Below are 967,244 nucleotides of genomic sequence, written 5' to 3'. Positions count from 1 at the left end.
ATAGGGAGAAGGGCATCAAACTTCAAAACTATGAACTAGTTTCTGAAGTAATAGAGCCATGCAGATTACATATTTTTTTATTGCTTTACTTTAAGATATGAATACTAGTTCTGATGATATTTATAGGAAGTCATGGGTTTTAAAGCATTGTGGCCTGAGATTTCAGAGGGACATAATCAGTGTTACTGTAATGGAAAGATATATTTTTGAAAATGACTTTAGCTTGGTATTATTTTAAATTTGCATTGTAATGAATATTTTTATTGTTTTGATGTCTTCTAAGGTATGTTCCCCATTTTTAAATGACACATTGAAGGCATTAAAGGCACTAGAGCTTTGGAGGGACATTTTTGATAGGACGTCTAAGTCCGAGTTTGGACGTTTTGGTAAAGATGTCCAGAAATCCAGTGAAGAAAAATATTCATTTTTGAAACAGCAAGACATCTATCTTTTTTTTCTTTTTAATTGAGCTATGTAGACATTTTAGCCCTTAGTATGTCTTATCCTTTTTTTTTTTTTTTTTTTTTTTTGTTACTATGTTCAAATACAAACTAAACTAAACCTTAAGTTTATATACCGCATAATCTCCACGGAAGTGGAGCTCGGCACGGTTTACAAGAACTTAAAATATAAGAAGAGAAAGGAAAAGATTTACATGAGCTTATATATAGAAAGGAAGAGTAAGGGGGAAATTAGAATTACATGTTAGAGAAGAACCAAGTTTTCAGTTGCTTGCAGAATAATTGGAGGGAGCCCAGGTTCCGCAGCGGGATAGTAAGGTCGTTCCAAAGACTTGTGATTTTGAAGAGAAGTGATTTTCCCAGTTTACCTGCATAGAGAATACCGTGTAGAGAGGGGAAGGATAGTTTGTATCTTTGGGCGGGTCTGGAGAAGTCAGGACTCGAGGAGTTAAAGGATAGTGGGATTAGGGGAGGAAGGATGCCGTGAATGATCTTAAAAGCCAGGCAGAAGCATTTGAAATGGATTCTGGAAATCACTGGCCTTCGAGTTCACGCTCTCTCCGAAGGCCTTGAGCATGTGCAGATGCTCAAGGCCCAGCAAAGAAGAAGATGCAGGTCTGTGCGTTGGTGCCGGTGCCGGTGGCCAGATAGGGGTAAGCAGCGTTTTCGGATAGGTGCTGGGGGATTTCAGATCGCGGCAGGGGGTGTGATGCGAGCGGGGAGATGCCAGATCGCGGGGGGAGGGTGCCGGATTGTGGGAGGGCGCCACTCGCAAATCGAGGCAAGCTCAGTTTCCGAGGCGCCAATTTTGCGAATGTTTTGCTTGTCTTGCAAAACACTCACAAACCGGTGCACTCGTAAACCGAGGTACGACTGTATAATTTTTTGTTTTGTCTGGTTCCTCAGTGGGACCTTCGGGTCCATTCTTCTTTATACTTTTCCATCAACATTGAGGCTTTCGACTTCACTGCTGTGATATTCCCATCCATGTTGAAGCCTGCAAGCAGTGCCAGCGCCCAATCTCTATCACTGACACGCACAGCTGGTGTATATAGTGCTTAGGGCCTGAACATTAAGTGGATACTTGTGCTCGCTGTTCTTCAAAAGTGCTCATTAAAGATCCGACGAATCCAGCAACAAGCATTTTGGCTCAGCAATGGGTCCATTGGTACCGGAAGTATTGACATTGGCTGATATTCCTCCATTGAAGCCAACTAAGAAGCCATACTCTCAGCAAGCTTCGTAGGCCTCGGCAGCTTCGAGTCTCTCGATGCAGGCCAAGAGTCGACGGCAACGATCTCCTGTGCAGATGGTGCCATCTATGGGGCGTCCATCCTCTTCGAGGTCTCCCACCCCTTGACACCCTGCATCGATGGTACTGGCTGTTGAGTCAGCTATACTGGTGCAGACCTTCAGAGACCAGTTGAAGCAGTTTTTTAGCAGGAAGCTCGGAGATACCTTTAAGCTCCATTCTATGCCGGTGCAAACGCCATCTCCCTTGGTACTGGCCCAGCCAGAGCATAGCATTTCGAGGCTAAGTGGTACCAGTTCCTGATCTGAATCGAGGCAACATCACTCTGCATCAAGATATCGTAGGACTGCATCGAAGCTTTGTCAATCTACATCGACACTCCATCAGTGCAATATCGAGGTACATCGCGAGGTAATGATGCACATTTTACAAAATCTAAAGCATCTTACGGTACCAATTCTTCATCTTGATGCAGATCTAGATTCAAGTACTCCAGACAACACACTTCATCATCTTTGAATTTTTACCAGCGTCATGAAAGAAGCCATTCTCGACACTCTCATCATACTCCTTCCTCTATAAAGCAGCCTTCATCTCCATCGTACAGAGAGTTATCTGCTGCACCAGATATTGATACAAATTTGTCTCAACATTCTGATACTGATAATGAACCTACTTTATCTGCCCTGGAATCCTCTGAAATTCTCTCAGATCCAGCTCCTCCACCTCCCAGGGGCAGATCTCCTCCAGAGGGACTTTCTTTCACTAAATTCATCAGTTCAATGGGAAAGGCTTTCTTGAGCCCAGAGCAGAGCTCAGAGGCTTTGGACTTTGATGAGCCTTCTAAGGAGCTTTTTAAATTACCTTTACATAACCTACTTAAAGAAGTTCAGTTTAAGAACTAAGAGATACCTCTTTCCACTACTATACCTCCAAGGAAAATTGACTCTCTCTATAGAATTCAATCTCGTCCTGGATTCGATAAACCACAGTTATCTCATCAGTCTCTACTAGTGAAATCCACACTCAAAAAGTCCTCTAGCTCCAGAGTATATGCTACTGCTCCTCCAGGCCGTGAGGGTCGTATCATGGACAAATTTGGACATCGTCTTTACCAGAATGCAATGGGGCTCATAATTGAAATGGAAATACTCCTAAAATCCCGTCTAAATCGGCACTTGGATGATCAAAAAGACAGTCGTCCAATTACCGATAATTGAAACGGGTTTTAGACATATCTAAAACCAGCTTAGGCCTTTTCAGTGCTGCTGTACACCCAGAGCTGAAAGGGGTGTTTTAGGAGTGGTGAAGGTGGGTTTTGGGCAGGACATGAGCTGACCTAGACTTAGTTGTACTGCAAGTATAACTGAAAGTTTAACGAGACTGCCTAGACGGAACTTGTACGTTTTGACTTAGGCAGTGTAAAAACAGGTCTAAGTGCCCAGAAGTTATTCAAAGTGATCAGATAACCACTGCAGACACAAAGTATGGTGTCAGGTCAAAAGCGCGCCGGGACAAAGGCGCGCCCAGACAATTGAGCGCAGCGCGCGCCGCCACGCCGCTCTAAATTACTGTTTTTAGCGCTCCGAAGGGGGAGGCGTGGGGGGAACCCCCCCACTTTACTTAATAGACATTGCGCCGCGTTGTGGGGGCGTTGTGTGGGGGGTTGTAACCCCCCACATTTTACTGAAAACTTAACTTTTTCCCTGTTTTTAGGGAAAAAGTTCAGTTTACAGTAAAATGTGGAGGGTTACAACCCCCCATAACTCCGGCGCGATGTCTATTAAGTAAACTGGGGGGGTTCCCCAACAAACCCCCCCTGTCAGAGCCCCTAAAAACTGTAATTTAGAGCAGAGCGGCGGCGCGCGCTGCGCTCAATTGTCGGTGCGCGCTTTTGTCTTTTGCGCCGTTGTCTATGAACCCAAAGTATAGACCCACATACACTGCCCCAGTGATCACTGACCCCCCAAAATTTAAAAATAAGAATAAAAACATACATAACTGCCTCCAGAACATCAGCACCTGACATAGGAAAGCTTAGTAGAGCAGTACAAAGGTGGCTTAAGTAGTTAGGGGGGGGGCTAGTGAACCATAGAGAGGAGGACCCAGGCCCATAAGTCACTCTAACCACTGCATTCATGGTGAAACATGCACCCTAAAACCTCCCAAAACACTATTGTACTGCCATATAGGTGCCACCTGTACCCATAAGGCTATTACACAGGTGGGTCTACTAGGTTTTAGGGGTGTTTTGGGGGCTCACTATGACCTATAAGGGAGTTATGGTAATATGTTTATGTGGCACCCTTTTTATGAAGTTTGCAGCAATGTCCTTTAAGGTGCCCCACTACTGTGTTGCCATGTCTGGGTGACCAGTCCATGACTTTGCTGACCCCTCCCATGTCCAAAAGGTCTTGTTCTAGGCGTTTTTTGACTTGGTTGAATTTTTGGATGAGAATGGGGTATAAAGATAGACGACTTAGTGGTCTGGACAATCAAATGGCTGGACGTACAGGTAGACGATTCTCAAAAATATTTTGAACGTATTTTTCGAGAATGGACTTTAGACACTGCTGACTTTGGGCCACTAGCGACTTAGGCCCAAAACAGACTTAGACATATTTTTTGATTATGCCCCTCCATATTAACCAATAGTGTTCTTAACTACAACTTCTACATGACATGGCAGGGATCAGACGGGCTTCACCTGACCAGAAGAAGAAGGAACGTCTTTGGACGATGACTGGCTCACCTGCTCCGAAGGGCTTTAAACTAGGTGAGTTGGGGGAGGGTACCCACTCTCATCACGGTGTGGTAAGTAACCTTTCTGGTGGGGTGAGTAGCCACCCCATTTCTGAATCGGAGGCAAGTAGTCACGTGGCAGACAAAACTGTAGAGGGCAAACTAACTCAAACGGGAAAATCCCCGTGGAGACCGGGCAAACTCAGTGTATGGAGGGCTATGTACGTTAATGCCCACAGTTTAGGCAATAAAATCCTGGAATTAGAAATGGAAATGAGGAATGCTGACTTAGATATAATGGCAATATCTGAAACCTGGTTCACGGATTCCCATGGGTGGGATAAGGCTATACCAGGATATAACTTGCTCCTTCGAGACAGAGAAGGCAAAACTGGAGGAGGGGTAGCACTATACATCCAAGAGGACATCAAAGTTACCAAACTCACAGGGATCAAATATACCAGGGAATCCCTCTGGGTGAACCTGGCCAGGGGAAATGACAAATGCCTGTATCTTGGTGTGGTATACATACCTCTAAGACAACAGGATGACATAGACAAAAAATTGATCGAAGACATTGAGACCATCACTCTGTGTGGAGACACTACTATTGGGAGACTTCAGTATGCCTGATATAGACTGGAACAAACTTTCTTCTACTACCAGCAGCAGCAAAAAGCTACTAACCTCCATAAGGGGAGCACGACTCAAACAGATGGTATTGGAGCCTACTAGGGATCAGGCAATACTGGACCTGGTGCTCACCAACAGAGACAGAGGTTTCGGTGGGTGATGCGTTGGCATCCAGTGACCACAACATGGTGTGGTTTCACCTCAGGAAGGGTTTCACTAAGTCAAACACATCCACAAAGGTCCCTAACTTCAAGAGCATGGGAGATTTTGTCTATGAGGCACTACAAAACCAGGACACAACAGATAGTGTGGAGGTACTGTGGTCAGCTCTGAAATCTACCCTACAGGAAGCAACCAACCTCTATATTAAGACAGTGAGCAAACGACTGAGAAATAATAAACCCCAATGGTTCTCCGCGGAGATCTCGGAACTCGTAAAACAGAAGAAGAGAGCATTTGTAGCCTACAAACAATCACAACGACTGGAAGCTAAAGAAGCCTATCTGGTGAAATCCAGAAATGTTAAAACAGCAGTCAGAGATGCCAAACTCCGGATGGAAGAAAATCTAGCTAAGAATATTAAAAAAGGGGATAAATCCTTTTTCAGGTTTGTTAGTGACAGAAAAAGGAACACAGACGGGATAGTGCGCCTAAGGAAACCCGACGGTAACTATGTAGAATCAGACTCCGATAAAGCTGAACTACTCAATAAATATTTCTGCTCACTCTTTATCAGTGAGGCGCTGGGATCCTGTCCACAGCTGCAGACAAGGTAGAGCTCAGAAGACCCGTTCCTGAACTTTGAACTTACCGCCAGCAGCGTCTACCAAGAACTATCAAAGCTCAAAGTGAACAAAGCCATGGGACCGGATAAATTGCACCCCAGAGTGCTTAGGGAATTGAGTGATGTCCTGGCGGAGCCGTTAGCCGCGCTCTTCAATCTTTCCCTGAGCACGGGAAGAGTCCCATTGGACTGAAGAACAGCTAACGTCATTCCGCTCCACAAAAAGGGATGTAAGTCAGAGACTGCAAATTACAGGCCGGTAAGTCTCACATCAATAGTGTGTAAACTTATGGAAATGTTGATTAATCACAAATTAGATACGATCCTGAGTGGCGATATACTGAGGAATCCCCTCCAGCATGGATGTACAAAGAGAAGGTCCTGCCAATCCAATCTAATCAGCTTCTTTGACTGGGTAACAAAAAAGCTAGATATGGGAGAGTCCCTGGATGTCGTGTATTTGGACTTCAGCAAGGCTTTTGATAGTGTCCCACACCACAGGTTATTGAACAAGATGAGTTCATTGGGACTAGGAGAAACATTGACTGCATGGGTTAAAGACTGGCTCAGTGGTAGACACCAGAGGGTAGTGGTCAATGGTACTCCCTCCGAAACATCGGAAGTGATCAGTGGAGTGCCGCAGGGCTGAGTCTTGGATCCAATCCTATTTAACATCTTTGTACGGGACCTGCCTCAGGGACTTCGAGGTAAAATTGCATTATTTGCCGATGACATAAGAACATTATGCCGATGACATAAGAATTGCCATCTCTGGATCAGACCCTGGGTCCATCAAGTCCGGTGATCCGCACACGCGGAGGCCCCGCCAGGTGTACCCTGGCATAGTTTTAGTCCCCATATCACTGTATGCTTCTCAAGGGAGATGTGCATCTAATTTACCCTTACTTGTATCACTCTATGCCACTCTTAAGGAGATGCACATCTAGTTTACCCTTAAATCCTAGAACGGTGGATTCTGCAATTACTTCCTCTGCTAAACTGTGCAACATAATGGGCAAAAGCACCGTGCCAGACACTGTGACACAGGATCTACACTTACTAGAACAATGGTCCGTAACTTGGCAACTGAGTTTTAATGCCAAAAAGTGTAAGGTTATGCACCTTGGCAGTGGAAATCCACGCAGAACTTACACCCTGAATGGTGAGACCTTAGCAAGAACTATTGCAGAACGGGACCTAGGTGTAATCATCAGTGAAGATATGAAGACTGCCAATCAAGTAGAGAAAGCATCATCCAAGGCTAGACAAATGCTGGGTTGCATCCGTAGAAGTTTTGTCAGCCGGAAGCCTGAAGTTATAATGCCATTGTACAGATCTATGGTAAGACTTCATCTGGAATATTGTGTTTAGTTTTGGCGGCCACATTATCAAAAAGATGTGGTGAGAATGGAGTCAGTTCAGCGAATGGCCACTAGGATGGTCTCAAGCCTCAAGGATCTCCCATATGAAGAACGTCTGGGTAAGTTGCAGCTATACTCTCTCGAACGCAGAAAGAGGGGGAGACATGATAGAGACGTTCAAATATGTTACTGGCCGTATTGAGGAAGAAGAAGACATCCTTTTCTTTACAGGGCCTACGGCAACAAGAGAGTGGGAGATTTCATGGTGACACTAGGAAGTGTTTTTTTTACCAAAAGGGTGGTTGATCGTTGGAATAATCTTCCACTTCAGGTAATTGAGGCCAGCAACGTGCTCGATTTTAAGAAAAAATGGGATAAGCATGTGGGTTCACTTTGAGGAAGTGCTTAGTGGGGAGGGTTCTTAGAGTGGGCAGACTTGTTGGGTCGATGGCCCTTTTCTGCCGTCATATTCTATGTTTCTATGACATTTTACTTAAGGCAACTCCTCAAGATATTAGCTGATTTTCAGCAATATATTCCTTCTGATCACCTTCCAGAGTTTCATTTAAATAGTTAAAATGTCCAGAACAATAAACCCAATATATAGTATCCTATACAGTCTTTGTTTTAATCTGTTGAAGTCAAACATTTTAATAAATTACTGATGCTTAAACAATATTTCATCACTTGTAAGCTTGGCTCAATGTGATAGATCCAACTAGTTTCAAAACATTTTCAGAGATCTACATTGGAGCCGTTTTAAAAACCAAAAAAAAGCAGTGTTCCAGAAAAGCACTGGCATTTTAGATGATTGATCAAAATGGGGAACGTTTTGTTTTACTGATTTATAAATTTACCGGTAGTTACATTCATCAAGATGACCCAGTTCCACCAGTTCAATTGCTGCTCCAAGCTATCATTACAGGTTGGCTAGGGATGGTGTGTGCCATCACAAAATTGGTTTGCCACCAGAACCAGCTGCCATTTCTAACTAGTGGTACAGCCATAACTAATATTTTGGTTACCATGGATGGGCACTATTCAATGTAGATGTTGGTGCTACTTCCAGATCTGTTATTGGCTTGTATAATTGCTACTGAGTGTGTGGGCCCAAGTCTAGTTCAGAGGGAACCTTCTCTTCCACTGCCAACTCCAGACTCAGTCCCTTCTTTCTTGTGGCACCGTATGCCTGGAACAGGCTGCCTGAATCAATGTGTCATGCTCCATCCCTGCCAGCATTCAAACCCAAGCTAAAGGCCCACTTTTTTAAAAAACTCAACTCTTAACTCCCACTCACTGCTGTCAGATACCTATACCTACTTTATCATTTCCTCTACCATAATCTCCCCAACCCTGAAATGTCCTGTCTAAATTAGATTGTAAGTTTTTCTGAGCAGGGATTGTCTATTGTATGTTAAAATGTACAGCGCTGCGTATGCCTTTCAGCGCTATAGAAATGATAAATAGTAGTAGTAGGGGCCATGATCCACCTCTGGCTACGTCCCTGTATGTAGCCTTGTCTGGTTGGATCTGCAGCTTTTGGCTTCAGTGATGGGCATCTCCTTCTTCCTGGCTATGAAACTAAAATATGCTTTGTTTGAATGACAGGAATTTGTATTTGTGGTGTCCTGTGAATTTCAAACATTAGCTGTTTAAATCATGGATAATGCTTTATAGATTAAAAGGTCCTAAATTCAGACAGCAGATGTTTCAGCTGTACAGCTGTAGGAGGGAAAAGGTGTTCCTGGGTAGAGTCAGAGCCCCAGATATACCAGTCTGGAAGTTCAGTTAGACCAAGAGGGGAACAGGAAATCAGAATTTGGGAAGAAGGAAGAACATGAACTCAATGACTTGAGGTAGTAGAGTAGAATAAAAATTGACTTCAGGGATTTTGTGATTGGGTTGGATAGTGGATACTTAGAGTGGAAGGTCAGCAGGAAATGTAAAATGAGAGAGAGTTGGATTCAGACTGAGTTGGAATTTTGAGGGGGTAAGTAAAGATGGTTGAAATGGGATACTGTAGAGTGGGTGGAAAATAGAGAAGGTATAAGAGACTGGGAAAGGAGAGACAAAGGGAGCAAAAGCCATGTTGGAAAGGAAGTGAAAGGGAGTTGTACAAAATAACTGGCAGGTAGATGAGAAGTGAAAAGATGACTAAGATATGGAGGGTGAGAAAATGGGGGAATGTGGGTTAAAATCTAGGTATGAGTGAGTAGAAGGGCAGAGAAGAGAAAAAGTATACAAACAAGATCAGATGTAAAGAAGGAATGGAAGAAGAAAGAAGGGGAGAGAAGAAATGGAAAAGAGACCCTAGAAAATAACTTAGAAGAAGGATAGTGTAAGAAAAGTAGAAGAGAGAGACTAGGCCCAACCCAATTAGAAAAATAAAGTACCCATACAAAAGTAGAAAAAAATATTTTCATTTTCCTGTTTGGGAAATGTTCCATTTATTCTTTTGTATTCTGCAAAATATAAGGAAAAATGTGTGTGTGTGTGGGGGGGGGGGTTCCAGTATTGCATTACTCATATCATATATAAATTATATAGATTTTTCTTTCAATATTTGCCTGCATGTTTCTTTTTCCATTTCTATTTTGTGGTTCCTTATTCTGTATTGGTGAAGAGCTGTCCATATGTGATCAAGGTGAAAGATTCTGTAATTATGTAGTCCTCTTTCCCAAAGAGGAGTGTGTGTGTGTTGCAGTTCTGACTTTTCATAGGTAAGGTTCTTGCACTTTGAGTCCTATTGGGATGGTATAGTGTTGCTGAATAGGTTCTAAGTGTCTTTTCTTGAATGTCACTTCACAGAAAGTCTGGCAGTAGAAGACTAGTGTATCTGAGATGATACTATAGTTTTAATATTTATATAATTTTGTATGGTCAGAGTTGTAAGAAGAAATATCCTAGTTCCATTTTTAGGAGAATGGGTGGCGTGTGTGTTATGTTACAGAACTGAGAGGTGCAGGGTTTATATTGAAATTCTTCCCCATCCTTTATAGACTTCAGACATTCTACCCATGTAGAATTCATTAAACCATTTTACAAAAGTGGTAATTTTATTGGGTTGCTGAAACTGACTAAGAGGTTCTTTATGCATAAAAAACTTGGAACTTTTTTTGTAGTATCTTTAGTAGCTAATTACCCTTCCCTCCCCCTTTTTTTTTTTTTTTTTTTACAAAACCATAGCATGTTTTTTAGCACTGGCTGCGTCGGAGCTGTTACTGCCATGGCTGGCGCTAAAAACCACACTATGGTTTTGTAAAAAGGGGGGGGTAAATGAGGAAGGGTGAGTAATGAGATGACTGATATGGTGAACTTTGGGCTCCTTTTACAAAGGTGCGCTAGTGTTTTTAGTGCATGCACTGAATTAGCGCGCGCTATAGTGCGCACTAACTGAAAAATTACCGCCTGCTCAAGAGGAAGCGGTAGCGGCTAGCACACATGGCATTTTAGCGTGTGCTATTCCACGCATTAAGGCCCTAACGGGCCTTCATAAAAGGAGCCCTTAGTGTTTTGAAATTTCCCTTTGGTTTGTCCCCTATCATTGTTCCCTAAATGTTACTGATGACCACTGCATCAAAGGTAAATAAAGTTAGTCAGGAAAGTGGATCCAATTACTGTAACAGATTTGAATTGCCTATTAAAAGTAATAAAATTTCTGTGCTACTTCTGGTTAAAAAAACGAAATTGAACTCATCTACCCTGTCTATATCCCATTTTACTTTCATCTTCATGTGTTGGATTTGTGTTGGATTGTGTTTATTAGTTGCCTTATATAAAGCGAATGGCAAATGAACAGACATAAATACCATTACAAACATCTAACCATACAACACAGACATCTGTTCTTCAGCCATATTTCATTTTACAAAAAAGACGGCATTTCTGCAATCTATTAAATGTCATCATATTGTGGAATCCTGTTCCATTCCTCTGAACCAATGCAGGAGAACACCTCTGCCCTTGATGATTGAAGTCTCAACTCCTTTCTTGTTGGGATCAGCAGATCCCACTGTTCAGAAGAATACAACTTGGGAAGCGCAATATGATACACCAGACACTCCATTAGTTATTTCAGGGTAAACTACCAACAGCAGCTTATATCGGACCCGCAAATCCATCTTAAGCCTTATAGATAATAGTAATAATAATAATAACTTTATTCTTTTATACCGCCATAACCAAAAGTTTTAGGCGGTTTACACTAAAAAGAGCTGGACAATCAGCAAAATACAATAATACAGTAAAAAATACAAATATTTGTAAAATAGAATCTACTATAATAAAACCCTAAGCACACATGCGCACTCTTACCTGCGTGTTTGTTTTCCGTGATCAGTAGGACCCCAGCAGGTAGGAGTGCACATGCGCGCTTAGCTTTGCCAGTGGCCGCCAGACAAATTGGAAATAGCCTCCCTGCTCTCCACCTCGCGCAGACCTCCATCCAGAAAAATGGCACTACAGGCCGAAGTTTATTTTTAAGTTTAAAGGTGATGCGGTGGCTACTCTCACGAGCTGCACCTGCGTTAGAGAAGGCTTCCGACGCGGGCAGCGATCATGAGAGGAGCCGCCGCGGCACCTTTAAACTTAAAAATAAACTTCGACCGGTAGTGCCGCTTTTTTGCTGTGCCCTCTCCCCTCCGCCTTTCAGCACCGCTGCCGTAACTTTTCATCCCCCCTTAGCACCGCCGCTGCAGCTTTTCAAACCTCCCCAGCACCGCTGCCACCGCACCTTTTCAAACCCTCTCCACCCCAGCACCGCCGCCATCGTTGGTACCTTTTTTTTTAACAGCCTGGTGATCCAGCGGTATCCCTCCCTCGCTAGACAGCTCTTGCTCAGGTCAGGATCGAGGATATGAGGAACAAGCTTATGCGCTCCCGCTTGGGCCCACAGCTTGCTCCTCACATCCGCACTCCTAATCTGAGTATGAGAGCCGGCTAACAAGGAGGGGAGAGATTTTAAAAGGTACGGGGTATTTTTTTTTTTTTAATTCCCTTGATGGTTGTTGGTTGCTTTTTGTTATTTTTCTGTGCCAGACCGCGTGAAGGGAAGGGAGGGGTTGGGGGGAAATGCTGCTGCTGCACAGGGACCTGGAGGGGAAGGGAAATACTGCTGCTGCTGCTGCACAGGGAAGTGGGGTGGGGGAGAGAAATGCTTCTGCACAGGGAAATGGAGGGGGAGGGAATGCTGCTGCGGCTGCTGCACAGGGAAGGGGGAGGGAGAGGGAAATACTACTGGACAGGGAAATGGAAGGGGAGGGAATGCTGCAGCTGCTGCACAGGGAAGTGGGGGGAGGGAAATGCTGTTGCTGCTGCACAAGGAAGTGGGGGAAGGGAAATGCTGCTGGACAGGGAAATAGAAGGGGAGGGAATGCTGCTGCTGCACAGGAAAGTGGGGTGGAGGGAAATGCTGCTGCGCAGAGAAATGGAGAGGGAGGGAATGCTACATAGGGGGCAGGGAGAGAGACAGAAAGAAATACAGACAGTGGAAGGGAGGGAGAAAGGAAGAAAGACACAGGAGACAGGAAGAGGGACAGAAAGACAGAGAAAGGGGGCCAGGGAGAGAGAAATACAGCAGGAGGCAGAGAGACAGAAAGAAAGACAGACATATATTCTAGCACCCGTTAATGGAATGGCTTAAAGACTAGTTTCAATAATAAAACTCTCATTAAATAATAAACTTATCGAACAAAATGGTCTTAATTTCCGAAAACAGCAATAGGCTTACTGAATACATTTACCTAACCAAGATTGTTGACTACCAGCTTGAAATGCTAGGGTCCTGTCTAAGAAGGTCTACACCCATTAATTTTTGGATAAGCAAATAAGTAGAAGTTTCTAGTTTCTCTTGATGGTCTATGCAATACAAAATGAGGAAAAAGGTAAGCTGGAGACAATCCCGATATCAGCTTAAAGCAGATACAGGAAAATTTGAATAATACTCTTGCCTCCAAAAGGCAGCCAATGAAGTAAATGATAATATGTTTGTTCTTTTTTAAACCAAAAATAAATTGAACAACTGTATTCTGAATTATCCTTAATTTCCTTAGAATTTTTTTGGGTGCTACTAAATAGATGATGTTGCAATAGCCTAAAATAGATAAAACTAATGCCTGCACCAATAGTCTGAACAATAAAGGATCAAAATATTTTTTAATGGTTCTAAATTTCCTTTGGCTATTAACATATGGCAGGCCCCTAGTGTTCGGGGAATCTGGGTGGGGGGCCGGGAATGCAAAATCAGCCTGTTTGCGGACATTTTACTGTATTTGTACCAGGCTCCCACCCATTTGAACAAGACGCTGGCGATTGTGAAGGATTTGGGGGCCTTGTCGGGTCTACAGGTTAATTGTAGCAAGTCTGAGCTTTCGTTACCACCTTCAGCTGTTCCAGTAAGGTATCTGGGTATATATTTGAGTACTAACCCTGTCACATTTACTCTATGAATGTTCTTCGCCACCTTGACGCTATTGGGAAACTGTGCCAGGTGTGGCAGGATCATCTGTTGGGGCCGTTGGCTCTGGTAAAAATGATCATGCTCCCAAAATTACTTTATCCCCTTCAGACGGTACCAATTTGGCTCCATCACCAGGATGAACTGCGCTTTAAATCTTTAGTCTCTCGGTTTATTTGGAGGTCTAGGGCTCCTCGGGTGGCTATGGCCAAGCTGACATTGGCTAGGGGAGCGAGCAGGCTGAATGTTCCAGATATACGGCTATATAATGTGGCCGCACTTATGCGATTGATCCATGAGGGCTATTCAGGGTCAAATCGTTATTTTCCCTCAGGGTGGGTTGCGGGTTGGAGCCAACCCTTTCAGTTCTTCAATCTACTGCAATCTCAGCCGGAGCACGCTGCTTGCTCTAGGGGCCGTTCTTGTTTTTTACCTTTTAGGCAGGACTGGCCATGGTGGCGGCGCCGCCAGGGTTTACCGTCTGCAGTCTCTCCTTGTTGTTTGAGGGTAACTCGGGGTTTCTACCAGGTTGGGGGCAGTCGATGTTTCGGGAATGGGCACAGTGGGGCTGCCATCATATGGTACAGCTGCTGGATCTATCGGAGTCTTCCTTTCCCTCCTTTCAACAGGTCCAGGCAAAGTGGGTGTTAACCCATACGGACCTGTTTTCCTTCCTTCAGCTTTGACACTATTGGACCACAACTCGCCAGGAGTGCGGGGGAGGGTGGGACTCTGGATCTCTGGATCAGATATTTGCGGCTATTCCGCCTGTGCTCAATCAGTTGTCCCACTGGTATGGTATATTATAGCTTTCTTCCTGGGCTCCTGGGATGAGCAAATTGTGGGAGAACTGGGAGGTGGATTTGAGCCAGAGCATACCCAACCCCCAGTTCCTGGACTGTTTCAGGACCCTTTACCTTTTCTCTAAGTCAACAGACTATCAGGAAATGCAGTATAAGATCTTCCACCATGTTCACATCACACGGCACAGGGTAAAGCAGCTTGGTTTGTGGGCCAGTGATTTGTGTGTCAAATGTGAACCTGGTACCTATATCCATTCGTTTCTTGAATGCTCTGAACATACCCTTTGGTGGAGACTCCTGGGCCTCCTTGAATCTGTTCTTCTTAGGTCTATAGAGTGGAACTATGGCACCCTTCTGTTGGGCCTCCAGGGATCCCTTCAGAGGCAGGATTTCTCCCCTCCCCAATGTAGATTTATGTACAATGCCATCTTAGTGGCCAAACAATTGATTCTGACCTACTGGGTTTCTGAGGATTCCCCTCCTACCACTTAATGGTGGGCCAAGCTGAGATAGATGGCTCAATTTGAGATTCGCTTCTATGAGAAATCCACAGACTGGACATGAGGCATTATGTGACTTTGTGGAGGGGCTTGCTGGATCTCCTTCCTACTTAAGTGCTCTTTGATCAGGGCACAAATAGCACAGTTATTTACCGTAACAGGCATTATCCATGGACAGCAGGCAGCTATTTTCAACATATAGATGATGTCATCCACGGAGCCCGGATGCGGACAGCTTCACAAGCAGACTTGCTTGAAGAACTTTTAGAAAGTTTGCGACTGCCACACCACGCATGCACAAGTGCCTTCCCGCCCAACGCAGGGCGCTTATCTCCTCAGTTCAGATAGCTAGCAGAGAAGCCAACCAGGGGAGGTAGGTGGATTGTGAGAATAGCTGCCTGCAGTTCCTGGATAACACCTGTTACATTAAGTAACTGTGCTTTATCCCAGGACAGGCAGGCAGCCTATTCTCAACATATGGGTGACCTCCAAGCTAACCAGAATGGGATGGTGGGAGTGTTGGCAATTCAAGAGAATACATTTTGTAACACTGCCTGGGCGAAATGGCCATCCCATCTGGAAAAAGCATCTAGACAATAGTGAGAGGTGAAAGTATGAACTGAGGACCAAGTGGCAGCTTTACAGATTTCCTCAGTAGGAGTAGATCTAAGAAAAGCTACTGATGCCGCCATGGCTCTGACTTTATGGGCTGTGACTCGACTCTGTAGATGCAGTCCAACCTGAGCATAGTAGAAAGAGATGCAAGCAGCTAACCAGTTGGAGATGGTGCACTTGGAAATAGGATGTCCCAACTTGTTTGGATCAAAGGAGACAAAAAGTTGAGGTGAAAATCTGTGTGGCTTAGTTCTTTGCAAGTAAAAAGCCAAAGCACGCTTACAGTCCAGAGTATGAAGAGCTGATTCTCCAGGATGAGAATGAGGCTTTGGAAAAAAGTACTGGAAGCACAATGGATTGATTGAGATGAAATTCTGAAACCACTTTAGGTAAGAATTTAGGATGACTACGGAGGACCACTTTGTCCTGATGGAATACTGTGAAAAGTGGGTCTGCAACTAAAGCTTGTAGCGAGCAGACGTGAGAGCAATGAGAAAAACCACTTTCCAAGTGAGATATTTAAGATGAGCCGAAGCCATTGGTTCGAAAGGAGTCTTCATCAATTGAGCAAGAACAACATTGAGATCCCAAACCACTGGAGGTTTGAGAGGTGATTTGACATTGAAAAGACTTTTCATAAATCTGGAAACCACAGGATGAGCAGAAAGGGGTTTCTCTTTGATAGGCTGATGAAAATCAGCAATTGCACTGAGAAGGACTCGAATGGATGTGGATTCGAGGCCTGATTGAGACAAATGGAACAGGTAATCCAAAACTGAAGACAAGGAGGTAGATTAAGGCTCCTTGTGATTAATGGTGCACCAAGCATAAAATCTAGTCCATTTCTGATTGTAGCATTGTCTAGTGGTAGGCTTCCTAGAAGCCTCTAAAATGTCCTGTACAGATTGAGAAAACTGTAGAGTGGCAGTTAAGTTGAGAGGTACCAAGCTGTCAGGTGTAGAGACTGCAGGTTGGGATGAAGTAGAGACCCCTGACTCTGTAAGCAGAGATGGAAAAACTGGTAGAATTAGTGGCTCCCTGCTGCTTAGTTGAAGTACAAGAGAGTACCAAGGTTGCCTGGGCCACCGAGGAGCTATGAGAATCATGGTGGTATGGTCTTGTTTGAGCTTGACAAGTGTCTTGAGTATGAGAGGGAATGGAGGGAATGCATAGAGAAATTGATTGTCCATTCCAGGAGAAAAGCATCTGCCTCCAGTCAGTGAGGGGAGTATATCCTGGAGCAGAACTGAGGCAGTTTGTTGTTGTGAGGAGACGTGAAGAGATCTATCTGAGAGTCCCCCACTGAGAACAAATGTGATGAAAAGGCGAGGAATTGAGTGTCCATTCGTGAGGTTGTAGAAGACGACTCAATCTGTCCACCAGACAGTTTTTCTCTCCTTCAATGTAGACAGCTTTCAGGAAGGTGTTGTGAAGGATTGCCCAATTCCAAACCTTCAGAGTTTCCTGGCAAAGAGGAAGAGATCCTGTTCCTCCCTGCTTGTTGACATAGTACATGGCGATTTGGTTGGCTGGACCAATGGCCTTGAGTACGGAGACCATCGAGATGAGCCACTCAAGCATAGATCGAAGAATCTGTTGTGAGGACTAGAGAATGACACGGTGAAAAAATTGGTCCCCGTCACCGCCCCGTCCCCGTCTCACCATCCTCTGCACCGCCCCGTCACCGCCATTCCCTTCACCGCCCCGTCACCGCCACTGCCACCCCATTCACCGCCCCGTCACCGCCACTGCAACCCCATTCACCGCCCCGTCACCGTCACCGCTGCATACATAAAAGCCTCAAACGGGTACGATTTTATATACTTTTCTTTATTTACGTATAAAGGAAACATTCTTTAAAACTTTAAAACTTAGTTAAATATTAGTTAAATATTAGTTAATAACTATACAAAAACAAACACGATGTACTTTTAATGCTTACAATGTTAGCCTACATGGTAAGTAGACGCGGCCGCTGTACCTAATCGTGGCAAAGATCTCCCTGCCGTGATTAGCATAGTGACCGCGGCTACGGCTGCAAGTCTCCCCTCCCCCCAGCTATCACGACAGGAGGGCACCCAACCCCTCCTGTATGCTTCTCCTCTGATCCTCCTTCCCTCAACCAAGCATCTCTCTCTCTCCCTCCATGAGTCCAACTTTTCACTCTCTGCGCTCTCCCCCTTCCCCAGTGTAACATTTCTCCTTCCCTCCTTTCTGTCCTCCCCATCCATCTTGCCCTCTCCATGAGTCCAACACTTTCTGCCTCCTGCACACTTTCTCTCTCTGTCCTTGCCTCTTCCCTCAGTGGTATCCCTCCTTCGCACCCCACAACCCAACATGCTCTCTCCCCATGCACCATCTCACCTTCCCCTCCAGTGTGTAGCACCTTTCCTTTCCCTCCTTTTCTGCCAGGTTCAGCAGTACCTCTTCTCCCTTCCTTTTACTTCCCCCTTGTCCAGCAGTACCCCTTCTCCCTTCCCTGTTCCCATTGTCCAGCAGTACCCCTTCCCTCCTGTCCAACAGTATCCTTTCTCCCTTCCTTCTTCCCCTCCTCCCCTTGTCCAGCAGTACCTGGTGTACACTGGGCAGGAAGAGAAGCTCCGGCATCAGCGTCAGCTGATTAGCAACTTCCTGCAGCTGCATCTTTTGCTGGGACTCCTGTCTTCGTGTATCCGGCAGATATGCGAAGACAGGTGTCCCATACGATGGGGGGTTGCTAGTCAGCTGACGCCGGAGATTCTCTTCTTTCCCAGTGTGCAAGATTGCGCCAGCGTCAGCTGATTTGCAACTGCCTGCTGCCGTCGCATATGCCGGGACTTCTGCCTTCGCGTATCCGGCAGATACACGAAGGCAGGAGTCCCAGCATACGCGACGGCAGCAGGCAGTTGCTCAGATTTCGGGATCAGGTTGCCCAGTTGCAGTTGCCCAGATTGCGAGTTCGGGTACTAGACTGTGTATTCCTGTAGACCCCCCCCCAACGGCCCTCCCGACAATCGCAGCAGAAGGGTACCCAACCCCTCCTGCCGGTCCTCCCAATGGCCTCCCCTAAGATCGCCGGCAGGAGGGTACCCAACCCCTCCTGCTGGACCCCCCCCAACGAACCCTCCCACCCCGGAACCCCCTTAGTCTTACTTTCCAAGTTGGACCGGACGGCTCCTCACACGTATGGCCAGCAGGCTTGCCTCCGTCCAAATGAGGCGGGCCCGCCCCTACCCTGCCCAACCCACAGGATCCTAGGGCCTGATTGGTCTAGGCACCTAAAGCCACTCCCGCTATAGGAGGGGCCTTAGGTGCTTGGGCCAATCAGGCCCTAGGATCCTGTGGGTTAGGCAGGGGAGGGGAGGGGCGGGCCCGCCTCATTTGGACGGAGGCAGGCCTGCTGGCCAGACGAGCAAGGAGCTGTCCGGTCCAACTTGGAAAGTAAGACTAGGGGTGGTGTTTCGGGATGGCGGGGTTTGTTGGGGGAGGGTCCGGCAGGAGGGGTTGGGCACCCTTCTATTGGCAATATAGGGGGCCGTTGGGGGGGCCGGCAGGAGGGGTTGGGCACCCTCCTATCAGTGATCATAGGGGGGCTGTTGGGGAGCTGGCAGGAGGGGTTGGATATCCTCCTGCCGCGATCGTTGGGGAGGGCTGGTTCTGTCGGCATGAAGGGCTGAGCACCTTCCTGCCGGCGATCGTCGGGGGGGGGCGGGTTCTATTGGCAGGAAGGGTTGATCTGACAAATGCAAGTTGGATCGAGAGTAAATGCGGCAACGTGCGAGTTGGATCGAAAGTTGGAGGAGACAGACAACATGGCGGAGACATCTAACACCCGGTCACGAACACGGTGAAACACAGGTAAATAGCGGTTCCTAGAAGGGGGGACATTGGCCTGCGGGGACAAATCTATTCACCGTTTTTGCGGGCGGTGAAAGGATTTGTCCCCGCGTCTGCGGCGATTTGCTAATGAGGTCACCATAACCCGCAGCCAAACCGCAGCCACGCAGCGGTTCGCTGCGGGGATCGCTCCCCGTGTCATTCTCTAGTGAGGACCTTCTGATGAGGTGTTTGAAATGGTAAACTCTGGAGAGATTGAAAGAGAGCATCCACCAGTGGAGAGACTGTCTCAATGAAGGAGTTACTCTGATGTGTTGAGAGAGTGGGTTGAAAGCCTGACCCCACTGAGATGCCCGGGTCCACTGAGGAATTCTGAGGTAAAGTCTGGCAAAAGGAGTCACGTGAACTGTAAAGGCCATGTGACCTAGGAGAACCATCATGTGTCTCGCTGACAGTGTAGTGAGGGATGACACTTTGTGACAAAGGTGAATGAAAGCATCCTGACGCTGCTGAGGAAGGAATGCTCTCAGTTGTACAGTGTCCAAGAGAGCTCTGATGAACTGTAGAGTTTGAGAGGGGTGTAGCTGGGCTATTAAACTCTATGAAGGGAGCAAGACTCAGGCAACTGGTGTTGGAACCAACAAGGGATCAGGCAATACTGGACCTGATACTTACCAATGGAGAAAGTGGCACAGAGGTCTCGGTGGGCGACATTGGCCTCCAGTGACCACAACATGGTATGGTTCAATCTCAGGAAAGGTTTCACTAAATCTACCACACTGACCAAGGTCCTCAAATTCAAGGACACAATCTTCAAAGAAATGGGAGACTTCGTTCACCAGGCGCTACAAAGCCAAGCAGAAACCGATAACGTGGAAGAAATGTGGTCGACTTTGAAAGCCACCATACAAGAAGCAACAAACCGCTATGTTAAATCAGTAAGTAAACGGCGAAGGAACAATAAGCCACAGTGGTTTTCTGCGGAGATTTCGGACCTCATCAAGGAGAAGAAAAAAGCATTCATCTCTTACAAACAATCAGGGAAACAGGACTCTAGGGAAGTCTATCTGGCCAAGTCAAAAGCCGTTAAAACAGCAGTTATGGAGGCCAAATTCCGCATGAAGGAGTCTCTAGCGAAGAACATCCAGAAAGGAGATAAATCCTTCAGGTATATCAGTGACAGAAATAAGAACTCAGGCAGGATAGTACGTCTTAGGAAACCAGACGGAGACTATGCAGAAGCGAATTCGGAAAAAGCCCAACTGTTAAATGAATACTTCTGCTCAGTCTTCACCCGCGAGGCGCCAGGACTCGGCCCTCAGCTACAGACAAGGGTTGACGCAGATGACCCATTTAGTAATTTCGAGTTTACACCCAGCGGTGTCTACTGCGAGCTGTCAAAGCTTAAGGTTAACAAGGCAATGGGGCCTGACAACTTACACCCCAGGTGCTCAGGGAGTTGTGTGATGTCTTGGCGGAACCGCTATCCGCGCTCTTCAATCTCTCCCTTAGTACGGGTAACGTCCCGTTGGACTGGAAGACGGCTAACGTCATTCCACTCCACAAGAAAGGCTCCAAGATGGAGACAGCAAACTACAGACCGGTGAGTCTCGCATCAATAGTGTGCAAACTAATGGAAACTCTAATCAAACGCCAATTGGATACGATCCTGAATGAGGAGAATCTATGGGATCCCCGTCGATATGGATTTACTAAGGGGAGATCCTGCCAATCCAACCTGATCAGCTTCTTTGACTGGGTGACGAGGAAGCTGGATGTTGGAGAGTCCCTGGACATCGTATACCTGGACTTCAGTAAAGCATTCGATAGCGTACAACACCACAGGTTGCTGAGCAAGATGAGTTCTATAGGATTGGGCGACACATTGACGAAATGGGTTGGGAACTGGCTTGGAGGTAGGCTTCAGAGGGTGGTGGTGAATGGCACCCCCTCCGAAATGACGGAGGTAATCAGTGGAGTGCCGCAGGGCTCGGTCCTGGGCCCGATCCTATTCAACATCTTTAAGAGACTTGGCAGAAGGGCTGCGAGGTAAAATAACATTATTCGCCGATGACGCCAAACTAAGCAATGTAGTGGGCAAAAGCACAACAGACATAAATTCAATGTCCGACAAAATGATGCACAACCTACTCCTACTGGAGCGCTGGTCTAGGTCCTGGCAACTCAGCTTCAATGCCAAAAAATGCAAAGTCATGCACCTGGGCAGCCAAAATCCATGCAAGACTTACACCCTTAATGGCGAGATCCTAACAAGAACTGAAGCAGAACGATACTTAGGGGTGATCGTCAGTGAGAACATGAAGACTGCCAATCAAGTGGAGCAAGCTTCATCTAAGGCAAGGCAAATCATAGGTTGCATACGCTGGAGTTTCGTCAGCCGTAAGCCTGAAGTCGTTATGCCATTGTATAGATCCATGGTGAGGCCCCACCTGGAATACTGTGTGCAATTCTGGAGGCCGCATTACCGTAAGGATGTGCTGAGACTGGAGTCGGTCCAGAGAATGGCCACCCGGATGGTCTCGAGACTCAAGGATCTCCCGTACGAGGAACGGCTGGATAAGTTGCAGCTGTACTCACTTGAGGAACGCAGAGAGAGGGGTGACATGATCGAGACATTCAAGTATCTCACGGGCCGCATCGAGGTGGAAGAAGATATCATCTTTTTCAAGGGTCCTGCGGCAACAAGGGGGCATCCATGAAAAATCAGGGGCGTGAAACTGCACGGGGACACCAGGAAATTCTTTTTCACTGAAAGGGTGGTTGATCGCTGGAATAGTCTTCCACTTCAGGTGATTGAGGCCAGCAGCGTGCCTGATTTTAAGGCCAAATGGGATAGACACATGGGATCTATTCACAGAGAAAGGTAGGGGAGGGTCATTGGGGTGGGCAGACTAGATGGGCCGTGGCCCTTATCTGCTGTCTATTTCTATGTTTCTATATTTTGAATCCCAAACTTTGGAGGAACCAAATAATCCATTGGGTCGCTACAATAACCCCTTGAGATGTTGAATCTTTGATGAGCCAGTCGTCAAGGTACGGGAACATCTGTAAACCATGGTTCCGCAGAGTTGCTGCTACTACAACTAGGCACTTGGTAAAGACTCTTGGAGATGATGCCAGGCCAAGGGTAGTATTCTGTATTGGAAATGCAGATTTCCCACCTGAAATCCGAGGAACTGTCAAGAGGCTGGATGAATGGGAATGTGAGTGTAAGCCTCTTTGAGATCTAGAGAACATAACCAATCGTTCTGATCTAGAAAGGGATGTTGGCCAGATGATCTTGAAGATTGGAGTCTATGTCTACAGTGTGGAGCCAGGTAAGCCGGCGCATTGCCACTGAGAAGGCAATGACCCTCGAGGAAAGTTCAAATGCATCATAGGAAGATTGCAGGAGATGCATGCGGAGTTGAGTCAAAGTGGTAATCACATGCTGAAATCCTGGAAGACGATGTTGAAGAATATATTTGAAATATTCAGGCAGTGTATCCAGCAAATGCTTTAAATAAGAAATGAAAATAAAATTGTAATTCAAAACTCTAATTGCCATAAGAGAATTTTGATACAGACGTCGACAAACTTGTCCATGCTCTTGCTGTTTCATCCAGGAGGGACAGTGGCATAAACTTTGGCAGGATTGATCCTTTTCAGAGAAGACGCCAAGAGAAGGGACTGATGGGATAACTGAGATTTCTCGAAGCCCTTGCGGTGGACCATCCTGTAATGAGATTCCAGCTTTCCTGGTACAGCAGGAATGGAATAAGGTGTTTCAAGATTCCGCTTGAAAGTATGAGAAAGAAGTCTATTAATGGGCAATTTAAGAGACTCCGCAGGAGGACAAGATGTACCCATTTCTTCTAAATACTCCATAGAGTATTTGGAATCAGAGTCCAAAGTAATATTGAGGTCCTTACTCATTTGACATAGAAAAGAAGAAAAAGATATCTGCTCCAAGGAAGGTTGATCTCAAGGAGAAGGTGATCTCGAGGCACCTCGCAAGGCAGAGAACGAAGGTGAAGCTTCTCTGGAGTACTGATACCTGAGGTCTGAATATGCAAGTATAGATGACTTACTGAGAGAAAGGATAGAATCCCTCACAGGAGAAGAAATATAAGGCTCTGGAGGTGGTGTCCTCGATTTCGGAGTTGGAGGCCTCGAAGAGTCTTGAGGCCTGGAGAAACAAGGCCTGTCTCGAGAGGAGGATCTATGCCTCGATGGATGCCTCGACTGATGTGGAGAACTGTGCTTGAGATGAACGTCGAGGAGTCTTCACTCTATGCCTCGGAAAGGGCAACGCCTTATCCGAGGAAGGAGGGCTGGAGATTGAGATCGAGACAGAGACACCAAAAGGCATTGGACTCCTTGTGTTGAGGTATCTCGAGACACTGACAAGGAATGGACTCCTTGAGTAACATGCTGGCTCCAGATGAGACACTCACAAAGACTCTACTCCTTGCATAGAGTGTGTAGAATCCTGTCGAGGCACTCCCAAGGACTCGACTCCTTGTATGGAGTGAGAAGATTCAGCTTGAGGCACTGCCAAGGACTCGACTCCTTGTGATAGTGCTAAGTGCTCAGACTGGACTGCAGGAAGCAAAGTCGAGGCAGGGGTATGTTTGGCAAGCATATTACCAAACAGATGATCCAAATGTGACACCGAGATTTGAGGATCTGGTACATTTGGTGTGGCTATAGTCTCCGAGGAAGATGAAGAAGAACGACTCTTTGACTTTGAGACATGCTTTTTGGGCAGCTTGATAACCACTGCTGGTACCTAACTTGTAGAAGGCAGCGAGGCAAGCATCTCGTCAGGAGAAGACTTAGCAGATTTGCTCGAGGACGAGGACCTGCCGAAAGAGGAGGGTTTGATTAAGGTCGGGGAAGAAGGCGGAACCTTGGTGAGAAGCTAGACCGGATTCGAGGTCGAAACCGATGAAAGTGGATCCATACCGCCGAAGAGTTTATCCACCTGAACTTGACGACGTTTGAGGGCTCGAGGTTGAAGGGTAGCACAGCAGGCAATGACTCCGGACGAAGGTCAGGTCCCAAACACTGAACACATCATCTATGTGAGTCAGTGAGGGAGATTGCGCGCTGGCAACAGCTATACTTCTTGAAGCCTGTGACCAGCAGGGACATAAATGGAAAAATAGCCTCAGTGACATCGAAGCCCGCAGGCTGAGGCCACGAGGCAGGCCCCACCGTGACAGAAAAGAAAAATCAAATTAAGTTTTGGTTGTTTTTTTTTAATAAAACACACAAGAAAAAACACTGCGACCCTGTAAAGAAATAAAACACGAGATGCGGTGATAGAAGGCACGAAGTAGAACTGAGTCTAGTGCAGAGCGTCGAAATAGGACTTATCGGCTCCACAGAGAACTGAGATGCGCACCCTGCGTCAGGTGGGAAAGCACTCGTGCACTTTCTAAAAGTTCTTCAAGCAAGTCTGCTTACGAAGCTGTCCACATCTGGGCTGTCCACATCTGGGCTCTGTGGATGACGTCACCCATATGTTGAGAATAGGCTGCCTGCTTGTCCTGGGATAATAGCTTTTCTGAGATGTCCGTAAGGGGCTCTTATGCTTTCTTATCTGTACTCCAAATTGGGGGGACGGGGGACTTTTAAGGGGAGTCTGATTGGGTAGTGTGTTTGTGTTGGCTGTTGTATGCTAATTATATGTCTGTTGTGAGGATTGGGGTGTATGGGTTGCTGCTGGTTTGTTTGAGAGTTGTGGGGTTACATAATATAAAATACTATGGCTATTGGTCTAGCCTGGAGTTGTTCTAGTCATGGGTGATATGGGCCTGGATGGATCTGCGTTTGTATTTTTACTGGAATTAGACCTCCAGCCCTGCTGGCTTTTGTATATGGGGAGGTTTATCTTTGTTAGCTTTTCCATTGTTCCTCATGGATTGTTCTGTTGTTCTTTTGCGGATTGTGTTTCCATGTCTGGACCACTGGCCATTCTCAATAAACATATATTTATAAAAAAAATAAAGAAAGAAGCGTCTTTTAAACACTCATTGGGATTTAAAGTTTTGGCGCTGAATGCTGTCAGACTTTGAATGGACTTACCAGCGGATGAGGAAGATAAAGCCCATCAAGACTGCTCAGTTTATTTCAACTGCAATTAATCTCTGAGAACAAACAGAATAGCATAAGTAGTAACCCAATAGAACTTGGGGCCATAGAATGTAAATAGAGGTGAAGTTGCTTTCCAGAATGCTCCATTTCCAGAATGTTCCATTTCAGTTCTTTCCACAGAGTCCTCAGGTTACATTTTTGTCACTCACAGGAAATCTTTTTTTTTTCATGTTATTTTACTGGATGCTACATTGTTTCAGCTATTTTCTCCACAAATAGTACTGTAGTTTGAATTTTTGTTTTTGTTTTTAAAGTTCTCTCCTCCTCTCATGTGGCTACTGTTTGATTTTGCTGCAGCATTTTTTTTTGTCCAAGGATACAAATAGTGAAACCAACCAGCAGCTTCAGCGCCATATCTGTTATCAGCACCCACAATATGTGCTTAACATGCATAGAGTTTTAGTCTTTAAATGATGTTTTAAAATTGAGTGTGCGCAAATGTAACTGAATAATGAGGTAATTAGCACCATTAATTGGCTGCTAACCATCAATTATTGGTGCTAATTGGCTATAATTTGTATATACATGCATATCTTCCTAGTTGGTATCGATCCTGTCATCACCGGTCCAGTTCTTCAACAGTCCAATGAGCATTGTTTCTCCTCACATGCTTCGAAGAGTGTTTGTTGCCTGGGGGGACTAATGCTGGGCCTTTTGGCTTATGTGTGTGATTGAAGGGGACCGGAGCTAGGGCTGGATCCATCACAGCCTGTTTAGCAGCCGTAGCTGTTTTTGGGGGACTTCCTGTGGTTGGGATCCGTCCCTTCTCCCTGGCCTGGGCCCTTGACTGCTTGATGACTGTGTAGTTTGTGAGATGGTCGTATCTTGGGTGTTTGTAGATTGCTTGTGGGATCTCTGTTTCTGTTTGGAATTGCGACTGAGGATGTATTCATTGGGGTTTGGATTTCTGGGGGGGGAGTGATCGTTTCTCCGCTACCTTGGAGTTCTATTCCTGACTCCGGGTTGGCTTCTATTTTTAGAGTTCTGTTGGCTTGATTTGCCCCCGCTTGTTTGTGTATTATGAGTGGTGGCTCTGTGTGAGTTTTAGAGATTCTTTTTCGGAGGGCATTCTGGAGAGCTGGGGAGCTCTTTGAGGCCTGAGGCGCGGCGGCGTCTTGGTTCCTCTTGCCTCTTTGGGTTCCTACAGTCATGCTCTTCTTTTTGGGTGTATGGTTGAATGAATGTGGAGTGTGGCTGGTGTGGTTTGGGAGACCGTGGGGGTTTTTGTTTGAATGACTGGTACGGACTGCATGGAGTGGGTGGAGTTGGGGGGATTGGGGGCCCTGTATACGTCTTTGCGTGACTCTCTCTCCGCTACACATTTGTGGGGCGGGGCTTTAGATTGTGGTTGGGTGAATGGGGAGATTGGTTTGGGTGGTTGGGGGGGTTCTCGGGATGGGATGGGTTTTTGGGGGTGGGGAGTCCTCCATCATGTATACTCACTTTGTTCACTATTTGCACTGTTTTTTGTTTCAGGCCATGCCACTTGTTTGGCACTACTGCTCTTGGGGGAGGCTGGGCCCTTGGGGTAGTCAACTTTTAAGCTTTCCTTCTCTTTGTTACTCTTCTCTTGATTGTCTGACCTGAGTACCCCTTTTAGACATACCTCTTGGGGGCATTTCGTCACCGATAAAGAGGTCCAAAATACTAGCAGCTTTGCAGTGTTATCGGTCAGATATTGCTTGTTTGCAAGAAACTCGTTTGACTGACGCGGAACATCTTAAGTTGCGTCGCTCCTGGGTGGGGGAGGTGTATTTTTGCGTCTTCTCAGGGCCGCCATGGTGGCATTGCGGTGCTGGTCCGCAAGTCTTCGCCTCTAGGAGTTCAAGTTCTTGATAAAGCTTCTAATGGTAGATCGCTGCTCTTGCGCCTCACCATGGGAGCACGATCCTATCTTCTACTTGTGGTCTATGGACCCAATTCGGGTGAATCGGCCTTCTTGCAACGGTTGCTTCACCTTTGTTCTCGTTTCCCTGGAGATCCTCTTCTTCTCTTGGGTGATTTTAATTTGGTGTTGGATCCTGACTTGGATAAGTCCGGATCCTCCATTGCCTCTTTGGGTGTCAAGAGTCGTCTTCTTTCTGATTTTTGTGATACTCTTTCTGTAGTGGACCCTTGGCACCTTCTTCACCCTGAGGTTCGTGACTATACCCATCTTTCTCGTGCCCATGGAACCTGGTCTCGGACTGACCATATTTTTCTATCTTCATCATTATTTTCTTCAGTCCTGTTGGCCGAGGTAGGTCCTCTGAATATTTCTGATCATGCACCGATTTGGGTGGACATTCACCTGGATGCCACATACCTTCGCACATTCCCATTCTATCTTGCTCAAGATGAGGAATTTCGGACCTTTCTGCAGACTCAATGGGATGATCCTATTTTGTTTTGGGAGGCAGGAAAGTCTGTGATTCGTGGCCACATTATCTCTTTTTTGAGTGCCCGCAATAAATGCATTAATAATGGTATTGTTAACTTAGAATGGGCCTTGCAAGTGGCTAAAAAGTCTTTTCTTGCGCATCCTTCGAGGGAGACTCGGGAAGGCTATTTGTCTACTCAGGAAGCGTTGAACTCATTACTTCATTCTCGTTCCCAAAAATGGAGGGCTTTTCATCAGCACCATTTTCAACGCTTTGGGAACAAGCCTGGTCGCCTTATGGCCGATTGGTCGCTACTGAGATTAGTAGGAAACCAATTTTATCCCTTCGGACTCCGTGTGGAAGGGTGGCGACTACTACATCTGACATTTCAGGGGTCCTGTTTGACTTTTTTCAACGTCTTTATGATGCTCCCGATGATGTCTCTCCGGATCTGTTGACAGATTACCTTCAGTCTTCTGGACTTCCCCGCCTGCAGTGGTGTAATAGTCCATTTCGAGCGGTTGAGTTGGAGTCAGCCATTAAGGCTCTCAAATCTGATCGAGCCCCGGGCCCTGATGGTTTTTCGGGAGACTTCTATCGAATTCTTTCCTTTACTCTTTATGGCCCTTTGCTGGCTTATTTTAAAGCTGCCATAACTCAGGGTTCTTTTCCGCGTTATGCTAACGAGGCCCTTATCACTTTATTGTTGAAACCTGGAAAGCAGGCTGATTCCCCAGGGTCTTATTGCCCCATTTCTTTGATTAATGTGGATTTAAAACTTCTTGCCCGTATGTTGGCTGATCGTCTTGCTCCTCACCTTCCTCAGATTATCCATGAGGATCAAGTAGGTTTTGTTCGGGGTCGTCAATCCGTTTGTAATGTTAGAAAGGTTCTCTTTGCTCTTGCCCATTGTAGTTCTCATCGGATTCCAGCTCTGTTTATTAGTCTTGATGCATCTAAGGCATTTTGATAGTGTACATTGGTCTTTTTTGTTTCGTACTCTCGAACATGTAGGGTTGGGGGGGTTTTACCTTGACGCCATTCTTTCTCTCTACTCTAATCCTAGGGCTTCACTTCTAGTTAACGGTACCCGCACAGATTTTTTTTCCATCCTTCGTGGAACTCGGCAGGGCTGCCCTCTTTCCTCCTTGCTGTTTCTTCTTTCTCTGGAACCGTTGTTGTGTACTCTTAGGGGGTTCGCTGAGGTGAGGGGCCTTCAAGTGGATGAGATTGAGTGAAAGACTTTAGCATTTGCTGATGACATGTTTTTGATTCTTACTCGACCTGAGGATTCGTTACCGACAGCGCTGGACCTCATTTCTGAATTTAGCTTTTATTCGGGCCCGACTCTTAATCTGGATAAGTCATTGGCCTTGCCTTTTCCCCCTGAGATACGTGCCGAGTGGAGAGGTGATTTTCCTCTTCGCTGGGCTGACTCTACTTTGAAATATTTGGGGGGTTTTATTCCTCAGGATTTATCTCGTCTATATCGATTGAATGTGGAACCGTTGTTTCAGGCCCTTCAGAATAAATTACAGTTATGGGGATCTCTCCCCTTTTCGCTCTTAGGTCGGGTACATCTGTATAACATGCTTATCGTCCCCTGTTGGCTTTATGTCTTTCAGGTCCTACCTCTGTACTTGACGTCTCAGGGTGAAAGACGCCTAGAACGCATGGTCCAGAGATTTCTTTGGACTGGGAAGCGGCCCCGCCTGCCTTATCAATGGGCGGCAACACCGTGGTATAGGGGTGGCTTGGGTTTGTTGAACCTTAGATATTTGACTGTTGGCTGTTGGATGCGCCACATTAATGATCTTTTTAGGGATACTTCAGCATTCACCAATACTTCCTTGGAACTTTCCTGTTTTCAGTCTACTCACTTTAGTGCCTATCTTCATTCTCTTCCTTCTCTAGTGCCAGAGCCTCTCTCGGTGACGGTGCTCCACAGTCCCTTGCGGAAGATTTGGCGATGGGTCTGCAAATTTCATGCTTTCTTCTTCTGTCACTCCCTTTCTGCCTCCTCGCTTTAATAGCTCCTTCTTACCTGGGATAGATGGGCCGAGTTTTGCTAGGTAGGAAGCGAGGGGCATTCATTATGTCTTTCACTTGGTTCACGATGATGGGAAAATTAAGTCTTTTGCACACAGTTGCGAGAAGAGTTTGATATCCCGTCCTCTGATTATTTTGCTTATATGCAAGTATATCATTACATTTCATCTTTACCCTCTGGTTCCTTGCAAGCCTGCCAAGAGCTGTTGTCTACGGCATTTACCTTTTGTTCCCAACTTCCGGTCCCTCTAAAATTCCATCATCGTCACTTGAAAGATGAGTCCCCCTTGTTTGACCATTCTAAATTGCAAGATGCTTGGGCTCGTGACCTAGAAGTGGAATTGCCAATGGATGTGCTTCTTCAGGCTGTCCGTCGGCTGCTTGCCTATCGCAAATATTCCACATTTTGGGAGCAACATTATAAGTTGATCTTCCGCTTGTATATTTCTCCTAAGAAAGCTTATTTATCTAGCTTCCATGAGACTGCAGCCTGCCTTCGTTGCCATGCTCCTGAAGCGGACTTAGGTCACATGTTATGGTCCTGCCCTGCTGTTCAAGATTTTTGGGCTGCTGTTTTTGCTTTTGTGGAACGCATTTGGAAAATTACCATTCATCGTTCCCCTTTGCTCCTATTTGGTATGGTTCCTCATTATTTCCCTCGTATGAAGGGAGTTGCAGCTTTTCTCAAATGGACTGTGCTTATTGCTCTGAAATGTATCTTGTTAAAATGGCTTGAGACTGATGCTCCGGACTATTCACTATGGCGATGCCAGATGATTACTCTCTTGATGTGGGAACAGAGGGATGTGAAAGATATGTCTTCTCTTCCAGGTCATATCTTTCAGCGTACCTGGGAACCGTTTTGGACTACCATGACTCCTCTGGCTCGCAGCCGTTTGCTTAATTACTGAATTTTTGTCTAGTGTCCTTTTTTTGTTATGCTTGGTATGACTGTTTCTTTTGGATTTACCATTGTACTATTTCTTTGGATGGAAGACCCGGGGTGGGGAGTGGGGGGTACTTTGTGGGTTGGTTTTGGGGTGGGGGGGTTGGTTGGGGGGATTGGGATATGTGGGGAATGGGTTTCTCATGACAAAAGGTTGAGCTGTTTTGCTTCTTGTATCGTTACTGTGATGCTGTCTTTTACTTGCTCAATAAAATATATTTGACTATAAATAACAGAAACTAGTGGTAGAGTTGACTTTGAAAAAATGCAGAGTCACAGATATCTTCTGCATCTCAATCTTCAGGCTTTATGCCTGACAGCTTGGTACCTCTCGGGTAAACATGTACTGAGGTTCATCTTTCTCATCCTGTCAGACTTATCTTAGAAACATTATGAAAACTGACTACGCAGCAGTGTTACCAGCAGAAATGGACACGGTTTTCCCAATGGTGTACTTTTCATTGTCATGATGCTATATTCACCTCTATATCTGCAGTACTGGATTTCTTCTACATTTATCCAATTTAGGCCTCAAGACCACTTCGATTTGTGTTCATCTCAATGCTAGCAATGCTTTTCACTGCTGAAGGTAAACCTCTAATTGTTCATCCTGTTGTGTCCAGAATCATTAAAAGACCTTTCAAAGGTCAAACCACCTCTCAATCCACCTCCAGTAGTTTGGGTTCTCCATGTTGTTCTCCCTAGACTTATGAAGTCTTCTTTTGAACCAATGTCTTTGGCTTATCTGAAAAACCTCATTTTGACAGTGGTTTTTCTCATCTCTCTTACCTCTGTTCGAAGATTAAGTGAACTTCAAGCACTGGTGGCGGATCCACCATTCAGTGTTTCAACATAACAAAGTTGTGCTTCGCACCCATCTGAAGTTCCTTCCAAAAGTAGTCCCGAAATATCATCTAAATTGATCTCCAGTACTTCTAGTGTTCTTTCCTAAGCCTCATTCTCATTTTAGAGAAATGGCTCTTCATACTCTCAATTCAAACAAGCCTTGGCTTCCTACTTACAGAGAATTCAGTCACATAGAGCATCTCCTCAACTTTTCATCTCTGTTGATCCTAATAAGTTGGGATGTCCTGTATCCAAGAGAACTATATCTACATGTTTTTCTTTATGATCAGATTGTATTTCTTTCCTAGCCTTTCCTTGTGTTTTATTATGTTTGGTTTTTTATTATGTTCAGATTTAGTTTATTTTGTTAATTACGTTTGTTTCCCCTAACTCTGTAATTTTTATCGATCTGTACATCGCCTAGAATTTGAAATAGGCGATTAATCAAATTTAATAATAAACTTGAAACTTAGTGGTTTGTATCACTTTCTCTTATGCTCAGGCTGGGCTGCAGCTGGGAGTTGTCACAGCCCACAAAGTCAGAACTATGGCATCTTCACTTACTTTCCTACAATCAACTCCTATTGATGAAATCTGTACAGCTGCTACTTGGTCCTCAGTTCATACATTCACATCTCACTACTGTCTCGAATTTAATTCGAGACAGGAGGGTCACTTCAGCCAAGCAGTCTTGTAAAATGTATTTTCTTAATGGCTAACACTTCCTACATCCCATTCTAGTAAGCTAGGGAGTCCCACATGTGAGAATATGCTGCCTGCTTGTCCTGGGATAAAGCACAGTTACTATAACAGGTGTTATCCAGGGACAGCAGGCAGATATTCTCACAACCCATCCACCTCCCTTGGTTGGCTTCTTAGCTTGCTTATGGAACTGAGGAGCCACAAGCCTGTGTCGGGTGGGAAGGCACTCACGCCTGTGCGGTGCGGGCAATTCACAAACTTTCTTAAGTTCTTAAAGTGGCTATGCACTTGTAAAGTTGTCCGTACCGGGGCTCCATGGACGAAGTCACCCACATGTGAGAATATCTGCCTGCTGTCCTTGGATAACACCTGTTACAATAAGTAACTGCTTTTTCTGCCAAAATCACTTCAAACCCTAGCCAATCACTCTTTGAAATCCAACTATATAGAGACAAACTGCAGACCTCAGAATATACCCTGAAGAAAGGCACAAAAAAATGGCTGAAACCACTCAACAACTATGACGTCAGCTGTGGAAGTCTTTAAGAGATCATAAACCTGTTAAAAAATGTTTGAAAATATTCTAGTTCAAAGAGGAAGACCCATCTCTTCATAGGGGTGAGATTAACTCTTTACTGAACAAATTCCTGTTGTGTTATTCCTATGATGACCAACTCTCCCTGTTTTTCCATATGCCTCGCCTGGCTGGTCATGGGCTACTGCTCTCACCCTCTTGCAGATTTCAACAATGAAAATTATATTCAAACCTTTGCTAATCTTCTGTCTTGTAAATCCACAGTTTATTCTGGGACCAGTGAGTTATTTCCGTCTACCCACCAGGACTTTGTAGGAAGCCTCAAATTTTAGAGACTTAAAACCCCTCCCCCTCATACCTCATCACTGTGCCAGTGCCTCTGTTCTTTAATCAGTACTAAAGCAGTCAGGAACATCTGTAGAGGATAATAATGAGAAAGGAGAAACTCCCCGGCAAATAAATCAATTCTGCTCACAGCAATGAAAAATGAGAGAACAGGCTATGAAACATTAGAAACTTAAACGACAAAACAGGGCTATAGAGAGAGGCAGCCTGCACTGTCAAATGGGGTGCCTGAACCAGGGACCCACCCAATGTAAGTGCTAAACCCATTCTGATGGCACTCTTCTTAAGGCTGGTGAGAAAACAGAAATCCAGCTTACCAGTACTTGTAAAGGCAGACAATCAGCGAATCAGCAAAGAAAAGGGTGGGTTCCCGGAATAAAGTATGGATTTACAAGAAAGAAGATTAGAAAATGTAAGAACCTAATCTTTCATTCTTGTAAAATCCCACTTTATTCCGAGATCAGTGGGACATAACAGAGCAGTCCCAAAAATTCAGGGTGGGATTGATGAGTCTGCTGCCAAAACGGAAGCACCAAAAGCAGCATCCTGCTTGGCTGCCACATCGATCCTGTAAAACTTGGTGAATGTATGCAAGGAAGACCAGGTAGCGGCCATACAAATCTCGTCCAGAGAAACAGCCAATGACTGCCCAAGAAGATGAAACACCTCTGGTCGAATGAGCCCGCACTGCGATGGGAGGCTTCTTTGCAGCCACCATGCAATACTGTTCCACATCACAGTTGTCCAGGGCAGGGATGCATGTAACGGTTCCCGCTGGAGATTCCAATGTGAAAACAGAGCATCTTGCAGAAAGACACAGACAGACTGTGGCCCAAAGGACCACAGCGATTGTTGACACCATGGTCCCCAGAACACAGTCACTACTCCCCCCTCTCACACAAAATGCTCATCATTGACATGCGCATATATGAACATTAGATCTATTAGCCCAAAGACTGAACTAATCAAGGACTGGCTGATTAAAGATAATTTAAGCTGCCTCTTCTTAACCGAAACCTGGCTCACATCCGACGCAGACCCACACATCACTGAATTCTGCCCCAATGGATACAAACTAGAACTAGTATGCCGAGATAACAGAAGAGGAGGAGGCCTAGCAATCATAGTAAAAAACAATCTCAACATTAAAGTCTTAGCCAAGCATTCCATCCCTCACCTTGAATTGCTAGCTTGCCAACTCTCTGACAACACGCTCACAGGAAACCTGAACTGCCTTCTCTGCTACGCTACACCAGGAAAGTGGAACACCTCAAAACAAGAACTCGAAGAATTCATACTCCAGAATTCCCTCTCCTCCACACATAACTTGATCCTTGGAGACATAAACCTCCACTTAGAAGACCACTCCTCCAAACAAGTAGCAGAATTTATGTCATACCTCAATTCACTATCTTACCAAATCCTCAACCCCGAACCCACACACGAAAAGGGCCATCAGCTTGACATTGCAGCTTACGTGTCTTCCAACCTCAACACACAAAACATCCACATCACCAAGGGCTCCTGGCACCCTACCCTCTGGTCAGACCATTACAAATATACATTCACAATCAACTGGACGCAAAGTAAATACAAACCCACTCCACACAAAACAAGCATCAAGACCAGACAGAAAATTGAACCAACCAAATTCTGGGACACAGTAGACCCCGCAATAGACTCCAGTAACCCCATAGAATTCATAAACAGCTGGCGGTCCCTAAGCGAATCTACCTTGAACAAACTAGCCCCAATAAAAACAAAAAATAAAATATGTAGACCATCAGACAAATGGTTTGACACCGAGTTCCTACAACTAGAAAGGACATGGAAAAAACAGAAACTAGACCACCCCAAAACAGAATGGAGAATCCAAATCAAACAATACAAAATCAAACTGAAGGAAAAACGGAAAGAATACTATTCCAAACTCATTGGCACCGAAAAACCAGACACAAAAAAACTTTTCAAGCTCGTACGAAATCTCACTGACACCAACCCTTTTCTAGCCACCCAAGGAAACCAGTCTCCAACAGCTCACCAATTAGCGGATCACTTCAAACACAAAATCATCACAATCAGATCTACTTTCAATAACTCACAAAACAACATAAAAGAGATACTAATAAATTCCACATTAGACGATGCCATCTCAGCAGATAGGATCTGGACCAACTTCCCAACAGTACAATGGTCAGACCTAGATCGACTTTACAAAAAATACAGCAAATCTTCATGCGATCTGAACAATTGCCCACCCTACCTACTAGCTACAGCATCCACAAAATTCAAAGCTAATCTCACGCTATGGTTGCAAACTACTCTCAATGAAGGTCAGTTCCCAACAGAACTTGGCGAAATCATAATTACTCCTATACCGAAAGACCTCAAAGGACCAATAGACAACCCAACAAATTATAGACCAATCGCTTCCATCCCACTATACGTCAAACTAATAGAAGGTCTTGTTGCACAATATCTCTCCAACTACCTTGAGGACCACCGCATTCTGCACCCATCACAATCAGGATTCAGAACTAATCATAGCACAGAAACACTATTGATATCCTTACTAGATATTGCCCGACAACATCTCAGCAAAGGAAACAAGCTGCTAATCATCCAACTCGATCTCTCAGCAGCTTTCGACTTAGTTGACCACCCCATATTACTCCAGATTCTAGATGCCATAGGAATTTCAGGTAGAGTTCTTAACTGGTTTCAAAGTTTCCTTAAAACAAGAACAAACAGGGTTAAGTCTAAAGATCTTATATCCGACTCATGGTCTAACCCCTGCGGAGTACCACAAGGATCTCCACTATCGCCCATACTCTTCAACCTCTTCATAGCTTCCTTAGGCACAACTCTAGATGCCCTAAATATAACCTCATTCAGCTACGCGGACGACATAACCATCCTCCTCCCATTCGATATTCAAGACCCCAGCTCCACAGAACGCCTGACAACACTGGTAACAGTAGAAAACTGGATGACTAACCATAAGTTGAAGCTAAACGCGGACAAAACTAAATTCCTACTATTAGAGAAGGAAAAATTACCATCCTTTACAGAACTGGAAGTTAACGCAATCAAATATCCAGTACAGAGCACCCTCAAAATTCTGGGAATACATCTAGACAGATGCTGCACCATGCAGACACAAATCCACAAAATCATCCAAAAAGCTTTCTTCACCATGCGAAACCTAAGAAAAATCAGAAAATTCTTCAACAAAGATCAATACAGAATCATCGTCCAATCCCTGGTGCTTAGCATTGTAGACTACTGCAACAGCCTCTACTTATCATGCCCAAACAACATGATAAAACAACTTCAGGCCGTTCAGAACACAGCCCTCAAACTCATCTACTCTCTTAGTAAATTTAACCACATCACTAATGCATACTTAGACTCGCACTGGCTTCTGATAAAAGCAAGATCACAATTCAAATTCTACTGTCTACTATTCAAAGTAACCCATGGAGATGCACCAAGTTACCTTAACAATCGTCTGTACCGCAACCTCACACACAGAACAAGGACAACTCAAAGCCTATTCATACACCCACCTCTCAATGGTACTCGACGCAAGAAACTTTACGACAACCTTCTAGCGACACAGGCTGCGAAAATTGACCCAACCGTCTCCAAACTGCTGACCAAAACAACAGACATCAAACTTTTCCGAAAAGAAATCAAAACTCTTCTTTTCAAAAAACACCTTCCATCATTCTAACCTACACGCACACGCATACCCCTTCATAAACACCACCCCTATAGTATCCCCTAGCCAAATTCTTCAAACCTTCCCCAATATCATACTCAGAAACCTAAAAATACAACCTCCACCCGGGATCAGAATATTGCTTCCCTTATCACTATGTAAACAACCTCCATCTGTAACCAGAATATTCCGTCCCTCAACATTATGTAATAATCTTCCTAATTTGTATGTATTGCTATTGTTATGTAAACTTGTTATATATATGTTATATACCTGATATGTAAACTCCCTGGAAATGTCCAGTTTTCACCCAATTTTGTAATCCGCTTAGAACCGCAAGGCACAGGCGGAATAGAAATCTCTAATGTAATGTAATGTACTGCCATGCCGTCGCGACCAGAGTGGCCAGAAGGTCTCTGACAAGTTGTCGAAGCTTCTCCTGATGGGACACAGGCAGGTACACTTTGTTCTGTCCCGTGTGAAATCAAACTCCCAGGTATTCCAAATCCTAAATCAGCTCGAGGTGACTCTTCCTGAAGTTGATCACCTAGCCCAAGTGCTGAACCCGATGAACAGCATGACACCCCACGGACAGCGAGGGATCTCTGATCAACCAGTCGTCCAGATACGGGTGAACCAGGACACCCAGGGTGTGAAGATGGACCACCACCATCACTTTGGTGAAGGTCCTGGGTGCTGTTGCCGATCCAAAGGGCATTGCCACAAACTGGAAATGTTGCCTCAAGACATGGAACCACAAATACTTCTGGTGGTCCAGGAAAATGGGAATGTGGAGATACACCTCTGTCAGATCCAGGAAGGCTAAAAACTCCCCCAGTGCCACCAATGCTATCACTGAGCACACCATCTCCATGCGGAAGTGAGCCACTTTCAGCGCCTTGAGGTTCAGAATCGGTCTCCAATCATCGAATTCTTCCTTTGGAACGATGAAGTATATCGAGTATCTCCCAGAGCCCGAGTCTCACTCTGGTATGGGTTCTATGGCTGCAATAACCAGAAGTCTGTGGACTGTGGCCTGCACCCAAACTACCTTTTCAGGGCAGCCTGCAGGTGAATGCAGAAAATACTCGGTCAGAGGACAGAGAAACTCCAGTTTGAGAACCTTCAGGTCCCAGCGGTCAGAAGTAATGGCTTGCCATTCCACCAAAAAGGCCAACAACTGCCCCCTGATGCACAGGGGAGGAGACACCAGCTTGGGGTTGGAACTGTTTCTTTTGCAGAAGCTGTCGGACAACTCCCCATGGTCGGCTGATGTTGAGACTCGCCGAAGTGCAGTCTGGCAGACAAAGAGGACCGTTGTCCCATGGAAGAGCCCAAGTATGGCCGAGAGCGCCTGAAGGGACCCCAAGCCCCTGGAAGGGTAGGATCTATTCACAGGCAGCAAATTGGGCCTGAGATCCTGCACACTGGCCATCAGATCATCCAGACTATGGCTGAACAGCAGCTGCCCCTTAAAAGGCAATTGACTGTCGCTTTAGAAGAAGAATCGCCAAACCACTGCTGGATCCAGAGCATCCTGCGAGCAAAAACAGAACTGGTGAAAAGCTTAGCAAAGTCCTTCAAAATGTCATACAAGGCATCAGCCATATACAGTATTATCTCATTATAATGGACATTATAAAGGAGCCTCGCCTATAGGGTCCGAGGTCCGCTGGTCCCGGCCCTGCGCCTTTATAAACATACAGAAAATCATCGCTTATGACATGTATAACCTGGACATACAGATGATTCAACTGGACATACTGGCCTCACTTGTGTATGCTGGACACTACAGACCTATATTTTCCCATAAGCCAGGCCCTGTACCATGCTGGCTGTAAACATCTGCAGCCTTTGCAATGATAACAATGATGTTCTTGTTTCCATTCCCTGCTGAGAAGATATCCCTCCAAGGTTCTGCTGAACTGTTATCAGTGCTGTATGACTTCATATGCCAGACACCCTGGAAAGCCATAAAACCTTTATAATGAGCAAGGAGCCCTGCTCATGTGGGTGTAACGAGATGCAAGAACTTGGTACCAAAACATTTGCTCTCTGTCTCTGAACCAAGCTATGGGAACCAGACAGTTGGATTGTTGAAAGGTCACCTTTGCCAACTTTTCATCTTACAAGGACACCATCCCGAATATGCACAGAATTGTAAAACCACCAATTAGCAGTTACATGTCTCAGTGCTGAAAGAAGAAAGTTCACCAAGAGTTCTCTGTTTCTGCAAGGCCCCCCCCTTACTGAGGGGGGGGGGATGGAGGTGAGAGAGGCGTGGACGGAAGGGAGGAGTTAGTTCTGCTGCTGTAATACTGTAAGTTTTTATACTAACAATAAACGAATATTGTCTGTTTTGGAAGATACAATGTCGTCTTGTAGTTATTCCAATGAGGTAAACAAAGCAGCCTTTACTTCACTTATAACAGACTCACATATAACGGACTTTCGGATATAAAGGACAACCAATTTGGTCTCCAGAGCTGCTTTTAGCTGTAGTTTTGTTTGGCTATGCAGGCTCCGCCTACAAGGCGCATGACGTGCCAGTGATATAGCATCAAAATGCAGCCCAGAAGAAAATGACAAGAGTATTTTTCTTTCCAGTACAGTACAACATAATGCTTTAGAACATCTTTTAGTGTTCTGGTTTTGCAGTCATTTCGTGCCATACCAATGTTTTGCTGCGTTTTGTTATTGATGTTGCTGATATGCTTGTGCAGAGACTATTGTTCATCGATTGTACATTGTTTCAAGTTGACCTAAAAGTTTTTTAAAAATGCAACTCTGGCTATAACGAACTCTGGCTATAACGGACTGTTTTTCCAGGTTCCTTGAAGTCCGTTATAACAAGATTATACTGTAATCCACTACCATTATAAAATCCAAGTTACTAAGCACCACAGTGTCAGGATCATGGAATATCTTGGAATGGCATGCCCGAGCCAAGAAGAAGAGGCCAATGCTGCCTGAATACCAGCGCCGGCCAAATCAAACAGACACTTAAGGACAAAATCCACACTGGGGAGAAAAGTTCACTTGGTGAACTGCATCACTGAGGAATCCACTTGTGAGGAAGCAAAGAGCTTTTTAAAGGCATCCACAAGGGAATAAAGCTGCTCCATGGCTTGAGCATAGCGCAAGGGACCCTCGGGAGTTTCTTCACTGTACGTATGAAACCAAACGAGGTCAGGATGATCTGGAAAAGAGGCAGATTGTGGCCTCCGGACACTCATGAGGGAACATTCTACAGTGACAGTCAGCTCAGACTGCAGCTTTAATGCCTGTAGAGATTCAGAGATCAAATCCACAATAAGCGCATGCTTAAAAATCTGCAAACAGGGGGATCCTCCCCCAAATCATGGGCTTCACAGTGATCTGGTTTCTTGAGAACCGCCAGATCTGCCACAGCTCTGGCCGCCGCAGCACCCTCCTGCGACTGCAGGCACTATCTGCATACCTGCCGGCATCCCCTAGGGGAGGAAAGAGAAAAGTTCCTGGACCAAAGTTACATGGGTCCCTGTGCCCAGCATGGAGGCAGGCAGACACTTTTTTTTGTTGTTGTTTTCAATTATGCCTTATAATGCATGTCAACAAAATCCAGGGAAAACCTATCCTTTATGGCAGGTGCTGACCCATGCGCTCCAATTGGGGACTGTTTGGAGAATTTACCAGGTTTATCCTCCGAGACACACTTGTGTTTCACTGTAGCGTTGTATGCACACTACCCAGGGCCTCGACACAATTTTCCCGGGAGTCTGGACAGAAGGTGCTAGAAGACCCTCCACTGAGTTTGAAAGCACCAAATCTGGGCAAGTCTCATCCCTCGCAGGCTGCAGTGCATGTGGAATACAGCTGCGCATTTGACAGCCATCCACTGCAAATGAGGCATGAATCCATGACATCCTGCCTTGGGGAGTTAATCTATGTAGTTTTCTTTCAAAAATGAATCTGGCAGGTATAAAAATAAGTTTAAAATCAAATCTGGAAAAATCCATGATGGCCACTGAAGGCCTATTTTGACTAAAAATAGCCTACGAAAACCACAGAGAACCCTCAAAAACTGCAATTTTAGGGGGGGAGTAGGGCATGCAGGGAAACCACCTAAAACCCCTTTTTAACCCCTCCCCCCCCCCCCCCCCCAAATCTCTGATCCAAGCTGTTAGCTGGTACTCAGAAACATGTGCCGACAGGAAAACACTGCAGGTGGAGCTAAAACAGCTCACAGGGAAATCATCTGCCTCAACTTGCTGGAAAGCTGAACTTTGAATTAGAGAATGACACGGTGACAAAATTCATCACCGTTCCCGTCCCCGCGGATAACCGTGGGAAACCATCTTCATGTCATTCTTTAAGGAAAGAGAGAAGAATTAGAGTATGAATGGCCACAACCACTGACCCACAAGCTTTGCTTTGAAGAATGCTGGTGTAGAAGGACTGAGGTTGAAATAGACACTAGAAAATGGCTTGGATTATTTCCCGCGGTTATCCGCGTAGACGGGAACGGTGATGAATTTTGTCACCGTGTCATTCTCTACTTTGAATCTTCTGACTGCCCCAGTGGCCTGACTTCCACAGACGGTCATCTCTGACACCCTCGGACATGCCATGCAGCACACCTTGTAAAGAAACGCAGTGTGGCTCCAATCTCGAGCACACCTCCATGGAACCACACAGCCTGCACTCAACCCACTAGCGGACGAGCCTGGGCTGAGCTAGCTCCCAAGGGAATGGTCCCTGAGCCCTGAGCTGATGTGTAGGCTATCCAGAGGGCTTACTAACAAGCAGGGAACCCTCCAGAAACAGACTTTTCCCAAAGGTCTGCAATCTCCCGCAGTTTAAGCTGCCTCCGCAGGGACCCTCTGCAGCATCTGCAGCACAAGGGCAAAAACTGCGAACGCAACGACTGAAATTACACAAAATAAAACACAAGCAGATAAGAAAAGTTCCTGCAGCCTGGCTTATAGGAAGAAAGGCTGAGTGACAATCCTGGGAGATTTCAATTTCCCAGACTACCCCAACACTTCAGGACAAATTGACAACTTCCTCTCCTCCCTCTCTGACCTGGGATTCCACCAAGCTATTACCACCCCCACGCACTCAGCAGGCAACATCTTAGACTTGCTCTTCACCCTCAGAGACCCAACTGCAGAGCCCCAACAAACTTATACTACCACACCTGTCCCATGGTCAGACCACCACCTCATTGAATTCGAACTCCCACTCGAAACTACCCTAACCCCGCGTAAAGATCCTACCCCCCCCACCCTACGTCAACTCCCTAATTCGGTCAGCCCTCAAGCCATGGCCGCGGGTATTTGCACCTAAATGAAACCTGCACCCAACATCCCCACTCCATTGACCTGGCAGTCTCCACATGGCACTCCAACATCCAATCCCTCTATAATAGCCTTGTCCAGACAAAAACAACCCAAAAAATCACCAACAAAGCACCTGCCCCCTGGTACACTAATGACCTCCGATCCATAAAACGATCACTGAGAAAAGCAGAAAGGATCTGGATCAAACACCCGTGCACAGAAACCAAAGCCCACTGGAATAACATATCCATCACCTACAAAGCAGCCATTCTAGAAGCAAAAAAGACCTACTACTCTCGCCTCCTACAACTAGCCCCTTCTAGATCTAAATAACTGTTCACCCTCACAAACCAACTCTTCACTAACGCCCAAAGAAATAATCACAGCAACCAAACAGAACTCGATAGCGAGACTCTCTCGAACTTCTTCCAGTCCAAAGTACAAACCATTTGAGATAATCTTGACGCCAACACCAAACCCGCTCCTACTCAGCCCCAGCCGACTCCAAATACCACCTCTTCCGCCGCTCTCTCCCAATTTCATATAGCCACTCATACTGAGGTTCTCAAAACACTGAGAGAACTCAAACCCTCCAACACCATCCTCGACCCCTGCCCGTCCAGCCTCCTGCTATCCACAGAAGATGCCATGGCAGAATCCATCCTCCCCATCATTAACACCTCTCTAACCACTGGGACTGTTCCCCTCAGCTGGAAGTCAGCTATTATCAAACCCACTCTCAAAAAACCCACCCTTGATCCTAACGAACCTGGCAACTATCGCCCAGTCTCCATCCTCCCATTTGTCTCCAAACTCCTTGAACGAATTGTACTCCACCGACTACACCCATTCATTGAAGAACAAGCTGCTCTATCTCCAGCCCAATCCGGCTTCCGAAAAGGCCACAGCACAGAATCAGTACTCCTTGATATCATTGATGACAGCTGGTCAATACTCGACAAAGGCAGTGATGCCCTACTAGTCCTACTAGACCTCAGCGCTGCCTTTGACACAGTCGACCACCATCTCCTCACATCCAGACTCTACGACATCGGAATCAAGGACATAGCCCTCCAATGGATCACCTCCTTCCTCCATCAAAGGACCCAGACTGTCCTACTAGGGACACATAAATCTAACCCCAAGCCTATCAAATATGGTGTTCCTCAAGGCGCCCTTCTATCCCCCCTCCTATCCCACCTCTACATCAGGCCTGTCATCGATATAGCGAAGAAATATAACATTAAAATCCACTCTTATGCAGATGACATCCAGCTACTCCTCCCTCTAGGCAAGAACCGGTCGTCCCAAATTGCTAACCTCCAACACTGCCTCTCTGACATGAAAACTTGGATGTCAAACAACAAACTTCAACTTAACGCCTCTAAAACCAAACTCTTCTGGATCAGAAAAAAAACCACCAAATACCCACGTCCTACACTAGCATGGGACTCCACTCTACTAACGGCAACAGATCAGGTTCGCAGCCTAGGAGTAACCCTAGACGGACCTATCCCTATCTGCCCACATATCCCAAGTAATCTCCACCTCTTTCTACTACCTTCGCCAACTGAAAAGGATCAAACCCTACATCTCCACACCGGACCTCGCCCAACTCCTCTACGCATATGTCCTCTCCAGAATGGATTATTGTAACTCCCTATTTAATGGACTAACCAAAAATAATCTCAAACGCCTTCAACGGGTCCAAAATGCAGCTATCCGCCTCCTACACAACCTCAACTACCACGATCCCATCTCCCCAGCACTCCGTGCTGAACACTGGCTCCCAATTAGCCAGCGCTGTGCCTTCAAGGCCCTGACAATTGCCCACAAGACAATTTATTCCACCACCCCCTCCTACATAAAATCCAAGCTTCCCATCTACACCCCCACTCGCACCCTCCACTCAAAATTGGAGATACGCCTATGCACCCCCCCGGAAGGTCCCTCCTCACAGAAACTGCCCGCAAACGGTCCTACAGCCACTTCATTCCACACCTCTGGAACCAAATCCCCCCTCAACTCAGACAACAGAACTCATTATTAACATTCCGCAAATTGATAAAGACCCTCCTCTTCAACTAAAGATCACCCTCTGTCTTCTCCCCCCCTTAAACCCCCTCTCTCCTCTCTCCCCTCTCCCCTGCCTATTTTCTCCCTAAATTTCAGTATAGTCCTCTCTTAGTCCTTACACTGACAAACTGTATCTAAACTCATAGAACTGTTCTTAAACTAAACTACTTATATTTAAAGTCTACTCTTAATTTGCTTATTCTCCCTTTATTTAAATTACATCACATTCTTGTAGTCCAAACATTTAAACCTGTTGTACTTCTTATATGTCAAATTATTCTCCATTGTGTATGTTCACTTGTAGACCGTTCTGAGCTACTGGGAGGATGGGATAAAAATCTAAATAAATAAATAAATAACTGGGACATTGGCACAGTGATGAGGGGGAGGGGTTTAAGTCTAAAGTTTGAGGCTTCTTACAAAGTTGGACAAGTTCCTGCTCAACTGGAAAGTACGCAGGTGAGGCTGGGCTCATTTACAGCACTGGTCTTTGACCTAGGGGCCGCCACGTGAGCACTGGTCTGACCCAGCAGCGTTAATTCTTATGTTCTTATGGTGGGTAGACAGAAATAACCCACTGTTCCTGGAATAAAGTAGGATTGTACAAGAGCCCCTTATTCCATCTCAGTCTCCCCACTTCTCTTCCTTTGAAATCCACTCTATCTGTCTTTTTGCACCTCTACCCCTCTGCTTAGCTGTCATTTACTGACCTCCAGATAAGTCCTCTCTTCATTCCTCATTGACTTTGACTCCTGGCTTTCCCTCTTTCTTGAATATCCATTTCTCTCCCTCCCTTACCCTTGATGATTTCAACATTCATGCTAACAACCTCTCTGACTCCTATGCTTCTAGTCCTAACATCCTCATTTGATCTTCAGCTGTGCTCCACCACCTCTACCCACCACATGGGAAGATTAGGTTCTTACCTTTGGTAATCTTCTTTCTGTTAATCTACTATGGATTCTGTAAGAATGGTGTTCAATCCTAACCTGCGAACCGGGTTTTGCAGAAATGACACTCGCAGCTTTAGTACCTCCCACTAGTGCTGCCTGATTCGGGAAAAAAAAATTTGATTCGATTCAGCCTATTGAATCGATTTTCCTATTCAATTTGATTTTCCTGCCCAATTTATTTTATAGCCTCTTTGCCCTCTCCTACCCACACTGGTCCTGTGGTATAAACAAAATAAACAAACAAAAAATACTTTTCCCCTCTGTTAAATCCTAGCTCACGTTTGCGGTCTAACACCAGCTCTGTAAGGATACACATTTCAAATCTGACATATTGTAATCACAAAACAGCTGGAGGAAGGGAGGACCGGCTAGTGACTTGTCTACCAGGGGCCAAGACACGGGATGTCACTGATAGGATCGAGAGGATCCTGGACGGAGCAGAGACAGAGGAGACTGCGGTGATAATCCACATCGGAACAAATGATGTGAGTCGGAGGAACTTCAGCATGGCCACGCTGACTGACCAGTTCAGGGTCCTGGGACAAAAACTGAAGTGGAGTAGCCGGAGGATAGCATTCTCGGAGATCCTGCCTGTGCCGAGAGCAGATGCAAAAAGGCAGGCAGACCTCCAGGCTGTGAATGCATGATTGAGGAGATGGTGCCAGGAGGAGGGCTTCCACTTTGTAAGGAACTGGACGTCCTTCTGGGGAAAGAGTAAGCTCTACCGGCGGGACGGCCTGCACCTGAGCACAGAGGGAACTAGACTACTGGCTACCAATGTGAGGAAGGAGATCGAGAGGGCTTTAAACTGAGGAGAGGGGGAAAGCCGACAGCTGATCTGATGTTGACGCTTCAGACAACAGTATCCAGAACAGATGCTGAACGGGCTGACTGCAAGGAGGAAGTAGAGAGACCAGTGGATCTCAGGATCAGACAGCGAGGGAAACAACAGGTAAAGGGAGCTTGCTGGATGGAGACTAAGGGGCATGGAGACACAGGAGGACTGGGTGGCAAGAGGACGAAAGCTGAGGGCATTTTAAGGGCTACACAAGGCGAGGGGGATCGAACAGAGGCCGGGGCCCAGGAGGGGGCAAGAAAACCCAGAGGAAAAGCGGGGAAGTGGGGTGGAAGAAATGTGGGGAAGCTGAAAGCTACGAGGGTAAAGGCAAAGGGCAAAACAGAAGTACAGGGAACAGGAGAGGCGGCCCAGGTGAATGCAGAGGTGAATACAGAGGTGAATGCAGAGGTGGAGGAAAAACGACGGGACCTGCAGTGCTTATACGCAAATGCAAGAAGCCTCATGGCCAAGATGGATGAACTAGAGGTCGTGGCAAAGGGGGAAGACCTGGATATAATTGGAATTACAGAAACATGGTGGACAGAGGAGAATCAATGGGATGTGGCGCTGCCGGGGTACAAGCTCTACAGGAGAGACAGGACCCACAAGAAGGGAGGAGGCATAGCACTATATATAAAGGACTCTATCTACTCGGTCGGGATGGATATGGCAACGAAGGCAGAGGGGCTGGAATCGCTATGGGTCAAATTGCCGGGAAACAAGGGTGCAGGCATAAAACTGGGGCTGTACTATCGCCCACCTGGTACGCCGGAGGAAATCGGACACGACTTGGAAGCTGAACTGAGACAAGAATGCAGGACTGGAAGTGTAACAGTGATGGGGGACTTCAACTACCCGGGGATTGACTGGAGTACGGGTCACTCCAACTGCACTAGGGAAACGGGATTTGTAGAAGCTGTGAGGGACTGCTTCATGGAGCAACTAGTCAGGGAACCGACGCGAGGGAGTGCTACTCTTGACCTCATCCTAAACGGATTAGAGGGGCCTGCAAAAGGGGTAGAAGTGGGAGGACCACTAGGCAACAGTGACCACAACGCGATCCGATTCACATTAGAAAGGGGGACACCCACAGTAAGGAGGACAGCAACAACTGCGCTCAACTTCAGGAAAGGGAACTATGTTGCTATGAGGGAAATGGTGGGGAGGAAGCTCAAAAACATCCTTAGGATGGAGACTGTAGGAAGCGCCTGGACCCTATTCAGGGACACCCTGCAGGAAGCACAAAGAATGTACGTCCCAAGTTTCAGGAAAGGCGGCAAGAACAAGCGGTCAAAGGACCCAGTTTGGATCTCAACAGAAGTAAAGAGGGCAATAAACGACAAGAAAGTGTCCTTCCGGAGATGGAAAAAGGACCCAACGGAGGAAAATCACCAGGCGCACAGGAAATGCCAAAAGGAATGCCACCAAGAAGTTAGAAAAGCAAAAGGGAAATACGAAGAGGGGCTGGCCAGGGAGGCGAAAAACTTCAAGGCATTCTTCAGTTACGTAAAGGGGAAGCGACCAGCGAGAGAGGAGGTGGGGCCGTTGGACGATGGGGATAGGAAGGGAGTGATTAAGGAGGATAAAGAGGTAGCTGAGAGGTTGAACACGTTCTTCTCGTCGGTTTTCACGAGAGAAGACACATCTAATATACCGGACTCAGAGGAGCTCATGAGTGGGGAACAGGCTGAAAAATTAGAACACATAGAGGTAAGTAAGGAGGATGTCCTCAAGCAGATAGACAGGTTAAAATGCGGCAAATCGCCGGGCCCGGACGGGATCCACCCAAGGGTTCTGAAAGAACTAGGACAAGAAATAGCGGGCACAATCCAGCATGTTTGCAACCTATCCTTGAAAACTGGAGAGGTACCAGAGGACTGGAAATTGGCGAATGTCACACCTATCTTCAAGAAGGGATCGAGGGGTGACCCCGGGAACTACAGGCCGGTGAGCCTGACTTCAGTTATAGGGAAGATGGTGGAAGCTATGATCAAGGACGGTATTTGCGAGCACATCGAGAGATATGGCCTACTGAGAACAAGCCAGCATGGATTCTGTAAGGGAAGGTCATGCTTAACGAACCTTCTGTACTTCTTTGAGGGAATAAGCAGTCGGGTGGACAATGGGGAACCTATAGACATCATTTATTTTCAAAAGGCTTTCGACAAGGTGCCACATGAAAGGCTGCTTAGGAAGCTGTGGAACCACGGGGTGGGAGGGGATGTGCACAGATGGATCGAGCACTGGTTGTCGGGTAGACTGCAGAGGGTCGGAGTAAAGGGACAATACTCTGACTGGCGGGGAGTCACGAGCGGTGTGCCACAGGGATCAGTGCTGGTGCCGTTACTTTTCAACATATTTATCAATGACCTGGAAAAGGAGGCAAAGTGCGAGGTTATAAAATTTGCAGACGATACCAAACTGTGCGGCAGAGTTAGGTCCAGGGAGGAGTGTGAGGACCTGCAAAGGGACCTGGACAAGCTGGAAGACTGGGCAAACAAATGGCAAATGCGCTTTAACGTGGAAAAATGCAAGGTCATGCATATAGGGAAAAAGAACCCGTTGTTCAACTACAAATTGGGAGGGGCATTGTTGGGAGACAGCAGTCTTGAGAGAGACTTGGGTGTGCTGGTGGATGCATCACTGAGGCCATCTGCACAGTGCGCAGCAGCCTCGAAAAAAGCCAACAGGTTGCTGGGCATCATAAAGAGGGGCATAACAACCAGGACGCGGGAAGTCATCATGCCATTGTATCGAGCGATGGTGCGTCCACATCTAGAATACTGCGTTCAATATTGGTCGCCGTACCTCAAGAAGGACATGGCGGTACTCGAGAGAGTCCAAAGGAGAGCAACGAAACTGGTAAGAGGGCTGGAACACTGCCCGTACGCCGAGAGGATAGGCTGGGGCTCTTCTCTCTGGAAAAAAGGAGGCTCAGGGGAGTTATGATAGAGACCTTCAAGATCATGAGGGGCATAGAGAGGGTGGATAGGGACAGATTCTTCAGGCTGAAGGGGTCAACAGGCACGAGGGGGCATTCGGAAAAACTGAAGGGAGATAGGTTCAGAACAAATGCAAGGAAGTTCTTTTTCACACAAAGGGTCGTGGACACTTGGAATGCGCTACCGGAGGAAGTGATCAGGCAGAGTACGGTACAAGGATTCAAACAGGGATTGGACGGATTCCTGAGGGATAGGGGGATCGTGGGATACTGAGAGAGGTGCTGGGATGTAACACAGGTATAGAAAGCTAACTAGGTAATAAGTATAGAAATCCAACCAGGTCGTGCATGTGCAAGACCGGAGGGTTAGGACTTCGATGGGAAGATAGGACTCAATGGGAAACCAAGGTGGCAAGGGGGCCCCTTCTGGTGACTCAGACAGGCCGTGACCTGTTCGGGCCGCCGCGGGAGTGGACTGCTGGGCGGGATGGACCTATGGTCTGACCCGGCGGAGGCACTGCTTATGTTCTTATGTACCTTTTGTTGTCTGGTCATTTTTCAAATCATGTTGGCCCCATATTGGTCTGGTTGTCTTCTGATCAGGCTCTCCTTTCTTCTTTCTCCGTGCTAACTATCCATCTTCCATCTCTGTCCTCCCCTTCTGTTTCCCTTTCTTCCCCCGGAGGTCTGGCATCTTTCCTTTTTTTATTTCCATCCCCCTGCAGCTGCAGCGATGGACCCCACTATCCACAAAATCCACCATCTCTCCTTTTCTCATCTACCCTTTCATGCAGCATCTCTCTTCTGTGTCCCTGTCCCTATTCTCCTCTCCAGTACTGTCCCCCTTGTGTCCCTCTTCTGTGTCCCTGTTCCTATGCTCCCTCCATGCCCAGCATCTTATCTCTCCCCATATCCAGCTTCTTCTTTCTCTCTTCCTTACCTCCTGTATCCCCTTCCCCAGGTACAGGCTTTCTCCTACTGTCTCTCCTGTCATCCTGCACCCTGCCCACCTACTTTGGAGCAGTATCTGTACCTCTTGTACCCTTTCCCTTGTCTTGCATTTCTCTCTCCCTCTCCCTCTCTCCATTAGTCCAGCACCTCTCCTCTGCTTTCCTCCCCCTCTTTTTGGTTTGGTCTCTCTCTTCCCTTCACTTCACCCCAGGTCTGGCATCTCCCCTCCCCTCTCTTACTCGTTCCTCTTCCTCCCTCTGTGAAGGCCTGCTCCCCGCCATGAAGACCTGTTCCCCCCACGAAGGCCTGGGAGGTGCAAGGAATTCTCTGGGAGCCACCGCTGCCACAACCAACTGAGCTGTTTCCGTGTATGAATAAGGAATCTTAAAAAAACACATTGACTGCTATGAGATCCAGGATGGTGCCTCCAGTCTTCTGTGCCTTTCTTGGGCAGGATGAAGAACAAGGAGTAGCTGCCTAAGCCTGATTCAAAGTTGGGTATCTGTTCTAAAGCTCAAATATCTGTGAGCTGCTGAAGCATGATGTATACCCTGGCCTCCTTTTCCGGCCTGGGAATCCAAAAATAGATCTGCAAGGGTGTGTGTGAAAGAATTGTGCCCCTCCCTCACAATGTCCAGCACCCATTGATCTGAAGATATAAGGTCCTATTCCCTCCAAAACGCTGATGACCATCCTCCTATGTGCAGAGGCATGGTTCCAAGCCTGGTGTCATTGGGACTTTTGGAGAAAGGATTGATGTAAGACGCAGAGGTCTGCTGATGCCTGGGATTTGTATAGCGCTGTCTGTACCCTTGGAAGGATCTCTGGGTGGAGGAGTTCAAATTATTTTGGCTAGATTAATGGGAGGGATGAAATTACCCTGACACCTGCCAGAGGGGCAGCAGCATTTTCTGTCCAGCAGGGACTTGGGTCAGCAGTCTGCCACGCTAGTCATGAATTCAACAAGGCCTTCCCCCAAAAAGCATTTGTCCTTTGAAAAGCAGCCTGCTTAAGGTTGCTTTAGAAGCCGAGTCACTGGCTCACTGCCTAATCCAGAGCATCCTGCAAGCAGAGACCACATACACCGAGACTTTGCCTAGGACCCTAATAAGGTCATACAAGGTATCCACTACATAAACCACCCCTTCCAGCACCAACTGCGGTCAAGCGTCCTCTTCCGTTGAGTGAACTCTTCACAATCTCGTGTGACAAGCTGTCTTGATACCCAAAGACAGGACTTCAAACTGCTTTTTTAAAACCATGTCCACCCTGTGATCCTGCAAATCTTTTAGCATCACTCTTCCTTCACTAGGGAGGGCTGTGTGCTTGGTGACTTAAGCCACTTCAGAGTCCACCTTCGGCTGATCATACAATTGCTGAAATTCTGGGGCCATGGGATGAAGCCTGGACATAGCTTTTGCCACCTTTAAAGAGCCTTCAAGGGTCTTCCCCTGCTCTGTAACCAGAACAGTGATGTCCGGGTGCACTGGACTGGAAAAAACAAGGTCTTGAGTATTGAAGCGGCTCATCATAAATGTACACTGAGAAGTAAACAGCTGCGGTTCAAGTTTTAATTCTTTGACTGCATCTATAATAAAATGGTGGACTGAGACTGACCTAAATAGCCGGCATATAGAAGGATCATCATCATGATCAGGGGCCACAGAGGCATTTTGCTTGATGGACCCAAAAACTGAATCAAAGTCACCCAGGACCAAGCTAGTATCCTGAGATAAAAGTGACATGGACTCTGTCTTCCAGCTTGGTCAATCTGGGTCTGAGTGATCATTAAGAACTGGAGCATCACCCTGGAAACACTGCGATGTTCCCTCCGACAACAGAGTGTGGCTCAGGTCCGTTAAAAATGCTCTCCACAAATTCTGGGGAGAAATCTTGCTCAAGAGCAAAGACTGACCCCCGGTGAGGCCATCACCAATTTTGGGTACTGGATGGGATTTTCTCCCTATTTCCCAGACCAAGGACAGTTCTCCAGCCCTGGAGGTAGAAGGGGCTAAGTTCAAAGCTCCCACCCTCTCCTTGCGTGCTATGGTACATGGTAACTCTCCTGGCAATCCAGCGCAATCAACGCATGGATTCATTTTACCACAGGTTGAGGAGTTCATCCCCATCAAATTTTGTAAAAATGTGTTTTGAGGCAGAAAAAAGCTTTAGCAAAAAGATTGTTAAAAATCCAAGATGGCTGCCGTCAATGCACCAAAAACATCTCATGGAGATTTAATTAAAAAATTGTTTTTTTTAAAGGTGGGAGACCTGAACCTTATTGAAAACCCTAAAAAAATGACTTTTTCAGACCCCCCCCCATTGGAAATAATGGGGCTGTACTCACAATTTTGTGCAGTGCCTGCCTGTCCCCCCCATCTCCAACCCCTTCATCATTCTCCCCCCAGACTATGGTTGAGTACTTCTACAACAAGGTTTACAAAATTAACCTTGATTTCTCTACTGAACCACCCCCCTCAGCTCACTCTACTAACACCCCCTCATCCCCAAGCCATCTTACCTTCCTTTCCTCAAATTGCTAAGGAGGAAACTGCACAGTGGATTAGGAAGGGTGGGGGGGGGGCTGGCCACCCCGGGTGCCTTGTTGGTGGGGATGCCGGCACCTTTCCACCTTGCCATGCTCGCACCATTCCTGCCCCCATCCCATATCTCTATAGATCTTTGCTAGCATGAGCAACTTCTGCCTGTTGCGTGTGCCAGCCTGGTTTTCCTCTGAATCACTTCCGGGTCATGGGGCCAGGAAGTGACATTAGAGGAAAATCCAACGCTGGTGCAAGGAGTATGCTGGAGAAGCCACTCGTGCTAGCGAAGATTAGAGGTACAGGGGAGGGAGAGCGCAAGTGTGGAGTGGGGGGGGGGTGCCACCTACCCTTACTACACCACTGAAATTGCACTTTCTTTCCTCCTCCAAGCTCACCACCTAAGATCCCATCCCCACCCATCTGCTTAACACTATTTCTCCTGTCATCTTTTCTATCCACTACATCAGTGTATCTCAAACTGTGTGCCTCCTGAGATTTCAGGTGTGCCATGGTACACTGGGGTGGAGAGGCGCCAGCACCAGCTAACTACCTACAGGATGTGCCTCTCATGATGAGACACATCCTGTAGGCAATCAGTGGGCACCAGCACCTATCCTTCTCTCTGGTCCTCTTACCATCTGGCATTTCCCACTGGCGTCTCAGGGCACACCTGGAGAGCCTTCATACATATGCGGACATCGACATGATGATGTCACGCATGCGCATGATGTCATCACAGCAATATCCGCATACTTCCAGGTGCCTCGAGCTACAGCCACTACTTTTAGTGTGCTGCAGCTCAAGAAAGTTTACGGGACACTGCAATACATCCACAACCTATCATTCTCCACCACAACTGTGTCTGATGCCTTCAAACATGCCATTGTTATACCACTCCTCAAAAAACCCTTGCTGGACCCTATCTGCCCTTCCAACTATCATCCTGTCTCTCTACTGTCGTTACATTTCCTTTCTTTCATCTCGAGCTAACATGATCCGCTTCAATCAGACTTTCGCTCTTCATTCTACAGAAACTGCCATTACGAAAGTCTCCAATGACCTGCTGGCCAAATCCAAAGGCCTCTACGCCATCCTCATCTTCTTGATCTATCTGCAGCTTTTGACATGGTAAATCACCACCTACTAAATGATACACTGTCCTTGCTTGGATTTCATGATTCTGTTATCACATGGTTTTCTTCCTATCTTTCCCATTGTGTCTTTAGTGTATGCTGTGGTGGATCCTCCTTCACCGCCATCCCACTGTTGGTGTACCTCAGGGCTTTGTCCTGGCACTATTTCTTTTTTCCATTTACGCTTTAGAGCACAAAGGAAAAATCTCCCATGGCTTTCAGTATCATCTCTGATGACTTGCAGATCTATTTTTCTATACCTGAAATCTTGACAGACATTCAATCCTGGATTTCAACTTGCTTGTCTGACATCACTGCCTGGATGGCTTGCGATCATCTAAAATTAAACATGTCCAAAACTAAGCTCCTTATCTTTCCACCTAAACCTGCCTCTCCTCTTCCCCGTTCTCTATTTCTGTGAGCAACACCTTGTCTTGTTGGCTCCTAACCTTGGAGTAATCTTTCACTCCCCTCTCTCTCCTGCTCTTCACATATCCAAGATTGCTAAAACCTGTTGTTTCTTTCTCTACAATATCGCTAAAATCAGACCCTTCATTGAGTGCACTACTAAGCACCTCATCATCTCTCACCTAGACTATGGCAACCCGCTTCTCACCGGTCTTCTGCACGACTCAAATTCCATTAATATTGCAATACTCACATTATCTCTTTCAAATCACTTAATTGGCTCATCTGCTTCTGCATACAGTTCAAACTCCTCTTACTGACCTACAAGTGTATTGGCCTCACAGCTCTTCAGTATTACATTACATTACATTAGTGATTTCTATTCCGCCATTACCTTGTGGTTCAAGGCGGATTACATCCAAACTAAAAACAAGAATTACTTTTCAGATTTGAAGTAATAGAATAAACGATGAGATAAAATTTTAAGGGAGAATTATGGGTTTTAGATAATGTTTGGTAATTAGAAAAAAATTAGAGAGTACTAAGGATTTATAGTGTTGGATGTTGGGTTAGGATTGTTGTGCTGGATAGGTTTTAATGTGTTTTTTGAAGAGTATGGTTTTAATTTCTTTCTTGAAGGTTTTGTAATCTGTGGATGAAGATAACAGAGTGGTGAGTTGTTTGTCCAACTTAGCTGCTTTGGAGGCTATTAAGTTGTCATAGAGTTTTTTTTGTTCGACATTTTTGGATGGTGGGTAATAGAATAGTGAATGGGTTCTTCTGTGTCTGATTGAGGAGGATTGATTTAGTCTGTTATTCCAGTAAGTTAGGCTTTCTCCGTTGATAGCCTTGTAAAGTAAGCAGCAGAATTTGAGTTCACTCTTGCTTCTATTGGAAGCCAATGCGAGTCATGGTATGCCTCTGTGATATGATCATATTTTTTTAGTGAATAGACAAGTCTCAGGGCTGTATTCTGTACCATCTGCAATTGCTTCATCATGGTTGCGGGACATGGTAGGTATAGTATGTTGCAGTAGTCCAGCATCCCAAGGATTAGAGATTGCACCAATAGTAGGAATTGCACCAATAGTAGGAATTGCTTCTTTTCGAAGAATGATCGGATTTTTCTCAGATTTCTCATGGTCATGAATTATGTCTTTATTATTTTGTTAATTTGGGGTTGCATGTTACAGCTTCTATCAGTATAATAATAATAATAACTTTATTCTTCTATACCGCCATAGTTGTGAGACTTCTAGGCGGTTCACACTAAAGAGAGCTGGACAGTCAGCGAGTTACAATAGGGAATACAGTATATAGAAATTTACAAAAAAAAAAAGCATATAGAATCTTTCAAAAAGGTACGGGGTACAACATCTGGAATCTTACATATAGCATACAGAGTCTTACTAAGGTAGTGAGATACAGCATATAGAGTCTTACAAAAGGCAGTGAAATACAGCAAACATAATCTTAAATAGGCAGCAAAAATTTAATGTTTAATGTTAGACATTTCAGACTTAAAAGCAGGAGTGGACATATGTAAAGACCAACATGTCATCAGTAAAACCTGCTATTTTAAAAATGTGGTTACCGATAGTAATGCCTTGTATATATCCAGGTTAGATTGTAATTTATTTTATTTAAAATTATTTGTAACCCACCCATCTACAACTCTAGGCGAGGAACAGTAATTCTCTGATAAGGGGATCCAGCGTCAGCACAAAAAGGAGGGAAGACAGAGGACACCCTTGTCTCGTCCCCCTCTGTATAAGAATCCACCCCGAAAGAACACCATAGACCCACACTCTAGCGTCTGGGGTTGCATATAATGTCTGTATAGCCTTATAGAGAAAATCCTTGAATCCATAAACTCTCATGGGGCTGAAGAGTGGTGTAGGGCTTGCTCTATCAAATGCCTTTTCAGCACTGAGGCTGACAAGCAGTGCGGGAGTCTTCCTTCTTTAGACCAATTCTTGGGCTGTTATGATCTTACCCAAATTTTATACCACTCTTCACAAAACCCACCTGCAACACCTCACGCTATTCCCCTCATCGGATAAGTCTCTCTTATCTGTACCCTTCTGCTCCATAGTCAACTTGACTCCTTCCCTTCTACCTTGCTTCACTGTATGCCTGGAACAAACTGCCTGCCTTAGCTGTGCACTTATACAAATCCAGACTCGAAGCCCGTTTCTTTGATGATGCTTTCAATTCCAAACTCCAACCTGCCTTCTAAGCACCAATATCTGTCTTCTCATTCTCTCTGCAATTTCCCCATCTGAGTACAGTGTATCTCTGCACCTTCATCCCCAATTTGTCTGCTTTCACTTGATTGTAAGCTTTTTTTTTTTTTAAGCAGGGACTGTCTCTGCTGTGTTTTGATATACAGCGCAGTGTATGTCTAATAGCGCTATAGAAATTAGTAGTAGTAGTGATGGTATAACTGCCCTCCCCCGGACATAAACATATCGCGGGTACAGATGCTGATCTCTCCCTCTCTCCTATTGATTGTTTCCTTACTCTTTGCCTTCCCTTCATAGTAAGCAGGCAAATTAAACCTATTGGTTCATTGCAGAGTGCATCAAATAATCTGTTCACAAACGATCATTTGTGTTGGGGGTCGAGAGATAGGAATAGAGACAGAGCAATGACAGTCACTATTCCCCACACAGTACCCGTATAGCGCCTGCGTAAATCATTGCTCTCTCCAGCCGCGATCCCCTTCCGGCTCCACCTACACTGCGCCTTTAAGAAGACCGTTATATGTCCAACTCCTCCCTTTTTTTTCTGTTGCCTTTGCTGGCAAGTCCCCTCCTCCTCTCGCATATACGTGATGGCGTAATAGAGAGACCCGGAACAATTTCGAAAATGGCGGCCGCGATGGATGTAGATACTCCAAGTGGTAACAACAGCGGTGCTAGTAAGAAGCGTTTCGAAGTGAAAAAGGTATGTGAGGATGCAGTTCAGTGAATAATGTGTATGAGGATGGCGGCCAGATTAGTGTTTCTCTGGGAAAAATGTTTCTCTTAGTCGCATAACAGGGCCTGCGCTCTAAAGTGCGGGAGCGCTTAGGCGTGAGGCTGCACGCTATGGTAAGGGCGGGCGCCGTTTCTTTGACGAATGTCGTGGGGAGCCAATGAAAGCACAACTTTGTGGATGACTTGTCTTGCCAAAACCATTCAACGCGAGCATCATTGTTGCCACGGTAACAAGGGTTGTGAACGAGTTGGGGAAATAGGGCCTCCTTCCTTTCCCTGAATAAGGGAGGCCTTGAAGCCTAGCAGAATTGTCTGTATAGTAATGTGCTTGTTTTACAAATGTAGAATCCTGCACACTTATTGGGAGACAGGAATGACAACTTCTTAGACTGTGTGTATTATGTTGGGAGCTAAGAGGATTTATATGACGTTATTCCGGGAGGAAAACGCCATACAACTTCCTCCATATATATATGTTGTTCCTTTGCAAAGTAAGTATCATTTGTTGTCTCGGTATACTGCGAACCATCTATATGCAAAGTACGTGTGAAGGTTTTTGTTTCTTGATCTGTTAAGGGGAAGAAAAACTCCATTGGAATATCTTACCTGCTAGCATTCAAACTTGGAAAAAAGTAAAACTTGGGTTCAGTAGGTTATTTAATTGTTCTTATTTTTTTTAGTTCACTACTCTGCTTTTTCAGCAAAGTCAGTTTAGGCCATTGTATTGCAAACTCTGTGCTTTGGTAAGATTCCGGGTGTGCTGTGAGGCACTGGCTGACTGCTTACATGAGGTGTCTCTCACAGGGAGAGGCAAGTCCTGTAGATAATCAGCCGGCAGCACCTCCCACCGGCGTTGTAATTGCAGGCTAAGGGCCTCTGCATGTACCCGAACGTTGATGTAATGATGTCATACATGCGTGTGATGTCATCGTGTTGATGTGTGCACACTTCCAGATGCCCTCCACCCACAGCCCCGAGTTTAGTGTGCTGTGGCATTAAAAAGTTTGAGAGACACTGGTTTAGACAATAATGTAGGCTTTAGAGTCTGTTAGGGTTTTTATCTAAAAAGTGTTTGTCTAGATTAGTATTTTAGGTTACATTTCAGAGCATAAAATCAGATTAGAGCACAGATAGCAGTTGAGGAAAGGCTTGTTTTGTTTCCACCCACCCCTGGCCTGATCTCTGATTTCTATTTATTTAAAAATTTATACACTACATAACTATATGGTTTCCATATCACATACAGTGTTCTCCCCAGAAATTTTTTCCAGCCGGGTAGCACAAAAAAGTAGCCGGGTGGGGTGGGATGGGGAAATTTGGTGGTGCAGATTTGGTACTATGCAAATTACCCCTCCCTGCTTATGGTGAAGGAGCAGGTGCGGGAATGAGGGTTGGCGCATAGCCTGGAACACTATGAAAATTACCCCTCCCTGCTCACGGTGAAGGAGTAGGGCAGGGTTGTCCAACCTTTTGGCTTCCCTGGGCCGCATTAGATGAAAAAAAAATTTCTGGGGCCACACTAACACTAGCTGATGAGCAAAAAAAAAGGATGAGCAGGTCCCAAATTTGCAATCACTAATATAGAAGATGTACGTATCTTCTACTATAATAAAACCCTAAGCGCACATGCGCACTTCAAACTTTGTGATCCCTGCGTCCGTGATCTGTGCCAGTAGAACGAGCCTGTGGCGGCGGAGTTTGTGACCACGGACGCAAGGAGGCGGAGAACATGCCGGCGACTCCTCCCTCCCGCCCTCACTCACTCTTAAGACGGTAGTAAATCTATTCATTCGCGTCTACCCTCCTCTTCAAAGCAGCCTGCTGAGGATTGCCGGCCGACTGTAGCGAACCTCGCAAGCCGCTCTCCACCTTGGTAGCACGTTCCCTCTGACGCGATCCTGCCCCTCCTCTGACGTAAGTGGCTGCTTGAGGATATTGCCATTGGCTGCAAAGCTTGGAGATTTTGGGTTGTCAGACTGGAAGAAGATGTCTTCAGGTGGCAGGGCTTGGGGATCCCCAATAGCTCTAGTATTTGTAAATTGCACTCAGGCAGGGAGAAAATTTGGTGCCTATCCACTCATTTTTGGTTTCAGTCCCTCCCCTAAATCAGCTGTATATGACTACGCCACTAAATACAAAAATACCGGTAATTGTGATGCACATATCCCAAAGCTAACATATTCCAGTTAATAAATTCAAAATAAAACAATTTTTTTCTACCTTGTTGTCTGGATGTTTTGTTTTTCCATCATCTTGGTCCCAGTTTCTCTTTCTGCTTTTTGTCCATATTTAACTAATTCTCTTTCCAGTGCCTGCTGTTCTCCATCTTCTCTCAGTCCCTAGCTCTCCCATTTCCCATCTCATCCTTTCCCAGCTTTCTATTTCTTTCTATCTACACCTCACTCATCTTATCATCTCCATTTTGACCTCATTCACATGGCTCACCACTTTTAGAATCCCCTCCCTCTTTCCAGGCTATAACTCCCTGTCCCTTTCTTTCCACCCCCTTTCTTATCCCATATCTCATCCCTCCTGCCCTCCCATGGGTCCATCTCTCCTCCTCTATCCCCATGGTCCAACATTTTGATCCCTCTCTTTTCTGTTTTTCTTCTTCCCTCCCCTTTTGATGCTGAACAATGAAATGGAGGAAAAAAAAGAAAATGCTGCAACTCTCTGCCTTCCATCCACAGGCCTAAAATTTCTCCCTACCTCCCTTCCATTTCCAGATCCAACTTCTCTCCCTTTCTCTTCCAGTGTTCTCCCCAGAAATTTTTTCCAGCCGGGTGGCACAAAAACGTAGCCGGGTGAGGCGTGACGGGGAAATTTGGTGGTTCAAATTTGGTGCTATGCTAATTACCCCTCTCTGCTTACGGTGCTTATCTTTTGGCTTCCCTGGGTCACATTGGACAAAAAAAATTTTTCTGGGGCCGCACAAACACTAACAATAACTGATGAGAAGAAAGAAAAAAAAAAAGGCTGAGCAGATCTCAAATTTGCAATCATTAATATAGAAGATGTACATATCTAACAATAAACCTTTATTAAAGGGACACTGTGGAGAGGAACCCAAAAAAGCAGTAATGCTTACCCTGACTGAGTGATCCTCCACGTGCACCGCTGACAGTGGGAGCAGCCACAGGCTTCCGCATCCCCACTCTGATGAACAGGGATGCCTGCTCCTGGTTTTCCCATTCACTTCTATTACAGCTACGGTGAGCCTCTTCAGAGGTGAGCTTCATCAGAGTGGGGATGCTGAATCAGCTTTCAGCGGCACACGTGGAGGATCGTTCAGTCAGGATAAATATTATTGCTTTTTTGGGCCTCTCACTTTGAGCTTAGGCTCACTCAAAATGAACATTTCCCCTGCTGTAGCTAGTAGGGATCCCCAAGCTTCACCAACTGATGGCCATCTCCTTCCCTCCAACTTCCCAAGTTCTACAGCTGGCAGCAATATTGCAGAGCTGCTGCCTTCCCTCCTCCCTGCCCCCCCCCACCTTGGCTTTCATACATGCATTAAAGAAGTGGCAGCCTGAGGATATTGCCATTGGCTGCAAAGCTTGGAGATTTTGGGTTGCCAGACTGGAGGAAGATGTCTTCAGGTGGCAGGGCTTGGGAATCCCCAATAGCTCAAGTATTTGTAAATTGCACTCAGGTGGGGAGAAACTTTGGTGCCCATCTACTAATTTTGGGCTCCAGTCCCTTCCCCAAATCAGCTGTATATGACTAAGCCACTGAATACAAAAATAATTGTGATGCACATATCCCAAAGTTAACATATTCTAGTTAATAAATTCAAAATAAAACAATTTTTTCTACCTTGTCTGGATATTTTGTTTTTCCATCATCTTGGTCTCTTTCTGCTTTTTGTCTATCTTCAACTAATTCTCTTTCCATGTCTGCTATTCATTCTCCTCTTGTTCCATTTCCTCCTTATGCTTGTCTCCAACGTATTGATTTTTCCCTTTCAGCTTTAACTTTTTCTTTTCTTTTTTGCCTCTGTCCACTCAAATCTTGCTTTCTTTCTCATCCTTCTCTTTTTAAATGTTCATCTACCTCTCAATTCTCCATCTTCTCTGTCCCTAGCTCTCCCATTGCCCATCTCACTCCTTTCCCAGCCTCCTATTTCCTGCTATCTACTCCCCATTACCACATTTCTACCACTGTACTCACTGTTCTCTCACTCATCTTGTCATCATTTCTCTTTTGACCTTATTCACAGCTAGACAACTTTCCATTAACATTTCAGCTCAGGACAGAGTTTTCTGTCATATTCCCCATTCTTGTGAAGCTGAATGTGTGTATATAATCCTTTATAAAGTTTGAGAGTGGAGACAGGCATAAGATCCACATCTTTAAAAAACCAACAAAAGAATTGATGCTGAAAAGACACCATGTAGATCTCAATCCACCTCAACAGAAAGCAGAACTGTTTGACTGCCAAGCAAATCAAAGAAGTTTTAGGAAGTCAGTTTGCCAAAGCCAGGTATTATTCATACTGTACACCTAAGAATTAACAGTTGCATTGACAATTTAACAATAAAAGTGCTAGAGAAACGAAAAAGAAAAAAAAAAGAACAGGGAAAGCAGAATTCACATGCTTCACACATTTAAGCAAATTATATTTCATCACAAAACCTTGAAACACCAGAGCTAGGCATTTGGCTGTTCAGATTCAAAACTAAAAAAAGCATACAACCTGATCCCACTTCCCGAGAAAAAGCGCACAACTTCTTTTAAACTAATCTAGCAGCATTTTGTCATAACATAATTTCAGGAAAAGGGCCAAAATCCAAAGCAGTAGAAAAGCAGCAGCAGCAGCAGACCTTATCAAGCATTATCATTTTGCGCAAATACTAGTTGAACACTTTCTTGTGGCATAGTTTGGAGGGTCGTAAGCCAAATCTTTAGATGCAACTTGGGGTAAAACATGTAAATAAACAAACTCATCGCTCAGCTCTGGTGTCAGGCAGAGCGGAGGGGCAGTAATCACCAGCACATGCCCTGTCCAGGGAGCCCGGTGCACTGCAGAAAATGCACGGCAACACGTCTCCCTCCATGTCTCACAGCGATTATCGTAACTAACGGGGAGCCGGCAGGAGCGGGTTACCTGCAGCAGCTCAGCGACCCGAGAGACCTTCACCTGAGCCCGCTGCCCTGGCCGGCCGAGAGCTCTCCGCAGCCGCATCCACCGAATTCATCTTCCCATCCCTCCCATCTCACACATCCGTCGGCAGAGTCGCTACAGACTAAGGCAAGTTGTAAGCTTCCCTCCATTGCTGACCTGTCTCCCGCCTTAGCCTATAGCAAACTCATGTTCCGGGGCTCTAACATGTGCGTGCCTGCTTCTCTTCTCTACCCCCTCTACCCCCGAATGTAACTTCTGGTTTCGAAGAGAAGCCAGCATGCACACGTTAGAGCCCCAGAGCATGGGTTCAAGCAGTGTTCTCCCCAGACATTTTTTCCAGCCGGGTGGCATGAAAAAGTAGCCGGGTGGGGCGCGATGGGAAAATTTGGTGGTGGGGAAAATTAACCCCCTCTTTTACTAAGGTGCGCTAACATTTTTAGCATGCGCAAACTCCTGCGCTACACGGGAAAAATAACGCCAGCTCAATGCTGACATTAGCGTCTAGCGCGTGTGGTAATTCTGTGTGCGCTAAGCACACGCTAAAACCATTTTCGCAACTTAGTAAAAGAAGCCCTAAATGTGTACTATTTTTATTAGTTAATTATTATTATTTTCCAATGCTCAATATGACTTCCTTTTTTAAGGTTTGACACTTGTGCCAGAATATTTTTACTTAATTTAAGAAGCATCCAATGCTAGAAGGGAATAATTAGATATTTGCCCTCTTTCAAATGGTATAGAGCAGGGATCTCAAAGTCCCTCCTTGAGGGCCGCAATCCAGTTGGGTTTTCAGGATTTCCCCAATGAATATGCATTGAAAGCAGTGCATGCACATAGATCTCATGCATATTCATTGGGGAAATCCTGAAAACCCGACTGGATTGCAGCCCTCAAGGAGGGACTTTGAGACCCCTGGTATAGAGGTTTAAAAAAGGGAAAGGTGTTAATGAAGTCATTAGGTTCAATTTAGCCATTTATTTCTGCATGAATTTAAACAACTAAAAAAAAAGATAAATACAGCTCATCCAGTCATATAAGAATGGCTCTACAGCAGGAGTGCCCACACTTTTTGGGCTACTTTTAAAATGACCAAGTCAAAATGATCTACCAACAATAAAATTTAAAAAAACACAAAGCACATTGTACGCAGAGAAAATGTTAATTATCATTTATATTCCGCGAGTTTTCAAAGAGGTCAAGGCAGATGACTTTATGCAATGTCACCTCAGGAACAACTGTACAAAAATAAACAAATATACCCCCTCCCTTTTTACTAAACCACAATAGCGTTTTTTAGCGCAGGGAGATGTGTTGAATGCCCTGCACTGCTCTCGATGCTCATAGGCTCCCTGCGCTAAAAACCGCTATTGCGGTTTAGTATAAGTGGGCCATAGTGCAAAATATAGACAGCAGATATAAATTCTCAAAATGGACACATTTTGATCACTAAATTGAAAATAAAATCATTTTTCCTACCTTTTTGTCTGGTGATTTCATGAGTCTCTGGTTGCACTTCCTTCTTCTGACTGTAAATCCAATATTTATTTATTTCTGCCACTTCCCTTTTCTTTCTGTCTCTCTTTCTCTCTCCCCCCTGACTGCCTGTTTCTCTCTCTCCCTGCCCCCTCTTTATTTCTGCCTTTCTTTCTCTCTCTCTCCCCCTGTCTCCCCCAAGCCATCACGCCGATTTATCTACTTCCCCCATTCTTTCCCTATCCCCTAAGCCATCACGCCGATTTCTCCCTGCTGCTTCCCTGAGCTAGGCCAGGCATGTACAAGCGCCGGACTCACAAGACTTTACCTCTAACGTCAATTCTAACGTCGGAGAGGAAGTTCCAGGCCAGCCAGGCAGCGATTGGCTGGCCCAGAACTACCTCACTGACGTCAGAATTGACGTCAGAGGTGAAGTCTTGTGAGTCTGGCGCCTGGCCTGACTCGGGGAGGCAGGAAGAAAAAGATTGCAAAGGCAAAGCAATCAACTCACATTGCCTTTGTGATCTACTGGTTGATCGCGATCGACCATTTGGGCATGCCTGCTGTTATGGTATCCTGTCCTGACCTGAGGAAAGGGGTTTAGTGAAGGGGAGGAATATGTAGAAGCTGATAAAGAAAAGGCCGAATTGCTTAACAAATTTTTCTGTTCTGTGTTCACGGCTGAAGCGCCGGGAGCAGGACCGCAGAAGACAAACGTGAATAGGGATGGAGGAGTAATAGACCCTGATCGATTTTCAGAGGGTTGTGTTTGTGAGGAGCTAGCTAAAATAAAGGTAGATAAAGCGAGGGTGCTGAAGGAATTTAGAGAAGTTCTGATAGCTCCGTTAACTGACCTTTTCAATGAGTCTCTAGAGTCAGGAGTGGTAGCGGAGGACTGAAGAAGGGCAGATGTCCCTCTCCACAAAAGTGGATGTAAGGAAGAAGTAGGGAATTACAGGCCGATAAGTCTGAATTCTGTGGTAAGCAAATTAATGGAAATGCTTTTAAAACAGAGAATGGTCAGGTTTTTGGAATCCTGTGGATTACAGGACTGGAGGCAACATGGATTCACTAGAGGTAGGTCTTGTCAGACAAATCTGATCAATTTCTTTAAATGGATGACCAGAGAATTGGATAGAGGATGTGCATTAGATGTGGTGTATTTAGATTTTAGCAAAGCCTTTGACAGTGTTCCACACAGATGACTAATAAATAAACTGAGTGCCCTTGGGATGGGTCCCAAAGTGACAGGCTGGGTCAGGAACAGAGGGTAGTGATCAATGGAGATTGCTCTGAGGAAAGGGATGTTATCAGTGGTGTGCCTCAAGGTTCTGTTCTTGGACCTGTTCTTTTTAACATTTTTATAAATGATATTGCTGAAGGGTTGTCGGGTAAGATTTGCCTCTTTGCGAATGATACCAAATCTGCAATAGAGTAGACACGCCTGATGGTGTGAATAACATGATGAAAGACCTGGTGAAGCTTGAAGAATGGTATGAAATTTGGCACCTAAAATTTAATGCTAAGAAATGCAAGGTCATTCAGAAAATCGGAGGGAAGGGTACAGTTTAGGGGGGTGAAGAACTTATGTGCATGATGGAAGAACGGGACTTGGGTGTGATTGTATATGATGATCTTAAGGTGGTCAAACAGGTTGAAAAGGTGACGGCAAAAGCTAGAAGGATGCTAGGTTGCATAGGGAGAGGTATGGCCAGTAGGAAAAAGGAGGTATTGATGCCTCTGTTTAAGACTGGTGAGACCTCATTTAAAATATTGTGTACAATTCTGGAGACCGCACCTTCAAAAAGATATAAAAAGGATGGAGTCGGTCCAGAGAAAGGTTATTAAAATGGTGTGTGGTCTTCATGATAAGGCATATGAGGACAGACTTAAAGATCTCAATATATATAATTTGGAGGAAAGGTGGGAGAGGGGAGATATGATAGAGACGTTTAAATACCTACCTAATATAAATGTGCATGAGTCGAATCTCTTTCATTTGAAAGGAAACTCTGCAATGAGAGGGCATAGGATGAAGTTAAGAGGTGATAGGCTCCGGAGTAATCTGAGGAAATACTATTTTACGAAAAGGGTGGTAGATGCGTGGAACAATCTCCTGGAAGAGGTGGTAGAAACAGAGACTGTCTGAATTCAAGAGGGCCTAGGATAGGCATGTGGGATCTCAGAGAAAGAGATAATGGTTACTGTGGATGGGCAGACTAGATGGGTCATTTGACCTTTATCTGCCGCCATGTTTCTATGAGAGCATCACCTTGGTGAAGTAGGAGACAATCCTGTAGCCAGGACCTGCTCACCAGGGGATGCAATATCCTCTTGCTCCAAGGATGTGTCTCCGGATGTGTCTCCAGGGGCTTCTGCCTAGGAGGGAAAGGTAAGTACAGCCATTGTAGTGGAAGATTCAATAATTAGACATGGGTGGCTGGTGGGCATGAGGATTGCTTGGTCACTTGCCTGCCTTGTGCAAAGTTGGCAGACCTCATGCGTCACCTAGATAAGATTTTAGACAGTGCTGGGAAGGAACCTGTTGTCTTGGTAAATGTTAAGTACCAAGTTAAGTTAAGTACTATTTCAGTTCAATTATAAACACTAACATATAGCACTCAATAAAATTATGAGAAAAAATTGAGATATAAACGATCAATGATAGTCTGCTTTGAAGTTTTTCCTCAAGATTTGTTCTGAGGTCTGACTGCAGACACTTGAGATTGGTTAGTTATCTCTGGAATGAACTTTACTTGATTCCACTCTTAAACAAAGTATATTCTTTTTGTCTTGGTACATGTACCAGTGACAGGAAAATTCAGTAGGGAGGTTCTGGAAGCCACATTTAGGCTCTTAGGTAGGAAGTTAAAATCCAGAACCTCCAGGGTAGCATTTTTTAGAAGTGCTTCCTATTTAACAAGCAGGTCCCAAAAGACACACAGACAGCCTTGTAGTCTCAATGTATGGATGAGGTGATGGTGGAGGGTTTTAGATTTGTTAGGAACTGGGTGACATACTAGGGAAGGGGGATCCTATTCTGCAAAGATGGACTCCATCTTAACTAGGGTGGAACCAGGCTGCTGGCGTTAAAAAGGAGACAGAGCAGCTTTTAAACTAGAAACTGGGGAATGGCTGACAGTCACTCAAGAGCATGATTCGAGTTAAGGTATCTTTAAAAGATATAAAAGGGAAGACAGAACATCCCGATAATGAGTTTGCAATGCAGACTACAGTAGACCAGGTTTTCTTAAAATACAGAGCAGGCTGATTTTAAAGATTTGAAATTATCCATACCAATTGCTGAGCAAATTGTAAATAGATATGATAAACACTGTTTGAAATTTCTGTATGCAAATGCTAGAAGCCTAAGAAACTAGATGAGAAAGTTAGAATATATTGCACTAAATGAAAAGATAGAAATAATAGGCATCACTAAAACCTGATGTAAGGAAGATAACCAATGGGACACTGTCATACTGGGGTACAATTTATATTATAGTGATATAACTTGTACCCCAGTCATATCGGAGGAGGGCCTTGAATTGAATGGACTGAAAATTCTACAGGAGCAGAAACACACAGGAATCCCTATGGGTAGAAATTCCATGTGTGTGCTTCTGTACCCTATTTATGGAATTCTTTGCCCACAGACCTACATACCCCATCTTTTATAAAGCCGCACTAGCGGCTGCCACGCGGCAACAGCCCTGAAGCCCTTTAAATCTCTATGGGCTTCTGGGCCATTACTGAGCGTCTTTTGTAGAAGAGGGTGGGTAGTGAATTCTCTTATTAAATTTAGAAGTTCATTGAAAACCTATCATTTTGGATTAGCATTTTCTTAGGTTGAATCCTTTTCCAAAGGACAATTAGCATTATACTGGTTTGAACATTGTGGGAGAAATTTGTAGTTGCAGCCTTTATATCTTTATATATTTTATTTTATTTTGTATTTTATCATTATCCCAGGACAAGCAGGCAGCATATTCCCACACATGGGTGACGTCACCGACGGAGCCCCGCAGCGGACAGCCTCGAAAGCAAACTTGCTTGAAGATCTCGAACTTTCGAGCACTGCACCGCGCCTGCGCGTGTGCCTTCCCGCCCGAACTAGGGGGCGCATCTCCTGAGAGGATCCTCAGTTCGTTTATTTCCGCGGAGACAAGAAGACACGTTTTCTTTCTCTGCAGCATTGCCTTCTCATCACCGCAGCTGTTTCTTTCTTTAAAGTCGGTCGCTGTGTTTGTCTTTATTTTTCCTTTATTTTTTCTCTTGATAAAAAAAAAAATTGTTTTTCGGTTTTGTTCGGCCGTCGAGCTTTGGGCCTAGGCCTAGGCTCCTTCGTTCGACACGGACTTCATTTTTTCCATGTCCCGGCCTCTTACCGGGTTTAAACGTTGTCGACAGTGTAATCGGGTGATTTCGGTCACCGATCCCCACTGCCGTTGTTTACAGTGCCTGGGTTCCTCTCATTCCCCAGAAGATTGTCATCGCTGCTTCACCCTTACTCCACGGGCTTTTCGGCGACGCTGTGCTCAATTTTTTCAACTTTTCGGCATGGAGCAATCTTCGGATCCGGCCTCGACCGTGGCGGCTGTCCCGGTCTCGAAGACTTCGACTCCGACGACCTCGACACCTGTGGTCTCGAAGGCCTCGACCCAGACTCCGGCTGGAGTTTCGGTCTCGAAGGCCTCGACCTATTCTGCTTCGGTTGCCTCGAAGACGACGCCATCCACGAAGTCTTCTACGGGGGGTAAGTCTCCGAGTTCCCTTTCAGGTGCTGTACCCAAGAAGCCACCAGAGTCCTCGGCACGTCCAGCTTCGAAGCGTACCTCCAAGATAAGGGAATACTCACCTTCGAGGTCGCCCTCTTCGGAGCGTACTGCTGCACCTACGAGGTCAGAATCTTCTGTCTCGGTGCCGATGCTGGAGGACATGTTAAAATCTATCCTTACCACTCAGATTTCCTCTTTGGTGGCTCAACTGGTCCCGTCCTCGACCTTGCCTCGGACTGATCAGCCTGTCACTCAACCAGAGCTTCCAGTCTCCCGAGGCCGATCCCGGACACCGAGGAACATTTCTTCATCAGAGTCTTCTCCGGGCTCACCTCCTCCGAAGCACCGGTTGAAGCATTCAAGACCTGTTACTTCCAAGCTTCGGAGGGAGTCTTCGACTTTAGATACCGAGGCTTCTTTACCTCGCTCTTCGAAGACGAAACATGGATCTCGACATCATCGAGCCTCGACTCGAAGCCCTTCTCGATCCAGAACACCGTTGAAGCCAGTCCGTCGAGACAGTTCTCCACACACCTCGACTCAATCTGTACCACGTACACCTGGTACTTCTCCATCTAGGAGTTTGAAAAGAAAACATTCTCTTACTCCACCTCACAGTGCAGCTTCTTCTGTCACTCTACGTCTGGAATCAGACCTTTCACCATACTCTAGAGAGGCTTCTCCATCCTACTCAGTTCAGCCTAAATCTCGCAGTGGCTCTCCTGAGGAAACATCTGATCCAAAATCAATTTCTTTTGCCAAATTTATTTTTGACATGGGCCAAGCTCTCAAGCTAGACCTTCATTCAGACTCCAAATATACTCCTGAATACTTAGCGGATATGGAGCTTCCCCATCCACCGAAAGAGTCACTTAGATTACCTATGACTCCTGTTCTGCAGCAGACCTTCACTCGCAATATGGAAACTCCTTATTCTATCACTGCTATCCCATCCAAGTTAGAATCTCGTTATAGAACAGTCCCATGTAAAGGCTATGAAAAGTCTCAACTTTCTCATCAATCTCTGGTGGTAGAATCATCATTGAAGAAAGCACATCCCTCCAAAATTTATGCTTCAGTTCCTCCTGGTAGGGAAGGCCGTACCATGGATAAATTTGGTCGACGTTTATACCAGAACTCTATGATGGCAAATAGAGTTCTTAATTATAACTACATATTTACGTCATACTTCAACCATTTTCTAAAGATTTTACCTTCCTTTTACCCGGACATCTCTACCAATCGTCTATCAGAATTTAAAAATATCCTTAAGACTCTTTCTCAGTTGAGACTATTCATGTTACAAGCTTCCTATGATGCATTTGAACTCTCGTCTAGAGTATCTGCATTTGCTGTAGCCATGCGTCGGTTAGCATGGTTACGTATAGTGGACATGGATCCTAACCTTCAGGATAGATTGGCTAATCTTCCTTGTCAAGGAAATGAGTTATTTGATGACTCTATAGAGGCAAGCGTCTTTCAGAACATGAGCGCTCTTTTGCTTCCCTCATTCGTCCAAAACCTAAACCTGCACCAACTAGAGGTTTCAAACAAACTCCACGTCGCTATCCGCAGAAAACAACTCCTGCTTTTTCCAGACCTCCTCCTCGTCGGCCTCCTCCACAACAACGACAACAGAAGTCTCAGACCCCTGCTGCCACCAAGCCTGCTCAGTCTTTTTGACAATCTCGACCTGAGCATTCAAATTTCTCTGTTTCCAAACTCTCCCCTCCCCATAGGGGGTCGCCTGTCCACATTTTATCATCAATGGGAGCTCATTACATCAGATCTCTGGGTACTTACCATCATACGAGAGGGATACTCTCTTCGACTCCTTCAGGTACCTCCAGATCGCCATCCAAGAGAGTGTCTTTCAAATCAGTCGCATCTTCCCCTCCTTCTTCAAGAGGCTCGAGCTCTTCTTCTCCTGCGAGCAGTGGAGGAAGTTCCTCTTCCCCAAAGGAACTTGGGATTCTACTCCCGTTATTTTCTAGTTCCCAAAAAGACGGGGGATTTGCGACCGATTTTGGATCTCAGAGCTCTCAACAAATATCTAGTTAAAGAGAAATTTCGAATGCTCACTCTGCCAACTCTGTATTCCTTGATGGATCAAGGGGATTGGATGTGCTCCCTCGATCTCAAAGAGGCCTATACTCATATCCCTATTCATCCAGCGTTTCGCAAGTACCTCAGATTCCAAGTAGGAAATCTTAATCTTCAGTACAGAGTTCTCCCCTTCGGATTGGCTTCTTCCCCCAGGGTTTTCACCAAATGCCTAGTGGTTGTGGCTGCAGCTCTTCGCAACCAGGGTCTCCAAGTATTTCCATACGTAGACGACTGGCTCATCAAGGCTCCCTCTTTTTCAGAGGTTATTGCAGCGACCCAACAGACTATTCTTTTTCTACAAAGTTTGGGATTTCACATCAATTTTCCCAAATCTCAGCTGACTCCTTCTCAGTCTCTCCAGTTTATAGGAGCAACTCTGGACACTCAATCTGAGAGCATACCTTCCACAACCACGTCACAATGCACTCCTTCAAATTTCTCAACAATTCTTCCAACTTTCCACTGTTCCAGCAAGGAAAATGATGGTTCTGCTCGGTCACATGGCTTCTACAGTTCATGTGGTTCCTTTTGCCAGACTTCACCTTCGCATTCCTCAATGGACACTGGCATCTCAATGGCAACAATCAGTGGATCCACCAACTCGACTAATTTCCATCACTCCTTCATTAAAGAAGTCTCTCCGTTGGTGGATGCTCTCTTTGAATCTTTCAAGAGGTTTACTGTTTTACCCTCTTCCTCATCAGAAGGTCCTCACAACCGACTCGTCAATGTACGCATGGGGAGCTCATGTGGACGGTCTTTGCACTCAAGGGCTCTGGACCCAAGCGGACCGGCTGTGTCCTATAAATCTGTTGGAACTCAGAGCGATATTCTATGCTCTCAAAGCTTTTCAGCATCTTCTTCACGACATGGTGATTCTAGTACGTACCGACAACCAAGTAGCCATGTATTACGTCAACAAAGAGGGAGGGACGGGATCTCATTCCCTCTGTCAAGAAGCTCTGAAATTGTGGCATTGGGCGATTCTTCACAACATCTTCCTCAGAGCGGTTTATATTCAGGGTCAACACAATTGTTTGGCGGACAAATTGAGTCGTCTTCTACAACCTCACGAATGGACACTCAATTCTCCTACTCTTCGCCAAATTTTTGCTCGTTGGGGGACTCCGCAGATAGATCTGTTTGCGTCACCTCTCAACTTCAAACTGCCTCAATTTTGCTCCCGCATCTATACTCCTCAACGTCTCAAAGCGGATGCGTTTCTACTGGACTGGAGGAATCGGTTCCTTTATGCTTTTCCTCCGTTTCCTCTGATTCTCAAGACTCTAGTCAAGTTGAAATCAGACCATGCCACCATGATTCTGATAGCTCCTCGGTGGCCCAGGCAACCTTGGTTCTCCCTTCTACTTCAACTCAGCACCAGGGAGCCTCTACTTCTGCCAATATTTCCTTCTCTACTCACGCAGAATCAAGGATCTTTGCTTCATCCCAATCTACAGTCTCTACATTTGACAGCTTGGTACCTTTCTATATAACAGACTTTTCTCAATTCTCTCCGTCTGTTCAAGATATTTTACTTGCTTCCAGAAAACCATCAACTAGACAATGTTATGGTCAAAAGTGGACAAGATTCTCTGCTTGGTGTTCTACACGTAATTTACCACCCAGATCTGCTTCCTTGACATCAGTTCTGGACTATTTACTTCATTTATCACAATCTGGACTTCAGACTACATCTATCCGAGTCCACCTTAGTGCTATAGCTGCTTTTCATCAGCCCTTGGATGGAAAACCCCTTTCTGCACATCCTATGATTTCTCGTTTTATGAAAGGACTTCTCAATCTCCATCCTCCTCTTAAACCACCTCCTGTGGTTTGGGATCTCAATGTTGTTTTAGCTCAACTTATGAAATCTCCTTTTGAACCACTTGACAAAGCTCATCTCAAGTATCTCACTTGGAAAGTTGTTTTCCTGATCGCCCTCACTTCTGCTCGACGTGTCAGTGAGTTACAAGCGCTGGTGGCTGATCCACCTTTCACGGTTTTTCACCATGACAAAGTTGTTCTCCGTACTCATCCTAAATTCTTGCCTAAAGTTGTTTCAGAATTTCATATCAATCAGTCTATTGTTTTGCCTGTATTTTTTCCAAAGCCTCATTCTCATCCAGGAGAGGCGGCTCTTCATACCTTGGACTGTAAACGTGCTTTGGCTTTCTACCTCCAACGCACTCAGCTTCACAGAACATCTCCTCAACTTTTCATATCTTTTGATCCGAACAGGTTGGGTCGTCCTATATCAAAGTGTACCATTTCCAACAGGATGGCTGCTTGCATTTCTTTCTGCTATGCTCAGGCTGGTCTTCCTCTGCAAGGTCGAGTGACGGGCCACAAAGTTAGAGCTATGGCGGCATCTGTAGCTTTCCTCCGATCAACTCCTATTGAGGAAATCTGCAAGGCTGCCACTTGGTCCTCGGTTCATACTTTCACCTCTCATTATTGTCTGGATACCTTATCCAGGAGGGATGGCCATTTTGGCCAATCTGTTTTGCAAAATCTTTTTTCGTAAATTGCCAACTTCCCTCCATCCCTTTTTACTTAGCTTGGAGGTCACCCATGTGTGGGAATATGCTGCCTGCTTGTCCTGGGATAAAGCACAGTTACTTACCGTAACAGTTGTTATCCAGGGACAGCAGGCAGATATTCCCACAACCCTCCCACCTCCCCTGGTTGGCTTCTTGGCTAGGTATCTGAACTGAGGATCCTCTCAGGAGATGCGCCCCCTAGTTCGGGCGGGAAGGCACGCGCGCAGGCGCGGTGCAGTGCTCGAAAGTTCGAGATCTTCAAGCAAGTTTGCTTTCGAGGCTGTCCGCTGCGGGTCTCCGTCGGTGACGTCACCCATGTGTGGGAATATCTGCCTGCTGTCCCTGGATAACAACTGTTACGGTAAGTAACTGTGCTTTATCACATAATACTTATTTTGAATTTTTATATTTTTACTTTTCTTTTGATGATGGAGTTCCTTTCCTTCTGTTTTATATTGTGTAAATCGCTATGATGTTGTACCAAAGAGTGGTCTATAAATACAAATAAACATAAAAGGGAATTGATAGGAATGTACTGCCATCCGCCTGACCAGGATGAAATGTTATCAGAAATTAGGGAGGCTAACAAACTGGTTAACACAGAAATAATGGACGATTTCAGCTACCCCAGATTTTATTGGAGAATGAGTAAGTTCTCAATACCAGTACTTACACTCTTACTTATCCTATATAATAAAACCCTAGAGCGCTCATGCGCTCTTGAAATTTCATGATCCCTGCCGCCGTGATTTCTGATATGTGGCAGCCAATCCGGCGGCAGGGAACATTCTGGCCACTCCCCTCCTCCCGCCCTCACTCACCCTGGAAGCCAGGCAAGCTCTCTCCCTGCCCGCGTCCTCGGCAGGGAACACAACTTGGCCCTCACTCGCCGCTGCCACCGCTGCTGCTGCTGATCCTCCTGTAAAGAGCAGCCTGCGATGGTGGCCGGCTTTAGCGAACCTCGCAGGCCGCTCTCCAACTCGGTAGCACCTTCCCTCTGACGCGATCCCGTGCGTCAGAGGGAACGTGCTACCGAAGCTGGAGATCGGCCTGTGAGGTTCGCTAAAGCCGGCCACCATCGCAGGCTGCTCTTTACAGTCAGCAGCTGAGAGGAGCCGCCGCCGACTTAAAACAAAAAACGTAAAACAAAAATCTTCGGTCGCAGGAGGCCAGCCCACGGGAAGGGAAAGGGGAGGGGCCGAACGGAGCAGGCCAGATCGCAGGGAGGGGCTGAAACGGAGCAGGACAGCTCAGGTAAGAGAAGGGAATTGCTTCAGCAGGGACCTGGAGGGGAAGGGAAATACGCTGCTGCTTCTGCAAAGGAAAGTGGGGGGGGGGAGAGAAGGGAATGGGGGGTGGGGGAAAATGCTGCTACTACTTCACAGGGACCTGGAGGGGAAGGGAAATACGCTGCTGCTTCTGCAAAGGAAAGGGGGGGGAGAGAAGGGAATGGGGGGTGGGGGAAATGCTGCTACTACTTCACAGGGACCTGGAGGGGAAGGGAAATACGCTGCTGCTTCTGCAAAGGAAAGTGGGGGGGGGGAGAGAGACAGAAAGAAATACAGACAGACAAAAGAAGGCCAGGGAGAGAGACAGACAGAAAGAAAGACAGACAGACAGACAAAGGGTGCCAGGGAGAGAGAGAGAAAAATAGCAGGAGGGAGAGAGACAGGAAGAAAGAGACAGGAGCAGGGAGAGAGACATAAATAAATAAAGAAAGACAGACAGGCATATATTCTAGCACCCGTTAATGTAACGGGCTTAAACACTAGTACAAAATAACAGAAGTCTGTTGCCTAACAGCATGAACTACTTTGTCACTACTAAGAAGCTGTCACTACTAAAATGCCTCAAGGTTGCTATTTCCTAGACCAGGGGTATCAAACTTAATCAAATAAGGGGCCAAAATCTAAAACACAGGCTATGTCGAGGGCCAAATTTTTTATTAAGATACTTAGTCTTGGCAGAAGTATAGATCATTCCTCACCCTGAGACACCATTCCAGTGATCCATTTGGTTATTTTCACCTCATAGATGTTAACCATACTTAATCCCAACTTTATTCAAATAGTCATTCTAGTCATAGGCAGCGGAATGCTTTTTTGTTTGGAGGGCCCAAAAGCTCCACCCCCAGACCTCGCCCCCATAATAGTACTAATTGTAATACCATTTTTTCCATCATTTTTCATATATACATACAATATAATCTTATTAACAACCAATAATGGTTAACCACAAAATTAAACTACACAAAGCACACTGTATTCTTCTCAACATTCATTCCTACCAGAACATCTGGCCTTGGTCACAAATGCAGAACACAGATAACCCCTATGCAAATACAGGACCACAAACTAAAAGTACTAATATATACAAGCAAAACCTTAAGATGCAAGACCCTGCATGCAGTCCAACCCAGAGAAAGAGAAACAAATACATTTCATCCTGAACAGTGCAAAATATAGACAGCAGATGTACAGTAAATTTTCAAAACTGACACAATTCAATCACTAAATTGAAAATAAAATTATCCCAGGACAAGCAGGCAGCATATTCTTGACTGATGGGTGACGGCACCGACGGAGCCCCGGTACGGACAATTTTAGAGTGATTGCACTCTAAGAACTTGGAAAGTTCTAGTAGGCCGCACCGCGCACGCGCGAGTGCCTTCCCGCCCGACAGAGGCGCGCGGTCCCCAGTTTCTTAGTTTCCGCGGAGCTAAGAAGTCGCACTTTCAACGGCTGTTGAAAATTTTTTTTCAAACGCCTTCCCGCTCGTGTAAACCTTTTCGGAATTATTTCCCTTCTTTTTCTTATTTCCTAAAAAAAAAAAAAAAAAAAAAAAAAGAATTTTCTTTTCTTTTTTTCTTCTTTTTTCGGGTTCGCCCCGGTGGGGCCTGCTGCCACCATCGAGGCCTCGGCCCCCCCAACCCGGTTTTAAGAAGTGCCAGCGGTGCGCAAGGCCCATTTCCCTCACCGACCCGCACAATTGGTGCTTACAGTGCCTGGGTCCTGACCATCGGGCGTCCACCTGCACCCGCTGTGCCACTCTAAAAAAGAGAACTTTAAAAAACCGCCAGATTCAACAGCGGCTTTTATTTGGTACCAAGATGTCGGATTCGGCGGCCCCGGCCCCGACGCAGTCGACACCTACCTCATCGACGCTGCACGACACCGCACCGGCGTCGCATCCCTCAGGTAAGCCGGCTAGGAAGCCTTCCCCGCTGGAGCGCCCTCCGGTCTCAGTGGCAGCAAGCCCAATCCTACCGACCTCGAGGCGCCCACGGAAGCGCTCCGCTCCAATTGAGGTGAGCCCCTCGACCTCGGGTTCCTCTTCGGAGTGTAGAGCGGCACCAAAGGTACCGCAGAAGAAAAAAGCGGTACCGGTGCCTTCGCTGGACGAGCGAATTGCCGCCGTCCTGCAAGTGCAGCTCAAGGAGCAATTACAACAGCTCCTTCCTGCTCTTTTGACGCCGAGCCTTCCAGGTCCGGTCTGAGCCACCGGTACCGGCAGTGGAGCAACCTCTTTTATCGGTATCCACGTTGTCGGTACCGGTACATACGGCTTCATCAGCATCCATGCCGATCTTAGCGCTGGAACCGAGGTCCTTACACCAGGCCGTACAAACTTCAGCACCGGCACACCCTATAACATCTCCCGGTACCGTTTCACAGAGATCTGGTAAGTCGACTCACAAAACTCGACACCTGGAACCCTCCACACCGGAGTCACGGGACCGCAGCTTTCAAGTGAGGGACCCTGATCTGTGGGGTGATTCAGAGGAGCCTTTCCTCTCTGAGGGAGAGTGTTCGTCAGGGTCGAGGATCCTTCTGGTTTAGATCCGTCCTCCAAACCTGATGCAACTTCTTTCACCTCTTTTCTCAAAGAGATGTGTGACTCTCTCTCTATTCCCTTGGAGGCTGAATCTAAAAAATCCAAGGCATTTCTCGATGCACTGGACTTTGACCAGCCTCCAAGGGAATTTCTAAAATTACCTCTCCATGATATTTTGTGAGAAACTTTCTACAAAAATCTAGAGACGCCCTTGACCATTCCAGGAGCTCCTCGAAAACTGGACTCCTTATATAAGGTCATACCTATTCCAGGTTTTGACAAACCGCAACTCCCTCATGAATCTTTATTGGTGGAATCCACTTTAAAGAAATCTACGGGGGCCAGTGTGTACGCCTCTGTCCCTCCTGGCAGAGAAGGTAAAGCCATGGATAAGTTTGGCAAGAGGTTATATCAGAATGCGATGCTTGCTAATAGATCAGGGAACTATGCTTTCCATTTTTCTTTCTACCTTAAACATCTCATTCAAAATTTGTCATCTTTTGAAAAATACCTCCCTGACCGTAAAAGATCTGCCTTTCGCCAAACTTCTTCATCGCTCTTACAACTTCGTAAGTTCATGGTCAGATCGATCTATGACACCTTTGAGCTGACCTCTCGGGCCACGGCTATGTCGGTGGCCATGCGTCGACTGGCCTGGCTCAGAGTTTCAGAACTTGATGTCAATCATCAGGATCGACTGGCTAATGCACCTTGCCTGGGGGATGAGCTGTTTGGAGAATCCATGGACTCCACTACCCAAAAGCTTTCAGCTCATGAGACTAGGTGGGATACTCTCCTCAAAACAAAAAAGAAGACCCCCACCTACCAGGCCCTTTCGTCAGCAATCGGCATACCAACGTCGATTTGTGGCTCGTCCTTTGCCACCGGCACCTCAACAGCCCAGGCGTCAGAGGCAACAGCAGAGGCAAAACAATAGACCGACACAGCAGCAGCAACAGGTGAAGCCTCCTCCTCCACAAAAATCCTCACAACCTTTTTGACTTGGTTCTCCAGGACATAGCCAGTATCCCTCTATCTGCCCATCTTCCGCTGCCTATAGGAGGACGCCTTACTCATTTTATAAGCCGTTGGGAAACAATCACCTCGGATCAGTGAGTCCTCAACATCATCCGCCACGGCTACTCTCTCAACTTTCAGACTCTTCCTGCCCAAAGTCTACCAAAAGAGTCTGCTTTGAACACTCCTCAGTCTTCCCTCCTTCTTCAAGAGGTTCAATCCCTCCTCCTTCTGAACGCCATAGAGGAAGTTCCTCTAGATCAAAAGGGGCAGGGATTCTACTCCCGTTATTTTCTAGTTCCCAAAAAAACAGGAGATCTCAGACCCATTTTAGATCTTCGCGATCTCAACAAATGCTTGGTCAAAGAAAAATTCAGAATGCTTTCTCTGGCCACTCTTTACCCTCTTCTCAATCAAGGCGACTGGCTATGTTCCCTCGATCTCAAAGAAGCATACACTCATATACCGGTCAATCTGGCCTCCAGACAGTACCTACACTTCATGATCAATCGTTGTCATTACCAGTACAAGGTGCTACCCTTCGGTTTTGCCTCCTCTCCAAGAGTGTTTACCAAATGTCTGATTGTGGTGGCTGCCTTTCTACGTTCCCACCACCTTCAGGTGTTTCCTTACCTGAACGATTGGTTGATAAAGACCAATTCATCTCAGACAGTACTCCTGGCCACCAATCAAACCATCCTGTTTCTACAACTTTTGGGGTTCGAGATCAATCAACCCAAGTCTCATCTCATCCCCACTCAGAGACTTCAATTCATTGGAGCGGTACTGGACACAGTCCTCAAGAGAGCATTCCTGCCGTCCAACCGTCTTCAAACTCTTCAGTCTATGTCAGCAGGTGTTTCCACAACGTTCCATCTCTGCCAAGCAAATGATGATACTCTTGGGTCACATGGCCTCCACAGTTCATGTCACACCCTTCGCACGTCTTCACCTGCGCACTCCTCAATGGACCCTAGCTACCCAGTGGTCCCAAGCGACAGATCCCTGCTCACGACACATATCTGTGACATCGTCTCTTCGTCAGTCTCTACAATGGTGGTTGATATCCTCAAATCTCTCCAGAGGTCTTCTGTTCCATCTACCTCCTCATCACCTTATCATCACCACCGACGCCTCCCCTTATGCCTGGGGAGCTCATTTGAACGAATTCCAAACTTTGGACAGCCCAGGACTTTGGACAGCCCAGGAAATAAAGCATCACATCAATTTCCTGGAACTCAGAGCGATGTTTTATGCCCTCAAGGCCTTCCAACATCTTCTCTTTCCTCAAGTCCTCTTGCTGTGCACAGACAATCAAGTTGCGATGTACTACATCAACAAGCAGGGTGGGACATGCTCTCGCCTCTTGTGCCAGGAAGCTCAGAAGATTTGGGCTTGGGCCATAGATCACCATCTATTCCTGGAAGCTATCTACATTCAGGGAGAACAGAATTCCTTAGCGGACAAGCTCAGCAGAATTCTCCAGCCTCACGAGTGGACACTCGACCATTTCACTCTACAATCCATCTTCGCTCAGTGGGGCACTCCTCAGATAGACCTCTTTGCAGCTCCTCACAATCACCAGCTGCCCCTATTCTGCTCCAGACTCTACTCTCCTCACCGTCTGGCAGCGGATGCATTTCTCCTCGACTGGTCCAATCTGCCTTTCCCTCCTCTGCCTCTCATGTTAAGGACTTTGTTCAAGCTCAAGAGGGAACGAGCCACCATGATTCTGATTGCTCCATGGTGGCCCAGGCAACATTGGTTCTCCCTTCTACTTCAACTCAGTTCCAGGGAACCTTTTCTTCTTCCACTGTTTCCTTCTCTGCTTACACAGCATCAGGAGACCCTTCTACATCCCAACCTCCAGTCTCTGCACCTGACAGCTTGGTATCTCTCGGGCTGACTTCTCATGATACTCTTTTGTCTCAGCCCGTTCGTTCCATTCTAGATGCCTCCAGGAAACCAGCCACTCTGCAATGTTACCATCAGAAGTGGACACGATTTTCTTCCTGGTGTCTTCTTCATCATCTTGATCCCACTTCCCTGGCAGTGGAGACATTGTTGGATTATCTGCTTTCTTTGTCTGACTCTGGCCTTAAGTCTACTTCCATCAGAGTCCACCTCAGTGCTATTGCTGCTTTTCATGAGCCGGTTCATGGAAAACTTCTCTCAGCTCATCCCTTGGTGTCCAGGTTCATGCGGGGTCTTTTCAATGTGAAACCACCTCTTAAAGCCCCTCCTGTAATCTGGGATCTCAATGTGGTTCTTTCCGCCTTAATGAAGCCTCCATTTGAACCTTTGGCTACCACTCCTTTCAAGTTTCTCACTTGGAAAGTACTTTTCCTTATTGCTCTTACCTCTGCCAGGAGGGTCAGTGAGCTACATGCACTAGTTGCAGATCCACCTTTTACGGTCTTTCATCATGACAAGGTGGTTCTGCGTACACATCCAAAGTTTCTCCCTAAGGTTGTCTCTGAATTCCATCTCAACCAATCCATTGTTCTGCCTATCTTCTTTCCGAAACCTCACTCTCATTCTGGTGAACAGGCTCTGCATACTTTGGACTGTAAGAGGGCTCTAGCTTACTATCTAGAACGGGATCCGGAAGGTTCGCCCCCCACATTTCGCCCCCAGCAATTCGCCCCTCACATTTCGCCCCCCACATTTCGCCCCCAGACACATTTCGCCCCCACACATTTCGCCCCCGCACATTTCGCCCCCCGGATGTTTCGCCCCCACACATTTCGCCCCCGCACATTTCGCCCCTGAGTGTCAGACTATTCCTCTCGCAGGCGATTTCTTTGCCGACACGACGGCGCTCTCGATGAGGGAGAGGACGGTGGGGGCGGCCCGCCCGGAACTTGCGTGCGGGTCCGCCCGCCTTAGAGCGCTGCGCCTTCTTGCCGATCGGCTTTCTGCCCTCGGCGTTTTTTAAACTTGTTGCCGGCTCTCCCCGCGTGGAGCTGGTGCAGGAGGGGGGGGTGCGGCTTGCAAGGAGTCGGGGCGTCGGCCGCGCCGGCTTTCAGGGCCGCCGACTCCCTCCTCCCTGGCCGCAGGTTGCTTTGCCGTTCGGGGTCGGCTAATCGTTGGGGGGGGCGGCACCTCTGCCCAGGCCGCGGGCCGCATGTGAGCCAGCGGCTCGCGGCACCGAACAACTCTCTTCCTGGCAACTATATGAGCGGGGCGGGTCGCCCCACACGTGCGGGCTGGTCCGCCTGCCCGGGAGCGTCGGATCGGATTCCTGCCCTTAGCCGGTAGTCTTCCCTCCTCTCATACCGCGGGCCGCGTTGGAGCCAGCGGCCCGCGGCGCAAAAACGCACCGTACCGGCGCTCCCCTCCTCCCGGCCGGGCCGCTTGGGGGCTCCTTCTCCCCCTCCGGCACCAATGGCCGACCGCACCAGACCGGCGCTTCCTTCCTCCCAGGCCGCGAGCCGCGTAGGAGCCAGCGGCCCGCGGCAAAAAACGCATTAGACCGGCGCTCCCTTCCTCCCAGGCCGCGAGCCGCGTTAGGGCCAGCAGCTCGCGGCGCAGAACGCGCGTGCCGGCGCTCCCCCTGTAGCGGCTGGCGGCGCCGACCGCAGCGGACCGGCGCTCCCCTACTGCCGGGCCGCGGGCCGCGTTGGGGTTGTCTTCTCGCGGTGGCGTTCGGGGTCGGCTGGTCGTTGGGGGGGGGGGCCGCGCCTCTGCGCGGGCCGCGTTTGGGCTGGCGGCTCGCGGCGCCGAGCGACTCTCTTCGCGCTGGGGGGCGGCGCCGGCGTTCGGGGGCGCATCAGCATACTCCCTGACTCCTTAAAAAAAAAAACCGCTACAAATTCAAAGTGCACAGCTGGCGGCCCTGCAGCTCCGGACTTCCCCACACCTGCTCTCTCCCCCCCCCCCCCCCGATCACTATTATTTTAAATGTTATGGCAGCCACGGCGCTGTATCCATCGGAGGAGACTTCTAACCTCGGCCTGCCCCGGAACTCTTCCTGCAACAGCAACTTCATGGCCGAGGTTAGAAGTCTCCTCCGATGGATACAGCGCCGTGGCTGCCATAACATTTAAAATAATAGTGATCGGGGGGGGGGGGGAGAGAGCAGGTGTGGGGAAGTCCGGAGCTGCAGGGCCGACATTAGAGGCAGTGAGAACAGCCAGCTGTGCACTTTGAATTTGTAGCCTGCCGTCGTGTCGGCAAAGAAATCGCCTGCGAGAGGAATAGTCTGACACTCAGGGGCGAAATGTGCGGGGGCGAAATGTGTGGGGGTGAAACATCCGGGGGGCGAAATGTGCGGGGGCGAAATGTGTGGGGGCGAAACATCCGGGGGGCGAAATGTGCGGGGGCGAAATGTGAGGGGCGAATTGCTGGGGGCGAAATGTGGGGGGCGAAACTTCCGTGAACCATCTAGAACGTACTAAACCCCACAGATCAGCTCCCCAACTCTTTCTGTCCTTTGATCCGAATAAATTGGGACGTCCTGTTTCTAAACGTACGTTGTCTAATTGGCTTGCAGCGTGCATTTCATTCTGTTATGCTCAGACCGGACTGACACTGGAAGGTTCTGTCACGGCCCATTGAGTTCGAGCTATGGCAGCATCTGTAGCTTTCCTCCGTTCCACTCCTATTGAGGAAATCTGCAAAGCTGCTACTTGGTCCTCAGTTCATACTTTTACATCTCATTGTCTGGATGCATTCTCCAGACGGGATGGACACTTCGGCCAATCTGTTTTGCAAAATTTGTTTTCCTAATGGCCAACCTTCCCTCCATCCCTCTTTTTTTGTTAGCTTAGAGGTCACCCATCAGTCAAGAATATGCTGCCTGCTTGTCCTGGGATAAAGCACAGTTACTTACCGTAACAGGTGTTATCCAGGGACAGCAGGCAGATATTCTTGCGTCCCACCCACCTCCCCGGGTTGGCTTCTTAGCTGGCTTATCTTAACTGGGGACCGCGCGCGCCTCTGTCGGGCGGGAAGGCACTCGCGCGTGCGGCCTGCTAGAACTTTCCAAGTTCTTAGAGTGCAATCACTCTAAAATTGTCCGTACCAGGGCTCCGTCGGTGCCGTTACCCATCAATCAAGAATATCTGCCTGCTGTCCCTGGATAACACCTGTTAAGGTAAGTAACTGTGCTTTATTTCCCTACCTTTATTGTATGCTGATTTTGTTTTTCAAACCATCTTTTCCCATTCTCTGGCTGTTCTGTCTGTGCTCTTAACTGTGTATCCAGGGCCACCTTATCCATTTACTGTTTTTCTCTCCTTCACTTTCTGCCATACATCCATCTTTGTTATAGCAAATTACAGGGACTGTCTATAAACAATAGTCAGTAAAAGGCTATGTATATAATGGGAGACTGACTATATAATAAAGAAACTACCAGTGTGGAGAAAATGAATAACTCATTAGCTGTATGCTCAGAGAAATGAAACTCTGAAAAGGGGGTGAGAACCTCCTCTTGGGGTAAGAGTTTACCATCCAATCATTGCATATGTTTCATGAAAAAACACTCTCTGAACACTGGTAAAACATGTATTGATAATTAGACTTGCTTGTAAGGCTGGCGTAAATATTCAAATTTCTTATGCCACAAATCTCACTGGATTGCTAGTTTGGAACACTTATCTTGTAAGTATAGCTCTCAGGGGTCTCAATGCGGCCCCATTTCGTGTTCTGCTTCAGGAGACCCAGAAACACTTAATTGAACGATGTACTCATTGAGACTCTGTACAACAGTAACAGCTTTCCATGAGAAAATCTAAAATACAAAAATTTAAATCAGAACCACACAAACCATAGAAAAATATACTTAAATAGTCTACGCTGTGGGAAAAGTTAATGTCTTATTGGCAAAGATGAGGCGGGAAACACAAGAAAATTCAAAAAAAGTACATACCAATTGCAAACTTCCAGAGTTCCAAGCAACAGAGAGCCCTGCCTGCCTCACCCGATTTAAAGCAAAGGGGAGGGAGGGGGAGGGGAGCTCTGTATGCAAACGTGATGACATCATAACGTGAAAAAAGTTACAGCTGTGGGTGAACAACTGTCACTGTAAATAAAGATGATTGAAAAGATGAAAAAAATGTAAAAAGATATTTGTGAAAAGTCCCAAACACATCAGAGAAAAGCCACCCATTCTATTTCATTGTTAAGTCCTTGAGGGTGCAAAGTATTAAGTTCGTGTATCCATTTCTGTTCCTTTCGCCAGAGTAGCTTAGCTGTGTCACCACCTCTCGTGGTAACAATGGTGTCTAATACTGAGAATTTCAAATCCGCTAAAACATGCCGGCGTTGAAGCCAGTGAAGAACCAACGAGGCTTCTTGTATGCCTGACTTAATTCTGCTGATGTGCTCAACAATCCGAGTTTTGACACTGCGGGTGGTGCAGCCCACATACAGTAGGTTGCACGGACATTGAATTACGTAAACCACTTGTTTAGAGTTGCAGTCCGAAGCCCTCAGCGTGTGTTTTTCTCTTTATGTGAACATTCATCTCTTGCAGGGAAACACTGTATTGGCATATTTTGCAATGCCCACACGGGTGATGACCACCCGCGGTGGCAGGGACTTCGTTAGAGGGACTGATGAACTGAGAGTGAACCAATCTCTGTTTCAAATTCTGATTCCTAGAAAATGCAAAAAAATTTTTCATTTGCTGAACGAACTTACATTCAACTGTTTCATGGTTGTCAATCTTTAAGCAAAAGTCAATCAGCCAGACGGGGTCTCCTGAAGTAGACACCGAAACGGGGCCGCGTCGGGACCCTGATAAGTATTTTTGAGAACTTACTGTATGAATGTAAAGTTTTTTAGTGCTCACCTGAATGCAAAAAATTTTGCTTGGTCTTTGAAAGCTCTTTGAATGCATATTGCATCATTATTGAGATATATACACAGTCATAATCATTTATACCTTTGAGTTGGACTCGTTTGTTACATTATGAAGCAATGATTGGAAGATAAACTCTTTTCCTAAGAGTGGGTCACCTCTTCCTCTTTAGAGTTTTATATCTCTGAGCTGAATTTTTGTATAACGGGTCCTCCTCGTGGGTTGAGTTACTATTATAGAGTCGGTCTGTTTTGTTTATACCCTTAATGGGACGGTCTAGTGGCCTTGCTGGCATATATATTGTGTCCGATATATCTCAGTTGGGTTGGTGGCGCCTCACTCTGGACAACCTGTCATTGCAGCGGTGTCCCGGATGAACGCTTTTCCGGTTTCTATTCCAGTCATTTGTTAAATTGATCTCACAATTCCTGATTGACCCTCCCTGATCCCGCCACATATTTCTTTTACCCATGTATTCTCCATGGCAGTGCCGAGGCAACCTCTTGTTCTAATCCACCTAGACTGAAGGGTATTGGCGGGATAGACGGTATCGGTTTAATGATATAATAATGGAGAGGTGGCAATCATGGATTCAATAAATTGGCAGTTAGTTGCTTGTCTCTCTTTGAGCAGCGCTTTCGGTTTTGGCCGTGCCGTTTCTCCTACCCAGGGCTTCATGAACATTTTAGAAAATGTGGCCAGAGGTGCTGTTTTGGCGCTTCCAGGTGATTCACCTACTTTCTTCTTGACTGCCTGCTTGATTCGGACGTCTGCCAGTTGGGCCATTTGTCTGACACGAACAGGGTGATTTCTTTCCTCAGTTCTTTGGACGTGAATCTTTGAATTTGCACAGCGCTCTTTTCTCCTGTACTATTTATAGGTATGTCGAGATGTTTTCTTGTTCATATAGGAGAGAAATGTGTTCTTCCCAGAAACTAGGGCGATGGGTCACAGTCTCATGTTTGCATGCTTCTTTGGTCACCATGACCCAGAGTATGGGATTCTGTTGTTGACTGCACTGGGAACTTCGGCTTGCTTTCCCATTATGACGCTACAGCAGTCGCCTTTGTTCTGGTGGTGCCCGGTTTGTCAGGGCTCCGATTAGTTGATAGGCTCCTCATGCATCGCTCTGTATGGTTTGGTGGCTCAGCGAGATTTCGTTTTTAAAAGGTGTGCCTCTGTCTTTGCTGGATTAGCTCATGGCCACCATACATCCCGGGCTGTTGGGTTGGGGGGACTCGGTGCCTTCCGTCCTCGGCTCCGGGAGTTTTATCTTCAGGGACGACTCCGTACTTGTTCATTCTTCTACTCTTGAGCGTGGTCAGGCTGCCTTTCTGGAGCTTCAGACCCTTCTTCCGGAATGCCGCTGAGGGCCTTTCAGTCGGTATTTTGATGGGGGTATTTCTCTACAGCTTGGGCAGTAGGTGCTGTACTCCATTGCCGGGTACAGTTGTTCTATTCGATGGGTAGACCCTCATCTTCCTCTTCTGTTGGCAGATCATTTTAGATGTCAAGAAATGAGTTTGGGTAGATTTGCTCTCTGAGCATGACCCATTTATTGTGTGTTAAGGTATTCAGCACTGTGTACGCTCTAGCAAGTGTACACGTTAGTAATACTGAAATCTTCTACATCCTGGATATTGGGAATTTTGGCTCAGGCGTTCCAGCTCTTTTTATGGACGTGAGATCTCCTGGAACTAGACATCTTGGTCTCGTCTCACGATTCAATGCTTCCTAGCACAGGGAGTCGGAGTCGGAGGGGGTAGCAGCGTGGCTTCTTTCTCGCCTCTGGTTTCTCTTTTTTCAGTGTTTTCCCCTGGCTGATGATGGCTTGGATTTGCCATCTCAAGCTCGCTTTCAGGGCACAGTATTTGTGGAATTTCTGGATTGGCTGCGCCATCCTTGCTATGCGGATCTGGTGAGTCTTTCGACAGCCGGACTGTTGAGTTTCCTGGTATCTCCGGATTTGCTCACCTAGGCTCAACATGGATATTCGTACTACTTTGGTATTACGACATTGCTTTTGAGAAGTCCTGACTGACGTGTAAGGGTTATGGGAAGCGGGTTGTTTCTTCTCTTATTCTGGCGCTACAGACATCTTCTCCTGTGGATTCTGCTTACTTTTGGATACTTCTCAACTTTGCACCCTTACATAGTTTCTTTTTGGCACAGGTGTATTGCCAAGGGCTTAGCGTTCAGTTCCCTTCAGCTTCAAGTGCTATTCTTAGCTTGTTACCTGAGCTAGGTATATTGCTCTTCGATTACTTCTCAGCTTCATGTCGTTCCGTTCCTAAACGGAGCATGGTATATTTGTACACCTCTTAGGAGCCCTGTATGGAGTGCAATCTTCCGGTACTCCTTCACAGTTTACTGAAGGCGTCATTTCCTCCTTGTGCCGTTGATCACGGGGTTTCTTGTGGATTTGGTTTCGGCTCTGCAGTTTTCCGAGTTGCAGGCCTTGTTCAGCGGAGATTCTTGTTTCTGATTTCCGCTATCTGGGGTATCTGTTCAGATGGTTCCACAATTCTTTCTAAGGGGGTGTCATCCTTTCTTTTATGACTAGCTCACTTTTCCTTCCTTCTTCCTGGGAGGAGAAATAGGGAGTCGTGCTTTTATTTACTGCATTTTTTGTTAGTGCGTAGCTTTCTCCGCGAGGAAGGTTTCTAATGACTTTTAGTTGTTTAGCTCAATTTTTTTTGTATTCTTCACGGGACGCCTCAAACTTCTAGCGGCGTCCATAGCCGCCATCGCTCGATGGGTCCAGGAGGACTTTCTGCTTACTTGATGGCAGGAAAGCGGTTGGCGAACGCACTTCATGACCATTCCGCCAGAGCTCGATGGGTCCAGGAGGACCTTCTTTATGCTTGCTTGATGCGGTTGGCGAAAGAACTTCATGACCATTCCATCAGAATGATGGCTACTTCTTGGACTCGGTCCAGAGGTTTTTTCCTTGGAGGAGTTTTGTCTCGCGGCTGCTTGGTCTTCCGAGAGTGTTGTTTCTCAGCATTTCTGGTTGGATGTGGGGGCACAAGCGGTACATGTATTTAGTGCTTTGGTTGTTGCGGAGACGGCGTTTGCTTCCCACCCAGATTGAGGATTGCTTTGCTACATCCCATTGGTCTCTGGATTCATCTGCTGCTGTTGCTAGGGAAGGAAAAATTATGTTCTTACCTGTTAATTTTCTTTCCCTTAGACGCAGCAGATGAATCCAGAGCCCCACCCTTTCTGGTAATTGTCTGTCGTTTTTTTCTTGTGCAACTTTCGCGGTTTGTTGTGGTTGATGGTTGTATTCTGTATCATTGCCTTTTACGATTTGTTCTGGGAAGGAAGTTTTTTACATGCTATGCCTATTGCTGGTTACGTGTGCTTGGGCAAGGAGCTATACTGCTGAGACAGGAGGAGTGCCAGCCAATAGGACCACCTGTTAATCAGTTTCTCTATCTCCGCCTGCTGGTAGATGTGGGCTATCCCATTGGTATCTGGATTCATCTGCTGCGTCTAAGGCAGGGGTGTCCAATGTCGGTCCTCGAGGGCCGCAATCCAGTTGGGTTTTCAGGATTTCCCCAATGAATATGCATGAGATCTATTAGCATTCAATGAAAGCAGTGCATGCAAATAGACCTCATGTATATTCATTGGGGAAATCCTGAAAATCCGACTGGACTGCGGCCCTCGAGGACCGACATTGGACACCCCTGGTCTAAGGGAAAGAAAATTAACAGGTAAGAACATAATTTTTCCTTCCATGTCTTCCCTTCCCATCTATCCATGTGTACCATCTCCTCCCTCTTTCTTCTCCCCTATTACCATCTATCAATAAGAAGCATTTCTTCTTATCTCTTCCCTGCCACACCCATTGTTGTGCATCATCTCCTCTCTCTGTCTCCCCTTCCTCTATATCCCTGTGCACCATCTCATCCCTCTCCCATGGTCTGACAACTTTGTCTTCCCCCTTCTCCCTCATATGGTCTGGCATCTTTCTCCTCTCCTTCCCATAGCCTGGAATTTCTCTCCTCTCCAATGGTCTGGAATATCTCTCCTTCACTCCCTCTTCCTGCGATCTGGCTTCTCTCTCTCCTTCCTCTCCACCATTATCATATCCAACAATTCTCACTTTTCCCCATGTGTACCATCTCTTTCCTTCTCACTCCACACACCTAAAGCCCAAGAATTTTCTTTCTGTTTCCTCACCCACCAGCAGCATCTCTTTCCCTCCCTTCCTAACCCCCTGCCCATACAGCCTCTGTCCTTCCCAACCTCCTCCTAGCCTGTGCAGCATTTGTGCTCCTTGCTTCCCCAACCCCCCACAGCCCGAGAAGCATGTCCTTATCTCATTCCTGACCCCAGCCCTCCCCTCTCAGCTGGGTCATACGATATGACCTGTCTCCAGTTCCCGACTCCCCCACCTACCACTTCTACACTGCCGAAATTTAAAATCTTCGGGCAGCCGACAGCACAATGAAGCCAGCGTCCCACCGTCAGCCTACGCAGGAACATAAGAATAGCCTTACTGGGTCAGACCAAAGGTCCATCAAGCCCAGTAGCCCGTTCTCACAGTGGCCAATCCAGGTCACTAGTACCTGTTCAAAACCCAAGTAGTAGCAATATCCCATGCTACCGATCCAGGGCAAGCAGTGACTTCCCCCATGGCTTTCTCAATAATAAATGATGGACTTTTCCTCCAGGAACTTGCCAAACCTTTCTTAAAAGGATGTGCTGCAGAAAGAACACTTCTGAGGTAGGCCGATGGCGGAAGGCTGGCTTCATTGTGCTGTCGGCTGCCTGAAGATTTTAAATTTCAGCAGTGGAGAAGGTGGTAGGAGGAGGAGTCGGGAACTAGAGACAGGCCATATCGTATGACCCAGCTGAGAGGGGAGGGCTGGGATCGGGAATGAGGTAAGGAAAGGCCTCAGATGAGCTTCATGGGCTATAAAAACCCTCCCAAGCTGGCTTCTAAAAAGTTCTTTCTTGGGTCTTGAATATACACAATATAGATAGATATACCAATGCAAATGCAAAAATCCTTAAGCTTGAATTAATCCAAAGCAGCACAGTGCAGGCAGTTCATAATAATCGACACAGCAGCAATAAATATATCAAAAGCTTGCTCTGAATTTCAGCCATGTACACTCAAAGGCTGTTTCCAGCGGAGTCTGTATCACAAACCATGATTCTTCTTTTCATTCAAAATTAAATGCAGAGATCCTACAGGGTCATCCCTATTTCACCAGTCCGGCTTCATCAGGAATCTTCTGCTTATAAATTCTCAGTACAGCTGCAAGTGACAGCCGTTGAGTGTCCAAAGACCAAATGGCAGCCAGCATAGTTGACAGAGGTGAAGGAAGCTATTAGAGTTAAAAGAGAATCCTTCAGAAAGTGAAAAAAGAATTCAGCTGAAAATAATTGTAAACAGTACAAGGAATGTCAAGTCAAATGCAAGGCACTAATAAGGAAGGCAAAAAGACCTCGAAAAGAAGATTGCGCTGGAAGCAAAAACACACAGTAAAGACTTTTTTAGGTATATTAAAAAGCAAGAAGCTGGGAAGAGAATCGGTTGGACCACTAGATGACCAATGGATAGAAGAAGCTTTTGAGAAGACAAGGCCATAGCAGAGAGATTAAATTAATTCTTATCCCAGGACAAGCAGGCAGCATATTCTCACATGTGGGTGACGTCATCTACGGAGCCCCAGCGCGGACAGCTTTTCAAGCAAACTTGATTGAAGTTTCAAGTTTGCTACACTGCACCACGCATGTGCATGCCTTCTTGCCCACTAGAGGGCGCATCCCACCTCGTGGTCCTCAGTTCAGTTTTTTCCGCAGAGCCAGAAGCCCTGTGGAAATTGAGCTCCTAATTTTCTGCCTTCTGACACCGCGTCTGGGTTATTTAGCTCGGTCACTGTGCTTTATTTGTTGTTTTTCCTTCTTAGCTGTCGTTTATCGTCAAAAAAAAAAAAGGTTTATTTCTTCCGTTCGGCTCCGGGGGCTCCCGGGAGCCGCGGCTGCGGGACATCGTTCGTTCCCGGCCCCTTTCTTTTTCATGTCCCGTCCCTCGACGGGCTTTAAGAAATGCACCCGGTGTGAGCGGTTACTATCCATCACTGACCCCCACCGGTGGTGCTTGCTCTGCCTTGGACCCGAGCATCCGACTAATTCCTGCGATCGGTGTTCCACTCTTCAGGCCAGAGCGCTCCGTCGACGCCGCGCCAGGATGGCGGAGCTTTACGCAGTTGACTCCGTGCCCGGGAAGGCCTCGACGTCGGCCTCGGCCCCGGCCTTGACCTCGGCGCCTTCGGCTTCGCCGCGTCCCTCGACCTCGAAGCCGACGCCTGCGACCAAACCTGCCTCGGGTAAGTCCTCTTTTCCATCCCCGACTCCGGGGTCATCGAAGAAGCCATCCTCGAGCTCCTCTGCGGCGGGTGGGTCGTTCTCGGCCCCGCCCAGGACTCCGGCCACTAATGCCCCGAGGGAATACTCGAGACCGAGGTCGCCCTCCAGGGAGCATCCCCCGGCCTCGGACCTGCCTACCATGGTCGGGATCCCGGCGTTCCAAGACCTGCTCCGAGCATTGATTTCCTCGGAGCTGTCTGGCGCCCTCGAACAACTGCAGCGGGCTGCGACCTCGACTGCTTTGACCTCGGGGGCACCGACCTCGGCGACCTCGGTCTCGACTCCCTCGGTCTCGGCTACCGGGGCACCACCGACCTCGACCTTGCCCTCGACCTCGGAGGCCCCGCCTGAGAGCAACGTTCGGCCCCGGGACAAGGTACGCAGAGTGAGACAGATTTCCTCCTCCTCCTCCTCGAGGTCCTCCCGGGGTTCCTCGCCCTCGGGCGAGGCGTCGCCCGAGGAAGCCGAAGCGTTCGCGAGGCTCTCCTCGGCAACGTGGTTGCTCCTCGCCGCTCGGGGGCAAGGCCTTGCGGGTTTCGGAGCTTCGTCTCGATAACCCGAGGCTTCTCTGTTCCCCTGCGAGAGGGGGTTCTCGTGACTCCTCGCCGAGGAAAAGGGGGCGTGCCTCGGTCCCTCGGACGCCTGGGACGTCTCCCAGGGGTTCTTCGAGGCGGAGACGTTCCCCGACCCCCTCGAGACCATTAGATCTGGCCTCATGGGGCTCGGGATCCGGTAGGGAGCCACGTTATTCTCACGAGGCGTCCCTCTTTTGTTCGGCGGAGAGGTCGAGAACTCCCTCCCCGCCTGCCAGGCCATACTCCTTCTCCAGCTTTGTGCAGGACATGGCGCGTGCCTTGGGCCTGGACCTCATGGCTGGGTCGCAATATACTAAAGAGTTCCTCGAGGAACAGGACCTTCCTGCTCCCCCAAGGGAATCCCCTCGGCTGCCCCTGAATAAGGTCCTTCATCAGACCTTGCTTAAGAACCTGACTTCACCTCTTACAGTCGCAGCGGTGCCGTCTAAGATGGAGTCAAAGTACAGGACAATACCAAGGGGTTTGAGAAGGCTCAACTCTCCCACCAGTCTCTACTGGTCGAGTCTGCGCTCAAAAAGACGCAACCCTCCCGGGTTTCTGCGGCGGTTCCGCCCGGCAGGGAGGGTCGGACCCTTGACAAGTTTGGTCGTCGCCTCTATGCCAATTCCTTCATGGCAACCAGGGCGTTGAATTATGCCTTTACCTTTTCCTCCTATCTGCGTGGCATGATAAAGGATCTGCCCCAATATCGTGAGGCCTTGCCGGACTCCCGCAAGGAAGGGTTCGACAGATTTATGTCCAACCTGTCTCAATTGCGTTTGTACCTTTTTCATGCGGTGTACGATACGTTTGAGCTGGTATCGAGGGTGTCGGCCTTTGCGGTAGCTATGCGCCGGTTGGCGTGGCTACGCACCCTCGATATGGACCCAAACCTGCAGGAACGCCTTGCGGACTTGCCTTGCGTGGGGTCCGAATTATTCGATGAATCCCTGGAGGCGGCGACTAAACGGCTCTCGGAGCAGGAGCGCTCGTTAGCCTCCTTGGTCCGTCCGAAACCTCGAGCCACGCCGCAGAAACCCTTCCGGCCTCCCCCGAGGAGGTACCCCCAAAAGTCGACCCCGGCTTTTTCAAGGCCACCGCCTCGGCGCCCCCCTCGACAGGGCAGAGGGGGACAAACCAAAACTCCAGCGCAGGGTCCTGCCAAGCCAGCGCCGTCCTTTTGACGGGATAGGCGGATGGGGCCGGCCCCCCTCCGCCATCGCGCCGGACCCCCTTCCCATAAGGGGTCGACTCCGGTCCTTTTACGCGGCCTGGACCGAGATAACATCTGACGCTTGGGTGCTCCGGACCGTCTCCGAGGGCTACTCTCTCAACTTTTGCTCTGCGCCTCCGGAACATTCACCGGGGGCTTGCCCATACAACCGGACCCAGCTCCCCGTCCTCATGGCCGAGGCCAGGGCCTTGTTGAGGCTTCGGGCGGTGGAACCTGTACCCTCCGACCAGCGGGGGCGGGGGTTTTACTCCCGTTACTTTTTGGTCCCAAAGAAGACCGGGGACTTGCGCCCCATTCTAGACCTCAGGAAGCTTAACAAGTTCCTGGTCCGGGAGAAGTTCCGGATGTTGTCACTTCCGGTATTATATCCTCTCTTGGAGGAAGGGGACTGGATGTGCTCCCTGGACTTGAAGGAAGCGTACACCCATGTTCCGGTGCATCCTGCTTTCCGCAAATTCTTACGGTTCCCAGGTGGGCGAGCTGCACCTGCAGTACAGAGTCCTCCCCTTCGGCCTGGCCTCGTCCCCTCGAGTCTTCACGAAGTGTATGGTGGTAGTCGCTGCAGCACTAAGGTCTCGGGGGTTTCAGGTCTTCCCTTACCTGGACGATTGGCTGATCAATGCCCCGACCAGGGAAGGGGTTATCTCAGCGACCCTACAGTCTATCGCCTTCCTTCAACGACTAGGGTTCGAAGTGAACTTTCCCAAGTCCCAATTATGCCCGACCCAATCACTTCAGTTTATAGGCGCAGTGCTGGACACTGTTCGCCTCCGTTCATTCCTCCCTCCTCCGCGGTTGGAGGCTTTGGTTCGGTTGGGTCGTCTGATCCTTCAGCTGCCGATGGTGTCGGCTCAGCGCATGATGATGCTTCTGGGCCACATGGCTTCTACGGTCCACGTCACGCCGTTCGCCAGACTGCACATGAGAATTCCTCAGTGGACTCTGGCCTCTCAGTGGCGCCAGGAGTGCGATCCTGTCTCTTCTCGCATAATGGTGACTCCTTCTTTGAGACGCTCGCTCCGTTGGTGGACCGACTCTTTGAATCTTTCCGGGGGTTTGCTCTTTCTCGTCCCTCCGCATCGCAAGGTTCTGACCACGGACTCCTCGGAGTACGCGTGGGGGGCCCATCTCGACGGTCTGCGGACCCAAGGCCTGTGGTCGGTGGAGGACCGACGCTGTCACATCAATGTGTTGGAGCTTCGCACCATCTTTCTGGCGGCTCGAGCTTTCTGCCACCTGCTCCGCGATCAGGTAGTCCTCGTGCGAACGGACAACCAGGTGGCCATGTATTATGTGAACAAGCAAGGTGGGACAGGCTCTTGGTCCCTTTGCCGGGAAGCTCTGCGTCTTTGGGAATGGGCGATCTCCCAGAACATCTTCCTACAGGCGGTCTATATACAGGGGGAACAGAACTGCTTGGCAGACAAACTCAGTCGGCTTCTCCAGCCGCACGAGTGGTCACTCAACTCCAGAGTCCTGCGCGAGGTCTTCGACCGCTGGGGGACTCCACAAGTGGATCTGTTTGCCTCCCCGGAGACTCGCAAACTACCCCTGTATTGTTCTAGGATGTTCTCCCCGGACCGTCTGGAAGCGGACGCCTTTCTTCTCGACTGGGGAGGGAGGTTCCTTTATGCGTTTCCTCCTTTTCCCCTGATCTTGAGGATGTTGGTTCGTCTCAAATCATCCAGAGCCACTATGATTCTCATTGCGCCTCGGTGGCCTTGTCAACACTGGTTCTCCCTGCTTCTTCAACTCAGTGTCAGGGAGCTTCTGCTTCTGCCTGTGTTTCCCTCTCTGCTATCTCAGAGTCGGGGTTCGCTGTTGCATCCCAATCTTCAGTCGTTACACCTGACCGCTTGGTTCCTTTCCCCTTGACTTCGGTTCCGGTTTCACAGTCGGTGCGGGAAGTTTTGGAAGCCTCGCGCAAGGTCTCGACCAGGCTTTGTTATTCCCAGAAGTGGACCAGGTTTTCCTCCTGGTGTTCCTCGCGTCATCTGGATCCGGATTCGGTCCCGGTGTCTTCGGTATTGGACTATTTGTTACATTTGTCTAATTCCGGCCTGAAGACGACATCTGTCCGGGTACATCTCAGTGCCATTTCGGCTTTCCATCGGCACTTGGATGGACGTTCTCTTTCGCTTCATCCTCTGGTGACGCGTTTCATGAAGGGTCTAATCAATGTTTGTCCCCCTCTGAAGCCCCCTCCTGTCGTTTGGGATTTGAATGTTGTCTTAGCTCAACTGATGAAACCTCCCTTTGAGCCTATCGACAAGTCTCTCCTGAAATTCCTTACTTGGAAGGTGGTATTTCTGATTGCTCTCACATCTGCTCGACGGATTAGTGAGTTGCAAGCTTTGGTTGCGGACCCGCCTTTCACTGTGTTCCATCATGACAAGGTGGTTCTCCGCACCCATCCTAAATTTTTACCTAAAGTTGTGTCTGATTTCCACCTCAATCAGTCCATTGTCCTTCCTGTGTTCTTTCCTAAGCCCCACTCCCATCCTGGCGAGACGGCGCTCCACACGCTTGACTGTAAGAGGGCGTTGGCGTTTTATCTCCAACGTACCAGGTCTCATCGGAAGGTTCCTCAATTGTTTTTGTCCTTTGATCCTAATCGTTTAGGACACCCTGTTTCCAAGCGCACCGTGTCCAACTGGTTGGCTGCTTGTATTTCTTTTTGCTACGCTCAGGCTGGTCTTACGCTCCCGGGTCGAGTCACGGGGCATAAGGTCCGGGCGATGGCAGCTTCGGTTGCTTTCCTCCGATCTGGAGGACATATGTAAAGCTGCCACTTGGTCTTCGGTTCATACGTTCACCTCCCACTATTGTCTGGACACTTTGTCCAGACAAGACGGACGGTTTGGCCAGTCGGTGTTACGTAATCTGTTTTCCTAAATTGCCATCCTCCCACCTGCCCTTTTTTGGTTGGCTTGGAGGTCACCCACATGTGAGAATATGCTGCCTGTTTGTCCTGGGATAAAGCACAGTTACTTACCGTAACAGGTGTTATCCAGGGACAGCAGGCAGATATTCTCACAACCCGCCTGCCTCCCCGAGGATGGTTTCTTTGCTAGTTATGGAACTGAGGACCACGAGGTGGGATGCGCCCTCTAGTGGGCAAGAAGGCATGCACATGCGTGGTGCAGTGTAGCAAACTTGAAACTTCAATCAAGTTTGCTTGAAAAGCTGTCCGCGCTGGGGCTCCGTAGATGACGTCACCCACATGTGAGAATATCTGCCTGCTGTCCCTGGATAACACCTGTTACGGTAAGTAACTGTGCTTTTGCTTCAGCCTGTACTAAGATAAATGTGGGGGAGTTACTGGTGTTAGAAATTGTCTGGAGTGGTGAAGTTGGACCCTTTGCATACTTGGTGATAACCCGCGGTTCTGGTGACTATCTTTTTTGGGCAGCTGGAATTGCAGGATGCCAACAAAAACATCAAAGAACCCTAAGAGCAAGAGTGAACCTCACGCACCTAAAGATGGCAGTGGCTGCATTTCTATCGACCCCTCAGATAGGAGACTGGGTGCAAGAGATTTTCCGGTTGGTAACCACTGCGCTCGAGGACCATTTAAATAAATTGCAATCTGTAGTGGACAGGATACACAAGTGTTTTGAAGTGCATTCCCAGTGCCTTGCTGAGGCAGAACAGAGAATCTCTATGCGTGAAGATGAAGCTTGACAGGATGCTGCCAGGCTGGAGGGATTGCAGGCTCAGGTCGCGACGCTGACAGAACGCCTGGAAGAATAAGAAAACCAACAGTGTTACAACAACATTCGCTGTCTGAACAGGATCTCTGTTCTATCGTCCACGAGTGGCTACCTTCACAATTGGGACTCTCGGTGTTGGCTATTGCCTTTGTCTGCACACTGAATTGGCCAGAGGAACATGTGGGTTGATCGGCCCAGATCTGCTATTGCTTGGTATGTGAACTGGCAGGAAGAGGAGTGCCTGCTGAAAGCGTACCGAAGCAAGGGCAGCCTGGATTATAATGGAGCGCGATTGTTGCTATTCAGCAATTACTTGGCAAAAGTGGTGACTCAGCGGTGAGACATGGCGCCCATCTGTTCATCTCTCCACAAGAAGGGAATTTGTTTCTCCTTGATATATCCGGCCCAACTTCGGGTGTGAAGAGATGGCAAAATGATCTCTCTGGCTGATAAGGGGGCAGCGTAAATATTTTTGGATTCCTGCAATCAACCTGATCCTGAACCAGAACGCCCTCAGGTTTAAATCTGTTTGGCAGTGGTCTTCGAGACTGTGGACCTTTCGAGCTCGGAGTGCCTTATTTTATTTGCCCTGCCTTTGTATATTCTAGACTCGCGCAGGGGTGTGGGGGATCATACGTTTTCTTTTTGGCAGTGCTTGGCTAGCAGACTCTTGCTCTTTTGTGCTTTCCCTTTCCTTTCAGACAATTTTGGGCAGTTTCTTAACTTTCTGCCCCATTGGAATTGGATGGCACATGTTCCACACGGTTGGGGCTGGTTCCTTAAGACCTGGTCCTGGCTTGGAGCCGGGACAGAATAGTTGGGAATGTTTTCTTTTGCTGTCCTGAGGGGGGGATGTTTCTCTTTCATGCCCAGGCCCTTGTATGAAACTTAATGGGGCTTACACCTAATGGGCTGTTCCTGCCTTGGGGTCAATAGTTTTTTTTCTGGTTTGAAGGGCCATAGGGCCCCCTTCTGGCTTTGGGCCTTCGGTCTCGGGATCAAGGTGCTGCACCTGTCCCACTCATATCACAGGGTCTGAGTGTTGATTCTCCCTTCCCCCCTTTTTTTTTTTCTATTTTCCTCTCTGGGGTTATTATGTCTTTTTCTTCTGCCCTCTTTGTAGTTTCTAGGCCGAAGGGGTCGATGAGGTTGAATACCTTAAGGATGAAACACGCTGGCTCGATGGCTGGTTTTCTGGGCCCTGGGACTGGAATTTTGTCAGCTATATAGGGGTTCGCTCCATGTAGCATACTGGACCCCTCCCTCCGGGGCTTGAAATTTTGGTCCCCTAGCTCAGCAGCTGGGGTTCTTCTATTATTATTATTCTTACACTGGTTATGATTGTCAGTGCTCACTGTTTATGCATTTAAGTTGTTTATGATGGCTGAATCTTTTTCTTAGGCCGGAGAGCCTGGACTCTTCTCTGCAGTTTCTTAATGCTTTGGCATTCTATTTTTTAGTTTGTTTTGCTATTTTGGGGCTTTCTGGGAATGGATTACTCAGGAAGGGGGGGGTGTCGGGTGGGGAGGCAATATGTGGGGATGTATGTTTGGAGACAGGTGGGGGGGAAATGAGTCTGGTGTGTATGGGAGTATGGTTGTGGGAAAGAGGGCTGGTATGGTTGTATGTACACCTTGAGGGGGCATTCTGCTGCTTGATATCCTTTTGCCATGTTTTATGAAGTACTTCCACCTGGGCTGGAGTGGTTTAGCTGGGAGACCATTGTAGCAATTCATTACACCTCATCTTCCAGGTTGTATCACTTTCAGCCGAGAGGGACCTATGGTTGAGCTAAAGATAGCACCCCTTAATGTTGCTGGGATCCACTTTCCTATAAAGAGAAAAAAAATCTTAAATTGGTTCAAGAAAGAGAGAGTGGATATTGCTTTTTTGCAAGAAACCCACCTTAACGCCATAAAACATAGTAAATTACGCCGTGAGTGGGTGGGTGAGGTGTGCTTCTCTTCTTATAATAACAGACGGAGGGGGGTGGCCACTTTATTTCACAAACGGTTACTGATTCAGGTCCATAAAGTCATTCAGGATAAAGAGGGCTGATATGTCATGCAATTGGTGGAACTTTGGGGTCAAAAGTGACTTGTAACGTTTACGCACCTAATATATAATCATTGTTTCTTTTCTGCTTTACTAGCAATTTTGACTCGCTATCCGGAATATCGGACATTTATGGGGGGAGACTTCAATATCACTGCAGATCCTTCCCAGGACTGTAGGCCAGCTAAATCGATGCATGGGGGCTGGGGAGTTCAACTTTTTGATGTACCATCTAGACCTCATGAATAGTTGGGTATTACATCCGACCAAACATGCATATACTTTGTACTCCCACCCTCACAAGGTCTATGCCTGCCTGGACTACATTCTTTTTCCGTCGCACCTGCTTTCTGTGGTGACAGATGTTAGCATTTTGGAGACCCCTCTTTCTGACCATTCACTTTCCGTATTACGGCTAAGTCTCAAGAGCGAGTGTGGAGGTTTCCCAGCTTTCTCTAAAAAGATCTGGCGTTTCATAAGTATCTTCGGGAGCAGTTGTTGGACTATTATCAAAACAACTATGTGGAGGCTGTGCTTTTATCCATTACAGGGACAAAGCTGGCCACGGGTTTGTCACAATATTTTATCTGACATTTACAGGGGTATCTTAACATAAAGGTAGCTCCCATTTTAATGTCTCTTCTCGCATTGCCAAAAATAACTTTCTATGGTCTTGAGTAGCCTTTGTAACATCGGGGAAGATCCAGATTTTTGCCCCAGAAATAGGCTATGAGGGGATCAAAAAAAGTCTTCATTATCAAATTTCATGATAATTTCTCTGACTTTATCAGAAGATAGTAAATTCTATTAACTGGGGGAATTATTTCAGATGAAAATTTCAAATTTTCAAAAAGGTATTTTTTTGAACATATCAATAGGTTAGAGCAGATTTAGGAAAATTTAATATACGAAGATTGAGCCTCCTATTGAAATTCTTGAGTTCAATTTTTCGCTGTGTAAAAATTCTATCTTTAACAACATTTGCGGAAATATTTTGTAGAGAAGAAATTTCCTTGTTAATAATCAAATTTAGCTTCCGTTTCAAGTTTAATATTCTGTACTGCAATTGATAACTCATCCAATGTACTTAAAACTTTTGATATGTCCCGGTCAGACTTTGTAGCAGCAGCTTCGAGTTTTTGGAGTACTCACCAAATGTTTGGTAGTGTCGCAAGAAAGGAGTCAGTTTCCTCAGCTCCTTGATTTGTTGTTGACTCAGCTTCCTGTTGACTACGTGGAGCCCCCCTCCACGTGGTTGTGTTAGGCTCATCAGCTCTTCGAAATCACGCTTCCCACGTCCTAAGCCAGATTAGGCGGGCTGCGGTGGTGGGGGGGGTGTGGATAATGATGTTTCCAGCCTCAAGGCTCTGATGGCTCCTTCCATTGGAGCAACAGCAGGGATACCCCCTCCTAGTATGACCGGTGAACTTGTGAAAAACCGGTCCATTGGTGTTTGTCTTACTGTGTGGCATAGTTTCGTTTCCCTGGCAAGGGAAAGCAACTTTCACAAGGTATGCAAGGTAAGACGGAGCTCAGGTGTTTAACTGTTATCACGCCTCTGCCATCTTGTTTCTGTGTGTAGCAAGCTCAACCCAACTATCGTCCAGAAACTTTCTAATTATCCCAGGACAAGCAGGCAGCATATTCTCACATGTGGGTGACGTCATCCACGGAGCCCCGTCGCGGACAGCTTTTCAAGCAAACTTGAAAGAAATTTCATGCTTGCTAAGCTGCACCACGCATGTGCATGCCTTCCTGCTCCACTAGAAACATAGAAACATAGAAATAGATGGCAGATAAGGGCCCACGGCCCATCTAGTCTGCCCACCTTAATGTCCCTCCCCTACCTTTGCCCTGTGAATAGATCCCATGTGCCGATCCCATTTGGCCTTAAAATCAGGCACGCTGCTGGCCTCAATCACCTGTAGTGGAAGACTATTCCAGCGATCAACCACTCTTTTCCTGGTGTCACCTCGTAGTTTCCCGCCCCTGATTTTCCACAGATGCCCTCTTGTTGCCGCGGGACCCTTGAAAAAGAAGATATCTTCCTCCGCCTCGATGCGGCCCGTAAGATACTTGAACGTCTCGATCATGTCCCCCCTCTCTCTGCGCTCCTCGAGCGAGTATAGCTGTAATTTGTCAAGCCGTTTTTCGTATGGTAGATCCTTGAGTCCCGAGACCATCCGGGTGGCCATTCTTTGCACCGACTCCAGTCTCAGCACATCCTTGCGATAATGCGGCCTCCAGAATTGCACACAGTATTCCAGGTGGGGCCTCACCATGGATCTATACAATGGCATAATGACTTCCGCCTTACGACTGACGAAACCCCTTCGTATGCAGCCCATGATTTGTCTTGCCTTGGACGAAGCCTGCTCCACTTGATTGGCAGACTTCATGTCCTCACTGACGATTACCCCCAAGTCTCGTTCTGCTACCGTTTTTGCTAGGATCTCGCCATTAAGGGTATAAGACTTGCATGGATTCTGGCTGCCCAGGTGCATAACTTTGCATTTTTTGGCATTGAAGTTGAGTTGCCATGTCCTAGACCATCGCTCCAGTAGGAGTAGGTCGTGCATCATGTTGTCGGGCACTGAATCTTCGTCTGTTGTGCATTTGCCCACTACATTACTCAGTTTGGCGTCATCGGCGAATAATGTTATTTTACCTCGAAGCCCTTCTGCCAAGTCTCTTATAAAGATGTTGAATAGGATTGGGCCCAAGACTGAGCCCTGTGGTACTCCACTAATCACCTCCGTCATTTCGGAGGGGGTGCCGTTCACCACCACCCTTTGGAGCCTACTTCCAAACCAGCTCCCAACCCATTTCGTCAATGTGTCACCTAATCCTATAGAACTCATCTTGCTCAGTAACCTGCGGTGTGGTACGCTATCGAATGCTTTGCTAAAGTCCAGGTACACGATGTCCAGGGACTCCCCAATATCCAGCTTCCCCGTTACCCAGTCAAAGAAGCTGATCAGGTTGGATTGGCAGGATCTCCCCTTAGTAAATCCATGTTGTCGGGGATCCCGTAGATTCTCCTCATCCAGGATCTTATCTAATTGGTGTTTGATTAGAGTTTCCATTAGTTTGCTCACTATCGATGTTAGACTCACTGGTCTGTAGTTTGCTGTCTCCATCTTTGAGCCTTTCTTGTGGAGTGGAATGACGTTAGCCGTCCTCCAGTCCAACGGAACGCTGCCTGTACTAAGGGAGAGGTTGAAGAGCGCGGACAGTGGCTCCGCCAAGACATCACTCAGCTCCCTAAGCACCCTGGGGTGCAGGTTGTCCGGCCCCATTGCCTTGCTAACCTTGAGCCTTGACAGCTCACCGTAGACACTGCTGGGCGTAAACTCAAAGTTACTAAACGGGTCAACTGAGCCAACCCTTGTCTGTAGCTGAGGGCTGAGCCCTGGCGCTTCTCGGGTGAAGACTGAGCAGAAGTATTCATTTAATAGTTGGGCTTTTTCCGAATCCTTTTCCACATAGTCTCCGTCTGGTTTCCTAAGACGTACAATCCCGTCTGAGTTTTTTCTTCTATCACTGATATACCTGAAGAAGGATTTATCTCCCTTCTGGATGTTCTTTGCTAGAGACTCCTCCATGAGGAATTTAGCCTCCCTGACTGCTGTTTTGACGGCTTTTGATTTGGCCAGGTAGTCTGCTCTAGAGTCCTGCTTCCCTGATTGTTTGTAAGAGATGAATGCTTTTTTCTTCTCCTTGATCAGGTCTGAGATCTCCGCAGTAAACCACTGTGGCTTATTGTTCCTTCGCCGTTTACTTACTGATTTTACATAGCGGTTTGTTGCTTCTTGTATGGTTGCTTTCAAAGTCGACCACATGTCTTCCACGTTATCGGTTTCTTCTTGGCTTTGTAGCGCCTGGTGAACGAAGTCTCCCATTTCTTTGAAATTTGTGTCCTTGAATTTGAGGACTTTGGTTAGTGTAGTAGATTTAGTGAAACCTTTCCTGAGATTGAACCATACCATGTTGTGGTCACTGGAGGCCAATGTGTCGCCCACCGAGACCTCTGTGACACTTTCTCCATTGGTAAGTATCAGGTCCAGTATTGCCTGATCACTTGTCGGTTCCAACACCAGTTGCCTGAGGCTTGCTCCTTTCATAGAGTTTAATAGCCTCCTGCTGCTGCCGGAAGCAGAGGTAAGTGTAACCCAAGCCACATCAGGCATGTTGAAGTCACCTAGCAATACTGTGTCCCCACGCAAAGTGATATTTTCTATATCTTCGATTATTTCCATATCCAGGAGGATATGGATATTATTTCCATATCCAGGAGGGCGCATCCCCACCTCGTGGTCCTCAGTTCTAAAGTTTCTGCGGAGCCAGAAGCCCTTATCTTTTGCTCTCCGTGTATTTTGCCTTCTAGCACCCGGCTTTGTTAATTTCTTTTCAGAGTCGCTGTGCACATTTGTTTTTTTTGTTTTTTTTAATTTAAAAAACAAAAAAGACTTATTTTTCAGCATCGTGCTCGGCATCTGGGGGCTCTCGGATTGCCGTGCCGCATGGCCCTGTTCGGTCGCGGCCTGTGTTTTTCATGTCCCGGCCCTTGTCCGGATTTAAGAAATGCACCCACTGTGATCGGCTGTTGTCGATCACCGACCCCCATCGTTGGTGCATCCTGTGCCTGGGGGATGATCATCCCACCGATTCGTGTCCCAGGTGCGCGACTTTCCAACCCCGAGCGCTCCAGGCCGCCAGGCTCGTATGGCAGACCTGTTTGTGGTGGAGCCGACCGCGGCCTTGACGTCGGCCTCGGCTTCGGCCCCGGTCTTGACCTTGGCCTCGGCGGCTTCGGCCCCGCTCCGGCTGTCCTCGGCCTCGAAGCCCTCGACTTCAGGCCCGAAGTCTTCACAGGGTAAGTCCTCGCTTCTCTCCTCAGGTGCCACTCCGGCGAAGAAGCCATCCTCGGGGACCTCTACGGGGCATTGGAGGGGGGGGGGCGTCCTCGGCCCCGGTTCGGTCCTCCAAGTCGGTGCATGTATCCACTCCCAGGGAATACTCGGTACCGAGGTTGCCCTCTGTGGAATGTACAGCCGCCCCGGATATGCCGTCCATGACGGCGGTCCTGGTCTTTCAGTAGATGGTCCGGGCTCTAATTTTGTCGGAGCTGTCCTCGGCATTGGCCCACTTGCAGCCTCCCTCGACCTCGGACCAGCCTGAGCGCGGTATTGCAGAGTCTCGAGGCAAGGTGCGCCAGACCCGGCGGCTCTCGTCCTCGGAGTCTTCGCCCCGGGCATCGGGCCGTTCCTCGCCCTCGGGCCGGCCTTGATCAAAGCGCCGATCTAAGCGTCCCTTGTTCCCACTTCGTCGGTCGTCTAAGCATCCCCGGGGTTCCCCCTCAGGACGGGGCCGTTCCTCGACGGGCCGTGCCGTCGAGGCGCTCCGGGTCTTTGATCTTTCACTCTCGAACCCACGGTTGCTTCGGTCACCTCGGTCTAAGGGTTCGCCCCGGGGCTCTCGGGACACTTCTCTGAGGCGTCGAAGAGTTTCGGTGCCCCGTACCCTGAGGTCTTTCCCAAGGGGATCCTCGGTGCCTCGGCGGTCCTTGACCCCGGCGCGTTCATTGGGCGCTACCTCTTGGGGTTCGGGTCATGGTGCAGGTCGTGAACCCCGGTATTCTCACGAAGCCTCGCCATCTTTTTCGGTGGCTTGCTGTTCCCGCTCATCTACCCCGGCGGACGACCGGTCCGGTGCTCGTCCTTCCTCGTTTTCGAGGTTTGTCCTGGATATGGGGCGGGCGTTGGATTTGGACCTTAAGTCTGGCTCCAAATATACTAAAGAGTTCCTGGCGGAGATGGATTTGCCTTCCCTGCCTCGGGAATCTCTCCGCCTTCCCTTAAATCCAGTGCTTCGCCAGGCTTTTTTGAAGAACCTGGAAACCCCGTACGTTGTTACTGCAGTTCCATCTAAAATGGAGTCTAAGTACCGTACGGTGCTCTGCCCGGGGTTTGAGCAGGCCCAGTTATCCCACCAGTCGTTGCTGGTGGAGTCCTCACTTAAAAAGTCTAACCCTTCCCGGGTTTCTGCGGGAGTCCCGCTGGGGCGTGAAGGCCGCACTCTTGACAAATTTGGACGGAGACTATATCAGAACTCGATGATGGCCAATCGTGTTCTGAATTATTCCTTCACTTATTCCTCCTATCTCAGACAGTTGGTGAAGTCTATGCCTGCCTTTTTTGGGGTTTTGCCGGATTCTCACTGGAGCGACTTTGGGCAGTTGATAGAGTCCCTTTCTCAGCTGTGTCTTTATCTTTTCCATGCTACTTACGACGTTTTTGAGCTCACCTCCAGGGTATCCGCGTTCGCTGTGGCCATGCGCCGGCTGGCGTGGCTCCGGATTGTAGATATGGATCCTAATCTTCAGGATCGCTTCGCTACCCTTCCCTGTGTGGGCTCGGAGCTCTTTGATGACTCTATCGAGGCGGCCACGAAGCGCGCCTCTGAGCACGAAAGATCTTTTGCTTCTCTGGTGCGTCCCAAAGCAAAGCCCGCAATTCCTAAGACCTATCGGGCTCCGCCTCGGCGCTACCCTCAGAAGACCACTCCGGCTTTCTCGAGACCGCCCCTCGAAGGCCACCTCAGTAGTCCCGGGCGCAGCAGAAACCGCAGGCGCCGGCCACGTCTAAGCCCGCACTGTCTTTTTGACGGTTTGTGCGGTTGGGGGCGGGCCCCCTCCGCACTGTCGTCGACCCCGCTCCCCATCGGGGGTCGTCTCCGGGCATTTTATCCTGCTTGGACCCTTATCACCTCAGACGCTTGGGTCCTCAAGGTCGTGTCTGAGGGTTATTCTCTCAAATTCTGGGAGGTTCCTCCAGACAGTCCGCCCGGCGCGTGTCCTTCCAACAAGTCACAGCTACCGCTCCTGTTATCGGAGGCCGAGGCCCTTTTGCGCCTCTGTGCGGTGGAGCATGTCCCGCTTCGTCAGCAGGGCCGGGGGTTCTATTCCCGATACTTCTTGGTTCCCAAGAAGACCGGGGTTCTTCGTCCTATCCTGGACCTCCGGCGGCTCAACAAGTACCTTGTCTGGGAGAAGTTCAGAATGCTCTCCCTTCCGGTTCTGTACCCGCTGCTCGACGGAGGGGACTGGATGTGCTCCCTCGATCTGAAGGAGGCTTATACACATGTTCCGGTGCATCCAGCCTTTCGCAAGTACCTGCGCTTTCAGGTGGGGGAGTTGCACCTCCAATATCGGGTCGTCCCCTTTGGACTGGCTTCGTCCCCTCGAGTCTTCACGAAGTGTCTAGTTGTTGTCGCAGCGGCCCTGCGGTCCCGGGGCCTTCAGGTCTTCTCTTACCTCGATGACTGGTTGATAAAGGCGCCTTCGCGGGAGGGGGTTATTGCAGCGACCCGACAGACTATTTCATATCTTCAAAGTCTGGGGTTCGAGGTGAACTTCCCCAAGTCTCAGTTGTGCCCCTCGCAGTCACTGCAATTCATTGGAGCCGTGCTGGACGCGGTTCAGCTTCGCTCGTTCCTGCCTCGGCCCCGTTGGGAGGCTCTTGTCAAACTATGCGAGCAGATTTCCCTGAGGTCCTGAGTCTCAGCCAAGCAGCTGATGGTCCTCTTGGGTCACATGGCCTCCACCGTTCATGTTACGCCGTTTACCCGGCTGCATCTTCGAGTTCCTCAGTGGACCTCGGGGTCCCAATGGTGGCAGGATCGGTACCCGGTTTCCCGTCTTGTTGCTGTGACTCTTTCTTTGAGACGCTCGCTCCGTTGGTGGACCGTCTCTTCCAATCTTTCCAGGAGTTTGCTCTTTCTCGTTCCTCCGCATCACAAGGTCCTGACCACGGACTCCTCGGAGTATGCGTGGGGGGCGCACCTCGATGGTCTTCGGACCCAGGGAGCTTGGTCGGCGGTGGATCGCCTCTGTCACATCAATCTGCTGGAGCTTCGTGCCATTTACTTGGCGGTGGTGGCTTTTTGTCATCTGCTTCGGGACAAGGTGGTTCTCGTTCGCACGGACAATCAAGTGGCGATGTATTATGTCAACAAACAGGGGGCACGGGGTCCCTGTCTCTTTGCAGGGAAGCCCTTCGCCTGTGGGATTGGGCATTCCGCCACAACGTCTTTCTTTGTGCGGTTTACATTCAGGGAGACCGCAATTGTTTGGCGGAGAAACTGAGTCGTCTCCTGCGGCGCACGAATGGTCTCTTCATTCTCAGACGTTACGTCGGGTGTTCAAGTGCTGGGGGACTCCTCAGATACATCTATTTGCTTCCCCCCTCAACCACAAGTTGCCTCTCTTCTGTTCCCGGATATACTCGCCGGATCGTCTCGAGGCGGATGCTTTCCTCCTGGCTTGGGAGGGGAAGTTCCTTTACGCGTTCCCGCCTTTTCCTCTGATTTTGAGAACGCTGTACATCTCAAGTCGACTCATGCCGATCTGATCCTGATTGCGCCTCGGTGGCCTCGGCAGCCCTGGTTCTCCCTGCTTCTTCAACTCAGTGTTAGGGAGCCTCTTCTTCTGCCTGTTTTTCCTTCTCTGCTGTCTCAGAGTCAGGGGTCACTGTTGCATCCCAATCTGCAGTCTCTTCATCTGACATCTTGGTTCCTTTCCACCTAATTCCGTCTCTTCAGTTGTCCCAGTCGGTGCGGGATGTTTTGGAGGCCTCTCGTAAGGCTTCTACGCAGCAATGTTATTCCCAGAAGTGGACTAGATTCGCTTCCTGGTGTGCTTCGCATTCTATTCATCCTTCGTCTGCGACTTTGTCTTCCGTTCTGGATTATTTGCTTCATTTGTGTCGTTCGGGCCTTAAGACGAATTCTGTTCGGGTTCATCTTAGTGCTATTGCTGCATTTCATCAGCAGCTTGATGGCAAGCCCATTTCTGTTCATCCTTTGATTTCTCGCTTTATGAGAGGGCTCTTGAATGTCCATCCTCCTCTCAAGCCTCCTCCTGTGGTTTGGGATCTCAACATGGTTCTTGCTCAGCTAATGAAGCCTCCGTTTGAGCCTCTGGATAAGTCTCACCTGAAGTTTCTTACTTGGAAGGTGATCTTTTTGCTTGCGCTCACCTCTGCTCGTAGAATTAGTGAGCTGTAGGCTTTAGTGGCGGATCCGCCTTTTACTGTATTCCATCATGACAAGGTGGTTCTCCGCACTCATCCTAAATTTTTGCCCAAGGTGGTATCTGATTTTCATCTCAATCAGTCCATTGTGCTTCCTGTCTTTTTTCCCAAGCCACATTCTCATCCTGGAGAGGTGGCGTTGCATACTCTTGACTGTAAGTGGGCGTTGGCTTTCTATCTTCAACGCACTCAGTCTCATCGGAAGGTTCCTCAATTGTTTTTGTCCTTTGATCCCAATAGATTGGGTCGGCCGGTTTCCAAGCGCACCTTGTCCAATTGGTTGGTGGCTTGTATTTCCTTCTGCTACGCTCAGGCTGGTCTCGCGCTGCGGGGTCGGGTCACAGGGCATAAAGTCCGAGTGATGGCGGTTTCTGTCGCTTTCCTCAGTCTACGCCTATCGAGGAGATCTGCAAGGCTGCCACTTGATCTTCGGTTCATACTTTTACCTCACACTACTGTCTGGATACTTTGTCCAGGAGCGATGGCCGGTTTGGCCAGTCGGTTTTGCGTAATCTGTTTTCCTAAATTGCCATCTTCCCACCATTCCTGTTTTGCTTGGCTTGGAGGTCACCCACATGTGAGAATATGCTGCCTGCTTGTCCTGGGATAAAGCACAGATACTTACCGTAACAGGTGTTATCCAGGGACAGCAGGCAGATATTCTTGCAACCCACCCTCCTCCCCGGGGATGGCTTCTTTGCTGGCTATGTGAACTGAGGACCACGAGGTGGGGATGCGCCCTCTAGTGGAGCGGGAAGGCATGCATATGTGGTGCAGCATAGCAAGCTTGAAATTTCTTTTAAGTTTGCTTGAAAAGCTGTCCGCATCGGGGCTCCGTGGATGACGTCACCCACATGTGAGAATATCTGCCTGCTGTCTCTGGATAACACCTGTTACGGTAAGTAACTGTGCTTTATGAACAATACATACCCACAGAACATTTGGAACCTTTCCAGCACATCACTAATGATCTTGAAACATGTATGTTTATGGCACACTAAGTTTTTGATGCATTTGACATCACATCAAGAACATCAGCAGTGTCTATAACCATGAGGAGTCAGGCATGAATTTGAGTTTCAGACTTGGAAGCTAACATACAAGAAAGTTTGGCCTATATTCCATTTCTAGGAGAAGACTTATTTGGAGACAAAATAGAGGAGGCAACTCAAAAAATGTAAAGAGGCATGAAGATTTTATGCTTATCTTTTCGTCCAAATCATCCAAACCTCAAACATGTAAGAGGTTTTATAATCCTAAACACACCTCTTATTACAAGAGAAGATACCCTCAACCATCTGTGTTCTCTATCATGCCAACACAAAGATATCCCAGACAACAGAGGACTCAGAAATCTCAAACCCAGACTTGGCAGAAGTCCCAAAAATCTTTTAGACTTTCTTCTAGAGAACTTAGCCAGTATGTCCCAGCCTCTCCATCACTCTCTACCTATAGAAGACTGCCTGACTCATTTTTGCAACCCTTATACAACTGATCATTGGGTTCTACAAATAATGATACAGGGCTATGCCCTCAGAGTCCAGGAAAAAACCTCCAAATCTTCCTCCAAGAGTCAATTTTCACTTATCACTTATTAATTGGGAAGAATATATTTTGTAAACGGGTCTCTGCCAGAGCCTCTAATCCGCTGTAATAAAACCCATGCGCACTTCAAACTCCGTGCGTCCAGCTTCTGTGCCGCCATATGCGCAGTACAGTAGAACCGCCCAACAGGGAAGCAGGGCTGCAGTGGAGAGAAGATGCAGCAAGTAACCGCCGAGCAGGGAAGCGTCTGCTGAGGTGGCCCAAGGGTGTAAAAGTAACTGCTAAGCAGGGAAGCGTCCGCTGAGGTTGCCGGAGGGTGTGAAAGTAACAGCATTATATGCCGGGAAGGGGAGCGGCAGAGAGGGCCGGAAGCAAAATCTCGCTCCCTCAACGAAGGGGATAGGAAAGGGAATGATGGTAAACGGAGGAGGAGCTGCGAGAGCTTCGCAGAAGTAGGAGGTGCTGGATTTGGGGGGAGGGAGTGGGAGAAGGGAGAGATGTTTGAGTCAAGTGAGGAAAGGAGAGAGAGATAGACTCGGGGATGGTGTAAAGGAGGGAGGGAGGGAGAAATGTCAGATTTGGGAGATGGATGAGAAAGACAGGGGCTATAAGGGGGACAGGGAGAGATGATAGGGGATAGGGTGAGATAAGCTTCAGGGAGGATGGAGGGGGCAGGAGAGAGAGAGAGATGACCTTGAGGAAGGACGGAGGGGACAGGAAAGGAAAAGATGGCAAAAGGGGTGAAACAGGATCAGAGAGAGATGGTAGAGGGTGTGAAAGGGGGAAAGGGAGAGATGGAAATGGTAGGACTGCTGCTGCTTTGGAGCACTGATGGAGGAGGGATTGATACGTTAGGACCACTGCTGCTGCCTCGGGGAAGTAATGGGGGTCCAGGAGGCCAAATGGAGAGGCATGGATGGGGTCAGGGTATAGGTGGGGCTATTCTAGCACTCATTACTATAACAAATGTAATGGGCTAAAACACTAGTGTAAATATAAAATATAAATACTCCAGCTGAGGACTTACTCTGAAGGTGGCCATGGATCCCATTTGCGAAGATTGGCAGCTCTCTATTGCAGACATCTTATAAGGTAGCTATTTAGTTTTCAATTCCCACTTCTATCTGGAGAATCATTCCAAATGAGATAATCAGTTTGACCAAGCAGTTTGTCAGAATTTATTTTCCAATTAGATGCCAACTTCTATTCAACCCTTTTTCATTTTACCAGTCTCAGACTTATGATCCTGATAGCCAGGGAGTCCTACATGTGAGAATATGCTGCCTGCTTGTCCTGGGATAAAGCACAGTTACTTACCTGTAACAGGTGCTATCTGAGGACATCAGGAAATATTCTCACAAACCTCCCACCTCCCCTAGTGGGCTTCTTAGCTTTTTTTTTACTGAACTGGTGGTCCCACGAGCCAACATTGGGCAGTGAGGTACTGGCACATGCACGGTATGAGCAGTCTTGAGACTTTGAAAAATTTTTAAAGTGATAGTACACTTTAATAGTGTCCATACCAGGCTCTGTGGATGATCACCCACATGTGAGAATATTTGCCTGCTCTCCTCAGATAATACTTGTTACAGGTAAGTAACTGAGCTATTCCTGTGTGGTAAGCTTATTGCCAGTCAGCATCTTTGCCTAGATCCCTTGAAGGCTTAAGATTATTTTGCGTGTACCTTCTGTCTAGTGCTGCCCGATTCACGATTCAAATCGATTCACTGATTCGAATCAGGCAAATCGATTTGAATCGATTCAATTAAAAAAAAAAAAAATTGGCCTCCCGATTCAATGGTTGACCCTTCCACCGTGCCTTCCTAAATCAGGAGCTGCAGCGCTGCCTCTTGCTGGCCATCCACTGCTGCTCCTGCTTGAGGGGGGAGGGTCGGTCAGAAAGGCCTCCCTCAGCTTGCCTGCTCTTACCTCCTTTAGGCTAATAGGGATGCCTGCAGACTCGCTAGTGTTATAGCGATCCCTGCAATTGCCCATGGTCCTCAGCAGCACGTTCTCTCTGCCGCGATCCTGCCCCTGCTCTGACGTCAGGGGTAGGATCGTGACAGAGAGAGCATGCCGCTGAGGACCACGGGCAGCTGCAGGGATCGCTACAACACCAGCGAGTCTGCAGGCTGCCCTATTAGCATTAAGGAGGTAAGAGTGGGGAAGGTGCAGGCTGCAGGGGGAGCAGGCATTCATTCGTGGCAGAAAAGAGTGCCTTTGTGGCGGGGGGAGCTGGCATTCACGGCGGAGAGGAGTAAAAGAGTGCCTTCGGTGGGGGAGGGAGCAGGCCTTTGTGGAGGAAGCAGGCCTTTGCAGTGGGGAGGAAGAGAGAAAGTGCCTTCGTGGGGGGAACAGGTCTTTGACAGTGAGCAGGCCTTCAGGGCAGGGAGGCAGGCCTGTGCAGAGGGAGGAGGAGGAAGAGTTCCTTTGGCGGTGGGGAGGCAGGCCTGTGCAGAGGGAGGAGGAGTAAGGAGTAAGAGAGGGGAAGGGAGATGTCAGACCTGGGGTGAAGGGAAGAGAGAAACCAAACCAAAAAGAGGGGGAGGAAAGCAGAGGAGAGGTGCTGGATTAATGGAGAGAGAAATGTAAGACCACAAGGGAAAGGGTACAAGAGGGACAGATACTGCTCCAAATAGGTGGGCAGGGTGCAGGATGGCAGGAGAGAGAGTAGGAGAAAGCCTGTACCTTGGGAAGGGAATACAGGAGGTAAGGAAGAGAGAAAGAAGAAGCTGGATATGGGGAGAAATAAGATGCTGGGCATGGAGAGAGCATAGGAACAGGGACAATAGGGGGACAGTACTGGAGAGGAGAATAGGGATAGGGACACAGAAGAGAGATGCTGGATAAAAGGGTAGATGAGAAAAGGAGAGATGGTGGATCTGTGGATGGTGGGGTCCATTGCTGCAGTTGCGGGGGGATGGAAATGAAAAAAAAGAAAGATGCCAGATCTCCGGGGGAGGAAAGGGAAACAGAAGGGGAGGACAGAGATGGAAGATGGATGGTTAGCACAGAGAAAGAAGAAAGGAGAGCCTGATCAGAAGACAACCAGACCAACATGGGACCAACAAGATTTGAAAAATGACCAGACAACAAAACGTAGAAAAAATAATTTTATTTTCTGTTTTGTGATTACAATATGTCAGATTTGAAATGTGTATCCTTCCAGAGCTGGTGTTGGACCGCAAACGTGAGCTAGGATTTAATAGAGAGAGGAAAATTTATTTTTGTTTATTTTGTTTACACCACAAGAACAGCGTGGGTAGAAGAGGGCAAAGGGGGTGAAGAGGCTATAAAATAAACCCACCAGGATGTTTGGGAAAAACACCCAATTGGGCAGGAAAATCGAAAAATCGATTCAATAGGCTGAATCGAATCGAAATTTTTTTCCTGAATCAGGCAGCACTACTTCTGTTAGAAGGCCAAGAATAGAAGACTGTTTAAGCAGAAGATGGAGTAAATTACCAAATGTAAATACAGTTAAACCTCGGTTTGCGAGTAACCCGGTTTGCGAGTGTTTTGCAAGACGAGCAAAACACTCAGCAAACTTTTGACTCGCAAACCGAGTGTTGACTCGATTTGCGAACACCCCCCCCCCCCCGATAACCGGCAACCCCCCTCCCCGCGCGCACCGGTCCCCCGCCCGAAAAACTTAAACTTACCCCCCCCCTCGAGGGAGAATTAGAAGTCCTTGAGCATGCGCAGATGCATGCTCAAGGCAGGCAGAAGCCAGAATATCTTCTAGGCACCGGCACGATCTGTGCCTGCGTGCCGGTGCCAGGTGGGGGGTGAAGTTTAAGTTGTTCGGCGGGGGGGGGGGGGCCGGTTTGTGCGGAGGGGGGGTGCCGGTTGGAGCGAGGGGCCTTTGCGAGCGGGGGGGAGCGATACTGGTTATCGGGTGGGGAAACGTATCAAAGCGAGTTTCCATTATTTTCTATGGGGAAACTCGCTTTGATAAACGAGCATTTTGGATTACGAGCATGCTCCTGGAATGGATTATGCTCGTAATCCAAAGTACCACTGGATTCTATTCTTTAAGGACTATATTATTATTGTCCCTGAAAAGGTTGTTTGTATGAGAGCAGCAGGCCAAGGGTTAAAAAGCAAAAGTGATTTATACTGATTCCTTTATATATGAAAAATGCATTACTGTATTGCATTATAGGCTTGGTAAGTGACTCCCTTGATATTAACCCAAACAATGTTTGTTTATGAAGAATGTTTACCATTCTATTTGACGAACAGATCAAAGCAGTATACAATATTATATTTTTCTTTCAGTGGAATGCTGTTGCTCTTTGGGCATGGGATATTGTGGTTGATAATTGTGCCATTTGTAGAAATCACATCATGGATTTGTGTAAGTAGCAGATATAATTCTTCTTCTCTTGTTTTTTTTTCTACTATTAGAGTTTTATGTAAGTATTGTCAGATAACTCTTAACTTTTAAGCTTTGCTGGGATTCATAGTTCTTCTTTTATAAGACTGGGGAGAAAAAGATTTGGGATACGTGTCCTGATTAATAGGAACACTTAAATAACTTTGCCTTTCCTGGTCATGAGTTACCTCCCCCCAAAAAAACAAAACCCTAAACCCCAAAAAAACAACAACAATAGCAAACCACACTGCTAATAGCCTGCCAAGAAATGGTCATGCAAATGCAGCCCCATAAATCTTCACAACTTGAGTACTTGTGTACAGGGGATTACCTTCGCTGTTTACCTACAGTATGTAATATATAGTGTTCTTTTGCCTTGTTTTAAAATGTTAGATGAATAAATAATGGATTTTAGAGTAAATCGTAGTCTGGGAGAAATCTGTTAACTATGTGTAGTGTTCTCTCTCTGGTCACTTTCTGTTATTAGATTTGAATCAGTTTTTCCCTTCCATGTCTGCCCTACTTGCTATAAATCAGCTAGTGCAGTGCCTGAGAGACATAGATATTCCAGAAGTTACCTGGAAAGAATGCCTTGCTGCCTTACCTTTCCTGGCACTGGATCTGATAGTTGGGCTTCCTGTAACATCTCACTGTGTTTTCTTTGTTCCTCCAGGTATAGAATGTCAAGCAAATCAAGCATCTGCCACTTCAGAGGAATGTACTGTTGCATGGGGTGTTTGCAATGTAGGTAAATTTATTTCATGTCTTTGTAAAAGTGGTATAAATTTTAAAAACTCAAATACAAAAATGAATTAGAGCAAAGGTTCTTTGGTTGTATGGACCCCTCATTAACCACCAAAATGTTCAAAGACTCTTGGTTTATGCCCACCACTCTTCCCAGTTCCTCTTCACAATCACCAACCCTTACTAGCCCTCTTATCTCCCTCCTCCCAGCCAGTTCCAATGTTTTTCTCCTTCTCTTGCTCTCTAGCTCTTTCCAGCCTTTTTTATGCCACCTCAATCCCCACAATTAGTTTCCTTTAGCTAATCCCCACATTCCTTAGCAACAGTAGCAGATGAATCCAGAGACCAATGGGTTAGCACACATCTACCAGCAGGCGGCGATAGAGAAACTGATTAACAGGTGGTCCTATTGGCTGGCACTCCTCCTGTATCTCCAGTATGCTCTATCTCCCAGCAGGTGATGGTCGCTATTCGAATAGCTCCTGGATTCTGGCTGTGACTGGAACTTTATTTTCTCCTGTTGAGGTTTCTCTTCAGTGAGACTGCCATTCTGTTTCTCCTGTTGAGGTTTCTCTTCAGTGAGCTGGCAATGCTATTTCTCCTGTTGAGATTTTCTCTTCAGTGAGACAGGGCTGTCCGGCTGAACGGTGCCGGCTTTAGGGGTTACACCTGGGCCCCCCCCAGGTCCCTGCCTCACCCTCCCTTCATTGCTAGAGGGTCTGACTGGGTCTCGATTTTTTTCTTCTTTCCTTTCTCTGTTTAAAAAAACAAAACAAAAAAGAAACAAACCAGGAGACCACAGTTGCTACATTCTGTCCTGTTAGTGCTGAACAACCAGCTCTTACTGGCTTCAACCGGCCCTAACAACAAGCTTGTGAGTATGTATGTGTTTTTTACTGTTCTTTGAACTTCAGGTTCTCTTTGGGAGTCTTAGTGCTGTGAGTTCGGTCAACGTATGTTTAAGGCATGGATATTTTATTGAGGCTAAGATTTATGACTAGAAATCCATTGAGGGAGCTGGGATTTTCCCGCCCTTTGCATGCACGCGCTTGGTTTCCTTGTTGGTTACAGCGCGGCAGTAGCGGTGCGATTTCATACTCGCACTTGTTCTCCTTGTTGGGTTTCAGTGCAGCAATAGTAGTCCTGTTTATTCTGAGGCTCTCTTTCATCGGTGTTTGTCACGGCCATGTGCAGCTGATTGTGCAGGTGCCGGTTTATAGCAGCGCGCATGAGATGGGACATGTTTTTTCCAGCACTGTGGGAAGCACTGCACCGTTCTTCTGGTTATTTCCTGAGTCTGATTTTTCTTTCTGTGCAGGCCATGGCAGGGTAAATTTTGCGGGGCTTGAATCCGACTATGTTTCTAGGAGCGTTGATGCAGTGGCCACATGTCAGCGAGAATCAGGCGTGCGCTTGGGTCTCTGGCGATGGCGGGAGAGCTGCAGCGTTCCGATAGTTTATTTACAGCTGACCGCGGCTTCTCTCCTTTTCAGTTCAGACAAGTTGTATGTGTTTCACCAGCTTTGGGACAAGCTTGGGCAGATTTATATGTCTGTCTGAGTTCCTGCTGTATTCCCTTGAAGGAAGCTGCTAGTTTAATCGGACTCTGATGTTAGCACTCAAGGGGATTACCAGAGAGACTCTGACCTGTGCTAGGTCACCCAGTCTCGGTTTGTCTCCGGACTGGGTCGACATATGGCAACTCACGGCACAGTGAGATCAGCAGTAAGATAGTGCCCTGTATTTCACATGGGTATCTCATTGTCTCTCTTGGACAGCAGATTGAGCCTTTGTCTGTTGGTAATGTCCTTCTTATTTGAGCCTCTGTGCTGTGCTGCATGTGTCTAGTAGTGGCATAGGATATATATGCCTAAAGGTAGTTTCCAAGTTCGGGCTGTCTCTATGGGCATAATGACATTTCGCATCTTCCTGCGACCAGGACTCTCTTTCTCTATTTCTGAGAGGGCTTGGACTTCAGATTTCCATGCTTATCACGCTGGTTTCTCCTGTCACCATCTTCTCATGGCACATGCTAGACGGACCCCCCGACCAGACAGGAAGGGCTGTGCAGCTCCTTCTAACCAGGAGCCAGTTACCTATTCTGTCAAATCCGCGGAGGAGCGCACGCTATGTGGCAGTTAGCCTCATCCCTGAAGCTCTCATTAGTGATGTGAGCTTTGTCTGATACCTGTTAGGATGCTGTTGTTTTACACGGGGCGGTAGATGCAGCATCTTGATTGCGTCTAGTACGTATTCACTTTAAAGGACATACGTATTTCGCTCACTTTGCATGGAGTTGGTACTGTTTTCATGGTTCCAGTATACTCCTATTTATATTGCAAAAATTTATTTTTCCTAGGAGACTTTCTTTTTTTTTTTTAATCTTTATTCATTTTGCATTTAACAAGTGCACATAAAATATTTCACTTTTAAAATAACACTTCACTTGAAATTCTACAATTTCTAAAATTAGTTTTATCCCTCACCTGCCCAACCAAACCTATATATTATGTACTATAACATGTAATAACATTCTTTTTACCCTTAATAATAAAATACAAAGACCCTCCCCCATCCCAATCAACATTAATAATCCATAGGGAAAAATAATAATTATTCATTATAATGGCTTATTAATGGCCCCCACACATCCTTAAACTTATTAAAATATCCCTTTTGCACTCCTAACATTCTTTCCATTTTATATACATGACATACTGAGTTCCACCAAAAACTATAATTCAATCTTGTATAATCCTTCCAATTGTATGTTATCTGTTGAATAGCAACTCCCGTAAGAATCATCAAAGGTTTGTTATTATCAGAAGAGATTTGACATTTAGCCCTCATAGACATTCCAAACAATACCGTATCATATGACAATGCCACATGATTTTCCATCATACAATTGACTTGATCCCAAATCGAACACCAAAATGCCTTAATATATGGACAATGAAACAATAAATGATCTAAGATTCCAGCATCAATATGACAATGCCAACATCTATTAGGCTTAGAGCAATCCAATTTTTGTAAATGAACAGGGGTCCAGAATGCTCTGTGCAACAGGAAAAACCATGTTTGCCTCATAGATGCCGATATTGTACATCTCATCCTCCAAGACCAAATACGTGTCCATTGAGATGCATTAATCTGATGCTTAATCTCAATGCTCCAAATATCTCTAAGTCCATTTTTTGGTTTCATATTCAAATATTTAGATAATAATTTATACCACTGTGGGGCCTGGTGACTCAGAAAATCTGCCTGAAAGCATAGGAATTCTAAACTAAATTGAGTATTAAGAGATTTCCATTCAGGGAACCCCGCCTGATTAGCCTGCTTCAATTGCAACCACTTATAACTTTGTTTTTTATTAAGACCAAATTTATGTTGCAACTGTGAAAAATCAAGCAGTTTATCATTAGATATAACGTCATCTAAGGTACGTATCTCCGCTTTAATCCAATCCTTCCAGACAATCTTGAAACCGCCTATTTGAATCCTGGAGTTCAACCATATAGTTTAATATGTAGATTTTTCAATAGGAATAGGTGTTAATTTATCAACAAATCTCATAGTTTTCCAAGTGTCCATTAATATTCTATTATCTTTGCATATTCTAGGCATTTTGATACTAAGAAGAAGACCAAGCCTAATTGGAAACATAAGTTGTCTTTCCAACCATAACCAGTCTGGAAGCTGTTCCAAGAGCTCTGGGAGGACCCAATACATACCCTGGCGCATAATATAGGACTGATGATATCTATAGAAGTTGGGAAAATTTACCCCACCCTCCTTAATTGGTCTTTGTAGAGACACTAAAGCAACTCTTGCAATTTTACCCAGCCAAATAAATTTGATAAGAATACTGTTTAACTTTTTATTTAAAAAAACCCTGAAAAAAAACTGGTATCGTACCCATTTGGTAACAAACAGGCAAAATCATCATCTTAATAGTTTGAACTCTTCCCCACCAAGATAAATGCAAAGGATTCCATTGCTCACATAACTCTGTTACCTTTTGTAATAAAAACCTTTCATTCACTTTCATTGTCTCTTCAAGTGTGTTTTTTATCCAAATTCCTAAATATTTTATTCCTTCCTTTTTCCAAATAAAAGGGAACGAATCAAATAAACACTTTGTACAATGCAAATTTAAAAGAATAACTTCAGACTTAGTCCAATTTATTTTATATCCTGAGAATTTCCCAAATGTGTCAATCAATTCAAGCAAACATGGAATGGTTACTTCAGGATTTTTCAAATGAAGCAAAATATCATCTGCATAAGCAGATACCTTATATTCCTTTCCAGAAGATGGAATGCCTTGTATATCCTTCACTTGTTGAATAGCTAATAACAAGGGTTCAAGTACTATATCAAAAAGCAAAGGAGACAAGGGACAACCTTGTCTAATTCCCATTTGCAACTTAAAACAATCTGAAAAATTATTATTAATATATAAACGAGCAACAGGGGAGCTATACAACGTTTGAATCATTTGTATAAATCTGGATCCAATACCAAACCATTTCATAGCTTGATACATAAAGGTCCATTCAACCCGATTAAAAGCCTTTTTAGCATCTAAGGATACAGAAAAAGCCGGATCTTCAATTGTTTTTGTTAGATATAACATATGAAAGGCCAATCTGGTATTATTTGAAGAATGTCTCTGAGCAACAAAACCTGTTTGATGCATACCAACTATATGAGGAAGAATCTTAGCCAAACATAAAGCTAAAACTTTAGCCAACAATTTACTATCTACATTTATTAAAGAAATAGGCCTGTAGTTTGAAACCAATGTGGGATCTCTATTTGGCTTTGGCAAAACAATAGTTAGAGATTCTGCCATAGTGCCTGAAATACAACCTTTATTTAGTTGATACTGATATAAATTTAATAGATAAGGTAAAAGGGTAATTTGGAACGATTTATAAAACTCTACCGTAAATCCATCACCACCTGGAGCGGTCCCAACTATAAGGGATTTCAACGCTGTTTCTAATTCTTTTAGTGATATTGGCTCATCTAAACATCTTTTTATATGATCAGGAACCCTAGGACCTTCAATTAAATTTAAAAAATCCAAACCATCCTGTTCTTTTCCCAAATAAGACTCGGAAGAGTAAAGGGTATTATAAAAATTCAAAAACTGTTTTAATATCAATCCAATTTGAGAATGAGTATTTCCTTTATCATCCTTAATTGCACATATTTTTGTCCTTTTCTTTTTTGCCTTAAGATAATTTGCCAATAATCTTCCCACCTTATTTGAACTACCATAATACAAAGCTTGCTGAGAAAAAATATCTTTCCTTACTAATTTAGAAAAAATCTCATTATACTTACATTTTGCTTTCAATAGAGTATGAAGTGTAGAATGTTCCCATTTTCCAATCAATTTTGATTCTAACACCTTAATTTCCTGTTCCAAATTAGAAAATTGCTTTCTTAATTGCTTCTTGGTATACACTGAGAATGAAATAATTTGTCCTCTTATGGTTGCCTTAAAAGCATCCCACAAGATTTCTACAGAGATTTCTTCCAAATTATTAATTTGAAAATATTCATTAATTTTAACTTGAAAATCTTCACAATGCATTATCAAATCTCCAAACAGGTTTAGAATTATCTAAATCCACTAAATTTAATGTAATCCACACACCACCATGATCAGACAAAATGATTGGATCTATAGAGGATTGTGTAACCTGTTGCACTAATTGATCAGTAACAAAGATATAATTGATTCTAGAAAAAGATTTATGAACATGTGAACAAAATGAATATTCCCGATCATTAAAATGAAGTATACGCCAAATATCTTTCACAAGATTATACAAAATTATCTAGACCTAAAGATTTCACAATCCTACTAGGATTTTTATCCATTAAAGGATCCATAACAGCATTAAAATCCCCTGCTATCACTAAATTAGTAGCAGCCAGTGGTAAAACTAATTGTTGCAAAGATTTAAAGAACTCAATTTGATTTGAATTAGGGGTATATACATTAAAAAGCGCTACAGTAGTATTGCCCATGCTCATGTCAACATGCAACCATCTACCAAAAGGATCTGCAGCTATCATGTTAAATACAGCAGAACATTTTTTATTAATTAGTATTGCTACTCCAGCTTTTTTCCTTGTCGCAGGTGCAAAAAAACAATGTTTCACCCAAATATCAGCCAGTTTTTTAGATTCTTCTCCAGGCAGATGTGTCTCCTGTAGAAAGCAAACATTCGCCTTCTGTTGCTGAAGATATAATAATACTTTTTTCCTTTTAATTGGACGGTTGAGGCCATTAACGTTTATAATGAAAGAATTTTAAAATCCATTATACAAATTAAATACAATATCCATAAATATCCACCATAACAATAATATGTAATCCTTTTCCCCAAACCAATAATCTAAGCAATCCCACATCCCAACCCCCCCAAACCCTCCCAATACCCTCCACCCCCACCCTCCCCATCCCTAACATAAATGCAAGCTTTGAAACGCACATACAGGCTAAGTAAACTAAACTCCCTGCAGGCAAGATCCAAAATAATTCTAATATTTAACATAAAGATTTTAATAACAAAAGAGAGTCACAGGAAAAAAAATAAAATCTTTAAATATATTCTCCCAACCTATCTATTTTTATTATTATATTTTTCCCTTTTCTTTTTTCCCCTTTTTCTTTTTCTACTTCCCCCCCTTAATTTTCCTTCATGAAAGAATATACAATAACATTCAACCAAAGAAAAAGAAAAATCCATCAAATTATATTGTTTGTCATTCCAAACCCATACTATATATTAACAAAATAAAACTCAATAACTCAAACAGAAATTCTGTTTAATCACTGCAACAACCCATATCCACCCACTTTCACTATCCTTTTTTAATGGTAAAACCCAATAAATCCCCTTACCACACAATCCTTAAATCATATTTATAAGCAAAAATACAATTACTCTTCAATTTAGTCAGTAAGCATTGGCAAAAGGAAACCTCCCAAAAAACCTTCCAATCCAAACCACATAGACAAAAATAAGACCAAATTTAAATCAGTCATATCAGTCCTATTATAACTTAGAAGTCTCATTTGAATGAACTGCTCCAAAACTCAGCACTCCATAAAATTCCATAAAGGTCATATCCACATTTTAGCTGCTATCGTAAAACTTTAAGTCATCCAACTGGATACTTTATAATCCACGTATAGTATGCAGTAATCCCTTCTTTTGTCTTTTCTTCACCTAACAATGTCAATAGGTTTTTTTAAGATAATCAAAAAGCAGATATAAACGTATGATGTATATCAGAGAACAGGCTGTATCTTACAGGCACTCCCTCTGATCATAAATCAACACATCACACTTATTATATCTCCCCTTATGTCAGGTACAGGCCAAATCTTAACGAAGATCTCAATATCAAGTCTGCAAATAGCGCATTAAAGTTGTCATATTGAAAATTCAATCCAAACAATACAGCACTGTAAAATCTTGAATCGGGAGACATAAATAATACTCATCCACAGGCAAGCAATCCTTTGCTAACAAAAATCTTGCTCATTCCGATCCTCAGAAATCCGTCTTCACACTTCCTCCTGCTCAGTAGGTAGTGCTCGTAACTCCCTCATACGCTCACTTATAATAACACTCGATATTCTGTATAGCGCCATCCTCCAAACAGGCAAGCCAGCTCTATTACAGGACTTAAAAAATAAATCCATTAAGCACTTGGTGACATGAAAGTTATTTGCTTATATAAGAATCAAAGAACAGTATAATTGAAGAAAACTATCCAATATTCATGTTCTTTAGCTGTAATTTTAATGCAGGTAAGAAGTTACTTGAAAGCAAAATCTTTTGATTATTCAAGTGGCCACGAGACCAACAAAGAATGCTGAGTTCTACAGACCAACTGTAGCATTACTAAACGGAAAATGTTATCTTTATAAAATAAAATAGATTTCCCCCCTTTTTTTTTCTTCCTCTTTTCCTTTCTTTCTTTTTTCTTTTTCCTCAAAAATCAAGAAAAACCAGCAAATTATAATAAGAAAAAAGATCCTAAGTTATATATTTCCAAAGTCCGTTTTATGTATTCATAGGCAATTCACACTGATCCACAAATTCCTTTAACTTTGCTGCATCCTCGAAACTATAGGTTTTATTTTCATAGGTAACCCGCATGACTTCTGAGTATACCAATCCATACCTAGCTCCCAATGCCCTTAATTGTGGGCACAAGTCCAACAATTGTTTTCTTTTATAAGCAGTCACTTTGGCAAAATCAGGAACAATAAAAATCTTCGAGTCCTGACATTTCAGATTTTTATTTTCCTTAGCCAATTTAAGTATTTCCGCTGCTTGCTGGTATCTAAACATTTTAAATATCAAGGGACGGGGTCCTTTTTGATTACTTAACCTTTTCATTGGGATCCTGTGCGCCCGTTCTAATTCCAACGGAAACTTGCTTTGAATTGGCAAAATCTTCGGTAAAAAATTAAGTAAAAAAGCAATCGGATCACTTTTTTCTATCCCCTCAGGTAAACCAAGTACCCTTAAATTGCTCCTCCTTTCACGATTCGACAAATACTCCAATTCCTTTTTTAATACATCAGTTTCTTTGTGAACAGTTTTATATTGCACTACTTCTGCTTCAGTTTTTTCCACACGTTTCTCCAAGTGATCCATCGTCAAATCCACTACATTCAACCTTTTTGTTAAACTTGTCACTTCATCCTTAACTTCTTCTATATTTTTTGAATTTTCTAAGACAATCTCCTGTATTTTTTGTATTTCTCTCATAAGGTCTTTGTTTTCCACTTCTTCCGATGGTAACGGTACTAGCTGAGGAGATGTCACTTCTAATTTTGATCGCTTGACACTACATGAACCAGCTCCCGTCAAAGAAGTTTTATTTTGTTTACCCAAAGCCATTTTTTTTTTTTTCAACAATAACTCCTCTAATATGACTCAACAATTTTTCACCAACATCCAACACACTATAAACCCTTAGTACTCTCTAATTTTTCTAGTTACCAAACATTATCTAAAACCCATAATTCTCCCTTAAAATTTTATCTCATCGTTTAATCTATTACTTCAAAGTTGAAATGTAATTCTTGTTTTAGTTTGGATGTAATCCGCCTTGAACCGCAAGGTAATGGCGGAATAGAAATCACTAATGTAACAGTGTTCTCCCCAGAAATTTTTTCCAGCCGGGTGGCATGAAAAAGTAGCCGGGTGGGGCGGGGAAATTTGGTAGTGGAGAAAATTAAATGTATACTATTTTTATTAGTTAATTATTATTATTTTCCAATGCTCGATATGACTTCCTTTTTTAAGGTTTGACACTTGTGCCAGAATATTTTTACTAAATCTAAGAAGTATCCAATTCTAGAAGTGAATAATTAGATATTCACCCTCTTTCAAATGGTATAGAGGTTTAAAAAAGGGAAATGCGTTAATGAAGTCATTAGGTTCAATCTAACCATTTATTTCTGCATGAATTTAAACAACTTAAAAAAAAGATAAATATAGCTCATCCAGTCATACAAGAAATGGCTGTACAACACTTCTAATAATGTTTTGATCACTAGGTTCCTTCCTGAGGTCTCACTGAGGATATGAAATAGATGCTATCCCCACTTCCAGACCTCTTCCACATAATTTATGGAGTGGTGTTACTAAGCCTTGAAGGGCACCTGTGTGATTGATCTTTATCTGCTTCTTTTTTATTTTGCTATAGTGCAAAGTGAGATCTAGGGCAAAACAGTATAGGTAAAGATGCAGGTAATAATTAGCAATGTATTAAAAATATTTTATTTTTATTTGCTTATAATGTCATTTGAAAGCTGCTTGATGATAATACAACTTTAATTTAATTCTTTATAATGTGTGTGTCTGTGTGTTGGGGGGACAACACCTACGTCAACAGTAAAGTTAGAATAGGGTCATTAAATCCAGTGGTGTACCTAGTATATATGACAGCCAGTGCTAATCATTTTTTTAACAACCCCCTCCTCTATATAAAAAAAGATATTTGTAGTAATAATCCTTGAGTCACACAATAAGGGTGCATCTAGGAAAAGGCAGCATCTTAAACACTGCAGTGAGCACTAGAACACCAACACATGCATTGGAAAACTAAACAAACCAGATCCTACACAGTCAATTGATCCTGCAGTCGATTCTAACAGAAAGCCATGTCCTTTTCATACACACAGAACACAGATACACCCTCGCCCAATATGGAATAATCACAAACTAAAAATAGAAATATGTAGAAACCAGACTCTTCATACAATGCAACACCACAGAAACAGTGACACATGTCCCCTAATACTGTGCAAAATATAAAGACAGTAGATGTAAATTTGAAAAAAAACTTCTACATAAGTCACCACTTTACAAATTAACAAATAGAAATAAAACAAATAATGAGAAATATGAAAATACCATTTTATTGGACTAATCCATTTTTCAATTAGCTTTCAGAGGCCAAATCTTTCTTCAAGACAGTACAGTATACAGCTGTTATGGTATCCTGTCCTGATCTGAGGAAAGGGGTTTAGTCCCCCCCAAAATTGCCTTATTTCCATTTCCTATTGATACATTTTAATCAATACAGTTACAATACTACTTGATTCTACGTAAAGCAAAAAAAATATTTTTTTTCTACCTTTTGTCGTTTCTGCTTTAGTCATCTTCTCTTCACTCTCTTCTTTCTATTCAGCATTTGTCCTCGCTCCCTTCCATGCAACATCTGTTCTCTCTCTTTGCCCCTTCCACCCAGCCTCTACCCTCTCTCTACCCCTTCCATCTACTGTCCACCCTATCTCTGCCCCTTGCATCCACTGTCCACCCTTTCTGCCTTTTCCATCTAGTGTCTGTCCTCTCTCTGTTCCATATGGTATCTTCCCTCTTTCTATGTCTCTTCAGTAAACTCTATATCCTGTGCCCTTTCTCTCCTTTGTACATGATTTATTTCAGCTTCAACCCCTCTCCATTTTTTGTCTCCACCCCTCCCCTATGCTCTGGCATCTCTCTCTTCTCCTTTCCTTCCTTCCTTCCTTCCCACTCCACCCCATGGTCTGACATCTCTATCTCCTTCCCTTCTCCCCCCCCCCTCTCCAGTATCTGCCTCTCTCTTTCTCTCCGTCTTTCTTCTGTGAGGAGATCATGTTGATCTTGAACACTGAATAATTCTTCCATATTCCCCATATCACTGTACTGTAGTCTGGTCCAGCAGACTGCTTTGGCACTATTACATGGGTAATAGTAAATTCATTATGCATCAGCTTTCCACACAAAATGCCACAAGTCTCTATTTCTTGTGCTGTGTTTACATCTGCCAGCAGCAGAAACTTGTGAGACAGATCCCTTGGCAATACTACACTTCCGAGCCCTTTGACCATCTGGTTCTGTATGGCTGCAGGCTTTAAAACTCTGTTTACTGGAGGAGACTGTCCAGCATACATAGTTGTATCGCTTTTAAGGATCTGATCAGAGATTACATTAGACAAGGTGGTATTTTTAGGCATGGAAAAACAGGACATGTTCTCCTCAATCTGCTCAAATGCCCTTTAATGTTCGTCTGATCTCGGGCTAAATCTTGCCTCCTGAGCTGATCTTCAAAGGAGAGCGGAGTGAGAGCCGTTTTGGGCCGCATGTTGTGCAGGGCTGGACTAAGGCAAGTTGTAAGCTTCCTTCCATCACTGACCTATCTTCCATAAGTCAGCAACGGAGGGAAGCTTACAACTCGCTGCTCTTGCTTGCTTCGGGCCTTCCTCGTTGCCGGGTTCTGCCTTTACAGAAACAGAAAGTAGGCAGGACCCGGCAGCGAGGAAAGCCCGAAGCAAGCAAGAGCAAGTTGTAAGCTGACCTGTCTCCTATAGCGAACCCATGCTCCGGGGCGTGTGCATGCCGACTTCCCTTCTCTTCCCCCCTCGGGACGTGACTTCCGGTTTCGGAGGGAAGCGGCATGCACTTTAGAGCCCCGGAGCATGGGTTCAAGTCGCTTGCTGGCGTTAAAAACTAAAAAAAAAAAAAAAGTCAGGCTCCTGCGATTCAGGCTGTGCCGAGTCAGCCCGGTAAATCTCCAAGCCGGTGAGAAGGTTTTTTTTTTTTTTTTTAATGTTGAGCAGAAGGCAGCAGCAGGATTGCGATCGAGATTACAGCCGGGCGCTCATCTAAATTAGCTGGGCTGAGCGCCCGGCTGAAAGGCCCTGGGGAGAACACTGTGTAATGTAATGTAATAGCTCAATAATTAGCCTGACTCCGCGGAGCAGATCAATTACACAGCCATCTTGGCATGCATCAAAGCCACGCGCCCCCCCCCCCCCCCCCCCCGGAGACTTTCTTTCTTTTTACAGATCCTACAGTTCTCATCCTGCCATTCCCTGACCTTCTGCACTTCATTCTGAGGGGATCTTGACTTCTTCCAATGACTCTTCAGGCTTTCTCATGAGGCAGAAGACGCTATAATGCAGGTCAGGGGGCTGTGAACATTTTTCAGGATGCTTGCAACTTTGCATCCTCCTCAGGTTTCCGGTTCGTTCTTGGAGTCTCTATATTTTGTGTTTCCCTTTTAAGTGTTACTAGTCCTCAGGGCAGTTCTTGTAGTTCTTCAGGAACTAAGGGACGTTGTTCCACTTACTGCATGATGCCCAAGACGGGGGCATTGGGCAGGCTGGATCCCATTCTGCTGAATTAGTTTCTCAGGGTTACACACTTCTGCAGAAAAACTGGGAGAATATTTACATTTTCACTATGGACTCCGAATCTGCACTAGGTTTGCTTGCCTCTCTTGGAGAAGTGCTTTCGATTTTGGCACATGCCATTTCGCCTACCCAAGGCTTCACGAACATTTTAGAAAATGTGGGCAGTGGTACCGTTTTGGCGCTACCAGGCAATTCACCTAATTTCTTCTTGACTGACTGCTTGATTCGGACATCTTCCAGTCGGGCCATTTGACTGACAGGAAAAGGATGGTTTCTTTTCCTCAGTTCTTTGGATGTGAATCTTTGAATTTGCACAGCGCTCTTTTCTCCTGTACTATTTATAGGTATATTAGGGACATGTTTTTATTCATATAGGAGAGAAATGTATTTCTTCCCAGAGACTAGGGTGATGGGTCACAGTCTCAGGTTTGCATTCTTCTTCGGTCACCATGACCAAGAGTATGGGATTCTGTACAGGTTCTAGGATCCATATTGCTGACTCCACTGGGAACTTCGGCTTGCTTTCCCATTATAATGCTACAGCAGTTGCTTTTGTTCCGGTGGTTCCCGGTATCTCAGGGCTCCAATTATTTGGTAGGCTCCTCAAGCATCGCTCTGTATGATTTGGTGGCTCGGCAAGATTTCTCTTTTCAAAGGCATGCCTTGGTCTTTGCTGGACTAGCTCATGGCCACCAATAATCCCGGGCTGTCAGGTTGGGGAGCTCGGTGCCTTCCATCCTTCGCTCCAGGAGTCTGGTCTTAAAAGACAACTCAGTACTTGTTCATTCTTCTACTCTGGAGCATGGTCAGGCTACCTTTTCTGGAGCTTCAGACCATTCTTCCAGAATGACGCTGAAGGTCTTTTCAGTCAGTATTATTACCCTCCAGGTACTTTAGTTAGATTGTGAGCCTTCGGGACAGTAAGGGAATTTTCCAAGTACCTTTCTTATTTCTAATCTTAATGTATATTTTCTGTAAACCGCTTAGAACCTAACGGATGTAGCGGTATATAAGAAATGAATTACATTACATTACATTACATTACATATTATAATGGGGGTATTTCTCTACAGCCTGAGCAGTAGGTGATGTACTCAGTTGGCGGGTAAAGTTGTGGTTCTATTTCAATGGGTGGACCCTCATCTTCCTCTTCTGTTGGCAGATCATTTTATGGGTCAGAAAAAAAGAGTTTGGATAGACTTTCTCTCTGCGAAATCTGTGCATGGCCTATTTATTGTATGTTACAGTGTATAGCGCTGTGTACGCTCTAGAAAGTGTAAAGGTTAATACTAGTGAAACATTCTACATCCTGGATATTGAGAATTTTGGCTCAGGCATTCCAGCTCTTTTTATGGAAGTGAGATCTACTGGAACTAGACCTCATGGCCTCGTCTCAAAATTCTAAGCTTCCCAGGGAGTGGGAGTCAGAGGGTGTAGCAGCGTGGCTTCTTTCTCACCTCTGGTTTCTCTTTTTTCAGTGTTTTCCCCTGGCTGATGAAAGCTTGGATTTGCCCTCTCAAGCTCGCTTTCAGGGCTCAGTATTTGTAGAATCTCTGGATTGGCTGCACCATCCTTGCTATGCGGATTTGATGAGTCTTTCGACAGCCGGACTGTTGAGTTTCCTGGTATCTCTGGATTTGCTCACCTAGGATCCGATCAACATGGATATTCATACTACTTTGGTATTGCTACCTAGCTTTTGAAAAGTCATGGCTGACGTGTAAGGGTTAGGCGAAGCAGGTTGTTTCTTCTCTTATCCAGGCGATACAGATGTCTTCACCTTTGGCTTCTGCTTCCTTTTGGAAGTTTTTCCTTTCTTGGGTACTTCTCAACATTTGCACCCTTCCAGAGTTCTTTTTTGGCACAAGTGTATTGCCAAGGGCTTAGCGTTCAATTCTTTTCAGCTTCAAGTGCCATTCTTAGCTTGTTACAAGGGCTAGGTATATTGCTCTTCGATTACTTCTCAGCTTCATATAGTTAAGTTCCTAAATGTACACCTCTTAGAAAGCCTTGTCCGGAGTACAGTCTTAAGGTACTTCTTTGCAGTTTACCGAAGGCCTCATTTCATCCTTGTCTTTTGAGACTCTAAAGGGCTGTGCCGTTGAACACGGGGTTTCTTGTGGCCATGGCTGTAGCTCGGCGGTTTTCTGAGTTGCAGGCCTTGTTTGATGGGGATTCCTATTTCTGATTTACAAAATCTGGGGTGTCAGTTCGGACGGTACCACAATTTCTTTATAAGGAGGTGTCATCCTTTCTTTTATGACACTCACTTTTCCTTCCTTCTTCCTGGGAGGAGAAATGGGGAGACGTGCTTTTATTCACTTCATTTTTCTCTCCATTAATCCAGCACCTCTCCTCTGCTTTCCTCCCCCTCTTTTTGGTTTGGTTTCTCTCTTCCCTTCACCCCAGGTCTGGCATCTCCCTTCCCCTCTCTTACTCCTTACTTCTCCTCCCTCTGCACAGGCCTGCCTCCCCACCGCCAAAGGAACTCTTCCTCCTCCTCCCTCTACACAGGCCTGCCTCCCTGCCCTGAAGGCCTGCTCACTGTCAAAGACCTGTTCCCCCCACGAAGGCACTTTCTCTCTTCCTCCCCACTGCAAAGGCCTGTTTCCTCCACGAAGGCCTGCTCCCTCCCCCGCCGAAGGCACTCTTTTACTCCTCTCCGCCGTGAATGCCAGCTCCCCCCGCCACAAAGGCACTCTTTTCTTCCACGAACGAATGCCTGCTCCCCCTGCAGCCTGCACCTTCCCCACTCTTACCTCCTTAACGCTAATAGGGCAGCCTGCAGACTCGCCGGTGTCACAGCGTCAGATTAATGCATCTCAATGGCCACGACTTTGGTCTTGGAGGTTAAGGTGTACAATATCAGCATCTATGAGACAAACATGGTTTTTTCTTTTACATAGAGCCTTTTGGACCCCTGTTCGTTTACATAGAATTGATAGCTCTAAGTCTAATAGATGCTGGCACTGTCATCTAGAAGCGGGGACATTAGATCATCTTTTATTTTATTGTCCATTGATATTACTATTTTGGAAATCAATTTGGCCTCAAATAAATAGGATGTTGGAAAATCTGGTAGCCTTGACATATGATACGATTTTGTTTGGTACTGCAATGAGAACTCGGAGTCAAATCTCGTCAAATAATAACAAACTTTTATTTATATTGACTGGAGTAGCAGTTCAAGAAATAACATACAATTGGAAGAATTATGACAGATTAAATTACAACTTTTGGTGGAATTCAGTTTGCCATATATATAAGATGGAGCGTACATTTGCAACACAAAAAAGATATATAGGTAAGTTTAAGAAGATTTGGGGACCATTAACAGATTTTTGTAATGATTGATATAATTTTTCCCATAATAAGATACTTGATAAAGGAGGGGAGGGGGGTAGGTTTATTCTCTTTATCATAAAATATAAATAAATTATCATAATAGTTGTTATATTGTGTGCAACTAACAAAATAAGGGGAGGGAAAGGGATTCATAATTGAATAATAGTTGATAAAATTATAAAATTTTATATGATGTCTAAAATTATAGTAAGGATTATATAAGATATGTTGTATGTACAATATGTTATGGAAATATCAAGTGTATACTTAAGGTAATTGTATGAATCTTTATGATACACTTGTTGTTATATGAAAAAATTAATAAAAAATGTTAAACACTTCATTTTTTGGAAGTGCGTAGCGTTCTCCACGAGCTAGGTTTCTAATGACTTTTAGTTGTTTAGATCACCTCTTTGTATTCTTCACGAGACGCCTCAAGCGTATGGTGGCGTCCAAATCCTCCATCGCTCGATGGATCCAGGAGGACATTCTTTACGCTTACTTGATGGCTGGGAAGCGGTTGGTGGAAGAACTTCATGACCATTCAGCCAGAGCAATGGCGGCTACTTGGACTCAGTCCAGAGGTTTTTTCCTTGGAGTTTTGTCACGCGTCTACTTGGTCTTCCAAGAATACTTTATCTCAGCATTACCAGTTGGATGTGGGAGGGCATATGGAGGCTGCATTTAGTGCTTCGGTTGTTGCGGAGGCAGCGTTTGCTTCCCACCCTGATTGAGGATTGCTTTGCTACATCCCATTGGTCTCTGGATTCATCTGCTGCTGTTGCTAAGGAAGGAAAAATTATGTTATTACCTGTTAATTTTCTTTCTTTAGACACAGCAGATGAATCCAGAGCCCCACCCTTTCTGGATATTTTCTGTCGGTTTTTTCTTTTCCAACTTTCGAAGTTTGTTATTATTGATGGTTGTATTCTATATTATTGCCTTTTGAGATTTGTTATGGGAAAGAAGTTTTTTTATATGCTATGCCTATTGATGGTTACGGATGCTTGGGCAAGGAGCTATACTGGAGATACAGGAGGAGTGCCAGCCAGTAGGACCACCTGTTAATCAGTTTCTCTATCTCCGCCTGCTGGTAGATGTGTGCTATCCCATTGGTCTCTGGATTCATCTGCTGCGTCTAAAGGAAAGAAAATTAACAGGTAGGAACATAATTTTTCCTTAGTACTTGTATCTCTCCCTGTCCTCATCTCTTGATGCTGTACTGCAGTTCAGGCTGTGCATGCTGATACTGGTCCTGGCACTCCAGTGTCCAGTAGCTACTGCTAGCCCCATCCATATAACAGCTTTTGCTTACATTCTGCCCTGGTACCTTCAATTTCACCCACAGCTGCTTCTGTTCTGGTCTCCAAAGCGTATTGCTATTACTAGTGCTGCCTGATTCATATTGGTGAATTGATTTGTTTTCTTAAAAAAATTGGGCTTTCCAATTCACTGATCAACCTTCCTCCCCGCCTACCTTCGGGCCTTCTAAAGCAGGAGCAGCAGCGTTCTGGCAGCGAAAAGCCTGTCCTAAGTACTCTTGCTAGCCATCCACTGCTGCTCCTGCTTCAGGAGGCCCGATGTCAGAGCTCGCGGGGGGGGGGGGGGGGGTTGGGGGATGGCGGTCAGGAAGTGCTGCATAGGCACCAGCACTGTGGATACCCTCAGCTCCGTTGCTTTAGGGGGTTCCCCTTCTCCCCACCATCGTCTGGCTTCTCTCTGGCCTCCTGGGCTTACTTTCAAAACTAATTAGGGCCTGCAGAGGATCCCCGATGATGTAGAGATTCTAGCATGCTGCCATTGGCCTCTGTTGCACGTTCCCTCTGCCGTGGTCCATCCCAGACTAAAACAGGACGTGACATCAGAGGGGGCGGAACATGCAACAGAGGCTGATGGCAGCCTACTAGAATTGCTACATCACCGGCGATCCTCTGCAGGCCGTAATTAGTTTTGAAAGTGAAACGGGGAGGCCAGAGGGAAGCCAGACGATGGTGGAGAGAAGGGGAAACCCCCTAAATCTGCAGAGGCCAGGCGGAAGCTTGATGACAGTGGAGAGAAGGGAGAAACATGTCAGCCTTCAGGGAGCCTCCTAATGTAGCTATTAGAATTACACAGAGGGAGGGGGGTCCAAAGAGGGGCATATGCCGGACTGAGGGTGGAGGTGGAGGTGAAGAGGAAGACATAATGAGTCTTAAAACAGAAGAGAGGGAGAGAGATGGTGGTGAATGGAAAGGTAGGAGGGAGGGAAAAGGAAAGGAGAGAAGTTGAACCCAAGGGATGGTGTGGAGGGAGGGGGAGTAGAAATACTGGATGGGGGGAGTGGTCATTCAAGAAATGCTCAACTACAGGATGGAGACCACAGAAAGGAGAAGTGCCAGACCTCTGGGGGAGGGAAGGAAAATGGGAGGAGATAGTAGGACAGAGATGGATGGTGAGCACGGAAAAAGAAGAAAACATCAAATGGGCAGTAGGCCCTGGCAAGCGAGTTAACAGAAGACAAACAGAAACCAGAGCTTGGGACCAACATGATTTTGAATAATGACCAGACAACAAAAGGTAGAAAAAATAATTTCATTTTCCGTTTTCTAATTACAATATGTCAAATTTGAAATGTGTATCCTGCCAGAGCTGGTGTTAGCAAATGTGAGCTAGGACCTAGCAGAGAGAGGAAAAGTCTTTCTTTTTTGTTTATACTACAGGACCAGTGTGGATAGGAGAGGGTGGGTGAAGGGGCTATAAACTAAACCCGCCAGAACGTATGGAAAAAAACATCCAATTGGGCAGGAAAATCAAATTAAAAAATCAATTTCAGTAGGCTGAATTGAACATTTTTTCCCTGAATCGGAGAGCACTAGTTATTACTTGTGCTGCCTGGTTCAGGAAAAAATATTTTGATTCGATTTTCCTGCCCAATTGGGTGTTTTATTTTTTATTTTTTTTTTGCAAACATCCTGGTGGATTTATTTTATATCCTCTTCACCCCTTTGCCCTCTCCTACCCACACTGGTGCTGTGGTGTAAACAAAATAAGCAAGCAAAAAATACTTTTTCTCTCTGTTAAATCCTAGCTCACGTTAGCAGTCTAATACCAGCTCTGGCGGGATACAAATTTGAAATCTGACACATAATCACAAAACAGAAAATAAAATTATTTTTCTACCTTTTTGTTGTCTATTTTATTTATTTATTTTATTGATTTATTTATTTATTTAGTTAGTTAGTTAGTTAGATTTTTATCCCATCCTCCCAGTATCTCAGAACGGTCTACAAGCAAACATTTACAGTGGAGTACATTTGGACAGTACAAAGACTATACAGTAGTTTAAATACAAGGACCATACAGTAATTTAAGTACAGGTTAAAAATGGACTGTACAGCGATTTAAGTAGAAGTTTCGAATGGAGAAGAGAGGTTAGAGGGGAGGAGGGTTTAAGGGGGGTGAGGCATAGACTGTGGTTGAATTTTAGTTGAGGAGGGTCTTTACCGCTTTCCGGGAGGTCATCAATGAGTTCTGTAGTCTGATTTGTGGGGTGAGTTGGTTCCAGAGTTGGAGGATGAAGTGGCTGTAGGAGTGTTTGCGGGCAGTTTCTGACGGGAGGGACCTTCCTGGGAGAGGTGCATAGGCATTTCTCCATTTCTGAGCAGAGGGGGTGTGTGGGTGTATAGAGGGTTATCTTGGATTTTATGTAGTCATTTTTCAAATCATGTTGGTCCCAGGCTCTGCAACAAACATCTTCTGGTAACTTGCTTGCTAGGGTCTCTTGCCCATTTGTCGTTTTCTTCTTTCTCCATGGTAACCATCCATCTTCCATTTCTGTCCTCCCCTTCCATTTCCCTTCCCTCCCCTGGAGGTCTGCCATCTTTCCTTTTTTTCATTTCTATTCCCGTAGCTGCAGCGATAGACCCCATCATCCCCAAATCAACCATCTCTCCTTTTCTCAACTACCCTTTCATCCAGCATCTCTCCCTCCTTCCCCACCAGCTCTCCCTTTCTATTTCTAACTACCCTCCTATCCAGTATCTCTATCCCCCCCACACCATCCCTTGTGTCCAACTTCCCTCCCTTTCTGTTCCTTCCCTCCCTAAATCCCATTGTCCACCATCTCTCTCCCTCTCCTGTTTTTAGATCCATTATTTCTTCTATCCCTCCTCCTCCACCAAGTTCATCTCTCCCATCCATCTTCTCCCCATATCTCCTCCAGTCCACCAACTCCCCCAAGTCCATCTCCCCTCTCCCCCATCTATCTTTATTTTGACGTTACAACATGTTGCCGATGGCGGTAGTTATTTAGCGATCTACTCCTGCCACCACTCTTTGCGTCTTCTCTCCACTGCGGCCTGCCCTCAGTGAAAACTTCCTGTTTCCGCTTGGGCGGCTGAATGGAGAGAAGATGCCCAGAGGTGCGGCAGGGTAGTGAATTGCATTCGCTACCTCCACTTCTGCCTGGCCAGGGAGGAGAGGAGAAATGCTTCTGGCAGGGAAGGAAAGAGCCTTGCTACCGCCGATCTATACACAGAGACCCGTTCGGGCTTTCCCTCTGCCACCGGAGTCCTTGCTTCTAATGTAACTTCCAGTTTTGCAAAACCGGAAGTTACATCAGAAACGAGGATTATCCCAGGACAAGCAGGCAGCATATTCTCTACATGTGGGTGACGTCATCCACGGAGCCCCGTCGCGGACAGCTTTTCAAGCAAACTTGATTGAAGATCTCAAGTTTGCTAGTACTGCCCAAGCATGCGTGCCTTCCTGTTCCACTAGAGGGCGCATCCCTTCTTCATAGTCTTCAGTTCTTGGTTTTCCGCGGAGCCAGAAAGCCCTGTCTCTCTTCTCTGCGATTTCTAAGTGCCTTTCTAGCACCGCAGCTTTCTTGTTTTACTACAGGAGTCGCTGTGCACGTTGTTTTTAATTTCCTTTCTTTATTTTTCTCATTTTGCATTTTCGGTTCGGCGACTGGGGGCTCCCGGTTTGCCATGGCCGCTTGGCCTCGAGTGGCTGCGGCAGTCTAGGCTTATGTCCCGGCCTCTCACTGGGTTTAAAAAGTGCTCTCAGTGCGGGCGGGTTATCTCAATCACTGACCTGCACCGCTGGTGTATCCTGTGCCTGGGTGCGGATCACCTGACGGATTCCTGTCCTCGCTGTGCCACGCTTCAACCTCAGGTTCTTCGGCGGCGTAGGGCCAGAATTGCAGAGCTTTTCGCTATGGAAGCCGCTCCTGCTTCTACTCCGGCCTCGGCCTCGAAGACCTCTGCCCCGGGCAAGTCTCCCTCAACCTCGAAGACCTCAGCTCCGGGTAAGTCTCCTCTTCCTCCTTCAAGTTCAGCTCAGCTACCGAAGAAGCCTTCCTCGGAGTCTCTGGCCATCCAGGCAGTGAGTGTAGTCCCGCCGGCCTCGACGAGACCATCCTCCAAACCCTCCAAGCATGCTTCCACCACACGGAAATACTCATCCTCGAAGTCGTCCTCGGTGGAACGCACTGCTGCACCTGCCCGGCCGAATATGGTCACGGTGCTGATGTTTGAGGAGGGTATTGAAGGCTATCATCTCCTCGGAGCTCTCCTCGGCGTTGGCTCATCTTGCTCCGAGCCTCGACCTCGCGAGCGGTGGACTAGCCTGAGCATCGCGTCGAGGTTTCTCGAGGCAAGACACGTCATTCTTGGTGTCTGTCCTCGTCTGATTCCTCACCTCTTGCATCGAGGCATGTTTCTCCCTCGGACCTTGCGAAGCCTCCACGGGACTTCCCCTAAGGCGGGGCAGGTCCCCGGGTCCTCGCACTACTGGCTCCATTAAGACCTCGGACCTCACTGTCCAACCCGAGTCTGTTGAGGTCGCCGGTCCGGTTGGATTCCCCGATCCGGGAGGAGCCTACCTCAGGGGCCCCGGGCTCATTTTCCTGAGGTTTGTCCTCGGGCCAGGGCTCTCCGGGGCACCAACCTCGAACCTCGACGGCCCATGCCTCGCGGTCCTTCCCCACGGGGACGTCGAGGCGCAAGCTCTTGTCGACGCCTCCTCGTTCTTTTAGCGGGGCTTCCTCGACGTTCATGCCGGTGGATACGGATGTACCCCCGCACTATTCTCGGGAGGCTTCCCCTTCCTTTTCGGCGGCCCTGCGGTCTCATTCCACCACTCCGCCTGGGGAGCACTCGGAGAGCAGGCTCTCTTCCTTCACTCGCTTTGTGCAGGATATGGGCAGGGCCTTGCACCTGGACCTTCAGTCGGATTCCAAGTATACCAAGGAGTACTTGGAGGAGATGGAGCTTCCCCTTCCTCCTCGGGAATCCCTGCGGCTGCCTCTGAATCCGGTGTTGCAGCAGACTTTCTTTCGCAACCTGGAAACGCCTTATGCTATTCCAGCTATTCCCTCCAAAATGGAGTCTAGGTTCCGGACGGTGCCTTGTAAGGGGTTTCAGAAGGCGCAGCTCTCCCACCAGTCTCTGGTTGTGGAGTCTACCCTTAAGAAATCTCACCCGTCAAAGGTCTACGCCGCTGTCCCGCCGGGCCGGGAGGGCAGGACCATGGATAAATTCGGGAGGCGCCTCTATCAGAACTCCATGATGGAGAACCGAGTCCTGAACTGTAATTTTACGTTCACTTCTTATCTTAAGTGGTGCATCAAGTCCTTGCCATCCTTCGAGGACAATTTGCCTTCTGAGCGCTGTGCGGAGTTTCGCCGGCTTCTGGATACCCTGTTGCAGCTGCGGCTGTACATGTTCCAGGCCTCCTATGATGCCTTTGAACTGTCGTCTCGGGTCTCGGCCTTCGCAGTGGCCATGCGTCGTTTGGCGTGGCTCCGCATTGTCGATATGGATCCGAACCTACAGGAAAGGTTGGCCAATCTTCCGTGTCTGGGAAATGAGTTGTTCGATGATTCCATCAAGGCTGCCACGAAACGCCTCTCCGAACACGAGCGCTCCTTCGCCTCCCTGGTACGGACCAAGGCGAAGCCCGCTCCGCTGAATTCCTACCGGCTGCCCCCCCCCCCCCGGGCGGTACCCGCAGAAGTCCACGCCGGCGTTTTCTCTCCCTCCGCCTCGTCAGCCGCAGCAGCAGAGGGCCCCTCCGAAGCCTCAGACACCCGCTGCGCATAAGCAACAGTCGTCCTATTGACTGGCTCAGCGGGAGGGAACTGGCCCCTTCCACCTTGCGGGTTCTCCCTTTACCCATCGGGAGACGTCTCCGCACCTTTTATCATCGTTGGGCGGAGATCACTGCGGACTCTTGGGTCCTCTCCGTCATTCGGGAGGGCTACTCCCTCAACTTCCGGGCTTTGCCTTCGGACTGGCCTCCCGGAGAATCTCTTTCCGACAAGACACAACTCCCCTTGCTTCTTTTGGAAGCGCGGGCCCTCCTTCGCCTGCGGGCTGTGGAAGAGATTCCCCCTTGCCAATGGGGCTCCGAGGTGTATTCTCGGTACTTCCTGGTACCCAAAAAGACTGGGGATCTTTGTCCCATCCTGGATTTGCGGAAACTGAACAAGTTCCTGGTTCGAGAGAAGTTCCGCATGCTTTTGCTTCCCATTATGTATCCCGTTGTGTTCCCTGGACCTGAAGGAAGCCTACAAGCACATTCCGATACATCCGGCTTCTCGATGGTTTCTCCGCTTTCAGGTGGGAAGCCTCCACTTACAGTATCGAGTCCTCCCTTTCGGCCTTGCTTCGTCCCCACGGGTCTTCACGAAGTACCTTGTGGTGCTCGCGGCGGCCCTGCGGTCGCAGGGTCTTCAGGTCTTCCCGTACCTCGATGATTGGCTGATCAAAGCCCCGTCGAGGGAGGGGGTTATTTCAGCGACCCATCAGACTATTATCTTCCTTCAGTGTCTGGGGTTCGAGATAAGCTTCCCCAAGTCTCAGTTGTGCCCCTCTCAGTCCCTGCAGTTTATCAGGGCCGTGCTCGACACGCTCCGCCTTAGGTCGTTTCTGCCGCCGCCTCGGCAGGCTGCTCTTCTGTGGCTGAGTCAGCTGGTGGCTCAGCGGGATTCGGTCTCGGCCAAGCAGAGGATACATGACCTCCACCGTTCACGTCACGCCGTTCACCCGGCTGCATCTTCGGGTTCCTCAGTGGACTCTGGCGTCTCAGTGGCGGCAGGATCGGGATCCCGCTTCTCAGCACGTTGCGGTGACTCCCTCCTTGAAACGCTTGCTCCGTTGGTGGACCGACTCTTCCAATCTGTCCAGAGGTTTGCTCTTTTGCGTGCCCCCGCATCAGAAGGTTCTAACGACGGATTCCTCAGCGTACGCTTGGGAGGCGCACCTCGATTGCCTTCGTACTCAGGGTCCTTGGTCGAGTGCGGACCGTCGCTGCCACATCAACCTGCTGGAGCTCCAGGCTATTTACAACGCTGTGGTGGCTTTTCGTCATTTGCTGCAGGATTCTGTTGTCCTGGTGCGTACCGACAACCAGGTGGCAATGTATTATGTCAACAAGCAGGGGGGTATGGGGTCCCTGTCGCTTTGCAAGGAAGCCCTTCGTCTTTGGCAGTGGGCGTTGCGCCACAACATCTTTCTTCGGGCGATGTATATCCAGGGCGAGTGGAATTGTCTGGCGGACAAGTTGAGTTGCCTTCTTCAGCCGCACGAATGGTCCCTCCATTCTCAGACTCTGCGGCAGGTGTTTGTTCGGTGGGGGACTCTACAGATAGACCTGTTTGCTTCGCCCCTCAATCACAAGTTACCTTGGTTCTGCTCGAGGATATACTCCCCGGATCATCTCGAGGCAGATGCTTTCCTTCTCGACTGGACGGACGGGTTCCTCTATACATTCCCTCCCTTTCCTCTGATTCTCAGGACGCTGGTCCATCTCAAGTCTGTCCGTGCCTCCATGATCTTAATTGCGCCTCGGTAGCCCCGGCAGCTGTGGTTCTCCCTGCTCTTCCAGCTCAGTGTCAGGGAGCCTCTGCTTCTACCTGTGTTTCCTTCTCTGCTATCTCAGAGTCGGGGTTCACTGTTGCATCCCAATCTACAGTCTCTACACTTAACAGCTTGGTTCCTCTCCACGTGTCTCCCTCCTTAGCTTTCTCTCAGTCGGTATGGGATGTTCTTGAAGCCTCTCAGAAGAGCTCCACTCGGCAATGCTATTCCCCGAAATGGACCAGATTTGCTGCATACACCATGGAGCCGCTCTCTGCCTCCTTGTCTTCCGTGCTGGATTATCTGTTTCACTTGTCCCGGTCTGGCCTCAAATCGACATCTATTCGAGTCCACCTCAGTGCGCTTGCTGCCTTTCATCAGCTGCTTGATGGGAAACCGTTATCTGTCCATCCGGTGGTTTCCTGCTTTATGAAGGGACTTTTCAGTGTTCATACTCCACTCAAGCCCCCTCCGGTGGTTGGGATCTTAATGTGGTCCTGGCTCAATTGATGAAACCTCCGTTTGAACCCATTGATAAGACTCCTATGAAGTTTCTCACTTAGAAAGTAGTGTTCCTGGTTGCTGTCGCGTCTGCCCGCCGAGTCAGTGAGTTGCAGGCTCTGGTTGCGGATCCGCCTTTTACTGTATTTCATCATGACAAGGTGGTTCTTCGCACTCATCCTAAGTTCTTGCCTAAGGTGGTTTCGGATTTCCACCTCAACCAGTCCATTGTTCTTCCAGTGTTTTTTCCTAAGCCCCACTCTCTTCCTGGGGAGGTGGCGCTTCACACTCTTGATTGTAAAAGAGCGTTGGCCTTTTACCTGCGCCGCTCCGAGTCTCATCGGATGGCTCCTCAACTATTCCTCTCTTTTAATCCTAACCGGTTGGGCCGCCCTGTTTCCAAGCGCGCTTTGTCCAACTGGTTAGTTGCTTGTATTTCCTTTTGCTACGCTCAGGCTGGTCTCTCATTGCAAGGTCGGGTCACGGGACATAAGGTCCAAGTGATGGCGACATCTGTCGCTTTCCTCTGAGCCACGCCTATTGAAGAGATCTGCAAGGCTGCCACCTGGTCTTCGGTTCATACCTTCACCTCTCACTACTGTTTGGACACCTTTTCCAGGCGCGACGGCCAGTTTGGCCAGTCGGTTTTGCGTAATCTGTTTTCATAAATTGCCAACTTCCCTCCGTCCCTTTTTGGTTAGCTTGGAGGTCACCCACATGTATAGAATATGCTGCCTGCTTGTCCTGGGATAAAGCACAGTTACTTACCGTAACAGGTGTTATCCAGGGACAGCAGGCAGATATTCTCGCAACCCTCCTGCCTCCCTGAGGTTGGCTTCTTTACTAGCTATCTGAACTGAAGACCACGAGGAGGGGATGCGCCCTCTAGTGGAGCAGGAAGGCACGCATGCGTGGGCAGTACTAGCAAATTTGAGATTGTCAATCAAGTTTGCTTGAAAAGCTGTCCGCGATGGGGCTTCGTGGATGACGTCACCCACATGTAGAGATTATCTGCCTGCTGTCCCTGGATAACACCTGTTATGGTAAGTAACTGTGCTTTCCGGTAGCAGAGGTAAAGTCCGAATGGGTCTCTAGCAAGGGGGCCGACGAATCAGTAAGTTTGATTTTTTTCCCCCCCCAAAAAAAACAAATTGATTTGCATCGCGAATTGGGCAGCACTAGTTATTACTACTGCTATCCTTTTTAGCTACTGTTGATCTTACCTCTACTGCAGCATTTATATACAATTCACACGGATTATAACAGCATGAAGACAATTTTTTTCTGTGTCCTGTGAACCCTTGTAATAGTCTTTCAAAACACAAGTTGGGAAGAATTGATCTAGGGGTGTCAATTGCTGTCTGAAATATATTAGGTCAGGCAGAACTTGCAAGTTTAGGAACAAAATATGCATAAATAGAAATCTAATGATTCCTTAGCATCAGCAACAGATGAATCCAAGAACAATTTGTTTATGACCATCTGTCAGTAAGTGGAAATAGAGAGCATATTGAACTGAATTATATAGGAAGGAAATTCATTTTCCTCTACTTTCAGCAGGTGATGGATAGTCTCCCTGGTGCTCCTGGTCTCTTCTGTTGGCGTGCTCCTTTTTCCTGGTTGCATGGTTCAGTTGAGTCTGTGGGGGTGCTAGGCTGATGGTGAGCCAGCTTCTGGTGTACATCTGGTGGTGCCAGGTTCTTCTCCTCCCTTTCCCCCACCCCCACCTACCTACTGCCACTGCTTTCCCTTTGCTCTTTTTTAATGTAAGTAAAGAGAATATTTTGCTTGCTATGGTTTGCAGTAAGGGAGTTCTGCAAAGTTGGTTGCAGCCTGAAATTGACAGCCCTTTCAGCGTGCCCTTGTTCTAGGAGTACTGGTAATGGGGTGAGTATGCCTTTAACTTCCCTTTGTTGGGCCCTTGGGGTTTTTACAGGGTTTCTGGAAGGTGTACAGCAGCACGAGAGTCAAGTGCTGCCTGCACTCTTGAATGCGCAGAACAGCTTCTGGGCAGTGCACTGCAGCAAGAGAGTCAAGTGCTGCCTGCACTCTTGAATGCGCAGAACAGCTTCTGGGCAGTGCACAGCATGTTCGGTGGCACAGGTGGCCTCAGAGTTCATGGAGGAAAAGGTGGGGGAGTTTGGCCTTGCATGGGTGAGTTTTTGGCAAGCTCACTTCTCCCCTTCTCCCTTCCCACAATGTAGCATGTTGGATTTGGCCGCTGTGAAGTAAGAGATGTCAGGGGTGCCTCAATCACTGGAGGGGGGAGAGCAGGAATCAGCAACAGCTATGCCTTTGGATCTGGTTGGTGCTAAGTCCTCTCCTCAAGAGCCCTTCTTCCTTAAGTTCATTGTGCTAATGCACCAGTAATACTTGATGAAGCATGCATTCCTGTGTCTGAGCTTCTGAATACTGTGCAACAACAGCTCTAGCAGGACATTATCTAAGCAAGTGTGTTTGGATATAGCCTCTAACCTGGATTTGATCTCTTCTCCTCCTGGGCCCTCAAAGAGCAGCTTCCTTAGCTTTCTTTTCTTTTCTTTTTTTAAATATGTTTATTGAAAATTTTTTAAACATACAAACAGAACTCAGCAAAAAACAGTACATAGTAAACAAGCAAAATGTGTCGAGTACAAATCATACCTGTCCCACCCATCCTCCCCCTTCCTCACTAATCCCTCCCACCCTCCTCCCTAATCCACCCATCCTCCCCCTCACTAATCCCTCCCACCCTGCTACACTAAACAACAATAATATTCCAGTATCCAGTGTTCCATAAATATCATGGGTTTTCAATAAGTGACTACGAGCTTTATGAGTCAAGGTGAGCCAAAAAGACTCCCAAAGAGTACAAAACACACGGCTCTGCATTGTATCCAAGGATGTCAAGGAAAGGCGTTCCATGGAGGCATGCTGTATCATTAGTATACACCAATGGGACAAGGTAGGTGGTTCCTGTGTTATCCAAATAGCTTTTTTCCCCCAACAGAATAGCTCGCTCCAAAAAACCCTGAAAACCCTTTGGGGAATTGCGGGTAAAGATTTCCAATGTAAAGAACATCTCAGGGCAAAAATTCTATGTATAATGCCACATTGCTGTAATATGCTGGTGAACTTGTGTCCAAATGCTTGAACCAAAGGACAGGACCAAAATTGGTGTCCCAAGATGGCAGAAGATTGATGACGTTTGAGACATTGATCAGTAGGACTCAATTTTGCTCAATAAAGATACGCCATAGATCTGTAAAGGCATAACAAAAATTTATAGTTCATTTCAATAAGAGTTACCGGAGGGGTAATGTGAGATGTATGTTATAGTCCTTTCTTGATTATGGCAGCTATCACACAATGCAAGACCCTAGACCACTTGACTGCATAAAAATCATATGGAAGGCCTCCCAGACTCTCTTGAAGGTACTGATGGTGAAACCGCAATGGTATCTTGAGTTTGAGTGGACAGATATAATGCCTCCGAAAGAGACTTGTTGTTTATCAGTGAGATTGTCCTGAGGTAAGGACCATACATAGGATGACATCTGTGTGTAGGAGAATTAGTCTTTTGCTGTCCAATGTAAATCTGAGATTAGAGCATCAAAGGATTTTAAAGAACCTGTAGAAGTAACAACCTGAAATAGATATTATCCCAGGACAAGCAGGGAGCATATTCTCACACATAGGTGATGTCACCGACGGAGCCCCGCAGCGGACAGCCTCGAAAGCAAACTTGCTTGAAGATCTCGATCTTTCGAGTGCTGCACCGCGCATGCACGCGTGCCTTCCCGCCAGAACTAGGGGGCGCATCTCCTGTGAGGATCCTCAGTTCAACATTTTCCGTGGAGCCGAGAAGACTTGTTCCTCTAGCTTTGCAACGTTGTGCCTTCTCTTCACCGTAGCTGGATTTTCTTTGGTTGCTGTGCTCGTTTTTCGTTTCTCTTTTAGTTTCTGAAAAAACCTAAAAAAAAAAAGTTGTATTTTATTTTTCTTTCACTTTTTGCTCCGGGTGCGGAGGCTTGGGGCCTAGGCCCACTTTCCTTTCTCTCTGGTACAGACTTTGTATTTTCTATGTCCCGGCCCTTGACCGGGTTCAAGCGTTGCTACCAGTGCGGCAGGACGATCTCTATCACCGATCCTCATAGTCGGTGTATGGTTTGTTTGGGTGACAGTCATCGACCAGAGGATTGTGTGTGCTGTCTGACCCTTCAGCCTCAAGCTTTTCGCTGCCGCTGTGACCGGTTTCTTCAGCTCTTCACTGTTATGGAACCCAATAAAACCTCGGCCTCGGCCATGTCGACGCCTTCCGCGTCCAAGACCTCGACATCGGGGGTGTCCTCGGGCGTCAAGACCTCACCCTCGACACCTGTACCGGCCTTGGCCTCGAAGACCTCAGGACCCTCGGCCTTGAAGGCCTCGTTGGTCCCGTCCTCGAAGCTTGCAACTGGGGGTAAGTCTCCTGCTTCCTTTTCAGGTACCATTCCCAAGAAGCCTCCAGAGTCTCTATCTTTGCAAACCGTGACCCCGGGTTTGGCTCTGTCATCGAGGCCTTCAGCTAAGCGTGCCTCCAAGTCTCGGGAATACTCACATTCGAGGTCACCCTCCTTGGAGAGCACTGCGGCACCTACGAGACTGGACCCTTTTGTCTCGGTGCCCATGTTTGAGGATATGTTGAAGTCCATCTTAACTACTCAAATTTCCTCTATTGTGGCTCAGTTGGTCCCGTCCTCGACTTTGCCTCCGGTAGACCAGCCTGAGCAGCAGTCTGAGACCCTTGTGAAGCCTCCTCGGGGCAGATCTCGCAAGAGGGTTTCTTCCTCGGACTCCTCGCCGGATCCTTCTTCAAGGTCTGTGTTGCCTCGTCCGAAGCATCATTCGAGGCAGTCGAAGCACCTGACTTCTAAACTACCGAAGCCTACAGAGGCTTCTTCGAGGCTACCGCATCGCTCTCATGCTCAGGGTGCTTCGTCTAGTTTTGGCGGGAAGGCACGCGCGTACGGTGCAGCACTCGAAAGATCGAGATCTTCAAGCAAGTTTGCTTTCGAGGCTGTCCGCTGCGGGGCTCCGTCGGTGACGTCACCCATGTGTGAGAATATCTGCCTGCTGTCTCTGGATAACAACTGTTACGGTAAGTAACTGTGCTTTACATGTTGGTGGCCTACCACGCCGAAGAAGGAAACTGTGAGGTCCCCAGGGCAAAGTCTCTGTTATCCAAGAACAGCCGATAAAGCGTTGCTATAGGTAGAATCCATAGATGTTTACATAAACTACTCCAAACTCGGTGCAGTGGTGTAAACAAAAGATCTCCTGTAGGAGAGGGTTGCATAGGGAAATGCTTAGAATGTAGCAGGTTACAAAGGGTGAGTTCATGGGCCATTGCTGAAAAATGTTGAGTTCTCCTAAACCAATCATTTAAGTGTCTCATTTGGCAAGCTTGGGACAACAACTTTAAACTTTGCAACCCCAGGCCACCCCAGTCCTTGGGCCTCATCAATGCAGACAATGATAACAGTGCCCTTTTCCCATTCCACAAATAATGACTCAAGCTTCTACCCAAGTCTTTGTCATGTTTAGCAGATAACAGTACAGGATTATGTCTTTCCTCCTTGGCCGATGTTTGACCGGATCAATCAAAGGATCACGGCCCATCCAGGACGTGGCATTCTGGTGTTTCCAGTTTGTTCTTGCGGACCGTGGTAATGCATATCTGGTGTGTCTGCACAGGAGTTGCAGCCTTCAGCTGAATGACCATCCAGACCTCCCGCTGAGTTCAGTGGCCTTGGAGGTTCCGGGTCCTTTGCTTTTACGGCATGGCTCTTGAGCATGCAGCCTTAGAGCACAGGGGATATTTTGCTATGGTTGTAAATGATCTTCTCAAGTCTAAGAGGTTGTCCATGTTTTTGGCTTGTACTAAGGCGTGGCAGGCCTTCCGACGTTGGTGCGTCCAGGACCAGGTGGTGCTCCGACCTCGCTGATTCTTGCCTGCCTTCAGGCTGGTCTGAATAAAGGCTTCTCTTTGGGTCCAAGTGATTGGGCGCCCTCTTGTTTTTAGATCCCGGGAGCATCTGCCCTTGTGGATGTCTCATTCTGATGTCACTAATTTTCTGAAGGGGGCTCTTCATGTCAGACCATTGATTAAGCAACCTTTCCCTTCCTGGGACCTTTAACCTGGTGCCGTCTAGCCTTACCAAGGCTCCTTTGAGATGCTTCCCTCTTGGACTTGATTCTAAAGACCATTTTCTGGTTGCCATTCCTTTGGCACAATGTGTGTTGGAATTACAAGCTTTGTCTTACTAAGCCCATTTCCTCCATATTTCAGAGGATGGGGTTTCCCTTTGGACAGTTCCCTCCTTCTTGCTGAAGGTGATTTCAGCTTTCCACGTTATTAAGGAAGTGTATTTGCCTGCCTTTCAGTCTACAGGTTCCAGGACACAGGATCACCTGTTGAAGAAACTGGATGTGTGCAGAGTTCTTCTGCGTTCAAGAGGTCACCAATGAGTTTCATCTCTCTGACCATTTGTGCTGACTCATTCAGTTAAGCGGGGCGCTTCTGCTTCCAAGGCCACGTTTTCCAAATGGATCTGTAGGGCCGTTTGGTCAGCCTATATTCTTTCCGGGAAACAGTCTCTTTTTTCCATCAAGGCACATTCTACCAGGAGTGTGGCTTCTTCATAGCTAGATCTGTCTCTCCTGAGGAGATTTGCAGAGCGGTGACGTAGTCTTTTCTTCACACATTTGCCAAGTTCTACAGAGTGGATGTGGCAGCAAGACAGGACGCTGCTTTTGGGCCCTCGGTCTATAGGGTTGGCGCAGCAAGCCCACCCTATTTTTTGGGGGGAAGAAAACTGGAACCCTCTTCCGGAGTCTGTCATAGGGGAAAACACCCTCCAGGGATTCAAGACAAAGTTAGACAAGTTCCTGCTGAACCAGAACATATGCAGGTAGGGCTAGTCTCAGTTAGGGCGCTGGTCTTTGACCAGAGGGACGCCGCGTGAACAGACTGCTGGGCACAATGGATCACGGGTCTGACCCAGCAGCAGCAATTCTTATTAGAGAATGATATGGTGGTTGTTACCCGCGGGTAACCCGCAGAAACGGTCACCAAAAAGTCACCACGAGATCGGGGACAAGGCCATTCACCGCCCCGTGTAGTGGTGAATGATGAGCACGCTCGGTGAAAGAGTGTGCGGTCCGGCAGCCCCTCTCTCCCGCTGGCTGTCCGGCTGTGCATCTCCCTTCCTCCCTCTCTCTCTTTCCCTTACTTTCTCTTGTGGCGAAACTGGCGATTTCTATAAGGCTATGCGCTGTATTACAGCCGGAGCCTTGAAGTCGCATCGCTTTGCTTGCTGGAAAAGTCTCCTCTGACACAACTTCCTGTTTCCGGTTGCATCGGAGGAGAATTTTCCAGCAGGCAATGTAACATGAGTTCAAGGCTCCGGCTGTAATACAACATATAGCCTTTTAGAAATCGCCAGTTTCGCCACAAGAGAAGGTAAGGGGGGGAGGGAGGTAGCTGCTGGACTGCGCAAAGGGTGCTGGGGGTGGGGGGATGGAGGAGAGAAGACGCTGGGAAATGGGGAAGAGAGAGTAGGAAGAAGATGCTGGGAAATGGGGAACAGAGAGTGGGGAGAAGACGCTGGAAGGGAAGAAGACAGAGATGCCAGACTATGGGGAAGCGGAGGGAAGAAGATGGGTGCCAGACCAATTGGAGGGGGGGTGAAGGGAGTAGCACAGTAACAGAGCAAATGGAAGACACAAAGAGACGGCAGACAATGGATGGAAGGAATTGAATGAGAAGATGAGGGAAGCAGAAACCAGACAACAAAAGGTAGAAAAAAATTTCTATTTATTTATTTTTCTTTAGGATAAAGTAGTATATTAATTGTGTTTATAAAAATTTATAAACAAAGCTCTGCCAGATGAACATCTCTTTCTCTAGTATAGCAGCCAGAACTTTGATTTATAAGGAAGGAATAAGCTAAATATTGCATTACTGAGACTTGTATGGATGCTGTGGGGACAGGACGGTGAAGAGGATATGGGGACGGGGACAGAATTTTTCCCCGTGTCGTCTCACCTATTGCACTGGAAAAAGATTATGTACTTACCCTGGTAAGCTCTTTTCCAGTAGATAGGTGAGACATTCTAGACTCCCACCCAGTCCTTCCTGCGTCTGTCTACTGTATCAATCTGTTTTATGCTTGTCCAAGTTGACTCTTGGATATCTGTCAGCCCCTGTGGACTGGGCAGAATGTATATATATTTCAATTTATTGGGGAGTAGTTTCTGAGTTCCTTTAAAGTCAGTGTTGGCAATTAATGGTACTGTTTAGTTACTTTTGAGCAGAATAATTTGTGTAAGCCTGTTGCTACAGGTGCCTCTACTAGTCTACTTCATATGTGTTGGGTGACTCTGTGCTTGGATACTAACTGAAGGTGGAGCTAGAGAGCCCAGTGATGTACAACAGGCAGAGTGAAAAATCTGGAGTGGATTCCTTCTGCAGCAGCACACGGCTACGGAGAAATAACCCTACTATCTAAAATGTCTCACCTATCTACTGAAAAGAGTTTACCAGAGTAAGTACATAATCTTTGTATCCAGTAATCTACCCCTGATTCCAACCTCAAGGTGGCTAGGGCTATGTCATGTATCTACCCCATTGTAGCACAAGAGCTAGACAAGCTGAAATTGCCCAAGGTGGATGTTTAGTGCTACAGTGATTAAGAAGACCACTTTTCCAGTGGAGGGTTAACTTTGCTCTTAAAGAAAGGATGCTGGAGTCAGCCTTGAAACTTTCCTTTGAGGTTCCAGCCCTCTCCTTGAAAGCAGGTATTTGTGATTCATATGCCGCCAGGGCATGCCTCGCTTGGGTACAGTGGGGGGCAAACTCTGCATCCGATTCTGAAGGTTGTTGCCCTTGAATTCCCAGCTGTAAAGTTGGGTTTGGCTTACTTAGTGGATGTGCTGGACGATTTGATTAGGGCCTCAGCCAAGCTAGTGGCAGTGGTGGTTACTGCAAAGCATTTGTTCTGGCTGAGGCATTGGGTAGTGGATTCCACATTCAAACACCTCACCAGGTTGTCCTTTTGGCTTCTTTTTGAAGAGGATCTGGAGAGATTAGTGAAAGACTTGGTGTGGGGGCAGCTCTAAGGCTCAGCGGTTGCCTGAGGACAAGCCAAACTCTTCTCTTAGGTTAGTCTCGGCCTCGCCTTAGGTACTCCAAGTGCTATATGCTCAGCAGGGTTTCTTCCTACTATAGACAGATATCAGGGCCAGTCCTTTTATTTGAACAAAGGATATCTGGGCCCAGTCCACCAAGTCAACTTCTGCCTTCACAGTTGGCTATAGGGAGGCACCTGTTTAAAATTTGTGGGGAGTGGACCAGAATTACATCAGATCAGTGGGTGCTGGGTCTTATCAGAGACAGTTAGAAATTAGAGTTCTCCTGTCCAATTGGGGATTTTTTTTCTTGGAATCCCCATGCAAGGAAGCCTGCAAGGGATTCAATTCATTCTGTAAACTCTACTAAATGGGCAGTCTGACCAGTGCTGGTACTTCATCTATTTTGTGGTTCCAAAGAAAAGTGTTTTCTTTTCATCTAGTTCTTGATTTGAAGCTTGTCAGTAGGTCCCTGGAGGTTGGGAACTTCCACATAGAGACCTTGCACTGATGGTGGAGGTTGTTCAGCCAGGAGAGTTTCTCACCTCATTGGTTTTCAAGGAGGTTTTTACCTCTATTCCAATTTGGCCACCTTACTAGCACTTCTTCACTCTGCAGTGGTGGGGTAAGCTTATTCAGTTTTGAAACCATGTGTTTGTCTTACAGCAGCATCCAGGACCTTCGGTCTGTCCCGATATGGCAATTCTTATGTTCCTTGCGGCACGCTTTTTTCAAGCATTATTGTTTGGACATTGCAGCAAGGACAGACACTTCATCTGAAGCATTTATTCTTTCTGATATTGCCTCTGCTTCCTGCACTGTTTAGAATATAGCAAAGCAATCCTTATTCATTCCTGGATTCATCTGCTGGAGATACTAAGGAAGGAAAAATTCTTACCTGATAAACTTTCTTTCCTTTAGTCACAGCAGATGAATCCAGGATTCCACCCTATTTCTATGTCAGGTATTCTCAATTGGTTTCTTTGTTTAAGGTGGTTGATTCAGGTTGCTACTTCAGCTAGTTCCTTGATGATATTGGGGCCTTGGATTGTAAAGAAGGAGAATGCCAGCCATTTTGTCACTTTCTGCTTTAAGGGAAATACTATCAATAAGTGTTCAAAAGTTGTCTGGATCACTATGCATTAAAGTGATTTATGTTGTATTCCAAAAGGACACCTCAGCCCCACCACTCCACCGCATGTAATATTTTCTATATAGCAGGAAGCATATTGTGGTGCTTCATCATTGGCTGTCACTTTTTGGTTATTCACTACTAGTTTCCTTATTTTTTATATATATAGAAGTTTTCTTTTTAGTTTCTAGTTTTTAGTTTTTATCTCAATAATTTAAGAAATAAATATTCTCTTAACACTCAACCTTCCAAGTGTCATAGTGTACGATTTAAAAGTAAATTGTACTTATCTCAGCCAACACCAGGGGAGTCTGACCCGACATGTTTCACACAACAGTGTTTTATCAAGGGTCTCCCTGTGAAATATAAAGCAGAGGCTGTCACATACATTTCCGTGCTGCCCCTCCCCCATCAAAATCTTATTGAAAAGCTATATGCTCATATACATTTAGTTTTACACTCACCAAGGCTGCCGCTGTCATCCGACTCCGTATCTAAGTGAGCAAAGATGGCGGCGGCGTCCCTGATCTGGAGTTTAAATCCTCCCTCTCAAACAACTATAGTGAACGCCCCCTGTAGCTCATTGGTCCAGAACTAAAGTTACATCAGAGAACCCCATTCTAATTCGCTGTTCAAGCCATGAGGCTCAACTGTGTCAAGTGAGAAAATCAGTCTTTGTTCATTCTCATTAAGTTTACTCTGATCACATCCCCCATCCCACCCTGTCACTTTCTTGATGACACGCCATCTCAGATCTGCAGTAGTATGTCTAACCCTCAGCCAATGATCTACTAAGGGGGCTTGCAGTGTCTTATTGACTATACGAGATTTGTGTTCTGTCAACCTTACTTTAATTTTTCTACTAGTTCGCCCCACGTATATGAGGTCGCACGGACAGAGGATGATATAGATCACCCCCTGGGTGTTACAATCGGTGACATGTTTAGATTTTAAAGTTATTGGTCTACCCGGAACCCTCCAAAGGTCCCCCTGGATGGTGGAGGGGCACCACTGGCACCGTCCACATGTCCCATGGTGTCCTCCCTCCCCCTCATCGGGCCGGACACCATTCCTTTGGAAGTTGCACTTTTGACCTAACGTGCTGCCCCGGGTATAAGCTATCCTAGGGAAAAGTTCCAGAGGTTTATGAGGTTGTACAATAAACCAATATTTTTTAAACATGTTCACCATCGCCTTGGTTGCTTTTGAAAAAGGCAGAACACATGTGAGTTGGTCTTCCTCGCTATTGGTCTGGGATGGTTCTTGCAGGAGTAATTCCCTCTGTGCATATTTCCCCCTAATGAAAGCCTGTTTTATAGATCTTTCTGGATAGCCTCTCGCCCGAAGGCGGTCCGTTAATTTTTTTGCTTGTATTCTATATTCCCCCAAAGAGGAACAAACCCTACGTATACGTAAAAATTGCCCTATGGGTAAGTTGAAACGTAGTTTAAACGGATGAAAACTATTATAATGCAGTATAGTGTTGCGAGTGACAGGCTTCCTATATAGGGTAGTGCAGATGTTCCCTCCCTGTATTTGAACAGTAATATCTAGAAAATCTATCTCCATCTGGTGGCATGTCATGGTAAATTTAATGTTTGGATCCACCGAATTCAAAAACTCCACAAAAGAATCTAGATCTTGTTTTGTGCTGTCCCAAATGAAAAAAATATCATCTAAAAATCTACCCCAAAATCGAATATGGGAATTCCATGGAGATGTATATACCCAGGACTCTTCAAATCTAGCCATATATAGGGCAGCTACAGAGGGGGCCAAAGTGGCACCCATCGCCACCCCCTGTATTTGTTGGAAAAAACATTTGTGATATTGAAAATAATTCTTTTTAATCACCCAAAAGGCTAGCTGCATTACGAATTCAATGGGCAGTTGGTGGGTATCTTGTCTCTGGAGTGACTCTTTTATGACCTGGAGAGCGTCATCCTGAGGAATCTGAGTATATAAAGAAACCACATCAAGGGTCACCAGCCATTTGCCTTTCATATCTAGTTGTAATTTATCCAGATTTCTTAAAAAATGGGAAGAGTCTCTGATATATGATTTAATTTTAGGGACTTCCTCCCTAAGGAAGAAATCAACTACCTTTGACAAAGGTTCCAAAATGGAGGATCGGGTGTTAACGATAGGTCTACCCGGGGGGTTCATAAGAGTCTTATGAACCTTGGGGACAAATGAAATCTTAGGGACTTTTGGATTCTTTTCAAACATGAAGGTATATTCTTTCATAGTGATCGTACCCCTTTCACGATGTTCATTCAGGAAATGTAGTATTTCTTCCCCTAATGCTGTTGTAGGGTCCTCTTGGAGAAGACTATACGCCTGTGTGTTTGCTAATTGGCGTTCCGCTTCCATGTTATAGTCTACCCTATTTAATACAACTGTGGCCCCTCCTTTATCGGCTTTAGTAATGATGATATCTTTGTTTTCCAGAAGCTCCTGGAAACCACTTTTTTGTCCTTTAGTTATGTTATAAGGACCTATGTCCTGCCAACTTCTCTGGAGGTCTCTAAGTTCCGTCATGATCAACTCCTTAAAGGTAAAAATAAGAGGATCCATAGGGCCTGGGGGAATCCAAGAGGATCTAACCTTACATACACTAATGGAATTCCTATTGGTTGTCTCTTGAGATGCCTGTTCTTCCTCCGTTAGTAGGGGCTCTTCCTTCATGTTGTCATGAAAAAAGACCCTCAATTGCATCTTTCTCACAAAGGCATGTAATGCTATATGAAGTTTAAAGAAATCAGGGGGATGAGACATTACAAATCCTAGACCTTTCTCTAAAATCTCATTTTGTGAGTTGGTAAGACGCAAACATGATAAATTGATCACTGACGAGAAGTTGTCGTCCGAGTTTTGTGCGTTACTTGTTGGACATTTCCCCTTGTGCGTTGGTATCTTGTCCGCCCCCGTCCTCGAGAGTCTGCATTGGTAGACTCCCCTGGTTTCTCAGTGTTCACTTCAATAGAACCTTCGCTGGTAGTATCCGACTCTCCAGATGAACTATCGAATGATACTTTTTTCTTCTGTGATACAGAAGAAAGTTTTTCTCTGCCATGAGTATACCCGATCCTGTAGATAGTCCCTTTGGTCCCTTTTCCATTTCTTAATTTTGTTGGTCCTAATCTCTTCTCTAAAGGTTTTCATTGACGTTTTCAAATCCTTCAATTTTTGGTCAAAATCGCTGGTGTCCTGCCGTTGTTGTAATTCATTTTCGATGTTGCTCACCTTAACACACAGTTCTTTTTCTGTACTCTCGGTGGTCTCAACCAAGAGAATCATGAGGTCTCTTAAACATTTGTTCAATATCGCTGTCCATCGATCTGTAAAGGACTTTTCAGTTGAAATCATTTTAGGTTCTTTTAAAATGCGCAGACCCCTAGGGATCATTGCATTTTTTAGATATTGCACCAATGTGCTGCAGTGCAGTTCAGCACTAAACATGTCACCGATTGTAACACCCAGGGGGTGATCTATATCATCCTCTGTCCGTGCGACCTCATATACGTGGGGCGAACTAGTAGAAAAATTAAAGTAAGGTTGACAGAACACAAATCTCGTGTAGTCAATAAGACACTGCAAGCCCCCTTAGTAGATCATTGGCTGAGGGTTAGACATACTACTGCAGATCTGAGATGGCGTGTCATCAAGAAAGTGACAGGGTGGGATGGGGGATGTGATCAGAGTAAACTTAATGAGAATGAACAAAGACTGATTTTCTCACTTGACACAGTTGAGCCTCATGGCTTGAACAGCGAATTAGAATGGGGTTCTCTGATGTAACTTTAGTTCTGGACCAATGAGCTAAAGGGGGCGTTCACTATAGTTGTTTGAGAGGGAGGATTTAAATTCCAGATCAGGGCCGCCGCCGCCATCTTTGCTCACTTAGATAAGGAGTCGGATGACAGCAGCAGCCTTGGTGAGTGTAAAACTAAATGTATATGAGCATATAGCTTTTCAATAAGATTTTGATGGGGGAGGGGCGGCACGGAAATGTATGTGACAGCCTCTGCTTTATATTTCACAGGGAGACCCTTGATAAAACACTGTTGTGTGAAACATGTCGGGTCAGACTCCCCTGGTGTTGGCTGAGATAAGTACAATTTACTTTTAAATCGTACACTATGACACTTGGAAGGTTGAGTGTTAAGAGAATATTTATTTCTTAAATTATTGAGATAAAAACTAAAAACTAGAAACTAAAAAGAAAACTTCTATATATATAAAAAATAAGGAAACTAGTAGTGAATAACCAAAAAGTGACAGCCAATGATGAAGCACCACAATATGCTTCCTGCTATATAGAAAATATTACATGCGGTGGAGTGGTGGGGCTGAGGTGTCCTTTTGGAATACAACATAAATCACTTTAATGCATAGTGACTTTTGAACACTTATTGATAGCATTTCTTGGGCTGGACAGAATATCTACCTTACCTATATTGCCAATTCCAATGTTAGCTTTAAGGGAAATACTGGCAGGCCAGGATGCACTCTTCCTATATAGCAGAGTTCTCTATGCTTTCCTCTATCTCCACCTGCTGGTCATAATCCAGTTGATTCTGGATTCATCTTCTGTGATTAAAGGAAAGAATTATCAAGTAAGTTGTAATTTTTTCATAAATAGTGTCTGCATGCATGAGAAAGTAGCCAAGGAGTCATTTTCAGTCTTTTTCTTGAGACCAGGGAGTGTTTTCCTTTTCTCCTTCCCATGGCATTAAGAGATGTATTAGGGACAGAATCGGAATAGAAAGTTACTTCTTCTGAGGGATAGATAATAGTCCTTTGAAGTATTTCTTTCTTGCTCCAGAGTACAATAGTACTGACAGAGTGAGCTGAAGAATAGGTATAGGTAAAATAATAGTGTCAATGTATATGAAAGCTGCAAGCCACATAGTAGTAATCACAATGTAGGGATCTAGTGAAGAGAGGTTCTAGATAGTGGGTAATGTGTGGCTTCCCTAACATCCAAGGAGCTGAAGTAAGAGAAATAATTCCATCATGTTGGTGTTGTAGAGTGTTTTTATACTGATCAGTAGCAGTCGAGTGACTCTCCTTTTCCTTTTTCAGCATGCATTCCACTTCCACTGCATCTCCCGCTGGTTAAAGACACGGCAGGTCTGTCCACTGGATAACCGAGAATGGGAGTTCCAGAAGTATGTGCATCTTAATTTTGCAGCTTGCTTTTTGTTTGCAATAATTTCATCTAGTAAACTTTGTATACACATACATTTACAGATTCAAAGCACTGATTGATGGCTTGATCACTACAGTAATCCAGTTCTTTTTTTATTGTCCACCATACGAATCCAGATATATGGTTTATAGTCCTTTAAACAGCAAATCAAGATAGTATAAATGCTTATGAGCTCTGCTTTATATACATTCATGTGAAAAAATTAGGACATGCCATGAAATATTCAGTTCTTCCTTAAGAAATGTTCACATATCGATGTCAAATCTTTTTTTTATTTATCCCTGGAAAAGAAAGTGATGTAATTTCAGGTAAACAACAAAGATTTCCCTTGATTTACTCATGAAACAAAAGTTATCCACAAAAATGTGTATTCTAACTGAGGAATAAATTAGGACACCCCCACATATCCTCCCACTTAAAGTGGCTCAAATCACACACAGGTAGCACATCAGGTGCACATGATTAGAACATAGTTACTCAGCATTTTGAAGGAGGTTTGCCCTATTGAAACTTCAGACATTTAGTTTGGTGTGCTCATGACTGCTGCAGTTAGAGAGAACACCATGGTGAGATCAAAAGAGCTGTCTGAGGCTTTCAGAAAGAAGATTGTAGCAGCTTATAAGTCTGGAAAGGGATTTTAAAAGATCTCGAAAGAATTTTACATTAGCCATCCCACGGTCCGGAAAATAGTGTACAAGTGGAGGACTTTCCAAACAACTGCCAACATGCCCAGGTCTGGCTGTCAAAGCAAGTTGACCTCAGAGCAGACCGCAAGATGCTTAAAGAAGTCTCCAAAAACCCTAAAATGTTATCACAGGACTTACAGCAGTCTCTTGCTACTGTTGATTTGAAAGTGCATGCCTCTACAATCAGAAAGAGACTGTACAAATTTAACTTGCATGGGAGGTGTGCAAGGAGTAAAACTTTGCTCTCTAAGAGAAGCATCAAGGCCAGACTGAAGTTTGCCAGAGAGAACATAGACAAACACCAGGACTTCTGGAATAGTGTTCTATGGACAGATGAGTCTAAAATTGAATTATTTGGACACCAGAAAAGAGGACATATTTGGCATACACCAAATACAGCATTCCAGGAAAAGAACCTCCTACCAACTGTGAAGCATGGAGGTAGAAGTGTCATGGTTTGGGGATGCTTTGCTGCAGCAGTACCTGGCCAGCTCACCATCATAAAATCCACCATGAATTCTCTCTTTTTTTGTAATAATTTTTTTTCTCCAAATTCTTTATTCATTTTTTCATCTTACATCAAGAACACAATATTACATCATTTATACCCTCCCCTCCCACCCTTCCCACAAAATATCATATAAATATTATCAATTGATCGAACCTTAATATAACTTTATACCCTCCCCCTCCCTATGAATAAGTGTACTTTCAATGGATAATGGTGTCTAATCATTGCAATAAATTGTCAATGGTCCCCAAATCTTTTTAAAATTATTATAATTCCCTCTTTGTATGGCAATTACTCTTTCCATTTTGTAAATGTGGCATAACGAATTCCACCAGAAGATATAGTTTAGTCTACTGTAATTTTTCCAATCACTGGTAATATGTTGTATAGCGACTCCTGTCATGATCAATAAAAGTTTATTATTGCTTGATGAAATTTGACTTTTTGTTCTCATTGACATACCGAACATTATTGTATCATATGATAATGCTACATGGTTTTCCAATAAACAATTAATTTGAGACCAGATTGATTTCCAAAATGCCATGATACAAAGACAATAGAATATTAAATGATCTAAAGTCCTTGTTTCCAGATTACAATGCCAGCATCTATTAGACTTAGAGCTATCCAACTTTTGTAATCTAACTGGGGTCCAAAATGCTCTATGCAAAATAAAAAACCAAGTTTGTCTCATAGATGCAGACACTGTAGATCTCATTCTCCAAGACCAAATTCGTGGCCATTGAGACGCAGTAATTTGATGCTTTATCTCAATGCTCCAGAGGTCGCTAAGTCCATTTTTAGGTTTTTTATTTATATATCCATTTATCAATTTATACCACTGTGCGGCCTGGTGACCCAAGAAGTCCACCTGAAAGCATAAAAACTCTAGACTATACTGATTAATGAGATTTTTCCATTCAGGGAACCCCTTCTGAATAGCCTACTTCAGTTGCAACCATCTAAAGCTTTGTGATTTATTAAGACCATATTTATGTTGCAACTGGAAAAAGTCAAGCAGCTTACCATTTGAAATAACATCACCCAAAATTCGTATACCTGCAATCATCAAATGCTTCCAGATGACCTTAAATCCGCCAATTTGAATCTTGGAGTTTAACCATATAGTTAGATTAGTTGATTTATAGATTGGAATAGGCATTAAATTACTAACATATCAGAGTTTTCCATGTATCCATAAATATTTTGTTTTCTTTATATAACCTAGGCATTTTAATACTAAGAACATGACATAGTCTCAAAGGTTCCCTGAGGTTCTGAGTCACCATTCCAACCACAACCAATCTGGAGTATTATCAATGAGCTCTGGGAGTACCCAATACATACCCTGTCTCAAAATATAGGCTTTACGATACCTATAGAAATTGGGAAAATTTACCCCACCCTCCGCAATTGATTTTTGTAGAGATACTAAAGCAATTCTAGGAGTTTTGCCCAACCAAAAAATTTTTGTAAGAATACTATTTAACTTTTTATAAAAGGTCCCCTTAAAAAAAACTGGTAACATTCCCATCTGATAACATACCACAGGCAATATCATCATTTTAATAGTTTGAACTCTCCCCCACCAAGACAGATGTAATGGATTCAATTGCTCACACATTTCTGTTACCTTCTGCAATAAAAATTTTTCATTCTCTTTCATTGTGTCTTCCAGCGTGTTTTTTATGCAAATACTCAAATATTTTAATCCATCTTCCTTCCATACAAGAGAAAATGAATCAAACAAGCCTTTTGTACAATATATGTTTAGTGGAAGTAGTTCAGATTTACTCCAATTAATCTTATACCCTAAAAATTTTCCAAATTTCTCAATCAAATCAAGTAAGCATGGAATGGTTGTTTCTAGATTTCTCAATTGAAGCAAAATATCTGCATATGCAGAGACTTTGTATTCCCGGTCTGAATAAGGAATACCCTGTATCTCCTTTACTTGCTGAATAGCTAATAACAAGGGTTCCAAAACAATATCAAAAAGCAAAGGAAATAGTGGACAACCTTGTCTAACTCCCCTCCGCAAATTAAAGCGTTCTGAATAATTATTATTAATATATAATTTTGCGACAGGGGAGCTATACAATGTTTGAATCATTTGTATAAATCTTGAACCTATTCCAAACCACTCCATAGCTTGATACATGAAGGTCCAAGGATACAGAAAAAGCCGGATCTTTCAAGGCTTTTGTTAAATTTAACATATGAAAAGCCGATCTTGTATTATTAGATGAATGTCTTCCAGCAACGAATCCAGTTTGGTGCATTTCAATAATAAAAGGGAAAGCCTTGGCTAAACATAAAGCCAAAGTCTTAGCCAAAAGTTTTCCATCTACATTAATTAATGATATAGGCCTGTAATTTGAAACCAATGTGGGATCTTTGTTTGGCTTTGGCAAAACTATAGTCAATGATTCCGCCATAGTACCTGTAATGCAACCCTTATTTAGTTGAGCCTGATATAATTTCAATAAATGAGGTAATAGGGTAATTTGAAATGATTTATAAAATTCTACCGTGAAACCATCACCACCTGGAGCAGATCCAACTCTAAGAGACTTCAACGCTGTTTCTAATTCTTTTAATGATATAGGCTCGTCTAAACTTTTTTTAAGTTCAGGAATTTTCGGCCCCTCAATTAGATTCTAAAAATCTAAACCATCTTTTTCTCTATTTTCATAAGGCTCAGAAGAATATAGGTTTTTATAAAAATTTAGAAATTGACTTAAAATGCTTCCAATTTTAGTATGTATCTCTCCTTTCTCATCCTTCATTGCAATAATTTTTGTTCTTCTTTTCTTTGCTTTAAAATAATTTCCCAATAATCTTCCCGCCTTATTTGAACTTCCATAATACAAAGTTTGTTGGGAAAACAAATCATTCCTTACAAATTTTGATGATATCTCATTATATTTACCCTTTGCTTTTAATAAAGCCTGCAGGGGACTTTGCTTCCATTTATCAACTAATTTAGCTTCTAACTGTTTAATTTCATTTTCCAAATCAGAAAATTGTTTTTTAAGTTGTTTTCTAATATACACCAAATATGAAATATTTCCTCTCATGGTAGCCTTAAATGCTACCATGCTAGAAATTAATATTTCTATGGTAATTTCTTCTGAAGTATTAATTTGAAAAAATTCAATCATTTTTAATTTAAATGCATCAAGGAAATTTGAATCTGCAATCAATGTATTATCGAACCTCCATACAGACCTGCTATATTCTTGCTCATCAAACTTAAATTCAATCCATACGCCTCCATGATCAGACAAAATGATAGGATCAATGGAGGCTTTTGTCACTTGTTGCACTAAGTGATTTGAGACAAAAATATAATCTATTCTTGAAAAGGATTTATGAACTTGTGAACAAAAAGAAAATTCCCGATCATCAAAATGAAGTATCCGCCATATATCCTTCAAATCACAAGATTGAACCAAATTAATCCTAATGATTTCATTATTTTACTTGGTTTTTTATCCATAATAAATCCATGACAGCATTGAAATCTCCAGCCACCACTAAATTAGAAGCGGCCAGTGGGAGTATCAATTGTAACTTTTTAAAAAATTCGTTCTGAGTCTTATTTGGAGCATACACATTAAGCAAATCCAGGGTATTATTTCCCATGCTCATTTTCACATGAACCCACCTACCCAAGGGATCAAAATCAATCATTTGAAAATTAGCTGTGCATTTTTATTAATATGGCAACCCCAGCTTTTTTCCCAATTGCAGGAGCAAAAAAACTCTGTTTAACCCATCCCCCTTCCAATTTTTTTGACTCTATTAATGATAGGTGTGTCTCTTGTATATAACAAATGTCTGCATTCTGTTTTAAGAATGCCAGCATTATTTTCTTTTTTATTTGATGATGAAGGCCATTAACATTTAATGAAAAGATTTTAATCTCCATTATAAATTTTTTTTTCAAAATCCAACAATTTATTTTAATTAACTTAATATGAATAGATACCAATGTACCATTGTTAAAACTTTTAAAGTGAAATTTCTCCTTTCCAAATCTTCTCAATCCCTTTTTTGAAAAACCTCCCTCCCTTCTCCCTCCCCCACCCCTACATAAATTGACTGCCTTGGAACACACTTAGGATTAGTAATCACAATACCCCCTCCCTCAGGCAACTTCCATCATCCTTTTCCCTTGACTATACTTAAAAGTTATAAACTTTATACTTTAATATATTACAAATCAAGTATTCCCTCAATAATTACCCCTATATATAATGAAATCCTACTTATTTATATCAAAAAGTATTTCATATAGCCCATTTTATTCCTTTTCCAATTAGATCAAGTTTATAAAATTATGTCTGACCAATCCCATAAATCCTTTTACTACTTTTTACAATAAAAGAAATAAAACATTATAACTCTTGTTGTCAAGATAATATTCTTAATCAATGCTTGAATTTCCATTTAAAAACTATTTCATGTTCTATATAACTTTCAATTAATAACATTAACATTTAATCAATTCGCTTTTCTTTTTTTCATATACTAAAATCCTTCTCAATATAGTTCAAGTTAGACTTATATAAAACCTTTGAAATTAAAGAGAAGAATCACCTTCTCCATTAAAGAATTCATATTTCAAAAAAATAGAAGATGAACTTTTTCCCCCTCTAATATCATAGAGATAAAAATATTATTAATCTTCTCCATAAAATTAATTCAACTTGACTCAACTTCTTAATTAAGTCAAGTTAACTTGTCCATCTTGTATATCCTTTTATGCTTTACCATGACCAGTCCAAAATGCAGAAACCTTATTTCCTTATTCCCATTTGATTATTACATTGACAGCTTCAAGATAAGTTCAATATCCTAATGTATCCTTGAATAATGAGCACGCTCTGTACATGGGATATAAACTCCAACACTTCTTTCCCATCATCTTGATCTTTCCCATCATCTTCTTGAAATCCAATATAATCTGCATCTCTTCTATACCTCTTCTTTTGTTTCCTTATCATTAATCCTTACGTCTGATGCATTTAAGATATTCATTCCCTCATAACAGTGATATTTTAAAAAAATGAATATCTCTTCAATAAAGAACAGTCAAAGGAGTCTGCTATTTAAGTCTCTTTCATTGTTTTTGGTTTTTTTTGTTTTGTTTTTTTTTCCCTTCTTGTCAATTCATATCCTATATAATAAAACCCTAAGCGCGCATGTGCACTTAGGGTTTCATGTTCCCTGCCGCCGTGGTGTGTGATCCATGGCCATGTTCCAACCCGGCAGCAGGGAACATTCTGCCCACTCCCCTCCTCCCGCCCTCACTCACCATGGAAACCAGGCAAGCTCTCTCCTTGCCCGCATCCTCGGCAGGGAACACACCTCCTGCCCTCACTCGATGCTGATCCTCCTCTTAAAGAGCAGCCTGCGATGGTGGCCTGCTTTAGCAAACCTCGCAGGCTGCTCTCCAACCTCGGTAGCACGTTTCCTCTGACACACGGGATCGCGTCAGAGGGAACGTGCTACCGAGTTGGAGAGCGGCCTGTGAGGTTCGCTAAAGCCCGCCACCACAATCGCAGGCTGCTTTGAAGAGGAGCAGGCCAGAAGACGCCGGGATGGAGGGAAGGTAAGAAGCAGATCAATACCAGGGGTCAGGGGGAGAGGGAAAGGGAAAGGTGGCTGCTCAGTTCCCAGGTCCTGGTTTAGTGGATCATTGAGAAACAAAGCAGCAAAGGATCCCCAAGAGTAGGTGATAGCGCCTTACATTGCTGACTCCAGTCATCAAGTCCCTCAGGGAATGCACTCGACGGCAGTCAGACGCCCCAGCCAAGCCAGTCCCGCCACCTGAAGTGCTGCAGTTGAAAGGAGTTGCCCAGCTCGGAAGGCATCAATGTCAGCAAGGGTTCTTATCATGGAGCTGGCAATTTGTCAATGAATGCCCAAAGCACAATCGTAGTATCCAAGATAACTATCCCATTGTTATGAGTGATACAGACTTTGGCGGAGTACTGCAGAGCAAATTTTATCCCCTTGTTGTGTAAAGATAGCATAGTCTGGCACTTGGCTGCACACGACCTGATGAGAGCCAATCAACATGGCTTCAGGAAAGGGAAATCATGTTTGACGAACTTACTTCAATTTTTTGAGACCGTGAATAAACAAATTGATAGTGGAGAACTGGTGGACATAATATACTTGGACTTCCAGAAAGCATTCGACAAGGTTCCACATGAAAGACTTCTCAGGAAACTGTATGACATTTAGAGAGTTTTTCATCGAGTAGCTGCAATAGATATTTAACAAAAATGTGCATGTTATCCTCGTGCATCAGAGGGCTACTCAGCACCATGCTTGAGGCTGCCATGTTGGTCGTCTTCATGGATTTTACCTTACCAGGCCTTGTGGTCTTTATCGGCATAACTGCTGAAATGCCCTGGAGCAGTGTAAATTTGACCTCCCATTTTGATGCTGGATCAGTTATGGAGTAATTAATCAGCTTTCTGCAAACTGCCTCCGTTAACAGCACAAGTTAGAAGATTTTTTCCTAGAGAAATGAATGGAGTTTGGGTAAGAGATGTCCAGTCAGTTTGCTGCCATTACGTGAAACCCCCCCCCCCCATGAATTCTATCGTGTATCAGAGGGTGTTAGAGGAACATGTGAGACCATCTGTAAGAAAATTAAAGCTGAAGTGGAACTGGATCCTGCAGCACAGTGACCCAAAACTTACCAGTAAATCTACCAAGGACTGGCTGAAAACTAAGAAATGGAGATTCCTGGAGGGACCGAGTCAAAGCCCTAATCTTAATCCCATTGAGATGCTGTGGGGCGATTTGAAATGGGCTGTACATGTAAGAAACCCCTCAACATCTCACAGCTGAAAGAATTATGCATTGAGGAGTGGGCCAAACTTTCCCCAGACTTATGTCAGAGACTGGTAGATGGCTACAAGTAGCGTCTCATTGCAGTTATTTCAGCCAAAGGGGGTAACACTAGCTATTAGGGTGTCCTAATTTATTCCTCAGTTAGAATACACATTTTTGTAGATATTTTTTGTTTCATGAGTAAATCAAGGAAAGATTTTGTTGTTTACCTGTAATTACATCACTTTCTTTTCCAGAGATAAATTTTTTTAAAAAAATTCTTTATTCGTTTTATGATTCACAACAAGTGTACAGCAAATATTAAACAATATATAAAACAATATCACTTGAAGATCTACCATATTATACAACAAAAAAGAAATATCTCCCACCCCTCCCACATCCATATACATAAAAAAAAAATACCACATAAATATATTATGTTATCAATCCGATATATTATTAATAGAAATCCAACCCCCCCTCCTCGATCCATATGTAAAAATTAAAATTGGGAAAAGTGTAAATCATTCCTTATAATAATTTAAAAATGGTCCCCACACATCCTTAAATTTCTTATAATATCCCTTCTGAATTGCCAACGCTCTTTCCATTTTAAACACATGACATACTGAATTCCACCAAAAGCAATAGTTTAGCCTTGTACAATCTTTCCAGTTATACGTTATTTGTTGAATGGCAACCCCTGTCAATATCATTAACAGCTTATTATTATTTGCAGATATTTGAGGCTTAGCTCTCATCAGCATGCCAAATATAATTGTGTCGTATGATAATGCTACATAATTTTCCATTAATTGATTTATTTGATCCCAAATAGAAATCCAAAAATTTCTAATGAATGGACGATGAAACAACAAATGATCTAAAGTTCCAGCTTCAAGGTTACAATGCCAACATCTATTAGACCTAGAGCAATCCAATTTTTGCAAACGAAGAGGGGTCCAGAGTGCTCTATGTAACAGGAAAAACCATGTTTGCCTTATAGAAGCAGACATTGTACACTTCAACCTCCAGGACCAAATACGTGGCCATTGAGATGCATTAATTTGATGCTTAATCTCAATGCTCCAAATATCTCTAAGACCAGTTTTTGGTTTCTTATTTATATAGCCAGATAGTAATTTATACCACTGTGCAGCTTGGTGACCCAAGAAGTCTGCCTGAAAGCATAGAAAATCTAAACTAAATTGATTATTAAAAGATTTCCATTCAGGGAACCCTGCCTGAATAGCCTGCTTCAGTTTTTTTTAAAAAAGATTTGACATCGATATGTGAACATTTCTTAAGAAAGAACTGAATATTTCATGGGGTGTCCTAATTTTTTCACACGACTATATATGGTGGTTTGCAGACAACAGCGCTTCAATCTCCAGCAAATAATAGATGAATAATCCATGCTGTACTGGATTATCTCTGATGTGAGTTCTGGCAGAGGAAGGGGCTCTGGACCTGGTTGGACTCTGCCCCAAAACCCCAGGGGAAATTTCTAGAGAAATCTAGGTCTTTCCCATGGCTCTCCTTCAGCTTCTGTTTTGCTTCTCTTCCCCTGCCTGTTTCCTCCCCTTCTTTATTCTCTCTGTTTAAAAACAAGAAGAGTATTAGAGAAAAGCTAAACGTACCAGTCTGTAAGGTGAATTGGCCTTAAGGGAGTAGGGCTGTGAGGAGTAGGAGCTGACAGCATTGACAGCAAGCAGCAGCCTTGATACTCAAAAGGCATTTACAAAGTGTGCCGGTGGTGGCGGCGAACAGAATGCTAGGAATGATAAAGAAGGGGATCACAAACAGATCGGATAAGGTTATCAGGCCACTGTACTTGGTCATGGTGTGCCCTCACCTGGAGTACTGCAACCAGCACTGGTTGCCGTACATGAAAAGGGACATGGTACTACTTGAAAGGGTCCAGAGAAGGGCATCTAAGATGGTTAAGGGGCTGGAGAAAGATTAGAGAAACTGGGCCTTTTCTCCCTCAAACAGAGGAGATTGATAGGGGACATGATCAAAACATTCAAGGTACTGAAGGGAATAGACTTAGTAGATAAGGCCAGGTTGTTCACCCTCTCCAAGGTAGGGAGAACGAGAGGGCACTGTCTAAAATTGAAAGGGGATAGATTCTGTACGAACGTAAGGAAATTCTTCTTCACTCAGAGAGTGGTAGAAAACTGGAACGCTCTACTGGAGTCTGTCATAGGGGAAAACACCCTCCAGGGATTCAAAACAAAGTTAGACAAGTTCCTGCTGAACCGGAATGTACTCAGGTAGGGCAAGTCTCAGTTAGGATGCTGGTCTTTGACTAGAGGGCCGCCGCGTGAGCAGACTGCTGGACAAGATGGACCACTGGTCTGACCCAAGAGCGGCAGTTCTTATGAGTAGTGGACAGTCCTGGACAGCAAAATACACCAGGAATGATACTTAAGTTCTCCAGAAGTAGCCTCCATTGTAGTAGAGAATGACATGGGATCTCAATATCCCCATCCTGTCCCTGCAAATTCTGTCCCTGTCCCTGTCCCATTCCTGCAGGCTCTTCCTTAACTGAACAACTTCGAACTCTTATGATTTTAAAGTGTTCAAGGCTTGTGCAGATGAGGACAGAACTTGCAGAAATGGGCAGGAACAGGGACAGAGCTCACGGGAATGGAGATAAAGAGATCCTGCAGGGACAGGGAAAATTTGTCCCCATGTCATTCTGTATGTGATAGAGGTGGGCTTATGTAGATCAGTTCAGAAGGCAGTGAAGTAGTGGTGGAGTGTGCCGGGAATGTTGTTTAATTTGTTAGGCGGCAGCCTCAGTTACAGGATGGGACTTCTGTAGGCTGGGTCAGGAGCCAGCAAGAAGGTAGTGCACTAGAAAGAAATGGAATTTAATTTCCTTCTAGTGCAAAAGGCATATGAGTCTTGAATCAGTGGGTTATTCATCTTTAGTTGTGAGTTGTATGGAAGGCATCTACATTTTTTTTCTCGGCTCCGCCTCCTGCATCACAGGACTTCTCAGTTTTTCCTTCTACACACGAGTTAGAAGGTGTCTTTCTGATCTTCTCTGGATTTTGAGGCTTCTTGATTCTCAGAGGTCTCCAGCGTTTCTGAGGCAGCTCTGCCTAGGAAAACAGATTTTTGGGGAGAGAAATCTGTAGATTGGTGGGCAACCCTTTTATAGAGCACATACTTACACTTTTGGTGGCTTCATGGTTGCAAAGCTAGAGGGTATAGTTTTTGCCAATAGGCTGGGAGGTGCAGATGGGAATTTGTGTGGTCTTCTTGGATTTCAGAAATGGTGGAGAATCCCCCTCAAGCATTTTTGAAAGAGTGGTCTCTGTCCATCAAGAATGGTAATGACCCATCAATACTTCCTCATTTCTGGAGTGAGGAGCTGCACAAGCTTGAAGGTACTAAGCATAATGGAGGTTTCAGTAATCTAATCTAATCTAATCAAGTCTTCGGTTTATATACTAGGTCATCTCTCAATGGAGCTCAACTTGGGTTACAAGTAGTCAGGAGACTAGAATATACATAAAATAAGGAAAAGTAAGGATAGAAGAAATTAATTTAGTCTATCATAAAAGTAGATCTTGCAATGTTAGCAATTAGTAGATTCCACAGGTAAACTATTTAGGTATTGTGAGAACAGCAGGGTTTCTAAGGTTTTTTGAAACAATTGCAATTGGTTCTAATAGAACCAGGAAGTCCATTCCAAATCTCTGCCAACTTGAAAGCATAGGACTGACAAAGTTTCCCAACTGATTTAATTCCCTTGAAAGAGGGAAATGATAATTTGTACTTTTGTGTGGTAGAAACCTCTAGGGAGTCTCGTATTTTGCTGGGGCTGTATATGCCTATAAAATCTTGCTCAGTTCTTCAAGCCTTTAGATCTTGGATATTGTTGGATGGGTATGTTCCAGAAGCTGGTCTCGGAGGTATAACCTGGAACAAGTTGTACCTTTTGAGAGATTATGGGAACTCACGGCAGCCATTTTGTATGAGTGATTGGCACAGGGCAGGAGCGAAGCCCGCTAGACCACCAGGTAAGCTCCAGGGAGGTCTAGAATGCAGCGTTTCATTTAAAAAAAAAAATTGCAAATAATCAAATCCGCGGATACTGAAACCAAGTATACTTGGGTTTTGGCCAGGTACTGGAGACCTGGATACTGAAACCAAGTGTACTTGGGTTTTGGCCAGGTATTGGAGACCTGGATTGGCCACCGTGAGAATGGGCTGCTGGGCTTAATGGACCATTGGTCTGACCCAGTAAGATTATTCTAATGGTCTAGGCCAGGGGTGTCCAACCTTTTGGCTTCCCTGGGCTGCATTCAATGAAAAAAATTTTCTGGGGCCACACAAACACTAACACTAGCTGATGAGCTAAAAAAAAGGTTGAGCAGGTCCCAAATTTGCAATCATTAAAGGGACACTGTGGAGAGGAACTCAAAAAAGCAGTAATACTTACCCTGACGGAGTGATCCTCCACGCGCACCACTGACAGTGGGAGCAGCCATAAGCTTCGCATCCCCACTCTGATGAGCAGGAATACACGCTCCAGGTTCTCTCATTTCACTTCTATTACAGCTACAGTGAATCTTTCAGAGGTGAGCCTCATCAGAGCGGGGATGCTGAAATCAGCTGTCGGCAGCGCACGTGGAGGATCATTCAGTCAGGGTAAATATTCCTGCTTTTTTGGGCCTCTCACTTTGAGCTTAGGCTGCCTCAAAATGAACATCTCCCCTGCTGTAGCTAGTAGGGATCCCCAAGCCTCACCAACTGACAGCCACCTCCTCCCCCTCCAACTTAACAAATTCTGCAGTTGGCAACAATATTCTCCTCCCTGCCCCTCCCCCCCTTGGCTTTCATGTATGCATGAAAGCAGTGGCAGCTTGAAGATATTGCAATTGTCTGCAAAGCTTGGAGATTTTGAGTTGCCAGACTGGAGGAAGATGTCTTCAGTTGGCAGGATTTGGGAATCCCCACTAGCTCAAGTATTTATAAATTGCACTCAGGCAGGGAGAAACTTTGGTGCCCATCCACTAATTATGGGCTCCAGTCCCTCCCCCAAATCAGCTGTATATGACTACGCCACTGAATACAAAAATAATTGTGATGTACATATCCCAAAGCTAACATATTCCAGTTAATAAATTAAAAATAAAACAATTTTTTCTACCTTGTCTGGATGTTTTGTTTTTCCATCATCTTGGTCCCAGTTTCTCTTTCCAGTGTCTGCTGTCCATTTTTTTCTCCTCTTCTCTCATTCCAGTTCCTTCTTATGCCTGTCTCCAACGTATTGATTTTTCCCTTTCAGCTTTCTTAACTTTTTCTTTTCTTTTTTGCCTCTGTCCACTCAAAAATTGCCTTCTTTCTCAGCCTTCTTCTTTTTAAATGTTCAGCTACCTCTTAATTCTCCATCTTCTTTCATTCCCTAACTCTCCCATCTCACTCCTTTCCCAGCCTCCTATTTCCTGCTATCTACTCCCCATTACTACATTTCTACCACTGTACTCACTGCTCTGTCACTCATCTTGTCATCTCCCTTTTGACCTCATCCACATGGCTCACCATTTTAAGAATCCTCCTCCCTCTCTCCTCTAGTCAGGCTATAGTTCCTTGTCCCTTTCTTTCCATCTCCTAGCATCTTCTTATCCCAGCTCTCTTCCATCCTGCCCTTCTATGGGTCCATCTCTGCTCCTCTATCTCCATGGTCCAACATTTTGCTCCCATTCTTTTCTGTTTTTCTTCTTCCCTCCCTCCTTGATGCTGAATAATGAAATGGAGGGGGGGGGGGGAGGAAATAAAGAGATGCTGTATCTCTCTGCCTAACATTTCTCCCTTCCTCCCTCCCTTCAATCCCCAAATCCAACTTCTCTCCCTTCCTCCCTCCCTTCAATCCCCAAATCCAACTTCTCTCCCTTTCTCTTTCTAACCGCCCCCATTCCATCTCTCCCCCTGCCTGCCTGCCTTCCCCAGGTCCACCATTTCTCCCTTTCTCTTCCCAAAAATTCTCCCTTCAAGTATCTCTTTCCCTCTTCCTCCACACCACCCCAGGTCCAACTTCTCTCCCTTCAGACTATTGCCCACCATCTCTCTCCCCTGTTTCTGGCCATCCATCTCTCTGTCCTCTGTTACTGGCCCTATAAGCTCTCTCCCCACATCCAATCTAGCACTTCTTTTAATACCTTCCCCCTCTGTACTTAAAAATAAAAAAGTCCAGAAGGCTTCCTCGGTCCAGTATGTTCTCCCCCTTCTCTCTGCGCCCATGCATATCTACCTCACTCCCCTCCCACCACCATGTCCAATAATTCTCTCTCTCTCCCTCCTTTCTCTCTCTGCATCTCCCCATGTGCACCATCTCTTTCCCTCTCTGACACCCAATTCTCCCTTTCTGTTCTCTCTCTCACCTCAGCATCTCTTTCCCTCACTCCTTCCATTCTTCCATCTTATGGCTTATGCTCCCTCCCTCTTTCCCTTCATTCTAAGTTCATGCCCTTCCTTCCTTCCATCATTTGTCCTGTTTGTGCTCCCTCCCTCTCAAGTCCCAACACGTCCTTCTCCATGCCATCCACCCTTCTGTGCCACGGGTGTTTACATTATCCCAGGACAAGCAGGCAGCATATTCTTGACTGATGGGTGACGGCACCGACGGAGCCCCGGTATGGACAATTTTAGAGTGATTGCACTCTAAGAACTTGGAAAGTTCTAGCAGGCCACACGCGCGCGTGCCTTCCCGCCCGACGGAGGCGCGCGGTCCCCAGTTTCTTAGTTTCCGCGGAGCTAAGAAGACGCTTCCTTTTCAACGGCTGTTGAAAAGATTTTTTTCTATCGCCTTCCCGCTCGCGAAAACCCTTCAGGAAATATTATTTCTTTTTTTTCTTTTATTCTTTGTTGTTTAAAAAAAAACAACACTTTTCTTTTTTCGGTTCGCCCCGGCGGGGCCTGTTACCACCATCGAGGCCTCGGCCTTCGATTTGGCAGAAGCCGTTTTTACGTTCATGCCCCCCCAACCCGGGTTTAAGAAGTGCCAGCGGTGTGCACGGCCCATTTCTCTCAACGACCCGCACAACTGGTGCTTACAGTGTCTGGGTCCAGACCATCGAGCTTCCACCTGCACCCGCTGAGCCACATTGAAAAAACGAACCTTAAAAAACCGTCAGATTCAGCAACGGTTACTTTTCGGTGCCGATATGTCTGATCCTGTGGCATCGACACCGACATCGGCCCCGTCTCAGTCGGCACCCATCTCGTCGACACCGCACCGGCGTCGCAACCATCAGGTAAGCCGGCTAAGAAGCCTTCCCCACTGGAGCGTTCTCCGGTCTCCGTAGCAGCAAGCCCAGTCCTGCCGACCTCGAGGCGCCCGCGGAAGCGCTCCGCCCCTATTGAGGTGAGCCCCTCGACCTCGGGTTCCTCATCCTCGGGGCGTCGAGCGGCACCGCAGGTACCGCAGAAGAAAAAAGCGGTACCGGTGCCTTCGCTGGACGAGCGAATTGCTGCCGTCCTACAGGTGCAACTTAAAGAGCAGTTGCAACAGCTCTTTCCTGCTCTATTGGCACCAAACCTTCCAGTCCCAGTCCGGTCTGAGCCTCCGGGACCGACAGTGGAGCAGCCTCTATTGTCCGCGTCCACTTTGTCGGTACCGGTACATTCTGCTTCCTTGGTCTCCATGCCAGTTCTGGCACCGGAACCGAGAGCTCTACATCAGGCTGTCCAAACTTCAGCTCCGATACAGCCTTTAACATCTCCCGGTACCGCTTCTTTGAGGTCGGGCAAGTCGGTGCACAAAACCCGGCACCTTGAACCCTCCACACCGGAGTCTCGGGATCGCAGTTCCCAAATTAGGGATTCCGATCTGTGGGGTGACTCTGAAGAACCTCTTCTTTCTGAGGGTGAGTGTTCGTCTGGTGAAGAGGATCCGTCTGTCCCAGATCCCTCCTCTAAACCGGATTCTACTTCTTTTACCTCTTTCTTAAAAGAGATGTGTGAATCTCTTTCTATTCCCTTGGAGGCTGAGTCCAAAAAATCCAAAGCGTTCCTTGATGCACTGGACTTTGACCAGCCTCCAAGGGGATTTCTCAAACTGCCCCTCCACGATATCTTGAGGGAGACTTTTTATAAAAATCTGGAGACGCCTCTGACTATCCCAGGAGCTCCTCGCAAATTGGACTCCTTGTACAAAGTCATCCCCATTCGACAAACCTCAACTTCCACACGAGTCTCTTTTAGTGGAATCCACACTTAAGAAATCTGCAGGAGCTAGTGTATACGCTTGAGTCTCTCCTGGCAGAGAAGGAAAGGCCATGGATAAATTTGGCAAAAGATTATACCAAAATGCCATGTTGGCTAACAGATCAGGGAATTATGCTTTTCATTTTTCCTTTTACTTAAAGCATCTCATTCACGATCTCTCTGCTTTTGAGAAGTACCTCCCTGACCGCAAGAGATCTGCTTTTCGCCAATGTTCTTCCTCTCTTCTCCAGCTTAGGAAGTTCCTGGTCCGCTCGATCTACGATACATTCGAATTGACCTCCAGAGCCACAGCCATGTCTGTTGCCATGCGTCGTCTGGCATGGCTCAGAGTATCAGAGCTTGATGTTAACCATCAGGATCGCCTGGCTAATGCTCCATGCCTAGGCGATGAGCTTTTTGGAGAATCCATGGACTCCACAACACAAAAATTATCTGCCCATGAAACTCGCTGGGATACACTTCTAAAAACCAAAAAGAAGACTCCACCTACCCGGCCTTTTCGGCAGCAATCGGCCTACCAACGCCGCTTCGTGGCTCGTCCTTTGCCACCAGCTCCCCAACAGCCTAGACGTCAGCGCCAACAGCAACGGCAAACTCCTAGGCCAGCACAGCAGCAACAGGTGAAGCCTCCTCCACCGCAGAAGTCTACCCAACCCTTTTGACTTCGTTCTCCAGGGCATAGCCAGTGTTCTACCATCTGCCCCCCTTCCCCAACCCATAGGAGGCCGTCTTACTTTCTTCATCAGCCGTTGGGAAATTATCACCTCGGATCAGTGGGTCCTCAATATCATCCGCCACGGCTACACTCTCAACTTTCAGACGCTTCCCGCCCAAAGTCTGCCAAGAGAGTCTGCTTTGAACACTCCTCAGTCTTCCCTCCTTCTTCAGGAGGTTCAATTCTTCCTCCTTCTGAACGCCATAGAGGAAGTTCCTCTAGATCAAAAGGGGCAGGGATTCTACTCCCGTTATTTTCTAGTTCCCAAAAAAACAGGAGATCTCAGACCCATTTTAAATCTTCACGATCTCAACAAATGCTTGGTCAACAAAAAATTCAGAATGCTTTCTCTGGCCACTCTTTACCCTCTTCTCAATTAGGGCGACTGGCTATGCTCCCTCAATCTCAAAGAGGCATACACTCACATACCGGTCAATCTGGCCTCCAGACAGTACCTCCGGTTCATGATCAATCACTGTCATTACCAGTACAAGGTCCTACCCTTCGGCCTTGCCTCCTCTCCCAGAGTGTTCACCAAATGTCTCATTGTGGTGGCTGCTTTTCTACGCTCGCATCATCTTCAGGTCTTTCCTTACCTGGACGACTGGTTAATCAAAGCCACTTCCTCTCAGGCAGTGCTCCTGGCCACCAACCAGACCATCCTTTTTCTACGACTTCTGGGGTTCGAGATCAATCTACCCAAATCACATCTCATCCCTACTCAGAGACTTCAGTTCATAGGAGCGGTTCTGGACACAGTCCTTATGAGAGCATTCCTGCCATCCAACCGTCTTCAAACTCTTCAATCTCTATGCCAGCAGGTGCTTCCACTACACTCCATCTCTGCCAAGCACATGATGATACTCTTGGGTCACATGGCCTCGACAGTTCATGTCACCCCCTTCGCACGTCTTCACCTGTGCACTCCTCAATGGACCCTAGCTACCCAGTGGTCCCAAGCGACGGATCCTTGCTCACGACACATATCTGTGACGACATCTCTTCGTCAATCTCTTCAATGGTGGTTGATATCTTCAAATCTCTCCAGAGATCTTCTGTTCCATCTACCTCCTCATCAACTAGCCATCACCACAGACGCCTCCCCTTATGCATGGGGAGCTCACTTGAACGAGTTTCAAACTCAGGGCCTTTGGACGGCTCAGGAGAAGAAACATCACATCAATTTCTTGGAACTCTGGGCGATGTTTTATGCCCTCAAGGCTTTCCAACATCTTCTCTTTCCTCAAGTCCTTCTACTTTGCACAGACAATCAAGTTGCAATGTACTACATCAACAAAAAGGGTGGGACAGGCTCTCGCCTTCTGTGTCAAGAAGCCCAAAAGATTTGGTCTTGGGCGACAGATCACCAATTATTCCTGAAAGCTATCTACCTTCAAGGAGAGCAGAATTCCTTAGTGGACAATCTCAGCAGAATTCTCCAGCCCCACGAATGGACTCTCGATCCTTTGACTCTCCGGTCCATTTTCGCTCAGTGGGGCACTCCTCAGATCGACCTCTTTGCAGCTCCTCACAATCATCAGCTGCCCCTCTTCTGCTCCAGACTCTATTCTCCTCACCGTCTGGCAGCGGATGCATTCCTTCTGGATTGGTCCAATCTGTTCCTGTATGCTTTCCCTCCTCTGCCTCTCATGTTACGAACCTTGTTCAAGCTCAAGAGGGAACAAGCCACCATGATTCTCATTGCTCCACGGTGGCCCAGGCAACATTGCTTCTCCCTTCTACTTCAACTCAGTTCCAGGGAGCCTATTCTTCTTCCACTGTCTCCTTCTCTGCTTATACAGCATCAGGAGACCCTTCTGCATCCCAACCTCCAGTCTCTGCACCTGACAGCTTGGTTTCTCTCGGGCTGACTTCAACTGATCCTCTTCTATCTCAGCCCGTTCGTTCTATTCTGGATGCTTCCAGGAAACCGGCCACTCTGCAATGTTACCATCAGAAGTGGACACGGTTTTCTTCTTGGTGTCTTCTTCATCATCATGATCCCACTTTTCTTGCAGTGGAGACCTTGTTAGACTATCTTCTTTCTTTGTCTGACTCTGGGCTCAAGTCTACTTCCATCAGAGTACTCCATCTGGGCTCAAGTCTACTTCCACCTCAGTGCTATTGCTGCTTTTCATGAGCCGGTTCATGGGAAACTTCTCTCAGCTCATCCCTTGGTTTCCAGATTCATGCGGAGTCTTTTCAATGTGAAACCACCTCTTAAGGCTCCTCCTGTAGTCTGGGATCTCAATGTGGTTCTCTCCGCCTTAATGAAGCCTCCGTTTGAACCTTTGGCTACAGCTCCTTTCAAGTTCCTTACTTGGAAAGTGCACTTCCTTATTGCTCTTACCTCTGCCAGGAGGGTCAGTGAGCTACATGCACTAGTTGCGGATCCACCTTTTACAGTCTTTCATCATGACAAGGTGGTTCTGCGTACACATCCAAAGTTTCTCCCTAAGGTTGTCTCTGAATTCCATCTCAACCAATCCATTGTTCTGCCTGTCTTCTTTCCGAAACCTCACTCTCATTCTGGAGAACAGGCTCTGCATACTTTGGACTGTAAGCAGGCTTTAGCTTGCTATTTAGACCGTACTAAGCCCCACAGATCATCTCCACAACTCTTTCTGTCCTTTGATCCGAATAAATTGGGACGTCCTGTTTCTAAACGTACGTTGTCAAATTGGCTTGCAACGTGCATTTCATTCTGTTATGCTCAGTCCAGACTGACACTGGAAGATTCTGTCACGGCCCATAGAGTTCAAGCTATGGCAGCATCTGTGGCTTTCCTCCGTTCCACTCCTATTGAGGAAATCTGCAAGGCTGCTACTTGGTCCTCAGTTCATACTTTTACATCTCATTATTGTCTGGATGCATTCTCCAGACGGGATGGACACTTCGACCAATCTGTTTTGCAAAATTTGTTTTCCTAATGGCCAACCTTCCCTCCATCCCTCTTTTTGTTAGCTTGGAGATCACCCATACCGTAACAGGTGTTATCCAGGGACAGCAGGCAGATATTCTTGCGTCCCACCCATCTCCCCGGGTTGGCTTCTTAGCTGGCTTATCCTAACTGGGGACCGCGCGCCTCCGTCGGGCGGGAAGGCACTCGCGCGAGCGCGGTGCAGCCTGCTAGAACTTTCCAAGTTCTTAGAGTGCAATCACTCTAAAATTGTCCGTACCGGGGCTCTGTCGGTACCGTCACCCATCAGTCAAGAATATCTGCCTGCTGTCCCTGGATAACACCTGTTACGGTAAGTAATTGTGCTTTCTTGCCGGCTCCCTCCTCCGTCTAACTGCAGTGTTTGCTGTAAGCCGCGGGCAGCAGCTCCTATATGCCTCCCGCAGCTGATCTGGAAGCCTTCTCTCTGACGTCGCGACTTCAGAGGGAACACTTCCAGGTCAGCTGCAGGAGGCATGTAGGAGCCGTTGCCCGCGGCTTTCAGCAAACATTGCAGCAAGACGGAGGAGGGAGCCGGCAAGAATGTAAACACCCGGGGACAGCAGAGGAAAACGCTGCATCGCCCTTGAGTGGGGCCACATGGAATACCTCACAGGGCTGCGGGTTGGACACCCCTGGTCTAGGCAATTGAGTAGCAGCCAGTTGGGGTTTTAAGGTATCCCTAATGAATATGCATGAGGCAGATTTGCTTATAATAGAGGTGACAGGCATGCAAATCTGCTGCTTCAGCTTCTTCCTGTGAGTGATCTTGTGAATGAGTGGATGAGGAACATGTAAAGCCCTCTCGTGGCTCTGCAACAAAATAAGGAGTGTTTATGATAAGAGAAACTGGGATACCCCTGTCTGCTCCAGCTCCTGAAGACACTATAATAGCGAAACACAGCTTTGTGTCAGGCTTGGCTATGTATTATTCCTGGAAGCTAAGATTGAATTTTGGATTTCAATGAGATTCAATCGTCAAACACAGTTTATCAATGAGTCATATGACTGGATTTCTTATGGAGAGTTCCAATCGGTTGTATTATTGGTAATTGATAATGGACATTGAATATTAACACTATGAACATTGGGTTAATGGGTTTTGAGGGTTGCCAAGTGATGTATTTATGAATGTATTGATGTTATGAGAAGAAAATTTATATTTGTATTACAATTAAACTATATTGTGATTAAAGATTAGGCAATAGCTTCTTCATGTGTTGAATGCATATTCATTAGGAATTTCTAGAAAACCCAATTGGCTGTGGGCCCCCCAGGACAGGTTTAAGAACAACTGGCCTAGACTTACGAGTTTATACTTTTTGTTTTCTTTTCCCTAAATCTGCCCTTATTACCACCCAGGTTTTAAGCTCCTAAAATTTAAATCTGTGAAAGTGAGTATGCATTTAAGAACTCAGCCAAGGTATATGTTCAGAGAGATCAATTTAGGAGCATAATTCTCAAAAGTTAGCATAAATGCTTTGGATTATTGGGCCTGTTATTGATAACTAATAAACAGTTTTAAAGCCAGGGTAATAGGGTGTTTTATGTTTGTTTCTTTTTTAGATTCTTGACATACGAGGGCGAATCAAAAATTAAAGGCAATTGTTAAATTATGCGATAACTGGAACAGAGCTAGCAAAGTGCAACATATGTACTCGTACATTGCCTGTTGAATAGTTTGTCCATGCACAAAGCAATGCTCAGCCTTTAGCTGTGTGGCAGCCATGAGGTCAGAAACATGAATGCTCCATTGCAAGATTGCACCATTGAAGAACAATGTGCAGTAGTGCACTTTCTTTGGATAGAGGGAGTGAAACCTGTGGGAATTCACCATCTGATATTGACTCAATATGGACATAGCACCATGAATCAACAAAAGGTTTGAGTGGGTAAAAAGGTTTAAAGCAGGAAGAACAGGTATAATTGACAAAAGGTCATTCTGGTCACCTATCAACATCACGCACACAAGAGACATGAACAGGGCAGATGCTTTGATTAGAGAGGACCAACAGATAACGGTGTCTCAGTTGGCTGCAGATTTGCATATCGGGTATGGATCTGCATTTGCCATAATGCATGATGACTTGGGGTACAGGAAAGTCTGCATATGATGGGTTCCCAAACAGCTTGCTGATCTACACAAGCAACAGTGTAGGTTACAACCCAGTTCTGAGATGGTATGAAGAAGATCCAAGAATTCTGGAGAGAATTGTGACTGGAGACTGAGACATGGGTGCATCACAGCAACCTGGGGAGGAAAAGATAAAGCATGATGAAGTAAAGGAAGTTGTGCTGAAAACCTTTTTCTCTGCAGGAAAGCAAAAACTAGTTGTACGATACAACAAATGTGTCATCTTGCCTGGGGACTATGTGGAAAAGTGATATGTTCAATTGCTCACAGTCAATTCTATTAAAGCAATTAAATGTATTTTGCCTTTACTTTTTAATTTACCCTCATACTATCTTTCTGTAAATTAGCCAAAGTAGTTTATACCATATATTACATAAAGGTCCTTAGGAGAGTGAGTGACTTGCCCAGTGTCATAGGGAGCTGTAGTAGGAATTGAACCAGGTTCCTCTGGTTCTCAGCCCACTGCACTAATAATTAGGCTACTCCTCCACTCAACTATTCTTTTTTTTTTTTTTTTTGTCAAATTCATGATACAGTATACTAAAAAATAAGTCTCATTTCATCTTGTAGCAAATAAAGAAACTGTTTAAATCGTGCAACTATGTGTGCTTAAACAATTATAAGGAGTGTATATATTGTAGAATGAGAATAAAATATTCTGGCATTTCAGATGGAGTTGTACCACTGAGGTCACTATAAGAGTATAGCTGGATTTCTGGTTTGGTTTCATTGTCTAACCACATTTTCAGAGTTAACTGATCTGTAGCTGCAGATACAATATTTCCATGCTTGCCACTTTTTGTGATATGATCTTCTGCCTTCAATTTTCTAAACTGGATGAATCGTTACTCTTACAAAAATTTTAATGTTTTTTCTTCTACAGGTATGGACACTAAAGACTCCTTTGGAAGCACATTTAGCTTAAGTTATGGCTGTACTCTATCTGGACAGTGGGAGAAAGAAGAACCTTACAGGATTTTTCTGCAAAGCATCATTGTTTGGGGGTTTTCCCCTCCCCTTTTTGAGCTTATTTTGATTTTGTAAATGCAAGTCATGTGATCCCCCCCCTGTTTAAGTAAAGTGTTAGTCTGCTCTAAACTTTTGACTTGTGTGTGTTCTTCCTTACTTAGGTTGAGCTTCTTTCTGTAGTAAAATGTGTTTTTTTGCTATGCTTTTCTCTAAACAGCCTAGTAATCTCTGTTTTGTTTTGCTTTGTGTTTTTCCTCTCTTGACCCAACATTTTCTTTTTGGGCTCCCAACTTGATCTGAACCATTCTTTCACTGGATTTGGTACTGTGAACCTCTTCTGGGAAATAGCTGTTCAAATTGAGTAATCTAATCTAAGGTACTCTGCCAAGAGCTGCAGTCCATGGTGCTCTCCAAAACCTAGCTAAAATAGATCTTTACTCTAGTAATCTACCACCAAGGACTATTAATGGTGCCACCACAGCATCCCTAGCCCCAGCTGGCCTCGTAATAATTACTAATGGTTTAGCCTACTAGTAATTTATCATACAGATTTCCCAGAAAGAAGAAGAAAAGATCAGTAGGGAACAATATCCTAAGATATAAAATTTGTATAGTAAGTAGGGGTGTGAATATATTGGAGGTGTGGTGGTTGGACCCTAAAAAGAGTTGGCATACTATAATGTTTAGCCTCGCATGCACATAAGCAGCATTGAATAGCCAAGCATTTGTGGGAGCTGTTGTAAGGCTCCTAGCCTCAAGTATTTCAACAAATATCTTAAGAAAAAAAAAAAAAGAAGGCGGCCCTTAAATCTCCTCTTAACACAGAAAGAACAACTTGGGACTAACAACTCGGCCAAGTTTGTATAAATTCAAGTTTGATGTCCCATAAATAAAACTGAAGCTTTAGAAATACAAACACACAACCATGTTTAGATCTTTCTCAAACACAGACCAATAAAGTAGTAGCCATTCCAAAAGCCACCCATTGACAGTTTTTCCTGTTCACATTTCTCAGCTACCATTTCCCTTTGGCACCATGAATTTTCACAAAGTGCCTAACAGTAGTAGCAGCACACTGTGACTAGCGATGTGCCCCAGGGCTCGGTACTTGGGCCCATCTTATTTAATATCTTCATAAATGACCTGGAGGATGGAACATCTAGTGAGATCATCAAGTTCACAGATGACACAAAGCTATGCCAGGCAATCAAATTGCAGAAGGACAGCGAGGAACTCCAGAGTGACCTGATCCAATTGGAAAATTGGGCAGATAAATGGCAGATGAAGTTTAATGTGGAAAAATGCAAAGTCATGCACTTAGGCAGAAAAAATAAGGAACACAAGTACAGTATGTCAGGTGCAACTCTGGGAAAAACCGAACAGGAAAGGGACCTGGGCATATTAATCGATAGGACCCTGAAGCCATCGGCACAATGTGCGGTGGCAGCAAAGAACGCAAATAGAATGCTAGGCATGATAAAGAAGGGAATCATGAGTAGATTGGAGAGAGTAATACTACCGCTTTATAGAGCGATGGTCAGACCACACTTGGAATACTGTGTCCAACATGGTCTCCATACCTAAAGAAGGATTTAAAAGTACTTGAGAGGGTGCAGAGACGAGCAACAAAGCTAATAAAGGGCATGGAGAACTTGGAATATGAGGAATGACTTAAGAGTCTGGGATTGTTCTCCCTTGAGAAGAGGAGATATGATCGAGACTTTCAAAATACTGAAAGGAATCGACCAAATAGAGCAGGATAAAAAACTATTTACAATGTCCAATGTGACAAAGACAAGAGGACATAGACAAGTTCTGCTTCACGCAACGAGTGGTAGAAACCTGGAATGCTCTCCCAGAAGAGGTAATTGCGGAATCCACCATTCTAGGGTTTAAGGGTAAGTTAGATGTACATCTCCTTATGAGTGGCTTAAGGTGACATTGGTAAGGGTAAGCTAGATGCGCATCTCTTATGAGAAGCTTGGAGTGATATAGGGACTAGAGGACATGGAATGAAGCTGAGGGGGGACAGGTTCAGGACTAATATCAGGAAGTTCTGCTTCACTCAGAGAGTGGTTGACACCTGGAATGCCCTCCCAGAGGAGATTATTGCGGAATCGACCGTCCTAGGCTTCAAGAGCAAACTAGATGCATATCTCCTTAAGAGAGGCATATAAAGATATGGTGGACTATAAATTACGCCAGGTGTACACCTGGCGGGGCCTCCGCGTGTGCGGATCGCCGGACTTGATGGACCGAAGGTCTGATCCGGTGATGGCAGTTCTTATGTTCTTATGTTCTTATGACTAATACTATGCCAGGGTACACCTGACGGGGCCTCCGCGTGTGATGGACCTAGGGTCTGTTCCGGAGATGGCACTTCTTATGTTCACACCTACATAAAACAAAACCACTTTGTACTTCCATGCTTGGATGACTGGCTCCTCATGGTTCACTCCAGGAAAGACATACTCCTCACCATCTGGGAGATCATGTCCACACTTCAATCTCTCGGTTTCATAATCAACTTTGAAAAGTAATCTCTGATCCTGGCTCTCACACTTGGCCTTCATAGGAACTTGCATAAACACAATCTCAGCTTTTGCCTACCTTCCTGAGGAGAGGCAAAGAACTATAGCACCCAATTGAAACAGCTCTGCACACAACTGAGAGTGTTTTCTCACTTGCCTGTCCACCACATTCTATGCCTATCAGGTCACAAGGTGGCATCTATCTCCCTTGTCCCACATGCGAGACTGCAAATGAGACTTCCACATTGACACCAAGATACTGGAATCGACATACTCAGCCACTCTCGCATCACATTCCACTCCCAGACTGAATCCACCATAGAAGAGATGATTTGACAATCTCCACTTCAAGATGTTTTTCCTTTCCAACCTCCACCATCACCTCATCTTACAATCACATGCCTCAAACATTATGGGTCACCTCAGAATTCAGAAATATTGGGGTCTGAAAGAATGCTGCCTACATATCAGTTATTTAGAGCTCCAAGCATTTTTTATGCCTTGCAAGTCTTCCACTCATGACTTCAGCACAAGCACATTCTCATACAGTCAGATAACCGGGTCACAATGTTCTACATCAACAAACAAGGGAATCAGGATCTCTATGCCTTTGCAGGGAGGTCTTCTGCTTTTAGCACTATGCCTTTCCCCTCCAGGCAGATCTATAGGCAATATATATTCTGGGACAGTCAAATATCTTAGCAGACTTCCTCAGCTGCAAACTCGATCCTCACGAATAGTTGCTTGACCCCCAAAGGCTATTAAAAGGCTATTTTGACTCTATGGGGGGACTCCTGTCATGGACCTCTTCGCTTCACATGACAATGCAGTATGTCCACAATTTTGTTTACTCCGTCCAGTGCACCAAGCTATTGTGAGAAATGCTTTTTCCATCCCTTGGAAAGAAAATCTACTGTATGCCTTTCCATTTATCTCCAGGGTCCTTCAAAAAATCATCAAGGACTCTGCCCATCTTATCCTGATAGGAACCCCAATGGCCCAGACATATCTGATAACCTCTTCTCCTGGACTTTCTCAAAACTCTGCCAATTCCCCTCTGAACCCACCCCTCCCTCCTCATGCAAGAGAACTGTCAAATTTTAGATTTGGTCCTTAGTGGAATGCAAGACAATACAGGAGTTAACTGTATTGGGTCCGCTGGGAAACAGTGATCATAACGTGATTGAATTTGAGCTGATACTGGGAGTAACTTCGCAAAAGAAATCTATTGTAGGGGTGTTTAATTTTCAAAAGGGTGACTATGATAAAATGAGGAAAATGGCTAAAAGAAGCTAAAAGGATCAGTTGCAAAAGTTAGGACTGTAAACCATGTGTGGATGTTGTTTAAAAATACCGTTGTGGAAGTCCAGATCAGATGTATTCCATGTAATATAAGCAAAGGTGGATAGAAGAGGAAACGAGAGCCGGCGTGGTTAAAAGTTGAAGTGAAAGAGGCTATTAGAGCCAAAAAAAATCCTTTAAAGAATGAAAAAATGATCCGAATGAAGAAAATAAGAAGAAACAAGCACTGGCAAGATAGATGCAAAGCATTGATAAAGACAGCTAAGAGAGTATATGAAGAGAAACGCAAAAGAGGCAAAAACTCATAGCAATTTTTTAGGTACATCAGAAGCAGAAAACCTGTGAGAGAATTTGTGGGACTGTTGGATGACCAAGGAGCAAAAGGGGTGCTCAGGGAGGATAAGGCCATAGCGGAAAGACTGAATAAATTCTTTGCTTCGTTCTTTATGGAAGAAGATGTACGAGATCTAACTGAACCGGAAATGGTTTTCAAGGGTGATGATGCGGAGAAACTGAAAGAAATCTCTGTGAATCTGGAAAATATACTGAGCCAAATCGACAAGTTAAAAAGTGATAAATCGCCAAGACCAGATGATATACATCCCAGGGTACTAAAAGAACTCAAACATGATAACCTGCTGTTAGTGATCTGTAACCTGTCGCTAAAATCATCTGTAGTACCTGAAGAGTGGAGGGTGGCCAATGTTAACGGTGATTTGTTTAAAAAGGGCTCCAGGGGAGATCCGGGAAATTACAGACCGGTAAGCCTCACTTCGGTGCCGGGCAACATGGTAGAAACAATTATAAAAAATAAAATTGTGGAACACGTAGACAAACATGATTTAATGAAACGAAGTCAGCATGGGTTCAGCCAAGGGAGATCTTGCCTCACTAATTTGCTTGACTTCTTTGAAAGTGTGGATAAAGGTGGATAAAGGTGAGCCGGTTGATATAGTGTATCTAGATTTTCAGAAAGCTTTTGATAAAGTTCCTCATGAGAGGCTCCTGAGAAAACGAAAGAGTCATGGGATAGGTGGCAAAGTTCAGTTGTGGATTAGGAATTGGTTATCGGATAGAAAACAGGGGAGGGTTAAATGGTAATTTTTCTCAGTGGAGGAGAGTAAACAGTGGAGTGCTGCAGGGATCTGTACTGGGACCAGTGCTATTTAACTTATTTATAAATGATCTGGAAATTGGAACGACGAGTGAGATGATTAAATTTGCAGATGATACTAAACTGTTCAAAGTCATTAAAATGCATGCGGATTGTGAAAAATTGCAGGCGGACCTTAGGAAATTGGAAGACTGGGCATCCATGTGGCAGATGAAATTTAATGTGGACAAATGCAAAGTGGTGCACATTGGGAAGAATAACCTGAAGCACAGTTACCAGATGCTAGGGTCCACCTTGGGGGCTAGCGCCCAAGAAAAGGATCTGGGTGTCATTGTAGACAATACGATAAAACCTTCCTCCCAATGTGCGGCAGCGGCCAAAAAAGCAAACAAGATGCTGGGCATTATTTAAAAAGGGATGGTTAACAAAACTAAGAATGCCATAATGCCCCTGTATCGCTCCATGGTGCGACCTCATTTGGAGTATTGCATTCAATTCTGATCTCCTTATCTCAGGAAAGATATAGTGGCGCTAGAAAAGGTTCAAAGAGTGACCAAGATGGTAAAGGGGATGGAACTCCTCTCGTATGAGGAAAGACTAAAACGGTTATGGCCCTTCAGCTTGGAAAAGAGACAGCTGAGAGGAGATATGATTGAAGTCTACAAAATCCTGAATGGAGTAGAATGGGTACAAGTGGATCAATTTTTCACCCCATCAAAAATTACAAAGACTAGGGGACACTCGAAGTTACAGGGAAACTACTCTTAAAACAATAGGAGGAAATTTTTTTTCACTCAGAATAGTTAAGCTCTAGAACGCGTTGCCAGAGGATACGCTAAGAGCGGATAGCGTAACTGGTTTTAAGAAAGGTTTGAACAAGTTCTTGGAGGAAAAGTCCATAGTCTTATTGAGAAAGACATGGGGGAAGCCACTGTTTGTCTTGTATTGGAAGCATCGAATATTGCTACATCTTGTGTTTTGGCCAGGTACTAGTGACCTGGATTGGCCACCATGAGAACGGGCTACTGGGCTTGATGGACCATTGGTCTGATCCAGTAAGGCTATTCTTATGTTCTATACATTCTTCTTCGGGGGCGGTAAAGGTGTCCCATGTTGAGATATGTCAGGAATTTGGAGCATTTTACCAACAGCTTTCTACTTCAGTTTCCCCTCTCTCAGTAGTAAAAACAGAATTTTTAAGAGATTTAGTCATTCTTTTGCTTTTAAATTAACTGAATCTGGAATATTTTACCACTTACATTAAGAAGTTTAAGTTCTTTTGCTTTATTCTGCAAAGCTCTGAAAACTTTTTTGTGCTAAACATTTTGGAAATTAATTATTTGTCTACTTTTCCTTGTCAAGTTTATGTATTATGTATTTACATTATTGTTAACTGAGTCGATCTCCTCTTGGTTTAGTAGTTTAGGGGTACGAGGGCAAGATATAAGATCATACCTTCAGGGATTGTCAATTCCAAAGGTGGCAGGCCAGGATCTGGAGATATTGAGCTCCCCTATTCTGGAGTAGGAAGTAATTTCAGTGATCCACCACTTGCCCCAGAGGAAATCACCGGGGAAGGATAGTTTTATAGCGGAATACTATCAGGCCTTAGCTGGATCCTTTGCTCCTGTTCTAACTAGGCTTTTTAATGAAGTTCAAATGGGTTCACCCCTTTTCTTCTAAGAACATAAGAACATGTATGTATAAAGCTCAGGTGGTGGTCTTACCAAAACCAGGTAAAGATCCTAGCCTTTGTGCCAGTTACAGACCAATAGCTTTACATAATTGTGATATGAAAATATTTGCTAAAGTACTGGCTAATAGATTAGACACTATACTCCCCAAACTGATTCATTGTGACCAGATGGGATTTGTGAAAGGAAGGCAGTTGAGAGATATCAGGCGGGCAGTTAATCTAATAGATTTTATTGAGTAAAATCGGATGCAAACCCTGTGTGTCACCATTGACGCCAAAAAGGCATTTGATTGGGTGGAATGAGGTAATGGATTGTATGGGGTTGGGGGGTCTTTTTAGAGGGTGGATCCATGCTCTGTATCTACAACCAAAGAGCTCTATTTTAGTTAATGGCTTTCAAACCCTGGAATTTTCATTATCTAGGAATACCCGACAGGACAAACATCGGGAGGTTCTGTTTCACGCAGCGAGTGGTGGACATCTGGAATGCTCTCCCAGAAGAGGTAATTGCGGAATCCACCGTTCTAGGATTTAAGGGTAAGCTAGATGTACATCTCCTTATGAGTGCCATAGAGTGATACGGGTAAGGGTAAACTAAATACACATCTCCTTATGAGAAGCATAGAGTGATAAGGGGACTAAAATTATGCCAGGGTACACCTGGCGGGGCCTCCGCATGTGCGGATCGCCGGACTTGATGGACCTAAGGTCTGATCCGGAGATGGCGATTCTTATGTTATATTCTTATGTCTCCTCTCTTGTTTGCTATTGCAATTGATTCTTTAGCACTTAGCATTAGAGTCTCTGTCCAGATAGGCCCATACAAGTCCAGGGGATAAAACACAAAATATTGCTTTATGCAGATGATACACTGATATTTATGGCAGAGCCTACCCAATCCCTTCCTCACTTATTGGAGGAGCTTGAGGGCTTTGGTTGAATCTTAGGATTTAAGACCAATATTGATAAAACAAAAGCCTTATTATTTAACATCAAGAAGAGACACTTTTCTAATTTCCCGCTTAAGGTGGCTGCCAATGGCTTTTGATACTTGAGGGTTACTTTAACTGACAAAACTTCAGATCTTTATAAGCTGAATTATGGAAAGCTTACCACTGATCTCAAGGGGACATTGGAGACTTGGTCCAAATTAATGTTAACTTTGAGGGTCAGGTTAACCACTATACAGATGATGATATTACCCAAATTTTTTATTCTTTTTTGCAAATTTACCACTGGCAATTCCAAAGAAGTAGTTTAAGCTGTGGGACTCAATGCTTCGATATTTTGTGGAGCAGGAAGAGCTCTAGAATTAAGTAGGGCACTCTGCAACTGACTAAAGAAAATGGGGGAGTGGGACTACATCATCTGTTTCAATACTACCAAGCAGTGATGCTAAAGGCCCTGAGGGAACATTAAAGGGAAAATCCAGGGGTACAATGGGTGTCCATTTGTGCTACCCAATTCAGGAAAAAAATATTTTGATTCGATTCAGCCTATTGAATCAATTTTTTGATTTGATTTTCCTGCCTAATTGGGTGTTTTTTCCCCAAACATCCTGGTGGGTTTATTTTATAACCTCTTCACTCCCTTTGCCCTCCCCTACCCACACGGGTGCTGTGGTGTAAACAAAATAAGCAAACAAAAAAAACTTTTCCTCTCTGTTAAATCCTAGCTCACATTCTCGCGGTCTAATACCAGTTCTGGCAGGATACAAATTTCAAATCTGACACATTATAATCACAAAACAGAAAATAAAATTATTTTTTCTACCTTTTGTTGTCTAGTCATTTTTCAAATCATGTTGGTCCCAGGCTCTGCAACAAACGTCTTCTGTTAACTTGCTTGCCAGGGTCTCTTGCCCATTTGTCGTTTTCTTCTTTCTCCGTGGTAACCATCCATCTTCCATTTCTGTCCTCCCCTTCCATTTCCCTTCCCTCCCCTGGAGCTCTGGCATCTTTCCTTTTTTACATTTCTATTCCCGTAGCTGCAGCGATAGACCCCACCATCCCCAAATTCACCATCTCTCTTTTCTCAACTACCCTTTCATCCAGCATCTCTCCCTCCTTCCCCACCAGCTCTCCCTTTCTATTTCTAACTACCCTCCTATCCAGTATCTCTATCCCCCCACACTAACCCTTGTGTCCAACTTCCCTCCCTTTCTGTTCCTTCCCTCCCTAAATCCCATTGTCCACCATCTCTCTCCCTCTCCTGTTTTTAGATCCATTATTTCTTCTATCCCTCCCCTATCTCCCCTCCCCCAAGTCCATCTCCCCCCTCCCCATCCATCTTTTCCCCTCCACCAAGTTCATCTCTCTCATCCATCTCCCCATCTCTCCTCCAGTCCACCAACTCCTCCAAGTCCATCTCCCCTCTACCTTTATTTTGACGTTACAACATGTTGCCGGTGGCGGTAGTTATTTAGTGATCCACTCCTCTCCACTGCGGCACGCCCTCAGTGAAAACTTCCTGTTTCCGCTTGGGCAGCCGAATGGAGAGAAGATGCCCAGAGTAGTGGCAGGGTAGTGAATTGCATTCGCTACTGCCACTTTTGCCTGGCCAGGGAGGAGAGGAGAAATACATCCGGCTGGGAAGGAGAGAGCCTTGCTGCCGCCAATCTGCACATAGAGACCCATTCGGGCTTTCCCTCTGCCACCGCAGTCCTTGCTTCTGATGTAACTTCCAATTTTGCAAACCCAGAACAGATCTGTAGCAAGGGAGCCGACGAATTGGTAAGTTCAAATTTTTTCAAAAATAAATCATTTCGAATCAATTCACCCATAGTAAATCGGTGAATCGATTTGAATCAGGCAGCACTAGTGTCCATAGAGAACAATGGATAGACCCCCTATTCAATTTTTTAATTAGAACGTCCCAGAGCGATCCTGAGTTCCCATCTGAGTTGGCTATTCATACACAATGTTTTCTTGGTGCCCTTGTTTAAGATCTGGAGGGAAGTCACTCAGGTGTTCGAATTGGAGGAGGTGGGGAATCCTTTGAGTTTGATAAAAGATTTTCTTCCCTGGTTCATCCTCTATTTTTCTCAAGTTAGAGCTGCCCTGGTGGAAGTGAGGATCTTACAGTGTGGAGATTTGGTGGTGCAGGGAGGGATGCTAGCGCACACTCAGTTGCAGGACCTCTTACACATAAAAGACTCCCTTTCTTGCAATATTTTCAGGGGAGGGATTGTATTCATAAGCTTCTGATAAAGGGAGTGCTTGGGAGAGACCCCATGCCATTGGAAGTTGCGTTGTTTAAAATACCGTCTCAAAGGATATTGTCATCCTGAGTCTATATGTATGACGACCCCTTGCAGAGACCCATTGGCTGGAGTGGTTGGGATCCTCCATTTCTCTTGAATGGTCTAACATTTATCTATTTGCCCATAAATTCCCTTTAAGTGCTAATTATGTCCAGTGCTAATTATGTCCAGCTTCAATATCGGATAGTGCATAGGGCTTATTGAACTCCTCAAAGTTGCTTGGGGGCATGAGGTGTAAATCAGGGCTTATGTTGGAGGGATTATGGTCTACCGGGCACTCTGGAGTACATGTGGTGGGAGTGCCCTCTCAGTGTTTTCTAGATCAAGGTACAGGACCTCATAATTTCTTGGACAGGGGATAAAAATATTTTCGATAAGAGGCACTGTATGTTAAGTCTGAAGGTGGAATGGTCTTCTTCGGGGAAACCTGAGATGTTATCTGATGTTTTGCTTTTAGCAGCAAATATGTTGATAGCCCGAGATTCCTGGGGCCCAACCATGAGTAACTGGTATCAGGCTATTGGGGAACTTCAATCTTTTGATAAGATTACTGTAGATATGAAGGGTAAAAGTGAGGACCATGCCCAATTCTGCTCCCTCTTCCTCTGTAAGTCAGGAACATAAGAATAGCTTTACTGGGTCAGGCCAATGGTTCATCAAGTCCAGTATCCCGTCTTCGCGGAGGCCAATTCAAGTCACGTGGCAAATACCCAAATAGTAGCAGCATTTCATGCTACTGTCCCATGTCTGTCTCAACAGCTGACTATGGACTTTTGCTCCAGTACCGTAATTTATCCAAACCTTATTTAAAACCAGCTACATTAACTGCTCTTACCACATCCGCTGGCAATGTGTTCCAGAGCTTAACTATTCTTTGAGTGAAATATTTCCTCCTATTGGTTTTAAAAGTATTTCCCTGTAACTTCATCGAGTGTCCCCTAGTCTTTGTAAATCTTGATGCAGTAAAAATTCAATCCACTTGTACCCGTTCTATCATTCAGGATTTTGTAGACTTCAATCGTATCTCCCCTTAGCTGTCTCTTTTTCAAGCTGAAGAGCCCTAACCTTTTTTAGTCTTTTCTCATACGAAAGGAGTTCCACCCCTTTTATCATCTGAAAAAATTATTCACACCCAACTTACAGAGTTCATTGAAAAAACCCATGCTTTACATCCATGCCAAACTGGCTTCCGTTCTTCACATTCAACAGAATTGTCACTGCTAGGCCTTATCTCAACTATACATTATTACCATGACCATCAAAAATCTGTTATTCTTATATCTCTTGACCTGTCAGCAGCCTTTGATACTATCGACCACTCTCTTCTTATTAATAGACTCAAAGACTGCGGTATTACAGGTCCAGCTCTTTCATGGTTCACTTCTTACTTCAACGAACGCAGCTTTAAAGTCCATATAAAGAATGAAACCTCTTCAGCTATATCACAATCCTATGGTGTCCCGCAAGGTTCGATTCTATCCCCATTACTATTTAATATCTTTCTTTCTCCTCTTCTTACATTGGCACAATCTATTGGATTCACAATTTTTGCCTATGCAGATGACATACAACTTCTTCACCCAGTCAACACTTCAAACATCTCAGACTTAAAAGACATAAATAACAAATTGGATACCATAAATGATTGGCTCTATTCAAATAAACTTTCCCTCAATATTGATAAATCCCAAGGTCTCCTACTTCCAATCAAAACCTGCAAATCTTTATTGGAAAAAATTTCTATCAAATCCACTCCAATTCAAATGGAAACAAAAATAAAACTATTAGGCGTCATCATTGATAGGGATCTTACTTTCCACGACCATATTAGTTCGGTCGCAAAAATCTGTTTCTTCAAACTCCGTATCATTCGGTCGCTAATTCCAATCCTAGAGACCGATTCAATCAATATCCTGATTCATTCCTTAGTCATCTCCCATTTAGATTATTGCAACTCTCTTCTCAACGGTCTCCCCCAAAAAGAAATCCGACGCCTACAATTAATACAAAATACAGCAATAAAACTCATTTACAAAATAGGCAAATTTGACCATGTCACTCCTCTTCTAAAAGAGGCACATTGGCTCCCCATCACTCACCGTATCACTTACAAAATCATCTTACTCTCCTTCAAAATAAAACTCTCTCACCAGCCCTCATTTCTTGATAAGCTTCTCATCCCCCAATGTTCCCCACGCACTCTAAGGTCAACTGATCAAAAGCTTCTCTTTATTCCCTCCATAAAAGACTTTTATTACACACGGAAAATAAATTTTGCAGTAGCTGCCCCAACTCTATGGAATTCTCTGCCACAGCAACTCCGAGATGAACAACATCTAGACAAATTTAAGATAAACCTAAAGACTTTTTTTTATTTCGTGACGCATTCGGCTGTGCTTAGACTCACCTTCTGTTTTGTTTTGTGTTTTTTTGGGGTTTTTTATTTCATTTTCTTTTTCAAGCAACCAACCGCTTTAACAAAGCGACCCTACCCTATATGTTTTATCCCATTCCCACTTTCTCCTCTTCTTCTCAAATATGTAACTTTTCCCTCCCTTCCCTTTTACCCCCACTTTCAAGTTTGTCTAGTTGACATTATTTATGTTCACACCATTTATTTTTAAATGCCAATTATTTTATTTCTTTTATCCTTCTTACCTTTTAAATTTTATTGTTAACCGGCTAGATATTTGTTGATGGTCGGTATATTAAAAACTAATAAACTTGAAACTCTTCTTTTAACTTTTTCTAGTGCCGCTATATCTTTTTTGAGATAAGGAGACCGGAATTGAGAGTAGTATTCAAGGTGAGGTTGCATCATTGAGCAATACAGAAGCATTATAACATTCTTAGTCTAGTTAACTATCCCTTTTTTAATAATTCCTAGCATTCGGTTTGCCTTCTTGGCTGCTGCTTCACATTGGGTGGAAGGCTTCAGTGTATTGTCTACAATGACACCCAGATCTTGAGGGCTGACCTCCAAAGTGGTCCCTAGCATCTGATAACTATGATTTGGATTATTCTTCCCAATGTGCATCACTTTGCATTTGTCCACATTGAATTTCATCTGCCATTTGGACGCCCAATCTTCCAATTTCCTAAGGTCTTCCTGCAGTTTTTCACAGTCCTCATGCGTTTTAACAATTTTGAACAATTTAGTGTCATCTGCAAATTTTATCACTTTGCTCATAATTCCAGTTTCTAGATCATTTATAAATAAGTTAAATAGCACCGGTCCTAGCATAGATCCCTGCAGCATACTACTATTTACCCTCCTCCATTGAGTAAAATGGCCATTCAACCCTACCCTCTGTTTTCTGTCTGATAACCAATTCTTAATCCACAATTGAATATTGCCTCCTATCCCATGACTCTTAAATTTTCTCAGGAGCCTCTCATGAGGAACTTTAGATTTCCAGAAGGTTTTTGCTAGATACACTGTATCAACCGGCTTGCATTGAGCCACATGTCTATTCACACCTTCAAAGAAGTCAAACAAATTGGTAAGGCAAGAACTCCCTCTGCTGAACCCATGCTGACTGCCTCTAGATCATGTTTGTCTACATGTTCCAAAATTGTATTTTTTATAATTGTTTCCACTATTTTGCCCCTCACCGAGGTCAGGCTTACCAGTATGTCATTTCCCAAATCTCCCCAGGAACCCTTTTTAAAAATCATAACTTCATAGTGATTAGAGAAGGGAGAGGAGTGATTATTGGCTCAATGGCTATTTCCACAATTTAACGAACCAGCTGTCTGGGTGATAGATCAATGTCTTCTATTCTGTCCAATTGAGATTCTATATTTTCCTGATATTTTCTTTGTTCTTGGATCATATTTGTGGACTAAATAATCAGTTACTATTATTTCCTATATTTCTTTTAACCTGATAGTCATTGTGACTTAAGAAAGATCATTTCCAATCCTTTTACAAGTTTGTTACTTGTTTATTATACTTAAAATTTGAATAAAGATAAAGTTTTAAAAAAATCAGCATAACATTGGCCACCCTCCAATCTTCAGAAACAAAATGGGGGAACTGGAAGCACTAGCAAGACGAGAAGAACTAGATATCATTGGAATAACTGAAACTTGGTGGAATGAAGAAAATGTATGGGACACAGCACTGCAGGGATACAAACTATACAGAAGAGATAGAATAGGGCAAAAAGGGGGAGGTATTGCCCTGTATGTTCAAGAGGGGGTAGATTCTAGCGGAGAAGGAATGACGGATGGAAAGGATAAACTGGAGTCCCTCTGGATAAGGATCCCAAACCAGAACGGAGCAGACACAAAAATTGGCCTCTATTATCGACCCTCAACACAGACGGAAGAAACAGACGCAGCAATGAAAGAGGAAATCAACCACGAATGTAGAACAGGTAACGTAACAATCATGGGAGATTTCAACTTTCCGGGGATAAACTGGAACCTAGGCACCTCAAACTGCGGCAGGGAAACAAAGTTCCTGGAACTAATAGGGAACTGCTTCCTGGAACAAATGGTGGGAGAACCGACAAGAGGAACCGCAACCTTGGACTTGGTCCTAAAAGGCATAAGTGGAAGGACATCAGATGTGGAAGTCATGGTCCCACTAGGGACAAGTGATCACAACAAGATCAATTTTAAAATCGGCATCGGAAAGGGGAAACGAACCAGGACTCAAACCACAACCTTTAACTTCAGAAAAGGGAATTACGACAGCATGAGAGCCATGGTTAAAAAAAGGCTCAAGAAAAGGACAGCCGAAATCAAAACTGTCGATCCTTACTAAAAACTACTATCACCGAAGCGCAGAATCTCTACATTCCGCGGATAGCCAAAGGAAGGAAAAATATGTACAAAGGAGAGCCAGCTTGGCTGACTAAAGAGGTGAAGGATGCGGTAAGGGAAAAGAGGAACTCGTTTAAAAAATGGAAACACGAACATACAATGGAGGCCTGGAACTGTCACAAGGCCGACCAGAAGAAGTGTCACAAGGCAGTAAGAGACGCCAAAAAGATCTATGAGGAAAAGATAGCACAAGAAGCCAAAAACTTCAAGCCCTTTTTCAGATATATAAAAGGGAAAAAACTAGCAAAGGAGGCAGTAGGCCCTCTCGATGATCAGGGAAGAAAAGGGTACATCAAGGAAGACAAAAAGATTGCCGATAGGCTAAATTCATTCTTTGCATCTGTCTTTACCAGGGAAGACACTGCATCAATGCCCGAACCAGGGAAAGTATTCAAGGGAGAAATCAAGGATAGCCTCACCACAGTGAGTGTGAACCTGGACATGATATACTATCAGATCGATAGGCTAAAAAGTGATAAGTCCCCTGGACCAGATGGAATTCACCCGAGAGTGCTAAAGGAACTTAAGGTAGAAATCGGAGAGCTCTTACAATCCTTAGCTAATTTGTCAATCAGAACCGGACGAATACCAGAGGATTGGAAGATAGAGAATGTCATTCCAATCTACAAAAAAGGATCGAGAGGAGAACCAGGCAACTATAGACCTGTGAGTCTTACGTCGGTTCCAGGGAAGATGGTTGAAGCGCTAATCAAAGACAACATAGGGCAGCACCTGGAAAATCATGACCTGATGAGAGACAGTCAACACGGCTTCAGGAAGGGGAAGTCATGTCTGACGAATTTACTTCAATTTTTTGAGAAGGTGAACAAATATATTGATAGCGGACACCCGGTGGATATAGTATACTTGGACTTCCAGAAGGCGTTTGACAAGGTTCCACACGCTAGGCTTCTGAAGAAACTACAAAGCCATGGAATTGAGGGGGATATACTAAGATAGATAGCGAATTGGCTGAAAAGCAGATTGCAGAGGGTAAGCATAAATGGGAAGTTCTCGGACTGGGAAAAGGTGACAAGCGGTGTGCCGCAGGGCTCGGTCCTTGGGCCAATCTTATTCAATATATTCATAAATGACCTGGAAGAGGAAACAACGAGTAACATAATCAAGTTCGCAGATGACACGAAACTATGTCGGTCAGTGAAGAACTCCAGAGAGATTTGAACCAGCTAGAGAAATGGGCGGAAAAGTGGCAGATGAAATTCAATATAGAAAAATGCAAAGTGATGCACCTAGGCAAGAAAAACAAGGAACATGAATATAAAATGTTAGGTGTGACATTGAGCAAGAGCGAACAGGAAAGGGACCTGGGGGTACTGATAGACCGGACACTGAAACCGTCGGCACAATGCGCGGCTGCTGCAAAGAAAGCGAACAGGATGTTGGGCATGATCAAGAAGGGAATTACAAGTAGATCGGCTAACGTCATAATGCCGCTTTACAGAGCAATGGTCAGGCCACACCTGGAGTATTGTATCCAACACTGGTCTCCCTACCTAAAAAAGGATATAACCCTGCTGGAAAGGGTACAAAGGCGAGCTACAAAGCTAGTAAAAGGTATGGGAAATTTGAGCTACAAAGAACGCCTCAGAAAACTGAGCTTGTTCACTCTAGAGAAAAGAAGAATGTGTGGAGATATGATAGAGACGTTTAAAATACTAAAAGGACTAGATAAAATCCAGCAAGATGCATCGTTATTCACGTTGTCAAATGTGACTCGGACGAGAGGTCATGTACTGAAGTTGAGAGGCGACAGGCCCAGGACAAATGTCAGGAAGTTCTGTTTCGCACAGCGAGTGGTAGACGCTTGGAACGCTCTCCCAGAGGACGTTGTGACGCACACTATAGGATTCAAGGGCAAGTTGGATGCATACCTCCTTGCAAATCACATTGAGGGATACAGGTAAACAAGGTCTCATTATGAAGCACCTAGTTGGGCCTCCGCGTGTGCGGATCACCGGACTGGATGGACCAAGGGTCTGATTCGGTGAAGGCATTTCTTATGTTTCTTATGTTACAGATGATTTTAATGACAGGTTACATATCACTAACAGTACCCTGGGATGTATGTATACCATCTGGTCCAGGTGATTTATCATTCTTTAACTTGTCAATTTGGCTTAGTACATCTTCCAGGTTCACCAAAATTTCTTTCAATTCCTCTGCCTCATCACCCTTGAAAACCATTTATGGTTCAGGTAGATGTCTGTATCGCACAATACAAAGGAAAAAAAATCACAACCCTACATGCGACATACAATAGAGCCCAAAAAAAAGGAAGTGGGGAAGGGCCACAATCAAGCAATCAATTTATTGTAACCTCATAAGTCAATAATACACATATAGCATATACATAAAATGAAACAGGCATAAAAAAATCCTTTTTATATATATACTGGACCCCAACACAGTCCGTGTTTCAGCTAAAGTAGCCTTCTTTAGGGGTGTATGATAGAAACCTATAGAACAGAACAGCAAAATGAACCATAAACATATATACTGTCTACAAACATATACAATTAAAATGAAAATATAGAATCATAAATATACTAATTGCAGATGTATACACATATGCATTGTAAACATACATTTTCCATAAAAAGTTATGTGTAAAATAAATAAAATGTATGAAAAGCATAGATAAAATCATCTTCCATAAAGACCAGAGCAAAGAATTAATTCAGCCTTACAGCCAAGGAAACATCCTTTAAAGAATGGAAAAAGGATTCCAATTAAGAAAATAAGAAGAGACATAAGCACTAGCAAATTAGATGCAAAGCATTGCTAAAGAAAGCAAAACAAGACTATGAAGAACAACTTGCCAAAGATGCTAGGTGATTCCCCAGCGAACATATGTTTTGTTTTGTTGTTGTTTTTTTGGGGTTTTTTTTTTTTGGGGGGGGGTTGTACTATAAACTTGTATTGAAATGAGAAAGTTACCATACAAACTCAGAAAATGCAACAAGAAAATAACCTGCAATAGAAACCAAAGCAGTATTTATACATCGCATAATTCTGAAATCACACTATTCTTTCCAGAAACCCCCTCTCCCCTCCCTTCCCCTACTAAGCAAAAACAAAATAAAATATAATAGGACAAAAATACCCAATATGAAAGCATTCTCCCAGCTGGGAACAGAATCGGAGGAAATCAGAATTCAGAGAGGTTGCCTGTGGGCACTACCCAGCAGGGTCCAATAACCCATTCTTTTACTAATCCCCTGCAAAAAGAATCCAGGGAGCTCTCCCCCCCCACACCGAAATTTAAAGATAAACTGAACTCTGAAGACTTTCTTAGAGAGACTCCACAGGTGACCCTTGAGGGAAAGAGTGCTGGCCTAGCTCTAAGGGAGAGGTTGTAGAGGCTCAGCATTAAAGATAGTTTTCACAGCAACCTGTAAATTGAAGTCTGCCTGCCAACCACCCTCCCCACAGCCCACCCATCCCTAGGTTCAAATTACTCTTATACTTCTCTTAAATTACCCTCCACAACTCCCCAGCTGATCTTAACAAGGACAGTCTCCACAAACCTGAAACATACCAGTCTAACATTCCTAGTACCTTAATAGGATTTAATTAAGCAGCTCAATAATAAGATGCAGACAGAAGTCCAGCAGCAAGAGGGGAGCTATCCAGTCTTTTGTACCCAGTATCATATGTATGATTATCTCCCAGTTGGTGAGAAATTATAGGTGCGTACTCTATACAAAGAGCTCCTGGCTCTCAAAGAACAAATCCGTTCCCTTGAGGCTAGAGTTAACAGACTTGGAGGAGCTGAAGAAGACAAATACATAGAAGAGACCTACAGGCACATTGTAGAGAAGTCCCACCTCTACCTCTGTATAAAGCGGGATACAAATTAATAAACTCAAACTCCAGTCTGGCTACTTTGCTCCCTCTGCTCCCTTGGAGAAATGAGATCTCCAAAAAGGAGAAAATCACTCTGGTTATGCAGGAAATGATCATGTAGCCAGGACTTGCCCAGCAGGAGATGCAATATCCTCTTGCACCGAGGATCTATCTCCAGGGGCTTTTACCCAGAAGGGAGTTAGGATGGCCATTGTAGTGGGAGATTCAGTCATTAGGCATGTAGAGAGTTGGTGGGCATGAGGATTGCCTGGCCACTTGCCTGCCTGGTGCGAAGGTGGTGGACCTCACTCATCACTTAGGATATTAGATAGTGCTGGGGAGGAGCCTGCTATCTTGGTACATGTAGGTACTAATAACATAGGAAAATGTGGGAGAGAGGTTCTGGAAGCCAAATTTAGGCTAAGTAGAAAGCTGAAATTCAGATCCTTCTTGGTAGCATTTTCAGAAATGCTCCCCGTTCCACACACAGGACCCAAAAGGCAGGCAGAGCTCCAAAGTCTCAAAGCGTGGTTGAGACGATGGTGCAAGGTTGAGGGATTTAGATTTGTTAGGAACTGGGCTACCTTCTGGGAAAGGGGGAACCTATTCCAAAAGGATGTACTCCACCTTAACTGGGATGGAACCAGGTTGCTGGCGCTAATGTTTAAAAAGGAGATAGTTTAAAAGCTGCTCTAAAATGAAGGGGGATTGAGGAAAGATAATAGTCGCTCAGGAGCAGATGGTTCGATGCAGAGTATCCTTGAAGGATATTGTTGAATCAGAAGATTTATGGAGTCCCAATAAAGATGTTTTTAAAATGGTAAAAGAAAGCCAAGAGTGCTTAAGAGAGAAGCAGAATAAAGATGTCAAGTTATTCCTTTTGTCATTTTCTCAACAGCCTGTAGATACAAGGAAAAAAACACAATTTGAAGTGTCTGTATACAAATGATAGAAGTCTAAAAAAGAAAGTAGGAGAGTTAGAGTATAAAGCACTGAATGATGAGGTAGATATAATAGGCATCTCAGAGGCCTGGTGGAAGGAGGACAATCAATGGAACACTGTGTTACCTGGATACAAATTATATTTCAATGATAGAATAGATCAAATTGGAGAGGGGGTTGTGCTATATGTTAAAGAGGGAATTGAATCAAACAAAATAAACATTCTGAGCAACATAGATAGCAATGTGGAATCCATATGGATAGAAATTCCCAACGCTGTGAACTAAAAAAATTATTTAAACATAGATCCCATAAGGACAAGGAGAAAAAAATTATGTGGAGAAAAAAAGATCTCAGTTTGGCTTCATGGATCTTAAAAAAAAAATCCACATCCAAAAGGTATTCTCAATAACAGTTCAGCCTAACCGCTGTTCCTTGGAAGTTTTGCAAGCAGTCTGGTGAGAGTTTTTCAACAGGAGTTGTTTGTAGATTTTTGAGCCACCCCTGGTGCAGCAAGGATGTGAAATGGAGATTTCTTTGTTGAGTGAAGTAGTTTGAAGCCCAAAAGTGTGACTGGAGCTGGGAGTGGAGAGGTGAATTGGCAGAGGAGATTGCTGGGGAACCTGCCATTCATTTAAGCGCTGGTGCTGTAGTTGAGCCGGGATCAACTACAGCTAAGTCCTTAATTTATTACTCTCCCTGTTTGAAATGTTATATAGACCTTGATTGACTTCCATCAGAGTTTGGGTTTGGCTGAAGGTATAAGCTGTGAACTCATTGAACCGATATTGAGAATACCTTTTGGATGTGGAGGGTTTTTGGGTTGTTTTTTTAAAGATCCATGAAGCCAAACTGAGATATTTTTTTCTCCACATAATTTTTTCTTTTTTTCTACTTGTCCTTATGGGATCTATGTTTAAAATTTTTTTAAAATTCACAGCGTTGGTGAATTTGAGCCTCCCTAAACTACTGTTAGCACATTTCTATAATAGCATATATGATTGAATAAGTGTGTTTCCTATATAGTGTGAGTGATTTCAACTACCTCAAATGCTGTATCAGGGAGTGCTAGGAGGTAAAATTCCTGGACATCATAAATGACTGCTTCTTGGAGCAACTGGTCCAGAAACCAACCCAAGAGAGGGAGCTATTTTAGATTTGGTCCTTAGTGGAATGCATGACATAGTATGGGAGGTAACTGTGTTGGGCCCGCTGTGAAAGAGTGATCATTACTTGATCAAATTTGAGCTGATAATTGTAGTGACATTGCAAAAGAAATCTACTGTAGCGACATTTAATTTTTGCAAGGGCGACTATGATAAAATGAGGAAAATGGTTAAAAAGAAGCTAAAAGGGTCTGTGGCAAAGGTCAGAAGTGTAAACCAGGCTTGGATGTTGTTCAGAAATACCATCGTGGAAGCACAGACCAGTTGTATTCCACGTATTAACAAAGGTAGAAAGAAAAGAAAACGAGAGCTGGCCTAATTTAAAGATGAAGTGAAAGAGGCAAAAACTCATAATAATTTTTTAAGGTACATCAAAAGCAGAAAACCTGTGATAGTGCACGTCCAGGGTGGATGGGTGGGAAGATACTTTTAATTTGTATGCAATTATTACCTTATTCCTTCTTTCCACTTCTGCCCTTCCCACTTTTCCCTCCCCACTCATCTTAAGTTCTTCTTTCCTTTCAACTCATCTTTCCCCTTCTCCCAATTGTTTTTCTTTAACCTTTTCTCCTTTATCTCCCCTCCCCATTTCTTTCCTTCCCTCCTCTCACTTTTTCCTCTTCTCGGAGGATTACGGATTCGCAGCTGTGTGCTACATGCGCCCAACTGTACATGGGTGCCAATTGCCTCTGATTCCACCAGCAATACGTTTCCAGCGTCCAGGATGCCAAATTTGGGCTAGGAGGGCGCTTCCACGAAATGCAAGCGCAGTTCCAGGAATAAGTCTCATAAGTCTTCAAAACACTCCAGATCGGCCCTGGCTGCCGGGGACTACTTTCTGCCAGAATTTGTGGATATGATGTATCAGGCTTTCAAGTGAAAGCGGGCTGTGACTGTGTCCCCCTCCTCAGATTCTGGTGTGACAGGCTGTGCAACCTTTGTATTCCAGCATGTCAGTCTGCTCTCTTGCTGGTCCGCCGGAAAGCCAGAGGCAACTTCCTGCTATTGCCTCACTGCCTTTGTCAATTTCTATGCTGTTGCTGTTGCACGGCTCTTTGACAGGCTCTGCTGATGTGGCTAGCCTAACGGATAGCGGGGATTCCCAGAGCTCTGGGGTCCATGATTTGGGTTAGGATCAGGCAGTGCACAGGCTATTTAAGTCCAGTCGCCTTCCCGATCTCATCTCTGAATCCTTGCGGACGTTGAAACTTGATTCTGACTCCGCGGTTCAGGCGGAGTGTTCAGTAATGAGTTCTAAGCCCCCGCTTTCTGCTTCCTTTCCGGACCATGTGGATTTGGCGGAAATGCTTTTGGAGGTTTGGGAGGCCCCGGAGGGTCCCCTGAAGTGCGCTAGGGCCATGGTGAAATTGTATTCCATGGCTTCAGAATTTTCCAAGCGCCTAGTTCCGCCGAGAGTGGATTCGGCGGTGGTTCAGGTCACTAAACGTACCTCATTGCCCTCAGATGGAGGGGTGGTCTTGAAGAATGTGCAGGACCATAGACTGGATTTTATCATGAAGCGTCTTTTTGATTCTGCTGCAACAGGGGCGTGAGCTACAGCAGCTACTTCTTTTGTGGCCCAGGCATGTCATATTAAACTTCGTCAGGATCCTGAGGAGGTTGTCCTTCGGGATTTCGATTTCCTGGTCTCTGGAGTGAATTATTTGGCAGACGCCCTCTATGATAGTTTGAAGGTTTTTGCTAAACTGGGAGCTTATTCAGTTTCTCCTAGGAGAATGTTATGGATTCACCAGTGGTCGGGTGATTCTTCATCCAAGGCTATTTTGAGCAAGCTGCCATTCAAAGGTTCACTCTTATTTGGTCAGGGTTTCTATAACCTTATGGCAAGTGTGCAGGACTGTAAGCCTAAGGTGCTTCCTGGCTCTAGATCTCGTCATCTAGGGGGTCGGGACGGCCAAATTTTCATCCCTTCCAGAGGACCTCACAGTATGCCGAACCCCCTGAGGCGGGACAGCATTTCAGAGCTTCCCACAGACCTTGCTGTCGGCTTTCCTTCCGGAATGGCTGAAGATAACCTCAGACCAGTGGGTTCTAGAGGTACTCAGGGAAGGTCTGCGACTGATATTTTGCCGACCACCGCCAAACTTCTTCATGTCCTCTCCAGAGGGCAATCCGGACAGGACCGGCAAAGTGCGCGCTACCATGTGCCGTTTGCTAGATCTGGCGGCTATAGAGCAGGTACCACAGGACGACTTGGGCTGCGGGAGATATTCGATTTACTTCATCATGCCAAAGAAGGACTCCATCGATTGCAGACTTATTCTGGACCTCAAAGCAGTGAATGCATTCTTGTGAGTTCCGTGTTTCCGGATGGAGATGGTGCATTCTGTAATAGCAGCGGTGGCTCCCGGGGAGTTTTTGGTTTCCTTAGATCTTACAGAAGCTTATCTCCACATCCTGATTTTCCCAGAACATGAGGTTCCTGTGATTTCATGTTCTCGGGAGGCATTTCCAGTTTGCAGCGCTCCCTTTCAGGTTGGCATCGGCGCCCAGAGCCTTTACCAAGATCATGGTGGTGGTGGCTGCCTATCTGCAATCTCTAGGTGTGTTGATGCATCCGTACCTAGACGACTGGCTGATCAGAGCTCCCTTGTGGAAGCAGGGCCGTTTGGCGGTTCGCCAAGTGGTGTCTACTGGAGCGTCTCGGAAGGGTGATCAATCTGAAGAATTGCCTCGTGCCGACCCAGGAGTTGGAGTACCTGGGTATCCAGTTCAACACGGGTCTGAACTGGGTGTTTCTACCAGACTCCAGAAAACTGAAACTCAGGAGTGCAATTTGGAACATGTTGGCGGTCCCTGCTCCAACGGCCTGACAGTACCTGCAGGTGTTGGGTCTCATGGTGGCAACCATAGATGTAATTCCATGGGCAAGAGCTCGTCTGCGTCCTCTTCAGTTTTCACTTCTGTCGAGGTGGAATCCTCAGAGAGATGCGCTGGGGATGTAGCTGCCTTAGTTGGCAGCGGCGCACAGAAGTATGCTGTGGTTGTTGAACCCAGTCACTCTGTCCACAGGGCTTCCTCTGCGGGTCTTGGATTGGGTGACCCTGACTACAGATGCGAGTATCTCTGGTTGGGAAGCAGTTTGCATGTCCGTCCCAGTCCAGGGCCGCTGGACACTGAGAGAGAACCGATGGTCGATCAATCAGCTGGAGTTACGAGTGATCCAGTTAGCTCTGCTATGGTTCCAAGTGAATATCCACAGGAAGGCTTTCCGTGTGTTCTCGGACAATGCGACGGCTGTTCCTATGTCAGCTGTCAAGGGGGCACGAGGAGTCCCCGGCTGGGATTGGAGGCTCAGATGCTCTTTGCATGGGTGGAGCGTCATCTCTTGGCCTTAGCGGCTCTTGTGGCCGGCGTCGACAACGTTCAGGCAGACTTCCTCAGTCGTCAGACTCTGGACTAGGGAGAATGGTCCCTGTCTGAGCTGGCTTTCAGGGCCATAGTGCGCTGCTGGGGGCGTCCCACCTTTGATCTGATGGCATCCTCAGTGAACAGGAAGGCAGACAGATTCTTCAGCCGACGACGAGAGGTCAGCAGCGTTGGACTCGATGCTCTGGTTCAACCTTGGCCCACAGGGGAACTTCTGTACGTCTTTCCTCCATAGCCTATGATAAGGCACGTTTTGCACCGGTTGGCCTCACACCAGGGTACGGTGATCCTTGTGGCTCCGGACTGGCCCAGACATCCTCAGTACGCAGACCTTGTGAGATTGAGCTCTGGGAGTGGTCTGCGTCTTCCTTTCCATCGGTGGTTACTCATGCAGGGTCCATTTGCTCTTCAAGATCTGGACCGCTTTGGTCTTACGGCCTGGCACATGAGCGGGCAGCCTTGACGGCCAGGGGATATTCCTCTGCTATCATCTCAGAGCAAGTGGAAATCGACAGTCTCGGCTTACGCGAAAGCCTGGAGGTGTTTTCAGACTTGGTGTGCGGGGCTCCAGGTGGACCCTTTCCTCCTGTCGGTGGCTCAGGTTCTAGACTTCTGCAGGATGGCCTCAGGAAGGGTCTGGCAGTCTCTTCTCTACGTGTTCAGATTGCGGGACTCTCCTGTTTGGATACCTCTTCGTTCAGGGGTTCTCTTGCTTCTCACCCGGATGTTGTCCAGTTCTTGCGGGGGGCAGGGAGGCTGAGGCCTCCCTTACGACTGTCTTGTCCGTCGTGGAGACTGAATTTGGTCCTGCGCTCCCTGACTCGTCCGCCTTATGAACCCCTGGATGCGATCTCTCTGAAAGATCTTACCATTAAGACCGTCTTCCTGGTGGCGATCACTTCTGCATGGAGAGTATCGGAGCTTCAGGCTTTGTTGTGCAGAGATCCTTTTCTCTGTATTACGAAGTCGGCAGTGATTTTGAGGACTGTGCCTTCATTTCTTCCGAAAGTGGTTTCTTCTTTCCACATCAACCAGGAAGTTGGGTTGCCAGCCTTTGTTCCTTCGGATTCCAAGTCTCGGGACCGTGTTCTGTAGTCTCTGGATGTCCGATGTCTTCTTTTGAGATACCTGGAAGCCACTAATGACTTTCATCTCTCGGACCATCTGTTTGTCCTGGTGGGCCCTGTGCATCAGGGTTGGCCTGCTTCCAAGACACTATTTCACGTTGGATACGAGCGGATATTTCCATGGCCTATGTGGTGGCAGGGAAGAAGCCTCCCCTTGGGGTGAAGGCTCTACTAGAGAAATAGCTTCCTCGTGGGCGGAATCTCATGCAGTCTCGCCTGCAGAGATTTGTCGGGCAGCTACGTGGGCTTCCCTTCATACCTTTTCCATTTTTTACAGGCTTGATGTGGCGGCTAAGGGTGATACAGCCTTTGGTGCTTCTGTTCTTGCGGTGGGCTCATCAGGCCCCCCCTGAGTTTTAGGACGGCTTTGATACGTCCCATTCGTTCAGCATCCAGAGAAATTGTACAAAAATGAAAGATTAGGTTTCTTACCTCTGCTAATCTTCCTCCTTGTAAATCTTCTCTGGATGCTGAATGCCCACCCATCTGTTCTTTTGGCCGATTTGCAGGTCACCTTTTCAGTAACTGGTAAGCTGGATTTCTGTCTGTGACCAGACTCACTAAGAATTTCATGCGTATTCCCCCTTGTTGGGTTTAAGGGTTGAGGGGGTCCCCAGAGGGGTACCCCTTCTGATCTTCAGGCTGTGTCCATGTTCCAGGATTTTTCCTGGGTTTTGTAGTTTATATTGTTTGTTTCCAGTTGGCCACTTTTGGCCGTAGTTTTTAGTATAATACGATATTGAGCAGAATTGACTGGTAGCGGGAGTTCCCGCGCCCTCTCTTTCTTTTCTTCCATTTCCTGTTGTCATAGTTCTACATGGCTTTTCTACTAACTGGGCAAGACAGGAAGCTCCCGGGCAGTTAGCCCAAAGGGGAGGGATCATCTTTTAGTTGCTTGCAGCTAAAGCTAATAAAGATACAAGATCCCATCCGTTCAGCATCCAGAGAAGATTTACAAGAAGGAAGATTAGCAGAGGTAAGAAACCTAATCTTTCATTAGAGATCACTTTAGCCATGCACTGCTAATGTTCATAATATTCTTAGCAAAGTGCAAACTTTTTTAACAGCAATTGTGCAAACTTGCTAGTATTCAACCTCAGGGTCTTCAGAATGCCAGCTGGGTCATCAGACTCAAGCTGGCTGGGCTCCTCATTAGTCCCATTAGTTTATTTTATATTCTTATAAATATTATTTCAATTCATTTGTTCAGTCTTCTTTATATTTATTTATTCATAATTAATTCTTTTATAAATGTGTTCTGTTCATTAGTAAAACACACTCAAATTTAACCAATATGTACTTAGCTTGCTTAACAACAGAGGTGCTGCTGTTAAGCAAGCTAAGTACGCGTTGGTTAAATTTGAGTGTATTTAGCTGTTTTACTAATGAACAGAACAACACATATTTATAAAAGAATTAACAGGAGGACACTGTCAGGCCATGGGGAAGGCAGAAGAGAAGGAGGGCAGGGAAGAGGACATGGATGGATGGCAGGCAGAGCAGGGAGGGAGAAATGATGGATGGATGGCACAGGACAGGGTTATAACAATGGGCTGGCCCATCTGCATGCCCATGTGCCCGCCTCTCTTCTCCACATTGATGTTGGGGAAGCAGGTTGGGTCCCGTGGTCCAACAGGTCAGTCAGCAGCAGTAACTGCTACAGACTGCCTTCCACTAACCCAGAAGCCTCTCTTCTGCAACTTCAAGTTTCTACTGGGCAGGACATGGCAGAGGAGAGGCTTCTGGGTTAGCGGCAGGCAGCCTGTAATGACTGCTGCTGCTGCCTCTGACCCGCTAAAACAGGAGCGTGAAGAGAAGTAGGTACAGGTGCCAGCAAGAGAGAGTTAGCTGTAAGTATGGGGGGGGGGGGTAGGAAAGAAAGATGCTGCACAGGGTTGAAAGGACATGAGAAGAAGGATTTTAGGAATGGGGTGGAGGAGAGGAAGGAAGAGGTACTGGAGAGAGACAAGAAAGGGAAAATGTCACATGGTAGAGGGGAGGGAGACTGCAAGGAGAGTGGCAAGAGAGGAAGAAATTTTGGGGTATAGGGATGCATAGGGATAGAGGGAGAAATGTTAAAAATTATGGTGGAATGGAGAGATGTTTGTCCCAGGGCACAAAAGAGTAGGGAGAGATATGGTGGCTAGTAGGAGAGAGACAGATATTGGACATGGCAGAGAAGGGGCATGGACATGGGGGAAGGGAGAAGAGAGATGGACCAAGGGTGCAAGGAAGGGAGAGAGAGAGATGTTGAACATGGGGGTATATGAGAAGGAGGGAGAGAATGATACAACAGGTGTTAACTTTTAATGTAGGATTGTAATATGTCAGGTTTTGAAATTTATATCTTTATATTTTGCACAGTACAGGGAAATTTCTCTTTCTCTGGTGTTGCATTGTGGCTGCGTGGAGATTCAATTTAATATTTTTCTACGTTTTTCTATTTTTAATTTGTGGTTAGTTATTCTATACTGTTTGCGGGTCTGTCTATGTTCTCTGCATAAGAAAGAGACATGATTTTCTATTAGCATTAAATGTGCAGGATGGATCTGTACTAATCTGGCTTCTTTAGTTTCTCAATAGGTTTATTGATGTTCTAGTACGCATTGTAGTGTTTGGTGCTGTGTTTTCCTAAATAAGTCTGTGTTATGTGACTCATGGATGTTACTGCTATTATGGTATGGTAGAATTGCTCTTTAGGTCCTGGGTGACATTTGTAGTGCTCTGTATTACTTCATAGTATGCCTGTTACCGGATTTGAATTTAGATCACACCTTTCTCAGTAATAGCTTAAAGCAAGTTTCATTCAGATACAGTGGGTATTTTTATCATCCTGGATAGCTTACAATTTAAGTTTTGTACCTGATTCAATAGATGGTTGAGTGACTTGTCCAAAATTTCAAGGAGCAACTGTGACATCCCTTGTTCTTGGCCTGCAGCTCTATTAGGTACAGCTAATACAGATAGCACATATTATCTATATTAGCTGTACCTAATCTTTGGTAACTCATGCCCTTACTAAAGGCTAGAAGAGCTGAAGCCTGGTGGCCATTTGGAAACCTACCAAAAACACTAAGGTATATGGTAGCTAGAGACATTAGGATTTTTGGTTATTGCTGCCGAAATATCACTGTTTACATAGCCAACAGGAAGATTCTGGACTGGCAAGTGAAAATATCCTTTTCCTTAGCAACAGCAGCAGATGAATCCAGAGACCAGTAGGATAGCATTCATCTACCAGCAAGTAGAGATAGAGAAACTGATTAACAGGTGGTCCTATTGGCTGGCACACCTCCTGCATTTTCAGTATGCTCTATCTCCCAGCAGGTGATGGTCGCTATTCAACTAGCTCCTGAATTCTGGCTGTGACTGGACAATTATTTTCTCCTGTTGAGGTTTCTCTTCAGTGAGACAGGGGTATGCAGCTGAATGGTGCCGGCTTTAGGGGTTACACCTGCCCCCCCAGATCCCTGCCTCATCCTCCCTCCAGTGATAGGGTCTGTCTGGGTCTCTATTTTTCATCTTTCCCTGAATTTGAAAAAAAATAAAAAAGGAGACAATAGTTACTACATTCTGCCCTGATAGTGCTGAACAACAGGCACTTACTGGCACTTATCGGCATACTATCAACGAGATTGTATTATTTATGTTCAACTGCACCTTATGTTTAGAATGGTGTTGGAACAGTGGGTTCTATTTTATTTGTGTAATAGAACGGTGGATTGTGTGTTGTTTTTTTGGTGGTGGTACAACTGAGAGTTTGGTTTTATAATTATGTTCAGGCTGCGGGTCTGTTGTGTAATTAAAGACATAGATAATATATTTATACGCTGCTAAATTTTGTAGGGCAGTAGAAATCTGTGGCGTAAAGGTTGGCTCAATTTGTGGAAAACAAATTTTCAACGTTTTTTTAAATGTGTGGAAATTCTTCACACGGAGGGATCCAGATATGTATTTTCACACTGTGAAATGAGTCCTTGACTTCCCGTGCACAGCGAACGTGCGCTTGGTATCAGTGTGCGCCACAGTGTTTGTGCAGTTTTTAACGACACTCGTTTTCAGCAGAGTATGCCAGTAAAACCTTGGATTGCAAGTAACTTGGTTTGCAAGGTTTTGCAAGACAAGCAAAACATTTTATTAAATTTCAACTTGATTTACAAGCAATGTCTTGCAATACAAGTACATACAGTATACACACATCACAACTGAGCCAATGGTTCTTCTCTCTCTGACTATGCGGGAGTATAGTGACTGTTCTAAACGAGCGAGGTCTTGCAATACGAGTACATATGGTATACATGCGTCACATTATCACAACTGAGCCGATGATTCTTCTGTCTCTGACGCTGCAAGAGTGTAGCGACTATTCTAAACGAGCGAGGTCTTGCAATACAGTATACATACAGTATACATGCGTCACATCGTCACAACTGAGCCGATGGTTCTTCTCTTTCTGACGCTGCAGGAGTGCAGTGACTGTTCTAAATGAGCAATGTCTTGCATTGCAAGTATGTATAGTATTTTGCATTAAAGTTTTTGGGTTGTGGAACGAATTGTCTGAGTTTCCATTATTTCTTATGGGGAAATTTGCTTTGATATACGAGTGTTTTGGATTACAAGCATGCTTCTGGAACAAATTATGCTCGCAAACCAAAATTTGACTGTATTAAAATTGACCATATGGCTCCGGATAGTTTATCTAAAAGCTATTCAAGGAGCTGGTAACTTACAGCAAGCAAGAGGCTTGTGCTTGTGCTCCTGTGCTGGCGGGTCTGCCGCAGCATTCAAGCAATTTATTCTTCAGCTGACTCCTGCACTGGCGGGTCCGCCGCAGCGTTCAGGCATTGTATTTTTCCCTAGCAACAGTAGCAGATGAATCCAGAGACCAATGGGATAGCCCACATCTACCAGCAGGCGGAGATAGAGAAACTGATTAACAGGTGGTCCTATTGGCTGGCACTCCTCCTGTTTATCCAGTATTCTCTATCTCCCAGAAGGAAAAGGTCGCTATTCAACTAGCTCCTGAATTCTGGCTGTGACTGGAACTTTATTTTCTCCTGTTGAGGTTTCTCTTCAGTGAGACTGCCATTCTGTTTCTCCTGTTGAGATTTTCTCTTCAGTGAGACAGGGGTGTCCGGCTGAACGGTTCCAGCTTTAGGGGTTACACCTGGTCCCCCCCCCCAGGTCCCTGCCTCACCCCCCCTCCAGTGATAGAGGGTCTGACTGGGTCTCAATATTTTTCTTCTTTCCCTTCTCTGTAAAAAAAAAAAAAAAAAAGAGACCACAGTTCCATTCTGCCTGGTTACTGCTGATCAACCAGATTTAACTGGCTTCAACCGGCCCTAACAACAAGCTTGTGAGTATGTCTGTTTGAACTTCAGGTTCTGTTTGGGAGTCTTAGTAATGTGGGTTCGGTCAACATAAGTTTAAGGCATGGATATTTTATTGAGGCTAAGTTTTATGACTAGAAATCCGTGGAGGGAGCCGGGAGTTCCCGCCCTTTGCATGCACACGCTTGGTTTCCTTGTTGGTTACAGTGCGGCAGTAGCGGTGCAATTTCATGCTCGCACTTGTTCTCATTGTTGGGTTTCAGTGCAGCAATAGTAGTTCTGTTTATTCTGAGGCTCTCTTTCATCGGTGTTTGTCACGGCCATGTGCAGCTGATTGTGCAGGTGCCGGTTTATAACAGCATGAGATGGGACAAGTTTTTTTCCGGCGCTGTGAGCCGTTCTTCTGGTTATTCCCTGAGTCTGATTTTCTTTCTATGCAAGCCGTGGTAGGGTAAATTTTGCGGGGCTTGAATCCGACTATGTTTCTAGGAGCGTTGATGCAGCGGCCACGTGTCAGCGAGAATCAGGCATGCGCTTGGGTCTCCGGCGATGGTGGGAGAGCTGCAGCGTTCCGGTAGTTTGTTTCCAGCTGACTTTGGTCAGGGTATGCCAGGGCTTCTCTCCTTTCCGGTTCAGACAAGTTGTATGTGTTTCACCAGCTTTGGGACAAGCTTGGGCAGATTTATATGTCTATGTCTGTGTTCCTACTGTACTCCCTTGAAGGAAGCTGCTTGTTTAATCGGACTCTGGGCACTCAAGGGGTTTACCAGAGAGACTCTGACCTGTGCTAGGTCACCCAGTCTCGGTTTGTCTCCGGACTGAGGCGACATAAGGCAACTCACGGCACGGTGAGATCAGCAGTAAGATAGTGCCCTGTACTTCACACAGGTATCTCATTGTCTCTCTTGGGGTCCCTGCAGATTGAGCCTTTGTCTGTTGGTAGCTGTCCTTATTTGGGCCTCTTTGCTGAGCTGCATGTGTCTACTAGTGGCACAGGATATATATGCCTAAAGGTAGTACAAACAGTTTCCAAGTTCAGGCTGTCTCTATGGGCATAATGACACTGCGCATCTTCCTGCGGCCAGGACTCTTTCTCTATTTCTGAGGGGGCCTGGACTTCAGATTTCCATGCTTATCACGCTGGTTTCTTCTGTCGCCATTTTCTCATGGCACATGCTAGACTGGCCCCCCGACCAGTCAGGAAGGGCTGTACAGGAGCCTGTTACCTATTCTATCAAACCTGCGGAGGATCATGCGCTATATGGCTGTTAGCCTCATCCCTGAAGCTCTCATTAGTGATGTGAGCTTTGTCTGATACCTGTAAGGATACTGTTGTTTTCCACGGGGCGGTAGATGCAGCATCTTGATTGAGTCTAGTACGTATTCACTTTTAAGGACATACGTATTTCGCTCATGTTGCATGGGGTTAGTACTGTTTTCATGGTTCCAGTATATTCCTGTTTACATTGTGAAACTTGATTTTTCTTAGGAGAATCTTCTTGCAGATCCTATAGTCTCATCCTGCCATTCCCTGACCTTCTGCACTTCATCCTGAGGGGATCTTGAATTCTTCCAATGACTCTTCAGGCTTTCTCATGAGGGAGAAGACGCTATAATGTCAGGTCCGGGGGCTGTGAACATTTTTCAGGATGTTTGCATCTTTGCATCCTCCTCAGGTTTCCAGTTCGTTCTTGGAGTCTCTATGTTTTGTGTTTCCCTTTCAGTGTTACTGGTCCTCAGGACAGTTCTTGTAGTTCTTCGGGAACAGTGCCCCCGTCTCGGGCATGGTGCCCGAGACGAGGGCATTGGGCAGGCTGGATCCCATTCTGCTGAATTAGTTTCTCGGGGTTGCACATTTCTGCAGACAACCTGAGAGTATATTTACATTTTCTCTATGGGCACCGAATCGGCACTTGGTTTGCCTGCCTCTCTTGGAGCAGCGCTTTCGGTTTTGGCACATGCCATTTCGCCTACCCAAGGCTTCACGAACATTTTAGGTGATGTGGGCGGTGGTACCGTTTTGGCGCTACCAGGCGATTCATTTAATTTCTTCTTGACTGCCTGCTTGATTCAGACGACTTCCAGTCGGGCCATTTGACTGACACGAAAAGGGTGGTATCTTTTCCTCAGTTCTTTACACGTGCATCTTCGAATTTGCACAGCGCTCTTTTCTCCTGTACTATTTATAGGTATATCGGGGAAATGTTTTTATTCATATAGGAGAGACATGTGTTTCTTTACGGAGACTTGAGCGTGGGGTCTCGGTCTCAGATTGGTATTCTTCTTCGCTTACCATGACCAAGAGTATGGGATTCTGTACAGTTTCTGGGATCCATATTGCTGACTCCACTGGGAACTTCGGCTTGCTTTTCCCTTCTTATGCTACAGCAGTTGCTTTTGTTCCGGTGGTCCCCGGTATCTCAGGGCTCCAATTTTTTGGTCTGCTCCTCCTGCATCGCTCTGTATGATTTGGTGGCTCAGCGCGATTTCTGTTTTCAAGGCATGCCTCGGTCTTTGCTGGACTAGCTCATGACCACCGACCATCCCAGGCTGTCGGGTTGGGGGGCTCGGTGGCTTCCATCCTCAGCTCCAGGAGTCTGGTCTTCAGAGGCGACTCAGTACTTGTTCATTCTTCTACTCTTGAGCAGGGTCAGGCTACCTTTCTGGAGCTTCAGTTCATTCTTCCGGATTGCCGCTGAGGGTCCTTTTGGTCAGTATTAGGATGGGGGTATTTCTCTACAGCTTGGGCAGTAGGTGTTGTACTCAGTTGGCAGGTGAAGTTGTTCTGCTTCAATGGGTGGACTCTCATCTTCATCTTCTGTTGGCAGATCCTTTTATGGATCAGGATAAGAGTTTGGATAGACTTTCTCTCCGCGGAATCTGAGCATGGCCCATTTCTTGTATGTTACAGTGTACAGCGCTGTGTACGCTCTGGAAAGTGTGCATGTTAGTAATAGTGTAATCTTCTGCATCCTGGATATTGAGATTTGTGGCTAAGGCGTTCTAGCTCTTTTTATGGACGTGAGATCTCCTTGACCTAGACCTCATGGCCTCGTCTCTCTATTCTAAGCTTCCTAGCTTCTTCGGCTAGCCCAGGGAGTGGGAGTTAGAGGGGGTAGCTGCGTGGCTCCTTTCTCGCCTCTGCCTTCTCTTTTTCAGTGTTTTCTGCTGGCTGATGATGGCTTGGATTTGCAATCTCGAGCTCGCTTTCCGGGCACAGTATTTGTAGAATCTCTGGATTGGCGGCGCCATCCTTACTATGCGGATTTGATGAGTCTTTCGACAGCCAGACTAAGAGGTTTCCTGGTATCTCCGGCTTTGCTCGCCTAGGGTCCGATCAACATGGATATTTGTACTACTTTAGTATTACGACCTAGTTTTTTGAAAAATCATGGCTGACGTGTAAGGGTTATGCGAAGCAGGTTGTTTCTTCTCTTATCCAGGTGCTACGGACGTCTTCTCCTGTGGCTTCTGCTTCCTTTTAGAGGTTTTTCCTTTCTTGGGTGCTTCTTAACATTTGAACCACTCCAGAGTTCCTTTTTGGCACAAGTGTATTGCCGAGGGCTTAGCGTTCAATTCCTTTCAGCTTCTAGTGCCATTCTTGGCTTGTTACAAGGGCTAGGTATATTGCTCTTCGCTTAGTTCTCTGTTTCATGTAGTTCAGTTCCTAAACAGATTGCGGTATATTCATGCGCCTCTTAGAAAGCCCGGTTTGGAGTACAATCTTCATGTACTTCTTCTCAGTCTACCGAAGGCTTCATTTCATCCTTGTCTTTTGGGACTCTAAAGGGCTGTGCCGTTGAACATGGGGTTTCTTGTGGCCATGGCTTCAGCTCTGCAGTTTTCTATTTTGCAGGCCTTGTTCGGCGGGGATTTCTATTTCTGATTTCCGAAATATGGGGTATCAGTTCGGATGATACCACTATTTCTTTCTAGGGGGGTGTCATCCTTTCTTTTATGTCCTGCTCGCTTTTCCTTCTTTGTTCCTGGAAGGAGAAATTGGGAGACGTGCTTTTATTCACTGCATTTTTTGGTACGTATGTAGCGTTCTCCGCGAGCTCGGTTTCTAACAACGTTTAATTGTTTATATCTCCTTTTTGTATTCTTCAAGGGACGCCTCAAACGTATGGCGGCGTCCGAAGCCTCCATCGCTCGATGGGTCCAGGAGGACATTCTTTATGCTTGCTTGCTGGCAGGGAAGCGGTTGGCGAAAGAACTTCATGACCATTCCGCCGGAGCGATGGCTACTTCTTGGGCTCGGCCCAGAGGTTTTTTCCTTGGAGGAGATTTGTCTCGCGGCTAATTGGTCTTCTGAGAGTGCTTTCTCTCTGCATTTCTGCTTGGATGTGAGGGCGCATGCAGTAGGGGCGTTTTGTGCTTCGGTTGTTGCGGAGGCGGCATTTACTTCCCACCCAGATTGAGGATTGCTTTGCTACGTCCCATTGGTCTCTGGATTCATCTGCTGCGTCTAAGGGAAAGAAAATTAACAGGTAAGAACATAATTTTTCCTTCAGCTGACTTCTGGTTAGCGGCTTCTGTACTTTGGGGTCAGATGCGTTGTGAAATTTACATTGACTTTGGGAAATGCTGTGGCGGTCAAGCTCGGTGTCTGTTTCTCCCGAGTTCCCTCGTTTGCCACAATACACATTATTGATTTATAGCGACTATAAATGCATTTATGAGAAAGGATCTACTCTGTCCTTGGCCGCCCAGTCTCAGCTTGTCTCCATGCTGGGTCAGCAGAAGGCAAATCGCTGAACATTGATGTCGATGGCAGAAGAGTACCCTATGCTTATGGGTATCTCCTTCTCTCTCTCTAGGTACATAAAGGGTAAGGTTTTTGTATTCTATGTGCCTCTGTGCGGCGCTGCGTGTGTCTGGTAGCGCTATAGAAATAATTACTGAAAAAATTGAGCAGTTTCTAGGGGCATAATGGTTCTTTATATTTTGCTGAGGACAAGACTTGTCTTTTTCTATAGCTAGAGTGCCAGCGCCTACAGGTTTCACAGCTTATCTCACTGGATTTTCAAGTTGCCATATTGTAAAGGTGTGTGTTAGACTCTCCCCCCAAACTTGCAGTTATGGCTGTGCAGATACTTCTAACCAGGGCTAAGTTTCATATTCCTCCAATTCATAGGAGGGGAACCGCTATGTGGCTGTTGAATTCATCCCGGTGTTCCCCAAGGGTCAGCACTTTCACCTGTACCCTTCAACCTATACCTGCAACCTTTGTGTAAATTAACTGCAGGGCCTTAAAGTCTCTTATCGGCTTTATGCTGATGATATCCAGCTTTTGCTACCTGTTGAAAGTAATTTAGGAGAGGCAGTAGGCTGGTTATAAGTGGTAATGGTGGAAGTAAAAAATTGGATGTATTCTAGTCGACTGAAACTGAACATCCAAAAAACAAAAATAATGTGTTTTTAAAGGGTGCAAATAGAAGGTATTCTGGATTCAATTCTGCTATTGGGCACCCCTATAAACCTCTCTGAAGAGGTGAAATATCTAAGTGTGCTAGTAGACTCAAAGTTAACTTTTAAGGGACATGTCCAGGTGGTGTTACAGAAAGTTTTTTTTTTTCCAGATTGTGTTTGTTGAGCAAACTCAGGCCGTATCTGAGTTTTGGTACTTTCAAAATAATCTTACAGTCCAAAGTTTTGTCGTGCTTAGATTATTGTAACTTAGTGCTTTGGGGTTTACGCATAACTATGCTGAATGTACTACAAATTGCTCAAAATTTGCTTGTCAGAACTTTGTTTTGACTAGAGAGGACTGATCACGTAATCAATTTCTACATTAAGTTATATTGGCTAAAACTAGAAGACCGCAAACGCTACAGACTATTAATGATGGTCTATTTGTGTGTGTGCGTGGTATGGCCCCGGCATATTTGATGGATTCTGCCTTATGCCTCATTACCAAAACTTCGTTCAGTTACTCACGTAAAACTGTCCATTCCTCCAGTTAAACATCTTAGGCTGGTGAGCTCTACAACTAGTATGTTCTCCTGTATAGATCCTTAGAATAGAATAGAATACCAACGTATATATGACAGCAGGGAAATTTGCATGACTTTAAGAAATTACTGAAGAAACATCTGTTTTGCAGTATGAAATATGGGTACTAATTATTGTAATGATGTAAGCACTGGTTGCTGACATGGTAATGCTTAGATTTGTATTATGTATGCCTGTGTGTTTTACTTATTGTGCATGTTTTATTGTGAGCCACTCTGTAAAAAGTGCAGTTTTAAACAGGCTAAAAGGAATTTTATCAAACATATAACTCCTTCTAATAGGGAGATTCTGCAGGCTACTCAGGTTGCACTAGACTCTCTCATACATGAACATACTACTCGCATGCTTCTAAATTGCTGAGGGAAATTTTACAGATATGGCAACAAGACAGGAAGGCTGTTAGCTCATGCAGTTAAAGTGTGGGGAAGGTCTAGGATTATATCTTCATTGCAAGACTCAAATGGGCAAGTAACTAACCATCCAAAGGATATAGCTAACATGTTTGTCCATTATTTTCAATCCCTTTATACAGTGGACCTGCCTGGTGAGATGTTGACATTAGTATCTAACTAGCTCAGGTATCCCCAAGTTACAGCCAGAAGAAATAACTGCAGCAGGTTGTACATTCCTTGAAATTAGGATCAGCTCCTGGGCCTGATGGGTTTCAGGTGAGTTCTATAAACTCCTGCAAGCTTCTATGTTGGGCCCTATGCAAGCTTATTATAATGAATGATAGCGAATGGTTCTTTTCCAGCACATTAAAATGTAGCGCTGTTTACCTTGTTACCATCAAAGCCAGGGATGCCTGTGGAGCTGGTGTCATCTTATAGTCCCATCTCCTTAATAAATGTAGATATCAAGATCCCATCTACTGTTGAGGCATCCAGGTTGGCTACCATACTCCCACAAATAATAGCCTTTATCTGCCATCATGTTTCCATGTTTCTAGGTGGGTTTTCAGTGTTTGTATTTTTGTTGGTTGGAGGTTGCTGGCGTTCAAAATTAGGCAACAACAAAAAGAGGAAAAATGGTGGAAAACAATGTTCTTGAGATCTTGTTTTATTATGAGCTCTCATTCCTGGTGTCTCCACGTCCGAGGAGAATTGTAATTCCATGTATGTTTGTTATTGGTGTATACATATCACTGGCCATTTGTAACATATGAGACGTATGTAGGACCTCTGAGGAAGATTCAGTTTAGCCGAAACATGGGCCGGGTCAGGTCCCTTTATAACAACGGGGTCATTTTGCTCTCAAGTGGACCCCAGCAATGGAATGCTGGATCGATTCAAAAAATTACTCCATCAAAAATTACAAAAACTAGGGGGACACTCGATAAAGTTACAGGGAAATACTTTTAAAACCAATAGAAGGAAAAAAAAATTTCACTCAGAAATAGTTAAGCTCTGGAACGGATTGCCAGAGGTTGTGGTAAGAGTGGATAGCGTAGCTGGTTTTAAGAAAAGTTTGGACAAATTCCTGGAGAAAAAGTCCCTAGTCTGTTATTGAGAAAGATGTAGGGGAAGCCACTGCTTGCCCTGGATCGGTAGCATGGAATGTTGCTACTCTCTGGGATTCCAGAATCTTGCTATTCTTTAGGATTCTGAATGAAATGTTGCTAGCCTTTGGGGTTCCTGAATCTTGTTACTCTCTGGGATTCCAGAATCTTGCTATTCATTGAGATTCTGTATGGACTGTTGCTACTATTTGGGTTTTGGCCAGGTACTAGGGACCTGGATTGGCCACCGTGAGAATGGGCTACTGGGCTTGATGGACCTTTGGTCTTATCCAGTAAGGCTATTCTTAAGTTCTTATACTGGGGGAGTAAGTGGACTTTGTTGGGGGAAGGCAGTCGGTCTGTAATGTACTGTATGTAAGCTCCTCCTAGCCATTGCAAAATGTCAAGAGGACCAGTCTGGATGCAAAGAATCTTTTGATAAAGTTAGCTGGACATTCTTGTTTACCTTACTACAGCATATTGGGTTTCAGGGCTGGTTCTTAGAAGCAGTGTGTGCATTATACTCTGCATGAAGAGCTTGTGTGATAGCAAATGGGTTATACATTGATACCTTTCCTGTTTCAAGTAGGACGCAACAGAGCTGTCCTTTGTCCTATTTATTGTTTATTTTACCACTGGAACCCCTGTTACATGTCTTAAATGCTACAGGGGAGATTTCTGGGGTAACATTCTCAGCACTTAACATTAAAGTGAAGGCTTATGCAGACAATATTCTATGTGTGTTGACTGGTCCACAGTGATCTTCCTCCTCCCCCCTTTACTATCTATGATATCTGCTTAAAGCATTCGTTCAGAATTCACTTTGAACTTGATGAAGCCAAGGCTATGCCACTGTTGCTAGAAGTTTGCCTGCATTAAAGTGGTTCTTTCCCTTTGCAGTGGGCAGATACTTCATTTAAATACCTAGGGGTCCACATCCAAGTTAAGCTCTCTCACCTATATGATCTTAATGTACAACCTTTATTACATGAGACTTGAGTAAAACTAAAATTTGTTGAGAACTTATCCATTATCTTTTAGGACATATACTGTACATTTATTTAAATAAGGTATTGGTGTCATGTTGGCTATACTTGTTCCAGATGCTCCCCTTATTTCTTGAAACTAAGGATGAAAGATTGATCAGGGCGATGCAGACATATCTCTGGCAAGGCTTTCATACTCAGCTCTTCAGATTCCTAGGTGAAATGGAGGGTTGGGTTTGTTAAACTTGAGATACTTAACTGTGGCAGCAGCTATGCATCATGTTAGCAACTGGTATAGGGAAGCCCAGGATTTTTCTATTCCATCCTTGGAACTGAAACTGTTAAGTGAGATTAATTCTAGCTGTTATTTACATACGATGGGCCTTCCTGTTCCTAGACTCTTAAAAGCCTCCCATTTGTTACCTACAAGCAGCAGTGGCCTGGAGGTGGATCTGTAGGAGACAGCATTTTCCTCCTAAAGTGACTCCTTTTCTGGCTAAATGTGGCAACTCTTGTTTCCCCCTGGGCAGATGTCTGCTGCTTTTCATAAATGGGAGATTAAAGGTGTCGAGTGTCTTTTTCATGTGCTTAATGAGGAAGGTAAATTGAAGCCTTTTGAGGCTTTGCAGTAAGAATTCCATTTAACACCATTTGATAAATTTCTATATTTGCAATTAAAGCATTATGTTGCCAGCCTTTCCTGGGAAAATCTTAGTGAGGATGTGCAGGAAGAATTGTCTTCTTCTTTTACATTAGGAGCCCAGATAAAGATACCATTGAGATTTAATCATAGACATCTGTAAGAGCTCAAATATCAGCAATATCTATCAGTGTGGACTAGAAACGTAACACTTTCCTCTCACAGTGGATCAATACAAGGCATATGTTTTGGGAATACGTACAATCACAAACAACGCTGTCCACTGGGAGTTACACTACAAGTTTGTTTTGAGGTTGTATATTTCACCAAGCAGAGCTTGCAGGATGGGTCTTTCCACCTCTGGTTATTGTTTGAAATGTCATGTTCCAGTGGTATCTTTGGGACATGCTTGCTTTGGTATATCTCTTGTGGACTTGTGGAGTCAAAATGGATTCCTTGCTTCTATTTGAGATTTTCAGTGTTCAGACTCCTACGCCTAAGGGACTAGTAGATTTTTTTATATAATAGTTTTTATTTACAAATGGTTGAACACAAAACAAAACCACAACATGCGGAAACAGAGCCCAAATAGAAAACAAGTAATAAGAAAGTTTATCGCGTTGTTCTTCACGCAGACCATAAAGACTTCAAAACAGACCTCAACTACCCCTCCTCTCCCAACCCTCCCCCCCCACCCCCAGTACTCCTTTGTCAAAAGTTCAGGTGAGCACTTCAGGCTCTATAGGATAAATTGTCCCAATTTGGCGCCCAAATAGCCTGAAATCTCCAATCCCCAGGACCACCATGTTTAACATCCAGATATTCATATTTGAACAAGAGAAACATCTAATTTCTCCACATGGTAACAGTAGGTACGTCAGCCTGTCTCCACAATAAAAGAATACATTTCCTAGCCAACAGGGAAGCTTTTTGTAACAGTTGAGAATGACCCCTAGACAGTCCCAAAGAAAATTGTGAGAAAAGCATAACAGCCGCCTGTAGAGGAAGTCTGTGCCGTAATATCGTTTGCAAATAAAGACAGACAAAGGACCAAAAGGTTTGCACTTGGTCACAGGACCAGAACTTATGGAACAAACCAGCTGGTGTAGACTGACACTTCGGACAACAGGCATGAAAAGCAAATCCTGCCAGTTATGCCTTATAAGGAGATAGATAGAGCCATAATAAAAACTTGTAATGTTGTTCCTGCAAAACAATTGAATGAGGCAGGCATGGGAGACGTTTCATTAGAAGACGTAAACTAGCACCAGTTATCTGCTCTGAAGGGGCAAGATCTTGGTTCCACACAACCGCCACAGCATCATAGTCCCAGGGCACATTAAAACTGCCCAAACTAACTTGGTGAAAGGAAAGGCTGGTCCTAGGTTGTCTAGATAAGGTCAAAGTTTCCCAGACCATATCTGCCATATCTTCATTTAAGGTGTTGGAGTCCAGGGAATGAAGATAATGAGAAACCTGGCCATAAGACAACCAATCTCTGGCCAGCAAAACACCTCGAGCTTGAAGATCTTGAAAAGAAAGAGGAAGTCCATGCTCATTTATCACATCTCACACATAGCAGATACCCTGGTCAGCCCAGCGAAACAGATATAACTTGGATATGTCCGAGTCCAAATCTCGATTCCCCCATAGGGGTAATAAAACAATGCATGTAAAAGGCAAATGCATACGTTTGCACAACCATTGCCAACAATGTCTCATAGATTTCAACAGAGGATGAGAGCGAGAAGGAAAGATCCAGTGAGGTCTTATAGCATGAAGATAGTATAACAAGTGCGTTGGTGCCATCAGCTGCTGTTCCAAAGTGTAGTCCTGCGTATTCTTTATCCAATCAACCAAGTGTCGAAGGAGACAAGCTATATTATATCTTCGCAAATCCGGCAAAGCCAGGCCACCTCGCCCCACTGGCAAGGAGAGCTGCGCAAGAGTCATTTGGGATCTCATTGTTCCAAATAAATTTTTGCAAGACTTTCTGATAGAGACCGAGATCCCTATTGGTCACATACACAGGAAAAGTTTGCATTACATAAATCCATTTAGGAAATAAAACCATTTTAGCTTCAAACAATTTTTATTGATGCAAACAACAACAAAAACAAGGCCAGGGCACCCCACTGGTGCACAGTACAAATAATGATGCATCATATACAATATATAATAACAAGAAGGTACAGAAGAAAAGTAACAACTACCAAACTTCCCCCCCCCCAATCCTACTCCACATAAGGCGAGTGAGAATAAAGCGGCGGAAAGCACTCCGAGGCCCTGGACTCTTATGCGCCCCGAAAATGCCACACCACCCCTCCCCCCACCTATACCCACTGATCCCAACCATAACTAAGTGCCCAAACTGTCCAGTACCCCTCTCCTTCCCTACCCAAATAAAACCATTTTAAAAATGCAATTCTACCCCTCAAAGTCAAAGGAAATTTGGTCCAAAGTGCCAATAAGTCCTGTGACTTTCCCAACAGTACAGTAAAATTCTCTGCATAAGCTTTTCTTAGGTCACTAGTAATATAAATCCCCAAATACTTGAGTCTGTGCGCCACTTTCCTCAGAGGAAATGAGGAAAAACAATCCTTAGTAGATTTTTTTGAATAGAGCTATTTTGATGGGAAAGAAGTCCATTCTTCTCAATTGGTTGGATGCAAAGCCTCCTTCCTTTCAACTTTGGAAGGCCCAGATCACTTTACTGAAACTGGAAAGGATACAAATAAAGGACTTTTCCTCTCAACGAGGGCAGTAATCTCAATGTACCTAGCATAAATTCTGGGACACTTTTTCTCCTTCAACAAGGAGTAGACTTTGAATAGCTGATACCAATATTCCCTCTAAGGACCAAGTTAATGTGAGCAAATTTTTTTTTTTTTTTTGTGAGCAAAGGACTGAGTTGATGTGAGCATAGATTTTCTATTACATTAACCATAGAAAGAAAAAGCAATGTGTGTCCACTTATGCTGTGTAAAATATAAAGATAACAGACCAAAATTGCTAAAAACTGACACATTCCAATTACTACATTACAAATCAACAAATACAAACAAAACAGAAAATGGAAAAGTATACAATTTTATTGGAGTAAAATATAGTTTTCAATTAGCTTTCAGCAGCCAAAACCGCCTTACTCAGGTTAGGAAAGTATACTGCTATTATGGTATCCTGTCCTGACCTGAGGAAGGAGGTTTTGGACTTTTGGTTTCTAAAGTTAGTCAAAAAGGTATTAAAATTAATCCAATAAGATAGCCATGTTAATAAATAGAAAATGGAAGTAAGGTGCTATCGCACTATTTTTTTATCTTAAACTAAAAATACAATTATTTTTTTCCTACCTTTGTTCTCTGGCTATTTACTTTTTTCAGTTTTGTTGATTGTTTTTTGCTTTCCTCATCTTGCCAGGATTTCCTGCCCATTTGTTAGTTTTTATCTTCCTTTTCCTTTCAGCTTTCTTCAATTTTCTGCCTCTGTCCAGATTTAATTTTTTCTTATTATCCAGTCCTCAATTTTCCTTTTTTTGTCTATCTATGGCTTGCCACCTTTCACTCACCATGGCTCTCCTATTTCACATTCTCGTAATCTAACTCTGTCCTCTTCCCCCCCCCATCTTGCATATATGCCCTTTCTCCCCCTCTTTCATCCAGTGTCTGCCCCTCTCTCTTCTCCGCTTCCATACAGCATGTGCCTCTTTCCTCTCTAATTCAATTAAGCATTTATCCCTCTCTCCTCTCCATATCCATCCATCTCGTTCCCACTTTTATCATCTTCTCCTCTCTTCTGCCCACTTCATCCATAATCTGCCCCTCTCTCCTCTCCACTTCTAGCATGTGCCATCTCTCTCCTTCCCATGTCCATCCAGCATGTGCCCCTCTGCCCTTCCCACTTCCATCCAATGTATCCCCTATCCTCCCCATTTCCTTCTAACATGTGATGCCTCTCTTTTTCATCCTTTAAACCTTCACATAATCCCTTACCTCTATAAATGATCCTGGTACTGCTTCATTCCTGCCTCCTCCAGGTCCAACAGTACCTTTTATTTTTTTAATTACTTTTATTGAATGTTTATAATGAACAACCCAATAGACAACTAATTCACAACACATCAAACAGAATCAGCTATTTACTAAAAAAAAAAATCTTTACATCATAACTTTTGCAAATCCACAAAACCCTCCCCCCACCCCGCTAGAAAATACCAAATACCTAAATTAAAACATAGGCTTTCAGGTATCGCATAACTGAGGGGGAATAAAAAGGGGAAAAAGGGAGAACCACGTTCTAGGTATTTTCCCAACTTAAAGTACCAGGGCCAATGACATTCAAATTCCAGGTCTCCAGGACAAATAAGAATCCTATTCTATGATACTGGGGCAAGGTATGCCGACGGATAGCCGTTAACTTAGACATAAGATGTAAATAATCCAGGCGAGCACATACTCTTCGCATGTCTGGCAACCCTTTTTGCTTCTAACAAGCAGCAATCTCCAAACATACTGCCGAAAATAGCTGTAAAGAAAATTGATCTTCCAGTTTCATAAAACCTGGAATTGGAGCATTAAGCAAACAACAAGATATCAATATAGGGCAATGTTTGTGCATTATAGTTACCAACAACTTGCCTATCTCTTGCCAGTACAATTTGACAGCAGGACAACACCACCACACATGGCAAAAATCGCCCCTCTGCCCCCATTCACGCCAACAGAGCACTGAACCTGAATAGATTTTATATTTATTCTCAATGAAAGCATAGGACACGGAAGTTGCAAACAGACATTTATATAGATAACGCCAAGAGGATTGAGGATCACCCCCAAATCCAACTCCCATTGAGTTTTATAAGGGTCAGCCATGGAGATTTGAGCCAGTAAGGCCTGATATATTCTAGAAATACCCCCCCCCCCGTGCCTGTCAAAAATACCCACGCCAATTTCGTAACCCCGGTTTTAAGCATATAAGCGTCTGAGCAAAGTATTGTCTATCCAGAAACATTTGTCTCCGCACCTCCTTCCAAACCCGCAAAGTACTTTGTAAATACGGATTAGGATAAATGAGATACTGCCTTAGAAGACCAATAAGCGCCCATGGTAATTTCCATAATGAAATACTAGGTAAACATTTATGAACAATCTGGATCCAGGGCCGATCTAAATAAGAACACCAAGCCTCAATGTCCTGCAAGCGAGGGCCTGGTAATAGCCATAAAAATATGGCACCCCATGCCACCCTGTGATTTTTGGCTAATAAAGAATAGCTCGCTGTACCCGAGGTAGCCGTCTATGCCAAACAAAAACAAACACCTTTCTATTCAGGTGGCAGAAAAAAAGCATCTGGCAAAGGAATTGGCAAAGCCATAAAAAGATATAGTAACCGCGGCAAAAGCATAATTTTTACTGCCGCTATTCGGCCTGTCCAGCTCAGTGTGAGTCCCTCCCATCCATCCAAATCCTTATAGAGTCCACTTAAGAGTTCTGGATAATTAGCCACATAGAGCTGAGAAGGGGCCACTGTAAGACGAACCCCAAGGTATTTAAGAGAAGACTCCCAACGAAAAGGAAACTCACGCTGCAACACTGCAACAGTTTCCAGGGGGACATTAACATTTAAAATCTCAGATTTTACCATATTAACAGTAAATTCCAAAACCTGACCATAAGTTTGTAAACAGCCAGATACTGCCCGTAAAGAAGACTCCGGGCTTTGCAAAAACAGTAGAATATCATCTGTATAAAGCAATAATTTATTCTCACGGGAGCCAATGGAAATACCCTGTATACTTGCATGAGCACGGATAGCACACGCCAAAGGCTCTATGGAAATAGTAAATAATAATGGTGAGAGTGCACACCCCTGCCGTGTACCTCTCTGTAATTCCAACGGATCCAGATAGTGCCCATTCACTTTCAAACTAGCCAGAGGAGAAATATAAAAAGCTTTAACCCATTGCAAAAATCTTCCATGAAACCCCATTGTAGTCATAACTTGAACGCCTTGTCTGCATCTAACGACAAGAGCAAGGTAGAGTTACCCTCCCGCTGAGCATACCATAACAAATTTAAGGCTGCCTTGATATTATCAAATATTTGTCTATTATGAATAAACCCAGCCTGATCAGTATGTATCAATTTAGGAATGCAGCACAACAAAGAAAAATGGGGAGACCCAATGATCCACAGTGAAAACAATCATAGAAACATAGAAATTGACGGCAGATAAGGGCCACGGCCCATCTAGTCTGCCCACCCTAATGTCCCTCCCCTACTTTCACCCTGTGAATAGATCCCATGTGACGATCCCATTTGGCCTTAAAATCAGGCACGCTGCTGGCCTCGGATCACATGCAGTGGAAGACTATTCCAGCGATCAACCACCTTTTCTGTGAAAAAGAATTTCCTGGTGTCAGCTCGTAGCTTCCCTCCCCTAATTTTCCACGGATGCCCTCTTGTTGTCGTGGGACCCTTGAAAAGGAAGATATCTTCCTCCGCCTCTATGCGGCCCGTGAGATACTTGAATGTCTCGATCATGTCCCCCCTCTCTCTGCGCTCCTCGAGTGAGTATAGCTGCAATTTGTCTAGCCGTTCCTCGTATGGGAGATCCTTGAGTCCCGAGACCATCCGGGTGGCCATTCTCTGAACCGACTCCAGTCTCAGCACATCCTTGCGATAATGCGGCCTCCAGAATTGCACGCAGTATTCCAGATGGGGCCTCACCATGGATCTATACAATGGCATAATGACTTCCGGCTTACGGCTGACGAAACCCCTGCGTATGCAACCAATGCTTGTCTTGCTTTGGATGAAGCTTGCTCCACTTGATTGGCAGCCTTCATGTCCTCGCTGGCAATCACCGTTCTTGTAATCCACCGATTAAAACAAAAAACTGTGGATACAGATGTTCTGGAGATAATTTATTATACAATGACATATAAAAACATGAAAATTCAATTAAAAAAGTACAATGATAAAAAATACAGTGGTAAAAATCCAACTGGACCCAATTTAGGAATGACCAATTGTAATCTGGTAGCCAACAGTTTCATAAAAATCTTATAGTTCGTATTAAGCAAAGAGATTGGGTGATATGAACCACAACTAGTCGGGACCTTCCCGGGCTTTAGAATCACCATGATCGCAGCCAACCTCCAGGTATGCGGCAGAGGGGCTCCAGAATCTAGGGTCGCAAATACTCTCTTCAAAAGAGGCGCAAGTAAATGTCGAAAAGCTTTATAAAATCGGTTGGTATAGCCATCTAACCCTGGTGCCGTATGTAAAGGTAAATCTTGGATGATATCCAGAATTTCTTGCTGCGTTATAGGACTAGAGAGCGGGCCTTGTTCTCCCTCTGATACAGAAGATAACGTAAGAGTAGAAAGATAAGCTTCCAACTCAGAGAGATCCTTACAAGACTGAGATTGATATGTCCTTATTGTAATCCTGAAACACCTCCCCTATCGCCGAAGCAGAGCGATAATCTCACCCATCAGAAGTCACAATCTGCAAAATAAAGTTCCGTGTCCCATGCTTCCTTAATTTATTAGCCAATAAATGGCTCGCTTTATTGTTGAACACAAACTGTTCCTATCGCACCTTTTGGAGGTCAACACTGATAGCTAACAGCTCCAACTCTTTAAGTGTATTACATGTCTCATGCAGCTTTGTTCTGATAGTCTCAGAGCCCGGTGAAACCCGCTCAGCCAGCTCCAGATAGTACACCAGTCAGCGCAGTTGCTGTTTTTTTACATCGCCGAGTTTTAGTTATATACACTTGTAACGCTATAATTTTGCCCATCAGCACAACCTTAAGGCCTTCCCATAGCAAGCAGGGATCAATATTATCAATATAATTGAATTCCAGGTATTCAGTTACAGCTTGCACTATCGCCTTGCCATTAACTGGATCGGAAAGCAAAGTCTCAGGAAAGTGCCAGCGTCACCACTGTGGCCACAGTAGCAAGCTTTGGAAATAGAGCTGGACTGGCATATGATCCGAGAGGAAAAGAGGAGACCAACAAAATGCCTACTCCCCTTGTTTTCTTACCCTCTTGCATATTGGAAGCAAAATACATTGATGGAAACCTAGAATTATGCATTAAATATTCATGCTGGATTAACAGATGGGTTTCTTGAAGAAAAACCACATTGGCACAAAAGCGGCGCAGTTCTCTATATAATAAATGGTGTTTATTAGGTATGTTCAAACCGCAGACATTAAAAGTCACAGTTTAACAGCAGTCCCCCATCATCCCCAGGAGGCCCCATATTCAAAAGAAAAAAAGATGAAAAATACCACACACATCTCCCCTTTCCCCAAGGAATCTCTAACAAAAAATATTCTCCACAAACCCAAGAATCCTGAGAGTCCATTCTGATCAATATCACTGCACCCCCCACCCTCCCAATATCCACCCATCCCCTTCCCAACCATCTGTTTCTGAAAATAACCCACCACATGGAGGTCAATCCCAGATATAGGGAAGCGCTGCGAATCCCCGTTCCCCACCAACCATAATATGAACCCACCAGGTTAGAAACAATAAACATTATCTAGCAATCCATCCCACCACACTTAATCTCACCTCCACAAACATCCATATTTATCAACTGCAAAACCTACTCCTAGGGGGTAACTAAAGCAAGGCCCATATACAGAGCTTAAAAGAACAACAAAAAAAAATCCACTCAGAAAGTCCAGAAAGCAGCTCATTCTTCAGACCGGACCTCCCTCCAATGTTCCATGCTCTGTAGCTTGTCGTGTGAGGTGACCACGGCTTCTAGATGAGCGCTGCCATCTCAGCAGAAGTCTCCGCTGGCTCTCAAGATGAAAGTCCCGAGTACCACCACTTGCTGAAGACTCTTTCAAACCAAAGTCCGCATCTGGGAAAATCTGACTTGCGTCTTCCATCGATCGTACCGTTTTCAATGAGCCATCAAGATTAAATAAGAGTGAACGGATGACGCCAGCGATAGCGAATCGCTTTCTCCCTCAGGTACATCAAAACTGGTTTTAAGTCCACTCTGCGTCATAAAGTAACAGCAGCCAAGTCATGGTGTAGCTAAATTTTGTAAGCTTCACATAAAATGGGCGATTGTGCCTGAGCTTTAACCATGATTGCTTCTTTTATTTTAAAGTCCTGAAAACAGGCTATTATATCATGCTGCCTATTAGCATATGGTGCTTGCAAAGCTCTATGTGCTCTTTCGAGGTGAATATCCTCTGGAGACAAGACAGAGGCCTCATCAGAAAGTAGTTTCCTGGCGATTTGCTGAACCACAACAGCACAATCCATAAACTCCGCAGACTCCAGGAGGCCACGAATCCGGAGATTAGACCACCGACTGCAGTTCTCTAGGTCTTAGATGTTGTCTAACATATGGAGCTGTGTTTGGTGGAAATCAGTTTGCTGTGTGTCCAAGCAACTTATCTACGTGCGTTGCTCCCCAATGTGGTTCTCCGATTCATCTACACCAGGGGTGTCCAATGTCGGTCCTCGAGGGCCGCAATCCAGTCGGGTTTTCAGGATTTCCCCAATGAATATGCATGAGATCTATTTGCATGCACTGCTTTCAATGCATATTCATTGGGGAAATCCTGAAAACCCGACTGGATTGCGGCCCTCGAGGACCGACATTGGACACCCCTGATCTACACAATGCCCCAGCTCTGATATTTCTCCCCGGAGGTCTGACGCCAAAGCCGCCAATTCTGTACGGGCCGCATTGATATTGGTCTGTATTTCTTGCAACATGTCCACCATAGCGTCTACCGGTGGTGGAGAAGCCAGCTCACTAGGCGGTGGAGAAGGTGAAACCAAGGCCAGGCCTGCACGTGGCGGAGCCACAGTTATTTTTGGGTGTTCCCCGGTGCGGGTCTGATACGCGTAATCTTTTAAAGTACGACGACCCGGTTGAGCCATTCAGGATATTATACGACACCCCACACCTACCAGGCTAAAGGACGGCTTTTTATACTGAAATGCAGTAGAGTGGATCGCCAGAATCAGCTATTTTTATGGTTTCAGGTTTATTATTTATTTGATGTACCACCTATCATTACATCTAGGCGGTTTACAATAAATTTAATCAAAACATAACTGATAAAATAGGGGATTAAAAGATAACATTATTATTGGGAGACACAGACAGTTTTCCAACTCTCACTCTCATTCTGATAAATTCTACCCAACACCACCTACATTGGAAGCTGCTGCAGCTACATTGGAGGGTGCAGGGCTTTTCCCCTCATTGCATGACATATGGGACGATCAATTCAGGATTAACCACAGATTCTTCCAGGGGCTGATCAATGCGGTATTCATGGTGAGGAACACAGAGTCCGATGTTCAAGTGGCCATCTTGGATGATGATGTCAGTGTGCCCCTTCCCAACAGCACCTTTTCATCATCCCTTCTCCCACTGGTATGCAAACGTGTGGTAGATCGCCAGTACAAGCAGCACCAACTACAGGCTGTTTCCAGATTGACCCAGCCTGGGCCTTTCCTGTGCCACGTCCCGCCCATGAAGCACATTCTGTGAATTGGACAGGCCTGGAAACAGCCTGTATTTGGTGCTGCTTGTGCTGGCGATCTGCCAAACATGTTTGCATACCGGCAGGGAAAGGGATGATGAACAGGTGCTGGATATCCGGGGAGAGAGAATGAAAAGGTGCAAGACTGTGGAGTGTGTGTGTGTGTGTGGGGGGGGGGGGGAGGATGAAGAGCTTGTAGTAGAGAATGACATGGGGACAAATTTGTCCCCATCCCCGCAGGAACTCAATTTCCCCATGAGTTTTGTTGCTGTCCCTGTCCCATTCCTATAAGCTCTGCCTTAACCACAAAAGCCTCAAACACTTTTGATTTTAAAGTGTTTTAGGCTTGTGCAGATGACGATGGAAGTTGCAGGAATGGGGAAGGGCAGGAAAAGAACTTCCGGGGATGGGAAGGGAAAATGAGTTCCCGTGGGGACGCGGAAAAATTTGTCCCCGTGTCACTTTTTGCTTGTAGTACAGGAAAATGGTAGCAGTGAGAAAGCAGAAGAGCAATGTCTCTGGTGGTTAGGCTGCACGGTGACCCAGAACAGTTGCACGGTCTCTTATCGAGAGGTGCACGGCCGCGCAGCTTAGAGGGAACATTGGCTGATACTCCTATTCAATGTCCTGATGTGATCTGTCTATGGGATTGTTTGATGGGGTGGGGGATATGGGTCATGTTATAGACTTGCTTGTGTGTTTGCAGATTGTTTTGATTCAATAAACGAGTTAAACATAATTTTGTATGGTAATTTGGGAGGAGGGGGTTGATAGTTCTTTGACAAATATAATAGAGGTGTTTAAGATGACAGAGGTCTTCTATTCCCATTCTATTCAGACTATTTAGGGAAGAAGGACTGAAAATGTAATGAGTCAATTACATTCTAAGATAAATTATGCCCCTTTAATCAATTGTCAACAAATCAGTGCACAGATAGAAGATCAGTTAGGGTGTGAACCTAGAAAGTGGAGATCTGGGTACATCCCAAGAAAATGCTTTCTAAGACCTATTAGGTTATCATCTTTGTTACAAACAAATGATGATTTAACACTGATTCCAGCTCACCTTCAGTATTGCATTAAATTCTGGTCACCATATCTCAAAAAATATATAGCAGAATTAGAAAAAGTTAAAAGAAGAGCGACTAAAATTATAAAGGAGATGGAACTCTTGTATGAGGAAAGGCTAAAGAGGTTACTATTCAGCTTGGAAAAGAGACAGCTGAACATAAGAAGTTGCCTCCGCTGAAGCAGACCAGAGGTCCATCCCGCCCAGCGGTCCGCTCTCGCGGCGGCCCATCAGGCCTAATTGCCTGAACAGTGTCCCTGACTAATTTTGTAACTGCCTCTAATCCTATCCCTATTGCCTACCTCTACTCCTATCTGTACCCCTCAATCCCTTTGTCCTCCAGGTACCTGTCCAGACCCTCTTTGAAGCCCTGTAGCGTGCTCCTGCTTATCACATCCTCCGGCAGTGCGTTCCATGTATCCACCACCCTCTGAGTGAAAAAGAACTTCCTGGCGTTTGTTCTAAACCTTTCCCCTTTCAATTTCTCTGAGTGCCCCCTTGTACTTGTGGTTCCCCGTAATTTGAAAAATCTGTCCCTGTCTACTCTTTCTATGCCCTTCATGATCTTGAAGGTTTCTATCATGTCTCCTCTAAGTCTCCGCTTTTCCAGGGAGAAAAGCCCCAGCTTCTTCAGTCTGTCAGTATATGAGAGGTCTTTCATACCCTTTATTAGCTTAGTTGCTCTTCTCTGGACTCTCTCAAGTACCGCCATGTCCTTCTTGAGGTACGGCGACCAGTACTGGACACAGTACTCCAGGTGTGGGCGCACCATTGCACGATACAGTGGCAGGATGACTTCCTTCGTCCTGGTCGTGATACCCTTCTTAATGATGCCCAACATTCTGTTTGCCTTCCTTGAGGCTGTGGCGCACTGCGCCCATGCCTTCAATGATGTGTCTACCATCACTCCCAGGTCTCTTTCAAGGTTACTCACCCCTAGCGGTGATCCCCCATTTTGTAAGTGAACATCGGGTTCTTTTTCCCTACATGCATGACCTTGCATTTCCCTATGTTGAAGCTCATTTGCCACTTTTTGGCCCACTCTTCCAGCGCTGTCAGATCTTTTTGGAGATTTTTGCAGTCCTCCTTGCTTTCAACCCTGCTGTATAATTTGGTGTCATCCGCAAATTTAATAACCTCACATTTTGTTCCTGCTTCCAGATCGTTAATATATTGAACAGGAGAGGTCCCAGCACCAACCCCTGCGGGACTCCGCTCGTGACCCATTGCCAGTCTGAGTAATGGCCCTTTATTCCAACTTTCTGTTTCCTGTCCGCCAGCCAGTTTTTGATCCATCGGTGGACCTCCCCTTGCACCCCATGGTTCCATAGCTTCCTCAGCAGTCTTTCATGTGGTACCTTGTCGAAGGCTTTTTGGAAGTCAAGGTAAATGATGTCTATAGATTCCCCTTTATCCACCTGGCTGTTTACCCCCTCAAAGAAGTATAATAAGTTAGTGAGGCATGACCTGCCCTTACAGAAGCCATGCTGGCTCGGCTTTAGTTGCCCAGTGTTTTCGATGTGTTCCCAGATGCAGTCTTTAATCAGTGCTTCCATCATCTTTCCCGGGACCGAGGTCAAGCTCACCGGCCTGTAGTTTCCTGGGTCTCCCCTTGAGCCTTTCTTGAAGATGGGCATGACATTTGCTATTTTCCAGTCTTCCGGAATCTCTCCAGTTTTTAAGGATAGGTTGCATATTTGTCTAAGTGGCTCAGCTATTTCGTTCCTTAGTTCCTTGAGTACCCTTGGGTGAATGCCGTCCGGACCTGGCGATTTGTCGCTCTTTAGCCTATCTGCTTGAGGACATCCACTTTGCTTACCTCTAGTTGGACCAGATTTTCATCCTGATCTTCTTTTACGATCTCCTCGGGTTCCGGAATGTTGGTTGTGTCCTCCCTCGTGAAGACTGAAGTGAAGAACTCATTTAGCCTGTCAGCTATCTCCTTTTCCTCTTTTACCACTCCCTTTCTGTCTCCATCATCCAAGGGTCCCACTTCCTCCCTTGCTGGTTGCTTCCCCTTGACATACCTGAAGAATGATTTGAAGTTTGTTGCTTCCCCCGCCAGTCTCTCTTCATATTCTCTTTTTGCTTTCCTAACCACTCGGTGACACTCCTTTTGGTGTTTTTTGTGCTCCTTTTGGTTGTCCTCAGATTTGTCCTTTTTCCATTTTTTGAATGATGCCTTCTTGTCACTTATCGCTCTTTTCACTGCATTTGTTATCCACACTGGGTTTTTTGTTCTATTTTTTTTTGCACCCTTTCCTGAACTTGGGGACGCACAGGTTTTGTGCTTTGTGCACCGTGCCCTTGAGTAAGGTCCAAGCTTTTTCTAAGGACTCCATCTTCCTTGCGGTGTCGTTGAGTTTCTTTCCCACCATTTTCCTCATGGCATCATAATTCCCTTTTTTGAAGTTCAGTGCTGTGAATGATTGAGGTCTGCAAAATCCTGAGTGTTGTAGAACAGGTAAACATGAATCAGTATAAAAAATTACAAAGACTAGGGAACACACAATGAAGTTACATGGAAATACTTTTAAAATCAATAGGAGGAAATACTTTCTAATTCAAAGAATAGGGTTGGACAAGTTCTTGGAGGAAAGGTCCATAATCTGCTATTCAGATAAACATGGGAGAAGCTACTTGCCCTGGGATCGGTACCATGGAATGTTGCTATTTGGGTTTCTGTCAGGTAATTGTGACCTAGATTGGCCACTGTGGAAACAGGATACTGGGTTAGATGGACCACTAGCCTGACCCAGTATGGCTTTTCTTCCCCCACTTTTACAAATCTGTGCAAAAGGTTTTTTTAGCGCCGGCTGACATGCTGAATGCTCTGTGCTGCTCCAATGCTCGTAGAAACTCTGAGGTATAAAGCAGCGCAGAACATTCAGCCCGCTAGCCAGTGCTACAAATTACTTGTGCGGTTTTGTAAAAGGGGACAGGCTTATATCCTTATGTTCTTAGTAGCCTAAATGGTCTGACACAAGTCCCTTTTCTATAGAGGTAGCAGAAAAATCAGATTTATCTCTATACCAATCATTAATATGTTGCATAGAACTTGCCCTGGAGAACAAATCTACACTTAACAAACTTAACTCCCCCATCTTCTTCAGAGTCATCACCCAAATAATTGGGATTCTGGCTCTCCTGCCATGCAGTATAAATTTGGTAATGTATGTATTCTTTATGTCTAATGAAGATGTCTTTTGAAATATCAGAAGCATTTCCTCATCAGAAAAGTTACACATTTCCTGAAAATAACTTTTCTCAAGTCCCATGTTTTTTTGTTTTTTTAAAATATCTTTATTAAAAATTAAGCTCCAACACTTTGCAGATAACAAATATGTGATACAATTAACAACTGGAATTACAACTTGTCAGAACTGAAACAAAATTTCCATTTTCACCTCTCCCCTTCCACTCCCTCCCCAATTCCCCACCTCTCGCTCATATCCACCACTGAATGTACAAATCCTTGTATTGGAATAGATATTGTTACAGATTTAACAAATGCCTCCGGGCAACAGGCATTAAAGAATTCCAAAATGGTTCCCAAATAACTTGTAACTTTTTACCACCTACAGAATCCATATCCGAAACCATCTGGTGTTTCAGCTGTAGGAGTTGAATAATCGCTGCCCTCCAATGTGCCAGTAAAGGAAATTCAGAATCTAACAACTTTAAAAGAATGACTTTTTTGCCCAATAAACTGGCTCTTTTCAAAAAATTTTGAGACCTTTTGGCACCAGTGCTAATACATTGATATTACAAAACAATATTTTATAACAAAGTATGTCATAAATAAGAAATGTGGGCCAAAATCCTCCTCCAATAAGACCAAACTACTACACAGGATTAGAACATATGGCCCAAAGAAGCCCCTGCTTGCTTGAACTTCGGGCACTTGGAATCATTCCATAGTAAAATTTGATATGCCTGAGATACAGTACATGTAAAATGCATGGCCATTTTCCAACTTATTTCCCATAAAGGAACGAACAATTTCAAAGAAGACACACTTTTTCTCCCCAAAAGGATTTATTTACATTTTTTTTTAATCATAGTACAGGGCTGTCAGGTAAGATTTGCTTCTTTGCAGATGATACCAAAATCTGCGATAGACACCCTGGAAGGTGTGAATAACACGAAGAAAGACCTAGCGAAGCTTGAAGAATGGTCAGAAATTTGGCAGATAAAATTTAATGCTAAGAAATGCAAGGTCATGCATTTGGGCTGCAAAAATCTGAGGGAACAGTACAGTTTAGGGCAGGGATGTCAAAGTCCCTCCTCGAGGGCCGCAATCTAATTGGGTTTTCAGGATTTCCTCAATGAATATGCATGAGATCTATTTGCATGCACTGCTTTTCATTGTATTCTAATAGATCTCATGTATATTCATTGGGGAAATCCCGACTGGATTGCGGCCCTCAAGGAGGGACTTTGATATCCCTGGTTTAGGGGATGCACGACAGAAGAGTAGGACTTGGGTGTGATTGTATGTGATGATCTTAAGATGGCCAAATAGGTTGAAAAGTTGATGGTGAAAGCAAGAAGGATGCTAAGGTGCATAGGGAGAGGTATGGCCAATAGGAAAAAGGAGGTATTGATGTTCCTGTATAAGACTATGGTGAGACCTTATTTAGAATATTGTGTGCAAGTCTGAAGTCCGCACCTTCAAAAAGATATCAAAATGATGGAGTTGGTTCAGAGGAAGGCTGCTAAAATGGTGCATGGTATTTGTCATAAGGCATATGGGGACAGACTTAAAGATCTCAGTATGTATACTTTGGAGGAAAGGCGGGAGATGGAAGATATGCCTACGTGGTGTAAATGCACATAAGTCGAGTCTCTTTCATTTGCATGGAAGCTCTGAAATAAGAGGGCATAGGATGAAGTTAAGAGTAATTTAAGGAAATACTCCTTTATAGAAAGGGTGGTAGATGCGTGAAACAGTCTCCCAGAAGGGGTGTGGAGACAGAGACTGTCTGAATTAAAGAAAACATGGGATAAGCATGTGGAATCTCTTAGAGAGGAAGAGAGAATGGTTACTTTGGCTTTTATCTGCCATCATGTTTCTAACGGTAGACCAGGCATGGTTCCTACTGAAAAATACTATCACAGAAGCACAAAATCTCCACATTCCGAGGATTTCCAAAGAAGGGAGAACAAAAGGTAAGGGAGAACCGGCATGGTTTACCAGACAGGTGAGGGAAGCCATAAAAGAAAAGAAGGACTTTCAAAAAATGGGAACGCATGAAAACAACCGAAGCAAGGAACAAACATAAAAATGATCAGAAGAAATGTCACAAGGCAGTGAGGGATGCCAAAAAGGACTATGAGGAAAAAATAGCGCAAGAGGCCAAAAACTTCAAGCCCTTCTTTAGATACGTGAAAGAGAAAAAACCCGCAAAAGAGGCAGTGGGACCCTTGGACGACCAGGGAAGAAAAGGGTACATCAAGGAAGATTGCAGATAAACTAAATTCCTTCTTTGCGTCCGTCTTTACGGAGGAGGATACCGCAAAAATACCAGAAGCAGTGAAAGTGTTTAGTGGAGTAATAGAAGACAGCCTCTCTACAGTTGAAGTGGAGTTGGACCAGATATACTACCAGATCGACAAACTTAAAAGTGACAAATTCCCTGGACCGGATGAAATTCACCCGAGAGTCTTAAAGGAATTGAAGGTTGAAATCGGAGCATTATTGCAAAAAATTGCCAATCTGACAATCAGAACTGGACAGATACCAGACGACTGGAAGACAGCGAACGTCACGCCAATTTTCAAAAAAGGATCGAGAGGAGAACCGGGCAACTACAGACCTGTGAGCCTTATGTCTGTCCCTGGAAAGATGGTTGAAGCACTGATAGGCACTTGGATACACACGACCTGCTGAAACCCAGTCAACATGGCTTCAGGAAAGGGAAATCATGTTTAACAAATTTACTTCAATTTTTTGAGACCGTGAACAAACAAATTGATAGCGGAAAGCCAGTGGACATAATATATTTGGACTTCCAGAAAGCGTTCAACAAAGTTCCACATGAAAGACTTCTCAGGAAACTACAAAGCCATGGAATAGAGGGAGATATACAAAGATGGATAGGCAAATGGCTGGAAAACAGAAAGCAGAGAGTAGGCATAAATGGGAAGTTCTCCGACTGGGAGAAAGTGACTAGTGGTGTACCCCAGGGCTTGGTACTTGGGCCGGTCCTATTTAATATTTATATCAATGACCTGGAAGACTAAATATCCAGTGAGATCATTAAGTTTGCAGACGACACAAAGCTATGCCGGGCAATCAGATCGCAGGAGGATAGCGAGGAATTCCAGAGCGACTTGTATCAGTTAGAGAAATGGGCAGAGCAATGGCAGATGAAGTTCAATGTGGAGAAATGCAAAGTAATGCATTTAGGCAGTAAGAATAAGGAACACGAGTATAAAATGTTAGGCGCAATTCTGGGTAAGAGCGAACAAGAAAAGGACCTGGGTGTACTGATTAGTAGAACCCTGAAGCCATTGGCACAATGTGCGGCAGCGACAAAGAAAGCAAACAGAAAGGCATGATAAAGAAAGGAATCACGAGTAGATCGAAGAAAGTCATAATGCCGCTTTATAGAGCAATGGTCAGACCACACTTGGAATACTGTGTCCAACATTGATCTCCCAACCTAAAGAAGGATATAAAACTGCTGGAGAAGGTGCAGAGACGAGCAATGAAGCTAATAAAAGGTATGGAGAACTTGGAATATGAGGAACGACTCAAGAAACTGGGACTGTTCTCCCTTGAGAAGAGGAGACTGCAAGGGGACATGATCGAGACTTTAAAAATACTGAAAGGCATCGACAAAATAGAGCAGGAAAATAAATTATTTACATTGTCCAACGTGACACGGACAAGAGGACATGGTTTGAAGCTAAGGTGGGACAAGTCCAGGACAAATGTCAGGAAGTTCTGCTTTACGCAGCGAGTGGTAGACACCTGGAATGCTCTCCCAGAGGAGGTTATTACGGAATCCACTGTGCTAGGATTCAAAGGCAAATTAGATGCACATCTCCTTACAAGAGGCATAGAGGGATATGGGTGACTAAAACTATATCAGGTGTACACCTGACTGGGCCTCCACGTGTGCGGATCGCCGGACTCGATGGACCATGGGTCTGATCCGGAGATGGCAGTTCTTATGTTCTTACATACAAGTCTTATACAGCAATGCTGTAGAAAAGCAACACAATTAGTGTAGTTCTGCCAATGTCAGTTTCTTTGTTATCTTGATAAACCTACTGGTGCTGCTCAATAATTTGCAATAAGAACTGGAGGTGTGACTTGTCTTTTGTCATGAGGCCACTGTACTGCCTGAATCACTGGAGCTACTACTTCAGTGGTCTCAAACTCGCGGCTCGGGGGCCACATGCGGGCCCCCAGGTACTATTTTGAGGCCCTCGGTATGTTTATCGTAATCACAAAAGTAAAATAAAACAGTTTCTTGATCATATGTCTCTTTAGCTATAAATGACAATATTATTATTAAGACTTAGCCAAAAGGAAAGATTTATAAACTATAAATCAATAGCAACTTGGATGAAAGATCACAAACTGAAATTGAACCCAGATAAAATTAAATTCATCCTCCTAGAAAACAACAAAATATCAACCATAACCAACATTGAAATCAACGCAATCAACTACCCCATACAAACCACCCTAAAACTGCTAGGAATAACTATCGACAGATGCTGCACCATGCAACCGCAAATCAATAAAACAATACAAAAGTCATTCTTAGTCATGAGAAACTTAAGACAGGTTTGGAAATTCTTCGAGAAAACTCAATTCCAGCTCATAGTTCAGTCCTTATTACTAGGCCTACTTGACTACTGTAATATCCTCTACCTCCCATGCCCTACAACCATAACAAAACAACTACAAACTATCCAAAACACAGCACTAAGACTCATCTACTCATTAAAGAAACATGATCACACTACAGAAGCATATCTCCAATCGCACTGGCTTCCGATCCCAGCAAGAATACAATTTAAATTCTACTGCCTACTATTTAAGACTTTATACAAAGACAGTCCAAACTACCTGAATAACCGCCTCATCCACAACACCGCAACCAGACATAGGAAAACACACCCCATTCTCATACCCCCCAATTAAGGAGGTCAAACGGAAAAAACTATATGATGGCCTCCTGGCCACTCAAGCAGCCAAACTAGACAACTAAATCGCCAATCTACTGATGGCATCCCTCGACTACAAGACTTTTAGAAAAGAAATAAAGACCATACTCTTCAAGAAAACTCTGAAAAAATAAATACCACAAGTTTCAAACTCCACTTCTCACTAAAGCCAACTACCCCAAACAAATAACCTTACCCATTTCTTACTCTTTTTGTAAATGACCATTTTTTTTTTTTTTTTTGTAAGTTCTTGCTATAATACATCTAGGATAATTCTTTTGTAATCTGCCTTGAACTGCAAGGTAATGGCAGAATAGAAATCCCTAATGTAATGTAATAAAGAGTTTTACCTCATGCAAAATTGTTATTTCTTTAATAAGACATTAACTATTTTTTCTGCGGCCCTCCCTGTACCTACAAATTCAAAATGTGGCCCTGCAAAGGGTTTGAGTTTGAGACCACTGTACTACTTGATGATAGCAATGCTGCTGTTTCAGTTTATCTTCTTTGAAAATCTTCCATTCGAAGACGTCTTGCAAGAACTACAGTAAAACCTTGGATTGCAAGTAACTTGGTTTGCAAGACAAGCAAAACATTTGATGAAATTTTAACTTGATATACAAGCAATGTCTTGCAATACAAGTAATAATAATAATAATAATAATAACTTTATTTTTGTATACCGCCATACCCAAGGAGTTCTAGGCGGTTTACATTTGATTAACAAAAAAAATTACAAGTGGTTTAAAAACGATTGAACACTATTAGAAGCAAACAATAAATTACAAGTGGTTCAAGAAACAATTGAACAATATTAGGAGCAAGGACGTAGTTGAAGTTAGAAGAGAGAGGGGGAGAGGTCAAGGGGGGGAGGTGGAGGTGGGTAGGTTGGGAAAAGGGAGGTGTAAGGGGGCAGAAGGTGATTGTTATTCATTGGAGAGGGGTGTTAGGTGTCTTGTCCATGGAATAGGTGAGTTTTGAGAGATTTTCTAAACCCGAGGTAGGTGGGGGCCTCAAGGACAATTTGGGCGAGCCATGGGTTCAGTTTGGCAGCCTAGAAGGCGAAAGTTTTATCAAGGAATCTTTTGGAGTGACATAGTTTTAAGGAGGGGAAGGCGAAGAGCTGAATTCTGCGGGAGTGCTTGTTTATGCGATTCAGGTAGAAGTGAGGGTTTAAGTAGCTTGGGGATAGGCCAAATACTGTTTTATAACAGAAGCAGGCGAATTTGAATAGGACTCTGGATTCAAAGGGTAGCCAGTGAAGTTTGTGGTAGAAAAGGGTGACATGTTCCCATTTTTTCAGGCCGAATATGAGGCGGACCGCAGTGTTCTGGATCATTTTAAGTCTTCTAATGGTTTTCTTTGTGGAGCTCAAGTAAATAATATTGCAGTAATCTAGTATGCTAAGGATGGAGGATTGTACTAGCAGGCGGAATGAGGTCTCGTCAAAGTATTTTTTAATGGTGCGGAGTTTCCATAGCACCGAGATGCATTTCCTGACTGTGATGTCTGTATGTTTCTCCAGGGATAAATGTTTATCTAGTTTGACTCCCAGTATTTTTAAGGTTTGTTCGAGTGGGAAAGTAGATCCTTTCACTTGAATTGTGGTGTCTTTGATTTTGTCATTGGGGGTGGCTAGTAGGAATTTTGTTTTGTCGGGATTTAGTTTTAGTTTGTAGGATAGCATCCAGCGTTCTATCTGAGTGAGTATATTTGAGAGTGAGGTAAGGAACTCTGGTGTGAAATTGGTTAGTGGGATGACAATTGTGATGTCATCCACGTAGATAAAGAATTTGAGTTTGAGGCTTTGCAGGAGGTTTCCTAGGGAGGTAAGGTAGACATTAAATAAGGTGGGGGACAGGGGGGAGCCCTATGGAACTCCGCAGGAGTTGTCCCAACTATATGAAAGAGAGTTGTTCTTAAACACCCTGTATGATCTGTTTCGTAGGAATCCATGAAACCAGTTGAGAACTTGGCCGGAGATGCCAATATAGGCAAGGCAGTCTAGTAGAATGGTGTGGTTGACTAGGTCGAAAGCACTGCTGAGGTCAAGTTGGACTATCAGGGCACATATCACAACTGAGCCGATGGTTCTTCTCTCTCTGATGCTGCCGGAGTGTAGTGACTGTTCTAAACGAGCGAAGTCTTGCGATACGAGTACATACAGTATACACATGTCATATCATCACAACTGAGCCGATAGTTCTTCTCTCTGATGCTGCGGGAGTGTAGTGACTGTTCTAAATGAGCGAAGTCTTGCAATACAAGTATGCATAGTATTTTGTATTAAAATTTTTGGGTTGTGGAACGAATCGTCTAAGTTTCCATTATTTCCTATGGGGAAATTCGCTTTGATATACAAGTGCTTTGGATTACGAGCATGCTTCTGAAACAAAATTATGCTTGCAAACCAAGATTTGACTGTAGTTCTCTTTTGTACCAATGTTATATTGATACTGGCTATTGATTCTCTTCTTCCCTTTTCATGTTAAGCCAGCAAGAACTCCTTGACTTTAGCAATTGTTATCAGGTTGACAGCACCGGCATGAATAATGTCAAAAAGATTGTCAAGCTTGGAGTTAAACTTAGCTTCCTAGGCTTGCTGTGTCCTTCTAAAACAGTGGTCTTTACTAATAAAAACGAGTGAAGACCACTGTGAAGTCAGGGCTACTACTGAAGGAGAGCTGCCAAATCAAATATCTTTCCACGCAAGGCTGTGACATTGTTGACCAATCTGCACCACCAGCCTGCCTTCAAACTTTTTTTTTATTAAGGGTATCCTAAACAAGGTAGGCACTTTAAAATGCATTATCTTCAGTTTCAGATGGTAGTGGGATATCAAAACAGCACTGTTTGACAAGCAGAAAGGATGTCAATAAAATAAAAATATTGCTCTAGATACCCAGGGTTTCAGAAGCCTCCCTCCCATTTAAGAACTGTATCCACTGCTGTGATATAAGATATTATGTTTCTTTCTTTTTAAACGCGTTGCTACCCTTTCATCAGGCAAAGAACACAGCTTCCCAATTTAGGTGAGAATACATTGAAATAGCCTGAGGAAAGGATCCAAGATGGCTGCAGGCTTGATCAGCTGAGCAGCATGCTGTGGGAGCTTGTTAGTTTTTACTAACAAGAGGGCGGAACTGACAATTAATAGATGTCCCGTTTTGATGAAAAAAAATAAATGGTCATGTTACCCCAAGGGAAATGATGAAAAGATAATTTCAAGGAATATTGGGGATCTCAGTTAAACTTTTACCTCCATTCTCTCAGGTTTATTACTTACCTTCTAGTAATCAAGGTCAACAGCAAAGGTCTAGTAATCAAGAAGTAATGGATGTCTCAGCTCTTCTTGAGACATCAGATAAAGAAACGGCGACCCCAGCAACATTAATAGCTGTAGCCCTTCAACCAAATAAGGCATGGATGTTGAACCTATTCTTTAAGAATAAGCAGAAATAATTTATTGGATATAAAATACAGATGTTTCCTGATATATTATGCGAGATGCAGAAGCGTGGGCATGAATTTATTCTACTTAAGCCAGGAGTTTTAACTTTGGGGTCTACTTTTTACTTGCAACATCCCTGCAAGTGTATTGTGTATCACTAATTTAATAAGTATGTCTTTTTTGAACTGTTTCAATTAACTACCTTCTTGTCACTTTCCTGATTGGATAAAGAAAAATCTTAAGCTCATTAGATTGTTATATATTTTGCTCTCCGTTTCCAAGCTTTGACTCTATTGTATTTTCTTCTTTTCTCACCAATTGTTTAAATATTGGATCTAATTTGAGGACTTGAATAAAATTAAGCCAGTGTAAGTGAATGTCTTATTTTTTTGATTGTTAAACAGCTATTTCTATTGTAGTGTTGGAGAATGTCCTAGGTTTAATTTCTTTCTGTTCAAGTTAAATGCTTGATATTTAAGTTAAAACTTATAAATAAAAGAAAAAAAAAAAGAAGAAATAACCTATTGTTGTGCAGTGTTGTGCTCAGGTATCTATATAGCACCACATTGCTATACTATAATAGTTCTATTTAAATGGAAGCTGCTAGTTTACCATGTGGCTTTCCATCACCCCCTTCCCTGAGGACAGCAAGCAGAGCCACAGCACTTGGGTATTGCTATTAAGTACCCAAACTACCCCCTGTCCTTAATTTCAGCAAAGTGTGGAATATTCAGTACAGTAATATACATACATACTTATTAAATTAGTGATACACAATACACTTGCAGGGATGTCGCAAGTATATAGCATTTCCCCAAATACACAATAGGTGAAACCCCTCATTCGATCATCCAGTCCATTGACAGCCAAAGCAACACAAGCCACTTAGGCCAGCAGAATAATGAAACATCACCACGTCTCAAGAATCCGAAGAACCCATTCCTAATAAACCAGGCCTTCCTGACCAACATTTTCTAGCCGACCTAAATTGAGTTCGCCACACATCCCTTTAAGAGGCTAGCCGCAGAGCAAGTGACGCTTACGCTGGAGGAGGAGCACAGAGAAAGCTGCGGAGGAATCATCCAGCCACATGCGCCTCTTGGTGTCACGTGACTCAATGAGTGCAGGGAGGCGGGGCCAGAGGAGGGATGCTCCCTACGCCTTCTACACAGCAGGGCCAATGGAGGGTGCAGAAACCTTGTTGATCCCACCTCTCGCTCTTCTCTGACTTCACTTCCGGCTACTGCCGCTGAAGCTTCCCTGAAGGGGAGTGAAGAAACAACAGCCGCCATTTTGTTTGTGTGTATGTGTCTGTGCTTCTGGGGGGGAAACGGGACGCGGAGATTTTCGCCTTCACCGCCACCAGCCCTAGGAAACACGCACAGTTGCCCCCACACAGGACCCGCTCCCCGCTGCGCCGGAACCCGCCTCCCCCGCCAAGATATTTCCGCGGAGAGTGGAAAGGGGGGTTGGTAAAGCCCTCCTTCGGAGCAACACCGCCGCCACCGGGCGAGGGGAGAAGCGAACGAAAGCCCCTTAGGCAAGCGGCGAGAGGGGGGAACGAGCGCGGGGGACTGTTTCAAGCGCACTCCCTCCCGGCCTAGGCGCTTTTACCCCATTTTTTTTTTTTTTTTTGCGCTGCCGAGTCCACGGGAATCATTTTCTCTCCTCGATACCGGAGAGCGCCCCATTTCCTGATTGTCCTGACTCTTCAACTCTCTGCATTCTCAGCACTGCTCTCTTCCCTCTCCCCCCCAACACGCCCCAGCCGCTGAAACTTCCCCATTTTCTTTTCCTCTCTCGCACCCACCCACCCAGCTCCTCTGCCCCCCTCCACCAAGACGTGGGAGACAAGATGTGAAAGGAGTAAAAGCAGCCCTTTCTAGGGCGAAGGAGCAGCTGGGGAGAGAAAGAGAGAAAAAAAAGGATGAAGGTGAGATCTGCCTCCTCGTCATTGCCTCTGCTTGTCGGGCTAAGAGTATTAAGAGAGGCAAAATTCTAAAACAAAACAGATTGCAAGGAAGAGAGACCGATCCTACTTTTGGTTTCGAGGATTAATTCATCTCTTTGGTACGCTATTTCCTCACTTGAGGGTAGATGCTGTAGACCTGCCTCCTTGTTTGGATTTGTTTGAGCCTACTTGATTTCTCCATCTTTTTTTCTCTGTGGTCCATTATCAAAACCTTCTGGAAGGTGCATCGATATTCAAGGAGGGGGGCGAAACTCTCAAGGATTTATTTTTTTTTTTTGGTGGGGGAGTGGTGCAATTTTTTTTCCTTCGAGTTGGGTGTATTCCCCTCTCCTCGCTCGCTGGTGTGGTGGTATTATTTCCCCCTCCCTCTGGAGGAGGAAGAGGAGGAGGATGAGGAAGAAAGTGCTGCTGCTGCTGCTGGAGGCCCAGGAGCTGAGGATCTCGTCTTGGAGCGGGCTCAGGATGAGGAAAATAGGCAGCTGCTCCACTGTTTGCAAGGCCTCAGAAAAGCGGAAAAGGTTAATCCACAAAGCATTGGTTTATTAATCAGTAATAATTGGCGTTGATTCTTGGAGCCGCAGCAGGTCCTGCTTTTCAAGGCCCCTCAGCCTTTGGAGATCCACAAAGAGACTGCAAGAAGAAAGGGGTGGCTTATATTTATTATATTTCTTGGGTTTTTTTTGTTCCACTTTTGGACTTATAAAAAAAAAAAAATTGGACTTGGATCGGGGTATTTTCTTATTGCCTTAAAGGTTTTTTTTCCCCCAAAATTAAAATGGCCGAGAATGTGGTGGAGCAAGGTCCGCCTTCAGCCAAGCGGCCCAAGTTGTCTTCCCCGGCGCTGTCTGCCTCCGCAAGCGATGGCACAGGTTAGTCTTTCGTTAGTACTGTATTTCTTACTCCTTCTCCGCTCTTTTTCCAGCCATTTCACTCATCAGACCCTTTTGTGTGCCATTTTCTGGTGTGTTGTGGGGATATGATATACTGTACCTTTTTTGTTTTTACTTATTTGTAAAGAGACTTATGTCCTAAGCAGCAGCAATTTCCTTTAAAAAAAATCTGATCTATGTATGTATGTATGTATGGGCATGCATATGTACACACTTGTGTAGTTGTCTCGATGGTCTTCATTGTATGCGTTTTAAACAGTTGAATTACAATTCGATAAAATGTTATTACTGAAGCTACTTATTGTAATTATTCTTTAGGCCTGCAATTTCTTGACTGTTTGTGTCTCCTTGGTGGCTTAAGTGACTTCTTTGCATCATCTTTGGATGTTACCAGTAAAAATGTCTTCCTCGATGTAGATAGTCCAGTTTTCTTTTTTTTAAAATTTAAATAACCTGATACGGTTTTAGTAAAACGATTTTGTAAACCTGCATCTTCTTTCACTTCTGCTGCATGAACAGTCGCTGTTGGAGGCAGATGATATTATTAATAGGTGAAATATCTTAAAATATCTAGGTAGAAAATGGAATATTCAGATTCTAGTTCTTAATGTTTTGCAATGAAAGCAAGCAAGCTGGTGTAGTCTACTGTTTAAGGCTACTACATCCAGTCATTGTAAGATGCAAATACTAGTCTACCCCATCACTGTTTACCTTCTTAAAAATATCTAGTCTGTGGACTTAATATGTAATGTGTATATTAGCTTCTGTTCTTATGATTTATGGCCTTTGTTCACAGTTATAGGAACGTTTAGCTTAATGCTTCTTGTTGGAAGGCATTACCTCATCTTCAAACACTTTGAGTTATATGGAAAACAGTCTTCTTTTAAAATCCAGTTGTACTTCAGACTGTTGAACTGGTGATATGTTCTGTTAAACCTGGAGTGGTCCTTCTCTGTACATCATGTACTTACTGGCTGCTGGTTACTGTGCTTTTTATTTTTGACTTAAGCACAATAGTTTGGTGGAGGGACTTTTAAACAGTCAGTAGTACTTGGAGTGAATATATTTACAAAATAAGTACTTGCATATAATATGTAAACTGCTTTGATTGTAACCACAGAAAAGAGGTATAGCAAATCCTCCCTCCCCCACCCTTTCTCTGCAAAAAAAATGCCCAAGGGCATCATCTTTAAAGTATATGGATTTTTTTTTTTAAAGCAAATGATACTAATCCTTTTAACTTTCTTCCTATACTTGTCTATCTTTCCTCACCTGACACTTATTTTGTACAAAGTAGGATTTTTATGCGACACTGCAGCAGCACCACAGTGGTACTGTAATGGTAAACCTGCTTTGGTAGAAGTTTCTAAGAACTTCAGTGTTCCAGAAAAGGGATGAGTTTTTCTGTGTGCTTTTCTTGGGCTGATTTTGTTTTTGAAAAACCTGTACTATTGGGAATAATTTTTAGAGAGCTCAAGTAGTTGCAAAGCATGTGGTATTTTGTAACTACTTTTCAGCAAGAATACTAGATGGCTTCTTTTTAAACATTTACTAACATAACATGATGTATATAAGCTAAAAGCAGTTGTGCTTTGCACATTTTTGTGTATTGGTGCAGGAAGGAGTACAGTAAGTAATATGTTTACTTTTGAAAATAGTATGCATGTGTCATGCAGCACTCTCCAGTTCCCTCAACCCAAACACACTTCCAGAAGCACTTCTCTTTGATGTAACTAAAAATATGCTAGCTGTGCAAACTTACATGTACTTTTAGCCAGGTAGAAGAAGGTAATTTAAAGCAGGATAGATTACTCAGGCTAATCATTTTGAAAATTACCTCTTATCTTGGCTAATGATGCATGACACGGTTTTCACACAATTTTTTTATTCTCACTGCATTGGAATAAAAACTTTTTTGTGTGGGAATGTTTGTGTAGTATCTTTATAGGCTAAATGACTATGCTTACAGAATCTGTACAACTATATGTTGTAGACAGAGCCCATAAAACTTTTGATAATCTTAGCAAGAATACAAAATTAAAACAATGTTGAAATTCTTTGCTATTTTGGGATGAGTAGAATTAGCAAACCATTCGTTTTTGTAAAATTTGTATCCTTTTTGGAGTTTTTGTGTGTATTAAAATATTCTATCTAGTAACTCTTAGGCAAATTGGGTAGGTGAATAAATACCAAAGAAACTCACCAAAATAAATTGGGGACCCTTAGAATTGCGCTCTGGTCTTTCTTGGTCTCAGTCACTGGTCCTAAAAAAATATCCCATAGACACTTCTTGCACATTTTCTCACAAAAATAATAAAAATCTTTCACAAAACCACCCCACTATATGTAAATATAAATAACAAAATTCACTTATTTTTTATAAGCTTTTTAATTTTGTTCAATTCACATAAACTCCTCCCAACTACTGTTAAATATAAAAAATGGAAAAGTTGTCACTATTTAGAATTTTCAATTTTATTATTTATGTATACAGAATTGTGCTTTTGTAGATGTGAAAGTTCATGTAAACAAATTGAAAACCAGGTTTCTGGTGGTAGTTATCTTAGCTATAGCTTTCAAAAGGATTGAAAGGTAACAAAATCAATACCTCCAAAGAACACAGCTCCACCACCACACAAGATAATTAGTTTGCAGTGGTCCTCAGCCTTTCTTCTGTTGGGACACACTTGATAGGCTATGTTCATGTGTGTGATACTAAGCCAGGGCTGGGCAAAATGTGGGCTTCCATATAATTTTATGCAGCCTGTGAGACAATAGGAAGTACCGGTATATACAGAAAGGTGGTGATGTCCAAATACTGTATTTTGTAAATACAGGTCTCCCTCCATATTTGTGGGGATTAGGTGTGCAGCCCTCTTGTGAATGCCATAATTTAATGAATAACTTTCTTCCCCTATATTTGCAGAGCCAGTCCCTACAGTAATGTCAGCAGCAGTTCGGATACAGTATACAATGAGAGCCAGTGCAGCAGTTTTAATGTTAAAAAACAGTATGCAGCATGACTGCAATTGAGCAGGTGAGGAGGAAGAACTAAAAGCAGTTCAGGGAACAGGGGAACTGCATTTGTTTGGAAGGGTGGAACATGGACAAATAACCAAAGTCACACATGCCGAACCTGCGAATATGGAGGAAGACCTGTATTCAGAATAGCCACTTGGTTTGTTTTCATCATTTCTAGTTACATTTTTACTTATTACAGAAGGTCTATGGAGTTCTGTGCATTTCTGGTTTTGACATAATGTAATGTTGGTGGCCCGCTAAAATTAATACTGACATCCATGTGGTCCTCTGTATAAAGGTTGCCTAGAACTGCACTACACATTACAATCTGTGACTGAACAAAGCCAAAAATGTTGTGTTGTAGTTAAAATGATGCAAGTGAAATATGAAAGACCTTTAATACAATTTACTTGTTTTATTATACTGTTTTTGGAATAAGTTTGTACATTTTATTTCCAAGTTTTAATCTTTGACTTATCAGGGAGACATCTTGAAGTGATGTCTCAGAACCATTACTTGTACTAAAAGCAAAGCTCGGAAGGCTGAAAGAAAAAGATATTCCCTGGAGGAAAAAGATATTCCCTGTCCCCGCAGGAGGATTTTTATCCCCTTCCTGCCTGTCGTAAGCTCTGTCCCCACACCATTTTTGAAAACTCTGTCCTCATCTGCACAAGTCCCCACAGCATTCTTGCAAGCTCTGTCCTCATCTGCACAAGTCTCAAACACTTGTAAAATCATGTGTTTGAGGCTTGTACAGTTAAGGCAGAATTTGCAGGAATGGGATAGAACTCGTGGGGATGGTATAGAGATATTGAGGTCCCACGGGGACGGAGACAAATTTGTCCACATGCCATTCTCTTAAGGAAAAGCCAGACTAGGGAACATTATATCAGTTGGAGGAGAGAAATAAAACCGTACAAATTAGCGGTAGCAGAAACCAGAAAACAATACTATAACAATCAATCAGAAAAAATCCTTTAAATGCTTATTTAAAATATTTTAAGTCTTTAATTTCTACCAAAGATATATGCCATAGAATCTAACACACATTTCAGCCAGACGAAAACAGCTTAGCAAGTTACTTCCAAGAAAAAATCAGGCTAGTAAGAATCATTTACAAACGCCTTAGAAGATAGTATAGAGACAGACAATGCAAATTCTAAAACATACAAAGGGATACCGACAGACAGATGCTGGATGGAATTCTCCATAGTTATTCTGGATGAAGTCTTTGGTCTGGTGAAGAGGGTAGCAAAAAAAATTATGTTTCCTAGATGTTTGCCCAGCAAATATGCTAAAAAAACCCACAAAACACACACCTTCAGATTTTTTTTATTTTGGTTGGCAGATTTTGTCAATCTCTATGTAGAAGGGGGTATCTGTCCAAGAACACTATTGGCTATTACCTTGAACCTTAAACCTAAAGTATTGGGGTCAAGACTTGACTGTAGTTGAAAACTTCAGGCTTGTAGCAGGAATACCATGGCCAGCTAAATTATTGGAATTTTGTGTTCCTTGTCAACCACAGCTGATGAATCCAGACAAATGAGTTACCATATATAAGTCGATCTGAGTATAAGACAAGGTACCTTTCTCTCCCCCCCAAACAGGAGGAAAAAAAGGTTGACTCTGATGTATTCAGGTGCACTGTCAGGCTCTATGCCCTGCCCCCCTCCCTGCACTGCCAGACACTGCACCCAGCTCCCCTCCCTCTCTGTCCCAATGTCCTGCAGGCCTTTGTAGTTCCTTCAGGTTTCCTCGATTCTCTACCCCTGGGGGGGTGAGGAGGGAGTTATTTGTTTCATTGTATTCAGCTTGGACAAGAATGATATTGGAGAAGTGCGGTGCATGCCATTCAGGGTATTAGCTCTGCGTCTGGATTCGTCTGCTGTGACTAAGGAAATGAAAATTAACAGGTAGGAAATAATTTTACTGTAAATGCCCTTGGAAGGACTATCTGCCATCCTCTCGTGTTCATACTTTTTCCTATGCAGATGATATTTCCTTTCTCTGTTTAGCCAAGGACTCAATTGAAGACACATTACATCAACTAGCAAAGATCATAGAGGATCTGAATACATGTACACAGAAAAAACTTCCTTAAGTTCAACAAACTAAAGACTGTGAACCCCCTTTTGAATTGGACCCTAACACTAGCCACAGAAGAGAATCTTAAGATTGAAAAAACATCTAAAGTCTTAGGCTCTATTCTAGACTCAAATCTTACCTTCAAGAACCAGATTGATTCCTTGGTTAAAAAGTTTGTTTTCAGACGAAGACAATTAAAAATCATAAGACCAATATTAATCTATAATAGCTTTAGAACAATCAAACAAGTGGTATTACTCCCTCACCTAGATTACTGCAACACCGTATACTGTACTCTGGTATCTCAGAGAAAGAATAAAAATGTTTGCAGCTACTCCAGAACAGTGGCCAGACTGATTTTCTGTCAGTCTGCTTCTACCAGCACTGTACAAGAAACACAGAAGAGAGTCCTGCTCGAAAGAGCTTGCAATCTAGTTAATACAGACAAACTGGACAAGAAGGTGCATCAATACACTGCTCAGGTGGGGGAATTACAGAGGGAATGATAAGACAGATATTGAAGCTTAGAAGGTGAGTTGGAGTTTGGAATTGAAAGCATCTTTAAAGAAGTGGGCTTTGTCTGGATTTGAATACTATCAGAGACTGACCCTGACGTATCGAGTCAGTTTGTTCCAGGCATATGGTGCAGCAAGGTAGAAGGAGAGTCTCGAGTTGGCTTTAGAGGAGAAGGGTACAGATAAGAGATACTTTTGTCTCTGTCTTTATCTTTCCTATCTTCAATGGGAGTTCCTTTCATTAATCAATTGTTACATTGTAAACCGCTTAGGTCAGTAAAATGCGGGAACAGTATATCAAATTCTTAATAAACATAAACTTATTTGATAAGCGGAGTGCCCGGGTGGGTAGGGGGGATTGTGAGGAGAATTGAGAGAGGAAAAATACTGAAGAGTTGCAAAGAGGGTACACTTGTAGGTCAGTAAGAGGAGTTTTAACTGTATGCGGAATTAGATAGAGAGTCAATGAAGTGATTTGAGGAGAGAGATAATGTGGGCATAGCGACATTGACGGTATAGGAGGTGTACAGATTGAAGGGGAGAGAAATGGTTTGGCAGAAGGCCAGTGAGAAACAGATTGCAGTAGTCTAGGCAAGAGGTGATGAGGGTATGGATGAGCATCTTGGCAGTGCGCTCAGAAAGAACTATACTGGCTACCAATAAAAAGAAAATCCAGTTTAAAATAGCATGCATGGTTCATAAGCTATATATAGGGATAACTCAAAGGGACTCAGTTGAAATGAACAATCAACAGTTCATTTCAGACTTCCAGAGCTATGTAATAGCACAAATTAACCTTTCCAACACCTCTAAAAGTTCACAGAAAAAAAAATTATATGAGACCACTTTTGCATTTCAAAGTCCCAAAACTTGGAATCGTCTCCCACTATGTCTACAAGAAGTTTCTTCCTACTCTCATGTCAGGAAATTGCTGAAAACTCACTTCTCTCTGCAATCTAGTGACTAATGATTTGTACTATAGACACTCCACTGTAACTTACATGATTGGTACAAATCTTACTGTAGGCAGCACTGAATCCTCTCTAATCTTATGATCATTGATAAATTGTATCCACAAATTCCACCATAACTGCTATGTCTATCAAAAATCTTAATGTAAGCCTTATTGAATCCATGTAGAAAATAGCGGGGTTTAAAAAATTGTATGGTATGGTACGTGCTACACAGTTTTTCAATATGGGGTTGAATAGTAGACACATTCATATTAGGGGTCCTTTTACTAAGGTACACTAATGAATGCAGCCTATAGGTAAATCCATCAGTACACCTTGGCCCCTTTAGTGTCAACATCTGGAATTATTTTGGAGTTTGTACAGAGAACGGCAATGAACATATTAAAAGGGATTGGCTGACTTCTCTCTGAGGAAAGGCTAAAGTAGCTAGGGCTCTTTAGCTTGGAGAAGAGATGGCTCAGGGGAGATATGGTAGAGGTCTGAAAAATGCTGAATGGAGTGGAATGTGTGGATATGAGATGCATGTTTACGCTTTCCAAAAACAGTAGGACTAGGGGGCATGTGATGAAGCTAAGTAGTAGATTTAAAACAGGAGAAAATGTTTCTTAACGTATAATTAAACTCTGGAATTTGTTGCTGGTGAATATGGTGAAAGCAGTTAGCATAGCAGGGTTTAACAAAGGTTTGGATAATTTCCTAAAACAAAAGTCCATAAGCCGTTATTAAGATGGACTTAGGGAATTCCACTGCTTTATTCCTAGGATAAGCAGCATAAAATTTGTTTTACTCCTTGTAATCTTGCCAGGTACTTATTACCTGGGTTGGCCACTTTTAGAAACAGGATAATGGCATCTTTTTTATGTTCTTGTGTGCACAACTTACAGCTTGCTATTCAAATTCTTGTATCACTTTAGTATCAGTAGCACAAAATCTTTTCACTGCTAGATATTTTGTAAAGCAACATAAAACCCTGTAAATAAGCTGCTCAGAACCTATGTAGTAAACTTCTCATGCCATAATACCATAGTGTGTGTGTGTGTGTGTATATATATATATATATATATGTATGTATATGTATATATCCCCTACCATCTCTCCCTGTCCCCCTTGTGTCTCTCTCCTTTCCTCACTTGAGTCCAACATCTCTCCCATCTGCCACTCCCTCCCCTGAATCCAGCACCTCCTGCCTTTGCAGAGCTCTCGCAGCTCCTCCAGCCAGGTTTCAGTCATCTGCACTGGCTCCGAGCTCACAGCGTCACGGAGGAAGGTCGATGTGGAAACCGCCAAAAGGCTCCTTCTTGCAATGGGGATAATAAAACCCTTAGCGTGCATGCACATTTGAAACTCCGTGCAGGCTCCTACTGCGCATGCAGAGGCACAAAGCACAGATGCACAGAGTTTCAAGTGTGCATGCGCGCTAAAGGTTTTATTATAGTGGATATAGGGAGAGATAGACTTCAGGGAGGATGGAGGGGGCAGGAGAGAGAGAGATGGCCTTGGGGAAGGACGGAGGGGATAGGAAAGGGAAAGATGGCAAAGGTGTGAATCAGGGTCAGAGAGAGATGTTAGAGGGTGTGAAAGGGAGAGATGGAAATGGTAGGACCACTGCTGCTTTGGGGCACTGAGGGAGTTGGGGTTAGTATGTCAGGTCCAGGAGGCCAGACCCACACGGAGCAAAAGGCTCTGTCAGGTGATAAATGCAATGGAGGATCAATGAGGGCCTAAAGGGTACAGAGGATTAAGGAAATGGTGAGGTGGTGGGACTGGGATCAGTGGTAGGCAGCATGGTAGAGGCGGGGCATGGGTGGGGGGTCAGGGTATAGGTGGGGCTATTCTAGCACCTGTTACTGTAATGAATGTAATGGGCTAAAATACTGGTGTGGGCTAAAATACTGGTGTGTGTGTGTGTGTGTATATATATATATATAAGTATATAATGTATATATATGTATATATACACACACACACACATATATACATACAGTATAATGCATCATAGAACATCAATACACCTTCCACTGGAGAAGCCACACAAGTCAGACAGTTATAGATAACACCCCAACTATATTGAAACATTTATTGCCTGTGCTTATTCTAAAAAAAGTCAACAATTTTTTTGTCTTCCTACATTTTAAAATCTCTGTATCTGATTGTATCTTGATAAGCAGAGTTAGCACTTATTCTGGTTCCTGGGTATAGGTTCTTTTTGGCTGTTGAAGGTTTCTGAACTTTAGTATAAATTGTATATTATAGCATTTTTGTTTTCTTTCTTTCAGAAAGTATATGCTAGCAGAATCCCTCTCTTCAGTCACACATTTCCTGTCTCATTGCTAATGAATGTACATCCTTAGTGATTTTACTCTGGCTTAGATCTGTATGCATCTATCTGTTAACGTAGTTGATGATGGCAAGTATGAAAATACTGGATGATCTTTGTGTTCCTATTGTGTTTTTTCATCATACGAGTCATCTAAACTTTTGTGATGCTTCTTTTAAAATTGTCATTTGAACATCATTCTGGAGAGTTGAGCTACCTATTTCAGTTTGGTATGTGAAAAGTGTTTTGAGAAATATTGGAAAGAAATATTATTCATATCTGATAATGTTTATTCCTTTAGTCACAGCAGATGAATCCAAATGAGTGGGTTGTATCTACCTATCAGCAGGCAGAGATAGAAAGCATAAAGTTGAGCTCTGCCATATATACAATGATCTGCTCACTGGTACTTGATCCTACTGCTTCGTCATGAGGAATATTCAACTGAACCAGCCTAGTGGCCCAGAACTGCCTCCTCATAGCTCTTCCTTGTCATCAGCAGCAGATGAATGAATCCAGATGAGTTGGTTAAGTCCACCTACCAGCTGGTGGAGATAGAGAGCACAAAGTTGAGCTCTGGCATGTATGCAATGATATGCTCACTGGTGATTCAGTATTCTCCATCTTCTCAGGCAGATGTATGGTCTCTCCTGCTCCTGGTTTCATCTGTTGCTTTACATGGTCTGTGCACAGGGGATGGTCCCTCTGCAGACGTAGCTGCACTCCTGTTTTAGCTTTGCTATCTCAGTGGAGGAAGGGGATTAGACTTCCTGGATGCCTATTTGGGTACAGCTGGTGGTGCCAGTTCCCTTCCCATCCCCTATGGTCCCCTCTGTAAAACTATATTCCTGCACTTCTGACTCCCTTCTCACAAAAAAATTAAATAAAAGAAACCCGAAGCATGTAGGGTGTTCAAACCCAGAGGGAGTGCAGTTGCATGGGGGTGTATGCAATATCCAGTGACCTTGCTTGCTAGTCCTTCAACATTCATCCTTGTGGCGAGTATTTTGGCACACTTTGCTCTTCTGACTTTTCTGGTCATTTGTTCTGCCTTCCATCATCCTTCTCCCTCCCTATTGTTGGTTCAGGTTTGATTTTGTTACTGGCAATGTGGTCTGCCGGCTGAGGGAATACGGTGTGTGCTTCTAGAGCAGTGTTTCTCAACTTCTTCAAACCAAGTACCCCCTAAGCCTAACAAATACCAACCGAGTACCCCCGCCCCAGATCATTCAAGCTCTGCCCCTGACTCCACCCCCATAATAATAGTACTAATTGTAATGCAATTTCATCCATCCATTTTTCATATACACACAATATAATCTTATTAATACATAATGGTAACCACAAAATTAAAAAAATACAAAGCACATTGTATGCAGAGAAAATATTAATTATTTATGTTCGTTTTTTTTTTCAAAGAGGTTAAGGCAGTTGACTTTCACAACTATAGAAAAATAGACAAATATAGTGCAAAACATAGATGGCAGATATAAATTCTCAAAACTGACACATTTCAATCACTAAATTGAAAATAAAATCATTTTTCCTACCTTTATTGTCTGGTGATTTCATGAGTCTCTGGTTGCACTTCCTTCTGACTGTGCATCCAAATATTTCTTTCTTTCTGCCTCCTGCATGCTTCCTTTCCTCCAGACCTCATTCCATTCCCCAACCAACATCTCTCTGTCCCTCCATGAGTCCAACTTTTCTTCCTCTCTCCGCCACCCCTATTGGCAACAAGTCTCCCTCTCTCTCACTCTCCATCTGTATTGAGAGATCCAGGCATCTCTTCCACCCCCTCTACTGTCACATCCAACATTTCCCTAGCAACAGCAGCAGATGAATCCAGAGATTAGTGGGATAGCACACATCTACCAGCAGGTGGAGATAGAGAGCTGATTAACAGGTGGTCCTCTTGGATGGAACTTCCCATACACGTTTCTTTATGCTCTTATCTCCAGCAGGCGGACTGTCGCTATTCATGTAGCTCCTGAATTCTGGCTGTGATTGGGCAATTCTTTTTCTCCTGTTGAGGGTTCTATTCAGTGAGACATGGCTGAACGGTGTCGGCTTTAGGGATTACACCTGGGCCCCCCCAGATCCCTGCCCCACCCTCCCCCCAGTGATTGAGGGACCGAGTTGGTCTCTGTTTTTCTTTCCCATAATTGGGGAAAAAAAGGGAGACCAAATTTGCTGTCTGGGTTTTCTGTTCTGCCAGTACTGAACAACCAGCATCTACAACAAAATTGATTTGCTCAGCATTGTGAGTATGTTTGGTTAGGGAGACTTTGCACTGCGGGTTCCTGCGTTGCGTGTGTGTGTGTTAGGGAGCCTTTAGACTACAGGCTTTTGCCTCGCTTGTGTGTAATTTTTTTTATAGTTCACTTTGACTTGCAGAGCAGCAGCAGAAGCGTAACTGTGTTCACGTGCTGGTAAGCGGCAAACACTTTTCGGCACAGGCGTGAGCTCCGGGATTGAGATTAGACATGGCGTCAGAGGAATTAGGCTTTTGCTGTGCATGGGAGGCACACACATTTTCTCTGGGTCCGTTGGTAGCAACACTGAGTTTGCGGTGTTTTTTTCCTGAGGCTGGATTTGGCGGTGTATGACTCGGTCGCAGTGTTTTAACAGTAGCACACGCCAGTGGGACTAGGACAGGCTTCGGCAATGCCACGACAGTCAGGCTCTGTGTTTTTTTTCTCCTGAGTCTTATGTACTGATGGTGCATTTGGTACTTGGCTGCTCAGTTGCGGTTTATCTCTGGACTGAGTCAGCAGCAGGCAAATTGCGCTGAGGGAGGTCATTGGCAGGAGAGACACGGATCTCAGTTCGGATATCTCCCGGGGTCCCTGTCTGGTGAGGATATGCATATTGTTTGTTTCCTCTTTGTGCCTTGGTGCAGCGCTGCGGTTGTCTTGTAGCGCTATAGAAATAATTCCTATTGGTACTAGTAATAGTTTTGGAGTTGGGAAAGACTAGCGGCGGAGCAAGGTGACCTGGCAGTACTGCGACTCTTTGAGTGGGAAGAGCTGCTTTTTCTTTATTTTTAGGGCGCTGCTGGCTCTCTCTGTTTTGCAGACGGGCGAACATGCTTCTGTAACTTCCAACTATCTCATGGCGGGTGCTAGCAAGCCCCCCAAATTCTTACTGGTCCATGAGGCCATGCAGGCACTTATTTCGGTTCTGGGCCACGCTGGAGGCAGGTATCCAGGTGTTGAAGACTTGGTGGCTGTTATATACGATAGTTCTGGATGGGCTGGACAGATTGGTGCTTCTGGAGATAGTTGCTTTCATGGCGGTAGTATCCAAGATGATCACCTTACTGGTTGATGAAAGTGGGGCACTCACGGATTGCTGGCACCGGATTGGAAGTTGGAGTCATCCCTGAAATTATTCTTCAAAATTGTGGTCTTGATGTTGCAGGCGGTAAGCTTGTGGCTCTTATGCCTTGGGGTGGCGGAGGTGGCTTCTAGGTGGTGCCTTGTGTGCCTTCCCTTTCAGGACTGCTTTTTGTGTGGAGTGGATTTGGAGAAGTTGGTAAAGGATTTTTGGGGATTCCAAATCACTGTCTACCGGAGGACAATCCTAGAAGTTCCTTTAAGTCATCTCTGTCACGCCCGCGTTTGTGGGATCCCAAGCAGTATAAGCCAGGTAAGCCGTCTTCGAGTCCTCCTTGTATTAAGAGCGGATAGCCTAGCTGGTTTTAAGAAAGGATTGGACAGGTTCTTGGAGGAAAAGTCCATAGTCTGTTATTGAGAGAGACATGGGGGAAGCCACTGCTTGCCCTTTATTGGTAGCAAGGAATATTGCTACTCCTTGGGTTTTGGCCAGGTACTGGTGACCTGGATTGGCCACCGTGAGAACAGGCTACTGGGCTTGATGGATCACTGGTCTGACCCAGTGAGGCTATACTTATGTACTTACATTGTTAAAAAAAAAAAAAAGAAGAAAATATTTTTCGCTGAAGAGTTTCTTATGCTGTCCACGGCTTACATATCTCAACCAGCCCTTAACCCGTCCACCTGCGCTTCACTATAACAGGGTCTCGGCTCCCTCCACCAGCTCTATAGGAGGACGGCGGTCATTATTCAAGGCGAAGAGAGCCATGAGGGCGTCCAGTCTGTGGATCTTGCTCGTTGTTCGATAAGGTTGCAACTTAGAATCTGTGACAGGAGGGAAGAGTTCTTTCTTGGGTCTCTAGGTTCTAGAGCAGTCAAACTGGCCTTGGTGCGAGGCACCCTACAAGTGCTACTGGCCCTCTGAGTAGTAGTTCTGGTACTTAGGGATCTAGGGACCAGGGGAGAGGTATTCTATTTTTTTAGTGGTATCCATGTAATGGGGATCTGTCAGACCGGTTATGGATCTCAGGAGGGGCCAGTGAATTCTCAATGTCAGGTGCTTCAACACCTGCGGCGAAGGGACATTGGTTGTTGCCGCAGTTCGGATGGGCGGCTTGTTCGAGACCCTCATTCTCAAGAAGGCGTACTTACTTGTTCCCATATCCTCCGCACCGGCGGTATCTGTGTTTTGTGATTCTGGGTCAACCTTTTCAGTTTCGGACTCTGCCCTTCGTATTGACTGCGCCTTTATGCGCCTTTTCCAAGGTGATGGTGACAGTTTTCTTTGGATGAAGGGTGTTGGGACCTCATCTACTTGGTTGGATTGTTGACGTGATCTTTACCCGTCCAGTGGGTTTGTGGGTTACCCAGAGGTCTTTCCCCTACATCATTCCTTAGGCGAGGTCTGCTATTTTCTGAGAAGTTCACAGATTCTTTCTCGGTCATTGGAGCATTGGTAAATGCTGTCCACAACTGTTCATGAAAAGCTGTTTTTGCCCTAGGTCTGGGGCTGGAAGGTTGCAATCTCAGGTGTGCGTCATGCTCCAGATTCCATAAGAATAGGGGTTATGTCCAAGTTTTGGGCTTCATGGAGGTGGTGGTGCCGGTAGTAGTGTCTGGGGCGCGCTTTCTTATGAGGTTGCTTCTCTGGTCTCTCCTCTCCCAATGGTTGCTGGTATCTCAGAATTTCAGTTGCTGGTTAGGAGGGCATCCTCAAGTCTTCTTCAGCATGGAGTGGTGGCTGATTGATGTCAGTCTGTACAGGGGACTGCCTTTGCAACCCCAGGCTGGTTGGTGATCATTATGGATGCCAGTCGGAAGGCTGGGAGTGCTTGGTGCCTCCAGTTCTCAGCGTAGGGCTCATTGTCTCGGGAGACGGCTCTGGGGTCTATCTCTCTTCTGGCCTTCTGGACACCTGGTGGGCTCTGTCGGAGTTTTGGGCGTTGATCAGGGGCAGTATGACTCGGGTTCTTTTGGTCAAGGTTAAGGATATGGCATGAGTCGACAGCCTAGGCCCTAGGGGATGTGAAGAGCTCTCATTTCACTCAGGTGGAGTGGATTCTTCTTTTTTGGGCCGAGATTTGTCTTCCGCTTCTGTTGGGGGCTCACGTTACAGGACAGGCCATTGTTCAAGCGGATTTCCTCATTAGAACTCAGCTAGCTCCTGGAGAGTGGGAACTATACAGGGGCGTTCCAGCTCATTGTTTAGGCGTGCAGTTGCATGGCAGTCATTCTCCTGTCCTTGGCTTCCACTGCCAAGCTGGCAAAGTTTTATCAACGGACACTTGAAACAGGGATTACGAGGAGGTGGACACATTAGTTCTTCCATTGCCTCTGGTATGGCTTCGATATGTTGTTTCTCCCATAGTTGATGATTGGCCAGGTGTTGCTTTGCATTACATGGGGTCTGGAGTCCGTAGTCTTGGTGGATCTGGATGGGCAACGCTGTCTGTGGTAGGCAGATCTGTTGGGGCTAGTAAGGGAGATTTTCTAGTTTAAGGTTCAAGTTCAGGTTTCTTTATTTTTGATATACTGTCTATCAAAACAAGTGTCTAAACGGTGTACAATATAAGATTGAAGAAAGCAATAAAATAGGTAAATAAAAACAATATTTTATCAAATATTAAAAATACTAGACGGATTCACATTGACGTACATGGAACAAAAAGGAAGTTGGGGAGGGGAAGTTTTTTAAAATACATCGAAGTAAAATTAGTAAAAAAAGAAGGTAAATGGGGAGTGCTGAGACATTAGGGTGGGGATCGTGTTTGGTATTTCAAGGCTTCACAAGAGTTAAGGGTTTAAGAAGCGAGAGCTGGTACTAAGGAGTATAGGCGTCTCTCTGGCTTCAGTCACGATAGACTGACTGCCGCAGGGTCCCATTCGCAATCATTGATGCTTCGCATTTGATTTTCCTGCCTAGTTGTTGGCTAGTTGCAGTTCAGGCATACAGCATATTCTGAGCAGGTAGTTGCTAATCTTCTCTAGACCGAGACGAGGTTTACGTCGGCGGCGTGTACCAGGGTCTGGACAGTCATTGTTTTCCTGGTGTGATCAGCAGGGCATTTCTTCTTTTCAGGCTTCCCTGGGTCACATGTTCTTCTTCTTACGGGATGGAGTGTCCAAAGGCTGGTGTGTTCTTCCCATTGGGTACTAGTGGTTACCTTTGCAGGTTATGAGGGAAGCGTGTCGCATTAACAGGTAAGAACATAATTTTTCACCACTGCCCACCAGCCTCCTTCTGTCATCCCTCTCTAGCACCATGCCACATCTCTCCCTTAATCACTATGTCCAACATTCCTGCCCCTTGCATCCCCTTCAATCTGTCCCTCTATTTCCTCTCCACCACCATATCCAACATTTCTCCTCTCATCCCCCATGCATCTCTACCTCACTCCTCTCTGCCCAATTTTCCTTTCTTCCTTTCCCCATGTGCACCATCTGTCACTCACAAACTCATGCCCAACAATTCTCCCTTTCTATTCCCCCCTTCCTATGTCCTAAGTTATTGCCCCCTTCCTCCCTTCCTTTTGTGTCGAGTTTGTGCCCCCCCCTGCCTTCCAGCCTTTGCCCCAAAATTAAGTTGTATGCTGGAGATCCCTGCCTGCTTGCCTGCCCCCCGGGGATCCCTCTCTTCCTCCCGGCCTACCTGCACCCCAGTGAAATCCATGTAGGGATGGTGCGAGCAGTGATTCACAAGCTGCACGTGACTGGTCCACAAGCCTTCCCTCTGGCATCGGAGAGGAGGTTTCTGCGTCAGCTACTTGTGTGCAGTGTGTGAGTCGCATCCCTGCACATAGTTCGCTGGGGTGAAGGGAGCGACTGCGGCTCCATCATGTAATTGGGTCGGCTTCGGTGGGAGGGTATCCCCAGCAGTGGCTTCAGGGAGGGAGGGCGCAGATGGGCAGGCAAATGATTCTCGGCAGCAGCAGCTTTTACTGATGGGCAGGGCATATTCTCCAGAGTGGCCAGGTCATGTATTCCCAACAAGCAGCCCAAGTATCCAGAACAGTACGCGTGCCACTTGTTGAGAAACACTGTTCTAGGGCATGTGTATTTGGCCCTGCCTGTGTCAGCGCCTTTATTTGTCTCCCTAAACGATTTGCAGGACAGCCTTGAATTTTTGGTGTTTGTTTCTTGTCGCCGACGGTTGGGGGGTGGTCAAGCATCAAGGGCTTCCTTTGTTTTCCCCCCTGTTCGGATGGTGGTTCACTTTGTGAACAGCAGTTTAAAAAAAAAATTGGTGTTGGCGGGTCTTGCGGCTGCAGTTCTGTTCAGTGGTGGTTCAGTGTTTGAGCGCAAGTCCTTCCCAGTTGTTGTTGGCTTCTCGTGCCTCAGGGTTTTCTTTTAATGCTAGCGCAAACCCCCCCCCCCCCAAAAAAAAAAAAAAAGACAGAACCTTGAGGCGTGAACAGTGCGTGTTCTTGCTGATCTGCATTTTTGGTAGGAACTATTGTTTGAGGACAACATAGCTTGACTGCTCTCATCGTGGGAAATAGAGAGCAGAGTCTGGACTGTGTCCCAAATATTCTCACTGCGTCGGGAGTCTCTGTTTCCTTCTGGTACCAGTCAGACATTATGGCGGACAGTGAAGGAGATGGGTTGGCAGACAGACTGGCAGCCCTTTCTTGGGAATAGTCAGTTTTTATTTTCCATGCTCTCGGCATCCTTCTATTCATTCTTCTTCAGCATAGTGCTGTGCCGTACTTCCACTTCTTGCGAATTGGGCTGGAGTTGTTGTACAGGAGGCAGCAGACCAGGTTTTTTCCTCCGATGTCTTGGTCATTTCTCCCTGGTGTCAGTGGAGGGGACCTTTTAGCTTTCTCAGTACTGCTCAATTTCTCCCAACTTGGCCTTTTGAATGAACAGAGTTTAGAAACATAGAAACATAGAAATAGACCGCAGATAAGGCCACGGCCCATCTAGTCTGCTCACCCTAATGACCCTCCCCTACTTATCTCTGTGAAGAGATCCCACGTGACGATCCCATTTCTTCTTAAAATCAGGCACGCTGCTTGCCTCGATCACCTGAAGTGGAAGATTATTCCAGCGATCAACCACTCTTTCGGTGAAAAAGTATTTCCTGGTGTCACCGTGCAATTTCCCGCCCCTGATTTTCCATGGATGTCCTCTTGTTGTCGTTGGACCTTTGAGAAGGAAGATATCTTCTTTTACCTCGATACGGCCCGTGAGATATTTGAACGTCTCGATCATGTCTCTCCTCTCTCTGTGTTCCTCGAGTGAGTATAGCTGCAATTTATCCAGCCGTTCCTCATACGGGAGATCCTCGAGTCCCGAGACCATCCGGGTGGCCATTCGCTGGACTGACTCAAGGCTCAGCACATCCTTGCGGTAATGAGGCCTCCAGAATTGTACACAGTATTCCAGATGGGGTCTCACCATGGATCTATACAATGGCATAATGACTTCAGGCTTACGGCTGACGAAACTCCTAGGAGATCTCTTGTGATCCCATGTGATATCTGCCTCACTTGTTGGTCTGATGACTAGCTGTACTGGCAAGGGTTGAAAGAAAGGGGAGGGGGGAATTTTCTCCATGCTGGACTTCTGACAGTTCCGTTTTGGATTCAGACCCTTCTCTCTCTGTTTCTGGGTAGTACTACTACTACTACTATTTATCACTTCTATAGCGCTGATAGTCATATGCAGTGCTGTACATTTTAATGTTTCATAGATGGTCTCCTTGGAAGAGCTTCTGGTCTCACTTGAATACACTGGATAGTAAACCGTTGAGCCTTGCCTTGGGTTGGTGCTAGAGTTCATGACCTCTGGCCTTGGTGGGTCTGTGGGGTTGCTGCTCTGCTGTGGGTGTCCGGCATTGGCCATTTCTTTTCTGGTTAGGCTCTGGCAAGTCCTTTTTTTGCCAGTCACGCAGGACCCAAGGGGGACCTAGTAGCTAGGCAGTGCAGCTTCGGCTGTCTGGCAATGGTTTCCTTCCCTTCTTTGGTTTGTTTCTCTGCCTCGGCTCTGGTCCTGCCCTGCTGAGTGGCTCTCCCTCTGGCCTTAGGGTCATCTTTTGCTCTGTGTGTCCTGGGCTCCCCTGCCTTTGATTATTTCTGGCTGTTCCATCTTGGTCTAGTCGGGTTTTATGATGTGTTCCTGACACTGAAGGCTCACTTCTCTGTCCCCTGGCGTGGGATGAGAATGGGTTAGCTTTCCATGTCTGCACAATCAGACTTTTATATATTTGAATCTTGTCATTTGGCGGAAGTGACCCCATGTCATTCTCTAGTCTGGATGCCAGCTTATCACTTCTCTAGCTAGTCTGAATACCGGCTGGTTGCTTCTCCCCTCTGGTGGTAGTGCCCTGCTCTATGTATTTAGCTGACATGCTCTCCTGTTTCTGGATCTAGTGCTCCATTGACTGCCTGCTTGATGCAACTCTCGCAAGATGTTGAGCAACCACTGGACTAACCAGTAGAGAGCTGTCAACCACAGCAGTCTGTACAGCCATTTCTAGCGCCCTTTGGGTCTCTCTTTTTCTCTCTTTCCCCTTCTCTCTTTTTCTCTTTCCCCTTTTCTCATTTTCTCTCTTTCCCCTTTTCTCCTTTCTCTTTCTCCTTCTCTCACAGCTCATCTCTTTTGGCCAGTCCTTCATATTTTGGGGTCATGGAGGTCCTCCAGTCTTAGTGGACTTTCTGGCCATGTGCTGCTTTATGTTCCACCCTAATATGGACTGCTTTGTGACATCCAACTTGTCTCAATTCATCTGCTGCTGATGACAAGGAAAGTAACATGATGTTTGTTCCTTTACTCACAGCAGATGAATCCAGAGCCCTGCCCTTGGTGGTTTGTTTCTTTCTCTTTTGCCTTTACTCCATAGGTTTTAACCCTGTGGACGCCCTCAAACTGGATCTAACGGATGTGAGGAGGGAGTTATGTGCCGCTAGGCCTGTTTGGTGGATCCTGCTGCTTTGTTATGAGGAATACTGAACCACCATGCGCTCATGTATATAGGAGTTGAGGGTCGTTTCCACGGAAGCTAAGTGTTCCCTAGCGTGGCGGGTCGGGAACAAGGTATACTGACGCTTAGCGCTTGCTAGTTCTTTTTCCAACCGCAGTATTCCCCGGGACAAACGGCGATTATGCGCTATTACATAAGCTATACAATCTCCTCTGAGCACTACCTTAGCCGTGCTCCAAAACAGTGTCGGATCATTGCTATGCTGACCATTAAAGTCTAGGAATTCACCCCATTTAGTCGTTAGGTATGTTTTGAAATGGTCATCAGAAAATAGATAACTAGGAAAGCGCCAACGTACAGGTCCGCGTAAACCGAAGCCCGCATTCACATCTAGCCAGATCATCGCGTAATCTGAAATCACCGCCGGGCCTATTACCGCTGCATCCACATTTAGAAATGCTCTGTGCGAGGTAAGGATGTAATCTATCCTAGATTGTGTGTTATGTGCTCTGGAGCGGTGTGTGTAATCCCGTTCAGTGGTGTGGAGAATTCTCCACGGGTCCACCAGATCTAAAGTGGCGCAAAGATAGGGCATGCCTCTGGTATGAGATATACTCGCATCAAGTCCCGGCTGAGAATGATCACAAGTCGGGTCAAACACCTGATTGAAATCCCCTGCAATGTATACCGGATCAGTAACCCGCCCAAGAAGCATGTCAGTTGACCCTCAAAGAAGGAATGGTCATAGGTATTAGATGCATATACATTCATCAAGTAAAAGGAATATGTGCCTACTGACAACTGCAGCAAGAGGTAGCAGCCCTGTGGGTCCGAGGCTACTACTTTCGCAGTGTAAGGCAATGTCTTACTAATCAGTATCGCCACCCCTGCCCGCTTATGAGTTGAAGATGCTGCATGCACTGCGGCTACCCAGGACCTCCTCAATTTCTGATGTTCCAAGTCTGTAAGTCGGGTTTCTTGCAGACAGGCTATGTCGACATTATGTCGTTTGAGCTATGTTAAAATTTTTGTTCGTTTTATGGGAGAGGTAATGCCCAAAACATTCCAGGATACTATTCTCAAAGTGTTAGCCAGCAGGTATAAAAGGGGCTAGTACAAACATATAAAATGCTAAGTGCGGAAAAAATCCACCCCGGGTTCCCAGCCAAACCCAGGGCAGCCACATGACGCTCAGGACCTGCCCGAGCAGCACCAGTACCATGGTAAATGTCAGGTGCATGAGTCTCGCAGCAGGGTCTGAGCCCACTCTTCCCAATAATCGAAAGAATACCAGCAGCAACCACGTAGACCAAGGACTCTCCCCCCCCTGGAACCCCAACCCCCCCTCCCTTCCCAACCTTCTCTCCAATTGCATGGTTGTGGTCACAGCCTCAGGTTCGCCCTAGGCGGTCCCAAAGGTGTGAAAGATCACAAAACAATGACACTCCGGGCCCCGAGTTCCCATACAGTAAATACAATAGTCATAAGAGCAGTCTGCAGAGCAAATGAACGTTAGGATGAGCTCAGATATACAGTATATCAATTTCTGAACTAGAACAGGAAAAAACACAAAATTGTAAACAATCTTAAACCAGAATAGCAAGTAACAGCCATATTATCTGAGATCCAGGCTTCCCCCAAACCAGGAGAGCCCGGTGCATCCATAATGCCACAGGCACACAGGAGCATGTGACAAACAAGGAAGCACACCATGTGCTCTTTCATGTAAGGTCCGACTGGGGCAACACCTGAGTGTTCACATAAAGGGCCGCCTCAGCCACAGCCTCAAATACCTGCCAGTGTCCCTGATGGTAAATTTTCAAAGTGGCTGGATATAAAAAGAGAAAGCGTATTTTTTTTTCAGCCAAAGAGGAGCAAAGTGGGTAGAATTGCTTCCTGCGCTCCATTAGGCCACAGAGTAATCCTGGAAAATGCGCACCTCAGACTCCTCAAATGCTAAAGTCTCCCGAAGTTGTTTATATTTGCGCAAGATTTCCACTTTATGGTTATAGTTTAAAAGTTTGGCTATTACCATGAGAGGCCTCACCTCTCTTGCTTGTTCTCGGCCTAGCCGGTGTGCTCTCTCCAGTCGAATAGGCCCCAGGCCCTCCTTCAAGGGAAAGGAACTGGTCAGCCAGGCCTCCAGCACCTGCAGGAGCTTAGGACCGGTTACTGTTTCCGGAATCTCCAAAAAACGTAAGTTAGATCTTCTGGATCTATTTTCAAGATCATCCAGTCTTTCTGCTTGTTTTTGAGTCAGAGCCTGCAGTTCCTGTAACGTGGTGTCATGTGTCTGCTGTGTATCTTCGACGCTGGAAACCCGAGTCTCCAGTGCTGCGTTGCGGCTAGTAGTCTCCATAAGTAGATTTTCAAGCTTTTGGAGCTGTTCAGAAAGTTTTTCTATGCTGGGCTGCATTGCCACTGTTACTGCTTGAGTAAGGGCCGTCAGCGCCTCCGGCGCTATTTGCTGAATCGCGGCTGTGGAGGTGACCGGCGCCATTTTGTCAGCGCCGTGCTGCGGGTGGTCCCGATCCTTTTTTTGAGTGCGGGTGGACATTGGCGACGCAGGAGAGTACAGAAATCTGTCCATATATTGTGCACAGCAAGCGCTGCAAAGCGCTGTCTCCCAGCTCACCTCCAAAGGCTAGTAACAGGGCGCTTCAGGACTCGGGGCCCGGGAGCTCAGACAGCCTGCTTCTGCCTTGGCTCAGTGCATCATGTGATCTTCGAATTCAATGGTTTAAAAAAAAATGTAGAAACTGCTTTTGGATTTAAATGAACTACTGTTAAATTATATTTGTGTCTTGTCTGCCTTTGTGGCAACAAGAGTCTTGTTTGCTGATCAGACTCCTACCATCTGCAACGTACCCAGCTGCTGAGGCGTCTTTCTATTACTGCAACAGATTTATGCATTGTTGCTGGCATCAAGGAACATTTCCAACATTTAATAGACACTTATTTTCCTGTTCCCTGCCATCAGCTGCAGATGAATCCAGACACATGGATTAAGTCCATCCACCAGCAGGCGGAGATAAAGAACAGCAAAGTAGTGAGCTGATACCTCAGATAGCATGCTCCATACCTCTCCAGTATAATCTTATCTCCAGCAGATGGATGGATGGATTTTTTTCCATGCTCCTGAATTTTAACCTTCAAGTCAGGCTCCCACTATAATTCTGTACCTTGATTATAGCCTGGAGGACTTAGGCTTGTTGAGGGCCACACAGTTTAGATTTTCTTCTATACCCATGTCTGAAAAAATCCAGTTACCTTTTCAGATGATATAAAAACATAGGCAATTGAATCCTTGTGAAGGTTGTAACAAAACCAGATAGAAATGGAAGGCTCTATATGTGATTTCTAGTGTAATGTGTCTAGTAGTTCTGCACGCTAGGGTTAGCTATATGAACCTGCAAATTGCTTGCAGGATGATATCAGTCATCTTTCAACTTCCCCCCTCCTTCCCAGAGAGCTGCTTTTGCCCCTCAGTTTTTCTTCTGCTTTTTTTTTTTAAATTATATATTTATTCAATTTTCCATAAACATCCAAGCATATTAATCTTGTACAGATAGTGTGGTTAACCAATAAAAAAGGCCTAGTTCATTGAACAGACAATAAGGATACCATACTAAGTGGAAAAAAAAAGCATAGTTATAATCACACTCAAGTCCACCAACAGATCCAAGAATTGCTGAGTAACAACATTTCAGGAAAAATAAAGTTATAATGAAACTTAAATGTCTGCTGCTAAATCAGGAACCCAAAATTTATTCATGAGTGGTTATTGTTGTAGTTCCTTCTTTTTCTGCTCGTTTTTGAGATATAAATGATGTCAAATGGCTCGGATCAAGAAAAACATATTTAAATGAATTATACAAGGATATCGGAGGAAAAAAATTCCTCCGATCTGAATCACCCCAGGTTTTAACAAAAGAAACTGACAACGTCTTTTTTGAGTTTCCTTTGAGACATCGGGAAATATTTGAATATTCAATCCCAGGAATTCTTTCCTCCTATTCTTGAAGAACATATTCAACAGCCAATCTCTATCTGGAGATAGAGCCATTGTAATTAACAAAGTAGCAGGAGTAACTAACTCTTGGTCCGAAGTTTCCAACACTGTAGATATATCTAATGAAGATTGTCTTTGTAGGTTTACTTCTGCCTCTTAATTGTGCTGCAAAATTGGCAAATAATATGCCCATGTAAGCAGGGGCAGGGATTCCTCTGGAATTTGCAGAGTCTCGATCCAAGATGGCCACGGATGCCTGAATGCTTCTGACTACCTCGCAGTTTTTTCCTTACCTAACGATTTGGAACTTAAGCGGATGCCGAAGAGATGGGACAAAAGCGTCGGTGGAGCCTCCCGACGCTCAGAAGCTCCCCCCTCTGATGATTGACGAGATGCTTACAAGATTGCAGCCGGAACCCTTACCGTCAGGAAGTTGCCCGTTGAACATGGTGCCGGAGAGTAACGCGGCAGCATTTGTTCCTGGGCTTGATGTCACCCTTAGCCCTGACGCAAGAGTGCCTCCCACGCAGCCTATACCACAGAGAGCCAGCTCACCGCGAAAAGAGAACACACCCGGAGAGGAAGTGCTCTCGACTCCTGAGGCTGAATGTTCGGTGAGCATGCCATTGAAGACCTCCCGGTTTGAATTTTCTCCCGGAGATGAAGCTGTGGCTGGAACATCACAAGGAGGGGAGAAGAGAGTCTTTTCCGAGGTGAAAATACCAGCTATTCCTCCAATAACTATGCTAAGCTCTTCTTTTGAACCTATTAAACCTCAGGAAATAACATTTAAACAATTTGGGACTTAGTTGTGAATTTTGGGAAATCTTTTACTCCCCAAATAAAAGCTTTGGAAAAAGAAATGAATATTAACAAAGAAGAGACTAATACATTAAAAAATGAACTTATTGTGCATAAATTGGATATTCAAAAAATAGAAAAAGAAGTTACAACATTAAAACAAAATCAAGATTTAGTGGTTAAAGATAATATTTTATTGAGAAGGAAACTAGAAAATCATGATAGAAGTAATAATTTACGTTTAATAAACTTTCCAAAAATTTCCTCAATATCTCCCAGAGAAATGATAAAACGAAATTTTCTTGAGTTTTTCTTCTGCTAGCAAGTTTATTTTAAAAATTTATATCCTGCCTATTTCTAGGTGGCTTGCAAAATAAACATACATAATATATTAACACATGAACATGATTTGCTCTGTGGTTTTATTATTTTTGTTTTTTGTCTGTTTTATGTTTGAGGCTCTGTGCTCAGAGGTTCTGACTTGATGGAACCTCTGCCTGGGAGAAGACACAGACTCGCGTGGCGAAGTCTACTGCTTGCAGGATCAGCTCTCGGAGACACCTGGCTAGCCTACCTGCTATAATATTTTTGGAGTTTGGGGCCGTCCCGTGAGGAGCTTCTCGCATCCCTGATTTATCAGGAGTTTGAGCACAGACCTAGCTGGGCTTAATAGTGGGCCAGCTTTGTGGTCCTCCCCCAGTCTCGGCATGAGATTTTCTGGGGTTTGAGGCTCAATCTGACATTTTTCTGACTGGCAGCCCAAAGACCAAATTCATAGAGTGAACCTGTGAGGCAGAATTCTCCTTCATTTGTTCCAGCTGCATTTCTGAGCTGAGGTAGGCAAGTACCACATTGCACAGTGAGTAAAGCTATTATAGCCTATGGCACATGTGTCAAACACAGGGCCTGTGGGTCAAATTTGGCACGCCTGGCCATTTTATGCTGCTCACGGTGACTGTGCCTGACACTACACTCCCCAGGAACCTCCTTGAGTCCCAACTCCCCCACTTTCCTGCCGCTGAAATTTAAAATCTTTGGGCAGCCGTCGCCCTGCTCCAGAAGTGTTCTTTTTGCCTACATGGTAAGAGGAAGGGCTGCAGAAAGACACTTCAGGGGCAAGGCGACGGCGGGAGGTTGGCTTTGCATCCACTCTCCATAGGATCCAGCTGAGAGGGGAGGGCTGGGGTTGGGAATTTGGGAAGGACATGCTGCGGGTGTAAGGGGGTTGAGAAAGCAAGGACAGATGCTGCATAGGCTGGGAGGAGGTTGGGAAGGACAGAGGCTGCACGGGCTGGGGTTAGGAAAGGAGAGAGAGATGCTGCCGGTGGGTGAGGGAAGAGAAAAAGAAATTTCTTGGACATAGGTGTATGGGGTGGGAGGGAAAGAGAGATGGTATACATGGGGAAGAGGGAGAATTGTTGGACACGATAGTGGTGGAGAGGAAGGAGGGAGAAATGTTACACTGGGAGGGAGGAGAGATGACTCAAAGGGAGAGATGTCAGATTCTGTAGAAGGGTGATGGAAGGAGGGACGAGAGAGATGTCGGATCACTGGAATGGGAAGGAGAGAGAGAGATGCCAGAGCACAGAATGGAAGGGAAGGAGGGGAGAGAGAGATGCCAGACTGCAGGGAGGAGAGATGCCAGACCGCAGAAAGGAGAGAGATGTTAGACCTTGGAAAGAGGGAGGGAAGGAAAGAGATGCTAGACCTTTGGAAGAGGAGAGAGATTCCAGGCTATGGGAAGGAGAGGAGAAAGATGCCAGCCCATATGAGGGGGGGGAAGACAGAGTTGTCTGACAATGGGATAGGGATGAGATGGTGCACATCAATGGGTGCGGCAGGGAAGAGATAAGAAGAAATGCTTCTTATTGATAGATGAGAATAGGGGAGAAGAAAGAGGGAGAGGAGATGGTATACATGGCTAGATGGGAAAAGTAGATAGATTTTGAGAAAAACAGAAAAATGGAAGAAAGTTGAATGTTAAAAGCTAATGTATTCTTATGAGTAGATCAGGGTTATTAATATATTAAAGAAGAAGCCAGAAAAGAACTTTGAATGCAACAAAAAACTGACTTCAATAGGAAAAGGTCTATAAAGTGTGATCAATTTAAATATATAAAATGCTCAGAGACATGAAACTCTGAAGGGAAGGCTACTAAACCTCCCTAAAAAGAGCTCACCTTCCAATCATTGTAACTTCATAAATCCATGATCACACTTTAAAACTCTAAGACCAATTTGTAAAATTTAAAGTGATTATAATTCTTCAAATATATTGAGAGTGATAGCTTTTGAGTTTGGCTGTTTTTTGTTAAAGAAGAGACGCTATCACTCTCAATACATTTGAAGAATTATAAGCACTTTAAATTTTACAAATTGGTCTTAGAGTTTTAAAGTGTGATCATGGATTTATGAAGTTGCAATGACTGGAAGGTGAGCTCTTTTTAGGGAGGTTTAGTAGCCTTCCCTTCAGAGTTTCACGTCTGAGCATTTTATATATTTAAATTGATGATCACACTTCATAGACCTTTTCCTATTGAAGTCAGTTTTTTGTTACATTCAAAGATGGATATATGACAGAAAGTGAAGGAGAGAAAAACAGCAAATGGATAAGGTGGCCCTGGATACACAGTTAAGAGCACAGACAGAAGGAAGTGCAGCCAGAGACTGGGAAAAAATGATTTGAAAAACAAAATCAGCATACAACAAAGGTAGGGGAAACAATTTTATTTTCAATTTAGTGATTGAATTGTGTCAATGTTGATGATTTACATCTGCTGTCTGTCTCTATTTTGCACTGTTCAGGAAGAAATGAATTTGTTTCTATTTCTCTGAGGTTGTATTGCATGCAGAGTCTTGAATCTTAGGGTTTTGTTTGTATATATTAGTACTTTTAGTTTGTGGTCCCGTATTTGCATAGGGGTTATCTGTGTTCTGGTAGGAATGAATGTTGAGAAGCTTTGGGAAGTTTAATTTTATGCTTAACCATTATTACTTTACATTAGTGATTTTTTTTTTCCCGCCATTACCTTGCGGTTCAAGGCGGATTACAGAAGAGGATTTCTGGACATATCCAGAGGTGTTACAGAGTAGAGAAGAGCAGGTTGCTTCAGAGAATTGAAATGTTTCATATGGTGTTAGTCTTCATGGATTTCTTGAATAGCAGGGTTTTTATTTCTGTTCTGAAAGTTTTGTAATCTGTGGTGTTAATAAGATTATATTGTGTGTATATATGAAAAATGAATGGAAAAAATGGCATTACAGTTAGTACTATTATGGGGATGGGGTCTTCGGCAAAAAAAAAGTGTTCCACTGCTTATGCCTAGAATGACTATTTGAATAAAGTTGGGATTAAGTATGGTAACATCTATGAAGTGAAAATAACCAGGTGAATCACGGGAATGGTGTCTCAGGGTGAGGAAGGATCTACAGTATACTTCTACTAAGACTTAAGTATCTTAATAAAAAATTTTGCCCATGAGCCTGTGTGTTAGATTTCGGCCCCTTAACGTGATTGAGTTTGACACCCCTGGCCTACGGAGAAAATCAGGGGTGGGGTGGGTGGGTTGGGTTTGTTCTGAAAGTGTATTTTGAGGTTTTCTGGGGCCAGAGCTAGTGTACCCCTCCTCCAAAACCCCTCTTCCTGTAATTTTTGAACTTCAGGGGAGCCCCTCAGGCCATTTTTTGTGGGAATTTGCTGGTGGCGTCAATCTTGAATTTTAAATCTTTTTTTTCCAAAGCCTCTATGCCTCAAAATCCCTCGACTTTAAAATCCATCACCTCCTGCCTCTGCGGAGCTCTCGCAGCTCCTCCTCGTCCTCCAAAGCCAAGCTTCAGCCATCTACACTGGCTCTGGCTCGGGGGAGAGAGAGAGAGATTTGCGCGCATGCGCGCTCCTACCTGCGGTGCTCTACAGCACATGGAAAATGGAACACGCAGGTGGGAGTGCGCATGCGCGCTTAGAGTTTTTTTATTATATTAGATAATAATATCCATTCCTGAAGCTGTGTATTGAAGAAAAAAACACTCAAGTGAAAGATAAGCATGAACAGACACTGTGAGTCAGTCATTGTGTAACCACAGAACATTCCTTTGACTGGAGACGTTTCTGCATTTTTGTGATTTGGTCACACTCGGATGCGAATGAAGACTCTGTAGTTAGTACCAATTATTGACTCCTTTGATGCCACTCACAATGGCAACCATGGAAGTAGCAGTGACTTCCAAGAGCCCTGGGCACCGTTTTGTCATTTTTGAATGCTTGAGTGTGACACTGTCATATTTATTTATTGGGGCTTCAGCCATCTACACTGGCTACGGTTTCGTGGCAGCCGCCAACTGCCACGGCGGCCTGCAGCCGTGGCGGCCGACATCATCGCTCTCCACCAGCTAGCCATCTTGTTGAAGAGTGTTGAGCGGTGACGGAGGCGACGGGGAACGGAGAACAGGTTCAGGGCTGCTAGGGGGGAGGAGTGAGCCCGGTTGAGACTGGCAGGAAGAGGAAGGCGGGGCAGGTGAGCTATCAGGCAAGGGAGAGAGGGGATGCCAGGTGTGAGGCTGGACAGTCAATGGAGATGGGGGGGGGTTCATGGTTGAGACTGGCAGGCAATGGGAGGAGAAAATGGCCACCGCGGCCGACATCCGCCTCGGGGGAAAGAGAGACAGATTCGCGTGCATGCGCACTCCTACCTGCGGTGCCCTACAGCTCACAGAAAATGGGAGCACGCAGGTGGGAGTGCACATGCGCGGTTTAGGGTTTATTATATTAGATAACGGTCTGATGAGGAGGCTAGTGCCACATAGTATTTGGCCACTCAAACCAATTGGCTAATACTGGCACTTCTGAAGACCAATGAATAAGTAAAAATTATAAATGAATATGTTATGAAGTACTGTTTGTGGAGAACATGATTTCTTATAAGAGCCATAGAAGATGCATGTTGCTTCTGAGCAACAATGCCAAATAAAGGGTTAAACTGCCAGGGGTCCTTGGCATCTGCCTTAGGTGCGATGGTGGCAACAGTGCTAGGGAACAGTCTTCAGCATGCATCACATTCTTATATGGGAAGTCCTTTCAGGGGTCATGACGAGATTCAGTGCAGGCAGAAGGCAGCAAGCCTCTGGGTCTCGCCCCTCTCCAGCTGCCAAAAAAGCATAATGAGCCAGATCATTGCCCTCCCCCTCCCAGATTGAGGGCAGCCTGTCAGCTTATTGGTTGTTCTGGGCATAGATAAGTGCAGATCATTGGGTCATGGAGATTGTTCAAGAAGGTTATACAATGAGTTCTGTGCCCCCTCTCTCCCTTCCGGACCTCTTTGTAGATTCTCTGGCTAGCCAGCTGGAGAGAACCCAGGTTCCAGGCAACAGTGCAGAGGCTTCTAGATCTTCAAATCATAGAGCCAGTTTTGAACAAAGAAACAGTCTTGGGCAGATATTCCATATTCTTCATAGGGCCAAAGAAAGGTTCAGATGACTGGAGGCCAATTCTGGACCTCAAGTCATTCAGTGCTGCACTTCTATCATAGCGGCTTTGGTGCCGGGGGAATTTTATGCCTCCCTTGATTTGATAAGCACATCGCCACATTTCCAGATCACAGGAGGTACTTGCAGTTCCATGTGCTGAAGCAGCATTTCTAATTCTCCACTCTCCCCTTCAGTCTGGCAATGGTGCCTTGCACCTTTACCAAGGTAATGGTGGTGGTAGGGCACCTTTGCAAGGCAGGGATCCTAGTACACTCATATGTGGACTATTGGCTAATCAGGGTCCCTTCAAGGAGGAGGGCAAACTGGCAGTCGTGAGATTGGTCCAACTTCAGCAGTACTTGGGATGGATCGTCAATTTCAGTAAGACTGTTAGAGCTGACCCAGTGCTTGGAGTACCTTGGAGTTTTGTTCAGTATGACCAAAGACAATGTTTTTCTTCCAAAGTCACGCAGACAGAAGCTTCAGAAGTAGATATTGGACCTTCCTCAGCAACGGCAGCAGATGAATCCAGAGACTAGTGGGATAGCACACATCTACCAGCAGGCGGAGATAGAGAACTGATTAACAGGTGGTCCTATTGGTTGGTACTCTCCCTGTATCCTCAGTATTCTCTATCTCCCAGCAGGTGATGGTCGCTTTTCCACTAGCTCCTGAATTTTGGCTGGAATATTATTTCTTCTTCTGTTGAGATTATTCTCTTCAGGTAGATAGGGGTGTTTGGCTTAGCGGTGCCAACTTTGGGAGGTACACCTGGGCCCCCCCAGGTCCCTACTCCACCCTCCTCTCCTTTGGGATTGAGGTTATTCCTGGTTCTTTATTTTTTCTTCTTTCCCTTTACAAAAAAAAAAAAAAAAAAGGGTTGAAGCCAGAGTGCTGCAACTGGATTGTGCTTTTCTGTCCATTCCAGTTTGCAACTACCAACCTTAACAAAGGTGGACTGGGGTAAGAAAGATTTATTTTCTGGCTCTTTTTCTGCTTACTCTTTTGGTTGGCCGGATTGGTTGCTTCAGTGTGGCTGAGAGGTTTTGTTTTGTTGGCTGCCGATTTTGATTTGCTCGACGGTTCGTTTAAGGGAAATGGCGGCAGAGGCAGTTAAAAGGTGTTCCCACTGTGGGAAGCAGAGAACACCATCGGGCCTCTGTTCGGCGGGGTGCGCAGACGCCGTGGGTGAAGAAATTCAGCTCGCACCTGAGCGATCGGTTGTTTCCCACGTGATAGAAGGCCGGCCTGCTTCTCCTGCACTCGCGGCTGCTTCCGTTCCGCTTCAGTGCACTTCGGCGGCTGGGCAGACAGTCAGCTGTTGTTCTTCCTCTGCTTCTGTTGCGGGGCAGGTTTCTGGTCAGGAGCAGATTCTTTCGATGCAGGCTCCTGCAAATTCAATGGCCTTTTCCCCTGATTTTGTTACGTTGATGCATAAGGCATTTTTGATGCAGAGCTCTGTCTGCACAGCAACGGGCAGGTGATGTAGACCAGGTTCCCGTGCTTCATGCCATTAGATCTCCTCTGGAGTCTTAGGCGGTGAAAAAGCGCAGGATAGCGCCTATGGACAGGGGGCCCTCCGTCTGACTCCGCCTTATCTCTTGCTCTCCCAGACTCACTGGAGGACGGTGAGGTGGCGGATTTGGAGTTTGAGGATGCGCTAGCTAGGGAGGTGGATGATCCTACTGCATGCCTTCTTTTATTTCCAAGGCGCTTCTGGGCCTTAATATCTCTCAGCCTGATCCTCATGCGCAGGGGTTGGCTAATACTCTTATGGCGGGCACGAGGAAACCGGCTAAAACATTTCCGGTTCATGAGGTGATGCAAGAGCTTATTTCGGCTCAGTGGAACACGCCGGAGGCTGGTCTCCGTGTCGCTAAGGCTATGCGCCAGTTGTATCCTGTTTCGCAAGACGAGCTGGACAAATTTAAGAACCCCATGGTGGACGCTTTTGTGGCTGCGATTACCAAGAAGACTACCTTGCCGGTTGAGGGAGGTATAGCGCTCAAAGACATTCAGGATAGGAAGATTGAGTCTTCACTTAAGCTGTCTTTTGAAGTAGCGGCGGTTACCCTGCAAGCGGCAGTTTGCAGTTCATATGCAGTGCGGGCTTGTTTGCAATGGGCTCAACGTATGGCAGATCAAATGATGGAGACAGGGGTTTCAGTTCCACCTGACTTCCCTGATTTGGAGATGGGTCTAGCTTATTTGGCGGACGCCCTCTATGATATTATTTGTGCTTCGGCGAAACAAATGTCTCTTTCTGTTGTTTCTCGCAGATCATTGTGGCTCCAGCACTGGGTGGCAGATGCGTCTTCCAAGTTTAGACTGGTGAGGCTTCCTTTCAAGGGTTGTTTGTTATTCGGAGACGACTTAGAAAAATTGGTTAAAGATTTTGGTGATACCAAAATGCAGAGGTTACCAGAGGATAAACCTAAAGCCCCTTTGTAAGCTTTGTCTGCCAGACATCGCTTCAGGGATGTTAAGAGATATCGACCTGGAAAGCCATCTTTTCCGCCTTCTTAAGGCTCTTCCTATAATTCTAGGCCTAGGTTTTCACAAAATAATTCCTTTCGTCCTACAAAACCCCAACCTGCTCAACCAGCCCGAGCCACGGTCTCACATAATTCACAATGGTGGGATGTTGGCTCCCTCAGTCGTGTCCATAGGGGATCGGCTGTCTTCCTTTCTGGCGGAGTGGTCCAAGATAACGTCTGATCAGTGGGTATTGGACATAATTCGAGAAGGTTACAAGTTAGAATTTTCCTCTCTCGTCGCAGATTCTTTCTTGGTCTCCCCTTGTACAGGGGCGGCCAAACGAGAATCAGTACAGGTCACCCTTCAAGTTCTTTTGGAGATTGGGGCCGTGATTCCGGTTCCTCCGGAGGAAAGGGGACAGGGCAGATATTCCATTTATTTCATAGTGCCCAAAAAGGGGGGTTCGGTCAGATTGATCTTGGATCTCAAGAAGGTCAGTCGCTTTCTGCGGGTCAGGCATTTACGGATGGAAACGGTGAGGTCGGTCATTGCGGCTGTTCAGTCGGGGGAATTCCTTACGGCGCTCGATCTCAAGGGGGCTTATCTGCACATTCCTATCTGGCCGCCGCATCAGAAGTATCTTCACATTGCAATCCTTGGCCGGCACTATCAGTTTCGGGCCTTGCCGTTCGGCCTAGCCACAGCTCTCCATGTATGTTCTCGAAGGTCATGGTAGTAGTGGCGGCTTTCCTTTGCCAGGAAGGGATTCGGGTACATCCTTACTTGGACGACTGGTTGATTCGGTTGTCTTCCAGACAAGCGAGTTTGACAGTGACCCAAAGGGTGATCTCTCTTCAATCTTTGGGGTGGGTCATCAATTTTCCGAAGAGCTCTCTTACCCCTTCCGAATCGTTGGAGCATCTGGTAGTACAGTTCGACACAAGTCTGGGGAAGGTTTTTCTACCCAAGGACCGAGGAGACAAATTACAATCTCAAATTTGCCTGCTACTCCAGTCACGCAAACCGAGGGTTTGGGATCATGTGCAAGTTCTGGGATCAGTGGTGGAGGCTCTGGAGGTGGTGCCCTGGGCTCGCTTCCACATGAGACCGTTGCAGCAGTCGCTTCTCTCCTGGTGGTCCCCAGTGTCTCAGGACTACAATCGTCGTCTTCAGTGGATGTCTCAAGCAGCGCTCAGCATGCGCTGGTGGCTCAGCGAGATCAATCTGTTCAAAGGACTGCCTCTTGCAACACCGGACTGGATCATAGTTACAACAGATGCCAATCTGCTGGGATGGGGAGCTCAGTGCCTTCAATCTTCAGCGCAGGGTGTCTGGTCTCAGGAGGAGGCTCAGTGGTCGATCAATGTACTGGAGTTAGAGTGATCAGACTAGCGCTTCAGGCGTTTCAGTCCATGATTCAGGACCGTCCGACGAAGGTCTTTTCGGACAATGTAACGGCAGTGGCTTACGTCAACCGTCAAGGAGGTACACAAAGTCCTCAATTGGCCAGCGAGGCGATGGTCCTGCTTCAGTGGGCGGAAGTTCATCTTCCTCTTCTCTCGGCAGCGCACATTGCGGGACAAGAAAATGTTCAGGTGGACTTTCTCAGTAGAAATCTTCTAGATCCCGGAGAATGGGAACTCTCCTCTCAGGCATTCGACCTGCTAGTTCAGAAGTGGGATCTTCCAGAGATGGCTCCGGATTGGCCTCGTCGTCTGTGGTATGCGGACTTTATGCGTCTGTCGACGGGCGATCGATTGATATTTCCGGTGGCTCCAGACTTGCTAACTCAGGGTCCAATTTGCATGGAAAATCCGTCCCACTTTGGTCATATGGCCTGGCTCTTGAAAGGTCACGGCTGAGACGTAAGGGAAATTCAGAGCAGGTTATTTCCACTCTTCTTCAAGCCATAAAGAAATCTACTTCTGCCTCGTATGCTAGAGTCTGGAGGGTTTTTGATTCTTGGTGTGCTACTCAGGGTCTGTAGCCCTTCCAGGCTTCGCTATCGGCCATTCTTTCCTTTCTTCAAGATAGAGTTACCAAGGGATTGGCCTATAATTTTCTTAAGGTTCAAATGGCCGCTATTGCTTGTTACAGGGGTCGGGTGGCTCGTTCTTCCCTTGCATCCCAACCTGATGTAGTTCGATTCCTGAAAGGGGTGCAACATATTCGCCCCCTCTTAAAAAGATCTGTCCTGAGTGGAGTCTTAAAGTAGTCCTTGGGGGGTTACGAATGCCTCCCTTTGAGCCTTTGTCAACAGCGACTTTGAAGGATGTGACGTTGAAAACGTTTTTTCTTGTCGCAATGGCTTCGGCCAGGCGGGTGTCTGAGTTACAGGTGTTGTCATGTAGAGATCCTTTTTTGCGCATTTCAGATTCCAGTGTGTCTGTTAGGACCGTCCCCTCGTTTCTTCCTAAAGTGGTGTCGATCTTTCACGTTAACCAATCTCTCTTCCTTCCAGCCTTCCGGAAGGAGGACTGGGGGGGAGAAATTCTCTTCACTGAGGTTCCTGGATATACATAGGATGCTTATTCATTATCTCCTCGTTACTAACAACTTTCTCCGTTCGGATCACCTCTTTGTGTTATTCGCGGGCCGCAACAAGGGTATGGCAGCGTCCAAAGCTTCCATTGCTCGGTGGGTCAGGAAGACCATTGCTTCCGCTTATTTAACATCAGGTAAGCGGTTGCCGGCCAAGCTTCATGCTCATTCCACTCGAGCACTGGCTACTTCTTGGGCGGTGTCCAGAGGTTTTTCTTTGGAGGAGATTTGTCGTGCGGCTACTTGGTCTTTTAAGAATACTTTTTCTAAGCATTACCGGTTGGATGTGGCGGTGCGTGCAGAGGCTGCTTTTGGTGCTTTGGTTATTGCAGAAGTGGCGTTCGCTTCCCACCCTGATTGAGGATTGCTTTGCTACATCCCACTAGTCTCTGGATTCATCTGCTGCCATTGCTGAGGAAGGAAAAATAATGTTCTTACCTGTTAATTTTCTTTCCTCTAGACGCAGCAGATGAATCCAAAGCCCCACCATTTCTGGCTATGGAATCTCTGTTTCTGTTTCATGGGTTTCTGAAGTTTTGTTATTGTTGGTAGTTGTTTTCTCTATTGTTGCGTTTACATTTTATTGTGGGAAAGAAGTTTTTTTTTACATGTTGGCCATTTTCTGGTTCTGACTGCTTGGGCAAGGAGCACTACTGAGGATACAGGGAGAGTACCAACCCATAGGACCACCTGTTAATCAGTTCTCTATCTCCGCCTGCTGGTAGATGTGTGCTATCCCACTAGTCTCTGGATTCATCTGCTGCATCTAGAGGAAAGAAAATTAACAGGTAAGAACATAATTTTTCCTTCTACTGAGTCCAGCTCTAATAGCGTGGCATCTGCAGGTCCTGGGGTCGATGGTGGCAGCCATAGAGGTAGTCCCTTGAGACATTTTCAAGACACGTGAAGACATTTTCAAGACTCTCTATCTTGCTGTTCTCCTCAGACTACGAGTTAGCTTTAGCAGCCACTTCCATGAAGGGAGGAACAGCTTGCAGTGGTAGCTGCAGATAACGCCCTTTTCAGATGGCATGCAACTCCACTTTTCTTCCTGGGAGATACTGCTGACTGATGCCGATCTTTACGGTTGGGGGGGGGGGTTGTCATTGCAATGGACACCCAGTTAAAGGTTGGTGGTCCATAAATCGTCTGGGACTCAGAGCCATTTGACTACTGCTACAGGTCCTGGAGAAATTCCTGGAAGGCAAGACAGTCAGGGTCTTCTCAGACAATGGGACAGTGATGGCCTAGGTCATTAGGTAAGGAGGCACCAGAAGCACCCCATTAATGCGTAGAAGCCTAGCACCTATTTTGGTGGACAGAATCTCATCTACAGGCTCTCTCAGCCGCATACGTTGCAAGAGTGAAGAATGTTTAGGTTGACTCTCGACCTGGGTGAATGGTCACTTCCCACAAGCATTCAGCATCATTGTCCGAAGGCTTCAGCAGTTACACAAAGGTGGATCGCTTTCACAAACAGACATGAGCCTAGAAACACAAGGTTGGACGCGTTAGTCCAGTGGTGGCTGGAGTAGAGGCTCTTGTATGTTTCCCCCCATGATAGGTCAAGTCATTTGCAAGATCATGAGTCATCCAGGGCTGGATGTTTTAGTGGTGCCTGATTGACCCCGCAGACCATGGTATGCAGACTTAGGTATATCTCCTGACACAGGGTATATTCCCATAGAGAATCTGGAACATTTTGGGTTTATGGCATGGCTTTTGAGCACGCTACCCTAGTAAGAAAGGGATGCTTGGAGGTGGTCGTTACCACTCTACTTAAAACCAAAATATCCTCAGTGGTGGTGACCTATGCCAAGGCCTGGAAGACTTTCTGGCACTGGTATGCTAAGGTCAGTGCAGAGCCCTGATTTCAGAAGTACTGGAATGTTTGCAAGAGGAACTTCAGAAGGGGTCTATTGGTCGGATCTTTCATGTTTTAAAGCTCAGAGTTGGGTGGTGGGTCTCTTGCCTCTCCTGCAGATGTCACTAGATTCCTTAAAGAAGCTTTCAGCCTTTGCATTTACCATTCCCATCTTGGAATCTTAATACCATCTTGCAAAGTCTCAGTAGGCTTCATATGAGCCCTTTACTGGAAGCTTCCCTTTTAGATCTTACATTTAAGACAGTATTATGGTAGCCATTATGTCGGCGAAATGAGTCTGTGAGTTACAAGCACTCTCTTGCAGGGAGTCATTTCTAAGGTTTACAGAAGCAGGGCTTTCCTTATGCATGGTTCCATCTTTCTTACCGAAAGTAGTCTCCGCATTCCATGTCAATCAGGAAGTCCGTTTGCCTGCCTTTCAGTTTATGGGGTCGAAGATAAAGGACAAAAATTTTGCATTTGCTACTAGATGTGAAGAGTGCGTCTTCATTACCTCAAAGTAATCAATGAATTTCAGGTCTCCGATCACCTTTTTGTTCTGACCAGTCAGACTAAGAAAGGGAGGTCTGCAGTCAAGGCCTCAATCTCCAGATGGATTAAAAGGCTCAATAGTCCAGTCCTAAAATCGGGAGACTGTTTTGGTATGTCCTTAGCATTCAGGACTACTAGACACATTGCACTATAAAGAAAGATTTTTTTTCTTATAGATGTGTCTAGTAGTCCTGAAGTCCTGCCCTGTAAGTGGGTTTCGCCTGCCTTCTGTCTTAAAACCAGTCTGTATCTAGATTTGGCTAATTCTCTGTCTCTGCTAAGCTGCGTAAGTTAAAAAATGAGTGAGAAATTGGTTCTGAGTTTCTGCCTGATAGCAGGATATGCATGTAGCTACGAGCTCCATAGATATTAGTGCTGGTTGCACAGAGGGCCGATTCTACAGTTTCCCGATTGTAAGCGGCAATAGATGTCCTACCGCCATCTCATCAACCAATTGGGATGCACATTTTTTAAAAATCCATTTGGCGAAGGATGCCTAAAATAAAGGCATCTGACACACGCCTACGGAGGTGTCTAGGCACACCTACCAATGCCTAAGGCCAGTTTCCACCGGAAGTGGCTTTGGGTGTTTCTTAAGCATCCCTATGTGTCTCCTTAAATGTGAGACAGATGCCTTAAATCTAGGCCTGTAAAATGCTGACCTACATTTTAAGCGTTTTAGAGCGAGGGGATATCCTGAATGGGTCATCAAAAATGCCTATTGTAGAGCCCGTTAAGCAAATCCTGAATTGTTGCTTCAACCTCAACACAAGAAGGCAATGGATCGTCAAGTTTGTGTAATTTCTTTTTCTAATCAAGCCCAAAAGGTAGCCAAAATTGTGAAAAAGCATTGACACATTTTGCCTACTCACGCACCGTTCAGAGAGAAACCCGTGTATAGCCTTCATACGCCCCAAGAATTTGGGGAATTTCCTGAAGCTCTCTCCAGGAATGTTTCTACTCAGCCTGTGCCTCTGGGGGGGCCACAGTCCATGTGGCTCTTGCAATAAGTGCAGTAATTTGTTTGTGTCACTAGCTTTCATCATCCTCAGACCCAGGCCACAGTCCATGTGGCTCTTGCAACAAGTGCAGTAATTTGCTTTGTGTCACTAGCTGGCATCATCCTCAGACCCAATGTGAATGCAGTCTTAGACATCACACCAATTGTTCATCTCAGTGGGTTGTGTACGTTATAATTTGTGCCTGCAATTTATTGTATGTGGGTCGAACCAGCAGAAGCATAAAAATAAGACTGTCTGAACACAAAAGTAGCCTCAACACTGCCAATCTCTCTGCCCTGATGGTCCCTCACTGTTTAGAGAAAAACTGCAATTTTTACGATCTGTCCTGGTTTGTGATTGAACAGATCCCTTGGGACTTTAAAGACGACAAGGTTGCACGTATTCAGTTGCGTGAACAATTTTGGATGTTCCACCTAAATTCAGTTCATCCATTTGGACTTAATGAGAACATCGAGTGAAACACTATAATTTGACTGCTGTTTTGACTTTTTGTCCTGATTGGTTCCTTTTTAGTCTCCTCCCCTCTGCTCTTTTCCTGGATGTTGCCTTTGTCACCCCCTGTTTTAAAACATGCTTGTGTCCTTTCGGGCAGCTCAGCCTCCTTCCAGCCTCCGCTGTTGTTCTGCCTGCCCCTTCTTTTTTTTGTGGCGGCATTTTTTTACTTTTTTTGCTCTGGCTAGCAACAAGTCCCTGAGGAAGGGACACTACGAGTCCCAGAAACCGGGCTTGGTTGGACTTTCATGAGGTTCTTTTGACGAATATCACCTCATTTCATTGGAACCTATCGGATGAAGACTTAAGCTAAGTGCTGAGTATTTTTCTTTGGGGATGGCTGGAGGGTTTTCACAGCAAGGCTCTCTGCAAGCATTTTTGAACATTTGAGTGATTTATAAATTTGTATCACTTATCATTTGACAATTATCACTGTTTACTTTGAGCACACGTGACATAGCCAGTGATGGTGTGCAGGTGAAGCGGGTCTTTACTCTCTTCCCGGTTGCATTAAGCGCTGGAGAATTTTCTCCTTTCACTAACTCCTCACACGGAGGTTACGTTGTTTTCACACTTAAATAATTATATTATACTGGTTGTGTAGTGTGTTGCTTAATTGCGTGGTTGAGTCCCTGCTGTGAGAACCTATCGACTTTTACTGCTTATTATTGTATCTTTTGAAGCATCCTTAGCAGTTTTTTTCGGAGATTACCAGTTTTGGATTTGGCCTACATTTTAAGGCATCTGTTAGAAAAAAAGACTTAATTCTCTAAAGTTCGCTGATGTGTGATTGACAAGCAATCAGTGGCCGCTTCTTAGGCGACTATTGAGATCGGTGTCCTTTAGAGAATCGGGCCCACGGTGTTTTGCATCAGCTTTAATATTGTTAATTGGTATATTTGTTAACAGAAGTTTAGGTTGGGGTCCCCCCCCTCTGTTTCCCTCCTTCCTGTTGTGTCTGATGCTTGACTGCTTTGTACAAACTGAAGGGTAGGAGCAACTATCTGGGAAGGAGACCGAGTTGAAAGATGACCGACATCATTCTACAAGTAACTTTTGGTTGTGGGTTCAGATAGATAATCCTAGCATTCAGGACTACTAGACAAAAGAAAGATTATAAGTAAGAACCTAATCTTTCTTTATAAACAGTTGTACAGAATATTGCTCCTTTTTATACTTTAAAAGATTTTAACATAAAATCATAAGTGTTTGAGGCTTGTGCAAATGAGGACATCCCTTGCGGGGGCAGGGATGGGGACTTTGTCCCCATGTCATTCTCTATAAAGAGTTGATTCTGTGAATACAGTGCTCAGTTTACGAGTGCACCGGTTTGCGAGTGTTTTGCAAGACGAGCAAAACATTCGCAAAATTGGCACCTTGGAAACCGAGCGTGCTTCGATTTGCGAGCACCCCCCCCTGCGGCACCCTCCCCCCCGCGATCCGGCACCTCCCCGGGCCCCCCCCCCGCCGTGACCTGAGGTCCCCCCAACCCACCCGAACCCTCTTCTTACTTTTCTGTAGCCTCCGCAGCGGCACCAGCACCAGCATGTCCTGTGCGTGGTGCCGGTGCCTGAAGATCTGCTTCCTGTGCTGGGCCTTGAGAGTTCAAGTTTTATTAAATTTGATGAATCGCTTATTTCATACTAAGCGAGTAACAATTTAAAAAATATGTTGTACACAACCTTAAGAGGGGGTAAGAAGCCTCTAGCAGACAGTACAGACGAACTGTAAAACACAGGGAAGGAGCAAAGGTGGGTAAAAGTTACAAATCGCAGTTTCTCAAGAGAGAGGAAGACGAAAAACTAGTAGGGGGAAAGAACGTTAGGATTGGGGTTAAAAAATTGTTCTAAAGAGTTGTTCTAAAAAAAAAAAAAATTAAATGAAATGTTTTATAATGCTGTTGAACTAATTTTAAAAAATATATTTTAAGTATTAAAAGAAGCTTTAAAAAGGAATGTTTTTAGATTGGTTTTAAATAAGTTCAGGTCTTTAATTTCTCTAATGTATAAAGGGAGAGTATTCCAGATAAGAGGGGCCATCACTGAAAATATTTCGTGACGTCTGGTTCCGATGATCTTCAAAGACGGAACCGTAAGTAGCCCTTGTGTTGTGGATCTTAGGGATCGGATCGAGTTATATGGGATTAACAATCGGTCTATGAATTGAGGTTCATTGTTGGATAAAGTTTTAAATGTTAGAAGTGATATTTTGTAGTTTATTCGTTGATTGATGGGAAGCCAATGTGAGTCTATTAATAAAGGTGTTACATGATCGTATTTTTTGCCGTTGTGGATAATTTTAATTGCAGTATTTTGAATTATTTGCAAGCGTTTTTTTTCTTTTTGAGTAATGTTTAGTAGGAGAGAGTTACAGTAATCTAATTTGGATATGACTAGAGAGTGTATTAAAATGTTCAATGATTTCGGTTCAAGAAATTTGGACATAGAACGAATTAAGCGTAGACGATAAAAGCAACTTTTTACCACATTACTGATGTGCTCGTGATACGAGAATTTGCCATCGATAGTAACTCCTAGTAGCTTTAGTGAGGATACTATCTCAATTGGTGTATTGTTTATTAGAAAAGGCGCTGATAGTTTAAGTCCCTGCTTCATTGGAAAGAATAAGGCTTTGGTTTTTGTAATATTTAATGCTAATTTGTTTAATGAAAGCCAATTTTTTATTTTTTCTAGTTTTTGATTAATTAGGAATATTTCGTTGGAGTTTTCAGGATTGAATGGGTGAGTCAGCTGAATATTATCAGCATAAGCGTAAGTAGTGAAACCTATAGATTGACTTAAACTAAGAAGGGGTGAAAGAAAGATGTTAAACAGCAGCGGAGATAGAATGGAACCCTGAGGGATTCCGTAGCTGTGTGAGAATGATTTAGAAATTTCATTATTGAAGAATACCGTTGAAGATCGGTCGGATAAAAAAGAAGTAAACCACTGTAATGATGTATCGTGGACGCCTATGCTTTGTAGTCTGTCTAATAGTAATGAGTGGTCAATGGTGTCGAAAGCTGCTGAGAGGTCGAGGGAAAAAAGAATAACCGAGTTGTGGTGGTCAAGATCATAAATGATTTTTGGGGTAAGACCTATTAATGAGTATTCGGTATTATGATTTTTCCTAAAACCGGTTTGATTAGGGTGTAATATATTTGTAGAATCAACAAAGTCAGACAACTGATTGAATACCACCCTTTCGGTGATTTTCGCTAAAAAAGGGATGTTGGCGATAGGGCGATAATTCGCGGAGTCCTCGGGACTAATTTTGCGATCCTTTATTATAGGAAGAATTACGGCCGATTTCCATGCATTGGGTAGAATCCCAGTAAGAAGACTTTTTTTAATGAATGAAAGTATAAAGGGTCCAAAACAAGAAAAATGTTTCTTTAGAATAACCGGAGGAATGATCTCTGACGGAGAGCTTTTTAAATTTATTTTTTGGATGATTTGTTTAAGAATTGTCAATGTAGGTATATTGAAATTTGAACATTTGGCGCAGGGGAGTATAGGTTTACTTGAAGTGTCCGAAGGGTCAATAGCTGGATTAGAGTCAAATTGCTCTCGTATTTTCGTAATTTTATTGCAAAAAGCATCGGCTAAATCTTGTGCTGAAAGGACTGTTTTTTTGTTATCCCTTTGTGATTCGGGAGTGAAAGATTTAACGATCGCGAACAATATTGAAGAATTTTTGGCCGTTTTAATTTTATTAGAGTAAAAAGATTTTTTTGCATCATTATTTTTATTTTTAAAGAGGAGTGAACTCTCAGGCCTTGCCCAGCACAGGAAGCAGATCTTCAGGCACCGGCACCACGCACAGGACATGCTGGTGCCGGTGCCGCTGCGGAGGCTACAGAAAAGTAAGAAGAGGGTTCGGGTGGGTTGGGGGGACATCAGGTCGCAGCGGGGGGATGCCCAATGGCAGCAGGGGGGTGCCTGATGACGGTGGGGGGTTGCGGATCGCGGGGGGGGGGAGGGTGACGGTTCACGGGGGGTTTTCGGGGGGAGCAATGCCGGTTCTCGGGGGGGGGGGGGAACCTATCAAAGCGAATTTCCATTATTTTCTATGGGGAAACTTGCTTTGATAAACGAGCATTTTGGATTACGAGTATGCTCCTGGAACGGATTATGCTCGTAATCCAAGGTACCACTGTATTGATTTACAAAGGAACAATGGGGCGTGGGTCTTTTTCTCAACTCTTTATTTTATAACATTTTTGCTGTGACGAAGCATGGTATCTCTGCAGGCACAAATTCACAGTTTTGAGAAATACAAAACAAAGCATCTGTAATATCTTCTAGATAGAAAAATTACCTGTGACATTATGAATGGATTAGTGCGGGGGTTGGCAACCTGCGGCTCCAGAGCCGCATGCGGCTCTTTTCCACCTTTGCTGCGGCTCCGGTAGTGTGTCACGCAGGCATGCAGCTTACAAGTCCGGTGTCGCGGCGGGAAATAGCCATGCTGAGCAGTGAGCTCAGCACATACACAGATGAAAGCCTTGCTTGCTGATTGGTCCGGCAGCCCCGCCCCGCCGTGCCGCCGGACCAATCAGCAAGCAAGGCTTTCATCTGTGTAGTGCTGAGCTCACTGCTCAGCATGGCTATTTCCCGCCGCGACGCTGGACTTGTAAGGTGCACGCCTGAAAAAGAAATCATCCTGGCCGGGGTCGGTGTCATGCTCCGGAGATCTACAGCCTTCCTATCTCCCTCTCCCTTCTACCTGCTTCCGGCCACATCCCCTGCTCCGCGGCTCTCTTCGGCAACTCAGCAGCAGCGATCGACACAAGCTTCTGACGTCGGGGCCTACCCTCTGCGAGTCCCGCTTGTTTCAACTTCCTTTTTCCACAAAGGCGGGACTCGTAGAGGGAAGGCCTCGATGTCGGCAGCTTGTCTTGATCACTGCTGCTGACGAGTTGCTGAAGAGAGCCGCGGAGCAGGGGGGTGTTGCCAGGTGCAGGTAGAAGGGAGAGGGCCAGATGCAGGACTCGTGGGTGAGGGAGGAGAAGAGAGAGAGAAAGAGAGAGGGGAGGGAAACAAAAGGAAATATTTCATACTGGGCTGGGCCGGAGTGGAGGGAGGGTGGAAAGATTCTAGCTACAGGGTGCAGTAACAAAGGAAAAGGGGGGAAAGCTGAAAATGGAGATAGTGACACAAAGAAGAGAAAGGGTAAGCAGGACCTACTGAATAAGGATAGAGATACAGAGGGGACATGAAGAGGAGGTGAAATAGAGACATAGAAGTAATGCTGAAAAAGTGTGTGGGGGGAGATAAAGACATTGAAAGGGCAAATGGTGAACATGGCGTAAAGATAAGGACAGAGACAAATGAAGATTCTGAAAAAGTGGTGAGATAGGGATATAGGTGAGATGGACACAAAGAAGGGTGATGCTGGAAAATAGGTGGAATGGTAATTCTGACAGACACAGAAGGGAAATGCTGGATCAAGGAGAGATGGGGCTCAGGCTGGATGGAATGAGGAGAAATGCCTTGTTGGCCCGGAACTTCCTCTCCTACGTCAGAATTGACGTCACTGAGCGGAATGCTGGTCTGCGCAACACTTCTGCAGGGAAAGCTTGGGACGGCGGTGGTTTGGGGGCTGTTCCCCGATTGCGGTGGCAGCAAACCGAGTGGCTTGGGGGACGGCACGGAGACAGAAAGAAGGGGGAACAGGGAGACAGAAAGAAAAAGTTGGGGGAGAGAATGAGGTCTGGAGGAGAGGAAACATACAGGAGGCTGAAAGAAAGGAAGAAAGATTGGATGCACAGTCAGAAGAAGAAAGTGCAACCAGAGACTCATGAAATCACCAAATAGCAAAGGTAGGAAAAATGATTTTATTTTCAATTTAGTGATCCTGTATATAGCATTAAGATAAGAAACAATATATGCAGTGTTAGATTTGTTTTATAATGGTTTTGCGGCTCCAAGTTTTTTTTTCTTTTCGAAAACGGGTCCAAGTGGCTCTTTATGTCTTAAAGGTTGCAGACCCCTGGATTAGTGGAATTCATTTGCCCAAAAATTTAAGCATTGCATGAATATACAGCCTCATGCTACATAATTAAAAACTAATCCCTTATTTAACGATGAATAACAAAGTATTAGCAGATAAAGCAATTGCCAAAACAAAGCCACTGCTAGACTCAATTTTCTCAACAGATCTGTCTCTCCCCCAGCAAACCATGTTATCTCTAGACCAGTGCTGTCCAAACTATGTCTGGCTGTGACACTAGCCCTATGTTTCCTCCCTTCCCGAGCCTCTGCTGTAGGCACACTTTGGTGTCAGATGACACTACTGTGGTCTCTGCTTCTTAAGCTCACACAGGCCAAGTAACTGTGGCCCATCAGCATGCTCAAGCCACAACTAAGATTTTACTTATTTGCAGCTGTAGTCAGGGTGGATAAATATCAATGTTAAAAATTAAATCAGTTTTTTTAATAGGAAAAATCTATCTAGATAGTTTCTATTTAAGATACATTATAGTCTAAAAGTAAGTTCTGATTTCTACAATAAGTTCTGCCTGAATTCTAATTAATTGACCTAGATTTACTGTCTAGTAAGTTATGATAGATCACATAGCTTATCTCTTGTAAATGATCTTGTTTAAGGCTTGTGTTAATAGTATCCTTATCCTAATCTTAACCCTTTATTTGGCATTGTTGCTCAGAAGCAACATGTGTTTTCTATAGCTCTTATGGGAGTTCTGCATTTCCAAATGCCTGTTACTTGGCACTGTTGCTCTTGTTCAACATCAAGTTACGTAAAGCAGCTGTTTCACCATCTGCCAATTAAAGGGTTAATGTAAAGATACTCAAATTCCTTGCAATCATCAGTGATATCTATAATGCTTGATATCATAGACTTCATTGCTCTGCTAATTGGGGAAATATAAATGATTGGGGTATTGTATAATTGGAAGAATAGCAAGGGTATGGTTCTTTTTATAAGTGTATGAAATCAGATTAGTAGTGAAAAATTGTTTGAAGCATGAGAAATGAACAGAGTTCATTTAACATTGGATAGAAGTCTTTGCACTAGGAATGAAGAGAATGAGATTTGTAATTGTTTTGTGTTCAACTGGTAAGAGAGTGCGAGACAGATAATGGCATAGGAGTACTTTCAGAACATACACAATAAATGATAGCAGATAAAGACCTGAACGGTCCATTCAGTCTGTCCAACAGTCACACTCATTATACATTCATGTTTTAAATTATTTCTTTTTAATATTTCTGGGCAGTAGACCATAGAAGTCCGCCTGGTACTGTCTTTAGGTTCACACTGCTGGATTTGCCATTGAAGCCCACTCCAGCCTATCCTAACCATCCTGGCCTTGAAGCTTCTATCAAAGCCCTCCCCAGCTCACTCTAAACCAAATAGCCATATAAGGAAACCCAGTACTTTTTTGTTTATTTTATACCATTCATTTTCTAATTAGAGATCTCCGTGTTCATTGCACGCTTTTTTGAATTCAGTCACTGCTTTCATATCCACCACCTCCCTCAGGAGGGCATTCCAGACATCCATCACCCTCTTTGTGAAAAAGAATTTCCTAACATTACTCCTAAGTCTACCACCCTACAACCTCAATTCATACCCTCTAGTTTTACCATTTTCCTAGGCGTGAGCTTTTTGCGGCCTCCCTGGTCCCACGCTGCTCTCTGAATGACTGCCATCGGTTCTTGTGAGTCCTGCGAAAACAGACAGCAACCATTCAGAGAGCGGCGCAGGACCAGGCAGGCCGCAAAAAACTCGCACCTGCCTTGTGCTGCTGCCAGAAGAGATCAGGAAGCAGAGCGAGGGAAGGGCAGGAGCGCTGGACTGCCGGGATTAAATAAAGGTATTGGGGGGGGGGCGGGGGGCAGTTGTTATATTTGGTTCATAAGACACACCCTTATTTCCACCCACTTTTTTGGGAGGAAAAAATGCGTCCTATAGAGCGAAAAATACAGTATAATAATACCTTTCAAATATTTTAACATCTGTATTAGAGAATGACATGGTGGTTGTTATCCGCGGGTAACCCACCGAAACGGTGACAAAAATAAAAGGTCACCGCGAGTATGGGGACAAGGCCATTCACAGTTAAAGGAGTGAGCAAGCGCGGTGAATGAGCTTGCAGTCCTGCAACCCCCTCTCTCCCGCCAGCCATCCGGCCGTGCATTTCCCTTCCTCCCTCCCTTTCCTTCTGTTTGTGGTGATTTCTATAAGGCTATGTGTTGTATTGCAGCCGGAGCCTGAAGTCGCGTCACGTGTGGCTGCTGGAAAAGTCTCCTCCAACGCAACTTCCTGTTTCCGGTTGCATCGGAGGAGACTTTCCAGCAGCCACAACTTCAAAGCTGCAATACAAGGCATAGTCTTATAGAAATCATTATGAAGAGAAGGTAAGGGGAAGAGAGGGAGGGAGATGCACAGCTGGCTAGTGGGGGGGGGGGGAGCTGCTGGACCGTGTGAAGGGTGCTGGGGGTGGGGGGATGGAGAGGAGAAGATGCTGAAGCAGCCTAAAGGGAACTGGGGAAGAAAGAGGGGAGAAGATGCTGGGAAATGGGGAAGAGACAGTGGGGAGTAGATGCTGCGAAATGGGGAAGAGAGAGAGAGTAGGGAGAAGATGCTGGGAAATGGGGAAGAGAGAATGGGGTGAAGACGCTGAGAAATGGGGAACAGAGAGTGGGGAGAAGATGCTGAAGTGAATGGGGAAGAGAGAGTGGAGAGAAGACAGTTGCCAGACTGGGGGAGTGGAGGGAAGAAGATGGATGCCAGACCAATTGGGGTGGGGGGGAGTGATGGGAGAGGCACAGTAACAGAGCAAATGGAAGGCGCAGAGAGGACAGACAGTAGATGGAAGGAATTGAATGAGAAGATGAGGGAAGCAGAAACCAGACAACAAAGGTAGAAAAATATTTTATATTTATTTATTTTGCTTTAGGATAAAATAGTATATTAATTGCGTTAATAAAAATTTATAAACAAAGCCCTGCCAGCTGAACATCTCTTTCTCTAGTTCAGCACCCAGAACATAGATTTATAAGGAAGGAATAAGCTAAATATTGCAGTACTGAGACTTGTATGGATGCTGTGGGGACTGGGCGGGAACATTGGTCACGGGGATGGGGCGGGGACGGGATGGGGACAGTGGTTGCGGGGATGGGGTGGTGACAGGGATGGTGGTCGCGGAGACGGGGCGGTGACGAGAACAAATTTTTCCCGATGTCATTCTCTAGTTTTTATCATATCTCCCCTGTTCCTCCTCTACTTTAGTGTATACATATTCAGGTCATCCAATCTCTTCTTGTACATCTTTTGGCACAAGCCCCATACCATTGTTTGTCGCTTTTCTCTGGCCACTTCTAGTCTTTTTACATCCTTAGCTAGATACGGCCCCCAAAACTGAACACAGTACTCTAGGTGGGGCCTTAGCAATGATCTGTACAGGGGCATCAATACTGCCTTTCTTCTGCTGGTTATGCCTCTTTCTATACAGCCCACTATCCTTCTGGTTACAGCTACCACTTCGTCGCACTGTTTTGTTGCCTTCAGATCCTCAGACACTATCACCCCAAGATCCCGCTCCCCATCCTGCATATCAGCCTCTCAACACATACAGTTCCCTCAAATTTCTACTCCCCTAGTGCATCACTCTGTACTTCTTCGCATTTAATTTTAGTTGCCAAACATTAGACCACTCTTCTAACTTTTGCAGATCCCTTTTTCATGTTTTACACTCCCTTCAGGGTGTACACTCTGTTGCAAATCTTAGTTGTCATCTGCAAAAAGATAAACCTTACCTTCTAACCCTTCAGCAATGTCGCTCACAAATATATTGAACAGAATTGGACCCAACATTGATCCTTCTGGCCCTCTACTGTTCATCTTTCCTTCCTCCAAGTGAATTCCATTCACCACCACTCTCTGGCTTCTGTCCAGCAACCAGTTTCTAATCAAGTTCACCACTTTGAGTTCTAAATTCTGCCCATCAAGTTTATTCAAGAGCCTCCTATGAGGAACCATGCCAAAGGCTTTGATGAAATCTAAATAAATTACATCTAGTGCACAACCTCGATCCAATTCTCTGGTCACCCAGTCAGAGAATTCAATCAGGTTTGTTTAGCATGATTTACCTTTAGTAAAGCCATGTTGCCTTGGATCTTGCAACCCATTGGATTCTAGAAAATTCACTATCCTTTCCTTCAGCAACCCTTCCATTATTTTTCCAACAACCAAAGTGAAGCTTACTGGACTGTAGTTTCCCGTTTCATCTTTGCGACTATTTTTGTGAAGAGGGACCACATCTGCTCTTTTCCAGTTCCGTGGAACCTCTCCCGTCTCTAAGGAGTTATTGAACAAATCTTTTAGAAGACCCACCAGAACCTCTCTGATTTCTCAATATCCTGGGATGGATGCCATCCGGTCCAATGGCTTTGTCCACCTTCAATTTTCAAGTTCATAAAATTTTCTTGCATAAATGGTGCAATATCTGCTCTATTCTCGCACGTTCGTTTGCCAGCCAATCGCGGTCTTTCTCCAGGATTTTCTTCTGTGAACACAGAGCATAAGTATTTGTTTAGCAAGTTAGCTTTTTCCTCAGTCTCCACATAGTGGTTTGAAGTAACTTTTTTTTTTTTTTCTGTAACTTGTAATAAGGGGGTAAGGGTTAAGGGTAATAGGATTTGATATATCGCTTTTCTGTGGTACAATGAAAGCAGTTTACAATTATTATATTTAGGTACTTTCTCTGTCCCTTGTGGGCTCACAATCGGGGCAATGGCAGGTTGTAATTTAACAAGGATAAATGTTTCTAATATTTCTAATATGTCATATTTTTTTGACCTGCAGATTTTGGGTCTCTCTTTGATCTGGAGCATGACTTGCCTGATGAGCTGATAAATTCCAATGAATTTGGACTCTCGAATGGCGGTGACATCAACCAGCTGCACACCAGCCTGAACATGGTCCAGGATGCTGCATCCAAACACAAACAGTTATCTGAACTGCTCCGAGCTGGAAGCTCCTCCAACATCAGCATGGGGGTTGGTGGTAGCCAGACTCCACAGAATAGCCCTGGCATGGGACTCTTAAACAATATGATCAAAAGCCCCATGACTCAGCCAAGTTTGAACTCTCCCAGTATGGGTATGGGTGCCGGTGGTTCAAACCAAGGTCCCACAGCACAGTCTTTAAATGCCACCTCCACTACAGGCATGATGTCCAATACAGTTAACCCTTCCAGCATGGGAATGCCTACAGGCATCAATGCTACCATGAGTCCAGGCATGATGACAGCAGGAAATGGCCAAGGCATGATGCAGGGACAAGTTATGAATGGTTCAATTGGAGTTGGAAGGGGGCGGCCCAACATGCCTTATCCTAACCCTGGAATGGGTAATGCTGGTAACCTCCTGGCAGAGACGCTTCAGCAAGGCTCTCCTCAGATAGGAGGGCAGACAGGATTGCGTGGCCCACAACCTGGTGCCCTGAGCAAGGTAAGTAAATCACTATTACTGGTTTTAATTATCTTTAGTCATTTGTTTGGAAGTAAAACTGTAGTTTAGGAATCTTGAGATCTGAATGTTGCATATTGGATATAAGTGATCATGATTTCTAGGTTGTTTTCATAGCAAGTTAACAGCTACAGCATTATTTTTAGATTATAAAAGAAAGCCTTGCTGATTAGCTAGGTGTTAGTTCATTTCTGTTAGAACCTGTCATATCTTAATTTAAAATTGCGATTTTTCATTTCTTAAAGATGAAATGCTGCAATTTTTCATTTCTTAAAGATGAAATGCTAAGAATGAATGTTCCTCAGCAACAGCAGCAGATGAATCCAGAAACTAGTGGGATAGCACCCATCTATCAGCAGGCGGAGATAGAGAACTGATTAACAGGTGGACCTATTGGCTGGTACTCTCCCTGTATCTCCAGTATTTTCTATATCCCAGCAGGTGATGGTCGCTGTTGCACAAGCTCCTGGATTCTGGCTGGTTTGAGGTTTATTCTACTGTTGAGAATTTTTCTCTTCAGTTAGATTGGGGTGTTTGGCTGTGCGGTGCCAACTTTGGGAGTCATACCTGTGCCCCCCCAGGTCCCTGCTCCACCCTCCTCTTCGGTGGATTGAGGTTTCTTGCTGGTCTTCTGTGTTTTCTCCTTTCCCTGCAGCTAGGCTTCCAAAAAAAAAAAAAGACCAGTGTGCTGCAGCTGGACGGTGCTTTGCAGTCCAAGACTGCAACTACCAGCCTTAGCAAAAGGTGGACTCGGGTGAGAGTGATTTCTTTCTGTTGTATGTGCTGGTTTTCTTGGGTCTGCTGTTGGTCGCGGGGGTTGTTGGGCCGCGGGGGCTGCTTTTGGGGTAGTTGCTCGGCAGTTGTAATGGCGGCAGAGGCAGTTAAGAGGTGTTCCTGCTGTGGGAAGCAGCAAATACCATTGGGCCTCTGTTCGGCGGGTTGCACAGATGTTGTAGGGGAAGAAGTGCAGATCGCGCCTGATGCGCCGGTAGTTTCCCGCGCTGGGGGAGTCGGGCCTGCTTTTCCTGCGCTTGCGGCTGCTGCCATTCCGCTTCAGTGCACGTCGGCGACTGCATCGGCGTTCAGCGGCGTTGCTTCCTTTACGGGACAGATTTCGGGGCAGGAGAAATCTTTTGCTCTGCAGGCTCCATTGAATCTGGTGGCGTATTCCCCGGAGTTTGTAATGTTAATGCACAAGGCTTTTGTAATGGAAAGCTCTCAGCCTGCTCAGCATCTGGAATGTTCTTTGGTCCTTCAGGCCGGTGGTCCTCCTCTGGAATCTCAGGCCGCTAAGAGACGCAGGGTGACGCATGTGGATGGAGGTGACCCTGCTTCAGACTTCGCCTTTTCTTTGTCTCTTCCAGATTCTCTGGAGGACGGGGAGGTGGTGGATTTGGAGCTTGAGGATGCGCTGGCTAGGAAATGGATGATCCTACCGCGCTCTGTCTCTTTCATGGAGAGGAATTGCCCTCCTTTATTACCAAGGCATTGCAGGGCCTTAATATTTCTCAACAGGAGGCTCCTGCGTCAGGCTCGGCTAATCTTATGGCGGGCACTAGAAAACCTGCAAAAGCGTTTCCGGTGCACGAAGTGATGCTGGAGCTTATTTCGGCGCAGTGGGACATGCTGGAGGCTGGTCTGCGGGTGGCGAAGACTATGCACCAGTTGTATCCCGTCTCTCAGGACGAGCTTGACAGATTTAAGAACCCCAGGGTGGACGCTTTGGTGGCTACGGTTACCAAGAAGACTACCTTGCCAGTTGAGGGGGGTATAGCCCTCAAAGACATTCAGGATAGAAAAATGGAATCTTCTCTCAAGCTGTCTTTTGATGTAGCGGCGGTTACCTTGCAAGCGGCGGTGTGCAGTTCCTATGCGGCACAGGCTTGCCTACATTAGGCTCAAGGTATGGCAGATAAGATGATGGAGACCGGGGTGCCTGTACCGTCCGATTTTCTGGATGTGGAAACGGGTCTAGCTTATATGGCGGACGCCCTCTATGATATTATTAGGGCTTCGGCGAAACAAATGGCTCTGTCTGTTGTTTCTCGTCGTTCCTTGTGGCTCTGTCACTGGGCAGCGGATGCGGCTTCCAAGCTTAGGTTCGTGTGGCTTCCTTTTAAGGGTCGCTTATTGTTTGGGGATGATCTAGATAAATTGGTGAAGCATTTTGGGGATACCAAAACGCAGCGGTTGCTGGAAGATAAACCTAAAGCCCCGTTGAAGGCATTGCCTGCCAAGAATCGTTTCCGGGATGTCAAGAGGTATCGGCCTGGTAAGCCATCCTTTCCGCCTTCCTATAATTCTAGGCCTAGATTTTCGCAAAAGAATTCCTTTCGTCCTGCAAAATCCCAACCTGCTCAACCAGCCCGTACCCCGGCCTTACGCAATTCCCAATGACGGGATGTTGGCTCCCTCCGTCATGACCATAGGAGGTCGATTGTCTTCCTATCTGACGGAATGGGCCAAGATCACGTCCGATCTGTGGTTATTGGACATTATTCGAATTAGAATTTTCCTCTCCCGTCATAGATTCTTTCTTGGTCTCCCCGTGTTCAGGGGTGGCAAAAAGGGAATCAGTGCAAGTCACTCTTCAGGTTCTTTTGGAAATTGGGGCAGTAATTCCCATTCCTCCGGAGGAAAGGGGGAAGGGAAGATATTCCATTTATTTCCTGGTGCCCAAAAAAGGGGGGCTCGATCAGACCTGTCTTGGATCTCAAGAAGGTCAATCGCTTCCTCAGGGTCAGGCATTTCCGGATGGAGACAGTATGGTCGGTCATTGCGGCTGTGCAGCCGGGGGAATTCCTTACGGCGCTCGTCCTCAAGGAAGCTTATCTGCACATTCCTATTTGGCCCCCACATCAGAAGTATCACAAGCTAACACAGAAAAACCAAAGATGAGGTAGGAGATATCCGCACACCAGAAGGAAGAGAGAGATCACAGGAAGACGTCCCCCCATCTGAAGAGACGAAAACAATTTCAAGAGTAGCACTGGAAGAAGAAGACTGGCCCTATACCGAAGACGTGGACTTACGACCCCAAGAAACCCCCGAATAAAGAAGATGGGGATCATCGTAGGAGACTCCATTATACGTCACGTGGACAGCCACACCGCAGGAGGAAGAGAGGACAGAATCGTCACCTGTCTGCCTGGAGCAAGAGTGAAGGATGTGGCCAACAGGATCTCCAGGATCATAGACAGTGCAGGGGGAGAGGATACTGCTGTGCTCATCCACGTGGGAACAAATGATGTAAGCGGACGGAAGTATGACAGGGAAGAGATGAAGGGCCAGCTCCGCTCACTTGGAAGACAGCTGAAGATCAGGGAGGTGAAGGTGGCCTTCTCCGAGATCCTCCCAGTACCAAGAGCGGATGGAAAGAGACAAGGGGAATTGCAAGCTATTAACGCCTGGATGAGACGATGGTGTGAAGAAGAAGGCTTCGACTTCGTGCGCAACTGGACGGCGTTCTGGGGGAAAAGCAAGTACTATAGAAAGGACGGACTACACCTCAACAAGGAAGGAGCGAGAGTATTGGCAGGCAACTTGAAGAGGGCCATCGAGAAGGCTTTAAACTAATAAATAGGGGAAAGCCGACAGTCGACCACCAGTCGATGGCACGGACGACAGGATGCCCCGATGTAGGAACAATGGGCTACTACTCATACACAGGAGAGGACGATCTCACAGCAAATAAGGAAGACAAGGCAGAAAGGGACAACTCAGACATAGGAGAGGAAGACCGCACAACAAACAAGGGAAACAACACTGGAGCGGTTAAGGATACCGTGAAAGTAACAGTAAGGACAGCAAAGAGTAGAAAGTCCATAAAAGTAACTCGAAGAGAACTCAAATGTATGTATACGAATGCTAGAAGTCTAGGAAACAAAATGGGGGAACTAGAGACAATAGCAAGAAATGATAAGTTGGAAATCATTGGCATAACAGAAACATGGTGGAATGAAGAAAACAAATGGGACACAGTACTTCAGGGATACAAACTATATAGAAGAGATCGAGTAGGGCAGAAAGGTGGAGGTATTGCCCTATATGTGCAGGAAGGAATAGAATCTGTTGAAGTGGCTACGATGGAAACGAAAGAGAAGCTAGAGTCCCTCTGGGTCAAGATTCCTGGACAAAACAGTGCAGCCACGAAAATTGGCCTTTTTTATCGTCCCCCGGGACAGGCGGATGAAACTGACTTAGAAATGATAGAGGAAATCAAACGAGAATGCAAGACGGGCAATGTAATAATATTGGGAGACTTCAATTTCCCGAGGATAGACTGGAAACTAGGAACCTCCAACTGCGGCAAGGAGGCCAAGTTCCTGGAGGCGCTAGGGGATTGCTTCCTGGAACAAATGGTGAAAGAGCCGACAAGAGGCAACGTCACCCTGGACTTGGTGCTAAATGGCCTCACGGGACCGACAAAAGAAGTAGAAGTTACGGTACCGCTGGGGACGAGCGATCACAATGTGATCATCTTTAAGCTTGACATCGGGAATAGAAAAAGTGCCAAAACCTTAACCAAAACCTTTAACTTTAAAAAGGGCAAATACGATCGCATGAGAGCCATGGTGAAACAACGACTCAAGAAAAAGGTGGATAAAATTGAAACAGTAGACCAGGCATGGTCCCTACTGAAAAGTACTATCACAGAAGCACAAAACCTACACATTCCGAGGATCTCCAAGGAAGGGAGAACAAAAGGTAAGGGAGAACCGGCATGGCTTACCAGACAGGTGAAGGAAGCCATAAAAGAAAAGAAGGACTCTTTCAAAAAATGGAAACACATCAAAACGACCGAAGCATGGAAAAAACATAAAGACGAACAGAAGAAATGTCACAAGGCGGTGAGGGATGCCAAAAAGGACTATGAAGAAAAAATAGCGCAAGAGGCCAAGAACTTCAAGCCCTTCTTTAGATACGTGAAAGGGAAAAAACCCGCAAAAGAGGCGGTGGGACCCCTGGACGACCAGGGAAGAAAAGGGTACATTAAGGAAGATAAACAAATTGCGGACAAACTAAATTCCTTCTTTGCGTCTGTCTTTACGGAGGAGGATACTGCAAAAATACCAGAGGAAATGAAAGTGTTTAATGGAGTAATAGAAGACAGCCTCACCACAGTTGAAGTGGAGTTGGACCAGATATACTACCAGATCGACAAACTTAAAAGTGACAAATCCCCTGGACCGGATGGAATTCATCCGAGAGTCTTAAAAGAATTGAAGATTGAAATCGGAGAGTTATTGCAAAAACTCACCAATCTGACAATCAGAACTGGACAGATACCAGATGACTGGAAGATAGCGAATGTCACGCCAATTTTCAAGAAAGGATCGAGAGGAGAACCGGGCAACTACAGACCAGTGAGCCTTACGTCTGTCCCTGGAAAGATGGTTGAAGCACTGATCAAGGATAGCATAGTCCGGCACTTAGATACACACGACTTGCTGAAACCCAGTCAACATGGGTTCAGGAAAGGGAAATCATGTTTAACGAATTTGCTTCAATTTTTTGAGACCGTGAACAAGCAAATTGATAGTGGAATGCCGGTGGACATAATTTATTTGGACTTCCAGAAAGCATTCGACAAAGTTCCGCATGAAAGACTTCTCAGGAAACTACAAAGCCATGGAATAGAGGGAGATATACAAAGGTGGATAGGCAAATGGCTGGAAAACAGGAAGCAGAGAGTGGGCATAAATGGGAAGTTCTCAGACTGGGAGAAAGTGACTAGTGGTGTGCCCCAGGGCTCGGTACTTGGGCCGATTCTATTTAATATATATATCAATGACCTGGAAGGCGGAATATCCAGTGAGATCATTAAGTTTGCAGACGACACAAAGCTATGCCGGGAAATCAGATCGCAGGAAGATAGCGAGGAACTCCAGAGCGACTTGTATCAGCTAGAGAAATGGGCAGAGCAATGGCAGATGAAGTTCAACGTGGAGAAATGCAAAGTAATGCATTTAGGTAGTAAGAATAAGGAACACGAGTATAGAATGTCAGGAGCAACTCTGGGTAAGAGCGAACAAGAAAAGGACCTGGGTGTACTGATAGATAGGACCCTGAAGCCGTCGGCACAATGTGCGGCAGCGGCAAAGAAAGCAAACAGAATGTTGGGCATGATAAAGAAAGGAATCACGAGTAGATCGGAGAAAGTCATAATGCCGCTTTATAGAGCAATGGTCAGACCACACTTGGAGTACTGTGTACAACATTGGTCTCCCAACCTAAAGAAGGATATAAAACTGCTGGAGAGGGTGCAGAGATGAGCAACGAAACTAATAAGAGGTATGGAGAAATTGGAATATGAGGAACGACTCAAGAAACTAGGATTGTTCTCCCTTGAGAAGAGGAGGCTGCGAGGGGACATGATAGAGACGTTCAAAATACTGAAAGACATCGATAAAATAGAGCAGAAAAACAAATTATTTACATTGTCCAATGTGACACGGACAAGAGGACATGGTTTGAAGCTAAGGGGTGACAAGTCCAGGACAAATGTCAGGAAGTTCTGCTTTACGCAGCGAGTGGTGGACGCATGGAATGCTCTTCCACAGGAGGTTATTAAGGAATCCACTGTGCTAGGATTCAAAGGCAAATTAGATGCACATCTCCTTATGAGAGGCATAGAGGGATATGGGTGATTAGAACAATCAGGTGTATACCTGACTGGGGCCTCCGCGTGTGCGGATCGCCGGAATCGATGGACCATGGGTCTGATCCGGAGATGGCAATTCTTATGTTCTTATGTTCTTATGTATCTGTGCTTCGCGATCCTTGGCCAGCACTATCAGTTTCAGACCATGCCGTTTGGACTAGCCACGGCTTCTCGTACATTCTCGAAAGTCATTGTGATAGTGGTGGCCTTCCTTTCCAAGGAAGGGGTTCAGGTACATCCTTACTTGGACGACTGGTTGATTCGGGCGTCTTCCAAGCAGGAGAGTTTGGCGGTGATCCAGAGAGTGATCTCTCTTCTCCAATCTTTGGGGTGATTGATCAATTTTCTGAAGAGCTCTCTTACCCCGTCGCAATCGTTGGAGCATCTGGGGGTGCATTTCGGCACATGTCTGGGGAAGGTGTTTCTACAATTCAAAATGCCCTCACTCATCAGGGTTAAATCTCCATGTCAGATTGGTATCATTCTATGAATTGAGAATTTCATTATATTATAGTTAATTTTTATAATTAATTTAAGGGCTTAGTAGATATTAATTGAATCTGTTTATTGGTTTCTATAAACGTTTGTTTATTGATTAAGGGCTCTTAAACTTATATGATTGATAGGCAGCATGATTTTTTGAATTGAGGATGAAATTAGATAAAAGTGAGTTTTTATAATTAACTTGGGGATTTAGTAGAGAATGCAATTAGATAAAAGTGAGTTTTTATAATCAACTTGGGGATTTAGTAGATATTTAATCAATTAAAACAATTCAGTGGATGATGTTATATAATAAAACACAAACAGCATGATGGAAGGGTTTATGAATATATGTAAATTTTAATTTTTTAAGTTTTATGTTAACGTATGTATAATGATGAATAGATTAATTTATAAGTTAAAACACAGTTTTAGGGTATTGATGTATTAATGTATCAAAAATTCTGTGTATTAAAGCTTTCTTTGTATTTATATTATATAGTGCTCTTTGTTGGAACCCTTGACAAAGCCTGTTTAGGCGAAACTGTTGGGGCAAGCAAAGTACATTGCAATAAATGATAAGTAAAAAATGATTTACCAACTGTGGACTGTTCTTATTGCTTCTAAATTATAAAGAAGAAAGTCATCCACAGACTGAGAAAATTTTGCTGACATGGTGATTTAACCCTGATGAGTGAGGGCATTTTGTATTGTGGAGTTTTCCAATTTACCTCACTTTCTGTCTTCTACATTCTTTTGCTGAAGGTGTTTCTACCCAAAGACTGGGGAGTGAAGTTGCAGTCTCAGGTTCGCCTGCTTCTCCAGTCGCTCAGACTGAGGGTTTGGGATTATGTGCAGGTCCTGGGGTCGATGGTGGCGACTCTGGAAGTAGTTCCCTGGGCTCGCTTCCACATGAGACCATTGCAGCAGTCGCTTCTCTCCCAGTGGTCCCCGGTGTCTCAGGACTACAATCGTCGTCTTCAGTGGACGTCTCCTGCGGAACTCAGCATGCGTTGGTGGCTCAGCGAGATCAATCTGTTCAAAGGAATGCCATTTGCGACACCGGACTGGATCATAGTTACAATGGACACCAGTCTGATGGGATGGGGAGCTCAGTGCCTTCAATCGTCAGCGCAAGGGGGTATGGTCTCAGGAGGAGACTCAGTGGTCGATCAATATGCTGGAGTTGAGAGCGATCAGGCTAGCGCTTCTCGCGTTTCAGTCCATGATTCGGGACCATCTGACAAGGGTCTTTTCGGACAATGTAACGGCGGTAGCTCATGTCAACCGGCAGGGAGGTATATGGAGTCCTCAGTTAGCCAGTGAGGCTATGATGCTGCTTCAGTGGGCAGAGATTCATCTTCCTCTTTTCTCGGCTGCGCACATTGCGGGGCAGGCAAATGTTCAGGCGGACTTTCTCAGCTGAAATCTTCTAGATCCCGGAGAATGGGAACTTTCCGCTCAGGCATTTGACCTGCTTGTTCAGAGGTGAGAGATCTCATGGCCTCATCTCAAAATGCCAAGCTGCCTCGGTTCTTCAGCAGATACAGGGAGTTGGCATCCGAGGGGGTGGACGCGATGGCTCTACCGTGGCCTCCGGGTTGTTTCCTTTATGTGTTCCCTCCTTGGCCGATGATAGGTCGGTTGTTACATCGCATAGCTCGCTTTCCGGGCTCGGTGATTCTGGTAGCTCCGGATTGGGCACATCGACCTTGGTATGCGGACCTGATGCGTCTGTCGACAGGCGATTGGTTGGCATTCCCTGTGACTCTGAACTTGCTCACTCAAGGATCGATATGCATGGAAAATCCGTCCCACTTTGGTCTTACGGCCTGGCTCTTGAAAGGTCGCGGCTGAGGTGTAAGGGTTATTTGGAGCCGGTTATTTCCACTCTTCTTCAGGCCAAGAAGAGGTCTACTTCTGCCTCGTATGCTAGAGTCTGGAGGATTTTTGATTCCTGGTGTTCAGCTCAGGGTCTATCGCCCTTCAAGGCGTCGCTCTCTTCCATCCTTTCCTTTCTTGAAGATGGAGTTGCCAAGGGGTTGGCCTATAATTCTCTTAAGGTTCAAGTGGCCGCTTTAGCTTGTTACAGAGGCCGTGGGCTCATTCTTCCCTTGCGTCCCAACCTGATGTGGTTCGATTTCTAAAAGGGGTGCAACATATTCGCCCTCCTATTAAGAAGATATGTCCGGAATGGAGTCTTAAAGTAGTCCTTGGGGGGTTGCAAAAGCTTCCCTTTGAGCCTTTATTTACAGCAACTCTGAAGGATGTGATGTTGAAAGCAATGTTTCTTGTCACAGTGGCTTCAGCCAGATGGGTATCTGAGTTACAGGCGTTGTCTTGTAGAGATCCCTTTTTGCGTATTTCGGATTCAGGGGTTTCAGTGAGGACTGTCCCCTCGTTTCTTCCTAAAGTGGTCTCCGCCTTTCATGTTAACCAGTCTCTCTTCCTTCCAGCCTTCCGGAAGTAGGACTGGGGGGAAAAGTTTTCTTCATTGCGGTTACTGGATGTATGTAGGATACTTCTCCATTATCTCAGACTTACTAATGACTTTCGCCGTTCGGATCACCTCTTTGTGTTGTTCGCGGGCCACAACAATGGTATGGCTGCGTGTAAAGCTTCCATTGCTCGCTGGGTCAAGAAAACCATTGCTTCTACTTACTTGACTTCAGGTAGGTGGTTGCCTGACAAGCTGCATGCTCATTCCTTTAGGGCGATGGCTACTTATTGGGCTGAGTCCCGAGGTTTTTCTTTGGAGGAGATTTGTCGGGCGGCTACTTGGTCTTCTAAGAATACTTTTTCTAGACATTATTGCTGGATGTGGCAGTGCGGGCGGAGGCTGCCTTTGGTGCATCAGTTACTGCTGAGGCGGCGTTCGCTTCCTGATTGAGGATTGCTTTGCTACATCCCACTAGTCTCTGGATTCATCTGCTGCTGTTGCTTTGGAAGGAAAAATTTTGTTCTTACCTGTTAATTTTCTTTCTTCTAGACGATGAATCCAGAGCCCCACCCTTTCTGGCTATTGGATCTTGGTTTCGGTTTTCTATGTTCTATGGTTGGTGGTTGTTTGTTCTATTGTTGCAAGTTCTTCTGGGGAAGGAGTTTTTTTTGCCTGTTGCCATATTTCTGGTTCCGACTGCTTGGGCAAGGAGCAATATTGGAGATACATGGAGAGTACCAGCCAATAGGTCCACCTGTTAATCAGTTCTCTATCTCCGCCTGCTGGTAGATGGGTGCTATCCCACTAGTCTCTGGATTCATCTGCTGCGTCTAGAGGAAAGAAAATTAATAGATAAGAACATAATTTTTCCTTCCTTCTGGTTCTGCTCATCTTACTCTGGTGAGGAAAATTGGTCCATTCTTGATTTTACAAGTCCCTTCTTGAATTGTCATCTCAAGAAGTCACCTAATGTGTATGGTTACCATATATTGGGAACAGTTTCAGAAGTCACTTACCTAAGGAAATATTGATTTTTCCAGCTAAGAGGGCTGACTGAAAATTGTCTAGCCTTAATCTGAGTAAAAGCTGCATTTTACTCATTTAGCATTTAGCAATGCATTTAGCTGCATTTTAGGAGGAGGCATCCATAGGAACATATGTGCAGGTGGTAGTTTTTCAGCTAGTGTGCGCTAATCCGGTGCGTGCGCTAAAAACGCAAGCGCACCTTCGTAAAAGGAGACCAAAATGATTTCTAGTGTCATTTCTGTCACTGCAGTAGAGTTGTATCGATTTGAACTAGTTATATTCTTCATCTGGTGAGCTGTTTTGGTGCATAGGCTGGATCATATTACTACTGATTATTTGTATGTCATGTTTGTGCCTTATGTAGTCTTGTTCTTCACATCTCCTATCTATATGTCTATGCTGCAAATTTATTTATTTAAAACATTTATAGCCTGCATGCGGGTAACAGTGGTACATACATAATTAAAACAAGACCCAACAAACATAAAAAATAACAATATGCAGCTGTAAACCTATATCTTAAAGAAGATAAGGTCACATAATTGCTAAACTATGAACTGCCCAGATTTGAAAAGGCCAGTCTGAAAAAATAGGCTTTCAAACTTTTTTCCAAAATACCAAGAAATTGAAAATTAAACAAATAGAGTCTGGAACAGAATTCCATAGTAGAAGTCTGGCCACTTGGAACATTCGAGATCGATTTACAACTTTAGTGATGGATTGATTGGGGGAACAGCCAAAAAATCTCTAACTTGTGATTGTAGTGGGCAACAAGGCACTTATGCCTGCAATAAAGAGGCAACCACTTTAGGCACTAAGTCATGTACAGATTTAAATACCAAAGTTAGTACAGTAGTACCTTGGTTTACGAGCATAATTCGTTCCAGAAGCATGCTCGTAAACCAAAATACTCGTATATCAAAGCGAGTTTTCCCATAGGAAATAATGGAAACGTGCTTTGATACGTTCCCACTCCCCGAGGCCAGCGGCACTGCTTTATCCCCCCCCCCCCGAGAACCGGCATTGCTCCCCCCGAAGGACCTCCCACGATTCGGCACCCTCCCCCCCGCGATCACGCATCCTCCCCCCAGCGATCTGGTACCCCCCCCCGCCGCGATGTCCTGTGCGTTGGTGCCGGTGCCCGAAGATCGGCTTCCTCCTCTGTGCTGGGCTTTGAGCATCTGCGCATGCTCAAGGCCCAGCACAAAAGAGGAGGCCGATATTCGGGCACAGGACATGCCGAGGCCGAGCTGAAAGTAAGAAGCGAGTTTGGGTGGGTCTGGGGCACTTCAGGTCGCAGGGGGGGGGGGGGGCTCGTAAATCGAGCCACGCTCGGTTTCTGAGGCACCGATTTTGCGAATGTTTTGCTCGTCTTGCAAAACACTCGCAAACCGGTGCACTCGTAAACCGAAGTACCACTGTATTTTGAATTGTATTCTCCATGTAACTGGCAATCAATGAAGTTCAGCTAGTACGAGTGTGACATGAGAATAGCGGTCCACGTAGAAGAGAATTTTGCAGTAATCTAAGTACGGCAAAACATAGCTTTGCATGACTATTCTAAAGTTTGCAGTTAACAGGCCTCATAATTTTAATATCCTGGTCTTGAAAACCACAGTTTTAACCACTAAGGAGATATGACTGTGAAATTTTAAAGATTAATCTAAAATGACTCTCAGACTTTTGATCTCCTGCTGAATTAAGATTGTAACGCCTGCATACACAAAATTAAACGGGATTTTTTCAACACCAGTGGGGGAAACAAATGAGATTTAAACTAAAACAATTCATCATCATTACTGTTCCCTAGCATCCTTCCCAGTAGACCAGTGGAATAATTATGTCCATATACCAACAGGTGGAGATGAAAACATGAGAAGAGCTGCCCAGTATTTTCATTGTCATTACTATTCCCTAGCATCCTTCCCACTATTTTAGACCAGTGGAATAGTTATGTCTATATACCAGCAGGAGAAGATGAAAACATGAGAAGAGCTGCCCAGTATTTTCGTCATCATTACTGTTCCCTAGCATCCTTCCCACTATTTTAGACCAGTGGAATAGTTATGTCCATTGCCCAATATTTTCTGTCTTCAAGCAGGTGGACGGTTGTGATAGAGAATGACATGGGGGTGAAATTTGTCCCCGCTCTGTCCCTGTCCTTGCCAACTCTTGTCTAATGCCATCTGCATAAGCCTTGAGTACCATATTTTCACGCATATAACGCGCACGTTATACACGATTTTACAAACCGTGCATAACCATACGCGTGAGCGCGTTGTACAAATTTTTTTTACATAGTTCCCCCCCGATGTCAGATTCATCACCCCAAAGGACTGCTCGCACCCCCACCCCGAAGGACTGCTCGCACACCCACCCGAAAGACCGCTCGCACCCCCACAGCCTCCCCACACTCCCGCATGGAGAAGCTGCCTACCGTTGTTTCCGGATGCCAGTGAGCCCAGCTGCTTCCTCTGCCGGCGGTCCTGCCCCTTCTCTGAGCCCTGCGTGCGCTGCTTCCTCTTCCGGCGGTCTGTCAGAGAAAGGGTGGGACCGCCGGAAGGGGCACCATGCTGAGGGGCACCGAGGGACCAATTTGCAGACCGGATATGCAATCTAGGGAGGTCTGCTGTCTGCCTGGAGCCAGGATACGAGATGTCACCGCCAGTCTGGATAGACTACTCACGCCCCGAGACCACTTTCCTATGCTTCTTGTCCACATAGGAACCAACGACACTGCCAGGAACACACCGGAGACCATCACCAGAGACTTTGGAGCACTGGGTGAGAGGCTGAAGCAGACAGGAGCGCAGGTGGTTTTCTCATCGATCCTCCCAGTTAGAGGCAAGGGAAGAGCCAGAGATGAACGTATCCTGAGGACGAACGAGTGGCTACAGGGATGGTGCTGGGATATGAATTTCGGATTCCTAAACCATGGGGAAGCGCTACAAGGACTTCAGGGACCAGACGGACTCCATCTGACCAGTAGGGGTAAGAACGTCTTCGGACACCGACTAGCCCGCCTGCTTCACAGGGCTTTAAACTAGGTAAGTCGGGGGAGGGTACCCATTCACATATTAGTGCAGAAAGGAATTATCCTGATGAGGTGAGTCGAAACTCCGCTTCTATGTCCAAGGTAAGTACCCACATTGCAAACAGTTCTTTGGGAGTCACACCGACTCGGGTAGGATACGCCTCACAGGGACTTAGCAAACACAAGATATGGAGGGCCATGTATGTCAATGCACACAGTTTAGGTAACAAAATTCTAGAATTGGAGGCTGAAATAAGGAATGCCGACCTAGATGTGGTGGCAATATCTGAAACTTGGTTCACGGACTCACATGGATGGGATATGGCTATACCGGGCTACAATCTACTTCGTCAGGACAGAGAGGGCAGGTTAGGAGGGGGGGTAGCTCTATACATTAAAGAGGACATCAAAACCACCAGGATCACAGATGTCAAGTACACCGGGGAGTCCCTCTGGGTAAACCTGGCAAGAGGCAGAGAAAAATGCCTGTATCTAGGTGTGGTTTACAGACCCCCAAGACAACTGGAAGACATGGACGCAGAATTAATTGAAGACATAGAGAATATCACTCTACGAAGAGAAGCTGTACTGCTAGGGGACTTCAATATGCCTGATGCAGACTGGAACTCATTTTCAGCGACAACCAGCGGTAGCAGGAGGCTCTTAACCTCCATAAAGGGAGCACGTCTCAAACAAATGGTAACTGAGCCCACTAGGGCCCAGGCGATCCTCGACCTGGTACTCACCAACGGGGAAAGCGTTTCAGAGGTCTCAGTAGGAGATACGTTAGCCTCCAGCGTCCACAATATAGTATGGTTCAACCTTAGGAAAGGCTTCCCTAGATCAAACACGAAAACAAAGGTACTCAATTTCCAGGGCACAGACTTCGCACGCATGGGAGATTTCGTCCATCAGACGCTGCAGGACCGATGATGTAGAAGCTAAGTGGTTAACACTGAAATCAACCATACATGAAGCTACTAGCCGCTTCATAAAATCAGTAAATAAACGACAAAGAAACAATAAACCCCAATGGTTCACCGCGGAGATCTCGCACCTCATTAAGGAGAAGAAAAAAACGTTTCTCTCCTACAAGCGCACGGAGAAAAGAGAGGCAAAAGTAGAATATAGGACCAGGTCTACAGCGGTCAAAATGGCAGTTAGGGAGGCAAAACTTCGAGTGGAAGAAATTCTGGCAAAAAACATTAAAAAGGGGGACAAATCATTCTTCAGGTATATTAGTGACAGAAAAAGGAACACAGGCGGGATAGTACGCCTTAGAAGACCGGACGGAAGTTACGTGGAAGCAGATTCCGATAAAGCCAAACTACTGAATGAATACTTCTGCTCAGTCTTCACCTGTGAGGCACCGGGACACGGTCCCCAGTTGAAGGCAACACAAAGCACAGAAGACCCATTTCAGAATTTTAAGTTCACACCAGGTGAAGTTTACAGTGAACTGGCAAGACTCAAGGTGAACAAAGCCATGGGACCAGACAATTTGCACCCAAGAATGCTCAGAGAATTGAGCGATGTCCTGGCGAAACCGTTGGCTGAGCTATTCAATCTCTCCCTAAGTAAGGGGAAAGTTCCCCTGGACTGGAAATTAGCTAATGTCGTTCCTCTGCATAAAAAGGGTTGCAGGGCAGAGGCTGCGAATTATAGACCGGTGAGTCTCACATCAATAGTGTGCAAACTCATGGAAACACTAATTAAAAGCAAATTGGGCACGATCTTGAATGAAGGGAATCTTCGGGATCCCAGTCAGCATGGATTCACCAAGGGTAGGTCCTGCCAATCCAATCTCATCAGCTTCTTTGACTGGGTAACAAGAAAGTTGGACTTGGGAGAGTCTTTGGACGTCGTGTACCTGGACTTCAGGAAAGCTTTTGACAGTGTCCCACACCGCAGGCTGCTAAGCAAGATGGAATCGATGGGGTTAGGAGAGACACTAACTGCATGGGTCAATGATTGGCTGAGTGGCAGACTTCAGAGGTTAATGGTACCCTCTCTAAAACATCAGAGGTGACCAGTTGAGTGCCGCAGGGCTCGGTCCTGGGTCCACTCCTTTTCAACATATTCATAGGGGATCTGACTCAAGGGTTCAAGGTAAAATAACACTATTCGCTGATGACGCCAAACTATGTAATATAGTAAGTGAATGCAGTTTACAGAATTATATGGCGCAGGACCTGCTTACATTGGAAAGTTGGTCCTCAACCTGGCAGCTAGGCTTCAATGCTAAGAAATGTAAGGTCATGCACCTCGGAAGCGGAAATCCATGCAGGACGTACTTCTTGAACGGAGAAACTTTAACTAGGACTTCAGCAGAACGAGATTTAGGAGTAATCATCAGTGCAGACATGAAAACTGCCAATCAAGTGGAGAAGGCTTCATCTAAGGCAAGGCAGATATTGGGTTGTATCAATAGAAGTTTCGTCAACCGAAAGCCTGAAGTCATAATGCCGTTGTACAGGGCCATGGTGAGACCTCATCTGGAGTACTGTTTGCAATTCTGGAGGCCACATTACAGTAAAGATGTGCGCAGAATTGAATCGGTTCAACGGACGGCCACCAGGATGATCTCGGGGCTCAAGGGTCTCTCGTACGAAGAGAGACTGAACAAATTGCAGCTCTACACTCTTGAGGAACGTAGGAAGAGGGGAGACATGATCGAAACATTTAAGTACCTCACGGGACGTGTCGAAGTGGAAGATGATATTTTCTTTCTCAAGGGACCCTCGGCCACAAGAGGGCACCCGCTCAAACTCAGGGGCAGAAAATTTCATGGCGACACCAGAAAGTATTTCTTCACAGAGAGAGTGGTTGATCATTGGAACAAGCTTCCAGTGCAGGTGATCGAGGCAGACAGCGTGCCAGACTTTAAGAATAAATGGGATACCCATGTGGGATCCCTACGAGGGTCAAGATAAGGAAATTGGGTCATTAGGGCATAGACAGGGGGTGGGTAAGCAGAGTGGGCAGACTTGATGGGCTGTAGCCCTTTTCTGCCATCATCTTCTATGTTTCTATGTTTAGGCAGCTTCTCCATGCGGGAGGGTGAGGGGGGGAAGGCTGTGGGGGTACGAGCGGTCCTTCGGAAAGGAGAGTTGGGGTGGGCGAGAGGAGAGTCGAGGTGGCGAACGGAGAGTCGGGGTGGCATGCGCGGTATACGCGTGTGCGCGCTATAGTAAAATTATTTTACATAAATTTCTGTTCCCCGCGCGCTATACCCGTGTGCGCGTTTTACACGGGTGCGCGGTACATAGGTGAAAATACGGTAGTTATGATTTTATATGGAAATCATTTTAATAAAGTATAGAAAGAAACAATATTCTATATAACTGTGATTTTATAAATGACAGAACAAAGATCAACAAAACCTGTCTCCCCTCCCCTCTCGCATATATCTCCTCCACTAGTGAGAAAACCAAACAATCCAAATTATTACAGACTGCTACTTAGCATGATTTTCTAAGAGAATACCTAGGTCACATGTACACACATCACAAATGCCAGATCCATAATCATAATAGCTGACTAAAAATGATAAACATACTGTACAGTAAATTAAATCAAAATCCCAGGATGCCACACCTTGCATGTAGTGAACATTGAAGAAATGGAAAGATTCATGTCCTCCTATAGTGTGCAAAACAAAGATCGCACAAGACAGGAATAGTGCTAGGGGGGTGCAACTAGGGCAACTGCTTCCTGGCTAGAGAGAGCCCTAAGTCTGCTGAAACTGTACAGTTTGGTAGTGGGCTTTGTGGTGCCCAGTTACGTCTAATACCAGCTCTGGCAGGATACACATTTCTAATCTAATATAGTCTAATCACAAAATAGAAAAAAAATATTTTTTCTACCCTTTTGTTGTCTGGTTATTTTCTTCAAATCATGTTGGTCTCAGATTCTCTGGTTTGTTTTTTTTCTGTCTTCTCTTAACTCACTCACCAGGGACTCCTGACTAGTGCTGCCCGATTCACGATTCAAATCTATTCACTGATTCACTTGGGTGAATCAATTTAAAAACAAAAAAAAAATCGGCCTCCCAATTCGGTGACTGACCTTCCCCCCTCCCCCTAAAGCAGGAGCAGCAGTGCTGCCTCTTGCTGGCTAGCCGCTGCTGCTCCTGCTTTAGAGGGCGAGGAGGGAGAGTCAGTCAGGAAGTGCTGCAGTGTCTGGCTTCCCCCCTGGCCTCCCGCGCATCCATTTACCTAATTCCAGCAGCAGACAGCTTGCAGAGAGGGTCGCTGGTGCTAGTGATCTCTGCAGGCTGCCATCGGCCTCTAGAGCTGCTGTTTCCTCTGCCGCAATCCTGCCTCTGATGTCAGAGGAGGGGCGGGACCGCGGCAGAAGGAAGACAGCTTCGGAGGTCGATGGCAGCCTGCAGAGATCACTTACCTTGTTTTTACAGCACAGTGATCCTGGTTAGCTCCAGCTTTTCTGCACCGTCCATGGTATGTGATTATCCAGCTTTTGTCAGTGACCGAGCACTTATTTTCGGTACCTCCTGATTTGATCTCGCAGGGGTCGTTCAGCATGGAAATTTGTCTCACTTTGCTATTATAGCCTAGCTCCTTACAAATTCACGGCTGCAGTATAAAGGTTAATCGGAGCAGATTGTTTCTACTCTTCTCCAGGTAAATCAGATATCTACGTCTGAGCATTACGCTAGCATCTGGAGGGTTTTAAATTCTTGGGTAGCTCTCAGTTTTTCGACCTTCCAGACTTCTTTGTCCTGTCTTTTTGTTTATCCAAGGACAAGCAGGCAGCATATTCTCTACATGTGGGTGAAATCACTGACAGAGCCCCCTAGTGGACGTTTTCGCAAGCAAACTTGCTTGAAGACCTTCAAGCTTGTGATTGGCCCACGCATGCGCGCGTGCCCCTCCCGCCCAACCTAGGGTATGCATCTCCTCAGCGTGGCCTCAGTTCTCTGTTTTCTGCGGAGCCAGAAGCACTGCTCCCTTGCTTCGCGCGATATCATTGTCCCTCTAGCACCGCAGCTTGTTTGGTTAGTTTCAGTCGAGTCGCTGTGCCAGCGTCTTTGTTTTCCTTTCTTTTTCATTTTTTTCAGTTCGTATATTTTTGACTGGGTTCCCGGTCTTACTCTGGCTGCCTGGCCTCGTGGGGCCGCGGCCTTATTTTCTTGTTATGTCCCGGCCTCGTTCTGGGTTTAAAACTGTACTAAGTGCAACCGGGTTATCTCCATCACCGACCCTCATCATTGATGTATAGAGTGCCTGGGTGCGGAGCACCGCGCTGAGTCGTGTCCCTGTTGTGCAATTTTGCAACCGCGGGCTCTACGTAGAAGGATGGCCAAAATTCTCCAACTCTTTGGCCCCATGGATCCTGCGGGACAGGCCTCGAGCTCAGCCTCGGCGCCCTTGTTGGGTGCCTCGGCCTCGAAGTCCTCAGTCTCGAAGTCCCCGTCGGTCTCGAAGGCTCCGGCCTTGGCTCCTCCTGCTACTCCAGTCTCCTCTTTCCTCCTCAGGTGTGTTGGCAAAGAAGCCTACCTCGGAGTCTCATGTTAGTGTCGCCTTGTCGGCGTCTTCGAGACATCACTCTAAGCGTGCTTCCTCACGTAGGGAATACTCTTCCTTGAGGTCGCTCCCGAAGGAGCACATTGCTGCACCTAAGACCCAACCTCCTTTGTTCTTGGTGCCCATGTTCAAGGACATGCTTAAGGCTATACTTACCACGCAGCTTTCCTCGGTGGTAAGCCAACTGGTCCTGGCTTCGACGCCTCTGACCGTGGTCCTGACCCTGTCTCGGTCTGAGCAGCCTGAGCGTCCCCTCGTATCTCGAGGCCATGCCCGCAAGACTTGCCGGGTTATCTCGAGTGACTTTTCCTCCCCCGAGTCACCTGTGACTTTTTGGGGGTCCAGGCCTGGCGGCCGTTTTTCCTCTGCTGCTATGTCGCAGCTTGTCCCTCCTAAAAAGCCACGGTCTTCTCCGCCCCTTCTGGTCAGGTCTCCGACCAAGAAACCTTCCAGGCATACGCTTGTCCTCGAGTTGGACTCTAGTCTATGTTCCCCATCGAGGCGGCTGCCAGCCTCTAAGGGGTCTTCTTCGAAACCAGTGGAGGAATTTTCCTTTGCCCCGTCTTCTCCAAGGCTTCACCAGCGGCTTCCTCAGACCCCGGGGTCTTCCCCGGTCTATCTTGCTCGGGGTTATTCCTTGACGCCCCCTAAACACTTTAGTCGAGCCTCTTCGGTCTCCCATTCGCGGGACTCCGAGGCTCCGGCTGACTATTTGAGGGAAATTTCTCCCTCTTTCTCGGCTGCCCCCAGATCTCGTTCGGGGTCTCCTCTTCTTGAAACTCCTCCTTTACTCGTTTCATTTCTGACATGGGTAGATCCTTGAACCTGGACCTCCAGTCTGAGTCCCGTTATACCCAGGAATTCCTGGCGGAAATGGATGTTGATCACCAGCCCCATGAGGCGGTGTGCTTGCCTTTGCACCAGGTTCTCCGGCAAACAGGTCACAGCCATTCCCTCCAAGTTGGAGTCCCGATACCGGACAATCCCGGTTAAGGGGTTTGAGAGTTCTCAGCTTTCTCACCAGTCAACATGGATTTACTAAGGGGAGATCCTGCCAATCCAACCTGATCAGCTTCTTTGACTGGGTGACGAAAAAGCTGGATGTTGGTGAGTCCCTGGACATCGTCTACCTGGATTTCAGCAAAGCATTTGATAGCGTGCCACACCGTAGGTTGCTGAACAAGATGAGTTCTTTAGGTTTGGGCGACACATTGACCAAATGGGTTGGGAACTGGCTTGGAGGTAGGCTTCAGAGGGTGATGGTGAATGGCACCCCCTCCGAAATGTCAGAAGTGATAAGTGGAGTGCCAGAAGGCTCCGTCCTGGGCACGATCTTGTTCAACATCTATATAAGAGACTTGACAGAAGGGCTCCGAGGTAGAATAACATTATTCGCCGATGATGTCAAACTGAGCAATGTAGTGAGCAAAAGTACAACAGACCAAAAAGCAATGGCAGACGATATGGTGCATGACTTACTTCTGCTGGAGCACTGGTCTAGGTCCTGGCAACTCAGTTTCAATGCCAAAAAATGCAAAGTCATGCACCTGGGAAGCCAAAATCCATGCAAGATTTACACCCTAAATGGCGAGATCCTGACAAGAACTGAAGCAGAAAGAGACTTAGGGGTGATTGTCAGGGAAGACATGAAGTCTGCAAAACAAGTAGAGCAAGCTTCATCCAAAGCAAGGCAAATCATAGGTTGCATACGCAGGAGTTTCGTCAGCCGTAAACTTGAAGTCATTATGCCACTGTATAGATCCATGGTGAGACCGCACCTGGAGTACTGTGTGCAATTTTGGAAGCCACATTACCGCAAGGATTTGCTGAGACTGGAATCGGTCCAGAGAATGGCCACCAGGATGGTCTCGGGACTCAAGGAGCTCCCGTACGAGGAACGGTTAGGGAAATTGCAGCTCTACTCACTCGAGGAACGTCGAGATAGGGGAGATATGATCGAGACATTCAAGTATCTCACGGGCCGCATCGAGGTGGTGGAAGACATCTTCTTCTTCAAGGGTCCCGCGGCAACAAGGGGCATTCGTGGAAAATCAGGGGCGGGAAACTGCACAGTGACACTAAGAAGTTCTTCTTCACTGAAAGGGTGGTTGATCGCTGGAATAGTCTTCCACTTCAGATTATTGAGGCCAGCAATGTGCTGGATTTTAAGGCCAGATGGGATAGACATGTGGGATCTATCCGCAAAGATAGATAGGGAGGGTCACTGGAGTGTGCAGACTTGATGGGCCATGGCCCTTATCTGCCGTCTATTTCTATGTTTCTATGTCCTTGGTGGTTGAGTCTTCCTTGAAGAAGTCCAACCCCTCGAAGGTTTACGCTGCCGTCCTTCCGGGCAGGGAGGGCCATACGATGGACAAATTTGGTCACCGTCTTTATCAAAATTTGATGATTGCGAACCATGTCCTCAACTATAGCTTTATCTTTACATCCTACCTTTGGTTCTGTGTGGACGCCCTCATAGAAACATAGAAACATAGAAATAGACGGCAGATAAGGGCCACGGCCCATCAAGTCTGCCCACTCCAATGAGAATCTTTGCGGATAGATCCCACATGTTTGTCCCATTTGGCCTTAAAATCTGGCACGCTTCTGGCCTCAATAACCTGAAGTAGAAGACTATTCCAGCGTTCAACCACCCTTTCGGTGAAGAAGAACTTCCTAGTGTCACCGTGCAGTTTCCCGCCCCTGATTTTCCACTGATGTCCCCTTGTTGCCGCGGGACCCTTGAAAAAGAATATATCCTCTTCCACTTTGATGTGACCCGTGAGGTACTTGAAAGTCTCGATCATATCTCCCCTCTCTCTACGTTCCTCGAGTGTGTAGAGCTGCAACTTCCCTAACCGCTCCTCGTATGGGAGCTCCTTGAGTCCTGAGACCATCCTGGTGGCCATTCTCTGGACCGATTCCAGTCTCAGTACATCCTTGCGGTAATGTGGCTTCCAAAATTGCACACAGTACTCCAGGTGTGGTCTCACCATGGATCTATATAGTGGCATAATGACTTCAGGTTTACGGCTGACGAAACTCCTGCGTATGCAACCTATGATTTGCCTTGCTTTGGATGAAGCTTGCTCAACTTGGTTTGCAGACTTCATGTCATCCCTGAAAATCACCCCTAAGTCTCTTTCTGCTTCAGTTTTTGTCAAGATCTCGCCATTTAGGGTGTAAATCTTGCATGGATTTCGGCTTCCCAGTTGCATGACTTTGCATTTTTTGGCATTGAAACTGAGTTGCCAGGACCTAGACCAGCGCTCCAGTAGAAGTAGATCATGCATCATATCATCTACCATCGAATTATTGTCTGTTGTGCTCTTGTTCACTACATTGCTTAGCTTGGCATCATCGGCGAATAATGTTATTCTTCCTCGGAGCCCTTCTGTCAAGTCTCTTATGTAGATGTTGAACAAGATTGGGCCCAGGACAGAGCCCTGTGGCACTCCACTTATCACCTCCGACATTTTGGAGGGGGTGCCATTCACCACCACCCTCTGAAGCCTACCTCCAAGCCAGTTCCCAACCCAATTTGTCAATGTGTCGCCCAAACCTAAAGAACTCATCTTGCTTAGCAACCTGCGGTGTGGTACGCTATCAAATGCCTTGCTGAAATCTAGGTAGACAATGTCCAGGGACTCACCAGCATCCAGTTTCCTCGTCACCCAGTCAAAGAAGCTGATCAGGTTGGATTGGTAGGATCTCCCCTTAGTAAATCCATGTTGGCGGGGATCCCGTAGTTTCTCCTCGTCCATGATTCTATCCAATTGGTGTTTGATTAGGGTTTCCATTAGTTTGCTCACTATCGATGTGAGACTCACTGGTCTGTAATTTGCCATCTCCATCTTGGAGCCTTTCTTGTGGAGTGGGATGACGTTAGCTGTCTTCCAGTCCATCGGGACGTTACCTGTACTAAGGGAGAGATTGAAGAGCGCGGACAGCGGTTCCGCTAGGACATCACCCAACTCCCTGAGCACCCTAGGGTGTAGGTTGTCAGGCCCCATTGCCTTGTTGACCTTGATTTTTGACAGCTCGCAATAGACGCTGCTGGGTGTAAACTTGAAATTACTAAACGGGTCAACTGATTTAACCCTTGTCTGTGGCTGAGGGCCGATTCCCGGCGCCTCGCGGGTGAAGACTGAGCAGAAGTATTCATTTAACAGTTGGGCTTTTTCCGAGTCTGTTTCTACATAGTCTCCGTCTGGTTTTCTGAGACGTACTATCCCTCCCGAGTTCTTATTTCTGTCACTGATATACCTAAAGAAAGATTTATCTCCTTTCTGGATGTTCTTTGCTAGAGACTCCTCCATGCGAAATTTGGCCTCCCTAACTGCTGCTTTGACGGCCCTTGACTTGGTCAGATATTTTACTCTAGAGTCCTGTGTCCCTGATTGTTTGTAAGAGATGAATGCTTTTTTCTTCTCTTTGGTGATGTCCGAGATCTCCGTAGAGAACCACTGTGGCTTGTTGTTCCTATTCCGTTTGCTTACTGATTTAACATAGCCCTCCGCTCGTTCCGGGAGGATGTCCCGGATTCTCGGCGTCAGGAGTTTTGTCTCCTCGAGGAGACCCTCTCCCAGCTCCGCCTCTATATGTTTCAGGCGGCCTATGATGCCTTTGAGTTGTCCTCGAGGGTCATGGCATTTGCGATCGCCTCGCTTGGCTCCAGATTGTGGACATGGATCCGAACCTTCAGGATCGTCTAGTCAATCTCCCTTGCGTGGGAAAGGAGCTGTTTGATGATTCCATTGAGGCAGCCACTAAGTGCCTCTCGGAACACGAATGATCCGCTCTGGTGAGACTTAAGCTGAAGATCCCTCCGGCTCAGAATTATTAAATTCCTCTCCGGAGGTATCCACAGAAATCTACTCCTGTGTTCTTTCGGCCTCCTTCGAAGCAGCCGCAACAGCAGCAGCAGCGCTTGGCTAAGGCCCTGCCACCGGCTCCGGTGAAGCCTGGGCCATATTTTTGACAATTACAGTGTGAGCCTTCCCCCTTCCCCATCGGGGGTTGTTTCCATCATTTTTATACCCAGTGGGAAAGTCTTACCACTGACAGCTGGGTGCTTTCTGTCATCCGGGAAGGGTACTCCCTGCACTTCAGTCACATAACCCCGGACCTTTCTCCAAGAGAGTTTCCTTTTGCCCGGTCTCAGCTGCCTCTCCTTCTACAAGAAGCTCAGGCCTTCTTCGCCTTTGGGCGGTCGAGGAGGTTCCTCCGGACCAGTGGAATATCGGGATTTTATTCCCGGTACTTTCTGGTACCCAAGAAGACGGGGGATCTGCGCCCGATCCTGGACCTCCGTGCTTTGAACAAATTTCTGGTCAAGGAACGGTTCAGGATGCTCACCTTTCTACCTTGTATCCCCTCTTGGATGAGGGGGGACTGGCTGTGCTCACTGGACCTCAAGGAGGCATACACGCACATTCTCATATACCTGACCTCTCGCCGGTATCTGAGATTCCAGGGGGGGGATCTCCATCTCCAATATCGTGTCCTTCCCTTCGGCCTGGCGGCCTCCCCGAGGGTGTTCACGAAGTGTCTAGTCGTAGTAGCTGCGGCCCTCCGTCTCTGCGGCCTACAGGTGTTTCCCTACCTCGATGACTGGTTGATCAAAGCATCCTCGGGCCACGAAGTTCTGCGAGCGACAAATCAGACCATCTTGCTCCTGCAGAGTCTCGGCTTTGAGGTGAACTTCCCCAAGTCCCACCTCTGTCTGTCCCAGTCTCTGGAATTCATCCGAGCGGTCCTGGACACGGTCCATCTCCGCTCCTTCCTGCCTCGGCCTCGTCTAGAGGCCCTTGTTTGGTTGTGCCAGAGGGTGGCCCATCTGTCCTCGGCCCCGGCTCGGCTCATGATGGTCCTCCTTGGTCACATGGCCTCTACGGTTCACGTGACTCCTTTTGCCAGACTTCACCTACGCATTCCGCTGTGGACTCTTGCGTCCCAATGGAACCAGGATCCGAGACCTTGTCTCTCGACTCATTGTCATGACTCCTTTGTTGAAGAAGTCTCTCCGCTGGTGGATACTCTCTTCCAATCTTTCCAGAGGTTTTCTGTTTCATGCCCCCCTTCCGCAGAAAGTCCTCACGACGGACTCGTCGGCCTATGCTTGGGGGGCTCATCTGGACGGTCTTCACACTCAGGGTCTTTGGTCCAGTGCCGACCGCCTTTGTCACGTTAATCTGCTGGAGCTTCGAGTGGTTTTCCTTGCCCTGGCTTCGCGACCGAGTGGTGCTGATCCACACGGACAACCAAGTCGCCATGTATTATATCAACAAACAAGGGAGCACGGGGTCCCTGTCCCTGTGCCAAGAGGCGATTCGGCTCTGGGATTGTGCCATTCACCGCAACGTATTCCTTCGAGCGGTCTACATTCAGGGCTAGCACAATAGTCTGGGGAACAGGCTGAGTCGTCTTCTGCAGCTTCACGAGTGGTCCATCCATTTCTTGATCCTGCGTCAAGTGTTTGCTCATTAGGGGACTCCAGACGTTGATCTGTTCGCGTCCCCCCTCAATCACAAGTTGTCCCGCTTCTGCTCCAGGGCTTTCACCCCTGTCAGGCTTACATCCCTCCATTTCCTCTGATTCTGAAGACTCTTGTCAGGTTCAAGTCCACGAGTGCCACCATGATTCTGATAACTCCTCGGTGGCCCTGACAGCCGTGGTTCTCCCTTCTGTTGCAACTCAGTTCCAGGGAGCCTCTTCTTCTGCCTGTTTTTCCTTCTCTGCTTACGCAGAGTCGAGGTTCTCTACTTCATCCCAACCTTCAGTCTCTGCACTTGACAGCTTGGTTCCTCGAGACTTAATGCCCTCGTTCCAGTTCTCCCAGCCTGTGCTGGACGTCCTGGAAGCGTCTCGGAAAGAGTCCACTCGCCAATGTTACCATCAGAAGTGGACCCGCTTTTCTTCCTGGTGTGCTACTCGGCAGCAGGAGCCGCTGTCCTGGACTATCTGTTATACTTATCTGGCGCTGGACTCTAGTCCTCTTCGGTTTAAGTCCACCTTAGTGCCATTGCTGCTTTTTATCAGCCGATTGACGGAAAGCCTATCTGTTCATCCTGTGGTTTCCCGCTTCATGAAAGGCCTTTTCCACGTTCACCCGCCCCTTAAACCTCCTCCTGTGGTTTGGGATCTTAACGTGGTCCTTACTCACTTGATGAAACCCCCGTTCAAGCCGCTAGCGCGGGCTCATTTGAAGTTTCTTACTTGGAAGGTTGTGTTTCTTATTGCTCTCACTTCTGCCCGTCGGGTCAGTGAGCTTCAAACCTTGGTTGCGGACCCACTTTTCAGTGTCTTCATCATGATAAGGTGGTTCTCCGTACCCATCCTAAGTTCTTGCCTAAGGTTGTTTCTGAGTTTCACATCAACCAATCCATTGTTCTTCCTGTGTTTTTTCCGAAGCCCCATTCTCACCCTGGAGAAGTGGCTCTGCATTCTCTTCACTGTAAGTGTGCGCTGGCCTTCTACTTGAAGCGCACCGCTCCTCATCGTTCTTCCCAGCTGTTCCTCTCTTTCTATCCTAATCGCTTGGGTCACTCTGTTTCTGAGCGGACCATTTCTAACTGGTTGGCCGCTTGTATCTCTTTCTGTTACACTCAGGCTGGTCTCTCCCTGCTGGGTTGAGTCACGGGCCACAAGGTCAGAGCGATGGCAGCGTCTGTTGCTTTCCTCCGCTCTACACCACTTGAGGAAATCTGTAAACCTGCCACTTGGTCCTCGATTCATACGTTTACCTCGCACTACTGTTTGGATACTTTCTCAAGGCCATTTTGGCCAGTCCGTGTTGCAAAATCTGTTCTCCTAAATTGCCAACTCTCTTTCCATCCCATTCTGGTTAGCTTGGAGGTCTCCCACATGTAGAGAATATGCTGCCTGCTTGTCCTGGGATAAAGCACAGTTACTTACCGGGACAGCGGGCAGATATTCTTGCAACCCACCCACCTCCCCGTGGTTGGCTTCTTTGCTAGCTATTTGAACTGAGGTCACGCTGAGGAGACGCAAGCCCTAGATCGGGCGGGAGGGACACTGAAGCATGTGCGGACCAATCACAAGCTTGCGAAAACGTCTGCTAGGGGTCTCCGTCGGTGACGTCACCCACATGTAGAGAATATCTGCCTGCTGTCCCTGGATAACACCTGTTACGGTAAGTAACTGTGCTTTTCCTCCACAATGTGTAGCTAAGGACTTTGCGTATACTTAACTTTACCTTCCAGTGCCATACCTTAATTGTTGAGGAAACGAGTGTGTCATTCTTTGCTTGATTCTCAGCCTGCTGTAGTTTGGTTCCTGAAAGGACTAAAGCATGTTCGTATGTCTTTTGGGAACTCCTGTCCAGACTGGAGTCTTATGATAACTCTTGAGAATTTCCAGAACGTTCCATTTTATCCTTCTCTCTTCAGACCCTAAAGGATGTGAGGTTGGCAATGTTCTTTCTTGGGGCCATGCTTTTAGCCCGGCGCTTTTTTGAGTTGTGGATCTTCTCCTGTAGGAATCCTTTTGTTGTGACTTATGGCTTCTGGGATGTTAGTTCAGACAGTGCCATGGTTTCTTCCTCAGGTGTTATCGACCCTTCATGTCAGCTGCTCTTTTAATTTTGGTTTCTGGGACGAGAACTCTGGACCGGCAGGTTTCTTTTTCTGTCTGTCTTAGAAATGATTTGCATTCTTCTACTCTTTCTGTGGGTTTCTCGCTACTTTAACCTTTCTGTTCATCTCTTTGGTTTGTTCACGGGACGCAGTAGCAGTTTGGGAGCGTCCAAGTTGTCCATCGCTTGATGGGTCAAGGAGCCCTTTGGTTCTTTCTGGTGGCTGTTTCTGTATAATTACCTTTCCTTTTTGTTATGGGAAAGAAGTTTTTTACATGGTCTACATAGTACTGGTTCCGAATGCTGGGGCAAGGAGCAATACTGAAGATATAGGGAGAGTACCAGCCAATAGGACTACCTTTTAATCAGTTTCTCTATCTCCACCTGTTGGTAGATGTGTGGTAATCCCACTAGTTTCTGGATTCATCTACTGCGTCTAAAGCAGGGGTGTCCAACCTTTTGGCTTCACTGGGCCGCATTGGTCGAAAAAAATGTTTCTGGGGCTGCACAAACGTGAAACTCTGCAGCAAGACAGAGGAGGGAGCCGGCAAGACGGTAAACACCCGAGAGCAGCAGTGGAAAACACTGCATCGTCCTTGACTGGGGCCACATAAAATACTTCACTGGGCCGTAGGTTGGACACCCCTGGTCTAAAGGAAAGAAAATTAACAGATAAGGACATAATTTTTCCTTCCATGTCAAGTGGACCAGGAGCCCACGCTCGACCCCCTTGAAATCCAACCATATTTTACAGGGGTGTTGTCTAGGATCTTAAATGAAACTCTCCAAAATTTTTTGGATCTATCTCAATTTGGTCAGGAGCTAGGGGTGGTTGAACAAAAGCAATTGATCCACTCCCGTACCTCGTGTGACCTAAAACGCCAACTTTGCTTAAGCACTGTGGCAGAAGGAAGCTACCTAGGAGTCTAAAATTTTGCAGTTTGGTACAACACCTTGGGGCAAGTTTCTGTGCCAAGTTTGAAATCTTTTGTGAACGTGCTTCCATTTCTACAGGTCAGCAAAGTAGGCAAAAAAATTCACGAACAAAAATTTTTGGCAAAGTTTGGCTCCATACTGCTGCTGGTAGGTATGTCAGCTGAGGGTACAACTTTACCAGCAGCAATGTTCCATGAGGTACTTTCAAGATTTGCAGTATGAACTTTTACAGTCAAGTGAAGCTGAAGATATGATCATCCAAAAAATGGCTTTATGCATTTATGCAAATTTTCAGTTTTTCAGATTCAGATATCTCTAATGTATAGTTTTTTGATTTTTATATCATTTGAAAGAGCATGTTTTTTGCTATAGAAGCTATCCCATTTCATCTTGGACCCGACCTTTCTTTGGTGAGAATTAAAGCTTCAAAGATAAGCATTAGTTGTATATGCGCATAAATGTTTAATATTGAAAAGAGGCATGTTTAATACAAACCCATGTTGTATGCAAATGAACAAGGTACATGAAGTTTCACAGTTTTCAGGTTGTTACTGTTTTATGATTCCCTTCCCTGTATCCATGCATTTTCATATACCCATTGCCACTGCTCGTGAAGATCATGACAAGTGTATTATACACTGAGACCACATATTTATCAGTTATTGATCCATTATCTGAAAAACATTCCCAATAATCAGATAATACCATATAAATTTCTAAGCTTTATTAAAGAAAAAAGAAAAGTGCAAAAATCACACTTATTTAAAGTGCACATACATACTGACAAAGATCAGGAAATTGCATAAATTCAATTTTTAACTCAATTTCTTGCACATGGTTTTGAAAGTCTGGTCAATGTTTGCCAAAATAGCTTGTGGATAAGTATACTGTCTGCCTGAAGAAGTGGTCATAGGTGCATTAAGGCCTGCAATAATATGCTGTTCAGGGATTCAGCATATGTCTCTGTGTGGAGGCCAGTGAAATGACCACGCAGGACCTTGTGGAGGCCAGTGAAATGACCATGCAGGACCTTGTGGATGCAAAAAATTAACTAGGATGTCACGTTCTTTCATTGAAATTTCACATACATGACCAATCCACCAAAAATTGTCATATAAGCAAGCTACGTATTGTCCAGGTTGAAAGCTGGATGCTTGAAAGGTAGGGACATGTTCAGGATCAGTATCAGACTCTAAGACATTGGCAATGAATGAGCTGGTGTCACTTGAAATGTTGCTAATGCAGAGTCTAGCAGTGGCTATGGGCTTAAATAGGTGATTTTCTCTTGTTCTAGCCAATGTGTGGCCTATACTAAACCTTTGCTCCTGAGCAGGTTTATTGCTTCAATATCATCCTTAGCAATGAATGAAAATTTGATTCCCGAGACCGATTTATCGCAGAATTCAAATAGATCCCTTGGTGTCAAAATTTGGTTATTGAGAGAGCGTTGTAAGCTGGCATGGGCAGCTAAATGCTTGGCTGTTCCCCCAATCCCATCACATGGAGATTTGCCATGGCTGGTGCCAAAGAAATTCCACTCAGCAGTAATTTGAAAGTCAGTATCATGACTGCAGAAGTTAATGAAATTCTTGAAGTTTTTATATTGCGCAGCAGAATCATCACTAAAGTAGTGAATATGGCTTAAGACAGGCAAGCCTTCCTTCAGATGCAGAATAAGCTTCCTCAAAAATGCATGAACAGCAATAGTATCGTGAGGCAAGTAGTCACTGATCATGCTTTGGATTTCAGGATTGCAGAAGTAGACAATGAAGGGATGTAATATTGCTTGGCTATTTTCCCAGTGAAACCCCTGTACTGCATCCTGAACAATAAAGGAATAATTTTCAGCGAAGTCCATCAAAACAATAGCATGCCCCTCCTTTATATTTGCTTTCAGTTCCTTCAGTTAAGTACCGTATTTGCCGGCGTATAAGACGACTGGGCGTATAAGACGACCCCCCAACTTTTAGTTAAAATATAGAGTTTTGTTATATACTCGCCGTATAAGACTACCCCTTCTTCCGCACACCTTCTCTACCGCCCCGGGTGCAGCACAGCCGGCCAGGTCCCCTTACTTTTGTGGCACTTCCCCGACCGACCGATAACAGCCCGGGTCCGACAAACCTCCCTGCCCTTAACCGCGAATCTAAATTACCTTCTTACAGCTGCTGTAAGAAGGTAATTTAGATTCGCGGCTACAGGGCAGGGAGGATTGTCGGACCCGGGCTGTTATCGGTCGGTCGGGGAAGTGCCACAAAAGTAAGGGAACCTGGCCGGCTGTGCTGCAACCGGGGCGGGGCGGCCGCCCCTCTCCCTTGGTAGCCACTCGAACCGCGAGGCTACTCTCCTTCTCCTTATCTGCCCTGCCTGCAGCACAGAGCCGAACGGAAGTCTTCCCGACATCAGCGCTGACGTCGGAGGGAGGGAGGGCTTTGTTTAAGCCCTCCCTCCCCTCCGACGTCAGCGCTGACGTCGGGAAGACTTCCGTTCGGCTCTGTGCTGCAAGCAGAAAAGGTAGGGAGAAGAAGAGCCGCGTACATCCAGAAGACTGAGCATCCAGCCCCGCAGGAGCCCCGCGACCCTCGGAGGCGTCCCCATGGGATCCCCGCGACCCTAGGGGGCGTCCCCACGGGATCCCCGCGACCCTAGGGGCGTCCCCGTGCAGCTCTCTAAACAGTACCCGGCGTATAAGACGACCCCCGACTTTGGGGAGGATTTTAAGGTACTGAAAAGTCGTCTTATACGCCGGCAAATACGGTACTTTGATACTTGGAAATAAAATAGTGTCTGGTCAAATTAGGAATTTTTCCAATTAATTCGGAAATGAAGTCCTCTATGGATAACTGTCAAGTTTTCAGTGTATCCTGATTAGTGTGAATCCACTGCTTAAATTCAATAATATCATCTGGATCATGTTCACCAAAGAACTCAGTAAAATATTCCTCCAGAGGGATCTGCCCAGGACATATTTCACACCGCAGCAGCATGCAGATTTTTTGAGTTCATATCACAGACAGTTTTATTCAGAAGCACCTTGTAGTCACCTGGAACTGAAATTGCTGAAAGCATCAGTTTCACATTCTGGTGGATTGTGCAGACACAGACTGAATGAGTCCCTGATGAACTGACTGTTACACACCACTTTGGCCAAAGCTTACAGAACTTTGAGAACCCAATTTTAGGCCCATGATGACTGTGATAAGTGGTGTACAGTTCCTTCAGATTGCATAATAGCAATCTTTTCTGCTTTTGCACTTTTTCACCACTGATCCGAACAAGAGACATAATCTTTTTTGCTTGGGCATATTCTAGGGATTTCATCGTCTTCATAAAAATCCAGGAGTTTCTGTGTAATCTGCTGAGCAAGCACTTTTCCATCTTTGTGGCTGGAACAGCAAGAATGCCACCCTGCTGTTTCAGCTTGTCCAAAGCAATTTCTCAATAGTCCAGTTGTGTGGAGCAAGAGTGAGAATTTGTATTTTCTCCCTATTACTAGATAGTTCCAACTTCTGCTTCAGTTCAGTCAATAGAAGGTCATAGTCCACTTTGAAGAACCCACTACGTGCCCCCTTTTTGCAATACTGGAGGGACAGGATAGAGGGAGTGGTCTTGGTTGTGTTATACGGGTGGAGGGGTATGTTTTGGGTGGGGGGGTGTTGTTCCTTTGCTAGTCAGGATTTTCCTGTGCTTGTGGGGGTATTAGATAGTGCTTGTGGGGGGGTATTAGAGCATCAAGCTTTGCATATTGAGTTCTATTGTATGTGGCATTTGTATTGTGTTTTGAAAATCTTTAATAAAAGTTTAAAATATATTAAAAAAAAAGAAGGTCATAAGTCAGAACATCTTTTACCTTTCTGGTTCTGCTTTGATATCAGCTGATTAAGTCACCATTAACTGCTATTTGGTCTGCAATTGCATTATTGGCTTCAGAGAGTTTACGTTTAGCATAATTTAAGGAATTTTGCTTGCTAATCCGTGGGCCCAGATCATGTCCGATTGGTGGGTTTTGGACCTTATTCAAGATGGTTACAATTTAGAATTTTCCTCTCCCGTCGCAGATTCTTTCTTGGTCTCCCCTTGTGCAGGGGCTGCCAAGAGAGATTTGGTGCGGTGCATTCTTCAAGTTCTGTTGAAGAGCGGGGCCATTGTTCCAGTCCCTCTGGCAGAGATAGAGCAGGGGAGGTATTTCATTTTCTTCATCGTGCCCAAAAAGGGGGGTTTGGTCAGGCCTGTATTAGATCTCAAGAAGGTCAATCGCTTTCTTCAGGTCCAGCATTTCTGGATGGAAACGGTGAGGTCGGTCATTGAGGCAGTTCAGCCGGGGGAATTCCTGACGGCACTCAACCTCAAGGAGGCTTATCTGCACATTCCCATATGGCCACCACATCAGAAGTATCTTCGCTTTGCAATCCTGGGTCAGCACTATCAGTTTCGAGCCATGCCGTTTAGACTAACCACAGCTCCGCGGACGTTCTCAAAGGTCATGGTTGTTGTGGTGGTTTTCCTTCGCCAGGAAGGGATTCAAGTGCATCCTTACTTGGATGACTAGTTGATCCGGGCGTCGTCCAGACAGGAAAGTCTGTTGGTGACCCAAAGGGTGATTTCTTTCTTCAATCCTTGGGGTGGGTGATCAACTTTCCGAAGAGCTCTCTTACTCCGTCCCAGTCATTGGAACATCTGGGGGTGCTGTTCGACATGGAGGTGGGGAAAGTGTTTCTTCCCTATGACCGGGGAGAGAAGTTATGCTCGCAGGTTCGCCTACTTCTACAGTTGCCCAGGCCGAGAGTGTGGGATTATGTCCAAGTTCTCGGCTCAATGGTGGCTGCACTGGAAGTGGTGCCGTGGGTGCGCTTTCACATGAGACCGCTGCAATGGTCCCTTCTCTCTCGGTGGTCCCCAGTGTCTCAGGATTACAATCGTCGTCTGCAGTGGACGCCTCAAGCATCACTCAGCATGTCTTGCTGGCTCAGCAATCTCAAGCTGTTCAAAGGCATGCCTCTGGCGACTCCGGATTGGATGATTGTTACGACGGATGCCAGTCTGTTGGGCTGGGGAGCTCACTGCCTTCAGTCCTCAACGCAGGGAGTCTGGTCTCTGGAGAGGCTCAGTGGCCCATCAATCTTCTGGAATTGAGAGCAACCAGGCTCACCCTTCAAGCGTTCCTGCATATGATTCAGGGCTGTCCGACAAGGGTTTTTTTGGACAGTGTCACGGCAGTTGCATATATCAACAGGCAGGGCTGTACCCGCAGTCCTCAGTTGGCGAAAGAAGCAATGCTTCTTCAATGGGCGGAACTTCATCTTCCTCTACTATCGGTGGCTCACATTGCAGGTCAGGCAAATAATCAGGCGGACTTCCTCAGCAGAAATCTTTTAGATCCCGGAGAATGGGGACTCTCCGCTCAGGCGTTCGACCTCATTGTGCAACGGTGGGGTCTCCCGGAAATGGATCTCATGGCCTCGTCCAAAAATGCAAAACTTCCTCGGTTCTTCAGCAAACACAGGGAGCAGGGGTCAGAAGGGGTAGACGCATTGGCTATTGCTTGGCCTCTGAGTTGTCTCCTTTGTGTTTCCTCCTTGGCCGATGATAGGTCGTGTGTTGCATCTCATAACTCACTTTTCTGGAACGTTGATCCTGGTAGCTCCGGATTGGCCGTGTCATCCTTGGTATGCGAACCTGATATGTCTGTCGACGGGCGATCGGTTGCCCTCTCCGGTGACTCCAGACTTACTGACTCAGGGTCCTATCAACATGGAAATTCCATCCCGCTTTGGTCTTACAGCCTGGCTCTTGAAAGGTCGAGGCTTAGATGTAGGGGTTATTACGAACTGGTTATTTCCACTCTTCTTCAAGCAAAAAAGAGATCTACCTCTGCCTCATATGCTAGAGTCTGGAGGATTTTCGATTCTTGGTATGCTGCTCAGGGTCTGTAGCCCTTCCAGGCTTCGCTGTCTACCATTCTTTCCTTTCTTCAAGATGGAGTTGCCAAGGGATTGGCCTTTAATTCTCTTAAAGTTCAAGTGGCGGCTATTGCTTGTTACAGGGGCCGCGGGGCGCGTTCTTCCCTGGCATCTCAACCTGATGTGGTTCGATTTCTAATAGGGGTGCAATATATTCGTCGTCCTATTTAAAAGATCTGTCCAGAATGGAGTCTTAAAGTAGTCCTTGGCAGGTTACAAAAGCCTCCCTTTGAGCCTTTGTCAAAAGCAACTTTGAAGGAAGTGACGTTGAAAGCGGTTTTTCTTGTCGCAATGGCTTCGACTAGGCAGGTGTCTGAGTTGCAGTCGTTGTCTTGTAGAGATCCTTTTTTGCACATTTCAGATTCGGGTGTGTCTGTGAGGACTGTTCCATCGTTTCTTCCTAAGGTGGTCTCCACCTTTCATGTTAACCAGTCTCTCTTCCAGCCTTCCGGAAAGAGGATTGGTGGGAAGAAGTTCTCTTCACTGCGGTTCCTGGATGTACGTAGGATACTTCTACATTATCTTACTAACGACTTTTGCTGTTCTGATCACCTCTTTGTGTTATCGTGGGTCGCAACAAGGGTATGGCAGCATCTAAAGCTTCCATTGCTCGATGGGTCAAGGAAACCATTGCTTCCGCTTACTTGACTTCCGGTAAGCAGTTGCCGGACAAGCTTCATGCTCATTCCATTAAAGCACTGGCTACTTCTTGGGCAGAGTCCAGAGGTTTTTCATTGGAGGAGATTTGTCTAGTGGCTACTTGGTCTTCTAAGAATACTTTTTCTAAGCATTACCAGTTGGATGTGGCAGTGCGCGCGGAGGCTGCTTTTGGTGCTTTGGCTATGCCGAGGCGGCGTTCGCTTCCCACCCTGATTGAGGATTGCTTTGCTACATCCCATTAGTCTCTGGATTCATCAGCTGCTGTTGCTGAGGAAGGAAAATTTATGTTTTTACCTGTTAATTTTCTTTCCTCTAGACACAGGAGATGAATCCAGAGCCCCACCCTTTCTGGCTATTGGATCTCTGTTCGTGATTCGCGTTTTTCAGCAGTTTTGTTATAGTTGGTGGTTGTTCTCTCTATTATTTCCTTTGCAATTTGTTTTGGGAATGAAGTTTTTTTACGTGTTGACCATATTCTGGTTTCGACTGCTTGGGCTAGGAGCAATACTGAAGATACAGGGAGTGTGCCAACCAATAGGACCACCTGTTAATCAGTTCTCTATCTCCACCTGCTGGTAGATGTGTGCTATCCCACTAGTCTCTGGATTTATCTGCTGCGTCTAGAGGAAAGAAAATTAACAGGTAAGAACATAATTTTTCCATGCTTTGTTGCTCACACCAAATATTCCCAAAAGCTGTAGAGAGCCATTTTTCCAGGGTAAATCAGCTGCTAGGATTTATTTGTGTGCTAAGCCAGTGCTACCTCATGCTTTCTGTGTCTGGGCAGCTTCAGGGAGCTTTCCAGGTCAGCATTAAGATTCACTGGCAGACATGACTGGACTTCCATCAGGTAATTTAAGACACTAAAAGTGTGCCTTTTAGTAATTTTGAGACAATTATGTTTCAGTTCCTCAGTAAAGATTCATTTCCTTTGGAGGTTCTTGATACTCCTTGTGTAAGACTAACCTTTGGCTTTCAAACTAAATATTGACAAAAGGAGAGTAGAACACGAACTATACAGATTTTGTGTATGTTAACTTTTGTCTTTTGTTGCATTTATAGATGGGAATTATGAGCAACCCCAACCCCTATGGAACACCATATAGTCAGAACTCTGGGCAGCAGATGGGAGGTGGTAGCCTTGGCCCTCAGATGCAGAACAAAGCTGGGCTGCAGAGCAGTTTACCCCAGTTTCCAATGGAGAAGAAACCAGTTTCGGGGACCGGGATGCCAAACATGGTAAGTAGTAGATTCATTTCACTCACATAACATACATTTAAAGCTGTTCTGTTTTTTTTTAATTATTAAAAATATACATTCAGCAAACAACAGCATAAATAAATACATTATAATGTTGTAAATAAATACGTTTTTATGTTGTAAAGGGAAAAAAAAAAATCAAGAAATAATAAAACAAGCAATCATTAGCCCATAATATGTGAGAGAAGCCATTTGAGAAATACATAAACAAAAAAGTAAGAAAAATTAGAAAATTTATTTCAAATCATAGAAGGTGTTCGATTGACCTACAACTGGCTGGTTAAGGTACATCTGTGGGAAGATTGACAATAATAGGACTTTCCCTTGCCACAATAAATTCTAACAATTGTTTGGGATCCATAAACAAATTATTTCTTCCCAGAACTACAAAACATCGACAAGGAAATTTCAACAAAAATGAGCCTGGAAATATATGCACTGATGAACCCAAGATTGTTGAGACATATATCGGAAACAAAGTATTAATACAGAATTACGGTCTGATTCTAAGGCAAAAGTTACCAGGAGAGTCATTCTGGATGTACTGTTAATTGGTTCTAACGATGATTCAAAAAATTCTATCACGTTTAAAGATTCATGTTGAATGGCTTCTTGATTCCTTCCACTTTACTAGATTCTAATTTGGAGATAGATAATTTGTCTCCAGAAGTGAAGGCAATTTACTTATCTTCTGGAAGGCACAAAATCTCACTGAAATATTTCTTCAGCATCTCTATAGGAGGTACTAGAGGAGATTTAGGAAAATAAAAAAATTGTAAATTGTCCTTTCTAATTTGATTTTCAAAGTGTTCAGTTTTCCTGTGTAATATCCTCTTCTGTTTCAATTGAATTGCAGTAAATTCCCATACATGAGTCTCCAAATTATCCATTCTGGTAGCTTGTTCCTGAACTAGACCATCTTTCCTTAGCAACAACAGCAGATGAATCCAGAGACTAGTGGGATAGCACACATCTACCAGCAGATGGAGATAGAGAACTGATTTGCAAGTGCTCATTCTGGATGGAACGTCTCCTGTCCAATTAGTATGCTCTATCTCCAGCAGGGGATGGTTGCCATTTCTCTGGCTCCTGGCTTCATTGAGTCTCCTGACTATTTATCCTGTTGATTTGTTTCTTCAGTGAGTATAGGGGTCTGGCTGAGTGGTGCCAGCTTTGGGGGCTGCACATGGCCCTCTCAGGTCCCTTCCCCATCCTCTCCCTATGGACTAAGGGGTCTGTTGGTTCTCGCAGTTTCTTTTTTCCCATTAAAAAACAAAACAAACAACAGAGACCAATACAACTTTGCCTGTATTGGTTTGCTATAGCAGTGTTCAGGCTGCAACTACCATTTATAGTTTTGCTTTGTATGTTTATTGAACCGCAGTGATGAGTGAGTTTGGGTACTTGCCTTTGAGGATTTGGCATTGGGTGTTGCTTTTTGTAGTGTGCGGGTGTGGTGCATGGCGGCTGAATCAGTGAAGAGGTGTTCGCGCTGTGGGAAGCGCAGAACACCATTTGGGCTGTGAACGGCCGGTTTCACAGACTGAGCGGGCGAGGAGTCCATCATGGTGTCAAATGGCGCACGCTCGAGTTCCCCCTTGCTCTCTGTGGTGCCTTTGTCTGTGCAGGTCTCATGGCTGGTTTTTGAGCGCAGGGGAGGGGAAAGCAGTACCAGACTCGATTGATGCCACTTCCAAACTTCCTCTTGTCGAGTATCCAGGAGCTCCCAATATCGCAGTGTCAGTCGAAGAATGCCGAACACTGCAAGCCTCCGAAAGAGTCTGTTTCAGTCGTGGAGATTCAGCTACCGCTGGAGGGTAAAGCTTAAGTGTTGCCTTTCACTTCCCCATTACATACTAAGACTACTTTGAGCAGAGCAGTGCTCACAGCTCCACACCTTTTGATGCCATCTTGGCTTACATCTTAAAGCTGCTTTATAATACCCACTTTTAGGCTGGAGGAGACAGCAATGAAAGTAGCACTTGGTGGAATTAGGGTTTGTGCTTGAATCTGTAGTTTCCTGCAGTTGTTTCAGAAGAATATTTTCATTGTCTTTCTGTACTTTTCACTTGGATTTTATGGTAGAAGAACAGACATATCGATTCTGACCTATCTCCAGTGCTTCTCGCAAGATAGCTAATGCTCTTACACCAATACCAGTTGATTATCTTCCTCCTTATCCCAGGAAAAGCAGGCAGCATATTCTCAAAATATGGGTGACATCATCCACAAAACCTGATGTGGACAGCTTCACAAGCAGACTTGCTTGAAGAACTTTTAGAAAGTTTGCGACTGCCGCACCGCTCATGCGTGATTGCCTTCCTGCCTGATGTAGGGCACGCATCTCCTTAGCATCTCTTCAGTTCTAAATTTTCAGCAGAGCTGAGAAGCACTTATTTAAAGGCTCTGCGTATTATTTTTTTTTTATCGTGTCATGGCGGGAGCTATTCCGCGGCCTCAGCCTGCGGGCTTCGATTTCACCACAACCGTGTTTTATTCCATGTCCCGGCTGGTCACAGGTTTCAAGAAGTGTAGCAGGTGTCAATGCGCGATCTCCATCACTGATCCACAATAAGTGGTGTGTACAGTGTTTAGGACCTGACCATCATCTGGAGTCGTGCGCCTGATGTGCTGCATTTCAAAATCGAGCCCTTAAATGTTGTCAAGTTCAGATTGAGAAAATCTTCGGGGGAATGAATCTCTCTTCAACTAAAACCTTGATCCTGATTCTGGCCCCAACCTCGACTACATCAAAGTCTTCTATGGGGCCAAAACCTCCAACCTCGACTTCGCTCAAACCTTCCTCGATGGGGAAGTCTTCGGGGAAATCAGCTAAATCTTCTCCCGAGACACCGTTATCCTCAGTGTCTCCATCAGATAAGATAGCTAAGCCAACCCCTCTGGACATGCCACCATTAGAACCAGTGGGTCCGAGGCTACCCAGGAAACGTGTCTCAAAATCGAGGCAACACTTTTCCTCGATGTCGTCTTCCTCGGAGTTCATAGCCACACCAATTGTACCAGATCCAATGGTCTCGGTACCGGCTTTGCAGAATATGTTGGAAACTATTCTGCATCAGGAGTAACATGCTTGCCAAATTGACTCCTGCCTCGACCCTGCTTCCTGTAGTCCATCCTGAGCACTCGGCAGTATTACAAGGAAGGAGTCGAGTCCTTGAGAGTGCCTCGAGATCATTCTGCACACTCTAAACAAGGAGCTGAGTCCTTTTCAGTGTCTTTGACGTTGTTTTCCGACTTCAGTCCTACCTTTTCACATAAGGTGTTGCCTTCTTCGAGGCACAGGACGAGGACTCCTTGACATTTATCTTCAAGGCTGGATCTGACTCAATCATAGGATCGTGATTCGAGGCATAGTTCTTCCCCACATCATTTGTCGAGGCATTCATTGAGGCCCAGGTTGTCTTCTTGAGACAGGTCTCGTTTATAGAGGCATTGAGACTACCAATTCTTTTGTCAAGGAGATCTGTTGTAGAGCCTCACCATTCTTGTCAGTCGAGTTCTTCCTCTGCAAGGCTTTCTTCACATTCCAGAAGTGGGCGATCATCATCTTTGCCTATGGATTCAGATCTCAGGTATCAATACTCCAGAGAGGCTTCACCTTCGTTTTCTGCTGTGAAACGTACCTCGAGGGGTTATCATTCACCTTCTCCTCAACGAGGTCATACCTCTTCAGATCTGGTGTCCTTTACAAACTTTGGAATCTGACTCAAAATACTCTAAGGAGTATTTGGAAGAACTGGGTATGTCTCATCCTCCTAGGGATTCTCTCTAATTACCCATGAATGGCATTCTTTCTCAGACTTTCAGAAGAAATCTTGATGCACCATATTACGTTCCCGCTGTGCAAGCAAAGATGGAATCTCAATATAAGTTGGTCCTTTGTAAGGGATTTGAAAAGTCTCAATTATCCCATCAATCTCTTCTCATGGTGTCTTTTTTAAAAAAAACAATCCTGCCAAAGTTTATGCCACTGTCCCTCCTGGCTGAAGAGGCAGGACTATGGACAAGTTTGTTGTTGGCTATATCAAAATTCAATGATGACAAACCGAATTCTGAACTATAATTTTATCTTTACTTCTTATCTGAAGCATTTGGTCAACACCATGTCTGATTTTTTTCAAGTATCTTCCTCAACATCGATTTCCAGAGTTTTAATACATGCATCACACTCTAGGTCAACTTCGTATGCATATGGTTTAAGCTACATATGATGCGTTTGAAATGTCCTCTAGAGTCACTGCATTCTCAGTGGCGATGCGCTGTCTGGGCTTGCTCTGCACCATAGATATGGACCCGAATCTACTGGCCAAAATCGACTGGCCAACATCCCATGCCAGGGCAATGAGTTGTTTGATGACTCTGTTGAGGCAGCTACAATGCACTTATCTGAGCATGAGAGGTCATTTGCTTCCATAATCAGGCCCAAGCCAAAGCCTTCCACCGCTAAGGCTTATAGGCCTCCTCCATCTTACCAGAGGCGTTTTCCTTAAAAGCCAGCACCTTATTCAAGGCCGCCTCCTAAGAAACAGCAGCAGCGACAGCATAAACTTCATATCCCTGTTCTCAGTCTTTTTGACCATCTAACACAGAGCATAACCTCAATCGTTCTGCCTCTGTCCTCTCCTTTCCCCATTGGGGGTCGTCTCCATCATTTTTACTAACGATGGGAACTAATTACATCCGACCTCTGGGTCCTCACAATCATCAGGGATGGTTACTCTCTTCACTTCATCCAGGTTCCACCAGATCTACCCCCAAGAGAGTATCCTTCTAATCCGTTGCATACCACCCTTTTTCTTCAGGAAGCTCAAGCTCTGTTTCGTCTCCGTGCCATCGAGGAAATTCCTCTGGAACAGCAGAGCATGGGGTTTTACTTCCTTTACTTCCTTGTCCCAAAGAAGACCGGGGATCTATGACCTATTTTGGGTCTTAGAGCTATCAACAAATTTCTTATGAAAGAAAAATTTTTGGATGCTGACTCTAGCATCCTTGTATCCCCTTCTAGATCACAATGATTGGTTATGCTGTCTGGATCTCAAAGAGGCTTACACTCACATTCATCCAGTCTCTCGCAAATTTCTCAGATTCTGGATGGGAATTCACCTGGCATCATCTCCCAGTGTTTACCAAGTGCCTAGTACTAGTAGTAGTAGCAGCAGCTCTGCGCAACCATGGTCTTCAGGTTTTCCCGTACCTGGACGACTGGCTCGTCAAAGATGCAACTTCTCGGGGGGTTATTGTAGCGACCCAACGGACTATTTAGTTTCTCCAAAGTTTGGGGTTTGAAATCAACTTTCCAAAATCCCAACTACAGCCGTATCAGACTCTACAGTTCATTGGAGCTGTATTGGACACTTTGCAATTCAGAGCATTCCTTCCTCAACAACGTCAGGATGCTCTCATTCAACTTTGTCAAAAAGTTTCATCCCTCACTTCACTCTCAGCGAGACACATGATGGTTCTCCTAGGTCACATGGCCTCTACAGTTCACGTGACTCCTTTTGCCTGACTTCACCTCGGAATTTCTCAGTGGACCCTGGCATCTCAGTGGGCAGAGGCTTTCGACCCACTCTCTGAGCACATTACAGTGTCTCCTTCGTTGAGACAGTCTCCACTAGTGATGCTCTCTTCCAATCTCTCCAGAAGTTTGCTGTTTCAAATGCCCCCTCACAGAAGGTCTTCAAGACAGATTCCTCGACCTACGCTTGGGGGGGCTCATCTCAATGGTCTCTGTACTCAAGGGCATTGGTCCAGTACAGATCGTCGGTGTCACATAAATCTGTTGGAACTCAGAGCGATATTTCAGCATCTCGTTTGTACAGACAATCAAGTATCCATGCACTATGTCAACAAGCAGGGAGGAACAGGATCTCTTTCCCTTTGCCAGAAGGCTCAGAAGGTTTGGAATTGAGCAATTCACAATATCTGTCTGAAAGCCATTTACATTCAAGGAGAGAGAAACTTTTTAGCGGACAAATTGAGTCATATTCTACAGCCTCATGAATGGACACTCAACTCGTCGCCTCTCCATCGCATTGTTTCTCATTGGGGAACTCCTCAAATAGATCTTTTTGCGTCTCCCCACAACAACAAACTGTCTCAGTTTTGCTCCAGGATATACTCCCCTCATCGCCTCGAGGCAGATGCTTTTCTTCTGGAATGGACGAACCAGTTTCTGTATGCATTTCCTCTCATTCTCAAGACGCTCGTCAAACTCGAACATGCCACCATGATTCTCATAGTTCCTCGGTGGCCCAGACAACCTTGGTTCTCCCTTCTACTTCAACTCAGCAGTAGGGAGCCACTACTACCAGTTTTTCCGTCTCTGCTTACACAGAGTCAGGGGTCTCTGCTTCATCCCAACCTGCAGTCTCTGCACCTGACAACTTGGTACCTTTCAACGTAACTTCCAATTTCCAGTTCTCTCAATCTGTCAAGGACATTCTAGAGGCTTCCAGGAAGCCTACTACTAGGCAATATTACAACCAGAAATGGACTAGATTTTCTGCTTGGTGTACCCTTCAGCACAAGGAGTCTCAATCTACCTCCTTGTCTTCAGTTCTGGATTACCTGTTGCATTTATCTCAATCAGGTCTCAGATCAACATCCATTAGAGTCTATCTCGGTGCAATTGCTGCTTTCCATCAGCCCTTGGAAGGGAATCCTTCATCTGCTCATCCTATGGTTTCCAGATTTATGAAAGGACCTTTCAATGTCAAGCCATCTCTCAAACCACCTCCCATGGTTTGGGATCTCAATATTGTTCTTGCTCAGTTGATGAAGCCTCCATTTGAACCAATGTCTATGGCTCATCTGAAATATCTCACTTGGAAAGTGGTCTTCCATATTGCTCTCACGTCTGCCTGCAGTCAGTGAGTTACAAGCTTTAGTAGTGGACCCACCTTTCACAGTATTCCATCATGACAAGGTGGTCCTCCGTACTCATCCTAAATTTTTAACAAAAGTAGTTTCAGAATTTCATCTCAATCAGTCCATTGTACTTCCAGTGTTTTTTCCAAAGCCTCATTCTCATCCTGGAGAAACAGCTCTTCATACTCTGGACTCCAAGTGTGCTTTGGCCTTCTACTTACAAAGGACTAAGCCACACAGATCTTCTACTCAACTTTTTGTCTCCTTCGATCCAAATTAGTTGGGAAATCTAGTTTCCAAGAGATCCATCTTCAACTGGTTGGCTGCTTGCATCTCTTTCTGCTATGTTTAGGCTGGACTGCATCTAGAGGGTCGAGTCACAGCCCATAAAGTTAGAGCCATGTTGGCTAACAGAGCTGTCAACTATAATTTCTACTTTTCCTGCTAGTTGAAGCATCTCATGAAGCAGTTTTCTGCATATCACAAATACATCCCTGCCCGTAAGTTGAAGGGTTTTGAACAACTTATCTCTAATGTGCTTCAGTTGAGGAAGAATATGGTGCGTTCGGCATATGATATCTTTGAACTCACCTCCAGAGCCTCGTCCATGTCTGTAGCCATGAGGAGGCTAGCGTGGCTTAGAGTCTCTGAAATGGATGTCAACAACTAGGATCAACTAGCCAACATGCTTTTCTTGGGAGACGATCTTTTTGGGTACTCAACAGATACTACAACACAAAAGCTCTCGGCTCATGAGACTCGATGGGACTCCTTGGTTAAACCCAAGCAAAATTGGCCTCATCGAGACCTTTCAAGCCTGCTTCATCTTACCAGAGACGTTTTTCAGCCAAAGTCTCTGCTCCAGTACGGCCTCAGCAGAAGAAGCAGAAACAACAGCGTCCTGCCAAGACCCAGCCTGCTGTTCTGGCCAAATCAACTCAGTCTTTTTTACACGTTACTGGAGAGCATAGCCCAGTCCCCTTAATTCAGCCTCTTCATCAGCCAATCAGAGGGCGCCTTCAACTTTATATCTATCGTTGGAAGCTCATCACCTCTGATCTTTGGGTGATGTAGATCATTCGAGAGGGCTACACTCTACAATTCACTGCCCTTCCTCCAGATCATCCTCCAAGAAAGTCTGCTTTCAACCCTTGCCAGTCCTCTCTTCTTCAGGAGGTTCAATCCCTTTTTCTCCTCAATAGATCAACAAAACCTGGGGTTTTACTCCCACTATTTTCTAGTGCTGAAGAAGACTAGAGGTCTTCGACCAATCTTAGATCTCAGAGCCCTCAACAAGTTTCTGGTCGGAGAAAAATTTTGAATGCTATCTCTAGCCACTCTATCCCCTCTTGGCTCACAAAGATTGGCTATGCTCTCTGAATCATATCCCAATTCACCAGGCTTTCAGAAAATATCTCAGATTTCAAGTGGCTTGTCACCACTATCAGTACAAGATCCTACCATTTGGCCTGGTATCTTCTCCCAGAGTCTTCACGAAGTGTCTGGTTGTGGTAGCAATGACCTTGAGATCTCAGGGTCTTCAAGTTTTTCTATATCTAGACGATTGGCTTATTAAAGACCTTTCATGCCAGGATGTTGTTCTGGTGACCAATCACACTCTTGTTTCTCCAGAACTTGGGATTTAAGATCAACTTCCCCAAGTCATAACTTCTTCCGTCTCAAAGCCTTCAATTTATAGGAGCACTTCTCGATACTACTCAAATGAGAGCATTCCTTCCTCAAAATCGTCAGGATGCTCTGATTCAGCTTTGCCATCAATGAACGAGCTCCAATCCATATCAGCCAGGTGAATGATGGTTCTTATGGGTCTTATGACTCCTACGGTCATATGGGCCATATGATTACAGTCCACGTGACGCCTCTGGTGAGGCTCTATTTCAGAACACCTCAATGGGCTTTAGCCGCTCAGTGGTCCCAAGCGATAGATCCTTTTTCACAACACATTTCTGTCACATCGTCTCTTCGACAGTTGCTGCAGTGGAGGATGATTTCATCTAATCTTTGCAGAGGTCTGCTTTTTCACATGCCTTCTTATCAAAAAGTTTTGACCACGGATATGTCCGCTTATGCCTCGGGGGCAAATCTGGATGGTCTTCAGACTCAAGGTCATTGATCCACCAGAGAGCAGAACTTTCACATGAATCTTCTGGAGCTCAGAGCAATTTATTATGCTATCAAAGCTTTACAGCATCTAATGGTCAATCAAGTCCTTTTGCTTCATCCAATCAAGTAGCGATGTACTATATCTCTCTTCCTTTGCCAGGAAGCTCAAAAGATTTGGCTTTGGGCGACTGCCCAGAACATCTGCCTCAGGGCAGTCTACATTCAGAGGGAACCAGAATTACTTAGCAGACAAGCTCAGCAGAATTCTTCAACCTCACGAATGGACGCTCAACTCTGCAGCTCTCCATCCCATCTTTGATCAGTGGGGCACTCCTCAAGTGGACTTGTTTGCATCGCCCCATAACAAGTTGCCCCAGTTCTGCTACAGACTTTACTCACCTCACCGTCTGGAGGTGGATGCATTTCTACTGGATTGGACACGTAGGTTTCTCTACGCGTTTCCACCTACCCCTCTCATTCTAAAGACTTGTCAAAGTCAGGCAAGAGGCCGCCACCATGATTCTCATTGCTCCTCCGTGGCCCAGTCAGCTTTAGTTTTCCCTTCTACTTCAGCTCAGTATTAAGGAGCCAATGCCTCTGCCGATATTTCCATCTCTTCTAACGCAGAGTCAAGGTGCACTTCTACATCCCAACCTTCAGTCTCTACACCTGACAGCTTGGTATCACTCAGTCTGAATGCAGCTGAACTTTGCCTCTCTCAGCCAGTGAGACTTATTCTAGAAGCCTCCAAGAAACCAGCCTCTCAGCAATGCTATCAGCAGAAGTGGACTTGTTTCTCCTCCTGGTGTCTTCTTCATCACTATGATCCACAATCCATTTCAGTTTCACTGGTTCTGGATTGTCTTCTTCATTTGTCTGATTCAGGACTCAAGTCTACATCTATTAGAGTCCATGTCAGCTCTATTACAGCTTTTCACCAACCAGTGGAGGGTAAACCTCTCACTGTTCACCCTTTGGTCTCCAGATTTATGAAGGGACTTTTCAATGTGAAACCACCTCTCAAGCCTCAATGTAGTTCTTACTAGATTGATAAAGCCTCCATTTGAACCAGTCTACGGCTCATTTTAAATATCTTACTTAGAAAGTTGTTTTTCTCATTTCACTTACTTCTGCCAGAAGAGTCAGTGAACTTCAAGCATTAGTGGCAGACCCACCATTCACTGTGTTCCACCAAGAGAAAGTGGTTCTTGCACGCATCCAAAGTTTCTGCTGAAAATTGTCACTGAATTTCATCTCAGTCAATCGATTGTGCTCCTAGTGTTTTTTTTTCCTAAGCCTCACTCAGGAGAAGCGGTTCTTCACACTGTGGATTGCAAGCAAACTTTGGCCTACTATCTCGACAGAACAAAGGCGCAATGATCATCTCCTCAACTTTTTGTTTCCAAGAGAACGATTCCCAACTGTTTGGCTGCCTGTATATCATTCTGTTATGCTCAGGCTGGACTCCAACTGGAGAGTCGTGTCACAGCCTATAAAGTTAGAGCTATGGCAGCTTCAGTACCTTTCCTTATATCTACCCCTATTGAGGAAATATGTAAAGCAGCCACCTGGTTCTTGGTTCATACATTCACTTTGCATTACTGTCTAATCTTTTTCCTGACGGGATGGGCACTTTGGTCAGTCAGTGTTACAAAATTTATTTTCCTAAAGGCGAACACTCCCACCATCCTATTCTGGTTAGCTTGGAGGTCACCCACATGTGAGAATATGCTGCCTGCTTGTCCTGGGATAAAGCACAGTTACTTACCGTAACAAGTGTTATCCAGGGACAGCAGGCAGATATTCTCACAACCCACCCACTTCCCCTGGTTGGCTTCTTAGCTGGCTTACTGAACTGAGGGACTGGGAACTCACGTCAGGTGGAAAGGCACTTGTGCATATGCGGTGCGGGCTATCGTGAACTTTCTGAAGTCTTAAAGTGGCACACTTTTAAAGTGTCCGTACTGGGGCTCCATTGGTGACGTCACCCACATGTGAGAATATCTGCCTGCTGTCCCTGGATAATGCCTAAGAACATAAGAAATGCCGCTGCTGGGTCAGACCAGTGGTCCATCATGCCCAGCAGTCCGCTCACGCGGCGGCCCTTTTGGTCAAAGACCAGAGCCCTAACTGAGACTAGCCCTACCAGCGTACGTCCTTGTTCAGTAAGAACTTGTCTAACTTTGTCCTGAATCCTTGGAGGGTGTTTTCCCCTATGACAGCCTCCGGGAGAGCGTTCCAGTTTTTCACCACTCTCTGGATGAAGAAAAACTTCCTTATGTTTGTACAGAATCTATCCCCTTTCAACTTTTAAAGAGTGCCCTCTCATTCTCCCTACCTTGGAGAGGGTGAACAACCTGTCCTTATATACTAAGTCTATCCCCTTCAGTACCTTGAATGTTTCGATCATGCCCCCTCTTAATCTCCTCTGTTTGAGGGAGAAGAGGCCCAGTTCCTCTAATCTTTCGCTGTACGGCAGCTCCTCCAACCCCTTAACAATCTTAGTCGCTCTTCTCTGGACCCTCTCGAGTAGTACTGTGTCCTTCTTCATGTACGGCGACCAGTGCTTTACGCAGTACTCCAGGTGAGGGTGCACCATGGCCCAGTACAGCTGCATAATAACTTCTCCGATCTGTTCGTGATTCCCTTTTTTATCATTCCTAGCATTCTGTTCGCCCTTTTCGCCGCTGCCGCATATTGTGTAGATGGCTTCATCGACTTATCGACCAGAACTCCAAGTCCCTTTCCAAGTACCGCCCCGGACATCCTGTACTCGTGCTTGAGATTTTTATTACCGACATGAATCACTTTACACTTATCCACGTTGAACCTCATTTGCCATGTCGATGCCCATTCCTCGAGCCTGATTATGTCACGTTGTAGATCTTCGCAATCCCCCTGCGTTTTCACTACTCTGAATAACTTTGTGTCGTCTGCAAATTTAATCACCTCGCTCGTCATACCTATGTCCAGATCGTTTATAGAGATGTTGAAGAGTACGGGTCCAAGCACCGAGCCCTGCGACACTCCACTGGTGACGCTCTTCCAGTCTGAGTATTGCCCATTTACCCCCCCCCCCCATTCTCTGTTTCCTATGCTGCAGCCAGTTTTTAATCCATGTGAGTATTTCTCCCTCGATTTCTATGGCTCGCAATTTTCCGAAGTAGTCGTTCATGCGGAACCTTGTCGAACTATACAATGTCGACTGGGTCGCCCTTGTCTATTTGCCTGTTTACTCCCTCGAAGAAGTGCAGCAAGTTTGTCAAACAAAATCTACCTTTGCTGAAACCCTGCTGGCTGGTCCTCATCAGATCATGTCCGTCAAGGTGATCAATTATGCAGTCCTTTATCTGTGCCTCTACCATCTTTCCTGGTACTGAGGTCAGACTCACCAGTCTGTAGTTTCCCGGGTCTCCCCTCGGATCTTTTTTGAAGATCGGCATAGCATTCGCCACCTTCCAGTCCTCCGAAATCTCTCATGTTTTGATCGACAGATTGGCTATTAGTTGAAGCAGTTCAGCTATGGTCCCTGTCAGTTCCTTGACGACCCTTGGATGGATGCCATCCGGTCCCAGGGATTTATTGCTCTTAAGCCTATCGATCTGCCTGTATACCTCTTCTAGACTGACCATAAAACCTGTCAGTTTCCCGTTCTCACTTCCAGCATATAGCCTGATGGGTTCTGGTATGCTGTGTATATCCACTTTGGTAAATACAGACGCAAAAAATTCAGTCTATCGGCGATTGCTTTGTCCTCCTTTAACGCTCCCTTTATTCCTTGGTCATCCAATGGTCCCACTGCTTCCTTCACGGGTCATTTCCCTTTAAAATATCGAAAGAATGGCTTGAAGTTTTTCGCCTCCTTGGCTATTTTTTCCTCGTTGTCTCTTTTTGCCACTTTTACCGCCTTATGACACCTGTGTTGATGTTGTATGTGTTATTCCAGTTTTCATCCATTTTTGATCTTTTCCATTCCTTAAACGAGGTTTTTTTGTCTTTGATCGCTTCCTTAACCTCTACAGAGAGCCACGCTGGTTCTTTATTCTTTTTCCTTTTTGATCCCTTGTTGTTACGTGGTATATATAAATGTTGCACCTCGGTGACCGTATCCTTAAAAAGAGACCAAGCTTGCTCCAGTGTCTTTATAGTGTTTATCCTCTTCTTAATTTTCTTCCCCACCATGCATCTCATCCCTTCTTAATTTCCTTTTCGGAAGTTTAGGGCCGTGGCTGTCATTCTGGACCGACGTTTTGCCCCTATTTCCAGGTTGAAGCGTATCATATTGTGATCGCTGTTTCCCAGCATCCCTTCTACTTCTACATCCTGTGCCGGTCCTCACAGCCCATTTAGAACTAAGTCCAGAATTGCGTTTCCTATCGTGTTTTCCTTAACAAGTTGTTCCAGGAAGCAATCACCTACAGTTTCCAGGAACTTGGTCTCTCTAGTACAGCCAGAGGTGCCTAGCTTCCATTCTATCCCTGGTAAGTAACTGCTTTTTGGTGGGATCCCTCTTTGAGTGATGTATATATATTCTGAAGGGTGTACATTTTTATAAGGTCACTGAGAGAATAGAATTAGCTCATAGATGATCCACCATTCTAGTATAAGAACTTCAACAGAGATATGAGCCATTCAAAATGTCAGACCAGAAGCATGTAAATTTGACAGGTTTCATTCAAGTGTGGGAAAGTGCATTTTTCCGCAGAATTTCAGGGAAAATAGGTCATCTGAAGTTGCAAGTATTATGGTTCAGGAAAAATTTGATATAGTATTTATCTCAGAGGTTGTAGACACCTGAAAAATTGCTAGTGGCATTAGCAGCCTAGTTAATTCCAATTTAAGCATGTTTAGAAAGTAATATAGAGGACAGCTTATAGAAACAAGGTAATGAGGTTGCAGGTTTGGAAACAACCCACTTTTCACTCCCTCAAGACCTGAGGCAAGGAAGGGGTGATGAAGTAAAATCAAGGAGCCAGTAATGGAAGAATGAGCTAGCAAGCTGCATTGTAGTTGAGTGGCGACCAACAAGCTATAACTCACCAGAAGCTAAAGGATTAATATTGGCATGTTAGTTATCGTCAGATACCAACTAACAAAGCCACAGAGACTTGTGCTTTGGATGGGCACTAGCCTTGCTAGCTTTTTGTTACATAGTTTGATGGTAAAGACATAGTAAGGGAAGTCCTGGGAATTTGTATGCTCATGAATCTAGGATCATAGAGATTCAAGGATGTCAAAAATTGGTGTAGTTAGAGAGCAATTTAAACCAAATCAGAGAAAATATTTCCCCACTCAACATATTAGAATTCATTACCAGCAAATGTGGTGAAAGCAGTTAGCTTAATGGGGTTTAAAAAAGGTTTGGATAATTTCATAAAAGAGAAGTCCTTAAACCATTATTAAGATGGCTTGAGGAAATCTTGAGGAACTGCTTATTCTTAGGATAAACAGCATAAAATCTATTTTTCTCTTTGGGATTTTGCTGGGTACTTGTAACCTAGGTTGGCCACTGTTGGGAGCAGGATACTGGGCTTGATGTACCTTTGGTCTGTCTGAATATGGCAATTCTTTTATTCTTATGTAACATCTGGGCTATATCCATAGCAGTAGAAGACCCGGGGGAGGGGGGGGGGGTTGTCCTGGGCAGCTGGTCTGATAAGACTTTATTTTTACCTTTATCTGCTATGTTGTAATTTGTCCATCGATCTTGTTATTGTTAATTCACTCAAGGATTGTTGTTGAAACCAGCTAGGTTTGACTACTTCTGTTAACATAACTGAAGCTTCATCCATTTTGTTCATCTGTTTTAGGCTCAGCAGCAGCCCCCTCAAGTTCAGCAAACTGGAATGGTGCCCACGGCTCCTCAGGGCATGGGTTCTGCAGCCCCCACTGCGGACCCTGAAAAGCGCAAATTAATCCAGCAGCAGCTTGTTCTTCTCTTACATGCTCACAAGTGCCAGCGGCGGGAGCAAGCCAATGGTGAAGTGCGGCAGTGCAACCTTCCTCATTGCCGCACAATGAAGAATGTCCTCAATCACATGACACACTGCCAGGCTGGCAAATCTTGCCAAGGTGAGTCATTGTCCTTTGTACACAGAAGCAAATCTTTTTCTTCTTTTTTTTATTAAAAATATTTTGAATTACATACAATTTCCCACATCTGGAGAAAGGAAAAGAAGAATGTATATATTTAACCCATTTAGTTCCTGAAATTTTAAAAAGAATACAAAAGTAAGATAAACTGATTCTGCCACTGCATCAGTATCGAATTATAAGGGATCCAAGTCCTGTATAAAATGTAAATTATCTTAGCTTGCTAGACCAGTCCAGATATGTAGGTTTATGCTGCACTGGTAGCAGGTAGACTGCATTTCGGGGCCATGCTTTACTAAGGGAGAGTGGTTCCAAGATCCCTGTCCTGGAAGCCGAGTAATCTTACTGTACTAGTCCAGCACATACCATTATTTAGTGGCATCATAGGAATATATAATAACAATAGAGATCTACATCACAATAGAATATTATAAAGATTCTCCAAAATCTAATAAAAATATTTTTGGGACCATAGAAGAGCAAACAGTCAAAAATCATTTCTTCATCGACTTGAATTTTGTACTTTTTAATATCCTATACTTTGTGTGTGTGTATATATATATATCTGTCTATAATTAAATATTTATCCCAGGACATGCAAGCAGCATATTCTCACAGATGGGTGATGTCATCCATGGAACCCATCACAGTTCTTCATCACGCTCCACATCGGATCAGCACCGAGACAGCAATCGGAGCTCTTCAGGTACTACAGTCATAGTTCTTCACATCAACACTGATCCAAATCAAGAGACCACTGCTCTAATTGTGCCTTGTCTCAGAAAAACTGTCTATGATTCAGATCTCTCGGATCCTACATACTCGGAACCAGAACTCTTTGCACTAGAATTCCATAATATTATCCCTGATTCTTCTCCTCCACCTCCTAGGTGGAAGTCTCCATTGGAGAGTTTGTCATTTACCAGATTCATATGCCAATTGGGGCATGCTCTACCTGTGAAAATGGAATCTGAATTAAAAGTCGAGTTGTATGATGCCTTGAATTTTGAACAAATTCCTAAGGACTGCTTAAAGTTTCCATTTCATTATCTTATGAAAGACACCTTATTTAAAAATTTGGAGGTATGTCTACATGTGCCTGTAGCTTCTAGAAAATGTGACTATCTTTATAAGGTTCAGGCATGTCCAGTGTTTGATAAACCTCAACTACAAAATCACTCTCTTTTAGTTGAGTCTGCCCTAAAAGGTATCATCCAGTACTAAAACATATGCCAGCACTCCTCCTGGAAGAGAGGGCTAAACCATGGACAAATTTGGTAGACAATGCTATCAAAACACCATGCTTACGAGTCGTATCCTAAGTTATAACTTTTATATGATATAGCTTTCTACCTCAAACAGTTAGTTAGTTCAGCAGTTGGCCTGCTGAGATTCTTGACCAGTATCAAAACATCACTCATAATCTCCTCGAAACCAGAAAGTTCATGGACATATTCGTGTTTGATGCATTTGATGTCACTTCCGGAGCTTCAGCTCTGTCTATTGCCATGCAATGACAGACTTGGTTGCGAGTCTCTGACTTGGACCCTAATGTACAAGCTTGCCTCACCAATATTCCTGGGAGATGAGTTGTTTAGTGACATGATTGAACAAGCCACTGAAAAAATTGCTTAACATGAGCAAAGTATGACAGCTTTGTCAACTTAAGTCTTCTAAGCCCCAGACTACTAGGCAATTCTACAGTCCTAGATATCGGTCAACATCTTTTAAGAGATGCTATACTCAGCACATGTCTTATAGACATCCTCGGAAGCACCCCAGACAACAATAAACTCAGCCTCAGTAAAAAAAAAATCCATTCAATCTTTTTGACTTCCTAATCCACAGACTAGCCACCATTCTACCATCCCACCTTCCTTCTTATCCCATTGGAGGTCTAACTCATTATCACCATCGTTGAACCTTAATTACCACCATCAAGTGGGTCTTGCAGGTCATAAAAGAAGGTTATGCTCTTCATCTTTGCAAAATGCCTCCACACAGACCTCCAAGAAAGTATTCTTTCAACTCTCAGCAGATCTCCCTTCTTCAGCAATAACTCTTGGGCCTTCTACAGCTGAATGCAATCGAATCAGTATTTCCTCAGCAGAGGGGCTGGGGGTTCTAAGTATTTTTGCACCCGATCCTCGACATCCGAGTTATCAACAAGTACATAGTCAAGGAGAAGTTTTGCATGCTTTCCTTAGGCACGCTTTATCCCCTCTTAGAGAAGAACAGGCTTTGCTTTCTGGATCTCAAAGAATCATACACACACAATCACCATTCTTTGAGCCCACAGAAAATACCTTCACTTTCAAATAGGAACAACACATCTCCAGCACAGGGTGCTACCCTTTGGCCTTGCATCAGTACCAAGAGTATTCACAAAGTGTTTAGTTATAGTAGCCACTCTTATGGCTTTCATGCATTCCCTTATCTGGAAGACTGGTTGATAAGAGCATCCTTATCTCAAGCGGCTTAGATAGCAATGGACTCAACCATGTCTCTTAGAATTTCTGGGATTTGTGATCAGCTACCATAAATCCCATCTCTAACCATCTCAGACACTAGAATTCATAGGAGCGTTGCTGGATATAACTCAAGCTCATGCCTATCTTCCTCAGCAGAGGCTTGACAATCTAATTTGCCTCTGCAACCAAGTATCTGCTCAACAAACATATTTCAGCACATCACTTGTGTCTCATGGGGCACATGGCTCTACAGTGCATGTTATTCCATTTGCCCGTCTTCATCTCAGGGATCCCCAATGGTCTCGGGCCACAGAACTGCTTTCCCACCAAATCAGTCACCTTGCTGCTTCTTCAATCTCTGCATTATCCCATCCAACCTCTCCAGGGGCCTTCTTTTTCATGTGCCTCCACATCAGAAGATCTTAACAGATGCGTCCATGTCTGGATGGGGAGCTTACCTAGGCAGCCTTCGCACTCAAGGGACTTGGACTTTTCAAGAACAATCCTTTCATATCAGTCTACTTAACTGCGAGCAATCCACAGTGCTGAATACGTTTCAGGATCGTCTCCTCAGTCAAGTAGTTCTGGTACGCACAGACAAGTCTCTGTGTTCTATGTCAACAAGCAGGAAGGCACGGGTTCTTGCCTCCTTTGCCAAGAAGCAACTCAAATCTGGAATTGGCCCACTCTGTGAAAAAGGGCTAATTGGCCTCCAAGAACAAGATTTGAAGGCAGGAGTCCAGAATGACACACCTATGGCACTGGAAAAAGAGATTAGGTTCTTACCTTTCTAATATCTTTTCCAGTAGATATGTGTGTCATTCTGGACTCCTGCGCCTGCCTCCAATTCTGTTCTTGAAGGCCAGTTAGCCCTTTGGGCCATGAAGAGTATTCTATTACTAGTATACCATAGGTTACTATTTGAGCTCCTTTAATGCTTCTGCTGGCATGTTTGTTGCTCTATTTGAATATTCATAATTCTTATGTTACTTTGAGCAGAACAAGACATTTTAGTTGGGGAAGTTTTCTCATATCCCTACTTCACCTAATTTCAGAAGAACTTGTGCTTGCTTTGGGACTAAATGTAGGTAGCATAGAGCTCTCATATTGTAGCCCAATTTGTGAAATTTTATAGGGAGCTGAAGCGAACAAGGATCATTCAATAAGATAGAAAGGGATGAAGGGATGTATTTTTTCACAGTGTCACTGTGCCCAATTGCTGGAGAATCAGAAGCAACATTTAAACATTCCTGTTACACGAGAAGAGGTTCAGTGAAGAATTAAAAATATGAAACTTTCTAAAGCCCCTGGCCCCAGATGGGTTTGGATCCAAATTCTATAAGATCATGGCAGATTTGGTAGCTGATCTCCTCTGTGACACTTATACCCAACTAGGGGAGGATATGGGCTTTGGCATACATAATCTAGCACATGTAGTCTTGCTACCCAAACTGGGCAAGGATCCCACTCAGGCTCGTACCAGCCCATTTCTTTATTCAATCAATATGCTAAATTGCTAGTGGTCATATTAGTGAAGAGGTTCAAAGCCTTTTTGCCTGGGCTGGTTCATGGAGATCAAGCGGAATTTGTTCCAGGGCATTACACTTCTATGAACCTGCTTAGGGCTATGTTGGCAATACACAAGCTCCATGATAAGAGGGGAGGCACGTCAGCAATTGTGGGCCTTGACATAGGAAAAGCATTTGACAGTGTTTTGTGGCAATATTTATTCTTGAGCAATATGGTATAGCCGGATCCTTTGTGACGTGGGTCATATGTTTAAATTATGAACCCAGGGCTCGATTACTGATTAATAATAAACTTCCTGATAGTTTTCCACTGCAGAGAGAGACAAGACAAGATTACCCCTTGTCGCTGCTATTATTTGTGTTAGCTATTGAACCTCGAACCTCAAGCCATAAAAATCAGGCAGTGCCCTGAATTAATGAGATTAGGCTGGGTAATCAGGAGAGTAGGATTACTGTATTTTTTGGACCATAAGACGCACTTTTTCCACCCCCCAAAAAGTGTGTGTGCCCCTGTACCTTTTTTTAATGGTGGTGGTCAGCGCGGTCTCCTGCTAGACGGCTGCCTCTTTGCAGTGCGATGCACAATGCAGGAGCGTGAGCTTTGCGCTTCCTGCCTGATTACTGACTGCAGCCAATCGCATAGCGGCGTGGGACCAGGCAGGAAGCGCAAATGTTGTGTTTCTGCATTGTGCGTTGCTCTGCAGAGAAAGGCAGCCTGTCCAGCAGGAGATCGAGCTGGACCACCATTACTTAAAAAAAGGTACTGGGGGGGGGGGGGTGCTTTGGGCTGCAGGCTTCTACGGGTCGCGGGCGGCTTTGGGCTGCAGACTGTTTTGGGTTGTGACCTTCCCAGCACCAGACTACCAGATGCACCTATTTGTAGAGGAGGAAAAACTAAGAAGAAAAAAATTCTGAATCAAATTTTATTTTTCTTGTTTTTTCCTCCTCTACAGGTGAGTGCATCTTATGGTCTGAAAAATATGATAATTTATTCACAGATGACATTTTATTATATTTAGAGTAGGCAACACTGTTCGATGATTGAAATCTGGAACCTTTAAGTCTCTGAGTTATTCCTTTGATGCAAATTCCTGAACAGATTTCTGAGATCCTTTTTACTCTCTTAGATGAAATACATACTTATTATCAGCATTAGAAGCCGTTATTTATTATAACCTTAGAGTGGGCACCTCAACATCTTCCTACTGCATAGAGCAGTGTATTGCAAACTGTGTGCCACGACATTAGTGTGCCTCCTGAGATTTCAGGTGTTCCGCAAGACGCTGGTGAGGAGGAGAGGTGCCGGCTGACTGCCTTCAGGATGTGCCTCTTTCATCCTGTTGGCAATCAGCCGGCACCCCATGCCTCTCCTTCTCTCCGCACATCTTGCCTTCAGGCACCCCCCATTGGCAGCTCAGGGCCTGTCTGGAGGGCCTTCGCACATGAACAAACATATTAATTTTGCCCTCTGCATAGTACTGAGACAGTTTTATCATCTATGTTAAATAATTTACTCTTATTTGTTTGCAAAAGGCTCTAGTGGTCTTGTAATGCGGTTTCATCTAAATTGCGTTTTCGATTTGGTCAGTCATTCTATATTGTTGGATTGTCTTGACTACAATGGGTATTTCTGGCAAGGTAATGAAATGGTTTCAAGACTTCTTAAAATCCCGAACCTACCAAGTTTATTTTGAAAACACTTATGCAGGTACATGGGACAACACCTGTGGTGTTCCACAGGGATCCCCTCTTTCGCTATTATTGTTCAAGATGTGTATGTATATATGTATATATATATATCTATATCTATATATCTATATCTATATATATCTATATCTAGCATCTTTGGGGACAAGATTAGCAAATCTAGGAATTCAACTATATAGTTATGCTGATGATATAACCATCATAATTCTTTTAACCTCTCAAATATCTCTAGTCACTCAGTTCATATCTTCAGTGATTCTAATAATTGATAACTGGATGGTAATTGTGAAGAAAATAGTGTGATCTTAAATGAGATCACTTATCCCATGAAAATATTAGGTGTCTATTTGGACAAGAATTTATATACTATGATTACTCAAGTTGATTCATTGATAAAAAGAAATGTTGTTTTATGCTTTGGCAACTTAGACTGATTAGATCATATTTTGATGACAAATCGTTTAGACTATTGGTTCAGTCTTTTGTCCTGAGTACTCTGGACTATTGCAATATTGCATCTGGCAGTCAACCCAAAAAAACTGGCTTTACTTTGATTAATACAGCAATTCCTCTGATTTTTAAATTAAAAAAAATCGGACCACAAAATGCCTTATTACAGGGAGCTGCATTGGCTCTCCATGGAAGCTAGAGTATAGTTCAAATTCGATTGCCTGTGTTACAAAGTAATACCTGGTATGGCTTCAGATTGATTTATTTTTCCCCATCATAGATGTTCTACTCGGATAGCTTCCCTTTTTGATTTTCTATCACCCAAAGGTTGCCGCTATAAAAGATATCATAATTGACTACTGTCAGTTCAAACAGCTACTTGGATATTGGTTTTCTTCAATTATTCTTTACATCTACATCATATCAAAATTTTAGGAAACTTTTAAAGACTTACTTATTTAGGAAATTTTTGAAAGATTGAAAATGTATTTCATTCTGTGTTGTAGCAATATTTGACTTTTGTTAAACTGCATAGATCTGAAGGGTAATGCAGTATACAAATGTTATATTATGTCATGCATGCACATGACGTCTGCGCACTTCCAGATACCTTGATTCATGGCCACTACGTTCAGTGTGCCACGGCTCGACAAAGTTTGCGAGACTGCATTAGAGTGTGTTCAGCAGTTTGGCAAGATATTCAGTTTGCGAGTTGTGATAAATTGGAGCTTTTGCCTTTGGTTCAGGGTGATTTGAGGTGTGGCATTGTTCGCTGGCCTTACCTTCAGTGAAGAAACCTATTCATTGTTTGGGGGTTTATCTTAGCATGAACCCCAAAGAACTGTATAAATGGAATGTTCTTAATCATTTGGAGTTGATACGGTAACTGTGTGCCAAATGGAAGGATTTACCTCTATCTCTGTGGGGCAGGGTGGCATTAGTTAATATAATCCATACCTTTTTTGTAAAATGCATATCTGATTCTCCAACAGTTGCCTTGAACCTCTGTAGGCACAGCGTGACTCATAAATCCAAGATTAGATTAATTTAAATAATTATGTTCCCCAAGCTACTTTGCCCTTTACAAACCACTCATATGGCTTACTAACAAGGATGAGAAGATGTTCCGCTCTATTGCCAGCTCTTTTATTTGGAGAAATAAAGGCTTCAGAATCAGTTATCAGAAACTTACATTGGATAGGTCCCTTGAGGGAAATAGGACTTCCAGATTTCTGCCTGTATAACTTGGCTGCATTAATGCATATTGTATATTAAGGTATTACGGGTCATAGTCGCTATATTCCCCACGATTGGATCATGAGCTGGTGTGAACCGTTTTCAGTGATGACAGGATTCCACACAGATGCACAGAGGGAATAATCCAGTCTCGGTTTCTGGCTTAATTGTGGTTGGCCTGGAGGTGGTGGAGAAGAAAGCAAAATAATATCCCTTAAGCCTTTCCATTTTTGCAGTTGGTAGGTAACGAGGACTTCCTCCTGGGTTTTTTTTTTGGGGGGGAGGGGTTCCAGACTTGGAGGCAGCTGGGATGCAGCTTGCTTATTCAACTGTTGGAGGTCAGGGGAGGAGATTTTCTGTCCTTCGCTCAGGTCCGGAAGACATGGGACCTCCCAAACACACATTTCTGGACTTGTCTCCAGGTAAACCATTATTGCAAGTCCTTGCAGGAAAAGTGGGATGGGGGCAGCTTTGGATGTCCAATCTTCTCAACTACCTTCAGACCTGAATAAATTGTCTACCTGGTATCAGATTCTGAAATCCATGATATATTCAGCCCAAGAACAAGTTGCTCCAACAGTGGAATATTGATGGAGATAACTGAGTATGACGGTCCTCAGTTTCTGGAGCTTTTTGTCAACCTTAACACTTTGGTTAAGAATTTAGAATTACAAGAGATGCAATTTTGTATCTTGCACAGGTCTTACATCACTCCAGAGGGGAACACTTGCTGGGTTATGGGAGGCGGGACAGTGTGTTAAATATAAGGCAACTCATGGTACTTTGATTCACTCCTTCCTGGAATTCCTGGCCTTACTTATCTAGCAAAACAAAAAAGCAATAATTCCACAACCAAAATATCAAATACTCAACAAAAGTGGAATAAAACTAGGTTTAAATTTATCAATTCAATTCAATTGCACTGATAGATCACTTATGGAAGAAGGCGAAACCTCAGATCATATTGCTATGTCTCATAACAGCCAATGGCTATCTGACAAATTCAGTGTTTACGGTTTCAATCTTTGGTCCACCTCCGTCCCTTTGATATAAATGCAGTAATTCATTAAGTGCTATAATTGATATCTGGCAACAGGTTCTTCCGTATTTGGCATGGCTGGTGCAGACACAAATATTGTGGTATTATGGGATGTTGTTTCTGGGGGACCAAGCAGTGTTACAATGGGCTGGACTATCCGAGTCTTATAGGATTTTTTTTATACATAGCTGTGCTGCTGGTTCACAAGACAATTTTACACTTCTGGGTGACAGAAGATATAGTTTCTTGGAGTCACTGGTATATGAAAATGCAATCTACTGATAAAAATTTGAAATTCTGACTTATCAGCAGAAATGTACGGTTAAGTGGAGGCAGTATGTACATTTATGGAAAGCACTACTATCTTGGGTGCCTGAATTCCTGTCATCTACCATACAAGCGGGAGAGGATGGAGGTGGGTGGGGACTTAAGTTTTAGGGGGGTTTTGAGTGTGGAGTGAATGGGGTATATTGACTGTTTGCCATTGTGTGTGGTGTGTGAGGGTTAGGGAACTGGGGCTCAAAAATAAAAGTTATGACATTGCATGGATTTTCCCAGTTCTGAGTAATAAATGGCTGGATTATCCTATTTTATTTTATTATATTGGTGTTTACTGTCTGAGAATGGACTTGTGGGGGGGGGGGGGATCACTGCCATATCGTATTGTTAGTTCTTTCTGTAGTTACCTGTTAATTTATTATACCTCTCCCGCTTAGAAATTTTACTTTTTTAACCTTTTGGAACTTTATCTCTTTTTCTTTCTCATACAGTTCTAAACATTACATTTTAGGCACTTTAGCTCAAATTGTGATCCCAGTTTTGGACAGTTAGAGAAATTCAGTGTGCCTACTTCTTTATATAAATTGCTCTACTATTTTATTGTTAAACTTTTTTGCTTCTCCCTGTTGTACTTACATTTCTGTAACTGCATTGAACTGAAAGGCATTTTGCAGTATATAAATAAAGGCTTATATTATGTTACTGCTTGAACCATTCCTATTCTCTGTGCAATGTTGGTCTAATAAAAAGATAATTAAAAAAAAAAAAAGGATACAGAGAAAATCCTGAGTGGATTCTTTCAAGTTTTCAAGTTTAATAATTGTTTTGATTAATCGCTTAATCATATTTCAAAGCAATGAACAAATTAAAATTACAATTTATGGGAAACAATACATTACAGAACAATACATAATGACATTCGAAATTAAAAATTTTTACATTACAAATTTATAAACACAAGGAAGGGGGGGAGATGAAATACAAAATCAATATAGAAAAGTAGAACAAAAAAGGGAAAAATACAAAATGAGCAACAGAAAGACAATATAATATAGTACAATAAAATAATCTGAGCTGCGGAGAGTTTCGTTAATTACCAAAAGCATCTTTAAAGAGAAATGTTTTTAAATTACTTTTGAATTTCTCAAGATTCTGCTCTTCCCTTAAATAGATTGGAAGTGCGTTCCACAATTGAGGTGCAGTAACAGAGAAAATGAATTGTCATCTTGCATTGATAACCTTAAGGGATGGAATAGTTAGTAAATTCTGTTCGTTGGATCTCAGAGTTCTGTTTGGAGAATATGGAATTAATAGTTTATAAATAAATGCTGGGGTTTTATTAAGAAGGGTTTTGAAAGTGAGTATGCATAGTTTATATGTTATCCGATGGGAGACTGGAAGCCAGTGCGCATCTTTTAAGAGGGGTGTTACATGATCAAATTTCCTAGTTTTAGTTATAAGTTTAATGGAAGCATTTTGAATTATCTGTAAGCGTTTTATTTCATTTAAAGAGATTCCTTTAAAAAGAGCATTACAATAATCAATTCTGGAGATCACCAAAGAGTGAATAAGAATATTAAGTGATTTAGAACATAAAAATTTTGAAATTGATCGAATTTGTCTTAGTCTATAAAAGGTTGTTTTAATAATGTTACTAATGTGATCATGAAAATTCAATTTGATCAAAGATCACCCTTAAAATTTTAGTATTACTAACTATTTGTAGGGGGACATTTTCTATAGAAATGGGAGCAACAAGGGAAGAACTGTCTTTCCAGGGGAAAAGCATCGCATTAGTTTTTTTAATATTAATTGCTAATCTGTTTAAGTCTAGCCAATGGTAGATTTGATCGAGTTTCTCATTGATCGCTATGAAGTTTTGTTAGCGTCTAATGGATGTAGAAGCTGGATATCGTCAGCGTAGGCAAAGACTTGGAAACCCACAGATTGGCATAAAGTAAGTAGAGGGGCAAGGAAAATATTAAATAATAAAGGGGAAAGAATAGACCCTTGAGGGACACCATATGTAGACTGTGAAGATTTGGATATTGAATCTTTAAAAGAAACAGTAGAAGTACGATTTGTAAGATATGATACAAACCAAGAAAGTACTTGGTCTGTAATACCAATGGATTGGAGTCTATCCAGAAGAAGTTGGTGATCGATCGTATCGAAGGCTGCTGAGAGATCAATGGAGATTAATAGAATTGACTGATAGTGATCTAGAAAATATTGGATAGAAGTAGTCATACCAATCAAAGAATGTTCAGTACTATGGTGATGTCTAAAACCGGTTTGGTTCGGATGTAGAACATTAGTTTTTTCCACAAACTCTGAAATTTGATTAAAGATGACTTTTTCTGTCACTTTTGCCAGGAAAGGAATGTTTGCTATTGGTCTGAAGTTAGATAGATCTCCAGAGCTCATTTTCTTATCTTTAATAATAGGACGGATGATTGATTTCTTCCAGGCTGTTGATATGGTATTTTGACTTAGGCTTTCATAAATTAGCTTATGGATGAAAGGACCGAAAATATTAAAGTAACGTTTGAGAATGAACGGAGGAATTATATCAGCTTTAGAGCCCTTAATATTTATGGATTTGAGAATAGACTCAATTTCATTTAGACTTGGCATGTTAAATCTTGAACATTTTGAATATAATGAATCTGAATCGGTTTGTTCATAAGCAAAAGTTTTATGTTGACTCACTGTAAAAGTGTGTCTGATTTTTATTAATTTTTTGCATAGGCTCGCGGGGAGATTACACACCTAACTACTGGAAAAGATATTGGTAAAGTAAGAGCCTAATCTCTCTTTACCTATATGTTCCCAATATTGACAGTTTTACTCTTCACACGCCTCAATGAACATTGCCAATGTCAGGTACTTCCCTTTGGCTTGTATTTGACTCGCAGGATATTCAAGAAGTGCCTGCCAGTTGTAGCCAATCTCCAAAGAAAAGGGTGTTATTTTCCCTTACTTTGACTGTCTAATTTCCTTTGTGTGTATACCAAACCAATCCAGAACAAATGGGTTATGTCCATCCATAAGTGGAAGTAGACAGAGAAAAATGTGTCCCAAGTAAGTCACCCTTGAAGGATATTATGCAGCCTGGGATGATCATTATTTTTCTCTAGCTCTTATTGGATGGTGGACAGATCATGCAGCTTCTTCTTGGTCCTTATCTGGTAGCTCCTGCACTAGTTTTGGTGTCTGTGAAGCAGAGGGTTAATGCTGGCTATATTTGCTCATTTGTCCTTGGATGTTTGACTGAGCGATGGGGGTGCCGGGTCCCTCATCCTAGCTGGTGTGACATCTGGTGATGCTGGGTGTCTCTCCCCCAGCTATTCACCTTCTCTTGTGTCTCCCCACAAGGAGTAAAGTGAGGTGAGGAAAAAAACCAAGAAAAGAAAGAATAATTTGTCCAACTTCATAGCATGAACTTCCTTCAACCAGTAAGTGTATAGTTTCCATTTTATTCTTTGTCTCCTACTGCTGCTTTTTTTGGAGTTCAGGTAAGTGCCCTTTTTATTTTGTCAGCGTTTTTTTATTTTTTTTTTAAGAAATTGGGCTGATTTATTTTTATGACTGGCTCCTAACTGTTGCTGCAGCTTTTGAGGAAACTACATGTTAAACCATTTGTGGCAGTTCTGAAGGTTTTGGGATTTTTTTTCCCTATACGATTTGACTTATTGTTCGCCTTTTTAACAGTCAGGTGCTACTTCATTGTATTGTATGGAAATATTGGTTGCCCTATTTTTCTCCTGCTTAATTCCTTTGCTGGCTCTCTGTTTTTATTTTTCCCACCACCCAGTTTTCCAAGAGGTGCTTTTTGGCTCTGGTGTGTTCTGCTACTTCAGGGGTGCCCACATTTTTTTGACTCGCGAGCTACTTTAAAAATGACCAAGTTAAAATGATCTACCAACAATAAAATTTTAAAAAAACACAACGCACACTGTATGCATAGAATTGCTAATTATCATTCCTATTCCGGGGTTTTTTCAAAGAGGTCAAAGCAGATGACTCTATGCGCTGTCACCTCAGTAACAACCATACAAAAATAGACAAATACCCACCCCCTCCCTTTTTACTAAACCACAATAGCAGTTTTTAGCGCAGGGAGCTGCGCTGAATGCCCAGCGCTGCTCTCGACGCTCATAGGCTCCCTGCGCTAAAAAACACTATTGCGGTTTAGTAAAAGGGGACCATATTGTAAAATATAGACAGCAGATATAAATTCAGACACATTTTGATCACTAAATTTAAAATAAAATAATTTTTTCTACCTTGTCTGGTGATTTCATGAGTCTCTGGTTGCACTTTCTTCTTCTGACTGTGCATCCAATCTTTCTTTCAGCCTGTATGCTTCCTCTCCTCCACACCTCATTCCCTCCCCCAACTTTTTCTTCCTCTCTCCCTGACTTTTCTTTCTTTCTCTCTTCATGCCCCTTTCTTTTTTTCTGTTTCTCTTCTTTCCTTCTGTTTTCCTGCCTGCCCCCTTTCTTTCTTTCTCCCTGCCCTTCCCCAAGCCACTGCCACTGCCATCGGGGAACAGGACCCAAACGCCACCAATGGATAACAGGCCCCAAAGCCTACGCCGCCAACGCCCCATGCTCTCTCTGCTTCGGGCCGATCAGTCTTCCTCTCCCCGACGTCAATTCTGCCGTCGGAAAGGAAGTTCCGCCCAGCCAGGCAGCGATTGGCTGGCCCGAACTTCCTCTCCGACAGCAGAATTGACGTCGGGGAGAGGAAGACTGATCGGCCCGATAGATCGCCAATGCAAAGTGAGTCCTGGATGATCGACTCACTTTGCCTTGGCGAGCTACTGGTCGATTGTGATCGACCTATTGGGCACCCCTGTGCTACATGGTGACTCCCTTTCATGGCATGCTGCAGTTACATCTGTATATGTTCTCTGTTGCTTGGTAAAGGCGTATTTCACTCTTTTTCCTTTGGCAGCAGTTTCACCAGTTTTTCCCCATGGGTATGGTGAACTGCTCTCACTTAACTTTTTGTTAACTTTTGTTTTTTATTATTGGCTACTGCAGTACTCTGCAGGCAGCTGCTTTAGATATGCCATATAGAATGTGGAGCAGATGGGAAAAAGAGTGAAGCTGTTGGTCAGCTGAATGTAGATTATATTTGATTGAGCATGGTTCTGTTTTTCTAACAGCCTGTCGGTCACAGGGGTAATAATTGATCTGATAGTGCTGTCACCCCTAGGCACCTAACTGGTTTGGCTATATACTCCTCAGCATGCCCTCTGTAGCTTGAGGGTTCCCTTCAGGACTTTCAACCCACTAGGCAACTGCCTAGTAGTGCAGGTACAGATAAGTTATACAGTCTCTTCAAAACAAACACGCAGTCAGAAGGACTTTAAACAAAAAAAAAAGGTTTTATTTAGGCCACCGGACAGATATGTTTCAACCCTTTGGTAATAAGTCTTATATATTTCATAAGCAGGAAACTGAAAAGACATGCAATCCTTGGCTCAGGGATTTCTGCCCTGGACTAGTCTTTGCAGAAACAAATACTTTATAAACTTCCAACCTCCAGTTTGCGGCTCTGGCATGGACAAAAAGATATAAAACAAAACAGCAATAAACAAAACTCAAAAGAGGTTAGTTAGCAGGTTTCAGTTTTAAAGTAGGCACAGTAGTTTTCCTTGACCTGGCTCATACCATTCTTTTAACAGTCTCAGGTTTGAAACAAACAGGGTTTAGCAGTTCCTTAGGAGATAGAAGAAAGTCTATTGCAGTTTCACAGGTGAGTTTTTCCAACCTATAACCCAAACTTGCAACTTCCAGCTTGCAACTCCAGCTCTGTTTGCAGTAGCGGTGTGAACTGCACTGAGCTAGTCTCGGCTGCACGCAGCACATCAATCAGCCACAACTGAGAGCAACAGGCTACTGACACAAGATTCAAAATGTTTCCACAGTTCAGACACTTTTCTTCAAAAATAAAGGATTTTGCTAACACGCTCAGTAAACTCACAGTCATATAGCAGGAAGGTTTAAGCAAATCTCAAACTTACTGTTTTATCTGACTTGCATAGCCTCAACTGGTTCCTGCCACTCTGATATGCCTGAACTGATTTCCATAGCTTCAGGCTGTTGAAGAGACTCTGACCCTGGACAGAGAGGAAACTCACTTGCCTCTTGCATATCCCAGTCATCAGGAAAATCACTGGAAGGGCACTCACGCTGGACTTTAGCTGGGCTCCTGAACTGTCTCTGCTCAGACCAGTTCTCCTTGCCCTGGCTCCAGCTTTCTTCCTGGTCTGTGAGGCTCTGGTAGCTTTGCTTCCCTTGATCTATCTCTCCCCTCTCTGTAATCTGAGCTGGATTTTCAGGAGCTCTAAGCCATGCCCCCTAAGCCAGGGCGGGAAATCAGACTCAAGCATTTCCCTCTTAGGTTTTTTTCCCTTGCTTCTAACAGCCCTTTGCCTTAAAGGGACAAGACTCCTACCAGGTGGACTCTGGCTCATCTCAGCCAGATGCACGCTCTCCCAGGGCCAGTCAGCACTACCTGGAGACCCAGCACTCACTTGGTCTGCCCTCTTACAATAGGGCTTAGGCAAAACTCTGTCTTTCCTTGGGGCAAATCTTGACTTGGCCCTAGGTTTGTCACAGTGCATACTGAGACAAAAAAACAAAGGTCATTCAAGCCCACTACCCTGTTTCCAACAGTAGCCGACCCGGGTCACAAGTATCTAGCACATTCCCAAGGAGTAAAACAGATTTTATGCTACTTAACCTAGGAATAAGCAGTGGATTTCCCAAAGAACATTTTAATAATGGCTTATGGACTTTGGTTTTAGGAAATTATCCATACTTTTTAAAAATCTTGCTAACTGCTTTCACCACATTCTCCGACAACAAGTTTGAGTTTAATTGCAAGTTGAGTGAAGAAATATTTTCTCTGGTTTGTTTTAAAATTTACTACTTAGTAGCTTCATTGCATACCCTCTAGTTCTAGTATTTTTGGAAAAAAGTAAGCAGCGATTCACATCTACCTGTTCCGTTCCACTCAGTATTTTAAAGACCTCTATCATATCTCCCTTGAGCCTTCTCCAGGCTAAAGAGCCCTAGCTACTTTAACCTTTCAGTTATCCCATCCCTTTTATCATTTTTGTTGCTCGTCTCTGTACCTTTTTTTTTTTTAAATTCTGCTGTATCTTTTTTTGGTTTGTATTCCACCGTTTTACAGTGGTTTTCCTTTTACTTCACTAATCGTTCCTGTTCAGTTCACTAGAACAATGAAAGGTCATTTTCACCAACTCTTTTCAATTTGTATCTGGTCCCTTTAGCGAAGTTTATTAGAGTCCTGGAACATCAAATTCTACATCTTTGCAATGATATACAGTTGTTAATATTTGTGGGTAACAATCTAGAAGAAGTAACTTCTGACCTCAGTAGAACATAACATAAAAATAGCTTTACTGGGTCAGGCCAAGGGTCCATCATGCCCAGAAGCCCATTCTCATGGTGGCCAATCCAAGTCAGGAGACAGGAGTCAGGAGTCCCGACATATGCGACGGCAACAGGAAGTTGCAAGTCAGCTGACACCAGCACTGGAGCCTCTCTTCCTGCTTATTGTGCAGTTTGTGGAGGGGACCTGAATCCTTCACGGACCGGCAAGAAATTTTTACGGACCGGCACTGGAACGTGGACTGGCGGTTGAAGAACACTGATTTACATTACAGGCAGTCCCCGGGTTCTGGCCGGCTTCCTCCTCCCAGCCACACTTCTCTTCACAAAGCCACGAGCAGCAACTCCTGCATGCTGTCTGTGGCTGACCCGGAAGCCTTTGTTAAGAGAACTGTGGCTGTGAGGAGGGAGCTGGCCAGAACAGGTAAATGCCCGTAGGAGGGAGGCATGAACTTGGGACACAGGGAGGGAAGGATGAAGAGGGACACATTGGAACAAGAGGAGGTACGTTGAGACACAGAAGGAAAGGAGGGAGCACAAATTTCAGACAAAGGATGGAAAGAAGGAAGGAAAGAGGGAGGGTAGCATGAACTTAGGACATAGGATGGAAAAATGGGGGGAGTGAGAGAAAGATGCTGAGGTGGGAATAGAAAGAGAATTGGGCACGTGGGAAAGAGATGGTGCACATGGAGAGAAGAAAGAAGAGAATTGTTGGGCATGGTAGGAGAGGAGTGATGTACAGATGCATGGGGAAGAGAGAAATGTTAGATGTGGTGGAGGAGAGGGAACAGTGGAACCGATGGAAAGGGATGCAAGAGGGTCTTCGAGAAGGTGGGAAGAATACTAGGATCAGACACTGGGAGGGAAAAATGTTGGACATGATGGTAGAGGAGGCAATGGTGGGAAAGTTGTGGCATGGTGTTGGAGTGAGGTGATACAAGGAGAAATGTTGGATTTGGGGCAGATGAGCAGGGGTGAAAGATGCTGCACATGGTAATAAAAATATAGTGCATAATTACATTTACTTTATATATGTAATAATTAGATTATATATTTTGCGCTTGAATCCCTCTCCCCTCTGTGGGAAAATTGTCTTACATGAAACCACCCTGGTACAAAAAAGGTTGAGGACTGCTGCATTAGACCTGTATTTCTTTAGAGGTTTTTCCTCTTTTCGTCCTGCTCGTTGGAACACTGCCTTGCTATATCCCATTCGTTCTGGATTGGTCTGATATGGAGACAAGAAGGGAAAAATGGTCTTACCTGATATTTTCTTTCTTTAGTACTACCAGACGAATCCAGAAGTCCTCTCTAATTTTCTGTTACATGCTATCTTGTTTTCACAGATATAATTTCTCTGGCTTTTCAGTTCAGTTTCTTTGATGTCTATATCTTCTGTCTCAGTGAGATTTCTTGCCAGTTGAGATTGAGCCTTCAGTCTAAGATCGCATGACCTCATTGGCTGCTAAGATTTCAGTGTTATTTCTTATGGCAGCCTTGAGCGCGCCATTGCTTATCTACTTGAAATACAGATTATTGTAAGCTACATGATACCCATAAGGGACAAATTATGTGGGACTACTTTTTTCTCTGCCTCCTTCTGCTGTTGGATGGACATAACCTGGTCTGGTAGAACTAAAGGAAAGAAAATTATCAGGTAAGACAATTATCCCAGTAAAAGCAAGCAGTATACACAGAATACCATTCGATTAGTTTGTCAAAAATTTTGGTATACAAGGATTTATTTCACATAGTAATTGATGGTCAGGACATTGGGCCTGTGGTGGTGGTGTGTTTTTCATCCATGTCGAGTCTGGTTTTAGCTTATGTTATTTCCTGTACACATTTTTTCCATGTCTAGTTTTATATTATTTTCTTATCTGTATCTGGTTTTAGCTTATTTTTATCCACGTCTGGTTTTTTTCAAATCTTTATTTTAGGCTCTTATGATCATATTCTTATTATTTTAATGCATGGTTGTTGTTATTTTTAGTATTGTTCCATCTAGTCAACATTATTGCTGGTAAGGACATTAAGGGCTGCTTTTACTAAGCTGTGTTACGCGCGGAATAGCATGCGCTAAATTGCCACGTACGCTTAACATTAACGCCAGCATTAAGCTGGCATTAATTCTAGCCGTGTAGCACGAGCTAAAAATGCTAACGCAGCTTAGTAAAAGGAGCCCTTAGTATTTTTTTCGTTTTCTTCACAGTGGAGGAAAGCCGGGCAATATACAACACTCGAGCTAAGTATCATACAGCATTAGTTAATTACTGTATAGCATTACAGCATACTACGAACTAAATCTAGACCCAACAAGTGGGTTTAAAAGTAAAATAATAAAATATGAACTATATACATTGCTTACACAGTGGAGAAGACGTTTATCAATGATAGCCCACTTGTAAGCCAAGTAACTAAGATTTGCTCTGGTAACTGGCTATGGGCACTTGAGATATATAGTCTTAACCTGTGTCTATGAGCAAGTTGGGATCTTCTTGATCTTCAGTTGGCCTTTCTTTAAGGGTCTTGAGTAGTTATACTGTTGATTGGACTGAATTGTTGATCCTTGAGGGATGCCACAGAATGCTTTCCAGCTTCTGGAGATTGTTCCATCTTTCCAGATGAGGTATTTCCTATTTTGTTGGAAATCTTTGAACCAGTTTAGTGTTCTCAATGCCTAATTCATTTGCTTTGGTTAGAAGTAGGTGATGATTGAGTCAATGGTAGCCTATATATCAAATTGGAGTAGAACTGCCTGTTGTCCCATGTTTAAGGTTGTTTGATTTTGGTGGTAAAGGTTAATAGAAGAAGTTCTGTGCTATGTGAGTGGAACCTAAAACTGTGAGGGATGGAGGCAGGAGAATTTTTCCAAATAAGTTGAGTTTTTGGTATGTCCCTTCCGGATTCTATACGCAAGGTGTCCAATCCATTCCCGCGATCCAGGATTTGCAGAAATCCCCACTTTTCTTACCACTTTTGAGAGAGAGACAGAGCCCCTTGCAGTTTCAATGTGTGCAAGCAATCTGTGTAGAAGTCTTTCTGATCTTCTCTGCATATTTTTATTATTTACGATTAAAAGTTTGTTTGCAGTGGCTTGGGTGCCGTAAGACCCCTTGCGGTGGTCTTCTGCCATAGGAAAGGAAGTCCGTGGAACCACACTGTTGCTTCACATACTTCGGTGGACTTGTGGAGCCAGGCTGCTGTGTCCCATCTTATTCAGGTTTGGGGTTTGTCCCTCTGGGAAGCTAGCTTGCCTTCTGATCTTGTCAGAATTTTAAGGACAGGCTGGGTGTGTTCTGAATAATAGGCCCTCGGGGTGCGTATCCCACCCCTGGTCAAGTGGAGAGGTTCCAAGGGGGGTGGAGGTTTCATTCGGAGTCTGTCCAACTGGCAGTCTGAAGATCTTTCAAGTTTGGTCCTTTTGGAGCTTTTCAGAGGCAGAAAATTATTTTTCTCCAGCTGCAGTGAAAAGAGCTGATAGGCAAGGCACTTCAGTGACTGCGAGTACACCTCCATTATTTCCTATGAGAGCTTTGGGGGGTCGTCTATAAAACACTTTTTTTTTTTTTTTTCAATTGAAAAGCTTTCATTGAAAAAACACTCCAAACAGTACATAGGTAGTGCACATGAAATGCAAGAACACAAATACAAAGAGCAGAATGTCACACTCCAATTTAGCTCACCAAGCTACAATCAGCAATATAGACATGTGCTAGCCCTGCAAACGAAATAACAAACTATAATACCCACCCAGACCCAACCAATACCCCCCCTCCCACCCCCCAGGGACAAAACACAATACCCCCTACTGTCAATAAGGTTGTAAATAATCTATACCAACCCTAGACCAAATATTAGAGAGGAGTATGGAAACGGGATCCCCTCAAGCTTCACCCACCCCGTCCAATGTCCAGGTCAGCTCAAGGCCTTCGACCACCCCTGCCACAAACCCCCACAGAAGCCCGAAATTGACGCCACACATGAGCATAGCCATGTAGTTTACCATGCCTCAAAGCCGTTAAGTAATATAGATTCTGCCAAGTGAGCAGACGTTGCTCCACCAGGGCCCACGTGGGAGAAGGTACCTGATTCCACCTAGAGGCGATGGCCAATCGAGCAGCAGTGAATGCTAGTTTACAGAATAGAGAATCCCCCCGAGCCAGGTCTAAGTGATGCCAAAACAACAAGGCGTGTCGCCAATCGGCCGGAATCTGGACATCCAGGATCTGGGACACTCGAGCAAAGACCTCAGTCCAGAAACCACACACCCTCCCACACTGCCACCACATATGAAAGTAGGTACCTACCTCCCCACAGCCCCTCCAGCAAAGCACACTCGCACCCCCCCTGCCAGCGAGCCACAGTCTGAGGGGTATAATACCAACGGAAAAGTACCTTATATCCGTTTTCAATCAGCAAAGCGGCTATACCCACCGAGGAGATCTCCGACCAGATGTCGCCCCAAGTGTCCCAGGAAATAACAGAACCACAATCATTCTCCCAGGCCTTCATGTACGGGAGGGGGGCCCCCCCGACCATTAAGACACCTATATATCGCAGAGAGAGCTCCCCTCCGAAGCACCGTGCCCAGTAATAGCTCAAAGGGCGTCTTACCACCCCTCAAGTCTTCCAGAAGACCCGAGGACCTAATATAATGGAGGACCTGCAGGTAGGGGAACAAATCCCTTATCCCAAGCCCATACTTGCCCCTAAGTTCCATAAAGGGTCTAACCCCTCCCAAAACCGGGTCCCACAGCTGCCCCACACAAACTAAGCCCCATGACTCCCAAGCTGCAAACACTCCCCCCATCCCCTCCCGGTGGAAAGCCAGGGTTATATCTCAACGGAGTATACCAGGAGTGTCGCTTACTCCCCAGTAAACAAGCTTTGGTCTGATTCCATACCCGCAAGGAAGTCACCACCTAGGATACTCCCCCTACCAGGCTCGCCCTACCAGGCACCCACGGCCGATGCAACAAAGGTACCCCCTCACTTAACCGTTGCTCAATGTCTACCCACAATTTCGGTGTCTGCGTCTGCCATTCCAAGAGGGCACGCAGCTGAGCAGCCTGATAATATTTCACCACATCCGGGACCCCCAACCCTCCATCCCCTCTCCCCATGCACATGACCTTCCTACTCACCCTCGGCCGTCTACCAGCCCAAATAAAATTAAAGATATGCCTCTGCACCCCCTCCAAGATTTTCCTATCCACCCAAAGAGGCAATACCTGGAATAAGAACAACAAGTGAGGCAGAATCATCATCTTTACGATGGCCACCCGGCCCAGCCAAGAAAAATACAGATCTTTCCAATTAAGTAAATCTTGGCGAATGCGACGAAAGAGCGGAGGGAAGTTGAGGTCATATAACTCCACTCCCGGCGGTCCAAAATAAACCCCTAGATAGCGCAAGGAGTGGGAAACCCACCGAAACGTAAACCGAGCTCGAAGATAGGAAACCCGGTCAGCCGGCAAGTTAACATTGAGGAGCTCCGATTTACCAACATTGACCCGAAATCCTGACACCTCCCCATAAATCTTCAAACTCCCGCAATATAGCCGGCAAGGAAGCTGCCGGGTCCTCCACTGTAAACAAAATATCATCCGCAAACAAAGCTAACTTAAAATCCCCTCCCGGTACCGCGACCCCCTTAATATCCGGATTCATTCGCACACGCTGCGCCAGAGGTTCCACGGTCAAAGCAAAAAGCAGCGGAGAGAGGGGACACCCCTGACATGTTCCCCGTGCTAGAGTAAAAGTCTCCGAATAACTACCATTCACCTTGATGCAACTCAGAGGTCCACTATATAGGACCCAAATCCAGTCCCGCATTCTCGGGCCCAGACCCACCGACTCCAAGACCCGAAATAAGAAAGGCCAAGACACTCTATCGAACGCCTTCTCAGCATCGATAGACAAAAACACCGTTTCTCTTGCCTCCCCCCTGGCCCTGTCATACAGATTATATACCCTACGCGTGTTATCACCCACCTGTCTACCAACCACAAATCCCGACTCATCCGGATGGATCAGCCGAGGGATCCAACTCATCAATCGATCCGCCAGAATGCGCGTGAAAATCTTAGTATCTACCCCCAATAGAGATATCGGCCTATAGCAAGCACATTGGAGGGGATCCTTCCCCTCCTTGGCCAACACTGTCACCCCCGCCAAGCGCATAAAGAAGGGGAGGCTACTATTCCCTTGCAATGAATTAAGAAAACGCAACAAGGGGGGCAGCAGCAGATCCTGGAAACGTTTATAGTACCGAACGGTGAAACCGTCCAATCCAGGGGACTTACCAAGTTTCATAGAACGCAACGCACTACGAGCCTCAATCAACGTGAGAGGACGGTCCAACCTCGCCACATCACCTTGTGCAATCTGGGGCAACCCTGCTGAATTCAAATAAGCAACCTGGTCCTGTACGGGTCCTGAAGCTTCCGGAGTATAGAGTTGTGAATAATATTCCACAAACCGTGCACGTATAGCTTCCTCAGTCTGTAACACTTCCCCAGAGGCCGCCCGGAGTGAAAGGATCTGATTTCGCGTCTGTCTCACCTTAAGATGATGAGCAACCAGGCGACTAGCTTTATTGGAAAACTCAAAGTATCTCTGCTGGAGGAGCTGTAAATTATGGTGCAATCTATCCAAGTCCAAAGCCTGGAGATCCCTACGGGCCTGGAATAAACGCTCCCGCAACACCACATTCCAAGGGGAATGCTTATGTAAACTTTCCAGCATACCAATATCAATCAACAGGCCAGCTGCCTCCTCCCGCCTTTTTCGTTGCCGAGCCGATGACAGGGCTATCAGCCTACCCCTAAGGGTAGCCTTTAACCCCTCCCAAACCGCCTCCAACGAGGCTCCACACTCCACATTCACATCAAGATATTCTTGTATCCACCCTTCAATCTGCGTTCCCACCTCTGGGTCATCTAAAAGACTATCATTAAAACGCCAAAATTTCCGTCCTCTCCCCCCTCCCGCCCCCCGGAAGCGCAACCACACCGGAGCATGGTCCGACCACGTGAGGGACTCAATCCCTGCAGACTCCACCCCCCGGAGAAGTCCCCTCTCCACAAAAACATAATCAATTCTGGAATAAGAGGAGTGTATACCCGAAAAGTAGGTAAAGTCTTTCACCGAAGGATGGAGCCACCTCCAGCAATCCACCACATTCAAACCAGCCAACGCCTCACGCAACAATTTCCGATCCCTTCTCCCATAATGATCCGCCCTCCCCGAATTATCCAAGTGAGGGGTCACTGTAAGATTGAAATCTCCACCGAGCACCAGGGCCCCCCCCTTAAACTTGAGGATCCGAGGAACCAACTCACGGAAGAAGATCCCCTGTCCCTCATTAGGGGCATAAACATTTACCAGGGAGTACAAGATCCCCTCAATCATAGCCTCCAACATAATGTATCTGCCCTGAGGATCCCTCACCACCCTATGCACTTCGCAGCGGATCCCCTTACGGATAAGAATACCCACCCCGCACCTCTTAGAAGTGCCTACCCGGGAAGCCCAAAAGGCCTGCGGGAACCTGTGATCCCCAACCAAAGATTCATGGGACTGCAGTAAATGAGTTTCCTGGACAAAACATACATCCGCCCTCAAACGGACCAATTCCCTATAAAAGGCTCTTCTCTTATTAGGGGAATTAAGACCCCTAATATTATAAGAAACCAATTTAAACATCTCCATAATTCAAATACGTATAGAGAGAAGGCAAACCCCACCCCAACACATATGTCCCCTTCACCCCCCCCCCCATCCCTCCCCCACAAAAAGAAGCTCCCCCATAGTACATAGAGTACCAGAAAGAAGAGAGAAGAAAAGAGAAATCCAACCCAGCCCCTGTCTCCCCATCAACCCCCCTCCCTCCCACCTCCTCTCCCCTCCACCCCCCACTCCCCCACGTGAGAGTCCACAGATCTCCCACCAACATATAAGGAATGTAACAATCCCCGAAGCCCTTGTCACCCCACCCCACAACCAGACAAAATTGTCAAATAACAAACAACCTCCACCCCAACCAAACACAACCGCCCCTCCACCCTCCATGATCCACTCCCCCCTCCCGCTCACTATCCCTCCCAACGGCCCCTCAGCACCCCCCCCCCTCCACAACATATCCAGTACAGCAAAGTCCCTCCAAGAGCACCGCCCCACAACTTGAACATAGGAGCACAGTCACCCAGGGCAGATTGCCCCCCCACTGGAGGAACAGCCCCCTGGCAGCGCAAGGGGGGAAGGAACAGCCAGGTAAATTTGCGGTCCTCCTGCAATGGAGAGTACATCAGGCGGGAGCAGTATTCTGAGGCGAGAGGCCACCGCCTCGGCCCCCCCTCTCCCCTCTCGACCCCCGATCCACTCGCTGCCATCTCAAGGCCGTTGGAAGCCGCCCGCTACTGGGCCCTGCCCCCACAGCCGAAGCAGGTTCCTCTGGAATCTCGATGCCAGCTTGTTGCAGCAGGGCTCGGGCTTCACGAACTGTAGTAACTCTGGTATGCACTCCATTGATGGTAATGACCACTCCAAAAGGATAAGTCCAACGGTAGCGCAGATTGCCACGCTGCAGAGCCTTCGTCACTTCTCGAAATGCCCTGCGCTTCTGTAGTGTACTCGCTGCCAGATCTTGATAGAATTCCAGCCGATGACCCTCCCAGGTCACCGTGCCCATTTCTCGAGCTCTGCGGAAGATCTGTTCTTTAAGCACAAAGCTCCTTAGACACAACACAATGTCCTTAGGCTGATCCGATGTGTGGGGCCCCATAGCTCTGTGAGCACGCTCCAAACCTGGATCCAACACGTCATTCTGCAACAGCCAGCGAAGCAGAGTAGTAATGGTAGCACTGACATCTTTATATTCCGGCAATTCGGGTAAGCCCCGCACCCGCAGGTTATTTCTCCTGGTGCGGTTCTCCAGATCCTCCACCTTATCTAGCAGAAGCTGATGTTCCGCGGCGGCACTCTCCAAAGAGCGCTGCATCCCGGTCACTGAGTCCTCGCAGCTATCCATGCGCATTTCCATCATTCTACGCGGTTGCCCACCTCCACGAGGTCCGTGCGCAGTTCCTGCACCACCACCCGGACCTGCACCACCACCGCCGAAATTTCGGCTTTCACCTCAGAGATCCAGCGCTGCATATTCAACTTGGTAAGGGGGTCCGCAGGAGAGCACTCAGGGGCCAACGCGACCACCGGCGCAGCCCCCTCCACTAGAGCCCCACTCGAATGCGCCGCCTCACCTCCGCCGGTCTCTAGGCCCACGCTGCCACGTGCTGTCCGGCTCAGCGCTTGTTCCAGCGTGCGCTGGCCGGTTTTCTCCGTCGGCAGTTTTTTGCGAGTTGCCATGGGGTCCCTACTCCTCGCGCTCTTCACCCCTCTGTCGGAAGGTATATTTTAATGCGTTTTTCACAGCAATTTTACAATTTAGCGCCGGGCCCGAACGGAGCTCTGAGATCAAGCTCCCGTTCGCATCGGTGACGTCACTTCCTCCTTAAAACACATTTTTGAGGGTTTCTGAAGGTAGGGTTCAGGTTCCCACTTTCCCAAACCGCTATTTTTTAATCTTTAGAAATTTGTTATTTTTGTCATTTTTGGTGCAAATTTGCTGGTGGCAGCCATCTTGGATTTTTAGCTATCTAATTTTCTAATCTTAAATTCTGCCTCCAGACTTCTCAATTTTGTTTAAAATTTGGTAGGGATGGACTCCTCCTGTTTAGCATATGTTTGGATTGTGCTGGATTGCTGGCGGAGAAGTGTATGTGTACTGTGTGCCACGCCACCTCTGGGTCCTTGAGGGGCTGAGGAGCTTACATGGGTCTGGGATCTGGGAAGAAAATCCCACCCAATGTTCGTTTTGGATGATGGCAATTCCTTCTGGGCAGCACCAACGATTCAGTAAGACCCAGCCACTGTCCCAGGGTGTGCGTTTTTTCCAAATTTTGTTCAGCTCTTGTAGAGAGCGTATTCACGGACTCTGCTCTGTTGACACAGCAGGTGAGCATGTCTCCTCCTTCAAATCAGGTCTCTACATTCCTGGAAGTCCTTCTGCAGAGCTCCTCCATGCCGGCTGCCACAGATTCAGATTGTCTTAGCTGAACACATGGATACTATGCCTCTCCTGTCTCCTGACACTGCTTCCATCCTGACTGATACCCTCGCTGGGTCAATTCAGCGGGATATCTCCGAGTCCAGATATGGGTGAGGACCTTTCCATCCACAGACTTTTCAAATCTTTGTATCTGTTCACCATCTTGTCACAAATGCCATGAAAGAACTCGGCTTGGAATCTCAACTAGAGAATGACACGGTGACAAAATTCATCACCGTTCCCGTCCCCGTGGATAACCGCGGGAAACCATCTTCAAGTCATTCTTTAAGGAGAGAGGGAAGAATCCGAGTATGAATGGCCACAACCTCTGACCCGCAAGCTTTGCTTTGAAGAATGCTGATGTAGAAGGACTGAGGTTGAAATAGACACTAGAAAATGTAATGGGATTATTTCCCACGGTTATCCGCGGGAACGGGAACGGTGATGAATTTTGTCACCGTGTCATTCTCTAATCTCAACCCTCTACGTTGCAGTGTTCGGACATGAACTGCTCTAATGCTCTAATTAATCTCCTTTTTTCCCCAGCACATCTGGAGCTCGTGGGCTTGATTGTGGAGCAATGGGATGCTCCCGATATTTTTTTCTGGCTAAATTTCAGCAGCTTTTTGAGCAGTCAAATGTGGATTCTGCACTGGCACAGGTTACAAAGTGCATGGCCCTCCCTAACGATGGAGGCGTGATGTCAGAGTGGACATTATTTTGGAAAAGCTTTTTGATATGGCTTCATTGGGTATTAAGACTGCTGCAGGAGCCTCCTTCGTGGCATGTGCATGTCGCCAGATGCCCTCTGCGGAGGAGGATGCCTGTCCCCAGCTGCTGATAGAAGGCATGGATTATGTGGCTGATGCCCTCGAATGATGTCATAAGAATTCTCAGTAAGGTCTCTGCTTATGCAGTGTCAGCGTACCGGACTCTTTGGATTTGTCAGTGGGCAGGTCTTTCGTGTTTTCGAGCACACAGTAGTTCCAGTTCGCTGATGGCTGATCTAGATGTGACCAGATTTCTCAGAGGGGCGTTTTGCTTGTGTGCTCTTTGCGTCAGCCTTTTCCTACATGGAATCTTAATATTGTTCTGCAGGGTCTGATGGAAACACCTTTCGAGCTGCTGAAGGATGCTAAGCTTTTGGATCTGCTGATCAAGACTGTCTTTCTCGTGGCTATTGTCTGCACAGTGTATTTCAGAGCTTCAGGCTTTTTCATATAGCCCTTTCTGCGTTTTACAGGTTCAGGAGTTCTCTGTACTGTTCCTTCCTTTGTGCCAAATGTGGTTTCAGATTTTCGTGTTAACCAGGAAGTTTGTTTACCTGCCTTTTGCTTCACGGGGTTAAGAACATAAGAAGCGCCATCTCCGGATCAGACCTTCGGTCCATCAAGTCCGGCGATCCGCACACGCGGAGGCCCTGCTAGGTATACACCTGGCTTATTTTATAGCCAACCATATCTTTATATGCCTCTCTCAAGGAGATATGCATCTAGTTTGCTTTTGAAGCCTAGGACTGTCGATTCCGCAATAATCTCCCCTGGGAGAGTATTCCAGATGTCAACCACTCTCTGTGTGAAGCAGAACTTCCTGATATTAGTCCTGAACTTGCCCCCCCTTAGCTTCATTTCATGTCCTCTTGTCCGTGTCAAATTGGACAATGTAAATAGTTTTTTCTGCTCTATTTTGTCGATTCCTTTCAGTATTTTGAAGGTTTCGATCATATCCCCACGCAGTCTCCTTTTCTCAAGGGAGAACAATCCCAGTGTTTTAAGTCGATCCTCATATTCCAGTTTCTCCATACCCTTCACTAGTTTAGTTGCTCGTCTCTGCACCCTCTCCAGCAGTTTTATATCCTTCTTTAAGTAGGGAGACCAATGTTGGACGCAGTATTCCAAGTGGGGTCTGACCATTGCCCTATAAAGCGGCATTATAACTTTCTCCGATCTACTCGAGATTCCTTTCTTTATCATGCCCAACATTTTATTTGCCTTATTTGCCGCTGCCGCGCATTGTGCCGACGGCTTCAGGGTCCTATCTATCAGTACACCCAGATCCCTTTCTTGTTCACTTTTTCCCAGAGTTGCACCTGACATTCTGTACTCGTATTCCTTATTTTTACTGCCTAAATGCATTACCTTGCATTTCTCCACGTTGAACTTCATCTGCCATTTCTCCGCCCATTTTTCTAACCGACACAAATCGCTCTGGAGTTCCTCACTGTCCTCCTGCGATCTGATTGCCCGGCAGAGTTTTGTGTCGTCTGCAAACTTGATGATCTCACTGGATGTTCCGTTTTCCAGGTCATTGATATAAATATTAAAAAGGATCGGCCCAAGTACCGAGCCTTGGGGTACACCACTAGTCACTTTCTCCCAGTCGGAGAACTTCCCATTTATGCCCACTCTCTGCTTCCTGTTTTCCAGCCATTTGCCTATCCATCTTTGTATATCTCCCTCTATGCCATGGCTTTGTAGTTTCCTAAGAAGTCTTTTGTGTGGAACTTTGTCAAATGCTTTCTGGAAGTCCAAGTATATTATGTCCACCGGCTTTCCACTATCAATTTGCTCGTTCACGGTCTCAAAGAATTGGAGTAAATTCGTCAAACACGATTTCCCTTTCCTGAATCCATGTTGACTGGGTTTCATCAAGTCATGTGTGTCCAAGTGCTGAACTATGCTATCCTTGATCAGTGATTCAATCATCTTGCCGGGGACAGATGTAAGACTCACAGGTCTATAGTTGCCCGGTTCTCCTCTCGATCCTTTTTTGAAAATTGGCGTGACGTTCGCTTTCCTCCAGTCGTCTGGTATCTGACCAGTTCTGATTGACAGGTTTGCAAGTTTTTGCAGTAACTCTCCGATTTCGACCTTCAATTCCTTCAAGACTCTCGGGTGAATTTCATCCGGTCCAGGGGATTTGTCACTTTTGAGTTTGTCGATCTGGTAGTATATCTGATCTAAGTTCACTTCAACTGTGGTGAGGCTGTCCTTTATTTCTCCTGTAAACAGTTTCTCCACTTCAGGTATTGTTGAGGTGTCCTCCTTCGTAAAGACAGACGCAAAGAAGGAATTTAGTTTGTCTGCGATTTGTTTATCTTCCTTGATGTACCCTTTTCTTCCCATGTCATCCAGGGGTCCCACTGCCTCCTTTGCAGGTTTTTTCCCTTTCACGTATCTAAAGAAGGGCTTGAAGTTTTTGGCCTCCCGGGCTATTTTTTCCTCATAGTCCTGTTTTGCATCCCTCACCGCCTTGTGACATTTCTTCTGTTCATCTTTATGTTTGTTCCAGGCTTCGGTTGTCTTCGTGCATTTCCATTTTTTGAAAGAGTCCTTCTTTTCTTTTATGGCTTCCTTCACCTGTATGGTAAGCCATGCTGGTTCTCCTTTGCCTTGGCGTGAATGAATCGAATCTTGTGCAGATTGGACGTGTGGAGAGCCCCCCTGGTCACTATTTGGAGAAAACTAATGATATTCTCCTTTTGGATCATCTCTGTCTTGACAGCCCATCCTTGCTAAGGTAGGTCAGCATTTAAGGCTTCTATCGCCTATTAGATACATATGATCATTTCATCAACTTACATCTACTGCGGCAAGCAGCCGCCGGTTTCTCTCAAGGTCCGCTTGACTAAAAATGTTGCTGTATCGTGGGCAGAAGCACAATTAGTTTCTCCGGATGGAATTTGCAAGGCGGCTACTTGGTCTTCTCTACATATATTTACCAGATTTTACCGAGTGGATATGGCGGCTCATTCTGACACCATTTTTGGGACCTCGGTGTTAAGGATGGGCTCTTCAGTCTCTCTCTAGATGATAAGAGGTCCAGACAAGTGGGAGTAGAGAAAAGTACAATGGAGATTAGAGATGTAGTCAACTCAGCAAAAGCTCTTTATTGAAAAAAAAAAATCCTCATAAAGGACTCAACAAGAGGTCCAAACAAGTGGGAATAGAAAAAAGCGCAATGAAGAGTAGTAGTGTCTCATGTGCCTATCTGTCTTGACTGCGCACCCTGGAGAGTGAGGCTGTAGACTCTCCTTCTCAATTTCTTTTGGCTTGTGACTGTCGTTTTATATGCCTTATGCACATTTTGGCTTTTTCCATTTCTGCCCATAGAATGCTCTGGATTAGACAATGGGCTGGTGATTCCACTTCCAAAGGTTCCTTTTGCAAGACCTCCCGTTCAGAGCAGTTGTTGCTTGGCAAAGGCCTGATCAGCATCATGGATTCTGTGGTGTTGAGTTGCCCTCAGACCCTGCCTGATAGAAAATCCAGAATCTCTAGGGGGTCTAGTCGCTCTAATTTTCGAGGCTCCAGGCATTTCTTCTTGTATTTCAGTGCCACACAGGATACAGATGTGTATCTGGATCCCATCCTCCACCCCCACCCCCAAAGGGCATACTGCGCAAGGCTGGGGAACACCCCTCTACTGATAGGGTGCAGGCTGTCAGTGTTCCTACTGGCTTGGGTTTGCATTACATCTGACCTAAGTGTTCTGAATGTTGTTTGGTCGTGCTGCAATTGAAATTCACCCGGCCTTTGACCAATTGGTTTGTGGAATCTCCCGCTGGGCACCTGGACGAGGCGCTCTCAAGTGCAGGCCACTGTACAGTGCTTGCTGTACAGTTCTAGAGCGGGTGCCGCCCAATCTTTTGGGATGCAGAAGATACTCCATATGCATTATCATGCCACTGAATGGCTCCGATGGCTGGAGGCACCTATTTTGGAGCTCCAGCACATATGTGAGGCTCTCAAGATTCTATGGGGAATATATATTGTATCTGTGTTCAAGATGGGAGTAGTTTCTCAGCTCCTTGCGATTTTTGCAAGCTGTTACCCTCATGTTATTCCTTTGAGCAGATCAGTTATTTATGACCTTGATTGGTATGGGTGTTTCTACTTCACCTTGATTTGGTGGTCCTTGGTGCTTGGGTACTAACTTAGGTGGAGCTAAGGAGCTCAATAAAGTACAGACGAGGCACAGAGAAAAATCCAAATTGGATTCCTTCTGCAGATGGCACGCAGTCATAGGGACACTATCCACTTGTCTAGAATGTCTCACCTGTTTACTGGAAAAAAATTTACCAGGGTACATATATAATCTCTTTCATTACTGTTACATAAAGAATCACAGATTTTTTTGAGTTTGTTTTGGCATTACAGAGAGAACTAGCGATTTCCTGAATTGAAGTTAAGAGATCTGTCACAAGCTACTTGGAAGAAAGTTCCTTATTTTGAGACCTTGAAATTTGAAGTTAGACTCGGTGTTTAACACTGGATTTGTGGCTATCCTACAGCTATCCTAAAAGATGAAAAAGGAGAAATAAACAATGTTGAGAATTATGGACCAGTAGCTTCAATTCCACTTCACATCAAGCATAATAACAAATCAAATCTCAAAGTAACTTGAACACCTTAACATCACACTGTCGGGTTTCAGAATCATCATAGCAGTGAAACACTATTCAATGCCCTAACATTCAAGATTAGAACACATATGAGCACTGTACAAAAAGTTCTTGTACTACAATTTGACTTATCTAGAACATTTGATGTTTGTTATTGATCCGAAACTTCCTAGGGATAAACGGTAAAGTGCACACTTAGCTAGAAAGATTTCTAACAAACAGTGTAAAAATGAATGGAGAAAGATTGGAAGAATGGTCAGCATCAAGTGGAGCATCCATAGGTTCACCACTCTTCCCAATACTTTTCAATGTACTGATGTCAACACTACGACACTTCTTAGCTAAAGACCTCACTTCTACGCAGATGATATTACAATATGCATTCCTTTCTACAAGAATGAAAAACAAATCAATAGAGGAAATCACTTGTCTAGTTGCCAGCTGGGCTGACAATGTGAAATTGAATCTAAATAAAGAACCCCCCCCCCCCCCCAATTTTTATTGATACGCCCACCAAGAATCGCTGCCCTGAAACTGGAATCAGAACTGGGAATCCTAGGGATTATATTGGACAAAAACCTATCCTGGGAGGCACAAACATGAACATTAACTAAGAAAATAAAATATACTGTATTTTTCGCTCCATAAGACGCATCTGACCATAAGACGCACCTTAGATTTAGAGGAGGAAAACAAGAAAAAAAAATTTTGATCCTAATTCTCCCTGTCAGGTTCTGCACCCAACCCCACACTACTTGCCAAGCTCTGCACCATGTCCCCCCTCCCTGCCAGGCTATGTACCCTGTCCCCCTCCCTGCCAGGCTCTGTATCCTGTCCCCCGTCTAGTGGCTGGCAGGCAGGTAGGGACAGGGCAGGCAGGCCTAGTGGCTGGCAGGCATAAGATCATAAGAAGCCGGTCAAGTCAGTCATTCCCATTGAGTTTTTCATGTAATGTGATTGTGATTTAAATACTGGATTCTTCCAGAGGTACCGTATTTTCACATAGATAACGCGCACCCGTGTAAAACGCGCACACGGGTATAGCGCGCGAAAAACAAATTTATGTACAGAAATTTTTATATACCGCGCACACCCGTATACCGCGCATGCTGCCCAACTCTCCCGTCGCTGCCCGACACTACTTTCACCCGCCCCGACTCTCCTCTGGCCACCCCGACTCTCCTTTCGCCCGCCCCGACTCTCCCTTGAAGTCCTGTCCCCACCCTGAAAACCTGATGCCCCCCCCCGACGTCCGATTCACCCCCCCCCTCGCAGGACCGCTCGCACCCCCACCCCGAAGGACCGCTCGCACGCACTCCCACCCGCATCCCCACCCTGAAAGACCGCTCGCACCCCCACAGCCTCCCGACCCCCCCCCCCATCATGTAGAAGCTCCTACCGGTGTCCTGCTGCTTCCTCTTGGCGGTCCCGACTCCCCGACACGATCGGGGCAAGAGGGAGCTCAAGCCCTCTTGCCCCAGCCAACCGCGGCACCCCCGACACGATCGGGGCAAGAGGGAGCTCAAGCCCTCTTGCCCCCCCGACTCCCCGACACATCGGGCAAAAGGGAGCCCAAGCCCTCTTACCCCGCCAACTCCCCGACAATATCGGGCCAGGAGGGAGCCCAAGACCTCCTGGCCCTGGCGACCCCCCCCCCCCCCGCTAGTTGTTCGGGCCAGGAGGGAGCCCAAACCCTCCTGGCCACGGCGACCCCCACCCCGCACTACATTACGGGCAGGAGGGATCCCAGGCCCTCCTGCCCTCGACGCAAACCCCCCTCCCCCCAACGACCGCCCCCCCCAGCCGACCCGCGACCCCCCTGGTTGTCCCCCATGACACCCCCACCCCCTTCCTCGTACCTTTGTGTAGTTGGCCGGACAGACGGGAGCCAAACCCGCCTGTCCGGCAGGCAGCCAACGACGGAATGAGGCCGGATTGGCCCATCCGTCCCAAAGCTCCGCCTACTGGTGGAGCCTAAGGCGCCTGGGCCAATCAGAATAGGCCCGGGAGCCTTAGGTCCCTCCTGGGGGCGGGGCCTTGGGCACATGGTCGGGTTGGGCCCATGTGCCTCAGGCCTCGCCCCCCGGTGGGACCTAAGGCTCCCGGGCCTATTCTGATTGGCCCAGGCGCCTTAGGCCCCACCAGTAGGCGGAGCTTTGGGACGGATGGGCCAATCCGGCCTCATTCCGTCGTTGGCTGCCTGCCGGACAGGCGAGTTTGACTCCCGTCTGTCCGGCCAACTACACAAAGGTACGGGGAAGGGGGGTGGGGGTCGGCCAGGGGGGTTGCGGGTCGGCTGGGGGGGGCAGTCGGAGGTTCTTGGGGGGGGGCGGTCGTTGGGGGGAGGGGGGTTTGCGTCGAGGGCAGGAGGGCCTGGGATCCCTCCTGCCCGTAATGTAGTGCGGGGTGGGGGGAGGGGGTCGCCGTGGCCAGGAGGGTTTGGGCTCCCTGCTGGCCCGAACAACTAGCGGGGGGGGGGGGGTCGCCAGGGCCAGGAGGTCTTGGGCTCCCTCCTGGCCCGATATTGTCGGGGAGTTGGGGAGTCGGCGGGGTAAGAGGGCTTGGGCTCCCTTTTGCCCGATGTGTCGGGGAGTCGGGGGGGGGGTAAGAGGGCTTGAGCTCCCTCTTGCCCCGATCGTGTCGGGGGTGCCGCGGTTGGCTGGGGCAAGAGGGCTTGAGCTCCCTCTTGCCCCGATCGTGTCGGGGAGTCGGGACCGCCAAGAGGAAGCAGCAGGACACCGGTAGGAGCTTCTACATGATGGGGGGGGGGGTCGGGAGGCTGTGGGGGTGCGAGCAGTCCTTCAGGGTGGGGGTGCGGGTGCGTGCGAGCGGTCCTTTGGGGTGGGGGTGCGAGCGGTCTTGCGGGGGGGGGTGAATCGGACGTCGGGGGGGGGAACTATGTAAAAAAAATGTACAACGCGCTCACGCATATAACGCGCAAGGGTGTGCGCGGTACGTAAAAACCACGTATAACGCGCGCGTTATATGCGAGAAAATACGGTAGTTCTCCATTCCTCCCAGCCATCTGGTAAATGATTTTCACCTTAAAAAAATGCTTGCCACTCCACTCTCTGATTAATAATAATAATAATAATAATAATAGTTTATTCTTATATACCGCCATACCCATGCGAGTTCAAGGCGGTTTACATCGAGTTATATTAGGGTCTGCATAGACAGGCAGATTTACAATTATTTGTCAGAATTACAGATTTGTTATTAGAATTACAGAGTAACAGAATTTCAATTATTTATCAGCTTTATTTGAACTAGACAGAGGGTGAGGAAAGTGGGGAGAAAAGGGGGAAGGCCTCATAAGGGGGCCGGATTGGGGAGGGGGGGAGATATTGTCAGGGGGGGGAACAATTCAGGTCTTGTTTGCTGAATAGGTAAGTTTTAAGTGATTTTCTGAACCCGAGGTAAGTGGGGGCCTCTAGTATCATTTGTGCTAGCCATGGGTTCAGCTTGGCTGCTTGGAAGGCGAAAGTTCTGTCAAGGAATCTTTTGAAGTGACAAAGTTTGGGTGAGGGGAAGGCGAACAGCCACACTGTTTTGTAAAGAACACAATGCTAGGTATTATCAAGAAAGGTATTATAACCAGAATGAAGGACATTATCCTGCCATTGTATCGGGCGATGGTGTGCCCGCATCTGGAGTACTGCATCTAATATTGGTCGCCGTACATTAAGAAAGATATGGCGATACTCGAGAGGGTTCAGAAAAGAGCAACGCGCTTGATAAAAGGTATGGAAAACCTTTCATACGCTGAAAGATTGGAGAAGCTAGGGCTCTTTTCCCTAGAAAAACGGAGACTTAGAGGAGACATGATAGAGACTTACAAGATCATGAGGGGCATGGAGAGGGTGGAGAGGGACAGATTCTTCAAACTTTCGAAAACTACAAGAACGAGAGGGCATTCAGAAAAATTTAGAGAGGTCAGATTCAGAACCAATGCTAGGAAGTTCTTCACCCAAAGGGTGGTGGACACCTGGAATACGCTTCCAGAGGATGTGATAGGACAGAGTACGCTATTGGGTTTCAAGAAGGGATTAGATGATTTTGTGAAGGAAAAGGGAATAGAAGGGTATAGCTAGAAGATTAACATACAGGTCCTGAACCTGATGGGCCGCCGTGTGAGCGGACTGCTGGGCACGATGGACCTCTAGTGTGACCCAGCAGAGGCACTGCTTATGTCCTTATGTTGTTCAGGGGACCTGCAGGTCACCACAAATGCAATCAGTGTGTGATGTCATGTTGGAAGGGATGGTGATTGAAATTCCTTACTGAAGGGAAGTTACATTGAAGAGATCCACCACATGTGCCTCTGGATGAGTGGTGTATGTTTTGATATGCCCCTGGCAGCTATGTTACATTGGCCACACCTCTAGAGCCTTTAAAACTCGGCTTTCGGAACACAAGCACAATATTTCTCATCAAAATGTAGTGGATGTCTTAACAAAGCATTGCAAGCAAGTTAAGCACAGATTTGAAGATTTTAAATGTGCAGTGATAGACTCCTTCGTTCCTCCGTTGTGCAAGGGAAATATGAAGAAAAAACTTTACCAAACTGAACAGCGTTTGATATTTTCTTTACAAACAATGTGGCCATTGGTTCTTAATCAGAGTGGAGTGGCAAGCGTTTTTTAAAGGTGAAAATTATTTACATTGTTGCTTTTTCTTTTTTGTTCTTTTTTGATGTTTTGATTTTCTATAATCAGTTGTGTTTGATAAGAGCTGAGCTGAGTGCTGATTGGTTGATTCGGACCGGAAGTGAGGTCTGTGTTGGAGAGAGGGCTTTAAGTGCTCTTATCTGTTTCCTTTGTTCTGGGGCTGGTCTCAGCGTGGCTGCACTTTTCAAGGTTGTATTATTTGTTCCCCTGATGAGCCAAACATTGGTGAAACAAGGTCACTTGTTGGGAAGATTGGAGAAGACATGACAGCATTGGAGCTCAAGTCGTCTTTTGTCAGCTAAGTCTTTGAACATGCCTCTGGGTGAATTTGACCTTTTCTAAACCTGAGCTGTTCTGTGAGGAGTTTTTTGCCAGTGAAAAGTATCAAAAGCAGTTTTCTTCAGGTCCTGGTCTTGATGGGCCACGATTGAAGTGTTTCCTTGGGTGAGAGCGCATATGCGCCCCTACAGCACTCTCTTCTCTCTTGCTGATCTCCACAGAGGGACCCTCTGCATGTTCGATTGCCCTCGATGACGGAGGCCTGCAGCAACATGTCCCGGTAGCTTTGTCCTCAGTCTCTGTCCTCAGGGATGTTTCTAAGGATCGACTCTTGGACCACGCGGACAATGGATATCAGCCTACTGGGCTGGAGAGCGCACTGCAAGATTATCCAGTTCTGGGGCGATTGTCTCCATCGTAGTGTCATTGAGCCATTCGGTTGGTGCTGATTCAGTTTCAGCCCTGATTGAACAAAAGCGGTCAAAGTGTTTTTCGACTAAGTGACCGCAGTGGCTTATGTCAACAAGCAAGGAGGAACCAGGAGTATTGGCCTCCAGAAGGAGGTGAAAGTTCTCTTCCGCTAGGTGGAAAGTCATCTTCTGGCCATTACTGCGGCTCATGTTACTGAAGCGCAGAACATGTGGGCAGACTCTGGACCCAGGAGAGTGGTCCTTCTCACCTTGGGCGTTTCAGAGTATCATCGACCACTGTGGTTGCCATACGTTCGATCTCATGGTGACAGCGAGCAACAAGAAAATGGTGCATGTCTTCAGCCACAGTTATGAATGTGGAAGCACCGGGATCGATTCGCTGGCTCAGCCTTAGCCGTTGGATGAGCTTCTGTACTTGCTCCCTCCCTGGCCCATGGTAGGGAGATTTCTAAAAAGAGGGGCCAGGCATCAGGGATGGGTTATCCTAGGGGCCTCTGACTGACCTCGACACCCCTGATATGCAGACCTAGTGCATCTTCAGATCAACCTCCCTCTGAGACTTTAGCTGTTCAAGGGACTCCTTTCTCAAGGACTGATCATCTTGCAGGATCTGAACTGCTTTGGTCTCATGGCATGGCTCTTGAGTGCTCGGCTTTTGAGCCGGAAAGGCTACTCTGATCTGGTTGTATGCACTCTTTTGAAAGCTGAAAGGCCTGCCACATTCACAGCATATACTATGGCATGGGATACCTTCCAACTTTGGTGCTGCAAGGAGCAGCTGGGTCCTGCTGTGGCTTGTTTCTTCTGTCCTGTCCTTTCTTCAAAAAGGTCTGGATATGGGGCTGGCGGTTTCCTCACTTGAAAGTTCAAGTGGCAGGAATATCCTCTTTCAGGTCCCAGGATGCCAGATGTTGTTTTTTGGCACACCTGGATGTCATCAGGTACTTCAAGGGTGCGTTGAGGCTGCGGCCCACCAGTTTTCTAGCCCTGTCCACTTGGAATCCGAACATTGTATTGGAAGGGCTCTCGAGGGCCCTGTTTGTGCCCTTGCGGGATGCCCCCTAAATGGACTAGTCTATCGAGACTGTGTTTCTGGTTGTCATGTCTCCGAACTGCAAGCCTTGTCATGCAGGGACCCTTAACTGTGTATCACAGGGGCCAAGGTTTCCTTGAGGGACTATTCCTTCTTTCTTGCCAGAAGTGGTCTCAGTGTTTCACATCAACCAGGAAGTTCGCCTTCCAGCTTTCCAGCCCCGGGTTCTAAGAAGACAGACAAAGTTTTGAAGGTGCTGGATGTCTGGAGGGCTATTTTGCGTTACTTGCCGGTTATGAATGACTTTTGTCTCTCTGATCGCCTCTTTGTTTGTTTTTTTAATTAAATTTTCAACAGAGTGCAAAAAACATTATACAGATAGGTACAGCAAATTCTCTTACATGTGCACAAACCATTCCCCACCCATCCCTTCCCCCCTCCCCGGGCATATAAAGAATAGAATCCAGTAGCATCGCAGGTAGCCCATGATCATCTTCACAAGTTAAGTAATCTACTTCGAGCATGGGTAGTAAGGTCCATCCAGAAATGTTCCCAAGTCTGACAAACGTCGACCTGGACCGTGGTCCAGATCTCCAACTTGTTTCCTTTCCAAAGAGGCATGTACAATCATCAAGGATCTCCATTGATTATAAGAAGGTGGGTCCTGTGACAACCAGTTAGTCAATATAGCTTTCTTGCCCAGAAGCAACACTCATGTCACAAAGGCTGTCATCCCTTTAGGTTTTGGCGTTACTATGTTATAATATCCAAATCGTACTCTTGGTGTAGGAAACCATCGCCTGTCCCAGATAGATGTAGTATATTGTCCAAGGCTATGCCAAAACTGCCAAATGCAGGGGCAGGTCCAGAGCATGCGTACCAACGATGCATGGGCCTGAGCACATTTTGGACAGTACCAAAATGTGATGTGATTCCCATCCGGAATGCTCGTTCAGGTGAAATATAAAGACGCAGAACTATCTTCAATTGTAATTCCCAATAAAGGACATTGGCGGACACCCTCTTGATGTTTTTTAGTACTCGTTGCATTTGTTGGGCTGTCAATGAACAATGCAGGTCTTCCGCCCAAGATGCCACCAAAATATCCAAATTCGGCCCCAGTTGACAATCTTAGAGGCTCAGGAGGTGAAATCGAAGGGGTATCCTTTGTTGAGTGGAAAGACTAAAAAGTTCAGAAAGTGCTTCACGGCTGTCCTCTGTTAAATGTCCAACTGGTAAAGAGTGGATATAATGACGTAGCTGATAATAGGCAAAGGTATCTGTAGCAGGTAAATCAAACGTACGACTTAAAGCGGTGAAGGAGGCTAGTCAACCATCTCTCTTGTCTGTAATAATACAGTTTAACACACATAAGCATGCACTTCAGGATAATAGCTTTAAATAGGATCTTTTATTTATTTATTTATTTATTTTTGTTGTTGTTGTATGAGTTATACATGTGGCCTTCTCTTGAGTGGAGAGCCTGGAAATGCATAGTCTACAGGGGTAATTGAATGTTTTAAATTGATAACTGATTAGGTAAAATTTAGAAGTTGCAAACAGTTGTATATTAATTCCAGTGTTTGGTTTGCATGTATAGTTTGCTTCCACAAAAATGACAATGCAGATATAATATGGTAGATGTATTCTTATAGAAAGTCATTACTATTGTTACAGTCCCAGACTAGCACATTTAGATGTGATAGGGATGTGCTGGTATAAACACAGAGTAAACAGATTTTTTGAAAGACAAATCAGTTTTATCTTAAACCAGGACTTCCCAAACCTGCCACTAGTAGTTGTGTTTTCAGGATATACATAACCATGCATGGAATAAATCTGCATGCATTGGGAATCCAGCATATGCAAACTCTTCTCATATATATTTAATTTAAATATCCAGAAAAACCAACTGACCATACCAGGAATGGTACAGGAAGTAATGTCCTGCACAGAGTGAGTGGTTGACCCATCCACTTAACTGCCAATTATGGTTTGTTTTCCAGGCACAAAAAGTACATGGATCCTAGCAGGATTATAATATATATTGCTATTAAGATGGATCAATTTCAAGGTATCTGTCTTTTCTTTGTAGTTGCCCACTGCGCTTCTTCACGGCAGATCATTTCGCATTGGAAGAATTGCACACGGCATGACTGCCCTGTATGCCTGCCTCTCAAGAATGCTGGTGATAAACGCAATCAACAATGTAAGTCACAAATGTTAAATTTTGTATAGTTGAATTGGATTGGAATTATATCTAGAAAACTTAAGCATCAACCAAGAACTGTGTAGTGACTGGAGGAAAAGTACTTTTCTTAACTTTGCTTTATTTTTACTCTTTTTTTTCCTTCATACTCCTCTTCTCTCCAACCCTTTATCGCCAGCTTTCTCTCCAGCTTATTTCCATTCCTTTCCATCAGCCTTTCTGCTTCTGAAAAACAGATTAGGTCTGGGCAGATTGACAGTAGCCTCTCCTGAATTGGTGCTAGTTGCTCAGTTTTAAGCTACTTGTAAATGGTTCCTAGTGATTGGCAGATGTAAGTGAAAGCAAATATGATGTCAAGGGTATGGAGTAGAAGAGCTTACTTTAAAGATTTAAAAAGCAGATTTTACAGCCCCATAAGTGTTTAGAAGACCTTAAGGAATGGTCCTGAGCTTCATGAAATACATAGTGGGCCTCCATAGTCCCAGGTACATTAGATAGATTGTGAGCCCACTGCTTAGATAACCTTGATAGGCGGTATGTAAAATCCTAATAAACCTGAAACTTGATGATTTCTTATTCTCACTCCTGAATATTCCTGATGAGCAGATAGATGCCCTTCTGCATCTATATGCATAGAACAGAAATCCCTTTTAAATAATGCCCATTATGATGATTGTCTATTTCTTTGGTAGTGTTCAGCTTTTGGTTTGCTATACCACGTTCCTTGTACAAAAAGTTTAATCCAAAGCAGTTTGCAACAAACACAATAATAATCATTATTAAGTGCAATAGTAAAATAGAAGGATACATTAATCTAGAATACATTAATACGTTCCAATTACAATCCTGCCTTGTTAGGTATTCCTTAATTTTCTTTTGTAGTTTCATCAGGTTCCTTGCTATGGTTTCCATGATTTCTCATCCTTTTAGGTGTGTATAGGTTCTCCGAGGACAAGAAGGCATAATATTCTCACAAGTAGGTGACATCATTCATGGAACCTGGTATGGACACTATCAAGTGCACTGTCACTTTAAATCTTTAGGTAGTGCCCATACTGCAATTGTGCCGGTGCCTTCCTGCCTGATACAGCTCATGGGACCATCAGTTTTTTGTTTTCCACAGAGGTGAGAAGCTGTGTCTTCAGTTTTCTTGTCGACGCGTTAAACTTCTACTTTTTTTTTTTTGGGCCTTCCTGTACTTATTTTTCATTGTTTTCCCTCATAATTCGTTCTTGTTATCCTGTTTCAGTAATTTGCTTCATTTTTCAGCTGTTTCTCCTCTATGTCAAAGAGGATACGAGTGGCTTTAAGAAGTGTTTGCAATGTAATCGGACCATTTCAGGCTCTGAGACACATAATTGGTGAGCCAGTGTTTGGGTCCTGAAAATCAGGACATTCACTATGACTTCTGATCCTGCATGCAAAGGAGGTCACTGAAAATCCAAAAACTTCAATTCGAAAAATGTTTTGGTACTGCATCGGTATCAAGTATAGCAGGGGACTTGGAAGCTGACATGCAACTTCTTATGATGCAGGCATCATTATAAGCATCAGAGGCATGACTACATTATCTTCATATATGTCTCGAGGATTGAGGACGTGGCATGTAAGAAAGCTAAGAAGTAGAGAATGACACGGGGAAAAAATCTGTCCCCGTCACCGCCCCACCATCCTCTGCACCGCCCCGTCACCGCCGCCCCGTCACCGCCATCCCTTTCACCGCCCCGTCACCGCCACTGCCATCCCATTCACCGCCCCGTCACCATCCCCGCTGCATCCATATAAGCCTTAGTACTGTAATATTTAGCTTATTCCTTTCTTATAAATCAAAGTTCCTGCTGCTGAACTAGAGAAAGAGATGTTCAGCTGGCAGGGCTTTGTTTATAAATTTTTATCAACATAACTAATATACTATTTTATCCTAAAGCAAAAAATAAATAAATAAATAGAATTTTTTTTTTTCTACCTTTGTTGTCTGGTTTCTGCTTTCCACATCTTCTCATTCAATTCCTTCCATCCACTGTGTGTCTTCTCTCTGCTTCTTCCATTTGCTGTTACTGTGCCTCTCCCTTCACCCCCCCCCCCCCCCAATTGGTCTAGCACCCATCTTCTTCCTTCCGCTCCCCCATAGTCTGGCATCTGTCTTCTTCCCACTCTGTGTTCCACATTTCCCTTCAGGGTCTCTTCCTCTCCACCCTCCTTCAATGTCTGTCCTATTCCTTTCCATCACTACCCTTCCCTCCCTCCTTTACCATCTGTTCCTTTCTACCACCCTTCAGCTCCTCTCGCGTGGCCTATCTATCTACCTTCCTCCCTCTTATTTTCATGGCACGTTACAATGTAATTTGTGCAAGCCACTGGAGCCAGCGAGCTCGGTCCCTGTCCCATCCCCACAAACCATCTCGCTTCTGTGCTCCTATTTTCCCCATTTCTAATATCTCCCCTATGTATCTGCCATTGCCCCCCCCCCCCCTGTGTCTATATACCATCCCCATGGCATGTCCCCTTTATGTCTCTGTCCCTATGCCCCATGCACATAATTTCCCCTCTTTCTGTTACCTTCCTGTGTCCAGATTTCCCCTATCTTCCTCTTCCATACCAGTGTGTCTCTTCTTTTCAACCCCATCTAGCTTTTTTCCCCTCTTTCTTCCCCCTCCCCCTGCTTCTAGCATCTGGCTCACCTGCCTGTCCTTCCCTTTCTTTCCTGCTGTGGGTTTTTCTTTCCGTCTTCATCCCGTTGGCCCAGAATCCTTTTCCCTTTCACTCCCTCCTTCCAGTTTGAGCCGGGAACATGGGTGATCGCACGGTCCCCGCAGTCCCCACCCGCCTGCCCAATCGATCCTAGTGTTTAGCCAGCTCTCTCCCTTCTCCTCACCTTAGTTGCAGGCTTTCTTTTTCGGCAACCTGCACGCTTTCCCAAAGAGCCACGCATGCGCGGCTGCTCAGTGTTCAATCTTCTGCTCTGCTGCAACTTCCTGTTTCCGGTTGCGTCAGAGCAGAAGATCGAAACTGAGCAGCAGCGGGTGCGCGGCTCTTTGATAGCGTGCGGGTCGCCGAAAAAGAAAGCCTACATACTAAGGTGAGGAGAAGGGAGAGAGCTGGCTAATCACTAGGATCGATTGGGCAGGCGGGTGTGGGCTGCGGGAACCGCGCGATCCTTCATGCCTCACTGCGGGGACAAGACCATTCACCGCTCCACGGGGCGGTGAATGGCCTTGTCCCCGTCCCCGCAGCGACTGCTAGTTTTCGTTCCCTGTTTCGGCGGGTTACCCGCGGCTAAATGCGGTGGCCGCGGGTAAACCGCCACCGTGTCATTCTCTACTAAGAAGCACAAACATTCTTCCCCTTCTAGGTATGGCACTGCATTCTCCCAAGAATCAACTTCCTTGACACACAGTAAGTGTTGATGCACGAAGACCACTCTCCTTCCCTCCAGCTGATTCTCCTCATAGGTGTGCCTCAACTTTGTGATCTCTCACATTCCCTAACATCTGTTACAGCAGACTGCTACTATACTGATGTCTCTTCAGTTCTGTCTCTCCAGGAGGTGATCTGGGCTATGCTCAGACAAGAGCTTTTGGAACTACTGTGGACACAGTCTAAACAGGCTTTAAAGGCTTCCATGCCTGCCTCAGCCCAGCCCGAGAATACATCAAAGCATTGATTGAGGACGAGGTCATGCACTCCTGCTTGATGTGAACATCGGGTTGGCATGGACCCTCTCGACACAAGCATCATCGGCAGAAGAATCATCTCCTGAGTCAGGCCATCGACCTGCACCTTGATGCACAGTCGACATTCCTCTTGACACACACACCCCATTTCACCTATCAGGGAATACTATGAGGATTCTAACTCGAATCTCTCCAATCATTCAAATGAGGAGTTGTTAATTCTCAGCAGAAAAATCCTATGGTACCTTCTGGTGTTCTCCACTTCAATGATACAAGTCTCCGCCGGAAAGTATATCTTTTACTGGCTTTGTCAGACAGATGGGTCAGGCTTTGCCTATCAAACGAAAACAGGAGGAACCTCACTCTTGAGCTTTTTGACCTCCTTGACTATGAAGCACCACCAAACAAATACATTAGAATACCTTTGCATAGGATTATGAAGGACACTTAAGAAATGAGAGAACCTTCTCTTGGTCCAGGTAGCTCCTAAAAAGATAGGCACAATGTATAGAATACAAAAATGCCAAAGATTTGAATGAACTCAACTTCAACACCATTCATTAGTTGTGGAATATGCCCTCAAATGATCACACAGCTCATGATCTATGCTTCTGCCCCTCCAGGCAGAGAAGCCAGGATATTAGACTTTTTTGCCAAATGCATTTTCCAATCATCTTTGCATATCAATAAAATTATGGACTACCAATTCTGCATATCTGTTTATTTTAAATTCTTACTTAAACAACTCTGAGTTTGAGGAATTTTTCCCTCCAGATGAACTAAAACATTATCTAAGAACTTGTATACTACAAGAAAATATATGACTAGAGGACTTTTGATGCATTTGATATTTCTTTTCAAACATCTGCAGTTGCAATTGCAGTGTGCCATTTAGCCTAGCTTAGAATTTCTGATCTGGAAACATCAGTTCAAGAATACTTTTTGAATGTTCCTTGTAAGGGAGATGAACTGTTTTGGGATAAAATTGAAGAAGTGGGAGATAAATAAAAAAAAATGCACAAATTCTTTCGTCTAGAAGGTATTCTTCCTCATCCAGATGTTCATATTACTGTAACACCAAACAACATAATCTTCTAGGCCTGCTGATCAGGGACCCCTTTTGAGGTAACAAAGGATACAGAAATCACAACCTCAGTTTTATTGCAAACAGCAGTCATCCTTTTGACTCCTCCTTTATAGAAAGCATTGTCAACATTCCCCTGCCTCTTCCTCCTGGTCTCCCCATTGGAAGCAGATTACTCTATTCTCTCAATGTTGGACTCTTATCACAACAGATCAGTGAGTGCTTTTTGTAGTCACTCGGGGCTTTGCCCTGTGTTTGATCAGGAAACCTCCAAGAGTTTCTTTTCAGTTCTCTCCAGAAGACCTTCCTTCACCAAGAACTCTCAGCCCTTCTGTAACTAAACAGTTTCCTCTGCAGGAAAGAGGCTGGGCATTCTACTCAAAATATATCCTAATACCAAAAAAGATTGGAGGCCTTGGACCTTTTCTAGACCTAAGGGGTCTAAACAAATACTTGCTGAAGGAGAAGTTTCACATGGTTTGTGTATGAGCTCTTCTACGTGTACTAAAAAAAAAAAAAAAAAAAGCTATTGGCATTATTCTCTAGGTCTCGAAGGCCTATGTTCACTTTCTGTGAACAGGTAGGCTGGATATGTATCTTTGCTGTTGCATTGGATCTCGATATTTCCAATGCAAAGTCTTGCCCTTCAGATTAGCTTTGGCCCCTCAAGCCTTCACAAAATGCCTAGTGGTGGCAGCAGCCCTTAGCACATGGATGTTTCACATATTTCCAGACTTGGATGTCCGATTGATCAAGCAACTCACAAACAGCTCAGCATGCCATCAACTTAACAGTTTGTCTCCTGGAGCTGCTCTGGTTTGCCATCAACTACCAAAAGTCACATCTACACCCTTCTCAGATGCACGGGAGCTCTTTTGGATACTACACATGGTCGAGCTTTTCTACTGAAGCAGAGTGTGATCAATCCCATTCAATTGTGTTAAGCACTCCACCCTTCAACATACTTCACATCACTCCACCCTTCAACATACTTCACATCAGATGTTATACCTTCTCTGACAGGGCGTCAACGATACTTGTCACTACATTTGCACGTTTTCACCTCTGAGTCCCATAGTGGACCCTATCGATCCAATGCTACCCCCCTGCCATCAAAAGCTTCTAACAGATGCTTTGATTCTAGGATGGGATGCTAATCTAGACAGTCTCCACACTGAAGGAATATAGTCTCATCACAAACACTCACCGTATCAATCTTCTAGAACTCCAAGTGATAGGCAGTGCTCTCAATACATTCCAGGACCATCTCCTCCACCAAGTAGTTCTTATACATACAGACAATCAAGTCGTCATGTTCTATTTAAACAAATAAGGAGTCATTGGATCTCACCCTTTTGCATAGAAGCAATCAATATTTGGAATTTGACAACTGCTCATGGCACACTTCTCAAAGCAGGGATGCAGAGTGTCTTGGCTGCAAACCTCATGAATATTTCAGCACAATCATATTACATCAGATTTTCTCCAACAACAAACTTCCACACTTTTGGTCCAGACTCTACCTCCATTCACATTGCATTGGATGCCCTTCTCATTTATTGGTGAGACAGATTCCTCTAGTCTATACGTTCCTTCTGTTACTTTCTCATTGGGAAAACTAATCAAGCTTTGCCAAGATCGAGATACCATCATACTCAGAGCACCGTATTGGCCGTGCCAGGTTTGGTTTCCGCTCCTCCTGTAGCGCTTGACCAAGAAACCGTGCAAGTTGCAACCGTTCTCAACATTGTTGATTCAGAATGAGGGATCCCTCCTTCACCCTAACCTGTTAACATTAACAGCAGTGCTTGGTTTCTTTCACCAACCAAGTAAATGCTTTCTTCCTCTTGGCTGCAGTATCTGCTGTCATTGAAGCATCTAGAAAACTTTCTACTCTGCACCATTGCTGTTTCAAATGTACAATAATTTTTTTTTCCTGGTGTGCATTGCATTCTCGAGAACCTATTACATGACCACTTCCATCCATACTAGATTACCTTCTCCACCTCTGGTTTAAAAATCAATTTGATTCAATTGCATCTCAGTGCTGTCAGTGCATTCCACTCTTGTATACTTAGATTGGGCTGATTCTATAGGGTCGTGTAACAACCTACAATGTCTGAGCTATGGCTGCCTCTGTAGCTCATTTCCTCTTTGCATCTATTGAGGATATCTGCAGGGCAGTTACTTGGTCCTCAGTCCAAACCATTACTTCTCACTACTGTTTAGAACAAAACTCCAGAAGACAGTCTGTTTGAACAAGCAGTTCTGAAGAATTTTTTACTTGCTGAGTGCCAGCTTTCCCTCTAGCCATCTTGGGTTTTACCAGGCTCATGTTTAAATATCCATTATCGTTGTCCAGAGTCATGATCCTGGTAGCTTGGGAGTCCCACATATGTGAATATTATGCCTGCTTGTTTTCAGAGAAAGCAAAGATACTTAGCCTGTAGCAGGTGTTCTCAGAGAACAGCAGACATATATTCTCCCAGCCCACCTACCTCCTCTAGTTGGCTTTTTAGCTTTGTTACTGAAATGAGGGTCCTGTGAGCTGATGTCGTATGGGAAGGCACCTACATATGTACAGTATAGGCACTGCCTAAGGATTTAAAGTGTCAGTGCACTTGTTATGTGTCCATACCAGGTTCCATGGATGACGTCACGTACATGTGAGAATATGTGCCTGCTATCCTCTGAGAATACTGCTACAGGTAAGTAGTATATTTGCTGTTTCAGTTACTCTGAGCCCTTATGTTCTGTTTTGTTGTTCGATTTTTTTAGCCCATCCTCCCAAAGGAGCTCAGAACGGGTTGCAAATCTGGTACTCAAGTATTTTCTTTTATCTGTCCCAGTGGGCTCACAATCTCTAATGTACCTGGGACAGTGGAGGATTAAGTGACTTGTGCAGGGTTACAAGGAGCAGTGCAGGGTTTGAGCTCACTTCCTTAGGGTGCTGAATCTGTAGCTCTAACCACTGTGCCACACTCTGAATAATCTGAGCTGAGAATCTGTCCGCAATCTCCCATAGACCAATACAAAGTCTAATTAACATTGATGGCATTTTTTTTCTCTCTTGTTTCTGCCTATACAGCATTGTTAGGTGGCACTGCAGTAGGTCTTGGCAGTACGGGCTCTGTTGGGGTTGGGCAGCAGAATGCCTCTAGCATAAACACTACTAGCCAGATTGATCCCAGCTCCATCGAAAGGGCATATGCGGCACTTGGACTGACCTACCAAGGGACTCAAGCCCAGGCACCAGTGAAGAATTCACAGCCAGGGCAGTCTCCTCAGAGCCTGCGCTCCATAAACCCCATGGGTAAGTCAGGACTGCTTTATAAACCTTGGTTGAATACACATGCTGTATATATTGAGGTGTAGGGGCTAGAGAGCAAAATATCTTTACTCTGTGTATGATAACTGTTTACTTTTGTATCCCCTTTTTGCATTCCCTTTTCAATGCTGACATTGCAGAAATATCTGAGCATTAAATGGCAGTTTTTGAAATCTATGTGAACAAAAAGAATGTAAAACACAGAGAGGACCTCTATTTGATTTTAAATTACACTGGCACCCTATGACAATCCAAATGTTTTCCAGTGAAAACCACTGTTCTTGACCCGAGTACCTTAATGACAAGATCTCTGCTGGAATGCAGGGAAGCTTGCTGGCACCAGAATCCAGCAATGAACTCTTTTGTAAACAGGACCTATGCTTCATCTTAGTATCCTTTCTTTTTAGATACTGAGAGATGAAACTAAGCTGTTGTCCAAAGATAAGTTCTCGGTTTCTACTCCTTTAATCTCTTTTGTTTTTTGTTTTTTTTGTGGAGTGCTAGGGGAAAAGCAAAACAGATATTCTTTCTACTACTCTATGTTTACTGATAACTCTTCTCCCTATGGTGAGAGTGCGGGTGATGCTTCTAACTTTAGGTTTCTTTATATGTCCAGGAGAGGGTTTTGCTTGTATTGTAATAGGAACCATAGCGTTGTTCATACCTGCTCGCATGCATTCTGCAGAAAATGACAATCACAACTTTTCAGCTGCTCTGCCTTCTTCCCAATCTCTGCTGCCCCTTTCAGTTCTTTCTGCAGGCAAGCATGAAAGTGTGCTGATCTGCTCCCCTTATTTCTTTATTATTTTTACGGTGTTTTTCTTTTTCCACGGTTTGTGGTTTTTACATGACTCGGTGAACTGCTGTGCCTGTTTAGAAGAGGAGCAGACTTTAGTCTGCAGTTGGCAGGTGAATCCTTCGGGGACCTGTGCAACCAGCCTGCTGAAGATTTGCGGAGCTCAAGGTTCCGGGCCCCCAGCATTTGCTCGCTTCCTTGACTTGGTCAGGAGCTTGAATGCAGGCTGTTAGGCATCAATAGCATCCTTTGGGGCACTCACGATGCTGGCTGTGGTTTCATCTCTCTCTCTACCTTTCGGCGTCTGCCATGGCTCAGCGGGTAGGGTGGGGGTAGGGGTGGGGGGTGGGGGGGGGGGGTCGTGGCTCAGTCTGACTAAAGTCCGACTGGCAGCCCAAAGATCTCGGTGTGGCAGCTGACCGGCGACTTGAGGCAGAAAATTCCTCCAGATCCAGCTACTCTATCCTGGAGCTGAAGCAGCATCTTTTCACCACCACATGGTCTGTGGGTATAAGCTGTGGATAGCCTATGAGACAATCGGGGGGTGGGGGGAGGGGAAGGCTGAAAATTTGTTTTGACTGTTTCTGCGGCTAGGGCTTTGTTCCTCCCTCTTCTAAAATCCTATTCTTTGTTGCTTTCCAAGTTGTCAAACCTTTTAAAAACACCTTGTTTTGCCTCAAAATTGATCCTAATACACTATATAATGCCTTATCATCGCTTAGAATTTGATTAAGCGATCAATCAAGAAAAATATTAAACTTGAAACTTGAAACTTATTTGTGCTGGATGGGTGACTGAAGAGTGCCCTTGTGCCACATGCTATGCAGCACGATATGGAGGGGCAGGAGCCTCTAGTGTTGGAGAAAGGCAGATGGTTCTGTCAGGGAGAATGAAACACCTTCTAGAACCCTGGGACAGCAGCTCTGTGTATTGTAAGGGTGCAGATGCTTCACAGCCCAAGAAAATGCATTTGGTCCACCCTAAGGGACAAGAAGAGTTGCCCTCTCAGGCTTTTACCCTAGAGTTTGTTTAATCTCCTCTGGCAAACTTGAGCACAAGACATAAATCCACTGGTCAGGTCTGCAGGTGAGCGGAGCAGCATGCAGGCTTTGTTGGGGTCTCTGAGCATTTCTGTCCTGAAAGTGGAGGCTATTCTGGACTATGGTGGTGACTCTTGAAGATGAGGGGTTGGATTTGATTCCTTTACTGTCCCAAAGTGATGCTTCCCTGATGGGAGAAACAGCCTCTCGTCCAGAGGACTAGAAGGTATCTGCTCTATATAGATCGGGGAGAGAATAAGTTCTCTGCTTTAATGGAGAATCATTAATGAGTCCCTTAAGAACTGAAGATAAACCCTCCTTAAATGCCATCTGATCAGTGTTCTCATCTGAGCAGGGTCCCAGGCTCAGCCCACATATTTTCCATGGCACCTGGACATGAGGATCCTAGGAACCAAGGTTCAGGTCCCTGCTCCACTGTACCAATCAAAAAGCCACAATGATGCCAGCCCTCAAGCCACTTCTCTGAAGACTGGAGGTTGGTTCTTGGTCTATCTGGAGGCCTGGGAGCAGATAATGTCTGACTGCTGGGTCCTGGACATTATCAGAGAGGGTTACAAGATAGAGTTCACGTGTCCTCTCTCCAACTGTTTTGTGGATTCACTGGAATTCCCTGTACCCCTCCTGTTTTCTGTAGGGCTGTTTCCGGCTTTGGCACAAGTTGAAGGGAGCAGCAGAATGCTTAAGAGCAGGCATGGACAACCCTATGGTTCAGCCTACTATCCCTATCTACTGGAAAAGATATAATCAAGATAAGAACCTAATCTCTCTTAGTAAGACACTTGTGTTTGTGCTTCTTAGCTGTTGTCACTCTTGAAGGGAAAGGCTTCTTCAATTATTTCATCATGGCGAATAATTACTTGGTGCAACTTGTTGTAGACAAGAAAACATTAAATGGTTTCAAAGAAGGTTTGGATAGATTCCTGGAAGAAAAAGGGATTGAGGGGTATAGATAGGTATAGACCATTACTCAGGCAATGGGCCTGATGGGCCACCACGGGAGCGGACCGCTGGGCAGGATGGACCTATGGTCTGCCTCAGCGGAGGCAACTTCTTATGTTCTTATGTTCTTAACCCTTCTTGTAGGTTTCTTCGAGGTTCATGCATCGAGCATTCAGGAAGTTGTTCTTATCTTTCCTATCTGCTCTTTGGAAATCAGCTTTTGAGTCGGCTCACCTCATTCATCCTGCCCTTAGCATTTGCCTCTCTCCTCATATTAGGAGGGTGGTTGCCTCTCTCCTCTTATTTGGAGGATGTTTGTAGCTAACCAATTCCTGCCAAGTACTGACTTATATGGCATGTGCTTTTGAGCATTTTGTGATGATTTCCTTTGATGTTTATGTATGTTTTTCATTTGATATCCCGTTTATTGGAAGAGGTCAAAGCAGCTTACAAAAATGAAAAGAACGCCAATATTAATAGAAAAGAAAAAACAAACGAGACATTCTTACAATAAAACTAAAAATATATAAAAATCACTTCACTCATTCCAATTTCCATATCATTTATAAAAAAAAGTTAAATAGCACTGGTTTCAGAACAGATCCCGCGGCACTCCACTATTTACCCTCCTCCATTGAGAAAAATGGCCTTTTAACCCTACCTTCTGTTTTCTGTCTGATTACCAGTTCCTAATTGAACATTGCTTCCTATCCCATGACTCTTTAATTTTCTCAGGAGCCTCTCTTGAGGAACTTTGTCAAAAGCTTTCTGAAAACCTAGTTACATGACATCAACCGGCTTCTTTATCCACATGTTTATTCAAACCTTCAAACAACTCATGAAAATTGGTGAGGCGACACCTTCCTTGGTTGAACCCATGCTGACTCTGTCTCTTTAAATCATGCTTGTCTATATGTTCCACAATTTTATTTTTCGTAATTGTTTCCACTGTTTTGCCCGGCACTGAAGTCAAGCTTACCATTCTGTAATTTCACAAATCTCCCCAGAACTCTCTTTAAAAATCGGCATTATATCAAGGAAAATACAACTGATACCATTCTGCTGTAGTTCCTTCTCAAAGTGTATATCCAATTTTTTCATGATTCTCACCTGAGCCCTCTTCATCTTGTTGTGATCAATTACTAAAGCAGTGTCCAAGTAAGTGATGAGTCCGGCATCAATTAAGGTAGCAGTAACAATCTCTACTGTGTCTGTCAAGTATAGTTTCTTAAACTTGCATGCAGGGCTATGTTGGTTATTCTTAGTATTTTATTTTGGCCTCTTCTTAGCTTTCTCTAGAGCAGGGGTCTCAAAACTTTTTGCCACAAGGGCCACATTGGGTACTTTAGCACTTTTCAGCGGGCCTTAGTTTAAAAAAAAAAAAAAAAAAGATAAATAACTCTAGATATATGAGCTTTATTGAAAGCAGAAAATTTTATAAACTAATTGCAGAGTATGTGAGATTAAATTATCATATATTAATGACAACGAACACTACCAGCAAATTCTCATATTTTCATCAAAAATTATAATAAAACTATTAATGTGAATGATGGAACATTTTTTTGTGTTTCAAAAATCTTATTAAACTGAGTTTACCTTTATCTTTGTGCCGTATTCATCAATTCAAATTTTGAAATGCTAATTACAAAATTAGTCACAGTGCCACAAATTGATACTGTCGATCGAGGCCAAACAAGTATGAAGAAATATTAAATAAAGTTGTGAATAATATTAACATAATATAGAATATCAATATATTTTGAACACAATTTTAATTACCGTATTTCTCCAGGTATTGGCTGCCCCTATGTATAGGCCGCAGGAAACGCCAGTTTAAGTTTTAAAACTCTTAGATAAGCCGCCCCATGTTACTAGCCGTGGCTTATCTAAGAGATTTAAAAAGTAATTCGGCGTATACAATGGGTCGAGAACTGATGGCAGCCAATCGGGAATCGGCACGGGACAGAGGCTTGAGATAGCAAACATCGCTCCTGCCCTGCACTGCATGTCGGAGGCAACCGGCAGCCATCCAGGACGTTTGTTCCACTCAACAAGGCCTGCACGTGAAAACACGCCTGATCTTACTACAAGCGAGAGAGGTATTTAGGGGGGCGGGGATGATGTATAGGCTACCCCAGTTATGCAAGCCGCACCCACTAGGCCAGTTTGTAAAACCCATGTATAGGCTGCGGCGTATACATGGGGAAATACGGTAATGCATTTGAAATTATCAACACCCCGTTTTTGTTTTTATTTTTTGCGGATTTTCATTGGAAAATTAATCCAATTGATGCATTTCTGCACAATTCTTCTGCAAGCAGGATAAAATCATATCGTGAGCCAGATGTGGCCTGTGGGTCGTACTTTGGAGACCCTTGCTCTAGAGCAACAGTAGCTTTCTCCATTGGTACTTCCACCACGTCATTCGAATCTCCTTTTTTGCATAATTTCGTACAAATTCCAAATAAGTAAATAACATATTATACAAAATTTAAAGTTAGTTGTTTTTTTTATTTTAAATTCTTTATTCATTTTTAAACTTTCAACAAGTGTACAATATAAGTAATACATAGATTTACTAACATCACTTGATAAATCTATCAAGATAATGACAAATGTATATATATTTAAACCCTTCTCCCTCCCCTCCCTTTCCATACAATTATTTAATTGAATCAATCTTTGTCATATTTCTTTTTTACATTTTCTTTTCATTTATATAAACCCTCCCCTTTCCCCTCCAATCATAAATAATGTTAAGAAAATGGTGTTTATTCATTACAAAACAATGTCAATGGCCCCCATATTTCATTAAACCTTTTATAATTTCCATTTTGTATTGCTATTGAACGTTCCATTCTATATATGTGACATAGTGAATTCCACCAGAAATTAAAATTAAGTCTAGTGTGATCTTTCCAATTTGCAGTAATATGTTGCATGGCAACTCCTGTCATAATTAATAAAAGTTTGTTATTACTTGCCGATATCTGACTCTTTTTTCTCATAGACATTCCAAATATCACAGTATCATAAGTTAATGCTACAGGATTATCTAATAAAGAATTTATTTGATCCCAGATCAAATTCCAAAAGGCTAATATAAAGGGACAGAAAAATAAAAGATGATCCAAAGTCCCTACATCAAGCTTACAATGCCAGCATCTATTAGACAATGAACTATTTAATTTTTGTAATCTAACAGGGGTCCAAAATGCTCTATGCAAAAGAAAAAACCAAGTTTGTCTCATAGATGCTGACAAAGTACATCTTATTCTCCAAGACCAAATTTGTGGCCATTGAGATGCCAAAATTTGATGCTTAATCTCAATGCTCCAAATATCCCTAAGACCATTTTTAGGTTTTTTTATTAACCAATTCACTAATAACTTTATACCACTGTGCGGCCTGGTGACCCAGAAAATCTGCCTGGAAGCATAAAAATTCCATGCTATATTGAGAATTTAAAGTTTTCCATTCAGGGAACCCTGCCTGAATGGCCTGCTTCAATTGCAACCATTTATAAAATTGTGATTTATTCAGTCCAAATTTATTTTGCAATTGTGTAAACTCAAGCATTTTTCCATTTGAAATAACATCATTTAAAGTTCGTATTCCTGCATTTAACCAATGCCTCCAGACAATCTTAGTTCCGCCAATTTGAATCTTGGAGTTTAGCCATATAGATTGATTTGTCGATTTACTAATAGGAATTTCAGTTAAATTACTTACATACCTCAGAGTTTTCCATGTATCTAATAAAAGTTTATTTTCTTTATACAATCTGGGCATCTTGATACTGAGAATGTGACAAAGATGTAAAGGAGACAGGAGTCGCCATTCCAAGTATAACCAATCTGGAGTGTATTCAATGAGATCTGAGAGGACCCAATACATACCTTGACGTAAAATATAGGCCTGATGATACCTATAGAAATTTGGAAAATTTACCCCACCCTCCTTAATTGATTTCTGTAAAGATACCAAAGTAATTCTAGGTGTTTTGCCAAGCCAAACAAACTTAATAATTATTGCATTCATTTTTTTATAAAAAGAGTTCTGAAAAAATACCGGAATCATACACATTTGATAGCAAACCACAGGCAATATCATCATTTTTATGGTTTGAACTCTCCCCCACCAAGATATATGTAACGGATTCCATTCACATAATTCCGAAACCTTTTTTAATAAAAATTTTTCATTTTCTTTTATTGTATCCTCTATTGAATTTTTAATCCAAATTCCTAAATATTTTAATCCATCCTCTTTCCAAACAAAAGGAAATGAATCAAACATAGATTTTATGCAATGCACATTAAGCGAGAGTTTCAGATTTATTCCAATTAATTTTATATCCTGAAAACATTCCAAACCTTTCAATCAATTCTAACAAGCATGGTATAGTTGAACCTGGATTGCGCAAATATAATAAAATATCATCCGCATAAGCAGATAATTTGTATTCCCATTCTTTCAGGGGAATACCCTGTATCCCCTTTGTCTGATTAATAGCTATCAATAAGGGTTCTAAAACAATATCAAACAGCAAAGGAGATAATGGACATCCTTGTCTAACTCCTCTATGTAATTTAAAACTTTCAGATAAATTATTATTAATATATAGTCTTGCCATAGGGGAGCTATACAATGTTTTAATTATTTGAATAAAACCAGGACCTATACCAAACCAATCCAAAGCCTGAAACATGAATGACCATTCTACCCTATCAAAAGCTTTTTCTGCATCTAATGAAAGAGCAATAGTTGATTCATTCATCATTTTAGTTAAATTTAAAGTATGAAATGTCAATCTTGTATTGTTAGAAGAATGTTTGTTAGCAACAAAACCCGTTTGATGTACATCAATTATGTAAGGGAGAGCCTTTGCCAATCTTAATTCCAGAGCCTTAGCCAATAATTTTCCATCCACATTAATTAATGATATTGGCCTGTAATTTGAAACCATAGTGGGGTCTTTATTTGGCTTTGGTAAAACAATCACCACAGATTCTGCCATAGTACTTTTAATACAACCTTTATTAAGTTGAAATTGATATAAATTTAGTAAATAGGGTAATAAAGAATTTTGAAATGTTTTATAGAATTCCATAGTAAAACCATCCCCACCTGGAGCAGATCCAACTCTAAGAGACTTCAATGCTGTTTCTAATTCTTTTAATGATATAGGTTCTTCTAAACTTCTTTTTATATGATCAGGAAGTTTTGGACCCTCAAGAAGATTTAAAAATTCCATACCTTTTTGAACTTTATCATCAGAAGACTCGGAAGAATACAACTCTTTGTAAAAAGCCAAAAATTGATTTAAAATACTACTAGTTTGATTATGCATATTTCCTTTCTCATCTTTTATTGCAATTATTTTTATTCTTCTCTTTTTTGCTTTAAGATAATTTGCAAGTAAATTTCCTGCCTTATTAGATTTTCCATAATATAAGGTTTGCAGAGAAAACAAATCTTTCCTTGCCATTTTTGAAGAAATTTCATTATATTTACCTTTAGCCTTTAATAAAGTTTGCAAATTTTCATGATTCCATTCATCTATTAGTTTGGATTCCAGTAATTTAATTTCTTTTTCCAAATCTGAAAATTGTTTAATAAGTTGTTTTTTAATATATGCAGAATATGAAATAATATTACCTCTTATAGTAGCTTTAAATGCATCCCATAAAATTTCCGCATTAATATCTGCTGAAGTATTTATTTGGAAAAATTCCAAAATTTTTAACTTAATTTCTTCAAAAAAAATTGAATCCGAAACCAATGCATTATCAAACCTCCATAATGATCTATTATATTCATTATTATCTAGTGTAAGTGTAATCCACACTCCTCCATGATCAGACAAAATAATTGGATCAATGGAAGCTTGTGTCACTTGTTGCACTATGGAATTTGAAACCAATATGTAATCAATTCTTGAAAAAGATTTATGAACTGGTGAGCAAAAAGAGAATTCCTGATCATTAAAATGAAGAATACGCCATATATCTTTCAAATTACATGTTTTCACCAAATTATCTAACCCTAATGATTTTATATTTTTGCTTGGTTTTTTATCCAAAAAAGGATCCATAACAGCATTAAAATCTCCAGCTACTATTAAATTAGAAGCAGCCAGTGGGAGTATTAATTTTTGTATATTAGTAAAAAAATCATTTTGATTCGAATTTGGGGCATAGATATTTAGTAAAGTCAAAGTATTATTTCCCATTCTCATTTCCACTTGTATCCATCTCCCTAAAGGATCAAAATCTATCATTTTAAATGAAGCTAAACATTTTTTGTTCACTAATATAGCCACTCCAGCCTTTTTCCCTACTGCAGGAGCGAAAAAACAGTATTTCACCCAATTATCTTCTAGCTTTCTGGATTCAACCACTGACAAATGTGTCTCTTGAATATAGTACACATCAGCCTGTTGTCTCTTTAAAAATTCCAACATTTTTTTCCTCTTTACTGGGTGATTAAGGCTATTAACATTGAGTGAAAAGATTTTAATCTCCATCCAAATAATTTTTACATCCAAATAATTTTTACAAAATCTCTTCCAATTATTATAACTAAACCAAAGCCTGAAATCACTTGAAATGAAGAAACACCATTTTCATCTGTAACCCACCCCATAAGATCTCTATCCCAATTCTCATATTCCCTTATACCCCAACCCAACCCTCCCTTTCCCCCCTTAATATAGACTGATACAACCTGAAACTGCACATATAAGACTAAGTAAAGCAAATAAAGCTCTATACAGACCTCAATTATAAACACTAATGTCTGTAATAATCATATATACGTTCTCATACAGTAAATGTGAATTCTTTAAATATGGAAATTAAAATAAAAACCCAAATAGAGGACTTCCATTTTCAGTATAATAATAAAAGATGATGTCAATCTCAAATATATTTGTTAAAGAATTAGATTTATAATAAACCCTTAAATATAAATTAAATATTACTAATGTATTTTCATTCATTTTTTTTTTTCACATTAATATCTTATCTTTATAAATAAAGTTTTCTAATAATATCTTTATAAGATATATAAAGGATATGAAAATAATTTTAGTTTAACAGCCATTTTTTAAGAACAAGATATTAAAGGCTCTCAGAGAAATAAACTGTCATCTGCTTCAGTGTTCCATTGCACCGTTATCATTACCATTCAAATAAAACATAGTCAAACTGTCAATATAAAGATTCTCCATTAAATCAAGGATAATTAAACAAATAAAATCAAAGATAATGAAAAAGAATCATTTTCATGAAGGGAATAAGTTCAATTAAACTGACATCGGCTGTTCCCTTTGATTTAGATACATCTCCAACTTCACAGGCTCATCAAAGCTCATAGTTTTATTGTCAGTAGTTATTTTCATAATCGCAGGGTATATCAGTCCGAATCTAGCTCCGATGTCTCTCAGTTTCGGCCTCATGTCCAAAAATATTTTCCTTTTATCTGCCGTTGTTTTAGCAAAGTCAGGTACAATGTGTACTTTGGCATCCTGACATTTTAAATTTGCATGCTCTTTAGCCATTCGTAACACCTCTAAAACTTGTTGGTGCCTTAGCAACTTGAATATTATGGGGCGAGGACCTGTTAAAGTATCAGGTCTTCTCATTGGTATGCGATGTGCACGCTCAATTTCTATCGGGTATTTAGATTTGAGAGGCAGGACTTTCATCAAAAAGTTTTCAATGAATGAGACAGGGTTGTTTTTCTCCACCCCTTCCGGTACGCCCAAAAGTCTCAGGTTACTCTGCCTCATGCGATTCTGGCAGTCTTCCACCTCCCTGGTGAGTTTAAAGATTTTATCTCTGTCCAGTTTATATTGCCTTCTTTCATTTTCAAAACTGTCCATTCGCATTTCTAATTTTGTTGTTTTAATTTCCAGCACTTCGGTTCTTTTATTTAAAGTTGTTACTTCCTCTTGTATACCATCCAGTTTTTAGCATTTTTCAAAAGAATATCTTTTATTTATCCCAGGACAAGCAGGCTGGTATTCTCACTAGTGGGTGATGTCATCCGACAGAGCCCCGATACGGACATCTTGCAAGCATGTCTTGCTTGAAGAAACTCAGAAGTTTCGAGATGCCCGCACCGCGCATGCGCCAGTGCCTTCCCGCCTGATGTACCGGGCGTGTCTCCTCAGTTCTTTTCTTTCCGCGGAGCTGAGAAGTTTCACTTCATTCTGCGCTGACTGAATTTCAGTATTTTGCCTTCTTTCTACCGCGTTTTTTAGTTTATTGATTTATTTCAATTTTACTTTATATTTTCTAAAAAAAAAAAAAAGTTAAAATTATTTCTTCCGGCGGTTCGGCCGGGCCGGCCTCATGGCTTAGGCCTAGCGCCTTCGACCTTGCAGCGACGATTTTCCGGCCTATGTCCCGGCCAATCACCGGTTTTAAAAAGTGCAGCAAGTGCCAGCGTGCGATTTTGTTGACGGACCCGCATCGACTCTGTCTTCAGTGTCTTGGTCCAGAACACGTTCCGAAATCGTGCCGGCCTTGTTCCACGCTCACTGCGCGCTCGTTCAAAAGGCGCTGCTTGCTCTGGGAGTCGATGTTTAAGATGGAGTCTGCCAAAGAGCCGTCTGCTTCTACCTCTGCTGATGTTTCGCCGATCCGGTCGAAACCTGCATCGACGACTCCTGCATCGGGCATTGTGAAGCCGGCATCGTTCACTCCGACTTCTGCCTCCGGTTCGGCATCGGTGCCTGTCCCCGTCTCCTCGGCTCAGATACCGCCTTCCACTGTCCCTCCGGTGGTCATCAAAGTGCCTAAAGCTAGCAAGCAGAAGCACTTGGCCACGAAGGAGCGCGAAGACCGTGCTGGAGGACCCCCTTTCGGTGCGGATCCCTCCATATCGGCTTCGCTGCGATCCCTGCTGGAAGCTCAGTTTGTCGAGCTTATGCAGTCTATGGGACCCCGGCTTATCGCCTCCATTCAGGGTGACCTCCCGGTCCAGGGGGGCGGACCGCCCCCTCCCCCTCCTCCTCGTCGTTCGATCTCTCTGCTCGACAAGGAAGATCGGCGGAGGGCGGCGGGAGTCTCGAGACGGCCTTCATTTAGTGATATGCCGCCTTTGGAGCCCATTACGCCTCCTCGCAAGCAGAGTGCTGGGTCAGCCCCTGATAATCGAAGTCCTGGGCATACTGCATCGCAGGAAGAGTTCTTCTGCACTCCATACCAGACCTGGGTGGCACTGCGTGAGTCCGCATCCTTACCACCTCTGCGATCCACTGCATCTAGTCCCATACATTCCTTGGAAGCTTCGGGGGATCGTGCGATGCATAGAAGATCTCGTTCCCCATCCCGGCACCGGGAGGGGCATCGATCTCGACACTCATCTCGCCACTCCTCACGTCATTCGGAGGTGTCCCCGCAAAAGAAGATCCAGCGTATGGGATACTCCTCGTCGGATTTATCCCCGCCTGAGGGACCGGAGTATGAGGAACCATCTACCTCCTATTCTCCTTGCCGCTCTCAGCTTTCTCTGGACCCGGAGGCCTCCACTTCTTCTAGTCCGTTGCGCCGGCCGGCGCTGGCGGACCAACTGTCCTTCTCCTCCTTCCTCCGACAAATGGCGGATGACTTGGATGTGACTTTGGACATGGGTTCTCGATATTCTAAGGAGTATCTGGACACCATGCATTTGCCTCATCCTCCGGCGGAGACGCTCCGGCTTCCTCTGCATAAACTGCTTGACCAGACTTTCATGCATTGTTTTGAGACACCGTATTCCATCCCTGCAGTTCCCAGTAAGTTGGATGCTCGATACCACATCGTACACCACAAAGGATTTGAGGGAGCACAACTATCTCATCAGTCCCTTCTGGTCGAGTCCTCCCTCAAACGATCTCATCCCTCCCAGGTTTACGCCTCGGTACCACCGGGCCGTGAGGGGAGGACGATGGACAAATTTGGTAGACGTATCTACCAGAACTCGATGATGGCGACTCGAGTGCTCAATTACAATTTCTTCTTTTCTTCATATTTGGACTTTTTCTTGCCGGTGCTCCGCAAGTTCATCCCTTTTATCGATGCTCAGGCTCGATTCGAGTTTGAAGAGGTGGTGGCGACCCTTTCCCAGTTACGCCTGCAGCTGATGCAATCCTCCTACGATGCCTTCGAGCTCTTGGCACGGGCTGCGGCCTGTTCGGTCGCCATGCGTCGCCTGGCATGGCTTCGTACGATTGATATGGATCCAAACCTCCAAGACAGACTTGCAAATGTGCCTTGTGCGGGGGCGGATCTGTTCGATGAATCTATCGAGACTGTTACTAAGAAGCTTTCGGACCATGAAAAGTCCTTCCAGTCTATTCTCCGGCCTAAGCCCAAGCCTCAACAGTCTCGTCCCTCTAGGCCGCCTCTGATTTACCAGCGGCGTTATCAACCGAGGCAGACTCCTCCTGCGAGACAGCCTGCGAAGAGACAGCCTCCCCAGAAGTCTCAGCAGAAGCCTCAGATGCCGGCTGCACCCAAGGCTACTCAGCCTTTTTGACTCTCTTCCAGGGAGCATAACCGACTTCGTTCTGTCTCCCCCCGTTTTTCCCATTGGGGGTCGTCTCCATCATTTTTGTCATCGATGGGAGACAATCACCACGGACCTCTGGGTCCTTGCCATCGTAAGAGAAGGATACTCTCTTCATTTCCAACGGGTCCCCCCGGACCACCCACCAAGAGAGTATCCTTCCAACTTGACGCAGACCGCTCTTCTCCTCCAGGAGGCTCAGGCTCTGCTTCGGCTTCGGGCCGTCGAGCCGGTTCCACTCGATCAGCAAAACCGGGGGTTTTACTCCCGGTACTTCCTGGTCCCGAAGAAGACGGGCGATCTGCGTCCCATTTTGGACCTTCGAGTCCTCAACAAGTTTTTGGTCAAGGAGCGGTTCCGTATGCTGACCCTTGCCTCTCTCTATCCCCTCCTCGAGCAGAACGATTGGTTATGCTCACTGGACCTCAAGGAGGCCTACACTCACATCCCGATTCATCCGGCCTCCCGCAAGTTCCTCAGATTGCGGGTGGGACATCTGCATCTACAGTATCGAGTGCTTCCATTTGGCCTTTCCTCGTCGCCCAGAGTCTTCACGAAGTGTCTGGTGGTGGTGGCCGCTGCACTCCGGAACATGGGTCTCCAGGTGTTTCCATACCTCGACGACTGGCTCATCAAGGCACCGTCGGCTCCAGAGGTCATTTCGGCGACCTTGACTACAATTTGTTTCCTACAGAACTTGGGCTTCGAGATCAGCTTTCCCAAGTCACATCTTCAGCCCACCCAGTCTCTCCCCTTTATCGGGGCTGTCCTGGATACCATCCAACTTCGAGCATTCCTTCCTCCTCAACGCATGGATGCTCTCCTTCTACTCTGCCAGTCGGTGTCTTCTCGCCAATCCATCTCAGCGAGACACATGATGGTCCTCTTGGGCCACATGGCATCTACAGTTCATGTGACGCCTTTTGCCAGACTTCATCTCAGGATTCCTCAATGGACCCTGGCATCTCAGTGGACTCAGGTGTCCGACCCGTTGTCCCGTCACATTGTACTCACTCCTGCTCTACGGCAGTCTCTTCTCTGGTGGATGACCTCTTCGAATCTATCCAGAGGTTTGCTGTTTCACTCTCCTCCCCACCAGAAAGTTCTCACGACCGATTCATCGAACTATGCATGGGGGGCTCATCTGGATGGTCTTCGCACGCAGGGGTTCTGGACCAGTGCGGAACGACTCCATCAAATCAATCTTCTGGAGCTCAGAGCCATCTTCAATGCTCTCCAAGCTTTTCAACATCTGCTTCACGACATGGTGGTCCTCATTCGCACCGACAATCAGGTCGCCATGTATTATGTCAACAAACAAGGGGGCACGGGCTCGGCCCCTCTTTGCCAGGAAGCTCTTCGAGTCTGGGATTGGGCGGTCCGCCACAACACCTTCCTCAGAGCTGTCTACATTCAGGGGAAAGACAACGTCTTGGCAGACAAATTGAGTCGTCTTCTCCAGCCTCACGAATGGACGCTCCACTCCGACCCCCTTCATCAGATCTTTGCTCAGTGGGGAACGCCTCAGATAGACCTCTTTGCAGCCCCCCACAACTTCAAACTGCCTCAGTTTTGCTCCAGGATCTACACTCCTCATCGCCTCGAGGCAGACGCCTTTCTACTGGATTGGGGGAATTGCTTCCTATATGCGTTTCCTCCATTTCCTCTCATTCAAAAGACTCTGGTCAAGTTGAGATCAGACCATGCCACCATGATTCTGATTGCTCCTCGGTGGCCCAGACAACCTTGGTACTCCCTTCTACTTCAACTGAGCAGCAGGGAGCCAGTACTTCTTCCAGTGTTTCCTTCACTACTTACTCAACATCAAGGTTCACTACTTCATCCCAACCTGCAGTCCCTCCACCTGACAGCTTGGTTCCTTTCAACATTACTCCTCACCAGTTCTCTCAAGCAGTGAGGGAGGTCTTGGAGGCTTCCAGGAAGCCTGCTACTCGACAATGCTATTCCCAAAAATGGACTAGATTTTCTTCCTGGTGTATTTCCAATGCCACGGAACCTCAGCGAGCTTCCCTTTCTTCTGTATTGGACTATCTTCTACACCTGTCTCAGTCTGGTCTCAAGTCTACCTCTATACGAGTCCACCTGAGTGCTATTGCGGCTTTCCATCAGCCTCTACAGGGGAAACCTTTGTCTGCTTATCCTGTGGTTTCCAGATTTATGAAAGGTCTTTTTCATGTCAACCCTCCAACCTCCTCCTGTGGTTTGGGATCTCAATGTTGTCCTGTCTCATCTCATGAAGCCTCCGTTTGAACCTCTCAACAAGGCTCCACTTAAGTATCTCACCTGGAAGGTGGTTTTTCTGGTGGCCCTCACGTCTGCTCGCCGGGTCAGTGAGCTTCAGGCCCTAGTGGCGGATCCACCGTTCACTGTATTCCATCATGACAAGGTGGTTCTTCGTACATATCCAAAATTCTTGCCTAAAGTGGTCTCTGAATTTCACATCAACCAATCCATCGTGCTTCCAGTGTTCTTTCCAAAGCCTCATTCTCATCCTGGAGAATCTGCTTTACACACTCTGGACTGTAAACGTGCTTTAGCTTTCTACTTGGATCGCACAAAGCCACACAGAACTGCTCCTCAACTTTTCGTCTCCTTTGATCCAAACAAGTTGGGACAACCTGTATCGAAGCGCACCATCTCCAACTGGATGGCGGCTTGTATCTCTTCCTGCTATGCCCAGGCTGGATTATCCCTTCCCTGTAAGGTCACAGCCCATAAGGTCAGAGTAATGGCAGCCTCTGTTGCCTTCCTCAGATCGACACCGATTGAGGAGATTTGTAAGGCTGCCACTTGGTCCTCGGTTCATACATTCACCTCTCATTATTGTCTGGATACTTTCTCCAGACGGGATGGACAGTTTGGCCAAACAGTGTTACAAAATTTGTTCTCTTAAGTTGCCAACTCTCCCACCATCCCATTGGGGTTAGCTTGGAGGTCACCCACTAGTGAGAATACCTGCCTGCTTGTCCTGGGATAAAGCAATGTTACTTACCGTAACAGTTGTTATCCAGGGACAGCAGGCAGCTATTCTCACGTCCCACCCACCTCCCCTGGGTTGGCTTCTCAGGCTAGCTACCTGAACTGAGGAGACACGCCCGGTACATCGGGCGGGAAGGCACTGGCGCATGCGCGGTGCAGGCATCTCGAAACTTCTGAGTTTCTTCAAGCAAGACATGCTTGCAAGATGTCCGTATTGGGGCTCTGTCGGATGACATCACCCACTAGTGAGAATAGCTGCCTGCTGTCCCTGGATAACAACTGTTACGGTAAGTAACATTGCTTTCTTGTAGTTCTTTTTTTTTTATTTTTTTTTTTTATTTATTTATTTATAAATTTTATTGTTACATCATAACAAACTCAAGAAAAAAATACAAGATATGAAGAAAATAATTCAAATTAAAATAAACATAAACAAGCCCACATTATTGAGGGTTGAGAAATCCTGTCACAGTTTTTATCCTCCAGAAAGTAATATAAGAAACTAAACATCAATCAATAAACTATAACACCAGGCAATAAATCTCTATATATTCATTCCTTCTCAGCTTCTGCATTAGTAACCGGTAGTGTATCTAATTTAGGTTTATCTATAAGAAAATTCTCTAAATGAGCTGGATCTAAAAATATATATTTAGTATTCTGAAAAGTCACTAAACATTTACAGGGGAACTTAAGAAAAAATGATGCACCTACACCCAAGGTTTTATCCTTGAGTTGCAGGAATTGCTTCCTCCTATATTGTGTCTGTCTAGAGACATCTGGAAAGATATTTATCTGTTGACCACAGAACAGAGCATTTTTGTTCAGAAAATACAATTTAAGTATATCTTGTTTCTCAATTTCAGTCATAAAAGTGACTAGTAATGTTGCTCTTTTGGCTATATAATCTTTTGATGATTCAAGAAATTGGGAAATGTTTAAACTGTCAGGTGATACTAATTGATCTTCCCCCCCTTCTTCTGATATCTTTTTAATACCAGTAGGTAAATAATAAAGATTATCTGGAGTAAATTTTTCTAAACCTGTATAGGAAAGTATATCTTTAAAATACATTTTTAATAGTTCCAAAGGAGAGAGATAATGGGAAATAGGAAAATTCAAAAACCTAAGGTTTCTAGATCTCATACCATTTTCCATTTTTTCCAACTGAAGATGTAATATAGTATTATCCTTGACATGAGATACAACACATGATTGCATTGCAACAACAGATGTTTCTACTTTATCCAATTTCTTCCCCATATTTGCCAATTGAGAATCATGTTCAGCTACTTTCTTTGTAATTTCTGAGGAAAATTGACAAAGTTGAACTACAGTGCCCTGTAAAGAGTCCTCAATTCTATTTACTACAGTCCAGACATCTTGCAACGTAATCTGTTTATTGCCTATCTCAGGCCTAGAAGTAGGACCAATAGGCATTGAGACAGGAGATACCGTAAAGGATTGTTCACCCTCAAATACATTTTTAGAATCCAGTTCTAAAGGTAATGGAGAGGCTGAATCTGACCCTGATATGGATACAGAGTCTACCTTCTCCCTTAATTGTGTAAGAGGCTGAGGTGGAGGCGTGGGTTCGCCAGAAGAGATAGAAGCAGATTGGGATCGAATTTCAAGCCTACCTTCAGTAGGAGTCACAGTTGAAACGGAAAAATGACGATCCATCGGTCCAATCACATTCAGGGAAGAAGATATAATCTTAGCTTTCCGTTTTCCCATGGTAATTCCCTTTATTTACTCCTCGCTCCTCGTGGCTTCGAAGGGGCTTCAAAGGGGCAGAACCTGCCCCTTTAACCACGCCCCTTCGAACACGCGGCCTTAGGCACGCATCCGCGGGCCGCGTTCCGCGGCTCACCAGTTCTTTTAAAGGGAGAGAGGACCTCCTCTCCAAGTCGGCAAGTGCCGGGTGGTGGCTGCAGGGGTGCCTGACTGGAAGAAATCGCTGGCAGGCTCAGTCAGCCCTCTTTTTCTCCGCGGCTCACCAGTTCTTTTAAAGGGAGAGAGGACCTCCTCTCCAAGTCGGCAAGTGCCGGGTGGTGGCTGCAGGGGTGCCTGACTGGAAGAAATCGCTGGCAGGCTCAGTCAGCCCTCTTTTTCTCCGCGGCTCACCAGTTCTTTTAAAGGGAGAGAGGACCTCCTCTCCAAGTCGGCAAGTGCCGGGTGGTGGCTGCAGGGGTGCCTGACTGGAAGAAATCGCTGGCAGGCTCAGTCAGCCCTCTTTTTCTCCGCGGCTCACCAGTTCTTTTAAAGGGAGAGAGGACCTCCTTTCCAAGTCGGCAAGTGCCGGGTGGTGGCTGCAGGGGTGCCTGACTGGAAGAAATCGCTGGCAGGCTCAGTCAGCCCTCTTTTTCTCCGCGGCTCACCAGTTCTTTTAAAGGGAGAGAGGACCTCCTCTCCAAGTCGGCAAGTGCCGGGTGGTGGCTGCAGGGGTGCCTGACTGGAAGAAATCGCTGGCAGGCTCAGTCAGCCCTTTTTTTCTCCGCGGCTCACCAGTTCTTTTAAAGGGAGAGAGGACCTCCTCTCCAAGTCGGCAAGTGCCGGGTGGTGGCTGCAGGGGTGCCTGACTGGAAGAAATCGCTGGCAGGCTCAGTCAGCCCTCCGCTTTCTTGTAGTTCTTTCCATAAATTGATGTCGTTTTTTTCCCTTGACAACGGACATTTCGACGGTGTCGCCGGTTCCGGCTTAGATCTCTTGACACTGCCGGTATTTGAAGCCACTAAATCGGATTTACTCTGTTTTCCTGAAGCCATCTCGTTGTTAATTTCTTCTTTTTATACTTTAATAGAAATTTTTATTTTCGTATTTTATATCAATAATGTCTGTTAATACGGAGCCTCTGCCTTACCCGTCCATTCTCGCGCACTCTCAAGCCACGCCCTAAAGTTAGTTGTTGATTTTCTGAATGAAGTTGTACCAGTTTTTCACTAGGGCTTTTTAAAATCGGCATCGCCAAAATTGATAAACCCTAATACAGTGAATCTCAAACTGTGTGCCCCGGAGGATTGCAGGTGTGCCCTGAGATGCTGGCAAGGAGGAGAGGTGCCATGCCAGCTGACTGCTTATAGGACATGCCTCAAGGCAAGAGGCACATCCTGTAGTCAGTCAGCTGGCACTGGCACCTTGGCTCCTTCTCCTCACCGGTGATAATAGGAGGCTCAGAACCACAGCTGGAGTACATCCACGCTTGTGTGGATGTCAGTGTGATGACATCATGCATGTTCGTGACATCACATTGACGACTATGCAATTCCGGGTGCCCTCCAGCCATAGCCCCGAGAATAGTGTGCCAGCAGCTTAAAAAGTTTGCGACACACTGCCCTAGTAGAACAGCTTCCCTTTGAAGAAAGATTACACTATTCAAAGGGGAGCTGCTCTACTGTAGGGCTCTTTAGCTTAGAAATCAGATTGAGAAAGGGGTATGATAAAAGGTAAACTTATATGAAGTGAAATAAGTTGATAGGAACAGTTTTGTTCCTTTGTATATGCCCTCTCCTATGAAAGCCGGCAGTGTGGGCTGGTGTGGTAAATGCTCTGATGCCCATAGGAATTGAATGGGCATTGGAGCATTTGGCATGTGACATCTAGCACTGGTGGCGGGTTTGAAACTAATTTATCAAAGGAATTTTTTTTATTGAAGATGCAAATAAATTTGTTAAAGGAAATTATCTAAAGTCAGTAGTACATAACAGGGCTATGGTCTCTGAGTCAGAAGCAAATTTGGGTGGCATTGGAGTCAGTAAAAAATAAATGTACCGAGTCAGCTTCAGAATAAAAACTTATAACATTTTCACCCTCCTTTGCAAAGCCGTACTAGCATTTTTAATGCCGGCTGCAGTGGTAAGAACTCCAATGCTCATAGAAATCTTATGAGCATCTGAGTTCTTACTGCCACGGCCGGCACTAAAAATACTAGCGCGGCTTTGTAAAGGTGGGCCTATATGGTTGGTTAATTTTTGCTTAGATAATGTGTATATGTATTTGTGTATACAGTATAAAGTAAGTACTGTTCCAATGCACAAGGAACAGGAGTCTTGACCAGTTGATTATTCTCCTTTACCTGCAAGTTATGCAGAAGGAATCATCTACAGCTTTTTTTTTTTAATGAACTGAGGAGTTGGGGCACTTCCCACTGACACAAGGAGGCGGAGCTGAAAAGCTGTAGACTCCTTCTGCAAAACTCACAGGTAAAGGGGAATAGTCCACTAGTCAAAACTACTGTTTCTTTATACTGAAAAGAAGATTGTTGAGGTAAGAACCTAATCTTCCTTTATGTTTAACAGTACTTTAGTTCCAGAACAAAATGAATAAAGCCTAATATCAGTAGAAGCTGGAGTCTGAGTCAGACAGTAGAAAAATAGTCAAGAGTTGAAAGTTTGGTATACCAACTCCACAGCCCTGGTATATAGCTGGGTTTAAATAAAGGTTTGAACAAATATGAAGATCAGTCCTAATAGCTAGTGTTATCCCCGTTGTCTGAAATAACTGCAGTGAAGACACTTCTTGTTGCCATCTACCGGAGTCTGACATTGGACTGAGGAAAGTTTGGCCCATTCCTCAATACAGAATTCTTTCAGATGTGAGATGCTTGAGGGGTTTCTTGAATGTACAGCCCATTTCAAATCACCCCAAAGCATCTCAATGGGATTAAGATCAGGGCTTTGACTCGGCTACTCCAGGTCTCTCCATTTCTTAGTTTTCATCCAGTCCTTGGTGGATTTACTGGTATGTTTTGGGTCATTGTCGTGTTGCACAGTTCAGTTCCACTTCCACTTTAATTTTCTTACAGATGGTCTCGCATGTTCCTCACTCCATACAACCCAAAAAGAAATATAAGATCTGATGAGAAAAATCTTCTTTTTGTCCCCGTCCCTAAAAACATAAATACACGACGAAACACAATCTTCTCAATTACAGCACCACAAATTTGGAACGCGTAGCCAGCCCACAACAAGAATGAAGAAATTCTTGATAGGTTTAAAGGAATGCTAAAGTGTTGGCTATACAAAGAGGCTTTCGAGACCTAGATTTTATGGGGCTCTCACAAGCTCAACTAAATAAGCAATGAAACCTTTTATCTCTCCTTTTGTTTTAATCTTGTTTGTGCTGAAGTAAAGCCATTTATTTTACCTCATTGGAATGACTACGAGACAGCATTGTATTTCCAAAACAGACAATATTTTTTATTGTTAGTATAAAGACTTACAAAATCACAGCAGCAAAGGCATAGCAGAAAGAAATATATTGTCAGTTCAGAATATGCAATGGAGAGTAGAACTTACACTCCTATGCTTAGCAGGGGGCTAGCACATCCCTGAAGCATAAGTAAGTGAATCTCTCTGGCTCTACCTGTGATGCATGTGTTTTTTTTATACAGAGAAATTCTTCCTTTGTTTCAAAAAGCATATCCCCGAACTCTGGTCATGTACTTCCCTATTGGTACAAAAATGTATACCTAATTATTCCTCCCCTCAGTCCACGCTTCTCTCACTTCCCCCCCCCCCCAGGAAGGGGGGCTCTTGCAGAAACAGAGAATTCTTCATGAACTTTCTTCCTCCAGCTCTGAGATCCTAATTTGTGGTTTTACACCGCTGTATATCTTCAGGATGGCGTCCTTGTATGCAGAAAGTTGGCAAGGATGACCTCCAGCACCCCAGCTGTGCCTGATTCCCATAATTTGCTTCAGAGACAGGCAGCAAATGTTTTGGTACCAAGTTCTCTCATATCTCTACACCCCCGTCGTCCTGCAGGGATCCTTGCTTGTTATAAATGTTTTATGGCTTTCCAGGGTGCCTGGCATATGTGAAGTCATACAGCACTGATAACAGTTCAGCAGAAACCTTGGAGAAGTATCCTCCCAGCAGGGAATGGAGACAGGAACTTTGCAGCACAAAGGCCAGCTGGGTTAGCATTTCAAAGGATACATGTGTTCACAGACTGCAAGGTACAGGCTGAGCAAGGCTATGGGAAAATATATGTTAAAAATATCTGTAGTGTCCAGCATACACAAGTGAGGCCAGTATGTCCACTTTATCCATCTGCATGTCCAGGTTATCCATCTCAGTGCTTCTTTGCTTTATTCATTTTAGTTCCTCCCACTTTCCTCCTGTGTAGGTTTGTCATGTGTTTGTTTTTAAGAACACTTAAAAAGGTTGGTCTTTCCTGAACATCAGTTTGAATCAAATTGGATAGGCTGGAGTGAACTTGGATGGCAACTTCAGCATTTGGAACCTAGGACAACCCCAGACTTTACAGTCTATGGCCCAGAAATATCAAAGAAGAGACAAGTTAATCATGTATTTTTTAAGAGTATAAGTTATGGACAGACTGGATGGACCATTCTGGTCTTTATCTGTCGTCATTTACTATGTTACTATGTTAAACCTGAAACTTGAATGACCCTCTGATACAAGGTAGAATTCATGGTGGATTCTATGATTGTGAGCTGGCCAGGTCATGTTGCAGCAAAGCATCCCCAAACCATAACACTTCCACCTCCATACTTCACCGTTGGTATGAGGTTCTTTTCCTGGAATGCTGTATTTGGTGTAAGCCAAACATGTCCTCTTTTCTGGTGTCCAAATAGTTCAATTTTAGACTCATCTGTCCATAGAACACTATTCCAGAAATCTTGGTGTTTGTCTTCGTTCTCTGGCAAACTCTTTGGCCTTGATGTTTCTCTTAGAGAGCAAAGGTTTCCTCCTTGCACACCTCCCATGCAAGTTAAATTTCTAATGGTAGAGACATGCACTGCCACATCAGAAGTAGCAAGAGCCTGCTGTAGGTTCCGTGTTGACATTTAGGGGTTTTGGAGACTTCTTTTAGCATCTTATGGTCTGCTCTGGGGGTCAGCTTGCATGGATGGCTAGACTTGGGCATGTTAGCAATTGTTTAGAAAGTCCTCCTCTTGTACACTATTTTTCGGACCGTGGAACAGCTAACGTCAAATTCTTTCGAGATCTTTTTACCAGACTTATAAGCTGCTACAATTTTCTTTCTGAAGGTCTCAGACAGCTTTTTTGATCTCACCATGGTGTTCACTCTCACCGCAGCAGTCATGAGCACACCAGACTAAATGTAGGGCAAACCTCCTTCAGAATGCTGAGTAACAATGTTCTAATCATGTGCACCTGATGTGAAACACCTGTGTTTGATTTGAGCCATTTTAAGTGGGATGATATGTGGGGGTGTCCTAATTTATTCCTCAGTTAGAATACACATTTTTGTGGATATCTTTTGTTTCATGAGTAAATCAAGGACAATTTTTGTTGTTTTCCAGCAATTACATTACATTCTTTTCCAGAGATAAATTAAAAAAAAATAATTGCCATAGATATGTTAACATTTCTTAAGAAAGAACTAACTATTTCATGGGGTGTTCTAATTTTTTCACATGAATGTATGATTGTCAACTGTGATATTAGCTGGAGCAGTGTTTCTCAACTTTTTCAAGCCAAGTACCCCCTAAGTCTAACAAATAACAACCGAGTACTCCCTCTCAAGATCTGCCCCAGACCTACACATACTCTGCCTCTGACCCCACCCCCCAGAATAATAGTACTAATTGTAATGCAATTCTTCTATCCATTTTTCATATACATACAATATAATCTTATTAATATATAATGCTAACCACAAAATTAAAAAAACACAAAACACGCTGTACTCAGAGAAAATGTTAATTATCATTTATATTCAATTTTTTTTTCAAAGAGGTCAAGGCAGATGACTTTAAAATATGCAATGTCACCTCAGTAACAACTATAGAAAAATAGACAAATATAGTACAAATTATAGACAGCAGATATAAATTCTAAAAACTGATGCATTTTGATCACTAAATTGAAAATAAAATTATTTTTCCTACCTTTGCTGTCTGGTGATTTCATGAGTCTCTGGTTGCACTTCGTTCTAACTGTGCATCCAATATTTCTTTTTCTGCCTCTTGCATGCTTCTCCAGACCTCATTCCCTTTCCCAACCAACATATCTCTCTGTCCCTCCATGAGTCCAACTTTTCTTCCTCTCTCCTCCATCCCCATTGGCAATATGTCTCCCTCTCTCTCTCACTGTCCTTCTCTCATTCTCTCCCTTACTGCAAAGGGAGTGGAGAAAGAGAGATCCAGGGTGCATCTCTCCTACTCTCTCTGTTGCCACATCCAACATTTCTCTTTCCTTTCTACCAGTCCAACATCTTTCTTTGTGCCTCCCGCAAGCTTCATCTCCTCCAGTCCTCATTTCCTCCCCCAACCAACATCTATTTGTCCCTCCATGAGTCCAACTGTTCTTCTCTCCTCCACCCCTATTGCCAACAAGTTTCCCTTGCTCGCTCTCACTGTCTATCTGTCTTGAAAGATCCAGGCTTCTCTCACACCCCCTCTACAGTCACATCCAACATTTCTCCCTCTCTGATCCCCGGATCATGTGCAGCATTTTTCACCACTGCCAACCAGCCCCATGCCTATTTCCCCTTATATCACCCCTCTCCAGTACAATGCCACATCTCTCCCTCTATCACTATGTCCAATATTCCATCCCCTTCAATCTGTCCCTCTATTCCCTCTCCACCACCATATCCAACATTTCACCCTCTCATCCTTCTCTTCCCCATGCATCTCTACCCCTATCCTCTTTTTATACCCAGTTTTCCTCTTTTTTCCTTTCCCCATATGCCATCATTACATTACATTACATTACATTAGGGATTTCTATTCCGCCATTACCTTGCGGTTCAAGGCGGATTACAAAAGGTTAGTTTAAGGACAGGATTACAATGAATTACCGAATTACAGAATTAGAGAATTACAGAATTACAGAATTACAGAGTTACATAATTACAAAATTACATAGTGAATAGCTAGTTAGGTAAGATGTAGATCTTAAGGGTTTTTTAGAAGTCGTGTTGTTATTGCTGTTTTAGGAATTTCTTGAAAAGTGTGGTTTTTATTTCTTTTCTGAACGTCTTATAGTCTGGGGAGGTCATCAGCAGGTTGGATATCTGGTTGTCCAGTCTTGCAGCTTGTGTGGCTAGGAGGCCGTCATGTTGTTTTGTTCTTTTTACTTCTTTGGATGGGGGGGGTATGAATGGGGAGTGCGTTTTTCTGTGTCTGGTGTTGGTTGCTTGGATGAGGCGATTGTTCAGGTATGATGGGCTGTCTCCGTGTAGGGTTTTAAATAATATGCAGTAGAATTTGAATTGGATTCTTTCTTGGATTGGGAGCCAGTGTGAGTTGATGAAGGCCTCGGTGATGTGGTCGTGTTTTTTCAATGAATAGACGAGTCTTAAGGCTGTATTTTGGATTGTTTGTAGTTGTCTTATCGTGGTTGCTGGACATGGGAGGAAGAGTATGTTACAGTAGTCCAATATGCCTAGTATTAGGGATTGTACTATAAGTAGGAATTGTGTACTTTCGAAGAATTTTCGGACTTGTCTCAGGTTTCTCATGATTGCGAATGATTTTTGAGTTGTTTTGTTTATTTGCGGTTGCATTGTGCAGCATCTGTCTATGGTCATGCCTAGTAGTTTTATGGTTGTTTGGATGGGATATTTGGTTGCGTTTATGTCTAGTATGGTTGTGGTTTGGATCTTGTCGTTTTCTAGGAGGATGAATTTGGTTTTGTCTTGGTTGAGTTTAAGTTTGTGATTTTCCATCCAGGTTGTGACTGCTTCCAGTGTTTGGAGAAGTTCGTCTGTCATGGTTGGTTTGGAATGATCGTATGGGATGAGGATGGTGATGTCATCCGCATAGCTATAGGATGTTATGCCTAGATTATCCAGATGAGTTCCTAGAGAGGCAGTGTATAGATTGAAGAGGGTGGGGGATAGTGGAGATCCTTGTGGCACGCCGCAGGGGTTTGACCAGGATTCTGATCTTTCTTTGTTAGATTTTACACTGTAGGTTCTGAGTTTTAGGAATCCTTCGAACCAGGCGTATACTTTATCTGAGATGCCTATTGCATCTAAGATCTGTAGAAGGATGTTATGGTCTACCAGGTCGAATGCCGCCGATAGGTCCAGTTGTATGAGTAGCATTTTTTTTCCTTTACTAAGTTGTTGTCTGACGGTGTCCATGAGGGAGCCTAGTAATGTCTCTGTGCTGAAGTTTGTTCTGAATCCTGATTGCATGGGGTGGAGTAGGTTGTGGTCCTCTATGTAATTGGTGAGGAGTTTGGCTACTAGGCCTTCTATAATTTTGACATATAGCGGAATTGAGGCTATAGGTCTATAGTTAGATGGGAGGTTTTGTGGTGCCTTTGGATCTTTTTGGATTGGGGTGATGACGATTTCGCTGAGGTTGTCAGGGAATGTGCCCTCTGTGAGCGTGAATTGGATCCATTGTAGAGTTATGGTGCGGAACTTTACACTAGAGGTGGTAAGGAGATATGAGGGGCAATGGTTGAGGTCACTGGAGGCATGGCTGTATTTTTTGTAGAATTTGTTGAATTCTGACCATTGTATGTTTGGGAATTGAGTCCAAATTCTGTCTGCTGCGATTGCCTCTTTTCCTGTAGTGTGGATTGTGATTGGATTTTGCTTGGATGGGTTGAGGATGAGTGTGGCTCTGGTGTTGGTGATTTTATTCTTGAAATGTTCTGCTAAGAGGGTAGGTGATGGTGGAGGTGTGTTCGTGGTGGTAGTGTGTGGTTTAGTGTCTGTTAATTCTTTCAGGATTTGGAAAATTTTTTTGGAATCTTGTGTTTCTGTGCCTATGAGCTTGGTATAGTAGCTTTTCCTCTTGTCTTTTAGTAGATTTTTGTATAGTTTGTTGATTTTTTTCCAGTCGGTTTTTGTTTGTTCTTGGTTCTTTTTTCTCCATTTTCTTTCTAATCTTCTACACTGTCTTTTGAGTTGGAGTAATTCATTATCAAACCATTGGTCTGATTTCCTGCTGATTCTGGTTTTGGTTTGTAGGGGTGCCAGATTATCAAGGATGTTGGTGGATACATTTTTCCAGTGGGAGATGAAGTTTTTTGGGTCGCCGTCTTGGATGGTTTCGTCTACCTTTGACCAGAAAATGGTTGGGTCGATATGTTTGCGTGAGGTATATGTGGTTTTTTTTGATTGAGGTGTGTGTTTGGTTTTGGTCCAATTGATATTGAAGTTATAGATGTAGTGGTCTGACCATAGGGATGGGGACCATGTTCCGTTAGGAGTTTGGATTTCTTGATTGGATGGTTGGTGAGACATGAATGCTGCAATGTCCAGTTGATGACCTTTTTCATGCGTGGTTTGTGGGTTTAGGATCTGGAAGGATAATGCATTGAGGAAGGATAGACAGTTGTTTGCTGGTGTGGAGGTTGGGTCTTCTAGGTGTAGGTTTAGGTCTCCTAGTATGAGGTTAAAATCAGCTGTTAGTGAATTTTGGTAGATGAAGTTTTCAAATTCGGGTCTCACTGTGGTCCAGTTTCCTGGCGTTATGTAGCAGAGCAGGCAGTTTAGAGAGTTTTCCAGTGTTGTGTCTGTGAGTTGGCACGCTAGGAAATCCATTTGTGGAGTGGATACTTTCTCGAGTATGTTTAGAGTTAGGGAGTTTTTGAATATTATTGCTAGTCCTCCTCCTCTTTTTTTCTCTCTGCAGGTTACTGTTATTTTGTATCCCGGTGGGCATACCTCTTTTATTCTAGGGTCTGTGTCTGAGGTTAGCCAGGTTTCAGTGAGGAATAAGCAGTCAAGTTTTTCTGTTGTTATCCAATTTTTTATGTTTTCTGTTTTGGGTCCTAGAGATCTGATGTTGACATAGGCACATGTAAGGGAGGTCGTGTTGGACTGTGGAAAGTAAGTTGTTTCCGGGTATATGAGTGTTGTGGTGGTTGTTTGAGGTTTTGTTTTCGGGGGTGTTGATCTTCTTCTCCAGATAACAGTGATGGGGTGTTGATTGTTGGTGTGGTGGTTTGGGTATCTTGGTGTGAGTATTCTTCTGTTGGGGGTTTGGAAGTTGGTTGTGCTTGCGGTTGAGGTTGTGGTGGGTAGGTTGTTTGCTGTTGTATTCCAGCTAGAAATGAGGAGGATTATCAGGATGGTAGCTATTTTGTGTGTATTTCGGGAGGGCTTCATGTTTGATGTCTGGTTTGGAGTGTTTGGGTTGTTAGGTAGAGGGAGTGGGTCTCTCTTAGAGACCTGGTTGGAGGGGGAGGAGCGGGGTATCTTTCGCTCCTTACCTTATATTGGAGGTAGGCAGGAGGTCCGGTGGAGTGGTCTCCGGGGTGTAGGTGCTCACGTCTCTAAGGTCCGCTGGTGCTCCTCTCAGGTGCTCCACGAAGGCGCCCACTAAGAGGCAGGATTCCTCCGGTGCAGTTTTTTTTTTTTTTTTTTTTTTTTTTTTTTTTTTTTAGAAAAGTCGGCTCTCCTGTGCTGGGAGGGGGGCGGAGCAGGGCTCCCACGCTCCTCTCCTTGTGCAGAGGGGGCCGGAGAAAGAGGCAGGGTTCCTTCGGTGGAGTATTTTCAAAGTCGGCTCTCCTGTGCTGGGAGGGGGGCGGAGCAGGGCTCCCACGCTCCTCTCCTTGTGCAGAGGGGGCCGGAGAAAGAGGCAGGGTTCCTTCGGTGGAGTCTTTTCAAAGTCGGCTCTCCTGTGCTGGGAGGGGGGCGGAGCAGGGCTCCCACGCTCCTCTCCTTGTGCAGAGGGGGCCGGAGAAAGAGGCAGGGTTCCTTCGGTGGAGTCTTTTCAAAGTCGGCTCTCCTGTGCTGGGAGGAGGGCGGAGCAGGGCTCCCACGCTCCTCTCCTTGTGCAGAGGGGGCCGGAGAAAGAGGCAGGGTTCCTTCGGTGGAGTCTTTTCAAAGTCGGCTCTCCTGTGCTGGGAGGGGGGCGGAGCAGGGCTCCCACGCTCCTCTCCTTGTGCAGAGGGGGCCGGAGAAAGAGGCAGGGTTCCTTCGGTGGAGTATTTTCAAAGTCGGCTCTCCTGTGCTGGGAGGGGGGCGGAGCAGGGCTCCCACGCTCCTCTCCTTGTGCAGAGGGGGCCGGAGAAAGAGGCAGGGTTCCTTCGGTGGAGTCTTTTCAAAGTCGGCTCTCCTGTGCTGGGAGGGGGGCGGAGCAGGGCTCCCACGCTCCTCTCCTTGTGCAGAGGGGGCCGGAGAAAGAGGCAGGGTTCCTTCGGTGGAGTCTTTTCAAAGTCGGCTCTCCTGTGCTGGGAGGGGGGCGGAGCAGGGCTCCCACGCTCCTCTCCTTGTGCAGAGGGGGCCGGAGAAAGAGGCAGGGTTCCTTCGGTGGAGTCTTTTCAAAGTCGGCTCTCCTGTGCTGGGAGGGGGGCGGAGCAGGGCTCCCACGCTCCTCTCCTTGTGCAGAGGGGGCCGGAGAAAGAGGCAGGGTTCCTTCGGTGGAGTCTTTTCAAAGTCGGCTCTCCTGTGCTGGGAGGGGGGCGGAGCAGGGCTTCCACGCTCCTCTCCTTGTGCAGAGGGGGCCGGAGAAAGAGGCAGGGTTCCTTCGGTGGAGTCTTTTCAAAGTCGGCTCTCCTGTGCTGGGAGGGGGGCGGAGCAGGGCTCCCACGCTCCTCTCCTTGTGCAGAGGGGGCCGGAGAAAGAGGCAGGGTTCCTTCGGTGGAGTCTTTTCAAAGTCGGCTCTCCTGTGCTGGGAGGGGGGCGGAGCAGGGCTCCCACGCTCCTCTCCTTGTGCAGAGGGGGCCGGAGAAAGAGTCTTTTAGTAGATTTTTGTATAGTTTGTTGATTTTTTTCCAGTCGGTTTTTGTTTGTTCTTGGTTCATCATCTCTTTCCCTCTCACTCACACACTCATGCCCAACAATTCTCTCTTTCTATTCCCTCCCTTCTGTGTCCCAAGTTAATGTCCCCTCCCTTCTGCGTCCCATGTTCATGCCACCTCCCTTCCTTCTGAGTTGAGTTTGTGTCCCCTTCCCCTCCCAGTCTTCTAGCTGTTGTCAACCCCCAGTGCTCATTTCCCCCCTTTCTCCCTTTGTTCCAGAAAAATTGTGTCCCCTTACTTGTTCGAGCTGCACTTGCTCCATCTTCTTTCAGCGGCTTGTTGAGGGGGATGCACAGTCGGCAGCGATTCACATGTTGTACTTGGCTGACCCACAAGCCTTCTCTCTGACGCCAGCTCTGACATTGTAGAGAAGATTTCTGGGAAAGTTACATGCAGCGTGTGAACCACTGCCGGCTGTGCGTCACCGCACCAAGCTGCTGAAGGAGCGAGTGCGGCAAGGAGGTAACTGGGAACACTTCTACCCCTCTGACATCAGAGGAAAGCCCTGTGGGTCAGCTTTGGGAGGAAGGAGAGGGGGCCGAGCAAGAATTCCCAGCAGTGGCTTCAGCAGGTGCGGCGGGCAGCAAGGAAGGATCCTCGGCAGTAGCGCAGCTTCGACGGGCGGGCAGGGAATATTCTCCGCGGCGGCCATGCTGTGTACTCTCAACAAGTGGCCCACATATCCCCAGGGGTATGTGTACCACATGATGAGAAATGCTGAGTTAGAGCAGTGTGGACAAGAATAACTAGGCAGATAAGGTGGACAAGTTAGTACATATGTTGTCATCTATTTTTCATTTACTATAAAAACCTTCTTCACCTATGTATTTTTCCATGTCATTGCACTTTGCTAACAGGCAGTTAGTTGTCCAACAGAACCGCAGGATTCAGAAGCTAAAAACTATTCAGGTTATATCAGTTGACAGCCCTTTATCCCCATTCTCATCTAGATTAGGTAACATTTCTATTATAGGGCAGCACATTAAGGTAGCATATGGCCCACCAGCTGCCTGCAGGTGCTCCGTGCTGCTTATTTTCATGAATGCACCCAAATAGTCTTTTCTTACACTGTATGTTTTATGGGTTGTAATTTGTCATTGCAAAAAATCAGTTTGAAATACAAGTAGTGATAGCTTGTAGTAGAGAATGATGGGGAGAGAAAAAAAATAGTGGTCACTGCAGGGATGGGGACAAGGCCATTCACCACCCCGTGGAGCGGTGAACGGTCTTGTCTCTGCTGTGAAGCAATCACTGATTGCGCGGTCCAGCATCTCCACCTGATTGCCGCGTCCTGCCATCTCCCTCCCTCCACCTCACCTTAGGTGCCACGACTTAATTCTTCTTCTCCCAGCTGCACGCGCGGCTGCTTGAGTTGTTGAATTATCTCCTCTGATGCAACTTCCTGTTTCTGGTTGCGTCAGAGGAAAAGGTTCAACAATTCAAGCAGCCGTGCGTGCAGCTGGGAGTAGAAGAATTAAAGTCGGCACCTAAGGTGAGGTGGAGGGAGGGAGATGGCAGAACGCTGCGATTAGGCGGGAGGAGGCAGCTGGACCGCGCGATCCGTGATCACGCGTGTTCCCGGCTCACACTAGGAAGTAGAGGTCTGCACGGGAACGGGGATCGCGGGAATCCCCCCCTAACCCATGGGACTCCCACGGGGACCTCCTTCTGGCTCACTGGACTCCCACGGGGACCCCCCTCTAGCCAACGGGATTCCTACGGGGATGGAAGGCTTTGGAAGCAGGGTTCACCATATAATATAATGGACACGTCAGCCTTAGTAAAAGAGGGGGTTTATAAGTTAATTACCTGAACAGAAAACAAAAAAAGGGTTCCACCAAAGAGATTCCTCAAGGAAAACAGCAAAAGAAACTGTGAAATTGATGATCCTGTCAGAAGTAATTGCTGCTTTTTATGGGGACAGGCGGGGATGGAGGTAATTCCTTGTGGGAACAGGTGGGGACAGAGAGGGTCCTGGCGGGGACAGGTGGGGATAGGTGGGATTTCTGTACTAGGAAGGAGGGAATGAAAGGGAAAGAGATGCTGGGCCAAAGGGATGAAGAGCAAGAGAAAGAAACCGACTGCAAGAAAGAAAGGGGAGGACAGGCAGGTGAGCCAGATGCTGGAAGCAGAGGGGGGAGAAAAAGGGAAAGAAGCTTAATGGGGTTGCAGAGAAGAGACACATTGTTTTGGAAGAGGAAGAGAGGGGAAATCTGGACACAGGAAGGTAACAGAAACAGAGGGGAAATTATGTGCATGGGGGCATAGGGACAGAGACATAAAGGGGACATACATGGGGATGGTTTATGGACATGGGGAGGGGGGGCAATGCCAAATACATAAGGAAGATATTAGAAATGGGGAAAATAGGAACACAGAAGCGAGATGGTTTGTGGGGATGGGACGGGACCAAGCTCGCAGGCTCTGGCGGCTTGCACAAATTACATTGTAACATGCCACGAAGGTAAGAGGGAGATGGTCCGACTGCACCAGGCGGTAGAAAGGAACAGACGCTGAAGGAGGTGGCGAGAGGGAAGGATGGTGGTGGAAAGGAATGGAACAGACGCTGAAGGAGGGTGAAGAAGAACAAACGCTGAAGGGAAATGGGGAACAGAGAGTGGGAAGAAGACACTGGAAGGGAAGAAGACAGATGCAAAACTATGGGGGGAGTGGAGGGAAGAAGATGGGTGCCAGACCAATTGTGGTGTGTGTGTGTGAAGAGAGGCAAAGTAACAGAGCAAATGGAAGACGCAGAGAAGACAGGCAGTAGATGGAAGGAATTGAATGAGAAGATGAAGAAAGCAGAAACCAGACAACAAAGGTAGAAAAAATTCTATCTTTTTTTTTTTTTTTGCTTTAGGATAAAGTTGTATATTAGTTGTGTTGATAAAAATTTATAAACAAAGCCCTACCAGCTGAACATCTCTTTCTCTAGTTCAGCAGCCAGAACTTTGATTTATAAGGAAGGAATAAGCTAAATATGGCAGTACTGAGGCTTGCTTGTATGGATGCTACGGGGACAGTAGTCGCAGAGGCAGGGACAGTGGTCGTGGGGACAGTGGTTGCGGGGACAGGGACAAAATTTTTCCCCGTGTAATTCTCTAGCTTGTAGCTAGTTAGCTGTACAATATGTCAGCAGCTCTTATATTAATACATAATGGTAGCCACAAAATTATATGCATGTGATAGTACATAGGTAGTGCAGAGGGAGAAGGTTTTGAAATAGGCTTGTATTTCATACTGGGTTTATTGTAATGGAAGGTTAAACAGGGCATAATTTCTACCCAGTTCCGCAATGAACGTAGGAAGAGTTTTATTACCATTTCTCTTGCATTTGATTAGTGTCAGGAAGTATTATTTTCACTTTGTGAATGGTGTCTCTTGAAATTGTTTTTTTGAGAGCTACCAGGAGGCAAGGTTTTGGCCAGGTAGCGACCTGGATTGGCTACCGTGAAAGCGGGCTACTGGGCTTGATGGACCGTTGGTCTGACCCAGTAAGGCTATTCTTATGTTCTTATGATGTTCCTCTGACTTGGAAATTTACACAACTTTCTGTGTTTGTTTTAAAGGTGCTAATCCCATGGGAGTGAATGGAGGTGTAGGAGTTCAAACCCCAAATCTGCTGTCAGATTCAATGTTACATCAAGCAATGAATTCTCAGAAGTAAGTATTTTGCTGTTTGGTTTTCCTTTTTAAAGATTAACCGTAAGCATCAGCCGGGAAGCCAGAAATGCTAACCTAGGCAAAGTTTGTTTGTTTATTTATTTGTAGCCTGGGGTAAATTCATGCATCAGGAGTAGTGAGGTTAAGCGCATGAATTTCCCTAGCAGTAAGAGCAGTTCCTGAATAAGAGCTGCATGTAAGTTCACAGTGAGGTTAAGTGAACAGGTTAAGTGTTAGTTTTGCAGTGAGCAGCCTGTAGAAGGCTGCCTCTGTTGCTTGAGATGTACACAGCCTGTAGAGAGCTGCTTTCTTGATATGAAATATGAACCCTAAGGCAGTCAGTGGTCTTAGCCAGTGAGCTTCCAGTCCATTCTAGAAGCTTACAGTTTTTAACAGCCCAATTCAGGAAAAAAAAATTTGATTTGATTCAGCCTATTGAATCGATTTTCCTGCCCAATTGGGTGTATTTTTTTGTGTGTGTGTGTGTGTGTGGTTTTTTATTTTTATTTTTTTTATTTTTTTTTTTTCAAACATCATGGTGGGTTTATTTTATAGCCTCTTCACCCCTTTTAAAGCCTTTTTCTTTAGCACTCTCCAGACCAGTAGAGGTTAATCTTTACAAATGGGTATATATCCAATCATGACCAGCAGGTGGAGACTGAAAACAAAACTGTGGGACAGTATATCATATACTCCCCTCTCTATTTACCTCAGTCTTCTTTCAGTCTCCAGCAGGTGTTGATGTGATCTGTACCAATCTCCCTTGGTAGGGCTGTTGGAATTTGTTTAGGGGGTTTATTGTCCCTGTTTTTGGCCGGACGGAGCTTGGGCGGGCCCTGTTTGGGGGTTTGTCCGACCTCGGGGTGTCAAACCCGGCGGGGTCCCTCCCACCACTTCCTCCACCTCCCCACACTTTTTTCTAGAGGAGCCTCAGCAGTAAGCCTTGCCCCCTAAATCAAGCAAGGCATATTGCTTCGAGAGTCTGTGGGGAGTCTGTTCTGTAAAAAAAAAAAATCCTGAGGTAGTGCTGGTCTGGAGGGTTGTTTCCCTTTAAGAAAACTGTATTTTACTGTATTTTTAACCGGCACTTTTTTATAGCTAGGTCGCGTATGGAGCAATGAGCACTTCTAAAGGGAAAACGTGCTCATTGTGCTCCAGGCGCGAGGCACTCGCGGCCGGCCTGTGCAAGCGGTGTTCAGGCCGGTGCGGTGGAGGAGCTCCGTCGGCAGCGGCTGCAGGCGCCCAGAGCTCCCCGCCGATGGTGCCTCGCGAGTCGGCTGGGAGCAGTGGGGAAGCCCGGTCTTCCCCAACCGCCCACGGAGGGATTCCCCGAGCCGCCGGGGGATTCCCTCTCAGCTGATGTTTTGACAGCTGATGCCGGCTTGCCTGTTTTAGTGGCTGGGACTGTTCAGATTTCTCAGCCGCTACAGGCTATGGAGGGAGCATTTTTGGCGGGAAAGTCGCCATCTTCTCAGTCTGGCCCCTCCATTTTGTCTTCCACCTCAGGTGACCTTCCCCCTGTATTGGAAAAACAGGGGCAGGTTTCTGCTGGGTCCCCTGCTGTGGCAGGGAGTCCCTTGGGACCCTCGGGGAGTTTTTCTCCTGATTTCTTTTTTTCTTTGTGCAGAGCCTATTTTCAGGCGGCTGGGGGTCTCGGATGCGCTCAGGGGGTTTCGGGGAGTGGGGTTTCCTCCGCGCTCCCTGCGGCTTTGCCTCTCTCGTCTGTTGTGGCGTCCCCTCCTCCTCCTCCTCCCTTGTCCAAGTGTCCGCGGGTGTCGTGGGACGAGGATTTATGGTCGGAGGAGCGTGTCGGTCTGGATGAGGACCTGGACCCTTCTGAGGATTTCCAGGACCCTCTCGAGGGGACGGCTGCTGGTGGCGGGTTGTCGGGTTTCCCGTCCTCCGGCGAAGAGGTGTACGTGGTGCGCCTTTTACAGAGAGATGAGCTGCCGGACCTGATTCAACAGGTTTCTTTGGTGTTGCGTTTTGAGAATGCGCCGCCGGAGACTCCGCGTGTGGGGGACCCTCTGCTACGGGGGATCCGTTCCTTTTCCCGCTCTTTTCCTATGCATCAGGATATTCGGAATATTATACTGGAACAGTGGAAAATGCCGGAGGCGCCGTTTCGTTTGGCGCGCAGCATGGCTCGTTTGTATCCCATCCCAGAGGGGGATCGGGCTACTTTAGCATCGCCAGTCATAGACGCGGTGGTCTCGGCAATTTCTAAGCGGCATACCGTGCCTGTTGAGGGCGGTTCTGCCTTGCGGGACTCTGAGGAGCGCAAGTTGGAGAACATCTTTAAGCAAAATTTTCAGGTCTCTGCCTTTGGGGTCCAGGCGGCTATTTGTGGGGGGCTGGTCGCTCGCGCCGTGTTTCGGTGGGCTGAGCGTGTCCTGGATCGGGAGTCTGATGACTGGTCTTTGGTGGATCAGGAGGTGGCGAAGATTGAGATGGCTGCCTCGTTCCTCTCAGATGCTCTTTATGACTTGGTGCGGATCTCGGCTAAGTCTATGGCCTTTGGCGTGGCCGCACGGCGTATTTTGTGGCTGCGCGCTTGGTCGGCGGATGCTGCGTCCAAAGCTAAGCTTACTAAATTTCCCTTCTGGTGGTCTTTTTTGTTTGGGGAGGAATTGGATAAGTTGATTCAGACTCTGACGGACCTGAGGACCGTGCCTGAGGACCGTGCCCGCCCTGCGTCTCGGGGTGGCGCTGCCCAGGGGCGTTTGCGGGAGTTTCGCAAGTATCGCCCTGGGCGTGGGGCTGCTTCTTTCCCGGCTCCAGGGTTTTCCCGGGGTCGGTTCTTCCAGCGCATGCAGCCCTTTCGGGGGGCCTGTTGGGGGGCAGGGAATCCCTCCGCCGGTTCCCCTGCTTCCCGTCCTGCACAATGACTCCTTGCCGGCGCCCCCTTTGGTTCTGGTGGGGGCCCGGCTTCGCGAATATTTCCCCAAATGGGCCGAGATCACGTCCGATCAGTGGGTCCTGGAGGTGGTGCGGGACGGTTATGCCCTGGAGTTCGCCCGCTCTCTGCCAGACCTTTTCCTCGCCTCTCCATGTCAGACTCCTTGGAAGACGCAGGCTTTTCGCCAGACCCTTCAGCGCTTGATAGATCTCAAGGCAGTTGTTCTGGTGCCCCCTCCGGAGTGGGGCACCGGCAGGTACTCCATTTACTTTGTGGTGTCCAAGAAGGAGGGGACCTTTCGGCTCATCCTGGATTAGAAAGGGGTCAACAGGGCTCTCAGGATTCCCTCTTTCCGCATGGAAACTCTGCGGTCGGTCATTCTGGCGGTTCAGCCGGGGGAGTTTCTCACTTCTCTCGATCTGACGGAGGCCTACTTGCATGTTCCCATTCGGGCCTCTCATCAGCGCTTCCTTCGCTTTGCGATCTTGGGTCGGCACTATCAGTTCTGTGCGCTTCCCTTTAGTCTGGCCACGGCTCCCCGGATGTTCACCAAGGTGATGGTGGTCGTCGCGGCAGCCTTGCGGTCGGAGGGCATTCTGGTACACCCCTACCTGGAGGACTGGTTGATTCGGGCAAAGTCGTTGCAGGAGAGCTCCCGGGTTACGGCTCGGGTGGTGGAGTTTCTCCGGTCGCTGGGCTGGGTGGTCAACTTTTCCAAGAGTCGGTTGGTCCCGGCTCAGCGTCTGGAGTACCTTGGGGTTTTGTTCGACACCTCCTTGGGGAAGGTCTTCCTTCCAGAGGCCCGGGTGAGCAAATTGCAATCTCAGATTCGCCTGCTTTTGGCGTCCCGGTGTCCTCGGGCGCGAGATTTCCTCCAAGTCTTGGGGTCGATGGCGGCGTCCCTGGACGTGGTGAGGTGGGCGCGGGCCCACATGCGTCCTCTCCAGTATGCTCTGCTCCGGGGGTGGTCTCCCCAGAGGCACGGGTTGGATGTTACTGTTCCCCTGCGAGGCATGGCGCGCTGCAGTCTGCGTTGGTGGCTCCGGACCCCTCACCTGGTTCATGGGGTGGATCTGGATCTTCCGCAGTGGACGGTGCTCCTTACGGATGCGAGTCTCCTCGGTTGGGGGGCTCAGTGTTTGGGTCACTCAGCTCAGGGCACCTGGTCCACGGAGGAGGCCTCCTGGTCGATCAACGTGTTGGAGACCAGAGCGGACCGTCTGGCGCTGTTAGCTTTCCACTCCCTTTTGTTGGGCAAGTCGGTCAGAGTACTGTCGGACAATGCCACGGCGGTGGCTTATGCCAATCGTCAGAGGGGCACCAAGAGCACTCAGGTGGCGCAGGAGGCGGCTCGGCTCATGGTTTGGGCGGAGTCCCATCTTCTGGACCTCTCGGCCTCTCACATAGCCGGGGTAGAAAATGTTCAGGCGGACTTCCTCAGTCGTCACTTCCTGGATCCAGGAGAGTGGTGTCTTGGCGCCGTGGCGTTTCAGTTGGTAGTGCAGGCTTGGGGGCAGCCCCTGATGGACCTGATGGCCACGAGTGGCAACGCCAAAGTGCCCCGCTTCTTCAGTCGTCGCAGGGACGGTCTGGCCGAGGGTCTGGATGCTCTGGTCCAACCGTGGCCAACGGAGGGGCTGTTGTATGTGTTCCCTCCTTGGCCATTAGTGGGCAGAGTACTTCTTCGCATTGTTCACCATCCGGGTCTGGTGGTTCTGGTGGCTCCAGATTGGCCTCGACGTCCGTGGTATGCGGATCTGGTGAGGCATCTGGTGGCGGATCCTCTTCCTCTCCCTCTCTTGGACGATCTTCTGACGCAGGGTCCCATTCCCATGTTCGACCCGTCTCCCTTCTGTCTTACGGCTTGGGTCTTGAAAGGGGTCGCCTTAGTAAGAAGGGGTATTCAGATAAGGTGATCTCTACACTCTTGGGGTCCCGGAGGCTTTCTACCTCTCGGGCTTATGTGCGGGTTTGGTGTCTCTTTGAGGGATGGTGCCGGGCGCGGGGAGTGGCCTCTTTTCGCGCTTCTCTGCCTAACATTCTAGAGTTCTTGCAGGATGGCCTGGATAGAGGCCTGGCTTGGTCTTCTTTCCGGGTTCAACTTGCGGCCCTGTCGGCTTTTCGAGGGTTGGTGACAGGTCAGCGTTTGTCGGCCATTCCTGATGTGATTCGTTTTTTGCGGGCGGCCAAGTTGCTCAGGCCTCCCCTACAGCCCTCTGTTCCCTCTTGGGATCTTAATCTGGTTCTCTCTGTGTTGGTGCGCCCGCCTTTCGAGCCGTTGGATGGCTGTTCTTTGAAGGACCTTACTCTGAAGGCGGTCTTTTTGGTGGCCATTACTTCCGCTAGGCGAGTTTCTGAGCTTCAGGCTTTCTCTTGTAGGGCTCCCTTCTTGGAATTTTTGAGAGAGCGGGTTGTCTTGCGGCCTGTTCCTTCCTTTCTGCCGAAAGTAGTTTCTCCTTTTCATGTCAATCAATCGGTGGTCCTCCCGGTCTTGGGTAGTCGGGAGGGCTCTTCTGAGCAACGGCAGCTGCGCAAGTTGGATGTCGGTCGGGTCCTCCGCTCTTATGTGCAGCGGACCTGGGAATTCCGGAAATCCAATCATCTCTTTGTCCTTCTGGCGGGTCCTCGTCGGGGGGCTGGCGCTTCTAAGGCTACTATTGCACGCTGGATCAAGGAGATGATTGCTTCCGCTTATCTTCTGAGACAGAAGCCTGTTCCGGAGTTTCTCAAGGCTCATTCCACTCGGGGTCAGGCGGCTTCTTGGGCTGAGTCGTCGCTCGTGCCTCCAGTGGATATTTGTAAGGCTGCAGTTTGGTCCTCCTTGCATTCCTTTGTTAGACATTATCGGGGAGATGTTCAGGCGCGTCGGGACGCGGTGTTCGGTGAGCGTGTTATCCCAGGACAAGCAGGCAGCATATTCTTAACGCATGGGTGACGTCACCGACGGAGCCCCGGTACGGACCTTTTTAACTAGAAAGTTCTAGTTGGCCGCACCGCGCATGCGCGAGTGCCTTCCCGCCCGACGGAGGAGAGCATGGTCCCCAGTTTCTTCGTTTCCGCAGAGCGAAGAAGACGCATGTGTTTCAACGGCCGTTGAAATTTCAGATTTTGCCTTCCCGCTCGCGAAATTCTTCCTTTTTTGTTCTTTTTCCCTTCGGGTTTCTTTTTCGTTATTTTTTTGTAAAAAAAAAAAAAACCAAAAACTTTATTTTCTTTTATTTTTCAGGCCAGCCCCGGCGGGGCCTGTTGCCACCATACAGGCCTCCGGTTTTGATTTTGCGGAGGCCGTGTTTCCCTTCATGCCCCCTCAGCCGGGCTTTAAGAAGTGCCAGCGGTGTGCACGATCTCTCTCACTGACCCGCACAATTGGTGCCTACAGTGCCTGGGTACAGAGCTTCGGGCTGATACCTGCACCCGCTGTGCTACTCTTAAAAAACGTACTTTAAAAAATAGACAGATCCAACAGAACATCCTGTTCGGTACCGGGTCTGCCATGGAATCGGCCGCGCCGTCATCAGCACCACAAAAGTCGGCACCGACTACTTCGACGCCTGATCCATCCTCGGGGTCGCTGGTACCAGGTAAGCCGGCTAAGAAGCCTTCCACTTCCCTTGAGCGCCCTCCTGCCACACCGGCGACGCCGGTCCTCCCGGCATCACGCCGACCCCGCAAACGCTCCGCCCCGATCTCGGTGAGTGCCTCGTCATCGGCCTCCTCATCGCCGGGGCATGGAGCGGCACCTATGGTACCGAAAAAGAAAAAAGCGGTACCGGTGCCTCCTCTGGACGACCGCATTGCGGCCATACTCCATAGTCAATTGCAGGAACAACTTCAACAGCAACTCCAGCACTTGTTGCCCGCAATATTGGCCCCGCTCCTTCCGGTACCGGACCGGCCCGAGCCTCGCACCATACCACCGGTGTCGACACCATTGGTACCGTTGAACACCTCCATGCCGGTACTCGCGGCTGAACCACTTCATCCTCCGGTGCAACCCCGCTCTGATGCAGACCCTCCCCGACATCGAGACCGACAACAGTCCCCCCGTGACCAGGACCGGCACCGGTCTTCTTCCCCCGGTACCGTCTCGATGCGCTCTGGCAAATCTCTCTCTAAGACTCGCCACACTGAGCCGTCCACACCACCGTCCCGCCCAGTGCACACCGACGTCAGGGACCCGGACTTATGGGAAGAATCCCCACCCGGTACCGATGATGAGGCTTCATCAACAGACGAGGAACCCTCGATGGTCGATACCAGTTCCAAACCTGAACAGTCCTCGTTCACAAAATTTCTAAGGGAAATGTCGGCAGCTCTATCTATCCCTTTAGAGTCCGATTCTAAGAAATCCCAGGCTTTCCTTGACGCCCTAGACTTCGAACAACCTCCCAAGGAATTTTTAAAGTTACCCGTACACGACATCTTACGGGAAACTTTTTACAAGAATTGGGAAAACCCCCTCACGGTACCGGGTGCCCCTCGAAAACTGGATAGTTTGTACAGGGTTATTCCTATCCCGGGGTTCGATAAACCTCAACTGCCCCATGAATCCCTTCTTGTGGAGTCCACCTTAAAGAAAACCCAGGGTTCAAGTGTCTATGCCTCCACACCTCCTGGCAGAGAAGGCAGAACGATGGATAAATTTGGCAAGCGCCTTTATCAAAATTCCATGCTTGCCAACAGAGCTAATAATTACACCTTCCACTTCTCCTTCTATCTGAAGCATTTGGTGCAACAACTCTCCTCCATCCAAAAGTACATCCCTGAGCGTAAGATCCCGATTTTTCAACAGCAAATTTCCAGCTTACTCCAACTCCGGAAATTTATGGTGAGATCCATTTATGACTCTTTTGAACTGACCTCTCGAGCCTCTGCCATGGCTGTCGCCATGAGGCGCTTGGCCTGGCTGAGGGTTTCTGACCTTGATATCAATCACCAGGACCGCCTAGCCAACGCACCTTGTCTTGGTGATGAACTCTTTGGGGAGTCCCTGGACTCAACTACCCAGAAACTCTTGGCACACGAGACCAGGTGGGATACCCTGATCAAACCCAAAAAGAAGACTCCACCTGCTCGCCCCTACAAACAGCAGTCTTCCTACCAACGCAGGTTTTCGGCCAGACCCCTCAACCCGCCTCAGCATCAACAGCCTCGCCGACCACGTCAGTAGCACCAATCTCAAGCACGTTCACAGTCTCACCAACCGGCCAAGCCTCTCTCGCAGTCAAAACCATCTCAGCCCTTTTGACTCTTTTCTCCAGAGCATAGCCAGTCTCCAATCCTCGGTGCCTCTTCCTCAACCTATCGGAGGCCGCCTCACAATTTTTCTCAACCGTTGGGAGGTCATCACATCAGACCAGTGGGTACTCAACATCATCCACCACGGCTACTCCCTCAACTTCCAGACTCTTCCACCAGACAATCCTCCCGTAGAGTCTGCTTCTCATTCCTCCCAAACTCCACTCCTCCTGAGGGAGATCCAATCCCTCCTTCTTCTCAATGCCATCGAAGAAGTTCCCCCAGACCAAAGGGGTCAGGGATTCTACTCCCGCTACTTCCTGGTACCCAAGAAGACGGGAGACCTCCGTCCCATCCTCGATCTCAGGGACCTCAACAAGTGTCTGGTCAAGGAAAAGTTCAGGATGCTCTCCCTGGCCACGCTTTACCCTCTTCTCTCTCAACACTGGCTATGTTCCCTAGACCTCAAAGAGGCCTACACTCACATTCCAATCCATCTGACTTCACGTCGCTACCTCCGATTTCAGGTACAGCACCGCCACTATCAGTACAAAGTGCTACCCTTTGGCCTCGCATCATCGCCCAGGGTGTTAACCAAGTGCCTTATTGTGGTGGCGGCCTTCCTCAGGTCTCACAACCTCCAGGTGTTCCCCTACTTGGACGATTGGTTGGTGAAAGCACCTACGTCTCCGCTTGTGCTACAAGCCACTCAACACATCATCTCTTTCCTCCATCTCCTGGGATTTGAGATCAACTACCCCAAGTCGCATCTGCTTCCCACACAGCGACTTCAGTTCATTGGAGCAGTTCTCGACACCACTCTGATGAGGGCGTTTCTTCCCTCCGACCGCTAACGGACCCTGCTCCATCTCTGCCGTCAGGTGCTCCTTTGTCGCTCTATTCCAGCTCGGCATATGATGATCCTCCTGGGCCACATGGCCTCGACGGTCCATGTGCTTCCTCTGGCACGACTCCACCTCCGGACACCTCAATGGACTCTGGCCAACCAATGGTCACAGACCACGGATCCTCTTTCTCATCCCATCTCTGTGACATCGTCTCTTCAGCAATCTCTTCAATGGTGGTTGAACTCCTCAAATCTTTCCAGGGGTCTCCTCTTTCATCTGCCCCCTCACTCCAGGATCATCATCACGGATGCCTCCCCCTATGCGTGGGGAGCTCACCTGGGAGATCTGAGCACCCAGGGTCTCTGGACCCCTCAAGAGCGTCTACATCACATCAATTTCCTGGAACTGAGAGCCATGTTCTATGCTCTCAAGGCCTTCCAGCACCTTCTCTACCCTCAGGTTCTTCTCCTGTGCACAGACAACCAAGTCGCCATGTATTACATAAACAAGCAAGGCGGCACCGGATCTCCCCTCCTCTGTCAGGAGGCCATCCGCATCTGGACCTGGGCCACGGCCTGCAGTTTCTTCCTCAAGGCCGTCTATATCCAGGGCGAACAGAACTCCCTGGCCGACAATCTCAGCCGCATCCTTCAACCTCACGAGTGGACCTTGGATCCTCTCACACTCCACTCCATCTTCACTCTCTGGGCCACTCCTCAGGTGGACCTCTTTGCAGCTCCTCACAATCATCAGCTGCCCCAGTTCTGCTCCAGACTCTACTCTCCTCATCGTCTGGCCCCAGATGCATTCCTGCTCGACTGGACGGATCGGTTCCTCTATGCCTTTCCTCCACTGCCTCTGATGTTGCGGACGTTATTCAAACTCCGCAGGGACAGAGCCACCATGATTCTCATCGCTCCTCGGTGGCCTCGCCAACACTGGTTCTCCCTCCTGCTCCAGCTCAGCTCCAGGGAGCCCATTCCTCTTCCTGTGTTTCCTACTCTACTTACACAGCAGCATCAGTCTCTACTACATCCCAACCTGTCCTCGCTCCACCTGACAGCTTGGTTTCTCTCGGGCTGACCTCTCCAGAGAATCTGTCTCAGCCTGTCCGTCGCATTTTGGATGCCTCCAGGAAACCGGCCACCCTCCAATGTTACCATCAGAAGTGGACCCGGTTCTCCTCTTGGTGTCTACTGCATCATCACGATCCCACCTCATTAGCGGTGGAAACTGTACTGGACTATTTGCTCTCTCTGTCCGACGCTGGCCTCAAGTCTACCTCAATCAGAGTCCACCTCAGTGCCATCACTGCGTTTCATGAGCCTATTCTCGGAAAACCTCTCACGGCTCATCCACTGGTTTCCCGGTTCATGAGAGGCCTCTTCAATGTCAAACCACCTCTGAAGCTTCCTTCTGTCGTCTGGGACCTGAATGTGGTTTTATCAGCCCTCATGAAACCCCCTTTTGAGCCTCTTGCCACAACTTCGCTCAAACTTCTAACATGGAAGGTGCTTTTCCTCATTGCCATCACCTCTGCCAGGAGGGTTAGTGAGATGCACGCACTGGTCGCCGATCCACCGTTCACTGTTTTTCACCATGACAAGGTGGTTCTGCGTACCCATCCTAAATTCCTTCCCAAGGTGGTCTCGGCTTTTCACCTCAACCAGTCCATTGTGTTGCCTGTCTTTTTCCCTAAACCCCATTCTCATCCTGGGGAACAGGCGTTGCACACGCTGGATTGTAAGCGTGCCCTTGCATACTACCTTGACCGTACCAGGACTCACCACTCGTCCCCTCAGCTCTTTCTGACCTTCGATCCTAACCGTCCAGGTCGTCCTGTCTCTAAACGGACGCTTTCCAACTGGCTTGCTGCCTGTATTGCGTTCTGTTATGCTCGGGCCGGTCTCTCACTGGAAGGTGCTGTCACGGCCCACAGGGTCAGAGCTATGGCTGCTTCTGTGGCTTTCCTCCGTTCCACGCCCATCGAGGAAATCTTCAAGGCTGCCACTTGGTCCTCAGTTCACACGTTCACTACTCACTACTGTCTGGATGCCTTCTCCAGACGGGATGGACACTTCGGCCAATCTGTGTTACAAAATTTATTTTCCTAATGGCCAACCATCCCTCCTCCCTCTCTGTTAGCTTGGAGGTCACCCATGCGTTAAGAATATGCTGCCTGCTTGTCCTGGGATAAAGCACAGTTACTTACCGTAACAGGTGTTATCCAGGGACAGCAGGCAGATATTCTTACGTCCCACCCTCCTCCCCGGGTTGGCTTATTAGCTGGCTTATCTTAACTGGGGACCACGCTCTCCTCCGTCGGGCGGGAAGGCACTCGCGCATGCGCGGTGCAGCCAACTAGAACTTTCTAGTTAAAAAGGTCCGTACCGGGGGCTCCGTCGGTGACGTCACCCATGCGTTAAGAATATCTGCCTGCTGTCCCTGGATAACACCTGTTACGGTAAGTATCTGTGCTTTCTGGTATCAGCCCTTCGGGGATCCCGCCCGTGAGAGGGCCTGCTTTGGTACGTCCCATTTGTAAAGATTAACCTCTACTGGTCTGGATAGTGCTAAAGAAGGAGAAATTAGGTTCTTACCTGCTAATTTACTTTCTTTTAGCTTCTCCAGACCAGTAGAGGTCCCCACCCTGTCTGTTGTTGTTATTGTTGTGTTGTTGGGGCTGTTTCGCGGGCAGTTTTTGTTTTTTGCTGCGGGTTCTAGTATTTTTCTAGGGCCGGGGAGAATTAAAGAACAGTGGCTGTGGCTCGGCTGGCTTAGCTGGCGAGCTGTGGGGACATTTTCCTTCGGGTATTTCTCCTCTGCATTTTCCAACAGCATTTGGATATGTTAGTTGTTACTCCTGTTCGGAGTATTGTTTTCTTTCTGTTTTTCCAGTTCTTGGTTCTGCTTGGCTATTCGGCAGACTGAGGTAAATAGAGAGGGGAGTATATGTTATACTGTCCCATAGTTTTGTTTTCAGTCTCCACCTGCTGGTCATGATTGGATATATACCCATTTGTAAAGATTAACCTCTACTGTTCTGGAGAAGCTAAAAGAAAGTAAATTAGCAGGTAAGAACCTAATTTCTCCTTATCCCCTTTGCCCTCTCCTACCCACACTGATCCTGTGGTGTAAACAAAATAAACAAAAAATACTTTTCCTCTGTCTGTTAAATCCTATCTCCCGTGTGATAGTGCAGTCTTGGGGTCAGTCCCTCATGGACCTGATGGCCACGAGTGTCAACGCCAAAACACCCCGCTTCTTCAGTCATCGCAGAGATGGTCAGGCCGAGGGCCTGGATGCTCTGGTTCAACCATGGCCAACAGAGGGGCTGTTGTATGTGTTCCCTCTGTGGTCATTAGTTGGCTGAGTTCTTCTCCACATAATTCGCCATCAGGGCCTGGTGGATCTGGATTGGACTCGACCGTTGTACGCAGATCTGGTGAGGCATCTGGTGGCGGATCCCCTTCCTCTGCCTCTTTTGGATGACCTTCTAACTCAGGGTCCCATTCCAATGTTCGATCCGGGTCCCTTTTGTCTTATGGCTTGGCTCTTGAAAGGGTTCGCCTAGGTAAGAAGGGGTATTCAGCTAAAGTGATTTCTGCCCTCTTGGGTTATGTGCAGGTTTGGCACATCTTTGAGGATTGGTGTGGGGCGCGTGGAGTGGTCTCTTTTTACACTTCCCTGCCTAACATCTTAGACTTCTTGCAGGATGGCCTAGACAGGGACCTGGCTTGGTCTTCTATCCGGGTTCATCTGGCGGCTTTGTCGTCCTTTCATGTGTTATTACGAGGTCAGCGGCTGACTGCCATTCCTGATGTCGTTTGCTTCTTGCGGGCGGCCAAATTGCTGAGGCCTCCCGTGTGACCGTCAGTTCCCTCTTGGGATTTGAATCTGGCCTTGTCTGGTCTGGTGTGCCCTCCCTTTGAGCCTCAGTTCGCTGAAGGAACTTACTCTTAAAGCGTTCTTAAGGTACTTTAATGGAGCGACCCTATTCCTGATGTCATATCCTCCCCCCTCCTTCCTTTCTTTTAAATTTTGTTTTAATAATGTATTTATTGACGCTTCCTTCCCCTTATTACCCTCAAATTCATGTAAGTTCTTGTTTATCATCTTTATAATGTTCACTCCTCCCTATATATATATATATATATATATATATATATATATATATATATATATATATATATATATATATATATATATATATATATATATATATTTATATATATAAAAGTATTATTTTACCATTTTATTTATTATTATTTTTTTTAACATTGTAAACCAGCTAGATACATGTTGATGGTCGGTATATTAAACACAATAAACTCTTCTTGGTGGCTCTTACTTCTGCTGGACGTATTTCAGAGATGCAGGCTCTCTCTTGTAGGTCTCCCTTCTTGGAGTTTTCTATGGAGTGGGTAGTGTTGAGGCCTTGTTCCTTCCTTTCTGCCAAAGGTAGTTTCTCCTTTTCATGCCACTCAGGCAGTGGTTCTCCCGTGTTGGGTAGGATCTTCTGAGCAGAATCAGTTGCGCAAGCTAGATGTCTGTCAGGTTCTTCACACTTATGTGCAGCGGACTCAGGAGTTCAGGAAATCACATCATCTCTTTGTCCTTCTTGCGGGTCCTCGTAAGGGGGATGTCGCTTCCAAGTCTACCATTGCGTGTTGGTTCAAGTCTACTATTGCGTCCGCATATCTTCTTCAGAAAAAGCCTGTTCCGCAATTTCTCAAGGCTCATTCCACTCAGGGGTCAGGTGGCGTCTTGGACTGAGTCTTTGCTAGTGCCTCGTGTGGACATTCAGGCGCGTCAGGATGCGGTGTTCGGTGAGCTTGTTCTGGTGTCGGCCCTTCGGGGGTCCCACCCATGATGGGGACTGCTTTGGTATGTCTCGCTTGTAAGATTAACCTATACCGGTCTGGAGAGTGCTAAAGAAGGAGAAATGAGGTTCTTACCTGCTAATTTACTTTCTTTTAGCTTCTCCAGACTTGTATAGGTCCCTACTCTGTCTCTGGTCGTGTTGTTCTTGTGGCTGTTACGCGTGCACTTTTTGGTTTTTCTGCGGATTCTAGTATTTTTCTAGGGCCGGGGAGAATTGAAGAACTGCGGCTATGGTTCGGCTGGCATAGCTGGCGAGCTATGGGGACATTTTTTCTTGCTGGGATCTCTCCTTTGCATTTTCCAACAGCATTTGGGTATGTTAGTTGTTACTCCTGTTCGGAGTCTTGTTTATTTCTGTTGCAAGTTATTAGTTCTGCTTGGCTATTTGGCAGTGATAGGAATAGGGGAAGGTATCTATTATGTAGTATTTCACAGTTTTACTTTCAGTCTCCACCTGCTGGTCATGATGAGATATATACCCATCTGAAGAAGCTAAAAGAAAGTAAATTAGCAGGTAAGAACTTAATTTCTCTGTCCTGGTCACCAAGTATTAAAAATACAGAGCTACCTTATAAACCACCCCAACCCCCATTCTCCCCACTCATCCCAAAGCAGAATGAACAGAATACTGCATAATGTCCATGAAGAACAAAACTAAACAACGGAATTCTAACAGATCCCAAAGATCCTCACCTAATGCCATCTTGTATAGGAACCAACCAGACATAGTTCATGAGTTTCCGTCTTCCAATCAATGCTCCTTGAAGATTCTATCCTTATGCAGGAGGCCAAGCGGCAGTGGTCCTTTCAAGGATCACATCACAGGTCCAGTGGAGGCAGGAGATGGCAAACTTCGGGCTCTCACTCCTTTCCGCCCTCTAAGAAATCATAGTGTTGCCAGGACAGGAGCTGAACCCCCCCTCCCCCCCCAAGGTAGGGGACAGACTGTTGGCTTTTTGATCTGTCTAGGCTCATAATGGAACAGACAGTTGAGTCCTAGAAGTTGTTCAGGATGATTACAAAATTGAGTTCTGTGCCCCCCTTCCAGACCGTTTTGTAAATTTCCCAGCTGGCTGACTGGAGAGAGCCCTCAGAGTCCAGTCAATGGTACAAAGGCTGTTGAGTCTTCGTGCCATAGAGCCGCTCCAAGATAAAGAATTAGGCTTGGGCAGATACTCCATATTGTGCTAAAGAAAAGGCTCTGAGTACTGGAGGCCAATTCTGGATCTCAAGTCGGATGGTGTGGCCCTGAAAGTGCCACACTTCCGCATGGAGACCATTTGGTAGGTCATAGTGGCTATAGCGCTGGAAGAATTTCTTGCCTCTCTCAATTTGACGGAGGTCCTCTCCAGCCCATCCTATATTGTCTTGCCATATACAGGACACAAAAGTCTGCCCAGCACTGGCCTTAGTTCTTCGCAGTTGGAGTCGCCATCTAAGCACCACTGGAGATGTCAATACTCATGCAGCCATTTAAGTTTTGTTTTTTTATACCATCCATTTTATACCATCCTTTGAATTTACTCCACACATTTTTGAATTGTAAATCAGCTGCTTGTGCATCCTTCCTTTTGAAGGGAAGAGCATGGTGAACAATTTAAGATCTTGCATTTATTGGATGTGCAGCAAATACTTGTGAGGTACTTGGAATTAACCAAAGAGTTTTGGAAGGACCAGGAAAGGTCAGCTGGCCTCTAAGGCTATCATTGCACATTGATTCAAGGATATGATTCTATTGGTCTATATTCTCAAAGGCAAGCACAGCTTTCAAAATGTTTGAGGGCTCATTCCGCTGACTCATTGGATAGAAGTGCATGCAGTGGTGCTGGTTGATATTTGCTGAGTGGAGATTTTATCATCACTGTATATGTTCGTGAAACACTATAAGATATATGTGTCTGTGAGAATGGAAGCTCTTAATGCAGGGGTTGAAGAATCCTTCCCATCTTAGGGATTACTTTGCTATATTCCATGTGTTCTGGACTGGTATGGTGAGGATGATAAGGTGAAATTAGGTCTTACCTACCAATTTTCTTTTGAGTCTCAGCAGACCAGTTCAGGCTCCATCCCTGTTATGATGGTGTTTGCCTATATTTAGATTTTACTGATCTCTTGCTGTTTTCATTTTGCTAGCAGTTAAACTATCCTTTTTTTTCTTCCAAGATTTTTGGGTTCATGTGTCTCGGGTGGAATTGGGAGAGAGGAATCAATGGTATGGTTGTCCTTTTGCTTGAAATAGCCAGTATATTGCTTGGTTGTATAAAATACTGAAGAGCTAATACAGCACAGTGCTCTGATAGGGCAGAGTGTACAGGACTAAGGAGGAGATTCTCAAAACTTATCATGCCTTTAACAGTGGTTGCCAAACTGGCTCCAGCTGGTTTCACGGGGTTGTATTTTACCAGCAGATTATTTGAACGGCTCATTGTTGTCTCTTCCAAGCTTTCTAGCAGTCTCTGTCTCTGCCACGCAAATGTAGTACAACAAGGTCATTAATATTAAAATAAAATATTAATATGCTAATTAATATTAAAGGAGCATTCCGTACAATTCTATCATTGCCGGGTAATTCCTTAACCTCGTAGCACATTTGCGGGCAAACATTTTTGGCAGGGTCTGAGCTGTCGTAGTCTTACTTTCCAGTTAGTGCCTGAGTGCTGATTGGCTCAGGCACTGACATGAAATTAAGGTTTGATAGCTCAGACCACCCCATGCAAATTATAAAAATAAAAAAAAAGACTCACGAATCAAAGATCGGTAGGAGGGATGCCCACTCTCTTCCCCCACCGCTGCTGGGGTACACCTGACAATCTCCCAACCTCTCTGGCAGGATGGATGCCTACTCCCTTCCACTGTTGTAACACCACTCTCCCCACTGTCATCACCCACCCCTCCAACAAACAAACTTCCTATACTTCGTGGCAGGAGGGATGCCAAATCACTCCTGACACCAGGGTCCCGTGCCCCTCTGACAACCCCTACTGCTCTGTACCTTTAGCACGAAGGCTGGCTGGTCCGCCTCTTCAAAATGACGGGCCTTATCTTTCCTGGTGCATCCTGGGATGTGCTGAGGAGAGACCTAATGCTCTGATTGCCCCAGGTCCCTATGCCCTTGTGCCTGGGCTAGTCAGGACTATAGGCCCCTCCTCAGTGCATCCCATTTTGAAGAGGTGGGCCTGCCGGCTGGCGAGAGTAGGTATTGCACTAAAGGTGTGGGGGTTGTCAGGGATACAGGGGGTTGTTTGGAGGGGGGGCCCAGCTGTGGGATTGACTGGGCATACCTTCTGCCTGGGGAATCATGAGTTTTCCGGGGGGGGGGAGAAGGAGTTAGCGGCAGTAGGGAGTGAGCATACCTCTTGCCAATCTTATGGGGAGCTAGGCAGAGGTAGGAGGGTGTCAGCGGGAGAGGGGAATGTTTCCCTCTGCTGCTCTCCCTTACTGGTCAATCAGCTGGGTAGGGAGAACAGCTTTGACAGAAAGGAGAAGCTGTGCTTATTGATTGCTCTTCTGAGCAAGCGCCAGGCACAGTTCCTCCTATTCTTTACCGGCGATTCTCCACACAAATAGCGTGCATTTAACTTATATGCTATTATGCTGAGAAATGCCTGTAAAATAAAAATCACTCCCAGATGGCCATATCATCAACTTGTCAAATTTTACCTGCGAGTTTTGAGAATATTCCTCTTAGTTGTCTGAATTCATCTTCTGGTTGATTGGCATAACCAACAGGTTATGGACTAGTCTGGTGTAACTCAATCAAAGAAAATTTAGAAGGTAAGGCCTAATTTCTCATGTGTATATAGACATAGAGAGGATGAATTTATATACTGGACAGACTAGATGGGCCATTTTGGTCCTTATATATTGTTTTATTGAGATCAGAATTAGAGAGACCCAAGATTCAAGTACCCATCTTATGTTATGCTGCCAGAGGGAGTTCTATGTGCCATCTGTGGGATTGGAGAATTTACTTTAACTTTTGCACTGTTCTGTGTAATCCTGCCTATAGGTGGCAGTAGAATCTAGACAAGAGTACCTGTATTTTCTTACTTTAAAACTACAAATTAAGTATACCTGTCTCCCCAGAGCAACAATTCAGATGTAATTCCCAGTTTTCTTCCCTCTATAGTCCCATGATGGAGAGCACAAATGTCACAAGTCTAAATGCCATGCCCACTGCAGCCCCACCCTCGAGCACTGGAATTCGTAAGCAATGGCATGAAGATATTGCTCAGGATCTTCGAAATCATCTCGTTCATAAATTGTAAGTGTTCAAAACAGTTTTTTTAAAGTTTGTAATTTGTCCAGTCCTTACTCTCTGGGGTGGATGGGGTACTATGTAGTTTTTCTCCAAGGACAAGCACATATGACATTCTCACATGTGGGTAATGTTATCCACAAACTCTAGTACGGACACATGCCAAGTACACTGTTACTTTAAATTTCTTAAGGTGCGGTCTGTACTGTGCTTGTGCTAGTGCCTTCCCACCTGACGTCTGCTCACAGGACCATCAGTTCATCATTTTCTGCGGAGCTTAGAAGCTGTCTCTTCAGTTTTCTCATAAGTGCGTCAAAACCTTTTTGCTTTTTTTGTGCATTCCTGTCAATTTTCTAACCTTTTAATTTTTATAGTATTTCTACTGGATTTGATTCATTTTTGTCAACTTTTTCATTTTTGTTCTTCGAGCCACTTTGAGCCCTTTTTTCTCTTTGGGAGCGTCGACCATTTCAAACACATCTTTGCTTGAGTTTGCTGTGCCATTGAGCCCTTTGACTTAGTGTCGGCTGTTTTTCTCTGCCATGTCAAAATTAATACTGAGTAGCTTAAAAAAAAAACCCCCTAAACAAATAATAGCACCATTCTTGTATGATCCAACTCTATTCCTGGACTGATGAGTTATATTCCCTTACATTCCAGAGCTTTTAGGAAGCCTCATTACACAGAATTTTGAGCCCCTCCCCTCTTACCTGAGGACTGCCCCCAGGAATCCAGTTTATTTTCTTCAGGCCTGGGAGTTCTGGTTCACCCCTATATGGATGATTGGCTGATCAGGGCCCCATCGGAGTCTGAGGGGCATCAGGCAGTTCATCAAGTTGTTGCAGTTGATTCAACATCTGGGCTTGGGTGATCAACTTCAGGAAGATTCACCTCGAGCTGACACTGGACTCGGAATACCTAGGGGTTCACTTCCACATGGGTCAGAACAAGGTGTTCCTGCTCTTGTCACACTAGGAGAAGTTGCACCAGGTGGTCAGAGATTTCCGAAGGCTTGTCAGTATCTCTAGGTTTTGGAGACCATGATGGTGATGACTGATATGGTTCCTTGGGCCAGGGTCCATTTGCACCTGGCTGCAGGATGCCCTGATTTCACACTGGAGTCTGCAAAGGAATGCTCTGCATTCCCCGATGCTGTGGATGACGGTGGCTCGGAGCAGTTTAGCCTGGTGGCTATGCCCTCTTTATGTCCAGGGGTCTTCCCCTCCAGATTTCCAAGTGGATTATCCTGATGCTAGATGCCAGTCTCAGATACTGGGGTGCTATTTGCATGGACATTCCTCTTCAGGGCCGGTGGGCCTTCTCCGAGAGGAAGTGGTCGATCAATTGCCTGGAGCTTCGGGCGATTCAACTGGCTGTGCTTCACTTCGAGGGTCATCTCCGGCATCGGGCTGCCTGTGTTTTCTCAGACAATGCCACAGCGGTGGATTACATCCATCGCCAGGGAGGCACCAGGAGCGTCTCTGTTAGTGTGGTCTCGTTTTCCATGTTGACCAGGAAGTCCGACTTTCTGGTTTTTGGTTCAAGGGAACAGGACCAGTTGTTGCGGTCTCTGGACATGCGCAAGATCCTTTTGCAGTACCTGGAGGTAACAAATGAGTTTCGTCTCTCTGACCATCTCTTTGTACTGGCAGGTCCTGTCCGCAAGGCCACCATTTCCAGATGGATCCAAATGGCCATTTCCTCCGCTTACATAGCGGCCGGTAAGCATACCCCCTCTCAGTGCGGGCTCATTGTACCAGAGGCATCTCGTCCTCTTGGGCAGAGTTGGTGATCTCTTTGGAGGAGATTTGCAAGGCTGTACCTGATCCTCCTTGCATATTTTCACCAAGTTTTACATGATTGATGAGGTGGCCAAGTAGGATGCTGCTTTTGGTTCCTCTGTCTTGGCAGCAGACTCATCAGTCCCACCCTGACTCTCAGGGACTGCTCTGTTACATCCCACTAGTCCAGGAATAGAATTGTATTGTATAAGAACAAAAGATTAGGTTCTTACCTTTGCTAATCTTTGTTTTCTTGTAAATCCACACACTATTCCTGGAATCCAACCTGGTATCCTGGGTTTGTATTTTCTGATCACCCTTTATAAGAGTGTTATCAGAATGGGTCTATCACTTAGTTTTTTGTGTTTGTTTTTTTTTTGGAGGGGGGTCCCTAGTTCAGGTTCCCCCTACTGACAGTGTCTCCTTATTTTTTGTCATTTCTTAATGTTTAATGACCTGTATCAGTTGTTGCTAGCATATTTGTCGGGGAGTATCCCCTGTACCCCTTTCTTTTGCCCTCTACAGATGTTCCTGACTGCTTTGTTACCAACTGGATTCCTGGGGGGGCAGTCCTGAGGGGAGAAGCTCAAGACTGTGTAATGAGGCTTTCTACAAGCTCTGGTGTGTATGGGAAAGTAACCCACTAGTCCAGGAATAGAATGTGGATTTACAAGAAAGAAAATTAGTAAAGATAAGAATCTAATCTTTTGTTTGGGCTCTGATACGCATAATTGGAGCATCTATTGCTTAGGTCCTGAACATCAGGAAATTTCTTGTAAACCCCTGTCCTATATACAAAAGAGGTCACTTAAAGCCTGCAAACTTCAATTCAACAAATTTTTCATTATCTGGTTGGCATTGATGTCTAGCAAGGCTGGGGACTCTAAAACACATTGAGTGTATTGAGCATTGGGCTCCATCCAGTGTCGATACTCAAAAACTTCCTCTTCATTGATGCTTTGTGTGTTGGACATCACACTTAAGAAAGCTAAGCAGCATAAAATATCTTTCCTTTCCTTGTCATCAACAGCAGATGAATCCAGAGACTAGTGTGATTATGTCTATCAACCAGCAGGTTGTCCTCAGCCTTATTGAATGCATAGCCTCCTGGCCACTCAGTATAGGTTTTCTCAGAGCAGTCGAAATAAGGCACATGAAACATATAACACATATAAAACTTCTTTCACCCACATGTGCTACATGTACAATTGAAACCTAAACTGAAAATGCAACTTCAGCTATAAAAAGCATGCCAAAACCGTGCCTAAGAGCGACCACCACTTAAACTGAAACAGGGTAGGGCTCTGGATTCATCTGCTGTGACTAAAGGAAAAATAATTATCAGGTAAGGAGGACATCTTTTTTCCTTCCTTGTTATTAACAGCATATGAATCCAGAGACTAGTGGGATGTAACAAAGCAGTCCTAACGTAGGGCGGGAAATAAACAAGCTATTGTGAAATCCTCCACTTCCAAATCATGCCCTGCAGCAAACGTTCAGGGAGATACGAAAACACAGTGTAGGTATCCCATGATTATACAGAGGCTAAACTTAGAGCACATGTGAGCAGGAGCAAACATAGCTTGAGAGCACTATGCTGCGGAATATACTCCACTCAGGATTTTGTAGACTTCAATTATATCTCCCCTCAGTCGCCTCTTTTCCAGCCTGAAGAGCCCTAACGTTTTTAGTATTTCCTCATATGAAAGGAGTTATCCTCTTTATCATCTTGGTCGCTCTTCTTTGAACCTTTCTAGTGCTGCTATATCTTTCTTGAGATAAGGAGACAGGAATTGAATGAAATAATCTAGGTGAGGTTGCACCATGGAGCGATACAGGGGCATTATAATAACATTCTTAGTCCTGCTAACCATCACTTTTTAAATAATTCCTAGCATCCTGTTTGCTTTTTTGGCTGCCGCCATTGCAAAACATTGGATGGAAGGTTTCGTCGTCTACGATGACACCCAGATCCTTTTCTTGAGCACTAACCCCCAAGGTGGACTCTGTGATTTGGGTTATTCTTCCCAATGTGCATCAATTTGCATTTGTCTACATTAAATTTTATCTGCCACTTGAACTCCCAGTCTTCCAGTTTCCTGAAGTCTGCCTGCAATTTTTCACAATCCATATACGTTTTAACAACTTTGAATAGTTTAGTGTCATTTGCATATTTAATCACCTCACTCATCGTTCCAATTTCCAGTACAGATACCTGCGGCACTCCACTGTTTACTCTCCTCCATTGAGAAAAATGACTAACCCTACCGTCTGTTTTGTATCTTAACTAATTCCTAATCCCCAACTGAACTTTGCCACTTATCTCATGACTCTTTAATTTTCTCAGGAGCCTCTCATGAGGAACTTTATTAAAAGCTTTCTGAAAATCTAGATACACTACATCAACTGGCTCACCTCTATTCACATATTTGTTCACACCTTCAAAGAAGTCTAGCAAATTTGTGTAGGTAAGATCTCCCTCGGCTGAGCCCATGCTGACTGTCTCATTAAATCATGTTTGTCTACGTGTTCCACAGTTTTATTTTTTATAATTGTTTCCACCATTTTGCCCGGCACTGAATTCAGGCTTACCGGTCTGTAATTTCCCAGATCTCCCCGAAACCATTTTTAAAAATTGGCGTAACATTGACCACCCTCCAATCTTCAGGTACTTAACTTTTGACTCAATAAAACAGATTAGTGGGTTTGTCAAGTAATAGCTCAAATCTACGTCCTATGCTTACTAAGAAAACCTCCAAACCACCTACCAAAAGTCTCTTTTCAACTGTCCCCAGAAGATCCTCCTTCACCAGGAACTCAACCCTTCTCCAATTTAATGTAAAAGAGCCTGTTCCTTTGCAGGAGAGAGGCTGGAGGATTTACTCTTTCCTCATTCCAAAATAGACCTAAGGCTTTTGACCAATTCTAGACCGCTTGGCTCTCAACAAATACTTGATGAAGGAGAAATTTTGCATGGAACACTGAGTAAATTGTAAATAGATATGACAAACATTGTTTGAAATGCCACAGGCCTAAGAAACAAGATGGGAGAGTTAGAGTATATTGCACTAAATGAAAAGATAGAAATAATAAGCATCTCTGAAACTTGATGGAAGAAAGATAACCAATGGGACACTGTCATACTGGGGTACAAGTTATATAATAGTGATAGGATAGATCAGATCGGTGGAGGGCCTTGAATTGAATGGACTGAAAATTCTACAGGAGCAGAAACACACCTTGGAATCCCTATGGGTAGAAATTCCATGTGTAAGGGAGAAAAGGATAGTGATAGTAGTGTACCACTATCTGACGGACCAGGATGGACAGATGCTGATATATCAGAGATTAGGGAGGCTAACAAACTGGATAACACAACAATAATGGATGATTTCAATTACCCAGATATTGACTAGGTAAATTTAACATCATGGCATGCTATGAAGGTAAATTTCCTTGATGAAATCAAGGACTGTTTTATGGAGCAGCTAGTTCAGGAACCGACAAGAGATGAAGCAATTCTAGATTTAGATTTTAGTGGAATGCATGAATTGGTGCGGGAGGTAATGGTGCTGAGACCACTTGATAACAATGTTCATAACATGAGCAGATTTGATATAATCCCTGGAATAAGTCTGCATAGGAAATCCAATAAAACAGCATTTTAAAAAATGAGCAGCAAAGGTCAAAAATATACATCAGGTGTGAATGTTGTTAAAAAATACCATCCTGGAAGCTCAGAATAGATATATATTCCATGTATTAAAAAAGGAAGGAGGAAGACCAAATGGCAGCCTGTATGGTTAATGAGCGAGGTGATGGAAGCTATTAGAGCTAAAAGAGAATACTTCAGAAAGTGGAAGAAGGATGTGACTGAAAAACAAGGGGGAACAGGATCTCACTTTCTGTGCATGGAAGCAACTCAGATTTGGACTTGTTCACGGTGTCTTTTCAGAGCTGTTTTATCTGGCAGGAAAGCAAAATGTATACTCGGCAGACTTCTTCAACCCCATGAGTGGTTTCCTCATACAACAGTCTTGCTTCAAATTTTCTCAAAATGGAGGACTCTCTTCATAGATTTCTTTGCTTCCTCCCACAACCACAAACTCTTCTGTTCCCTCACCACCTGGAGTCAGATGCTTTCCTCATCTATTGGGGAAATAGGTTCCTTTATACATTCCCTCCAATACCTCATTAGGAAGACTCCACTCAAAACGTCACCAAGAGTAGGGCACCATGATCTTCATAGCACTCCAGTGGTCAGGTCAACCTTGGTTCCCTCTCCTCCTAGAGATTTCAGTTTGAAACCTGATTCATTTACATTCATACGTTACAAAATATTTTTCTCCAGATCTGAACCGTTGCTTGTTAGCACTTAATAGCATGGTATCTCTCACTGAGCAAATGAATTCCTTAATCCTCCCAGTTGCAGTCTCAGACATCATTCAAGCACCCAGGAAACCTTCATTCTACGCTGTTATCGCTTCAAATAGACCAGATTTTCTGCTTGGCTGCATTCTCTTCGACCTGTGACATTTCCACATTCATCTGTTCTGGACTACCTTATTCATCTGTCTAATTTAGGCCTAAAGATCAATTCTGTCTGAGTACATCTTGGTGCTATCAGTGCTTTTCACACTGCCTTGGATAAGAAACCTCTTTATATTCATCCCGTAATAATTAGGTTCATGAAAGGACTTTACCATACTAAACCTATAAAGCCTCCACCAGTTACCTGGAATTTTTATGTGATTCTAAGTCGCTCTAATGAAGTCTCCTTTTGAACTGCTTAAAACCTGCTCCCTCAAATTTCTCACTTGAAAGGTTATTTTCTTCTTAGCCCTCATATCTGCCTGCTGGATGAGTGAGCTTCAAGCACTCAAATCTAATCCACCCTAAACAAGATTCTACCGAGGGTCATTCCATGTCAAGTGATCAGATTCTTGGAAAGTGCACTGCATGACCATCACGGATTTTGATGAAACTTCATATGCAGAGTCCAACATGTCTCAAACGAACTTTGGTAAAGTTTTAGTTTCGCCTGTGGAATATTCATGGAGATATAGCCATTTGTTTGACCCCATACCACAATGAAATACAGTACGACAATGACATTCTGACAACTTTGAGACACAATATCTCCCGAGCTGTGTTTCCAAAAAAACTGAAACTTAGCTACCCTGCACAAGTTTTTGAGCTCTGTTCATTGCTACCAATAACAATTTTTGCCGAGCACTGATTGAATGCCTGAATTACAGTAAACTTGGCCGAAAAAATTAGTGCTCCAAAAAAAGTCAAAGTTTGACATTACTTAGCTCCCACAATAATAGAGTAATAAATGCGAAATTTGGCACATAATGTCTCAGTACAACGTTGTTTTCAAATATACAATTTCAACCTCCAAGCTCTTTCCATTAGTTTACAAATTAAGTGTAAAGTTGCTAATTTGTGTAAAAAGGCCAAAAATAGGGTATTTTCAGCCTGCTTTTACAGAAAAATACCTTTTAGAAACTCTTTCAAATCAGTCTCATTAGAGCATATTTCAAACCCCCTAGAAAAGTGGACTTCATTTTTCAACGCAGGTTAACAATGGCTGAAAAAGGGGGACAAAGTTGGGAGACGTTGCCACGGCAACAACCTCTATTTCAACATAGTTCTGTCATTTTTAAAGTTACAGTTTTGTATTGACGTAGTATTACTACTACTCTATTGCGTTGGTCCATGGTGACATTGTCACTACCAGTTCAAGAGTTTGAACTGGCAACCCCATCGCCACGGGTGGGCCACTTCGTCCAGGTTCCAAAGCCTTTTGTTGGTATCTTTCTGGTTCCAAAGCCAATGATTAGGGTGTCTTATCCTAGGTTCCCAAGCCTAAATTGAGTATCTTATATGGTTCCCAAGCCGAAGTGAAGTCCACTTTGATTTTAACTGCCAGCAATCTTTAAAACATTCTGTTAAATTTTTGAGCCACTTTCTTCAATGCAGTTTCTGGAAATTGATATTGGCGGCCGGATGATGTAACTGAAAGGGCACAAAGCATGCAGATGAGGTGTTGCTCTGGAACCCAACAAACGTCTTGCCTTTCTGGCCAATAAAACGAATGAGCTGGACCGTGAGGATGCATAAATTTTATCAATGCATCATTTTGTTCAATTGAGACTTCAACAATGTTGCCTATCCACCATTGATTATCGTAAGTACAGGCAACGTAGCAACCAGGAAAGATTTCGGACACTTTCAAATTTGGAATGGCAGTATCAGAAATTTTGGCAACAAAATTTATTGTGTCATTTGAAACTTTGCTGACACGAACCGAGTTTGAGTCGACTGGTACAAATTGGTGGTGCTCTCTGGTACCGGCTACTGTGCTGCTTTCATGCCATCTTTCTTCTTGAAACTTTTTGCTTTCTTCAATTTCTTCTTTTGGAACATAAATGTATTTAACTCCGTGTATATTTTGGTCACAAAAGTTAAATAGTTCCTTTGGCGTCAATATTTGATCCGTTGATGGTCTTTGGAGGCTAGCCCGGGCAGCCAGTCGTTTAGTTGTTCCACCAACTCCATCGCAGGGTGATTTTCCGTGGCTAGTTCCAAAAAAATTCCATTCAGCCTCAATGTTGAAATCATTTCTGTGATTGCACAAATTCACAAAGTTCTTGTAGTTTTTATATTGTGCAGCTGAGCCGTCACTGAAGTAGTATATTTTGGTAATGTTTGTTTGAGTTACCAAAAATTCGATCAACTTTTGAATAAACACGTGTACAGATATCGTATCATGTTGCATATGATCAGAAATAATGCAACAGTTTACAACTTGCAATGTGCCCACTTCATTGAGGTAATATGCAACAAAAGGATGTACCGTAGCTTGTGAATTTTCCCAGTGAAAGACTTGGGCGGCATCCTGTACAACAAATGAGTAATTTTCAGCGAAATCCATCAAAACGATCATTTCCGTTTCTTTTAAGCCTGTCTTCAACATCTTCAAATATTCACTTTGATGTTTTGAAATGAAATGGTGGCTTGTCAACTTCCAAATCTTGCTTGCAAGTCTTTCAATAAAGTTGTCCATGATTAGTACGCTTGTTTCTAATGTTTCACGGTCAGCGTGAACCCATTGCTTAAATTCTATTGATTCTTCTGGATCTAAATCCTTGAATATTTCTTCCAGGTATGCTGTTAGTGCTTCTTCACCAGGGCAGTTTTGACATCGTTGTAGCATACAGTCCTTGACATTTAGGTCACACACAGTTTTTTCCATAAGAACTTTGTAGTTCTCTTTGATATTGGCGCCTTGTAGCATGAGCTTTACATTTTGATGTATTGTGCAGACACACACGGAGTGTGCACCTGATGCACCAACGGTTACACACCACTTTGGCCTGAGCCCACAGAATTTGGAAAAAACAATTTCAGTTCCGTATTTGTTACAGTACGCCACGTACAGCTCTTTTAAATTACACAACAGCAGCCGCTTTTGCTTTTGTACTTTTAAACCATTGAGGCGGACTGAAATGCAATCTTTTTTGCCAGGACATATTCTGCTGAATTCATCGTCTTCGTAAAAATCTTGAACTCTATTTGCAATTTCTTTTGGAAGGGACTTGCCAATTTTTGCATCAGGTATAGAACAAATGCCTTTCTCTTTCTTTACTTTTTGGGCTGTTCTGACCATGCGCTCTGAAACGCCAAACTTCATTGCTGTTTCCTTTATTGACCAACTTTTTGGGGCCATCGTCAATAATTGAACTTTCATTGACCTGTTGGATATTGCAATTTTCGTTTTCATTTCTTCAATGAGGTCAGTGTAATCTTCACATAACTTGCATTCTACAGACTGACGAGACGGCCCAACTTCTTCAGCTGAAACTCCAGCAGCAGATGTAATCTTCTTGGCTATCACATTCTGCACACGTTCAATTTTTCGTATCACATAGCCGGCTTTATCTCTCTACTAGCTAACCTACGAATTTTCAATGGAGAGGTTCCTAAAGCAGTCAAGCTTTGATCAACTGCATCGGAGATGCTGATATCAAAATCGTCTGAAGATGAAGATGCTGCAGTAGCTTCACTCATTGAAACGTATTGGGCTTTGCACCTACTGCAAAGTTTCTGACCTGGCTTGATATTTATTTTTGCCACTTTTCTAAAATCATTAGACATGGCAAGATCGACTTTTAACAATCCACTTTGAACAATGTGATTTTTCTTTTCAAATGGATTACAACACGATGTTTGCTTTAATTCGTATTTGTCGAGATACTTTGCTTTGTGGTGGAGGCAGATTTGGTCTTTATCCATCAGTTCAACTTCAGAGCGCCGAGTGATAGCAATTTTTCATCAGTTGACAAATTATGTAAAAAAATGAGCCCATATTTTTTAGAATAAAATGTGCCGTCATGACACTTTGACAACAATTTTTGCCCAATGGCACAGTCTGGCAGAAAAGGATTATTATTAGTCGATTCGTTGGTATCCATTTTAAACTGAATTAATAATAATGTGGATCTGAAAAAGAAAACAAGTTGTAATTTGTGATCTGCATGCAACAAAATTATCACCTCAATTTCTAGTTAGGAATAATCATTAATTAAGAACACTATAATTGTACTCAAAGCTTGAGTAAAAATAAACAGGGAAAAACAGTGTGAAAAGTGGCATAATTGTAAGTTGAAACGTAGGCCGTTGCCATGGTGACATATCCCAACTTTGTCCCCCTTTTTCGGGCATTGTTAACCTGTGTTGAAAAATGAAGCCCACTTTTCTAGGGGGTTTGAAATATGCTCTTTCTAATGAGACTGATTTGAAAGAGTTTCTGAAAGGTATTTTTCTGCAAAAGTAAGCTGAAAATACCCTATTTTTGGCCTTTTTACACAAATTAGCAACTTTACACTTAATTTGTAAACTAATGGAAAGAGCTTGGAGGTTGAAATTGTACTTTTGAAAACAACGTTGTACTGAGACATTATGCGCCAAATTTCGCATTTATTACTCAATTATTGTGGGAGCTAAGTAATGTCAAACTTTGACTCTTTTTGGAGCACTAATTTTTTCGGCCAAGTTTACTGTAATTCAACCATTCACTCAGTGCTCGACAAAAATTATTATTGGTAGCTCTGAATAGAGCTCCAAAAGTTGTGCAGGGTAGCTAAGTTTCAGTTTTTTTGGAAACATAGCTCGTGAGATATTGTTTCTCAAAGTTGTCAGAATGTCACTGTTGTACTGTATGTCATTGCGGTATGGGGTCAAACAAATGGCTATATCTCCACAAATATTCCACAGGCGAAACTAAAACTTTACCAAAGTTCGTTTGATACATGTGGGACTTTGTGCATAAAGTTTTATCAAAATCCGTGATGGTCATGCAGGGAGCCCTTGATCACTTGACATGGAATAACCCCCATGACTGAATAATCCTTCAAACTCATCCAAATTTCCTACCTAAAGTTGTTTCAAAATTGCACCTCAACAAGTCTGTTGTTCCACCTGCATTCTTCCCAAAACCACATTTCCATCCATGTGAAGCAAATCTTCTTATTTTGGGCTGCAAATGTGCTCTAGTGTACTGCCTAGCCCAGACTAAACCTCATAGATAATCCTCGCAACTTTTTCTTGCTTTTGATCCTAACAGACTTGAAGTTCCATTTCTCAGGAGATCCATCTCTACTTCACTAATGAACTGTATCTCTTTCATGTATGATCAGGCTGGGCTGAAGCTACAGGGCTGTGTCACAGCCTGCAATGTTCGAGCTATGGCTTCCTCGGTTGCTAATTTCTGTTCTAAAGCTATTGAAGACATTTCAAGGCAGCCACATAGTCCTCAATCTGTACATTCATGTTTAGAGCAAAACTCTCAAAGAGACGGTTGGTTTGTGCAAGAAGTTCTATAACGTCTGTTTATCTCCAACCCTTTGGGTTTTCCAGGCTCATATCTATAATAAACCCTAGAGAGCGAATGCGCTGTTCAAATATCGTGAGTCCTGGTGGCTTGAGGTGTGCTTCTGTGTCACTCCTCACGGCGCCTGCGCCAGCGACTCATCAAAATTCAGCCAGTCTTGCAAAACTGGCTCCGGATTGGAAAGCAAAGAAGAAAAAAGTCAATTGTTCTTGCGGTCAGATGCTGCACTTCCTTCCTCCAAATTGGTGGGGGAAGGGGGGGAGAGGTCTCCAGATGCAACGCAAGAGAGGATCGGGGTAAGCTCGTGGGAGTGGGGAATCCGAATTGCACATGTGCTCCGGATCGGATCCCGCTGCTGTTCTCTCTCCCCCCTCCTTTCCCGGCTCCGGAGGTGAATCGGTCTCAGCCCCGGGTGGGGGTGCACGCTGGTCCCCGGTCCGATCCTGCCTCGGTTCAGGTTTTAGCCGCTCCCCGGTTACCCCGGTTCCACTTCGGGATCAGAACCGGCTCCGGCCGCAACGGGGCACCGACTCTGCTTCTCCCTTTCTTTTTCTCGCCCTGGGAGGAGGATCGGGGAGGGAAAGACATCAGTCCGGAAACAACTGGGCAAAGCCCAGCCCCGCGGGGAGAGGCAAAATGTAGATCCAGCAGGACAGGGCGGCCCGGAGCAGATCCTGCGCCAGGGAGGGGAATAAGCTGGAGGGCCTTAAAACTCCAGGCAGTCGGGTTTTCCAGGATATTCCTAATGAATATGTATGAGACTGATTTGCATGCCTGTCTCCTGGCATTGGAGGGGGGGTGGGGGAGTTCAGTGGAAGGCAGGCAGGCATGATGGCATCGGGGGGGTGGTTTCCATAGAAACATGCTGCTCAGGGGGATGGGAGGCAGGCAGGCTGGCATGAGGGGGTTTCAATGGAAGGGGATGGGATGCAGGCAGGGAGGCTGGCATCGGAGGGGGGTGGGGGGTTTCATAGAAACATGCTGCGGGCAGGCAGGCAGACTGGCAATGGGGGGGTTCAATGGAAGGGGAATGGGAGGCAGGCAGGTAGGCTGGCATTGAAGGGGGAGTGGGGGGTTTTCAATGGCAGGCAGACAGGCTGGCATCGGAGGGGGGTGGGGGGTTTCTATGGCAGGCAGGCAGGCAGGCTGGCATCGGGGGGGGAAGATTTCCATGGAAACATGCTGCTCGGGGTTGGGAGGCAGGCTGGCATCGGGGGGGGGGGGTGTTCATTGGAAGGGGTATGGGAGGCAGGCTGGCATTGGATGGGGGGTGAGGTGAGGAAGGAGGCACTGGAGGCATTAAGGACATAGAAAGGGGCACTGGGGGCACTATGGACATAGGAAGGGGCACTAAGGACATAGGAAGGAGGTACTGAGGGCACTAAAGACACAGGGGAGATTCACAGACAGAAAAAATGACAGACAGGCAGCGTGCAAGGAGAGAGAGAAAGAAAAAAATACCCAGACAGACAGACAGACATCTACTCTAGCACCCGTTAATGTAACGGGCTTAAAGACTAGTTATACATAAATTTTCTCCAGACTCATGTTCCAGGCAACTTTGGAGTCTCTCATGTGAGACTATATATCTGCTGTCCTTGGAGAACACCTGCTACAAGTAAGTAACTTTGCTGTACTTCAATAACACTGATGCTTTCATTTCTAGGCCATTGCATCAAATTGCTTATAGTGGGTACTAATTGGAGGTCGTTATTCAATCTGGTGTTCAGGTGATTTTGGAATGGTTTGGTGGATTTTGTCTGTTTCTCAATGGACATGTTTTACTATCACTGCAAATCCATTGTTAAAATTGGCACTAGTTAGTTCTTACAGAGCATACTGAGATACAGTCTGTTCTCATTTGGGAAAGTGTGCAAACTGCAAAATTGCAAATAATGAAACGCTGCATCTTTGGAAAAATAGAGGTTAGATTCCAGCAGTACATTTTGCACCTCAGAACCGTGTAAAGTAAATAATAGATCCTATAAGAAAAATAGGTATAGGTTCTTGCATGGGACTGCATTTGACAAAAACCATAGTAGAACATCCAGAATGTTGCAAACATATTTTATTATTTGCATTGCTTTAGAAGTAACATTCTTAATCAAAATAATTGCACAGAACAGTGCTAGAAAAATGTATGGTATTGCACTAACACAGTAAGCAATTAGTCTGCTTATTAACCAACTGCAGTGTAATGCACCATAATTTTCTCACCATTAGAAGTACAGTAATATACTGTACAGTATTGCACAACCAGAGTAAGCAATTAAGACCCCTTATATAAGGCCACTGTAGCGATTTGCCTGTGATAAATACACCAAAGCCCATAGGAATTGAATGGGCTTTAGTGCATTAACCAGACTGAGACATGTGATTGGGCTTTCTAAAAAGGGCCGTTAGTGTGCTCACTATTAAAACAAAATAGTTCAAAAGTACTGTAGGATGTTGCAGCGCAGACTGGTAAACAGACATATATAAAGAGATGGTACACTACCATTATGAAAACATTGCTTGACAAATGATAGCTTTACACAAATACAGTACAGGGGTACAATATACTGTACTGTATCACTTAAGATGAACTTCTGTCAAATCAGCCAGTGGAGAGGGAGAGACTTGCAGCTCTAGAATGGCAATAGAAGATGAAGATGTCGATGCTGGTAGGTCAACCTCAGCCTGATCAATCTCTGACAGGTTGATTTCAGACACATCAACCTCTGGAGAGGAACAGATGTGCAGCTCAAGAATGACAGTATTTATGGAAGATGGAGATGTCGGCACTGGTAGGTCGACTTCAGCCTGATCAACCTCTGGCATATGAGTCGAGGCTAACAAATTGACTTCTGCCACATCAATCTGAGTCTTGCAACTTGTTACCTAAAAAAATTGACAGCCTTGTCTGTTTGGCTTTGCTTCTCAAGTCCTTAAGTGTTTCAGTGTAAGGAGCAAACACAGAGCTTGTCAGATGTTTGAATTTTAGATTGCATTCCAGCATGGGATCACATTCTTCCAAGTCACTGAACAGTTTTTCCAGTGTTTATGTCCATCCTGATATTTATGCTGATGTGAGAGGTACGATTTTTGGAATGTTTGATGCTTCTCCATCATCACTGTCTATGCCTAATTTTGCCACCTCATCCATGTCTTCATTGCTGGGCTCTTTGGCACGCTCTTCTAAAATTTCTTCCACATCTTCACGTCATGTCCTCAAAATCATTCTCCACTGATTTTTCAAGCACAGTGCATGATGGTTTCCACATTTCTATTCGTGTTTTTGCAACACCTTCAAAGCCCTCAACGTTGTTACACAGTCCGGCCAAACTCCCCCCCCCCCCCAACAATTGTTCAAAGTAGCCTGTGTGATGCCATCCCAGGCTATTCCAACATAGTCTATTACATTGCATAGTCACTGTCTTCTAGTAATCAAACATGGTGGTTTCCTGGTCAGCATCTGAAGCTTCACAATCCTTGCTTTACAGCTGTCACATGTAGTGGTTCTTGAGATCCTTTATTATTCTCTGATCAAGGGGCTGGATAAGGGTTGTTGTATTAGGAGGCATCAGGGTGTACATTTTACAAGTCTTACTGACAGGGTACTGGTGCATTATCCAAAATCAGCAATACGAGAAATACAAAGTTTTTATGATGGAGATAACATTTAACTTCTGGAACAAAACAGTTGTTGAACCAATACCAGAATAGCACAGACATCATCCAAGCTTTGCAGTGCCATCTCCAGTGGACAGGCATGCAGTTAAACATAAGAATAGCCTTATTGGGTCACATCAATGGTCCACCCAGCCCAGTATCCCGTCTTCATGGTGGCCAATCCAGATCACAAGTACCTGACAAAAACCCAAATAGTAGTAACATTCCATTCTACCGATTGAGAGCAAGCAATGGTTTCCTCCATGTCTGTCTCAATAGCAGACTATGGACTTTTCCTTCAGGATTTTCTCCAAACCTTTTTTTTTTTTTTTTTTTTTAAATCAGCTACATTAACTGCTCTTACCACATATTCTGGCAATGCAATCCACAGCTTAACTATTCTATGAGCGAAAAAATATTTCTTCATATTGGTTTTAAAAGGATTTCCCTGTAATTTCAAGTATCCCCTAGCCTTTATAATTTTTGATGGAGTAAAAAATCGATCATCTTCTACCCGTTGTACACCATTCAAAATTTTGTAGACTTCAGTCATATCTTTTTTTCAGCTGTCTCTCTCCAAGCTGAAGAGCCCTAACCTCATACGAAAGGAGTTGCACCCCCTTTATCATGTTGGTCGTTCTTCTTTGAACCTTTTCTAGTTCCACTATATCTTTCTTGAGATAAGTTGACCAGAATTTAATGCAATACTCAAGGTGAGGTCGCACCATGGAACGATACAGAGGCATCATAACATTCGTATTGTTCTTTACCATCCCTTTCTAATAATTACTAGCATCTTGTTTGCTCTTTTGGTTGCTGCCACACATTGGGCGGAAGGTTTCAGCGTATTGTCTACATTGACACCCAGATCTTTATCTTGTGCACTGAGCCCCCAAGGTAGACTCTAGCATCTGATAACTATAATTTGGATTATTCTTCCCAAAGTTTTTCTACATTATATTACATTTAAAAGTTTTTTTGCCATTTGGACGCCCAGTCTTCCAATTTTCTGAGGACGCCTGCAATTTTTCACAGTCCGCATGCATTTTAACAACTTTGAACAATATAGTGTCATCCGCAGATTTAATCACCTTACTCATCCCAATTTCTGGATCATTTATAAATAAGTTAAATAGCAGATCCTGCGGCACATCACTATTTACCTCCATTGAGAAAAATTGCTATTCAACCCTACCCTCTGTTTTCTGTCCGTTAACCAATTTCTAATACACGACTGAACATTTCCTTCTATCCCATGACTCTTTAATTTTTAGAAGCCTTGAGGAACTTTATCAAAAGCTTTCTGAAAATCTAATACTGCATCAACCAGCTCACCTTTATCCACATATTTATTCACACCTTCAAAGAAGTTAAGCAAATTGATGAGGCAAGATCTCTTTCGACTGAACCCATGCTGACTCTGTCCTATTAAATCATGTTTATCTACGTGTTCCACAATTTTATTTTTTATAATTGTTTCCACTGTTTTACTTGGAACTGAAGTCAGGCTTACCGGTTTAATTTCCTGGATCTCCCGTGGAACCCTATTAAAAAAATAGGCATAGCATTGGCAATCCTAACAATCTTCAGGCACCTACAGTTCAGTTTCTTTTCTTTAAGTGCGTTAGGATTTTGAGTTCTGTAGACCATGATGCTTGCATTTGAAATCTCCCTAGGCACACAGTAGCAGGGTGGTATGGTCTTTAAATTCCTTGAATCCCAGGGCTTTTGCCATTTTCATTATATATGTCCATTTCCCAGCCTGCTTGTTAAACAAGCCAGTCTTATCCACACTGAAGACTTGCTCTGGCACATATCCCTTTTCTTCAATTACACTTAGCAGGTACATTTTAAATTCCTCAGTAGCTTCGCTGTTAGCTGAACCTTCTTCCCCAGAAAGGCTTACATTTTTTAGCCTATATTTTGAAAAACCCGCTAGCCAACCTGAACTAATAGAAAAGAGTTTCACGTTTCCCTGCCCTTGGATGATGTGTTTGTATGGCTTTCATCCTGACAACAATTCTGTCCATTGTGCTTTTTTCTCATTCACCATTTTGCATGATCTACAAATTTAGCCACTTCTCTATCTTTTCCATTTACTAATCACGAACCACAGATGATTTGGAACTTTCTAGTGCAGCTTCATGAACAGACTGTCTAATATCTTCCTCTTTTTGCCGGATGGATCGGTTGTGGATTCATTCATTTATCCCAGGACAAGCAGGCAGGTATTCTCACTAGTGGGTGATGTCATCCGACAGAGCCCCGATACGGACATCTTGCAAGCATGTCTTGCTTGAAGAAACTCAGAAGTTTCTAGATGCCCGCACCGCGCATGCGCCAGTGCCTTCCCGCCCGATGGTCCGGGCGTGTCTCCTCAGTTCTTTTTCTTCCGCGGAGCTGAGAAGTCTATCTTCAATTTGCGCCCATTGAATCTCTTATTTTGCCTTCTATTTTGCCGCGGGTTGAGTTCTTTTGGCTCTCCTGTGCATTTTTTCTTTCTTTGATTTCTTTTTTCAAAAAAAAATAAAAAATTTTTCCTTCCGATACCGGGTCGGCCGCGTGGCTGGGGCCCCGCGCCTTCGACCTTGCGGCGGAGCTTTTCCGGCCTATGTCCCGGCCGATTACCGGTTTCAAAAAGTGTAGCAAGTGCCAGCGCGCGATTTCGCTCACGGACCCTCATCGACGCTACTTACAGTGTCTGGGACCAGATCACTTCCCGAAATCGTGCCGGCCTTGCTCCACTCTGACGGCGAGAGCGTTTAAGCACCGCTGTCTACTGTGGGAGTCCATGTTCAAGATGGAAGCTTCATCGGATCCTTCGACATCGACATCGACGGGTGCTTCGACTCCTTCAGCGAAGCCCTCTGCCTCCCCGGCTGCTTCGGGCCTCCTGAAACCGGCATCGTTCACACCGGTTTCGGCCCCGGCTTCAGCGCCGGTGCCTTCCTCCGTCTCCTTGGAGCAGGTATCGACCCCTACAGTTCCACAGGTGGTGCTCAAGGTGCCGAAGATTGGCAAGCAGAAGCACGCAGCACCGAAGGAGCGCGGAGACCGTGCGGAAGGGCCCCCTTTTGGTGCGGATCCCTCCATATCGGCTTCGTTGCGATCCCTTCTGGAGGCTCAGTTCGTGGAGCTCATGCAGACCATGGGGCCTCGACTGATTGCTACCATCCAGGGTGACCTCCCAGCTTCGGCTTCGAGGGGCGGACCGCCCCCTCCTCCTCCTCCTCGCCGCACGACCTCGTTGCTCGGTGAGGAGGAGCGGCGAGCGGTGTCCGGGTCCTCGAGGAGGGCCTCCCTTAGTGATATGCCTCCCTTGGAGCCCATCCCCTCGAGGAAAGCCTCATTTAGTGACCTGCCTCCCTTGGAACCGATTACTCCGCCCCATGACTCAATGTGGCGTCCACCTTCGGGGCCACCCAGTCCTGGGCATAGCAGGAAGCAGGACGAGTTCTTCCGAACCCCCTATCAAGCCTGGGCGGCGTCAGGGGAGGCAACGACTCTTCCACCTCTGCGATCGACGGCATCGAGTCCGATCTGCTCCTTGGAGGCGTCTGACCCAGTTTCTCACAGACGGGCTCGATCCCCTTCCAGGCATCGATCCAGACATTCTTCGAAGCATTCCTCTCGGCACTCGACCGTCTCGCCTCAGAAGAAATTGCCTCGGTTGGGGTATGCTGCTTCGACTGGGTCTCCTCCTCCGGGCCCGGTGTTCGAGGACCCCGAGGTTTTCTACTCGTCCTGTTGCTCGCAGGCCTCTCTGGAGCCTGAAGCCTCTTCTTCTTCTAGTCCGTCTCGCAGACCGGCGACAGCGGACCAACTGTCTTTTTCATCGTTCCTCAGGCAGATGGCAGATGACATGGACATTACTCTCGATGCTGGGTCTCGATATTCCAAGGAGTACCTCGATACCATGCACTTGCCTCGTCCTCCGGCAGAGTCCTTGCGGCTTCCCCTGCACAAGCTCCTCGACCAGACCTTCATGCGATGCTTCGAGTCTCCTTACTCTATCCCTGCGGTCCCTGGCAAATTGGATGCGCGGTACCGCACGGTGCATCATAAAGGCTTCGAGGGTCCTCAGCTTTCTCACCAGTCCCTCCTGGTCGAATCCTCGCTCAAGCGGTCTCATCCTGGCCAGGTCTATGCTTCAGTGCCTCCGGGCCACGAGGGCAGAACCATGGATAAGTTTGGTCGACGCATCTATCAGAATTCGATGATGGCATCTCGAGTCCTGAATTACAATTTCCACTTTGCAGCCTACTTGGAATTTTTTCTACCTGTGCTTCGGAAGTTCATACCATACATCGAGTCCCAGGCTCGGTTTGAGTTTGAGGAAGTGGTTGCTTCGCTGTCCCAACTTCGGCTTCAGTTAATGCAATCTGCCTATGATGCGTTCGAGCTCTCAGCCCGAGCGGCGGCCTGCTCGGTGGCGATGCGCCGGTTGGCCTGGTTGTGGACCATTGATATGGACCCGGATCTTCAGGACCGCCTGGCGAACGTACCGTGTGCTGGGGCGGATCTTTTTGACTTTTTTTCCATCGAGACTGTCACGAAGAAGTTGTCTGACCACGAAAAGTCCTTCCAATCTATCCTTCGGCCGAAGCCTAAGCCTCAGCAGTCTCGACCTTCTCGTCCGCCGTTGATTTATCAGAGGCGTTATCAGCCGAGGCAAACTCCACCTGCGAGGCAATCGGCGAAGCGTCAGCCTCCCCAGAAGGGTCAGCCTAAGTCTCAGTCGCCTGCTGTCCCTAAGACCACTCAGCCTTTTTGACTGTCTCGTCGAGGGCATAACCAACCTCGTTCTGCCTCCTCCTGTTTTTCCCATCGGAGGGCGCCTCCATCATTTTTATCATCGCTGGGAGGCCATAACAACCGACCTCTGGGTCCTTACTATCATCAAGGAAGGATACTCTCTTCATTTCCATCGGGTCCCTCCGGACCACCCTCCAAGAGAGTATCCTTCCAACTTGACTCAGACCGCCCTTCTTCTTCAGGAAGCTCAGGCTTTGCTCCGGCTTCGTGCCGTGGAGCCGGTTCCGACGGACCAACTGAACCAGGGGTTTTACTCCCGGTACTTCCTTGTTCCGAAGAAGACGGGCGACCTGCGACCCATTTTGGACCTCAGGGTCCTCAACAAATTCCTAGTCAAAGAGAGGTTTCGCATGCTGACACTTGCTTCTCTCTACCCCCTCCTCGAGCAGGTTATGCTCTCTGGATCTCAAGGAGGCCTACACTCATATTCCCATTCATTCGGCCTCTCGCAAGTTCCTCAGATTTCGGGTGGGACATCTCCATCTGCAGTATCGAGTGCTTCCATTCGGCCTGTCTTCGTCCCCCAGAGTCTTCACCAAATGTCTGGTGGTGGTGGCCGCGGCCCTCCGGAACCAAGGTCTTCAGGTATTCCCCTACCTCGACGACTGGCTGATCAAGGCTCCCTCGGCCTCGGGGGTCCTCTCAGCGACCCTGTCAACGATTCTGTTCCTGCAGAGTTTGGGATTCGAGATCAACTTTCCCAAGTCTCATCTACAGCCGACCCAGTCTCTTCCCTTCATCGGGGCTGTCCTGGATACCGTACGTCTCAGAGCATTCCTTCCTTCTCAGCGCATGGATGCTCTTCTTCATCTCTGCCAGTCTGTGTCTTCTCGCCAGACCATCTCAGCGAAACACATGATGGTCCTCCTGGGCCACATGGCCTCTACAGTTCATGTGACGCCGTTTGCCAGACTCCACCTCAGAATTCCTCAGTGGACCCTGGCATCTCAGTGGACTCAGGTGTCGGATCCGTTGACTCGACACATCACAGTCACTCCTGCTCTTCGGCAGTCTCTGCTCTGGTGGATGACCTCTTCGAATCTATCCAGAGATTTGCTGTTTCATTCTCCTCCCCACCAGAAGGTTCTCACAACCGATTCCTCGACCAATGCCTGGGGAGCGCATCTGGATGGGCTTCGCACTCAGGGATTCTGGACCTGTGCGGACCGACTACATCAAATCAATCTTCTGGAGCTCAGAGCCATCTTCAATGCTCTTCAAGCTTTTCAATGTCTGCTTCACGACATGGTGGTCCTCATTCGCACCGACAATCAGGTCACCATGTATTATGTCAACAAGCAAGGGGGCACGGGCTCGGCCTCCCTCTGCCAGGAAGCTCTCAGAGTCTGTGATTGGGCGGTTCGCCACAACACCTTCCTCAAAGCTGTCTACATTCAGGGGAGGGACAATGTCTTGGCGGACAAACTGAGTCGTCTTCTCCAGCCTCACGAATGGACACTCCACTCCAAGCCCCTTCATCAGATCTTTGCTCAGTGGGGAACGCCTCAGATAGACCTCTTTGCGGCTCCCCACAATTTCAAGCTGCCTCAGTTTTGCTCCAGGATCTACGCTCCTCATCGCCTCGAGGCAGATGCTTTTCTGCTGGATTGGGGGAATCGCTTTCTGTATGCGTTTCCGCTATTCCCTCTCATTCAAAAGACTCTAGTCAAACTGAAGTCCGAACATGCCACCATGATTCTGATAGCTCCTCGGTGGCCCAGGCAACCTTGGTTCTCCCTTCTACTTCAACTCAGCAGCAGGGAACCGTACCTACTTCCAGTGTTTCCTTCACTGCTTACTCAGCATCAGGGGTCTCTGCTTCATCCCAACCTGCAGTCTCTCCACCTGACAGCTTGGTTCCTCTCAACGTAACTCCGCACCAGTTTTCCCAGGCGGTGAGGGATGTCTTGGAGGCTTTCAGGAAGCCTGCTACTCATCAATGCTACTCCCAAAAATGGACTAGATTTTCTTCATGGTGTATTTCCAATTCTAAGGAGCCTCAGCGAGCCTCCCTATCATCTGTTTTGGACTATCTTTTACATCTGTCTCAGTCTGGTCTCAAGTCGACATCTATACGAGTCCACCTGAGTGCTATTGCGGCTTTCCATCAGCCTCTACTAGGGAAACCTCTCTCTTCTCATCCTGTGGTTTCCAGATTTATGAAAGGACTTTTTCAATCATCCTCTCAAACCGCCTCCAGTGGTTTGGGATCTAAATGTTGTCCTTTCTCAGCTTATGAAACCTCCTTTTGAGCCTCTGAGCAAGGCTCCACTAAAGTTTCTCACTTGGAAAGTGGTTTTTCTGGTGGCCCTCACATCTGCTCGCAGGGTCAGTGAGCTTCAGGCCTTGGTGGCGGACCCACCTTTCACAGTATTCCATCATGACAAGGTGGTCCTCCGCACTCACCCGAAATTCCTGCCTAAAGTGGTCTCTGAATTTCACCTCAACCAATCCATTGTGCTTCCAGTGTTCTTTCCAAAGCCTCATTCTCATCCTGGAGAATCAGCTCTTCACACTCTGGACTGTAAACGTGCTTTGGCTTTCTACTTGGATCGCACCAAACCACACAGAACTGCTCCTCAACTTTTCGTCTCCTTTGATCCAAACAAGTTGGAACGACCTGTATCGAAGCGCACCATCTCCAACTGGATGGCGGCTTGTATCTCTTTCTGCTATGCCCAGGCTGGATTACCCCCTTCCCTGTAAGGTCACAGCATATAGGGTCAGAGCAATGGCAGCCTCTGTAGCCTTCCTCAGATCGACACCGATTGAGGAGATTTGTAGGGCTGCCACTTGGTCCTCGGTTCATACGTTCACCTCTCATTATTGTCTGGATACTTTCTCCAGACGGGATGGGCAGTTTGGCCAAACTGTGTTACAAAATTTGTTCTCCTAAGTTGCCAACTCTCCCTCCATCCCATTGAGGTTAGCTTGGAGGTCACCCACTAGTGAGAATACCTGCCTGCTTGTCCTGGGATAAAGCAATGTTACTTACCGTAACTGTTGTTATCCAGGGACAGCAGGCAGCTATTCTCACGTCCCACCCACCTCCCCTGGGTTGGCTTCTCTGCTAGCTACCTGAACTGAGGAGACACGCCCGGACCATCGGGCGGGAAGGCACTGGCGCATGCGCGGTGCGGGCATCTCGAAACTTCTGAGTTTCTTCAAGCAAGACATGCTTGCAAGATGTCCGTATCGGGGCTCTGTCGGATGACATCACCCACTAGTGAGAATAGCTGCCTGCTGTCCCTGGATAACAACTGTTACGGTAAGTAACATTGCTATTTAGCTCATGGCTGACAGCAGACACAGACTTGCCAGAACTTAGCCTGTCTAAAACACGTATTTTGTCTCTCAGACACACATGATTTGCTTTTTTCCTCTGGATTTGTACCTGCAGATGCTTTTAACTCACTCTCTTGATGCTTGGTGGCCATTCTCTTTTGAGCACTGTAGGTGCTTTAATTAACTCCCTTGTGCTTGTAACTCGCTCTCTTGATGCTTTGTGGCCGTTTCTGGAAGCAAAGCCAAAATCGCAAAGTGAAAGGAAACAAAACCTTTTTCTAAGGTTGGTGGTCTATGAATACACGATCACTTGGCATGAATGGTGGTCACAATGCAACCTTGCAACCATGGAAAAGCAAAATCATGAATTTGGAATACACAATTAATGAGAACAAGACTATAGGTTGATAGGGTTATGTAAAGAATGAGCTCTATTTCTCTTGCTCCCTGTGACATACCTATTGTGTGTTCATATTGAAAATTTTAGCATTCCTGTACTTTTGATCTGCTTAACTATAATAGTTTTCTTTACTTTTTCAGGGTACAAGCCATATTCCCAACTCCTGATCCTGCAGCCTTGAAAGACCGTCGGATGGAAAACTTAGTGGCATATGCCCGAAAGGTGGAAGGGGACATGTATGAGTCTGCAAATAGCAGAGTAAGAGGACTTTCTGTAGCAGCTTTCTACTGCTTTTGTCTGTTATTTGGTGCTTTTTAATCTGAGAGGAGTCTTGTCTAATCTTTTTTTTAAGTAATAGATTATTCAAGGGGACATCATCCATGGAACCCAGTATGGACAGATGCCAAGTTTACTGTCACTTAAACTTTTTTTTTATGCTCAAAAGTTTTCATTTTAGAAATAATGAACAATCTTCATTAGGAAATACAAATATGGCCAGGAAAATCATAACAAGACTTTAGCCTACAATTTAGGAGAAGCCAAAGGAAGACATTTAAAATAAGGAAATAAAAAATATCAGATTTTTAGAAGGTGTTCAATTTACTGCTATTAGCTAGTTATGGTACCTCTATGTTAATTATCACATGATTTTCCCTTGCGCTTATAAAATCCAGCAATGGTTTAGAATCAGTAAACAAAAAATTTTTCCCCTCAAAAGTAACAAAACAACAAAAAGGAAATTTTAACAGAAACGAGCCTCCAAAGCCGAGAACTCTGGGTTTAGATCACAAGAATTCCTGTCTTTTAGCTTGGGTTGTTCTTGATAAATCAGGAAATATATGCGCTAATTATCTCATAAATTGCTGAGATAGATAGGTTTTATTAACAAGAGGCATTCATATAATAGCTCCCATACTTTACTGAATATAATTGCCAATTGTCAGTCTGTTTCTAACAAACTTGCACATAGGTCTGGATGCTGAAAAAGCATTCGACAGAGTAGAATGGCCTTTCATTTTTGCCACTCTACTCAAATTCAATATACCAGGCAAGTTCATAAACATGTTAACTGTATTATATACCGATCCAAATACAAGAATATCCATTAATGGCCACCTCTCAGAAAGATTTAAACCATCTAGAGCAGGAGTCTCAAAGTCCCTCCTTGAGGGCCGCAATCCAGTCGGGTTTTCAGGATTTCCCCAATGAATATGCATGAGATCTATGTGCTTGCACTGCTTTCAATGCATATTCATTGGGGAAATTCTGAAAACCCGATTGGATTGCGGCCCTCAAGGAGGGACTTTGAGATCTCTGATCTAGAGGTACTCGGCAAGGATGCCCTCTGTCTCTACTGCTTTTTAATTTAGCATTAAAACCATTACTGGTGGCCATTAGGGCTCAACCGGACATTCATGGTTTTACATACAGAGATGATGAAATTAAGCTTTCTGCCTATGCTGATGATGTCATGCTCTATGTAACTCTGGATTCCATTCCACAAGTCATCAAAGTTATTAAGCAGTATGCACGCGTATCAGGATATAAATTGAATACTACCAAGTCCGGCTCATGGGACCCTCGACCACCAGAGGGCATCCGCTAAAAATCAGGGGAGGGAAGTTTCATGGCGACTTCAGGAAGTATTTCTTCACCGAGAGAGTTGTGGATCATTGGAACAGACTCCCACTCCAGGTGATAAAGGCCAGCAGCGTGACGGATTTTAAGAGAAAATGGGATACTCACGTGGGATCTTTAAGGGAGTAAACTCAGGGGGGAGGATACTTGGAATGGGCAGACTTGGTGGGCTATAGCCCTTTTCTGCCGCTTTTTTCTATGTTTCTATGTTTCTAAGTCTGAACTAATGCCGCTTAACTGTTTGGAAGACAAACAAATCATCGAATCCCTCGGATATGCCTGGAATGAAAGTAAGTTGAAATATTTAGGAATTCTCATAGGCCCATCGCTGAGAGATACCGAAAGATTAAATTCTGAATACCTATTTGATATGCTAAAAGACTTAACACACTTAACCACTTAGAATCACCTGGTGGGGCCATCTTGCTACAATAAAAATTTGCTACATGTTAAGCATGCTACCTTACCTTTTACATAAGAAAATATACAACAGTATAGAACAGGGGTCTCAAAGTCCCTCCTTCAGGACCGAAATCCAGTTGGATTTTCAGAATTTCCCCAATGAATATGCATGAGATCTATGTGCATGCACTGCTTTCAATGCATATTCATTGAGGAAATCCTGAAAACCTGACTGGATTGCGTCCCTCAAGGAGGGACTTTGAGATCCCTGGTATAGAACAACTCCTGAGCAAATTTTTATGGAATAACAAGAAACCACAAATTACAATACACAAGCTTAAAAACGGAAATTCAAATGGAGGCGTCAATTTTCCCGATATTTTTTTTTTTTTTTAAGATATCATCAGGCATCAGGTCTCCATATGGATTTGCAGTAAAACCGTCATGGCTAGCGCTGGAAAAAAGTTTACTTGGTGCTAACATGCTTGCACTTTCTCTGTCAATCTCTCCCTCTCCAAAACTACAAAAGCAAATGAATAACATTTGTTGCTCAACTATGTCGGTATTACAACAGTTTGACAGTGCTATGCAAATCAAATGGATTGACACCTCAATGATCTCCTTGTGGAATAATGATATCTTTAAAATCCAAGGCTGTACTCTGAATTGGCAGATATTCCAAAATTGTGAGATCTATACCTTACAAGATCTTCTTGAGCATAATTGCTGGATGACTTTTAAAGAAATATGTAATAAATTTAGCTTACTAGTTAATCAACTTGACAGATGGCTCGAGTTAAAGCAATGTTTTAATGCAGCGCTTCCAGACATGGAAAAATTAAAACCCATACCTGATCTCCTTCATCAATGTACTGTCACTGCCCCTCTCAAAGGAGTAGCTTCCAAATGGCATGATTTGTTGCGTTAAGGGCAGCCTGTGTCCATGCCACAATTGATGAGTGCTTGGAATACTGACTTAGATATTACTGCAGGTGATGAGCTATGGCAAGATGTGTGGTCCAGAGCTTTTAAGTCAATTAGATCAGCTTCAGTTCTTCAGTCAATATACTTCTTCCTACATCATACACTGTACTCCATATAAGCTTAGCAAATTCTCGCAGTTTCTAATTTATGTTGGTCCTGTGGGTTATCAGTGGGAATGCTACCCCACATGATATTTCAATGCACTCATCTCACAATTTACTGGCATACCATCATATCCATATTGAAGATCCATGAACAGTTACATCTTAAGATTATTGTCCTTGGCCAACAGGGCCTTGCGCAACCTTTTTTAGAACCAAATGCTCGCTGCCTCAATATATTATTATTTTTAGCTATTAAGAACATACTGCATTCCTGGAAGAATTTATCCAAAGTAGAATTCTACTGTCTGGTGGAACACTGAACGCATCAGTGCCAAATTTGAAGGTGCAATCGCAAGGCAACATCAATCCACTGGCGCATTTCTTAAAATCCGGAGCCCTGTCCAAAATTACTGCGTTTTGGACCATTGACATACAGTAATTTAGAACATATTGCTTAATACATATAATTACTTTTTGTTAGGTTAACATGATGCTCATTGAATGTACTCCTTCATATTCACAATATTTCTCCTACTGATAATGTGTGTACTGACTCCACTATGTATTACTTCATGCATAGTGTTCTCCCTAGGACCTGAGCGCCCGACTAATTTAGATGACCGCCCGGCTATCATCCGATCGTGAATTCTGCCGCTGCTGCTCAACATTTAAAAAAAAAAAAAGGCTTGGAGATTTTTAGCCCGTAGCAAACTTATGCTCCGAGGCTCTAGTGTACGTGCCGGCTTCCCTTCTCTTCCCTCTGAAACGGGAAGTTATGTCCGGGAGGGGGGGGGGGGGGAGAGAGAAGAGAAGCCGGCACACACATGTTAGAGCCCCGGAGCATGCGTTCGCTACTGGCTAAGACAGGAGACAGGTCAGTGAAGCTTACAATTTGCTGTTCATGCTGCCGGATCCTGCCTACTTTCTGTTTCCACGAAGGCAGGACCCGGCAGCATTTCTCTAGAACAGGGGTGCCCAATATTCTACCGGGCTGATCAGCTTTCCTCTCCCTGACGTCAATTTTGCCGTCGGAGAGGAAGTTCTGGCCAGCCAATCGCTGCCTGGCTGGGCCAGAACTTCTTCTCCGACGGCAGAATTGACGTTGGGGAGAGGAATGCTGGTCGGCCCAACACAGGGGAAGCAGGGAGAGCTTGGGGTGGAGGCGACTTTGGGGCCTGTTATCCGATGGCGGTAGCGGCTTGGGGGCCTGTTCCCCGATGGCAGTGGCAGTGGCTTGGGAGAGGGCAGGGAGAAAGAAAGAGGCCAGGCAGGGAGACAGAATTAAAGAAGAGAAACAGAAAAAAAGAAAGGAGGCATGAAGAGAGAAAAAAAAGAAAGGGAGGCAGGGAGAGAGGAAGAAAAAGTTGGGAGAGGGAATGAGGTCTGGAGGAGAGGAAGCATACAGACTGAAAGAAGGGAAGAAAGATTGGATGCACAGTCAGAAGAAAGTGCAACCAGAGACTCATGAAATCACCAGACAACAAAGGTAGGAAAAATGATTTTATTTTAAATTTACTGATCAAAATGTGTCTGAATTTATATCTGCTGTCTATATTTTACACTATGGTCCCCTTTTACTAAACCGCAATAGCGGTTTTCAGCACAGGGAGCCTATGAGCGTTGAGAGCAGCACTAGGCATTCAGCACAGCTCCCTGCACTAAAAACTGCTATCGTGGTTTAGTAAAAAGGAGGGGGGTATTTGTCTATTTTTGTATGGTTGTTACTGAGGTGACAGTGCATAGAGTCATCTGCTTTGACCTCTTTGAAAAAACCACAGAATAGGAATGATAATTAACATTTTCCCGATTTATAATTTTTATTCATTTTCAAATTTTACATAAAGTGTACAAAATATTAAAATACAATTGATGAATACACAATATCACTTTTATATCTAATACATCATATTTTAAATATATTTTTATCCCCTCTATGCGTACAGTGTGCTTTGTGTGTTTTTAAAAATTTTATTGTTGGTAGATCATTTTGACTTGGTCATTTTAAAAGTAGCTCGCAAGCCCAAAATGTGTGGGCACCCCTGCTCTAGAACATCGCTCCTTAATTTTATCAAGTGGTGCAGTGAGGGGCCAGCACTTTACATCTTATCTCCTCATTCTTTCTTTTTTCTCCTCATGTACAGCACGGTTCTTTATTCTAAGCAGCTCTGGCACTAACAGTACTATGGGTGCCTTATGCTACTTTTACTACCACTTGCAATCAGGTTCAGCATTTTATCATGGTTTTGGTTTTTTTTTTTAAGTTTTTCACCAGTATTTTCATTTATTTATTAATGGAGCCTTTTTTAACAGCCCGATGCCCCTCCCCTATCAGTGTGCATCCAATCCACTGCCGACACTTTTTTGGCACCTCTTTCAACGGATCAAATATCATAGCCCCACTGTCGCGTATTCACATTTATTCTGCTTACGAGTTTATCTCATCAGTGCAGAGACCTTTTCAGTAAGTCCATTTTACTCTCCCTTTTTTACTTTCCCAAGTGCTGTGGTTTTATTCTTTGGTTTTAATAGAATCTCATTTGAACAATAATTTAGATCTTTCCTAGGTTTCACTTTTCATCTACCCGATCGGCTTGTCTTTGAGCTACTATCGGCTTATGCTTTCAAGATACACTCTGTATTATCAGCTGTTCATTTCCCATACGCTTACTTTTGCCCTGTTTAGGTCTATATAGTCTAGGCATACTGTTTGTAACCAGCCATAATTTTAAGTATGTATATGTCTTATTTTAGGGGGGGGGGGTAAGTTCTTTTAGCATGTTATTTAATTAATTCTGAGTTCGGTGTTACAATATGTTGTTCTTGGTTTTTAGTTTACACATTTTTTATTCTTTTTACAGTGACGGACCTTGACGTCGCTTATGTCTTGCCACCACTATACAGTATCTTTGTGATTTTTTTTTGTTTTTTCCCTCTATTTTTACCATGGACCCCTGACGAAGGTTTGTCCGAAACACGGACCGTGTCGGGTCCCTTGATTGGTAAAAGGGTTTGCATATATATATTTTTGTCACTAATAAATTTTGCCTACGTCTTGTACAGATCTGCAGTTTTGTTTTGTTTGTTCTCGGTTATTCTTTTCTATGACATGTTCACATCGCAATTTTACTCAAAAGTATAAATAGGTATCCATATTTCCATTCAAGTTTCATCACGGTGCTCTGGTTTTGGCTCCAGCATTTATCACTTCCGTCCAGCAGGTCTGGCTATCTGTTACCGTCTCATATTTTAAAGACTCACTTGTTATAATTAGCAGTGATCCACACGTCTCTTCATAATGGACATGTCCGATTTTAGCATTTGAATCTTAGTACTATGGGTTTGGTCTTTTCTGGTTTCCTTTCTGTAGTCTGCTTTTCGTCTGTAGTCTTTTGAATTTAGAATTACATTTTATGACATATTTTTGTGGTTATAATTGTATGACATGTCTAAATCGGTCAAGTTATCCATTCTTTTTATTATTTTTTGTCCTCTCATACAGTGGCAGACCGCCCCGGGTGCCAGCCCTTGGGGGGTACACAGCCGGCTGGATCCAGAACCTTCCAAGCTGCTCTAAATGGCACCTGCACCTCAGTGCGGCTGCTGTACTTATTCCGAAGCAGAGTTGGCAGCCGCACTGAAGAGCAGGAAGGTCCCGCGATGACTGCATTTGCCGCCTCTGCCTCCAGAAGACGTAAGTGACATCGGAAGGGGTGGACCGGCAGCTGCAGTCATTGCAAAACCTTGCCGCAACTCCCTGCGTCTGCTGGCCCACCCCCTCCAATGTCACTTACATCTTCTGGAGGCAGAGGCAACAGAAGCAGTCATCATGGGACCTTGCTGGTTTGGAGGGAGAGAGGAGCATAGAAGGGTGGTGGAGGGAGAAAAAGGGGTCAGGGTGGTATGGAAGGGTGGTGGAGGGAGAGAAAGGGGGCAGATGCTGATGGAATTGGTGTGCAGGGAAAGGAGAGAGAGACATAAGGGGGAAGGATACTGGATGGAATTGGGTTGGAGGGAAAGAAAGGGGGCAGATGCTGATGGAAGTGGGGGAAAGGGAAGAAGAGGAGACCAACTTCCCACCTCCATCCCTCTGTCTTCTGGCTCCACACTGCAGCTGGAGTCCTCAAGCAATGTTTTGGGCATCATCATTGACTCTACTTTGCCTTTCAACGACCACCTCAATTCCTTGGCAAAAAAATGCTTTTTCAGCCTTCACATGCTGAGGAAAGTAAGATCCTATTTCCATCAAAATCACTTTACCGTCCTCGTCCAATCCATCATCCTGTCCAGATTGGACTATTGCAACTCAATCTACCTAAGCCTTACCAAGAAAAACCTTCATAGACTTCAGCGGATCCAGAATGCCGCGGCTAAGCTTATATTCGCAAAAAGTAAATTAGACCATTTCTCACCGCTCCTGTCCAAGCTTCACTGGCTTCAGATTAACGCCAGGGTCCACTTTAAATGCACCTATCTAACTTTCAAAATCCTTCACGGCATCCTCCCTCCCTTTATCCCACTTTCCTGGAACTCCACAAATCTTAATACCACCAAACCCATTCACAAACTAAAACTATCCTTTCCTTCATTAAAAGGCATTTCCCGTGCAGGAAAACTAGGGACCTCCCTCCCCTTCAGATTCACTGAGCTCTGGAACAACCTTACCTCCCCCCTTCGGATCCTGAGCTCTCTCCAACTCTTCCGCAAACATCTGAAAACCTGACTGTTTTCAAAAATGTAATACTTACTCCATCTTTGGCATCCTAAGCCCTCCAAATATTCTTCTCACTATATCCTTTAACCTTCATTGGAGTTCCTTTCTCTCCCAACTCTTGTAAACCATGCTGAGCTCTACAATTGTGGAGAGGATGCGGTATACAAACCTAAGGTTTAGTTTAGAGAGAGATGCCAGACCATTGGAGGAGGGAAGGGAAGAAGATGGATGCCAGACTAATAGGGGTGAAGGGAGAGATGGAAGGAGAATACAAGGAGAAAAGATGCCATATAGAAGGGGCAGACAGTGGATGAAAGGAAGAGAGTGACAAGACTATGAGGAAAGCAGAAGCCAGAGAAGACAATGTAGAAAAAAATTCTATTTATTTATTTTTTTGCTTTAGGGGAGATGCATCGCTGTTTCTGTGGTGTTGCATTGTATGCAGAGTTCAGCTTCTTGGTGGTTCAATTTAACCTTTGTCTACATTTTTCTATTTTATCCCCCTTTTTACAAAACTGCAGAGCATTTTTTTTTAGCACTGGCCATGGTGGTAATTGCTCAGAATTCTATGAGAGTCTGAGCTGTTACCACCATGGCTAAAAACCACATTACAGTTTTGTAAAAGGGAGAGGGGTTAGTTTGTGATTACATATTCCATGCTAGGCGAAGGTGTGTTCTGTGTGTTCGAAAGACATGGGTTTCAGTTAGGATTAACTGTGTAGGATTGATCTGTACTAGGCTGGCTTGTTTAGTTTTACAATGGATGTATTGATGTACTGCTCACTGCAGTATGTAAGATGATGTCTTTTCCTAGGTACACTCTTGTGTGATGTGTGGATTGTTACTAAAAATCATTTTTCATACAGATCGGGGGGGTGTCAAAAAATGATGGGCCTCGGGTGTCACATATGCTAGGTACGCCACTGCCTTCATAGTTTATATCTAATCCACAAGCCTGCTTTTAGGACCTATAGGGTATGTATCCCTCTGATTCATGACAATTTACTTTTCATGTTATCTTATCCATTCTTTTAATTATATAACTGCCCAGATAAGCATCATTCTTTGACGTGATTGGATCTTGAAAACTAACGGCAACAGTGTTCTCCCCTGAAATTTTTTCCAGCCATGAAAAACATTTGCTGCATTTAGTGTGCCACAAAAAACATTTGCTGCATTTAGTGTGCCACAAAAAACATTTGCTCCGTTTAGTGTGCCGGAGTTAAAAAAGTTTGAGAGACGCTGCTCTATACCAGTGTTCTTCAACCTTTTTACATCTATGAACCGGCAGAAATAAAATAATTATTTTGTGGACCGGCATCGGTTTGCAGACTGGCAGTTGAAGAACACTGGGCTAAGTCGTGGGCCAGACCCTGCCCCCATAGTCTTAATTGTAACACTGTTTTTTCCATTCATTTTTCATATATACATACAATATAATCTTAACAATGCATCGATCACACCGCGGACCGGCAGTTGAAGAACACAGTTTTGGGCCTGCTGCACATGCCGACCCTCAGCACCAGTCCATGGACCGGTGGTTGAAGAACACTGCTCTATACCAGTGGTCTCAAACTCAAACCCTTTGCAGGGCCACATTTTGGATTTGTAGGTACTTGGAGGGCCGCAGCAAAAATAGTTAATGTCTTATTAAAGAAATGACAATTTTGCATGAAGTAAAACTCTTTATAGTTTATAAATCTTACCTCCCCCTCTGAAGGCCTGCATGTTCTCCCCTTCTCTGCAGCGTCCTCCAGCTTCCCCCCCTGGTTTCCCGGTCTTAGTTTCAGCTAATTACCGCAGCCTGCAGAGAGGATTGCCGGTGCTGTAGCATTCCTTGCAGGCTGCCATAGGCCTCCGCAGCATGTTCCCTCTGCCATGGTCCTGCCCCTCCTCTGATGTCGGGGGCAGGATCGTGGAAGAGGGAATATGCTGCTGAGGACGACAGCAGCCTGAAAGGATCGCTTAGCATTGGCAATCCTCTCTGCAGACTGTGGTAATTATCTGAAGGTAAGAGTAGGATTCCAAGGGGGAAGCCGGAGGATGCTGCAAAGAGCGGGCAGCACTAGTACAGACCGCGGGCTGCAAAGTTGAACCTAGTGGGCCGCATGTGGTCCCCGGGCTGCGAGTTTGAGACCACTGCTCTATACCATTTGAAAGAGGGCAAATATCTAATTATTCACTTCTAGAATTGGATACTTCTTAAATTTAATCAAAATATTATGGAACAAGTGTCAAACCTTAAGAAAGGCAGTCATATTGAGCATTGGAAAATAACTAATAATAATTAACTAATACAAATAGTACACATTTAGGGCTCCTTTTACTAAGCTGCGATAGCAGTTTTACCGTGCGCTTAAGTCGCGCAGAATTGCCGCATGCGCTAGGCGCAAACCTTCCATGCCAGGTGGTCAAGGCCAGTAGTGTGCTCGACTTCAAGAGTCGATGGGACAAACAGGTGGGGGTGCTACAGAGTTATGCTTAAAAGATGGATAACACAGGGAGGGAGGGTTCCTGAGTAGGCAGACTTGTTGGGAGGGAGGGTTCTTGAGTGGGCAGACTTGTTGAGCCGCCGGCCCTCTTCTGCCGTCATATTCTGTTTCTATGTTTAACATCATTCCCTCCAAGATCCCCTTTCAACAAATTCAATGTTTACATCTTCAAGCCCCATGCCTACCCATACAAGTCTCTCAACCACCCATCCATCTAGTCACTCTTATTTCTTCACCACCCTGTACCATATACCACATAGTATCCCTCCCCTTATAACAAAATTCCCAGTCCATATATCCAGTAATACCCATATACCCAACATTCACCCTATTCGTACCCCAACCCCTCAACATCCAGATCTTATCCCACATCTCCTCTCCCACCATCCATGACCACAGATTAAGACAAATAATGTCCTGCAACAAAGTTGTATGAGGTAACTGCAATCCAGAGCAATCGGAAAATAATCTGGATCTAGCTTCCTGCTCCATTAGTCCCTAGTTAATCATGTTTGCCCACCAGAACTAGTGTAGACTGTTATGCAGTAGATCAGGTCCCAAGCTCAACTTTATGCCAGTGGAAACCAGCCAGGTGCTGCTGAACAGTCTATATCAGTGTTTTTCAACCTTTTTATACCCGTAAACCGGCAGAAATAAAAGAATTATTTTGTGGACCGGCAAACTACTAGGACTAAAGTTTAAAAACCCCGTTTCCGCCCCATCTCCGCGAGCTCGGTCACCTCAGTAACTATAGAAAAATAGATAAATAAAGTGCAAAATATAGACAGCAGATATAAATTCTCAAAACTGACACGTTTTGATCACTAAATTGAAAATAAAATCATTTTTCCTACCTTTGCTGTCTGGTGTTTTCATGAGTCTCTGGTTGCGTTTCCTTCTGTCTGTGTATCCTATCTTTCATTTCTTTCTTTCTGTACTCAGGCCCAAGAATTGTCCCTTTATTCCCTCCCTCTTTCCTTCCTATGTCCTTAGTGCCCCCAGTGCCTCCTTCTCATGTCCTTAGTGCCCCTTCCTGTCTTTAGTGCCCCCAGTGCATCCTTCCCATGTCTTTAGTGCCCCCAGTGCCTCCTTCCTATCCTTAGTGCCCCATCCTGTCTTTATTGCCCCCAGTGCATCCTTCCCCTGTCTTTAGTGCCCCCAGTGCATCCTTCCCATGTCTTTAGTGCCTCCAGTACCTCCTTCCTATGTCCCTCTCACTGCCTTCCAGACTTTGTCCCACCCCCACCCCCGAAGCCAGCCTGCCTGCCTGTTTACCTCCTTGGCCAAAGCCAGCCAGCCTGCCTGCCTACCTCCTTCCCTCCCTGCCCCACAAAAAAAAAAAGCCTCCTTCCTTCCTTTCCCCTAGTCTGCTGTTATCTTACTGCCCTGCTACTGCTACTACTAAAGCCGACAGGAATTCTTTCCGACGTCATTTCTGATGTCGGAGAGGACGTTCTGGGCCAGCCAGGCAGCGATTGGCTGGCCCAGAATGTCCTCTCCAATGTCGGAATTGACATCGGAAAGAAGACTTCCTGTCTGCTTTAGCAGCAGGGTAGTAAGAGTAGCGGACTGGGTGAAAGGAAGGAGGGAGGCTTTTTTTTTTTTTTTTTTGCGTGACAGGTAGGGATAGGAAATGATCGCCTGTCCCGTTGTCCCCAAGCACAGCTTCGGGACGGTGTCCCTGAAATCGGGACATTTCGGCGTCCCGAAGCTGTGTGTGGGGACAACGGGACAGGAGGTCTGAAAATGGGACCAGTGGTCACCTTAATCTTGCCGGCCCTGCGCGGACCGGCGGTTGAAGAACAGTGGTCTATATTCCCCTTTTACCAGCCCTGCCATTTGATACATCCGTGCCTTCTTTCAGCAGTAGCACCTCTATCTCTCACAGGGAGGAAACTTTTATATGTATTCTATTTATGGAAAATGAGCAGCCGACAAGTAAAGGTCCACTTGTAGTGCATATTTGCTCAGGTCAAGACACTTGTCACCTGCTTGAAAGCACAATGTTTTTGTTGAGTGCTGGCTGCTAAATTTGTTTATTCAGTACTATGTATACTGCAATTCCATAGGTCAAAGCTGTAAAGAATCTATAATTGATGGATAGAAAGGAACTCCATAAATATAAAAGGACTGTGTAGTGTCAACATACATTCAGACCAAAGTGTCCTGTGTTGTCCCCACAGGGGCCCAGGCAAGCCATTTTCTAGTAAGTTAAGCAGGTATATTAACTATTCTTTTTTTACATTAGATAGTGAGCCCACTGGGACAAATAGGCATAATGCTTGAAGTACCCGTATGTAAATAGCTTTGAGTGTGGTTGTAAAACTACAAAAAGGCATGGTATGGAAGTCTCAGTCCCTTTCCCTATTAAAATATTCGCTCCATAAGGCATACAGACATTTCCGCCCACTTTTTTGGGGAAAAAAGTGTTTTCTTATGGAGTGAAAAAAATGGTATATAGAATAAAAAAAAAACAAAAAACCAACAAATTTGAAAGGTCTTAGCACCCTGGCGTGAGAGTGCAAGTTGATGCCAGAGCATATTTTTGTATTTAAAAGAAAAACGACAATAGTCCACTACTGTAATTGGTTCCATTGCTGTTGAATATAACAGACATCCCAAACTAGGCTATTTTCAGAACTGTAAGACTAAATTATCTTTAGAGTAATAAACTTTTCTTTTGTTTTCCCAAATATAAAATGATTACTACTTTTATTCATGTATATTGAGTGCAAGCTTATCTGTATTCCTTTTTTTTCCATACTCTTTAGAGATAAGTAACTTATTACTTCTGTTGTGCCATCTTTTGTGTTAGTTTTACTCATGTTTTAGTGCCAAAGACTGACAATTTCAGTAGGTCAGTATCTAGGGGTCAAGGGGAGAATATATAATGGTAGCTATCTTAATTCTCCACCCCCTCCATAAAGTCCATAAAGCTAAAAAGACAGATAAGTTTCTGGTGGTGATCAAAATAAAGGATTTTAAAGCAGGTAAAAGCTGCAAGATATATCTGTTCTGTCTATTTTCATTGTTGCAATTTTGCAGATCCTTCTTCTTTGTATGATGGATCATCTAAATCAGTGTTTTTCAACCTTTTTTGGGCAAAGGCACACTTGTTTCATGAAAAAAATCACGAGGCACACCACCATTAGAAAATGTTAAAAAATTTAACTCTCTGCCTATATTGACTATATATAAAGTAATTCTCTTGAATAGGAATCAAATAAACACAAAGAAAGTATTTTATAATTACTTTATTATGAAATAAAAATTATAAAAATTATAAAATACTTTATTCAGTGCGAAACCTGGGCCTGTTTGGCTGAACACAAAGCTGATATTCTGGCTGGAATCGAAGAAAGACACACACGTAGCTCTTCGTCAACAGCTCTCAGTCTCTCTCTGTATTTGGTTTTTATAGCATACAAAAATAGACAAATATACCCGCCATCCTTTTTATTAAACCACAATAGCAGTTTTTAGCGCAGGGAGCTGCGCTGAATGTCCAGCGCTGCTCTTGACGCTCATAGGCTCCCTGCGCTAAAAACCACTATTGCGGTTTAGTAAAAGGTGACCATATTGTAAAATATAGACAGCAGATATAAATTCAGAACTGTGCATATTAAGTGAAGGGAAGTTTTCATCTCTGGGAATTTACCCAGTTAACTATTAAGTTATTTGGGCAAATTCCTTTGAAAACTGTAGTAATACTGCCTCCACTTTGCTAAATTTAAAATAAAATCATTTTTCCTACCTTGTCTGGTGATTTCTGGTTGCACTTTCTTCTTCTGACTGTGCATCCAATCTTTCTTCCCTTCTATCAGCCTGTATGCTTTCTCTCCTCCACACCTCATTCCCTCCCCCAACTTTTTCTTCCTCTCTCCCTGACCTTTCTTTCTTTCTTTTTTTCTGTTTCTCTTCTTTCCTTCTGTTTCCCTGCCTGCCCCCTTTCTTTCTTTCTCCCTGCCGTTCCCCAAGCCACTGCCACTGCCATCGGGGAACAGGACCCACCAATGGATAACAGGCCCCAAAGCCGATGCCGACGCATGCTCTCCCTGACGTCAATTCTACAATCGGAGAGGAAGTTCCGCCCAGCTAGGCAGTGATTGGCTGGCCCGAACTTCCTCTCCGACTGCAGAATTGACGTCGGGGAGAAGAAGACTTATCGGCTCGATAGATTAGATCGCCAAGACAAAGTGAGTCCTGGGTGATCGACTCACTTTGCCTTGGCGAGCTACTGGCGCCCCTGCCTCGGGCCCCCTGTCAGCTCCGGGCCCGGCGACCCTGCGGCACACCAGGCAACATCTCGCGGCACACTAGTGTGCCGCGGAACAGCGGTTGAAAAACACTGATCTAAATGCACTTCCTTAAATTTTGCTATGTATTTGTCATCACCACCGCCACTACAAGGTTATTTCATGTTGCTACCTTTTTTGTGAAGAATATTTGTGCTATTCCTCAGTCTATCTCTTATTCAGTCTTAATAGTATCACTTCCCTAGCAACAGCAGCAGATGAATCCAGAGACCAATGGGATAGTTCACATCTACCAGCAGGCGGAGATAGAGAAACTGATTAACAGGTGGTCCTATTGGCTGGCACTCCTCCTGTCTCATCAGTAATCTCTATCTCCCAGCAGGAAAAGGTCGCTATTCAACTAGCTCCTGAATTCTGGCTGTGGCTGGAACTTTATTTTCTCCTGTTGAGGTTTCTCTTCAGTGAGACTGCCATTCTGTTTCTCCTGTTGAGATTTTCTCTTCAGTGAGACAGGGGTGTCCGGCTGAACGGTGCCGGCTTTAGAGGTTACACTTGGGCCCCCCCTTGTCCCTGCCTCACCCTCCCTCCATTGCTAGAGGGTCTGACTGGGTCTCAAATTTTTTCTTCTTTCCCTTCTCTGTAAAAAAAAAAAAAAAAAAGAGACCACAGTTGTTACATTCTGCCATGCTTTTGCTGCAAACTGGCTTCAACCGGCCCTAACAACAAGCTGTGAGTATGTCTGGCTTTTACAGTTGTTTGAACTTCAGGTTCTGTTTGGGAGTCTTAGTACTGTGGGTTCGGTCATCATACATTTAAGGTATGGATATTTTATTGAGGCTAAGTTTTATGACTAGAAATCCATGGAGGGAGCCAGGACTTCCCGCCCTTTGCATGCACGCGCTTTGTTTCCTTGTTGGTTACAGCGCAGCAGTAGCGATGCGATTTCATGCTCGTACTTGTTCTCTTTGTTGGGTTTCAGTGCAGCAGTAGTCCTGTTTATTCTGAGGCTCTCTTTCATCAGTGTTTGTCACGGCCATGTGCAGCTGATTGTGCAGGTGCCGGTTTATAGCAGCGCGCATGAGATGGGATATGTTTTTTCCGGCGCTGTGGGCCGTTCTTCTGGTTATTCCCCGAGTCTGATTTTCTTTCTATGCAAACCGCGGCAGGGTAAATTTTGCGGGGCTCGAATCCGACTATGTTTCTAGGAGCGTTGATGCAGCGGCCACGTGTCAGCGAGAATCAGGCGTGCGCATGGGTCTCCGGCGATGGCGGGAGAGCTGTAGCGTTCCGGTAGTTTGTTTCCAGCTGACTTTGGTCAGGGTATGCCGGGGCTTCTCTCCTTTCCGGTTCAGACAAGTTGTATGTGTTTCACCAGCTTTGGTACAAGCTTGGGCAGCTTTATATGTCTATGTCTGTGTTCCTGTTGTACTCCCTTGAAGGAAGCTGCTTGTTTAATCGGACTCTGGGGTTAGCACTCAAGGGGTTTACCATAGAGACTCTGACCTGTGCTAGGTCACCCAGTCTCGGTTTGTCTCCAGACTGGGGCGACATATGGCAACTCACGGCGCAGTGAGATCAGCAGTAAGATAGTGCCCTGTATTTCACACAGGTATCTCATTGTCTCTCTTGGGGTCCCTGCAGATTGAGCCTTTGTCTATTGGTAACTGTCCTTGTTTGGGCCTCTGTGCTGAGCTGCATGTGTCTAGTAGTGGCACAGGATATTTATGCCTAAAGGTAGTACAAGCAGTTTCCAAGTTCGGGCTGTCTCAATGGGCATAATGACACTGCGCATATTCCTGCGGCCAGGACTCTCTTTCTCTATTTCTAAGGGGGCCTGGACTTCAGATTTCCATGCTTATCATGCTGGTTTCTCCTGTCGCCATTTTCTCATGGCACATGCTAGACGGGCCCCCCAACCAGACAGAAAAGGCTGTACAGCTCCTTTTAACCAGGAGCCAGTTACCTATTCTATCAAACCCATGGAGGATCACGCACTATGTGGCTGTTAGCCTCATCCCTGAAGCTCTCATTAACGATGTGAGCTTTGTCTGATACCTGTAAGGATGCTGTTGTTTTCCACGGGGCGGTAGATGCAGCATCTTGATTGAGTCTAGTACGTATTCACTTTAAAGGACATACGTATTTCGCTCATGTTGCATGGGGTTAGTACTGTTTTCATGGTTCCAGTATATTCCTCTTTACATTGTGAACCTTGATTTTTCCTAGGAGAATCTTCTTGCAAATCCTACAGTCTTATTCTGCCATTCCCTGACCTTCTGCACTTCATTCTGAGGGGATCTTGACTTCTTCCAATGACTCTTCAGGCTTTCTCATGAGGGAGAAGACACTATAATGTCAGGTCAGAGGGCTGTGAAGATTTTTCAGGATGCTTGCATCTTTGCATTCTCCTCAGGTTTTCCAGTTCGTTCTTGGAGTCTCTATGTTTTGTGTTTCCCTTTTCAGTGTTACTGGTCCTCAGGACGGTTCTTGTAGTTCTTCGGGAACTAAGGGACGTTGTTCCACTTACCGCATGGTGCCCGAGATAGGGGGCATTGGGCAGGCTGGATCCCATTCTGCTGAATTAGTTTCTCGGGGTTACACATTTCTGCAGACAACCTGGGAGTATATTTACATTTTCTTTATGGACTCCGAATCGGCACTTGGTTTGCCTGCCTCTCTTGGAGCGGCGCTTTCGGATTTGGCACATGCCATTTTGCCTACCCAAGGCTTCACAAACGTTTTAGGTGATGTGGGCGGTGGCACCGTTTTGGCGCTACCAGGCGATTCATCTAATTTCTTCTTGACTGCCTGCTTGATTCGGACGTCTTCCAGTCGGGCCATTTGACTGACATGAAAAGGGTGATATCTTTTCCTCAGTTCTTTACACGTGCATCTTTGAATTTGCACAGCACTCTTTTCTCCTGTACTATTTATAGGTATATCGGGGTGATGTTTTTATTCATATAGGAGAGACATGTGTTTCTTTCCGGAGACTTGGGCGTGGGGTCTCGGTCTCAGATTGGTATTCTTCGCTTACCATGACCAAGAGTATGGGATTCTGTACAGTTTCTGGGATCCATATTGCTGACTCCACTGGGGATTTCGGCTTGCTTTCCCCTTCTTACGCTACAGCAGTCGCTTTTGTTCCGGTGGTTCCCGGTATCTCAGAGCACCAATTATTTGGTATGCTCCTCCTGCATCACTCTGTATGATTTGGTGGCTCCGCGCGATTTCTCTTTTCAAGGCATGCCTCGGTCTTTGCTGGACTATCTCATGACCACCGACCATCCCGGGCTGTCGGGTTGGGGGGCTCCGTGGCTTCCATCCTCAGCTCCTGGAGTCTGGTCTTCAGAGGCGACTCAGTACTTGTTCATTCTTCTGCTCTTGAGCAGGGTCAGGCTACCTTTCTGGAGCTTCAGATCATTCTTCCGGATTGCCACTGAGGGTCCTTTTGGTCAGTATTAGGATGGGGGTATTACTCTACTGCTTGGGCAGTAAGTGTTGTACTCATTGGCAGGTGAAGTTGTTCTACTTCAATGGGTGGACTCTCATCTTCGTCTTCTGTTGGCAGATCCTTTTATGGATCAGGATAAGAGTTTGGATAGACTTTCTCTCCGCGGAATCTGAGCATGGCCCATTTCTTGTATGTTACACTGTACAGCGCTTTGTACGCTCTGGAAAGTGTGCATGTTAGTAATAGTGTAATCTTCTGCATCCTGGATATTGAGATTTGTGGCTCAAGCGTTCTAGCTCTTTTTATGGAAGTGAGATCTGCTTGACCTAGACCTCATGGCCTCGTCTCTCAATTCTAAGCTTCCTAGCTTCTTCGGCGGGCCCAGGGAGTGGGAGTTAGAGAGGGTAGCTGCATCTTTCTCGCTTCTGCCTTCTCTTTTTCAGTGTTTTCTGATGGCTTGGATTTGCCACCTTGAGCTCGCTTTCCGGGCACAGTATTTGTAGAATCTCTGGATTGGCGGCGCCATCCTTACTTTGCGGATTTGATGAGTCTTTCAACAGCCGGACTAAGAAGTTTCCTGGTATCTCCGGCTTTGCTCGCCTAGGGTCTGTTCAACATGGATATTTGTACTACTTTAGTATTACAACCTAGTTTTTTGAAAAATCTTGGCTGACATGTAAGGATTATGCGAAGCAGGTTGTTTCTTCTCATATCCAGGTGCTACGGACGTCTTCTCCTGTGGCTTCTGCTTCCTTTTGGAGGTTTTTCCTTTCTTGGGTGCTTCTTAACGTTTGAACCACTCCATAAGAACATAAGAACATAAGCAGTGCCTCTGCTGGGTCAGACCAGAGGTCCATCGTGCCCAGCAGTCCGCTCTCGCGGCGGCCCAACAGGTCCAGTACCTGTGCAGTAATCCTCTATCTATACCCCTCTATCCCCTTTTCCAGTAGGTAATTGTCTAATCCTTTCTTAAACCCCATTACTGTACTCTGCCCTATCACGTCCTCTGGAAGCGCATTCCAGGTGTCCACCACACGTTGGGTAAAGAAGAACTTCCTAGCATTCGTTTTGAATCTGTCCCCTTCTATCTTTTCCGAGTGCCCTCTTGTTCTTTTATTTTTTGAAAGTTTGAAGAATCTGTCTCTCTCTACTTTCTCTATGCCCTTTATGATCTTGTAAGTTTCTATCAAATCCCCTCTAAGTCTCCTCTTCTCCAGAGAAAAGAGACCCAATTTCTCCAATCTCTCAGCGTATGAAAGGTTTTCCATACCTTTTATCAGACGTGTCGCTCTCCTCTGGACCCTCTCGAGTAACGCCATATCCTTCTTAAGGTATGGTGACCAAAATTGGACGCAGTACTCCAGATGCGGGCGCACCATCGCCCGATACAACGGCAGAATAACTTCTTTCGTTCTGGTCGCAATACCCTTCTTGATTATACCAAGCATTCTATTCGCTTTCTTAGCGGCCGCTGCACACTGTGCCATCGGCTTCATTGTTGTGTCCACCATTACCCCCAAGTCCCTTTCCTGTATACTCTCCTTCAATAATATCCCTCCCATCGTATAGTTGTACCTCAAGTTTCTGCTTCCCATATGTAATACTTTACATTTCTCAACGTTGAACTTCATCTGCCACCTCGTCGCCCATTCCCCTAGCTTGTTCAAGTCCCTTTGCAATTCTTCGCAGTCTTCTATAGTCCGAGCACCACTAAAAAGTCTGGTGTCGTCTGCAAATTTTATTATCTCACACTTTGTCCCTGTTTCTAGATCATTTATGAATATATTAAATAGCAGTGGCCCGAGCACCGAGCCCTGCGGTACACCACTCGTGACCCTCCTCCAGTCAGAGTAGTGGCCTTTCACTCCTACCCTTTGCTTTCTACCTTCCAACCAGTTTCTGATCCATCTATGTACATCTCCTTCCACCCCATGGTTCTTCAGCTTCTGGAGTAGACGTTCATGGGGTACCTTGTCAAAGGCTTTTTGGAAATCTAGATATATGATGTCTATGGGGTCTCCTCTGTCCATTTGTTTGTTAACTCCCTCGAAGAATTGCAGTAAGTTCGTTAGGCACGTTCTACCCTTGCAGAAACCATGTTGACTGGTTATCAGTAGTTCGTTCCTTTCGAAATGTTCATCGATGTTTTCTTTTATCAGAGCTTCTGCCATTTTTCCCGGAACCGAGGTCAGACTCACTGGTCTGTAATTTCCAGGGTCTCCTCTTGATCCCTTTTTAAAGATGGGCGTAACGTTGGCTATCTTCCAATCCTCCGGGATCACGCCTGTTTTTAGGGACAGGTTGCAAATTTGCTGTAGTAGTTCCGCTATCTCCTCCTTTAATTCTTTCAGAACCCTTGGATGTATTCCGTCCGGACCCGGGGATTTGTCAGGTTTTAGTTTTCCTATCTGCCTGCGTACGTCTTCAAGGCTCACTTCTATGGATGTTAATTTTTCTGTTTGACTTCCATGAAAGAATTGCTCAGGTTCCGGTATGTTTGAAGTGTCCTCATTTGTAAATACAGACGAAAAAAACATGTTTAGCCTTTCTGCCACTTCTTTCTCCTCTTTCACAGCTCCCTTCCTGTCTTCGTCATCCAGCGGTCCTACCTCCTCCCTAGCCGGCTCCTTCCCTTTAACATATTTAAAGAATGGTTTGAAGTTTCGTGCTTCCTTAGCTAGCCTCTCTTCATACTCTCTTTTGGCTTTTCGAACCACACGGTGACATTCTTTTTGATTTTTCCTGTGCTCTTTCCAATTCTCCTCAGTTTTGTCCTTTTTCCACTTCCTGAATGAACTTTTCTTATTACCTATTGCTTCCTTCACTATTTTGGTTATCCATGCCGGGTCTTTTGTTCGACTCTTTGTGCACCCCTTTCTGAACCTGGGGATATATGTATTTTGCGCCTCGCTCACCATGCCCTTGAAAAAAGACCAGGCATGTTGTACCGTTTGCCATTTTTTGGACGTGTTCCTAAGTTTCTTTCTTACCATTTCCCTCATTGCCTCGTAGTTTCCTTTCCTGAAGTTTAAAGTTGTCGCTATGGTTCTCTTCCCTTTCGGTATTCCTACTTCAACCTTGAACTTGATCATATTATGATCACTGCTTCCCAACGGTCCCACTATTTCTACTTCCTTTGCAGGTCCCCTTAACCCATTTAGGATTAGATCCAGAGTGGCATTTCCTCTCGTTGGTTCTCTAACAAGCTGCTCCATGAAGCAATCCTGTGTAGCTTCCAGGAATTCTGTCTCTCTAGCACATTTTGAGCTTCCAAGACTCCAGTCTATCCCAGGGTAGTTGAAGTCTCCCATTATAACTGTGTTCCCGCTTTTGCTTTCTCGCTTCATCTCGGCTTCCATTTCTTCATCGATATCTCCGGTTTGTCCAGGTGGACGATAGTATAGGCCTATCTTTATTTCAGGCCCTTTCTTTCCTGGTATTTTAACCCATAGCGATTCTAGCTTGTTGGCCGTCTCCACTCCAGAGTTCCTTTTTGGCACAGGTGTATTGCCGAGGGCTTAGCGTTCAATTCCCTTCAGCTTCTAGTGCCATTCTTAGCTTGTTACAAGGGCTAGGTATATTGCTCTTCGCTTACTTCTCAGCTTCATGTAGTTCAGGTCCTAAACAGAGTGCGGTATATTCATGCGCCTCTTAGAAAGCCCGGTTTGGGAGTACAATCTTCACGTACTTCTTCTCAGTATACCGAAGGCTTCATTTCATCCTTGTCTTTTGGGACTCTAAAGGGCTGTGCTGTTGAACATGGGGTTTCTTGTGGCCATGGCTTCAGCTCTGCAGTTTTCTATGTTGCAGGCCTTGTTCAACGGGGATTCCTATTTCTGATTTCCGAAATATGGGGTATCAGTTCGGATGGTACCATTATTTCTTTCTAGGGGGTTGTCATCCTTTTATGTCATGCTCGCTTTTCCTTCCTTCTTCCTGGGAGGGGAAATTGGGAGCAGTGCTTTTTTATCACTGCATTTTTTGATATGTACGTAGCGTTCTCTGTGAGCTCGGTTTCTTACGACTTTTAGTTGTTTATATTTCCTTTTTGCATTCTTCAAGGGACGCCTCAAATGTTTGGTGGCTTCCGAAGCCTCCATCGCTCAATGGGTCCAGGAGGACATTCTTTATGCTTGCTTGCTGGCAGGGAAGCGGTTGGCGAAAGAACTTCATGACCATTCCGCTGGAGCGATGGCTACTTCTTGGGCTCGGCCCAGAGGTTTTTTTCCTTGGAGGAGATTTATCTCGCGGCTAATTGGTCTTCCGAGCGTGCTTTCTCTCCCCATTTCTGCTTGGATGTGGGGGCGCATGCGGTAGGGGCGTTTTGTGCTTCGGTTGTTGCGGAGACGGCGTTTGCTTCCCACCCAGATTGAGGATTGCTTTGCTACATCCCATTGGTCTCTGGATTCATCTGCTGCTGTTGCTAGGGAAGGAAAAATTATGTTCTTACCTGTTAATTTTCTTTCCCTTAGACGCAGCAGATGAATCCAGAGCCCCACCCTTTCTGGATATTGTCTCTCGGTTTTTTCTTTTGCACCTTTCGCAGTTTGTTATTATGGCAGGTTGTTTTCTGTATTATTGCATTTTGAGATTTGTTATGGGAAAGAAGTTTTTTACATGCTATGCCTATTGCTGGTTACGTGTGCTTGGGCAAGGAGCTATACTGATGAGACAGGAGAAGTGCCAGCCAGTAGGACCACCTGTTAATCAGTTTCTCTATCTCCGCCTGCTGGTAGATGTGAACTATCCCATTGGTCTCTGGATTCATCTGCTGCGTCTAAGGGAAAGAAAATTAACAGGTAAGAACATAATTTTTCCTTTGTTTTTGAACTTATTCTGCTTGAGGTATTTAAATGTCTGTCTTATTTCCTCTTGTGTATAGTTGTAATATGCTTCTGTATATTCCATACTTTTCTTTACCTCCTACCTTTATCACTGTTTCTAACGACATTCTTAATTAATGTCCAACAGGCAGAGTATTATCATCTACTAGCAGAGAAAATCTACAAGATTCAGAAGGAGCTGGAGGAAAAGAGACGGACACGGCTACTGAAACAAAACCAGATGCCCAATACCCCTGGCATACCACCTGCCCCCATAAACCAGGGGCCTAGTATAGGGCAACCACAGCCTGGGATGCCTACAAGTATGTAAAGAACGAGCAAAATTTGTGGAGACCCTTACTGAGTGTTCAAAATCCTTAGATTGACATAGATAATGTAGAACACTGTCAATTGTTGAATAATGCATAAGTTTTCTTTAAAACAGAGGGGAAAAGACCTCAAAAAACCCCTGGGATTCGATCAATAGAAGGACACCAATTCGGGGTCAGGGTATCATCATAGGTCAAAACCTCTGTTATAATTTATTCATTAATTTAATATGTTTTCAATATGTTTATTTTAAATACTTTATATTCATAAATAATTTATGTATCAAATATCAATTTCTCTCAAATTTAAATAAAGAGCAGGCAACCATCAAAAATCTGGCATTGTGATTGAATTAGATACAAGCACTTATCTTTTAAACCCTTCAGGGGAAGTGCTAAAGCATGTTCCTTGCCAGTAACAATGAAAAATTGCTCAGGAATCTGTTTATGGGTTGCCACCGCCTTTATTTAAATTTGAGAGAAATTGATATTTGATACATAAATTATTGATGAATATAAAGTATTTTTTTTTTCATTATTCAATTTATTTAATACAAACAAGCAATAAACATACTTGTACACAGATATACAAAAATTATTGAAAGAAAAATCTATAACCCCAAATCCACTTGATACAGGGTTTTGGTTATTCAATTATAATTCAAGTTATTTAGTCCACAACTATTTGAGAGAGATTTAAGAAAAAATAAAAATAAGAAATAAGACAAATCTTATCCAACTTAGAAAGTGGCACTTTTCTGCGGTGCTACAGCCATTCATGGCAGGTTACTCATTTTCAGCTACAGGCACTACTTGCTCTTTAAATTCTATAAATCCTATCAGTTGTTTATGTTCAAAAAATAAGTTAATAACTCTTGCTTTAGAAAGTGATAGAGAATATATACTATGCTTGTTTTTTCATCATATTAATGATCAGTTTTTAGGTTCTAATGTTCGAATATTTCCTGATATGTCATTGAGATCTCAGAGGTGTAGGAAGGAATTCTTGGCATTACAGCCAAGAGTCCTAGCCTTGGGAGCAAATTTTGTGTTAAAATTTCCTGTAAAATGTTTTGTTTCACATCAGAATAAGAATTACTTATTAAATATAAAGTATTTAAAATAAACATATTGAAAACATATTAAATTAATGAATAAATTATAACAGAGGTTTTGACCTATGATGATACCCTGACCCCGAATTGGTGTCCTTCTATTGATCGGATCCCAGGGGGGTTTTGAGGTCTTTTTCCCTCTGTTTTAAAGAAAATTTATGCATTATTCAACAATTGACAGTGTTCTACATTATCTATATCAATACAAGTATGTAAAGAACATCTTATTTTTTTGTGAATTTTGTTAACAGCTTCTACCTGTTGGTGGCCATTAGGCTATCTGAATGGGTATGGAGTTTGTAAATAGCTTTATATTTGGGCATGTTTTGTCATTAATTCACCTTCTGTAGATTCCAGAAGTATGGAATTCTTGAAAATTTCTCTGGGATGGTTTGTAAGCCAAACTATTGGGTGTCTTAAGAAATTCTTCCTTTTTTTCCTATTTAGATGGTCCCCTGCCTGACCCAACCATGATCCGAGCCAACGTGCCAAACCAGATGATGAATCGTATGCAGTCACAACAAGGTGTGTTAGAGTAATATTCAGAAAGGGGCAATCTAATATTTCAATAGCTGTTTCACTTTGTTTCCAAGCAGGAAAGTTAGTTTGACACTGTTGGAACACATAGTGAAGAAGGAAGAGCTCTTTTGATAATACCTAGTGCTTTGACAAGAAGCAGCACTTGAGGAAGTAGCTCTTGAGGCATTGAATCCTGTTGCCAACAGTTGAGTAATATTGTGGTCTATGGCTTTTACTAAAGTGCTAGTGGAAGGGGGAAAAAGGGAGAGATTTTGGGTTTAGCTTTCCTTTTTTTAGTTGTAGGTCAAGGTGAATTACATTCAGGCACAGCAGGTTCTTTTCCTGTTCCCGGAGGGCTTGCAATCTGTCCATACACGAGTTAATGTAGGATTAAGGGATTTACCTAAGATAACAGAGGTACAGAAAAGCAAAAGGAAGGCAGCAAGAGAGATGTCCTAATCAACCAATATGCATGCTTTATTTTTAAAAAGTCCCAACAAAGATCCAAGTTTCGGCATCAGAGATGTCTTCATTAGGGGACACTGATGGACGTTTGTAGATAATTGTATAGAGAAAAGTTAGATCAGAACCAGTGGCTTATGGTAAAACTGTTGTGCAGGAACTAAAAGCTTTTAGTTCCTGAGTATTTTCTGTACTGTGCTGGTGCTGAGCATTTGCATGTGCTGATGCCTTTCCACCCAACGTTGACTTACAGGACCATCAGTTCTTAGTTTTCCATGGAGCTAAGAAGCTGTGTTATTTGAAATTCTTCCAAAGCACCTAAAACTTCTATTGTTTTGCCTTTCCAGTTTGTTTGTCATAGCTTATCCTTTTATTTCATTTCTAGTTATGTTGTTTGAAAATTTTGTCTTTTTTGGGAGGACCGTTTTTTTTGGGCCATCGGGATACTTCAAGCCTTCTCTCACACCAAGGGCATCGAGTGTTTTTTGGCTTCAGTATTACTCAACCTTCCCAGACCATACAGTCCTTCAATATTCTAAATGAGGTCTCACCAAAGTCTTATACAGGGGCATCAATACCTCCTTTTATCCCAGGACAAGCAGGCAGCATATTCTCACATGTGGGTGATGTCATCCACGGACCCCCCGATGCAGACAAGCCTCGCAAGCAGACTTGTAAAACTTTGGAAAGTTTGCGACTGCCTTACCGCACATGTGCGAGTGCCTTCCCACCCGATGTAGGGCGCGTCTCTCCTCAGCGTGTTCTCAGTTTTCTGTGGAGCCGAGAAGTCCTCATTTCGAAGCTCTGCGCTAGACTTAGTTATACGCATGCCTTCTCTCACCTTGGCTCGTGGTTTTTCCTTACAGGATCGCTGTGTTTATTGCGTGTTTTCTTTTTTTAAAAAAATTGTTTTATTTTCTTTGTGTCATGGCGGGGCCTACCCCGCGGCCTCAGCCTGCGGGCTTTGATTTAGCTGCGGCTGTGTTTTATTCTATGTCCCAGCCAGTCACAGGCTTTAAGAAATGTAGCCGATGCCAGTGCACAATCTCTCTCACTGATCCACACAAGTAATGTGTATAGTGTTTAGGACCTGGCCATCATCCGGAGTCATGTGCTTGCTGTGCTACCCTTCAAACTCGAGCCCTTAAATGTCATCGAGTTAAGTAGAAAAAATATTTGGCGGTATAGATAAGCCTTTACCTAAGGTTCTGACCCCGATTCCAACTCCGACCTCGACCCCGAATCCAGTGAAGTCTTCTGCGGGGCTACAGACTTTTATCTCGACTTCGACCTTAATCAACCTTCCTTGTTTGGGAAGTCCTTGTCTTCAGGAAAATCAACTAAATCTTCTCCTGAGGAGCCATTATCCTCACTGTCTCCTTCAGGTAAGATAGCTAAGCAAACTCCTCCAGGCATGCCACCCTTGGAACCGGTGGTTTTGAAGCTCCCCCAAGAAATGTGTCTCTCTTCTTCAAGGTCGTCTTCCTCGGAGACTATAGCCACACCAAATGTGCCAGATTCAATGGTCTTGGTACAGGTTTTGCAGAATATGTTGGCAACAATCTTGCCCAATTCACTCCTGCTTCAACTCTGCTTCATGCAGTCCAGCCTGAGCACTCAACAGTATTACAAGGAGTCGAGTCGTTGGCAGTGCCTCGAGCTCAACCTGATCACTCTATACAAGGAGTCCAGTCCTTAAGAGTGCCTCCAGAAGACTCTACACACTCTAGACAAGGAGTCGAGTCCTTAAGAGTGCCTCAAGATACCTTGCTACAAGGAGCTGAGTCTTTTTTGGTATCTCGACCTCGTACTCTGACCTCCAGTCCTACCTCGTCACATAAGGTGTTGCCCTTCTCGAGGCACAGGACAAGGTCGCCTCGACATTCATCTTTCAGACTGGATTCGACTCAGTCACCATTATTTGAGACCTACTTCTTCACGCCATCTGTCGAGGCATTCTTCGAGGCCCAGGTCTTCCTCTCGAGATGGGTCTCGTTTAATCAGACATCGAGGCTCCTCCTGTTATGGAACCTCACTGTTCTCATCAGTCGAGTTCTTCTCCTGCGAGGTTTTCTTCACATTCCAGCAGTAGGTAATCTTTGCCTCTGGACTCAGATATCAGGTATCAATATTCCAGAGAGGCTTCACCTTCGTTCTCTCTTATGAGAGGTAACTTGAGGAGTTCTCGATCACCTTCTCCTCAACGAGGTCATTCCTCTTCAGACCAGTATCCTTTACCAAGTTCCTATGTAAGATGAGTAAAGATCTTAACATATCTTTAGAATCTGACTCAAAATACTCTAAGAAATATCTGGATGAGCTTGGAATGCCTCATCCTCCTAGGGAGTCTCTCAAATTACCTATCAATGGCATTTTTTCTCAGACTTTCAAATGAAATCTTGAGACACCATATTATCCCAGGACAAGCAGGCAGCATATTCTCACATGTGGGTGACGTCATCGACGGAGCCCTCGCGCGGACAGCTTTTCAAGCAAACTTGATTGAAGTTTCAAGTTTGCTACACTGCACCACGCATGTGCATGCCTTATCGCCCACTAGAGGGCGCATCCCACCTCGTGGTCCTCAGTTCAGTTTTTTCCGCGGAGCCAGAAGCCCTGTGGAAATTGAGCTCTGTGAAATTTGCCTTCTGTCTCCGCGTCCGGTTGTTTTTTCGTCGGTCGCTGTGATTTATTTTGTCTTTTCTTTCTCTCTTGATTGTTTTCAAAAAAAAAATTAAACGAAACCCGAGTTTTTTTCTTCAGTCGGCTCCGGGGGCTCCCGTGAGCCGCGGTTGCGGCAGGCCTTGCTTCCGGCCTGTTCGGGTTTCATGTCCCGTCCTGTGACGGGTTTCAAAAAGTGCACCCGATGTGAGCGGTTACTTTCGATTACAGACCTGCACCGGTGGTGCTTGCTCTGCTTGGGGCCCGAGCATCCGACTGACACTTGTGATCGGTGCTCCACCTTTCAGGCCAGAGCGCTCCGCCGACGCTGTGCCAGGATGGCGGAGCTTTTCTCGGTCGACTCCGCGCCGGGGAAGGCCTCGACGTCGGCCTCGGCCCCGGCATCGACGTCGGCCTCGGCCCCGGCCTCGGTTCCCTCGGCCTCACCTCGACCCTCGCCTTCTTCGAAGCCTACACCCTCGCTTAAGCCTGCCTCGGGTAAGTCCTCTCTTCCTTCCTCGACTCCAGGGTTGACTAAGAAGCCATCCTCGGGCTCCTCGACGGCGGGTGGGTCGTCCTTGGCCCCGCCAAAGACTGCGGCCACTAATGCCCCGAGGGAATACTCGAGACCGAGGTCGCCCTCCAGGGAGCATCCCCCGGCCTCGGACCTACCGACCATGGTAGGGATCCCGGCGTTCCAGGATCTGTTACGCGCCCTGATTGCCTCGGAGCTCTACGGGGCCCTCGAGCAATTGCAGCAAGCTGCGACCTCGGCTGCTTCGACCTCAATGGCTCCGCCCTCGGCGGCCTCGGCCTCGACTCCCTCGGGCACTGGGGCGGCACCGGCCTCGACCCTGCCCTCGACTTCGACCTCGGGGGCCCCGCCTGAGCGAAGCGTACGGCCCCGTGACAAGGTGCGCAGGGTGCGTCGGATTTCCTCCTCCTCTTCCTCGAGGTCCTCCCGGGGTTCTTCACCCTCGGGCAGGCCTCGGACGCGGCGCCGTCCGAGAAAGCCCAAGTGGTCGTGAGGTTCTCCTCGGCGCCGTGCTCGCTCTTCGCCTCTCGGGGGTGAGGCCTCACGGGTCTCGGAGCTTCGCCTCGACAACCCGGAGTTGCTTCGTTCTCCCGTCCGAGGGGGTTCGCGTGACTCCTCGCCGAGGAGGAGGGGGCGTGCCTCGGTCCCTCGGACTCCTGGGACTTCTCCCAGAGGGTCTTCGAGACGCGGACGGTCCCCGACCCCCTCGAGGCCGTTGGATAGGGCCTCTTGGGGCTCGGGGTCCGGTAGGGGGCCGCACTACTCCCATGAGGCTTCCCCCTTCTGTTCGGCGGAGAGGTCGAGAACCCCCTCGCCACCCGTCAGACCGTCCTCCTTCACCAGTTTCGTTCAGGACATGGCACGTGCTTTGGGTCTGGACCTCATGGCGGGATCCCAATATTCTAAGGAGTTCCTCGAGGAGCAGGATCTCCCCGCTCCCCCGAGGGAAACACCGAGGCTTCCTTTGAATAAGGTCCTTCTTCAGACCTTCCTTAAAAACCTGACTTCACCTCTTACAGTCACAGCGGTGCCGTCCAAGATGGAGAACAAGTATTGAACAATCCCACCAGTCTTTGCTGGTCGAGTCAGCCCTGAAGAAGACACAACCCTCCAGGGTTTCTGCGGCGGTTCCGCCCGGTAGGGAAGGTCGGACCCTCGACAAGTTTGGTCGTCACCTCTATGCGAATTCCCTCATGGCAACCAGGGTTCTTAACTATGCCTTTACGTTCTCATCATATTTGAGGGGCAAGGTGAAGGACCTCCCTCAGTACAGGGAGGACCTGCCGGACTTCCGTAGGGAGGGGTTTGACAAGTTCATGTCCAACCTTTCTCAATTGCGCCTGTACCTCTTCCATGCGGTGTACGACGCATTTGAACTTGTCTCGAGGGTGTCGGCCTTTGCGGTAGCAATGCGCCAGCTGGCGTGGCTGCGCACCCTTGACATGGACCCTAACCTGCAGGAGCGTCTGGCGGATCTCCCTTGCGTGGGGTCCGAACTGTTCGATGAATCCCTAGAGGCGGCGACCAAGCGGTTGTCTGAGCAGGAACGCTCTTTGGCCTCCTTGGTCCGACTGAAACCTCGGGCCACGCCGCAAAAACCTTTCCGGCCACCCCCGAGGCGTTACCCTCAAAAGACGACGCCGGCCTTTTCTAGGCCTCCACCTCGGCGTCCACCTCATCAGGGGAGGGGCGGACAATCTAAGCCTCAGGCGCAGAGCGTGTCCAAGCCTGCGCCGTCCTTTTGACAGTCTGTGCGGATGGGGCGGGTTCCCCTCCGCGTTCATGCCAGAACCCCTACCCATTGGGGGTCGACTCCGGGCCTTTTATGTGGCTTGGACCGAGATAACATCCGACGCCTGGGTGCTCCGGACCGTCTCCAAGGGCTACTCTCTCAACTTCTGCGCTATGCCACCGGAACAGCCCCCCGGGGCTCGCCCATACGATCGGGCCCAGCTCCCCGTCTTCCTGGAGGAGGCCAGGGCCTTGTTGAGGCTTCGGGTGGTGGAACCTGTACCCCTCGACCAGCGGGGGCGGGGGTTTTACTCCCGTTACTTTTTGGTCCCAAAAAAGACCGGGGACTTGCGCCCCATTCTAGACCTCAGGAAGCTCAACAAGTTCCTGGTCCGGGAGAAGTTCCGGATGTTGTCACTTCCGGTTTTGTATCCTCTCTTGGAGGAAGGGGACTGGATGTGTTCCCTGGACCTGAAGGAAGCGTATACCCATGTTCCGGTGCATCCCTCCTTCCGCAAATTCTTACGGTTCCAGGTGGGCGAGCTACACCTACAGTACCGGGTCCTCCCCTTCGGCCTGGCTTCGTCCCCTCGAGTCTTCACGAAGTGTATGGTGGTGGTCGCGGCAGCCCTGAGGTCTCGGGGGCTTCAGGTCTTCCCATACCTGGACGATTGGCTGATCAAAGCCCCAACCAGGGAGGGGGTTATCTCAGCGACCCGACAGTCTATCATCTTCCTTCAGCGACTGGGGTTCGAAGTAAATTTTCCCAAGTCACAGTTGTGCCCGACCCAGTCACTTCAGTTCATAGGCGCAGTGCTGGACACTGTTCGCCTCCGTTCATTCCTCCCTCCTCCTCGTTTGGAGGCCTTGGTACGGTTGACCCGTCTGATCCTTCCTTTGCCTGTGGTGTCGGCTCAGCGCATGATGATGCTTCTGGGCCATATGGCGTCTACAGTCCACGTCACTCCATTCGCCAGACTGCACCTGAGAATTCCTCAGTGGACTCTGGCCTCTCAGTGGTGCCAGAAGTGCGATCCTGTCTCTCGTCGCATAACAGTGACTCCTTCTTTGAGACATTTGCTCCGTTGGTGGACCGACTCTTCGAATCTTTCCGGGGGTTTGCTCTTTCTCAACCCTCCCCATCGCAAAGTTCTGACCACGGACTCCTCGGAGTACGCGTGGGGGGCCCACCTCGATGGTCTGCGGACCCAGGGATTGTGGTTGGCGGAGGATCGCTGCTGTCACATCAATGTGTTGGAGCTTCGTGCCATTTTTCTGGCGGCTCGAGCGTTCTGCCACCTACTCCGAGATCAGGTAGTCCTGGTGCCATGAATACAACCAGGTGGCCATGTATTATGTGAACAAGCAAGGTGGGACGGGCTCGTGGCCCCTCTGCCAGGAAGCTCTGCGCCTTTGGGAATGGGCGATCTCCCAGAACATCTTCCTGCAGGCTGTCTATATCCAGGGAGAACGGAACTGCTTGGTAGACAAACTCAGTCGGCTTCTTCAGCCGCACGAGTGGTCACTCAACTCCAGAGTCCTGCGCGAGGTCTTCCATCGCTGGGGGACTCCACAAGTGGATCTGTTTGCTTCTCCGGACACTCTCAAACTATCCCTTTATTGTTCTCGGATGTATTCCCCGGACCGTCTAGAAGCGGACGCCTTCCTTCTCGACTGGGGAGGGAGGTTCCTTTATGCGTTTCCTCCGTTTCCCCTGATCTTGAGAACGTTGGTTCGTCTCAAATCATCCAGAGCCACTATGATTCTCATAGCGCCTCGGTGGCCTCGTCAACACTGGTTCTCCCTGCTTCTTCAACTCAGTGTCAGGGAGCCTCTGCTTCTGCCTGTGTTTCCCTCTCTGCTATCTCAGAGTCGAGGTTCGCTGTTGCATCCCAATCTTCAGTCGTTACACCTGACCGCTTGGTTCCTTGCCCCTTGACTTCGGTCCAGGTTTCTCAATCGGTGAGGGAAGTTTTGGAAGCCTCGCGCAAGGTCTCGACCAGGCTTTGTTATTCCCAGAAATGGACCAGATTTTCCTCCTGGTATTCCTCGCGTCATCTGGATCCGGATTCGGTCCCGGTGTCTTCGGTGCTGGACTATTTGTTACATCTGTCTAATTCCGGCCTGAAGACGACATCGGTTCGAGTACATCTCAGTGCCATTTCTGCCTTTCATCGGCATTTGGACGGACGTTCTCTTTCGCTTCATCCTCTGGTGACGCGTTTCATGAAGGGTCTACTCAATGTTTGCCCCCCTCTGAAGCCTCCTCCCGTCGTTTGGGATTTGAATGTTGTCTTAGCTCAACTGATGAAACCTCCCTTTGAGCCTATCGACAAGTCTCTTCTCAAATTTCTTACTTGGACGGTGGTTTTTCTGATTGCCCTCACATCTGCTCGACGGATTAGTGAGTTGCAAGCTTTGGTTGCGGACCCGCCTTTTACTGTGTTTCATCATGACAAGGTGGTTCTCCGCACCCATCCTAAATTTTTGCCTAAGGTTGTGTCTGATTTCCACCTCAATCAGTCCATTGTCCTTCCTGTGTTCTTTCCTAAGCCCCACTCCCATCCTGGCGAGACGGCGCTCCACACGCTTGACTGTAAGAGGGCGTTGGCATTTTATCTCCAACGTACCAGGTCTCATCGGAAGGTTCCTCAATTGTTTTTGTCCTTTGATCCTAATCGTTTAGGACACCCTGTTTCCAAGCGCACCTTGTCCAACTGGTTGGCTGCTTGTATTTCTTTTTGCTATGCTCAGGCTGGTCTTACGCTCCCGGGTCGAGTCACGGGGCATAAGGTCCGGGCGATGGCAGCTTCGGTTGCTTTCCTCCGATCTACTCCTATGGAGGACATATGTAAAGCTGCCACTTGGTCTTCGGTTCATACGTTCACCTCCCACTATTGTCTGGACGCTTTGTCCAGAAGCGACGGCCGGTTTGGCCAGTCGGTGTTACGTAATCTGTTTTCCTAAATTGCCATCCTCCCACCTGCCCTTTTTTGGTTGGCTTGGAGGTCACCCACATGTGAGAATATGCTGCCTGCTTGTCCTGGGATAAAGCACAGTTACTTACCGTAACAGGTGTTATCCAGGGACAGCAGGCAGATATTCTCACAACCCGCCCGCCTCCCCGGGGATGGCTTCTTTGCTAGTGATGGAACTGAGGACCACGAGGTGGGATGCGCCCTCTAGTGGGCGATAAGGCATGCACATGCGTGGTGCAGTGTAGCAAACTTGAAACTTCAATCAAGTTTGCTTGAAAAGCTGTCCGCGCGAGGGCTCCGTCGATGACGTCATCCACATGTGAGAATATCTGCCTGCTGTCCCTGGATAACACCTGTTACGGTAAGTAACTGTGCTTTCCGTTCCTGCTGTGTCAGCGAAGTTGGAATCTCAATATCGAATGGTCCACTATAAGGGATTTGAGAAGTCTCAATTATCCACCAGTCTCTTCTTATGGAATCTTCTTTAAAACGTACCAATCCTTCCAAGATTTATGGCACCGTCCCGCCTGGAAGAGAGGGCAGGACTATGGTCAAGTTTGATTGTTGCTTGTGTCAAAATTCAATCATGACAACCTGAGTTTTGAACTACAACTTTATCTTTACATCTTATCTCAAGCATTTGGAAACAGCCATGCCTGATTTTTTTTTCAAATATCTTCCACAACATCGTCTTCCAGAGTTTCAACAACTACACAACACTGGGTCAGCTTCGCATGCATCTAGTTCAATCGACGTGTGATACTTTTGAACTGTCCTCTAGGGTCACTGCCTTTTCGATGGCCATGCGTCGCCTTGCCTGGCTTTGCACCGTGGACATGGACCCGACTCTGCAAGATCGCCTAGCTAACATCCCATGCCAGGGCAATGAGTTGTTTGATGACTCTATTGAGGCAGCTACCAAGCGCTTATCTGAGCATGAGAAGTCCTTTGCTTCCATCATTAAGCCAAAGCCTTCCACAGCCAAAGGTTATAGGCCTGTTCCATCCTACCAGAGGCATTTTCCTCAAAAGGCAGCTCCTTATTCAAGGCCGCCTCCTAAGAAACAACAGTAGCAACAATGGCAGCAAAAACCTCAGACTTCTGCTGCACCTAAAGCCTCTCAGTCTTTTTGACCATCTATCAAAGAGCATAACCTCCATCGTTCAGCCTTTGTCCTCTCTTCTTACCATAGGGGGTCATCTCCATCTTTTTTACTACCGATGGGAGCTCATTACATCCAACCTCTGGGTCTTTTCTATCATCAGGGAAGGTTACTCTCTTCATTTCATCCAGATTCCTCCAGATTTTCCCCCAAGAGAGTATCTTTCCAATCCATCCCAGACCGCCCTTCTTCTTCAGGAAGCTCAAGCTCTGCTTCGTCTCCATGCCATTAAGGAAGTTCCCCTAGAACAGCAGAGCAGAGGTTTTTACTCCCATTACTTCCTAGTTCTGAAGAAGACAGGCGATCTGCGACCTGTTTTGGATTTCAGAGCACTCAACAAATTTCTTGTCAGAGACAAATTTTGGATGGTGTCTCTAGCATCTTTGTATCCCCTTGTAGATCAGAATGATTGGTTATGCTCTCTGGATCTCAAAGAGGCTTATACTCACTCGCCTCTCCATCACATTTTTTTCTCAGTGGGGGACTCCTCAGATAGATCTCTTTGCGGCTCTCCACAACAACAAACTGTCTCAATTCTGCTCCAGGATATACTCTCCTCATCGCCTCGAGGCAGATGCTTTTCTTCTGGAATGGATGAATCAGTTTCTGTATGCATTTCCTCCATTTCCTCTCATTCTCAACACACTTGTCAAACACAAACCTGCCACCATGATTCTGATAGCTCCTCGGTGGCCCAGACAACCATGGTTCTCCCTTCTACTTCAACTCAGCAGCAGGGAGCCACTACTTCTACCAGTTTTTCCCTCTCTGTTTACACAGAGTCAGGGGTCTTTGCTTCATCCCAACCTGCAGTCTCTAAACCTGACAGCTTGGTACCTCTCAACATAACTGCCACTACAGTTTTTGTAATCTGTAAAGGACATTTTAGAGGCTTCTAGGAAGCCTACCACTAGGCAGTGTTACAACCAGAAATGGACTAGGTTTTCTGCTTGGTGCACCATTCATCACAAGGAGCCTCAATCTACCTCCTTGTCTTCAGTTTTGAATTACCTCTTGCATTTATCTTAATCAGGCCTCAAATCCACATCCATTCGAGTCCATCTCAGTGCAATTGATGCTTTTCATCAGCCTATCGAAGGGAAACCCCTTTCTGCTCATCCTGTGGTTTCTAGATTTATGAAAGGACTTTTCAATGTCAAACCACCTCTTATACTGCCTCCAGTGGTTTGGGATCTCAATGTTGTTCTTGCTTAATTGATAAAGCCTCCTTTTGAACCAATGGCTTCGGCTCATCTCAAATATCTCACTTGGAAAGTGGTTTTTCTCATTGCTCTCCCATCTGCTCGCAGAGTCAGTGAGCTACAAGCTTTAGTAGCGGACCTAACAAGGTGGTCCTCCGTACTCATCCTAAAGTGGTTTCAGAATTTCATCTCAACCAATCCATTGTACTTCCAGTGTTTTTTCCAAAGCCTCATTCTCATCCTGGAGAAACAGCTCTTCATACTCTTTGACTGTAAGCGTGCTTTGGCTTTCTACTTCCTACGCACTAAGCCACACAGATCTGCACCTCAACTTTTGTCTCCTTTGATCCAAATAAGTTGGGAAATCCAATTTCCAAGCGTACCATCTCCAACTGGATGGCTGCTTGCATCTCTTTCTGCTATGTTCAGGCTGGACTGCATCTAGGGTCGAGTCACAGCCCACAAAGTCAGATCCATGGCGGCATCAGTAGCTTTCCTTAGATCCACTCCTATTTAGGAAATCTGCAAAGCTACCACTTGATCCTCGGTTTATACGTTCACCTCTCATTATTGTCTGGATTCTTTTTTCAGACGGGATGGCCATTTTGGCCAGGCAGTTTTACAAAATTTATTCTCCTAAATTGCCAACACTCCCACCATCCCATTTTGGTTAGCTTGGAGGTCACCCAGCATGTGAGAATATGCTGCCTGCTTGTCCTGGGATAAAGTACAGTTACTTACTGTAATAGGTGTTATCCAAGGACAGCAGGCAGATATTCTCACAACCCACTCACCTCCCCTGGTTGGCTTTTTAGCTAGCTATCTGAACTGAGGAGATGCTGAGGAGACGTGCACTATACGTCGGGTGGGAAAGCACTCGCGTATGCATGGTACGGCAATCGCGAACTTTCTAAAGTTTTACAAGCAAGTCTGCTTGCGAGGCTGTCCTTATCAGGGCTCCGTTGATGATGTTGCCCACATGTGAGAATATCTGCCTGCTGTCCCTGGATAACACCTGTTACGGTAAGTAACTGCTTTTCCTACTGGCCATATCTCTCCCTATGCAACCTAGCATCCTTCCAGCTTTCGCCGTCACCTGAATATTTTGAGAATACTGCCCTTATTGGTGGCCTTCTGGTGGCTTGTAAAAAGAACTAGAGTGTTGCATTGCTTCACTCTCCCAGCTCCATCCAATAAGTATGAGACAGATGAGGATGATTGTCATGAAATCTCACCTTTGTCTCTCTGTCCTTGTTTGCCTGGTTGTTGGTAGGTGAGATAATCCAAGTGACAAGTAAATGGATAATTGTTGAAATACTGATTCTAGTGCAATGTGTCTAGTGGTCCTGAACGCTAGGGTTTTGCATCTGAACTTGCAAGTTGCTTGCAGAATGTTTTCAATCAACTTATGAACACCTCATTCCCAGGGAGCTGCTCCTGCCCCCTCAGGTATTTTTTCTGGAAGCAAGTTGCTCAGAAGTGGCTCTGCTCTGCAGTTTTATTATTAGGAGATGTTTTTTTCCTAAGTGTTCAGTCAGATTCAGTATCCAGAGGTTCCCACTTGTTGGAACCTCTGCCTGGGAGAAAATGCAGACTCATGCTGAGGAAGTCTGCTGCTAGCAGGATCAACCTTCGGAGACACCTACCTAGCCAGCCTGCTTTTGTATTATTTGAGCTCAGGAGCCGTCCCCCAGGTAGCTGCTCTCATCCCTGATTTGGCTCCATCCTGGCTTGGCTAGGCATAATAGTGGTCTGGCTGTATGATTCCCCCACCCCCAAAAACACCTTCAAGGCATGAGGCTTTTCAGGGGGTTGAGGCTCAGTTCGAAAACCAAGTTTGTTCAGTGAACCTGTGAGGCAGAGTTCTTCTCTATGTCAGCTGCATTCCTAATCGGATGCAGGCAGGTACATTACCCTTTGAGTAAGACTATTATACTTTATGTGGACAATCGGGGGAGCAATTATAGCTTATGTGGACAATCGGGGGGGGGGGGGGGGCACAACCGGGGGGGGAGAGCAAAAGCGAATTTTGACGGTTTCTGCAGTCGGAGCCAAGGTTCCTCATCTTTAAAACTTCCTTCCCTACATTTTGTGTACTTTAGGGAAGTCGCCACAGTCTGTTTTTGGTGCAGTTTTACTGGTGGCGGACATTTTGGATTTTATATAATCTTTTTTTTTTTTTTTTTTAAGCCTTTATCTACCTCGAAGCCCTTCATTTTTTCTTAAAATCAGAAGGGATGGACCCTCAGGCCTTCCTACTCTTATAACATGCCAGGTTTGTGCTAGATGGCCGGCCGAGAAACATCTATGTCCTGCGTGTGGGGGAGGGACAGAAGCCTTGGGCTCAACCTCCAAGTATGAGGAATCTTCAGGAGGAACGCTCCAAAGGCACATTCCAGAGCCCTTCCGAAGGTGCAGTGGCGTGTGGTGGCCGCGTAGGAAGTCCCTGTCAAGATCCTCGAGAACTCCAATACAAGGCTTCACCCTGAATTTTATGAGACTTATGTGGCATGCTTATTTGAACAGCCGAGGGTTTTCGGTGTCTGCATTCAGCTGAATGGAGGTGATGGCACAGGGGGATCTCTCCTCAGTATAGGCCCCGACCAGAGAAGGACAAAGAGCTGGACCAGGAGTTTCAGTATGACATAGTTTAAGAGGATTGAAAGTCCTGATTAGAGAATGACACGGTGATTGTTACCCGTGGCTAGCCGCGAGTAGCCGTGGGTAACCCGCCGAAACGGGGAAAGAAAAAATAGTGGTTGCTGCGGGGCGGGGACAAAGCCATTCACTGCCCCGTGGAGCGGTGAATGAACTTGTCTCCGCAGTGAGGCAATGAAGGATTGCGCGGTCCAGCAGCCTCCACCTTCCCGATCGTAGCGTTCCGCCATCTCCCTCCCTCCCTCCACCTTACCTTAGATGCAGAGTTTGCCGGCTTTCTTTTTCGTCCTACATTTTGATGATTGGCTAATTAGAGCCCCGTCCAAGGAACAATTTTAACTGGCAGTTTTTGAGAGTGGTCCAACTCGTACAGGATTTGGGATGGATTATCAGCTTCAAGAAGAGCCAGCTGGAGCTGACTCAGCATCTGGAGTACCTGGGAGTTTTGTTCAACATGGCCTTGGGCCAGGCCTTTCTTCCAGAGCCACGTGGACTAAAGCTCCACAAGCAGATTTCAGACCTGCTTCAGAGTCCAGCTTCCATAGTGTGGAATTATCTGCAGGTCCTAGGGTCGTTGGTGGAAGCCATAGAGGTGAGTGCAAGAGTGAACATGAGGCTTCTCCAAGACTCTATTCTCTCTCGATGGTCTCCTCAGATGGACTGTCTTCAGCAACCATTTCCCTGGATTCCGGAAGTGAAGAGCAGTATGCAGTAGTGACAGCAGCCAGCTGCCCTCTTAAGGGGCATGCGTCTCCAAATTTCCTCCTGGGATATTCTAATAACTGATGCCAGCCTTTATGGGGATAGGAGGGGGGTCATTGCAATGGACACCCAGTTCAGGGATGTTGGACACTGGCTCAGCAAAGTGGTCCATAAATTGACTAGAACTCAGAGCCATTCAACTAACACTTCAGGCACTGGAGATGTCTCTGGAAGGCAAAGCAGTCAGTCTTCATGGACAGTGCAACAGCGGTGGCCTATGTCAGCTGGCAAGGAGGCACTAGAAGCGCCCCTTTATACCTAGAAGCTCAGTTCCTCTTTTGGTGGGCAGAAGCACATTTGCAGGCCCTCTTGACCGTGCATGTAGTGGAAGTGGAAAATGCAGTCCAACTTTCTCAGTTAGAAGACTCTTAACCCAGGGGAATGACCTCTGACCCCCAGGTGTTCTCCTCCATAGTTTGTTGGTGGAGGAATCCACAGATGGATCTGATAACATCGGCTGCAAAATCAAAGGTGGATCGCTTTTACAGCAAAAGATACCAGCCCAGAAGCGCAGGATTGGATTTCTTAATCCAGCTGTGGCCAGAGAAAGGGCTCTTGTACGTGTTTCCCCCCATGGCCCATACTAGGGCGAGTCGTCTACAGGATTGCAAGTCATCTAGGGTTAGTAGTCCTAGTAGTGCCCGATTGGCCCCACAGACTGTTATTTGCAGACCAAGTTTACCTCTAGAGGTACAAATATCTAAGACTGCCAATTTAAGTAGATTTTCACTCGGGAACCATTCCCTATCGAGAATCTGGAATATTTTTGGCTTATGGCATGACTCTTGAGTGGGCGGTCCTGATAAGCAAGGGTTACTCGAATGTGATCATTTCAACTCTGCTTATAGCTAAGAAGCCATCAACGGTAGTAGCCTATGCCAAAGCCTGGAAGTCCTTTCAGCACCAGGTGCTGTGGGTGATATAGAGTCTATATGAACTCCGATTTTGGTAGTCTTATACTTTTTGCAAGAAGGACTTCAGAAGGGTCTGTTGGTCGGATTGCTGAAGGTGCAGATATCAGGCCTTTCCTGTTTCTAGGCTTGAGGGGGAAAGAGGCTCTCTGTCCTCTCACCCAGATGTTTTCAAGTTCATTAAAGGGGCTCTTCATTTGCTCCCCCTGGTGCATCTCCCTTTCCCTTTCTGTTAATTTAACACAATATTACAAGATCTCAGAGCACCATATAAGCCCTTACAGGAGACTTCCCTTCTGAATCTTACAGTTAAGACGGTGTTTCTGGTAGGAATTATGTCAGCAAGATAAGTTTCCAAGTTTCAAACTTTGTCCTGCAGGGAACCATTCCTTAAGTTTATGGAAGTGGGGCTCCTTGTGCACAGTTCCGACTTTCTTACCAAAATTAGTTTTGGCCTTCCATGTCAATCAAGAAGTCTGTTTGCCTGCTCTTCACCCTACAGGTTCTAAGAAAAAGGATAAAGCTTTGCATTTGCTGGATATCAAGTGAGTTCTTCTCTGGTACCTCAAAGTTACTAATGAGTTTCGCATATCGAATCACCTTTTTGTTTTGACCAGTCATGCCAAGAAAGGGAGGCCAGTGTCTAGAATCTCGATTTCCTGATGTATTAAAATGACCATTTCCTCCATGTATGTGGGCTGCGGTAAGCAGCCGCTGATCACGTTGAAAATGCACTCCATTATAGAAGTCGCTACCTCATGGACAGAACCTTGGGCAGTTTCACCCAAGGAAATCTGTAGAGCAGCTACTTGGCCTACCTCTAATATCTTTACCATGTTCTATAGGGTGGACGTAGCAGCCAGAAAAGACACCACTTTCAGGTCCTCCATTTTGAAGCAGGCTCAGCAGGGCCACCGTAAGACTCTGGGGACAGCTTTGGTACATCCCTAATGTTCAGGATTTCTAGACAACATTGCACCAGAAAGAAAGAAAGATTATTTCCTCGATAATCTCCTTTCTTGTAGATGTCTAGTGGTTCTGAAGCCCCGCATTGTCAATGGGCTTCGCTTAACGCGTGGGTATGTATGTATATGTATATATATATATATATATATATATATATATATATATCTCACAAGTACGTAAAGTCTGGTTTAAGTCTCTGCTTGATAGTAGGACACGCAAGTAGCTACAAGCTGTATATAAGATTAATGTTGATTGCACACAGTTTTAGTATCTGTTTTGATAGTTATTTGAATGTTATAATGTTTATGTATGTTTGTTACAGAACAGAATGTAGTGCCGGGGATTTTTCCCTTGTTTCCCTCCTTCCGGTTATGTCTGTCATTGCAGTGCTCCTTGATTGCTTTTATATAAACTGAGGGGGCAATAGTAGCTCTCTGGGAAGGAGATGGAGTTCAAAAGATGTCTGACAGCATTCTGCAATCAACTTAGTTTCAGATGCAAAACCCTAGTGTTCAGTACCACTAGACCAGTGGTCTCAAACACAACCCATTTGTAGGGCCACATTTTGGATTTGTAGGTACTTGGAGGGCCACAGAAAAAAATAGTTAATGTCTTATTAAAGAAATGACAATTTTGCATGAGGTAAAACTCTTTATATTTATAAATCTTTCCTTTAACTGTTAAAGGAAAGATTTATAAATATAAAGAGTTTTACCTCATGCAAAATTGTCATCTTTTGAACTCCATCGTTAGATAGATTGTGAGCCCATCGGTACAGAGAGGGAAAAATGCTTGAGTACCTGATTGTAAAAACCGCTTAGATAACCTTGATAGGCGGTTTATAAAATCCTAATAATAATAAACTTAAACTATTTTTTTCTGCAGCCCTCCAAATACCCTATTTTTTCTGTGGCCCTCACAGTTAGTTTAACATCTTTCCTTTCTCAGAACTGACACATTTCAATCACTATATTGAAAATAAAATATTTTCCCTACCTTTGTTGTCTGCTGACTTCATTTTTCTGTGCTTTTGTGTTTCCAGGGCCTTCTTGTCCTTTGACTGTTTTTCTCTCTGTCTTCACGTTCTGCTTTGCATCCATCTTTGGCATTAACTTACCATTCATATTTTCCCTTTTTTCTGCTTCTTCTCAAAATCTATATTTCCATGTCTTCTCTTCCCTTCCTATCTCTCTCTGCTTCCCTCCCTATTTCCATGGTCTGACATCTCTCTCCTTCCCTCCAGTGTAACATTTCTCTTTTCCTTCTTCCTTTCTGCCCCCTGCAGTCCATCTCCCTTCCCTTCCTCCTTTCTGGCCCCCCTCCCAGTCCAACATTTCTCCCTCCTTTCCACCAGTCCAACATTTTTTTTCTCTTCCTCCTGTATGCTTCTCCTCTGATCCTCCTTCCCTCAACCAAACAACATCTGTCTCTCTCCCTCCATGAGTCCAACTTTTCACTCTCTGCCCTCTCCCCCTTCCTCAGTGTAACATTTCTCCTTCCCTCCTTTCTGTCCTCCCCATCCATCTTGCCCTCTCCATGAGTCCAACACTTTCTGCCTCCTGCACGCTTTCTCTCTGTCCTTGCCTCTTCCCTCAGTGGCATTCCTCCTTCACACTCTGCAACCCAACATGCTCTCTCCCCATGCACCATCTCACCCTCCCCTCCAGTGTGTAGTACATTTCCTTTCCCTCCCTTTCTGCCAGGTCCAGCAGTACCTCTTCTCCCTTCCTTTTACCTCCCCCTTGTTCAGCAGTACCCCTTCCCCCTTGTCCAGCAGTACTTTGGACACACTGGGCAGGAAGAGAAGCTCCGGCGTCGGCTGACTAGCAACTTCCTGCAGCCGCATCATATGCCAGGACTCCTGCCTTCGCGTATCTGCTGGATACGCGAAGGCAGGAGTTCCTGTATACGATGTGGCTGCAGGAAGTTGCTAGTCAGCTGACGCCGATGCCGGAGCTTCTCTTCCTGCCCAGTGTGCAAGATCGCACTTGTGTCAGCTGACTTGCAACTGCCTGTGTATGCCGGGACTCCTGCCTTCGCGTATCTGACAAATACATGAAGGCAGGAGTCCTGGCATACAAGCACATGCCCAGATTGCGGGATCGGGTTGCCCAGTTGCAATTGCCCAGATTGTGAGTTTGGGTACTAGACTGCGGGCTGCAAAATAGCATCGGGGGGAGGGGGTGTCGCGTGCTGCCCATGGGCCGCAAGTTTGAGACTGCTACACTAGAAACATCTACAAGAAAGGAGATTGTAGAGGTAAGAACCTAATCTTTCTCTGAAGGGTGGAAAAGTTCAAGTTTATTTGATATATCATCTATAAATAAGAGTATCTAAGCTGTTTACAGTTTTTAAAAAGGAGGGTCAAACAAGGAGGCAACAATTTATTTTCAAAAGTGAGGGTAGAATAAGGGAAGAACAAACAAGATAGCCATATTGGAATATATAGAAGTTTTAAGAGCAAATAAAGGAAAATTCAAAGACTAACTTGAGATCTAAACCTCTCATAAATGTAGAGGAGGTAGTACTCTTGTTTAAATCAGTGGTCTCAAACTCAAACCTGTTGCAGGGCCACATTTTGGATTTGTAGTTACTTGGAGGGCCTCAGAAAAAATAGTTAATATCTTATTAAAGAAATGCCAATTTTGCAAGAGGTAAAACTCTGTATAATCTATAAATCTTTCCTTTTGGCTAAGTCTTAATAATAATATTGTAATTTATAGCTAAAGAGACATGTGATCAAGAAACTTTTATTTTACTTTTGTGATTATGATAAACATACCGAGGGCCTCAAAATAGTATCTGGTGGGCCACATGTGGCCCCTGGGCCATGAGTTTGAGACCACTGGTTTAGATGGTCTTGTTATGGGTCATTTGTTGATGCATGTAACAGGAAGCAAGTCTTGATTAAATAAAAGAAGGCATTGCAGTATATTTGTCATTATAACCCTGGCTTCTTTTTGGTGGGAATTTGTATGACAAACAGGTGTGAATCAGTTTGGACAGATGGGCATGCATATGCCATCCATGGGACCCCGAACAACAGCCCCGCTCCAGCATTCTGCACAACTAAGCCAAGCTGGATCTATGAACCAGGTTAGGCCATCCTGCATGTAATAGATACATCCCTTATGATGGGTCTTGTTAATGGTTGGGTTCCCTAGGTGGTATTGCTAACAAGTACTAGGACATGAGGAAATTAAGTCTTCTGACTATACAAGACTTTCAAAATTACATGGAAAAATTGCCTTAATAGAATGTGGAAATCCAAACTGCTGTCAGATAATTGCTAGCACTATTCCTCCTCTTTAAGAACTCTGAAATGCATGATTTTCGAATGTTTTAAAATATGTCTATTTTGGTCAGAAATATGGCAGATCACTAATAGTTCTGCAGGCATTTCTTATGATATAATTTTACACTCCCTTCATCCATAATTTGCCAATTCATTGTGCAATCCTAAATTAATAGATGTTTTTAATAATTATTGATATTCAACATATTCTTATAAATTGGAAGTCTGCTCATTTCTTAAACTATACTTTTTGGTGGACTCCAGTTTGATTTTAAAAATATTTTGAACTACACATAGCTGAAAATGTTCTTCCTTCAGCTCTCAAATCTCCATATGGAGAAATTTTGAAAGTTTGGGCTGCTGAGTTTAAACATGGCCGGGCAAGCATTGTTAGTGAAGAAATTTCTGGATGTCCAAAAACAGCAACAGCTGATGAAATCTTGATGGAAAATCGCCAGTTGACCCTAAATGAGATTTCATCAGAACGTGTTTATACCATCCTACACAAATATTTAGGCATGAGGAAGTTGAGTACAAGATAGGTGCCTTATTTGCTAGCAGTTGACCAAAAATGGGTTCAACTGGACATTTTGAAAATATGCCTTGATAATTTTAAGTGCAATGAGAGTGACTTTTTGCAGCATTTTTTGACTGTGGATGAGACTTGGGTTCATCTCGTATTCCTGAGACAAAACAATTCAAACAATGGACAACAGAGGAACCGACTTCAAAGAAAGTGAAAACAGCTCTGTCAACTGGGAAGGTGATGGCGATAGTGTTTTGGGATTTCCACAGGTTAATTTTTATTGACTATCTGGAAAAGGGAAAAATCATTGATGACCAATACTATGCTGGCTTATTACAATGTCTTAAGTGCCAAAATCAAGATGAAACATCCTAATTTGGCCAAGAAAAAGCTCTCTTCCACCAGGACAATGCACCGGCTCAAACATCAACAATGAGCAGACAGATGAAGAAATGTTTTTATAGATTAGGAAAGCTGGAGAAAAGGGCAACACTATAATAATGGGTGATTTCAATTACTATATAGTTCAGTAGAGCATAATTCAATTATCAGAGAAAGAGCAAAAATTATGCTTGACCTAGTAATGACCACTCCACTGACCACTATGTTTGAAGTACGTCTGTATATCATGTCATTTGTTCTGCCAATATGTCCTGGTATTGTTTAGCATTTCTAATTTTTAATTTGCTTTTATGATATTTTTCATTGTACACCGCCTAGAAGTTTGATTAAGCGGTATAAAAATTTTTAAATAAACTTGAATATAGGATGAGAGAAAATCGCAGTATATTGTACTAAGCTAAACACAGCATATAATATGTGGAGAAAACCACCTCAGTTAATGCTTCATGGGCTCAAAAAATCTCCACAGCAATATTTACTGTGATTCTATCACAGTGTCCATATAGTGTTTCATCCATAGGATCAGTCAGCATCAATATCAAAAAGCAAACGCTACAGTGCAGTGTTCTCCCCAGAAATTTTTTTCTGCTGGGTGGCATGAAAAAGTAGCTGGGTGGGGGCGGGATGGGGAAATTTGGTGGTGGGGAAAATTAACCCCCTCTTTTACTAAGGTGCGCTAGCATTTTTAGTGCGCGCAAACCCCTGCGCTACGTGGGAAAACTAGCGCCAACTCAATGCTGGCGTTAGCATCTAGCGCGCATGGCAATTCCTCCGCGCGCTAAGCGCACACTAAAACCACTATCGTAACTTAGTAAAAGGAGCCCTAAATGTATATTTTTATTAGTTAATTATTATTATTATTTTCCAATGCTCAATATGACTTCCTTTTTTAAGGTTTGATACTTGTGCCAGAATATTTTTACTAAATTTAAGAAGTATTTGCCCTCTTTCAAATGGTATAGAGGTTTAAAAAAGGGAAAGGCATTAATGAAGTCATTAGGGTCAATCTAGCCATTTATTTCTGCATGAATTTAAACAACTAAAAAAAAAGATAAATATAGCTCATCTAGTCATACAAGAAATGGCTCTACAGCAGGGGTGCTCACACTTTTTGGGCTTGCGAGCTACTTTTAAAATGACCAAGTCAAAATGATCTACCAACAATAAAATTTTTTAAAAAACACAAAGCACAATGTACACAGAGAAAATGTTAATTATCATTTATATTCCGCGGGTTTTCAAAGAGGTCAAGGCAGACGATTCTATGCAATGTCACCTCAGGAACAACTATACAAAAATAGACAAATATACCCCCTCCCTTTTTACTAAATCGCAATACTGGTTTTTAGAGCAGGGAGATGCACTGAATGCCCTGCGCTGCTCTCGATGCTCATAGGCCCCCTGCGCTAAAAAACGCTATTACAATTTAGTAAAAGGGGGCCATAGTGCAAAATATAAACAGCAGATATAAATTCTTAAAACAGACACATTTTGATCACTAAACTGAAAATAAAATCATTTTTCCTACCTTTTTGTCTGGTGATTTCATGAGTCTCTGTTTGCACTTCCTTCTTCTGACTATAAATCAAATATTTTTTTCTTTCTGTCCCTCCCTTTTTCTTTCTGTCTCTCTTTCTTTCTCCCTCCCACTGCCCCCCAAGCCATCGCGCCAATTTCTCCACTTCCCCGATTCTTTCCCTACCCCCTAAGCCACCATGCCGATTTCTCCCTGCTTCCATGAGCCAGACTAGGAATGTACAAGCGCCGGACTCACAAGACTTCACCTCCGATGTCAATTCTTATGTCGGAGAGGAAGTTCCAGGCCAGCCAGGCAGCGATTGGCTGGCCCAGAACTTCCTCTGTGACGTTAGAATTGACGTCGGAGATGAAGTCTTGCGAGTCCGGCGCTTGTATGCGCCTGGCCTGGCTCAGGGAGGCAGGAAGAAAAGGATTGCCAAGGCAACGTGATCGACTCGCATTGCCTTTGCGATCTACTGGTCGATCGCGCTCGACCATTTGGGCACCCTGCTGTTATGGTATCCTGTCCTGACCTGAGGAAAGGGGTTTAGTCCCCAAAAAACTGCCTTATTTCCATTTCCTATTTATAAACTTTAATCAATAGATACAATACTACTTGATTCTACGTAAAGCAACAACAAAATTTTTTTTTCTACCTTTTGTTGTTTCTGCTTTAATCATCTTGTCTTCACTCTTCCTTCTAGCCAGCATTTGTCCGCTCTGTCTTCCATACAGCATCAGCCCCTTCCATCCACTGTCCGCCCTCTCCCCGTTCCATATGGCATCTTCCCTCTTTTTATGCTCCTTCAATAAACTGTCTATCCTTTGCCCCTTCTCTTCTCCTTTGTACATGATTGATTTCAGCTCTGCCACCTCTCCATTTTTCTCTATCAACATCCCGTCCCCTATGTTCTGGCAACTCTCTCTTCTCCTTTCTTTCCTTCACACCCCATAGTCTGGTATCTTCCCTTCCCTGATTCTCTGTCATCTCACTTCTTTCCTTTTCTTCCATCTCTTCCTCCCCCTCCATGCTCTGACATCTTCTCCTTCCTTTCCCCCTTCCTTTTCCCTTGGTCTGGCATACTTTCCTCCTTCCCTCCAATCCCTGGCATCTCGTTTCATTCCCTCCCTCATCTTCTTTCTCCCTCCAGTTGGGTGCAGCAAGTATCTCCCCCTCTGCTCCCTTTCCTCCTTCAGTCACCCAAGGCCTGGCGTCATGAACTTCTTCAGGCAGCAGCATTCACAATTCGCTGCTGTTGCCAGCTTCGGGCCTTCTTCTCTGTCGGGTCCTGCCTTCATAGAAACAGAAGTAGGCAGGACCCAGCAGAGAGGAAGGCCTGAAGCTGGCAACAGCAGTGAATTGTAAATGCTGTTGCAAGCCGAAGAAGTTCATGATGCCAGGCCGAGCACCCGGGGCAGACTGCTACTCTCCCCCCCCCCCCCACGACCCTCCTATCTCTCCCTCCCTCCCATCATGAGACTCTAAACAGCACTACTCTACTCTAAGCATGCTGCTTCAGGGCTTTCTCCTGCCGTGATTCCCTCTGGCACGAAACTGATGAGGGAAGGAGGGAGAGATAGGAGGGTCGGATCGGGTTTGGGGGGGCGCCCGGAATGATGATGAGGCTGCTGCTGCTGCCAGCGAATCCAGCAAGGGTGAGTCCCCAAAGCACAGCACTGGCGGGGCCCCCACTGACCATTTCAGGCCCTAGGCCTGTGCCTACTGGGCCTATCCTTTAATCCGACCCTGCTTTCCCCCCCCACATGCCGTGACATCTCTCTCTTCCACTCCATGGTATGGTATCTCCTTTCCCTCCCTCCCATGATCTTTGCATCTCTTTCCTCCTTTTCCTGATCTTCCTTCTCCCTCCTTCCCTCTCTCTTCCCAGTTGGGTGCAGCAGCATTTCTCTTCCCCTCCCCCCATTGGGTACAGCAGTATCATCAGCATTTCTCTTTCCTCCCCCCAATTTGGTACAGCAGAAGCAGCATTTCTCTTCACCCTCCCCCCTAATTGGGTGCAGCAGCATGACTCTTCCCCCTCCCCCTGTTGGGTACAGCAGCAGCATCATCAGCATTTCTCTTAACCTACCCCCAATTGGGTACAGCAGAAGCACCAGCATTTCTCTTCCCCCTCCCCCTCTAATTGGGTACAGCAGCATTTCTCCTCCCATTCACCCCCCCCCCCCTCCCCCGTCTCACACACCCGGCAGATTCGCTACAGACAAAGGTAAGTTGCAAGTTTCCCTTCGTCGCTGACCTATCTCCCAAAGGTCAGCGACAGAGGGAAGCTTACAACTTGCTGCTCTTTCTTACTTCGGGCCTTTCTCGTTGCCGGGTCCTGCCTTCGCGGAAACAGAAAGTAGGCAGGACCCGGCAGCGAGAAAGGCCCGAAGTAAGCAAGAGCAAGTAAGCTTCCCTCCGTGGCTGGCCTATCTCCCGCATGCTCCGGGGCTCTAATGGTCCGTGCTGGCTTCTCTTCCCTACCCCCCCCCCCCCCCCCCCCCCCCCGACGTAACTTCTGGTTTCGGAGGGAAGCCGGGTTCGAGTCGCTTGCTGGGTTTTGTTTTGTTTAAAGTCTGGCGGGAGTCTTTCGGCGGCTCTTCAGGCTGCGTGTTAAGCAGTGGTGGCAGCAGGATTCGGCAGATGACAGCCGGGCGGTAATCTAAATTTGCTGGGCGGAGCACCCGGCTGAAAAGCACTGGGGAGAACACTGCAGTGTACTAACACCAAGCATTGTTGAAACTAAGCAGGAAAAACTTATCTGTAGCTTCATTCAGGCACAAAACTACTGCTTGTTTCTTCCACACACCAATATTGGGTATTGGTGTGTGGAAGAAACATGCAGTTAGGGGGGTGGGTCATTAGAGTGGGCAGACTTGATGGGCCGTGGGCCTTTTCTGCCGTCATTTTCTAGGTTTCTATGATAAAATGAGGAAAATGGTTAAAAAGAAGCTAAAAGGATCAGTTGCAAAGGTTAGGACTGTAAACCAGGCGTGGATGCTATTTAAAAATACCGTTGTGGAAGAAGCCCAGACCAGGTGTATTCCACGTATCAGCAAAGGTAGAAAGAAGAAGAAATGAGAGCCGGCGTGGTTAAAAGGTGAAGTGAAAGAGGCTATTGGAGAAAAAAAAACCCCACAACCTTTAAAGAATGGAAAAAGGATCCGAATGAAGAAAATAAGAAGAAGCACAAGGACTGGCAAGTTAGATGCAAAGCATTGATAAAGACAGCTAAGAATGAATATGAAGAGAAACTTGCAAAGGAAGCAAAAACTCATAGCAATTTTTTTAGGTGCATCAGAAGCAGAAAACCTCTGAGTGAATTTGGGGGACCGTTTGACCAAGGAGCGAAAGGGGTGCTCAGGGAGGATAAGGCCATAGCGGAAAGACTAAATGAATTCTTTGCTTCGGTCTTTACCGAAGATGATGTAAGAGATCTACCTGAACCGGAAATGATTTCAAGGGTGATGATGTGGAGGAACTGAAAGAAATCTCTGTGAATCTGGAAGATGTACTGAGCCAAATCGACAAAATGTGATAAATTGCCAGGACCGGATGGTTGGTATACATCACAGGGTACTGAAAGAACTCAAACATGAAATTGCTGACCTGCTGTTAGTGATCTGTAACCTGTCGCTAAAATCATCTGTAGTACCTAAAGATTGGAGGGTTGCCAATGTTACACCGATTTTTAAAAAGGGCTCCAGGGGAGATCCGGAAAATTACAGACTGGTAAGCCTCACCTTGGTGCCGGGTAAAATGGTAGAAATGATTATAAAAAATAAAATTGTGGAACACGTAGACAAACATGATTTAATGAGACAGAGTCAGCATGGATTCAGCTGAGGGGGATCTTGCTTCACAAATTTGCTTGACTTCTTTGAAAGTGTGAATAAACATGTACATAAAGGTGAGCCAGTTGATATAGTGTATCTAGATTTTCAGAAAGCTTTTGATAAAGTTCCTCACGAGAGGCTCTTGAGAAAATTAGAGTCATGTGATAAGTGGCAAAGTTTAGTTGTGGATTAGGAATTGGTTATCGAATAGAAAACAGAGGATAGGGTTAAATGGTCATTTTTCTCAATGGAGGAGAGTAAACAGTGGAGTGCTGCAGGGGTCTGTACTGGGACCGGTACTATTTAACTTATTTATAAATGATCTGGAAATTGGAACGACAAGTGAGGTGATTAAATTTGCAGATGACACTAAACTGTTCAAAGTTGTTAAAACGCATGTGGATTGTGAAAAATTGCAGGCGGACCTTAGAAAATCGGAAGACTGGGCATCCAAGTGGCAGGTGAAATTTAATGTGGACAAATGCAAAGTGATGCAGATTGGGAAGAATAACCTGAATCACAGTTACCGGATGCTAGGGTCCACCTTGGGGGTTAGTGCCCAAGAAAAGGATCTGGGTGTCATTGTAGACAATACGATGAAACCTTCCACCCAATGTGCGGCAGTGGTCAAAAAAGCAAACAGGATGCTAGGAATTATTAAAAAAGGGATGGTTAACAAGACTAAGAATGTCATAATGCCCACTGTATCGCTCCATGGTGCGACCTCATCTGGAGTATTGCGTTCAGTTCTTGTCTCCTTATCTCAAGAAAGATGTAGTGGTGCTAGAAAAGGCTCAAAGAAGAGCAACCAAGATGGTAAAGGGGATGGAACTCCTCTCGTATGAGGAAAGACTAAAACGGTTATGGCTCTTCAGCTTGGAAAAGAGACGGTTGAGGGGAGATATGATTGAAGTCTACAAAATCATGAGTGGAGTAGAACGGTTACAAGTGGATCAAATTTTTTTTTTTTTTTTTTGCTCCGTCAAAAATTACAAAGACTAGGGGACCCTTGATGAAGTTACATGGAAATACTTTTAAAACCAATAGAAAGGATTTTTTTTCACTCAGAGAATAGTTAAGCTCTGGAATATGTTGCCAGAGGATGTGGTAAGAGCGGATAGTGTAGCTGGTTTTAAGAAAGGTTTGGAAATGTTCCTGGAGGAAAAGTTCATAGTCTGTTATTGAGAAAGACATGGGCGAAGCCACTGCTTGCCCTGTATTGGTAACATGGAATATTGCTACACCTTGTGTTTTGGCCAGGTACTAGTGACCTGAATTGGCCACCGTGAGAACGGGCTACTGGGCTTGATGAACCATTGGTCTGATCTAGTAAGGCTATTTTTATGTTCTTTTGTACTCTCCAGACTTGGCCCTTTGATGGGGTATATATTCCATCACTGGCCAGAAGAGGTAAGTCTTAGCAGCAGAATAAAGAGCTCATTTGCATATAAATGCTGTGGAGACGCCAGGGAGCTCTTTACTCACCCTGAATGGAAGAGAGCTGAAATCAAGAGTTCCAAAACAAAGAGCTGGGAAAAGCAAGAGCTCCTTCTGGTTCTCAGGCGACCCTTGAGGGGAGGAATGCTGGTGAAAGCCTAACCCTCACTAAGCCTGACCTTAACCGGTTGTGTTCAAACTTGACCAGCAGGATTCAGGAGAGTCCTCAAGGAGAATGACTGATGACGGGATGGTCTGGTGGGGGGGGGATGGGGGGAACCAGTGTACTGGTGGTATCCTGGGTGATGGTGATGGGCAAATGACTGGCGGAGGGACTGGAGAAAATGACCAAAAGATCCAGAGGGAAGCAGCCAGAGGAGTTTGAAGTCCTAGGCTGGTGACTTGCGGAGGGACTGGTGGCAACCAGTGAAAAGACTGGTAATGGTACCGGAAGCAGCCAGAACTAGAGACACTTGACAAATGGTGACTGATGAGTGACTGGCGGACGGACTGAAGGCAACCAGCGGATAGACTGGTAATAGTACTGGAAGCAACCAGAAGATCCAGAAGTCCTATGAGGGTTGGAGAGGACCCAGTGGCAACCAGAGGGATCGGTGGAGATTGGAGTGATCTTTGGTGGCCAGAGTGGCCAGGGAAGTGAGTTCAGAGGAGCCTGGTCATATTTTGAAGAGCGTAGAGTAGTGATGCATGTAAAAGAACCTGATGGTGAAAGGAAAAAAAGACCAGAGGAGCCTGTTGGTGATATGGTTGAAGATGACTTTTTGGCCCATTCACAGATCCCAGGCAACTTTTCTGTTTCTGAATCTGAAAAAAATGGCTGGTAGGGAAGAAATTTTCTTCAGATTCTGTGGTCATGGATACTGTAAATAGTTTAGACATTTCATGTTTTACTGAAGGCATGAAAGGTCTGGAAAAATTTTGGAGCAAATGCTTTGAATTAAAAGGAGACTAGGTTGAAAATAAATGTAATTTTCCTCCAAAAAAAGTTGTTTTCTTGATTAGGCCAGAAACTTTTAAATTGATCCTCATATGGTAGATTCTGAATATGCAAAACAAAGCATTTTTAACCTGATATGAGACTTTGTGCAAGGCACTATTTAAGAGCTAAAGATGAAAACGTCAAAACACAACTTGGGAGCTTCAGGTACATATATCCTTCTGCATGGAGTTTGGAGAACCTAAATTATTGTATTGTAAATTAACCAATCAATCTGTATATAAGTAAAATAACAGATGAATCCCTTGCCATTTTCGCTTCTTTGAAGTAGGTTCATCTGTTGTTGTCCATTGTTTGGACTGTTTGTCTTCATATATCTGTTTATTTTAGCTGTAATTGACTTTAAAAAGCACATTTTGTAAGCTGTAGGATGTTAACATTGTCTTCAGTGAAAAACAGAGTGCAGGCTACACCTAAATTGAGTCATGCCATTTTTGCTTGTGTGTGCACAGGTTGCCAAGAACTCTGCCTTTCACTTGTGATCCCCAGAGCATAAGGACAGGGCATGTCAGATGTTACACTGCTGATTTTGTTTTAACAGGTTGGGTTTGCCTCTCGTATGCAGCAACCTGCACAGTCTCCTGCACAGACACAGTTCTTATCGCAGCCTCCATTCTCAGCATCTTCACCTGGAATGAATGCTACCAACATGCCTATAGGGCAAGTGAGCAGTCAGACCCCAGCATCCCAAGTACGTGTGTTTTTGTAGGATTTTAAATATTTTTCTAATTGATAACACTTTCTAATTGTTAACACTTTGTGGTGAGCAGGGCCAACCTAACCATTAGGGCTGCAAGAAACGGTTGCAGTCAAAACAAAATAGATCTTTACAGCCACACACTCAAAGAACCACTGATGTTTATTTTCAGAAAGGGTAGGCAGTTTTCAAATAGCCCATTTAACTGGATAAATAACTTATCCCAGGACAAGTAGGCAGCATATTCTCACGTATGGGTGACGTCATTGACGGAGCCCTGGTATGGAGCACTTTAAAAGTGCATCGCCACTTTAAGATCTTAGAAAGTTTGCGATAGCCCGAACCGTGCATGCGCGAGTGCCTTCCCTCCCAACGTAGGGTGCGCGGTCCCTCAGTTTTCTAGTTTCCATGGAGCTAGTAAGATGTGCTTCAGCTTCGGTTGAACTATTTTCTCTTTGCTTGCCTTTCCGCTCTCGTGATTTGTAAATTTTTTTTTTCTTAGTAATTTCTTCATTGATATTTTTCTTAAAAAAAACCAAACAAACCCCTATGTATAGTTTCTTATTTTTTTCTTTGCATGCTTTGGTCCTCTGGTGCCTTATGGACCTTTCTAGCCATAGAGTTTGATTTGTCAACAGCTATCTCCACGTCACGCCTGTTGACGGGTTTAAAAAAGTGCAGTCGCTGTGCTCGGGCCATTTCGTTAACCGACCCTCACCATTGGTGTTTGCAGTATCTGGGACCCAAGCACCATGCCGACTCTTGCTCCCCCTGCTCATCTCTTCAGAAACGCACCCTCAAAAACCGGGTGTGTCAACAAAGACAACTGTTCGGCTCTGCAATGGATACGGAGCCCAGCTCATCTCCGACTCTGTCTGCACCATCCGTGCCGCCCAAAACTGCACCGTCCAAGACGACACCGAGATTGGACCCTCCAATGTCAGCTCTGGTGTCACAACTTGCAGTGGGTAAGCCAGCTAAGAAGCCTTCCCCCACTCCCTCTGGGCCTCAGATCAAACCGGCAGTGAGCCAAGTCTTGTTGACCTCGAGGAGACCCAAAAAACGCTCGGCTCCAATTTCGGTGAGTACCTCGACATTAGCCTCCTCATCGCCGGAGTGCAGAGCCGCACCGTAGGTACCAGCAAAAATGCCAGCGGTACCGGTGCATTCTATTAAGCAGCAGATTAAGGAATTGCTGCATGTGGAGTTACTGGAGCAGTTGCAACTACTTCTTTCTTTCTTTCTTTCCGTATCCTCTGGGTACGGAACCGGTTTCAGAGACGATCTGGCATCGCTGTTCTTCTCAGATATCTCCCGAGATGGTGTCACTCAAATCAGGCAAGGCATTAACAAAAATGAAACATCTCCAGGCAAGGCATTAACAAAAATGAAACACCCAGTACTCGGCACTAACATCCAGCAATCCGTGATTTGGATCTCTGGGGTGATTCTGATCTAGAACCTCTTGTATCTGATGATGAGGTTTCTTCGGATTCTCATTTACCATCTTTTCAGGAGCCTACTTTCAAATCTGACATATCCTTTTTGAGATTTTTAAAGGAAATGTCTGAGTCTCTTTCTATTCCACTTGAAGCTGATTCTAAAAAAATCTAAACAGTTTTTAGATGCCTTAGATTATGACCAGCTTCCTAAGGAGTTTCTCAAGCTACCTCGTCACGACATTTTAAGAGAGACTTTTTATAAAAATATTGAAACTCCTTTAACCATCCCAGTGGCTCCTCATAAACTGGATTCACTTTATAGGGTGGTTCCCATTCCAGGGTTTGACAGATCCCAACTTCCACATGAATCACTACTGGTGGAATCAACCCTGAAGAAATCTGCAGGAGCCAGCGTTTATGCTTCAGTACCTCCTGGCAGAGAGGGGAAGACCATGGACAAGTTTGGCAAAAGACTGTTCCAGAACACTATGCTAGCCAACCAGTCTGGCAACTATGCTTTTAATTTTTCTTTATATTTAAAGCACTTAGTTAACCAAGTTGCTAAATTTCATAAATATTTGCCTGACTGCAAACTCCCTGCTTTTCAGCATTTCATCTCTGACTGACTTCAACTTCGTAAGTACCTCGTCCGCTCTATTTATGATACCTTTGAGCTCTCCTCATGTGCTACAGCCATGTCAGTGGCCATGTGACGCCTAGCCTGGGTCAAAGTTTTGGAGCTTGATGTCAACCATCAGGATCAGCTGGCTAATGCTCCTTGCTTAGGGGCGAGCTTTTTGGAGCCTCTTTGGACACGATTACCCAAAAATTATCGGCCCATGTGGGATACTCTTGTAAAACCTAAGAAATAACCTATTACTTCTCGTCCTTTCAGACAATCCTATCGGAGACGATTTACTGCAAAGCCTATGACTCCAGCTCCCTCTCAACCTAGGAGGCAACGGCCACAACAGCAACAAGCATGTCAGCAACAACATTTTGACGTGTTTCTTTGATGCATAGTCAGTGTCACCATTTTGCATCCTTTGCCTCAGCCCATCGGAGACCGTCTTCAGCTTTTCATAGGTCGATGGGAGCTCATCACCTCTGACTTCTGGGTCTTCAACATCATTCATCATGGTTATTTTCTCAATTTTCAAACCCTATCACCAGACCATCCGCCAAGCAAGTCTGTTTTGGACCCTGCACAGTCCTCCCTTCTTCTACAGGAGGTCCAATCCCTGCTGAATGCCATCGAGGAAGTTCTCCTCAGTCAGCAGAATTAGGGATTCTACTCCTGTTACTTCTTGGTTCCCAAGAAGACCGGAGGACTGAAACCCATCCTGGATCTCGGAGCTCTCAACAAATTTCTAGTCAAGGAGAAATTCCAAATGCTATCCCTCGCTCTGCTGTATTCTCTCCTCAGAACGACTGGCTATGCTCCCTAGATATCAAGTAAGTTTACACTCATATTCCAATTCATCTGGCTTCTGGGAAATACCTTCATTTTCAACTCAATCGATGCCATTACCAGTACAAGGTCCTTTCGGCCTGGCATCTTCTCCCAGTCTCTTCCCGAAGTGTCTAATAGTGGTAGCCTCATCCCTCTGATCTCACGGCCTTCAAGTATTTCCTTATCTGGACAACTGGTTAATCAAAGCTGTCTCAGGAGGTGGTCCAAACAACATCTATGACCATTTCTTTTCTTTAGATTCTAGGATTAGAAGTCAACTTCCCCAAATCACATCTCATTCCGACTCAGCGCTGCAGTTCATTGGGGCAATCCTTGACACCACTCATGGGAGCGTTTCTTCCTCCAGATTGACTTCAGACTAGAGAGTTGTGTGGGGACAGAAATCCCACACGTCCCCGTGAGGAATCCCTCCATCCCCACCCATCCCCGTGAAGAATCCCTCCATCCCCACCCATCCCCGCCCGTCCCTATAAACTTCAGAAATAGTTATTTCATTTAATTATGCTACTGAATTAAAGGCTCTGGTACAGACCCATTTACAAATAAGCAAAGACACTTTATTAATTTGGAAATATTAATTGGGAAGAATACATACTTTGTAAACAGGTTTCTACCAGAGCCTCTAATGTAAATTTAAAATATAAATACTCAGCAGATGAGTCCCCTGATGCAACTTTTTTTTTTTTTTAATTTGGGCACATATGATGCGCATGTGTAATTAATACATGCAAAACATCTGTGCCTATTTAAAAACAAAAAAAAACCAACCAACTCTACTCTTCCTGCCCAAATAGATGAGCGGCAGGAGGCTGCTTAGGGCTTCCCCTACTGCTCAGCTGTTTGAGTTTCCCCTGTTGGTGCTGCTCATGTTTCAGTCACTTTTTCCAACGCCTAATTGGATAGGATTATGACGGCCCTTTACAAAACTCATTTGCAAGCAAAATTGTTTCAACATTGATAGCCATATTCAAATCAGCCAATTTACAAGCACTACAGCAACCCACTGAATTTTAACGGCGGTTTTAGAGCATCTGGCCCTCAAAGTTCTTGAGAATCATTTAATGGGGAGCTGTGAGTTAAGCCCTTGCATTATATTAGTTGAATGCTTCCTAACATCTAGCAGCTCTTTTGATCATCTCCTCAGGCTGTTGTCCAAGTAGAAAAGTTTTAGGATCCAAGCTTAAATCAATTTCTTTCCAGTATCAATAAATTGTAGGACATGCCCACCATATATGATAAAAAGTGCATTCTCCTACACACCCTTTCTAAATCCCAGTAGATTCGATAGGATTAGGAGACACTCTAACTACATGGGTTGGGGATTGGCTGAGCGGTAGACTTCAGCAGGTGGTGGTGAACGGTACCCCATACGAAGCATCGGACGTGATCGGTGGAGTGCCGCAGGGCTCGGTCCTGGGCCCAATTCTATTCAACTTATTCATAAGAGATATGACGCAGGGACTTAGAGGAAGGGTATCACTGTTCGCCGACGACGCCAAACTTTGCAACATAGTAGGTAGAAGCTTATTACCTGATAATATGACACACGACCTACTTCTTCTGGAACAATGGTCGACTACTTGGCAGCTGGGCTTCAATGCTGGAAAATGCAAGATAATGCACCTGGGTAAGAGAAACCCGCGTAGAACTTATGTACTAAATGGTGAGACCTTGGTTAGGACCACGGCGGAACGCGATCTAGGAGTGATCATTAGCGAGGACATGAAGGTTGCCAATCAAGTGGAGAAGGCTACCTCCAGGGCAAGACAAATGATGGGATGTATCCGCAGAAGTTTCATCAGCAGGAGACCTGAAGTCATGATGCCGTTGTACAGAGCCATGGTGAGGCCTCACTTAGAGTACTGTGTTCAGTTTTGGAGACAACACTACCGAAAGGACGTGCTGAGGATCGAGTCAGTACAGCGAACGGCCACCAGGATGGTCTTGGGGCTCAAGAATCTCACGTATGAAGAAAGACTTAAGAAATTGCGGCTATACTCACTTGAGGAAAGAAGAGAACGAGGAGATATGATTGAAACGTATAAGTACATCACGGGACGCATCGAGTCAGAAGATGATATCTTCTGGCTCATGGGACCCTCAACCACCAGAGGGCATCCGCTGAAAGTCAGGGGAGGGAAGTTTCATGGCGACTCCAGGAAGTACTTCTTCACCGAGAGAGTGGGGGATCATTGGAACAGACTCCCACTCCAGGTGATAAAGGCCAGCAGCGTGACGGATTTTAAGAGAAAATGGGATACTCACGTGGGATCTTTAAGGGAGTAAACTCAGGGGGGAGGGATACTTGGAATGGGCAGACTTGGTGGGCTATAGCCCTTTTCTGCCGCTTTTTTCTATGTTTCTATTCTCCAAGGAATGTCTTATGAAGGCTAGTATAGCAGATTTTGCAGAAGACAATGCTTTTATGGCCAGTAAAAGTTCTTAAAGTTGAATAGGTTGAGACAAGAATTCCAAGTATTGTGGGTCAATGTGAGGTAGTTGTAGATCTTTCAAAAAAACCAAAAATCTATTTATAACCATAGCAGAAACAGTACACTCATCTTCTTTTCCTACCTGCCCTGCAGCAGTATACATAGCCGACCGGAAGTCTTCCCCCGTGGTCAGAGTTGATGTCGGATGGAAGGCTTTGCGTCAGTCACGTTCAGCGTGCAGGGTTCGTTGCCCTACATGCTGCATGTAACTGCAAAGCCCTTCCTTCGACGTCAGCGCAGACATCAGGGAAGACTTCCTGTTGGCTATGTGTGCTGCTGCAGGGCAGGTAGGAAATGAAGATGAGCCTCGTGGCTTGAGTTGCATCCAACCCGCAGGATCCCCGCGACCCAAAGGGGCCGTCGTCCCCATTCCCGTGCCGCTCTCTATTTCAGACTCTCATCCATCTGTGTCAGCAACTGCTTCCTCTCCAAACCATTTGCCAGACACATGATGGTTCTTCTAGGCCACATGGCTTCCACTGTTCATGTGACACCACTGGCAAAACTGCATCTTCGCACTCTTCAGTGGACCCTTGCTTCTCAGTGGTCTCAAGCGACAAATCGTCTCTCCCAACATATATCTGTGACATCATCTCTTCTGCTGTCGCTTCATTGATGAATGACCTCTTCCAATCTCTCCAGAGGTCTCCTTTTTCATTTGCCCCCTCATCACAAGGCTATCACGACCGACTCATCCCCTTATGCTTGGGAGGCTCATATGGGCGATCTTCAGACTCAAGATCTTTGGACCCCCAGGGAGCGGAAGTTTCACATCAATTTCTTGGAACTCTGAGCAATGTTTTATGCCCTCAAGGCTTTTCAACATCTCCTCTGCCCTCAAGTCCTCCTCCTTTGCCCAATCAAGTAGCAGTGTACTACATAAACAAGCAAGGAGGCACGGGCTCTCTCCTGTTGTGTCAGGAAGCCCAAAAAATCTGGACTTGGGCGACAGCTCGCAATCTGTTCTTGAAAGCTGTCTATATTCAAGGGGAGAAGAATTCCCTAGCAGAAAACCTCAGCAGAATTCTACAGCCTCACAAATGTATTCTCAACTCTGCAACTCTCCAGTCCATCTTTGCTCAATGAGGCACTCCTCAGATAGACTTGTTTGCAGCTCCTCAAAGCCACCAATTGCCCCAGTTTTGCTTCCGGTTTTAGTCTCCTCTCTGTCTGGTAGCAGATGCTTTTCTCCTGGATTGGACGGGCCTGTTTCTATATGCATTCCCTCCAATTCCTCTCATGTTGAGAACTCTGTTCAGGCTCAAGAGAGAAGCAGCCACCATGATTCTCATTGCTCCACGATAGCCCAGGCAACATTGGTTTTCCCTTCTACTTCAACTCAGCCCCAGGGAGCCCATACCTCTTCCAGTATTTTCCTATTCTGCTTACTCAGAATCAAGAATCACTTCCACATCCCAACCTGGGGATCCCTGCACCTGACAGCTTGGTTTCTCTCGGGCTGAATCCATCTCAATTACATCTTTCTCAGCCTGTTCGTCAAATTCTTGATGCATCCAGGAAACCAGCTATTCAACAATGTTATCAGCAAAAATGGACTCTGTTCTCTTCCTGGTGTCTTCTCCATCATCATAATCCAACTTCATTATTAGTGGATTTGGTTTTGGATTATCTGTTTCATCTCTCTGATTCTGGCCTCAAATCTACATCTGTCAGAATCCATCTCAGTGCTATTACAGCTTTTCACATGCCAGTTGAGGGTAAACCTCTTACTGCTCATCCTTTGGTCTCCAGATTCATGAAAGGAATTTTCAAAGTGAAACCACCTCTCAAACCTCTCCTGTTGTCTGGAACCTTAATGTAGTCCTTTCCAGTTTAATGAAGCCAGCATTTGAACCAATGGCTACAGCTCATCTTAAGTTCATCACCTGGAAAGTGGTTTTTCTTATTGCTCTCACTGCTGCCAGAAAGGTCAGTGAGTTACAAGCCTTAGTAACAGATTCACCCTTCACAGTTTTTCATCATGACAGAGTGGTTCTGCGTACACATCCAAAGTTTCTTCCAAAAGTTGTCACTGACTTTCACCTCAATCAGTCAGTTGTTCTACCAGTGTTTTTTCCTAAGCCTCATTCTCATGCTGGAGAAAACTGCTCTGCATACTTTGGACTGTAAATGAGCTTTAGCCTATTACATTGACCGGACAAAGCCTCATCCACTATCTCCCCAATTGTTCATATCTTTTGATCCAAACAAGTTGGGACAGCCTGTTTCCAAAAGAACGATTTCCAACTGGCTGGTTGCCTGCATCTCGTTTTGTTATGCTCAGATTGGACTGGCACTAGAAAGTCATGTCACAGTCCATAAAATTAGAGCTATGGCAGCTTCTGTTGCTTTCCTCAGATCTACTCCTATTGAGGAAATCTGTAAAGCTGCCACCTGGTCCTCAGTTCATACATTCACTTCTCACTATTGTCTGGAATCTTTTTCCAGATGAGATGGGCACTTTGGCCAATCTGTATTACAACATTTATTTTCTTAAGGCCAACTCTCCCACCATCCCACTTCTGTTAGCTTGGAGGTCACCCATACATGAGAATATGCTGCCTGCTTGTCCTGGGATAAAGCACAGTTACTTACCGTAACAGGTGTTATCCAGGGTCAGCAGGCAGATATTCTCGCAACCCGCCCATCTTCCCGGGTTGGCTTCTTAGCTGGCTTATCTTTACTGAGGGACCGCGCACCCTACGTCGGGTGGGAAGGCAATTGCGCATGCGCAGTTCGGGCTATCGCGAACTTTCTAAGAATTTAAGTGGCGATGCACTTTTAAAGGGTCTGTACCGGGGCTCCGTCATTGATGTCACCCATATGTGAGAATATCTGCCTGCTGTCCCTGGATAACACCTGTTAAGATAAGTTAACTGTGCTATTTGTACATTGCCTTTGTTTTTGTGCGTGTGTTTGTGATACATACACAACAACATTTAATATTTAAAAGCATGATTTTTTTGTGTGGGATTAGAGTTTGAAAGTTAAGGAGGGGCTAGGCTAAGGCTGAAGGTTCAGCTAAGGCATCAGATACTCTTGTACCAACCCTGGTGATGAGTTATTATTGAGAAGGTTATACTCAGTTTATTCCATCACCCAGGTTCCTCAGTTCTGAGTGTCGGACATTGAGAGCACAGTGAGTGTGATCTTTGGCGATCAGGAATTTGAATGAAAATGAATGGTTGAAAAGAAATCAAGGGGCAGGCAGGCACACAAAAACTATTTGGATTAAACTCCTGATGAAAGTCTAATGTTTAGTGTCATGCCTTAGCAGAACGTCCAAGCCAAGTATTAACAACTAGACAGTGGCACACAGTTTCTTTTTTCACAATGTGGAAACTGCTCATGTTCAGAATTTGAGTGTCATGTGAGTTGTCTCTGCTTAAGTAACAGTGGATGTGTGCTCCATCTCTTTGCCACAGGTGTAGGATGGTTGGACTAGTAGCATCTTGAGGGAGAGCATGCCTTTTGGTACTTTTTCTAAAATATGAACTCCTGCTTTAAGCTACTTGTGCTCAATTTACCTAAATTTGTGAGGTTCCAGGCTCATGGGTTAGCTTTTCCAATTGTCAGAGGATCTGGATTACATCTTTCCCATGCCCACCTTGGACGCATTGGTCATGGTAGTCGCCAATAATACCACTGCTTGTGGAAGATAACACTGCCTTAAGGATCCCTTCAGTCAGACGATAGATACTGTCAGAAGATAGATAGTGTTGATACTGTTCATCACCTCTACTGCCTTAGAGGTTCAGGGGCTATCTGGCTAGGGCACTGCTCCAGTGGGTACAGCAGCACCCACCCTCTTCAAACTCAGCTTGATTTGAGTTGGGGGTAGCCTTCCTGGCAAACTTACTTGTCTTTGTGTTCAAGCTTGGTAGCTTTGGTAGTCGGAACTCTTCACCAGCTGTGGCTGTGTAGCATTGGATTGCTGAAGCTGCCTACAAAAGACTTGTCTTTGTCAGCTGCCCTTTAGGGGTCATTTCTGTTTATTGAAGACTTTGAAAAGCTCGTGAAGGACCTGGGGGAGGTATATCTTGCATATATATATGCAGCGGTCAGACTGATTATTGGGTTGAAGTTTGACCATGTATCTCCTTCTTCTTACCGACTCCTGCATTGGTTGCCGATGGAGGCACATGTGAAGTTTAAGTTTGGATGTTTTGCTTTAAGGCACAGTTCGGCTTAGCCCCTAAATATATAACTGACCTTTTCTCCTTCCCAACCAACAAACATAAGAGAAGCTCACACTTGAATTTTGTATCTCCACCGGTTAAAGGATGTAAATTCAAAAGTCACCACCAACATCTTCTCTCATATCAAGCAGCATTATGGGGTAAAGACCTGGAACAACTACTTATGCTAGCTAATTCGGGGAATTTAGGAAATACCTAAAAAATATCTGTTCCTGAGCTACCTCGGCTACTGATTTGTACAATCTTTCCCACTTAACTGATCCCTAGAACTACAATTCACTAGTATTAACTTGTCAATTCCACTCAATTTGTACTATTTTAATCATTGTAAACCGCATAGAACTTCACGGTCCTGCGTTATATAAACTGTTATTATTGTTATTATTATCTTTGGAGAATTCTGAAAGATAAACCCTTATGGCCTCTTGTGGTATTAGTGGTAGCATTCCTTGTGCAGGGGCTATGTTCCAGGAAGTCTGCATTAAGTGGTCCTGCCTCAAATGTTCAGAAAGGGCTGCCAAATATCCCAGAGACAATGGGGGCTCCACTAGCCATGATGCTTTCTCAAAGGAACCCCAGTGAGGTTCAGGGGATTCCTCCTGGTTTAGTGCAGGTAGGAAGCTAGCTCAGTCTTTTTCTCTGGAAGTGGACCATATTCACCTTCGACCAATGGATCCTGGAGAGGGTTCATGATGGTTATGCCTTAGAGGAATGTGTGGCCTAGTTTCCAATGGAAGACACCTGGCTACCTCATTCAGCTGGAGGCCATGACATATGTGCATCAGTATCGTTTGTATGTGGTTTCTACAGAGGTCTGAACTGAAGATTCTTGGGGCTTTGCTAGATAAATATTGACTAGCTTCTTGCTGCATCCCTTGTTAATACTGGTGAGGTCACTGGGAACTGTCCTTTTTGTACTTCCATTAAATGGTTGGAGGATGCAAAACATTGGTATGGACTGGTCTAGTCAGACTTAAAGAAAGATAATTTAAGAGTAAATTTTGACTTGCTCTCTGATTGTTTGATATGTTCTTAGACAAATAGGGCATCTCTGTTCTATTACTATTAATTATTTCTATAGTGCTACCAGACATATGCAGTGCTGTACAGAGTCACAAAGATAAAAATAGTCCCTGCTCGAAAGAGGTTTCAATCTAAACAGCCAAGGCAGACAAAACAGGATGTCATGGATACAGTTCAGGGGAACGGTTAATCAGCTGGCTGGGATGGTGGGCAGGGTTAAGGATTGAAGGCTATATCAAAAAGGTGGGTTTTCAGTCTGCTTTTAAACAAGGTAAGGTAAGGGCTTGGCGGACAAACAGGTAATTTATTCCAGGCCTAGAGGGCAGCTAGATGAAAGGAACGAAGTCTGGAATTGGTAGTGGAGGAGGAAGGGTACAGCTAAGAGCGGCTTATCTGAGGAACAGAATTCTCTGGGTGGCATATAAGGAGAGAAGAGAGAGATTGAGGATCAGTAGAATGAATACACTTGTAGGTCAGCAATAGGAGCTTGAACTGTATGTGGGTAGGGAGCCAATAAAGTGACTTAAGGAGAGGGGTGACATGAGTTAATGTTCATGAGTTCATCAGATGGGTGGAAATCCAGAGCACTTTGATACATGTTAAATGTTGCGTTCCATCTTGGGGGCTTGAAACATAGTTGTAGAATGCTGCCCCTGGCTATTCTACCAGAAATTAAGCCCTTTCAATGGGGGGCGTGGCTTAACGCGAGCACGGATGGAAGTGTGATCGTGAAGCTCCTCACCATCCAGGCAATGAAATATAAAAAAAAATTTTTTCCTTCAGAATAACTTCATAGAAAATATATAATAAAAAAGCTGAACAAAAGATAAAAGATAAAATCCTAATTTGCTGCAGTTGAAGTGAGGTATGTGGTGACAGGAATCGGAAAGGCAGAGAGCCGTTTGTATTTCTCGGCGGTTTCATGAAACTTGAATTGCAGCGCTGAGACTGTGAGGAGAGTGTATGAGTGACTAACGAGGTTAGTGAAGGAAATTTGTGTTCCTGACATGATATAACTGAACCCAAAAAGAAAAGAAAATATAGAATTGAAAATTATCCTCCTTTGACGTTGCTGGAAGGGAGATTGAGTAACTGAGGAAGAAGAATACCGGCATTTTCTCTCAGTAATTAAGTGCCGAAGTGATGTAAACAAATAAATAAATAAACAAATAAATATCAGCTTACTAAAATAAAGAAGTACTGAATTGAATATTACTTTCCTCTGACAAAGCTGCGATTGGGCTTATGAGAGAAGAGACAGAGGAAAAGATTAACGGAACTTTTTAAAAACTGAAGCAGCAAGACATCGAGGCAGTTGAGAGACGCTGTGAATAAATAGAATATAGTTGCTTCAAGATTGCCAAAATAAGAAAATAGTTGGATGAGGTGTTGCTCTCCTCAGTTGGGGCTGCGATTGGGCTTGTGAGAGGAGAGCTAGAAGAAAGGACTATCAAAAATTTTTTATTTGATCAGCGCTGAAGCGGTGTGTCATCAAGGAAGAGTGACTTCCGGATATAATGAATTAAATCTATGAAAGACCTAACTAGTCTGAGAGAGATCTAAGAGAAGGAAAGATTGTTAGACTGAGTGTTCCCCTCCTTCATTGAGACAGTGAAGAGGCTTAAGGGAGAAGAACCATAGAAAAGGATTACCGGTTTTTTTTTTTCAAAGCAATAGAACTGGAAACAAATAACTGACAGTTACTCAAAAGAATACTGTAATAGAAGATTTGAATCTGTTTAAAGATTGAGATGGTTTAACATTGATTTACATGACCAAAGTGAGAAAAGTAAAAGAATTTCAAACCGATATAAGTAAAAAGTTGAAAAATATCAATCTTTGAAATATGATAGCTATAAAATAACCTTCTTGTCAATATTAAAGTGATAAAGTCCCTAAAAGAGAAATATTCAAGATTGGGACAGAAAACTGAGAAAAGGAAAGGGAAAAAAAAGAAGGAAAAGACTAAAAAAATTCTACTTCAAAAGATAGAACCAAATCCTGGAAGAAAAGGAATTAAAAACTTAAGAACACCAAACCTAAACCTAAGAGATTAAATTTAAGAAAGAAAATAACCAAGAAAAAGAAAACAACAACATGGCAAGCACCAGACAAAACAAAAATGAGGCTGGTACATCTGCAAAAAGACAGAAACAAGATCAAATAACACCAAGCAAGATACCACTTCCTATTGAAGAGCCAGACATATTAAGTAAAGCAGAAGTTATGGAAGAACTAAGACAAATCAAACAAATGCTTAAGGAAACTATAACTAATATGTCTGAAATGAAAGAAGAAATTTTAAACATTCATAGACAAATGGAAGTTAATAACAAAAGAACAACTGAATTAGAATCAAAAATGGAAATAATAGAAAGTGAATCAAAAAGATGTAAAAATGACAGCCTGGAATTAAATAAATTGAAAGATCAACTGGAGGACTATGAGAACAGAGGAAGAAGGAAAAACATTAAACTTTTTGGAATACAGGAAAATTTAGAGGGAAAAAATACTATCCTTTTCCTTGAAAATTTAATTCCAAAAATATTACAACTAGACTTGAAACAACCAATTGAAATAGAAAGAGCACATAGAATCCCAACCAAAAATTTAGAAAACAAAGGAAAGCCAAGACCGATAATTTTCAAAATGCTTAGATACCAACAAGCATTAGAAATATTAAATGCTGCAAAAAAAGATAAAAACCTAAATTATAAAGGATCTAGAATATGGTTTTTACCAGACTTTGCCAAAAATACAGCAAATAAAAGAAAGAGACTATTAGACATGAGACCTCAACTAAAAGAAAAAGGATTTAAATATGGTCTATATTATCCGGCGAAAATGAGAGTTTCATCTGGAGACAAATCCTTATATTTTGAGGATCCAGAAAAACTAAAAGATTTTCTTTCTAAACCAGAACCTATGATATTTTAACATAGAACATTAAGATGGTTTTGATGACTCTATGAAGAATACAAGATACAGGAAAAGTATTAAATAACACATTAAATATATGCTTAAAATAAATTTTATGTTAAGATCATAATACTAAGGAAATATAAATTAAAAATTGTTCAAATGGATAATGATACATTAATAAATGTTATGGAAAAATGATTAAAGATATTAAAGATTAACATAGATAGATAGAAGGGAAATTTGTTTGAATATTTAATAATGTTTGCCTGAGGGGGGGAGAATGTTCGGGTTACAGTTCCAATGTGTATCCTTAAGCAGCCAATGTATTGGGTGGGAAAGGGAGGGAAAAAGAGAGTATTTACTAGAATGATTAAGGAAAAAATAAATAAGGGATTAGATACTTTAGGGGTAAATATGTGTGTCATGAAAGAAATTTTTTGGATTTTAAATATGAAAGAAGAGGGGAAGAAAAATATAATGAAAAGTATTAAAATGTATAATGTCTTTTAAAATATATTCTATTAATGTCAATGGCCTGAACCATGTAATTAAAAGAAAAAAAGTATTAACATTTTTAAAAAAGCAAAATGCGGATATTTACTGTCTGCAAGAGACCCATCTTAATATGAAGGAATCACAGAAACTATCAGGTGGATGGATAAAGGAATGTTTTTATGCTCCAGCAGTGGATAAAAAAGCAGGGGTTGCAATTCTTATAAATAAAAAATGTATGGCCAAGACTAAGGTAAAAAGTTCAGATCCACATGGAAGATGGATACATATTGATATAGGTATGGGAAATGATACCCTGACGTTGTTCAATATATATGCCCCTAATTCAAATCAATCAGAATTTTTTAAAAAGATACAAAATATGTTTTTACCACTGGCTGCCTCTAATTTAGTGGTGGCTGGAGATTTTAATGCTGTAATGGATCCATTATTAGATAAAAAACCAGGTAAAAGTATTAAATCTTTAGGTCTAGATAATTTGGTTCAAACATGTGACTTGAAAGATATATGGCGTATTCTTCATTTTAATGATCAGGAATATTCATTTTGTTCACAGGTTCATAAATCATTTTCAAGAATAGATTATATTTTTGTTTCAACAAATAAAGTGCAACAGGTGATTAAAGCCTCCATAGATCCTATTATTATTTCGGATCATGCGGGAGTATGGATAGAATTACAATTAGATCAAATAGAAAATGGTAGACCTCTTTGGAGATTCGATAATGCATTGCTTGTGGATGACAAATTTTTGAAAAATTTTAAAACACAAATTAATGAATTCTTTCAAATAAATTTAGTGGAAGATACATCTATAGAAAATGTATGGGATGCATTTAAAGCAACTATGAGGGGAAATATTATATCATATTCAGCTTTTATTAAGAAACAGATTAAAAAACAATATATAGAATTAGAAAAAGAAATAAAAATATTAGAAGCTAAATTGGTAAATAAATGGGAATATGAAGTTTTGCAAGTTCTTTTGAAAACAAAAGGTAAATATAATGAATTAACTTCAAAAATGATAAGAAAAGATCTATTTTCCAAGCAAACAATGTATTATGGAAATTCTAATAAGGCGGGGAGATTATTGGCAAACTATCTTAAAGCAAAAAAAAGGAGAACTAATATTAATGGAATAAAAGATGATAATGGTATAATAACAAATCAAACAAATACAATATTAAAACAATTTTTAAAATTTTATAAGAACCTGTATTCTTCTGAGCCTTGTTTGGTGAAACAAAAAGAGGGAAAAAATTTTTTAGATTTAATTAATGGACCTAAAGTTCCTGATCATATAAAACGAAGTTTAGAAGAACCTATATCATTAAAAGAATTAGAAACAGCATTGAAGTCTCTTAGAGTTGGATCCGCTCCAGGTGGTGATGGTTACACAGTAGAATTTTATAAAACATTTCAAAATATCCTTTCCCCACATTTACTAAATTTATATCAGACACAACTTATAAAAGGTAATATCAAAGGTACTATGGCTGAATCAATAATAATTGTTTTGCCTAAGCCAAATAAAGATCCTACTTTGGTTTCGAACTACAGGCCTATATCTTTGATAAATGTTGATAATAAACTTTTGGCGAAAATTATGGCTTTGAGATTAGCCAAAGCTCTCCCACATATTATAGATATGCATCAAACGGGTTTCGTTGCTAAAAGACATTCCTCCAATAACTCTAGACTATTATTTCACATGCTAAACTTATCAAAAAAAATGGATGAACCGGCTTTTACAGTTTCATTAGATGCTGAAAAAGCATTTGATAGAGTAGAATGGAATTTTATGTATCAGGCTTTAGAATGGTTTGGTATAGGTTCTGGATTTATACAAATGGTAAAAACTTTGTATAGCTTCCCAATTGCAAGACTAAATATTAATAATAAGATATCTGATGGTTTTCAATTGCAGAGGGGAGTTAGACAAGGCTGTCCGTTATCTCCTTTGTTATTTGATGTTGTATTAGAACCCTTATTGTTAGCAATACAGCAAACGAGAGAGATACAAGGTATTCCATATTCAGATATGGAATATAAAATTTCGGCTTATGCTGATGATATTTTGCTTTATTTGAGAAATCCAGAGTCAACCTTATCTTCTTTATTGGAATTAATTGATAAGTTTGGTAAATTTTCAGGTTATAAAATTAATTGGAATAAATCAGAAATTATACCCTTGAATGTTCATTGTGTAAAAGGATTATTTGATAATTTTCCATTCATATGGAAAGAAGAAGGATTTAAATATCTTGGCATTCAAGTTAAAAATACAATTGAAGATACTGTAATAGAGAATGAAAAATATGTTTTAAAAAAAATTACGGAGTTATGTGAACAATGGAACCCATTACATATTTCTTGGTGGGGAAGAGTTCAAACTATTAAAATGATGATATTGCCTGTAGTTTGCTACCAAATGAGTATGATACCTATTTATTTTCAGGGGTCCTTTTATAAAAAACTTAATAGAATTTTAACAAAATTTCTTTGGCTTGGTAAAATACCTAGAATAGCTTTAGTAACTTTACAAAAATCAATTAAGGAGGGAGGGGTAAATTTTCCAAATTTCTATAGGTACCATCAAGCCTATATTCTACGTCAGGGTATGTATTGGATCCTCCCAGAACTTATAGATAATGCACCAGATTGGTTATATTTGGAATGGCGCCTTATGTTTCCCCTAAATTTAGTTCATCTGCCAAGTATTAATATACCCAGAAGATACAGAGAAAATAAAATAATAATGGATACTTGGAAAACGTTAAGATTTATAGATAAATTAACACCTATCCCAATATACAAATCAACTAATCAATCTATATGGATAAACTCCAAGATCAAAATAGGCGGAGCTCAAATCCTTTGGAAGAACTGGATTATTGCAGGCATTAGATCTCTAGACGATATTATCTCAGAAGGTAAACTGCTGGATTTTTCACAATTGCAACATAGATTTGGTCTTAATAAAACACAAAGTTTTAAATGGTTGCAATTGAAGCAGACTACAGATCTAGATTGGTACTTCAAAATGTATAGCTTTATTTTGTGGAGCTCTCAGATACCTACTCCGTTGATCATTAAAGATTATTCAAACGGTTTTTGTAGGCAAGGGTATCAATCATTGAGCTCCACCTTATCGTAATAGTACTGTTAGAAACAAGTGCTAAATGTTGAACAGTGATTTTTTAGATAAAGCACTTATCTTTTTTATGGTGGCTTCTATTATGCCTCGTAGTGTGCGCTCTGTGCCCGTGTGCGCTCTGTGCCCAACGGGACCCGTTTCGCCCAAATCAAGGCTTCTTCAGGGGTCTCTCGAATTGCTGTTAACACAGAGAAAAGTATTTCACTTAATGAAAAACATTTTGTTATGACTTTTAAGAAAGCGTGTACTCACTGTGATTACTTGTAGCGACTTCATCAAAATGGCGTTAGCAAGAATTGAACACCAACGCATGCGCTATATAGACGTGTCAATTAAACTACCCCTGTGTATCTTAAAGGGACAATCAATAATTTTCAATTGAAACTGCTACTGTGACACTAGATTAGAAAAAAACACTCCAGTCCATATTCACATTCAGACCGGCAGGTTTTAATGTGCCTTATGTTTCCCCTAAATTTAGTTCATCTGCCAAGTATTAATATACCCAGAAGATACAGAGAAAATAAAATAATAATGGATACTTGGAAAACGTTAAGATTTATAGATAAATTAACACCTATCCCAATATACAAATCAACTAATCAATCTATATGGATAAACTCCAAGATCAAAATAGGCGGAGCTCAAATCCTTTGGAAGAACTGGATTATTGCAGGCATTAGATCTCTAGACGATATTATCTCAGAAGGTAAACTGCTGGATTTTTCACAATTGCAACATAGATTTGGTCTTAATAAAACACAAAGTTTTAAATGGTTGCAATTGAAGCAGGCCATTCAGGTTGGGTTCCCTGAATGGAAAACATTGAACAATCAATATAGTTTAAAGTTCTTATGCTTTAAAGCAGACTTCCTAGGACATCAAGCCGCATTGTGGTATAAATTAATATCTGGATATTTGAATAAAAAACCAAAAAATGGACTAAGAGACATTTGGAGCATTGAGATTGGACATCAGATTAATGCATCTCAATGGCCACTAATTTGGTCTTGGAGAATGGGATGTACAGTGTCAGCATCTATGAGACAAACTTGGTTTTTTTTATTACATAGAGCTTTTTGGACCCCTACACGTTTGCAAAAATTAGACAGTTCTAAATCCAATAAATGCTGGCACTGTAATCTAAAACCAGGGACATTAGATCATTTATTATATCATTGTCCCTATATAAAAATTTTTTGGAATTCAATTTGGCCACAAATTAATAAATTGATGGAAAATTATATTGCAATATCATATGATACAATTTTATTTGGAACAATGATGAGAAAAAAAAGTCAAATTTCACCAGAAAATAACAAGCTTTTATTAATTATGACAGGGGTTGCCATTCAACATATAACTAACAACTGGAAGAATTACAAAAACCTAAATTATACATTTTGGTGGAATACAACATGTCACATATTTAAAATGGAAAGAACAATAGCAATACAAAGGGGGACATATACTAAATTCACAAAAATATGGGGGCCATTGGCAAAATACTGTAATGAATAAATAATAGAATATTTCTTCTTCTTTTCTTCTTTTAAGGATTTTTTTTTTTATGACACACATAAAGGGGGGGTAAGGAAAATAATTTATACATAATATATTATAATATATTATATAAAATGTAATATATGAATGAAAACTAATAGAAGGGTGGGGGGAGGGAAAAGAGATAAAATTGATGTAGAACATATTGTATTAGATATTTAAAATGTTATTGAATATCCATCAATTGTATTCTAATATGTTGTATAATTTTGATAAAATTCTGAAATATTATATTTAAGTAATAAAAGGGTGGGGGGAGGGTGAGGGGGAAAATCAAATTTAGATATATAATGTACTAGATATAAAAGTGATACTATGCAATTATCAATTGTATTTTAAATATTATGTACACTTTATGTAAAATTTGAAAATAAAAAATAATGGGGGAAAAAAAAAAAAAAGCCCTTTCAATGGCATGTTCTCAATTCCTAGATTTTAGATCCAGGATTGAGGTTTTGTAAAATAGAGTGACAGTATATTAAATCGGTAGGTCAGGCAGCTTGACTGCTTTTTGTATTGCACATCTTTGGCCTAATGATTTAATTTTCTGCATATTCAATCAAGAAGGGAAAAAAATCCACAACAAATATCACAAGCAAAATTTTGTACAAAATTTATGAGTTTCTGTATTTTTAATTAACTCTTCTGGTTAAAAACTCCACCGCACTCTGCACAGGTTTATTTTCCCTGTTGATCTTTTTCTCTGCCTGAAGCTTGAAAATTGTTCAAGCAAACTGAGTTACTATAATTTTACATTTTAATTTTTTGAGGTTTTTTTGTCAGCCAGATTTTGGCCTCAAATTTTAAAAAAAATTTTTTAAATAGTTTTATGTCACTTGGGAGCACAGGCTCCTGCTTTAACTAGATTAATGGTGCACTGGGTGATAATATAAAGCTCTTATGTGGTCTTGCAGCGTTCAACATAAGCGAATACACAATTGTGTATGAGAACTTTGTTCATTAATAAGGTGATCTTGTGTACATGTTTACAATGAGAGAAGATTTTCATTTTGAAAGATTTCTTTTTTTCTTTTTACTTAACCACTTGTATTTTTTTCCTAACAGGCATCTATGGGCAATCCTTCACTTCCGGTGAATTCACCTGTCATGGCTCCGGGTCCTCAAGGAAACCAGATTCACTGCCCACCTCATTCTCAGCCCTCTATGCACCATAATTCCCCTTCCCCTGTACCCAGTCGTACCCCCACGCCTCACCATACTCCTCCAGGCATGGGCTCTCAGCCGGCGACAGCTGCATCTACTGCAGCATCTCCACAGGCAATACCTCTCGGACCATCACAGCCTATGCAGCCCCGTCAGACACAGACCCCTACGCCACCCCAGACATCAGTACCACCCCAGATTCCACTTAGCTGTTCATCAGATCATCCACAGACTCAGCAGCAACAGCCACCTTCACTGCCACAACAACAGTCACGGCCTCCATCGCAGCCCAGCATGATGACATCTGTGCCTACACCAACAGCCCCACTACCACCTCATCAGCATCCCAGCACACCTGTAAGCAACATGCATTATTTCATTTGAATTGTGAAAGATTCAGAACCATGAGTGTTTGTCTTAGTATTTGTTTACTTTTTAAAATGGTGGAGTCATTGGCTTCAATCCCTGTTTGATCATCTGGTAGTTGTCATAATGAGCATTATCCGAGGACAAGCAGGCATTTAGTCTCACATATGAATGATGTCAACCCTGGCATGGACAGTCAAAAATTGTACTGTCACTTTAAAATTTTAAGACTACCCGTAATATGTGCGTGCTGATGACCTTCCCGCCCGACATCAACTCATTGTACCATCTGTTTTGTGGAGCTAAGGAGTTGCTTCACTGCGCTCTCTTTAGTGTGTGCCTCAATTTTTACATTTTGTGCCTTGATCTATTTTACCTTTTTCTTATCATTTTTCTCATTCCTGATTTCAATCTTTTTAGAACATTTTCATTTTTCAGGTCTTGTTCCCCTCCAGGGCCTCTCCCTCTCCTGGGAGCTTTAACGATTTATGGCTACTTTCTTACTCGAGCTCCCTCACTATTGAGTCCTTTGACCTTGTGTCAGTTGTTTTCCTAGCAGTGTCCAAGGCACCTAGCGAATTCAAGAATTGCTCTCGATGTAACCGGATCATTTCGACTGCAGACCTACATTTTTTGGTTTGTCCAATGCCTTAGGCCTGAATACTGGGGCATCATCTGCAATCTTTGTGCTTGTTTACAAACTAGAACATTAAAATCAAGGAAGCTTCAATACGAGAAGACATCAAAAGCATCAGATATGCCTGAGATTCTGATGCTCATAGTACCCCAGCATCAACACCAGCTTCGGCTGCATTGACTTCTGAATTGGCTCCGTCGGCACCAGAGTAAATCAGTCCTCTCCATGGTCCACCGTCTGCTTTCTCCTTATTGATACCACCATCCTCTGATGTTAGGAAAAAAAAGCACGGACATGGGTTACAACCAACTCTAAGTCCTCGTGTTCTTCTTCCACCTAGACTCATTCCAACTGTCAATGTTGAGATGACCATTCTCCTTCACTTCAATTGTGCTCTCCTCAGTATATATCTCCACATCTGAGTTCACCAAACTCTTCAATACCTAGAGGCTTCAGCTCCTTTGGCACTGGTGGCAAAATCGGTACTGGTGTCATCGGTTCAGGACCAGCTTCAGCTGCTTTCTGTAGGAGTTTTCTACCAAACTACAACCTCCATCGATGCTTCCTACATCTGGCCCGATAAAGGCATTGACCACTTGCCAATCTTGAGTCTTTATATTAAGTTCAGTCCTCTCCTCTTCATTGCACTCAGCTACCACATCATTCATCAATGGTACAATCATCCTTGTGGTGTTCCCATAGTTCCATAATAACATAAGAAAAGCCTTACTGGGTCAGAGCAATGGTCCATCGAGCCCACAAGCCCGTTCTTACGGTGGCCAATCCAGATCACTAGTATCTGGCCAAAACCCAAAGAGTAGCATCCGTTCAATGCTACCGATCCAGGGCAAGCAGAGGCTTCCCCCATGTCTTAATAACAGATTAAGGACTTTTCCTCCAGGAAATTATCCAAACCTTTCTTAAAATCAGCTATGTTATCCGCTTTTACCACAACCTCTGGCAAAGCGTTCCAGAGCTTAACTATTCTCCGAGTGAAAAAAATATTTCCTCCTATTGGTTTTAAAAGTATTTACCTGCAGTTTCATTGAGTGTCCCCATGTCTTTGTAATTTTTGACGGAGTGAAAAATCGATCCACTTGTACCCATTCTACACCACTCAGGATTTTGTAGACTTCAATTATATCTCCCCTTAGACTTCTCTTTTTCAAGCTGAAGAGCCCTAACCTTTAGAGTCTTTCCTCATACGAGAGGAATTCCAGGACATACGCTAGCATGGTTCCTGGAATAGCAGGAAAATCATTGGATAACTTTGGAAAGCATTGTTTTCAAGCTTCTATGTCACTAATAGTCATAAATTACCGTATTTTTCACTCCATAAGACACTTTTTCCACCCCCAAAAAGAGGGTGGAAATAAGGGTGCGTCTTAAGGAGCGAATATAAAAAATACCCTGTACCATTTTTTTTTCCATCTTGGCTCCCAGCTTGCTTTCTATGCTTCTGCCTTGGTTCCCTTGTTCTTTTCTGGCAGCGGCAGAGTGGTGCACAAGGCTGTCTGGTTCTGCGCTGCACTCCGAATGCTGACGTCAGTTCTTGCGAGTCGTGCGAGAGCTGATGGCAGCCATTCGGAGTGCAGCACGGGGCCAAGCAGGCATGCAAAAAGTTTGTGCCTGTGTTGTAAACCGCTCTTCCGCTGCTGGAAAAGAGCTGGTGAGTGAAATGCCTTCATCCTCAGAAGTTCTTAGCCACTTGTATTCAGCATTCTCATTTTAGCAAAAAGGGGCAAGTTAAGGAGACGGGACGCCCGGCAGCAACGTGCCTTCATCCTTGCAGGGACATGCATCGATGGCCGAGTCAGCGTGGAAAGCGACAGTGAGGCTTGGGAGCTCCAGTGGCATGAATATGTCGGGAGCGTGAGTGAGGTGCATCACATCATTATGCCCAGTGAAGTGCCTCCATTCTTGGGAGTGCCCAGCCACCTATGTCAAGCGTTTTTGTTTTTTCATTGGCAGAGTTACAGCAGCGATCTGGATCAATAAGTACAGAAAAGCGTGCAGCTCTGGGAATAGGGTAAGGCTGAAGCCGCTGCACATGGAGCTGCCACGTGGCTTCAGCCTTTCCTTATTTCGTGGTGACTGGGTAGACGGAAGGCTGGCTTGGGGCTGGCTGGTTGGCTGGCTACCTTGGGGCTGGCTGGCTGGCTGGCACTAGATGTGCCTACCATTAGATGTGCCCACCACTAGATGTGCTCTGTACCCTTTCCCGGCCTACCACTAGACCACCAGAGGGGGGACAGGGTACAGGGCACACCATTTGGTTCAGAACTTTTTTCTTGGTTTTTCCTCCTCTACAGGTGAGTGCGTCTTATGGTTAAGTGCATCTTATGGAGCGAAAAATATGGTAATTTACATGACTATATATATATATATATATATATATATATATATATATATATATATGAAATCTCTTCTGCTATCAAGCTTTCAACATCATATTCCACCTGACGTGGCTAGACCCCATGAACAACTAGTCACATCTCTTACCACCAGGAAGTATTTTGCTAGAGCAACATACGGCTTGATATGTCTTCTCAAGCATCTTCCACATTTATAGTCATGCATCACTTGACTTGGCTCACAGTATCAGATCTTTCTACTTCAATACAAGTCCGGTTCACCAACTTTTCTTGTAATGGAGATAACCTTTTTGATACTCGTATAGAGGGAGTTTTTAACAAAATAGAACAGTACAAACTTATTTGACCTGCTGCAACATCCAGCGATTTACCTAAGTATTTTTCCACATAACTGTATCAACAGTCATCTACTCAGTAACTAAACGCCAGTCTTTCTAATCTCTTCCTAGAGAAACCAATCTATTGGGACTAGTCCTCCTTTTTTTTTTCATCAAAGCTGGACCATCAAATTCAGAGATATACTCTGCTCTTCTTCCAGACTCTTGTTACACCTTCTTTCAGAGAACCCTCCTTCGATAAGAGCTCCTGAGCTTTCTCCAGCTCAGTTTCTAGAGCAGAAGACTGAAACATAGAAACATAGAAAATGACGGCAGAAAAGGGCCACGGCCCATCTAGTCTACCTACACTTGTGACCCACCCCCTAACTTCCTCCTTGAAGAGATCCCACATGCCAATCCCATCTTTTCTTAAAATCTGGCATGCTGCTGGCCTCGATTACCTGTAGTGGAAGATTATTCCAACGGTCAACCACCCTTTCGGTGAAGAAATATTTTCTGGTTTCGCCATGAAATTTCCCATCCCTGATTTTTAGTGGATGCCCTCTTGTTGTCATGGGTCCTATAAGAAAGAAGTTGTCTTCTTCCACCTCGATACAGCCCATGATATATTTGAACGTCTCGATCATGTCTCCTCTTTCTCTGCGTTCCTCTAGTGAGTAAAGCTGTAACTTACCCAGCAGTTCCTCATACGGAGTTCTTTAAGTCCTGAGACCATCCTGGTGGCCATTCGCTGAACCGACTCAATTCTCTGCACATCCTTTTGATAATGTGGTTTCCAGAATTGTACACAGTATTCCAGATGGGGTCTCACCATGGATCTGTACAACGGCATTATGACCTCGGGCTTATGGCTGCCGAAACTTCTATGGATACAGCCCATGATTTGTCTAGCCTTGGATGAAGCTTTCTCCACTTTATTGGCAGTCTCATGTCTTCGCTAATGATCACTCCCAAGTCTCGTTCTGCTACAGACCTTGCTAGGATCTCACCATTTAGGGTGTAAGTCCTGCATGGATTTTTGCTGCCTAGGTGCATGACCTTGCATTTTTTGGCATTGAAACTTAGTTGCCAAGTCTTTGACCAATGCTCCAGTAAGAGTAGGTCTTGCGTCATACTGTCGGGCATTGAGCTTTTGTCGAGCGCTGTGCTTTTGCCTACTATGTTGCATAGTTTGTCGTCATCGGCAAATAATAACAACTTATTGAAGGAGGAAGTTTTCTGGATTTCTCAAGGTTCCTGTCTCCTTTACTGGACAAGAGCTACTACCTCAGCTCTCAAACTTTCAGAACAGTTCTCACCATATACTTCATGTCTTGAGTCATTCTTTCATTTCCCCATTAATGCATCAAGATCCAGCAGCCATTACAGTGTTAGTATTAACTGTAAGGCATTCTTATATATTAAGGTTTCTAACATCTTGCTGCCTGACTCACCCTCCCCATAATGTACTGTACCTTTGCTTAGATTGGTATCAGTGCTACCAGCGCCTCATACACCTTTACCACCATTGGTACCAGAGCTCCCATTGCCTTCTCTTTGACAATGTTGGTACCAACGCTATCTGGACTGACTGTATCTTTGCCATCATCGCCTAATATACTTTTGCCAGTATTGGTACTGGCAATATCAACACCTACTGTATCTTTGCCAGTATTGATATCAGCACTGTCCCTGCCTATGTACCTTTGCCAGTATTGGTACCAGCGCTGTCATCATGAATCCCTCGCTGCTGTGGATCAGGCATCACCTCTCCATAATAAGCACTTAAAATAATCAGTTCTACAGTTCCTTATTAGAACTTTAACTCCTTTCTGCCCCACTGGAATCTCGTCAGCCTAATTGGAAATATCAGTCTCCTCTTTTTATATTTCATTGACAGTTGTCTAAACCCTGTTGGTTCAATTACTAAACCCTGTTCACTTTGAGTTTGAGCTTCATTGGCAAAAATATGCCGTTGCTCGGTTCTAAGACAGGTCACTGATAGACTAACAGTGGTTCCAAATGAAAAATATTAACTTCTTGAAGAAGCCCGATGTAATGTCTCTTGGGCGAAATGGAGATCTTCCGTCGGATTGAGTTTATTGAGTTGGCTGGGTAGAGATTCTTCACCCAAGCTAAGTATTGCTTCGATCTAAATGGGCAATGAATGATAAATAATAATTTTGAATATAGTAACATCCACAATTGTTTTATAGAGTAACAGCTAACATCAGTCAAAACTGCTCACTATAAAAGTCTCTCTGAGATAATATATGATCAATGATAGTCTGCATACGAGTTATTCCTTATGACTTGCTCTGAAGTCTGACTGCAGACACTGGGGATCGGTTGTCTCTGTGAAGTGAACATTGACTGTTAAGGCTCTTTATATACATCACACATTTACAGGGGTACCTCAAAACAAAGGTCACCTTCAACTGAACCACCTTAGGTCTCAATATAAGAAACTGTTTTCTTCTCTTCTGTGTCGGATGTAAAACATCTGGGTACATTCTTATAATATTAGAAAAAAAGGGAACATCTTTATATTTGAAGAACAATTTTAACAATCAATCAATAGCAAACTGTACTAATAAGGTAGCTGGTACTTGAGACTCAGTTTCGACCTCTCAAGGAAATTAGTTAAATCCAAACTATCTGCAGATAAATTCTGCTGATTAGGATTTTGAGACCTAGATCTCACAGGTAAGTAATATATTTTAGAGAGAGGTGGATATGAGGAGTCAGGTACTTTCAAAACTTCACTTAAGTAACGCTTAAACATATCAATTGGTGATATGGAAAATAATTTTGGAAAGTTAATAATCCGCAAATAAGATCTCCTAATGGAGTTTTCCACCATTTCTTGCTTGAAATGAAGACTTGCACTATCCTTAACCCAAGTTAGTGCTTGCGTTTCTAAAGATTTTATTCTGGTGTCATAGTCATCTGATTTATTTTCCAAAGCCAAAACTTTATTCTTCAATTCCAAACTTTCTGATGGTACCCCAGTACAGCGTTGAGAAAGTTGCTGTATCTGGTTTCCCAGGGAAATCTGGAGACTAGAAATGGCCTCCCAAATTGATTCCATATTAAAGACTTTAGGTTTACGTAGGAGCAAAAACTCAATTCTGATTTCCCCTGCTAAAGCAATAGTACGTGTGTTTGTTGCAGAAATATCAGAAAGCATTTTTTTCTGGTCCTCCTCTCCTCGCAGCTGCATGGTTGACACTGCATACTCCTCCTGCTTGCTCACAGCTCCGGATTCCACGCCCTGCCGGGTAAGCAATAGGGTGTCCTGGACCTTACTCAGCGTTAGCTGCTCCACTCCTACTGCTACCACTTCCACACCCGACGCCTCAGGACGAACCGGAGGACTCCGTTCCTCCGTAGATAAGCTGACACCCTCAAAGGAAAGGACATGCGCTTCAGCTTGCGCGTTCTCTTCAGCCGAGGGATTGTCTTCCAGCTGCTGCACTCTTGGGCCTTGCTGCACAAACTCGTTCATCGGGCCGGTCCGAGGTAACTGCTCTTCCGGTAAACCCGGGCGTTTAGACTTCCTTTTCACCATGGCTGGATAGGAATATTTCACAAAGACTGCCACGATGTCCCGGTGCAGGTTCTAGCCACCATCTTGTTAAGCTCCACTCCTGCTTAGCTTTATTTTTGAACTGATGGTCCCATGAGATGACATTGGGTGCATAGGCACCAGCATATGCATAGTATGGGCAATTTTAAAGTGGCAGTACACTTTTTGATGGACCATTCCAGGGCTCCTTGGATGTCATCACCCACACGTGAGAATATATGCCTGCTGTTCTCAGATAACACCTGAGTAACTATGTGTTATCTGCAAATGATTCCTCTTCCTGAAGCTGAGAACATTGGTGCCTTAGTATTCTCAGTTGTGTCTAACCCAAGGAAGATCGTGTTCTTCTACAGAGCAGCACTAGGTTACGGCTGCCAGCCAGCCTTCTTGCTCTACTTCTTGCCCTGTTTGTAAATACATTTTGTGTAAAAGATACAGTTGTGCTCATAGGTTTACATACCCCTGGTAGAATTTGTCTAAGATATGTACCATTTGTGGAAAATGAGTGATCAGATACAGAAACATGATGGCAGGTAAAAGCCAAATTATCCATCCAGTCTGCCCATCTATATCATGCACTCTCTCCTCCTCTCCCCCATGCTCTCTTGAATTTGGACACAGACTTTATCACTACCACTTCTACCAGGAGATGCTTCTGTGATTCTCTAAAAGGGGGTATAGACTGGATTCTTGTGCTGCAAGGTTGTTAAGCTCATTGCCAGATAATCTGTTTCAATGGCTTACCAATCTGATAAATTCACTATTACAACATGCTATTTACTTGAATGATATGGGAATACAGTGGAACCTTGGTTTACGAGCATAATTCGTTCCAGAAGCATGCTCGTAAACCAAATTGCTCGTATATCAAAGCAAGTTTCCCCATAGGAAGTAAGGGAAACTTCTTTGATTGGTTCCAACTCCTCCCCCCCCCTCCACGAGGCTACCGGCGCTGCTCCATTCTCCCCCCCCCCCTTGAGGAATCCGACGCTGTTCCAAACCCCTCCCCGCGATCCAGCTTCCGTCCCTGCAAACCAGCATCCCCCCCCCTGCTCACGTTGCCCCCCCCTCCACCGCGATCCTACTTTCCCCCTCCCGAGCAGTCAGTGACACCCTTTACCCGACTTTGCACCAGTGCCGGTGCCCGAAGATTCTCCCTCTTCTGGCGCGGCTGGGCGGTGCATCGGAGATCCTCCCTCTTCTGGGCTGGGCTGGGCTGGACTGGCTTTGAGCATTTGCGCATGCTCAAAGCCTTCTGGTCTTGCTCTCTCCGAGATTGAGAGTGAGACCAGAAGGCTTTGAGCATGCGCAAATGCTCAAAGCCAGTCCAGTTCAGCCCAGACCAGAAGAAGGAGGATCTCCGGCGCACCGCCCAGCCCAGGCCGCGCCAGAAGAGGGAGGATCTTCGGGCACTGGCACTGGTGCCAAGTCGGGTAAAGGGTGTCATTGACTGCTCGGGGGGGGGGGGGGGGAAGTAGGATCGCGGTGGAGGGGGTGCAATGCGAGCGGGGGGGGGGGGATGCCGGATTGCCGGGGGTGGGGCGCTCATACAGCGAGGCAAGCTCGGTTTACGAGGCACCAAGTTTGCGAATGTTTTGCTCGTCTTGCAAAACACTCGCAAACTGGTGCACTCGTAAACCGAGGTACCACTGTAATTGTTAAATCCCTTATTAAAAGGAGATGATCTGAATCCTAAAAATTGTGGGAACTATTGACTGATTGCTATCCTTCCAATTTTAACTAAAGTTATAGAAGCAATTATTACTTTACAAGTCCATGAATATTTAGTGTTTTGATCTGCTGGATCCTTTTCAATAAGGATTTCATACACTATAACACTGAAACAGTTCTTCTGGCGCTTATGTCTAAAGATACAAATTATTTTGATAAAAATGTAGGAGTGTTGCTGATGCAATTAGATTTATCTGCAGCATTCTATTTATTTAATCATTTGTTTTTGCTTAATGGATGGGATAGGTATAGGAGAGAATGTTTGGAAGGTTTTCTTTAAAGATATCTACAGGTTAGTTGGCAGGGGATTCTCCCTATTCCCCCATTCTTTTAAATTTATATTTGAGAGACTTTGGGCTCCTTTTACAAAGGCGCACTAGCAGTTTAACGCGCGCTAAACCGCCGGACGCGCTAGCTACTACCGCCTCCTCTTGAGCAGGCGGTGAGGTTGGCCAGCGCAGGGGTTAACGCATGATGAAAAGTCGCGCATATTAACCCTACTATCGCGGCTTTGTAAAAGGAGCCCTTAGGTTCACTGATTCAGAAAAAAAAATTGAATATTTATTCTATGCCAATGACATTGTATTCTTATACAATAAACTATGGAGTCTTCACCAGTGGGTTTGTGAATCTTCTCTAGCTTTGAGCTGCAGGTACTCCAACACAAACCTTTAGCCCCTTCCTAGGTGTATACATTCTGTCATATGCCCTGAAGACTCCAGTCTGAATCTGCAGCTTTGACTGCTGGTTTTGTCTCTTCTGCGCATGATTAATTTTACATTTGTAATTCATTTAATTTGTATTTTTCTGTGGGTTTTGCCCTTGTGCTGTGGATTCTCCCTTCGGGGACATCCTTTGGCCAGAGATCGCAGACTTTTGTAGTTACATTGTCTGCTTCTGGGGGTAACTATTAGCAGAGTTACAGTAAACCACTCACACAGCCTGCAGGTCAGATCGGGTCTCTGGGATCAGGAGCCACCTCACCTTTGGTTCGTCCACAAAAGGGTAGAGCGCAGGCTGCGTGGTTCCGTGGATGTACTCCGGGATCAAAATCGAACCATGTGTCTTCCCTATTTTCCTGTGAGGTTCTGGGAGTTTTTCTGGGTTCCCTGTGATTTTCCCAGGCCATTTAGGGCAAAATCAGTACCCGCGGTGGCCATCTTGGATTTTTATTAAAAGTTTTAAAAGTATATTTTTTGGTCTTATGAGCTTTGTTTCCGCTCCAAACTTCACAAATGGCCACTTCAGGACAGGATGGCACGGATTCATGCTGTGATTGCGAGAGGCTGCTGATATTTTTTTAAAAAAAACAACCTCTCCCCCCCTTAAAACTAGGCATTCGAGAACTATCACTTCGTACAAACCTGGCATCATGAGGAGAAATAATTAGCCCAGTATAATAATGGTACATGCACAAGTGGTGGTTCACTGTAGATTCAGGTTGCAGACAGCGATGGTAGATCATTGTTTGCGGATGCAATTATTAAAAAATGAAAAGAAAAAGAGAAGGAAGATTACAACTCCTTATGGAGGACACAAAGGGGGGGAATGTGCTCATAGGAGCATCCTCTGTCACTGTTAGTTGCGCCTCACTTTTGTATGTTTCATTCCTCCTGATAAGTGGCATGAGTAGCAGGAGATTTCAGTTTTTTTGTGTTTTTCTTTATTGACAATACTGAAGGAGGAGCTACTGCACAGGGTATCTTAAAGCTCAACTCTGGCATCCTCTCTTTCCATCTTTTGGTAAATCGGTAAAACCCATAAGTGTCTGGTTTGATCTGTTAGGACTAAAAGAAAGAAGATTAGCAGTTAAGAACTAATTCTTCCTTCTGTCTCATGCCCTAGTCTCAACCACTTATCCTTCCCTCAGTTCCCCACCATCTCTCTGTATCCCCTTCTTACTCATCCATTTGCCCCACATCAATCCTTCCTTCCTTCCTTCCTTACTAGAGAATGAGATGGGGACAAATTTTTCCCTATCCCTGCGGGAACTAATTTTCCCATCCTGACCATGTGAGCTCTTTTCCTGCAAGCTCCATCCTCATCTGCACAAGCCTCGAAAACACTTTAAAATCATAAGTGTTCAAGACTTGTGCAGTTAAAGCAGAGCTTGCAGGAATGGTACAGGGCTACAGACAAAACTCACGGGGATGGGACGGGGAAATTGAATTCCTTTGGGAACGATTACAAATTTGTCCCCGTGTCATTCTCTACTTCTTACCCAGGGAGGATGCTGCTTCACCCCCCTCACTGTCTTGCCACATTAATTCTAAATCTCCTCATTCCCTCCCCCCAGCTCATTTGTTTGCTCTCTGGCCAGATTCACCCCCTTCAGTTCTCCCTTCTGCCTTGCTCAACCCCATTATTATCAGGCTCATCTCCCAACCCTTTGTTCTGCAGTTCGGTTTATATTGCCACTGAAGAGAGAGTTGCTCTGTGGGCTTTTGGCCACTTGTCATTTTAAGTGCTTTTCGTTTCATCTACAGATGTGTTTGCAGTGTCACATGATGGTCATAACCAAATGGGTTCACAAAATCAGTAGCTTTGGAACCACTGATCTAACACTAGTACGCCGTGGATGAGAAATTTACTTCAAATTCCATGTCCCAGTTTTATTAGTAACCTAGTGCATTCTTAAACTTATGAGGGTTTGGATGTGCTTTTTAAAATATATAGCTTAGAACCTGATTAACAAACTTACTATAAGACCCAAGACAATGTAGTGGCATCCACTTAATTTATTTGAATTTGTTTGAATATTGAGTATTAGCAACATATATAAAGGGATACTTGGGGCTCCTTTTACAAAGCCGCATTAGTGGTTTAAAGCGCGTAATAGCGCATGCTAATTTGCCGGCCGTGCTAGCTGCTACCGCCTCTTCTTGAGCAGGCGGTAGTTTTTTGGTTAGCGCAGGGGTTAGCGCGCGCTAAAAATGTGCGTGCGATGAAGCCGCTAACGTGGCTTCGTAAAAGGAGCCCTTGGAGTAGAAGATGTAATCCAACGTAATGAGCCTTCCCTCATGACCAGCAAGAGACAGAAAATGACTGCCATCATTGATAGCACAGCTCTTTTGACCTATTTTTACCACTGCTTTGTAGCTTTCCCAGTCGGCAACAAATACAGATGGACAGGTCTCCAACCCACCATCCACCAGCAGCACTGAAGTCCTCTCTCAGCAGGCTACCCATGAGCCACCTTCACAGGAAGTGAAAATGGAGATGAAAATAAAGGAGGAGGAACTTGAGACAGAGCCTGCAGAGTTTACAATGGAGGAGAAACCTGAGGTAAGAAGCTAAAATTACGGGACACACTACTTTTGTTTACTTGCCTACCTTGTACTTTCTTTTAGTCTGAAGATCTTTAATCTTTGGTGCTTCTTGTGAATGCTTTTCTCTTTTTTTTTTTTTTTTTTAATAGTCTGTATTTCTACTTAAAAATGCAAAAGAAAAGCAAAGTTCTGGTGAAAAAGTTTAGACTAAAGAAATAAAAGCTGCTTTTGAAATTCTTATATTGTGGAATTGATTGAATTGTTAATTTATAGTGGCTATAGTTTGCTGTCCGGGTTACTGAATTTGTAGATCTCTAATGCTGTGTCTGGCTTTGGACTATAATTCAAACCTAGGTGGGAGTTCAGGTAAGTGGGTAAAGGAATTTAATCTTTCTAAGAGAGATTAAACAGTGAGTGTAACAGGCAGATGTATTTTAACAGAAAAATAGCAGCTGAAAGATTCCTGTCTTCCAGATCAAAGATGAGGCAGCAATGGAGGAATGTAAAGTAGATCCAATGGAGTGTGAGGAGAAGAAATCGGAAATAAAAACAGAAATAAAGGAAGAGGAAGAAAGGCCAAACACTCCAACTACACAGTCCTCGCCAGCACCTTCTGGACAGTCAAAAAGAAAAAGTAAGAGAAATTTCTTCAATTCTTTTCCTTGAAGTTGGCAAGATTGTAATTGCTTGTGGTGAAAGTGAAATATGTGTGTGAACTAGGAAGTTGGAATGATAAAATTCTATAGCTAATAGTCATTTGCCTGATACTTGGGTATGGTGGTATAGCTGATCAGTATTGATTTAAATATGATATATTGACTTCAAACCCAGAGGATGGCTGTTTTATCGAGCTGAAAAGTTTGGCAGTGATGGTTGCTTCTTGTGCAACAGGAATGATAGTCTTGGCCATAGGTTTAAAGCCCCACCAATTGTAAGGATTGTAGAAAGCTCATTCTTCATGCTTCACCTTCCATCACTCTAGGATATAGTCTCAAACTCAAACCCTTTGAGGGCCACATTTTGGTTTTGTAGGTACTTGGAGGGGCGCAGAAAAAATAGTTAATGTCTTATTAAAGAAATGACAATTTTGCATGAGGTAAAACTCTTTATAGTTTATAAATCGTTCCTTTTGGCTAAGTCTTAATAATAATATTGTCATTTATAGCTAAAGAGACATATTAACAAATAACTATTTTATTTTACTTTTGTGATTATGATAAACATACTAAGGGCCTCAAAATAGTACCTGGCGGGCCACATGTGGCCACTGGGCCACGAGTTTGAGACCACTGCTCTAGGATGAGCTCCTTCTCCTCAGTCGTACTGTACAAGCAAGGAGTAGGGAGCCTGTCTGTTCTGCTCGAGTTTAATTTTTATTATTTTTGGGTTGTTCATTATCTGGTCAGAGGCTTTGGTGCTGCAGAGGATCCTGGCTAGAGAATGACACGGGGACAAATTTTTCCCTTCTCTGCGGGAACTCATTGTTCCATCCCGGTGAGTTCTTTTTTTGCCCCTTCCTGATTCCTGCAAGCTCTGTTCTCATCTGCACAAGCCTCAAACACTTTAAAATTATAAGTGTTTGAGGTTTGTGCAGTTAAGGCTGAGCTTACAGGAATGGGATAGGGACAACGACAAAACTTGCGGGGATGGGACGAGGAAATTGAGTTCCTGCAGGGAGGGAGGAAAATTTGTCCCCATGTCATTCTCTAATCCTGGCTACTTGGGGCTTCTCTGGATGCGAGAAGATGCAGACTAGAGAATGGCACGTTCCCGTCCCCACAGGAATTCTATTTCCCCGTCCCGTCCCTGCAAGTTTTATCGCTATCCCTGTCCCTTCCTCATTCCTGAACGCTATGTCTTAACTGCACAAGCCTCGAATACTTATGATTTTAAAGTGTTTGAGGCTTGTGCAGATAAGAATGGAGCTTGCAGGAATGAGGCAGGGACAGGAAAAGAACTCGTGAGGACGGGACGCAAAATTGAGTTCCCGTTGGTATAGGGAAAAATTTGTCCCCTTGTCATTCTCTAATGCAGACTTCCAGGACTGTCTGTAGCCCACAGGCACATGCCTTGCATGATTCCTATGTGGCCAGTCTGCATTAGTAGTTCTCATTTCTCAGATGCATGCCAGTGGACAAATACCAGAAGCCAGTGTAGGAGACCCTTCCAGGACCCTTTCGGCAACCTGGGCAATGGTTCACTTCCAAATTCATATGCTTTTTTAGGTTTCAAAAGCCAACCTAACCCCATGAGAGTCTTGGTAGAAGTAGTGTCAGGATTTTTAGTGGAAGGCACAGGGTCTACCCCAAAGAGCCAGACAGATTTAACAGGGACCCAAGCTCTGGTGTATTCAACGGACGAAGGTTGAGTCCATGCCTTTAATTTCTCATTCAGGGTCCTAAGCTCTGGGAGATTCAGCATTTCAGCTGGTAGGGACTGACTACGATCAGGTGGCAGTCCTGGATCTCAGAGAGGATCCAAGTTTGCAAGGGTTATTCAAACCCTAAGGGCCTACAATGTTTGATTTCAGAGGTGCTCAAAGAACTAAGGCTTGAGCTGCCTCAAGCCTCCATGGCTCGGGACTCACTCTTGAGCACCACCAAAAAACAGAATGCCTGTTTTCCTTCACATCCAGAAATTACTAAGATGTTAACAGATCACTGGCATGTTCCCGAGGGGCCCTTAGGGGGTAGCTAATCCATGGCCAAGCTCTACTCGATGGAAACTGAGTTTCAGCAGCTGTTTGCTATGCCAAAAGTGGATTCGCTGGTGGCGCAGGTTACAATCGTTGTGATCCAGAAGGGAATACAAAGAGGCCAGAGACAGCATCAGAAATTTTTCTTTGATGAGAAATTTGATGAGAGCTCTGAGATCCAATATTGGTCGGAGACCTCCCTCTTCTTCAGGACAAGGAAGTAGTAGGAGTAAAACCCTTTGTTCCTCCTGTTCTGGGGAAACTTTCTCGATAGCATGGAAAACGAGCAGAGTTTGGACTTCCTGGAGAAGAAGAGAGGCCTGCGAAGATGTATGGTTGATTAATATTAAAATGGAGGGGTTGTTAAAATCAGTCATCAATCAAAATCAGGTTTTCTCATTGGAAGTTGTTGGGAACTTAGAAAATGTAGACTCCAATTTAAAGATCCTTGATAAAAGGTTGTCTACTGTTGAAACACAGGTCACAGCCTTGCAAGGAGCAACCACATAATCAGTTAAGGACTCTTTTAGTCTACATTTAAAATTTGAGCATTGTTTTATGTATGGAATGGCAGGTTAGAATGTTATTTTTATAGCTATTTATCTGCCTTGGTGCTCCATTTACAAGAGATACAGAGCTTTGCAGCTTTCTATTAGGGTCTTTTAAAAAATATATATAGTCATTATTTTAATTGAAAGATGGTCCCTGAGCCTGTTAGCTATTTTAAGATGGTTTTATATTTTTAGGTGGTTGACAAGGCTATATGTTAATAGCTCAATCAGGCATTTGGACATCACACTAACCTGAGAGCAAGTACAAACTTTGGTAGGCAAGCTATTAAAGAAGTTTTTAATAACTTCTTTTCTTTTTCACATTTTCTTCTCTAGCCCTGGTATTGAGCGTTATGGTGCTGCTATTTCCAACAGTGGCTGGCTTCCTTCCCTCCCCTCCGCTCACCTCCCAGCAGCTCTCAGTACCTGCCTGCAGCAACGATTCACGTAGGCAGCCTTGAGTCCTTTGATGGGTCATCAGAGGAGGCCCGCAACTCAGCAAAAGCCCTAAGGCAAGTACTGAGAGCTGAGGGGAGGGGAAGAAGCCACTGTTGGAGGTTCTCGCCAGCCCTGCATGAACTGGCAGGAAATTTCTGCAGACCGGCACTGGTCTGTGGACTGGCAGTTGAAGAACACTGCCCTAGAGGATAAAGTGTTTTGGGAGTTAAACAAAAAAGTAATCGATGGGGGAAAAAATCCCATATAGGCTTTTAAATATTACTGATAGAAACTCACGGAGACGGAAAACTATGTTCTATTGGTGCTACTAGACCTCAATGCAGCCTTCGACACCATTGATCATCCTCTCCTCTCCTCTCCTCTCCTCACCCGACTCACAAAACTTGGCATCCAAGATAGGACACTACTCACATCCTTCCTAAAAAACAGATCCTAATGCATGCTACTTGATACCACCCTATCAAAACCAATGTCAATTGAGTAAGGGGTACCACAAGGAGCACTACTATTCCCTCTGCTGTTTAATCTCTACATTGCACCTGTTCTGGATATAGCCTATAAACACCAAATCAAGATTCACTTCTTTGCCGATGACATCCAACTATAGCTTCCACTAGAAGAGAATTGTGACTCCCAGATCGCAAAACTTCAAAAATCTCTCTCAGAAATCAAAATCTGGATGTCCACAAACAAGCTTCAACTAAAACACCTCAAAAACTGAACCTACAACCGCTCCTCTCCTCTGAGAATCATCTACCATAACCACCAAAGACCAAGTTCGCAGCCTAGGGGTACTTCTCGACTCTAACGTGTCACTTACCAACCATATTGTTCAAGTTGTCTCCTCTTTGTTCTACTATCTCCGACAACTCCAGAAAATAAGGAACTATTTCTACGCACCGGAATTTACCCAACTTCTCTCTGCCTTCATCCTCTCCTGCATGGACTACTGAATGCATTGTTCAACGGACTGACAGCAAAAAATCTTAAGCATCTACAACGTGTACAAAACGCAGCAATTAGACTACTGAAGAACCTTAGCACCCATGATTCAGTATCCCAAGCACTAGCATCAGCCCACTGGCTACCCATAGCCAAACGCTGCATCTTCAAAGATTTAGTACTAGTGTTCAAGTCCTTACACAACATAGCGCCCAGCTACATAACAGCCAAACTTCCACCTTACAACCATAACAGACCCCTCCACACCCAGGAGAGGAAACACCTCTACAATTACTAATGCAAGGAGCCTAAGAAACAAAATGGGGGAATTAGAAGCCATGGCCAATGCAGAGGACATAGACATAATTGGAGTCTCCGAAATGTGGTGGAATGAAGAGTGAGTCTGACCTCGGTTCCAGGGAAAATGGCGGAAGCACTGATAAAAGAAAACATCGATGAACATTTTAAAAGAAACAAAAACCAGCCAACATGGTTTCTGCAAGGGGAGATCGTGCCTAACAAATTTATTGCACTTCTTCGAAGGAATTAACAAACGGATGGACAAAGGAGACCCCATAGACATCATATATCTAGATTTCCAAAAAGTCTTTGACAACGTGCCCCATGAATGCCTACTCCGGAAACTGAAGAACCATGAGGTGGAAGGAGACGTACATAGATGGATCAGAAACTGGTTGGCGGGTAGGAAACAGAGGGTAGGAGTGAAGGGCCACTACTCGGACTAAAGGAGGGCCACGAGTGGTGTCCCACAGGGCTCGGTGCTCGGGCCGCTGCTATTTAATATATTCATAAATGATCTAGAAACAGATCCGCAGAGCCGAAAAGTCCTATTTTGACGCTCTGCGCTAGACTCAGTTCTACTTCGTGCCTTCTTTCACCGCGGCTCGTGCATTATTTTCTTACAGGGTCGCTGTGTTTCTTTGTGCATTTTCATTAAAAAAAAAACAAAACGTAATTTATTTTTCCTTTGGTTACAGTGGGGCCTGCCTCGCGGCCTCAGCCTGCAGGCTTCGATCTTGCTGAGGCTATTTGAAGAAGTGTAGCCATTGCCAGCACGTGATCTCCTTCACTGACCCACATAGGTGGTGGTGTTCAATGTTTGGGACCTGACCATCGTCCGAAGTCATTGCCCGCTGTGCTACCCTTCAACTTTGAGCGCTTACACAGAGTCAGGGGTCTCTACTTCATCCCAGCCTGCCAGCTTGGTACCTCTCAACCTAGCTGCCACTCTACAATTTTCTCAATCTGTACAGGACATTTTAGAAGCTTCTAGGAAGCCTACCACTAGATAATGCTACACTCAGAAATTGGCTAGATTTTCTGCTTGGTGTACCAAGGAACCTCAATCTACCTCCTTGTTTTCAGTTTTGGATTACCTGCTCCATTTGTCTCAATCAGGCCTCAAATCCACATCCATTCAAGGCCATCGCAGTGCAATTACTGCTTTCCATCAGCCTATCGAAGGGAAACCTGTTCATCCTGTGGTTTCCAGATTTATGAAAGATCTTCAATGTCAAACCACCTTGCAAACCTCCTCCACTTGTTTGGGATCTCAATGTTGTTCTTGCTCAATTGATGAAGCCTCCTTTTTGAACCAATGGCTTCGGCTCATCTCAAATATCTCACTTGGAAAGTGGTTTTCTCATTGCTCTCGCGTCTGCTCGCAGAGTCGGCGAGCTACAAACTTTTCTTTCAGATCTACCTTTCAAAGTATTAGAGTTTTATTATTATAGATTCATTCCCTTATACTGACAAGATTGAGATTATTTTAATTTAAACTTAGAAAACGCTGTACAATTTTTAAAAATATTTTCCCCTTCCTTTTTTATTTTTTATTTTTAAATAAAACATTGTATTTCTCCCCTTTTATCCTTATGTGTCTAGTTGGGGGTTTTTATGTGTATTGTAAGTTAATTTTTTTTCACTATTTACTATTATCGTTAAGATGCTTAGCTATTCAATAAACAGTATGTCAAGATTTGAATAAACTTGATACTTGCCATGGCGGTGACTTATATTGGCAAGGAGAAACCCGAAATGCCAAAACTCATCTTTTAGCAGTCGTAGCAGTACAAATTACAGGGATGGGAAATGTGCAAACAGACTTCCTCAGCTAGAATAATTGGAGAGTAGGAGATGTGCTCCTCCATCTTTTCGTTCCTGGGAGAACATTGGGGGCCTCTGTGCTTCGATCTGATAGCAACTTATCAGACCTCTGTGTGCTCAGCTTTTCAGTCACAGGAGGGAGAAAGGTTTGATATGGAATTAATGCCTTAGTGCAGCCCTGGCCCAGGCAGAATTCCCTAGGTGTTTCTACCTTGGCCTATAATTGAACAGATTCTTCAGAGGCTAGCAAGACATCTTTCCTCCTTCTTTTGACTTCTTTAGAATAGCCTTGCTATCCTAGGTATGTGGACCTATTGTGCCTGATAGCAGTATCTCCACCGCTTACTCTCATGAACAAAAACGTGCGTTGGTAGGGCTAGTCTCAGTTAGGGTGCTGGTCTTAGACCAGAGGGCCGCCGCGTGAGCGGACTGCTGGGCTTGATGGACCCTGGTCTGACTCAGCAGTGGCAATTGTTATGTTCTTATGAGGTCAGGGTCTCCTGCGACAAGGCCTGGGAGCAATGAAGGACACTGCTCCTTTCTGTCTTATGAAGAAAAGGTGCCTGAAGGAAGAAGCCACTTAGCTTTGGTAATTTCCACTGTTTTCAAGGCCTGGAGATGTTCATGCCTTTTGTCTCTGTGCAGATGTGGAATCTTTTGAGTGCTGGTATACAAAGTGGTTCCTTTCCACTGGAATGCACGGGTTCCTGAGATTTTGAATTTCTTATAGTAAGGCCTGGGCTTAGCTCTCACCTCCATAAAGATTCAGGTGGCAGTTCTCATGTTTTAAGGGGGAAAATCCTCAGGTTTTTTTTTCCTGGTGGCAGTCTGTGTGGGGTTTTTTTGTTTGTTGTTGTTTTAAGTTTTTTTGGTCAGTGTTGAATCAGCTTGACCCCCAGTCCAGCCCATTCATCTGCAGTGGAGTCTTAATATGGACCTAAATGGCTTGCTAGGGACCTTGTTTGAGCCTTTATGTGCAGTCTCAGTGAAGGACATCACCCTGAAGACAGTGTTGTTGGTGACTGTTTCTTCATCCAGGAGAGTGGCAAGTTTTTTCAGGTCTTTTACTGCAGGGATCTTTACGTATCCTCAGATGATACATTCACTCCTTTTTGTCAAAGGAGGTCTCCCCATTTCATAGGAATCAAGCAGTTGTTCTGCCTACCTCAGAGTTGTCCAGGAAGGAATAACCAAACTGTTCCAGCTGTCAGTCTTTTTGTAGCCTTCCAGGGGATAATTTGGTTATGATGATAGTTTTATTGTATATGATATTTTTATAGATATACTGTGATGTATTGTACTTGAAATTTTATAGCAGTATATCAAGAAAATAAATCCAAACCAATCTTAAGTCTTCAACAGCGTGCTGGATTAGGGTAGTTATTGAAGTGGCATATATAATTCAAGGGAAGCTATTGCTGGAGAGCCTAAAGGCCTATTCACCCAAACTCAGATGGCCACCTGGGCAGAGGCACAGTCAGTTGATCCTGAAGACATCTGCAAGGTGACAATATGGTTGTTGCTGCATTCCTTGTAAAGCACTTGAAGATTTTGTACATCCCATTTGTCTGGGCTGGTCTAGCAGGATAAGGAAAGTAAAATTTATTCATAAGAACATAAGAATAGCTTTATTGGGTCAGACCAGTGGTCCATCTAGCTCAGTATTCCGTTCTCACGATGGCCAATACAGGTAACAAGTACATGGCAAAAACCCAAATAGTAGCAACATTCCATGCTACCGATCCAGGGCAAGCAGTGGCTTCCCCTCAATAGCAAATTATGGACTTTTCCTCCAGGAACTTGTCCAAACCTTTTTTAAAAAACCAGCTATGTTAACCGCTCTTACCATATCCTCTGGCAATGTGTTCCAGAGCTTATCTTCTGAGTGAAAAAAATATTTCCTCCTATTGGTTTTAAAAGTATCTCTTAGAGAGAGAGGAAGAGATAATAGTTACTGTGGATGGACAGAAGGGCCATTTGGCCTTTATTTACCATCATGTTTCTATGCTTATATGTTAACTTTGAGTGTCCCCTACTCTTTGTAATTTTTGATGAGTAAAAAATCGATCCACTTGTACCCATTCTACACCACTCAAGATTTTGTAGACTTCAATCATATCTTCCCTCAGCCGGCCCTAACCTCTTTAGTCTTTTCTCTTATGAAAGGAGTTCCATCCCCATTCCTCATTTGAGTCCTGCTAGACCAGTCCAGGACCCACCCTGAAGAATACAACATAAGGGATACCTTTAAGGCTTAACCTGCTCTCTTCCTGGGTTTTGTATATAGTTTATTCAAGGTTCTGGTACTTGGCATCTGCTGCAAACCTAATCCTGTTTTTTGCAGTAGCTTTCAGACTGCACCTGCCCTTATACCAGTATGACACTGGAATCTTATTTGCTTTTTGGGGGATTTGTCCTATTTGCCTGGACTAGTCTAGTAGAATTCAAGGGAAAGAAAATTAAAAGATATGAATAAATCTCGCCTGCATGAAGAAGAAAGAGACAAGAATTTAGATTAGCAGTTAACTTGCATGCTTCTTTGGTTTCAGGAATTTTTCACATTGGTGCTTGGAGCTTACCTTAGAGCCCGGATTCTGTATAGGACACCCGGTCTCAGATGCCGGATGCCTATACAGAATCACGCCTAAGCCCGCCTAAAGTGAACCTGATTCTCTAACCGACGTCCATGTTGCAGGCGCCAGCTAGAGAATCGGGTTGTAAGTAGATGCGGCCACTGAGCTTATCGCGACAAGGGATCTCCCTGCCGAGATAGGTTTAGCGGCTGTGCCCCCCCCCCCCCCCCCCCGGGTAGATTCCAGTTGGCCCAGGTACCTAAAGCCCTTCCTATGGGCGGGGCCTTAGGTGCCTGGGCCAATCAGACCTTAGGCCTCTCCCCGGTGCATACCACAATGCACCGGGAAGGGGCAGGCCCACCTCATTCAGGCAGACAGATGGAGGGAAAAGCCCCCAGCCTTCCTAAAAGGTTAGAGGGGGTTTTGTAGGGGGGGGAATCCATCCTGCCGTGATCTAACAGGGGGGGGGGTCCAGCAAGAGGGATTGGGCATACTTCCTGCCGGCGATCTACTGGAGGGGGATCTTACAGGAGAGATTTGGCATCCCTCCTGCCGGCAATCGTTTGGGTGGGACAGGCTGCTGCGGCCACTAAACTTATTGCGGCAGGTAGATCCCTTGCCACGATAAGGTCAGTGGCTACATCTACTACAGTGTAGGCCAGCATTTTGGTGGCCTACATTGTACGTGTCTCCCGCTGGCCTAGGGAGATGCGTACAGCCTCCTAGGTCCGCCTAAGACTACTTCTGGGGCAAACCACGCCTAGCCTTAGGCGAGCTTGCGCGCCTCCCTAGGCTCACGGAGGCGCCTCTGATGTAGGTTTTTTTGTTTTTGTTTTTTTTTAAACATGCGTTCCGATTGGCTGGTTAGACAAAGGTAGGACACCTACCACTGCCTATAATCAGGACACCGTTTATAGAATCCAAGCCTAAGTGTAGTGGTAGTTCATTTTGTAATATTTCTCATCATCCAAATCAGGTTATAACTCTTTGATTTGTTCCAGATTTGCAGATTCTCATTTTCCATCTCTCAATTCCAATCTGCAGTTTTCAAGCCGGAGGAGCTGCGACAGGCATTGATGCCAACACTGGAAGCACTATACCGCCAGGATCCCGAGTCCCTCCCTTTCCGCCAACCAGTAGACCCCCAACTCTTAGGAATCCCGGTAAGTGTCTTATTCTTCTGGGGAAGGCGGGGCTCCAGTGTCTGTTGGACATCAGCACTTTTTTTTTTTTTTTTTGGAAGACTTAAGCTGCCATTATTTTTTGGAAGACTTAAGCTGCCATTAATATAGCACCTATAGGATCACAGTTACATTAACCCCCCTTAGCTTATGACTTGCTTATCAGTACTAGACTCACATACACATTCTTGGGGGAATTTTATGAGAAAAAAATGTAAAATCCTGTGCAAAATTTTGAAAATTTCATGTGCAATTTTTTTTTAATTTCTCCAAAATTCAGCTTTCTTTATATGTAAATTTTGGGCATAATTTCCTCCCATCATATAAAGTCTGATCACTCCCTCCCCCATCTTCTTCCTTCCCTAGCAACATGACTTTCCACATACTCACCAGTTCTCATGCTCCAACTTTGATTGGAGCATGCAACCCTTCTCTTTGGCTCAGTCCTTAAATTGTCTCTTAGCCTTTTCCCTTTGCCACCTATTGTTTTTTCTCCCATCTCAGCCCCCAATCCCTGCTCTTCATTCTGTCCTTGCACTCTGCAGTTGTTTTCCCACCCTTCAGCCTTCTCTGTTTATAAAATCTCTCTCTGAAAGGCACACATCCCATTGTGCTCCAGCACCCTCGCTATAGATTGCTCTGGCCCTCCTTGATGCTCCTCATTCCTTGACACACACCTCATCCACAGCTTAGCTTAGTTTATCGTATCCTATCATCTCTTCAGACCCTGCAGGAAGCAAAAGGAGGTGGCAAGAAGCTGCACAAGGAATAAAAAAAAGACAATACAACACAATCTGCAGTGGGAACAGGACAGCACAAACCAAAAACAAAAAAAACTGCAGACAAACGTACAAGATGCAGGCTATGTTTATTATATCACTTATTATTTGCTGTTAATGTTACCACCTTTTTTTCAAAACCAAGGGACCCAACATCCCACCATTTGTCTGTCATCACACTTTACAGCAGAGCTGCCCAAGTCCGGTTCTCGAGATCTACTGGCAGGCCAGATTTTCAGGATATCCACAATGAATATGCATAAGAGAGATTTGCCTGCACTGCCTTCTTGATATGCAAATCTCTCTCTTGCATGTTAATTGTGGATATCCTGAAAACCTGGCTTGCCAATAGATCTCGAGGACCGGACTTGGGCGGCCCTGCTTTATGGTGTTTGTCCTTACATATATTATTTTTAAATATTCATGTATTTGCTCTTGCATATTTCCAGTCATTCCTATTTTTATTTGTTAGGATGCATGATGGAAGGCGTGTTAACCGAAACATGGATTGTGTTGGGTCCCTTGGTTTTGAAAATAAAGGTGGTAACATTAACCGCAAATAATAATTGATATAATAAACATAGCCTGCATCTTGTACGTTTGTCTGCAGTTTCTTTTGTTTTGGGTTTGTGTTGGCAAAAAGCTGCACATCATCCCCCTTCCTTTTCTGCCTAACTACCTATTTAACGCATGTGGCTTGCAGAAAAGGAGGAAATGGCCTGATGTGAAGCCAGTTGCTGCCTCCTTTTGTTGCATTATCTGGGGAGGGAGAACATGTAAACTTGGAGGGGAGACCCATGAGTTAACCATTTTTCCAGTGCAATAGGTGAGACATTCTAGACAGACGGGTACAGATGGCTGCGTGCCATCTGCAGAAGGAATCCACTCCGGATTTTTTTATTTGTGCTTCTGCTGTACTTCACTGGGCTTCTTAGCTCTACCTACAGTTTTCCCTTCTGTACGTGTGCCTGCAGGAGTGTGTTTGTTCTGCTTTCCACAATTTATTATTTTATTCGGTGTATTTTTCGTCCTTTTTTCGGGGTTTCTGGTGCTCTGAATAATTATTCAGCTCTGCTTACATTAAGATTTCACAAACTTCAGTCTGCAGCTGATAGGCCAATCCCTGATGATACCTGTCAGCCAGCCTGCATTTACTTCATAGGAGCTTGGAGACATCCCTATCTTTCTCCTTCTGCCAAATGAGGGTTTGACTGCAGGCTGTTTGGCATCCATTGGCTGCATCTCTTATCACCTCCACCCATCCCTGATCACATCCATCGGTCTGAAGGATGGAGGTACAGTCAGGCATAAGGTCTGACTGGAAGTCCAAGTATCAGCGTTGCAAAGGTATTCCCAGTATGAGGCAGTGATTTTCTGATTTCAGCTGGCTGTAACACATTTTCAGCAAAGGTCACAGTGAGTAAAGGCTGAATCAGCCTTTGAGGTGAATTGTGGGAGGTTTGAAATTCAAAGTTTTGAGCATTTCTATATGTCCCCTCCACCCTGTGTTCCCCTACCTGTAAAATCCTAAAATTGCCATTTTTGAAGTTTATTTAATGTAAAAAGTATAATATTTTTGGCATGAATTTCTTAATGGTGGCCATCTTGGATTTTTAGCAATCTTTTTTTTTTCCTCCCAAAAGCTCCCTGCTTCTCCAAAACTGCACTTTTTGCCTCAGAACTTGTTGGGGTGGAGTCCTTGGGCTCTCCATTCTTGCCAGGATTGTGCAAATTTAGTGCCTAAAGAGCATCCTTGCGTCATATGCTGCACAGCCGGTAGAGGCAGCAGCATCCAGCTTAGCCTCTCCCATGTTGAAGCAGCTGACTAAATGCTCAGCTAGCCCGATGGGGCAGCCTTCTTTAGTTTCAGGACTTGGCACTGTTGCTAGTTCCGCGCACCTGGCAGCGGAACATCTGTAGCTCAAGAAACACAAAGTTAAGTTATCAAAGGGTGACTCTATGCCCCAGTTGCTGGAGGTTTTCTCTGAATTTTTGAAACATTTGTTGAATGAGTTTCAAAGCCGGTATTCTTCCCCTGTGCAGTCCTGCTCCGCCTCAGATGCGTGTCATGGTGGCATAGTTTCTATGGACAAGCACTCATCTCAGTCTGCTGCTGTTCCTGTGCTGCTTGATCCTGATGATGATGTTGTGGTGCAGCATTTCCTAGGGCGGGAGATAAGGGACTGTGTGCTGGATCTGCAGATCCCTTGGGGATTTTGGAACCTGGGGATGATCCCACAGTTCTGCTTTTTTTTTTTTTAAGTCTACGGTTTTACCAGATCTTACTTCAGAGTCTTTGCAGGAGTTGAATTTAGTCACTCAGCTGACTCATCCACATCTTCCTGGCTTTGTGGTGTGCGCTTGCAGTCTTTCACCTTTCCCTGGCATCCTGATTTCAAAGCAGTTTGATTCTCCAGAAGGTGCTCTTAAGATAGTGAGGGCCATGTCTCGCTTGTATCCTCTGGCACAGGAGTGCCAACTGCTTTTGGGTTGTTTAAGTGACTGAGCACACCTCTCTACCTAGTGAAGGTGGTGTGGTGCAAGATATGCAGGATGTGGTCTTCTGGAGACTTTTTGATGCAGCTACTTTAAGCATAAAGGCTGATTTGGCAGCGTCCTTTGTTACAAGCGCCTGTATTTCTCGATTGCGCACGCTGGAGAAGTGAGGCTGTGAATCATCCTCCTCAACTTGTTTTGGCTGGGTCAGATTATGTTGCTGATTCATTGTATGACCGTATTCAGGTTTTGGCAAATGTGTCGGAGTTCTCCATTTTTGCCCACAGGATGCTCTGGATCAGGCAATGGACTGGTATTTCCACTTCCAAGGCTACTTTAGCTAGACTTCCCTTTAAGGGGCAGTTATTGTTTGGCAAGAGGGCTTGGGTGACCTCATGAATTCTGTGGTGGACCATCACCTAAGACACTGCCAGACAGCAGACTCAGGACCTCTAGAGGTTCTGGTTGCTCTGATTTTCATGGCTCCCAGTGATCCCGACCATATGTGAGTGCCACATTGCAGAGATTTTCCCAGGGCTCCCAGCCCAAGTATGCCGGCTACAGGTGGTAACAACTTTCCACCTCCCGTTCTGCACACTGCCAAAAAGGTGCAATGATGCCAGGCCAAGGGATGCCCCTCTTCAGATAGGTGGCAGAGTCTGTGTTTGTCTGCCTGGGTTCACATTTCATCTGACCAGTGGGTCTTGAACATTATTCGGTTGGGCTACAAACTGAAATTTGCCTGTCCTCTGACAGACTGGTTTGTGGACTCTCCTTTGGGTCAGCCGGACAAGGCGCTAAAGGTTCAAGCCACTGTTCAGTGCTTGCTGGGTATTCGAGCTATAGAGCCGGTGCTACCCAAACGCTCGGGGTCAGGTAGATACTCTATATACTTTATTGTGCCAAAGAAAGACTCTGAAGATTGGAGACCTATTATGGATCTTCACATGAATGCAGCTGTCAGAATTCCACGCTTTTGCATTGAAACAGTGCGATTGGTCATTACAGCAGTGGCCTCGACAGAATTCCTTGCCTCGCTGGATCTCAAGGAGGCCTACTTACACATTCTGATTTTTCTAGCCCACCATAAATTCTTGCGGTTTCATATCCTGGAACAGTATTAAAAGGCCTCGGCTCTGCCCTTTGGGCTGGCAACGGCTCCCCATACCTTCACCAAGGTGATGGTGGTTGAAGTTACTTACCTGCGAAAAATGGGTCTACAAGTGCACCCTTACTTGGATGACTGGCTGATCAGGGCTCCCATGTTGGCCGAGGGTCAGCGCATGATGGATCAGGTGAACTACAGAAAAGCAATCTGACGCCCATGCAGTCGCTGGAATATCTGGGAGTTCTTTTCGACGTGGTTGTGTACCGTGTCTATCTTCCAGAGGCACGCAGACTGAAATTGTGTACTCAGATTTCTTCTCTTCTGGAGCTGCCAGCTCCTTCGACGTGGGCCTATCTTTGAGTCCTTGAGTCCATGGCGGCCACTATAGATGTAGTGTTGTGGGCGAAGGTGCACATGCCCTACTTTCTCACTGGGCTCCGCAGAGGGATGCTGTATAGTCCAGTCTTCACTGGACTCTGGAGGCTTGAGCCAGCATGAATTGGTGGCTTCTCCCATAGTTTCTCTGCAGGGGCATCCTGCTGCAGACTACCTCCTGGATCGTGGTGATGACATTTGCCATCCTTCGGGGCTGGGGAGCTCACTGCAATCGTTGTCTTATCCAGGGTTATTGGATACCCTCTCAGAGCAAATGGAAATCAACCGGTTGGAGCTGAGAGCCTTTCGGCTGTGTCTGATGTGATTGCAGAAGACTCTGGAGAGCCAAGCAGTCAGGCAATCCCGTCACATTGTCAAAAAAACCCAGCACCCCTCTTGCTCAGGAAGCCCATCTTCTGTTTCTATGGGCGGAACATCACCAACAGGCGCTATCAGCAGCACATGTGGCGGGAGCCATAACATAACATAAAACTCCCTTGTATACTGCAAATACCATTAAGTTGTATGCAGTTCACAAAGCCTAATAATACAAATGAATAAACACCTAACTTATGAAAAATTCCCTAAAAAGATATGTCTTTAAGGTACGTTGAAATTGTTGATACGAATTTGAGAATATTAATATGTGAGTTAAATCCCTAGTCCATAAGGCTGCCTGAAAAGATAACAATCGTTCCTGAAATTTCTTATATTTACATTCCTTTACAGAAGGGAATGAAAATAATGAATTAGATTTTGTAGAATGTTTAGAATTTGTAATGAAAAAGGATTCCATAAGATACTCAGGAATTGAACCTGTTAGTACCTTAAAACAAATACAGCTGAGCTTAAATTTAACCCATGTCTCAGTGCAATCGGCGATAGAAATCAGTGACATGGTCATACTTCTTTAAATTAAAAATCAACCCGACTGCTGCATTCTGAATCATGCGCAGTCTTTGAAGATTCTTTTGAGTACCAGCAAGATGAACAATATTACACTAGTCCAACTGACTAAGGACCTGTGATTGAACCAACAATCGAAACGAATTAATATCAAAATATGCTCTAATAGTTCTTAGTTTCCATAAAGTATAGAAACCCTTTCGAACCAATGAGTCAACCTGATTTTTCATAGTAAGGGTACAATCTAGAATTACAACAAGTATCTTTATGGTTGACTGGATGCTATAGATTTTATCATTTAAAACAATAGATTTATCCCTGAAAGCATGACCACAAGTTTTAAGCTAAGTATTTAAACTATTTATACACTAAGGTGGAAAAAAATATTTATAAATTTAATAGTAAAGTATGGAAGATCCGGTGAGGAAGTAGTACATAAATCCTGAAACAATGAGTGAGGATCTATAAAAGTTGTATTATTTACTGTGAAGAGGGTTAGGAGGGGTAAGAGAATATACATCCTTCCAATCTGAAGTTTGGGCTATACTCTCACAGAAAATTTAACTTGAACTATTGTGCTGTTTGGACAATTGCCTATAGCATCCAGACATTCCAACAGTTTATCATGGTCTACAAGGTCGAACGCAATGCTTAAGTCCAGTTGCAAAATCAGACTAACACCCTTACTGAAAAGACTACATAGATTATCTACTAGTGATGCCAGAATTGTCTCTGTACTATATGATGGCCTTAATCCTGACTGCTCCATGCAAAATGGAGAAATGTTCCAAATAATTCAACAGTTGGTTATTTACTAAACCTTTCATAATTTTTATAAAGAATGGGATTGACAAAATGGGCCTATAATTAGCCACTAAGGATACAGATCCCTTAGGATCCTTGGGAATTGGAGTTATGATGATATGACCTCCAGATGGAGGAAAAATGCCACTATCGAGCAGATAAGTTATCCCGATAAACAGATGTAATTGAAACTGTAAAGGTGCTAGTTTCATCACTGCCGGGAAGCACAGATCTAATGAACAGTATGATCTCACATATTTACTATAAAATTTCCTAAAATCATCCCAATCAGGATTAGCAAAAGTACCTTACTCTAGATTGACATAACAAGAGTCAGTTAGCGAAGGTAGGAGATCCTGTTTTTTACTTACAACCAATGAGCTGACAGTGTTCAAGCTGACTTTCTCAGCAGACAGACTCTGGATCTGGGTGAGTGGGTCCTGTCTGCAGCGGCATTCCGAGCTATAGTTCAGCACTGGTGCTGGCTCCACTTCGAAATCATGGCCACAGTAAAGAACAAGAAAGCAAATTGTTTCTTCAGTCACTGATCTGAGCCCGGAAGCAAGGGTCTTGATGCTCTAATGCAGTCATGGCCTCAGGAGATTCTCCTGTATGTCTTTCCTCCCTGGCCCATGATAGGACGAGTTGTTCAGCAGATCGTGGTCCATCCAGTTCAAATATTCTTCTAGCTCCAGATTGGCCTGATAGACAGTGGTATGCAGATCTGATGCGTCTTTGTAAGGGTCGCGGCCTTCAGCTGAGCACCCATCCAGACCTGCTTATGCAAGGTCTGATCTCCATGGAGGACCCAAGTTGCTTTGCTCTTACGGCATGGCTCTTGAGCATGTAGCCTTGGAAACATAAAGGTTATTTTGAAGTTATTTACACTCTTCTCAAGTCTAAATAAGTCATCCACAGTTTCTGCTCACACTAAAGTGTAGAAGGTTTTTCAACATTGGTGCACTCAGGACCATGTGGACCCTTATTTGGCTCCGATCTCTGTGACTCTTGCCTTTCTGCAAGCTGGACTTGATAAAAATCTCACTGTAGTATCTCTCTGAGTTCAGGTAGCTGGACTGTCTTGTTTTGGAGCCTGTGATCGTCATTCCTCTTCAGCGTCTCATCCTGATGTTGCTAGATTTCTGAAGGGGGCTCTTTGCATCAGCAACTGTTCCCTTCCTGGGACCTCAACCTGGTTCTGTCTAGCCTTACCAAGGCTCCCTTTGAGCTCCTTCAGGATGCTTCTCTCTTGGACTTCACGCTCAAGACCTTGTTTTTGGTTGCTATTACCACAGCACACAGGTCTTGGAACTCCAGGCTTTTTCTTGTAGTGAACCATTCCTCTGCATCTTGGAGACTGGGATTTCCCTGCATACGATTCCCTGCATATGCATTGCCAGAGGATGTGGTAAGAGCGGATAGCGTAGCTGGTTTTAAGAAAGGTTTGGACAAGTTCCTGGAGGAAAAGTCCATAGTCTGTTATTGAGAGAGACACGGGGGAAGTCACTGCTTGCTACACCTTGGGTTTTGGCCAGGTACTAGTGACCTGGATTGGCCACTGTGAGAACGGGCTACTGGACATGATGGACAATTGGTCTGACCCAGTAAGGCTATTATGTTCCTTCCTGCCAAAAGAGGTTTTGGCTGCCCATGTTATTCAGGAAGTGCATTTGCCTGCTTTTCAGCCTGCTGGTTCCAGGACGCAACATTGCCTTTTGAAGAAACTGGATATGCGCAGAGTGCTTCTTCGCTAACTGTTGGTCACTAACAAATTTCGTCTCTGACCATCTATTTGTTCTAATTCATTCTGTTAAGTGGGGTGCTCCCACTTCCAAGGCCTTGATTTCCATAGGGTCATTTTGTCAGCCTATATTCTTTCTGGGAGTCTCCTGTTTCCATAAGAGCACATTCTACCAGAAGTGTGGATTCTTCATGGGCTGAAGCTGGAGCTGTCTTTCCTGAGGAGATCTTCATGGCAGCAATGTGGTCTTCTAGACATACATTTGCTACGTTTTACAGAGTGGATGTGGTGGCAAGACAGGACTCTGCCTTTGGGTCCTTGGTCTTACGGGCCGGTGCAGCAAGCCCACTCTAGCTTTTTTGGGGAATTCTTTTGTTTGTCCCATCTGTCTAGAATGTCACTCCTATTGCACTGGAAAAAGAGATTATGTACTTACCCCGGTAAGCTCTATTCTAATAGATAGGAGAGACATTCTAGACTTCTGCCCTATCCTTCCTGAGCCTTCCTACTGTCGCAGTCTGTTTATGCTTCTCCAAGTTGTTTCTTTGATGCCTGTCAGCCCTAGGGGGCTGGGAAGTATGCTGTATATATATATTACTTTTTTCTGCAGGAGTAATTCCTGAGCTCCTTTGAGGCCTTTGTTGGCTGTTTGCAATTGATGTTCAAATATTACTTCTTGAGCAGAATGGTTGTTGCTGAACTGATTGCCATGGGTGTCTCTACTTCACGTTAATTTGGTGGCTCTTAGTTCTTGGGTATTAACTGTAGGTGGCGCTAAGGAGCCCAGTGAAGTACTGCAGAGGCACAAATAAAAAATCTGGAGTGGATTCCTTCTGCAGATGGCATGTGGCAATGGGAACAGTACCCATCTGTCTAGAACAGGGATCTCAAAGTCCCTCTTTTGAGGGCCGCAATCCAGTCGGGTTTTCAGAATTTCCCCAATGAATATACATTGAAAGCAGTGCAAGCACATAGATCTCATGCATATTCATTGGGGAAATCCTGAAAACCGACTGGATTGCGGCCCTCAAGGAGGGACTTTGAGACCCCTGATCTAGAATGTCTTGCCTATCTTCTGGAAAAGAGCTTACCAGGGTAAGTACATAATCTCTTTTTCTGCCTCCTGTTCCCTGTTCAAATTCTGTGTTGTGCAGAATTTCCTTAGGAATACATACTGTTTTATCCGTGTCTTGATGCTTACATGAAGGATGATAAATTAGTGATCCATTTTTTGATACTGTTAGGAAATGTGGAATAGGTTCACAGCTCCTAAGATAAGTTGGAGCTGCATATTCTTTCATAGTAGTGCATGCAATCTCAAAAACTGGGTTATGGCTTTGAATTGATTTTATCGCAGGCCCTAAACTATGGAGGCTGATAGTCGCACTTAATTTTATGAGGAAGAGTGAGGGAGAGAAAAGTGCACCAGGCAGCTAGTAATAACTGCACAACTCCTATTTGTGAGTCACTCCCCTTCATGCACACATCTCTGGATTTCAGCCCTAGGCTTGGTCTCTTTACAGAGGGTGATGGAAACCATGAGGCATAGTTAGCTGGAAGTGTGTATGAGATCAGAATAAGACCCATGATAAAAAATGAAGCACCATAATAGTATATGGGGGAAGGGAGAAGAATTGTTTCTAACAAGCACTTTAACAAGTTGTTTTAAATATTGTATTTCACTTGTATATCGTATGAAGTCATTTGCTCTAGGTTCGCTACCATTCATGGAAACTGGCTTATAATGGATCATTTTTCCTCGTACTTTAGTTTTTCTCTGGATTTATTCTAATTTTTTTAATTGCATTTGTGAAAAGTGACATGCCCATGTTCTGTGTGTGACTGTCTTAACTAATTTATTTTTAATTGCATTGTCCAAAAATATATTGCCCTTGCAAATCCAGCACTGAATTTGTGCTAATTAATCTGATTAGATTAGGATTTCAGCTTTGAAAGCTAGATTTATCCCAGGACAAGCAGGCAGGCTATTCTCACATATGGGTGATGTCATCCGACGGAGCCCCGATGCGGACGCCTCACAAGCAGACTTGCTTGAAGAAACTAGAAGTTTTGAGTCACCCGCACCGCGCATGCGCGAGTGCCTTCCCGCCCAGTGCACCAGGCGCGTCTCCTCAGTTCTTAGTTTTCCGCAGAGCCGAGAAGTCCGTCTTTGACTCTCTGCATTCAACTTCGTTTACTTTGCCTTCTCTTCGACCACGGTTTGTGTCTTTAATTCAGGAATTGCTGTTTTTCTTTGTTTTCATTTGTTTAAAAAAAAAAAATTATTTTCTTCTGTTTGTTCTTTGGGACGGGCCGCTCGGCCGCAGCCTGCGTGCTTCGACTTTGCGGCGGCTATTTTTCAGCCTATGTCCCGGCCTGCTACAGGATTTAAGAAGTGTAGCAAGTGTAGGTGCACGATCTCCCTTACAGACCCTCACAGATGCTGCCTCAAGTGCCTTGGGCCGAAACATCGTCCAACCTCGTGCACACCTTGCCTAACACTTCAACCTTGAGCTTTTAAGCCTCGTTGCATTTTGGTGGATAAGCTCTTTGACATGGAGTCTCCATCTGATCCCTCGACTTCGAAGGCGTCTTTAACCTCGACTTCCATCAATGCTCCTTCGGCGCCTCCTGCTTCCACCTCGAGCCTCATCAAACCTTCATCGTTTGCAGTGGCTCTTGCTTCAATGTCACCTGCTGTACCTTCCCCTGTTTCCTCAGGTCAGATAGCTCAGCAGTCGGTTCCACCGGTGGTGATTAAAGTGTCCAAGACTACTAAGTCGAAGCACTCTCACACTACCTCGAAGTAACCTCCAGCTAGGCAGGTGGGCCGGTTTCAGACACGGAACCCACCTTGCCGGCTTCTTTCCAGACCATATTAGAGAAGCAGTTCCTTCAGTACCTTGCCAGTATGGGTCCTAAGCTGCTTCCTATTATCCTGCCTGGGCATTTAGCAGACTCCTGTGAGGTCGAGCCGCTTTCTATGTCCCAGCCGGGGCCTTCGCAAGGAGCAGAGTCTCTGCGAGTGTTTGGTCTGACATCTAAGCATGAAATACAAGGAGTAGATTCTTTGCGAGTGCCTTGACGAGATTCCTCACACTCTCAGCAAGGAGCAGAGTCTTTGAGAGTGCATCGAGGTTCTTCTTCCAAGCCTCAGGAGCTTCGATCTACAGCCTCTACCCTATTCACACGTTGGCATCGGCTCCATGTGTCTCCGAGGCGAAGTCTCCTCGATCCTCGAGATCTGGTTCTAGATACAGCTCTCATCATCATTCGAGGACTTCATCGAGGCATTCGTTTTGCAGGATGTCCCCTCTTCCTCGAAGCCTTGTTCTACTCCGACCTCGACCAGACCACCGACTCCTCAGTCGAGGTCTCCGATGCTGGACCTCGAGGATGTCCCGGTCTCAGTTGCCTCATTCAAGTCACCAGGTTCCTTTGATGCTTTTTTCCATGCCGAAGCTTCTTCGACACAGGCTGCCTCGACGTCCTCGAGTCCTTCCAAGCCCTACCAGATCAGCTATCCTTTTCGTCTTTTTTTTACGACAGATGACTTTGGATTTGGATGTAAAATTGGATACTGGCTCCAAATATTCTAAGGAATATCTAGAAGTCATGCGTCTCCCTTAAACCTCCAGCTGAGAGATGCATGGAAACCATACCAGCAGTTCCTGGAAAGTTGGACTCGAGGTATAAGACTGTGCATCACAAAGGCTTTGACAACTCGCAGCTTTCTCATCAATCCCTGCTTGTTGAGTCATCCTTGAAGAGATCCCATCCTTCCAAGGTCTATGCCACAGTTCTTCCTGGGAGAAAGGGGAAAACTATGGACAAATTTGGACGTCGCATCTACCAGAATGCTATGATGTCCTCTAAGGTCCTCAACTATAATTTTCATTTCATTACCTATTTTGAATTTCTTCTTTCCCTTCTCCCGAAATTTTTGACTTATATGGACAATCAAATGCATTTTGAGTTTCAAGAACTAATTGCTAGTTTCTCTCAATTGCGTCTCTATCTTCTCCAATCATCTTATGATGCTTTTGAGCTGTCTGTCTGGGCGGCTGCTTGCTCAGTGGCTATGCGTCATCTTGCCTGGCTTCGAACCATTGACATGGACTCTAATCTTCAGGACCGCCTGGCTAATCTTCCTTGTCAAGGCGACTACCTCTTTGACGAATCCATCGAGGCGGCCACCAAGAAGTTATCTCACCATGCAAAATCATTTGCTTCCATCGTCAGACCCAAGCCGAAGCCGACTCCACCCAAGCCTACATGCCCTCCTGTCATCTATCAGAGGCGTTTTCCTCCAAAGCCGGTTCCTTATACTCGTCCTCCTTTGAAAAAGCAGCATCCTCAGAAGCAACAGCAATCCCAACCTTCTGCTGCACCTAAGGCTTCTCAGCCTTTTTGACTGTTTACAACAGAGCATAACCTCCATCGTTCTGTCTCTGTCTCCTTTTCCCCCTTTCGGAGGTCAACTCCATCATTTTTACCACCGATGGACAATAATTACATCCGACCTCTGGGTACTTACCATCATCAGGGAAGGATACTCTCTTCATTTCAATCAGGTTCCACCAGAGCTTCCTCCAAGAGAGTATCCTTCCAATCCATCCCAGACCGCCCTTCTTCTTCAGGAAGCTCAAGCTCTGCTTCATCTCCATGCCATCGAGCCTGTTCCCCTGGAACAGCAGAACAGGGGGTTTTATTCCCGTTACTTTCTTGTTCCGAAGAAGACGGGCGATCTGCGACCCATTCTGGATCTCAAGGCTCTCAACAAATTTTTAATCAAAGAAAAGTTTCGAATGTTGTCCCTGGCATCTCTTTATCCCCTTCTCGAGCAGAACGACTGGTTATGCTCTCTGGATCTCAAGGAGGCCTATACTCATATTCCCATCCATCCGTCCTCCCGTCAATACCTCAGATTTCGGGTGGGGAATCTGCATTACCAATACAGAGTTCTACCCTTCGGCCTGGTCTCGTCTTCCAGAGTGTTCACCAAGTGCCTGGTAGTGGTAGCAGCAGCTCTACGAATCATGGTCTTCAGGTATTTCCCTACCTAGACGACTGGCTCATCAAAGATTCCACATCTCAAGGGGTTATTGTAGCGACCCAACGGACTATCTGGTTCCTACACAGTTTGGGATTTGAAATCAACTTTCCCAAATCTCAACTTTAACTCTCACAGAATCTGCAATTCATTGGAGCTGTTTTGAACACTGTCCAGCTCAGAGCATTCTTTCCTCAACAACGTCTGGAGGCTCTTCTGCAACTTTGTCACACAGTGTCTTCCCGCTCTTCCATCTCGGCGAGAAACAATGATGGTTCTTCTGGGTCACATGGCCTCCACAGTACACGTGACTCCTTTTGCCAGACTTCACCTCAGAATACCTCAGTGGACCCTGGCATCTCAATGGATGCAAGTTTGCGACCCTCCTTCCCGACACATTTCAGTCACTCCTTCCTTCAAGAAATCTCTCCATTGGTGGATGCTCTCTTCCAATCTTTTCAGAGGCTTGCTTTTTCAAACTCCCCCTCATCAGAAGGTCCTCACGACAGACTCTTCGACCTATGCTTGGGGCGCTCATATCGATGGTCGCCGTATTCAAGGCCTCTGGACTAGTACGGATCGTCAGTGTCATATCAATCAGTTGGAACTCAGAGTGATCCTCAAAGCTCTCAATGCTTTTCAACATCTCCTTCACGACACAGTAGTCCTCTTTCGCACGGACAGCCAAGTCGCCATGTATTATGTCAATAAACAGGGAGGGACAGGGTCTGCCTCCCTTTGTCAAGAAGCTCTGGAGGTTTGGGTTTGGGCAATCTGCCACAACACCTTCCTCAAAGCTGTCTACATTCAAGGGGCGAAGAACTGCTTAATCGACAACTTGAGTCGTCTCCTGAAACATCACGAATGGACTCTTCATTCCTCGCCTCTTCACCACATTTTTTCACAGTGGGGCACACCACAGATAGACCTCTTTGCAGCTCCCCACAACTACAAACTGCCTCAGTTCTGCTCCAGGATATACTCTCCTCACTGCCTTGAGGCAGATGCTTTTCTTCTGGAATGGATTAATCTTTTCCTCTGCGCATTTCCTCCATTCCCTCTCATTCTCAAGTTGAAGAACGATCATGCCACCATGATGCTAATCGCTCTTCAATGGTCGAGACAATCCTGGTACTCCCTTCTACTTCAACTCAGCAGCAGGGAGCCGTACCTTCTACCAGTTTTTCCTTCTCTGCTTACACAGAGTCAGGGATCTCTGCTTCATCCCAACCTGCAGTGTCTACACCTGACAGCCTCTTACCTCTCAACATAACCTCTCTTCAGTTTTCTCAATCTGTCAGAGATGTTTTAGAAGCTTCTAGAAAGCTTACAACTAGACAATGCTATCACCAAAAATGGACTAGATTTTCTACATGGTGTTTTTCTCATCATAAGGAGCCTCTGCATTCTTCTTTATCTTCTGTTTTGGACTACCTGTTGCACTTATCCACTTCTGGCCTCAAGTCTACATCTATCCGAGTCCATCTCAGTGCAATTGCGGCTTTCCTATTGAAGGGAAACCCCTCTCTGCTCATCCGGTGGTTTCCAGATTCATGAAAGGACTTTTCAATGTCAAACCTCCTCTCAAACCACCTCCTGTGGTTTGGGGCCTCAATGTTGTCCTTTCTCAACTCATGAAGCCTCCATTTGAACCAATTGATACGGCTCATCTGAAGTAGCTCACTTGGAAAGTGGTGTTTCTCATTGCTTTCACTTCCGCTCGACATGTCAGTGAAGTGCAAGCTTTAGTTACTGACCCACCTTTCACTGTGTTCCATCATGATAAGGTGGTTCATCGTACTCATCCGAAATTCCTACCTAAAGTGGTCTCAGAATTTCATCTCAACCAATCCATTGTTCTTCCAGTGTTTTTTCCAAAGCCTCATTCTCACCCTGGAGAATCAGCTCTTCATACTCTGGACTGTAAATGTGCTTTAGCCTTCTACTTAGATCACACCAAACCACACAGAACTGCTCCTCAACTTTTTGTCTCATTCGATCCAAACAAGTTGGGACATCCTATCTCTAAGCGTACCATCTCCAACTGGATGGCGGCTTGTATCTCGTTCTGCTATGCCCAGGCTGGATTACCCCTTCACAGTAAAGTCACAGCCCATAAAGTCAGGGCAATGGCAGCTTCAGTAGCTTTCCTCAGATCTACACCTATTGAGGAAATTTGCAAGGCTGCTACTTGGTCCTCGGTTCATACTTTCACTTCTCACTACTGTCTGGATACTTTCTCCAGATAGGATGGACAGTTTGGCCAAACAGTGTTACAAAATTTATTCTTCTAAGTTGCCAACACTCCCACCATCTCATTCTGGTTAGCTTGGAGGTCACCCATATGTGAGAATAGCCTGCCTGCTTGTCCTGGGATAAAGCACAGTTACTTACTGTAACAGGCGTTATCCAGGGTCAGCAGGCAGCTATTCTCACAATCCACTCACCTCCCCTGGTTGGCTTCTCTGCTAGCTATCTGAACTGAGGAAACGCGCCCGGTGCACTGGGCGAGAAGGCACTCGCGCATATGCGGTGTGGGTGACTCGAAACTTCTAGTTTCTTCAAGCAAGTCTGCCTGTGAGGCATCCGCATCAGGGCTTCGTCGGATGACGTCACCCATATGTGAGAATAGCTGCCTGCTGTCCCTGGATAACACCTGTTACGGTAAGTAACTGTGCTTTATCTACAATATCAACTGAATATGTTGTAAAACTGAATTCTCTGAGGACAAGCAGACTATATTAATCTTATATATGGGTGATGTCATCCCCAGAGTCCCAGTGCAAATGCTTGAAAAAGTGTTGTATAGCTTTGACAGTGCCTGACCATGCGTGCACAGGTACCTTCCTTCTGGTCCCGCAAGCGCAGGATCAGTGTTTTATCTGGAGAGAGGAAAACTTTATTGTGCCAGCTTCTCATCCTCGTTTGGAAGAGCAATATTTTTTTATGTGTAGTGCCTTCCCTTGTGAATATTTTATTTTCCTTCAGGTATTTTTTTCTTCCTTTCCCTTAATCATTTTTAGTTTTTTGTCAACTTACTAAGTTTCCTGTTTTTTTTGGGGGGAGGGGGGTTCATGGCTGAAGGGCCCTCTCTGACTTGAGCATTGGCCAATAATTTCCTCTTCATTTTTCATTAGTGTCCCTTTTTTCACCATCAAGTTTGATTTAGCCACAGTCATTTTTCCTTTCATGTCATTGATCGAGTCAACATTTAAAGCTATTGGGAATCTTCAATCAGACCGTCTCTGCTTCTGACATCTATTGCTGGTGTATTCAGTGTTTGGTTTGAAAACATACAACTCCTATCCCTAATGTATTATTAGTTTGGGGGTTTTTTTTGTTTTTTTTTCTATTACCTCCATTTCCAATGTAGTAGTATTGTATTATAAGTCCAATCCAAACATAGCGAACTCTAAGCTGTCACCTTTGCTTGTGTATGTGGGAAAAAAAACATAGAATTCCAGAGAAGACCAAAAACAGAAAATTTTTAGAGCCGAGTCCAAATTGTTGTCGAGTTCATCAGCAGTGAGACCATTGGGCCTGTATGGCACAGAGACCTGCATTGGGTGTCGCTGTTCATTGAATGGGTCTCCACCTGCTTCAATACCAGCAACTGTGCAGGACCATTGAGACTGGTTGGCATCAGACCTGACACCTAGGAGACGTTGGAGTTCAACATCGTCTTGGTTGGCATCGAGCGAACTCAGTGCTGTGCTTTGGGCGAAGACAAAGAAACACAAGCATTGATTCCCTTTGTCACAGTGCTAGGAGCTCGAAGGCACTGTGGGATGTGGCACTTGAGAAGTGTCGATGCTGGGAGGAGCCACACCCTCTCCTTTCAAGAGATACCTATGCACAAGTCTCATTCTAGCCAGAACCAGTAACCAAGTTGGCACCAACAACTATGCAGGCTGTTTCTGAACCGACGACTCAGCTTTTACTAATATCAGCCCTTGATGAGCAGATCCAGGCCAAGTTCCAAGAGCACCTAGCAAGGCTATTGGCAATGGCAGTCTTTATCGGTCTCGAGGATGCTTGGACCAACCATGACTTCTGCTCAGACTATACTGTAAAGCCCTCAGTCTATGGTGTGGTATTCAATGCCTGAAGTGTTGGCATTGACACCAGCCCATCCGGGAACTCCCTCGTCAGTGGAGTAAGCTTCACTGGAATCCAGGGGAGAAACTACGTCTTGGCGCCGTTCAGACTTAGGACATTGTTCCTCATGTCCAAGGCAGGCAAGATATCAGCCTACCATGAGGATGTCTTTGCTCACATAGACCATTCATGGGAGCCTGATGAGAATCCAAATTCCTTTTCAGAGAAAGCATCATATGGAATAACATCAGATCCTTCTCCACCTGAGGAAAGAAGAAAATCTCTTCCTGATGGTCTTTCCTTCCTATCTTTTGTTAGAGTTGGTGGCTGCTCCTAATTCATTTTTAGATGGAAGACAAGCCCAGGACTGAGATGTTTGAAGTCCTGGACCACGATTCACTGATAGAAGCTATTACTGTCCCTCTTCGCAGGTAAAGAAGTGGGAGTCACCTCTGTCAGTCCGGTCCTGCCCAAGAAGATTGACACCATGTATGAGATCAAGAAAATATTTGGGTGGAAGATATCAGGCCTCTAGGCTCATTTCCGTATACAGTCATAACATGAACATCTACTTGCAGTCCTTTATAAGTAGTATGCTGATTTGGTGGACATTCTTCCTCCAGAGCAAGCTGAATCTCTTTGTCATATGGCCGGAAAGCAGAAGACCCGTAGAAAATTTCTATCCAGGGATGCTTATGATACTTTTGATGTGGCATCCAGGATCTTTGCCCAAAGTATAGTGATGCACACTCTCATGCCTACGTGAGATTTGACGGATGCCACTTGTCATGGAGATAATCTTTTTGGGCAGAAGTTGGAAGAGATTGTGGACCTTATAAAAAAAACATACTGATACCATCGACACATTTTCCCAGAATGCGTCTTCTGCACCCTCCTCTTTTAGGAGGTTTTTGGGCAAGTAGAAGCGTGCATCCTACTATTAACAGGCATAGGTATAATTCTTCTTGCCCTGCAGCCAGTTCAACCCCAATGTGCTCGTTCTCATCAACATGTGTGCAGAAGACCCAGTCAGTGATCCAGTGAAAAGAGAGGACACATTTTTGACTGGCTTCAGCATAGCATATCTGAAATAAAGGTAATTTTTCTAGAAGACCTACCATTAGGGAGGAGTCAGAATTGTTGTTTTTTCCAAGAAAGGTGCTTGTAGCCTCCAATTGGTGGGTTTTACAAATAGTCCAAATAGGTTGTGCTCTAAATTGGCTAGAGAGACCACCAAATTGCCCCCCAGAGAGCCACTTCATATAGCTCTAGAAAAAGAGAAGTACTACTAGAAGAACTCTGCCCTTCTGAAGACCAATGTGGTTGAACACTTTCTACCTGAGAGGAGGGGCTGGGATTCTATTCCAGATACTTCCTTTTATCCCAGGACAAGCAGGCATGATATTCTCACATGTGGGTGACGTCATCTACGGAGCCCCGGCGCGGACAGCTTTTCAAGCAAACTTGATAGAAGTTTCAAGTTTGCACACTGCACCACGCATGTGCGTGCCTTCTCGCCCACTAGAGGGCGCATCCCACCTCGTGGTCCTCAGTTCAAATTTTTCCGCGGAGCAAGAAAGCCCTGTGGATCTGAGCTCCAGTGTTTTTGCCTTCTAGCTGCCGCGTTTAGTTTGTTTTTCCATCGAATTAGTTCGCGGTACTGCTTTTTTCTTTTCGGTTCTTTTCAAAAAAAAAAAAAAAAAAAGTATTTCGTTTTCGTCTGGCTCCGGGGGCTCCCGGAAGCCGTGGCCGGGGACGTCGGTACGTTCCCGGCCTTCTTCTTTTTCTTCGTGGATGTCCCGTCCTGTTACGGGATTCAAAAAGTGCAGCCGGTGCGAGAGGTTGCTTTCCATCACTGACCCTCACCGGTGGTGCATTGTCTGTCTGGGGCCCGAACATCCGACAGAGTCGTGTGATCGCTGCTCTACCTTCCAAAACAGGGCCCTACGTCGCGGCAAGGCCAGAATGGCGGATTTGTTCGCCGTCGACGCGCCGCCTAAGGCCTCGACGTCGGCCCCGGCGTCCTCAGGGGCCTCGGCCTCGCCCCGACCCTCATCCTCGAAGGCGTCGTCAGTGAAGCAAGCTTCGGGTAAGTCCTCTGTTCCATCCCCTTCAGCAAAGAAGCCATCCTCGAGTCAGGCCAAAGCGGGTGGGTCGACCCCGGCCCCGCATCGGACCTCGACTCCGCACACCCCGAGGGAATACTCGAGACCGAGGTCGCCCTCCAGGGAGTGTGCCCCGGACTCGGAACTCCCCACCTTCGTGGGGATTCCGGCCTTCCAGGATCTCCTCCGAGCTCTGATCTCATCGGAGCTATCGGGAGCCCTGGAAGTGTTGCAGCGTGCTGCGGTCCCGGCGGCCTCGACCTCGGCCGGAGCGCCTTCGGTCTCGGAGGCCCCGGCCTCGGCCCCCTCGACCGCGGGAGCCCCGGCCTCGGCGACCTCGGTCTCGGGTACAGTGACCCCGTTCACCTCGGTCTCGGCCCCGCCCCGGACCTCGACCTCGGGGGAACCCCCTGAGCGGAGTGTAAGGCCCAAAGAAAAGTTGCGCAGAGTGCGCCGTCTTTCCTCCTCTTCCTCCGGGTCTTCCAGACACGCCTCGACCTCGACGCGACCTCGGACAGGGCGTCGATCGAGGAAGTCTAAGCGACCTCGAGGCTCGCCTCGGCGCGACCGTTCCTCGTCGTTCGGGGGCGAGGCGCTGCAGGTGTCGGAGTTGCGCCTCGACAATCCGAGGCTCCTCCGCTCACCTCGTGGGAAGTCTTCCCGGGCCGCCTCGCCGAGGAAACGGGAAAGTGTCCCACGAACCCCGGGGTCCTCACCCAAGGGTTCTGCGAGGAGGACAACTTCCCCTTCCCCCTCGAGGGCCCTCGAGAGGGGATCCTGGGATTCGGGATCGGTTAGGGATCCTCATTATTCCCATGAGGCCTCCCCCCTCTCCTCTGTGGGGCGGTCGAGAACCCCGTCTCCCCAGGCTAGGCCGTCCTCATTTTCATCCTTCGTTCAGGACATGGCCCAAGCCCTGGGGATTGACCAGATGGTATGTTCTCGGTATTCCAAAGAATTTTTGGAGGAACAGGACCTCCCCACTCCTCCTAGAGAGGTGCCTAGACTCCCTCTCAACAGCGTCCTTCTGCAGACCTGGCTGAAGAACTTGTCAAACCCTCTTACAGTCACGTCTGTACCTTCAAAAATGGAATCGAAGTATAGAACGATTCCTCCTAAAGGGTTCGATAAGGCGCAGCTCTCACACCAGTCCCTTCTGGTGGAGTCAGCTCTTAAAAAATCACAGCCCTCACGGGTTTCTGCGACGGTTCCACCAGGCAGGGAAGGGCGGACCCTGGACAAGTTTGGCCGTCGCCTCTATTCAAATTCCCTGATGGCCACCAGGGTTCTAAATTACGCCTTCACCTTTTCCTCCTATTTGCGGGGTATGGTGAAGGATCTTCCTCAATATCGAAACTCGTTACCGGACTCCCAAAGAGCAGGATTCGACAAGTTTATGTCCAACCTGTCTCAATTGCGGTTGTACCTATTCCATGCAGTGTACGACGCCTTTGAGCTGGTTTCGAGGGTGTCGGCCCTCGCGGTGGCCATGCGCCGCTTGGCCTGGCTTCGCACCCTCGACATGGACCCAAACCTGCAGGAACGCCTGGCAGACTTGCCTTGTGTGGGGTCCGAGTTATTCGACGAGTCATTGGATGCGGCGACCAAACGCTTGTCGGAACAGGAGCGCTCTCTAGCATCCCTGGTCCGCCCCAAACCTAGGCCCCCGCCTCAGAAACCCTTTCGGCCTCCGCAGCGCCGATACCCTCAGAAGTCGACCCCGGCTTTCTCGAGACCGCCTCCGAGACGTCCGTCTCAGCGAGGCAGAGGGGGACAAACCCAAGCCCCGGCGCAGGGCCCTTCTAAGCCAGCGCCTTCCTTTTGACGGGCTGAGCGGACGGGGCGGGTTCCCCTCCGCACTTTCACAGGAACCCCTTCCTATCGGGGGCCGTCTCCGGTCCTTCCGGGAGGCATGGACCGGGATTACCTCAGACGCTTGGGTGCTCCGGATCGTCTCCGAGGGCTACTCGCTCAACTTTGTGTCCTCGCCGCCGGACAGTCCCCCGAGTTTAGTCCCCTGCAACCGTTCGCAGCTACCGACCCTTATAACCGAAGCCAAAGCCCTCTTGAAGCTTCGGGCGGTCGAGCCGGTCCCCAAGGACCAGTGGGGTACGGGGTTTTACTCCCGCTACTTTTTGGTCCCAAAAAAGACCGGGGACCTGCGCCCCATATTGGACCTCAGGAAGCTCAACAAATTCCTGGCCCGGGAGAAGTTTCGAATGCTATCTCTCCCGGTTCTGTATCCCCTCTTGGAGGAAGGGGACTGGATGTGCTCCCTCGACCTGAAGGAAGCATACACCCATGTTCCGGTGCACCCCGCCTGTCGAAGATTCTTACGATTCCAGGTGGGGGACCTCCACCTCCAGTACAGGGTACTGCCCTTCGGCCTGGCCGCGTCCCCACGAGTATTCACGAAGTGCATGGTGGTGGTTGCAGCAGCCCTCAGGTCACGGGGACTCCACGTGTTCCCTTACCTGGACGATTGGCTCATCAAAGCCCCGACCAGGGAGGGGGTTATCTCAGCGACCCGACAGTCTATTACCTTCCTGCAAACTCTCGGGTTCGAGATAAACTTTCCAAAGTCTCAGTTGAGGCCGTCGCAGTCTCTTCAATTCATAGGTGCGGTGCTGGACACGGTGCGCCTACGCTCCTACCTGCCGACCCAGCGGTTGGAAGCCTTGGTACGGATGAGTCGCCAGGTCTCTCAACTGTCGAAGGTGTCGGCCAAGCACATGATGATGCTGCTGGGCCATATGGCCTCGACGGTACATGTCACGCCGTTTGCGAGGCTACACCTGAGGATCCCCCAGTGGACCCTCGCATCCCAGTGGCGTCAGGAGTGCGACCCGGTGTCTCGCCTCATTTCGGTGACTCCGCTTTTGCGGAAATCGCTACGTTGGTGGACAGACTCTTCAAATCTGTCCAGGGGGCTATTGGTCCGCACTCCGCCTTTTCACAAGGTCCTGACCACGGACTCCTCGGAGTACGCGTGGGGAGCCCATCTCGACGGTCTTCGCACGCAGGGCCTGTGGTCGGCAGAAGACCGTCGGTGTCATATCAACGTGCTAGAGCTGCGGGCCATCTTCCTAGCACTTCGAGCCTTCGTTCACATGTTGCAGGACCAGGTGGTCCTCGTCCGCACGGACAATCAGGTGGCAATGTATTATGTGAACAAGCAGGGAGGAACGGGGTCATGGCCCCTCTGCTCCGAAGCTCTTCGCCTCTGGGAGTGGGCGGCCTCCCGGAACATCTTCCTCCGGGCGGTCTACATCCAAGGAGAACGGAATTGCCTGGCGGACAAACTGAGTCGACTTCTGCAACCGCACGAGTGGACTCTACACTCAGCAGTTCTACGCGAGGTTTTCGCTCGCTGGGGAACGCCACAGGTGGATCTGTTTGCCTCTCCGGAGACACACAAACTACCACTATATTGTTCTCGGATGTACTCGCAGGACCGTCTGGAAGCGGATGCCTTCCTACTCGACTGGGAAGGGAGGTTCCTGTATGCATTCCCTCCGTTCCCTCTGATCATGCGAACGTTGGTACACCTAAAATCGTCCACGGCCACGATGATTCTCATAGCACCTCGGTGGCCGCGTCAGCACTGGTTCTCCCTGCTGCTCCAACTCAGTGCCAGGGAGCCTCTTCCCCTGCCTGTCTCTCCTTCTCTGCTGTCTCAGAGTCAAGGATCCATGTTACATCCCAATCTGCAGTCATTGCACCTGACAGCCTGGTTTCTTGTTCCCTGACTCCTCCGGACCTGTCTCAATCGGTGAAGGAGGTGTTGGAAGCCTCCCGCAAGATCTCGACGAGGCTTTGCTATGCGCAGAAATGGACCAGGTTTTCCACCTGGTGCTCGTCTTTTCACCTGGATCCGGTATCAGTTCCGGTATCCTCGGTTTTAGAATATTTGTTTCATTTGTCGCGCTCCGGCTTGAAAACCACTTCGGTGCGGGTTCATCTCAGTGCGATTTCTGCTTTCCACCAACCTCTGGAGGGACGCCCTCTGTCACTCCATCCCTTGGTGACACGCTTCATGAAAGGGTTACTCAGGGTTTGTCCCCCTCTTAAGCCTCCGTCCGTCGTGTGGAATTTGAATGTGGTTCTGGCTCAACTGATGAAACCCCCGTTTGAGCCACTCAACAAGTCCCTCTTGAAATTTCCGACTTGGAAGGCGGTGTTTCTAATTGCCCTCACCTCCGCCAGGCGGATTGGGGAGTTGCAAGCCTTGGTTGCGGACCCCCCTTTCACTGTCTTTCATCACGACAAGGTGGTCCTCCGCACCCATCCTAAGTTTTTACCTAAAGTTGTTTCTGACTTCCACCTCAATCAGTCCATTGTCCTTCCTGTGTTCTTCCCGAAGCCCCACTCCCATCCAGGCGAGACGGCGCTTCACACGCTTGACTGTAAGAGGGCGTTGGCATTTTATCTTCAACGCACCAGGCCTCATCGGAAGGTTCCTCAATTGTTTTTGTCCTTCGATCCCAATCGATTAGGGCACCCAGTTTCCAAGCGCACTCTGTCTAACTGGTTGGCCGCTTGCATTTCTTTTTGCTACGCTCAGGCTGGCCTTCCTCCCCCGGGTCGAGTCACGGGGCACAAGGTCCGAGCGATGGCAGCTTCGATAGCTTTCCTCCGATCCACCCCGATGGAGGACATATGTAAGGCTGCCACTTGGTCTTCGGTTCATACATTCACCTCTCATTACTGTCTGGACACCTTGTCCAGAAACGATGGCCGGTTTGGCCAGTCGGTGTTACGTAACCTGTTTTCATAAATTGCCATCCTCCCACCTACCCTTTTTTGGTTGGCTTGGAGGTCACCCACATGTGAGAATATCATGCCTGCTTGTCCTGGGATAAAGCACAGTTACTTACCGTAACAGGTGTTATCCAGGGACAGCAGGCATATATTCTCACAACCCGCCCGCCTCCCCGGGGATGGCTTCCTTGCTAGTTATGGAACTGAGGACCACGAGGTGGGATGCGCCCTCTAGTGGGCGAGAAGGCACGCACATGCGTGGTGCAGTGTGCAAACTTGAAACTTCTATCAAGTTTGCTTGAAAAGCTGTCCGCGCCGGGGCTCCGTAGATGACGTCACCCACATGTGAGAATATATGCCTGCTGTCCCTGGATAACACCTGTTACGGTAAGTAACTGTGCTTTTCCAAAAAAGACAGGGGGGATACATCCCATTCTAGATGTAAGGGCCCTGAACAAATGTCTGGTCAAAGAAAAATTCATGATTGTTTTCCTGGACTCTCTTCTCCCAATGAGTCAGGAACAAGATTGGCTTTGCTCTCTAGATTTGAAGGATTCCTGTACAGACATACTTGCTGTGACTGGGAAGTATCAAAATCTCAGATTTCAAGTGGGAACATATCACTTGCAATACTACTTGCTACCCTTTGGCCTGCATCATTTCCCAGGGTCTTTACTAAAAGTCTAGCAGCATCGTTACACAGACTTGGGAGTCCATGTGTTTCCCTACCTGGACATTTGGCTGGTGAAGAGCACATCAATGGAGTGCGCATGAGTCAATGCAAAAAACTGTTCAAGTGAGGACTACTAGGGTTCATTTTAAACTACCCCAAGTCTTGTCTGAACCAGTCCAGCAAACAGAAGACTTTCATTGCTAGACACAGTGCAAGCACAAGCTTTTCTCCCTGTGACTTGGTGGCATACTAGTCAGCCTAGCCTCTGTTTCACATCTTCCAGCAGATGTTGAGATGACTGGGTCACATGGCCTCCACGGTTCACAGTCATAAGCGTGCTGGACAAAGGCGTGCTGACATTACAGAGCAGACAATTGAGCGCAAGACTCCAGCGCGCCACCGTAAAAGTTTATTTTAAAGAGCTGCAAGGGGGGGTGTGAGGGAGGAACCCCCCCCCAGTTTAGTTAATAGTGTTTGCGCTGCCGTTGTGGTAGTTGGAACCCTCCTATTATAGAGGAAACAACTTTTTCCCTGTTTTTTAGGGGAAAAGTTAAGTTTTCTGTATAATGTGGGGGGTTACACTCCCCACCCCACCCCCAACGGCAGTGCGAACACTGTTAAGTAAAGTGGGGGTTTCCCCACACACACCCTCCCCTCAGAGCTCTTTAAAATAAACTTTTACGGCGGCGCACTGGAGTCTTGCACTCAATTGTCTGCTCTGTAATGTCGGCGTGCCTTTGTCCGGCGCGCTTTTGTACTGTCACTGGCATCCACAGTATGTCACTCCCTTGGCATAGTTACACATGAGAACAGCCCATTGGACCCTAGATTCCCCATGGTCTCAGGCCTTTGGGAATCTGGTGGATGTCATCCAAATAATACCAGAGCTGATGGTCCCTTCTCTGGTGTACAATCTGATCCAATTTGATTGTAGGACTCTCGTTCCAAATTCTTCACCACCACAAGGTGCTGATGACTGATGCATGATGACATCCAATCTAGGGTGAGGAACTTATTTGGATGGGCTACACCCTCAAGGTTCTTGGTTGGCTCAGGAGAAGGATTTTCATATCATCTGGCTGGAACTCCAGAAGATCTGGACCACTGTAAGGCTTTTGGAGATTGGCTGATTAACAAAATTGTACTAAGTTGAACAAACTACTAGGTTGTGTTGTAATACACCAACAAGCAAGGCAGAACAGGACCCTGTCCTCTGTGTCAGGAGGACTTCAGGATGTAGAACTGGGCTGTCTAAAATAGGATAGTTCTCAGAGCCACATACCTGGCAGAAAAATCCAGTAGTCTCTCAGTTTGGGCATTGCCTAGGAAAACTTCCAAGAATAGGACATCTCTTTGGTGGATCTGTTTGTCACGCCATTCAATGATAGTCCTTCAGTACTTTTCAGGCTCAGATCAAACAACAGACTAGTGTTGGATGCCTTTCTCCTCCACTGGGAAACAGGTCTTCTGTATGTGTATCCTCTCATACCTCTTTTAGGGTAGATTTTGTTGAAACTCGAGCAAGACTGGAGAACTGTGATTCCCATTGCATCATATTGGCCCAGATATATCTGGTTCCCCCTTCTGGAATTATTATGATTTCTGACTCCTATCATTCAAGATGAGGAATTTCTTCTATATACCACACTTCAGTTTCTGGCCCTCACAGCCTAGATGATGAGAGTTTGGAATTTGCCTCCTTAAATCCAAGGTTTTGTTGGCTTCTAGAAAAGATTCCACAAAGAGGTATTTTAAGTAGAGGAGGTTTGCTGTCTAGTGTGAGGGCAAGTCCCTAGATCCACTTTCATTCCCTATTCAGAACCTGCTTGAGCAACTTTTACATCTTTCTGAGTCTGGTCTCAAAACCAACTTTGTAAGTGTTTATCTCGGTGCAATTAGTGCTTCTTATTCTTGTTTAGAAGGTAAGCCCATCTCTGGACAGCCTCTAATTGTTGGATTCATGAGAGTTTCCATTTGTCATAGGACATAAACATCATCCTTGCCCAGCTATTGAAAGTTATTTTGAGTCTTGAGATTCCTGTTCTCCAAGGTCCTTGACTTGGAAAGTCTTGTTTTTGGTGGCAACTACTTTAGCTCACAGGGTCAGTGAACTTCAGGCCCTAGTAATAGATTTATCTTAGACTAAATTTCATCACAATAAAGTAGTTCTTCACACATACACCCTAAGTTCTTTCCTAAGGTGATGTTGGAGTTCCATCTGAACTAGTCAGTTGTCCTTCCAACATTTTTTCACAAACCTCATATCCATCTTGGCAAAAGTGCAGTGCATACCTTGGACTGCACTGCACTGCACTGGGCCACTGACCTTTCACATTGAGTGGACTAAGCCCTACAGACAGTTCACTCAGCTTTTTGTTTCTTTTAGACCCCAAGAGGATGAGGGTTACCATCGGTAAACGTACAACTTCAAATTGACTGGTGAATCTTTTTGCTCTTGTCCAGACTGGGCTGCCTCTAGAGGGTCATGTGAAGGCTTACAATGTCAGAACCATGGCATCAGTAGCTCACTTGAGGTCAGCCTCCATTGAAAGGATATACAAGGTCACAACATGGGCTTCTGTCCATATTTCACATATCATTACTGCCTTGAGCAAGACACCTGACTTGACTCTTGATTTGGTTCTGCAAAGTTTGTTTGGCATCTAGAATCCAACTCCACATCCTATGCCTGTTTTGTTCTGTTCCAGGCTGCAGCTTCACAAGAGTGCATATATGTTTTTAGGTTGATTGAACTTCAGCCTCACCACTGCAAGTTTCTATTATCCTAAAGTTCTTATTTTTGGTGAGCCTGATAACTAGGGATTTCCACATGTGAGATTAATATGGCCTGCTTGTTCTCAGAGAAAAGCAAAGGTACTTACCTGTAGCAGGTGTTCTCTGAGTACAGCAGGATAATTATTCTCACATACCCTCCCTCCTCATATTGGAATTGCATTCTTTTGATTAATTTTGTACTACTAGTTCTGTGCTCGTGAGGTCCAACTGGAAGCACTCGTATATGTGCATTCAGGTGCTGTCTCAAGATTTTAAAGCAGTACAACTTTTTTTCAAGCATTCACACCAGGGTCTGTGAATAATGTCACACACATGTGAGAATAATTGTCCTGCTGTCCTCGGAGAACACCTACTACAAGTAAGTTCCTTTGCTGTATTCTGCAACATCTGACAATACATTAAACACCACTTGCTTGTTGCCTACAAGTTTTACACAGAGCTTTATTATTTTTTGCAAGTATTTTACTTTTAAAGGCAGCAATCTGAAGCATTTTTTTCTTTTTAAGAACATTTTTTAGAACCTCATTTGAATGACTTCTAAATAGTTGAATAATGTAACCATCTCTATGGGTATGCATAGCGAGTTTGTAAGGTCTGTGTTATATCAAATAGGCAAACAAGTGAAGTACAAACATCCATCCAAGGAAGCAAGTCTTCTTAAAAACACACATTTATTCCAGATAACACTGATGTGGTGCAGCAAGAGGATGGTTTGACATGGGTTGTGTTCCAGTAATACTGCCTATGTCAGCAGTCTGTTCCAGTCTCTACACTCTCTTTTCTGATGCAAGGATCAGAAGTTGTGTATAGAGTGGAATAGACTGCTGACATAGGTAGTACTGCCGAAACACAGCCCGTGTTTAGTCATCCTCTCCTCTACAGGAATAGATTTGGAATAAACATTTGTTTAAAAGGACTTGCTTCCTTGGATGTATGTTTGTACCTTGCTTACCTATCAGTTCACACCCATGAAGAATACTTTCTCCTTTTTTTAATGTTTGGGTCTGTTGTATCCCCATGAGGCTGCATAATGCAGTAAAAATATAATACACAAAAATCCATACTAATCCAAACAAAACATGAACCAGTACTCAGCATTTAGGGGAAGCTTTGTCATGAAAGGTTGCAAATCAGTAACAATTGAAGCAAACTGTGCATTTTTCTATAAGACATCCCATATTGTACCAGATAAAAATATGTGCTGTAGTCAGACTGGTTTTGTAGCCTTAGGGTTGACTATGAACCATTTAAATACCTAATGAGACATTTGTTCTTTGCTTACAATTTGAATTCCTATTTCTAGCTTTGTACAGTTTGCCCTCTTGTGTATTATTACTTATACATTAGACATTTACTGGAATATGAGTGTGAAAACTAATTCATGCTTTTACAAATATTTTAAGCTACCTTCTTCCATTAAGCTTCTTGTTTTAATGTCAGTTGGAGTCTTAAGAACCCCCTCAAACTTAGCATTTGTTGTGGTTGGATGGGTGGGAAAGTTTAACAGATGGTGATGCACAAAAATCCCCAGTAGTGAAAAGTCCCAATTGGACAAGTTAGATGTGAGCTTTGTTGTGCCAGATGCTTGCTGCAGGTCTGACCTACACACAGCCAATTGGGAGTAAGAGTGATTAAAGGTGTACCACACTTGCTGCTGCCTATGCTAGAGAGTTTTCAGGTGACTAGCTCCCAGCTCCATTATTTAATGGAACATGGATCTAGGGGTGTGTGTTTCTTTTTAAAAATTTATTTACCTTCTTTCAGCTGCATATTTTTGTATTTTAGACCTCCAAAGGGTCAAAGGACTTTACTCATAGCACAAAGTATCCTGGACCTTTTAGCTTTTTTTCTTTCCATTTACCCCAGTAACATTATTTTTAAACCTTTTTTATCGCTAATAGTCAATGGAACTAGTACTCTGTGCAGAGCAAGAACATCGGTCCACATAGAAACTTACAAAGATCAACAAATAAAGGAACAATTAAAATTTAAGGTCATTTTTAAAAAATAATTTATCTCCCAACTTCCATTCTCACCCTTAGCGCAAAATAGATACTGACTCCTGGATCCAGTAGGGCTGCTTCCATTGGATCCAGGAATTTAGTTGTCACCCCAGCAACTTAACTGTGCAGCATTGTCTTTGGCCAAGAGGCTTAGTCTGTGGCTGCTTTTAGGATTTGGTACAATTGAGCTGTATGACTAGAGGCTAACGTGCAATGGCTGGAAATACCCCCAGCCTTCCAGGAGTTTTGAACACAGAACTATGAACACCGCTAATATCACCTGCTATAGGTGAGAATATGAGCGTACATAATAACCATTTTGTAATGTATATCTTACAATTATATTTATTGGAATTTAATAACCACATTTATGAAGAGGTGAACTAATATGTATGCAACACATTTCTTATGGGGCAGGGGAAGGCAGCAGGTTTCTTAAACATCAGGTATATTTGTAATCTTCTAAGTTCTGTATTTTTGATTTTAAAAATCTCCAAAAAAACAGGTGCTCAAATGACCACACCATTTTTCTTCTCATTGCCTGATTTTGTTGATGAAGACAAATTGTTTTTTTTATGATATCCTATATATACACAAACAGATTCAGTAATGCATTAACCTCTTATGATTCAGAAAAATGCCTCTGTCCTGCAGGATTACTTTGATATTGTGAAAACCCCCATGGACCTATCTACTATCAAAAGGAAGTTGGACACGGGGCAGTACCAAGAGCCATGGCAGTATGTGGATGACATCTGGCTCATGTTCAACAATGCATGGCTGTACAACCGCAAGACATCACGTGTGTACAAGTATTGCTCTAAGTTGGCAGAAGTTTTCGAGCAGGAAATAGATCCTGTCATGCAGAGCCTGGGATACTGCTGTGGACGGAAGGTGAGCAGCACATCAGACAAGTGCTGTTGAAGTTTGGGATGATGTGACTTGAATAGCTGCAGTCCCTGGATCAGTTCTGTTCAGAGTGACTAGGGCTAGAAGTGATACTAGAGTACTGCTCACAGCCCAGAGGATTGGAGGAGGGAGAGCAAGTCTTCTCCTTTATGATAACATTTAGGCCCAAATTCTGTAACCTAAAGTTAGGCACCTATTTCGGAGGAACCCAACTACATAGGTTCCTATCCAAATTGAATAACAAGCTCAATTAAGCTTTTTAATCAGCACTGATTGAAACCTAGGCGCCTATCAAGAATGCACGATTCTGTAACAAAGCGCCTCTAAAAATTTAGGTGGCTTTCAAAAAAATTGCTGCTATGCATGTTAGGCGTTGGCGTGACTATGTTAGGCGCCTTCTTACAGAATCACTGCTCTTAAGCGTGCTTAAACCTAACTTTTAGTTGTGCCTAGAGCTGGCCTATTTAATGGGTGCCTCCAAAATAGGTGCCGCTTGAATCACGAAGGGCAGACTGGATGGACCATTTGGGTCTTTATCTGCAGTCATCTACTTTGTTACTATGTTAGCGTGATTCACTATACAGCACCCAATTTTACTTGAATCACACTTAACAGTGCCTATATCGGCACCTAACTTGTGGGTGCTTCTTATAGAATTTGCCCTTTAATGACTTTCCAGAGAGTATCATTTGAATGGGTTCTAGAGCAGTGTTCTTCAACCTTTTTACACCCGTGGACCAGCAGAAATAAAATAATTATTTTGTGGACCGGCAAACTACTAGAACTAAAATTTAAAAACCCCGTTTACACCCCATCTCCGCGAACTCGGTCCCCGCAAACCATCTGATCCCATCTGCACAAGCCGCAATTATGATTTTATATTGAACGCATTTTATTAAAGTATAAAAAGAAACAATATTCTGAACAATTGTGATTTTATAAATACAAATATACAGAGCACAGACCAACAAAACCCCTGTCTCCCCTCCAATCTATTATCAAGAAAACTGAGCAAGCCAAGTTATTATAGAATGCTACATAGAAATATCATGCTAACAGAATACTGCTGTCCCAGTTATGTCTCTTAGCAGGATATATATTTCAAATCTGATATATTCTAATGACAAAATAGAAATAAAATTATTTTTTTCTACCTTTTGTTGTCTCTGGTTTCTGCTTTCATCTTCTTTTCACTCTTTTCCTTCCAGCATCTGCCCGTTCCATCCAATGTCTGCCCCCTCCCCCTTCCATATGTATCTGACTTCTTTCTATGCCCCTCTTCCCTGTCCATCTTCCTCTCTCCTTTTTACATCATTCATTCCAGCTTCACTGCCTTCTTCATTTTTATCTCTTCTACACCAGATCTAGCATCTTTATCCCTCTCTCATTTCTCTGCTGACCCCCTTTCCAGCATCAATGTCTCTCTACTTTCTCATTCCTCTCTCTCCCCTTTCCCTCATCTGATCTCTCCATTCCACCCTGACCCCCTTCCCCTCCTGTAATCTCCCTGCCAGCTGTTTCCTTCCTTTTTTCTTTCTCCCTACCCTCCTTCCTTTTTTTCCTTCTCCCTTCCCTCCTCCCTCTATCCAACATTAACTCTCTTCCCATCCCTTTTCCTCCTCCCCTCCCAGCAGCATCTCTCCTTCTCCCTTCCCTCCTCCTTCTATCCAACATTAACTCTCTTCCCATCCCTTTCCCTCCTCCCCTCCCAGCAGCATCTCTCCTTCTTCTCCCTTCCCTCCTCCCTCTATCCAACATTAACTCTCTTCCCATCCCTTTCCCTCCTCCCCTCCCAGCAGCATCTCTCCTTCTAACTCCCTTCAAGTCCAGTAACAGCTCTCCCTTTATCCAGCACCTTCCCAGCCTCCTACAGTGGCTTCCTCCCCTTCCAGCAGCTCTCAGTACTTGCCTGCAGGAAGTTTCCGGTAAATCACTGCCCTGGCAAATAGGAGAGCTGGTGGGAGGGGAGGAAGCCACTGTGAAGGCTCCCCAGGATCTTGTTCGCACACACTGACCATCTCCCTCCACCTGCACCTGAATCTGCAGCTCTCTCCGTTCTAATCGCAACTTCCCCGCGGTCCTCTTCAGCAACTCGGCAGGGGCGGCGATCAAAACACGCTGCCGACATTGGGACATTCACTCTCTGAGTCCCGCCTATTTTGTTTCAACTTCCTGTTTCAGAACAGGCGAGACTCAGAGAGGGAAGGCCCCGACGTTGGCAGCCTATCTTGATCGCCTGAGGCTGGGAGGAACATTAGTCAGCAGGAACCGCAGTCGGCAGAAAATTTAACTGCTGACTTGATCTCACCGGCCCTGCGCGGACCAGCATTGGTCCGCGGACCGGTGGTTGAAGAACTGTGTTCTAGAGCAGTGTTTTTCAACCTTTTTTGGGCAAAGGCACACTTGTTTCATGAAAAAAATCACAAGACATACCACCATTAGAAAATGTTAAAAAATTTAACTCTGTGCCTATATTGACTATATATAAAGTAATTCTCTTGAATAGGAATCAAATAAACACAAAGAAAGTATTTTATAATTACTTTATTATGAAATATTAAGTAAACAGAATAGTGAAAAATTATAAAATACTTTATTCAGTGCGAAACCTGGGCCTGTTTGGCTGAACACAAAGCTGATATTCTGGCTGGAATCGAAGAAAGACACACACGTAGCTCTTCGTCAACAGCTCTCAGTCTCTCTCTGTATTTGGTTTTTATAGCATACAAAAATAGACAAATATACCCTCCATCCTTTTTATTAAACCACAATAGCAGTTTTTAGCGCAGAGAGCTGCGCTGAATGTCCAGCGCTGCTCTTGACGCTCATAGGCTCCCTGCGCTAAAAACCACTATTGCGGTTTAGTAAAAGGTGACCATATTGTAAAATATAGACAGCAGATATAAATTCAGAACTGTGCATAGTAAGTGAAGGGAAGTTTTCATCTCTGGGAATTTACCCAGTTAACTATTAAGTTATTTGGGCAAATTCCTTTGAAAACTGTGGTAATACTGCCTCCACTTTGCTAAATTTAAAATAAAATCATTTTTCCTACCTTGTCTGGTGATTTCTGGTTGCACTTTCTTCTTCTGACTGTGCATCCAATCTTTCTTCCCTTCTATCAGCCTATATGCTTTCTCTCCTCCACACCTCATTCCCTCCCCCAACTTTTTCTTCCTCTCTCCCTGACCTTTCTTTCTTTTTTCTGTTTCTCTTCTTTCCTTCTGTTTCCCTGCCTGCCCCCTTTCTTTCTTTCTCCCTGCCGTTCCCCAAGCCACTGCCACTGCCGCTGCCATCGGGGAACAGGACCCACCAATGGATAACAGGCCCCAAAGCCGACGCATGCTCTCCCTGACGTCAATTCTGTAATCGGAGAGGAAGTTCCGCCCAGCCAGGCAGCGATTGGCTGGCCCGAACTTCCTCTCCGACTGCAGAATTGACATCGGGGAGAAGAAGACTTATCGGCTCGATAGATTAGATCGCCAAGACAAAGTGAGTCCTGGGTGATCGACTCACTTTGCCTTGGCGAGCTACTGGCGCCCCTGCCTCGGGCCCCCTGTCAGCTCCGGGCCCCTGAATGCAGGACTGGTAGTACTGCCCTGATGGCGGCCCTGCGGCACACCAGGCAACATCTCGCTGCACACTAGTGTGCCGCGGAACAGCGGTTGAAAAACACTGTTCTAGAGAACATTCGTGGTCCTAGTCTCCTGTATTAAGCAGTGTCCCCATAGACACAAACTACAGCAGACAGATAAAATTGTGGTTGGTATCTCTAAGTTAGTGCTCCTGAAAACCAGGTTCTTCCCATTTAAGAATTCTAATTCTGCACTTTGCAACGGTTTAAATTGGGGTTTGACATATAGCTTAATTTAAGAAAGTAAGGGGACATTTGGCACTGAATTTCATCATCAAGTTACAATACTGACAAAGAAGATTTATGTTAGGTCTTCAAGGGAACAGGTTTAGAAAGTGACTCTTGATTTCTTTGATTTGTTTATGTTTAAATTCATTGTATTGCACTATTTATATTGTAAAATTAATAAAGATTTAAAAAAGAAAGAAAGTGACTCTTGGCTTATAGAATACTAATAGGTAAAGTTTTAAGTGAGTGTGTGACGGAAGGTATACAATTTTGACATAAATGGTATATTTTTTTGTATATTTTCTTCACAGCTGGAGTTTTCTCCACAGACCCTGTGTTGTTATGGCAAACAGTTATGTACCATCCCCCGGGATGCCACATATTACAGTTTCCAGAACAGGTAAGCCCACCTAGGAATTCATTGCTTTATCATGGGCATTTCCTCTGACTTGGTGTATCTACTTCACTCCTGTCAAAGAGAAATAAACTGACTGGTATGTCAACTCTATAGAAACTCTGCCATAATACTGGGATCAGTTGCATTAATTCACATCTTCATATGGCAAGCTTTGGGTTTTTCCAAAACATGCCGAGGCTCACCAATTTTGAAATTAACTCATCTGTTGCTAACCTTATTTGGAGCAGTCAAGTTGTTGTGCCAGTAGTAACTGGACTTCTGTCTTCTAAAATTGCTAGACATTATCATTTCTACTTTTTTGCCTTTTCTCTCTTGACTCAGCCCTACTTCTGTGTTGCTTAGTTAAGTCAGTGATCTGAGTTAAGAAGAGTGAAATAAGAGGAAATGATGGCAGCATCCTTTGTACTGGAACTGCTATACACAATTCTCTCATCAAATCACTGAAGAGTTTCTAAAAATGACATTCTCAACATAGCCTATATCAAATTAAACATCAAGGTGTGTCCTAACACCAAACAGAAACCTATATTCTGATAAAGGGTTTGAACTGTGGGGGGGGGGGGGGGGTTTCACACTTCTTTACATTTGTGCCAATGCATTCTCCCTACTGTGATATTCTTGGCTAAGAGTGCAAGTGCAATCAACCTATTTAGAGGCTGCCAGTGGCCCTTCCGAAGTATTTGTAATATCTTCCTGCTTTCTTAGGCAACTGTCTAGTAGAATTAGTAGTTATTCTTGCACTTATAAAAATGCAATATTCTAGTGGTGATTTCACTAAAAATGACCATAGTTATGAACATCATCAGTGGGTTTCCCTAAAACATGGACAGGTCTGTGTGTTTGGATTTTTTTCATGTTTAAGAGATAAAAGTGGTGGTGATGATGGGGAAACAAGATTGTGATTGTATGTGCAAAATGCATTTTTGTGTGTTCTGTGCACATTATCTTTGATGCTGTAATTTTCCGCTCTTATTATAAAGTGCTGTTTTTGGTTAATTTTTATGAATGCAGTGCTATGGTGTCGGGGAGAGTGTTGGTACTAGAGATAGAGGCTAATTTGTTCTTGAAAGTGCCAGTAATTTTAGGAATTGGAGAGTGAATTGTATGCAAGAGAGCATGTTTAAGAAATTATAATTGCAACAAAATTTAATGTGAATAGTGCTTTGGGGCATTATCTAAAATCGGTGTACAAGAAATGTTTCTTCCGCTAAGTGCCCTCTTTTTTATTTATTTATTTAATCTTTTTCTGTGCTGTCTTGTGATCTATATTGTGCTTGCCCTTGTTCATTGCCCCTGCTTTTCCCCCTTTTTATCCTGTTTGGCTAGTAACTGAATGCTGCTGCTGGTCACTTTGCTCTCTAGCTACTGTGAGCTCTGATCTGTACAAGATTTGAGAGCCTCAGTTGAAGCAGTTTGGTGGTGAGGAAGTGCTGAGGAGAAAGCAAAGAGAACATTTTATTTATTTTTTTATTTTTTTAAATACCCCAAATACTTCAGATGCCAAGATATTTCTGTAGGATATATCCAAAAGTGTGTTTATTTGAAGAAACATTTCTTCTTGATGATCAAAACTGTAGTTACCATGATTCTTACTTTTTAAAAAATGTGTATTTCTAATTTACATTTTATTTTAACTTGGAAGATTTTCTTCTACAGTTTGACATTCCCCTATTAATTAATGGTACTTAAGATCCTATAGCCAACCTCTAAGCAGCCCCCCTTCTTTGTTTTCTGATGCTTTTGTCCACTACTCTACTTCATTTGGATTCCTTGCATTTGAGGGTACAGGATACAGTTGAATACTTTTTTAAATGTTGCCATCATTTCTTCTCCCCCCCCCCCTCTTAGATTCTCAGCTTCATATTTGGCTTTTCTTGTGCTTGAAGAAGAGAATCCATAGTCTTGGCTTTAAACTGCTTATGTGGTGGAGGTGATGTGCTTGAGGTGTTGAAAAGGTGATAGGACAACTGTACTAGCACAAGTTAACAGTGAAGTTCAGCCTTATGGGAGGCTTCCTACCAGTGTCTGACCAGCAAATGAGTTTGAATCTATAGTTATTGGGGAAGAAACTGAGATACCCATGGTACAGGGCGTTTTCTCAATATTTATTTCTCCCTGATTCCATTTGGAAAGGCAAGGTTCTCAGAGTTCTGCAGAGGAACTCTTCTCCAGAGCTGAACCTTCAGTACTCTCTCCTGCCAACAGAAGTTGCTGTTGATGTGCTTTTGAGGGTTGTGATCTCTGAAATGCAGCCAGAGTTCAGGCAGCGAAGCACCCTGAGTTAAGCCTGGGTGATGAGCTCATCAGTTCTTGGCATTTTGTCTTCCGGTGCAAGTTAGAGCAGCAGTTCTTATGTATAACTTGCACATTCTGTGAGTGTTTTTATGCCCTTTGATCAGTATACTAGAAGACATTCTCATCCACTTGTTTCAGTAGTACCCTCTTTTTCTCAGTGTCTTTGGAATTTTGTGACATTTTACAAATGTATAAAAGTGCTGAGAATGTCAGAAGCATGAGTAAGGTAAGCAGTAGGCAGCTGCTGTTGAGATCTAACAAAGAGTATCAAAAGCCACCATATCACCAGCCTTTGGCAGAAATGTCAAATGGACATGGAAAAGATTAAATCCTATTTTTCCTCCTTTAATTGTCACAAATCTTAAAATGAAGGCAGGAGCCCACATGTGTTAAAAGGAACACTGTATTTTGTTTTCTTTGATTTTGCTATAATCATTTGCTGCTTGTGATCCCATTGGAGAGAACCCATTGCTAATCTGTGCTTTGCCTTGGCTTTCTGCTTTGTGTTGTCTCTTGTCTTGTCTTGCTCTGTTTGTCTTTTGCCATATCCCTACTTTTTTTTCTCCCTTCCCCTCCCTCCCGCCTTTTTATGCTTGTCTTGTCTGGCACTGGCTTTGATTGCAAACAAACCAAAAAACAAAAATCCCCCGCAAAATCTTCACGTGGTCCATAATCCTCCATCGTGTGAATGAATGTCTCTGTCGGCGTGACGACCTGCTTCTCTGCTCCTGCCCCTTCCCTCGACGCACTCTGATTGGTGGGCTCCATTGCGTGGCTGGACTGTGTTGTGTGGACGAACAGTTCACCCAAATATGGCCTTCTTGCTGACAGGTATCATTTCTGCGAGAAGTGTTTCAACGAAATCCAGGGAGAAAGTATTTCTCTCGGGGATGACCCCTCGCAACCTCAAACGTGAGTATTATCACCCTTAATACTACTTTATCTGTTTGTGTTTAGTTGTATAGTGAAATTTGTCTCTCAACACTGAAAACAGGCAAGGGTGATATTTTAAGGTTAATACATTTTGTTTCAGGTCATCATGAATATTCAGAGCTGGGTTTTTTTTTTTTTTGGTGAACTTAGACATGCCTTTCCTAATATTCTAAGATTTGAGTAGTGATTACCTCAGTGCTTATTTATTAATGGATTAATTAGTGCAAACAGATGAGATTTAATTACTTTTTTTTTTTTAAACTTATTCAGGTTGTTCAGTGTCTTGTTACTACCTCTTGCTTTACACAAACACCAACACTTCTAAATTATCAAATTAGGTAAAATCCCAGGGATTCCCTTTGTAAGTCATTTAATGTTGTCTCTCTTCCACCACCCCCTTCCCAAAATCAGATCAGCTGTTGGATTGGGTAGATTTTGGAACAGTAAATGTAGGCTTTCTGTTCTAGTCTTTGTCCTAGTCATGCAAATTTCTATGGTAACAATACAGGCACAGGAGTGGTTAGACTTGAACCAATAATTAAACCTTTAATACAGATAGAGAGGTAGGATCACATTAACTGCAGTATATTAGAAATAGGATTCACCCTAACATTTCTCCAACATACAGTTCCTTGTAAAAGTCTTTATCATTTTACAATTTTCACATTCTGCTGTCTTAAAAGAACATTCAAAGTGCATTAATATAGGGGTTCACCAATTTACATAATATACTCTGCAGTTTCAGTATGAAAGAAATTATAGAAATGTTCAGAAAGTAATTAAGAATAAGAAACTAAGATATCCTGAATAAATCTTCATACATTGTGTTATAGCTCTGTTGCCAGTAATTGCCTTAACAAAGCTTATAAGTTTGTCTACCTGTGTCCAGTTACAGTACCTGAGCTAATTCAAATAGTCCTGGATGAAGTTTCAAGATGTTTTTGTTGTAGAGTAAACTGTAATCAACCATCTAAGCATGCTGAACACGGAGCTGAAATAATTCCAGGACAAACGCCACTGTTTCAGTGCTGTCAAATGAATCACTATAGAATGAAAATAATTTAGCATCACCAAGATGCTGCATTAACTGGGCATTTTTTTCCAAAGTTAGTAGTCGTGTTTAAGCAAAATAAGTAGGAAGGTCATTGTGAGGACTAAGGTTAAAAGGACATCAGTCTCTGCTTGAGACTAAGGAGAATGAATCACCAATTTCAAAATTACTTTACAAATGTTGCTTATATAAGGGGTGGTAGGAAGCATGTCCTTACTGAAGAACCACTGTATGTGCTATATGGTGTTTGCAGAGAACACTTAGGTGACATGGCACACCTATGGAAGAAGGTTTGTGGCCTGATGGGACTAAAGTGGAACTTCCTGGTATCAAAGCTAAGCAATGTGTATGGTGTAAGTATGCTGGTGGAAGCATTATGTTGTGTGAATGCTTTGTAGTAGCCAAGGACAAGGCAGCTTGTGAAAATTGAGGTAAAGATGAATGGTACAAAATAAAGCAGTTCCCAAATAAAACCTATTCTGCCAACAACAGACTTGGAACTGGAAAAAATTTTGCCTTTTAACAGGGCAATGATCCCTAAACACAAAAGAAAAGCAAGAATGGGAGTGGCTCAGCAACAAGATGAATGTCTAAGTGGCCTAGTAAGTTTGGACTGCAGTTCACAGTTGATCAGCCAATTTTTGAATGTGGTTGAGCTGCTGTGTTGAGAAGAATTAGGCAAAGACTGCAAAATTTCAGAACTGTGCAAAGTTGGTATACATCCTGAACAATTCATGGCTGCTAAAAAAACACTCCCACCAAATATTGTATCACAGGTGCGAAAACCTAATGCAGTCATGACTTTTGGTTTCTTATTCTTAATTTCTATTTGACTATTTATATAAGTCTCCTGTCATGTTGAAAGTGTATAGTGTGTTATATAGATTGAAACAAGCTCCCTCTCAGTTCATTTAGAATTGTATTTCTTAGATCATGAAATAAATGTATGAGGGTCTGAAGACTTTTCAAAGGTATTGTGTGTGTGTGTGTGTGTGTGTATATGTATATATATATATATATATATATATATATATATATATATATATATATATATATATATATATACATACATACATACATACATACATACATACATTATATATATATATATATATGCCTCTTACAAGGTTGTCAAAATCTATGGGCTTTCAATTCTTTTTATATTTTCTTTGTGAAAAAATGTTAAAAGGCATTAAGCTGAGTATTAATAATTTTCTTAGGGGCCCTTTTACTAAAGGGGGAACTAAGTGCACACAATAACAGGGTACTGAAGAATGGGTTAAGCAATTTGCTGTAATTTGCCTGTTTATGCAAGCAATATTTGCATATAGGAGAGGCAGAGAGTGGGCGTTCCTGTGATTTGATTAGTGCATGCTAATTGAATAACACAGAATTACCATAGGAGCACCTAATACCACCTAGATGTGTGGTAGTAAGTGCTTCTGTGTTAAGTGTATGCAGATGCTATGTGCTTATGACATTGCATAACTGCATTAAAACATTTTTTTTAAAATCTCTTGCGTGCTAAACCCAGATTTATAAAAGTCCCACATCAAGCTCAGGTTTCACTGCACTTTAGTAAGAGAGCCCCTTAGTAAGTTAGATTTTTCCTCTGGGATGTTTATGCAGTGTACATGCTGCTACTTTATAAATTCCAACTCTGCTGTTCTGAAATTGCTGGAATGGAGTATTACAAATGTAGATTTGAGTATTGTTAGGGCCCTGTTGTTACTTAGTGACTGTTAGGTTTAGGCCCGGATGTCTGTGGTAATGTATATCACTCTCCCTTATTCAAAGTCTTCCCCCCCCTACAGTTGTGGAGTCTATTTAGAAATAAGTTTTAGGAATCTTTATCAAGTCTCAATAAGACCAGAACAGCAAATGGCTTTTATAATAATTGGTAAACTACCTTGGGTAGTTGATCAGGCTGGGGGTCTGTTTAAAAGAAGAACAAATAAGATATCTTCATGCTTTGTTGCTTTTATACTTAAAATGACAGTGCACTCTGGTTTAATTTCCTTATTCTTGCTTCAATATCCCAGCCTTAGAAAAACAGAATAATATGTGAAGCTCTCAGTTTGATTTAGAAGAGAACTCTGAATTTTGACTCTCCCTCTCTAGTTCCCTCCTTTTCTGTAATCTTGGTTCAGCCTTTATTATTATTATTAGTAGCAGTATGGATGAGGTTCCAAATGGCTTATTCTCTCTGGTATTAAGCAGACAAATCAAGGAGAATGAGTGAGAATTTTCAACCACAAAACAAAGTCTGCATGAAATGAATTTAGTTGCATCTCTAAAACTTTTTTTCCTGAATATTCTACAGTTTTTGTAGCCTTGCTTGTACCTAGAGTTCTTTTGGAAAGCCATTATCCAAGGCTTCCAGTATTTCCATTTTTGTCTGCAAATGCATCCTTTGTGTATATGTATAAGATCTTATTAGCAGAAGGTTCAATGAAATTAGGAACTCATATGTGTCTGCTGTTGTTTTTTGTATCCTTGTGATGCAGTTTCCCTGCTGATTCATTGTGAACTGGATTGTGAATTAGAGTTTATGCTGTATCATTACCTCTACCATAATCTTCCCAACCCTGTAATGTCCTGTCTAAATTAGATTGTAAGCTCTTCTGAGCAGGGACTGTCTATTGTATGTTAAAATGTACAGCGCTGCATACGCCTTTTCAGCGCTATAGAAATAATAAATAGTAGTATTAGTAAAGCTGAGGAGGCAAAGATGGGAAACAGATGGAAATTAGATTCCATCCCTAATCCAGCAGACATCTATGGAAAATAGAGCTAAATAAATCCTTAGTTATATAGGGTATCTTCGCATTGAGGCATAGAGTTAATGGCTTTGGGAATTGCACAGGAATCCTTAAATCCTAGGAAAACGGTTATCTTTAGGGTAAGGTATAAATGAACCACATATTGTACTGCAGGATGGGGATGAACGAGCTGAGGACATATTTTGCAGAAAACTCTGAATAAATGTCAGTTGTGCTACATGGTATTTTATTTTAAAACAAAATGTCTGCTTTATCCAAAGTGAAGCATTATGAACAAAATTAGATTTACATATTAGTAGTAATTATGTGAATTCTCATGCCTGTTCATATTGGGTTGTTTGGGTTTGTTTTTTTAAATCAATATAGAAACTGGTAGCTTCATTTGGCATGATTAAGCAAAGTATGTATTAAATCTGGCCTGCAAATGGTGATTGACTTTTTATCTTTAACTCTTTCTACTTCTCAGTACAATTGGCAAGGAACAGTTTTCTAAGCGAAAAAATGATACACTGGACCCAGAACTGTAAGTACTAAATCTTGGTACTGACTATAGCTCAGGCACAGAAAATTTGATTGGCATAAGGAGAGTTGATGTTGGATAGTTGTGACCTTCAGCCCTTTGTAATTACAGTAGCTGAGAAGTTTTTATATCTTAACTGGAACCACAATCTAACCTTTTTTCTATTAGGAACCTGCCATTTTTCTTAGTTAATGTGGAGTAAATGATGCTGCTGAGATCTTAGCAAGAGGCTTTTCTTTTTCATGGAGCTTATGGGTGGGCACAATACAGGGACAGATAAGGGAGCTATTATATGATCTGAAACATTTGGTCTGAGCAGCTTCCAGGAGACAATCTTTTGCGTTTTGACAGTGAAAGCTTTTCATCACATAGTGAGACCTTTAACCAGTTTTTAGGCCAATTGATGTAATATTGTGTACTTGATGTAAGATGAAAAATGAATAAAGAATTGGAAAAAAAAACAACAAAAAAACAGTTTTTAGGTTTTGATTTGGGCCTATGCTTTATTGCAGGCCTTAACAAATTCTTTTAATCTTTGAGTCATTCTGAAAACCTAGGAGCAAGCCATTGATATCTCTCTCACAAATTTTAGGTTCTGATTTACTAAGGTTGTTTTCTCTCTCTCTTAGAAAACTTAATAAATCAGATTTTAGGCATTATTGCACATTGTTAGCAGAATTCAGCAGCCCCTATCTGCCCCCACTCTCCACACCAACGATGCTATCAGCTGCATGCTGGGGATACCTAATAGCTGCACCTTAGGTGATTCTTTGGCAGGGAACTGAGCTACAATGATATGTAAAGCAATCTCCAGCCCATTCTCCAACACCCTGACCTCATGCAGTCTTTCATTTCTTGTTCCCCTTTATCCTGCCCTCATCTAGCTTTCTCTGATCCTAGCAATCCCAACCTCCTACCCTCTACCAAGCTACTCAGCTGTCTTTCACCCCAACTCCCTTGTTAGCCAGCCACCCCTCAACTTCCATCTCCCAGGCTCCCCATCAGCTAACCAGTAGATTTAATGTGCCTCCCCTTCTGCTATTGATGCTCTTCTATACCTGCATCCATTGCTCTTAGGTTTAAACCAATTAGTGCAGATATAAAAGAGCTGATTCTTCAGCAATAGTTGTAGTAGCCAGTTCAGGCTTAAAAAATAACGTGTATGTACTTTACATTTCTTATAAGGAAGCAAGAGGGGATGGAGCAGCCCTCAGAAAAATGCATCATATTTGGAAAAGATGTAAAGATGTGAGGGAGAAGGGGAAGACTCAAAACAAAGAAAAAAAAAAACCTGAAAAGAATTGATGAATGTTTTTGGCAGTGTGCCTTTAGAAACATAAGATAGGAGAAAAGCCTTAAAGTAACTTTGGAAATTGCTATTTTATTGCTCGTATCTGGATATGATCAGTAAAAAATAGATCTCCTCCAGGACTGAACCCTGTGGAAACGAGGTACGGGGCTTGGTAGACCTTTGGTCTTACTTAGTATGATTACATCTTGTGTTCTTGAGGAGGGGTAGGCAATTCTGGTCCTCAAGAGCCGGAGCCAGGTCAGGTTTTCAGGGTATCCACAATGAATATGTATGAGATGGATTTGCATGCACTGCCTCCTTGAGTTACAAATCTATCTCATGCATATTTATTATGGATATCCTGAAAACCTGACCTGGCTCTGGCTCTCGAGGACCGGAATTGCCTATCCCTGCTCTTGATGATCACTCCTGCAAATCACTATAGAACCAATTCAGATATCTTCAAGCCTTATCCCTTTCCCTCATGCACACAGTTGATTCTGGCAAATGAACCGTCACACCAGTTGACTTAATCGTGAGTTTAATTAAGTGGGGAAAAATGAGCTATGTGGTCATGATGATTTGAAGACCAATTGATAACTTTCTTGCTTTTAGGTTTGTTGAATGTATTGAGTGCGGTCGGAAGATGCACCAGATCTGTGTGTTGCATAATGACATCATCTGGCCTTTGGGGTAAGCACATGTCCTTCCCAACCTATATCCTGACATTATACCAATATCCATTTTGCATCAGTAGCATAGCTACAACTGTATTTTGGAGGGAATGTTGCAATGATTACTCTGCACTCCATTTCCTCTTCTTTCTCTTCCTCCTTCCCCCAATAATTAAAAATACCTGATGATAATCTTCCACCCTTTGTAAAGCAGAGTTGTAGCCGTTGGTGGGCCTGAGCAAGCCCGGGCCTATTCAGAAGCCAGATACACCAATCATGCACCTGGTGGGAATGCCCAAGCCCTGCTACCTGAAGAAATCCAAAGCTACTCGAGTCTACTAAAATGTAGCCAGATTCTGATCTTGCACTGACGGGCTTGGAGCATGGTGCAGTCAGAGACAATAGGTTGAGCCACTGATGCCGACACTGCAAGCATGCATCGTTAAACTAAATACAAACTAAAATATTATGGTACAGGTAACATATATACCTAATACCACCCACAATCAGTCTAACAAATAGTATTATCCTGAACACAGAGAGAGATCCTCCAAAGTTCTGGGGAGTTATTCTGGACTGCTCATTGAGCTTTGGAGACTATGTAAACAACTTAGATAATCTTTTGAAACCTTACAAAAGTTAAGAAGAATCAGACCATATTTTCCCATTAACATTATAGGATAGCAGTTCAGTCCACTATCCTGGCTTCACTGGATTGCTATAATGCACCACTTTCTGGAATCGCAACAAAATCAATGCAAAAATCGAACTGATACAAAGCACAGCAGCAAGACTCATAATCTGCAAATCAAAATGCAACATGTCACACCATTCCTTATGGAACTACATTGGCTTCCAGTAGAAAAACGGATTGAGTTCAGATTATGCTGTATAGCAGTGTTGTATGCATACCCCTAGGGGGTACGTGAGCTGCTTGTGGGAGTACGCAGCGTGGATCTCCCGCTCCTCCTTCCTCCAGTGGCATGCCCTCCCTCTGCTGAAGAGCTTTCATGTCTACATGCTCAGGAAGGTCCTATCGGCTCCACTCACTTTGACATGTTTGCATCAGAGGGGCGGTACCAACAGGGCCTCACAAGCGGATAGACTCAAAGGCTCTGCATCAGTTAAGCTAGCACCAGTGCCACTGGGCCTTGTATAGATTCCAGACTCCTTGACAGGCAGCTGGAGTGTGGCAGAAGGTGGCGTGCTCTTCATTGCTGGAGTTAGCTTGGTATAGCCTGGACTGTGGGGCCATCCCAGCTGACCCGGAACAGAACCTTCCAGTGCTGGGCCCTATGTGAAATCTTTATTCCAGGTCAGGCAGTGGTAGGGTGGCAGAAGGAGGAAGTCTAGAGGAGAAGAAATACTTGACTTGCTTTGGGAGGGGCGGGGCAGAGGAGAGAGGGAGGGATGTTGGACTGAGGGATGTGGGGAAATAGAGAGAGTTGGTAAGGCTGGTTGGGTGGATGAATGAATGGGTGTGGAGAAATGCTGGACAAAGATGGGGGAGAAGGGATATGCTTCTTATGGAATGGAGAGGAAGGGAAGAAGGAGGAGGAAATGCACATGGATGGAGGAGAGGGAAGGAACTTAAGAGAAAGGGAAGATATGCACATAGATGAAGAGGAAAAGAGAGGAAGAAGGTGCACAAGGATAAAGTGGAATGGAAGGAAATAGAGAGGAGATGCACATGGCTGGAAGAGAAAAGGAAGAGGGGGGAAAAGATGCATATGGATGGAGGAAGGGAGGGGCATGAACTTGGTTCACGGACTCCCATGGATGGGATATGGCTATACTGGGATACAACTTACTTCAGCGGGACAGAGAGGGCAAAATGGGAGGAGGGGTAGCACTATACACTAAAGAGGACATCAAAGTTACCAAAATCACAGATGTCAAGTACACCGGGGAATCCCTCTGGGTGAATTTGGCTAGGGGGAAGGACAAATGCCTGTATTTTGGTGTAGTATACAGACCTCCAAGACAACAGGAGGACATGGATATAGAATTAGTCGAAGACATTGAGAATATCACTTTGCATGGAGACACAGTATTGTTAGGAGACTTCAATATGCCTGATGTGGATTGGAACAATCTTTCCGCTACGACCAGGGGCAGCAGGAAGCTATTAACCTCTATAAAGGGAGCAAGACTCAGACAAATGGTATTAGAGCCCACTAGGGATCGGACGATACTAGACCTAATACTCACCAAAGGAGAAAGTATCACAGAGGTCTCGGTAGGCGATACGTTGGCCTCCAGTGATCACAACATGATATGGTTCAACCTCAGGAAAGGTTTCACTAAGTCAAACACATCAACCAAGGTCCTCAATTTTAAGGGCACAAACTTTGAAAGCATGGGAGATTTCGTCCATCGGGCACTGCAAAACCATGCCGAAACAGATAATGTAGAGGTAATGTGGTCAACTCTGAAATCAACCTTACACGAAGCAACCAACTGCTACATCAAATCAGTAAGTAAACGGCGAAGAAACAATAGACCACAGTGGTTCTCTGCGGAGATCTCAGACCTCATAAAAAAGAAGAAAAGAGCGTTCATCCTCTACAAACAATCAGGGAAGCAAGAATCCAAGGAAGACTATCTGGCCAAGTCAAAAGCATTTAAAACGGCAGTCAGGGAGGCCAAACTCCGAATGGAGGACAACCTAGCGAAGAACATCAAGAAGGGCGATAAATCCTTCTTCCGGTATATTAGTGACAGAAAAAGAAACACAGATAGGATAGTACGCCTTAAGAAACTACAGGCCGGTGAGCCTGACTTCAATTATAGGGAAGACGGTGGAAGCTATGATCAAGGACGGTATTTGCGAGCACATCGAGAGATATGGCCTACTGAGAACAAGCCAGCATGGATTCTGTAAGGGAAGGTCATGCTTAACGAACCTTCTATACTTCTTTGAGGGAATAAGCAGTCGGGTGGACAATGGGGAACCTATAGACATCATTTACCTTGATTTTCAAAAGGCTTTCGACAAGGTGCCACATGAAAGGCTGCTTAGGAAGCTGTGGAACCACGGGGTAGGAGGGGATGTGCACAGATGGATCGAGCATTGGTTGTCGGGTAGACTGCAGAGAGTCGGAGTAAAGGGACAATACTCTGACTGGCGGGGAGTCACGAGCGGTGTGCCACAGGTATCGGTGCTGGGGCCGTTACTCTTCAACATATTTATCAATGACCTGGAAAAGGAGGCAAAGTGCGAGGTTATAAAATTTGCAGACGATACCAAACTGTGCGGCAGAGTTAGGTCCAGGGAGGAGTGTGAGGACCTGCAAAGGGACCTGGACAAGCTGGAAAACTGGGCAAACAAATGGCAAATGCGCTTTAACGTGGAAAAATGCAAGGTCATGCATATAGGGAAAAAGAACCTGTTGTTCGACTACAAATTGGGGGGGGCATTGTTGGGAGACAGCAGTCTTGAGAGAGACTTGGGTGTGCTGGTGGATGCATCACTGAAGCCATCTGCACAGTGCGCAGCAGCCTCGAAAAAAGCCAACAGGATGCTGGGCATCATAAAGAGGGGCATAACAACCAGGACGCGGGAAGTCATCATGCCATTGTATCGAGCGATGGTGCGTCCACATCTGGAATACTGCGTTCAGTATTGGTCGCCGTACCTCAAGAAGGACATGGCGGTACTTGAGAGAGTCCAAAGGAGAGCAACGAAACTGGTAAGAGGGCTGGAACACTGCCCATACGCCGAGAAGTTGGATAGGCTGGGGCTCTTCTCCCTGGAAAAAAGGAGGCTCAGGGGAGATATGATAGAGATCTTCAAGATCATGAGGGGCATAGAGAAGGTGGATAGGGACAGATTCTTCAGGCTGAAGGGGTCAACAGGCACGAGGGGGCATTCGGAGAAACTGAAGGGAGATAGGTTCAGAACAAATGCAAGGAAGTTTTTTTTCACCCAAAGGGTCGTGGACACTTGGAATGCGCTACCGGAGGAAGTGATCAGGCAGAGTACGGTACAAGGATTCAAACAGGGATTGGACGGATTCCTGAGGGATAGGGGGATCGTGGGATACTGAGAGAGGTTCTGGGATGTAACACAGGTATAGAAAGCTAACCAGGTAATAAGTATAGAAATCCAACCAGGTCGTGCATGTGCAAGACCGGAGGGTTAGGACTTCGATGGGAAGATAGGACTCAATGGGTAACCAAGGTGGCAAGGGGGCCCATTCTGGTGACTCAGACAGGCCGTGACCTGTTCGGGCCGCCGCGGGAGCGGACTGCTGGGCGGGTTGGACCTATGGTCTGACCCGGCGGAGGCACTGCTTATGTTCTTATGAAACCCGACAGGAACTATGTAGAATCGGACTCCGACAAAGCCAAACTTTTAAATGAATACTTCTGCTCGGTCTTCACTTGTGAGGCGCCGGGATCCGGCCCTCAGCTGCCAACGAGGGAAAACTCGGAAGACCCGTTTGAAATTTTGAGTTTACGCCCAGCAGTGTCTACGAGGAGCTATCAAGACTCAAGGTGAACAAAGCTATGGGACCGGACAAACTACATCCCAGGGTGCTCAGGGAGTTGAGTGACGTCCTGGCGGAACCGTTATCCGCACTCTTCAATCTTTCCCTAAGTACAGGAAGAGTCCCGTTGGATTGGAAAATGGCTAACGTCATTCCACTCCACAAAAAGGGATGCAGGACGGAGGCTGAGAATTATAGACCGGTGAGTCTCACATCGATAGTGAGTAAACTTATGGAAACACTAATCAAACGCCAATTGGATACCATCTTGAACGAGGAGAATCTACGAGATCCCCATCAACATGGTTTTACGAAGGGAAGGTCCTGCCAATCAAATCTGATCAGCTTCTTTGACTGGGTAACAAGAAAGCTGGATATAGGGGAGTCCCTGGACTTCGTGTACTTGGACTTCAGCAAAGCATTTGATAGCGTCCCACACTGCAGGTTATTGAGCAAGATGGGTTCGATGGGACTGGGTGAAACATTAACCGCATGGGTTTGGGACTGGCTTAGAGGTAGACTTCAGAGGGTAGTGGTAAACGGTACCCTCTCCGATACGACGGAGGTGATCAGCAGAGTGCCGCAGGGCTCGGTCTTGGGCCCGATCCTATTTAACATCTTCATAAGAGACTTGACTGAGGGGTTTCGAGGTAAAATTACATTATTTGCCGATGACGCCAAACTATGCAACATAGTAGACAACCGCACAACAGATGAAAGCACAGTGCCCAACAAAAGCTCAATGCCCGACAGTATGGCGCAGGACCTACTCTTGCTGGAGCATTGGTCAAAGATTTGGCAACTAAGTTTCAATGCCAAAAAATGCAAGGTCATGCACCTTGGCGGCAAAAATCCATGCAGGACTTACACCCTAAATGGTGAGATCCTAGCAAGGAATGTAGCAGAACGTGACTTGGGGGTGATCATTAGCGAAGACATGAAGACTATCAATCAAGTGGAGAAAGCTTCATCCAGGGCTAAACAAATCATGGGCTATATCCGTAGAAGTTTCGTCAGCCGTAAGCCCGAGGTCATAATGCCGTTGTACAGATCCATGGTGAGACCTCATCTGGAATACTGTGTACAATTCTGGAGACCACATTACCAAAAGGATGTGCGGAGAGTTGAGTCGGTTCAGCGAATGGCCACCAGGATGGTCTCAGGTCTCAAGGATCTCCCGTATGAGGAACGACTGGGTAAGTTGCAGCTGTACTCACTCGAGGAACGCAGAGAGAGGGGAGACATGATCGAGATGTTCAAATATGTCACAGGCAGTATCGAGGTGGAAGAGGATCTCTTTTTCCTTAAAGGACCCACGGCAACAAGAGGACATCCGTTGAAAATCAGGGGTGGGAAATTTCATGGCGACACCAGAAAATATTTCTTCACCGAAAGGGTGGTTGATTGCTGGAATAATCTTCCACAACAGGTAATTGAGGCCAGCAGCGTGCCAGATTTTAAGAAAAGATGGGATTGGCATGTGGGATCTCTTCATGGAGATAGTTAGGGGGTGGGCCATTAGTGTGGGCAGACTAGATGGGCCGTGGCCCTTTTCTGCCGTCATGTTCTATGTTTCTAAGAGAGAGAATAGAAAGGGAGAATTGTTGGGCATGATTATGTAAGTGAGAGGAAAAGAGATGGTGCACATGGGAAAAGAAAGAAAGAGGAAAATTGTTGGGCATAGAGAGAAGAGTGAGGTAGAGATGCAAGAGAAGGATGAGAGGGAGAAATGTTGGATATGGTGCAGGAGAGCAACTTCAGAGCCACTGTCCTTGCTGTTGTTGGTGGGAGTGGACTATGTGGCTGATGCTCTGTATGACCTGCTTAGGGTAGTTGGCAAGGTCTCTGCTTATTCTGTGTCTGCCCACCGGATTTTGTGGCTTAGACATTGGGCTGGGGATTCCACGTTCAATGCTACTCTCAGCAGACTTCCTTTCAGGGGCAATATGCTATCTGGCCAGGGATTGGATGATCTCATGGCTAGTGTCCAGGAGCTCCATCTGAAATCACTCCTGGACAGCAGACCTCAGGCTGTGAAAGGGCAAGCCCGTGGGTCATTTTGAGGCTCACATCAGTCACACCTGTTTTCCTCTGGATTCTCGTCCCAGAGATTCTTTCAGAGCCCATGGCAGAGGATCACCAGGAATAGAAAGTCCCAGGGCTCCACCTCTCATCCAGGTGGGAAACCCGAGAAATCCCAATGACACCAGGCTCCCAGCCCCTCAGTGCAAGATCAGAGTCTGGCTAGAGGTTATCAGGAATGGTTACCAGTTGGGGTTCACCCATCCCCTCTACCTGGTTCATGGATGCCCCAGTTGGCTGATCCTAAACAGATTGTTCGATATTCAGGTGATCAAGCGGGTACCAGATGCAGAATTGGACTCTGGCAGATACTCCATATACTTTGTTGTGCCCAAGAAAGGCTCCGAGGATTGGAGGCCAATCCTTGACCTCAAGTATGTCAATGCAGCTCTCAAAGTGCCTCGTTTTGTATGGAGACACTACGATCAGTCATTGTTTCAGTACAACCAGTGGAGTTTCTGGTGGCTTTGGAACTGATGGAGGCGTATCTATACATTCCCATCTTTGCAGATCACAGGCATTTCCTTTGCTTTCATGTCCTGGAGCAGCATTTTCAGTTCAAGGCTCTGCCCTTCGGTCTTGCCATGGCTTCATGGGCCTTCACCAAGGTGATGGTAGTGGTGGCGGCACACCTCTACAAAGTGGGTTGGCTTGTCCACCCTTACTTGGACAACTGGCTCATGAGAGCCTCTTTGAAGAAGGATGCGGAGAGAGCGCAGTGCAGGCCATCATGGCAACCCTTCAGAGTTCAGGCTGGATTGTTTACTTGAAAGAGAACTAATTGCAGCCAGTTCAGTCATTGGGGTACTTGGGTGTCCATTTCGATAGAAACATAGAATATGACGGCAGAAAAGGGCCGACGGCCCAACAAGTCTGCCCAATCATGATCCCTTCCACCCTCGAGAAACTATCCTCTATCATACTTCTGTAGCGACCCCACATGTTTGGCCTATCGTCTCTTGAAGTCGAGCATGCTACTAGCCTCGACTACCTGACGTGGAAGACCATTCCATCTATCAATCACCCTCTCGGTAAAGAAGTATTTCCTGGTGTCCCCATGAAATCTTCCTCCCCTAAGTTTTAGCGGATGTCCTCTTGTCACCAGGGGGACCCGTAAGAATGAAGATTTCCTCCTCCTCGATGCGGCCCGTTATGTACTTGAAAGTTTCTATCATGTCTCCCCTTTCTCTGTGCTCCTCGAGCGAGTATAAGCGCAGACTGCTCAGACGATCTTCATATGAAAGATCTTTAAGTCCTGAGACTATCTTTGTGGCCATTCTCTGAACTGATTCAATTCTCTTTACATCCTTTTGGTAATGTGGCCTCCAAAACTGGACACAGTACTCCAGGTGCGGTCTCACCATGGATCTGTATAATGATTTGCAGCCTTCATGTCTTATGGATGATTACTCCCAAGTCCCTTTCTATTTCAGTTTTTGATAAGTTTTCTCCATTTAGGTGTATGTAGTGCAAGGATTCCCGCTGCCTTACATTTTTTGGCATTTTTTTCGATACGAAGAAAGGCCGCGTGTTTCTTCAAGAGGCACACATAGAAGCTTTGGAGCCAAATTTCAGCTGTACTGGCACAAAGTTGACCTGAGACTATCTTCAAGTTCAAGGTTCAATGTCTGCCACGATAAAGATGTTGCGATGGGCGAGAGCACATATGCATCCTTTCCACCACTCCCTTCTGTCTCGCTGGTCCCCACACAGGGACTCCCTGCATGCACTCTGCCCTGAACGACAGCTGCCCATTTCAGCATGGCCTGATGGCTATATCCACAATCTTTGACCTCAAGGATGCCTCTTCAGATCCACTCTTGGACCACGCTGACAAAGGATGCCAGCCTTTTGGGATGGGGAGTGCATTACAAGGCCTGCCCAGTTCAGGGGTGGTGGTCTCCATCTTGATGCTGTTGATCCATCAACAGGCTGGAGCTTTGAGCCATCCACTTAGCACTGAAGCAGTTTCAGCCCTGGTGAAGAACAGGGCAATCAGTGTGTTTTCAGACAACGCCACGGTGGTGGCTTACGTCAGCAGGCAAGGAGGCACTCAGTGTGTCAGGCTCTAGAAGGAGTTAAAAACCCTCTTCTCCCCCTAAATCAAGCAAGACTATTGCTTTGAGAGCCTGTGGAGTCTGTTCTGTAAAAAAAAAAAAAAAAAAAAATCCTGAGGTAGTGCTGGTCTGGAGGGTTGTATCCCTTTAAGAAAACTGTATTTTACTGTATTTTTTCAACTAACCGGCACTTTTTTACAGCTAGGTCGCGTATGGAGCAATGAGCACTTCTAAAGGGAAAAAGTGCTCATTGTGCTCCAGACGCGAGGCACTCGCGGCCGGCCTGTGCAAGCGGTGTTCAGGCCGGGGCGGTGGAGGAGCTCCGTCGGCAGCGGCTGCAGGCGCCCAGAGCTCCCCGCCGATGGTGCCTCGCGAGTCGGCAGGGAACGGTGGCGAAGCCCGGTCTTCTCCGTCCGCCCACGGAGGGAATCCCCAGACCGCCGACGGTCGGGTTGTAGAGGATTCCCTCTCAGCTGATTTTTGACAGCTGATGCCGGCTTGCCTGCTTTAGCGGCTGAGACTATTCAGGTTTCTCAGCCGCTTCAGGCTATGGAGGGAGCTTTTTTGGCGGGAAAACCGCCATCTTCTCTGTCTGGCCCCTCCATTTTGTCTTCCACCTCAGGTGACCTTCCCCCTGTTTTGACTATGCAGGGGCAAGGTTCTGCTGGGTCCCCTGCTGTGGCAGGGAGTCCCTTGGGACCCTCGGGGGGGTTTTCTCCTGATTTTTTCTTTTCTTTATGCAGAGCCTATTTTCAGGCGGCTGGGGGTCCCGGTTGCGCCCAGGGGGTCTCGGGGGGTGGTTTTTCCTCCGCGCTTCCTGCGGCTTTGCCTCTTTCGTCTGGCGTGACGTCCCCTCCGCCGCCTACCTTGTCCAAGCGTCCGCGGGTGTCGTGGGACGAGAATTTGTGGTCGGAGGATCGGGTCGGTTTGGAGGAGGACCTGGACCCTTCTGAGGAATTCCAGGACTCTCTGGAGGGGACGGAAGCTGGCGGCGGGTTGTCGGATTTCCCGTTCTCCAGTGACGAGGCGTCTGTGGTGCGTCTTTTTCAGAAAGATGAGCTGCCTGACCTTATTCAGCAGGTTTCTTCGGTCTTGCGTTTTGAGGACGCGCCGCCGGAGACTCCGCGTGTGGGGGGACCCCCTGTTGCGGGGGATCCGTTCCGTTTCCCGCTCTTTTCCTATGCATCAGGATATTCGGGATATTATTCTGGAGCAGTGGAAAACGCCGGAGACGCCGTTTCGGCTGGCGCGCAGCATGGCTCGCCTGTATCCCATTCCTGAAGGGGATCGGGCTACGTTAGCTTCGCCGGTCGTGGATGCGGTGGTCTCGGCGATTTCCAAGCGGCATACCGTGCCTGTTGAGGGCGGTTCTGCCTTGCGAGACCCTGAGGAGCGCAAATTGGAGGGCCTCCTTAAGCAAAATTTTCAGGTCTCGGCCCTTGGGGTCCAGGCGGCTATTTGTGGGGGACTGGTCGCTCGCGCCGTGTTTCGGTGGGCGGAGCGGGTCTTGGATCGAGAGTCTGACGACTGGTCTCTGGTGGATCAGGAGGTTGCGAAGATTGAGATGGCGGCCTCATTCCTCTCAGATGCTCTCTATGACTTGGTGCGGAGCTCGGCTAAGTCTATGGCTTTTGGCGTGGCCGCAAGGCGTGTGTTGTGGCTGCGCGCTTGGGCGGCGGATGCTGCGTCCAAAGCTAAGCTTACTAAATTTCCCTTTCGGGGGTCGTTTTTGTTTGGAGAGGACTTGGATAAGTTGATTCAGACTCTGTCGGACTCGAAAGTTCCCCGTCTGCCGGAGGACCGTGCCCGCCCGGCGTCTCGGGGGGGTGCGGCCCGGGGGCGTTTGCGGGATTTTCGCAAGTATCGCCCGGGGCGTGGGGCTGCTTCTTTCCAGTCTCCGGGTTTTTCCCGGGGTCGGTTCTTCCAGCGCACGCAGCCCTTTCGGGGGGCCCGTCGGGGGGCAGGGAATCCCTCCGCCGGTTCCCCCGCTTCCCGTCCTGCACAATGACGCCTTGCCGGCGCCCCCTTTGGTTCCGGTGGGGGCCCGGCTGCGAGATTTTTTCCCCAAATGGGCCGAGATCACGTCCGATCAGTGGGTCCTGGAGGTGGTGCGGGACGGTTATGCCCTGGAGTTCGCCCGCTCTCTGCCGGATTTTTTCCTCGCTTCTCCATGTCAGACTCCGGTGAAGACGCAGGCTTTTCGCCAGACCCTTCAGCGCTTGATAGATCTCAGGGCAGTTGTTCCGGTGCCCCCTCCAGAGTGGGGCACGGGCAGGTACTCCATTTACTTTGTGGTGCCCAAGAAGGAGGGGACTTTTCGGCCCATCCTCGATTTGAAAGGGGTCAACAGGGCTCTCAAGATTCCCTCTTTCCGTATGGAAACTCTGCGGTCGGTCATTCTGGCGGTTCAGCCGGGGGAGTTTCTCACTTCTCTCGATCTGACGGAGGCCTACTTGCATGTTCCCATTCGGGCCTCTCATCAGCGTTTCCTGCGCTTTGCGATCTTGGGTCGGCACTTTCAGTTCTGTGCGCTTCCCTTTGGGCTGGCCACGGCTCCGCGGACGTTCACCAAGGTGATGGTGGTCGTCGCGGCAGCCTTGCGGTCGGAGGGCATCCTGGTACACCCCTACCTGGACGACTGGTTAATTCGGGCAAAGTCGTTGCAGGAAAGTTCCCGGGTTACTGCTCGGGTGGTGGAGTTTCTCCGGTCGCTGGGCTGGGTGGTCAACCTTGCCAAGAGTCGGTTGGTCCCGGCTCAGCGTCTGGAGTACCTAGGGGTGCTGTTCGACACCTCCTTGGGGAAGGTCTTCCTCCCAGAGGGCCGGGTGAGCAAATTGCAATCTCAGATTCGCCTGCTTTTGGCGTCCCGGTGTCCTCGGGCGCGAGATTTCCTCCAGGTCTTGGGGTCGATGGCGGCGTCCCTGGACGTGGTGAGGTGGGCGCGGGCCCACATGCGTCCTCTCCAGTATGCTCTGCTCCGGAGGTGGTCTCCCCAGAGGCACGGGATGGATGTTCCGGTTCCCCTACGAGGCTTGGCGCGCTGCAGTCTGCGTTGGTGGCTCCAGACCCCTCACCTAGTTCAGGGGGTGGGTCTGGATCTCCCGCAGTGGACGGTGCTCCTGACGGATGCGAGTCTCCTGGGTTGGGGGGCTCAGTGTTTGGGTCACTCAGCTCAGGGCACCTGGTCCGCGGAGGAGGCCGCCTGGTCGATCAACGTGTTGGAGACCAGAGCGGTCCGTCTGGCGCTGTTGGCTTTCCACTCCCTGTTGCGGGGCAAGTCAGTCAGAGTGCTGTCGGACAATGCCACGGCGGTGGCTTATGTCAATCGTCAGGGGGGCACCAAGAGCACTCGGGTGGCGCAGGAGGCGGCTCTGCTCATGGTTTGGGCGGAATCCCATCTGCTGGACCTCTCGGCCTCTCATATAGCCGGAGTAGACAACGTTCAGGCAGACTTCCTCAGTCGTCACTTCCTAGATCCAGGAGAGTGGTGTCTCGGCGCCGAGGCGTTTCAGTTGATAGTGCAGGCTTGGGGGCAGCCCCTGATGGACCTGATGGCCACGGGTGGCAACGCCAAGGTGCCCCGCTTCTTCAGTCGTCGCAGGGACGGTCTGGCCGAGGGTCTGGATGCTCTGGTCCAGCCGTGGCCAACGGAGGGGCTGTTGTATGTGTTCCCTCCTTGGCCGCTGGTGGGCAGAGTGCTTCTTCGCATTGTTTACCATCCGGGTTTGGTGGTGCTGGTGGCGCCGGATTGGCCTCGCCGTCCGTGGTATGCGGATCTGGTGAGGCACCTGGTAGCGGATCCTCTTCCTCTGCCTCTCTCGGACGACCTTCTGAGGCAGGGTCCCATTCCCATGTTCGACCCGTCTCCCTTCTGTCTTACGGCATGGCTCTTGAAAGGGGTCGCCTTAGCAAGAAGGGATATTCAGACAAGGTGATTTCTACACTGTTGGGGTCCCGGAGGCTTTCTACCTCTCGGGCTTATGTGCGGGTTTGGCGTCTCTTTGAGGAATGGTGTCGGGCGCGGGGAGTGACCTCTTTTCGCGCTTCTCTGCCTTCCATTCTGGAGTTTTTGCAGGATGGCCTGGATAGAGGCCTGGCTTGGTCTTCTCTCCGGGTTCAGCTTGCGGCCCTGTCGGCTTTTCGAGGGTTGGTGTCAGGTCAGCGTTTATCGGCGCTTCCTGATGTGATTCGGTTTTTGCGGGCGGCCAAGTTGCTTAGGCCTCCCCTTCGGCCCTCGGTTCCCTCTTGGGATCTTAATCTGGTTCTCTCTGTTTTGGTGCGTCCGCCTTTCGAGCCCTTGGACGACTGTTCTTTGAAGGACCTTACTTTGAAGGCGGTCTTTTTGGTGGCCATTACTTCTGCTAGGCGTGTTTCTGAGCTGCAGGCTTTCTCTTGTAGGACTCCCTTCTTGGAGTTTTCTAGGGAACGGGTCGTCTTGCGGCCTGTTCCTTCCTTTCTGCCTAAGGTTGTTTTCTCCTTTTCATGTCAATCAATCGGTGGTTCTCCCGGTCTTGGGTAGTCGGGAGGGCTCTTCTGAGCAACGGCAGCTGCGCAAGTTGGATGTCGGTCGGGTCCTTCGCTCTTATGTGCAGCGGACCCAGGAATTCCGGAAGTCCGATCATCTCTTTGTCCTCCTGGCGGGTTCTCGTCGGGGAGCTGGCGCTTCTAAGGCTACTATTGCGCGCTGGATCAAGGAGACGATTGCTTCCGCTTATCTTCTGAAACAGCAGCCGGTTCCGGAGTTTCTCAAGGCTCATTCCACACGGGGTCAGGCGGCTTCTTGGGCTGAGTCGTCGCTCGTGCCCCCTGTGGATATTTGTAAGGCTGCGGTTTGGTCCTCCTTGCATTCCTTTGTCCGTCATTATCGGGTTGATGTGCAGGCGCGTCGGGACGCGGTGTTCGGTGAGCGTGTACTGGTATCGGCCCTTCGGGGGTCCCGCCCGTGAGAGGGACTGCTTTGGTACGTCCCATTCGTAAAGTTAACCTCTACTGGTCTGGAGAGTGCTAAAGAAGGAGAAATTAGGTTCTTACCTGCTAATTTACTTTCGTTAGGCGGAAGCTCATCTTCTGGCCATTTGCGGAATGCAAAATGTACAACTGAACTTCCTTAGCAGGTTCACGTTGGATCCGGGAGAATGGTCTCTCTCTCTCTTTAGGTGTTTCAGACCATTGCCCACTGCTGGGGCAGCCCTATGTTCAACTTCATGGTGACAATGAAGAACAAGAAAGCAGCCCGCTGCTTTAACCACATTTATGAGCCCGGAAGCACAAGGATGAACACCCTGGTACAGCCTTGGCCAGTGGGTGATCTCTATGTGTTCCCTCCCTGGCCCATGATAGACAGTCCTGAGAAAAGTAGCCAGGCACCTGGGGCGTGTAGTCTTGGTAACTCCGGACTGGCCCCGGTGCCCATGGTATGTGGACCTAGTGTGTCTTCAGGATGGGTCCCTTCTGAGGCTTCATCTGCTCAGAGGATTTCTCTCTCAGGGTCCGATTGTGCTGCAAGATCCAGAGCACTTTGGTCTTACAGCATGTCTCTTGAGCTGGAAAGGCTATTCAGATTTGGTGGCTTATACGCTTCTGAGCGTCAGGCAATGGCGTACCTAGCATATGTGACACCCGGGGCCCATCATTTTTTGACACTCCCCCATCTGTATGGAAAACATGATTTTTAGTAACAATCCAAACATCACACAAGAGTATACCTAGGAAAAGGCAGCATCTTGCATACTGCAGTGAGCAGTATGTCAATAAACCCATTGTAAAACTAAACAAGCCAGACTAGTACAGAGTGTACCTAGGAAAAGGCAGCATCTTACATACTGCAGTGAGCAGTACGTCAATAAACCCATTGTAAAACTAAACAAGCCAGACTAGTACAGATCAATCCTACACAGTCAATCCTAACAGAAAATCATGTCTTTCATACACACAAAACATAGACACACCCTCACCCAGTATAGAATAAGTAATCACAAACTAAAAATAGAAATATGTAGATAAAGTTTAAACGGAACCACCAAGAAGCCAAACCAGTGAAAAACCACAGAAACAATGACACATAACCCCCTAATACTCTGCAAAATATAAATATAGTAGATGTACATTTGAAAAAACTGACAAACAATCACCACTTTACAAATTAAAAAGAAATAAAACAAAAATTGAAAATAAGAATATACCATTTTGTTGGACTAATCCATTTTTCAATTAACTTTCAGAGGCCATAGCCTCCTTCATCAGGTCAATATAGTATACTGCTGCTACATTATATACTGTCCTGACCTGAGAAAGGGGGTTTTGGTCTCTAAAAGTTAGTAAAAAATGTATTAAAATTAGTCTCATAAAAAAGATTACCTTATTTTCTCTTTATAAAAGTTTTATCAATACAACTACAATACTATTTTATTCTAAAGCAACAAAAAATATTTTTCTACCTTTTCTTGTTTCTGCTTTAATCATTTTGTCTTCACTTTCTTCTTTTTAGCCAGGATCTGTCCTCTCTCTGTCTTCCATGCAGCATCAGCCCCTTACATCCACTGCCCTCCCTCTCCCCATTCCATATGGCATCTTCCCTCTTTCTATGCTCCTTCCATAAACTGTCTATCCTGTGCCCCTTCTCTCCTTTGTACACGATTCATTTCAGCTCTGCCACCTCTTCATTTTTCTCTCTCCTTCCCACCCCTCCCCTATGCTCTGGCATCTCTCCTTCCCACCCCACGGTCTGGCATCTCTGTCTCCTTCCCTGATTCCCTGGCATCTCTCTCCTTTCCTTTTCTTCCATCTATCCCTCCCCCTCCATGCTCTGACATCTCCTTCCTTTCCCCCTAGTCTGGCATACCTTCCTCCTTCCCTCCATGCCCTGGCATCTCTTCCTTCCTCTCTCTCTTCCCTCCATGCCCTGGAATCTCTTCCTCCCTCCCATCCCTCCATGCCCTGGCATCTTCTTTCATTCCTTCCTTTCCCTCCCTCCTTTCCTCATCTTCCCTCTCCCTCTCTTTCTCCCTCCAGTTGGGTGCAACAATTCTCTCCCCCTCTGCTCCCTTTCCTCCTTCTGTCACCCTGTCCCCGGTCAGCAGTGAAGCCCCTAAGTGGGTGCTCCAAGGCCTGGCGACATGAACTTCTTCGGGCAGCAGCATTCACAATTTGCAGCTGTTGCCAGCTTCGGGTCTTTTTCTCTGGCGGGTCCTACCTTTATGGATTCAGGAATTAGGATTGACCCAGCCGAGAGGAAAGCCTGAAGCCGGCAACAGCAGCAAATTGTAAATGCTGTTGCTGCCCGAAGAAGTTCATGACGCCAGGCCTTGGAGCACCCAGGGCAGAACGCTTCTCCCCCGCCCCTCCCCAGTAGCAAAAACATACGAACATAAAAATAGCCTTACTGGGTCAGACCAATGGTCCTTCAAGCCCAGTAGCCCATTCTCACGGTGGCCAATCCTGGTCCCTAGTACCTGGCCAAAACCCAAGGAGTAGCAATATTCCAATCTACCGATCCATGGCAAGCAGTGGCTTCCCCCATGTCTTTCTCATTAACAGACTATGGACTTTTCCTCTAGGAACTTTTCAAAACCTTTCTTAAAACCAGCTATGCTATCCGCTCCTACCACAACCTCTGGCAATGCATTCCAGGGCACAACTATTCTCTTCCCATCTCACCACCCTACAAAAACACCTGTCCTGGACGGCTATGGTTGAACATTAAAGTGATGTATCCAGACAGCTGAATGTTAACATTCTTTATGCCCTGCCCTTAAGGGCACAGTTCTCTATGCCAGGAGTGGTCATAGATGCAAAAGGAAACTAACCATTTGCCATAGTGTAGCTTCAACTGACACTCAGATTTGGCTCTTTAAAATGCATTAAGCAAGTCCAGACATTCAAAGGTGCAAACCTAGGGCTGAGACAATCTGCCAAGGATAAGTGAAATTAGATGACTGCTAGGAAAAACTTGAGAAATGAAACTGAATAAAAGGCCTGGAAAGTAGGGGCACTGCAGATCAAACCATAGTCCTTCCATGATCACTCAGGGAAAGAGATGCTGCTCGGTCTCCACTGGCAAACACTACAGGAAGCCCATCAATCTTACCAAATTCACTAAAGTGCTTAGAGTAGTCAATTTGATTCGGGACTAGCAGGAATCAGTCTGGGGTGGCTGAGGCAGGCAAAGGACTTTTTGGTACATGGTAACCCAACCCTTCTGCTACAACAGGCCTAATTACTCAAAGCTCCATTAAAGGAAGAGGCGAGATACTGGAGGAGTGGGGTAGCAAAGGGGAGATGCTGGAGAAGAGGAGGATGCTGGGTATTGGGAGTGGGGTGTTGAGTCCTCCGCAGGCCGGTACCTTCACGCGCTCCAGCTGCCTGACGACATACTCCTTCCTTTGCCATTTCTTCATGCTTCCACTGCCCTGCTCCGATTTTGAGCTAAGCGCCATTTTTCCCACCAATCTTCACTTCCAGAGTCGCTGAATCCCGCTGAAGTCCACCGATTGGCCTGAGCTGCTGCTCACGCCCACCTCTCCTCCTAATTCGCTTGCTCGTCCGCTCCCCGCCATGGATTGGCCGCAGCCCTGCTGTCTCCGCTGCCCCGAAGCTTTCCATCTGCTGCGATCTGCCATGTTGAAAATGGAAAGATCCGGCCTTGGTTTTCAGCAGCACGAGAGGTTCCAGAACCAGCCGGCTGTGCACCCCCTTAATGCATGCACACGGGGCGGACCGCCCCCCCCTCTTGGTACGCCACTGGTGTCAAGAAACCTGTCATGTTTGCTGCATACAATAAGGCATGGGATTCCTTCCACTGTTGGTGTCGCAAGGAGAAGCTGGACCCTGCCATGGCTTCAGTGTCGGCAGTGCTGTCCTTTCTTCAAGGCAGTTTGAAAATAGGGCTGGTGGTTTCTTCTCTTAAGGTTCAAGTACCTGGATTTTCCTGTTTCAGAGCCAAGGGTGCAAGGTTTCCCCTTTCTTCACACCTGGATATTATCAGATTCTTTAAAGATGATCTGAGGCTTAAGCCTCTGGTTCATCAGCTCTATCCTTCCGGGAACCTTAGCACCATGTTCTTTGTAGGTTTCTTTTTTTTTTTTTTTTTTTTTATCTTTATTGAATTTTCAGTTCTTTCAAAAGTGCAATATAACATACAGTGGTGCCTCACACAACGGACGCCTCGCACAGCGCACGCTGCGCACAACGAACTTTATGTCTTGATTCGTACAACGAACTTCGTTTCACACAACGAAGTCGCCCGAGCTGCATCCTTCCGCGCAGGCACTGCGCTTAACTGCCCTCTCTCCGCCTGGCTCCCTCTTGCCCCCCCGACTCCCCGACACGATCGGGGCAAAAAGGAGCCCAAGCCCTCTTGCCCCGCCGATTCCCCAACTCCCCGACAATATCGGGCCAGGAGGGAGCCCAAGTCCTCCTGGCCACGGCGACCCCCTAACCCCACCCTGCACTACATTACGGGCAGGAGGGATCCCAGGCCCTCCTGCCCTCGACGCAAACCCCCCTCCCCCCAACGACCGCCCCCCCCAAGAACCTCCGACCGCCCCCCCAGCCGACCCGCGACCCCCCTGGCCGACCCCCACGACACCCCCAACCCCCCTTCCCCGTACCTTTCTGTAGTTGGCCGGACAGACGGGAGCCAAACCCGCCTGTCCGGCAGGCAGCCAACGACGGAATGAGGCCGGATTGGCCCATCCGTCCCAAAGCTCCGCCTACTGGTGGGGCCTAAGGCGCCTGGGCCAATCAGAATAGGCCCGGGAGCCTTAGGTCCCTCCTGGGGGCGGGGCCTGAGGCACATGGGCCCAACCCGACCATGTGCCTCAGGCCCTGCCCCCAGGAGGGACCTAAGGCTCCCGGGCCTATTCTGATTGGCCCAGGCGCCTTAGGCCCCACCAGTAGGCGGAGCTTTGGGACGGATGGGCCAATCCGGCCTCATTCCGTCGTTGGCTGCCTGCCGGACAGGCGGGTTTGGCTCTCGTCTGTCCGGCCAACTACAGAAAGGTACGGGGAAGGGGGTTGGGGGTGTCGTGGGGGTCGGCCAGGGGGGTCGCGGGTCGGCTGGGGGGGCGGTCGGAGGTTCTTGGGGGGGGCGGTCGTTGGGGGGAGGGGGGGTTTGCGTCGAGGGCAGGAGGGCCTGGGATCCCTCCTGCCCGTAATGTAGTGCAGGGTGGGGTTAGGGGGTCGCCGTGGCCAGGAGGACTTGGGCTCCCTCCTGGCCCGATATTGTCGGGGAGTTGGGGAATCGGCGGGGCAAGAGGGCTTGGGCTCCCTTTTGCCCCGATCGTGTCGGGGAGTCGGGGGGGCAAGAGGGCTTGAGCTCCCTTTTGCCCCGATCGTGTCGGGGAGTCGGGGGGGCAAGAGGGCTTGAGCTCCCTCTTGCCCCGATCGTGTCGGGGAGTCGGGGGGGCAAGAGGGCTTGAGCTCCCTCTTGCCCCGATCGTGTCGGGGAGTCGGGGGGGCAAGAGGGCTTGAGCTCCCTCTTGCCCCGATCGTGTCGTGGGTGCCAGGGACCACACGGAGTCACCCACCGTACCACCCGATTCGGGTAAGCGCAGGTATCGGTGGGTGGCTTATTTGCGGGGGGGGGGGTGCCTTATTTTACATTTTTTTCTAAAAAGGGGGGCTGTCTTATTTGATGGCCCTGCCTTATCATCGGGGAAACACGGTAGAAAAAAAAAAAATGAACAGTTAAGTCCCAGTTTTTGCCGCTGAGACTCTGCCCTCTCTCACTGTAAAATTAGACTCTACTTAGTCTGTCTTTAAATTTAAAAAATGTGTGTTGTTTTAAAAAACAATTATGTTTTTAGATGTATCTAAATAAAAATAATAACCAAAAATTTATCTTTTTTTATGTCATCTTAGCATATTTTATGCTACAGAACGAATTATTTTTTTTAACATGTATTGTTATGGGAAAACGCGTTTCACATAACGAACTTTTCGCATAACAAACTTGCTCCTGGAACGAATTAAGTTCGTTGTGTGAGGCACCACTGTACTTGTCAAAAAGCTAAGAATTAAGTACAGAAACAATCAGAAACAGTTCATCAACCCTTAAGAAATAAACCCCCCTCCCTTCTCTTCCCTCTAGAAAAAATCATAAATCAGAAGATCATTTAAACATATACCTCTCCCCTCCCCTTGTATGTGCAATTGTTATATCGAATAAAATTAAAACTATAATAATTCTACAAAAGACATCAATGGGCCCCAAATTAATTTTAAAATTTTTGTGTTCCCTGAAAAATCTGCATTTGTTTTTTTCGTATTTATACAATAAACATAAATTTGCCCACCAGAACGTAAAGCTAAGACGATCCCAATTTTTCCTGTTTCGCATAATCATTTGTACAGCTATACCCATCATGATTAAGAATAATCGCCTTTTATATTTATCTAAGGGATCTTTTACATGCAACACAGTTCCACAAATCACTACCTCATAAGTCAAAGGGATCTCAGACTCTAAAATATTATTATGTCCCCAAATCGACTTCCAAAAACTCAGTATCATAGGACAATAAAACAGTAAATGATCCAATGTTCCTATGTCTAGATGACAGTGCCAGCACCTATTAGACCTAGAATTATCTAACTTACTCAATCTAACCGTGGTCCAAAAAGAACGATGTAACAAAAACAAAAAACCCAAATTTGTCTCATAGATGCTGACGCTGTATACCTCATTCTCCAAGACCAAATACGTGGCCATCGAGATACAGAAATATACTGCTTAATCTCGATGCTCCAAATGTCTTTTAGAGCGTTTTTGGGTTTCTTATTCACAAATTCAGATATTAATTTATACACCTGGCGGCCTGATGCCTTAGCATATCTGTCTGAAAGCAGAGGAACTGCAAACTATAATAATTTTCCAAGTTACGCCAATCAGGGAACCCCTTCTGAATGGCTTGCTTCAGCTGCAACCATTTATAAAATTGAAATTTTGAAATACCAAAAGATTGTTGCAACCGTGAAAAGTCAAGCAATTTACCATTTAATATGACATCATTTAATGTTCTTATGCCTGCTTGCATTCACTTCTTCCAGGCAATTTTAGACCCGCCTATTTGTAACTTGGAGTTCAGCCATAGGGATTACACAAAGACTGTTCTATAGGAATTTCAGTTAGCTTATTAATACATCTCAAGGTCTTCCAAGTATCCGAAATAATATTATTGTCCTTAGCATAACTAGGTAACTTAATGTACAATACATGAGACAGACGTATTGGGGACATAATTTTCTATTCCAAAATTAACCAATCTGGATAATGTTCCATGAGCTCAGGCAGGATCCAGTACATACCCTGACACAGAATGTAGGCCTGATGGTACCTATAGAAATTTGGAAAATTTACCCCTCCATCCACAATCGGCTTTTGTAGAGATACTAGAACAATTCTAGCAGTTTTGCCCATCCAAATAAACTTGATAAAAATACTATTCAATTTCTTATAAAATGACCCCTGAAAATAAATTGGCAACATACCCATTTGGTAACAAACCATAGGCAATATCATTTTAACTGTTTGGACTCTCCCCTACCAAGACAGATGTAGTAGGTTCCATTGCTCACACATTTCTGTGACCTTTAGTAGTAAAGATCTTTCATTTACTTTCATCGTCTCTTCCAGCGTCTTATAAATCCATATTCCTAAATATTTTATGCCCTCTTCTTTTCAAAGAAAAGGGAACAGATCAAACAATCCTTTTTGCCAATGTACATTGAGCGGAAGAATTTCTGATTTACTCCAATTTATTTTATATCCTGAAAATTTTCCAAATCTTTCAATCAAGTCTAGTAAATGTGGGATGGTAGATTCAGGATTCCTCAAATGAAGCAGGATATCATTTGCATATGCAGAAACTTTGTACAACCTGCATAAGGAATACCTTGCGTTTCCTCTGCTTGTTGAATAGCCAATAGCAAGGGTTCCAGTACAATATCAAACAACAGAGGAGATAAAGGACAACCTTGCCTAACTCCCCTCTCCAGACGAAAACCATCTGAGAAAGTATTATTTATATATAACCTAGCCGAAGGGAAGCTATACAAAGCTTTAATCATTTGAATAAAACCAGAACCCACACCAAACCAATCCATTACTTGGTACACAGCCTCTTAAGTGGAGATATAAACATACATTTAGAACAATCTAATCAACCAGAGATCATAGAATTTTGGTCCTTCCTAGCTTCACTAGGATTTCCTAACGCTTCCCCTGTAACAACACACAAGAAAGGCACCAACTAGACCTGGTTTCACTGTCCTCAAAAAACCTGATAAATTCCACTATCCGCTGGAAATTAGTAAATTGGTCAGATTCACTATGGTCAGACCATAAAATATGCAACTTTGAATTCGATTGACAATGGAAGACGACCTCAGTCACCAAGAAAGACAAGAACAGCACCAAACAATTTCATACCAGCAGAGGCAAGATCAACCCCTTAGAATTCTGGCCACACTACGATATTATTTATAACCATGATGAAGAAAATAAGCAATTTATGAGTTCCTGGATCAGCACCAGCACTCATATTCTAAACGAAATAGCCCCACTGAAAAAAAGAAGGAAGAGACCCAGAAACCTAACAGGTTGGTTTGATCGAGAGCTTCTAGAGATAAAGAGGGAATTAAGAACATTAGAAAGGAAATGGTCAAAATTAGGAACTCCAGAGACTAGAGAGGTCTGGCGCCAAATGCTGAAAAGCTATAAAAACTTATCCAAGGAAAAGAAGAAAATCTTCTATGCCCACAAAATAGGCAATGTATCCATAAACAGTAGTAAGCTCTTTAAATTAGTCAATGATCTGTATGATACTCAATCCTACACAAATCCGGTAGAAGAATCCACAATGACAGCAGACAATTTGGCGGATTTCTTCAACTCAAAAGTAAAAAAGCTGAGACTCTCTTTAACGGGCTCCTCAGACTCCCACTGGGCTTATGCCATTCTCCAAAACTCTGATGCCTCTAAAGCTGACATGACCTGGTCCGACTTTCGTGAGACTGACTGTCAAACATTCAATAACTTTTACAACAAGTATGTCAAATCATATTGCAGACTGGACCCTTGTCCTCCTAATGTGATGAAAGCGGCCCCAATCAACTTTAAAGCCAATCTACTAGTCTGGGCTAACCTACAACTATCTACAGGAAAGTTTCCAGAAAATTCGGGTCAAATTGTAATAACACCTATTAAAAAGAACAACAAAGAATCATCCAATAATATAGCCAATTTCAGACCTATCGGAAGTATTCCACTTGCTGCTAAGTTAATGGAAGGAATGGTGAATGGTGAATGCAGAACTAAACACCTATCTAGACAGATTTAACATTATACACAACAACCAATCAGGTTTTAGATCTGGTTTCAGCACCGAAACGATTATGGCATTGCTACTTAAACCATCTACATTCCCTTCTTAGCCAAGGTAGCAGCGCTATAATTAGCGCCTTCGACCTAGTAGATCATACCATTCTAATGAATTGTTTAGAATCCATAGGTATCACAGGAAACGTTCATAACTGGTTCCAGGGCTTCCTAGAGAATAGATCCTACCAGGTATTCAAGGATGACAAACTCTCCTACAGCTGGAACAGCAACAACTGCGGATTACCTCAGGGTTCCCCTCTATCTCCTACCTTGTTCAATATCTATCTCGTCTCTGGGAAATTTGCTTCAAAGCCTAAGGTTCAACTTTAACATCTACGCAGACAACATTATTGTGGTGATCCCTCTAACCGGCCTGTCAGATTTTATTAATTTCTTAACCAACATCCTAAATCAAATTGAGCTCTGGATAATAACCTTCAAATTAAAACTCAACACATAAAAAACTAAATTTTTCTTGACAACTCCCAATGAAAAGATAAAAGAAAATAAAATTCATTTGAACAGTCGAGAATACCAAAGTGATCAAACCATAAAAATACTAGGCGTAACCTTGATAAGCACCTAACCCTGGAAAATCATACAAATCTATTGTTCAAGAAATGCATATCGGTCCTATGGAAGGTCCGCACCATCAAAAAATTCTTTGACGAATCGTCTTTTTGTTTACTGGTACAATCATCCATCTTGAGTACCCTGGATTACTGTAATATTATATACCTAGGAGCTTATAAAAAGACACTTAATAAGCTGAGATTAATTCAGAACACTGCGGTCCGCCTAATCTTTGGTTTGAAAAAATTGGAATACATTACCCCTTATTTTCAGAAACTTCACTGGTTGCCTGTGGAATCTAGAGTTCTCGTCAAATTTGCCTGCATTAGCTACAAGGCTGTTTATGGGATGCTCCCAGCCTACCTTGCCTCTCAGTTCTCTCTAAACTGTTCTAATAAGAACACCCGCAGAACAAACCTATTCAATTCTCCCCCCCCCCCCCCCCCCGAAATCATGTCAATACAAGAAGTTTTTCAACAGAATGCTAATATTCCGGGCAGCTAAATCGAATGCATGGCTTGTAAAACCCATACTAGAGGCCACTTCCTACGTCGACTTCAGAAAAATACTGAAGACATATCTGTTAGACAAGTTTTTAAAACTTCAATCATGTTCCTCCAACCTCATTATCAATTCCCAACAGCCGTCCACATCTTAATTACGCCACTGTTCCAACTTTTAGACTTTAAACCTAATCGATGTACTCTTTCAACTGTAATTGTATTCCAGTCTGAACGTTTTTACCTTGTACCTTATTGCTTGTTTCTATCCTGTATCAGACTGAATGTTTTGTTTTTTTAATTTGTATTTCATTCTCTGACTGTATGTTTCTTTGCTGTAAACCGCTTTGAACTTCTGGTATAGCGGTATATAAGAAATAAAATTATTATTATTATTAAAGGTCTATTCCACACGATCAAATTCCTTCTCTGCATCCAACAATACAGAGAAGGCTGGATTATCCATGGATTTTATTAAAGTCAACATGTGTAGCGCCAACCTGGTGTTATTTGAAGAATGTCTTTGAGCAATGAACCATGTTTAATATAAGGGAGAGCCTTAGCCAAGAGTAAAGCCAATAACTTAGCCAAAAGTTTTCCATCAACATTAATAAAAGAAATCGGCCTGTAACAAAGAATCTTTATTTGGTTTCGGCAAAACTGTAGTCAAAGCCTCTGCATAGTACCTGAAATGCAGCCTTCATTTTAACTTTACATTTTAACTGTTTAACTTTACATCGATCTATTGCATTGCTGCAACCTGCTTAACTTTGTACTGCCTAACGCACCGCTGTAACCTGCACAACTCTGTACTGCCTTTTGCACCGCTGTAACCGGCTCAGCTTTATATTGTCCACTGCGCCGCTGAAACCTGCCAAACTTTGCATCACACCCCCCCCCTCAGCCCCCCTCCGACTACTACCATACCCCACGCTCTTCCCCCCCCCACGAACGTGTCACCATGGCAAGGCCAAACACCCCTCAATGCGTAGCACTACTCCTACTATATCTCATCACCCTCAGGATCTGCTCTGCTGACCCATCACACACAACCACCATCCCTGTCCACTTCTCCCTATATCGCCCTTCAAAACCCAAAGTACCCTCGCTCACACCCCACACCCCACATTCTCACCCTAATACGATTCGGCTCCCAAATCCTCCACCCCCCCGCAAACCCACCAAACCCGGCTCAAAAAAACCTAGAACACTAAAAAAACTGGCCTACACCCACTATGCCCCAGCCAACCACCCAAACCACCAGAACCTACTAGGCTTTTACCTAAACATTAGATCCATGAGGAACAAAGCCATTCTAATCAGAGACTGGCTGACGGATACCAACCCCGACTTCATCCTACTCACCGAAACCTGGCTACTATCAGACAAGGATATTATAATCAAAGATTGCCTACCCGCAGGATACAAGATCCTCTCCCTGGCCAGAACTCGGGGAAGAGGAGGAGGCCTAGCAATAATCTTCAGAGATCAGCTTAATTGTACGGCACTCAACACCAAATCCTCTCCCAACGCAGAAATATTAGCCATCTCACTCACCTCTAAATCCCTTGCCTCCTCGCTAACTATCACTCTATTCTACATCCCACCCCAAAAATGGTCCCTAGCCAAAGAGGACCTCGCTGACTCCTTATTAACTAATTATCTAACAAGTCCTTACAACCTTCTATGCGGAGACATCAACATCCACCTTGAGCAAGCGGACCAACCAGAAGTTGCCGACTTCTGGTCACTCACCGCCCAACAAGGCTTCTTCAAACCCCCCCCAACCAAAACTCACCAAAAGGGCCATCAGCTAGACCTGGTCACATTCTCCTCCAACGAGCCGACCGACCCAAAAATATACTGGAAACAAGCCAACTGGACAGACTCCCTATGGTCTGACCACAGACTATGCGACTTTTCCTTGGGTTGCCAACAAAAACATTCAAGAAACAACAAAACAAGAAACATCACAACCCACACTACTAGAGGAAAGATAGACCCAGAGGAATTCTGGTCTCGCTATGACACCCACATAAAACAAGACGAAGAAATAGATCAACTCATGTCCGCCTGGACCATTGACAGCACTAACATTTTAAATGAAATAGCCCCTACAAAAACCCGCCACATCAGAACCACAAATCAGGAGGGATGGTTCGACACAGAGCTGTTACTGTTAAAGAGGGACCTCAGAAAGTCAGAAAGATTATGGATAAAGTCAGGAACCCAGGAACTCAGAACTGCCTGGAGACTCAAACTAAAAACCTACAAAAACCTTACCAAGGAAAAACGGAAAAAATTCTACTCACACTTAATTGGAAACATCACATCCAACAGCAGCAACCTCTTCAAACTCGTCAATAACCTTTACAACATTGAAACACTCACTAACAACCAGGAAGATTCAACACTAACCGCCAACACCCTAGCGGATTTCTTCAACTCCAAGATCCTAAAACTAAGATCAGCACTACCCACCAAGACCAATCCCCTGGAGCTCTTTCCCATCCTCCCTGACATCGACATAGCTAAACCAGACCAAGGGTCTAGATCCGACCTAAACTGGAACCAACTTACCACAATCGACTGGAAAACCTTCAACAAATATTATAACAAATACACCAAATCCTTCTGCAAACTAGATACTTGCCCCCCAAATGTGATGAAAACGGCTCCGATCTACTTCAAAGCAAACATGCTACTATGGGTCAACTCCCTACTATCCGCAGGAAACTTCCCTCCAGAACAAGGACATATCTTAATAACCCCAATTATAAAAAGCATAAAGGACTCTTCCAACGCACCTTCCAATTACAGACCAATAGCTAACATACCACTATTCACCAAAATCGCGGAAGGGGCAGTAAAAGCAGAACTCTCCGCATACCTGGAAAAATTCAATATCCTAAGCGACAATCAATCGGGCTTCCGCACGGACCACAGCACAGAGACCATCATCGCCTCCTTACTAGACCACCTGCACATACTCTTCAGTCGGGGCTCCAGCGCCCTGATCTTACAATTTGATCTAAGCAGTGCGTTTGACCTAGTTGACCACACTATTCTCCTGGAATGCCTGGCCCACATTGGAATCTCCGACCGGGTACTCAGCTGGTTCCAAGGGTTCCTACGAAACAGATCCTACAGGGTACACAAAAATGACAATTTCTCCTACAGCTGGGTGAACTCCTGCGGTGTACCACAAGGCTCCCCCTTATCCCCCACCCTGTTCAATATCTACCTCGCCTCCCTCAGTAACCTCCTTCACAAACTTAAGCTCAAATTCTTCATCTATGCAGATGACATCACAATTGTCATCCCTCTAACCAGTCTATCCCAGGATCTTCTCAACTACATAACTAGCATACTCAGCCAGATAGAACTCTGGATGCTCTTCTTCAAACTAAAGCTCAACCCAGACAAAACAAAATTCTTTCTAGCCACCCCCAAAGACAAAATCAAAGACACCACAATCCAGGTGAAAGGATTGGTTTTCCCACTCGAACAAACATTAAAAATACTAGGAGTCACGCTTGACAAACATCTATCCCTAGAAAATCACACCGACCTCACTGTCAAGAAAGGCCTTTCAGCACTCTGGAAACTCCGTACCATAAAGAAATACTTCGATGACACTGCATTTCGACTATTAGTTCAATCCTCTATCCTCAGCATACTGGATTATTGCAATATCATTTACCTAAGCTCCACAAAGAAAATCACCAGAAGACTAAAACTGATTCAAAATACAGCTGTCCGCCTCATTTTCGGACTGAACAAATGGGAACACATCACCCCCTTCTACCACCAACTGCACTGGCTACCCTTCGAATCCCGAGTCCTCTTCAAGTTCGCCTGCATCTGTTACAAGACAGTATTTGGTCTCTCACCAAAATACCTCTCCCCACATTTCAATATGTATTGCACCAACAAGAAATCCCGCAGAATCCAGTTGTTTACCTTCCCCTCCATAAAATCATGCCAGCTCAAAAGATTCATCGACAAAACCTTCGCCTTCCAGGCGGCCAAGCTAAACCCTTGGCTAGCCCAAATGATGCTAGAGGCCCCGACCTACCTAGACTTCAGAAAACGTCTCAAAACACACCTCTTCCGCGAACAAGACCCTTAGTCCTTACTCCCCGCATACACTCCAACCCCCCACCTCCCTCTCCCCCCCCCTCTTCTGGTTTCCCACTCCCTCCTTTTTATCTTCTAACCCAACTATGATAAACCTGTGCTAAAACTACTTTGCCTCCTTCCGCGCTACCTGCAATTCCGACAAAATTTTTGTAAATCCATGTTCAGACCAGATCCTAATGTAACGGATGTGAACCGCCTAGAACTCTTTGGGTATGGCGGGATATAAGAACCTAATAATAATAATAATAATAATTCAGTTGAACCTGATATAAATTCAATAAATAAGGCAGTAATGTACTTTGAAATGATTTATAAAACTCCACAGTGTAACCGTCACCTCCTGGAGCGGATCCAACTCTAAGGGACTTCAATGCTGTCTGAATCTCCTTTAGTGTAATAGGGGCATCAAGAGATCCCTTTATATGCTCGGGAATTTTAGGTCCCTCAATTGATTTCAAAAACACTAAACCATCGAGTTCTTTGAATAATGCTCAGAAGAATACAAAGCCTTATAATATTTCAGAAACTGTTTTAATATGTTATCAATTTGAGAATGAGTAACCCCATTTTCATCTTTAATAGCCACAATCTTTATTTTCCTTTTTTTTGCTTTTAAATAATTAGTCAGTAATCTTCCCGCTTTATTCGAGTTTCCGTAATACAAAGCCTGTTGAGTGAACAATTGCTTCCTAGCCCATTTAGAAGAAATCTCATTGTATTTATATTTAGCTTTTAAGAGGGCCTGAAATGTATCTTGTTCCCATTTTACAGTTAATTTTGACTCTAATTATTTAATCTTTTCCTCCAATTCAGAGAATTCCCTTTTAGATTGAGTATTGAGATAAGCTGAATATGAAACTATATACCCTCTCATGGTAACTTTAAAAGCATTTCATAATGTTTCCAATGAGATCTCTTCTGAGGAATTAAGTTGAAAATATTCATCCATTTTTGTCTGAAATTCTTCAATAAATTTCGTTTCTCCAAGCAATATATTATTGAACCTCCAAATAGGTCTATTACAATCTGGATCCAGCATTTCAAGTTCCACCCATACTCCACCATGATCTGATAAAATAATTGGATCCATGGTAGCTTTCGTGACCTGCTGTACCAGATTATCTGAAACAAAAATATAATCAATCCTAGAAAATGACTTATGAACATGTGAACAAAAGGAAAATTCCCGAGCATCAAAATGTAAAATTCTCCAGATGTCTTTCAGTCCACATACTTGAATCAAATTACCAGACCTAAGGATTTTATCACTCTGCTAGGTTTTTTATCCAACAGAGGATCCATAACAGCATTAAAGCCCCCCACCACTATTAAATTAGCCGTAGCCAGAGGTAAAAGAAGATGTTGGAGTGTTTTGAAGAATTCTATTTGATTCGAATTAGGACCATAAATGTTAAACAGCGTCAGAGTATCGTTACCTAAGCTCATATTTACATGTACCCATCTACCCATAGGATCAGCTGAAATCAAATTAAATATTGCCATACATTTTTTATTCACTAATATAGCCACCCCCACTTTCTTTCCCACCGCAGGAGCATAAAAACAGTGTTTGACCCAACCTCCTCCTAACTTTATAGATTCTATAGCGGACAAATGGGTCTCTTGAATATAATATATATTCACATTTTGTTTTTTAAGAAAATTAAGTGGTTTTTTTCCCTTTTTATAGGGTGATTAAGCCCATTGACGTTTAATGTGAATAATTTCATATACATTCTTAAATTTTAGTTAAAAAATTATCTAATAAATAAACATATAAATCATATTACATCTTATATTATACCCTATGCACATCCAGAACCCTCCCATCCCAAATCCCACCCCCTTTCCCTCCCCCCTCCCATTTAAAATGAATACTTGAAAGCACTCATTAAGACTAGCAATTAACAGCTACCCCAGGCCCATTCTTTTAACTTCCATAAAAACAACAATTTTAGAAAATTGTAGATTAGTAAAGTTAAAACTAAACTTATAATTAATTGAATCAATTGAAGATTAATTAAAATTAAGCTACTTCAATAAAATAGATAAGCCATTAAGTATCTGATGATATCAAGATCAATCTTCAAAATCATAAGTAAAACAAATTTAATTATATGCAAATTGAGCAAACATTTCATTTGAAATAAAAACAACCCCAAATTTCTAATTAAGTCTACTGTATCTAATTTATAAAATCTTAATTCTCCTTTAACCTGTCTCAACCTATCCTTCAATCCTTCAATTTATATTTATCCATATCTCCTCCTCATTTCTTCTCATACCTTTACCACACACATCTTCTTCAAATAAAATTAAAATAACATAACATAACAGTATTAGTCAATGAATTTAAAATGAAGAGGATCTTAACCTATTACATATATATCTCATCAGTAAGAAGAATATGATTCCCCTAATAATAAAAATAAATAAATAAAACCTTTGAATATTAATTAGTTATCCGTTTCTAATTAAATGTTAATTAATTTATATGATTGTAATAACAATAATAGATTAGTTAATATTAATCATTTAAAGTTATTTATAACTAACTGTATCCTATATTGTATAACTTAACATCTGATCATACTAAGGGAACAGCTTCAATCCCTAACATGAAATTCCCAAAGACATTGAAAATTATTTTTAAAACATGCTATGAAATCATAAAAAGAAAATTCTTATAACATTAGCATTACATAACTGGCACCACTTGATAAGTCCGCTGTAAGTTAAAAAAAACTTTTTAGACCAACGTCTAAAGAAACTAATCTTTCTACTTTTCCTTTCATCCAGCCGTGCCGATCCTTAGAGGAAATAAATACCAGTGTGAAAAGCAGGAATCTTTCGATGGATTCACACATTTCAAAATCAGATTTACTAAAATTTGTAATACTTGCTGCCAGTTCATGTGGAAGAAGAATACTTTACGAGCAGGCTTGACGAATTGTAGAATTGCATAACTGACATAGTTTCATAAGTCCGCTCCTACAAAACTTCTTTCTTTCTTTTCTGTTCAAACTCTTCCGTTCAGTCAGCAGTGATGTTCCTCACAGGAAGTAAATATAGGCGTGTCAAACAAGTCTCATCGAATGGCAATATACCTAACCCGCTTTTCTAAGCCAATCACATGCAAAGCGGTCCAAAGGTTACCATTTGGCGCAGACACGGAAGATTTTAAGTAATCTTAATGTTATGTGGTTACCATTTTCCCACTATCAGATGACGTTGTTGCCGGGAGTAAAAACGGTGAGACAAGAAAGAACTAACCAATCCGATGACATTAAGTTGGAGTTATAGAATTCACTCAGCTGTTAACTGATAAACTGTCAATTTTAACCATTTCCTTCGAATGAGACCTTGTCTGAAAAATCTTCCATCGGCAATAATTTGTTTGATGTCAAGAATAAAAAGATCCATGTCCTGCAGACCACGATTTCTGGCACTCTTTAGTCAGTCAATTGGCAAATCCATTTGAATACTATTAAATTCAAAAGTCACCGACACAGTCCCTGCCATGGCTATAAAACCATTCATCTCATCGCTTCAAAACTCATACCAATAAGGAGAATTCCATCCAGCCCAATTCTCAATTCATATTAATTTGAATAATAATCCTTTACCTATTCCATTGGTGCCATTTGTTGCGATATATAATCTTTTAATTTACTTACATAGAAACATAGAAGATGACGGCAGAAAAGGGTTACAGCCCATCAAGTCTGCCCACTCTGCTTACCCACCCCCCTGTCTATGCCCTAATGACCCAATTTCCTTATCTTGACTCTCGTAGGGATCCCACATGGGTATCCCATTTATTCTTAAAGTCTGGCACGCTGTCTGCCTTGGTCACCTGCACTGGAAGCTTGTTCCAATGATCAACCACTCTCTCTGTGAAGAAATACTTTCTGGATCATCAAAATGAGATGTTCTGTTTTGGTATGTAACTCACATAATTGCGGGGAAGAAAAGGCCATACTGAGCCCCCATCTGCTTTAATTGGGGCTGTAGCTGCAAGAATTGTTTCCTAGTATTAGCAGTTTTCTTCGCAGAATCAGGAACCATTAAAATTTTTGCGTCTTTATATTTTAAATTATTGTTTTGTTTAGCAAATTGAAGAATTTCCAGTGCTTGCTGGAACCTGAAGACGCAAAATATCAATGGCCTGGGGCCAGTAAAACCATTATTCCGTTTTACAGGAATTCTATGTGCTCTTTCCACCTCAAACAGAAATTTTGAAGATAGAGGAATTAACTTGGGGATAAGATTTTCTATAAAAGCCACTACATCTTTTCCTTCTGAATTCTCAGGGAGCCCCAAGAACCTCACATTTCTTCTTCATGCCCTGTTCTCCAAATTTTCCAGTTGTGCTGATAAATCCTGCGTTAACTTATGAGTTTTCTGACAGTTCAATGCAGCTGATTCTGCCCTCTCCACTCGGTTCTCTAATTTATCTAACCTGACATTAGTATCTTCTATCTTGTTAGCTAAGTTTGCCACTTCTTCAATTACTGTAGCTAGTTTCTCTGCATTGCCCTGCAATAGATGTCGTATACATCGCAGTTCCTCCCTCATATTGATCTTATCAGGGGAATCTTCGGGCAGGGGAATCCTAGACGGTGTTAGCAGATTTTGTTTGCTCCTCTTTGATTTTCTGCCTGAAAATGCCATTTCGAGATTGATTTGTTTAGAAGTAGTCATAGTAATGAAGGAAAGTCGTTTTATCCTAAAAAGTTTTAACTTTTGCGCTCAAAAAACAATGATATCCAGCCTAGAGAGATGGAGCCGTTCAATTACCCGTCCATTCACCAGCGCACTCAAGCCACGCCTCTCTTTGTAGGTTTTTTGTATATAGATGTTTGTATGTAACCATTGTTGATAGTTACTGTGGTGTCTAGAAAATTGACTTTTTGTAGGAAATAGTCCATTTTGAATTTGATTGTAGGATGGTATATATTGAAAGAATTGTAAAATTGTTTGAGATTCTCTTTCCCTCATTCCAAATCATAAAAATGTTATCAATATACTGGTTGTATTTCAAGGGTTTTGTCTGAAATGTATTTAGAAATGTCACTTCAAATGCTCATCATAAAATGCATTGAGTTAGTCCAATAAAAAAGGTATTACCTTATTTCCTTTTTTTTTTTTTTATCATATATAATAAAACCCTATCTGTTTTGCCTGCTCACAGAAAGTATCTTTGCTTTTGAGTTGGATCTCAACACTTCCAATACAAAGTTTTACCTTTTGGCCTAGCTTTGGCTTCTCATGTCTTCATGAAATGCTTAGTGGTAGTAGCAGCAGCAATCCTTCATTCATGGGGTTTCATATATTTCTCTACTTGGATAACTGGTTAATTAAAGCTTCATCATCACTGCTAACTCAGCATGCCATCAACTCCAGTTCATCTACTGGAGCTGCTATGGTTTGCTGTCAACTACCAGAAGTCACATCTATGCTCATCTCAGATGCTAGAGTTTATCAGAGCTCTCTTAGATATTGCCCAGGGTTGAGCTTTTCTACCAAAGCAGAGTCAACAGTCTGATTCATCTGTGTCAGTCTCCAACTTTCCATGCATAACTGCATGTCGGATATTAAGCCTCCTAGGACACATGGGGTCCACAGTACACATCACCCTGTTTGCATATCTTTACCTTATAATTTCACAATGGACCTTGGCCCAGTGGTCTCAAGCCATGGGCCATCTGTCTACTCCAATCCAAGCCACTTTGGACTTTTTATTACACTCTCCAATGGTGGATTGTTCTTCATAATCTTACTCAGGATTTCCCCTTTCAACCCCTCCACCACCAAAAACTACCACAGACACTTTAGGATGGGGTGCTCATCTGGGCAATGCTCTCAACATTCCAAGACTGACTCCTCAAACAGGTAGTTTTTGTTCAAACAATCAAGTCACCATGTTCTATCTGAACAAACAAGGAGGAATGGGCTTTCATCCCCTTTGCATGGAAACAATCCAGATTTGAATTTGGGTTACTGCTAATGACATACTGTAACTTCTCAGGGCAGTTTAACGGGAAAACAGAATGTGCTAGCAGACAGAATGAGCAGATTTCAACCCCACAATCTGCTTCCCGCTATTGCCTCGGTGCCTGTGCCAGTTTCTATGCTGTTGCTGTTGCATGACTCTTCAGCAGATCTCAGGGATTCCCAGAACACTGATTTCCGCAATCAGATGGTGTGCAGGCTCTTCAAGTCCAGTCGCCTTCCTGATCTTATCTCTGAATCCCAGTGGACATTGAAACCTGATTCAGACTCAACAGTTCAGGTGGAGTGTTCCATCATGAGTTCTAAGCCCACCCCGCTTGCTGCTGCATTTCTAAATCCCGTGGATCTGGCAGAAATGCTCTTGGAGGTTTGGGAAGGCCCTGGAGCAAACCTTTAAAAGGCAATTTAAGAGCAATTTAAGACCTTTAAGAGCAAACCTTTAAAAGGCAATTTGCTCAGCGTAGCCTTGGATGAAGAATCACCCAACCACTGGCGAATCCATAACATTCTCCTAGTAGAAACTGAATAAGCTCCCAGCTTGGCAAAAACTTTCAAAATATCATAGAGTGTGTCTGCCAAATAATTCACTCCAGAAACCAGGAAGACGAGATCCTGAAGGATAACCTCCTCAGGATCCTGACGAAGTTTAGTATGACATGTCCAGGCCACAAAGGAAGTGGCCGCTGCAGCTCGCACTCCCATCACAGTGGAATCACAAAGACGCTTCATGACAAAATCTAATCTTCCGTCCTGGACATCCTTGAGGACAACCCCTCCATCCGAGGGCAATGAGGTACGTTTAGTGACCTGAGCCACCGCAGAATCCACCCTCGGCGGAACTAGGCGCTTAAAAAATTCAGATGTCATGGTATACAATTTAGCCAAGGCCCTAGCGCACTTCAGTGGCAACCACAAGGTCAGAAACATGGATACTCCATAGCAGGATTGCACCATCGAAGAACAATGTGCAGTAGTGCACTTTCTTTGGGAAGAGGGAGTGAAACCTGTGGAAATTCACCATCAGATATTGACTTAGTATGGACATAGCACCATGAATTAACAGAAGGTTTATGAGTAGGTAAAAAGGTTTAAAGCAGGAAGAACAGGTATAACTGATGAAGGTCGTTTTGATCGCCCATCAACATTTCACACACAAGAGCACATTGACAGGGCAGATGCCTTGATTAGAGAAGACCTACGGATAGCGGTGTCTCAGTTGGCTACAAATTTGGATATCAGCTAAGGATCTGCATTTGCCATAATGCATGATGAATTGGGATACAGGAAAGTCTGTGCATGATGGGTTCCCAAACAGCTTACTGATCTGCACAAGCAACAGGGTGTGGAGTTGCGACCCAGTTCCTGAGATGGTATGAAGAATATCAGAGTATTCTTGAGAGAATAGTCATCAGTGACGAGACATGGGTGCATTGCTGCAACCCAGAGAGCAAAAGACAAAGCATGATGAAGTACAGGAAGTGGAACTCATCTGGCTTCAGGGGAAGCTGAAAAACATTTCTGCCGGAATGCCGAAGCTAGTTGAACGATACAACAAATGCATCATCTTGCATAGGGACTATGTGGAAAAGTGATATGTTCAATTGCTCAGTTCTATTAAAGCCGTTAAATGTATTTTGCCTTTACTTTTTGAGTTACCCTTGAATATCCATCCTCCTTGTCCAGAGTCATTTTCTTGGCAACTTGGGAGTCCCACATGTGCTTGCTTGTCCTTGGAGAGAGCAGAGATAACTTACCCTGTAGCGGGTATTCTCTGAGGACAGCAGGCATATATTCTTACAACCCACCCCCTTCCCCTGGTTGGCTTATTAGTTTTGTTGCTGAAATGATGGTCCCATGAGTGAGGCAGGAAGGCATGAGCACAGTATAGGCACTGCTTAAAAAATTTAGAGCGACGGTGCACTTGGTAGTGTGTGTACCAGGTTTCATGGATGATATTACCCACATGTGAATATATGCCTGCTGTTCTCAGAGAACACCTCCTACAGATAAGTGCTTTCTGGAACTTTCATGTGGATTCATCAAAGCCCTCTAATAATCCCTCAAATAAGGTAGGGTTTTTCCCCCCTTTAAATTAATATGGGTGTAGTTAGAAATCCTCTATACAATGAAAAATAGTGTGTCCTAGAAATATTTGTTAAGGCTTCTATTCAAAGGCCTTTTCACAGATATGTTATCAGTCAGTGTACACAGTGATGTGGGAGACATACTACATGACTACATTGTTTCTGCCTTAAAGAGCTCCTAAGAGAGAGTAAAGACAGAATGTGATTTGCATATACTCAAATATAAACCTATTGGAGTATAAACTGAGAAATCTTTCCCCCCCCCCAAAAGGAGGAAAACTTAACTCAATATAAACCCAGAGGGTATGGTAACTACCTACCCTCATCAACATGCATTTCTTCCTTCAACACCCACTATTACTGGCATTTTGCTTGTAGTTCCTGCCTTCCTCAGTTGATGTGGACAGAGCTATATGCTGGACTGCTTCAAAGCCTTGAGCTTCTATGCTTGCTTAAGGCCTGCCTGTCCCACTCTGTCTGCTAGCAGGAGTTGTGAAAATTGTCTTCACAACATCCCTGGTCAGCCAGTTTCCTATGTGATGATGCATAACACTGGTCTGGCGTGGGATTAGAGAATGACACAGGGACAGAGGATGGGGTGGGGTCTGCAGCAACCTGTAGGGACAGGGACAAACTGTGTCCCTGTGTCATTCTCTTCACTAGCCTTAAACAAGCTGTTCCAGCTTGATGGAACAGCATCTATAAAATGCTAGAATCAATGTATAAAAACACATCTTAGATAACTGGCAGCTAAATTCTGTGAATAAAATAAACTGCAGAAGCTACTTTTGGATGTGACAACAAGTCTTGTCCATGGTAAGACTCCTGTCATCTGCAGTGACCTTCCATTACATGCCCAGTTGCTCAAGCATCTTACTGTTACTGCATAGAGTATTTTCCAGCATTTAATAGACACTTATTTTTCTGTTCATCCACTACACAGTGTTGGTGCTCTTCTACACCCATGTCTGAAAGACAATTCAGTTATCTTCCCAGTTAATGTAAAAACACAGGCAACTGAATCTTTGGGAAGGTTGTACCAAAACCAGATCAAAATGGAAGGCTCTATTTGTAATTTATAGATGATTATACAGAATACTGTCCCTTTTTATACTTTAATAAAAAATATTTAATTTAAATAAAAAGTCATAAGTGTTTGAGGCTTGTACAGATAAGTACAGTCTATGGGGAAGGGGACAGAGCCTGTGAGGACGGGACGGGGTCAGAGACTGAGCCCAAGGGGACAGAGTCCCCATGTCATTCTATATGTAGGATTTTTAACTCGTGTCTTAAGATTTTACAACTTAAATTTTCTAATCATTAAATTGCACTGCAAAGCCTTTGTTTGCATGAAGATGTATAAATTGTATACACTTCCTCCCCACATATAGAATGAAATCATCCAGACTTGTGGGTGAGTTATCTTATGGTGCTAACACAAATAGCTCTAACTAATTGCTTGCTGTTTAATATTTGTCCAGCTGCGTTATTTGAGCAGTACAAGTTAAAAACCATTTCTTGTTTATGGCTAGGCAATGCTTTAAAATTTGCTATGGTTGTCATTTTGGCTCTTTTCCTAGGTGAGCCCATCATTCCTTGGCTCTTCTCTAAAATACAATGACCCCTCCCTCATCGATATACTAATTCCCTCTAAACTTCTCTTTCTAAGTCCTTCCAGTTTTCATTGTAGTTTCTTTCTATACCAATTCCTGTAAACCGTGCCGAGCTCTACTTCTGTGGAGATGATGCGGTATACAAACTTAAGGTTTAGTTTAGTTTAGTATAGATTCAGAAACAATTTAGGTCCTGCACACCATTTTCAGCACAGCATGTGTTAGCCACTTGTAACGTTTTGATTCCTTTTCTCATCAGGTTTGTCTGTGACGGTTGCCTGAAGAAAACTGGTCGAACCAGGAAAGAGAACAAATTTTCAGCAAAACGTAAGTTATTAGATTGATCTGCAATTTCAGTGGAAACAGGATATCCAAGCCTAGTTGCCAGCATAATTAATATTCTACTGATGGGACAGATGCCCTGCATCTTTGGCCATCCTGATGGAAGATACTGAACAACCTTCAAACATTTGTGCACTACCCAGTGGTAGAAAGGATCATTAATTACAAGTTATCTCTTTGCCATTTCTCCAAGTAGTAGTATTTTTGGCCCTCTTAAGTCTTAGCAGATGTCTGAATCTTTCTCTCTGATTTCCTTTCACATTTTTATATTAGATGTGTGCTTTTATTTTGCCAAAAACTCCCCCCCCCCAAAAAAAAAACAAACACACACAAAAAAACAGTCCATGTTATATAGATCCATGTTATAACATGGACTCTTTTTTGAGTTTTTTTGGCAACACATGTAATTTTTTAATGGATAATTTTTGGGGAGTTTCACATTTCACATTGATTTGTACTTGGGGAAGTATAATCAGCTCTAACAACGGACACCATTTGCCTACGGAGCAGGGCAAGGAAGATATTGTGATTCATCAATTTAAGAAGCTTGAGTCTTTGAAAAATTTCTCCTGTAGCAATAATTTAAGATTGGTGAATTTTCCCGAGGTCACAATGATTACTCCTTGGGAGATGCTGAAAAGATATATGTTGGAAATTTTGGAAATGTCTGAGGAAGCGATACCTCCATTTACATAAGTTTATCATCTTCCCAATAACCAGCAGAAACAACAGTAAGAAGATGTACAGGAAACTTTGGATGTGTCCACCTTATTGGAATCTTCCGATAGGAAAAGGGCAATACCTGCAACCTTATTACTAGCCATGGCTTTGGCCCCAGATAAAAACTGGTTATTGAGACTTTTCTTCAGAAATAAGCAGAAACAATTTTTAGGAATGCAGACCTTGCCAGAGATACCCAGAGACGTCATAAATAATTTTTACTTTTAAAGTCTGGAGTGTTAGCCTTAGGGTCAATGTTTTATTTGCGTCATCTTTGCAAATGTATTATTGTTTATTTTTCACAAAAATATGTATTTTTTGAACCTTTCCAGCTGATGGCTTTCCTGTCGTTATCAGGACTGGAGAAAGAAAAAGATAAGACCTAGCCCTAGATAAGATGGATTTACAGGTTGCCCTTAGTTCAGTTTAATTTAGCCATAGCATTCTTCATTATATATTCTTTATTAAATTTGCTCTTGTTCCATCTTGGTTCTAAAGGAGGATTTGAGTTAAAATTTAAGTACATTCTATATTCTTGATTTAATTCTTGATTAATATGGATATAACTTCTGACTTAAATTTTACTTTCTGTACAAGTTTATACTTGATAATTGTAAAATGATAAATAAAATAAAAAATTAAGGCCAAATGGCCCGTCTAGTCTGCCCATCTGCAGTAACCATTATCTCTTTCGCTCTCTGAAAGATCCCACGTGCCTATCCCAGGCCCTCTTGAATTCAAACACAGTCTGTCTCCACCACCCTTCCGGGAGACTGTTTCATGCATCTACTACCCTTTCTGTAAAAAAGTATTTCCTTAGATTATTCCGGAGTCTATCACCTCTTAACTTCATCCTACGCCCTCTAATTGCAGAGTTTCCTTTCAAATGAAAGAGACTCGACTCATGCATATTTACATTGCATAGATATTTAAACATCTTTCATATCTCCCCTCTCCCGCCTTTTCTCCAAAGTATACAGATTGATATCTTTAAGTCTGTTCCCCATATGCCTTATGATGAAGACCACACACCATTTTAGTAGCCATCCTTTTTATATCTTTTTGAAGGTGCAGCCTCCAGAATTGTACACAATATTCTAAATGAGGTCTCACCCAAAGTCTTATATAGGGGCATCAATACCTCCTTTTTCCTACTGGCCATACCTCTCCCTATGCAACCTAGCACCCTTCTAGCTTTTGCCGTCATCTTTTCAACCTGTTTAGCCACCTTAACATCATCACATACATTACAATCACATCCAAGTCCTGCTCTTCTGTCGTGCAGATAAGTTCTTCACCCCCCTAAACTGTACCGTTCCCTCGGGTTTTTGCAGCCCAAATGCATGACCTTGCATTTCTTAGCATTAAATTTTAGCTGCCAAATTTCAGACCATTCTTCAAGATTCACCAGGTCTTTCTTCATGTTATTCACACCATATGGAGTATCTACTCTATTGCAGATTTTGGTATCATTCGCAAAGAGGCAAATCTTATCCGACAACCCTTCAGCAATCTAATATAATAAAATGCTAGGCCGCGCATGCGCACTAAAAAAAACGTGTTCCCTGATCCGTCGCGAAAACACGAGTGCGCATGCGCACGTTTTACGTCATCACCTCTCCACCTCGCGCCACCTATCACTGTCATCACCTGCTCTCCACCGATCACTGTTCCTCCTGCACCATGCCACGCCAGGCATGTCCGCAGCCGGCCTCGAGCTCCTGGGGGCCGGCGGCGCTGTGCTGAGGTCCCGCCTCCCGCTTCCGCACTATACGGCGCCGCCAGACCCGGCCCTACACTGAGATCCGCGATCGGGTTGCCATGGAAACCCCACCGCAGCCTCGCAGCTAGGTAGGGGGACAACAATCGCGCTTATGTTCAAGCCGCCGCCACGACTCCCCTCTCGAACCGCACCAGGATCGAGAGAGGAGCTGCGGCGGGGGCTTGAGCATAAGCGCCATTGTTGTCCCCCTACCTAGCCGCGAGGCTGCGGCGGTCTTCCTCACCCGGCTCACATTGAATCCAAGTAAACAACCGGGGCTGCCTAAAGAAACAAAGTTTCACGGTGCTTGGCCCGCAAAACAATTCCTGCCGTTGCCAAAATTTGGCCCACCGTTCCTTCACTTCCTCCATCAGGTCAGTTCAGCTCCGTCTATGTTAAAAGCAGCTGCTTTGAAATTGGAGCCCTGCCGCCACCGTAACACGTTCCCTCTGCCGCGGTCCCATATGTCAGAGAAGGGGCGGGACCAAGGCAGAGAGGAACGTGCTACGGCAGTGGCAGGCCTCCGATTTCGACACGGCTCCTTTTAACATTGGTGGATTCACTGCACCTGATGGAGGGAGGGAGGGAAGGAAAGGTTTTTGGGCGGTGTTGAGCCCCTCTTTAGCCTTAGACCCTCTCCTAACTGCTCCCTCCTGTCTCAGACCACTAGAGCACTTGATGGAGGGAGGGAAGGAAAGGTGGTTGTGTGCTGTTGAGCCCCTCTTTGCCCTCAGACCCTCTCCTAACTGCTCCCTCCTGTCTCAGACCACTGGGGGGAGGTGCCTGTCTTCAGCTGCAGGGATGGAGGGAGGGAAGAAGAAAGAAGGGGCCCTGGCAAGCCAGTTATCAAAAGCCAACCATAGCCTGGGACCCCTACATGATATGAATAATGACCAGACAACAAAAGGTAAGAAAAATAATTTTATTTTCTGTTTTGTGATTACGATATGTCAGATTTGAAATGTGTCTTGAGGGAGGCTTCCGCCGCGGCTTTGGACAGAGGGGTACCATTTTCATGGGAGCCGGCCTTCGGAGAGGCTTGGGACACGGGGACGGATGCGGGAGGGGCTGCCGCTGCGAAGGGCTTTGGTGGGGGAGCCAGCCAGACCATAAGTGTGGGGACGTTGTAAGCGCGGATTGGTCAAGGAGCCGCCGCTGCTGAAGCTTTGAAATTGCTCTCCCACCGTCACTCCCTCCCGCCCCGGCTCTGCCTCTGCCCCTGCCCAGGTTCAAAAGCAGTAGACATCTAGCACCCGTTAATCTAACGGGCTTAAACACTAGTATTGTTTATAAAAATGTTAAAAAGAACAGGCCCAAGAACAGAACCTTGAGGCACACCACTGGTAACATCCCTTTCCTCAGAGCAATCTCCATTGGTCACTATCCTCTGTCAACTTCCACTCAACCAGTTCTTGACCCAGCCCATCACTTTGGGACCCATCCCAAGGGCACTCAGTTTATTTATTAGACGTCTGTGTGGAACACTGTCAAAGGCTTTGCTAAAATCTAAGTACACCACATCTAGTGCACTCCCTTTATCCAATTCTCTGGTCACCCAGTCAAAGAAATTGATCAGATTTGTCTGACAAGACCTACCTCTAATGAATCCATGTTTCCTCCAGTCCTGTAATTCACAGGATTCCAGAAACTTCACCATTCTCTGTTTTAAAGCGTTTCCATTAATTTGTTAACCACAAAAGTCAGACTTACCAGTCTGTAATTCCTGACTTCTTCCTTACTTCCACTTTGTTGGAGAGGGGCCAATAAAAGGGGGAAGGGGAATAAATTTCAAGCAGTGCCAATAGTAAGCCCCAACATAATCTCTGGTGGATCTTCCTCCACTGCTATCTCTATCTCTCTCTCTCTCCCTATCTCTTATCATCAAGAATTTTGTCATTTGGTTTGTCTTTTTTGTAATTTTACTTATTTTTATAATTTTGTACCTCGCTTAGCAAACCGAATAAGCGATTCATCAAATACTAATAAACTTGAACTTGAACTCTATCTCTCTCTCTCGTGTTGTATTGATTGCAAAACCTGGCTTCTTGGGGTTTTGGTCTAATTTATGTTTATAGTTTGTAGTCACTTATTCTGCATTTGGCATTAGGGTTCTGTGTGTGACAGAAGTATTCTGTTAGCATGAATTGTTTATGTAGCATTCTGTAGTAATTTGCCTTGTTTAGTTTTATCAACAGATGTATTGATATTTTAGGTCTCCGCTGTAATATTTAGGGCACTAAAATATCGTAGGCAGGTTCTTTGTTTTGGAAATTAGTAGATATGTTCTAGGTTTTGACTGACCCTTTGTTTTACAGATTTTTGTATTACTTTACAATAAACCTCTTTAATTGAGGATGCATTAGAAACAAATTTCTTTGCATGGTATGTTTTATGGGGAAATATCTTACCTGTGCTCTTTTACCTCATGCAAAGTTGTCATCCTATATAATAAAAGCTTACCGGCGCATGCGCTGTTAAAACAGCGTGATCCCTGCCGCTGATCCGTGGCCATGTTCCATTTTAGAACCCGGCGGCAGGGAACATTCTGGCCACTCCCCTCCTCCCGCCCTCACTCACCAACTGCTGCTGCGAGGAAGCGCAGGCAAGCTCTCTCCCTGCCGGGATGAGCCGAACCCCTGAAACACGAGCACCTGCAGGAGGGAGGCCCCCGCCGCCTGCCAACACCTTCCCAGTCTCTTGAGCTGCGTCCTCGCCCCCCCCCCGATTGCCAACTTCGGTGACCACTGACAAGTGCTGTGTCCCTCCGTGCCAAATTCCATCTTTGAATTCGAACACAGAGAGACACAGCACAGCCGGCGACTCCCCCTCCCGCCCTCACTCACCGCCAAAACCAGCTACTTATAAGCCGCCTGCTTCTCGCCGGCTCACCCGCGTTTAAATTCAGAGAAAAGTGCTGCACCGCGCTACCGCTGGCCTCGCCGTCTTCTGTCCACTGCGGCCCGCTCTCTCTGACTACTTCCTGTTTCCACTAGGGTTGTCCGCAGTGGATAGAAGACGCCGAAGCCAGTGGTAGCGTGGTGCAGCGCTTTTCTCTGAATTTAAACGCGGGGCCGGGAAGGAGGCGGCGGGAAATGCTGCTGCTGCTGCACCACAGGGAAGGCCGGGAAATGCTACTGCTGCACAGGGAAGTGTGTGTGTGGGGGGGAAATGCTGCTTCTGCACAGGGAAGGCCAGGAAATGCTGCTGCTGCACAGGGAAGTGTGTGTGTGGGGGGGGGGGAATGCTGCTTCTGTACAGGGAAGGCTGGGAAATGCTACTGCTGCACAGGGAAGTGTGTGTGTAAGGGGGGGAAATGCTGCTTCTGCACAGAGAAGGCCGGGAATGTGTGTGTGTGGGGGGGGAAATGCTGCTTCTGTACAGGGAAGGCTGGGAAATGCTACTGCTGCACAGGGAAGTGTGTGTGTGGGGGGGGAATGCTGCTTCTGCACAGGGAAGGCCGGGAAATGCTGCTGCTGCACAGGGAAGTATGTATGTGTGTGGTGGGAAATGCTGCTTCTGTATAGGGAAGGCTGGGAAATGCTACTGCTGCACAGGGAAATGTGTGTGTGGGGGGGGGAAATGCTGCTTCTGCACAGGGAAAGCCGGGAAATGCTGCTGCTGCACAGGGAAGTGTGTGTGTGTGGGGGGGGGAAATGCTTCTGTACAGGGAAGCCTGGGAAATGCTACTGCTGCACAGGGAAGTGTGTGTGTGTGGGGAAATGCTGCTTCTGCACAGGGAAGGCCGGGAATGTGTGTGGGGGGGGGGGGGAAATGCTGCTTCTGTACAGGGAAGGGTGGGTAATGCTGCTGCTGCACAGGGAAGTGTGTGTGGGGGGGAATGCTGCTTCTGCACAGGGAAGTCTGGGAAATGCTGCTGTTGCACAGGGAAGTGTGTGTGTGGGGGGGGGAATGCTGCTGCTGCACAGGTAAGGGCGGGAAATGCTGCTGCTGCATAGGGAAGGATGGGAGGGAGGGAAATGCTGCTGCACAGGGAAGTGGAGGGGACGGAGAGGGAAAGGGGGCCTGGGAGCAATCTTGGTTTGCTTTGGGGGAGGGGAGACAGAAGGGGGCCATGGAGAGACAGAAAGACAGGCAAGCAGGCAGCGCATTAGAACGAAAGACAGACACACAGAAAGACAGCGGGCAGGGAGAGAGACAGAAAGAAAGACAGACAGGGTGCCGGAGAGAGAACCAGAAAGAAAGAAGGACAGACAGGGGAGGGAGAAAGAAAGGAAGAGAGAGACAGGGGCAGGGAGAGACACAGAAAGAAAGAAAGAAAGACAGACATATATTCTAGCACCCGTTAATGTAACGGGCTTAAACACTAGTTTCTTTAATAAGACATCAGCTATTTTTTTTAAAAGCCCTCCAAGTACCTACAAATCCAAAATGTGGCCATGCAAAGGGTTTGAGTTTGAGACCGCTGCTCTAGAAGGAGACTTGTGGAGAAGTTTGCTTTTTTAACTATTAGATGTGTATAGGCCATTTTGACTTTACTTGCCAGTTTTGGAGGTATGGCAGATTGTTGTGCTGCTTGACCTACAGTACATACTCTGTGGTCATTGCCCAGGCAGCCAACGGCTCCCTCACTTAATTAGAAGTCAAATAACTTCATGAATGGAAGTTCAGAAAATAACTCACTCAGAAAGGTCAGCTATATGATCACTTTTATTCTTATTTTCTAAGCGTTATAAGTTTGTATTTTCTCTGGGGAAGGATGTCACTTTAGAGACTGGCAGGCTTGGAGCATGTTTTGAGGATCCTACACAGTATAGGAATAACTTTCTTTCATGTTGTTCATCTGCGCAACTCTGAGAAAAACAAAGCTTGGTGATCTTTTCTGTGTCCTACCAGACCAATGCAGAGTCTCACTCTGAATCTTGTTTTATGGCTGCTGTTTGGTTTGGGGTATGTGACTTGCTATTTGAAAGGAGCTTTTAAGGTTTCCTGGAGGTATAGAGACATTTCTGGTGAAGGCTATTGGATACCCCCCTCTACCCCCAACTGCCTAGAACAGGGGTACCCAAACTTTTGAGGCTTGCGAGCTACTTTTAAAATGACCAAGTCAAAATGATCTACCAACAATAAAATTTTTAAAAAACACAAAGCACACTGTACGCAGAGCAAATGTTAATTATTATTTATACTCCGCGGGTTTTCAAAGAGGTCAAGGCTTTATTTAATGTCACCTCAGGAACAACTATACAAAAATTAGCAAATATACCCCCTCTCTTTTTACTAAACCGTGATAGCGTGTTTTAGTGCAGGGAGCTGCGCTGCTCTCGATGCTCTTCCTGCGCTAAAAACTGCTCTTGCAGTTTAGTAAAAGGGGGCCATAGTGCAAAATATAGACAGATATAAATTCTCAAAATGGACACATTTTGATAACTAAATTGAAAATAAAATCATTTTTCCTACCTTTGTTGTCTGGTGATTTCATGAGTCTGGTTGCACTTTATTCTTCTGACTGTGCATCCAATATTTCTTCCCTTCTTTCAGCCTGCTGTATGTTTCCAGACCTCATTCCCTCCGCCAACTTTTTCTTCCTCTCTCCCCTCCCCTTTCTTTCTTTCTGTCTTTCTCTCTCCATGCCCCCTTTCTGTCTTCCTGTCTCCCCTTTCTTTCTTTCTGTCTCCCTGCTCCCCCTTCTTTCTGTCTCCCTGCCTACTCCCAAGCCACTGCTGTCGCCATCAGGGAACAGGCCTCCAAACTGCCATCCCCTGCCATCGGGGAACAGGCCTCCAAACCACCGCTGCCCTAAGCTCTCTGTGCTTCCCCACACAGATGCGTCAGGTCGACCAGATTTCCTCTCCCCGACGTCATTTCTGAAGTCGGAGAGGAAGTTCCTGGCCAGCCAGGCAGCGATTGGCTGGCCCGGAACTTCCTCTCCAACGTCAGAATTGACGTAGGGTGGGGGAAGTTGGTCAGCTTGGTGCTTCTGAGTCGGGAAGCAAGTAGAACGCGAAGGCAATGCGATCGACTCGCATTGCCTTCGCGATCTACCGGTCGATCGTGATCAACCTTTTGGGCACCCCTGGCCTAGAATATAGCTGAGAGGGAAATTACATTTTTTTTTTGCAGAGTAAAACTGAAGAGTAACTGTTTTAACAGTGTCCTCCTATATAGGGCATGTTTCATAAACGTTTTCTCTGTCTCTGTGTGCTGATAGAGGGGCATAATCTATTCGTCTAGACTGGTTTGTTAAGACAGAAGGAAAGAAAGTTAAGCAAGTAAGACCAAATTTTTCCTTGTCAAGATTATTCCATTCACAATTCAGAATCTTAAATTGTGAATACCAGTTCCTCAATGGTCATCACTGCAGAGCTCAGTTTAGTTGTGTTTTTTAACTCAAGAACAATAAGTTACATGACACATCAGCCTCCTTGGAGTGATGGCTGTTCTGACTGCTTTGAAGGCTTTTATAAGTCAGATATTTATAACAGAAAACCATATGGAAGCAAGCAGAGACTGGTCTGTTGCAGGGACTGACTGATTGTGGCATGAAAAATTAATGGAGTCCAGAGCCACACCATTACTTTGGAAAAGAGAATGGAGCCAAGGGTATGTGCTGTGAAAGGAAGCCAGCAGGGTAGTATTTTTTTTTTAAACTTTATCTTTATTCATTTCAATTATTTATATGTTCACCAACATCATTCCAAATAAGCAGTGTCTTAATTCTTTACAAAGAAAAATAAAGAAATTCCAAATAACAAAATATTTTACATTGCTCCATTGTTAGTCCACAATATATAGGGGAGCTAGCTTTAAAAAGTCAGATAAATCATAATCATTATAAATCTTCATAAGAAAACTGAATAGCGTTCCTGATAGCTAACCTAGTTCAAATTTTTGAGCCTTCCTCCTGAGATTTAGTGGGGGAACTTGCAGAAATCACATCTTTACCCATTATAAACCTTGAAAGCTATGACGACTCAAAGAAAATATATTTAACTCCTTGGAACTTAACATAACATTTGCATGGAAACCTAAGTATAAAGGTACCCCCAAGTTTTAAGACCTGAGGCCTTAAAATGAGAAATTGTTTCCTCTTTTTTTGGGTAACTCTGGAAACATCCGGATACATTCTAACTTTCTGATCTAGGAATAATTTATCTTTATACTTAAAGAAGATTTTCAAGAGCCAGTCTCTGTCCGAGTCAAGTGCTAACTGGGCAAAAAGTGTAGCATCTCTCATCTGCTCAGAATCCAAGCTCTCCAAAATATTTGTTAAATTCAACATGTCCATTTCTGGAGCTTGTTGATCTTCAGGTGTTTTCTTATTCCCTTCCGGGAGATAGTAAATTTTTGAAACTGGGGGATACACATTTTGAGGAATCTTCAAGTTCTCTGTAAGATACCTCTTGAACATATCAAGAGCGGATGTAGTTATTAATTTTGGAAAATTAATTAGTCTCAAATTATTTCTTCTTGATGCGTTCTCCATTATTTCTAGTTTTAGATAAATATTTCCATTGTCTTTCAACAATAATTGATTCTGTATCCCCATAGATTCCACTTTTTGTTTTTGTTCAACTAAATTTATTTCAAATTTTTCAACTCTGCTGAGTAATCAATGATTCCGATAATATTCCAGAATAATAAGTAGTTAAATTCTTCATCTGATTTCCCAATGAGGATTGTAACTCAGAAATCGCTTCCTAAATAGAGTTCAGGTCCACCACTTGGGGTTTCTTTAAAGGAGCTATTGCAAAATTTATGATAGTCAATTTAAAGTTCACAGTACATGCTGAGGAAATTATTGAAGATAAGTTCTGTCGTTCCTCCGCCGATTCCAGGAGTTCACACAGTGGAAGTTGTTCTTGAAAAACAACTGCTGATCGCAGTACAGCAGATTCTCCTCCCTCTCTACTGTCTGCTGACATCGCTGTCCCACTTCTCTCACTTTGCCGTGCTGAACGCCAACGGCCAAGGGTGTGGCTGCACCGGCGCTCCTCACTCCTCCGGAGAGAAGCTGACTCCTCGAATGACACTTGAGAGTCCTCCAACCGACTCTCGCCTTGGGCCAAGGGCTTTTTCTCATCCGGTTCTACCCTGGGCTACCTCTCAACGAAAACATCCATCGGACTGAATTTATTGAGGTATTTGCCCGGGTTCAGAAGGAAAAACCCGGGTCTTAGATTTCCTTTTGACCATCGGTTTAGGAAAAGATCCGGCAGCGTTCCACTGAGATCATTCAGGATGCCATCTTAGCTAGGCTCCTCCCCCTCAATCCAATCTTTTTCAGCAATGTGGTATTTTATTGTTTCCTGTAGTTTACTAATCTGACCACTTGTGCTGTCTAGTAGGCTTTTCAGCCCTAACACTGCTTCATGTCATACGTGCAATTTAATAGTGCTTCAGAGATGAACAGTTCTTATAGGTCCAATTGTGGTTTTTCTTCACATGGTTGTTGATCTTTCCCTCTTTTCCTACACCTTCCAAGAAAATATCCCATAATGTCATCACAGATTTCTTGGCAATTTTCTTTTTCCTATGTTTGTGCACATTTTTGATGGGACAGCTTTTTGTTAATCCTAGAGTTTTAAGTTGTCCATTTTCATTGGGATAATAGAAGGGAACCAGTTTTGGATCATAACTAAGGCTGGAGTAGACCACTAATAATTTTTGGATATGTAGTAGTGGATGAGTGCTGTATCTCTTCTATGGATCGATCTACTGACAAAGAATTTCTAACTTAAGAAGCAAATTTCATTCGCTACTTATCAGATATCATCTTTCCATGGCTATGAATCATTTTTCAAAATTTTGATGCTTTTTTAGAAATTAAATTCAAAGCAGATGGTCTCAAGGATTACTTAATACTAACAATCATGTAAAGAGCTGCAGTATGAATACGAGAGAACTCCAAGGGCCACCAAAAGATTTCAAGCTTAAGTCTAACTTAAGAAGCAAATTTCATTCGCTACTTATCAGATATCATCTTTCCATGGCTATGAATCATTTTTCAAAATTTTGATGCTTTTTTAGAAATTAAATTCAAAGCAGATGGTCTCAAGGATTACTTAATACTAACAATCATGTAAAGAGCTGCAGTATGAATACGAGAGAACTCCAAGGGCCACCAAAAGATTTCAAGCTACTAGTTTTGTAAACCGCCTTGACCTTCTTGTTCAGACTGGATATTACTCCAGCACTAAAGGAAGTACACTGGCTACCCATAAGAAAGAGGGCCATCTCCAAACAATTGACTGTCACCTTTAAGCGCTTCCACAACATGACCCACTATATGGCAGAAAAGCTCCCCATCTATCACCTGACCACTCAGATTGCACCTGGAACACTGACTATGTATCTCACTGGCTTATCAGCTGCAACTAGAAACTGCTCGGAAATTATCCTTCTCCCTTAATGTGACAAAACTGGGGAACCAGCTTCCCCCAGACATTCGAGCTATAGATAGCCTGCTGCCTTTCAGGAGAGCAGTAAAAATCGTACTGTTCTCAGACCACCGTAAACCTGCCTTGAGACCTTAAAGGCCATGCTATAGCGATCTGAAACTGATTACCAAAGACTCATTGCTGAATGCGGTGTGGTGTACTGTCATGTATTGTCTTGTACGGTTACCTTTCCAACACCTACCACGGTCCCATTAGTCTTAGTCTCATGTCTCCGGTTTAACTAAGAATGTACCACTTAGAAAATGACACAGGGACAAATTTTTCCCCCTCCCCACGGGAACTCATTTTCCTGTCCTGGCAAGTTCTTTTCCTGCTCCTGGCCCATTCCTGCAAGCTCTGTCCTTATCTGCACAAGCCTCAAGCATTTTAAAATCATAAGTGTTCAAGGCTTGTGCGATAAAGGCAGAGCTTACAGGAATGGGACAGGACAGAGAAACTGAGTTGCTGCAGGGACAGGGAAAAATTTGTCCCCGTGTCATTCTCAAGTACCACTGCAACCCTCAATCTAATACCTCGAGTATATTGCAAATGTACCCTAATCCAATGACTCCAGTACATTGTGAATGTTCCTCGGTAACCTGTACTACTTCTAATACCTGCCATGATCTCATTCTGGAAAAGCGGAGGCTTAAAGGGGACATGATGGAGACTTACAAGATCATGAAGGGCATAGAGAAAGTGGAGAGGGAAAGAAGATTAATATGCAGGTCCTGAACCTAATGGGCCGCCACGTGAGCGGACTGCTGGACATGATGGACCTCTGGTCTGACCCAGCAGAGGCACTGCTTATGTTCTTATGTCTAATTGTAAATATACCTCTGTAACCCTTATTCCAATTCTCTAGTATATTATGATTGTATCCTTAATCCTCTCTCTCCAATATATTGTGCATGTACCACTGTAACCCGTTCTGGGCTCCTGGAAAGGACAGGCTATAAAACTAAACAAATATTAACATTAAAAATTAATAGCAATATTAATTCTGACACTTCAAAGATATATTTTTAAAACTCACTTTATTTTGGATTGTCAGCATTAGCAAATTCCATAAATGGAAACACCCGAGTAACACACTTAAGGGGTTGCAGTTACTGTATCAGGAGGGCAAGACTGAAATTAATGCATTGGTAGGATTTGAATAATATTTCAACCAGCTGTTTGAGGACCGTGGTAGAGGACGTCGGAGGCCACAAGTGGCCCAGGGCCATTCGTTAGAGACCACTGGCTTATACCATGAAATGGCACCAGAAACATCCTGGAATATGAATGTAGCTGCTATAAGGCAACTTTCAGTGAAGATCTCATAGCTAATCAGGATCACTCTTGTAGCATAATGTTTGTAGTAGGCAATTATCTTCCTCTTCCCTTGTGAGAAACCATTTTTTTAGGACAGATGAAAGAAAAAAAGCTGCATGTGAAAATAGGTCTCACAGATGTTCTTTTATAGGGTTGCCAACCACCAGACTTGGAACCTTCCTGGAAAACAGAGTGAATGAGTTCTTGCGGCGACAAAACCATCCAGAAGCAGGCGAAGTCATTGTGCGAGTGGTGCATGCTTCAGATAAAACTGTGGAGGTGAAGCCAGGAATGAAAGCCAGGTAAATACCTTAAAGCAGCAATTATGGAAAGGATTTTTGTTTGTTTAAAGGGGCTGTGATGCTTGTGTTCAGCATCTTCAATGATTGTACAAAATGATTAAGGTAAATCTTGTATAACTTAATCTAGAGAAAATCTTATATGGCAGCAGTCATAGTGAAGCTTAACAAGGCTCATGCCATGGGATCTCACTAGTTTTACTTAAATGTTTTATTTTAGTTGTGTTCTACTTAATTTGTAATTTGATTTATTACTGTGCAAGTGGCATGTAATACCTGAAGTGGCAATTAAAGCAAGTTCTCACTCAAAATTTCTATAGGAAGAGAGGTGAAAACAATACAACATATGTAAACAATTAAGCAATCTGTACTATAGGAAAGCTTGGAACTAAAGAGCTTTTTCATCCTATATAAGTAAGTCTCTTTCCTGTCTATATATTCATGCAAATTAAGTCCAAAACAGAATGGCTTTCAGTTTGGGTTTTGGAAAAATGATTTTGTTTTAGGATGTAAATAGTTTTGAAGAGATCATCCAATAATAACTTGTTTGCAATCCCATCATTAAAACATATTAACACTATGAGAGATAATATTTTTTATCCTAGGACAAGCAGGCAGCCTATTCTCAACGTATGGGTGACATTATCCACGGAGCCAGATGCGGACAGCCTCGCAAGCAGACTTGCTTGTAGAAATGTAGAATTTCGAGTCAGCCGCACCGCGCATGCGCGAGTGCCTTCCTGCCCAGCACAGGGCACATCTCCTCAGTTCTCAGTTTTCCGCAGAGCCGAGAAGTCTGTACTTTGACACTCTGCATTGAACTTCGTTCGCTTCGGGCCTTCTCTCACTGCGGTTTGTGTTCTTTTTAGTCGCAAATTGCTGTGATACTTTCTTTATTTTCCTTTTTTAAAAAAAAAGATTTAATTTGATTTTTTTCTTCATTGACTGACTGGCGGGCCAGGCTGCACGGCCGCAGCCTGCAGACTTCGACTTCGAAGCGGCTATCTTCCCTCCTATGTCTCGGCCAGTCACGGGCTTCAAGAAGTGTAGCCAGTGCCAGCGTGCAATTTCTCTCATGGACCCACACTGCTGGTGCCTTGGGCCTGACATGGACTCTTCACTGACACCCTTGACCTCGAGTGCTGCCTCGGTCCCACCTTCCAGTGAAGACCCTCCTGCTTCCATGACTCCGACCTCGAGCCTCATCAGACAGTCCTCGTTTGGACCGTCTTTTGCCTCGAGTAAACCTGCTTCATCTTCCTCTGATCCCCTCAGGTCAGATACCTAAGAAGGTTCCTGCAGTGGTCCTCAAGCTTTCCCAGACCTCCAAGTCCAAGCACATCTCCACTGCCACCTTGGAACCTATAGCCTCAGCAAGTGGTCCGGTTTCAGACGCAGATCCACCTTTGCAGGCTTCTCTCCAGACCATGTTGGAGCAGCAGTTTGTTCAGTTATTGAGCAAATATGATTCTGCCTCAACACTGCCTCCTTTAATCCAGCCTGGGCAATCAGCAGTCTCCCGCGAGGTCGAGTCCCTGCCTTTGCCTTGAGCTGAAGCTTCACACTCTATGCAAGGAGTAGATTCTTTGCAAGTGTCTCAACAGGAATCCTCGCACTCCATACAAGGAGCAGAGTCTTTGGGAGTGCTTCAAGATTCCCCGATCCAATCCACTGTGTTTCGATCTACAGCTTCTAGCCCTATCCATTCACCAGCAGCATTGCCTGTTTCCATACATAGAGCGAAGTCTCCTCGAGACCTGCTTCCAGGCACCACTCTCATTGCTGATCGAGACATCCATCGAGGTGCAGATCTTCTAAAGAGCAGCCTTCTTCGTCTAGGTCTCATTCCAGACCTTCCAGCTCTTCGAGGCCTCCAACTCCTCGCTCGAGGTCACCACTTCTGGACCCTGAGGAATCAGCTGCTTCAATTGCCTCCTCCAAGTCTCCATATACTTTGGATTGCCACTTCTCCAGAGAGGCTTCACCTTCATTCTTGAGGTCATCGAGTCCCTCACGAGGCAGGGCCTTGGCAGATCAGCTGTCTTTCTCTTCCTTCCTTCGTCAGATCGCTGATGACCTGGCAATTCAATTAGATGCTGGCTCTAAATACAAGGAGTATCTCAAGGTCATACATCTATCTCAACCTCCTGCAGAGCCACTTAAGCTTCCTCTTAACAAGCTTTTGTCTCAAACTTTCAAATGTTGTCTGGAGACACCAGGCAAATTGGACTCGAGGTCTAGAACTCTGCATTGCAAAGGGTTTGAGTATTCACAATTATCTCATCAATCCTTCCTTGTGGAGTCCTCTTTGAAAAGAACCCATCCTTCCAAGGTCTATACTATAGTTCCTCCTGGAAGGGAGGGTAAAACCATGGACAAATTTGGACGCTGTTTATATCAAAATGCTATGATGTCCTCCAAAGTCCTCAATTATAATTTTGTCTTCTTTACTTATCTCAAGTTCCTTATTGATCTTCTTCCAGGTTTTCTGAAGAACCTGGATCAACATAGACATTTCGAGTTCCAAGAAGTCACTGCTACTCTATCACAACTCAGATTGCATCTTCTCCAGTCATCTTATGATGCCTTTGAGCTGTCGGCTAGGGCCACTGCTTTGTCTGTAGCAATGCACCACTTGGCCTGGCTTCTCACCATTGACATGGATCCTAATCTTCAGGACCGTCTGGCTAACATTCCTTGTCAGGGCAATGACCTCTTTGATGAATCTATAGAGGCTATCACTAAGAAGTTGTCTGAACATGAAAAATCTTTTGCTTCCATTGTCAGACCAAAGCCAAAGTCAGCTCCTGCAAAACCTTCATGCCCTACTCCGGTTTTCCAGAGGCGTTATACTCCAAGTGTGGCTCCTTACACTCGAGCTCCTTCCAAGAAACCGCAGCAACAGAAACCTCAGCCTTCTGCTGCACCTAAGGCTTCGTAGCCTTTTTGACTGTCTAAAACAGAGCCTTTGTCCTTCCTTCCCCCCCTAGGAGGTTGTCTCCATCATTTTTACCAACGATGGGAGACCTTTACATCTGATCTCTGGGTGCTGTCAATAATCAGGGAAGGATACTCTCTTCATTTCACTCAGGTTCCACCAGAGCTTCCTCCAAGAGAGTATCCTTCCAATCCATCCCAGACTGCCCTTCATCAGGAAGCTCAAGCTCTGCTTTGTCTCCGTGCCACTGAGGAAGTTCCCTTGGAACAGAAGAGCAGGGGGTTTTACTCCCATTACTTCCTAGTTCTGAAGAAGACAGGCGATCTGAGACCCATTTTGGATCTCAGGGCTCTCAACAAATTTTTAGTCAAAGAAAAATTTTGCATCTTGTCCCTGGCATCCCTTTACCCCCTTCTAGATCAGAATGATTGGTTATGTTCTCTGGATCTCAATGAGGCTTATACTCAACATCCCCATTCACCCGTCAGTACCTCAGATTTTGGGTGGGAAATCTGCATTACCAATACAGAGTGCTACCCTTTGGCCTGGCTTCATCTCCCAGAGTGTTCACCAAGTGCCTGGTGGTGGTAGCAGCAGCTCTAAGGAATCATGGTCTTCAGGTGTTCCCCTACCTAGACAACTGGCTCATCAAATATTCAACATCTCAGGGGGTTATTGTAGCGGCCCAACTGACTACGTGGTTCCTACAAAGCTTGGGATTCGAAATCAACTTCCCCAAATCCCAACTTTAGCCCTCTCAGAATCTATAGTTCATTGTAGCTGTTCTGGACACTATCCAACTAAGAACATTCCTTCCGCAACAATTTCTGGAGGCTCTTCTTCAACTCTGTCAAGCAGTGTCTTCCCGCTCTTCAATCTCAGCGAGACGCATGATGGTACTACTAGGTCACATGGCCTCCACAGTACACGTGACTCCTTTTGCCAGACTTCACCCCAGAATTCCTCAGTGGTCCCTGGCATCTCAGTGGACGAAGGCTTGCGACCCACTCTCTCGACACATTATTGAAACAGTCTCTCCGCTGGTAGATGCTCTCTTCCAATCTCTCCAGAGGCTTGCTTTTTCAAACGCCCCCTCATCAGAAGGTCCTCACAACAGATTCCTCGATCTACGCTTGGGGGGATCATCTCGATGGTCTCTGTACTCAAGGCCACTGGACCAGTACAGATTGTCAGTGTCACATCAATCTATTGGAACTCAGAGCGATCTTCAGTGCTATCAAAGCTTTTCAACATCTTCTTCACGACAAGGTAGGGGGGGTAACACAGATCTCCCTCCCTTTGTCAAGAAGCTTTGAAGGTTTGGGACCGGGCAATCCTCCACAACATCTTCCTCAAAACTGTCTACATCCAAGAGGCGAAAAACTGTTTGGTGGACAAATTGAGTCTTCTCTGCAACCTCACGAATGGACACTAAATTCCTTGCCTCTTCATCACATTTTTTTGCAGTGGGGAACACCTCAGATAGATCTCTTTGCATCTCCCCACAACCACAAACTGCCTTAGTTCCGCTCCAGGATATATTCTCCTCATCACCTCGCCTCGAGGCAGATGCTTTTCTACTGGAATAGATGAATCTCTTTCTGTATGCATTCCCTCCATTCCCTCTCATTCTCAAGACTCTTGTCAAGTTGAAGAACGATCATACCACCATGATTCTGATAGCACCTTGGTGGCTGAGACAACCTTGGTACTCCCTTCTACTTCAACTCAGCAGCAGGAAGCCATACCTTCTATCAGTTTTTCCGTCTCTGCTTACAGAGGGTCAAGGATCTCTACTTCATCCCAACCTGAAATCTCTACACCTGACAGCTTGGTACCTCTCAACATAACTCCTCTTCAGTTTTCGCAACCTGTAAGAGACATTTTAGAGGCTTCTAGAAAGCCTGCCACTAGACAATGCTACCACCAAAAATGGACTAGATTTTCTACGTGGTGCATCTCTCATGATAAGGAGCCTCAGGATTCCTCCTTATCTTCTGTTCTAGATTATCTTTTGCACTTATCCACCTCTGGCTTCAAGTCTACATCGATCCGAGTCCATCTCGGTGCAATTGCTGCTTTCCATCAGCCTATTGAAGGGAAACCTCTCTCTGTTCATCCGGTGGTTTCCAGATTTATGAAAGGACTTTTCAATGTCAAACCTCCTCTCAAACCGCCTCCAGTGGTTTGGGATCTCAATGTTCTTGCTCAATTGATGAAGCCTTCATTTGAACCAATGTCTACGACTCATCTTAAGTATCTTACCTAGAAAGTGGTCTTTCTCATTGCCCTCACATCTGCTCGAAGAGTCAGTGAGCTGCAAGCATTAGTTGCTGATCCACCTTTCACAGTCTTCCATCATGACAAGGTGGTCCTCTGTACTCATACTAAATTCTTACCTAAAGTGGTTTCAGAATTTCTAATGTACTTCCAGTGTTTTTTTTCCAAGACCTAATTCTCATCCTGGAGAATCAGCTCTTCATACTCTGGAATGTAAGCGTGCTTTGGCCTTCTACTTGGAACTCACCAAACCACACAGAACTGCTCCTCAACTTTTTGTCTCCTTCGATCCAAACAAGTTGGGACATCCAATCTCTAAGCGCACCATCTCCAACTGGATGGCTGCTTGTATCTCTTTCTGCTATGCCCAGGCTGGACTACAACTACAGAGTCGAGTCACAACCCACAAAGTCAGAGCCATGGCAGCTTCAGTAGCTTTCCTCAGATGAAAGTACACCAACATGGAAGGGAGAACAAGAGAAGGATGACTCCGAAGTAGACGCCCACAGAGGAAAAACACAGGAAGAGGAGGAAAGGACAAGTCGACCCAGAAGAAGAAGCAGCAAAGCACTCCGAGGACATAGACCTGTGACCGAAGTGAAAATTGAAGAAGAGAAAGTCTGTGATCCTAGTGGGAGACTCAATCCTAAGGAATGTAGACAGCCACATAGCAGGTGGGAGAGAGGATCGACTAGTGACCTGGCTCCCAGGAGCAAGAACAAAGGACATCGTGGACCAAATTGGAGAGATCCTGGAAGGAGCAGAGACAGAAGAGACTGCAGTAATGATCCACATCAGGACAAATGATGTCAGCAGGAGAGACTACAGAAGAAGTGCACTGATAGAACAGTTCAAGATTCTGGGAAGGAAATTGAAGATGAGGACCGAGAAGATAGCGTTCTCAGAGATCCTACCAGTACCGAAGGCAGATGTGAAGAGGCAGACGGAACTACAATCAATAAATGCTTGGATGAGGAGATGGTGTGAGGAAGAGGGGTTCCACTTAGTGAGGAACTGGACAACATTTTGGGGTAAGAGCAAGCTCTTCAGAAGAATGGACTGCACCTGAGCGGTGGGAACTAGACCTAGCAAACAACGCCAGGAGAGGAATAGAACAGGCTTTAAACTAAAAAGAAGGGGAAAGCCGACAGTCGATCAAGTGTCGACGATTCGGAAGAAGGTATCCCTCGAAGATACTAAGGGAGAAAAATGGTGGGAAGAAACAACGGGCAAAACACAGAAGAAGAGGATAAAAGGATTGCAGCACAAGAGAAGAAAATAAAATTTGAAGCACCCAAGGAAAGGAAATGAGGACAAAAAAATACCAGGACCTAAATTGCATATATATTAATGCAAGGAGCCTAAGGAACAAAATGGGGGAATTAGAAGTCATGGCCAAAACTGAGAACATAGACATCATGGGGTCTCCGAAACATGGTGGAATGAAGAAAACAAATGGGATACAGCACTGCCGGGGTACAAACTCTATTGCCAGGACAGGTCAGGTCAGAAAGGAAGAGGAATAGCCCTATACATAAAAGAAAACATACACTCGACCAGAGTGGACACAGCAGCAACGACCAACAATTTGGAATCGCTATGGGTTAAAATACTGATAATTGAAGTCTCCCATAATAATCGTGTTACTGCTTTTGCATTCTCGCTTCATCTCAGCTTCCATTTCTTCATCGATAGCTTCGGTTTGCCCAGGTGGACAATAGTACAATCCCATCTTTATCTCGGGATAAAGATGGGATTGTACTATCGTCCACCTGGGCAAACCGAAGCTATCGATGAAGAAATGGAAGCCGAGATGAAGCGAGAATGCAAAAGCAGTAACACGATTATTATGGGAGACTTCAATTATTCCGGGATAGACTGGAGTCTTGGAAGCTCAAAATGCGCTAGAGAGACCGGATTCCTGGAGGCTATACAGGATTGCTTCATGGATCAACTTGTCAGAGAACTGACAAAAGGGAATGCCACTCTGGATCTAATCCTAAATGGGCTAAGAGGACCTGTGAAGAAAGTGGAAGTAGTGGGACCGCTGGGAAACAGCTATCACAATATGATCAAGTTCAAAGTTGAAGTAGGAATACCAAAGGGAAAGAGAATCATAGCGACAACTTTTAACTTCAAGAAAGGAAACTACGAAGCGATGAGAGTAATGGTAAGGAAGAAACTTAGGAACACCTCAAATAAATGGCAGACTGTAGAGCAAGCCTGGTCTTTATTCAAGGACACGGTGATCGAGGCACAAAATATGCATGTCCCAAGATTCAGAAAAGGGTGCAAAAAGAATCAAACAAAAGACCCGGTGTGGATAACCAAAGAAATGAAGAAAGCGATTGGTGATAAGAAGAATTCAAAAACCAAAAACAACTGCAGACTATGTACAAGAAGCAGGCACTGTTTATTTCAAACTCTAATGGTATATACAACCTTATTACCAACTGAGGGACCCAATAAGAAGAATAAGAATTCATTCAGGAAATGGAAAAAGGGCAAAACTGAGGAGAACTGGAACGAGCACAGGAAGTATCAAAAAGAATGTCACCGTGTGGTTAGAAAAGCCAAAAGAGAATATGAAGAATGGCTAGCCAAGGAAGCACGAAATTTCAAACCGTTCTTCAGATATGTTAAAGGGAAGCAGCCGGCTAGGGAGGAGGTGGGACCGCTGGTTGACGGAGACAGGAATGGAGTGGTGAAGGAGGAGAAAGAAGTGGCGGAAAGACTAAACATGTTCTTTTCGTCTGTATTTACAAAAGAGGACACATCCAACATACTGGAGCCTGAGCAAATCTTCAAAGGAGACCAAACAGATAAATTAATATCCTTGGAAGTAAGCCTTGAAGACGTACGCAGGCAGTTAGAAAAATTAAAAACTGAAAAATCGCCGGGCCCAGACGGAATCCACCCAAAGGTTCTGAAAGAACTAAAGGAGGAAATAGCGGAACTACTACAGCAAGTTTGTAATCTATCCCTGAAAACTAGAGTGATCCCGGATTGGAAGATAGCCAATGTTACACCCATCTTTAAAAAGGGATCAAGAGGTGACCCGGCAAAAATGGCGGAAGAGCTGATAAAAGACAGCATCAATGAGCATTTCAAAAGAAATAAACTTCTAAACACAAGCCAACATGGCTTCTGCAAGGGGAGATCATGCCTAACGAACTTACTGCACTTCTTCGAAGGAATTAACAAAAGGATGGACAAAGGGGACCCCATAGACATCGTATATTTAGATTTCCAAAAAGTCTTTGACAAGGTACCCCATGAACGCCTACTTCGGAAACTGAAGAACCATAGGGTTGGAAGGAGACGTACATAGATGGATCAAGAATTGGTTGGCGGGTAGGAAGCAGAGGGAAGGAGTAAAGGGCCACTACTCGGACTGAAGGAGGTTCACGAGTGGTGTTCCACAGGGGTTGGTGCTCGGACCGCTGCTATTCAATATATTTATAAATGATATAGAAACAGGGACGAAGTGCGAAATAATAAAATTTGCAGACGACACCAAACTATTTAGTGGTGCTCGGACTAAAGAGGACTGCGAAGAATTACAAAGGGACCTGATCAAACTATAGGAGTGGACGACGAGATGGTAGATGAAGTTCAATGTAGAGAAATGTAAAGTATTGCATGTAGGAAGCAGAAACCCGAGGTACAGCTATACGATGGGAGGGATGTTATTGAGTGAGAGTACCCAAGAAAGGGACTTGGGGGTAATTGTGGACAAAACATTGAAGCCGATGGCACAGTGCGCAGCGGCCGTTAAGAGAGCGAATAGAATGCTAGGTACAATCAAGAAGGATATTACAACCAGGACGAAAGAAGTTATCATGCCGCTGTATTGGGCGATGGTGCGTCCGCATCTGGAGTACTGCGTCCAATATTGGTTGCCATACCTTAAGAAGGATATGGATATACTCGAGAGGGTTCAGAGGAGAGCGACACGTTTGATAGAGGATATGGGAAACCTTTCATACACTGAGAGACTGAAGAAACTAGGGCTCTTTTCCCTGGAGAATAAGAGAATTAGAGGGGATATGATAGAGACTTTCAAGATCATGAAGGGCATAGAGAAAGTAGAGAGGGACAGATTCTTCAAACTTTCGAAAACTACAAGAACGATAGGGCATTCAGAAAAGTTGAAAGGGGACAGATTCAAAACCAATGCTAAGAAGTTTTTCTTCACCCAACGGGTGGTGGACACCTGGAATGCGCTTCCAGAGGGCGTGATAGGACAGAGTATGGTATTAGGGTTCAAGAAGAGATTGGACAATTTTCTGAAGGAAAAGGGGATTAAGGGGTATAGATAGAGGACTACTACTACATAGGTCCTGGACCTGTTGGGCCGCCGCACGAGTGAACTGCTGGGCACGATGGACCTCTGGTCTGACACAGCAGAGGCACTTCTTATGTTCTTATCTACTCCTATTGAGGAAATTTGCAAAGCTGCTACCTGGTCCTCAGTTCATACTTTCTCCTCACTATTGTCTGGATGTTTTCTCCAGAAGGGATGGCCATTTTGGCAAGAGAGTATTACAAAATTTATTCTCCTAAATTGCCAATGCTCTCACCATCCCATTCTGGTTAGCTTGGAGGTCACCCATATGTTGAGAATAGGCTGCCTGCTTGTCCTGGGATAAAGCACAGTTACTTACTGTAACAGTTGTTATCCAGGGACAGCAGGCAGCTATTCTCACAACCCACTCATCTCCCCTGGTTGGCTTCTCTGAACTGAGGAAACGCGCCCTGTGCTGGGCGGGAAAGCACTCGCCCATGCGCGTGTGGTTGACTCGAAACTTCTATGTTTCTACAAGCAAGTCTGCTTGCGAGGCTGTCCGCATCCGGGCTCCGTGGATAATGTCACCCATATGTTGAGAATAGCTGCCTGCTGTCCCTGGATAACAACTGTTACGGCAAGTAACTGTGCTTTCCGTCACTCTCTTGAATTCAGCATCAGCCTATATACAAGAGATTAGTTCGTTGGACAATTTGTCTAGCTTAAAAATCTATGCTTTTTAAAGATGCTTTTGCAGTATGACCATCCTTTTAAGGACGGTTTTTTAATCACACACTAGTCCAGTCGTTCAGGCTGACCCCTCTGTACTCCCTCTCTCTCGTTTTTTCCCTTATTTGTTTTTCTCTCAAACAATTGTAGTTCTTCCCCTTCCTTTCGTACCAGTCAAGTTAGGTCTTTCTTGTTAGTCTAGCTTTTATGTCTTTTGATGGTTCTTTGATGTTATGTTCTAAGTGTTTCCCTACTTATTATTTTTTTATGTAAAGCCGCCTTGATATTTGAAAAGGCGGGATAACAAAATTTTAATAAGCTTGGAAACTTGTATCATATGGAAAAGTCAAATGGGAATGTGCTTGTTTACAGAACACAGGAAAAATATGTTACAGGGAAGACTTTAAACAAATTAGAAGAATAGTCAAGGGTTTAAAAATTAATTTAGTTCAAAAATATGAAATCATGCATTTAGGATGCTGAAATCAACAGTAGCAGGTATCATTACATTACATTAGGGATTTCTATTCCGCCTGTGCCTTGCGGTTCTAGGCGGATTACAATATAGAAAGTATCTGGGACATTCCAGTAGAGTTACATTTTAGGATAAGAGTAAGTTACAGGAACAGTAATGAGTTATGATACTACAATTTCACAGAAGATAATACTTATTACAGAAGATATTACATATAATAGAAGATAATGCATTTTACAGAGGTAATACATGTCAACTCGATCGGTTAAATCGGGTGTAGAAACATAGAAAGATGACGGCAGATAAGGGCCATATAGCCCATCAAGTCTGCCCACACTATTTACCCACCCTCTTAAGTCTTCTGACCCCTTAAGTATAATTGTAATTATACTGCCACTCTACTGACCCGCTCATGTAGTGTAGAAGAAATTACAGTACATTCTAGATCACAGATAAAAAGATGATATAGGTGGGTATTTCCGAAGTCGTTGATTGGGAGCTCAAAAGAATTGGGGGTCAGTTTGACAAAGCAGTTGGGAAGCCTAAAGAAGAATGTTGTAATTACCTTTGGTAAGACTCACAAGATGGCTGTGTGATATTTTTCCTCCGCTCCAGCCCGTGATTTAAACATCTTTTTCGTCCCCTAGCAACACCGGCTCAGGTCAGTGCGACGCATATTTTCTTTCCGAATGGCCTCTAAATCAAATAAGCCCGACGGCGCTTCCCACTCTGGCTCTACAACGTCGCATAATGCTTCTAAAAGAACCAAGCATGAGCCCCCATCGCCGGTTAAGGCCGCCGCAGCTACAGACCACGAGGACTCCCTATCCCACGATCTTCAAACCCTGCGGAACTTAATGCAGGAAAATTTATCTGCCACTGTCGATATAAAATCCGAAATCGGCAACATCCTACAACAGCTAAAACAACACAATGCACGGATCGACCTTACCGAAGAGGCTGTCAGCCCACGATGCTCAATTCCTCGAGGTGCAGAGAGGCCTTGCTAAAATCTCACTCCTACAACGGGATATTGATGACCTCTCGAACCGTATGAGACGGAGCAATGTGAGAATCATCGGGATTTCTGAGGGGACGGAAGGGAAAGATCTCATGTCCTATCTTAACTCCTTCATACCTGAAATCTTACATATTAAATTTGATCCCCCTCTTGAGATCGAAAGAGCACACCGGATGCCATCTGGCCCCCCATCTCCATTGAAACCAGCTCGTCCGATAGTGCTAAAATTGCTGAGATATACACAAGCCTTACAAATCTTACAGTCTGCAAAGGCTCAGCCTTCCTTGCTTCTAAATGGTAAGAAAATATTCTTCACTCCTGATCTATCAAAAACTTCAGCGCATAAAAGAAAAACCTTTCTCTCCATGCGCCCTCGATTAAAGAGCATTGGAGCGCAATACGGGCTTTTTTACCCTGCTCGTATGAAAATTACATACCGCAATACTACGAAGTTTTTTGATGAACCACAAGATCTTCAGAAATTCCTGGATGACAACGCTAGTGACATGACCTGAGCTTTATGACTGTTTTCAGCTTTCTATTTTGGGGACTGCACTCATCTGTTTGGAGGTCTGGAGGGTGCCTTATTACACCTATCTTGTTGGCATGAGACCCCATAGATGGAATATCCTTCTACTTCCATATTTTGCTTATCAGCATGAATACCTTTATTTGATTTGTTCTTTCTTATTATTTTTATTTTTGGATCTTATTTTAACACATCATGGAGCTGTACACAGACTATTTTTGCTCAACTTAAAATATCTACTGTTGTTCCTAATTTCTGAATAATTATGGTTCACATACATATTGCATCTCTTAATGTTAAAGGAATCAACAGTCCTATGAAAAGAAAAAAAATCTTACACTACTTTAAACACCTGGGAGCTAATATATGCCTCATTCAGGAATCTCATCTCAGCATAGAAGAGGCACATAAATTAGCTGGAGGCTGGATCCAATATTGTTTTGCAGCCCCCTGCTCTAGGAAAAAAAAAACGGAGTCATCACATTAATCAGCAAGTCTCTCCACTTCCAACTTGCCTCTCATCAGTTTGATCCTGCTGGTAGATGTTCACTGCTTGAGGGAACCATTGAAGGACGACCTTTGACTATCATAAACCTATATGCTCCGAATACTGATGACCTCCTCCTTTTTTCAGTTTCTCAAAACTGTTCACAAAACATCCTTAACATCTAATACAATTGTTGCGGGCGACTTTAACTTTCCTTTTGACCCGTACCTGGATAGATCTTTTACCTGTCGCCCAGCTAAACTCCGAGTTCGAACATCTGTGACACAACTTATGCACACATTTGGCTGGTCTGACATCTGGCGGATTTTGAATCCTAAAGAGCAGGATTTCACATTCTTTTCTGCACCCCACAAAACTTTCTCTCGAATTGACTATCTCTTATACTCCAAAGACATATTATCAATACTCACTGGCACAAAAATCCATGACATTACTGTTTCCGATCATGCAGCTGTATCTTGTTCCATTCATTGGTCTGCACCTACCTCATCTAGACCCTGGAGATTGAACAATTCCTTCTTCATGATGATGACTTTGTTTCCCATATTACCACAGCATCGATATCTTTCTTCTCTACAAATACAAACTCTGTCTCCAACTATTCTACCCTTTGGGAAGCATATAAAGTGTGGCTACGAGGCGAAGCGATAAGCTATTCAGCTTTCCGACTTCAACAAAAAAAAAACGTGACCTTCAGAGACTAGAAAATGAAATACACACTACGGAGACCCTACTCCTGCATCAACGTTTTGATCCTTCTACTTACAAATCTCTGCTACAACTCAAATTTCAATATAATGAAATCTTTAGTAATCTCGCCTCTGTGACTCTGTTTCGCAGATCTGTTACATATTACGCCTCTTCTAATAAATCTGGCCACCAACTTGCTCTATATCTCAAGGGCAAAAGAACGAAACATCGAATTTCCCACATCAAAACTTCTTCTGGATCAATTACTATTTATGGAATAGTATTGAGCGCCAAATTCTGTGCTCAGCTTGGGGCTTGAGGACTTAATACTAACTGAAATCTGGTATAAATCCTGATGCATAAATTGGGTGTGAATCTCTGATATTCTGTAATACAGCATGCATGTTTGAATGTCCCTGACTCACCTATGCCACTCCCATGGCCTCCTTTTCAGTTGCATATGATCCAATTTAAGCACACATTGTTATAGAATAGCGCGTAGCCAGATAAGTGCCCAAATCATAACTAACGTCAAGTACTTGTTAGCTCCAATAATTAAATCACAGGCACCAATTAATTTTGGGTGCCAATCTAGGATCCACACCCAAAATTTGGGTGCAGTAGGCGAGAGGTTCTAGACAAGTGGGTAGTGTCCCCATGGCCGTGTGCCATGTCCCCATGGCTGCATCCGATCTGCAGAAGGAATCCAGTTTGGATTTTTCTCTGTGCCTCTTCTGTACGTCACTGAGCTTCTTAGCTTCACTTACACTTTGTTCCTTCTGCTTGCGTGCCTGCAGAAGTGTGTTCGTTCTGCTCTCCACATTTTATTATTTTATTCAGTGTTTTAGTCCTTTTATCTTCAGAATTCTTGTGCTCAGCTGACAGGCGAATCTCAGCGAGTACCTGTTAGCCAGGCAGCTTTGAAACTCGGGACCATCCCTAAAGTTGTCTCACCTACTGTTTAGCAGGGGTCGAGCACAGGCTGTTAGGCGCCCTTAGGAGACTCGGCGGTGCACGTCCATCGGTCTCCAGGGGTGGAGGTGCAGTCAGGCATGGGGATCTGACTGGCAGCTCGAATATCAACTTTGCCCAGGATGAGGCAGTGATTCTCTAATCCATCTACTGTAAGAGAGATGAGGCAGGCTGCAGCACAGATCCACAAACAGGTCACAGTGAGTATAGACTGTTCCAGCCTGTGAGATGGATCAGGGCAGTCTACTTTTCAAAATTACTGAGCTGTGGAATGATTTTCCTATTCATCTGCGCGATCTGGGTTCTTTCCAACCATTTCGAAAACATCTTAAAACATGGCTATTTTCAAAGTTGTAAATTCCGCTCCTCTCCATACTATTCCAAATCCATATTGTATCTGTTCTTTCTAATTTTCTTGTAAACCATGCCAAGCTCTACTGTTATAGAGAAGATGCGGTATATAAGCCTAAAGTTTAGTTTAGAGGAGGTCTAAAAGTAGGGTTTTTAAGGTTTGTGCATATCCCCCTGTGGTCCCCCACCTGAAAAATCCTAAAATCGCTGTTTTATTTAAACTTTGCTAAGTGCGGTAAATATCATGATTTTGCCACAAATTTCACAGCGGTGTCCACCTTGGATTTTTAGCGATCTTTTTTTTCAAAAGCTCCCTGCTTTTTCAAAACTGCAATTTTTGCCTCAAATCTTGTTGGGATGGAGTTCTTAGGCTCTCCTAATGTGAATTCTTGCCAGGATTGCACAAATTAGGTGTTTCAGGAGCATTCTTGCGCCACAAAACTTAGCCTCTTCCCTGGTCCAGTAGGTGAAAAAACGCTTTGCTAACCCAGTGGGGCAGCCTTCATTATTTGGGGGGCTGCACACAGCTGCGATCTTACTGCAGCCTTTGAAATGCATTGTTTAGTCCTGTTGTGACTATGCGCCCCAGGAGCCAGAGACTTTCTCAGAGCTTTTGAAATGGTTGTAATAAAAAAGAAAACCTTTTCAAAGCAGGTATTCTTCCCCTACACAGTCCTACTCCGCATCCGCTGCGTCTCCCAGTGGCGTTGCTTCTCTGGGAATGTTCTTGTCTCAGTCGGCCATTGTTCCTGATCTACCTGATCTTGGTCTTTATACTGATGTCCAGCTTGCTGACCCCTTATTTCAAGGTGCAGCTCTTCCAAGGACGGGGTCCAAGGACTGTATGCTGGATCTTTGGATCCTTAAGGGGCTCTAGGACCTGGGAACAATCCCATAGTTCTGTGCTTGTTTCAGTCTGCGGCTTTGCCAAATCTTTTTTCTGAGTCTTTGCAGGAATTGCATTTGATCACTTAGTCGGCTCCGTCCTCTTCATCCTCCTGGATTTCTGGTTCATGCTCACAGTCTCCCACCTTTCCCTGGCACCCTGATATGACCATTTTAATATCAGAGCAATGTGACTATCTGGAAGGTGCTCTTATATTAGCGAAGACCATGTCTCACTTGTACCCTCTGGCATTTGAGTGCCCACAGGTTCTGGATCAGCCTAGAGTGGATTCTTTGGTTACATAGGTGCCTGACTGCATCTCTCTACCCAGGGAAAGTGCTGTAATGCTTACAGATATGCAGGACCACCATGTGGACGTTGTCCTCGGAGGCTTTTTGATGCAGCTGCTTTGGTCTTTCATGCTGCTTTGACGGCGTCTGTTGTAACATGCACCTATCTGTCTCACCTACACACCCTGGAAAGTGAAGCTGTAGATTCTCCTCCTCAACTTCTTTTGGCTGGGTCAGCTTATGTGACTGCTGCTTTATTTACATTATGCGGGTTTGGGGGGTTTGCATTTCTTCCCACAGAATGCTCTGAATTAGACAATGGACTGGTGATTCCACTTCCAAAGGTTTCTTTGGCGAAACTTCCCTTTCAGGGCAGTTGTTTGGCAAGGGGCCTGGTCAACCTCATGGATTCTGTGGTGTTTAGCACTTTAAGACCCTGCCTGATAGCAGACACAGACCTCTTCTAGATGTTTTGGTCGCTCTAATTTTCATGACTCCAGGCATTCCCACTCTTATTCCAGCACCATATCTCAGACCAGAGCTTCCGGCAGCGGTACTTGGCTAAAGATGTGCCCAGCCATCTGGATCCTGTCCTGCGCCTCCTGCCAAGCAGGCACACTGTGCCAGGCTGGGGGACCCACCTCTACTGTTAGGGGGGTAGGCTTTCCGCGTTCCTGACAGCTTGGGTTTGCATTATGTCTGACCTGTGGGTTCTGGACTTTATTTGGTCGGGCTGCAATTTGAATTCACTTGGCCTCTGACCAATTGATTTGTGGAATCTCCCATAGGACATCTGGACAAGGCGCTCCAAGTACAACCTCTGTACAGCGCTTGCTGGATATTCAAGTTCTAGAGTGGGTGCCACCTGATCTTTCAGACTCTGGCAGATACTCCATATGTTTTATCGTGCCACTGAATGGCTCTGTCGGCTGGAGGCTTATTCTGAAGCTGCAGCACAAACATGAGGCTCTCAAGATTCCGCGCTTCTCACATGGAAACAGTGTAATCTGTTATAGCAGTGGTGACCCCAGGAGTGTCCCTTGCCTCTGTGGATTCATGAAGGCATGCTTGCATATTCTGATTTTTCCAGCTCATTCAGTTACTTGTGGTTTCATATCTAGCACAAACATTGCCAATTTTTGACTCTGCCCTTTGGACTAGCATCGACTCCTCATATTGCTGAGGTGATGGCAGTCATAGTGGCTTACTTAAGTAACATGGGTCTGTAAGTATACCCTGTCTTGGTCAACTGGCTAGTCAGAGCTCCCTCATTGGCCGAGGGTTGACGTATGGTGGATCAGGTGATCCAAGTGCTAGAGGACCTTGGTTGGATTGTGCTTTACAGACAGAGCATTCTCTCACCCAAGCAGTCTTGGAATAGAATGGTAAGCTCTTTTCCAGTATATAGGTGAGACTTTCTAGACTTCCACCCTGTCCTTTCTGCCCCTGACGATTATCTCAGTTTGTTTTATGTGTCTCCAAGTTGTACCTTGGATGACAGCTCTTGGGGGCTGGGGAACATACTGTATCTATGTTCCTCTTTTTAGCGGGAGTAGTTTCTGAGCTCCCTTGAGGTTTTGCCGGCTGTTTGCAGCTGATATTATCATATTACTCCTTTGAGCAGAACAGTTATTTATGACCTTGATTGATCTGCGTGTCTTTACTTCACATTGATTTGGTGCCCCTTGGTGCTTGGGTACTTAACTGTAGGTGGAGCTAAGAAGCTCAGTGAAGTACAGAAGAGGCACAGAGAAAAATCTGAATTGGATTCTTTCTGCAGATGGCATGCGGCTATGGGGATCTCTACCCACTTGTCTAGAATGTCTCACCTATCTCCTGGAAAAGAGCTTATCAGGGTAAGTACATAATCTTTTTCATTGTTACTAGCTGGGTTGGACAGGCAGGCAAAATGGCTTTTGCAAGGTCATTTTATGCATTTGTAAGTTATTTTAGTGTAGGGTTCTGCAGTAAAAACAATTAACAATATTTCTGCTTATTCCAGTGTTGCAGTTCAGTCATTGTCTTTTTCTAAGATGAATCAGTTTTCCATTTCATTGTTAGCTAGAATAAGAGGTAGAATGCATTTTATCCCAGGACAAGCAGGCAGTATATACTCACAGATGGGTGATGACATCCACAGAGTCCCGGTATGGACAGTACAAAAGTGTACTATCACTTTAACTTCTTTAGAAGTCTTAAGACCGCCCGTGCCATGCATGTGCAAGCGCGTTCCAGACCAGCATCAGCTCATGGGATCATCAGATCTTAGTTTTGTGCAGAGCTAAGCAGTTGTATTCTGGAGTTAGTCCAAGTGTGCATTTTTTCTTGGTTTTTTTTCCTATCTTCCTGTCGTCTTAAGTTCTGGATTTCATTATTTTTGTCCCCTAGTATTTCCCCTTCAAAGTTTTGATTTTTCTGTTTTCGGATTTTTGCAGCCTTCAGGACCCTCTCGGCCTCCTCGCAGGCTGGTTGCATTGACCTTTTTTTGGACTCTAGTTTTCTCGACATCTGATACGAATTGAGTCTTTTGACTTCTCTGCAGCTATGTTTCAATCAATGTCCAAGCCCTCTAGCAGCTTCAAGAAATGTGCTCGGTGCAATAGGGCCATTTCTATCACTGACCCACACAGTGTCTCCAGTGTCTTGGTCCTGAACATCGGGTAGATTCTTGTGCTCTCTGTTCTACACTCCAGAAGCTTTATTTGAAAGCTAGGCTTATGCAGCAAGAAAAGCTTTTCAGGACACGCACAGCATCGAGGATATCATCTCCATCAGCAATGAACAAATGCCATCGGCATTGGCACCCCACCAGTGTCTGCTCCATCGATACCAGTAGCCTCTTCACCTCCTAAAAATGTCTTACCCACTAGGCATAAATCAGCGTCTTCTCAGGCATCGAGTCAGTCAATGCATGCCAAACGCCGACAAAATAAGTCATATTCTCCTTCTCTGCAGTTGTTGTCTCCTCAGAGATGTGCCTCTTTATCGCAGTCTCCAATGCCTCAACACCTTGCGACACTGACCGTACTCACAACATCTACAGTACTGGTGCAGACTTTACAAGACCAAATTAAAGGGATTCCGGGGCAGAGAGCTGTGGGTCAGAAAAGGATCAGTCTATAAGATCTAAGTCAAAGTCTCCCCTCCTTGGAGATGGGATGTGTCCAGAACGGTGGTCTCTAAAAGAATGACGTCGATGAGAAGACCTGCAACTATGACATCTAGAGGAGCTTCTATCTGTACCTCGGTGCCGATCCGATGTGGAATGAGAAGTGGTGCTGTGGTATTGAAGAGAACGAGACTGAGTAGCATGATGCGTCCGAGCTGGAAGTGTTTTGGTACCGGCGTCCCTCATGGAATGAAGCTTGGGCTGGGTTGATACCGATGGAGCTGAGGGAGGAATCTAGGCTGTCTGTGCCTGTAGCTGTAGCATAAGTGCCAGCTCCCTCTAAAGATTACATTTCTTCAGATCATTCTCCTCCACCACCTAGATGGAGATCCCCAATAGAGAGCCTCTCATTCACAAAATTCATTCATCAGATGGGGCAAGCTTTTCCGGTCAAAATGGAATCTGAGTCTGAACCATGAGCAGAGCTTTTTGATGCCTTAGATGTTGAGCAAATCCCTAAAGATTGTTTGACATTTTCTTTCCACAACTTGATTTCCACAAAAATCCTTGGAGTCATCCTGGACCGCACCCTAACCTTCGATGACCATACCAGTGCCCAGGTGAAAAAATGTTTCTGTACCCTCTGGAAACTGCGCACCATCAAACGCTACTTCGACCACCAAGCCTTCCGTCTACTCGTTCAATCTCTGGTATTAAGCATATTAGACTACTGCAACATTATTTACCTGGGATCCTATAAAAATACCATCAAACATCTTAGAACAGTCCAAAATGCGGCCGTCCGCCTCATCTATGATCTCAAAAAATACGACCATGTTAGCCCCTACTACACCAAACTCCATTGGCTTCCAGTTGAGGCAAGGATCATCTTTAAGTTCGCCTGCCTCTGTTTCAAAACTCTTACAGGATCTTCCCCAATCTACTTGTCTGAGCACCTTGAAATAGCAGGCCCCTCTCGCACACGAAACGCCCACCTATTCACCTTTCCCTCCCTAAAAGGCTGCCTCTACAAGAGATTCATTGATAGAACACTAGCATTCCAAGCGGGCAAATGGAACAATTGCCTTACCGCCCTCATCTCCAACTCCCCGCCCTACCACCTGTTCAGGAAGTCACTAAAAACCTACCTCTTCGACAAATTCCGCTAACGCTGCCTTCCCTCCTTCCCTGCACCCTCCTGACCTCGACATGCCTCCATTCCCTCTGACTACGCCCCCCTCCCAAGCCACTATGGCCTCTCTTTCTCAATCTCTGTTTTATCTAATTGCCCTGACTTTTCATTGCCTCCATTTACCACCGCTATAACATGTAACATCGCTATATACGTACTGTCTCTTCCTTAGTATATGCCTTTTTATTACTGCTATTTATGTAACTTCGCTGTAAATGTAACAACACTGTAATATGTATCATCGCTGTAAATGTACAGTCTCTTCTATTGTTAACCGCATTGAACTTCCATGGTATTGCGGTATACAAGAATAAAGTTAATATTATTATTGATGAAGGATGCTATGTTTTAAAACTGGGAAACACCTTTCATTCCTGTGGCACCTAGAAAATTAGATTCCCTTTATAAAGTCCTGTCATGCCCAGGATTTGACAAGCCTCAACTACAGCATCACTCCCTTTCAGTTGAGTCTGCTCTCAAAAAATCTTCCAGAACTAGGATTTATTCCAGTGCTGCTCCAGGTAGAGAGGCCCGTACCCTGGACAAGTTCGGCCACAGACTACCAGAATACCATCTGGATGATAAAGGCATCCTCTCCTCAAGCTGCTCAGTTAGCAATTAACTCAACTATATATCTTCTGGAGTTTTCAGGATTTGAAGTCAACTACCAGAAATCCAATCTCCAACCAACACAGATTCTGGAATTTATAGGAGCGTTGCTGGACACAATACAAACTTGTGCCTACCTTCCTCAGCAGAGACTCGACACTGATTTGCTTTTGCAACCAAGTGTCTGCTCAACAAACAATCATGGCACAGCAAATGATGTGTCTGTTAGGACACATGGCGTCCACAGTATAGGTTACTCCATTTACCCATCTACATATCAGGGGTCCCCAATGGACTCTTGCCTCACAATGGTCTCAAGCTATAAATCCGTGCTCCCATCAACTCAGTCACCTCTCTTCCCCATCAATCCCTGCCGTGGTGGCTCATCTCGACAAACCTCTCCAGGGGCCTGCCATTTCATGTTCCCCACATCAGAAGATATTAATGACAGATGGTATGTGGTCTTCATCATAAGGCGTATGAGGACAGACTTAAAGATCTCCATTTGTATACTTTGAAGGAAAGACAGGAGAGGGGAGATATGATGGAGACGTTTAAATACCTACGTAATGTAAATGCGCATGAGTCAAGTCTCTTTAATTTGAAAGGAAACTCTGCAATGAGAGGGCATAGGATGAAGTTAAGAAGTGATAGGCTCCAGAGTAATCTAAGGAGATACTTTTTTTTACAGAAAGGGAGGTAGATGTATGGAACAGTCTCCCAGAAGAGGTAGTTGGTAGGTATGTGGGATCTCTCGGAGAGAGAAAGAGATGATGGTTACTGTGGATGGGCAGACTGGATGGGCCATTTGGCCTTTATCTGCCATCATGTTTCTATGTTTCTATAGATGGAGAGCTCACCTAGATGACATTCATACTAAAAGTACTTGGACTGTTCAAGAAAATTCCTTGCACATCAATCTTCTAAAGTTGTGAGCGAGCACACATTTCAGGATCGCCTTCTCAATCAAGTCACCATGTATTATATAAAAAAACAAGGCAGCATAGGATCTCGCTTCCTTTGCCAAGAAGTGACTCAAATCTGGAATTGGGTCATTTCACAAAACATCTTTCTCAAAGCAGTATAGCTAGCAGGCAAACAGAAAATGCTAGCAGATAAGCTGAGCAGATCCCTTCAACCTCACAAGTGGTCCTTCAACTCAAAGTACATCAAATCTTCTCAACATGGGAATCCCCTCAGATCTGTTTGTGTCTCCCATCAATCACAAACTTCCACATTCCTACTAGACTGGACGAACAAATTACGCATTTCCTCCAATACCTTTAATAGGAAAACTTCTTTTCAAACTCAGACAAGAACCGGCTGCTATGATTCTCATAGCTCCGAGATGGCCAAGACAGCCCTGGTTCCTTCTTCTCCTTCAACTCAGTACCCATTCCTCTGCAGGTTTTCCCAACTCTTCTGACTCAGAATGAGGGGCCCTTCCTCTACCCTAATCTGCGTTCACTAGCTCTCACAGCATAGTACCTCTGTCCCAGCGAGTAATCAAATTTGATTTCTATGTTTCAGTATCAGCTATCATAGATGCTGCCAGAAAAACTTCCACACAATGCTGTTACCATTTCAAGTAGACCTGATTTACCCTATGGTGTAACACACATTGTTTCCAGATACATGTCCTCTGTCCTCAGTTTTGGATTACCTTTTGCATCCTCCAACTCAGGACTAAAAACTACTTTAGTGAGGTGCATCTCGGTGCTATCAGTGCTTTTCATATTCCTCTAAACAATAAACCTCTGGCTACACACCCATTCGTTTCCAGATTCCTGCCACACATTGGACTGTAAACATGGTTTAGCTTGCTATCTGGATCAGACCAAGCCTCATAGAACCTCTACTCAGCTATTCCTTTCATTTGATCCTAACCAACTGGGAACTCGTGTAACCAAGAGAACGATCTCTACATGGTTGGTGGACTATATCTTTCTGCTATGTTTGGGCTGGGCTACTGTTGGAAGGTTGTGTCACAGCACATAAAGTTAGGGCAATGTCGGCTTCATTAGCTTTTCTCTGTTCCACTGCTATTGAGGACATTTGTAAAGCAGCCACCTGATCCTCATTACTGTCTGGAGACTCATTCCAGACAGGATAGTCAGTTCAGCCAAGCAGTTATGCAAAATTTATTTTCTGTTTAGATGCCACCTTCCCTCCATCCCTTTCGTCACAGCTAGGGAGTCCCATCTGTGAGAATATGCTATCTGCTTGTCCTGGGATAATACACAGCTACTTACCTGTAACAGATGCTATCCAGGGACAGCAGGCAGATATTCTCACATCCTTCCCTCCTCCCCTAGTTGGCTTCTTAGCTTTTTTACTGATCTGATGGTCCCGCGAGCTGACATTGGGTGGGAAGTCACTTGTGCATGCGTGGTACAGGTGGTCTTTAGACTTCCAAAGAAGTTAAAGTGACAGTACACTTTTGCACTGTCCGTACCAGAGCTCCATGGATGATGTCACCCATCTGTGAGAATATCTGTCTGCTGACCCTGAATAACATCTGTTACAGGTATGTAACTGTGCTTTATGGCCTATGCTACTGTATCTGTAAATTTAAAGGCCATTCAGTGCTGAAATGTGGCAAATTCTGTTCAATCAGGTGAAAGTGCACACTTAACTAGACATTACTACTTCACTAGGTTTGTATTTAAAGCTTGTGTATAATTTGAAGTCTTATATTGTTTGTCATATTAGAAATGCCATTAACATTGTATCGTTAAAGTAAATGAAGGGCATATGCTGGAAACGGGCAGGTTTTTTTAATGTTTTGTCCCACTCTCTTAAATCTGCAGGTTTGTTGACCGTGGTGAAATGGCCGAATCCTTTCCATACCGAACAAAAGCCCTCTTTGCCTTTGAAGAGATTGATGGAGTTGAGTTGTGCTTCTTTGGCATGCATGTCCAGGAGTACGGTTCTGACTGTCCTCAGCCCAATCAGAGGTAAGGATAGAAACATAGAAAAAAAGCGGCAGAAAAGGGCTATAGCCCACCAAGTCTGCCCATTCCATGTATCCCCCCCCCTGAGTTTACTCACTTAAAGATCCCACGTGAGTATCCCATTTTCTCTTAAAATCCGTCACGCTGCTGGCCTTTATCACCTGGAGTGGGAGTCTGTTCCAATGATCCACAACTCTCTCGGTGAAGAAATACTTCCTGAAGTCGCCACAAAACTTCCCTCCCCTGATTTTCAGCGGATGCCCTCTGGTGGTCGAGGGTCCCATGAGCCGGAAGATATCATCTTCTGACTCGATGCGTCCCGTGATATACTTATACGTTTCAATCATATCTCCCCGTTCTCTTCTTTCCTCAAGTGAGTACAGTCGCAATTTCTTTAGTCTTTCTTCATACGTGAGATCCTTGAGCCCCAAGACCATCCTGGTGGCTGTTCGCTGTACCGACTCGATTCTCAGCATGTCCTTTCGGTAGTGAGGTCTCCAAAACTGAACGCAGTACTCTAAGTGAGGCCAGTCCAGATATAAGCATCGACTTTTCCTGTCTTGGAAACTTATATGTAAGCCTTTTTTTCACAAATGCAATTTTCCTTGCTTTACCATTCAGTAATAAGTAGCCTTATATTTAATAAAATGAAACACATTTTGCTGCTGTTCTAAGTGCCACACTATATGTAGAGCCTGTGTTATGACAGAGTGGAGTAGCTACCTAATGGCACAAGGCAACAAAAAATGTTTTTTTCAGAATCATCTGACAACACGGCACATTTTTCTAAATCAGTTTTTCATACTGATTTCAGATCTGTTATTAGTTAGGGGTTTTCAGTCATATAAACTTTTAAAGTTATGATGACTAAAGTTAGTTTATAGCGTTTTAGCATATAGGGTTTTAAGAACTGCAGCATCAACTTAAAGAAATGTTGCAGTATCTTCGGTCCAAAGTCAAATAAGCACACAGCATACATAATTATACTGGACGGTGTCACTTAGCAACCAATATTTCTTTAAAAATGCTTAGAGCATGATTTTTTTGTGAGTTGTGTCTGGATTGTCACAGCACAACATCCAGCAGTAGTCAGCCATCATACTCTCATTCCATTAACTGAATGTCATGGTGAAAACATTCTCCTTGCTCGTCACTCACCATACCAAGATTTTCTGAAAAAAGTCAAGATGTGAGTGCAAAAAGTGTATTTTTAATGACATGCAACAGCCAAGGTTGTGATATGAGTCAAGGAGATTTTGAACTCCTTCCTTGTATGAAGGAGACTTATGGTTGCCCAGAAAGTTTCAGTCTCAACTGTTGAGTGGTTGCTTAAAATCATCATCCTGCATAACGGACTTGATCTGTAGGCCTATAAATATTCCTTCCTTCAGTTTTGCAGTGCTGATTTTTGGAAATTTCTTAACAAGATATTGAAAACCTGGCAAGTTTGCTTTACCCGTGGCCTTTACCAAGTTCTTCATCAACTCCAGCTTGATATTAAGAGGTAGAAGAAATATTTTATGAGAATCCACCAATGGCATAAATTTCACACTGTCCCTGGGTTATAGGTATCCCTCAGCTGCCAGACACGCTTTACATAATGTTCAACTGTAGATCTGCTATCCCACAAGCACAGGAAACAACAGTATTTAGTGAATCCTCCTTGCATTCCCATTAGCATGCCAATGACCTTCAGATCACCACAGATGTTCCACTGGTGTTTTTTTGGTGTTTTTTGTTTATAACTGATTGCTTCTAGATTCCTTTAGATAAGCAGAATGGGCAATTGGTATACTTGGTTTGGAATTTCCATTGGTCAGTAACACTGCCTTCAAGCTTCTCTGTGAAAAATCAATGAAGAGACACCATTCATCTGAACAATGCACTTGTGACAAACTGTTGAAGAGCCTGTTGATGTCATGACAAAAGCACAATGAGCCATTTACAGTGAAGAATGTTGTTAAGTTTTTATTCCTTTTTCTGTAATGAGTTATATTAGCATCTTTTGCAAGCAAGTGCTTTTGCTTAAGCCTTGAAGCATGAAGTTCTGCTTTTTCTTTTGAAAGATCTAGATCACAACTAAGATCATTGAGCTCAGCTTGTGTAAAGGTCTCTGGTTCTGAATCGTCATCATTCATACCAGGATCAGATAATTTTGGATTGTGACCAGCTGCTGCATCATCATCACCACATTTTTCATCATGTTCCACAGAAACAAGTCCATCTTGTGGAGGTACAGGGACAGGCAGTGAGTCATCATGAGGAAAAGGCCTAATAATAGAATCCAGAGTAGGATATAGAATTTTGTGCTTTGTTTTAGCTGAGAATCCACTTGTGTTCACAAGGCAAAAGTAGCAATCTTTTGCAAATGACATCGCTGCCTTTTGTCGATTGAGCCAGTCACGAAATCCGTTAGAACAGCTGGTACAGATGATATGTGGAGCCCAAGACTTCTCCTGGTCACCCAGTGGATAGCCAAAGTACAATTTGTATACCTTCTTCAGATCTACGGTAATTGGGTGACATTGTGCTTTTGTCGTGAATGAACCACAGATGTAGCAGAAACTATCTGGATGATTAGTACAATGTCTTGGCATGATAAAGACTGATATCACCGTAAAAAATGTCTGTAGCATAAAAAAAAACAGACCCCTGTCGTTAACCCTCCTTGTACATTTTTCCTATAAACTCATGATATATCGCCCAATTAACGTTTATAATTATATATAATGAGCCTTATCACAAAAATGTGATGTGCTAATGAAAAACAACACAGATTTGAAATCAGCATGAAAAATACTCCAAAACCCACCCAACATTAACTCTGTTTACCTGCGTGGTTAGAGAACAAGGGAAGCCTAGCTTAGATTCCACCATGGCTCTTTGTGATCTTGGGTGAGTCACTTAACCTTTCAAACTTATACTTTGAGCCTTTCAGGGGCACTAAAATAACCTACTGTATGTGATAAGAACATAAGCAATGCCTCTGCTGGGTCAGACCAGAGGTCCATCGTGCCCAGCAGTCCGCACACGCAGTGGCCCAACAGGTCCAGGACCTGTGCAGTAATCCTCTATCTATACCCTTCTATCCCCTTTTCCAGCAGGAAATTGTCCAATCCTTTCTTAAACCCCTGTACTGTACTCTGCCCTATTACGCCCTCTGGAAGCGCATTCCAGGTGTCCACCACTCGTTGGGTAAAGAAGAACTTCCTAGCATTCGTTTTAAATCTGTCCCCTTTCAACTTTTCCAAGTGTCCTCTTGTTCTTTTATTTTTCGAAAGTTTGAAGAATCTGTCCTTCTCTACTCTCTCTATGCCCTTCATGATCTTATAAGTCTCTATCATATCCCCTCTAAGTCTCCTCTTCTCCAGGGAAAAGAGACCCAGTTTCTCCAATCTCTCAGCATATGAGAGGTTTTCCATCCCTTTTATCAAGCGTGTCGCTCTCCTCTGAACCCTCTCGAGTAACGCCATATCCTTCCTAAGGTACGGAGACCAATATTGGACGCAGTATTCCAGATGCGGGCGCACCATCGCCCGATACAATGGCAGGATAACTTCTTTTGTCCTTGTTGTAATACCCTTCTTGATTATGCCTAGCATTCTATTTGCTTTCTTAGCGGCTGTTGCGCACTGTGCCGTCGGCTTCATTGTCATGTCCACCATTACCCCCAAGTCCCTTTCTTGGTTACTCTCATTCAATAATATCCCTCCCATCGTATAGTTGTATCTCGGGTTTCTGTTTCCAACATGCAATACTTTACATTTCTCAACGTTGAACTTCATCTGCCATCTCGCCGCCCATTCCCCCAATTTGTTCAAGTCCCTTTGCAATTCTTCACATTCCTCTTTAGTCCCAGCTCCACTAAATAGTTTTGTATCGTCCGCAAATTTTATTATCTCACACTTCGTGCCTGTTTCTAGATCATTTATGAATATATTAAATAGCAGCGGCCCGAGCACTGAGCCCTGCGGAACACCACTCGTGACCCTCATCCAGTCCGAGTAGTGGCCTTTCACCCCTACCCTCTGTAACTTCCCTCGAACTAGAACATAAGTATTAATATTAAGTACCAAGTAATACTTGTTACTGCTATGACTGTGCAGTGTAAACGTAGGAAGTATTGACTGGGATTCTCTTTAATCTATGGATTAAAGGCCACTCTGTTTCTGCTTCTTTGTATTGGTGTCTCGTTCTAATAACTGTTCAATAGCTTATAGTGGTTTGTTTTTCTCTTCTGTCTCCCTCTAGGCGAGTATACATATCATACCTCGACAGTGTTCACTTCTTCCGTCCTAAATGCTTAAGGACTGCTGTCTATCATGAAATCCTTATTGGGTACCTAGAGTATGTCAAGAAATTAGGGTAAGTTTCCATCTTTTAGATGTGTTAATTTTTTATTATTAATTTTTTTTTGGAGGGGGTGCACTAGGGAAGAAAATCACTAATTCTATTTATAGTGAATTCTCCAGCTTTTCCTGTTATAAATTGTGTCCTTTGTAAATGCTGCTTATTTAAATGTGTTAAATGCTTATGTAAATGCGTTTAGTAATGCCCCATTACAGGACTCATCCTTTTCTATCTTGATTGGTTCATTGTAACTAGGTAGGTAAAGATTAATTTTGTAATTATGTTAACATTTTCTGTGCTTATATTTTGGAAGTAACTGTAAATTCTGATTTTTAAATAAGCAGGTTTTGCCTTGCCCTTTGCTCTTATTCCTTCATTTATTGGTTATTTTGGTGCTATATGGGTTTTGGGGGATTTTTGCTGGGGGGGGTCCTCATAGTAGAATGGAAGAGCAACATGCTCTGTCAATCTGTTTACCTAAACACACAATCCAATGGCCAAAGACGCGTATCTAGTATTGTTACATTAGATTCCTGTATGTAACCTTTACATTTGCAGGCTTTCACCATCAATAATAATAATAGCAGTTTATTTACTGCAGGACTGTGAAGTTCTATGCGGTTTACAATGATTAAAAATGCTACAAATTGAGTAGAACGGACAAAGTTAGAAATTAATGACTAACGGTTCTAGAGATCAGTTGTAGGAAAGATTGTGCAGACCAGCTACCTAAGTACTTCATGAACAGATATGTTTTGAGGTGTCTCCTAAATTCCCCATAGTTATCAGCATGCATAAGCAATTGTTCTAGATATTCACCCCATAATGCTGCTTGATAAGAGAAAAGATAATGATGTCTTTTAAATTTACATCCTCTAACCGGTGGAGAAACAAACTTCAAGTGTAAGCTTCTCTTATGTCTGTTGGTTGTGAAAGAGAAAAGGTCAGTTATCGTATTTTTCGCTCCATAGGACGCACTTTTTCCCCCCCAAAAAGTGGGTGGAATAAAGGGTGTGTCCTATGGAGCAAATACAACCCCCCCCCCCCTGCAGCCGTTACCATATTTTGACCGCCGCCAGCCGCTGCTGCTCCTGGGCTCTGCTCCTGCCCGCATAAGTAAAGGTCCTGACCTTCAGTCCAATGTCAGAATTGACGTTGGGGGTAAGACTTCTGGGCCGGCAGCGTGCAATCGCTGCACCCGCCTGGCCTTTCCCAGCAATTCGCTCCGTGCCGGCTCCCTTGATCTGCTGCTGAGTCAGGAGTCCAAACCCCCTGCTGCTGCTGCTTTGTTGTTGTATCCTCACAGCGGCAGCAGCGGAAGGTAATTGAATTCAGCGGGCTTGGGGGGGCAGAAGGCTGGAATGTAGTAAGGGAAACATAGGGCAGGAGGAAGGAATACCGGTAACTGTTGGGCCTGAGTGGGGGGGGAAGAGGACAAAGGCTGGAAGGCAGTGAGGGGGACATAGAAGGGAGAGAGGAAGGGACAATTGTTAGGCCTGAGTTGGGGGGGGAAGAAGACAAAGGCTGGAAGACAGTGAGGGGAACATAAGAGGAAGGAAGGAAGGAAGGGACAATTGTTGGGCCTGAGGAAGGAAAGAAAGAAATCACCAGACAACGGTGGGGGGGGGGTGGAGATGACAAGAGCTGGAAGGCAGTGAGGGGGACATAGGAGGAAGGAAAGAAGGGAAAATTGTTGGGCCTGAGGAAGGAAAGAAAGAAATCACCAGAAAACCAAAGGTAGGAGAAATTATTTTATTTTTAATTTAGTGATCAAAATATCAGTTTTGAGAATTTATATCTGTTGTCTATATTTTGCACTATATTTGTCTATTTTTCTATAGTTGTTACTGAGATGACATTGTATATTTTAAAAAGTCATCTGCCTTGACATCTGTGCCCTGTCCCTGCCTACCACTAGACCACCAGAGGGGGGACAGGGTACAAAGCCTGGCAGGGAGAGGGGACAGGGTTCAGATCCTGGCAAGGAGTGTGAGATTGGGTGCAGAGCCTGGCAGGGAGAATTTGGTTCAGAATTTTTTTTTCTTGTTTTCCTCCTCTAAATTTAGGGTGTGTCTTGTGGTCAGGTACGTCTTATGGAGCGAAAAATACGGTATATATTTAGGTGCTAAACCGGATAGTACTTTGAAGCAGAAACATCCAAACTTAAACTTTGCACGTGCTTCCATCAGCAACCAGTGGAATGCTGTGAAGTAACTTTGAATAGAAAAGGCTTGATATGTGAGCTTTAAGGAGAGTTATGTATTGAAGGAGTTCTCACAGACGGTGTGGTTAGTCAAGGAGGTCTTCCTAGCAAATGTGCTCTGACCTAGTTTACATCTGTTCTTGGATGGTGGAGTCCATGGTAGTATTCTGTGTCTCGGCAGCACTGGCAGACTGCCTCAACAATTGACCTCCAACTGCCTCAAGTCGGCGTTGGAGGTCAATGAAAAAATTGACTCCCAAAACCACTGGATTGTGGAAGTGGAGCAACGAGTCTCTACAGCTGAGGACACGTTCACCGCGTTGGAAACGCAGGTGTCTGAGCTGAGACGACAGAGCATCGAGATGCAGGATCGGTTGGAGGAGTTCGAGAACCAGAGCCGGCGTAATAATCTGCGCCTTCCCGAGGTGGTTAAAGATGCCGATTTATATGGCATTTTCAGCAACTGGCTGCCGGGTAAACTCGGCTTGTCTGGATCTGGCCCTCGTTTTGAGTATGAGAGGGCCCACCGCATCGGTACTAGGGCGTAAGATGGAAAAAGGGGGCGTACCGCAATTGCCCGCTTTAGCAATTGGAGGGACAAAGAAATGCTTCTTAAGGCCTTCTGAAAATCTGGAACCCTGGAATATGAAGGATCATAATCATCTTTTCAACGATTACTCGGTGCGGGTGGCGGCCCAGCACAAGTTGATGTCGCCCTTCTGCACTTACCTCCACAATAGAGTAGTTTAATTCACCTTGGTCTTCCCTGCACATCTTCGCATTTGGCAGAATGGACACTTTGTGACCCTTAACGCTGTGGATGAGGCACGAGCCTACATGGATAAACTTTTTCTGTAGTACCAGAACTGGTGAGACTATGGTCTGCGTCCTGGATTTGCTTTAGGGGAGCGCTTTGGGATCTGCAGGGTGCTTGGATCAGCCATTATCGACTGCTGCACTCTACATTGCATTTGAGAGACTCCCAAGCTGGTCTTTATGATCACTGTCTGATTGAGGGCATGATAGGCTGATGGAGTACTTAGTCTCCTAGTTCTGTGTTGTTCTGCCCAAGCTAGGGGTGGCTCACAGCACACCTGTGATCGTCATTGTTCCGGCAGAGAGGGTTTGCCCCACATCTTGTACAACTGTTGGCCCATAGGCATGGGATCTTGTCACCTGCGCTGTTCCTAGGGGACCTCTTGTGCAGGCCCTGGGTATGCTGCCTGGCTCTGTTCTTTGACTGCCTGCATCAGGGACTCTCTGCTTTATCAGGCCTTCTCTTGCCTTGCTCTTCCTGGGACTGCTTCTCTTGCTATAGCTCTGTTCCAGTGTGTTGGGGTTTTCTGCTTGTTTGCCTGTTGTGTTTTATCAATTTGTGGGGATCTGTGTTTGGGGTGTCGGATGGTTTTCTGTACTGTTCTGATTCTTGGGAAGCGAAATGGAGGGGTGGGGGGGAGCGGGTGTGTTCTCTGGGCATGCTGTGGGGACAGATTTTGGGATGTGTGCGGGGTACACGTGGAAGGCTTGGGGGGAGGGGTGGTGGTTTTTTTTGGTGGTATGATGGGGGGAGGGGATATTGCTCGGAGTGCAGGTTGGGGGGTTCTTCATGCTCACACAGTGGTGGTCAGCTTCCTTTGAATAGCCACGGGGCTCAGCTGGGAGGCCCTAGAGTGACTGGCATCAGTAATTTTCTGCTCGATTCCTCTCTTTTCCGGGGTGAATATGGCTGAACTAAAAGTGATCACGCTAAATGTGGACGGCATCAAATCCCCGGTAAAGAGATCTAGGCTTGTCCAGTCATAAGGTTGGCACTGACATTGCTTACCTACAAGAAACTCATCTCTCTCGACTGGAACATGCCAAACTTAAACGCTTCTGGGTGGGGGGAGGTGTTCTCTTCAGCTTTTGGGGGTCGGAAGAGGGGGGTTGCTATACTTCTACACAAGAGTCTCCCTTTCCATCTCCATAAACAGATTCATGATAACGAGGACTGTTTGTGATGGTTCTGGGTGAGCTATGGGGCCTTAAGCTATTGCTGTGTAATTTGTACGCTCCCAATGTTTGTCATAAATTTTTCTTCTCTGTTCTTGCCCATATTTCTCAGCACACTGAATATCATTTGGCTCTGGATAGGGAACTCAATATCACTGCAAACCCGGGAGTGGACTGAAAACAACCCAGAGTGCGAACCAGGAATCATGACAATCGGGGGGTAGGCTTTCTTGCCCAACACTTGGACTTGGTAGACTTCTGGCGCACCCTGCACCCTTATGATACTGACTTTACCTTTTACTCACATGCCCACAAGGTGTATGCAAGGTTGGATTACATTCTCCTGGATAAGCGCCTCTTCTCTATGGCCACTCATTCTGAAATATATGAGAGCACAATTTCTGATCATGCACCGGTGAGACTCCGGTTGAGTATAGCCCCTTTATCTTGGACTTCTTCCTGGAAACTGCCTCCTCACTTGTATTATGACCCGAACTTCCACATTTTCTTGCGGGTGTACTGGGTAGGTAACCAATTACGAATAATACATCTGACATGGGTCCTGTCACCTGGTACGCCTTTAAGGCGGTACTCCGTGGGCACATTATCGCGTACATCGCTGGTCAACGAAAGAAGCGGGAGTCAGTCTGTATGGGCAGCGGCCTCTGGATAGGGAAGCCCTCACCACTTTTTTCACGGATTTGGGACTCCCCAGTTGACTGCTGACCAGGTGGCAGTCTTGAGTGTTCCCTTTATCGGCGGATGAGATGTCTACTATGATAAGTTTCCTTACTTTAGCTAAGGTATCGGGTCCGGATGGTTTGTGTCCGGAATATTATTGGATGCTACGGGACTTAGTGGCTAATCCGCTTAGTCATATGTGCAATGTGGTAGCAGGAGCTACAGGTCAGTTTCCCGAGAACCTGGCACATATCATGCTGCTGCCAAAGCTGGGAAAGAACCCCGAACTGGTGGGCTCCCTCATGGGCCAGGATGTCAAATTGCTAGCTATGACGTTGGCGCGGTGTCTTAAATGTTTTTTGCCAGACTTGATTCACCCATATCAGGTGGGCTTGGTGCCCGGTCGCTATATGTCGATGAATTTGATGAAAGTATTGGGGGCCATTCATGAGCATAAGGGTAAGGGGGGACAATCTGCAGTAGCGGGATTAGATATGGAGAAAGCATTTGATAGTGTTTCTTAGGAGTATTTATTTTGGGTATTGGAGGGTTTTGGTTTTGCGGGCCTCTTTTTGGATTGGATCAGGGCACTGTATACTCAGTCCCAGGCTCGGTTGCTAATTAATGGAGGTCTGACGGAAGCGTGTGGGCTGCAGCGGGGGGACTAGGCAGGGTTATCTGCTCTCCCCACTATTGTTTCTCCTGGCTATTGAGCCTTTGGCCCTCAAGATATGACAGGCCCCCAGTGTTTGGGGAATTTGGGGGGGGGGGCATGAATGCAAAATTAGTTTGTTTGTAGATGACATCTTACTGTATTTGGACCAGGCTCCAATCCATTTAGATGAGGTGTTGGCGATCTTGCGGGACTTTGGGGCACTGTTGGATCTGCAGGTTAATTGCAGTAAGTCCGAGCTTTTGTTACTGGCTGGAGGCCCCATGGAACTGTGGCATGCTTTGCTCCCTATTCCACCTTTGGCTACTCCTGTATGCTATCTGGGTAAATATTTGAGTACCAATCCTGCTACATTTTATTCTAGGAACGTCCTCCGACATCTTGATATCATTGGGAAATTGTGTCAAATGTGGCATGATCTTCCTTTGGGCCTGTTGGGCTACGTGGCCTTGGTAAAAATGGTCCTGCTTCCTAAATTACTTTATCCCCTCCAAATGGTGCTGCTTTGGCTTCACTGCCTTAAAGCAGTGGATCCATGAGGGCTACACAGGACATGATCATTACTTTCCTCCAGGCTGGGTTGAGAGCTGGAGCCAACCCTTTCAATTCTTTAATTTACTACACTCTCAGCCGGAACATGCTGTTCTCTCAGGAGGCCACTCTAGGTTTCTGTTGCCTTTTTGGCAGCTTTGCAGTGGTGGCAGTGCCGCCGCCAAGGCTTACTGTCAGCAGTTTCTCCTTGTTGTTTGAGGGCAATTTAGGGTGCCTGCCTGGCTGGGGGTGGGTCAGTGTTTCGGAAGTGGACACAGCGAGGCTGCCGTCACATGGCACAGTTACTGGACCTCTCGGAAGCTTCTTTTCCATCCTTTCAACAGGTCCAGACAGCATGGGCAATTCCCCATATGTATCTGTTTTCCTTTATGCAGCTGCGTCATTACTGGTCCTCTGCCCGCCAGGAATGTGTGTATGGCAGGGAGTTGGGATTCTAGGTCTCTAGATCAGATATTTGCGGCTACTCCACCTGTGCTTAACCAGTTGTCCCACTGGTATGGTGTTTTGAGGCTCTCTTCCCGGGTTCCTGGGATGTGCACCTTGCGGGAGAGATGGGAGGGGAACTTGGGCCAGAGTATTCCTGATTCCCAGTTCTTGGACTGTTTCCAGACCCTTTATCTCTTTTCTAAGTTGGCAGATTATCAGGAAATGCAGTATAAAATACTACAAAGAGCCTATATCACCAGGCATAGGGGGGCACAGCTTGGGTTGTGGAGCAGTGATCTTTGTGTCAAGTGTAAATGTAAACTTGGTACCTATCTCCACTAATTTCTTGAGTGCACTGAGCTTACCCTTTGGCAGGGGCTCTTGGGCCTTTTTGATTCTGTTCTTCACAGATCTATAGAGTGGGATTATGGCACCCTCCTGGGTTTTCAGGAATCGGAGAAGGTTATCATGCCACTGTACCAGGCCATGGTGCGCCCTCATCTGGAGTACTGCGTCCAGCACTGGTCGCCATACATGAAGAAGGACATGATGCTACTTGAAAGGGTCCAGAGAAGGTTGACTAAGATGGTTAAGGGGCTGGAGGAGTTGCTGTATAGTGAAAAATTAGAGAAACTGGGCCTTTTCTCCCTCGAACAGAGGAGATTGAGAGGGAATATGATCAAAACATTCAAGGTACTGAAGGGAATAGACTTAGTAGATAAGGACAGGTTGTTCACCCTCTCCAAGGGCCCTCTCTAAAGTTGAAAGGGAATAGATTCCGTACAAACGTAAGGAAGTTCTTCTTCACCCAGAGAGTGGTAGAAAACTGGAACGCTCTTCCGGAGTCTGTCGTAGGGAAAAACACCCTCCAGGGATTCAAGACAAAGTTAGACAAGTTTCTGCTGATCCAGAACGTACGCAGGTAGGGCTAGTCTCAGTTAGGGTGCTGGTCTTTGACCAAGGGCCACCGCGTGAGCGGACTGCTGGGCACGATGGACCACTGGTCTGACCCAACAGCGGAAATTCTTATGTTCTTATGCTGCAAAAGCAGGACCAATCTCCTTCTCAATGTAGATTCCTGTATAATGCCATCCTGGTGGCAAAAAAATTGATTCTGACCTACTGGGCTTCTGAGGACTCTCCACCCGTCGCTCAATGGCGAGGAAAGCTGAGAGAGATGACACAATTTGAGATTCGCTCCTATGATAAATCTCAAAGACTGGACATGAGGCATTACATTGCTTTATGGGGGGCTTGCTGGACCTCCTTACTCCCTAACTACTACAGAGCCGGCAACACAGAGCAGGCAATGCTACTCCCGCCAGCCGCACACCATCATTTAGGTGCTCCTGTGTGCTTAATAGGTGCAGTTTCAGTGTAAACACGTGCCAAATAAATATGTGAAATTCCAAAATTACTCTGGCTCGGCCCAAAGTTAGAACACCTGCCTACCCTATTCGTACTACCCTCAGGCGCTGCTTTACACCTTGAGTTCTCAAGCAAGGTCCTTGGCATCATTATTGACTCCTCTCTCTCCCTCAACGACCATCAACTCCTTGACAAAATCATGCTTTTTCAGCCTCCACATGCTAAGGAAAGCAAGACCCTGCTTCCGCCAAAAACATTTCGCCGTCCTCGTCCAATCCATCATCCTCTCCAAACTTGACTACTGCAGTGCCATTTACCTATGCTTAACAAAAAAAAAGCCTCCAAAGACTCCAGCTTATTCAACCAAGCTGATCTTTGCAAAACGTAAATCTGACCACGTCTCCCCACTCCTGGCCAATCTTCACTGGCTCCCAGTGATTTCCAGAATCCAATTCAAATGTTCTTGCCTGGCTTTTAAGATTATTCACGGCATCCTTCCGTCCCTAATCCCACTTTCCTTTAACTCCTCGTGCCCTGACTCCACCAGGCCCGCCCAAAGATTAAAAACGATCCTTTCCCTCCCTACATGGTATTCTCCATGCAGGTAAACTGGGAAAATCACTTCTATTCAAAATCACAGGTCTCTGGAACGACCTTATTATCCCGCTGCGGAACCTGAGCTCCCTCCTTTTATTCCGCAAGCAACTAAAAACCTGGCTTTTCTCTAACATGTAATTTCTTTTTCCCCTTACTTTTCTACTCTATTTATAAACTTATGTAAACCTTTTCCTATCCTTTCTCATTTTTTAAGTTCTTGTAAACCGTGCCGAGCTCTACTTCCGTGGAGATGATGCGGTATATAAACTTAAGGTTTAGTTTAGTTTAATAAGATGGTGTGTGGCTGATGGGAGTAGCATTGCCTGCTCTGTGTTTGCCAGCTCTGCTTTTTTAAGCATCAGAGCGGCTCTGTTGAGCTGCTTTTAAGAGCTTTCAAACTCACGCTGAGGGTGCTTCTTAATTTATAAATTTAAATTTAGGCTTATTCGGTTTTTAAGTGTGGAGACAAGGGAACCATATTACCTGTAATGCCCTAGGGTAGACATGTCAAACTGGCCTGCAGTGTGTTAAAAATTGGCCTGCCAGACATTTTAAATTTTATATTAAATCTGGCCCGCCGACACGAACTGCTGCCGCTGCTGCTCCTCTTCACTCGCGTCTGCCTTCACCTGGTCTCCTCTGCAAAGCAGCCTGCTGAGGATCGCCAGCCAGCTGTAGCAAACCTCGCAGGCCGCTTCCACCTTGGTAGCACGTTCCCTCTGACGCGATCCCGCAAATAGAGTATTTTGAGTGCATGTACCCTTCCCAACCAAGACACTTGTTGATGTTCCTACTTGTCCAAATTGCGCCACAAATCCCACAATAGAGGAGGATAGTTCAAATTATATAGCTCATCGATACTCGAGGAAAACTGGATCCCCAAATACTTGATATCTCTTGCCGCCTAGTGAAAAGAATAGCGATGGTGTAACCATTGCTTATCTTCCAGACTTGCCAAATTCAAAATGACAGATTTATTTGTGTTAATCTGAAATCCTGGCACCCTTCCATAGGCTGTCAGAATAGTTAAAATCTCAGGTAAAGAATCGCGGAGGCGTCCTATAGTAAAAAAGAGTATCTGCAAAAATAATAGCTTAGTTTCTAAACTCCCACTTATTTTTCCCTTAATGGCCATATTACTGTGAATACTTTGGGCTAGAGGCTCCATTATTAAAGCAAATATTAGTGGCGACATGGAGCAGCCCTGTCTGGTACCTCACACCAACTAAGAGGTAACACATTGCTGCCCATTTATTTGCAAGCTAGCCAGTGGCTTAGTATATAATCTTTATCCATTCCAAAAATTGTCCTGTGATACCCACTTTTCGATTTATAGCACTGTTAATGAGCCCTGTGTAATAAGCGTGACAAATTTGTCTTGTGTTATAGTTGCTATGTATGCTTTGTCTCATTACATCTGTAAATTTTAATTTTATGAATTGTACACCAAATTCTCTTGGATTTCCTTTTTTTTTTTTTTTATAAATCTTTATTCATTTTTAAATCTTACATCAAGTGAATTATAAATAATACAACAATTTTCACAAATCACTTGTAAATACAATCATATATTCTTATAGATACCCCCCTATTATCAATATTACCATGACCATATAATACATGTTTCCCACCCTAACCCAAATATAAACTAACCATGTGCTTAAGACATCTGATCATTAGAGTAAGTAGTCAATGGTCCCCATATTTTTTTGAAAAAATTAAATTTTCCTTGTTGTAACGCTATCATCTTTTCCATCTTGTATATGTGGCAAACTGAATTCCACCAAAATGTATAATTTAACTTAGTATAATCTTTCCAATTTTGAGTAATTTGTTGCATGGCGACTCCTGTCAATATTAATAAAAGCTTGTTATTATTAGCAGAAATCGGGCTCTTGACTCTCATTGCTGTACCAAATAATATAGTATCATAAGAGAGTCTGACATGGTTTTCTAATAATTTATTAATTTGGGGCCAAATTAGTTTCCAAAAGGCATTTACACATGGACAGAAGAAAATTAAATGATCTAAAGTCCCCACTTCTAATCTACAATGCCAGCATCTATTGGATTTCTTAATCTGTTGCTTAAGTAAGTGAAAATCCCCTTGATACCAAAGTTGTTTCAGTCTTGAACAGGGTTTTGATTGTTCAAAAAATTGGTTTTGTGAATTTGAGTTGACTGCTGAGGACAGAACAGTATTCCAAATGGTAGCTTGCTATGTTTTTGGGAAGATTACAAAATTTCGAGGAAAGAAAATAAAAAGAGGTGCACTTTGATGGTAGAGTGTTGTTGTTGTTAGATATTTAAAATAAAAATTCTATGCAATTAATATTTGTTTTTTTTGTTTTCCCTTCTTTTCAGTTATACAACAGGGCATATCTGGGCCTGCCCACCTAGTGAAGGGGATGATTATATCTTCCACTGTCACCCAATTGACCAGAAAATACCTAAGCCTAAGAGACTGCAAGAGTGGTATAAGAAGATGCTGGATAAATCTGTGTCAGAGAGGATTGTACATGACTACAAGGTTAGTGTTCAGAAAATAATCTGACTACAGTACTTATTAGAAAAGGACTAGCAAATGAGATCTTCTCTTGAGAAGTTAAGAGAATACATGCTTTCATTGGGCTAGAGCAGGGGTATCAAACTCAAACACATAAGGGACCGAAATCTAAAACATAGGCTAAGTTGTGGGCCAAATTTTTTTATTAAGATACTTAGGGGTCCTTTTATTAAGGTTCGCTAACCGATTTAGCACGCGCTAAATGTGCACCTTAATAAAAGGACCCCTTAATCTTAGTAGAAGTATAGGGTTACAACCTCTCCAACCCCACGCCAACTCTGTGATGTAAATAAAATAAATAAGACTTTTCCTCTCTCTTTTAGATCCTAGTTCACACCTACTACAGACAGGCCTATTCTACTTGAAAGTATAAAGTTCGTTGAACTTTAATATATCCAAGTGGGCTAACATTATAATCACATGCTACTTTATTCAGAAAAAACAAAATCTTCTGCTTAGGGAGAGGTTGGCGGCTAACAGCAGAGAAAGATGAATAGTGCGTGGTCTGTAACAAAAATTTCTGCTGGCAGGCCAGCTTAACTGCAAATTTGTAATTGTATGGCGGGCCAAATTTTATTACATTGCAGGCCAGAGTTTGATATATCTGGGCTAGAGTGTAGAGTTTGTTAGGGGCTGCTTGTTTAAAATAAGCTCTTACCTCTTGTGTTGTCTTGATATTGAATGCTTACCCATACTTCAAAGGGGTTTGTTTTTTTAGTCAGGTCACCAGTTTTAATTGGAAAGACAAAGAGAATGAAAAGCTTTTGTTTTAAAGATGTAGTAGTATTGCTGGGGATATTTCATGATATTAAAAGGCATGTGATAAAATACACCCAGTTTATATCAGTGGTGAATCATGTTCTACCAGGACTCTTGGAGTTCTATCATGTGGTTGGCAAGGGCTCTTTACCTGCATTGTGAAAATACAGGCAGGATTGTTTTTAAGATAAGGGGAGTCAGTTTATAAAAAGCTCCGTCAAAATGTGACTAGATAGAGACTATTAATGTAAAGAGAGAAAAAAATTTGCTCAGATATCACAAAAATATTGAGTCATTAACACCATTTATTGACAGTGACTATTTTGAAATATTTTGTGATTTAGAGAGTGCATCCATGGTTGGAATATCCTATAGATCAGTGGTCTCAAACTAGCGGCCCGCCAGGTACTATTTTGAGGCCCTCGGTATGTTTATCATAATCACAAAAGTAAAATAAAACAGTTTCTTGATCATATGTTTCTTTAGCTAAAAAATGACAATATTATTATTAAGAATTAGCCAAAAGGAAAGATTTATAAACTATTAAGAGTTTTACCTCATGCAAAATTGTCATTTCTTTAATAAGACATTAACTATTTTTTCTGAGGCCCTCCAAGTACCTACAAATCCAAAATGTGGCCCTGAAAAGGGTTTAAGTTTGAGACCATTGCAAACAGCAAAAGGAATAACAAGTCAAATGCAAGGCGCTAATAAGGAAGGCCTTGAAAAAACAGATTGTGCTGGAAGCAAAAACACACAGTAAAAACGTTTTTAGGTATATTAAAAGCAAGAAGCCAGGAAGAGAATCAGCTGGACCACTAGACGACCAAGGGATATAAAGGGCTGTCAGGGAAGACAAGGCCATATCAGAGAGATTAAGGGCTCCTTTTATCAAGCCGCGCTAGTGGGGTTAACGCACGCGACTTTTCATCACGCGCTAACCCCCGTGCTGGCCAAAAACTACCGCCTGCTCAAGAGGAGGCGGTAGCGGCTAGCGCAGCTGGAGATTTAACGTATGCTATTACGCATGTTAAACCGCTAGCGCGGCTTGATAAAAGGAGCCCTAAATGAATTCTTTGCTTCAGTCTTCACCAAGGAATATGTGGAAGAGTTACCGGTACCAGAAATGATATTCAATTCTGATGACTCAGAGAAACTCAAACAAATCTCTAACACTGAAATCACAATTTATATGATTTTTTTCTAATGGGCTAATTCTATACCAGGGGTCCCCAAAGTCCCTCCTGAGGGCCGAATCCAGTCGGGTTTTCAGGATTTCCCCAATGAATATGCATGAGATCTATGTGCACGCACTTCTTTCAATGCATATTAATTGGTGAAATCCTGAAAACCCGACTGGATTCGGCCCTCAAGGAGGGACTTTGGGGACCCCTGTTCTATACACTCTCATGTATATGTGATCATATTTGAATGTAAAACTCTTACAAAATACCAGTTGGATTAAATGATTCATTACTTGTGTTTCTCTTTTTAATTTATGTGTTTCTCTTTTTTTTTTTTTTGTTTTTAAATCTTTATTCATTTTTTTGTGTTACAACAAGTGTTACAAATAAACTCAATAGAAACTTAAATACACACTTGACTAACTCATATATTAATATCAAGTATAACATTAATATTATAATCCCCTGTCCCACCCTCCTTCCCAACCAATAATACATAAATCATTTTTATTGTATATTTTTTTTTAAATATTAATTTAGTATGTAATAATCAAAATTGAAAAACCCACCCCATTTCCCTCTTAACAATTATCTTATCATGGGAAAAGTTCATTAGAGAAATCATGTTAACGGTCTTCAGATGTTTCCAGTGTTATTTATGGGAAAAATTATCCTTCTTTACAAAAATCGGTTAATGGTCCCCATATTTTTTTAAATTTATTCATGTATCCTTTGTGTGTTGCAATAGCGAGTTCCATTTTATATATGTGGCATACCGAATTCCACCAGAACATATAGTTCAATCTATCATGTTGTTTCCAATTGAATGTAATTTGTTGTATTGCAATTCCAGTTAAAATAAATAAAAGTTTGTTATTACTGGATGAAATTTGGCTTTTTGCTCTCATAGTTGTTCCAAATAATATAGTATCATATGTCAAGGCTACTGGATTTTCTAACATTCTGTTAATTTGGGGCCAAATTGATTTCCAGAATGATAGGATAAATGGACAAAAGAATAAAAGATGATCTAATGTCCCAATTTCAATATGACAGTGCCAGCATCTATTAGATCTTGAACTATCTATTTTTTGTAAACGAGTAGGGGTCCAAAAAGCTCTATGAAGAAGAAAAAACCAAGTTTGTCTCATAGATGCTGACACCGTACATTTTAGCCTCCAAGACCAAAGTCGTGGCCATTGAGATGCACTAATTTGGTGTTTTATCTCAATGCTCCAAATGTCTCTAAGACCATTTTTTGGTTTTTTATTTATATATCCGGATATTAATTTATACCACTGTGCGGCTTTGTGACCTATTGAGTCCATCTGGAAACATAAGAATTCCAAACTGTGATATTTAGCGAGATCTTTCCATTCAGGGAACCCTTTCTGAATAGATTGCTTCAATTGCAACCATTTAAAATATTGTGTTTTATTGAGACCAAATTTTTGTTGCAATTGTGAAAACTCCAGCAATTTATCATTTTTAATTACATCATCCAAAGTGCGAATGCCTGCTATCATCCAATGTTTCCAGATGACTTTAAAACCGCCAATTTTGATCTTGGGGTTTAGCCATATAGTTTGGTTGGTTGATTTACTAATTGGAATTTGAGTAAGATTACTTATGTATTTTAGAGTTTTCCAGGTATCCATAAATATTTTATGATCTTTGTATAACCTTGGCATTTTGATACTAATTACATGATTAAGACGTAATGGAAACATAAGCCTCCATTCTAGCCAAAACCAGTCTGGAATATTATTTGTGGGTTCTGGGAGGATCCAATACATACCATGACGTAAGATATAGGCTTGATGATACCTATAAAAGTTGGGAAAATTTACCCCTCCCTCTTTAATTGGTTTTTGTAATGACGCTAGAGCAATTCTTGGTTTTTTATTAAGCCATATAAATTTTGTCAAAGTCCTATTTATTTTTGTATAAAACGAATCTTGAAAGAAAACTGGTATCATCCCCATTTGGTAACATACTACCGGTAAAATCATCATTTTTACAGTTTGTACTCTTCCCCACCAAGATAAATGCAAAGGATTCCATTGCTCACACATTTCTGTTACTTTTTGTAATAAGCATTTTTCATTAATTTTCATTGTTTCATCTACTGTTTTTGTTATCAAAATTCCAAGGTATTTAATATATTCTTCCTTCCAAACAAAAGAGAATGTATCAAATAAACCTTTTGTACAATGTATATTTAGTGGAAGAATTTCTGATTTATTCCAATTAATTTTATATCCTGAAAAATTTCCAAATTTCTCAATCAATTCAAGTAGATGTGGAATGGTGGATTCTGGATTCTTCAGATATAATAATAAATCATCTGCGTAAGCAGATATCTTATATTCTTTATCTGAATGAGGTATACCCTGTATCTCCTTAGCTTGTTGGATAGCTAATATTAAGGGTTCTAAAACAATATCAAACAGCAAAGGGGATAAGGGACATCCTTGTCTAACTCCTCTCTGTAGATTAAATTTTTCTGAAAACGTATTATTAATATATAGTCTAGCAGAAGGGGAGCTATACATTGTTTGTATCATTTGTATAAATCCAGGACCGATACCAAACCATTCCATTGCTTGATACATAAAAGGCCATTCTACTCTATCAAAGGCCTTTTCTGCATCTAATGAAATTGCAAAAGTAGGTTCATTCATTTTCTTTGTTAAATATAACATATGGAATGTTAATCTGGTATTATGAGATGAATGTCTTTGAGCAACGAATCCTGTTTGATGCATACCTATTATATGGGGGAGAGCTTTAGCTAATCTTAGCGCAAGTACTTTTGCTAATAATTTTCCATCTACATTTATTAAAGATATTGGTCTATAGTTTGATACCAAAGTGGGATCTTTATTGGACTTTGGCAAAACAATAGTCAAAGATTCTGCTATAGTGCCTTTAATACAACCTTTATTGAGTTGATATTGATAAAGATTTAATAAATAGGGTAATAAAAAGTTTTGAAATGTTTTATAAAATTCCACTGTGTATCCATCACCACCTGGAGCGGATCCAACTCTAAGGGACTTCAAAGCTGTTCCTAATTCTTTTAGTGATATTGGTTCTTCCAAACTTCGTTTTATATGTTCAGGAATTTTTGGACCCTCTAACATTTTTAAAAATTCAAAACCATCTTTTTCTTTATTTAGATAATTTTCGGAAGAATAAAGAGATTTATAGAATTTTAAGAATTGTTTTAAAATAGGTTCAATTTGTGTATATATAGTTCCATTTTCATCTTTTATTGCTATTAATTTTGTTTTTCTTTTTTTCGCTTTAAGATAGTTTGCCAATATTCTTCCTGATTTGTTTGAATTACCATAGTACAATGTTTGTTGAGAAAATAAATCTTTCCTAATCATCTTAGATGAGATCTCATTATATTTACCTTTTAATTTTAATAATTCTTGTTGAATAGAATATTCCCATTTTTCTATAAGTTTTGATTCTAAATTTTTAATCTCTTTTTCTAAGATCAAAAATTGTTTTTTAATTTGTTTTTTTAGAAAAGCCGAATAAGAAATTATTTGTCCTCTAATTGTTGCCTTAAAGGCATCCCATAAAGTTTCTTTGTTAATATCATCTTTATCATTTATTTGAAAAAATTCTTTCATTTTTGTTAGAAGATTTTCACAAAAATTTTTGTCAACCAACATTGTATTATCTATTTTCCAAATTGGTCTGTTATTATTTTGATCTGTAGTTTTAATTTTGATCCACACTCCACCATGGTCAGATAGAATAATTGGATCAATGGCTGCTTGTGTCACTTGATGTGCAAGATGTTTTGAAGTAAAGATATAATCTATTCTTGAAAAAGAATTGTGAACATGAGAACAGAAAGAAAATTCCCGACCATCAAAATGAAGTATTCTCCATATATCTATTAAATCACAAGATTGAATCAAATTATCTAGTCCCATAGATTTCATAACTCTACTTGGGTTTTTATCTAATAAAGGATCCATTACAGCATTGAAGTCCCCTGCTACTATAAGGTTTGAAGTAGCCAGTGGTATGATCAGTTGTTGAAGAGTTTTAAAGAATTCATTTTGGTTCGAATTAGGGGCGTATATATTGATTAACGTCATGGTAGTATTTCCCATATTCATTTCCACCATTATCCATCTTCCATGAATATCTGAAGCTTTTAGTTTAAATGAAGCAGAGCATTTTTTATTAATTAAAATAGCAACACCTGCCTTTTTCCCTATAGCTGGTGAGAAAAAACACTGTTTGACCCAACCTCCTTCTAGCTTTTTAGATTCTATATGTGAGAGGTGGGTCTCTTGTATAAGACATATATCTGCATCTTGCCTTTTTAAAAATGATAGTGCTTTTTTCCTTTTTATCATATGATTAAGACCGTTAACATTTAAAGACATAATTTTAATATCCATTTATTTTTAAATTTTCAGGTATTAAATTATGTATATTTTCCCAATGTTTTAAGTATTTCATTTCTCTTTTTTCCTTTATTCCCATGATTTCCTTATATATTTCCCTTTTATTCCCTCCCATCCCTCTTATCCCTCCCTTCCCCCCCTTATTAATTACGAAAACTTGGATACGCAGGTTGAGGTTAGATTTAGATAACTCCCACAAGCTATTAATAATTATCTAAAGTACTACCATTTTTTTTTTTTTTTTCTATTTTTGTATATTTTCTTTTATTTTATTATTAATTATAAGAATAAGTAAAAAGTTTTTCATTCTTATGTATTGAAAGATTATTTTCTGTATTTGTATATCTTTAAATCCATAAGAATGATTACCGTATTTTCGCGGATATAACGCGCGCGTTATACGTGATTTTACGTACCGCGCATACCCCTCGCGCGTTATATGCCTGAGCGCGGTATACAAAAGTTTTTAAACATAGTTCCCACCCCGCCCGACGCCCGATTCACCCCCCCAGCAGGACCGCTCGCACCCCCACCCCGAACGACCGCTCGCACGCGCTCCCACCCGCACCCGCATCCACGATCGGAGCAAGAGGGAGCCCAAGCCCTCTTGCCCGGCCGACTCCCCGACGTCCGATACATCCCCCCCCCCCGGCAGGACCACTCGCACCCTCACCCCGAAGGACCGCCGACTCCCCAACAATATCGGGCCAGGAGGGAGCCCAAACCCTCCTGGCCACGGCGACCCCCTAACCCCACCCCGCACTACATTACGGGCAGGAGGGATCCCAGGCCCTCCTGCCCTCGACGCAAACCCCCTCCCCCCAACGACCGCCCCCCCACCAAGAACCTCCGCCCGTCCCCCAGCCGACCCGCGACCCCCCTGGCCGACCCCCACGACACCCCCACCCGCCTTCCCCGTACTTTGTGTAGTTGGGCCAGAAGGGAGCCCAAACCCTCCTGGCCACGGCGCCCCCCTAACCCCACCCCGCACTACATTACGGGCAGGAGGGATCCCAGGCCCTCCTGCCCTCGACGCAAACCCCCCTCCCTCCAACGACCGCCCCCCCCTCAAGAACCTCCGACCGACCCGCGACCCCCCTGGCCGACCCCCCCACCCCCCTTCCCCGTACCTTTGGAAGTTGGCCGGACAGACGGGAGCCAAACCCGCCTGTCCGGCAGGCAGCCAACGAAGGAATGAGGCCGGATTGGCCCATCCGTCCTAAAGCTCCGCCTACTGGTGGGGCCTAAGGCGCGTGGGCCAATCAGAATAGGCCCTGGAGCCTTAGGTCCCACCTGGGGGCGCGGCCTGAGACACATGGTCGGGTTTGGCCCATGTGCCTCAGGCCGCGCCCCCAGGTGGGACCTAAGGCTCCAGGGCCTATTCTGATTGGCCCACGCGCCTTAGGCCCCACCAGTAGGCGGAGCTTTAGGACGGATGGGCCAATCCGGCCTCATTCCTTCGTTGGCTGCCTGCCGGACAGGCGGGTTTGGCTCCCGTCTGTCCGGCCAACTTCCAAAGGTACGGGGAAGGGGGGTGGGGGGGTCGGCCAGGGGGGTCGCGGGTCGGTCGGAGGTTCTTGAGGGGGGGGGCGGTCGTTGGGGGGAGGGGGGTTTGCGTCGAGGGCAGGAGGGCCTGGGATCCCTCCTGCCCGTAATGTAGTGCGGGGTGGGGTTAGGGGGTCGCCGTGGCCAGGAGGGTTTGGGCTCCCTTCTGGCTCAACTACACAAAGTACGGGGAAGGCGGGTGGGGGTGTCGTGGGGGTCGGCCAGGGGGGTCGCGGGTCGGCTGGGGGACGGGCGGAGGTTCTTGGGGGGGGGCGGTCGTTGGGGGGAGGGGTTTGCGTCGAGGGCAGGAGGGCCTGGGATCCCTCCTGCCCGTAATGTAGTGCGGGGTGGGGTTAGGGGGTCGCCGTGGCCAGGAGGATTTGGGCTCCCTCCTGGCCCAATATTGTCGGGGAGTCGGCGGTCCTTCGGGGTGGGGGTGCGAGTGGTCCTGCCGAGGGGGGAGAAGAATCGGACGTCGAGGGGGGGCATCAGGCTTTCAGGATGGGGACAGGACTTCAAGGGGGGACAGGCAGACCTTCAAGGGGGGACAGGCAGACCTTCAAGGGGGGACAGGCAGACCTTCAAGGGGGGACAGGACTTCAAGGGGGACAGGCACGGAGAGGCGGGGCAGTGCACCGAAAGTCAGGGCGGGTGAATGGTGAGTCGGGGCAACCAGATGAGAGTCGGGGAGGGCGAAAGGAGAATCGGGGTGGCCAGAGGAGAGTCGGGGAGAGCGAAAGGAGAGTCGGGGTGGCCAGAGGAGAGTCGGGCAGCATGCGCGTTATATGCCTGAGCGCGGTATAGAAAAGTTTTTGTACATATCATCGTGATTTCTGCGCGCTATACCCCTGTGCGCGTTTTACAACGGTGCGCGTTATATCCGCGAAAATACGGTATATTAAATCAATTATATCTAAGAACATTTCAATTACTATTCATTTCTTTTCAGGTGGTATATTATTTTTACTTTAAAAACCTTTCCAATTTAGCCTCTTTCCTCAGAACTGTAACAAGAGTTTACAGCACAGGAATCCCCTCATCTCTTATATTCATTATTTTCTTATGATTCACAAGAGAGTTGTCAATTAAGAGGAGCTAACATTCCCATCAGTGTTCTTGTAAGTTCTATCTCAATAGCATACTCTCTAGACATCTATAATTTTAAAGTATCTGAGGCCTGTGCAGACAAGAGTGAAGTCCTGTGCCAAAAACTCTTCTTTTATCTCCCATAGAGGATTCCCAGGTTGAACTATTGTGGATACTAAATTAAACTTAATAAATAAAAGAACATAAAATTTGCGTTTCAGATTTATTTTTTTCATATATTTCTTATTTGAAATGAATTTTAATGTATCTGAAACGCAAAATTAAACCTGAAGTATCACCTTCAACCGGACATACAACAAACCAATCACTTCATTTTTTTTTTTTTTTTTTTTTTTTTTTTTTTTTATAATCTTCTTTGTGATTGTAGGATGATTTTCTTTCTCACTATTACTCCGCTTTCAAAATTTCGGATTCAATCAGTACATTTTTAAGTTTGTTGAAGAAACTTTCTTCGTCATCATTTGAGTTCGGAGATGTGTTTCAAATCATTTATGTTCCTGCCATTAAGTTTATTCTATGTATTCTGAATAGAATTCTAGAATTTTTGTATTTTTCAGTTTTCTTGTTTTCCATGGAGAATGTTGCAAGTTGTTTAAGTCTTTAATTCGATCCTTGTGTGTTCTTTTTCCATTGCTTTCCGTTTTGATCTATCTTTAACCGTCAATAGTCTTTAGTATGAACCCATTAATTGTTCTTTAGATTGTCATAGGTTGCTCCAGTTGATTTATAAATTCCTGTAGTTTTTTTGGATCTGTAAAGTTTTGCGTTTTGTTAGCAACGGTAACCTTCATAATTGACGGGTATAGGAGCCCAAATCTAGCTCCTAGAGATCTTAGTTGTGGTCTCATGTCTAAGAATTGTTTTCTTCTTGTTGCTGTTTCTTTTGCAAAGTCCGGGACAATGTATATTTTTGAATCTTGGCATTTAAGATTTTTGATTTCCTTGGCTAATTGGCATATTTCAATTGCTTGTTGGTGTCTTAAAAGTTTGAAAATTAAAGTTCTTGGACCTGTTTGAGTGTTATTTCTTTGTGTTGGAATCCTATGAGCTCTTTCAATTTCCAGTTCCGTTTTAAATTTCAATGGTAATATTTTAGGTAGAAATTTTTCAAGAAATGAAATCGGATCATTCTTTTCCACTCCTTCAGGTAATCCGATTATTCTTAAATTATTCCGTCTTTCACGATTCCGGCTGTCTTCAAGATTTTTTTTTATCTCTGTTATTTCTTTCCATATGATTTTGCTGTGATTCATGTCTGTATTTAATTGTTCTGTAATATCTTCTAATGTTGAAATTCTGTTTTCTGTGACGTCCACTCTTTTAGTTAAGATTGCAGCATCTTCCATTGCTTTTTGTAGTTTTTTGTTACTATCTAAGACAATTTCTTTTATTTGTCTTAGTTCTTCCATAACATCCAGATTTTTTTCTGTTGGTAATGGGATTTTAGAGGGTGTACCTGGCTCAGGTTTCGACCTCTTATTGCTTCCTGATGTTCCAGCTCCTAAGTCAGCTTTATTTTGTTTAGTTGAAGTCATATTTCAATATATATTTTAGTTTCTTTAAAATATTTGGTAGTAAGACTTTTTAATATATTTGTATATGAGGAGCTATTTGTTTATCCAACCATTCGTCCAAGCCACGCTTTTTTTTTTTTTTTTCAGTATTCTTAAAGCAACTGTCAGTTATTTGTCTTAGGCTCTATTGCAGACTCATTGTTGGCATCTAGCCTGAAAAAATTTGCAGCCTTCTTTTCTAGCTCTCTTCTTACAAGCCCAATCGCAGCTTTTACCGAGGAGAGCAATATTCCATCCAATATTTTTACTTTAATCTTTCAATGTGCATGTATATGTATTTCAGTGACTCTCAACTGCCTCAATGTCACTTTTTTTTTTTCCTTCAGGTCAAAGAAATTACCAATCCTTTTATTTGTCCTTCCTCAGAACCCAAAAACCTACAGTCTCTTATATCTGAATCTCTTGAATTACAGCAGCAGAGATTAACATTTATATTGATCTTTCACAGTTTATTTTTGAAGTTAGCAGCAAGGAAATAGTTAAAAAAACCGTTGCCAAGTAGCTTTCACTGCAGACCTCTCCTCATTTCCAGCAGAGGACAGCTATTTCAAAGCAGCCCTTTTCCCTAGTTTAAACAGGCATCAGGCATTTCAAAAAAAACTTATCTTTGTCACTAGGCAGCTCACCGGCAGACCCAGACTTTGTAAAATTTTCTTTTTTTCCCCGATCCAAAATGGCCGCGGTCGTGGTGCACCGAGCAACCGCCTGCAAACCCCCACCTTCGGGAAATCTTTCCTCTTGCTATACGCCAGAGAGCTTTGATCGTGCTAAAGAGGAGGGGAAGGAAAGTCTCCCTGGCCACACGGCGTCCCGGACCAGCCCTCCCTGGCAACGTTTAAAAGTCAATCTTGCTGCCTCTGCCTGAGGGACCCGATCTTACCGCCTCTGTCAGCGGGACTCGATCTTGCCGCCTCTGCCAGCGGGGACCCGATCTTGCCGGCTCTGTCAGCGGGGATCTGATCTTGCCGCCTCTGCCTGGGGGACCCGATTTTGCTGTTTATGCCGTTGAGACGGATTCAGCCCTCCACACCTCACTTCCCAGAAAACAAATGAAAACGGCACTTCTTTCTCCCGATTTTCCCCTTCAAATGTCTCTCCCACCTAATCAAAAAGGTAAACTCCAATTTATTATACCATTAAGAACGTTTTTTTTGTAGTTTTTCTGAAATTAAGCTTGTTTATACAGGAGCTCTTTCTTCATCCAACCGTCATCGTTCGCGTCCAAGCCACGCCCCTATGTGTTTCTCTTTTTAATTTAGTTCTTTTTTTACATTTTTGGATAAAAGACCACATTATTGTAGTTGTTCTGAAAGGCAGTATTGCAAAACTTAAAGTAAACTAACAGTGAACCTTATCAAGAAGCATAAATGTTGCCAGTAAATATAGCCCAGGGTTTGGATACTGTTGAGAGTCACCGGCCTAGTCTGAATTCAGCACTGGAAAGGGACAGAAGCAATTGGGGATTCTTCCTACTATGACCCCACTAAAAAATTGGGATTAAAGGTAGGCCCTGAGGGGCTCTATTTTTTGTACTGCAATGAATAAGAGAGTAGAGGGCTGCTTTTGTAGATGGGGTGGTATGTTCACAACAGGGTGCATTGGGAAGGGGCTTGTATTCGGGGGGAGCAATTTGTTCAGCCCCTTTGAGAAGTGGCCTAGGCGTATCAGGCCACAGCTTGGCAGCCCGATGCTCCTGGGTAGTGTGAATAATGCTACCTGTAAGGCTTATTACAAGTTGGACTAGTACTGAGCTACAACAGGTTAGTCACTCCCATGGGAAATTAAGGTGCAGTAAAAGCCTGTCTTTTACCACACCTTAGTAACTTTCCTCCAAGTGGTTTATGAAAACCTTCCTGGTAATAATAATAATAACTTTATTTTGTATACCGCCATACCCAGAGAGTTCTAGGCGGTTCACAGCAGTTAATAAGATTACACACGAAAATAACATTGGAATTAACAATTTTTGGAATGTACATGTCGTTGAAGTTGACAGAAATTTAACAATTTTTTTGGAGAGTACAGGTCAATGAAGTTGGCATAATATACAATAGAGTACAGTAGGAATATACAAGGAATATATATAAGGAATATACAAGAGTGTACAATAGGAGGTGTTTTTTTTTGTTTATTTTTACAGGGAAAAACATACCGGTCAGTGAAGTTAATTGGTTTGGAGGGTACATTGGGGAGGAAGGTGGAATTTCATGTGTATTGAAGGGAGTAGAAGAAGCTAGTGGGAGTGTTAGGGATTCTGTCCGTGGAACAAGTGAGTTTTGAGTTTTTTTCTGAAGTCCAGGTAAGTGGGGGCATCGAGTATAATTTGGGCAAGCCATGAGTTTAGTTTGGCCGCCTGGAAGGAGAAGGTTTTGTCAACGAATCGTTTGAGATGACATAGTTTTAGGGAGGGGAAGGCGAACAGATGAATTCTGCGAGAGTTCTTATTGTTGTGATTTAATTTAAAGTGGGGGATGAGGTAGCTTGGGGATAGACCAAACACCGTTTTGAAGCTGAAGCATGCGAACTTGAACAGTACTCTGGATTCAAATGGCAGCCAGTGCAGTTTATGGTAGAAAGGGGTGATATGTTCCCATTTGTTTAGGCCAAATATAAGGCGGACGGCAGTGTCTGAATCAGTTTTAGTCTCATGGTGATTTTCTTCATGGAGCCTAGGTAAATGATGTTGCAATAATCGAGGATGCTGAGAATGGAGGATTGTACTAACAGTCGGAATGAGTTGTCATCAAAGTATTTTTTTATGGTGCGGAGTTTCCAGAGCGCCGAGAAGCATTTCCTGACGGTAAGATTAGTGTGCTTCTCAAGGGAAATGTGTTTGTCTAGGGTGACTCCTAGTATTTTTAGGATTTGTTCTACATCATATCAAAATTTCAGGAAATTGTTGAACACCTACTTATTTAGGAAATTTCTGAAAGACTGAATTTCTACTATATTCTGTGTTTGTGGCAATTTTTTTATTCTATTAAACCACATAGATCTGAAAGGTAATGCGGTATACAGATGTTTTGTTATGCTAACATACTTTTTCCATATTTTTTGTCTGATTTTAGTCTTCACTGTTGGTTGTGTCCATCATTTGATCCACTTATCTCATCCTCTCTTATCTCATTGCTGTCTGTCCTCTCAGTCTTGCCCTCTTCTTATTTTGTCTTGTAATAATCAAGCCTTCTTGAGATCTTGTGTCTTTGGCTCCTGGACCCCTTTATCTGGAACAACTTCCCTTGTATACGGAAAGCTTCTCTCTGTCTATTTCTGCTCCTGCTTGAGGACTCATTTCTTCAGATTAGTCTTCGTCTCCTCAGACCATCTTCCTCTCATGCCTCAGTTCAGGCATTGTTCTTTGTGCTGCTCATTAACCATGATTATTGCCATGTTATTCTGAGCACCTCATGAAGCATTCTAGTTAAGAGCACTTCTAAAACATAAAGGGAGTAATATTCAGCCAGTGACAGTCAGTGGTTTTCTAAATGTTGACCACTGCCACTGAAATCATGCCCGGATATTCAATGCTGGATCATGTGTGGATAAATATCTAGCTATGTGTGAATGGACAGCACTTAACAGGATAAGTGTTGATATTCAGCCTTTAACTAGATAAGTTAAACCAGACAATAAAAGAACTGCTATTTATGTGGTCCTATTTGGCTAGTTAACTTATCCAATTAAGGTTTTAATAATGGCACTTATCCCATTAAGTTCCAACTCTGTCCCAACTCTTACTCCTAGACTACCCACACAATAGCTGGTTTCGGCTTTATCAGTTTGACTATTCCTTCAGGCCACTGAATGTTCCCTCAAGGCCTAGTCAGTGTGAGCTAACCAGATAAGAGCCTCCCTTACCCAGTTAACTTACTTTGAATATCAACCCCAAATATACTTTCTTATATTGTCACAAATGGGAAAAAGCTACTTAAGAAAAGACCCCTCTGACACATAAATGGTATTCCAACTATAGCATGACACAATAGCTTAACTTCAATCCTGACATGCTTGATTAACAAACACTGCAGTACAGCGAGCAGTGCTGAATATTTCTGGAAGCTATAAATAAAAACATAAGTTATCTACTTATTAACAAGAGAAAAATTTACTGTCTTACCAGCCTCAAATTATATCATTAGATTTTGCCTTCTTCAGCATACTCAGAAACCTCTTGAGTTAATTGATGATCACTAATAATGAAAGATAATTAATTGCAAAGCTCACAAATGTGCAGTAAGGAAAACTAAAGCTGAGTGTGTCTGTCTAAATTGCGATATCACAGGTGATTCAGTGTGGTTGCTCTTGATTCATAGTGGAAAAAAAGTGTAGTTGTTTGTGTTTTTGACAGGCTACTAGTTTTCTACTAGATGTTTTAATAGTGTTGAATTGCAGAAGGTAATATATGCTGCATACCACACACTTAAGTGCTGACCTGTACAAACGAAGCATCTCAGTTATTGCCGTACATGCATTACTATAAACTGGGAAAAGTTACAGTTACATAAATTTTCTAATAACATTCAGTGTGAACCCACTGCTGGATTTCGCAGATATCGGTTCTCAGAATTCGTAGGTCTCCTGCATCTTCTCTCTTTGGTGGGGGTCATCAGAATGGAACTCCTCTTATATGAGGAAAGATCAAAGAGGTTACAGTCTTCAGCTTGGAAAATAGATGGCTTAGGGGAGATATGATTGAAATCTACAAAATTCTGAGTTGTATAGAACAGGTACAAGTGAATCGTTTTTGTTTTTGGGGTTTTTTGTTTTGTTTTTACTTTTGTTCACCCTCTCCAAGGTGAAGAGAACAAGAGGGCACTCGCTAAAGTTAAAAGGGGATAGATTCCGTACAAACGTAAGGAAGTTCTTCTTCACCCAGAGAGGTAGAAATCTGGAATGCTCTTCCAGAGGCTGTTATAGGGGAAAGCACCCTTCAGGAATTCAAGAAAAGGTTAGATAAGTTCCTGCTGGACCAGAACATACACAGGTAAGTTTAAACTCAAATAGGGCACTGGTCTTTGACCTAAGGGCCACTGTGTGAGCGGACTGCTGGGCACGATGGACTACTGGTCTGACCCAGCAGCGGCAAATCTTATTTTCTTATGTTCTATAGATCAGGTGAGGCACTGACCCAGGGCATCAGTGATAAAAGGCACCAAAATTCCAGTCCATCTACCTTCAGTCTAAAGGGATAGATACCAGACTGGAATTTTGGCTATCTTTATCATCAGCACCCTGAGCCACTGTTTCACATAATCTAGCAGGAGAGGAGGATGAGAGAGAGGTGGAGATATTGGATCACAGGTGGAGGGGAGATACCAGATTGTAGATCAGAGGGAACACTAATGCAAAAGTTGGCTCAGGGTGCCACAGTCCTTTGAGCAAGCCCTGAGTGCATTACTTTGCCCCATAATTGGTGGTACTTGTATAATCCCACTTTATTCCAGGACCAGTGTGTTATTTGTAGAAAGCCTCTAACGTCAGACTTAAACCCCTCCCCATCTTACCTCATCATTGTCCCTGTAAGCAGCAGTTTTCCTTCCTACAAGCCAAGCTGTAGGAGCTTGTCTTTTCTGCTCATGTTTTATTTTGTGTAATTTCAGTCTTCGCTGTTTAATTTTGCGTGTAATTTCAGTCGTTCACGGTTTTTGCCCTCATGCTGTGGAGGTTCCCTGCTGGGACAGCGCTTGCCTGGGAGATCACAGACCTTTCAGAAAGTCTGTGTCTGGGGGTTTCCCTGCTTGTTGGTAAACCCTCTGGGCAGCCTGCATATCAGATCGGGGATCAGGGACCATTCCCTTGAGAGCTTGCTTAACCCAGGTTCGTCTGTTAGTGGGTTGAGTGCAGGCTGCATGGCTCCATGGAGGTGCTCCCGGGATCAGAGCCATATTGCATTCCTCCGCAACATGTCTGAGGTTGGTGGAGGTACCCGGCCGTGAAAGTCCAGCTAGTGGGGCAGTCAGAAGACTCAAGTCCAGCTTTCCAGCTATTTGAGGCAGAGGGATCTCCCTGTGAGTTGTTTCAGTTCTGTCTGTAGTGTTTCCCAGTCAGCACATGTTTCTGTGAGTACAAGCTGACAGCCTAAATCAGCGATTTTGGGGAGGGGATCTTAAAAAGGGTTTTTTGGGTAGTTTCCCTGCATGCCCTACCCCCTCCTAAAATTGCCGTTTTTGAGGGTTTTATATGATTTTCCTGGGCTATTTTTTAGTCAAAATCGGCACTTGCAGCGGCCATGTTGTATTTTTCCCGACTTGATTTTAAAGATATTTTTTATACTTGCCAGCTTCGTATTTGAAAGAAAACCACATAGATGGTCTCCCCAGGGCAAGGTGTGATGGATTCATGCCTCATTTGCTGCGAATGTGCAGCCGTGTTCCATGTGCTGTGGCCCATGAGGGTTGCGAGGCTTGCCCAGATTCAATGCTTTTGACCTCCAAAGAGGGTCTTCTAGCTCCTTTTGCCCTGACTTCTGCAAAAATGGCATGTGGGGGGGGGGGGGGGCCTGGGAAGCGCACAGTTGCCACTGGTGTTAGGCGGTAGTGGCCTCTTTTTTTTTGTGGCCTGGGCACGCCATTCCAGTGTGTAGGATTGCAGGCCTAATTTGCTGCCTGTTGTGACATGGGCCGGTACCTGTATTTGCCGTAACCCGGCCTCTGCTCACCCGAGCGCACCTCCGACGTGCTTCCGATGAAGGAAGGAAGTCCTGCTGGAATATCTTTTCTTGTCAGGAAGCAAAATAGCAAAAATAAACAAATCAGTTCACTTGTTCAAAGTCCCTTTATTCCTTGAACCGAAGTTGGGAGCAACGTCTCCCTTAAGCATTCATAAAAAAAAAACCCCAAAGTCCAAATAGAATGCTGCACACAGATAACCACAAATAAAGTCTGGAGTGGACCCACTGGAATGGGTTGCCACTGCTACCTTCAATCAGGCAATTAAGGTAAGTATCATTTACATCCAAAAAATAGCAAACAGAACTGTAGTGGGCTTGTCTTTACCTTAGGGAAGATAAAGCAACCTTACACACTCTCACTCAAGTTCTGGGCCTCTAAGCTCAGCAAGTTTAAAGCTGGGCTGAATCCAACAGAGAAACTGTTGGTGGGGGAGGGGAGTAAAGGAATTCACTTATTACTTTTCTGAAATATCAGAATGCCAATAATGGCCCCACTATCCCGACCTGGATCTTAAGTGAATTCTCCCCAAAAGTTATGACATTTACTTCCCTCACAGTCACAGAAATGCATCCCCAATTCAGGCCACTTGAGTTACAAACCAACAATAAAAAAACGTTTTTTTTTTTTCAGCACCAGTCCCTGCACTTTCTCACACACAGCACAACTGCACAACAGTGTTCTAATAAACAGAGAAAGGCTCCAAACCTTCAGACCTGCCACTTATCTTTATTGCATGAGCGTATCTTCAGGCAGTCCAAGGCTCTCTACCCATTCCATGGGTTCAGGTGGGGCTGGCTGGTTGGCAACAAGGTCAGTGTCAGTTTCCATCATGGTCACATCCTCACAGTCAGGCATATAGTCAGGAGAGACCCTTCCCTGAGCTGGCTCAGGGCCAACTAACTTTCCTCTCCTCAGAGCAGCCTCTATATTGTTCAAACGAACACACCCTGCTCTCTGAGGGGGAGGAGTTACCTGCCTTGATTGCTTAGCTTGTTTTACATTTCTCACCATGGGCCTCAGCTGGGAGTGAACAGGAGGAGGGAGGTCCCTCTCAGGCTCTTCTGAGCTGTTCTGCTCTCCTTCCTCTACTCCCTGCAGTTCAGCCTGCTTCCAGTTAAAGGGAAATGTACCTTTTTTCCTGGGACTAGTCACAATCCTATCCCCGTGGTTAGCTCGCTGAGTGGCTGGATAAGGTTTAGCCACCGGCAGCTCTGGAATGAGCGGAGCCACTGGGGACGGATTGTGACATACCCTCACCCTTAAGGATTGATTGTCCCTATTTTCCCGGGGCAACTCACTATCCTCTTGCATACGAGACAGAGTGTCCACATTCACACTTAACTTGCCAGGGCGATGCTCAATATCGTTTCCGGGGCCTATTTGCCCTTCTCCCTTGATTTAGGGGTGGTGGATCAGAGTCCTCAAAATCTTCCGGCCATCTCAACAGGGGTGTCTCATAAGGCCCTGCTAAGGCCCCTGTATCTTGATCCTGAGGACTTTCCAACCCTTCTACTCTCTGGGCAAGGGCAGCTACCACCTGTGTGATATCCCCTAAGTCTTCCTTTTTTACTTGGGCAATCTGAACCCTCACTTCCTCCAGGTCCTGTTCTATTCCCCTAAAGGTATCCAGCACCTTTTCAAAATGCTGGGCGTGTTGTTCCAGTTGCTCTTCCTGTGCCCGTTGTTTAGTTACCCAACTTTCTGCTTTCCCAGTTTGGTTTGTTAGTTCTCCGCAAGTGTTCTTTATTTCTACAACGCTACGTTGGATCGCTTGCTGTTGGACTTCATTTTCCCTTATTTGCCCCTGTACTACCTTCAGTTGGTCCGTAATTTGCGCCATAAGGTCGGTCAGCTTCCCTGACTCCCGCTGACACTGGGCAGTTATTTCCTCCCTGGACCGTTGATTATCCCGGTCTAGGGGATCCTTCCAAGCTTGGAACTTGGCTTCGGTTTGGGTTCTTAGGTTAGCTTCCCAATCCTTTCGTGCTAGTGTCAACTCTTCTCTCAGTTTCAGTATCTCTGCGTCTAGTGCGGCTACTTTAGCGGCTTCTATATTCCCTCTCAGCTCCGATCCTAATTCAGGGCGAGACCTACTTTCTATAGTTCCTACCCCGGTGGACCCGAACCCTTGCTCTCCTCTGCTGGTGTCCGGGAGACGGGTCCACTGTACCAGGTTGGGGTGCCAAATTCTCTCGCAAATAAGCTGGGCTATACGATCCCCGATTTGCACTTTGTACTCGCTATCACCCTGATTGACCAGGAGTACCGCGACATTGCCCCTAAAATCTGGGTCGATGACCCCAGCGGCCACATCGATTGACTGCTTTAACGCCAATCCTGACCTTGGAGCTATCCGTAGATAGGCACCTGGCGGGGGAGATACTTGTATATCTGTGTTTATCAGGGACCTTCCCTTAGCAGGGATAGTTTGTTCACAGGCGGCATATAGGTCATAGCCTGCAGCCTTAGCGTAAACCCGCGTGGGTGCTATGGCCCTATCTGACAGCGGGGCCCACCGAATTGTAGGCTTCCCATATTTAGGTTTTAACCCCTTAGCCCGTCGTCTTCCCTCCCGGGGCCCGACTAAGCTCTCCTCAACCCGACTACCCAACACACATTTACTCAACATCCCCTTCCTCTCCGGCACTCCTATCTGCGCCCGATTCAGCCAATCTCTTCCCAGGATTAATGGGTAAGGTGTTGTCTTTAAAACTGCCACTGATATTCGGGTTTTTTTTTCCCTATGTTGAATGGTCAGGTCTCTAAGGGGGTATTCCTGTGTTTCTCCGTGTATACAGGTGATGGGTACTTGCTTCACCCCCAGCTCCTGATCTGAGCCCAATTCATCCCATAGTTGCTCTGATACGACCGACTGCTCAGCCCCCGTATCGACCAGAGCCGGGACCTCCCTGTTGGCTACTGAGACTATGACTTGATATTCTTCGGGAATCGGGGCCCCAGGCCTCTGAGTTATTATCAGATCCCTCGTTACCCTACAGTACCTCTGGGTATGCCCTATTTTCCCACAACGATAGCACCTCTGGGTTTTCTCAGGGACAGGCTCCTTCGCCCTAGGGTACCCTGTAGGTTTCCTAGGTGGGTCCTGACCTCGGCTGTCCTTAGCTTTTCCCAGGCCTAGTAGGGTGGTTGTCTTTCCCTCCTCATAGGCGCCTTGGGCGTCCAAATAGGCTTCCGCTACCTCTAAGGTCTGGGCTAAGGTTTTGCAGCCCTGTTTCTGCACCCAGCCCCTCAAATTCTTGGGAGCGGATTGCAGAAACTGCTCCCTGATCACCTCTAATACAATGGCCCGGGCATCCCCAAGCCATGGACTAAGCCACCTCTCAGCCAACTTAGACAGTTTTTGAGCAAGGGCCTTAGGCCTTTCCTTATCCTGCATAAGGGTTGCTCTAAACCGCTGGCGGTAATGCTCTTGAGTGTAGCCTAAGTACTCCAATATATGTGTCTTTACAGCTTGATAATTGTTAGCTACCTCTGGGGCTAGTGTCTGATAAGCAGACAGGGTTTCTCCTGCAAGGCATGGGAGTAGCCTTACAGCCCACTGACCCTGAGGCCAACCAGCAGCAGTAGCTACCCTCTCGAACGCGGATAGGAATTCATCCGGCGCATCCGCTGGTGTGATCTTACACAGATTTAGCGTGGCTAGAGGGTTAGCTGCTCCTGAGGGTTGTGGCAAATTACTGTGTCCAGGCTCACTGCCTGCCGATGTCGATGGGTTCTGCAAAATTCTAGACAGTACTTGCGTTTGCTCCCCCATCGCTAGCACCATCTCGTCGTGTTGCCGCCGAGATAATTCCTGAGACCGGTACCATAACTCCTGGTTGGTCTTTAGCACTGCTTGTAAGTCCTCGCTTTGCTTCTGGCGTTCCGCCGTCAAGAACGCTATCAGCTGTTGTTGGTCCATCTTGCCGATTAACCTACAAGAAACAAAGCGAGAGAGACCAACCCAAGTGCGGTACCACTATATGAGTGTAGTCAAACTCCCTCACCCCCCTGGTCAAGCCTCTTACCAGAGCACAAGGTGAGTCTTTGCCTTTTGTTTGTAGGCCTCCTTGGCCCCCAGTCGTATAGCTGCGTTTCTGTCCTCCTATATCGATCCTCAGCCTCCTCCGACTCTGGCTCCTCACTGGTGCAGCTGGGACAGCCAAGCCACTTGCTTCCTCTGCACCCCGGTCGGAAGACTTCTGGAACTCCGCTCCGCTCAGACTGGAACCAATACAACAAACTAAAATAACAAGCTAAAACAACAAATTATTCACAAGTCCAAAACTTTTTTTTTCCAAAAAAAAAAATATATTTTTTTTTCCCCAATTCTCACAATGTCCAGCAGGAGGCGCTCATCCCACTCCTGATACCATATGTGACATGGGCCGGTACCTGTATTTGCCGTAACCCGGCCTCTGCTCACCCGAGCGCACCTCCGACGTGCTTCCGATGAAGGAAGGAAGTCCTGCTGGAATATCTTTTCTTGTCAGGAAGCAAAATAGCAAAAATAAACAAATCAGTTCACTTGTTCAAAGTCCCTTTATTCCTTGAACCGAAGTTGGGAGCAACGTCTCCCTTAAGCATTCATAAAAAAAAAACCCCAAAGTCCAAATAGAATGCTGCACACAGATAACCACAAATAAAGTCTGGAGTGGACCCACTGGAATGGGTTGCCACTGCTACCTTCAATCAGGCAATTAAGGTAAGTATCATTTACATCCAAAAAATAGCAAACAGAACTGTAGTGGGCTTGTCTTTACCTTAGGGAAGATAAAGCAACCTTACACACTCTCACTCAAGTTCTGGGCCTCTAAGCTCAGCAAGTTTAAAGCTGGGCTGAATCCAACAGAGAAACTGTTGGTGGGGGAGGGGAGTAAAGGAATTCACTTATTACTTTTCTGAAATATCAGAATGCCAATAATGGCCCCACTATCCCGACCTGGATCTTAAGTGAATTCTCCCCAAAAGTTATGACATTTACTTCCCTCACAGTCACAGAAATGCATCCCCAATTCAGGCCACTTGAGTTACAAACCAACAATAAAAAAACGTTTTTTTTTTTTCAGCACCAGTCCCTGCACTTTCTCACACACAGCACAACTGCACAACAGTGTTCTAATAAACAGAGAAAGGCTCCAAACCTTCAGACCTGCCACTTATCTTTATTGCATGAGCGTATCTTCAGGCAGTCCAAGGCTCTCTACCCATTCCATGGGTTCAGGTGGGGCTGGCTGGTTGGCAACAAGGTCAGTGTCAGTTTCCATCATGGTCACATCCTCACAGTCAGGCATATAGTCAGGAGAGACCCTTCCCTGAGCTGGCTCAGGGCCAACTAACTTTCCTCTCCTCAGAGCAGCCTCTATATTGTTCAAACGAACACACCCTGCTCTCTGAGGGGGAGGAGTTACCTGCCTTGATTGCTTAGCTTGTTTTACATTTCTCACCATGGGCCTCAGCTGGGAGTGAACAGGAGGAGGGAGGTCCCTCTCAGGCTCTTCTGAGCTGTTCTGCTCTCCTTCCTCTACTCCCTGCAGTTCAGCCTGCTTCCAGTTAAAGGGAAATGTACCTTTTTTCCTGGGACTAGTCACAATCCTATCCCCGTGGTTAGCTCGCTGAGTGGCTGGATAAGGTTTAGCCACCGGCAGCTCTGGAATGAGCGGAGCCACTGGGGACGGATTGTGACACTGTGAATAGATCCCATCCTTCCAGGGGTTCGAGGCGTCTTAATTTTCTTCTATTCAGGCACTCTTATCCGTACTCAGGCCCTTCTGTGGGCCAGCAGTCCTCTTTGTCTGCCAGTCCTCGCTTCAGCCGTTCTCGACATTAGCCATCCATGGTGAGTCCGGCAGCTCCTGCAAAGAAATAATTCTGACGCCAGGTAACTATCTCCCACCCCCAGGCACATCGGGTGGGGGGTGGGGGTTTGTCAATTTTTTGGCCAAGCCATTACCTCCAACCGCTGGGTCTTGGAGGTTCTCAGAGATGACTACAAACTAGTTTCTCTCTCCTCTGACCGAGTATTTTCTGGATTCCCCAGCAGGCTGCCTTGAGAAGGCGGTTCAGATGCAGGCCACAGTCTGCAGATTACTCGATATTGCAGCCAGAGAACCCATTCCAGAGTGATACTCTATATCAGGGGTGCCCACACTTTTTTGGCTTGTGAGCTACTTTTAAAATGACCAAGTCAAAATAATAATAATTTTATTTTTATATACCGCCAAAGCCATAAAATGATCTACCAACAATAAAATTTAAAGAAACACAAAGCACACTGTACGCAGAGAAAATGTTAATTATCATTTGTATTCGGGGTTTTTATCAGAGGTCAAGGCAGATGACTTTAAAATATGCAATGTCACCTCGGTAACAACTACTATACAAAAATAGACAAATATACCCCCTCCCTTTTTACTAAACCGCGATAGCGGTTTTTAGCGCAGGAAGCTGCGCTGAATGCCCTGCACTGCTCTCGATGCTCTTAGGCTCCCTGCTCTAAAAACCACTATTGCGGTTTAGTAAAAGGGGGCCATGGTGCAAAATATAGACAGCAGATATAAATTCTCAAAACGGACACATTTTGATCACTAAATTGGAAAAATTATTTTTCCTACCTTTTTGTCTGATTTTGCACTTCCTTCTTCTGTAAAGCCAATATGTCTTTCTTTCTGACTTTCTTTCTCTCTCCTCCTGCCCCCTCTTTCTTTCTGCCTTTCTTTCTCTCTGCCCTGCCCCTACAAGCCATCATGCCAATTTCTCCACTTCCCCAATTCTTTCCCTACTCCCAAGCTACCAATGCAATTTCTTCCTGCTGCTTCCCCAAGCCACCACCCCCCTTGCCTGCTCCCCCTGTCCAGCAGTAGCCTTTCTCCCTTCTTTTTACCTCCCCTCTGTCCATCAGCACCTCTTCCCTGCTCCCTCTGTCCAGCAGCAGCCCTTCTCCATTCCTTTTACCTCCCCACTGTCCAGCAGCACCCCTTCCCTGCTCCCCCTGTCCAGCAGGAGCCCTTCTCCCTTTGTTTTACCTCCCCCCTGTCCAGCAGTACCCCTTCCCTGCTTCCCCTGTCCAGCAGGAGCCCTTCTCCCTTCTTTTTACCTCCCCTCTGTCCATCAGCACCTCTTCCCTGCTCCCTCTGTCCAGCAGCAGCCCTTCTCCATTCCTTTTACCTCCCCACTGTCCAGCAGCACCCCTTCCCTGCTCCCCCTGTCCAGCAGCAGCCCTTCTCCCTTCTTTTTACCTCCCCACTGTTCAGCAGTGCCCCTTCCCTGCTCTCCCTGTCCAGCAGCAGCCCTTCTCCCTTCATTTTATCTCCCCCCCTGTCCAGCAGCACCTCTTCCCTTCTCCAAAACCGCCATTCTTACCCTCCCTCCATCCTGGCTTCCTGGTCTTTTCTGGCCCGCTGGCACGAACCACTGCTACCACTGCTGCACTTCATTCGCCTCTTCAAAGTAGCCTGCTGAGAATCGCCAGCCGGCTGTAGCGAACCTCGCAGGCCGCTCTCCACCTCGGGAGCACGTTCCCTCTGACACGATCCCACCCCTCCTCTGATGTACGGAATCGCCTCAGAGGGAATGTGCTCCCGAGGTGGAGAGCGGCCTGTGAGGTTCGCTAAAGCTGGCCGGCGATCCTCAGCAGGCTGCTTTGAAGAGGCGAATGAAAAGCAGCAGCAGCGGTTTGTGGTCTCACACACATGACTAACAAGCAGGAAAGTGCTCGCATATGGGGAGCTGCTTTTCAAAAGTTACTACAGTAATATAAGCTGTGTAGGCTCCATTGAATGATGCCACCTACATGTGAGGGAAACAGGTAAGTAACTTAGGAGGGAATTCATCAATGTGTGCTATTGTTAAATGGGTTATTTTGCCACAAGTTGTGCTATTTTCTCACAGGATCCCATTTTATCCAATGAGAACTTGTGCTAAAATAACACAACTTGTGGTAAAATAATCCATCTTAACAATAGCACACATTGATAAATTCCCCCCTTGGTTTTCTTGGAATTTAGAACCCATGCCCCATTCCTTTTTCTGCACCCCTGAAATAAGAAAGGTGGGCTGTGGTGCAAGCTCCTTTACATTTACTCCTTTTCATTCGCACCCTCTCATTTGATATTGTCTTAATATTCTGCCAATGAGACCTAGTTTCACCATCAGCAGTTTCTTTAGTATAAGCTCAGCCAGCTCTTTTTCCACTGGCTGGGCTTGGAAAACCAAACAGCTTTTTTTTTTTTTTTTAAAGTTGGGTAATATGCAAGAAGAACACTATAAGCTAGGTCTAGCCCTCAGGCTATGGTATGAAGAAGGGGAAAGATGCCATTGAAATATAAGTATGCACTTTCTATCTTTAATTTTCATATCCTTCTGCATTTCATTCTTATCCTTCAGCTCATTTAAAGAAGAAAAGGTGCATACTTATGAGCATGCCTCCTGATTTTCATATTTTATTAGTATGTTGCCTGCATATAGTTTGGTACACATCAGTAGAGCAGCACTCTGATATTCTTATATTGTTAATTTACAGAAGTGGTAAAGCAAAAGAGTAGCTTCTAGGCAGAGCTTAATACAGATGATGGAGTTTTTTGTTTTTTTTTATAGCATTAACTTTATAATTGAAATGATCACATATAGAAAGCCCTTAGACTTATGGAAAGATGATGGCAGCAGGGATAATCTATGTGATATAAGGAACTGAAATGTATTATGCAGTTGTGAGGCCTTAGTGTAAATTGGTGTCAGTTGTGGGTTTATCTTGCTTGGAGCATGACTTGTGTGTGTGGTAAGAAAAATAATTTCCAGAATTTTACATAGTGACATTGAACTGTTTGCATATGGTAGGTTTTGCTATTACTGATGTACTCCTTTTCACTCTGTTTCCTTCACAGGATGTTTTTAAGCAAGCCACAGAAGACCGTCTAACGAGTGCAAAGGAGCTTCCCTACTTTGAGGGTGACTTCTGGCCAAATGTTCTGGAGGAAAGCATTAAGGAGCTAGAACAGGAGGAGGAAGAAAGGAAGAGGGAAGAAAACACAAGCAATGAAAGCACTGATGTAAGGAAGCTTTAAACGTCATCACCCCTTATGTCCTTTTGACTTCACACAACTGGGAATTTGCTTATTTTTATCTTGGCTTTCTTCTCCATGAAAGCTACTGCTTCCTTAAGATTATTAAGCTTCGTACAGACCTATTCAGCTACACATGCTTGCATATTAGAATTGAAACATAACAGCCTTTTCTTTTGTCTCATCTCTTGCCATTCCCCTACCTTTAGCACAAGCTTCATGATGATCCCATAGCCAGGGAGTATAGAGCACTGTTCATACAGAGCTTAGTGTTAATATGACAAGGCTGGGAAGCCTTACCACTTTGGTATTTTTGCCCTTCTCTTAATCTCCATTTTGTTTGTGGTACAAGTATGCTGATGACTTGGGACACATTTCTTCAGGAGAAGGATTAAGAATGACTGCTTTTAGTTCTGTGTAATAAATGCAGATTAGAGAGATGGATGTGATGATCCTATTCTTGAAATACAGAGCAGTGTTTATTACATTACATAAGTATTTATGGATCGCTAATATGCCTCAGAAGGAGTTCAGTATGTTTTAGAATAGCATGGCCATGTCCAGGATTTACATTATTTCATTAGGGCTCATGACATAGATATCATGATTTGTGTTCGTGTAAGCCCGTATCTTGGTATTATAGTCTTGACATTATGGATTCTGGTATAGGTGTCACTTTCATGGTCTGTGAGATGATGGGTATATAGAGAGCATGATCATTTATCGAGTTGGGTGAGGTGGTTTGTGTATTTGATTTCTGTTGGTTGTAGTCTGTTTATGGTTGAGGGGAGTAAGATTTTTCAAATAGATTTGTAGGCCTTTATGAAAGTTTTGGTAGGAGGGGGTGTTCCTTAATTGGGCTGATAAAGGATTCCATCATTTTGCTTCCAGGTATGGAAAGGTTGTAGAATGAATAGTGGGAATCTTATTCTCATGTGGTTGCTGATCAGGTTATGTTTGTCGTTGCATGGTATTTCTATTAAATTCAGCATGTAGTCTGGTGTTTCGCCATGGAAGATTTAAGATTTTAAAAAGTTTGTAAATAGTTTAAAAATACATCTTGCTTCAAAGGGGAGCTAATGTAGTTTGAGATATAGGGGTGTCACTTTTTCATATTTAGTTGCTGAGAAAATAAGTCTGGCAGCTTCATTAAATGGTTTGTAGTTTTTTCTGTATATTTTCTTTGCATCCTACATAATGGTCATTGCAATAATCTGGTTGGGATAGTACCAGTGACTGAACCAAGATCTGAAAGTTTTCTTTGTAAAAACGATGCCAAATTTGTCTGTTAACTTGTTGATGCCAATATTTTATCTATTGTAGCTCACTGACAATGGTCAGCTCATCTCGTTTGTAAACCACATAGAACCGAAAGGCTTTTGCGGTATATAAATAAAAATGTATGTAATGTTATGTTAATGTTGTGAATATTTACTTGGTTAATATTTGTGCATCCCAAGATAGGTTTTTGAACATAATCCCTAGGATTCTTAGTTCTGATTTCAGTTTCAGTGGGGTGGTATGCATTGTTGTTTGAGTGTTGTTGTTGGTGATTTTGGGTAGATTAATCGGTAAAAGTTTGTTTCTTTATTTTAGATTTGTTTAGATACATTTGAGTGACCTTTTATAAGATTGAAATCTGTGATCTTATTTTAGTGCTACAATTTATTCCTGGATTGATTTAGGTTTTAGCCCTGATTTGGTGAGATCACTAAGACTTAAACTTAACCTCCCCAAATCCATCAAAAATACAAAAGACCTGGTTTGGCATTGGATGCTACTGTTGCTGGTTTGCTACAACTAAACATTTCTTCTTTTTATTTCTTCTAGTTAAATGTTTTAGATCAACATATGTACATTCAGTATATACATTATCCCAGGACAAGCAGGCAGCATATTCTCACATATGGGTGACGTCATCCATGGAGCCCCGATGCGGAGAGCTTCACAAGCAATCTTGCTTGAAGAACTTCAGAAAGTTTGCGACTGCAGCACCGTGTATGCACGAGTGCCTTCCCACCCGATGAAGGGCGCGCATTAGAGAATGACACGGTGACAAAATTCATCACTGTTCCCGTCCCCACGGATAACCACGGGAAACCATCTTCATGTCATTCTTTAAGGAGAGAGGGAAGAATCAGAGTATAATTGGGCACAACCACTGACCTGCAAGTTTTGCTTTGAAGAATGCTGGTGTAGAAGGACTGAGGTTGAAATAGATACTAGAAAATGACAAGGGATTATTTCCCGCGGTAATCCGCGGGGACAGGAACGGTGATGAATTTTATCACCGTGTCATTCTCTAGTGCGCATCTCCTCAGTTCTAGTTTTTCCGTGGAGCTAAAAAGTCTAAACTTCGAGGCTCTCTGCGAGTGACTAGTGCCTTTCAGCTGCAGCTTGTCTTTTTTTTGTCGAGTGTGTGCTTCACGTCTTTCGGTTTTTCAACTAACTAAATAAATAATTATAGTTCTTTAGCACTCTCCAGACCAGTAGAGGTTAACTTTACGAATGGGTATATATCTAATCATGACCAGCAGGTGGAGACTGAAAACAAAACTTTGGGACAGTATATCCTAGCCCCTCCTCTCTATTTCCCTCAGTCTTCTTTCAGTCTCCAGCAGGTGTTGAGTGATCTGTACCCATCTCCCTTGGTAGGGCTGTTGGAATTTGTTTAAGGTGTTTTTTGTCCCTGTTTTTAGCCGGACGGAGCTTGGACGGACTCTGTTTGGGGGTTCGTCCGACCTCGGGGGTGTCAAACCCGGCGGGTCACGAGCGGGGTCCCTCCCCCCACTTCCTCCACCTCCCCACATTTTTTTAGAGGAGCCTCAGCAATAAGCCTTGCCCCCTAAATCAAGCAAGACTATTGCTTTGAGAGCCTGTGGAGTCTGTTCTGTAAAAAAAAAAAAAAAATCCTGAGGTAGTGCTGGTCTGGAGGGTTGTATCCCTTTAAGAAAACTGTATTTTACTGTATTTTTTCAACTAACCGGCACTTTTTTACAGCTAGGTCGCGTATGGAGCAATGAGCACTTTTAAAGGGAAAAAGTGCTCATTGTGCTCCAGACGCGAGGCACTCGCGGCCGGCCTGTGCAAGCGGTGTTCAGGCCGGGGCGGTGGAGGAGCTCCGTCGGCAGCGGCTGCAGGCGCCCAGAGCTCCCCGCCGATGGTGCCTCGCGAGTCGGCAGGGAACGGTGGCGAAGCCCGGTCTTCTCCGTCCGCCCACGGAGGGAATCCCCAGACCGCCGACGGTCGGGTTGTAGAGGATTCCCTCTCAGCTGATTTTTTGACAGCTGATGCCGGCTTGCCTGCTTTAGCGGCTGAGACTATTCAGGTTTCTCAGCCGCTTCAGGCTATGGAGGGAGCTTTTTTGGCGGGAAAACCGCCATCTTCTCTGTCTGGCCCCTCCATTTTGTCTTCCACCTCAGGTGACCTTCCCCCTGTTTTGACTATGCAGGGGCAAGGTTCTGCTGGGTCCCCTGCTGTGGCAGGGAGTCCCTTGGGACCCTCGGGGGGGTTTTCTCCTGATTTTTTCTTTTCTTTATGCAGAGCCTATTTTCAGGCGGCTGGGGGTCCCGGTTGCGCCCAGGGGGTCTCGGGGGGTGGTTTTTCCTCCGCGCTTCCTGCGGCTTTGCCTCTTTCGTCTGGCGTGACGTCCCCTCCGCCGCCTACCTTGTCCAAGCGTCCGCGGGTGTCGTGGGACGAGAATTTGTGGTCGGAGGATCGGGTCGGTTTGGAGGAGGACCTGGACCCTTCTGAGGAATTCCAGGACTCTCTGGAGGGGACGGAAGCTGGCGGCGGGTTGTCGGATTTCCCGTTCTCCAGTGACGAGGCGTCTGTGGTGCGTCTTTTTCAGAAAGATGAGCTGCCTGACCTTATTCAGCAGGTTTCTTCGGTCTTGCGTTTTGAGGACGCGCCGCCGGAGACTCCGCGTGTGGGGGACCCCCTGTTGCGGGGGATCCGTTCCGTTTCCCGCTCTTTTCCTATGCATCAGGATATTCGGGATATTATTCTGGAGCAGTGGAAAACGCCGGAGACGCCGTTTCGGCTGGCGCGCAGCATGGCTCGCCTGTATCCCATTCCTGAAGGGGATCGGGCTACGTTAGCTTCGCCGGTCGTGGATGCGGTGGTCTCGGCGATTTCCAAGCGGCATACCGTGCCTGTTGAGGGCGGTTCTGCCTTGCGAGACCCTGAGGAGCGCAAATTGGAGGGCCTCCTTAAGCAAAATTTTCAGGTCTCGGCCCTTGGGGTCCAGGCGGCTATTTGTGGGGGACTGGTCGCTCGCGCCGTGTTTCGGTGGGCGGAGCGGGTCTTGGATCGAGAGTCTGACGACTGGTCTCTGGTGGATCAGGAGGTTGCGAAGATTGAGATGGCGGCCTCATTCCTCTCAGATGCTCTCTATGACTTGGTGCGGAGCTCGGCTAAGTCTATGGCTTTTGGCGTGGCCGCAAGGCGTGTGTTGTGGCTGCGCGCTTGGGTGGCGGATGCTGCGTCCAAAGCTAAGCTTACTAAATTTCCCTTTCGGGGGTCGTTTTTGTTTGGAGAGGACTTGGATAAGTTGATTCAGACTCTGTCGGACTCGAAAGTTCCCCGTCTGCCGGAGGACCGTGCCCGCCCGGCGTCTCGGGGGGGTGCGGCCCGGGGGCGTTTGCGGGATTTTCGCAAGTATCGCCCGGGGCGTGGGGCTGCTTCTTTCCAGTCTCCGGGTTTTTCCCGGGGTCGGTTCTTCCAGCGCACGCAGCCCTTTCGGGGGGCCCGTCGGGGGGCAGGGAATCCCTCCGCCGGTTCCCCCGCTTCCCGTCCTGCACAATGACGCCTTGCCGGCGCCCCCTTTGGTTCCGGTGGGGGCCCGGCTGCGAGATTTTTTCCCCAAATGGGCCGAGATCACGTCCGATCAGTGGGTCCTGGAGGTGGTGCGGGACGGTTATGCCCTGGAGTTCGCCCGCTCTCTGCCGGATTTTTTCCTCGCTTCTCCATGTCAGACTCCGGTGAAGACGCAGGCTTTTCGCCAGACCCTTCAGCGCTTGATAGATCTCAGGGCAGTTGTTCCGGTGCCCCCTCCAGAGTGGGGCACGGGCAGGTACTCCATTTACTTTGTGGTGCCCAAGAAGGAAGGGACTTTTCGGCCCATCCTCGATTTGAAAGGGGTCAACAGGGCTCTCAAGATTCCCTCTTTCCGTATGGAAACTCTGCGGTCGGTCATTCTGGCGGTTCAGCCGGGGGAGTTTCTCACTTCTCTCGATCTGACGGAGGCCTACTTGCATGTTCCCATTCGGGCCTCTCATCAGCGTTTCCTGCGCTTTGCGATCTTGGGTCGGCACTTTCAGTTCTGTGCGCTTCCCTTTGGGCTGGCCACGGCTCCGCGGACGTTCACCAAGGTGATGGTGGTCGTCGCGGCAGCCTTGCGGTCGGAGGGCATCCTGGTACACCCCTACCTGGACGACTGGTTAATTCGGGCAAAGTCGTTGCAGGAAAGTTCCCGGGTTACTGCTCGGGTGGTGGAGTTTCTCCGGTCGCTGGGCTGGGTGGTCAACCTTGCCAAGAGTCGGTTGGTCCCGGCTCAGCGTCTGGAGTACCTAGGGGTGCTGTTCGACACCTCCTTGGGGAGGGTCTTCCTCCCAGAGGGCCGGGTGAGCAAATTGCAATCTCAGATTCGCCTGCTTTTGGCGTCCCGGTGTCCTCGGGCGCGAGATTTCCTCCAGGTCTTGGGGTCGATGGCGGCGTCCCTGGACGTGGTGAGGTGGGCGCGGGCCCACATGCGTCCTCTCCAGTATGCTCTGCTCCGGAGGTGGTCTCCCCAGAGGCACGGGATGGATGTTCCGGTTCCCCTACGAGGCTTGGCGCGCTGCAGTCTGCGTTGGTGGCTCCAGACCCCTCACCTAGTTCAGGGGGTGGGTCTGGATCTCCCGCAGTGGACGGTGCTCCTGACGGATGCGAGTCTCCTGGGTTGGGGGGCTCAGTGTTTGGGTCACTCAGCTCAGGGCACCTGGTCCGCGGAGGAGGCCGCCTGGTCGATCAACGTGTTGGAGACCAGAGCGGTCCGTCTGGCGCTGTTGGCTTTCCACTCCCTGTTGCGGGGCAAGTCAGTCAGAGTGCTGTCGGACAATGCCACGGCGGTGGCTTATGTCAATCGTCAGGGGGGCACCAAGAGCACTCGGGTGGCGCAGGAGGCGGCTCTGCTCATGGTTTGGGCGGAATCCCATCTGCTGGACCTCTCGGCCTCTCATATAGCCGGAGTAGACAACGTTCAGGCAGACTTCCTCAGTCGTCACTTCCTAGATCCAGGAGAGTGGTGTCTCGGCGCCGAGGCGTTTCAGTTGATAGTGCAGGCTTGGGGGCAGCCCCTGATGGACCTGATGGCCACGGGTGGCAACGCCAAGGTGCCCCGCTTCTTCAGTCGTCGCAGGGACGGTCTGGCCGAGGGTCTGGATGCTCTGGTCCAGCCGTGGCCAACGGAGGGGCTGTTGTATGTGTTCCCTCCTTGGCCGCTGGTGGGCAGAGTGCTTCTTCGCATTGTTTACCATCCGGGTTTGGTGGTGCTGGTGGCGCCGGCTTGGCCTCGCCGTCCGTGGTATGCGGATCTGGTGAGGCACCTGGTAGCGGATCCTCTTCCTCTGCCTCTCTCGGACGACCTTCTGAGGCAGGGTCCCATTCCCATGTTCGACCCGTCTCCCTTCTGTCTTACGGCATGGCTCTTGAAAGGGGTCGCCTTAGCAAGAAGGGATATTCAGACAAGGTGATTTCTACACTGTTGGGGTCCCGGAGGCTTTCTACCTCTCGGGCTTATGTGCGGGTTTGGCGTCTCTTTGAGGAATGGTGTCGGGCGCGGGGAGTGACCTCTTTTTGCGCTTCTCTGCCTTCCATTCTGGAGTTTTTGCAGGATGGCCTGGATAGAGGCCTGGCTTGGTCTTCTCTCCGGGTTCAGCTTGCGGCCCTGTCGGCTTTTCGAGGGTTGGTGTCAGGTCAGCGTTTATCGGCGCTTCCTGATGTGATTCGGTTTTTGCGGGCGGCCAAGTTGCTTAGGCCTCCCCTTCGGCCCTCGGTTCCCTCTTGGGATCTTAATCTGGTTCTCTCTGTTTTGGTGCGTCCGCCTTTCGAGCCCTTGGACGACTGTTCTTTGAAGGACCTTACTTTGAAGGCGGTCTTTTTGGTGGCCATTACTTCTGCTAGGCGTGTTTCTGAGCTGCAGGCTTTCTCTTGTAGGACTCCCTTCTTGGAGTTTTCTAGGGAACGGGTCGTCTTGCGGCCTGTTCCTTCCTTTCTGCCTAAGGTTGTTTCTCCTTTTCATGTCAATCAATCGGTGGTTCTCCCGGTCTTGGGTAGTCGGGAGGGCTCTTCTGAGCAACGGCAGCTGCGCAAGTTGGATGTCGGTCGGGTCCTTCGCTCTTATGTGCAGCGGACCCAGGAATTCCGGAAGTCCGATCATCTCTTTGTCCTCCTGGCGGGTTCTCGTCGGGGAGCTGGCGCTTCTAAGGCTACTATTGCGCGCTGGATCAAGGAGACGATTGCTTCCGCTTATCTTCTGAAACAGCAGCCGGTTCCGGAGTTTCTCAAGGCTCATTCCACACGGGGTCAGGCGGCTTCTTGGGCTGAGTCGTCGCTCGTGCCCCCTGTGGATATTTGTAAGGCTGCGGTTTGGTCCTCCTTGCATTCCTTTGTCCGTCATTATCGGGTTGATGTGCAGGCGCGTCGGGACGCGGTGTTCGGTGAGCGTGTACTGGTATCGGCCCTTCGGGGGTCCCGCCCGTGAGAGGGACTGCTTTGGTACGTCCCATTCGTAAAGTTAACCTCTACTGGTCTGGAGAGTGCTAAAGAAGGAGAAATTAGGTTCTTACCTGCTAATTTACTTTCTTTTAGCTTCTCCAGACCAGTAGAGGTCCCCACCCTGTCTGTTGTTGTTGTTGTTGGGGCTGTTGCGCGGGCAGTTTTTGGTTTTTGCTGCGGGTTCTAGTATTTTTCTAGGGCCGGGGAGAATTGAAGAACAGCGGCTGTGGCTCGGCTGGCTTAGCTGGCGAGCTGTGGGGACATTCTTCCTTCGGGAATTTCTCTTCTGCATTTTCCAACAGCATTTTGGGTTTGTTACTTGTTACTCCTTTCGGAGTATTGTTTTTTCTCTCTGTTGTTTTCCAGTTCTTGGTTCTGCTTGGCTATTCGGCAGACTGAGGGAAATAGAGAGGAGGGGCTAGGATATACTGTCCCAAAGTTTTGTTTTCAGTCTCCACCTGCTGGTCATGATTAGATATATACCCATTCGTAAAGTTAACCTCTACTGGTCTGGAGAAGCTAAAAGAAAGTAAATTAGCAGGTAAGAACCTAATTTCTCCTTTCTTGGTTCGTTTTCTGTTTTTGACGGCGGGACCTGCTCCGCAGCCTCAGCCCTTGGGTTTCGATTTGGCTGAGGCCGTCTTTCCCTTCATGTCCCATCCAGTCACCGAATTTAAAAAGTGTAGCTGGTGCCAGCGAGCAATTTCAATCACAGACCCACATAACTGCTGTATACAGTGTCTGGGCCCAGATCACTGTCCGGTGTCTTGTGTGCACTGTGCTAAACTACAACAATGGTCCCTAAAGAGACATCAAGTACAACAACAAAAGATCTTTGGGATCATGGATCATTCTTCTGATAATCCATCAACCTTGTTGAAGCCTGCCTCATTGCCCAAGTGTCCTCGCCTATAGAGAAGACATTGACCTCAAAGTCCTCGACATCAAAGTCATCAATGTCTCCCGATGTATCGAGGTCTGCCTCGAAGTCACCAACTCAAGGTAAGCTAGCTAAGAAGCCACCAGCTTTCCAGTCGGAGTCTCAGGCCATCAGGCTGCGAGTCCAGTCATTCAGAGACCATGTTTGCGGCTTGCCTCCAAATCCCGAGGTATATCATCATCGATGTCACCCGTGCATCGCGGCACCAGAGATACCGTCGACACAATCGGTATTGATACCTGATTTGAAATGTATGATTGAAGCTGTCTTTCGCATGGAGTTTGGCAATATGATGACCAAATTCCATCCTACCTCAACACCCCTAGTTGCAGATCAGTTTACGCATAGTTCTGCATTATTGAAAGGTGTCAAAGCCTCGAGATTGCCTGAGCGTCACTCATCATCCTCGAGTCATACTTCACAACATCAGTCCAGGTCACCGAGGTCTAAGCATCCATCTTTGATGAGGAGTACCTCTATCGAGGTTCAGAGCAACAATCGATATCACCTCAACACCGATCATCGAGGCAAGACTTGCTCTCCTTTCAGCTGCATCCTTCGAGGCAAAGATCATATTCGCCCAAGCGGTGAATGTCGAGGCACAGATCTTCATCTCGGGCTCAATCATCGGGGCTAAGGTCCCCTTCTCTCAGGAAACAATCTTCAAGGCAATATCCCCACTGAGACATAACAAAAATATAACATGGAGGGCTATGTACGTCAACGCACACAGTTTAGGAAACAAGATCCTGGAATTGGAAACAGAAATAAGGAATGCCGACCTGGATGTGGTGGCGATATCCGAAACCTGGCTCACAGACTCCCACGGGTGGGACATGGTCATACCGGGTTACAACTTGCTTCGCCGGGACAGAGAGGGTAGGAAGGGAGGGGGTGTAGCATTATATACTAAAGATGACATTAAGGTCACGAGAATCTCAGATGTCCAGTATACTGGGGAATCCCTTTGGGTTAATTTGGCCAGAGGGAAGGACAAATGCTTGTATCTTGGCGTAATTTATAGACCCCCAAGACAACAGGATGACCTGGATATGGAAATAATCGAAGATATAGAAAATATCACCTTGCGTGGGGACACAGTATTGCTAGGTGACTTCAACATGCCTGATGTGGATTGGGTTACACTTACCTCTGCTTCCGGCAGCAGCAGGAGGCTATTAAACTCTATGAAAGGAGCAAGCCTCAGGCAACTGGTGTTGGAACCGACAAGGGATCAGGCAATACTGGACCTGATACTTACCAATGGAGAAAGTATCACAGAGGTCTCGGTGGGCGACACATTGGCCTCCAGTGACCACAACATGGTATGGTTCAATATCAGGAAAGGTTTCACTAAATCTACTACACTAACCAAAGTCCTCAAATTCAAGGACACAAATTTCAAAGAAATGGGAGACTTCGTTCACCAGGCGCTACAAAGCCAAGAAGAAACCGATAACGTGGAAGACATGTGGTCGACTTTGAAAGCAACCATACAAGAAGCAACAAACCGCTATGTAAGATCAGTAAGTAAACGGCGAAGGAACAATAAGCCACAGTGGTTTACTGCGGAGATCTCAGACCTGATCAAGGAGAAGAAAAAAGCATTCATCTCTTACAAACAATCAGGGAAGCAGGACTCTAGAGCAGACTACCTGGCCAAATCAAAAGCCGTCAAAACAGCTGTCAGGGAGGCTAAATTCCTCATGGAGGAGTCTCTAGCAAAGAACATCCAGAAGGGAGATAAATCCTTCTTCAGGTATATCAGTGATAGAAGAAAAAACTCAGGCGGGATTGTATGTCTTAGGAAACCAGACGGAGACTATGTGGAAAAGGATTCGGAAAAAGCCCAACTATTAAATGAATACTTCTGCTCAGTCTTCACCCGAGAAGCGCCAGGGCTCGGCCCTCAGCTACAGACAAGGGTTGGCTCAGTTGACCCGTTTAGTAACTTTGAGTTTACGCCCAGCAGTGTCTACGGTGAGCTGTCAAAGCTCAAGGTTAACAAAGCAATGGGGCCGGACAACCTGCACCCCAGGGTGCTTAGGGAGCTGAGTGATGTCTTGGCGGAGCCACTGTCCGCGCTCTTCAACCTCTCCCTTAGTACAGGCAGCGTCCCGTTGGACTGGAGGACGGCTAACGTCATTCCACTCCACAAGAAAGGCTCAAAGATGGAGACAGCAAACTACAGACCAGTGAGTCTAACATCGATAGTGAGCAAACTAATGGAAACTCTAATCAAACACCAATTAGATAAGATCCTGGATGAAGAGAATCTACGGGATCCCCGACAACATGGATTTACTAAGGGGAGATCCTGCCAATCCAACCTGATCAGCTTCTTTGACTGGGTAACGGGGAAGCTGGATATTGGGGAGTCCCTGGACATCGTGTACCTGGACTTTAGCAAAGCATTCGATAGCGTACCACATCGCAGGTTACTGAGCAAGATGAGTTCTATAGGATTAGGTAACACATTGACGAAATGGGTTGGGAGCTGGCTTGGAGGTAGGCTCCAAAGGGTGGTGGTGAACGGCACCCCCTCCGAAATGACGGAGGTGATTAGTGGAGTACCACAGGGCTCAGTCTTGGGCCCAATCCTATTCAACATCTTTATAAGAGACTTGGCAGAAGGGCTTCGAAGTAAAATAACATTATTCGCCGATGACGCCAAACTGAGTAATGTAGTGGGCAAATGCACAACAGACGAAGATTCAGTGCCCGACAACATGATGCACGACCTACTCCTACTGGAGCGATGGTCTAGGACATGGCAACTCAACTTCAATGCCAAAAAATGCAAAGTTATGCACCTGGGCAGCCAGAATCCATGCAAGTCTTATACCCTTAATGGCAAGATCCTAGCAAAAACGGTAGCAGGCTTCGTCCAAGACAAATCATGGGCTGCATACAAAGGGGTTTCGTCAGTCGTAAGGCGGAAGTCATTATGCCATTGTATAGATGGCCCCACCTGGAATACTGTGTGCAATTCTGGAGGCCGCATTATCGCAAGGATGTGCTGAGACTGGAGTCGGTGCAAAGAATGGCCACCCGGATGGTCTCGGGACTCAAGGATCTACCATACGAAAAACGGCTTGACAAATTACAGCTATACTCGCTCGAGGAGCGCAGAGAGAGGGGGGACATGATCGAGACGTTCAAGTATCTTACGGGCCGCATCGAGGCGGAGGAAGATATCTTCTTTTTCAAGGGTCCCACGACAACAAGAGGGCATCCGTTGAAAATCAGGGGCGGGAAACTACGAGGTGACACCAGGAAATTCTTTTTCACTGAAAGAGTGGTTGATCGCTGGAATAGTCTTCCACTACAGGTGATTGAGGCCAGCAGCGTGCCTGATTTTAAGGCCAAATGGGATCGGCACATGGGATCTCTTCACAGGGCAAAGGTAGGGGAGGGACATTAAGGTGGGCAGACTAGATGGGCCGTGGGCCGTTATCTGCCGTCTATTTCTATGTTTCTATGTGACTCGTCTCGACGTTCATCGAAGCAACAGACTCCAGTGTTGAGACATCATTCTTCGAAATGGCCTAGACAATTGAGGCATGAGTCTAATCTCTCATCCCCGACTCCTCAAGCAGAGAAGCATGTTTCTAAATCGAAGTATTCTTCCCCAGCACACTCTCTTAAGAGAAAATGCTCTGCATTGCCTGTCTCTTACACTCCACAACGTTCCGGGGTCGTCGTCATTCTTCTTCTTTACCTGAAGATTCAGATATTCATTTTCAATAAGATCCTGCAGCTTCCCCATCTTACTCAGTGCCAGAGGGTTCTCCACAGGCAGGTTCTTGTTCTACTTCTCCTCAGGAAGAAGTTCATCATCTGAACCGATATCTTTCACCAGATTTCTTCATCAAATGAGTAAGGACCTTAAAATTGTACTGGAATCTGATTCTAAATACACTAAGGAGTATTTGGATGAGTTGGAGCTCTCCCATCCTCCTAAACAGTCTCTTAAGCTACCCATGAATGGGATACTTAAACATACTTTTAAGCAAAATCTAGATACTCCCTATTCAGTTCCAGCAGTACCAGTCAAACTGGATTCTCGTTACAAGGTGGTTCAGTGTAAGGGGTTTGAGAAACCACAACTTTCACATTAATCTTTAGTGGTTGAATCTTCATTGAAAAAATCCAACCCTCCTAAAGTGTATTCTGCAGTTCCTCCGGTCAAAGATTGTATCAGAATTCCATGATGACCAATAGAATTCTAAATTACAACTTTGTTTTCACATCATATTTGAAGTTTTGAATTAAAACTATGCCATCATATTTCAAATATTTTCCTTCTCATTGCATCTCTGAGTTTAAACATATGCATCGTACTCTTACACAACTTCGAGTACACATGGTACATGTAACATATGATGCCTTTGAGATGTCTTCAAGAGTCACAGCATTCTCAGTGGCTATGCAAAGGTTGGCATGGTTAAGAATGGTAGACATGGAACCTAATCTCCTGGACAGATTAGCGAATGTCCCCTGTCTTGGATAAGAACTGTTTGGAGAATCCATTCAGGATGCCACTAAGCATTTGTCAGTGCATGAAAAATCCTTTGCCACCTTACTCAGACCAAAACCTAAACCTTCGGCTTCTTGGGAATTTAAGCCTTCCTCCTCTTATCAGAGGCGCTATTCCCCCAAGTCTGCTCCTTATTCCAGGCCACTACCAAAGAAACAGACTCAACAACAGTAACAATGTCAACAGAAGCCTCAGACACCAGCCACAGCCAAGCCTTACATAGCCTTTTTGACCATCTAAGCCAGAGAATAACATCAATCTCTCTGCCTCTGTCTTCCCATCAGAGGTCATCTTCAACACTTTTATCACCGACGGGAAATTATCACTTCCGACTTTTGGGTGCTCTCAATCATCAAATAAGGATATTCTCTTCATTTTCTGCAGATTCTATCAGATCACCCTCCAGAAGGGTGTCCTTCCAATTCATCGCAGACCCCCCTTCTTCTCCAGGAAGTATAAGCTCTGCTAACTCTCAATGCCATCAAGGGAGTTCTTCTGTAACAGCAGAACACAGGATTTTACTCCCATTATTTCCTTATTCCGAAGAAGATGGGAGGTCTTCTACCAATATTGGATCTCGGAGCTCTCAACAAATTTCTTGTAAAAGCAAAATTTTGGATGCTGTCCCTAACATCTTTGTATCCCCTTCTGGATCACAATGATTGGTTATGCTCTCTGGATCTCAAAGAGGCTTATACTCACATTCCCATTCATCCAACCTCTCGCAAGGTCCTCAGATTTCGGGTGGGAAATCAACATTATCAGTACACAGTGCTACCTTTCAGCCTGGCATCCTCTCCCAGAGTTTTCACCAAGTGCCTGGTGGTGGTAGCAGCAGCCTTACGAAGTCACGGACTCCAGGTTTTCCCATATCTGGACGACTGGCTCAAAAAAGAACCTAAGTCTCGGGGTTATTGTAGCAACACAACAGACTATCTGGTTCCTGTAAAACCTAGGATTCGAGGTCAATTTTCTCAAGTCTCAACTGCAGCCCTCACAGTCTCTGTAATTCATTGGGGCTATACTAGACACTGTAGCATTTCTTCCACAGCAACGTCAGGATGCACTCATTCAACTTTGCCAAAAAGTGTCTAGCCTCACCTTACTCTCTGCAAGACACATACTGGTTCTCCTAGGTCACATGGCCTCTACTGTTCAAGTGATTCCTTTTGCCAGACTTCAACTCAGAGTTCCTCAATGGACTCTGGCATCTCAATGGTCACAGGCTTTTGATCCGCTCTCTCAGCACATTACAGTGACTTCTGCTCTGCGACAATCTCTTCAGTGGTGGATACTCTCATCCAATCTTTCCAGAGGTTTGCTTTTCCAGATGCCCCCTCATTAGAAGATCCTCACAACAGACTCTTCAACCTACGCTTGGGGGGCTCACCTTGATGTTCTCCATACTCAAAGGCATTGGTCCACCACAGACCGTCAAAATCACATAAATCTGTTGGAACTCAGAATGATCTTCAATGTCTCAAGGCTTTTCAGCATCTTCATGATCAAGTAGTGCTCATTCATATAGACACTAAAAAAGAGGCCGCCAGTGTTCTGTAACACTGCTCCACCAGGACAGGCAGTCCCACAGCCAACCGGAGCAGGGAGCAGCTATATCAAATCATTCTACTATGGGCAAGAGGAAGGCCAAAGCAATTCCACCTACTTCGATGACTAGTCCGATGGATCGTCATCTTATGGCCCCTGTTTTTCCACAAGTGGAAGAGCAGGTAATTTTAGATATTCAAGTTGCTTCAATATCCTCGGGGGAACCTTCACCACCTCCTCAACCACTATATTCTGTTGGGACACTAGACTCTTACCTTCAGTCTGAGGGAGCAGACAATAATATCTGGACTGGAGGTTTTAGGCAATCTTTAGGGGGAACTAAAGGGTTGATCCCCGTTCAGATGTCTACGGGGACAGACCCTGATGTTCAAACTAAGGATAAAGTGATAAACAATGTATGGTTAGTTGTTAACAGAATAGAGTCATCCTTACAAAAAACCGTGTAAAACTTATGTCAATTTTCATCTGATATTACTGTTAAAATTAATGAGCATGAAGTTAAATCTGAAGAAACAGCAAAAGAAGTTGGAAAAATTAGATCAAGTGATAAATACTTTACAAGTTAATGCTGCCTCTAATATTAAAGATGGTCTGATGCTAAATTAGAGAAACTGGAGAATTCTATTAGGGCTAAAAACCTTCATCTTTTAAATTTTCCTATTACACATTACCTTTCTCCAATAGAACTCTTGAAAATCTATTTGAGGGATATATTACATTATGCTAATGTGGATACTATTAAAGTTGACAACTTCTATTACATTCCAAGAGTTTTTAAGGAAATAGCAGAAGAAGGTGGTATGGACCAATTAGTTTCACCTGACAGTTTGAATATATCACAATTCCTCGAATCCTAGTAAACAGGCAACTCTTTTAGTGGCCTTCAAGACAGATCTAGAAAAACTGGCTATTTTGAAATTATATTTTCTTAAAAAAACAAGATCTGTTTTGTGGCCGAGTGATAATTTTTCCGGATGTCTCGAGACATACTCAGTTTAAAAGGAAACAATTCCTCCAGCTGAAGCCTAAGGCTTTGGCAGTTGGAGCCACTTTCTTTTTAAAATTTCCGTGCAAATGCCTTATTTTGTATGGAAGTGATTTTTTGATCCAACCCAGCTAGAAGATTTTATTAAGGGGAAATCTTTGTTAAAAGTTTAATTTCTATTATCGTTATTTTCATTTTGGGAGGATGATGTATGATATATAAAGTAAGCCACAATTTTGCCTGTCCATGATGATAGATTATACATAGAGTTGATTTCCTAGTTAAAATTCTGGTGACTAGTATAATGTGGAATAGATCAAGTTGATTTATTACCTTATATATGTTTCAATGTATTTTATATACAGAGTTCTTCTGGATATTCATGAATATTTGTTATTGTAAAGAATAATCATAATAAATAATTATTGTAATTAGTTAGTGCTCTGACAATGGAAAATAGTGTTGATGAGTTCTTAGTTTTATTGATTCTTTCTGAGTAATATTTCATTTTTTCTAAATTGATCTTATGTTTATAGAAGTTAGCAAGCTCTGAATAATTGTGAAGTGTGGTTATGTTTTTGTTACCTCACCATGTTCTTTCCTGCGTTCTTAATTGTTTTTTTTAAGTGTAGCAAGGTCTTCTATGTACCAGGTATTACATTGCTTATGGGCCTATAGAATATGTGTGCAAGGGACGCAAGTTCATCAAGGAGAGTCTTGAGACATTTATTCCAGTGTTCAATTTGAGCATCCATGGAACAGTTTGTATGATCCTTGGCGTTATATTGAAAGGTAGAAGTAATGGATGTTACATCTATTTTACTGAGATCACGGTTATTGTTTTGTTAGTGAGAGGTTCTTTTATATTTTTTAAAGTGATTGTAAGTGTAATGAGAGAGTAATATTTGACTAGGGGACAGATGTATTGAAGAGATGACCTGGCCATTGGAATCGGAGGGAGAGGACCATGTCTAATATGCGCCCTCCTTCATGGTTTTGTTTTGTTATTTGAGTTGTGCAGATGATGTGGCCTCCTCCATCACAGAAGCCTCTTGCAGCCTTATTTTTTCCTTGTCTTTTTTCTGTTTAGAGGCTATTCCTACAGCCAATTTGGTAACAAATCTGTTCATAAAGGGGCTCAAAGATTTCAGGATGTCTGATGCTGCCGATGGATGAATAAAAGGCAAATTTCAGCTAGATGGAGCCGGGGCCCTGGAGCCAGGCAAAGTGCGACCTGCCTCACTCAGTTTATCACATGATCCCTCTTCTTGCAAAATTATTTGGAAAAGGGGCTGCTGTTGTCTTCATTGGAGTTACAACTGGCTGTTTTGTACTATTTAGCAGTCTGGTGAAGGGAAAGTTTGACTTCACTCCAGATGTACTATCTTCTCCCTCCCCCCCCCTTGGAGTTAAACTGATTAACCTGCCATATTGTCCGTTGATTCTCTCCTGGGATTTCAACTTAGTTTTTGTCCACTTTAATTCAGGCTCTTTTTTAACCTCTGGATATCATCCTTAAGACAGTTTTTCTTGTAGCTATTTAGTTAGGTGAATTTTAGTATTATAGACGCTATTCTGTAGAGAACCTTTATTGGTCTTTATCAAGGGAAAGGTTGTGCTTTCATTTGTTCTGTCCTTCCTTCCCAAAGTCGTGTTGTCCTTCCTTCTAAATCAAACTATCTACCTCTCTCTCAGGATCTTAAATATGTGTAGTGTAGAGTTACCTTACAAAAATTGGATGTGGGATGCATGTTGAGGATTTGAAGAGTATGGAGACAGTATCTTATTTCCTTTCACGTTCTGTTATGTCCCTTCCAGATTCCATATGCTAGGTGTTCAATCCCAACCTGCAATCTGGGAGTTGCAGAAATCCAACACCAGGCAAACAGTGAAGACATGCTGCTGGGGTTCCTAGACCTATCGGCAGTTTTTGACCTAGTCCAACACACACTGCTAAAATCACATTGCAGAGAAATAAACCTAGAGGGACAAGCCATGGCATGGATAGAATTATTTCTATCTAAAAGACTTAACGAGAGTAGAATGGCAAAGGGATACCAGCAACTGAAAAGAAACTGTCTTAGGGGTACCTCAAGGATCTACCATGTCACCCATGCTTTTCAACATCTTCCTCTGACTGCTTGGAAAATTCATCAGAAACCTGGGGTGGGAATGCTACATTTATGCACATGACATCCAATTGAGCATACCACTGAGTACACGGGATGCAATGACTAAACACATGATCAAGACAGGCCTAGAGAAAGTCTCAGGATGGTTTCAAGCAAACAGCCTAATAGCCAACAAAAATAAAAACAAAACTACTTCTCATAAACAAATGGGGAGGAAACGGCCCCAGCTTTCAACTAACACTAAATTGCAATACCATAGAACTGTCCAAGAACAGAATGATAAAACTAGGTGTATGACTGGACCAAAGCCTAGACATGACAACGCATGATCAAAAATGCTTATGGCAAACTCTACTGAGTTAGAGGACTGAAACCCTACCTTTTCCACCAAGCAATGTCCAATTGCGACCTTAGAATTACATGGTTCTAACTGTACCGAAAGTCATTCTCAGGAATTTGAAGTGGAGGTTTGTGGGGCAATTTGATGTTCAATGACATGTGCGGATTTACCATGTAATTACTTATGAAATGAAGGAACGGTTAAGTTGCAATAAATCCTCATGAGTGTTGCAGTGTTCTCCCCAGAAATTTTTTCCAGCCGGGTGGCATGAAAAAGTAGCCGGGTGGGGCGGGACAAGGAAATTTGGTGGTGGGGAAAATTAAGGGCTTCTTTTACTAAGTTGCAATAGCGTTTTTAGGGCGTGCAGAATTGCCACGCTACACGGCTAGAACTAACCGTCTAGCATGTGCGGCAATTCTACGCGAGCTAAGCACGTGGTAAAACCGCTATCGCAGCTTAGTAAAAGGAGCCCTTAATGTGTACTATTTGTATTAGTTAATTATTATTAGTTATTTTCCAATGCTCAATATGACTGCATTTCTTAAGGTTTGACACTTGTTCCATAATATATATATTAAATTTAAGAAGTATCCAATTCTAGAATAATTAGATATTTGCCCTCTTTCAAATGGTATAGAGCAGCATCTCTCAAACTTTTTTAACTCCGGCACACTAAACGGAGCAAATGTTTTTTGTAGCACACTAAATGCAGCAAATGTTTTTTCATGGCTGGAAAAAATTTCTGGGGAGAACACTGATGCCCTTACTTTCAAGGTCCAATCACATCAAAGAATGATGCTTATCTGGGCAGTTGTATAATAAAAAGAATGGATAAGATAACATGAGAAGTGAAATTGTCATGAATCAGAGGGATACATACCCTGTAGGTCCTAAAAGCAGGCTTGTGGATTAGATATAAACTATGAAGGAAGTGGCATAACTAGCATATGTGACACCCGAGGCCCATCATTTTATGACACCCCCCCATCTGTATGAAAAACATGATTTTTAGTAACAATCCACACATCACACAAGAGTGTGCCTAGGAAAAGGCAGCATCTAACATATTGCAGTGAGCAGTACATCAATACACCCATTGTAAAACTAAACAAGCCAGACTAGTACAGATCAATCCTACACAGTCAATCCTAACTGAAAACCATGTCTTTCGAACACACCTTCGCCTAGTATGGAATATGTAATCACAAACTAACCCCTCTCCCTTTTACAAAACTGTAATGTGGTCTTTAGCTATGGTGGTAACAGTTCAGACTCTCATAGAATTCTGAGCAATTACTACCATGGCCAGTGTTAAAAAAAACGCTCTACAGTTTTGTAAAAGGGGGAATAAAATAGAAAAACGTAGACAAAGGTTAAATTGAACTACCAAGAAGCTGGACTCTGTATACAATGCAACACCACAGAAAAAGCGATGCATCTCCCCTAAAGCAAAAAATAAATATAATTTTTTTCTACATTGTCTTCTCTGGTTTCTGCTTTCCTCATAGTCTTGACACTCTCTTCCTTTCATCCACTGTCTACCCTCTCTCTGCCCCTTCTATATGGCATCTTCTCTCCTTGTATTCCCCTTCCATCTCTCCCTACACCCCTATTATTCTGGCATCCATCTTCTTCCCTTCCCTCCTTCAATGGTCTGGCATCTCTCTCCTCTTCTTCCCTTCCCTCTCCCACACCCCCATGGTCTGGCATTTCACACTCTCTTCTCCCTTCCCCCCACTTCCATCAGCATCTACCCCCTTTCTTTCCCTCCAACTCAATTCCATCCAGTATCCTTCCCCTTTATGTCTCTCTCTCCTTTCCCTGCATACCAATTCCATCAGCATCTGCCCCCTATCTCTCCCTCCACCACCCTTCCTTAACACCCTGACCTCCTTTTTCTCCCTCCACCACCCTTCTATACTCCTCTCTCCCTCCAAACCAGCAAGGTCCCATGATGACTGCTTCTGTTGTCTCTGCCTCTGGAAGATGTAAGTGACGTTGGAGGGGGAGGGCCGGCAGACACAGGGAATTGTAGCAAGGTTCCGCAATTCCGGAGGCAGAGGCGGCAAATGCAGTCATCGTGGGACCTTCCTGCACTTCAGTGCGGCTGCTGACTCTGCTTCAGAATAAGTACGGCAGCCGTGCTGAGGTGCAGGTGCCATTTAGAGCAGCTTGGAAGGTTCTGGATCCAGCCGGCTGTGTACCCCACTAGGGCTGGCACCCGGGGCGGTCTGCCACTGTATGAGGGGACAAAATATAATAGAAAGAATGGATAACTTGACCAATTTAGACATGTCATACAATTATAACCACAAAAATACGTCATAAAATGTAATTGTAAACTCAAAAGACTCCAGACGAAAAGCATACTCTAAAAAGGAAACCAGAAAAGACCAAACCCATAGTACTAAGATCCAAATGCTAAAATTGGACATGTCCATTACGAAGAGATGTGTGAATCACCACTAATTATAATGAGTGAGTCTTTAAACTATGAGACGGTAACGGTTAGCCAGACCTGATGAACGGAAGTGACAAATACTGGAGCCAAAACCAGAGCACCATGATGAAACTTGAATATGGATACCTTGCATTTCTTGGCGTTGAAGCCCAGCTGTCAGGTAGATGACCAACATTCCAACAAAAACAGGTCCTGCGTCATACTATCTTGTAAATCGGAGCCGCTCACTATGTTACATAGTTTGGCGTCGTCGGTAAATAGTATTATTTTACCTTGAAGCCCCTGAGTCAGGTCCCCTATGAATAAGTTGAAAAGGAGCGGTACTCCACTTGTCACTTCTGACGTTTTAGAGAGGGTACCTTTAACCACCACCCTCTGAAGTCTACCATTGGCTATTTTTTGGGCTTGCGAGCTACTTTAAAAATGACCAAGTCAAAATGATCTACTAACAATAAAATTAAAAAAAAAAAAAACACAAAGCACACTGTACGCAGAGAAAATGTTAATAATCATTCCTATTCCGGGGTTTTCTCAAAGAGGTCAAAGCAGATGACTCTATGCACTGTCACCTGACTAACATCCATACAAAAATAGACAAATATACCCCCTCCCTTTTTACTAAACCACGATAGCAGTTTGCTGCGCTGAATGCCCAGCGCTGCTCTTGACGCTCATAGGCTCCCTGCGCTAAAAAAACGCTATTGCGGTTTAGTAAAAGGGGACCATAGTGTAAAATATAGACAGCAGATATAAATTCAGACACATTTTGATCAGTAAATTTAAAATAAACTCATTTTTCCTACCTTATTGTCTGGTGATTTCATGAGTCTCTGGTTGCACTTTCTTCTTCTGACTGTGCATCCAATCTTTCTTCCCTTCTTTCAGCCTGTATGCTTCCTCTCTTCCTGACTCCATTCCCCTCCCCCCAACTTTTTCTTCCTCTCTTCCTGCCCTTTCTTTCTTTCTGTTTCTCTTCCTGCCCTCTTACTTTCTTTCTCCTTGCCCTCCCCCAAGCCACTGCCAATGTCACTGCCATCGGGGAACAGGCCCCAAAGCCGCTGGCCACCGCCCCCACCAACCTCTCCCTACTTCGGGCCAACCAGCATTCCTCTCCCCGATGTCAATTCTGCCGTCGGAGAAGAAGGCTGATCGGCCCAAGATCACAATCGATTGGGGGAAATGCTGCCGGGTCCTGCCTTCACGGAAACTGAAAGTAGGCAGGACCCGGCAGCAAGAAAAGCAAATGGAAAACTTCACTGACCTGTCTTCCGCCTTAGCCCGTAGCGAATTTATGCTTCGGAGATCTAACATGTGCGTGCCGGCTTCCCTTCTCTTCCCTCCCCCCCCCCCCGGACATAACTTCCGGTTTCGGAGGGAAGAGAAGGGAAGCCAGCACACACACGTTAAAGCCCCGAGCATAAGTTCGCTACGGGCTAAGGTGAAATCTTCAAGCCGGCTTTTTTTTTTTTTTATGTTGAACAGCAGCGAAGGCAGCAGAATTTAGCTGGGCGGTCATCTAAATTACCCGGGCGGACCGCCCAGCTGAAAGGCCCTAGGGAGAACACTGGTGTTGTAACATCTACAAGTCAGATAGAACCCGGAAGTCATCGGAGTTAAAAATGCTGAAAATTGTCACTTAGAACCCTGTAATTCTAAGGTAGTAATTTCCCTGGTACTCACAATCTTTGACTACTGCAATGCAACCCTCCTGTGTTTACTAAAATACATGATCAGACAGATCCAAATAGTACAAAAAGCTGCAGCTAGGTTTCTACACTTCCCCCTCTGAATCCGCGGTTTCAGCATTCACGGATTCGGTTATTCATTTTTTTTTTTTTGGGGGGGGGGGAAGCTGCGTTTCGGACCTTCCCTGCCTCCTTCCCCCCGGCATCTGTGCCTTACCTGGTGGTCTAGCGAACAGTTCTTCAACCGCTGTGGACCAGTGCTGGTCCACATAAAATTCCTGCCGGTCCGCTCAGGACCGGCGAGATCAACATCTTTAATTTCCTGCCGGTCCGTGCAGGACTGGCAAGATCGAGGAGCTGTAGTTCGTGTTGGCCCAGAGAGATAACGGGGAGCCTATGACAGCTGTGCTTTCTCCCCTCCCAGCGGCTCTCCTTACTTACAAGCGCAGCGATTCAGGAAGGAAGCCTTGGAGCTTTTGCTGAGTCGGCCGCCTCTGATGATGCAACTTCCGCTTTTCTCAGAGGCGATGTGACCCAACAAAGGACCCGAGGCTGCCTTACTGAATTGCAGCGCTGACAAGTAAGGAGAGTTGCTGGGAGGGTAGAAAGCTGCTAGGCATGGTAAAAAAAGGGACAGCTGCTATTGGACCTGGAGAGGGAGAAGGAGAGATGCTGCTGGGAAGGGAGGAGGGAAAGGAGTCTGGGATGCTGCTGGGCAAGGGGAAAAAGGGACAGCTGCTACTGGACCCGGAGAGGGAGAAGGATAGATGCTGCTGGGAAGGGAGGAGGGAAAGAAGTCTGGGAAGCTGCTGGGCAAGGGGAAAAAAGGGACAGCTGCTACTAGACCTGGAGAGGGAGAAGGAGAGATGCTGCTGGGAAGGGAGGAGGGAAAGGAGTCTGGGAAGCTGCTGGGCAAGGGGAAAAAAGGGGCAGCTGCTACAGGTCCTGGATTGGGATAAGGAGAGATGCTGCTGGGAGGGACGGAGGGAAAGGAGTCTGGGAAGCTGCTGGGCAAGGGGAAAAAAGGAACAGCTGCTACTGGACCTGGAGAGGGATAAAGAGAGATGCTGCTGGGAGGGGAGGAGGGAGAGGAAAGGGAAGGGAAGGGAGAAGAAAAAAGGAAGGAAACTGCTGGCAGGGAGATTAGAGGAGGGGAAGGGGAGAGACAGGAATGAGATGGGAAGGGGGATCAGCAGAGAAATTGAGAGGGACAAAGATGGTAGATCTGGTGTAGGAGAGATAAAAATGAAGAGAGCAGTGAAGCTGGAATGAATCATGTAAAAAGGAGAGGGGGGGGCATAGGCTGGATGGAAAGGAGAGAGGGGCATAGAAAGAAGACAAATACCATATGGAAGAGGGAGAGGTCAGACAGTAGATGGAAGGGGCAGATGCTGGATTGAAGAGACAGAGAGGGCAGACTCTAGAAGAAAGAGAGTGAAAAGAAGATGAAAGCAGAAACCAGAGACAACAAAAAGGTAGAAACAAATAATTGTATTTCTATTTTGTGATTAGAATATATTAGATTTGAAATATATATCCTGCTAGAGCTGGTGTTAGACATAACTGGGGACTGCAAAGTCCAGGCAGTGGCTTAGGTTTCTCTCTGACCAGGGGGGCAGTTGCCCTAGTTGCACTCCCCTAACCCTATTCCTGCTATGTGTGACTGCGGTATTCTGTTAGCATGATATTTCTGTATAGCATTCTGTAATAATTTGGCTTATTCAGTTTTCTTGATAGTAGAGGGGATATATGTGAAGGGGAGGGGAGACAGGGGTTTTGTTGATCCTTGCTCTGTATTATTTGTATTTATAAAATGACAATTGTACAGAATATTGTTTCTTTTTATACTTTAATAAAATACATTCAGTATAAAATCATAACTGAGGCTTGTGCGGATGGGATCAGATGGTTTGCGAGGACTGAGCTCGCGTTAAATTTCAGTCCTAGTAGTTTGTGGTCCACAAAATAATTTTTTTTTTCCCGCCGGTCCATAGGTGTAAAAAGGTTGAAGAACACTGGTCTAGCGGGCTTTTGGGGCAGGAGCGATTTTCCTACACTCCCATCGTAGTCTCGAGAAACTACGGGAGCTCATGGCAGCCATTTCCTTTTGGCGATCTGCACGGGACAGGAACATAGGAAGATCGCTCCTGCCCCGAAAGCCAGCTAGACCACCAGGTAAGGCCAGCACAGGCTGCCCAGCCCAGAGAGGAACGATCTTCACTCTGCCCGACACCGAAGCGGGGAAAGGCAAGACCGAAGCACCCGCACTGGCCCCTGCAAACACACACGGAAGGAGGCGATCGTAGGCAGAGACCACCAAGTAAGGTCTGGGGGTGGGTTAGAGTTGGCACAAAGTTATTCGAGATTTTTCACATTTCGCAGTCTGGCTCTGCCCCTAACCCCCGCAAATACCGAGGGAGAAGTGTACTAGGTAAATCGAGACAGATGAGTGCCACCCCACTTCTGAAAGAGTTACACTGCCTCCCAATTGAGAGCAAGGTGAAATTCCAAATCCTGTTGCTGATGCACAAAACTGTTCATCTCTTGGAACCCTAATACCTAGCAGCCAGACTAAATAACCATATGCCCTAGTGTGCTCTGCGCTCAAGCCAAGAGTCATTACTACAAATACCTTCCTTCAAAGACATCAAATACAAAAGCACCGGGACAAGAATGTTTTTGGTAATGGCCCCGTCATGATGTAATGCCCTACCGAAGCTAGAAAAGAACACTGGAAAATTCAAGAAAGGGATAAAAACTATCCTTTTCGCAAACTACTTCAACTGAAATTATGAAGTTGACAGAGAGGAAACTAGAACTCTCAGGGATATAGTTGAAATGACCAATCTCCTTAGGAGGTATGTAAAAATGGTACCATAACTAAAGCACGCAGGACTTTGGTGCGCCGACAATCCCCGCTGCTTCCGCCATTCCTGTTAGCATTCTGAGGGGATGTGGGGGGAAACCTCCTGACTACACTTAGAAGTGCTCGCGCTCCCATTGGAGGGAGGGTTTGGGGGGAAAACCCCCCAGTACACTGAAAACTCCTGTTCTCCTTCCCTTTTTTGGTGTCTGGTAGTTTTCAGTGTAGTTGGGAGCTCCGTGTGGGAGCGTGAGCACTTGTAAGTGCAAATGGAAACGGCAGAAGTGGCGACGTGCATGTGTCCTGCCCGCAAATGTCCCCATGAGATTGTCAGCGCATCAAAGTCCTGCGCGCTTTTGACGGGTCACCGTAAAAATAGCGTATAGAGTATTTAGCTGCAATAGTAAACCTAGTCTTACATGGTATATATGTAGGACAATTGATTTGGTGTAAATGTGTATATAAGTAGGATGATCAGTATTTCATGTAACATAAGTAGGATGATGGATTATGGCATAAACATACTGGTATTAATAACTCTGTATTGCAACACCACCACAGAGCTCTGTGTATTTCAGTATAGAGCTCCATGTATTGAAACACCTCACAGAAATATGGTAACATCTGTACAGGTATCATAACACCTTTACAGAAGCTCATGTATTGTAGTTCCTTTGCAGTAGCTCATGTAGGACTGCTCTGAATTGACTCCCCAGTCATTAGTAGCAGTATAGAACAGTTTTTCTTAGCTTCTTCAAACTAAATAACCCATAAGCCTAACAAATGCCAATCAAGTACCCTTGCCCACCATGCCCAAGCTATGCCCCTGATCCCACCCCCATAATACTAATCGTAATGCAATTTCTTCTATCCATCCTTTATAATAAACCCTAAGCGAGCATGCGCACTTAGAACTCCATGATCCCTGCCTCTGTGATTTGTGCCTCCATGGCTGTGTTCCATTTACGGTGTGTGCGGCGGTTTGTCTCCTGATAGCTGGCGGCTAGAGCAACAGCAGGAGGGTGTCCTTCGGCCTGGACAAGTCGGACAGGGTGCGGGTGCTGCGAGGCGTCCCATGCTGGTAAAAATTCTGCACAGGGAAGTGGAGGGGGAAAGGAAAAGGGGGGGCTGCTTTGGGGGTAGGGGTGTGCTGGGGGCAGACAGCAATCTTGGTTTGCTCTAGGGGAGGAGACAGAAGGAGGCCACGGAGAGACAGGCAGGCATAGCGCAACAGAGAAAGACAGGCAGGCAGGCAGGGGGCCAGGGAGAAACAGAGGGAGTCAGAAGGCCACGGAGAGATAGGCAGGCATGGCGCAAAAGAGAAAAACAGGCAGGCAGGGGGGCCAGGGAGAGAGACAGAAAGAAAGAACGCGGCCAGAGAGACAGACAGACAGTGGCCAAAGAGAGAGAGACAAAGAAAAAAAAAACCCAGACAGAGAGAGAGAAAGAAAGACAGACAGACATGGGGCCAGGGAGAGACACAGACAGAAAGAATGTCAAACAGACAGGGGGCCAGAGAGACAAACAGAAAGAATGTCAAACAGACAGGGGGCCAGAGAGACAGACAGAAAGAATGTCAAACAGACAGGGGGCCAGAGAAACAGACAGAAAGAATGTCAAACAGACAGTGGGCCAGAGAGACAGACAGAAATAATGTTAAACAGACGGGGCCAGAGAGACAGACAGAAAGAATGACAAACAGACAGGGGGCCAGAGAGACAGACAGAAAGAAAGAAAGACAGACAGCGGCCAATGAGAGAGAGACAAAGAAAAAAAAACCCAGACAGAGAGAGAGAAAGAAAGACAGACATGGGGCCAGGGAGAGACACAGACAGAAAGAATGTCAAACAGACAGGGGGCCAGAGAGACAAACAGAAAGAATGTCAAACAGACAGGGGGCCAGAGAGACAGACAGAAAGAATGTCAAACAGACAGGGGGCCAGAGAAACAGACAGAAAGAATGTCAAACAGACAGTGGGCCAGAGAGACAGACAGAAAGAATGTTAAACAGACGGGGCCAGAGAGACAGACAGAAAGAATGACAAACAGACAGGGGGCCAGAGAGACAGACAGAAAGAAAGAAAGACAGACAGCGGCCAATGAGAGAGAGACAAAGAAAGAGAGACAGACAGCGGCCAAGGAGAGAGAGAAAGAATGACAAACAGACAAGGGGGCCAGAGAAACAGACAGAAAGAATGACAAACAGACAAGGGAGTCAGAGAGACAGACAGAAAGAAAGACAGACAGACACATCTATTCTAGCACCTGTTAATGTAACAGGCTTAAAGACTAGTTTTTCATATACATACAATCTTATTAATACATAATGGTAACCACACATTTAAAAATCACAAAGCATACTGTACGCAGAGAAAATCTTAATTATCCTTTATATTCGCTTTTTTTTTTTTTTTTTTTCAAAGAGGTCAAGGCAGATGACTTTAAAACATGCAATCAGAAACAACTACAGTGGTACCTTGGTTTGAGTATAATTCATTCCAGGAGCATGCTTGTAATCCAAAACACTCGTATATCAAAGCGAATTTCCACATAGGAAATAATGGAAACTTGGATGATTTGTTCCACATTCCAAAAACTTTAATAGAAAATACAGTACTGTATGTACTTGCATTGGAAGATCTCACTTGTTTCGAACAGTCACTACACTGCGGGTGAATTGGGCGTGATGCTTTTATTACATTCAGCCGCGCTCAGCGTGAGATGTGCGTAATTTGTGCGCGCTTGAACAGCAGGTGCATGTATTACATTCAGCCGCGATCAGTGATGTAACTCGCATTGTGCGTATTTTATGTGACACATGTATATGTGTTCGTACTGCAAGACAACGCTCGTATATTGAGTTAAAATTTAAGAAAATGTTTTGCTATCCAAGATTTGACTGTATAGAAAAATAGACAATTATAGAGTAAAATATAGACAACAGATATAAATTCACAAAACTGACACATTTTGATCACTAAATTGAAAATAAAATTATTTTTTCTACCTTTGTTGTCTAGTGATTCCATAGTGTCTGATTGCATTTCCAATATTTCTTTCTTTCTTGCCTCATGCACGCTTCCTCTCCTCTGAATATCATTCCCTTCCCTAACAACATCTCTCTTTCTCTGTCTTCCACGAGTCCAATTTTTATTCCTCTCTCCTTCACCCCTATTGGCAATATGTCTCCCTCTCTCTCTCACTGTCCATCTGTCTTGAGAGATCCAGGCATCTCTCCCACCCCTACTGCCACATCCAACAGACTGAAAAAGCTGGGGCTTTTCTCCCTGGAAAAGCGGAGACTTAGAGGAGACATGATAGAAACCTTCAAGATCATGAAAACCTTCAAGATCATGAAAGAGTAGACAGGGACAGATTTTTCAAATTATGGGGAACGACAAGCACAAGGGGGCACTCAGAGAAATTGAAAGGGGGAAGGTTTAGAACAAACGCCAGGAAGTTCTTTTTCACCCAGAGGGTGGTGGATACATGGAACGCGCTACCGGAGGATGTGATAAGCAGGAGCACGCTACAAGGCTTCAAAGAAGGTTTGGATAGGTACCTGGAGGACAAAGGGATTGAGGGGTACAGATAGGAGTAGAGGTAGGTTATAGGGATAGGATTAGAGGTTTAGAGGCAGTTACAAAATTAGACAGGGACACTGTTCAGGCAATTAGGCCTGATGGGCCGCCACGGGAGCGGACCGCTGGGCAAGATGGACCTCTGGTCTGCCTCAGCGGAGGCAACTTCTTATGTTCTTATGTTCTCCTTCTCTCATCCACTAGATCATGTATACCATTTTTTACCACTGCCCACCAGCCTCATGCCCATTTCTCCTTGCATTACCCCTCTCCAGCACAATGCCACATTTCTCCCTCCATCACTCTGTCCAACATTCCTCCCCTTGCATTCTCTTCAATCTGCCCTCTCCACCACCATATCCAACATTTCTCCCTCTCATCCTTCTATTCCCCATGCATCTCTACCTCACTCCTCTCTATGCCCAATTTTCCTTTCTTCACAGTTATTTTATTTGATATGCCTCCAATATTTAAAAAAATGTCAAATCAAAGCGGTTAACAATAGATAAAATTCAAAGGGAAATAATTAAAAAACAACACAACAGGGAAATGTATATTGTACAATTAACAATACTAGACACAAAATGATAATCAAGGGCAGGAAAGGTTTACAATATCAAGAGGTAAAAAAATGTGAGAAGAAGAAAGCAAAGGAAGAACTAAATTGAAGTGTTAAGAACTAGTCAAATGCCAGTTTGAAATAATAGGCTTTCAAATGTGATTTAAATTTTTTAAGAGATTTTTCTGTGTGCAGATATAGTAGAAGGGAATTCCAGAGCTTTGGGGCCATTACAGAGAAACTAGTATCTGTAAATATCAAGGAAAAGTTGCCTAATTGATGGGATGGTCATTAAGGATTGATTGGAGGAAAGCAGCTGCCTTCTAGGAGAGTATGGAATCAGATGACAAAATTAAAATAGAGGAGAACCAGAATCCAGTATCTGAAAAGTAAGTAGGTTATATTTATAAAAAATCCTGAAGGAGATAGGGAAGCATGTGCTCAGTTTTGAGAAGCAGAGTAATATGGTTGAATTTTGAGCAACGGTAGAAAAGCTGAAGTGCAGTGTTTTGTACTAGTTGGAGTCGACGTAGTTTGTACTGCGGAAGTCCAACTAGTAATGAATTGCAATAATCCAAGTGAGAAATGACCAGTGAATGTAGGAGGATTCACAGAGAATTCCGATTTAACAATAACTGAGCGGAGCTGACGAAGCCGTAGAAAAAAAGATGAAACTACTTTTGAAACATGAGAGTGGAACGACAATGTGAAATCCAGTGTGATTCCAAGGATTTTAATTGAAGTTGAGTAAGGCAGAGGATTGCCCTTAAAATTAAAAGTATGACCTGGAAGAGTTCTGTGTACGCTTAATTGGAGAAAAGATCATGGTAGAAATTTTTCGAGAGTTGATCTTCAGCCTATTCAAGGTAAGCCAGTCAAAAACCTTGTCTAGTTTTGTGAATAAGGAAGAATAATTGTTGAGATCATTAGAGTTGAAAGGATGCAGTAACTGTATATCATCAGCATAGATGACAAAGGTAAAGCTAAGTGCCTGTAGAGTAGTAAAGTTAGGAGAGCAAGAAAGATGTTAGAGAATAGGCCCAAGAACAGAACCCTGCAGTACACCAGATGAGTAGGTGGGAACTAGAAACAGTACCACAATAAGAAACTGAATAAGTTCAATCTCTCACTCAAACACTCATTCCCATCAATTCTCCCTTTCTATTCCTTCCTTTCTATGTCCCAAGTTAGTGCCCCCATGTTCATACCCCTTCCCTGCCTACCACCCACTGATGCCACCGCCACTGGGGATCCTTCCCTGTCTGCCCACCCGCTGCACCACATCCGAAGCCGACCCTGCCACCTCGTTGGAGCTGGACCTTTTCTACACATGTTTACAGTTTGTCTGTTTATGCTTCTCCATGCTGCTTCTTGGAGGCCACTCAGGCCTTGAGGGCTGAAAAGAATTTGCATATACCTTATTTCCCCATGCATAGGCCGCGGCCTATACATCGATTTTGCAAACTGGCCTAGTGGGTGCGGCTTGCTTAAATGAGGCGGCCTATACATCATCCCTCCCCTTTACATACCTGCCTCACCAGTAAATACCTCCTGGACGGCTGCCTCCACCAAACATGCTATGCAGGGCAGGAGCGATGTTTGCGATCTCAAGCTTCACCCTGCTTCCTGATTGGCTGCCATCACGAGAACTGATGGCAGCCAATCAGGAAGTGGCACGGGGCGAGGCTTGAGATTGCAAACATCGCTCCTGCTCTTCACAGCATGTTTGAAGGAGGCAGCCAGTAGCCATCTAGGAGGTATTTACTGACGAGGGAGGTATTTAAAGGTGGGGGGGATGATGTATAGGCCATATAGGTTTTAAAACTCTTAGATAAGCCGCAGCTAGTAACATGGGGCGGCTTATCTAAGAGTTTTAAAACCTACATTGGCATTTCCTGCGGCCTATACAAAGGGGCGGCCTGTACATGGGGAAATACAGTATTTGTTGGGGAGTTGTGCTGTGCTGTTTTGGAGCCTCTGTTGGCGGTTAATGGTAATGTTTCATACCTTTCAGCAGAACACTTTGTTTAGCCTGTTATTACAGGTGCCTCTGCTTCACATATGTGGGTGCTTCTCGGTGCTTAGGTACTGACTGTAGAGGGCGCTAAATTGATTAGTGATGTACTATAGAGGCAGAGTGAAAAATCTGGAGTGGATTCCTTCTGCAGAGCATGCGAGTAAGGGGAAATAACCTATTGTCTAGAATGTCTCACCTATCTACTGGAAAACAGCTTATCATGGTAAGTACATAATCTCTTTTTCATGGAATAATCATTATTATGCATCTAGCTGCAGGTAAAAGCATAATCAGTTGCTAGCTCTTTAACCACAAAGGACTGAGCATCACAGTTCAATAACTGGCCCATTTCATTTTGGTGTACACAAGAATTTTGTTGTTTTTGTACTGGAGTACGGTATAAACGACATGTCAACTCCTCTTTTGCTTATGCTGTCATTACACTTGGAGTAATCTAGCTATTTACATTATGACTGATATCAATTACTTAAGGTTTTGTAGTTCCAAGCCACCAAATTGACAAGGGTGTCATGTGTATGTACTGAGTAAATTGTCTTTGTTTAATGTAAACATTTGCAGACTATGTGCTGAATAGTATTAAAGGTAATATGGGAATATGCTGTTGGGGAAACCTTGTCTAAGTGTAAATAATTTGTAGTTGAATTCAGTTGCCTTTTAATTGCTTGCCCTTCATTTGCCTTCTGTGTACAGGTAAGCAAAGGTGACAGCAAGAATGCCAAGAAGAAGAACAACAAGAAAACTAGTAAGAACAAAAGCAGCCTGAGCCGAGGCAATAAAAAGAAACCAGGAATGCCCAATGTATCGAATGACCTATCCCAGAAACTATACGCTACCATGGAGAAGCACAAGGAGGTGAATGGGGATTATGGGACGGGAATCCTGATTTTATCTGTCCTTATTTCATGAGCTGAGCAGACTGATGTCAGATTAAAGTAGATGGTTCTTTTTTTTTTTTTAACCTTTCATCAAGTGTACAAAAATCATAACAACAATAATTAACAAATCACTTGAAAATCTTATCATCATACTCTATACACAAATAAGAATCCCTCCCCCCCACCCTCCAACCCTTATAGGGGATGGGCGGCCCCGCTATGTTTCTATTCCATTCAGGCCTTAGGCTTCGCGGGATGGGCCGGGAAGGGGCAGGCCCGCCTCATTTCGACGAGGCGGGCCTGCCGGCTGGACGGGCAAAACCCGTCTGGGCAACAATTAAAGGTTAGTTTGGTGGGGGGGAGTTTTGGGGGCTGTTAGCACGGAGGTGGGATGTCTTCCGGCAGGAGGGATTGGGCCACCCTCCTGCCGGTGATCGGTAGTGTCGGGGGGGGGGGGGGCATCTTTCCAGGCTCAGCTTCTTTTTGGGAAAGATCTGGAAGACCTCATGGCCAGTTTTGCTGATCGCCACGTAACTTCTAAGGCGTACTATCCCGCCTGTGTTCCTTTTTCTGTCACTAATATACCTGAAGAAGGATTTGTCCCCCTTTTTAATGTTTTTTGCCAGAATTTCTTCCACTCGAAGTTTTGCCTCCCTAACTGCCATTTTGACTGCTGTAGACCTGGTCCTATATTCTACTTTTGCCTCTCTTTTCTCCGTGCGCTTGTAGGAGAGAAACGCTTTTTTCTTCTCCTTAATGAGGTGCGAGATCTCCGCGGTGAACCATTGGGGTTTATTGTTTCTTTGTCGTTTATTTACTGATTTTATGAAGCAGCTAGTTGCTTCATGTATGGTTGATTTCAGTGTTAACCACTTAGCTTCTACATCATCGGTCTCCGCTTGGTCCTGCAGCGTCTGATGGACGAAATCTCCCATGCGTGCCCTCTCCTTCAATTTCCCTTCCCTCCCCAGAGGTCTGGCACCACTCCCTATTTTTGTCTCCATCCCCGCAGTCCAGTATTTCTCTGACCACTCCCCCATCCAGTATTTCTTTTTTTTTTTTTTTTTTTTTAATTCTTTATTCATTTTTAAACTTTCATCAAGTGTACAGAATTCATAATAAACACTATTAATTAGACCACTTGAACATCTTATAAATATAAATGCAACCCTCCCCCCACCCTCCTTCTAATCACAATATTCATTATAAGATCATAAACCCTCCCATTAAACCCTTCCCCTCTTTCAACACTAAATGGTGTATAATTAATAGAAAAATGGCATTAATCATGACAAAAAGATGTTAATGGCTCCCATATTTTTATAAAACTATTATACTTTCCATTCTGTACTGCCAATGATCTTTCCATTCTATATAAGTGACACATCCAGTATTTCTATCCCCCATCCCTCTACACTATCTCTTGGGTTCAACTTCTCTCCCTTTCTTTTCCCTCCCTCCATTCCATTGTCCACCATATCTCTTCATTTCCTCTGTTTTAAGGTACATTATTTCTTCTCCTTGGGTTTTTGGGTTATTTTTGGGGTTTTTTTTGCATTTTTCCACAAATCAACCAGAATGGATTTCTGCCATTGCAGAGCAGTATATTCTGGTGATATCACTGAAATAGTTCTACCTCCGTTTGCTGGTAAGGGGACTCAACCCATTGGTCTGGACTGCTCTAGCAGAACTCAAAAGGCAATTACCATAAAAGGTATGAATACGTTTCTCCATCTTCACTTCAGAGTCTGATCTAAGTTGGTCTTTTCAGCAACAAAAATGAAGGGATGGGACGACCCAGTTACTCCACAGTAAAGAGATTCCAGAGAACAAAAAACAAAAGAGACTGTGGAGAACAATGTTCGTGATGCTACTTTATTGCGGTGTAAATTTTTTGTCTTAGAATAATACAACAATAAAGTAGCATCAAGAACATCATTCACCACAGTGTCTCTTAGATTTTTTTTTTCCCTAGTGCTTACTCTTGAAGTTAGTACTTGTGTGATCTCAAAAACTGGTATGTGTTATATGAATTATTTAAGTCATCCCAGTCTGCAGAAGTCAGTCCCTGGAGGGCAGTGAGGATTCATGTTCCTAGGTATAATTATTTTCTCTCTAATTCTTTTGATTATTTCCTTCAGGTTTTCTTTGTGATTCGCCTCATCGCAGGCCCCACCGCCAACTCACTACTCCCCATTGTGGAACCAGATCCCCTCATCCCTTGTGATCTAATGGATGGCCGAGATGCTTTTCTCACCCTGGCCAGAGACAAGCACCTGGAGTTCTCTTCGCTACGTAGAGCCAAGTGGTCAACTATGTGCATGCTAGTGGAACTGCACACTCAGAGCCAGGATCGCTTTGTGTATACATGTAATGAGTGTAAGCACCATGTGGAGACACGATGGCACTGCACTGTCTGTGAGGTATGTATTCTGCATTTCTCAGCTATAGAAAATCAAGCATGCAAATCCCTTTCACTTTACTACCACTTCTGTACTGGGTGAATTCTAACTGTAGTATTTCATTATTTGTAAATCATTTAAAAACAATACTGTCCTAGGACAAATAGCATATTCTCACATGTGGGTGATGTCATCCACGGAGCCCGGTATGGACAGTGCTAAAAATGTACTGTTACTTTAACTTCTACAAAGTTTTGAGACTGCTGCACCACACAGCACATGTGTGAGTGCCTTCCCACCTGATGCTGGCTCGCAGTTCCTCAGTTCTTCATTTTCTGCGGAGCGAAAAAGTTGTGTCTCAATTTCATCCTAACGGGTTTGCCGTCCCGCATTCAATTTTCTTTATTATTTTCCTTTGGATTCTTGGTACTTTTAATTTCTCAATATAAGAGTTTTCTTTTCCTGGTTTCTACTTTTTTCCATCAAGTTTTTTGACGTTATTCTCCTTAGTTCGAGTCTTGTGCCCCCGTCTCAGCTTTCGGGCATAGAACACGTCGAGTGTCATTCTTTCTCATGATCATAAAAATTGAGTTTTATGACTTAGTTGCTGGCTGAAATTTTTCCATCAATGTCGAAATCTTCCAGTGGGTTCAAGAAGTGCACTCATTGTAACTGGGCCATTTCCACAAGTGATGCATTCCATGTCTTAAACCGGAGCATCGAGTGGACTCTTGCACCCATTGTTTCACCCTGCAGAAGTGTTCCCTTAAGGCTCAATGTCTCCAGCAGGAGAAACTTTTTGGGGAACCGTTAACGTCCATGTCTTCAGAGGACAAAACTACGCCGGTGGTACCAGCATCACCTCCCTCGACGTCACTCAGTACCGGCATTGGGTAAACCTGCTAAGAGGCAATCTTCATCACAACCAGCGTCACAGGCATCTTCTGCATCAAGTTCCTCGATGCATGCCAAGCGTTGACATCACCATCGATCCCCATCAGTTCAGGCTGTGTCACCACTAAAGCGTGCCTCCTCATCGAAGTCACTAATGCTTCGCCACTCTGCTGCACCAGAGGTACCAGCTGTTCAGAAAATGGTACCGGTGCAGTCCATACAGGACCAACTCAAGGAGCTGCTTCAACGGGAGCTAGCTACATACGCAATTGGCACCGGTGCTTGCACCGCCTCGCTCAGTACTAGCCCAGCCTGAGCATGGCACATCAAGGCCCGGTAGTGCCGAATATCACTCTCCTCGTTGTAATTCGAAATCTGAGAGAGCATGGAGGTCCTTCTGTATCGGATCTCGTTCTCTACAAGTCGAAATCCTTTCACTCTTAGCACTGGACCTCATCTTCTTCATCAGATTGGTACCGACGTGCTCACAGGAGTTCTTCTTGGTGTTCCCATCACAGCCATACTCTTCAAAGTGATTAGAGCTCCTTCTCCTGTTTCCTACAAGGAGTCACCTGGAGTTGGGCAATTGGATTCAGACCTCGCTATAAACGATGATACTGATCCTGAGCCTGAGTTATCTGCTTCTGAGTCATATGGAATTCCATCTGATCCATCTTCTCTTCCGCGCAGGTTCAGCTCTCCCACTCAAAGTTTATTCTTTACTAAGTTTATAAGATAGATGGGCAAAGCTCTGCCAGTATAGATGGAATCGGAGTCAGAACCCAGAGGACAGCTGGTTGAGGCCTTGGACTATGATGAGGTGCCTAAGGATCTTCTCAAATTGCCATTTCACTATCTATTTAAGAACTGGGAAATCCCTCTTATGCGTCCAGTGGCTCCTAGGAAGCTTGACTCTTTGTACAGAGTTCAATCTTGTCCAAGCTTTGATAAATCGCAGCTCTTGACACCTGTCCTTGCTGGTTCACTCGACACTCAAAAAGACATCCAGCTCTAGGATGTATGTCAGTGCACCACAAGGAAGTGAAGGCTACACATTTTGGAAAAATTTGGGCACGGTCTCTTTCAAAATGCTATGCTGCCTAGCTGAGTGCTAAATTATAGTTTCTATATGACGTTTTACTTTAAGCAACTGGTCAAACATCTGACCTATTTTAAACAATTCATTCCTCCTGATCAGCTGCCAGATTTTCAAAAAAACACTCGCAATCTCCTGCAAACCAGAACGTTCATTGTATGATCAGTTTTTGATGCTTTCAATGTCGCCTCCAGAGTATCAGCCTTGTCTATAGCCATGAGACGTTTAACCTGGCTCAGTCTCGGACTTGATCTTAATGTTCAAGATCACATGGCAAATATTCCTTGCACATACGATGAACTCTTTGGAGATAAAAAAAATTACACAGGGGCATACCCATCATCAACAAAGCATAACCTCTCTAGCTATGACTATTTTACAAAGCTCAGCCTTCCAGAGTCTATCACTCAAACATCCTATACCTTTTACAAAAGGCACTATCCTTCTACCTCTTCCTCTTCTAAGGCTCCACTTCAAAAGAGACCTCGAGCTCAGTGTGTTCAAAAGGCTCAACCAACTATTCAACAAAAGTCTATACAGTCCTTTTGATGCATTCCAGGAGGGCATAGCCACACTTCCTGCTCTACCCACTCGTCAGCCTATCAGGCGTCGTCTCTACTGTCAATGTTCGGCTTTCGTTAGAACGGACACCTGGGTCTTGAAAGTTGTTCAGGAGGGTTACTCCTTACGTTTCAAAACTCTTCCAAACAATCCTCCAAGAGAGTTCTCTTTCAGTTCTCAACAGACTTCCCTTATTCAAGAAATTGAGTCTCTTCTAAAATGAAATCGAGTCTCTTCTAAAATGAAACGCATAGAGCCTATACCCCCTTGGCAGAAAAACCAGGGGTTTACTCAAAATACTTCTTCATTCCAAAGAAGATGAGAAGCCTTCGTCCAATTTTTGACCTCTGAGCTCTCAACAAATATTTGGTGAAAGAGAAGTTTTGCATGCAATCCCTAGGGACATAATACCCGCTTCTAGGCAAGGACAAGTGGCTGTGCTCTTTAGACCTCAAAAAGGCGTATGTATACCAGGGCTGTGGAGTCGGAGTCGAGGAGTCTGAAGAAATTTCGGGTACCTGGAGTCAGAGTCGGAGTCAGAAGTACAAAAAACTGAGGAGTCGGAGTCGGAACATTTATCTACCGACTCCATTTTTTAACTTGGCATACCAATCACGAGCGATTCTTTCAGCTATAGCACCCACTATATACACAGCACAAATATTGCGAGCAGCTTCTGTGGCCTTAGAACCTTGATTAAAAGCAAAAAGAAAGTGGTGTCGAAAATGCTCATATCTCTCAACTTGACATTCCATTTAATGATCTGAAAATGAACCAGTGCTGTGGAGTCGGAGTTGAGGAGTCGGAGGAAATTTCGGGTACCTGGAGTCGGAGTCAGAGTCTGAAGTACAAAAAACTGAGGAGTCGGAACATTTATCTACCGACTCCACAGCTCTGATGTATACACACATCCCCATATATCCAGCTAACAGAAAATTCCTTCGCTTTTGTGTCGAAAATCTTCATCTTCAATCCAAAGTGTTACCCTTCAGCCTAGCATACTCTCCCAGAGTTTTCACCAAGTCCTAGTTGTAGCAGCAACTCTTCATTCTCATGGGTTCCAAGTATTCCCTTATCTGGACGACTGGCTAATCAAAGCTGCATTGCCACAGGACATCCCTTTTGGCTACCAAAATGACCATATCTCTTCTAGAGCTTCTAGGATTCGAAGTAAAGTACCAAAAGTTTCATCTTCAAACAACTTAAATCTTGGAGTTCATAGGAGCAGTTCTCAACATTATTTTCCTGTGTGCTTACTTACCCCAGCAGAGACAGGACACATTGCTTCAACTTTGCAAACGCATGTCTGCTCTTCAAACAATTTTAGCAAGACGGATGATACGCCTCTTAGGACATATGATTCCCTTCACATGTTCTCTACCTCAGACCAGCTCAATGGAATTTAGCATCTCAATGATCTCAAGCCACAGATCCACTAACCCAGCTGATCAGTCTCCTCACCCCTACGACAATCTCTCCAGTGGTGGTTATATAAGAAGATAAGAATAGCCTTACTGGGTCAGACCAATGGTCCATTAAGCCCAGTAGTCTGTTCTCACAGTGACCAATCCAGATCACTAATACCTGATCAAAACCCAAGGAGTAGCAATATTCCATGCTACCGATTCAGGGCAAGCAGTGGCTTCCTCCATATCTTTCTCAATAACAGACTATGGACTTTTCCTCCAGGAATTTGTCCAAATCGTTCTTAAAACCAGCTAAGCTCTCCGCTCTTACCACAACCTCTGGCAAATGCATTCCAGAGCTTAACTATTCTCTGAGTGAAAAATAATTTCCTCCAATTGGTTTTAAAAGTATTTCCCTGTAACGTCATCGAGTGTCCCCTAGTGTTTGTAATTTTTGATGGAGTAAAAAATTGATCTATTTGTACCTGTTCTACTCCACTCAGGATTTTGTAGACTTCAATCATATCTCCCCTCAGCCATCTCAGCTGAGGAGCCCTAACTGTTTTAGTCTTTCCTCATACAAGAGGAGTTACATCCCCTTTATCATCTTGGTTGCTCTTCTTTGAACCATTTCTAGGAAGCCAGTCTCTCCATGGTTTTGCTGTTCCATCTACCTCCACACCAAAAAGTTCTCACAACATGTATGCATGGGGAGCTTACCTTGATGGCCTCCATACTCGGGGAGTCTGGTCCAATCAAGAGAGTGTTCTACACATCAACCTGCTCGAACTTCGAGCAATCCGCAATGCTCTGTGAACATTTCAGAATCACCTTCTTAATCAGGTCCTCCTTGTCAGAATGGAGAAGCAGGTAGCGATGTTCTATGTCAACAAACAAAGAGGTATGGGCTCTCTTCCCCTGTGTCAGGAAGCTCTATAAATCTAGAAATGGGCAATCTCATGCAATATTTTCCTCAAAGCAGTATACGTGCAAGGGAAGCAGAATGCTTTGGCTGACAAGCTCAGCAGATTTCTTCAGCCGCAAGAGTGGACTCTCCATTCCAAAACCCTGCATCACATAATCTCCCTTTAGGGGACTCCTCAAATAGTCCTATTTATGTCTCCCAGCAATCGCAAGTTGCCTCAGTTCTGCTCTAGACAGTACTCCCGTCATTCAAAATTCAAACCTCCTCTAGTTGTTTGGGATCTCAATGTTCTCCTTACCATTCTGATGAAATCTTCATTTGAACCTCTTGCAACTACTACTCTTAAGTACCTCATGTGGAAAGTAGTTTTCTTAATCTGTATCACTTCAGCTCGACAAGTCTGAACTCCACCTTTCACAGTTTTTCACCATGACAAGGTAGTTCTCCAAACTCATCCTAAGTTTCTTCTGAAAGTGGTCATGGACTTTCATCTCAATCAATCCATTGTGCTACCTGTTTCTTTCCAAAATCTGATTCTCACCCTGGTGAAACTGCACTTCATACTTTGGACTGCAAGCATGCCTTGGCTTACTATTTAGAATGACTAAGCTGCTTAGAACTTCTGTTCATCTCCTTCAACCCTAACAGATTGGGAGTACCTGTGACCAAATGAACTGTTTCCACATGGTTGACGACCTGAATCTCCTTTTACTATGACATGTTACAGCACACAGAGTGATGGCAGCATCAGTGGCCTTTTTGCGTTCTACTCCCGTTGAGGATATTTGTAAAGCAGCTACTTGATCCTCAATTCACACATTTACATCCCACTACTGTCTGGAAACTTTTTCCAGATGAGATGGTCGCTTTGGTCAAGCAGTTCTACAGAATTTATTTTCTACTTAAAGACCAACTCTCCCTCCATCTCTTTTCAGTTAAGCTTGGGAGACCTACATGTGAGAATATGCCGCCTGCTTGTCCTAGGATAAAGCACAGTTACTTACCGTAACAGGTATCATCTGGGGATGGCAGGCAGATATTCTCACATCCCTCCTACCTCCCCTGGTTGGCTTCTTAGGTTGTTTAAGGAACTGAGGTACCGCGAGCTGGTGTTGGGTGGGAAGGCACTCGCGCGGTACTGACAGTCTCAAAACTTCATAGAAGTTAAAGTAACAGTACACTTTTAGCACTGTCCAAGTTTATTATAAAATTTGATTTATCACCTATTCAAAATTCTAAGCGATGTACAATTAAAAATTACAGAGTTGAGGGAAACAGACATAACTAACAAAAACTCATACTACTAAACATATTAAAATTCAATAAATACATACAAGGTCAAACATAAGGAGAGTTAGAGAAAAAATACAATTTAGTTATACAAGAGACAATTAAGGTAAAAAACACATTGGGAAAGGGAAAAGACAAGTCATTAAAATATTGTGGATAAATTAAAGGCATAGGCAATTCATTTAATCCTTGAATGCACCTTTAAAAAGAAAACCCTTAAGTTTGCTCTTAAATTTTTCCAAAACCCTTCTCTTAAATAAATTGGAAGGGCATTCCAAGCTTGAGGGGCTGTAACTGAGAAGATAGATTGCCGCCGTGTATTAATAACTTTTAAAGAAGGAACGACCAATAAATGTTGGTCATTTGACCTTAGTACTCTAGATGAAGTATATGGAATTAAAACTTTATAAATAAACACTGGGGTTTTAAATGTCAAGGACTTAAAGTAAGCAGACATAATTTATACATTATGCAATGAGCAACTGGAAGCCAATGTGCCTTCTCAAGTAGGGGGGTCACATGATCAAATTTTAGCTTTCTCAATAAGTTTGATTGAAGCATTCTGAATAATTTGTAAGCGTCTAATTTCTTTTTGAGCTAGTCCTTTAAACAGGGCATTACAATAGTCGATTTTAGAAATGACCAAAGAGTGAACCAGTATATTTAGAGATTTTGAACATAAAAATTTAGACACTGAACGAATTTGGCGAAGTCTATAGAAAGTGGATTTTACAATATAACTAACATGATCGTGGATGATATCACCCACATGCGAGAGTATCTGCCTGCTGTCCTCAGAAAGCACCCTACAGTAAGTATAACTGTGCTATATTTCCTAATAAACCGCTTAGAACTTAACGGAATTAGCGGTATATAAGAAATAAATTAAATAAAAATTAACGAATATATACTTTAAGGTTAAGAATTGAGGGGACCAATAATATCATTAGAGAAGTCCTTAAAATGACATTTTGTAACCAAAATAGTTAAGCCAAAGTGTAATAGTAACATTTTGTAGCTATTTTGTCTAGGGACTTTACAGTGTTGTCTGCAGGGTTGTTGTTGGGGGGAGGGGTTTTAATACAAATTGTAACTTACCGTGCATACTCGAATATAAGTCGACCCAAATATAAACTGAGATAACCTTTTTCTCCCAAAAAAGGAGGAAAAAAGATTGATGAATATGGGGGGCGGTTGGTTTTTTGTGGTTGTTTTTTTTTTACTAATATTCAATTACCCTGCCCAGCTCTGTACCCAGCCCCCCTCCCTCCCTGCCCTACCAGGCTCTGCACCCTGTCCCCTCTCCTTTTCCTGCCAGGCACTGCACCCTGTGCCCTCTCCGTCCTGATACCTTGCAGGCCTCCACCGGACCTTCCATAAGACCTGGTGGGCCAGCGGTGGGTTGGGACTAGAGGGATCCCTCCTACCTCCTGTCCCAGCTGACTCAAAAAACTTTAACCCAGTCTTCTGCCTCCCCCGCGTACCTTTAAAATCCCCAGTGGTCCACAGTGGACTGGGCTAGGAGGGATCCCTCCCGCCTCCTGTCCTGGCTAATGTTGCCTTTCTTTACCTCCTTCCTGTCTGCTCTGCGTACCTTTTACAATCCTAGGTGGTTCAGCGGTGAACTAGAGCAGGAACGGCTTTCCCGCGCTCCTGCCCTATGGAGAGCTGCAGTGATTGGCTGCCATAAACATAAGAATATAAGAATTGCCACTGCTGGGTCAGACCAGTGGTCCATCGTGCCCAGCAGTCCGCTCACGCAGTGGCTCATAGGTCAAAGACCAGTGCTCTAAATGAGTCCAGCCTCACCTGCATACGTTCCGGTTCAGCAGGAACTTGTCTAACTTTGTCTTGAATCCCTGTAGGGTGTTTTCCCCTATGACAGACTCCGGAAGAGCGTTCCAGTTTTCCACCACTCTCTGGGTGAAGAAGAATTTCCTTACGTTTGTACGGAATCTGTTCCCTTTTAAATTTAGAGTGCCCTGGGAGGCTGGATAAAAGGCAGGAGGGATCTCTTCTATCCCAGCCCAGGAGGGTGGTGGGTGGGCACAGACCCAAATATAAGTCGAGACCCTCATTTTTGGGCCATTTTTTGACCCCCAAATCTCAGCTTATATTCTAGTATATATGATATCTAATTCAGACTCTTGTATGTTATTACACATCTCTATGAAGGACCTTTTCTGCTTCTAACTCTATGAAAGTAACTTTGTAGTGAAGACATTCTGTTAGTCCACATTGTACTTTTGACCAATAACCAGCTCAGTATTTACCTTCTCTGTTCCATTTTCAATGTTCTCGTTAATGGCATGGCTTTTAATATGACTGTGTTCATATTGTTCTGTTGCTTTTTAGGACTATGACTTGTGCATTACCTGCTACAACACTAAAAACCATGAGCATAAGATGGAGAAGCTGGGCCTGGGCTTGGATGACGAGAGCAACAACCAGCAAGCTGCTGCCACGCAGAGTCCTGGTGACTCACGGCGCCTAAGCATCCAGCGTTGCATCCAATCCCTGGTGCACGCCTGCCAGTGCCGTAATGCCAACTGCTCGCTGCCATCCTGCCAGAAGATGAAACGGGTAGTACAGCATACCAAAGGCTGCAAGCGTAAGACCAATGGTGGCTGCCCCATCTGCAAGCAGCTTATTGCCCTATGCTGCTATCATGCCAAGCACTGCCAAGAGAACAAGTGCCCTGTGCCCTTCTGCCTCAATATTAAGCACAAGCTGCGACAGCAACAGCTGCAGCACCGTCTACAACAGGCTCAAATGTTGCGCAGGAGGGTGGCAAGCATGCAGAGGACGGGCATCGTAGGGCAGCAGCAGGGTCTACCCTCACCAACAGCTACAGCACCTACAACTCCAACGGGCCAGCAGCCACCAACACCTCAAACACCCCAGCCTCCTTCACAGCCTCAGCCTCCTACGCAGCCCCAACCCCCAACTCCTAACAGCATGCCACCATACAGCATGTCTAGAACTCAGCCCTCAGGACCCCCCTCCCAGGGCAAGCCTGGGGGGCAGGTGACTCCCCCAACTCCACCTCAGGTGACTCAGCAGCAGGCCCAAGGACCTCCTCCAGCAGCACTAGTGATGGCCATGCAGATTCAACGAGAGGCAGAGAACCAACGGCAGATGGCACAGGTGCAAATCTTCCAACGACCAATGAACCCACACCAGATGACTCAGATGCCACCTATGAGTATGAACCCACCACAGCAACCCCGAGGCCCAACACATGTTGATCCAGGGATGGGTCCAACTGCACTGCAGCAGCCCCAGCAGCAACAGACATGGACACATGGAGGGATGCCTCAAACTCAGCAGATGCAGCCTGGTATGCAGAGGCCATCTGTGATGTCTGTGCCTCAGCCTGGGCAGCCTATAAATATGCCGCCTCAGTCAGGGATGGGTCAGGTGCCTGGTGCAGGTCAGCCAAACCAAGGGTCTCTTCCACAGGCAGCCTTGCAAAATTTGCTGCGGACACTCAGGTCTCCTAGCTCCCCAATGCAGCAGCAACAGGTGCTTAACATCCTTCACTCCAACCCTCAGCTTCTGGCAGCCTTCATAAAGCAACGAGCTGCAAGGTATGTTGGGAGCCAGAACCCCCAGGCCATGGCAGGGCAGCAGGGAATGCCACCAGGTCAGCCAGGACTTCAGACACAGGCTGGTATTCAAGGGCAGCAGGGTGTGCATCCAAACCCAGGAATGCAAAATATGAGTGCCATGCAGAGACCGAGCATGCCGCAGCAGCAGCAGCAGCCGCCGCCTCAGCAGCAGCAACAGCAACCACCTCAACAGAGCATGGGTGGCATAAATCCACAAGGTCAGGCCATGACTATGAACCATGCTGGTATGTCCCCGCAGTTCCGTGAACTTTTACTCCGCCGGCAGCAGATGATGCAGCAACAGCAACACCAGCAACAAGGACCAGGCATGGTTTCTGGGATGGCCAATCACAGCCAGTTTCAACAGCCTCAAGGGATTGTGTACCCACAACAACAGCAACAGCAGCAACAAAGAATGCAGCACCACCTGCAGATGCAGCAAGGGAACATGGGACAAATAAGCCAGCTACCACCAGGAATAAATGTGGAAACCGGAACGAGTTTACAGCAAGCATTTCAGCAAAGGCTACTTCAGCAACAGATGGGATCTCCAGCCCAGCCTAACCCTATGAGCCCTCAGCAGCACATGCTTCCCAGCCAGGCACAGTCCCCCCACCTACAAGGCCAGCAGATTCCCTCCTCACTGACCAATCAAGTGCGCTCACCACAACCAGTCCCATCACCACGTCCACAGTCCCAACCCCCTCACTCCAGCCCATCGCCGAGGATGCAGCCCCAGCCGTCCCCACATCACGTCTCCCCTCAGACCAGTTCTCCGCATCCAGGGCTGGTGGCCGCCCAGGGCAACCCCATGGATCAAGGACATTTTGCCAGCCCGGACCAGAATGCAATGCTCTCCCAGCTGGCAAGCAACACTGGTATGCCAGGCCTTCATGGGGCAAGTGCCTCTGAGCTTGGGCTGAACCCAGATAACTCAGACTTGAATTCCAGCCTTTCACAGAATACACTAGACATACACTAGAGAACACTGTAGCATTTTGGGAGCAAAACAAAAACTTATTTTCTTCTTAAACAGACTTTTTGTACTGAAGATAATTTTTTGGAATCATTCCAGGAAAGACTTTTGTGTGGGGGAGGGGGGAGGAGGGGTCATTTTCTTTCTCCTGGAGTGTACCGGAGCTGTGGTTTAGTAGAATCAACCTACGCAAACAGAGGAGATATTATACAAAGAATATATTTTTGTTATGACTGGATAAAAAGCCAGTCTCTCTTTCTCACTCACTCTCTCTCATGGGGGAAGTTTGTTTTCCATGCTGACAACCCCCCCCCCAACACCTCATTAGGTTTTACTTTATAATTTTTTTAAATTAATGAAAATATGTAATATTGATAGTTTTAATTTACTGTGCGGGTTGTTGGCAGTTTCTCACTTCCCTTTCCACCTCATGGTCAAAGCAAGAAATACATTTCTTAGAAAACCAGAGGACAAAAGAGGTTTAGTGTTGCTTTAAAAAATAAAATACATTATATATATATGTGTGTATATATATATGTATATATATATATATAAAGAAATACCATTTCCCCCTGTTTTGGGAGGAAAAGATATTAATTCTTGAAAGTATGTACAAAGAGAGGCCAGAGAATTCAGTCACCACTTTTGTCCTCCCAAGCATTTTTCTATACAAAGGGTCTGAAATCAAAATGTCAAAAGTATTAATAATTTGTACATGCTGAGAAAAAGAAATATGGACAATTTTTTTGCTTTCTGTTTTTTTTTTTTTTTTGTTTGTTTTTTTTTTTTTTTTTTCAGGGGGTTGTTTTTTTATTGTTTGTTCGTTTTTTGTTTTTTGCGCAAATACTGTGGCAGCTGCCAAAATGGAATATATATATTGTGGTTTGTTTCTTGAAAAAAGACTTTTTTGTGTTTTGTTTTGTTTTTTTTTTAAACATCTAACAGGAGGATTATAAAAACGAAAATACCTAAGAGGGCAAAAAGGATTCTGAGGGGATGTTTTTACTGAAAGCCCTGGTGAATCTTATTTGAGCTGTGTCTCTTCCTACCCTGCTCCCACTTTTACCCCATTACACTTTCTGTAAAACTTGAACATAGTGCAAAAAATCCCACAAAAACCATCTTCAAATGTTGTAAATCATGCAATTGAATTGATTACTTATAAATATGAACTTTGGATCACTGTATAGATTCTTGCAATTGATTTCTTATCTATTGTTAAATAAACTGTGTGAGGCAGACAGAGGCAAGTCTTATTTTAATACTTCCACCCCTTTTTCCTACCTTGTTGGTGCTTATTTGAAGAAGGCTGGAATTTCATCTTTGTTCCTTTTATTTAAAGGGTAAATAATTATTTAATGTAAATTAAAGTATGTTTTTACTGTTCTGTTAAAGAGGGGAGTGGGGAGAACAAAACAAAATCCCAAGCAGGTGAGGCTGTGTTTTCTTTTTTTCAATTAAGTTATAATTTAGTCTTATAAAAGCTCCTTCCTCAACAAGACTTACATGGCATGTGCTCATTTTTTGACCTAACTTGCTGTGTCTTCATTGCTGTGCTTCTTGTCTCCTGTTGGCTGAAAACAGCTGGGAAAAAGTGTTTGTGGTGCTACCCAGTCATTGCATATTAAAACTGACTGGGTTTGCTGTACATGGATAAAGTAGTATATGCCAAGATAGGCGGGGGTCGAGAAAGCAAAAGTAGTGGTTTGAACGAGCCAGAGTAAGAGTCTTATTGGTGTAGATTTGCTAGCCATTCTTTATCTATAGGGTGAAAAAAAAATGCAGGAATAAATCAGATCTAAAGCGAGAAGGCTTGTTTTCAGTTAAGTTCTGTGGTCACTGAGAGCAAATGGGTTGCAGCAGAGGTAGATTTTGCACCTGTCTTCAAACATGTCTACAAAATCAATCAAATGTTTACATCCCTAAACTACTACTGGTTCCTTTTCTTTGTATTGGTTGGGGCGGGGAAGGAGATCAGGGTTTTTTTCCTGATCCTTTGGCCTTTTCAGCTTGCTCAGTCATGGATGGGGTCTATATCAAGCTGTTTTTCACAACTATCTGTGGATTTTCCTCATGTTCTGTATCATGTTCTAATTCAGTCATCCCTGTGACAGTTGGCTGATGGGCCAGATATTAGGGCTCCTTTCAAAACTCTGTGATCATGGACCTTATACGTGGCCATGAGGTGTGACACCCCCCCCCCCCTTATACACAGTGCTCCGGTTGCATTTTTAGAAGATAGATGCCACTGTCAAGTCCATTTGATCAACATACTTTGTATACTTGTGTATTAAGTCAAAATTTATACATTAAAATGCCTTCAATAAAAGTCATTCTTTAACATCCTTCCAAACCGGCACAGAAACGGATGGTTTACGTTCCTCTGCCAGTAGGTGGAGACTGAGATACTAACTTTTGGCTATAGTACAAGTGCGCTGTGCAGTTCCTAACAATCAGACTTTTCTCATTGTCCAACAGGTGGTAAGCTTGTACAGTCTGTGCTGAGGTTTGTTTGGGGCCTGTTAGATTCCCTAAATCAGATTATTCTTGTCCCTTTTGCTGTCCGGATAGAGCTTGGGGGACTGTTTTGGGGGTCCTACCGACCTTGGGGTGCCATGCTTGGAAGGGTCAAGTCCCTCCCCCACATTTCCTCCACCTCCCCAGGTTTTCTGAATTTAGAGGAACCGCAACTGTATGCCTGGCCACCTGTTTGGCACAGACTACAGTTTAGAGTACTTGTGGGGTCTGCTGTCTTGATACAGCTGGAGAGCTATAAGAAGTTAAAAAAAAAAAAAGACACAAGAAATAAAAGGAGCATATAATGGTCCTGAGGCAGCCGTTTTTGTATGGCGTTGTGTATGGGTTTTTGACACATTCATTCCTTGTCATCAACAGCAGATGAATCCAAAGACTAGGGATTACGTCCATCAACCAGCAGATGGAGAAGTTTCATATGTCTCATGTCTTTTATGTGCTTTATTTCAACTGCTCTGACAAGACTTATACTGGTTGGCCAGGAGGCTATGCATCCAATATATCTGAGGACAACATTACATTAGTGATTTCTATTCCGCCATTACCTTGCGGTTCTACCTGCTGGTTGATGGACATAATCCCACTAGTGTCTGGATTCATTTGCTGTGACTAAAAGAAAGAAAATTATTAGGTAAGGACATACTTTTACCTTATGAGCGCTTATAAAAAGCAGAACAAGTACGCTTTATCCCAGGACAAGCAGGCAGCATATTATCCCAGGACAAGCAGGCAGCATATTCTTGACTGATGGGTGACGGCACCAACGGAGCCCCGGTACGGACAATTTTAGAGTGATTGCACTCTAAGAACTTGGAAAGTTCTGGTAGGCCGCACCGCGCCGCCCGACAGAGGCGCGCGGTCCCCAGTTTCTTAGTTTCCGCGGAGCTAAGAAGACGCGTTTCTTTCAACGGCTGTTGAAAGTTCTTTTTTCTACTTAATATCGCCTTCCCGCTCGCGTAAACCCTTTTGGAAATTTTATTTCCGTTGTTTCTTTTCTTTTCTTAAAAAAAAAAAAAAAACAACAATTTTTTTCTTCAGTTTTCGATTAGCCCCGGCGGGGCCTATTGCCATCATCGAGGCCTCGGCCTTCGATTTGGCAGAAGCCGTATTTACTTTCATGCCCCCTCAACCCGGGTTTAAAAAGTGCCAGCGGTGCGCTCGACCAATTTCACTGACAGACCCACACAACTGGTGTCTGCAGTGTCTTGGTCCTGACCATCGAGCGTCTACCTGCTCCCGCTGTGCGACTTTAAAGAAGAGAACACTTAAAAACCGCCAGATACAGCAGCAGTTATTGTTCGGCGCCGAGATGTCTGATTCCGCACCACCGGCACTGACGTCGGCTCCATCTCAGTCGGCACCTACTTCGTCGACACCGCGCGATATCGCGCCGGCGTCGCACCCCGCAGGTAAGCCGGCTAAGAAGCCTTCCCCGTTGGAGCGTCCTCTGGTCTCAGTAGCAGCGAGTCCAATCCTGCCGACCACGAGGCGCCCACGGAAGCGCTCCGCTCCGATTGAGGTGAGCCCCTCGACATCGGGTTCCTCTTCGGAGTGTAGAGCAGCACCCAAGGTACCGCAGAAGAAAAAAGCGGTACCGGTGCCTTCATTGGACGAGCGCATTGCCGCAGTCCTGCAGGTCCAGCTAAAGGAACAACTCCAACAGCTACTCCCTGCTCTTTTGACTCCGAGCCTTCCAGTCCCGGTCCGGTCTGAGCCGTCGGTACCGACGGTGCAGCAGTCCCCCTTATCGGCATCCACTTTGTCGGTACCGGGGCACCCTGATCTGTGGGGTGATTCAGAAGAGCCTTTCCTCTCTGAGGGGGAGTGTTCATCAAGGGACAAGGATCCTTCTGGTTTTGATCCATCTTCCAAACCTGATGCAACTTCTTTCACCTCTTTTCTTAAAGAGATGTGTGACTCTTTATCTATTCCCTTGGAGGCTGAATCCAAAAAATCCAAGGCATTTTTAGATGCTCTTGACTTTGATCAGCCTCCAAGGGAATTTCTAAAGCTGCCTCTCCATGACATTTTAAGAGAGACATTTTACAAAAATCTAGAGACACCCTTGACCATTCCAGGAGCTCCCTGTAAACTGGACTCCTTATACAAGGTTATACCAATTCCAGGCTTTGACAAGCCTCAACTCCCCCATGAGTCTTTATTAGTAGAGTCTACTTTAAAGAAATCCACGGGGGCTAGTGTATATGCTTCTGTCCCTCCTGGCAGGGAAGGCAAGGCCATGGATAAGTTTGGCAAAAGGCTGTACCAAAATGCAATGCTAGCAAACAGGTCAGGAAACTATGCTTTCCATTTTTCCTTTTATCTTAAGCATCTTATTCAAAGTTTGTCATCTTTTGAGAAATATCTCCCTGACCGTAAGAAATCAGCCTTTCGCCAAACTTCTTCATTGCTCTTGCAACTGCGCAAGTTCATGGTCAGAACAATCTATGACACTTTTGAGCTGACCTCTAGAGCCACGGCTATGTCAGTGGCTATGCGACGACTGGCCTGGCTCAGAGTGTCCGAACTCGATGTCAATCATCAAGATCGACTGGCCAATGCACCTTGCTTAGGGGATGAGCTGTTCGGAGAATCCATGGACTCTACTACTCAGAAACTTTCAGCTCATGAGACTCGATGGGATACTCTCCTTAAGACAAAGAAGAAGACCCCACCTTCTAGGCCTTTTCGTCAACAATCGGCCTACCAACGAAGGTTTATGGCTCGTCCCTTACCTCAAACACAGCAACAACCCAGGCGTCAGAGGCAGCAACAGAGGCAACCTGCTCGACCTGCCCAGCAGCAACAGCAAGTGAAACCTCCTCCTTCTCAAAAGTCAACTCAGCCCTTTTGACTTGGTTCTCCGGGACATAGCCAATCTTCCTCCTTCTACTCATCTTCCACAGCCCATAGGAGGACGCCTTATACATTTCATAAGCCGTTGGGAAATCATCACCTCGGACCTGTGGGTCCTCAACATCATCCGCCACGGCTACTCTCTCAACTTTCAGACACCTCCTGCCCAAAGTCTGCCAAGAGAGTCTGCTTTCAACACTCCTCGGTTTTCCCTCCTTCTTCAAGAGGTTCAATCCCTCCTTCTGAACGCTATAGAGGAAGTTCCTCTAGATCAGAGAGGGCAGGGATTCTACTCCCGTTATTTTCTAGTCCCCAAAAAGACAGGAGATCTAAGACCCATTCTAGATCTTCGCGATCTAAACAAGGTCAAGGAGAAATTCAAAATGCTTTCTCTGGCCACTCTTTACCCTCTTCTCAATCAAGGCGACTGGCTATGTTCACTCGATCTCAAAGAAGCATACACTCATATACCGGTCAATCTGGCCTCCAGACAGTACCTACGCTTCATGATCAATCGTTGTCATTACCAATACAAGGTGCTGCCCTTCGGTCTTGCCTCCTCTACAAGAGTGTTCACCAAATGTATGATTTGGTGGCTGCCTTTCTACGATCTCACCACCTTCAGGTCTTTCCTTACCTGGACGACTGGTTAATCAAGGCTAATTCATCTCAGACTGTTCTCCTGGCCACCAACCAAACCATCGTGTTTCTTCAACTTCTGGGGTTCGAGATCAATCTACCCAAATCTCATCTCATCCCCACTCAGAGACTTCAATTCATCGGAGCTGTCTTGGACACAGTCCTCATGAGAGCGTTCCTGCCATCCAACCGTCTTCAAACGCTTCAATCTCTGTGTCAGCAGGTGCTTCTACAACTTTCCATCTCTGCCAAGCAAATGATGATACTCTTGGGTCACATGGCCTCCACAGTTCATGTCACACCCTTCGCACGTCTTCACCTGCGCACTCCTCAATGGACCCTAGCTACCCAGTGGTCCCAAGCGATGGATCCTTGTTCACGTCACATATCTGTCACATCATCTCTTCGTCAGTCTCTACAATGGTGGTTGATATCCTCAAATCTATCCAGAGGTCTTCTGCTCCATCTACCTCCTCATCAACTAGTCATCACCACCGACGCCTCCCCTTATGCCTGGGGAGCTCATTTGAACGAGTTCCAAACTCAAGGCCTTTGGACAACCCAGGAAAAGAAGCATCACATCAATTTCCTGGAACTCAGAGCGATGTTTTATGCACTCAAGGCCTTCCAACATCTTCTCTTCCCTCAAGTTCTCCTGCTGTGCACAGACAATCAAGTTGCGATGTACTACATCAACAAGCAAGGTGGGACGGGCTCTCGCCTCTTGTGCCAAGAAGCCCAGAAGATCTGGACTTGGGCCATAAATCACCACCTATTCCTGAAAGCTATCTACATTCAGGGAGAAAAGAATTCCTTAGCGGACAAGCTCAGCAGAATTCTCCAGCCTCACGAGTGGACACTCGATCCTTTCACTCTACAGTCCATCTTCGCTCAATGGGGCACTCCTCAGATAGACCTCTTTGCAGCTCCTCACAATCACCAGCTGCCCCTATTCTGCTCCAGACTCTACTCTCCTCACCGTCTGGCATCGGATGCATTTCTCCTCGATTAGTCCAATCTGTTCCTGTACGCTTTCCCTCCTCTGCCTCTCATGTTGAGAACCTTGTTCAAGCTCAAGAGGGAACGAGCCACCATGATTCTGATTGCTCCGAGGTGGCCCAGGCAACATTGGTTCTCCCTTCTACTTCAGCTCAGTTCCAGAGAACCTTTTCTTCTTCCACTGTTTCCTTCTCTGCTTACACAGCATCAGGAGACCCTTCTACATCCCAACTTCCAGTCTCTGCACCTGACAGCTTGGTATCTCTCGGGCTGACTTCTCATGATACTCTTTTGTCTCAGCCCGTTCGTTCCATTCTTGATGCCTCCAGGAAACCAGCCACTCTGCAATGTTACCATCAGAAGTGGACAAGATTTTCTTCCTGGTGTCTTCTTCACCATCTTGATCCCACTTCCCTGGCAGTGGAGACATTGTTGGATTATTTGCTTTCTTTGTCTGACTCTGGTCTTAAGTCTTCTTCCATCAGAGTCCATCTCAGTGCCATTGCTGCCTTCCATGAGCCGGTTCATGGAAAACTTCTCTCAGCTCATCCCCTGGTGTCCAGGTTCATGCGAGGTCTTTTCAATGTGAAACCACCTCTTAAAGCCCCTCCTGTTATCTGGGATCTCAATGTGGTTCTTTCCGCCTTAATGAAGCCTCCATTTGAACCTTTGGCTACCACTCCTTTCAAGTTTCTCACTTGGAAGGTACTTTTCCTTATTGCTCTTACCTCTGCTAGGAGGGTCAGTGAGCTACATGCACTAGTTGCAGATCCACCTTTTACGGTCTTTCATCATGACAAGGTGGTTCTGCGTACACATCCAAAGTTTCTCCCTAAGGTTGTCTCTGAATTCCATCTCAACCAATCCATTGTTCTGCCTGTCTTCTTTCCGAAACCTCACTCTCAATCTGGGGAACAGGCTCTGCATACTTTGGATTGTAAAAGGGCTCTAGCTTACTATCTAGAGCGTACGAAACCCCACTGATCAGTTCCCCAACTCTTTCTGTCCTTTGATCCGAATAAATTGGGACGTCCTGTTTCTAAACGTACGTTGTCTAATTGGCTGGCAGCGTGCATTTCATTCTGTTATGCTCAGACCGGACTGACACTGGAAGGTTCTGTCACGGCCCATAGAGTCCGAGCGATGGCAGCATCTGTAGCTTTCCTCCGTTCCACTCCTATTGAGGAAAACTGCAAGGCTGCTACTTGGTCCTCAGTTCATACTTTTACATCTCATTATTGTCTGGATGCATTTTCCAGACGGGATGGACACTTCGGCCAATCTGTTTTGCAAAATTTGTTTTCCTAATGGCCAACCTTCCCTCCATCCCTCTTTTTGTTAGCTTGGAGGTCACCCATCAGTCAAGAATATGCTGCCTGCTTGTCCTGGGATAAAGCACAGTTACTTACCGTAACAGGTGTTATCCAGGGACAGCAGGCAGATATTCTTGCGTCCCTCCCACCTCCCCGGGTTGGCTTCTTAGCTGGCTTATCCTAACTGGGGACCACGCGCCTCTGTCGGGCGGGAAGGCACTCGCGCGTGCGCGGTGCGGCCTACCAGAACTTTCCAAGTTCTTAGAGTGCAATCACTCTAAAATTGTCCGTACCGGGGCTCCGTCGGTGCCGTCACCCATCAGTCAAGAATATCTGCCTGCTGTCCCTGGATAACACCTGTTACGGTAAGTAACTGTGCTTTCTCACATGTAGATGACATCATCCATGGAGCCCCGGTACGGACACTTTAAAAGTGCATCGCCACAGGAAGTTTCACCTATGTTATATGCTATTGTTCTGGGGGAGTTTACCCTTCATTTGTTTTTTTGATAATGTGGATTGTGGTTATCCTTTCTCTATGTTACCGTTTTGCTGTGATTGATCAAGCTCTTCTCTGATATTGTGAATGGGGGGATGTTAGCCATATCAAAATAGTCCAAACTTAAAGATAGCAATTAATGTGATCCAGCTATGACAGTGCTATAAAATGGGAGGGAGAGGGATAGGCAATTAGAGTGAGAAAAGCAAATTCATGTTAAATGACTTTTGCATTCCTATAAGTCAGGAATTTTATAGTACTCTGATTTCCTGCTGGTATTGACAAAATGTTGAGTTTGTATTACAACTTCAATGTATTGAAGACTGCACAGAATGTCATAGATACTTTGTAAAATTGTAGGCCTATTCTTTAATTAAAAAAAGGATTTCCACATAGCAGCAATAAGATACAGAGTGAGGGAGAGGGGGGTTGGGAGGAATGTGTGGGGGGAGAATTTTGAGAAACATAAGAACATAAGCAGTGCCTCTGCTGGGTCAGACCACAGGTCCATCCCGCCCAGCAGTCCGCTCCCGCAGCGGCCCAACAGGTCATGACCTGTCTGAATCACCCCTTGGTTTCTCATCGAAGTCCTATCTTCCCATCAAATTCCTGACCCTTTGTCCCCGCACCCCTTTCAGTACCCTACGATCCCTTTGTCCCTCAGGAATCCGTCCAATCCCTGTTTGAATCCCTGTACTGTATTCTGCCTGATCACTTCCTCCGGGAGCGCATTCCATGTGTCCACGACCCTTTGGGTGAAGAAAAACTTCCTTGCATTTGTCTTGAACCTATCCCCCTTCAGTTTCTCCGAGTGCCCCCTTGTACCTGTTGTCCCTCTCAGTCTGAAGAACCTGTCCCTATCCACCCTCTCTATGCCTCTCAGGATTTTGAAGGTCTCTATCATATCTCCCCTGAGCCTCCTCTTTTCCAGAGAGAAGAGACCCAGCTTATCCAGCCTCTCAGAATATGGGCAGTTTTCCAGCCCTCTTACCAGCTTTGTTGCTCTCCGTTGGACTCTCTCAAGTACCGCCATGTCCTTCTTGAGGTGCGGCGACCAATACTGAACGCAGTATTCCAGATGCGGGCGCACCATCGCCCAATATAATGGCATGATGACTTCCCGCGTCCTGGTTGTGATACCCTTCTTTATGATGCCCAGCATCCTGTTGGCTTTTTTCGACGCTGCTGCGCACTGTGCGGATGGCTTCATTGATGCATCCACTAGCACACCCAAGTCTCTCCCAAGTCCGCTGTCTCCCAGCAGTGCCCCCCCCCCCCCCCCATTTTGTAGTTGAACAACGGGTTCTTATTTCCTATATGCATGACCTTGCATTTCTCAACGTTAAAGCGCATTTGCCATTTGTTTGCCCAGTCTTCCAGCTTGTCCAGGTCCCTTTGCAGGTCCTCACACTCCTCCCTGGTCCTAACTCTGCCGCAGAGTTTGGTATCGTCCGCAAATTTTATAACCTCGCATTTTGCCTCCGTTTGCAGGTCGTTGATAAATATGTTGAAGAGTAGCAGTCCCAGCACCGATCCCTGCTGCACACCGCTCATGACTCCCCGCCAGTCAGAATATTGGCCCTTTACTCCGACCCTCTGCAGTCTACCTGACAGCCAGTGCTTGATCCATCTGTATACATCCCCGCCCACCCCGTGGTTCCACAGCTTCTTAAACAGCCTTTCATGTGGCACCTTGTCAAAAGCCTTTTGAAAATCGAGGTAAATGATGTCTATGGGTTCCCCTTTGTCCACCTGACTGCTTATTCCCTCAAAGAAGTACAGTAGGTTCGTAAGGCATGACCTTCCCTTACAGAATCCGTGCTGGCTTGTTCGCAGTAAGTCATTTTTCTCGATGTGTTCGCAAATGTTGTCCTTGATCATCGCTTCCACCATCTTCCCTATAACTGAAGTCAGGCTCACCGGCCTGTAATTCCCGGGGTCACCCCTCGATCACTTCTTAAAGATAGGTGTGACATTCGCCAGTTTCCAGTCCTCTGGCACCTCTCCTGTTCTCAGGGATAGGTTGCAAACATGCTGGATTGTGTCCGCTATTTCCTGTCTTAGTTCCTTTAGAACCCTTGGGTGGATCCCGTCCGGTCCTGGCGATTTGCCGCTTTTTAGCCTGTCTATCTGTTTGAGGACATCCTCCTGACTTACCTCTATATGCTCCAATTTTTCGGCCTGTTCCCTACTCATGAGCTCCTCTGAGTCCGGTATATTGGATGTGTCTTTGCACGTGAAGACCAACGAGAAGAACGTGTTCAACCTCTCAGCTACCTCTTTGTCCTCCTTAATCACTCCTTTCCTATCCCCATCATCCAACGGCCCCACCTCCTCTCTCGCTGGTTGCTTCCCCTTTACGTAACTGAAGAATGCCTTGAAGTTTTTCGCCTCCCTGGCCAGCCCCCCTCGTATTCCCTTTTTGCTTTTCTAACCTCTCGGTGGCATTCCTTTTGGCAATTCCTGTGCTCCTGGTGATTTTCCTCCGTTGGGTCCTTTTTCCATCTCCGGAAGGACACTTTCTTGTCACTTATTGCCCTCTTTACTTCAGTTGTCAAACTTTTGATGATTGGCTGTGTGGTATACAGTGATGTTTTGTATTGCTCTTGTTTATTCACTTTCTTATTGTTTTGGTGAGTTTGTCATCAAAATTATTTTACCTAAAAGTGCATCGCCACTTTAATAAATTTAGAAAGTTCACGATAGCCTACCACGCATGCGCGAGTGCCTTCCTGCCCAATGCAGGCGCACGGCTCCTCAGTTCTTAGTTTTCCACAGAACTAAGAAGTTGCATTTTTCAAAGGTCGTTGATTTTTTTGCCTTCCCACTCTCGCGTCTGTTTGTTTCTTTTTTTCTTAAGTCAATAAACAATATATCTTTTTTAAAAAAGGTTCTTTTTTCGCTGTCCTCAGGTTTCTCCCGGCAGGGCCTTTACTCATGTCTCGGCCATCGAGTTTAATTTGGCTGAGGCAGTGTTCCCGTCGATGTCACGCCTGCTGACAGGATTTAAGAAGTGCGGTCAGTATTCACGCACTATATCTCTAACGGACCCTCATAGCTGGTGCCTGCAGTGTTTGGGTCTTGAACACCATGTTCAATCATGTAAATGCTGCTCTTCTCTTCAAAAGTGTACCATCAAAAATCGTATCTTTCAACAGGAGAAACTTTTAGGTGTCAGCATGGAGGGAGATGCGCCGAAGACACCCTCTACATCGAAGTCACCGGCATTAAAGACATCGATACCGCCAGAGGCACCAGCATCGACACCGGTGTCACAGCACATCGCATCGCACCCTCGGGTAAGCCGGCTAGAAGCCATCCCCTTCCCTATCAGGGATGCAGGTCACAAAGGCATCAAGCCAATTCATGCTGACCAAGTATAAGTCCCTGCAGCGACTGGTTCCAGTATCGAGGGATGCTTCATCATCAGAGTCATCCTCTCTGGAATATGTTGTAGCACATACGGTACAGGCATCGAAGCCACAGGTACCAGTGCTTACCTTGAAGCAGAAGCTCGATGCTTTGCTTCGAGAGGAGCTTGGGTATCAGTTCCAATCACTTCTCCTTACGCTCTACTCTCAGATACCGGCCCAGACTGAGTCTAACACTGTCAGGACTTCCAGTACCATCAGTGCTCCATTGGTGCATTCTAAGGACACTCGGCACCATTCCAGTCCAACCACCCATGCATCATTCTTGCAGACACCAATCTCCATCTGCTCACCATCCCTCCTCATCTTCCAGACACTCGGACAAGAGCTCGATGAAGTCGGGGAAGGTTTCCCGCAAACACAAGCATTCAGTGTCCCCGACACCAGAACATCATGGATCGAAGCACAAGTCTCCTCTCCTGCAAGTTTCTGATCTACAGGATGACTTGTAATCCTGATTCATCACCTTCCACTTCCGATGATGATGTTTCTCTGGCATTGAAGTTGCTCAGGCATTCTCCAGCTAGAGCTTCTTCTCCTACTGAAAAGCTTTCCTTTATTCAACAACTGGGAAAGGACCTTTCAGTGAAATTGGAGGCTGATTCCAAATATAGTGAGGAGTTTCTGGAAACTTTAGACTATGATCAGCCTCCTAAAGACATGCTTAAACTTCCTTTACATGGGATTCTGAGAGAGACTTTCTACAAAAACTTAGAATCGCCTCTCTTGGTACCGGTGGCACCCAAGAAATTGGATTCTCTGTATAAAATCTCTTCCAAAATTTGACAAACTTCAACTCCCTCATCAATCCTTGGTTGTGGAGTCTACTTTGAAAACATCTACTTCAAAGTTTATGCATCAGTCCCTCCTGGTAGGGAGGGCCATACTATGGACAGATTTGGCTGAAGGCTATATCAAAATTTCATGTTGGCCAATAGAGCTGTCAACTATAATTTCTATTTCTCATGCTATTTGAGACATCTCATGAAGCAGTTTCCCCGCATATCAAAAATATATTCCCTCTTGTAAGTTGAAGGGTTTCCAACATTTCATGAGCACTACCCTTCAATTAAGGAAGTACGGTATTTGGTTTGCTCAGCTTATGACATCTTTGAGCTCACGTCTAGGGCCTCTTCTGTGTTTGTTGCCATGAGAAGGCTGGCATGGCTTAGCATCTCAGACATGGACGTTAACCTGCAAGATAGACTAGCCAACGTCTCTTGTTTAGGGGATGAGCTTTTTGGGGACTCTACAGATACTGCAACCCAAAAGCTCATGAAACTCGATGAGACACCTTAGTAAAACCTAAGTCTAAGCCTGTCATTGAGACCTTTCAGGCCTGCTTCCTCTTATCAGAAGTGTTTTTCAGCCAAAGTTTCTGCTCCAGTAAGGCTGCAGCAGAAAAAAACAACAGCAGCAGCAGCATCCTCCCAAAGCCCAACCTGCTGCTCCTGGTAAGTCAAATCAGTATTTTTGACCTGTTATCCGAGAGCATAGTTACAATCCCTCTGCTTCAGCCTCTCCCTCAGCCAATTGGCGGTTGCCTTCAATTTTATTTTCATCATTGGGAACTCATCATCTCCAATCTCTGGGTTCTACAGATCATTTGAGAGGGTTACTCTCTACATTTCACTACCCTCCCTCCAGATCATTCTCCAAGAGAGTCTGCTTTCAACCTCAACAGTCCTTTCTTCTTCTTCAGGAGGTTCAGTCCCTTCTCAATGCCATTGAAGAAGTACCTGTAGATCAACAAAAGCAAGGGTTTTACTCCCGCTATTTTCTATTGCCAAAGAAGGTGGGAGGACTTTGACTGATCTTAGATCTCAGAGCCCTTAACAAGTTTCTGGTCAGAGAGACATTTCCCATGCTATCTCTAGCCACTCTATATCCCCTCTTGGCTCGCAACGATTGACTCTGCTTTCTGGATCTCAAGGAAGCCTACACTCGTATCCCAATTCACCAGGCTTCCCGAAAATATCTCAGATTTCAAGTGGCACATCACTACTACCAATACAAGGTCCTACCATTCGACCCGGCATCTTCTCCCAGAGCCTTCATGAAGTGCCTGGTGGTGGTAGCAGCAACCTTGAGATCTCAGGGTCTTCAAGTCTTTCCCTAACTAGATGACTGGCTCATCAAAGACCCTTCATGTCAAGATGATGTTCTAGCGACAGATTGTACTATCTTGTTTCTCCAGACCTTCGGATTCGAGATCAACTTCCCCAAGTCACAGCTTCATCTGTCTCAAAAGCTTCAATTTATATAGGCTCTTCTTGACATCACTCTAATGAGAGCATTCCTTCCGCAGGATGGTCGGGATTTTTTAATTCAACTTTGTCATCAAGTGGACCAGCTCCAGTCCATATCTGCCAGACAAATTATGGTTCTTCTGGGCCACATGACATCTACAGTCCACATGATTCCTCTGGTGAGGCTCCATCTCAGGACACCTCAATGGACTCTAGCCTCACAGTGGTCTCAAGTGACAGATCGTCCCTCGCAACACATTTCTGTAATCTCGTCTCTTCGGTCTCTTCAATGCTGGATGATTTCATCCAATCTCTCCAGGGGTCTCCTTTTTCACATGCCCCCTCATCACAAAGTTTTGACCATGGATGCGTCAACTTATGCCTGGGGGGAGGGCACATCTGAATGGTCTTCAGACTCAAGGTCATTGGTCCAACAAAGAACTGAAGTTCCATATCAATCTTCTAGAACTCAGGGCAATTTATTATACTCTCAAAGCTTTTCAGCATCTCTTGGACAATGAAGTCCTCATGCTTCGCATGGACAATCAAGTAACAATGTACTATTAAACAAGCAAGGAGGCACAGGGTCTCTTCTGCTTTGTCAGGAAGCTCAGAATGGATGCTCAACTCGGTTCTCCCATCCCATCTTCGCTCAGTGGGGTAATAATAATTTATTGTTTATATACCGCCAAAGCCAAAGTAGTTCGAGGCGGTTTACAATAAAGAAGAGCTGGACATACAGCAAAAAAAACCAATGAAGTCTTTGAGTACATGAATATTTGTACAGAGTAAGGTAACATTGTAGGGGTCTACTAAGTCTATTCCCTTCAATATTGTGAATGTTTCGATCGTGTCCCCTCAGTCTTCTCTTTTCAAGGAAGAAGAGGCCCAGTTTCTCCACTCTCACTGTACGGTAACTCCTCTAGCCCCTTAACCATTTTAGTCGCTCTTCTCTGGACCCTTTTGAGTAGTACCATGTCCTTCTTCATGTACAGTGACCAGTGCTGGACGCAGTACTCCAGGTGAGGGCGCACCATGACTGGTACAGTGGCATGATAACATTCTACGATCTGTGCGTGTTCCTCTTGTTAATCATTTCTAGCATTCTGTTCGCCCTTTTCACTGCTGCCACACATTACTCCTCAAGTGGATTAGTTTACATCTCCCTACAACAAATTGCCCCAGTTCTGTTCCAGACTTTACTCTCCTCATCGTCTAGAGGCAGATGCATTTCTACTGGATTAGACACACAAGTTTCTCTACGCATTTCTATCCATGCCTCTCATTCTAAAGACTTGTCAAAGTCAAAAAGTGGACTCATTTTTCCTCATGGTGCCTTCTTCATCTCTGTGATCCAACTTCCATCTCAGTTTCACTGGTCTTGGATTGCCTTCTTCATTTGTCTGATTTGAGACTCAAGTCTACATGTATTGGAGTCCACCTCAGCGCTATTACATCTTTTCACCAACCAGTTGAGGATAAACCTCTAAGTGCTCATCCTCTGGTCTCCTGATTCATGAAAGGACTTTTCAGTGTGAAACCACCTCAAACCACCTCCAGTAGTCTGGGACCTCAATGTAGTTCTTGCTAGATTGATGAAGCCTCCGTTTGAACCAGTGTCTCCGGCTCATCTCAAATATCTTACCTGGAAAGTTGCTTTTCTCATTTCACTTCTGCAAGAAGAGTAAGTGAACTTCAGGCACTGGTGGCAGACCCACTGTTCACTGTTCCACCATGACAAAGTGGTCTTCGCACACATCCAAAGTTTCTGCTGAAAGTTGTCACTGAATTTCATCTCAATCAATCGATTGTTCTCCCAGTATTTTTTCCTAAGCCTCATTCTCAGGAGAAGCAGCTCTTTATTTTCTGGATTGCAAACGAACTTTGGCCTACTATATCAACAGAACAAAGCCGCATATATCATCTCAACTTTTTGTCTCTTATGATCCGAACAAGTTGGGGCGTCTTCTTTCCAAAAGAACAATTTCAAATTGGTTGTCTTCTGTATATCGTTCTGTTATGCTAACTGGAGAGTCGTGTCACAGCCCATAAGGTTCGAGCTATGGCAGCTTTTCTTTGATCTACCCCTATTGAGGAAATATGTAAAGTTGTTACTTGGTCCACGGTTCACACATTCACCTCACATTATTATCTGGAATCTTTTTCCAGATAGGATGGACATTTTGGCTAGTCAGTATTACAAAATTTATTTTCCTTAAGGTCAACACTCCCACCATCCCATTCTGGTTAGCTTGGAGGTCACCCACATGTGAGAATATGCTGCCTGCTTATCCTGGGATAAAACACAGTTACTTACCGTAACAGGTGTTATCCAGGGACAGCAGGTAGATATTCTCACCACCCACCTCCCCTGGGTTGGCTTTTTAGCTGGCTTACTGAACTGAGGAGCTGCGTGCCTACGTCAGGTGGGAAGGCACTCGCACATGCACGGTGCGGGCTATCACAAACTTTCTAAATTTGTTAAAGTGGCAATGCACTTTTAAAGTGTCCATACCGGGGCTCCTTGGATGACGTCATCCACATGTGAAAATATCTGCCTGCTGTCCCTGGGTAACACCTATTATGGTAAGTAACTGCTTTATGTGGGCACTAAGTGATGGATACAGCTGGTGGGTGCATAAAATGTTCCAGTCGCCTCAAGGAAGATCTGGCGTCCCCATCACGTGTGCATCGTTCGTCAGCGGGAGGAAGTGATGCCTGGACTTTTGCCTCCCACTCCAGGGTTTCATCAGATTTGGTGTTACAGACCACCAGGGAAGCTGGGGATTCCCTTACCGCTGCAGATGGGGGGTAACGTTTTTTCTATAGCGGCGTGTTGAGTTTGGCTACGGTACCGCATATTATTTCAGATCACAGTTTGTCGACGGCCTTTCCCTCAGTTTTGGTGGGAAGTGCGTCCATTTTGCCCATGGCCTCAGTCGACCTTCCACCTGTCTTGGAATGACAGGAACAGGTCTTACACATTTGTTCTGCACCTTCTATGATTTCTGGATTGCCACAGGGGGTTTTGCCCTGATTTTATGTTAGCCATGTGTAAGACGTATTTACTGGCATCTGGGTTCCAACTTCTGTCCAGGGGGTCTCTGAGTCTTCTGGGCGGGTTTTTACTTTCTACACCGCCTCCATTCAGTATCCTGCTATGACTGTCTCTGTCCAGCCACTTCAGCCATCGTCCAAGCGGCTGCAGGTGTTTTGGGACAAGGATTCTTTTCTGGCTGATCCGTTTTCTCTGGATGAGGGCTTAGATCTTGGGGAGGACCTCCCAGATCCGTTTGGGGGGCCTGATGTTTGGGATGGAGACTTTTCAGAGGCACCGGTTGGTGAGGATGCATTGGTTGTGCTCAATTTTCATCGGGAAGAGTTGCAGGAGCTCATTCTTAGGTGTCTTCAGTTTTACATTTTGAAGAGGAAGCTAAGGACCCCTCTCGTGTTCTGGACCCTCTTCTTAGAGGGATCCAGTCAGTATCTCGCTCTTTCTTTATGCGCCCTTTTGCTTGACGTCCATGGCCAGACTCTACCCCATTCCTGATTGTAATAGAGATATCTTTTAACAGTCTTCTCTGTTCAGTGCAGTGGTTTCAGCTATTATACGCAGACATACTGTGCCTGTGGAAGGCGGCTCAGCCCTGAGAGACCCTCAGGACCATAAAATGGAGGCTCTACTTAAATAAAGTTTTGATGTGGCTGTCCTGGAGGCAATTTGTGGCGGGCAAGTAGCCCAGGCTTGTTTCTAGTGGTCTGAGAGAGTTCTTGACCATGAGTCGGCTGACTCATCCTTAGTGGATCAGGAAGTTGCTAAGATTGAGCTGGGAGCTTCTTATCTCTCTGATGCCATGTATGTCCTGTTGCGTGCCTCAGCCAAGTCCATGACTCTCGGTGTAGCGATCCGCCATACCCTTTAGCTTCGAGATTAGTTGGCAGATGCGGCATCTAAGTCTAAGTTCAGTAAGTTTTCCTTTCCGGGCTCCTTTCTCTTCAGAGGAATTAGATAAGCTGGTTCAGGCCTTGGGTGGCTCTAAGAAGCCTCGGTAACTGGAAGACTGACCTCGCCAGGCTTCGTGAGGTGGTTCTGCCCAGGGACGTTTGAGTAACTTTTGTAGGTTCAACCCTGACCGGGGTGTGACCTCTTTTACTTCCAAAGGACATTTCTTCCAACACATGCAGTCCTTTTGGGGGGCTCCTTCGCTGCCTGGCTGCCCAATGACTCGTGGAGGGTCTTTCCCTTGGTTCCAGTCAGAGCCAGGATGTAGGAGTTTTACCGGAGATGGCCCAAGATCACAATGGATTAGTGAGTCCTAGAGGTGATTCAGGATGGTTATACTCTAGTTTTCTCGACCTTTGCCAGATCATTTCCTCTCATCTCCTTGTCAGGCAACTTGGAAGAGGAGGGATTTTTGGTAGACACTGCTCAGGTTGCTGGACCTCAAAGCGGTAATCCCAGTGCTTCCTCAGCAGGTACTCCATTTACTTTGTGGTGCCCAAGAAAGAGTGGTCTTTTCGGCCCATTTTGGATCTCAAGGGTGTCAGAGTGCTCGGAGTTCCATCTTTATTCGTATGGAAACCCTGACGTCCGTAATTCTTGCTGTCCAACCTGGGGAATTTCTGACTTTGCTCGATCTAACGGAGGCTTATCTGCATGTTCACATTCAGGCCTCTCATCAGTGATTCCTTTGCTTTGCAACTTTGGGAGAGCATTATCAGTTTTGTGTGCTTCCCTTTTGTCTGGATATGGTGCTGCGCTTATGGTAGTGGTGGCAGTGGCCTTGTGCAAGGAAGTCATTCTGTTGCACCCCTATTTGGACGATTGGTTAATTCGAGCAAAGTCATTGCAGGAGAGCTCCCGGGTTATGGCTCGGGTTGTGGAGTTTCTGAAGTCCCTGGGCTGGGTGGTCAACCTATCCAAAAACTGATCGACTCCATCCCAGCACGTGGATTAACATGGTGTTCTGTTAGACACCAGCTTGGGGAGAGTATTCTTCTGGAGGCCCGGGTGTGCAAATTGTAGGCGCAGATTCGATCCCTGATGGATTGCTGATACCTGCGGATGCAGGATTTTTGCAAGTCTTGGGGTCAATGGCAGCCTCCCTGGAAGTGGTCAGGTGGGCTCGGGTTCACATGCGTCCTCTTCATATGCGCATCTTCGGAACTGATTGCCCCAATTTCACGATCTGGACTCTCCCGTAGCTCTTTGTAGCCTACACTGGTGGCTTGCAGTCTGGTTCAGGGAGTGAGTCTCGATCGGCCCCGGTGGATGGTGCTTCTCACGAACACCAGTCTCAGTCAGGGGGCTCAATGTCTCAATCGCTCGGCTCAGGGCAGCTGGTCACAGGTGGAGACATCCTGGTCAATCAGTGTTCTGGAGACTAGTAATGGTGGAATTCCAGTCCTTGCTGGAGGGCAAATCAGTTTGAATTCTTTCAAACAGTGCCACACCAGTGGCCTATGTCAGTCAGCAGGGGGGCACCAAGAGTTATCTGGTGGCGCTGGAGACCTCTGTTCATGGAATGGGCGGAGGCTCATCTTTGAGACATCTCGGCTTCCCACATTGCCGGTGTGGACAATGTCCAGGCAGATTTTCTCAGTCGTCATGTGCTAGATCCCGGCGAGTGGTGTCTCGGGCTGGAAACCTTCAACTTGATTCTTCAGGTCTGGGTCAGCTGATCAAATTTATTAAAAAATTTTTATTCTGCTTAATCAATTTTCTAAGCAGTGTACAATGTAAAAAATTCTATAAAAACAAGTTAAAATTAGAGGTATTAAACAAAACCAGAATCAGTTAATAAAACACATAACAAAACAAAACAAATGGACTAACTTCACACAGTTGGGGAAGAAGGGCAAGAACTACAATCTTTGAGGAAAAGAGCACAGTAAAAGGGGAAAAATAATAGGTAACGGTAAAAAGCTATAAAGCTTGTTTTGGTCCTTAAAAGAACAGTTATTGTCCAAAAGCATCCTGAAACAAGAATGATTTTAATTTTGATTTGAATTGATTTAATATGGATTTGATGCGTAAATAATTAGGCAGCGAATTCCAAAGTGACAGCAAAATTATTGGATCTCAATGTGTTGATTGATTTTAGTGATGGTACGACAAGAAGATTCTGTGACATTGAACGAAGCGATTTAGAAGGACTTTAAGGAATTAAGAGTCTATCAATGAACTCTTGTTGATTGCTTGAACGTGTTGTAAAATTTAAAAGTAAGATTTTGGAACTAATTCTGTTCAATGGGTAGCCAATGTGCGTTGTTCAGGAGAGGTGAAACATGATCATATTTCTTAGCACCATAGATAATCTTGATAGCTGTATTCTGTACTATCTGAAGGTGTCTTATTTCCTTTTTTGTAATGCCTTATAAAGGGTGTTACAATAATCTATACAAGAAATTACCAGAGTGGATCAATGTATTCAAGGAAGCTGATTCTAGTAATTTAGAGAGAGAATGCATCATTTTAAGACGATGAAAACATTTCTGGACAACCGTACTAATATGATTGTGGTAGGAAAATTTACTGTCAAAAGTGACTCCTAACAGTTTTAAAGTGGGTTCAACTTTGATTGGGAGAGATTCAAATTTCAAGGGGGCCTGAAGAGTTATTCCATCTTTAAAGGGAAAGATTATTAGTTTTGATTTGTTGATGTTAAGGGACAACTTATTTGAATCTAACCACGATTTAATGGATCAACTTCAAAGCGCCAAGGTTCTTCAGTTGATGCAGGGATTGCCAGGCGAGGGGCTGGATGATCTGTTGCAGGCTTGGCCATCGGACAGCCTGCTGTATGTCTTTCCTCTGTGGCCTCTGGTGGGCAAAGTTCTTTGGATTGCCCAGCATACAGGCCGCATGATTCTCGTGGCTCTGGACTGGCCCAGGCACCCGTGGTATGCGGATTTGGTTCATCTGCTAGTGGCAGATCCTCTCCCGCTGCCTCTCTCACCTGATCTTCTGACTCAGTGTGTTATTCTAATTTTTGATTCGGGTCCCTTTTGTGGTATGGCTTGGCTCTTGAAAGGGCATAAGAACATAAGCAATGCCTCCGCTGGGTCAGACCTGGGGTCCATCGTGCCTAGCAGCCCGCTCACGCGGCAGCTCAACAGGTCCAGGACCTGTGCAGTAATCCTTCTATCTCCTTTTTCAACAGGAAATTGTCCAATCCTTTCTTAAACCCTGGTACCGTACTCTGCCCTATTACATCCTCTGGAAGCGCATTCCAGGTGTCCACCACACGTTGGGTAAAGAAGAACTTCCTAGCATTCGTTTTAAATCTGTCCCCTTTCAATTTTTCTGAATGCCCTCTTGTTCTTTTATTATTTGAAAGTTTGAAGAATCTGTCCCTCTCTACTCTCTCTATGCCCTTCATGATCTTGTAAGTCTCTATCATATCCCCTCTAAGTCTCCTCTTCTCCAGGGAAAAGAAGAAGGTGTTATGTGTGTGTTTGGCGTCTTTGAAGAATGGTGTTCTACGCATGGCATGGTTCCCCTTCACACTGCTTTGCCTCACATCCTAGAGTTTCTGGAGGATGGATTGAAGTGAGGCCTTGCCTGGTCCTCCCTTCGAGTGCAGATTAAACATTTGGCCTCTTCTCCAGATGTGATTTGGTTCTTGAAAGCTGCAAAATTGTTCCAGCCACCGATTTGGTCTTTGGTTCCTGCCTGGGATCTCAATCTAGTTCTCTCTATGCTCATTCATCCTCCGTTTGAGCCTCTTGATGCCTGTACATTGAAGGACCTTACTCTTAAGGCGGTTTTCTTGGTGGCCATTACTTCTTTGAGACGCGTTTCAGAGCTGCAGGCCTTGTCTTGTAGGCCACCTTTCCTAGAATTCTCCACAGAGCGGGTCATGCTGCGGCCGGTTCCCTCCTTCTGAAGGTGGTTTTCCATTTCATGTCAACTAGTCCATGGTCCTCTTGGTCTTGGGTAGTTGGGAGGGCTTGGTGGAGCAGAGGCAGTTGTGCAAGTTGAATGTCCGTAAGGTCCTGCAAAGTTCAGCGGATCCAGGAGTTCTGTAATATCGTCTTTTTGTCCTCTTAATGGTTCCTCGTAAGGGACGGTGCTTCCAAGACTACCATTGTGCACTGGATCAAGGAGGCTATCGCTACAGTTTGCCTTCTCCAAAAGACACCTGTTCAGGAATTTCTCAAAGCTCATTCCACTTGGGGTCAGGCAACTTCTTGGGCTGAATCTTCTCTTGTATCTCCGGTGGATATCTGTAAAGCCGTGGTTTGGTCTTCTCTCCATTCTGTTCAGCACTTCGTGTTCGGTGAGCATGTTCTTCTGGCGGCTCTTCGGGGATCCCAATGGGTACTGCTTTGGTACGTCCCATCCATTTCTGTGCCAGTCTAGAGGGACGCTAAAGAAGAAGAATATAGGTCCTTACCTGCTAATTTCTTTCTTTTAGTCCCTCCAGACCGGCACAGACCCCACCTGTCATTTTGTTTGGTGTTTTTCCCAAAGAGTACAGGGTTTTTTTCTGCAGGAGTTGTCGGTTTGGTTGTTAGGGGAGTTTAAAAGAGCAGTGGCATTTGGTTCGGCTGATTTAGCTGGTGAAATGTGGGGCATTTCTGAAAGGTTCTTGTTCTAATCAGTATCCAACAGTGTTTTCCTTGTTTTTTCCACGTGTATATGGAGTTTGGATGTTATTGTTTTCAACCCACTTTCCAAACTTGTGAATTACACTGAAATCCTTAAGACTTGGCTACAACACAAGTTAAGAAAACTGAAGCTAAGTACTTCTAAGCTAAGAACACTGAAGCTAAGTACTTCTCTAACTATAATGGGAAAGTAATGCATAAGAAATTCAGATCACTAGATTACTAAATCATTTTTAAAAAGTATAAAAAATTCATAAACAAACGTTACAGAGAGTGTACGGGACCGATGATAGCTCACCATATAGTTATTAGCCTTGAGAAAAATATCAGGCTTTTAGCTGTGAGCGCTTGAGACCCCTAGTTCCTCTCTATGCTACCTATTTTGGGCGGTTATAGACTTGTGTTGTAGCCAAGTGTTATTGTTTTCAGCCTAATTATTTTCTGCTTGGCTATCCATTAAGACTTATTGTAATAGGGACTGCACAGCCCACGTGTACTATAGCCAAAAGTTAGTATCTCAATCTCCACATGCTGGCAGAGGAGCGTAAAACATCCATTTATGTGCTGGTCTGGAGGAATTAAAAGAAAGAAAATTAGCAGCTAAGGACCTAATTTCTCCTTATATCAGTGGGTCATATCAAATTAATATCACTCTCCCTTTTTCAAGCATGATCCAGGTTATCTTGGTCTACTTCCCACCCTCCACCCACCCGCAGTGTGGTATCTTCCCTTCTATCTCAATCCTCCTTCCCTCCCAGTGGCAAATAGTGATACATCTAGGCTATTTGCTCTGGAACATTCCCTCTGATCATCCTGCCTTTTCTAAGGCAACTTCTATTTCCAAATTTCTAGGACAGATCAGAGGGAATACCTCAGACAGGCTGCAGGTAGCTTAGATGTATCGCTGTTCTGCTGCTCTCTTGAAGGTAAGTCAGAAGGTAGATTGGGAGGAGGGTTGAAATGATTGCATAGCCTGGCATCTCCCTCTTTGTTGGACTTGGAGGTGAAGGGAATATAGGGAGATCAGCCTGTACTTCACGGGTCTCAGCAGTTTTAGCCATTTTTTGGCTAAAATCCACTCTCAAGTTATATGTGAGTATATATGGTAAGAATTAATATATATATTTCTAAACTTTATTTGCTTTTTAATTTTTTCTGCAGCATTTTCTTAGTGGAAAACCCATTTGTCTTACACAGTTGTGGACTTTATTGTAGAGTTTCAGATGTCTTGGAGTTTGAATTTGCATAAAGCATAACAGCCTTTTAAAACAGCTTTTCTCCTACTATACCATACTATATTTTATACCCTGCAAATTTCAGCAAGGATTCTGTCTTTATCTTAATTTCTATACCACTTTGTCAATTCAAAGTGGTTTACAAAATATATCCTCAATTCCAAATAGCTCCACGTGTGATTTACAATATCTGCTCACTTAATCTAGGGATTTGCAATCATACTAGTATCCATATACTGTACAATTACACAGAAAAAAGATAGGTCTTTAATTTCTTTCTAAACTGATAAGATTCTGTCTCAGACGACAAGGTAGACTATTCCAAATTTTAGGTCCCTGACATGCAAAGGTAGACTCAAAACAGATGCACAGTTTTTGAATAATTAAAAGATTTTAGAACATTTATACCAGAGATTAGTTCTTCAGAACTAGACCCAAATAAATCCTTATGGACTACTGATTATCACTTGTATAGTGCTGAAAGGCATACTCAGCCCTGTACATTTTGACATTTATAGATGGTCCCTGCTTGGAAGAGCTTACAATCTAACTTGGACAGACAGACATGACATATAGAGTTGGGGATGCAGAACCCAAGGTGGTAATAGTTAGGAATCAAATGTACAGAATGACACTGGAACAAATTTTCCCCATCCCCACAGGAACTCATTTTCCTATCCTGTCCCTGCAAGTTATTTTCCTATCTGCCACATTCCTGAAAGCTTTGTCCTCATCTGCACAAGCCTCATTTTAAAATCTTAAGTGCTTGAGGCTTGTGCAGTTAAGGCAGAGCTTACAGGAATGAGGCAGGGACAAGGACAGCAACTAAACTCGCAGGGATAGGGAAATTGAGTTCCTGTGGGGATGGGGAAAAATTTGTCCCCGTGTCATTTTCAAGTCAAAAGTACTCTCAAAGAGGTGGGCTTTTAACTAGGCCTTGAACACTGCCTGAGGCGGAGCCCACCATAGGGATGCGGGCAGCTTGTTTCAAGCATATGGTGCACCAAGACAGAAGGGATGGAGTCTAGAGATGGCACAGATAGGAGGGACTTACCAGCCGAGCGGAGCTTGTGGAAGGGGGGATCATAGGGGGCGATAAATGAGAGATCGGGGCAGCTGAATGCATTTGTAGGTCAGTAAGAGGAATTTGAATTGTATTCGGAAACCGACGGGAAGCCAATAGAGTGACTTTAGGAGAGGGGTAACAAGTATAGCAGCTTTCCTGGAATATAAATCGTGTAGTCGAATTCTGGATGGATTGGAGGGGATCAAGATGGCTAAGCAGAAGCCAAAGAGTAGCAATATTCTAAGTGCAAGGTGATGAGGGTGTGGATAAGTTCTTTGGTAGCGTGGTCAGAGAGGAAGGATTGGATTTTGGTAATGTTATAGAGCAGGGGTGTCAAACTCAATCACATTAAGGGGCCAAAATCCAAAACAGGCTGTCGTGGGCCAGACCCCATCCAATCTCCGCCCCCATAATAGTACTAATTGTAATACCATTTTTTCCATTCATTTTTCATAAATACACACTATAATCTTAACACATAATGGTTAACTATAAAATTAAACTACACAAAACACACTGTATGCTTCTCAACATTCATTCCTACCAGAACACAGATAACCCCTATGCAGATACAGGACTACAAACTAAAAGTACTAATATTTACAAACAAAACCTTAAGATTCAAGACTCTGCATGCAGTACAACCCCAGAGAAAAAGAAACAAATGCATTTCTTCCTGAACAGTGCAAAATATAGATAGCAGATGTAAATTCTCAAAACTGACACAATTCAATCACTAAATTGAAAATAAAATAATTTCCCTTACCTTTGTTGTCTGGTGATTTTGGTTTTCAAACCTTTTCTTTCTGTGCTCTTAACTGTGTATCTAGGGCCACCTTATCCATTTGCTGTTTTTTTTTCTCCTTCACTTTCTGCCATTCATGCATCTTTAGCATTAACTTTTAACATTCAGCTTTCTTCCATTTTTCTGCTTTCTTCTCAAAATCTATCTTTTCCATGTCTTCCCATCTATCCATGTGCACCATCTTCTCACCTATTCTCATCTATCCATAAGAAGCATTTCTGGATCCAAGATGGCTGCCAGATCATTTAACTGAGCATACGCTGCTGAGTGTTTGCTCTGATACTTGCTTTGTTTTTGTTTTTGTTTTACAATTCCTCTTACAACAAGTGCCTGGAAATGCCAAAGAGGAGAGGAAAAAGTACCGCTGGAGCCTCGTAGTGCTCCAGTACAGCCATCTTCTGTAATATTGAGGAACTAATGAGGTGCATGCAAGGCGTTTCATCAGCAACTCTCCCGCTAGAAAAGCTCCAAAGAAGCAGCACAGAGATGATCTGTCAGGGCTTAGAAATAACATTAAGTCCCAACCTGAGAGCCCCCACCCCTCTACATCCTCAAACCTTGAGCTCCCTGCAAGTGGAGGAGCTACCGGAAGTCGGTGTGCAATCTCCCCTGGAGGCTAAGGAGAACGGTGAGGTGAACATGTATTCAAACCCTCAGATATTAGAAGTGGGCTTGAATATGGACGAGGATATAACAACTGGGACTGGTTCTGTCCAGGAGAATGAATGAGAAGGAGTAGTGCCAGTGGATGAGCAATCTACTTCTAATTTAAATTTGCAATGTCCTATCATTGAAAAACCCCAAGAAGTTACATTGGATGCTTTGTGGGATCTAGTAGCCAATCTGGTAAAAACTGTTAACCCTCAGTTCTCACAGATTGATGGAAAAATAAAAGAACAAGATAAAGAAATTAATCAACTGAAACATGACTCTAAATCTTTAGAGAATATAAAACAAGAATTAAAATCTTCAAGACAAATACAAGAGACACTAATGAAAGACACTATTCTAAGACGAAAATTAGAGACACTTGAAAATTTCTCACGGAACAATAATCTTAAATTGATCAATTTCCCTAGGATCAGATTGGTAACCCCTAGGGAAATGTTAAAATGATATTTGATGGAAATATTGTAAGTTCCTGAGGCTTCTTTGCCCTCATTCACCCAAGTTTACTATTTGTTGAGTAAAGTACAGAACCAGCAACCTGAAAAAAATCAATTAACATTTCATCCCTATTGGAGCTATCCATTGAGGAAGTAGCTACTCCTGCAACATTACTAGCGACTGTAGCTCTTACGCCTGATAAAAATTGGCTCCTGAGACTTCTTTAAAAATAAAAGGAATTTCTGGGTCTTAAAATAAAAATGTTTCCGGACTTGGCACAAGATTCACAAAGACGTAGACGAGAATTTCTTCAGCTAAAGCCTGGTGCAATAACTTTAGGAGCGACTTTTTACCTACGTCACCCTTGCAAATGTATAATATATTATAATTTGCAAAAATATGTTTTCTTCGAGCCATTCCAACTGACAACATTCGTATCTTTATCGCAACTGGACAAGGAAAAAGTATGAGGGCTATGTAGAGTAATGATTGATGCCTTTAACTCAGTTAAACGATCTTAGTTCTTTGAATATGTTTTCTTTTTATGTCCGCTTGATTTACATTTTGGATCTTATTGAGTATTTGAGGACTTGAGCTAATTTAATAATAAATTATATTTCTTATTCTCCATTTTCCTATTTCTTTTCATGTTTTAAATTGCTTTTTGTACAAGTTTAATCTTGGCATGTAATTTGAAAATTCATAAATTAGTAATAAAAGAAACATTTCTTTTCTCTTCCCTGCCACACCCATTACTGTGTGAATCAATCACGGCCTACTTTTGCATGGAATTTTCCCTCATTAGCATGCTCGGATCCTCTGTCTCCCCTTCTGCTCCATCCTTGTGCACCATCTCATCCCTCTCCCATGGTCAGACAACTGTCTTCCCCCTTCTTCCTCCTATGGTCTGGCATCTTTTCTTCCCATAGCATGGAATCGCTCCTCTCTCATGGTCTGGCATCCCTCGCTTCTTCCCCCCTTCCTGAGGTCTAACATTTCTCTCCTCGCCTCCCTGCGGTCTGGCATCTCCCCCCTCTCTCCTTCCCATTCCAGTGGTCTGACATATCTCTCTTTCATATGCATCTATACCTCACTCCTCTCCCACCACCATGTCCTCTCCCTCTCTCTGCCCAACAATTCTCTTTCTTCATCTCATGTGCACCATCTCTCCCTCTCTGACACTCAATTCTCCCTTTTTATTCCCTCCCTCACTTCGGCATCTCTCCCTCATTCTCTCCATTCTTCCATTCTAAGGCTCATGCTCCCCTCTCCCCTTCATTCTATGTCCCAAGTTCATGCCCCCTCCCTCCTATCATTTGTCTGAAGTTTGTGCTCTTTCTCGAGTCCCAACACACCCCTCTCCCTCCATTCTGTGCCTCAACTAGTTGCCTACCTCCGGCAGGTGTTTACCTTCTGGCGGACTTCCTCCTCCTCACTGCCGCATTCGGGTTTCTGTGCACAAAGCCACAAGCAGCAGTTCCTATGCATGTCCTGCACTTGAACTTGGAAGCCTTGTCTCTGACGCCGCAACATCAGAGGGAAGGCTTCCGGATGCGGAAGTGAGGAGGAGGGAGCCAGCCAGAAGATAAAACACCCAGGGGTGGCAATGAGGAAAATATCGCATTGCCCTCAAGCCAGCACAGTGTCACCGCGGGCCGCATAAAATGGCCAGGCGGGCCGGATTCGCCCCTTAGGCCTTGTGTTTGACACACATGTTAGAGAGGAAGAAGCGGTAGGTTTTAACAATATGTTGTATCTGGGCTGTGAAGGAGATTACGAGCTGATAAAGAGACATGGTCAGTGAAGGAGATTACAAGCAGACATGACAGGAAGGATATGAGAGTTGTCCACAGAGACAGAAAATGAGGGAAACGGAGAGGTGGGTTTAGGCGAGAAGATGATCAGCTCTGTTTTAGCCGTTTTCAGTTTTAGATGATGGTGAGACATCGAGGTGGCAATGTCGGACAGGCAGACTGAGACTGGTCTGGACCAAACAACCAATCTTAAATTGCATTCTGTTTCACGGGCCGCCAGTGTAACTTCAGCAATAATGGACTACATAATAAATATAACAGTAGATAAAGACCTGAACGGTCCATTCAGTTTGCACTATGGTTGTGTGCTTTTTAATTTCATGATTAAATGAAAATGTCTTTTTTTCTTTATTTTTGAGTCATAGACCTTAGAAGTCCACCCAGTACTGTCCTTAGGTTCCAATAACTGGAGTGGCTGTCGAAGCCCACTCAAGCATAGAGGTCTGCACGGGAACGGGGATCATGGGAATCCCGCAGGGATCCCCCTGAGGTCAATGGGGATCCCCCTGAGGTCAACGGGACTCCCACGGGGACCCCTCCAAGGCCAGGACTCCCACGGGGATGGACCCAGGGTTCCTATACTGAGGCCTACCTAATATGCGGTCTGGGTCTGGCGCCGCACTGAGCTCCTGACAAATCAGCAGCAATAGTCTGTCACGTAGGCCTATCTAATATCCGATCTGGGTCCAGCGCCGCAGTGTTGCTGCTGATTCATTGAGAGGTGTCGCATGCAGGCTAGAGCGGAGGACAGCCTGCATAATTCTAGAGTGGGAGGACAGAGTCCTCCTCCTTCCTCCCCACCCCAGGGACAAACCCTAACCTGGCACCACAGGGCTGGGAGTGCCCTGCCCTGCCTGCTTCAGCAGCAGGAAGTGAGTGGCTACTGGGGAGGTTCCTGGGGCCTTGAGGCAAAGTTTCAGTCGAGCGCTTCTTTCGTGGATGGCGTGGTGGCTTCGAGCCCTGGGAGGGAGGGAGGTGAAGTGAGCCGACCTTTATCTTCGCTGAGGGCAAAGCGACTTTAAACTTGAGGGTTAGGTAGCTGCCCTGATCAGCCCATTATTTCACAGCCTGCTCTCTGCTGGGGAGCTGATTGTGGCAGAAAAACGTTTTGGTTTTCTTTTCTCTGTACTGTGTATTTTATTGAAAACGCTCCCCACCTACTACTGCGTTCGAGCAGATAGCTCCTGTAAGCATTTCAAAATTTTTTTTAATATATATTTTTATTGAAAGTGAAAAAGGTCACAACCAGACAAAATACAAACTTCGGTAGCAAAAATGCTGAAATGTCCAAATATGAAGAAACAACAAGATCAACAATCCCACCAGCCGAACCAAGGCAGAAACCCAAAGGTAGAGCAGATCGGGGAAAAAAAGCCTGGACTCTGATCAGCTGTGGAAACTCAGGACAGGAAGGAGCATCTAGCAAACCAACCATTAGAGTGGCCTTCCACCATTTTGAATTAAGTATCCCCCAATACAGCCACCCAGAGCATTCACCACCAATCTCACATGCGCACACTCTCCAAATACCTGAACTCACACAAAGTCATACACACCAAACCCCTCTCCCCCTCCCCCAAGGTACCAAGGACCCTGCAAGCTAGCATTTCAAAATAAGCTGAAGATTTTGCCACTTTCTAGAGAGCAATTTATGACCAGCACTGGCTTGGGTTTTTTATCTTGAACTTCTGATGCTGCTCAATTTAAATGGATAAAAGCAGAACACAGATCCCAGTATTGAAAGTTCAAGAAACAAATAGTAATGACCAAGTTATTGTATCTCTAGAATCCTAGTGGTCATCTGGCACCACAGCTCTCCAGAGATGAGTTGCTGTAGGAAAGGAAGAGTTCTGGGATTTTTTTTTCTATAAGACATTCAGCTTGGATGGGATAATTTATAGGGGGTTTGAGGCTTTGTATTATCATTGGAGATCAGTTTATCACATTAAGAAATAGGTGCTTTATTCCTGGAAGCATGCATCATCAAGAGTTTTTGCTGTACCTCATGTCATTTTGCTCCTAAATGAATCCTTTATTTCTGATATCTGTATAAATACATGTCAGATATCCAGTCTCCTGTTCCAAGTTAGGCTATTTATTCCAAGATGGTGACTGCATATTATCAACACATCAATGGGAAATCAGGCCGTCTACGCATGGTGTGCTGCAAGCAGGAAAAGAAGATGAGCCTCTCGGCCTCCAACCCCTGCTGTTATGTGGACTCGAACGAAGGGGGGGGAGTGCATTTTTGAACAGAAGGCATGAACTTGGTAGAGAAAGAGATGCTGAGGTGGGGAGGGAATAGAAAGGGAGAAGTGGGTATGTCAATGAGAGGGAAAGAGATGGTTGTGTATACTGGGAATGGAAGAAAGGAGAATTTTTGGTCATAGAGAGGGAGTGAGGTACAGATAGGGAAGAGAAAGATCAGAGGGAGAAATGTAGAAAGAGAACAGTGGGACAGATTGAAAGGGATGCAAGAGGGAGGAATGTTAGACAGTGGTGAAGGGAATGGAGGGAGAGATGTGGCATGGTGCTGGAGAGGGGTGATAGAACAGAAGGATAAATGGTAATGGGGCTGGTGGGCAGGGGCGAAAGAAGAGAAAAGGGATAAATGCTGGACCAAGGTAGGAACCAATGGAAAGCAAGAGAAGAATTTACAGAAGATGGGAAAGCGGAAAAAAGAAACTCGGACCAACTTGATGAAAAAATGTTTCCAAACAACAAAGGTAAAAAACAGAATTTATTGAATAAAATATATTAGCTTTGGAAAATGTATATAGCAGATGTCTTTGTATTGTATTCAAAATAAAAGGAAATGCATTTCTGATTTTATTTCTACAGTATTGAAGTACTTGCTGACCCTTGCTATGGCTGGTGGGGATTCCCAAGCACCACCAGCAGAGGACCTACTCTAGAGATGGCCAGAACTCCGCTCCACCAAGCGCAGCAGTCGCTGGCAGTATCCATGAGCCACTGAGGTGCCAGCATCTGTGACTCAGGGACGCTACTGCTGCCTGCCAAGCCTGGCCAACTGCAGAGGAAGTCCTCAGCTTAGGGGTCCTCATCAACACAGTATTTATATTTTATATTTACATTAGAGGCTCTGATAGAAACCTATTTACAAAGTCTGTATTCTTCCAAATTAATAAAGTGTCTTTGCTTTTTTATAAATGGGTCTCTACCAGAGCCTTTAATTCAGTAGCATAATTAAAAGAAATAACTATTTCTGAAGTTTATAGGGACGGGCGGGGACGGATTTGATTCCAGCAGGGACAGGTGGGGAAGGGTTTGACTCCTAGCGGAGACGGACAGGGACAGGTTTGATTCTACCGGGGATGGGCAGAGATAGGTTTAATTTCTGTCCCCACGCAACTCTCTACTCCAGCCTATCCAACCCATCTCATTTGCGGGATTCAGACTGTGAAAGTCTGCCCATCCATATTCTAATTAGAGATTCTCTATTCATCCCATGCTTTTTAAAATTCCATCACCATTTTCCTATCCACTACCTCCCTCAGGAGGGCATTCCAGGCATCCACTGCCCTCTCCATGAAAAGGATTTCCTGACATTACTCTTAGTTCTACCACCCCTCAACCTCAATTTATGTCCTAGTTTTACCAATTTCCTTTCTCTGGAAATGATTTGGTTCTATATTTATATCTTTCAAATATTTAAATGTCTTTCATATCACCACTGCCCCTCCTCTCCTCCAGAGTATACATGTTGAGGTCTAGTCCAGGGCTGCCCAAGTCCGGTCCTCGAGATCTACTGGCAGGCCAGGTTTTCAGGATATCCACAATTAATATGAACGAGAGAAATGTGCATACTAAGAAGGCAATGCAGGCAAATCTCTCTCATGCATGTTCATTGTGGATATCCTGAAAACTTGGCCTGCCAGTAGATCTCGAGGATCGAACTTGGGCAGTCCTGTTCTAGTCTCTTCTTGTACTTCTTTTGGTGCAAACTCCCTACCATTTTTTATCACTTACCTCTGGACCACTTTCACAATGATATATCCTTAGCCAGATATAGCCTCCAAAACTGAACACAATACTCCGAGGGGCCTTACCAACAACTTGTACAGGGGCATCAATGCCTCCTTTCTTTTGTTGATTACACCTCTCTCTATACAGCCTAGAATCCTGGCTACAGCCACCGCCTTGTCACACTGTTTCATCACCTTCAGATCCTTGACACTCACCCCAAGGTCCTTCGCCCCATCCGTGCATATCAGCCTCTTTCGCCTCCTAGCACATACATCGCCTCGAATTTCTACTCCCCAAATGCATCACTCTGTACTTCTTTACATTGAATTTTAGCTGCCAGACATTAGACCATTCTTCCAACTTTTGCAGATCCTTTTTCATGTTTTCTACTCCCTCCGGGGTGTATTCACTCTGTTACAAATCTTGGTATCATCCGCAAAAAGGCAAACCTTACCTTCCAACCCTTCAGCAATATCGCTCACAAACATATTGAACAGAATCCCAACCCAACATCCAACACTCTCTATATCCTTAGTACTCTCTAATATTCTTCTATTTACCTAATGTTATCTAAAACCACAAAATTCACCCCATTCTTATCTCCTAAAGACTTCTACTTCCAGTTGGTAACTCTTTACCCAACCTTTTTTTTTTATTACCTTAAAAATTTTATATGATCGCTTATTCTATTCTTTCAAATTTTGAATGTAATTCTTGTTTTTAGTTTGAATGTAATCCGCCTTGAACCGCAAGGTAATGGCGGAATAGAAATCACTAATGTAATGTAATTTGCCCCAGCACTGATCTTTGAGGCACTCCACGATTCATCTTGCCTTTCTCCAAGCAAATTCCATTAACTTCTACCCTCTGATGTCTGTCCATCAACCAGTTTGTAATCCATTTCACCACTCTGGGTTCTAACTTCAACTAGTCAGGTTTGTTCAAGAGCTTCCTATGAAGAGCCATGTCAAAGGCTTTGCTGAAATCTAAGTAAATTATATCTAGTGTACTTCCGCAATCTAATTCTCTGGTTACAGTGTCAAAGAATTCAATTAGATTCATTTTACATGGTTTACCTTTAGTAAACAACAAACAAACTGTGGTACAGGTTCTATGTGCAATTGAATAGAATTTTAACTAAGTTATAGGAGGGAAAGACCTCAGAAGCTTGCACCAACAAGAATATCAAATTCTATTGTGGTTATACAGCAGGACAGGTTTTTAATCATAAGTCTCACACACCCCTCCACACCGGTTACCAGCACAACATTTTTATCGTGTGTTAAACACTTCTCACATTTAAACCGGTGAATAAACAAAAATGAAATGCACTTATCTGCAATAAGGATAAGAGCCCTTTAGTAAAGCCATGTTGTCTCGGATCTTGTAACCCATTAGATTCTAGAAATTTCACTATCCTTTCAGCAATGCTTCCATTATTTTTCCAATAACCAAAGTGAGGCTTATCACTTTTGTGAAGATGGACCACATCCGCTCTTCTCCATTCCCAAGGAACCTCTCCCGTCTCCAGGAATTTATTGAACAAATCTTTAAGTGGAGCCGCTGAAACTCTGAGCTCCCTCAATATCCTGGGATGCATCCTGTCCAGTCTCATGGTTTTGTCCACCTTCAATTTTTCAAGTTGTTCATAAACACTTCCATGAATGGTGCGATATGCACTCCATTCTTCCATGTAACTTTGCCAACCAATTGCAGTTTTTCTCCAGTATTTTCTTACGTGAACACGGAAGTATTTGTTTAGCACATTTTTTCCCTCATCACTCTCTACCATAGCATTTGCTTATTCCGCATCACTCTCCACATAGCAGTTAATAGCTTCTTTCAGTCTTGCAATTCCATTTTTCATCTTCCTTCTTTCACTAATATACCTGAAAAAAATTGTCTCCCTTTTTTATATTTCTAGCCATTTGTTCTTCTGCTTGCAATTTCACCAGACGTATCTCTCTTGGCTGCTTTCATTTTCATCTGGTATTCCTTTCTGTGCTCCTCCTTGAGTATTTTTATATTTCACGAACACCAACTCTTTTGCCTTTATTTTGAAGAACCATATTGGTTTCCTTTTTCTCTTGTTTTTAGTTATTTTCCTCATATAAAGGTCAGTAGCCATTTTTATTGCTCCTTTCAGCTTGGACTACTGTTTTTCACTTTTCTTATTTCCTCCCATTCTATTAGCTTGCTCTCAGATATTCCTTCATTTTACTAAAGTCCACACATTTGAAATCCAGGACTTTAAGTTTTGTGTGGCCACCCTCTACTTTTTAGTTATATCAAACCAAACCGTTTGATGATTGCTACCACCCAGGTGGGTACCCACTCAGACACTAGAGACACTTTCCCCATTTATGAGCACCAGATCCAGTATTGCTTTTTCCCTTGTCAGTTCCATCACCATTTGTCTGAGCAGAGCCTCTTGAAAGGAGTCTTATCTCTACTTTCCGATTCCATAGAAGGAACTTTCCATTCTAGATCTGGCAGGTTGAAATCACCCAGTAACAGCACCTCTCCTTCCTCAGCTTTTGGATATTTGCAATAAGATATTTTATCAATTTTTCTGCAATTGAGTCAGAGATCTGTAGACAACTCCCACATAGATAGAAGTTCCATCTTCTTTTTCAAAGTGATTCATATTGCTTCTTCCTTTCCTCAGGTTCCCTGCATTTCAGTCACTTGGATATTGGTCTTTATACATAGAGACCTACTCCTCCACCTTTTCAACCATTTTTGTTCTTCCTAAAAAGATTATAACTGTATGTTTGCATTCCATCCATGGGAATCACTGAACCATGTTTCTGATCACTACAATATCCAAGTCATGTTTGCATCCCATCCTTGGAAATCACTGAACCATGTCTCTGATCGCTACAATATCCAAGTCTGCCTCTAACATCAGACTAATCTTCTGAAATCTATTTGTTCTAAAGATCAGTCTTGCTGCAGTATTCTGTAATAGCTACAATCTCTTACTCCCCTTCTTAGCTAATTGCAATAATCTAGATAAGGGAGTAAAATAGCCTGGGAAATACTCCTAAAACTTTCTCGACTCAGAACTGATCTTACTGATTTTAATTGTCTCTAAAGAAAAATGTCCTGACCAAGAAAGTTATCTGATCTTCAAAAGTAAGTCCTGAATCAATAACAACTCAGAGAACTTTGGCAGTTCTCTTAATCTTAAGTGTTTCTCCAAAAATTAATGTTCTGTTACTTATACACAGGAGTCCGTTCATTAGGTGAGAACGCAGTTTCCGGCAATGCGTCCTCAGCTCAAGCAACTAGGAACCCAATATGGACTATTTTAGCCAGCTGTAATGCGTGTTACCTTTCAAAATAGAACAAACAACTTTACAGATTCCACAGCACTACAAGATTATTTAAACAACCATTCTGGCAATATGACTGTGAACTGATTAGTGGTTAATTTGATTGGGCTTATTTTTTCTTTGTGCTTAATGATTGGAAATTTGTGTGTATATGAAATATGGACTTTTTAGGAGTATTTTTAATATGCACATTTGATTAAATGAACTGTTTTGGGCTTATTTTTGCCTGATCACTGAATATGCCAGTTTTAGTTTTGTTAGGAAATGGGATTTTATTTAATACTAGTCTTTAAGCCCATTACATTAACAGGTGCTAGAATAGAAGTGTCTGTCTGTGTTTATCTCTCTCTCCCTGGCCGCTGTCTGTGTCCTTCTGTCTTACCCCCCCCCCCCCCCCCGAGCAAAACTGTCTGCCTCCAGCACACACCTCCTCCCAAAGCAGCCCCCTTTCCCTCTCCCTAACTGTCTCTCCATGGCTCCTTCTGTCTTCCCCCAAAGCAAAACTGTTTGCCCCAAGCACACCCCTCCCCCAAAAGCAGCTCCCTTTCCCTCCCCCTGTCTCTCCATGGCCCCTTCTGTCTTCCCCCCAGAGCAAAGCTGTTTACCCCAAGCACACCCCTCCCCCCAAAGCAGCCCCCTTTCCCTCTCCCTATCTCTCCATGGCCCCTTCTGTCTCTTCCAAGCACACCCCTCCCCCCAAAGCAGCTCCCTTTCCTTCTCCCTGTCTCTCCATGGCCCCTTCTGTCTTCCCCCCAGAGCAAAGCTGTTTACCCCAAGCACACCCCTCCCCCCAAAGCAGCCCCCTTTCCCTCTCCCTGTCTCTCCATGGCCCCTTCTGTCTTCCCCCCAGAGCAAAGCTGTCTGTCCCCAGCACACCTCCCCCCCCAAAGCATCCCCCTTTACCTCTCCCTGTCTCTCCATGGCCCCTTCTGTCTTCCCCCCAGAGCAAAGCTGTTTGTCCCAAGCACACCCCTCCTCCCAAAGTAGCCCCCTTTCCCTCTCCATATCTCTCCATGGCCCCTTCTGTCTCCCCCCATCACACCCCTCCCCCCAAAGCAGCCCCCTTTCCCTCTCCCAAGGGGATCAATTCTTACCCTCCCTCCATCCCGGCGTCTTCTGGCCTGCTCCTCTTCAAAGCAGCCTGCAATCGTGGTGGCCGGCTTTAGCAAACCTCGCAGGCCACTCTCTAACTCGGTAGCACGTTCCCTCTGTGATCCCGTACGTCAGAGGGAACGTGCTACTGAGGTTGGAGAGCGGCCTGCGAGGTTCTTTAAAGCCGGCCATGATCGCAGGCTGCTCTGAAGAGGAGGATCAGCGGCGGCAGCGGTGAGCAAGGGCGGGAGGTGTGTTCCCTGCCGAGGACATGGGCAGGGAGAGAGCTTGCCTGCGCTTCCAGTTAGTAAGTGAGGGCGGGAGGAGAGGAGTGGCCAGAATGTTCCCTGCCGCCGGGTTCTAAAATGGAACACGGCCACGGATCACATACCACAGCGGCAGGGATCACGCTGTTTAACAGCGCATGCACCAGTAAGTTTTTATTATATAGGATTCATTTATTGTAAAGTTGGAGGGGGGACCAATTCTTCTGTCCTACTGCTTGAGTCCAGTGCTCACCAGAAGAGACTATGGGGGACTATGGGGGAAGGGAGGGAAGTGATGAAAGGGTGATATGTCTGGCAGGGATTTGTTAGGTTTCAAGTTTTTATTATTCTGAACTCTTATGCACTTAAAATATTTTTCCTAAATGTTAATGGCCTCAACCACCCTGTCAAAAGGGGGGGGAAACCTCTTCAGGTTTAAAAAAAAAACCAAAAGGCAGAGCAGATGTATATTTTTTTCAAGAAACACATTTAAATAATGCAGAGTCTAAGTTACAGGGTGGTTGGGTAAAACATTGTTTTTATGCAGCCAAAGAAGTCAAAAAGGGTGGTGTAGCGATTCTATTAAATAAGTTTGTTTCTTGGGATTTGGAGGATGGGTATGCAGATCCTAAAGGTTGATGGGTATATCAGAACGTGAAATTACAGAATTTGACTCTAACCTGGCTGAATATTTATGCTCCCAATGTTAATAGTGCTCCTTTTTATAAGGAATTGCAAAACTTGATTCTAGAGCAGGATTTATCTAATCTGATTATGACAGGTGACTTCAATGCTGTCCTAAATCCAGTTTTAGATAGAAAACCTGTGATACCTTCCAGTACATCTGACAAGTGTGTGCTATAATTGATGAAAATATGTGGTTTGAAGGATATATGGAGAATTCTGCACCCAGCAGTTAGAGAATTCACATAGTGTTCTCATGTACATCAATTCTTTTCTAGGATTGATTGTTTTGATATCAAATCACTTATTACAGCAAGTTCTTCAGACAGAAATAGATGATGTCTTTCTCTCTGATCATGCTAGTATTTGGATCACTATCCAAACAGCACTGATTTCCAACTCCTCACCTGTATGGCGTTTTAACAATGCATTACTGACTGACCCTCAATTTCTGAAAGAAATGCAAGGGAAAATCCAGGAATTTTTTCAATTGAATAACTCAGAGCAAATGTCACCTGAAACAATCTGGGATGCATTTAAGGCAACTAATAGTGATCATATTGCCTATTCGGCTTACAAAAATAAAATAGCGTTAGCTGAATTGGTGGTTTTGGAAAAGGAGATAGCAAATTTAGAAGCGCAACTGGTTACAAGGTTTATTAGGATTTTATATACCGCCTATCAAGGTTATCTAAGCGGTTTTTTACAATCAGGTACTCAAGCATTTTCCCTCTCTGTCCCGGTGGGCTCACAATCTAGCTAACGTACCTGGGGCTATGGAGGACTGAGTGACTTGCCCAGGGTCACAAGGTGAGATGCAAAGGTAGTAAATAGGCTTATGGGGGTAAAATTTAAATACAACTCTGCTTTAAGCCATAGGGTGCGCAAGGACCTATTTGTAAGCAATCCTGTATATTATGCAGGTACCAATAAAGCAGGGAAAATACTGGCAAACCACCTTAAAACAAAAAGAAATAGGGAAAGGATATCATCTATTAAAGATAATAAAGATACAATATTTGTTAAGCAGAAGGATATTATGGTTCAATTTTCACAGTTCTATCAAAAGTTATATTAATCAGAATATGACTCCGCACAAGAGAAAAGATTTTTGGATAGGCTAGAAGGACCAAAATTGTCAGATCAACAAGTACAATCTCTGGAAGCTCCCATAACGTTAACGGAACTTAGGGCAGCATTGGGGTCTTTGCAGAATGGGAAATCACCAGGAAACGATGGATACATGGTTGCATTTTTAAAATCTTTTCAGGATAGCTTGCTGCCAGAATTATTACACCTGTACCAATCAGTTATATCAGTGGGTTACATTTCAGGGACAATGGCGGAGGCACTTATGGTGGTTCTCTCTAAGCCAAGGAAAGATCCGATGTTGGTGGCCAACTACAGACCCATCTCATTATTAAACCTAGATAGTAAACTTTTGGCTAAAGTTCTGGCACTTCATCTGGCGAAAGTATTACCCAAAGTAATAGGCATGCACCAAATGGGTTTTGTGTCAGGTAGGCACTCTTCTAACAATACTCACCTGGTGTTACAGCTTATATCTTTGAGTGACAAAAATGGAAATCCCGGTTTTCTCTGTGTCCTTGGATGCAGAGAAGGCGTTTGACAGAGTGGAATGGTCTTTTATATATAAAGTTATGCAGTGGTTTGGTATGGGCGCAAGATTTATACAAATGATCAATACCTTATATAGCCATCCCAATACCAGAATATGCATTAATAAATGTTCTACTGAGTTTTATCTTTACTGTGGTGTTACAGGGGTGCCCGCTATCCCTATTACTATTTGATCTCGTATTGGAGCTTCTTCTGGCCATTGAACAATCAGAAAACATTAAGGGTATATCTTACAGTAATGGCATGTATAAGATCTCGGCATATGCCGATGATATTTTATATCTTACATAACCAAAAACATCTGTACCAACCTTACTACAGTTGATTGACACCTTTGGATCCTTTTCAGGATATAAGATCAAATGGAGTGAATCTGAGGTATTACCCTTAAATGTGCACTGTGTAAAATCTTTATTAGACCCATATCCATTTATTTGGAAACCCAAAGGTATTAAATATTTGGGAGTAATGCTCCTGCAAAATGTGAGTGACACCATGTCAACTAATGAGAAGGATCTTCTTTTCAAAATACAAGGATTGTGTGAAAAATGGAGTCCCTTGTATCTATCCTGGTGGTGCAGGGTCCAAACGGTGAAGATGATGATGGCTCCAGTCATCATCTACAATGAATATGCATGAGAGAGATTTGCCTTCTTGGTATGCAAATCTCTCTCATGCATGTTCTTTGTTGATATCTTGAAAACCTGGAGGACCGGAATTGGGAAGCCCTGCCCTAGACCAAATAGATTAAAGGCCAGAAAGCGGTTTCCTGAGTAGGTATGAGCATAGGAGCATATACCAGCTTGAAGCTTCATGACCTTGAATCCCCACAGTATAACATATAGTTGGCAAACTTGGTTGGTCCTTTAAAGTATTGGGAAACCGGCCTTAATAGGATGTTGGAGTTGCAGCCATTTAAAACATTGAGAAAATGGCAAATTGAATTTCTTGAAAACCAGTAGATCTCGAGGACCGGAATTGGGCAGCCCTGGTCTAGGGAGTTGCAATGTTCGCTTCCACCTGAGAACTGGAAGAGGATATAGATTCAAATAATAAGATGCACGGCCTCAGCTTCATTAAGACAAACTCTTTTGTGCTCACATTGTGGACTCCAGTTAAGTTACAAAAACTGGATGCTAATAAGTCTAATGCATGTTGGAGCTGCAAAAAAGAACTGAGTACACTTGACAATCTTTTGTTCTACTGCCCATTGGTTCAATCATTCTGGCATGATGTGTGGAATAAAATACAAAGCATAGTGGAAGTTTATATGCCTTTATCATATGGTATGGTGATAAGTGGAGCAAATTCTACTTCAACAACCTTACTGACAGTAAATAAAAACAAATTGTTCTTGATTCTGTATGGAGTGGCAATACAGTCAATTGTTAAGAACTGGAAGGATTTCACACTTGAATTTTCAGTTTTGGTGAGAAACTGTATATCTCTTCTATAGGTATGAAGTTAATTTGGCTGAAAGATTGGGGAATATGACCTCATTTAAGGATGTTTAGAGCCCCTTAGAGCACAGGTGTCGAAGTCGGTCCTCGAGGGCCGGAATCCAGTCGGGTTTTCAGGATTTCCCCAATGAATATGCATTGAAAGCAGTGCATGCAAATAGATCTCATGCAGATTCATTGGGGAAATCCTGAAAACCCGACTGGATTCCGGCCCTCGAGGAGGGACTTTGACACCCCTGCCTTAGAGGGTTTTGTTAAGCAGTATGAGTGATGGAATGATTGGCCTGCCAGACAAATAGGAGGTAGGGGGGTAGGGGGAGGTTTGGGTTAGGGCAGGGGTGTCCAATGTCGGTCCTCGAGGGCCGCAGTCCAGTCGGGTTTTCAGGATTTCCTCAATGAATATGCATGAGATCTATTTGCATGCACTGCTTTCAATGCATATTCATTGGGGAAATCCTGAAAACCCGACTGGACTGCGGCCCTCGAGGACCGACATTGGACACCCCTGGGTTAGGGAGTGTGGGTGGGATAATGGTATGTTTCTCTTAAGAATTTTCTTGTGTGTGTGACCAAAATGTTAAGAGTCTATCATATCTGCTCAGTTTTCATCATACTTGGATAGATTTTCCATTTTTCTACCTTGCCAATATGGTTTCAGACCCAACTTCAGTACCGAATCTCTATTGGTCTCACTGATTTCAAAGGTTCAGCAACTACATTCACGTAATAAGTTCGCAATCCTATTACAATTCGATCCATCTGCGGCCTTTGATGTCGTTCACCACAATATCTTGATCTATCAACTTTCTGAGATAGGCATTGATTCTACATTCTTAGACTGGTTCTCAAAATTCTTACTGTTAATATGAATGGTACCATGTCATCTTCTTGGAAGACGTTATGCGGAGTCCTACAAGGATCACCTCTGTCCCCTATTCTTATCAACATCTATATGTCTACTTTAAAACTTTTCCATCTATCTCCCTTTGAAACATTATATACATATGCAGATGACATCTTTGTCGTCCTTGAGATAGATTTGAATCTCACAAACCTCGCTGAGAATATAATAGCATGTATAATTAAACTTCAATTTTGGGCCCTTACTGAATGAGTCCAAAACAAAGCTACTTTGGCTTGGCCCAAAACTAGATCAACTACCTTCATCCTTTTCATTGCCTTCTGGATCTTCACTGCAGATTGAATTCTCAAGTAAAGTTTTGGGTGTCGTCATAGACTCAACACTTTCATTTAATGACCATCTTAATTCTCTGCTTAAAAAAATGTTTCTTTAGTCTCCATATGCTGAGGAAAGTGAGATCCTGTTTCCACCAACATTTTGCTGTCCTTGTACAATCAATCATTCTTTTGAGGCTGGATTATTGTAATTCGGTCTTTTCTTTTTTTTTTTTTTGCAAAGCAGTTTATTGAACGACAAAGTACAAACAAACAGAGCAGCTGATACAGCATTTTCAGTATACAGAGCACAAAACAAACCACCAGAACAGGCGGAGACAGTCAGAGTCTGGGTTGGATTCTTATACCCAGACTCGGCCAAGCCCCACTCAACAGTAAATCCCTCCCTCACTCCTCCACCCCCCGTCAGCCCCCTGTCCCACCATTAACCCACTGGCAACACGGGTACCACTGGCTTCCGCAGTCAGTTGAATACTTGGCTTTTAATAAGAGGGGGTAAAGTATCTAAATAAGATGCCCAAATGGACAAGAAGAGCTTACTATGATGACAAGAAAACCGAGCTGACAGGAATTTCCAGACCATTAAAAGATGAAATTTATTGTGCCAAGAGTGGGGAGTCTTGAAGCCAATGATTTAGAATGCATTTCTTACCCACTATATCCCTTGCGGATAAGTAAAGAATCACCGGCAGAAAGCCCATCCAGATAACCCTTAGCCAAAAAGAGGATCACCTCGACCTGAGAAGGAAGGGCATAGTCCACCAGAGTCTGCAAATAATGGACCTCCAGCCAAAAGGCATCAGTAACTGTACAAGACCAAAGACCATGCGCTAGAGAATTATCAGCCCTGTGGCATTTCAAACACGTAGAGGTAGAAGCACACCCAAAGTGAAAAGCCTACTTCTGGGAAATATAACCCCGATGAAGGACCTGAAATTGACATTCCTGGAGCTCAGCACTCTGCACTACCCAAGGGATCTGCTGCACCAGAGGAGACAAGGATGCCACCCGAGGGCAGCAGCCCGAGTCTATAGACAGAAGCTGGTAATAGTCCCTTCACGGCTGCAGAGGCACCAGCCGGCGATGCTATTGAGACATCGAGAGCCAATCCCAATTATCGTCAAAAAAGAAATCCTGCAAAGTGACCAAAAAGGCATGCTGTAGAGACTCCCTGGGCAGAGTAGCAATGTAATGAGAGAGCTGCCGGTACACAAAATGATCCAGAACACTTAGGGACCAGGACACCTGGAGAACCTGGAAAGGAGAAAGACTCCCATCCGCCTGAAAGAAATGACCCAGATTACATAACCCCTTTCACGCCCATCGTTTAAAAAACAACATTATCTTGACCCAGACAAAAGGCCACGTTACCCACTATGGGCAGTAGAACCAAGCTAGAAGACGAGTGGCCCCAAAACCGCAACACACACCTCCAAGCACTGCACAGTGGGCGAACCAAACGGCTATGAGCCCCAGGATCCAACTGCTTCTTCCCATCCCAATGTAATAGATAGGGCAAAGCCCAGGGAAAAAATAACCGGTCTCCAAGGCTACATCTGTGTATTGAGAACCAGCAAAACGCTAGTCCCTCAAGTGGCAGAGCAAACAGGCCAAATTTATAAAGATGAACCGAGGGAAGCCCCAAGTCACCCATAGACCAGGATCCGTAAAGAAAATTACTATTCATCTTACCTTTTTTGGTCCCCCCCCCAAACAAAAGGAGAGATCTCTGAAGACTGGCCAGGTCTTTTTTCAAAAGAAACAAGGGAAGTGTTTGTAACAGATATAACCACATAGGAAAGACAACCAATCAAAATAGATGAACACGACCCATCAATGAGAGAGGAAGATTCATCCAGCGACGCAACAGCCCCTTAGTCTCAAGTCAACAAACGATATACATTCAATCGGTATAAGGCCCTAACATCCACTGACAACCGAATACTAAGGTAACAAAAGGAACGATCCACCCAGCAAAAGGGGAATCCGGGTCCCCAGCCCTCTCGCAGGGAGTCTGGAAAAGCAAGAGCCTCCAATTTTTGATGATTCAGACGAAAGCCCGAAAAATCCCCATATTCCCAAAAACTCTCCAAAAGGATAGGCAATGAGACCTGAGGATCGGTCAAATATACCAAAAGGTCGTCTGCAAAGGCCGCCACTTTAAAATGATGAGCCCCCACCACCATCCCTAAGATCTCTGGATTATTCTGTATATGTCCCAAATAAGAGGATCGAGCGTTAAGATGAACAATAAGGGTGAAAGGGGGCAACCCTGGCGTGGCAAATGGAAAACGGATCCAACAGATCATTCACCCACAACCGCACCTGTGGATCTGCATAGAGGGTTCACACAGCTTGGAGAAACCAAGGGCCCAAGCCATAAGTTCACAGGACTGCAAATAAAAAACCCCAATCAACCCAGACAAAGGCTTTTTCAGCGTAAAAAAAAGATGATCAGCAGGGAAGGAAGCTGATCCTGTGCTGCCTGTTCCAAGGCCACCAGAATACGCCGTACATTCTTTGCAATAGCTCGACCCTTCACAAAGCCAACCTGATCCGAAATGAGGCTCGGTAGTTCCAGAGACAAACGATTAGTCAAGACCTTTGCTAAGAGCTTGGCCTCAAAGTTCATCAAAGAAATGGGTCTATACGACTCAGGGTGCATCGGGTCCTTTCCCGGCTTTAACAGAAATATAATTTGGGCAGTATTCAAATGTTGAGGTAGCGCCCTCGCCTCAACCGCTGCGTTAAACACCAAGGCCAACAAAGACGCAATCTCCACCCATAAGATTTTATAGAACTCACTACGCATGCCATCGGGCTCAGGGGATTTACCTAAAGCACTAGACTGGATCACTCACTCTATCTCCTCCGGCGAGGACACAGCCGCCAGCTTCTCTCGAGACGCAGCCGAAAGAGTTGGGAGATCGTGACCCGACAAATACAGCTCCCCATCTAACCGGGGGTCAGCAGGAGTGGAATACCTGTTCCCGAATCCCGAAGTATCTGATTAATATCCTTATCAGTATGCACCACCTCAGAGCCCCTTGCCATCAGGGTGGCAATATGAGTACTACCTCTGTTGCTGCACCAATTTTGCAAAAAGCTTGCTATTCTTGTTAGCAAAATGGTAAAGGTGAAATCAGTAATGTTCTATAGACCTTCGTGCCTGTTGATGCAAAAAAGAATTAAGCGAGCATTGGGCCTCCAATAACTGGACCCGATCAGAAAAAGCATGCGTGTGACCATAGCGGCGATGCAGCGACAAAACCAAATGTTCCAAGCAAAGCAGTTCCCTTTGGCATGCTTTACGCTGGAAACTAACATAGGAGATTATCTCTCCCCAAAGGACAGCCTTAGCCGTCTCCCAGGCCAACGACGGGGTATCAAAATGAGCCACATTAGTCTCCTGGAACAAACGCCACTGAGCCGCAAGATGAGCATGAAATTTACTATCCCTGTAGAGATAAAAAGAAAAACGCTACCTCCGTGGGGCCCCCGCCAACTGATGGAGCTTCCATTCAGCTGCCACCCACGCATGATCAGATATCGCGATAGGACCTAACAGTGAGCTCCGAAAACATAGAACACGAGAATAAAATATAATCGATGCGGGATAATGACGCGTGTGCCCGTGAAACATAAGTAAAATCCTTCTCAAGGTAAGGATGTAAGGCTCTCCAGGCGTCCACCATGTCCAAAGAGCCACATAGGATAGCAATTCCAGTAGCAGGTTTGTGAGATTCCCTCCCTACCCCCTTTGAGCAGTCCCAAAGGGGATCAGCCAACTCATTGAAATCACAACTAAGGAGATACCCCCATACACTGATAAGAGATCCGCCAGATGGTGAAAAAAACCAAAACCGCTCCCAGGTTGTTGAAGGTAATGTTTCTTAGTGAGTTCATAAATAGGTTACAGAGTATAGGTGTGAGGGAAGAAACACCGCAGGAAAAATTTGTCCCCATGTCATTCTCTACTCATGTGCCGACCCCTTATTTATAGGTGCAGTACTTTCTGGGACAGGAGATCAGGGACTGTGTGCTGGATCTGAGAATCCCTCTGAGGTTTTGGAGCCTGGGGATGATCCCATGGTTCTGCATTTATTTAAGTCTTCGGCTTTACCAGATCTTATTTTGGAGTCTTTGCAGGAGTTCTTCCTGGCATTGTGGTGTACACCCAGTCTTCCACCTTTCACTGGCACCCTAATATGAGCGTTCTAATTTCAGAACAATATGATTCTCCAGAAGGTGCTCTTAAGATAGCGAGGACCATGTCTCGCTTGTATCCTCTGGCATAGGAGTGCCAGCAGCTTCTGGGTCAGCATAGGGTAGATTCTTTGGTTGCACAAGTGACTAAGCACACCTCTCTTCTCAGTGAAGGTGGTGTGATGCTTAAAGATATGTAGGACTGCCGTATGGATATGGTCCTCCAGAGACGTATTCATGCAGTTACTTTAAGCATAAAGGCTGCTTCGGCAGTGTCCTTTGTCACACGTACCTGTCTCTCAACTGTGTACGCTGGAGAGAGAGGCTGTGGATCCTCCTCAACTTCTGGCTTGGTCATATTATGTTGCTGACACATTGTATGACCTTTTGCGGGTTTTGGCAAAGGTGTCGGTGTACTCCATTTCTGCCTGCAGGATGCTCTGGATCAGGTAATAGGCTGGTGATTCCACTTCCAAGGCTACTTTGGCTAGACTTTCCTTTAGGGGAGAAGTTTTGGGTGGTGGACTGTCACCCTAAGACCCTGCCTGACAGACCCAGGAACTTTAGAGGTTCTGGTCACTCTAATTTTTGTAGCTCCCGGCGATCCCACCCATATATGAGTGCCATGTCACAGAGAATTTCCTAAGGCTCCCAGCCCAGCTACAGGTGGTCCCAGCCATCTGCCTCCCATCCTGCACCCTCTGCCAAAAAGGTGCAATGACTCCAGGCCGAGGGATGCCCCTGTACAGATAGGGGGCATGTTCTCAGCGTTCCTAAGAACATAAGAATTGCCGCTGCTAGGTCAGACCAGTGGTCCATCATGTCCAGCAATCTGCTCACGCAGCGGCCCTCTTGTCAAAGACCAACGCTATCTGGGTTCGCATTTCGTCTGATTGGTGGGTCTTGTACATAATTTGGTCAGTCTTCAAGTTGGAATTTGACCGACCTCTGACGGACTGGTTTGTGGACTCTCCTGCGGGTCGGCCAGACAAAAGCATTCAAGATACTGTTCAACACTTGCTGGATATTCAAGCTATAGAGCCGGTATCACCTGAATTCTCAGGCTCAGGCAGATACTCTTTATACTTTATCGTGCCAAAGAAAGATTGTGAAGATTGGATTCTGGATCTTCATGAATGTGGCTCTCATGAATGTGGCTTCATGAATGTGGCTCTCAAAGTTCCACACTTTCGCATGGCCCCGGGAGAGTTCCTTGCCTCTCTGGATCTCATGGAGGTCTACTTGCACACTCTGATATTTCCAGCCCCCCACAAATTTTTGTGGTTTCATGTCCTGGAACAGCATTACCAGTTCTCTGCATCACCCTTTGAGCTGGCAACAGCTCTTTGTAACTGCCCCAAGGTGATGGTGGTCATAGCAGCTTAACCACAAAAAATGAGTCTGCAGGTTCATCCTTACCAACTGGCTAATCAGGGCTCCCTCGTTGGCCAAGAGTCGGAGCACAGTGGATCAGGTGATCCAGGTGCTAGAAAACCTGGATTGGATCATGAACTACAGAAAAAGCAATCTGATACCCAAGCAGCTGCTGGAATATCTGGGAGTTCTCTTTGACACGGCTGCAGGCGCACAGATTGAAACTGGGTGCCCAGATTTCTTTCCTTCTGGAACTGCCGGCTCCTTCGGAATGGGACTATCTTCAGGTTCTGGGGTCCATGACAGCCACAATAGATGTAGTGCCTTGGACAAGGGCGCACATGTGTCCTCTCCAATATGACTTACTCTCACTGGGTTCTGCACAGGGATACTTTACAGGCCCATGTTCTCTGGCTTGTGGCTTCTCCTACAGTTGCTCTGCAAGAGCGTTCCACTGCGGATTTCCTCCTGGATCATGGTGATAACAGATGCTAGACAGAACAACAAGAAAAGGTAAGGGGACGTCTTTTCAACCAAAATAAAGTCTTTATTCAAAGCATAAAGGTCCCAACAAGGATCCCAGTTTCGGTGTTTAGAAGACACCTTCTTCAGGTGACACTTTACAGAAAACAATGCAGAGTCAAGAAAAGTTTTGACAACGGGAAAACCTGTTTGCAAGCAGGGTGTACTGTTCTGAACACTACGAAAGTGAAAGTGTTTGTACCTTAAGGAGAGAGGCTCTTCTGCCTGGATGACAGATGCTAGCCTTGGGGGCTGGGGAGCCTACTGCAATCATCTCATCCAGAGATGTTGGACACCCTCTCAAGAGGAAATGATCAATCAACCAGGAACTGTGAACCATTTAGATGGCTCTGATGCAATTGCAGAACACTCTGGAGGGCCAAATGGTCGGAGTCTTCTCTGACAATGTGATGGAAGTAGCCTATGTCAATCACCAAGGTGAGACCAAAATACCCCCTGGCTTAGGAAGCCTGCTTTTTCTATAGGTGGAATGTCATCTCAAGGTGCTATCATTTGGCGGGAGTCAATGTTCAAGCCGACTTTCTCAGCAGACAGACTCTGGATCTGCAGTGGCATTCTGCGCCATAGTGCGGCACTGGGACGGCCCTGCTTTGACCTCATGGTCATGGCAAAGCAGATTGTTTCTTCACTTATGTCCCCCTATGCTCCTCCCCGTAATCTCCATTCATCGGGCAAGCCCCTTTTATCTGTACCCTTCTCTTCCACTGTCAACTCTGTCCCTTCTTTCTTGCAGTGCCGTATGCCTGGAACAGGCTGCCTGAATCAATATGTCGTCCTCCCTCCCTAGCAGCATTCAAATCCAAGCTACAAGAGCCATTTCATAAATAATGCACACAATTTTTTTTAATTTACATGTTTTATTTTTTCAAGTATTTCTTTACAATCCTTCAATATAGTCTCTCTGCTTTGTAATGGCAGAGTCCCAATGTCTGGGAAGCTTCATTATTCCATCCAAGACACTGTTTTTGTTCAGTTGTCAAATAGCTCGGGTACCGACAGAAAAAAGCTCTTCCAGAGATGCAAAACGATGTCCACTTTCAACTTTGGAAAAAGGTTGAAGTCTGGTGGACTCATGTCTGGACTGTAGGGAGCATGAAGTAACATCTCCCAGCCGTATTTGCGTAGTTTTTCAATTATGACATTCCCTATGTGCGGGCAAGTGTTGTCATGAAGAATGAGTGGCCCAGCCAAGAGCAACTGAGGGGTTTTGGGCATTTTTTTGCAAAAAAATCATAATACAGTGTTGTGACACTTCCACATGGAACTTTGTCTGTAATGATGGTGCCTTCATGATCATAAGCAAAAATCATCATTTGTTTGATTTTTGATTGAGCTTGTTGAAATTTTTTTGGCCATAGGGAAGATGAGAGCTCTCCACTCATCATTGAAAAGCTACATAAATATGGCTAGGAGGTGTTACTTCATACCCCCTACAGTCCAGACAGGAGTCCACCAGACTTCGACCTTTTTCCAAAGTTGAAACAACTTATGCATGGACATCATTTTACATCTCTGGAAGAGCTTTTTTCCACCGGAACCCAAGCCATTCAGCAACTGAACAAAAACAGTGTGTTGGATGAAATAATGAAGCTTCCCGGATGTTGGGACTCGGTCATTGCAAAGCAGGGAGACTATATTGAAGGATTGTAAAGAAATACTTGAAAAAAATAAAATAAAACATGTAAATTTAAAAAAATAGTGTGCATTATTTATGAAATGACCCTGTAAAAGCCCACTTTTTAAAATCTGTTTTCAACTCCTAACTCCCACTCACTGCTGTCAGATACCTATACCCACTGTATCATTTCCTCTACTATAATCTCCCCAACCCCGAAATGTCCTGTCTAAATTAGATTGTAAGCTCTTTTGAGCAGGGACCTTCTATTATATGTTAAAATGTATGTAGAAAATAAAATGCTGTAGAAATAATAGTAGTAGCAGTCGAAGATCCAAGTGCAGAAACAAGGGTCTTGACACTCTAGTGCAGCTGTGGTCTCAGGAGCTTCTCCTGTATGTCTTCCCTCCCTGGCCCATGATAGGCCAAGTTATTCGGTGGATCACTGTCCATCCAGGCTGTGTCATTTTGGTGTCTCCAGATTGGCCTCACAGACCATGGTATGCAGATTTGATGCATCTTCACAAGGGTTGTGGCTTTTGGATGAGTGCAGGGTCCGGTCTCCATGGAGGATCCGAGTCACTTTCTTATGGCATGGTTCTTGAGCATTCATCCTTGGAACACAAAGGCTATTCTGCTGTGGTTGTTGACACTCTTCTCAAGTCTATAAAGTCATCCACAGTTTCTGATTATGCTAAAGCGTGGAAGGCTTTCCAATATCGGTGCACTCAGAACCATGTGGACCCTTATTCAGCTCTGATCTCGGTGACTCTTGCCTTTCTGCAAGCTGGACTTGATAAAGGTCTCACTGTAGCATCTCTTCAAGTCCAGGTAGCTGGGCTGTCTTGTTTTAGAACCTGGGATCATTATTCCTCTTTGGAGTCTCATCCTGATGTTGCTAGATTTCTGATGGGGGCTCTTTGTATCAGACGACCATTCAAGCAACCATTCCCTTCTTGGGACCTCAACCTGGTTCTGTCAAGTCTTACCAAGGCTCCCTTTGAACCCCTTTGGAATGTTTCCCTCTTGGACTTGACGTTCAAGACCGTGTTTCTGGTCGCTATTACCTCAGCACGGCAGGTCTTGGAACTCCAGGCTCTTCCTTGTAGGAAATCGTTCCTTCGCATCTCGGAGACTTCCTTCCTGCCAAAAGTGGTTTCAGCTTTCCATGTTAATCAGGAAGTGCATTTGCCTGCTTTTCAGCCTACTAGTTCTATGCCACAAGATTGCTTTTTTGAAAAAAAAAAACAAAAAACTGGATGTATGCAGAGTACTTCGCTACCTGGAGATCACTAATGAATTTTGTGTCTCTGACCATCTGTTTGTGCTGACTCATTCTGTTAAGTGGGGCTCTCCCGCTTCCAAGGCCATGATTTCCAGATGGTTCCATAGGCCCATTTCATCAGCCTATATTCTATCTGGGAAAGTCTCCTGATTCCGTAAAAGTGCATTCTACCAGAAGTGTGTCGTTTTTGTGGGCCAAAGCTAGAGCTGTCTCCCCTAAGGATATCTGTAGGGCTGCAATGTGGTCCCCTCTACACATGTTTTCCAAGTTTTACAGAGTAGATGTGGCAACAAGACAGGACTCTGCCTTTGGGTCCTCGGTCTTATGGGCCAGCGCAGCAAGCCCGCCCTAGCTTTTTGGGGACTGTTTTTGTATATCCTATCTGTCTAGAATGTGTCACCAATTGCACTGGAAAAAGAAATTATGTACTTACCCTGGTAAGCTCTCTTCCAGCAGATAGGTGAGACATTCTAGACTCCTGTCCTGTCCTTCCTGCGCCTATCTTCTGTCTTAATCTGTTTATGACATAAGAATTGCCAAACCGGGACAGACCGAAGGTCCATCAAGCCTGGTATCCTGTTCCCAACAATTGCCAACCCAGGTTTTCTTGGATTCCTCTCAGCCCTTGGGGGCTGGGAAGAATTCTGTATATATGTTACCTTTTTCTATTGGAGTAATTTCTGAGCTCCTTTGAGACCTTTGTTAGCTGTTTGCAGTTGATGTTCTAATGTTACTTCTAGAGCAGAATGGTTGTTGCTGAATTTGATTGCCATAGGTGCCTCTACTTCACATTTATTTAGTGGCTCTCAGTGCTTGGGTACTAACTGTAAAGGGAGCTAAAGAGCCCTGTGAAGTAGAGCAGAGGCACAGAGAAAAAATCTGGAGTGGATTCCATCTGCAGATGGTACACAGCAATGGAGATATTACCCATCTGTCTAGAATGTCTCACCTTTCTACTGAGAAAGAGAGCTTACCAGAGTAAGTACATAATCTCTTTTTGTTCTAACCAGTCAGTTCAGATGAGGCAGACCAGCTTCCAAGGCTTCTATCACGAGATGGATTTGCATGGCAGTTTAATCAACATACTTTGACTATGACAAACAGCCATCTATTTCCGTCAAAGCTCATTCGACCAGAAATGTGGCATCTTCATGGGCGGAGTCTCAGGCAGTCCGTCTGAAGAGATCTGTAGAGCAGCTCCTTGGTCCACTCTCCTTATCTTTACAAGGTTCTACAGAGTGGATGTAGTGGCTTGAAAGGATGCCACTTTTGGATCTTCAGCCTTGCTGGCAGGCTCATCTGTCCCTCCCCTTCCAGACGCCTGGTATTGCTTTTGGTATGTCTTCTAATATATGGACTCCTGTGTATATATAACAGAATGATATATTAGGTTCTTACCTGGATAATCTTGTCTGTTAATATACATAAGAGTCCGTACAGCCTGCCTTGTGCATTCTGCAATTCTCCTGCTTTCTGCCTTGGACAACTGTATGTTATTCTCCTGTCAGTTAGATGGACATGTGTGATTAACTTACTAATAAAGTACTGAGTTATTAAGTTTTGTAGGTCCTTATGTGTTAGTGTTGCACACAGCAGGTTGGATCATTGATTCTCCTATATTGCAAATTCATGCAAATAATTTTTTTTCATGACTTAGATAGCAGAGCAGAAAGGTTTGTTATATATGGGGAAGCTCCCCTTGCTCCTCCTCTTTTCTGTTACAGTGGAGCTTGATTGCTTTGGTACAAACTGAAGAGGGAACTATACTTCACTGTTGAGGGAGAAAGCTGAAAGATGTGATTGCCACCCTTCTGCAAGTGGTTCCCAAGCATGGATTGATCACCTAACGTATGGACTCCAGTGTACATTAAAAGAAACAAGATTATCCAGGTAAGAACCTAAACTTTCATTAAATCTGTTCTTAGAGCCCGCTGGGAACACCGCCGGAGGGTAGCGCTGTGGTGAATACCTTAGGGCTTGACATCTCTTTGAGCCCTGACGTATGGATGCCACCACTCCAGCCGCAGCCGCAGGCAGCCAGCTCACCGCGAGATCAGAGTGCAGCCGGACAGGAAGTACTCTCTTCTCGAGAGGCTAGTATGTTGGAGGGCTCACTGAATGGAACACTTCAGAGAGAATTACTCTCATTACATGATCTTGCGACCGGGACATCTAGTGCTGAAGAAAGACAAGGCTTCATTGAGGTAAACAAGCACCAAGAACAGACTAACTACACAAACACATTTATTCTCGGTGGTTAAACCTCCACAAGTCACATTAGAAGCTCTTTGGGATTTGGTGGTGAATTTGGGGAATACTTTAAATCCTCAAATAAAAAATTTGGATAGAGAAATAAAAGTACAGAAAGAAGAAATTAACTCTGTAAAACAAGATTTAACTTTGTTAAAATAGGAAACCAATAAAGAGTTAATAACTGTTAAACAAAATCAAGACCAACTGGTTAAAGATAATTTAATTATGAGGAGGAAATTGGAAGCTCTGGAGAACAATACTCAGGCTAATAACTTGCGGATTGTAAACTTTCCTAAGATTCTATCAATTTCCTCTCGAGATATGATAAAATGATATTTTATGGAGATTCTTAAGATACCTGAAATTCTCTACCTCTCCTTGTAAGGGCTTATTACCTTCCAGTTAAATCTCAAACTCTTCAAAAAGAAAAAGTCGAGGAACTTCAGGAACATCCGTTGGATATTTCCGCTATACTGGAACAATCGAACAGAGAAGTGGCTACACCAGCCACTTTTATGTTGATAGTGGCTCTGGCTCCAGATAAGGACTGGATCCTAAATCTTTATTTCAAGAAGAGATCCAAAGATTTCCTGGGTTTCCATATTCAAATTTTCCCAGATGTCTCTAGAGAGACTCAAAAAAGAAGAGAATTCCTAAACCTGAAACTTGGAGTGACTCAAATTGGATTTTTTTCCTTTTTAAAGATACCCATGTAAATTGTACTTTTCTATACAAGATGTTTATGCTTGGAAAAATTTTATAAAATTGTATAAATAAAAAAAAATCTGTTCTTAGAAGTGAATCATAGGATCTGAATCATAGTACTCCAGTTTTTAACTTACATATGTAACTTCCACTATGGGCTAGATTCAGTAACCTCACGGATCTGATCCATGGCCGGGCACCCAATTCACAATCCCTCCTTATGCAAATTATGTCGATTGGAGGCATGCCCCAAACCAAGCACATGAATCGCTGCAGAGCGATCCTGACGCATGCGCAGACCATCTTCTTTGCCTGTAGATGGTCTGCGCATGCTCTCCGTGCAAGGAAGAGCTGGAAGAAACTTTTTCGTGAGCCTGTGGTTTTTTAATGTTTTAAAGGGAGACCAAAATGAAGTCTGTGCCACCCTGACTCTCCTGCTCTCTGCTGCCCTTCCCTGCAGTGCAGCCCTGCTTTAAACCTGTGGGTTAAAACCACGGGCTTCCACTGCGGGGAAGAACGGCAGAAAGCAAGAGAGTCGGGGCGATTGATAGGGACGGAGCTGGCGGAGAGTGGGAGGGATAAGGCTTCCACAGAGGTGCTGCAAACAACAGATCGTCACAGAAAATAGGAGAATCCTCTGAAGAAATAGTCTTGATCCTCTTGCTAGCACCTCATTTGCTGTGATGACAGCTGGGAGAGTGCTGAAGGAGGAGATGGGATATTTCCGTGAAATTATTGCTGCGGGGAAGGTTTTTAAAAAATGTTTTAAAAGGAGACTGAAATGAGAAGTCCGTGCCGCCCTTACTCTCCTGCTCTCTGCTGTCCTTCCCCGCAGTGCAGCCCCGTGGCAAGAGCAGGAGATGTGCCACAGCTGATTGCCTACTTTTCAGGAGAGAGAATGCTCAGGAGAATCAGCAGGGATGTGAACGACTGGTCCTCAGCAGTTGCTTATTTTTTGATGGGCCAGCCCAGTCGATGTTCCTGAAATTTTTTAGTGACAGAGAGAGGAGAAGGTACTAGATGGAAGGGGTAGAGAAAGAGGGCACATAATGGAAGGAAGGGATAAATAAAAAGAGGGCACATGAGGGGGGGGAAAAGGACTGAGTTAGGGAAATACTGGAGGGGGTGAGGGAAAGAGGTGGTAAGCTGTAGGTAGACAGTAAAAAAGGAAATTGATGAGAGGGTAGTAAGAACGTAATCTAGACGGATGCAGAAAATAAATTGAAAAGGAAAATGAGGGAAAAAGGGATTGCAGAGGAGAGGTGTGGGAGAGGGAAGGAGAGGAGAGAGATGCCAGACCAATGGGGGTGAAAGGAGAGATGGAAGGGGGAGGCATACAGTTTCTGGAAGGGGCATAGAAGGAGAGAAGATGCCATATAGGGGCAGAGAGACAGCAGACAGTGGATGAAAGGAAGAGAGTAACAAGAAGATGAGGAATGCAGAGACCAGAGAAGACAAATGTAGAAAAAAAATGTATATTTATTTATTGCTTTAGGAGACATGTGTCACTGGTTCTGTGGTGTTGCATTCTATGCAGAGTCCAGCTTCTTGCTGGTTCAATTTAACCTTTGTCTATGTATTTCTATTTTATCCCCCCTTTTACAAGACTGTGGAACGTTTTAGCGCCAGCTATAGTGGTAGCAGCTCTGATGCTCAGAATTCTATGGCTAAAATGCACACTACAGTTTTGTAAGAGGGAGGGGTTAGTTTGTGATTACATATTCCATACTAGGTGAAGGTGTTTTCTGCATTCTGTGTGTTCGAAAGACATGGTTTTTTGTTAGGATTAACTGCAGGATTGATCTGTACTAGTCTGGCTTGTTTAGTTTTACAATGGGTGTTCCTGTTGTTGTCTTGTGAGACCACAAGAACTCACAGCACGGCTCTGCACAGGGCAGGAGTGTAGGAAGATCGCTCCTGCCCTGCGTCACCGCTAGACCACCAGGTAAGGTCCGGGGGTGGGTCAGAGCCGGCTCAAAAGTTATTTGTGAATTTTCCCTATTCACGGACCAGCTCTGCCCCTAACCCCCGCGAACAGGGAGGGAGAAGTGTATGTGACTAAGTAAGGGATGGGCAGCCATGGTCCTTGAGGGCGACAGTCCACTTGGGTTTTCAAGATTTCCACAATGAACATGCACAAAAGCGTGGGACAGGCAAGTGGGATTTCTTAGGGAAAGGAGGAGATAGTGGATGCTGTGGATAGGCAAACCTGATGGGGCCATTTGGCCTTTATCTGCCGTCATGTTTCTTTTTTTTTTTCAGTTCCAAAATGTTAGTGACTTCCCACATTTGCATGCCATTCCACCTCATTTGCATGCATGGATCGGCTCAGGAGTAAGGTTAGTGAATCAGGTCAGGGTCACAAAGTGGTCGGGACACGATTGGTGTCCTTAGTGAATCTAGCCCTATATCCTTCATAAGATAATCAAAACAATCCTAAGCTAAACAAAGTAAGAACATCTAGATAAGAGTACAGTATATATAAACATACGATTAGGCAAATATACTCCCTAAAGCTCTTAAATATTGAACAAGGTAGGAGACAATGGGGAGCCCTGAGGCACCCCACAAAATGCTCTCCAAGATTAAGGGCTAGATTCACTGAGCAAACCGATCGTGTACCGATTTCCCTCTGACCCGATTCACTAACCTGTGTAGTGATCCAATCCCAATCCGTGCATGCAAATGAGGGGAATCAGCATGCAAAGCAGGAATGACATGATTCACAGTTTTTTCCTGACACACCGACTGGCTGGCCGATCAAGAACAAGCGACTGGTGAGGACCAGTCGCTTGTGTAAAAAACTGCTCTCTACCCCAGTTCTCCTGCTCTGGCCGCACTGCTGTCTGCCACAATCAGGCTTCTCTGCTCTCTGCCCTGCTATTTCTTTGGTGAGGCTCCACTCAGAGTACTGCCTGCCCCGACTCTTTCTGGCTCCCCCGACTCTCCTAGTCTCCTGCTCTCTGCCTGCCCTGACTCTCTGCTTCTCCCGACTCTCCTGTTCTCTGCCGCCCTTTTCTGCAGCACAAGCCCGTGGTTTTAACCCACGGGTTAAACCCACGAGCTCACACTGTGGGGAAGGGCGGCAGAGAGCAGGAGAGTCAGGGCCAATAAAAAAAACAAACCACTAGACAGCAGACACATGCGCAGGCCATCTACAGGCAAAGTAGATGTTGTGCGCATGCGTCGGGATCGCTACCTAGCGATCTGTGTTGCCAGATGAGAGCGTGCCTCTGATTGCCCCTATTAGAATATTCTTGGTTGCAGAATCCATCGGACCTGCCCGGATCGGTCACGACTTGCTATTGTCTTTTCTACCTAGTATGTTCTGTAAAGATTCTGTAAACCACTTAAAAAACTATACCTTGCAAGTCAAGTTCACTTAACTTAAAAAGTAGCAGTGATTTCTATTACCATATGGGGAAGAAAAAGCAGAAGGACTCTCTATTATTCCCATTGTGATGTGTTGCAAAGCACTAACAGTTTTTCTTTTTCTTATTTTTACTGTGAGAAAATTATTTTTAAAATCTCTACAGATTCTGCAAGTTACTAACCTGTGTCTTGGACGGTTTCTCCCTGCATACCAAAATAGCTAAACTGGAATTCATCCTTAGACACGTCTTAACTTTCATGCATTTGATTGATCTGAGAAAGAAGGGGTTACCTTTAGAAAGTTAATCATAAGCTACATTGTTAGTCCCATATAGAAAGTTTTTTTTGGGGGGGGTGTTTCCCTTTGTTTTTGTTAAATTTCTACATATCTTGAAGAGTGGACTAACACGGCCACCACACCTTTTTCACTTGAGATTGAAAAAGGTAAAAGGAACTGTAAACATACAACTTTTTGGCAGCTTGAATGGAACATAAATTAGCTGTTAGTCTAAGGCAGGGGTGTCCAAGTCCCTCCTCGAGGGCTTCAATCCATTCAGGTTTTCAGGACTTCCCCAATGAATATGCATGAGATCTATTAGCATACAATGAAAGCAATGCATGCAAATAGATCTCATGCATATTCATTGGGGAAATCCTGAAAACCTGAGTGGATTGCGGCCCTCAAGGAGGGACTTTGACACTCCTGGTCTAAAATGAACAGTTATGAGTCCATGAAATAGTTTAGCTCTGTTTCTCAACCCAGTCCTTGGGACACACCCTGCCACTCAAGTTTTCAGGATACCCACAGTCAATAAGTATGACAGTGATTTGCATACAATAGAAGTAATACAGATAGATTTAGCTCATGGTTATTTATTGTGGATATCTTGAACGTCAGACTAACGGGTGTGTCCTGAGGCTTAGATTGCGTCCACCCCTGCTTTAGCTGTATTACTGCTTCAAAATGCAATTCCTTCTGATGATTCTGAAAATATGAAATACAGGCAGGTGAGTGAGCTACAGCCTAGAGAGTTGTGCGGGCACAGAAATCCCACCCATCCCCGCCAGGATCCTCTCCATCCCCACCCATCCCCGCAAGGAATTATCTCCATCCCCATAAAAAGCAGCAATTACTTCTGACAGGATCATCAATTCCACAGTTTCTTTTGTGTTTGCGTTGCTGTTTTCCTTGTGGAATCTCTTTGGTGGAACCCTTTTTTTGTTTTCTGTTCAGGTAATTAACTTATAAACCCCGTCTTTTACTATTATATGGATGAACCCTGCTTCCAAAGCCTGTCCCCGTGGGAGTCCCGTTGGCTAGAGGGGGGTTCCCGTGGGAGTCCTGTGGGCCAGAGGGGGGTCCCCATGGGAGTCCCGTGGGTTAGGGGAGATTCCCGTGATCTCCGTTCCCGTGCAGACCTCTACTGCAGCCCCCTTAATATGAATTCTATCACCCATAATTGCACCTCTGCAACAGCAGCTGCCTCAACATGGAACTGAGGTCTCAGCCCAGTCCTTGGGATACATCCAGCCAGTCAAGTTTTCAGGAGTCCACAGTGAAAAAGCATGAGATAAATTTGCATATACTGAAGATTTATTTCATGTGTTTTCATTATGGGCATCTTGAAAACCTGACAGGCTGGTTTGAAATTTACTAAACTAGAGAGTTTAATGCATTTTAAAACAAGACAAGTCTGCATCAGAAGTACATTAAATATAAGCAAAGAAAACAAGTCTGAAGAAGTCACAAGAATCGTTTGCTGCTCCCCTGCCCCCTTCAGATTTTGATTTTGTTCTTCACCTTAAATGTAGATGGGCGATCTGGCCATGCTGTAAAGTGTCTGTGTATGGCCATTTGGTGGAGGATGGGCTGCGGAGGGCTTTAATGGCTGGGAGGGTGTAGATGGGCTGGAGTAAGTCTTAATAGAGATTTCGGCAGTTGGAACCGGGTAAAGCTTTGGATTCTTGCCCAGAAATAGCTAAGAAGAAAAAATTAAAATAAAAAATAAAAAAAATTTAAATTGAATCAGGTTGGGCAGACTGGATGGACCATTTGGGTCTTTATCTGCCATCATCTACTATGTTACTATGTTATAAATTTTAGTTTTATTTGCTTAAAATAACTATACAGTATAAAGTCAGCCATTATAATAATAAAATTAACCTACTGAAATCTGGCTCAATGATGCATGTAGCTGATCATTTAGTTCCTCAAAAATACTTTCCATGTTAGGTTATATTTGTAAAACAGATATGGCCTATACCCTAATGCTCTTTGTCGTTTTTGTGGTCGTTACTCCCTTAAAGCCTTTGATGAAACAATGGTCAGAACTGATTCAAAAAGATTTTAGACTTGATTAATTCTTCAGTTAATTTATTGTTGAAGAAGAATGTGCAAAACATTAATTTAGTGCACGACCTGATTAGTTCTAATGGTGCATTTAATATAATTCGTAACGGTAGTATGGACCAATTGAGCCCAGTGTTTGGTGCCATTTGTGGATTTTATGAAAGTGGTTACTCTCAGGGCTTATAGGAATATATAACAGTAGTTGTTTCAATAGTTTTTCTGAAGGATTATATAGCAGTCTAGTGTTGGAGAATAAGAATTCCTTCTTTTATACTATGACAAATGTGCCTAGAATTCATTTGTGGATGATTGCTGTTATTTCAGGAAACTTGGATTTTAAATAAAGACTAGGTTTAATAATCATGTGAAAGAATTTTTGCAAATATGATCTCTGTAAATTAGCATAGTGATTCTACTGAACTACAGTCCATTCTCGTTATTAGTGTATTCCCAACGCATGACTTCATATATCAGCGGTTGCATCTATTGTGACCAATATTCCTCATTCACGCCATTGTGTTTGCATATTCGCAGACCTGCTCTTAAAAAACAAACAAACCCCCCCCCCCCCCCAGCTTTCTTTGCTTTAATTTTTATTTTGTGTCTGGCGTTCACATACAGATATAGTCCCCAAGTGTCCAAGGAGTGAATTACAAGTATCTACAGTGCTGCTATCCCATGCGGGAACCTAACCCTATTTTCTAAATAGGATCCACTATTCACTTTCTGCGATTTTTGAGATGCAACGTGAACTGCTGGAACCTAACCTCTATTCCAGTGCAATAGGTGAGACATTCTAGGGTTATTTCCCCCATAATCACATAGTGCAGGGTTCATAGACAACGGCGCGAAAGACAAAAGCGCACACCGACAATTGAGCACAGCGCGCGCCGCTCTAAATTACAGTTTTTAGGGGCTCCGACGGGGGGTTTTGTTGGGGAACCCCCCCCAGTTTACTTAATAGACATCGCGCCGGTGTTATGGGGGGTTGTAACCCTCCAAATTTTACTGTAAACTGAACTTTTTCCCTAAAAACAGGGAAAAAGTTAAGTTTTCAGTAAAATGTGGGGGGTTACAACCCCAACAACGCGGCGCGATGTCTATTAAGTAAAGTGCCCACACACCCCCGTCGGAGCACTAAAAACAGTAATTTAGAGCGGCGCGGTGGCGGCGCACGCTGCACTCAATTGTCTGAGCGCGCCTTTGTCCCAGCGCGCTTTTGACCTGACACCATAGTGCAGAAGGAATCCTCTCCAGATTTTTCACTCTGCCTCTGGTGTAGTTCACTGTGCTGTTTAGCTCCCTCTACAGTTTTTTCTTTTTGCATGCATGATTGCAGTTGTGTGTGGTCTGCTCGCCCCATTTTATTATTTTAAATTCAATGTAATTTTGTCCTTTATTCCCCCCAAAACAGAGAGAGAGCCTTTAATGGTCTGGTTATTTCAGAACTGTAGATACTGCAGCTTATTCTCAGTTCTTAAAGGTGATCTCTCCCAATCAAAGCAAGATGAGGTTCTTCAAACCTTCAGGCACCTCAACATAATTAATACTTCTGTCAAAACTTCTAACCTGGCAAAGTCTATGAACACCCTTGGTTTAGCATATCTACTACGTTCCCTGCTATAAATGACACCACACACCACTGGATTTGACCATCAAGCACAGTCATTCAATCCTTTAAACTCTGTATAACCTACTGGTTTCACTCTATTGCTTTCAAGTTATCCAACTGCAGCTTAATAGATTCTGTAAGCTTAGGCATGTATGACCCACATCAGCTATCTGATTCTGCAGGTCTAGCGGTTGTTCATTGGTTTGTGATGTCCCAAGAGAAAGCTGCTTCAATTCTTGCTCCCTTTTTGATGACACAAATTTGGTTTGCATAGTTTTGAGTTCATGTCACAACGAAAATGCTTAAGCACCTGAATAAAATTCATCTAAACTGTTCTGAGCTTCCTCGGGAGAACAGTATAGAAAAATTAATGAATAAATACATTTTTTTACTTGTTATTTTTATTGAAAATATATCAAACAATTATTACATAAAAGAAAACAAAATAGACATAACACTGAGACCCATTTTACCCCCTCGCAACCCTCCTTCCCTTACTCAATTCAGAAGCAGAGTCGAAATATTTTTTGAATAATTTCCAAACTAAATGCAATTTGTTATCCTGCTTCATACTGTTAGTGTTTCCATAATAAAAACATATTTTTTTTTTATAAATCTTTATTCATTTAAACTTATAATAAGTGTGATAACATATCCATACAAATAACCATAAATATATCACTTAATAATCAACAATGATACATATAATATTCTCTTATCTCTCCCCTCCCCACCCTTATCTAGCATATAATCAATACTTATACAGCATGTAACAATAAAAATACCCTCCCTCCCACCCCATAATTGAATTTGTAAATTTAAGGGAAACAAGATTTTTCTAATATTTAACCAATCATGTGGCAGAGATAGGGTTACAGGACTTCCATTCTGCAGAGATAAACCCAGCAGCTTAAATGCCACATTTTACAAAAGCACAAGTGTTTCCATACCGAGACAGACTGATGGTCCATGAAGCTCAATATCCTGGTTTGCAACACTGGCAAGCAAAGATTACCTGGCAAGATCCCAAGGAGTAAAACAGATTTTATGCTGCTTATCCTAGGAATAAGCAGTGGATTTCCCCAAGCCATCTCAGGGGTGGAAGTTGGATAACGAGTATGAAGCATAACTCACTCTGACGTTTGCTGCTATATTCCACAGCTTGGACACTGTGAGAGCTTATGACCTGCTACACCTTATCTACAACACAAATACACAAAACACTTGTACAGAAAAAAAATTACCAATTTTTTTTCTCCCATTTTTAACATCCTAGTTGTGTATTAAAAGTTTCATTTTTGCTTTATTGATCTTATTCAGAAAATTGACAATACCTTACAACAGGGGTAGGGAACTCCGATCCTCGAGAGCTGTATTCCAGTCGGGTTTTCAGGATTTCCCCAATGAATATTCTCATCCCACTTCAATTGGGCTTTCACCTTCTTCATTCTAGGGAAACTGCCCTTGCTAGAGTCTCCAATGACCTGTTCCTGGCCAGATCCAAAGGCTTCTACTCTGTCCTCATCCTCCTTGCTCTATCTGCAGCTTTTAACACTGTAGACCACCGCCTACTCATCAATATGCTGTCCTTGCTTGGGTTTCAAGACTGTTATCTCATGGTTTTCTATGTTTCCCATTGCACTTTTAGCAAAAGCTCTGGGGGATCCTTCGCTGCTGCTGCTATTCTGCCATCAGGGCTCTGTCCTGGTATCTATTTTTTCCATCTATAACTCTTCCCTTGGTGCTCTAATCTCATCCAATGGCTTCCAGTTTCTCCTCTATGCTGACGACACGCAGATCTACCTCTCAACACCTGAAATTTCTACAGGAATCCAGGCCCAAATCTCAGCCTGCCTTTCTGACATTACTACCTGGATGTCTTGCCACCATCTAAAATTAAACATGACCAAGGCTGAACTCCTTATCTTTCCTCCTAAACCCTCCTCTCCTTTTCCTCCATTCTCTATTTATGTGGATAACACTCTCATCCTCCGTCTCATCGGCTCACAACCTCAGGGTCATGTTTGACTCATCTTTTTCCTTCTCTTCACATATCCAATAGACCAGGGTGTCAAAGCCAGTCCTCGAGACCCGCAATCCAGTCGGGCTTTCAGGATTTCTCCATGAATATGGATGAAATTATTTGCATACACTGCTTTAATTGTATGCTAATAGATCTCATGCATATTCATTGTGGATATCCTAAAAACCTGGCTGGATTGTGGCCCTTGAGGACTGACTTTGACAACTGTGCAATAGACCATCAAAACCTGTCGTTTCTTTCTGTATATCACTAAAATCCACCATTTCCTTTCTAAGCATACTGCCAAAACCCCAATCCACGCACTCATCACCTCTCACCTGGACTACTGCAACTTGCTTCTTACAAGCCATCCACTAAGCCAGTGATTCTCAACCCTGTCCTGGAGGAACACCAGGCCAATCGGGTTTTCAGGCTAGCCCTAATGAATATGCATGAGAGAGATTTGCATATGATGGAAGTGATAGGCATGCAAATTTGCTTCATGCATATTTATTAGGGCTAGCCTGAAAACCCGATTGGCCTGGTGTTCCTCCAGGACAGGGTTGGGAACCACTGCACTAAGCCATCTCTCTCCCCTTCAATCTATTCCAGTGATTCCCAACCCTGTCCTGGAGGAACACCAGGCCAATCGGGTTTTCAGGCTAGCCCTAATGAATATGCATGAGAGAGATTTGCATATGATGGAAGTGATAGGCATGCAAATTTGCTTCATGCATATTCATTAGGGCTAGCCTGAAAACCCAATTGGCCTGGTGTTCCTCCAGGACAGGATTGGGAACCACTGATCTATTCAGAATACTGCTGCATGCTTCGTATTATGCCAGTGTTGTTATGCTCACACCCCTCTCCTCAAATCACTTCATTGGCGCCCTGTCCATTTCTACATACAGTTCAAATTCCTCTTATTGACCTACAAGTGTATTCGCTCTGCAGTTCCTCAGTACCTCTCCTCTCTCTCTATACTCCATCCTAGGAACTCTGTTAATTAGATAAGTCTATCTTGTCTGTACCCTTCTCTACTACCAACTCCCAATTCCGTCCCTTCTACCTTGCTGCACCATATGCCTAGAACAAACTGGCTGACTCGGTATGTCAGGTTCTGACTCTTGTGATATTCAAATCCAGGCTGAAAGCCCACTTTTTTTAAGCTACATTTTTCTTTAAAGAATCGCTCCATCGGGAGCCATTGCCGACCGAGCCAGCCCAGCCTGCACCAGCGAGGCGCGCGTGTGAGCCCCGCTCCGCCCCTCCCCCGAGTCAGGGATTTTCTTCAAAGAATCGCTCCATCGGGAGCCATTACCGACCGAGCCAGCCCAGCCTGCACCAGCGAGGCGCGCGTGTGAGCCCCGCTCTGCCCCTCCCTCGAGTCAGGGATTCTCTTTTCTTTAAAGAATCGCTCCATCGGGAGCCATTGCCGACCGAGCCAGCCCAGCCTGCACCAGCGAGGCGCGCGTGTGAGCCCCGCTCCGCCCCTCCCCCGAATTAGGGATTTTCTTCAAAGAATCGCTCCATCGGGAGCCATTACCGACCGAGCCATCCCAGCCTGCACCAGCGAGGCGCGCGTGTGAGCCCCGCTCCGCCCCTCCCCCGAGTCAGGGATTCTCTTTTCTTTAAAGAATCGCTCCATCAGGAGCCATTGCCGACCGAGCCAGCCCAGCCTGCACCAGCGAGGCGCGCGTGTGAGCCCCGCTCCGCCCCTCCCCCGAATCAGGGATTTTCTTCAAAGAATCGCTCCATCGGGAGCCATTACCGACCGAGCCAGCCCAGCCTGCACCAGCGAGGCGCGCGTGTGAGCCCCGCTCCGCCCCTCCCCCGAGTCAGGGATTCTCTTTTCTTTAAAGAATCGCTCCATCGGGAGCCATTGCCGACCGAGCCAGCCCAGTCTGCACCAGCGAGGCGCGCGTGTGAGCCCCGCTCCGCCCCTCCCCCGAGTCAGGGATTTTCTTCAAAGAATCGCTCCATCGGGAGCCATTACCGACCGAGCCAGCCCAGCCTGCACCAGCAAGGCGCGCGTGTGAGCCCCGCTCCACCCCTCCCCCGAGTCAGGGATTCTCTTTTCTTTAAAGAATCGCTCCATCGGGAGCCATTGCCGACCGAGCCAGCCCAGCCTGCACCAGCGAGGCGTGCGTGTGCGCCCCGCTCCGCCCCTCCCCCGAGTCAGGGATTTTCTTCAAAGAATCGCTCCATTGGGAGCCATTACCGACCGAGCCAGCCCAGCCTGCACCAGCGAGGCGCGCGTGTGAGCCCCGCTCCGCCCCTCCCCCGAGCCAGGGTTTTTCTTTAAAGAATCGCTACATCGGGAGCCATTGCCAGAGATTAACCACCAGAGAGGTGAGCGAACAGAAACTCTCTCCTTCCTCTTCGTGACAAAATATTATTAAAAAAAAAAAAAAATCTTCTCGAAATCACCAACACCATTGCCACAGCTCAAACCAGAGAGTTACCAGAACCAAAGTATCTTCCACCCCACAAACAAAATGGAAAATCGCACATACAAAATCATACTTGCCCTCCTAATACTCTCACTACTCATTTCCAACTGGCAAACCACAGGATATCACCTATCACCCATCCCAATTCTGACAGCAACCTTCAGACAACCACAACCACCCAGAAAAATCCACACCACGAGAACCCTAACATCCTGCCCACTGACCAGCCAAGACCACATTCCCACCGTCTGGGGAAAAAGACCTCCACCAAAGCACAAGACTACTACTCAAAAATAACAAACACCACCAAAAAATATCCTCTACCTTAATTGCAACCTTAATTCCAACACAAAATATACCTCGTTAACCTGTGCCTACATGAACATAAGATCAATTAGCCCAAAAGCAAATCTAATCAAAGACTGGCTGATTAAAGAACAACTAAGCTGTCTCTTCCTAGCCGAAACCTGGCTAACATCCAACTCGGACCCATGCATAACCGAATTCTGCCCCAAAGGGTACAAATTAGAGATGGTTTATCGAGAAAACAAACGAGGGGGAGGACTAGCTATTCTAGTAAAAAACAACCTCAACCTAAAAGTTCTACACAAACACTCAACCCCTCACTTAGACCTTCTTGCATGCCAACTCTCCGACAACACACTCACAGGCACCTTGAACTGTCTGCTATGCTACATCACTCCAGGAAAATGGAACACCTCAAAACTTGAACTCGAAGAATTCTTATTCCAGAACTCTCTAACCTCCACATACAATTTGCTCCTAGGAGACATCAATCTCCACCTCGAGGACCACACATCCAAACAAGTAGACGATATACTCTCATACCTCGACGCCCTATCCTACCAGATCCTCAATCCTGAACCCACGCACGAAAAAGGCCACCAACTTGATATAGCAGCATTCACGTTTCAAAACCTCCACACCCCAAATATTCACATCACCAATGGTACCTGGCATCCCTCTCTTTGGTCAGACCACCACAAATACACTTTCACCATCAACTGGCCTCAAAATAACATAAAATCCAAGCCACAAAAAACAACCTTCAAATCTAGACAGAAAATTGAACCATTCTGGGATAAAGTGGACCCTGTAATACTCCCCACTGACCCTACAGACTTCGTAAATCACTGGCGCACCCTAAGTGAAACAACCTTGAACGAGCTAGCCCCAGAAAAAACCAAACACAGAACCTGCAGACCCTCAGACAAGTGGTTCGACTCAGAACTCCTACTACTAAAAAGGCATTGCAGACAACTTGAAAGATCTTGGAGAAAAAAGAAAAATGATCAAACCAAATCCGCTTGGAGAACCCAAATCAAACTATATAACATCAAACTTAAGGAAAAGCGCAAAACATACTACACTAAACTAATTGGCACAAACACCTCTGACACAAAAACACTCTTCAACTTAGTAAAAAAACTTACGGACACAAACCCATTCCTTGCCACTCAAGGCAATAAACCACCAACAGCTTCCCAACTAGCAGACCATTTCAAACACAAGATCATTACAATCAGAACTACCTTCAACAACTCAACTACCAAACTCGATGAGATAATAACAACCCCCACAACGGAAGAAGCCATATCTGCAGGCAGAACATGGACCACCTTCCCAAGTCTACAATGGCCTGATTTGAACCGACTATACAAAAAATACAGCCACACCTCATGCGACTTGAACTACTGCCCATCATATCTGCTTACAAATGCCTCCCCTAAATTCAAAACCAGCCTCATGCAATGGATACAAAGCCCTCTCATAGAAGGCCAATTCCCACAAGATCTTGGAGAGATTATAATCACACCCCTACTGAAAGACCTAAAAGGTCCTATAGACACTCCTACCAACTATAGACCTATCGCTTCGATCCCATTATATGTCAAACTGAATGAAGGACTTGTGGCTCAATACCTCACTAACTACCTAGTTGACCATAATATACTTCACTCCTCTCAATCAGGATTTAGATCTTACCACAGCACGGAAACACTACTAGCAACACTACTAGACATAGCCCGACAATACCTCAGTAAAGGACACAGGATCCTAATTATCCAACTAGATCTTTCTGCCGCCTTCGATCTAGTTGATCATATCATACTACTCCAGATACTTGATGCAATAGGGATCTCAGGGGTGGTTTACAACTGGTTCCAAGGATTCCTTAAAACAAGAACGTACAGAGTCAAGACAAACGACACGAAATCTAACCCATGGTCAAATCCATGCGGAGTCCCGCAGGGGTCTCCACTATCACCCATTCTATTCAATCTCTTCATCTCCTCCCTCGGTACCACTTTAGACAACTTAAATGTAACATCATTCAGCTACGCAGACGACATAACTATTCTCCTCCCCTTCGAAACCCAAGACCACACCTCAACAGGACACCTGGAAATAATACTAGATGAAGTAGAAAAATGGATGACAAACCACAAACTGAAACTAAACTCGGACAAAACCAAATTCCTAATGCTTGAAACGGACAAAAACCAATCCATAACAGACTTAGAAATTAAAGCAACCAAATACCCAATCCAGACCTCACTCAAAATCCTGGGAGTGCTGATAGACAGATGCTGCACTATGCAGACTCAAATCATCAAAACTACCCAAAAAGCATTCTTCACAATGCGCAACTTAAGAAAAATAAGGAAATTCTTTGACAAAGAACACTACAGGATCATTGTACAATCCCTGGTACTAGGTCTTGTGGACTACTGCAATATCCTATATCTACCATGCCCCACAAACATGATCAAAAAACTACAGACCGTTCAGAACACAGCTCTCAGACTAATCTACTCCCTCGGAAAATTTGATCATATCACCAATGCCTACCTAGCCTCACATTGGCTACCAATTCGAGCCAGAATTCAATTCAAACTATACTGTCTACTCTTCAAAGTAATTAACGGTACTGCACCTGCCTATCTAAATGATCGCCTAAACCGTAACCTTCCACCCAGAACAAGAAGAACACTGACACCATTCTCATACCCACCACTCAAAGGCACTCATCGCAAAAAGCTTTATGATAACCTCCTAGCAACACATGCAGCAAAACTCGAACCCTCCATCACCAGATTGTTAACCACAACATCTGACCTCAAAACATTCCGTAAAGAAATCAAAACACTGCTGTTCAAAAAGTATATACAATCTACCTAATCTCCCTCTCCTCTTCCCCAAGAAATCAAAACACTGCTGTTCAAAAAATATAATCTACCTAATCTCCCTCTCCTCTTCCCACTTACTCCGACCAGGCTCTGCTCACTCCCTGGCACCATACCCTCAATCGACTAATAAAAAACAAAAAAAACAAACAAACAAAAAAAATGAAAGGCAAAGAAAGCTACCTGAAACCTAAATTATCCTACCGAAACCGACTATCTACCAACGTATGGAAACAGACTACTAGCTATGTAATGTAATGTAACCTGATTTATCTTCCAATGTTATTAAGTCTTTACCCTCATTCTGTTATTAAGTCTATACCCTCAATCTGCATTCTCCAATGTCATGTACCCTCCTAGAAATGTCCAGTTCTCTTCATATGTAATCCGCTTTGAACCGCAAGGTACAAGCGGAATAAAAATCACTAATGTAATGTAATGTAAGTAATAACCCCAATTCACTTATAAAGCATCCATATCTGTTTGTCACGCCCTCTATAGGCCCCTTACACTACCTGAGCATTGTGTATAGATTCACCCTTTTGTCCTGTTTGCCATAATTAGAATGAAAGCCCTTTCAAGCAGGGACTGTCTCTTGCATGTGGGTCATTCCATATCAAGTGGCCCAGTTTTGAAAATCATCCCCTCTTGACTTCCTCCAAATTGAATAAAATGTTGTGTGGATGTTCCCTATAGCCTTAAATTAAATCTTTTGAAATTTTTCAGCTAAATCTGTATTGGTTTGAAAGCTAGAGGCTGTTGAATGTAGGTCACACTGAGAGTACTGTGCTCTGTGTAACACAAAATGACAACTTTGTCCAGCCACTACAGTCCAACAAAGCCTCCAAGAGAATTGAAATTTTGTAGATTAATACAATCCCTGGCACTAACTTCATGTGCAGTTTGAATGTCAGTGGCATACCAAAGGGGGGGCGGTCTGCCACTTTTGCAGCAGCAGTAAACAGGGGTGTCCGCGGGTGCTCACTGGCGTTGCTCAACTTCTGGCCGGCTCCCCTTCTGAATGCCGTGGGCCTCCGCTCCTCACGCGATCCGCGGCTGTGTCAGAAGCATTCCCGAGAAGGCTTCCAATGCAGCCGCGGATCGGTGAGGTGTAGACGCCTGTGGCTTTCAGCAGGGAAACTGGCCAGACATGCTGGGCAAGGAAGGGGGGGAGGGTAGAAATACTGCACAGGCAAGGGGGGAGGCATGCTGCTGCACAGGGAAGGGGGAGGGTAGAAATACTGCATAGGAAAGGGGGGAGACATGCTGCTGCACAGGGAAGGGGGGAGGGTAGAAATGCTGGGCAGGGAAGGGGGTGAAAAATGCTGCAAAGGCAAGGGGGAGACATGCTGCTGCTGCTGCACAGGGAAGGGGGGAGGGTAGAAATACTGCACAGGCAAGGGGGAGACATGCTGCTGATGCACAGGGAAGGGGGAGGGTAGAAATACTGCACAGGCAAGGGGGAGACATGCTGCTGATGCACAGGGAAGGGGGAGGGTAGAAATACTGCACAGGCAAGGGGGGAGAAATGCTGCAAAGGCAAGGGGGGAGACATGCTGCTGCTGCACAGAGAAGGGGGAGGGTAGAAATACTGCACAGGCAAGGGGGAGACATGCTGCTGCTGCACAGGGAAGGGGGGAGGGTAGAAATGCTGGGCAGGGAAGGGGGGAGAAATGCTGCAAAGGCAAGAGGGAGACATGCTGCTGCACAGGAAAGGGGGGAGGATAGAAATACTGCACAGGCAAGGGGGGAGACACGCTTGCTGCTGATGCACAGGGAAGGGGGGAGGGTAGAAATACTGCACAGGCAAGGGGGAGAGATGTTGCTGCTGATGCACAGGGAAGGGGGAGGGTAGAAATGCTGGGCAGGGAAGGGGGAGAGTAGAAATGCTGCAAAAGCAAGGGGGGAGACATGCTGCTGATGCACAGGGAAGGGGAGGGTAGAAATGCTGGGCAGGGAAGGGGGAGGGTAGAAATACTGCACAGGCAAGGGAGGATACATGCTGCTGCTGCACAGGGAAGGAGGAAGGGTAGAAATGCTGCACAGGGAAGGGGGAGGGTAGAAATACTGCACAGGCAAGGGAGGATACATGCTGTTGCTGCACAGGGAAGGAGGGAGGGTAGAAATGCTGCAAAGGCAAGGAGGGGAGACATGGTGCTGCACAGGGAAGGGGGAAGGTAGAATTACTGCACAGGCAAGGGGGAGACAAGCTGCTGCTGCACAGGGAAGGGGGAGGGTACAAATGCTGGGCAAGGAAGGGGGAAGAAATGCTGCAAAGGCAAAGGGGAGACGTGCTGCAGCAGCACAGGGAAGGGGGAGGGTAGAAATACTGCACAGGCAAGGGGGAGACATGCTGCTGCTGCACAGGGAAGGGGGGAGGGTAGAAATGCTGGGCAGGGAAGGGGGGGGAGAAATGCTGCAAAGGCAAGAGGGAGACATGCTGCTGCACAGGAAAGGGGGGAGGATAGAAATACTGCACAGGCAAGGGGGGAGACACGCTTGCTGCTGATGCACAGGGAAGGGGGGAGGGTAGAAATACTGCACAGGCAAGGGGAGAGATGTTGCTGCTGATGCACAGGGAAGGGGGAGGGTAGAAACGCTGGGCAGGGAAGGGGGGAGAGTAGAAATGCTGCAAAAGCAAGGGGGGAGACATGCTGCTGATGCACAGGGAAGGGGAGGGTAGAAATGCTGGGCAGGGAAGGGGGAGGGTAGAAATACTGCACAGGCAAGGGAGGATACATGCTGCTGCTGCACAGGGAAGGAGGAAGGGTAGAAATGCTGCACAGGGAAGGGGGAGGGTAGAAATACTGCACAGGCAAGGGAGGATACATGCTGCTGCTGCACAGGGAAGGAGGGAGGGTAGAAATGCTGCAAAGGCAAGGAGGGGAGACATGGTGCTGCACAGGGAAGGGGGATGGTAGAAATACTGCACAGGCAAGGGGGGAGACAAGCTGCTGCTGCACAGGGAAGGGAGAGGGTAGAAATTCTGCAAAGGTAAGGGGGAGACATGCTGCTGCTGCTGCTGCACAGGGAAGGGGGAGAAATGCTGCACAGGCAAGGGGGAGGGAAATGTTACTGCTGCACAGGAAAGGTGGGAAGAAATGCTGCACAGGGAAGGTGGGGAGAAATGCTGCTGCTGCTGCTGCAGCAGCAGCAGCAGCAGCAGCAGCACCCAATTGGGGAGAGGGAAGGAGGGAGAAGGAAGACAAGGGAGAGGAACCAGAGATGCCAAGTCCATGGAAAGGAGGGAAAGGGAAAAAAGGAAAGGAGATACCAGACCATGGAAGGGGAGGAAGAGATGCCATGGCATGAGGGAAGGGAAGGAAATAGAGATACCACACCATGGTGTGGAGTGGGAAGAAAGGAAGGAAAGGAGAAGAGAAAGAGATGCCAAAGAATAGGGGAGAGGGGAGAGACAGAAAATGGAGAGGGGGTGAAGCTGAAATGAATCATGTGCAAAGGAGAGAAGGGACATAGAAAGAGGGAAGATGCCATATGGAAGAGAGGGTGGGCAGTAGATGGAAGGGGTAGAGAGGGCAGAAGCTGAGTGGAAGGGGCAAAGAGGGCAGATGTTGCATGGAAGGGAGAGAGGACAAACGCTGTAAAGAAAGAGAACAAAGAGAAGATGATTAAAGAAGAAACGACAAAAGGTATAAAGATTTTTTTGTTGCTTTACTTAGAATCAAGTAGTATTGTAACTGTATTGATAAAAGTTTATAAATAGGAAATGGAAATAAGGCAATTTTTTGAACTAAACCCCTTTCCTCAGGACAGGATACCATAACAGCAGTATACTGTACTGTTCTGAAGAAAGATTTGGCCTCTGAAAGCTAATTGAAAAATGGATTAGTCCAATAAAATGGTATTTTCTTATTTCTCATTATTTGTTTTATTTTTATTTGTTAATTTGTAAAATGGTGATTGTTATGTATCAGTTTTTTCAAATTTACATCTAATGTCTTTATAGTTTGCACAGTATTAGGGGACATGTGTCACTGTTTTTGTGGTGTTGCATTGTATACAGAGTCTGGTTTCTTGGCGGTTCAGTTTAACTTTTGTCAACACATTTCTATTTTTAGTTTGTTATTATTCCATATTGGGCAGGGGTGTATCTCTGTTCTGTGTGTATGAAAAGGACATAGTTTTCAGTTGGCATTGACTACAGGATCAATTGACTGCGTGGGATCTGGCTTGTTTAGTTTTACAATGTATGTGTTGGTGTTCTAGTGCTCACTGCAGTGTTTAAGATGCTGCCTTTTCCTAGGTACACTCTTGTGCGATCTGTGGATTGTTACTAAAAATCATATTTTTGATATAGATGGGGGGGGGGGGGGTTCAAAAAATGATGGGCCCCGGGTGTCACATTTGCTAGGTACGCCACTATGGAATGTAACTTTAGTTTACCTCCCTTTTTAAAAAAGCCAGCAAAATAGACAAGAAATGTTATAAAAGAAATTTAATGCCTACTTTGACTCCTCATTGCTCCTGACCTGTATTTCAATTCAAGTCATAACTGTACCAGCTGTCATAGCACATGGCATGTACATAATATTTAAACAAAAAGGCTTTGCAGCCAATTGGAAGCAAAGATATAATTACACAAATAAATTATATTAGTGCTTTATACAGATTTTGGTTGTTTTTTTTGGGTGCAACTGTACATCATCCAGTTTTTATATATCATTTTGAATTTCTTCTTTACCCTCAAGTTCTTTGAATGCCTCTTGTCATGAGTTGCTCTCTATGGCTTTCACCATTGGTTCTCAACTTTCAGTCCCCCTTAAATTCCATCATTGCCATTTGAAGGATGAGTCCCCCTTGTTTGACCATTCCAACTTATGGGAGGCTTGGGCTCGTGACCTTGCTGTAGACTTGCCCGGATGATGCGCTTTTGCAGGCTGTCCGTAGGTTGCCTGCCTTTCGAAAATATACCACTTTTTGGGAACAACACTATAAGTTAGTTTTCCGTTTGTACATCTCTCCAAAGAGGGCTTATTTATCCCGCCTTCGTGAAACTGTTGCCTGTCTCAGATGCCAAGCTCCAGAAGCGGGCTTGGGACACATGTTTTGGACTTGCCCTAATGTACAAGCTTTTTGGAATGCTGTTTTTGTCTTTGTGGAGCGCATTTGGAAAATTACCATTCGCCGCTCCCCTTTGTTATTGTTTGGAACTGTTCCTCACTATTTCCCTCGTGTGCGGGGAGCTGCAGCTTTCCTTAAATGGACTGTCTTGGTGGCCCTGAAATGTATTTTGCTGTACTGGCTTGAAGATACTGCTCTTGATTATTTTTTTTGGCGATGTTGGATGATTACCCTCTTGATGTGGGAACGGAGGGATGTGTTGGACCTTTCTTCTCTCCCAGGCCGGGTCTTTCAACGCACTTGGGAACCATTTTGGACAACTATGACCCCGCTGGCCCAAAGCCACTTGTTGAACTGTTGAATCTCTGTATTCTGTTTTCTTTTATTACACCTGGTTTGCCTAATCCTTGTATAATTTTCTCTGGATGTGATGTACTTGGAAGGAGGACCCTGGGGGGGGGTATTTATTTTGGGGAGGGTGGTGTTGGGATGGGGGGGCTTTATTGGGGAGCTGTGCTCTGTGGGGATGGTTTTTGTTATCTAAAATGCTGAGCTTGCTTGAACTTGGTTTGTTTCTTGTTTGATGGTTTTGTTGAGCTCAATAAAATATATTTGCACATATATCATTTTGAAAGAGTGTATTTTTTTGCTACAGAAGCCATTCTGTTTTGTTTGACTTAGCCTTGCTTTGGCCAGAAGTTAGGTCTCAAATGCATGCATTATTCACACATGTATACATGTAGTGGCAAAAAAGACATTCTTGGTATCCTATTGTGTAATATACAAATAGGCTAGAGGTGTGAAATTGCATGGTGCAGCTAAGCTTGTTGGGCTTGCCATGCTAACTCAGGTTACAAAATCAACTGCTTTCACATAAATTGTAATTTGACATAAATTGCTTTCACATAAATTGTAAATAGCCCATCAAAATTAACATTTAGTTGTTGGTGTTTTATTGCAAGTTCAATAAATGTTCCTAGCTTCACATCTCCAATTTTAATAAAATTTAGTGACATAGAAGCCCATGGTCCAAAACCTAACAGGTCAAATTATTAGATATCAATGTGCTTTAATTTACAATTTATGTTAAAAAGCAATTTTTATTGATGATAATACATTATACAGCAATATATCATGCGAAATGCAAAAACATAACATACCAAATGCTAACAGCATCAGTTTTCTATAACATAAGAACCCAAACCAGCTACTTCATATGCCCTAATCCCACCCCTAACATCCCCTACCCCCCATAGCCATGTGTTCTGAGGAGTGGCACTCGCTTGTGGGCTGTAGGAGGGGCTAATGCACTAATGGAATGGAGTGTGCAGGACATGATGATGCAGTATTTTGTGGAGTTTTTTCTACAAAAACATCTGGGTAACTCTAGTTAGATACAAGCACATGTGTTAGTTAAGGCCACACCCAATAGAAGCATACAAAAAGTTGGTGAATAAAAATCTGAATATGGATGTAGCCAAGGCCAGAAAAACACACTACAGATTAATATTAAGGAAAAGCATAATAATATTATCTTTATGTACTTTGCTATTAAGCCAGACCATAGAGGAAATCAGGTAATGCGTAACATACTTCTAGAAGTGTTCTTCAACCTTTTTATACCTATGGACCGGTAGAAATAAAAGAATTATTTTGTGGACCGGCAGTTGAAGAATACTGGACTAAGTCGTGGGCCAGACCCCACCCATCTCTACCTAATCTCCACCCCAGACCCCGCCCCCATAATAGTACTAATTGTAACACTATTTTTTCCATTCATTTTTCATAGATACACACAATATAATCTTATTAATAACACATAATGGTTAACCACAAAATTAAACTACACAAAGCACACTGACAGCAGATGTAAATTCTCAAAATTGACATAATTCAATCACTAAATTCAAAAATAAAATCATTCCCCCCCTACCTTTGTTGTCTCCCTCCCTCCATGCTATGCCTTACCTTGTGACCTGCTCCCGTCTGGCCATTTTATGCCGCCCCCGGTGTTATCTTCAGGCCGGCTCCCTCTTCCTCACTGATGCAGTGCACAAAGCCACGGGCAGCGTCTCCTTGCACGTCCCACACCTCATCTGGAAGCCTTCCCTCTGACACAAGAAGGCGTCAGAGAGAAGGCTTTTGGTTCAGGCGCAGGACGCACATAGGAGCCGCTGCCCGTAGCTTTGTGCACTGCATCAGTGAGGAAGAGGGAGCTGGCTCGAAGATAACGCTGCACTGTGGACCGGTGGCTGAAGAACACTGTTTTGGGCCTGATGCACATGCTGGCCCTGTGGACCGGCAGGAAATTTCTGTGGACCAGCACCGGTCCATGGACCGGTGGTTGAAGAACACTGTTCTAGAAGGATTAAGAACTCCATCTTGAGTTAGTGACTCCATTTTGAGTCAGTGACTTTCTGTCTCTGCTTTTCTTTTTTCTTTCTGCGTTTCCCACCTTGAGCCACATGGTTCTAATTAATACCAGACCTCTCAGTCTGGCTTGTGGAAGATTTAGGGTTTCACATTTTTTAACACAGATGTATTAAATATGAATGAAATATATTGTGTGGATCTATGGATGGAAGGGGCCCCTAATGTGTGTGATATGTGGTATGAATGATGTGTAAATGTATATTAATCATGAGAATTGGTTTTGAAAAACATATTTTATATATTTTAAACCTAAAGAAACTTAAAGGGACCCTAAGAAATAGTTAGAATCAGAAACACTGTACCAGTCTTTGAGAGACTCAGAGCAGGGGGAGTAGGCCTCCTCCTCCTCCTGGTGCTGACAGGGACATAACTATCAGCAGATGCTGAAAAGAAATGCAGGCTGACTTTTTAACAGACAAGCTGTTTGATTTCACCTTTTTGAGAATGACAAAAAGAGTACTGGATATGTATTAATGGGTTTATGTATATTTAGAAGTTAGGTTAAACAAAAATATGATTTCTGAAACTTTTATTTTGATGTCAAAAGGAAGTTCTTTGGACAGCCTCTGTCAGTTGATTGGCTGACAAGTAATGATGTCATGCTGGTCATGTAAGGTATATATTGGTGAACGACAATTAAGGGATTGAGATCTTTGCCAGAAATGCCAGCATTTGGCGTCTGAAAAAGATCTTCCAATGATGCAATAATCTTTTGATAATTGATTATGAAAATTAATAAACTCAGGGTTTTTTTTATACAATTTGTGTCATGTGCCATCATTCATATACACTTTACCCACTTATGAGCAAACCTGGCTGCTCAGTTCTTAAAGACCCTGGGGGATAACTGTAATGAGGTATCTATCAATGAAAGCAAAGAATAAGACCCAACATTGTAAGGTAAGATATAAGATCATAGATTAGCATGGTTCAGAACTAGACTGCGCATATGGGCCAGCAAGGCCAAGATATATACTTTCCACACAGCCAAAAACCTCTGCCTATGTTTATAGGTAGCACATGCATCTTTGGCCTCCTAAATCAAAAGTTGATGCATTAAGCTCTTCCAATACCAAATAGATGGAGGAATAGTTTGAACCCAATTTTTCAATATACATTTCTTACCGGCTACACAAGCTTTCTGTAGCAAGAGACCTTGATTTTGTGTGAGAGATGCTCTCCACGAAAGCTTACCAAATATGGCTGCCAGGGAGGCTGGGTGTATAGGTGTATGTAGCACCCCTCCCAAAAATTTATAAATAGCCTGCCAGAACCCCACTATATGAGTACAATCCCACAATGTCTGAGTTACCATGTCTGGTGAAGCACACATTTGTTACACATAGCTGTAGAAATGCCCCCAAATGATAAAATTTAGCCTGGGAGATGTATGCCTGCAACACTATCCGATAATGGCATTCCCTGTATGTAGCATCCTGTACCATATGGGGGACATCACAGATAGCAGTGGCTAAAACATAACAGTGCGATAGGCTTATAAGAAGCTGGCAGCAGCAGGTTCTTACCTGGCTTTGGAAAAACAATAATCAATGCATGGTTTAAAGATGAAGGTAACTGACGATCCTGAATGGCCTCATTAAATAGTGCAGTAAGTGGTTGTACTATATTGTCCTTCAAAAGCTTATAAAATTTTCTCTATAGCCATCTGGGCTAGCTGCGTTTAATAAAGCGCTTTTATTAATAGCCCAGTGGACTTCATCTTCATGAATGGGCTGATTTAAGTCTTGTATGTGTGAAGTATAGGAAGGGAAATTATTGTCCAAATAGACATCAGGGTCCCAACCTGTATCCTAGTTGTATCCTGAGTGTATAAGGCTGCATATAAATTTATAAATACTGCATTTATGGCACTATCCATAGGGACTAAGGATCCATCTGCAGTTAGCACTGTCAGAATTTTCTTTTATTTGTTTTTAAATGTTTATTAGAAAATTTTTTATATATGAAAACATCATGTAGCGGTACAATACAATCATTGATAAAACAGCTTAAGAAAATCGCCAAAGCAAGCTTTGTCTGCCTCCACCTCTGAGTAAGCACTTGAAAACAACATACAAATGAAACTTGTCCCATAAAGTAACCCCTCCATAGGCTCTACAGAAGACCCACCAGTTTCCCACGAACTCTCAAAGGCACTGGAACACTTTATGCCAAGTTTGCTCTTGCTGTCAGAATTTTCTAATACTTCTTCCCAGGTTTTAAAAGATTAGCTAACAGCTTCCCGCTAATGGTCAAAATTATATGCAGTTTAGACTTTAAAAATTGCAGGGGCGTCACGTGACTACTCACAAGATGGCTGTGTGATATTTTTTCTCCGCTCCAGCCCATGTTTCAAATATCTTTTTCGTCCCCTAGCGATACCAGCTCAGGTCAGTGCGTTGCATATTTTCTTTCCCGAATGACTTCTAAATTGAATAAACCCGACGGCGCTTCCCATTCTGGCTCTGCAACATCGCACAATGCTTCTAAAAGATCTAAGCATGAGCCCCCGTCGCCAGTTAAGGCCGTTGCTGCTCCAGACCACGAGGATTCGCTCTCACATGACCTCCAAACCCTGCATAATCTAATGCAAGAAAATCTGTCCGCTACCGTTGATATAAAATCGGAAATTGGCAATATCCTGCAACAGCTAAAACAACATAATGCACGGATCGATCTTACCGAAGAAAGACTTTCGGCCCACGATTCTCAGTTCCTTGAAGTGCAGAGAGGCCTTACTAAAATCTCGCTCCTGCAACGTGATATTGATGACCTCTTGAACCGTATGAGACGGAGCAACGTGAGAATCATCAGGATTACTGAAGGGACAGAAGGGAAAGATCTCATGTCCTACCTTCACTCTTTCATACCTGAAATCTTGCATATTAAATTTGATCCCCCTTTAGAGATTGAAAGAGCACACCGGGTGCCGTCTGGCCCCCCTTCTCCATCGAAGCCAGCTCGACCGATTGTGCTAAAACTGCTGAGATACACACAAGCTCTACAAATCTTACAGTCTGCTAAGGCTCAGTCTTCCTTGCTTTTAAATGGTAAGAAAATATTCTTCGCTCCTGACCTCTCAAAAACCTCTGTGCATAAAAGAAAATCCTTTACTGAAAAGCATTGGAGCTCAATACGGGCTTTTTTACCCTGCCCGTATGAAAATCACATACCGCAATACCATGAAGTTTTTTGATGAGCCACAGGATCTTCAGAAATTCCTGGATGACAATGCTAGTGACATGACCTGAGCTTCATAACTGCTTCCAGTTTTTTATTTTGGGGACCGCACTCCTCTGTTTGCTAGGTCTGGAGGGTGCTCTATTACACCTATCTTGTCAGCATGAGACCCCATGGATGGAGTATCCTTCTACTTCAACATTTTACCTATCAGCATGAATACCTTTTCTTGTTTTGTTTTATCTCATTGTTTTTATTTTGGGATCATTTTTTAGCACACCATGGAGCTTTGCATAGACTCTTTTTGCTCATCTTACATTATCCAATACTCAAACCTAGTTTCAGCTTGTTCCTAATGTCTGAATAATTATGGTTCATCTACATATTGCATCTCTTTAATGTTAAGGGAATCAACAGCCCTATGAAAAGAAAAAAGATCCTGCATTATTTTAAGCATCTGGGAGCTAATATATGCCTCATACAGGAATCACATCTCAGTATAGAGGAGGCACACAAAATGTCTGGGGGCTGGATCCAATATTGTTTTGCTGCCCCTGCTTTAGGAAAAAAAAACAGAGTTATTACATTAATTAGTAAGTCTCTTCATTTTCAACCTTCTTCTCATCAGTTTGATCCTGCTGGTAGATGGTCACTGCTTGAAGGAACCATTGAAGGTCAACCTTTGACCATTGTCAACCTGTATGCTCCGAATACTGATGACCCCTCCTTTTTTCAGTTTCTCAGAAATGTCCACAAAACATCCTTAACATCTAATACAATTATTGCGGGTGACTTTAACTTTCCTTTAGATCCGTATTTGGATAGATCTTCTACCTGTCGCCCTGCCAAGCTCCGAGTGCGAACATCTGTGACACAACTTATGCATTCCTTTGGCTGGTCTGACATCTGGCGGATTTTGAATCCAAAAGAACAAGATTTCACCTTCTTCTCTGCGCCTCACAAGATTTTCTCTAGAATTGACTATCTCTTATGCTCCAAAGACATACTATCAATGCTTACTGGCGCAAAAATCCACGATATTACTGTATCAGACCATGCAACTGTATCTTGTTCCATTCATTGGTCTGCACCTACCTCTTCTAGACCTTGGAGACTGAATAATGTCCTTCTCCACGATGATGACTTTGTTTCTCATATTACCACAGCATCGAAATCTTTTTTCACTACAAATGTAAACTCTTTATCTAATTACTCTACCCTTTGGGAAGCTTATAAAGAGTGGCTCCGAGGAGAATCGATAAGTTACTCAGCTTTCCGACTTCAACAAAAGAAACGCGATCTTCAGAGATTGGAAACTGAAATACATGCTACAGAGACCTTATTGCATCAACATTTTGATCATTCTACTTACAAATCTCTGCTACAACTCAAATTTCAATATAATGAAGTCTTTAGTAATCTTGCCTCTGTAACTCTGTTTCGCCGATCCGTTACGTATTATGCCTTGTCTAATAAATCTGGCCACCAACTTGCTCTATACCTCAAAGGCAAAAGAACGAAACATCGAATTTCCCATATTAAATCCTCTTCCGGATCAATCACAACCTCTACTAAGGACATATTGGAAGAATTTAAATCATTTTATGACTCCCTCTACGCATCTGAGTCTTCATCAGCTCACCAGATTGAATCTTTTCTCCAGTCTATTGACCTGCCCTCCATATCTGCTTCTCAACATCAAACTCTGCAACAACCAATTACTCTTTCTGAAATCTCTTCAGCTATTTCCTCCATGGCTTCAGCAAAAGCACCCGGCCCTGATGGACTTCCTTCAGAATTTTACAAATCATTCTCATCTCTCCTCTCACCTCATCTTTTATTATATTATCAAGATCTCGACTTTCCAGACAATCTCCGCCGCTTCCACGAAGCAACTATCATTGTTCTACCAAAGCTAGGGAGAGACACACAACTGATCAAGAATTACCGACTAATCTCACTATTGAATTTGGACTATAAAATCTTTGCTAAACTACTTGTCTTTAGATTAGAAAAAATCATGCCTTCTTTAATACATAGAGATCAAGTAGGTTTTTTTAAAAGGTCGATATGGTGCTGATAATACCAGATTGTTATGTCATATCCTCCACTCTGCCCTGTCTATACACCATCCTTTGTTGCTGGCCTCTCTAGATGCTGAGAAGGCGTTTGACCGGGTAGAGTGGAATTATTTGTTTTGTGTTCTTGCTCGATTTGGTTTCCCAAAATCATTCATAGATCAGATATCCCTGCTATACAATTGTCCTACTGCAAGCATAATGGTTAATGATGTTCTTTCCAATTCTTTCACTCTTCATAGAGGTACTAGGCAGGGCTGTCCTCTATCCCCATTATTGTTTAACTTAGCTTTGGAGCCTTTATTATCTGCTATAAGACAGTCCAACTCTATAAAGGGTGTTACAATAGTCAATTGTGAATTCAAAATCTCGGCCTACGCTGATGATGTCCTGTTGTATTTATCTAACCCTGAAGCTTCTCTGAATTCTCTTGTGCACTTAATCTCCTCTTTTTCTGTCCTATCTGGATATAAGGTGAATTGGGATAAAACATAACTTATGCCTCTAAATATAGAATGTACCCCTTTTACTATTGCTTCATACCCTTTTACTTGGGTTTCAACTCACCTTAAATATTTTGGTATACCCTTTGATAGGGATCTCACCTCAACATCTCAGCTAATCTCGACTAGAATAACCTCCCAAGTTAAAGATCTCTGTGCCTCCTGGACTCCTTTGCATCTATCCTGGTGGGGTGGACTCAACACCATTAAAATGATGGTAGTCCCTAAGATTACTTACGTGCTTAACATGTTTCCCATACTATTCTCCCCTGTATTCTACAGACAACTAGAAAAATTGTTGCTTGCATTCCTTTGGAATGAGAAACCTCATCGAATCTCATTGAAAAAATTAAAAGCCTCGAAACTTATGGGGGGAGTGAACTTTCCTGATCTTTTTCAATACCATAAAGCCTTCATTCTCCGTCAAGGTGCAGAATGGCTCTCCTCTCACGACTCCTGTGATATGCCTAATTGGCTTACTCTTGAGAGAGCACTCTTCTACCCCTTCCCCCTTCTCCAGATACTAGGAACCTCTCATATTACTAAATTTTCTCATAACCTCCTCTTACGCAATACGTATAATGTTCTCATGGATCTTGATAAACGCCTTGATCATCCTTGGTTAAAGTCTACCCACTGCCCTTTTTGGGGTAATCGCCAGCTTCTCATCTCTAAGAAAATCATAAATTGGCCCCTCTGGTATGAGCACCACATCTGGGATGTTGCCTCTCTTTGTCATCCTGATGGCTCCTGGCTGTCCTTTCACGACTTAATGACAAAATACTCCCTTCCTTCTTCTCAATTTTACCAATGGCTGCAACTGCGCTCTTCTATTAGGAAATCTGGTGGTGGAAAACTGGGGGAACAGCTTTGAGGAACCTAGAGGAACCTTGGCAAAGGAACAGCCTAGGAGGCGGGCTCCTGACTCAGGGAATGCTCAGCTGCTGAGATTAATTAAGTCACAGGAGAAAGCTCAGCAAAAGCAGCAGTTTGCCCTTCCCTCCCCCAGGTTAGGGCGTGGCCAACTAAGAGCTATAGAAGCAGAGCTTAGGAAGAGCAAGTCAGTCTGTCATGGGCCAGCAGAGGAAGGAGTCTCAAAGGACTGGGTTCCTGAATAAAAGCAGAGTAATGAGGTTGAAATGGTGGATGCAGAAACTTTCCCTGAGGCAAACCAGCACTGATGCAGTAGAGATGGACACTTCCATGGATTTATCATAAGTCTACATGGATGAAAGTTAAGTTTGATTTCCTTACTGTTGTTTTTTTTTTTCTGGAATCCTTTTTGCTGTCTGGAAGCACAGGACTGGTGTTGGCAGAGTGAGCATTGCTAGGCTCACTGATGGATTCGGCGCCTTATTTTGTGGGACACTGAATGAAGTTTGTTTTTGCATTTTTGCTTTTACCTTTTCTGCTTGTATGAGACAGTTGCTGAATGTGTGAGAGGGGCAGTAGTGGGGAGAATCCACTGAAGATCTTCTCGGGTTGGGATCGTGGGGCCAGTTTTGGCAAGCTTTATATGGTGGATTCAGCTACTCCCCTCCCCCACCATCTTGTTAAGATGGCTGGGAAGGCCTGACCGAAGCCAGGCTTATTCAGCATAGTGAACTAGGGCTTGTGAACCCTAAGGAAATCTAAGACAAGACTGTTCAAGTTTTTGTAGCTCTGATTTTCCCTTTTGAGTGTGGGAACTGTAAGACAGGGCTACAACAGGACTATTTGGACAGTTACCTGCAAGAAGGGGGGACTATTTTTGCAAGTCCCAATTTTCTGTTTATGATTGTTTTTGAGTTCAAAGCTTAAACTGTGGCACTTTTGCTATTTGGGAACTGTGATAAGAAATAAAGATGGACTCAGGTTTTGAAAACGCTTTATTTTCCTGACATTTTTGTGTTGCATTATTTATGAAACCCAGCAGAACCTTCAACCTCTTTTGAAGGCACACTAAGAACTGTGGTTATTGGGCCCTGGTCGGTAGCCAGACACAAAACCCGGCACCGGCAGGCTCACAATACTGACTGTGATACTCTAAATATCTGTCAGTTGATATTTCAACTTACCAGTCACTTTATTTCCAAGCATCAAAGCTCTTACCTCAGAAACCCTAAAAGAAAACTTAAGGGAAGATCATATCAGCATCTTAATGGACTTTGCAGAGAACTATTCGTTTATAGTCCAGGATGCAGTCCAAGGCTTTCACTGGGAAAATAGCCAAGCAACTTTGCACCCCTTTATCCTTTAATTCTGGTTCAGGACTTTAGAATTTGAGCCTCTGCATAATTAGTGACTGCAGTGTGACACTGTTTTAGTTCATGCCTTTTTGAATTAATTTTTCCTAGAATCAAAAATGTGAACTACTTTAGTGATGGATCTGCAGTACAATAAAAAATGTTGTTAATCTTTTCTGCCATTACAAAGACTTTGGGATTTCTGCTAAATGGAATTTTTTTGTTACTAGCCAATGTAGGTCACCATATGCTGGTACTGGGGACACTGTAAAATGACTTGCTGCACATGTCAACTTGCAAATGATTTTGTTTAGCTTTTGTTAACAAAAATATTACTGGGGTCAAATTCTTATTCATCCCAAAGGAAGGAGAAATTAAGGCCTATTCAAGAATCCAGGTTTGAGAATGACCAGATAGTAGCTGGAACTTGGGGAAATCACCAGTTTAAACCAGTTGATGAAACCAATGCTCAGAGGCCCTGCAGATAGGGCCTGAGTTAAGTGGCTGTGGTGGAAAGAGTTTGTAACACATTGCTCGTTAAATAAAAGTTGCACTACACTGTATGGTTACTGAAATAATGTCTTCAATATGGTTACTTCGGCTATGTACAAATGAAACTTCAGTTTGGAACCCTTGAACTTAACCCTAATGGTTCACCTCTGCTGGTACACAGCATACCAGCTCTAAAAAGAGCTCTGTATCAGTCAGTGAATTTCTCATTTAAGGAGCTACCTCCTAAATAAGTATAGTGTACAGATATGATTCTATGCAGCATAAACTCTAAACTTTTAACATGCTGGCTCTGTTATCCCCCATAATTTATTTTCCCTTCTGAACTTGTGGGGAATAAATATCCACTTCTGTTATTCTGACTAAAGACTTGATTCTCAAAAATTTGTGTTAAACCGGCAGACCACTGTCGCAGCCGTTATAGTAGCAATTTAATTTTAAAAAATGAGTTATTCTCCAAAGAACGCTCATGCAAATGAGGTTAGCAGAGATTAGTGAAGATTTGCTAAATTTGAATGTGCCCATCACTGGTGATAGCGATGGGCACATGCACAAAATAAACACAAAAAAATCCAAACCCAACAACAAAACGAGCTACTGAAGTCAAGCAGCACACTCTCCAGCAGCGGGAGAGATGCCCACTCTCTCCCGCCACCAAGCAACACACACCCAACACCCCATCGGCAGCGGAAGAGACGCCCATGCTCTTCCTTCACTATACAAACTGCCCCATCTCCGATGACCCCCCTCCCCCCTTACTTACATGGCTGGCCAGAGAGATACCTACTCCTTCCAGCCTCTTCAAAATGACAGGCTTTCCCCTCCCCAGTGAATCCTGAGGCTCTGATTGGCTCAGGTTGTTTAAGGGCCCCTCATATGTGAGGGGCCTTATGCATCTGGGCCAATCAAAGCCTTAGGCTCTTCCCTGGTGCATCTGGGGAGGGGCCTAAGGCGCTGACCAGAGGGATGCCTACTTCCTCTGGCCAGCTGGCCTGCCTCTTCAAAATGGCAGGCCTGCCCCTCTCTGGTGCTTCCTGGGTTGAACTGGGAGGGGGGGGCTGAGGCTCTGATTGGCCCAGGTTGTTTAAGGTCCCTCCTATGGGTGGGGCCTTAGGCATCAAGGCCAATGAAAGCAGGCTCCTCCACGGTGTATCTGGGGAGGGGCCTAAGGCTCTGATTGGCCCAGATGCATAAGGCCCCTCCCAGGATGCAACAGGGAAGGCCTGTCATTTTGAAGAGGCAGGCCAGCTGGCCGGAGGGAGTAGGCATCCCTCCGGTCATCCATCTAAGTAAGGTAAGAGGGCGGGAGGGGGGTTGTCAGAGGCACGAGGGGACATGTTGTGTGGTGGCAGGAGAGAGTGGGCATCTCTCCTGCTGTCGGTGGTGTGTATTGTTTGGCAGCGGGGGAGAGTGGGCATCTCTCCCACTGCCAAGGGGGTGTTGGGGGTGCGTCACTTGGTGGTGGGAAGGATCGGGCATCTCTCTTGGTGTCAGGGGTGTGTGTTGCTTGGTGGTGGTAGAAAGGGCATCTTTCCCACTGCTGAGGGGGTGCTGGGGATGCGTCGCTTGGCAGTGGGAGTTAGAATCTCTCCCTCTGCTTTGGGGGGGAGGGGGCATCTCTCCTGCCGATCTTCAAATTGGTTTTGTTTTTTTTATTATTATTTTAATTTGTGTGTGTGGGGAGGCTGAGCTGTCAAACCTTACTTTCCTGTGAGTTCCTGAGCCAATCAGCACTCAGGCACTGATCAGAAAGTAAAGCAATGACAGCTCAGACCTGTTGGTAAATTTTGACTACAAATGTGGCACAACAAGATTAAAGAATCACTATTTCCCCGAAAATAAGACACTGTTTTATATTAATTTGGGGCCCAAAAAAGGCACTAAGTCTTATTCTCAGGGATGTCTTATTTTTTTCATGTAATGATCATCTCTCCCTTCCTCTCTTCCACTCCAATTCTTCCTATTTCCTTTCTCTCCCCCACATGTGTAGCATCTTTACTCTCCTCTCGCCCATCCCCTTGTGCAGCAGAACCCTTGCAGCTTCTATCCCTCTCTTCCTCCCATCCCCCTGTGTAGCATCTTTCTATCTGCCTGCCGCCGCGGTGCACACCCCCCCCCTTGCTGACCCATCTCTCCCATCCAAACCACGAGACAGGAATACCTTATAACAGCGTTAGCAGAAATCTACAGAAGCTGCTTTGCAGTCTTCTATCTCCCAGGCGTTCCTCTGCCGTGTTGCTGATGACATTATCAGTGATGCAGCAGAGAAACACCCAGGAGATAGAAGGCTGCGAAGCAGCCTGTGTAGATTGCTGCCGATGCTGTTATAAGGTATTCCTGTCTCGCGGTTCGGATGGGAGGAAGAGATAGGTCAGCGTGGGGGGGGGGCGCGAAGCGCTGCTGCCGGCAATAGAAGTTTCGTCAGCCGAAAGCTTGAAGTCATGATGCCGTTGTACAGGACCATGGTGAGACCTCATCTGGAGTACTGTGTGCAATTCTGGAGGCCACATTACAGTAAAGATGTGCGCAGAATTGAATCGGTTCAGCGGACGGCCACCAGGATGATCTCGGGGCTCAAGGGTCTCTCGTACGAAGAGAGACTGAACAAATTGCAGCTCTACACTCTCGAGGAACGTAGGGAGAGGGGAGACATGATTGAAACATTTAAGTACCTCACGGGACATGTCGAAGTGGAAGATGATATTTTCTTTCTCAAGGGACCCTCGGCCACAAGATGGCACCCGCTCAAACTCAGGGGCGGAAAATTTCATGGCGACACCAGAAAGTATTTCTTCACAGAGAGAGTGGTTGATCATTGGAAAAAGCTTCCAGTGCAGGTGATCGAGGCACCAGACTTTAATAATAAATGGGATACCCATGTGGGATCCCTACGAGGATCAAGATAAGGAAATTGGGTCATTAGGGCATAGACAGGGGGTGGGTAAGCAGAGTGGGCAGACTTGATGGGCTGTAGCCCTTTTCTGCCGTCATCTTCTATGTTTCTATTTTCGGGGTAGGGCTTATATTAAGACCTACCCCGAAAATCATGTTAGGACTTATTTTCGGGGTAGGTCTTATTTTCTGGGAAACAAGGTATTATAGAGAATTGCTTGGAGTGTTCATTTTAATATTAATGACCTCGTTGTACTACATTTGCATTGCAGTATTACAGACTGCTAGAAAACTCGGAAAAGACCTAGGTAAGCCATTTTGATAATCCACAGCTAAAATACTTGCGTACTAAACCGGCTTGAACCAGTTTAGTGAGTACGTTAAAGGCAAATTTTAGTTTGGAGAATCTGTCCCTCAGTTCTGCTCAGCTCAGCTCACATCTCCACATTCTTTTGAGCCCATGAAATTTATTCAGATTAATTAGATAACCTCTTAAAATGCATAACATTTTGCCCAAGTATTTGTGTGTTCATCCCTCAGTGCATGATCTGGATACGGAGTTACCCTCGGCACACTCAGTCCTCCTGTAACTTTCATAAATTGGATACAATCCTCCTGCAGTCCAATATGTGACAGACCGAAACCCCTTTTCAGTTTTTAACACAAACAGATAACTGCTGATTTCAAACTCACTATTCACAAATACCTCTTCCTAAGCTCTGTCAGAAACCCACTCTCAGGGGGGTTTCATCTGTTTGTTTCTATCAGGTCCAAGCTGGATCTGAGGGTTCACCTCCCTCCACAATGTGTTGGAAACATCTAGATGTTCAGTTTTAGAGGCTGACTGAATTTTGGTTTTGACACCAAAACCAGCCTAAAATCTAAATTTAGGCGTGCTTTGGTTCTGGTTAAAAATGCCAGTGTGTTTTCAACAGAAAGCAAAACTTCTCCCCTTCCCCAACACAAATGTGCCCGCTCTCTTACCCCTTCCAACTACAAGTGCTGTCCCTGCAACCTGAAGGCCTTCTTCTGTCTTACCTTAGAAGCCCTGGTGTTCTAATGGCTTGGTCAGGGCAGGAGCAATCCCTGGGCTCCCATGTTGGCTTCACAGTCGAAATGACTGCCTAACTTCCTACAGCAGCTTTGTGAGACTGTAGATTATTAGAGCTATCATGGGTACCAGAACTTCTAAGGTAGGCAGTGAGAGCTGCCTTGTGTTTGGGGGGATGGGCAGCTTTCTGCTGGGGGTGAGAGACACGTCTTCTGCCATAGGGGGGGGGGGGATGATTTCATTTTTGTTCAAAAGCGAAAGCTCTGGTTTTGGTCACCCTACATTCAATTTCCTCTCGCCCTGTTTCTGTGGTTCGCCCAAACGTGGACCACAATGAAACGCTATGTGAAGGTTGTACTTCTACGTCTTCCCAGGCAAGATGCACTGGAGAAAGCAGCAAGGCATGGATAGTCTGCTGTAAATCTTTAAAGATGAGAGAACAACATTCTTGGTCCCTGCGGTCTGGCCGGCTCCCCCTCACTCACAGTAAAGTGATTACCTCGTCGGCACCCCACCCCCGTCGATCCTCCCATCGCGGTCTGACCCTCCCTTCCGCCGTATGACCGGCTTCCTTAGTCCCTTGCCACCCCCCCTTCCCGCCGTCCCGACAAACCTGCCGACTCCAGCAGCGTCCGCAGCACTCTACAGTCACACGCTGCTTCGGGGCCTTCTACTGCCCTGATTTGCTCTGTCGCGTCCTGATGATGTCATCAGGGACGTGCCAGAGTACACCAGGGCAGTAGAAGGCCCCGAAGCAGCGTGTGACTGTAGAGTGCTGCGGACGCTGCTGGAGTCGGCAGGTTTGTCGGGACGGCGGGAAGGGAAAGGGGGGGGGGGGTGTAGGGGAAAACGCTGCGCAGCACAGGGAAGTGGTGTGGGGGGGAGGGAGAGGGAATGTTGCTGCACAGAAAAATGGAGGGGGAGGGAATGCTGCTGCACAGGAAGTGGGGGGGAGGGAAGTGCTGTTGCATAGGGGGCAGGGAGAGAGACAGATAGAAAGAAAGAAAGACAGACAGCGGGAGGGAGACAGAAAGAAAAGAAGAAAGACACAGGGGTAGGGAGAGACATAGAAAGACAGATAGACAAAGGGGGCCATGGAGAGAGACAGACAGAAAGAAAGACAGCAGGAGGAAAAGAGACAGAAATAAAGAAAGACAGACAGACATATTCTAGCACCCGTTAATGTAACAGGCTTAAATACTAGTTATGTATATAACACTACCAGACTCACGCAGTGCTGTACATTTAACACACAAGACCCAGTTCCTGCTCGAAAACGCTTACAATCTAATTATGACAGGACAAAAAGAGTGAATACGTTGCTCAGGTAGGGAATTACAAAGGGAATGAAGTGGCAGATAGGATAAGGACTATAAAGGGAATGACAAGGGTGCTTGACAAGGGTACACAGCTTCAAAAAAAGTGGGCTTTCAGCCAGGAGATGGAGCCTGATGTACCAAGTTAGGCAGGTTGTTCCAGGCAAATGGCGCAGCAAGGTAGAAGGGACAGAGTCGGAAGTTGGCAGTAGAAGAGAAGGGAACAGGCAAGAGAGTCTTACCCGATGGATGGTGTTCTCAGGGTGGAGTAAAGGGAAAGAAGAGAGGAGAGATGCTAAGGAGCTGCACAGTGTATAAGAGAAGATTGAATGGTATGCGGAAATGGACAGGGAGCCAGTGAAGTGACTTGAGGAGAGAGCTAATGTGAGCATAACAACACTGGCGAAATATGAGGCGTGCCTTAGAATTCTGAACAGATTGAAAGGGAAAGAGCAGTTTTAGCGGAAGACCTGTGAGAAGCAAGTTGTAGGCGTAAGGTGATGAGAGTCTTGGCAGTGTGCTCTGAAAGGAAAGGCTAGGTTTTAGTGATGTTGTAGAATAGTGTCCCGCAAATGTTTTGAAGCTGCGGCACATTAAACTCTGGGCCGCGGCTGGAGGGCATCTGGAAATGCATGGACATCGGCGCAATGATGTCATCTGCATGCATGATATCATCGTGTCGACGTCCGTGCATGCACGGAGGCCTTCCAGACATGTCCCTGAGCTTGCTATTACTATACCGGTGGGGGGGGGGGGGGGGGGGGGGGTGCTGGAGGAGAGGTGCCAGTTGAATGTCTACAGAATGCGCCTTTTGCCGAGAGAGGCACATCTTGTAAACAGTTAACTGGCACCGGCACCTCTCCTCTTCACTGGCATCTTGCGGCACACAGTTTGCAATACACTGTTGTAAAGAAAGAAATGGCAGGTTTTGTCAGTCTATTGGATATGCAAAGAGAAGGAAAGAGATGAGTCAAAGATGACCCCCAAGCAGGGGTGGTAGAACATCTTTGTGACTGATGGGGTAGAAGCTTCCCCCATTCTGCTACCTATGGCCTCTGGGGTTTATTTGTAAAGAAACAAGACTGTCTACTGAAACAGAGTAGAAAGCTCCTTGGAGGTTGCCAGGCCAATAGCACACTTGGCATAGGCCCAAGTCCTCTACACCCCAAAATCATGGCAATCCATCACACAGGTTTTCATGATTGAAAAGTAAAGCTGCACACCAACATTTCTAAATCCCTCTACTGTTGTTTGTTTCTGTCTGGATTGTGGAGTTTTTTTCCTGGTTTTCCTAACAGTCTTTCAGCTTCTTCATTAAAGGTACTAGGCAGCAGTGTCATAAGGGTAAACATACAGAAGCCTAAGAAAAAATTGAAGAGAAGACAGAAAGAAAAATGGTGATTGGAGTGCATTTTGTGCTCTGGAGACTATGGATTATATACAGGTTAGGCTAATTCATTGAATGTTTGAGCCAGGAAGATACGTCGCTGGAGAGAATGGACATGGAGATGATGGAGGAGGAGGAGGATGAAGAGGAGGATGGAGACTTAGAGTTCTTTGGGGGATACAACAGTCTCCATGGCTACAGTAGCAGTTTACCCAGCAATGACAGCTCTTCTTTGGGAGAATCCACAGAGGAAATGCCCATGCTAGAGGATGGGGAACTGATGTCCTTACAGCTAGGCAAGGATAATGCCTCTGAACCAGGTAATTGTGTGTGCATATGTACACCTGTTATTTCCTTTCTTCTTTTTGGGGGGATATTCTGTTTTGCCAGTGATTTAAGTTGAAGAACATCCTGAAATATTGTATCTCACTTTTCCCAAGCTTCACTTGTTCTTGTAGGTCTTGGTAATTTCTGTTTCTCATATCTCATGTTACCTACCCCAAGGAGCCTATGCTTCATGGAGGTTCGCTTAGGATTATTAATGCAGTAACGTACCCACTAAAACCATGGTAAAAGTAACCTTTGTTACTGAAAAACTGTTATGACCAAATTTGCCTTTCAGTAATACTGTTACATTCACTGCAGCTTTAGCATATATCGTGCCGCACAGGGTATCACATACCTTTATGAACTGTGTGAGGCTGATTGTAGTGAGCAAAATGTAAATGACCAGCAAATAGGAAACAAATCATAGAACGTTTTTCTTCACACAGCACATAATTTAAGCTGTGGATTCTGTTGCCAGTGGATGTGACTACTGTAGGAATTTTAATCTCCTTTCTAATCCTTGGGTAGAAAATAGTAAGTTATGGAGGGTGAGAAGATTGGCAGTGCTGGAGGAGAGTTCTGAATAGCCTGGATGAATTGGGCTTTCTGGAATCTCAAGGTGTATTGTGAGATGAGGGCTCAAAGATATACTCACAATTACAATTTTTCTTGGATAATGTGTGCATTGGTAATATACAGTAGTTTAGAGATGAGGATGGTGGGTTAACTTATTGATTAGTTTTATGGGTTACGGATATTTGGGGTTATCACTCCTCATTTTGCTATTTTTCTTTTATCTTGTTCCAGGGTGTTTCTTTGGGGCTCAAAGGTTTTGGTAGACTTAAGAAGCTATGCTTGTAATTTTCTTTATATTAGATATGCTTTGGATTAATCTTGTTGATGTAGCTTGTTGGTAAGTGAGTACTTGATGTAAAATTTGAAAGGACAATAATTAAGAAAAAAAATATTATTAAGGTGCAGGATATAGTCAGGGTGACAATCATGGTAGGATTCAAAAGAAATTTAGATGTGTTCCTAGATGCAAAGTCAAATAAAAATATATGTTTAAATGATTTTTATTATTCTAGCAGTAAGAAGCAAATACAAACAGTAGTACCATTCAGGAAATAACATTTTCAACAATATAATCAGTTCCCCTCCCATCCCCCCTCCCCTCCCCTCCCCAAGAATCCATGGCCAGTCCAACAGCTGAGAGTGGGAATAAAATCTTAAAGATTCAAAAGTCTACTGCGAGCACGCGGTGTGAGGTCCTGCTAGAAGTGCTCCCACATCTGACAAAATTTGCGACCCAGGCCAAGAGTCAAGTCTCCCACCATGCGTCTCTCCAGTGTTGCGTGCACTATCATTAGGGATCTCCATTGTGCATATGACGGGGGATCACGGGAGAGCCAGTTGGTGAGGATGGCTTTTTTTCCCATCAAAAGGGCTCTGGAGATAAATGCTGACATTCCCCTGGGTTTGGGCGAGGCTATATTATAAAATCCAAATAACGCCCTCGGTTGTGGAAGCCATCACCTTCCCCAAAGCGATGTGGTATATAGGCCAAGATGTCTCCAAAACTGTTGGATTGCGGGGCAGGCCCAAAACATGTGACTCAAAGATGAAATATATATATATATATAAGAGGGGCTCGAGAGAGTAATTGTTTATCCCTGGAAATGAGCTATGAGAAATAGATCTTTGGTATCTGTTGGTACGTGTGACCTGGACTGGCTGCTGTCAGAAACGGGATGCTGGGCTCAATGGACCTTGGTCTATCTCAGCATGGCTGTTCTTATTATTACGTATTTAACATATCTGTCTGCCTCTCCTCTTGGGAAAGTATTGCAGAAGAGATATTAAACCTGGAATCCAATGTTATGTCACAGTCTATTAAAGAAAACATTTCCTATAAATGAGCTTACTTGGCACTTTTTATTGTGAATTTGTGCAGTGGTGCAATGTTTCTATAGCAGCTGATTTTGATAGGTTTCTTTTTATAAGGCCGCCAGATTAGGTGTTTGTCATTATGTATAACTGCTTTGGTATAAGCGGGGTATAAATGGATGGATTGATTAATTAATTAAGTTCTCTCTAGGACCAGCACAGGTACTAGATCTTGGCACACCTGAAAACAGGGGTTCAACCTGGCTGAGGAAACCTGTACATTGGGAAGTCGTGAGTCTGTGATTCTTACTTTTTCCTTCCCTCTTCCCCAGCTATTTGTGAGATGTGTGGCATCGTGGGCACAAGGGATGCCTTCTTTTCCAAGACAAAGCGCTTCTGCAGTGTCTCCTGCTCCCGCAGCTACTCCTCCAACTCCAAGAAAGCCAGCATTCTTGCCAGACTGCAGGTCAGTACGGCAGCCAGCACCTATGCCAGGGAGCCGATCACTTTGAGAGCCAATCATCTCTTTTTTAAAATTTTTATAATTCTACATTGCTCCCAGATAAAAATGTAAAGTTGGGCTTATATATCTATTAGGTGACTTTTTAAGGCTTTATTCAGTTGAAGTTGCCTCTCTTCTTCCTTAATTAATCCTACCCATTGTCCTTTTGATTTTAATTTTAAATTCATATGGCCAAATACCAGCTTTGAGACTGGAGAGTGCATTTGTTATTTCTTGAGCTGATATCCTGCTTCACATAAAATCCAACTAGGCCAGTTAACAACTTATCTACTGTACTTAGAATTCTCCTTAGAATACCTCCAGACCTAAACAACATATTTGATACTAAATGAAATTTCCCTCCCTTCTGAATATAATCCCACTTATCCTAAACCTTCTTGGTCATTGACCTAACTCCTATCCTGCTGTTTTGAGTTTTCTTGTATGTCCATTCTGTCTGTCTCTCTGTTAGACAATAAACTCCCAGGAGTAGGGACTTTTTACTAGCCCTCTCTGTATGATTCTGCATTCATCCAGTAAATACTATACAAATCATAATGTATACAGAGAATACACAGAGAAATACTTGGGAGGTGTTTGGGTTGCGTTTTTTTTTTAAGTTAAACTAGTTGCACTTAGTACAATTTGGGTTATTTGTATATCATTTGGTATCGGATTTCATCTCGGTGCTTAGTTGTCTCTGTCCATCTACTGTCAGTCCTGTCTGTTTTTGCGTATAAGATTAGAAGTTCATATCTTACTTGACACATAACTGTGATTGTGACCAAGTCCTGTAGTACCGGGAAATAACACATTTTTTGTTCCTGTTCTTAAAGATATGATTTTATTTAATTTAAAATATTTATAAGTACACTATCTGCAGCTCTGGGTAAGGAACAAATGCACATTTATTTAAAGCAGTGGTTTGAGAACCAGGGAAGCCAGGGTTCAAATCCCACTGTGACTCCTTGTGATCTTGGGTAAGTCACTGAACCCTTCTTGCTTAAGTATAAACTTAGATTGAAAGGTCTCAAGAGTAATGACTTAATTCTCTCTTGCAAAGTAGCAAGGGAGAGGCTGTGAGAACTGCATAAGTATTAGTGCTGATTGTACTTCGGTGAGTAGCTTGTTCGTTCCACCTTGTTTGGCTTTCTTGGGGAAGTCCCCGTGCCCTTCCTGGATATTTCTCTTATAGTGACTGTCAACTGCTTTGGTATGGAGGACCTCCAGTCATCCAGCACAGCTCAGGGATTCATGAGGCCTTCAGGGCCATGTGCTGCAATGACCGGGGATTCCCCCTCCCACTGCATTTTGGGATGCAGTGGGAGGGGGAATCCACGGTCATTGCAGCATGCGGCCCTGTAGGCAGGAGGGAGTAACCTTCCCTCCTGCTGTTTGCTTTTCCAAAGGTACAGAGGATGGGGCATGAATGTTGGGGGAATGGGGGGGGCAGATACGGGATGTCAGGGGAAGGGGTATAAGGCTCCATGACTCAGCTGATCCTGGCAGGGGGAATCTCCATCAGCTGAGCCAACAGGAATCCCCCGAAACTGGCACAGCTGATGGGGATTCCTTCTCCCGCAATCAGACAAGGTAGTTGGTGGGTACGTCTACAAAACTTGCTTTTGTACGTTTTTCGCGTGGATGTTTTTATTTTTGAAAATGGGCAAAAAAGGTAGATGTTCTAAGGACCAAAACTTATACCTTGCTCATTTTCAAAAATAAAAGTTTGGCAGATTCGAAAATGGACATTTTTCCCGCTGGGTTTGTGTGTGGACATTTTGCATAAAACGTCCAACCTCAGACTTAGGCACATTTTTGATTATTCCCCTCTGTGTTTATGTATATGTATGCTGTTCTGAGTTTGTAATTTTTGATGGCTTTTATAACACTTAGATATCTTTCCAGATAGAGCAGGTAAAATCAAATAGCTCAGGACACATAATGATGATATGATTTCTGTTTCTGCTGTGCATAGTACACCACAGTGTGTCTCCCAGGTCTTTTGTGGGTTGACTGAGTTATAAAAATGTATGCAAATTGAAAGCCTTTTGCTGAAAGCTGTGAGCTTTGGGAAATCTGTCATGTTCATCTCCAAGGTAAAATATTTTCTCTGCGTGTACTTGCCATTACTAGAGAAAGCTTTGAGTGTCAGTAGCTCTGAGCAACTAGCTTGCCTTTTTTTTTTGTTTGTTTGTTTGTTTCACAGGGCAAACCTCCCACCAAGAAAGCTAAAGTATTACAGAAAGCTACCTGGTCTTCCAAAATCGGAGCGTTTCTTCACTCACAGGGAACAGGACAGCTGGCTGATGGAACCCCGACTGGTCAAGATGGTGAGGGAGGGGTGTGCTCTGAAATTTGGTAGACTATGTGCTCTCTTCTCTCATTTTTTGGCTCTGCTCAATGGTTGCCCATGGTTGGTGTGGTGTGAAGATTTCATCACTTGACTGACATTCCATGATGTGGCTTCTGTAGTCATGTGTCCTTCAGAAGGTTGCAGACCTCGTTATGCTCCTCCCTGGATGGTGTGGAAATGCAGCTTTCAACCTAATGCTACTCTGCTTCTCTCTTTGCAGCATTTGTCCTGGGCTTTGACTGGGGGAATTACCTGATGGAGGATGACTACCAAGCTGCCCCTGTTAGCTGCTTCAAACACGTGAGCATAATATATAGTAATGGTTATCTTGGAGAATGGGGGTAGAATTACACTTCTCCCTCCATATTCACGGTTTCAGCAATCGTGGTTTCGATTTTTCACGGTTTTTAGCTTGCTGGCTCCTCCCCCCAAAATTACATCAGCTTGCATAGAGAAATTGCTGATTCCAAGCATTTACAGAGAAAATCGCTGATTCTCAGCACTTTCTTCACTGTGTTTTGCCTCTCTTTCAGGAACAGGCCATGTCTCCCACCTTGTTATTTGTGGTGTCGCCATATTCATGATGGTTTTTAATAGAAAACAGCGAATAACATGAAAAAGTTATTCACAGGTTTTCTGTATTTGCGGTTCTGTTAATCCCCTATCACAGCGAATACGGAGGGAGAAGTGTAAATAGCTTGATGGATTTGGTAGTGTGTAAAAATTTCCATCTCTTGAATTATCTAGGATTGGTATCTTCTGAAAATTCTTCAGTGGTTTGTGACTAGGACCCAGTGGGCAGATCTGTGTGTTGCCATATTAAACAAAACACACCAAAATGTTGTTTTTTTTTTTGTCGTATCTACCACAGAACTCTGTTGTCCATAGATCATAAGTGCATAGATCAGTGGTTGCCAAGGCTGAAGGCATGCCTTTGTGCAAAGGGAGTGCACTTTAAATATCTGTTTAATTGAAACATTATCTTTGACTTTACATTTTTCTGCAAGATACGCCATAACTTTTTGATGTGTTATTTATTCAGTTCACAATTAATTTTCACAATGTAGTGTTGTGTGGTGGAAAATATTTACATCATCTTACATCAACTTCATTCAGGACATGGCACAGTAAATTTCATTAGCATCAGCCAAGTTCTGTTGAAAAAACATTTTGGTGGGGGTTTTTGGGTTTTTTTCGGTTCAGAGTTGCTTTGCTAGTAATTGCTTTGCTAGTAATTACTACTAATCTTTGTAGAGAGGCCAGAAATCACCCAACTGTGAAGATTTTTATTCCTTACCTTTGGAGGTTCTCCCTTAGCTCAAGAATGATGCACAGAGAGACACACTGGTAGGATTGTGACCAGTATATAGTAAAATAATTAACCCCCGTGGTATTACTAATCAAAAGTACACAAAATGTATACCACATTATTCCACCGGAGAAGTGTAACACATTACACAGGCCTCAGAATTGGAGCCTACGCACAGCTGCCCAATCACAACCAAAAAGTCAGCGTAGTTATGCTCATAAATGCTCCAGTCATCGGGCAAAGACTAAAAGTAAAAATTCAATTTCCTTATTTTAACTTTATTATTCTGTTTAATTTTCTTTAATTTTTAATCTAATTTAAACCCTTTAAAAACTTGCTAGTGTGCATTTGCACTTATCCGGTATATTGAAAAGGTGATAAAAAAAGAAGTCACTTATCTTATGCTTGGTTGAGAAAGCTCTATATTAATCTTTCAACATGCCGTGCTGCTTTCTACAAATGCCGATGCGGCCAGCGTTTTGCGGACTCTTCCCGTCCGCTGCTTCAGGGCCAGCACCAAGGCATCCTATAATTTAAAAACTTAATTAGCTCTCCATAAACTTATATATATTTTTTAAGTATATAAAACATTACTCACAAAACTAAATTTCCTCCATCAACGATTTCAAACACCATCAAAATGGCGACAGCGTAGTTTTTATATCCTCAAGGTTTAACGTCATGACGTAAGTCCCTACTCCTATAACTCCTCCCACCATAACCTATTGGTTACAAATTTTCAAAGACATTGCATTCAGAATAACCATGCATTTACATCTTTAAAAGTAGTGGTCATTGAGAGAATGAATCAAGGAGTCCGTGGTGGTGACTTTAGACGATATTTGGCTCAGCGGGAACAGCGCTGGATTTATCAGCTTAATACATTGAGCCCTAGTGGCCTTAATAAAACCATGGAGTGGCAACACTTTTACTAGTTGGGAGTGGCTGGGTTTGTTTTTGAAAAGTTAGTGAATTTTATAAACCCATGGTAGGAGTTCTGTTAGTAGATTTTTATGCCATTATGTCAAATTTGGAATATGGATTGAGTGTTACTTCTAATGGTTTATTATTTTGAGTCCTAATGGCCTGTATAAAATAGTGTACTAGCAACATTTTTACTGAATGGGATTGTTTGTGTAGGGTAAGTGAGTCTTTGAAAATTTGTAACCCTTTTTTTTTTACCTTTTATCTTGTTTTTCTCATCCACCCTTCTCCAGGGCAAGTTACATGTTAACATACAGAATAAAAGATTTACATTTATCGTACAAAATACTTCAAAGATACACTATAGCAAAATACATACTTACATATCAAATCAAATTACATATAACATACACGTCGCATCAATGACAAATTTCATATAAGGCCAAAACTGGCCAAACTCACACACATATCAAAATATAAAATTCATTAACAGATTTTAAGCACCTGCTTGTTCTTGAATGACTGTCCTTTTACAGTTATGAATCTGGAGGTTGCCAACATCCTTGTTTTTATCAGGGAAAGTGTGTTTTTTTCAGTCTCCCCTTTATGTATGTGCCCTGTTGATCACTGAGATTCTAAACATGACCCACCACAATGATTATATTTGAAGTGTCAAATTGAGTACTTAAGAACATAAGAAGTTGCCTCCACTGGGTCAGACCAGAGGTCCATCGCGCCCAGCGGTCCGCTCCCGCGGCGGCCCATCAGGTCTATGACCTGTGAAGTGGTTCCTGACCATTTCTATAACCTACCTCTTGATTTGCACATCAGCTCTTAATAATAATAATAATAATACACAGTGTCTGTTTTTACTATACTTGAATATCTGTTATGTTGATGCTATTTTATTAATATACTTTGCATATTTATTAACTTATTCAGCTGTTTATATTTGTTCTATTTATGAATGATTTATATATTTTTTTTCAATACATTTTTATTAGAATTTTGTTATTACAAAAGTCAACAACACTGTACAATCCAACAATACAGAGATATAACATGGCATACAAAGGAGGAAAGCCAAAAAAACCCCAAAGTCAGTTATAAATCTTCCTCCATATCACCCTCCACCTCCTCTCGCTCATAAACATGTAATACAAAGAAATAGTGCCATTTCTAAACCCACCCCATGTGGCGGTCCTTCTGTGGCCCATATATCATAGTGCGCCACATGTGGGGGGTCCCTCTGTGGGGATGATTTATATTTTATGAATGTTTTTTTTATCAGTTTGTTCTATTGTTTCCAGTGCAATAGGAATGGTATGCTGAACCATAGGGTTTTCCTCATATAGTGGCGAGCACTCTGCAGAAGATGTCAATCACAGCTTTTCAGCTCCTCCTCCTTCTCCCTGGTCTCTGCTGTCCCCTTCAGTTTGTTCTTTTGCAGGCGAGCATGAAAGTGTCGTTCTGATCTGCTCCCTTTATTTCTTTTTGTGGTCTTTTTTGGTTGTTCAGAGGAGAGCGACACGTCTGATAAAAGGTATGGAAAACCTTTCATACACCGAGAGATTGGAAAAACTGGGACTCTTTTCCCTGGAGAAGAGGAGACTTAGAGGGGATATGATAGAGACTTACAAGATCATGAAGGGCATAGAGCGAGTAGAGAGGGACAGATTCTTCAAACTTTTGAAAAATAAAAGAACAAGAGGGTATTCGGAAAAGTTGAAAGGGGACAGATTCAAAACGAATGCTAGGAAGTTCTTCTTTACCCAACGTGTGGTGGACACCTGGAATGCGCTTCCAGAGGGCGTAATAGAGCAGAGTACGGTACTGGGGTTCAAGAAAGGATTGGACAATTTCCTGCTGGAAAAGGGGATAGAGGGGTATAGATAGAGGATTACTGCACAGGTCCTGGACCTGTTGGGCCGCTACGGGAGCGGACTGCTGGGCATGATGGACCTCAGGTCTGACCCAGTGGAGGCATTGCTTATATTCTTATGCTTACATAAACATCAGAGCTTAAGGCCCAAAAACAGAAAACATAAAAGACTGGATAAAAACCGAAAATCTAGGCTGCCTCTTCCTCATTGAAACCTGGCTAAGCTCAGACTCGGACCCCAGAATAACGGAAGTTTGCCCGAAGGGATACAAGATAACAGTGGTCTGCAGGGAAAAAAAAGAGGAAGAGGTCTAGCCATCTTAGTCAGAAACTCCCTAAACTTAAACATACTAGACAAAACGTCCGCCCCTAACATGGATCTACTAGCCTGCCAACTTTCATGGACCACACTAAAAGGATCCATAATCTGCATGCTCTGATACATAACACCAGGGAATTGGAACACAGCAAGACCAGAATTCGAAGATTTTATATACCGAAACTCACTAACGACTTACAACCTAATCCTAGGAGATCTAAACACTCCATCTCGAAGACCATACCTCTAAGCAAGTAGAAAACCTACTATCTTACCTTGAAGCCTTAACTTACAAGATCTTAGACCCACAAATCACACACAAAAAAGGTCACCAACCAGACATTGCAGCCTTCATGACCTAACAGCCCATTTTACCAGAGATTCAAACCTCAAATGGAAAATGGTCTAGATCCATCCCGGCCCATGGTCTAGAAAATGGTCTAGACCCAACCCAGCCCATGTGCCTAAGGCCCCGCCCACATGAGGGGCCTAAGACTCCCAGGCCTATTCTGGTTGGCCCAGACGCCTTAGGCCCCACCTGTGGGCAGGGTTTCAGACGCCTGGGGCCAATCCGGCCCCATTCTGCAGCTGGCTGGCCTGCCAAACGGGTGGGTTTGGCACCCGTCTGTCCTGCCAACATTTTACAGGTATGGGGGGTGGGATTGGGGGTGGGGGGGTCATGGGGTCAGCAGGGGGGGTCCGTTCGGGGGGGCGGTCGTTGGGGGGGTTGTATCGAGGGCAGGAGGGCCTGGGATCCCTCCTGCCCATGTTGTAGTGGGGGGTGGGAGGTAGGGGGTCCGCCTGGGCAGGAGGGGTTGGGCTCCCTCCTGCCTGATCTTGTAGGGGGTTGGGGGGCGAGAGGCCAGGAGGGCTTGGGCTCCCTCCTGGCCTGATCGTAATCGGGGGGTGCTGCGGGGCAAGAGGACTTGGGCTCCCTCTTGCCCCGATGCTGTCGGGGAGTTGGCGGGGCAAGAAGGCTTGGGCTCCCTCTTGCCCCGATGCTGTTGAGGGTTTGAGGTGCCGCCGGGGCAAAAGGGCTTGGGCTTCCTCTTGCCCTGATGTATGTGCGGGGGTGATGTATTGCGGCAGGAGAGATGCCATCCAAACTGGCGTGACCTGCAGCAGGAGAGATAGGGCATCTCTCCTGCCACTGGTCGCGGCAGTTCGGGTAGAGGAGTGATGGCATCGCAGTAGGGGAGATGAGGCATCTCTCCTGCCGCTATCATTGCTGTAGGGGGTAGGCAGGTCGCTGGGGCCACTGAGCTGATCGCAGCAGCCACCATCAGCTCAGCGGCCCCTTTTTTGGCACTTAGACCTGTTTTGACTTCGTCTAAGTCAAAAACGTATAAGTGCCGACTAGGCAACCTGCCTAAGGTTTTGGTTATACCTGGTGCACGCCTAGGTGTAGGTCGGCCCGCCCTTTCCCTTCCTCTAAACACGCCTCTTTTCTCTCTGTGCGTTTAGTGGCAGGGGAAAGGCCTAAGCTGGTTTTAGATACGTCTAAAATCAGCTTTGGTTATGGGTTCTTGGACGATCAGGCTTTTTGATTGTCCAAGTAGCCATTTAGGACACTTTTTAGACGGTTTTTTTTTATTATGAACCCCATATACTTTATTTTATATTTTTTCAATTTTTGTCAATCTTTCTGTTCAAGATGATTATGGCAGTTGTAATTTTGTTTTTATTAAGTCTTTATTTAGTTTTCAAATACATTTCCAAGCATAATAATAATAATAACTTTATTTTTCTATACCGCCATAGTCAGGCGACTTCTAGGCGGTTAACATGGTAAGAAGGCTGGACATTCAGCGAATTACAAGAGGTCTTAATGCAATGCAATACAATACAATACAATGAGTCTGAATACAGTACAATACAATACAATACAATGAGTCTACAGTACAATGAGTCTACAGTACAATGAGTCTACAATACAATACAATGAGTCTACAATACAATACAATGAGTCTACAATACAATGAGTCTAAATATTTTACAATAATCTAAATGGGAAACTTACGTTCTAATTGGAATTCTATGGGTTATGAATACCTGTTAGTACTAAAGTATTCAGGTATTCATAACCCATAGAATTCCAATTAGAACGTAAGTTTCCCATTTAGATTATTGTAAAATATTTAGACTCATTGTATTGTAGACTCATTGTATTGTACTGTAGACTCATTGTACTGTAGACTCATTGTATTGTATTGTATTTAGACGTATTGTATTGTATTGTATTGTACTGTATTCAGACTCATTGTATTGTATTGCATTAAGATCTCTTGTAATTCGCTGAATGTCCAGCCTTCTTACCATGTTAACCACCTAGAAGTTGCCTGACTATGGCGGTATAGAAAAATAAAGTTATTATTATTATGCTTGGAAATGTATTTGAAAACTAAATAAAGACTTAATAAAAACAAAATTACAACTGCCAGGACAAACTTTGCAGGAACCCCAACCCACCTAGAAGAGATCATAATGCCCCCCACAGAAAAAGAATCAGCTGCAGCAGATAGAACCTGGTCCCACTTCTCCACAATACAATAGTCCTACCTTAACAAAGTCGATAAAAAATATAGCCATGCAGCTTGCGATCTCAACCAATTCCCTCCATACCTATTAAAATCTCCAGCCTAAAATTCCGCACTCTCCTCATGCAGTGGATACAAACCATGCTCACAGATGGCCTTTTCCCACAAGACCTCTCTGAAATCATTGTCACCCCGATCTTAAAAGACCCAAAAGGAGCAACAGATCAACCATCCAACTACAGACCCATAGCCTCAATTCCACTATATGTCAAGCTAATGGAAGGTCTCGTAGCTAAACTCCTCACCAACTACCTAGAAAACCACAATTTGCTCCACCCTACACAGTCTGGATTCAGAACCAACTTCAGCACTGAGACACTACTAGGCTCCCTTCTGGACACAGCTAGACAACACCTCAGCACAAGCAAAAAAAAAAATGCTGATTATACAACTAGATCTCACCGTAGCATTTGACCTGGTAGACCACGACATCCTGCTACAAATACTAGATACAATAGGAATCACAGGCAAAGTACACACATGGTTTCAAGGATTTCTACAATCCAGGACCTACAGAGTAAAGACAAAGAAAGAAAAATCAGAACCATGGTCCAACCCCTGTTGCATACCCCAAGGATCGCCATTATCCCCAACACTCTTCAATCTCTACATTGCATCCCTCGGCACCTGCCTAGACAAAATAGGTTTAACTTCCTATAGCTATGCAAACAACATCACCATTCGCCTTTCTTTTGATCAGCCAACGCCCACAATTAATTTTGATTGATTTTATTTCTTATATACCGCTATACTGTGAGGTTCAAAGCGGTTTACAATGAAGATAGATTAAAGATACATTAAAATAAAATAAATAAAAATGGTACTTTGGATTTCCCTAGCTGTCCCGAAGGCTCACAATCTAGCTAAAGTACCTGAGAAAACAATAAACTAAACTAAACTAAGCCTTAGGTTTATATACCACATCTTCTCCACTGAAGTGGAGCTCGACACGGTTTAGAGTTTAAAAATATGGGAAGAGAGAAGAGAAAGAGTTTACAAAGCATAAAAAGAGGGGATATAAACAGGAGAAGAGATTATTATATGCTAGAGAAAAGCCAGGTTTTCAGTTGTTTTTGGAATAGTTGGAGGGAGTCCAGGTTCAATAAATGAAATAAAGTAAATTCCAGTCAGACAATAGGATCTGATATTAGAAGTTCATAAAGAAGATATGCCAAGGAGCGAAAGCTGGTATGCTCCTTAAGCCCTGATGTATGCAGCCTAGCCAACACACAATATTTCAGCCATGAGGTTTCCTAGGAAGTAGTAATGAGTGACAAAATACAGGCTAGTCATTTGGATCAGAGTCAATGCAATGCTAAAATGCAGACATGTCATTTGGATCAGATGACCTCTGCAACAGCCAGACAACCGCCACTATCATCTCAGTGCATCAGCTGCATTAAACGGTCAACTGCCACCATTCTCAGATCCGATATCTAGTATGGTATAGAACCCTGCTGGATCGGGGGAGGGGTGGAGATGTGCTCTTAAGTCTCTGCCACTGCTTCTGCTGCCTGCCGTTGGTTTCGATGTGGCCCCGCGTCTCCTTGTGCTCATCGTTATCCCCTGCTGGATCGGGGAGGGGCGGAGCTGTGCTCTTAAGTCCCTGCCGCTGCTTCTGCTGCCTGCCGCTCTTTTCGGTGCGGCTTCAGCTTCTCCTTATGCTCATCATTATCCCCTGCTGGATCGGGGGAAGGGTGGAGCTGTGCTCTTAAGACCCTACTACTGATTCTGCTGCCTGCCGCTGGTTTCGGTATGGCCCTGGTGTCTCTTCGTGCTCAACCGATTAGCCCCTTCTGGATCGGGGGAGGGGAGGAGCTGTGCTCTTAAGTCCCCGCCACTGCTTCTGTTGCCAGCCATTGGTTTCGGTGCGGCCCCAGCGTCTACTTGTGCTCACCGTATTCCCCTACTGAATCGGGGGAGAAGGAAGGAAGGACGCAGGAAGGGCCTCTGCTGAAAATGCACCATTCTAGGCCTTTAGGTTTGTAGACAGTTATGCTGCGATTCTATAACTGTCAAGCTCCTCCTTTCCAAGATGTTTTCAGACACGCCCGAGTGAAAATTAAAAGAAAAAAGTGCAGAACCCTGTAAAACTATGAATAAGGTATATGAAAGGAACAAAATAAAATGACAATGACAGACACACTACACAGAACTCTAGAAACAGTGGCAACATGGATGAAAGACCACAAACTAAAACTGAACCCAGACAAAACAAAATTCATACTTCTCAAAAAAAATAAAACCCCAACCATAACAAACCTAGTAATAAACTCAATCACATAACCCATTCAACCCACTCTAAAACTTCTGGGAATCACGATAGACAGATACTGCACCATGCAACCACAAATCAACAAAACAATACAGAAATCATTCGTGGTCATAAAAAACCTAAAGCAAGTTTGAAAATTCTTTGACAGAAAACAATTCCAGCTCATGGTCCAGTCCCTAGTTTTAGGTCTCTTTGACTACTGCAACATCCTATATCTCCCCTGCACTGCAACAATGATAAAACAACTACAAACAGTACAAAACACAGCCCTGAGACTAATCTATTCATTAAGAAAACATGACCACATCACTGAAGCATACCTCGACTCACACTGGTTCCCAATTCAAGCAAGAATACTATTTAAATTCTACTGTCTATTATTTAAATCCATAAATGGTGACAGCCCAGCCTACTTGAATAACCACCTAATCCAAACTACTACAACCAGATACAGGAGAACCCAGACACCATTCACATACCCTCCAATCAGAGACATCAAACGGAAAAAAAACTGTACGATGGCCTATTAGCCACACAGGCAGCAAAACTAGACCACCAACTCTCCAATCTGCTAATCGTGACCCCAGACTACAAAACTTTCAGAAAAGAAATAAAAACCCTGCTATTCAAAAAAATCCATGAAGACTAACTAATACCGTATGAAACATTTCAATCCTCTGAAGCAACCCGCTCTACTCTGTAACACCTCTGGACATGTCCAGAAATCCTCTTCTGTAATTCTGAAATCCTCTTCTGTAATCTGCCTTGAACCGCAAGGCAATGGTGGACTAAAAATCATTAATGTAATGTAATGTAACCTGCTTGGATATTTGTGGAGTTCAGGGTTCCGGGCTATCAGCATTTGCTCACTTCCTAACAGTGGATGGCAGCTTGTTTGGCTGGGTGGCTCATTGCAGCAGACACCCAGCCCAAGGCCAATAGGCCCCCATCTCAACATAAGTAGTCTTATCAACAAACTGGAAGTACAAGCAATTTAGATGATGTTTCTCCGACTGAAGTCTTTGCTGAAGGGCAAAGCAGTCAGTCTGCTCCAACAATGCTACAGCAGTGGCTTATGTCAACAGACAGAGAGGCACCAGGAGCACTCCGCTTTGACAGGAGGAGGCAACAGTGTTGTTCTGTTGGGCAGAAACTCACCTACAGGTGATCTCAGTGGCTCACGTGGTCAGAGTGGACAGTGTTCAAGCGGATTATCTCAGCAGACAGACATTGGATCCAGGAGAGTGGACGGTGTCTCTGCAAGCCTTCCAGGCCATTTTGAGCAGATGGGGAGTCATCCGATGTTCAACCTCATGGCAACTGTGAAAAACAAGAAGGCATATTGATTCTTAGTCGAAGATTTGAGCCTGGAAGTGCAAGCCTAGATACCCTGGTTCAGTCATAGTCAGAGACTGAGCTGCTGCATGTGTTTCCCCCTTGGCCCATGATAAATTGGGTGACCCACCGCATAGCTCATCACATGGGACCAGTGGTTCTTGTAGCACCAGATTGGCCCAGGTGCCCATGGTATGCGGATTTCGTATACCTACAAAAGGAGCAAAGTCTCAGACTCCAGGTGCATCCAGACTTGCTTTCACAGAAGCCGATTGCCCTAGAAGATCCGAGATGCTTTGGTCTTACGGCTCTTAAGTGCACAGTTCTAGTTCACAAAGGATACTCAGAAGTAGTCATTGTTACCATTCACCAATAGCTTCGGAGTGCCACAAGGATCAATACTTTCCCTGACCTTATTCAGTCTGTTTCTATCACCATTACTAACCCTAGCTCAATCAATAGGCTTTACAATTTTCATCTATGCTGATGACATATAACTCATCCATCCTGTTCAAAATCTTGATGCAGTTGAAATTCACGAAATCAATCAAAAAGTAGATAAAATCGGCCAATGGTTCAACGATAACATGCTCTCTGAATATCTCTAAATCCAAAGCATGCTCTTTCCTTGCAATGAAAAGAGAAGCATAAAGACCCCAATTTGCATAAGATCAATGCCTCTTAAAATGGACGCTACTGTCAAATTACTCGATGTAATCCTAGATGAAAAACTCTCTTATCACTACTAGCACATAAGCTCAGTAGTCCAAAAATGTTTTTATAAGTTAAAAACAATTTTTTCTATCTCAGGTCTTTTGGAACAAAAATCCCTCAATATCCTCATTCACTCTAGTAATTTCTCATCTGGACTACTGCAACTCCCTTTATCAAGGTATTAACCAAAAAGAAATCAGAAGACTACAAATAATACAAAACATAGCAGTTAAAACTCATCTATAAGGCCAAAAAACATGATCAAGTCACTTCACTCCTAAAAAACGCTCACTGGCTGTCCAAATCTCACCGTATCACTTTTCAAAATCTTACTCCTTGTTTTCAAAACAAAACAAGATAACTCTCCGGCATTTATCGACAAACTATTACTTCCTCATACTACTTCATGGCTACTTCGTTCAATGCATCAAAATCTTCTTTCAATTCCATCAATTTGTCATATAGTTTATGACACTACACACAACCATTTTTTCTGTTATTTATTTAAAACATTTCTAATCTGCCTTTATCCAAGGCGGCTCACAGTATTACTTACATATTTCAGGATTTGCACAACATAAATATCCCATACATCAGCAAAAATCATAAGATTATACCATCTCAACCTATAAAGTACATCTCAACCGCTCATTTACTACATTACTTCAATCAAACAGCACAAATCTAATAACCTGCAAAAAAGATGATATTCAGAAAGTAAAATATTAGCTTAAAAAAGCTTGAACAAACAAATGGGTCTTAAGCAACTTTCTAAATTGCAGTAGATTTCTACAAAATCGTAAGGTACCAGACAATGCATTCCACATAAATGGTCCAGCTATAGAGAAACATGAATTTTTGGTCCGTACATATCATAAAATATTCCACTTTGATGTGTCTAACAACCAACAATTCTTAGTGTTAGGCATTTTGCCAAATAATTCGGCAGGATTTTTTCTGTTGTTGCTCCTACCTTATGGAACGCCCTTCCAAGCCATCTTAGACAAGAAACATCCTTACCAAAACAGTATATAAGACAAAATTAAAAGCTTTCTGTTTAAGGATGTCTATACTATCTAAGAAGTTCTTATTCTCTCTCAGTACAAAACATTAGCTTTACCCCCTCTTATCTGTGTGGTAGCATTTCAAGTCACTGATCCAGTGCATGCAGTGGCTTCCCCCATGTCTGTCTCAACAGCAGACTATTGACTTTTCCTCCAGGAACTTCTCCAAACCTTTTATAAAACCAGCTGCATTAACTGCTCTCACCATATCCTCTGGCAACACATTCCAGAACTTAACTATTCTCTAAGCGAAAAAAATTTAATCCTATTGGTTTTAAAAGTATTACTCTTTCATTACTTCAGTGCTACTTGATTGCTTTTGTACAAACTGAGGGGGCAGGAGCATCTCCCTGGGAAGGAGGCAGAGTTGAAAGATGATTGACAGCATTCTGCAAGGACTACTAGACACATCTACAAGAAAGATTATCTACCTAGTTGGCCTCCTTAACATCATCTGATACAATCACCTCCAAGTCCCACCCTTTCATTCACAGAAGTACTTCACCCCTTATACTGTACTGTACTGCCCAAATGCATGATCCTGACATTTTTTAGCATTAAATCTTAGCTGCCAAATTATAGACCATAGTTCAAGTTTTGCTAGATCCCCTCTCGTGTTATCCGCACTCTCTGGAGTATCTATCCCAGGGGTAGGCAATTCTGGTCCTCAAGAGCCAGAGCCAGGTCAGGTTTTCAGGATATCCACAATGAATATGTATGAGATGTATTTGCATGCACTACCTCCTTGAGATGCAAATCTATCTCATGCAAATTTATTGGGGATAACCTGACCTGGCTCTGGCTCTTGAGGACCAGAATTGCCTATCCCTGTTCTATCCTATTGCAGATTTTGGTATTGTCCACAGACAACACTTCCTCCAATAACATTTTTTTATTTCATTTATTACTGGATTTGCTAGAAAGTTGTTCTTCACCCAAAGGGTGGTGGACACCTGGAATGCGCTTCCAGAGGGTGTGATAGGACAGAGTATGGTTTTGGGGTTCAAGAAGGGATTAGATAATTTCCTGAAGGAAAAGAGTATAGATAGAGGATTACTATACAGGTCCTGGACCTGATGGGCTGCCGCGTGAGTGGACGGCTGGGCATGATGGACCTCTGGTCTGACCCAGCAGAGGCACTGCTTATCTTCTTAGGCCTTATATTCAGCAATAATGTATGTTGAGTAGTGAGCTGTGTAGTACATAATCAGAAAAGCCGTACAATACATGACATCATAAGATAATACAAGCCCAAAACATATAATACAAAAGCTAAAACATAAAATCAACTCCTTCAATATCATTTATAAAAATGTTAATGATGAAGGATCAATCGCTAGCAAAATCCCTTCTCATCAGCACAAACTTTCATTACTTCTCAGCCAATCAGGGACTTCCTTAGGGAGGAGTCTAAGGAAATCTCTGATTGGCCAAACTGGCCTGCAAAATGCTGTGTTTCACTAGAGGGGAAATATTTTCTGTTTTTTTGAACCGAAACAACTGTTGGAATTTATTGTGGCTAAGGAAGGGGGGGGGGGAGTGATGATTGGTCCAATAGTGTTGTCTGCAGTGTAACGAACTGGCTGTCAGGGGTCTTCTTTTTGTCTTCCTAAGCTGTCCTTAAGATTTATATATATTTCTTCATTTGTTATTTTCTGTTCTTGGATCACCCCAACTTGTGGACTAAATAATTAATTATGATTTCTTATAATGCTTTGTGTGGAATTCTTTATTCTGTATTCAAGTAATATTTACTTGTTTATATTTTGAAATTTGAATAAATAAAAAGTAAAAAAAGAAAGATGGTGGTACTGGAAACAGGAGCAATGGGGCATCGTTCCTGCTCTTAGAGGTCAGCGGGACATTGAAGTCTAGTTGGGGGGTGGGTGGAAGAGGGAGAGATGCTAGGACTAGTGGGAGGAGGTAAGGAGAGATGCTGGATACGGTGGGAGGGAGGGCAGGAGAAGAAGAGATGTAGGATCTGGTTTGGGGACTGTGGAAGAACAGAGACTAGTGGCATAAGCCTTAGTAATGGGGGGTGTTTGAGAAAAACTGGTTAGGATGGTTGTCATTGACATAAACTGGTCAGTGCTGTGTCTCTGCACAGGCAAATACTTGTTGGCTGTTAAACCATTTTTGACCTAAAGCAGCACCAAAGTAAACATTAGTAAAGACTAAGGATATCCTTTGGTGGTCATATTTTTATGTTTTCAAATTTCTGGTGAGCCAAGATCATGTGCTGAGGTGCTCTCCAACTACTGCATCTGCTCAAGGAACATGGACAGAGAAGCATTGCAAAGAGAGTGTTTAATGAAATTTGTGCTGTCATCTCCTTTGTTACTTTGAGGTTTAGTATCCATTTTTATTTTAAGTGCACAGCACAATAACACAGAAGGGTGAGAAAAGGGGCCCATTAAGTTTTAAGGTAAAATGAGCAAGTGTGTGTGTGTGTGTGCGCTGAGGCACAGACATTGCAAAACAGGCCAAACAGCCATAAGGTGGGACAACCTGTAAAAATAAGGTATAAGAAATAAAATATATTAAGTGGAAAAAGAGAGGCAATCTATTTGTAAGACCAAGAGAAATGGCATTGGAGCCCAGAGACTGCCTCCTTGCTATTTTGAGTGCTCTGGTTAGAAATACAGCTTCTGTCCAGTCACTTGAGTAGAGAATGGTCAGCTTCTCCTCCTCCTTCTTCTTTGTGTTCTGAACAGCGAGCTTTTCCATGTTCTTTGACTCTGTCTCACATGCTTTTTCCTAGCAGGCCTGTGATGGGCATACAGGATAAGCTCTCTCCTCTCCCTTTTGACAGGTGCCCCTGGTTGATCAGTGGGATGATATACAGCTGGGAATGAAGGTAGAGAGTTTGAACAGTGATGCTGTCTTACCCAGCCGTGTCTACTGGATAGCATCTGTTGTCCGGATAGCAGGTTAGTTCAGAGTCTGAGCAAATTTTGCACTGGCCCACTAGAGTTTCTTGCCTTCTCCCAAATTCATTGCTACAATTACAAGAATGACGTCTTGCGTGGCTTTCAGGCCAGGGCTGTCCTGAGGCCTGTGTGAGTGGTGCTGCTGCATAGGGCTCAATCAAATTGTGCTGCAAAAATTGTGTTTTTGGCACAATAAGCGGGTGGGGATGTGAGGAGGATTATTGTATAGGGTGTGATTCTGGCTTGAGATGCTCCTATCTGAGGCAAACCATTAAGTGATGCTGTAGAAGCTATTACTTTGGGCATAGGGATGCAAAAGTGTGAGGATAGGAGTGAGTAGTTTATAATTGCTGCTCCCTCTAAGCTGACGATGGGGGATGTTGTGTCACTATCACTTTTTCAATAGTGAAGGATAGGCAAACTCTGCAGGACTCCAAGGAATTTCCCTGTCCCTACAATTGAAACACCACCACTTGCTGGTAGCAATGCAGATGTAAAAAAAAAAAAATTGGTATACTTCACAAATGCATGATTTTTCTCTTTTTTTTTTCCTTTTTATGTAACCCTCTTTCCTTCCTTTCTCCTTTTTCCTTCTTCTCCTTTCTCTTATTCTCTGTTTATCCTTGCTGACAGGATACAAGGTCTTATTGAGATATGAGGGTTTTGAGGGTGATTCCAGACACGACTTCTGGTGCAACTTGGGCATGGTGGACATTCATCCCATTGGCTGGTGTGCCATCAACAGCAAGATACTGGTGCCACCCCAGAGTAAGAATATGTTTCACAGGGGAGGGAGGGGAGATGAAGCTCACTATGGTGAGCAGAGGGTAGAATAACATGCCTCTGGGTATCTTTTAGAATGTTATTTTTGGGCAAGGAGGTTGTAATTCATCTGGCTTTACTTGTGGCACAGTGGCAGAAGAAATGAAGGGAGGAGACTCTGGAATGTTTCATAAATAAAATACCAAGCTACTTTTTTATCCCTTTCCAGGTATTCATTCCAAATACACAGACTGGAGAAATTACTTGATGAAGAAACTGGTTGGGGCCCATACTATTCCCGTAGACTTGCACATAAAGGTAGAAGAAAGGACTATTAAGGGGAGCAATACATGTAGAAGTGCAAACATTCATAAAGGCAGATGCTCTCTGGACAGGTGCCAAGATTCTGTTTCTCCTGGCAGGCATCAAAGTTTGGTGCTTTTCACTTCCATGTCTCTATTTGGGCTTTCGTGTTGCTGACACTGCATCACCTGGACTCCTTCAGGCTAGTTAAACAGATGTCTGACTGCAGGGAGTGAGTCACCTTGTGCTCACAGTCCTTTATAAGAACATAAGAAAAACCATGCTAAATCAGATCAAGGTCTATTAAGCCTACATCTTGTCTCCAACAGTGCCCAGTCCAGGTCACAAGTCTTTCTAAGATCCCTAAAAGTAGATCTGTTTCCCATAGCTCTTTTCTAGGGATGAATAATGATGCGCCAAGTCTACTTGGCTAATAATTTATGGACTTTTCCTCCAGGAACTTATCCAATCCTCTTTGTAATCCAGCTGTGTTGGTGACCTTAACCACATCTTCTAGCAGCAGGTTCCACAACTTAATTACTGTATATAAACCCATCCAAGTATAAACTGAGGTAACCATTTCCCCCCTTCCCCCAAAAAAGGTGAAAACTGTTAACTCTAATATAAACTGGGAGGGGGATTTATATTTAAGTGTATGGTAGCTCTCCCACTACCCTTCAGCAATATTGTTTATAAAAATGTTAAAAAGAACAGGCCCAAGAACAGAACCTTGAAGCACACACTGGTAACATCCCTTTCCTCAGAGTTATCTCCATTGATCACTACCCTCTGTCGCCTTCCATTCAACCAGTTCTTGACCCAGTTCGTCACTTTGGGACCCATCCAGAGAGTACTCATTTTATTTATTAGATGTCTGTATGGAACACTGTCAAAGGCTTTGCTAAAATCTAAATACACCACATCTAGCGCACATCCTCTATCCAATTCTCTGGTCACCCAGTCAAAGAAATTGATCAGATTTGACTGACGAGACCTGCCTCTAATAATCCATGTTGCTTCCAGTCCTGTAATCCACAGGATTCTATAAACTTGACCATTCTCTGTTTTAAAAGAGTTTCCATTAATTTGCTCACCACAGAAGTCAGACTTACCAGCCTGTAATTCCCTACTTCTTCCTTACTTCCACTTTTGTGGAGAGGGACCACATCCACCCTTCTCCAGTCCTCTGGTACTACTTCTGACTCTAGAGACTCGTTGAAAAGGTCAGTCAGTGGAGCCACCAGAACTTCCCTAAATTCCTTCAGCACCCTCGGATGTAAACAATCCGGCCCCATCACTATGTCTACCTTTATTTTAGCTAGCTCCTCACGAACACAACCCTCTGAAAATCGATCAAGGTTTATTACTCCATATCCCTATTCATGTTTAACTTCTGTGGACCCGCTCCCAGTGCTTCAGCCGTGAACACATAACAGAAATATTAGTTAAACAATTTGGCCTTTTCTTTATCAGCTTCTACATATTCCTCCCCTTCACCTTTGAGTCTCACAATGCCACTTTTGTACTTCTTCCTATCACTAATATATCTAAAAAATGTCTTGTCTCCCCATTTTACCATGTCAGCTATTTTTTTTCTTCCATTTGCCTCTTTGCTTTCCTAACTTCATGACCAGCCTTTCTTAACTTTTCCAGATATTTTTGCCAGTCTTCCTCTTTCTGCGATCTTTTGTAGTTTATGAAAGCTAGCCTCTTATTCCTTACCTTCTCAGCTACTACTTTTTTAAAAAATCTTTATTGATTTTTAAACTTTGATAGTGCGATACAAATGATAAATCATACAAACTACATGGAAACACACTATTAACTATACAATTAATACATTAAACAATCATTTTCTCCCCTTCTTATCTCAATTATTAAAACAATAATACATATGATATGATTTCACTAATATAATGAAATAATTTAACTCCTTAAAATACGTTTTCTCCTCCCCCACCCCTCCACCCTCCCCGGATGTGCAAGGACTCTAATGAAAAAAAGAAAAAAACAAAACAACCCTAATTATAATGCAATAAAATTAGTCAATGGACTCCGTACATCATTAAAGGACTTATTATTCCCCCAACGCTCCGCCATCATCCTTTCATACTTATACGTAGTACACACAGTTACCCACCAAAAAGTAAAATTAATCCTATCATGGTTTTTCCAATTATGAGTAATCAGTTGAATCCCTATTCCTGTCAATATCATGAAAAGGTAACTTTTATATTTATGTAAAGTAGGTTTATGACATGGGGATAGATGATTCAAGAATGAGATTAATTTGTCCCCAAATTGACTTTCAGAAACCAAGTATCAATGGACAAAAATATAACAGATGATCCAAAGTCCCTATATTAATATGACAATGCCAGCATCTATTAGATTTAGAATTGTCTATTTTTTGTAAATGATCTGGGGTCCAAAAAATCCTATGCAATAAAAATAACCATGTTTGTCTCATGTGCGTCTGCAGCACTCTACACACACTGCTTTGGGGCCTTCTACTGCCCTGATTTGCTCTGCCGCGTCTCTGATGATGTCATCAGGGACGTGCCAGAGTAAATCAAGGCAATAGAAGGCCCCGAAGCAGCGTGTGTAGAGTGCTGCAGACGCTGCTGGAATCGGCAGGTTTGTTGGGACCACGGGAAGGGAAGGGGGGGGGTTGGTAAGGGACTAAGAGAGCTGGCCAGACCGCGGGAAGGGAAAGGGGGGGTAGGGGAAACGCTACTGCTGCACAGGGAAATGGTGTGGGGGGACGGAAATGGAGGGGGAGGGAATGCTGCTGCTGTGGCTGCTGCACAGGGAAGTGGGGGGGATCGAAATGCTGCTGCTGCACAGGGAAGTAGGGTGGGGGAAATGCTGCTGCACAGGGAAATGGAGGAGGAGGGAATGCTGCTGTGGCTGCTGCACAGGGAAGTGGGAGAGAAATGAAGACAGACAGCAGGAGGAAGGGAGATAGAAAGAAAAGAAGAAAGACACAGGGGCAAGGAGAGACACAGAAAGACAGACAGACAAAGGGGGTCAGGGAGAGAGACGGACAGAAAGACAGCGGGAGAGAGAGAGAGACAGACAGACATATATATATTCTAGCACCCGTTAATGTAACAGGCTAAAATACTAGTGATTTTAATATTTTACTAGGCTTTTTATCCAATATAGGATCTGTTACTGCATTAAAGTCCCCTCCCAAAATTAAATTAGAGGGAGATGATGATAATATCAGCTGTTGAAGGTTTTTAAAAAATTCATCCTGATTCGAATTAGGTGCATATATATTAAATAATAACAAGGTATCTTTCCCTGAGCTCATTTTCACTTGAATTCGCCTTCCCAAGGGATCTATAGATATCATATTAAACGTGGCCAAACATTTTTTTATGTACTAAGATAGCTACTCCAGCTTTTTTCCCTATGGCAGGGGCTTAAAAACATTGTTTGACCCAATCCCCTTCTAGTTTATGAAAGCTAACCTCTTATTCCTTACCTTCTCAGCTTCTACTTTTGAGAACCAAAGTGTACTTCTTTTCCTCTTATTTTACTTACTTGCTTCACAAAAAGATTTGTCTCCCTTACAATCGCTCTTTTCAGTTTTGCCCACTGCATTTCCACTCCTTCCAGACGTTCCTATCCAGACAATAATTTCTTGACGTAAACCCCCATCCGAACAAAGTTAGCTTTTTTAAAGTCTAGAACCTTTGCTTTTAAATGAGCCCTCTCTATATCCATGTTAATATTAAACCATACTATGCAGTGATCACTAGATGCCAGATGATCACCCACTGTAACATCAGAAACACTTTCCCCGTTTGAAAGCACTAAGTCCAGTATGACCCCATCCCATGTGGGTTCCATTACCAATTGCTGGAACAGTTCCCCTTGTGGAGAATCCATGATCTCCCTACTTCTAGAGGACCCACAATAGGGTCCTCAATAGGACCCCACAATAGGGATTTTAACATCCAGCATGTTAAAATCATCTATTAGCAAGACTTCCCCCTTTTTTAGATATATTCTAAACGTCTACTATTAAATCTATCCATTTCTTCTGTCTGTGAAGGAGACCAATGTAAATATATTCACCATTCCCTCTTTCCAAATTGATCTACAGTGCCTCTTCCTTGCCCTGCAGATCCTACAATTGTGTGGCTTTAATATGATCTTTAACATATAACGCTCCTCCTCCTCCTTTTCTTCCTACCCTGTCTTTCCTGAACAGATTATAGCCCGGTATAACTACATCCCAGTCAGGGTTCTCTATGAACCATGTCTCTGTGATCACCACTATATCCAACTTCTTTTCTTCCATCACAGCTTCTAGTTACAGAATCTTGTTTTCCATACTTCGAGCATTAGTATATACTGCTTTCTAGACATTGCCCCCTTTTCCCATCTGTGTAGGGGTATTCTGTGATTTACTTACCTGAGGGCTTATACTTACCTGGGAGCTTTGATCATCCTGCCCCTTCAGTTCTAGTTTAAAGTCCTCTTCAGTAGATTATCCAGCCTGCTGGTGCAGACACTTCTTCCCTTCTTTGATAGATCTTCTTCCCTGAAAAACAGGCTGGGTTGTGGACCTTGAGGACTAGATTTGAGGACTCCTGCTCTAGCAGAAGAGTAGTTAGTGTAGGTAGGCTTATAAAATTCCTAGAGGAAAAGTACATAAATCACTACTATGGTAGATCTGGGAAAAGGCATTGCTTACCCCTAGGGGTATGTGGTTTGGAAATTGTTCTACTTTTTGGGATCTTTCAAGATATTTTGTGACCTGGATTGGTCACTGATAGAAACAAAATAATGGTCTTGTACCTTTGGTCTGACCTAATAAGTGTTATGTCCTTAACTGTACTGGCAAGGTTGAGAAGACTGAGCTGCTTCAAAATTCCTATTATGTTAACATAGCATGCTGCTTTTATTTAATAATGGCATTCCAGTCTAAGAGGTAGACGATGGATTTGGATGTTGAATTGCTGTCAATCAGAACCTGACCGAAGATGTCCCACTGCTACCACTTAGATAGCTCCCATGCATGCTTCTGCAGTTGACAGTATGTTTTGCTTCCATCAGGGTAGAATTACAATTTTAGTGTATGACTGTGTGGTTAAAGCTGCTATATAAGTGGTCCCATATGCTGATTGAGTAGAAGGGTTTCTTGTACTTCAGTCTGCTTATTCATTTGCATCTTCTGTAATAATGTCAGAACTGCATTGATACCATAGGCTACATGGAGATATCTATAAGAAGGAAGAAAAAACAGCAAGCTGCACTATTAAATATGACATTCTCAAGAGTTTTTTGGTATCCTAGACCATGGGATGATTTTCCAAGGGTTGCTGAGCAGGGATGGTATGCATCTATCAAAGAAGGGAAGAAGTGTCTTCGTTAGCAGGCTGGCTAATCTACTGAAGAGGGCTTTAAACTAGAAGCGATAGGGCAGGTTGATTAAAGCCACTGAGTGAGTCTAAATCCTCAGGTAAGTAAATCACTAAATTCCTCTACACAGATGGGAACAGGGGCAGTGTCTGGAGAGCATTGTATACTAATACTCAAAGTATGGGAAACAAGATTCTAGATCTAGAAGCAGTGATGGAATAAGATGAGTTGGATATAGTGGTGATCACAGAGACATGGTTCACTGAGATCCATGACTGGGATATAGTTATACAGGGCTATAATCTGTTCAGGAAAGACAGGGTAGGAAGAAAAGGAGGAGGGAGTAGCGTTATATGTTAAAGATCATATTAAAACCACACAATTGCTGGATCTGCAAGGCAAGGAAGAGGCACTGTGAATCAATTTGGAAAGAGGGTATGGTAAATATATTTACATTGGTCTCTTTCACAGACGGAAGAAATGGATAGAGATTTAATAGTATACATTTAGAATATATCTAAAAAGGGGGATGTTTTACTAATAGGTGATTTTAACATGCCAAATGAAGTAGGGAGACCCTGGATTCTCTAAAAGGAGAACTGGTTGGAAACGTCTGGAAGGAGTAGAAATGCAGTGAACAAAACTGAAAGGGTGACAGACCTCTTTGTGAGGAAAGTAAGCAAAAGTAAGAGGCTAAGAAGGTAAAGAAGATGAGGTTAGCTTTCATAAACTACAAAAGAGGATGACAGATAAAAATATCTGGAAAAGTTAAAAGAGGCTGGTTAAGTAGTCAGGAAAGCAAAGATAAAAATAGCTGACATGGTAAAATGGGAAGACATTTTTTAGATATATCAGTGATAGGAAGAAGTGCAAAAGTTGCATTGTGAGACTCAAAGGTGAAGGAGAAATATGTAGAAGCTGATAAAGAAAAGGCCAAATTGTTTAACAAATATTTCTGTTCTGTGATCATGGCTGAGGCACTGGGAGTGGAGCCACAGAAGACAAATGCAAATAGAGATGGAGGTAGACCCTGATCAATTTTTGTGAGAAGCTAGGTAAATTAAAGATAGGCAAAGTGATTGAGGCTGGATGGTATACATCTGAGGGTGATAAAGGAACTTATGGAAGTTCTGGTGGCTCCGCTGACCGACCTTTTCAATGCTTCTCTAGAGTCGGGAGTAGTATCAGAAGACTGGAGAAGGGTGGTTGTGGTCCCTCTCCACAAAAGCAGAAGTAAGGAAGAAGTACGGAATTACAGCCAGCAAGTCTGACTTCTGTGGTAAGCAAATTAATGGGGAAACTTTTAAAACAGAGAATGGTGAGGTTTCTGGAATCTGGTGGATTACAGGACTAGAGGCAACATGGATTCACTAGAGGTAGGTTTTGTCAGACAAATCTGATCAATTTCTTTGACTGGGTGACCAGAGAATTGGATAGAGGGAGTACGCCAGATGTGGTATAGATTTTAGCAAAGCGTTTGACAGTGTTCCACACAGGCGTCTAATAAATAAACTGGAGTTCCCTCGGGATGGCCCCCAAAGTGAGGGGCTTGGTCAAGAACTGGTTGAGTGGAAGACAACAAAGGGTAGTGGTCAATGGAGATCGCTCTGAGGAAAAGGATGTTACCAGTGTTGTGCCTCAAGATTCTGTTCTTGGGCCTGTTCTTTTTAACATTTTTATGTGATATTACTGAAGGGCTGTCGGGTAAGATTTGCATCTTTATGGATGATACCAAAATCTGCAACATGAAGAAAGACCTAGTGAAGCTTGAAGAATGGTGCAGTTTAGGGGTGAAGAACTTACGTGCACGACAGAAGAACGGGATTTGGGTGTGATTGTATGTGATGATCTTAAGGTGTCCAAATAAGTTTTAAAAGTGATAGCGAAAGCTAGAAGGATGTTACGATGCATAGGGAGAGGACTTGGCGGTGCGCAGACTTTTCAAACCGACAGACGTGATGGAAGTCATTGTTTGAATTCATCTCAGTTAGGAGTTGTCAATATAAAAGATATAACCGTTTGCTATCATATCAAACAGCTATCTGGAATTCTGATTTTTGTCTGCTTTTCTTCACTTCTATATCCTACATGAATTTTAGGAAACTGTTAAAAACTTACTTATATAAAAAGTTCTTGTAGAATTTCTTGTATATAAACTGTTGTGAAAACTAAATTTGTAATTTCGCTATTGATATTCAGCTTTTCTTAAACTTGTTAACTGAATGGATCTGTAAGGTATTGCGGTATACAAATGTCATGTTATGTTACTACAGTATCTTTGTGGGAGTTAAATTTGGAACTCCCACAGACCTCCAGAGCTCAAATTTCAGTTATGAGCAGCTCTAAAACCCAGTCTACATTTTTTCTTTTGCATGCAGAAATAGCCATGATGCTGACGGAGCACTGGGAGGCACCAGATGGCCTTCTTAGAGTTGCCAAGGCTATGGCAAAATTGTACCCAATGGTTCCTGATTTCCAGCAGCTTTTTACCCCCCCCCCCCAGGTAGATTTGTTAGTAGTGCAAGTAGATAAGCATACTTTGCTCCCTAGTGAGGGAGGAGTGATATTAAAGAATGCACTGGATTGCAGGGTGGACTTGGTCCACAAAAGATAGACATGCACAAGAAAGAAGAGGATTTAATATTGTTAGACAGACAAATTAAGGTTTCCCGAATAGCTAAAAAAATGGGCATCTTGGTAGGTACAGTTTGGAAAATAAATCATGAAAAGTTGGGCATGTCCATAGTTAGTGCAAGATGGGTTCCAAGAATGTTAATGCCATGCCAGAAGGCCATGAAGCTCCAGTGCTATCAGGAAAACTTGGAGATGCTCTCTGAAGACCAAGTGAATTTTTTTCATCATTTGGTGCCTGGAGATAAGAATTGGGTCTATCACAGAGATCCCGAGTCCAAAATGGAGTTAATGCAGTAGAAGCACAAGTCATCTCCCACCCCAAAAAAAGTTCAAGATCAGAAAAATTTGCAGGCAACATCATGGCAACTGTCTTTTGGAATGATGGAGGACTTTTTGCTTCTGGAGTTCATGCCACACAAGACAACCATAATCGCTTTGTGGGAGTCAATCAAGAAGAAAATATGAGAAAAACTCACAGCAAGCGTGCTGCTGCTTCATGACAATGCGCCGGTGCTCATGTCACGACAATCACAGGCTGTTTTCATTAGCTGAACCATCCATCCTACAATCCTAACCTGTCTTCCTTGGATTATTTCCTGGTCCAAGTTTTAAAGAAATCTCTCCGTGGACAGTGGTTTTCAAGTGATGAAGATGTCAAGGAAGCTGTGACATTCTGGTTTGAAAGTCAAAGCAAATAATTATTTTCAAAGGGGTTAAAGTCATTGCAGGCAAAGTGAATGAAGTGTACGGAGCTATCAGGGGACTATGCTGAAAATTATAACAGAGATATTTTTTGAAAACTCTTTTCTTTCCTACCGAGGAAGATAAATTAATGAATGCCCCTCATATGATCAGATACTTGCATGCAAAAAAGGTGGCTCCCACTGCCAAAGCTCTGGCCTTCAGTTATAGGATCCACTTCCTCCGAAGCTGTATCTGTCTGGCCACATCTTCAAATATACAAACCTGCTGACCACAAAAAGGATAATTTTTCTTGGAAAAATATAATTTCAAAATTGCATTTTTCCCATTTCAGAACAAAATTTAACCAGTAAGGTAGCATGTTATGAAATCAAGATGACTCCAGAAACCTAGAGACATTTAGGCTATCTGCTGAAACAGTCTAATCTAACATAGTTCCTTCTTAAAAAATAGGAGAGTCACAGTTGTACTGTGATTCTTCAACTTTTAAGAAGGAACTATATGAGAATTTTGATTTTATTAGATGAAACCTGAGAGCACACATTCCTTGTTGTGCTGGACCACTGAAGCAGTTGCAGGGCGAAACATGCAGACATGTCAGGCAGTTTTTGCTGTTCATAATAAAGGATGTCGGATTTATTGATGCAGCTTGCTGTTTTATTTTTTTCCTTGGATGTTTTTGAGCTGGCTATACCTGTTTTTGTCTGCCTAGAAATCAGTAGGATTGCAAGAATCTGGGAGGGAGTGTGGCATTAACATCCAAAAGGAAGAAAATATGTGCTATCAATCTCTCTCAACTAAGAGTACAAATCTTGCTGTCCCTTTTACTGTTCTCTTTCCTGTGTCACAGATGGCAGAGAGTATGAAGTACTTCTTCCGGCAGGGGATGCGGGTGGAAGTGGTGGACAAAACATTTGTGTCGCGGATGCGAATGGCAGTGGTGGACACAGTGATTGGTGGCCGGCTGAGATTGCTGTATGAGGATGGTAACAGTGATGATGATTTCTGGTGCCACATATGGAGTCCCTTGATTCACCCCGTGGGCTGGTCCAGGAGGGTGGGCCATAGTATCAAGAAACCAGGTATGTGGAAGCACATGGTAAACAGAGCAACCTCTCCGTATTTGTCCAACTGTGCTCTGATTAAGCAGTAAAGACTAGGGATTGAAGCCCCAAAATTGTTTAATATTATTTTTTCCTTTTTTTGTTATTGAGGCAATATTGTTGGTAGCGTGCCCTCTTTCATAAAGGGAGCACCCTCTTTTGGAAGAGTACACACTATTAATAACATGAAAAAATTTGGGGTTGTTTTCCTGTCATGTATGGACAGAAAAGGACATAAAGTAATGTGGGAATTGTTGTTGACATTTCCCATATCATTTCAAATTAATTCATGCTCCTAGTAAAGCGTCAACAGAAGGTGTGCTGCAATGCAATGTAATTACATAGATCTGACAATACCTTTAAAACACCACTGAAATAATATTGCTGGGCATTCCTGAAGTGCATTAACTGTGATTGGAAAATGAAAGGTAGAAAATCAGACTGAGCCAAGATCCTATCCATCATTTTGTATCTGCTTAAACTTAGCTGGAGCTGCAATTTTGTACTGATTCTGATTCTGTGATGTTGCTAATACTGTCTTCCTTTTTGTGCCAGCAGACTACCGTAGTTCAGATGTGTGAGTTTTGTTCTTCTACCAGCAGATGGAGGCAGAGAACTAGCTTGCATACATCACCTTACATAGGGCCCTGTGCAGCTTTACCTGTCTAGTAGGTTTTTATCTTGAGCAGATGGTAGGACCTAAGAAGCAAATGAAAAAATTATTTGCAGATCAAAAAATTATTTGGAGCTGGAACATTGAGGATGTTGGCCACATCTGATCCCAAGATGACTGCAGCATCAAGGCAACCATCAGTATCGATGCCTCGATCGACATCAGCATGTCATTGGTGCTACCATCAGGATCCACTAAGAAAGCCAAAAAGCATAAGTATGCTTTCTCGTTTCAGTATGCATCGGCATCATCTCAGGCATCCACATCATTGGCACAATCTAAGCGTCGATGTACTGAAGATCAATTACCTTCCCTTCAAGTGGCGTCTTCTCAGAGTTGTGCTTCATCATCAAGGTCACCAATGCCTCAACCCCCTATGACAGACACCATCTCTACTGATGACATCCACAGTACCGGTGCCCTTGCTTCAGGACCAGATATGAGACATCTTACAGAAGGAGTTGGCTGCCATGAAGAATACGCAGGTGCCTCAAACTCCAGCTATGGCATGACCAATACCAGCCCAGCCCGAGCAGTGCTCTAAGCAATCCTTGAGAACAAGGTCTCGTACTCCCCACTGCCAATGTTCAATGTCTAGGAGAACAACATCATCTTGCCATCAAAGCTCCTCGCACTCTATATAAGATCAATGCCATAGAAGATGCAGGAGTATTTTTCGATGTTCCTCTCAACATCACAGTAGATACTCCTCCCCACTTCGACGTCAGGTACCACACAGATCCTGTCTCTATGGCGTGATATTGAAGATTATGATTTGGACCTATCCAATCATTCTTCTTCTGAATGCCCTGAACTCTCAGCTGCAGAATAATATGAGCTGTCATCTGATCTATCACCACCTTGCAGGAGATCTCCACCAGAGAGAGCCTGAAATTTACATGCTACATCAGGCAAATGGATCAAGCCCTCCTAATTAAGCTGAAGTCTGAATTGGAGCTATGAGCTGAACTCTTTGATGCTCTAGATCAGGGGTGCACAACTTCGGCCCTCACCAGGCCAGGTTTTCAGGATTTCCCAAATGAATATGCATGAGATCAGTATGCATACAATGGAAGCAGTGCAGGCAAATAGATCTCATGCAAATTCACTGGGGATATCCTGAAAACTCGACTGGATTCGGCCCTTGAGGGCTGGAGTTGTGCAGGCCTGCTCTAGATTATAAGCAGATACCAAAGGACTCTAAAACTCCCATTCTATAACTTATTAAAGGATACAATGTTAAAGAATTGGGAGATACCACTATTGGTCACTCCACGGAAGTTGGATTCTCTCTACAGAGTTCAGTCTTGCCCAGGTTTTGACAAGCCTCAACTGCAGCACCGTGGAAAAAGCTAGCAGCTCTAGACCATATTCAAATACCCTTCCAGGAAGGGAGGGAAGGACAATGGATAAATCTGGCTTTCATTTATTTCAAAATAGAGAATGACACGGTGACTGTTACCCGCGGCTAGCTGCGTGTAACCCGCAGGAAAGGGGTGAAAAAAAGACTGGTAGCCATGGGTACGGGGACAATGCCATTCTCTACCTCATGGAACAGTGAATGGCCTTGTCCCTGCAGTAAACTATCTGCCACGCATTGCCTCCCTTCCCAGTCAGCAGCCTTCCTAGCAATCACGTGGTACAGCAGCCCCCTCCCTCCCCATTGCTGCTGTACGGGCATCTCTTCCCCTTGTCAGGCCATCTCCCTCCTTTCCCCTCACATTCGCTTGTGCTTTTCTGAGTTTTATCTCTCTGAGTGGCCCGGATGCCATAGCCTTCTCACAAGTCGCTCACGGCTGCCCCTGAAACTTCTCTGATCCGAGCCACCAAGGTGGAAAAAGGAAGTTGTGTCAGAGGAGAAGTTTTGGGGCAGTTGCATATGACTTGTGAGAAAACTGTGGCATCTGGGCTGCTCAGAGAGAGAAAACTTTGATTCTGAAAAGTGCCAGCTAAGGTGAAGGGAAGGGAGGGAGATGTCCTGATGAGGGGAAGAGGTTGAGTGATGCTGAAGGGAAGTGGAGAGAAATGAGTAGGGAAGAGAGGAACAGACGCTGAAGGGAAGTGGGGAGGAGAGAGAAGGGAGCAGATGCTGCATGAAAGTAGGGAGGAGAGAGAGGGGAGCAGACGCTGCATGGAAGTGGGAAGGAGAGAGAATGGAGCAGACGCTGAAGGAAAGTGGAGAAAGAGGGAGGAGCAGACGCTGGATGGAAGTGGGGAGGGGAGAGGGGAACAGATGCTGAAGGGAAATGGGGAGGAGAGAGAAAGGGGAGCACATACTGGATGGAAGGAGGGGATAAAGAAAAAAGGGCACATGCTAGATTGGGGAAAGAGGATAAAGTTAGTAAGATACTGGAAGGGGTGAGGGAAAGAGGTGGCAAGCTGTTGGTAGACACAGTGAAAGGGAAATTGAGGACTGGAAAGTAAGAAAGTAGACGAGGTAGAAAACAATTTTTTTTTTTTAAATTCTTTATTCATTTTCAAACTTACAATAAGTGTGATAAAATGTCCAAACAAATTAACAATATCTATATCACTTAATAAGTAATGGTAATGGTATAGATGGTAATGGTAATAGTGAGATTCAAGAAGGGTTTGGATAGGTTCCTGGAGGATAAAGGGATAGAGGGGTACAGATAGAATTTGAGGTAGGTTATAGAAGTGGTCAGAAACCACTTCACAGGTCGCAGACCTGATGGGCCGCCGCGGGAGCGGACTGCTGGGCGAGATGGACCTCGGTCTGACCCAGTGGAGGCAACTTCTTATGTTCTTATGTTCTTATGATAAATACTTAACTCCCACCCTTCCCCCCCTTACCTATCAAATAATCAATACTTATACAATACATAACTATAAAATTCCCCCCCCTTCCCTCACAATTGAACTTGTAAATTTAAGGGAAAAGATAATTTCATCTAATCAGTACAATACTTTGTTAATGGCTCCCAAACATCTTGAAATTTCTTGAAACTACCTCGCTGTATTGCCAGAAATCTCTCCATTTTATATATATGACATAAGGAATTCCACCAAAAATTATAATTTAATCTACTCCAGTTTTTCCAATTATACGTAATTTGTTGAATGGCAACACCAGTCATTATGAGTAATAATTTGTTATTGTTTGTAGAAATCTGACTTTTTGCTCTCATTGCCATACCAAATAGCACAGTATCATATGATAATGCCACTGGGTTATCTAATAAACAATTAATTTGGTCCCAAATTGGGAAGGAAGAGCAGAAAAGAAAAGGAAGGGAAAGGGATAGGAAAGAGAGATACCAGAACATTGGGGGAGGAGGAGGAGACAGATACTAGATCTGAAGGGAGAAAAGGAGGAGAGAGATGCTAAAAACCACCTGGGGAGAGAGTGAGAGATGGAGGGAAAAAGACAGAGATGCCAAACCATGGGGGGAGTGGAGGGAAGAAGATGGGTGCCAGACCAATGGGGGGGGGAGGAAGAAATGGAAGGGAAAGGCAGACTGGTAGAGGCATAGAAATAGAGTAGATGCCATATGGAAGAGGCAGAGAGAAGGAAGAAAGTGGATGGAAGGAAGAGAATGACAAGAAGATGAGGAAAGCAGAAACCAGACAACAAAGGTAGAAAAAAAATTTCTATTTCTTTTCTTTGACTTTAGGATAAAGTAGTATTGTAGCTGTGTTGATAAAAGTTTATAAACCATTCCCTGCCAGTTGAAGATCTCTTCCTCTAGTTCTGTAGCCAGAACTATGATTTATAAAATGACAATTATCCAGAATATTGTTTCTTTTTATACTTTATTAAAATAAGTTCAGTATAAAACTATTCGAGGCTTGTGTGGATGTTATCAGTTGGTTTGTGAGGATAGGGACTGAGCTTGTTGGGATGGGGCAGGTGCAGAGACAGGGACAGTTTTTTCCCCCTGTCATTTTCTATTTTAGAATTCAAGGTTGACCATCCGCATTTTGAACTGTAATTGCTATATGACATTCTATATGAAGTCATTAGTTCAAAGTTTGTCACACTATGAACAATACATCCCAGACAACCAATTACTCAATTTTCAGCATATTACCAATGACCTTCTCGAAACCCTTAAATACATGACTAGATTTGTTTTTGATGCCTTTGACTTAACTTCCAGAACGTTGACTTTATTGATTTCCATGAGGAGACAGGCATGGCTGAGGGTTTCAAATCTAGATGCCAATATGCAGGAATGTTGGGCCAATATTCTCTGCTTAGGCAATGAGCTCTTTGGGGAAAAGATTGAAGAAGCCACTCAGAAGATCACTAAACATGAACAATCCATGTCAACACTTTCCTCCGTTTGAACTTCCAACCTCACACTACCAAATGATTTTACAATCCCAAGCGCTCCTCTTATTATTTTAGGTGCCAGTCCCATTGTCTAACACAATCAGACAGCCTGCACAAAGATGTCCTAAGCAGCAGAGATATCAGAAGAGCCAACCTCAAATGCAACATAAACCCCAGCAGTCTTTTTGACTCTCTTCTAGAGAGCCTAGCTAAAGTCCAACAGCCTCCTCCTCAAGATCTTCCCGTTGGAGGTTGTCTCATTCACTTCCAACACTGCTGGATCCTCATCGCATCAGACCAATGGGTCCTCGATATAGTGCGGCACGGTTATTCCCTACGACTACAACGATAACCAGTACCCAAGAAAGACAAGTGCAATATCCAGTCCAACCAAGCAAATCTTTATTGTTAAAAGTAAAGGCATATAGTTCCAACAAGGATCCAAGTTTCAGCAGCATAAGCTGTCTTCTTCGGGAGACAAATAAATTTTCTAATTGTAAAGCCAAACAAATATTGTACAACAGGCCAATGTAAATTTGTCACTGGTTCAAGAACACTACAGCATCTTTAGAGCTGTCCAATATATGTAAAGCCAAGGTTTTTTGCCTAGTGAGACACTGCCGCAATAGCACTAGTTTTGCACTTTAACATATTAAATTGGATTTACTTGGCAGGCCCGCCATTTTGCTGTCCAGCTGACGTTGCTTTTCTTTATCTTTGTGCAGCACTTTAGTGGCCATAGGCATTTGGAGTAGCACAACGTCAGAAGATAATATATAAACGGGGCCAAAATAAAAAAAACTTCGATTGGCGTCAATTTTCCGAGTATAGTAGGAGAGTTGCCCGGAGCTTACCTTAACTGCTGCTGCTCCATGGTATGGCAACCTGTGACTCGAAGTGGACCAGGTTCAGTTTCAGCTAGAGGACTCCTCTACCAACGACCATTTGTCATGGATGACCTGTCCCCCTATTGTTTTATGGCCTGGCCATTGAGTGATCATATATTTGAGTTGCAAAGGCTATGTGGAGGGTGTTGTCGTGATTCTTTTACAGGCAAGAAAGCACTCTACCTATTTGACCAAAGTTAAAACCTGGAGAGTCTTGAGGCCTGGATTGATGAGATCATCTCCTCCTTTTTGAGCATTAGTAGTAGCCCAGATATTGGCTTTTTTTGAAGAAGGGTCTGTCTTATCCTTCCTAAAAGTGCAAGTGGCAGTTCTGCTTCCATCTTAGAAGGAGCATTAGTGGGCTCACATCCAGATGTGCATTTTCTGATGTGTCCTATAGTTCCAACTGGAATCTTAATTTTGTTGTGAGATATCAATGGCTCTACCTTTTGAAACAATCAGGAAGATATAAAAGGATCTTACATTGAAATCGCTGTTTTTGTTAATAATTTTTTTGGCCATCCAGGGAGGGGGGGGGAGATGGGAGGTATAAAAGGTTTTTATTGATTATTTTTATGGATGGAAATAGGGGGGGAAGGGTGGTAAATTTTTGTGGTTTGTTAAATAAGTCTGAATGGTGATATATGTATAATTTCTGTTTAAAATATATATAGTATATTTCTGAAGCTATGGGAAAAATTTTATAGTTATTTTAATGATAAAGATTAGGTTGGGTGGGGGGAGGGTATTAATATGTAGGAATCTTGTAAAACTTAAGTGTTGTCTAAAGTGTAAAATGTTTAATTTTATTTTGTTTTCACTTATTGAATGTGTTGAAAATGAATAAAGAATATTTTTTTTTTTTAAATTTCTTTGGCCAAGAGGATTTAGAATTAGACCTTATCCTGCCAGTATCCCATTTTGTATTTTACAGAAGTAGGAGTTTCAATTTGTATGATTCCTTCCTTTCTTCCCAGGGTGGTTTTAGTTTTCCATTTAAATCAGGTGGTCACATTGGCTTTTTGAAGGGAAGATTGGCGTGAGGAGTACAATGCTTGTATGAGTTTCATAGATCCAGTTTATGCTTGTTGTTTTTGGTTCGGCAAGGAAAGGTGAGGCAGCCACAAAGATAGCCATTTCTCATTGGCCAAAAGAAATGATTACTTTGATGTATCTTCTCAAAGGTCAAGAAGATCCTAAGGTTTTCAGGGCTTATTCAACCAGAGGAATGGCAGCTTCTTGGGCCAAATCAAAGTCCATTTCCCCAGAAGATATTTAGAGAACTGCTTCCTGGTCTTCCTTGCTTTTCTTTGCCAGGTTTTACATATTAACTCCTGGATTCTATATGTCACCCATAGTTGGGTGCCATAATTTGCATGTGGATCCAAAACCTGTATACAACTTACATAACATAAATCTTTATTTATATACCGCATAAGCCTTTCAGTTCAAGGCGGTTTACAGGAGAAAACCAGGAGAAACATCAGATTTCAACATTTGAAGGTATAATATAAATTGAGTGGAACACATTTAACATTTAGCTGGGCTATAACAGAAGAATATAAGGGGTGAAATAATAAGTAGGAATTGTCTAATCTTTTAGGTCAGCAATGTGAAGTGAGAGTTAGTTTAAACTTGGTCGTCCTGTTTGGGTAAGAGGAACGTTTTTAGGAGCTTTCTGAAATGCATGTAAGAGGTTGAAGATCAGACCAGTTGACTCCATACTGGATCTTTGGAAGCTGCTTGATAGGATAAGAGTGTAGTGATGAATCTCTTATGGGTAAAACCTTTAATTGAGGGGAAGGCAGAGAATGACTGAGGTGAAGTGGATTGTCTGGATCTGGAGAATGAGAATTGAGGCAACCAAATTTGAAAATTACTTTGAATAAGTACAAATCTTATTATAGAGAAAATTAAGTTTGGATAGTCTACATTTGCTTTGTTATAGGGATATTCTTGAACTTATAGGGAAGAGCTCAAAGCTGTTGAATTTATGTCTTTTTCTGCTGGCTGATAGACATAACCCATAAATTCTGGACTGGTCTGGTTGGACTCGAGGAAAGAAAATCAGCAAGTAATACCAAAATTTTCCTTTTCACACTGCTGCTTCCTTGTTTGCTAAATCACAGAAATTGAATTGCCTTGTTCAGGATTTAGGGATTTTTATTTTGTTGTGAGGTATATCCTGTGTGTTCATCTGCTGTTTTCTTGAGTGGAAAACCTTTTTTGGACAGGTAAAGTTGGTGTCTCTTCTACCTCCTCCCAAATTTCTTTTTACTGTGCTTCATAGGTTGTTGTGTTTTGTTTTCTTATATTTATCTTACAGAAGAGAAGCGCAATGACATGTCCAGTCATCCTACCTTCCGCAAAATTTATTGTGACGCTGTACCGTATTTCTTCAAGAAGGTATGATGTTTGGGGAGAGAATAATAATTAGGGTTTAAAATGTGTTAGAAAAGAGGGGCAGGATAGAGGGGCAGAGTATGGTAGAAATCCTTCATGCTGTTGAGGTGGGGTATGTTTTTGTTGCATGGGATGGTAAGAAGATGCCTACTTCCAAGTCTTTTGTGGAGATGGATGGTAAGATGGCATTAAGGAGAGAGATGGGTAATCTGTAGTAGTAATTAGGGTTTATTGCCACAGCAACAATTAGGCTCTGGGATGTTGAGGGAATGCTGTGAAGCTAATCTTATTCTGGGAGGGTCATAAGGGATCAGTAGTCTATCAATGAATGCCGGGGTATTAGTTTGTATAGTTTTAAAAGTCAAGAGGGCAATTTGTAGAATTTTGTAGAATAGCACCCAGTGCTGCAATAGTTGGTGCTGATTTGCAATATATAGAATATGGTCCATACTCTATCACTGTAGTGGGATCTGGGAAGCTGTCTTGGTCCATCAGCTTCTCACTATGTGTTAGGGAATTTTCAGAAGTTGATGCAGGTAGCCAGATGATAAAATGAAAGGTTTTGAGAGAAGGAGCTCTGGAAAAATGAGAGAGAAACAACCACCATGGCTACTTTGAGGTTTTATTAGCAGCCTGACTTCTTCTACTGGAATTGAAAAAAATTATTGTTGTGGAAGGGGATGAAGAGAGGAACTACAGAAGAAACTGCCCCAACATGTGGATATAAAGTGACCAAGAATAGTGGTTATAGAAAGGTAATGTGGCTTCCATGCGGAGAGGGCAATACTTCCAAAAACAGCTGATACTTCTACCAAAAGCAGCCCTAGTGACTTTCAAAATCATGAGTTACTTTAAAACGGTGGTCTCAAACTCGCGGCCCGCCAGGCACTATTTTGAGGCCCTCGGTATGCTTATCATAATCACAAAAGTAAAATAAAACAGTTTCTTGATCATATGTCTCTTTAGCTATAAACGATAATATTATTATTAAGACTTAACCAAAAGGAAAGATTTATAAACTATAAAGAGTTTTTACCTCATGCAAAATTGTCATTTCTTTAATAAGACATTAACTATTTTTTTCTGAGGCCCTCCAAGTACCGACAGATCCCAAAATGTGGCCCTGCAAAAGGTCTGAGTTTGAGACCACTGCTTTAAAACAAAATTACAATATGTATCACATCCCCTTCCTGCCCTATTCTCTCACCATGCTGTTCAGCTTTTCAGGGCTGTGCTGATGCAAGGTTTGGCTGTACCTATCAGAATTGTCTTATCAGTTCCCTTCTGGTTATCTGTATGTGTAGGAGTATAAAAGATTCTTACTGACTCCATTTCCCAGGTACGTGTGGTGTATCCAAAAGGCAGCTGGTTTGAAGAAGGAATGAAAATGGAGGCTATCGACCCGTTGAACATGGGCAACATATGTGTGGCCTCTGTGCGCAAGGTAAAGGAGCAGCTGGGAAGATAGAAAATGTGTAGTACAAAGAGGGCAATTCTATAAAGGAATAACTAGAATTAACCTATTCTATGAAATAAAGTAGCTGCCTACATTCAGTTATAAAACACTAGAATAATTGGGTATATATGTGTGTATGTGATTAGGTGTGAGCACTTGCACCAGCCAGAGCTGATGGAAAAGCTCATGCATAAATGCTGTAGATAGATGCATAGAGGGGCATAATCAAAAGAAACGTCTAAGTCGGATTTGAATGTAGGGCGCTAGTCGGCCAAAGTCGGCAGTGGCAAAATGTCCATTCTTGAAAAATATGTCTAAAATTATTTTTTTTGAGAATTGTCTATCTAAACGTCCAGGCTATTATTTGGCCAGACCGCCAGGTCGTCTATCTTTATACCACATTCTTGACCATAAATTCATCCACGTCCCAAACGCCCAGAACAAGACCTTTTAGACGTGGGAGGGGCTGGATGGACTGGTGACCCAGACGTGGCAATAGAACAGTGGGGCACTTTACAGGGCACCTCTGTGAACTTCACAAAAAGGGTGCCACATAAACATCTCACCAGAACTCCCTTACAGGCTGTGATGAACCCCCCCCCAACCCACTATACCCACCGGTCTTCAATCTCAATAGCTGTTATGGCTGCAGGTGCACCTATATGGCAGTACAGTAGGGTTTTGGTGGGCTCACATTTTCCACCATGAATGTAGTGGATAGAATGACTTAAGGGCCTGGGTCCTCTCTCTATGGTTCACTAGCGCACTCCCCAGACTCACCTGTATGCAGCTTTACTAGGCTTTCCTATGCCAGGTGCTGATGTTCTGGAGGCAGGTATGTTATGTTTTTATTTTGATCTTTGTGGGGGGATGCAACAGAGTCAGTGAACACAGGGGGGAGTGTGTATGGGTCTTTACTTTGTCCCTGCAGTGGTTATATGGTCACTTTCGATACCTTTAGGGCAATTATACCTGTTTTTACGTCATCTTAAGTCACAACGTATAAGTTCCATCCAGGAAGTCTCTAAAACCTTTGATTATCCCTGCTGATCAACTAAGTCTCTGCCATTATTTTCAGTATAGTTGATAGTCTCAGTCAGGAGCTACTTATTGTGCTACTGTGAACTCTTCCTTGGCTCTGGTTCTATGGGAGTTCCATTGCTCATGCACTGGTCATCAGCTTGCAGGGTGAGATTTCTTCCATTATATGTAACATCTTTGTGGGTCCATTCATTGACATGGGACATAGTTGCTTCTCTGACTGTGGCACATGTTCACTCAGGTTGTGATCACCAGCTTGCGTGGAGCTCATTTCATTTCTACGAGACCTGGAATTGCTTCCAAGCTATGTTGGACTTTCATGGATCCTTTTCTTGATGCAGGACATGGCTGCCACTATGTCTGTTATACGCATTCCACGACTTGCTGTCTAGCATAGCCCAATCTCTGATGGTCAAGTGTAGCTCCACCTCTTCAAGCTGAGTGCAGACCCTACTCTGGGAGTCAAGCACAGGTGCTTCCGAATGTAGAGCGCTTCTACAGGTCAAGTGCAGGGTTGGCTGTGCTTTCTTTGGGTTCTGTGTGTCTGTTTTCCATCCTCTGCTGGCACAATGGATTTGATTGTCTGTATATGGCTCAGTTGGCCTTTGACTCTACTGTATGCCAATATTTAGTCTCTTAGGGAGGGGAGGGAAAAGACTGATTTCAACTCGGCCTTTCCATTGATTTGCTCAGAGAGTCTCTTGGCCTGGTGGCTTGGTCTTTGGTTTTTGATGGGACTGTTCATCAGAGTCTTTTTAGCATTCTTTTATCTGCCCCCACCCTGTTAAGATTGCTTTGCTATATCACACTCATTATCTGGATTAATCTGTTGCTGATGACAAAGAAGGAAAAAATTATCTTACCTGATAATTTTATTTCCTTTTAGTCATAACAGATGAATCCAGCGTCCCGCTGCTTTGCATTGGACTAATTGTTATCCTTCTGTCTCTGTACTGTGAAGGGGGAGTTCTATACCTATTTGGGCTCAATGATTGTCCTTTTGCTTTGGGCTGACCAGGGAGATTACTATCCTATAAGACAGAGCTCAGTTTGGTTCACTTGCTGGTAGATGTCATAACCATTCATCTCTGGATTCATCTGCTGTAATAAGGAAAAAAAACTATCTGTGGCTGGCGTACAACTATGGAATGCCTTGCCTGGTATCCTGCGCTTTTGTATGGGGAGGATGAATTTTAAGAAAATGCTGAAAACTCAATTGTTTGCCAATGCCTTCTTATGCTAAGATGTATTTCAGTTAATAATTGCCTTCTAGAATTTTTCTGACATCAAAGTATGATTTAAAGCTTGTTTGTACTTCTGAACTGATCGAATTTGTGCTCTATTCCTGTTATAACAGGGATGATTAACGATGTTGCCTTGATATGTCTATGTTATTCGTGATAATCGGAGGGAAACAAGATTCTCTATATGTCATATGGAAACCGCATAGTTGTATGCGGTATATAAATTTTTAAATAAATAAATAATTTTTCCTTAGCCTATTTTTAATGGCCTGACCTGCTTCTCTCATTCCTTCTGCTGGTAATAATTCTTAATTATGCTACCTGAACAGCCTATAGTTTTCAGACTAATCAGAATCTACAAATTAATTAGGCACGTATACTGTTCTTATGCATTTGTATCTTATGCATATTCATTAACATCAGTTTCTGCCTTCAATGCTTTTCTCTTCCTTTTATTTTAGGTCTTGTTAGATGGTTACCTCATGGTGAGCATGGATGGAGCTACCTCTGGAAGTTCTTCGGATTGGTTCTGTTACCATGCCTCCTCCCATGCCATTTTCCCTGTTGGATTCTGCAAGAAATATGACATTGACCTGATACCCCCTAAAGGTGAGGATCTGAATCTCTCCATCCCCACTCCACACCTTTCTCATTCTCTGCTTTCTTCCTACCCTCCCATTCACAGGCTTTTGTCCAATTGTACTTTCCAGTACAATAGGGATAGTTTGCTGAACCAAGAGTCTTGCTTCTGCGAGTCCGTTGTAGGAGATACTGATTAATGTTTCATCACCCCCTTCTTCTCCCTGTTCTCTGCTGCCCCCAGTCAGTTATTTCTTTTGCAAATGAACCTGCTGGAGCAACTTTGATCTGCTCAATCTTTTCTGTTTTTCAAGTATTTTTGCATGTTTTCATGGGATTTTGTGTTCCTGTTCAGATCCAGTGACTGCCTAGCCTGCATGAGAGAAGCAGACTTCAATCTGCAACTGACAGGTGGATCCTTCGGGGACCTGCTTAGCCAGCCTGCTTGAACTGTAGAGCTCAGGGGGTTTCCCCTGCTGCTTGCTCACTCCTTGACTTAATCAGGAGTGCTAGCACAAACTGTACAAGCACCAATTGTGTTTCTTCGGAGCGCACATGTTGTTGGCTGCACTTTCTTCCCCCCTGTTTGTGGCATTTGGATTCTGGTCCCAGGGGTTGAGGCTCTGGCCTGACTGGCGACTGAAGAGTCAGAAGAAGCAGCTTTCCTGGTGGCAGAGGTCCTCTCCTATTCTCAGCTACCCTGAGAAAAGCTATGGCAGGCTGCAGCACATCTTCTCAGTGTCTGGTCTTTGAGTAGGGTTATTACAGCCCTCGGGAGGGGGTTGGTCTGAATTAGTGGTTTTTAAGGTTGTACTGTTTTGTAACCTTGTTCCCCCACCCCAGAAATCCCAAAATTGCTGGGATTTGAGGTCCTTTGGTGGAGTTAAGCTGTTTTTTCAGTGGGAAATTCTGGCAGCAGCCATCTTGGGTTTTTTTCCCCAATTTGAATTCTAAGTTCTCAAACTTCTTTAAAAAGCCTTGTTTTTGTTTCTAACCACCAGGGATGGAGTCCCCATGCTCCAATAACATGAATTCATGTTAGGCTTGTGCCAGATGAGCACCCAAAGAGCACTGTTGCGCCACATGTTCTGCAGCACAGGCTGGGGAGGTGGGGACCTCAGTTCAGCATCTGACCATCTTATTAGTGCTGCCAAAAGACTGTTGGGGGATGATTTTGTCCTTCCTGAGTCCGTTAATGCTGCACCAATGCTTAGTAAGGGTGCTGATGGCCCCACAATGAAATGAAAGCGCTCTAACCCTCCTCTTGAAGGGGGTTCTCGGTTCTCTATGCCCTTTACACCTGACTTTGTGAATTTGCTCTTGCAAGCCTATGTCAGCGGTGTTGTGTACATTCTGGGTCAGTTGAACAGCACCCATCTGCGCAGCCTCTCTGTGTTTCTGCATCTCTAAGGAGACCCGTTTCTCCCCCGGACTCTGACAGTTGGTCAGACGGGGTCACTGAAGATGATGATCTGGACGCTTATCCTCTTTCACAGAGTGAAGCTTTAGTCAGAGATGTTGCAGCAGGGGGTTTTGACCTGTTCCTGGGGTTATTTGGGGCGCTGATTCAGAAAATTGCATTGGATAGACCGCCTCAGCTCTAGTTCCTTAGATATGGTTATGGGATAGTAGATATGCCTTTGGGATAGTAGAACCAAACATGAACATTGGGCAAAAAAGATTGACCTTTGAGGGAATAAATGGTGGATGGAGGACAAAATGTAATCAATGAATGAACCTTTGGTTGCACAAAATAGAATCATACTGCCACCACTACATATAAAAGCTATGCCTAATGAAACAATTTGTAAAGGCTTTGAATAAAGACGGTTCATGCATTGAATACATAGTACATATGTTACCTGGACATATGTTACCTGGAAAAACTGAAGGCAGGATTTTTTATGGGTGAGCAGAATGAAGAGTGGTATATGGCACATGTTCTATATCTCAAATACTAGAGCCAATATAAGAAAACTGGTGCCATTTTTTGAATCAGCAGGTCAAATATATCCAGAAACAGTTCTAACATTTGAGGCACCAAAATGAGTGTTGACTAGTGTTATCTTTGTGCTAATGAGTCCTAGCTGCATGAGGAAGCTGGCTTCTAAGGCTTCCATTTCCAGATGGATTCATATGGCTGTTTCTTCAGCAAATATTGGGTGTGGTAAGCAACCATCAATTTTGTTGAGAGCACACACTGAGGAGTGCGACTTCTTCATGGTCAGAGCCCCAGACAGTTCTGCCTAAGTTTTGTAGGGCAGCTACATGGTTCACCCTCCACACTATCCCAAAATTTTATAGAATGGATGTTTTTGGGTTTTCGGTCCTAGAAGTAGGTTCATCTGCCCCACCTTAGACTCAGGGGACTGCTTTGGTATATTGCTCTAGTTCAAGACTCATATGCCTTTTGCACTAGAAGGGAAGATTAGGTTCTTACATCAATAATCTTTCTAGTAGAAAGGCATATGAGCCTTGAAGGCCTGCTCTGTCAGATTTCACTTAGCCTGCTTACTGTCTCGGACAAGTTTGTATTTCCAGATGTTTGGTTCTGTACTGTCAAACAGGTATGAAGAGTGATGAGATACCTCTCTACTTCTGTTTTGCTTTCAGGTTCTTTTAGGTATCTGTTATGTTTTACTCAGTGTGAAAAAATAAATAAAATCAAGAAAATTTTCAATAAAAAGTTAAACACAATAATGTACTAAAGAAAATATTTTTTTTTAAAAGTAAATGTGCTATTCACTCTATGAAGATTCCAGCCAGCCGAAGTTATACGACTTTGCTGGCATTCTGACGAACCAGCTGGGGGTCTGCCATATGATATCATCAAACAGGCTCTTACTGCTTTTTTATTGCCCTTTAATTGCTCTAAATTGTCCATTTAGTTAATAAGATTAAAAATTCTGTATTAATGCTGTATTTTAGCACAAATAACTAATACTATAAACTCCTCAACGTTTGCCAAAAGGTGCTTAAAAAGATACAAAAGGAGTGGCCTCTCCTTTTGTATTTTAGCACAAAACATTTGTTTTCAAAACTCCAGATTACACACAAAATTGGCTCCTTTCCTTTTGCAATAGAACTGCAAAGAGCCAAATGAGAGGCTGTAAGTATTATATATAGTAAATATTAGTGCTAGTTGCACTCAGACAGGTGGCTTGTTCATTTCCACCTTGTTTTAAGCGATGTTCCTATTGTAATTAATTTGTTTATTGTAATCGTTACAGATTTGCCTTTGTCGGGGAAGTCCCCATACCCTTCCTGTTTTCTTGCTTTACTTATAGTGGTTTTCAACTGCTTTGGTACCAACTGAGGAGCTATAGCACAGCACAGGGATACAGGAGACAGAGTCAAAAAAATGTAGATGATGTCTTCTAGACACGTTGCAATTAAAGGTGAATAACCCATTGGTTCAAGACTCGTATGTCTTTCTACTAGAAAGAAGATTATTGAAGGAAGAACCTAATCTTCCCTTAGCATACACTAATCAATGGAGGGTTAAGTGACTTGTCCAGGGTTACAAAGTACATCTCTGGGATATGAACATGGCTTCCCTGGTTCTTGGCCTACTGCTATAACCATTAAACTACTCCTCCCTGCAGAAGCATGATGACATACAGGTTGCTTCTTCTTCCTTTGGTAATAAATTCCCTTACAAATGGGAAGCTTTTTGTTATTTTTCTCTTGCCATTTGGAAAACTTCATATTTTTGCCTGAATCCCAAGGCAAGTATTTGGTCCCTGACCATAACCCTCCTTCTGTGGGAGACTGTCATATTGAAGGTTTTTTTTTCTTCTGTAGGATATGAAAATAAGGTCTTCAGTTGGGAAGCTTACCTGGCAAAGAACAAGTTGAAGGCAGCCCCTGCACGGCTCTTCGACACAGTGAGTACAAAGCCTACACCTCAGGCATTTTTGCCATTCCCAACCTGAACAAAGTACTATGGTTATCCTGTTAAATTTAGTTTTTCCTTATGTCCATTTAGACTAGTCCAGAACAAGTGGATTGTGTCTGTCAGCCAGTGGGTGGAAACAGAGAAAGAAAGAAAGCAGTTCCAAGTGATTTACCTCTTAAGGGTATTTGGCAGCAAAGAACACTCAAGGGGCTTTTTTTCTCTGTCTCCAAGCAGATGTTGGATGAACTGTGCAACTTCTCCTTGGTGCTTCACAGTCAGATTCTGACCTGATTGATATCAGTTGAACAGAATCAGAACAGAATCAGTTGAACTGAATCAGAATCAGGTCTTACCTGATTGATATCAGTTGAACAAGAGGGTTATGAATGGTTGAACTGTGCTCATTTTCCTTGATGAAGATTATATTTGAGCTAGGGTGACACTTTTGGTTCTGAGCAACTTCCCACCCAGCTAGGGTGATATACGGTGGTTTCTCCTTCCCCTTTGTTTTCTCTATTTCCAGAACTATGCATGCCTACTATTCATTAAAAAAGGACAGTTTTTCTGATCTGGATGAGTCAATTTATTTTTCTTAATAGATATAGTTCAGCTATGATTCATAACTCAACTGTTCAATGGTATTTCGAACTAGACAGTTCAACTGTACTTATAACTGTTACATTCAGCTATGTTTAAACTAAAATCAGTAGTGGTTTTCCTCTGCATAACTCATGTTTCTTGTTCAAACAACGTAATTCTGCTGCTGTTTGTGCTACTCCAAACTAGATGGGTCGGTGTATTTCACCCTGAGATAGTCATCTGGTTGAGCATGATAACTCTGTTGTAGAGAATGACACGGTGAAAAAATTGGTCCCCGTCACCGCCCCGTCCCCGTCTCACCATCCCCGTCACCGCCCCGTCCCCGTCTCACCATCCCCGTCACCGCCCCGTCCCCGTCTCACCATCCTCTTCACCGCCCCGTCACCGCCACTGCCACCCCATTCACCGCCCCGTCACCGCCACTGCAATCCCATTCACTTTTCTTTATTTACGTATAAAGGAAACATTCTTTAAAACTTTAAAACTTAGTTAAATATTAGTTAATAACTATACAAAAACAAAACACGCAGAGAAAAAATTAATTAATATAAATTCCCTGACTTCCCTGCACTGTCCCCCCTTGAAGGTCTGTCCCCATCCTGAAAGCCTGATGCCCCCCCCCCCCGACGTCCGATACATCCCTCCCCCCGAAGGACCGCCGACTCCCCAACAATATCGGGCCAGGAGGGAGCCCAAATCCTCCTGGCCATGGCGACCCCCTAACCCCACCCCGCACTACATTACGGGCAGGAGGGATCCCAGGCCCTCCTGCCCTCGACGCAAACCCCCCTCCCCCCAACGACCGCCCCCCCCAAGAACCTCCGACCGCCCCCCCAGCCGACCCGCGATCCCCCTGGCGACCCCCACGACCCCCCCTTCCCCGTACCTTTGGTAGTTGGCCGGACAGACGGGAGCCAAACCCGCCTGTCCGGCAGGCAGCCAACGAAGGAATGAGGCCGGATTGGCCCATCCATCCTAAAGCTCCGCCTACTGGTGGGGCCTAAGGCGCGTGGGCCAATCAGAATAGGCCCTGGAGCCTTAGGTCCCACCTGGGGGCGCGGCCTGAGGCACATGGTCGGGTTGGGCCCATGTGCCTCAGGCCGCGCCCCCAGGTGGGACCTAAGGCTCCAGGGCCTATTCTGATTGGCCCACGCGCCTTAGGCCCCACCAGTAGGCGGAGCTTTAGGATGGATGGGCCAATCCGGCCTCATTCCTTCGTTGGCTGCCTGCCGGACAGGCGGGTTTGGCTCCCGTCTGTCCGGCCAACTACCAAAGGTACGGGGAAGGGGGGTGGGGGGGTCGTGGGGGTCGCCAGGGGGATCGCGGGTCGGCTGGGGGGGCGGTCGGAGGTTCTTGGGGGGGGCGGTCGTTGGGGGGGAGGGGGGTTTGCGTCGAGGGCAGGAGGGCCTGGGATCCCTCCTGCCCGTAATGTAGTGCGGGGTGGGGTTAGGGGGTCGCCGTGGCCAGGAGGGTTTGGGCTCCCTTCTGGCCCGATATTGTCGGGAAGTCGGCGGTCCTTCGGGGTGGGGGTGCGAGTGGTCCTGCCGGGGGGGGGGATGTATCGGACGTCGGGGAGTCGGCCGGGCAAGAGGGCTTGGGCTCCCTCTTGCTCCGATCGCGGGTGCGGGTGGGAGCGCGTGCGAGCGGTCGTTCGGGGTGGGGGTGCGAGCGGTCCTGCTGGGGGGGGGGTGAATCGGGCGTCGGGCGGGGTGGGAACTATGTTTTAAAACTTTTGTATACCATGCGTGAAAATACGGTAAATAGCGGTTCCTAGAAGGGGGTACATTGGCCCGCGGGGACAAACCTGTTCACCGTTTCCGCGGTCGGTGAATGGCCTTGTCCCCGTCACCGCAGCGACTGCTAGTTTTCTTCCCCGTTTTCGGCGGTGACCCGCGGCTTAAATGCGGTGGCCGCGGGTAAACCGTCACCGTGTCATTCTCTACTCTGTTGCTCAACTCCACAAGCAGTACAGCCAAAGATGTTAGCTTTTCTTCTAAACTCTCACCTGAGATCAGCTGCAGTCTAACAGTTTAGTACCCAGTGATGTTTCAGATCTGGATCAGCTGCCTAATTGCACAGTTCTTCATTCAGCTATAGTACATGCCTGCAACAGCCAGATGTAGTTCATACTTGTTACAACACTCTCCTGTGTTTACATATCTGCAGTATCCTCTTGTGTTTCTCAACTGAAAAGACCGTGTTTTTTTGTACTTCAGCTAGAGAATGACACGAGGACAAATTTTTCCCCATCCCCGCAGGAACTCATTTTCCCATCCCGGCGAATTCTTTTCCTGCCTTGCCCCATTCCTGTAAGCTCTATCCTCATCTGCACAAGCCTCAAACACAAATCATAAGTCAAGTCAGTTAAGACAAGAATGGGACAGGGACAGTGACAAAACTCATGACGACGGGATGGGAAAATTGAGCTCCTTCGGGGACAGGGGAAAATTTGGCCCCGTCTCATTCTCTAACTTCAGCAGTCAGCCTCATGGCATAGCTGTCCAAGTCAGCTTATGGCCCTGTTTTAATAACTAGCTGTGTAGCCCGGCTCTACTCATCGCCTGTGTGGTACAGCTACAGCTGCTTGTCTGGCACAGATGTAACGACAATATGTATGACACAGATGCATCAGATGCAGAAACCATAGGTATGGCATGCAGCATCCGCAGGTATGGCATCAGCTGCCACTACTATATATATCAATCTGCTGTCAAAAGCGTGTATATTATGCTCCTGCAGTCACCTGCATGATGCCAGTTACTGCATCCAACTGTATGGCATCAGCTACTAGAACCACCTAAATAAAACTAGCTACTACAGCTGCCAGTATAGCACTACTGCTGAGACAACCTGTATGGCACCAGCCGTTGAAACTGCCTGTCCAGTGCTAGTAACTGCAGACATCTATGGCTCCAGCTACCACAGTTGTCATGATAGAGACTTACAAGATCATGAAGGGCATAGAGAAAGTGGAGAGGAACAGATTCTTCAAACTTTTGAAAACTACAAGAACGAGAGGGCATTCGGAAAAATTGAGAGGGGACAGATTCAGAACCAATGCTAGGAAGTTCTTCTTCACCCAAAGGGTGGTGGACGCTTGGGTTTTGCTTAGCCTTAGATTATTACCTTCAGAAGGCCTGTTCATTTAAAACTCCATTTGGACTCCTCTGTTTGATCTTCATTTTCTCTGTTGAACACCATTAGATTTGTCTTCTGAAGTTACTCTAGTTTATCTGTTTCCTTGGTTAATTTTTTGCTGGGAGAAATTAGTGAGATGATTATCAGATTTTTTTCAAAACAAGATTGCAAGGTTGAGGTCACAGGTGGTCATGAGAAAACTCTCCCACATCAATCTCCTAGTTCATTGAGCAATTTGCAGCGCTCTCCACACTTTCCAGGATGGCCTTCAAAATTGAATAGTCCTCATCTGCACTGACAATCAAGTGGCCATGTTCTACTTGAACAAACAAGGAAGATTGGGATCATATTTTCTCTGCATGGAAGCAGTAGAGATTTGGACTTGGGCAATTGCTCACAGAATACTTCTCACAGCAGTTTACCTAGCAGGAAAACAGAACTTATAGGCAGACAAACTAAGCAAATTCCTGCAGCCTCACAAGTTGTCTCTCAATACTTTAAAGCCGATCTCCTCCAAATGAGGGTCCCCTGACATAGACTTTTTTGCTTCCCTCCACAAAACAAACTTCCTCTCTTCTGCTCCAGACTGTATGCTCCCAATTGTCTGGAATTGGCTGCCTTCCTCTTGAATGGAACACCAAATTCCTGTATACATTCCCTCCAATGCCTCTCATCAGGAAAACTCTACTCAAACTTCACCAAGATCAGGGCACTATGATCCTCATTTCGCCCCACTGGCCACATCAGCCATGGTTCCCTCTTCTCCTACTGTTCATTAACCTATTAGACTTCAACAGTTTCCAACCTTGCTCACACAGAATGAAGGCTTTCTTCTCTATCTCAACCTGTGCTCATTAGCACTTACAGCATGATATATCTCTCCGAATGGGCGAGTACTTTTTCCCTGTCTACTCCAGGTTCAGCTATCATTAAAGTATCTAGAAAACCCTTCACACAGCTGTGTTACTGCTTCACTGTTGTGACTTCCGCTCCCTGGACTCCATCACTTGTCCACTTCTTTTTGTTCTGGAATATCTTCTTTACTGTGGCACAGTGGGGGGAGAGTGTGGCACAGTGGTTAAAGCTACAGCCTCAGCACCCCAGGGTTGTGGGTTCAAACCCACGCTGCTTCTTGTGACTCTGAGCAAGTAACTTAATCCCCCCATTGCCCCAGGTACATTAGATAGCTTGTGAGCCCATCAGGACAGACAAGGAAAAATGCTTGAGTACCTGAATAAACTCATGTAAACCATTCTGAGCTCTCCTGGGAGAACGGTATAGAAAATTGAATGAATGAATGAATGAATAAATAAACAAAAGGCTAACTCAGTTTGGGTTCATCTCAGTGCCATCAGTGCTTTTCATTTTCTGATGGAAAAGAAACCAATTTCTGTTCATCCTTTGGTTTCCAGATTCATGAAAAGATTTTACAATACTAAACCTCCGACTTTTACCTGGGACCTCAATGTTGTCCTTTCTGCACTTATGAAGTCTCATTTTGAACCACTTTCAACTTGTTCACTCAAACATCTTATGTGGAAAGTGATATTCCTTATAGTCCGTACATCTGCAAGTTGGGTTAGTGACTACAGGCACTTGTCTCAGATCCATCCTACACAAGATTCTGCCATGATAGAATGGTTCTCCGTACTCATCCGAAATTCCTTCCAAAAGTCATCTCCAAATTTCATCTCAACCAGTCTATAGTTCTGCACGTCATCTTCCCACATTCTTACCCAGGGAGGCAGCTCTCCACACTTTGGACTGTAAACGTCCTACTTGGATCGCACTGCTCCTTGTAGAACTACCACTCGGCTCTTTAAGGCTTTTGACCTTAACAGATTAGCAATTTCCAGTTACCAAGAGAACCATCTCCACTAGGCTACTGGACTGTATCTCCTTTGCATATACTCAGGCTGGGCTGAAATTATAAGGCTGTGTTACAGCTCATAATGTACAAGATATGGCGGCTTTAGTAGCCCATTTCCACTCTACTCCTATAGAGGACATCTGTAAAACGGCCACTTAGTCCTCAATTCACATCTTCACTTCCCACTACTGTTTAAAGCAGAATTCCAGAAGAGATAGTCGGTTTAAGCAAGCAGTTCTGCAAAATTAATTTTCTTCTAATCATCAACTTTCCCTCCAACCCTTTTGAGTTTCACCAGGCTCATGTTTGTTCACTATAACTCTCTTCATAGAGACATGATCCATCTGGCAGCTTGGGAGACCCACATGTGAGAATATTCTACCTACTTGCCCTTTGAGAAAGAAAAGTTACTTATCTGTAGCAGGTGTTCTCCAAGAACGGCAGGTATATATTCCCCTAGTTGGCTTCTTAGCTTTGTTACTGAACTGTAGGTCCTGCAAACTGATGTTGGGCGGGAAGGCACCAGCATGTACGCAGTACAGGCAGTGCCTTAAAATTTAAAGTGAAAGTACACTTGGAATCTGTACCGGATTCCTTGAATGAAGTCGCCCACATGTGAGAATATATATCTGCTGTCCTTGAAGAACACATGCTACAGGGAAGTAACTGTGCTTTATTGGCTTAATCCAGCCTTATTGGAAACTAACTTCAAATGTATCAGGTTAACAAGGTAAAAATCATTAGAAAGTTGTGAACGGAGGCTAGCTTCTTTGCTTGCTTTCAGTTCTACCTGAATTAAAACACTGTTCTAATTTTGTCTTTATTTTGTGCCTAGTAGAGGAAGCTTGAGTATCTTCATACACTCTTGACCTACCGTGCTGTTTTCCAGTATTTTACACATAGAAATGTATTACCAAGGCTTTGATTAAATTTAGAAAGCTGTTGCTAAAGATAGCAGTAAAGAAAGGTGGAGGAACAACAACAACAAAAAAATCAAGACATGAACGCTGATGATATTCAATTTTTCTTACCCATTGATGGGGACTTTGATGGGGCAGCATTATGCTTACAGTTGGTAATGGTAGCAATTAAACACTGGATGGACCATAATTGTTTGAAGTTAAGTATTCATAAAAAACAGGTGTTGTGTGTTGCGAGAACCTTGGGTGCCAATGTCCTCGGAGGCAGTTGAATTGCTGGGGGAAAGAGTGTTGGTAAGATGGGAGGTAAGGTGAAGTATCTCGGTGTTTTGGTGGATTCAGGTCTCATCATGAGAGGGCAAGTGCTAGCAGTTGTTCGGAGAGTGTATTTCCATTTTCGGTTAGTGAATGGGTTTAGGCCTTATTTGATGGCTCCTTTGTTTAGGACAGTGTTGCATTCCATGGTATTATCTGTTTTTGATTATTGTAGTCTGGTGTTCCTGGGAGTTCCAGTCAGCTTTGTGTGCGCTACAGATAGCTCAGAATTCAGTTGTACACTCTCTGTTTAAATTGGGAAGACATGAGCATGTAATGGATTATTTTATAAGGTTGTATTGGTTGAAAGTAGGGGATAGGATACGTTACAAGCTACTGGTAAATGTCTTCATGTGCTTACAGAAGATGGCCCCCAAACACCTGGTCCAGAGCATCTCGCTACATGAGCCATCTCGATTGCTTCAGTCAATTGATCATGGGGATTTGTCTGTTCCCTCTGTATGGGGGACTTAAGACTTTCATCATCTAGGAATAGAATTTTCCACTGTATTGGTTCCAGGGAATGGAACAAACTCCCAGAATATATTCGTCAGCAGCAAAATTTACTGAACTTTAAGAAACTACTTAAAAGACACTTGGTCCCAAATTCTGTAACCAGCGCCTAAAGTTAGGCACCTATTTTGGAGGCGTCCACCTAGATAGGCGCCTATCTAAATTGAATAACAAGCTCAATTAGGCTTTTTAATCAGCACTAATTGAAACTTAGGCGCCTATCAAGAAAGAGCGATTCTGTAACAAGGCGCCTCTAAAAATTTAGGCGGCCTTTAAAAAAATAGACGCTATGCATGTTAGGCGTGGGCGTGGCTATGTGTTAGGTGCCTTCTTACAGAATCGCTGCTCTTAAGCGTGCTTAAGCGTTCAGCTAGGCGCCTAACTTTTAGTTGTGCCTAGAGCTGGAATATTTATTGGGCGCCTCCAAAATAGGTTATGCTCAGCGCGATTCACTAAACAGCACCCAATTTTACTTGAATTGCGCTGAACAGTGCCTAAGTAGGCGCCTAAATTTTGGGCGCTTCTTATAGAATTTGCTCTTTGTTCTGTATGATGAAATATAAGGTTGAGATTGGCTGAGGGAGGATGAGTGGGGACTGTTGGGTGAAGTGTGCAGGTCACTAATATATTCCATGGTCTGATCTGTTTTAGAAGGTTGTTTAAATGTGACTTGCAATATTTTGATGTACTTTACGATCTGGCCAGTTTTTTAGGCTACAATGATGTATGTCGTTGAAGCAACTTGCATGGTTCATGTATTTTTATGGGTGCATTTGCTTTATGGTGGTGATTTTGTTGATGTGTATTGAATGTAAACTGTACTGTTGTATTTTGTATGTAAATGTGTAATTTGCCCTGGATAAGGGCGGGGGATAAATAAATAATCAAAAATATGTTTAGGTTACAGCATTGCCCCTACTTTGTTTCCTGTTTTGTGTTTGTTCCGCTGTGACTCTAGGACTGCCCAAACCACGGCTTTGAGGCTGGCATGAAGCTGGAAGCTGTGGACCTGATGGAGCCACGTCTTATTTGTGTGGCCACTGTGACACGTGTGGTGCAGCGCCTCCTACGAATCCATTTTGATGGCTGGGATGATGAATATGATCAGTGGGTTGACTGTGAATCCCCCGATATCTATCCTGTGGGCTGGTGTGAGCTCACGGGCTACCAGCTCCAACCACCAGTGGCAATGTTGAATGACACAGGTATGTTGTTTTTTGGGAAGGAAATGGGGAAGAAACTGTTTTCTCAGAGATCGCATGAATCCCTCAGCTGATCTTTGATCTGTAAATGTGCATTCTACTAGTGGTGGCAGGGAAGCAAAATGTAGTAGATCAGTGTTTCTCAACACATGGTACACATACCCTTAGGGGTACGTGAGCCGCTTGTTGGGGGTACGCGGCACTGGCCGCCACCGAGGAAATTGCCTGCCTGCCCCCCTCCGCCTAAGCTGCCGCTGGGGATCCTTCCTTCCTGCTCATCCCCCTCCACCGAAACCAACCCAGAAGGCTTCCCTCTGATGTCAGAGCTGACGTAGGAGTAAAGCTTTCCGGGTCAGAGGGGGATACCAGTTACTTCCTTTCTGCCTTCAGTTGTACTTGTAGGAAGGACATGTCAGCGGCTCTTTCATGCTGCACTTAGCTGACCCAGAAACCTTCTCTCTGACGTCATAGCTGATGTCAGAGGGAAGGCTTGTGGGTCAGCCATGCGCAGAATTTGAAACGCTGCCCGTGCGTCCAAACTGGATGGCCCTTAAGGAAGCAAGTGCGGCTCAAGCAAGTAAGGGAGAAAGGAGCGCATTGGGACATGGGATGGGCACAATTTTGGGACGAAGGCAGGAAGGAGGGCACAAACTCAGTACACAAATGGAAGAGAGGGGGGAAGGGGTCATTAACTTGGGACGTGGGAGGGAATAAAAAGAGAGAATTGTTGGGCGTGAGTGAGAGGGGAAAGGAAGAAAGAGGAAAATTGGGCATAGAGAGGAGTGAGGTAGAGCTGCATGTGGAATAGAAGGATGAAAGGGAGAAATGTTGGATATGGTGGAAGAGAGGGAACAGAGGGACAGGTTGAAGGAGATGCAAGGGGGAGGAATGTTGGGCATTGTGATGGAGGGAGAGAGATGGCATTGTGCTGGAGAAGGGTGATAGAAGGATAAATGGGCATGGGGCTGGTGGGTAGTAGTGAAAAATGCTGCACATGATCCGGGGGATGAGAGAGGGAGAAATGTTAGATGTGGCAGTAGAGGGAGTAGGAGCACCCTGGATCTCTCTCTCTTTTCTCACTCCTTTTGCAACAAGGGAGGGAATGAAAGAAGGACAGTGAGAGAGAGGGAGATATGTTGCCAATGAGGGTGGAGGAGAAAAAAGTTGGACTCATGGAGGGACATGGAGAGAGATGTTGGTTGGGTGAAGGGAATGAGGTCTGGAGCAGGGCAGAATTAATTCTTCGAGGGCCCTTAGGCATACAAGTATACTGGGCCCTGCCCCCATTTATCTGTTTTCTTATTTATTTCTTTATTTCCACTTGTATTTCTTCTTTTTTAATTTAAAACAAACAAAGATTAGCATACGAGTGCAGTTCTTCTTCCATGCAACCTCCAAACATCTCTGAACAAATCCCTCTTCCTTCCCTTCCAACCTACTTATCCAGGACTTTAACTCTGAACCCTTTCCATACATATATAAAAGTGTTCAAATATATTGTAAAGCAGTAATACTATCTGAAATATAAGTCTATTAATAACCAAGTTTACCACACCTCTCAACTGCCTGACTCTATGTCAACCAACTGTAACCCTCTGCTGCGTCACTGATGACGTCATCAATGACATGGCAGAGGGAATCATCGGCAGGAGAAAGCCATGAAGCAGCCTGTTTAGAGTGCTGTGCCTGCCGACGCTACTGGAGGGAGGTTTGCCCATCGTCTGGCGGTGGGAGGGACGGCAGGGTTTTGCATGGGAGAGAGAGATAGGAGGGTCAGCGGGGCCTGGGGCGATGACGCTGCTGCTGCTGCCACTGGCACAGGCAAATCCAGTGAGGTTGAGGCTCTAAAGTATCGCACCGGCGGCCCCCCTGACCATTTCGGGACCTAGGCTCGTGCCTACTGGGCCTACCCTTTAATCCAGCCCTGGTCTGGAGGAGAGGAAACGTGCAAGAGGCAGAAAGAAATTAATATTGGATGCGCAGTCAGAAGGAAGTGCAACCAGAGACTCATGAAATTACCAGACAACAAAGGTAGGAAAAATGATTTTATTTTCAATTTAATGATCGAAATGTGTCCGTTTTGAGAATTTATATCTGCTGTCTATATTTTGCACTATATTTGTCTATTTTTCTATAGTTGTTACTGAGGTGACATTGCATATTTTAAAGTCATCTGCTTGATCTCTTTGAAAAAAAAACCCCGAATATAAATGATAATTAACATTTTCTCTGCGTTCAGTGTGCTTTGTGTTTTTTAAAATTTTGTGGCTACCATTATGTATTAATAAGACTATATTGTGTGTATATGAAAAATGGATGGAAGAAATTGCATTACAATTAGTACTGTTATTATGGGAGTGGGGTCTGGGGCGGAGCTTGGCTGGGGGTATTCGGTTGATATTTGTTAGACTTAGTGGGTGCTTGGTTTGAAGTTTGAGAAACTCTAGTAGATGTCAGCCAGTCAGATAAGCTAGGACCATTTTATGTCAAAATGGTGTGAGGCCATCACCAAGAAATGCGCACTTATTTCTGAACTTCTTGTGCTCATTATAAAGCCATCTCTGGGCACACTGAAGGTTGAGAGGGGAGAGGGGGCAGTGACAGCAGGAACCTCATATAGTTTTTGCTGAGCTGCTTCTGTAGGTAAGGAGAGGGATTAATCTTGTGTTGCTGTCAGTTCAGCACCTTTTACCCACTCTGTTGTACAGAATTAAAAGTGAGTGAATAAGAAAAGTGAGCAGCAGTTCTGTATAGAAGAAAGGGAGAAACATGGCAGGACCTAACTGGAGAGAAATGAAGGTCCAAAATGTCACCTTTTATGAGAAACTCTCCAGCAGAGACTGGTGTGGAGCTAATGCACTGAAGACAGTGGGGGAAAACTATATTTTTTACGTTGATATATAGAAGTATCATCAAAAGCTAATCTGTGCCCAAAATGAGTGATCCAGAGCATTTGGATCTTTCTTAGAGAGTCTGAGAGAAAATGTTTTTTACTATGCAGGTAGTCTAGTTAAACCAAAGCATGTTTCTTTGAAGCAATCAGTATATCTTCTCCTACAGAGAGAGGGATTTTATCCCATCCCTCTCTATCAAGAACTGGAATGATACGACTAGCACATCATCACGCAGATCATACATGTGATGGATACTTATGGGTTTTTTATTCCTTTGTTTCTTTTTATGGGAAAAGACTCCATACCTCCTATGGAGACAACAGAAGTAAAAAAGAAGACAAAAAAACAAGGAAAGAGTAAGTACTGATACTTTTCTTCCTTGCCCCTCCCTTCCATGTACCCTCTTGGCCTCCTTCCTTTTCATTGCCCTGTATGCATGTATGCACCCCCACCTTGCACATAATTCTAACTCTAAAGCAGGGGTATCCAACCTGTGGCCCCGTGAAGTACTTTGTGCGGCCCTGGTCAAGGACAATGCAGCGTTTTCCTCTGCTGCCCCCGGGTGTTTACCGTCATGCCGGCTCCCTCCTCTGTCTTGCTGCAGTGTTTGCGCGGCCCCAGAAACATTTTTTTCGGCTAATGCAGCCCAGGGAAGCCAAAAGGTTGGACACCCCTGCTCTAAAGAGTCTCTCTATATATCAGCACTATGCACACAACCCTTTTTTTGTGTCCTCTGCTTTTTATACCTCTGTCCCTTCCCCTTCTGTTCACTTCCTAGTTTGTGTGTCTTCATATTCTTCCATCTCCCCAGACATGACCTAAATGACCCTATTGTTCATATTTTGATTCTTAGATGGCTATGGTCTGGAAGGGCAGCTACTTACAAAAGTGAGATAATGTAAGGCATAAGGAAACAGTTTTAGGTGTGTAGAGCTGTGCAAGTACCAAAAAGGTTAGCAAACTGACCAGATGACCACTGGAGGAATAAAGACATCTCCTCCTTAATCCCCCTGTGATGAATGACCCTCTCCCACCCCCTACGAGGTGAGAGTACATACCAGGCTCTATGACAGCGCAGTGGTTAAAGCTACAGCCTCAGCACCCTGGGATTGTGGGTTCAAACACATGCTGACCCTTGGCAAGTCACTTAATGCCCAACAGTTCAAGACTAATGTTAAACACTGGAGAGAAAAGATCTCAGATACCCAGCAAACACTCCATTCCGGATAAATTCAAGTCTGCTTTCATTGGGTGCCAGTCTCTTTCATAGATCAAAAAACTCTCCAGCTCAATAAAGCTGTGTATATTTTGTAAAGTTAATTTTAAATACAATTTTTTACTTTTTTTTGTTATATATTATTTCTTAAACTGGTGCAAAATACATAAGTCAAAAAATGACGACTTATCTTAAGCAACGCCAATGAACGGCTCTTATTGCTTGGTGTAAAGTTCACTGCTTCCCCAACGGAACCCGTTTCGTCCCTCCAACAGGGGGCTTTATCAAGGGTCATTGCAGGAATACTATTTGAACCATTAATATCTCACTGCATGGACTGCAAACATAAGTTCAGCGATCTAAAATGCTTCTGTATTGATTGGGAGCCATCCACAGAACAAGGGGGCAACAGTGAGAAATGTTTATTGCAGAGAGAGGCCAGATGGATATTCAAACTGGCCTCTCTGTATCCTTGTGGTTTAAACAATACACTAAACTGGAGTGTGTTTTTCTAAAGGTTGTTCTCCCTAAACCACGTTCTGCTACGTTTGTGTTCCAAAGTTCATACTCCACACGATTTTATTTTTGACTGCTGATGATCAGCAGCTGTATGCCGATACAAGTCAGTCAGGGTTCTGTCGGACAGTGCCACGGCGGTGGCCTATGTCAGTCATCAGGGGGGCACCAGGAGTACTTTGGTGGCACAGGAAGCAACGCTGCTCATGGTCTGGGCGGAGTCGCACCTTCAAGAAATATCAGCATCCCACTTAGCCGGTGTGGAGAATGTTCAAGCAGACTTCCTAAGTCGTGACGTGCTAGATCCCGGAGAGTGGTGTCTAAGCCCTGTGGCTTTTCAGTTGATAGTGCAATCTTGGAGTCAGCCCCTCATGGACCCGATGGCTACAAATGTAACGCCAAAACACCCCGCTTCTTCAGTCGTTGCAGAGACGGTTAGGCCAAGGACCTGGATGCTCTGGTTCAACCATAGCTAACGGAGGGGCTATTGTATGTTTTCCCTCTGTGGTCATTAATGGGCAGAGTTCTTCTCCGCATACTTCGCCATCCGGGTCTCGTGGTTTTGGTGGCTTCGGATTGGCCTTGACAAACATAGTACATGGATCTGGTGAGGCATCTGGTGGCGGATCCTCTTCCTCTGCCTCTCTTTGATGACCTTCTGACTCAGGGTCCCTTCTGTCTTACAGTTTGGCTCTTGAAAGGAGTTGCCTAGGTAAGTAGGGGTATTCAGAAAAAGTCATCTCAACTCTCTTGGGGTCCCGGAGGCTTTCCACCTCTTGGGCTGATGTGAGGGTTTGGCGTCTATGTGAGGAGTGGTGTGATGCGCGTGGAATGGTCTCTTTTCACGCTTCCCTGCCTAACCTCTTAGAGTTCTTGCAGGATGGCCTGGACAGGGGACAGCCTTTGTGGGTTGTTGAAAGGTCAGCGTTTGACTGCCATTCCTGATGAGATTCACTTCTTGCGGGTGGCCAAGTTGCTCAGGCCTCCCATGTGGCCCTCTGTTCCTTCTTGGGATCTGAATCTGGTTCTGTCAGTTCTAGTACGCCCTCCTTTTGAACCATTGGGCGACTACTCTTTGAAGGACCTTACTCTTAAAGCAGTCTTGGTGGCCATTGCTTCAGCTAGACGTGTTTCTGAGCTGCAGGCTTTCTCTTATAGGGCTGGAGTTTTCTAGGGAGTGGGTTGTCTTGAGGCCTATTCCTTCCTTTCTGCCAAAAGTAGTTTCTCCTTTTCATGTCAATCAATCTATAGTCCTCCCGGTGTTGGGTAGTCGGGAGGGCTCTTCTGAGCAAAGACAGCTGTGCACGTTGGATGGCAGTCGGGTCCTTCGCTCTTATGTGCAGCAGACCCAGGAGATCAGGACATCAGATCATCTCATTGACCTTCTAGCGGGTTTTTGTAAGGGGAATGGCACTTCTAAGGCTACTATTGCGCACTGGATCAAGGAGACTTTTGCTTCCGCTTATCTTCTAAAGAAGAAGCCTGTTCCAGGATTTCTCAAGGCTCCTTCCACTAGGGGTCAGGTAGCTTCTTGGGCTGAATTTTCTCTAATGCCTCCAGTGGATATTTGCAAGGCTGCAGTCTGGTCTTCTCTGCATTCCTTTGTCAGACACTACCGTGTAGATGTTCAAATGTGTCGGGATGCGATATTCCGTGAACTTGTTCTGGTGTTGGCCCTTCGGGGGTCCCACCCTTGATGGATACTGCTTTGGTACATCCCATCTGTAAAGGAACTTTCCATAGCAAAGCAGCAGATGAATCCAGAGACTAGTGGGTATAGCTCACATCGACCAGCAGGTGGAGATAGAGAACTGATTAACAGTTGGCCTTAAAGCCTGGTGTTCCTTCTGTTGATTCAGTTTTGCTCTATCTCCCAGCAGGGTTGGAGCTATCCTTCTAGCTCCTGGTCTCTGCCTGCTGCAGGATAGATTGAAGTGGTGTTCCGTTAGGATTCCTCTGTTGAGCCTAGTTCTCTTCAGTAGGTGGGGGTGCCTGGCTGTTTGGTGCCGGCTTTGGGAGGTACACCTGGGCCCTCCCAGGTCCCTGCACCACCCTCCCCTCCGTTGGATAGAGGGGTTCCTTTCCAGGTGCAGGAGTGGCTGGCTTCTTCATTCCAGTTTAAAAAAAAAAAAAAAAGGGAGGCCTTCCTGCAGGTACTAAGCCGTGCTGTGCTTCACTCGGCATGCAGTACATTTACCAATGATTGCTTGGCTTCGGGGGTAAGCGGCTGACCGGGTGAGTGTTTTCTTTTCCTTCCTCGAGTGTGGTCGCGTTTTCCCGGGTGCCGGGCGTCTTGGGGGGCGGAGTCGTCATTCGGCGGCGTTCACCGCGTGTGTAACAAAAAAAAAAAAAAAAAAAACCGCGTCGGAGCTGTTTTGTCAGGCCGAGGGGGGATGGCTGCAGAAGCTGGTCAGCTGTGTTCGCGCTGTGGGAAGCGCCGAACACGGTCGGGTCTTTGCTCTGCCGGGTGCTTGGAAGCACCGGCAGACGACCCGTTTTTGGCGGCTTGCGAGGCGGCCATGTCCCGGGTGCGGGAGTCTTGCGCAATGTCCCCGCCGCTCGGAGCCAATGCAGGGTTACTGCAGGACTCGGCCACGGATGACAAGAGTGAGGCGGCGGGGGAACAGGCGAGAGCGCTGGAGGCCGGCGCGGCCCCTCCCCTCGGCTCGGAGCAGGGCGGGGGAGTGCCTCTTAGCTGGGGTGCATTTTCGCCCGAATTTGTGATGTTGCTCCATCAGGCATTTAAATTACAGCGCTCGCAGCCTACCCAGCCGGGGCTGGGGCTGGGCGGTCCCTTGCGGTACCCTCTACCTCTACGGGGGGGGGAGGGGACAGAGGCTAGACCCACGGCAGGGGCAGCAGGATCCCCGGGGCAGTCGCAGGGGGCTAAGAAGCGCAGGCTAGTGTCTGCGGAGGCGGTGGATATTTTGCCCAGATCTCCTTTCTCCCTGCCTGAGTCATTGGAGGAAGGGGAGCTATTGGATTGGGACACGGAGAGTATCCCGGGTAGGGAGGGGGATGACCCTACGGCTATCCGGTTGTTCCATAGAGAGGAGCTTTCTTCTTTTATTTCAAAAGCTTTGCAGAGTTTGAACATTGCTCAGGAAGATGCCAAGGGGTCCGGTAACCCCCTGATGGCAGGTACACGTAGGCCGTCTAAGGCCTTTCCGGTCCATGAGGCCATGCAGGAGCTGATCTCGGCGCAGTGGGAGGCGCCGGAGGCCAGTTTGCGGGTGGCAAGGGCCATGAGGCTCTTGTATCCGGTCGAACCGACCGAACTGGACAGGTTTAGATTGCCTAGGGTGGACGCTCTGGTGGCAGCGGTGACTAAGAGAACTACCTTGCCGGTAGAAGGGGGCGTGACACTTAAGGATGCACAGGATAGAAAGATTGAAGCATCCCTAAAGATGTCCTTTGAAGTGGCTGCAGTTACCTTACAGGCCGCAATCTGCAGTTCTTACGCGGCGCGGGCTTGTCTGCAGTGGTCACAAGGGATGACCGATAAATTGCTGGAGTCTGGAGGTACTATCCCTTCGGAACTGGCTGATTTGGAGTCCGGCTTGGCTTATTTGGCGGACTCCTTGTATGATATTATTCGGGCGTCTGCGAAACAGATGTCTCTGTCTGTGGTTTCACGCAGGTCCTTGTGGCTCCGTCATTGGGCGGCCGATGCAGCGTCCAAGCTCCGGCTGGTGAGACTCCCGTTTAAAGGGGGTTTATTGTTTGGAGCGGAGTTGGATAAACTGGTAAAGGATTTTGGGGATACCAAAACGCAGCGTTTACCGGAGGACAGGGCTAGGCCCCCGGTAAGGGCCGCATTGTCTAGACCGCGTTTCCGGGATGTTAGGCGGGCCAGGGCTGGTAAACCTTTTTCCAGGTCTGCTTCTGGCCCGTTCTCTGCTTCGAGACCTCGGTTTCAGCAGAGAAGTTCCTTTCGTACGGCGAGACCCTCTTCAGGGCAGTCAGCCCGTACCCCAGCCAGTCGCCCTCCACAATGACGGGGGCTTGGCTCCCTCCGCCCTGCCCTTAGGGGGTCGGCTTTCGGCATTCCGGGCGGAGTGGGCCACTGTCATGTCCGACCAATGGGTGTTGGACATTGTTCACGAAGGGTACAAATTAGAATTCGCCGCTCCCGTCGTAGATTCTTTCTTGGTGTCCCCGTGCCGTGGCGCGGCCAAGGGATCCGAGGTCCGCAGGACACTTCAGGGGCTGCTCGATCTGGGGGCGGTGGTACCGGTGCCCCCGGAAGAGGTAGGCCGAGGTATCTATTCCCTATACTTCATTGTACCAAAGAAGGGGGGGTCCTTCAGACCAGTGCTGGATCTCAAAGGGGTCAACAGATTCCTCAGCGTGCGCCATTTCCGAATGGAAACGGTGCGCTCGGTTATTGCAGCGGTAAGACCAGGAGAGTTCCTCACGTCTCTCGATCTCAAGGAGGCGTGCCTCCATATTCCGATATGGCCTCCGCACCAGCGGTATCTGCGGTTTGCGATTCTGGGCCAACATTTTCAGTTTCGGGCGATGCCCTTTGGCCTGGCGACGGCTCCCCGCACGTTTTCCAAAGTCATGGTGGTGGTAGCCGCCTTTCTACGCAAGGAAGGGATTCGGGTACACCCTTACTTGGACGATTGGTTGATCCGCGCCTCATCCCGGCAGGAGAGTTTGTCGGTGACGCAGAGAGTGATCTCTCTCCTTCAGTCGTTGGGGTGGATTGTCAACTTTCCCAAGAGTGTTTTGTCCCCTTCGCAGTCGTTGGTGCATCTGGGGGTACGGTTCGATACGGCTCTGGGGAAGGTGTTTCTACCCCGAGATCGGGGGGAGAAATTGCAGGCGCAAATTCGCCTCCTTCTCGGGTCGCCCAGACCTCGAGTTTGGGATTATGTGCAGGTGCTGGGCTCCATGGTGGCGACTCTGGAGGTGGTTCCCTGGGCCCGGAGCCACATGAGACCCTTACAGCAGTCTCTGCTTTCTCGCTGGTCTCCAGCTTCTCTGAACTACAATGTGCGTCTCCAGTGGAGTCCTCGAGCGGCTCACAGCATGCGCTGGTGGCTCCAGGACTTGCATCTTTGGAGGGGCATGCCGTTGGCCACACCGGATTGGGTGGTGGTTACAACGGATGCCAGCCTGCAGGGTTGGGGAGCCCAGTGCATGCACACGTCGGTGCAGGGAAGGTGGTCTTCCCAGGAGGCTCAATGGCCCATAAACTTACTGGAATTAAGAGCGATCCGGTTAGCGCTGCGGGCTTTTCAGGCCCTCGTTCACGACAGACCGACCAGGATCTTTTCGGACAGTGTCACGGCGGTCGCGTATGTCATTCGTCAGGGGGGTACCCGGAGCCCGCAGTTAGCCGAAGAGGCAAGACATTTGTTTCGGTGGGCAGAGGGGCATGTTCCGCTTCTGTCGGCGGCACACATTGCAGGGCACGAAAACGTGCAAGCGGACTTCCTCAGCAGAACTCTTCTCGATCCGGGAGAATGGGAGTTGTCGGCTCGAGCGTTCAGCCTGCTACTCCGTCGATGGGGGTTGCCAGAGATGGATCTCATGGCCTCTTCCCGCAATGCGAAGGTGCCTCGGTTCTTCAGCAGACGCAAAGAACAGGGATCGGAGGGGGTAGACGCATTAGCTCTCCCGTGGCCTCCGAATTCCCTTCTGTATGTATTCCCGCCTTGGCCCATGATAGGGCGGGTGTTGCAACGCATCTCTCGCTTTCGAGGCAGAGTAATCCTGGTGGCTCCGGATTGGCCACGGCGGCCGTGGTACGCGGATCTGGTGCTGCTGTCGGTAGGCGAGCAGGTAGCGTTCCAGGTAACTCCGGACTTGCTAACTCAGGGTCCAATATTAATGGAAGATCTGGGCCGCTTTGGTCTTACGGCCTGGCTATTGAAAGGTCACGGCTGAAAAAGAAGGGCTATTCAGAACGGGTGATTTCCACCCTGCTTAAGGCTAAGAGGATTTCAACGTCAGCCTCCTATGCGAGGGTCTGGAGGATCTTTGAGGCATGGTGCGGAAGACACGGAATTGCGCCTTTCCATGCTTCTCTGCCGGCTATTCTTGCGTTCCTGCAGGAGGGCGTAGAGAAAGGGTTAGCATATAACTCTTTAAAGGTTCAGGTATCGGCCATTGCCTGTTACAGGGGTCGGGTGGCTCGCTCGGCTCTCGCATCGCAGCCGGACGTGGTACGTTTCCTCAAGGGGGTTCAACATATCCGGCCGCCGGTTAAGCGAATTTGTCCAACTTGGAACCTTAAACTCGTCCTTGGGAAATTGCAGGGGGCACCTTTTGAGCCCCTGTCAGCGGCCACTTTGAAAGATGTCACACTAAAAACAGTATTTTTGGTGGCGATGGCTTCAGCAAGGCGAGTATCGGAGCTGCAAGCGCTTTCTTGCAGGGAACCCTTTTTGCGTTTCTCGGAGACTGGGGTGACGGTGCGTACGGTGCCGTCCTTCCTGCCTAAGATTATTTCGTCCTTTCATGTGAACCAGAGTCTGTTCCTGCCATCCTTCAGGAAGGAGGATTGGGGGAAGCGTTTTTTGTCGGTACGGCTCCTGGATGTCCGCCGTATGCTTCTCCATTATTTGGAGGTGACGAATGGTTTTCGCCGGTCGGACCATCTCTTTGTCGCGTTCGCGGGTAAAAACAAAGGGATGGCGGCGTCTAAAGCGTCCATTGCGCGTTGGGTCAAGGACACTATTGCTTCGGCGTATGTGTTATCAGGGAAGAAGGTACCGGAGCACCTTCTTGCTCATTCCTCTCGGGCTTTGGCTACATCTTGGGCGGAGTCCGGGGGGATGTCATTAGAGGAGATTTGCCGGGCGGCCACTTGGTCGTCAGGGAATACTTTTTCAAAGCATTATCGGTTAGATGTAGCGGCCCGTTCAGAGGCGAGTTTTGGCGCGGCAGTGCTGGCAGAGGCGGCATTGGCGTCCCACCCAGTTTGAGTTTGCTTTGCTACATCCCACTAGTCTCTGGATTCATCTGCTGCTTTGCTATGGAAGGTAAAATTATGGTCATACCTGTTAATTTTCTTTCCTTTAGAAGCAGCAGATGAATCCAGAGCCCCTCCCCAAGTGCACGGGCTGTGTGTAGGGTGTTTAGGTCGTTAGGTTAGCCGGGGCTATGGTTGGTAAGTGTATTATTTCATGACTGAAAAAAAAAACAAAAAAAAAACAAGAAACGAAAAATGAGAAAATATCAATGGTATTCAGAAGAGAAAGACACATTTTTTACTGGAATGGAGTTTGTGGCTGCTCATTCTCCTTTCGGGATGCTTGGGCAAAGTGCATAACTGAATCAACAGAAGGAACACCAGGCTTTAAGGCCAACTGTTAATCAGTTCTCTATCTCCACCTGCTGGTCGATGTGAGCTATACCCACTAGTCTCTGGATTCATCTGCTGCTTCTAAAGGAAAGAAAATTAACAGGTATGACCATAATTTTACCATACCGGTCTACCAGGCGATACAGAAGGAGAAATTAGGTTCTTACCTGCTAATTTTCTTTCTGTTAGCCTGTAGACCGGTATAGTTCCCCACCCTATCTGTCTTTGTGCAATGATTGCAGGTTTTTGCTCGTGTGCAGATTTTGAATTTTTCTGTGGGTTCTAGTATTTTTCTAGGACCTGGGAGAATTAAGAATAGCAGCGATGGCTCAGCTAGCTTAGCTGGTGAGCTGTGGGAATGTTTTATTTTACAGGATAAAGTTCTACACATATTCCAACAGTTGTTTGCAGATGTTTGTTGTTTTTCCACTCCTGTTCGGAGTGTATTTTACTGTTTTCAGTTAAGAATTTTCCTAGGTTCTGCTTGGCTATTCGGCAGACTGGATTAGTAGAGGGGAAGCTATACTGATATACAAGTTTCATCTCAGTCTCCACCTGCTGGTAGCAGTGAGGTATAATACCCATCCGTAAAGGAACTATACTGGTCTACAGGCTAACAGAAAGAAAATTAGCAGGTAAGAACCTAATTTCTCCTTAATCTTGGACTCTTCATCCAAATTGAATGTCTTTCTTCTTTTCTCCGCAAAGTACCTCCTAGAGTTGATCTGAACTCAGATATGGTTGTGCATGTCATTCTTTCTCCGACTCTGTAAAGTGTTGTCTGAAAGACAGGAGAACAATCCAAGTGCAGACTGCTAAAACTCAGCCTTAGCCCTGTTCTTCCTTACTGCTTCTTAGTAACTCATACTGGAACAACAACAAAATAGGCTTTTCATGACTTTACTAACTACTGCTGCAATTCTCACATCAATCCAGGTTTCCCTCTGGCTTCTCATATCTTTTACCTGATATAGGGAACAAAGTGCCTTTTGTCAACTTAGCTCCAATTGGGCTACTGGTCTCTCTGAACCTTCAGCTGACATCCCCACTTTGCTGGCCTGGCTCCTCCTGAATATCGTCACCTCTCTCACTGATGACAATGTTTTATAAAATGTTTACCATTGCTGGCCTATTTAGCCTCCAATATTCAGTGCTTCCCCAACAATGCCTCCTCTCTCCTCCCTCCAAAGCCCCCCAAGCTTTCCCACTCCCTTCAAAATTTAGGTAGGTTCCCAGGGTCTACCTATATACCTGGTGGTTCAGCAGGAGTATTTGGGGGTAGGAGTGTAGCCCCCTAGTTCTTGCGATGGCCTTTCAAAATGGCTGCCACAACCTCTCACAGCCGCTCACTTGACCATCAGATATGTATGCCCAGGAGGGCTTACCTACACATTGAAGAGGGTAGGAAGGTGGGGAGGGGTTTGAAGCTAAAGAAGTTGAGGATATTAATGTAAAGCCTCCAATTTATGTTAGCTGGTAGGCGAAAGAACCTGGTGCCCGGCAGTTTGTCTACTGTAGCATTTTGCATTAAGGAGCCATTGCTTTGACTTACCTTTATGGTGGCAGGTTGATCCAAGATGCCCTTAAAACACATTCTGCTGGAGGGCAAGCGGCTTTATAGGTGGAGAGCTATTTGGTATCATTGCAGGAGATTTCTAGAGTGTCAGATCGGTCCTAGTTGCATTCCTTTACTAGGCGTTATTGCTTAGATGCACTCACTTGTCAGTACACTGTTTTGGGGCTCGGATATTTGAGTCAGAACACCAAGGGTTCCACCATTTATACTTGCTGCTTTGGTACTTCCCATCCATCTAGGCTGGTCTGAAATGAGATATTAGACCTTACCTACTAATTTGCTTTCCTTTAGTTCTTTCAGACAGGCCTAGAACCCGCCTGTACTGTTATGATCTGGTTGTCTGTGTTTTTGGTTATTCTCTGTGAGGAATTTTGTTTTGATGTAGTTCCTGAGGGTGGTGCTACATTTTGGCTGTAAGAATTTCTTTTTTGTTACAAAAACATCCAAAAAACAAACAAAAAACCTCTTTGTGATTGAGGGAGATCTCTTCATGGAGAGTAGACAAGGAACTAAAGAGCTTTTCCAGCAGCAGATTCTCTGCGACTTCTCCTTCTGTTTAAGGTAGCTGCTTCCCTTGTAGCTCAGCGTTCCTGCACATCGTGTGGTATTTTGAAATCATGGAAGAGAAAGGGTCAGGGGAGATCTTTTGGTTCTTACTCTATTTGTTAGTTCTTTCTCTGGGAGAGGGCTGCACAGCTAACTTATAATCTCCAACAGAATTATGTAGTTTGCAGTCTCCATCCACTTGCTGGTAGGTGTGCATAATCCATTCATCTAAGCTGGCCTGGAAGGACTAAAGGAAAGCAAATTAGCAGGTAAGGTCTAATTTCTCTTTAATAACTTTGAAGATGTTGTGGTCTTGTATCATTTTGATTGTGTTCCACTTTTTATTGGATATACAGTACTTATCCTTTTTATTTGGCATGCTTCACTTGGGAGAAGTGTCTTCTAAATATATTGGTAAGGTGCAATCACATCAGCACACTTAACTGAAAGATTTACAAGCTCTGGAGCACAGGCTTTGTTCAGAATTTTTCAGGAAAATTTTGTAAGACAGTCACCTAGTCTTCCTTATATTCTTTAGTAAACATTACATAATAGAGATGGAGGCTGAAAAAGGCTGAATTTGGAGCTGGTGTTTTCAGGGTAATGTTGTCTCCCCCACCCCCCTTGCTTTGATTAGAAAGTGTTTGGATACTTCCATACATCTGGATCAGGGGTTCTCAACCCAGACCTTGGAGCACACCAAGCCAGTCGGGTTATCCTGTAACAATACATGCTATCTGCAAGTCCACAATAGCAAGCTGGCAAATATTAGAAGTGCCGCCTAGTTAAGATCCAGTGCACCAGATAAATTAGGGAACCATTTAGTAAAGAGTTTATAGCTTGGATTACCATCCACAAATGAATTTTCCACTCTATGCTAACCTATCTGGGTGTAAAAATCTGGAATGACCTACCAGAAGCTACAAAGAGACAAACTACACTAGATTCAGAAAAAACCTGAAGACTCACCTTTTTGATAACTAACTATCTCAGTTTCTATATAGCATCCCTTACGTCTAAGTCCCTCCTCTTATCTCTCCATGTCCTCTTCCCTTCCTTCTTTTCCCCTTCCTCTTTGATCTGTCGCGATTCACAAATGGAAGATTAGATTAGGGCTGGTGTATGGTGAACTGTATTGCCACTTGTAGTTCATCAGGGAAGATAAGATATTCTCTATGACAGAAAAGAGCATAGTGTATCAAGGAAAGCAATTAAATTAGTTTTCTTTTGTACTAGCTGCACTCAAATCAGAATTCTCTGTTTGCCTTCTTGTTAGGAAAGAATTTGAAGTTTTCTCGTGTCAGAAGAACTACCACTAAGAAGAAACGGTCCAGCAAAAAGTCACCATCAGGAAGCTTCAAAGCACCTCCAGTGTCCTTGATATCACTTCCAAACCTAGAAATGGGTCCAAACCCAGAAATGGATATTGAGCCAAAGACTCTAAGTGATACCTTGCAAGAGGGCGAGCCAAGTGATACCTTGCAAGAGGGTGAACCAAGTGATACCTTGCAAGAGGGCGAACCAAGTGATACCTTGCAAGAGGGCGAACCAAGTGATACCTTGCAGGAGGGCGAACCAAGTGATACCTTGCAGGAGGGCGAGCCAAGTGATACCTTGCAGGAGGGCGAGCCAAGTGATACCTTGCAGGAGGGCGAGCCAAATGACAGTAAGGATTACTAAGATGATTGATGAGAGATGTTGGAGCGTGGATACCATTTATAGTGAGATCACATCCTGAGATAATCTGTCAGCTTTCAATATGTGGTAGCTAAATCTAGGGCTTTTCAAACTTGTCCTCGAGACTCCATAGCCAGTGAGGTTTTCAGGATATCTACAATGAAAATGCTTGAGATATATTGGCATATTTTGGAAACTCAGTGTATGCAAAAGTGTCACTGTATGTATCTTGAAAACCTGACTGGATGAGAGATCTGCAAAACAGGTTTGGGAACTCCTGCATCAGTAGCATGTGGTCAGAGCCTTCACCGGATTCACCCAACTCCCTGAAGGCCCTGAGGGCACTGCTCTGAATTTGATTGGTTGAGCAGGGAGCAGGTAGAAGCTGCTCAACCAATTAAATTCCAATCAGTACTGTCAGGGCTTTTATGGGGTTCAGTGAGTCCCCAACCCTAGAGTCCTGTTTTTTTTGGAGGGGGGGGGTTACTTTTTGCTTGTTGAGGTTTAACTGGTTGAGCAGGCTGTCTGCTCAACAAATCAAAACTTCATCAAGCAAAAAGTAACAAAAGAAAAAAAAGCAGGGCTGTAGAGCTGGGTATTCACTGAAAGCCCTGACTGCACATTACTGACCAGCATTAACCCCCTACTTTACAAAGCCGCGCTAGCGTTTTTAGCGGCTGCAGCTGTGGTAACAACTCCAATGCTCATAGAATTCCTATGAGCGTCCGAGCTGTTACCGCCATGGCTGGCGCTAAAAACGCTAGTGTGGCTTTGTAAAGGAGGAAGGTAAATGTGGGATTATAGTATTTGGTAGCATCCTGCTGCTCATGCTTGCAGCTAAGAAAGAACCTGTTTCAGCTGAGTTCCTGGTGTTATGAGCTTTCAAAATCAGAGTTGCTGGGGAGTGGGGGTCAGCATGGGGGATTGTCATGCAAGTTTTGTGTCCCCTCAGAATACATTGTAGGTGCGGTGCCAAGCCAGCCAGTAGGTGTCATTCTTGACTTGGATTATGCCCCATTCTGGCCTTAGATATTTTGAAAGGCCTCAGTAATTTTATTCCAATGAGGCCATTGGGCCACACACATCCCATACTCTAAATAGTTCTCAGCCCTTTAAGCTTCTTGTATTGTTTCTGTTTAGTTTTGACCCCTGTTCTTAGGGTGTTCAGTTTTATGTTGTACATTCAGATTCAACTGGCATGACATTAAGAGGTGGAATTGCTAGATTATCATTGAGATACTAGAATGGACAAGTATACTCTGCTGAGGAATCTTGCTTATACTGTAAGAGTGCGTTTCTGGGACATTAATTAAGCTACCTCATGGAGTGATTGGGAGATGGCTTATGCTGTGCAGTATTTTTATTTTGTCAGTTAATAATCTTAATTTCTTTAAAACTAATGCAGACAGTTTATTGGTTTCAATTATATTTCATTTTCAAAACTAACATTCCACTGCTCTTTTTGTCCCTTTTTTCCCCTCATATCCCAATTTTTCTTTTCTCACGGTTTCCCTACTTAGAGCATGGTTATGATTAGAAGCCTTTAAGATACTCCATGGTTAGAAGTGAAGTTGCCTACAAGGTTGAATTTCTCAACAGTTCCTCTGTGTAGCATGTGTGCCTCTATCAGTCCTGTCTGAATACTCAGATTTGTCTGAGGCTTACAGCTTAAGATGGGAAATTCTAAATTTTAGTCTCCTATAGTGTAGCATTGCTCTTCATGGAGGTAACTATCACTGGTTTTAAAAGTCTTGTTTGCTTAATGCAAGAGTGTAGTAGAGTTCGACCGAAACTGAATCTGCAACCAAAATTGGACACTTGTTTTTGATAGAAACCAAAATGATAAACAGCTCCCCACCCCACACTCCTGAACAAAAAAGTCCCTGTCCCGAGCTGACCCCCTTCCCCACGATCACGTCCCCACCCCTCATCCTACCTATAGGCCCTCCCCTGGCCTACTCTTAAGAAGACCCGGTAGTCTAGTGGCATCTTCAGGAGATCCCGGCACTAATTTTGCAATTGGATCCAGCAGCAGTCTCGACAGCCATTGCACTGAAGCACAAAGCAGTAAAGAGTAGTGCTGCCTGATTCACGATTCAAATCGATTTACCGATTTACTTCGGGTGAATCGATTCAAATCGATTCAAAACAAAACAAAAATCGGCCTCAAGATTCGCTTACTGACCCTCGTCCCCTAAAGCAGGAGAGGCAGCACTGCCTCTTGCTGGCCGGCCGCTGCCACTCCTGCTTTAGAGGGCAAGGGGGGAGGGTCAGTCGGAAAGTGCTGGTTTCCGGCTTCTCCCCTAGCCTCCCGCGCATCCAGGGCCGGATTAAAGGGTGGGCCCGATGCGCTGCTACGATGAGTGCAAGCGGCAGTGGTGTTTCTGTGTTGCTGCTGTTGGTGCTTGCCTGCTTGTGACCCACCCGCCGGCTCCATTTAATTCCGCTCACTGCCGCAATTCCAAAAGAGCCAGGCGGTGCAGCGATTGCACGTTGCCGGCCCATAAGCCTTCTCTCCGTCAAAATTGATGTCGGAGGAAGGCTTATGGACCTGCGGGTGCAATTGCTGCACGTGCCTGGCCCTTTTGGAGTTGCGGCAGCAGCAGGGGGGGGATGTTAAATGGATTCAGCTAGCAGCGGCTGCGGGCAGCGGATGAAGGGCGGGAGGTGGAATCGGTGGCAGGTTGTCTTGGGGGAAGGCAGGCAGGCTTTGGGGGGAGTAAGGGAGGCCATAACTGGACCCACAGCAGCACAGCATTTCTTCTGCTGCCATCAGACTGCTGCATGATTTAAAAAAAAAAAGAGAGATCAAGTGTAGGCAGACTGAGAGGAAAGCTGAGGGGAAGGAGGCAAGGAGTGAAAAAGTACTGAATGAAGGATGCGAATGAGAAAGGAGACAGGGAAAGAAATATAGGGTTGGAAAGAGGATAAAGAGTATTTGGAGAGAGGGATGGAGTGAGCAGAGAAAAAGGTCTGGTGTTTCCATGAGTTTGCACACTATTGATGTGAGATGTCTCACATCAATAGTGTGCAAACTCATGGAAACACTAATTAAAAGCAAATTGGACACGATCTTGAATGAAGGGAATCTTCGGGATCCCAGTCAGCATGGATTCACCAAGGGTAGGTCCTGCCAATCCAATCTCATCAGCTTCTTTGACTGGGTAACAAGAAAGTTGGACTTGGGAGAGTCTTTGGACGTCGTGTACCTGGACTTCAGGAAAGCTTTTGACAGTGTCCCACACCGCAGGCTGCTAAGCAAGATGGAATCGATGGGGTTAGGAGAGACACTAACTGCATGGGTCAATGATTGGCTGATTGGCAGACTTCAGAGGGTTGTGGTTAATGGTACACTCTCTAAAACAGTGTTTTTCAACCTTTTTTGGGCAAAGGCACACTTGTTTCATGAAAAAAATCACGAGGCACACCACCATTAGAAAATGTTAAAAAATTTAACTCTGTGCCTATATTGACTATATATAAAGTAATTCTCTTGAATAGGAATCAAATAAACACAAAAAGTATTTTATAATGCTGCCACCGCCAACAATACCGTTGGCGGCGGTGGCACTCAAGTGGCTAAAGAGCCGCAGTTTGCCGGCCTAGGGACAACACTGGAGGGTGGCCAGCTGTGCACCCCCTTGGGACGTAAACCCGGGGTGGGGCAGACCGCCCCCCCCCACCCTGGTATGCCACTATCTGTACCTCACTCCCTCCCTATGACCAAAAATTCTCCTTTCTTCTATTCCCCGTGTACACAACCATCTCTTTCCCTCCCTTCCTCTCTCCAAAGTCCATGCCTTCTGTGTCCAAACACTCATTCCCTCCCCCACCTCAGCATCTCTTTCCCTCCCTTCCTCTCTCCCAAGTCCATTTCTTCTGTGTCCAAAAACGCATTCCCTCCCCCACCTCAGCATCTCTTTCCCTCCCTTCCTCTCTCCCAAGTCCATTTCTTCTGTGTCCAAAAACGCATTCCCTCCCCCACCTCAGCATCTCTTTCCCTCCCTTCCTCTCTCCCAAGTTCATGCCTTGTGTCCAAAACACACTCCCTCCCCCCTTTTGTGTTCCGTGTTTGCCTCCCAGACCATCTTTGCAACTTTCTCAGCAAAACGAAGCTCAAGCCGCGAGGCTTGTCTTCTGCTTCCTGCCTGCCCTGCCGCTCACAAATAGCCGAACGGAAGTATTCTCCGACGTCAGCGCTGACGTCGGAGGGCAGGCTTTGCTTAAGCCCTGCCTCCGACGTCAGCACTGACATCGGGGAATGCTTGCGATCGGCTATATGTTAGCTGCAGGGCAGGCAGGAACAGAAGACGAGCCTCGCGGCTCGAGATGTATTGAACTCCGCGGGTCCCCCGTCCAGCTCTCTCCTGTCCACGTGGGGCGGACCGCCCCTTTCCCTAGACTGGTGGTACTGCCCTGATGGCGGCCCTGACCGTACGGCACACCAGGCAACATCTCGCGGCACACTAGTGTGCCGCGGAACAGCGGTTGAAAAACACTGCTCTAAAACATTGGAGGTCCTGGATCCACTCCTTTTCAACATATTCATAGGGGATCTGACTCAAGGGCTTCAAGATAAAATAACACTATTCGCCGATGACGCCAAACTATGTAATATAGTAAGTGAATGCAGTTTACAGAATTATATGGCGCAGGACCTGCTTACATTGGAAAGTTGGTCCTCAACTTGGCAGCTAGGCTTCAATGCTAAGAAATGTAAGGTCATGCACCTCGGAAGCGGAAATCCATGCAGGACGTACTTCTTGAATGGAGAAACTTTAACTAGGACTTCAGCAGAACGAGATTTAGGAGTAATCATCAGTGCAGACATGAAAACTGCCAATCAAGTGGAAAAGGCTTCATCTAAGGCAAGGCAGATATTGGGTTGTATCAATAGAAGTTTCGTCAGCCGAAAGCCTGAAGTCATAATGCCGTTGTACAGGGCCATGGTGAGACCTCATCTGGAGTACTGTGTGCAATTCTGGAGGCCACATTACAGTAAAGATGTGCGCAGAATTGAATCGGTTCAGCGGACGACCACCAGGATGATCTCGGGGCTCAAGGGTCTCTCGTATGAAGAGAGACTGAACAAATTGCAGCTCTACACTCTCGAGGAATGTAGGGAGAGGGGAGACATGATCGAAACATTTAAGTACCTCACGGGACGTGTCGAAGTGGAAGATGATATTTTCTTTCTCAAGGGACCCTCGGCCACAAGAGGGCACCCGCTCAAACTCAGGGGCGGAAAATTTCATGACGACACCAGAAAGTATTTCTTCACAGAGAGAGTGGTTGATCATTGGAACAATGCAGGTGATCGAGGCAGACAGCGTGCCAGACTTTAAGAATAAATGGGATACCCATGTGGGATCCCTACGAGGGACAATTGGGTCATTAGGGCATAGACAGGGGGTGGGTAAGCAGAGTGGGCAGACTTGATGGGCTGTAGCCCTTTTCTGTCGTCATCTTTTATGTTTCTATGTTTATGTAACAGTGAAGAGAAGTAGAGAAGCAAGAAGGGGAAATGAAGTAAATAAGAAAATGGGTACATGCGGGCAGGGCATGGTGGGATAGCCTGGGCAGGGGGGTGCAGGCCTACAAGGGGGAGCAGACCTTCAGGGATGGTGGCACAGGCCTTCAGTGGGGGACAGGCAGGCCTTCAGGAATTAGAATTACACGGAGGGAGGGAGGGGGGTTCAAAGAGACGTGCATATGCCGGTCTTTGGGGGGAAGAAATAATGGGTCTAAAAACAGAGGAGTGGGAGAGAGATGGTGGACAATGGGATTTAGGGAGGGAAGGAACAGAAAGGGAGAAAAGTTGGACATAAGGGATGGTGTGGAGGGGGGATAGAGATACTCGATAGGAGGATAGATGGGAAAAGAAAGGGAGAAATGGTAGACCCTGGGGTGGTGGGGAAGGAGGGAGAGATGCTGGATGAAAGGGTAGTTAAGAAAAGGTGGATCTGTGGAGGGAGATGAAAAAAAAAAAGATGCCAGACCTCCTGGGGCGGGAAGGGAAACGGAAGGGGTAAGACAGAGATGGCAGTTGGATGGTTAGCATGCAGAAAGAAGAAAGAAGGAGACCCTGGCAAGCAAATTATCAGAAGACAACCAGAGCCTGGGACCAACAAGATTTGAATAATGACCAGACAACAAAAGGTAGAAAAACTAATTATATTTTCTGTTTTGTGATTACAATATGTCAGATTTGAAACGTGTATCCTGCCAGAGCTGGTGTTAGACCGTAAACGTGAGCTAGGGTTTAACAGAGAGAGGAAAAGTCTTTTTTGTTTGTTTATTTTGTTTACACCACAGCGCCAGTGTGGTTAGGAGAAGGCAAAAGGGGTGAAGAGGCTATAAAATAAACCCACCAGGATGTTTAAAAATAAAACCCCCACCCAATTGGGCAGAAAAATCGAATCGAAAAAAATCGATTCAATGGGCTGAATCGAATCAAAATTGTTTTTCCTGAATCGGGCAGCACTAGTAAAGAGTGGTGTTTGTTTCTAACCCCCGAAGATGCCCCTAAACCATCAGGCCTTCTTAAGATGAACCTGGGGAGGTGAAGGGTTTCAGTTCAGTTTTGGTGCCAAAACCAAAATTTGGTTAGCCTCTAGAGTGCAGTAGATTTGAGAAGTCGCTGACAATAACACATTTTTGTACGAGGGACATGAGGGAAACATGGTGCGTAGCTGAGACACAAAAATCAGTAACGGTAAATTCATTGAAAAGTGTTGAAAGAATGGACTTGAGAATTCAGAAGAAATTTGTAAGCTCTGAAAATAAGTTTCATGGGAAAAAAAGTGTAACATTATGCATCTAGGGACAGAAATTAATTAGATAATCTTTAATTTAGATAAACATGAATTGGAACAGTAAGACAAGGAAAATCATTCTTATGTGGTAGAAAGACTTATTGCCTCAGGTTCTGGGCTTTTGGAAGACTCCATGGGATCATGTTAGCTTCTTCTCCAACATCATTTCCTCATCCAGTGAGCCAGGAGTTCTGACAGTTGAAAATGGCTTTTAGCCTCCAGAAAAGGAGCAGACAGCTTTTCCCCTTCCCTCCTCCCTGACTTATCAACTTGTGAATGAGATTCTGCTCTGGCAGAATTGCCCCAAGTCCTGTAGCCCTCTAGGGTCTTCCTTATGGATAGATAAGGGACCAAAGAGTAAATGTCTTAAATGTCCTGAAAATTACTAATTGGAGTAATAAAACAGCTGGGAAAACTAATAGTATGCTTGGGTTTAAAGAATATCAACAGGAAACAGTTAAAATTGCCCACTAGTAGACCCCACCACAGATGCTGTGTTTAGTTCTAGAAACTTAGCTAGGTATAAGGTATTGATAGTATAGAAAAAGTTCAGAAGTGTACTGCCTAGTTATACAGAGCCTGTAACACAAAACTTACACAGAGCAACTAAAGAACTCAAAACAGACTCCCTGGAAGACAGGAAATGGGGATATAATAGAAAAAAATAAACCAATGACGATGTCATAATGTGAAGTTGAAAGGAGGGTGATTGAAGGGTTTGTGAAGCACTGGAAGGCTGTTCAAGTTTATTAGGATTTTATATACCGCCTATCAAGGTTATCTAAGTGGTTTTACAATCAGGTACTCAAGCATTTTCCCTATCTGTCCCGGTGGGCTCACAATTTATCTAACGTACCTGGGGCTATGGAGGATTAAGTGACTTGCCCCTGCTGACTAGTCAGTAAAACACCAAAAGAGGCATTAGGATTGCTATCTTTTAACACCAGCCGGTACAAATACACTCTCATGCAAAGGAGAAGGACTCACCTGATGCTCAGCTGTATGATTGGTGCATGGGGGAGGAGAGCATATAGAGAGCAAGATGGAGAATGAGGGAGAGAGCTGGAGGAAGAGAACTCAAGAGGAGCAGAGGAAGGGGACACAGAGCTGGGGAGCAGAAAGAAAGAGAACAGGGGAGCAAAGAGAGGGGTGTTAAGGAGTAAAGAACTAAGAGGCAGAGAAAGAGAAAGCAGGAGAGGGCAGATAGAGAAAGTACTGAGGGCAAGATGCACAAAGCTCCGACACCAATTGTGTTTCTTCGGAGCGCACCTGGTGTCAGCTGCACTTTTCTCCCCCCTCTTCGCAGTGCTTAGATTCTGGTACGGGGGTTGAGGGCTCAGGCCAGCTTTGGCTTGACTGGCAGCTGAAGAGTCGGAAGAGGCAGCTTTCCTGGTGGCAGAGGTCCTCACCTAATTCCAGCTACCCTGAGAGTAGCTGTGGCAGGCTGCAGCACATCTTTCCAACGTTAGGTCTATGAACGTTAGGCCTCTTCTAAACCTGAGTGCTCTTCAACCCTTCCGTAAACATCTGAAAACCTGGCTCTTCTCCAAAACCTAACACTCCCCCCTCTTCTAACATCCTAGCCCTCTAACATTCTTCTCCCCTCTGATCTTCATCTAGCCCTTCCATGGAGTTCCTTTCTCATTACAATTCCTGTAAACCGTGCCGAGCTCCACAACTATGGAGATAGTGCGGTATACAAACCCAAGGTTTAGTTTAGTTTAGTTTAGAATAGGGCTGTAACAGCCCACAAGGCCTGAAATTGTGGGTTTTGAGGTTATATTTTGTTGTAGCCTTGTTCCCCCACCCCAGAAATCCTAAAATCACTGGGTTTTTAGGTCTTCCGGTAGAGTTACAGTCATTTTTTAAGCAGAAAATCCTGGTGGGGATTAATTTTATACCCTTTTGGGGTCCCTGATGCAGCACCAGTGCCTAATAAAGGTTCTGATGGTTCCAAAGCGAAAAGAAAGTGCTCTAACCCTCCTCTTGAAGGGGGTTCTCAATTCTCTATGCCCTTTACGCCTGACTTTGTAAACTTACTCTGGCAAGCCTATGTCGGCGGCGTAGTAGCGCTTTCTGAGTCAGCTAGAGAGCAACTACCTGCGCAGCCTCCCCAAATTCCAGCCTCTGCTTCTGCACGGAGGCCCCTGTCTTCCCTGGTCCCCGGCTAGATGGTTGGATGGGATTCCTGAAAATGATGATCTGGATGCTTATCCTCTATCCCAGGGATTGTCTCCTTGGTCAGAGACAATGTGACACTTGGCAAAGTGGACCAGGGTTTGAGTGCTGCTGCAGACCAGGGCAACGACCCCTCAGTTCGCAGGTTGTTCAAGTCTACTGCTCTGATGGGTCTGCTCATTGAGTCTCTGAAGGAGCTCAAAATTGATCCTTCTCAGCCTACTTCTCACAGTTCCCTGTTGAGCGGAGTCCACTTTTAGCCTACCGCCTTTCCTTAGCACATGGATATGAAAGTCCTGATTTCTTACTTACTGTGAGAACCCGGAGGGCTCCCTTAAATTGGTAAAATCAATGTCCAAGCTATATCCTATGGACCAGGAGTTCCTGCAAATGTCTGCCATACCTACCGTGGATTGTCTGGTGGCTCAGGTAACCAAGCACACATTCCTTCCCTGTGAAGGGAGCATAGTGCTTAAGGATCAACAGGATCACAGACTGGACAGGTTGCTCAAGAGGCAGTTTGAGGCCTTGCCTCTGGTGGTGTAGCCTCCTTTGTGGCTCAAGCATGCCATTCTAAATTGAATAAACCAAGTGGTGTACATTTGGATACCCCCCTCCCAGCTGTTGGTGGTTGAAGTGGACATTGTGGCTGATACTTTGTATGATCTGCTCCAAGTAGTGGGCTAAGTCTCAGCTTTTTCTGTGTCGCTCACAGAATCCTATGGAACAGACATTGGGCTGGAGACGCTATCTCCAAAGCCACGCTCAGCAGGCTTCCTTTCAGGGGTAATATGCTGTTTGACCAGGGGTTAGATGATCTCATGGCTAGTGTCCAGGATCGCTGCCTGAAGTCACTCCCGGACAGCAGGCCTAGGACCTCTAAAGGGCAAGCTTGTGGGTCCTTTTGGGCTCCCGCCTTTCCCGTCTTTGGGTTCTTGTCCCAGAGGTCCTTTCAGAGCCCACGGCAGAGATTTTCCTGAAATAGAAAATCCCAGGGTTCTACCTCCTGCCCAGGGGGTCAGCCCAAGAAGTCGCAATGATGCCAGGCCTCCAGCCTCCCCGAGCAAGATCGGAGGCAGGCTGCAGGACTTCCTGGCAGCTTGGGAGGCTATCACAACTGACCAATGGGTTCTGGAAATCATCAGGGGTAGCTACAAGTTGGGAGTCTGCTCGTTCTCTCTCTGCCTTGTTCGTGGATTCACCTGCGGACAGACCAGAGAAGGCAGCCCAAATTCAGGTGACTGTATAAAAGTTGCTTGCTATTCAGCGATCGAACAGGTGCCAGACTCAGGCTCTGGCAGATACTCCATATACTTCGTCATGCCCAAGAAAGGCTCTAAGGATTGGAGGCCCATCCTGGACCTCAAGTATGTCAATGTGACTCTCAAAGTGTCTCATTTTTGTATGGAGACTCTCCTATCAGTCATTGTCTTAGTGCAGCTTGGGGAGTTCCTGATGGCGCTGGTCTTGATGGAAGCATATCTCCACATCCCAATATTTCCAGACCATAGGCACTTTCTTTTATTCATTTCAAAGTTCTCCTGTTCGGTCTGGCTACAGCTCCCCCCCCCCCCCGACCTTTACCAAGGTGATGGTTGTAGTGGTGTATCACCTCTGCATACTGGGTTGGCTGGTCCACCCTTACTTGGACAACTTGCTCATCAGGGTGCCTTCACAGGAGGAAGCAGAGAGAGTGTTTAGACCAGGGGTGTCCAACCTTTTGGCTTCCCTGGGCCACATTGGCTGAAAAAAATGTTTCTGGGGCTGCGCAAACGCTACATCAAGACAGAGGAAGGAGCCGGCAAGACGGTAAACACCCGGGGGCAGCAGAGGAAGACATTGCATTGCCATTGACTGGGGCCGCACAAAATACTTCATGTGGCCGCATGCGGCCCTTGGGCCGCAGGTTGGACACCCCTGGTTTAGACCATCTTGATGACCCTTCAAGACCTGGGATGGAATGTCAACATGAAGAAGAGCCAGCTGCAGCCTGTTTAGTCCCTGAAGTATCTGAGTGTCTGATTTGACACAGAGAAAGACCGAGTGTTTCTTCCAGAGGCACGCAGACTGAAACTTGGGAGCCAAATTTCAGCTCTCCTGGTGCAGCAATCTCTGTCAGCTTGGGATTATCTTCAGTTCTGGGCTCGATGGTGGCCTTAATAGAAGTGGTTCCTTGGGTGAGTGCGCCCCCTACGGTACTCTCTTCTCTCTCACTGGTCTCCGCAGGGGGATCTTCTGCATGTTCAACTGCCCTGGACGATGGAGGCCCACAACAGCATGCCCTGGTGGCTTCACCCTCAGTCACTGTCCTCCAGGATGCCTCTAAGGATCATCTCTTGTACCACGCTGACAATGGATGATGGCCTACCGTGCTGAGGAGCGCATGTGAGGATTACACAGTGCAGGGGCGATGGTCCCCACTGCAGCATTGTTGGTCCATCAACAGGTTGGAGTTCTGAGCCATCTGGTTAGCGCTGATTCATTTTCGATCCCAGTTGTCAAACAAAGCGATCAGAGTGTTTTCCAACAAAGTCACAGCAGTGGCTTATGTCAACAAGCAAGGAGGCACCAGGAGTGTTGGACTCTAGAAGGAGGTAGAACCTCTCTTCCGCTGGGCAGAGACTCATCTTTTGTCCATCGCTGCGGTTCACCTCGTTGGAGTGCAGAACGTGTGGGCAGACTCCCTCAACAGGCAGACTCTGGACCCAGGAGAGTGGTCCCTCTCACCTCAGGTATTTCAGAGCATTGTCGACCGTTTGGGCAGCCCTATCTTCAATTGCATGGCAACAGTAAACAACAAGAAAGCAGTGTGATTCTTCAGCTGCAAAAGCGCCGGGATTGATGTGCTGGTTCAGCCTTGGCCAATGGACAAATTCCTATATGTGTTCCCTCCCTGGCTCAGAAGAGCAATCACTAGCACAGCTCTTCTCCTTCTTGCCCGAACTGCCAAAAAAAAAGCAGCCCCTGCTCTCCCTGCCTGCCGGTTCAGCTGATCATGGCACGGGAATTCCCTTTTCAGCTAAGCTGGCAGGACTCCCTGAAGCCGCTGTGGCTTTGAGGAGTCCTGCCGGTTCAGCTGAGCGGAGATTCTCCTGCCCCGATCAACTGAACCGGTAGGCAGGAAGAACAGGGGCTGGGGGGATTTTGTTTTCTTTTTTTAAATAGGTGCAGCTGTGCATATGTTGTGTGAGCACAACAGCTGCACCCGTTAAAAAAAAGTAAATACTGTATACAGTTACTCAAGCTCGCAACTCCCTCCCCTTGATGTCAGGATTCCCCCCCCCCCCCCCCCAATGCCCCGGTAGCTTTTTTTTTTTTTTAATCAGCAGGAGGGATGCCCACTTCCTTCTGTTACAGGATCATGCCCCCCGATCCCTCCCCACCCTAGTACCTTAAAATTGAAGATTGACAAGAGGGATGCCTATTCCCTCCTGCTGACAGGCCCACCTATTCAAAATGGTGGGCTTTCTCCTTCCTGGTGCATCCTGGGATGCACTTGGAGGAACCTAAGGCCCTGCTTAGCTCAGATGTCTAAAGCCCCACCCAGGGAAGGCGCCTTAGGTGCCTGAGTCAATCATTTTATAAATTTGTTGTGGCTAGCATACACACTTTGTTGCTGGTGGTTCTACACCTCAGTTATCTATACTCATTTTAAATTTGGTTTATAGCGGATGTATCTAAAGCTTATACATACCTTCACTATGGCAGTTCATGTTATCTTTTCCATATCAGACTCTTTTCTCTCAACATATGTATTCATCCTATTTTCTGCATATCTTTGTTTAGTTCTCCTTCATTATTTTTATTTTGTATGCTTTTGTATTTTTCTTGATCATTAGTTCTACTTAAACCGCAATAACTCTGGACTTGAATAGTGATAATGCCGGCTGTGACACAATGCTTTTTGTTTTTTGCTTTCTTAAATTTGTTTCATATTCATATATTCATGATGATGAGCCATACACTTTTTTAATTTATTTACTACTTTAATTTAGAATCCACTTCTAATTTATTTCATGGGCATAAAAAAAAAAGTCTTCATTTTCCGGTAAAAATCTTAACTATATTCATGTTACTTTGTAGTGTATGCTTTTTATGTGTGATTACGCACTCAAATTTTCAGTTAAGTTAAAAAATATACATATCTATATGTTCAGTTTATGTGTACATTTCTCAATCATATACACACATGTAATCTAATAACCATTTGTGATTTTTCTTGTGCACTTTGAAAAATGTTCATGTTCTTTTTCTATTTTAAAATTTGTTCTTATATTGTGTTTACAATAATTAACTTAATATATAAAAAAACCATAAAAAATAAGACTAAATTTTGGGAAATTAATTTTCAAAGTGTTTAGCAAATAAAGTAGTTTTTAAAGATTTGCAAAAAAATTGAAGTGAGCCCGGAACTCCTTAAAATAAATGGATGTTTAATTTATGCAATAAAATTTGTACTGTTGGTTTGGACATCACACTTGCCTTTCTTCTGTGTGTTGTATTTCTGTTAAGGCAAGCTCTCTCTCCCTCTCTCTCTCTCTTTTTTTTTTTTTTTTTTTTTTTTGGTACTCCAGTATTTATACACATTTATCTCATATTTAATCATTTTGAATATCCTGAAAGCCCAGCTAACTGGGTGTACCTCCAGGAGAGGGTTGAGAAACACTGATCAAGGAAACATTTGGTGGTTGCTGGGTACCAACCAGCAAGGCTGTGTAAGTGTAGAAGGTCAGCTAGTTATAGCTGTCTAGATTACTATGGATCTTGGTGGTAAGATGTGGTGGGAGTGCAGTTCCGAGTGTTGGATTGGGGATGGGATCTTGTGTGGTTATGTCTAGCACAGTGGAAAATTGAATGAGGAAGCAAACAGCAGCTGACTGGCAAAGCACTGATGCCTTGCAAGCTTCTCCAGCAGGGATATACTCCTGCAAAGTGAACTGGAATAATGAGACAAATTGGTGGACCCAGGAGTAGTTCTTCCAGAGCAGTGGTGGTGGTTACGAAAGACACTGAACTTACAATGTGGCTGTGCCAACTCCTGGCTTGATAGTAGAAAAAATGCCTAAATGTACATTATCTCCTGCTGTTGTGGGCCGTGACTCGTAGTAATAGCTACATGATCTCATATGCCACAAGCCTGGCCCCATAGCAACAGGAGATGTTGAGCTGGATAGGGTGATTGATAAATAAGATCAGGAACCATTGTGGTCCCATTGCTGAAGGTAAGTTTAGCATCTTCCTTTTTCACCTCTTCCAGCCCCATCCCGAATAGAAGTTTTATCTGTGTATGGGGTGGGGGAGTAATATTCTGCTGAACTATGTTCTCTCCCCCTGACACACTCCTCTGATCAGATGTCTGCTTACCCACACTATGCTGTTTATATGCTGCCAGCACTGCCTATGTTTCCTGAGACATGAACACACACACACACACACACAAAACAAACATCTCCCATACACACCTACACTCCCAAACACCACACCCCTGCTGCACCCCCAACATACACAGTCCCTCTTTCTAAACTGCTCCAGCTTGACATCTCGCCTACAGCAGGCACTTCTCAACATTCATACTGTTCCAGATACCCTTTTTACATTCAACATACAAAAATCCTTGCCTTCCTCTGCATAATCTCCTCTCCCCCCCCCCACACCAGCCCTTTATATCTACACATATCTCTATATCCTACATCTCACTTCAAATCAGCATTAATGGAAACTTCCCCCTCCCCTTTACCCCTATGCCCCAGTGCCTTGGCTGATGGCAGTACCATCTCCTTTGACATAGACAGGAAGTTGCCTTGAGCTGCCCTGGAATGGGTAAGTGGGATTGTTTCTGACATCAGCCATTATGTTAGAAAGCGTGCTCTGCATGTGTACACAAGTGCTCACCCACAGGAAAATATGCATCCCCTTAGGGCACTCTCACCCTTTACTCCTCCCCGCCTGACTAAAAAAATCAAGGCATCCTTCCCTGGCCTGCCTTGGTTTAAAAAAAAACTTTTCACAACCTCAAATCTTGTATTCCAAAAGCTCAATTACAGGTAGTTTGCAATTTAACATCATATGGTACTTCCAAGATAACCCTACTGAGATGACCTGAGTTGTCTTATGGACTTATAGGTCTTTTAATAGTTCCCATAAATATAAAGGGCTTTCTAAATGCACTGTTTGATTGACAGCCAATATAATTCAACCAAAAGTGGTGTAACATGCTCAAAAGTTTGTTTCGGAGCTTAGGACAGAAGAGGGGGCTGGCTATATTGAGGGGAGTGCCACAAGCTACCAGGGATTGTTTGGGGGTCAGGAAGAGACAGAAGGGGCAAAATTCCAAGGCTTGCTTGCCTGCAACTTTTTCTTTTTGTTTCATCAGCCTTCTCTTCAATGCCTGAGCCAGTCACCAATCAGGCACCGACATGAAAGATGACATTTATCCATGAGCTGTGGATTACTGCTGCGATTTTAACATGGCAGTAATTTGCATGCTCATTGATTATAGCATGTCAAGTTGTATGGTAAAGCTATGGCTGTACCTTGAGGTTTGTTGCATCTGTCCCTGATTGAGCTAAGTGGTCCTTTGTATAATATTAACTTGCATACTGCTATGAGATAACACATCTGTCTGTTTGTTTTTTTGCTTTTTCTCCAGTCATTGCTGTGGAAGTGAAAGAAGAAACAATAGACCCTTCAGAGCTGATGGATCCCAAACAGCTTAATCTCCAGATCTCAATTGAAAATATTAAGCAGGAAGAGGAGGAGGATTGATACCTTGTTCACACCTCATGATGAACCTTGCACTCCAGAATAGTGTCACATCTGCACTTTTTGGTGTTCAGACAAGGGGCTTGCAGTGATTGAAGACAGGCAGAAGAGACTCCAGATGCTTGGTCTCCTAACACACTCCACAGATCAGCACCTTTTTTGTTTAAACCGTGAGCCAAAGTCCAAGCTCAAAAGAAACCTTTGGTGCAAACATGTAAAAAGTTAGTTGAGGCCTTCATTACTTGATCATTCTTCATTCTATTTCTAATGAGGAGTCCATGGCTCAGGAGGAGACAGATGTTGAGAACAGTAGAACAGGCTGTTTGTATGGTGGCTGCATTCATCATTTAGCACAACTGACATAAAGAGAAGGTTGTGTCCTGTGCACAGGGCAGGTGATGGTAACCTATGGCTGCTGCTGTAAAGGTCAGGCTTAAAGCTAAAGAGAATCTGCTTCTCTCCAGGACAGCAAGAATTGGGTTAAGTGCTGAGAAGACTATTTCCATAAATAGTGAAGGCTACTGTTTGTACATAATGTGTAGACTTTATACAACACACCATACGTCTGCTTTGATATCTTCCATATCTTTCTTGAGAGAAAGAGTTTCAAAAACTATTTATCAATGTATATAGCTGTTTTACTGAGGCAAAAGGATTTTTTGATAACCTTTGTGTGGGTAAAAGTCTGTGCTGGTACCGACATAAATTCCAGTAGGGTAATGGGACAAGAAGTCATCCCACCACAGAAAATCAACATGGACTTAATTAAAATACTGTTTGTGGACAAAGTCTTACATAGGGCTGAACAAGTTTGTTATGCTTTATTTTCCTTTGGAAATGTTTTATTGGAGAGGCTTGTTTTTGATGATTTCAGGTTTAAATCACTGATAATGTTCTGGGAGCCTAGGTGAAAACATTTCACGTTATGGTCCTCCTCAGCATATATAAACATAAAATTTTATTTATATACCATAATGCACCAAACAGTTTAATGCAGTTAACAATTCATATAAATTGAACAAACTCAGCACAGGTAAAAAAAAAAGCAATTTTAATATTCAATGCTGATTCACAAATTTACAAAACAAATAAGTTTTCAGACTACATCTAAAATACATGTATGATGTACAGAAGACCATATAATTGGAAATAGCTCAGAGCCTAAATGGACTGCTTGAAAAGATATAAAAACATTTCAACATAAGTCCTCCGCACTCTTCCTCTGAGGGAAAAGAGAAACTGGAATTGTTATGCAAAACACGAATGGGAGCAGCAAATTCAAACCATTCCATCATATAATTTGGTAGCAGACCATGTAATGCTGTCCTCATGGAGAAGTGGGGTTGTGGAAAAGTGGCCTCTTGCTGATGATTCATGTTAAATTAAGACTTATACTCTTTATGGAAACACTGTCGAGAGCTGGCAGAATGGTAAACAGAATTTTTTTAGAAGAGAGATTTTAGTTTCCTGTGGTGTTTATAATATCATTTGACCAATAGCTTGCTTTTTAAAATATTTTTCTATTTGCCAACGGACAGGCAGTAGTAATAGCTTTTTATGTGACCCATTTTATTGGCTGCTTCTGCTATCCTTGAGTAGGTCCAAGCAGAAGGAGCTAAAGATTATGTTGCTTTAGAATAGGGCTATACATAGATTAAATTTTTCAATCGCACCATTAATCATATGACCCACATGTAAAAGACTCAAAAGAAATTTAGCATGTACAACCCCCTATAAAATAAAGGGCTCCTTTTACAAAGTCATTTTAGCAATTCCCCTGCAGCAAATTCTTTGTTGTATTTGCCGCACCAGGACACGCTACCATGGCTTTATAAAAGGGGCCCAAAGTCTGGTGATTTTATTTTTATAATCCCCTTCCCTTTCCTTTCCCTCCTCTCCATGGGCACATCTCCTGGTTCTCTTCTCTCACCCTTTTGCATTGCCTTCCCTTGATTACCTTACTTTCACTCTCAGCTGGCTCCCTGGTCTATATCTTTTCCTCCTGGCACCTCCTCTTATTGCTCCAGGCCCTCCATAGCCATCTCTCCTCTGCTGTTCCTTCTCCTGCCCCTCAGGGCCCTGAACCCGATTGCACTGCAGTGCAAGCAAGCTGGTTTTCTGCCGGCCCGAAGTCTCTTTGTAGCGTCCGGAAACAGGAAGTTCTGTCAGAGGTGGAACTTCCTATTTCCCAACGCTACAGAGTGGCTTCAGGTTGGCAGAAAACCAGCTTGCTTGCACTACGGCAAGATTGGGTTCAGGGCCACGAGAGTCAGGAGTAGGAACTGCAGAGGTCTATGGAGGACCTGAAGAGGTAAGAAGAAAACAGAGCTTACTCTTCTGTTAAAGAGAAGACATTAGTGTTTCCACCAGTGAATCTCCTGTGTCCTTTTCCTTTCCTTTTATGGTGGTATAGCAGTATGCAAACTGATAGGACAGAGCGTCTAATCATTGCAATATATTGTCAATGGCCTCCATATCTTTATAAAATTATTATAATTTCCTTTTTGTATGGCAAATGTTCTTTCCATTTTGTATATATGGCACAACTAATTCCACCAGAAAGTATAGTTAAGTCTACTATAATTCTTCTAATTCTTGGTGATATGTTGTATGGCGACTCCTGTCATAATCAATAAAAGTTTATTATTGCTTGATGAAATTTGACTTTTTATTCTCATTGATGTACCAAATAGAATTGTATCATATGATAATGCTACATGGTTCTTTAATAAACAATTAATTTGAGACCAAATTGATTTCCAAAAGGCCATGATACAGGGACAATAGAATATTAAATGATCCAGAGTCCCTGCTTCCAGATTACAATGCCAGCATATATTAGACTTAGAGCTATCTAAATTTTGTAATCGAACTGGGGTCCAAAATGCTCTATGTAACAAAAAGAACCAAGTTTGTCTCATAGATGCAGACACTAACATCTCATTCTCCAAGACCAAATTCGTGGCCACTGAGAAGCAGAAATTTGATGCTTAATCTCAATGCTCCAAATGTCTCTAAGACCAGTCTTTGGTTTTTTATTCATATATCCAGATATCAATTTATATCACTGTGCGGCCTGGTGTCCCAAGAAATCCGCCTGAAAGCATAAGAACTCCAGACTATACTGATTATTAAGATTTTTCCATTCAGGGAACCCCTCCTGAATAGCCTGCTTCAGTTGCAACCATTTAAAACTTTGTGATTTGTTAAGACCATATTTATGTTGCAACTGTGAAAATCAAGCAGTTTAACATTTAAAATAATATCACCTAAAGTCCGTATACCTACAATAATCCAATGCTTCCAGACGATTTTAAATCCGCCAATTTGAATCTTGGAGTTTAGCCATATAGATTGATTTGTTGATTTATGTATTGGGTTAGGTGTTAATTTACTAACATAATGCAATGTTTTCCATGTATCCATCAATATTCTGTTCTCTTTATATATTCTAGGCATCTTTACACTGAGAACGTGAAATAAATGTAAAGGAAACATGAGTCGCCATTCCAAATACAACCAATCTGGAGTATTTTCCATGAGCTCTGGGAGGACCCAATACATACCCTGGCGTAAAATATAGGCTTGATGATACCTATAAAAAAAATGTTTGACCTAGCAATTTTTCCTCATGTCTTTTATACTTTTAGCTCATTCAAAACAAGGGCTGGGATCTGGCATCATGAGGGGAGAGTGTGGCGCAGTGATTTAAGCTCCTTGTGACCCTGGGCAAGTCGCTTAATCCCCCCATTGCCCCAGGTACATTAGATAGATTGTAAGCCCATCAGGTCAGACAGGTCCTCTTTTTCCCAACTGTCCTCTTCTGGTCATAAGCTTCTATGCAGTATATTACTAATAGGCATCTAGGTAGAGGTTCTCTGTAGGTGTGAAAGGATGACTAGTGTGAGGGATCCATCCTTAAACTGGAGACAGTATTTTGCCTAAGACTTAGCTCCTCATTTCTTTCTGCCCCTTAGCTGGGTTGGCTTGGTGAGGGTTCACCCTCAGCAAGATCTGATGCTTCTACTCCTTAAACCTCAGGCTAGATCTTGGAAGGTAGAAAACAAGTAGTTTTGTTTTAGGCCTAAAACAGTACCTGGGACCTTGCTGACCAAGGAAGTGCCTTTCCCACTTAGGCCAGCTTAGCTTCTACTGTTGCCTCCCAAATTACCTTTCTTATCATTTCTAAGCCATCATAACTCCTCTCCTGCCCTTTGTCTTAGGAAGCCAGTTAGAAAAATCCTCAACAGTTAGAGACAGGGTCAAATGGTACCTCTACCTCAGTAATTATATTACCTAGTCTCTTTCTGAACAATGGTCCTTCACCAAATGCTACTTAAACATTACTGCAATTGATGACTTGGGTCACAACTGGAAGACTGGCTGAAAGTGTAGTGACTATTTTAAAAAAAGAGAAATGGATTTATGCACCACAAATGTATGAATTTACAAGATCAAAGTACCATTTTGGAAGAGAAGGGCTAGCAGTTAACAGACCAGAAAGAGACCTAGTGGTACTAGCAAGGACCCCTGGGGAACCCCATCATTTACCCTTCTCCTTTGAGAATACTGACTATTTAACCCTATTCTCTCTTCTATCTTTTAATTTAATCTAATCTAATCTTCTATTTCTGCGCCGCTCATACCTTGGTAAGCTCAAGGCGACTTAAAGAGGGGATGAGGAAGGAGAAGGGGGAGGAGGGGTGGGAGAAGAGAAGAGGAGGGTAGGGGGTGGAGGGGGGGAGGAGAGGATACAGGTGATTAAGTGTCAAATAGATGAGTTTTCAGTTTCTTCCGGAATATGGTGTAGTTAGGTTCCGTCCTGGTCATTTCAGTAAGGTCATTCCAAGTTTTTACGCCTAGAAAGGTGAGCATGAAGTGGAAAACATGTTTGTATTGCAGATTAACCAGTTCTTAATCCATAATAGGAGAGACTGAGCAGACTGCGGCTCTACACTCTAGAGGAACGCAGGGAGAGGGGGGACATGATTGAGACATTTAAGTTCATCACGGGACGTGTCGAGGTGGAAGATGACATTCTCTTCCCCAAAGGACCCTCGACCACAAGAGGGCATCCGCTTAAACTTAGAGGGGGGAAATTTAGTAGTGACACCAGGAAGTATTTTTTCACGGAAAGGGTGGTGGACCACTGGAATGAGCTTCCGGTGCAGGTGGTCGAGGCCACCGGCGTGCTCGACTTTAAGAGAAAATGGGACACTTACGTGGGATCCCTACGTAGGTCGAGTCACTAGCATCTAGACTATTGGGGTGGGTCAGTGGAGTGGGCAGACTTGATGGGCTATGGCCCTTTTCTGCCGTCATCTTTCTATGTTTCTATGTTTCTACCTCCTATCCCATAACCTTCTAATTTCCTCAGAAGTCTTTCATGGGGTACTTTGTCAAATGCCTTCTGAAAATCCAAATCCAAAATATTGAACACATGTTCATTCACCCCTTCAAAGAAATGCAGTAGATTTGTGAGGTAAGATTTCCCTTGACTAAATCCATGTTGGCTTTCTCTCATTAATCTGTGCTTATGTATATATACTTCTGTGCTTATGTATATGCTCCATAATTTTGTTTTTTTATAATAGTCTCTAACATTTTGCCTGACACGACATCAAACTCGCTGGTCTATAATTTCCTGGATCACCTCTGGAACTCTTTTTTAAAATTGGCATTACGTTGCCCACCCTCCAGTCTTCGGGTACCAGGCTGGATTTTAAAGAAAAATTACAAATTACTAACAATAGTTCTGCAAGTTCATTTTTCAATTCTATCAGTACCATTAGGTTCAAGCAATTTGTTACTGTTCAGTTTGTCAGATTGCCCCATTACATCTTCCAGTGTTACAAATATTTGTTTAAGTTTCTCTGTTTGCACTAAATAGCATTTCTGGCACTGGTATCTCCCCCACAACTTCTTTGGTAAAAACTAAAGCAAATAATTCATTTAATCTCTCTGCTATGGCCTTTGTTTTCACTGAGTCCCCTTTTATCCCTCAGTCATCTAGTGGTCCAACTGATTATTTTTCCAGCTTCTTGCTTTTAATATACCTAAAATGGTTTTTACTATGTGTTTTTGCCCCCATCACAATCATCTTTTCAAGGCTCTCTTTGCCTTCCTTATCAACATGGGAATGCATGGATGGGAGAACATCGCAGGGGAGGAGACATAGGCATCCTGGGACTGTCGGCCAAGTCTCTTCCCTGAAGAAGCCCTTTATGGAAACATCAATCGCTCCTCCTAAACTTACTTGCTCCACTTCATCACTGACGCTGAAACCGTGGATTGAAGACAAAGTTTTATTTTATTTTTCTTTCCAGCTTATGATTTATCTTTAATCTTATCTATTGTTTTGCCTTTTGTCTTTGTTTTGTTCTATTTCTATCATTTAAATTTCTCCAGAATTTCTACTGTTCAACGGCTCCCCCTTCTGCTTCTATTCCTTTCTCTCCTCTCTTCTACCTTCCAAAGTATTTAGATCAATGCTGTCTTGTTAAAATGTTTATTTTATTTTTATTTTTCCTCTAACTCTACTTTTCACTTCTCTATTACCCTCCAGGTACTTTAGTTAGATTGTGAGCCTTCGGGACAGTAAGGGAATTTTTCAAGTACCTTTCTTATTTCTAATCTTAATGTATATTTTCTGTAAACCGCTTAGAACCTAACGGATGTAGCGGTATATAAGAAATAAATTACATTACATTACATCTTGCATTTGATTTGCCATTCCTTATGCTGTTTCTTATTATTTTCAGTTATATCCTTCCACTTTCTGGAGGATTTTCTTTTAGCTTTAATGGTTTCCTCCTTACTTGTTAACTATGCCAGCTGCCTTTTGTCTTTCTTCCTTTTAAGAAGCAGACCCCATCTATTTCATCTGAACCCCGTGACTCAGTGCAGTGCTGGATGCGTCTGGTAGCGCTATATAAATAATTAATAGTAGTAGTAGCCCTACTGCATTTAAGATGGAAAAAAGAAAGCTTTTCATTTTTTCATACAGGAGAGGAAATTCAGATAACATTGCAGTTCAATAAGCAGACTACGAGAACACTTCCTCCAACAGATTTTAATTACACTATACATTGAATATGTTAATAAGGATCCCTGACTTATTGTAAGGGTCTAGTTGGTATATGTGTATACCACCATTCCTTCTTGTGCAAATATGCAGATTTAAATTCGCAAGATTTTAAAGGTCAAGGCCATCCATTTAAACTGGACCTGATCTTGTATGGAAAGTCAGTTTTTATCAAAAGATGATGGGACCTTTCCCACTTACTGACACCAGTTAGCACGCTCTGAATTTCTTGCAATCAACTCAGCACTTTAGAAGTCCAACATATGTTGTAGTATTTCAGAATGGATTATAGCATGTATCAGCAATCTGAGGGAATCTTACTCCAAAAGCTCTCAACCAAATTACCAGATGAGATTTATACTAAGTACTCTGCTTTAGCTTTACTATTTGACATTTAAAGGATCCCCACATCTGTAGAGGGTCTCACTGATTCTCTAATTGGAATTAGCTTGATATCAATTATGGGAAAACAGCCCACAGAAGACAGATATGTCCTACCAAAGACGACATTTCTGTTTTCTATCTATCCAAAACCTGCTCACTGGGCTGCAGTCAAATCTAACGTCAACAGGCATTATTCAGTCATTCAGTTCACAGTTACACATAGCTATCCAACTAGGCCAATGGTTGTAAATTGGGGAACCTTCTGCAGATGTTAGACAGCTGCCTGGGAATTCAAAAGCTGAGGAGTCTTGAAAAATCTACATATTGTGAACCTGTAAACTGGACTCCCAGAGAAGAAAGGGGTGGGAAGGAGTCAGCAGACGAACAGGTTGGGAGAAGTCCCTGAACAGAAAATTCTCATAGAGAGAATTAAATCCCTGGAGCCAAACCCCTTAAGAAACTAGGTCTCTGTCTTCCAAAGGGCAGAAATCTGGGCTTAATAGAGTGGTTTTCCTGAAGGAGCCAGGAACCTGGAAGGCCCAAGATGAAAGCAGACACTTGTCCAGTTGCAAGAGAGGGGAACAAGTTCTAAACAAACATAGCCAATATCAGAGAATGGGAAGTAAGTTAACACCCCCCCTCCCAACCAGGCAAATTGATGACTAGGCCTGGGAACCAATGGAGGGAAAAGATCCTATGGAAGTTTAGTGTTAAGTAGGATTACCATATGACTCCAGGAAAAAGAGGATGGATTGAGACATCCAGGTTTTACTTCCATTGAAAGCAAAATCTAGTATTAAGGGGAAGCAGGAACATAAGAGCAGGGAAGGAAAATTATGACAGAAGAAGGAAAGAGGACAGCCAGAGCCTATGGAAGTGCATCTGAAGGAATCATATTTCCTGAATCCCAGGGACCTTTGAATGGGAGCAGGACCAGAGAATAGTCCCATGGAGTTCTAAGCAGCTGGAGGCTTGACCAAGAGGTACTGTTTTATAAGATTGTTCTTGTTTTTTTCAGTGAAGCCAGAGGAAAGACCGATGAGGTTTAAGTTTTGTTGTTTTGCTGCTGTTTTAAATTGTTCTTAAAACATCAGTACATTACCTAGTGAGAAAACAGGACTGCTACAGATCTCTGTACAGAAACTATCTGCCAGCAGAAAATTGTACCTTGGTCACACATGCAGAATATAGATAAGACCCTCAGCAAATATGAAATAAGGGACTATGCATCAGTAATAGAAATAAGAAGGCAAAGAACCCTGTAAACCTCAAGAAGTCAGACTTGCCTATTCAGCTCATATACTAGAGAAATGCAAGATATCGGAGATGCACGTTTTCCAAAGCTGTCAAGTTCCAATTAATTCAACATAAAATCCCTTTTTCTACCTTTGTAGTTTGAACATTTTTTAAAATTCTATTTGATCCAAGTGTCTCTTCTATTTTTCCTAGTTTTGCAAGGTGTCCTGTACATTTGACATTTCTTCTCGCTCCATACTCACCATCCATCTTCTTTCTGCATCCTTACCAGTCCTGTCTAGCATCTCTCCTCTGTATTCCACCTCATTTCCATCATTTGCTCGTGTTTTGTCCTATGCTTACTCCAGTGGCGTACCTAGGGTATGTGGCACCTGGGGCCCATCATTTTTTGACACCCCCCCATGTAAAAAAATATTTTTTGTAATGACCATGAAACGGAATAAATGGTCAGAATAGAAACAGGCAGTGAAAATTTTCTTATATTCCAAACATAACATAACATAAATTATGTCTGAATTGTCATGACATCAGAAGTACATATGGAGTAGTTGCAGGTGATGCTTGGGACAGTTCTGATTGTGTTAGTTCGGTTTTATGTGTTTTTTGAATAGAAGGGTTTTTATTTCTTTTTGAAGGTTTTGCAGTCTGTGTGTCAATTGGTTGTAGAGTTGGGGGTCGAGTGTTGCAGCTTGAATGGCTAGGAGGTTGTCGAACAGTTTTTTTCTTTTGCCGTTTTTGGTTGGAGGGTGTGTGAATGGTGCGTGAGTTCTCCTATGTCTGTTTGAGGTGGATTGAATTATTTAGCTGAAGAAATTAGTTACCCCCTCATCCCACACACATTAATTCTCTTCCATTTTTGTTCCCATTATAAAAAACACTGATAAGTTCCCAGAAAAAAAATACATTAAAATAAGAAGTGAAAACAAAGGCCCCTACAGATGAGAACATAACATAAGAATAGCCTAACTGGGTCAGACCAATGGTCCATCATGCCCAGTAGCCCATTCTCATGGTAGCCAATCCAGGACACTAATACCTGGTCAAAACCCAAAGAGTAGCAACATTCCATGCTACCGATCTAGGGCAAGCAGACACTTCCCCCATGTCTTAATAACAGATTATGGACTTTTCCTCCAGGAATTTGTCCAAATCATAACTTCTGGCCACTTCATTTTTAAGTTTAGATCTTTCCTTTCAAACAGAGACTTTGCTAGATGTCAAATACAGCACAAGGTAACTTCACATGGACTTAGCTGTGCAGGAAATGTGAATCTTCTCATACACCCACCATATAGTGCAAAAATGTGCAAAGGTATGTTTTTTTCTTTCGATCACTACATAGCCTAATGCCACACAAGCAGCGCTGTTACAAACATATTCTGTAGGTCAATGCTAAGGATAACAAAGTTTCCTTCCTTGGACCAGAAGGAGATACTGATAAACCACTGGAAGAGATCCCAAAACAACACCCAAAGACCCACTCAGTGTGTGAACCAGTTGAGTGGAGTGGACTAACTGGGGGGTGTAAATGGGCCCGGAGTTTGCTCAGCAGAATTTCCCAGACCACCTCTTCCTCTCAACACATTGACATGCTGCCACCACCACCACTAGGAACACCTCACTGGGTAGGCCAGCTATGCTATAAACTTTATAAAACACATTATTATATTTTGAACTCTCTGACATCCTCAGCCTTGCCATTCACAAAAATAGAAGGAAGAAAATTTCCCATTTCCTGCTGTCTCATGTCCCCGGCCTATACAATATTTTTTTTCTGCAGACCCTTCAAAAGTCTGACCAAATCCTCGTTTCATTTGCATTATAAAGTACTGAGGATGCCATCTCTTCCCAATCCCAGGTCCTAAAGTCTAAGACAATAGTGCAAACTAATGCTGCCAGATTCAGGAAAAAAAATTTTGATTCGATTCAACCTATTGAATTGGTTTTTCAATTCGATTTTCCTGCCCAGTTGGGTGATTTTTCTAAACTCCTGGTGGGTTTTATAGCTTTTTCACCCCCTTTGGCTTCTCCTAACCACACTGGCGCTGTGGTGTAAATAAAATAAAGAAACAAAAAGGACTTTTCCTCTCTCTGTTAAATCCTAGCTCACGTTTGCGGTCCAACACCAGCTCTGGCAGGATACACATTTCAAATCTGACATATTGTAATCACAAAACAGAAAATAAAATTAATTTTTCTACCTTTTGTTGTCTGGTTATATTTCAAATCTTGTTGGTCCAAAGCTCTGGTTTTCTTCTGATAACTTGCTTGCCAGTGTCTCCTCCTTTCTTCTTTCTGCATGCTAACCATCCATCTGCCAACTCTGTCCTCCCTTTCCATTTCCCTTCCCTCCCCAGGAAGTCTGGTATCTTTCCTTTTTTTCATCTCCCTCCACATATCCACCTTTTCTTAACTACCCTTTCATCCGGCATCTCTCCCTCCTTCCCCACCACCCCAGAGTCCACCATCTCTCCCTTTCTTTTCCCAATTACCTTCCTATCCAGTATCTCTATCCCTCCTCCACACCATCCCTTGTGTCCAATTTCTTTCCCTTTCTGTTCCTTCCCTCCCTCCCTAAATCCCATGGTCCATCATCTCTCTCCCTCTCCTCTATTTTCAGACCCATTATTTCTTTCCCCCCCCAAAGTTTGGCATATGCACGTCTCTTTGAACACCCCCTTCCCTCCATGTACATCTAAACCAGGGTCCCCCCCAAAGGCCTGTCCCCCCTTAAAGGTCTGCCTGTCCCCCCTTGAAGGCCTGCACCCCCCCTTGAAGGCCTGTCCCACCCCCTTGTAGGCCTGTTCCCCCCTTGAAGGTCTGCACCCCTCCGAAGGTCTGTCCCACCCTTGAAGGCCTGCCTGCCTGTCCCCCCCTTGAAGGCCTGTCCCCCCCCTTGAAGGCCTGCACCCCCTTGAAGGTCTGCACCCCCTCCAAAGGCCTGTCCCCCCTTGAAGGCCTGCACCCCCGAAGGCCTGTCCCACCCCCTTGAAGGCCTGTCCCACCCCCTTGTAGGCCTGTCCCACCCCCTTGTAGGCCTGTCCCCCCCCTTGTAGGCCTGTCCCCTCCTTGAAGGCCTGTCCCACCCCCTTGTAGGCCTGTCCCACCCTTGAAGGCCTGCCTGCCTGTCCCCCCCTTGAAGGCCTGTCCCCCCCCTTGAAGGCCTGTCCCACCCGCTTGTAGGCCTGTTCCACCATTGAAGGCCTGCCTGCCTGTCCCCCCCTTGAAGGCCTGTCCCCCCCCTTGAAGGCCTGCACCCCCTTGAAGGTCTGCACCCCCTCCAAAGGCCTGTCCCCCCTTGAAGGCCTGCCTGCCTGTCCCCCCTTTGAAGGCCTGTCCCCCCCCTTGAAGGCCTGTCCCACCCGCTTGTAGGCCTGTTCCACCATTGAAGGCCTGCCTGCCTGTCCCCCCCTTGAAGGCCTGTCCCCCCCCCCCCCTTGAAGGCCTGCACCCCCTTGAAGGTCTGCACCCCCTCCAAAGGCCTGTCCCCCCTTGAAGGCCTGCACCCCCCGAAGGCCTGTCCCACCCCCTTGAAGGCCTGTCCCACCCCCTTGTAGGCCTGTCCCACCCTCTTGTAGGCCTGTCCCCCCCTTGAAGGCCTGCCTGCCTGTCCCCCCCCTTAAAGGCCTACACCCCCTTGAAGGTCTGCACCCCCCTAAGGCCTGCACCCCCCGAAAGCCTGTCCCCCCTTAAAGGCCTGCACCCCCTTGAAGGTCTGCACCCCCCCTGAAGGCCTGCCCCCCCCCCCGAAGGCCTGTCCCCCCCCTTGAAGGCCTGTCCCATCCCCTTGTAGGCCTGTCCCCCCCTTGAAGGCCTGCCTGCCCCCCCCTTGAAGGCCTGTCCCTCCCCCTTGAAGGCCTGCACCCCTTGAAGGTCTGCACCCCCTCCCCGAAGGCTTGTCCCCTCCTTGAAGGCCTGCCTCCCCCCTTGAAGGCCTGCCTGTCCCCCCCCTTGAAGGCCTGCCTGCCTGCCTGTCACCCCCCTCCCCCTTGAAAGCCTGCCTGCCTGCTTGCCTGCCTGCCCGCCCGCCCCACCCTGAAGGCCTGATGCCCCAACCCACCCCAAAGGACCGCTCGCCCCCCCTGGCCTCCCCGCACCACCTATGAAGCAGGTGCAGCAGGATCGCGATGTCAGCGATCCCTGCGCTGCTTCCTGCGCCGCGGTCCCACCCCTCCTCTGACGTCAGAGGAGGGGCGGGACCGCGGCGCAGGAAGCAGCGCCCAAGCAGCTCAGGGATCGCTGACGTCGCGATCCTGCTGCGGGCTGCTTCATAGGTGGTGCAGGAAGGTCAGTGGGGCGAGCGGTCCTTTGGGGATGGGGGGGACTGAACGGCAAGGCCGGGAGCACCCCCTCAGGGCTGGCACCCGGGGCAGACCGCCCCTCCCACCCCCCCCTTGGTACGCCACTGGCTTACTCCATGCCCTGGCATCTCTTTTCAGTGCCCTGTCCTTTCCCTCTCTCTTCCCTTCTTCCCACACC

The 967,244-nt window shown here is 44.8% G+C and overlaps 4 protein-coding genes across 11 annotated transcripts; 3 read left to right on the top strand and 1 right to left on the bottom strand.

Annotated features, from left to right (window-relative positions):
• Window positions 1–57,042: 57,042 nt before the first annotated feature.
• RBX1 (ring-box 1) lies at window positions 57,043–178,754 on the top strand. Of its 3 annotated transcripts, none has more exons than XM_033935079.1 (5): window positions 57,050–57,203; window positions 113,802–113,880; window positions 114,572–114,646; window positions 155,438–155,523; window positions 178,540–178,754. In XM_033935079.1, exons 1-4 carry the CDS (start codon window positions 57,126–57,128, stop codon window positions 155,500–155,502), a joined length of 297 nt encoding a protein of 98 aa, XP_033790970.1. In that variant the 5' UTR covers window positions 57,050–57,125; the 3' UTR covers window positions 155,503–155,523; window positions 178,540–178,754. The 3 variants fall into 3 exon arrangements, with proteins under 3 accessions (XP_033790968.1, XP_033790970.1, XP_033790969.1); XM_033935078.1 differs by having other exon boundaries at window positions 57,052–57,203; window positions 114,572–114,642; XM_033935077.1 differs by lacking the exons at window positions 155,438–155,523; window positions 178,540–178,754 and adding an exon at window positions 118,272–118,428 and having other exon boundaries at window positions 57,043–57,203.
• Window positions 178,755–242,825: 64,071 nt separating this feature from the next.
• EP300 (E1A binding protein p300) lies at window positions 242,826–774,962 on the top strand. Of its 4 annotated transcripts, none has more exons than XM_033935072.1 (31): window positions 242,826–244,411; window positions 293,672–294,318; window positions 330,747–330,923; window positions 345,770–346,031; window positions 386,220–386,333; window positions 394,180–394,404; window positions 428,054–428,147; window positions 446,146–446,280; window positions 470,245–470,362; window positions 493,117–493,291; window positions 494,860–494,937; window positions 513,946–514,055; window positions 523,534–523,683; window positions 543,543–543,998; window positions 555,756–555,941; window positions 556,400–556,559; window positions 566,317–566,435; window positions 596,806–597,045; window positions 601,234–601,322; window positions 604,437–604,547; window positions 608,869–608,925; window positions 610,829–610,906; window positions 649,087–649,154; window positions 662,518–662,668; window positions 686,343–686,489; window positions 690,738–690,851; window positions 701,693–701,858; window positions 728,056–728,220; window positions 760,374–760,535; window positions 762,700–762,981; window positions 771,488–774,962. In XM_033935072.1, exons 1-31 carry the CDS (start codon window positions 244,318–244,320, stop codon window positions 773,723–773,725), a joined length of 7,368 nt encoding a protein of 2,455 aa, XP_033790963.1. In that variant the 5' UTR covers window positions 242,826–244,317; the 3' UTR covers window positions 773,726–774,962. The 4 variants fall into 4 exon arrangements, with proteins under 4 accessions (XP_033790963.1, XP_033790964.1, XP_033790962.1 ...); XM_033935073.1 differs by having other exon boundaries at window positions 596,785–597,045; window positions 604,467–604,547; XM_033935071.1 differs by having other exon boundaries at window positions 596,785–597,045.
• On the bottom strand, window positions 719,452–722,531 carry LOC117355931. Its single transcript, XM_033935076.1, has one exon. The coding sequence runs from the start codon at window positions 721,800–721,802 to the stop codon at window positions 720,531–720,533; it is 1,272 nt and encodes a 423-aa protein (XP_033790967.1). The 5' UTR covers window positions 721,803–722,531; the 3' UTR covers window positions 719,452–720,530.
• Window positions 774,963–864,242: 89,280 nt separating the features above from the next.
• On the top strand, window positions 864,243–955,183 carry L3MBTL2 (L3MBTL histone methyl-lysine binding protein 2). 3 transcript variants are annotated; one of them, XM_033935063.1, is made up of 17 exons: window positions 864,243–864,299; window positions 866,291–866,522; window positions 868,749–868,882; window positions 871,128–871,251; window positions 871,495–871,574; window positions 886,506–886,623; window positions 887,257–887,391; window positions 887,615–887,703; window positions 897,254–897,485; window positions 905,690–905,769; window positions 907,106–907,210; window positions 909,969–910,116; window positions 913,891–913,973; window positions 922,299–922,545; window positions 925,733–925,792; window positions 937,885–938,274; window positions 953,928–955,183. In XM_033935063.1, the coding sequence occupies exons 2-17, from the start codon at window positions 866,312–866,314 to the stop codon at window positions 954,041–954,043; spliced, it is 2,352 nt and encodes a 783-aa protein (XP_033790954.1). In that variant the 5' UTR covers window positions 864,243–864,299; window positions 866,291–866,311; the 3' UTR covers window positions 954,044–955,183. The 3 variants fall into 3 exon arrangements, with proteins under 3 accessions (XP_033790954.1, XP_033790955.1, XP_033790956.1); XM_033935064.1 differs by having other exon boundaries at window positions 864,250–864,299; window positions 866,136–866,522; XM_033935065.1 differs by lacking the exon at window positions 864,243–864,299 and adding an exon at window positions 864,586–865,199.
• The last annotated feature ends 12,061 nt before the right edge of the window (window positions 955,184–967,244 follow it).

Source organism: Geotrypetes seraphini, chromosome 2, assembly GCF_902459505.1.
Source record: "Geotrypetes seraphini chromosome 2, aGeoSer1.1, whole genome shotgun sequence".
NCBI lineage: Eukaryota > Metazoa > Chordata > Amphibia > Gymnophiona > Dermophiidae > Geotrypetes > Geotrypetes seraphini.
The sequence above is the reverse complement of the archived record's forward strand: the minus strand, read 5'-3'. Positions and strand labels throughout refer to the sequence as shown.

Bases quoted from the DNA above. Each gene is read 5' to 3' on its own strand.
- RBX1 (XM_033935077.1), top strand. From the start codon at position 57,126: ATGGCGGCCGCGATGGATGTAGATACTCCAAGTGGTAACAACAGCGGT. The intron at 57,204-113,801 runs GTATGTGAGGAT...TTTTTCTTTCAG, and splicing joins AGCGTTTCGAAGTGAAAAAG to TGGAATGCTGTTGCTCTTTG. The intron at 113,881-114,571 runs GTAAGTAGCAGA...TTGTTCCTCCAG, and splicing joins AAATCACATCATGGATTTGT to GTATAGAATGTCAAGCAAAT.
- EP300 (XM_033935071.1), top strand. From the start codon at position 244,318: ATGGCCGAGAATGTGGTGGAGCAAGGTCCGCCTTCAGCCAAGCGGCCC. The intron at 555,942-556,399 runs GTAAGAAGCTAA...CCTGTCTTCCAG, and splicing joins CAATGGAGGAGAAACCTGAG to ATCAAAGATGAGGCAGCAAT. The intron at 566,436-596,784 runs GTAAGTGTCTTA...CTTATGATTCAG, and splicing joins CCCAACTCTTAGGAATCCCG to AAAAATGCCTCTGTCCTGCA.
- LOC117355931 (XM_033935076.1), bottom strand. From the start codon at position 721,802: ATGTTGAGTAAATGTGTGTTGGGTAGTCGGGTTGAGGAGAGCTTAGTC.
- L3MBTL2 (XM_033935063.1), top strand. From the start codon at position 866,312: ATGGACATGGAGATGATGGAGGAGGAGGAGGATGAAGAGGAGGATGGA. The intron at 868,883-871,127 runs GTCAGTACGGCA...TTTGTTTCACAG, and splicing joins GCATTCTTGCCAGACTGCAG to GGCAAACCTCCCACCAAGAA. The intron at 887,392-887,614 runs GTAAGAATATGT...ATCCCTTTCCAG, and splicing joins GATACTGGTGCCACCCCAGA to GTATTCATTCCAAATACACA.